The following is a 1114179-nucleotide window of genomic DNA, read 5'->3' as shown; positions in this document are numbered from 1 at the left end:
TCTCCAGGCAAGAACACTGGAGTGGGTTGCCATTTCTTTCTCCAGTGCATGAAAGTGAAGTCACTCAGTTGTGTCCGACTCCTTGCAACCCCATGGACTGTAGCCCACCAGGCTCCTCCACCCATGGGATTTTCCAGGCAAGAGTATTGGAGTGGGTTGCCATTTCCTTCTCCAGGGACACGAGATTGAACCTCTATTATAATAGTTGGAGGTAGTTTTATTTTTTAATTTGTAAAGATATTATCTGGATCATAATAAAGTATTATGGATGAAGCCTTTAATGTGGTCCACCTCTGGGAACATTTGCACTTTCCATAGTAGGAGAAACCATTACCCAATACCTGATGACTGAACAGTGGAATTTCTGTAATAAGGTTGGTGAGGAAGTGTTACTGAAGAATGAGTGCGATTGCTGTTCCTCAAATAACAGTATATTGTTATCAATGGATGCATGAGTCTGGACCTTTATAAATAAGCAGTTGTGATTTTAGATATTTATTTTTGACAGATGCTATTCCCTAATGTCAGGGTGAGTGTGCCACTTAGCTCCAGAACAACAACCAAAAAGAAGAGAAACAAGGAAGGATTTAAGGGGATAGCAGGGTTGTAAATCTTCTTTGTTTTGCTGTCCTGTGGTTGTCTTTTAAAGCTGTGATTCATTTCCAGGGTTTTTCATCAAAGTGAATAAAAAGTACCACAAAGATTCACAGTATTTTCTTTTTATAGCCCTTTGGCCCATTATTACAATGCTAAACTCAGACATCTTTGGGAAATGAGCACACAGTGGGGTCCTCATACCACAAGATGCTAACTCTAGTCACCCCTTCTATTTAATAAAGACAAAGGAGATGTCTCTTTCTCTTAAGTGGCAGAGCTAACCTTATAATCTGTCATAGCTCTGCCAAAGCAAGAAAATTCTGAGAAAACTTCTGACACATTTTTCTAGACTCCTGGAAAAACAGTATATAAAGAACCAAGAGAGCCTGACATGAAATGAAGACAGCTTACTGTTCTGTCTTTTTCCTTAATTGGAAATGCTGTTTTATAAGAAGCTCTGTTTTATTTTCATGTACTTTAGAGAAGATCAGGAGAGTCTGATTAAACTGGAAAGATCTTCACTGGTTCTCTAACACTGCTGCTTTATTTTGGGGCTCATGGTGTGATTGAAAGAGAGACGGATGCAATTTATTAGTTTTTCATATCTAAGGGTCATTATCTAGCCTATTACTAATTCATCCATATACTCCATTAAACATTTATAAGTATATGATATACTTATACATGATACTTACAATACTTCATACTAGGTTCTGAGAATATTGAGATTAGTCGGTGATGGTCCTCGATCTCCTGTAGCACATAATCTAATCTTCCAACATAACCAACAGTGTTGGATTGAATTGTGTTCCACTAAAATTCATGTCCACCTCAGGATGTGGTTTGCCAAATCTCAGAGTGTGATTATATTTGGAAATATGGTGTTTGAAAATGTAGTTATGTTAAGATTAAGATCACACGTGGCATCCTTATAGGAGGAAGGTTATTTGAACACAGACACATATGGAGAAGTAAGCCATGTGAAGAAGAAGGCATAGGTTGGAGTTTTGGTTCCCCAAGGAAGGCCAAGAATGGCTGTCATCAGAAGCTAGAAGGAGGCAAGGAAGGACAATATTCTAGAGCCTTCAAAGAGAGGATGGCCCTGCCCACACCTTGATTTAAGAGTTCTAACCTCATGAACTCTGAGACAATGAATTTCTGATGTTTTAAACTGCATAGTTCGTAGTTTGTTAATGTCAGTCCTTGCAAACTGATACAGATACTCACCCATTTTTATGTATATTCACTGCCTTCAAAGAATTCTCTTCTCTCATTTTTTCTTTTGTAAAATCATTCTCTTTAAATGGAGAAAACTTTCAAACAAGTGGTCTAATACAGTTGATTTGTGATATCCTGTGTCAACCCATATTCTTTTTTTATACCCATCAAGTATTTTTGTCTTCATGTAGGGTAGATGTTTTCTTTTAAAAGTACATCTGTCAGAGGGTTTGCTTTCATAGTGCAAGTGTTTTGTGGTGTAAATAAAAGCTAGTCATTGATGACTTATTAGAAACTGAAGGCCTTTTTTTTTTTTTTAAACCAAACTGCAGGTGAATGGCTTATAATTCTTCCCTGAACTTCAAATGCTTTTTGTGAGAAGCAAATATGGAAGGAATATGATACCAGGGTTTCTTAAAGTTAAATGAAATTTCTACTTGGCCATGTCTTAATAAACAGAAACCAAATAAATGATATTTTTTTATCTGCACAAAATAAATGGCATTTCAACCAATAGATTCAACAGCAAAGAAAAAGCCATGATAGTACAGCTGCCAATGTCAAATATAGTAAGTTCTCAAGAAGGCATTGGCAGGGACAAGTTTTGTGCAAATGTTGTTTCATGAAAAGAAGATTCTCATGGTAATTGTTGGTGACTATGGAGATCATGTTCTAAATGAACATTGTACGATTATTGATTTGGAGATGGGAAATGCATTTATCCCAAAATCTCATTAGCTAGCTATCACTGAGGCAGAGTCACCCAATCAGAAATAGCCTCTCTCATAAAACTATGGAGGTCAAATTATGTGTATGGTTTGTGTGTGTGGTAGGGAGGGGATGTGTATTAAAAAATAGGTTTACATAGAACAGAATATTCATAGCCTTTACTTTTCAAACCTGCTAAAACTAGATTCTCTTATAAAGAATAGGAGAGAGCATAAAAAGATCTCTTAGGATGCTTGGGAAGTAGAAAAATGGTAAATTACTTGCATTGGTTAGATAACATTTATTTTTTTCTTCAGGGGAGAGCTTTCTTCCTCCTCATTCTCTCTCACTCTCTCTCTTTCCTCCCCTCCCCTCTTTCTCCTCTTAGACAACTAACCACATATGAAATCTTAGAATGTATATATCCAGAGCTATCTAACCAACACAACCTACTTCCATGTGGCATTTCTTTTAAAATATTTCTTTCTGAAATATTTTCCTAAGAAAATGATGCTCAAGATTAATCAGAAAATCCCAACTTGATATGAAATAAAATGTAACTGGAATCTTCTGGGGGCGATGATCCCATGAAAGACAGCTGTTGTGAGCAAGTTGACAGCAAGTTTACTCATTCAGTTTATGGGCTTAACTAGTAATTTACAGGGAAATAATGCTCCTTGATGACAATATATGTTTGTTTATCTATGTTAAGAGTCTACTAATTTCCTCTCATATTCAATATGTTGGGAGATAATTTCATGTTACTGTATAAAAGTGGAGGTGTTTTGGAAGTGATGGTAACACATACATTTCAGAATCGGTTATAATAGCCTATTACATACAAACCCTGCTTATTTTAAAAAACTTGTGCTTTTTTATTGGAGTATAATTTCTTTACAACATTTTGTTAGTTTCTGCTGCACAACCAAATGACAGCTACATGTGTGTATGTGTGTGTACACCCCTCATCCCCCATCCCCCTCCTCTAGGCCATCACAGAGCAGCCAGCTGAGCTCCCTGTGCTATACTCCAGGTTCCCTCTACTGTCTGCTTTACACATGGAAGTGTGTGTATCAGTGCTACTCTCCCAGTTTGTCCCATCCTCCCTTTATCCTCTGTGTGCACATGGCTGAACACTTGCTAAAACAAGAATAAATTAAACGTTCACATTAAAACTAGGAGGGTAAAATAGTCAAAGATCTTGATCTTCCTTACTTAGTATCCCTATGATTCTCAATGATTTTTGACTAGTTCTGATCACATTTCAAAGAAGAAATGTTTACCCAATGGAAAAATGGAATTCTACCCTAATTCTTTGCAGGGGGATAATTATGTGAACCATGTATGTGGCTATATCCTGAAGCCTTAAATTAGTCATAAATCTCCCCCCCGCCCCAAATTTAATTTTTTGATCTGTGTAGACTTCCTTTCATCATGCTAAATGTTAAAATCTAACATTGTAACTAATGTTAAACTAGTTATCTGTTGAGTGCTTGCATGAAAGATGAAATGCTTGGAGCATTTGGCATGAGAATTACAGGCATTAGTTATTAGACCAGTAAAGTTAAATTTATGACCAAGTGGCCAATGAATGAATGCTTTACTCACTAATTCCTATTTATCAGTGAGGTGTGATACTCTAAGAAGCTCTACAGAGTTGGATAATAAATAATGTATCTCTGTATATAAATAACTAGAAACACAATGACTTGTATAACTGAAGTTAAGATCCTTAGCTGGCATTAGTAATCTGTCCCATGACTCACTCCCTAAAAAATATTTATTGAATGCCTACTAAGGGCAGGGGATTGGGGATTTAGCAGTAAATAAACCACACAACTTCAGCTTCTTCAGCGTTACTGGTTGGGGCATAGACTTGGATTACTGTGATATTGAATGGTTTGCCTTGGAAACGAAGAGAGATCATTCTGTCGTTTTTGAGATTGCATCCAAGTACTGCATTTCAGACTCTTTTGTTGACCATGATGGCCACTCCATTTCTTCTGAGGGATTCCTGCCCATAGTAGTAATTACAATGGTCATCTGAGTTAAATTCACCCATTCCAGTCCATTTCAGTTCGCTGATTCCTAAAATGTCGACATTCACTCTTGCCATCTCTTGTTTGACCATTTCCAATTTGCCTTGATTCATGGACCTGACATTCCAGGTTCTTATACAATATGCTCTTTACAGCATCGGGCCTTGCTTCTATCACCAGTCACATCCACAGCTGGGTATTGTTTTTGCTTTGGCTCCATCCCTTCATTCTTTCTGGAGTTATTTCTCCACTGATCTTCAGTAGCATATTGGGCACCTACTTACCTGGGAAGTTTCTCTTTCAGTATCTTATCATTTTGCCTTTTCATACTCTTCTTGGGGTTCTCAAGGCAAGAATGCTGAAGTGGTTTGCCATTCCCTTCTCCAGTGGACTACATTCTGTCAGATCTCTCCACCATGACCCACCCATCTTGGGTTGCCCCATGGGTATGGCTTAGTTTCATTGAGTTAGACAAGGCTGTGGTCCTAGTGTGATTAGATTGACTAGTTTTCTGTGAGTATGGTTTCAGTGTGTTTGCCCTCTGATGCCCTCTTGCAACACCTACCATCTTACTTGGGTTTCTCTTACCTTGGACGTGGGGTATCTCTTCACGGCTGCTCCAGCAAAGCACAGCCATTGCTCCTTACCTTGGACGAGGGGTATCTCCTCACTGCCGCCCTTCCTGACCTTCAGCGATCAATGCAAAGAAATAGAGGAAAACAACAGAATGGGAAAGACTAGGGATCTCTTCAAGAAAATCAGAGATACCAAAGGAACATTTCATGCAAAGATTGGCTCAATAAAGGACAGAAATAGTATGGACCTAACAGAAGCAGAAGATATTAAGAAGAGATGGCAAGAATACACAGAAGAACTGTACAAAAAGATCTTCACAACTCAGATAATCACGATGGTGTGATCACTGACATAGAGCCAGACATCCTGGAATGTGAAGTCAAGTGGGCCTTAGGAAGCATCACTACGAACAAAGCTAGTTGGAGGTGATGGAATTCCAGTTGAGCTATCCCAAATCCTGAAAGATGACGCTGTGAAAGTGCTGCACTCAATATGCCAGCAAATTTGGAAAACTCAGCAGTGGCCACAGGACTGGAAAAGGTCAGTTTTCATTCCAATCCCAAAGAAAGGCAATGCCAAAGAATGCTCAAAATACTGCACAATTGCACTCATCTCACACGCTAGTGAAGTAATGCTCAAAATTCTCCAAGCCAGGCTTCAGCAGTATGTGAACTGTGAACTTTCTGATGTTCAAGCTGGTTTTAGAAAATACAGAGGAACCAGAGATCAAATTGCCAACATCCGCTGGATCATGGAAAAAGCAAGAGAGTTCCAGAAAAACATCTATTTCTGCTTTATTGACTATGCCAAAGCCTTTGACTGTGTGGATCACAATAAACTGTGGAAAATTCTGAAAGAGATGGGAATACCAGACCACCTGATCTGCCTCTTGAGAAATCTGTATGCAGGTCAGGAAGCAACAGTTAGAACTGGACATGGAACAACAGACTGGTTCCAAATAGGAAAAGAGGTTCGTCATGGCTGTATATTGTCACCCTGTTTATTTAACTTATATGCAGAGTACATCATGAGAAACGCTGGACTGGAAGAAACACAAGCTGGAATCAAGATTCCCGGGAGAAATATCAATCACCTCAGATATGCAGATGACACCACCTTTATGGCAGAAAGTGAAGAGGAACTAAAAAGCCTCTTGATGAAAGTGAAAGTGGAGAGTGAAAAAGTTGGCTTAAAACTCAACATTCTGAACACTAAGATCATGGCATCTGGTCCCATCACTTCATGGGAAATAGATGGGGAAACAGTGGAAACAGTGTCAGACTTTATTTTTCTGGGCTCCAAAATCACTGCAGACAGTGACTGCAGCCATGAAATTAAAAGACGCTTACTCCTTGGAAGGAAAGTTATGACCAACCTATATAGCATATTCAAAAGCAGAGACATTACTTTGCCAACAAAGGTCCATCTAGTCAAGGCTATGGTTTTTCCTGTGGTCACGTATGGATGTGAGAGTTGGACTGTGAAGAAGGCTGAGCACCGAAGAATTGATGCTTTTGAACTGTGGTGTTGGAGAAGACTCTTGAGAGTCCCTTGGACTGCAAGGAGATCCAACCAGTCCATTCTGAAGAAGATCAGCCCTGGGATTTCTTTGGAAGGAATGATGCTAAAGCTGAAACTCCAATACTTTGGCAACCTCATGCGAAGAGTTGACTCATTGGAAAAGACTCTGATGCTGGGAGGGACTGGGGGCAAGAGGAGAAGGGGACGACAGAGGATGAGATGGCTGGATGGCATCACTGACTCGATGGACGTGAGTCTCAGTGAACTCCGGGAGTTGGTGATGGACAGGGAGGCCTGGCGTGCTGCGATTCATGGGGTCGCAAAGAGTCGGACATGACTGAGTGACTGATATGATATGATATATGAAACCAAACAAAAGTCCCTGCCTTTGTGGAACACTAATTCCATGATGACTTTAATTACAACTTTAAAACTAAATATTTTTTTAATATAAATTTTTTAAAAACAGGAAAAAAACAAAAGCAATGAAGCAAAACAGAAAAAAAAATAAAATAAAACTAAATATTTAATGAGAGTTGTATATAAGTTTGAGCAATGTAACTGGCTTTTTTACAGAAGTAAAATTTATATAGAGTGTAATACTGTATAGGTAGGACAAATTCTTATAAACATATACACCTGGGCAATTATAACTACAAAGAATAGGACATTTCTATCTCTCCAGAAAGTTCCCTCATGCTCTTTCCCAAGGAACTCATATACCACATCAGGAATCACTGTTTTGATCTGGAAAACCCAAAATTACTTCTTCTTTTTCTTAGATTTTGTATAAATACAATTATAGCATATGCACTATTTTGTCTTAGTTTTTTCACTCTATGTAAGGTTTTTGGGATTCATTCATGCTGTTGTATTGGCATTACATTCCTTTTTATTGCTGAGTATGATTTCATTGTATGGATATACACAATTTGTATATTCATTCAAATGTTGATGGACGTTTGGGTGGTTTCTAATTTTAGATTCTTATGAATGGAGTCTGTAATAAACAGCTCGGGGATAACCCTTTTTCATATAAGTCTGTTGTCAGGTGTATATACTGCAAATATTTTCTTCCAATTTGTAGCTTGTATTTTCATTTTTAACCATGTCTTGTTGATAAACAATATTTTTAAAATTTAATAAAGTCAATTTGACACACTGTTTTCTTTTATGGTCAGTACTTTTTGCCTCATCTTTACAAAAACTTTTCCTCTTCAGGAATTGCAGATATTCTACTTTTTCCTTTAGAAGCTTTTACATTTTAGCTTTTGTGGTCAGGTTTATGACCTATTTCAAGTTAATTTCTCTGTGAGGTAGAAGTTGAAATTTATTTTTTATTTATGTATTTATCCTATAATTTTGCATCACTTTTTGAAAAGAGTTTTTTCCCTATTGAATTGCCTTGGGACATTTTCCAAAAATCAGTCAGTCATATGTTTCTGGACTATTATTGAACTCTGTTCTGTTTCATTGATCTATTTTCTAATCGTTACTTAATACAGTACTATTTATAACAAATTTTGAAATTAGCCATTGTGAGCCCCAATTTTTTCTTTCTTATTGTAGGCTCTTTCCACATAAGTGTAAGAATTAATTTTGTGATTTGTATTTAAAAAGCTTTGTTGGGAGTTCTTGAAATCATGCTGCATTAGTTTAACATAATTGAATTGTGTTGATCAGTGCATGAAGAATTGATATCTTAACAATATTTAGTCTTAGAATTCATAAACATGGTATATTTCTCCATTTGTTTGTCTTCTATTTCTTTCAGAAGTGGTATATAGTCTTATACAGCTTTTGTTAAATTTATTCCTAAGTATTTTATCTTTTCTGAAGCTATTTAAAATGGTATCACTTTAAATTTTATTTTCAAATTATTTGTTACTGATATATGACAATTTAATTGAATTTTATACATTGACTTTGTAACCTTAAAGTTTGCTAAATTTACTTGTTAACCTAATTATTAAATTATTAATTATTAAATTACTTATTAATTGTTTTATAAATTTCTTATGATGTTCTATATAAATAGGTATTATATTATCTGCAAATAAAAACAATTTGTAACCAGAGTTTTAAAGTCTTGTTAGAAAATAAAATATTACTGAGGTTCAAAATTACTAATAATGTCCGTATAAAAATAAGGGCAAGGCTTCACCATTTTAAAGTTATATGTTGAATCTGAGACAGTTTTTCTGTATCCTTATTAACATACACCAGTGCTGTCCATTAGAAATAAATCTGAAAACTTTTCTAGTAGCCACATTTTAAAAAATAAATAGAAATGGATATAATTAATTTAATACTATATTTCATTTTACTCAGTATGTCCAAAAGTATTATTTCAACATATAATCAATATAAAAATTATATGATATTTTATAGTCTTGTCTTTAGTTCTCATCCTTTGAAATCCAGTCTGTATTTTACACTTACAGCACATCTCAGTTTGGATTAGCCACATTTCAAGTGTCCCATGGCAACATGTATCTGATAGCTTTCATATTGAACAGTAGAGATCTAGAGGATAAAAGGCAAGCATATAAACAAATAACTTGTAATTTAACAACTGAATATTTTCTCCTTCTACAGATACATGGAAGCTAGTGAGATAACTTGAAAATTTACTTTCTCAAGGCACATATTGCATTATTTAACACACTTATCAGTCTAAGCACTGTTTGAGGAAGGCAATGGTTAAGAAGCCAAGCTCTGAGCTAGATAGGCTGTTTTCCTGTCTTGCCTCCATAATCTAATGTGTGACCTTGGACAAGGCTCTTTTTCTCTTATTCTCTTTGTCTTAGGTGAGTTAAATAAGATTAAACAGAGCAAGGTGCATAGCAAGCTTTTAAGAATGTTAGCTCTGAGTATTTCACTGTGTGTGTGTGTGTGTGTGTGTGTGTATTTGGAAGCACCATGTATACATGACCTGGAGGAAAAATGGATCCAGTGGCAAGTCATGTTCACTTATATCCCTTTTGGTTGGTACTGTGTTTAAACTGAGTCACATATATCAGATTTGATAAATTAAATTGGAATAATCAAAAGTATTACACTTAACGAAGAAAAATCATGAGGAAAATATCTGTGGAGTTCACTAAAGCCATATACCCTGGCCAGCCAAGAGAGGTTCTATCTAGGGATCTCAAAACTGCTCTGTATTTAGAGCTGAATGGACTTTTCAGACATTTTTTTATAGATATATTTGCTCTAATTTCTATTTCTGGTCCCAGGCTGCCAGTAACCTCTGCTGGCTCAGTTGACATCTGGCAGCTCTCTGGCTCAGTAACTTAAGTCAAATTACCTTCTCCTCTTTGTTTTAATAACTATCCTTTTCTATTCTCCATGGAAGCCAGAGAGAAAGGACAGGAGGAAAAAAAGAAGTCCCTCTGAGGCAAAGTCTTAGATTTTTGAAAGAATCTATTTTAGACTTGCTTTAAAATCCATTCATTTTGATGAATATAATCTAGTATGTGTCTGGAGCCAGCCCAGTAAATTTGTGAAGATTCTCGGCTTCATCTCAGTACTCTCAGAGAGACAATAAATTTGCACTTCTGCAGCATAATGAGATTTATTTGCACAACTTCCCTGAGTGTATCTATAGAATGTGCTTGTGGGGGAGAAGGGTTATTCAAGTGCTACCATCTGACTTTGTGCTTTCAGTAAATGTTTGCTATTTGAGATATTTTTCTATGTATGTGTCTCAGAGTTTCTTTGCTTTGTGATGTGTTCTTCTCATGGGAGGCTGGCAGTATAAGTGGTTGACAAAAAAAGCTAATAAATCCAGGGTTAATAGGGCTCTAGACAGCAAAGTACATAGTATAAGGAGTCTCACTAGCTGCAGAGTGTGGTTGAAGATGGAACTGTCAACAGAAGTCTGATTATTGCTGAGGCCAGGACAAAGCTCGAGAAAATTCCAGATGAGTTTTCAATTCACTGAAGTCATGTCTCACATCAACATATATCTCTGCCATGGGATTTGAAGTCATCAAGGAAAGATACAACTCTCTGTGGGTTTCAGCTTTGCATGGATTTGGAGTTGGTTCAGGTGAAAGACTTTGAGTGGCAAAGTACACAGGAATGGAGAGTGTCCATACTCAAGTACATCATGAACTTTAAATGTTTGTGTAAAGAGCTGCATGGTGGAATCAACATGCCTTTCACACTGCTTTTGAAGCTCCATGATACAGGCAATGGCAACCCACTTCAATACTCTTGCCTGGAAAATCCCATGGACGGAGGAGCCTGGTAGGCTGCAGTCCATGGGGTCGCTAAGAGTCGGGCACGACTGAGCGACTTCACTTTCACTTTTCACATTCATACATTGGAGAAGGAAATGGCAACCCACTCCAGTATTCTTGCCTGGAGAATCCCAGGGAGAGAGGAGCCAGTGGGCTGCTGTCCATGGGGTCTCACAGAGTCAGACACGACTGAAGCGACTTAGCAGCGGCAGCAGCAGCAGCAAGGGGAAATCAGGTACATTTAAATATTAGCTGCGGTGGTTACACAGTGGAGGTGAGGTGGGGTTGTGGGCAACGATTCAGTTCAGGCAGATGCTTAGGCAGGATCTTGGCTAAGTGTGGGTTCAGTGACCACGGACATCTGACTGTCATGGCAGCCACCACTCTATTTCCTCAGAGAATTCCTTAGATAGGCTGAGGAGGTGTCTCACTGAGGTTGTGAAGGGGACTGGTTGATGGGGCGGGGCTGATTTTCCGAGATTTGAGCACCGAAACTGTGAGAAAGGTGGATAAAGATGACTCATAACCTCTAACGTGTAAAAAGAGTAAGAGGCTGAAACATTGTACACTTGAGGCTTAGGAAAAGGAAAGGCAGCTTAAGTGTACCTCTGACATAGGGACACAATTATCAGAAAAACCCGGGCCGTCTCTGATCTTTAACACTAGCATTGGTTTCTCTCAAAGGCAAGTCAACCACCTCTTGAAACATGCACAGCTCTCACATTGAAGACAGGAAAAAAATCTCACTTAAAAATAATTGTGTCATTTATAGAGACATGGATGGACCTAGAGTCTGTCATACAAAGTGAAGTAAATCAGAAAGAGAGAAAAAAACTATCGTATATTAATGCATATATGTGGAATCTGAAAGATGGTACAAATGAAACTATTTGCAGGGCAGGAATAGAGACATAGAGAATGGACAGGTAGACCTGTAGAAGGGTAGGATGAATTGGGAGACTGGGATTGACATGGGTGTAATTGCCATGTGTAAAATAGATAGCTAATGGGAAGCTGTTATATAGCACAGGGAGCTCAGCTCAGTGCTCTGTGATGACCTGGAGGGATGGGATGGGGCTGTGAAGATCCAAGAGGGACAGGATATAGCCTGGCAGAATTTCTTGTCCTTGAATTCATTGGAATACAACTGTTTTATTACATAGATACATAGCTGATTCTTTTCAGTGTACAACAGAAACTAGCACAACATTGTAAAGCAACTATACCCCAATTAAAAAAAAATACATCAAGAATGAGGATAAACAAGCTCCCATATAAATTGTAAGTTTCTCAACATGTACAGAACAAGCAATTTGTGCCAAGTCTATTTCTAGGTCCAGCAAGGAGGTCTAAACAAGTAGGGATCTCATCCAGCAACAACTGTTTAACTCTTCCCAGAGGTTAAGCTTTGTGTGAGGCACTGCAGGTTGGAGAGAGCAGAGGGAAAAATGTTCTAGAGCCCTTGGGAGTCTGCCAAGTACATGTTCACCTCTTCTGAAGACTGCCATGAAGCCTTGGGAAAGAGAATGGGCAGGGGGTGAAGGAAATATCACTGAGAGCATAAACCCTCCAGCTCCTGATAGCTCTCATCTTCTCACATAGCCTAGCAGGACTTCTTGCCCTTGAATTCATTGAAATACAACTGTTTTCTCAGAATCAGTTCCATTTTCTGGCTTTTGCTAGTTTGAAGGGATATCTGTTATTTTTTGAGGGAGACCAGACGACTGAAGCGACTTAGCAGCAGCAGCAGCAGCAGACTGCTGCTGCTGCTGCTAAGTCGCTTCAGTCATGTTCTACCCTGTGTGACCCCAGAGACGGCAGCCCACCAGGCTCCGCAGTCCCTGGGATTCTCCAGGCAAGAACACTGGAGTGGGTTGCCATTTCCTTCTCCAATGCATGAAGTGAAAAGTGAAAGTGAAGTCGCTCAGTTGTTTCCGACTCTTAGCGACCCCATGGACTGCAGCCTACCAGGCTCCTCTGTCCATGGATTTTCCAGGCAAGAGTACTGGAGTAGGGTGCCATTGCCTTCTCTGCAGCAGACATACTTACAGTTAAACAAAGGAATATGAACATGTATTATTGAAGTAGAAATAATCCTTTCTATTCTAATTTCTATCTTCCTGCCTTGTATGTTTTTCTTGATTCTTATATTTTTGGAGCTGCTCAATGGACCCATATCTTTTCTCTACCCTCTTTCCATCTGTAATTTTATCTGATTTGCTGTAATAATGAGGTCAATGTGAATGAATCCCAATCTTGTCTCTCATTTCTGCCTTTTATAGACATTATGTTGTGATAAAATTGGACTATCCACAATATGACAGTAAACTATTCCCCAAATGGTTAGCATGTTAGTTACTACTGAACTAATACAGTGTTTTCCCATGTAAACCACAGACTTTTCTATTTTAATCTCTATATGTCCAAGGCTTACTAATTTGACTCGGTTTAAATGTTACATGCTTCTGATTGCTCTTGCTTATCTCATTCCTCTTATCCCCTTCCCTTTCAAACTTACCCACCATGGAAAATAATGCTCTCTTCTTGAACTTCCCACACTGTTCTATGTACTTTGCATGTGCTAACTCATTCAATACTAAGCATAACCCTATGATGTATAATATATAACCTTAAAATCACCACTATTTTGCAGATGAGGAAATTAAGGCATAGCAATCATGTTCTTGATTTCATGTTCTTGTCCTGTGCTCAGTTGCTCAATCATATCCAACTTTTTGTGATCCTGTGGACCATAGCCCACCCGATTCCTTTGTCCATGGAATTTTTCCAAGCAAGAATACTGGAGCAGGTTGCCATTTCCTACTCCAGGGGATTTTCTCAACCCAGGGACTGAACCCATGTCTTTTGCATCTCCTACATTGGCAGGCAGGTTCTCTACCATTAGCTCCTGCTCTTAGTAAATATCTGATCCAGGATACAAACCTAGACAGTCTGGTTCTAGGGTCCATGTTTTTAACCCTTATTCTATACTGTCTAAATATGGTCCGTGCTCTATATCTAGTGTTAAAGATGTTGATGGCAACTTCTTTTCCTACACTTATCTTCTTGAGCATACAGCTGCTGTTTGATTTTCTTTGGTTCTTCCACATTGCCTAGCGGGGTGCCTTACACATTTAGAAACTCAATACATATTGGGTGAAGGATTGATTCTCTTATTTTGTTACTGTGTCACTTTCTGTGGCTTGGTTGTCTCTAAATTTAACCAAACAACATATTAGTTGAAGGTCAATATGTTGATTTATCATAAACCTTATTAAGATCAGAGTAAGCCGTCTCCTTCACATCGTTCATGCCACCTCTCACCTCCTCCTGGCTGAAGAAGAAAGAGGAATTGGTTTGACATGACAAATTTTGTGGGCTGCTTTTAAACAACTTAAAAACCTCCAGGATTTTACAAATTGATCTTTTTCTTAATGAATTGCCCAAGAAACTTTCAGGTTTGAGAGTCAGACCAACTGCTCCATAATTCATGAGTTAGTCCTTGTGTTCTTCTTGTAATGCAGGATGAACTGATTAATTTTTTGGACATTTGGCAAATCTGATCTGGGTGACTAAGTCCCTGGCCTGTTTTAAATCCTATTTCTTAAGTCCTCTGATAGGAATTATATTATGTCTCTGACAACAGTGGCCTTTGTAATGAGAACTGAAACAAAACAGGCATTAAACATACTCATGTTAGCCAACCATTATTCAATTGTCTTCTTAGTGCAAAGACTATCTACCCTTTCTTTTTGACTATATTTGAAATCTATTTCGTGGTTGCTAAATGTTACATCTTTCCTGCTAAGCCGGTTTTATGTATTAGAAGCATATGCATAGTTAGAGGCATTGGATGATAGAATTTGGATTCATCTATTTTTGAAGGTTAAAGTTTGGGGATTATTTATTACAGCAACCCAAACCATACAGGCATGACCTTTACCTTGCTCATAAAGAAGGGCTTGTCACACAGACAATAATCTACTTCAGTTCAGTTCAGTTCAGTCACTCAGTCGTGTCTGACTCTTTGCAACCCCATGAATCGCAGCACGCCAGGCCTCCCTGTCCATCACCAACTCCCAGAGTTCACTCAGACTCACGTCCATTGAGTCAGTGATGCCATCCAGCCATCTCATCCTCTGTCATCCCCTTTTCCTCTTGCCCCCAATCCCTCCCAGCATCAGAGTCTTTTCCAATGAGTCAACTCTTCGCATGAGGTTGCCAAAGTATTGGAGTTTCAGCTTTAGCATCATTCCTTCCAAAAAAATCCCAGGGCTGATCTCCTTCACAATGGACTGGTTGGATCTCCTTGCAGTCCAAGGGACTCTCAAGAGTCTTCTCCAGCACCACAGTTCAAAAGCATCGAATCTTCGGTGCTCAGCCTTCTTCACAGTCCAACTCTCACATCCATACATGACCAGAGGAAAAACCATAGCCTTGACTAGATGGACCTTTGTTGGCAAAGTAATGTCTCTGCTTTTGAATATGTTATATAGGTTGATCATAACTTTCCTTTCAAGGAGTAAGAGTCTTTTAGTTTCCTGGCTGCAGTCACCATCTGCAGTGATTTTGGAGCCCCAAAAAATAAAGTTTAACACTGTTTCCACTGTTTCCCCATCTATTTCCCATGAAGTGATGGGACCAGATGCCATGATCTTCTTTTTCTGAATGTTGAGCTTTAAGCCAACTTTTTCACTCTCCACTTTCACTTTCAAGAGGCTTTTTAGTTCCTCTTCACTTTCTGCCATAAGGGTGGTGTCATCTGCATATTTGAGGTTATTGATATTTCTCCCAGCAATCTTGATTCCAGCTTGTGCTTCTTCCAGTGCAGCGTTTCTCATGATGTACTCTGCATATAAGTTAAATAAGCAGGGTGACAATATACAGCCTTGACGTACTCCTTTTCCTATTTGGAACCAGTCTGTTGTTCCATGTCCAGTTCTAACTGTTGCTTCCTGACCTGCATACAGATTTCTCTTAGCCTTACTTTATTATGTCATGCAAATGCCTGGGGAAAATTCGGAAGCTAATGATGTCATCAAAATAAACTAATCTGTGATAGTTGAAGACATTTCCTTCTTGCCTGAAGGCTGTAGCTCCAACAAATTTAAAGAGATGCATTTATTTCTTCATCCATCCATTTTTTTCAACAAATATTTATTGATGTTCTAGCATGTGCCTGCACAGGTGCTAACTCCGGAGGAGCATGTAAAGATAAATAAGAATTGACCCTTACAGGACTTCCCTGGTAGTCCAGTGGCTAAGACTCTGAGCTCCCAATGCAAGGGGCCCAGGATTGATCCCTGGTAAGATAACTAGATCCCACATGGTGCAACTAAGCAATCATATGCTGCAACTAAGATAGAAGATCCTGCATGTTACAACGAAGTCCCAGCACAGCCAAATAAATAAATATTTTAAAGGAGTAATTGACCCTTCCCCTTGAGGAGTTAGTGTAGTCTGGTGGGAAGACACTGCCAAGTTATGTATCAACAAAAATACTGAGTATTTACAAAAGGAAGAATGATTCACTTACAAGGGCACTGAGAGAAAGTGACTTTTAAGCCAGGTCTTCATGACTAGAAAGAAGTGTGCAAGATAGAGAAGAGGCAGATGAAAAAGAAACTGGAGATGATAGAGGACTAGAGGGATGGGGATGAAAAGGAGAGCTGGGCTCTCATGGGGAAGGGCTTACTGTCATTTTTTTCAAGGGGCCATATTATATTCTGAAGGTAATAGAGTCTGAAGGTTTTGAAAGATGAGAGTGACATGCTTGTATTTCTTTTTGGTAGGAAGATCATTTCGGTGTCGGGTGGGGTACAATTTAGAGAGAAGATAATTGGAAATTGCCTATAAAATACTGAGTGACATTTCTCGGAATTTGATTTTCTAAAGATGAGCATATAAAAACTCATCCCTAGTAGAGAGAAGGATTTTATTGATAACAATCATATATTGATAATCGTTAATGATTTATTTGCCCTATAGCAAAAGAATCAGCTCTGGGATGACTTTACTGTGCTCAGAGTACAAAATCACTGTTATTTTCCCAACCCAGTGTACATATCTGAAATTCAACCAAACCCTTGGCATTCAAGCAAGTTCGTGTTCATTTGTAAGCTGTGGCGCAGCAGGATTTGGACCAACCTCTTATGTACATTTGGTGGAAAATAACCTCAAAAGTAATTGTGGATCACAAACTTCCTCTCTTGATTAAAGCAGAATTAAATTTTAAGAGGTCATGATTATGGATACTGTAGAGCTGATGGCAATGGTATCTGCAGGTCTATTATAGAGCCCCATGCCTAGTCAATGGCCAAAATATTAATCAAGGGTGATGATGATAACTGTGATGCTGTTATTCAAGTCACTCTTAGGACAATTAATTGTTTTGTCCCTGTCCCCGGAAAGGAATGTTTTCTCTAATCATAGAGAACTATACTTTTTACATAAGAAGACTCAGATCCCATATTCATAACAGAAGAATCTTCCTGTTCAGGAGGTGTATTTGAATAGCCTGCTGGATTCATGAGAAAATTGGGGTGTATGTACGTATGTATATCACGGGGGGAGAAAAGTAATTAAGCACACACAATAGAGTCCATCTTTAAAGTCTTATACACTAGTAAGTCTTTTAAAATGTTAAAAATATATTCAACATATGCAGTAGGAACCCACATGTATCTACAATGAATTAACACTTGAGAAAAATATCATGATGTCATGATGTTTGGCTTAATCAGACTCAGCCCAAGAAGAAGTGGAAGGAATTTTGCAGGAAGAAACAATGATGATTTGATGTCTGAACTGGTGGTAAGTAGCAATGACAAGTCAAGGCCAGAATTACTACCCGTGTGATAGAGTAGAAGTCCATCTTCTGAGTCACGTCCAAAGATATACGTTCAAGACCAGACTCTGCCACATGTTGGCTCTGGAATGGTGGGAAAATCATTCAAGCAATGTATGCCTTAGTTTTCTTATCTGTAAGATGAGTAGATTCAGTTGCGTGCCCCCTGAGAAGCCTCCTAGCTCTAATGTTATATGAATTCATGTCATTGCCTGAAGGCCCATGATTTCAGGGGTTAGGTGAATCTGACAAAGTGGTTGGTTTACCAGACTCTGCTGATGGGCTGTCAGGGCCATGGTGCTAAGCAGCAATGTAGATGAGGCAGTGAGGGAATGACTTTCTCTATTTCCTTCAGGGTTGGAGCTGATCTCTCTTTACCTTAGTTTCCATAAACCAATTATAAATGTGAAGTCGCTACCTGAAGGTTATAACTCTTGAAGGATTGGATCCACCAAAAATACAGAAGTCTGCAAGGTTAGGATGCCCTGGTCCTCTCTATGGTGTCCATGCAGTCCTGTGTGTGTGTGTGCCCACCACACACAGCCCAGTTACTCAGTGGTGTTCAACTCTTTTCAGCCCCATGGACTGTAGCTCCCCAGGCTACTTTGTCTTTGGAATTTTCCAGGCAAGAATGCTGGCGTGGGTTGCCAATTTCTTCTCCAGGGGATCTTCCTGACTCAGGGATCACACCTACATCTCCTTCATTGGCAGGCAGATTCTTTACCACTGAGCCACCTGGGCAGCCGCCATGCAGTGCCATGGTTACAGCACTGACTGTCTTGGTGACTTCAGTAAGTGCTTAATCTCTCCAAGCCACATGTTCCTCACTAGAAAATTGGGCTAAAGATAGCATCTATCTCATTAAGTAGGCTGGAAGATTCAGATAAGTAATTTTAAAAATAGTATTTATTGAGTGGTATAAGTCCAGCGTTTTGTATGAGTTTTAAACTCTTAACGTCACTTATTTCTCAAAAGGATTAGAGGGAATGTTGAGTGGAAAGACTGAGATGGTAGAGGGAGGAAACAGGGGCACCAGAAACAACATTTTTAGAGCTTTGTAGCTTTGCCCACCATTTGCCTCAGTTTTCTTATAGTTCATAGGCTTACTGCTGTTGTAGGAGTGACCTTTGACTTTCCAGAGGAGAATAATGCAGCAAGAGAAACTTAGTGAAAGTGGATTCGTGGCAAAACATAAATGTGGCTTCTGTATTTTATGTTCACACCAGTGTCTTCTACTTTAAATTTCTCTATTTTGTCCCCACTTTTCCACTTGGTAAAAATCATTTACTGTTCTAATGTTCAGTTAGTGGATTTCTTTCGTAGGAAAAAAAGCTTTTTAAAAATCTACTGTAATGACCACAGTACAAGTGAATGCTTTCTATAAATTCACTTGGATTTTTACCTTGACAATTGTGAATGAAATGTATTTAACATACTTGAGAGAAGGAATGGTTTCCTTTTCTATTAATTTTAGATTCACACCTAATATTAATTTGTTTTTGGTTTCCATTGGGGGCTGACTAAGATAAATTGCATTCAAAGGGAAACAGGAATGATTTTGAAGACAGAGGGTAGAACTGGCTCAGATGAAAATTTCTAAAACACTGTGGTGTATTTTCTGGAATGACTGTGAAAATATCTTCCCTTGAGAAATTTTTTAACAGACTGGCTTCCTCTCTGTTTATATTATAGTCAGTGCAGTGGTAGCTGAAGTGTGGGGGTGGGGGAGGGGTGGGAGCAGTGTATCCAAAGCCCCTTCCAGTCCAATCCTTCAGAGTCTAATACCAAAGGGAAGGAAACTTCACAAACAGCCTTTATCATTAAAGCCAACTTAATGACAGAGAGCAATTAAGCATTTCTATGGCGGGTAGTATTCTGTGTCTGTTAGCTATTATTAAACTTATTGAGTTTTTGAGGGGATTTATCTCTTGTTGCCTCTCTTTGCCTTTGGCTCAATAGGGCAATGAAATCAGAATTGCATGCCTGTGACAACATGGGGGCGTTGCCACAGGATGAAAGATGTTACCAATTTAGCCTGCCGACCACTTCAAACTCGAGAGGAGGAGCAGATGGGCTGGTGCTGGAAAATTCTCTTACTTGCTAGATGAAAACAACTCATAAAATGCTAAAGATGGTAAAGTGATTTTAAAAATTAAACAAATACAAATCAATTTTTTGTGTCTCTTGGTATGTTTCCTAAACAATAAAGTCATGTTTGGCCTAGAATCAATCAAAGAGCATTTGCTGAGGGCCTGCTAAATATCTGTCATGAATTATGGAGTACAAAATTAGTGAGTTTTAAAGATATGGACTGCTTCTAAGGAGAGTACATATGATTATCAGGACAACCTGCACACACATTTGTGTATGTCTGTCTCTATCTGTTTGTCTATTTCTGTATGTATCCATTTATGCATCTATCATCTATATATCACCTATCTGTAGAATTCTATTAGCATCAGGTCTTGACAATATTATATATATATTACATATGGACAAGACTAAATGTTTAATTGCGAGGTACTGGCATATAAGACTGTCAGTTATGTAATATGCAATACAGATATTGTAAAGGAGAATATTTAAGAAAAAATGATATGAATAGAGATATCAAAGATAATTTGACCTGGACATTCAAGTACATAGATGGGAGGAGCAAAACAATTGAGTGCGACAAACAACTTGAGCCAAGATAGAGGCTAGGGTCAAGGTGACCGTGAAAAGACGTGCTTAATGGAACTAGGTTTTGGTTGATTTGAAATTACAGAAGATAAAGCAAAGTAGGCAAATAAGCCAGGAGAATTAGGCAGAGTTGGAATTAATATTGTACCCTTTATAGGGTTCTAAATTAGAGATGGCACACAGTTTAGTGGATGGATGAATTTAGATGTGGAAGTAAGCTCTATTTCTACCACTATCTTGTAAGGTTGGAGACTTGCTTAATGGAATTATTTGGGATAATGAGAACTGAACAGTTGTAAAAATACCATAGTAGAGGCAAACATTTTAAAGGTGGGGAGGAATATAATTTAGAAAATGAATTGCTGCAAACTTGGTGATATCATTCATTTAAAAAACATTTGTCAATACCAACACTGTGCTAGATACACCCAGTAGACAGGCTCCCTATTCTTCCAGGGTTTATAGCTGTGTTAAAAAGCAAAATTTAACTTAGTAAATTTTAAAGATCCTATTGGCTCTATCCCAGGTGTTACTATTGTTAAAGAACCTGCCTGCCAATGCAGGAGACATAAGAGACATGGGTTCAATCTCTGGGTTGGGAAGATCCCCTGGAGGAGGGTGTGGCAACCCACCCTAGTATTTTTGCCTGGAGAATCCCATGGACAGAGGAGCCTGATGGGCTACTATCCATGGGGTCGCAAAGAGTCAGACGTGACTGAAATGACTTAGCTCGCACACAAGGATTCAGGAGCAGAGCAGCATCTAGCAGATAGAAAGGAGCTGTACAAAATGGAAAGCTTTTATAAGCAGAAAGTAGAGAGGGACAAGGAGAGAGCAGCTTATTTAAGACAAGAGAAAAAGCATGCAACTGACTCTCCTCCCTTTCATGTGGCATCACTGGGCTTTCTCAGACTTACCTACATGTTTCTAAAACTCCCGACATCCTGAAGACTTTAACCCTGTTTCAGTCCAAATTATTGCCCTCACCCAAATTCATATGTTGAAGCCCCAACCCCCAGTTCCTCAGAATGTAAATATATTCAGAGATAAGGCTATTAGTTAGAGTTAAATGAAGTCATATAGGTGGCATGCGTGCTCAATCACTCAGTCGTATCAGACTCTTTGAGACCCCATGGACTATAGCCCACCAGGCTCCTCTATCCATGATTTCTCCAGACAAGGATACTGGAATGGGTTGCCATTTCTTCCTCCAGAGGATCTTCCCATCCCAGGGATCAAACCCGTGTATCCTGCACTGGCAGGCAGATTCTTTACCACTGAACATCTGGGAAGCCCCATATAGGTGGACCCTAACCCAAACTGATGGTGTCTTTATAAGACAAGGAAAGGTGGACACACACAGAGAGACACCAGGATTATGCACACAAAGGAAAGGCCATGTGAATACACAGCCAGAAGTTGGCAATCTGCGAGCCAGGGAGAGAGGCCTCAGAAGAAACTAAAGCTACCAACATTTGACCTTGGACTACTAGCCTCCAGAATGGTGAGAAGATAGATTTCTGTTTAAGGCACTCAGACTACATTATCTTGTTATGGCAGCCCAAGCCAGCTAACACAACTCCCAAAGCAGAAAGTTGAAGACTTTTCTGTATGATTTCTTAGCTCTTTCCTCTCTTTCCTTTCTATGATTTACTGGAGCAGGAAAGTTGGACTTCCTGTGCATAAACTTGCCTATCTAAGTCTATCTTGCCCCCAGTTATCAAAGCTCATAATATACCCATGATGAAAGAAGTGCTATATTTTCCTACACTAATAAAAATAAATAAACAAATCCACGATTTGAGTCTTTCAGGCATGACTGTTCTTATGGTAGCTATGGAATAATTTGTAACAATGAAACTAGCATGAAAATGCAGTAGTTTAATATCCTTTAAGTATTATTCCTGCTACATGGCCAAGTGGAGGAGACAAGGCTTTGACACACACTCACACAAGCAAATAAGTAATTATGAAGAGGAGTAAGTATGATGAAAACAAATATAGGATCTACTGAGATGGGGATGTGCAGAGGTAGGGAATTTCTCTCTAGGAAAGTATTGGGTTGGCATTTCAACTAGGACTTGAAGAAAGAGTAGTATTTAACTTGGGACAGGGGGAGGCTATATCAGGAGTGCAATAGCAAAAAGGAAGAAGAAAGCTCCTCTGAGGAACCAAATGGAAGCTGGTGGGGATAGGTGGGGCAGCCAAATAAGGATGAACACATAATGTGGCATGGGATAGAATAGTGCACCGCACTATTATAGAGACCTGGCTGTGGAAGGCTGGTGGCTGCGTTAGAGGTCTGAGATTTTAACCCCTGTACAAGGGCAGCCACCAAAGGATTTCAGCCTGTGATTGCCAATTTGTGATGATGCAAACGCCAGGGAGCAAAAATATGTAATGATAATAGCCACAGTAGCATTTATGAAATGCTTCCTTGATGTCAAGAGGTATCTGTGTTATTTAATCCTTATAACACCTAGAGAGGTAATAATTGCTACTCTTTATTGGATACTGACAGTATTCCAAGCACCATGTTAAATACTTTACAAATATATCTCTAGTCTCACAACAAACCTGTCAGGAGGTATTATTATCTCCTTATTTTAAGTAATATAATGCAGGCTCTGAGTGATTAAGTGATGATTAAGGTAAGTGGCAGAACTGATGTGAAAACCAGAGCTATATAATACTACCTTCCATAGTCCTAGGCATGTGGTATGTTTAAAAACAACTGAAAAGGGTGAACAGTAGACAAAGCAAGATAAACAAGAAAGATGTGATTTGAGAAAGGCCTTTCAATATCCCTGAATTGCGACCCCATGGACTGTAGCCTACCAGGCTTCTCTGTCCATGGGATTCTCCAGGCAAGAATACTGGAGTGGGTTACCATTTCCTTCTCCAGGGGATCTTCCTGACCCAGGGATCGAACCTGGGTGTCCTGCATTGCAGGCAGATACTTTTAACCTCTGAGCCACCAGGGAAGCCCAAATTAAGGGCAAATCCACAAAATTTATTTGCTATTGTGCCTGTATGCTTCACCAGCAACCCATTAAATCATCTTGTGTTTGTGTAATGGGTATTAGTTTCCTAGGGTTTTCTTTTTTTTTTATTTTATTTTTATTTTTATTATTTTTTTTTTTTAATGAATATTTTATTTTATTTTTTTTTTTTTTTTTTTTTTGTTGTTTTTTTTATTCTTCCAATTTTATTTTATTTTTAAACTTTACATAATTGTATTAGTTTTGCCAAATATCAAAATGAATCCGCCACAGGTATACATGTGTTCCCCATCCCGAACCCTCCTCCCTCCTCCCTCCCCATACCATCCCTCTGGGCCGTCCCAGTGCACCAGCCCCAGGCATCCAGCATCATGCATCGAACCTGGACTGGCAACTCGTTTCCTACATGATATTTTACATGTTTCATTGCCATTCTCCCACATCTTCCCACCCTCTCCCTCTCCCACAGAGTCCATAGGACTGTTCTATACATCAGTGTCTCTTTTGCTGTCTCGTACACCGGGTTATTGTTACCATCTTTCTAAATTCCATATATATGTGTTAGTATACTGTATTTATGTTTTTCCTTCTGGCTTACTTCACTCTGTATAATAGGCTCCAGTTTCATCCACCTCATTAGAACTGATTCAAATGTATTCTTTTTAATGGCTGAGTAATACTCCATTGTGTATATGTACCACAGCTTTCTTACCCATTCATCTGCTGATGGACATCTAGGTTGCTTCCACGTCTTGGCTATTATAAACAGTGCTGCGATGAACATTGGGGTACACGTGTCTCTTTCCCTTCTGGTTTCCTCAGTGTGTATGCCCAGCAGTGGGGTTGCTGGATCATAAGGCAGTTCTATTTCCAGTTTTTTAAGGAATCTCCACACTGTTCTCCATAGTGGCTGTACTAGTTTGCATTCCCACCAACAGTGTAAGAGGGTTCCCTTTTCTCCACACCCTCTCCAGCATTTATTATTTGTAGACTTTTGGATCGCAGCCATTCTGACTGGTGTGAAATGGTACCTCATAGTGGTTTTGATTTGCATTTCTCTGATAATGAGTGATGTTGAGCATCTTTTCATGTGTTTGTTAGCCATCTGTATGTCTTTTTTGGAGAAATGTCTATTTAGTTCTTTGGCCCATTTTTTGATTGGGTCGTTTATTTTTCTGGAGTTGAGCTGTAGGAGTTGCTTGTATATTTTTGAGATTAGTTGTTTGTCGGTTGCTTCATTTGCTATTATTTTCTCCCATTCTGAAGGCTGTCTTTTCACCTTGCTAATAGTTTCCTTTGATGTGCAGAAGCTTTTAAGGTTAATTAGGTCCCATTTGTTTATTTTTGCTTTTATTTCCAATATTCTGGGAGGTGGGTCATAGAGGATCCTGCTGTGATGTATGTCGGAGAGTGTTTTGCCTATGTTCTCCTCTAGGAGTTTTATAGTTTCTGGTCTTACGTTTAGATCTTTAATCCATTTTGAGTTTATTTTTGTGTATGGTGTTAGAAAGTGGTCCAGTTTCATTCTTTTACAAGTGGTTGACCAGATTTCCCAGCACCACTTGTTAAAGAGATTGTCTTTAATCCATTGTATATTCTTGCCTCCTTTGTCGAAGATAAGGTGTCCATATGTGCGTGGATTTATCTCTGGGCTTTCTATTTTATTCCATTGATCAATATTTCTGTCTTTGTGCCAGTACCATACTGTCTTGATAACTGTGGCTTTGTAGTAGAGCCTGAAGTCAGGTAAGTTGATTCCTCCAGTTCCATTCTTCTTTCTCAAGATCGCTTTGCCTATTCGAGGTTTTTTGTATTTCCATACAAATTGTGAAATTATTTGTTCTAGCTCTGTGAAGAATACTGTTGGTAGCTTGATAGGGATTGCGTTGAATCTATAAATTGCTTTGGGTAGTATACTCATTTTCACTATATTGATTCTTCCAATCCATGAACATGGTATATTTCTCCATCTATTAGTGTCCTCTTTGATTTCTTTCACCAGTGTTTTATAGTTTTCTATATATAGGTCTTTAGTTTCTTTAGGTAGATATATTCCTAAGTATTTTATTCTTTCCGTTGCAATGGTGAATGGAATTGTTTCCTTAATTTCTCTTTCTGTTTTCTCATTATTAGTGTATAGGAATGCAAGGGATTTCTGTGTGTTGATTTTATATCCTGCAACTTTACTGTAGTCATTGATTATTTCTAGTAATTTTCTGGTGGACTCTTTAGGGTTTTCTATGTAGAGGATCATGTCATCTGCAAATAGTGAGAGTTTTACTTCTTCTTTTCCAATTTGGATTCCTTTTATTTCTTTTTCTGCTCTGATTGCTGTGGCCAAAACTTCCAAAACTATGTTGAATAGTAATGGTGAAAGTGGGCACCCTTGTCTTGTTCCTGACTTTAGAGGAAATGCTTTCAATTTTTCACCATTGAGGATAATGTTTGCAGTGGGTTTGTCATATATAGCTTTTATTATGTTGAGGTATGTTCCTTCTATTCCTGCTTTCTGGAGAGTTTTTATCATAAATGGATGTTGAATTTTGTCAAAGGCTTTCTCTGCATCTATTGAGATAATCATATGGTTTTTATTTTTCAATTTGTTAATGTGGTGTATTACATTGATTGATTTGCGGATATTGAAGAATCCTTGCATCCCTGGGATAAAGCCCACTTGATCACGGTGTATGATCTTTTTAATGTGTTGTTGGATTCTGATTGCTAGAATTTTGTTAAGGATTTTTGCATCTATGTTCATCAGTGATATTGGCCTGTAGTTTTCTTTTTTTGTGGGATCTTTGTCAGGTTTTGGTATTAGGGTGATGGTGGCCTCATAGAATGAGTTTGGAAGTTTACCTTCCTCTGCAATTTTCTGGAAGAGTTTGAGCAGGATAGGTGTTAGCTCTTCTCTAAATTTTTGGTAGAATTCAGCTGTGAAGCCGTCTGGACCGGGGCTTTTGTTTGCTGGAAGATTTTTGATTACAGTTTCAATTTCCATGCTTGTGATGGGTCTGTTAAGATTTTCTATTTCTTCCTGGTCCAGTTTTGGAAAGTTGTACTTTTCTAAGAATTTGTCCATTTCTTCCACGTTGTCCATTTTATTGGCATATAATTGTTGATAGTAGTCTCTTATGATCCTTTGTATTTCTGTGTTGTCTGTTGTGATCTCTCCATTTTTGTTTCTAATTTTGTTGATTTGATTTTTCTCCCTTTGTTTCTTGATGAGTCTGGCTAATGGTTTGTCAATTTTATTTATCCTTTCAAAGAACCAGCTTTTGGTTTTGTTGATTTTTGCTATGGTCTCTTTTGTTTCTTTTGCATTTATTTCTGCTCTAATTTTTAAGATTTCTTTCCTTCTACTAACCCTGGGGTTCTTCATTTCTTCCTTTTCTAGTTGCTTTAGGTGTAGAGTTAGGTTATTTATTTGACTTTTTTCTTGTTTCTTGAGGTGTGCCTGTATTGCTATGAACTTTCCCCTTAGGACTGCTTTTACCGTGTCCCACAGGTTTTGGGTTGTTGTGTTTTCATTTTCATTCGTTTCTATGCAAATTTTGATTTCTTTTTTGATTTCTTCTGTGATTTGTTGGTTATTCAGCAGCGTGTTGTTCAGCCTCCATATGTTGGAATTTTTAATAGTTTTTCTCCTGTAATTGAGATCTAATCTTACTGCATTGTGGTCAGAAAAAATGCTTGGAATGATTTCTATTTTTTTGAATTTACCAAGGCTAGCTTTATGGCCCAGGATGTGATCTATCCTGGAGAAGGTTCCATGTGCGCTTGAGAAAAAGGTGAAATTCATTGTTTTGGGATGAAATGACCTATAGATATCAATTAGGTCTAACTGGTCTATTGTATCGTTTAAAGTTTGTGTTTCCTTGTTAATTTTCTGTTTAGTTGATCTATCCATAGGTGTAAGTGGGGTATTAAAGTCTCCCACTATTATTGTGTTATTGTTAATTTCTCCTTTCATACTTGTTAGTATTTGTCTTACGTACTGTGGTGCTCCCGTGTTGGGTGCATATATGTTTATAATTGTTATATCTTCTTCTTGGATTGATCCTTTGATCATTATGTAGTGACCTTCTTTGTCTCTTTTCACCGCCTTTGTTTTAAAGTCTATTTTATCTGATATGAGTATTGCTACTCCTGCTTTCTTTTGGTCCCTATTTGCATGGAAAATCTTTTTCCAGCCCTTCACTTTCAGTCTGTATGTGTCCCCTGTTTTGAGGTGGGTCTCTTGTAGACAACATATGTAGGGGTCTTGTTTTTGTATCCATTCAGCCAGTCTTTGTCTTTTGGTTGGGGCATTCAACCCATTTACATTTAAGGTAATTACTGATAAGTATGTTCCCGTTGCCATTTACTTTATTGTTTTGGGTTCGAGTTTATACACCATTTTTGTGTTTCCTGTCTAGAGAATATCCTTTAGTATTTGTTGGAGAGCTGGTTTGGTGGTGCAGAATTCTCTCAGCTTTTGCTTGTCTGAAAAGCTTTTGATTTCTCCTTCATACTTGAATGAGATCCTTGCTGGGTACAATAATCTGGGCTGTAGGTTATTTTCTTTCATCATTTTAAGTATGTCTTGCCATTCCCTCCTGGCTTGAAGAGTTTCTATTGAAAGATCAGCTGTTATCCTTATGGGAATTCCCTTGTGTGTTATTTGTTGTTTTTCCCTTGCTGCTTTTAATATTTGTTCTTTGTGTTTGATCTTTGTTAATTTGATTAATATGTGTCTTGGGGTGTTTCTCCTTGGGTTTATCCTGTTTGGTACTCTCTGGGTTTCTTGGACTTGGGTGATTATTTCCTTCCCCATTTTAGGGAAGTTTTCCACTATTATCTCCTCAAGTATTTTCTCATGGTCTTTCTTTTTGTCTTCTTCTTCCGGAACCCCTATGATTCGAATGTTGTAGCGTTTAATATTGTCCTGGAGGTCTCTGAGATTGTCCTCATTTCTTTTAATTCGTTTTTCTTTTATCCTCTCTGATTCATTTATTTCTACCATTCTATCTTCTAATTCACTAATCCTGTCTTCTGCCTCTGTTATTCTACTATTTGTTGCCTCCAGAGTGTTTTTAATTTCACTTATTGCATTATTCATTATATATTGACTCTTTTTTATTTCTTCTAGGTCCTTGTTAAACCTTTCTTGCATCTTCTCAATCCTTGTCTCCAGGCTATTTATCTGTGATTCCATTTTAGTTTCAAGATTTTGGATCAATTTCACTATCATTATTCGGAATTCTTTATCAGGTAGATTCCCTATCTCTTCCTCTTTTGTTTGGTTTGGTGGGCATTTATCCTGTTCCTTTATCTGCTGAGTATTCCTCTGTCTCTTCATCTTGTTTAAATTGCTGAGTTTGGGGTGTCCTTTCTGTATTCTGGCAGTTTGTGGAGTTCTCTTTATTATGGCGTTTCCTCACTGTGTGTGGGTTTGTACAGGTGGCTTGTCAAGGTTTCCTGGTTAGGGAAGCTTGTGTCGGTGTTCTGGTGGGTGGAGCTGTATTTCTTCTCTCTGGAGTGCAATGAAATGTCCAGTAATGAGTTATGAGATGTCTATAGTTTTGGGGTGACTTTGGGCAGCCTGTATCTTGAAGCTCAGGACTGTGTTCCTTTGTTGCTGGAGAATTTGCTTGGTATGTCTTGCCCTGGAACTTATTGGCCCTTGTGTGGTGCTTGGTTTCAGTGTTGGTATGGAGGCATTTGATGAGCTCCTGTCAATGAATGTTCCTTGGAGTCAGGAGTTCCCTGGAGTCAGGGTTTGGACTTAAGTCTCCTGCTTCCGATTATCGGTCTTATTTTTACAGTAGTTTCAAAACTTCTCCTTCTATACAGCACCATTGATAAAACATCTACATTAAAGATGATAAGTTTCTCTACAGTGAGGGTCACTCAGAGAGGTTCACAGGGTTACATGGAGAAGAGAAGAGGGAGGAGGGAGTTAGAGGTGACCCAAATGAGATGAGGTGAATCAATTGTGGAGAGAGTGGGCTAGCCAGTAGTCACTTCCTTATGTGCACTCCACAACTGGACCACTCAGAGATGTTCACGGGGTTATACAGAGAAGAGAAGAAGGAGGAAGGTAACAGAGGTGGCCAGAAGGATAAAAGGGGGAGTGAAAAGGAGGGAGACAGATCCAGCCAGTAATCAGTTCCCTAAGTGTTCTCCACCGTCTGGAACACACAGAAATTCACAGAGTTGGGTAGAGTAGAGAGGGGTTAGGGAGGAGACACAGGCGACCTGGTGGAGAAAAAGGAGGGTCCAAAGGGAGAGAGAGCAGTCAAGCCAGTAATCTCACTCCCTAGTGAAAAATGGGTCCTGAAGATTGGGTCCTTAAAGGTACAAAATTGGTAACAAATACACAAAAGCAAAAATTAAAAATCTAGAGTAGAGTTTGGAATTTCAAAAATACGATGTTAAAGAAAAGAAGAAGGAAAAGAAAGAGAGAAAGAACGAACAAACAAAAACAAACAAGGTCGCGAAAATTATAAAGAAAGTACAGGTACAAAATTGATAACTAATACCAGAAAGCGAAAATTAAAAATCTAGAGTATAGTTTGGAATTTCAAAAATACGATGTTAAAGAAAAGAAGAAGGAAAAGAAAGAGAGAAAGAACGAACAAACAAAAACAAATAAGGTCGCGAAAATTATAAAGAAAGTACAGGTACAAAATTGATAACTAATACCAGAGAGCGAAAATTAAAAATCTAGAGTATAGTTTGGAATTTCAAAAATACGATGTTAAAGAAAAGAAGAAGGAAAAGAAAGAGAGAAAAAATGCACAAACAAAAACAAACAAGGTCGCGAAAATTATAAAGAAAGTACAGGTACAAAATTGATAACTAATACCAGAAAGCAAAAATTAAAAATCTAGAGTAGAGTTTGGAATTTCAAAAACACAATGTTAAAAAAAAAAAAAAAAAGAAGAAGAAAAATAAAGAGAGAAAACAAACAAATACGAACAATGTCACAAAAATTATAAAGAAAATACAGGTACAAAATTGATATCAAATACCAAAAAGCATAAATTGAAAATCTAGAGTAAAGTTTGGAATTTCAGATATACAATGTTATATAAAAGAAGAAGAGAAAGAAACAGAGAAGAAGAAGAAAAAAAAAATCACAGAAATTATATAAAAAAAAACTATAGGTACAAAATTGATAACATATACCAAAAAGCGAAAATTAAAAATCTAGAGTAGAGTTTGGAATTTCAAAAATACAATGTTAAAGAAAAGAAGGAAAAAACAAAAACCAACAACAACAAAAAAAAACCAACAAGGTCAAAAAATTATAAAATATATATATATGAAGTTTGCTGAAGAAGAAAAAAATAGGGTCTTTTTTTTTTTTTTTTGCAAAGTAATAGGTTATAAAAGTGAAAATTAAAGGAACAATAGAGGACTTAAATTTTTTTTTTTAATTAAAAAAAAAAAAAAAAGAAAGAATGATCGTAAAAATAATAAAAATATATCTAGGACTTTTTTGTTTCTTTTTTTGTGGGTGTTGTGGGTTCAGTTCATTTTTGGCTAGTTCCTTGGTCAGATTTATATTTCTCAAGATCTATAGGCCCCTTCCTATGTAGTCCGTAGTAACCACAGGGTTTTGATCTATTGCCTGTAGCTTCCAAGGCGTTTCCCTCTGTTATATCTTCTTCTGTTTGCTAGTCTCTTCAGTATCTGGTTTCCGCCCTGACTCAAAGGGCACGGTGGAGGACACTTTTTTTTTTTTTTTTTTTATTAGGCTTACTTGTTCAGTCGCGCTGTGGGGAGGGAGGGAGGGAGGGTGCAAACAAATAACACTGGCGTGGGCTCGCAGTGCCTCAGCCACCCTGGGTCTGCCCCCGCTCACGGCGCGTGTAGCCTCCCTGTCCACACTGCTCGGACTCTAGGTTGTTCCGCCGGGAACAATCCGAGGCTGGCCCTGGGCTGCATGCACCTCCCAGGTCCAAGCCGCTCAGGTTCAGGCACTCGGGTAGTCCTCAGAGGCGCAGACTCAGTTGGGCCTGCGTTTTGTGCTCTTCCCAGGTCCGAGCGCCAATTTGCTCTTCCCAGACGAGCGCCAATGCTGCGACTTATCGCCTCCCCGCCACTCGGTTATCTGGATGTAAAACCGGCGCACCTTCTCAGGCAGATGTTGACCGTCCAGACCCCCAAGAAGTTTTAGTTAGCAAAGAAGCCTGCTTACAATTTTATAGATAATGTCTCTCTGGGGCTGCGATTGCCCCCTTCCGGCTCTGGCTGCCTGTCACCGGAGGGGGAAGATCTGCAGCCGGCTATCTCTGTTCAGTCCTTTGTTCCGTGCGCGGGCCTGGCGGTCTTAGGTTAGGGCTGGCTTTTCGCGTGGTAGGTATCCCACAGTCTGGTTTGCTAGCCCAAATTATTTCGCTCAGATAGCGCTCAGGGTATTCAGGCCAGATTCTTACTCTCAGCGATGCAGCCCACGCCGCGCCTCCCTGCCCAGCCCCGATTCGCTAATGGCGGATGCAGGCGTCTGCGCTGCTTCTCTGCTGGGGGAGTTACCGTAGGGCTCGCAATCTGCGAGTTTTAAATTGTTTATTTATTTTTTCTCCCTGTTATGTTGCCCTCTGTGCTTCCAAAGCTCGGCACAGATTTGGCAGTGAGAAGGTTTCCTGATGTTTGGAAACTTCTCTCTTTTTAAGATTCCCTTCCCGGGACGGAACTCCGTCCCTCCCTCTTTTGTCTCTTTTTTTTTTTTTTTTTTTTTTTAATATTTTTTCCTACCTCCTTTCGAAGAGTTGGGTTGCTTTTCTGGGTGCCTGATGTCCTCTGCCGGCATTCAGAAGTTGTTTTGTGGAATTTACTCGACGTTTAAATGCTCTTTTGATGAATTTGTGGGGGAGAAAGTGTTCTCCCCGTCCTACTCCTCCGCCATCTTGGCTCCTCCTCCTTATTTTATTTTTAAACTTTACATAATTGTATTAGTTTTGCCAAATATCAAAATGAATCCGCCACAGGTATACATGTGTTCCCCATCCTGAACCCTCCTCCCTCCTCCCTCCCCATACCATCCCTCTGGTCGTCCCAGTGCACTAGCCCCATCCTAGGGTTTTCATAACAAATAATCACAAACTCAGAACTCCCCTGGTTGTCCAGTGCTTACGATTTAGCCCTCCAATTCAGGGGGTGGGAGTTTGATCCCTGGTTGGGGAGCTAAGGTCCCACATGTGTCAGGCCCAAAAAACACAATACATAGAAGCAATATTGTAACAAATTCAATAAAAATTTAAAAAATGTTCCACATCAAAAAATCTTTTAAAAAAAGAATCACAAACTCCACAATAGAAGTTTATTCTAAATTCTGGAGGTCACAAGAAATCAGGATGTCGGCAGGTGCATGTTCCCTCTGAAGGCCCTCGAGGAGAATCCTTTGCTTCTTCCACCGGTGGCTCCAAGTATTCCTTGGCTCGTGGCTGCATAACTCCATTCTCTGCCTCCATCTTCACATGGACTTCTTCTTTTTTCTCAGTGTGTCTTTTCTCAGTGTTTCTTTTCTAGGACACTTGTCCAAAATGGCACCCCACTCCAGTACTCTTGCCTGGAAAATCCAATGGGCGGAGGAGCCTGGTGGGCTGCAGTCCGTGGGGTCGCGAAGAGTGGGACACGACCGAGCAACTTGATTTTCACTTTTCACTTTCACACATTGGAGGAGGAAATGGCAACCCACTCCAGCGTTCTTGCCTGGAGAATCCCAGGGACGGGGGAGCCTGGTGGGCTGCCGTCTATGGGGTCGCACAGAGTCGGACACGACTGAAGTGACTTAGCAGCTTAGCAGATGATCCAGGATGATCTGTTTCACATATAGAACCTCAATTTAACAGCAAAGATCATTTTTTCAGTAAGGTCAGATTCACAGGTTCAAGAGCATGGACACATCTTTTCCCCACTTTCCCGCATGTTTCATTTTAGGAAGCTCCTGCTGTATTCTGGATGAACATACAGAGAAAACCCAGGGTGTTACCAATCTCTGATCTCTTTGTTCCCCAAGGCAGAAGATCTCCTTGCTTAGGGATTACCTTTCGCTGTGGGTTCAATCTTCTGAGCAAATATAGACAAGTTAAAAATCTACAGAAGTTTGCGATTTTTTTTTCATTTTATAATTGGGAGTTTTGTGATATTTCACAACTGACCAGAATCAGAATTTTCTCTTCCTTCCTTGATACACAACTCTCTTTTCTATGTGTCAGTTTGTACACAGGGCATTAGGATGTGTGTTGTTATTGTATCAAAGAATAAAAAAGTCTGTCTGGAGTATAAATAATAGTTATGACTTGATCATTGCTTTTTTTCATTATGAAGTCATCAGTGTTAGTCTGACAAACAAAAGTGAAAAGATCTTCACACAGCCCCAAGTTAACAAATTCTTTTCTACTCACTCATACATCCAGGCATAAATGATAAGGCGTCATCGTATGTGTTTGGAATGGAGCCCTGCAATCTGACCTGCAGATCAAAAAAGTGCTAATAAGTGGCAATCAATCCATCAGCCAACAAATGGTTTTATTTTCACTCAGTAAGGGTTTCACGCTTAAAGGGGAGATGGATAATTAAGACTTCATGTTTCAAAATATTAAATATTGATTTGTAGACATTTAGCAGCAGGCATAAAGCTCTCCTGAGGGATGACAACAACTGTCTCAAAGATTATAAAAGATTTTATTTCTCTGGGTAGAATTTAGCATTTATTTCTTATTTAAAAGATGTGAAATGAGAGTTAGTAAAATATTATATCAAGGAGATAGCTCAGAGCTCCTCAAATTGCTGTCATGTCTGTGGTGTGTGGCTGGCCAGAGTTAAAATAAAACCGTTTTGCTAGTTGCGTATCGGCTTTTGGTTTATTGAAGTGTCAGAAGGTTTATAAGCTCTTCAACTCAAGTTTTGATTGTTTTATCCAACTACTGTCACTTCTTATCAGCATTAAAGGCAGAAATCAAAGCAAAGGCCCAGGGGAGGAGGACTTCCAAACGTTGCTTTTTGCTGTTGCTGTTGTAATGCTGACACTTTCCTGACAGGCCCTTTTTCTTGACACCATGGAGTAATTAGGGGCATTTTTATAATAAGCTTTACCAATTAGTTAATACATTTTCTGATTAAACACTCCTTTGTCTCAGCTGTACAGAAACTGCCTAAATGAGTAGGAGCTGGAGATGGGACCTACAGCTGGGGCTACATGGAAACACCATGGTGGGTCCAAATGTCACCTGAGCTTTGACTTTCTTAAGACCTTGAATCAGGAATCCTTGTCAGTGCAGGCAATTGGGACAATATTAGGGCCAGACATAATATTCAGACCTCACAAAGTAATTTTCCAATCAATAGACTCCATGTAATGTGTGGATTTTTAGCACCTTGATGAAATTCAGTGTCTTTTCAAAGGTTTGCCCCATAATAATCTCTTTTGTTGAGGGACTGTGCAAGACAAGTGGAACATTGACTGGACATGGTGTGTGTGTGTTAATCGCTCAGTCATATGCAAATTTTTGTGACCCTGTGGACTGTGGCCCACCAGGCTCCTCTGTCCACGGAATTCTCCAGGCAAGAATACTGGAGTGGGTTTCCATTTCCTTCTCCAGGGGATCCTCTTGATTCAGGGATCGAACCTGTGTCTCCTGCATTGACAGGTGTATTCTTTACCATCTGAGCTGAATGGATGTGAGGGGACCTACAAAACAGTCTAAAGGTTCTGCAAATATCTTATAGAAGATGAATAAAAACTAAATTCCCCAGCGTTGCCACAGCATTCTCACAGATACAATGCAAGTTTCATCTTTATTTACACTACTTGATATGCTTCAATACAAACAAGCATACTATCAAAAATTATGCCATTTGGTTTGTTGCATCAAGCTCTTAGCTGTTAAAAGTAAAAACTGCGATTTCAAGGCAGAATTATTTTGGCTACAGAGGGCTTGGTATTGTTGGGTGAAGTAAAAGTGCAGTGCTCTTGGGTCTGCTCTTCCGAGCCCTAGCGTTCCCCACGTGGAGGACACTTGGGCAGTCTCTGCTGCCTTTCTCCCATCTTGTTCTGAGTCTCTTCCTATCTCTCAGCAGCTTCTCAAAATTTCTTCTACTATAGTATTCACTCAGGGATATTTTATTTCTCATTTTAATATGATGGAAAAGTGACAGCAGTTGGATTTTAAAAATTGGAATTTGGATTGAAGTTCTTATAAATCTTCTTTCCAGTGGAGATCATATAATATTTGTTCATGTAGCTATTGGTAGCTCAGGCTCCTTTCTAAGACCTCAGTCTTAGAGGTACCTAACAGAAGCAGAAGATATTAAGAGGAGGTGGCAAGAATACACAGAAGAACTGTACAAAAAAGAGCTTCATGACCCAGATAATCATGATGGTGTGATCACTCACCTAGAGCCAGACATCCTGGAATGTGAAGTCAAATGGACCTTAGAAAGCTTCATTATGAACAAAGACAGAGGAGGTGATGGAATTCCAGTTGAGCTATTCCAAATCCTGAAAGATGATGCTGTGAAAGTGCTGCACTCAATATGCCAGCAAATTTGGAAAACTCAGCAGTGGCCACAGGACTGGAAAAGGTCAGTTTTCATTCCAATCCCAAAGAAAGGCAATGCCAAAGAATGCTCAAACTACCGCCCAATTGCACTCATCTCACATGCTAGTAAGGTAATGCTCAAAATCTCCAAGCCAGGCTTCAGCAATATGTGAACCGTGAACTTCCTGATGTTCAAGCTGGTTTTAGAAAAGGCAGAGGAACCAGAGATCAAATTGCCAACATCTTCTGGATCATGGAAAAAGCAAGAGAGTTCCAGAAAAACATCTATTTCTGCTTTATTGACTATGCCAAAGCCTTTGACTGTGTGGATCACAATAAACTGTGGAAAATTCTGAAAGAGATGGGAATACCAGACCACCTGACCTGCCTCTTGAGAAATCTGTATGCAGGTCAGGAAGCAACAGTTAGAAATGGATATGGAACAACAGACTGGTTCCAAATAGGAAAAGGAGTACGTCAAGGCTGTATATTGTTACCCTGTTTATTTAACTTCTATGCAGAGTACATCATTAGAAATGCTGGGCTGGAAGAAGCACAAGCTGGAATCAAGATTGCCGGGAGAAATATCAATAACCTCAGATATGCAGATGGCACCACCCTTTATGGCAGTAAGTGAAGAGGAACTAAAAAGCCTCTTGATGAAAGTGAAAGAGGAGAGTGAAAAAGTTGGCTTAAAGCTCAACATTCAGAAAACGAAGATCATGGCATCTGGTCCCATCACTTCATGGGAAATAGATGGGGAAACAGTGGAAACACTGTCAGACTTTATTTTTTGGGCTCCAAAATCACTGCAGATGGTGATTGCAGCCATGATATTAAAAGATGCTTGCTTCTTGGAAGGAAAGTTATGACTAACATATATAGCATATTGAAAAGCAGAGACATTACTTTGCCAACAAAGGTCCGTCTAGTCAAGGCTATGGTTTTTCCTGTGGTCATGTATGGATGTGAGAGTTGGACTGTGAAGAAAGCTGAGCGCTGAAGAATTGATGCTTTTGAACTGTGGGGTTGGAGAAGACTCTTGAGAGTCCCTTGGACTGCAAGGAGATCCAACCATTCCATCTTAAAGGAGATCAGTCCTGGGTGTTCATTGGAAGGACTGATGCTGAAGCTGAAACTCCAGTACTTTGGCCACCTCATGTGAAGAGTTGACTTATTGGAAAAGACCCTGATGCTGGGAGGGATTGGGGGCACGAGGAGAAGGGGACGACAGAGGATGAGTTGGCTGGATGGCATCACCGACTCAATAGACATGAGTTTGAGTGAACTCCGGGAGTTGGTGATGGACAGGGAGGCCTGGTGTGCTGTGATTCATGGGGTTGCAAAGAGTCAGACACGACTGAGAAACTGAACTGAACTGAACTGAACATCATATAGGCATAAATTGTGAAGAGAAATAAGCCAGAGCCTCAAGTTCCCAAACTTCAGCCATGATTCTCCCCTCGATGAACCTTGAATCTCCATGCCCTGTGGTCGGCTTTCTACTGATTTTTGTTTTCTAGATCAATTGCACCATGGGGCTTTAGAATTGCTTGTTAAGGAGTTTGAAAAAGCAGCAAATTTGGTTCAATTTTTGTGTGGAAAATTTGCATTCTCTAACTCTGAAAGTCCCAGCACTAGAGCTCTGCAGCCCTTACCTCATGCTTTGAAGGTTCCATTGAGTATACCCCATGGCAAAGTGGAAAAGATTTAATGAATAGCCTTGTGGTATATGAAATTGATTTCTTTAGTAAATATTAGTTTGGGAGCTTCATGTGTGAAACTGGCATGCAGTGTCACAGTTCATTTTATTTTCTTTTTTGCACTGATATATTCAATCCTAGAATAAAAGATTTTTGTATTTCCCATTGTAGTTTATGTGATGCTGTTTAAAGCTATCTTTTGCTTATAATGAAACACTTAGAATTAAAAATGCATTCTTTTAAAGGCACATCGTTTTTTATTAGACATTTGAATGCATCACACTGTTTTATCAGCAGTAGTAAGTAGAGGATAGAATAGGGAAGTGACAGAAAATCTATTTGGCAGAGAAAATAGGCTCTCTTCATATGTGTATGTGATTGCATGTGTGAGTAACATTACAGTAATTGTAATACGAGGATAGACATCTTTTGGCATCATAATGGCAAATCAGAAGATAAAATACAATTTTTAAAATGTGGTCTGTTTTGGTCACTTGATTATTTCACACCAGCAGCAAACAGAAAATAGACTAAGACAAGAGAATCTATTACATTAGATTCTAGATTAAGTCCTACATTATATCTCTTTTATAAGTGAAAAGGAATTTAAAAGGTAAGTCATCTATTTGGAAAAGAGAAGGAGATAGTATAGTTGGAAATAAACAGTCATATTTGTTTTAAACATATATTTTGTAAAACAAAGAAGCAGCTGTGGTTTCCATAAGAGAACCTTTGAGAATGCATTAAATGGAATATTTAAAGCTGTAAAGTTGAAGTGGGAATTCATACCAATTATCATTGCCTCTAATAATTTAGATAGTATTTCCTAGTATGCAAGAAAATCTCTAAAGTACATGATCATGTTCAGATTTATACATAGGTTTCAAAGAAAAAAAATCTCTCTCTTTCTGAGAGCTTCCAGGAAATTCTTACTCAACATACAAATCCCTTCTGATTATCAGGTGATCAAGGAAGTATTTGTCATTTCTAAAACACTAAACATTAGATTCTAAAGATAATTCACCCCAAAGAGGGGAAAACCTGGCTCGTTTAATAATGTATACTTCATTTACAGTTCCGAGGAACTTCGTTCTTCTGGCTATGACATTTCCCCCAGTCATGGTTCTGATGTATGCAGATCTCTAAGTACATTTTAAATAGAACAACAACTGAACGATACACTCAACAGGATTCATGAAGAGGAAATAGACATATTTCGGCGTGGGAGAATATTTATGCATTATTTAACAGCAATAATGTTTGAATTCATACATTATGCAAATGCAGTTATAATCAGGAAAATGAAAGAACTTGGACTGCTGCAACGTCCTTAAACCAACCATTAGGTACCTATTTGTGCATAACATTTAATACTGCACAATGCCTTGCGATACTACAGTGTATCACTCAAAGAGAAAAGTTATCAGAGATTAACTGGGTATAAAATGAAAAGTTGATGAACCCCTGATTGCTACCTTGATACTGACTTCTATAAATTTATCTTTAAACAAGTGCAAGGATGTTAATGATAATTAACATGATATTGGAATAAAATGCACTTGACTCAAAGGCTGCCCCCAATTAAACCTTTCTGCTATTTAGTTGGATATGAACAACTTCTTTATCCAGAGAGCCACTGCACTTAAATGCAGGCACTATTCTAAGAATTTTACATGACTTATCTCATTTAATCTCATAACAATTAGCTCATAACAATGTTATGAGGTAGATGCTATTATTATTCCTATCTTATAGATGAGAAAACTGAAACACAGAGAGGATGGGTATCCTGCCTGAAGCCACTGAAGTATTAAGTGGTAGATCCTTGACTTTGAATGCAGGAAATCTGAATCCAGAGTCTACACTCTTAGTCTCAATGCCATGTTGTTTATATTACTATGATAGTTATTTATGTTCTACTTCTTTCTTTTAAACTGTAAGTTCTCTGCATTAGAAATGATAATAGTTGAGTATTTATTATATCCCAGGCAGCGTGCCAGGCCAGGTGAATGTAAGATGAGCACACATGGCCCCTGCTCTCCAGGGGCTCACAGTCCAGCAGGTAGATAAACATGAAACTAGACTGCATCGTGGGAAGCAAGAGACAGGCATGTAGAGAGAGAATTAGGGAAGTGATTGGAAGGGCATCTAACCCATCTGGAACTTTAGGAGTAGGAACTATTCAGGAATAGGAATCTAAGAAAAGCTAAAGGAAGAGATACCCCTAATTGGGACTGCATCCTAGTTACTGAGGCCTTTCCTTATCCTCTAGTTCCTGGCAGGGAATTCTTCACAGAGAAATTGATTACGTAGATCAGACTAATGTTTAATTGGTTGAATTAAGCCATTGTTTCCCAACACCAGGGACTTCCATGTTGGCAGTCTTGGGTCCAACAGGGTCTAGGGAGAGTTTGGAGACTACATGTGCCCTGATTTTAACTGAAGAAACATGTGCCCTGGTTTCTGTTGATATGTAGAGAATTTTATAATATCCATGACCTCGCCCCATGGGGAAAAAATGTACATCTCTGTGGAATTCTGTGAAATTTCAAGGTGTTTGTGAACTCTCTAAAATCCACTCGGGACCCAGTTAGGGACCCCTGGTCTAATGGAGTGCAACTTGGATGAATAGTAAGCCTACCAATATACAACGGCTGTAAGTGAGTGCAGATCAGTGGTTCTTAAACTTTCTAGTCCTGAGGGACTTCTTTACACCTGTAAAAACTAAGGACCACCCCCACCCAAAATTTTTTGTTTATCTGGGTTATATTAATCTACACCTATGTTAGAAATGAGAACTGAGAAATTTAAACATTTATCTATTAATTCAAAAATTACAATAACAACTTCCATTATGTGCTTGCATAAATGTTGTTATGCATGCATATGTGCTCAATCGCTTCAGTCGTGTCCAGCTCTTTGCGACCCCATGGACTGTAGCCCACCAGGCTCCTCTGTCCATGAGATTTCCCTGGCAAGAATACAGGAATAAGTTGCCATTTCCTTCTCCAGGGTGTCTTCCCGACCCACGGATCGAACCCACATCTCCTGCATTGCAAGCGGATTCTTTACCTGCTGAGTCACCTGGAAAGCCCTAATGTTGAGTCACCTGGAAAGCCCTAATGTTGTTATAGGATATAACTATGTTTTCCAAATAAAAAAATTAGCAACATGAGTGGTATTAGTTTACATTTTTATAAATCCCTTTAATGTCTGGCTCAGTAAAAGATAGTGGGATTCTCAAGTCTACTTCTGCTTTTAATCTGTTGGGATATGTTATTTTGGTTGAGCTTACAAAGGAAAATTATTCTCACATAGATATGTAGTAGGAAAGGAAGGTATACTTTAATAGTCTCATAAGGTCATTGTGGACATCCTTCTTTGATAGTACACCAAAACTTGGTAAATAGTTGTTTCTTAAAAGTTATTTGAAATGTCAAACCTGAAACAATATTAATGAACTTTTTTTCTGCTCTGCTACTTGAACATCCACTAGTTTTCTTTGCATTTTGAGTGGATCTTTCACTCTTGTATGATGCTTATAAAATTTTGTAATGTTTATTTGGAAATGCATGTTCACTGAGATATGCAGACCTTCCAAATGTTGATGCATTCCATCACACAGCATTTAAAAATTGCATTCAGTAATATCACCACCAATCTCACCCCAAAATCTTTAAGTATTGGGAAGTTGTGAAACTAATCAATATGGATACAAGATTTCCAAAATTTCAATTGAGTGAAATTTAATTTTATCAAAGCAAAGATTGTCAGTTGCTTTTCTTGAAGTGATAGGTTCATTTGTTTTTGAGAAAATGTCTTCCAAATACACATTGAAAAAATCATGATTTGTCAATTGTTCTTTCAAGTAAAAATGCTTTCCACAAAGTGGCTTGTTCAGCTTACAACACAAATGAGCCCACAAATACTTCTCCCTAAGACAAAGCTTGTACGTCTATATATAACCAAAGTGCTTCATATCTACTTCCCATTTCATCTTCTTAAATACTGTATTCAAGAGTAGCTTTAATAAAATTAATTTTTACTGTTTCATAAAAGACATTCTTAAATGAAAGTAGCATTTGTTTAAAGTGTAATTGCATAGCAGTTGAAAAACACAACTACATTGCACAGTTGGATGTTGCTTCCTTGATTTCACAAAGGCACCAGAAGCCCTACCCACCATTACTTTAGCACCATTAATACAAACCATCAAGACAATGAAAAAGGCAAATCACGTGTTAGTAACATTATGAGAATAATTTTGACCCTGCAGATGCCCTGAAAGATCTCAGGAATCCCTGAAATTCTGCATTCTACACTTTGAGAACTGTCTGTGCAGAAGGTACAAAGAGAAATTAGCTTCCTCTATGGAGGAAGTTTGAAATAAATACGGAGGCAAGTTTACAGGTTTGGAAAAAATAACTTTTCATGGAAAGGAGCTAACTCATAAAAGTATTTGTGTGTACCTAAGTATGTTTCAAGTGCAAGGAAATACTGTTTTATACTGTAAACTTCCTGGATGCCCAAAACACCAATTTTAACATTGGATTGTTCAGGATAAGAATGTGAGACTACTGAGGTAGTCATTTCCTGGCTGCAATTTTTGACCTTAGTGTTTCAAGCACACCAATATCCATTTCTCTGGGTAGAATTTACAGGAGTCAATGGGAAACGGTAGGAGGGAATTACACTCACCCAAGTGGAAATAGAGATTTTTAAAAACCTTACAAAACGAAGACTTTCAGGAGTGAACTTATACTGCAAACACATTAGCTTCGGCGAGTCCAGGTTTAGTGTGTAGTGTTGACAGACACAAGACTGGAAAAGCAGGAGGAGGCTGTTCTGCGGTAATTAAAACTAAACTGGAGAAGTCGAAGGATGCTTGTTATTCTGTGTTTTCATAGCAGTGTGTTCAGCTGCCATGGAGGAGACTCTATTAGCATTTACTTTACAAATCTCATTTCTTCAGAGGTCAGAGCTCAAGCTGAAAATTCACTTCTGGTGGAAATTCCTTAACTTTCTGTTGGCCCATGTCACAAATGGAATGCTTCTTAGGTTTATTTTAGTTGTCTAAATATTGTAGGGTTGCTTGGTAATAAATCAACTTTATGCAATATTTTTCTTCTCTTTATCTCTGGTCATCTTGAAACACTAAGGGTTTCTTGCATTAAAGTAGAATCCTGTATAATACATAGATCACTGATAAAAAGATAATTTGGTGTTGTGAAACAGGTTAATAAGAAAGAATATTACTAGCCATTCATCTTTCTGCCTCCAAGGCAAAGAATATCTTCCAGAAAGATAGCAGTTGAATGTCTTTTTAAATACGAAGTGGTAATTTTCCCACCAAGATTACTGGCATGTGGATGGAAATTTGCAGTAGAAAGTTATCCTAAGCTTCAGATTTCATTATACTTTGTGATTTCCTTGGTATCACCATTTCTTCAAGCACAGTTAAGGTATATTGTGTGGGATCTTTCATGTATACAGATCCTGGGATCCTGGGACAAATTCATATATGTCCGATATGCAGTTATTTCTGGGACTAGGTTAGCATTTGGTGGTATTTCCTGCCAAAGAATTTTGCAAAGGAAATTGCTATGCTTGGGTAATGCATGAAGAATATTTTCTGCTGAGACTCTGAGTACCTACCACATGAATAAAAATATGTGCTCTCAGCAGAAAAAAAAAAAGCTTAGACTAGAAAAACTTACCCTGGTCTTCTGACCTCTGTGGGTCATTGTCACAACAAAGAGAGGACAAGTAAGTCCACAGCTTTGGAGATAAGGATAAAGGAGATTAGGTAGTCGTCTCTTGTTTCTATCCATTTGGAAGCAACTATTTCTGTGATATGGAATGCTTTAGACATTCACACTTGACTTTGTAACTAATATAGTAATTAAGCATATTTATGTAATTCTGGACTGGGTATCAGTGTTAGATTAATGGAAGACCTTTCTGGTAGTACAATTTGCTGAGCTACTCAGAAGGCTTTCTCAGAGGACTCTTTGGAGATGTCTTTTGGGGAAGTTTACATAAAAATACTCAGAGAATTAAAAATCATTGCAATAAAGGAAGACTTGGAGATAGTTTATTACAAACCATTCATTTCTTAAGTGAAATATTTTCAGCTTTTCAGGATCATATCAGATGAGAGCAAACCTCTAGATGGGTGACAGGACAGAACTCCTTGAATTCCTTTCAAGGCCTAAGTTTTCATGATTTAATAAGAACAAATGTAAAAATACTTGCATTGAAATAAAAGCCCTCCATACATCCTAGCTACCATTTTTATTATTAACTGTTGGTTAGATGCTAAAGAGTGAAGAAATAATAATAAAAAACCGGTCTGGGAAAAAGGCTGAGAAAAAGACTCTCTATAGAGATTTTCAAGGCAAGTAAAACAGCATTAGCCTGCTGACAGGTTGTGATGGGGAACAGTTGAAAAGAGCTTAGAATTTCTGAATCGACACAAAAGCAGTACAGATGTCACTTCAATCTCATATAATCTTAAACGAAACCCCAAATCCTTGTTCCTTTGTGAGTCAGAATCAATATAGGCAAGAACGAGGCCACAGGAAGGAAGCATGGTATTTGCTTATTCACAATGAATACTTTTCCTGCAATATGTTTATAATACTGGTGCTTTTGTTTTAGAGGTATAATACACCCTCCCACCACCACATACACACATTCCAAGCTGAAACATGGTACCAAGAGCATAGCATCATCCCACACAGTTTCATTATTAATAGTGTTATCATGAATGCAAATGTTGACACATTATCTGCACAACTATTTTCTAGTAAGGAAGTCCACAAATAACACTTGACATCTTGTTTGCATAGCAGCTACCATGTATATTTTTCACCGTTCTTTGTATCTTCACTGCATATTGGAGCTCCGCATCATTTTGGCCTAGTTCAACATCTTTAAATATGCAAACCTGATTCAACATCAAAGGACAAATCAGCTTCAAACTGATTTTCCACACTAACAGTCTTGTGCATCACCACCAAATATTATCACATTGATTACCACACAGTTTTAAGATTCAATGGTTTTGTGTTGATTTTTTTCTCCATTAATTTATGTGGCCTTTCATAATATGCTTTTGAGGGCATAATTTTTTAGTTCTCATTTTCTTAAATCTATTCTTCATTAACTGTGTAATTTTCAGTACAACTCAGGGTTTTCTAGCATCATGCCGTTAATGATACTTCAATTCTTTTACTCTATTGTTTGCAATGCAATTAAGCAAGACACTGAATCTTTAACATTAACAATTCTTCCGTATGACTACAACCATTAAATAACTACTGCAAACTTGCTATCAATTCTGTAGGGTTTACATCAGAAACAATCTTAGAAGAGCTATGTTTCACCATAAGATGCAAACATCTTGGTTCCTAAGAAAGGCATTGTGGAGAGGGTTTGCTAATTGATTTTTCTTTAAGAACAATCTGTTTCTCTTCCAGTTTATTATAGGAAACACTGGTATTTGTCATTTTTCCAATATTTGGAGGCTGCTGCCTTAATAAATGCACATATCAGATGATGCTCACTCCCTGTCTGATGGGCGAATGGTGTTGGGCAGAAGAAGGTCACACTGATGTTAAATTTGCTGCTGAGCAAAGGATCAAAGTGTAAATGGAATTCTGAAAGCTGGGAAATGTGAGTGTGCCAGTGTAAATAATCTATTAATTATTGACAGCTAAGAGGCTAAAAATTCCTATTTGGTCATGACATCTTAATTTTTACACTGAGCCATTTCTGGCAATTTTTAAATTAAACTTTTCTTTTACTATAGATATGAAATATTTCCATTATACTAAATCTCTGCTGGTGCTTCTTCTTTTGACATTTTGTCTGATTTCTGCATATTAAAGCAATATCAGATATGACAAAAGACAAGGACTGATTTGAGCACAAGAAAGAGAACAATGATATTAGAAGTGCTTACACACTACACATTTAAAAATTTTTGTTCCTATGTAGAGGGGAAATAAATCCCCGGGAATAATGTGAGTGATGTCTGAGAAGCTTCAGGTGTGTTCACTATTTATAGAAGGCAAACAAGACTGAAGGTGATGACAATTATGAGGCCATTTAGCAGATATCACAGAACTGTAGGTCATTTTTCAAACATTTTAAAGTGTATCCAGGAAAAGGACAAGGCGAAAGTAAAATATTTTAGTGTCCTTGCTGTAAATTTTCAAAGTTATTATTATAAATCATTTAATAACACGATACTTTTCATATATTCAGTTTCTTCATCTCTACTACACATCACCAGGCTTTCTTTATTTCTGGCACGAGCTATTTGTTTAACTGAAGTAACTGGCACTCTGCTTATCAGAGTTTAACTGGAGAGAGTATAAATGGAGCCTGACGAATAGGTTGGGCCGTACAAGAACATTCGGGAACTTCTGAGGCACAGTGGGTTGGTACCCCTGACATCTAGGGGAATGGCTTTTATTAACAGCGCACTTCCATTGGCGAGGTAATGTTCAGGACTTTGATCACTATAAAGACCCTCTCTTCTGGGTTTCTTAACAAACTAAAAGGTTGAATCAGGTTCCCTGAAGTTTGCGAACCCCTTTTTGTCCATTTGGGTCAAGTTTGAAGCCCAAATGGGCCAATTTATGTTTGCAGGTTAGTGTTGCTTTGAGTTGAGGAAATATGTTTGAACTTTCTATTCAGCAGTCCAACTCAGGGGGTGTGAATACGGTGAACTGTTCACACGAGCCCCAGCACACCTCCATGCTGGGTTTCCTACTGCTGGACTGCTGGTCCAAACTGGCCTTAAAGGATTGGACACCAGAGGAGGTCTTTCATGTTTCTCTGACTTTGATTTTCCCACTCTCTGCTACTGATCATTTATGATAAACTGGAGCCTTTTGAGGTGAGCAATGTCATGGCTACTGTCTACTTTTGAAATGACACTATATTAATGCATTTTACAACTAAAACGAATATGAAATACTTGATTTTTAAAAGAAATATTTTAGGTAATAAGTCTAAGATAGAAAGGGGGAAAATGAGAGGGAGGGGTCACCATGGAATAAATGTGTGAAGAATTTAATTACATCGTTTATTTAAGAGCAGAAAGAAAGCAGGAAAGATCAGTAAAGAAGGAATTCATCAGAGACTAAGCTAATAGCAAACCATTATCCCTAACAGAATCACATAGTAAGGATGAGTCTTTGTATTTTCAGTTTGGAAAGATATTTTCTTTTTGGGGTGATGCTGTGCATTGTGTGTTCTACAACAGCAGTATCTGAAATGGAGCATCTTTAACTAGCTCAGCCATATTCCCTCGTGGTGCTTGAAATGCTCATTCAGTCCAGCAGAGGGCACTAGTAACTAGTGCACACCAGTACACATTGTGGTGTTTCCCATGATGAATAACCATATTTTCAATACATCGCAAGCCGCAGTAATGAGAAGAACTAGTTATTATTTTTGTTCTTGTTATCATGACATATCTTTTATTTATCCCATTAGACATTTCCAGCTTCTATAGCTTCAATTAAAATATCAATACCTGGTTCAGAATACTCTCTGTGTCAAGAACTGGGCTATTAAAAGAAATACACACAGATGTTTTCACGCTTCTAAATAAAAGGGACTTTCTTGACTTTTTCTCAAACTAACAATTCTATTCATTTAAGCAGGATTCCAAAGAAAAAGGGCAACAATTCTAAACACTGCAAATCTTTGAGTGGAGAGCAATGGTACTTTTAGAACTTTTAAGAATCATGGCTCTGCTTTCCCAGTAGGAACTTTTCAGTGAGGGAACACAGTCAAGGTTCGACAAATCTTGATTTCACAGAAAGACTCTAGAAATTTTAATTAGTCCTCTCCTTACATGTTTAGACATTAATGTTGTTTATGTAACTACCGTATTATATATTTAAACATTGCATTAATTTGGCAGCCTGCTGAGTGTTACTGAAGAATTCCCTGAAGAGTGACAGATATTTCCAACATTTTACCAAAACATAATTTGCGAAGTTTAACTAAAGCAATTTGGCCCTTTTCATCATCCTGGACCAGATGTGTAAAAGGAAGAAGCAATAGAGCTTTATTTACCTATTTAAAAAAAAAAAACAAACAAATATCTTCAAACACCTGGCAAGAAAGAGTTCCTTACACTGTTTCTGTGCTTTAGCAACCTAAACACATTATTACTGAATGATAGTTATCTAAAGTCTATGTATTGTGGTCGTTTAGTCCCTAAATAGTGTCTGACTCTTTTGCAACCCCACGGACTGTAGCCTGTCAGAATTCTCCAGGCAAGAACACTGGAGTGGGTTGCCATTTCCTTCTCCAATGCATGAAAGTGAAAAGTGAAAGTGAAGTTGCTCAGTCGTGTCTGACTCTTAGCGACCCCATGGACTGCAGCCTACCAGGCTCCTCCGTCCATGGGATTTTCCAGGCAAGAGTACTGGAGTGGGGTGCCATTGCCTTCTCCAGGGGATCTTGCTGACCCAGGGATTGAACCCATGTCTCCTGCATTGGCAGGTGGTTTCTTTACGACTGAGCCAAAGTCTATGTTGCTCAGTCATGTCCAACTCTTTGCTACCCCATGACTCTAGCCCGCCAGGCTTCTCTGTCCATGGGGATTCTCCAGGCAAGAATACTGGAGTGGGCTACCATTACCTTCTCCAGAGGATATTCCCAACCCAGGGTTTGAACTCAGGTATCCCTCATTGCAGATAGGTTCTGTACCATATGAGCCACCAGGGAAGCCCAAGTCTATGTGTATTCTTCTTGAAAAGAAATTTTATAAGACATTTTAAGTGAAATCAATGTATTTTTATATCCCCGTATATACCTATATGTTTAACTTTGGATCATTGTGATTCTCTCTCTCTCTCTTTTTTTTTTTTTTTGGTGGGAAGACCTTATGAATATGTGCAATAATTTTAAAAAATGTGATATACACTGCACATAATTGAAATGACACATTTTGCTATAAAATTATACCTTTTATGGCCTTCACTTAAAACACAGAATGTACAACTAACTAGTTGATCAATTAGAGTTTTGAATTTTGATATTCATATTTTCTTATCATCAGTTTATAGGTAGTGTCCATTTTGTTTTCCATCACTGTTGTGCCTGGTTGAGTGTCTAAAAAGTTCCATTCTACAGGACTTCCTTGGCAGTCTAGTGGTTAAGCCTTTGCATTCCAATGCAGGGATGTGGTTTTTATCCCTGGTCAAGGAACTAAGATCCCACATGCCTTGTAGACAAAAAAAAGAAAATATAAAACAATGCTGTAACAAACTCAATAAAGACTTTTAAAATGATCCGCATCAACAAAACACAAGTTACATTCTAGAATATGGTAAAACTTTAGAGGGAGATTTATGCCATTTTGAATGAATTGTTTCAGGTTGCCTGCATTTTTAATACCTCTTTCTTTTCACAGAGAAGAGAAGTTTGTTATTTTTGGCTTTCATTAGCGTTCTCACTTCAGAGTTTGTATAGGATTCTACTTTCAAAGCCAGCATCTCTCTTCTTTTTAGCATCTGTTACATAAACAGGGTGAACAGCTACAGGATTCCAAATTGGTGAAGGAAGCAGCTAACCCGCTTATTCCTCACTAGCCAGTGTAACTGACAGCACTTAGCTCTCTCCACCCCTGCCGCCTCAGTTTTGAAGGGAAGCACTGTTTTGCTCCTTTCCCAACACTGAGGTTCTGACAACAGGCAGATCTGAGGCAACGAGTGTTCCTGGGAAAAGAGCAGAGGAGGGAAGCCTGGTAGTAGGAGAATGAAGGTAATAAGGGAAATGATTAATACTTCTATAGTATTTTTTTGCATATTTCTTTCACTGATTCTTATACCATCCCTTTGAGAATATATAATTGTGTGTGTGTATGTGCTCAGTCATGTCTGACTCTTTGCAACCCCATGGACTATAGCTTGCCTGGATCCTCTGTCTATGGAATTCTCCAGGCAAGAATGCTGGAGTGGGTTGCCATTTCTTTCTCCAGGGTATCTTCCTAACCCAGCAATTGAACCCTCATCTCCTGTGTTGGCAGGCAAATTCTTTACCACTGCACCACCTGGGAAGCCCTCCCACTAAAAATTCTATATATATATTTGTATATATGTATATTTTAGGTAAAGAAGAGGGGAAATTCTCTAGACAGGAGAATTTTTTCCCCTCTGTTTTCTGAGCTAACATTCAGGCAGGAATTGGTCAAATCAAAATATCTTAAACACAAAGGAAAATACTGGGTTGGCCAAAAAGTTCATTTGTGTTTTTCCATAACATCTTACAGAAGAACCAGAATGAACTTTTTGGCCAACCCAGTATTATCTTCCATAACAAAAGCTTCAGTGTAGAGTGACTCCAGGGCAGAATGATGTCCTCAAGGATTGAATGTTTGCCTTGGTCTTTCTGCTCTGCTGTTCTCAGAGCACACTGGACTTGTGCTTAGCTTGTATCTTCATAGTCATAAAGTGGCTGCCACAGCTCCAGCAGTCACAGTTCATGTTGTCAAACAACACATAGTCCAAACACAGTTTCTTAAAGATAGCCAAGTCTGCTGCATTGAATTGTACTGTTTTACCTCTGAGCTCAGTGGTAGCTTAATTCCCAAGTTCCATAGGGAAGTAGAATGGCTGCATTTGCTCCTGCCTCTCAGGTTCAAAGACATCATAAAACAAAAACAGAAATAAAAACCTTGCACTCAGAGAGTTAAATAATTTATTCCAGGATCTAGGAGCCTACGTGGAACATAGTGCCTGTTGTTCTAAGTCTGCCCTGGAAGGGCTTTGGTTTAAGAGAAGACAGCCCTCTCAGATTTCTGTTTATTTGTGTAACTTCTTTGTACACAGTAGGCACTCAGCATCAGTTGATTTGATTTTAGGTTTAAAAATGAAATTAAAACCAAGTTCCCTTGGGCTATTTGGCTTTGCTCTCACTCTCTGGCATTTCTCTGTGATAAGTTTAATTGAATTTGAACCAGACTCAACTGTGAGAAATGTCCAGGACCCAGATATCTTTTCTCATGTGTTTAATTTGTGCTAATATTAACATAGATGGAGATAATCAGACTCAGTGAACTCATTCTGCAGCTCTAGGATGGTAGGCCCAATCTCTGTAATTAATCAGCCAATCAATCTACAATACCTTTTGAGTACCCCCACTAGGACTCCATCCTACCTGCTCTAAAATTTGTAAAAGGTGCTTTTTGTCAAGGAGCTTACAGTATATTTGCAGAAATGTGAAGTACATGTAAAGTGTTGGCTAATGGTTTTAAGGTGTTATATATGAATCAAATAATTAAGCTCCTTGGGAGGCTCGGTACATAAACAGACATAAGATGTGAGCTGGCCTGTGACAGGTGAACCGGCCACAGGGGAGTAAGAGTAATATCTCTGATGGAGAAGCTCTACTCAAATTTTATGAACATGAGTTTTCTCAGATATCTGTAGTTGCACCACCTGGAGGGATTGGAACTGAATAGACCTTAGAGGCAAACCTCAGGGCTAGAAAACTGGGCCAATTGCTTAGGGCTGTGAACTCTGTGCAGTGGGACAAGGATTCAGAGAATCAGCCTGAGGCCCAAAGGAGGATGCTTTTATTTAGGAAGATTTAACTAAGAGGCAAAGGTTGCAGGTCCATTGAGTTGGTGATGCTATCTCACTACGTCATCCTCTGTCACCCACTACTCCCCTTGACCTCTATCTTTCCCAGCATCAGTGTCTTTTTCCTCTCTGTTGACTTTCTACAACCAAAACTTTATAGCTCCATATTATGTGATCCAGCAATTCCACTCTTGGGTGTATATCTGAGAAAAATGAAAGTACTAAATCGAAAAGATACATGCACTCCAGTGTACATAAAACACTATTTACAATAGCCAAGGCGTGGAAGTGACCCAAGTGCCTATAAACAGACAATTGAATTAAGAAGATGTGGTATTGATATACAATGGAATATTACTCAATGAAATGAAATACTGCCACTGCAGCAATGTGGATGGACCTAGAGAATACTATGCTAAGTGCAATAAGCCAGAGAAAGACAGATATTTCATCACTTATATGTGGAATCTAAAAAATTACACAAAACAGAGACAGACTTAGAGATGTAGGAAGCGAACTAGTTACCATGAGCCAAGGGAGGTGGGGAGGGACAAATTAGGGGTATGGGATTAACAGGTACAAGCTACTATACGTAAGATAAACACCAGGAATATACTGTGTAGCACAGGGAATTATAGCCATCACCTTATAACAACCTACAATGGAGTTTAATCAGCAAAAGTATTGAAGATCATGGCATCCGGTCCCATCACTTCATGGGAAATAGATGGGGAAACAGTGGAAACAGTGGCAGACTTCTATTTTTCTGGGCTCCAAAATCACTGCAGATGGTGACTGTAGCCATGAAATTAAAAGACACTTACTCCTTGGAAGGAAAGTTATGACCAACCTAGACAGCATATTCAAAAGCAGAGACATTACTTTGCCAACAAAGGTTCGTCTAGTCAAGGCTATGGTTTTTCCTGTGGTCATGTATGGATGTGAGAGTTGGACTGTGAAGAAGGCTGAGCGCTGAAGAATTGATGCTTTTGAACTGTGGTGCTGGAGAAGACTCTTGAGAGTCCCTTGGACTACAAGGAGATCCAACCAGTCCATTGTGAAGGAGATCAGCCCTGGGATTTCTTTGGAAGGAATGGTGCTGAAGCCGAAACTCCAGTATGTTGGCCACCTCATGCGAAGAGTTGACTCATTGGAAAAGACTGATGCTGGGAGGGATTGGGGGCAGGAGGAGAAGGGGACGACAGAGGATGAGATGGCTGGATGGCATCACTGACTCGATGGATGTGAGTTTGGGTGAACTCCGGGAGTTGGTGATGGACAGGGAGGCCTGGCGTGCTGAGATTCATGAGGTCACAAAGAGTCGGCCACGACTGAGTGACTGTTCTGATCTGATTGAATCACTATGCTGTACACCTGGAACTGACACAATATTGCAGGTTAACCACACTTGAATTGAAAGAAACTAAACAGTTCTGTTTTAAATCCCACTAATTCTGACATGGGTGTTTGTATTATTAACAGGCAATGTCTTAATGTCTAAAGAATGTCTCTATTGCTTAGTTAAGAGACATCAACAGTGGTTTCTTGATTCAGGGTTCTCTTGGGTATCCTCCTCAAAATATACTTATAAGCAGTCACCTACTCATGTGATACCTTGAAAGCAAGAGAGGAGAAAACGAAATAAATGGTGAAGAAGTAGGCATGGAGAAATGAGCACTAACATGATGCTATCAGACTATTTTCACAGAAACCAAAAACTGATTAAAAGAAGCAAACAAATTTGTGGTCATTTAAAACCTAAAGACACATTTAATAACATTTCTTAATTTCTTTAAATTTCTATCTCTTCCCTCCTATGGAGGAAATCTACCCAGTATAACATTAAACTGCTAATACTGTGGTCTAGGCAGAACATGGTTCTCTGAGCCAATGCAGGCGAGTTTCAGGGAACCTAACAACATTATTGATTTTAGGCAAGCTTATTAGAATCAGTGTTACATGCCGTCTTCCTCTACCAGATTGTATTTGGACTTCATTATGAAATCTCATTACATTAAAAGGAGGCTGCAATGAGTTCAGTAAATAAAAAATTGTCAAAGATGGATTTGTTAAAGTTAGTACATCTATGAAACCTGCTTTGGGTATCAATCTGTCAAGAAACGGGATCATGTGCTTCATTCTTTCGTGCATCCCCCTTGCCCTTTTCTTTTCTGGATTGAGAATATTCACCAAATCTAGTAGCATACAGAAAATCTTTGCCTGTTTTCCCGTGGGCAACTTTGTACAACATACAACTGGGTGAGACACCACTTCACATAATGGCTACAGGCAGCTTGAGGGGTGAATACTGGTTTGTTCCTCTTTCCATACAGCTTAGTAACACAATAAACTCGTGAATCCCAAGCAAGAGCTATGACAATGGAGTTAAGTCCACAGCCCTCAGGCCCCACCTATTAGTGCAGGAATATGAAGGACTAGTAGAGATTTGAAGTCACTCCCATTTCTGCTTCAGTAGTACATGGGAAATCATCTGGATGAGGTGGCTTAAATGAATGAATGAAATTGATGGAAATGAACTGATAGTGGAAATTATTTTTCCAAAACAAAGAGTTATAATACATGCTTTTCTCTTAGACTCAGTCCAGTGGCTATTTAATCAGTACCAACACACACAGTCTTGTAAATACTGGAAAGAATGATGAAAACTGTCTAGCCAGAAATCTGAGTACCCTCTCCTTCAAAATTGCAGGCACAAACTTAACACCAAACTATGAGTGTGGCTTCACGCTCATAGTGTAGCACTAAGAAGCATTTCTGAAAGCCACATTTGAGGATCAGGTAAGGGTGGAGAAGTGCCAAGCGTTACTGGAGGCACACAGCCGCAAAGCCCCGCTGGCTTCACAGAAGGCTCCCCAGCGTCAGTTTCTACTGCCCTGTCCCAGAATGCTTCTTCCTCACCCGTCCAGTTGACATTTGGGATCTCGGCAGATCTGGGCATTGATCTGACCTGTTGGATTAATACTGTCACAGGGACAAAGACCTCAGCACCAAGATGCCGAGTAGCACACTACAGTTTAGGGAGAACTCCCAGGACTCTAGTCTCCAAGTAAAACGTGACAGTTGAAGTGACTGGCTGATTTCTCCCTCCTCTGACACGATTTTCCCATCCACCATACCTTACATAGATTAATAGTGGGGTCACACATTTACTCAAGCCATACACAACCGCGCTGGGAAAATGTAGTGTCTTTATACTCTGTGATTGATCTGAGTCTTCTTTATGAGTCCCCTCTCTCTTGGATGCTTTGAGTTGCCAATTAACAAGATATCAGTCTCCTCTGCTTTAAACAGTCTCATTTCAGCCTCTAGTTCATCTGTCTGGCCTCCTCCCAGGACTGTTGCTCCTGCACTATGGGGACTTGGCTTGGTCCCAAAGTCTAGTAATGTCCTAGAGATCTGGAGCCTGTCAAAATGGGCAAGCACTAGTAGCAGGGTTTCTAAGTTCCCCTGTAACTAAGTTTTTAATTATCATCCCCTCTAGGGCTGTGGCCCCAGGATGGGTGGGACAGGGGAGGAGGATTATATGGATGTGGAAGTACACACGTCTCTTCTTGTGTTTTGCTTCTTCCTACCAGTTTTCAGAGTTGGCAAGATTGGGCTTTTATTTTACTTTCTTTTTCTCTGATCTGAACTTCTTATTAATACATCCCACATTTCTCTTGCAGAGCTCATTCCCACTAGTCCTTGAAGTTTAAAGAGAGAATTCAACTCACCAATAAAGGATTACAACTCAGAAGGCATTTTGAAAGCTTTGTACTCATTGCCTACTGCTATATTTATAGAGGTAAAACTTGAGTGGAATTATAAAATATTGTCACTTTCTCCTTCCCATATAAGCTTTCCTCACAATGTCCATTTCCGAGACTGACTTGAGATGTCAATTGCCTTAGCTCCCATGTTGTTTAGTAGCCAGATATCTGGACATTAGAATCTCCTAAAATTCTCTAAACCAAAGGGCTGTTTATTTTTAGTAACCACAGTATACTTGGAAAAGTTTGCATGATACTTGTAACACAAATGATGAAGGGTTTCATATCAGTCTGGTTGTTATCAGTCTGTATGCTTATATACAAAACTCTCTTGCTACGATTTTCTTAGAGCACTTCAGAGCAAAGAAGTCTCTCACTTCTAGTTTGTAGAGTTGTATATACAGAGGCATTAGGTTATGAAATTAGTTTTTGAAGCTTCTGCAATCGGAGAAATGAGCTCATCGTACTCAACACCAGTCAACCTCCCCTGCGCTACATTATACAATTCTGGATACAAACAGTACATCTCTTGGAGAGCAACTGGGATTTAATTATTCAACGTATTTATTCAACAAATATTTATTGCACTCTTCAGGCCATCTTTTTTTTTTCTTAGTGCTGGGTACAAAATGGAGAATTGTTAAATAAGGTAGATAAAGTCTCTATCCTAAGGAAGCTTGTATTCTGGAAAGTAAAATAAGAAAAAGGAAACAGATGTGGATGAAAAATGTCACCTGCAATTTATCAGTCAAAGAAGATGGGGCCATCAAGTCATCAGCCACTGCAGCCACCCCCAGCTGTGCTCCCTGAAGGGATTCAGGATGGAGAAAAGCAGGATACTGGTCCTAGACAGCTAAGGTGAATATCAAAGGAGTGATTTTAATGACTGCAGACTCTTGCATCTTCCCATACATCAGATCAGATCAGATCAGATCAGTCACTCAGTCATGTCCGACTCTTTGCGACCCCATGAACTATAGCACGCCAGGCCTCCCTGTCCATCACCAACTCCCGGAGTTCACCCGAACTCACGTCCATCGAGTCAGTGATGCCATCCAGCCATCTCATCCTCTGTCGTCCCCTTCTCCTCTTGCCCCCAATCCCTCCCAGCATCAGAGTCTTTTCCAATGAGTCAACTCTTCGCATGAGGTGGCCAAAGTACTGGAGTTTCAGCTTTAGCATCATTCCTTCCAAAGAAATCCCAGGGCTCATCTCCTTCAGAATGGACTGGTTGGATCTCCTTGCAGTCCAAGGGACTCTCAAGAGTCTTCTCCAACACCACAGTTCAAAAGCATCAATTCTTCGGCGCTCAGCCTTCTTCACAGTCCAACTCTCACATCCATACATGACCAGAGGAAAAACCATAGCCTTGACTAGACAAACCTTTGTTGGCAAAGTAATGTCTCTGCTTTTGAATATGCTATCTAGGTTGGTCATAACTTTCCTTCCAAGGAGTAAGTGTCTTTTAATTTCATGGCTGCAGTCACCATCTGCAGTGATTTTGGAGCCCAGAAAAATAAAGTCTGACAGTGTTTCCACTGTTTCCCCATCTATTTCCCATGAAGTGATGGGACCGGATGCCATGATCTTCGTTTTCTGAATGTTGAGCTTTAAGCCAACTTTTTCACTCTCCTCTTTCACCTTCATCAAGAGGCTTTTTAGTTCCTCTTCACTTACTGCCATAAGGGTGGTGTCATCTGCATATCTGAGGTTATTGATATTTCTCCCGGCAATCTTGATTCCAGCTTGTGTTTCTTCCAGTCCAGCATTTCTCATGATGTACTTTGCATATAAGTTAAATAAACAGGGTGACAACATACAGCCTTGACGTACTCCTTTTCCTATCTGGAACCAGTCTGTTGTTCCATGTCCAGTTCTAACTGTTGCTTCTTGACCTGCATAAAAATTTCTCAAGAGGCAGATCAGGTGGTCTGGTATTCCCATCTCTTTCATAATTTTCCACAGTTTATTGTGATCCACACAGTCAAAGGCTTTGGCATGTCAATAAAGCAGAAATAGATGTTTTTCTGGAACTCTATTGCTTTTTTCATGATCCAGGGGATGTTGGCAATTTGATCTGGTTCCTCTGCCTTTTCTAAAACCAGCTTGAATTCAGGAAGTTCACGGTTCACATATTGCTGAAGCCTGGCTTGGAGAATTTTAAGCATTACTTTACTAACGTGTGAGATAGGAAGTGAGAAAAGCTCTAAATCCATTAACCTGCAATGTCTGGTTTTCTTTAATTAACAGTGCTATTTTAATGCTCCGACTACCTGATTTTTTGTTGTAAAAACTCCTTACACATCCTGGCCCCTCATTTACCTCTTCAGAGCTGTCCCTCAGAGCTGTCTGAGAGGCTGCCTTCTGGGCTTAAGCCCATTTCTCTGATTGCAGAAGCTTCAAAAGTTACTTTCATAACCTAATGCCTCTGTATATACAACTCTATACTTCCTCAGCTAAGTACCCTGAAAAAACAAAAATAATTCTCAACTTTTAGGTTGTGCTTTTTTTTTTAGTTGATATGGGTATATGAAGGGTATTTAGGGACCTTCAAGAATTTATCCATAAGAAGAAGAGAAACCTCCGGGAAAGGAAAGTGAGATTTGATAACTATGCATAGTAGAGGGACTGAGTTTTAGAAGAGAGAGGAGCTCATATTCCTACTTGGTGTTGCTGTGTAGAGCATGACTGGGACCAAAGGGGAGGATCAGAGAGGCAGATCTTACTCAATAGAAGGAAGAACTTTCTAGCAATTAGAGTTTTACTTCACCTGTCTTTGTAGAACCTTACTATACTACTGGAAAGAATATGAATGTTTAGTTGTTTTGGAAAACAGTTTGGCAGTTACTCAAATGACTAAACATACATTTATCATATGACCCAATGATTCCACTTAGGTATATACACCAGAGAAATGAAAATATATATGCATACAAGAAGTCGTATATGAATATTTACAGTAACATTATTCATAATAGAGAAAAGAGGGAAACAATCCAAATGTCCATCAGCTGATGATCAGATAGTCAATGGAATATTATTGGCCATAAAAAGGATGAAGTACAGATACATGTTACAACATGAACAAACCTTGAAAAGATTATGCTAAGTGAAATAAGCCAATCACAAAAAAACACATATTGTATGATTCTGTTCATATGAAAGTACAGGATAGGAAAATCTATAGAGGAAACAATACATTAGTGATGGTCTAGAGCTGGTGAAGAGGTTAGGGGTCTAGGGGAATGAAAGTTAAAGGGTATGCAGTTTCTTTCTAAGGTGATGAAAGGGCTCTAAAATTGATGGCAATGACATCTGCACATATCTGTGAATATGCTAAAATTGTATACTTTAAATGATTAAATTGTAATTGAACATGAATTATAGTTCAATAAAGTTGTTAAAAAAAGAAGTAATATTTGAATCTGTGCTTTCAACTTTTCCAACCAGATTATGGGACACACCAAATTATGGCTTTGGTTCAAGGGAAAAGAGAGGGTCCATTTCAAACTCCTTTTGAGCCTTTTAATTCCCTTTTAGCATGTATGGAAATCAGACATTCTTTGATGATTGGGGAAACTGGGTTTTCTGAAAGATAGCGCCTGTCTTTTTTTTTTTTTTTTCTTTAGTGTTTTCTGTGTCCTTTGTCCTAGGTTCTCACTCCTAAACATGCAGCAGTAAGATGCAGAAGAAGGAAAGATCTGAGAGAAATTCACCAATCAGTTGCTACTCTTCATCTCTCAATGAACTTTTTTCAAAAAGGACAAATTTTAAAAGAAACATACAATAAAAGAAGGGTATCACTCATCAATATATTCTTGAAATTTATAATAAGGAAAAATATTTAAAATTTCAAAAAAATTTTAGCATGTTTTTAAAATTTTTTAATCTGTTTTTTAATTGGAAGATAATTGCTTTACAATGTTGTGTTGGTTTCTGCGATACAATAATGCTAACCCTAAAAATTTTATTAAAATTTGTTATGAAAGAAAATGAAAATGTTAGCCACTCAGTCATGTCCAACTCTTTGCAACCCCATGGCCTGTAGTGCGCCAGCCTCCTCTGTCCATGGTATTCTCCAGGCAAGAATACTGGAGTGGGTTGCCATACCCTCCTCCAGGGGATCTTCCTGACCCAGGAACTGAACCCATGTCTCCTCCATTGCAGGTGAATTCTTTACCATCTGAGCCACCAGGTCATTTGTTATGTGACATAATAAAAATTTTACTTATTGGTACTTACTGAGTACCTGTTGTGCCCTAGTCCCATTTATATACCTTAATCATAATTCTCTTTTGAATTAAAGAAACAGTTTAGAGAGATTGTAATTTGCTTCAAATCACTATTTTTGGTTCAGTGGCAGAGCCAGGTTTAAATCTGTGTCTTTCACATACCAGTATGTTGTTACAAGTTGCCCCTGAAGAAAGTAGACCAAAGCTGCAGCTTGAACATCCTTACTGCTAAGATGTACAAAACAACCTAAGAGGTAAGAAAGAAGCCTGGTTACATAGAAGGTCCCTCCATAAAGTTATCAAAAGTGAAACCGCATCCTAAGTGAGTGCTGCCAATTATTTCTTAAAAGGTCAGTACCATTGCTTAGTCCTGAAAATTCAAAATTTCTTATTCCATGATTACTGGATTCAAATAGCAGCACTTTCTCTCTCTTGTCTTTTTCTCTTGCTTTCACCCTATACAAATTGCTAGTTGTTGAGCTGCCAACAAACCAGAGCTCCCCTGGTGCTTCTCACACATCTCCAGAAGCGATGTCAGACTCATGTTCATATTCTCCTTGGCTGATGAAATATTTAAACCGTGCTGATAGCCTCAGATGGCATTTTAGATGCTGAATACACCACCCTGTGGGTCTCTTTCCAGAGGAACAGTAGGCTGCAGTGTCCTGCCTCCATCTCTCTCCCATGTTTATGCTAAAAATGACACTTTCTCCTAATGCTTTTTAATCAAAAGCAGCTCATCACCAACACTAAAAAAAAAAAAAACAAAAAACAGTCATTGCTAGTAGGCTTGACTGGCCAAGTGCACACAATTAGTAAGACCTTTTGGAGGAAGAATGTACAGAAAATGCTCCATTCGTTGACTTTCAATTAAAATGATAACAGCAACAGATCAAGTGATAGGAAACCTGTTGCCTTTCTGTCAACCCTGAGGCTGCTGCCTGGTGGGAGAGCGAGGCTATCTTTGCAAGCACAGGTGAGCGGGTCATGCCAGGTGCAGTTCTGACACCCAAGCTAATTGAGGAAGATATTTTCATTTTGACCTGATCCCATAGAAAACAGACAAACAAATGCAAAACACTTGTCAAAGAGCTGTGCTGACACAGGTAAGGTTAATAGGTGTGAGGGACTAGACTTTCCTTAATATTAATCAAAAATAATTTGAGCCTTAACACAATGCCCTTGCTCCTTAATTTTGATGGTAAAAATCAGACCATTTCCCCTCAATGCCATTAATGGGGTCAGTCTCTGAGTTTGAGCCGGTTGCCATGCCGTCAGTCCTGCGGAATCCTAAAAACCATCATCATTTGTTTCTAAACAGATCAAGAGCTATTTACCATCTCAGTGTTTTGTGTACAGCTGGGTGTCTGGCAAATGTCCAATATCCATTAACATTTAAAAATTAGTCCCATAATGCATCTTTTCTAGGGCTTGAGAAGTATACACAGTGACACATGTTGAGAACCAATTACACTTGCACTACCATTAGTCTGGCTGCATTCAACTTCCCAGTAAATGCAGGCTAATTTAGTTTCCAGAATGGTGTGTCTAAATTCATACAATGACCTTAGAGAAGGCTGAGTATCTAAAGATTTAAAGTGGAACAAACTGCTTAGCAAGAATATTACTTTTCATAGTGAAACATGAGAACACATTATGTGATGATCCGCTGAATTTCTGCATGTTCCCTTTTAATCCCTTTTTTCTAAAACTTGCAGTTAGGATGAGTCAGGAGGGCATGGACAGATTTCAGCAACCATTTTTATTCCCTTGGTCTGTAAAGCTCCCATCACTTTGTATGTTAGCAAATAATTTGCAATGTGTCTATTTTTTTTCACGTTTGTGGTTATAACTGAGTTACCTGATTCCATTTGTTTAACAAATGAACAAATTCTGTCTTCGGAGTACAGCACTTCAAACTCTATTTGGGAATCACATTATCATGTTGCCCAAGATAAGCAAAGCAAACTATAATGGGTGGTTTGGTAAAATGCTGAAAATAGAGGTGTTCACAAAGAAATGGGCTTTCAGGGTGACACTAATGGTGAAGACTCTGCCTGCCAATGCAGGAGACGTGGGTTCCATCCCAGGGTGGGGACGATCCCCTGGAGAAGGAAATGGCAACCCACTGCAGTATTCGTGCCTGGAAATCCCATCGACAGAGGAGTCTGGCACGCTACAGTCTGTACAGTCTCAAAGAGTTGGGCAGAACTGAGCATCTGAGCACGCACACACATAGAAATACTTTCTGGAAAATGTTCTTCAAATTTGCACTGTCTAGAAAAATTCCTCTAATCATATCCAAGGTGAAAGAGGGATTGAGTCTTTCTGGGGAGCAGCCCCCCTTCTTCCCAGCTGTCCTTTCAGTTTTCAGTAATCAGGACGGAAACTGACGGGCTTTCCTGGCTGATGATTCTGGAGCACGTAGTGTACCAAGCTTATCTTAGCTCACTTAGTCTATGTCATGCTGTTTAATAAAGCTAAATTGCTCACATAAACAGAATACTGTGCCATGGGCTTTTAGGATTCAGAGGTAGTTTAAAAATATAATTTTTCACTAACATTCAACAGAACAATTTAGCAATAGCTTACAGAAAATTGCAGGAAAGCAGTAATTTTCCAAATGTGCACAAAACTGATTCAGTGATTTACCAATTAGAGACTTTGGGGGTGGTTGGGGATGTGCACTGAGCTAAAAAAGTTGTCCTCTCCTAAGGAAGATTTCCCATGACTCAGGCCACACTTGGGAACCTTACTGCATTTTTCTCAAGCATCCTGAAATATTTCATGATAAAGCTCCTTTTGGAGGTTATAATTGTTAGGTTAAAATTGCATTGATTTAAATCAGAGTTGACTCTAGGAGATGTTGGGCTTCCCTGGTGACTCAGATTGTGAAGAATCTGCACACCGTTCAGGAGAACCAGGTTCGATCCCTGGGTCAGGAAGATCCCCGGGAGAAAGGAATGGTAGCCCACTCCAGTATTCTTGCCTGGAAAATCCCACGGACAGAGGAGCCTGGCAGGCTATAGTCTATGGGTTCGCAAAGAGTTGGACGCAACTGAGCATAAAGCTAGGAAATGTCAGGGCTTCTGTAATTTAAGAGTAATTTTTAGTGCATTTAGAGACATTTATTAGCATCTCCTCTTATTTTGAGAAGACTATATATTTATAATATTTTGGGTTTAAATGCTTCTAAACATCACAGGAAACACAACTGCCTCACTAGGGCTGTTGATCTGTGTTCTTACTGAATTGGGAGTTTGGGGTTTACACTCTTTTTTATCATTTGGGGAGTACAAATCATAGTTACTGCTGAAAATTTGTAGGAGAGGAAGATAGACACAGTAGATTAAAATGATAAAGGAAAAATGTGCCAATGGGGGAAAACATCCAAACCTATGCTTTTTCAGAGCTATCTGTATTGTATATTTCCAGGTCATTTTGTGTGTGTGTGTGTAGGAATTAACCCAATTGGCATAGAAGAACTTGATTTATTGGGTGAGTGGAGGTTCAGTTAGGCTGAGAATATTTCATTTCAGTAACTTGAAAGGTAAAGATTTTTACCTATAGTAGTAAATGTGTGTCCCGCTTCAATAACTAGTTCAAAACAGGCTTGAGAAAAGGGTGTGTTAATCTTTGTGTAAAATGCATGCAGGGTTGTGATCTCATCACACATACAAAAATTCCTTTACAATTGCAAAAGTGAACAAGAAATGTATTTCCTCCAACTTATTTAGTTTCCTATGAAGAAGCTGATCTGCAGAGGTCAATTATCCTTCAGGGATATCCTGGAAGAAATGAACAATTAGCTTGATTTTCTGTTGAAGTTGGAGCTTGAGACTCAGTATGTGATCTATTAAAAAAAGGAGATAATTCCTCTTAAACCATGTCTTAATATACAATGGAGTCTTACACTGCAGGTAAGAAATTAGCAAAATAATCCAATCCACCACCATGCTGCCAAGACAGAGCATCTCGATATGCAACAATCATGGCTTCAAAACATTAAAAGAAAAGTCTCTCATGGGGAGCAGTGAAGGATAACAGAATTCACTCCTCTTATGAAGTGTAAAACCTTATGAAAGGGAAATGCCATTTGATTTTTTTTTTTAACGAAAGAGAATTGCTCAAATCTGATTAAAGGGAGTAGCAGCAAACATTGTAATTTGGGGTAATCAGGAGAGTGTACAGTTTTACGGAGAGATGAAAGCCTAGAGCAAGACTTTCATAAGCTTCAGACTATCTGGGAGGCTGACTATTACCTGTCTCTGCTCTAAAAAAAAGCTGTTTTTGCCCCAAGAAACAGAATTTAAAGTGGGGACTAAATTGAGCTAAAAGCATCCTACACAGAGCTTTTCAGAAAAGCACTGAATTTTCCTACATGATGAATCTAGAAAAAAATTATTTCCTCTCTGGAAACATCTTTCTCTTTTTTGAGTTAACATGGGAGTTGTAGATACAACATTCTCCCTCTGTCTCTCTCTTTCTCTTAATTTTAGGATCTTAGTTTCAGCTGGCTCTATTACCTTGGAAGCCAGGACTATGCTTTAAGCTAAATAATATTGGATGTCTCAGAAGACCAGAACCTTCATGTCACTGACAGCATTTCCCCTGAGGATGCATTCATTTGCTTTGTCTTGGTCCTAGGAGTCTGGCTTTTAAACACACACACACACACACACACACACACACACACACACACACACACACACACACATACTTGGGAGAGAGATGAGAATATCCAGAGTGTTTAAAGATGAAGAAGTCAGAAATATATTATGGATTGGGAACTTGCTGGAGTTGTGTCATTTCAAATGTAATCCCAAGAAAATAATTTTATAGACAGTTGCTGGTTTTCTTTACAAGAGGAAGAACAGTTTTATCAAAAACCACTGCGTGGGTGGTAAAAATAAGTTTCTGCATGGAGAGGGGGGAGAGCTCTCTTGAATGGCTGCTACTTATGATACCAAAGATAATTTGTAATAATACATAAAGAGAGCACCCTGAATCCATTTAACCGATTTCAATGAGATTTAAACCCTTTTCATGCATTTTCATTGACTTCTACAGCATTCTGGTGAGGCAGAGTGGGCAGATATTATTTCTGCCTCCGCAGTTGAGAGATGGCTGTGATGAAGACTAGAGCTGAGGGTGTGTGGAACAGTGTCTGCTGATACAAGATTAGGTGCTTCTTGTTGAATCTCTTTTCAAGTTATTTTTCTTTTCTGATAGATTTCCTTTTCAATATTTTTCTCTGCTCAGTTGCACACTGCTTCAAGTCTTGCCAGGAGGAAGTGGAGAGGAAAGGGTCCCAAGACTTTGAATTAATCTGAAGGACATATTCTTTAATCCTCCTTTTCCTTTCTCAACTTGTCTAAACTTCTGCTGACAGCCTCAGGGTGACCTAGTAAGCTTGAGCCTGGCATCAGATGTGGCCAGAAGATAGTTTATGAGGAAAGGTGTGGTCCTTTCACTCAGTCTGGACTTGCATCTCCAAAAGCAAAGCCCAGCCTACTGGCTGCTTAACAGGTCCTGAAGGATTGAATAGAAGTGGCAATTATAGCTTCTGGTGTTAAGACATAACTAGATTTAATCCCTGGCCTGACACTTATGGTCTGAGTCTTCCTCATCTGTAAAATGGCGATAATATTGATAACCACTTCATAGGATTATTTATCTAGTATTGGTAAGGATTAGTGAGACAATGTGAGAAACATGTCTATTATGCTGTCACTGCAGACCCATGCTGAACCAAACAACTCGTGTCTCTGTGATGCATAGTAGCTGTGGACTCAGACTTGAGCTTAGTCTTTTTTGTAGTATGCTTTCTTGGTCAAAGCAAGAAAGAAAACATCCTCTGTCGTCCCCTTCTCCTCTTGCCCCCAATCCCTCCCAGCATCAGAGTCTTTTCCAATAAGTCAACTCTTCGCATGAGGTGGCCAAAGTACTGGAGTTTCAGCTTTAGCATCATTCCCTCCAAAGAAATCCCAGGGCTGATCTCCTTCAGAATGGAATGGTTGGATCTCCTTGCAGTCCAAGGGACTCGCAAGAGTCTTCTCCAACACCACAGTTCAAAAGTGTCAATTCTTCGGCGCTCAGCCTTCTTCACAGTCCAACTCTCACATCCATACATGACCAGAGGAAAAACCATAGCCTTGACTAGACGAACCTTTGTTGGCAAAGTAATGTCTCTGCTTTTAAATGTTGTACATCTGAAACGTATAATACTATTTGTCAATTATCTCAATTTAAAAAGTAAATGGAAAATAAAGATGTCTGAGAATCCTTTAACTAATCTTTGTTCTATTGAATAGTAAATTTTCTCCTGAGAAGGCCTTACATCTCATAAAACTGTCTCTGAAGGTGCAAAATATATGTGGTGGCAGTTTTCAAAAGCATTTCTGTGCTTTGCAACCAGAATCAAACATCAGAGAACGTTAGGTCCAGCAGCACCTTGGAGAGCACCAAACTCGCTGCTCAGGCCATTTCAGATGAAGAAACCGAAACATGTAAAGGTCGCACTGCTCTTCAGTTGCTAAGTAGGTTAAGAGCCTTGGACTCCTAACTCTTAGTAACGTGCCTTTTCTTTCTCATAGGATAAAATATGATTTTACCAAATATTTCTGGATACAAGTCTAAAGGCAAAGACTATTTGTTCATGAAACAATTGATCCATGCAGGCAATCTACTTATTCAGTCAATTCATTCCTTGGCAGGGGAGGGAAGGGCATGTCACTGATGGAGAAGGGACTCGTAAAACGGCTGTTTGGCTAATTGTTTGGTGAAATAATTCTCACTTCGAGCCAGTGGTCATTTCAATATCTTTGAGCTCAGAAAAAAAGCGCTCCAGTGATGTCCCTTCCATGCTGTTCTGGATGAATAGAAGGCAGTGGATATGGCCACGGGGCAGTCAATGGGACAGGAAGAGATGTTTGTCATGCCTTGGGATTTACAAGATGCATAACTGTGGCTAGTGGTCAGCTCTTTCTTATTCCACAGGATGATCCAAGGTGAAACATCACAGTTTTTTTTTTTTTCTTTTCTTTCCACAATGATTTATTTCCTCTAATTTTTTTCCCTTCAGTGGTGCATTTATACAAGGCCTAACAAAATGTGGACACCAAACTCAAGTGCACAGTTCAATAGTTCAAAAGCATCTCTGGGAATTAAGGGAATGTTTGAGCAACCACCAGAATGACAGGTGAAGTCAATACAAGACAGCTTCAATGTTTTTCTTTTCAATTTGCTCTTAGAATGATGCAGTTTTGCCTAGTGAGGAATTGGTGAAGCTTCTTCTCTAATAGTAAGTTTTACAACACCCAAAAGCATTTACTACTCCATCTCTACATTCTTTTTCTCTGGTAGAAACATTTTGTTCTCATAGGTCTCTAAAAGTTAGAGAGTATTTCAACATCTGTTCCATACATATTAGTTGTTCCCAAAAGAGCTTTGTGGAATCACCTTCACTAATTCAGAGCCAGCACTGAGCTCTGTTACATCTCCTTCTGTACCCTATATCAGGATGCCTAACTACTTGTGTAATCTGATGACCGTGATCTTATAAATGATGGCTCATAAACATTACTACCTGAACTTTACCAGCTCAGAGCCCCTAGTTGCTCGTTTGAGAATCCCAGCCCATCTCCCACTTGATTCACTAATCATGTGTGTAAGCTCACCCTGGGATACATTCACTTAGGATTCAGTCTCTCAAGTTCTTTGCAAGGTGTTTCACCAGTGTTGCAGTGCTGTTAGACAGAAGACTTTTTGGCACAGTCTTGGAATGGCCCTAAGAGCCTTTTGGGAGACTGAGCTGTACCATCGTGGGGAGTATCGTGGGGCTGGAAGCCCGTGAGAGGGGCTAAGAAAAGCCTTCTCCCCCTCTCTGTGCTGTACTTTGTCATCTGGATTCCAGAGTAGAATCACTTGGGTCCAGAACCTTATAACATCTGTGACTTTAGCTCCATACATCCTAACTTCTTCCTTTTGGTCCAAGAACTGCTGCCTTTCAATCTGGTGGTGGGGAAGAAACACGTTGAGGGAACAGAAGAATACCATGCTACCCTCTCCATCTTTCCTTCCACCCATCTATACCCCCACAGCAACACTCCTAACCCACACAGTGCTTCCTTCAGCTGAGAGGCCAGCCTCTGAAAATTCACTCATGGAAATGGACATTCACATGTGTGGTGGGGTAGGATGGAGAGGAAGTTGAATAGGAATGTTCTCATCCTGAAATCCTTGACCAGTGTAGGAATTCAGGGAGGAAGTACTGGAGCCAGTCAGGTGGTGAGGCCCTTCCTCTCACACTGTGAGGGAGTCTGGCTCCTTCTGGCCAACCATTGTTTCCTCTGTTATGTGGCTGTCAGAAGTAGATCCTCTTCTCTGTGTAGCAGATGGAGTGTCTGCCTCAGAAGGTTTCCAGGAGAATAGAGTATGCTGGTGACTATTATCAGCAGTTCTTCACTGAAGAGCGCACATGCTTGCTCTGAAACCATACAGTAAAGGGATGAAGGTGGGGAGATTGCAGCTTCTCACCATGTGCAGGAGAAAGGCCTCTCAACCTTGGCCTTGAGTTCCAAGCAGATGCTTTCTTGCTCACTAATTCTCCCTGTTCTCTCCTCTCACCCCTTTAAAGCCTCTTCTCATGGTGGTGCTTTTAGTCACACCATTCCTGTTCCCTTCCTACTTCGACAAATACTCCCAGAAATTCTATAGCCTCACCAGAATGATGAAGCCATTGTATGCCTCCTTTCTCAGAAAATTCCACAGTGTGGACCTCGGGTCTCCATTAGGTACCATGGCTTTCTTCCTTTTTTTCTTCTTTCAGCTGGTCCTCCGGATGTGCTCTCACCTAGAGCCTGCTGGAGCTGTGGAAGTCCTGCTCCCCTTCTACCTCTTCCCAGGACACTGTCTCTGGAAGACTGTGTGTTTAACCTTTGGCACGGGTTTTCATTTCTCATTGTTAACAGACCATTGACTTTGCATCTTGAGAATGATCCTGGCCTTGTATGTTCCCCGTCATTACTTTCCTTACATTCATTGGCATTGTGTTGCATGCATGCTCATGCCTCTTCGAAAATTAAGTCATGGAAATGGGTGTACAAGTTGACCTTTGAACAATATGGCAGTCAGGGGCACTGACCCTCCTGCTCCATTAAAAATGCATGCATTACTTGTAGTCTGCCCTCCACAATTGTGGTTCCACATCTGGGGATTCAACCAACCTCAGATGATATACTATTATAGTATTTACTATTGGGGAAAAAAATGGCTAAGTGGAACTGTGCAGTTCAACCTGAGTTGTTAAGGATCAACTGGCCATGTGTGTATTGGGACAAGACAACTCCCCAGATAGCTCCTTGACCACAGAGTTGGGGTGTGGAGGTGGGAAGACTTGCAGGCAGTTTTCTACCTGCACTAGCACAGACTGTGTTGCTGGGGGTGGGGGCCATGCCCTGTACACACTCAGTATGTTTTCACACACAAGTCCTTTAGTCTTTGTCTTAGGTTGGGTCCCCAAGAAACAGACCCTGAGACCAAGATTTAAGTGTAGGAAGACTTCTACATGTGAACTTTCAACTTGCAAACTTTCAAAGATGCATATGTGGGTGCCAGCCCTCGTATGCAGCTGTTGTACTGTGTGACTGTACTTTTCAAGGTATTGTACTATGAGATTAAAAATGTTTTCTTTATTTTTTGTGCTAAACGCTGGGCTGGAAAAAGCACAAGCTGGAATCAAGATTGCTGGAAGAAAAATCAATAACCTCAGATATGCAGATGATACCACCCTATGGCAGAAAGTGAAGAGGAACTAAAAAGCTTCTTGATGAAAGTGAAAGAGGAGAGTAAAAAAGTTCGCTTAAAACTCAACATTCAGATCACTAAGATCATGGCATCTGGTCCCATAACTTCATGGGAAATAGATGGGGAAACAGTGGAAAAATTGTCAGACTTTATTTTTCTGGGCTCCAAAATCACTGCAGATGGTGGCTGCAGCCAAGAAATTAAAAGACACTTACTCCTTGGAAGGAAAGTTATGACCAACCTAGATAGCATATCAAAAAGCAGAGACATTACTTTGCAAACAAAGGTCCGTCTAGTCAAGGCTATGGTTTTTCCTGTGGTCATGTATGGATGTGAGAGTTGGACTGTGAAGAAAGCTGAGCACCGAAGAATTGATGCTTTTGAACTATGGTGTTGGAGAAGACTCTTGAGAGTCCCTTGGACTGCAAGGAGATCCAACCAGTCCATTCTGAAGGAGATGAGCCCTGGGATTTCTTTGGAAGGAATGATGCTAAAGCTGAAACTCCAGTACTTTGGCCACCTCATGCGAAGAGTTGACTCATTGGAAAAGACTCTGATGCTGGGAGGGATTGGAGGCAGGAGGAGAAGGGGATGACAGAGGATGAGATGGCTGGATGGCATCACTGACTCGATGGATGTGAGTCTGAGTGAACTCCAGGAGTTGGTGATGGACAGGGAGGCCTGGCGTGCTGCGATTCATGGGGTGGCAAAGAGTCAGACACGACTGAGTGACTGAACTGAACTAAACTGAATATGTATTATTTGTGTGAAAAACCTATTGTGGTATAGTACTATATAACCAATTGTGTTGGGTACCTAGGCTGACTGTGTTTGACTTAGGAACAAGTTGGACTTATGAACTTGCTCTTGTAACAGAACTCATTTGAATGTATGGGACTTAATGTATATCAGTTTGTAGGGGAGATGATCTCAGGAAATGCCAGTAGTGTAATGCAGATATGAGCCAGGAAAGAGAAGGGAGGGAGCTAGTGTGTGTGCAGTGGACTTCTGGGTTGCCAAGCACTGGGAGACTGTAAGGAACTTACCTCAGCAATGTCCCACCTAAGGGTGGGATTCCCCTCTATTACTAAAGAATGGGCCTTCCCAGGTGGCTCAGTGGGTAAAGAATTTGCCTGCGATGCAGGAGACGCAGGAGACACAGGTTTGATCCCTGGGTCAGGAAGATCTTTTAGAGTAGGAAATGGCAACCCACTCCAATATTCTTGCCTGGAGAATCCCATGACCAGAGAAGCCTGGCAGGCTACAGTTCATTGGGTCACAAAGAGTCAGACACGACTGAAGTAACTGAGCATACACACACGCCTTACTAAAGAATGCTACTCTGAAAGGGAGTAGCAGGCCCTGCCCTCTGTTAGAAACCAGAGAAAGCCCTCGTGCAGAGTCATAGGTGCTTGCAGTCAGCAGCCCATAATAGCTTGCACTGGGACAGTCAGAGCCAAAGGGAATGGGCAGGCCACTCACTGCCCCGTCCACTACTGCTCTATTCAAAGATATCAGGAGAAACATTTTTACACTTCACTGCTCTGTGACCCAGAAATGGAGACCCCTCCTTCCCTTTGGTCAGAACCTGCTCCATGCTGGTGTGTGTGTTTTTTTTTTTTAATGAAAGTCCTCCCTACCCCCACTCCACAGAGAAGGATTTAACAAAGGAGGGCTGGCTGGGATACTGGGCCATTTACAATCATCAGCCTTTGTTTTGTTAGCTCCTGAGAAAGTGGCTAGTACCTGTTTAATGAAAGTAAGTATTTGTTAAATGGAATAATAAATATAAAAATTGGAATTTGAATCAAGGACACCTGATCTCAAGAATTATGCTCTTTTCCTTTAATTCCATCAGTAAATAAACTGCCTGCAATGCAGGAGACCTGGGTTTGATCCCTGGGTTGGGAATATGCCCTGGAGAAGTAAGTGGCAACCCACTCCAGCATTCTTGCCTGGAGAATTCCATGGACAGAGGAGCCTGGTGGGCTACAGTCCATGGGGTTGCAAAGAGTTGGACATGACCGAGCAACTAATAGTTCCACTTTCTTTTCCTCATTAGGGAGACTGGAAACAGTAGTTGCCACCAGAATGGTTCTCCTCACTGGGAATTCTCCACCCTGACTGATAATGGCTTTTGAGTATCTAGAACTTGGATCTGTAAATTGGCCTGCCAACCTAGCCCGAATGCTAAACCTTACTTTGTTAAAGGCCATTCAAATCAACTGAAACGTCAACATTCTTAAAAACAGATCTATTAATAATTCAAAAGCTTTAGTAACAGTACAAGCATTTTCTTACACTATATTAGAAAATTTGACGATGTCTGCCATATTTATAATTGTACTGGCTTTATTTTTCAGAAATAGTATGATTGCTAAGTACTGACACGTCTGGTTTGATGACAGTTTTCCAAAGCCCAAAGCTCTTATTTCAGTAAAGGAAATTTGTCTAGGAAAAATGTGAATTCATCACAAGAAAAAAGAAGCTAATTTTAGTATGGGCTTAGTGGTGATTAGGTGTTTTTGTTTTTTCTATTTCTTTATAATTTGTTATGGGCAATAACTTTCTAATCAGGATTCATTCTATTCCACTGATACAAAACAAATACTAAAGTTTCAATAGCATGAATTTTCACACACATTATGTACACATGCATGTGAATTCACACACAATGTATTCATTCATTCATTCATCCATTGAACAAATACTTACTTGCTGATCCATAAATGAGTCACTAAATGTATAAACTCATTTGAAGGCCTACAATGAGGTAACTGGTTTGCTAAAAAGGAGAGCACAGACCTCTTGTTAGGAAAGACCTTAATTCAAATTCTATTAGCTGCCTAATACTGAATAAGTGAGTTCTACTCTCCAAGTTTCAGTTTCTGAATCTGTGAGATCATGATAAATAATACTTAATTCGTGATTGATGAGGGTTAAATTAGATAAGACATGTGAGTAAATTAATACTTAATTCTATGGATGACTCTATGAGTCATTGCCATTACTTTGCACATTTTTGAAGAGGAGGCAATCAAGCTGCTCCCAGATAGGATTCTCCCAAGTTGCGCAGAATGACATCTCGGTAGCTAACACAGTAGGCCACATTCTGATTTATATACCTGATGTCTTGCTCTAAAGTTTTCAGGCTTATATAGAAGTAATAGGAAGCTTCCCCTTATTTCAAGTGACACTACAATTGTTCTTATCAGGTAAGAGACATAGAATCTCTCTCTCTCTCTCTTTTTTTAAAATCAGTTAGATACTCATTAAGGTCAGCAAACTTCTATTGATTGGTAAAGAAGTATGTGGCTAGTTAAAGCGGCAGTAACAAGTTAACTGCCAAGCAGAGGACACCCAGCAACTCTCCAGAAAGTTATTTTCATATATTTCCATTGAGTGTTATTAAACTCCCAGCATCACAGCCTAGGAATGCTGTTTAAATATTTGAGTGGGAATTGATTATGTGTTTTGACTTAGTTGTGCTTTTGCAGGAGTATCAATGATCACATAGATTGTTTGTTCACTTGACGAACTTCTTGCATGAGTGGTGTTGACACTCAGACTATTCCTTCAAGAATGTGTTTGGTGTCACCAGCATCCTTCTGTAATATAGTAGGGTAAATATTTTCCTTTGTATGTGTGGGAACAACTTTCTAAAATCACAGAGGAAGGCAGTGGGAATGTATGATTTTCATATACAAATATTTATTTTATAGACAACTTTTCAGGAGCATTTAGTTCATAAAGCTAAGTAGATCTATATATTGATTAGACTGGCTGGTTCCCACGGCAGGAGAACTTAATTCATATCCTATAAATTCACTATTCTCCTTAGAGTTTCAGGTTCTTCACTGGCAGCATTTCTTCCAGGGTTATAAGGCCTCTGCCACCTATGTGGGTATGGGTTAAAAAAGAAAAGAAACAATAAAGGAAGAACTAAGAATGTACAAAGTGTTTTGAAGATGGAATTACAAAGCATAAATATGTTTACCTTTGATATATTTTATATAAGAAACCTAGGAAAAATAATCTTTGTATTTTTCTTCATATTTTTACCTACTTTTGACAAAGGGAGAAGGATAAGGCAATAATGAGATTGGGTTTGTAACCTGGCCCACCTGAACGCTCCTCTACCCCTCAGTTTGGCTAGAAGAATGTTCCCTACCCATCCTGAGTCTTAGGCTCAGCCCCTAAAGAATGAATACAATTATAAATGCCATGTAGAGTTGTGAAGATTAAAGAAAATGTATACAAGGTACTCAGAAGACAGTAAGTAATGAATAATTGTCAACTATTTTTATTTCTTGAAAATGTTATTATAGCTCCTGAGAAGACAAAACATCTAGTAGTTAGACTACAGTATTAGAAGTGGGCAAGGCACAAAATTCTGTTTGTAGCTCTACTATTGACTTGTTGCATGTTTGACATGAGTAATGTACTTTTTCATTTGTGCCATTTAATTTTAAGTTATCTGGAAAATACAATGCTGGCATTTGGTGATAATAACAGTGCCATGAAACTTTTTCAGGAAGGAATCTGGAAATAATGGGGGAGGGAACAGGTCACACAGAACCTTAGGGATCATTGTGAAGATGGTGGCTTTGACTTTGCCACATCAGGATTTTAAGTAGAGGAGTTACTTGAATTAGGTTTGGGAGTGTTCTGTTTTGTTGTGTTTTATTGGAGTATGCTGCTGCCACTGCTAAGTCGCTTCAGTCGTGTCCGACTCTGTGAGACCCCATAGACGGCAGCTCACCAGGCTCTCCTGTCCCTGGGATTCTCCAGGTAAGAATACTGGAGCGGGTTGTTATTTCCTTCTCCAATGCATGCATGCATGCTAAGTCACTTCAGTTGTGTCTGACTCTGTGAGACCCCATGGACAGCTGCCCACCAAGGCTCCTCTGTCCACAGGATTCTCCAGGCAAGAACACTGGAGTGGGTTGCCATTTCCCTCTCTGTATTGGAGAATAGTTGCTTTATAATGTTGTGTTAGTTTCTGCTGTACAGCAAAGTGAATCAGCTATATGTATACAAATATCCCCTCTTTGGATTTCCTTCCCATTTAGGTCACCACAGAGCACTGAGTGGAGTTCCCAGTGCTATACAGTCAGTTCTCATTAGTTATCTATTTTATACATAATGTGCTGTGTGCTCAGTTGTGCCCATCTCTTTGCAGTCCCATGGACTGTAGCCCACCAGGCCCTTCTGTCAATTCCAGGCAAGAATATTAGAGTGGGTTGCCATTTCCTTCTCCAGGGGATCATCCCAACCCAGGGATCGAATCTATGTCTCTTATGTTTCCTGTACTGGTAGGCGGATTCTTTACCACTAGCACCACCTGGGAACATAGGAGTGTATATATGTCAATCCCAGTCTCCCAATTGAATTAAGTTTTGAATTGACTCTTGGGATTGGTCTGTTGACAGAAGCCTGTGGGGATGGGATTTGGGGAGAAAGATAAGGCAGGAGGTAGAAATCTTCTTCAAGTGGACATTACAGTAATCCAGATGAGAGTCAATGGTGCTTAGATCAGGATGGTTGCAGAGGAACTCTTGAGAAGTAATTAAATTCTTTATGTATATTCAAAGTAGAGACAATATCATTATAGATGAGTTGGATGTAGGGTGCAAGAGAAAGAGTTAAGAATCACTTGAAAAGTTTGACCCGAGTAAGTGGAAGCATAAAGTGTTATCAACTGGGAGGGAGAGAACTGAAGTGGAACAACTTTCGGGTGGTAGATCAGGAGTCCAGCTTGTGACACACTGAATTTTAAAATGTGTATTGACTTCTAGATAGAGATACTGACTAGAGAGTCAGAGGTATGTATCTAGAGTCAGAGATATGAATCTAGAGGTCAGACTGGAGATATAAATTTGGAAATCATTTGCAAGGAGGTGGTATTTAAAGACATAGACTGGATAAAATCATAAAGCCAATTAATGTGATGGAGTAAAGGGGACCAGGTGTCAGGTCTTTGGACAGTTTACTTCATTAAAGGATGTCTTCCAAAAATTAAAGGCAGAGCAATCTTATTCAAAAGAGCTCAAATCTACATCTGATCACTTTTGTGCCTTCAAACTGTGAAAAGTGTAAGTCTTCTTGCACTTGCTGAGTTTCTGGTGAAAGAAAAGTTATAGTACACAGCAGGTGAAATTTGATCTTTTGGAATGTCTCTTAACTGCCATGGACTTGTATCTTGAGTGTATAAAGAATGGTCAAAATCCAATAATAAGAATATCAAGCTTTGATTAAAATATAGGCAAAATATTTGAACTAACACTTTACCAGAGAAGATATAAAAATGGTGAATAAGCACACGAAAAGATACAGAGTATAATTAGCCTTTATAAAAATGAAAATTAGAATCACAATATGAGATATCATAGCACACTAACTAAAATCACTAAAGAGCAAATACAAAAGAAGCAAATAAAAAACATGGTACCAAATGCTAAGGAGGATACAGAAAAACTAAGACTGATGGTTAGGAATATAAAATGATAAAAAGCCACTTTGGAAAACAAAGTTATATGCACTCAACATAGATTTAGCAAGCATATTTACCCCAGAGAAAAAAAACTTGTAAACAAAAACCTGTACACGAATGGCTTTACTCATAACTGTCCCAAACTGGAAACAATCCAAATGTCCTTTAACTGGTGAATGGATAAACTGTGGTATGTTCTTACTATGGAGTTAGTTCAGTTCAGTCGCTCAGTCATGTCCGACTCTTTGCAACCTTATGGACTATAGCACGCCAAGCCTTCCTGTCCATCACCAACTCCTGGACTCTACTCAAACTCATGTCCATTGAGTCAGTGATGCCATCCAACCATCTCATCCTCTGTCATCCTCTTTTCCTCCTGCCCTCAATCTTTGCCAGCATCAGGCTCATTTCCAATGAGTCAGCTCTTCGCACCAGGTGGCCAAAGTATTGGAGCTTCAGATTCAGCATCAGTCCTTCCAAAGAATATTGAGGGCTGATTTCCTTTAGGATTGACTGGTTTGATCACCTTGCAGTCCAAGAGACTCTCAAGAGTCTTCTCCAATACCACAGTTCAAAAGCATCAATTTTTCGGCACTCAGCTTTCTTTATAGTCCAACTCTCACATCCATACATGACCAATGGAAAAACCATAGCTTTCACTAGATGGACCTTTGTTGGTAAAGTAATGTCTTTGTTTTTCAATACGCTATCTAGGTTAGTCATAACTTTTCTTCCAGGGAGCAAGTGTCTTTTAATTTCATGGCTGCAGTCACCATCTGCAGTGATTTTGTACAATGGAGTACTACTTAGCAATAAAAAAGAACAAGCTATGGATATACAGAGCAACATGGATGAATTTCAAATGCATCATGGTAAGTTTAAAGAGCCAGATTCAAAGTCCAAATACGGACTGATTCTACAAAGACGGAACAGATCAGCTGTGTGACTAACTGGAGCTGTGGAAAGGAGTTGACCACAAAGGACACAAATGTGTATTTTGGAGCTCTTTTGTGTCTGGGTTTTGGTGGTGGTTACATGACTGTACACATTTGTCAAAACTCATAGAACTGCTCACCCAAAGAGGTGGATTTCACTGTATAAATGGTTATATCTCAATCATCCCTGATTAAAAATGTAGGATTTCTTTACACTAATGAGAAACAACTAGAAAAGAAATCAGAACAAACAAATAGCCATATGGCTTCACAGTGTTGAACTCCTGGGAAACCACCTCCGAAAGTCAAGGAAAAACCAAATCCCACGCTGGAGCCTCCCCACAGGGCTGGGCAGGGGGGAGTGAGTTGATGAGGCCCTCTTTCATTCGCTGCCTCCAGAGGACTTTGAACAAAGCCAGGGATGGCCTTGCTGTGGACTGTTGGACAGCACATCGTCTCAGTGATATATGATCCAGCCTCATGTACTACAAAGTACCAGCATACAACAAGCTTGTTGTATTTTTAGATCCCAAACTCAGAAACACCATGTATGGTATTTTCACCTGGGGTGAGGCTGACCTGAAACACCACAGGCAGACTCTGGAGTAAAAGATTTTTAACTGTGTGTCAGCAATGATTAGTTACAAAGGGAAAGAGAACTTGCCCCGTTTGACACTAAATGACAGAACAATGTGACAAAAGCTAAAAACAGCAAAAAACAGTCTTTAAGACAAGAGGCTGATCCCCAGTAGTGTTAAGAACAAGCCTTTTGATTACATCCTTTGTCCCAAGAATAATAAATCCCTACCCTCAAAAGGCTTTCTAGGCTAGTCTCCTAGATTTTGGCCTGGTGACCTCCAAAGTACAATATGCAGAGCTGAAAGAATCTGACCTGCATTTAATATTTCATTTCTATCTATCTCTGCAAAGTGTATTCTGGAGAGGAAGTCACAGAATCACTTCATATCCCTATAAATCAGGCATAACACAAACCACATGTTCTCTAGCTTTTTAGAGACCTGAGTAATGGGTTAAAAACCTGATTAGTAAAAATGCTCTTTTAAACCTCTTGACTTAGTCTTCTTGCCAGGCTGTTAATTGTAATATTGGCTTTCTGTGAAACCTCAGCCTCAGTAATAAAGTATCCTGTACGGCTTTGTGAGAACTAAGCATGCAGAGACACCAGACAGGGTCCCTGCCATAAGGGCTGGCATTAGGGGAGGAAGAAGCAAGAGTTAATAATATAATAATAGTGATGATGATGATGGCTATGGTAATTCAAAATAGCATATGCTAAATCCCAAATGTGTACACAAAATAGTAATCACAATAGAGAACTAGAACACTGTAAATAGAGGTTTGAGACCCAAATAGTTCTTCCCTTAAGTTCAAGTTCCATTCCTTTGTGACTATGAAACACTGAATGACTCATGGACCCTCTGTCTCAGTTTCTTTATCCAGAAAAAAAGATAACTGTAGATTCTACTGCTTAGACCTGTGAGAATTAAAGGAGATCATGGGCATACTTGTTTGAGGACAGGATGTGGCATAGACGTGCTCTATTGGTACCAGAAGTGAAGATAATAGAAGTCCTGGTAGGATTGAAAAGAGGTGGCTACCTCTGCAATGGTATGTCAAGTGTGCTCTCAGAGAGAGGTCCTGGATGGAAATATACATTTGGGAGTGGGAATAATTCTTAAAATGATCGGAGTGGAGTAAAATTAGGGAAAGAACATAGATTAAAAAGAAGATAAGGGGACTTCCCTGGCCATCCAACAGTTAAGACTCTGTGCTTCCAGTGCAGGGGGTGTGGGTTCAGTCCATGGTCAAGGAACCAAGGTCATGTCCCAGGGCCAAAAAAGAAAATTAATTAATTGAAAAATAAAAGAGGGTAAGGCCTAGCGTGGAGCCCTTTAGCATGCTGAAGTCTACAGATTGGGCTGAGAAGGGGCTACTAAAGTTAGTTTTTTGGGTTTTTTTTTCTTTCTATTTTTATGGGCTTCCCTGGTGGCTCAGTAGATAAAGAATCTGCTTGTCATGTGGGGGACCTGGGTTCAATCCCTGGGTCAGGAAGATCCCCTGGAGAAGGAAATGGCAACCCACTCCAGTATTCTTGCCTGGAGAATCCCATGGATCAAGGAGCCTGGTAAGTTATAGTCCATGGGGTCACAAAGAGACGGACACAACTAAGTGACTACAACTTTCACTGTACTTTCCTTCTATTTATTTCAGAATTTACCTCTATAAGACTTCACAAATTCCCCAAAAACAGCACAGTCATGGAATTCAGCTTCAACCTAAATCATGATGAGTAGCTCCACTCACTTGCTTTTCTCTCATTATTAAGGGAATGTGAAAAAATAAGTTAAATAAACCTTTGTTGGCCTGTGTAATTGTAGTCCAAGTCTCCATTGTCAATGTAAAGGGTTGAAGTAATTATCTAGATAATTCAGGCAGAACCTACCAGGCCCCTGGGACCCCTCTCTCCTTCTGCCGCTTTTGCCTGAGTAACCAGGGAATCACTTCAATCCTTTCCCTGCTCATGTACTTCTGGTCTTGCTACATCTTTGACCATTGGACCCTGTCACTTAAATAAATATATCATATTGGACACAAATACCAGGGAGGGAATACACTCTCATTTCACATGTGGATGTATTTTATTTCCATATGGACTATGCTAGAAACCAGTGAGGAAGGAAGATCTAAAGTGCAAAGGATAAATGAAGGCAGACTGTCAAAAACTGAGTCCTTGTCAGTTTGAAAGGAATTCAAACCCACTAAAGGTGCAGGAGTTGAATTTTCTCAACAAGATCCTGTATATAGCTCTTAGGGAGAACAGCAGGAATACGAGGAAAAAAAAAACGAGAACACGTTGACCCATGTCACAAAACACTGTATGAATTTATAACCTCTTCATTAGAGATATTTTTCTAATCAAGAAGTAGCTCTTTAGCCTCATGAAAAGAAATGTGAAGGGGATGAGATGTTGTTGATAAGAGACTAGAAAATTGTACTTGCTTACATGCCCAGGATGGGATAAATAACAGCAAGGTAAATGAAAATCTCCCCAGCAAAAGACACCCTCCCTTTTGTGTGACTGAATATAAGTTCATGGAACTTGCAGTTGTGGCCAAATAAAGAGAAGCCACCAGCTCTGACAGAGGCTGTCAGATCTTATCTTAATGAGGCACAGATCCTAGGACAGGAGAAGAACAAAACGAAGCTGTGTGATAAGGTACACAGCGCAGTAATTGGATCAAGCTGAGGCAGTGGTGGTCCTTAACAGCAGCTCTGGGTACAAATGAAAGGGCTGTCACTTGCAAATAATTTGCTGTGTTTCAGTGTTCACTTTTGTCCATAGAGTTGTGTGTCAGGAGAAGAGTCTTAGACTTGCCTTCTCCATTTGCCTTCCAGAATATTTGTTTCTCACTGCACTTCGGCCAATTTAACAAGGAAATCTTGAGATGTTAGAAATCCTTTATTCACATGAATATACTTTCTCAGTTCTTATTCTGCATCCAGTAAATTCCCCATGTTGCTAGCATAGTGTTTCAATTTGCATTGCATTGTCCATGACTTGCCAAGTGAAAGTGAAAGTTGCTCAGTAGTGTCTGACTCTTTGTGACCCCATGGACTGTACGGTCCATAGAATTCTCCAGACCAGAATACTGGAGTGGGTAGCCGTTCCCTTCTCCAGGGGATCTTCCCCAACCCAGGGGTCAAACCCAGGTCTCCCACACAGAAGGTAGATTCTTGACCAGCTGAGCCACCAGGGAAACCCAAGAATACTGGAGTGGGTAACTTATCCCTTCTTCAGTGGATCTTCCCATCCCAGGAATCAAACTGGGGTCTCCTGCATTACAGGTGGATTCTTTACCAGCTGAGCTACGAGGGAAGCCCTTATGACTTTCCAGGGTTCCCCTAAAATGCTAGGTAAATATTGACATCCTGTGCGGTGAAATGAACTCTCCAGAATAAACTGAGGTCTTATTACAATTAAAGAGGCATTTAGCCCCTGAGAATCACAGCACTCTTATAACAGTTCCACGGACATTGTTTCTGTAATATATTGCTTTGCAGCAGACTACTCTAAAACGTTTTGGTTTTAAACAATAGTTGACAATTTCTCATTATTCTCCAATGTGGATTGGGCTCACTGATGGGGTTCTTCTGTTTCATCTGGTGTCTGTTGTGGACTGAACATAAGAAGATGGTTCCTTTACTCACATGTCTGGGCCTCCCCTGGGTTTTCTTGAACAGCTGGGGGCTGGTTGGGGATCTCTGTCCATGTGGCCTCTTCATGTGGCGAGGCTGGGCCTCCTGGTGACACCATGGTCTCAGAGAACTCTCTCCACCTTTGTGGAGACCAGAATGGGAATGTAAACTAAACAAAATTAACAGCTCACATTAGATCACTGCTTGCTCTTCAGCTGTTACAGCGGTGAGTGAGTGATAGAGTTTTAGCTTCGGAATCAGGACACCTGCATTCGAGTTCTGCCTCTGCCCAGCAAGTCCTCCAGGCCCATCAGTCCTCAGCATCATCTGTAAAATGAGTAGATAGGATCAGACTGGTGTTTTTCAAATCACAAAGGTGCAAACGAGGGATTTTTTAAAGCATTTTCTCTCTCATTACTCTACAACTGAACCATGCTTAGTGTATTTATTCAAGCACAAGCGTTAACTCAAGCACTTTCAAGCAAGTACGGAAAGCACAACCTATTCTCTGCTTTCAGGACAGGTTTTAGGTAGTTTACCTTCTTCACAACTCTAGAGTATTTCAAAGAAATAAAGTCGTAACTGCTTACTAGTGCAAAGAGGGAGCATTTCTGACTTCAGTGATATGAAGAACCAGAGCAGTTTCCTGAGAGAGGTGGTGGAAATGTTCACAGGAGATTTTGAGGAATAGGGCTGTCTTCTGGGAAGAGTTTTAGTGTGTTTCTGCCTGGAATCATAGATTGACTCGAAGACCTCTGGATCCACTCACCTCAGTGTAGTGGTGTGACGGGGCTGCATTAACTGATGGCCCAATTAGATTTTCAACAGTAAAACCGCTTATTAAGAAAACCAAACTGTCTCTAAACACGGGCCTGCAGTTGACCGTGCAGAGCTGTGTAGATGTTACTCTCGTTCTTCCTGTAGCTTAATGTTCTACAGCTGTACCATTCAATAGAAATATGACGTGAGCAACATAGGCGGTGCTTGGAAATTTATTAGAAGCCATGTTGAAAGAAACAGAACTAATTTTAAAACTTTATATTTTGAAGTAAATTTAGACATAAAACCATTACAAAAATAGTGCAACTTTCCCAGACATCTTTCATGATCCCAAACTTTCTTAATGTTAGTATCCTGCATAACCATGGTAAGGTTATCAAAACTAAGAAATCAATATTGATGCAATATAATTAAGTACAGACCTTATTTGGATTGGTGAAATTAATTAACCCCATACATCCAAAATGAAATCAATAGAAAAATTATTGATATGATATTTTATGATATGATTTGTTTTGTAGTAAACCTTCAAAATCTGGTGTGTATGTCTCAGTTTGGACCAGCCATATTTCAAGCATGCAATTGCTCAGTGTGGCTGGGGCTCTTTCATGGAGCTGTGTGTGCTGTGCTCAGTCACTCAGCTATGTCTGACTCTTTGTAACTCCATGGATTGTAGCTAGCAAGGCTACTCTATCCATGGAATTTTCCAAGCAAAATTACTGGAGTGGGTTGTCATTTCCTACTCCAGGGTATCTTCTCGATCCAGGGATTGAACCCATGTCTCTTGAGTGTCTTACACTGGCGTGCAGATTGTTTACCACTGTACCACCTGGAAAGCCCCGAAGTCCTACTATAACAAATTAGAGAAGAGCTGCCATCAACAGTCGACTTATTCTTGTGTGAATCCTACTGGAGGCACTTGCATCCATGCAGCACTAATGGTAGAGACAAAACAGCCTCTTGTTGAGAGCTCTGACTTAGGGGACAAGCAGAGGGGAATTCCAACTTTGTAACTTAGTGTTATCTATATGACTTTGATATATAACTCAAATTTTCTGGGCCTCCTTTTCTTCATCTATTAAAAAATGAAGAAAATAGCAACAACTCATGGGGTTACCAGATTGATAAAATGAGATCATGCAGTTAAATGCTAGGACAGTGCCCTACCTGGAGTGGCTACATGGCAAATGTTAGCTTGAGTGGTCATCTATATCACAGCCAAAAGGCCAAATAAATGTCCATCTTCCTATGAGTGATTGGAAAAGTTGTTTAAGGTTCTGGTTAATATTTCAGAAAAGCTCAAGAAGTGGTTATTGAGTATCGACTATTTTCCATAAGCTTATGGAAGCTTCCATAAGCCTATTATCCTTATCCATCAGAGGGGCAAACAGAATGAAAACCACTATCTTGGAAAACTAACCAAACTGATCACATGGACCACAGCCTTGTCTAGTTCAGTGAAACTATGAGCCATGCCATGGAGGGTCACCCAAGACAGACAGGTCATAGTGGAGAGTTCTGGCAAGACGTGGTCCACTGGAGAAGGGAATGGAAAACCACTTCAGTAGTCTTGCCTTGAGAACCCCATGAACAGTATGAAAAGGCAAAAAGGTATGACACTGAAAGATGAATTCCCCAGATTGGTAGGTGTCCAATATGCTACTGGAGAAGAGTGGAGAAATAAATCCAGAAAGAATTAAGAGATGGAGCCAAAGAAAAAACAACACCCAATTGTGGATGTGACTGGTGACTAGAGTAAAGTCTGATTCTGTAAAGAACAGTATTGCATAGGAACCTGGAATAGTAGGTCCATGAATCAAGGCAAATTGGAAGTGGTCAAACGGGAGATGGCAAGAGTCAACATAGACATTTTAGGAATCAGTGAACTAAAATGGACTGGAATGGGTGAATTTAACTCAGATGACCATTATATCGACTACTGTGGGCAGGAATTCCTTAGAAGAAATGGAGTAGTCATCATGGTCAACAAAACGAATCCAAAATGCAGTACTTGGATACAATCTCAAAAATGACAGAATGATCTCTGTTCGTTTCCAAGGCAAACCATTCAATATCACAGTAATCCAAGTCTATGCCCCAACCAGTAATGCTGAAGAAACTGAAATTGAATGGTTCTATGAAGACCTTCTAGAACTAACACCCCCAAAAGTTGTCTTCTTCATTATAGGGGACTGGAATGCAAAAATAGGAAGTCAAGAGTTACCTGGAGTAACAGGTAAATTTGGCCTTGGAGTACAAAATGAAGCAGGGCAAAGGCTAATAGAGTTTTGCCAAGAGAACACACTGATTATAGCAAACACCCTCTTCCAACAACACAAGAGAAGACTCTATGCATGAACATTACCAGAAATATCAAAACCAGATTGATTATATTCTTTGCAGCCAAAGATGGAGAAGCTCTAAACAGTCATCAAAAACAAGACTGGGAGCTGACTGAGGCTCAGATCATGAACTCCTTATTGCCAAATTCAGACTTAAATCGAAGAAAGTCAGGAAAACCACTAGACCATTCAGGTATGACCTAAATTAAATCCCTTACAATTATACAGTGGACGTGACAAATAGATTCAAAGGATTAGTTCTGAGAGACAAGAGTTCCTGAAGAACTATGGATGGAGGTTCATGACATTGTACAGGAAGCAGGGATCAAGACCATTTCCAAGAAAAAGGAATGCAAAAGGCAAAATGTTTGCCTGAGGAGGACTTACAAATAGCTGAGAAAATAAGAGAAGCTAAAGGCAAAGGAGAAAAGGAAAGATATACCCATTTGCATCCAGAGTTCCAAAGAAAAGCAAGGAGAGATAAGAAAGTCTTCCTCAGTGATCAGTGCAAAGAAATAGAGGAAAACAACAGAATGGGAAAGACTAGAGATCTCTTCAAGAAAATCAGAGATATCAAGGGAACATTTCATGCAAAGATGAACACAATAAAGGAAAGAAATGGTATGAACCTAACAGAAGCAGAAGATCCTAAGAAGAGGTGGCAAGAATACACAGAAGAACTATACAAAAAGATCTTCATGACCCAGATAACCATGATGGTGTGACCACTCACCTAGAGCCAGACATTCTGGAATGTGAAGTCAAGTGGGCCTTAGAAAGCATCACTACAAGCTGGAATCAAGATTGCCAGGAGAAATATCAATAACCTCAGGTATTAAGATAACATCATTCTTATGGCAGAAAGAGAAGAACTAAAGAGCCTCTTGATGAAAGTGAAAGACGAGAGTTAAAATAGTTGGCTTAAGACTCAACATTCAGAAAACTAAGACCATGGCATTCAGTCCCATCACTTCATGGAAAATAGATGGGGAAACAGTGGAAACAGTGACAGACTTTATTTTTTGGGGCTCCAAAATCGCTGCAGATGGTGACTGCAGCCATGAAATTACGCATATATATGGAATTTAGAAAGATGGTAACGATAACCCTGTATACGAGACAGCAAAAGAGACACTGATGTATAGAACAGTCTTATGGACTCTGTGGGAGAGGGAGAGGGTGGGAAGATTTGGGAGAGTGGCATTGAAACATGTGAAATGTCATGTATGAAACGAGATGCCAGTCCAGGTTCAGTGCACGATGCTGGATGCTTGGGGCTGGTGCGCTGGGACGGCCCAGGGGGATGGTATGGGGAGGGGGAGGGAGGAGGGTTCAGGATGGGGAGCACGTGTATACCTGAAATTTTTTTAATTAAAAAAAAAAAAACTTGAAAAAAAAATAAATAAAACACCTTTGCTCCTTGAAAGAAAAGCTATGACCAACCTAGACAGCATGTTAAAAAGTAGAGACATTACTTTACCAAGGAAGGTCCATCTAGTCAAAGCTATGGTTTTTCCAGTAGTCATGTATGGACTATATACATGACTATGAGACTATATAGTCATGTATGGACTATATACATGAGTGAGAGTTGGACTATAAAGAAAGTTAAGTGCCGGAAAATTGATGTTTTTGAACTGTGGTGTTGGAGAAGACTCTTGAGAGTCCCTTGGACTGCAAGGAGATCAAACCAATCCATCCTAAAGGAAATCAGTCCTGAATATTCATTGGAAGGTCTGATGCTGAAGCTGAAACTCCAATTCTTTGTCTACCTGATGTGAAGAACCGACTCATTGGAAACGACCCTGATGCTGGGAAAGATTGAGGGCAGGAGGAGAAGGGGATGACAGAGGATGAGATTGTTGGATGGGATTACCAACGCAATGGACATGAATTTGAGTAGGCTGTGGGAGTTGGTGATGGACAGGAAGGCCTGGCGTGTTACAGTCCATGGGGTCACAAAGAGTTGGACACGACTGAATGACTAAACTGAACTGAACTGTTTTCCACAGTACACTGTGATGAGTACTAGAGGCAAAAGGTGAATAAAAGCCCTTACGAAGCTATTGCTACAGAGTTTGAAGGACTATTATATAAAAGCAATAGTTACCTAAGATATTTTTCAAATCAACTGGTCAGACTGCATTAATTAGTTGGATGAAAATTTACTCATTTCCTTGTTACAGAAAGAGGTGGCAAGCTCATGGAGATGGTTAGAAGTATCAAGAAAAATTATCGTTGGTAATAACAGTAACAAGAGCCAACATTTCTTCTGCACCAAATCACCCAGCAATGTGACTCTAGACTATGTCTTACCTTATACTTTCTTTATTAAAGTTTTTGTTATTTAAATCTCTGAGTGTAATGTATGTCAATTTTTACATTCCTGGCACATACAATCAGGAATCCACAGGAGTGAATCTTTCAAACTTGTAATTGTCTTTGGGAGGTTGTCCTATGCATTAACCATCCCTTCCTCCCTCCCTCCCTCTCTCCTTCCTTCCTTCTCCTCTCTTACTTTCCTATATTTCTTGCATTTACTTTATATCATTTGATCATTTGTTCAGACTTCCTAATTTTTTATGTTATAAATGCAATTTGAGGAATGAGCTAACTTGACCTTTAATAATAAAGACTAATAACTCACTATGCTATGCTAAGTCACTTCAGTCGTGTTCGACTCTGTGTGACCCCATAGATGGCAGCCACCAGGCTCCCCCGTCCCTGGGATTCTCCAGGCAAGAACACTGGAGTGGGTTGCCATTTCCTTCTCCAATGCCTGAAAGCGAAAAGTGAAAGGGAAGTCGCTCAGTTGTGTCCGATTCTTAGCGACCCCATGGACTGCAGCCTACCAGGCTCTTCCGTTCATGGGATTTTCCAGGCAAGAGTACTGGAGTGGGGTGCCATTGCCTTCTCCGAATAACTGGTACCTTTTAAAAGACTCTATGGTGCAGCGATCACAAGACAGACTGAATTCTGCCTCTTATACATAGATACATTCCTTTTCCACAACTGAAACAATTTGAGTCTCAGTTTCCTTATTTGTAAAATGAGAGTAAGAAAAATGCTTTTTGTTTAGAATTGTTTTGAGGATTTAAAAAGATGATGTATGCAAAACTTGTATTACAACATATGCTTTATACCCATCAACCACAAAAAGTGTGTTCAGTAATGGTTGTTTAACAGTCAGTCCAAGATGTCAACCTAATTGTAATTGGGAAGCACTGAGGAATAAACACTAGTGTAGCAGGAATGTGAAAAGAGTTCTTTAGCTTTTAATTAGCTAAATGACATTTTTGTGCTGTGATGATCATTTTGAAATCTAGATTTCTTAAATTAGAAAAAAAAAACTTATTGCCCCAATATATTACCTACAATTTAACTTTTAAAGAACCAAATATAGAGGATTTTAAGCACAACTTTTTTTTCTTTTGCAGAATGCCCTTCTACCTCTGGCAGCAAGGCAATGACACTCATTGCCCTGGCATGAAAGGAGGCTGGGGGAAAAGGAAATGGGAAGCCAGAAATTGATTTCCTGTGTTCCAGGAAGGGATGAATGAATAATTCTTCCAGCCCCCTGATTGGGTCCACTTCTCGTTGGCACAAGGAAATTTAAGAATAATCCAAATAACTTTATGATCCTGAGTCATGAGTGCTGATGGCATTGTGTGGGGAAAGGCAACAGACTCTCTTAACAATCCGAGCTGTACAACGGATCTCTGTCCTACTTGGTTTAGAAACGATGATTCCATCACTCTTAGGGATGAGCCTGAGGGAGCATCACTGGCTGCCCTTGGCCTTTGTAAGGCTTAGCAAAATTGGCCTGGGGTGGGGATGGAGAGGCCTCCAGTGGCCGGAGGACTGCTGGAAGTTGTGATGAGGAGGGCATGGAGCAGAAGATGCTGAGGCATGGAGCAGGAGATGCTGAGCTGGGAAGGAGGGGACTGGGTTTAAATGGTGGAGACTGTGGTCTCTAGCAAGCAACATAAGACTCTCACCCTCCAAAAAGATTTAAAAAAAGAAAAAAAGTGAGAGAAGCACTCTACCTCTGCAGCCCAAGTTTATGGATCAGAACAGACCATATCAGACCATTTTTAATGGAATACTCTAGATTATTTGTAGATTCTACCTTCCCAGCATGAACACTAGATCATATTAGCTGCATTCTTCTACAGACTCTGGCAACATTTTTACAAGGAGCAGGGGAAGGATAAGATAGTTTGAAATACTGAAGAGAGACTGTTATACCAGAAGAGACTGAACTATTTTAATGGAATAATTAAACTGTTGGATCTAAAAGTTTACCATATTAGATTAGCATTTATTTTTTCTTCTATTAACAGGTAGTACAGGTGTGTATGTTTGTATGTGTAGAAAAAAATCGAATGATGAGAACACAGGGAATATAGCCAATATTTTATAATAACTATTTATGGAGTGTAACTTTTATTTTTTAAAATATATTTTTTCATGTATTTATTTGATTGTGGCATGTGGGATCTTCCCTTGTGGCAGGCAGGTCAGTAGTTGTGACTCACGGGCTTAGTGGCTCTGCAGCATATGGGATCTTCCTGGGTCAGGGATCTAACCTGTGTCCCCTGCATTGGTAGGCAGATTCTTAACCACCGAACCACCAGGGAAGCCCTTGGAGTATAACTTTTAAAAGTTGTGAATCACTGTATTGTACATCTGTAGCTTATATAATATTGTACATCAACTATACTTCATATAATATTTTTAATTAAAAACTGGGAGTTTATTTTTGAGAAAATGGATATGATTGTGAGAAAAGCATATTTTTGGAAGGAGAAATCAAATTTCCATTTGTAAGTGTTAAATTTGAGATATCTATTAGATATCTAAATGGAAAGGATGGGTAGGCATTTAGGCATTCAGAAAAGAGGATTGTGCTAAAGATAAAATGTAGCCATTATCAGCAAATAGATGGTGTTTTTGTGCCAGGGCATGGCTTGTTGTTGTTGTTCAGTCACTAAGTCTTGTCGACTTTTTTTTTTTTTAATTAATTTATTTTAATTGGAGGTTAATTACTTTACAATATTGTGGTAGTTCTTACCATACATTGTCATGAATCAGCCACGGGTATACATGTGTTCTCCATCCTGAACCCCCCTCCTAACTCCGTCCCCATCCCATCCCTCTGGGTTGTCCCAGTGCACTGGCTTTGAGTGCCCTATTTCATGCATCAAATTTGGACTGGTCATCAACTTCATAGATGGTAATATACATGTTTCAATGCTATTATCTCAAATCATCCCACCCTTGCCTTCTCCCACAGAGTCCAAAAGTCTGTGTCTCTTCTGCAGTCTTGTGTATAAGGTCATCATTACCATCTTTTAAATTCCATATATACATGTTAATATACTGTGTTGGTGTTTTTCTTTCAGACTTATTTCACTCTGTATAATAGGCTCCAGTTTGATACACCTCATTAGAACCAACTCAAATGCATTCTTTTTAATAGCTGAGTAATATTCCCTTGTTTATATGTACAAAACTTTCTTATCCATTTGTCTGCTGATGGACATCTAGGTGGCTTTCATATCCTAGCTATAAACAGTGCTGCGATGAACATTGGGGTACACATGTCTCTTTCAACTCTAGTTTCCTCAGTGTGTATGCCAAGTAGTGGGATTGCTGGGCCGTATGGCAGTTCTATTTCCAGTTTTTTCAGGAATCTCCACACTGTTCTCCATAGTGACTGTACTAGTTTGCATTCCCACCAACAGTGTAAGAGGGTTCCCTTTTCTCCACACCCTCTTCAGCATTTATTGTTTGTAGACTTTTTGATAGCAGCCACTCTGACTGGCGTGAGATGGTACCTCATTGTGGTTTTGATTTGCATTTCTCTGATAATGAATGATGTTGAGCATCTTTTCATGTGTTAATTAGCCATCTGTATGTCTTTTCTGGAGAAATGTCTGTTTAGTTCTTTGGCCCATTTTTTCATTGGGTCGTTCATTTTTCTGGAATTTAGCTGAAGGAGCTGCTTGTATGTTTTTTATATGAATTCTTTGTCAGTTGCTTTGTATGCTATTATTTTCTCCCATTCTGAAGGCTGTCTTTTCACCTTGCTTATAATTTCCTTCGTTGTGCAAAAGCTTCTAAGTTTAATTAAGTCTCATTTGTTTATTTTTGCTTTTATTTCCATTACTCTGGGAGGTGGGTCATAGAGGATCTTGTTGTGATTTATGTCAGAGACTGTTTTGTCTATGTTTTCCTCTAGGAGTTTTATAGTTTCTGGTCTTACATTTAGATCTTTAATCCATTTTGAGTTTATTTTTGTGTATGGTGTTAGAAAGTGTTCTAGTTTCATTCTTTCACAGGTGGTTGACCAGTTTTCCCAGCACCACTTGTTAAAGAGATTGTCTTTTTTCCATTGCATATTTTTGCCTCCTTTGTCAAAGATAAGATGTCCATAGGTGTGTGGATTTATCTATGGGCTTTCTATTTTGCTCCATTGATATATATTTCTGTCTTTGTGCCAGTACCATATTGTCTTGATGACTGTAGCTTTATAGTATAGTCTAAAGTCAGGTAGGTTGATTCCTTCAGTTCTATTCTTCTTTCTCAAGATTGTTTTGGCTATTCAAGGTTTTTTTGTATTTTGTATTTCCATACAAATTGTGAAATTATTTGTTCTAGTTCTCTGAAAAACACCATTGGTAGCTTGATAGGGATTGCCAGCAATCTGTAGATTGCTATGGGTAGTATACTCATTTTCACTATATTGATTCTTCAAATCCATGAACATGGTATATTTCTCCATCTATTTGTGTCATATTTGATTTCTTTCATCAGTGCTTTACAGTTTTCTATATATAGGTCTTTCGTTTCTTTAGGTAGATTTATTCCTAAGTATTTTTTTCTTTTTGTCACAATGGTGAATGGGATTGTTTCCTTAATTTCTCCTTCTGTTTTCTCATTGTTAGTGTATAGGAATGCAAGGGATTTCTGTGTGTTAATTTTATATTCTGAAACTTTACTATATTCATTGATTAGCTCTAGAATTTTCTGGTGGTGTCTTTAGGGTTTCCTATGTAGAGGATCATGTCATCTGCAAACAGTGAGAGTTTTACTTCTTCTTTGCCAATCTGGATTCTTTCTATTTCTTTTTCTTTTCTGATTGCTGTGGCTAAAACTTCCAACTATGTTGAATAGTAGTGGTGATAGTGGGCACCCTTGTCTTGTTCCTGACTTTAGGGAAAATGCTTTCAATTTTTCTCCATTGAGGATAATGTTTCCTATGGGTTAATCATATATGGTTTTTATTATATTGAGGTATGTTCCTTGTATGCCTGCTTCTGGAGAGTTTTTATCATAAATGGGTATTGAATTTTGTCAAATGCTTTCTCTGCATCTATTGAGATAATTATATGGTTTTAATCTTTCAATTTGTTCATGTGGTTCATCACATTGATTGATTTGTGAATACTGAAGAATCCTTGCATCCCTGGGATAAAGCCTACTTGGTCATGATGTATGATCTTTTTAATATATTGATGGATTCGGTTTGCTAGAATTCTGTGGAGGATTTTTGCATCTATGTTCATTAGTGATATTGGTCTGTAGTTTTCTTTTTTGTGGCATCTTTGTCAGGTTTTGGTTTTAGGGTGATGGTGGCCTCATAGAATGAGCTTGGGAGTTTACTTTCCTCTACAATTTTCTGAAAGAGTTTGAGTAGGATAGGTGTTAGCTCATCTCTAAATTTTTGATAGAATTCACCTGTGAAGACATCTGGTCCTGGGATTTTGTTTGTTAGAAGATTTTTGATTACAGTTTCCATTTCTGTGCTTGTGATGGGTCTATTAAGATTTTCTATTTCTTCCTGGTTCAGTTTTGGAAGGTTATACTTTTCTAAGAATTCATCCATTTCTTCCAAGTTGTCCATTTTATTGGCATATAGTTGCTGATAGTAGTCTCATATGATCCTTTGTATTTCTGTGTTGTAATTTCTCTATTTTCACTTCTAATTTTGTTGATTTGATTCTTCTCACTTTTTCTTGATGAGTCTGGCTAAAAGTTTGTCTATTTTATTTATCTTCTCGAAGAACCAGCTTTTAGTTTTGTAGATTTTTTTCTAGAGTCCCCTTTTTTCTTTTTCATTTATCTCTGCTCTAATTTTTATGATTTCTTTCCTTCTAATCCTGCTGCTGCTGCTGCTAAGTCGCTTCAGTGGTGTCCGACTCTGTGCGACCCCATAGACGGCAGCCCACCAGTGTCCCCCATCCCTGGGATTCTCCAGGCAAGAACACTGGAGTGGGTTGCCATTTCCTTCTCCAATGCATGAAAGTGAAAAGTGAAAGTGAAGTCGCTCAGTTGTGTCCGACTCTTTGTGACCCCATGGACTGCAGCCTACCAGGCTCCTCCGTCCATGGGATTTTCCAGGCAAAAGTACTGGAGTGGGGTGTCATTGCCTTCTCTGCCTTCTAATCCTGGGGTTCTTCAATTCTTCTTTTTCTAGATGCTTCAGGTGGAAAGTCAAGTTATTTGATTTTTCTCTTGTTTCTTGAGGTAAGCTTGCACTGCTATGAATCTTCCCCTTAGCACTGCTTTTACTGAATCCCATAGGTTTGGGGTTTTTGTGTTTTCATTTTTCATTTGTTTCTATACATATTTTTATTTCCTTTTTGATTTCTTCTGTGATTTGTTGGTTATTCAGAAGCATGTTTTTTAGCCTCCATGTGTTGGGATTTTTAGTAGTTTTTTTCCTATAGTTGACATCTAATCTTATAGCATTGTGACCAGAAAAGAGGCCTGAAATGATTTCAATTTTTTAAAATTTACCAAGGCTAGATTTATGGCCCAGGATGTGATCTATCCTGGGGAATGTTCCATGTACACATGAGAAAAAGGTGAAATTCATTGTTTTGGGGTGAAATGTCCTATAGATATAAATTAGGTCTACCTGGTCTATTGGATCATTAAAGCTCATGTTTCCTTGCTCATTTTCTGTTTGGTTGATCTATCCATAGGTGTGAGTGGGGTATTAAAGTCTCCTACTATTATTGTGTTACTGTTAATTTCCCCTTTCATACTTGTTAGCATTTGCCTTACGTATTAAGGTGCTCCTATGTTGAGTGCTTATATATTTTTAATTGTTAGATCTTCTTCTTGGATTGATCCTTTGATCATTATGTAGTGTCCTTCTTTGTCTCTTTTCATGGTCTTTATTTCAAAGTCTATTTTATCTGATAAGAGTATTACTACTCCTGCTTTCTTTTGGTCTCTATTTGTATGAAATATCTTTTTCCAGCCCTTCACTTTGAATCTGTATGTGGCCCTTGGTTTGAGGTGGGTCTCTTGTGGACAGCATATATAGAGATCTTGTTTTTGTATTCATTCAGTGAGTCTTTGTTCTTTTGGTTGGGACATTCAACCCATTTACATTTAAGATAATTATCTCTAAGTATGATCCCATTGCCATTTACTTTGTTGTTTTGGGTTTGAGTTTATAAACCTTTTCTGTGTTTCCTGTCTAGAGAAGATCCTTTAGCATTTGTTGAAGAGCTGGTTTGGTGGTGCCGTATTCTCTCAGCTTTTGCTTGTCTGTAAAGCTATTGGTTTCTCCTTCATATTTGAATGAGATCCTTGCTGGGTAATCTGGGTTGTAGGTTTTTCTCTTTCATCACTTTATGTATGTTCTGCTATTTTGGCCTGAAGAGTTCCTATTGAAAGATCAGCTGTTATCCTTATGGGGATCCCCTTGTGTGTTATTTGTTGCTTTTCCCTTGCTGCTTTTAATATTTGTTCTTTGTGTTTGATCTTTGTTAGTTTTATTAATATTTGTCTTGAGTGTTTCATCTTGGGTTTATCCTGTTTGGGACTCTCTGGGTTACTCAGACTTGGGTGACTATTTCCTTCCCCATTTTAAGGAAGTTTAAAACTGTTATCTCCTCAAGTATTTTCTCATGCCCTTTCTTTTTGTCTTTTTGTCTCATGCCCTTGTCTTTTTGTCTTCTGGGACTCCTATGATTCGAATGTTGGGGCATTTAACATTGTCCCAGAGGTCTCTGAGGTTGTCCTCATTTCCTTTAATTCTTTTTTCTTTTATCCTCTCTGCTTCATTTATTTCCACCATTCTATCTTCCGCCTTACTTATCCTATCTTCTGCCTCAGTTATTCTACTGTTGGTTCTCTCCAGAATGCTTTTGATCTCATTTATTGCATTATTCATTACTGATTGACTCTTCTGTATTTCTTCTAGGTCCTTGTTAAACATTTCTTGCATCTTCTCAATCCTTGTCTCTAGTCTATTTATCTGTAACTCCATTTTGTTTTCAAGATTTTGGATCATCTGTACTATCATTCTGATTTCTTTTTCAGGTAAACTCCCTATCTCCTCCTCTTTTGTTTGGTTCAGGCAGCATTTATCATGTTCCTTTACCTGCTGAATATTTCTCTGCCTTTTCATTTTGTTTAGGTTGCTGTGTTTGGGGTACCCTTTCTGTAGGCTGGAATTTCATGGTTCCTCTTTATTGTGGAGCCTGCTCCCTGTGGGTGGGGTTGGATTATTGGCTTGACAAGGTTTCCTGTTTAGGGGAGCTGGCATCGGTGTTCTATGTGGATGGGGCTGGATCTCTTCTCTCTCAAGTGCAATGAAGTGTCCAGTAGTGAGTTTTGGGGTGTCTATGGGTTTGGCATGGCTTTGGGAAGCCTATCTTTTAATGCTCAGGGCTGTGTTCCAGCTTTGCTGGAGAATTAGCTTGGAAGTCTTGCTCTGGAACTTGTTGGCTCTGGGGTGGAACTTGGTTTCAGTGTAGGTATGGAGGCTTTTGGGTGAGCTCTTGTCTATTAATGTTCCCTGGAATCAGGAGTTCTCTGATGTTCTCAAGTTTTTGAGTTAAGTCTCCTGCCTCTGGCTTTCAGTCTTATTCTTACAGTAGCCTCAAGACTTCTCCATCCATACAGCACATTGATAAAACATTTAGGTTAATGGTGAAACAGTTCTCCACAGTGAGGGACACCCAGAGAGGTTCACAGAGTTACATGGAAAAGAGAACAGGGAGGAAAGAGATAGAGGTGACCAGGAGAAGAATAGGGGGAGTCAAAGGGGGAGAGACCAATCTAGCCTGTGATCAGTTCCCTAAGTGTTCTCCAGAGCCCGGAACACCCAGAGAGATTCACAGAGTTAAGTAGAGAAGCAAAGGGGGAAGAAGGAGATAGTGGTGACCTGGGGGAGAAAAGGGAGAGTCAAAAGGGGAGAGAGCAATCAAACCAGTAATCACATCCCTAAGTGAAAATGGATATTGAAGATTAGATTTCTAAAGGTACAAAATTGACAACAAATACCAAAAAGCAGAGATTAAAAATCTAGAGTTTAGACTGTCAAAAAACAATATTAAAAATACAAAACAAAATCAATCACAAAAATTATAAAAAATATGTATATGAAATTTGCTTTAAAAAATAGGGGCTTTTTTCTGGTGATAGAAGGTTATAAAAATGAAAATTAAAGGAGTAATAAAGAACTTAAATTTAAAAAAAAGTAAAAAGTGATAATAGTAAAAATATACCTAGAAATTTCTTTGGAGCTGTTGTGGGCAGTGTGGGGTCAGTTCAGTTTCCGATAGTTCCTTGTTCCAGCTTGTACTTGTTCTCAAGATCTATAGGCCCCCTCCAGTGCTTAGTCAATGTTAACTCCAGGGTTTTAATCTGTTGTACCTGTCACTTTCAGAGCGGTTCCCTCTTTGTTTATTTTGGCTTCCTCTGTTTCCAAGTCTCTTCAGTGTCTAATTTCCACTCTGACACAAGGGGGTGAAATTTAGGCTCACTTGTGTAGTTGTGTTGTGGGGATGGAGGGACACTGCAAACAAATATCGCTGGCGTGTGTGGGGAGTGCTTACAGAGTATGGACCACACTGGGTTTGCCCCAGCTCAAGGTGGTGTGTGCTTTCTGGGTCTACACTGCTCAGGCTGCAGGGTGCTCTGCAGGGGAACTGTCCAAAGCGGACCCTGCCTTTTGTGCACTTCTTAGGTCTAAGCTGCTCAAGTTCTTGGGTACTCTGCAAGGGCACAGATTCAGCTGGGCATGCATTTTGTGCCCTTCCCAGGTCCGAACAGCTCAGGCGACCGGGTGTTTGGCCAGCGCACTGTCCCAGGTGGACCGTGTGTCTTAATCATCGCCCCGGTCCCAGCTGCTCGGTTTCCCGGGTGTGCCCCGAGAGAACTGTCTCAGGTGTGCCGTGTGTCTCCTCTGGGGAGTTGATCTCAGGCTGCAACCCTCCTGGCAGATATCAACCATCCAGGATCCCAGGAAGACGTGGTTAATAACCAGGAGCATGCACACAGTTCGGTGGAGGATGCCGGTCTCTGGGGCCGAGATTGGAGCAGACCCTTGCCTTCTGACTCGCTGTCGCAGGGCTGCCGCTGTGCCTTCGGTGGTGGGGAGGGGCCTGCACACAGCCAGTTAGCTCTCCTTTGATATTCCCTCAACCCTTTGCTCTGTGAGCAGGCCAGGCTGCCAGTTAGAGCCTTTCATGGGAAAGTTCTCTCTCTTTTTTTCCTCTCTGGCCACCCCACAGTTTGGATTGCTATCTCACTTAGCTACCTCAAATTGTCCTCAGGGCATTCAGGCCTGGTCCTTCCCCTAAGCACCAATTATCCAGCCCCACCTCCCTGTCCAGCCCCTGCTCGCTGGTGGCGGACTCGAGCATCTGGGCTACTTCTCTGCTGGCAGTTGCGATTAGGTACGTATTCTGTGTGTTTTTTGTTTTTGTTTTTCTCCTGGTTATGTTGCCCTCTGAGGTTCTAAAACTCCCCACAGACCCTCCTGTGACAGGGTTTCCTACTGTTTGTAAACTTCTCCTCCTTCACAGCTTCCTTCCCAGGATGGAGCGTCTCTGTCCCTAACTCTTTGTCTCTCTTTTTGTCTTTTATATTTTGTCCTACCTCCTTTTGAAGAGAATGGGCTTCCTTTCTGGGTGCCTGGTGTCCTCCACCAGCGTTCAGAAGTTGTTTTGTGGAAGTTGCTCAGCATTCAAATTATCTTTTGTTGAATTTGTGGGGGAGTAAGTGGTCTCCCTGTCACATTCCTCCACCATCTTCCATGTTGACTCTTTGTGACCCCATGGACTGTAGCACAGCAGATTCCTCTGTCCTCCACTAACTCCTGGAGTTTGCTCAGATTCATGTCCATTAAGTCAGTGATGCTATTTAACCATCTTATCCTCTGCTGCCCCCTTCTCCTTTGCCTTCAATCTTTCTCAGCATCAGGATCTTTTCTAATGAGTTGGCTCTTCACATCAGGTGGCCAAAGTATTGAAATTTCTGCCTTAGCATCAGTCCTTCCAATGAATATTCAGAGTTGATTTCCTTTAAGATTGACTAGTTTGATCTTGCAGTCCAAGGGACTTTCAAGAATCTTCTCCAGCACCACAGTTCAAAAGCATCAATTCTTCAGTGCTCCAGCCTTCTTCATGGTCCAACTCTCACATCCGTACATGACTACTGGAAAAAACATAGCTTTGACTATACAAAAAAAAAAAAACAAAACAAAACATATATACTTTGTGGGAAGTGATGTCTGTTGTTTTAAATACACTGTCTAAGTTTGTCACAGCTTTTCTTCCAAGGAGTAAGCATCTTTTAATTTCAAGACTACAGTTGCCATTCACAGTGATTTTTGGTCCTTGGCAATTCAAGTGTTTGAAGAACGTTTGCCTTTCACTGATTATCTTTTGGCAGCACTGTATGCACACCTGGGATGGGGAGATGGAGGACTGACCTTTGCCCTTTCCTTTGCCCTTGACCATAAGCCTAAGAAAAAAGAAAAAGTAGGATTAGATCTGTATGACCTAGAGAGTATGTACTGATGCTGAGAACAAAATTCTTAGACATCTGCTTGGCTGTTGATGAGGAAGGAAGGTGAACCTGTCTACACTCCATTCAAGTCTCATGGGAGGAATAGTGGGGACACAATTTGCACGTCACCCAGGGCAGTATTTTGAGAAGGAAAGTCCTATCCTTTTGTAGCTTCCTGGTTTAACAAAGGCATGAGAAGAGAAGACATGAAAGAGACGTCTCCAATTGAATACTGACAAAAGCCACTTGCCTCCTGCTGTTTCCATTGCTTTACCTTCTAAAAATAACAGCTTTGAGAGCTGGGTCTGCATGTACATCTGTCTGTTGGGGTTTGTACTCTTCTTGTATCATATTCATGCCTCACAATGAGGAGATATTTAAGGCTTGTAGCTCTCACTCCCCTCCTTTCATTTATACTCTCCACGTTTACCTCTTCTTTCACACATCCATCTTCCCTAAGCGTGCTCAGACATGATGGTGGAAGCAAGTGCTCTATTTCATGTCACTGGGGATGGATGATATTGTTCCTGGTAGATGCACATAGACCGATCTCCTCTGCATCACGGACATAATATAAAATGCCCCCCTCAGTTGAGGTGTCCACAGGTCCAGTGTTATACCTGATGGGTTTTCAGTTGCTGATTCTTCAGAGTCTATCTTGTTCTTGAAATACACAGAGTCTCCTTTTCTGAGAGGCTTGAGCAAAGTATAGGAGAAAGGTTAATACTAATAATGGCAATGATGATATTAGGTTTGCTAATATTGACAGTTACCATTCATTAAATATCTTCTTATATTCAAGTTCACTATGTTCAGTTCTTTGCCTGTCTTACCTCAGATACATGTGAAATGGGGTTTGGGAGGCCACAACCTTGGTGGTTAGAGCCATATCTCTGGAGCGAAACAGTTGGGATTAGAATTTTGGTAGCATCACTCATTGCAGTGTGATCTGGGTCCCCTCTTGGCTTGGATTTCTTCCTCTGAGTAATATGGGCAGTAGTAGTGTGTATAATAAAAGTACCAACTGCAGAAATTGGCTTCCTGGACTAAATGTAATAATATACATAAACAATTTGACATATTAAGAAATTGGAAAAACACTAGGCCCGTAGTAAGTGATAAATATCAGCTTTATAAATATCAGTATTATATTTGTCCTCCTGTCAAAAAGGAGAAAAACAAATCAAACATAAGTGATCCCAAACTGCACCATGGTAGGTGGTATGTCTGGACTTATAGTCAGGTTTGTTTAAGGCTATGCATTTTCCAGTGATGCAGAGGCCAAAATGGCCCCATAACAGATTTCTGACATTTGTATAGAGCTAATGAATGTTTCATTCTAACATAAGAATTAGTGCTAAGCATATTGTGTGCTGTATCACATGGGTACGTGTTATACCACTGTTAAGAGAGGACCACAGTGTTCCCACTTCACTGGACTCTTGCATTGGTTCAGGTGGCCTTGATCTACATGCAAACTGAAACAACAACAATAATAACAAAACCCCTGCAGCTGTGTGAGAAGTTCAGTGCTCCTGACCGCTACCACCTCTGATCACAGGCTGCAGAGTCATGACTTTATAGTAGAGCCTATGCATGTACTGATACTTTGTAAACTTTAAAACTTTTACAATTATCATCCTTGAATGCCTATTGTGTGGGTACCAATACCTAGGAATGTTTGTGCCATCTGGGTAGAAATAAAAACCCCTGAAAGTTGATGTTATAACTCTTAATGCATTTTCCTCTCTATTTTTCTTGTTTCTAATGTTGACAACCGCCCACATGGTATTCACTGGTTCTCAGTATAGCCCACAGAAACGCCAGCTGGCTGCATGCCGGTGTCAAGAGGATGAGATTGTTGAGAGCTTCTTCATAGCAATACCTTGTCAACCACCAGCATTGTTTCTAAATCTGAAATATTTTTCTTCTTTTGTGCCTTTGGTTTCTCTTTCCACTTGGGAATGAGACCCAGGATAGGTTACTAATTATATTGTGGTAGCTGTGATTCCTAAGAACTCCAGCTCTCATCTTTATGCAGCATCACTCACTTAACTATTCCAGCTAATGTGTGGAGATCGGAGAGGGCTGTCAGCATGCACATGCAACATCACAGGAAGTCTGCTGTGCCTTCAAGTAGTTCCATGCTGGCTTTAAAAATATGATTTGTTGTCTCCAAACCTGCCCAGTGCACAACATCCAGAGAGAAACATGATAAAACCACAAAATCTGCCTCCTGCCTAGTTTTGACAATTAAAATCATCTTTGTCTTCAATTACTAGAAATGCTGAATCTATCTTTTTGAGAATCAATAACTACTGAAATTCAAACAGAAGCATTTCAAAAAGCATGATGTTTCTCCTACACTAATAACAATTCTTCAGGTAGCAGCACAGATTCTAAGGAATATTTCTGAGCTTAGAATCTGGCCTTGTGTACACTAGATTGTTGATTAGAACATTAATAAATGAAGAAATCTTGCAGAGTGCACAGCACTTCCCAGGCTGTACAAAAATATATTATCTTCTACTTGACAGATAAAATGCTTTAAAAATGGAACCTCACTGGCTCCAGGACCTATTTTGGCTTCCAAAATCTCCCAGCCAAAAAACCTAAGGGCTTCTGACTGTGTGCATTTTGCACATAATGAAAATACATGGTTTGCCTTCAACCTGTGTGTGATGTGTGTATATCAATATAGTAACTATATGTGTTATGGTGTTTGAATTTAATCTGCCAGGAATGAGATCAGTTTACTGACTTAAATGTCCTTAGAGAATGACAGAGTCAGGAATCATAGGCTTGTCATTAGAGGTATGTTTGCTTTATACTCAGTGCTGTGGTGGTTTAGGACTCTGTATTGCTGCGTGTGGAGTGGTGGTCACCATACTGAATTCCAAGTGGCTCTGGATTTGGGAGCAACAACAGAAGAGAGGGATTGATTGTTGCCCCTGTTCTACCACAGACTTGAGGTTTCTTTCTGCCTACCACAGACTTGAGATTTCTTTCTATGTGCAGCTCTTGACCCAGGGTAGTCCAGGAACTTATTTAAAATGCAGCTAAGGTTTGAAATATTCAAGTTGTTCTTATTCTGGGTATATTGTGCATTTCTTTGGTAGAACAACAGATGAGCTAGTATATACTGAGTAATGTAAGTACTATGTAAGCAGTTTCTAGGGGCTTTACATATGTTAGTCCACTTTAACCAGCATAGCAATCCCATCAAGTAGCATTATTATTTTCCCAATTTCTAGATGAGGCCACTAAAACATAGCAAGGTTAAGTGATTTTTTCCTAGAGCCACACAGTAAGTGGTGGAAGGGAAACCAGTCCAGTGTTTTTAACCACCATGGCTAAGACAGATTTTATGTAGAAGTGGTATGGTAGTAAGGAACTTTTCTAATGGCAGGTCAATCCAGAGGAGAAGCCAGAAATCTTTGATTTATGATACTGAAACTTCTTGGCTTTTCAGGTTATGTTAGCAACGGCATCTAAGATTCCTTAATTTGGGGGGAAATCCTAAGTCTATGATAGCTATACTTTTTCTTCTTTTGCAACAAAAATATTCTAAATATGTAAAATACATGAAAAACTGCAACTAGTAAGAGGTATGATGAAAAGATAGGACAAACTTAGTGTATTGAAAAGCAGAGAGATCACATGTTTTGAAAAACAGAGACATCACCTTGCTGACAAATGTCAAAGCTATGTTTTTTCCAGTAGTCCTGTATGGATGTGAAAGTTGGACCATAAAGAAGGCTGAGCTTGGAAGAACTGATGCTTTCAAACTGTGGTGTTGGAGAAGACTCTTGAAAGTCCTTGGACAGGAAGGAGATCAAACCAGTCAATCCTAAAGGAAGTCAACCCTGAATATTAATTGGAAGGACTGATGCTAAAGCTGAAGCTCCAATACTTTGGCCACCTGATGTGAAGAGTCAACTCACTGAAAAAGACCCTGATGTTGGAAAGATTGAAGGCAGGAGGAGAAGGGGGTAACAGAGGATGAGATGGTTAGATGGCATCATCAACTCAATGGACATGAGTCTAAGCAAACTCTAGGAGATAGTGAAGGACAGGGAAGCCTGGAGTGCTGCAGTCCATGGGGCTGCAAAGAGTTAGACATTACTGAGCAACTGAACACCAGCAAGAGGCATGAATATAAATATTCTCTTACCCCATGTGATGGTAATAGAGTAGCTGTTTCCAGAACTGGTGTCATCCATAGTTTTAAGTCTTACCTAAGAAGGAGGTAAGGTTCTACTTCAAAGGAATGCAGTGTTCACTATAGTTGAATCATTTGGTTGACAACGTACCTAGAGTAAGGAGCCCTCTGTACCCTCCAATCATTAGTTAGCTTCACACAAAGTTATAGGACATTTTCTGTAAGTGCATTTTCCATAGATGGTGCATGTTAGCAAGGACTAGACATTTCAAGGGATGTCCTTGAGTAGAATGTTTTGATTTGCTCCTATTAGTTCTGACCTTCCAATAAGTCTTGTGTTCCCCCGATTTCCAAAATATTGTAAGCATTTGAGGTAGTCTTGAGTAGAGATTCCCAAGGAACCTAATGAAATAAAGAAAACTTGAAACCCTACCCTTGAAGACGCACATGTAGACCTTACCTTGGTGTGTGGCCAAGGACACAGGAGAGGATGAGCCATTGGTTCATTTGTTTCAATTCATTCCATATCATTTCACACCACCAATCCATTTCATTCTGGAGTAGCACCAACAGTATCCTCTTTTTGGCCTTAACCAGTGAGTCATTTTTTAAATTTATTTACTTTGACTTCTCCACATGGCTTCTAAGATCTTGGTTTCCCAACCAGGGATTGAACCTGGATGCTTGGCAGTGAAAGCTTGGAGTCCTAACCACTGGACAGCCAGGAAATTGCCAGCCACTGAGTTCTTTACATGTCCTGTGCTATCTCATTATTTTCACTCTTGCTCCCTGCCCTCTTCCCACAAAAAATTCATTAGCAGCACTATGAATGATTTGGTTGATTCACCTGCCAATTTTGCTACACTTAGAATTCTAGAACAGTTTTACAAATGAAAGGGTGTCTAAGTAAAGACTCTACATGTTAGGATAATTCACTAACTAATGGTTATATTGCTAATTTGATTTTGCTGCTGATCAGAGATAGGAAGAGAATTGTAATTGAAATGCATTGCCACCAATTTGTAAATGTTGGTACACATTATCCATCATTGTTATGCTATTATGCTATTAACATAAATTATCACATAGAGGTAATTTAAAACTGTTAACTGACACAGGTATATCTTCTTCCTGGTGATAATTACACATAAAGGAAAGAGGTCAGGCTAAATGTTGCATGGTATTATTGCATGGACTATTGATGGACAGTAGTGATTAAGTGATGTTAGCATTGAAAAATTATTTTGTTCCTAGTATCTCTATGAATTTTCTGTTATACATGGATTTAAACTCTCATATTCAAATAAGCAATAGATTCTTCTTAAAGCACACAGTTTGGGGGCTAACTTTTCTAAAGTCACTATTCTGCTTCACACTAATATTGATTTTAATGAGTTTTTGTTTCATGTTCTTTTAGTTGCATACTTAGTTATAGGACTTTTTCTTTAAAAAATTAGAAGACATTAACTCACTACTAGTGAATTCTTGGTTGAGTACATAATTCCCAATTCGTTTGTATATCAATTTGTATATCAATGTATATTCTTAAGCAAATTAGAATTTGCCTCAGAAGGTGAGTATTCATGTTGAATGGGGATATGTGGGCATATTCTGTGTTGATGCTATGATTGTGTGAAGAGAGATTTTCTGTGGAGTCTATCCGATTATGTACCATATGTAGCTTCGGGGATATAACTAATGAAAGGGAAACTAAGATCGATTATAGGATGAGAGACAAAGCCAGACGATGAGCATTGGATTTTTCAGGCTTAAGCTTTGAAAATCTTAAGTACTTGAAGCTTCTCAGCCAGAGGATAGGTTGTCAATGAAATACTAGAAAAGTCATTCCTGGAAATGTTCAATGAGATCTTACTACACTTGGATTTCAAATGTTAAATAACCAACAGACCTCTAACAGAATAATATGCTATAATTTCATCTCATCCCAGAGGGTTTCATCAATTCTAGGACCGCAGAGTCTAGGAGAGGCATGTGTTGCAAGTATTTATGAGATGGAAATGAAACAATGTGGGTGATATTCTGAAGTTGTGAAATGGGGAAACTAGACTGATTTCTCAGTGCTCAGGTCAGAAAACAATCACATAAACTTACAGAGAACATGCTACAATAATTCTTTGTTGTTCTCAAATGTGGCATGCTAAATGCCAAGTCAGGACATAGTGGGATGTTTCTAAGTTCTAACATAATCATGAAGGATGAAAGACATATACCATCAGAATTACTCTTGAAAACCTTAGGAAGTTACCCTATCAAAGACCGAGACACTCTCTCAGTTAATCCAGAACCACCAGTTTTCTTCCAGGTTGGGTACATCAGTACTTCTGTGTACACCAGAGGCAGTAGGTGCCATTTATTTAGGGCCATAATACACAATGATATATATATATAAAACCAGAATCTGAGTTGACAAGAGTGGGGACAGTCACATGATGAGAGGCATGTAAGAACCAGGCAGGTTGAAGGAACAGATGTCTATCTTCTCACATGCCATCTACAACCTCTCTGGGATTTCCAGGCACTAAGTGAAATAGCTGGCCTAACTGCATTATAACAGTTATCTTTCCCTTCTTCTTCTCTTTGCTCCCTCTCTTTTCTCTTTCTCTTTTCTCCCCTCCTCCCCCTCCTCTCCACTACTCTCAACAGAGCATGATTTAGTATCACCATGATAGTCTCTTCAAGATAGAATAAAAACACTAAGACTTTTAAAAAACATGTGTAGTCTATTCTCAGCTCTAAGATCTCTAATTTTTCAAACCCCTATGACTTATTTTACATTGATAGAGATTCTTAATGTTTTTGTGGGTCAGACTTTTTGAGTAGGTTCTGAAAGCTAGGGACTCTTTCCCAGAAAAAAATGTACTATAGACATTCAATCTCAATATAAACAAAAATAAAGATCCATGCATGACCCTATAATTTTTAACTAAGATTCTCTAGACCACCACAGATTTCTCCTTCAACCAGCAGGTGATCCACATTTTGTAATCTAATATCCTCTCTATATCATCACTTTTGAGGGCATCTATAAGGATGATAAGGACAAGAACACTAAGATTGAATAGCTAACATTCAATAAGTTCTTAAACATGTACAGGCACTAGTCTAACTCATTTGCCATTTATCACAACCTGATGACAAATGGATTATCACAGTAATCCAAGTCTATGCTCCAATGAGTAATGCTGAAGTAGCTGAAGTTGAACAGTTCTATGAAGACCTACAAGACCTTTTAGAACTAAGACCCCAAAAAGATGTCCTTTTCATTACAGGGGATTGGAATGCAAAAGTAGGAAGTCAAGAAACACCTGGAGTAACAGGCAAATTTGGCCTTGGAACACGGAATGAATCAGGGCAAAGACTAATAGAGTTTTGCCAAGAAAATGCACTGGTCATAGCAAACACCCTCTTCCAACAACACAAGAGAAGACTCTATACATGGACATCACCAGATGGTCAACACTGAAATCAGAGAGATTATGTTCTTTGCAGCCAAAGATGGAGAAGCTCTATACAGTCAGCAAAAACAAGACCAGGAGCTGACTGTGGCTCAGACCATGAACTCCTTATTGCCAAATTCAGACTTATATTGAAGAAAGTAGGGAAAACCACTAGACCATTCAGGTATGACCTAAATCAAATCCCTTATGATTATACAGTGGAAGTGAGAAATAGATTTAAGGGCCTAGATCTGATAGATAGAGTGCCTGATGAACTATGAAATGAAGTTCGTGACATTGTACAGGAGACAGGGATCAAGACCATCCCCATGGAAAAGAAATGCAAAAAAGCAAAATGGCTGTCTGGGGAGGCTTTACAAATAGCTGTGAAAAGAAGAGAAGCGAAAAGCAAAGGAGAAAAGGAAAGATCTAAATATCTGAATGCAGAGTTCCAAAGAATAGCAAGAAGAGATAAGAAAGCCTTCTTCAGAGATCAATGCAAAGAAATAGAGGAAAACAACAGAATGGGAAAGACTAGAGATCTCTTCAAGAAAATCAGAGATACCAAAGGAACATTTCATGCAAAGATGGACTCGATAAAGGAGAGAAATGGGATGGACCTAACAGAAGCAGAGGATATTAAGAAGAGATGGCAAGAATACACAGAAGAACTGTACAAAAAGGATCTTCACGACCCGGATGGTCACGATGTGTGATCACTGACCTAGAGCCAGACATCCTGGAATGTGAAGTCAAGTGGGCCTTAGAAAGCATCACTACAAACAAAGCTAGTTTAGGTGATGGAATTCCAGTTGAGCTATTCCAAAATCCTGAAAGATGATGCTGTGAAAGTGCTGCACTCAATATCCCAGCAAATTTGGAAAACTCAGTAGTGGCCACAGGACTGGAAAAGGTCAGTTTTCATTCCAATCCCAAAGAAAGGCAATGCCAAAGAATGCTCAAACTATGGCACAATTGCACTCATCTCACACAGTAGTAAAGTAATGCTCAAAATTCTCCAAGCCAGGCTTCAGCAGTACGTGAACCGTGAACTTCCTGATGTTCAAGCTGGTTTTAGAAAAGGCAGAGGAACCAGAGATCAAATTGCCAACATCTGCTGGATCATGGAAAAGGCAAGAGAGTTCCAGAAAAACATCTATTTCTGCTTTATTGACTATGCCAAAGCCTTTGACTGTGTGGATCACAATCAACTGTGGAAAGTTCTGAAAGAGATGGGAATACCAGACCACCTGATCTGCCTCTTGAGGAGTTTGTATGCAGGTCAGGAAGCAACAGTTAGAACTGGACATGGAACAACCGACTAGTTCCAAATAGGAAAAGGAGTACGTCAAGGCTGTATATTGCCACTCTGCTTATTTAACATATATGCAGAGTACATCATGAGAAATGCTGGACTGGAAGAAGCACAAGCTGGAATCAAGATTGCCGGGAGAAATATCAATAACCTCAGATATGCAGATGACACTATCCTTATGGCAGAAAGTGAAGAGGAACTAAAAGCCTCTTGATGAAAGTGAAAGAGGAGAGTGAAAAAGTTGACTTAAAGCTCAACATTCAGAAAACTAAGATCATGGCATTTGGTCCCATCACTTCATGGGAAATAGACGGGGAAACAGTGGAAACAGTGTCAGACTTTATTTTTCTGGGCTCCAAAATCACTGCAGATGGTGACTGCAGCCATGAAATTAAAAGACGCTTACTCCTTGGAAGGAAAGTTATGACCAACCTAGATAGCATATTCAAAAGCAGAGACATGACTTTGCCAACAAAGGTTCGTCTAGTCAAGGCTATGGTTTTTCCTGTGTTCATGTGTGGATGTGAGAATTGGACTGTGAAGAAGGCTGAGCACTGAAGAATTGAGGCTTTTGAACTGTGGTGTTGGAGAAGACTCTTGAGAGTCCCTTGGACTGCAAGGAGATCTAACCAGTCCATTGTGAAGGAGATCAGCCCTGGGATTTCTTTGGAAGGATGATGCTAAAGCTGAAACTCCAATACTTTGGCCACCTCATGTGAAGAGTTGACTCATTGGAAAAGTCTCTGATGCTGGGAGGGATTGGGGGCAGGAGAAGAAGGGGACGACAGAGGACGAGATGGCTGGTTGGCATCACTGACTCGATGGAGGTGAGTCTGAGTGAACTCCGGGAGTTGGTGATGGACAGGGAGGCCTGGCATGCATTCATGCGATTCATGGGGTCGCAAAGAGTCGGACATGACTGAGCGACTGATCTGATCTGATCTGATCTGATGACAAATGTGCTTTTTATCCTCACTTTACTGTTACAGAAACTGAGATGTGGGGAAGTTAGGGAATTTGCCTAAGATCACACAACTATTAAGCAATTGAATCATGACTGGAAGCCAGAAAGTCTGGATTGAGAGTCCAGGCTCTTAACCACTATGCTGTACTATCTTGTGGTATAAAATTAACTGGGTGTCTTTTCTGCTCAGTTTGGTCAAAAGAGAATAGAAGATGATCATGGCTACACTCTCCCATTAAATTGTGACTCTGTGACAGTGGTGGTTTCTACTAGTGCTTCCCTTCTTAGAAGAGGATGCGCTTCCTCTTAGTATTTGAAGATGGCTGTTGACCTACAACTACATCCAGCTAGTCTTGCAATCAATCCTCTTGGAAGCAGTTGAATTGATTTCTAGCAGCCTTTAGTCTGATTCTGGATTCCTAAAAGGACTATACCTACTTTCCAGTTTAATTACACATCACTATTTGTTTTACAATCAGAATATAATTTCAAAGACTAAAAGATAAATGATATTATTTAGAACATATGGTTGCAAGAATCAGAAATTTAACTTGAAAAGAAAAACATATTGGATTGTCAAAGATCTACAGAACAGTGACATCATGGAAAAACACAGAGGAAACTAATAGTAATGGATAGGTTTGCTTCTCATCTGCTTTTCCTTTCATTTATTTCCCCTTATTGCTAACTGGCTTTTTCCAAGTGGCAGGAAACATGAGCCATCATAGATTACACATTTTATATTTTAGATCTTATAGAAACGGAGACAGTTTTATCATTTTCTTCATGCCCAGTTCAAGAATCTAAGACAATACATTTTATGGACACAACTTGGGTTAATTTCCCAAGGGTCTGTTCAGTGGAACAAATCCAATGGGACTTGAGATAGAAGGGTTGGAGCATTTGAAAACATATCAGTCCCACAGAAATATGTGGGTAGAATAGTAAAGGAAAGTTCCCAGGAAAAGTGACAGAGTGATATATAGACAGCACTTATTGGATGGCTCCAAAAGAAAACTCAGCTAAATTCATTTGTTTGCAGTTAGCAATAAATTATAGAGGACTATTAGAAGACTTGGAAATGTATTTCTTGCTTTGCACAGTCAGAGGAATACCTTGGGGAAAATGGTGTAGCCAATCTAATTTGTGTCAATTCAGCAAATAAGTGACTATTGGAAATTTTTTTATTATTTCATCCTTAATTTGGACTTTTATATCAGTTTAAGGTGAGATAAAATTGTAAGGAAAAGCTGGTGGGAATAAGAAACACCTTTTTTTAGAAGAATAGCTGTGACTGCCTGCTGAACGACTTCTGGAAGAGTCTGGGATTGTGACAAAGATAACTAAGCTGAGAAGGAAAGTGAACATGCAAAGCTTAGAACCTGACTTGTCAGAGGTTTTTTGATAGAGTAATTGCCATCTGGTGCTTTCTAATGAAATAAGCAAAATAGCGTTAATACACATAACACTTTAAGTAACATGATTCTGGGATATGGGATGGATCAACTCCTAGAGGAATCTGCAGTTTTTGAGAAGGGTCTGTCACTGGTCTGGCTACACCTGCCTTACATTGCTGTCATTCTGCTGAGTAAAAGATGGTTTTACACAAGAGTGTTCTTACAAATTATGTTAGTGATAAAGACTTGTACTTTATGGAGGTCACATTTTCAGCACTGAACAAGAATCAGGATGTGAAAGGACAAGTTTCTTTCTCATTCTTTCTCATTCCCACTACGTGAGAGAAAGAAATTTACAGATGGGACTTCATGTATTTAAAAACACCTGGGCATCAGATTGGCGCTTTTCTCCTTGACCAGCTTGAGTGAGTGTGAGAAATAGTGTGTGGTAGATGGGCACATGCAGCTCCAACTCCATCATTTAGGAAGATGAATAATAGAGTTTTAGATTGAATGCTTTTTTAAAAGGTGCTATATGTTTAGATCTATATTTAAAAATCTTTTTCATCTACCATTAACTCTTGGAACATGATGATGGAATACTAATATCAATTTACAGCAATATTTTTTGAGGAATGGAGGTGCATTTGCATAGGAAGTTCAAAGGACAATGTAAGATTAAACAAATGTAACCTCTAATTTCTGGTGATAGTAGGCTGTCTCCATAGCTTGAAAGGACAAGGTGGTATATATGGTGAGAGAAGGAACATAAGGATGAGATAGAGTGGGGAAAATGCAAGAAGAGTGCAAAATTGGTAAGAAACAAAGTGTACTTAAAGAGACTGTGGCTGTACCTAAATCACAGTCACTGATTCCATATAGAAAGAGAAAGAAAATAGGATGTTAGAATATAATTTGTGAGAAAGAAAATCCAACATGCTTCTTGGCTGTTTAATAGAATTATGACTCATTATCCATTATGTCATTGGAAAACATTAGTATATAGTTGGTCAAGAGTATGGGCTATAGAATCGAAGTTCAAAAAATCTTCCCTACTGGTTGTGTGAACTTGGACAAGTTAATCTTCTAAATCTCAGATCTACCATCTTCAGAATGTGGGCAATAATAAAACCTGCTTGAAAAGGTTATTCTGATTAAATGAGCAAATCCATGTAATGTTATTACCTCAGTGCCTGCTATACACTGAGTACAATTTCCTACTATTTATGACTCAATCATTAATTCCTCCTCCTCATTTATGGATAGAAAAATCTGTCCCATCATGTACACACCACATCCTGGTTGTATTCCTGGCTTCAGAACTCTCTAGAATGGCCTTAATGTTGTCTAATCATAGATAACTCTTGACTAGGGAATGGTAATAGACTGCTCAAGACAGAAAGTGGCAAAGTCTTAACTACCATTCCTACTGATGAATAAACTGAGTCCTAGAATGCCTACATATCTTTCATAAGGCTACCCAACTAATTGGTGTTAGACTAACAATTTTTCCATTACAACATTTCTTCTTAAGATTCTATGGGTGCCAGGAACATCTATGAGCATCTGACAGAAGCCATAGACTTTATCCTCAACCAATGTATGTCTGCACATATAAAACATTTTGCATACAATCTCAAGGATTCCCCCAACCACACACTTTCATAGGCACTTGCTTTAGCTGACCAACACCCTCCCAACTTTGCCACCTTGAAAATTAACTTTTGGTTAGATTTATCCTGTTTTTCTTTCCATCTATGTCCTTCATGTAAAGACTTTCAGTCTTTCTTCCCACTGTTCTCAAGACCATAGAGAACTCTCTAGAATGGCCTTAATGTTGTCTAAGGGCATATCTAAGGCCTGGAGCAGGAGATCTAGAAGCAATGACTTAATGTTATATTTTAAAGTTGATTAGAATCTGGAGGTCTTATTCCCTGCATCCTTTGGAAATGTTTCAAGAAAAACACATTTCTACCCAATATCTCAGGAACAGGGCAAAGAATGACTTAGGGAAAACATAAATGTCGGGTTATGTCCTTATATGTGGCTGTTCTAATTTTTATTATACCAAGAACATGTGAAATGGGATGGTGCCTCCAGATTTGCACTCATAATGGAGAGAAAAATTGCCCCAAATCATTGCTTTCTTTACCTGCTGCAAATGATGACTTGTGATTGTGCTGGTAACATATCCAAACTAAAGGTTTCTCATCAGTGGTGGAATGATTTATTTTTTCTTTTGGAAAAATTGCAAGCAATCTCTCTGTATGCAAAAGAGTGAATGGGTGGTAGATATAAAAGAATGGAAAGAGAAGAAGTGATTAGCTTTTAAAGCAACAAATGGTCATTAGAGTATTAGAGGGATAAGAGGGGGAGGTAAAGGGTCAGAGTAGAGGGAGGGGAGAGAGCAGAGGACAGAAAAGCATAGGGAGACCAGATTGCCAATTGTTCATCCACCCTCTACAATTCTGTTGGTAGCAGACAGAGGACCCCCACTGTCCCTTCCAACCCAGACTAAAGCCTCTAGATAAAACAGCATGTGTATTACTGTGTGAGGGCTATCACAACCAGACTCTACAGACTGGATGGCTTACACAACAGACATTTCTTTTCTCTCAGTTCTGGAGTCTGGAAGTCCAAGATCAGCCTGTCAATCAGGTTGGCTTCTATTGCGCCTTCTTTCCTTGGCTTACAGATGACCGCCTTCTCTCTGTGTCCTCACACGGCATTTCCTCTGCGTTTGCATTTCCCTGGTGTCTCTTTTCAAGTCCAAATTTCCTCTGACACCAGTCAGATTGAATTAGGGCCACCTTACTGGCCTTGTTTGAACTTGATCCCCTCCCTAAAAGACTTATCTCCAAATGTAGTCAAATTCTGGGGTGCTGGGGGTTAGAACTTCAACCTATGAACAGAAGGAGACTCAATTCAGTCCATAACAGCTGAGTAACGTGTTAGCCTGGCAGCCTCATAAGTTGGTCATCCAGGCAGAGGTGAGCAGACATTGCTATGTTTTTCACCGGAGTAATATTTCTGTAAGGTAGAGTGATGTAAGGTAGGCTCACAACTGACATTTTCAGCCAGCAGGATTTGGCAGGTATAAACCAGACAGTGATTATTTTGGCTCTTTGGCCAATGCAAGTCTTGACTCCTGCACCAGCTCTCTCTGCAAAAATATGAAGTGTTTGGGACAAAGGATTTTCTATAACCCTGAGAATGGATTTCCAAGAAGGCTGCCAATCCTGATACAAAGGCTTTGCTCCCGTCCAGCTCTCAATGCTGTGTATACTCACCATGGTGGAACATTTCCAATCCTGTCAGCTTGTCTTTGATTTCACATTTTTTATAGTAACTTTCTAGCCAAATATCAATGCTGCTCACTGTCTTTTAGATGTTCAACATCAAAAGTTTCACAGTGGCTATGTTTTTATTTTATTTAAGGATTATCTATATTTTTGGCAATCTTTGACAAGTCTTTTCAGCACCGATGCTGCTATAAACCCATTGAAACCCTGGCTTTTATGGAGAGCAAACAAGCCAGAGAATTATTTTACCCAACTAAGATGAGACATAGATTTTTGTTATCCTCCACCTACAAAAATCCTATATATCTCCATTACAGGTTTACCTTAAGAATGGAATTTTGTATCTTGCTTGCATTTTCTAAACTTTGTCTGGAGGATTTCACATAAAATTGAAAAGTACTTTTCATATCTTTTATTTAAAACCAGGACATCTTCTGGGCCAAAGAGGTGTCTTTTAGAAATGGAGCTAGGACATGATCATCTCCCCCAAATGGGAGACAAATCTAAAGTGTGCTGAGCTAAAAAGCCAGGCAGGTTTCAAAAACCTCTTACCATATTTATTTTTATCTGTATACTTCATCTTGTGTCCATTCCCATATGATCTGCCATCAATTACCCAATGTAATGGAAACCTCGAGTTTCTTACAAGGTGGAGATATGATAAAAGTAACTGGAGGCCAGTGAGGTTGCCACTTCAGCTTTTGTCTTGTTGCCTGCCCCTTGCACACCCCTGACTCCTTCCTCTAGCCTTGTTGTTAAGAGCTTCCATTTGTATATCTCTTCTTTTTCATTTTTTAAAGTTCATAGGAAAAATGATACTGTTGTGTTTGAAAGCACTTTGGAATCAGATAGATCAGGAATTGAAATCCTGGCCCGATGCTTGCTGTGCTGACTTGAACAAGTTTCTTTTTTTCTGGCTTTATTTCCTCATCTCTTAATTGGTGCTATGAAAAATAAATGGGATTATAATTATAAAGCACTTAGTCTAGTGTCTGACTATAGAGTGTCAGAGTCCACACAAAAGAAAGCTATTTCTATATTTTGTATTCTCTCTCTTTATTGGTCTTTTTTATCTTGGACCCCTCTCCTCCCTTATTCCTTCCTCTCCTTTACCGTCCAGTTTTCTCTCTCTCCTAACAATAACATTGGGTACACATGTCTTTGCTTGCCATCCAATCCAATGTGTCTCAAACAAGGCCTGTATTGGAAATGCTTAAGGGCTTCTAACTATTTCAAAAACCTGAGGGAAACCTTAAACTGATCAGTAATAGCACCTCATTGTTTCTTTTCCTTTGACTCCAATTAGGTCAACTCAGTACAGAGAGACAGTCTAGTTCATGTTTATCAGCAACTCTAATGAGATATAAATGTCTTACATTTGAAAAGAGAGAGAGTGAGAAAGAAAGAATGGGGGAAAAAAGAATCAGCTTGGAAATACTCTTTTTCTGGGAAATCCATCTTTCAACATATGGAGTCTATGAGGATTGGGAAAAAGAATAAACAAATCCTTTTCTTTTTCTCTTTTCTTATCTCTAAATTTAAAAGGGCATAGACTAGATGATTTTATCTGTCTTCAACACTCACGTTATAGAGTATGTCAACATGACTCTAACTGAAAGATATTTTGATATTTGAGACCTGTAGCCTTTTCCTTGAGGGATACTTTAAGAAACAGGTTTATGAGTCTCACCTTCGTATTAGCTGTTCAGGATTATTATTGAGGACATTGCCTACTACATTATTCAGTGCGGCTCCTATATGAAACCCGTCTCACTATTTCATGTTGACATCTAGGAAACTTACAAAAACTTCAAATCTCAATTCTAGTCACCGAAAGGGTCTTTACAGCTTACAATCTATATTCTATTTTCCCAGATCTCAGTAGTCAAAAAAACAATGTATTCAGATCTTTCTATTTTATAATATTTACCTTAAGCCTTTACAAAAATTCAGAGTATACATTAATCAATAATTCTGCTCCCTCCTCTGGCTTCTCTAACTTCTTAACCTTCATAGATGCCATTTCTTCCAGATGCCATTTTATTCATACACCTTCTTATGCTCTGTTCATCTCCAATGTAAAGTCAATGACTAATAGTTCATTCACACTCACAAAAGGAGGGGAGCCTGTTTTTCCTCCTTTCCTGACCTCTAATTTTTGCATGTGGATTTCTGTTTGGCTTGTAGATGTTACTCTATGCTATTTGGTAAGAAGAAATTTACAGCGATAACTGATACCCTATATCATACTCAACTTTCCCTTATGGTCTTAATTTTGCTAGTGAAGACTGTGGTATTTTTCTCTTTTCTATATTTCTCTTTTCTTTTGTTTGAGAATATGCCATATTTTGTTTTGGCATAGTCATATTATATCTTAAGCATATGGACTTGGGACAAAATTGTTCCTGAATTACTTAGTTTGTTCCCGACTTAAAACAGATTAATTATTGCAAGCCAAATTGCCCACAGAATGTAGCTGGCTCATGCAAATCCTCAATTTAATAATTTACTATAGGTTATTGAAGGGGTTTCACAGTTTAATTATGCAAATTGCTTCAAGAGCCTTTTGGTCATTTTCAACAAAAACTTTAGTGAGCAGAATACACAAATAACATTATTTTTTACAAAAGTAGAGCTAAGACACTGAAAACTAAGATGGCATGTGGGTTAGCACCTGGTGAAAGCCAGGAATCTGGAAAAGGACTTTTTGGGTTTGAACTCTAGTTTCTTCACTTATTTGCCATGTGGTTTTGAACAGGTAACTTAGTCTTTCTGTATTTCTTTTTGTTTTTTAATCTGTAAAATGGGCCCAAAATGATGCTTTTAGCTTAGCTCAGAGCCTGGTGCATGAGCAGTATTATTGTTTCAATGATTTTAAGTTTTCAGGATAAAATTGTCAAAACTGGCCTGCAATGAACGGGCACATAAATACACTTTATTGCCTTAACTCCACATCTCTTGGCTACTTGTCATCAGGTTTCTGTCATCCAGAGAAAGCTGTTCTATACTTCAGCATTAGACCTGGACACTGGGGAACAAAAAGGAGCTCATGTAAAATGAAGCTGAAAAAGAAGTTGATGATTTAAATAAATGAGAATTGTTTCTTATAAAACCCAGGAAGGATAAAGAGCCCCACTCAGTTCATTAACCAGTTACTAAATGGTGTTTGTGTTATCCCCATGAATACTAAATGAATTCATTATGATATGTGCTATTGCAGTGAATAGCAAATGAATTCATAACGATGGGCTTCATAAAAATATTCCTAATGGAGAAGTTATGCATTATCAAGCTGGTTTCTAGAGTAACTGGGGCTTACATTTAAATGGGGGAAATAAATAATACTAGGCACGACATGGGCTAGTTGGAGTTATTTGGATAGGTTCTACAGAACTGAGAACACAGTTCATGTCTTGGTTGTATGTCAGGAGCCTCCGATGACTCTCAGGTTTTGGTTTCTGTCCTTTATTACTGATGCTTGATATCCATTTTGTCTTTGGCTCAAAGAAAAGGATCCAATAATATGTAGCTGGTCAACAGTAAACCTTTGCTTTGTGATTAGAGAGATTAAGTGTGAAAGTCTTAAAATGTTTTCAACCTTTCTTGCCCAGAGGCCATCCGATGCCTATCACACCTGACCAATCTTCAGGTCAGTTGCTGTACGTAAAATGCAGTGAACCCCCTCATCTGTCCACTTCCACACAGCATAAGAATAAAATAAATTTTAGAATGAACGGCTTGAATGGCGTATCCTTGAAGTAATATTTGAATTTTATTGACCGTCATAAATAGATTATGAAATCATGGCAGCAACAAAAGCACAGATGGTATCTTATTATAAACCTGCAAACTACAAGCAGTGAGCCTGAAGACCACTCAGAGGGCACTTGTGGGCCATCAGTGGTCCAGAAACCACAGTATACTAACCTCTCATCTAAAGGTGGAAGGAATTCCTTAGAAAAAAATTGACACAGCTTCTCGGTTTCATAATAAACTTAAAATGCTTCCAAGGCTTAATTTTTAAGAACCAGCAGTTTTATGTGTCACCCTAATTTATGAATTACATTTGAGCCTCTGAGAGTAAAATTCAGCAAGTATAACAAGAAAAAGAAATAGAAAGGAAAACGGGACTAGTGCAAGCAGTTTAACAATTTAATTAAATAACGTTACTTGTAGCCTACCATGTGCAAGGCATTGAGGGAGATATATAAATAAGACACTGTGTTAGTCTTCAAGAAATTTTCAATAGAATTTGTCATGTACATATTTCACCATGATGTAAATTAGACTGGGATCAGATTTATAACCAATATGCATGTAGTGGAATTGAATAATTATAGCAAAATTATACTATTCAGTTACATAGGATCTTTTTGTGTGCCAGAATCTTTCCTAAGCACTTTACATCAGTTATTCATTTAGTCCTCTCAACAAGCCTGTGGTGTGGGTACTTTTGTTATTCCCAATTTCTGTGTGAAAAAGTGGAGCCACAGAGGGTAGAGTAACTCAGAAACTAACTCTAATCTTCTCTTGCTTTCCTTCTCTGATAGAGGGTTTTACTGAGAAGAATTTTGTAGTTGTAGAAGAGGGTAGAACCAGAAGATGGAATAAGTTTGGATTCCTAATATCATGAAAAAGATTGGATTTTTCAAAACAGAAGGTGGTATCAAAAGCAGCAAAGACATAAAATAGGATGACTGGTGAAAAAGACAAAACAAGAAAGATATTTGACAATTAGAACATTGATGGTATTTTTAAGTGAGTGGTTCATGGAAGTATCAGTGCATGGACATGATTTCCAGATTAAACTTAAAGAAAATATGGCATAAAAAAGTGAAGACCGTAGGTGAAGCCTACTCTTCTAAAACAATTTAATGTTGAGGGCCAGGAGAGTAAGGGTGAGATTAGTTATAGACATTTTTTAAAAAGGACAGCTTTTCAAAATTAGCGTGAAGTAGATTTAAGAATGATTGTCAGAGGAGAGGAGAGGAGTTGAAGAAGACAAAGTGATTAAAAATGTGATCATTTCACCCTTTCTTGGGAGAGATATACAGACTTCCCTGGTGGCCCAGACGAGACAGCGCCTGTCTACGATGCGGGAGATCCGGGTTCGATCCCTGGGTTGGGAAGATCCCTTGGAGAAGGAAATGGCAATCCACTCCAGTACTATTGCCTGGAAAATCCCATGGACAGAGGAGCCTGGTAGGCTACAGTCCATGTGGTCGCAAAGAGTCGGACACGACTGAGCGACTTCACGTTCACGTTCACAGTTGACGTATAATATTATGTTAGTTTCACGTGTACCACATAGTGATTTAATGTTTGCAAACACTATGAAAGGGTCGCCATGATAAATCTAGTAACCATCCGTCCCCATACAGAGTTATTACAATATTGTTGACCATAGTCTTTAAACTGTATACTACATCTCTGTGACTTATTTATTTTATACTGGAAGTTTATGTCTCTTAACCGCTTTCAGTTCTTTTGCATTGCCCCCACACCCCACCCTTTAGGCAAACACCTTTTTGTTCTCTGTATCTACGAGTCTGTTTTCACTTTGTTTTGTTTCTCTTGTTTTTAAAATTCTACATATGAGTAAGATCACATATTTTTATTTCTCTGACTTTCACTTAGCACAACACACTTAGCTCCATTCATGTTGCTGCAATAGTAAGATTCCCTTTTGTTATGGCTGAATAATGTTCTATCACATCTCTTTTATCTAATCATTTATCAATGGACACAGATTGTTTCTATATCTTGGCTGTTGTAAATAATGCTGCAATGAATGTTAGTGGTGTATATTTCTTTTTGAATTTGTGGTTTTGTTTTCTTCAGGAAAATACCCAGAATCACATGAAATTTCTATTTGCTTTAAATAATTGTATTTATTTATGTATTTTTGGCTGTTTCGGGTCATAGTTGCTGTGCAGATTTTCTTTCTCTAGTTGTGGTGAGCAGGGGTGGCTGTCTAGCTGTAGTGCATGGGCTTCTCTTTGCTGTGGCTTCTCTTGCTGCAGGGCATAGGCTCTAGAACACAGGCTTCAGTAGTTGTGGCTCTGTGGCATATGGGATCTTCCCAGGCCAGGGATCGAACTCATATCTTCTGCATTGGCAGGAGGATTCTTTATCACTGAGCTACCAGGGAAGCCCTGGAAGTTCTATTTTTATTATTTTGAAAAACCTCTATATTGTTTCCATAGTGCCTGTACCCAATTTACAATCCCACCAATACTGCAAAAGTGTTTTTATTACTCCACGTCCTCACCAACACTTGCTGTTTGTTGTCTTTTTGATGATAGTCATTCTGAGAAGTGTGAGGTGGCATCTCATTGTGATTTCAATTTGCATTTCCCTGATGATTGGTTATGTTAAGCATCTTTTCATGTGTTTGATGGTCATTTGTATGTTTGCTTTGGAAAAATGTTTAATCAGGGCCTTTGAGCATTTTTTAATCCTAATGTTTTTTTGATATTGAGTTGTATGAGTTGTTTGTGTATTTTGGATATTGACCACTTTTGTATATGTATATCATTTGCATACATCTTCTCCCATTTAATAGGCAGCCTATTTTAGCTTGTTCAATTTCTCTTTTGTTTTTAAAAAATTTTTAATTTTGTGTAGGGATATAGCTGATTAATAATGTTGTGATGGTTTCAGGTTAACAGAGAAGGGACTCAGCTACACATATACATGTATCCATTCTCCCCAAACTCCTCTCTCATCCAGGATGCTACATACCATTTAGCAGAGGCAGCTTTTTCATTTTTGTTAATAGTTTCCTTTGCTATGTTAAAATTTTTTAGTTTGATTTGTTTTGTGCTTTTGTTTACTTACCCAAGGAAGCATATCAAAAAAATATAGCTAAGATCAGTGTCAAAGAGCATACTGCCTATGTTTTCTTCAAGGAGTTTTATGGTTTCAGGTCTTACATTTAAGTCTTTAATCCATTTTGAGTTAATTTGTGTATATGATGTAAAAAAGTAGTCCAGTTTGAGTCTTTTGCTTGAAGCTGTCCAGTTTTTCCAGCATCTTTTATTAAAGAGACTGTCTTTTCCCCATTGTGCTGTTTTAGTCACTTTTGTCAATGCTGTATAGTTTTCTAAGTGTATATCTTTTGTTTTCTTAGTTATATTTATTCTTAAGTATTTAATTTTTTTTAATGCAACTGTAAATAGACTTGCTTTGTTAATTTTTTCATTGTTAGGGCACAGAAACACAACAGATTTCTGTATCTTAATTTTGCATCTCTCAACTTTACCAAATTATTTGATGAGCTCTTATAGTTTTTTGGTGGCATCTTTAGTATTTTCTATATAAAGTGTCACACACCACCTGGGAAACCCCATAGAGTATCACATAATCTGCAAAAAGTGATAATTTGCTTCTTTTACAACTAGGATTCCTTTTATTTCTCTTTCTTGTCTTATTTTCTGTCTTATTTCTGTGGCTAGGACTTCCAATACTATGTTGAATAAAAGTGGCAAGAGTGGTCATCCTTGTCTTGTTTATTATACTAAAGGAAATGATTTTAGCTTTTGCCTGTGAAGTATGATGTTGGCTGTAGGCTTGTAATATATGGCTTTCATTATGTTGACATATGTTTCCTTTACACCCACTTTGTTGAGAATTTTTACCATAAATGAATTAATTCTGCCCAAAGCTTTTTCTATATTTGTTGAGGTTATACAATTCTGCTTCTTCAATCAGTTAATGTGATGTATCACATTGATTAATGTGCAGATATTGTATCCCTGGGATAAATTCCACTTGATTATGGTGTCAAGGAAAAAAAAAAAAATTTAATAGATATAGAGACTGAACACCATTTTGTGAGGAAACATGGCTTGGTGGTGACTTTCCCAGTTCAAGCTCTTCATTAACCAATGTGCCTGTTTTTTGTGGTTGTAGTCCAAGGAGGGGAGGGAAGGAAAGGAGCCTGTGACCAAGATAGAGAAGAACAGTGAATCCAAGGAGTAATTTCAGGGAAGTCAGGGGAAAATTTTTCTGAGTTTTCAATGTTTGGCCCATTTCAATATCACTTTCATGTTTCTTGAAGAAATTTTTGTCAAATTTTCAGACTCTGGACCTTCATTAAAGCAAGTCATAACACACACAAACACACACACCATCTCCAGTTAATCTAACCACTATACACAAAAGCCTTAGTTTTGAACAATTTCCTATATTACTTAAACTTATATATGATGATTCAGGTAACTTCATCTTAACTTCATTAAGACAATGGCATTAGAGCCTGTCTTATTAATAGCATATTACACATTTCAGAAATAAGAGAACTTTTCTCATCATGTCAAGCAAAATGTCAAATGAATTAGATATGATTAAATATGAGCTTTAGTACATTACCTCATTTAATACTCACAAAAATCCTGTGAAGTAGGTATCATTATCATGTTTTACAGCTGAGGAAACATGTTAAGTGATTTGACTAAGGTTACAATGGGTGGAGAGGGAAAGTATATTCTTGAATGGGTTTCAAATAGCCCAGTAGTAATTTCACCTGTATTACATTTGTCTCATTTGTACTTAAAATTGAAAGTATAAACAAGTTTAAACTATAAACTTCACCATGCTATTAAAAATTATAACTTTTTAGTGTAATGACTTCTAAAAACTGTTCACAGTCTTGTACTGTGGTTTACACTTCAGCACAAAAAACTCTCAGCACTTAGAAAGTGTGAGCATTTTATGTAGCCTAAAAATGCTCTCAAGTAAGGCCATTTAGTAGCAACTCCATAGACAACCTCCTGAATATAAAGTACGAACAGAATCTAAATGATAAGATATGTTTAGTGGGGGAGGAACACTGTTATCAGTATCCTTAGAGTCACCCTGCTCTTAGTGTGGTACCTGAAGAAAAACAATGATGTAGATTTATTGATACTGCTCTCTACTACCCTCCTGGAGGTAATTGATAATCAATTACTTAACTGTCCTTAATATCCCTTCTATTTCTACCATAACAACCACAATAAAGCACAAATGGATTAATGTAATCATTTATTCTTTCCCAAACTCCTTCTAAGCAATTATTTGGTGCAAAGCAGTAGGATTAGCATTTTGGGTACAAATATGAACAGAGTTCCTAATCTATTCCCTTGAGGCTCTTGTTCTCTATTATGTGTGTTTTAGGTACTTACCTATATATGTACACATGTATGTCATATTACATGTAGGGACTTTAAAATGTGTTATAAAAGATATATTAATGATAATTTGGTATTACATGTCACGCTAACAGTTGTCCCAGATGACTCAAATTCTAAATTTTTCCAGGAGAGAAGCTGCCTTATATAGTACTTCTCTCCCTCATGTCTCCCTTCCTCACCAGCTGGTACAGTGGTTTAGACTTAGCGAGCAGCCAAAAATACTAATTAATTGATTTTTTAATTGACTTGTGATGATCTTTATTCTTTAAGATATATACTTAGCATTTTCTCCATGGCGATAATATTTTTTAATAATTGGTTAGATTTATTCTTTCATCAAACACTAACAAATGCCTTCCCAGGTGGCTCAGTCGATAAAGAATTTGCCTGCAATGCGGGAGACCTGGGTTCAATCCCTGTGTTGGGAAGTTCCCCTGGAGGAGGGCATGGCAATCCACTCCAGTATTCTTGCCTGGAGAATCCCCATGGACAGAAGAACCTGGTGGTCTACAGTCCATGGGGTTGCAAAGAGTCAGACACAACTGAACGACTAAGTGCAACAAATGCCTGCTAGAGGTCCTAGAGAATTTCTGGATAGTTGTCACTGAGTTCAATTCACATTTAAACAAAGTCTTGATGTTCCAGGATTACTAAGGATGATTTAGCATATGTCAGTTTATTTTCTAAGGTCAGTAAATCAGGCAGGGTTTCCAAAATACCACCACTATTAAGTAATCTAACTTTCACATTCACCTGGTGGGTGGCTTTATGTTTGCCCATCCAGGGGAGGATAAAAAATGAGAAAACCAAAATTTGCTTGGTCATAGAAGGCAAATCACTCAGTCAATTGTCTTGCCTCTCTAGGAAGCCATGGCTCATAAACAAACTGAGCATATCTAAAGCTGATAAAGTGGCTGAAGCTTCAAGAGCAAAACAAACCCAGAACCTGATAAATCCCTTTGCTTAAAAGCAAAACCAAAGAAAGTTAAGTGACGAAGAGAAAAGCTTTTGTTTAGCAGCCAGGGATATGACACATAGTCTTGTGGGAGATGGGATGAGAATTCAGCTCTCATAAATAATCCCATTGTTCTAATGGATGATTATGAAATGACCAGAAAACGCATATTGCTGTCTCATTTTGATCAGGATTTAAGATAATACAGTGGAACAAGTTTGATCATTAAAGAGCTCTGGGAAAGCTGGTGTTTACTTAAAAAAAATTAAAACTAAGCCATTCTTCTCACCGTGTAATTTAGGTGACAATATTTTTTTTTTTTCTTTCACAAAAACCACTTCAGTCTTTATCAGCTAGGTTCACTCATTTCTGAGAAGTTGAAATTATGTGCCCCCAAAGACAATGATGTACATTACTGCACAACCAAATTGACTTGAAGCATTTAAGGTCATTTCATGATTAGATTTGAACTAGCTCTTCTTTTGGAAGATCTGTTATTGCTTCTTAGTTGCTAAGTCATGTGCAACTCTTTGAGACCCCATAGGCTATATATAGCCAAACAGGCTCCTCTGTCCATGAAATTTCCCCAGCAAGAATACTGGAATTGGTAACCATTTCCTTCTCCAGGGGATCTTTCCCACTCAGAGATCAAGCCCATATCTCCTGTACTGGCAGGCAGATTCCTCACTGCTGAACAACCAGGGAAGCCCTTTTGGAGGATAGTTTGTGGTAAATCCCACAAAGGTATATGAGTGTGTGTGATTTGGGAACACACAGATGACCCTTCCTTACCTCTTGAAATGATCTCTACCTTTGGACTGCACGATAACTCTCTTGATTTTTTTCCCTAATCATTTTATTTGTTAGTCACCTTCACAAGGGTTTTCTTGTTCACCCCATCTCTTCAATATGACTTTTTAGTTTTCTACCCCAGTTGTAATATATAGCAAGGGTGTAAGCTTTGAATCAGACTGATTGTGGCTTCCGAGTAACTATGGGGTTTTGAAAAAATATCTTAGCTTTTTATGTCTCATTTTCCCTCAATAATTTGCCAAGATAATTATACTTGACTGCCTATTTCTTAGGGCTGCCACAACAAAGTACCAGAGGCTGGGTGGCTGTCTCACAGTTGTAGAAACTAGAAGTAAGAAACTTAGTTGTTAGCAGAACCATGCTCCTTCTGAGACCTGCAGTTTTGCCTCTTTCCAGATTCTGGTAGGTTTCTGGCAGTCTTTGGCATTCATTGACTTGCCGTTGGGTAACTTGGATCTCTGTCTTTGTAATCACACGTCTTCTCCCTGTTTCGATGTTTTCACCTGACTATCTTCTTATAAGGACCAGTTACATTTTATTAGAAGCACACCCTAACCAGTATGACCTCACTTTAACTTAACCTCAGCAGTGACATTTGCAATGACATTACTTCCGAATAAATTCATGTGCTGAGAAACTGGAGGTTAAGACTTTAACATAAGTCTCTTAGGAGGGACCATTTCAACCCATAACACTAACCTATGGCATTCTTGCTTGAACTAGAATGATGGATCAAATGCTTGGCATCTAATTATATAGATGCCACGCAATTGCAATTATATCCCCTTCCTTTCTCCTTCATGCTGGGTTTTAATTACAGTGTCTGTCCATGACTGACTTCAGTATGTCCCAATGTCCTTACATCTTGTCCAAAATGTGCATTGAAAGTGGTGAAAGTTGGGTCACCACGTTGACCTCTTTTGATTCTCATCCTCATGTTGGTTTCTGAAGACATGGCTAATAGATATTATTTGCTATTTTTGTTTAGAGAAGCATTCATTTGCGCTTCACTCAGTGTTTACCCATTTTTGGCTTCTTTCTTTGTCATTTTATTCAGTTTTATTGCAATCCCTTCTATACCACAATGTGCTTTGATGCAAGGGATCAGATGCTCCAGGAAGAGGGTTAACGTCCACAGGTAGTGGACCCCACGAGTACCAGCTCTGATTTAGGAGTCAAGGCGTCTCCGGAAGGCAACACTGTCCTAAGTTATAGATATTCAAAGAAGGGTAATTAGTTTTAATTGTAATGCTTTACTTTTGGCTATGCTTACCTCCTGCCAGATTTTTAATTCCCTTAACATTTAAGATTGCCAAATCAGGCCATCTGTAAACATGAAAAGTTGTAAAACTGGGGTCTTTCACCAAAACGATAGTTCTAATATTCTGAACAGAAGAAAGACTGATATTTCTAGTCCTGAAAGTCCCAAATAATTTAATTTGGAGTGGGTATATCTTGTTGCTTCTTCTCTCCCTGCACTTCCTAGGGCTTTCTGGATGTGGGTGGATTTTGGTTCAGTGACCATCTTTTAAAATTTTTCTCTTTTCTTTTCTTTCTGTCCAGAATGTGCCTTGGCAAGACTTGTGGAGAAGCCCAGCACAGCCTTTCATGAGCCAGAAAGGTTAAAACTGTGCTGAAAGGACAGCCCCAGCTCTCTGCTGTTGGTGAGTTATTCTGTTTATTCTACATATGTTTCCTTTTAATTAAAATGTCATTTTTAATTAAAAATGAAATGTCAAGAAGGAAAAAAATTGGCAAAGTCTGGACTATTGCAATGAATACAAGCAGAAAAAGTCAGTAGAGAGGAAAAAAACTTTGAAAGGATGAGAACAGTATCTCATTCACCATTTTGGTAGAAAGAAAAAAAAAATCGAGAGGCTTGGAGACGTTTGAATACTCTTTGTTGTTCACAACACACACACACACACACACACACACACATCTGCTTTATAACATGTTCCCATAATTAAAAAATATATATTTGATATGTGGGCACATGCTTTAAGTTAATGAGTGATGCTGATGGGTGCCACATTTTTCATGAGTGACAGAGCCACTAATGAGATGTAGCATTGGCTACAGAGGGCACCAATAAATTGTGTGAAACACCCCTGCTGGCCATTTATTTAATTTATTTTACAGAAGTGTAATGCCTTACAGTTTAATATGGAGGTTTTATTTTGTTATAAAGATCCAAGCCTACAATAGGCTTTTCAAGAATTATTCATCATTTATGCCTCCCATTTCAGTATTGCTCTGATACGGAATGTTACATGTTACGATTAAATCATTAAGGGGTGCTTCCATAGACAAATAAATTCCATAAAAACTGCACTACAGTATCCATCACCTTTCTTAGAGTGCAGGAGCTGACACATGGTTAGGTAGATAGTAAAGGAATAATGAAATGTTCAGTTCAGTTTAGTTACTCAGTTGTGTCCAACTTTGTGACACCATGGACTGCACCTTGCCAGGCCTCCCTGTCCATCACCAACTCCTGGAGCTTGCCCAAACTCATGTCCATAGAGTTGGTGATGCCATCCAGTTGGAATGCCATCTAATCATCTCATCCTCTGTCGTCCCCTTCTCCTCCTGCCTTCAATCTTTCCCAGCATCAGGATCTTTTCCAATGAGTCGATTCTTTGCATCAGGTAGACAAAGTATTGGAGTTTCACCTTCAGCATCAGTCCTTCCAATGAATATTCAGGACTGATTTCCTTTAGGATTGACTGGTTGGATCTTCTTGCAGTCCAAGGGACTCTCAAGAGTTTTCTCCAACACCACTGTTCAAAAGCATCATTCTTTGGCACTCAGCCTTCTTTGTGGTCCAACTCTTACATCGATATAGGGGAAAAACCATAGCTTTGACTATACAGATCTTTGTCTGCAGAGTAATGTCTCTGCTTTTTAATATGCTGTCTAGTTTGGTCATAGCTTTTCTTCCAAGGAGCAATTGTCTTTTAGTTTCATGGCTGCAGTCACCATCTGCAGTGATTTTGGAGCCCAAAAAAATAAAGTCTCTCACTGTTTGCACTGTTTCCTCATCTATTTGCCATGAAGTGATGGGACCGGATGCCATGATCTTCGTTTCTTGAATGTTGAGTCTTAAGCCAACTTTTTCACTCTCCTCTTTCACTTTCATCAAAAGGCTTTTTAGTTCCTCTTTACTTTCTGCCATAAGGGTGGTGTCATCTGTGAATCTGAGGTTCTTGATATTTCTCCTGGCAATCTTGATTCCAATTTATGCTTCATCCAGCCCGACATTTCACATGATGTACTCTGCATATAAGTTAAATAAGCAGGGTGACAATATATAGCCTTGATATACTCATTTCCCAATTTGAAATCAATCCATTGTTCCATGTCCAATTCTAACGGTTGCTTCTTGACCTGCATACAGATTTCTCAGGAGGCAGGTCAGGTGGTCTGGTATTCCCATCTCTTTCAGAATTTTCCACAGTTTGTTGTGATCCACACAGTCAAAAGCTTTAGCATAGTCAATAAAGCAGAAGTAGATGTTTTTCTGGAATTCTCTTGCTTTTCTCCTATGATCTAATGGATGTTAGCAATTTGATCTCTGACAAAATGTAGTTTTGATATTGAGTGTGGGAGAGACCAACGGGAAGTGAACCTCTCCCCAGCAGGTAATACCTTGATTTTGCCTTTCCTCTCTTTCATTTTTGTCTTGTTTGCTCTTTTTGATGAGAACTCCCCATCCCTCTCCATGTCTGTTCATGTTGGCTTTATTTTCCTCCCTCCGTGGTACTGTGCTTTTCCTTGACTTGGGTCTGTGCATATCCTCTTCCTTACCTTTGAAATATAATTTCATCCCCATACTCTTCCCTAATTCCTTAGCTAGTTACTCTTCTCATCTTTAGATCTCAGTGTATAAAATCAGTTCTCAATAGCAACCAAATCTACTGCTTTTTCTCTACCATCAATAGGTTCTGTGATTACCCGTCCACCACAATCTTCTTTCACAATACCCTGGAGGTCTCCCTTGTAGCACTTATTGCAATTGTTATTAAATTATTAAATGCTTAACTTCCAGCTTAATTTAGCTACCTTTTCTAGAGTGTAAACTTCAGGAGAGGAAATGGTGCTTACTTTGATGGCTATGTCTCTAGCACATGGCTCACTGTCTGCTGCTGCTGAGTCGCTTCAGTCGTGTCCGACTCTTAGCGACCCCATGGACTGCAGCCTTCCAGGCTCCTCCGTCCATGGGATTTTCCAGGCAAGAGTACTGGAGTGGGGTGCCATTGCCTTCACCGGCTCACTGTCTAGCACATGGATATGTATTTGTTGTTGAATGAAGTTTACTCTCAGGTGGATTCTTCAAGTGTGTAGTTAGTATGGTTTGTTACAAAGCAGGTTAAAAGTAGTGTAAATTCATACAGATTATGAAAGGGTTTACAAACAAGCCCTGTAGCTTTAGCTCTGTATTTAGTATGGCTGTGATCCATGAAAATGATAATAGTGCTTAGAGTTTTATCCTGGTGTGATCAGAAAAAATGCAATTTATGGAGACATAATTCAGTAAACTGGTGTTAAGATTCTATTGTGACAAGCAGTGTGCTTGGTACCTACTGTACAATTTAGGAACTCTCAATTTAGTAAAATTAGCAGAGCAAGTGAGACTGAAAGAACATTTTTATGTTGGTTATCTTTTTGTTCTCCACCAGTAAATGTTATCTAAAGGAAAATTAAAATTAGGTTTCTTCCCAGTTCTTCACTGGGTCTACAAGAAAACATACTGACATCTATTTACAAAGCTGAATCTGGAGGAGATTGAAATACTGTTCCTTGTTTACCTTAATAACTGATGAACTAATATAACATGACTACTTTTGTTGAAAAATAAAGCAAATGGTAGAAATTTTATTAGGTCTATATTAATTTCCTTGTCTAGTCCTGAGTGTTATAAATATAAGTAATAAAAGTAAAGACATCTCCTATCCATTTCACTGGATATTTTTTGACAGTTATCTTTGAAAAATTATTGAAAAGGTTCCCTATTCTTTTATCACCATGATAGTCCAGAAGTCCTGCCTGGTGTCCAATTGAAATCCCTCCTGCTTTATTAAACCGATTTCTGCTTGTTTGCTTCTCTGTGTCCATGGAGAACAACTGATCGACATCCTTCATATAAAACCCTTTATATTCTTGGAGGCAGTAATTTCCTGTGAGATATTTAGTTGAAAGTTTCATAAACTTTAAGAGAAAAAAAGGACTGTGGTTAGTTTTTACTTCATAAAAATATTATCCAAAGTTTTAGACATAAAGATAGTTACATTTACCTTCCTGTGTGACAAATTAACTTTAACCTCTTTTTAAGTAGCACTTTAAGTCCTATCATAACACATTTAAATCATGTATTTCCTGTCAAGCGTGGTTAATCATTTTGAAAGCGTGTGCATTGTTGCAACTCTTTTCGGCTTCTCTTAATTTCTTGGTAATTCTCTTCGACTGTGTTCTATCATTTAAATTTATAATTGTTTCAATATGAATTATCACTCATTTTGAATTGATTTTAGCAATTTGATTTTAAAACCTCGAAATCTGATTATGGGGAACCAATAAAAAAAATCATGTCAGAGACAGACACAAAATATTACCTTTTAAGGTTGAGTGATTCAATTTCAGGAGCAGTTTTTTAAAAATACCTCGTCTCTAGCATTCATTTCACATTAGTTGTCCACAGTAGTTTAAGAAATCCAAACATTTATATAGCAATAATGGCAAAATGTCACTGAAACTGCAAACATTTTTATGGTAATCTAGATGTGAAGGTACTTTCTGGGATTGACTACACATGATATTAACTGTCTCAAAGTTTCTTCATTCTTTATAGCAAGAGAGGTCTTCTCCTTGGAAGTTCTATGATTGGAGGGGTCTCTATACAAATTAACACAAAGTTCTGCCCAACTGTTTCCTTGGTTTTGGTGAAAGGCTGCCCTCTTGTGCGGAGATGAGAAGCAACTGTTTAAAAACCTCATTTGCCTTATTAGTGATGCAATTTCTGTTGGATTCTGAAATGGACATTAAAACTTTGCACAACACCCACAAATCATCTTTTAAAAATACCAAGAAGCTGCTCTTAACCTTACTTGGGACTCCTTGTATGTTAGAAATAAATTATGATTTTCATAATTCTTTAATACAACTCAGACCAAAGATAAACTTCACTTCCATATAAGAAAATAGCCCACTGATAGGAAGAATCTACATGGTTCCCCTCTTAAGAAATAAATGATGTGCTCATTTCTAATTACAAAATCTTCTGATCTGATAAGCATATAGCTAAATAAAAAGAAGTCAGAATTAACTCCTTTTAGTCTACTGAGGCTGAGTTTTGACTTTGTCACGAAAGGGAAAGAATAAACATGAAAACTCCTTCCAAAATTAGGACTTACAAGTGAAAAGCAGAGCACACACGCTCTCCCATCTTTTTTGTCTTATTTTTCCAAGTTTATAGTTTTATTGCAAAAGCAGTGATTCCAAAATGCATTTTTGATAAGTAGATCAAGTAAATGGATTATTTCTAACTGATAGTTTAATAGTGTTTTATTCTATGCAAATGCTTTCTTGTACTTTTTAAGTTAGGGTTTTAAACAACTTAACAAATAATTATTATTGTCACTTAGAAAAGAATTAGTTGACTATCTGTGAAGTTATGAGTGATGAAGAATTGTGAGCAATGCTATCTGAATTAATCACTCTGTCTCTAACACATAACTCACAGAATGGAGAAGTAAAGCTTTGACGTGGCTTACATGTTAGAATTCTACGAGGTCTTTAGTCATCGGATGATGTTTGAACTCCATCTTTTTAAAAGACAAAAATGACTGAAAGCAAACAGAGCCCCAAGAAATATAAAAACACATGTCCACACAAAAAGTTGCAAACAAATGTTCATAGCAGTATTATTCATAATTACCAGAATAGCCAAAAAATGGAAATAATCTTAATGTCCTTCAGTGGAAACCTGTGGTTTATCTATACAATGGAATATTATTCATCCATAAAAAGAAGTGAAGCACTTATATTTATTACAACATGGATGAATCTTGAAAACATTATGTGAAGTGAAATAATCCAGACACAGAAGGCTACATAATGTTTGATTCCATTTTTGTGAAATGTTGAGAATAGGCAGATCTATAAAGATATAGAGTAAACTAATGGTTTCCTAGGACTTGAGGTAACAGGGAAGTTTGGAGACAGTGAGAGGAAAAGGAAAGCTGCTGTTAACAAGTACAAGATTTTCTCAGGCAGTGATAAAATTCTTTTAAAATTGCTTGTGGTGACAGTTGCACAATTTTGGGGATATATTAAAAACCACTGAACTGTACACTTCAGATGAGTTGTACAGTATTGGAATTATATCTCAATAAAGCTGTTATTTAAAAAAACAAGGGTAAAAAAAACAAAAAACACCCACTCTGTTCTGAAAAAAGTCTTTTCCTTTATTGTCATTGTCTGATATTTGGCATTCAAAACTCCTCATATGTGTGCAGTTAGCCTCAGAACCTTCCTTGGTTTTTAAAGATTTTATGTCATTGGTTCAAATCTGCCTTCTTGTTTTATGAGTTTAATTATTATGAATAATATCCCTTCAGACTTTCCCCCCCCTTCCAGGACAAAATGCCTTGGAGGGAATGTAAATATTTTAAATGTTGTTACAATATTTATATGACTGCAAACAAAGAGCCAGGGGTGGCACTTTGCCCTAACAGAGCAGAGCACAGGCTTTGCGGTCTGACTAATGAAGATTCAACCCTGCTTATTAGTTGTGAAATCCTGCACAAGTTCTCTTTTTGAATCTCAGTTTCCTTAGCTGTAAAATGGGGACAGTTTCACACAGCTGTTCTCCTGGGTAATAGATGAAATCATGTATTTTAAGCTCTTTGCAAAGTTGCTTAGCACATGATAGACATTCAAATGAGAGATTAATAACAGTAATCTCTGAAGGAAACAGTTCTGTTTAACTAAAGTACATGATGAGAAAACAGAGTTAGCCTTCTCGAGCCATTTTCATGTTCAGGAGGGAGTTTTTGCCTTCGCCTTTAAAAATAGGAATATTTATAGAAAGTTCAATATGAAGAAGCATTTTTTCCCTCTTTAAAAGAAAAGCTAGAAGGAAACGTAAGGATTCATCCTTTGGAGAATGGTTAAAATTATTCTCTTCAGGTATTATTTTGAAAATAATAGATTTTACTTATCTTAGGAATTTTTTTTCCTGCCCTTTCATCACAATTGCAATCAGCACACTACCTTCACTCAGTAACAACAGAAACAGCTGGATCACCTATTTTGATGAGGGATTACTCTTCATTATTTATAGTAACACCCATTTCACCAAGTGGAGCCCAAAAGAAGCAAAAAACAAACAAGTGACTTTCCTTATAACAGGTAACTGTTTTCTTTTGTATTAAATTTCCTTCCCTATTGCTTTCCCCAGCTTCAGATTCTGAAGCCCGTTTTGCCACACAGGGGACACTTTGAAAGCAGCCAAACCAACATAACCAATAGAAATTTAATTCTCAAAATACAAAGGTTTGCCTTAAACATCCTGTAGAAGCATTAAGCAAAATATTAGGGGATAAAAACAAGCATATAACCATGCCAAAGACCTTGAAATCTGAACAGAGACTATGTTCGAAGTCAGACATGCATAAATAAGTGTCTTTGCTCAGTGATATTAATGAAATAGTTAATTCTGTTGTCATGGCAACAAAGAACAGCTGTGATGAAAAAAAGCTAAAGGTCTATACATAATGCCCAATGCAAGGTCTCTCTAGTTCTAAAGCTGATTTTCTTAGCTACAATAGAAGTGATGTGTTTTCAATATCATCCTAAGCTTTCATGTCAAATCCTTCCAGTTAATCCAATAAATAGACCAGCAGCATAAAAAAGAATATATGTTTGTACATTATAAACCTTATAAAAGAAGTTTACCTATGCTCAATCTTAAGAGGTGATCTGGAAAGTAAACATATACTCCTGCAAAAATAAAAACCTTTACTGAGTGGAAATTGTAAGAAATAAAATATGTTCCAATGGGATATCAGAGTAATTATCAAACATATTATTATCTAACCAGTCAGAAGGAATGTACTATATTTGAGATAACAACATCACTGGCCACAACAACAGCAATGCAACAGCAAAAATAATTCAATTTTAAAACCCACCAGAATATAATACGTGAACAAGTTTGTTTTCCAGGCTCATCAATGCTTTTCTGTGAAAATGAGTTCATTTCAATTTGCTGAATAATCACACCAGTAAATCTACCTTAGATTTCAGATCAATTTTGGATTCTGACAAAGATCCATGTAATATTTCATCTTTCTTTATAAACTTCTTCTCTCTACCCTCTGGTTCCTGGACGATGTTCTGGCTTTCTTTGTCTTCCTCATCTCTGCTCGTCATGGATCTCTATCAGAACTGTTCTCTCCACTCTCGATCATGATCGTAGTTTGGGTGCTCAGAGTTTTTTTCCCTGCATTACTGTAATAATCAAATGCGCCCCAACTTAATTTCTTCCCAGATGTCAGAGTGATCTTTTTAAAACACAAATCAAATTATGTTACTTGTCTTAAAAATTTTCAGATAGTCTCCCTTTGGTGCATGCTCAGTTGTTTAGTCCTGTCTGACATTTTGTGGCCCCATGGACCGTAGCCAGCCAGGCTCCTCTGTTCATGGGATTTTCCAAGCAAAAATACTGGAGTGGGTTGCCATTTTCTCCTCCAGGGGATCTTCCCTGACCCAGGGATCCAACCTGCGTCTCCTGTTTCTCTTGCATTGGCAGGCGGATTCAGTGGTAACCCTGAGCCACATGGGAATCCCGGTTTCCCTTTATGTTCAGGAAAAAATCCAAACTTCTTTCTTTTTTTAATTCATCTGTGTTTCTTTTTAAAAATAAGAACCACGTATGTTTAAGGTGTTCATGATGATTTGATGTACCTGTACATAGTGAAATGATTACTACAGTCAAACTAATTAACATATCCATCTCCTCACATAGTTACTTTTTAATGAAAGTACCTGAAATCTATTCCCTTAGCAGATTTTGAGAGTATAATACAGTGTTATTCACTACAGTCAGGGTATTCACTAGTCCTCTAGACCTAACACCCTGCAGAACTGCAGTTTTGTGTCCTATGACCAACATTTCCTCGTTCCCCCATCTCCCTGCCCGTTGTAACCGCCATTCTGTTCTCTGCTTCTATATATGTTACTTTAAAAAATTACATGTGTACATAAGAGTCTGAAGTATTTTTCTTTCTGTGTTTGGTCTATTTCACTTAGTCTAATGCCCTCCAGTTTCATTCCTTTTGTTGCAAATGGCAGGGTCTCCTCAGAAGGTTCTTCATGATCTGAACCTTAGTGACTTCACTCTTATCTCCTGTGATGCCCACATCTTCCTTTCTGGCCAAAAATACCTTTCGAAGCTTTCCAAATGGACAGTATGTTCTCAATGTCTGGGTTATTTTACAACTCTTTCTTCCTTTAATTTGAAGGTCTGTCTTTTTGCTTCTCCATTTAATGCTCTCCAATTTGTAATTTTAGATCTAACTCGTATTTTCAAAAGTAAACAACATAGTATTATATGTAATGATAAAAAGTGGTCCAAATTCAAATATCTCATCATCAAATCATTTAGTTAAATTGGGATATAGACACGATATGGAATATTTTGAAGCCATTACAAACTATGCTAGAGATATACATGTACTGATACAGAAAATTTTTTTTTGCTAACTTTTTGGGTTACTAACAGGTGAAGAAAACAGTATGTTCAATGTAATTCAAGTTTTAAAATCAACTTTATCCATGCATAATTTACACACTATAAAAGGCAAAGATTTTAATTGTATAGTTTGATGGATTCTTTTAATACATGGAGAAGGAAATGGCAACCCACTCCAGTGTTCTTGCCTGGAGAATCCCAGCTTGGTGGGCTGCCGTCTATGGGGTCGCACAGGATTGGACACAACTGAAGCGAGTTAGCAGCAGCAGCCTGTAAACATCATCACAGTCAAGATAAAGAGTATCCCATCACCCAAAATTTTCCTGGCTCCCTTAACTAGTCAATCCCACTGCTACCCCTGGCCCCAAGCAACCACTGATTTGCCTTCTATTATTATAGATTAGGTTTTTTTCCCCCTAGAATTTCAATGAAAACATATAGTATGTGCTTTTTGTGTCTGTTTTTTTTTTTCTTCCAGCACAGTGATTTTGAGGTTTCCCCATGTTGTTTTATCGATAATCCTTTTATTTTATTGCTGTGTGGTACCCTCCTTCATTGTTCAATAATTTATCTGTTCACGCCTTCGTGGACACTTGAGTTTTTCCAGTTTTCACCTAAGGTGTAAATGATGTTGCTATGAACCATCAAGTACACTTCTTTGCATGGACATGTATTTTGTTTCTCTTGGGTAAATATCTAGAAATAGAATTGCTCAGTTGATTGGTAAGGATATGTTTAACTTTACAAGAAGCTGCCACATTATTTTCAAAAGTGGTTGAACAATTTTATTTTTCTTCAGTGAATGAGATTCCAGTTTCTCCACCATCTTAGAGTGTGATTCTTATCAATATTGGCCATTCTAGTTGGTGTGTAGCAATATCACTGTGGTTTTGATTTGTATTTACCTGGGCTCCAAAATCACTGTAGATGGTGACTGCAGCCATGAAATTAAAAGATGCTTACTCCTTGGAAGGAAAGTTATGACCAACCTATATAGCATATTCAAAAGCAGAGATATTACTTTGCCAACAAAGGTCTGTCTAGTCCAGGCTATGGTTTTTCCAGTGGTCATGTATGGATGTAAGATTTGGACTGTGAAGAAAGCTGAGCGCCAAAGAATTGATGCTGCGGTGTTGGAGAAGACTCTTGAGAGTCCCTTGGACTGCAAGGAGATCCAATCAGTCCATTCTAAAGGAGATCGGTCCTGATTGTTCTTTGGAAGGACTGATGCTAAAGCTGAAACTCCAATACTTTGGCCACCTCATACAAAGAGTTGCCTCATTGGAAAAGACTCTGATGCTGGGAGGGATTGGGGGCAGGAGGAGAAGGCGACGACAGAGGATGAGATGGCTGGATGATATCACCGACTCGATGGACGTGAGTTTGAGTGAACTCTGGGAGTTGGTGATGAACAGGGAGGCCTTGCACGCTGCGATTCATGGGGTCGCAAAGAGTCGGACACAACTGAGTGATTGAACTGAACTGATGATTAATGACATTGAGCATCTTTTCATGTGCTTGGTCATCTGTTTATCTTTTTGATGAGAATCTATTAAAATCTTTTGATCATTTTTAAATTTGTCCTTTTTTCTTGAGTAGTGAGAATTTAGAATATTTTTTTCTGGAAACAAGTTTTCTGTTTTATGTATATATTACTAATATTTTCTCCTTGTCTATGGCTTGAGTTTTCATTTTCTTAATGGCTTATTTTAAAGAGGAGAAGTTTTTATGTGATTATGTTCTGGTAAAAATAAAGTGTAAGCACATCTGTTAAACCTGGAAGACAACCTGATTGTGCCTTTGCATTCCTGGAACCTGGCTCAGTATCTGACATAATCAGTGCACAATAAAATTTCACTGAATTCATTCAGCAAATATTATTGAGGACCTGCAATGTACTAGGAACTGCGCCTGGAACTGGAACACAAGTTATTTATAAAATTCAGATCTTGCAAATAAGTAGATTATAGTTCAATAAATGAAAGGTAGAGTACTGTATATGGACAAATCTCTGGATTGTCTGTGCCTAGTACTCTTGCCTGGAAAAATCCCATGGACAGAGGGGCCTGGTGGGCTGCAGTCCACGGGGTTGCTAGGAGTCCAACAAGACTGAGTGACTTCACTTTCACCTTTCACTTTCATGCATTGGAGAAGGAAATGGCAACCCACTCCAGTGTTCTTGCCTGGAGAATCCCAGGGATGGGGAGCCTGGTGGGCTGCTGTCTATCGGGTCTCACAGAGTCGGATACGACTGAAGTGACTTAGCAGCGGCAGCAGAATTCCTAGCACTTACTAGGTACTTGAAAAAAATATGCCAATGCATGAAATGGAGTGATAATATTTTTAGTGCCATTTTGTGCATGCATGCTAAGTCACTTCAGTCATGTCTGCCTCCTTGTGACCCTATGGATTGTAACCTGTCAGGCTCCTCTGTACATGGGGATTCTCCAGGCAAGAATGGAGTAGGTTGCCATGCCCTTCTCCAGGGGATCTTCCTGATCCAGGGATAGAACCCATGTCTCTTGTGTCTCCTGCATTGTCAGGCAAGTTCTTTACCACTAGTGCCAGCTGGGAATCCCAGTGCCACTTTAGTTATAGTATTAATATTTTTAGTGGTTCAGATACACTATTTATTTAAGAGTTTTTTGTTTGTTTGTTTTTAATTTAATAGATATGAAGGCAGACAACCCAGATAAATGAGAAATTGATAGAAGACTGAGGAAAGTTTATAGGAGAGTGACTAAACCAAATGAGCTATTACTTTGGGACTTCTGCAAAGCTGATGACTCCTAAAAGGAGAGGGATCAGGCAAATAAATTTTTTTCATTATTTTTTTTCAGGAGAATCATCTTTAAATAAAAACGTAGCTCCAGAAGTCTGCATGGAACTGTCTCCTTTTCTTCTTTATTAGAAGTGGTTAGATCAGATCTCAAGTCAGTTTAAATGTCTTAATTATTAACAAGACTATGATCATTCTTTACATAGATGTTGTCTATGTATTCCTCAGTTGTTAGAATCAGGACAGCAATGTCATTATCTGTATAATCAAATTGGATGATTTCATCCTCAGGCTCTCTAATATGTGTGATACTGGTAACTCATTTCCTGAGAAACATTAACTCCTAGATATTAGATATGTTATTATTGGTTACTATATTTGAACCTTTTCCTAATAAGGGCAAATAGAAATGGTGATTGCAAGAAGTCTCAAAACATATGAATAAAGAAAATGTTCTTTCAGTAGACGATAAATCCTAGTTATGTAGTAATTCATGTGTAAATAGAAAAGGCCTTTGGGAGTGTGGGGAGGGATTTTTTTTTTCTGGAGAAATTGACCATTGACTATTGTTTTAGTTGTGGGATGTATATTTCTTTTATGATAATATTTAATGGGCAGGTTTTTAAGTTATCAAAGTGTATGATAGGAGATTAAGGCTTTTTTGTTTTAATTTTATGGTAGCATTCTACAGGGTAGGGTCTTTTACAAACACTACTTTCCTCTGAGCTTAGCTTTTGTGTTTATTTTGGTGATAAATCACTACCTGTGGGTGGAAATATGCACCTTGATACATTTGATAATAGCTTTGAAGACAGAAAAACACACATTTTTTGGAGTGCAAATAGAGAACATGCACTATTATAATCTTTATCTTTTTCAAACAGGAATGCAGTTCTGGGGAACATAAGGCTGTTGTCTAATTATTGGTGAATTCTGAACTGCTTGTTAACTTGTATTAAATTGAATTTGGATCATCCCTTAATCTGAACAAAGCATTTTGCTATTACATTTGCTAAAGTTTACCAGCTGGTCCATGATCATCTCTTCATCCTTCTACAGGACGACTGGTTATAGAGTTTCTTAAAAAGCAACAAGACTTATTTCAAGCTTTCTCATTTCTTCCAGAAGTTGATAGGCATTACTGTAGAAAGTCTTGGAGACAACAGAGAACTTTGTCTGGCTTATATTTTGTATGAGAAAACTCTGAAAGGGGCACTAATGTTTTTCACATCATCAGAAAATACTGGAAGAAATCAGTTACTTTCTTGAAGGACAAGGTGATTTCTATTGTTCTGTCATAGGAATTCCCAGGTAGCTCAGTGGTAAAGAATCCAACTGCCAAGCAGGAAATGTGGGTCCGGTCCCTGGGTTGGGAAGATCCCCTGGAGAAAGAAATGGCTACCCACTCCAGCATTCTTGCCTGGGAAATCCCATGGGCAGAGATGCCCAGTGGGCTACAGTCCTTGGGATCCCAAAAGAGTTGGACATGACTTATAGCAGCAGCAGCAGCACTCTGGCATAACTTAAAAATCTAATGATTGAAGAAGAGGGTTCTTAGAGAAAAGAAAGAACAATATATAATTTTACCCTCAAAAAACCAACAAACTGAGACCCAAAGTCTAACCCAGTCGTAATGTTTTATCTCATCAATCATGATAGGAATTTTAAAAGTTTGTAATTTTATCAATTAATCTATCATTGCCTTAATGTCTTTATCTCAAAAATGAAGATAATTGTACTGCCTTTCTCACTGACTTATTTTGAAGTTAAATCAGATCATATAAACAATCCACTAAGATAATAGATGTCACTTAGTAAGGGCTTAATAAATATTAACACTGCTATTAGATGACTGATGTTCATACTATTATTTCCCAGTTTTATTATTATTATGGATTACCCCTCTCTGGTTTCTGTAATGTTTAGAGTCAAGACTGTAAAATGAAAAGAGCTGAGCATTCATCTTTGGGGATGATCAGGAGCTGACATTACCCTTCTGGAAGAAACATCCTCAAACATTGAGATCACTGTGTCCTACTTAATGGATAGCGTAAGCCTTTCTGCTTGTGTCTTGGAGGGAAAGAATGTCATGGGAGACTGCCTGAGCCTGAACCAAGGTCCTGAGTTATGATAGCAATTCCCACTGTGCTGAGAGAGCACCAAAGATAAGTCAAGAGTGGGTGGTAATCAATTCACAGATTTATTTGGCAATACAGATCCACAATTCCAACATCTAAAAAAACTCCAAAATCCAAGAGTGTTTTGGGAGGAGGGTATTGTATGGTTGTTGTTTAGTCACTTGTCTTTTGTCACCAAAGTTAACCTGATCTGCACTCACGTGGCAATGAAATCTGAATGGATGTGATGTGAGTCTATTATAGCATCATCATCACCCTTAGAGTGAATACACACAACCAGAAATATTAATGACTTCATATATGAAGAGCTGCCCTGACCTTTCTGGGGATATGATATACAGGGTGGGTTTTTTTGGTGCTAAGTTGCTCAGTTGCTCAGTTGCTCATTCATGTCCGACTCTGTGACCCCATGGACTGTAGCCTGCCAAACTCCTCTGCCCATGGGGTTTTCAAAGCAAGAACACTGGAGTGGGTTACCATTTCCTTCTCCAGAGGATCTTCCCAATCCAGAGACTGAATCTGTGTCTCCTGAGTCTTCTGCATTGGCAGACATATTCTTTACCACTGAGCTACCTGGGAAGCCATGATATAAAGGATATGCATATTCATTTTTTTCCCTAAAATGTGAGAAATTCTGAAATAGAAAACATGTATGGACCATAGCTTTGTGGATAAGAGATTAAGAACTACACCTAGTAAGAGATACATTTTGATCTGGTAAAGCAAGCTGACCCAGTGTGATCTGTTTACTCCTCCGTGGGCGATCACCTCTGAGCGTCTGCTCCTGGAGAGACATCTTTCATCTTCAGGCGGTCCTGGTAGGCTCCCACAGAGAGTGGAGGCCATCAATATGAAGCCACAGCCTGACTGTGGTGATTTCTTACCTTAGAGAAAGCAACTCGTCCCTACTTTTTTGAAGCCAGGAGTCTAAATTTAAAGACTATTTGGGCAATCAGAATTCAATCTGAAGGGTGATCTCCTCAGTGAGGTTAGAATATGGCCTTGTGAGCCTAACATTTCTAGTTCCAATAAGGCCTTCCTTTGCATGTTGGAGACTTGGGGTCCTACTCATCTTTAGTTTTCAGTTTGGTGCTGAGAGCTCTTGCCCTATTGAGTGGTCCACACCTTTCCCCCCTTCAGTACTGCAGAGGACCTGTGGCCACTCTGGGCTGACACCTTCCCTTTTCTTTCCACTTGTCTTGAAAATAAGATGGTATCTCTGAAATTTACAAATATCTAACAGATTATAGCAGACAAAGAACATCATGTTAAAGAAAGACTAGACACGGATGTTAGTGCTGTGCTGTGCTGAGTTGCTTCAGTTGTGTCTGACTCTTTGAGACCCTATGGACCATAGCCCACCAGGCTCCTTGGTCCACAGGATTCACCAGACAAGAGTGGGCTGAGGTGGTTGCCATATCCTTCTTCAGGGATCTTTCTGACCCAGGGATTGAACGTGCATCTGTTACATCTCCTCCAGGTTCTCTACCTCTGGTGCCACCTAGGAAGCCCATGGATGCTAGTTCTGGTACTTAAATGTTCTAGACAAGGAACGTGAATTAGAAGGGTGTTTAGTAATGAAATCCTAGAAATGGTATCAGAGATGGAAATCATTAAAGCAGTGTGGAGGGAAAGGACTCTGGCTAGGGAGGTGCTTTACCAGCCCAGGTGCTCTGGACTACTAGAAACTGATGTCAGTGAACATTCCAACCTTCTACCAACTCCCTTTACTTTATTCCTGTTTTGCTTGCCTAGACGGAAAAAATATGTTGACATAAAGGCTTGCATTCCAGTCCCCTATTATGAAAAGGACATTTTTTTGGGTGTTAGTTCTAGAAGATCTTGTAGGTCTTCATAGAACCATTTAACTTCAGCTTTATCAGCATTACTGTTTAGGGCAAAGACTTGGATTACAGTGATATTGAATGGTTTGCCTTGGGAATGAATAGAGATCATTCTGTCATTTTTGAGACTGTATTCAAGTACAGCATTTTGGGCTCTTTTCTTGACAATGAGGGCTATTCCATTTCTTCTAAGGGACTCCTGCCCACTGTAGTACATATAATGGTCATCTGAGTTAAATTCACCCATTCCAGTCCATTGTAGTTTGCTGATTCCTAAAGTGTCTATGGTCACTCTTGCCATCTCCTGTTTGACCACTTCCAATTTGCCTTGATTCATGGACTTAACTTTCCAGGTTCCTATGCAATATTGCTCTTCACAGCATTGTACTTTACTTCCATCACCAGTCACATCCAAAAATGGGTGTTATTTTTTCTTTGGCTTCTTCTCTTCATACTTTCTGGAGTTATTTCTCTACTGTTCTCCAGTAGCATATTGGGCACCTACTGACCTGGGGAGTTCATCTTTTGGTGTCCTATCTTTTTGCCTTTTCATACTGTTCATGGGGTTCTCAAGGCAAGAATACTGAAGAATAAGAAGCCTTTCCCTTCTCTGGTGGACCATGTTTTGTCAGAACTCTCCACCATGACCCATCTGTCTTGGATGGCCCTATATGGCATGGCTCATAGTTTCATTGAGTTAAGACAACCCAGACATACTGGAATGCAAAATCAAATAGGCCTTGGGAAGCATCACTATGAGCAAAGCTAGTGGAGTGATGGAATTCCAGTTGAGCTATTTTAAATCCTAAAGGATGATGCTGTTAAAGTGCTGCACTCAATATACCAACAAATTTGGAAAACTCATCAGTGGCCACAGGACTGGAAAGGTCAGTTTTCATTCCAATCCCAAAGAAAGGCAATGCCAAAGAATGTTCAAACTACCACACAGTTGCACTCATCTCACATGCTAGCAAAGGAATGCTCAAAATTCTCCAAGCCAGGCTTCAGCAGTATGTGAACCGTGAACTTTCAGATGTTCAAGGTGGATTTAGAAAATGCAGAGGAACCAGAGATCAAATTGCCACCATCCGTTGGATCATAAAAAATCAAGAGAGTTCCAGAAAAACATCTACTCTTGATTTACTGACTACGCCAAAGCCTTTCACTATGTGGATCACAACAAACTGTGCAAAATTCTGAAAGAGATGGGAATACCAGGCCACCTGACTTGAATCTTGAGAAATCTGTATACAGGTCAAGAAGCAGCAGTTAGAACCAGACATGAAACAACAGACTGGTTCCAAATTGGAAAAGGAGTGTGTCAAGGATGTGTATTGTCACCCTGCTTATTTAACTTATATGCAGAGTACATTATGCAAAATGCCAGGCTGGATGAAGCACCAGCTGGAATCAAGTTTGCTGGGAGAAATATCTATAACATCAGATACGCAGATGACACCACGCTTATGGCAGAAAGCAAAGAAGAACTAAAGAGCCTCTTGATGATGGGGAAACAATGGAAACAGTGAGAGACTTTATTTTTGGGGGGCTCCAAAATCACTGCAGATGGTGCAGCAGCCATGAAATTAAAAGACGCTTGTTCTTTGGAAGAAAAGCTATGACCAACCTAGACAGCATAGTAAAAAGCAGAGACATTACTTTACCAACCGAGATCTGTCTAGTCAAAGCTATGGTTTTTCCCCTGTATGGATGTGAGAGTTGGACCACAAAGAAGGCTGAGTACCAATGAATTGATGCTTTCTAATTGTGGTGTTGGAGAAGACTCTTGGAAGTCCCTTGGAGATCAAACCAGTCAATCCTAAAGGAAATCAGTCCTGAATATTCATTGGAAGGACTGATACTGAAGCTAAAAGTCCAATACTTTGGCTACCTGATGTGAAGAACTGACTTATTGGAAAAGATCCTGTTGCTGGGAAAAATTGAACATGGGAGGAGAAGGGGGCGACAGAGGATGAGATGGTTGGATGGTACCACTGACTCGATGGACATGAGTTTGAGTAAGCTCCGGGAGTTGGTAATAGACAGGGAAGCCTTGCGTACTGCAGTCCACAGGGTCACAAAGAGTTGGACATGACTGAGCAACTGAACTGAACTAAACTGAAGGGGCTGAGAGTGCAGGCTCCTTGACTTTTCTGGTTCCTATTGTACAGTCTCTGTGAGTGGAGGTGGTAGGAGTTTGCCCCAAGATGTGGAGCTAGTCCGCTGTGTATGCTAATAAGCTCCCAGGACTGAGTTTCCAGCCTGTAGGGCTTCTAGCAGGTGGGCACAGGCTCTCCTGAGACTGCCTGCCTTTGCCTGCAGAGAGCAGATGGGTGATAAGGTTCAGCTGACACAGACAGATTCTTGAGTTGTCAAGTTGGAAATGTGCATCTTCCCCTCCAAGTTTTCTTCCTGAAGGAAAACAGCTATTTTTGGTATTCTTTATTCTTTTCTAAGGTTAAGGTACATCAGGTTGACAATAATTAGTCAAAAATATTTACTAAGTGTCTGTTTTCTCCTCACAGTGCCAGGCCTTAGGGGCATGCAAAAGGAGATATGTTTCTGCCCTGGGAGGATGAAACAAACAAACTTAAACAATAAACCATTTCTGCAGCTAAACCAGGGCAGGCAAGTGTGGCTGGTTTGATTGACAGTGGGAAGACTTGGGGACTGACTTAGTTAAAAGAGGAGGAGAGAGGCATGAACAGATTTGGTGAGAGGTTTTAGAAACCTATAAACAGGGAAGACACTTGTAGGTATGCAGGAGGCACGGAGGCGATGGAGGGGTGATGGGGCTGGTCTGTCCACATGGAGAGCTCTGCTGGAAGGGGCAGGTGTTTCTAGATTTCACTCAGGGGTCAGCAAATCTTTTCTGGAAAGTGCCAGATCATAAATATTTCAGCCATACTGTCTCTGTCACAACTAGTGACTATGAAACTCTGTTGCCACTCTGCTATGCAACTTGTTACCCATGAAAGCAACTATAGACTGTTCAGTTAGTGAATGAATGTGGCTTTGCTCCAATAAAACTTTATTTATAAACACAATCTGCCTTGGTGTGGCCGCTGAGGTATGGCAACCTCTGCTCTAGAATTGATAGTTGTTGGATCTGAGTTTTCAAAAAGATACAGAAATCAGGTTCATGATACGAAATATGTTGATTTCAAGAGGTTGACTCAGTAAAACTTTTAATGCCATCTGATATGAGCAAAATTGTTTCTATGGCTCCATTGTGGCCAATTTGCATGCTTGGTACGATTTGACATAGGCTTGGGGATAAACAGGTTTTGATAGCTGAACTGGAGAGAAGAAAAGCTTTCTAATAAAAAAGAATAGCATGAGAAGAATTATCCAAAAACTGAAGGTGCCCATGATGAGTGCCCATGATGAGTATTAGGAGTATAAATGCTAAAGGCATCTACTTGCCGTGAGACCTTGGATGAATGACTTCACCTCCCAGGCTTGGATTTCCAAACTCTGCATAATAAGAATTAAATTAGTTATTATTTGTAAAAGTGCTTTAGACAGTACCTGGCATAGAGGAATCACCAAACACCTATTGAGTTAATAATAATAAAAAGAGATGTTAAGAGAACTTAAAGATTACAAATTAGGTGTTTAGGCCAGCTAACTAGTATGAATAAGTACATAAATTTTCCCTCATTGCCCATTTCCCATTATATGTGTTTTATTATTTGTAGTGGTAGAGATTAGTGAATTCCACACAGGCAGATAACTTCCATTTGGTCAAAAGTCAAACTCCACTCCTGACTGGTCACTCAATCTGCAAACAAAAGGGACCAAGATAGACTATGTATACCAAATAGGAAGAAGAAGAGAGAAGGAACATTGAAGGAAATCTAGTATATGCTAATTGTTCCAACAGGTATCAGAGGTCATACCAAAATCCTATAAAGTATGACAGTCTTCTCATTCTCTGAGTCCAGTAGCCTGCTGCTGCTAAGTGGCAGTGGCATAAACCCAAATCCAATCTAATGTCGATGCCTGTGTCCTTCTTTTGTAGCTATGGTTTTCAAAAGGTACCTTGTGGAACTCTAGAGTTTAAGAGAGTGACCATAAGTCACTGTGAGCAGAGATTTTGTCTGTCTTTACGCTGAAACCACCAAGGCCTAGAACATGCAGTGTGTGTGTGTGTGTGTGTGTGTGTGTGTGTGCTCAATTGTGTCTCATTGCAACCCTGAGGACCATAGCCCTCAAGGTTCCTCTGTCCGTGGGATTTCCCAGGCAAGAATACTGGAGTGGGTTGCCAATTCCTACTTCAGGGAATCTTGATCTAGGAATCAAACTCGCATCTCTTGAGTCTCCTGCATCAGCAGATGAATTCTTTGCCACTAGTGCCACCTGGGAAGCATAGAACATACACTGTGTGTGTGTGTGTGTGTGCTAAATTGCTTCAGTCATGTCTGACTCTTTGCAACCCTATGGACTGTAGCCGACTAGGCTCCTCTGTCCATGGGATTCTCCAGGCAAGAATACTGGAGTGGGTTGCCATGCCTCTTACAGGAAATCTTCCTGACCCAGGGATCGAAACTGTGTCTCCTGCAGCTCCTGCATTGGCAGGCAGATTCTTTACCACTGAGCCACTGGGGAAGCCCCAGTACATGCACTAAGTATTTGTTTTAAAAAAATGAATAAATACATAAAGGAAGGGAGGAGGACATGAGCGCTTTTATTCTTGGCCTGTTTCAACCAGAGAAATTCAACTTGCATCTGTTTTATCCATTTGGAAGCCCCTGCAGTGCATGTCACTGCCTCCCCTCAAAAGCACATCATCTTGCCTGTAACACTGGCAACAAAACTCAGCGAATGTTTAAGCATCATTGCTACATTACTGGATAGCGTGTCTCTTCTAAGCCTGAGCTGAGATTAAAATCACCTGGCAAATAGAAGCCCTTGAGACTATGCTTCAGGAGCCCAAAATTACCAATCAGCATTTCTAGGACTGGCCCAGCCCGATTCCCTGGGCCCTCTTTCTAAAGGTGTATCCAATCATGCCATGTGTTCTGTGCAATGTGGGAATGGCTGTTGGGAGGAAGAGAAATTTTTTTCCAATGACCTGAACATTTGCACTAAAGGATTCGCAGGCATGTGTCTGAGGTCACTGACAGATACAAACAGGGAGAGAGAGAGAGTACAGAGAGAAAGACTTAGGCTGGGAAGACAGTTTCCATTTGAACTTTTGCCCCAGGCACCATAAATATCAGGGCAACTCACTGGACCCCTTTAACAGAAGGTAATATAAGGAGTGAGGGCAACTTTTATTCTTTTTACCTGAAAGTAGAGCTGATGTCCCCTGGAGAAGGGCATGGAAACCCACTCTAGTATTCTTTCCCGGAGAATTCCATGGGCAGCAGAGCCTGGCGGGCTAAGTCCATGGAGTCACAGAGTTGGACATGACTGAAGCGACTTAGCATGCACACACACAGAGTTGATACCATACTAAGAGGACTGAGAGCTTTGCTAACAAGAGGATGTTATGCAGTGGAAACTCAGATGAGCAGAATCCAGGTTCAGACTGAGGGGACCCTGGTGTCTCCAGGCACATGGCTGGAGTGCAGGAGCATGCAGGAGCACATGGCCCCATGGAGACAGATGCTAACCTTTTGCTATTGTAGGAAGTTGAGAATGGGGTGTACTCTTAGAAAAGGGCTGTCATAGGTAGGCTTGTGGGCTTCCCCAGTGTCTCAGCAGTAAAGAATCCCCCTGCAGTGCAGGAGACGCGGAGGTGCAGGTTCAACGCCTGAGTTGGGAAGATCTCCTGGAGAAGGAAATGGCAACCCACTCCAGTAATTTTACCTGGGGAATCCCATGGACAGGGGAGGCTGATGGGTTACAATCCATGGGGTCACGTAAGAGTCAGATATGACTGAGCGACTGAGCAACAATAATAATAGGTAGGTTTGCAAGTGAAGGCTGGCTGTTAACATTTATTTCATAAAGTTAATATGACCTATTGGTCCACACAGTGACCTAGTGAGGCCTGAAGACATTCAAATCAGGTGAACATTCACACAAGTGCTGTTTGATTAGCCCAGTGCTGACAGTCAGCGTGTGTCCCCATTGGAGACAGGCTCACTAAAATCCAGCCCTTCTTGCAATAGTTCTCTTTAAGTACCCTTTGTAATTCTTTGGTTGAGGGTTTTCTAAAAACCTATTCTATTAGGGAGCCCCAAATCTGTAATTTCCTTCTAATGAGTCCTGTTAATTTTGTGACAGCCTTCTCCAATATCAACACCACACTCCTTCAGTCTGTAGGGGGGCTTCATAATGAGATGGATCCAGGGGGACAGAGAGCTGCCAGATACATTAAAGAAGCCAGTGTCCCTGACGAAGGAAGGACTTATTAATGATTTTAGTCCCAAAGGGAGAAATACATAGAAATTCCTCAGAAAGAAAGAAATGGTGATGGTGAAATCAAAGCAACCCAGATGGCCTATAAACAGGCTAATTATGTGGAAGACCCAGAAGCAACTCTGAAGTTTCTTCCCCAGCTGCCTTTGGCGTCTGCCAGGTAGCCAGATGCTGGCAAGGCAAACACATCTTCCACAGGTCATCAGCAAAGTAGTGCCAAACATTAAAGCAAATGACAACCCCCTAGGATCATTCTTATGTAACAGGGAGTATTTTAGATCTTTATGGATAAAATTCTAGAGGGTTTAGAAACCTCCATATTATTCAATGAATAAAAATTATTATACAGATTGTTTTTGTTACTAGAAAAGCATAATTATGAAATGCTGCATATATGTATCTGTTCATACCCATGACCACAATGTCAGATTAAGGAAAAATGATACTAGCATATTGTCAGTTTATTATAACTGAGAGATAAATGGCAACATTTTGATAAATAATGTCATTTAAGGTCAGAGTTTTCTTTACCATCTTCAAAGTATAAAGTCCAAAGCTTGGGGCAGACTCTGAAATAAGACACTGGGACTGTAAAGCTCTGCTCAATCTCTTGGCCTTGACCAGACCAACACCCTGACAGATATCCAAAAGCAAGGAGTGCAGGCCTTTCTCCCTAATTGAGTTTGGTGATTTCAGCAATGTCTGCAGAGAAGCCAGGCGCCTGACTCAGGATGAAGAAGGAGACAGAGGGTGGGAAAAGGAAGTGTACGGGGTTCGTATTTTAAATGAATGGATCGATTTAACCATGGGCATAATGATGTCATTAAAGACATCTTGGTGATTACAAACTGATGTTCCCATGAGGTGGAAAGATTGGTGCCCCCCATCCCCAAATCCAGATATTATTCAGGTGTCATTTTAAATTATACCTCATAGGAAGAGAGAACCAGGGCTTAGTCTAGAAACTTAGAAGGGATTTCTAGCCGACCTTTACACTTTTCTGGGCTCACATATTGTTACGTAATTTTCTGATATACTTACCAGTTTCCATCATCATACTGTGAGTTCCCTGAAGGGAGGAACCATGTCATTTAATTCAAAATCTTATTCTTGGAGGCGAAAGAATGATATCATCAACATATAAAGCTGGGACAAATGAAGAGCCATGTGCAACAGAATGAAGCCGGACTCCTACTAGTTTCTTAGACATTATACCAGGAGCATAAACAGCAAAATAAAGTAGATAAATCAGATATTGTCAAAATTTTAAAAACTTTATGATTCAGAAAACACTATCAAGAAAGTGAAAAGACAACATATGGGATGAAAAGAATTTTTCCAAATTTTATATATGATCAGGGACTTGTATCTAGAATACACAAAAGGCAATCTAAGAGTCCCTTGGACAAAAAAGAGATCAAACCACTCAATCCTAAAGGAAATCAACCCTGAATATTCATTGGAAGGAATGATACTGAAGCTGAAGCTCCAATACTTTGGCCACCTGATGCGAAGAGCTGACTCATTAGAAAGACCCTGACTTTGGGAAAGATTGAAGACGTGAGGAGATGGGAGCAACAGAGGATAACATGGCTAGATGGCATCACAGACTCAATGGAGTTGGGTTTAAGCAAACTGGGAGATAGTGAAGGGCAGGGACGTGGGGTATCTCTTCACGGCTGCTCCAGCAAAGTGCAGCCGCTGCTCCTTACCTTTGACGAGGGATATCTCCTCACCTCCGCCCTTCCTGACCTTCAACGTGGAATAGCCCCTCTAGGCCCTCCTGTGCCCTCGCAGCCACTGCTCCTTGGATGTGGGGTTGGTCCTCCCGGCCGCCGCCCCTGACCTCGGATTTGGGTAGCTCTTCTCTGCTGTTCTTGCGCCGTTGCAGCCTGGCACTCTTGGCCACTGCCCCTGACTCGGACGTGGGGTAACTCCTCTTGGCTGCCGCCTTTCGGGCATGGGGTCCTCCCAGATTCTGCCCCTGACCTCGGACGTGGGGTAGCTCCTCTCGGCCATGCTTAGTGCGCCCGTCGTAGCTGAGATACCCCGCGTCCAAGGTAAGAGAAACCCAAGTAAGATGGTAGGTATTGCAAGAGGGCATCAGAGGGCAGACACACTGAAACCATAATCACAGAAAACTAGTCAATCTAATCACACTAGGACCACAGCCTTGTCTAACTCAATGAAACTAAGCCATGCCTGTGGGGCAACCCAAGATGGGCGGGTCATGGTGGAGAGATCTGACAGAATGTGGTCCACTGGAGAAGGGAATGGCAAACCACTTCAGTATTCTTGCCTTGAGAACCCCATGAACAGTATGAAAAGGCAAAATGATAGGATACTGAAAAAGGAACTCCCCAGGTCAGTAGGTGCCCAATATGCTACTGGAGATCAGTGGTGAAATAACTCCAGAAAGAATGAAGGGATGGAGCAAAAGCAAAAACAACACCCAGCTGTGGATGTGACTGGTGATAGAAGCAAGGTCTGATGCTTTAAAGAGCAATATTGCATAGGAACCTGGAATGTTAGGTCCATGCATCAAGGCAAATTGGAAGTGGTCAAACAAAAGATGGCAAGAGTGAATGTCAACATTCTAGGAATCAGCGAACTGAAATGGACTGGAATGGGTGAATTTAACTCAGATGACCATTATATCTACTACTGCAGCCAGGAATCCCTCAGAAGAAATGGAGTAGCCATCATGGTCAACCAAAGAGTCCGAAATGCAGTACTTGGATGTAATCTCAAAAACGACAGAATGATCTCTATTCATTTCCAAGGCAAACCATTCAATATCACGGTAATCCAAGTCTATGCTCCAACCAGTAACACTGACGAAGCTGAAGTTGAGCGGTTCTATGAAGACCTATAAGACCTTTTAGAACTAACACCCAAAAAAGATGTCCTTTTCATTACAGGGGACTGGAATGCAAAGTAGGAAGTCAAGAAACACCTGGAGTAACAGGCAAATTTGGCCTTGGAATACGGAATGAAGGAGGGCAAAGACTAATAGAGTTTTGCCAAGAAAATGCACTGGTTATAGCAAACACCCTCTTCCAACAACACAAGAGAAGACTCTATACATGGACATCACCAGATGGTCAACACCAAAGTCAGACTGATTATGTTCTTTGCAGCCAAAGATTGAGAAGCTCTATACAGTCAGCAAAAACAAGACCAGGAGCTGACTGTGGCTCAGACCATGAACTCTTTATTGCCAAATTCAGACTTAAATTGAAGAAAGTAGGGAAAACCACTAGACCATTCAGGTATGACCTAAATCAAATCCCTTATGATTATACAGTGGAAGTGAGAAATAGATTTGAGGGCCTAGATCTGATAGATAGAGTGCCTGATGAACTATGGAATGAGGTTCATGACATTGTACAGGAGATAGGGATCAAGACCATCCCCATGGAAAAGAAATTCAGAAAAGCAAAATGGCTGTCTGGGGAGGCCTTACAAATAGCTGTGAAAGGAAGAGAAGTGAAAGGCAAAGGAGAAAAGGAAAAATATAAGCATCTGAATGCAGAGTTCCAAAGAATAGCAAGAAGAGATAACAAAGCCTTCTTCAGCGATCAATGCAAAGAAATAGAGAAAAACAACAGAATGGTAAAGATTAGAGATCTCTTCAAGAAAATTAGAGATACCAAGGGAACATTTCATGCAAAGATGGACTCGATAAAGGACAGAAATGATACAGACAGAAGCAGAGATATTAAGAAGAGGTGGCAGAATACACACAAGAACTGTACAAAAAAGATCTTCACGACCCAGATAATTACGATGGTGTGATCACTGACCTAGAGCCAGACATCCTGGAATGTAAAGTCCAGTGGGCCTTAGAAAGCATCACTATGAACAAAGCTAGTGAAGGTGATGGAATTCCAGTTGAGCTATTTCAAATCCTGAAAGATGATGCTGTGAAAGTGCTGCACTCAATATGTCAGCAAATTTGGAAAACTCAGCAGTGGCCACAGGACTGGAAAAGCTCAGCTTTCATTCCAATCCCAAAGAAAGGCAATGCCAAAGAATGCTCAAACTATGGCACAATTGCACTCATCTCACATGCTAGTAATGTTCAAAATTCTCCAAGCCAGTTCACGTATCTTCAGCAATACGTGAACCATGAACTTCCTGATGTTCAAGCTGGTTTTAGAAAAGGCAGAGGAACCAGAGATCAAATTGCCAACATCCGCAGGATCATGGAAAAAGCAAGAGAGTTCCAGAAAAACATCTATTTCTGCTTTATTGACTATGCCAAAGCCTTTGACTGTGTGGATCACAATAAACTGTGGAAAATTCTGAAAGAGATGGGAATACCAGACCACCTGACCTGCCTCTTGAGAAATCTGTATGCAGGTCCGGAAGCAACAGTTAGAATTGGACATGGAACCACAGACTGGTTCCAAATAGGAAAAGGAGTACGTCAAGGCTGTATATTGTCACCCTGCTTATTTAACTTCTATGCAGAGTACATCATGAGAAACGCTGGGCTGGAAGAAACACAAGCTGGAATCAAGATTGCTGGGAGAAATATCAATCACCTCAGATATGCAAATGACACCACCCTTATGGCAGAGAATGAAGAGGAACTCAAAAGCCTCTTGATGAAAGTGAAAGTGGAGAGTGAAAAAGTTGGCTTAAAGCTCAACATTCAGAAAACGAAGATCATGGCATTTGGTCCCATCACTTCATGGGAAATAGACGGGGAAACAGTGGAAACAGTGTCAGACTTTATTTTTCTGGGCTCCAAAATCACTGCAAATGGTGACTGCAGCCATGAAATTAAAAGACGTTTACTCCTTGGAAGGAAAGTTATGACCAACCTAGATGGCATATTCAAAAGCAGAGACATTACTTTGCCAACAAAGGTCCGTCTAGTCAAGGCTATGGTTTTTCCAGTGGTCATGTATGGATGTGAGAGTTGGACTGTGAAGAAGGCTGAGCACCGAATAATTGATGCTTTTGAACTGTGGTGTTGGAGAAGACTCTTGAGAGTCCCTAGGACTGCAGGGAGATCCAACCAGTCCATTCTGAAGGAGATCAGCCCTGGGATTTCTTTGGAGGGAATGATGCTGAAGCTGAAACTCCAGTACTTTGACCACCTCATGCGAAGAGTTGACTCATTGGAAAAGACTCTGATGCTGGGAGGGATTGGGGGCAGGAGGAGAAGGGGACGACAGAGGATGAGATGGCTGGATGGCATCACTGACTCGATGGACATGAGTCTGAGTGAACTCTGGGAGTTTGTGATGGACAGGGAGGCCTGGCATGCTGTGATTCATGGGGTCACAAAGAGTCAGACATGACTGAGTGACTGAACTGAACTGACTGAAGGGCAGGGAAGCCTGGTGTGCTGCAGTCCATATCAAAAAGAGTCAGATATGACTTAACGACTAAACAACCAAAGCAGAGATAGTAATAAACACATGAAACGATATTTAACATCATCAGCTATCAGGAAAACAAATCAATACACAAGGAGATACTGTTTCACTTTTCTAGGTGACTATAATCAAAAGGACAGATAATAACAAGTGTTGGTGAGGATGTGGAAATATCGGACTTTCATGCATTCTTGGTGTGAATGTGAAATGGCACAGCCATTTTGGAAAGAAACCCAGTGGATTCCTGAAAGCTCAAACATAGTTACCACATGACTCACCAATTCCACTCCTAGGAATTGTTCCTACGCATGCACCCAAGATAAATGAAAACATATCTACACTAAAACTTGGACATGAATACTTATAGCAGCTTTATTAATAATAGCTCAAAATGAAAGCAAGGCAAATGTACATCAACTGATAATGGGTAAATAAAACATTGGTGTATCATGGAATATTACGCAGTCACAAAAAGAAATAAACTACATGCTACAAGATGGGTGGGATGAGAAGATTTTGCAAAGTGAAAGAAACCAGTCATAAAGAACCAAATATTATGTGATTACATTTATGAGATGTCTGGAATAGGGAAATCCAGAGACAGAAAGTAGATTGATGTTTGCTTGGGGTCAGGGCAGAGGGGAATTGGGAGTGATTGCTAGTGGGTATGGGATTTCTTTTGGGGGTGATAAAATTCGTAATGGTGATGGTTGCACCACTCTGTGAATATACTAAAAGCTAGTGAATTGTATACTTAAAATGGCTGAATTTTTGTGTTATGTGAATTACATCTCAGTAAAGCTGTTAAACAATCCATTCTGTCCCTGGCTTACAATATGCCAGACCCTCAACCTGGTCATGGGAATGCAGATACGCATATGGCAATTGCTAGCAACCTAATGCACTCATGTGTGCATGCATGCTAAGTCGCTTCAGTTGCATCCGACTCTGTGTGACTCTATGGACTAGGAGCCTAGCCCTCCAGGCTCCTCTGTTTATGGGATTCTCCAGGCAAGAATACGGAGTGGGTTGTCGTTTCCTTCTCCAGAGGACCTTCCAGACCAGGGATTGAACCTGTGTTTCTTAAGTCTCCTGCATTGGCAGGCAGTTCTTTACCCCAGAGCCATCTGGGAAGCCCAATGCACTCATGCTATGGTATGCTAAGTCACTTCAGTCGTGTCCAACTCTGTGCGACCCCATAGACGGCAGCCCACCAGGCTCCCCCGTCCCTGGGATTCTCCAGGCAAGAACACTGGAGTGGGTTGCCATTTTCTTCTCCAATGCATGAAAGTGAAAAGTGAAAGTGAAGTCGCTCAGTCATGTCCGACTCTTAGCGACCCCATGCACTGCAGCCTAACAGGCTCCTCCGTCCATGGGATTTTCCAAGCAAGAGTACTGGAGTGGGGTGCCATTGCCTTCTAGGCACATGCATAATGAGCAAAGATATTACCAGGAGGGAATAATTAACTCTCATCTCTGGGCATGCCCTTGGGAAGAGGGCTTAACTTCTTGAGTTAGTTTTTGAAAAAAAAAAAAAAATTTACTCTTAGTATGATCTGATGAAGAACAATATATAAAGAGGAAATAGCACTTGCTAAAGTATTGGGGTTTATATATATATATCCTGGTTATGTTCACTTTTAAAAATTCTATGCTAAAAAAGGAAAAGATAAATTTTTGAAAGCATTTTATTGGGCAATTGCTCTAGCATTGTTGAGAGGTAGGAGGATGTTGTGTGTCCATTCTCTGTCACATCTGACTCTTTGCAACCCCATGGACTGTCCACAGGATTCTCCAGGCAACAGTACTGGAGTGGGTTGCTATTTCCTCCTCCAGGGATCTTCTTGACCTATAGATTGAACCCAGGTCTCATTGCTATGCAGGCAGCTTCTTTACCATTTGAGCCACCAGGGTACTTAATGATCTCAGCCTGTTTTCCCTTCTGTTTACAACTAAGAAAACAGGCTAAGATCATTGAGTGCCATCCACAAGAAGGCACATCTAGGAGGCGGAGCCAGGATTCAAGCACAAGGAGTTTGATTCCAGAATCTGCATTCTAAATCAGTACACCACATCACCGGTCCACAAGATTCTGTTCACCTGGTATATATTTGCTGTGAAGAAATCTTAGTCTTCCCCAGATTGACTTAAATATGCCTTTATATTATTTCCACAGTAGCATGATCAACATTTTATTAGGAGAAAATTACTGTGTATTTCTAGTTTTTTCCCTTTACACAGTGGCTGATATCTACTGGTTATTAATAAATACATGTTGTTCCCAACTCTATTGCTAAATATATCTTCAATCCATCCCTTCCTCCCTAACCACACTATTGCTGCCTTATCAGTTCAAGGTCTCAAAATTTCTTGAGTGGCTGCAACAGTACTGTAATTAAACGGTGCTGCCATACCCATTATCATACCTCGTGGTTTGAAATACTCCTAGTCAGCCTTTGTCTGTGCAACCAAAAAATACTCCTAGAGTCTCCCTGTTGATAAAACTGATCTGAAAGTTAAACATATATACCTTTGGATCCAATTATTCCATAATTTGGGCAGCCCTGACACTTGAAATTCTTTAATAACAGTTATTTGATAAATGTGGAGGAGCTGTGTCTGCTATTTAATGCATGGTGATGAAGAGTGTTGATTTGTAAACACCTCTTGGCTGAGTGTTGGAGAAGGGCATGGCAAACAACTCCAGTATTCATGCCTGAAGAATCCCATGGACAGAGGAGCCTGGTGGGTTGCAGTCCATGGGATCACACAGAGTTGACATGACTGAAGCAACTCAGCATGCACACGTTTGGCTGAGTGTAAAAATGGTTGACACAATACTAATATGCAAAAGATGGTTTTCTTTACTGTTGTTGTATCAAACAAGCCATCTAAAATTTTCAACCGCCTGACAAATTCCATATGGATCTGTTTATAGTAATGAACATCTTCTCTAAGGAAGGTATTTTCTAAATTCTCTGAAACTGACAGTCATTCATTCATTAAAATGTCACTTAAGATGCAGAAAGTAATAAACTTCTTTTCCTAAATAAACAAATCCTTTACAATGCATAAAGATTAAGAAAACTTTGTTTCTCATTTTGCCTCAGCATGAAACTTGTGGGCTAGTTTTTATTAACTCCTCAATTACACAATCTGGTTAGGGGCCTGGCAGCTTCAGAATTTTCTATTTACTACAGTTGTTAGATAGCATCACTGACTCAGTGGTCATGGATCCGAGCAAACTCCGGGAGATAGTGATGTACAGGGAAGCCTAGTGGTCTGCAGTCCATAGTGTCACAGAGTCGGACATTACTTAGTAGCTGAACAACAATTCTTTCAGATTTTTCCTATCTAGTGGAGTTGTACCTTATACTTTAGCTTTCAATACCTTGATGACCAATGGAGTTGAACACATTTTCATACATTTTGTTAATTGATAAAATACTCTTTTTTTTGTGTGGCCTCTATCATGGCTTTTGCCCATTTTCTCTATTGGTAGTCTGTTTTCCTTAATGACTTGTAGGAGTTTTAAGTTTTGTACATGAGTCCTTTGTCAGCTATATGTATTGCAAATACATTTTCTCACTCTCTGACTTACCTGTTCGTTCTCTTAGTGGTCTTCTATTGAAAAGAAATTCCCAATTTTTTTTTTTTTTTTTAGTAAAAATGACATAGAGATTAGCTAGTTGACAATGAAGTTAGAATCCAAAGAATGTAGGAATCTCTGTACTGGAATCTAAAGTGCTCCTTGAGAATTCCAGACCCCTCTCCTTGGGGACCCCTAGATTTCCTATCAACCTGCCTAGGAAATGACTCTCATTCCCCCTTTTTTAGGAGAATTATGTTGCCTAGGGAAAAGGGCGTCGTTCTCGTTCCATAACTGCTTCCAAGCTGATAAGGGGCGCCCTAAATTGGTGAGGCAACATATTCTCCTAATCCTCATATTGAGGATATCTGATCCAGGGGCCCCTAGGAAGCTACAGCAGTAGCAGGAGTTTGAGCAACCATTTGTAACTTAAAAGCTTTCATGCGGCTAGAAACAAATCCAGTTATACAGTTACAGATGTAGGGAGCAAACAGTAAAAACAAAACATTTAGAATCAAAATTAAAAGTCACATTATGTCCATAGTTAGAGTACAAAGCGTTGCACCAGTCCATTTTAGGGTTGGTAGATGTCATCAGATGACGAAGAGGCATCGCATGTGATTGTTGTCGAAGGTATTCACAGACTTGGAGAAAGTCTTTTCCTTGAAGTGGGGATGTCCACCACGGGAAGCCTTCCACTGACGAAGAGGGGAGCGCTCCGCAGACCCAGCAGTTAGACCGATTGTGGAATGCAGCATAGGAGTGAGCCCAGGACAGGAGGACATTGTCTTGAGGATCCAATGGCAGACTCAGGATATTTGGAGTCAGCAGAAGTAGACTCACATAGATTATCAGGCCCATCTGCTGCCCTTTGCTTAATTCTAGAGCTCGGGTCAGGGCCACAAGCTCCGCTAACTGAGCACTGGCTCCCTGGGGGAGAGATTTTGCTTCCAAAACCTGTTCAGCAGTCACCACGGCGTAACCTGCTTTACGGTTTCCATCCTGAACAAAAGAACTGCCATCTGTAAATATTTCCATGTCAGGATTGTCTAATGGGGTATCCTTTAGATCCTCCCGAGCTGCATAGTTTAAAGTTAGGAATTGAGAACAATCGTGATCAGGTGTTTCAAAAAAAGACAAAGGAAAGGCGGAAGCCTTCGCCATGGCTATGAAAAACGTTCTTAAACAGCCTGAGAAAAATGCCCAGAGGGGCCCAGGTGAAAAGGGATGGGCTTGCTACTGCTGTAGAAAGGAGGGGCACCTCAAGCGGGATTGCCCTCAGGCATCTAAGCCGCCCCCGGCTCCATGTCCGGTCTGCAAAGGACCACACTGGAAGAGACACTGTCCCCAGAGGCGTAGGTCTCCGGGGTCAGACTCTCAAGACAATCAGGACTGAAGGTGCCCGGGGGTCCCCACACAAGCTCCCGTCCTAATTACACCTGAGGAACCCCGGGTATTAATAGTTGTGGGGGGCCAATCCGTCGATTTCCTTTTAGATACTGGGGCAACTTATTCTGTGCTTACTGAAGCCCCTGGCCCACTTTCTTCCCGATCCGCTTCCGTAATGGGACTGTCTGGACGAGCCAAAAGGTATTATTTCAGTTATTCTTTATCTTGCAACTGGGATTCTGTGCTGTTTTCACACGAGTGTCTGACCATGCCAGAATCTCCCTCACCCCTTTTGGGAAGGGATATACTGAGCAAGGTCCATGCCTCTGTTTTCATGAATATGGAGCCCTCCCTTTCTCTCCCTTTAGTTGAACAAAATGTAAATCCTAGAGTATGGGCTGATGGAAAATCTGTGGGTCGAGCACAAAATGCTATTCCTGTAGTTGTTAAGCTCAAAGACCCACACATATTTCCACATAAGAAGCAGTATCCACTGAAACCTGAAGTTAAAGAAGGGTTAAAACCCATCATCGAAAATTTAAAGGAACAGGGACTATTAATTCCCTGTAACAGTCCTTGCAACACTCCTATTTTGGGTATAAAGAAATCAAATGGTAAATGGAGACTAGTTCAAGATTTACGAATAATAAATGAGGCTGTAGTTCCTTTACACCCCGTGGTGCCTAATCCTTATACTCTATTGTCTGAAATTCCTGAACGGGCCAAATATTTCTCAGTAATTGATTTAAAGGATGCCTTCTATTCAGTGCCTTTGGCGGAAGAAAGTCAATTCCTATTTGCCTTTGAAGACCCTAGCAGCCAGCTTCTCAGTTAACCTGGACAGTTTTGCCCCAGGGATTTCGTGACAGTCCTCACTTATTCGGACAAAGTTTGTCACGGGATTTACAAAACTTTAACAGCTCTGAAGCAGTGGTGTTACAATATGTAGATGATATTTTGCTCTGTGCTGAGACAGAGGAAGCTTGTTCGCGAGCCTCAGAAGATGTCTTAAACTTTCTGGCAGGCTGTGGTTACAAGGCATCAAGAGAAAAGGCTCAGCTTTGTCAACAATCAGTTAGATATCTGGGCCTAATCATATCAGAAGGGACTAGGGCCATAGGCCCTGAGAGAATTAAACCTATACTAAATCATCCCCTACCTATGACTTTAAGACAATTGAGAGGATTTTTGGGAATCACAGGTTACTGTCGCATTTGGATTCCGGGTTATGGGGAACTTGCCCGGCCTTTATATAAACTTATAGCTGAAACTCAGCAGGCCCAAACCGACAAACTGGTTTGGTCTCCAGAAACTCAAAAGGCTTTTAAGGTTCTTCAGACTGCTCTCCTGCAAGCTGCAGCTCTGAGCTTGCCCACAGGGTCAGAATTTAATTTGTTTGTCACTGAAAGAAAAGGTGTGGCATTGGGAGTTTTGACACAACCCCGAGGGCCTCACCAACAACCTATTGCTTATCTAAGCAGAGAATTAGATGTAGTTGCATGTGGGTGGCCCCACTGCCTAAGAGTAATTGGGGCAACGGCTTTATTAGCACCTGAAGCTTTAAAAATAATTAATGGACGAAACCTTACTGTACTACTTCTCATGATGTGAGTGGAATCTTAAATTCTAAGGTTAATATTTGGATGACAGACAGTAGGCTTCTTAAGTATCAGTCATTGTTGTTAGAAGGACCAGTAACTACTAAGCTTAAAGTTTGTAGAAATTCCCAATTTTTAAGAATTAAAAGTAAATTTATTTTTGGCCATGCCTCATGGGTTGTGGGACCATGGTTACCCAACCAGGAACTGATCCTAGGCCCTCGGCAGTGAAAGCATGGAGTCCTAACCACTGAACCACTAGGGATTCCCAGAAACTCCTAATTTTAATGTTGTCATTATCAACTTTTTCTTTCATGATTAGCAATTTTGTTTCCTGCTTATTAAACATTTACCACCATATATCCATAAAATGACTAATACCCATGCCCCAATATAAAATGTTAACAAGGGTGAAGAGGAATCTGATTCCTGCTGGTGAAGTGTGAATGGCTATAATCATTTTGGAAACTATTTGAGAAAACAAATAATAGTAAACACACATAATTCCTATGATTAAGCAGTCCCATTCATGGTTATTTCTCAAATGAAATGCATACATATATGGACCAAGATGAATCTTCATGGAAACATTATTTGTAATAGTTAGAAAGACTACCAATGACATATACTTTCTTCAGTAACAATATAGATATGAAATTATGACTTATGCACTGGAATACTACACAGCAATAAAAATCATCAAATTACCATTACATCCAATAGCATATATGACTCTCCAAAGGCTAATATCATGTGAAAGACATCAGTCATTAAAATATATATTATATGTATATAATATATATACATGTATATATAGTGGCAGACTTCTGTGGTGGTCCAGTGGTTAAGGTTCCACTATGAGGGTACAGGTTTGATTCCTAGTTGGGGAACTAAGACCCTGCTTGTAGCGACATGTGGCAAAAAACAAAACAAATTGTATGGTTCCATTTATATAAAGTTCAAACAAAGGTAAACCAGCATGATGTTAGCGGTCATGGCAATGGTTACTTTGGTGGAAAATAAGAAGGCCCAAGGAGGATTTCAGAGATGTAGGGAGATTTTTGACTTGCATGGGGATTAAATGAATATGGTTCTCTTTGTGCAATAAGCTGAAACTTACAACTTGTGAAATTTTCTGCATGTGTTACATTTTAATAAAAGAAGTTTATAAAAAATAAAATTAGCACATAAGACAAAAATCATATTAAAATCCTTTTTGGAAATATTTGTCTCTACATTTTATTCTCTCATCTTCTACATACATCAGTGTAATTTGCTATTTCTTGGGCACAGATCAATGTTTAGTTTTTAATTCTAAGATCATGTGAGTTTCTACTTTAGATTTTTTTTTTTTTATCTTAGGTACTAGATTCTAGAAACACAGAAATAGTATGGACCTTAAAAATCACTTTTAAATCCCTTGATAAAGAGCTGAAGTAGAGCAATGAGAATAGAAGTAGATACAGAAACAATTCTTATTTCAGAAGCAGAATTGATAAAAATTGGCAAAGGATGGGAGGAATAAAGTGGAACAGATTGTAGTTGATTTTTATTTTTTGGTCCAGCCATTCAACCAAATTTGGTAACAGTAGAGGCATAGAAGACAGAGCCCACAGAAGGCTCCCGATCCTTGCAGAATATATGTCTCTTATTGCTCCTGTAACAAATGACCACAAATTAAGTTACTTAAAGCAACACGAATATTTATTATCTCACAGTTCTGGAGGTCAGAGTCCAAAAAGTATCTCCATAGGTTAAAAACTAGGGATGGGCTGAGCTTCCTGCCTTTCTAGATTCTCTAGAGGCAAGTCCATTTTATTGCTTTTTCCAGCCTCTAGAGGTGCTTTCTTTTCCTGCCTTGTGACCCTGCTTCCATCTTCAAAGCCTTAAGTGACCAGTTGAGTATTTCTCCATTGCATCACTCTGACATTCTTTCTCTTCTGCCTCCTTCTTCCACTTATTGAGGATTCTCGTGATTGCATTCAGCTCACCCAGATGGTCTAGGATAATCTTCCTATTTTAAGGTCAGTAGATTAGCAACATTAATTCTATCCAGAACTTATTTTCTCCCCTTGCTGTGTGTTAGTGTTAGTTGCTCAGTCATGTCATGTAGCATGATAGTCGCTCACTCACTTGTCATGTAGCATGATAACCTCATGGGATCCAGACATTAGGGCATAAGCTGTTTGGGCAAGGGACATTATTTTGCCTACCACACAACATGATATTATTTGTTGTGATACAACAAAGATGATGTGAACTTTGAGCTCCAAGAGTCATATGTGGAACCTGACAATAAAGCCACATAAGCAGAATGGAGAGATGAAGGGAATCTAAGTTCTGTCAATGCCATTATTTGAAACTCCGCATCCAACAAACACTACCTCTGTGTTTTTAGATGTGTAAGCCAATAACATTCTTTACCTAAAATAGTTTGAATTGGGTGTTCTGTCACTTGAAATTAAGCTTTCTGACTGATATGGGGCAGGAAGGAAAGAAAAAGTTTATTGTTATTTTAATGGGCAATCTTGAGTGACTAGAAGAGGAGAAAATCTTCAAAAACTGCCAGCTGTATATGAGTTTGAATTCATTAATGATAGTGGAATAGAGAAGGCAGGGACCTGGAAGCCTCTTGATGTTTACAGAACACAACATATGGAAAAGCACTACATAAATTCTGTAAATAAATAACTGTACAGATACATTAATTAAGATAACTCACTACTGTAGAATTTATCAGTGACAAAATGGCTTGGCTTCTTCAATGGCGTGGCAGTTTAAATATGTATTAGAAGAATAGTAAATATGAGGACAATAATAAACAATATCACAGTTAATAAATGCTGTAGATCAGTTAATGAAAGGCAAATATACTTAGAGGGACAACTAGCCGTGCAATTTTCCAAGCTAAATGGGACTACTCACTTTAAAAATGTCATTTGTAATTTAAAAAATTTAAGCAGAAAATTTGTATTAGTTAATAAAAGAGGGAAAGAGGTACCATATTAATTAATGTTATCATATTAATTAATAAAAGAGTTAGACTACATGAATCTCCCAGGATCAGTAAAGATCTCGTCCAAATTCTTACTCTGCATGCATTTTGCTGAATTCTGTGCATCTGTAGATAAAAGGGGAAGTTACAGCTCTGGGTGGATAATAGTGTGTCTAATGGCTTTCCTGTTAATGAATTAACTTCATAGGACAGAAGTAGACCAGATCCTGCCAGGTAATAAGCTCATTTCTAAGGACTGTATCTTAACCCTTTCAGACTATGGTTATTACACAATTTCTTCAAGTCATTAAAAGGCACCTTAAGACCACAAAAAGTGAATAAAACATCTGCAAATATTCATATTGTAAAAAAATAGATAGTATCCACTTAGCAAAATGATCTGGAAGAGAAAGCATCATCTGAAATTTAAGTCAGCTGAGCTTCATTTCTAAATATGATAATTGGATAATTATATATACATATATATGCCAAAGAATGTTCAACTACCACACAATTGCACTCATCTAACATACTAGTAAAGTAATGCTCAAAATTCTCCAAGCCAGGCTTCAAAAGTATGTGAACCATGAACTTCTAGATGTTCAAGCTGGATTTACAAAAGGCAGAGGAACCAGAGATCAAGTTGCCAACATCCGTTGGATCACAGAAAAAGCAATAGAGTTCCAGAAAAAATCTACTTTTGCTTTATTGACTATGCCAAAGCCTTTCACTGTGTGGATCACAACAAACTGTATAAAATTCTGAAAGAGATGGGAATAGCAAACCACCTGATTTGCCTCCTGAGAAATCTGTATGCAGGTCAAGAAGCAACAGTTAGAACTGGAAGTGGAAAAACAGACTGGTTCCAAATAGGGAAAGGAGTACGTCAAGGCTGTATATTGTCACCCTGCTTATTTAACTTCTATGCAGAGTACATCATGTGAAATGCTCGGCTGGATGAAGCACCAGGTGGAATCAAGATTGCCAGGAAAAATATCAATAACCTCAGATATGCAGATGACACCACCCTTATGGTAGAAATTGAAGAACTAAAGAGCCTCTTGATGAAAGTGAAAGAGGAGAGTGAAAAAGTTGGCTTAAACTTTTTTCAGAATACGAAGATCATGGCATCCGGTCCCATCACTTCATGGGAAATAGATGGGGAAACAATGGAAACAGTGAGACTTATTTACTTGAGCTCCAAAATCACTGCAGATGGTGACAGCAGCCATGAAATTAAAAGACACTTGCTCCTTGGAAGAAATGATCAACCTAGACAGCAGAGACATTACTTTACCAACCAAGGTCTGTCTAGTCAATGCTATAGTTTTCCCAGTAGTCATGTATGGATGTGAGAGTTGGACTATAAATAAAGCTGAGTGCTGAAGAATTGATGCTTTTAAACTGTGATGTTGAAGACTCTTGAGAGTCCCTTGGACTGCAAGGAGATCCAACCAGTCCATCCTAAAGGAAATCAGTCCTGACTATTCATTGGAAGTATTGATGCTGAAATTCCAATACTTTGGCCACCTGATGCAAAGAACTGATTCATTGGAAAGACCCTCATCCTGAGAAAGGTTGAAGGTGGGAGGAGAAGGGGACAACAGAGGACAAGATGGTTGGATGGCACCACTGACTCGATGGACATGAGTTTGAGTAGGCTCTGGAAGTTGGTGATGGACAGGGAAGACTGGCATGCTGCAGTCCATGGGGTCGCAGAGTCAGAAAATGACTGAGTGACTGAACCGACTGAACTGATATATGTTAAGTTTCATCACTGGGTTCTTTCATTTTTATAATTCATCTTACTGTCTTTTTAAGAGAATCTTGATTTTCCAACTGCTTGGAATGTCTTTTTCCTGATTGCTAAGATGATGAATGAATGCTTAGAAGGTCATTCCACCAGTTAATACTAAGACAGTCTGACTTTGAGTCTAACAAATGTAGACTTCTGCTAGTAGCCTTTTATCTCTTTAAAGTGTATTTGAAATTTCTATGTGCATAAACATAAATTTCTATGTTCAACACAAATGATATCTAATGTATTAAATGCAAAGCTATCATCTTCCTATTACAGATGAGGAAATTGAGGTTCAGTGGTATAGTTAAAGTATCCAAGTTCATGCATTTGGCATGCAGCAGATATAGGTTCTAATAACGTGTGTGATGGACATGAGTTTGAGTGAACTTCGGGAGTTAGACAAGGAGGCCTGGCGTGCTGTGATTCATGTGGTCACAAAGAGTCAGATATGACTGAGTGACTGAACTGAACTGAATGTGTGTGAGATGAAAAATGTTTTTCATATTCGTAGGAAGGTTTGAGAAGTGCGAATGAAGATGGGGAACAAGGACCATAGGCTGTGTAGTGAGGGAAGCTCAGTATTGGATTTAAATATGGACTTTGCCCTCTTCAGTGTATGGTCTTAGGTAAATTTCATTAACTCTTTGAGCCTTGGTTTTCCATCTATGAAATGGGGCTAATAACCTCTAGTCTGATTAGACTACTATATGCTTAAATGATACATTTTAGTTACATTTCAATTTTGGTTTGTTGCTGTTGTTTGGTTGATATGGTTTTGAAACAATGGTAAAAGAACTTCCTCTGCATTAAATGTGTGGCATATAAAAAATTGTTGTTTAGTCTACTTTCTACTTTTTCATTTCAATTTCCTATGATGAAAAGGACATCTTTTTTTGGTGTTAGTTCTAGCAGGTTTTGTAGGACTTCATAGAACTGATCAGCTTCTTTGGCATTAGTGTTTAGGGCATAGACTTGGATTCCTGTGATGTTGAATGTTTTACCTTGGAAACACATTTTGGATTCTTTTGTTGACTAGGAGGGCTACTCCATTTCTTCTAAGGGATTCTTGCCCACAGTAGTAAATATAATGATAATCTGTATTAAATTCACCCATTCTCGTCCATGTCCATTTTAGTTCACTGATTCCTACCATGTCAATGGTCAATCTTGCCATCTCCTGCTTGACTATGTCCAATTTACCTTGATTCATGGACCTAACATCACAGGTTCCTATGCAATACTTTTCTTTACAGCATTGGAATTTAATTTAACCACCAGATACATCCACAATTGAGCATTGCTTCCGATTAGGTCTAGCCACTTCATTCTTTCTGAAGCTATTCGTAATTGCTCTCTGCTCTTCCCTGTAGCATATTGGACACCTTCTGACCTAGGGGGCTCATCTTCCAGTGTCATATCTTTTTGCTTTTTCATACCGTTCTTTGGATTCTCTAGGCAAGAATATTAGCATGAGTTGCCATTTCCTTCTCCATTTCCTCCTCACATTTTGTCAGAATTCTTCACTATGACCCATCCGTTGGGGTGGCTCTACATGGCATGGCTCCCACTCCAGTACTCTTGCCTGGAAAATCCCATGGATGGAGGAGCCTGGTAGGCTGCAGTCCATGGGGTCGCTGAGAGTCGGACATGACTGAGCGACTTCACTTTCACTTTTCACTTTCATGCATTGGAGAAGGAAATGGCAACCCACTCCAGTGTTCTTGCCTGGAGAACCCCAGGGAGGAGGGAGCCTGGTGGGCTGCCGTCTATGGGGTCGCACAGAGTTGGACACGACTGAAGCGACTTAGCAGCATTACAATAAAATAACTTAAAAATTCTTGTTGACTTGTACATTAACAAAAAAGTCACCTGTAAATATTGTTTACATCCCCTTCATGGATCACAGCTTTATCATGGTGACTGCTACTGCTGCTGCTAAGTTGCTTCAGTCGTGTCCAACTCTGTGCGACCCCATAGATGGCAGCCCACCAGGCTCCTCCTCCCTGGGGTTCTCCAGGCAAGAACACTGGAGTGGGTTGCCATTTCCTTCTCCAATGCATGAAAGTGAAAAGTGAAAGTGAAGTCGCTCAGTCATGTCCGACTCTCAACGACCCCATGGACTGCAGCCTACCAGGCTCCTCTGTCCATGGGATTTTCCAGGCAAGAGTACTGGAGTGGGGTGCCATTGATGATAGGCTCTCAAATGAATAATATAAGACAGACCTCTGATGTATCCTCAGACAATATTAAGAAGATCTTAGCAACTGAGTGTTGTTTTATTATTGAAATTATGTATAGATTATAAAATATAACCTGATTATATGAGTTCTAGTATAAACATATTTTTAGGTGAACAGGTGTTAAAAATTTGATGAACTCATTATTGACAAGGGAACCAGTAAGATTTACAACTTGTTCTAGTATAAACATTTCAATTTCAAAATAACAACACATAAGAGAAGAGACAGAAGATGATTTGTATTCAAAACATATCTTTATTTTATAAATTGTTTCATTATAGGATGCTTTTAGGTAAGTAAAAATAATTGCTTATTCAGTGAGTTATTTAATTAACCTACCTGTATTATTATTATTTTTTTATCCTCACAATAACCTTGGGAATTAGAAACTGTTTTAATGCCAGTTTTAAAGATTAGACAGTTGAAGTTGCTTGTCTGAGGTAACAAGCAATTAAGTGACAGGCAGATATCAAACTCCAGAGACTGTAGTTATCTTCCAACTTTGGCTAAAGCTCAGTTATGTAAGGGACGTATGTTTGGAATAGTAGTGGAGGGGTCTTAGCAGGAGAGTATTGTATTCCATTTTAATGGTGGTGGTTTAGTCGCCAAGTCATGTCTGACTCTTGCGACCCCATGGACTGTGCCCTGCCAGGCTCCTCTGTCCATGCGGTTCTCGAGGCAAGAACACTGGAGTGGGTTGCCATTTCCTTCTCCAGGGGATCTTCCCAACCTAGGGATCAAACCCAGGTCTCCCGTGTTGCAGGCAGATTCTTTACCAGCTGAGCCACAAGGAAAGCCCACGAATACTGGAGTGGGTAGCTGACCCTTCTCCAGTGGATTTTCTTGACCCAGGAATCGAAACTGGATCTCCTGCATTGCAGACAGATTCTATACCAACTAAGCTACAATGAGACCGCATTTAATTTGTTAACACATGAAAGGATCTGGAGGTTTTTATGATGGTGGAGAAATATGATGGGACAATCATGTTGGCCAGTAATGTAGCATAACACCTGAAAAAGTGAGCAGGGATGTCAGCAGGGATGTCAGATGACCTGTTAGGAAGTTATTACAAGAGCTGGACAATACATGTTAGAGGAATGAACTATGGCAGTTTCTACAATTTAAAGCTGGGGAAAGCCTTGGGGAATGTTTTAGGAGTAAAATTGTTGGACACGGTAAAGGACTGGATGAAAACAGGGAAGACAAAAAGTGGAGAAGTAACTATTTTGACTTTTGAAATTGAGTTTGAAATGCTTAAATACAGCAAGTGGTCAGATACATGGATAGAAGTCCAACTTGGAGGTATAGACGTTAGCATCATCTGTACAGAAGGGGTGATCAATCAGCATGGAGGAGAGGGAAGAAGTCTCAAGGACATCTTCATTAGATCTGAACTAGTTGATGATGGACAGGGAGGCCTGGTGTGCTGCAATTCATGGGGTCACAAAGAGTCGGACATGACTGAGTGACTGAACTGAACTGAACTTTATTATATGTATTACTGAATGTCAATGGAATTTACAACAGAGTTAACCCCAAACTACTCTACCTCAGAATCTAAATGGTTGACATGCGATTGTATTTGCAGAAGAGATAGCAAATGACCATGTTGTTTAAAATGCTTTATAAAATTTTATTTAATATTATTTGATCATACAGATTTTGTGGTAAATGTGCATTTCTAAAAGTGCATAATCAAACATTTATTTTTCTCTTGATCTTGCATTTGTCATAGAAAGGTGCTATGGATGATTACATGAAGATTTACTACTTATGGATTCATATTAAAATATGCCACAAAGAAGAGATAAACAAGTTTATAAGATGCTATTTGCTGATTTAAAAAATCAAGGAATATAAAAATATTATTTGGCAGTAACAGAAAATACCATTTCTTTTTTAATTACTTTCGAAATTCAACATGGACACTAAAATAAAGAGTTGGTAAAGTGGTATCACCCATATAATATATATTACCCATACTGGATTTCTCATTCTTGAATAAAGAAGCACATGACCCCACTTCTGTATAATCTGTGCTGTGTTCAAACATTAATTGCTAGGATCACGAAGGTGACTATATTAGAAGCAGATAGAACAGATCTGTGCACAGCAAAAGAGTGGCTTTAACCAGAGTTCCATCCTAATGTCTTACTTTGTTAGGAACATAGTTTAAATATTTAAACAGGAATGTCATGTTGATTCATTGGTAGCATTTGGACAGGCATCTCAGGCCTGAGTGGTGAATAGCATAGCTTGATACAAATGGTTACTGAACACTCTGGCCTTCAGTATCCAGTTATTTCAGTGAAGAGACCTTAAGGAAAGTTTCCCAAACCCTCATTGGCTTTCTTTTGCTACCACAGTAAATAATTATTTGACTTCATCTGAGCTTTATGGAGCTAATTACTTTTGCTTAGAAACAGAGTTAAAATTAAATGTAATTTTTAATTATAAAATGTTTCCTTGGAAACATTTGTTGTAAGTTAAATTGTACTTTGTTCTAAAATACTTAATTTCCCTTACAATTAGAAATCAAAGACAGAACTCAGCATAGGGCAATTTGAAAAGTGTAGCATTAATTGCTACAAAAAAGTTAATTTTTTCATAATGGACAACTGATGGTGAACATCCAATTAACTGCTCCATAGTTATATTGAACAATTCTGCTCAGAAAAGAATTATTCTATTTTATGACCATTAATTGAATGATCACTGGAAGCAGACATTTTTAAAATTTAGAAATTTCTTTAGAAATAATCTTTTTTTAAATTTAGAAATTATATGTTTGAATTTAGAAAAAGCTGAGCATAATGATCACTATTGAAAAGATCAGCATAAGTAGGTGACCTCGAAGTTCACTGCAACTGTTTCACAAATCACCTTAAGACACAGGATTCACAGCCAAGGGCAAGCCTCTCTTTGGTTCATAAGGTGTTGTCCTGGAAACCATTTTGATGCAGTCGATTATAGGGCAGACGGAGAGACACAGGGTACAGCCTGTACAAGTGTCAGTAACGGTGGGCAGGTGGGTTTCAGGATCAAACTGGATAGCCTGCAAACAGAAATAAAGAGTCTTGCTGTCACTGCCCACAAAGGGCAAGAACGCCCCTATTTTAGCATCAACGTTTTTCTCCACTGCAGGAGAGCTGCACTTGGAGACAGCTACGCCCAGACTGTGGTGCAGCTATAGCAACAGTTGAGCTGCTAGAGAAGAGGGGGGGAAAAAAAGACAGGAAAAAAAAAATCCTTTTAAATTAGAAACACGATGTTTAAAATTCCTTAGAGGTATTTTTCTTTCTTTGTGTGAGGAAAATATTTCATAACATAGTAACTCTCTAGTTTCCTGCATTGTGAGCAGAGTGTGGGTCCTGCCGGTCTGACCGTGACCTGGTGGGTCGGCTGCCTGAGGCGGGCAGGGCGCTTCCACACCTTGTCCTTTTCACACTCCTGGTTCTCGACAGTGGAGAAGTGTCACTGTCAGATGAAGCAATGAATGCACTTGTTTGGGTTTCATATTATGGCTATAGTGCTTACAGAAAGGCAATAGAAAAAAAAAATTTGCTTAAGAGCCAGCTTTCAGGTTTGAGGGTTTCCAAGCTGATTCTAGGCACTGCTCCTCCACCAAGGGGAAAAACACTGAAAGACGGGAGCCTGGACACCTGGCTTCTGGTCCTGGCCCGGCACTCTTCTGCTTGGAGGACCAGGATAAAGCTTTCAGTTCTCAAACCGCTCAGGATTTTGAGAAACTCAATAATTTATTCCTTCCTCCCTCCTTCTCTCTCATCTTTCCTTCCTTTTAACATGATTTAATTTATAATATGGTGTAGCAATTGAACAACAACAATCTGTAACATGCAATGAAAATACCTGGTGTGAAATTTACAACTGAGATTTTCATTTAAAGTCATGATGACTACTTGCCTGTTAAAGAGATATTTCAACAATGGAAACAACAGACAGGAATTTCCATCTAGGAAAGACTTCAGGGCAGCTACATGGGGGCAGAGAGGGCTTGAGGACTCGTTGAGAAGTCTCTCTCGCAGAACAAGTCAATGTTTTTACTCAGACTGCGTGCTAATTTGGAGGGATGAGTGAGGGGGCTGAGAAAAATTACGAGGGTCAGTAAGCCCCCACCTTGCCCCAAATACTCCTGGAGGTCAGGTCTGCAAATCTTACATTTTCAAATAATTACTGAATTCTGATTTTTTTTTTCCTGTGTCATATACAACACGTTATAAAATCCAATTAAAGTATTTGTTATGTTTATGAATTTCCCTCCCTCAAATAAGGTTCCTTGCAACTTAATTTTTTTTCTCTTTTATGAACATAACAAATTAAAATGGTCTCATTAGAGTAAATTATGTCAGAGTGCTTAATATTTTTTAAAAATTCTGAGCTTTAAGGAAACAACCATATATCTGAACAAGTACTGTAGCTATGACAAACCATTAAGAAATTTGGTCTAACCAAATTGCTGCCATGTTTTGTAAAACAACATCTCAGATGACTGTTTAAATGAATAAAAGCTATTCTCTTCCTTATGTACTCTATTATAAACAGAAATACAAGAAACAACTGATGAAAATAAAATAATACTTACATCTTAGAAATCTTACACTTTGAAATTTTGAAAACATGTAAAACTTCACATTTATTTGAATATTTTGATTTTCTATTTTTTATCTTTGAGAGACAGAAGAGCCAAAGGAAGGCTTTTAAAAATCTTTTTGAATGCGTAACTGCAATCTCCCCCCTCACTAATAAGATTATTTTTGTTGAAGTTTTGCCAAGGCTACAGTTCCAAGGTGGGAGTCATAACCTCTAAGATTTAAGATGTTAGAACCCTAGTTCTGTGATTTTAGTGTTAGAACTTCCTGACTTATCTCTGTTTGGTTAATGAGAGGAAAGATGAAATGAAAATGAATATGATATGATTAGTATTTTCAAAATAACTGCTAGAGATGCTTTTCAGGTGTAGAAAAAGATGAGTAAATACAATGGGTAAAAATTGGGTATGGAACAGTGTTAAATTGAGGAGAAAGAGGTTTTTTAAAATTTAAACTTATGTCTGTCATACCTCCATTAGGTGGTCAGAAGAATACATAAAATCATATCACAAGCAAATAGCATCTTTGTCCAAGCTAAATAAGGTAAATGAAATATAGTTTTTTAAAAAATGGGTCATTTTATCTATCTTGAAAATTCATTAGTCATCTTAAAGGGATCTTATTTTTACTTTATTATACTTCTTTAAAGTGTGAAATATTTAATTAAAACAATATTATTTTGTAGTTCTTAACCTGAAGACAGCTGATACCCACTTTTTTCTTTATTGTTCCATGGAAGACTCTCAGCTGAGCACTCAGCGACTGGGAAGAAGCTCTGGCTCACTTTATGCGGTAGGAACACAAATTGCTCAGCTTTTCCAGCTACAGAAGGATAGGTCCCAACCAGCATAGCTATTTGGTGGCAAAATGCTTTTTCTTTCTAACTGTAGTAAAAGCCCAATCAGGACTGAATGGAAGAGCACAGAAGCCAGTTCTTCAAGATCATGGAAATAAGTGCTAGTTCTTTTCCCTTCTTTCTCCTTTAAGGTATGATGCTTCCTTATGGCCATAATTGTGTGAATTTTTGTTTGAATTTTTCCTTCCAATTTTATGAGTGATGAAATGACACTAAAACAATACTGTGCATTGAATGGTGGCATCGTTCATATGAATTATTAGCTTCCTTTAAAAAAAATCACTAGAAAAATGGTATGGATGAACCCGTTGGCATGGCATGAATAGAGATGCAGATGTAGAAAACAGAGGTGTGGACATGGGGTGAGGGGAAAGAGGAGGTGGGATGAATTGGGAGACTGGGATTGACATATCTATACTACCCTGTGTCAAACAGAGAGTTAGTGGGAGCCTACTCTATAGCTTAGGGAGTTCAGCTCAGTGTTCTCTCATGATCTAGATGGGTGAGATAGGGGAGGTGTGAGCAAGGTCCATGAGGGAGGGGATATATGTACAAATAAACTGATTCACTTTGTTGTAGAACAAAAATTAACCCGACATTGCAAAGCAACTGTTACTCCAATGATAAAGGAAAATCACCACTGTGCTATGAATGTGAGAGGATGGAATGCTATGTCACTGCTGAGAAGTGACATTTGGCATGTCTGGTCTGAATCCCATACTTCACAACAAAAGATGCTTTCTGCTACAAAAGCCAGAAGAAACATGCCTCACAGCACCCTAATTACAGCATGATTCTTACCTGGTAGCCAGAGTCATTACAGGTCATGTAGCATTTGCCACAGTTGATACACATCTCTTCATCGATCACAGCCACAACCTGCTCTGTGTTGTTCAGTTCACCATATGTTCCAAGGTACTGCAGAGCTTTTCCAATCACATCCTAAAAGATAGGCGCCGGATTACTTACGGGGCTCATTTTAAAACATTATCGTGTTATGACTAATATCGGTCCAAATCTCCCTGTTTTTATAGAATGTTGCATTATCTAACTTAGAAGATTTTAGATATTGTAGCTCTCATGGATATACTTTTTATAATTGTAGCTTACATATTTCTGTCTCCTGAAAGATGGACCCTCTCTCTATATCTAGCTTAGAAACACAAGACTTAACTCATTGCATTCAACAGGTTTTCCACAAATGATCTAAATCAATGTTTCTGTGGGCAGGAGAAATGACACATTTTCAATGGTTGTGGCTTTCTTTTCGTCTGTTTTGGACTTTGAATGATCCAAGTAATAAGGAGCAACAAAGGGAAATGCATTGATACTAGAAAACGTTAAGATTGCTAGGAATGAGAATAAAAATGTGAACACTATGCATTTATAGCACTGCATTTGAAGTCTAGATTTTCATTTAAAAAATGCTTTGATAGCATACCCACCTGTCATGTTTTGAAGAGTTATTTCATTATTTAAAAATTCTAATTTATGTTAATTAATTAGGTTAATCTAGTAGCTAAATAAGATGCTCTTTTACTATTAAAGAACTCGGATTTTCTTCATTCACCGTTGAAGATTCTTCATGCCGTTACACATCTTTGTTCTTCATATTAATTGGAAGTGTGCTTAATATGTGAAGCACAGAGGATGTTTCATCAACAATAAGAAACACTTTGTTTCATAAAACAAAACAAGAGAATGTAACAATGTTTGTCAAATTAGTATGCTGTCAAGATTTTCTGCTTCTGTTTTTAAATTTTAACAAGACAATCTTTTGTTTGAATTCAAGGTCCATGTTCAAGGAGGTTTCACTCTTATTAAAGCCATCTTCTGATATTCTCTTTGGTATTTTATTTCCTGCTCTTTTTTTTATGACCTTGGTTTACCCTTTTTAACTTTTATTTTTTTCCTGTTTCCACTCTAAATGACAATATGCTCATGACTTTGGGCTTTCAAACTGAAACAAAGTTTACATTATTATATACTGTTTATTGGTATAGCTCTCAAGGAATAAGATCAGAAACTTACTGTCTTTTACTATTTTCTTTTCAGGGTGTTGAAGATATAATTTCAACAATCTCACTGTCTGTTTGTAGGGGGCTGCCTGGGCTCCAAATCAATATCTCTATCCAGAGTTTCTCTCACAAACTTAAGATCTTCATCAGTGGCATGATGAGCACCATTCCTAGAATTTGGTACAACAAATTCACCACTCACTGAACTTTTCATCAACATCACAAAATTGGATCTTTCTTCTGATTTCTTTAGTCATAGAAATACTGTTAGGATTTCTTCAATCACTGAGGCTTGAAATTTCAGAGTTGTATTTTACTCCTACTTCTCCCTACTCCAATATCTCAATGGTTGCCAAGTCTTTTGAGTTCTGGATTTGCAAAATCTTTTGAATATTCTTTCCATGTCCACTATGGTCTTTCACTTCAGTTCAGTTCAGTTCAGTTGCTCAGTCATGTCCGACTCTTTGCGACTCCATGAATCGCATCACGCCAGGCCTCCCTGTCCAACACCAACTCCTGGAGTTCACTCAAACTCATGTCCATTGAGTCGGTGATGCCATCCAGCCATCTCATCCTCTGTTGTCCCTTTCTCCTCCTGCCCCCAATCCCTCCCAGCATCAGAGTCTTTTCCAATGAGTCAACTCTTCGCATGAGGTAGCCAAAGTACTGGAGTTTCAGCTTTAGCATCATTCCTTCCAAAGAAATCCCAGGGCTGATCTCCTTCAGAATGGACTGGTTGGATCTCCATGCAGTCCAAGGGACTCTCAAGAGTCTTCTCCAACACCACAGTTCAAAAGCATCAATTCTTCGTCTTTAACCACTATTAATTAATTTCCCATTACTTCTAAGGTAGTTATAAGAGCCTACACAGTAAGTCTCATTATTATATTCTTCCTTTCCCATCCTATCTTATGCAGTATTGTCATCTTAATCTGTGCTGTATAGCACAAACTGAATTTCCCACTACCTTACTAAAAAAAAAAAAAAAATCTACTGAATTAAATACAGTTTCACATTTAAGTCTAGCATTTAAGGCTTTCACTGGCATGCCTTTTTTTGGTCTGATGCTATACTAGACACATGCCTTGTACTGAACACACTTATCAATCAACTCTTCTGGTACCTAATTCTATCTTGGGTCTTCTGTCCAGAATACTCTTCCTTCCCATTTTGATTTTGAAAAATCTTGTCCATCCTTCAAAGACAGCTGACACACCACTACTCCAAGAAGATTTCCTGAATCTTTCCTTCTTTTCTAACCAAGAAAGGTGTGATCTCTCTTTTCTTCTTTCTCTTCTTTGTTTCCCACTTCTTTCTTTCCTACACACCCACAATGGCTCATAGTATTTTATCTATTATGTGGAACTAATGATTACAGATTACTTTGAGTTCTTACTATGTATTGGGCCAGCACCATAATTTTTAAGCATTTTCTCACTTAAATTTCACATATATTATAGAGGATGAAGTGCCTAATATCTAAGGTATAAGAGTAAGTAAATGAAAAAGCAAGCATTCAGACTAGGGCTGCCTAATTTCAAAATCTATGTCTGTAAGCACTCTGTTATGCTGACTCATCTGTTACTTCTCTGTTTAGCAAATTCTGCATCATCTTATACATATTTCTATATTTGCTTCCTATATGCAGTCTTTTACTAGGCTTTATTCATCTTTGTGTCATATGTGGTATATCTTGCTCCTGAGATCACTGAAATCTAATGGGTACTTGAATATTTGTTAAAATAAGTGCATCTTTCACTTCTTTATATATTAAATATATGGCAAAATATTAGGCTAAAATATTAGTTTTATTACAACTAAAATATTAGTTGTATGGGCCTAATAGCTATTTGTTAATTTACTAAATATTTTTTAAAAAAATATGAGATTCACAAAAAGATTTGAGTACTTTTTAAAAATCATTTTTTATTGGAGGATAATTGCTTCACAATATTGTGTTCAGTTCAGTCGCTCAATTGTGTCCAACTCTTTTTTACCCCATGGACTGCAGCAAGCCAGGCTTCCCTGTTCATCACCAACTCCCAGAGCTTACTCAAACTCATGTCCATTGTGTCAGTGATGCCATCCAACTATTTCATCCTCTGTTGTCCCCTTCTCCTCCTACCTTCAACCTTTCCCAGCATCAGGGTCTTTTCCAATGAGTTAGTTCTTCTCATCAGGTGGCCAAAGTATTGGAGTTTCAGCTTCAGCATCAGTCCTTCCAATGAATATTCAGGACTGATTTCCTTTAGGATGGACTGGTTTGATCTCCTTGCTGTCCAATGGACTCTCAAGAGTCTTCTCCAACACCACAGTTCAAAAGCATCAATTCTTTTGCACTCAGCTTTCTTTATAGTCCAACTCTCACATCCATATATGACTACTGGAAAAACCATAGCTTTGACTAGACAGACCTTTGCTTTTTAATATGCTGTCTAGGTTTGTCATAGCTTTTCTTCCAAGGAGCAAGCATTTTTAAAATTTCATGGCTGCTGTCACCATCTGCAGTGATTTTGGAGCTCCCCAAAATAAAGTCTCTCACTGTTTCCATTGTTTCCCTGTCTATTTGCCATGAAGTGATGGGACCAGATGCCATGATCTTAGTTTTCTGAATGTTGAGTTTTAAGCCAACTTTTTCACTCTCCTCTTTCACTTTCATCAAGAGGCACACAGATTTCTCAGGAGGCAGGTAAGGTGGTCTGGTATTCCCGTCTCTTGAAGAATTTTCCGCAGTTTGTTGCAATCCACACAGTCAAAGGCTTTGCCGTAGTCAATAATTTAGAAGTAGATGTTTTTCTGGAACTCTTGCTTTTTTGATGATCCAACGGATGTTGGCTTTTGATTGACAATATTATGTTGGTTTGTGCCAAACATCAACATGAATCAGCCACAGCTATACATATGTCCCCTCCCTCTTGAAGTCCCCCCCCCCCCATTTCCTACCCTATTCCACCCCTCTAGGTTGTCCCAGAACACTGGGCTGAGTTCACTGTGTCACACAGGAAATTCCCACTTGCTATCTATTTTCCATATGATAATGTATATGTTTCCATGCTATCCTTTCAATTTTCCCCACCATCTCCTTCCCCCACTGTGTCTACAAGTTTGTTCTCTGTTTCTGTGTTTCTACTGCTACCCTGAAAACAGGTTCATCAATATCATCTTGATTCTATACACATGCATTAATATACAACATTTGTATTTTGCTTTCTTACTTCTTCACTCTGTATAATGGGTCTATGTTCATTCACCTCATTAGAACTGACTCAAATGTGTTATTTTTTTTTATAGCTGAGTAATATTCTATTGTATTGATGTACCACAATTTCTGTAGCCATTCATCTGTCAATGGACATCTAGGTTGCTTCCAGATCCTAGCTATTGTAAAAAGTGCTGCAACAAACATTGGGGTACATATGTCTCTTTCAATTATGGTTTTCTCAGGGTAGTTGCCCAGTAGTGGGATTGTTGGGTCATATGGTAGTTTTATTCCTAGCTTCTTAAGGAATCTTGACTACTTCTTTAAATACAAAATAATCATAGTCAAAGAATCTGGATATGCTTAATATTTTCTGATACTATTTTAAGTCAGTAAATGGATGAAGTTCTTCTATGGCCGTAAAAGACAATATGTGATAGAAAATAAGTTTTTCAATCTAATAAACAACCCAGTCAAAATGGTTGTTTCATTGGATTAGAGCATGACTTGACTGAAATAATCAGTAAATATTCAAAACATGATTAAACAGGAAACTCCCTAGACAGGAATCCAGCTTATAAGGTTTATTCCAAAGAAACAATGCATATTTCTAAGAAATGTTATTGTAGGAAGCAAATTCACATTCTGCATATATCGAATACCCTTTTTGCACTTTATTGGAGAATTGTTCTCATCATTTATTAGAACACCATTTTTTTAATGTGAAACTAAATAAAACAAAGTCTTTGGAGCTCTAAAGTTTATTAACACATGGTGTTAAATTGAGTCATTTGCAGTGATGTGATGAACCTCGAGTATATCACAGAGTGAAGCAAGTCAGAAAGAGAAAGAAAAAGAACGTGTATTAATGCATACATATGGACCCTAGGAAAACAGTAACTGATGAAACTATTTGCAGGGCAGAAGCAGAGATGCAGACATTGAGAACGGACATGTGGGCACAGCGGGGGAAGAGAGGGTGGGATGAATTGAGAGGGCAGCTTTGGCATACATACATTTGTGCTCGTGCACATCCACTCAGTCATGTCCAACTCTTTGTGACCCCCTCAGCCATAGTCTGCCAAGATCTTTTGCCCATGGAGTTTTCCAGACATTAATACTGGAGCAGATCGCTATGTCTACTCCAGGGCATCTTGTCAAGCTAGGGACTGAACCCACATCTCCTGTGTCTCCTGCATTTGGCAAGTGGATTCTTTGCCACTGAACACCTGGGAAGCCTATATATACACTACCATGTATAAAATAGATAGCTAGTGGGAAGCTGCTATGTAGCAGAGTGAGCTAAGCTCAGTGCTCTGTGATGACCTAAGGGGTAGGATCAGGAGGTGGAGAGGAGGCTCAAGAGGGAGGGCATATATATATACTGATAGCTGAGTCACAGTGTTGTACAGCAGAAACCAATACAACATTGTAAAGCAATTATTCCCCAATTAAAAAGAAATCACCTCTCTTTCATCATAGTTCTTAAGAAAATTATATAAAAATGATACAAGAATGACAACTATTTTAAATTATTTTGGAAAGAGTATCAAAGAAAATGAATTATCATTCTATGCGGTGGAAAATGTGGACGTTTGTTTAAAATCAAAGCTTCCATGTAGTACTGTCAGCTTATGAAAACCCTTGAGTCTACGGCTGTACAAAGGTCACGTGATGTGCTATAGTCATCCCTGATTAGTGGAAAAGTTTATGTATGAATGTGTATGTGGGAAAAAGTGATGCTAAATTCTTTAAAGTATAGATGATACATTTGATTTAAATATCTGTTCCCAAAATTAATGTTGGAAAAGAGTACAGAATTCTAGAATCACATATTTGTCAATTAATTATTTGTTTGGGATAATCAAAAGAACTTTGTAAAAGAGATCAGTCAATATTTCTGTTTAATACAAACTTTAGGATCAAAGAATGAGGAACTAGAGGACCCCCATCTATCCGAAACAGCCAATATTTAAATTATTTGATGTAGGTGTTTAATAACTTTACCATTTCCTTTTCTGTACTGTTACCAATGTCACAGGTTCATATTTTTTATATCAGGTTCACTGCTTGCTTAATTATCCTATCAAAATAGGAAATGAGATAATTTGGTTTGTTTCTACTGAATTTATGCTGACACTTAATAATTTCTCTTTTAACTAATGTTCTCAAATCAAAAGTTCAATGATCCTTAATGAAGCTTTTCTACTTCTGTCTTTTCCTCACTCTCCTTGCCACATCCACTTTTTTCTTTTCTAAAAAACCTGGCGTGTTCATGCTCAGTCGCTCGTCATGTCCAACTCTTTGCTATCCAATGGACTGTAGGCCACCAGGCTCCTCTGTCCACAGGATTTTCCAGGCAAGAATACTGGAGTGGGTTGCTGTTTTCTTCTCCAGTGGATCTTCCCAACCCAGGGATGGAACCCACATCTTCTGCATTGGCAGGTGGATTCCTGACCACTGGGAAGAATGTGGGAAGCCCCAAAGAACCCAGAGCACCATTTATTTTTCAGCAGTGTGATAGAGCAATATCATACAAAAATACTCTCAAAAATATTGCATACAATTTATTTTTGATATCTTGTATAATGTCCTCTGAGGAAGGAGATATGGAGGGTAACTGTACAATTAGAAAAAGAAGTCTAAATTCTTTCAGTTTAGAATTTAAATTCAGTTGAACTCTGATAACAGGACTCAGGATGAATAAGGTGAACTGGGAGGGCAGAGACAAAGCTTGATTCAGGAAATAAAGAAGTAGGTTAGTGGAGAAGGTGAGAGAAGCAAGCAAACCAAGAGATGGGATAGAAGCTAATGGAGTGTTAGTCACTCAGTCGTATCCAACTCTTTGTGATCCCATGGACTGTAGCCTGCCAGGATCCTCTGTCCATGGGATTCTCCAGACAAGAAGACTGGAGTGGGTTGCCATTCGCTTCTCCAGGTAATCTTCCTGACCCAGGAATTGATCCCAGGTCTCCTGCATTGCAGGCACATTCATTACCATCTGAGCCACTAGGGAAGCCCAGAAGCTAATGAAGATCTGGGAAATGAAGTGGGTGAGGTGAGAGGGTGGAGTGGGAGATAGACAAATGGGTGTGATTTGGGTGTGGTGAAGGTTCGTTCAGTACAGATATGTGGCCCTGATCACTGTATTCTTTTTATGTGGGTTGATTCAGGCTTTAAAGTAGCAAGTTCTTGCCAGACACTTTATATTTAAATGCATTTAATGAGGCTAAACGGAGAAGGCAGTGGCACCCCACTCCAGTACTTTTGCCTGGAAAATCCCAAGGATGGAGGAGCCTGGTAGGCTGCAGTCCATGGGGTCGCTAAGAGTCAGACACGACTGAGCGACTTCACTTTCACTTTTCACTTTCATGCATTGGAGAAGGAAATGGCAACCCACTCCAGTGTTCTTGCCTGGAGAATCCCAGGGACCCTGGTGGGCTGCCGTCTATGGGGTTGCACAGAGTCAGACACGACTGAAGTGACTTAGCAGTAGCAGTAGCAATGAGGCTAAATGTGATGTGTTTTTACTGTATCCTTATGGCACCCCACTCCAGTACTCTTGCCTGGAAAATTCCATGGACTGAGGAGCCTGGTAGGCTGCAGTCCATGGGGTTGCTGACGGCTGGACACAACTGAGCGACTTCACTTTCGCTTTTCACTTTCATGCACTGGAGAAGGAAATGGCAACCCACTCCAGTGTTCTTGCCTGGAGAATCCCAGGGACGGGGGAGCCTGGTGGGCTACCGTCTATGGGGTCGCACAGAGTCGGACACGACTGAAGCGACGTAGTAGTAGTAGTACCTTATTCAACTCTTGAATATGTTTTCCCTGTTCTTTTCGGTTCTGAGAGCATTCTTTATGGGGATGCTAGACAGATAATAGGAATTGAACAATTCTAATTGTAAATTAATTATATATCATCTATTCAAAGTAATAGGTGTTTCCTCTTTCCCTTTTAAAAAAAAATTAACAAAGTACATTTCTACTTTTCCTAATATTTTCTCCAAATTCAGATAATTTGAGGTCTTGTTACTTCTGAAACATGTTAAAATCTTAAGGCCACTGTTTTCTGATCATCGTTGGTTATATGATCTCTATTTTCTCATATGACCATTGAAAACAGAATTATCTAAATGCTTAACTCTTTTCCTACTCCTTGTGAAACTCAGAGATTATGTCATCAAATTTCAATTTGGCAGCTTATCATTCTTCTTGATCAATGTTCGAGTTAGAGCTCTGACTACGGGATTGTTTTCTATTGTTGTTTCTGAATTCCCTGAAAGTAGATTCACTTAAGGTGGCATACTTGTACATTTTACCTCAGACTTCCTTTCTATGGCCTAATGAACTCTAAGATGATATAGAATGGTTACTTTCCTTCAAGATTCTTTTAGCTGCCATTTTCCACAAACAGATTTTTATAGGGAGCCAGAAATAAGCCAATGCAGTAAGTTCCTCATTGCTTCTTTCTCTTTTGTGAGATTAAATTTCCAACAAGGCAATTCAATAATTTTTCCGATGTTTTGCCTTTAGTGGAGTGGGATTTTCATCTGAAGTCTATAAAGGCTTACATTGCTGCTCTATCTTGCCCGTCCATATTAACCATCTGGTTACGAGGTCTCTGATGTAATCCCAGGATAACACTTCTGTTCTCCTTTCACACTCTCCTGCAGCTGCTTCCTGCATGCTTTACCTTCAGGTATGTGGATTTCCATGCATGTGCACATCTTTTTGACATATACTGCTTCTCCTCTAGCTGTTCGATTAGACCTATTTATTTCAAACAAGATACACCTTTCCATCATCATATTCCAGTCAGGAATCACATTTCAAAATATCCTCGCAAGACTTAAGAGATGATTTTTACCAAAAAATTATTTTCGTGTGTTTTAAAGTTCTGTTTGATGATTTTTCATCTCCTACTTGTCTGTATACAGACAACTGAGAATGTGAGTACCTCCTGCCCATTTCTCTGGTATCTTCTGAAAATTGCTGGGGAAGTCCTGCAGTATTTTTCTTTCTGCGCCATCCCTTTTATGCTTCATAGTATATAATATGGCCTTACAGTTTTCTCTGAGTACTTTTCTCCTTCCCCTCACAACTCAATTGAAATAATAAACCACTCGATCAGGCTGACTGGTCTCCTGCCAACACTGTCTTGCCAGTCTTATGAGATGCAGTCCATCTCCTACTAGAAGCAGCAGGAAGAAGAGATGAAAACATCACTTGTGCCCCTAAACCATTCATTTTCCTACCCAGAAATTCAAAGACGTTAGAGATACATTCCTGACTTCATAAAGAGAATGAGAATTCATTCTCATATATATCAACAGAAGTGGGAAGCATTCGGGGAACTTTATAAGTCCTGGCAGAATCTCAAATCTCTGTTATACGCTGCCTGGGAAGAAAGCACGTCTCTTATTTATCAGGGCCAAATATGCACACTGTCACTTCAGTTTTCTTCAGCCAGGAGACAAAAGTGCCTCCTATTTGGCTTCTTTTCTCTAGCACAGGTGAACCTGTGGAATGTCAGAAGCTTCTTCAGAAGGTCCTGGTTCATCTTTGAGAAGACTTATGTATTGCTGGAGGCCAGCTGTCTTTTGCTTACTTTATCTCATTCTTCCCCTTCAGTCTTCCAATACTGATTTGGATTACCCTCCTTTTCCTCAGAATCCTTTTCTTTCAATTTCTTTCACAAAAGTGAAAGCCCCACAGTATGGCAATATGTACAATAAAGGCTGTGTCACTATGAAGTGGAAGCCAAGATGTAGGGTTGATAAAGAGGAAACTGACTGGATGCCAGGCAGACTCTAGTGAAAGTGAAGTTTCTCAGTCATGTCTGACTCTTTGATAACCCATGGACTGTAGTCTACCAGGCTCCTCTGTCCATGGGATTATCCAGGTAAGAGTGCTGGAGTGGGCTGCTATTTCCTTCTCCAGGGGATCGTCCCAATCCAGGGATTGAACCTGGGTCTCCCACACTGCAGACAGGCACTTTACCATCTGAGCCACCAGGGAAGCCCAGCTGACTCTAGGGCCCTAGATTATTCCTTGCTGTAGGACTGACAGTCTCTGAGACCAGTTTTTAGCTTCCAAGGATGCAAAGAGAACCTGGATACCATGTTGGCTAGCAAAGACTTCTAGTTCTTAGGGACTCTTAGTCACTGTGTAACTCCTGGTACTCCAGCTGAAATTCTTAGATGTGTAATCAGTACATCTCCTTGCCTTTTCACATTATATTAAGACCAATGGAGAAAACTGGATTATTTTCCTCATTATTACCTCTAGTTTGGTCCTTTCTATAAGTTTTATTGAACAAAAGAATGAGTTGTATTGGATTTAAGATCCCATGGCTGCAAATTATTCTAATTATGTATTAATACTATGCTTTGCCAACATACTCATATGCTTAAAATGCCACTTTTCTTTTTTTTTTTTTCCTCCCTTTCATGAGAGACAGTAGAAGATAGTGATTAAGGGCTCAAGTTCTAGAGCCAGATTTTGGAATCAAATCTTGGTTTTGACATCTTTCTAGCTGTGTGACCTTAGATAAGTTATTTAACCTCTCTGTTTATTAATTACTTAATCAGTAAACTAGGGAAAACATGGGTACCTGATAGGGCTATGGTGAGGCTTAAATGAGTTAATTCACAGGCGTGCAGAACAGTGACTGAAACCTCATAAGTACTCAATAAATATTAGCTTTTATTATTAATTCTCTGCTTAATTAACACTAATTTATTAAACTCCATGTTAAATATCACCATCTCTGTGAAGCTTTCCACAATTACCCGAGGCAGAACTAATCCCTTTCACTCCTCTCTGTTCCCAGAGCATTTTGTACATATTTGAATGAACTGTAAATAATTTTTAACATGTGTCTTTCTCCCTTGTTAGACTATGAGCTCCATAAAGATAGATATCTTTCTTTTTAAAATTCATGTTGTATTCCCAGTTTCTAGCACAATTCCTGGATTGCAGCGACTGCATAATAAATATATGTTAGCACTACATGTCCTCCGAGATCAGGAAAATTGTGGTGCCTTGGACTGTGTACCTTGTATGTCTCTGGAAATAGACCCAGTCCTTAGCACACTGCCAGTCACATAGCAAATATTCAATAAATATTTACTGAGTGACTGATATTGAAACTGCCTACGTCTGTAGCAGCAGACCATTACTTCTTATCTGAGGTATTTGAAAGAAAAAGAAGAACAAAAGATGAGATCTATTGAGCATGGCTTGCTTAGAAATAATATTGTCACACTCATAACCAGGGAAGACGGGGGTAGATTAGAAACTTGAATGCATGGCTGAAAAACTTGTTCAGACAAGAGGGGCTTAGTTAACTTTGTGGGGCACTGGGGCCCTCTCTATAGCAGATGGGGAATAATATACTGTGCTAGCTGAGAGGATAAACAAAGCATTGTCATGGAGTTTAAACTATTGAACAGAGGAATCTATAAAGAGGCCAGCAGAGGAGAGAACAAACAAGCTAAAATAAACAGATGGGTGGACAGAAAAAAATATTAAGCATGAAAATAGATAACCCAGAGCCTCAGGAAAAAGGGAAGAAGGAAAAATGGTTATGTCAAGCATAGAAGAAACACTGTAGAGAAAATATGAAGGCAATGATGAAGCAGCAGAGGGAAGAACGTGGTGTGCCAGGGTAAGTGCGGTACAGTGAAACAACAAAAGCACGGGGAAGCAGTGTCTGACTCACAGGCAGAGATAAAATGACTCTTAAAGGGAATGTGACTATTCATTTCAATGTCATCCAGATGGAGTGGGAATTAATGGGGAAGGGGCGGGGGGCTTGCATGAAAGGGACAATAACTGTGTCCCCTTACATTTGAATAGAACTATTGGAGAAGGAAATGGCAACCCACTCCAGTGTTCTTGCCTGGAGAATCCCAGGGACGGGAGAGGCTGGTGGGCTGCTGTCTATGGGGTCGCACAGAGTCGGACACGACTGAAGCAACTTAGCAGTAGCAGCATGCTTTAGGTGAGGGGGCTTCCCAGGTGGCTCAGTGGTAAAGAATCCGCCTGCCAATACCGGAGACACAAGAGCTGCAGGTTTGATTCTTTGGTCGGGAAGATGCCCGGGAGAAGGAAATGGCAACCTGTTCCAATATTCTTGCCTGGAGAATCCAATGGACAGAGGACCCTCATGGACTACAGCTCATGGGGTCACAAACAGCTGGACACAACTGAGCCGCTGGGCAAACATGCTGAGTACGATACTTGCACACACATCACTTCATTTAGAACAATGGAGTTGCGGCCTTCTGACATCTAGTATTTATTCTCCTTGCTGCCAGTGTCTCCCCTATCTTGTTGCAATAGCCTTCTAACCAGTCTCCCTGCTTTTGTCCTTGACCATCTAGAATCTCGCTCAACCCTGCAGCCAGATGATCCTTGGAAAAACTGAGTCTGATTACATCATTCTGCCTTTTAAAAAAGCCTCCACAGTTTCCTGCCAAGGACTTTCCTACTTCGGAGTCTTTGCATTTTCTGTTCCTTCTGAATGGAATGTTGTAGCCTCGGGTGCTTATCTGCATTTATCACTCTCTCTCTGTGAAGTATCTACTCATGCCATTTAACCAGGCAGGCAACCCCTGAAAAACCTCTCCAGCGATTCCTTTCTCCAAACCCTGCTGCATCTTCTCCACAGCACTGTGACCATCTGATAACAGTATGTATCCATTCGCTCATTTGTTTATTGACTGTTCTCACTAAAATGCAGGCACCCTCAGAACTAGGCTTTTGTTTTGTTCACTACTGACTTGCTGGTGACTAGATCATTGCTGGAACATAGTGAGTGGATATTAATAGTCATTGGATGAATGACAAAATGGATGTATGGGTAAATAGGACAATTACTGCCAATTGGCAATTGAAATCTCAGTGGTTACATGTGAAAGAAACAATAACACAGTATTGAATGCCCTTGCTAAGATGAGTAGCACTTTCTGACCTGTGGTCCACATCCCCAGACTTCCTCTTCCCTCCCCTCCCCTCCTCCACATCACCATTTCCTTCTGGTTATTCTCTTATTTCTTTGATCACTTGATCCCATTTTCTTCCCCAGAATTTCTATTCCCTCATAGGGTATTAGGTTAAGCAAGAAATAAGAAAATATATGAGAAGCTGCTGTCCTGTGACTGGAAACTAGTAGGCGGTGAGTATGTTAGTTATTTTCTCTTTATATCCTCCAGCACAGGTCCATAATTAGCCTGAGTTCACTAACTTCAATATGTTCAAATCTATATTTTTCATCCACATCAAAAAAACTCATCAAACCTAAAAACACCAAGAAAAAAACCTTGATTCGTTATCTTTTATTTTTCTTTATTTTAGTTTGTGGCTCAAAGGTTAAAGCGTCTGCCTCCAATGTGGGAGAGCTGGGTTTGATCCCTGGGTTGGGAAGATCCCCTGGAGAAGGAAACGGTAACCCACTCCAGTATTCTTGCCTGGAGAACCCCATGGACAGAGATGCCTGGTAGGCTACGGTCTGTCAAAGAGTCGGACATGACAGAGTGACTTCACTCACTATCAATAATCTAAGCATCTTAATCTCCTTAAATGCAAAGCCTTACCATTCCTTATACCCCCAGTATATATAAGAATCACCAAGTTTTAGAAGAATTAACAGGACTTCTTCAATTTCACCTCTGTCTATGTTTCCATTACCCTATCACTGGGAATATCCCCTTTTCCTCTTAATCTTCTAGTAACTACTCAGTCTTGGTTTGGTTTCAAGTCTCTCAGTCGTGTCCGACTCTTTGAGACCCCATGAATCACAGCACGCCAGGCCTCCCTGTCCATCATCAACTCCCGGAGTTCACTCAGACTCATGTCCATCAAGTTGGTGATGCCATTCAGCCATCTCATCCTCTGTCGTCCTCTTCTCCTCCTGCCCCCAATTCCTCCCAGCATCAGAGTCTTTTCCAATGAGTCAACTCTTCGCATGAGGTGGTCAAAGTATTGGAGTTTCACCTTTAGCATCAGTCCTTCCAATGAACACCCAGGACTGATCTCCTTTAGAATGGACTGGTTGGATCTCCTTGCAGTCCTAGGGACTCTCAAGAGTCTTCTCCAACACCACAGTTCAAAAGCATCAATTTTTTGGCACTCAGCTTTCTTCATAGTCCAACTCTCACATCCATACATGACCACTGGAAAAACCATAGCCTTGACTAGATGGACCTTTGTTGGCAAATTAATGTCTCTGCTTTTCTATATGCTACCTAGGTTGGTCATAACTTTCCTTCCAAGGAGTAAGTGTCTTTTAATTTCATGGCTACAATCACCATCTGCAGTGATTTTGGAGCCCCAAAAATAAAGTCTGCCACTGTTTCCACAGTTTCCCCATCTATTTGCCATGAAGTGATGGGACCAGATGCCATGATCTTTGTTTTCTGAATGTTGAGCTTTAAGTCAACTTTTTCACTCTCCTCTTTCACTTTCATCAAGAGGCTTTTTAGTTCCTTTTCACTTTCTGCCATAACGGTGGTGTCATCTGCATATCTGAGGTTATTGATATTTCTCCTGGAAATCTTGATTCCAGCTTGTGCTTCTTCCAGCCCAGCGTTTCTCATGATGTACTCTGCATAGAAGTTAAATAAGCAGGGTGACAATATACAGCCTTGACGTACTCCTTTTCCTATTTGGAACCAGTCTGTTGTTCCATGTCCAGTTCTAACTGTTGCTTCCTGACCTGCATACTGGTTTCTCAAGAGGCAGGTCAGGTGCTCCAATATTCCCATCTCTTTCAGAATTTTCCACAATTTATTGTGATCCACACAGTCAAAGGCTTTGGCATAGTCAATAAAGCAGAAATAGATGTTTTTCTGGAACTCTCTTGCTTTTTCAATGATCCAGCGGATGCTGGCAATTTGATCTCTGGTTCCCCTGCCTTTTCTAAAACCAGCTTGAACATCTGGAAGTTCACGGTTCACACACTGCTGAAGCCTGGCTTGGAGAATTTTGAGCATTATTTTACTAGCATGTGAGATGAGTACAATTGTGTGGTAGTTTGAGCATTCTTTGGCCTTTCTTTGAGCATTCTTTGAGCCTTTCTTTGGGATTGGAATGAAAACTGATGCCACTTCCTCAAAGAGGCCTTCCTCATCCCGTTCAATCTAAACTAGGTCATGCTATGAAAAAGACTGCATACATCTTGTATTTTTTATTTACAGTTTGTACTATAAACATAATTTTATGTTTCTTTCTCTGTTCTATATGTTTCATGAGGATAGAGCCTGTGTCTGTTTTATTTTTTGTACTCAGTACAGTTCAGTAGCTCAGTCATGTCCGACTCTTTGCGACCCCATGAATTGCAGCACGCCAGACCTCCCTGTCCATCACCAACTCCCGGAGTTTGCTCAAACTCACGTCCATAGAGTAAGTGATGCCATTCAGCCATCTCATCCTCTGTCGTCCCCTTCTCCTCCTGCCCCCAATCCCTCCCAGCATCAGAGTCTTTTCCAATGAGTCAGCTCTTCGCATGAGGTGGCCAAAGTACTGGAGTTTCAGCTTCAGCATCATTCCTTCCTAAGAACACTCAGGACCAATCTCCTTTAGAATGGACTGGTTGGATCTCTTTCCAGTCCAAGGGACTCTCAAGAGTCTCCAATTCCTAGCACATTGCTTGTCTCATAGTAGCTATGCAATAAAGATTTCCTAAAAAATATATGAACTTCTTCAAAACTTCCAGCTTGGTAGACCTCCAGAGCTTTACACTCTTAAGTTTATTTTGTTGGCTATAAGGAAATGGAAAGTCACCCTAACTGGTTACCTCCTTCAAGTTGTCCATTCCTAACATCTTAACTAATAGCAGATAGCATTTATTTAGGATATATTTAGGTGTAGACTAAAAAGCTGGAAAAGGAAATGGCAACCCGCTCCAGTATTCTTGCCTGGAAAATTCCATGGACAGAGGAATCTGGCAGGCTACAGTTCATGGGGTCGCAAAGAGTCGGCCATGACTGAGCACATCAGCACAGACTAAAAAGCACTTTGCACACTACCTAATTTATAACTGCATGAGGCAGACACTTTTATTATGTCCATCTTACAGATTAGTTAGCTGAGGGAAGTTCATATAGCTGCTAAATGGCAGTGCCACGATTTGAACCCCAGCATTGTGACAGAGGGGTTTCCCAGGTGGTACACTGGTGAAAGAGCCCGCCTGCCAATGCAGGAGATGCAAGAGACACAGGTTCAATCCCTGAGTCGGGAAGATTCCCTGAAGGAGGAAATGGCAACCCACTCCAGTATTCTTGGCAAGTAAGGGAGGAATAGAATCCAGATAATACACGAAGTTATCTTGGATAAAACAGTGATGTATCTTAAGATTTTCTACTTACTGCAATGCCATAAACATTTAACAAAATTAAATTTGGGCTTACCAGTGTCATTTTAGGAAGTAGCCCATGTTTGAAGAAAGTCACTGCAAGGAATTTTTATGAAGCTGTTTCCTTCATTGAAATATATAGCAAAGTTTGTAAGATTTTAGCAAATTATATTAATGGGAAAATAGTTTTCTGAATTAAGCCTAGATAGAACTACTCTGTCACACAGAGTTGTTGTGTGGTCAATTGCTCAGTTGTGTCCAGTGCTTTGCGATCCCATGGACTGTAGCCCACAAGGCTTTTCTGTCCATGGGATTCTCCAGGCAAGAATACTGGAGTGGGTTGCCATTTCTTCCTCAAGGGGATCTCCCTGATTCAGGGGTTGAACCCACGTCTCCTGCATCTCCTGCACTGGCAGGTAGATTCTTTATCACTGACCCACCTGGAAAGCCCATATATATACCTTTATACATAATATATACCTATCCCAGGTATTGTGAAGATTTATTAAATTATTGTTCTCTTTCTGTTTTGCTTCTACATTTCCTGAAGGAATTTGTTGTTGTTTAGTTGCTAAGTTGTGATCCACTCTTTGCAACCCCATGAAGTGCAGCACACTAGGCTTCCCTGTTCTTCACTATCTACCGGAGTTTGCTCAAATTTATGCCCACTGAGTCAGTGATGCCATCCAACCATCTTATCCTCTGTCACCCCCTTCTCCTCCTGACCTCAATCTTTCCCAGCATTAGGGTCTTTCCCAATGAGTGGGCTCTTTGCATCAGGTGGCCAAAGTATCAGAGCTTCAGCTTCAGTCCTTCCAATGAATATTCAGGGTTGATTTCCTTCAGGATTGACTGGTTTCATCTCCTCACTGTCCAACAGACTCTCAAGAGTCTTCTCTAGCACCACAATTTGAAAGCATCAGCTCTTCAGTGCTCAGCCTTCTTTATGGTCCAACTCTCGCATCCGTACATAACTACTAGAAAAACCATAGCTTTGAGTATAAAGACCTTTGTCAGCAAAGTGATGTCTCTGCTTATACACTATCTAGGTTTGTCATAGCTTTTCTTCCAAGGAGCAGGTGTCTTTAATTTCATGGCTGTAGTCACCATCCACAGTGATTTTGGAGCCAAAGAAAAGAAAGTCTGTCATTGTTTCCACTTTTCCCCATTTATTTGCCATGAAGTGAGAGGACTGGATGCTATGAAGGAATGGAAGACTGGGAAAAGTTGCAATGCTTTTACATTGCATTTCTTTTATTTCAAATATAAATAATATTTTTCTTTTGATTCTTTTATACATACAGAAAAGATGGAGATCTTATGTTTACTTGAAACTAATTAACTAGAGAAATAGACCCACAATTCCCCCTTAACCCCAAATCATACAGTAGTTATAGTCAAACATGGGGGGGCAGTTGTGAAGAGCTGAAGGATCCAGCTTCTTCTTAACCATCTGTGTCCACATCATCCTTTTAGCAGCACACAAATAATTTAAAGGAAACAGCTCAAGAGACTCTTTGGGGCTATTTTATTGTTGAAAGTCCCAAGTGTTCACTTTATTTGGAATTATGGCATTGAAGTGCTGGTAGAATTTGTGTTCAGCCACTTCCATATTTCGTTTCAGGACTCTGAATCATTTAACCCTCCCAATATCAAGTCAAAATTCCACTCTTTTTTTATAGGGCACATTTTTTCTCTCTTATAGGTACAAGATATTTTTAAGGGTTCCAATTTGATTACAAAAGAGGGGTAACAGAGGAATTCCAGAAAACTCCTAAGACCAAGCTTTTCAACTGATGCTTCAACCAGAAAATGGGGATGTAGGAGTAGACAGTCACTGAACAGAGAAGAATTGGTTTCAGTGAATGCAAAGCACATTCAGTGATGGTGATTTCAGAGAGAATATGGGCCTGTAATACCACCCTGCCTCCTTTTTTTTTCATTATGATTGCTTTAAAATAATTCCATCTTGAGGGAGGTGGGCAGGAGTGAAGTAGATATGGCTATAAAGGGGCAAGCTGAGGGATCTTTATGCTGAGGGAAATCTTGTATCTGACTGTTGTGCACACAGGGCACAGGACCCTACACATGGGGTGAAACTGCATGAACTAAACACACATGTATGCACGCACATGCAAATGAGAAGTACAACTGAAGAAATGTGAATAAGATCAGTAGATTGTATCTCTGTCACTTTCCTGGTTGTGATACTGTACTACAGTTTTACAACATGCTACATTGCAGACACTATGTAAAGAGTACACGAGACCTCTCTGTATTATTTCTTACACCTGTATGTGAATCTACATCTCTTTCATATGAAAAAGTTGAAGGAAAACAAGAAATATAATGCACACATAATTCCATCTTAATAATAATTTTTGATATTATCCAGAAAATAATTCTAAAACCCAAATTTGAACAGACTTTTCCAGGCTGAACCAGAGAAAGTTTTTCTACAATGTAAGGTATCATATGGATATTGATGGTGCATATTGATCACGCGGGGCTTCCCCAGTGGCTCAACAGTAAAGAATCTGCTTGCAATGCAGAAGACACAGATTCCATCGCCAGGATGGGAAGATCCCCTGGAAGAGGAAATGGCAACCCACTACAGTATACTTGCCTGGGAAATTTCATGGACAGAGGAGCCTGGTGGGCTACAGTCCATGGAATGCAAAAGAGTCAAAAACAACTTAGCAACTGAGCATGCATGCATACAAAAGAGGCTATCCTATCATCACAGACAAAAATTTTTTTAAACTTTCAATATATTTTAAAAACAAAACCAGTGATGTATTTAAGCAGGAAATAAACACAAACTAAACAGTAAAATCGGAGAAGGCAATGGCACCCCACTCCAGTACTTTTGCCTGGAAAATTCCGTGGATGGAGGAGCCTGGTAGGCTGCAGTCCATGGGGTTGCTAGAGTCGGACACGACTGAGAGACTTCACTTTCACTTTTCACTTTCATGCATTGGAGAAGGAAATGGCAACCCACTCCAGTGTTCTTGCCTGGAGAATCCCAGGGACGGGGAAGCCTGGTGGGCTGCCGTCTATGGGGTCGCACGGAGTTGGACACGACTGAAGTGATTTAGCAAACAGTAAAACAGACATATATATATATATATACATATACATATACATATACATATATATATATATATACACATGGACAGCTTAATCTTTACCTTAACAGAAGGAATAGGTTTTTTTGGGATAAAATGGTTTCTTTCAAGTGGTAGAACGGTCACATTTTCTTTTTTCAGTCTCAACTTTTCCTCTGCTATGATTTTCTTGCGCTTCTCAAGATAAGGTCCAAAGCTTGGCAGTTTCTAATAGGAAAACACACAAATAAGAAAGCATTTTACTTCACAGAATAGAAAAATGTGAGAATATAAACACATAAATATTATGAACAAACAAAATGTGTGTTTGGAGATTGGTTCAGGTAAACTGCAACAAGGTCTTCATTCTTGGACCATTAGTCTTCTAGGTATTAGATTTCATTAATTATTAAAAAGAACACAATATCACAATACCTTTACCAAATATGTATGTGTTACAAATGTTAATTTAAAATACATCTCTAAAAACAGAATAAAATTCACAATGGTAAAATCAGACCACTCACTTAAAACAATAGCTATTAGTTAGACAATTTGTTTAGTTCGTATAGACAGAAGGTGAAACCTATTGATGGTTTTTTTCCTTTTCATCAGGTTTTTAGCACAGTATAGACACAGCCCAGTCTCTGACAAATGCTTTTGTCAATAGCAAAGATACTTTGCCAAAGTTCTAATCTGTATCTCTATTTTATTATGTTCAAATTCTTACTACATCTCTTTAAAGATTGTAACTAACGTTTATTGCAGTCTACTGGAATAGCTGAAAAACAGAATGGTAAAAATATTGATTTCTCTGTACAGAAAATAAACTTTATTTGCATGAAGGTGGCAAAAATAGAAACGAAAAGCAGGAGAAATATCACATTGCTTAAACAAACTCCATCAGTATTCAAAATCACATTATGTAGCTTTAAATCTCAAGGTTATTCAATTGTACTTTACAAAGTTCATTTAGAAAGATACCTGGGTGTCATGGAAAAATGCTAAGTGGTTTCAAGTTAACATGAATATGCCCTCCTATTATTCATTATCCTGTAATTATTTCCTCTTCACTTTGTCCTTCTCTTCTAGAACCTTTGATCTTCACTTTTACTGACATATACTGCTGATGATGGGCACCATTGAATTCCAAATGTTACGTGTTTGCTTGTAACCTGGAACTGCTAGGCCTCTTTTCTAAGACTGCAAAAATAACCCCCTCCCACCTCTCCTGCAGAATAAAGCACATTTATCTTGCCGATGAAGGCTTGGAAAACTACAGCACTCCAAGGTCATACTGATCTCTGACCTAGCAAGTACTTTGGTACAAAATCATAGTTGTTTCAAAACACTGGCCTCTACCTGCCAGGTTGCATAATGCCCTAGGAAAGTGAGTTCTCTGGTCCTTTAGAGATGTCAATTGGGTAGGTAAACCAAACTTAAACTATGTTACAATTCAGCCAAACTGCAACTGGAAATTTATATTGACAGAAAATACTTATGTGTAACTACCTATGATTGTTACTTCCATTGTCAATTTACTGTAATTATGTCAAGTCGAGCAAATAGAAACAATGTTATGAATGCCAATTTAATTTACATACAATTAAACCTGAACTATACACTTCATCTCTGCACCTTAATGCTTTCCTAAATTACTATATTTAATGATTACAGTAATATGTGAAATGATATGATGGAGGGAGAGAATATATGAATATATTGTATCTATTTAATCATAAAATAAGTGATGCTGTGCTATTAAAACACATACAGTATAAAACAAATCCTTAATATTATCACATATTTAGGGCCCTTTAATATAGAAAAGACAAGCTTGCTTAGAGTATCCTCTACCGAAATGACTCTTTCCCCTGGCACATGAGGCGTTAGGGATTACACTTGGTGCCAATACCCCTTAGGGTTCTGATAACACCTCAGAAGGCCGTGAATGCATGTCCACTTGATACAAATCTTGTCAGAATATCACTCTCACCACACTTCTACATCAAGGACACTCGCACACTAATCTTACATCCTTGAAGATTATCAAGATTTGTTAGTGTGAAACACATGACCTCTGAGGCTAGCAGATCCCTCATGAGGAAGGCGAGTTTTATGAAAATCTGAACCATTATCCTCTTCCTTGACAGGGTCTTATCTTATTCAACACTGTCTCATTCCACCTAAAAGTTCTATAAAGTTATTCAAAAGAAATCATTCTTGGAACTTGTTAATCTACTTTTAAACATAGACCAGAGGAGATATTTCTTTTCCATTTAAATTATTGTTTATCCAAAGAGAAATAAAGTAGTTACATTTAAACTGTGATGATTTAAATTGTTCCAATAATGGTAATAATAATAATAATAGAAAAATTGTTTGATACAGAGTAGAATACAGCTTGCACAGACACCAACCACTTGTTATTTGGTGCATTTTTTTTTTTTTTTTTGCAGTGGCTGACCATATTTGCCATATTTAACTAATGCAGCCTTTTCATGACTAGAAGTGCTATAATTATAATGTGTTAATCTTTTATAATTTATCCTAAGGAGAGGTTCTCAATTTAACATAAAGATTCTTACAGGATTTTCTCTGTGTGCTAGTTGAAGAAAACAGTGGAAAAGAAAGAAAACTCTTGTCAAAGTTTTCTTTAAATTGACAGCACACCCACACAGATCACTGACTGCACCTTCGATGTTCCGCCATTTATCTCCAAATCAATGAGGGTCTCTTTGCATGTGGTTTCTCACTGCCACATGGAGTCTGAAGTGTTGGAGGAGCAGTTTCCAAAACTTCAAGGTTGCTATATTCATTTTGCTTTCTGCATTAGTATAAGAAATTTCAGTGCTTTTAAAAAATTATTATTATGTTGCTCATACTTAAATGCCTCTAAGATAGCCGAGAACTGAACATTTGAAAAGTTAAGTTTTCTGAAAATAAAAAAGATCAATTGCCCCTTGCATCTGAGCACCATATATTACACTTAGGCATATGTCTGTGTTTAGATCTTGCCAAAGGGACAAACCAGAGCAAAATAAAAATAAGAAAGAGTGAAGGTGAAAGTATAGTGGGCCACTGTATATGTGTGCAATCAGTGATGATTAATAAAGCATTTAGCTCAAATCTCTGCCCGAACATACAGTTAATTGATTTCCTATTGCAGGAGGAGAAGCAGCAGGCCCTGACAGAGCCAGCAGCAGGAGCTTTTCCTCTTCATTCATTATTTTCTTGCAGAAAAAGTTGTAGCCTGCGGTAACTCCAAGTGAGAGGTTTGAGCGTCATGCTATATTTCTTAAACAAAAGAAAAAGTTCTTTAGGACTCTCAAAAGCTGCTTTGTAACTGATGAGCTGAACAAAGCTCAGAAATGGTGTGATTTTTGTTTCAATAGTTTCTCCAGGGATTCATCATTGATGAAATTGTCCTCACCAGAAAAGCTAAATCCTACTCATTTAAAGATAACAGTATCTCACACTAAAACTGTCTCTATCCAGATACTAAAAGCATTACATTGCCGATAGAAAAGTGACAACATAATGAATCAACAAGGATACCTTAAGCCAGCAAAGCTTTAAGGTAAAGAAGTCTATTTGGATTATAATTTATTCATGGATCAATCTAAAGGTAATTGAGCATATTATGAAGCAGAAGAGGGTTCTTGTTTCTAATAGAAGCAAGCACTAGTATCTCCCAGTTTAAATTGCATATTTTTTATGAGAATGGCAGCAAGTTGGCTAATAGCACAAGTCTACAGTGCTGTACGGAGAAGACGATGGCACCCTACTCCAGTGCTCTTGCCTGGAAAATCCCATGGAAGAAGGAGCCTGGTGGGCTGCAGTCTATGGGGTTTCGAAGAGTCGGACACGACTGAGCGACTTCACTTTCACTTTTCACTTTTCACTTTCATGTGTTGGAGAAGGAAATGGCAACCCACTCCAGTGTTCTTGCTTGGAGAATCCCAGGGATGGGGGAGCCTGGTGGGCTGCTGTCTATGGGGTCTCACAGAGTCGGACATGACTGAAGAGACTTAGCAGCAGCAGCAGCACGGTGCTGTAAGAGATCAACTCTATTTTTTAATCGTATCCTCTTACCTGATTTGAAACAATGAGGGCAAGAAAGGTAATTTATTTGATAACCAAAAGGTAATAAGTTAAAAGATAAAATGATTTCAAGTTATACTGAGTGTGATATAAATATATATATTTCATATACTGTTAAAACACACACACATATATATACACTGAGTGCAATATATATATATGTGTTACAAATTGCATATATATTTTGCACTCAGTAAAAACCTGAAATCCATGTGTGTGTGTGTGTGTGTGTGTGTGTGTATACTGTGTGTGTGTGTACACACTGACAGATTGAAGAATAAATTAAGTGTAAATGATATAGTATGCTTCACGACTAAGAATTAATTTTTTTACAAATTTTTTACAACTTTTTATAAAAAACATGTTTACATATGACTTAGTTACACTATCTTTTGTAATTTAGTCAACATCAGATCAGATCAGTCACTCAGTCGTGTCCGACTCTTTGCGACCCCATGAATCGCAACATGCCAGGCCTCCTTGTCCATCACCAAATCCCGGGGTTCACTGAGACTCACGTCCATTGAGTCGGTGATGCCATCCATCCATCTCATCTTCTGTCGTCCCCTTCTCCTCTTGCTCCCGTTCCCTCCCAGGATCAGAGTCTTTACCAATGAGTCAACTCTTCGCATGAGGTGGCCAAAGTACTGGAGTTTCAGCTTCAGCATCATTCTTTCCAAAGAAATCCCAGGGCTGATCTCCTTTAGAATGGACTGGCTGGATCTCCTTGCAGTCCAAGGGACTCTCAAGAGTCTTCTCCAACACAACACTTCAAAAGCATCAATTCTTCGGCGCTCAGCCTTCTTCACAGTCCAACTCTCACATCCATACATGACCACAGGAAAAACCATAGCCTTGACTAGACGAACCTTTGTTGGCAAAGTCATGTCTCTGCTTCTGAATATGCTATCTAGGTTGGTCATAACCTTCCTTCCAAGAAGTAAGCGTCTTTTAATTTCTTTTAATTTCATGGCTGCAGTCACCATCTGTAGTGATTTTGGAGCCCAGAAAAATAAAGTCTGACACTGTTTCCACTGTTTCCCCATCTATTTCCCATGAAGTGATGGGACTGGATGCCATGATCTTCGTTTTCTGAACGTTGAGCTTTAAGCCAACTTTTTCACTCTCCTCTTTCACTTTCATCAAGAGGCTTTTGAGTTCCTCTTCACTTTCTGCCATAAGGGTGTTGTTATCTGCGTATCTGAGGTTATTGATATTTCTCCTGGAAATCTTGATTCCAGCTTGTGTTTCTTCCAGTCCAGCGTTTCTCATGATGTACTCTGCATAGAAGTTAAATAAGCAGGGTGACAATATACAGCCTTGACGTACTCCTTTTCCTATTTGGAACCAGTCTGTTGTTCCATATCCAGTTCTAACTGTTGTTTCCTGACCTGCATACAGGTTTCTCAAGAGGCAGATAAGGTGGTCTGGTATTCCCATCTCTTTCAGAATTTTCCAGGGTTGATTGTGATCCACACAGTCAAAGGCTTTGGCATAGTCAATAAAGCAGAAATAGATGTTTTTCTGGAACTCTCTTGCTTTTTCCATGATCCAGTAGAAGTTGGCAATTTGATCTCTGGTTCCCCTGCCTTTTCTAAAACCAGCTTGCACATCAGGAAGTTCACGCTTCTCATATTGCTAAAGTCTGGCTTGGAGAATTTTGAGCATTACTTTACCTGCGTGTGAGATGAGTGCAATTGTGCGGTAGTTTGAGCATTCTTTGGCATTGCTTTTCTTTGGGATTGAATGAAAACTGACCTTTTCCAGTCCTGTGGCTACTGCTGAGTTTTCCAAATTTGCTGGCATATTGAATGCAGCACTTTCACAGCATCATTTTTCAGGATTTGGAATAGCTCAGCTGGAATTCTATCACCTCCACTAGCCTTGTTCGTAGTGATGCTTTCTAAGGCCCACTTGACTTCACATTCCAGAATGTCTGGCTCTAGATCAGTGATCACACCATCATGATTATCTAGGTCGTGAAGATCTTTTTTGTACAGTTCGTCTGTGTATTCTTGCCATCTCTTCTTAATATCTTCTGCTTCTTTAGGTCCATACCATTTCTGTCCTTTATCGAGTCCATCTTTGCATGAAATGTTCCTTTGGTATCTCTCATTTTCTTGAAGAGATCTCTAGTCTTTCCCATTCTGTTGTTTTCCTCTATTTCTTTGCATTGATCGCTGAAGAAGGCTTTGTTATCTCTTCTTGCTATTCTTTGGAATTCTGCATTCAGATGTTTATATCTTTCCTTTTCTCCTTTGCTTTTCACTTCTCTTCTTTTCACAGCTATTTGTAAGGCCTCCCCAGACAGCCATTTTGCTTTTTTGCATTTCTTTTCCATGGGGATGGTCTTGATCCCTGTCTCCTGTACAATGTCATGAACCTCATTCCATAGTTCATCAGGCACTCTATCTATCAGATCTAGGCCCTTAAATCTATTTCTCACTTCCACTGTATAATCATAAGGGATTTGATTTAGGTCATACCTGAATGGTCTAGTGGTTTTCCCTACTTTCTTCAATTTAATTCTGAATTTAGCAATAAGGAGTTCATGGTCTGAGCCACAGTCAGCTCCTGGTCTTGTTTTTGCTGACTGTATAGAGCTTCTCCATCTTTGGCCGCAAAGAACATAATCAATCTGATTTCGGTGTTGACCATCTGGTGATGTCCATGTATAGAGTCTTCTCCTGTGTTGTTGGAAGAGGGTGTTTGTGATGACCAGTGCATTTTCTTGGCAAAACTCTGTTAGTTAGTCTTTGCCCTGCTTCATTCCATATTCCAAGGCCAAATTTGCCTGTTACTCCAGGTGTTTCTTGACTTCCTACTTTTGCATTCCAATCCCGTATAATGAAAAGGACATCTTTTTTGGGCATGATACTGGATGCTTGGGGCTAGTGCACTGGGACGACCCAGAGGGATGGTATGGGGAGGGATGAGGGAGGAGGGTTCAGGATGGGGAACACATGTATACCTGTGGTGGATTCATTTTGTTATTTGGCAAAACTAATACAATTATGTAAAGTTTAAAAATAAAATAAATAAATAAATAAAAGGTCTTGTAGCCTTCATAGAACTGTTCAATTTCAGCTTCTTCAGCGTTACTGGTTGGGGCATAGATTTGGATTACTGTGGTATTGAATGGTTTGCCTTGGAAGTGAACAGAGATCATTCTGTCATTTTTGAGATTGCATTTCGGACTCTTTTGTTGACCATAATGGCTACTCCATTTCTTCTGAGGGATTCCTGCCCGCAGTAGTAGATATAATGGTCATCTGAGTTAAATTCAACCCCATGCCCGAGGCCAGGGGCGGTGGCCAGGAGGACCAACCCCACGTCCAAGGAGCCGTGGCTGCACGGGTGCAGGAGGGCCTAGAGGAGCTATCCCACGTTGAAGGTCAGGAAGGGTGGCAGTGAGGAGATACCCCTCATCCACGGTAAGGAGTAATGGCTGTGCTTTGCCAGAGCAGCCGTGAAGAGATAACCCACGTCCAAGGTAAGAGAAACCCAAGTAAGATGGTAGGTGTTGCAAGAGGGCATCAGAGGGCAAACACACTGAAACCATACTCACAGAAAACTAGTCAATCTCATTACACTAGGACCACAGCCTTGTCTAACTCAATGAAACTAAGCCATGCCCGTGGGGCAACTCAAGATGGGAGGGTCACGGTGGAGAGATCTGACAGAATGTGGTCCACTGGAGAAGGGAATGGCAAACCACTTCAGTATTCTTGACTTGAGAACCCCATGAACAGTATGAAAAGGCAAGATGATAAGGATACTGAAAGAGAAACTCCCCAGGTCAGTACGTTCCCAATATGCCACTGGAGATCAGTGGAGAAATAACTCCAGAAAGAATGAAGGGATGGAGCCAAAGCAAAAAGAATACCCAGCTGTGGATGTGACTGGTGATAAAAGCAAGGTCCGATGCTGTAAAGAGCAATATTGCATAGGAACCTGGAATGTCAGGTCCATGAATCAAGGCAAATTGGAAGTGGTCAAACAAGAGATGGCAAGAGTGAATGTCGACATTCTAGGAATCAGTGAACTGAAATGGACTGGAATGGGTGAATTTAACTCAGATGACCATTAGTCAACATACACAATATCAAATGCCTATTCTGCACAAGGAAGTGTCCCTTGCTACATTAAAGGTTGAGTAATTTTTATATGTAATGTGTATAATTATCATTGCTAGTAATTTTATAAGTATCTCTTGTCATTCATTAGGGCTAGTGTCATACTGAATAATATATCAAGCATATCTAGTTTTGTTGTTATCTAAAGGCATTGTGTACGAAGATCCTTGGAAAACTATTTAATCTCAATCAATGATCAACACAAAGTGAAGAGAATAAACTTTCCAAGATTTAATCTTTAACAAAATTCAGTAAGGCAACGAGTACTTTTGGATACCTAAAATAAAAATGTAGGAGCACAATGGTTGGGAGCCTGGGTTCTCTTAGTGTGTTCCTGCTGCTGCTGCTGAGTCACTTCAGTCGTGTCCGACTCTGTGCAACCCCATAGACGGCAGCCCACCAGGATGCCCCGTCCTTGGGATTCTCCAGGCAAGAACACTGGAGTGTGTTGCCATTTCCTTCTCCAACACATGAAAGTGAAAAGTGAAAGTGAAGTTGTTTAGTCGTGTCCGACCCTCAGCGACCCCATGGACTGCAGCCTTCCAGGCTCCTCCATCCATGGGATTTTCCAGGCAAGAGAACTGGAGTGGGATGCCATTGCCTAACACACCCTAATTAAATCACTACATGCTCAGTGTGATGTAAGAAAGTATGGGAAACAGAAATGAGAGGTCTGTTCTGTTCTGTCTGAATACACTAATTTTTCTTCTTCCCTTCCTTCAATTATGACAGCAATTAATTGCTTATGTTTGATTCTGAATTTTGTTCCATAATCTGCTTTAATGTGGCTTACATTTAGAAACTTGGATTTTCCCCATGAATAGCTTGTAATACTTAATCACTGATATAATACTAAGCAATATTTCATGGTATTATCAAATTTGGACAGTGGAAAACAAGAAGAAACAGAGAGGACCATCTGTACATTACATTAGCATAATACTATATGGTGCCCCGTGGTACAAATTGGGACACTGGGGCTGGACATTGCAAAATATATGATATCAATGAAATGTAACTCTTAGTTTAACCTGATAAATTTAAGTGGACAACTTATGATCAAAAATTTGACGTCTATGGCAGTCAAAAGCAATGATAACTCATGCTTCATAGTGAAAGCAGAAAGGCAACATTTGCATAGTGGTTAGGATACTGATTTACAAGTCAAATGTGCATTAAAATCACAGTTTTACACCCATTAGCTATGTGACTATGTGCCAATTACTTAACCATTCTGCTACTAATTTTCCTTATCAATGAAATGAGAATGATAATATCTAACTCACGATGTTGGTATAAGCATTAAATGGGATAACATTTGTAAAGTTCATCCCTGCCAATTTATTCCCACAAGCCTTAACTGCTTACATTGCACTGTGTACCATGCTCTGTATGACCATGTTTGCTCATGTTAGGAATGAGCCCACCCTGTGTTTTTAACCTGGGACATGTCCATTTGGTGTTTTGTCTCAGTTCAGTATTCACAGGATCTTAATAATGTCCTCTACTGACTCCCCACTCTCCCCAGTATTAAGAGCCCCTCGAAGTGTTGCAAAGCACTCTGGACACTTGTATCCTTGCATTTATGCCACTGTCGTATCATTACAGGCCTCTGACTTCATCTTCCCCACTTGAGGTCCTGGTTAGTTTTTGATGTAGCTACTCAATGTATTTTCTTCCCCCTTGTTTTTGGCTTGTTGCTTAGTTTTTTTTTTTTTCTCAATAAGTTTTTCAAAACTTGAAAAATTACTGAATGAATGCATGCATGAATATCTTGAATGTAAGTTAAAAATCCTGCTGGTTGTTGGAAATGTCAGACAATCCCAAACAATTACTTTCAGAAAGAAATTAACTTACAGAAATAGGTTCTTTTAAAATTAAATATTATATATTACACAACATCTGTGATTCATAAATTAAAAAAAAAACAGTGCAAGACACCTACTTTATATATAAAAAACCAATCTGTCATCTTAAAGAACCTATAGTTAATAACAACAGCAGTATGCCAAGACAAAGGCTGTGGCAGAGGTGACCTCAGATGTCAGATGAGCAATGACAACGTGGACCTAACCCAGGCTGAGAGGGTGAAACTTTTCTAGAGGAAATGACATTAGAGCTAAGTTCTGAAGGATAGCGTGAAAGTTGATTGGCGAGTAGTGAAGACAGAGATGTGAGGGTTAGGAAAGGGAAAGAAAATCTTCCAAGTAAACGAAATACCAGGGGGAAAAGAGTAACACTTTGGAAGCAGCGCTGGGGGGCCAGGAGGCTGCTGACCCTCTGCCCTGTGTTTAATAAGATATAAGAGAGTGTGGAGCTTCTTCAGTGAAGGGCAAGCAGAGCATGTTTTGTTGTGAAGTGATGACACTGGGATGTATGTTAAGAAGAATGTCAATCAAGAGAAGAAAATCTAACATGAATGGAATGCCAGAAAAGGGTGAAGGAGGAAAGACTTGCTTTTTGCCAAAGACTGTGCAGGTGCTGGAGCCACAAACACAACAAGGAGGTGGTTCTTTCCAAAAGCAGCTTATGGCCTGTGAGGAAGACTGACTCATATTCGACGGAACTCAGGTAAGATCATTACTGTTTTATATTGACATATTATTTAAGTGATGTATAGCAGATTCCTCTAAAGAAACAAACTTATTGCTTAAAGTGATAACTTTTAAAGCAATATCTTTAGCTTGGAGTTCAGGAGATTAAGTCCTGATGTAGTGATTGAAAAGAAATAAAACCAAAGAGATGTCCAAACCACTATGCATGAGAAATGCAGAAGAATCTGAAGCAGAGGGGGAAGAAAGGAGAGAAGAGGAAAGATCATTAAGAGAAGGAAAAGAGAGACAGAGAGAGAGGGAGCAGAACCTGATGGTGTGATGGCTGGAGGACTTTCATAACGAGGAAGAGCTAATATTCAACTTTAAGCTGTTTCTATTGCTGCAGCCCAAATCCTCCTCTATGACCCCTAAAACTTTAATAACATCTCCTACCCACTTACCTGCCCTGGAGAGAAATCTGGAAGAAAGTCAGGAAAACAGGATTGAGTTTCATGGTTGGATTAGAGAATTCTTGAGGTTGGCCTCAAGAATAGACTAATGAGAGGTGAGATGTGAGGGAGATTCAGAAATCAGTGGGAGTAAGAATTTATCGCCAAAAGTGATGTAGAGAGCATAACCTCTAGGAAGTTTGTAGCAATATCCAGAGGATGGGATTGGGTGATCTCAGCTGACATCTGGGTTGTGTACATAATTATAAGGAGGAGAGATATGCAGAGGAAGAGGTGCACAGTTTGACGTAATCCTGGTCTAATGAGCAATTTATTTCAACTAAGAGCTTCCCAGGCAGTGCAGTGGTAAAGAATCTGCCTGCTGATGCAGGAGACGCAGAAGACATGGGGTCGATCTGTGAGTTAGGAAGATCCCCTGGAGCTAGGAAATGGCAACCCACTCCAGCATTCTTGCCTGGAGAACCCCATGGACAGAAGAGGTCTAAGTCCATGGGGTCACAAAAGAGTCGGAAATAACTGAGAAACTGAGCATGCACGTAGTGGGCACGCAAGAGATTAAAGACTTCCTAGTAAAGGAGGAATTCAAACTGTGAAGAAAGATTATAAAAAGGAGAAATAGCATGTGGTGCTAGAAAAGGGGAAAAAAGAGAAAGGAATCGTTGAGTAAAGGGATGGAAAGTTAAGAAACTACAGGATGAACTCATTCTTAGACAACCTAAACATAGTAAATACCTGAAGAATAGTAGCAAGTGAAGCCAGGAAATCTGTGGAGGGCTCTGAATTTAGGGCAAAGTGGTTTGAATTTTTATTCTTCAGGGTGTAGGGAAACACGTACCCTGATATACTTTTATGTAATCAGGTCTCTGTGGTGGCAGACAGAAGGATGAATTGTTGGGAGAATGCTTGTGGTAGAAAGAGGAGAATGATCCAGAATGTTGGAGATACTGAGTTCAAGAAGTATATTGGATTTCAGAGCACTGTGAAAAAAATTTAAATAGAAAGAAAAAGAAAAAAAACATGAAAGAAAGAAGAGCGGAATGGAGTGAGGGAGTAAAGGAAAGAGGCAAGGACGAAAAAAGGAAATGAAGAGCAAAATCAATCCAAAAAATGAATTTTTATACACAGGAAAATATCTTTTAAATATTGTATACTCTGAAAAATAGAGGCCCAATAATGACTACACAAACCAACCCCAAGAATTCACATAAGTCTTCACTCCCTCACAACTCACCAACTGGTGCGCCCCTGCTCTGACAATGGCTGCTGCCTGAAACCACCTCGCTTTCATTCTTTCCGACACAGAACTTCTCTCTGACAAACTTCTGCTTTTACCTCTTTACTGCTCATCTCCCTGCAAATGACCTCTCCTCTCTCACCGTCCCCCGCACAATCAGAGTCTCAGGCGTTTTCAAAATCGTGTGGGAACTGTGTTAACGGGTGACTGCACAGGTTGTAAGCTACAGAAGAGTTACATCTTCAGGAAAATGAACATAAAACAATGTGGGTAGGGAATCTGGGAGGGACAAAATAGGATTCCGTTTTCTTTCCTTGCACACTGGAGAGCTCCTGCTTGTGCTTTGTACTGGTGATGAACTAGAGGGAGAAGACATGGGAAAATCAGCTTCCTCAACAATAGCTCTAGTGAGAGGTGACTGTAAGTTCTATCCAGGAAGCAACTGTACCATCATCGTTACCTTCCTCAAAATCAACATATGTATCCAGCATCCCTCACAACAAGCCCTTTGCAAAGTGCAGGAGTACATCAACTCTTCTTCACTGAAAACCCATAAGGTGGGTATTGTTCTTGTCCCCACTTACAGTTGAGAAAACTGAGGCTTGGAAAGGCTGAATAACTTGCTCCAGTTCTTACTTATTAATCAAAAACAGATCCAGGATTCACTTCCCAGTCTGCCAGATGCTAGACTCTGCACTGTGCTGTCACTCATACCTCTGTAGTCCTTACAAAGCTTATTAAATGACTATTTACTCCATTTTTGATTGATGTAAGGACAAATACCACACACATATTCCAATCCTTGAAATCTATGCTTCTTATTTTTCTCATTCCACAAACTGTGAAGAGAAAAATGCCTCAAAAGAATGCTGAACACATGCCATGCAAAATATCTGTATTAGTTTAGTCCTGTTTATTACTGGCCTCAAGTTTAATGAGCCCAAGTTAATACAGGTGAAAGGCCAGAGTGTTACATGCAGTAGTTAATGAAATACCATAGAACTGCTGAGAAAATGATTAGCCAAATATGAATTTAATATGCTTCATTCTCAAGATGCAGCACCCCATGGGAGGCATCTTTTGCGGGGAGACAATGTGATATATTGCAAACAGTACTTTCTTGAGAGTTAGGAGATGTGGCTCCAACAGTAACCTTGCTACCAGCTCTTTTTGTGACCTCTCACAGTGCTGTGACTTTCTCGGTTTTCTCATCTAAAAATGAGGAGGTTGGACCAGATGATATATAATATTCCTTACACTGTCACATTTTGCTTTGTTTTCAAATTCAGTTAGAAATCCTCAGGGTTTATGCCCAGGTAACAACACATAGTCTGTGGAGGAAATGCTGGATTGAGTCATAACTTACATAACTCTTTCCCTCTTACTTAATGATAGAACATTCTGAATCTATTTAAGTAGTAAAAATATGGATAGTGTAGCTAATATTTACCAAACTCCTGAGGCTGGATGAGTTCTTACACTGCTTTAGGCTTCATCGGTACAACCACATATAGCATTGTTATCTATCCATTAAGTAATAAAATCTGTATGGATAATTAGCAGAAATAAAACAGTTTTTACAAAGAAAGCTATAAATAATCTGTATAAATCGGGAAATTCCTACAGATCACAACAAACACTACACTGTAATTACCTTTACAAAGTTTGATGTTTACTTACAAAGTCACCTGAGACACACTGTCTACAAAATCAACCATGCACATTTAGAGGTAGATATAAGTGACTGGCATTATTACTGGGCATGAACCTGCCAAGTAAGTAAGAATAAAATGTAGATACACTTGTGATTGCATTTGTGTATATTGGAAGTTTTAGGCTGTTAAAAGAAAGTAATAGTGTGTGTGTATGTGTGCTCAGTTGTGTCTAACTCTTTGTAACCCCGTGGGCTGTAAGCCTGCCAGGCTTCTCTGCCCACGGAATTTTCCAGGCAAGAACACTGCAGTAGGTTGCCATTTCCTTCTCCAGGAGATCTTCCTGACCTAGGGATTGAACCTGTGTCTCTTGTTTCTCCTGCATTGGCAGGCGGATTCTTTACTGCTGCACCACTTGGGAAGCCCCCCCCCAAAATAGACCCTTCTATAACACTAAACAGTGCAATATACAGAATGGTCACTCATCTTGGATGCAGAGACTGAGACACTGAGTCTCTAAGACAAGTCACTTGCCCTCTGTGAGCCTCAGTTGTTATCTATGTAAAAAAAAAATAATAATGATCACTCTTGCCTCCTCACTCTTCACAATTGTTTGAAATAGGAAGGCACTAACAGATTATTAAAATAGAGCTTTTACTGTTTTATAAAGTATAAAGCAGCCTAGAACTCGTGTTATTTTAATATATTGAGTATAAATATGATTTACAGTCAATATAGCAAACAATATAAAGATGAAGTGAGTATGCTGCGTTTTAAAAATGTCACAAAAAACTACATATGAAGAAAGACTTCCTGAACGATAGTTCTTCCAGTGCTTTAGGAGGACTTGGATGCAATAATATGTTTTGAAATCCACCTTCAAAATGCCACTGCTTTCATGGCAAAATATTGCATAGAATGTCAAGGGCAAAAACCAATGAGGGAAAATGGAATAAAAATTATTTCATACAATGGGATAGAAGTAAAGGAAAACATAAAAGTGGAGTGATGAAGAAAATGGGACTGCTATAAACATGAAAAAAGGCACTCAGGTTTCAGGCTATATTTGGAGCCACATTAGAAGATTAATCAATCTTTTTCAGATTTATATACTACAATACCTAATATTTTCCTACATGGAAACACCTGGATGACGGCTTTAAAAACCTTCTTACCTCAAAGTGTGGCACAAGATATAAAGTATTACATGTTGATCCAATCAAAAATCCTATTTGTGGTTACATTTCAGGATATATTGAAAAAAATGATCATTTTGAAAGTCAATTTTTAGGGTTTCTATGCTAAGCAGGAAATTTATATTGGAGAGAAAATGAAAGTAAGTGCAAGTTTTTAGTTGAAAGGAAAAGAATTTTCTAACATAATTAATTACCATGCTGGTAGGAAGTATTTAACAGGGGGAAAGAATCTTTTACATGTGTGGCAAAGGGCTCTATAAACAACAGCTTTTCCATGCAGGTTCGAATACACTAGCTAACGTCCATCTGTAACATCAGACTTGCATCCAGACCTGGGTCACTGCTGAAGGCAGTCATTGTCCCACAGATTTGGATCTTCCCCTGTCTCTTCCACACACATCACCTTCTAAACTATAATACCATTATTTGTGCATTTTCTTTTTTTTCTGTATAGATCATAAACATTTTGAGAATCTGTTGATTCTTCATCATTCCTCTTAATTCTTTGCATCTAGTTGGCAATAATTAAGTATCTGATGAATGAATGAAGGGTTAAAATTGACAGAAAACTATACTGACAAGTAATTTCAGCTAACCTTAAGTGGTCACAGCTTAATGATGACAACACATGATCTAGCCTGAACACTTTTGCACAAAATATTCAAAAAGATTCCCTCTATGCATAATGTTTGGCAAGAGTGGGATTGATCTAACACTTAATGACCAGATGATATTTCCATAGTATTGCATAAACCAATCCCTGGTAATAACATTTACTTTGAATTGTGAAAACATCCTATAGCTGAATAAGTAATAAGGTATTGTATGCTTAGAGTTCAATACAAATAATTTCAGTGTATTTTACAGGTTCTCTGCTTTAAGTTTTTAATAAGAAAATAGTAATGACCCACTATTTCATTCTCTTTGTTAGGTAGTTAAAATAGGGAAAAGGAGTCCAAAATGGTGGTGGCGAATGGACAGGGAGGCCTGGCGTGCTGCGATTCATGGGGTCGCAAAGAGTCAGACACGACTGAGTGACTGAACTGAACTGAAAAGACAAGGAAGAGAAAAGCCCGCGAAAATAGAACAGAGCAAGGTCAGAGGAAGGTCCGAGGACCGAAGTGAGGACTTCAGGTAGAATAGCACTCCTGACTAAGCCCAATTTACATAGGGCAGGCCCCGGGGGAAGAAAAAAACATATAAAAAGAAGAGCCAAAGGGCTCTCTCTCTCTCTCTCTGTCTCCCGCATGCTGGGGCACTCTTCTCTCCACGTCTTTGGATCGACATGCTCTCACGCCTTGAAGACGGATTTTCCTGCTATCTTCTAAATAAAATAGAGCTGTAACACTGAGCTGTAACACTGATTTGTCTAAGAGCTATAACACAGTCCGTTTGAGACCTGAGAGCTATAACACGGTCCATCCAGGACCTGAGAGCTGTGACACGCCTAGGGGGCTTTAATGTCCGTCACTCCAAATCTTTGTTGTGATGAGACAAAAACCGAGGAGCATACACTCGCCTGACATATTCTTTATAAAAATATCAAACAACAAAATATTTTATAAATCATAGTTATAAAAAAAAATCATTATTTTATTGAAAATTTACTTAAAACAACTGTGAACCTAGGCAATTATCACATTAGGTCAAATATCCCTGAAGGTACAATCCAGTTGATTCTGTGGCCTTCACAAAAGCCAAATGGTTGTGTTGTCCATGCTGTGGTTCTTTTTATCCCCAACCCCAGCCCTTGGGCCTAAAGATGAGCCTAATACTTGGCATTGACTAATACCACAAAATGAAGACAGCAAAGAAATCAGCTATTAGTTACGTAATTATCTGAGCTTCACCAGACATCAACCAGTTGTTGAATATCACATGTCCCAAGAAGAATTAGTACCAAATAACATGGTTATAGATCTTAAAGTTTTAGAAATTGTTTTTGTGTATTATCTCAATTTCTATCATAACATAATTATTATAATACTGATGAAACTTGAAGCCCACTGATGTGGCAAACACTTAACGCCTAAGGCCACATAACAGTAGGCAGCAGAGCAAACTCAGACCTTGGTCTCCCAACACCAAGCTTAACCCCATTGCCTTCTACACTGACTGATCATGTTCTTCCCAAGCTTTTTGGCTGCCATTTCACCTAAAACTACTGCAAGGTTTTTGGCAGTTTTAGTAGTTTGTAGTAGTTTTTCATGTAATAGGATTAAACATAAATAAATAATACTATAAATACATACAACATTTATCACAATTTTATTGATATATATTTATGTAATCATTTGTTTAAGGTCTAATCCTATCAGACAACAACTTCTAACCCTTTGTTGCACTCACCAAGCAAAATCTTTGCCTGTATTTAACCCAAATACCCAGTTATTTTATGTTTACACTTGAAAACTATATATGGATAGAGAATATAACTGCTCCTTGTCCCCAGCTGGGCACTCAGTCCTGTCCAATAAGCCTTGGAATGTTACCACTGTCAACCTGGGGCTTTCTCATTACAAAAGAACATTTTTATACCTCCTTCTTTCTTCTCAAATCTAAATTGCCACTCCTAATTGTTAGTTGATAGTCTTAGTTAAAAATCATTATATTATTGGTTAAAATATTTGAAACAATTTTTCTATCTTGAATCTTATAAATCTACCTCATTTGTACTATCATCCTTCATCATTTCTTCTATTAAGATGGGAAGCACACTGGTTCTTTCCAACAATTCATCGAGGGCTCTATCTCTCATATACACCTGATGATCTGAAGGAATTTGCTTCTGTAATTTTCATCTATGCTCATCCGTGATTCAATCTCATTTTTAAAAATATTATTTCTATTAACACACAATATGCTTTATTGATTGCACCAAAGCCTTTGACTGTGTAGATTACACCAAAGTGTGGAAAATTCTTCAAGAGATGGGAATACCAGACCACTTTACCTGCCTCCTGAGAAACCTGTATACAGCTCAAGAAGCAACAATTAGAACCGGACATGGAACAACAGACTGGTTCCAAATACGGAAAGGAGTACATCAAGGCTGTATACTGTCACCCTGCTTATTTAACTTATATACAGAGTTCATCATGAGAATTGCCAGGCTGGATGAAGCCCCCAGCTAGAATCAAGATTGCTGGGAGAAATATCAATAACCTCAGATATGCAGACGACACCACCCTTATGGCAGAAAGCGAAGAGAACTGAAGAGCCTCTTGACGAAAGTGAAAAAGGAGAGTGAAAAAGTTGGCTTAAAGCTCAACACTCAAAACACTAAGATCATGGCATCTAGTCCCATAACTTCATGCAAATAGATGGGGAAACAATGGAAACAGTGAGAGACTTTCATTTTCTTGGGCTCCAAAACCACTGCAGATGGTGACTGCAGCCATGAAATTAAAAGACCCTTGCTCTTTGGAAGGAAATATACCATGTTCCTTGGAAGAATTGGAAGAATTGGATTGGAAGAATCAATATAGTGAAAATGAGTATACTACCCAAAGCAATTTATAGATTCAATACAATCCCTATCAAGCTACCAACGGTATTCTTCACAGAGCTAGAACAAATAATTTCATAATTTGTATGGAAATACATAAAACCTCGAATAGCCAAAGCAATCTTGAGAAAGAAGAATGGAACTGGAAGAATCAACCTGCCTGACTTCAGGCTCTACTACAAAGCCACAGTCATCAAGATAGTACAGTACTGGCACAAAGACAGAAATATAGATCAATGGAACAAAATAGAAAGCCCAGAGACAAATCCACGCATCTATGGACACATTATCTTTGACAAAGGTGGCAAGAATATACAATGGATTAAAGAGGTGCTGGGAAAACTGGTCAACCACTTGTCAAAGAATGAAACTAGAACACCTTCTAACACCATACACAAAAATAAACTCAAAATGGATTAAAGATCTAAACTTAAGACCAGAAACTATAAAACTCCTAGAGGAGAACATAGGCAAAACACTCTCCAACATACATCACAGCAGGATCCTCTATGACCCACCTCCCAGAATATTGGAAATAAAAGCAAAAATAAACAAATGGGACCTAATTAAACTTAAAAACTTCTGCACAACAAAGGAAACTATAAGCAAGGTGAAAAGACAGCCTTCAGAATGGGAAAAAATAATAGCAAATGAAGCAGCTGACAAAGAACTAATCTCAAAAATATACAAGCAACTCCTGCAGCTCAATTCCAGAAAAATAAATGACCCAATCAAAAAATGGGCCAAAGAACTAAATAGACATTTCTCCAAAGAAGACATACAGATGGCTAACAAACACATGAAAAGATGCTCAACATCACTCATTATCAGAGAAATGCAAATCAAAACCACTATGAGATACCATTTCATGCCAGTCAGAATGGCTGTGATCCGAAAGTCTACAGGCAATAAATGCTGGAGAGGGTGTGGAGAAAAGGGAACTCTCTTACACTGCTGGTGGGAATGCAAACTAGTACAGCCACTATGGAGAACAGTGTGGAGATTCCTTAAAAAACTGGAAATAGAACTGCCTTATGATCCAGCAATCCCACTGCTGGGCATACATACTGAGGAAACCAGAATTGAAAGAGACACGTGTACCCCAATGTTCATCGCAGCACTGTTTATAATAGCCAGGACATGGAAGCAACCTAGATGTCCATCAGCAGATGAATGGATAAGAAAGCAGTGGTACATATACACAATGGAGTATTACTCAGCCATTAAAAAGAATACATTTGAATCAGTTCTAATGAGGTGGATGAAACTGGAGCCTATTATACAGAGTGAAGTAAGCCAGAAAGAAAAACACCAGTACAGTATACTAATGCATATATATGGAATTTAGAAAGATGGTAACAATAACCCTGTATACAAGATAGCAAAAGAGACACTGATGTATAGAACAGTCTTTTGGACTCTGTGGGAGAGGGAGAGGGTGGGATGATTTGGGAGAATGGCATTGAAATGTGTATAATATCATCAATGAAACAAGTTGCCAGTCCAGGTTCAATACACGATACTGGATGCTTGGGGCTGGTGCACTGGAATGACCCAGAGGAATGGTATGGGGAGGGAGGAGGGAGGAGGGTTCAGGATGGGGAACACATATATACCTGTGGCGGATTCATTTTGATATATGGCAAAACCAATACAATATTGTAAAGTTAAAAAATAAAATAAAATTAAAATTAAAAAAAAAAAAAGCAGAAACATTATTTTACCAACCAAGGTCCAACTAGTCAAAGCTATGGTTTTACCAGTAGTCATGTATGGATGTGAGAGTCGGACTATAAAGAAAGCTGAGTGCTGAAGAATTGATGTTTTTGAACTGTGGTGTTGGATAAGACTCTTGAGAAAGTTCCTTGGACTGCAAGGAGATCCAACCATTCAATCCTAAAGGAGATCAGTCCTGGGTCTTCATTGGAAGGACTGATGTTGAAGCTGAAACTCCAATACTTCGGCCACATAATGCTGACTCATTTGAAAAAGACCCTGATGCCGGGAAAGATTGAAGGTGGGAGGAGAAGGGGACAGCAGAGGATGAGATGGTTGGATGGCATCACTGACACAATGGAGATGAGTCTGAGTAAACTCCGGAAGTTGGTGATGGACAGGGAGGCCTGACGTGCTGCAGTTCATGGGGTCGCAAAGAGTCGGACACGGACAGACAGGATTGAGCTACTGAACTGAACTGATAATCCTTTCAGGAATCTGTCCTCTTTTCCAAACTAAGGAAATGCTTTGGTAATGAGGTCATAAAGCACCTTTATATTGCAAATTACATGGCCATGCTTTTGTGCTCATTTTACTTTGTGTGCTTTGTCACTCAGTAATGTCTGACTCTTTGTGACTTAGAATACTGGAGTAGGTTGCCATTTCCTCCCTGGGGGATCTTCCCAACCCAGGGATTGAACCCATGTCTCCTTTGTCTACTGCACTGCAGGTGGGCAGATTCTTTACCTTCTGAGCCAATAGGGAAGCCCTTCATTTTACTTTATCTTTCAATAATATTCACCTAGGAAAAACCCCTCCTTCTTTCTTAAAATACTACCCTTCTTTTCCTCCCACATCACTTTTGTACCCCTTTTGCTGGTTAAACTTTTCTTTATGAAACCTGTAAGTTAGAATATCCAAGACTCAGTCCTAGACACTCTTTCCCCCCCTCTATCAACATACTCTTTCTAAGTGATTTAATCTTGTCTCATGGCCTTAAATATCATTTCAGCTGTGGCTTTCAAATTTATAGCTCCGATACTGTTCTTTATACTGGGCTTCAGACTTGTAAGTCCAGCACCTAAATTAACATACTTAATTAAATGTTGGGAAGCAATCTCAAAATTAACGTATCTTAAGTAGATTCCTTACTATTTCACTCCAAATAGATTTCTTTCTAATCTTCTCCATCTCAGATAATGGAGTGACTGCTCACTCATTTGCTCAAGTGGAAAACCTAGGGTTATTCTAGGTTCTTTCTTTCCCTTACCATCCTGCTTAGATTATTCCTTCAGCAAAATACCTAGGCTCCACCCTCAACAGACATCCCCAAATTCTCCGCTTCTCACTGTCTTCACTGATAAGGCACTAGTCTGGGTTTCACTGTCTCTCACAGGGAACAGAGCAGTAGCCTCCTAACTCATCTGCCTCCTTTCTTTTTTGACTTGCTATAATGTATTCTCCACATAGCAACCAGAGCAATTGTCTCCAACAGAAATGAGAACAGGTCACCCCTCTGCTTAAAATTCTCCAATGATTTCTCAGTGTCCTTAAAATAAAATATAGAAGCTTCACAATAACTGCAGATTTATCTGGTCCCTGACTACTTCTTCAGTTCTGTTTTGTTTTCTTAATTCGCTATATTGCTGCCATACTGGTCTTCTTGCTTTTCTCAAGTCTTATAAATTCCTATAGCCTTATACTTAAAGTAGACCCTCCAAATCACACTCTGCATATCTCACTTTTAATAATAATCCTATAATTAATAATTAATTAGTGTTTTTTCTCTATCTTCTCTAGAAGGTATAGACTACCAGGTTAAGCTGTTTATCAATTTTGTTCATTGATGTTTCCCAAGGACCTTGAACTCTGGCTGACTCATTGAATATTCTTAGTGAAAGAAGGTATTGGGTAGCAGTATATAGTATATTTAGGATAAACAGTGCAGTCCTTGACTTGAACTTGGCTTCCAACCCTGGTTCCATTATTTACTAGGTTTTTGACCTAGGCAAATTTTGTTTAACCTTCATGTCTCAGTTGCCTAATTCATAATATGGGAGTAATTTTTCATAGGGTGGTAGTAAGGATTATATAATTTATACTTGGTATATAAAACAAAGTCAGAGCTTTGTACATATTAGGCACTTAATAAATACTAGCTCTTCAACATAATTATTTTTATAGAAATCCCAGCAGGGTGTTACAGTTTTTACTATTACTATCTTACATGTGCTTTAGCATATTTTGCTATGTGCTTATATTACCCTAGAATTAACATTTCCCTCCTTCCAATAAACTTTTTTCCCCAGTGTTTACAAGGGAAGTCAATGGATTAAGCATGTTTTACATTATGGAAGATTATTTCACATTTAGACTGCATACATTCTATAGAGTAAGAATTGCTCATATAGTTATACAACTTTAAGCTCTGCATGTTTAAGTAAGTAAAATTAAGGAAATGAAGATTTGATGGTTGAGAAGTAAATATAAACACTAGTGCTTAAAGAATGAAGACAAGCCCATTCTGTAGCCTAAAGTAAATGCTGTCATCTGTGGGGGTAGGGAAGAGCCTCAGATCTGAGCCCATTACCATGCTACTCCATGAACATCTGGCAGTCTGTCACTTCACAGGCAACAACATCTTCTCCAAACAGAAGAGACTTGAATTCATCAGGGATTCTCATAGTACAGTATATGCTTAACTTAAGTACCTGCTTTCCGTGATTTCCATAGATTATCATATTCATGACACTGTGGAGTGAAGGCATTCTCCTCACTCTCTAACCAGAACATGAAAAAGAAATTAAAACACTGGCAGGCACTTTGTCTCCAGTTTGTTGGACAAGTAAGAAAAGGACTTTCTACCCATTTATGTAAATGAAATTCTGTCAACTCAGAGCATTTTAACAAAGATAACAGCCATCTGTCTATTAATAAATACCAGGCAAGATAACAGTTACATTTGGAGTTGACTGTTTTTTCTTTCCATAAATGTAGGTCATTGGATATTTTTAAAGACGATGTTATAAATAAATTTGCAAATGCCCAATAACTTTCCCCCTTATCTCATTAAGCCAGGAAGAAATTTCAGCATGTGCATTTTATGTTTGTTTTCTTAATAGTAGTTTTGGGACGTACCAGTCAAAGTCATTTTAGGAAATCAACCCTGAATATTCATTGGAAGGACTGATGCTGAAGCTGAAGCTCTAATACTTTGGCCATCTGATGTGAAGAGCCAACTCATTGGAAAAGACCCTGGTTCTGGGAAAGATTGAAGGCAAAAGGAGCAGGGGCAGCAGAGGATGAGATGGTTAGATAGCATCACCGACACAATGGACATGAATTTGAGCAAACTTCTGGAGATAGTGGAGGACAGGGGAGCCTGGTGTGCTACAACCCATAGGGTCACAAAGAGTCAGACATGACTTAGCGACTGAACAACAAGAACAAAATGTAATTAAATAGGTATGTGCTTACACACACACACACATACACACACACACACACATATATATACACACACATATTAGTAAGACATCCATACTCTAATCCAATATTTTGAATTCAACAGAAAGACATAAAGCATAGTAGGCTCCCTGTTGTCCAGGGGTGGTTATCCAGTTAGAAATTATCTGGGTCCTTGTATTTCATTGACTATCAGAAGAGAAGCATAAAGATACGTAACAGAATAATTAATCTGGTTACCCATCAAGCCTTAGGAATATACTTAGGAATAATATATTAATGAAAAAATTGAGTTTTGGGGGATTATCTATAGACTCAATTAATCCATCCTGGTCCAATGCTCTATTAGTTAGATTTCAGAAAGTGACTTTTTAAACAGGTGATGATGAGATTCTGAATTTCCTTTTGTGGAAGATCATTCCAAGAAAATGTGTTTTTCTCTGTCTAGTGAAGTTTGGGACAGAGACTATGTTGCTGTATTAGAATGCCAGTTAAAAGTACTGGATAATTTTGTTTTTATTTACGACCAATTAAAAGCACAGCATTATATTTAATCACATTTAAGATGTTATCATATTTTATGAGGAAAAATAAGCAGAATAAATTGTTTAAAATGTTAGTAAAACTTTTTTCCCTTCAGAGTCTGCTAATTTAAAGATGCCATCAATTAATTGCAAGGCATCCAGATTCAGAGGTATTAAAATGTGGGAAAAAAAAAAAAGCATGTCTTATAACTGATGGGATATACTATGTTCCCCAAATATTTACTGGCTCAAATATTTCTAAGTTTCTTTCTTATCACTGTTAGTAGCTATAACAATGGTATTTCATTATTCCTAGAGCAATGCTATGTGAAAATTACATCATTCCTAAAATTCCACTCATAAATAAGAGTGCAAATTTTAGAAGTATAAAACAACAACAAAAACCTTATCATCAGAAAAAGGCAGGGAATAAACACTGTTTTATTTCCAGCTTTATCCCCCAAACAATGTGAGTATCTAAAATAAAGAGAAGGCAGAGAGGAGAACTCACTGGATGCCTCTGATCTGGGTGGAGTCCAGGTCTGCCCACCTCTGAGACAGGTATCTTTGTTTCCTGAATTCTATATCCCCCCATATCTAATCTAGACATAGGTAATGCCATTTAACAAAAGATTATTGTGAGTTTAAGGAGAAATTGTCATAAGCAATAGTGCTCCTTCAAAGATAATCATATGTGATCATTTTTTTAAGAGCAAAATTCACCTCCTGTATTTCTTATGAATGTCTCTGCATGGGCTAAATACCAGAACAGTTGATGGACTTAGTTATTTCCAGAAGAAATGTCTGTTGATCAGAGTGCAGGGAAAAATTCTAGCACTGCCCCTCGGAGATACTTTTTCTAGGACAGAACGAGCCACAGGAGAAAGCTACACAAGACAGTGTCAAAAGATAGAGCATTGTTATGCCATTTATAATGGCTGGTGTGGGTTACATCAGCCAATAGTCCTGGGAAAGTAGGTTATCCCTGAGTAAGAATGAATCAAAACGATAATGTCCTAATTTATAAGAGTCAATAAAGTCATAAGCAAATACTATAGACTCCTGTTAGTCATCGCATGATGGAACTGTGTATGTGATGGCACTAATGGATTCCTTAAATGCAAATTACTGCTAAATTCCTAAGTAAACCATCCCTCACTTCAGAGCCATTGTAATCCATCTCTTATGTCAGATGAACTGTGAGACTTATCCCTCTGATCGCACAGGATTTACTGCTTTTCTTCATTCATCTCTCATACTCAGTAACCCTTTTACTTCTCCTTTCCAAGTTTATAATTTAAAAGCAATCTATTCACCATTGAAAAAAGGACCCTAGTGTAAATAGGATGTCTTCGACTTATGGCCAAAGAAGCCATTACTGGTTATACAATGGTCCAGGTTCTATTACACATATGACAATCTGGGGAGCTCCAAGGCTCGCTCGCACTCAGCAATGTTTCCTGTCACACAGAATCAAGGTTGGGTACTGACTTTGGGGGTCTCTTCCTGCTCCTATTTTTTCATATGATCTCACAATTCATGTTTGAGAGAAAATTCCCAGAGGGCCAGGACTGGCTTCAGTAAGTTCTGTGGTTGGTCATCAAAATGGATTTTGGCTTTTTAAAAGTTCCAGTACAGTAGGTTGGCTAAACTTGCATTCATTCCTCAAAATCCTTGATGGCCATTAAAAAAATCACATACAGGAGGATTATAAGAAGTATAAGGAATGCTTACACAATATATTTTTAAGAGAAATAAAAAGTAGAATTAGATCAGTATATGCAGTATGATACCAATTTAGTTTGAGAAATTATTGCCTATATGTGTATACACACACCTGCACACACAGTTAGGGTATTTGAGCAGTAAGATTAGCAATGATCTTTTTTATACTCAATGTATTTTGCTAATTTTCTGCAGTGAGCATGTATTACTTTCATAATAAGAAAAATGTTATTAAAACAAATACTGTCTTAAAAAATATACTAGTGGAAAATACTATAAAACCTTTGTGGGATTAAATGACAATTATCATTGTGGGAAAAACTGCTATTCTTTTTTAAAACTATAAGCTTCAAGTATAAATTTGGGATGGTAGCTACCAAGTAAATCTAAGTGGGAGAAACCATATGCAATCAGTTCACTTCAGTAACTCAGTCGTGTCCGACTCTTTGCAACCCCATGAACCACAGCATGCCAGACCTCGGTGTCCATCACCAATTGCTGGAGTCTACCCAAACTCATGTCCATTGAGTTGGTGATACCATCCAACCATCTCATCCTCTATCATTCCCTTCTCCTCCCGCCCTCAATCTTTCCCAGCATCAGGGTCTTTTCCAATGAGTCAGCTCTTTGCATCAGGTGGCCAAAGTATTGGAATTTCAGCTTCAACATCAGTCCTTCCAATGAACACTCAGGACTGATCTCCTTTAAGATGGACTGGTTGGATCTCCTTGTGGTCCAAGGGACTCTCAAGAGTCTTTTCCAACACCACAGTTCAAAGGCATAACTAGACATAAATATGATAAGCAGATCTCAGGCCAGGTTCTAAAAAAATGGTTAAATACACATTAAATCAGAAATGTTCATCCACTCTAACAAGGCACTGAATACAATTTGAGATTACATATGTTTATTTTATAGCTGTGAAAAGAAGAGAAGCGAAAAGCAAAGGAGAAAAAGAAAGATATACTCATTTGAATGCAGAGTTCCAAAGAATAGGAGGAGAGATAAGAAAGCCTTGCTCAGTGATCAGTGAAAAGAAATAGAGGAAAACAATAGAATGGGAAAGACTAGAGATATCTTCAAGAAAATTAGATATACCAAGGGAAAATCTCATGCAAAGATGGGCTCAATAAAGGACAGAAATGGTATGGATCTAACAGAAGCAGAAGCTATTAAGAAGAGGTGGCAAGAATACACAGAAAAACTGTACAAAAAAGATCTTCGCAACCTAGATAATCATGATGGTGTGATCACTCACCTAGAGCCAGACATCCTGGAATGCAAAGTCAAGTGGAAGCATCACTTTAGGAAGCATCACTACAAACAAAGCTAGTGGAGGTGATGGAATTCCAGTTGAGCTATTTCAAATCCTAAAAGATGATGCTATGAAAGTGCTGCACTCAATATGCCAGCAAATTTGGATAACTCAGCAGTGGCCACAGGACTAGAAAAGGTCAGTTTTCATTCCAATCCCAAAGAAAGGCAATGCCAAAGAATGCTCAAACTACCACACAATTGCACTCATCTCACAGGCTAGTAAAATAATGCTCACAATTCTTCAAGCCAGACTTCAACAGTACATGAACCATGAACTTCCAGGTGTTTAATCTGGTTTTAGAAAAGGCAGAGGAACCAGAGATCAAATTGCCAGGATCTGCTGGATCATTGAAAAAGCAAGAGAGTTCCAGAAAAACATCTATTTCTGTTTTATTGACTATGCCAAAGCCTTTGACTGTGTGGATCACAACAATCTGTGGAAAATTCAAGAGATGGGAATACCAGACCACTGGACCTGCCTCTTGAGAAACCTATATGCAGGTCAGGAAGCAACAGTTAGAACTGGACATGGAACAACAGACTGGTTCCAAATAGGGAAAGGAGTACGTCAAGGCTGTGTATTGTCACCCTGCTTATTTAACTTATATGCAGAGTATATCATGAAAAACCCTGGGTTGGATGAAGCACAAGCTGGAATGAAGATTGCCAGGAGAAATATCAATAACCTGAGATATGCAGATGACACTACCCTTATGGCAGAAAGTGATGAAGAACTAAAGAGCCTCTTGATGAAAATAAAGAAGAGTGAAAAAGTTGGCTTCAAGCTCAACATTCAGAAAACTAAGATCATGGCATCCCGTCCCATCACTTCATGGAAAACAATGGGGAAACAGTGGCTGACTGTGTCCAAAATCACTGCAGATGGTGACAGCAGCCATGAAATTAAAAGACACTTACTCCTTGGAAGGAAAGTTATGATCAGCCTAGACAGCATTTTAAAAAGCAGAGACATTACTTTACCAATAAAGGTCCGTCTAGTCAAAGCTATGGTTTTTCCAGTAGTCATGGAGGGATGTGACAGTTGGACTATAAAGAAAGCTGAGCACCGAAGAATTGTTGCTTTTGAACTGTGGTCTTGAAGAAGACTTTTGAGAGTCCCTTGGACTGCAAGGAGATCTAACCAGTCCATCCTAAAGGAGATCAGTCCTGAGTGTTCATTGGAAGGACTGATGTTGAAGCTGAAACTCCAATACTTTGGCCACCTGATGCAAAGAGCTGACCCATTTGAAAAGACCATGATTCTAGGAATGATTGAAGGCAGGAGGAGAAGGGGACGACAGAGGATGAGATGGTTGGATGGTATCACTGACTCAATGGACATGAGTTTGGGTAAACTCTGGGAGTTGGTGATGGACAGGGAAGCCTGGTGTACTGCGATCCATGGGGTGGCAAAGAGTCGGACATGACTGAGTGACTGAACTGAAACTGAATGTTTATTTCTGAATATATAACTAAATGTCCTATATAGTGTGGTGGAAAATTAATATGCTTCCAAGAATTAAACTTCAATGTAAACTTTAAGAATTAAAAATGTAACTAATACTAGCCTTTATTAGGGTGAGATATTTATTCATTTTATATTTCTGAAAGGAGACATATATTTAGAAAGATGCAATATAAAGCACTTATACTCATACTGGCCTCTCTGATAGCTCAGGTGGTAAAGAATCTGCCTGCAATACAGGAGTTCGATCCCTGGGTTGGGAAGATCCCCTGGAGAAGGGAAAGGCTACCCACTCCAGTATTCTGGCCTGGAGAATTCATGGACTGTATAGTCTATGGGGTCCCAAAGAGTTGGACAGGACTTAGCGATTTTCACTTTCACATTCATACATAATCATATTCAGAATAAAACTTTGTCCCTCCAAAGTTGAGTTTAACAGCTAAACAACTGTAGTTTACTGAATGTCCCCGAGCCTAAAAATACTGCATCTCCAGAAGGATCTTTGGTGGCAAGTATCATCTGCACTGAACAGAGTTGAGAAGAGCTATCAAGCTAAGTAATACCCTCACATTTAGTTTCAATAGGACTGTTTGTGGATGAAAAAGAACACTTTTTACTGGCTAGTGATGTCTTTTGTAGGAAATTCTTTTTATGTAGAAGTCAGTGAGTATGAGAGAAGTTTCACTAGCATAATGAAAAAGTGAAGTCGCTCAGTTGTGTCTGACTCTTTGTGACACTATGGACTTTAACCTGCCAGGCTCCTCCATCCATGGGATTTTTCAGGCAAGAATACTGGGGTGAGTTGCTGTTTCTTTCTCTAGGAGATCTTCCCGACCCAGGGATTGAACCCAGGTTTCCCTCACTGCAAGCAGACTCTTTACCATCTGAGCCACCAGGGAACCCCATGATTAATAAAATCAGTTTTTTAAAATATGAAACAAAGACTATATACATAAATTAGAGGCCATAGCAGCAAATACACTGATGCTGGAAAAATAAGGTATCAGTAGAGAGAGGATTATAAACAACAGTTGGTTAGACACAGTGAAGACTGGTACTTTACAAACATTGAAGACCCATTAAGATAATATCTACTTCACAAACATTTAAAAATTGGTATTTGTATTTCACTCAGGCCTGTGATACACACATATACAGCCTGTATAAACAAAATATATACTATACACACTATACACTATGTATACACACACACAGGTAAGTACACATGGAGAGAAGCCAACAGTAATTTAAACTCCACCTTCCTCTGGAAGCAAAGGACAGATGCATAAAGGGGAAATTGGGCATGTGAACATGATCTAAAAAAAGGTAAATGAAGGACATTATTGAATCAATAAAACATTAATTTTCCCATTGTATATGATATTGAAGTTCAGAAAAAGTAGCTGTTGAAACTCTGCAAATGCTGAGTCATCTGATGTGATTTGAAAGCTGGATAATCTTCTGTCTGAATAATTCAATTAAGTTACATAAATGTGTATGCAGAGTACATCATGGGAAATGCCAGGCTGGATGAAGCACAAGCTGGAATCAAGATTGTTGGGAGAAATATCAATCACCTGAGATATGCAGATGACACCACCCTTATGGCAGAAAGAGAAGGAGAACTAAAGAGCTTCTTGATGAAGGTGAAAGAGGAGATTGACAAAGTTCACTTAAAACTCAACATTCAAAAAGTAAGATCTTGGTGTATGGTCCCATCACTTCATGACAAATAGATGGGGGAACAGTGAGAGACTTTAATTTCTTGGGCTCCAAAAGCACTGTGGATGGTGACTTCAGCCTTGAAATTAAAAGACCCCATGCTCCATGGAAGAAAAACTGTGAGAAACCTAGACAGCGTATGGAAAAGCAGAGACATTGTTTTGCCTACAAAGGTCCATCTAGTCAAAGCTATGGTTTTGCCAGCAGTCATGTTTGAATGTGAGAGCTGGACCATAAAGAAGGCTGAACACCTAAGAATTGATGCTTTTGAACTGTGGTGTTGGAGAAGACTGTTGAGAATTCCTTGGACTGCAAGGAGATCAAACTAGTCAATCCTAAAGTAAATCAGTCCTGAATATTCATTGGAAGGACTGATGCTGAAGCTGAAACTCCAGTACTTCGGCCACCTGATACAAAGAGCTGACTCATTAGAAAAGACCACGATGCTGGGAAAGATTGAAGGCAGGAGGAAAAGGGGACATCAGAGGACAAGATGGTTGGATGGCATCACTGACTCAATGGACATGAGTTTGAGCAGGTTCTGGGAGTCGGTGATGGACAGGGAAGCCTGGAGTGCTGCAGTGCATGGAGTCACAAAGAGTTGGACATAACTGAGAGACTGAACAACAGCAACAAATCTTTGGGCTTCCCAGGTGGCACAGTGGTAAAGAATCTGCCTGCCAATGCAGGAGACACAAAAAATGTAGGTTCGATCCCTTGGTCGGGGAGATCCCCTGGAGTAGGAAATGGCAACCCACTTCAGTACTCTTGCCTGGAAAATTCCATGGACAGAAGAGCATGGCAGGCTATAGTCCATGGGGTCGCAAAAAATCAGACACCACTTCATAGGCACATGTGCACCCCAATGTTTCCTGAGAATCTACAATGTTTTAGGCATTGCCTTTTCTCACTGATTCACTGTCTGCAAGGAGACCCAGGCTAACTGCACCTCTGTGTGCATGTGCGTACCTTCTCAGCTGCATCCAACTCTTTGAGACCTCATGGATTGTAGCCCATCAGGCTCCTTTGTCCATGGGATTTTCCAGACATGAATACTGGAGTGGGTTGCCATTTCCTACTCCAGGGGATATTCCAAACCCAGGGATGCACCCTGAGTTTCTTGTATCTCCTTCACTGGCAGGTGGGTTCTTTACCATTGTGTCACCTGGGAAGCCATGGACACCTTCTAAAGGCGGCTAAGTTGTGTTGCACTGAGACACCAGCTTAGGAGGCCTAGAGACATACAACCGGTATGAAATGACAGTCCTGGATCTGCTATGGATCCAGGGGAGTTCTCACAGAATTCATTTCTGTACATAATCCCTTTCTTGCAACATTTTGTAGTGATGATGAATTTCCAATTTTGGTTATTGTCCTCTAAAATATATCCCAGCAGATGCTTGAAGAAAAAATTCACATCTCCATGGGACAAAAAGCATAATGACAGGTTGAATGTGCTAATACTACAGGTTTCCCAAATAAAACCTTTATTGATTGAATGCCTTATCATTATCAAGGGTCAATCATTTATCTGACCTTTCAAGTATATGTCAATGTATTGATGAACACAGATTTTTTTTCCTGAACAATCTTCACTAAAGATCACTTCAGAATTGTAGCCTGAAGCTTTATTATTACCGTATAATTGCAGAGGACACTTAGAGGCAGTTAGGTCAAGCACCGTTACCATCTTTCTCATATACTGATTCAACCTATATACTGGGGTTTATTCACAGTCTAGAAAGTCATACAAAGATTAGAAGAGAAAGTTAGTCCATTGGAGAGATATGCTGCATAAAATAGTCAGTATCATTAAAACATCAAAGATGAAGTTTTAAATATTATTTGATTTAGAATTTTGCATCATTCTTCATAAGTTAAAATTTGTCTGTTTTTTTTTTACTGTAGTACAATTAGGTCTTAGTAGTAAAGTTCATCAAGTTTCATAAGTTTTGGGGGGGCCTGTATCTTTTTATAAGCATTAATTGGTTAAATAACATAGAAACCCATAAAACTATCAGCTATTCAACTGCAAAACTACTCATGCCTGATATGCTTCTCATGGTAAAATCTAAAGTTTGCATGCCAGTTCTATCGATGATAACTTGTTACATGTTTTCAAAACTTTGGTCATTTATTTTTGATTAGAAATTGGTTATTCTCTCTAGATTTTATTGCCAACAAGTTATACATAACACATTATTATTCCTACTAGTTCTCTGATATCCGAAGTTACTTCTGTTTTCATTCTTACAGAATATATTTTGATTTCCTACTTTTAAATTTTTAATAATTTTTTGTATTTATTGGCTTTTCTTTTCAAATGACATTTTTTGTTTTATACTTTTTTCTTTTCTGTTATTGTTGTCATTTTCCAAACATATCTTGCTGATATCCAGGAGAAGTGGATATTCTTAGATCCAATGTATCTCCCTGGTAGAGGTTCACCTTCCCTTCTTTGAGCATTGTGAGCTCTCTTGATGATCTTCCATCTCTACTGTGAGTACATCTTCTTTCTTTTCCCTTCTACTTTATCCCTGTCCTTAACCTTCTGTGAAGATGCTCTTTCTTTTTAAGATTAGATTTCTCTTTCCCTCAACATTTCAAGCCAGAAACTTTGGCTTTCAAGGATACAGACCATGTGCATATACATGTGTAGAAAGCAATAGATGGTTGGAAAATAGATTCCATGTTCCTTGGCTTCTGCAAAGAAGTAGGGATGGGAAGAGAATAAAAAATTAGGTCCAGGAGTAATGAGTGACATTAGTGAGTTTTCTGTTTGTTTAAGTACCAATAAACAGCAGCATCTGAAACAGTTCTGAAAAGAGTTTTGAGTCTAGAATCAGTTGGGAAAATTAAGACTTTAGGTCTTTGCTTAAATTATTTTTTCTGCCAGATTCAAAAATTAAGGCTTCTCTAAGGGATCTTAGACTCTTTGCAACCCCATGGGCTATAGCCTGCCAGGCTCCTCTGTCCATGGAATTTTCCAGGTGAGAAAACTGGAGTGGGTTGTCATTTCCTCCTCCAGGGGATCTTCTCGACCCAGGGATCAAACTTCTATCTCCTGAGTTTCCTGCATTGCAGGCAGATTCTTTACCACTGAGCCACCAGGAAAGTCCAAGGGATCTTTTACAAAAATCATTTTATTTACTCAAAAGATTAGAGAAGGATATAAAGTCAAACTGAAAATAAAAACCAAAAAAAATTAATTATAAGTTTTACAGTCCCTTGAATCTGCTTCAAAACTTATAAAAGCTTATTTGCTTATTTTAAATGATTTATTTTACATTTCAGTGGTCTAGACCAGGTCATCTGAGGATTGAAGTTGAGTCAGAAAGTTCCTGTGCTAGTTGCAAATGGAAAAGAAATTTCTAAATTTAGGTGCATAGCTTTGGAGATCTCTGACTCTGGAATGAAGCTATTTGCACATTGTCCTGGGCAAGGAGCACAGCTCCCACAAGGATGACTCTTCTGTGTGTAAGACAAATTCTCTACATCATTAAAAAAAATGTAATGAGATGAAAAATAATATACTATCATTTAGTAATAAAGGAAAAAAAAAACCCTCATTGTTTTTCACAGGCTTTGTAGACAAAAGGTTCTTGCCTTCAGGTGCTGGCAATTTTGAACAAAAAGCCTTCAGTATAAAAGCACACTGGATGTGTTATTTATTGTGATTTCTAGTGATGCATTAGAGGCCAGAACAGTATTTGAAAAGAATGCCCAATACCATGCATTCTATAACTGGTTCACAAACATTAGGAAGTCAATTTTATGCCCATTGACAACACATCTCATCCCTTCAGCGTGTCCCCAGAAGTCAGGTAAGAGTCCCGTGTAACAGCTCTGCACGAGAAGACTGCTGAAAGGCAGTGACATGGAAATTAGCACACTGCGTGTCCCGCTTTGCAGCCCAGTCCCTTGATTTCCATGATTTGACAGGAAGATGGTATCAAAGGCTGCGGAAAGGTGTTAAGGATAGGTGAGCAGTTAGGATCGTGTGTCACAGGCTGACAGCAGAGGGAGTGTCAGACTACCTGGGGAGTGAAGCCGAGAACACGGGCCCTATCATAGAAAATATGCTTCTTGTTCAAATTCTTAGTATGGTGAGGGAGGGGCAACCTTTCTGGCATGAATGCTCTACTGCTGTGAGGATCCAGTGAAAGGTCTTCTCAGGGTTTGTTTAAAAAGGTCAGCTCAGGAACTACTGACCCCCATGACTTCATCCTGACAGTTGCAGCCCTCTCACAAAATCACTCTTGTCACTTCTAGCCTCCTGTGCTTTTCTGAAAACAAAACCCTCTACCACCTGCCGTCCATTATTCCGTCAGCGAGCAACACACGCTCTCTTCAGCTGATATTTCAATTTATTTGTGGTTAGATGTGCAATAATCCTCTGACCGAAGCGGAGGGAACAGTTTAAAGATTTAAAACAAAACAAAGCCAGTGCTTCAAACATTTCTTCATGCAAAGCTTACCAGACACAAAAATGTGGCTAATTCTCCTTCGCACAAAAGCAAAACTAAGACACGCAGATGGTCAGTGCCTGCCCTCTGCAGAGGGAGAAGCAGGGTTGGCTCCAAGTAACAAATAATTATCCAGGTCCTTTGTAACTCAAGTTGTACCACTTCTCCTGTGAGCATCCACAAAGACGGCTGCATATATTTGCTATTAGCTCCTCCTTTGTCTGGGGATTTGGTGAAAGCCCTTTCTTCATATAAGTTTGTGCGCCTTGTTCTCACATTTGACACCAACTGAAATAGCCTCGCAGAACCTTTGTTTCTATTTTCTTCAAAATGTGTATTCCTCAATGAGGAATTTCATCCTAATCTCTTCTTTTCAAAAGGATATGAATTGAACATGCAGAGAAGCAGCCTAACAGGGCCGATTATCAATTTCCATTTCCTTTCAGCATTTGTGCCACCCGTGGGTCCCTAGACAGCATTCCTTGAAGACAAAGGGCGTCTGAAATGGACAACTTTATTTTCTACACTGGTCTCTCTTAGTGGGCGACAGAGACTCATCGCCCATAATAAATCCTTCCTCTGACCCTTTTATATAATGCACAGCTGAGCTAAAAAGGAAATCAATGTGGCAATTTTAATTTAGCACTTTCATTCTGTTAATTTAGCTAAAAAATCCTATGCCATGACTTCCCCTTGTCAAAAGAGCCAATTTCCGTCAATGTAAAAATGTGAAAATGCTTTGAGCTTCTTCCCTTTTTAAAAATAGTATGGCTGTGTAAAACATGGGTCACATACTAAGTCCTCTGTGATTTTCTTGTGAATGCAAAGCTCCTATTGAAATCAATGTGAGCACAGCAAGTTGGAGAAATGAAGGGCTCTAGGGAGAAAAAAAATCTTGGCCTACACTTTGTTAACTTTGCTAAGGATGCTTGGAAAACGCTGTAAAAACGGGATGCCAAGTGTCTAAAATGTGCACGAGGTTGTGAAGCCCAGTCATTTTTAGTAAACTGGGGCTGTTTAATCATAATTAATCCTTGGGGAGAGTTCTAAGGGAACAACACTGTTTTCTGTCCACCATAAAATGACTCATCAGTTTCACTCCTTCTCTCTGTATTTCATAGCAGGAGAATGACTGGCAGACAGAGACTTACTCATCTCTGGACATGGCATTGTCATAAGGGAAGGATGCCACCTCAAAGCCACGTGGCAACCAGTGCCATGGTGGATGAGCAAATCCCATAAGGGAGGTGGTCAACGGGAAGTGAAAGTGAAAGTGTGAGTCACTCAGTCTCAGTGCTGTCTGACTCTGCAATCCCATGGACTGTAGGCTGCCAGGTTCCTCTGTCCATGGAATTCTCCAGGCGAGCACACTGAAACGGGTTGCCATTTCCTTCTCCAGGGGATCTTCCAGACCCAGGGACTGCACCCAGGTCTCCTACACTTCAGGCAGATTCGTTACCATCTGAGCCACTAGGGAAGCCCTTTCAACAGGAATCTCATGTCAAATGAATCGCTTCTTCAAGTCTTTGCTCAAACCTCACCTTCCCTAAGCATCCTTTTAAACTGAAATTTTCCTGCTTTGTGTCATTCCCCAGCTCCACCTATCTATACAACTTACATGGCTTCTTTTTCTCCTCAACACTTATGACTTTCAACCTCTTTTATAATTTATTTTTATTGTCTATCTCCATTTCAGGTAAAATGTTAAGTGCCTTGATTACTTGTTCACTAAATTATCCTCAGAGCATGGCATAGCATTTGGCACACTGTAGGTACCTCGTAGGAGAAGGCAATGGCAACCCACTCCAGTACTCTTGCCTAGAAAATCCCATGGACGGAGTAGCCTGGAAGGCTGCAGTCCATGGGGTCGCTAAGAGTCGGACACGACTGAGCGACTTCACTTTCACTTTTCACTTTCATGCATTGGAGAAGGAAATGGCAACCCACTCCAGTGTTCTTGCCTGGAGAGTCCCAGGGACGGGGGAGCCTAGTGGGCTGCCATCTATGGGGTTGCACAGAGCTGGACACGACTGAAGCGAGTTAGCAGCAGCAGCAGCAGCAGGTACCTGGTAATCATTTCCCAAAGACATTTTACAAGGCCATATCTGCAGATTTGTTCTCTGTAGGGAGGAATGGCAGCAATGCACCTCTACTGTCATCCTAGACCAAGGCCTGCTGTAGAGGGTTACTGGAGGCTGACACATTATGGCTGTGTCTGTGAAGAAAGTCACCTCTTACTCTGAGAATCCTTAGAACTTCCATAAGAACTGAGACTAGTAGAGGAGAGGAAGCCCAACTCCAAACCAGACCAGTGAACTAGTCTAAGTGTGGGCTTGTGAACAATCAGATCCTGGGACTTGGGAGTTGTACAGACAAAACTAGATGGTTTCAGTTTGACACAAGGCTTTTGCTATTGGGCCATTTAGTGAGGGTCATTATGGTGTAGGTATCATGGGTTGGGAGGATCACCCTGGAGAAGGAAATGGCACCCATGCCAGTATTCTTGCCTGGAGAATTCCAAGAGTGAAGGAGCCTAGTGGGCTGCAGTCTGCTACTACTGCTGCTAAGTCACTTCAGTCGTGTCTGACTCTGTGCGACCCCATAGACGGCAGCCACTAGGCTCCTCTGTCCGTGGGATTCTCCAGGCAAGAATATTGGAGTGGGTTGCCATTTCCTTCTCCAATGCATGAAAGTGAAAAGTGAAAATGAAGTTGCTCAGTCATCCCTGACTCTTAGCAACACCAAGGACTGCAGCCTACCAGGCTCCTCCGTCCACGGGATTTTCCAGGCAAGAGTACTGGAGTGGGGTGCCATTGCCTTCTCCGGGGCTGCAGTCTATGGGGCCACAAAAAGTCAGACATGACTGAGAGAATGAGCACATTACATTACATTACCATGTCTGGCACTGCTAAAGAGATGCATCTGGCCTGTGTCTACAAGTAGATTATGATCTACAGTAGTTAGCTTGTATATTTCAAGACTGGAGCAGGACATGGAGTTTTACTACCTTGAATCTTGAAGAATGGCAAAGCTCTCAGCAGCAGAGATGAGTTGAATGGCATTAAAAGCAATGGGAATGGTGTTCCAAAAAGCTGAATGCATTTGAGGAATAGCAATTAGCTTCATGTAGTCCACTTAACTTGCAGACATGTTTACTGGAGGGATGTTGAAAAGGGAGATAAATCTAGAAAGACAGGTGGCTAATTATATCGGAGATTTGGTTTTATATGTTGTATTATTTTACTGGGGAACCAGCAGTATCTTTTAAGGTGAGAACAGACTCCTTCAAAAGTCTGTGCTTTAGGTAGGATATTTTATTTTATTCTGGTTTTGTGGGGGTAATGGGGTGGTGGTAAACATAATTAGCTAAGCAAATAAATATTTATGAGTGTTGAATCATAACACTTAAAAACTATGAAATTCATCCAATATCTAATCTTTCATAAAAGAATATTCTAGAATAGAGTCACATTTGTTTTTCAGAGGCTTCCTAGATAGGGACTTTGCAACTTTTCTCACTCATCTTTCCAGTACTCTGAACTGTTAAGAAATTCTTTCTCATTTTCAAACCAAACCTTTTAACCTTCATTATAGCCAATTTTATCTGATTTCATCTTATATGTATACAGAGAATTACCATATGCCATATAAAAGTTAGCCTCCTAAATGCCTGAAGAGAGTAAGGAAGAATATTTTGCTGAAATAATCTACTGTTCTCTAAAACCTTGTTGCTAGAATTTTTCCTAATGTCACTCATTTTATCCCTTTAGCCAAAAAAAAAAGAAAAAAAAAAGACAAAAGTCTTAGGTCTCTTTGCTGTCTTTATATTTCCTTCTGAAGAGTAACAATAAAACTGTATCTTGAAGAGTATGCCTATTAAAGAGACTAGTAGATGATCATTTGGTGGCTGTTTCACGTCACTGATTGACTTTTTAGTCCTCAATTGCATTGCTCTGATTAGTCTAATTAAATATAAGATTGCCTATAACCTCAGATTTTCTTCTTTCTATACTTAGACCTAGTTAGGCCAGATCATCCTTCGTTACCTTCAGAGTAAAGGTTAACTATCACGTGACCAAGTAAGAGGGAAATGTAGTTTTGACATATTAATTTAAATTTGAAAGTAGAGCCCTCAGTTTTAAGGTGATTAAATGTAGACTGCAATTTTTAATGCCAACTATAACATTTTAGGTTCTCATTTGACTTCTGAAAACTGGGAATCAGAAACACATTTACCTCGCATACCAGCCAGGACAAAGATAGACACACCAAGAGTTTACCACAGTTCCTGTAGATAAAATTTATTTTTTTAATAAATTCTGCCTCTAATAATAAGGTTGGCGTTTGACCAGTTCATTGAGACTTGGTCCTTTATTACCCTCTGAAATTGGTACTATAAAATGAATTTAAGAAAACCTTGAAATATGGCACCTTCAATAGCCCAGAGGACTCTGCTACTTTCTAAATCTGATAAACAAAGTAAATATATGAAGAAAAATACATGTGCTCCTTGACATCACATTTATATACTAGCTTATTTATGAAATTTTTCTTTATTGGTCCTTTGAATGTAAGAAAATAAGAAACCTAAATGCTTTTAAAATGGATGAGAGCATTTATTCACCAAGAAAATATACATGAATGTATACCAATATTTACTTTTGGTTTTTATTCTTTCATTGTTCCTCAATTTTTCCTTTATTTCCTATCTAATCTTTAACAACTTAAAAAAAATGCTACATTACACCATCCTAAGCATCCTGTTTCCTATTTAGCCACTGCTGGGCTTGGGTGGATACCTTTATTGAGTTGTCAGGACGATGCAGGTTCTGAGCCCTCAGCACACAGAAGTCAATACGCAGTAATGAATCTGGGTCCCTGCCAAATATGGCCTGCCATGGCGAAGTTCCATCCCTGTATTTTAAATCATGCTGGAGTTTCTTGTGTTTCACTTTTCCTTGGATTTTGTTTCATTAAACAACTTTGAGAGAAGTAGTTTACACTTTAAACCTCTGCATGAAAGTCACTGATCAATCAGTGAGTTTACAGTTTAAAATGACACAATGACTAATGTGTAGGAACCAGAAAAAAATTTCAGAATGAACTCCTTTCTTATTTTACTGAAGCAAATGGCTCCCCCTGCCCTGCTCCAAACAGCACATATTTCTGGCATTTTAATATGCCATTAGTTGAAGCAGATAGATTTTAATCCCTAATAAAATAATTCTCCTAAACCTGAGTTTATTTATTTCTCTTAATGCTTTGCTATGAGAAAAGGCAAACAGTCATGCTAACTGGGTCACAATGCTTTAATATTATAACTTTTAGTAACTTTTCTCAGTAATTTTAAAATCACAGAGAGGCACAGTTTCCCAGCAGACAGCCAAGGGAAACCAAAGAACTAGATTTATTCCAAGCACAGATTCAATAGGTCAATGACCATATGCAAATTTGTCTTTTGCATTTTATATTATTTTCTTCAACTTGTTTCAGTGTCTCCTAAGAATGGAAAATATATTTTCCATGGTCCAGTTGGAATTTATTTCTCCATATTTGGACAGATACTAGAGGTAAAATATTTGGTTTCCAAGGATAGAGGCCCACTGAGAAAAATTAGATGTTACTAAAATTTGCCTGCATTTTTGGACATCCTGTAAGATCCATCTCTTACTTGCCTCCTGTTCCAAATGTCTGTGCATGCACACAGAAAATAGAGTGGTTTTCATGATCTTTTCTTAGTGAAATGCTGGGCAATCTTTGTCTTATGAATTTAGGAAAGGCATTCTCCTTCTGTCTGTGCACCCTGACTTTTTCTACTTGGTGTGAAAGAAAAACTCTAGTTTCATGGTAAATACCTACATACGCCTGAGATTTAAAAGCCTTGGACACCCCTGGTGGTCTAGTGGTTAAGACTCCATGCTTACAATATAGGGGCTATGGGTTTGATCCCTGTTTAGGGAAAATCTGCATGCCTTGTGGCATGGCCCAAAAGAGACATTAAAAAAAAAAAAAAAATACTTCCCTGGTGGTCCAGTGTGCAGTGGTTAAGAACCCACCTGTCAGTGCAGGGGGTACAGGTTCAGTCCCTGGTTTGGTAAGATCCCACATGCTTCAGGGGAACTGAGCCCATGCACCGCAACGACTTAAGCCTGCTCATGGCAATGAGTAGCCCATGCGCCGCAACTAGAGGGTAAACTCTAACCTGCTGTGACTAGAGGAAGCTCTACTCTAGCACCAAAGATCCAGTGTAGCCAAAAATAAATATATAACATTTAAAAGAAAATAAAAGCTTTAATTTACTGAATATGCCAGAACAAACCATGATAAGCAATAAACTATTTTTATATAAATGCTTGGGAACAGTTCATTCTGTTTGTTGTTGTTGGTTACTTGTTAAGTTGTGTTCGACTTTGTGACCCTATGGACTGTAGCCCGACAGGCTCCTCTGTCCATGGGATTCTCCAGGCAAAAATACTGGAGTGGGTTGCCATTTCCTCCTCCAGGGGATCTTCCCAACCCACAGATTGAGTCCATGTTTCCTGCATTGCAGGCAGATTCTTTACTGCTTAGTGGAGATGTAATTTATATCATTCCTTTCTCTTGATACTATTAATGGCTTATAAATCTATTTGAGATTAATAAAACAAGGATTAACTTTAGCCTTGCTCTTGCCTGATCTGTCATAGATTCTCAATTTGGGGGATAAAAATGAGTGAAATTTACTATATGTGTGAGACTTTTTCCAAAACTGTTCTTTGGCTCTCATTTTAACAGATGTGGTATTAAGTGATGAATAGCTGGAGAAATTGAAAGGCAGTAGCTACTATTTCTCCACTTTTAGTACAAAGTTCCCAAATGATTTAAGTTGGGATATCTTTTCTTTAGATTCTAATATCTAAACATAAATCTGATAAATTTGCTTGAGTAGAACTTCTAAATGTGAATATCTGACAAACTTGATTCTATCCTAGTAATTTTTATTATCTGTAGATTATGAAGCATTTGTATATAAATGCCCTGTCGAAAGCTCTGGATCTTAACAAAACAAGCACTTGCTTTGATGTGCCTGCCTGGGTCCTTCTTCCACTCCTCCACACTTAAACTGAAACCAAATTCAATTCCTTTCAATCCCCAAAGGCTCCATTATATCTCGTGCCTCTCCATGTACACATATGTTCTTCTCTGGGCCCTATACATCTTTCTTCTAGGCTTAATCTAGTGAATCCTAGGTCTTTCTTTCTAAGCTGCTTCAGTCATGTCTGACTCTTTGTGACCCCATGGATTGTACCCTGGTGGTGTTCTCTGTCCAAGGGATTCTCCAGGCAAGAACGCTGGAGTGGGTTACCATATCCTCAGGGATCGAACCTGCATCACCACTAGTACCACGAGCTGCTTCCTCTAGAAAGCACTCTGGTCAACACTCATTTATATAACACTTGAGGTTAACCCATTCATAACATTCACTCCACTCCCCTCCCCTGAGTACTTGACATTCTCCCTAGGCTAGTTTCTTGAAGAGCAAGGACTGACTGTAATAGTATTATTAAAAACCATGACTGTCACACAGCTGTGCTCAAATATGTGTGTGGAGTAAATATAGGGAGGACTAGATAGTAAAAGTATCATCTTTTCTTTAATGTGCTTTCTGCACATGACTTCCTCATTTCAGTTCTTTTTAATGCCCTGGAAATAGAAGCTTGAAATTTACTCAAATCCTTTTTATCTTTGGGACTTTTCTACCTACTCTGCCTGAACAGTTATTTATTTATTCAACAAATATTTTTGAGTTTTATTTGTGTACAAGTCATTTGTCAAGGTTGTGGGAAAAAAACACCAAGGGAAATCATAGTTGAGTGTTGCCCTTCAAAAGTTTACAGTCTAATAGAAAAGGAAAGACTGGCATAAAGCACATCATCATCGAAATAAGAGTGTCATGCAAGAGAAATGATGTGTTTAGTTGGAGAGATAAGGGAGGTCTTCCTAAACATGAACAAGGTCGTAAAGCACGTTCAGGGTCTGGACATTATGGCATACAGAGAAAAAACATTGCAAACTATGAGATAATGTGTGCAAAGAAGAAAGAGGAAAATAGACAGCACGTAAACACAGACAACACAGCTTCCCTGGTGGTTCAGATGGTAAAGAATCCACCTATAATGCAGGAGACCCAGGTTCAATCCCTGAGTCAGGAAGATCCTCTGGAGGAGGGCATAGCAATCCACTCCAGTATTCTTGCCTAGAGAACTCCATGGACAGAGGAGCCTGGCAGGCTACAGTACATGGGGTTGCAAAGAGTTGGACATGACTGAGTGACTAACACTTAAAACACAGACGAAAGCTTATTTGGGGCTCCAGGTTTATGAATGAGAACAATGCTGTAGTATGCTGAGAGGGAGCCTGGGTTTAGATAGTGGAGATCCTTTAATGCTAAGCTACAGAGTTAGATTTCTGGTTGACAAAGGGGACAACTGAAGCTTATGAGCAGAGCTATAAATCTCTCATTGTCTGGCTTCATCTTTCTATATAATATTTCTGTATCTTACTTTTTTCCTACAAAGCCACAGAAATACTTATCATTTTGATCCTTTCCTTATTATTTTATGACATAGTCATTGATTCCTCTAAAAGCCCCACTTGAAGTCTGCTGGAAAGGTCATTGTCAAACCATTTTCTCCCATCCCCATTAAGCTTTATTATTCATATCAGGTTAAAAAAATCTCAATAATTAGCATCTTTTGCAGTTTCTTACTGGTATCCATTCAATTCCAATTTACCTGCTACACATTTTCCTGGTCCTTATGAGAACTTTGACTCCAACTTTTCCATTTCTGGAGTCATTTCCTTGTCTTATATACTTCTGTGTTGTGTGTCTTTTGAAACACTAACTTGTGGCCAAGCTCCCTTGAACATCTTGGATTATGGAAAAAGCATATTAAATGAAAGTTGTTAATCTCACCCTCATGATGCTATATATTGTAATGATAAACCTTGTCTGTATAGCTGATTTTGGATGAACCAAGCACATAGTAGTAGGTATTTAATAAGTGCTTAGTGAATAAATGAATGGAATGACTGTTGATTCATGTTGGAAAACATGCTTCTTAGGAATAAGAATTAGTTTTTCTATTCTACACCCTCCTACACTCTCACTGGTACAGACAACTCAATAAAAGCTAATTAAATGAATGTAATTAATCCTTTCAGAAAAAGGAAAAATCCCAAGGAGGTGCAAAAGAGAATAAATTTTCTCACCTCCAAATACACAGAGCTTCATATATGGCATTTAAGATAATACAGAAACATACTCTTTAAAAAAATATAGCCATTACTGATTTTTTTTTTTAAAGCCCAACTCAAAGGCTTCATATCTTTGAACTAAACAAGAGTTCTGGGTTTTTATGGATTGCACAAACAGAAGCTGGATGTGGTTAGAGTTATCCGTGCCTAATATTTTAATTCCATTGTTCAATAATTCCCATTCCTTTGCATTACTTTTGCTTTATTATACTCTTATAATACTCTCAAATATATCTATAAAACTTTACAACCCTTTTCCAATGGCATATGGTGTGTGTTCTGAAGAGAAACATGTTTATGAGCTGAAAGATGGGAAGAAAATGTAAAGTGCTCTTACGGGACTTGGGGAGGGAATGCTGCCTGCTTGCGTGGCAGGAACATTGCAGTATATCAGACTCTCGCAACCTGAATCAGAGCTCGTCTGTTTCTGCAGTGAACAGAAGTCTGGGAATGTACTATGCTAACTTTAATGCAATTACAGTCTCCTTGTTTTGGTTTTATTGTTGTTGTTGTTTTTCCTGCTGGAGATAGAAGTCAATAGTTCCTGGACGATATTTTAATTTCATAAGCTACAAGAGGAGACATTTAGCATGTGGATAGAGGTGCGAAACCAAATACAATTTCACTGTCCTCTCCCACTGGAGCCCATCCAGATTTTGGCAGGCCACAGGTAGTTCCTTGGAGACCCTGTCGTTCTGTAATCATTCTTGTAAGCCTACAGAAGGTTCTGAAAGAGCCTCTGTGTTCTTAAAACGCTTCACTTGTTGAGCTCTAGATTCAAACTTTTAGCTTCTTCCTATATGATAAATCGCTTCAGTTGTGTCCGACCCTGTGCGACTCCATGGACAGGGGTCCTCTCTCCGTGGGATTCTCCAGGCAAGTATACTGGAGTGGGTTGCCACGCCCTTCTCTAGGGGATATTTGCCACCCAGGGATCTAACCCACCTCTCTTACGTCTCCCTCCTGCATTGGCAGGCGGGTTCTTTACCACTAGCGCCACCTGGGAAGCGTATACAGAGTTCTTGTCTTCCTCTTCACAATCATGGATCTAATCATGGAGACACAGAGCCTAGAAATCTTAGCACAGTCTCCAACTTCTCATTTTGGTTTCTAGTTGATCAACAAGTACAGCTCATTTATCCTCTCAATTCTCTCCTACCCACTTCTCCCTCTATCTTTGCACTTCCCTAGTTTCAGGCCTTGACCTTATCGTGTGTGTGTGTGTGTGTGTGTGTGTTTGTGTGCACGCGCGGGCGTGCACGCACACACGTGCACACTCAGTTGCTCAGTCGTGTCCAACTCTTTGCAGTCCCATGGACTGTAGCCTGCCTGGCTCCTCTGTCCATTGGAATTCTCCAGGCAGGAATACTGGAGCAGGTTGCCATTTCCAACTCCAGCAGATCTTCCCATCCCAGGGATCGAAACTGCATCTCTTGTGTCTCTTGCCTTGGCAGGCAGATTCTTTATCACTAACACCATCTGGGAAGCCTTATCTCCCATGGCCTAATTCAATCATATCTTAATCAATGTGACTCAAGGGTTACCCACTCAAATAACCCTTCAACATGCCACCCATAGGATGACTATTCCTTTAAGAAATCCTTATAACAGCAGCACCGGATGCACTCAGGTTCTTCTGCACATTCTGCTCAAACTTAAATCCCCTTGAACTTCTTCATCCTCTGAAATATGGCTCCTCTGTCAAACTGTGGTTTAAAAGATTCTTGTAATATTCCTGGATTTCTCCAATTAGAAATAGTCTCACAGTTAGTTGCTAGACAGTTTAGAGTCTTAGTCTCTATATTCTTTTATTAGCAAACATAAGGCCACTCATAGACCCTTGCCTAATAACTCCATTCTTTTTCCATTTTATTTTTCTCACTTTAATATCTATCTTCTGAGTTCTCCTTAACATCTGTCTATCTATCAATGTTTATCATCTACTTATCCAGTTATTACCTATTGAAATCACTGTAATAAGTTTTAAGATATAAATAGAGTTGAGGAAAATATGCTAGTGAGTTTAACTTCATACAAGGAACATAAGATGACACTTTATATACAGAAGGTACTCAAAGGTTTTGTGATTGAACCCAGAGAATTTTGAAGCATGAAAAAATTCCACAGAAAAAGATTACAAGTAAGATGTAATTGGGTCACTAGAAGGAAGCCAAACACAAGAATATGGTATTCATGCTTATTGGCTTTCATGTGTTTATAGTGAGTCATACTTCATAATTTTTACATAAAAGGGTGAGGCCACATATGCAGTATTTTCTCCCTACTATAATCCTCACAAAGAGGATCTGAAAGAGAATGTCACTCTTCACATATGTAATAATACTCAGGCACCACCATATTCACTAACTCTGTTAAACAGGAGTCATAAAAAACAGTCATCAATATCTCTCTTACCTCCACCTGAGAAAGGTTAGTGTTATGGGATGTGCACAAAAGAGGGGCAAGGAGCATAGATGGTTGGTCCCTGATCTATGTCAGAGCAAGATAACAGAAAGACACTGAGAAGGTCAGGAGCAGTGGAAGCTGAAGAGACAACTATTTGTGTTTGTGTTTGTGTGTGAATGTTCATAGGATCTGAAGAAACTTGAGTTCAAATGCCAGTCGTCATGGCATGACTGTGTATGACTCAATACAGAGGTGAAATCAAGATGTCCATATTGAGAAGTTCAAAGTATTGTCTCCTAAAGAATGAGGCTGCAACAAGTCAAGAGATCCAGTCATAACAGGAAGGAAATCCACCTTTCATATAATGCTCAGTTGGACTAGCAATGAAGAAAGGTCATTAAAAACTAAATTATTATAGTTTCTAGGGTTACCTTAATGTATTTTTTCTTATATTACAAAACTTTTAATTCATTTATTTACCTTGGCTTGGTTGCTAAGGTGTCTATAATTTAAAATACATTTGAAAAGATTTCTGTGACCTTACAATTACCACACTATGAAGAGTGAACACAACTAAAATTGGGAGGAGCATGGAGAAAGAAGCCCGGGCTGGGGAGGAGGGGAACAAAAAAACTGTTTTTAAAGATATTTTTAAAGATACACACAAATAATGTAATTCCTTCATTATGTTCATCAGACTTTCTTACATCTCAGCATTCTTTAGGTCAATCAGTTAAATCTCTGCTAATGCTTTCATCAAAAGGAACATCATGATTGAGGTTAACACTTCAGTGCAAGAGCTGTTACTAATAATAAAAAAATTACAATGCTAAGAACTTTTTCCCTTTAGTGATATAGAAAATGGCCCTACAGATAAACTACTATATCATTTCACTAATATATTAAACATCTATAAACTTGACTATAGAATAGTTTACTAGGATAGAAACTGAATAAGATGCAGGAAATCTTTACAGCATAAGAGATATGCATAAACATCCTGTTTCTATATTTTTTAATTATAAAGGTAAAATAATACTATAGAAAAAACCGACATGGAGAAAAGTAAAACACACACAATTAATGCTCTAAAAATTCTTATCATTTTCATGGGTCCTCCTTTCATCTTTTTCAAGTGCACGTCATCATGATGCAAAATGACTGAGAATATATTTACTCATTTTGCATTTTATCATGTGGAGTGTGCCAGAACACTGCCTAGAAACTGAAATATTTTATTCAATGATGCACCATGATTTAATCAATTTTCTGTATTGCTTCCAAGTTTTTATAGTTATATTTGATTATTAAATAATGGTGAAGTGAACTTGTGTGCACATTTAAAAAAATGTATTTGGGAATATTTCCTTAGAATTAATTAAAAGGGTTTCTCAGGTGGCGCAATAGTAAAGAATCTGCTTGCCAATGCAGGAGATGCAAGAGATGTGGGTTCAATCCCTGGGTTGGGAAGATCTCCCGAAGTAGGAAATGGCAACCCACTCCAGTGTTCTTGCTTGGAAAATTCCGTAGACAGAGGAGCCTGTCAGAGGCTACAGTTCATGGGGTTACAGAAAGTCACACACGACTGTGCATGCATACGCACACACAGATCATAGGATTTCTTTTCCAAAGAGTTAAAACAATGAATATTTCCAAAGTGATCAATATTTATGATATCACCAGTTACATACTGATATACTTGATATTGTCTTAATATACATAAATATAATTTTTATGCTGCCTATTTGTTATGTGATATAAAAATGATACTATTTTCCTTCAATTTTTTTCAAAAACTAGTGGGTTTAAAAATTTTTTATATGTTCTTTATTAGTTGTACTTTTATTCATGAATTTGATTATGGAGTTATCAAGGTATATTTCTTAAAATTTTAATTTAACCTTAAAAACCTTAAAAACATTAACTCTGCCATGCTTATTATACTCTCCCTAATTCTATTGCTGAAGTTTGATAAGTATTCAGTTTTAATTTCTACCTATTCATTGGTTTGTTTTTATATCTAATTATTAGTCCTTTTGGAATTTGCTTTGGTGTATGGCATAAGACATTTTAGATTTCTTTCTATGTAACTGCTATACATTACCATATAATATATTTTAATTAAAAATGCTTTGCAATTGTATGAAGCTCTCTGTGATACACAGAATTCACAGAACGTATTATACATTCTAGGTTCCATTTTTAATTTAAAATTATACTCTACATAGGTAGAGACTTGTTTTTAAGGGTTAACTACATCAACAATATAATTATGGGAAGCAATAATATACTGATAATAATTTACTTATCTTCTATTAATAGACAATGACTTTTGACCAAGCCAGAACTTTATAGAATTGGTGCTGGCCTGATCCTAAGTTTTCAAGAAATGAGAAGATTATTGCCTCCAATTTTTAAACTAAGTTATGATTCAATCTCCAAAATGAAAATAACCATTTTCATTAAATTTGAGTATAAATGTTTGTTTTCCTTTGGTAAATGATCTGTTTAAAATAAGACTGCATTTTGTATCACAACATAGTATTGTTAGCATGGATTCTGAAGCCAGACTGGCTGAGTACAGTTCTTTGTGTTGCTACTAACAGGCTGGATAGTTTAGGGCAAATTATTTAACCTCTTTGTGTACTACTTTTCTCATATATAAAATGACAACAGTAACAGTCATTATCTTCTGGGGTTGTTATAGAATTAATATGTATATATAAAAAACTATATATATATATATATAAAACTTTACATAGTTTTGGAGGAAAAGGGGGAATTATGTTAACAAAGCTTTCCTAGAAAAGGTTATCATTTGGCTAAATCTTAAAATATAAGTAGATGTTCACTACTTAAATTTTTCATTTTGACATTAAGTTTTAGAAGTTGGTGGTTGCTGATTTAGCAGTGAAGTTTTACTACATATTTTTAGAAAGTTTTGCCCAGTTCTGCTGGGACAAGCTGAATGTTTCTTTTTCTAAGAAGTCCTAGGCCTGATGATGAAGTATGTCAGTATTGCCTTTGACATGTATCTTCTCTTAGTAGAACTAGTATTGAAGAGTAACTCAATGTTGAGAGTATAAATGGTAAAAATCTAATAGAATAATTTACACAAAGGTGAATAGAAGCTAGTGGATTACTTCTTATAGGCAGGATCTCATGTACTTTTTTATTTAAAAAGTGTCTCAAAAATAATTGATATTAAAAAAAATCTTCCTAAAGGTCAGCTTAACCCACCATTTTTCTAGGTTTCTCTAAGCATTAAGTTTGGCCACCTTGAAGCAATAATCCTAGAGTTTATTAGCTCAGCTCTGCATATAGATAACTTTTACTGAGCTGACTTGGCTAGGCTCAGTGGTAAAGAATCTGCCTGCAATGCAGGAGATGCAGGAGATACAGGTTCAATCCCTGGGTCAGGAAGATCCCATAGAGAAAGGAATGGCAATCCATTTCAGTATTCTTGCCTGGAGAATCCCATGGACAGAGGAGCTTGGTGGATACATTCCATGGGGTCTCAAAGAGTTGGACATGACCGAGCAACTAATATTTTCACTTTAGCTTCTACTAAGAATTGAAGTGATATAGTTAATTGAAAGACATTTTTGTGTCTTTCACAAAATAGCAGCTGTAGGCATTGTACATTATACTAAAGAATGTTTCTTAAATATGGATCCATGTAACAAAATTTCCTAGTATTAAGTGCCTGCCAAGAACAAAATGTTGTCTCTTAAGACAAACCTAGTCATCCTCTTTTATTAGACAACAAGCACTGCAAAGCCAACTGCTACTATTTAGAGCTAAACTTGGTGTTCTATTTTAGTCATATAGCTTATCTTTGATTTCTGATACAAGTATTTTTTACTTCCTAAATGATTGCTGATCACTCTTGAATTTAAAAAAAATTGTATTGTCTCAAATAATTTAAACCTGTAAACTGCTTTAAAAACCATGTTGTTGCTGTTGTTGTTTAGTTGCTAAGTCGTGTCCGACTCTTTCGTGACCCTATGGACTACAGCCTGCCTGGCTCCTCTGTCCAAGGGATTTTCCAGGCAACAGTATTGTAGGGGGTTGCTATTTCCTTCTTCAGGGGATCTTTCTGACCCAGGGACCGAACCTGAGTCTCCTTCTTGGTAGGCAGATTCCTTACCACTGAGCCACCAGGTAAGCCCATTTGGGCTTTATTAAATGGAAAAAGAAATTTTTAAAAGACAGTGGTAATTTTTTTCTTTCCAAGTAAATTTCAGGGTCCTACAGCAGGATTTTTTTTTGTTTTATACCTTCTATACCATTCACTTTTAGGTAGTCAATAAATAACTTGATTGATTGACAGCTGTCTTTTAAAAGAGGATATCTAGAGAGGATTTTTACCAATGAATTTTCATTAAAAAATGACAGGTTAATAGGAGAAATATTAAACTGAGAGAGGCTTTCTGTTATTTTCAAATTCCTCCACAATGGACTATGGTTATTTTCTATATGTAAGAGAGAGTATATCCAGGATCACCATTCTTTAAGCTGGAAAGGATTTCGATAGAGTCCAGTTGCTTCATTTCAGAGATTAGGAAACCAAGGCCCAAAGAGCTTATATCATTTGCAAAGGTAGCATGCTAAGTCATTAGAAAGTCAAAACTGGAATTGAGGCGTCTCATTTTCCAATCGAGTCAGCTGAGGCCAATCCATTTATTTACTTTCTGTGTCTACACAGTAAAAATGAATTGCATTAAGGTTTGAAATCAAGCATGACCCTAATTAGAATCTCTATTCATAACCTCTAAGCTTTAAAAGTGCTAGGAATCATGACATAAATAACAGAGTGCCAGACCCTATGTTAAACACGTTTCATTATTTCCTATAATCTTCACAGTAACCTCCAATGTAAGCATTGCCATTATTCCCATTTTACGGATGAGAAAATGAGCAGCAGGCCCCATGCTTAGTACGAGATTTAGCTGAGCTCTCATTTACTCCAAGTACTGCCTCACAAATCCCTTACAGTAAATCCATCGCTTTCTTTTTTAGATACACAGAGATTTTATGTGGTCAGATTGAGCTACCTTAATATTCCTCTAATAGAATTCCTACTTCCTACCCACTTAGGCCTCTTCCCCGGAAACTTCCCGCCATCAAAACGGAAGTTTATACTCAGCACTTGATGACTGGAGTCACAAACCGTGCTGGAACCCAAGCAAACACCAAGAATTTGGACAAGTCAAGCAGGAATAGTCTGAATTCCACCCAAAAGATGTGAAAAGAACGTGCTGCAATTAAGGCGGACCTTGGAAGAATGTAGGAATCAAATTTGTAAAGAGAAGGAAGGAATCTAAGCTGAAAGCAACTGGCTCCTTTCTTTGTTTATGCCATCCTCAACACCAGAAAAGAGTAGTATGCTAGGTTGTCTCAGACTAGAAAGAATAAAATGGACAATAAACACCATAGTATTTAAAAGTGATGCAAATCAAAGAATGTCTCAGTTAACAAATCTCTCCATTCCATAATTATGATATTTGCCAAAGGTGATCTGCTTGTTAATTTTTCTTATGAAGCCTAAGGAATCATATGGCAAATGCCAATGAAACGGTTCACTTTGAAGCATGTTAATTGTTCAGCTGTTGGTATCCCAGTACTGTGTAGTGTTTGGAGGTCTTTTGTAGCTGTGGAATAGTGGGACATTTAAACATGCTAAGAGTATAGTGTCTTCCCAGAGCTGAGTATGCTGGATGCCAGCCTCAGTGACACATGTCCCACCTAAATACCATGCCACACAACCCCATAATGTTTGCAGCAGATTTAAACATCTGCCTTGGAGAGACAGAACATATTACTATTGATTTAGCTTGGTGTTTAATGTGGTTGTTAAATTTTAAATTGCTGTACAATGACCAATACTTTAGGTAGCAATGTAATTCTTCCAGGTTTATCATCTCTCTTGAAGCTTGACTATTCAGTACTTTGTGTAGCATTAAATTCCAGACAGAGGAAGAGTTTTTCTTTTTATGTACTTATTTTTAAATACACAAACACCTAATAGAACTTTTCAGTAAGCTTTCTCATAATGGTTTTAACAGGAAAAGACAATTGCCCTCATTGTGCGCCTCTGAGGACATTCTGCCAGCTCTGTATCTCTATCAGTTTTTCCATAATGTGCTCTTGGCACACTTACTTTGGTATGGCTGGTTTGAGAGCACTGCTTTTTTTTTTTTTTTAAATTATTCTTGTCACCAAATGTGGTGTTTTCAGCACTCAAGATACACTGCAAGTGGGGATAAATACTGAGACTGATTAATATCGAGACTACAACGGAGAACACGTAGGATCACCTGCCTCTTTATAGAATGAGCCTTTAGGAAATTACTTCATCTTGGGAATATGTCTGGCTATTCTACACAAGTTTTTAAAGGGTTAGTAGTTAATGTGCCGGGCAGCACTGCTTTCATTCCCACTACCTACGAGCAGAGCGGTCTCGGTGGGTATACACCCTAAAGGAACGTAACACCTACTTTTGCCTTTCCCACAGAGAGACTGATGGCTTCACTGACCACACATGCCTGATCCAAGATGTTAGTGAACACTCTCAGATAGGCGGTGGACTCTCAAAGGACTTTTTCAGTATCCACCACCTACGTTCCAGTCTGGAGGAAGTGATGTTAGCTAGGTATGGGGCTAAGCACAGATACAACCTGGGTATTCAAGCTGACCCTACCGGCGGATGTTGGCTGCACACTGAATGTGGCCTGGCTGAAACGTGTTCCTATGTGAAGTGTGGCATGTGGAAAGTGGGACAGATGGCAGGGGCAGTAATAAGGAACTTGTTTGTTGTTGCCGAGTGGAGGCCATTTCTTCTGCCAGCATGACTCCACAGATTTATCCTGGCATTGGTGACCAAGGGGAGACAAACAACATTGTTCAACAAGCATTCTGAAAGATAGCATATGGCCTGGAATAAATCTCTGGAGTATACCAGGATGTGTTGTGTTGTGTTACACTGTGGTAGTATTGCTCCTAAGCAGTAGGGGGCATGATGAGTTTATCCAGTTAGAAGCATAAATAGAAGTGACTGAAAACAGCAGCAAATATACTCTCATGTGCTTGTGAGCTATGGTGTGGTGTGTTGCTTCTAAGATTAATTGCTTAATAAACTGCATTACTTTCATTCTTTCTCATTTACTACCAGAAAATATACATATGGGTTGGGTTTTAGGGTGACAAAGTGTTGAGAATGTTTGTTTTATATATATATATATATATATATATATATATATGTAAGATATATATATATATATATAATATGTGTATATATGTGTGTATATATCTATCTATACATGAACTAATAAGAGGGAAGTACTAATGATGTTAGTCTAGAAGCTTAGTTAATTGGGAGTCTCTAGGGGAGTCACTCAAGTTGGTGTCTGCTAATTAAGGCGATGCATTTTCCAGGGATTTAGAAAACCGAGAGCCCGTCTGACTTTATGACCACTTGTGGGTTATTATGCAGAAGCAGTGACCAGCTTTCACTGATCCTACTCACATGGCTGACTTAGTTAGACACATTTTACTTTCACCAGAAAACTCATGGACAGTAATACAGTAACATTAGTCATAGAATAAAATACCAAGGTGATTCCACTTCAACTTTTTTTTAAGAAATCTGGAAATTCTGTCATTTAGTTTGATCTTTTGGAAAGAAAGAAAGAAATCTGCCACAACTGCATACTTCTTCTGAAGCTTTGTGGACTCATGAATCTTGTTTAGCCTGAGATAGTTCCTAATGAGGAATCCTGAAATTCCAATGGTCCTGTTCTGATCCATGCCAGCTTTGGTTCATTAGTGCTGCGCAAGTCCTGGTGCCTCAGATACTTCTTCCTCATTTCTGATGTTACAGCAATCAATTGATTAAGTAAATGGGATTTTTAGAAGGCTGCAAAGTACTTTTCATTCTACTGGGAACAAGTTATTAAAATAAAAATAATTATTAGTAAAGTGGTTTCATAAGGTGAATCAAAGAAAAGTCAAAACATTGTGAAAAACTCAATAATACAACTTCCATATATGTAATAGAACAATAAAATAGCACCAAATCCAAAGACTGAGTTTTATTTGTGGATTTGAAAACTCTTGGACTTCCAGTATTTAAAACTTATCTCCCTAGAATTCGGGTTTAACCTTAACATCTGAGAATGAGTGACCTGAAGAACTCTGGGATCTGCCCAGGGTTTTATCCAAAAGCAAAAAGAGAGACAGAATGGGTTCTCACTGGGTTTGAGCGAGAATAGAGTTGTTCCTGGCTTGTCATGAAAGTGCAGCTCATTCAGTTAACTGTAGTATCAGTTTTTCTAATACTCAAGTAATTTAGTTTTGTGTTATACTACAAATATGAACATGCGGCTTCCCAGGTGGCTAGGGACAAAGAATCTGCCTGCCAGTACAAGAGATGCAAGAGCCATGGATTCAATCTCTGGGTCGTGAAGATCCCTTAGAAGAAATGGCAGCCTGCTCCAGTTGCTGTTGCTGCTGCTAAGTCACTTCAGTAGTCTCTGATCCTGTGCAACCCCATAGACTGCAGCCCATTAGGGTCCTCTGTCCCTGGGATTCTCTAGGCATGAATACTGGAGTGCATTGCCATTTCCTTCTCCAATGCATGAGAGTGAAAAGTGAAAGTGAAGTCGCTCAGTCATGTCTGACTCTTCGCGACCCCATGGACTGTAGCACACCAGGCTCCTCTGTCTATGGGATTTTCCAGGCAAGAGTACTGGAGTAGGGTGCCATTTCCTTCTGCCCTGCTCCAGTATTGCCTGGGAAATCCCATGGACAGAGGAGCCTGGCGGGCTACAGTCCATAGTATCACAAAAGTCAGACGTGACTTAGCAACTACGCATGTGTCCACAAATCTAAACATCGGTGTGAGCCGAGAGTGGGCCTTAAGTCATGTAGGTTTGCAAACACGTGGAGGGTAAGGGAGGCTCTCTTCTGAGTACACATGACATATGCAAACCTTATCATTATAATCTCAAACAGGGAGGTGCTACTATGGTGACCTGGCTTCATGGAGGAGGTGCTTGCATTTTCTGGCACAGTTCCTGACAGATAATGGAAGCTGGATAAATGCATGTCAAACTGAACTTGGCAGCTTGAGAGACAACCGGGCAGATGGACACAGAAAGTGACCAATAGGTTCATGAGGGGAACTAAGTTAGGGCATAAAGATGGGCACCCTTGCTCTACCCTGCCTTACTTCCCTGACTTTATCTGTCACTTCTCCCAATCATTCTACTCCAGCACACTGCTCCTTGCTGTTTCTTCAGGCTTTTGCACTGCCTGCTCCTTTGGTTTGAAAATCTCTTCACAGGTGTCCACATGGCTTATTCTTCACATCCTTCACAACTGTGCTCAGATGTCACCTTCTCAATGAACTGCAACCACTCTGCTCACTCCCATACTTTTGACTACTTGTTCTACTCTATTCTGTTTACATAGCCCTGTCTTGTAACATACTTTCACTTGTTATCCCTAATGTTCATTTTTATGTCCCCTTTCTTGAATATAAGTTCTAAAAGGATAGGACTCATTTTTATTGATATGTCCTAATTGTCAAAGATGATGCTGTGAAAACGCTGCACTCAACATGCCAGCAAATTTGGAAAACTCAGCAGTGGCCACAGGACTGGAAAAGGTCAGTTTTCATTCCAATCCCAAAGAAAGGCAATGCCAAAGAATGTTCAAACCACCGAACAATTGCACTCATCTCACACGCTAGCAAAGTAATGCTCAAAATTCTTCAAGCCAGGTTTCAACAGTACGTGAACCGTGAACTTCCAGATGTTCAGGCTGGATTTAGAAAGGGCAGAGGAACCAGGGATCAAATTGCCAACATTCGCTGGATCATTGAAAAAGCAAGAGAGTTCCAGAAACACATCTGAAGTGAAGTGAAGTCACTCAGTCGTGTCCAACTCTTTGTGACCCCGTGGACTATAGCCTACCAGGCTTCTCCATTCATGGGATTCTCCAGGCAAGAATACTGGAGTGGGTTGCCATTTCCTTCACCAGGGGATCTTCCCCACCCAGGGATCGAACTCGGGTCTCCCACATTGTAGGCAGACGCTTTAACCTCTGAGCCACCAGGGAAGAAACTCATCTACTTCTACTTTATTGACTATGCCAAAGCCTTTGACTGTGTGGATCACAACAAACTGTGGAAAACTCTTCAAGAGATGGGAATACCAGACCACCTGACATGCCTCCTGAGAAACCTGCATGCAGGTCAAGAAGCAACAGCTAGAACTGGACATGGAACAACAGACTGGTTCCAAATTGGGAAAAGAGTACATCGAGGCTGTGTATTGTCACCCTGCTTATTTAACTTACATGCAGAGTACATCATGAGAAATGCTGGACTGGAAGAAGCACAAGCTGGACTCAAGATTGCCGGGAGAAATATCAGTAACCTCAGATATGCAGATGACACCACCCTTATGGCAGAAAGTGGAGAACTAAAGAGCTTCTTGATGAAAGTGAAAGAGGAGAGTGAAAAAGTTGGCTTAAAGCTCAACATTCAGAAAACTAAGATCATGGCATTTGGTCCCATCACTTCATGGCAAATAGACAGGGAAACAATAGAAACCGTGAGAGACTTTATTTTGGGGGCTCCAAAATCACTGCAGATGGTAATAGCAGCCATGAAATTAAAGGACGCTTGATCCTTGGAAGGAAAGCTATGACCAACCTAGACAGCTTATTAAAAAGCAGAGACATTACTTTACCAACAAAGGTCCATCTAGTCAAAGCTATGGTTTTTCCAGTAGTCATCTATGGATGTGAGAGTTGGACTATAAAGAAAGCTGAGCACCAAAGAATTGATGCTTTGAACTGTGGTGTTAAAGACTCTTGAGAGTCCCTTGGACTGCAAGGAGATCCAACCAGTCCATCCTAAAGGAAATCAGTCCTGAATATTCATTGGAAGGACTGATGCTGAAGCCGAAACTGCAATACTTTGGCCACCTGATGCGAAGAACTGACTCACTGGAAAAGATCCTGATGCTGGGAAAGACTGAAGGCAGGAGGAGAAGGGGACGACAGAGAATGAGATGGTTGGATGGCATCACCAACTCAATGGACATGAGTTGGAGTTGGACAGGGAGGCCTGGTGTGCTGTAGTCCAAGGGGTCGCAAAGAGTCGGACATGACCGAGTGACTGAACTGAACTGAACTGAATTGTCTAGGGCAATGTCTGGAAAATAATAGGGGTTCAATAGCTATCCTAAGCTGATGAAGAATGATTATAGGTGGCCTGAGGTTTCTGTGCCATGTTAACCGAATTCCCTTTGAAATACAACAGAATATAACCTGTGGGCGACTAAGCAATTACTGACCTCTAAGACAAGTAACTGCAATGTGTATCCATGACCTCCTGCCAAAAGCCAGTATCCTGGGTATTTGAAAATCACATTCAAATACTACTCAGGGGCTCTTGAAGAGATACCTGCATTCCTATGTTCCCCGCAGAAGTTTTCAAACACACACACACACACTAGAATATTATTCAGCCATGAGAAAGAAGGAAATTCTGATACTTGCAACAAAATGGATGAAACTTGAGGACATTTGACTAGGTAAAATAAGCAAGACAGACAAAGACAAATACTACACATATCAATTATATGTTAACTCTAGATAAAAAGGAAAAAGAAAAATCAAACTGAGAGAAACAGTAGAAAAGTGCTTGCCAGGGGCTAGGAGGAGGTTGGTGGAGGAAATTGAGGGAAGTTGGTGAAAGGTGCAAACCTAGTGATAAAATGAATAAAGTCTGAGGAACTAATGTATAAGTGATGACTACAGTTGATAGCACTGTATTATATTACTGAAATTTACTAAGAAAGTAAGACTTCAATATCATCACAAAAGTAAAAGAAAAGGTAAATCTGTGAGGTGATAAGTGTATTAATTAACTCTGCAGTGAGGGAGGGATCCTTTAACAATGTATACAAATATCAAATTATCACATTGTACATTTTAAATATCTTACAGTTTTATCTGTCAAATTACATTTAAATAAAACTGGGAAAAAAAAGAAGAATTACGCAGGGGCTCTCAAGTCAAATGGCAGGTGGAAGAACTGCTTTGGATGCCTCCTTGGTTGTTTGGAAGCGATTTGGAGGTACTCAAGATTTGAGATCTATCCCTATATCATGCGGAGAGAACAGGATTTAGACTACAAAGTTCTTCGAATCAACTTGCATTCAGAGAACACCAAGTGCACCAAAAATAATAACATGTTACATTAAGGAAAAATAAATCTATTTTCAGTAGGATTTCACCAAGTATTTCTGGTGTTACCTTGAACAGCTAATGAGAATTCTGGTGAATGCATTTTAAAGAAAACTTCATGTAACATTAGGGAAGGAAAAGAAACTAGCATCCATAACTATATATATATATATATTTCTACAAATTTAGAATTATAGATACGTGGGAATCTCTCTTTTTCTCAAAGACCAAAGAAAAAAATAAAGATAAAAGAAAAAAAATAAAAGAAGTTTCTAGGGATTGTTTTTTCAGATCTCTTCAAATAGTTTATTCACATAACTCCTATCAGATTTAGCTTCTTTGTATTGATTTAATTTCCCTTCTTCAGTGGTAGACTTAGAAAACTGAACTCTTAAAAAAAAAACTTTACATTTTTTTTTTAAAAAGTAGCAATTTTTCTTCAGCCTTTCTTTTGTGGCTAAACTAAGTTCAATTTATTCTACAAGCTAAATACTGCCAGTTCTTTACACCCTTTCTGATTGTGCTTTCTGCCACTTGAATAGTCTTGATTCTTTTAAATTTGGTTCTTCCAGGACTGTTTTGATGAAATATTTGATCAATATTCTTTAGAGACTCCTACAAAACATTCTAAAGCTACTGCTTTCATTTTTAGACTTTGTCACTATAAAATATATATGTTCACTATGGGAAATTGAGGAAATACAGAAAAGAAAAAGCAGGAAACCAAAATCTCCCAGAATGTCTGCTCTAAGAAATGCCAGTTAATATATGGGTATCATCATAGCTGTTTCTTTCTGTCCACACATACATGTTTTTGAACAAAACTGGAATTACATTTAGATATAATTTAGTTTCCTGGTTTTTAACCTAATATGAACATTTCCTAGGTACAGTAAACATTCTTTTTAAATATTGTATTTATTTTAAAAAGGAGTCACTTTCACTCGGCTAAAGTTGTTTATAACAAGATATATTTTTGAAATCCTGCTTGGTAGAACAGTTATATAAGGAGTATCTCAGCATTTGCTTTAAACACACTAAAATAACTAATGGCGAGTATTTGGAACTGAGAATACTTAACCAATTAGAGCAAACTGTTTGAACTGCAAAGGAAATAAACCCAGAAAAGTGACATGATGACCATCACTGATTGAGATATTTGAATTTTTTACCCAAAGAAACCTCAAGGACCTAGACTCTTGAGCAAGACGTTTTAGCATCATCCAGTGGCTGCAGCAATTAGGTAGACCCTTGAACGTAGTGACTCAGTGTCAACAACTAGAAAAGAGCAAATATATTTTCATCTACATTCTACAAGGATTTTCTTAGAATTTAAGTCTGTCAAGTATTCACAGATTAAAAATTAGTTCTTTTTAATCATAAGAACTTTTTTTTTAACCATAGCATATTACCAGGAAACAACTATTCATTACCTTATAGATTTATTTTCTGATATGAGCAAAATTATAAACCAAAAAGCATTCTGAAAATAAAATGTATAACCCAACTTTGTAGAGCCTTTTCTTATATGTTATCTTACAAATTTTTGTTCTACCAGAATCTGGGCAAAGAGACTGCTATTCTTTTTTCTTTTATTAAATTATTTATGTGCTGGGTTTTTGTTGCTACATGGGCTTTTCTCTAGTTCTAACAAGTAGGGGCTCCCCTCTAGTTGCCATGGGCGGGCTCCTCATTTCAGTGGCTTCTCTCATTGCGGAGCACAGGCTCTAGGCTCACGCACTTCAGTAGTTGTGGTCCATGAGCTCAGTAGCTGTAGCTCCCAGGCTCTAGAGCATAACCTCAATAGTTGTGTTACACAGGCTTAGGTGATCCACAACATGCAGGATTTCCTTACACAGGATCAAACCTGTGTCTTCTGCATTGGCAGGTGGATTCTTTACTACTGAGCCACCAGGGAAGCTCGAGTTATTCTTAGTAAGTATGTATTGGCTGCCTTTCTGCGTCATCAAGAAGAGGTATCCCCCAGCCAACAATGACTGACTGCTTTAGTGTATACGGTATTCCTAGTTGCAGACCTTTCCTACATGGTAATCTTTATTCCTGATTTGCTTTTCTGGTCATCAAACCCCAATATGTATAACCATGAATCAAATACCCAGTAAACGGTAAACATTAATAATTCAAGTAATTTTTTAAGGCAGAAGGACAAGAAATGCTTGTCATGCATGTTTCCTTCTGCCCGCCAATGCAGGAGACGCAAGAGACTCGGGTTTGATCCCTGGGTGGGGAAGATCCCTGGAGGAGGAAATGGCAACCCACTCCAGTATTCTTGCCTGGAAAATCCCAGGATGGAAGAGCCTGGAGGGCCAGAGTCCATGGGGTCACAGAGAGTTGAACACAACTGAGCGCACATGCTGTATCTGCATCCTTAAAGTAGATAGATACACAAGTGCTTGACTTTCTGCTTTACATAAATGTAGTAGAAGGATTTTTTGATTCTGGGCAACAAACCAGAACTTAATTAACTAGTAGATGAAGTAAACGATATGTTCCAGATGTAACAGGGAACAAGTGCACTCAATTAATAGAAGGTAAAGTCACAGCCCCCAAATGAAAAAGAACTAAGAGTCATCAGGTCATTCTACATGAAAAGTCCATTTTGACATTTCTGTTGTATTAACAATCTGTTCCTACTTTGGGGGCCTTGGAAGAATAACCAGCTATATTCATAATCTCTACTACCGGTTTTGTTAATTTTTTTGAAGACCACTGGATAGGTAGTAACCTAAAACTTCTCACTACTTAAAGTGTTCTCATTTCTGTAACAAATGGATTAAAATCAACAGAAAAAGTTCCAAAGAGTGACAAAATTATTGGGTTTTCTTGAGATTGTTACGCTTACTTCTTTACATGGAAATTTTCTGAGTCTTGATGAAATACCACCTATTTGGAGTCATGTGCTATGTTGCATGCCTTTGGTAGATCAGAAAGAGAGAGGACTCAGCTCCATCACTGCAATTTGATGCAGCAGAAAAGAGTGACAACTGAAGTAGCCTTAGACAAGTTATCACTTTTCTCTTACAAATTACATTCTTATTCATTTTATAGATATGCCAAAATAGCAGTTGTTCTCTCAGCAAATTTAACAAATAAAATAATATACCTTTCAATGCAGTGGCTAAGATTCAGTCATGTTGAGGGAAGGGTGATGTATAGAGAGATGTTAGCATGGTACAGGGTGCTGGGGTGGGGGCAAGTATGCACCGTTAATAGGAGAAGATGTCAAAAAAAAATGAAGCATAATAATAGTGCAATTTATCCTTGCTAAACGTACTGCAGTGTGCTATAATTAAATATGAAAACCTAAATTTATCTCTATGTTCGGTTGTCATTAATTTAACAGGGAGTGCACATGTTCTAATCTAATGGCTGATTTTTTTTTCTCCATGTGAAGCATATTAAAATGTATATTAGCCTCAAGGTGCATAAACACAAAATAATAGACCAAAGGTTTTGGCCTGTGGAGAAAAAAATCCATGCTCAAAGGCCGTCAAGTAGCTGTGATGCAGGGGAGACACTCACTTAGCCTCATTAAGCCAAAGCTCTCTTTTGCTTGTCTTTTGTTCTGCATGACAGCAGCCTCTTTGTTGTATAATAATTCATTCCAAGTTCGTTCCAAGCTACCGAAACTGGTGAACTGTGGCCATTTTAATGAGAAGTATTGGTGGTATGCATAATCTGGAAGCCACGTGGGCCAGACAATCACAGAGCACTGCAGCCAGCAAAATGAGATATTGTCGAAATCACAAATTTGTCAAGTTGTTTTTGGACAGGGTATTATAATAAGCACTAAAATATGCATCCTATTACTCTGCATCTGCCAGTCAAAGATCACAGTAATGAATGCGTGCTGCAGGGGAAACCAGGCCGCTTTCCTAAGTAAAACAAACCACAGAGTAGAGAAAAGAATTATGTGGTAGTAGTTTTTTTGTTGTTGTTGTTGTTTTTTCTTGGCATTGCTCAAATTTTTTTTTTTTTTAATCCTTTTCCACCCGGAGTCAGGTTCTCCTGGCATGGTGTCCACTGCTAGCGGTGAATACACAGAGCCTCCTGATGCCAGGGAGTATACGTGAATACATTGCTTTTTAATAGGTGTGCTTACCAATGGAGAATGCAAAACCTCAAATTCAAGGCTTAAATTGAGTCTAATGAAGAATTCCTTGGAGACAAAAGAAAAAAATGAAGGCTAAGAAAATCTCTCCTGATGATATGAAGCTTTATGTTTTATCCTTTCGTACTTCAAATGACTTAACCTTTGGGGCTTGTTTTTTGTTTGCTTGTTTTCCTAGCTTTTTTTTTTTTTTTTTTTTGTCTGTTGGTGTCTTCCTTTTTACAGGGCTTCCCTGGTAGTTCTTTTCCCTGTGTCTTGCTTTCTTGCTTTTTTGTCTGTCCGTTGGTTGGTTTGGTTTTTAGACTAACCTGAGGCTTCCATACTAGCCAGTTTAAGAAAACAAACACAAGGTATAAGGTAAATATTTTCACTTGTCAATAAAAATGGTCCTCAAGGAGAGTGACCGTATAATTTCTCATCTAAACCAGAACTCTTCTGAGAATGAAAGAGAAAGGGGTATCAACAATTGAAGACATAAAAGCCAGGTTTGTCACATGCAAACTGGCTTACATGACCATCCTAACCATAAGTTCTTAGATTGGTAAATGTGAAAGAAACTCAACCATGACCAAAGGCAGTACAATACATTCTCTTATTTTAGACAGTCTGTATTAAACATGTAGGGGTTTTGTTTGTGCCTTCAACCAATAGATACTCCATAAGTTCTGGCTAGAAGTACAAAGATTGGAAGACAGTGGTAGACTAGAACAAAAATCCATTGTTACACTACTTTCTAATCACTCATTGAAACAAATCTTTTTGAACCTTTGTTTAATGATCAGCAGGTACTATGAGAGACAACAATTTATAAAAAGTATGGTCCTTGTGATGTTTATAAACAGGCCTGAGGGTGGAAAGATGGTTAAAGACAGGTGGCACGATGACTCAAACAAATAGGTAGACACAGTAAATGTCAATGTAGGTATAAACCAGATAGTCCCCTAGTTCAGAGGAGAGAACTATCCTAGCTGGTGAGGAAAAATGATCAAAGCTTCCTAAAGTAGGTAATGAAATCAGGATGAGTAGAATTTCTTCTGACACAGACAATCGAGTCTGGGGAATTAATTGCACGTCAAAAGCCGAGATGTGGCGATTGTGATAAGAAGGGGCAGGGAATGTTTTGGGACCACTTGACTCAGAGGTGACGTGCAGATGAATAACTAAAGTAAGGCTGGTATAATAAGCTGCACCAAGATCACAAAGAGCCTTGAATGCCAAAGGAAAGAATCCTTTATGTCTACTGATCATGCAGTATTACTGAGGCTCTGAACAGGAAAATGAGTTTTGGAAAGAGTAAGTTGTCAGTGATATGCAAGAGGACTGGAATGGGAGAAGCTGAGACGAGAAAGCCTCTTAGTTGCAGAGCAGGAGAGTGGTCCTAAAAACCTACACTAGAATATTGATGTTTGAGTTGGATAAATGGGGCGGGCTGATTCAAGTACTTCTACTCTCTTTGAAATACCCCTACTGTGAGACTTATAACATTTCTCAAGTTGCATTGTAACTTCTCGGTGTCTTCTCTGTCCTCAGCCCACCAGCCTCTCTTGCTTCCATGTCCATCTCTTATTGGAGAGCAGGTCTTGAGCTCTACATTGAGAATGCTCAGGACCAAGAGGGCGAGTCTATTTACTCTTTTGCCTTAATATTTAAAAGTGTGAGCACTCTGGGGATATAACTACTTTAATTTATAGGTGCAGCTTCGAAAAAGAAGATAAATGCAAGGCAAACCAGAGCTCCGAGTTTGTTTTAGGTGGAAGAAGTCAGAAGTTCTGCCCACAGCTGAATCATGGAAGCCTGAAAGTGTAACAAATGTCTTGGGATGTAGTGTTTCGAGTCTTAAAGCTGTGATGCATGACAACTTAAGCTCTTCAGTGCCAGAGGTCTCTGTCTCTGGGGCACTAAAACATCCCTCCATTGCCCAAATGTCTTCTGTTTGGTGTGTATCTGTGTAGGGGTGCGTGTGTGTGTGCGTTTGTGTGTGTGTGTTTTCCTTTGGGACATTTGCTTTGAAGTCTGGTCATCAAACCGGCTGTTCCCTGGGGAGAGCACCATCCTATAGAAAAAACATCTACATCAGCCTGCAGTTTGTGTGACTTGCTAAACTGAAGACAGATAACACTGCATGGCAACTGGAATGCTTTCATTTATCTCTTAATTTCATTAGATTTTTCATCTAATGGTCAAATTTCCAGTTTTCTTTTTTCAACTCTGATGATGAATATTCAGAATTATTTTACTCACAGCTCTATTTCATTCTGTAGGGAATAAGAAGCATTCTGATTTTTTTTTCTTTAAAGACCTCAATAATATTTATCTCCTACATAGAATCTTCAAATACACCAGGGCTATCTTACGGCTTGCTACACGCTGGGACATGTCTACTATGAGATCCCTGGAAATAGCTGGTTTTAATTAAAATGAAATGTCACAATAATATCATTGCATATTCTGATGTCATAACAAAAATCATTTGATAAAACTTCTAAAGATTGTTCTACATAAATGGAATCCCCTACAGTGCATTGCTTGTATTTCCTTTATATGCTTCTGGTATATTCTTTCTTGCATTATAGCTATTTAAGTCTTACCTTTCAACTAAATTATAAGTTCTCAATAGATAACATCTGCTTCATTCTAAGTTCACAGCACAGAGCTATTCATGTGCGTTGGGCTCAATAGTTATTAGTGGAATAGAAAGGTAAATCTAAATGTTTCACCCTCCTCAGAGTTCATTTCTATTATAGAAACATAATGTGTTGATGTGCTAACATAGGATGACAATAAATAGCAGTCTTTTGGAAACTTTCCCTTCTCCAGGGTATCTTCCCAACTCAGGGATAGAACCCAGGTCTCTCTCATTGCAGGGTTGGGAAGATCCCCTGCAGAAGGGAAAGGCTACCCACTCCACTACTTTGGCCTGAAGAATTCCATGGACTGTATAATCCATGGGTCACAAAGAGGTGGACACGACTGAGTGACTTTCACTTTGAAAACTAGCATTTACTAAATGGATAGGGTATGTGTTATCTTAAGATAACATTGCACAAATAAAATGCTCCACGTGGACCAAACTGAAAGCTCATATTGGTGGCAATGATATTGGATTCTAACTGTATTTCACCTGCAAAAGACAGATTACCTTGCTCCATCCCCAGTGCCATCATCCTAGTCTATGGCAACAATTGTCTTGCAACTAAATTTCTGTAACAGCCAGTCCCATCTGCCTCGTGCAAAATAAAAATGCAAGCTCAGTTTAAAAAGTATTACAAACTTCAAGATGGAGTTAGTAGGGCAGTAAACGAAGAGCAGAACTCTTTTTTTGTTTGTTTGTTTTTTTTAATTTAATTTTATTTTTAAACTTTACATAATTGTATTAGTTTTGCCAAATATCAAAATGAATCTGCCACAGGTATACATGTGTTCCCCATCCTGAACCCTCCTCCCTCCTCCCTCCCCATACCATCCCTCTGGGTCGTCCCAGTGCACTAGCCCCAAGCATCCAGTATCGTGCATCGAACCTGGACTGGCAACTCATTTCATATATGATATTTTACATGTTTCAATGCCATTCTCCCAAATCTTCCCACCCTCTCCCTCTCCCACAGAGTCCATAAGACTGTTCTATACATCAGTGTCTCTTTTGCTGTCTCGTACACAGGGTTATTGTTACCATCTTTCTAAATTCCATATATATGCATTAGTATACTGTACTGGTGTTTTTCTTTCTGGCTTACTTCATTCTGTATAATAGGCTCCAGTTTCATACACCTCATTAGAACTGATTCAAATGTATTCTTTTTAATGGCTGAGTAATACTCCATTGTGTATATGTACCACTGCTTTCTTATCCATTCATCTGCTGATGGGCATCTAGGTTGCTTCCATGTCCTGGCTATTATAAACAGTGCTGCGATGAACATTGGGGTACACGTGTCTCTTTCCCTTCTGGTTTCCTCAGTGTGTATGCCCAGCAGTGGGATTGCTGGCTCATAAGGCAGTTCTATTTCCAGTTTTTTAAGGAATCTCCACACTGTTCTCCATAGTGGCTGTACTAGTTTGCATTCCCACCAGCAGTGTAAGAGGGTTCCCTTTTCTCCACACCCTCTCCAGCATTTATTGCTTGTAGACTTTTGGATCGCAGCCATTCTGACTGGCGTGAAATGGTACTTCATAGAGGTTTTGATTTGCATTTCTCTGATAATGAGTGATGTTGAGCATCTTTTCATGTGTTTGTTAGCCATCTGTATGTCTTCTTTGGAGAACTGTCTGTTGAGTTCTTTGGCCCATTTTTTGATTGGGTCATTTATTTTTCTGGAGTTGAGCTCTAGGAGTTGCTTGTATATTTTTGAGATTAGTTGTTTGTCTGTTGCTTCTTTTGCTATTATTTTCTCCCATTCTGAAGCCTGTCTTTTCAACTTGCTTATAGTTTCCATTGATGTGCAGAAGCTTTTAAGGTTAATTAGGTCCCATTTGTTTATTTTTGCTTTTATTTCCAGTATTCTGGGAGGTGGGTCATAGAGGATCCTGCTGTGATGTATGTCAGAGAGTGTTTTGCCTATCTTCTCCTCTAGGAGTTTTATAGTTTCTGGTCTTACGTTTAGATCTTTAATCCATTTTGAGTTTATTTTTGTGTATGGTGTTAGAAAGTGTTCTCGTTTCATTCTTTTACAAGTGGTTGACCAGATTTCCCAGCACCACTTGTTAAAGAGATTGTCCTTAATCCATTGTATATTCTTGCCTCCTTTGTCAAAGATAAGGTGTCCATATGTGCGTGGATTTATCTCTGGGCTTTCTATTTTGTTCCATTGATCTATATTTCTGTCTTTGTGCCAGTACCATACTGTCTTGATAACTGTGGCTTTGTAGTAGAGCCTGAAGTCAGGTAGGTTGATTCCTCCAGTTCCATTTTTCTTTCTCAAGATCGCTTTGGCTATTCGAGGTTTTTTGTATTTCCATACAAATTGTGAAATTATTTGTTCTAGCTCTGTGAAGAATACTGTTGGTAGCTTGATAGGGATTGCATTGAATCTATAAATTGCTTTGGGTAGTATACTCATTTTCATTATAGGGAGAGCTGTGAGACTGCACAGGTCACACACCCATGAAGCTGGGCCTGATAATAGTCTCCTAATGATTTCTCTGATTTGATTTTACATATTTTCTGTTTTCCCATAGCAGAACAATGATATATTTAAAATGAGATGTAGATAATATCATTGTTTCTGGGCTAAACCATTTGACAGTTTCCCTTGCACATTTAATATAATCCAAATTCTTTATCATCACCCATAAAGCTCTATACAATGTGGCCACTGCCAGCCTCTCTAATCCTATGCAGTGTGACTTTTACCCTTTTTCTCTAACTTTGGCCATACAAGTCTTCTTTCAGTCTATTAAACTAAATCACAAATGCTTTTCTCTCTCAGGGAATGCTGATCTCTGAGTCTTTCTCATCCTTCAGATCTCCTTTCAAATATCACTCTCTCAGAGAACCATTTCTGATCCCTAAACCAAAGTAGCTAGGCATTCCACACATTCTCCCAAACACGTCTTTCTCTCCTTCATTATAGTATCACAAACTTTAACTTTAAAAAAAATTAAAATTCTCTCCATTATCTGACTATAACCTCCAAGAACCCAGTTGATCTTATTCACTCCAGTATAACAACATTTGGCACAAAGCCTAGCTTACAGCAGGAGCTTAATAAGCATTTGCTGAATGAATGAATGAGTAAAAGAATGAATGCAAGGTTCATTCAAATGCTCAGTGACACTTTTCTCATTATTATCATTCTTTTCATGAAGTTAAGATGTAATTCGCTCGGGCACCCAGAAATATAACAAGTTCACTTTGGCATTTGGAGAGGGGCGGGTACTTAGTAGGCTCTTCTGTACTTAGGAAGAAGATATTTTCTCAGAACAATGAGCATTTATCAATATTTATTTCTGTTATACAAAATAAGACCCCAAACTAAGTATCTTCTCACGTCGTCTGCTTTCATGACTCCTGGATGGTCTGAGATATAATGTGTCTTTCTAGGGCTTTCTCTTTCTCACTTTCTATTCTATTTCAGAACAATGGGCTGTTATTTTTCATAAGCCATCTTGTTTTTCTTTGGCTTCAAATAGAATTAGGACCCTTTTTAAGAAACCACACGCAGATAGAGTATACTGCCTCTTCCTGGAACTCTAGTATACTACTATGACAAATGTTTTTTATAGCAATATTCACTGTATTAGGTTCAACTGTTTTTGTTGTTGGCCTGTAAATACTAGAAGTATAATTACTAGCTTTGACAAAGTAATAAAGTCAATAGAATAAAACTATGCTAGGATTATGGCATCTTGTTATAAGATAAGCAGCAAAATCAGTACACACATGGAAAATTAATATTGATATCAAATCCAGCTATCTTATGTTCAAAATAAAAAATCATTGCATTCTTAAAATATTCTTCTATGAAATTTATTCCATTTATAATGTGAAGGCTAAGAAAAAATTAAAATAGTTAACATATATATATATATGGCACCTATTAGGAACTTTTTATTATATATATTTATATATATTATGCTTATATAAAAATATACTAAATGTATAAACATATATATGTATGTGTGTAAAATTTATTTTGATTCTCTATCATACTTCTATGAAATCAGCAGGGGAAGATTTAACTATCTCCATTTTCTAGATGAAAAAACTGAGGCTCAGAAATACTATCTATGACCATGCAGTCAGCCAATAATAAAGTCAGAATTCAGATCTTCAGAGTCCTATTCTTTCTATTTTACCATTCTATGTTTAACAAACACAGTAGACATAAAATATATTTTAAATTTAAAGTGTTCTGATGAACATATTCTACTATTCCATGGAAGAACTTAATAGCAAAAAGTTAATTCATGAAGAAGTCTTACAATAATTCATGAAGATTTACAATAGTACATGATCTGAATTTGTCTAGTATTATTTACTAAGCCCTTATCAACCTTTCCCCATCAAAAAAGAAGTGTATTAAATTAACACTACAGTTATTTAAGAAGTAACTTTTTCTAGCCTGATTTCATATTATGAATAAAGTATTCATTATCTTGATGTCTTGGTTTCCCATCAAAATGCATTAGGTATTTCCAGGAAATCTCTTGTGGTAACTTTGTAAAGCACTTACTCCATAGGAAACATTTTCAATACTTTCAATAGGAAAATACACTATGCAATTTTGTCCAAAGTTTCCAGGGATATGAAGGATTTCTTTCTTGGACTAAACCATCTCTAAATGAGATTTAAGAGTTTAAAAACTGGGAGTGAGTATATGGCTGGATTACATTAAATTCAGATGAATGAGATTTGCAAGGTCATTGTCAGTATCAAATTTAGGTGTAAAATGCAAAGGTAGGAAGTTTGATATTTCCACTTTGTTATGTGATGTCTGTGCACACTAAGTCGCTTCAGTCGTGTCTGACTCTTTGCAACTGCCAGGCTTCTCTGTCCATGGGATTCTCCAGGCAAGAATACTGGAGTGGGTTGCCATTTCCTCCTCCAGGGGGATCTTGCTGACTCAGAGATTGAACCAGCGTCTCTCTAAGCCTTCTGCATTGGCTGGCCGGATTTTTACCACTAGTGCCACCTGGGAAGCCATTGTTAAGGTGACAGCTGACTCACAAATATGTATAAGTATATATGGACATACACATATGCAGATTCCCATATTTATATCTATTAAATGATAGTGGGATATCACACATACATATATATATGTATACTCATTTAATATTTATGTTATATATAATACATGCTACTATATATATGTAGATAGGCATACATATATTGACATATACAGTAGAAAATAGATATTAACATACAATATTTGTATATATTAATATATGTAATTATCTATCTGATGTTAACATTATCAAGTTTTTTTGTCAAGTTGTTCCTCTCTCAGGTATAGCATGACTAAGAAATGGATACTTTTTTAAGCTTATGTTTGATAATTTTTGTTGTATTTTTCCACTGATAAAGTAGAATTTTAAATATAACTTGTTTTATTTTTATCTGTCCTCAATTTGAGTGCTTCCTAGTTCATTAAATTTAGAAATCCCTTCTCATTGCCCCTCTGCCATGTACTTAATGATCTGTAAAACACTTAAAAACACACGAGGAGATCGATTTTTTTAAAAGAAACCCTACAGAGAAGCCTTCTGAAATGTGAGAAAAATCTTTTGTAATCAGCAATTTATTTATTTGTGTTTTAACTACTGACGTTCATATAACACAGGTACTATTTTGCAGGGCAAACCTAAATATGCTCTGCAGCTTAATCTGATGATAGCTGATAAGAGCCTGTTTTAAATTTTTTTTTTTTTTTTTTTGCATTACTATTGTAACATATTTAATTTAGAGCCTAATGAGCAGAATTACAATCCAGAGGAATAGGATTTAGGTTCAGCTGGGGGGAAACAGGACAACAGCTACCCTACTTCTACACTCCCTTTCCACCACTATTGTGTCTGTGGACTATTTGTTGACATGGTGTGATAGGTGAATTGAAGCCTGGCTGTAGGCTGTAGAACATAGTGAAGACAGAGTTAAGAGCATGTGTCTAGGCAACCTGCACAGTAGGTACCATTGTCCTAGGTAAATTAAGTGCGTTTTTACCTGTGTCATCATGAGAGTGGAACAGGCTAGAACTGTATTAGACTGAACTTTTCTCAAGTGGGGAGTTGGCCTCAACTAGTTATCTTCTGTTTGGGAGAATGCTTACCTGCCTGAATATCTGAGCACACAGACTCGGGCTGGATACTATTAAGTACGTGGGATGTAACATTTGGGACATAGTTTTCTGTTTGATTTCATTACTATACTTCAAATTTCATGCTTCCTAGAATCAAAGGCTTTTCACATTTCATATTTCCATATGCTGTCAGATGTCTGACCTTGGGATCATCATTTAAACTATTCGTAGTTCTTTTCATCTTTAAAACTTTATAACCTGTTGTTCTCTGGATCCTATATGAAGCATGAACCTTTCTGCTTTTGTGGCCAAATATTCTCTTTGAATTTTCACCAGAGTCATTAAAAAACAACCATTATCTGCCTCTTCCATAATTTGTCTCTGGGTAGGAGGCCCCAAATTGCATTAGTTGTTTTTATTATCCTAATACATTGAAAGCTGATTTTACTATAATTTGTTCTTCACTTTCATCCTGGCTCTAGGTCTCCTGATACTACTGTTTTCTAAATTGTGTCTATTAAATGTCTTACTGTGTCTATTAAATGTCTTATTTGGCATTATTATTTCACAGATTCATATCTTACATTTAACCAGGTTTCATTTCATTTCTTCTTCCTTATTTGTAATGTCTTCAGATTCTTTTGTGCAAGTTAGCTTTTTCTAAAAATTAAAAAGTTTTCAGAAAACTATAAGTTTTATAACCATCTACAAGTTTCCTTACTGTTTTTTGGCCTCATTTTCCAGTGAGATCTCTAAATAAGACCTAGAATGTGCTTCTTACTTTGAGATTTTACTTTATTGTATTATCTATACCAGCACTCCTTAAATTTTAATGTACATGTCAAATGCCTGGGATTCTTGTTAAACTACAGGTTGTGATTCAGTAGATCTGAGGTTGGACCTGAAATTCTGCATTTCAGACAAGCTGCAGGTGATGTGATGTTGCTGGTTCAGATACCAGGCTTTGAGTAGCATTCATCTAGATCATTTTAACTCATGCAAATTACATAAATAACCTAACTGATTTCAAATAAAAGTTTAATGAAAATGCTCATGCTTTTTACACTTGGATTTTAATTTGAAATGGTGGCTATTTGAGATGAATTTCTTTGATTTAGGATTAGAGAAAAGTTCTCACTTCAAAATGACCTTAAAAGGTGATGAGCGTTTGGTTTTCCCTTCTTCAGGATCTAGGGTTCTGCTTTGGGGTAAGAAAATGCCTACTTGGTTCTTTCAAGCTCTTCTTGATGGTAAGCTATATTACCTAATGTTTACTCATGTTCAAACACATGTCACCTTTCTGCCCTTTCATTCAATTTTAGAGATCTCTTTTCAATGTCTTACCACCCTCTTGTCTTCTGCTTATTGGGGAGAATTATCTACTTACGTGAGATTTTATTCCTCAAATAATATAGGTTTCGTTACTGACCCCTGAGGAACACAAATGCCTAGCTATTCCTATTATTAAGGCAGTCCTCTGTAGAGGACATCAAAGTTCCTCTCATTACCATGCTGACTGATTGAAAAAGCAATGATTACAAGGAGCAAGCCAAAGCATATGAGACAGAAAAAAAGGAGCCTTGAACTTTCTTAAGACTCAGGAAATGTGTATTCCATGGCACAGAATGGAGTATCACTTCTGAAATATTTTACTTTCTGTGAAAACTGCCCACACATCTTGATGGATATATTTTCAAGTTGTACAAGCATTCCCATACCTGTAATATGTGTATAAGCTCTCCTTTATTTTTGACATTTTTATTCACCCTTAATGGTACATGGAGCTAAAAGTGATATATTTTCTAGACATGGCTTGATTTCAGGTGATGTATATCTGCAGCCAGAGAATAAGATTCTTTACAATGAGCAGTGTTGAATAAGTGCTTCCATAATAATCAGGCATCATGTATTTGGACTTGACTGCTCAGGGTAACCATATATATTCTTATTGAAGTACTGGGTGCTTACAAATGTTTTACTTCATTCTGCAGTTAACAAAAATGACCCTGAAAAGTACACTGATAGCAAGCAGTATTGCACCAATTATACCCTTCACTGCATTTGATTGTAGGGTTTTCTCATTATTAGCTTAAAAGTGAGCAATACCAAGTCCAATTCCCCAGTGCCTTTTGTGCTTCTACAAATCATGTCAAGTTGCTCACAACCACTGAATTCATTGCTCTGATTTAGAGATAGCCATACATTGGATAAGAATTAAAAAATAACAATAGCAGGAAACATTTTCAAACTGTACAAATCCGCAAACTCAGGGAATTTTATATATAGGTAAATGTTCTTTTTATGAGGATTCTTCATGTTCCTCACTTACTAGGGATGATTTTTGGAGAGTCTACTTCTGCTAATGGCAAAGTACCTTGTGTTGGAGTTCTTCAGCAGGTAACTCACCACAAGCGCGCGCGCACATACACACACACACACACACACACACACACACACACACACACACACAATGTCATCCAAAGGCAGTGAATAATGATTAAAAGAAAATGGAAAATGAAGGGAAGTGGGCATTTGGAAGAAGGGGATGACATCATTCTTTCAGCTTGAGGATGGGTTCAGTGGTATTAATCAGAGAGGTTAAAATTCAGAGAGAAATCCACAGTCCAAACTGGGTGAGAAACCAGAATTTAGTGTCCTCAAGGCCCCGAGAAACTGGGTGAATTTCTAGGAAAGGGGAAAGTTACAGAGCAGAAGATTCTGCATACATATTGACCCAAATCTCTGACTGACTTCTGAGACATGCACACACTTCAAAGACTTCAAGCAGCCCAACTAAAGCTCAAATAACTGAGAAACATATTTTGATTTCCACTAAGTGGACAGAAGGACAGGGAAGCCTGGTGTGCTGCAGTCCATGGGGTTGCAAAGAGTTGGACATAGTGACCAAACAACAAAAAAGTGGAGATAAGACAGAGTTTCAGATTTGCATTTACATAAGTTAACGGTCTGCTAAAACAAATAAAAATCAGCACTCTTAGGTAGCAAATAATAGAGTCCAGAGTCTATACGACACATCATTCATACGATCCAGAAACAATAAAAAAAATTGCAGACAGATGATAAAGCATGAAACTGTGTCATTTCTCAATAGAAAGGGCAGTCAATATAGATCAATCTTGAGACAATCCAGATATTAGAATTAGAGGTCAAGGTTAAGGCAGCTATTATAACCATATATATATATATAGAAACTAACACAGAAAACGAACCAATCTTAAACACATGGACCACAGCCTTGTCTAACTCAATGAAACTAGAAGCCATGCCATGTAGGGCCACCCAAGACGGATGGGTCATGGTAGAGAGTTCTGATAAAACGTGGTCCACTGGAGAAGACAGTAGCAAACCACTTCAGAATTCCTGCCTTGAGAACCCCACGAATAGTATGAAAAGGCAAAAAGATAGGACACTGAAAGATGAACTCCCCAGGTCAGAAGGTGCCCAATACGCTACTGGAGATCAGTGGAGAAATAATTGCAGGAAGAATGAAGATACAGAGCCAAAGCAAAAACAACACCCAGTTGTGGATGTGATTGGTGATAAGTAAAGTCTGATGCTATAAAGAGCAGTATTGCATAGGAACTTGGAATATTAGGTCCATGAATCAAGGCAAATTGGAAGTCGTCAAACAGGATATGGCAAGAGTGAACATCGACATTCTAGGAATCAGCGAACTACAATGGACTGGAATGGGTGAATTTAACTAAGATGACCATTATATCTACTGTGGCCAAGAATCCCTTAGAAGAAATGGCGTAACCATCATAGTCTACAAAAGAGTCTGAAATGCAGTACCTGGATGCAATCTCAAAAAAGACAGAATGATCTCTGTTCAATCCCAAGGCAAATCATTCAGTATCACAGTAATCCAAGTCTATGTCCTGACCACTAATGTTGAAGAAGCTGAAGCTGAATGGTTCTATGAAGACCTACAAGACCTTCTAGAACTAACACTCAAAAAAGATGTCCTTTTCAGTATAGGGACTGGAATGCAAAAGTAGGAAGTCAAGAAATACCTGGAATAACAGGCAAATTTGGCCTTGGAGTACAGAATGAAGGGCAGAGGCTAACAGAGTTTTGCCAAGAGAGCACACTGGTCATAGCAAACACCCTCTCACAACAACACAAGAGAAGACTCTACATATGGACATAACTAGATGGTCAATACTGAAATCAGATTAATTATATTTGTTGCAGTCGAAGATGGAGAAGCTCTATACAGTCAGCAAAAACAAGACCAGGAGCTGACTGTGGCTCAGAAAATGAACTCCTTATCGCCAAGTTCAGACTTAAATTGAAGAAAGCAGGGAAAACCACTAGACCATTCAGGTATGACCTAAAGCAAATCCCTTACGATTAACAGTGAAAATGACAAATAGATTCAAGGGATTAGATCTGATAGAGTACCTGAATAACTATGGAAGGACGTTCGTGATATTGTACAAGAGGCAGTGATCAAGACAATCCCCAATAAAAAGAAATGCAAAAAGGCAAAATGGTTGTCTGAAGAGGTCTTACAAATAGCTGCTTTGCCAACAAAGGTACATCTAGTTAAGGCTATGGTTTTTCCAGTTGTCATATATGGATGTGAGAGTTGGACTGTGAAGAAGGCTGAGTGCCGAAGAATTGATGCGTTTGAACTGTTGTGTTGGAGAAGACTCTTGAGAGTCCCTTGGACTGCAAGGAGATCCAACCAGTCCATTCTGAAGGAGATGAGCCCTGGGATTTCTTTGGAAGGAATGATGCTAAAGCTGAAACTCCAGTACTTTGGCCACCTCATGCGAAGAGTTGACTCATTGGAAAAGACTCTGATGCTGGGAGGGATTGGGGGCATGAGGAGAAGGGGGCGACAGAGGATAAGATGGCTGGATGGCATCACTGACTCAATGGACGTGAGTCTCAGTGAACTCCAGGAGTTGGTGATGGACAGGGAGGCCTGGCGTGCTGCGGTTCATGGGGTCGCAAAGAGTCGGACATGACTGAGCGACTGATCTGATCTGATCTGATCTATATATAAGATGGACACAATAAAGGACAGAAGTTGTATGGACCTAACAGAAGGCAATGGCACCCCACTCCAGTACTCTTGCCTGGAAAATCCCATGGACAGAGGAGCCTGGTAGGCTGTGGTCCATGGGGTCACTAAGGGTCAGACATGACTGAGTGACTTCACTTTCACTTTTCACTTTCATGCATTGGAGAAGGAAATGGCAACCCACTCCAGTGTTCTTGCCTGGAGAATCCCAGGGACGGCAGAGCCTGGTGGGCTTCCATCTATGGGGTCGCACAGAGTCAGACATGACTGAAGCAACTTAACAGCAGTAGCAGTAACAGAAGCAGAAGATATTAAGAAGAGGTGGCAAGAATATACAGAACAACTGTACAGAAAAGATTTTCATGACCCAGATAATCACGATGGTGTGAACACTCACCCAGAGCCAGACATCCTGGAATGCGAAGTCAAGTGGGCCTTAGGAAGCATCACTACGAACAAAGCTAGTGGAGGGAGGTGATGGAATTCCAGTTGTGCTCTTTCAAATACTAAAAGATGATGCTGTGAAGGTACTCCACTCAATACACCAGAGCAAATTTGGAAAACTCAGCAGTAGCCACAGGACTGGAGAAGGTCAGTTTTCATTCCAATCCCAAAGAAAGGCAATGCCAAAGTATGCACAAACTACCACACAATTGCCCTCATCTCACACACTAGTAGGAGAAGGCAATGGCATCCCACTCCAGTACTTTTGCCTGGAAGATCCCATGGATGGAGAAGCCTGGTAGGCTGCAGTCCATGGGGTCGCTAGAGTCGGACACAACTGAGCGACTTCACTTTCACTTTTCACTTTCATGCATTGGAGAAGGAAATGGCAACCCATTCCAGTGTTCTTGCCTGGAGAATCCCAGGGATGGGGAAGCTTGGTGGGCTGCCATCTATGGGGCTGCACAGAGTCGGACACGACTGAAGCGACTTAGCAGCAGCAGCAGCAGCAGCAGCAGCACACGCTAGTAATGTTCAAAATTCTTCAAGCCACACTTCAACAGTGTGTGAAATGTGAACTTCCAGATGTTTAAGCTGGATTTAGAAAAGGCAGAGGAACCAGAGGTCAAATTGCCAACATTTGCTGGATCATTGAAAAAGCAAGAGAGTTCCAGAAACACATCTAGTTTTGCTTTGTTGACTATGCCAAAGCGTTTGACTCTGTGGATCACAACAAACTGTAGAAAATTCTTCAAGAGATGGGGATACCAGATCACCTGACATGCTTCCTGAGAAACCTGTATGCAGGTCAAGAAGCAATAGTTAGAACTGGACTTGGGACAACAGACTGGTTCCAGATTGGAAAGTAGTACGTAAAGGATGCATATTGTCACCCGGCTTATTTAACTTCTATGCAGAGTACATCATGAGAAAGGCTGGACTGGATGAAGCCCAAGCTGGAATCAAGATTGCCGGGAAAATAGCAATAACCTCAGATATGCAGATGACACCACCCCTTATGGCAGAAAGTGAAGCAGAACTAAAGAGCCTCTTGATGAAAGTGAAAGAGGAGAGTGAAAAAGCTGGCTTAAAGCTCAACATTCAGAGAACTGAATCATGGCATCTGGTCCCATCACTTCATGCAAATAGATGGGGAAACAATGGCAACAGTGAGAGATTTCATTTACTTGGGGTCCAGAATCACTATAGATGATGACTGCAGCCATGGCATTGAAAGATGATTGCTCCTTTGAAGAAACGTTATGACCAACCTAGACAGCATATTATAAATCAGAGACATTACTTTGCCAACAAAGGTCAGTCTAGTCAAAGCTATGGTTTTTCCAGTAGTCATATATGGTTGTGAGAGTCGGACTATAATGAAAGCTGAGGGCCAAAGAATTGATGCTTTTGAACTGTGGTGTTGTAGAAGACTCTTGAGGGTCCCTTGGACAGCAAGGAGATACAACCAGTCCATCCTAAAGGAAATCAGTCCTGAATATTCATTGGAAGGGCTGATGCTGAAGCTGAAACTCCAATACTTTGGCCACCTGATGTGAAGAACCAACTCATTGGAACAGATCCTGATGCTGGGAAAGATTGAAGGCGAGAGGAGAAGGGGATGACAGAGGATGAGATGGTTGGATGGCATCTTCAATTCAGTGGACATCAGCTTGAGTAAGCTCTGAGAGTTGGTGATGGAAAGGGAGGCCTGGCATGCTGTAGTCCATGGGGTCTCAAAGAGTCATACACGACTGAGCTGAGCTGACCGAACTGATCATAACAATGCTTGTGATATTAAAAAAAAATTAGTGATTAGAAACCTACAAGAAAGAAAAGCTATAAAAATGAAACAAGATCACAGTCTAAAATTGAAAAATACAGTATCAAAGATAAAATTTTCACTATGTTGGCTCAACAGCATAATGGATATGGTATAAGAAAAAATATTCAGTAAGCATGAAGGGAGATCAATAGAAATTATCCAATCTGAAAACGAGAGAAAATAAACAACTGAAAAAATAAGTAAAAGAACTTTAGGGATCCATGGAATAATATCAATGTCTAATAAACATTTAATTGGAGTCCTAGAAAAAAGGAAATACAAAATAGGACACAAAAACTACTTGAAGAAATAATAACTAATAGAACTCAAATTTAGTAAGATGCATACATTTACAGACTTCTCAGGTGGTACAGTGGTAAGGAATCAGCCTGCCAATGCAGGATATGCAAGATACTCAGGTTCGATCCCTGGGTCAAGAAGATTCCCTGGAGTAGGAAATAGCAACCCACTTTTGTATTCTTGTTTAGCGAATCTCATGGACAGAGGAGCCTGGCAGGCTACAGTCGATAGGGTCACAAATGACTCAGACACGACTGAGCACACATGCACAGGCCTATCAGTTCAGTTCAGTCACAGTCCTGTCCAATTCTTTGAGACTGCATGTACTGAAGCGCTCCAGGCTTCCCTGTCACAAACTCCCGGAGCTTGCTCAAACTCATGTCCATTGCATCAGTGATGCCATCCAACAGTCTCATCCTCCATCGTCCCCTTCTCTTCCTGCCTTCAATCTTTCCCAGCAATTGGGTCTTTTCATATGAGTCAGTTCTTTGTATCAGGTGGCCAAAATATTGGAGTTTCAGTTTTAGCATCAGTCTGTCCAATGAATGTTCAGGACTGATTTCCCTCAGGACAACTGGCTAGATCTCACAGTCCAAGGGACTCTCAAGTCTTCTCCAAAACACAGTTCAAAAGCATGAATTCTTCAGTGCTCAGTTTTCTTTATGTTCCAATTCTCACATCCATACAAGACTACTGGAAAACCATAGATTTGACTAAACAGACCTTTGTCAGCAAAGTAATGTCTCTGCTTTTCAATACACTGTCTAGGCTGGTCACAGCTTGTCTTCCAAGGAGCAAGCATGTTTTAATTTCATGACTACAGTCACCATCTGCAATGATTTTGGAGCCCAAGAAAATTAAGTCTCTCACTCTTTACATTGTTTCTCTATTTGCCATGGAATGATGGGAAAGGATGCCACAATATTAGTTTTTTCAATGTTGAGTTTTAAGCCAGCTTTTCACTCTCCTCGAAGAAGGCAATTGCACCCCACTCCAGTACTCCTGCCTGGAAAATCCCATGGATGGAGGAGCCTGGAAGGCTGCAGTCCATGGGGTCGCTGAGGGTCGGACACGACTGAGCGACTTCACTTTCACTCTCCTCTTTCACTTTCATCAAGAGGCTCGTTAGTTCTTCTTTGCTTTCTGCCATAAGGGTGGTGTCATCTGCATATCTGAGGTTATTGATATTTCTCCCAGCAATCTTGATTCTAGCTTGGGCTTCATCCAGTCCAGCATTTCTCACGATGTACTCTGCATATAAGTTAAATAAGGAGGGTGACAATACACCGCCTTGACACACTCCTTTCCCAATTTGAAACCAGTCTGTTGTTTCATGTCTGGTTCTAACTGTTGCTTCTTGACCTGTATACAGATTTCTCAGGAGGCAGGTCAGATGGTCTAGTATTCCCATCTCTTTCAGAATTTTCCACAGTTTGTTGTGACCCACACAGGCAAAGGCTTTGGCATAGTCAATAAAGCAAAAAGTAGATGTGTTTCTGGAACTCTCTTGCTTTTTCGATGATCCAGCGGATGTTGGCAAATTGATCTCTGCTTCCTCTGCCTTTTCTAAATCCAGCCTGAACATCTGGAAGTTCACAGTTTACATACTGTTAAAGTGTGGCTTGAAGAATTTTGAGCATTACTTTGGTAGCATGTGAGATGAATGCAATTGCATGGTAGTTTTAGCATTCTTTGGCATTGCCTTTCTTTGGAACTGGAATGAAAACTGACCTTTTCCAGTCCTGTGGCCACCACTGTGTTTTCTAAATTTGCTGGCATACTGAATGGAGCACTTTCACAGCATCATCTTTTAGGATTTGAAATGGCTCAACTGGAATTCCATTACTTCCAATAGGTTTGATCGTAGTGATGCTTCAAGGTCCACTTGACTTCGGACTCCAGGATGTCTGGCTCTAGGTGAGTGATCATACCATCGTGGTTATCTGGTACATGAAGATCTTCTTTTTATAGTTCTGTGTATTCTTGCCACCTCCTCTTGATATCTTCTGCTTCTTTTAGGTCCATACTGTTTCTATCCTTTATTGAGCCCATCTTTGCATGAAATGTTCCTTTGGTATCTCTAATTTTCTTGAAGAGATCTCTAGTCTTTCCCATTCTATTGTTTCCTCTATTTTTTTTTTTTTTTTTGCATTGTTCACTCAAAAATGCTTTCTTATCTCTCCTTGCTATTCTTTGGAACTCAGTTCTCTTCTTTTCATAACTATTTGTAAGGCCTCCTCTGACAACTATTTCTCCTTTTCACATTTCTTTTTCTTGGGGATGGTCTTGATCAGTGCCTCTTGTACAACGTCATGAACCTCTTTCCATAGTTCTTCAGGCACTCTGTCTACCAGATCTAATCACTTAAATCTATTCCTCACTTCTACTATATAATTGTAAGGAGTTTGATATAGGTCATACCTGAATGGTGTAGTAGTTTTCCCTACTTTCTTCAATTTAAGTCTGAACTTGGCAATAAGGAGTTCATGATCTGAGCCACAGTCAGCTCCTGGTCTTGTTTTTGCTGACTGTATAGAGCTTCTCCATCTTTGGCTGTAAAGAATATAATCAATCTGAGTTCAGTATTTCTGGTGATGTCCATGTGTAGAGTCTTCTCTTGTGTTGTTGGAAGAGGGTGTTTGCTATGACCAGTGTGTTCTCTTGGAAAAATTCTGTTAGGCTTTGCTCTGCTTCATTATGTACCTCAAGGCCAAACTTTCCTGTTACTCCAGATATCTCTTTTCCTTATTTCATAAAGTTTGAACATCAGAATTTCAGGGGGAACACAACAGCTTTACACACAGAATCAGTCAGAGTTTGACATGTACCATCCAAATTATTTACTTTGTCTATGATAGACACTACCATTACTGGAATTTAAGAATGTGGTATATGAATAAAAGCCTTACTTTAATTACTTCTTTTTTTTTTCAAGGCCCAGTTCCTAACAAATTCTGAAAACATAAATTTGGACTCGGTCATTGTTTGTTCTCCAGTTAATTCTTCAAATAGCTTCAGGATAGCTTTAGTTAACTTGGCAAAATGCCCTCAAAAGTGAATTAGCATGTTTAACAACCAGGCCAATCCCTCCCTCATCCCCACCCCAAGCAAAGTCTGTTTCATTTCAAGCAGGGAGTTTAGCATATAGTGGACTAAATTTCGTCCTGTGTTTCTATCTTGAATTGGCTGATTTGGAGGCAGGCAGACTTCCTGTATTTCATGCAATTTAGAAACAACAGCAGATTAGTGATTAAATTGGCTGAACAACTTCTGGCTTGTATCAATTAATTTCTCCAAGGATTTTCCTTAAATAAAGCATCTTTTCTACACAGCCACAGGGAGTGTCTCAAAGAGCCCAATATATAATACACCACTATCTTTGAATACTTTCATTTTTAATGTTACAAGCTCTATCACAGAAAACAGCCTGGAAACGCTATGGGGGCAATCCATCATTATTCAACATTAATATAAGTATAAGAAACAACAGTATCAATGTTCCAATAAATTGAGACTCTGTAAAGAACTCTTTTTCTGAAAGCATCTGCAATCATGAGGGATATGAGAGTATTTCCAAGCCAATCAAGAAAGAGTTATATATTTGGTATCTATAGAGATATCCTCCTTCTTAATTTCAAGTTCAACATGAAACCTAAACCATGCATTGCTGTTGTTGTTTAGACAATAAGTCTTGTTCTACTCTTTGCAACCCCATGGACTATAGCCCGTCAAGCTCCTCTGTCCATGCAACTTGCCTGGCAAGAATACTGGAGTGGGTTGCCATTTCCTTCTCAGGGGATCTTCCTGACCCAGGGATCAAACCTGCATCTCCTCCTTGGCAGGTGGATTCTTTACCACTGAGTCACCAGAGAAACCCTAACCATGTGTAGTTAGAGTGATTTTCCAGGAGGAAAGAAAACAACCAACCTCCCAAGACCACATACTGTGAACAGTAGTAGAAGAAGGGATGACCCTCTTTTGGAAACAGGGTTGAAAGGGTAAGGCTGTTCACTTGCTTCTGGTCCCTAGAGTTTGATTCTTGAAAAAAAAAAATGTAGAAGGTAAAAAAAAGCTGTATAGTAAAACAGTCTTTATTCAGATGGGGGAAAAAAAACCAAAACACTTTCCTCTTGGGGTTTTCTTCAAACGCTTGATGCTTTACCTGTACTGTTCCCTCAGCCTTTGGCAGCTGATCAACTCAGCTATCTACTCCTTCCAAACTTCTCTATTCTCCCAATTCCCAGATACTAGGAATTACCTGCCAGGAGTTATATTTTGTGTTGAGAGTTCTCCAAACATAATGAAGAGTGCAGAAATTTGCCAAATGGGTCAGATCTTGTGCTTTAAAGTTAAAAAACAAACAAACAGAATTTAATGCAGAAACAGGAAAATTACCTATGTACCCTACTATCTGAGCATTTTGGAAATTTTCCTTATATTTTATTTTCAGTACCTTTTATTACCACTAGTGTTTTCAACTTTAGAGAACATATTAATGGTAAATTAGAAAATAGGAGTGCTTCTGATAGCAAAAGTTTAGATTTATTAAAAAGTGGAAGAAGGGATTTATATATTAAATTCTTTTTTCTTTTCAGAGAATATTCATGAAAATTTTATATTTATCAAAAGTTTTAGTGTTGATCAAAAGTTAAAATTTTCTTGCCATAGGAAAAACATGGTAAATACTTCTGCGGAATATCTTCCTCATGTTCATACACTCCTTGGATTTATTTAGTATTAGACTTAAAAATTAAAACCCATATCACTCCATTTCCTGTAAGTTGCCACTTCTTGACACTGTACAATTCTTGGACATAATTACTCTGAGTCTCTAGAGTAAGATCAGTAAGCAACTAATGAAAGATTCCTGGCAGAAGGAGATAGAATGAGACAACGACTACATAACTGAGATCAAATGATATCCATGGGGAATATGGTGCTCTCTATATTCCATAAAAGTCTACAGTAAAAGCTCACTAATTTGGATGAATTGTGTGAAGAGTTCTTTTGAATTGGTGAAAAGTCTGAATTATAGATTATTGAGAAAGAAATACACATCCACTGGAAAAAATTGCTAACAAATGCTCATTTAAAACAGCACATTCATTGTTGGTTTTCCTAAGAATTTTGATAGCATACTTGAAAGCTGTTAATTATCTTAAGTAGGTTAAACAGTTTCTGGAAATGTGTTTATACTGATAATTTATTTAACAAGGCAGTATTTTTTATATCAAATAGCATAAAGGTATACTACAGCTACTAATGAATAAACGTCCTGCATTTTAGTTATATCTAAACTTTACAACTGTGGTGTTGGAGAAGACTCTTGAGAGTCCCTTGGACAGAAAGGAGATCCAACCAGTCCATCCTAAAGGAAATCATCCCTGAATATTCATTGGAAGGACTGATGCTAAAGCTGAAACTCCAATACTTTGGCCACCTGATGCGAAGAGCTGACTCATTTGAAAAGACCCTGATGCTGGGAAAGATTGAAGGTGGGAGGAGAAGGGGATGACAGGATGAGATGGTTGGATGGCATCACTGACTCAATGGACATGAGTCTGAGTAAGCTCCGGGAGTTGGTGATGGACAGGGAAGTCTGGCATGCTGCAGTCCATGGGGTCGCAAAGAGTTGGACACAATTAAGCAACTGAACTGAATTGAACTGAAAATTTACAAGTTTGTAGTTTTCCATTATTAGTTTCTGAAAAAATTTGAGGCCTTTCTTTCAGAAGTCCACTACTCTTATTTAATATTCATAAATACATAACTTTAATTAAATATGATCATATTCTGAGTTTGGTTTTCAAATTTGGATGACAGATTTCCATAATGCATGAGAAGCCTAAACTTTTTCTTTCAAAAGTTACAGATTCTAATTGTAAATCTGAAGAACTCTGAGAATATGAAAACATTGTATAAGTCTGGTATTCTCCAGACAGCAAGTTAAGCTTTTCATAGGGAAATAAGAATATTATGAGGCTTAACTAATATCTGTCTTGTTCTGTGATAGTCATCCCCTATAGGGTTCAACAGGCTATCATAGTCGAGCAGCAAATCCATTCTGGGAATCAAAGTACATTTTGCCAGCAGCCATTCTTTTTTGAGAGGGATGTGGAATGGTTTGGGATTTGTGTTCTGATTTCCTGTTAACTGGGTTCAAATCCCAGCTCAGCTATTTACTAGCCTTGAGTGTCTTCCCATCTGTGAGACAGGGATACCAGCAAGACCTATTTCATAGGCTGTTCTGAGGCTTAAATGAGGCACTCAGTCCAGCACATGGTACTTTGTAGGAGCCAGGAGAATGTTAACAATAGTTATGTTTGCTAGAGAAATATCAAAAAGAAGTTGGGTTCTTTTGGCATGAATTGTTCTTAATAAGTTTTCATTTCTCCCTACCTCTAGGGCCTCCCTAGTGGCTCAGACAGTAAAAATCCTGTCTGCAATGCCAGAGACCTGAGTTTGATGGCTGGGTTGGGAAGATCACCTAGAGAAGGAAATGGCAACCCACTCAGTAATTTTGCCTGGAGAAATCCATGGACAGAAGATCCTGGCAGGCTACAGTCCTTGGGGTCACAAAGATCCCAACACAACTGGGCAACTAATACAACAAAAACTACCTCTACCCATGAGCATTGTTTTAGACAAATTCTGCTTCCAAAAGAATAGTCTTTCTTTTCACAATTTATATATATATATATATATATATATATATATATATAAACCAATGAAAAAAAAAAATGAGTTCTAGTATTTTCCAGAAGACCAAAGTCAACTTTAATATTCAGAAATTTTCAAAATTCACATTTTTCCCCCTTCAGTAAAATGGATATATCTTCCAAGTTATTTGTGTGTGATTTCTTCCCCTGTGTGTGATAATTTCTCAGAGATGACCAGTACTGTGGTTGATCGGATTTTCAAGCTCACTCAGTTCCTTGGACGCAATTTGTCTGGGGCTGGAAACTTGCATTTAAAGTAGTTCAGTACTACCTGACTACACTTGTTCATATTGAAACAGGGCTTCAATTTGGATTTAGTGATTTTTGTTCTGCTCTTTCCAGACTGAGATGATCCTTCTTGGTGGAGAAGATAGAAACCAAATAGGAGCTGAGTAGTTCTGTCCATTTTGTATCACCAGTGAACACCTAATTTTATATTTACTTTCCTAAGAAATGATCTGATCACTAGCATTTTCACCCGGTAGCTCTTAAAAAAAAATATATATATATATATATATATTACTGATGAGATGGATACCTCCACATTATTCTTTTCTTTCCAAATCAAAATAGCTCCATATCATCATCCTTCTTACAATTTGTCTTAGATGAAGCATATATTTTTTTCTAAGGAAAAATATTTCGAGGAAATACTCTTAGTATGAATATGTGTTTACAAATACTTGTGGTAATGACCAGATTTTCTTCTTTTTTTTTTTGGATGAATTGGGTTAAGTTTTGAAACACTGTCATACTTTGCTTTTTAGATTAACATTCTCAGCTTGTAGCAGTTTATCACTACTGAGTCAAGTTACATTGTTCTAACCTGCATTCTGTACACATTTAGTGTAATAAATAAAAAAAATTAAAAAATACTCTTCAATGCTGACCAGCAGTATAACTCTTGTATGCACAGCTACACCCTGCTTGGGATTATTGCTTGACTTTATATACTCACTACACTGAAATCTTCTCAAATACACCTTTAGAGCTTGCCCCTCCACCCCCAAATCCTGCTGCTGCTTCATCTCACCCCACCCAGCTATGGCATGTTATACCTTGAAACACCAAATAAAAATAAAAAATGGATGCAAAACTTTAATTGTTTTCCTGGAATTTTTCTAGGGTTAAAGAGTATAAGGCCAGGTTTCTCTAGGACTTCCAGAAAGAACCTTACAGAAGTAAATACAGGAGGTATAAAGCATTGCAAGACTAGGGCATATCACCTACATACAGATCTAGGGGATTTTCAAGTACACTTGTAGGTTTAATGTTGCTTTCCTGCAGCCCACAATGCTTGAATAAGGACTACAGGAATGGAAGCTTCATCTGGAATATAATGAAAATGTTTCAAAATTCTTGCAAAGTGTATGGAGGGGTTTGCATACCAGTAATAAACCTGTATAAACCTGTCACTGCCTGGTACCCTGGACAGTGGCAGGCATTAGAAGCCCATAGGAGACTGTGTACCGTAGGAGAGTCTAAAGTTCATTCAAATATACAGCTACTGCCTAGATGGCTGATTTTATATGGAATTGAGATGACTTAAGAGAGAAAGACGGCAATGTTCACAGTTTGGCTGGGCATCCAGCCAGACATGCACACAAATCGAGACAGGCACAGCAGCTGCTGGAGAAGAGGCCTGATGCTGGGAGAACAAAGCAGTCCGCTGGAGCCTCAGCAGACTTCAGGGCCTGGCTCCTCCCCGTTGTCTGAAGGCTTTCTCTTCTCCATTACACTCTGGCTCCCTTTATCTTCAACATGATTGAAGACAAAAATGAGCAGACAAGGACTAGATTCATTAAGGCAGTTGGTGGAGAAAATATATGCTTATAAATACATAAATTCATAACCTAAACTGGATTTGTGGTAGAGGAGCTAAAAGTCAAGAAATCCAAAATAAAGAGACAGGACTGAAGGGAGAGAGGAGTTCACAACCTCTGCCAGTAAACAGAGTACACGGAGGATCGGCCCAGTAAGCAAGATGACAATGTGGCTAATAATCTTAGTGCTAGTGGTTAAGGGCCTAGGGAAGGATGTGATGTGCCTGCAAAAGTAAAGATTTATCCTGAGTCCACTGAATACAGGTGAGCAAGCAGGTGTCAAGTGATTCCCAGTACAATCCACTACCACAGGTCACTGGAAGGGAGGTGGAAAGTTCACCACTTTGCCCACAGATTAATAGAATCCTAGTCTGCTATCTGTCAAACCAGGATCAAATCTAAAGCATTCAAACCAAGGATTGCCTTAGCACAGGATGATAACTAGAGGCAGTGAAGCACAGAAGGCAAGTGTGCAGGTTTTGTGAGCAAATACACCCAGGCCTAAATGTTGTCTTTGTTTTTATACTAGCATGGGAACTTGTATGACTTTCTTCACCCTCCTGACTCTTACTTTTCTCAGTAGAAAGAGAATAATGGTTGAAACTTTACATGGATTATTACAAGGATTAAAGTAGCTAACATACAGACCCTCAAAACAACACTACATGACACCCAGTTGAAAGTGTTTTTATCATATCATCGTAACTACTGGGCAAACCACCAAGTGTGAAATCATGCACTGACTCTAACAGCTTAGTCTGTGTTATGAGATGAACACATAATCAATGAATGGCAGAAACAGGACTTCGCCAGCTATATATTCAGTGGGTGCGGCTGAGGGGTTTCACTGGACCCCAGGAATAACAAGACTGATCCCACTGACAAGACAGAGAATGGTGAGACCAGGGAAGAGGAAGTGCATTGGAACAAATGAACTCTTGGAATGTTAATATCTGGAGAAGATACAAGAAAATTTTCAAGCTAAGGAATCACTGGGTTTATGACCATGATACAGGAGTTAAAAAATCAGGTGAAAGTAGATTTTGTGTCCCATAGAATCCAAAGCACTCCATTGTCACAATCATAGGTGGATGACGCTATTATTATCTTTCTTCATAGGCTTTAGAGACTCTAGAAGTGGGTAGGAGAAGGGGATTCATATTTTATAAACTCCAGAGTTTGTATATTAGTGAGTAAAAACTGCCTTACTCTGGTTAACACTTTTTTGGACAATCTTCAAGTAGTAAATAAAGTACTTAAAACTTATTGGATTAAGCTCTGATGAGCCTAGAAATGCTAAGAAGGAGAAAGATAGGCATGATCTGATACAGAGTTATAGATCTGATTTCTGTGTGTGAAAATTCATATAAATTTGTTTTTGTCACACTGATTTTGATAACCTGCCATAAAACTTTTGTTAATGCTAAGAGGAAAGACACAGCTAACGCTATAAATTCATGTAGATATCTCTGCCTTACATATTTTGGTAGCAAATTAAATTTATCACTTCATTATCCCTTTCTGGCAGTTGGAAGTTGTAGACTTTAATGGAAGGTGCCAGGGTTGCTAATAGAATCTTCTCGTCACAGATGAAGGAAATGTAAAAGCAAAACTCACAAAGATTTGATGGGATTTATGCTAAAAGACAACGGCACCCAAAAGCACAAGCTAAGAATGAAGCCTGTACCCTATCAGGGGATGGAATTAATTATCTAACAGATCTGTAACTCTTTCTCTGCTATAAATAAAGACACAGAAATTTTCACGTGATCACTTGGCCACAGCCATTGCCTAGTATAGATTGGAATTAATGAGGACATTTACATAAAGCTTATACTACTGTTTTCATCCCTCAAGACAGTTCATCTATCCCTTCTCAATTGCTCCTTATTTCCCAGGTTGAGATGGACACATTACTTTCTGCTTCTATAACTCTGATATCATAAAAGCAGTTATGCTGAAAGAAGGTATAATTAAGTGGTTAAAGGCAGTTTTTGCAATAAACAAAACATGGGTTTATATCATGCTTCCACTAGTAACAACTAAACCTCTTTAAGCCTTCAATTCAGTGCAATTCTGTTGCTCAGCCACGTCCAACTCTCTGAGACTTTAAGCTTTAGCTTTCACCTTTATAAAATAAGGATATAAATATATGTGTGTGTGTATATAAGTAAATGCATATATATGCATATGTGTATATAGTTATGTAAAGCATTTAATGAGTTTATTATTATTGCCGTTTTTTTTTTTTTGCAATTGACCATCCCTTGATGATAAAGTGTTCGTGTTGTTCATCACTCAACCTCAATTATCTACCACAATGCCTGGTATGTAACAGATATTCAATATGTGTTGAATGAACAGATATATATTTAAGTGATTAAAAGTCAGACTCAAAGCTTCTGAGCTAGGCAGAGAGACATAAAATAAATTCTAGTTAATACTCAAAATGAAACCTGACAACAAAAGTTATGAGTTCAGAAAAGATATGTGATATTTGTTTCCAGGCATATGTTTTTAGGAGATGAGACTTAGATGACAAGAAGCACAAAAGCAGAACTTGAAAGAAAAAAAAAACTACCTGCATCAAAATATAGCTTTGAACCGTTTATACTTTGCCATAGTAACACCCCACAAAATGCAGAAAGTGTACCTGTATGAATGGAAATTCAAACTCAAGAGTTTTGTCTTTATTTTAGTAAATGTTATATATAATTTTATTGTCCATTATTAACAGTGCTATTACAAGACAAAATGTCAATGCATATATTAAAGCATTAGAAAGGCATTTGGCTTAAATTTCCAGACAGATGTCCCACTGGGTTTGTTTGTATAAAGGTGGGTAGGACATTAGGGCAAAAGAGCCCAGCCCTGCATGTAACAGTCTATCTACAATCGATTTAAGGTTCTGTTCTGGGAGCTGTGGCCTCAGGCAAGGCCAGCTTTTACTAACTGAGGCTACAGGCACTGGCTGATCCTACAAAGCAAAGCAAGTTGAAAGTCTACCAAAGGACCTAATCAAATTTTCCATCTTTACGAAACAGCTTCTCATTTGCATTGTGATGCCACATCCCTTACCTGTGTCACTCCTCAAGGAGCCAGATGTTCCCCTTCTTGATTTCTAAGACCTAGCCAGCCTCCCTGATATGCAAGGCCTGAAGTATTCCAATTCCACACCCAGCTGCTGCAGGGGAGTTGGCAGAGGGAAATACATTTGTTTATGCCCCCAGCCATCCATTTTCTTTAAGCTAGTTTCCAGCCAAGATTGTTATCTAGGTACCAGTTATTATTTTCCAATGGTTAAATTCACAAGGTTTTTAGTTCCCAAAGGCTATCTGATTAAAAGGAATTTGGACACAAAAAATGTCTTTAGTATTTCTTGTATGATAGATATATCTTGCTTTGTCCCTAGAAATATTACTGAATGTTTCTTCTCTAGTTTCTTTCCTGGCCAGTTGTTTACTTTTTTAAAAGTAATTTAATGTATTTATGTATATTAACACACAGAAAAATACATAGGAACAGTATACAGTTGGAGGAATTTGAATAAATAAATATATCCATGAAACTATAACCCTAATCAAGGTATAGGACCTTTTTTTTATTTTTAGTTTAATGTAATTTTCTAACTTTACAATATTGTATTGGTTTTGCCATATATCAAAATGAATCCGCCACAGGTATACATGTGTTCCCCATCCTGTCCTCCCACCTCCCTCCCCATGTCCTCCCACCTCCCTCCCCATACCATCCCTCTGGGTCATCCCAGTGCACCAGCCCCAAGCATCCAGTATCGTGCATCGAACCTGGACTGGCGACTTGTTTCATATATGATATTATACATGTTTCAATGCCATTCTCCCAAATCATCCCACCCTCTCCCTCTCCCACAGAGTCCAAAAGACTGTTCTATATATCAGTGTCTCTTATCACTCCAGAAAATTCCCTTATGCCTTACTCCAGTAAATTTCTACTTATCACTGTTGTGATTTTGAGACTGAGCAGGACCCTATGGGGTTCCTGGGAATGGAAGACTTTCTATGTCCCCATTTCTTGTTTGTAGGGAATGGGCTTAGCCTCCATGACCTTCTCTGAGTTCCAAACAGCAGGTTCAAACTGTTGCTAACCAGGGCAGGGAGGGGATACAGAGACAATGGAGGAGCAGTCAAGAAACAGCAGTGAAGCCTTGGGACAGGATCCTGGTTCTGCCTCAAGGGATATACCTAACAATATTTTTGAGCTCTTCTGCATAAATAAACCCCCCAACAAATTGAAGATGTTAACTACTTGGTGAAGCATTCTTCATTCTATAGAGAAGGTTGGTCACAGTTTGGTAACCTCAAGAACCACCGAAGTACATCAGGAGATTGCCTGAGGCCAGATTAAAGGAGTGTAGGCCCTGAACATCCCTGATCCTTATCAGCAGCCTCACTCTTGAACCACTGCTATCAAATTCCTCACCATATCCCCACCAGTTGGGACACAGTTTTGGAGCACCAGCCTGCTGTGCCCCAACTTTCCCTCACAAAGCAATAAAGCTATTCTTTGCTGCTTCACCCAAAACTCTGTCTCTGAGATTTGATTCAGCATTGGCGCACAGTGGCCGAGGTTTTGGTATCAATTTCTAATAACATAGACTTATTTTTCCCATACTTAAATTTCACATAAATGGAATTATTTTCTAAGTATGCTTTTGTGTCTGGCTTCTTTCTCTTAACATAATGTTTTTGAAATTTATCTACCTCAAACTTTAAGGATATATGCTTTTATTTCTCTTGGGTAAATACCCAGGAGAATAGTTTGGTCTTATAAGAAAGTGTTCATCCTTGCATGAAATGTTCCCTTGATATCTCTAATTTTCTGAAGAGATCTCTAGTCTTTCCCATCCTACCATTTCCCTCTATTTCTTTGCATTGTTCACTTAAGAAGACTTTCTTTTCTCTTCTTGCTATTCTCTGGAACTCTGCATTCAGTTGGGTGGTGTCTTTCCCTTTCTCCCTTGCCTTTTCTTCTCTTTCCAGATTTTTGTAAAGCCTGCTCAGACAACCACTTTTCCCCCTTGCATTCTTTTTTCTTTGGGATGGTTTTGGGCACTTCCTCCTGCAGTGTTACAAACCTCCATCTATATATAGTTCTTCAGGCAGTCTGCCGACCAGATCTACTCCCCCAAATCTATTTGTCACCTCCACTGTATATAGGTCGTACCTAAAAGGCCTAGTGTTTTTCTATATTCTTCAATTTAAGCCTGAATTTTGCAATAAGGAGCTCATGGTCTGAGCCACAGTCAGCTTCAGGTCCCGTTTTTGCTGACTGTATAGAGCTTCTCCATCTTCAGCTGCCAAGACTATAATCAATTTGATTTCAGTATTGACCATTTGGTGATGTCCACATATAGTGTTGTCTCTTGTGTTGCTGGAAGAATGTATTTGCTATGATTAGTGTGTTCTCTTGACAAAAACTCTGTTAGCCTTTGCCCTGCTTCATTTTGTACTCCAAGGCCAAACTTGCTATTACTCCTGGTATCTCTTGACATCCTACTTTTGTATTCCAATCTCCTATGATGAAAAAGACATCTTTTGTGGTGTTCTAGAAGGTCTTGTAAGTCTTCATAGAACCAGTAAACTTTAGCTTCTTCAGCATTAGTGGTTGGGGCGTAGACTTGGATTACTGTGATGCTCAATGATTTGCCTTGGAAACCACCTGATGCGAAGAGCCAACTCATTGGAAAAGGCCCTGATATTGGGAAAGAGTGAGGGCGGGAGGAGAAGGGTGTGGCAGAGGATGAGATAATTGGATAGCATCATGGACTTATTGGCTTCCTTGATAGCTCATTTGGTAAAGAATCTGTCTGCAGTACAGCAGACCCCAGTTCGACTCCTGGGTCAGGAAGATCCCCTGGAGAAGGGACAGGCTACCCACTCCAGTATTCTGGCCTAGAGAATTCCATGGACTATATTGTCCATGGGGTCACAAAGAGTTGGACACAACTGAGCGACTTTCATTTTCACTGACTCAATGCACATGAGTTTGAGCAAACTCCAGGAGATAGCAAAGGACAGGGAAGCCTGGCGTGCTGCAATCCATGAGGTCACAAAGAATTGGATATGGCTTAGTGACTAAACAACAACAATATAAGAAAATGCCAAAGAGTTTTACAAAGTGGTTATAGCATTTTATATATCCACTGGTCTAGTTGTTCCCTATTCTTGCCAACATTTGATGTTATCAGTCTTTTTAATTTTAGCCATTACAGTGGGTGTGAGGAGGGTGTGAAGTGGTATCTCATTATAGTATTTTGCTGCAATTTCCAAAGTCACCTAAACATTTTTCTCTTTTTTCTTACCCGGGTTTATTTGTTTTTACCTAGTGCTGTCCTTTACTTAGAAGAATATCATTCCTAATCACCAGTCTACCTAAACTATAGTGATGTGAAAGACCACCTGTGTGATGGAACAGAAGTTGGTGATAACAAAAGATACATCTACCAAAACATTTCCTTAACTCATTACTGCTAAGCTGCCTTTGAGTTCCCCAGGAGGGGCAGAATGAACCACCATCAACATAGCATCACAGATAGGCTTTTCAGAATTTTGGCGAACTAATTAAACAGGTGGTCTAGTCACTAAGTCATGCCCAACTCTTGCGACCCCGTGGACTGTAGCAGGCCAGGCTCCTCTGTCCAAGGGATTCTCCAGGCAAGAATATTGGTGTGCCATTCCCTTCTCCAGGGGATCTTCCCAACCCAGGAATCAAACCCAGGTCTCCTGCATTGCAGGCAGATTCTCTACCATCTGAGCTACAGTGGAAGCCCCTAATTAAATTGAGGTCTGCTCAATCTTGAGGTCAAAATACTAATGAAAAAATAAAGACAATGGTGTGGGGCTATAGAATATCTGTTATTGAGCTCTCTACCTTGTTTCTTTTATTCAATTGCTTCTTTCTTAGGCCTTGACTTCTACTTAACCAGCTAATGCATTCCTCTTTAGCCCAGGGAAATTATACTTGAAGCTCATTAGAATCAAGTGTATCTCTTATTAATTTATTCAAAGTAGAAAAAGAAAAAAAACTCACCACATTTCATACAATTTAGGCTAAATAAAATTTTTGAATACAGTGCAAATCAATTGAGCTGTCCTTTCATGTTGCATCCTTCAACTGCTGAATATTCTATATGGCATTTCACAGAAATATGATTTGATTTGAGAACATCTGCAGCAGTCTGGAACATATTTTCCCCTGTACTTGACTTTTAGCTCATTATAGCTCTCAGATGTTCTCTCAGCAATCCTGTGACATATTGGAGTGTTACTGAACAAACATCAGTGAAGCCTATGTCTTGAGTAGTGTCAATCTCAGTTGAAAATGTTTCAGCTTTCTTAGCATCAACACTGGAAGAATTTAATTAACCCACTGAAACTTTCAAAATGATAGTTAATGCATGTAAGAAATGAGAAATCTGAAACGGAGGAGGAGAGTGGATAAGTGCTTAACCTCCCACAAGCTGATGCCTGCCACCCTCAGTCTGCACTGAGCCAACCCATGAGAAGCCTTGCTCTCTGTGCAGCCTCCTAAATTTTGCTACGAAACCTCTGGCTTGCTCTGTAGCCCCTCCGGAGATGGAGAAGGTGGAGGTGGCAACTACTGCTGTCACACTCCCCTGGTCCCCAAACAAGGTCAGCTTCCAGCCTCTAATCAGCTCCCATCCAGCTGCTCTCATGTTTTCAGTAGGTGGGGTTGGGATACCAAGGTCAGAAAAGCACTGTTGGCAGTGACACGGTTTTTTGCCCACTGCTGCTATTACATTAAGGAAGCAGCTGGTGAGATAATGTATGCCAAAGTGCTTTGTAAATTATAAAGTGCTTATATAATTGTCAAAAATAATCACTTCTGTTATTTCATTCCTAGGTTGCAGGATGAGCACTGAACTGGACCATTGGGTGGCAAGGTCCACCACTAAGCTGGCTAGATGGGTGTGTGGGGTCCAGAGGGCGGGGTCTCTGGTGACAGTACAAATTTGGAAGATAACAGAGGAGGAGGCTCTCAAAGGAGAGCCATGGATAGGCAAATGTTCGTATTTAAGAGCCAGAAAAAGGAAAGGTGTCCTGAAAGATTAACTCCAGGAAGGTTCTCTTCACACATAGAAATGTTATTTGCCTCCAAGCCTCTGCAGACTTTCTGCCTTAGCCTAGGGTATTCTTCCGGTATTTACTAGACCTTCATTTCAGATTACTTTGGGAAACACCCTCAAACTCCTCGATACCTCTGCTATCCTGTGCATTTCTCTATATCACTGTCATCATCATATCATATTACATAAATAACTCTTTAATTGCCTGATTTCCATACTAGTCTGTGAACCTTTTAAGGAAGACAACATTATAATGCTTGGCACATACTAGGTGCTAACAATTGTTTGCTTGATAAAAGGGAAGGGAGAAACAAGTAGAAAAGTGTGTTCAAAAATCAAAGGAGACATTTCAAACAGGAAGAAGTGGTTGACTATGGAATGTGACAAGATGTGGTGAAGACAAGACTGGGAAATGACTGGATTTGGTGATCACTATATCATGCAACCCTCACAAGAGTAGTTTTAGTGATTTTTGGGGGTGGGGATAGACAGAAATATAATTTAAATGCATCAGAGACCGAAAAGCAAGTAAAGAATGAGACAGTGAGTAGAGGCAATGTTTTCTGGAATCTCAACTCTGAAAGGAAGAAAAAAATTCAGAAAATATTATTTATTTTTCTCAATAATCCTATGGAATGCCTACTGTTATCCCAAGTTTTTCGATGAGGAAATGGTGGCTAAGACCGAGTATGTAAGTTGCCCAAGGCCTTACTACTAACAAGAAAGAAGCTCTGTGAAAGGCACACATTCTGCTCAATTTCCTCAGCTGGATTAGGCCAATGGTTGGATCTCTTCATAGTAATTTATTTATAACCAGGTACAGGGCAGGAATAATTATCATTGCTGTGTGTTTGGGAATAAATGTCTATCTAGTATCTTCAGGCATTTTACTAAGAGGTCAGACCCAGGGTAGGGTGATGTAATGGGAAATTGCATTATGGTACCAGCTGCCAGCATGTGGAAAGAGGTGCAGAAAGAAAAGGGAAGGTCACTAAAGAAAAGCTCTTCCGTTTTATAATTTTTCAAAGGGCTACAGAGCTATCAATCCTCTGGCAACAGCTACAGGTTATTTGCAATTCTGTATTAATCCTCACTGGCTGGTAATAATAAACTCGAAATGTCAGTGACTTAATACAATAAAAGCTGATTTCTCACTCATTAAAAAAAAAGTCTGTTGTATCTCTGGATATCTTCAATGTAGCGACTCAGCAATCTAGGCCATCCATTTTATGCTGCACTTTCTCAACTTGAGTCTTCAGAGTTTGCTGTGGCAAAGGATAGGTAATTTAGAGACCTGAGCGCCCTCTGTGAAACGCTTCCCCTCCGAATCACACACCACATCTCACTCATGTGGCAGCGACGAAAGCATGTCACCTGGTCATACGGAACATTTAAGAGGCAAAGACGTTTACTTCTCCTACAGAACCCTGAAATGCTAGTGAGCACCACCAATGCTGACCACAAACTCTGTAGGCATGAACAGAGGAGAAATCAGCTTGCATGCTTCTTATATATCTCAGTGAAGACTGTATACAGTAGTCTTAGAATAATTCTTAGGAGGCCTGGATTACCCCAAGTGCCACATGTTTACTTTCATTACCTTCACTTAAGACCTACATTAAATATAAAGAGATACTTAGCAACACTGTGTAACATTTAGGCTCCAAAAGGTTACCACCTTGATAGCCCTGAGATGATGGGTACCATTTACAGCTCAGTTGGAATGGGCACATGCAGAGAATAACTGCCAGCAGAGGATCTAGAGACGCTTCTCCAGTTTGAGATGAAATAGGATAAAACTGATAATGCAGGAAAGGCCAGAAAAGTGATTTAAAGAGAAAAGGCAACAGAAGTTCAAGAAGCACAGTCTTGACATGATTATCCAGAAATAATCCACAGCAGATGGGCCAGCAAGGTGTGAGGAGCTGGGAGTGAGGCTTCAGGGTGCTTCCAGGTCTATGAGACTACTTCACAGAAAGAGCCTGAAGCTGTAAATCAAAGGCTCCAAGAATCAAAGGATTCTCTACGTAGCATGAGTCATGTTCTCTGAGCAGGTTGCAGTCACATCTTCTCAAACACATTTCTAGGGATCACTGGTGGCCATGAAGCACAGACTAGTACAGGGCATGGATTTTAGACACTAATAAGATTGCTTTCCAATGTCTATACAGCATGAAATGGACAGGAGATTTAGAAATGAAGTGGGTAATTAGATCAACATGGGCAACCAAACAAACTTGTCAGGTTTCTGAAGAGAAGAGGAAAAGAGATAGATACTTCATCTGGATATCTAAATGGATTTAGTTAATTGAGAGATTGAATGCCAGTTTTCAGTACAATTGAAGATATCTTTGCCTATCCTTCCTGAACTTCCAGGGTTTTAGTAACCCTATTCAATACAGTCACAATGCATAAAATTTCACAGGTAAAAAATACAAAACCAAAATGAAAAATAAAATACAAAAGCAAAGTACTATGGTGTGTCTTGTTTGATTTTTCTGGGGAGGAGGTAAATCAGATCCCTCTTTTGAATTTCAAAGAGCAGATATTTAATTCGTTTTCTCAAATCTTAGATTAAAACAACTTGGTATAAAGCTGAATATAACTAGAATTTCTGTTTGCTCTTTGCATTATCAAACTGACTCCTTTGACTCCCTTAATATCAGAAAAATATATCTTTTATCTAATATTCCCTTTATTCAAGTGGACAGAAGAGCTCAAACAGACATATAACAAATACCTGTTTTTTGTTTTTTGTTTTTTGTTTTTCCTCAGGGAGACTCTCAGGAGCACAGCTCAGAGTTACAGAGAGATATTTTGCTTTATTCCATAAAATCAGGATATTCCATAAAATTAGGAACAAAGCTAACTGGTTTGCAATAAATGTTCACTGATTCTGTAGAGTTCTTAGGAGTGGGTAGAGGGAATGAGTTCAAGGATAGTACTTGAATTCAAATTTTATCTTACATGCTTTTATAGTAACGGTTTCTTTACAAATCCTCAGTCCCCACCCAGAACAAGAGAAATCCTAATCTTTTTTCTTGGCTTAAAAGTACCATAAAAATGAATGTGGGTAACTTGTGTTGAAGATGAAAAGCACTTTTGCACAAGTTCTAAGTATATAATTAATATTAATGAGATGCATTCTGATTAAAGTAGTATATTTGATGAAGTATGAGGAATAACCACTTACTTTCATGAAAGTGACAAAGAGAATAATTTCATTTGTACTTGGCAATTAGATATCAATTTAATGAGTGAGAAAAAATAGGGAATTATACTTTTTAAAAGCATGATGGGGTTCTCGGAGCAGTAAAAATGTTATATGGTTTATATTTTATTTCAGGCCTACAATGGTGGACCACAACAAGGTGGGTGCAATGTTTACAAACACAAGAGCTCATGTTTGCCCAAATTCCTAAACCAAGCTCCACGTTCTGGGAAGTTAAAAGCCATGTCCTGAAACGTCTTGTTCTGTGTCAGTGCCCACGTAGGCATTTCCATTCAGTTACATACCTCTGCTGGGCTTAGCTTTGAGTTGGGCTTAGCACTCCTCTACAAAGTGCTCCCAGTAATTTCTACAAAGTGATCAGAGTTCCCTTGTGAAATGAACCCACCCACCCCAGAGATGGGAGAAAACACGGGGAGATTTATAGGGGAAGAGCTATTCTGGTCATAAGCATTGCAATACTATCTTTTCCCATAAAATGAGAAACTTCTACCAGCCCCTCTCCTAATGGTTCACTTCACATTCTGACAGTTACTCTGTCAAAATAGAGGGCAAAAGTGGGCCCCTCCTTTCTACCTATTTTAGGACCAGTGATGAACCATTCAAACCAATTTACTGCCCAAACCCCCAATTAACAAATTTATTGCCATTTTGGGCTTCCCTGGTAGCTTAGATGGTAAATAGTCTGCCTGCAAAGCGGGAGACCTGAGTTTAATTCCTGGGTCGGGAATATCCCCTGGAGAAGGAAATGGAAACCCACTCCAGTATTTATGCCTGGAGAATCCCGTGGACAGGGGAGCCTGGTGGGCTACAGTTCACGGGGTCTCAAAGAATCAGACATGACTGATCAACGAATACTTTCATTCACTTCATGTTCCTTTCCATTTTACCTGGAAAGCAAACACTGATTTGTTCAGGAACTTTTTTATATGGGTATGAAAGGGAGTGCTTCAAAGGACAAAGTTACCAGCTTTTAACCAGTTCAAATGAACCTAATAAGAGCATGTTATCAATAGACGGCCAAGAGAATGTATAAAAATAATCTATGAATACCAGCTGGAAAATCTATGCAACATCTAGGATAAATCAATTCATAAAGCATTGCTCAAATGTTCATATTTACCCTAAGATTATACATATATTTTGGATACAAATATATCATATATCCAAATTACCCCCTATGTAGCTAGCTAGCTATGTTAGAATTAACTATAAAAATAACTGCCATTGCTGCACATCAAATGTCTGCTATATGCTATACACATCACACATATGATTTCTAGTCCTCACAAAACACAAAGCACATACAAAATCACTATCATTGTCTAAATATGTCATTCCAGGAAAGGAGAACTGCAGCATTCATGTGGCTGGCATGTTCATCCAGCAGTAAGACACTGAACCAGGATTCAAATTCAGACCTGCCGGACTCCAAACACTGTGCTCCTTTTACTACAGTAGTGCACTGACTTCACTGTGGGATCCTTACACATTCATAAGCTGATGAGACACTCAGGACTACAAGACCATCAAGGACTATCAAAACTTACCCAACAGTTTTTGCTTCTAAGTAGGAATAATCACCATTTATAACAGGTGGTTGCCTATTCTTCAAGGGTACTTGGCAGTTCAGCATTCTACCTAAGATACTACTCAAACCATCTGATGATATTTAGAGATGTAAACAAGTTGCCACAATAACCATGAGGTAGACTGATTTACTAATTTCGGGAAGTCTGAATTTCTAGGAACCAATTTTTTTTTTTTTTTTTTTTGCCATGTCCTATGAAGTGAACTAAAACAATAAAAAATATTTAGCCTCATATAATCAGTCATAGAAAGTGACCTCAATAATACTGCTTTCTAATTCCATCATTACCCAAGTAACTGAAAGTAATGTAACATGCTATTTGGAACTTCTCTAACAATATAATATAACTCCCCCCTTCCCATACATGCACACAAATAACTGCAGGGACAAAGCTTAAATGAGAGAAGAAAGCATGGACAAGAAATACAAGGCCATAAGATGAACTTGAAAACAAATGACCTTTATCTTCTTTGTACTCTCTTTTCTTGGTTAGCTTTGCAAGTGATCATTCAAGAAACTAGCAAAAACATGTTATCATGGAGCGTGGCCCCACCCATCAGAACAAGACCCAGTTTCCCCCTCAGTCAGTCTCTCCCAACAGGAAGCTTCCATAAGGCTCTTATCCTTCTCCATCAGAAGGCAAACAGAAAACCACAATCACAGAAAAGTAACCCATCTTAAACACATGGACCACAGCCTTGTCTAACTCAATGAAACTATGAGCCATGCCGTGTAGGGCCATCAAAGACAGACAGGTCATGGTGGAGAGTTCTGACAAAACATGGTCCACTGGCGAGGGAATCGGAAACTCCTTCAGTATTCTTGCCTTGAGAACCCCACGAACAGTATGGAAAGGCAAAAAGATAGGACACTGAAAGATGAACTCCCCAGGTCAGAAGGTGCCCAATACGCTACTGGAGATCAGTGGAGAAATAACTCCAGAAAGAATGAAGAGATGGAGCCAAAGCAAAAACAACACCCAGTTGTGGATGGGACTGGTGATAGAAGCAAGGCTGAATGATGTAATGAGCAATATTGCATAGGAACTTGGAATGTTAGGTCCATGAATCAAGGCAAATTGGAAGTGGTCAAACAGGAGATGGCAAGAGTGAACGTTGACATTCTAGGAATCAGCGAACTAAAATGGACTGGAATGGGTGAATTTAACTCAGACGACCATTATATTTACTACTGTGGGCAAGAACCCCTTTGAAGAAATGGAGTAGCCATCATAGTCAACAAAAGAGTCTGAAGTGCAGTACCTGGAAGCAATCTCAAAAATGACAGAATGATCTCGGTTCATTTCCATGGCAAACCATGCAATATCACAGTAATCCAAGTCTATACCCCAACCAGTAATGCTGAAGAAGTTGAAGCTCAATGGTACTATGAAGACCTACAAGACCTTCTAGAACTAACCTTCAAAAAATATATCCTTTTCATTACAGGGGACTGGAATGCAAAAGTAGGAAGTCAAGAAATACCTGGAGTAATAGGCAAATTTGACCTTGGAGTACAGAATGAAGCAGGGCAAAGGCTAACAGTTTTGCCAAGAGAATGCACTGGAGAACGCAAACACCCTCTTCCAACAACACAAGAGAAGACTCTACACATGGACATCACCAGATGGTCAATACTGAAATCAGATAGATTATATTCTTTGCAGGCAAAGATGGAGAAGCTCTATACAGTCAGCAAAAACAAGAACATGATTTGACTGTGGCTCAGATCATGAACTCCCTGTGGCCAAATTCAGACTTAAATTGAAGAAAGTAGGGAAAACCACTAGACTAACAGGTATGACCTAAAGAAAATCCCTTACAATTATACAGAGGAAGTGATAAATAGATTTAAGGGACTAGATCTGATAGAGTGCCTGAAGAACTACGGACGGAGGTTCGTGATATTGTACAGGACAGAGGGATCAAGACCATTCCCAAGAAAAAGAAATGCAAAAAGGCAAAATGGCTGTCTGAGGAGGGCTTATAAATAGCTGTGAAAAGAAGAGAAGCAAAAAGCAAAAGAGAAAAGGAAAGATATACCCATGTGAATGCAAAGTTACAAAGAATATCAAAGAGAGATAAGAAAGCCTTCCTCAGTAATCAGTGCAAAGAAATAGAGGAAAACAATAGAATGGGAAAGACTAGAGATCTCTTTGAGAAGATTAGAGATACCAAGGGAACATTTCATGCAAAGATGGGCTCAGTAAAGGACAGAAATGGTATAGATCTAACAGAAGCATAAGATATTAAGAAGAGGTGGCAAGAATGCACAGAAGAACTGTATAAAAAAGATCTTCATGACCTAGATAATCATGATGGTGTGATCACTCACCTAGAGTCAGACATCCTGGAATGCGAAGTCAAGTGGGCCTTCAGTTCAGTTCAGTTTACGACCTTATGAATCATAGCACACCAGGCCTCCCTGTCCATCACCAACTCTCAGAGCTCACTCAAATTCATGTCCATAGAGTTGGTGATGCCACCCAGCCATCTCATCCTCTGTCGTCCCCTTCTCCTCCTGCTCCCAATCCCTCCCAGCATTAGGGTCTTTTCCAATGAGTCAACTCTTCACATGAGGTGACCAAAGTATTTAGGAAACATCATTACAAACAAAGCTAGTGGAGGTGATGGAATTCCCGTTGAGCTATTTAAATCCTAACAGTGATGCTGTGAAAGTGCTGTACTCAATATGCCAGCAAATTTGGAAAACTCAGCAGTGGCCACAGGACTGGAAAAGGTCAGTTTTCCTTCCAGTTCCAAAGAAAGGCAATGCCAAAGAATGCTCAAACTACCACACAATTGCGTTCATCCCATACGCTAGTAAAGTTATGCTCAAAATTCTCCAAGGCAGGCTCCAACAATACGTGAACCATGAAGTTCCAGATGTTCAAGCTGGTTTTAGAAAAGGCAGAGGAACCAGAGACCAAATTGCCAACATCCGCTGGATCATTGAAAAAGCAATAGAGTTCCAGAAAACATCTATTTTTTCTTTATTGACTATGCCAAAGCCTTTGACTGTGTGGATCACAATAAATTGCGGAAAATTCTTCAAGAGATGGGAATACCAGACCACCTGACCTGCCTCTTGAAAAATTTGAATGCAGGTCAGGAGCAATAGTTAGAACTGGACATGGAACAACAGACTGGTTCCACATAGGAAAATGAGTACGTCAAAAATATATTTTCACCCTGCCTATTTAACCTATATGCAGAGTACTTCATGAGAAATGCTGGACTGGATGAAGCCCAAGCTGGAATCAAGATTGCTGGGAGAAATAGCAATAACCTCAGATACGTAGATGACACCACCCTTATGGCAGAAAGTGAAAAGGAACTGAAGTGCCTCTTGATGAAAGTGAAAGTAGAGAGAGAAAAAGTTGACTTAAAGCTCAACATTCAGAAGACTGAGATCATGGCATCAGGTCCCATCACTTCATGGCAAATAGATGGGGAAACAGTGGCAGACTTTATTTTTTTGAACTCCAAAATCACTGCATATGGTAGCTGCAGCCATGAAATTAAAACACATTTATTCCTTGGAAGGAAAGTTATGACCAACCTAGTTAGAATATTAAAAAGCAGAGACATTACTCTGCCAAAAAAGGTCCGTCTAGTCAAGGCTATGGTTTTTCCCATAGTCATGTACGGATGTGAGAATTGGACTATAAAGAAAGTTGAGCAACAAAGAATTGATGCTTTTGAATTGTGGAGTTGGAGAAAACTCTTGAGAGTCCCTTGGACTGCAAGGAGATCCAACCAGTCCATCCTAAAGGAAATCAGTCCTGAATATTCATTGGAAGGACTGATGCTGAAGCTGAAACTGCCTGATACAAAGAGCTGACTCATTTGAAAAGACCCTGATGCTGGAAATAGTAAAGGCAGGAGGAGAAGGGGACTACAGAGGATGAGACTGTTGGATGGTAACACCGATTCAATGGATGTGAGTTTGAGTAAGCTCCAGGAGTTGGTGATGGACAAGGTGGCCTGGTGTGCTGCAGTCCATGGGATCGCAAAGAGTAGGACACTACTGAGCAACTGAAGTGAACTGACTGATGCAACAGCCCACAGGCAGGTCTCTCACCATGGATTTTTATTTTAAGTTTCCATATACTTGTTGATAAGATTAAATTGTTTTAAATAATTCCAGTTTACTTTAATAAAGTATTATATATATATTCTGGCCACAAGTTATTTGTGTGTTACAAGTATTATGGATAGTTTCTCCAATTCTCTAATTTAAATTTTCATTTCCTTAACTTGCCTTTTGATGAGCAGAAGTTAATTTTGATGAAGTGCAACTATTAATTTTTTTCGAGTATGTTTTTGTATCTTAAACAATTTTCTTATCCCAAAGGATATTTACTTACATTTTTTTAATTATATAATTTTTTTTATTTTTATATCTGTGATATATTTAAAGTTACTTTTGTGTCCTGTGTGAGGTTAATATGAAGGTTCATTAAATACCTATGTATCTATATCTATATATGGTTATCCATTAATTCCAGCTCATTTATCGAAAAGTCTTTCCTTTCTCCATTGTATTGCTTTGGTGTCTTTGTCAAAAATCAATTGAGGTTATATGTGTGGTTTACTTCTAGACTTTCTATCTGTTCCATTGCTCTATTTGTCTGTCCTGACACTAAAACAGACTTGCTTGACTATTCCAGATTTATAGAAAATCTTGAAGACAGATAGATCAAATCTTCTAAGTATGTTCTTTTTCAAGATTCTTTTGGCTACTGTTGGACCTTTGAAATCCAATGCAAATTTTAGAATCAGTTTGTCAACTTCTACAAATACATGTTCTAGGATTTTGATTGGGATTGTCGTATATCTACAGATCAATTTGAAGAAAATTGCATCTTGGCATATCTCTCTATTGATATTTCTTCATTAATTTTTCTCAGCAATTCTTTATAGTTTTGTAATTTGTAGTTTTCAGTGGGTGGTTACTGCACAAATTTTAATTTGTTCCTAAGTATTTTGGAGATTTTGAATGCTATTGTAAAGGGCATTTTAAAATTTAATTTTGGGGCTGTATATATAAAAATACAATTGACTTTTGTATATTGTCTTTATCTTGTGAAACTCTGCTAAGTTCATTTATTGATTTTTAGTTCCAGAGAATAGAAAGGAGAAATAAGAAGTCCTTCTTAAATGAACAATGCCAAGAAATAGAAGAAAACAATAGAATGGGAAAGACTAGAGATCTCTTCAAAAAAACAAGATACCAGGGTATACTTCATGCAAGGATGGGCATGATAAACAACAAAAAGAGTAAGGACTTTACAGAAACAGAAGGGATTAAGAGGTGGCAAGAACACACAGAAGAACTATACAAAAAATGTTCCAATGACACGGATAACAATGATGGTGTGATCACTTACCTAGATCCAGACATTCTGGAGTGTGAAGTCAAGTGGGTATTAGGAAGCATTACTATGAACAAAGCAAGTGGAGGTGATGGAATTCTAGCTGAAAGCTATTTAAAATCCTAAACGATGATGCTGTTAAAGTACCACATTCAATATGTCAGCAAATTTGGAAAACTCAGCAGTGGCCATGGGACTGGAAAAGGTTAATTTTTCATTCCAATCTCAAAGAAGGGCAGTGCCAAAAAATGCTCAAGTTACCGTACAGCTGTACATGTTTCACACGCTAGCAAGGTTATGCTCAAAATCCTTCAAGCTAGACTTCAGCAGTATGTGAATCGAAAATTCCAGATGTAGAGGCTGGGTTTGGAAAAGGCAGAGGAACCAGAGACCAAATTGCCAAGATTCCTTGGATCATAGAGAAAGCAAGAGAGTTCCAGAAAAACATCTACTTCTTCTTTATTGACTATGCTAAAGCCTTTGACTATGAGGATCAAAACAAAGTGGAAAATTCTTAAAGATATGGGAATACTACCTTACCTGCCTCCTGAGAAACCTGTGTATGTGGTTTCAAGAAGCAACAGTTGGAACTAGACATGGAACAAAGAACTGGTTCTAAATTGGGAAAGGAGTATGTCAAGGCTATTGACTGTCACCCTGCTTATTTAATTTCTATGCAGAGTACATCATGAGAAATGATAGCCTGGATGAATCACAAACTGAAATCAAGATTGCTGGGAGAAATATCAACAATCTCGGATATGCAGATGATATCATTCTAATGGCAGAAAGTGAAGAGGAACTAAAGAACCTTTTGATCAAGGTGAAAGAGGAAAGTGAAAAAGCTGGCTTAAAACTCAACATTCAAAAACTAAGATCTTGGCATCTGGTCTCATCATGGCAAACAGAAGGGGAAAAAGTGGAAGCAGTGATAGATCTTATTTTCTTGGGCTCCAAAATCATTGTGGACAGTGACTGCAGCCATGAAATTAAAAGACTCTTGCTCCTTGGAAAGAAAAGCAATGACAAACCTAGACAGCATACTAAACAGAAGAAACACCATTTTGCCAACAAAGGTCCATATAGTCAAAGATATATTTTTTCCAGTAATCCTGTATGGATGTGAGAGCTGAACCATAAAGAAGGCTACATCAGGAAGAATTCTTTTGAATTGTGCTGCAGGAGAAGACTCTTGAGAGAGTCTCTTAGATAGCGAGGAGTTCCAATAAGTCAATCTAAAGGGAATCTACCCTGAATATTCATTGAAAGGACTGATGCTAAAGTTCCAATACTTTCGCCACCTATTGCAAAGAGCTGACTCTTTGGAAAAGATTCTGATGCTGGGAAAAACTGATGTCAAAAGGAGAAGGGAGCAGTACAGGATAAGATGGTTAGATAGCATCACTGATTCAAGACATGAATTTGAGCAAACTTTGGGAGATAGTGCAGGATAGGAAAGCCTGGTGTGCTGCAGCCCATAGGATCTCAAAGAATTGGACACAACTTATTGATTGAACAAGAACAACAATAGTGTTTTTACAGGTGCTTTACAAGTTTTATGTACACAATATTACTACCTGCAAATTAAGACAGTCTTCATAGTCTTTGTTTCCAATTTAGATACCATTTATTTCTTTTTGTGTCCCTATTGCAGTAGTTAGGACCTCCAGTATAATGTTGGATATAAGTAGTGAGTGTAGACATTTATGCCTAGTTCTTGATCTTAGGGGAAGTTGATTTTTTTTCACCATTACATATAGTATGAACTATAGAATTTTTATAAATGCTTTATCAGGTTGAGGGTTTCCACTAGATTGCTTAGGTTTTTATGATGAGTAGTTGCTAGATTTTGTCAAATGCTTTTTCTGCCTCTAAGGACCTGTATCTAGAACATATATAGAATTTCTAAAATTTAATTAAAAAATCAACCCAATTATTAAGTAGGGGAAAGAACTGAATAGACTCTTCAGAGAAGAAGACATATGGATGTGTAAAAAGAACACAAAGAAGTGGTGAACATCATGAATTTCCAGGGCAATAAAAATTCATATTACAGTATGGTTGTCATGTACATACAATAAAATGTCTAAAATGAAAAGGAAAGAGAATACTAAATGTTGGCTGGAATGTGGAAAAACCAAAACACCCATCTGCAGTTGTAGGAGTGTAAAATGCTGCAATCACTTTGGAAATCTGTTTGTAGGTTTCTTATAAAGCATACACATTACCTTATGATGCAGATATTACACACCTGGATTTTACTCAAGAGAAGTAAAAATTTGTATTCACAAAACCATTTATGCATGAATGCCTATTTCAGATATATTTACAATATTGGGGAAGTGAACCTAGCCCAAATGTTGATTTGAATGAATACTCAAATTGTGGTATATTTATACAATAAAATATTATTTACCAATAAAAATGAATTGCTTTACAGCCCCCCAAACATGGATGAATCTCTGAAACACTGTATTGAGAATAACCACACAGAAAAAAGCATACATTATGGAATTCTAGTTGTATCATGCTAAAGCATATGAGCAAACTAACCTATGTTGATGGAAATTAGTGTTTGCTTCTGGTGGTAGGAAAGACAGAGAGATAATGACTGGGAAAATGTAGAAGGGAATCCAAGAGGTGTTGGCAATGTTGTGTATCTTGATAGATGCAAGGATTTTATTGGTTTATTGTTGGCCAAAACTCATCAAATGGTTTAAGATCTGTCCATTTTTATGTAAACTAAACTTCAATTTGGAAAAATGAAAAGCACAAAAAAATAAATAGCATGAAGACATAAGACTTTTAAAGTTTTTAGTAAACAGGAGATACCACTGTTATTATGAGGACTTTTGTGATAGTCATGCTTATGACATTATATATTCCTTGTGGATGCTTCGTTGTTCCCTGTATTGAAAAACATACCAGAGACAAGTAAATAGATAGAGATCTACATACAAAGCACCACCACTACATAGCAGTAGTTTTATAAATCATATTCCTTTTGATTTTAAAAACATGAGAAGGATGCATCTGGCCATATAGATGCACACATTTTGGTTTTTATCATCAAAATAAAACCTTGTATTATGAATCACTATACAAGCACCAGACAGTGTTTCTGATTTTATCCCAATGAAAGCTTTTTAATGAGTACACATTATGTTCACTTATTAATATCACTGATAGGTATTTCATCATATTTTAATACCTACTGAAAGTAATTTGGCACGTTTACTGTTTTCTTCTAAAATGCTTGCTATTCTTGAAAGGGCCTGGCTGGAATTTTAATTATAAACTGGCTTTCTTTTTTTCTTCTAAAGAAGGACACCACAGATAGTCTGTGCAACTTAATTCTATAAACATGGAGCATTGTGCGAGGTGCTTGAAAATTCAAATATAAATGAGACATGATCTCTGTTTTCCAGAAGCTCATAATGAGCTCAGTGATGGACAAGAAGTAATATAACTAGAAGATCATCTAATAACTGCAATACTGGTTATATGAACAAAGGGCTGTAGGAGAAAAGTGAAAGTGAAAGTCACTCAGTTGTGTCTCTTTGCAACCCCATGGACTATACAGTCCATGGAATTCTCCAGGCCAGAATACTGGAGTAGGTAGCCTTCCCCTTCTCCAACCCAGGGATCGAACCTAGGCATCCTGCATTGCAGGCAGATTCTTTACCAGCTGAGCCACAAGGGAAGCCCAAGAAAACTGGAGTGGGTACCCTATCCCTTCTCCAGGGAATCTTCCCAACCCAGGAATCGAACCGGGGTCTCTTCCATTGCAGGCAGATTCTTTACCAACTGAGCTATCAAAGAAGCAACTCAATTTTCCTAGAGGGAGAGGAAGACAGTCATAGATGACTTCACAAAGGAAGTGACATTTAAGATAGATAACACATTTAAGATTTAAAAAAATAAAAGAGTGATTAATATATCATTCAGTAATTCAGCTACCATGCTGTTGCTCCTACATGATGAACATTAGGTCAGGCACTGGCACATGGTGTGGTCTAGACCCTCAAGAAGCTTATACTCTAGGTACATTTTGCCAATTCTAGAAGGAATCAAGGTCGCTCAGTTGCATACCTCATTCTTTTCACTCTGGCTTCTTTCCATCTCATTTTACTAGACTCATACACCATAAAAGACTTTTAAGTTCAAAGTTACTATTTTTCTTTTTTCATTTTTGATGTAATGGGGGAAATGATGCATGGTAAATATTGACTGTTAGTTCTACCACTTAGCTGTTTTCTTACAGCATTTATTTATTCATTCATTTACTTATTCAAACATCATTTATTAAGCCCTTACTGAGTATCAGTGGGTACCCAGGAATTGGGATACAAAGGGGAAGACTGTCTGGCAGAAGAATCAGAGATGCAGAGATTCAAATGCTGTGTGATACTGGTTGCAACTCAGATGGAAGAAGAAAAGGAGAAATTAACCCTGGTCAGAGAGGTCAGAGAATAACTCAAAGAGAAGAGGATGCTTTAATTACTCTTTAGTGAACTGGAAAGACTCCAGATGTAAAGAAGAGCAGGTGAAAATGTGCACAGACCCCAAGCAATCAGCTGTGTTGTCCTGTGTTGTTTTCTCTCAAGGGCTCTTGCTTAGGAATTCTGCTTTTATCCTAAGCACAGAAAAGTACAGTCATTTCCTTCCATGCTTTCTGATTGTAAAATTTTGTTTTTTTCTTTTAGCATGCAATTTTTTCCATGTTTCTCAAGCAAATTATCTCAACATAATTCTTATTTTCACACCTTAAAATGCCAAATATTAGCATTTTATTTTCTAATGTCACTAAAATATATACTTTGCCTCCAACTCTAAAGAAGAATTTGTGGATAAAGATATAATCGCAGTTACATTTTCATTTAAGTATTCTTCACAACACTTTATCTAAACTACTTAAGGCGAATCGTATTTCAAAATTCAGAAACTTTTTTGGACTTTAAGAAAGAAAAATGGTACATTTACTACATTATACCTAATACCTCCAGCAAGATGTGGAGTGGCAACCTGGACTCAAACACATTAGTCTCTCTGCAGTAAACATGCAAATGTTCACTCTAAAAGGAATAAATAAAGATTATAAATAGCCTCATATCAGTTCAGGCCAGGTTTGCTGCCAAATGAGTTATGTGAAACATTTGGTTACAGAGTTTTTTGGTTTCAGAATTGTTAATGAGAGAATGCGGACTTGTGGTTATCCTCATTTTATAGTTTGAGACACAGATTTAGAGAGATTAATTAACTCACCGGAGTTGCTTAGTTAATAAGTGACGAAGCCTCATAGAAACCCCACAGGCTTGCTCTGAACTCTGCCAGTAACCACTGTCCCACATACAGCAAGCAAACATTTCACTTTTATTGAGCTGCCAGGTTTTTGCCAGGTAAAGAGGGAATTAAGGTAACTGAGTATAAAATAAAAGGGTTTGGCTACAGATGCCCCTCCATTTTTGATGATATTGTGAATAGTCTCAACTTCCTAATCCTCACAGACATCCTCATTGCTGACTGTGGAGGAAAATGAGACTTGAGCCATGGAAACAAGGATTTGGCCACATTAGTTATGTTAGCTTTCAAGTAATTAGTATATTTAATATATTCTCCCTAATGCATGCCTCATGTATTAATTGATTAAACTTCCCAAGCAATATTTCTTCATGTGACTTTGGAAGAGCAAGAAGTCAGGCATGGACTCTGGATGTCATGCCTTTGACAACTGTCTCTGCGTTACAATTCTTCTTGCTTACGTGTCTTTGATCCAACAGCTGAACTAACTCCCTGGTTCCTCAATGGGCATGTTCAACCACTGGTCATTCAGAACCCAGTGTGCTGCTTCTCTGGATTTCCTCTCCCTATTCTCTATGTCATTTCTCTTCCAGCTCAAAATCATTTCTTACCAGCTTTCTCCTACAAAAGAAGCTGTGTTATGTCCATCACTATCTTCTCAGTCTCTGACTGTACTCAGTTGCTATTCACTTCAGTCCTCTTGGCAACATGGATCTTTGTGTTCTTCCATCAGAATCAGGATGTTAAAATGCAGATTCCTGGACGCACCTTTGACCAGTTAAATCGGGATCTCTAGGAGTGGAGCCGGGGAATCTACACTGTCAGATGTATGCCACATGGTATTCAAGCACCATGAGTTTGAGATAACAGCTTTGTGGTGTAGAAGAGCTATGACTGCCCTTCCTATGGAATCTACTCTCATGCTTGCAGGCACAAATTTATACAACTTGCACCATAAGACCAGAGCAAACTATAAATGCCTGACTTCTTGCTCTTCCAAAGTCACATGAAGAAACATTGCTTGGGAAGTTTAATCAATTAATACGTGAGGCATGCATTAGGGAGAATATATTAAATATACTAATTACTTGAAAGATAACATGACTAATTTGGCCAAATCCTTGTTTCCATGGCTCAAGTCTCATTTTCCTCCATCTTCAAACACTGCACTGTAATTGGTTTCTTCTAAATTTCTACTCTAATTTATTCTAGCCTGACCTCTGAGTGAAAGATTAAGTAGAGTAACAATTATACTTTCCAAATAAATTTTTTTCCTGTCTAAAGAAGCCAGCTACTTCTAGCGGGGCTTTTTAAAAGCGTCTGCATCTTCTCTTGTTTCCCTATAGCATGAAAACATGGTAAGAAGCAGCATCCTACTCCTTAGCTAATGAGAATATAATATGAATTACTGTCAAAGATACACACACATACATACACCAGGAAAGAACAGCTAGGAAGCCACCTGTACTGTGGACCCGGAGTGCTTTGATTCACTATTAGGAATATTAACCTAAAGGAGATAGTCACCTATTGTTTGAGTCATGTCAGCCCTCACCGGAGACTCTGGGGCATAGATCTATTTACCAGACCATCTGCTTGTTCCTCAACTTAGTGCTGAGAAATGAATTAGTAATACAATCACATAGGCAAGATCTTCCTTTTTTTTTAACAAATGATAATACTGGAAATTACGCTTACAACTTTGATGAAGGCTGGGCTTACCAAAATGAAGTCTAAACCTAGATTCAAACTATCTGAAAATCAGTTTCCACTTATGTTATTGACACAAGTGTCTCCATCATTACCTATTTTTATTTGAATATGTAAGTTTTGAAATGAGTGTGGAAGTCCTTTAGAGACAAAATGACGCAGTGCAATGCAGCCTTTTCCATTTCAGCTCTCACGATGACTGCATATATTTGAGACAATGCTTTTATAGATGGTCATAAACTATCAAAACCATCACGTCAGAAACAATTAACTGGATATGTTTACATTGCATGAGCGTAAAGTTATTTGTAAATTTTTTTTAGTTATGAACAACCTTGGGATATTGATGGTCATTGATAAAGGCATGAGCACTCACTGTCTAAATACTTTCAGACTCAGTTTATAGTAATATGATTAGTTACACTAATAATACTGCTTGGGCACAGTCTTGCTAATTATAATATTATAAATATTAATGTCACCCAGCCTTTCTGTTTGATTGCCATTCATGGAGTCATTCATCACAATATTTTCCTGGAAACCAGCAAGATTTTATCCCCCCCCTCCCCTTTTATTTTTGATCACTGGACTTGCAGTCATTCATACACATTAATCTATAAGAAGCTCTTATTTTTGGCTATCTCAATGTAAATCATTATATGATGTTTCTCTTATTCTTTCTGAGTCCCTAACCATGCCATCGAAAGCACAGAACCCAGGGTTTTTGTTTTCCATTCTTTTTCACGTGACCTGTTTCAAGTTAAGATTCATTTGAATTATTAAATGCTTCCTTAAAGAATCTTTTTATACTTGCCTCTCTTTTTTTAAAGTTAATTATTGATGTAGCGACAAGCTGAAAAGACTAAGAATTATAATTTTTTCCTCCCCTCATTCAGGACTCAAGAAACGTCTTCTGACAATGGTTGTCTATTTAGAATAATACAAAGGAAATACAAAGGCAAAATACTGAATGTTGTTTCAGAAAAGATTTGCTAAAATCACTGTATTATACAAAATGTAAATGTAGTGTATATTTCTCTGAAAATAGCAGTTAGAGAGAAAGTTGGGACATAACCTTTTGAGCCCAGATTTAACCACACACATAGCAGAAGCAGTTACAAAAGATACTGATTAGATTTTAATTTTAAAAACTTCATCATATTATTCAGGGCTCCAGTGATTTGATTGTCTGAAAATAGAAAGGTAATGTTATAATTTCCAGAGCTGGTTAAAGAATAAAGAAATCTCCAGCCTCCCACTGGAAAGAATGCCAGTCATCACCACAGTAAGCAAGAATTTGGAGGCATTTTATACTATAAACTTCAATCTTTTTCCTTTATGTGATCTTGTGTTATACAGGTTTCATAAAAATGTAGCTCAGAGACCTGTCATACAGTTGTAATCAAGGCTCCTTCAGAACAATTCTACTATGCAGTCACATCCAATGGGGCATCTGTGTTTCCCCTGTTAGTAGTACAGTGGGAGGGCAAACAAGACCCGAAATGGAAAAAGAAAAAGCCAGAGTCCTCAAGGACAACCCAAGAGAGGTGACCACGTACCTTTCCCACAAGTTCAGCAATACAAGGGACTGGTTTCCCTTTCTGGTGACTCTTCGTGGCTGGACTCTGCCCATCCCAGTCCTGTAGTTCTTCAATGCTTTTCAGATAAAGCAAGGCTTTGAGGCCAGTGCAGTAGTCTTGGATGATAGTGAAATCCTGATTTTGAATAGCACTGCATACCTAGAAAAGGTAGAGCAACCAACAGAATGTCAGTTCAGTTGCTCAGTCCTATCAGACTCTTTGTGACCCCATGGACTGCAGCACACCAGGCCTCTCTGTCCATCACTAACTTCCAGAGTTTACTCAAACTCATGTCCGTTGAATTGATGATGCCATCCAACCATCTCATCCTTTGTTGTCCCTTTCTCCTCCCACCTTCAACCTTTCCCAGCATTAGGGTCTTTTCAAATGAGTCAGTTCTTCACATCAGGGGGCCAAAGTATTGGAGTACCAGCTTCAGTCAAACCAAGAGCTAATTCTCCAAACAGACTCACTTTTCAGACAGTCAACACAATTTATTTTACATGCCAGGCACTGGTCTAAGCCTGACATGTCAGTCATTGCCTGCCAGGGATGGGAGTGTTAGGGAAGGAAAAACTGCCAAGGGGCACAGGGAAACTTTCAGGGACTATGGATACTTTCATCAGCTTGATGTGGGGACAGTCTCACAGGTATATACATATTTCAAAACATCAGACTGTATACTTTAAATATGTGTAAAGTGTTAGTTTCTCAGTTGTGTCTGACTTTGCAACCCCATGGACTGTAGCCCTCCAGGCTCCCCTGTCCATGGAATTCTCCAGGCAAGAATACTGGATTGGTTTCCATTCCCTTATCCAGGAGATCTTTCCAATACAGAGATTGCACCCAGGTATCCTGCATTGCAGGCAGATTCTTTACCATCTAAGCCACCAGGGAAACCCTATGTCATGCATAGTCAGTATGGCTGTAAAAAATTAGGTCCAATAGGTAGAATTTCCAAGGAGTTAAATTCAGCACAACCTAAGAATGGACATTTTAATCTCTCATTTGCTTTCTGTTAAGATGTACTGCTTAGAGGTACATGTCCTGGCTGGTCATGTACCTTGTTTGAAGGTGGTCATGCTGGGCTGGAGTGCTCTCATCAGTTAACTCAGCCCGCAGGTACCAATGCTACCTCTTCAGCCTCATATATTGTTGTTCTTCTTTGTATTCACTATGCTCCAATCATCCAGGTCTTTCCTCTTTTCCTCAGATTTGCCACATTCTTTCTTTGCCTTGAGACCTCATAAGACCTTGCTGCCTGGAAGGCCTTTGCCTTTTACACATGGCTGACCAACCCCCCAGGCTTCAGTCTCATGGGAAATATTACTTCTTCAAGGAGGCCTCTAGGAGCTCCATAAGGAGGTTAAAGCCTCCTTAACTCATAGAGTTTTGACTTCGAACTTTTGCAAGATTATTTGATTGACAGCTCCCTTCCCCGATAGACTGAAGCTTTAGGAGGGAAGAACCTATATTTATTTTGGACAACATATTATCCCCAGGGACTAGCACAGAGTTTGTCACTTATTCTGCTCTTAATAGAGATATGTTTAATGACTGCATATGCAGGAGAGATTTTTTTTTTTGCATGACCATTTGTTAGAAAATAGAGATTTAATTCTAGAGTTAAGGAAGGCTGAATCTGAGAAATTAGGATCCTTCTAAAAACAACATATTTGAGAGTCTGTTAGGATTTGAGTTAGAGCTTGAATTCAGTGGATTTAGAGAAACACTTTCAGATTGATTACTTACAAAGATAATTCTCCAATTTTTATACTACACATAGACTCCAGAAACTCATTTACAACTGCTGGTAGGACCTCTTCATCCATATGGCCCACCATCACTTAAACAGAAAATTTATCACCTAGAATTCAGTGACTCTCCACATCCATATTTCAAATCAATCCAAAGAAACAACCATCCAAACAAAAGTAAGCAAAGCAAAACTCATTTCTAGCCTATCTTTCCAGATGTTAGATTCTTAGCATATATCATAGTGCCTGGGGATAGCAGCCAATAAAGAAGCTCCAATACTTCTGGCCACCTGATGCAAAGAGCTGACTCATTGGAAAAGACCCCAATGATGAGAAATTGAGGCCAAGAGAAGGGGGCGACGAGGATGAGATGGTTGGATGGTATCACAGACTCAATGGACATAAGTTTGAGCAAACTCAGGGAGATAGTGATGGACAGAGAAGGCTGGCATGCTGCAGTTCGTGGGGTTGCAAAGAATCGTATATTACTTAGCGACTGAATAACAACAACAATGAAAACTCATGTCATATGTGAATGTAGATGAGGAAATACCTGAAAATAGAAGGACAAACCATATTCTACTTCAAGGTCTCTTAAAGCCTTCTGGGTGTTTAATTAATATATTTCATTACAATCCTCATGCCTAGCACACCACCAAATACTTAGCTGTTGCTAGGCTGGTTGAGAAAATTTACTGAAAACATACTGAGAGGTTCTAGAATAGGGAATGGGAAATAGATAGAAACAGAGAAAGGGCAAGAAGAATGTATACCTAGCAGTTCTCAGCAAAGAGTGGTAGTCATTTCACTATGTACATATAAAAAGGCCAAATGTGGGATTCTGGGAATAGAAGCATTTAAAATGAAGGCTTAAGGAAGACAATGAAGGACACTCAGAAGAGACACAAGACAGATGTCAAATGCTGCACGAAGGGTCAATAATATCAGAGGTGAAGAGGTATCATTAAATTTGTCAATCAAAAGACATTAGCATTTATGGTGGATAATTTCTGCAATAGGGCAGAAGCGTGTTAGGATGAATTGAGGAGTCGATGAGGATTGAGGAACTGAAGATATGAAGATGGAATGATCTGATGAGAAGTTTGGCTCATGTAAGAAAAAGAGCAGAGCTAGTGGTATAAGTAGGAGAATTTTGTGTACTATTTTTATAAGGATGAAAATGGCTATGTTTTAAGGGAATGTGGCCATTTTATATTTCAGAATAAAACAGAATGGCTCCTGTATATTAAATTACTGTCAAACTTGGTTGAATGATGATGTGGTAAGAATAAAACAATGCAATATATAACATGAGGTAGGCTCTTATGATGGGCCACATACTCTGTTCAACACTTTTTAATGTATTATATCATGAAGTCCTCAAAATAACACTAAGAGGTAGGTTTAATTTTTAGCCCTAATTTACAGATGAGGCAAGTGAGATGCAGAGACATTAACTGACTTGTCCCAGGCAGGCCACATGGTTAGAAAGTGGATTATACTACATAATTCATGACCATGCAGGCTAAGGTGACTTAGGTGGAGACATTCACAGCAGAAAAACTCTTTTCATATAATGAAAATTATTTTTTCCATGAACCAAAACCATGCATATATATTTTAAATGGTCAATTATCTTCAACCCAAATATAACTATTGTTTTGAAAAACTGATCTAGTAGATAAAAATTGTCAATGTCTTCATGTTTTACTTCTTACTTGTATAGTATGAGTAAAAACAACAAGCCAAAACCAAAAACAGAAATAAAAACCTTTCATTTCCTATTGTGAAGGGCTGTATGTTACTACAACGTAGGAAAGAACATTGAATAACTAAATACAGACAAGAATATTTTCTAGGAAGTCCATTTATATCACATAAAAAACCTGTTTCTCAGGAAGAACAATTTAAGCATTAATTAGGCCGTTATAACTTTCTTAGAGTTGTTTTCTTTTCAGAACAATGATAAAGAACATCATTATAATCTCCTCCACAGGATTTTTTTTAAACTGTAAAAGTCAACTGACACTTTACTTAATCTTCTTTGTTCTGTGAGATTCTATTTTTTTTTTTGTAGTATATGCTAATGGCTACACTTTTACTATAGTCTTAAAACATTTACCCATATGAACATAAGAGATCAGATTTTGAAAATCACATCATGTCATGTAATTTATAGGATGTTCACGATTGCTGTGAAAACCTGCTGCTGAAAGGACTCTAAAAAGGACTCTAGCCACTTTGCAATGCATGAATAGTCAAGTTTAGTCTTAGTCCTCCCTGACTTTCCTGGTGAGAAGATACAGAAGCCACTACTTCCCTTAATCCACAATTTGTATAGAGTGGACTCAGTCAAGTGGTGCCAGAGTGATTGGAGTGACTTGTGTATTTTAACTATGGAAGATCATATGGTGCTAAAGACTAAAAAGACTTCCTCTTTTTCCCACCCTCTTGTATGCTCTTTATTCTACTGTCCTTACATAATTGGGAGCTGCACTGAGCAGGTGAGGAGGACATAGGACTTGAAGAGGGAGGAGAGACTACCAGCTGGTGACTGAACATGGCTGGGATGGGGTGCTATGCTGGAAGCCCTGGACCCCACCATCAGGGTCAGAGGGGACCACTTCAGACATGTTTCATCATAAAGAACTGTCACACTATAATATACTTTCCGAAAATAATTTAACTTTTTTCCCCATAAGATTAAACATTAATTTTCTGAAAGAATTTCTGATAATAGAAGCTTTTAGATTGCTATCTCTTTGAAAAATAATATACACACACACACACACACACACACACACACACATATTATCAGAGGGTCTTATTAAACTGTAAATTCTGTTTCTGTAGGTTTGGAGTGAGTTCCAAGTTCCAAGTTTCTGCCTTCGTGACAAGCTTCCAGGTGGTGCTAAGGTTGCCGACTACATTTAGAATAACAAAGATTTAAGCACTGGTGGGGATGAATCTCTTATCTTAGAAATGCCTTCTGCAAAGTAAATTTCTTCCAGACAAATAATTTCCTGCTTTTTATTATCAGACTGCAATATTTTGGCCCTTTAAAGCTCTACTTACAATAATGTTATATGTGAAAACACAAGAGCAGTTTTCTGATGAAGTAGTAAGTCCATGGGATTTGATGCTCAGAAAATGGATTTGCTCAGAAAGGTGCCTTGTTCTTCCCTAACCTGCACTGAGGGTTTTATCTCTATCTCAAAGGTAAATGGTTCCTTTTAAAACTCCAAACATGTAGCTGCTATTCCTAAATGGGTGTATTTTATATGACATCTCTTAATTGTTTGTTTAACAGCTCTGATTAGGACTCTTAATAGCTGTTAACATGTTTGCTCAGTATAATTTGTAAGTTCTTTATGGTGAAGGCTGGTTTATCTTTCTTCGCAGCAGGGCATCAGGTGCCATTATAAGGATCATTGCCACCATTAATTATTTCCATGAGCGTGAATCTCCCTACAGTGAGCTGTTCTAAATAGGGGCCCTTGATTCTCAGCAGGGCCAGCTGTATGCAGAGGCTGAGTTTGTGGTGACCCCCTGTGCAGCATGATTTGAGGTGTGCCATAAAGTTCCCATGGCCACCAAACGGTCCCCTCCAGAGGTCTGACACAGTGCCCTGAATTTTCACTTTAGGTGAAGACACATTTAACAGGAGCCTGTCTATGCAAAGCAACTGTAAAAATACCTGGGAGGTGACAGAGGGTTGCTGGGTGCTACTCCTTTCTCATTATTTTTCATTAAATGAGATTAACTATATTAGTAGTAAATTACCTATTTATGATGGTCTATATCAATAACCTCAGATATGCAGATGACACCACCCTTATGGCAGAAAGTGAAGAGGAACTAAAAAGCCTCTTGATGAAAGTGAAAGTGGAGAGTGAAAAAGTGGGCTTAAAGCTCAACATTCAGAAAACTAAGATCATGGCATCCGGTCCCATCACTTCATGGGAAATAGATGGGGACACAGTGGAAACAGTGTCAGATTTATTTTTCTGGGCTGCAAAATCACTGCAGATGGTGACTGCAGCCATGAAATTAAAAGACACTTACTCCTTGGAAGGAAAGTTATGATCAACCTAGATAGCATATTCAAAAACAGAGACATTACTTTGCCAACAAATGTTTGTTTAGTCAAGGCTATGGTTTTTCCTGTGGTCATGTATGGATGTGAGAGTTGGACTGTGAAGAAAGCTGAGCACTGAAGAACTGATGCTTTTGAACTGTGGTGTTGGAGAAGACTCTTGTGAGTCCCTTGGACTGCAAGGAGATCCAACCAGTCCATTCTGAAGGAGATGAGCCCTGGGATTTCTTTGGAAGGAATGATGCTAAAGCTGAAACTCCAGTACTTTGGCCACCTCATGCGAAGAGTTGACTCATTGGAAAAGACTCTGATGCTGGGAGGGATTGGGGGCAGGAGAAGGGGGCGACAGAGGATGAGATGGCTGGATGGCATCACTGACTCGATGGACATGAGTCTGAGTGAACTCCGGGAGTTGGTGATGGACAAGGAGGCCTGGCGTGCTGTGATTCATGGTGTCACAAAGAGTCGGACACAACTGAGTGACTGATCTGATATTTTTAAAATCTCCTTCACATACATTGAGAGAAATTCTCAATACTCAACGCAAAGCTACAAATTAGGCAGATGAGAGGATACTATCAATATTTGTGCTTTAACAATGGAAAGAGCTTGAACTTGAAAAACTATTTCTTAAAATCTAATCAAGTGGGTTTTATGCCACACCAAGTAGTATAGCCTAGGGGTTAAGCATATGCCTGTAGAAGTTTGGCAGAATTGGGTTTAAACTACATCTTAGCTGCCTAAGTATGTGCAACTTTCTTCACTTAAAAATGGAGATTAAATACTATGCACATAGGAGAGTAAAAGGTAACATATTTAAGTACATAAACTAGTGAAAGTGAAAGTGAAGTCGCTCAGTCGTGTCCAACTCTGCGACCCCATGGATGGTAGCCTACCAGGCTCCTCCCTCCATGGGATTCTCCAGGCAAGAGTACTGGAGTGGGTTGCCATTGCCTTCTCCAGGGGATCTTCCTGACCCAGGGATTGAACCTGGGTCTCCCATGTTGCAGGCAGACACTTTAATCTCTGAGCCAGTAGCCAGCAGTTTGTAAGCTAGATTGGCACCAAAAATAAATTTCATAACATGTATAAATCATCATAGCATGAATTAGGCAGAATATAATTTTTTAAATCTGTGTTTTTGTGGTCTAATGCAGTAAAAGGTCATGGATATTTTTTTTTTATTTGCATTAAGCAATAATTTCAGGAAAAGCTTAGGTCTTGTCAAAAGACATGTCTGAGACCCAGTTAAGTCCTTCAGTAGCTGTGTGACTGAAACTAGTCTTTGAGCTTTTTGAGTCCTCCTCTCCCATCTTCCAATTTGAAAACAGTAGATGATGGTATCTTATTCATCACTGTGAGGATGAAATTACCTCATGAAGGTGGAACTACTGTGGAAATTGTAGTATTATTTAGACAGACTGGTATTAAACTCCACAGTTTTCATCAAGTAATCTAGAAGTTAAAGGGCTTGGTGGAGGTCAAAATGGAAACTTTTGTCTGTAAAGAAAAAGCCAAAGTCCTTGAAATGTAAAAGACAACGTACTAGAAAACTAGCAAACAGAATTCAAACTGGATTAAAAATACTAATCTCAGGCAACTAATTTGGCAAAGAAGAGTTCTAGAGAAGTATGACATGTGAGGTTGGCATGGGTTTTAGTGTAGCTGAGTAGCACAACTTTCAAATGATATTTTGAAATGTGACAAGATTTTTAAAATAGGGATCTTAAAGTATTAGACATAATTCAGATAAACCCATAATCATAACGATTCCTTTTCATTATTACCACACAGATGGACAAACTACACTCCAGGTCTCAGAAATGTGTGCCACCACACTGCAAAATATACGATTACAATTTAAGTCCAAAGTAGTCTCAAAGTTTCTGTAAATTCATTAGTAAGAGGAGTACTGGGCAGTGATTACATTTAAGTAAAAATGGAATTATGCTGCAATGCTTAACACATACCAAAATATACTAATAACAGAGTCTTATGTGGTTGGAGGAAATTCAAGAATATTCCCATTAAACAAACCATCAGTGAAACAGTGAATGAGAAGGATTATCTACTGAATTCTTAAAAGATTTCCCAGAAAAAGAAGGAAAAAAGTGACCCTATGATCTTCCTTTACCAATCCATTTTGATAAAGGGTTAATCTGTTTAAGCAATGTAAAACACCTGCAGTATTTTCATAGTGCTTTATTGTTTTCAAAGACAAAAAGGAATTTAGATATTTCTTTGTGTCACAGGTTAGGAGTCCAGAAAGGTTAAACTGTCCATGGTAACACACAACTGGAGGCATTGTTGGTCTTCCCACCCAGTCTGAAGTTTTCCAGCTAAGGCACTGACTTTTAATATCAGCACTTAGTCCATGTACCAATTCTAAGAGCAAGACAGAGAAGCTGCTATTAAATCTTTAGTTGCGTGAAGAAATGGAAATTAAACACTGAATGCTATGTTCCAACTCAAAAGATTAGTAGGTGATAGAGTCAATGGTCAGATTCAGGTCTTCAGACCTCTGCTTTTATCTTATTCCTATAAATTCCAAAATCTTAATTGTAATGTCTTCCGTAGTTGAATATGCTCATATTTGTGATTTTCATAAGAAGCACATTATTGAAAAATAATTTCAAATTCATTATTTAATGAATAATGTCAGAAATCCACAGATCTGTATAAGGATTTTAATAATTAGATGACTACTGCAGTTTTACTATTGAAACTGGAAAACAGATCTCTATTGTTGTTGGCTGAAAATGCAGTTTCCAACTCCATCTGTCCACACCCACTGATTAAAAACACCAGATTTTCCAAAGGCATGGAATCAAGTCATTCCTCACTGAACTGGGTTCTGACCAGTACTGACAAACATGTATAAAATTACAGTGTACTTTTCAAACTGGTACACAATACATACTATTGAAGTAATAATTCACAATAACAATATCCCCCTATGAGGTTTTGGTACTACATAAACATGGCACTGCTTACTGGAATTCATGAATAAAACACCAAAAATTATAATTTTATAAAGCTATAGGTGAAAAGACAGCCCCTGGAGACACACAGTACATAGGGAGCTAGACAGGGATGTATTTGTATATCCACATAAAACCACAAATCTTAGTTGTTCTATCACATTAGTTTCCATTTGTTGGAGCTGTACGACATCAAAGTTGTGATGTCCCTATATATTGCATTTAGCAGTAATGTAACAGACTATGTGAAGAAATCAAAGTGAGAGTTTCTAAGTAGTTTCCTGGCAATTGAGACAGCAGGCTCTTTCATCTGCTCTGTAACTGTAGCAATGCATTGATTTAAACTCCTTCTGAGATTTCAAATGCTTTTATACTCTTAGGTCTCTCAAGCAGCTTTTTTTTTTTTTTTTCCAAAGTGATAAAATTCTAGCATTCAACAGAATACCATTTTGTTTCCCCCAAAAGGAGAGGGCTTATTTCAGCTTTGTTACGAACCTGCACAGGATCACTAAGTAAAATAGCTGTCCAAATGCCATCCTATTAAGAAATCTGGCTTTGAGTTCAGTTTTCTACTTTCTGACTGTAGCAAATTGGAGAGGGGGCAAAAAGGACAACAAACAAATAGCCCCACAGAAGTTGTTTTTTTCAAAGTTTCAACTCAGGAAAAGCCTAATGGATAAGAAGCTAAGCTTATTAATTTTTTCAATTAACTGCTACTCATTGATAAATCTTAAAGGTATAGGAGTCACTTTGTTTTGTATATTCATCTATTTCATTGTAGATTACATTATTTATCCTCTTATCTAATCCTTAAAATTATATATTTCCTGAAAAATTCTAAGTGTCTGAATGCCTCCTTTTTCCCAATCAAGAATGAATTTTATGGAGCTTGAAAGGTTATTTTTCAATGTCCATCTGTAGTCATTCTCTTTCTGATGAATTTTGTAACCCACAATTCAGCTGAATACAGACTAAGTGTATGAAGTGTTTCCAAGGTATTTTATTCTGGTATCCAGACCACCTTTGCCAACCAGAATATATTCATCTATTCTTGAAGTATTTTCTCAAAGGCAGCACAGGTGATGGGTCACCCACTTGACTGTTATTTAGAATAGCATGTGGAACTGATATTACTCATACTTTGTTGATGACACAACTTGACTGAAGATGGTCTGGGCTAATTAATTCCTCATGTGAGGCCACTTTTTTTTTTTTTTTAATGCCATGTCCTGTGGCATGTGGGATCTTAGTTCCTTGACCAGGGATCGAACCTGTGCCCTTTGCAGTGAAAGTGCGGAGTCTTTACTGGAGCGCCAGGGAAGTCACCAGCCTCAGCTGATTAGTCAAAGGGATATGCCCTGCAGGTGAGATTGCCTCTGTCCCCCTCCTTGTCTCGTCCATTACAAAGTCAGTTCCAGGTGAACTCAGATCTCAATTATGACCTGAACGAAGAAATAATAATAAAAAGAACCATACAGAGACACAGCACCTCTATTTGCCTTTTATGAGGGGCTAGAGAGAAAATGAGTGAACCGGGCACAACATGCAGGGCCAAAGAATGGTGACTTCTGTCCTGCCTCTTCAAAGACACTACTGTGGATGACCCAGCTTCCTTACAGACATAAATACAAGGCTAAAAAGACTGGGGTAAGACCTGGAGTCTTCTGTACATCAGGGTCTTATGCAGCCCATTCTTTGGTTAGGGACTACGGCTGCAGTTTGAGGAAGCTTGGTCACTTTTGCTTCAGAAGCACTAGATTTTTCTACTAAAAAAATTCTCACCATCCTGGGCTATTGCTTTCGTGCAGCATCAGTTACCACAGTAATTTTCAATTACTCCGCGGCAGCACAGGTGTTGGTGCAAGGGTTTCATGTAGCATTGTGCAAGCTCAGCACCTCCCATGATCAAAGTGGGGCAAGAAAAGCAAACTATATACCTAAACAATAGCTGTCAGATGACTAAAATCCTTAATTTCAGGCAATCTCTCTTTTTCAACAGAGTCAACACAGCTGTGAAAACTTGACTTACGATATCATTTACTAAAATACCACATGAGGTTTGGATGACAGAAAGAGAATAAGTCATAAAGCCAAGAAAGGAAACATCTATTGGGCAAATTATCCCATGGAAATTTTTTTCTGGACCTTGAAGATGAACAAAGGTATGTGGATACTAAACAACATAAGGAGACATTCATCATTCTAAGAAAAATGGACTATTTGCCTGCAACGAGAAAAATGTTAATGTGAAAATTAGCATATTAGATAATACTGTCCCCTTCTGAACTCAAAGCATTCATAATTCAGTAGTTGATTTTATGCTTAATCTATTATTGGTAAAAACACAAATTTGTGAGAGTGGTCTGTAACTGTTATCAGTGAGTCAAGAATCTTGACTGAGTTGCCAATGTAGTGTGGGACAGAAAGTTAGACAAAGTTCAGCTGATTAAGAGTAAGTACTTATGAAAGGGAAAGTTTCTCAGTCATGTCCGACTGTGACCCCATGGAATATAGTCCATGGAATTTTCCAGGCCAGAATACTGGAGTGGGTAGCCTTTCACTTTCCCAGGGCATCTTCCCAACCCAGGGATCAAAGCCAGGTCTCCTGCATTGCAGGTGGATTCTTTACCAGCTGAGCCACAAAGGAAGCCCAAGAATACTGAAGCCCATCCCTTCTCCAGTGGATCTTTCCGACCCAGGCAGATTCTTTACTAAGTGAGTTATCAGGGAAGACCTAAGTACTTACAAAGTGCTATAGAAAAAAATCCTGCCAATATCTAAGTTAATATAGTGAAAGCACTTGTATGTACTGATGGAAGGTTGGAAAAGCAAAGCAAAAAGGTTTATATTTTTTTAAATTGTGTTCTTTTTACACATTAAAGACCTAAAGACAAAGAGCATTAAAGACATTCTTCATTCCTTTACAATACAGCTGGAAAACACGAGGCACACAAAGTTTGTGACTTTGTGGAAAAATCAGGGAAATAAACTGTATGCTTGGTTTTTTTTAGTTATTATTAATTTAATGAAGACAAGAACCTAAAGACAAAATGCCTGGCTTTCAGGTTCCAAAAATGGATCATTGGAATATGGTTACAGATGAATAACTGAAATGATCAAACAAGCAGTTTTATTTCTGCATTTCTCACTAAAATGGCATATATCTTATGATGTGTGGAATATGAGAATTAACCTGAGGGAAAATTACCAACACCACAAAAAATTCTAGGCTGAGGGTTTTAGGATACTCCAAGGTGATCATATGATTTACCATCAAAATTGTGACACTTGAGGGGAAACGGGGAAATTGGTAATGAAAACTCCAGGACAATCAGCATAAATTAAAACTGTCCTGGAGAAATCTAGGTCTATGATTTTCTTACTTATTAGATGGCTTTCTTCCCTGTGTTTAGATTGGATGGAGATTTTCACTTATCCTCTTAAAACACATTCCAAAATGTTTTGTTACTTTTGGCTTGGTTAAACATTCTGGTCCTTCAGGTACTTATGCAGACCTCAGAACAGAACACTGGATTGAAGTCATAGGGCCTTTAATGCTTAGGTAGAATCTTGGATACCTGATCTGATCTAGAGAAGCCGAGGTATAAAGGGGCACTCTTGGCTGCCAAGGGTCTTTTGGCATAAAAAGAACTCAAGAAGTATAGAAACAGTAAGGACTGCCCTAAATCTGAATCTTGTAGGTCAAACAAAACCATCCTTAAGGATGGAAAAATCTGATGTACTTTACATATTTAATAGTCTGTTCTTTTTTACTATCATTTCCTTACACTTTACCCAAATTCTTTTAGGCTTACTGCACTTTGAAATTCACTTAATAGTTATTACATTTCAAGCACTGTGCTTTAAAAAAGTTCATTTAAATATCACAATAACACCATGAAATAATTTTATTGTCTTCTTCAATAGACAGATGGGAAACAGAGAGTCTGATTGGCTCAAAATTGGGAAAGGAGTATGACAAGGCTGTATGTTGTCATCCTGCTTATTTAACATATATGCAGAGTAAATCATGAGAAGTGCCTGACTGGATGGATCACAAACTGAAAGAGCTGACTCATTGAAAAAGACCCTGATGATGGATAAGATTGAGGGCAGGAGAGGAAGGGGATGGCAGAGAATGAGATGGTTGTATAGCATCACTGACTCAAAAGACATGAATTTGAGCAAGTTCCCAGAGACAGTGGAGCATGGAGGAGCCTGGGGTGCTGCAGTCCTTGGGGGCCACAAAGCACTGGACCACGACTTAGTGACTGAACAAAAGAGAGTCAGAGAACTAAGGACCTTGACTAAGATCATACAGCTAATAAATAGCAGAACAAAAGAAGTTCAAATCCTATCTCCTTCTAGACCCCTTTCTCAAAATTCCTGTGTACTCTTGCTTTTCTGTTGTAACCACTACAATAACGCATGAAGAAACAGGGATAAATAAATAACTGTGTGTGTGTGCTCAGACGGTAAGGAGTCTGCCTGCAGCGCAGGAGACCCGGGTTTGATCCCTGGGTCAGGAAGATCCCCTGGAGAAGGGAATGGCAATCTACTCCAGTATTCTTGCCTGGAGAATCCCATGGACAGAGGACCCTGGCGGGGCTACAGCCCATGGGATCTCAAAGAGTCAGACATGACTGAACAACTAACACACACATATACATATATTATGAATCTATTTATCTATCTGCCTATTTAAAATAGAACTCTTGTGAGGACTGTATTGAATAAAATGGCATGTATCTAGTTCATGTACCTAAAGTACATGTATAGCAGGTATCATTGCCTGGATCTCACTCTTCAGCTTCCAGAAACACAGTCAAAAGATAGGTGCTATAGCTGTTTTGTTCATCACTGCACATTCACATAGAGATTTGTGGTTGGCATGTGACTTGTTCATTGAATAAATGAATGAAATAAGATGAAGATATGAGAGTAATAGCAATCAATGATGAGCATAGTTCTCTTTCATTTTCTGTCAATAACATATTTTCTCTTCCTCTACTTACACAAATACATCATAATTCAGAATTCACACCAACCCACAGTAAGATATTATTTTAATTCCTACTATATTAGAGTCTGTACTATTCATGCCCCATTAAACATTAACTTCTTTGCATTATCACTTAACTCTTTTTGGGGATATCAATGCCTTTCTAGTATGCAAAGAAGCAGCTCTGCTTCTTTAACATTCTTCCTGATAATCAACATATTTTGTCACAGCCAAACTTGGCCTGTATATGGATTATTGCTTATCTGGGAGTCCCATTCTAGATACCTGAAACTTGACAGCAGTTGTCATTTGATTCTTCCCTTCTAGTAGTCTCTTACAATAACAACTGGATACATATGTAATTTATTTATCATGTCCAATTTATGTAATGTTCTAAAATACTAATTTTCACATGTATATGTATATATGTTGAAATATTCATATAGAGCAGTCTAGATTTTAGCCATTGGTGAAGAATAGATAAAATAGAGCCAAGAGAAGTTAAGGGAAAAGTTTCTGTGTTTTTCTGTGCCTGGGTTTTTTAATTTAATTTTTTCACTTTTGCAACACACACATCCAGGTCAGGCCAGTGTCTCTTTGGATGAGGACCAATATTTCCATTTTAAAGAATTCTTTCTCTTTGATTATTTCAAATTTATAATTTAAATGTAAAGTTAAGAACTTTATCAACTTCCTCTAAATAGCTCACGGTAAATAAATTTATTTACTATTGAACAGATTTGTGGAAATATTGGTATTTGATACATTTTGCCCTCCTTTAATATGTATCCTGCAAAATTGCTGCATCTTCCCAGTAAAGACCTTTTCTATTTGCTTGGGATGTAGCCAGGAGTGTTTTATAGATCATTCTGAATTTTGATCATAAGAGAGCAATTTTTTGACATCATTTCTTCAAAAAAAATTTTTCCCTATTACTCAAAAATTACCCACTCACTCATGCATTCTTTCATTCAATGATACTAATTTATGAACCAGTCATCTGGTTTCTTTTCAAATTCTATTATCAAACAAAACTTCTGACTGCAGTCTCCTGAGAGTATGCTGTTTGTTTTATATCTATCACAGTGAACCTTCCTCAAAAAGATGTTGTCAGGACAAATGAGATGAGAATTATGAAGTACTATTTACGAGAAGGCTTTTTTGCTGTATGTACGACACAGTGGGTCTCATTAGAGGTAAGAATAACGATTCAAGTTCTTAATTGTATATCTTGATGTGAAACTAGTGCCTTTTGAGTTTTGTTCCCATGATGATTAATTTCTAAGACAAGTTACTACATTGAGCCCCAGGACTAAAATGATCACTTCTATGTTGTAAGTGATTGACATATCACACACAGATGAATATATAAGATAAAATGTGAGGACCAAGAAACGAATGAATTTCCACTGTTATGCTTTGACAACATAAACTAAAATCTGATTGTTATCCCCTCTCCACATATCAGTACATTGTAAATTTTAAATCAATGATTGAATATGAACTAGACTATGTATATGAATTAAAGAAAAGATAAGTTAAATGCAGATCAGTGAATTTGATGTGTTTTACATTTCAGTCTTTCCTATGAAAGGTTACACTATAAGTTCACCTATTACTTACATCCTGAAGTTGTTATAAGGAATGTTCCCTAATTATGTAATGCTTTAAAATGCTATAGATCTGGCTTATTTTTTTTAACTCTCTTTAGATTATTCACATTTACTTTGTGTGTTTCAGAGACATCAGGCCCTATAAATATGCAACATTATTCTTTATTTAGTAAAACCAGGCATGTGCAATGTTGTTCATGCTGAATTTACCAGTGATTAAATTGGTCTTTAGCTTGCATCATTGTTTTCAGGCCCAATGATGAGTCATGGAACTTTTCTCTCACCTCATATATATTACTGCATCTGGTATCATTAGGATGGAGTTAACATCCAGGATGTAGTGACTGATTTAGGGAGATGATAATGAGATTATGGCTCATGCCCTTAAAGCATGACAACTGAAATCCTATCATTTTCCACATGAGGAAATATGCTAAATATTATAATATCTGACATGTCTATCACTGTGGGATTAAGCCAGCTATCTGAAACAGGTTTGATATTTTGATCCTTAGACATATTATTGTCTTTGTCTTACAAACAAAGCATAATTGATTCAGAGATAATGAGGGTTTACATTTGCAGACCCAAATTTCTAATTCCAAGAAGTTTTCAGGTACTCTTGGTTCAAGTCTATCAGCATAAACAAAAAAACAACATCACTATTTTTCTTTCCTCTGATTTCATGGGGTGGAATCAGGGTAAGAGAGGTGTTTAACTAGGAATGTGTATGTTTCAGACCAGGAGAATCTGGTCTGAAAGTTTTCAAAAGATCCATGAGTCATAAAAACATTAAATGTGTGGGAAATTTGACCCCTCAAACACAACAGAGAAGCAATATTTCTTGAATGTTTGAAGAAAATGAACTAAGAAAATGAATGAGAGTGTTTTTAAACACTGATAAATTTAGGCTTTTTTCCCCCTTTGGACATTTTCCCCTTTAGACATTTTATTTATTTTTAAAAAAATATACATTTGCATCAAATTTTATTCTTTAAATTGTTTCCACTAACAATCTTCTGGATCTCACCTTTGGGATATATGTATATATATATATATATATATATATATATATATATATATATATATATGGATAATAAGGAGTAACTGAAACTGCCCTCTGAACTATTCAACACTAGATGCTTATTGTATATTTCTAGACATATACTGATATAGACATCTATAGAATATCACTCAATTCTCAGCATCTATCCACAAGCACTTATCCGTGTATCTACTGTGTGCCTAATACTGCCAAGCATACATCCCAGTTGAGAGAGAAGACAAACATTTATGGGTTATACATGCGTTTGAAGGCTTGGTACATTTCTGGAAAGTAGGATAGAGAAAAGGAGACACACAACTCTCTGACATCTCCACTAAGGTGTCTAGGACATCTGAACTATGGCCAGAAAAGCATTCTTAGTTTTCCAGCTCGTCACAACTTAATTCTCCAATAGTCCAAACTGAGGAGTCATTCTCATTCCTTTTGATTCCTGCCCACAAAATTCTAATCTCTCAGAAAGTCTTATTGCACTCCTTTAAATATATACTGTGAATCACTTCATTTCTCTCCATATCTACTGATTTTTGTTATTAAATCCATCATAATCTCTCATCTGGACTATTAGAATATTCACTTTTCACTGTTGACCATTCTCCAGTTATCTACACAACAACTAGAATAATTATCTTATAATATAAATTAGATCATATTTCAACACTGATTAAAACCAGAAGTGTCTTATCTCACTTTGCAAATGGGAACATCTTATATAACACCTGACCAAGCTCTGTATGACTTGGTCCCTGCTTACCTCTTTCTCACGCCTGCTATAGATGCCTTTTATTTTGTCACTCATGCCTTTATTTTTGCCCTACCTGCCTATAATACTCTTCTCTGTATTTTCACATAGCTGGTGGTCTTCTCTTTCAATTCTCCTCTTAAATGTCACCTCTCCAGATCTCCAACCAGTCAAACCAGCCACCCAGTCACTATCACATTTTCTAGTTTAAGAGCACTGTGGAGCACCTATCACTATTTGTGGCATTTTTTTCTTATATGTTTGCTTCTTATTACTCTATTTGGTACTATCAGATACTAAATAACTATTCAGAGAATGAATGGGCATGATTTATAACCACTACCTAACACTGCTTGGTCACATGACTTTCATGACTAAAGTTCTCAACAGATGTTACTTATTGATACCATCAAAGTTAATCTCTCCCTATCTATTTAACTTTTCCTACATAACATATAGCCTTAAAAATTAAAATACTTGCATCAGACATAAGCATTTATATCAAGTGTGATCATGTTTATTGATAGTCTAATGTTAATACTTTAATGCATAGAATTATTTGTGAAATAATTCTTTTTGTGAATGTGCTTACTTTTAAATTAGGCAGGGTTCATAAACATTTATTTAATCTGATTACATTTGAGATAATAATAATAGTATAAATATTAATGGATTCCTTTAAAAGGTACCATGTCTTATTTACCAGTAAAATTAAAGAAACAGAACTCTGAAGTGTTCTCAATATTCCTCTTGCTTACCTTCCGGGTTTTTCACTGTGAATCACTATTAATCCAAATTTAAAACCTTTATATTTAATAACTCTGTTACATACAGTATTTAACAATGTTAATCTATCTCTTTGTTGCTGTGTTGTTGTTTAGTCCCTAAGTCATGTCCAATTCTTTGAGACCCCATAGACTGCTGCCCACTCAACTCCTCTCTCCATGGGATTTCCCAAGTAAGAATACTGGAATGGGTTGCCATTTCCTACTCCAGGGGATCTTCCCAACCCAGGGATTGAACCTGCCTCTCCTGCATCGGTGGATGGAATCTTTACCACTGAGCTACCTGAGAAGCCCAATAATACATCTCTAGATATGTGCATTAAAAAAATAGTATTATTTAGGTATGGATGTGAGAGTTGGACTATAAAGAAAGCTGAGCACCAAAGAATTAATGCTTTTGAACTGTGGTGTTGGAGAAGACTCTTGAGAGTTCCTTGGACTGCAAGGAGATCCAGCCAGTCCATCCTACAGGAGATCAGTCCTGGGTGTTCATTAGAATGATGTTGAAGCTGAAACTCCAATACTTTGGCCACATGATGCAAAGAGCTGACCCATTTGAAAAGACCCTGATGCTGGGAAAGATTGAGGGCAGGAGGAGAAGGGGACGACAGAGGATGAGATGGTTGGATAGCATCACCGACTCAATGGGTCTGGGTTTTGGTGGACTCCAGGAGTTGGTGATGAACAGGGAGGCCTGGCATGCTGCGGTTCACGGGGTCGCAAAGAGTCAGACACGACTAAGTGAATGAATTGAACTGAATACCATAAAAATTATCTATACAAGTGTGTAAGTCAATGAGTTCTAGTAAGTTTACAGAGTTGTAGAGCCACCAGCCAGCCCAAATTAAAGATATTTCTACCACCCAAATGTTCCCATGTACCCTTTTACAGTCTTTCTCCCACTTCCTCCCCAAGCTGCCAGCAGCTACTGATCAGTCTTCTATCTTTGTAGATTTACTCCTTTTGATCATTTTCATATAAATAGAATTATATAATACAAATAGAACTGTACTTTCTGTCTGCTGGTCTTCACTTAGTATAATGTTTTACACATGTTAAACAATCTATGTTATGATATCATTCTATTTTATTAGTGAATACTTTGCCATTGGACATACCACATTTTGTTTATCCATTCATCAGCTGATGGGAATTTGAACTTTATCCAATTTGAGGGTATAAGGAACAATGCTGCCATGACCATATATGTATAAGTCTTCTTGTGGATGTATGTTTTTATTTATTTTGGATAGATATGTAGAAGTGAAACTTCTGGATTGTGTGGTAAATTTATGTTTAACTTTCTAAGAGCTTCCAAAATGTTTCTGAAAGTAGTTGCACCATTTGACATTCCCACAAGCAATACACGAGGGCTCCAGTTTTCCCACATCCTCACTAGCACTTATTACTGTCTGCCTTTCGAAAATATAGTTATCCTAGTGGGCAAAATGTCAATAAAGTATAGTGGTTAAAATCAGATATGCTAAGTCAAATCATGTGAGTTTAGATTACAGTTTTGCTACTTATCATCTTATAATTTGATATTTCTGTTTATAGAATGGGAATGATACCAATAACTATCTCACAAGATTATTGGAGGAGTAGAAGAATTAGTATAACTATTAGCTTACAAAAGCATCTGACACTTAGTAAATTCAATGTAAGCACTAGCCATTATAATAGTTTTGTTATTAGATTTGCAGAGTTAAAATGTATATACATTCTTATTGTGGATTATAGTAAGGCTTTGGTAAACTACTTATGTTCTCTTCATTATCACTTCCTTACATGATGTTGGTTAAGATAGTTATCACAATATGCAGTCACTAGCATGTCAACTGTTACACAAATGGAACTAAATATCTTACATATAATTAGAACGGGTAAGACCCCAAATGGCCAGAATGACCTCCCAGACAACTCTGGTCAAAATTGGGACTTCAACTGATTTAAGCATTTATTCATTAACTCATCATTTATTCATAAAATGTATCTATCCATGAAAAAAATGGAAAGCTACTATAGACAAGTTGTTTTCCTATATAAAGTTGGATTCAGTTCCCAATCAATTGACCATAAAGACCTTATTCCTCCCTTTTCTTTATCTGCATATTTGTTTCTTTGTCCCCCTTTTCCTTTGACTGTTTGGATGATTAATGAATCATTGCTGCCTCACCCAAAAACTGAATGGAGAAAGAAGCAAGGATGAGAGTACCCCTTCTTGAATCACTACAATGCCTATTTTAGATACTGTTTTAGAAAGATACAAGTCTCATGTGCTCTTCAGATATATTTCATTTTTTCAAAAATTTTTTCCCCTTTGGCCGCACTGTGCGGCATGTGTGATCTTAGTCCTCTGACCAGGGATGGAACCTGCATTATTTGCATTGGAAGCAGAGTTTAACCACTGGATCAAGAGGGAAGTCCCTTTAGACTATGTTTTGAATGCAAGTTACTCAGTTTTAAAATATTATTGAGAGCATTTCAGAGCACTTCCCCTGGCATTCCAGCTATTAATAGAAGTGGGATCACTTCTGCATGCTTAGGTCACTGCTGTATTAATTTCCCCAAGTTACAGGGAGTCTTGGGGTACCCATTTAATTCTCTCACAGCAAGCCAGTTTTACTTGAGATCACACAATTTCTTAGCTTTCTGTGTCTCATTCTGGGAGTGAAGTCATCACTTATAATTGATCTTATGCTAAAAATTCACTTACTGACTGACAATACCACTTACATTTATAAATCAAAGATATGAACAGTATGAATATGATATTTCATTATTACTGTTCACAAGATTTTTCTTTTTTTCTGAAATCTTATGCTTCTTTTCTGTCTGAAAAGAAGTAAGGCCAGTGGATGAAAGATACATGGAAGCAGGTATAAGCCATGGAAATATGAGGCAGAACTTGCTTATAGTTTTAACTGGATAACTTGTAATGCAATAAATTATCTGTCACTGTGAATATAGAGGCTTGATAACCAGATGTGCAGAAGAGATTAGAATCCTGGATGAAGTGCCACCATGGGCCACACTACAGCTCATAGGAGTCTGCTTTTGCAGGGTGATAAAACCCAGAAGGATGGGAAAGTTAACTCTCTGGAAGGATGGACTTTAACCAAAGGGCAACAGAAGGCTGAAGGGAATGGTAGATAAATTTCTTCTTCATTTTCACTGAAATAGATTGTCCCAAGTCCCAGGACATGGATTTTTTAAATTTGTTTCTTTCATTCTTTTTTTTTTCTTTTCCTTCTTTGCCACCAGCTTTCAGGATCTCAGTTCTATGCTGAGAGACTGAATCCGGGCCACCTCAGTGAAACAGCTGAGTCCTAACCACTGGACAACCAGGGAATTCCTTCAAGGCAGTGGTTTTTATCTAGAGTGTCTGAAGGCAATCCACATTGCCAGCTGCTCTCTGCTTGTCTTTGCATCTTGTGAAGCAGTGGCCAACTCAGTAATGCATCACTTTGTATTCAAATGGCATCTTCTTTCTCACTTCTATTTTCTTTTACTCTCACTATCCTAGATTTTACCTTCCAACAAAACATCAGCACTTGATCTTTCCCTTAGACTCTGTTCCAATCAACCTGAACTAAGACTACCTACATGCTAGAATTGTTGTTGCTGTTGTTTAGTTGCTAAGTTGTGTCCAACTCTTTTGTGACCCCATGGACTGTAGCTCACCAGGCTCCTGTGTCCATGGAATTTCCCAGGCAAGAATACTGGAGTAGCTAGTGAACAGCAGAGCTAGGATTTCACTCTGCACAGTGTATGCATTTTCATTAGTGTTGAAACATTTATCAGTGAGGTGCAGTTTCTAAGGTCTCCCATGCCTGGCTGGCAAGTCTGAGGCCGATATCATTGCCTATGTAGCAGATTCTGGACAAGACCCTTGGGTCCCTGACACATGTTTATGGTTAGAATAAGGTTTCTAAACAGCTGAGATCCACTTCCTTTCAATGTGGTTTTTGGGGCATCAGACTCTACCTCCTGGGCTCTGTAGCTCACATTTTCAAAATGAAGCATCGCTAAACACATATTTAGTTGTACCAAAGTTTCTCATATCTTCCTGTGTAGAGGTTTACTACAGGTCTATTTTATTTTATGCTTACTTTGTAGATTCTCCTTGAATCATTTTTGCTCAGCACCATACAGTGCGTATTATATCCATTCTGCACACAGATGCGCCCAGGTGCATCCTTCTCCCTTATGTGACTACTGGGGCTGTACTACAAAGATTCCCACTTTGTGTTGTGTAAGATACGACTGAAAGTGACCTACTTTCACCTACAGAATACTTGCGTTTTGCTCTATTTAAAATAATGACCATAGAATCTCTTTCAACAAAAGGTCATCTGTGTCAATGGACAGAACACAGTGGATCAGATCACCTGCCGTAATTGCAAATTAATGCTCTCCTGGTAATGCATTAACTACACACTATTGATCTATAGTTGAATCATAGAAGAACTACTGAGAAGTGATTTTACTTTCCTATTTTTTGTGCCTTTATTGCTTTTTCCATAATGCATTCTTCTTTCAACTGGAATTTTCTCTAATTGTATCCATTTTTAATTTCCCACAGTGAGATGACTTCTAACTTGTAATTAGAATCTGTAAAAATTCATGTCTCTGTCTCAAAAGCTGTTTAGAAATCTATTGAACTGTAACTTTTATGCCATAAAACACATACATGATGCAAAGATACATATTTTTAGAGAGGCAAGCTTTTGAATGATTTTTTAAAAACTTAGATAAAACCAAAATCCATTTGGTCTTCTATCTGAAATTACAATTCGTTGAACAGTCTACAATAAAATATTCAAAAGTTTCCCCTAAAAGCATTTTACGTGGGAGTATTGATGATGTGATTTCCATTCCTTGAGCAAACTTTTAACATATAAGTAAACACTTTCTATCAGATACATTTTTTTAAGGAGTATAAGTGCAAGAGGAAGATGCCAAAATCCAGTAAATATTTATAGATATCTGCACAGAATACTTCTGACAAAATCCAGATTTTCTCATGTTGGTGTCAAATTCAATTGATAAAAATTCTTCTACTTAGTGGAACTGATCATAATCTTGTATCTCAATGCTGAATTTGATCATGCTCCTAGTTTAGACATAGGTCATCTGGCCTTAGCCTGGTTTCTGAATTGTGAATTAGGAGTTGCTTGGTCCGGAGAGAGAGTCTGAAGTTTGCTTTATAACTTCTCAAACACCTTAAACTTATCATTGATTTTTTAAATTTCTAAATGGGAGACATAGTTGTGATTACTAAGCAGCAGCAGCAATGCTTTCTAACTCTCTATTCAGTCTGAATTCTGAACCCTAACTTAGTACCAAAATGAGTTTCTAAAATATTAAGGTGGATTTTTTAAACAAATACACAATTATGCACGTCTAAATTAGGTTGGGTTCTTCAAAATAATCACTTTGGTGGATGTTGGCACTCCTCAGAATAATTTTGTTACACCTTTTTGGACTTGTTTATTAAAGTCAGTTTATGGACTGAAAGAAAAAGAGACTTGTGATTTTGCATATGTAACTCAGTTCAACAACCAACTTTGTTCACTCAACTTGGCTCTCCTTAGCTTTGTTATAGGAAATGAGATCCATTCTCAAAGTATGAAGAGTAGTTACTGATGGAATTGAAAATACCTTAGCTCCCAAGTAACTATTTTTAATAGTCATTTGAGTGGATAAGTTATGAAATGATTACTTAAAAATTAGTTACATTCAATCACAATTCATTTCAAATAATAAACTGATAAACTGGAAAGATTCAGAGAAAACCAACATAGAAAACACAATGTTTGAAAAATAGTATGTGAAAAAGAATATCTAAAATACTGGGATTTTTTTTTTTTAACTGAAGAATAAAAAGGTAAATAGTAGTTTAAAATTTTTTGTCAAACTTATGAAGATTCTTTCATGAAGAAGTGAAACTAGTAGTTAACCATAGCTCTGCATACAAAGCTAAAAGGAACAAACAATATAAAGGATCTGGCCAGAGTCAGGAAAAAATTTAGTCGAAGAATTTCACACAAGATCAGAAATTTCATATGGCTATATCTACAAACATCTTAGCTAATTCATGGTTATTTTCTCACATAAAAGTCATTGTGTGATATAGTTATTTTTTCTTATAGTAAAACTATCATTCAAAAAGATTAGATTTAATTTCAATTAATTTCTTTTGAATGTAGATATTAATCTATCAAGTGGTGAGTGTATAATAATTCAAAAGCCTAGCAGGCTTCCATTTAATTTCCTCTATTTGCTTATAAACAACATTGCTGCCCTGGAATCAAGATGCTTTTCAAAAACTAAAACCTCTTCCATTAAAGAAACCATCTATTAAAGTAATTTAAAAATAATGTAATAATTGACAATAATTTGAGTTTCATTGAATGGATACTAAGAGCATATTTTCCTTATATATTATCCTAAGAATACAGGGTTTCTTTTTAAATAACTACTTGCATATTGTTCTTAACATTGTAAATGAAACACTCATTAAAGCTAGGAAACAAGAAATTGCATAGTGGAAAGAAAACTATTAATATGTGTATTTTAACTAGCTATGTGAAATAGTTCTGATGCCATTTAAAATAACTTTGAATGGTATCAACTATTCTACCTTCAGGTATCATAGCCTGATTTCAAAGTGAACGATGATGAAATAAAAAATACAAAATAATTGAAAAAACATATTTTTCACTTACCCAACAAGAATTTAGAATACAGTAGGCAAAATTTTTACTATCCAAAAACCCCAACTTAAATAGTTGAAGCACTGAAGTCTTCCTGTGCATTATGACCAAGAGAGAATGTCAGCTACGCATCTGCATTCACGTGGAAATAGTGTCATCATGCTGCTTCAATTACTTCTTTTTCTCTAGTTTCAATAAAATAATATATCTCTTGATCACATTAAAAAATTCCATTTAGCTGGAACTAGCTCCATCAGAGTAGCTGATTATTGTTAAAAATTGATTTGGTTATATAACTCTAGTGAGTGTCTGTCATTTGACCATGACTCACAGCAAATGCCCACTACACTCCCTGTTTCTGTTGTATTTCAGGATTTCCTATTAATTTCAGTGACAAACTCACACAAAAGAAATGGATTAAAAAAAAATTCCCATACAATCTCAATGAAGGCACAGGTCATAATTGTACATGAATGAACTGATGGCTTCCTATAATTTCTGATGTCCTGAATAAAAGTCCTTAGAAGATTGAATTGTAATGGCAGTATCATTAAATTAAATTATAGAAAATCAAAGTAATTCAGTGGGACAAAAGGTAGTATAGTACTTATATTCTCTCTATATATACAATAGAGGAGAGTGAACATTTTGTGATGAAACTTATCACTAAAAACAACTGACTCAGTCTGGGTTTCGGTTGTAATAGAAATTCCTAAGTAGCTTTTTATTAATAGAAATTTTAGACTAACACTTAAGTCAGATGAAGGGGATATAGAATTCTGAAGGCTAAGTCTGGGACAAATGATTTAAACTAAAAGTAAAAAAAAAATAGCCAGGGTTAATTTATTAACATAGTCATTTCAAACTGGTTTAAAGGGAAATTATTCAAATTGTTTATTTACTATCCCTTTTCTAAATAACTCATGGACATGCAGAAGCAAACTTCTTTTTTTCAGAATAGCCCTTCAAAAGATTTAAGACTGCAAGAGTTTACGAAGAGTTTGAGAATGTAATTTAGCAAAGGGATATTTATAAATTTCAGCACTCAGTATCTGAAATTTACTAATAATATTCATTTAGAATTTTTATAGATCTAACTTGCGTATTAAAACTAATGATAGCCTATCAAAAAACATGAAAAATAAGATTTCAAGACACTGGGGTTCACAAATGAATTGTTAGTTGACTTGACTGACTAATAAGAGCAGTTACCCAAGAATACAGACCCATAATCAGTTTTGAACCTTATTTCTTGGCCAGTGTGTTACATCTTGTTCTGTTCTAATAGTCACTTTTACTCCGAAATTGTTTCAGGGAAATGCTCTGGAATATTGAAATTACTCTCTAGCTAACTGCTTAGTTTTTCTATTCAACATTAACTGAAGCATTTTAAAGTAGGGTTATCCATAGGGTCACAAACAGTCAGACATGACTTAGCAACTGAACAACAATAAACTGGATATTTTCCCACTAAAATGTTAAAATATTTGTCAAAGCAAGTAGCAAGATAACAGAAATAAACTGCCAATGAGAAATGGTGAAAGTGAAAGTCGCTCAGTCGTGTCCAACTTTTTGTGACCCCCATGGAGCCCGCAAGGCTCCTCTGTCCATGGAATTCTCCAGGCAAGAATACTGGAGTTGGTTGCCATTCCCTTCTCCAGGGCATCTTCCTGACCCAGGTCTTCTGCATTGCAGGAAGGCTTTTTACCAATGATACATTCCTAAAAATGTAAACAGACTTTGAAAAGCAAAAAATTGCCTATTAAAATGAATTCTGAAACCCTAAAAGAATTTCCATTTATAAACTGCAAGGTGGTCTAAAATATTTTGTGATTTTTTATATTTCAGTTAAACTCTCAATTAGCAAAAATTTAAGCAAGTGATGCTACAACCTAAATATTTTTATTCAATAAAAATTTCCCCTGATTCCCCACCTTCAGTTGTTTATATAAATGTTTCCTTTGCAGTGAAGCCTCTCTTTTTTCACATCAGGTATCATCTTACATACCAGATAATATACTTATGTTCCATATTTATCATATCTTTGTCCTCTCTAGAATGTAAGCCACATGAGGTAATGAACTTTTGCTTGTTCTACTCACAGAAGTATGTATTCCAAATTCCTAGAACAGGAATGTAGGCATGTAGATTCTCAATAAATATTTATTGAATGAATAAATGAATGATTCTCTGTGATGTGTACTGATTAACAAGAAATTCATGTTCTGTCACATTTATCAAACCAAGGAAATAAATTTTAACATTATATTTTTGAAATGTCAGTACTTGTTCTAAAGGCACATAGAAGGTCATGGTTATTGAATGCATTTAAAACTGAATTTGAAATTGCTACTTTGAGTATAATTTTTTATTCCAGCAGTGAATTCACCTATCTATGTAGTTTATATATGTGTATCAAGAATATTAGAATCAAATGTTTAGACATTAAATTTAATTTAATCACAATTCTGTACCTATTACTTCTCTTTCTATACTTGAGTGTATCAGCACCATCATGCTATTTAAATACATGACATTTGTATGACGGTGTCTTGTAAAAAATGTGTCTTGTCAGTACACACTTTACATTTGAGTAGAAATAGTTAGAAAAATAGATTTCATAGAAGTCCACCTTAAGATATATAAGTGGATGAGCTTTTCAAGGGAAATATTACAGAACCAGAGAAGAGGATGAAGTAGGCAGTAAGAGCCAGGGAAGAAATGGCAATAGAAAATGGGAGGGTGATGATGGAGGGATTTAGGGCCTTGAAGTGTACAAAACTTGCCGTAGGGAATTTAATGGGAATTTTTTTTAAGATGAATAAAAACTGATGCTTACAATCACCCAAGGCCCTGCTGACATTAAGCATTGTGAATTTGGAGAAAATTCAATTGGCAGAGTTACCTGAATTTCTCTAATAATATTCAGCAGCCCAGAACTATAGCAAATGAAAGGTTAGATTAACCCAGGTCTATAGAACAGGGTAAAATTTAGCTACAATGGAAGAGATATAGAAATATTATACCTTTTCCACCCCACTCAAATGCCAAGTCAAAATTGTAAATTCAAGGATTTTCCCACTCATAACTGTCCTAAATATATCTTAATACTGATTTTAGTTCTCACTTTAGGTAAAATTGGTTTAAAAATATTTTCTGGCTGAATAAAAATGTGACTTAAACTAATGACAGATCAGTTCAGTTCAGTCGCTCAGTCATGCCTGACTATTTGTGACCCATGGACTGTAGCACACCAGGCCTCCCTGTCCATCACCAACTCCTGGAGCTTACTCAAACTCGTGTCCATTGAGTCAGTGATGCCATCTAACTAGCTCATCCTCTGTTGTCCCCTTCGCCTCTCACCTTCAATCTTTCCCAATAACAGAGTCTTTTCAAATGAGTCAGGTCCTTTCATCAGGTGGCCAAAGTATTGGAGTTTCAGCTTCAACATCAGTCCTTCCAATGAATATTCAGGACTGATTTCCTTTAGGATGGACTGGTTGGATCTCCTTGCAGTCCAAGGGTCTCTCGAGAGTCTTCTCCAACACCACAGTTCAAAAGCATCAATTCTTCAGCGCTCAGCTTTCTTTATAGTCCAACTCTCACATCCATATATGACCACAGGAAACACCATAGCCTTGACTAGATGGACCTTATTGGCAAAGTAATGTCTCTGCTTTTTAATATGCTGTCTAGGTTGGTCATAACTTTTCTTCCAAGAAGTAAACATCTTTTAATTTCATGGCTGCAGACACCATCTGCAGTGATTTTGGAACCCTATAAAATAAAGTCTGACACTGTTTCCACTGTTTCCCCATCTATTTGCCATGAAGTGATGTGACAAGATGCCATGATCTTAGTTTTCTGAATGTTGAGCTTTAAGCCAACTTTTTTTGCTATCCTCTTTCACTTTCATCAAAAGGCTCTTTAGTTCTTCTTCACTTTCTGTAATAAGGGTGGTGTCATCTGCATATCTGAGGTTACTGATATTTCTCCCGGCAATTTGATTCCAGCTTGTGCTTCCTCAAGCCCAGCATTTCTCATGATGTACTCTGCATATAAGTTAAAAAAGCAGGGTGACAATATATAGCCTTGACGTACTCCTTTTCCTATTTGGAACCAGTCTGTTGTTCCATGTCCAGTTTTAACTGTTGCTTCCTGACCTGCATTCAAATTTTTCAAGAGGCAGGTCAGGTGGTCTGGTATTCCCATCTCTTTCAGAATTTTCCACAGTTTATTGTGATCCACACAGTCAAAGGCTTTGGCATGGTCAATAAAGCAGAAATAAATGTTTTTCTGGAACTCTCTTGCTTTTTCCATGATCCAGCGGATGTTGGCAATTTGATCTCTGTTTGCTTTGCTTTTTCTAAAACCAGCTTGAACATCTGGAAGTTCACGGTTCACATATTGCTGAAGACTGGCTTGGGGAATTTTAAGCATTACTTTACCTGCGTGTGAGTAGTGGGTTTTTATTACACATTACACTAGATAATTCAGATCAAAAGACAGCATTATATCTAGAAGGTATAGCAGCATGCTATATAAGTAATTTCGAGCATTACTTTGCTAGCATGTGAGATGAGTGCAATTGTGCAATAGTTTGAGCATTCTTTGGCATTGCCTTTCTTAGGGATTGGAATGAAAACGGACCTTTTCCAGTCCTGTGGCCACTGCTGAGTTTTCCAAATTTGCTGGCATATTGAGTACAGCACTTTCACAGCATCATCTTTTAGGATTTGAAATAGGTCAACGGGAATTCCATCACCTCCACTAGCTTTGTTCGTAGTGATGCTTTTTAAGGCCCACTTGACTTCACATTCCAGGATGTCTGGCTCTAGGTGAGTGATCACACCATCGTGATTATCCGGGTCGTGAAGATCTTTTTGTACAGTTCTTCTGTGTATTCTTGCCACCTCTAATATCTTCTGCTTCTGTTAGGTCCACACCATTTCTGTCCTTTATTGATCCCACATATGCATGAAATGTTCCTTTGGTATCTCTAATTTTCTTAAAGAGATCTCTAGTCTTTCTTATTCTATTGTTTTCCTCTATTTCTTTAAACTGATCACTGAGGAAGGCTTTCTTATCTCTCCTTGCTATTCTTTGGAACTCTGCATTCAAATGGGTATATCTTTTTTCCCTTGCTTTTTGCTTCTCTTTTCACAGCTATTTGTAAGGTCTTCTCAGACAGCCATTTTGCTTTCATGAATTTCTTTTTTGGGGGATGGTCTTGTTGCCTGTCTCCTGTGTAATGTCATGAACCTCCATCCATACTTCATCAGGCATTCTGCCTATGAGATCTAGTCCCTTAAATCTATTTCTCACTTCCACTGTATAGTCGTTAGGGATTTGACTTAGGTCATATCTGAATGGTCTAGTGGTTTTCCCTACTTTCCTTAATAATAAGTCTGAATTTGCCAATAAGGAGTTCATGATCTGAGCCACAGTCAGCTCCCAGTCTTGTTTTTGCTGCCTATATAGAGCTTCTCCATCTTTGGCTGCAAAGAATATAATCAATCTGATTTCAGTGCTGACCATCTGGTGATGTCCATAATGACACATAATTGATACATAACCTGCAATTTTACACCAGTGAAAGACTATGTGTGGAAATTTACATTTCTAACAACATCAACTTGGAGTCAATATTTTACATAGCTGGAAAGTCTCCGAGCCTAAGCTGAAGGAACACTTTGGCGGCCACCTTTTAATACCATGTTGACCCTCTCATCCCCTCTTTACAATCTGGTAAAAAAATTCACAACTCAAGCACACTCACTTAAAAAATTCATTCAACAAATGTTTAATGTGTTTCTGCTATACACCAGCCAATACATCAGGTGACTAGTGTTTTATGATGATGCTTGGCATGAAAAGATACATTAAGCCAAGCAGATTTCCTCTTGAAAATCTAAGCCAAGAGATAGATACTCAGCTGGTAAAGTATTTCATGTAAAAAGTGGAACTGAAAGACCACTATGTAAAATGGCCCATGATGAGCATGTGCTAGGCAGTTCAGAGGAGGCAGAAATGAGGAATAAGTCTTAAAGAGGAACAGACGGAACTATAGATTCCTTTTGGGAAAAATCACATGGCTCACAAAAGAGAGGTGGAAAAGGTCTCTGCCCTCTCTGGGTAGAGAACTGCCCCATTGGTTCTTGTAGTTCTTGTCTGCATTCATAAATACTATACAATAGGCTTCATTTTCTTCAGGAAGTTTGAATGATTCTTTGCTTTTCAGTCCCAGATGAGCCTAAGCAGAAACTGCAATTTGAGTGATTCTTTCATCACATGTTTTCATGAGGACACACAGCACTTTCTATATTCACGTATGTGCATTGTATTTACACATCTGTATATCTGCTCTGTATTCTTTCTTCCTTTCTGATGCCCCAAAGTACCTTCTTTCATAATTTTTCTTTTTCTTAAGGGACTTCTTCCGTCATTCTTTTAGTTATGCTTTCTGGAAATAAATTCTTGGTATTTCTTGAGTTAAGAATGTTTTATCTTTCTTTCTTGAAGGAAATAGGATTCTGGGTTGATCGTTTCTTTCAACAACTGAAAACTTTTGTCCCACTTTCTGAACTTCATGGTTTCTGATGAGAAATCTATTGCCATTAGAATTTTTTGTTCCTTATAAGTAAAATGTCATGGTTTTCTTGTTTTCAAGGGGTTGCTTGTCTTTAGTTTTCAGAAGTATGATGATGATATGTTTTGGTATAGATTTCTTTATGCCTCTCAAATTTGGGATTCATTCAACTTCTTGAATCTTGTAAGTTTATGTCTCTTGCAAAAATTGATAAGTTTTCAGATGTTATTTCCTTTTCATCCCCTCTTTCCTTGATCTCTCCTCTGGCATTCTGATAACATGAATATTAGATCTTTTGCTGTACTTCCGCAGTTCCTTGATACTCTGCCCATTTTTTCCCTTTCAGTCTTTTTTCTATTTTTCAGATTGGTTAATTTCTACTTCTCTATATTCCATTTCACTGATTATTTCTCTGTCCTCCCCACTCTTCTGTTGAGCCTGTCAACTGACTTTTGTATTTGCTATTGTATTTTTCAGTACTGAAGTTTTCATTTTTTCAGTACTGAAGTACTTTATATCATCTATTTTTTGAGACCTTCCATATTTTCCATTTGTTTCAGGCAAGTTTGTAATCACCATATTAGAGAAATTTTATGATGACTGATTTCAAAATCTTCATCAGATCACTCTAAATCTCTGTTAGCTTGGTATTGGCATCTATTAATTGTCTTTTACCATTCACCTTGAGATCTTCCTGGGTCTTGGTATGGTGAGTGATTTTCAATCAAAACACTGACATTTTGAGTACTATGTTTAGAGATTCTTCATCTTATTGAAACCAGTTTTAGCTGGCTTTTCTGGATACCATTCTGGCAGGGGAGGGGGAGGTTGCTGCCTCCTTACTGCCCAGGTACCCTACTTGACCTCCATTGACTCTGAAGGACATTCTCCATGTTACTGCCAGGATAGGATAGGAGATCTGGCTCCCCACTGCGGTGGGAGGGACAGAGTGGCCTTGTTACCACTGGGTGGTGATAAGAGTCCTGATTCCTCATTAGACTTCCTCTGACAAAGGGGAGGAGAAGGGATACCTCATCACTGTCAGTGGGATGGAAGACCATGCCTCCAACATGTGGGGGATCACTACTGCCCACGGGCAATGCTAGGTGCCTTGCTACAGCCTCCTGAGACTAAGTCTAAGACTCATGCTTGTACTTTGTTTGTGTGGACAGGTTTGGCACTGCAGGTTTTAGCGCTAGTATTTGGCTGGAGTAGAGCAGTCATGGTCTAAAAGTTTTCTGTCTGCTAGGTTGCCCTTTCTTGGTTCTCTAGCTACAAAGGGTGTGTGTGTGTGTGTATATATATATATATTTTTTTTTTTTTTTGGTCTACCTCTGTTGTTTTTCTGTTGCTGGCTTCTTTGGATCCAAGTCTGGATATATGAGGCAAAAAGAAAACCCAGGAAACTGTCCACTCTGTTGTGCCTTGGGTCCTGAGATTCCTAGCCAGACTGCCTTCTCCTCACATTTCAGAGTCTCTTTATGTTAATTTTATATATAAAATTCAGAAGCATAGGAAAAATTACATCTACTCCATCTTCTTAGAAGCAGAAGTCTGCCTCCATTAACATTTTGATATACATTGTTTTCACTTTATATTTCATAATGGGATGTTAATTCCAAGTGTCAAATTGGCAGCACATTATTTTACACTTCACATTTTTGCCAGAGAATATAAGTGATGCCAAACACTCTGCTCCCCAATTACCATCGATGCTAGGTAGTAAGAAGCCATATTAAAGGAATATTACCTCAGAAGTCACAGCCTACTTGCCATGTGAAAAATTTTACCTCTGGTTCACATCACATCACTGAAACCTGCATATCTGGCCCCTGAGAGTAATGCTTATACTATAAAATGTGAAGGCACTGTACTGCATCTACACTGAACAGGACTATAATGTAAAAAGCAAGTATATAATTAATAAAAAATAAAATGATTTCTAAGTTATTTGTAGAGGATTAATAAGAGTATGGAGAAGGCAATGGCAACCCACTCCAGTACTCTTGCCTGGAAAATCCCATGGACGGAGGAGCGTTGTGGGCTGTAGTCCATGGAATCCCTAAGAGTCGGACACGACTGAGCAACTTCACTTTCACTTTTCACTTCATGCATTGGAGAAGGAAATGGCAACCCACTCCAGTGTTTTTGCCTGGAGAATCCCAGGGACGGGGGAGCCTGGTGGGCTGCCGTCTATGGGGTCGCACAGAGTCGGACACGACTGAAGTGACTTAGCAGCAGCAGCAATAAGAGTATGATCACTACATCTCAGAGTATCCTTTTATGAAAACAATGAAAAAATCTCCTTCAGCTTTATATCACAAGAAGGTACACAACTAATTTATTTGTATATTTTGAAAAACTGTGATTTCCTTGCTTTGGCTACCAGGAAGTTCAGAGTCACTTTTGTTAATCCTTACAGTACCATACAGCAGAGATTTTGTATTGGCCTTACCTTCAGCTTCTTTTATTTTCCAGTCAAGATTTTGCTTTCACCCAGGTTTCCTCATGTATTTGGTTTTTATCCAGTAGCACAGTATGCATTTTGGTACCTGATCCCATTTATTTTAGAAACATACAGGTGCACAAATATGTTTAAAAAATAGAGGGTTTATAAGTTCTTAAAAGGACAGGAAATGAACCTCAGGGTTGTTCTCAACTCATAATAGAAACTTAATAAGTGCCACCCAGTTTGATTCCACAAGGATTCTTTCTTACAAGACCCTACAAGAACATATTTGTTGTCACATAATTTACCCTTTATTTGTTAGATGGAGCTTTATGAAGGGACAGACAAACACAAGTACTACCTGGAGCACCGAAGCACCACCGTGGAGAAACTGAAGACCACTTTCAGCTGAGTCAATTCCACCAGTGGCCAAAATGGGAAATTCAGGCAAAGCACGAGCAATGGTGGTCACAGCTCTCAAAGCAATAGGTCTGATGGCTGTGCCTATGGAAAATAAGGGTGATCAGTGGTTAGAGTATTGACCACTTGAGCATACCGCCTTATAACACTACTGTGTGATGGCAGTGTTGTACTAGACAAAATTCAATTTCATCTCTACTTAAGATATATGAGTATGCAAAATAGAAACATTGCTATGTTTCAAAGTATGTTAATTTATAAATGGATATATTCTTATTTTAAGGACTTTGATGCTATTATTGCATGCAGGAATGTTATGCAAGTGGGTAGAGCAATGCAAACTCCTGCATAAAATACATACATACTACAGTTTGATATATAGTACTGTGTAAAAGATTGTATGGAACACTCAAGCATCTGTTTGAGAAAGAACAAGGAATGGCAGATTTTGTAAAAGAAAAACAACCACATACAGTGCATAAATAGACATACAGCTCTGTTATGTTTCCACGAAGTATAAAGCAGCTGGTGTGAATCGAGATACTGCAAAACAAGTAAGGTGCTGATGAACTTACAGATTCCATATTGCACTTTACATGTATTTTCCCAAATCTGACGAAACACAGTGAGCCTAATCTAATTTTTCATATGTTAGAAATTTTTAACCAAGTTAAAGAGAATTGACTAGAATTCAGTAATTAGAGATTGTATACTTGATTTTTTATACATTATTTAACCAAACATCACCAATACATTATTTGCTAAGTGTAATAAAAGCTGCAGGGATGGACAGAAGACATCATTTTTTAGGTCATATTTCACATGATTACACTTTATAAGGCTGCTTAGACTCTCAAGGGTTAACACAATCTGGAGTAAATTAATGTTCTCACAATATAGCTATGTAGTTTAATATTTCTGATGTACACTCATAAGTCAATGGTCCCTTAAAGGCATTCTCTGAAGTAAAAGTAGTTTCTTTTGTGCAAGAATGTGGCATTGCCTCAACCAGACCTCCACAAACAACTAAAGTGAAAGGTAAAAACAAGTCTTTGGTGGTGAGTCCTTTGGCATCCTGTCCACCTTCACCAGCATCTTTACCAGTATTCTCAGTATGTATTTATTGGTGTTCCCATTAAGGAAGCACAAAGAGCTTTCATTAAAATCAGTGGTTGGGCTTCCTTGGTCGCTCAGTGGTAAAGAATCTACCAGCCAATGCAGGAGACATGAGTTCTATCCTCGATCCAGGAAGATCCACATGCCGAGGAGCAACTAAGCTCGTGTGCCATAACTACTGAGCCTGTGCACTAGAGCCTAGGAGCCGCAACTACTGAGCCTGTGTGCTGCAATAAGTCTGCACACAACTACAGGGCAGCCCTTAGTCACTGCAACTAGAGACAAGCCCTCACATCAATGAAGACCCAGCATAGCCAAGAGTTAGTAAGTAAACAGAAATAAATTAAAAAAAATAACAATTAAAAAAATAAAATCGGTGGTTTTCTTTTCATCTTCTTCATTTCAGATGAAACTGGATTTATGTGTAACTAATGCTTTTGCATTCAACACCAAAATGTTTGTGGAAATGACTACTTGGTGCTCCCAAACCTAAAAATATCTTCCTCTGGATATTAGTATTCTTAGGCAAGAACATTCAATGCTGAAACTTCGGAATTCCATAACTGACATTTAAATACAAGGCAGAAAGTTAGGGCCATTTAGAAACTGAACATCAGAACCCTATTTCTATTTTAAAATATTTAGCAGTGACTTCTTCTTAGTCTGAATGTTTTAATCATTGAAAAAGGTGAACACAGTGGACAGGAGGATGCATGGAAAGAATACACACACACATACTTGTAAAAACATATCTTCAGCTATACTAAAAAGAAATTTCGAGAGTAAAGGTTAGAGGAAAGCATTTTTAGGGAATTTGTAACTTGAATCTTTTAGACAGACATATAGCTATCCTGGCATAATATAAATGACATGTTCAATATATATGAAGTTGATGGCTCCTTTACACACATGTTACTTTGAAGCAATAAAGAAATATTGGGATTTTTTTTTTCTTATTCAGTTGACCCTAGAGAGTAAAGGAAATTTGTGCTAAGCAGATAAATAATTTATTTCTAACTGCACTGTTAGAAGACTATCATTAACACTAAGGGGTAAAGTTTCAAAGTGGTACACAGGGATTTGGCCACATATTTGAATTGATATTAATGGACATCAAATGGCAAAATCCCAGAACACAGCTTTGAAAATTTAACCAGTTCCATTTAAAGGGCAACATTATTACACAGGTGTTAAAGAACATCAGCAAACCCTCAGTGGCATTTTAAAATGTTCTGTTAGGTCAATAAGATGTTTTCTACTTGATGTTTCCCTTCTTTTTCTAAAGCTTTTCTAATTTACCTAATGAACATGAAAACCTTTCAAACTAATAAAGGTATCTTTTTAAAAATTAAGAGTAATTATGTTCTCTAAGGAAATGTGATCCAAAAATGAAGAAATGGATCCTTCTGTTGCTGGGTAATAGTAAATTCAGTTTTAATTTCCATTATAAATTCTATTTGATTGGTTTTCTTAATAACTTGATTTAAATGAAATATAATCTACCTGTTCTCAGCATTTTTTATGGGGAGTAGGTTTTAAAAATGACTTTTATCTGCCATGAAAGGTTTTTGGAAGGAAACTGAAGGTACATAAAAAGATCTTTCAAATTGTCATGCAGAAATTTTTTTTAGTTTTAAAATGACAGAAATGAGGAAATAATAGATTCAATATAAAAATAAAACATCTGGTCATATATATCAATACCACACAAGATTATACATATGTTAATCAAAATGCATAAAGATTTTCAGAATCATGACTATTGAGATAATTTTTTTTTTAATTTTGGCACTGCTATGGTAATTAATGATTTTAGATCAAAAACCAGGGAGGAAGAGGCCAGTTCAAGAAGCTCAAGGAATTAAAAGTAGACTCCATCCTAAAGGAAACAACAAGGTTTAAACTTAAAAAATTGAAATCCTATTAGCTTAAATTAACTAATAGGAAACATGCAATTTAAATTAAGTCTTCATCTACATGGGATAACCAGATGGGCCTGATGGGGAATTCAGTTACATCAAGCGTTTCCATTTCAAATGTGTAGGATATGCCAAGGAAAGTTAGCCACCCTGAATCCCCACATTTTGAAAAAAGCTGCAGGTTCAAACAAAGAAACAAACAAATGTGAACCAGACCTGTGAGTTCCAACACTGATGCCAAGACATGTACCATTAAGAAAACTTTGCATTCATTTAAACATCATATATTTTATAATTACTCCTAGAAAGAAGGGAATTTGAAGATGAACTAGTTACAGTATCAAAGAAACAACAGGCTCAACTGCTTAGGTTAAAATTCTAGCTCCACTATTTACAAGCTGTGTAATCTTATGAAAATTTCTTAATCTTTTAATCTATAAAATAATAAAATTTTAATAACTTCACAGAGCTGTTCTGAGGATTATATATATATATATATAAAGGGCTAGCTCATGATAAAGATTATATGTGTGTGCTAAGTCACTTCAGGTGTGTCTGACTCTTTGCCACCTCATAGACTGTAGCCTGCCAGGCTCCTCTGTCCACAGGATTCTCCAGGCTAGAATACGAAAGTGGGTTGCCATTTCCTCCTCCAGGGGATCTTCCTGACCCAGGTGTTGAACCTGGGTCTCTGGTATTGCAAACTGATTGAGTCACCAGGGAGGTGCCAAATATTATACAAATGTTTGCTATTATAAGCTGTACTACCCTAAAAGGACAACTGATTTCAGAGGGAGCATTTCTTTAGCTTACTTTGTGCCTTCTAGGTTGTTGCTGTGTGCTTAGTAATACAATTTTTTTTTATTGTAGACAAAAGCATGATGCCTAGGATGATGAAACTTTATAACCTCTGCTCCCTTAGAAGAACCATCTTCTGCTTCTTCTCCCCGTCTCTATTGAGTGATGTCATGATGCTGGTAGGATTAACTGACTCCAAAGCTAAAAATCTCAAACACAGACATCCATATATTACATTTTTTTTTTTTTTGAGAATCAGAAGGTCCATGCCCTAAATCAATATGCAAAACTTTTAACGACATCAGAACTTGAGCTTATTTGTGAGAAGTAAGCAGAACTTTACTTAGAATGACTAAATCCTTGAAGAGAAAAGACTTTTTTAATGGGCAAGATAGTGTAGAACATATGCTAATTTTGGATAACTGAAATTTTGAATAATTGAGTTTAATTCTGTTTGTTTTTGCCTTAATCATTTGACTTCTAGGACAGCTACTGTTACAGAATTAATTGTTAGAGCTAAGTCCACAATAAACTCCCTGATAATAGCTCTAGCTGGCAATAAAACAGAAATTGGGTTATAATACTCACTCATGCTCACTGTGTATACAAAAAGAAAATGTAGTTTTAATTTGCTTACATTAATTAAAATATAATGAATTAAGTGGATAACAAATTCATTAGAAATTGAACTTTGACTGCCTAATTGTTAACAGTTTTAACATCACACAGAAGAAAGAAAATAGTAGCAAATCTAAACTTTCAAGGATTTAGGAGTTGAGAGATTGATTTTTATAAAACACATAAATCAAGCACCAAAAATGTATATTTTAAAACAACTTTAAAATGTTAATGAACCTAATATACTGATAAATATGTAAAGCACAACTAATTAAAAATACATCTCTACACACGGATTAAAGTCCCCTGAGAAAATTAGCATAATTCAACCAGAAACTGAAGTACTAGAAGGATCAGGGTTATATCAAGAGATGTGAAATCTAAACAGGAGAAATGGGAGAGAGAAAACCAGTTGTTTTATATTGTTATTTCAGGCTTATTGTAAAACTAAAATTTTTCTTATGAGATGTTTTAATTTTGTTAAGTATTTCAAGAAAATTTCCCCCAGTCTTTATATCTTTATAACTTTATCTGCTTTATAACATATTCAATATGTTCATAGTCAATTCATATTCAATAATTTGGTACCTAGAATGTGCTAGACATTTTATTTTAAAGCAATAGAATTAATACTATTTACCAAAGAAGGGGACATTTACCTCTCTGGGTGCTTGCTCATGAAGTGATTTCCAAATTCCCTGATACTAGACAGGGAGACCGGGGCTTCATATACAGCGTGAGTTTTAACCCTTGCAGTGCTGGGCAGGTAGATGCTATCATGTATGTGAAGAAAGGGTAGTTCAACCTGAATAAAACTTGTTTGATGTCGCAGTTTAAAAGTTTAAAGATCAAATCTCTGTGTGGAGCCCGTACTTTTGAACTGAGAGCTGACAGTGCAGCTTATGATGAGCATCACCTTCAGAAAGCCAGTATCAGTTCTGCCTGGGGTCCAATGCTCAGTTTCGAAAGTCCACCCAAGTAGGTGTAAGTCTTGACTCTATTACTTTACACAATTGTGACTTTGAGCAAGCTCCTCAGCTTCCTAGAACATCAGTTTTTGGTATCGGTGAAACAGGAACATCAACAACAACAATATCATAGCAACTTGGGGACTATTACATGATACAGTTTGTGGAAAGCATTCAGTCCAGTGCCTGGTTTGTAGTGTATAAAGGTTGATATTACTACTGAAGTCACAGAAAATTGACCAGAGAAATAAGCATTCACTAGAAACATGTGTGGTTAAACACTTAATACTTAAGGGGTGTTAGTTAATATTCTAGACAGTAAATTTGGAGATCCTAAGTCATTTCATTTCCAAAAAATATAGTTTAAGTCTATGATTGCAAATGCATTTATTTGTGTGATGAACTTTTATTAGATTTATAATGCAATTGCAATATCTAAAGGTATATGTCTTATCCTGAAACCCCATTTTGAGAAATATAATCCATTAGTGCATAGATAAAAAGTTACATGCACAAAAATGTTCCTTGAAATACTGTTTTATATAACAAAACAGTGAAAAACAACCTAAATAATCACTAGTAGTTATGCTAGAAAATAAATTATAGTTCATTCATGTGATGCTGCAGGAAACCTTTAAAATTGACATGGAAATATGTCTAGGATACATAGTTATGTGTTAAATCACAAGTAACAGAACAATATATAGGGTGTGGTCCCATTTTAGGTAAAGAAAAAATATGATTACACTTAGTATGTGGACATGTAAATGCACAGAATACTGTGTTTTAAACTGCTACATTATCTCTGGGGAAACAGGCTGAAGAACTTTCAAGTTTGATATCTGTACTTCCATATTATTTGATTCTTTTAGGTAAGAAAGTGTCATTCACTTCTGCAATGAAAAATGACCTTTTTTTATAATGCGTCTAAAACAATACAGGAATAGGCATTTTCAGATTCTGTGCTATGAAACTTTTATGTACAAGATGTGCAGTGCTTCTACTCTCTGTACCTTCAGAAGAGCACTTTTGGTTCTATATCTAATATTTTAAGTAAAATATTAACAGAATATATCCAAAATAGGGTGAACAGGATGACTGTGATCTCTGTCCCTGTCTTTCTTTCACAGACACACACACATAATGAGATGGAACCAGAGCTAGAAAAAGCATATAAATAGTTTTGTTTGGAATCAAAGGGTAAGCAAAATCAGTAAAGTTAAATTTCAATAAAGCTAATTGTCAGTTTTATGAAGTAGTTTAGGCTACAGTGATTTAGCAGAATACAAGAAAGCAAGAAAATGTATCACACATATCAATTAAGGATACTGAGTTCTATTACTAAAGTATGCAATTTTAATTTTAACAATATCTGTCAAAATAAATTCTATCCCCATAATTTAAGACGTATATATGTATATATATATATACACACACATACATACATATATTATATGCAAATAGTTTATTATGTAAAGTTAATTCCACTGTTTTGGCTACAATAAAATTAATTTTTAAATAAAAATTTTAAACAATAATATGCATATGTGTGGTGTATAAAATGGCTGAAAGAATTAATAATCTAATGGTTGTCTTCAAGTATTTAAGAGGTAATCATGAAGAAAGATTCCATCTATGTTTTTTCTCAAAAGATAACTAGAACCAATGGTTAAGCACACACTTTTGGTTTTATTATTATTTTTTATCATTAATATCATTAAAATTTGCCAATTGCAAATTCAGCAACAGAAGTAGCTACATTGCTATGCCCCTATCACTTGAAACTAAATGGGTATTTGGCAGGTAGTGGCCATTTGAAAAGACCTCTGTACCATAGAAAATATTGGATTATATGATCTCTTCCAATTAAAAATTCCAGGATACTATGAACTTTGTCATGGTATTTTAAGGAGTAATTTTATATGCTCTGTGGTTTCCCAATAGATACCAGTGATGAAGCTAACATATAAAAGGATTGATTATAAGTGAAAGTCAAATTTTAACATTCAATGATTCAATATGGGCTTCCCTGGTGGCTCAGATGGTAAAGCGTCCACCTACAAAGTGGGAGACCTGGGTTCGATCCCTGGATTGGGAAGATCCCCTGGAGAAGGATAAGTCAAATATACTTCAATAAATTTTTAAAAAAATAAGACTAAATTTTATAACTAATTTTGTAACTAATAAAGAATTGTTGTCCACATATGATAAAAGCAAGAATACAAGTATAATTGTCGGTTAGGAATTAGAAACAATAGTAATTTATGACCCAGCTTGCCTAGGAAGTCCCAGTTTGTCACACCTATATTTATTTGGAATTACATGATGCAATGATAAATACCATCCCCTTTCACTCAAAAAGCACCTAGTTTGGATTACAAATTATAATGAAATTGTATTTAGGGATTATAGCACAAAGATAATTATGAAAGCAAATGAAATTTGATTTAGAACAAAATCATAATCTATGAAAAATTAGGAACTGACTACACTGTCCAAGACTCAAAGGACGGCATGAAGAGACACATTTCCTTGAATTTATTACTAGAAGGAAAAATATAGGGTATTTATATGTGATATCTGGGCATAATTATTCTATATGTTCTTTCTATTTTCAACCTGTAGGTGGCCACCACAAGCTACACTTATTAAACAACTCATTAGTAGCATTTTCAATACTGTCCTCTTCAGATAATTAGCAATTTATTTAAATAACCAATTTCTGTAGAAATAATTGCCATGAAATGCCCTGAACCTACTTTTTTATAAACTATAATAAAAGTGTTAAGATAATCCCTGACATTTGCAAATGCCATTAGTTCACCTTTCCTTTTGATAGTGCTATGGCATTATGCTTAAACAATTACCCGATAACACAGCGGTTTAATGAAACAGTACAGTAAGCACATTCTTCAATATGGTCAGCAAGGACATTCAGATTTAGAAAGAAATTCAGCATGCAGACATGTTAACATTGAGTAAAGACACACAGACAAAAGAAAAAAGATTACTGAAATAAGTACATTGCTGCTATTTCCAACTTGGATAGTTTTCATAGTAGATGCTACAACATATGTATTCTCTTTGGAAACAAGAATGGAAAGTTTTGCAAATTGGTTCATGCAATTGGCTGGTGTTAATTAAAATCATGTGAATCTATGAATATGCAAAATATACTCACCATATTATTTGTTCAGTAACCTCTACACAAGAGAAATAAGTAGAGAATTTTTCTTACTCTCATTTTTAAAATATTTAAGTATGTTTTTACTTACAAAATGATGCAAATTTTCAAAGCAGAGTTATCAAGAAAAACTATGAACTGCTTTTACATCTCAGCTGGTATTTAGCATTTAAAATGGACCAGGGTTTGGATCTCAGCTTCTTCCTTGTTATTCAGCTCCCTATTCTAAGACCTACTGATAAGGGCTCATGGTGTGTTTCTGAGTCACCAGAGATAAAACTCTCTGAGACTGTCACAATTTTTAAGCTGTAGGCCTTCAATATGATAAAACCGGACTAGAATTCAAAACCAATGGCTGTATCATTTTATAGCAAAAAGAAAATACTCCTAAGGGTCTACTGAATACCAGGTGCTCTACTAAGACTAGAGATTTCTTCAAGAAAATCAGAGATACCAAGCGAACATTTCATGCAAAGATGGGCTCAATAAAGGACAGAAATGGTATGGACCTAACAGAAGCAGAAAAGATTAAGAAGAGGTGACAAGAATGCACAGAAGAACTATACAAAATAGATCTTCATGACCCAGATAACCACAATGGTGTGATCACTCACCTAGACCAGGTGTCTTGGAGTCCAAAGTCAAATGGGCTTTAGGAAACCACTACGAACAAAGCTAGTAGAGGTGATGGAATTCCAGCTGAGCTATTTCAGATCCTAAAAGATGATGCTGTTAAAGTGCTGCACTCAATATGCCAGCAAATTTGGAAAACTCAGCAGTGGCCACAGGACTCGAAAAGGCCAGTTTTCATTCCAATCCCAAAGAAAGGCAATGCCAAAGAAGGCTCAAACTACCACACAATTGCACTCATCCCACACTCTAGCAAAGTAATGCTCAAAATTCTCTTTTGTTGAAGTGAGGCTTCAATAGAATGTGAACTGAGAACTTCCAGATGTTCAAGCTGGATTTAGAAAAGCCAGAGGAACTAGAGATCAAATTGCCAACATCCATTGAATCATAGAAAAAGCAAAAGAATTCCAGAAAAAACATCTACTTTTGCTTTATTGACTATGCCAAAGCCTTTGACTGTGTGGATCACAATAAACTGTGGAAAATTCTGAAAGAGATGGGAATACCAGACCACCTGACCTTCCTCTTGAGAAGTCTGTGTGCAGGTCAGGAAGCAACAGTTAGAACTGGACATGGAACAATAGACTGGTTCCAAATCGGGAAAGGAGTATGTCAAGGCTATATATTGTCACCCTGCTTATTTAACTTATATACAGAGTACATCATGTGAAATGCTGGGCTGGATGAAGCACAAGCTGGAATCAAGACTGCTAGGAGAAATATCAATAACCTCAGATATGTAGATGACACCACCCTTATTACAGAAAGTGAAGAAGAACTAAAGAGCCTCTTAATGACAGTGAAAGAGGAGAGTGAAAAAGTTGGCTTAAAACTCAACATTCAAAAAACTAAGACCATGGCATCTGGTCCCACCACTTCATGGCAAATAGGGAAACAATGGAAACAGTGACACTTTATTTTCTTGGGCTCCAAAATCACTGCAGATGGTGACTACAACCATGAAATTAGATGATGCTTGCTCCTTGGAAGAAAAGCTATGACCAACCTAGACAGCATATTAGAAAGCAAACATTACTTCGCCATGAAAGGTCTGTCTAGTCAAAGCTATGGTTTTTCCAGTGGTCATGTATGGATATGAGAGTTGGACCATAAAGAAGGCTGAGCGATGAAGAATTGATGCTTTTGAACTGTGGTGTTGGAGAAGACTCTTGAGAGTCCCCTGGACTGCAAGGAGATCCAACCAGTCCATCCTAAAGGAAATAAGTCCTGAATATTCACTGGAAAGACTGATGCTGAAACTGAAGGTCCAATACGTTGGCCACCTAATGCAAAGAACTGAATCACTGAAAAAGACCCTGATGCTGGGAAAGACTGAAGGTAGGAGGAGAAGGGGACAACAGAGGATGAGATGGTTGGATGGCATCACAGACTCGATGGACATGAGTTTGAGCAAGCTCTAGGAGTTGGTGATGGACAGGGAGGCCTGGTGTTGTATAGTCCCTGGTGTCGCAGAGAGTTGGACATGACTGAGCGACTGAACTAAACTGAACTACTAAGTTGGCTCAGATCGTAAAGAATCTGCCTGCAAATCAGGAGACCTGGGATTGGGAAGATTCCAGGTCTTCCCAACTGGGATTGGGATTTGATCCCTGAATTGGAAAGATCCACTCTAGAAGGGAATGGCAACTCACTCCAGTATTCTTGACTGGAGAATTCCATGGACAGAAGAGCCTGGCTACGGTCCATGGGTTCGCAAAGAGTTGTACCTAACTGAGTGACTAACATTTTCACTTTCACTACTAAGTTACTTACACATTATTTCTATCTTCACAACAAGTTGTATATGCATTATTCCCCCTGTACAGATGAAGAAATTCAGAAAAGTTAAATACCAAATGTACATAAGAAAGACAGGGTCATGTAGTGAAGTAACACATTATAGCAATAAAATAATTAGTTCACAATGTGACCATAAAATACATTGATAGGTTTGAATTTGAGGGTTTTTCTTTATTTCCAGATTACCATATCCTTCTGTCTCTTTTGTTTAAGTACTTCTGGCAGTGCTATAAACCTGTAAATACAACAAATTTACCTATATATATAAATATATGACTATTTAAAAATACACATATTTCCTTGGTGAAGAGATTCAGAACCATGAGTTAGCAAATTTGGTGTATAAATATTTCTCATTTGATTTGCTTAAGAATGTTCAGGACAAATGTTATGAAACCACATAAAAATCTCACAGTCTATGTGTGTTCAAAAATGGTTATTTGAAGAAGAGAAAGAGGAAGTTTAAAATGATGGTAATGCTGATAATTAGAAGTAGGCTTTGCTCTTGGAGACCCAGGACATTTAAAAATGAGCCTTTTTCTTGAAGACATAAAAAATAACAAAAAGAGTTCTCACATTCGTTAGGATCATATTATCTCTTTCTTTGGAATGTCATATATTTCTTTCCTCTCTGAAATTCTGTACTCAGTTTACACTGTGGGTGTTTCCATGGTCAGGGTGTCCATGGTCGCACCTGCTCTACCGTCAAAATTTTCCTTTTATTCTCGTTCTTTTTATTTGACAATGAATTACCAGTGTAAATTTCTGTGCCCTATGATACGGCTGTATTTCTCACAGCCTGATGAAACCAAGGTTGTACAGCAAGCACTGAGGTTTTTGTTCTCTTCTCTGGGGTGGACACCTCTCAAAGATAATAATGGACTTAAATTTTTTTTCTTATTGAAGTATAGTTAATTTATAATAATATATTAATTTCAGGTGTACAGCACAATGATTCAGTATTTTCACAGACTATACTCCATTGAATGTTATCACGAGAGCATAGCTTAGTTTCCTGTGCTATACAATACATCCTTGTTGCTTAGCTATTTTATACACAGTAGTTTGTATCTCTTAATCTCATTCTCCTATTTCGTCCCACCGTTCCCTCTCTTCATCAGAAACCACTAGCTTGTTTTTATATTGTGAGTCTGTTTCTGTTTTGCATATATTCATTTGTAATATATTTTAGATTCCACATAAAAGTGATATACAATATTTGTTTTTCTCTGACTTATTTCAATAAATAAAATGTTCTCTATCTCTATCTACATTGCTGCAAATGGCAGGATTTCATTTTTTATGGCTCAGTAGTAATCCACTGTGTATATACCACCTTTTTATCCATTATTCTACTGATGGGCATTTGGGCTGCTTCCATATCTTGGCTATTATAAATAGTGCTGCTATAAACACTGGATGCATGTATATTTTTGAATTAGTGTTTTCATTTGCTTCAGATGTGTACCCAGGAGTGGAATTGCTGGATCAATTCCATGGGGTTGCAAAGAGTCGGACACGACTGAGCTGACTTCACTTTCACTTTTCACTTTCATGCACTGGAGAAGGAAATGGCAATCCACTCCAGTGTTCTTGCCTGGAGAATCCCAGGGATGGGGGAACCTGGTGGGCTACAGTCTCTGGGGTCGCACAGAGTCGGCCACAACTGAAGTGACTTAGCATAGCATGGTAGTCTTGTTTTTAGCTTTTTGGAGAAACTCCATAATAGCTGTAGCAATTTACTACTCCATAGTAGCTTTACCAATTTACATTCCCACCAACAGGTACAAGGGTTCCCTTTTCCCCACATTCTCTCCAACATTTGTTATCCATAGACTTTTTGATGATAGGTGTTCTGACATATGTTTAAAAATAATAATGTGGACAAGGTCATCTCCAGCTGGACTCTATCAGAACCCTTTGAGGACCAATGCTCCTGTAAACTGACTAGGCACTTTGGAAAGTAGGAGCTCTACTCACCAATATTTGCTCTACTGATCAGTAATTGCCCTCTCAACTAACTGACAGTAAAATTTCTTCCTACATTTCAATAGGGTAAAAAATGAGAAATCATTGTTAGTCAAAATTATTTCTTGTACCTAGTATGATGTCAGTTGCTAAAAGGCAGCAATAAAAGTATTTCCTCTCATTGAGCTTATGAGACTAAGTTGCTATAATGAAGACATGGGCAACACATGTTCACATCCTGATTATCTGAACCAGACTGAAGAACTGCTGAAACTCAGAATAGGATGATCCAGGAAGACTGAAGTGGTTCAGAAAGGCTTTATGAGAGATGCAGGATACCAGCTAGGCTCTTGAGAGACGAGTAGGTAGGTTTGGGGTTCAGAACTAGGATATTTCAAATTCTGGCAAGGGTTGGGGACAAGGTGGGCAAAACTGCTGTTACAGTAATGAATAATTCATGTTTCTGAGACTGTTACATTAATAACAAAACTAAAGTAGCCTCTCAGGTTGGGGAACCATATACAATGAGTTTGGGTTGCATGGGGGTGTTGCCTGGTGAGCAGAGGGCAACACCCCCACTCCCCAGATATTGCTATGAATTTCTATACAATACTTTATTTTAAAACCTGATTTTTAAACTACTGACTTGGCATGAGAATTTTTGAATTCTTATGAATTTATGAATTCTTATGAATTTTTGAATTCTTATGAATGTCTGAAAAAAAGATATAATAAAATGAAAGAAGCCCAGATTTATCTCATTGCTAATGAAAAATATTTCTCCAAGGAAACTAAACAGTATATATAGTCTATGTAGTAGCTCAGATGGTAAAAGGACCTGCCTGCAATGCAGGAGATCCGGGTTTGATCCCTGGTTTGGGAAGACCCCTGGAAAAGGAAATGGCAACCCACTGCAGTATTCTTGCCTGGAGAATTTCATGGACAGAGGAGCTTGTGGGCTACAATCCATGGGGTCACAAAGAGTCAGACAGGACTGAGTGACAAACACACACACATGTCCCTGGTTGTAGCCTTTATATAGATCATAAGGATCTTTGTAGTCTGATTTTAAAAGTATGTATACCTGTGATGTATTCATTTTGATATTTGGCAAAACTAATACAATTATGTAAAGTTTAAAAATAAAATAAAATTTAAAAAAATAAAAAAATAAAAGTAATAGGATTTTTATCCATCAGAAGTTGGAATTAAAATTAAAATAATGTTTCTTCTTTTTACAACTTAGGAAGCTTGTGTAATGGAAGAGTGTACAAGTTCCACTCCATTCAACAACTGTTACTAGTATCATACATTTTCATTTTCATAAATGCATTTATGGTCTTAAAAAACATCATAAATATTGCAGGAATCTGCAGCAAGCATTAAAACAGAGCACACGGTCAAGCAATTAGGAAAGGGAAAATAATTTAACATTACATTTCTTTACAAGATCTTCCAAACTATTACCTAGAGGCACTCTTACACTATGTTAGATCATGGGTGTATTCTGGAAACTTCTTTTATACCAGAGGGCAACTGGGGGCTTAAACTGGTCATCTAGCCTCAATATGTGCTTATCCATGTGTCCCCTGATATTTTAGTGCTTTGAACTATAAGCAAGGATGCTTCTCAGGCAAGTGAGTAGTTAGAAACCGGCAGCTATTTGGACAAACCATATACTGGGAAGGAACATCTAATGGACATAAACAGAACCATGTAAAAATCAAATAAGATAACCTATGTAAAGCAGGTACCTCTGTGACAAGCACATATGCTTAGTAAGTGCTTAGTAAGCAGTACCATCACAACAGATTTTTAAAACAATATAAATAAAGGACACTGTGAACAACTTTAGGTAAAAAATTAAACAACTACAATGAAATGGACAAATTCCAAGCAAACCATATCTAACCAAAAATAACAACAAAAAACAAAAAATAAAAACAAAAAACCTCATAACTATCACAGAAATTGAACTGGTAATAATAATAGTAATTATTATTATAATAATAAAACAATTGTAACAAGCAAACTGCAAGCCCAAATGGCTTCACTGGTAAATTCTATCAAACTTAAGGGCTTCCCTGGTGGCTTAGAGGTTAAAGCGTATGCCTGCAATGCAGGAGACCTGGGTTTAATCCCTGGATTGGGAAGATCCCCTGGAGAAGGAAATGGCAACCCACTCCAGGATTCTTGCCTGGATAATCCCATGGAAGGAGGAGGCTGGTGGGTCCACGGGGTCCCAAAGAGTTGGACATGACTGAAAAGAATATCAACCTTATGGAAATAATTGCAGAAGACAGAACAAGAAGGAACAGTTCCCAACTCATTTTATGAGACCAGCATAATTCTGATACCAAAATCCAACAAATATACTAAAAGAAAATAAAATTGTAGGCCAATATTCTTCATTAATATAGACTCAAATGTCTTTAATAAAATTCTAGCAAACTGTCTTTGAAGAAGCTGATAAGTTAATTCTAAAATTTATATAAAAATACAAACTAGAATAACCAAAACAATTATGAAAAATAAAACACAATTCAAGGATGCTATTTCACTTCAGGACTTGCATAAATATCCAGTATCATGATAACAGTATAAAAATATAGACCAGGATGGAATCCAAAAATAGTCACCACTATAAAGTCAATTGATTTTTGACCAAGTCACTAAGTTAGTTCAGTAGGGGAAAGAAAAATCATTCTAACAAACAGTGCAGAACAACTGGATATTTGTAAGAAAAGGTGATTAAAAAAAACCTTAGTTGCTCTCTTACTGTATACAAAATTTTTTTAAAGATTCAGAATGAATTAGGAAAACAAACAAACAAAACGTAGGAAAGTATCTCTATAGCCTAGAGTTAAGCAAGATATTTTTGGAAAGATATTAAAACAAGTTACTAAATAATAAAAAATATTGATATATTAGATTTTATAAAAAACAGTAAAGAAGCCAAAATCTACAAAAATTATTATATTCACATACATAAATTTAAAAAAGACCTTATATCTAAAGTGTATAAAGAGTTCCTAAAAAACGATAATTACAAGATGAGTAATAACTAAAATGAGCAAAACTTGATCAGACTTTTCTTTTTAAGACATATAAATGGACAATGAGTACAGGAAAGTTACCCCATGTTAGAGAAATACAAATCAAAACCCACATGAGCCTCCACTTCACACTTATTAGAAAATAGGGAGAAAGAAGACTGATAACACCAAACATTGACACAAATGTGGAACAAGTTGAACTCTCATATATAGCTAACTGGAGTACAAAATGGGAAAATCACTTTGGATAATTGTTTGAAATCTGTTTAAAAATTAAACATATATCTATCCTATGACTCAGCAATTTCACTCCTAAACGTTTGCCCAGGAGAAATGAAAATAAGACTACAAAAGTGTACGTACAAGAATGTTTATAATAGCCCCAAACTGGAAACCACCCAAATGTCCATTAACAAGAGAATGGATAAACAAATTGTGGTCAATTAATTTAGTGAAAATTATCAGCAATAAAAAGGACTTGCCTACTAGTACCTACAACAATATAGATGGATATGAAAAATATAGCTGAGGAAATGAACCCAAAAAATACACACACACACACACACACACACAAACACAGAGTAGTAGGGGTGTAAAGAAGAGGGAGACAGAGAGAATGAATAAATTATTCATTTATATGAAATTTAAGAATAGTTAAATATATATATATATATAAAACTGATTGTCAAGCAGTACCAAGAGAATTTTCAGGTATGAAAGAAATATACTCTATTCTATTTCAAACTGTAGTTACTCCATGCATGCTCGGTCGCTCAGCAGTGTCTGATGCTTTGTAACCCCATGGACTGTATCCAGCCAAACTTCTCTATCCATGGGATTTTCTAAGGAGGAATACTGAAGTGGGTTGCAATTTCCTCCTCCAGGGGATCTTCCTGACCCAGGGACTGAATATGTGTCTCCTGCACTGGCACATGGATTCTTTATCACTGAACCACCTGAGCCCCTGTAGTTACTAAAAATGTAGACAGTAGTCAGTGGTAATTTAGCTGAACACTTAATATTTGTGCCCTGTATCCTATATAAAATACACTTCATACAAAAAATAAAAAATATGTAAATATATATAAGAGGTAGCAAAAAGTGTCCATCTTAAAAGTAAACATCTCCCAGCTGGATCCACGTCTAAGAAGTTTTAGATGGTTAGATCACTCAAAGACTTCATTTTACAAAATATGAGAGCATCCTTCCCATTAGTGGGCAGAAGCTACATCTGAGAGAAAATGAATCTTACATTTTAAAAGTAAACAGGACTAAAGATCATATCTGCAGTACATCACGGAAGAGAAATATGGAGAACAAGACGACCCATCAGAAGTACTTTTTAAGATGTTCTTGGCCTCTTCAATGTTTGTAATCTTCATAAAATATTCTTGAAAGCAATGCTTTTAAAGATGCCATATACATCCTATGTAAGCATGTACACGAACAAATACACACCATCAGTGATGTTACTGATTGTTAAGAATAAAAATGAATGGAGTACCAAAGTGATGTAAATATAAAGACAGGTTTTATGGCCAGGCTATAGATCTAAAGCACAGCCCCTGAATTTGCCAGGCATGCTAAGCACTGCTTCATGTACAAAGACACAACTCCAGTAAGCTGCAAAGGCTGTTTGGCTTTTTGCTGACTGTTGTACTGAGTAAGACTCCAGAGCCAAATTTCAAAAATGTCATCAACTGATCATAAATATTGTTAACATATAATGAGAGTTTCTGTTTCTGCACTTTATGTCCAAATTGCTATTTAAGTATATCTTTACCTCTCCAAAACAAGACAGCGAGTGGTCGAGGGTGTTATTCCTATTAAAACCTTGTAATCATAAACTATCTTCCCAGCTGAATCTTTAAAGAATATTTGGCTTAGAGCTTATGTCAAGTCTATGATGGGTTTGAAACAAAAAACCCTCTCCCTGTTTGCTGCTTTCCCAATCTTTTATGTTTTCTGATGAAATTTCAGGCTCTTGTCAAATTGAGGTCATTACTTTGTCGATTGGCATGGCTATTTAGGCTGAATTGGCAAGTGTGCAACCCCGAATGATTCAACTCATTGCCAAATGGCATTTAGCTAACTTCTGCATGCATGAAAAGGAGACAGCCTATTATCAGGACCAACATGGTGGAAAAAGGATATATAGTCAGTATCTAATACACATATCTAAGCAGAAATGTGATGCATATGTTTTTCCTCATTCATAGATGCTCATTCAGTTTATATTGTTGCTGTAAGTGTTTCATCGTCCAAATGCTTAAATTGTGCATAATGATTTCAAATAGCATTGGACCACTCAGAATCGGGCATGGGCATCACAGATGTGCTAAATCCAGTTCCAGAGGCATGGCTAGAACACAGTTTCTATGCCTCAAGGGGAGAGACTTTTCTAAAGAGACTTTGCCAAAAGTGCTATATATTGTTTTTCTCAACAGAGCTCAAAGACTCTTTGTAATTGTGTAGTAGCTGACAGAAGTCATTGAGGACTATATCAATCTTTCTAATATTTTCAAGGATACCTGCAATGGGTATAACTAAGGCCAGCAGTCACAATATATTTCTCTTTTCTAACACTAATATTTGTTTTACTCTAGGCAATAAAAATTGTAATTGTCATTGCTGTTTAGTTGCTAAATTATGTGTGACTCTTTTGTGACCCTATGGACTGTAGCCAACCAGGCTCCTCTGTCCATGGGATTTCCTAGGCAAGGACACTGGAGTGGGTTGCTATTTCCTTCTCTAGGGTATATTCCTGACCCAGGGATTGAACCTGCATCTCCTGCATTGCAGGAAGATTCTTGACCACCAGCAAGCCACCAGGGAAGCCCAAAGGCAATAAGAATAAAGTGTGAGAAATAGAATGCTCACAGGCAGTAAGTGGCTTGAAAAAGGTCTCCTGTTTACATTCTAGAAGATCATTTATTTATAAACTCCAAAATACAAATCATAAGATTCCCAGAGTTATTATTTACTAAAAGCTAAATTGTTACAGAACAGCTCTTAAGATTTGAAATTTTAAAATGGCAAACTATTAAAAAGTTTCAAGAAAAAATGATATGTGTCCCATATCTAGCACACACTGAACTAGAGAAACATATTTGAGATTGCCAAAAAAAGGGCTAGCACTCTAAAGACTGTAGGCAAACAAAATGCTAACAAGTTTAATTATTCACAATGGCACATTTATGGAGAGTATAATGCTGCAATCAATAATTACAAGCCCACACAAACAGCATTGTAATAATTCTACAAGGCATGTTCAGAAGTGAAATAATTTAGAATTTGAAATCAATAGCATTCATAGACATTGGAAAATGTCAAATGGAAAATGAATGTCAGTGTTTGTATTCTTTCTGGAACATTCTCACTACTTAGATTTTAGTCATTTCTTAAAAGATTTCCTAGTATCTAAAAGCAAAAGCAAACATTTGCCTAGTCATGTCTCAGTTAACTCTTCCAACAGATTCAGATTTGTCAGGGAGCTGTTTTATACACAGCAAAGTGTCACGTCTTCATGAGAATGCAAGTTAACCCCAATTTTCCTCCTTTAGTCTTTGTTCCTTTTGGCTTCTTTCCCTTATGACCTTCTCAGCCTCCAGTTTCACTTTGTTAGCTTGTCAGAATAAAGGCTTTGGCATAAATACTTTCTACCATAAGATATTACTTTGGTAAATTTGTAAATTAAAATACTTCTTATAATTAAAAATAAAAGAAATTGTGTGATGGGCATATGGAAACTATGTACTATAATGTCAACTTTTCTGTTAATCCAAAATCATTTCAGAAAAAAAAAATGAGTTTAAAAGAAATCCCTTATACAGCACTTGGATTCTTCCTGCTCATACAAAAAATATCAGTTTGTCTATACTGTTTGGCAGAAATGAAGACACAAATTTGTGAATACTGGAAACAGTTTTTTTTAAAAACATAACATTTATAACACAAGGAACTCTGCTCAATGTCATGTGGCGATCTGGAAAGGAGGGGAGTTTGGGGGAGAATGGCAACATGTTTATGCATGGTTGAGTCCCTTTGCTGTCCATCTGAAACTATCATATGTTGATGGCTATACTCCAATACAAAATAAAAAGTTTTTAAAAATTAAAAAAATAGCATTTATAGTTGTTTTTATTAATTGCCATTTCCTATTAAGAGATAATAGTAATAATAATAACTGTCTTTTATTAAGCTGTCTAGGCAATGGCACCCCACTCCAGTACTCTTGCCTGGAAAATCCCATGGACGGAGGAGCCTGGTAGGCTGCAGTCCATGGGGTTGCTAAGAATCGGACACGACTGAGCGACTTCACTTTCTCTTTTCACTTTCATGCATTGCAGAAGGAAATGGCAACCCACTCCAGTGTTCTTGCCTGGAGAATCCCAGGAACGGGGAAGCCTGATGGGCTGCCGTCTATGGGGTCACACAGAGTCGGACATGACTGAAGTGACTTAGCATAGCATAGCATAGTAGCAGCAGTATATATAAAGTTCCATCTAGTCAAGGCTATGGTTTTTCCAGTGGTCATGTATGGATATGAGAGTTGGACTGTGAAGAAAGCTGAGCACCAAAGAACTGATGCTTTTGAACTGTGGTGTTGGAGAAGACTCTTGAGAGTCCCTTGGACAGCAAGGAGATCCAACCAGTCCATCCTAAAGGAGATCAGTCCTGGGTGTTCATTGGAAGGACTGATGTTGAAGCTGAAACTCCAATACTTTGGTCACCTGATGCAAAGAGCTGACTCATTGGAAAAGACCCTGATGCCGGGAAAGATTGAGGGCAGAAGGAGAAGGGGACGACAGAGGATGAGATGGTTGGATGGCATCGCTGACTCAATGGACATGGGTTTGAGTGGACTCTGGGAGTTGGTGATGGACAGGGAGGCCTGGCGTGCTGCTGTTCATGGGGTCACAAAGAGTCAGACATGACTGAGCGACTGAACTAAACTGAGTATATATAAAGCACTCTATTAAGGTTTTTACTTAAACAGTTTCATTTAATTTTCAGCAAACCCTTAGGAGTTTTTACTTTAGATGCTCAAAGAGGTTAAATATCCCTCCCTTGTAATAAGAGAAAGATCTTAGATTCCAATCAAATCTGTTGACTCCTAAATTAGTGCCACTTTCCACATTGCCTCACTTCAAAAAGTTAGCATTCTTGTACTTATGCTCATACTAGTATGATTCCAGGCACCATTCTAGGTTGCACATTTGAAAGAGTGCTCAAAAATAACCCTGAAAACAAGCTGCTATTTGTCCTAAAAACAAAAGGAAACACCTGACATTTTCTAGTAAAAGCTGTTCTAGTTATGAAAACATTTCACTATCTATTCTTTGCTGACACTTCTTCAGGTTACTTTAAAAAAGGATGTATTTAGCCTTTGTTCATTAATAGACTGATGTCCAATCACCTTGAGATTCACCAAATTACCTATCAAATGAAAAAGAAAAAGCAGAAAATTTAATTTCAGATTACTCCAGAAACTATGGTAACCAGACTGTTTGGCAGTCAAAGGGTGGAAAAACCAGATTAGATAGATGGATATATTTACATATTCACTTTTACATTAAACAGAGTGGATGACACATCCCTGTATAAAACCTATTATTTAAGCACTTCAAGTGAAAAGTGTTAAAATAAATGGCTCATGACTTATGAAGTGTTAAAATAAACGTTTATTTCAACACTATACATGTCATAAGCCATTTATTTCAACACTTTCTACTTCAGAAGATTCACTCAGACAAAAAGGAAAGATTTCCTTTGCTAAGATATGTCAAGAGGCCAAAACACAGAGGCTAAAATCGGAGTTTCAGTGCTAGAGTCCTTGGTTTGGAAAGGCTAGATCAGAAGATGTGATGGGAGTTTTGATGCTTCATATCTGGGAAAAGCTTTCAGAATGTGGTACACAGCATCACCTACAGTGGCTTCATTTAGACATCACATTTATTTAAACCAATTTTGAGACTTCAAGGCCTGCCTGAGCATCAAATTACAAATGAAACATACTGTTTGGTGGTATTTCTACAAAGAAAACATACGTTCTACTTCATGAATCCACTAATGAGAAGAGTCTGATGTATCCCAAACTCTCCAGGAAATGGAGCTTCCATGAATAAAGGTAGAGTTTCATAATAAAGCTTATATGGCACTTCTTATCTGCTAATCTCCATTCTAAGTGCTGTACAGATATCAAGCAATGTAATCCTCCCAACAGTTAGACAAAATGGGTTCTCTTATTTTAGCCAATTTTTTCCCCACCTGGGAAAATTCTAAGTGGTTGAGTAACCTATCCAAGAGAAACTAAGAAGTGGTGGCACCAGAATTTTACCCGAAGCAGTGAGCACCAGAGTCCTTGCACTTCATCCCTGGTCTAGGCTTCTGCCTTTCGGAAATAGGATAACATTATTTTGTGTCATGGTCTAGAAGTTATGTAAGTTTAAGAAGTTGTCAAGTTCATGACTTCCTCTTTAGGCAGGGCCAGCCTAAATCTGTGAAAATTATCACCTCTGTAAATAAGCTAACAACAGTAAAATCATTAATGATATTTCTATTAATATAAGATACTAATATTGACTTATGACTGATTACAGTTATGTATTCTTTCTGTTTTGCCTATATTAAAATTTCATTTTCCTACATAAGGTTGAACATCTATGGATAAAATGAGAATGTCTGGTAGTGACTGAATTATTTCCCGCTACAATGTTTCTATGGCTTCTAGACAAAAACGCTCGCAATTCCATTTTTAAGCAAAGCCAACAGTAGTAGATTTCATATTCTGAAGCTCTCTCTGGGGGTCTCTTTTATAATGTGACTAATCCCATTCACCAGGGTGCCACCCTCATGATTTAATCAGCTCCCAAAGGCCCTACCTCTTAAACACATTGGGGGTTGGGATTTTAGCATATGGATTTGGGGAAGACACAAACATTCTGTCCATGACACCAATCAATCCCTTTGACAATCTCAAGGCCAAAAATTGGTAAAAAGAAGTCAGGAGACAGAAGGCATTGTTACATATGAAGAAAAACTTTTAACATATCCACAATGAGGGGAAAATTTCTCAAATCATGATAAGGGTCATTTCAAAAGAGAAAACTAAAGTATAGCAAAATTACAAAATGCATTTCTCAAAAAAGATACAGAATTTTTTCCCCAATAATAAGTTGGATAATATTGAAATATATACTAATATGTATATGATCTCTACATTTGACATGCTTTATTAGAATATAAGCTATTTCAATAGTATAATTTTGGTAACAATTTATCATATAGTACATACACTAGATGAATGAGATCCATCTTCTCATAAATGAAAACCTGATATTTAAGCATTATTATTGAGAACAGATTTTTGTTTTTTACTACTGAGACTAAAATAAAGATTATATATACATATATGCAGGGCTTCCCTGATGGCCCAGCTGGTAAAGAATACACCTGTAATGCGGGAGACCTGGGTTCAATACCTGGATTGGAAAGATCCCCTGGAGGACAGCATGGCAACCCACTCCAGTATTCTTGCCTGGAGAATCCCCATGGACAGAGGAGCCTGGCGGGCTACAGTCCATGAGGTCACAAAGAATTAGACATGTTTGGGTGGCTAAGCACACATACATAGATACATATATATGGTACCTGAGTGTGAATATCTTAACAACTTTTCCTCAATTTAAGTGACATTTCAGACCTTCAACTGGAAAACAGTTTGAATTGAAAAAGAACTTTTACACAAGTTTAAACTATATATAAGACTTCCCTGGTGGCTCAGTGGTAAAGAAAATGCCTGTCAATGCAGGAGACATGGGTTTGATCCCTGGGTGGGGAAGATCCTCTGGAGAAGGAAACAGCAACTCACTCCTCTGTTCTCACCTGGGAAATCCCATGGACACAGGAGCCTGCCGGGCTACAGTCCATGGGTTGCAAAGAGTTGGACATGACTTTAAATAACAAAAAAGTATACATAAAGAACTCAAGTGTTTTCAGCTACTAAATCACTAGACATTTCTTAAATGCTAACTATAAAGTAGCTGTTGTGTTTGGAGGTGGTGAAATAACTTATTGTAATACATGCTACTGGCTCCAGAAACACCTGAGCAAATGGCCATGGCAGCTCAGAGGAAGGTACCATGTACTCTGTCTAGTTGGGTCATCTTTAAGATAATATGAGCTAAGTCTTAAAGGATAAGTGTTGTTTTAAAATGCAGAGAAGGCAGGTAAAGAAATTACAGATAGAACTGCATGAGCAAAAGATCAAAGATTTGGATGTAATTGAAACATGAGGTGTGTCACAGGCCTAGAGTAAGGCTGAATTAGGCGAATTAGAAGGGACAGGAAGGGGAAAAGTCTGGAAGGAGAGTGTGGCAGGTGTCTCTGGGACCCACATCTCATCTTCTCAACCACCTCTGATTTCTACTATAGCTGAAGAGTTCCAGGCCAGCTATTACTAACCCAAGAATGCAAAGGCACACTTCACATTCTGCTAAGGCTTCTTTCAACTTTGCGCACCAGGGTTGAGGCTGGCACAGTAAAAGCCTATTACATCTGCACAACTGCACCCACAGAAGTTCCAAGCAGTTAAAATTCCCTGGACAACTTTCAAGTAGGGGTGATGGGTGCCACTGGATAAATGCTTCAGCTTTTGTCCTTCAGGTGGAAAATTCAGTAAGAACCTTTGCCGTCTCTATATTTCTTGGGTGTTTACAGTTATGGTCTCAGAATAATGCTCTTCATTGGCTTTTGCTTATTCTTTGCCTCATGTTCCCTCTTCCCAAATAAACTACCTGCATCCGAGTTTTTGTCACAGGTTTGGCATTCAGGAGAACTCAAGCTAAGGCACCGAGAGTTACAATGGGGCCTGTCTCTGAAGGGTCCTATACTCCACTCAGCATTTTGGATTTTTTTCTCACAGGAGCAGGGAAAACCTCTGAGAATTTTGAGCAGAGTGGTCACCAGATCCAATGGTATTGCAGACTTTGTAAATGGTAGTGGTGTTAAGGATTAGAAGGAGATGAAAGTGAAAGTGAAGAGATTATCAAAAGGTCATTAGATGACCTTTTAATAATAATCTGTTGGAGTAAAAGATGTAAGTCCCCAAGGATATACTATACAGTATCATGCCCTTTGTATAAACTGCAAATCCAAGCAAAATCAGATATCATATTGCTTAGGTGTATTACACACACACACACAAATACATACACAAAATAAAATTAAAGAAAAAACAAGATCTTGGTAAACATAATGATAAAGTTTAGAATGGTGGTTATCTCTGGGTGTGAGACAGGAGGAAAAGAGAGGGAGGAACAGATAGGCTTGGTTGTGGGCAACTTTTAGTTCTTAAATTGGGTTAGTGGGATTATGTGCTTATATTAATGAAATAATGAATTAATAAGTCAATAAAAGAGTAGCATGCATGGACCGATCATGATAGTAGTGTCTTGTGACTGAAGACCCATCTTTGTGAATCTGAGATAATCCAAACAAATGAACCCCAAACTAGTGAGATTAAGAAATAAGTATATTTTTGTAGATTTCTACTTGGCTGTTTGCTGGTGAAAAAAAAAGAATATAGAATTGATTATTCTCCACCTATTTCACTTAAGCTCTGAAAAACTACACAGGAAGCTCCTAAAAAACCAGTAACAACTGAAATAGTAACTAGAGTGGAATTAAGTGACTTATGTACACTGATACCTGACTGGATAGTATCTAAAACAGACAAGATTAAAGAAAAGAAGTTCATCATGTGTAAGTTTATGGGCTTGGACTAAATCAAGGTTATAAAGACAGAAAATGAGGTAAATGAAATTCTGTCACATTCAGAGATGGATCACATGGGAACCTGTCATTCTTGAGATGCACAGAGTTAAGAGGCTGAGAGGCATTCAGAAGACTCAAGAGATTACCTCTACTAACTGGGATAATTTTTGGTTTGTAGAAGATAATTTGAATTTGCGTGAGTACCTGAGGTTATCTAGTTGGAAAACACCTGAGCTACTTAGGAACATGGAATATAGTCCATTATTTATATTTTGGTTTGTCATGCATAGTGTGCACCGCATAAAATTAGGATTCTGTAAGTGTCTTCTATATATACAGTAGCCTAAGAAGGTGTGACAGTGTTGACTATTGGAAAGCATTTCCCAAAATGTTGTCCAATTGAAAACTCATCTTTGGATTTTAGGGTCATAAACTCAGTATAAATTTTGCTTTCCTCTCTTGATAGCAACCGTGAACTGGATTTTAATCACTCTAAATATAAAGCTAACATCACCTACCTCATAAGGTTGTTGTGAGAATCAAATGAAATTCTGAAAATGCTTTGAAACAGTAAAAGTGTTACACAAATATCAGTTACCATATCATTTAGAGAGTAGCTTTGAAAATTGATGGATACTTGGCAACATGAAGTCTGTTTCTGGTGAGGATGATAAAAGCTAAAATTTATTACCTTTACTGTATGCTAGCTAGATCTTCAAGTAGTTCATGATTATCCCTTAATGATGATGGCAGATGTTAGAGTGATAAAAACGCCAGTCAATCAAGGACCAAAGTGTTCAATCAAGGTGGGACAGTGACTTAAGGACAGTAGGTGAGATCAAGTGACATAACTGAGGCATGGCCAGTGCAAAAATTCAAGTGGTATAAAAAAGGCAAGAACTTCAAAGGATGGCAATTGAAGGCAATTACAGCAGTAATTTGGAAGTAGTAAAATAATAAAATAATTATATGAACATCATTAATTTTTGTTCACATTAAAACTCAACAAGCTTTAATTCTTGCTTTCTATTCTCATCCCTCCCCCATATCTGTTCAAGGCAGTCTAGCCAGACTAAAATAAGGAAAAGATACGGACAGTGCATGTATGGATAGATAGGAATGTACACACACCTCTACATATATATAAAGTCGCCTTTCACCACTGTCATTCTTGGCAGATAAAACACTATAATCATTTTATAGTTGAATGGCATATAATGCAATGAAAGGTCTTCACAGGAAAAAAAATATTGTGTTTTCACCCTTTACTTTCTTTAGCAGTGATTAGTTCCAGAAATATAAGGTATCATCACTTCTCAAAAAGCGCTGTAGGTTATAAGACTGCTCCTCTGAAGTTGGCAACATGTAATAAATGTGCTTTATTTCTGAACATCAATCAGTTTCAAGAATGGCAGTTGCTTGTAGAATGGTAATAATAGAAATAGTCAGCTAATAAGTACTCTAGGCTTTAAAACACTGGATGACAGATGTGAAGCCTTCTTGTTATAAAAGAACACTCTCTTATATAATTATGGTTTTATAACTAGTTACATCAGTTTCTAAATATTTAGTTTTTAAGATTTCTGTATCTTTTTTGTAACGAAATTTATACGGCACTGTTCCATACTGACATAAGAAATAAGATATAGAAATATATTCTAGAACTACTTGAAAGTATGCTGGAAAGATGCAATGGCATTACATCATTTAATCTGAAGAGTTTTCCATTTTAATAATTACTAAAACATGATTTGAGGGTATTTTAATTTACTGCAAAAGTATGGACTTGAGGTAAGAATGTTTATGATATATCTTGCAATTATCTGAAGTTAAAATGTTTAAATAATTTATGAAATAGATACATATACTTTATTGAATGTGCTCTTTGATTAAAAAAATGATGATTTTTTTTTTTTCAAAAGCAAAATTACTTTTTGTGTCAAATACAGAGAAAAAGGTCCCTAACCTAATGTGAGTTATAATTTGCCGGAGAGAGGGTTTGCAAAGTGAACATAATTATATAATGTATCATCTCTGAATGCCAAAGAGATACTGTGGACAGTTCCAAAGGTGATCAGAGAGCAGGTGAATTCCAAGATGTGCTGGGGAAAAGTGATCAGCGAAGTACAAAATGAGATAAATAGACCTTAGGCATTACAAACTTTAGAAACTGTTTTGAAAGAAGGCATGGAAGTGAGAATGTATACAATGATTTCATAGAACAAGATAAGTGTTCAACTTGCGTAGACATTCTGTACAATGTTCACTGAGATGCAAATTGGGGAGCAGATGCTTGCTAGATTGCAGAGGTTTAGTCTAGGATGGCTAAGAAGTTTGACAAGTGAGACACTGGCATAATACACAGAGTTACTTCTGAGCAGCATTGGTCAGATTTTGAAGGAGATTTTAATTAAAGGTGAAGGCAGAGAAAGGAAAGATGAACTAATTGGGTGCCTCTATGTGCTGGGCACTGTGACAGACAACTTTGACTTTAAGTATGACATCTTTATAATTTACTTTATCACAAATATAGGTATGTGAAATCATATGAATTCAAAATTATTTTAGAAAACCAATCATACAAATATGGGAAAGTTTAGTACTAAATGACACTTGCTTGTAGGGATTAAATTATGACAACCGTCTTTGAGAAAGAGATAAAAGAACCTATATTTCAAGAAATATCAATAGCCTCAGATATGTAGATGACACCACCCTTATGGCAGAAAGTGAAGAGGAACTAAAAAGCCTTTTGAAGAAGGTGACAGAGGAGAATGAAAAAGTTGGCTTAAAACTCAACATTCAAAAAACAAAGATCATGGCGTCTGGTCCTGTTACTTCATCGCAAATAGATGGGGAGAAATTGGAAACAGTGAGACTGTCTTTTCTTGGGCTACAAAAGCACTGCAGATGGTGACTGCAGCCACAAAATTAAAAGACGCTTGCTCTTTGGAAGAAAGGCTATGACAAACCTAGACAGCATATTAAAAATCAGAGACATTACTTTGTCAACAAAGGTCTGTCTAGTCAAAACTGTAGTTTTTCCAATAGTAATGTATGTATGTGAGAGTTGGAACATAAAGAAGGCTGAACACCGAACAATTGATGCTTTTGAACTGTGATGTTAGAGAAGACTCTTGAGAGTTCCTATGAATGCAAGGAGATCAAACAAGTCAATCCTAAAGGAAATCAATCCTGAATACTCACTGGACAGACTGATGCTGAAGCCGAAGGTCCAATACTTTGGCCACCTGATGCAAAGAGCTGACTCATTAGAAAAGACCTTGATGCTGGGAAAGACTGAAGGCAGGAGGAGAAGGGGGTGACAGAGGATGAGATGGTTGGATGGCATCACCAATTCGATGGACATGAGTTTGAGAAAGATCCAGGAGTTGGTGAAGGACAGGGAAGCCTGGCATGCTGCAATCCATGGGGTCTCAAAAGTTGGACACAACTGAGTGACTGAACAACAACAACAATATATCAAAAAAGACCCAATTCACATCTCTTTCCTATAGAGGTGGCTTCCCTGGTAGCTCAGAATCTGCCTGCAGTGTAGGAGACCCCAGTTCAATTCCAGGATCGGGAAGATCCTCTGGATAAGGGACAGGCTACCCACTCCAGTATTCTTGGGCTTCCCTGGTGGCTTAGCTGGTAAAGAATCTGCCTGTAATGCAAAGAGACCTGGGTTCAATCCCTGGGTTGGGAAAATCCCCTGGAGAAGGGAATAGCCACTCACTCCAATATTCTGGCCCAGAGAATTCCATGGACTGTATAGTACATGGGGTAGCAAAGAGTCAGACATGGCTGAGCAACTTTTACTTTCTTATAGGAGGTAGGAATATTGTGCCAAATAGCTATTTTATTTTAAAAAATTAATTTCAGAAGTTAGTTCAAAAATTATTTCTGAAGGTTGAGACGAGTGTGATTTTAACTTGAGAAAATGAAACCGTAATCTTAGAATTGAGAAGTAAGACTAAGCCAGGCATTCAGCATGCATTATCTCATTCATCTCTCATAACAGCGCTGGGAGGTCTGATTTGGGTTATTATCTTCAATTCACAGTGACGATACAGAGGTCATCAGCTGGTAAGTACACCTTTGATGTTTAAACTCATTCAGTTCTTTGCATCATTTATGTGGCCTCCACCCAGTAACTCCTGAAACACTGAACTATCAGCAATTTCTTGAAGCGGTTGTGTTTATTCCCACCTCTGTGTCAATTCTCTTGTTATTTCCACTGTCTGAAATGTTCTTCATCTTCTTTGCTTATTCTTCCCTTACAGTCCCTACAGAATGTGATGTCCTTTTGGGGGCCCTCTTGGGTCATCCCCAGTCACCATGTTCCTTCCCTTTGTTTCCTCTAGCACTAGCGGTCATCACCTTGAATGACAGCAGAACAGGCACGCATGCCTCTTCCTTTGTGGTATGCATTCTGTAAGGGCAGGAGAAAAGTCTAGTTACTACCTTGACTGTGAGCATGTTCATGGAATAGAAAATAAGAGTGCCAGAATATTGTAAAGTAATTAGCCTCCAGTTAACATAAATTAATTAATTAAGAAAAAAAAGAGTAGGCTTTAGGAAACACTGAGCATGACCAGATAAGTTTCTGAAGCTCTTTTCAGTCTGTTTCTTCAAGGGTTAAACAGGGCCAATGAAAATAACCACCCTATAGAGTTAAATGGGAAAATGCATGTAAAGTGCTCCATACTGAATCTGTCACATGGTAAGCTGTTAATGAGTGTTAGTTCTTCCCACCACTACCACTACATCCTTATTCCTAGCTATTAATAAAATTCAATACTTAACTCCTGAAAGATTGTAAAGGGTTACGTTTTCCTCTAAAACTTGAAGACAGTTTTAAGTTTTACAAAAATAATCATCATTGGGATATTGCCATTTGAGTTTGAAGAGTCATGATGAAAAATAAATTAACTTTTATTTCTTTTATAATTTATATTTTAATTTTTGATCAAAGCCTTGAAAGAATTAGCAATTTGGGATAGATTAACTTTTACCTGGAAGATACATAAAGGACAATATTATCCTTCTTTTTTCTCTTTCTCTTTTTTAAGAGGTGGAAATTATAAGACATTTTCTAATAGAAAAGATATCAGACTTAGGCATATAGTTAGTTTTATTCTGGATCCATGCTGGGAGAGAAAACAATGAATGTTCCATTTCATTTATAATTTCCACTGTGAACATGATAAGGACTAGTATATTCTCAAATCAAATTAATCCACATTGTAGCGTTTAAGATACAGTGAAAATCCCTAATTCAAGTGTACAGTATCACCTATAAAGCCAAAATAAATGGGGTGAGATAAGAGTTCTCAGTCTTGGGTTATAGTGTCAATGCAAGACTTGAGCTGTGTTAATTCAACAAGCTTGATCTTGATTGCCAAAGCATGCTTGTCAATATTTAGCTCCCAGGGGGCATGTCAGGGGCCTTTACAGAAACTAGCTTAAATACAAAATACTATACCAGGATTTGTGATCCTTTTCCTAAGACTCAGATTAAACTGCTGATTTTTTTTCTTTTAGCTTTTTAAACCAGGAACGTGTTTTCCATATTTCTATAGTAACAAGAAGAGGAAAAATTGCAAAGAAGAATTGTAAATGCTATTATTAGGATTTCTTGAAACCCAGATAAAATTCTGTCACATAGAATCACTATAAGGCTTTTATCTGAGGTTTGAAATAGCATTTCCCCACCATGATTATAATACAGAAAAAAGTTTGGAAAAAATGTTAATCCATACTGAGAAATAAGTGTAAAACAGATGAGATTATGGGTAGTGATTCCTACAAACTTAAAAACAAATAGTTTGCAATTTTAATAACTCTATACTTAGAACCTTCTTCAATGATACTATGAAATTTCTAAGCCTCTGTAGCCATTATCCTTTACATTTAAGAAAATATAGTGAGGATCAGTCTTATAATGAAGAAAACCTATACTCACTCTGGTGATTAAGAATAAATCATGATAAGAAAATTAGTATTTTGTGATAGACTAATACATTTCTATTTCCCATCTGACTTTTCTGGTTTAATAGATATAGGTTAGCAATCTACATATCCCTTTTATTGAGCCTGACAAAGCATTTATGAAATTCAGTATGATGAAGATTATAGCAAAAATAATAACAAAATGATAAACGTATTTCACATAATTGAAAAATTACTCCTTTCATTTTGTGAAAAAAATTTCATGTATGTCAAGTTCCTTACATAATAGAACTGAAAATGGCCCTGATATCACTTATCTTAGTGTTTTATCCAAAATAATGACTAAAGATGAAATCAGATCAATGCTGCACTAGTAAGAATCAAGCTGAAACCACCAGAGGAACCAGACCATGATCCAGCTATTTTTGGTTAGCTACAGACAGCTATGATGCACAGTTATTTCATTTAATACATAAATGGCAAATTTTTCTTCTCAGTCTACAAATTTCTGAATTGAAAACTCTTAATGATTTACTGAAATAATACAGTTTTGATTTATCATATTTGTTTTCCTAAGGGAAGACAAATACCTGAGATACATTCTTAAATTCTACTTGAACTTTTATGAAATGATATACCCTCCCACCATTGTCCCTAACTAGCTTCCCCAATGTCAGTTGACCCTCATAATTATTCTCATATTTTATAGATGAGAAACTAGGCTCGGATGGCTCAAGTGAGCATAAGATAGCACCAAGTACTTAAAGCATGACTTGAACCTAGGTCTGTTGATTACAACCCTGGGGCTCTGTCTTTAGCAACGTATCAGAGATTTCTCTATCAAAGGAAAGCTTGGATACAAACAATGATGAGCTTCTGGATCTCTCTCTATATATACATGTGTGTATTTTAAGAGAGACATGACTCTCCAGCATGTGTTGAAGATTTAGTTAGGGAAACATAAAGCCTAACCATTTCAGTTATACTGTGTGCAGTCTTAGAAAACCACTTCAATTTCCCCCTGATGGATAACAGCAGCAAATCAGTTTTTCTTCACTATCCCTTTTAACCTTGGACACTGCCTTATTAGATGCTGGGAATCCTAGATACAAATTACACCACATTACTTTGCTCTGGCTCACCACATTTCTGCCTCACTAGTATTTACTTTTTCTTAAATTCCTAAACTCATGTAGTATGTCCTTTGCATGTCCTCTTCCCTCTGCTCTAAGTATCCATATGATTGCATGATTGGCACCTTTTACTCACACAAGTCTCAGCTCAAATCTATTTCTCAAAGATACCTACTCCGAACCCCAATCTAAAGCCGCTCTCCTTTCTTTCTTTAACAAAATCTTACTACCTAGTGTTTCTATATTCATAACAGTTAGAAGTAACTCAGATTATCCTCCTGTGTGTACCTGGTTGCTGAGTTGTCTCCAACTCTCTGCAATCCCATGGAGTGTTGCTCACCAGGCTCCTCTGTCCATGGGATTTTCAAGGCAAGAATTCTGGAGTCGGTTGCCATTCCTTACTCCAGGGGATCTTCCCAACCCAGGGACAGAATCTGCACTCCTGCTTCTCCTGCATCCACAGGCGGATTCTCTACCACTGAGCCACCCTGAGATTATCCTTCCTAATTGTTTATTTCTCTTCTCCCTACCCTCTCCTCCTGGAGAGGAGTGCTCACCATTGTTTGCTCAGAGTCTAGAACAGTACCTAGCATATGGTAAGCTCTCTTACAAATATGTTGAAGGATAAAGAATTGAATCAGTCTCTTTAATATCCAGATACAATATATCCCACGAAAATATTTTTAAGAAATAACATTTGTCATTATCGGCCCCATCTCTGGGAAGCTGTGTCACTATGATGTATAAACAACCTCATTGCCTATTTTCTATTATGTAATTTATTTTTTAATATAAATACTGACTATACGATGAATCTGGTATTTTAATCTTTCCATTACGCTTTTAAACACAGTATTTCTTTAATAATTTCAGGTCTCCTATTAACTAGCTCAATTTCAAACATGTCACCTATCTATTCATAAATCAGAATATTTTAGTATTCTCCACTTAGATGACCAATTTCTAAGAAAATCCAATTCCTTTATTGTAGTATAAGTTTGATTCTTTCACTCAGAATTTTATAAATTATACGTTCTTCATCAGATATATTCTACAACATTTTTATGGAGAAAAGTAACATTTTGTGCTTTGAGTAAAAGTGAAAATTACTTTTAAGTCATATGAATTTAGACAAATAGTAGTATTGAATAAAGTTATTACCAATTACCAGATTTTTTTAGATAAAAAGATGGAGCTATCTGAAATAAAGAACTGTAAGTTTCCCCAAAATTAACTCATAACAATTTTAATGGAATATGCATTTCAGAGAAATACTGTGCTATAAAATCTGTATGATTCGTCCCTCTGAGTTTGGAAGGTATTCATAAATGTCCCTAGACAGCTTAGTATGTCAAGGGAGAATACCAGCCAGGGAATAAAAAATAGTGCAGTTGAGCCCAGAATACTCAATTGTCAGGAGAAGAAAGCTCTGCACCATGGACAGAGAGTGTGCAGGAAGCATCAAGACAGACTCTAGGAAGGCAAATCAATACCTGATTAAATAACATTGCTGTGGCCTACCATTCAGGGTCCTGGAGCTTTGGCCTTCCCATGCAATTCAGTTAAATTAATGAAGGTATACTTCATTATACCTTGTCAAGTGACCTCTGCTGGATTTGCAATTTTCTTCATCTTTTATGTGAATATTTCAAATGAAACCTGTATCATCATGCTCTGCCCTTCCCTTTAGAAGACTAGTTAGAAAGAAAACTTTTATTTAGGTCAGAGTAACTTATCTGACCCTCAGAAGAAAGTTCCTGAAGAGTTCAGCATCTTAACTCAAATGGTGATTTAAAAAGAGAGATGGAGCTGGGAACCTATCTTTTTTTCCCTCTCTTAGCTGGGATAAGCCTTCAAGGCAGCCTGAAGTTGTAGGTTGCATAAGATTATATTCCAGATCATTCTTCAGCTTTGGTGAGGATAAGAAGGATTAAGACCTGATTTCATGACTGTTGGTTTTGAAGAAGTGTGGAGTTAGAACACAACTTCACAAACTCCAGAATCAGGTGTTTGGTTCATTTTTTTCAGCAGTGTGCTCTCTGCTAAGCCACTGAGAAGTTTTATTGTCAATGCAAGAACACAGTAAGTAATAACAAAGTCCTTTAATTCTGATCTCATCATTTAGCATACATGGACAGCCAAATTCCCCTTTCAAAATTTTGGTACTCTTGAAGTGTTCGCTAAGATTCTTCAGAGGCTTAAGTGAGGAAAAGCATGGGATCTCTGAGTGTCACACAGAGGCACGTTATTTGGCTCTTCTGTCAACTTTGTTAGCTCAGCAAGGTTCCCCACTAGCTGTTGGGGGAGCTCAAAGTTTGTACTCTGCACAAGAATCACACCAAGCAGAACCCTGACTGAGCACCCAGCTTTACTTTGGGAATTGTCACCATTAATCCCTCATGAAGAATACACTTGTCAACAGCTTTGGCTGGAACACCACTTGCTCCAAAGACTAGATCTTTGAACTAATAATCACTTTTCAATGTGCTTGTTATTTTTTCTTATATCCTAGACAAGCTAAGAATATTATGCAACTATTTTTTAAAATTTTATTTTATTTTTAAACTTTACAAATTGTATTAGTTTTGCCAAATATCAAAATGAATCCGCCACAGGTATACATGAGTTCCCCATCCTGAACCCTCCTCCCTCTAAGATCAAGTGTAGTATCTGTTCTTATCAGATTATGCAACTATTAAAAATGATAATCATGATAATTTCTAATTACATGACAAAACATGATGATATAATTTTAAGTGGAAAAGAATGAAAATAAAATTGAATATACAGTAGTTTTCAGTGATGATAAAATATAAATTTCTTGTGTGTATAGACATACATGTGTACAAAACAATGTGTTCATGCACACACATGCATTAGTAGTGAAGACAGCATAGAATTACTGAATTTTATATTTTTAATATATATTTTTCTTTTATCCAGATAAAATTTTTTAACAATAATGTCTTTGTTTTGATAATCATTTGAAGGTGTCAAATTTATTGGATTTAAGATTGCTATAATTTGAAATCATTTGGTATAAGAGTATTTGTTATATTACTGGTAGCCTTGTCACTCACTGTTCAAGTCTCTTCCCTTTCCAAGTGTCAACTGGGACCAATGCAGGGATGCAATTTTGGCCATCCAAGAATACTATACTTAGGCATAAAGAGGAGGAATGTTTTATATCTTTTATCCCAGAGCTGTTCCATGACAGCTTGCCTTTTACTATTAATACTTGCCTGCTGTAACTGTACTTAACCAGCTTGATTTGGCTGCCATACCAAAATACCATGGACTTAGTAGCTTAAACAGTAGAAATTTATGTCTCTCAGTTCTGGAGTCTGGGAAGTTCAAGATCAAGGTGCCAACTCACTGAGTTCCTTAGGAGGGGAGGGCTCTCTTCTTGGCTTTCAGTCAGGAGTCTTCTAGCTATGTCCTCATTCAGAAGAAAGAGAGCTCTGGGGTCTTTCCCTCTTCTTATAAGGGCACCACCACCCTTGTGACTTTATTTAGCTTTATTACCTTTTCACATGTCCTATCTTCAAATCCATCAGGAACTAGGGCTTCCTAATGAATATGAATTTTGAGGGGACATAATTCAGTCCATTGCTAAATAATTCACTTAAACTGAGCAAAAGTACTCATATTTTCATAAATATTCAAATGGAGGATAAACTGTAATGCCTCAAATTAATCCCACTGAAAATAAAGTCATCTATATTCAAGCCCTTAAAGTCTTTCAATCATGTTGTACTTTCCCAACAAACTCATTCTGTGAAAGAAACAATATGATATTTTGGAGATTTCAGTATTTATCTGCTAGGGTTATTTTAAATAGTGAAAGTCATTCAGTCCTGTCCAACTCTTTGAGGCCCCATTGACTGTCCAGTCAATGGAATTCTCCAGGCCAGAATACTGGAGTGGGTAGCCTTTCCCTTCTCCAGAGGATCTTCCCAGCCCAGGGATCAAACCCAGGTCTCCTGCATTGCAGGTGGATTCTTTACCAGCTGAGCCACAAGGAAAGCCCTATTTTAAATAAGCAGGCAAATATTTTTATCATTAATTGTTATTCTCATAACTGAAAAGGCTGGATATTATAGTAAAATTCAATATAAAATTAAAAGTTGTCAAGATCATGAATGCATCCATATAGGATAAAGGAGGAAAAAGACCAAAATTTAGGTGAACTGGCATTTGTAGTCTGACATAAAATTTTCACTGATAAAATATATATGATTTCAAAAATATTTTATTGGAAATTTATTAGATATAAGTAAAAATGTCTTTGGGAAAACTGAACTGGTAACTAAAATGTAGCTTCTTGATGATACATCACTATTATTGATGATGTGCTTAAGTCTGAATAAGATTGTTTATGAAATGAACATGAGAAAGAGTACTTCCAAATTAACATTATTTACATACAATGTACTTTTATGTACATATGAGTAATGAAAGTAAAATATTAAATAATATCATTAAGCATTTAAAAATTTTATTCACATTCATACAATTTATTTATACAAATTAGCTGAAAACTTTTTTCTCAATCATCTCATTGGAAAAATGGAGGATTGCATTATAATCCTAGGCACCGTGTATTTGGACAAAAACTGCCTTTATCCAACACTTAATCTGCAAAACTTATAGTGTGTTAACTATATACAAAATAGTTTTTAACACTAACTCTGTGGATACTGGGTGGCTCAAATAGTAAGGAATTTGCCTTCAATGGAGGAGACCTGGGTTCAATCCCTGGGTTGGTAAGACCCACTGGAGGAGGAAATGTCAACCCACTCCAGCATTCTTGCTGGGAGAATTCCATGGACAGAGGAGCCTGGCAGGTTGTTACAGTCCAAATGAGTCAGCCACAACTCAGTGACTGAGCACACGCACACACTGTGGATATTACTTTGAAACCCTGAAGATAGATGCTCGTCTAGTTGGTAGTTTTCTTCACACCACTTAGCACAATGGCAATTATCTTCTAAATGTTCAAGAGTTATTCCCTTACTAGAGTGATTACAAACACCTTGAAGGCCTGAGGCCATACATGTTTCCCTCACTTCATTCCAGCAGACTGCCTGGAATATATATTTATTAAAGGAAGGAAAGAGGGTAGAGAAGAAGGCAAGAAGGCAATGGGATCACTAAACACCTAATAATATCCCATTAGGAGCCTGAATTATTAAACAGTGGGAAAATGAGTTTTGCTTTTCCAAGGATCTATGCTATTGTGACGCTGAAAGGTAGTTTGGTACTGCAGAAGGATGTCTACAGACGCTAAATCTCCATCCTTCTCCTTCCCCAACTGCCTCCTTGCCCTTCTGAACCAAGTGCTATCACTCCCCATATATGAGCTACTCCTTTGGATTACATCACAGATATCCAGAAGAATCTAATTAAAACAGACATACATTATGTGTGGAAGTTAATTAGCTAAGGCACTTATGCCATTTCTCATTCACATGGACAGCTATGACGTCTGAGTGGGACAACACACAGAAGAGGTAAAGTCTGCTGTGAGTGTGTAGGGGGCCAGAAAATATTTGGAATATAAACAATCACTATCCCAAGGTGGGGCTTGGGAGGCAAAAAACTGGGCTCAAACAAGGAAGGGTAATATGGGCACTGGGAAGTTGTCTGCTAAAAGGGGAAGTAAAAGTAAGAGAGGCAAAAACTTTGTTTAGTTAGATTCTCCAAGAGCCAGCCCTGGAACTAGCTCTATACTTTCTATCACAAACGCTTTTATGTATTTTGAGTAATTTTAGTAAGGATGACTTCTGTTACTAATATCCATCTCTTGTATTGATTCCCCAAGCAGTTATTGAAGATCCACTACTACTACCACACACCAGCAACTTTACTAACAGAAGAGTTTCCTTTAAATGACCAATATAGCATTTCTGTGCTAAAAGATCCTTCAGACTACTGAGAGAGAGATAGAAACAAATAATAACCACACAGAATGATTGATTTCTTTGATAGAAGCACATCAAGAGTACATGGAAGTCACTGAAGGGAGCATTTAATTTAGCAAGAGAGTTTGCCGGAAAGATTTGTTTGCACAGTGAAGAAAAACTGGGATTTCCCCAGATAGGGGATAAACAAGAGAAAAGCAAGAAGCATGGGAACCAGGGAACATTATAAGACCAGAGGTTGACAGCTGAGTCTAGGGAGGTAGACAGGTAGGAAAACAACAACAACAACAGAAGAAACTACGGCTAGAATGATGGCTAAGGATAAGTCTGTGCACGTTAATAAAGTAGGGTATGGTGTAAAAGAATAGACAGAAGATGGGAGAGAAATCATGGTAGTAAAATGAGTTAGGAGTTTAATATTCCCAATCAGAGATAATCTTGGAGGTTAGAAGAAAAAGACAAACTCAGAAAATCAATGAAGTAGACTTTTTAGGCTTTGGAGACCAATCAGATATGGTAATACTTATCATAGGCTCTTATTTTAGGAGGGGTAATGTGCATTGAGTGAGCTTCCCAGGTTGCACTAGTGGTAGATTTCGCCTGCTGGAATTCCTCAAGCTGGAATCAAGATTGCAGGGAGAAATATCAATAACCTCAGATATTCACTTCATATTTCACCACCCTGATGGCAGAAAGTAAAGAGGAAGTAAAGAGCCTCTTGATGAAGGTGAAAGAGGAGAGTGAAAAAGTTGGCTTAAAACTCAACATTCAAAACAGTAAAAATATGGCATCCTGACCCATTCAGATCAGATCAGATCAGTCGCTCAGTCGTGTCCGACTCTTTGCGACCCCATGAATCGCAGCACGCCAGGCCTCCCTGTCCATCACAAACTCCCGGTTACTTCATGGCAAGTAGATGGGGAAACAATGGAAACAGCGATAGACTTCATTTTCTTGGGCTCCAAAATCACTGCGGATGCCTAAAGCCATGAAATCAAAAGATGCTTGCTCCTTTGAAGAAAAACAATGACAAACCTAGACAGTGTATTAAAAACCAGATACATCAATGTTGAGAAAAGTCTATATGTAGTCAAAGCTATGGTTTTTCCAATAGTTATGTACAGATGTGAGAGTTGGACCATAAAGAAGGCTGAACACTGTAGAACTGATGCTTTTGAACTGTGGTGTTGGAGAAGCTCTTGAGAGTCCCTTGATGGCAAGGAGATCAAATCAGTCAATCCTAAAGGAAATCAACCCTGAAGATTCATTGGAAAGACTGATACTGAAACAGAAGCTCCAATAGTTTAGCCACCTGATGTGAAGAGCCAACTCATTGGAAAAGACCCTGATGCTGGGAAAGACTGAGGGCAGGAGGAGAAGGGGGCAACAGAGGATGAAATGGTTGTATGGCATCATAGATTCAATAGGCATGAGTTTGAGCAATCCCCAGGAGACAGAGAAGGACAGGGAAGCCTGGTGTGCTACAGTCCATGGGGTCACAAGAGTCAGACACGACTGAGTGACTGAACAACAATAACACAGATTGGGCTTCCCTGTTAGCTCAGTTGGTAAAGAATCTGCCTGCAATGCAAGAAACCTGGGTTCAATCCCTGTGTCAGAAAGATCCCCTGGAGAAGGGAATGGCTACCCACTCTAGTATTCTTGCCTTGGAAATCCCATGGACAGAGGAGCCTGGTGGGCTACAGTTCATGGGGTCACAGAGAGTCAGACATGACTTAGTGAATAATACACACACACAAATATACAGTTCATTTGTTCAATTTATTGCCCACTCACCACTGTTTTCTACTTTAATTGTCTGGATTCCTGTTTCCCACTTGGTGAACCATTGAATCACAGTGTTCAAATGGAATCACTTGCACACTTGGAATAATAATAACTGATCTCAAGCATGCTCCCTTGAAAGTGAAAGTGTTAGCTGCTCAGTCATGTCCCACTCTTTGAAACCCCATGGACTGCCAGGGGCTTCTGTCCATGGGATTTTCCAGGCAAGACTACTGCAGTGGGTTGTCATTTCCTTCTCCAGGGGATCTTCCAGACCCAGGGATTGAACCAGTATCTCCTGTGTCTCCTGCATTGCAGGCAAATTCTTTACCTGTACCATTAATTATATTCTTCTTTCTTATCAGTAATTGCAGTTTCCTTTGGCTTTATATCACAGTATTCCATTTTAAGAGCAAGAGATAATTGTGAGCTTTTTGAAAGATGTCTTGTTTTCTGCAGTTTGAACTTGGGACAACAGATTTTGTCAAAGGCAAACAAGCACGTTTTCACCTTTTAAAAACTCAAGTTTTGAACACATCTGTGAAAGGTCTTGATTCCATTTGGTACTCCGTGAAGTCCTAGGAAAACCCAACTCACATTCATATTTATTTCATCTCTACTTTTTCTCCAACTTCCACTACATTTTAAAATTACTTCCTAAATTAGTAAAAGCAAATAAAAAGACAGACGGCAGAGAGCACTGGCATATAAGCTTATTTTATTTGAGCATGCTACATTTAGCTAGAAGCACATTCTGATGCTTCTATTGGAACCTTTATTTACACAATAATTAATCACCTATATATGTCTTTTATCTGAGTAAATGATCAACAACCCTTTCTAAATATGTTAAGGAGTTCATTTCCATCTGAATTCTCCTGACAAATACTAAAATAGATAACCTTAATAAGGCATTAATGAGATCATTATAACTAGTTTTGTCTGTATTTAAAGCACAGATTTAAGATCTTCATTAATGATTAACTACTGGAAAACTTTGTCCAATCCCTTGAGTTATTTTTAAATCTTCATATACTATAATTACATATACTCAATCATAAAACTTTCCATGGTGCTGAGCACAATTGAACTTTGAATAAGAACAAGTATGTTACAAATCTTGGCTGTTTAAAAGGTTAATCTTTAAATAGATTAATGACGTAGTGATCTTTGCTTATTTCAAGCCAATTTTTTTTTTTTGACTGAGGAAAAGATACTTTATTACAAGCTATCTCTCTGACCAGACTTATGGGAATAATTTCTTTAGACTATTTACCAACAAATATCTTGAACTTTTTGATTATAAGGATTCTCTGCTGCTGCTGCTGCTAAGTCGCTTCAGTCGTGTCCAACTCTGTGACCCCATAGACGGCAGCCCACCATGTTCCTCCGTCCCTGGGATTCTCCAGGCAAGAATACTGGAGTGGGTTGCCATTTCCTTGAGATCAGATAAATCGTATGTAGTTGATCTTAGATCTTTATTTTCAGTTGTATTAAATTTTTACAAAAGTGCACATTTTCTCATTGGTTTTTAAAGGAGTGACAATTAGTTTTAAAATTATATTTGAGCCAAAATCAAACTGCAAAATTTTAACACTAAAGTTACCTGGCAGAAATGAAAACAAGGGTGTTTAACATATGATACCACAAAATTAAAAACATAAGAATATTTGAGATTTCCTTTCATTAAATACAAAATAGTTATTTCAAAAATAACTCATAGGTGACTATATTTTAAATTCATAATGTACAATTTCAGACTTACATTCAGTTTCAAGGCAAATTAACGTGTGTGTGTGTGTGTGTGTGTGTTTGATCTCTGATTCATATCTGATTCTTTCAACCCCACGGGCTGTAGCTCACCAGGCTCCTATGTCCATAGGATTTCCCAGGCAGGAATACCTGAGTGGGTTGCCATTTCCTTCTCCAGGGAATCTTCCTGGATCAGGGATCAAACCTGTGTCTCCTGCATTGACAGGTGGATTCTTTATCATTGGGCCATGAGGGAAGCCCCAAATTAGCTAACAGTCTCCAGCAAAGAGGTAAACTTAAGAAATGTAATTTTCTAACATAATCAAGCCTTCCAAAAGATGGTTCGCCATGAGCACAATAGGGTTAAGGGTAAAACTCAGTATTTTATGACCCCTGAAATCTTTACAAAAAAATGAATGCAGAAAATCAACACAGAAATTTATAAACTATGCTAATATGCTAATAGGATGACATAGATATTCATCTATACTCTAAACTATTTGGTCTTACAAGATACCATTTTTTAATATAGTCTAATTACCTCCACAGAAACTGCAAAATGGAAGTTAAGGCTTAAAAGTGTAAATCTGTGCTTCTGTGTGCTTACTAGCCAGAGTTTTAAAGTGTTGGAGAGGACTAAGGAAGGTGATAAGCTATTTATAAATTGGAAGGCGTTTTGTATTTGCCTAGAAATATATATTGTCAATATGTGATTAAATTATTGCACCACTTTTCCTGGAGGATTTCTGTACTTATTGTTTTTTTTTGGCAAAACATTTATCCCACTCCTTAATCTTGTCTTCTTTCTTGCATGAATTCACACGTATTAAAATGCAGGTGTCTTGCTTGTCTGATATATGTCATTTGCATTATTTGAAATCCTGAAGCCCCCAAATTTCTTGCAGTCTGTACAATTCAGGAACAAAATTATTTAGTAATATGATTCAAAGGATAAGATAATGTCTAATGAAACATACATACACAAATAAGCCATTTTTTTAACTTTCCCATTGAACTTAGGGGTAAAGTTGGAGAAAATATCTCTTTTGAAGGAAGCACAGACTCTAAATTATCATCATAGTCTGTGAATTATTATTTGATGCCTATTTTGCTCAGAGGAGACTTGATACACCATAAAGTTGTGGCAATCTTTACTTCAGAAGGATATACTTCAAAGAATAAAGTGAAATAAAATAAACTTTACTTTAAAGGAGGTAAAATAAACCTTAGTTCAGATAATACGTCGAAGCACAAGATGTACTTATACAATATGGATCTGGAACACTATGAACAAAGTACATATACTCATTAACAATGATCATCATAATAATAAAATGTCCAGTGAGTATTTACTAAGTATTGCTATACTTGAAGCTCCATGGGGATAAGATGTGATCAGTGTGAGTGACCACTATACCTTGGTACGTGGGACTAGCATCAGTTACATGCTTGACAAGTCCTTCTCTCCTGAAGTTCACAGTTTAAGGAAGACAGATAAGAATTTGGAAGTAGAATACCATGGAACCTTGACTGAGAGATGCACAGTATGCATGGACTTAGGAGGAGGGGCTTCTAAATTGTTCGGGGGAAGTGTAAGGAAAACACTGGACTTTGTCTGGAAGAATACATGGAAGAGTGGCTCTTATAGTAGGAATGCCTCTACATATAAGGGAGCAGTGTGACTGTAGGTACATCAGCAAGAGAGAGGTTGACATGATGTACACGTGTGGGTGTGTGGGTGGCTCAGCATGGTCAGTTGTGGCCTCCCGCAGCTGTAAGTAATGAAAACAGATGAAGATGGCTGGGCTGGACGGAATCATGCATGAACTTGGAATACCAAGGTAAGGCAACTTTTATCCTGGAATTCTGTCCATTTTATAAATTCTAGTCAAAAATGGTACCTCTCCCACAAATCTCTGATCTTTCCAGAAAGAAGTAGGTTTTCCATGGAGCTCCTCCAGAACGCTTTTTGAGTTGATCTTCTGGCATTCCCTTCATTTTATGTTGCAATAGGTGGTGGAGTAAAAAGAAGAGGGATGTAGGATTCAGAAGGGAAGGGATCTACCCTCAATTGTGTCACAAAGCTGTAGTCTATCTGCCTTTGGACAAGTCTGTTAACCTTATTACTTCTGGGTAACAATACATACATTTACCACACAGGATCATTGTGAGTACATGAAAGTACTCTAGAAATGTTACTTGAGTTATTTGAGTATATATCATGTTATTTCCTATAAGAATGCACACTCCTTTAAAGGGGACTAGATTTAGACTCTAGGATGGATGGACAGTAGCTTGCCAATTATTTATAAGCCTAAAACCTTGAAGAACTATCTCAATCATTACTTCTTCCAGGAAACTTTTGCTTTGTCCCTCTCCCTGAATGGTTTTAAAAGACGCTTACTCCTTGGAAGAAAAGTTATGACCAACCTAGATAGCATATTGAAAAGCCAGACATTACTTTGCCAACAAAGGTCCATCCAGTCAAGGCTATGGTTTTTCCAGTGGTCATGTATCGATGTGAGAGTTGGACTGTAAAGAAAGCTGAGCGCCGAAGAATTGATGCTTTTGAACTGTGGTGTTGGAGAAGACTCTTGAGAGTCCCTTGGACTGTAAGGAGATCCCACCAGTCCATTCTGAAGGAGATCAGCCCTGGGATTTCTTTGGAAGGAATGATGCTAAAGCTGAAACTCCAGTACTTTGGCCACCTCATGCAAAGAGTTGACTTATTGGAAAAGACTCTGATGCTGGGAGGGATTGGGGGCAGGAGGAGAAGGGGACAACAAAGGATGAGATGGCTGGATGGCATCACTGACTCAATGGATGTGAGTCTGAGTGAACTCTGGGAGTTGGTGATGGACAGGGAGGCCTGGCGTGCTGCGATTCATGGGGTCGCAAAGAGTCGGACACGACTGAGCGACTGATCTGATCTGATCTGAATGGGTCAGGAGGTTACTTCCCCTCTCCTCGATTTATAGATATGTGCACAGTTATTACATGGTGCTTGCTGTATTTTGCCTTCTAATCTTTCTTCTCTCATGTTCCTTTGCTAGATCCTCCTACTCTTTTTGAACACAGAAGTTGAGACAGTCTTTGGATCTCTTCTCTTTATTAGTATGCATATCTAGTCTAACTCATCAGGTCCCATGATTTTTAAATACTGCACATCCTTCATAGTTGGAATGCTGTATGTACGTCTCAAGTTCTTCCTTTCCCCTGAGCTTCATAATCAAATATCCAATCAGTGACTAATCATCACTCGCATTTCTAATAGACATTGTAAATCCAACACATCTGAAATAAACTACTGATCTTCCTCCCCACTCCCATACCATAAAATTGGTCTTCTCCAGGGTCCTCCATCACTTTAAGTGGTGCCATTGTTCATTTAGATCCTTGATCCAAACTACTTAGAGTCATCTGTAACGTCCCATCTTCTCACTTCCAAAACCCAATCCATCGCCTTGATTTACTTATAAAGCCTACCCTGAATGCAATATTCCCACTCTCCATTGTTACCTCACTAGTCTAAATGACCATCATCTTTTGCCTGGATTCCTGCATTAGCCATCAAAATGATCTCCCCATCTCCATTCTCTCTACCACAGAATAGCTATTGTGACACTGGACTTAAAAATGGAAATCAGGTCATACACCCATCCTGAAAATTAGGATAAAATCCAAAATGCACAGAAGGCCTCCCTGACCTCTGTTTATAGCTCTAATTGCATCCTCAACCACTTTCCTCCTCATTCACTTGACTTCACACCACACATCCTCCCTGATGCTCCTGAGCATTCCACCATTTCAGGGCCTGTGTGCTGTACTTCCCTCTGCAGATGGAAATACGGCTTGTCCCCACATTTACTTCAAGTCTTTTTTTTTTACCATTATCCTTTATAAAATTGTGATCACATATTTCCTTTGCCCCTTCTCCTGTCTTTTCTTTACAGAACTTGTAACCACATTGCATTGGGAATCTATTTACCTATTTATTTATTCCATGTCTCCCCTATTAGGATGTTAACCTTTGTGATAGCAACAGAGCTCATCTATCTTAATCAGTCTTATATTCTTGAGCAATTGAAAATAGCAAGATGATATGTATTGAATAAATATTCAATTAATAAATGTTTAATAAAACATATCATAAATAGGTTTGAATAACTGATTTCAAGTAATGGACCAGTTTAGCATTTGGATGCATTCTGATCAAGATCATGCTCAGTTGTCTCCTGACACACCAATCTCTTCTTCATAGCTTAACTGAACATTCATGAGTGATAGCTTACCTTTTCTGTTTCCCCTATAAGGCACTTTCTTCAAAATGTTTTCTTCGGTGGTACTGATCCATGTATTTAGTTTGCAATTTTGCAGTTCACTTTATGTAACTAACTCTGATTAATATGCCATATAACTATTTACTGTCATTCATCTCATGATGCAGCCTGTTCCAGGAAATGCAAAGATCAAAAAATATTAATTTCTCTTTGATTGTGGCTTACTATTTTTTCATCTTCAGAGATGTATTCCCTTCTAACTTGAACAATTTCTAATATCAATGAAAGTCTGCCTACTCAGGGACTTGAAAGCCAAAAGTTAGTGTAATAGTCTATAACAGAGCAATGTGCTTTGAGGTTCCAATTTTCAAAAGTTGCATTTACTACTTGACTGCCTCTTTACCACATTATAATTCAGGGAAGGACAACCAAAACCTCCAGAAAGTGAGTGGATAGGGAAAAAGATATACAGTTGTTGTTGATAATATAAGAGCACATGACTAAGCTGAGTTAGTTCAATGTTCCTCAATTTTCTTAACTCAATGCCTGAATATAGAAAGTGACAGACCAGTGCTCCACTTATGCTGAATTACCGGATGATATTACCAACCCCCAAGCAGACTTCCTACCATTGCTCTCCTCTAAAAGTTTGAAAACTGTGTAGACGAAAATAGGACAACCAAATCAGGCTAATTTGATGTACATAATTGGAAAGAAGACATCATTTAAGAAAAAAAATAATTTCCTGTCATTTGGTTACGCTACAAAAAGCTAGAGAAATCTAAAATCCTGATCCTTCAGAATGGGAGAAAATAATAGCAAAAGAAACAACTGACAAACAACTAATCTCAAAAATATACAAGCAACTCCTACAGCTCAACTCCAGAAAAATAAATGACCCAATCAAAAAATGGGCCAAAGAACTAAATAGACATTTCTCCAAAGAAGACATACAGATGGCTAACAAACACATGAAAAGATGCTCAACATCACTCATTATCAGAGAAATGCAAAGCAAAACCACTATGAGGTACCATTTCACACCAGTCAGAATGGCTGCGATCCAAAAGTCTACATGCAATAAATGCTGGAGAGGGTGTGGAGAAAAGGGAACCCTCTTACACTGTTGGTGGGAATGCAAACTAGTACAGCCACTATGGAGAACAGTGTGGAGATTCCTTAAAAAACTGGAAATAGAACTGCCTTATGATCCAGCAATCCCACTGCTGGGCATACACACTGAGGAAACCAGAAGGGAAAGAGACACGTGTACCCCAATGTTCATCGCAGCACTGTTTATAATAGCCAGGATATGGAAGCAACCTAGATGCCCATCAGCAGATGAATGGATAAGAAAGCTTGGTACATATACACAATGCAGTATTACTCAGCCATTAAAAAGAATACATTTGAATCAGTTCTAATGAGATGGATGAAACTAGAACCTATTATACAGAGTGAAGTAAGCCAGAAAGAAAAACACCAATACAGTATACTAATGCATATATATGGAATTTAGAAAGATGGTAACAATAACCCTGTGTATGAGACAGCAAAAGAGACACTGATGTATAGATCAGTCTTATAGTATAGATCAGGACTCTGTGGGAGAGGGAGGGATGGGGAGATTTGGGAGAATGGCATTGAAACATGTATAATATCATGTATGAAATGAGTTGCCAGTCCAGGTTCGATGCACGATACTGGATGCTTGGGGCTGGTGCTCTGGGACGACCCAGAGGGAGGGTATGGGGAGAGAGGAGGGAGGAGGGTTCAGGATGGGGAACACAGATATACCTGTGGTGGATTCATTTCGATATTTGGCAAAACTAATACAATATTGTAAAGTTTAAAAATAAAATAAAATTAAAAAATAAAATAAAATCCTGAGTTCTGTGCTGAGAATATTTTCCTTGCACACGGAAATTTACTAGTTCCCACATCAACTTTAATTATGTGTGCATGTGTATACACAAAATACAATGCAACCACACACATACATATAGATTACACTGAATAAGACAAGGGTATTTCACATAAAATTTTTCCATAGCTCTTGTTAGACACTGAACTTGAGCTTAGGAATGGCAAGAATTTACTTTTAATATAATGTGATGTGTTAGATTTCTAAGTATCAAGGTTCTTACTCTGAGATTTTTCAAATAATTTTTTCTTTATTATTCTGAAATGTAACACACATTTGAATGAATTGCAGATTCACCACATCTACTCAGTCCTTCCTGAAAACACCACCTGGGTGACAGAAAGTAAGTATTAAAAGAAAATAAGCACAGATGTATGAAGACAGGGAGAGTAAGGAAGGTGCTTCTGCAGATGAAAAATTCTGGAACTTGGAAAGTGAACTGAAAAGTAGTAACTGACTTAGCAGAAACCTATGAACATTCATAGTGTGGAAATCCCAGGAAGGCTCAGAAAAGTGGGATATAGGGCTCACAGGGGATTGAAAATGGGACTATTGTTTGAAGATTGATACGTAAAATCAATCCCTAGGACCCTAGGTCCCCTCTCCCACTCTTTGCAGTCAGGCTGGTCCCTAGAGACCAGAGATGTATTTTTATGGAGAAAGTGTACTAGAGATACATCAGATATCAAACTAGTAGAAGGCTGTGATTGAGATGATTATGAAAAGTAGGGATATGAAATGAAAGTCTGTGTATTGAACACTGAAACTATTGTTTACCCTTCTTTCTATTTATATTAGGAAGACACGTGCTTTCGCCGTAGGACACTTGAGGATTCTTCTCCTAAGAAACTACTTATTTATAGAGAAAAGACCTCAAGATACTCACAAGTGTGAGCCCCAATAAAAAGGAGAGCTTATTTTCCCATCATTTAACATTTAAATTCTATAACTGATCAAGTTCATACACAAACTCAGAGCTTCCAATCAGCTTTTAATGTCTCATGCTCAAAACTGAATCAAGAAAAAGAGCCCTGGATCCTCACACACTTCAGAAAGTCTCCTACATGAACTAGAAAAATAAAAAAACAAACCATCAAAATAATAAATACATGAATAATGAGGAGGAAATAGTAAGTATATAAGAACTGAAGGAAAAAAAATGGAAAGAAAAAAACAGAAACCATTAATATCCTTAGAAAGAGCAAGATAAAACATTGCATTCAAAAGATAAGGATGCAATAAAAAAAACTACCAGAAAACAAAGAATTTTAAGAAAATTAAGCTATAACTACCAATAAAATAATGTTAGGAAATTAGAAATTATATAAAAATATTTCCCAAAATACAGAATAATTAATCTCCCAAAAGAGAGAACAGTAAGATTCAAATGGAAGAAAAATATATTTTTTTAATTAGACAGGAGAATTACTAAAAGAAATACAGGAAAAAATGAAAACAAATTATAACAAAATAATACCAGAAAAATTTTTAGATCAAAAAGGTATAAATTTTCAGATACCAAAGCCCTGAAAGTTCAACAGAAAATTTAAAGGAAAATCTTCACTGAGAAAATCAGATCACAAAGGGTAAAGAGATCTGAAAGGAGGAATATATGTATCTTAAAAGGGGACTTCCCAGGTGGCAGATTTGTCAAAAATCCGCCTGCCAATGCAGGAAATACTAGATGCCAATGCAGGGATGGATTTGATCCCTGGGTTGGTAAGATCCTCTGGAGAAGGAAATGGCAACCCACTTCAGTATCTTGCCTGGAAAATTCCATGGACAGAGGAGCCTGGTGGGCTACAGTCCATGGGGTCTCAAAAGATCAGACTGCATGTGCATGCATGCACAGTTTTGAAAGAGCAGGCATTAACTTCAATCAGATTCCTCAATAACTGGCAGAATAAATTGGAATAATGTCTTAAATGTTAAGTTAAAAATTACTTTAATGAAGGAATTTATGCTCAAATAATTAAATATGAAGATAGAATAAACATTTTCAAATATGCATGAACTTAAAATTTATGAGAATGCTTAGACTATCTCAGAAAGTTCTCAAGCTAAGTTTCAGAAAAAATAAATAAATAAATACACTAAGCATGAGGAACAGGAGGACACAGAAATAGAGAATCTAACACAAGTACTAAGTTAAGGGACATTCCTAAATGATACCAGATGGACACATAGAGCATAGTTTTCTTTCTTTTTTTTTTAATATACATCAAATTCTCTTTAATTCTTCCAATAGGGTGTCAAATTCTCTACTTCACTACCATCTTTTGAATTAAATATTCTCTTTAAAATATTTTAGCAATTTGATTCTTATAAATAGCTCACTGCTGCTTTACTTTGCATGTTTCTGTAAACTGAGTCAAAAGAGCTTTTTTTATTATTTATTTTACACTTTTGCTCAAACAACTTTAAAACTGTACCTCTAGTTTAAGCCAGACCAGCAAAGAACTGCTTCTATTGAATTAGACCTGGATATCATGCTAAAAACCAACTGATGTTATTAGAAAGACAACTCATTGGTGATAGCATGTTGGCTCTTAAGCCTTTTGTTGACGATAGAATTACTATATCCCACAGTATTCACTCAGTGAGAAGGCATGCACCTTAGTTCTGAAACAACTGCAGTATCATCTTACAAACACTTTTTACATCCACATTTTAATTTTGTTCATTTATTTTAAAAAATAAATATAAAATTCCATGCAAATACATTCAGTGTCTTCACTGTGATAATTTTTCATTTCTTTCATCTTTAGAAAGCTATTCTTTCCCATTTTCCAATACAGTAAATATCCATCTTTTTTTTCTTTTTTTCAGTAATTTAATCTAGTACAGGACTTCTTTAAGTATTTAATATAAAACTTATTTTGATATATAGTATAAAGAAAGAATATACTTAGATTTTTTCCCAAAGGGCCAATTTATCCATTCATTATATGTTTAATAAAATATCTTTTTCCAATTGACTTGAGAGTCTTCTTTTATAATATGTTATGTTGTTTGGAATACAGAGTTTCAGAATTTTCTGTTATGTTCCTTGGTTTGTCACTGATTGTTATGGTAGCAAACATTTAAAAATCATCATAATTTTGCAATTGGCTTATATAATCAATTGCATATGTCCTTTTTCACCTTTCTTTCTGGTTAAAAATACTACTCAGTAACTTCTTTTTTCCTATTTGGTCTTGGTTCTGAACTTTAAAATAATGCATATTTTAGTAAAAAACTTATTGTAATTCTATAATTGCATTAAACATAAAACATTATTTGAAATATCATATTTATAATAATGAGTTTTTTACTACAAGAATATACTATATTTTGTTGTTGTTTAAGTTGTTAAGTCATAACTGCCTCTTTTGCAACCCTATGGACTGCAACCCACTAGACTCCTCTGGCCATGGCATTTCCCAGGCAAGAATGCTGAGTGGATTGTCATTTCCTTCTCCAAGGGGATCGTCCCAACCCGGGGATTGAATCCATGTCTCCTGAATTGGCAGCTGGGTTCTCTACCACTGGCCTGCTTTTCCATGCTCTGCAGTTATATTGTTTCTTCCTTTCAATTCCATACGTTATCTGCTAAGGTTGAAAATTTTATGCTTTCGTCCCCTTACTAGTGTGAATGCTAGTGTATAGGAAAGCAATTCATGCTTGTATACCTGCTGTATGGTGTAGGCACTGCTACCCTAAAAGCATAGGCTTGTGAATCAGTCAGACTTGGCTTCAAATAACAATGACCTGAGTCTATGACACAATTCTCCTCATTTATTAAATGATTCTTTGCAAAAGCTGCTAAGCTCACTTCCTGGTACTCACTCAGGGGCCCTTTAATAAGAGGTAGCTGCTATAATATCTTGGTGCCACCATTGTCATTACAATGTCCTAAACTAAGATTTAATATTTCATTTTGCATTTCCTAGGTATAGAAGCAAAGCACCTACAGATAAGTAACAATATTTTCTAAAAATTTATATCCCTTTTTTCATGTTATGCATAATTTCCAGCAAAATATTAGGTAACCATCTGATGATAATACATAGTTAATATTCATGAAATCAAGCCACCCTTGCATTCCTGGAACATCATTCTTTGGTTAAGATGGATAATTTTAATATAGTATTGAAATTCAACTTCTTAGTAATTAATGTACATTTAGATTCATAACTGAAGCTGATCAAAAATCTTTATTTGGTGCTTTTAAAAAAATCAACTTTTTAGTATGCTGAGTTTCATAATGACTTTTCCATTACAGAAATATTCTGGTACTATTTCTGTAGTATTAGCAAAGAGGAAGCACCTTATAAATGCAACCATTAATTTTATACATATAATTTTGCTTAACCATCACAAAACTGCTTCTGAAATAAGCATTATTCTTATTCCTACTATGCAGACGAGAATATTCAGGAGATAAATATTTCCCAAGGTCTCAAAATGTATTAATTCAAAAATCTGTGCTTTTGAGCACTACACTGTTTAACATGACTTTCAAAAATATTATTTTCTAATTATATTACCACACCACCATTCTTTATATCAGATCGTTATTTTGAAGATACACTCCTTCAGCAGTGTTTATTGAGCACCTCCTATGTGCCAGCCACCACTGTAGCAACAGAAGATATATCATTAAGTAACACAGTAAAATATCTCTGCTCTTGGGAAGTTAACATTTTACTGAGTAGTGTGTGCATGCATGCTCAGTCACGTCTGACTCTGTGACCCAATGGACTGCTAGGCACCTTCATCCATGGAATTTTCCAGACAGGAATACAAGGGTGGGTTCAGTTCAATTCAGTCGCTCAGTCGTGTCCGACTCTTTGCGACCCCATGAACTGCAGCACACCAGGCCTCCCTGTGCATCACCAACTCCCAGAGTCCACCTAAACCCATGTCCATTGAGTCGGTGACGTCATCCAACCATCTCATCCCCTGTCGTCCCCTTCTCCTCCTGCCCTCACTCTTTCCCAGCATCAGGGTCTTTTCAAATGAGTCAGCTCTTCATATCAGGTGGTCAAAGTATTGGAGTTTCAGGTTCAGCATCAGTACTTCCAATGAATATTCAGGACTGATCTCCTTTAGAATGGACTGGTTGGACCTCCTTGCAGTTCAAAGGATTCTCAAGAGTCTTCTCCAACACCACAGTCAAAAGTATCAATTCTGCGCTCAGCTTTCTATATAGTCCAACTCTCACATCCATATATGACCACTGGAAAAACCATAGTCTTGACTAGATGGACCTTTGTTGACAAAGTAATGTCTCTGCTTTTCAATATGCTGTCTAGTTTGGTCATAACTTTCCTTCCAAGGAATAAGCATCTTTTAATTTCATGGCTGCAATCACAATCTGCAGTGATTTTGGAGCCCAGAAAAATAAAGTCAGTCACTGTTTCCCCTGTTTCCCCATCTATTTGCAATGAAGTGATGGAACTGGATGCCATGATCTTAGTTTTCTGAATGTTGAGCTTTAAGCCAACTTTTTCATTCTCCTCTTTCACTTTCATCAAGAGGCTCTTTAGTTCTTCACTTCTGCCATAAGGGTGGTGTCATCTGCATATCTGAGGTTATTGATATTTCTCCCAGCAATCTTGATTCCAGCTTGTGCTTCTTCCAGCCCAGCGTTTCTCATGATGTACTCTGAATATAAGTTAAATAAGCAAGGTGACATTATACAGCCTGGCATACTCCTTTTCCTATTTGGAACCAGTCTGCTCCATATCCAGTTCTAACTGTTGCTTCCTGACCTGCATACAGGTTTCTCAAGAGGCAGGTCAGGTGGTCTGGTATGCCCATCTCTTTCAGAATTTTCCACAGTTTATTGTGATCCACACAGTCAAAAGCTTTGGCATAGTCAATAAAGCAGAAATAGATGTTTTCCTGGAACTCTCTTGCTTTTTCCATGATCCAGCAGATGTTGGCAATTTGATCTCTGGTTCCTCTGCCTTTTCTAAAACCAGCTTGAACATTTGGAAGTTCACAGTTCACATATTGCTGAAGCCTGCCTTTGAGAATTTTGAGCATTTCTTTGTTAGTGTGTGAGATGAGTGCAATTGTGTGGTAGTTTGAGCATTCTTTGGCATTGCCTATCTTTGGGATTGGAATGAAAACTGCCTTTTCCAGTCCTATGGCCACTGCTGAGTTTTCCAAATTTGCTGGCATATTGAGTGCAGCACTTTCACAGCATCATCTTTCAGGATTTGAAATAGTTCAACTGGAATTCCATCACCTCCACTAGCTTTGTTCATAGTGATGTGCCCTAAGGCCCATTTGACTTCACATTCCAGGATGTCTGGCTCTAGGGTGGGTTGCCATTTCCTAATTCAGGTGATCTTCCCAATACAGGGATCAAAACTGTGTCTCTTGCATCTCTTTCACTGGTAGTTGTATTCTTTAATATTGGGCCACCTGAAAAGCACTCATTGAGTAGTAGCAGATCATAAACATAATATGCCAGTAAAACTTTTGTGGAATGTGTCTAAATGCCCTTGGTATTTTGATAGTGGCTACACTGAATCTGAAGATTACTGTGGGTAGTATGGCCATCTTAACAGTATTAATTCTTCTAATCCATGAGCATGGTATATCCTTCCATTTTTGTGTTGTCTTCAGTTTCATTTGTGTCTTATAGTTTTCTGAGTACAGATCTTTTACCTACTTAGATTTATTCCTAGGCATTTTATAGTATATGTCCTTTTTAAATTTCACTATTTCATAATAATTACCCTTAAGTTTTTCAAAGACTTGTTTAACCTTTATAAAATTATCAAAATGAAGCAAAAAAAAAAAAAACACCCCAAATCTCCAATTTAGGATAAGAAGTTTGAATACTGGAATTTTCACCAACAGCTTTATTTATCATAAATTATTCTTTGTTAAAATAATCTGGAATTTAGATCTAATTTATTTCCTTTTAAAATTTTGCTGATATTTGTGGCTTAATTTTCAGGATTAAGTTTTGACATAGGTATTTAATTTTAAAACTCAATTTACAATAGCTATTTAGGCCTACATATTTGGTTAATATTTTAAGAGCTTAACATTTATACAACACCCTTCTAATTCTTAGATTCATAATTTAATTTAATGGTTCTCATACTTTAGTGTGCATCAGAATCACCTGGAGGGCTTGTTAAAACAGACTGCTGGGTGCTACACTTCAGAATTTCTGATTTAGTAAGTCTTGGGGTTTACCCTGAAAAGTCTGTGCTTCTAATAAGTTCCCAGGTGATGCTTGCTGCTAGTCCAGAAACCATAATTTGAAAGCCACTTTTGTAATTGATCACTCAGTTATTTAGTACATATGTCTTCAATAATATTTTTAAAGAATGATATATTTTCTGAGCCCTTGAATATATGAGAATCTTTGCATATTAATATCAACTTGGATATTTGATTACCCTTTCTTCTAATATGTGCCACTCCATTTTCTTCTGCTATTTCGCGTTGCTGAGACCATATCCAGCGTTAGCCTAATTCTATCCATCTACTCTTATAATTCAAAATATTTTGTAGAATGTGCTAGGTAAGTCCCTTTACAGATTTTTCTGGTAATCAGTGAATTCTTTTATAGTTAAATTATTTTTCAATTTAGGAAAGGCTATTAACAGTTTAAATATATATGCCTTTCATTATGAAATAACAAATGGAAAGTGCCTATTAAAGAAACTAAAATATAGAAAGTAAGCTTATAATAGTGATTGGTGTCTTTTCTCTAATTTCCTACTGCCCCACACCCATCTTGCTACCTCAGCAAGAATTCTGTTTTCAGTTGTCTGTATGTCCATCACCTTCTCTTTCATGATTTTGACTTCTTTTTCTAGTCTGTCTACATGTGGGAGAGATTCCTAAGGTTACCCTTCACAACATTGATTTGAATTTCCATGGTATCTATTTTTCTCTGTCATAAAAGCAGTGTGTATTTTGTTTGTGCTATTATTTTTTTTAATTTTATTTTTAAACTTTACAATATTGTATTAGTTTTGCCAAATATCAAAATGAATCCGCCACAGGTATACCTGTGTTCCCCATCCTGAACCCTCCTCCCTCCCCATACCCTCCCTCTGGGTCGTCCCAGTGCACCAGCCCCAAGCATCCAGTATCCTGCATCGAACCTGGACTGGCGACTCGTTTCATACATGATATTATACATGTTTCAATGCCATTCTCCCAAATCTCCCCACCCTCTCCCTCTCCCACAGAGTCCATAATACTGATCTATACATCAGTGTCTCTTTTGCTATTATATTTTCGCTTTTTTACTATTTTTCCATTTCTTAATTATTTTCCTATCCATTCTGCATCTTCTCATCTCAATCCAACATGAATAAATTGCCCCTGTTTTTTCTGTCTGCTTGTTTGGGCAAATCCCCTCTTCAGGACTACAGGTACATGCATCACTGATGTTCATATTTCAAAGGTAAATTGGTAGGCTCTAGCAGACCATGGGAGTCTGTGAGACTAAAGTAGGAAAGTTTTATCTTTTCTTCCTTGCCTTGATCTCTGACACTCTTTACAGATGGAATATATGTAAAACTACATAATTCCCAGTGAACAGATACTAGGAGTCTTGGAGTTTCTAATTCTACTTGAAGATCTTAGCTTATGAGGATTAGAGCTCTTAAGCATTAGGCATTGCCTCCAGCTACTCCTTGCCACCCCTCACAGAGAGAGAGAGAGATGAAGTTTTCATTCATTCTAGAATTCATCTTATGGCACTGACACAACAGCAATTCTGCTTGCCTTAAAGTAGGTATAAAAGTTCTAAGTACTTCTTGGCTCTGTTTTTATCTATTCCTGGTTTAGAAAAATCTAAGAAAAATTATCAAAAATATTCTCATAAAAACAGCTCTTTTGATACATTCAATCATATGCATATCCTCAGAAATACCTGGTCAGGAGTCCTATAGGAGTGACAAAGAAGAGCCACTAAAGATGTATCCCATCCCCCAGATTTAATACTTTTATGTAAAGTTCAACAAACAGAAAATTAGCAAAAATTGTTTGACATGTGTGACATCTGGCTAAGTTAACTCAATGTTATGTTGCTCCTTTGAATTTTTGTCAGTCTTTATTTTTTCATTCCTGTTTCAGTGAGAATTTTGGAGAATCTATCTGTAGGTCTACTCATTTAAAATATAAATTATTATTAGAAATATCAATGACTAAACTGAACCATCAAAGATATATTGGTTCACTTCATTTTCCTTAAAACAAATATCTCAAATTTTTATATGAATTATGATAACTTGTGATGGTGACAGTTCCCACATTAAAATCCCCTCCCAACCCTGCCAAATGAGGGCTGAAGATCACAGGTGCTGAATCTTCCAAGATTCTTGTTGAGAAAAGTAAGTATTCCTGACCTTACCTCAGATCTACTGAATGAGATGGAAATGACAGTTAACAAAGCCCTTAGGTGACAGCATCACATAAAACCTGTTGGTGATCCCTGTTATAAACCTATATAAAAATGGTAAAACTAAACAAAATTCTTTTGGAAATGATTTAGAATAATGGACAAGGAATACACACGCAAGTACACACACAAACACACACACTATTTCTACAAAAAAGTTATCATACCCCCATCAAGTATAAACTTGCTGTTAAAACGAAGATTTAGGAAGCTAGAAAAGCTAAGGCAAAAAGACAGTTCAACTACACAAACTACTATTGTTAGCCCAATTCATTTCTACTATGTTTTATTTTACACTATTTAAGACAGAAATTTATAATTCCATTTTGACATTGGACTAAACACTAAAGTAAGAGAAAAAATGTTTGGAACTAGTGAATAAAAACCCAGCACAGAAATAATTTGATCCATTAAACCTTTGGCATCTGCCTTGAAAAGTACATATGTTTCTTTGTGTTATTTCTCAGTATATTAATATGAGAAATGCATGAAGCACAGAGGTTAATAGGAATACTGAGAGGTTTACTAGACCACTTACAGTATAATTGTGACCTGTCATTACTGTGGATTTTTTTTAAAACAGTGATTAATCTTAGTGGTATATTTATAGGTTAGTTTCAGCCTAATTTTTTTTTTATTATTAAAGAAATACAAAAGTGGTCCTCTGTGTATTTTCGGCCTACAATATGTTAAGAACATTACAAAAGCATAATAATGTAAATTAATACAGGATGAACTGGAATAGGAAATCCGCTATAACACAGAACAATTTATGGTTAAATTCATAATATCAAGTGTAGGACAACATAAATCCCAGTATACCTAGGTATCAGCTGTGTGACATTACAGAATTTACTTGGCCTTTCTGTGCCTCAGTTTCCTTTTCAGTAAAACAGGTCACTACCTGTGACCACTTGAGCAGGCTGTAGTGATTAAATGGTATCACATATGAAAAGCTTTTAGTATCTGGTGCATAGTAAAATGGCCTATTGTCTATTAGAATTTCTTAGGTACCAAAAGCTCACCAGCAAGTCAAGATGGATGGCAGAGATTAAGAGGCAGTCTAATTCCAAAACTTTCTGCATTAAACACAGCTGAAAACTAGGACTCAAAAGGCGTTTCTTAAAAAAAAAAAAAAGTGTTTCTTGCAGGTCAAAAGCGAAATGTGTTAGTCACTCAGTTGTGTCCTACTCTTTGTGACCCTGTGGACTGTAGACTGCCAGGCTCCTCTGTTCACGGAATTTCCCAGGCAAGAATATTGGAGTGGATTGCCATTTCTTTCTCCAGGGGATCTTCCTGACCCAGGGATCAAACTCGCATCTCCTACATTGCAGGCAGATTCTTTTGCAGGTCTAAAAGCTGCCTCTAACTTTCCTATGTTTGGGTGGAGATGACAAAGAAACAGCAAATGCCCCTGCTTTTACGAAGTTTATAATCCAATTAGGTCAATCATTAAAGAGCTTTGCTAAATGAACAAAATGTTCAAGACACATTCCTTGGGACTCTTGATTTATGTCTATATACTTCTTTAAAATTAATGAACAGGGATTAAAATTTCTTACATCATATCATGCCCAATGTATACTAAGAATGTCTCACCTTATTATTTTATGTTTATCTTCTTTTGTTTTAAACCAGGGAAAGTGAGAAATTATGTAGCTTACTTTTTCCCTTTCAGAAAGGGCTTAGCATTGATTTTTTGGCCCAATTTCTTCCCCACCTCATAATTTTCAAAATGTCCTTTTCTCTCTCTCCATTTAATGAAAAACAAACATCTCTGAATTACTTAATAGTGCTTTTTGCAAGCTCAGTTGAAATTATGGAGGAGATGGTACTGCTCCTGTAGAAAAAGATGGATCTGTCCAAAATGAAGGTGAGACAGTTGTAGGAATACATGGTCATTTGTAACTGACTGAAGATTACAAAGAAGGAATTAGGAAGGACACCCAAAGTTTGTTCTTAGCATCATAGCTGAATGAAGCCCTCATACAGTTTATCTAAGTCAGTAACAAATAAGGTTATTTGTAGCTATATTGATGACAGTTTCATTTCAAGCAAATGCTGCGTGATTATACTTTAAGAAAATGCCTGAATGCTTCCTGTCTTTTTTGGTGTTGTCTGTTCAATTCAAGATTTTTTCCTAATTCACCTATTAGACTCAATTTTCCAATATGGAGATGAAGTGATACAGATAATAAGGGACACGGGTTTCACAAAGTTCACAGGCTTTCAAATCCAGACAGAATAAATTTTAGATTACTAAGTGACATTTGTACCTTATTAGAATTTAATAAGTATACCATATTTATACCATTCAGATGTATTGTGGCAGATTTTGGATGAAAACATTGATAAAAATGCCTAGTAGTTCATCTTTGGAGACAGATCTTACTTTGAATCTGACATGTCCTGGCTAAGTAAACTTTGGCAAGTCACTTAACTATCTGAAGTTTGAGCTTCTAAGACTGTAAAATGGCCTAGTAACAGCCACCTCATAGGGTTATTTAAATAAGAATGCACTTAGAAGTGTTTAATACAGTGTTGGGCACATAAAGATCATATTATTAAAAAGCCTTTATATTCCACACAGCTGTTACTAATTTTTTGAATAGCCAGGGCTGAGGAGCGGAGAAGGCGATGGCACCCCACTCCAGTACTCTTGCCTGGAAAATCCCATGGATGGAAGAGCCTGGTAGGCTGAAGTCCATCGGGTCACGAAGAGTCAGACACAACTGAGCAACTTCACTTTCACTTTTCACTTTCATGCATTGGAGAAGTAAATGGCAACCCACTCCAGTGTTCTTGCCTGGAGAATCCCAGGGACGGGGGAGCCTGGTGGGCTGCCGTCTATGGGGTCACACAGAGTCGGACACGACTGACGCGACTTAGCAGCAGCAGCAGCAGCAGGGCTGAGGAATGCAGAAATACTGATCAAAATGCTAGTTCAAACTGCTGGACTTTTGGTAAAAGCACAGCAAAGGAAATTAAGCCACCAGACCAGATTCCTTTGCCTCCTCCATTTCAGCCTTAACTGTTCCCATACCATCACTCCTGTGTCATCCTGGCAGTCTGCACCTTTAATGCATCAGATACTGCCTAGGCCTCATCAAGGAGTTCACCATGCCCTATACTTAAGGACCTCTGGGAACTTATCAGGTATTCACATGATACACAATTGTCTAGGTTGCACACCAGGACACTCCTTCACCCAAGAAGATTGCAGGTAGCTTCCAAGGTTGATAAGCATTATGGCAAACAGGCTATAAACATGACTGGGAGACTCAGCGCACAGTGTAATCCTGAGAACAGCAGAGATACTGTGCACTGGAACAGACTATCTCCACAGCATTGGTGCCCCCTCCCTTTCACTGATACGAGGATACCATTGTATGGGGACGGCAGGAAAGAACTAAGTGAAGAGAGAACAGGAGGCTACCAATACTGTTGTCTTCTATATTTTAAGAGTCTGAGAAAATAACTAGGTTCATTGATATTTAAGAGCCTGTCCTGGGAGAAAACTGTTATTATTCAGTATGTTAGTATCTATACAAAGTCTAAAAGGAAAACATAGTATTTCACAGTCGTGAGCTTAATTTTACCCTTGTCTGCCTCTGACACCTGTTTCCTCTTGAAAGGATTACTAATATCCATAAATGGTCTTTAGTGGCACTCAGAATGGATTCTCTTTGCATAAACAGTGGTTTGCATTCAACATTTAATCTGGAATGGGGTGATATTTTTCCTATAGTGAAACCTCAAATACTGTGTTCTACAAGTTTTCTAGGAATTATTTCTGACCCTATTAACTACAATTTGTTTCAGATACTTAACTGTGGGTAGAGATTCTGCATTTATTTATAGGATACCATGAGTCTCTAATTTTATCATGGATTAAAGACTTTTAGGTTATTTTAGAAATAAGTTATTCAAACCAAATGCTCAGTGACACTAACTGTATGTCATCTACTGTTCAATGCATATTCTCTAGCTCAGGATTCATGTATCAGAAATTCAAGAGGAAGCCTCCAGTAATCTGTACTCTAATATGTCCTCCAGGTGCTGGCACACATTGAAGTTTGAGAAGCACTGATCTCCTGGAGTCTTACCTCACCAACATGACTCCATAAGTAAAAATTAGCTACAGTTTAGAAGCTAAATAGAAATATTTCCTTTATCGCCATACATGAGTGCTGGTACGTAAAAGAATCACACATACAAATCTTAAGTCCAACAATTAAGAGTTAATCTATATATTTTCTACTATGTGATCAGGTATTTGCTTCTAGAGGCTTTCAAGATCTTTTACTGAGAACCATTTTGATAGGTCTCTAGATGAAAGGAATAAATGCATTAGCTGTATAGTCAGAGTTTACTGGAGAGTTCAGACCAATGCTTATGGATTTCAGCCAACGCGTGTATAAAGATGGCGAAGAATCTCATTCTAGTCATGCCCTCCTTTCCTAATTTCCCTTTTCACTGTTTGGTCTTCCACTTTTCCTTAGGGAGCCGGGTGATTGATAGCCTAATCCAATGACTGTATTACAGCTGCCTCAACTAGGACTCTTTTCCTTATCATTAGCAGTTAGCCTATGGTTAAATTCACAGCTCACTGCTTGGTACAGCCCCTGAGATTTAAGGGTCTGGCCTTTAGAAAATATTTAACATAAAACTGAAATCTTGACATACTGAGAACTCAGTTCTCTGCAAGGCTTCTTTAATTAATCCAATGTACTGTTCCATTGTTCTGTATGAGACTGTGACATGGTGAACTGTTTCTGAAGCTTACAGAGATGTGTAGCTCTAAATTAAATAGTCGCTGACGTGTACCTACACCGATTTTTTAGTACAGTAGATATGCATGAATCTGTGAATATTTAAATTCAAGCTCAAACAGTGACACAATACTCTCTAGTTTTACTTTCATAATAGAACATTTTTATTAATTTCAAGCTTGAAATCATTATGAAAACACACACAGAGGAAAGAAATTTAATAATTCATTACCACCACTGCAAAGGTAAGTTTTCTTAATATGCTTGTCAGGGTCCTTTAGTTTACAAAGTCTATCAAATATTTTCTTAGGATCTGGTAACAGATATTATTTTCCTAATTTTGAACAAAGAAAACAAATACAATATCCAGATACCCAAGAATTTGTTGGCTCTTAAACAGTATTCATTTTTATCATTTCTCTGCAGTTATTTTAAAATACCTAAGGAAATAACGTAGACCTTGATCTATGCTTTAAACCTCTGCCCTAGCTCCAGTCCGTCCATGAGCTGTAAGCATCTATGAATATGGCAGCTGAGTCCCAGATGAAAAATTATGCATCTCATAAACTGCTATTCTGCTGAAATGTCAAGCCAAGCCAAGGCTGTACCTCAAACTCAGCACTTGGCATTTTCCTTCTGTCTGCTTTGTTGCCATGAAGCAAACATGAGCAGTGCGGATTTGTGTAGGGCAGGTAGCAGGCGAGCTCACTGTCAAAAATCTATTATTAGGGCTCTGATCTCCTGCATAGACCAACGACGGCCAAACAGTGAGAAACTCTGGCTTCAGAAAAAGCAATATAATGCAAAAGGAGATTCTTTGTCAACCTGTACATGAATATATTCAAATAAGCATGATTTAAATGAGAAGAGTTCTAATGGTGAGCTTCTCTCGACTAAGCTGATAATTTATAAAGAAAATTATAATTCAGCATCTTTATTTGATATGCCTACTTTTGACTATCCTGTAAATATACTACATATATTTTTATAACAAATGCTTTAAGAATTTGATCAAACGTGATAGTCTAAGAATGTTTTTAAATATGTGAATAACAGACTAGACTATTTTGCATTATGTTGGTACATACTAAAAAAAGAAAAGAAATAAATGAGTATAAAGTGACAGGTTCTTTTAATTATTCTTTTTGGTATGATTTATCACTACGTTTTTATTCATTTAAATATTATTTTTATCAGGCTATTTTAGACATTTCAGTATTAACAGCTAAGTTCTTATTGATAAAGATGGTTACAATAGACAGCTGAGATTTTATGACATAGTAGGCGTGTTTTTCTGAAAGGATTTTATGCATCAGTAATCATGTGATTGACACAAAATAATCCAGCCCATTAAAAACTACTTCTTATAAAAAAATACCAGTACTGTATTTTAAGATATAATCCTAACGTATAGTGTAAGAACGTCAAGAAATCTTACCAAAATTTTCAGTTGCTTGCACGTATAAAAATAGTTATTCAAAAGAAAATGAAACTGAAACTTTGGAGTTTCCAATCTAGTGTAAGTTTTGTTGTCTTCCCCATTTTACACATAAATTAGTGTAATTTAGTTACTAATAAATACAAGAAAATAAGTTTACGTTTATGACTGGAGCAGGTTACACTGGACTGTATTTATGTAGTGCCTGGTAGTAGTACATACTGCTAGGCTATTGCACAGTCCCAACAACCTTTCAGTAACTATTCTAAAGACAAACATAAAATATGCAGTGTGGAGCCAATGCTTAAGATTCTTTTTTAAGCTACTACATCGATCCCAGCAAGTTTGCTGAACTATACACTTTGTACTCGTTTCTAGCACTACATTGGCACAGAGTTATAAGTTGATGGCACATTTCTAACCTGCACCTTCTTTTATTGGTAATTCCTATGCCATGTTGGTTTTACAACACACACACACACGTTTAGGCTTGTAAATATAAGCCTTCAATGTCCAATAGCCCACACTGCAAGATTTCAAATCACACATCATTTATTTGTAGAATGTGAGAGTATTTATGGAGTACACCATTATCATTTGCTAAGAAATACAAAATTATTTAACCTCTGTAGTAATCCTTCATGTGACTAGAAAAATCTAGGTTCCTAGAAAGAAATCAAATCTTGAAAGCCATCTTTGATGAATTATTCAGAAATCAGTATAAAGATTGAAAGTATTAGTAGTGAATAATAATAGTGTTCTATTGTTTTAACTGAGTAACTTGATACAGATTCAATAATTTCAAACATCTAAAATTTGAAATTAAGAACAAGAATTTCCCTTTTTTGACAAATAAAGTTAGCAAGCAAATAAAAGTACAGGTTTATTTTTCAGCCTGTAGAAAGTAAATTTTATCGAGCCTTCTGCAGATAACTTTCAGAACTTTTCCCTATATGTGGGTATGTATGTGCATGTGATTACATGTGAAAGAAAGGAAACATGTACTGGGCAACAGAATAACAATAAACCTAAGGAGTATGCCCATTCTCCACTGATAAAAAGAACCTTTTAAAACACAGTAAGGATCAATAACAAGACTCCTTTAAATGAGTTTACCCCATTCCTTGATTACTGTTTCTCCTGATGCAGTTATAAATGAATAAAGGTTATCCTCCTGAAGTCAGTTGCAAGAAAGACATAACTTTAGTTATGCCATATAGGACTCATTTTTAACCATCTCTAAAAGTGTGGTCTTATCCACAGAGATGATTTCATGTGAAAACATCATACCACAGACGTGTAATACCATTTATATAGGTGATAGTAATCACTGAGTTAGGAGTGGGCTTAAGTATCTTTATTATTTGGGGATAAGATCAAGAAAAAGGTCAAAGTTTGAAACTAAATAAAAAAAAAAAACAAACTAAAAGTAAGAAAAATAATGAATAATTAACTTGAGGACAGAGCTAATAAATAATAATCCTGAAGAGATTAGTGTTTCTTCTGACCAAATAGGAGCAAAGATTTTTCTCCCCTCCCTTCGAAAAAAGGAAAATCCAGTAATTTACTCAACTCTGTAGTGATACAAGTGTTTCACACGGATTCTAGAATGAAGAAAATTGGGTGGTAACAACAGGGTATGAGGTCTCTACTGTTCAAAGAAAGGTAGAGAATATTGATCCTTTAGAGTCAGTGATTTGGACAGAAGTACTTGTATGGTGGAAAACTTAATTAGTCATCCTAGTTTCATGAAAATATTCCTTATGAATACTGAACAAGATTTCTTTTGATACTATTCTCATTATGAAATCACCATTAATAGACTCATACTGTTATCATGAATCTTACCAGGTATTTTTCCTACAAGTAAAATATAGGTTTATACATCATTCTTACTATGAATTGGTTCATATGTCTGACCATCCTCCCTACTCCAATTACCTACAGATGACTTGGCAAATGCATTTTCTAAAATAACAAAGCTGAGGACGACACCTTGGGATGAAGTCCTTACTCTCCCTCTTGATATAAATTTTAAACTTCAACAGGTAGAAGTTACCTGACTTAATGACTTCTATAGGCAAAATGACATTTCTATTTAACAAAAAAACCTCCCTCTAAAACAGCAGCTTTCCAAAATTTTTGAATTAACCACAGTAAAAAAATTCATTTTATATCATGACCTGGTACTGAAATATACCTATGTATGCATTACATGGATAACTAAAAAAGATGTTTAACCACTGCTTATCCCACCCATGAGCAAAGCATTTGGACATTTTTCCTATCCAATTTCATTAAAAAACAAATGATTACAGTTCATTAAGCTTGATTCCATAATACACTCATAAGCTGGGAACCAAAGTTTGAGAAACATTGCTTTAGAATACTCTAGAATCCAGACTAATCATATTTAAAACAATGAAACTGACATTCCTTAGCTGAGGTTCTGTTTCTGAAGCTAGCCCCCTATCAGCTAACGTGTCTTAAAGGAAGGACATTACTGAAATGTGAATATTGTGCTATAGCATGTACATTACTCCAAGCTCCTCAGCATTTCCCTGCTGAAACAAAACCAAAACCCCCATTTCAAATAACAGGAATCTTATTCTGAGGAAAAACAAAAACACAAAACAAAAACTGATCAAGAGCTAGAAGGTATAGAAAGAGAAAAATATCCTTTCCCGGCAATAAAAAGTATGTTTTGTATTTCAGGTGGCTATCCAAAACTGAACTCTTTTCAGCTTTCCCTTAAAAAAAAAAAACCAACAACAACGACCAAAAAACCCCTATGATTCCAGCAATTTTTCTAAAAGTAGATATTCCAGTGTTCTGAGACAAGACTTGAGTAAGTATTAGCACTGGAAATGAGCTGTGGGAATTTTTTTTTTAATTTTGTAAAAATACCTGGCATATTTTGTGTGGTTTTCTATACCGAAACAGAGTAATTGATAAAACTAGGAATGGTATTTAGCCATTTTGATATTTTCATCATTCCTAAACTTTGAAGCCATTATTATTCAACACATTTTGCTAGGCTAGGTTTCACTACAACTCATTCTGAAGGTACTTTGTTATAGAACTGACTTCTATCCTAAAATATATTATCATTGCCAGTTTAAACTGTTTTTCAGATTATATTACCTTTGAATTAAAGCAAACATTGCCTTAAAGGAGAAAAAACTATTAATTCCGTCAATATGGAGAGAGTCTATTTTCAAAACAAATTGTTTAATGTTAAAGGACTGAATATAGACCCTATTAGAAATGAGGTACAAAACCTTAAAAATATTAGGGACACTTTGTTATTTAAAATTGAAGTTCCACACAGGCTTGGCTGAGTTTATAGCTGAAGTGAATATTTATACATGAGTTTATAAATCTTAGAAAGAGAGTTTTATGGAAATGTTAACAGGCTGTGAGGTATAGCTGAACTTGTTTGCAGGTACCACTATAATTCCTAGTGTATGTATGCTTAAAAGACTGCAACACAAAAGACTTTTTCTAATGCTGTAATTCCATCATTTTGTTAGACTGAGTTATACTATGGGAGAATATTCAGAAACTGCAGCTCAAATGAGAAAACGTGAATGGTGTTACTTATATAAAATACTACCGCAATAGTTCTTTTATTAATTTTTAATGTTCAGTACCCTCTGTGACCTCCTTTATTCTCTTGCTGTCAACATGGCAGGCTGGAAAAATTGAAACGGGCTGACAGAAAACACAGGGCACGTTACAGCCCAACTCTGGAATCTCACAACTCTCTGAGACACAAGCTAACTCGATCCACCTTACTCTGCATTACAATAATATTTAAGGCCCTGTTTGATAGCTCCTGATAAAAGGGAGTTCTGTCTGGACCCTGAACAGGTGCTCCTCGTCAGCCTTCCTCTTTCTGACATTGTGGGAATGGCATTCAATTAAAAGCAGAATATACTCTTAAAAAAAAAAAAAAAAAAAAGCATGGCTTATAGCCACACTTCACGCTCTCAAAACATAATACCTCAGCATGGAGAGAGCTTTATTTGTGTCTATGCAGCCTCTTCCAAAAGCACATTTTGGTCTGATTCAGCAAAGCTTTTCTTGAACAGTGGGACACTGCTATGTTATGTATATTTACCACTGTCTCTATCACCAAGGAGACTAATCCCCATACCAGTACAGTCAAGAACCTCACAGCACCGTCTTTGCATGACCAAGTTCATGTTGTCACAGCAACAGACTGCACAGAGCAAAGACACTGAACGGGACTTTGGGATTAAAACTTCTCTTTCTGTTTCAAATGCAAGTGTTTTATGATGAGAAAATGTGCGCGAAGGTATGAGGTCTGCAATATCTTGAAATGGAATGTTTTAATGGTTTATTTCACAGTTGTGAAAGTAAGATTTTTGAAGAATGAAGATTTCAAACTTCTAGGAAGAGTGGAAACTAACCCAGACTATGGAAAAGGTATTAAAATCACTGTGTTTATATTCTTCTTATAAGGCCTTTGTATTAGTTTTTACTAATTAGTAATGAGATAACTGTGACAATGAGAAATCCTGAGTAATGCACAGACCACAAGAGAATAGAATTTGTGTGAAGCCCTATCTTGGTATTCTCTCTTCTTGTGCCATCACTCACTTGATGGATCTGTTCCATTTGTCATAACTATTAGGAATTTTGACAAGCAGTGAGTTATAAAAATTTGGAATCAAAAAAGACACAGCATTCTTGCTGGTAACATGGTCTCTTGAGTTTTCACCAGTCCTCAAGGAAGCAGAAATGCAAGAAGAGGGTAACACCTACCGGACACTCCGCCGTATGTAGTCCGCTTCTCACGGCCCACTGCTGGCCAGGGTGTGCCATCAGCTTTTAATCCCATGAGACCTGAGACAGTGTTGGTAGCTGTAACACCATCTGCCCCACCTATGAAAAAACACAGCATTCATCTGCAGCTCTTAAAGGAACAATTGTTAAAACCCATTCAAACCCACACAATCCAGGAAAATGCACACACTACTTTCTCTTGACAGCTTTTCCTCTCCTCAAATGTATCCACTAATTTCATTCCCATAATTATGCTTAAAATGCTAGACATAAGAATTTTTAATTATCACCACTTTATTTTTCCAATTATTATACAGAGTTGTGTTTTGTACTCAGTGTTATTTTCCAGGTAATTTACAATATCTTTACAAATCAGGATGCAAATTCCATTGGATAGCATGCAAGCATATATGATTTGTAAAACCATGCACTGATTGTACAATTGATGTATTCAAGATATTTATTGAGCATATGTTTAAGGCAGTGTACTAGCGTCCATCAAATACAAAGGGAGATCATAAGAAATTTCACCTGTGGAAGCAGCTATCTTATAAAAAAATTTCATTAAAAGTTCAAATGCTGTTGCTGGACTGTTACATTATGAGGTCATTTATTTTGCAGTGGTCTGCTGTGACTGTGGCTTTGTTTTCTAATTCTTTGTGTGTAAAGCAGGTACTTATTAGGAAAAATGATAGATATACTTGTATTCCTGGGCCAAAGTTGGAAGTCCACCCACTAGGTTGAGTATAGGTATGGATCTATTACATTTGTGAGATCAAGTGCTCAATTTAATAACTTTCTTAAAGTTTAAACAGAGATGTACACATAAAGTGATAGATGAGATACATTTTATTATGCCTACGAAATTTAGGCCCAGAATACCTAAGGAGGCAAACTGATGTGAGTTGGGTTCTTACCTTCCTTTGCAGCTCTGGCTATGCTTACAATATCAGTGACATTTGGGGTCAACTTGGCAAAAAAAGGAATCCGAACAGCTTGCCTAACCCAGCGACAGATGTTCCGCACCAGCTCTGGATCCTGTTCAAATAGGTCAGTTAAATATAGAAAATAATTAAAGAATTGTGATCAAAATGTGTACTGGAACAACAGCAAAGCTGGAGATGTGCAAGACAAATCCAACCTGACAATGAGCTACATGATAAATTTCTCAAATTCTTCCTCAGTATTACACCTAGGCTCATTAGGGAACGAAGGTTAACACACTTCAAGTGAACTGCAAATTCATCACATAAAGGTTAAATTCCTCAAGGGAGCCTTTGGAAAATAAAATTACAAAGAACCAAATGGAAAGTGTTTCCCACTCACAGTTAAATAATATTAGAAATAAAGCATAGACTTCTGGGGAGGTAAGTTTGAGAAACATCACAGAATTTCTAACGACCTCATTGGTTTAAGCCTATAAAAATATTTGAAGAGCTGACTCCCAGGTGAATGATATGAAATCTGAAGCTTATTGTTTTCATTATTAAAACACTTAGTTTTGTTGAAGTATATTCAAAAGAAAATATGTGACTTCCTAGTCGATCTAATTATGATATATAGTATATGCTAATATGGGATAATTCAGCCTTAGGTTATACACGAGCTGATCAGTAACTTTAGCTTACTTCTGTAAATGTTACTAAGATCTTTGCAGTACTTTTCAACATTCATCTACTTGAAAGAATTGATCAAAATGACAAAAATGAAACAAAATATCAAACGCTCATTTTTAAAAGCAAGGCATAGACATTTTCCTGAGCCTGTTTCTTGTGATTTTTCAGGCTTCTTGTTTCTCATGGGACAAGTATCATTTAGAGGGCAATCACCTTCCTTTCCATTGAAAATAACTTAGCAGTAGTAATATTCTTTGATTTCAACACATACAATAGTCCTTTTTTTCATTACTTTTAGTGCAAAATTTATTCTGACAGGTAATGATAATGTGCTTTGATAAATTACATTAAAATATGCAATAGCAATTCATTATTGAACTTGGTAATATTTTCCTAGGAAGTTAAAATGCTTTATTTTTTTTTTAATTAAAGATCCACCCAGAAAAATACAGACATATATTTACTCCATGGAACATGAGGCAAGTATTTCATTTGTAATTAATATTTTTATATGTAAGAAAGTTGCTCTTTGCATTTTAACCTTTCAAATTCTTTTAAGACTAGATTTCTAATGTTTTAACCTTTAGAAAAGAACCTTTTCACTTAGGTTTAATGTATCTTGATCAGTCATCTTGTATTACTTTAAAAGTTACGTATGTGCTAAGACATTGCAATGAGGTAATTTCTGTAGATTGTTATTGTCTCTATTCAACAAACTAATAATTTTAACAAGAAATCTTTGACTTGGCTTGTTCTCTTTTCAGAACAGTAATTTCTTCATTAAACATAAATATTAAAAAAGCACTATATAGAATGCTCTACAGGGCATACTGTGCATTATGAATAGTAAAATCTAGAGACTTAACCATACAAATTCTAACTCATGAAAATGGAGATCTGCCCCTGCCCATGCAATGTTCATGAAATATTTATAACCACTGCATTGGCATTATGAAGGCAGTTGCATCTTTGTGACTTTCATTTTTAAGTTATGAATTTCCATGGGACTTAGCCTAGAAATGACAGTAACTCTAGATGATACAAATTGCATGTTCTTTGTGAAAGCTCTCTTTAAGGCAGAATTTACCAATAATTTAAAGATCATCGAATCTTTAAATTGCATAATACATGGCAGGTAGCCTGATAAGAATTAGTGAAACAAATTTAAAATATTGTCTGGTTCAGATACAGTAGACACTAATAATCTGATATATGTTTCTAAGTAGCTTTCAATACTATTGACCACCATGCCCGTATAGTTTACTTTGAACATTTGTTACACTTTCTTCTTTGTTGATTCTCACTAGTTGAATACTTTGGATGAATGCCTTTTATTAATTTCAATTTGAAATTTGTTCAAAATTTTTCAGTTTTTTTTTTTTTAAACTATGGTCCATTGGCTACCTTTATTTACTTGAATTATCTGCCACTATACTTCTAATACAGAGAAGGCAATGGCACCCAACTCCAGTACTCTTGCCTGGAAAATCTCATGGATGGAGGAGCCTGGTAGGCTGCAGTCCATGGGGTCGCTGGGAGTCGGACACGACTGAGTGACTTCACTTTCACTTTTCACTTTCATGCATTGGAGAAGGAAATGGCAACCCACTCCAGTGTTCTTGCCTGGAGAATCCCAGGGACAGCGGAGCCTGGTGGGCTGCCGTCCATGGGGTCACACAGAGTCAGACACGACTGAAGCGACTTAGCAGCAGCAGCAGCAGCATACTTCTAATAGGGCTTCCCTCATAGCTCAGTCGGTAAAGAATTTGCCTTCAGTGAAGGAGACCCAGGTTCAACTCTTGGATCGGGAAGACTCCTGAATCCTGGGTCTGGAAGAATCCTGGAAAGAATTCCTGGGTCGGAAAGATCCCCTGGAGAAGGAAATGGCAACCCATTCCAGTACTCTTGCCTGGAGAACTCCATGGACAGAGGAGCCTGGCAGGCTACAGTTCATGGGGTAGCAAGGGTTGGACATGACTTAGCAACTAAACCACCATATTTCTATTGGTAAGGTTTATGCTGTTAACCTTAAGTTTATAGTGAGTAAGACATATGTTACCTGTTTCTATACACAGTTGAGCTAGCTGTGTACTAATCCTCATACAAAGCTGAAACATAATTTGATTATCAGAATTTTAAAAACAACTTCTAGCCAACATTATTATAAAACTTAATGACTGTTCTGTAAATTGCAAAGTTTTGTTTGACAGGCATAATGGGAAATATTCTAATACTACTAAAAATGTGGTGAGGCTAATAAATACAAACAATGAATCTGTATACTTTGGGGAAACTATTCACATACTTCTAAAATCCTCACACTTTTGCTATGAAAATATTTAAGATTTAAAAGCAATGAATAGTGCTCTGCGTCTTCTCATTTGCTACAGATAGCATCAGGTGGTGATGCCCTTCCTCACAGGCCAATATTCTTTTTTTTATTTTTATTATTATTATTTTTTTTACTTTGCAATATTGTATTGGTTTTGCCATACATCAACATGCATCTGCCATGGGTGCACACGTGTTCCCAATATTCTGAATCTTATTGAGATGAATAAACTTTAGACAATTTCTAATTCTCCCCTCTGAAAATTCTTTAGGATAAGAAATATACAAAGGTACTACAGTCTCTCAGACAAATCGAGACTTTAACATTATCCACACCAACAAAAAGTCAATAAAAGAAGACAGTTTTGGACTTCTTTTCCAATTCTAAGCATATAACACTGTAGGCACTCAAAAAATTCTGTTGTGTCAATGGAAGAAGAATAAATGATAATTTCATAGATTTTCAATTGATTTCTTTATATATACATAAATTTATAGATTATGTCTGGGTTTAAGAAAAACAAATACATTTTATGACAGAGACTGTCTAAAAGGATGAAATTCATGAAGGCCTTTTTACAAATCAAGAAAGATTCTGAAGAAAAATGGTTGATAATCATGGAAAAAGAACAGCCTAACAAGTGAAAAAGCTGGCTTAAATCTCAGCATTCAATAAATGAAGATTATGGCTTTCAGTCCCATCACTTCATGGCAAATAGATGGGCAAGCAATGGAAACAGTAGCAAACTTTATTTTCTTGGGCTCTGAAATCACTGCAAATGGGGACTGCAGCTGTGAAATTAAAAGACCCTTGCTCCTTGGAAGAAAAGCTATGACCAACCTAGACAGCATATGAAAAAGCAGAGACATTACTTTGCCAACAAAGGTCCATCTAGTCAAAGCTATGGTTTTTCCAGTAGTCATGTAAGGATGGATGTGAGAGCTGGACTATAAAGAAAGCTGAGTGCTGAAGAATTGATGCTTTTGAACTGTGGTGTTGGAGAAGACTCTTGAGTCCCTTGGACTGCAAGGAGATCCAACCTGTCAGTCCTAAAGGAAATCAGTCCTGAATATTCATTGGAAGGACTGATGCTGAAGCTGAAACTCCAATACTTTGGCCACCTGATGTGAAGAACTGACTCATTGGGAAAGACCCTGATGTTGGGCAAGATTGAAGGCAGGAGGAGAAGGGGACAACAGAGGATGAGATGGTTGGATGGCATCACCAACTCAATGGACATGAGTTTGAGCAAGCTCTGGAAGTTAGAGATGGACAGGGAAGCCTGGCATGCTGCAGTCCATGGGGTCACAAAGAGTTGGACACAACTGAGCAACTAAACTGAACAAATCTTTTAAAGTGTCTAGTCCACACAAAGTTCACCTGTATCACCAAGTTTTTATTGGCTTTTCCTACAGATATGCACAATGCCCATCCCTGATTGTGATTTGTAATCTCTCCCCCAGCAACTGCTTGTATGTGTGTGTGCTACTTTAATATCTATTAACCCCTTTGTCATTTATGTGATCACCAAAGAAAATTGTGAGGCAGCAGAATGGGTTGTCCTGTGATGGAGGTGTGTCTTATCACAAGCAGGAAAGCAATGAAACCCTTAAGGATTGAATGACAGACCAGGAAAGCACCTGGTGGTCTTGAGGGTACTATGTGACATAAAAGCACCAGATTAAGCTTGTGATATGCTAAGAAGAGGATAAAAGCAAACTAGAGCTAAATGTGACCTCTGTGACAATTTTAATGAGGAGCAGATCTATGTCTGTCTGTAATTAATACACTCTGGAATAGCTTCCTATGAAATAAGAAACAACAACGATAGTAACAAAAAGCAAAAAATGTAGTTCTGAGAAGACTGTTGCAGAAATCTCCACTGTCCCAAACTGGCTGTTTTTAAAAGCTTAATTTTCTATCTGGGCCACAAGATAATAATTTTTAATTCCAGTAACTAGTATGTCTCTAGTTACACATGAAGGAGGCTCTACAAATGATGCACCCTGTTGCTTTTGAGGACCCTTAGATGACCTCTCCATTGTAGGACAGGTATTTCCACCAATTACCTAGGACATCAAATCTCATTGATTTCGTGCCCTGGTACAAAGGAATAAGCACCAGAGAATGAGACTGTGAGAATTTCTTGATAAGCTAAATTACAAGTGAAATTTTTGACTTTAAGAAACATTTTTCTCCAATTTCCCTGGTAATTTTCACTCTGTACAATTCTTTTCAAAATGGCTTTCTTAGAAGGTGGCATTTCAATGAATCCACTGAAAAATTTTACCAGTTATGAAATGTTTTCCACTAAGGAACTCCTAAGTCTTAATTCACATGACATGCTAGCATTTTCATTACGTCCACTTTTCTGACAGAGAGAACTGGGGCCCAGAAGATCAATCTCAGTACCTATTTCACCTTTTTAATTTTCTTTCCCATTATCATGTCCTAAACCATCATCTTCTTTAGCAAAATTGCCCCCTAAAGTAAAATGCAGCCATCAATTGTAAACGAGAACTATAAAAGGCTTCTACTTCATTTATACCTGTCAGACTAGATGCAGGTTCAGAATAACAGGCAGAAGTGATGTATTTATCCTTCTATGTTAATAAAGCAAGACAGGTAGAGTTAATTACTCCAGCTAAGCATAGGAATGTAGATGTTTTAAGTTAACTTGTATTTTAGCATATGTCCTTCTTATACCAGTTTTCCTGACATAAGAGTTCCAATGATGGTACAGTCACTTTGGAAAATCACTTGGTACTTTCCTATAAAGGTAAATATACACTTACCAATCTAAAAAGCAATTCCATTCTAAGATATATTCAAGAGACATGAAAACATATATGTACACAAAGTCTTGCACACAAAAGTTCATAGCAACTTTTTCAACATAGCTCCAAATTGAAAACAACTCAAATATCCATTAGTAGAATGAACTGGCATGTCTACACAATGGAATACTAGTCAGAAATTAAAAAAAAAAAAAAAAAAAAACAACTAAGAAATCATGCAACAGCTTGGACAGAATTAAGAAAACATTATTCTCAGTAAAAAGTGAAAGTGATAGTCGCTCAGTTGTGTTCAATTCTTTGCAACCCCATGGAGCCTGCCAGGCTCCTCTGTCCAAGGAATTCTCTAGGCCAGAATCCTGGAGTGGGTTGTCATTCCTTTCTCCAGGGGGTCTTCCTGAGCCAGGGATCAAACCTCATCTCCTGCATTGCAGGATCAAACCCCATCTCCTGCATTGCAGATTCTTTACTGTCTGAGCCACCAGGAGTATTTGCTATATGATTACATTTGTATGAAATTCCACAAAGGAAAACTATGCTGATAGAAAGCACAGAATTGGTTGCTGTGACTGAGGTTTGGGGATGGGAGACAGATTAAATGGGAAAAGGTGTAAGGAAATTTTGTAACTTTTGTAAATTAAAAAATGCTCTGTATCTTGATTGTGATGGTACTTACATGAGTATAGACATTTGTCAACATGTATCAATGTTTTGATTTGAATGTGTTTTTTCTGTTTTAAGTAAATTATACCACTACAAATTTCATTTAAAATATTAATGGACTGTACAATCCACGGAATTCTCCAGGCCAGAATATTGGAATGGGTAGCCATTTTCTTCTTCAGGGGATCTTCCCAACCCAGGGATTGAACTCAGGTCTCCCACATTGCAAGCAGATTCTTTACCAACTGAGCCACCAGGGAAGCCCAAGATAATTTCGAGGGTATTTAAACATAAATAGGGTTTCCCTGGTGGCTCAGATGGTAAAGCATCCATCTGCAGTGCAAAAGACCCAGGTTTGATCCCTGGGTTGGACAATCCCCTGGAAAAGAAAACGACAAGCCACTCCAGTACTCTTGCCTGGAAAATCCCATGGATGGAGGAGCTTAGTACACTACAGCCCATGGGGTCGCAAAGAGTCGGACACGACTTCACAATTTCACTTTCGCTTTCTAAACATAAATAGAAAATTAAAGCCAGGGTCATTCTAGGCAATATGGGTTCTATCATTTTAACAAATATTTACTGACCACAAGGCACTCCAACTGGCCTCTGCTGGAGACAAAGATGAGTCAGATGAGGAAGGCAGAGTCTCCTAGGAATTACAGTCCACACACACACACAAAAATGTATGGCTAAAGTGGTAAAGAATCCACCTGCAGTGCAGGAGACACAGGAGACAGGAGTTCAATCTTTGGGTCGAGAAGAACCCCTGGAGGAGGAAATAGCAACCCACTCCAGTATTCATTCTTGCCTGGAAAATTCCATGGACAGAGAAGTCTGGCAGGCTACAGTCCATGGAGTTCCAAACAGTCAGACATGACTGAGCATACATGCAATGGATGTTAAGTATGAAAAAGGAGATCCTGATATGCTCTCATTTCAGAACACTTCAGAGCATGTAGCACAGCGTTTGGCACAGAGTAGGCACTTAAATACTGTTGAATTGATAGAGCTCACATTGCATAAATTAACATTGACTTTCTCATTTGTACTTACTTAGAAGAAAATTGGGAGTATAAAATTATTGGTCCAAGGTAACCTAATAACCATATCAGGCACTATGAATTATGTTAGACAATGGTGTTAAAAATGTATATACACTATCTCCATTCTTGAAAACAAAACAAAATAAAACACTTCATAATTGATGGGAGGATATAACAAACATGTAATATGAACATACAATAAGTGTATATACATGTCATGTATATACGTATAAAATATTTTATAGGTATACTTTTCTTCCTTCATGTCCCCTGTGCCTTAAGTTGAAGACAGCACAGAACTAACTGCTTGTGTGTTCTCTCCTCCCCAGGCACACACAGCCTTCTCCATTCTGAGTCTAGCTTTGGGCCTTTCTCTCCTGCCTGGAATGTCCTTTATCTCTTGTCCCTTGGATAATAACCCTTTCCCTCCTACCTCAACACAGGATGGATTACTAAATAATGACTCCTTTCTAAATACTCCCAAAATATGTCTTTATTACTTCATTTATTACGGTGTTTTATAATCTTTTTTTTTTTCATCTCTACTAGACTATCAGTCTGTTACGGGATATATCGTACTCCTTTATCCTGATCACTTTCTATAAAGTCTGAGATACTAAAGATAATAAATACTGTGTTGAACAAAAGAATGAAGAATTCCTAAATGTGGACCAGTTTTCCACAGTGAGAAAGGAAACAATTGCCCCTTCCCTTCAAAGGAGCCAAAATAAGCTGGAGATATCCGTAGCTCTTGCTCCACAAGCCAGTGGAATTTGGAAGCAGTCTTTTGTTGTCCTCTACCAGGTAGTGAACTGCTTTCAAGACAGCAGTGCCCTCCTGGGCCCCGCAATACATTAAAATCTCCCTGAGGTCCCAGGCTGCCCATGGCCCTTTCTGTCTGAATCTTTAGGATATTGAAGGTTTTCCAGAGTGTGTACCCCTAACCTTGCCTCAAGACCCAGTTAGTGGTCTCTGGGGTTTGCTGGGGAAGTCTACACACAGTTTTGTCAGTTAAAGGGAACTTGTATTACTTTAAATACCATTCCCTGTGACTAGGACTTAATGCTATTTTTTCTTCCATTCATACAGCATTTCTCTAGCATATGATTCCTCTGATATCTCTAGTGTCATTTTTCCCCATTCCCACACACAGTTTCAGAACCTTAAACTTTTAACAGATGGATGAAAATTGCCATGGACTATTTATATGTAATTCTTAAGAAATAAGTGTTCTTTGAGTCATTATTTTTATCTCATCTGAGGACCCTCTGGTCTACCAGCTCACTTCATTGTTCCAAATGGCAATTGTTCATGTGGAGGTCAGCTCTGAAAACTGTTCAAATTTTCTCCTCCATAATTTGCTCCTATGGAAGCAGATTCAGACTTCTTTGATTTATCTTGATCCTATCTTAATCCAACTATAAATCCATTGCTTCTACTGACTAAGGCAATAAAGCTGGAGAAGACATATCTGATCACTAATCAGGCCAATGGACATCTCCTGCTCACAGTGCTATGCTAGCCAATGAATGTCTTGTGGAAACTCTTCCTTATAGCACTATTGCTGTCTTATTATACAAATACCTTGAGCCTCTATTCTAGGAACCCCAAATTATACCAAAACAAACAAGCTGAACTCAGATTCTGTAAGTGGATCAACTTTTTGAACTGTTGGAAAATTGTCTAATCTTTCGCAAGAACAGATGAATACATACACAAGGTGACTTAACTGGGTTCTGAAATGTTCTTGTGAAGACATGCAGAAGCTGGCAACTCTGATAGACTGAGTCAGGCACCACCCAGACCTTCCTTCAGGAAAAGACTTATGTTCAGTTGCAGCAGTGTGGTGAGCCAACTGCTCACCTTTCCAAGTTACCTTCAGCTTATAAACTGGGGTCAGGGTCCTCTTGGGGAGGCCTCAGGCAATGGACAGCAAAATCTTGGTATAAGGACCCAGCCATTCCATCCAATGCAGGATTCCTCTAGTCGGCCATCTCTGCCCTACAGTTCTCTGTTGGGCTGGTGAAGACTCTTCTCATATCTGTTTCCGGGTCTGACTGCTCCCCTTCTTCAATCCTGAGTCCTGCCTATTTTTTCCACAGGTGTTACTCCTCCAGAACTCTTTTGCACTTTTAATTCCATCTATCTGCCTGATTCCCAGAGGCTTCAATTCCTTACTTGGATTTAAATTCTCTCTGTGATAGGATTAGGGTAAATTCTAAGAAAGTTAAAGAAGGAAAAGAAACTCACCCAAATGACCCCAGAGTGTCTAACTGAGAGAAACTCAGGCAAACTAAATGGAATCCCAACAAATCTCAACCTCAGCTTTCCTGGAAGCTCCTGGAAAAAAATCAAGTCACTTTACTCAACAATGGACAATATATATACTCCTGAGTAAGAAAAGGCCCAATACCAAGAACCAGGACTAATTTTCTCCTGAAAAAGACTGTTTTAAGGGAATAGTAGCAGACAATGGTTGGGTGTCCTCCATTCAGACAGTTCAGAGTCATCATTGGAGAGTGTAGATAGCTACTTCATCTTTGATTCAGAATCTGCTGGAAGAGTCATTGCTGTGATGTGGGACACTGGAAATGACTGTGCAGAAATCTATGGATAAAGTAGACGGTACTTTTGTGTCTGAAAGGCCAAGTCTACCCATCAGGGGAGTGCAGCCAGGGGAATCGGAGTATATGCCAGTCCTTACCTCACTGCCATGTCTCTTGTTGATAAAAGAAAGTAATGGTAATTAATAATGTCATGAAGAGACCTTTGTAAACTTCCTACAGGTGCATTGGGTCTCTAATATTCTATCCTAAAGTCTGCTTTTGCTTTCATATCCATTCTGCTTGCCTGAACTCTTGCATTTCTGGACTTTATCCTTTGCCCACTTCTTTCTGGATAAGATCTCCTTGAGTCTTGCCTGAATTGACCTGCAGTTGCCCTGTTTGCACCCATACTTGATCCGTGACCTGTCGGTCAGTTACAGCCAGTCATTGCCTTCTGCTTCACAATGATTTTCCTTTGCCTATGCTGGGTATTTCCATCACTACTTCCTTTGTTTTAGTTTTTATCATCCCTCTCCCCACCCAAATCAAGAATGACACAGGCTCCATGTCTATCTTCATAGGCAAACAAATGCACGTTGAGAACCATATTCTGGCCATAGTTCATAGAAATAGAGATGCTTCAAAATCCTCTATATTAAAACATTTGTGAAAATGGCGTATTCTTTTCAGCATTATTTATGCTGAGGCCCTGCAAAGACCTTGATCTTTCCTTATATGTGGGGTGTCATTTATTTGTGAATTCAAAGGTTAGTATTGTCCATCATGCAAAAAGAGTGTTGTCCATAGTTTCTTAATGAGGTTACTCAGAGTAACTTGAAAAATCTTACTCTATGGAAAAATAGGCTATGCACATGTTTTGCTGATACCACCAGTAGGGGTTCAAAACTGTGGGCGAACTGAACCAAACTGAAACTCAGCAGGCTTCCCAATCACTGTTCAGAACACACTCAAAAGGCTTCAGTAGGTAATGAAATGCCAGCAGTCACTTGCACTACTGTGTGCGGATTCATTTTAGATAAGGGCAAGTGAGTATTTAAGTGTATAACAAGGAGTTTTTATTCTTTGCAGACTTCAGGCAGCTTGACATTTGTTTTCTTAATGCAAAACATTAGTGTAAACAGTGTAACAATTGATATTTTATACATCTGTTGGTCTATTCACTTAGTCCACATTTCTGAATGCTAGAGTTAAAAACAACCAGAAGCACAAAACCTCAGTATCTTTATAACCCCGTATTGGTGTGAATGATTAACCGACACAGGGAGGAGGCTAGTGTAAAACCGCCTTCTGCCCTGGAGCACCCATAATGCTGATACATTTAGGCTGAAGGGAGTCTAGGGAAGTCATGCTTCTGTTCTGGGAACTTTATGAAATCCAAGCAAGAAGGAATTATTGCCGAGGGAATTTTAAATAACATAGCAGAGAAAACTGCAATCCCTTGGCAATGAATGGTTTCAGCTAAGGAATGCATCCATAACAAGTTGGTACAGTTCCTTAAGGGATTTCTTCCTACTGCTGCTATGAGAGCTAGGAAGAGGTACCTAGCTAGGTCTTTGTCTTGCCAGTACAGTAGACTGATTTCACTCTACGAGCTGAAAAAGATTTTGAGATAACTAAAAGAAGGGTGACTTTATTCAAAAGTTTTTGTGTAAAAATATGGGATGGGGAAGATTTAGAACGTGACCTGTAGGAAGTGTGGTTTTTCACAAACTCTTGAAAGGAAATTCATGGATTTTATATTTTCTCCCAAATTTTGAGCAATCTGAATGCAATTTAATTTTTATATACTTATCTATTCATACTCATGGTTTATAAGAGTATGCATTACACGGGCTGTGTGTGTGTGTATGTATGAACTTACGTGTGTAAAAAGAAGATTCTCTATTTTAAAGTCTTTCAAGTGTAAAGGAAAGGAACCATGGTGAGCCTACCCCCTCCCACCCCATTATGGAGGCTTCTTACAAGTATATATGGGGAAGTAAGAAGGTAAGGGAAATATTTTTGACAAAGGAAGAGCCAGGCCTCTGGGATCTGGGATGTCTTTCATATCTGTAGGACACACAGCAGCTCTGGTGACACTTTGGTGAAATCAGTGACAAAAAGCAGCTCTTACTCTCTTGTTTTCCTTTAAGAGTTGGTGTCTACGGTTTTTAGGATTAGAAATTCTGTGATATTAATGAATTTGCTCTTACTTTTCAGTATCTATTTTTTCATTTCTACTTCTACTCCCTTTCTATTTTTTCCTATATTGCCTTTTTGGTTCTCCAATTCAATTTTGCTATGATCTGCCGCAGAATCTATATATTTCAAAACCAAACCCACACAGAAGATTCTCAGATACAAGCAGAATAATTCTTTTTTTTGGCCATTCCTCCTACTTCGCACCCTTCCCATTTATTTTGTTAAATCCTCATTGCATGAAGTTTTGGTGGGACACAGAAAGTATCACCAATATGGAACCCACTGAAGAGAGAATTTTTCTGTCCCTGTTCTCTGTCAACTAATAAACAATAATATGGTTTTACGCATGGCCAACTGCTGTTCTGTTCCAGCCCAAATTTCCAATCTCATAATCAGAAAACTGGCTGATGTTTCTTTGTGTAGTGTGTGGTGCAGCATCTCCTGACAGTGCCCAACAAAGGCACCGGTGGCTGATATCAGCCCTGGTAGAGGCTGCATTATGGGGAAAATCCTTGCTGCCCATTTTCTGGATCCGTTGGTTTCTGTCCCTCTTCTAAGCCTGGCGTTCCTGGCTTCTCTGGTTCTCTTAGACATCTTGTATACTTCCAATAAATTTCCTTTTCACTTCTGAGACCAGAATCGGTTTCTGTTTCTTACAATTAAGAGTTCTAAATGATAGTCAGCCAGCACCAAATATAGAGTGCCTTATTGCCTTTGACACCAGACTCCCTGATAGCCTGCTATTCTCTTTCTTTAGTCTGTAGGTGGTCACTTTTTTGCTCAGGATACAAAATCTATTCCAATGAATCATGGTCAAGATATCTAGCACACATACTTTTCTGACAGCAAGATATTGTCTTTGATAATTTTCCTTTAGAAAGGAGCTTTGGGTGGGGCAGGTCCTTAGCTTCATGGATTATATAGTATAAATAAATAATATTTTTATTTAATCCCCAATAATTAACCTAAAACTTTCCATGAATTGTGAAATTATTTAAAAAAATAAGGTATTAATTTGTCCTCAAGTACAATCAGAATCACTTAGGGCACTAAAAATTGGTCAAAGACAAGAGAATATATAAATGCCCTTAGGGATTATTATATGTCATTATGTGTCTATAAATGATTTAGCATTTGAATATGTCATAATAAGCAAGATATCATATTATTAAAGAGGCCCTTGCAGAAAGAAGTAATACATATCACCTAGGTATAGGGAAGCTTGATTTGAAATGTATTAAGAGTAGCTATGATTTCTTAAAAGATAGATATGTAAACAGAGACTGGTAATACAGCCCATAAGAAAAAATATCTTGAAGTACTGAAATTAAATTAAAATAGGATCTCCCTTTCACTCTGAATACCTGCATGATTACCAATTCGACAAGGATCTTTCATTTATCCCAACTCAACTTTACTAAGGTGCCTGCAGCCTACACAGTTGATAAAACAGCTGATGAACCTTGCATGAGGAAAAAATCTTCAAGTTGCTTGATGCACAAAATCATATTAGTATTAAAAAGAGATAAGTATTTACTTTTGTAATATTCAACAAATGTAAAGTACCCAAAGGACTGCTAAATTTAGATAGTTTCTACTTTGCATTTTTTCACTTAAAAATAAGTATGGTAAACCTTACTGGATCATACAATTAACATTCACATGCTGCAGCAAATAATTAGCTTTCTAGAATATTGGGCAAGGACAGAATTCAGCATTACAAAAAGACTTTACTTATGCATTTCCAGTTGCTAATATTCCTAGATTTTAACATGGGGCAGTTGGAATCACAAATGCAATAGTCTTATTCTTACGTTTTCCTTTCCCTGCTCAATACAGTGTTTGTGGGAATTAAAAAACTATAGAATATAAACCTTTCTGAACATTTGCAATCACCCTGCAGCTAACCATGAAGACTTTATGAATGGTCTTATTTTGGAATAAGAAACAGACATAAAAAGAACTCCAAACAATTTTCTTTCCTTTTGAAGTGTGTACAAAAAGGTGGGACATTAGTGGCAGAGTGATTACTTTTATTTACTTCTAAAGTGTATGCCTTTGGGGTTGAGGGGAAAGACTGGAGTCTTGAAGGATTCACAATGTGGCAACAACTAGAGTAGGGCCTCTGGAGAAACACATGGATAACGAATACCTAGGAAGCCTCTAAAGCATAGGAATGCATGGTGTGATGGGAAATAGAAAAAAATTCATCTAAATTATTGCTTTTGAAGGGAACAGAGAGGAGATATGACTAAACTGTTCAATGAGAGTTTAGAGTCAGCTTCCTAAAGTGTCTGTGCCTTATCCTTTAAGCAATCAGAAAATATGAAAAGCCATACGGTTAAATCCATGTTTTTGAAATATAATTCCATATATGTCTATGGGTTGGGTAGGATAAGACACAGTGCAAGCAGGGAGATCAATCTGAAAGAGAAGAGACACCTATGGTATAGAAGTGCTAGTGAAAATCAAGAACATCAAAGTGGGCGGTAATATCATATTAAGGATGAATATTAAAAACTTGCAAGGTGAGAACAAACTGTTGAATGAAAATCAACAACAATTCTGTGGTTTGTCATTGTAGGGGGATAGCAATTTCATCAACCAATCTTTTCCAATGAGTCAACTCTTCACATGAAGTGGACAAAGTATTGGAGTTTCAGCTTTAGCATCATTCTTTCCAAAGAACACCCAGGGCTGATCTCCTTCAGAATGGACTGGGTGGATCTCCTTGCAGTCCAAGGGACTCTCAAGAGTCTTCTCCAACACCACAGTTCAAAGCATGAATTCTTCGGCACTCAGCCTTCTTCACAGTCCAACTCTCACATCCATACGTGACTACCGGAAAAACCATAGCCTTGACTAGATGGACCTTTGTTGGCAAAGGACTGTCTCTGCTTTTCAATATGCTGTCTAGGTTGGTCATAACTTTCCTTCCAAGGAGTAAGCATCTTTTAATTTCATGGCTGCAGTCACCATCTGCAGTGATTTGGGGTTGTACATTTCCAAAGAGGTATTAGTTAGAAAAGAGAAAAACTACATACTACTAAGTTAAAAAAAGGTCAGTTCTCTATGTCTAAGGGGAGAAAGGAGAGGGTTTGAAGTATGGAGAGAGTAACATGGAAATTAACAATACCATATGTAAAATGGGAATTTGCTGTATGACCCAGGGAACTCAAACAGGGGCTCTGTGACAATCTACAAGGGTGGGATAGGGAGAGAGACGGGAACGAGGCTTGGAAGGGTGGGGATATGGGTGTACCTATGGCTGATTCTTGGTGATGTGTGATAGAAAACCACAAAATTCTGTAAAGCAATTAACTTTCAATTAAAAAAATAGTCACAAAAAAGTCAAATTACATTAAATATAGCATGCTTTCATAAAGCATCTTTATATAATCTTTTGCTAATTATCTGAGAGTCATATATTTACTCTCCATCAATTAAATTTCTTTAAACTTTGCCAAAATTTTCTTCTGATTATGTTCGAATCAATCTTTATAGAAAAGAGGTATAATTTATAAATGCTTAGGTTAATTTTATTATATCAGTTCTTCATACCCAAGATGCTTTTTAATTTATGCCTTTGTTTTATTTAACATTTAATTAAAGCTAACAATTTGTTTAAGTGTGATAAATTAAAGAAAATGTTTCCCAAGTTGAGTAACAGACAACTTTTAAATGTTACTTCTGAGACTTCAGAGCACTATGGCAGGATGAAATTAATAGCCTAAAACAGCTATTAGAGAATAAGGGAAAAGAAGAAAAGTAGTTATATATCTGAATTTTGCTAAAATTGCATAAATAGGAATGAGCATTAACAAAAATATGTTTTAGGATATGGAATTGCTACCAAATTGGATACTACATACATTCAGTTTTATGGTTAAGACATTAACTCTAATTACCCATATTGGACTTATAAGAGCTATTTATATTATAAGCAAATTTAAAATCCAGTAAATTTCCCTTTGCCTTGTAATCAGGGAAAATGCACATTTTAAACTATATTTCCAGTTCAGTTCAGTCACTCAAGTTATGTCCAACTGTTTGCAACCCCATGAACCGCAGCATGCCAGGCCTCCTTGTCCATCGCCAACTGCCGGAGTCCACCCAATCTTGTGTCCATTGAGTCGGTGATGCCATCCAACCATCTCTTCCTCTGTCGTCCCCTTCTCCTCCTGCCCTCAATCGTTCCCAGCATCAGGGTCTTCTCAAATGAGTCAGCTCTTCGCATCAGGTGGCCAAAGTTTTGGAGTTTCAGCTTCAACATCAGTCATTCTAATGAACACCCAGGACAGATCTCCTTTAGGATGGACTGGCTGGATCTCCTTGCAGTCCAAGGGACTCTCAAGAGTCTTCTCCAACACCACAGTTCAAAAGCATCAATTCTTCGGCGTTCAGCTTTCTTTACAGTCCAACTCTCACATCCATACAAGACCACTGGAAAAACTATAGCCTTGACTAGACAGACCTTTGTTAACAAAGTGATGTCTCTGCTTTTTAATATGCTGTCTAGGTTGATCACAACTTTCCTTCCAAGGAGTAAGCATCTTTTGATTTCATGGCTGAAATCACCATCTGCAGTGACTTTGGAGCCCAGAAAAATGAAGTCTGACACTGTTTCCCTATCTATTTCCCATGAAGTGATGGGACCGGATGTCATGATCTTAGTTTTCTGAATGTTGATCTTTAAGCCAACTTTTTCACTCTCCTCTTTCACTTTCATCAACAGGCTCTTTAGTTCCTCTTCACTTTCTGCCGTAAGGGTGGTGTCATCTGCATATCTGAGGTTATTGATATTTCTCCCAGCAATCTTGATTCCAGCTTGTGCTTCCTCCAGCCCAGCGTTTCTCATGATGTATTCTGCATATAAGTTAAATAAGCAGGGTGACAATATATAGCCTTAACGTACTCCTTTTCCTATTTGGAAACAGTCTGTTGTTACATGTCCAGTATTTATTATTTCCAGTATTTAATTGTGAATTAAAGTGACACTTGAGAAGTGTTCTTCTGGTTACTAACAGGTAAGGGTAAGAGATACCTTTGAGTCAGTATACATGAATAGACACTAAATAAATATTTTACTCTATTTTTGAAACATAAATACACTTTCAAATTATCTTATATCATAGTTGTGAGTTTGATAACTACAAGCTTCTATTACGTAGTATTATGTATACCTAGTATTATGTATGACAAATAGATTCAAGGGAGTAGATCTGATAGACAGAGTGCCTGAAAAACTATGGACAGAGGTTCTCGATATTGCACAAGGCAGTGATCAAACCATGCCCAAGAAAAGGAAATGCAAAAAGGCAAATTGGTTGTCTGAGGAGGCCTTACAAATAGCTGAGAAAACAAGAGAAGTGAAAGTCAAAGGAGAAAAGGAAAGATATACCCATTTGAATGCAGAGTTCCACAGAATAGCAAGGAGAGATAAGAAAGTCTTCCTCAGTGATCAATGCAAAGAAGTAGGGGGAAAAAATAGACTGGGAAAGACTAGAGATGTCTTCAAGAAAATTAGAGATATGAAGGGAACATTTCATGCAAAGATGGACTCAGTAAAGGACAGAAATTGAATGGACCTAATAGAAGCAGAAGGTATTAAGAAGAGGTAGCAAGAATATACAGAAGAACTACACAAAAAAATCTTCATGACCCAGATAACCATAATGGTGTAATCACTCACCTAGAGCCAGACATCCTGGGGTCTGAAGTGAAATGGGCCTTAGGCAGTATCACTACAAACAAAGCTAGTAGAGGTGATGGAATTCCAGTTGAGCTATTTGAAATTCTAAAGTATGATGCTATGAAAATTCTGCACTCTATATGCCAGCAAATCTGAAAACCTTAGCAGTGGCCATGAGACTGGAAAGGGTCAGTTTTCATTCAAATCCCAAAGAAAGGCAATGCCAAACAATGTTCAAACTACCACACAATCGCACTCATCTCACATGCTAGCAAAGTAATGCTCAAAATTCTCCAAGCCAGGCTTCAATAGTATGTAAACCAAGAAGTTCCAGATGTTTAAGCCAGATTTAGAAAAGACAGAGGAACTAGAGATCAAATTGCCAACATCCACTGGATCATCAAAAAAGCAAGAGAGTTTCAGAAAAACATCTACTTTTGCTTTATTGACTATGCCAAAGTCTTTGACTGTGTGGATCACAACAAACTGTGGAAAATTCTGAAACAGATGGGAATACCAGACCACCTGACATGCCTCCTGAGAAATCTGTATGCAGGTCAAGAAGCAACAGTTAGAACTGCACATGGAACAATGGACTGGTTTCAAATTGGGAAAGGAGTACATCAAGGCTGTATATTGTCACCTGCTTATTTAACTTATATGCAGAGTACATAAGTACTATGATTTGCTATATTGATTGGCTGGATCTCCTTGTAGTCCAAGGGACTCTCAAGAGTCTTCTCCAACACCACAGTTCAAAAGCATCAATTCTTTTTCACTCAGCTTTCTTTATAGTTCAAGTCTCAAATCTGTACATGACTTCTGGAAAACCCATATCTTTGACTAGACATACCTTAGTCAGCAAAGTAATGTATCTGCTTTGAAATGCTGGGCTGGATAAAGCAGAAGCTGGAATCAATATTGCCAGAAGAAATATCAGTAACCTCAGACATGCAGATAACACCACCCTTATGGCAGAAAGCAGAGAGGAACTAAAGAGCCTCTTGATGAAAGTGAAAGAGGAGAGTGAGTGAAAAAGCTGGCTTAAAACTCAACATTCAAAAAACAAAGATGGCATCCAGTCTCATCACTTCGTGGCAATTAGATGGGAAAACAAAGGAAACAGTGAGAGATTTGTTTTCTTGGGCTCTAACATCACTGCAGATAGTGACTGAAGCCATGAAATTAAAAGACAGTTGCTCCTCGGAAGAAAAGCTATGACCAACCTAGACAGCATATTAAAAAGCAGAGACATTACTTTGCTGACTAAGGTATGTCTAGTCAAAGATATGGGTTTTCCAGTAGCCATGTACAGATATGAGAGTTGGACTATAAAGAAAGCTGAGTGCCAAAGAACTGATGCTTTTGAACTGTGGTGTTGGAGAAGACTCTTGAGAGTCCCTTGGACTGCAAGGAGATTCAGCCAATCAATCCTAAAGAAAATCAGTCCTGAATATTCTTTGGAAGAACTGATGCTGAAACTGAACATCCAATCCTTTGACCACCTGATGCAAAGAACTGACTCACTGTAAAAGTGCCTGATGCTGAGAAAGACTAAAGGCAGGAGGAAAAGGGGAGGACAACGGATGAGATTGTTGGATGGCACCAACTTGATGGACAGGAGTTTGAGAAAGCTCCAGGAGTTGGGGATGGACAGGGAAGCCTGGCATGCTGCAGTCCATGGGGTCGCAAAGAGTTGGACACAACTGAGCAACTGAACTGATGTATAAAGGATAACAGGAAACTGAGATGCAGATGTTAGCTAGTAAAAAGCTTCTAAAAGTTAGACTAATTCTTAGCCAAGTGATTCACTTACACTAACCTTATTGTATGGCTCAATTTTCTTAGAAAACTATATACTGCTGTATTTTATATGAGATCAGTCATCAGTAGCTAAAACTGCAAATGTTCACACTCATGTTCAAATGGATTATGTTTAGGTATTCTTGCCTGGAGAATCCCCTTGGACATAGGAGCCTGGTGGGCTATAGTCTATGGGGTAGCAAAGAGTTGGACATGACTGAGTGAGTAAGCACACACATTGAGATTTAAGGAGAGAAGGAATAAAGGAAGCAATAGGAAGGTAGGTAGGCAGGTAGGATAATGAAGACGAGACCCAAAAACTGAATTAACTCTCCCAAAGCATCATGACATTTTATTTTTGTTACAAATTAAGTGATAGTGCCATCTGTGTTTTCAGACATAGATACAGAATGGTATAGCATTAGCTGAATATCTACCTTTATTAAGAAAATAACTTTGGGGAGGAGAACAAGATGGGGGAGGAGTAGGTGGATGTGGAGTACATCTCTCCCCACGGATACATCAGATATACACCTTCAGACACAGAAGTGCATGCTGAACACCAGCTGAGAGCAGACAGGAGGACCTGATCAGTGGAAAAGAATATATAGAACCACGCAAAACTTGGTATGCCGAAGGAACTAGGGGGAAAAACACGAGTAGTGGTAGGACTGGACCTACCCTCGGCAGGTGGGGGAAATGAAGCAGGAGTCAGATCCTCACAGCCGGGCGATTGTCTGAGTCAGAGTAGAAACATTTAAGGCTGCGAGTGAAACAGCTGATATGTAGCAGCCTAAATGGAATAAGAATCAGACAGTCCTTGATGCAGCCATACATATACTGGGCAGGAACACAGGTCTCCTGGAAGCGCCAGCGGCTGGGAGCGGTGTTTAGGGATCGTGGAGCAAACACAGGGCAAGAGCTGCAATTGACTGCAGAGTGACAGATTGAGAGGATGTGAGAGAGGAGATCGTGGTGAGAAATGCCTTTTGGGGAAAGCCAGGCAGCCATGGAAGTAAGGCAATACTGTAGAGTCACGGGGTGTAGAGGGTGGAGCCATCACCTCTCTCTCTTGCCACAAGCTAGCATCGCAGCTGAACAATAGAGAGGCTGGCCCATCAAATGCCTGACGCACTGAACTACAGAGTAGGACCCCACCCAGAGTGCCCCTTTAAGTGCCTGATGCTCTGATCTACAGAGAAGGACCCCAGGCAAGGGATCCCTCTAAGTCCCTGAACGGGCAGAACTACTGAGAAAGACTGGCCAAAGAGGCCTTCTGATTGCCAGCTACAAGAGGCTCTAAAAAGACTCTGATAGGGCCGTAACTCCTGCCGCAGAGGCAGTTTGTGTCCCTGAACACTTGGCACCGCCAGGGTCCCTGCAATCCAAGCAATTGCACTACCTTCATGTTCAACTGTCACCTGGGCAGAGCTGCCACAGGCAAAAAAAAACAAAACAAAAACTGTTATGTTTATGGGCACAGGGTCACTTCAGTCCTGACAGACTCTTTGTGACCCTGTAGACTGTGGCCTGCCAGGCTTCTCTGTCAGAGAGGGGTTCTCCAGGCAAGAATACTGGATGAAGCGTATTGGCCAATACTGGTTGCCATCCCCTTCTAGAGCACTATATTTCCTGCTGCCCTAGCCGCCAACCCCCCTTGAGTACCTGGTCCTGCCAGAAGCCCTGAGACCCAAGCAGCTGCACCACCTCCATACCTGGAACTCAAGCCCTTCAGGGCAGCCTCAGGAGCTAAACCCCAGTGGATGACCCACATGTAGAGGTGGATATAAAATCACAATTGAAACCCAGTGGCAGTGTAGCTAAGGAAGAAGACCCAAAACCTTCCCACCAGCTGTACACGCTGCAGATTAAATTCACACGATCAACTAAACAGACTCTGTATCTATGGAACATATAAAAGGCCACTGAGAGCTCCCATAAAAGAAAGCACACTAGCTGTGATAGCTGTGGACGTTGGAGGCAAGAAAACACAGGACTAGGACCAGATTAGAATCTGAGTAGCCCCCACAGCTGGAGAAGGCAATGGTAACCCATTCCAGTACTCTTGCCTGGAATATCCCCATGGATGGAGGAGCCTGGTAGGCTGCAGTCCCTGGGGTCGCTGTGAGTCGGACATGACTGAGCGGCTTTGCTTTCGCTTTTCACTTTCATGCATTGGAGAAGGAAATGGCAACCCACTCCAGTGTTCTTGCCTGGAGAATCCCAGGGATTGGGGAGCCTGGTGGGCTGCCGTCTATGGGTCGCACAGAGTTGGACACGACTAAAGTGACTTAGCAGCAGTAGCCCCCACAGCAGGTCCAGAGGTCAGTACAGTGTTCGAGGGCATCCTAGGTGGACTGTGATTCCCAGCGTGGCAAAGGACTCTGACAGCAGCGACTCAAGAATAACACTTATTACTCTTATTTTTTGACTTGTTCTGTAGATTCTTTTGGATTTTTTTTTCTTTTCCCCCCTTTTTCCCTCCTCTGTTGTAGATGTCAATTTTATTGGCACTAAGAAATCCAATTAACCTTTTGAACTTTTTTTTTTTTTTTTTTTTTATTCCTCAGTCATATTTTTTACTGTTGTCAGAAACCTCTGCCTCTATGTTGGACTTTTGCAGTTCTGTGGAGTTTTCCTCTTTTTCCAGTTTCAATTTTTTAAACCTATTATTTTTTTTCTACATTTATTCCCTTGTTTGCTTTTCCTACTATTCTTTTCCCCTTGCAGTTAATCTTTAACATATATAAATCTTCTTTATCTACCGCTATTTAACTCTGAATATCTATTCTATCTTTCTTTCCTTTCTCTCCTTTCCTCTCAACATATGTGTTAGTTTTGTTTTCATTGATTTATTCCCCACTTTGCACCTTGCTTTAGTTTTGTTTTCCAGTTTATGTTTTATTATTTTTGTTCTGGTAGATACCATTTTTGGTTTCCTTTGTTCACTGGGTCAATCTATTGTATTTATTTTGTTGGACTATTTTGTTTTTGCTTATGGGTATATATGTATATTCAGTTACACTTTCTATTGTTGTTATAAACCTCTGCCTTTTTTTCCCCTTTTTTCTTTCTTCTTCTGTTTTTTTTCTCTTTTCTCTTTTTTATAATTTTAATTTTTTAACCTATTTTATTTTTTCTACATTTATTCCTTCGTTTGCCTTTCCTACTGTTCTTTTTGCCTTGCAATTAATCTTTAACGTATATAAATCTTCTTCATCTAGCTCTATTTGCATATCTATTCTTTCTTTCTTTTCTTTCTTTCCTTTCCTCTCAACACATTTGTTTGTTTTGTTTTCACTGCTTTATTCCACTTTTGACACCTTGCTTTAGTTTTGTTTTCCAGTTTGTGCTTAAGTTAGTTTTGTTCTTAATTTGTAAATATAATTTTTGATTTCCTTTGTTTGCCAGATCAATCTACTGTACTTTATTTTTGTTGGACTGTTTTCATTTTGCTCATGGGTATATATGTATATTCCATTATTTTAATTATTATTTGCCTGATTTTGTAACTGCCATTTGTCTGGGGTTCATCTTTGGTTTCTTAATTTTGGATATTTGTTTTATTCTCCCTTAATGCCATAACAAAACACTTGTGAATCTTCGTTCCTAACCAGAGATCAAACCCTGAGCCTTTGGAGTGGGAGCACTGACTCTAAGACCCTAAACTAGGAGAGAACTAACCCTAGGGAGTATCAAATGGTGAGCACTCACAAAAAGGAAACCACCTGAATATCAGACCGGGCATCACTTCACCCCCGGTCGCACCCAGTGCAGGATGCCTCACCTAAATAACAAACAAAACAAAAATACAAACCCAATCATCAGCAGACAGGAGTGCCACCTCACTCACCCTTGCCCATCAGAGGAAAAACAAACTAACAAACAAAGAACAACGCAGCACAAATCTCACCTATGAGAAGCTCACACAGACCAAGAACCAACCTTAGGAGGCCAGAAACCGAAAGGAAGAAAGAATTCAACCTTCTTCGAGGAAAGAATTCAACTTTCTTTGAAGCCTGGGAAAAAGAGACCTCAAACACAATAACTTAAAATAAAAAATGAAAAGGCAAAGAAATACTGCACAAATGAAGGAACAAACTAGAAACACAGAAGTCCAAACAACACACAAAAAGAAAACTACAGGCCAATAACACTGATGAACATAGATGCAAAAATCCTCAACAGAATTTTAGCAAACAGAATTTAGCAACAAATCAAAAAGCTCATACACCATAATCAAGTTGGGTTTATTCCAGGGATGTAAGGATTCTTCAATATATGGAAATCAATCAATGTGATACACCATATTAACAAACTGAAAGATAAAAACCATATGATCATCTCAATAGATGCAGAAAAAGCCTTTGACAAAATTCAGTAATATTTATGATTAAAACTCTTCAAAAAATTGGCATAAAAGGAACCTGCCTCAACAATGTAAAGGCCATATATGAAAGGCCTACAGCAAACATTATTCTCAATGGTGAAAAACTGAAAGCATTCCCCCTAAGATCAGGAACAAGACAAAAGGCGTCCACTTTCACCACAATTATTTAACATAGTTCTGGAAGTCCTAGCTACAGCGATCAGAGAAGAAAAAGAAATAAAAGGAATCTAGATCAGAAAAGAAGAAGTAAAGCTCTCACTGTTTACAGATGACATGATACTGTACATAGAAAACCCTAAAGATAGTATCAAAAAATTACTAGAGCTAGTCAGTGAATTTAGCAAAGTTGCAGGATACAAAATCAATACACAGAAATCACTTGCATTTCTGTTAACAATGAAAAATCAGAAGGAGAAATTAAGGAATCAATCCCATTCACCATTGCAACAAAAAGAATTAAATATCTAGGAATAAATTTACCTAAGGAGACAAAAGAACTGTACACAGGAAATTATAAGACACTAATGAAAGAAATCAAAGATGACATAAACAGATGGAGAGATATTCCATGTTCCTGGGTAGGAAGAATCAAAATTGTGAAAATGATTATACTACCAAATGTAATTTACAGATTCATTGTAATCCCTATCAAATTACCAATGGCATTTTTCACAGAACTGGAACAAAAAATTTCACAATTCATATGGAAACATAAAAGACCCCGAATAGGCAAAATAGAATTGAGAAAGAAGAATGGAGCTGGAGGAATCAAGCTTCCTGACTTCAGGCTATATTATAAATACAGTCATCAAGACAGTATGGTACTGGCACAAAAACAGAAATATAGACCAATGGAACAAGATAGAAAGCCCAGAAATAAACCCATTCACCTATGGGTACTTTGTTTTTGACAAAGTATGTAAGAATATACAATGGGGCAAAGACAGCCTCTTCAATAAATGGTGCTGGGAAAACTGGACAGCTAAATGTAAAAGAATGAAATTAGAACACTTCCTAACACCATACACAAAGATAAACTCAAAATAGATTAAAGACCTAAATGTAAGACCAGAAACTATAAAACTCTTAGAGGAAAACACAGGCAGAAAACTCGATGATATAAATCAAAGCAAGATCCTCTATGACCCACCTCTTAGAGTAATGGAAATAAAAACAAAAGTAAACAAGTGGGACCTGATTAAACGTAAAAGCTTTTGCACAGCAAAGGAAACTATAAGCAAAGTGAAAAGACAATCCTCAGAATGGGAGAATATAATAGCAAATGAAACAACTGACAAAGGATTAATTTCCAAAATATATAAGCAGCTCATACAACTCAACACCAGAAAAACAAACAACCTAATCAAAAAGTGGGAAAAAGACCTAAACAGACATTTCTCCAAAGAAGACATAGAAATGGCTAACAAACACATGAAAAGATGCTCAACATCGCTCATTATTAGAGAAATGCAAATCAAAACCACAAAGATATACCACCTCAAACTGGTCAGAATGGCCCTCATCAAAAAGTCTACAAACAACAAACGCTGGAAAGGGTATGGAGAAAAGGGAACACTCTTGCACTGTTGGTGGGAATGTAAATTGATACAGCCACTATGGAATACGGTATGAAGATTCCTTAAAACACTAGGAATAAAACCACCATATGACCCAGCAATCCCACTCCTAGGCATATACCATGAGGAAACCAAAACTGAAAGACACATGTGTCCCATTGTTCACTGCAGCACTATTTACAATAGCTAGAACATGGAAGCAACCTAGATGTCCATCAACAGATGAATGGATAAAGAAGTTGTGGTACATATACACAATGGAATATTACTCAGCTATAAAAAGGAACACATTTTAGTCAGTTCTAATGAAGTGGATGAACCTAGAACCTATTATACAGAGTGTAGTGAGTCAGAAAGAGAAAGATAAATACTGTATTCTAACACATATATATGGAATCTAGAGAAATGGTACTGAAGAATTTATTTACAGGGCAACAATAGAGAAACATACATAGAGACTTATGGGCATGTGGAGAGGGGAGGGGAGGGTGAGATATATGGAGAGAGTAACATGGAAACTCACACTACCATAGGTAAAATAGATAGCCAATGGGAATTTGCTGTATGGCTCAGGAAACTCAAACAGGGTCTCTGTATCAACCTAGAGGGGTAGGAAGGGGAGGGAGATGGAAGGGAGATTCAAAAGGGAGGGGATATATGTATACCTATGGCTGATTCATGTTGAGGTTTGACAGAAAACAGCAAAATTGTGTAAAGCAATTATCCATCAATAAAAAATAAATTAATTTTAAAAAAGAAAATAACTGATTAAATTATACTTAAAGCTATATAACTTATGCTGGAGCAGGCGTTCAGAGAAATAGAACTTCACAATACTAAGGGAATTTTCTTCATACCATTTATTTATTACCTAGGAATCTTTACATTAGAAGGAAGAATGCCTTATTTCTCTCAACTTCAGGTTTTATATTTCGAGGTCCTTTTTATTCCATCTGAAATGTTACTGAGATAATCACTGTTAATTATTTCTGATTGTGAACACTGAGAACAGTCTTGGTGTTTCCAGGCCTTGATACACCCCTCTTACCTTGCTGTGCTATCTTTCTCTCTGTGCTGTTCTGTGCTTAGTTGCTGACTCTTTGCGACCCCACAGACTGTAGTCCACCAGGCTCCTCTGCCCATGGAGATTCTCCAGGCAAGAATACTGGAGTGGACTGCCAGGCTCTCCTTTGGGTATCTTCCCAACCCAGGGATCAAATCTAGGTCTCCTGCATTGCAGGCAAATTCTTTACCATATGAGTCACCAGGGAAGCCCATTTGGCACTCTGAGGTCTGAGTTGTTTGCTTAAAATGATGACATATCCTATCTGCATATGGGGTCTTTGAGCCAGTTTTCATGTTTCTGTTTTATAACACACACACACACACACACACACACACACACACACGGCTTCCCAGGGGGTGCTAGTGGTAAAGAATCCACCTGTTAATGCAGGGGATGCAGGTTTGATCCCTGGGTTGGGAAGATCTCCTGGAGGAGGACACAGTAACCCACTCCAGTAGTATTTCCTGGAGAATCCCATCAACAGAAGAGCCTGGTGGGCTATAGTTCACAGCATCACAGTTGATCAGGACTGAAGAGACTTAGCACACATGCATATTATATATTTAGTAAATATATTAACGGTGGCAGTAATATGAACGTAGGACTAGGACTAGCTCTACCATAGGCAAATTGTTGGCAGTTTGTTTGCAGTAAGAAATCTCTGTCTGAAGACCTGATCATTTTGTTTGGTTCTCTGTCTTAAAGGCATCTTCATCTGCTCCAAGCTGAGTACCCCGTCTTCAGGCTTTAGCGTGACTACAAATAACAGTGCTGCTGCATCATGTGACGGAGACTAAATATTTACCACTTATTGGATCCTGGCATACCATAAGCAAACACATAAATCACAAACTCTGGGGAAATAAATTATAAGTGAAGAGTCAATAAATGAATAAATTCCATATTATTACTGGTAGACAGTGAGAAACACAAAAGAGGCAAGAATTAAAACTACTCCTTCATACAGTAAGTCTCTGATATTCATAGACTAAATATTTGAAATCTCAAGTGTTTGTGAATGATCCCATAGAACATATATTCATTTATAGTTTTTAAAGAAACTTGGATCATGTCATGAGGTTGGTGTGAATGAGGCACTTGGCTAGGAATAAGCCTAATTTTTAAGAGCTTTTATAGTTAGCACCTACATTGCAGTGCAGCTTAACTGTTTTTTTACTTAGAAGTACAAAATAATTTTTGAATATATTAAAAAACTCTTGTGTAGAGTGACCCCAAAAGAAGCCCACTAGCTAATTATTATGATGGAAATGAGAAAAAAAAGTGCAACAGTTTTATAAAGCTGATGCATCTCAGGAAATAGAAATTCTGGGTAAATTTGATGATGACTCAGGCAAAAATGAGTACACCATACGCTCTATATGGGAAACAAGAAAAAGTGATGCTTGAAAATGTTTCAGCTGGTGCTCAATTCAGAATTGATGTTAATAGCATTATAAGTGAATTTAGTTCTGTTTCTATAGAATCATTAGGGTCTACAGGGATCAATGAAATATTTCAGTTACACTTAACTGCTTACTGCTTTTTATGAGGAAAATTATATATCACAGTGATATTAGGGATTTGAGACCATCTTGGGACCTGTCCCTCATTAATACTGAAGTCTCAGCACTTGTAGATTTACTTTTCTTCTATAATTTCTTCTTAATTCCTCAGTAATTGCTAAAATATGGCTTATTCAGCTTACGATGAAACTCTTTTTGAAGGTGCAGAGTTTTCTTGAAAGTTATTTTTAAACTTGACACTACAATGGATAGACACTGAGGACTTAAGATATCTTAAGAACTTCAATTTCTCCAAATGCCCAGGTGCTAGCATAAGCCATGGTTAAAGTTATATGCCCAACTGCTGTTGACTGCTCCTGCTTGGTCATTTTTTGACTCATTTTTGAAAACTATGGCAGGCTTTATGTATAACAAGTATATACATGGTCTGTGGCCACAAATAGTTTATATTCTAAGAGGGAAGCAAAGCTAGGCTGCTTTGGGGTGCTGGAAGCAGCATGATGACAGAATGAAAAAAAAAATGTGGGATTGGAATGAATTAAGCCTTTGTTTCCCTGGCTCTGTCACTTAGCAGCTACGTGACATGTTCCAAGCACACACTAGAAGCTCAACAGACAAGATAACCAACAGAAATTCTGTTGAGTTTAGAGAAGGAAAAAGTCATTTTGGGACAGTGATTGGTAGATATTTTGACTCTATCCTTGCAGAACAAACAAGCTTGACTGGGCAGACGTTGGAAGGAAATCTGTGCTGTGACCTAAACACAAACGAAGGTGTTGTAGGGAACAGGAAAGCCAGGTTCATAGTGGGAAAAGCAGAGTAAACGCTGTACCATGGAGATTCTGCGGATGGGTGAGGGTAAATCAGCTCAAAACTGAAGATTTCAAAAGAAAGACAGGTTGCTTGTCTCTCTGATAAGCTTCCAGAGAGGGAACTTCCTTTGTTTTTCATCATGCTTTCCTTTGCAACATGCACAGGAAGCTCTGCTGTCAGCTTTTTGTAGAGGCTGCTTCCTAAATTTAATTAGAAGATGCTTCCTAATGCGGAAGCAGAGCCTCCCCTCTTCTTTCCTTTATTGCAGTTTATCTAATCAAACTCAGCTCATCAAATTTCCAGCTTAGTTGTTTTCAACACTGTGCATCAGAATCACTTGCGCATTTAAACACAGACACACACAGACACAGACACACACACACACACACACACACACACAGGCCTTTGACTCAGCCTTTTGGGAGAATCTAGGGAAGAAAGGCCCATGCATCTTTTGGAAAGAGTTTCACCAGTGATTCTAATCTTCAGAAATGATTGGGAAGGAACTTTTAGGTCATATCTTTTTTTCTTAGCAATTCTTTAAAATGCAGGTCAAAGATAGTTACCTGTTCAGATATAATAGCATCCTTGTTTCTCCTTGGGATAACTGTGTATTTTCTCCTTAAAATAATGGAATATGTCACCTTGTGAAATTAACTGCAGAGATATCAATACCTGAAAGCTAACTTCATTTACCAGAGCTCTCTCTCTGACCCACTGGGTACCCCCAGTCTTCTGCATTACCTCCCATTTGGCCAATTCAACAGATAGAAACAAAGTTAACTCTAAATTTCTTACATTTTAAAACAGCATGTTGGAAAGTACAACAGTGAAGTTGCTTCTCTCCTAAAAACAATCCACATACTTTTTTGAGGCAAAGACACAATGGAGTGCACTCTTTCTAATTTCCTTTAGTCTTCTACTCCTCTACCTTCTTCCTAGTGACATGAAGCCATTCAGACCTCCTTCTCACTTTACTCCCAAGGGCTGTTTTCTTGATCCATTTCCTTATGTTCTAACATCTCATTCTCTTTCTTCAGGGTAACTGGTTCCATACATTTAAGTCATGAAGTTACCACTAGCTTAATGATTTTACCTTATAAAGGAGAGTCACATTTTAAAAGGTAACTCCAGAAAACAACAATAAAATAATGTCCCCACCTCACAGAATGACTTAGTAATAGTGGATAGTTTAGACACCATGGCACAAGAGTAGAAAAGATTCATTTGACCAAGAAGACTTTACAAAGAGCCTCCTCAATTACACCTTGTAGACTACTCAATGCCTGACTAGTAGGTGCTCAATAACTGTTTAGAATGAAGGACTGTGCCAATATATTTAAATGCCAAGGAAAGAGAACTGAACCAGAAGCCAGGAAACCTGAGTTCTAGCTTAGGAACAAGATGAAAATGGACGTGAAAAGGAGGAAAACATGTGCTTAAAGGCATGGAAATGAGCCATAAAAATACAATTTTTAAAAGAAAGGAAATCTCAAGAAGGAATTCTAAATCAGGTCAAATTCTGTGCAGGAGATAAGGAAATAGATGATTGTGAAAATGCCATTGGCGTTATTTCTAATAGTATTTTGGCTAGAGTGAGAGGAAAGTCAGGCAAAAGAAGTTTGGGGGGAGTGTAAGCTGTGAAGAAGTGAAGGCAGTTTTCCAGATGACTGGAAATGAAGAGATGAAAATACAAGGACAGATATATTGAGATGGTGGTGGGATTGGAACAGGTTTATCTCAGGAGTTTGATCACACATGTTGGAGATGGGGAAGGGCCAGGGCAAGGGAGAAATTGAAAATATAAGTATAAGGAAGAAAGTGAGACATTAAAGAAGTAGACAAGGTTAGGATTAAGCACTTGAGAAGAAGGGTTTGTCTTGTAAAGGAGGAGGGACTCATCTGATATTCAGCCTACAGGGGAATGCCAACTAGAAAGAAATATTCCCAGGAGAGTCAGAGCAATGAGGGGGCAGAATTCCTCAGGACTCTACAAAATACTTCCCACTATAGTCTCTGTCTCAGGAAAAGTATTGTACCTTGTTCAGACCACCACACATGGGCTCAACTCTCCAGTATAATGTACTTAGTAAGGTCTCCCAGGACACATACCTACCATCTCCCACTGCTTTAAGGCAAAAGACCTTCAAAAGGCATATTAGCAGATGGGTTCAACTTTTTGGTTTTTGCTCAGAAACTACTAAGGGAGGTCTAAATTGCAGAATTTTGACTCAATACATTTTTTGGAAATTGGAGTCCAGCTAAGAAAGTGCCTCAAATGAAATCAGTATGGGGCTGAGTAGGATTTTGAAGGACTATGTCATCAGGAATCTCTAAGTCTGGCAGAATGGCAAGAGACAGCTTAATGGCTGAACACCACTTAACTATATTAACAGGCGTGGCTGAGTTAATACTGGGCAAGAGCTATCTCCCAGCAACAGAACCTGAATCCATGGCAGCCCGACTGGCTAAGTGAAGAACTTGGTTTACTTCATAGGAAGGGAGTTACCACTAAACCAGCAAGCAGAAGGTGATCCCTGCTTAGCTCCATTGACAACTATATCTTGACTCCCTTCTTTTTCTTTTCTAGATGAGTGGCTCCTCCATGTCAATTTATTAAATGTGGCAATTACTCTGTTACAGAATTTTGTAGATGAAGTAGCAAGATATCATGATCCTGTTATTTTGCCCTGCCATTTTAATCTCAAAACTATTTTGACTGAAATTAGGCTTAGTAGGAAAAAAAAACCAAAAACAAAATAAAGGTGAAAGTGAAAAATCGTATACATTAAGCCTTCACACTTGATGCCAATATTTAAAACTGTGGAAACAGATTCTGGGAATATAGAAAGTTGCCAGAATAACTCAACACCTAAAGAAGCTCTGAGTTCCCCAAAGACAGCAAGTGTGAGGCTTCATTAACCTTGGGAAGGGGAAAGAAGCAGAAGTCCCAGTAGATCTGAAATTAATACAGCAGATTTTTGTTGCCACTAGAGAGGGCTCAGCCAACATATGCCAGTGATGCTCCTATCTTGCACATCTGTCCTCCGGAAGGTACCTGATCTGCTAGGGCAGACAGACCTGGAAGGGCTGCAGGCTGGGGAGCAGAAGGAATAAATTTCTCCAAGCATTCACCTTTTAGGAAGAACTGACTTTCTTCCACTTGCACCTGTAAAGTTTTAGGACCTGATCCTATACCCTTCTCAGAGAAGGGGTTCAGGGGTCTGTGTGACTACTAGCTCCTGAAACAAAACCTGTGCATCAGCCACAACCTTCCACTTGCTCCAGAGAACCTCAAGTCCTGGCCTGTTCTTGAGTGACAAAACCTATGACATGGGGAAGTCAAAGAAGAATTAATATCTATTCCATAGACTCTGTAAGTTGTGGGAAGGAGGTCAAGCTGAACAGGTAGCTATTATTAAGGAAGAGCTAATGAATTAGAGAAGAATGTTAATTTACATGTAATGAGTGCTCTCAAGGAGATGCAATTAGAAAATAAAAATCACTTGAACTGACAATAATGATTTTCAGAATTCTAAAAACTAACAGAGAAAATGAAAGAGACAGTAGCCACTGCTGAGAACTGAATTAGTTGCCTGGATGATCAAATGAAAGGGAGGGGGAGAAGAAAATTAGCAATAAAATAAGAGACTTAGAGGAAGATCTAGGTGATAGAATATGCAAAGAAGTAGAGTTCCAGATGGGGAAAAATTGAGCATAGAATAGAAGTGATAATCAAAGAAATAATAGAATAAAAATTCCTTGGGTTGAAGAAAGACTTGTGCCTTTTGAATGAATGGGCTCACTAAGACTCAGACAGGATTAATTTTACAAAAAGCCACACACCTAGATATAATCAGGGGAAATGTCTGACCTCTGATGCTAATGAAAAAAAAAATTCTTTCTTCTACCCAGAACAAAAAATAGTTATTTTACAAAGGAAAGATTATCTGACTATGCTATTAAAAGAAAAGGACTGTGATCCAAGAATCTTTCAACCAGCCAATATAATACTCAAATGTTAAGGAAAAAGCACAATGGTTTTCAACATTCGAGGATTCAGAAAATATGCCACCCATGTACTGATATCTTATCTGTAGAAAATACTTGAGGAAGTACTCCCAACCTCATAAAAAATTCAACCAGAAGCAAATCGTTTCATTCTGAGGAAAGAAGAATACAACAATGAAAAATGTTAAGCAATTTGTTTTAATTATATGATGATAACTCCATAACTAAGATTTAGAATAGAAGTTATAATACAGGATTCTTTATATATATATATATATATATATATATATATATAAAATTTCCCCCAGCTATTTAGGAAACCCAGGAATTGTGGAGGGAAGAAAGTGGAGGAAGGCAGGCAGAAGTCTGAAAGTCTCTAAAAAACACAGGATAAGAGCTTCAGGGGTAAAATAAGCAAGTAGGTTGTTCTAGTAGAGTCATCATAATTATTGAAGTTGATACACTAATTGAGAAATAGTGCTTTACATATCATTATGAACAGAAGTTCATATTGGAGTAAAAAATAAAAAGGAAAACAAGGGGGGTGAAATTCAACAAAGGAAGTAAATAGTAAACACTAAATAATGTGAAATATTATATCAATTAGATCAGTTACCACTATATATGTGAGTAGGTTGAATTCATTATCAAAATTTTAAAAAGATCCAGATTGGGCTTAAAAAAATCAAATCAAATAGCTAAAATAGAAAAAAAAAAAAAAGAGAGAGAGAGAGAGAAAGTAGAAATAGTAATTTAATTTTAAGAGTTAAAAAAAAAAAAGAGTTAAAATCTAGATCAAAAACTTTAGTGAGGATAAGGAGTGATATTATAGAGGGATAACTAACATATTTCCAAAACTATATTCATAAACTATACACCAAGCAAGATAATACATTTAATATAACTTTAAGGCATAAGGTTTATTTAGCATAAGGCTCAGTTGGTAAAGAACCTGCCTGCAATGCAAGAGACCCAGGTTCAATCCCTGGGTCTGGGTCAGAAAGATTCCCTAGAGAAGGAAATGCAACCCATTTTCAATACTCTTGCCTGGAGAATTCCATGGACAGAAGAGTGGGGCAGGCTACAGTCCATCGGATCCCAAAGAGTTGGACACGACTGTGTGACTAACTTTCACTTAGATGCTCCCTAGTGGTCTAGAGGTTATGATTCTGCACTTTCACCACTACAGCCTGGGTTTGATTCCCAGTCAGGTCAGGGGAGCTTTTTTTCTCGGGCATCCTTGGTGGCTCAGATGGTAAAGAATCTGCCTGCAATGCAGGAGACCTGGGTTTGATCCCTGGGTTGGGAAGATACACTGGAGAAGGGAATGGCTACCCATTCAAGTATTCTGGCCTGGAGAATTCATGGACAGAGGAGCCTGGCAGATTACAGTCCATGGGGTTGCAAAAAGTCGGACACAACTGGGTAACTTTTACTACAATTCTAGGAAGCAAATAGGAAAATACTTAAAAAACGATGATTGGAGATTTGAATAAATCTTTTAGATGTTGACTGAAAACTAAGTAAGGATATAGATCATTTGAATGATACAATTAACAAGCTTGATATAATTATTGTGGAATTATTTAACATATGAAGCACATGTATTTTTCTCAGTTAGCAATGTGAATACCCTGGACATACAATCAGCCACAAGAGAAATATCTCAGCAGTTTCCCCTGCAATAGTGATCTTATTTACTGAGTTCTTTGACTAGAAACCACAGAATTTTAGGCATTAATCACCAGTTGATGACCTACCATAGTCCTTAATCCACTGATGTTATTGTAGGAGAGTGACAACAGAGCTGAGTTAGAGAGAGAAACTGATTCAATAGATAGAGAAGGTACTGAGGCATCAAATTCTTGTCTCCACTTTTCCCAAGTCAGCTGTATTGTCATTCCTGTGGTTTGGCTCTAGCCAACGTTTCCCTCATTTGGCTTAAGCTTTTATATTTTCATCCAAAAAAGGGCCAACTAACTTAAGGTTCTCTTTCTCTTTTTTCTCTCCACATATAAAATGCAAACATGTATACTAAATTTATATAAACACTTTCATTCACGTCAGTAGAATTGCAAAAACCCCAAATTAATGCAGAGAGCCTCAGATTTAGGGGCTTCCCTTGTAACTCAGTTGGTAAAGAATCTGCCTGCAATGCTGGAGACCCAGGTTCGATTTCTGGTTTGGGAAGACCCCCTGGAGAAGGAATTGGCAACCCACTCCAGTATTCTTGCCTGGAGAATCCCATGGACAGAGGATACTGGCAGACTACAGTCCATGGGGTCACAAAAGTCAGACATGACTTTGCGACTAAACCACCATGATCCTCAGATTTATATCCCTATGCATAAGGCTTGACAACTTAGATTTCTCTTATGAATCTTTCTTTTCTTCCCCAGAATAGCATAATTTAAGAAAAAAAATTTTTTTGTTGAGTATAGAATATATTTGGGAACCCATGGAATTTTCAAATTTCTAAATTCTCTCACTGAACAAAGACTACATCACTAAAAATGAACATTTTGAGTTATCTGGCTTAGCATTTTAAAAGGTGAAATTTACCTTAAAGACTTTTTCATTTTACCTACAAAGTTAAGGGTTCTCATTTTCTTTACCTCAAAGCAGCTAAGCATGATGATCTGATAAGGACAGTTGGTTTCTTGGTCAGCCGTTTTATCACTCCATGTTTCTCACCTTGATAACAATTGGCATATCTTTTCCTGTTGTCAGTGCTAATAGCAGCTGCAGAACTAAGTCTTTCATAGATGAAGCCTAACTACTCCATGGGCTGGAGCCAACTCTATATTCAGTGACATCAGCTGTTGCTTGAAATTGGCCATAGTGGAAGCATTTATATGACAGAAAGCACAAATATTACAGATCAGGGGTTTATTTTCCATAGAGCTAGTCAACAGCAACTACTGATTTTGTTCCAGGTAGTTGATTAGACAAAGTTTGGAATCTCATGCTCTAGTAGGAAAAAATAAAAAGTGGAAAAGGCCTATATAAAGACTGATTATGTTCCACTTGAGTAAATGAATTTATTTCTGAGAAGTATAACTTTTTTAAAAAGTCATGGACTCCTTAAACTAATAATTTTAGGAAATGTTAAGTCTGAAAAATCATCATAAAATTACAAGCTAGAAAAGAATTGTACTTTTGCTTAAGGCAAGTTAAAAACATGATCTTTTCTACTTCCCTTTTTAATCTCTTATATTCTTGTAGTAGTGAATCTTTTTAGTTTCTACTTCCAAGAACAACTAATTTAATTTTTCAAAGGACAGTTAGAAAGGCATTTCAGCGAGTAAGAATTTTTCATATTATGCCTTAATAAAACTTGGAGACCTGTTATTACTCTATGGAGAGAAAAAATTACCAAAGCTTTTTCTTTCTGATAAAGCACTGAAACATTCTTATTACTTCATACAAGTTAACAATGCTAAGCAGAAGTGGACTTATGTTCTTAATAGAATTAATCAACGTCCAGCCGATTATAACCAGTATTAGGTTCAGACTTGGCAAAAATGCAAATCACAGTCATGTATGGGAACATGAACTGAAATCCCTTAATTTTCATCCACAAAATGTCCAGAAAAGTAAGAAAGGTAAATACAAGGTCAAAATCGAGCACTGAAAGTTTAACACTGATGAATGTGCAGAAGTCTAAAAGATGGATTTGTGTTGGGAGTTGAAGTCATGATAAGGGGGTTGTCAGGAGGAGGCAGAGTCCTGGCTCTAAGGGGTTTGAGTTGTTTTTATTTAGCAGCCTTTGCAATTTCTGTCCTTGCCAGCACATGAAGGGGCTTATCATCAGCACCCCCACGACTCACCATCATCACCACTTGAAGAAGGACAATTCAATTTATTTTTATGACAGAGACAAGTTTGAGGTCTGGATTAAGTCAGCTACTTCCTGTATCTGACTTACAGTTTCAGGTATTTTTAAAACACTGTTAAAACAAAGAAGTGGAACTCTCCCCCGCCCCACCAACACACACATTAAAAAAAACACAGATAACACCAAACAACATTAAAAATAAAAAAAACACTTATAAAAATACTGAAAATCAGTGCAGTTCTTTAACGTTATAAAGGTCTTCTGAGATGTGTGTGTATGTGTGTGTGTGTGTGTTTAATTGTCTCAGCTATCTTCTATGAACCGAGAAAGACCTTCTTTTGTTTGAACGTGACAGATCAGTTAGAACTGTGGCAACTACCATTTACAGCTATTGATTTCAATGTGACATTAAAGGCCCCAAATTCAACCATTATTCTCTTCAATTGTCACAAACAAAGGTTAATAATAGTTGAGTTTGGACTGAAGGAATCAAGTAAAGATTGCCAACTGAAATTAGCACGTTGTTCCTCTCCGAGTCACAAGTCAGTATTAGGGTCTGCGTTCCACAGATTACATATATATTAACACGATTTTAAAATGTGTCTTTCTCCCCAAAGTAATATTTGAAATCCAGAGAAAGAAAATGTAGTTTCATAAGAAATCAAGCCATTTAAAATAATAAATAATTTACAAATACATTTCTCTTCGCACAGAGTAAAAACATTTTGTTTTGCTGCTTCTATTGCAGCAAAATAATGTTTCTCATAACTGTAAAAAGTGGTATGTAGCATGATTAAACAATATTTCAACCCTTTAGTTCATGCAGAGGTTACCAGCTAGAGGGGAGAAAGGTTTGATTAGGTTTATTTCTTCCATGAGAAATTTTAAAGGAAAGCATACAACTTCTTTAATATATGAGTGCTGAAGCTACAAATGGCTTTCTCTTATGGGCAGGTATGAAAGAATAAGTCCCTTTTCTATAATAAATAGGCGAAAAATAGCTGGTAAGATATTATAAATCTTCACAAAAGCAATGGCAAATTTAAAATGTCGATAAGTCTTTACAATTTCAACTTGTTTATATTTGTATCATAACTTACTACCTGTTTTGCCTATTTGTAAATGGTAAATAAAGCTTTATGTGCTGTTTCCACTGTGAATTTTTCTTTAAACGGTATCTTGGTTTTTAAAATTACTCCAATAATTTTAATTATTTTTGACTGATACATTATCATTAAATAGTTATAGAGCACTATCAAATTACAATTCTCATTAGATGGAAACTAGTCATTTTTGGACTATTTCATAGGCAAGAATTCTAGATCAAGTAATGAGTTTAGCATAATTTATTGTAGATCGTTATTTCCAATAAGAAAATAATGAAACTCTTCCCAAAAGTTAACCTGCAATTATCAGTCCCAAAGTCTAAGGAATTTTGAAAGTGAAGCAATATATTTCCAAATAAACCTGGTGTGTTCTTTGAACAGGCAGACCAAAACTGGGCTTGATTTAATGCCATGCAAAATATTTCATAGCTTAATAACAATAGTGGTAGTGGAATTATTTTAACTACAGGGTCACATCTTGTGCACTCAAACATAATAATATCCTTTTAAAATCTGACATATTTTGAAACACACAAGAATGAACAATTGTTCCTATATAATTGTATAAAAAATGTTTCTTCCTTCCTAATCCCACAGTTTCTAACCACTATGAGCATTAGTGTGTATTTTTTTCACTTTTTATCCTATATTTATATAGGCTGATATGGGCTTCCCGGTGGCTCAGAATGTAAGAATCTGCTTGCAATGAAGGAGATCCAGGTTCGATCCCTGGGTCAGGAAGATGCCCTGGAGAAGGGAATGGCTACCCACTCCAGTATTCTTGCCTAGAAAACCGCCACGGACAGAGGAGCCTGGAGACTATAGTCCACAGGGTCGCAAAGGGTCCGACATGACTGAAGCGATTTAGCATGCATATCCTATACTAAGTCACTTCAGTCATGTCCGACTCTGTGCAACCCCATAGACGGCAGCTCACTAGGCTCCCCATCCCTGGGATTCTCCAGGCAAGAACGCTGGAGTGGGTTGCCATTTCCTTCTCCAATGCATGAAAGTGAAAAGGGAAAGTGAAGTCACTCAGTCGTGTTCAACTCTTAGCAACCTCAGGGACTGCAGCCCACCAGGCTCCTCCATCTCTGGGATTTTCCAAGCAAGAATACTGGAGTGGGGTGCCATCACCTTCTCCATTTAGCATGCATGCATCTATGTATATACTGTGTAGTATGTGTGTGCTCCTAACAGAAGCAGAAGATATTAAGAAGAGATGGCAAGAATACACAGAAGAACTGTACAAAAAAGATCTTCATGACCCAGATAATCACGATGGTGTGATCACTGACCTAGAGCCAGACATCCTGGAATGTGAAGTCAAGTGGGCCTTAGAAAGCATCACTACAAACAAAGCTGGTGGAGGTGATGGAATTCCAGTTGAGCTATTCCAAATCCTGAAAGATGATGCTGTGAAAGTGCTGTACTCAATATGCCAGCAAATTTGGAAAACTCAGCAGTGGCCACAGGACTGGAAAAGGTCAGTTTTCATTCCAATCCCAAAGAAAGGCAACGCCAAAGAATGCTCAAACTACTGCACAATTGCACTCATCTCACACGCTAGTAAAGTAATGCTCAAAATTCTCCAAGCCAGGCTTCAGCAATATGTGAACCGTGAACTTCCTGATGTTCAAGCTGGTTTTAGAAAAGGCAGAGGAACCAGAGATCAAATTGCCAACATCCGCTGGATCGTGGAAAAAGCACGAGAGTTCCAGAAAAACATCTATTTCTGCTTTATTGACTATGCCAAAGCCTTTGACTGTGTGGATCACAATAAACTGTGGAAAAGTCTGAGAGAGATGGGAATACAAGACCACCTGATCTGCCTCTTGAGAAACCTGTATGCAGGTCAGGAAGCAACAGTTAGAACTGGACATGGAACAACAGACTGGTTCCAAATAGGAAAAGGAGTTCGTCAAGGCTGTATATTGTCACCCTGTTTATTTAACTTATATGCAGAGTACATCATGAGAAACGCTGGACTGGAAGAAGCACAAGCTGGAATCAAGATTGCCGGGAGAGATATCAATAACCTCAGATATGCAGATGACACCACCCTTATGGCAGAAAGTGAAGAAGAACTAAAGAGCCTCTTGATGAAAGTGAAAGAGGAGAGTGAAAAAGTTGGCTTAAAGCTCAACATTCAGAAAACGAAGATCATGGCATCTGGTCCCATCACTTCATGGGAAATAGATAGGGAAACAGTGGAAACAGTGTCAGACTTTCTTTTTCTTTTTCTTTTTTTTTTTTTCAGACTTTATTTTTCTGGGCTCCAAAATCACTGCAGATGGTGACTGCAGCCATGAAATTAAAAGACGCTTACTCCTTGGAAGGAAAGTTATGACCAACCTAGATAGCATATTCCAAAGCAGAGACATTACTTTGCCAACAAATATTCGTCTAGTCAAGGCTATGGTTTTTCCTGTGATCATGTATGGATGTGAGAGTTGGACTGTGAAAAAGGTTGAGTGCTGAAGAATTGATGCTTTTGAACTGTGGTGTTGGAGAAGACTCTTGAGAGTCCCTTGGACTGCAAGGAGATCCAACCAGTCCATTCTGAAGGAGATCAGCCCTGGGATTTCTTTGGAAGGAATGATGCTAAAGCTGAAAATTCCAGTACTTTGGCCACCTCATGTGAAGAGTTGACTCATTGGAAAATACTCTGATGCTGAGAGGGATTAGGGGCAGGAGGAGAAGGGGATGACAGAGGATGAGATGGCTGGATGGCATCACCGACTCGATGGACGTGAGTCTGAATGAACTCCGGGAGTTGGTGATGGACAGGGAGGCCTTGCCGGGGTCCAGCCCCGGCTGATCCAGGGTATTCGAAGGAGAGACGGCATCGGCGAGGATCAGGAAACAACTGCTTAATTAAACGTTAATTAAGGATATAAAGAGTAATAGAATGAGGATAGCTCAGTGAGGAAATTCAGTGGAGAAAAGAGGCTGAATAATTCAGCCAGAAGGTGACAGAAAGAACGACATGGGGAGACCAAGTTTCGGTGAACAAGGCCCGCACTTCATTTTCCAAAGCAGTCTTCATACCTTAAGTTATACATAGAGGACAATGGGGGGAGGGGTAGAGTCATGCAGCAAGCCAGGCTTTCTTCCTGCAAACTTATCATATGCAAAAGCCCAGGTGATTCGCATCATCCTCTGGCCGGGAGGCCTGCCAACATTCCAAGACCCTTTCTTCAGAAAACTTATTTTTCTGTAAAGGTGATTGGTCAGGAGCCACCCTCCAAAAGCATTAGATAAAGCTGCATTCCTACAGAGCAAAGGTGTGGCGGGCTATAACAAGAAAAAGAATTAACTCAAGGGTCCCAGGCCACAAACATTAAAGCTACTACTCACACCAATTATATTAATCAATACACTGCCAGGGACACAGCAGGCAAGGGACATGGAAACCTAGCAGCAAACATTGGCCCAACAAGTGAAAATCCCCTCACCAATATAATTTCCAGTCAATCCTTCAACCACTCAAAAGAATCTGTGCTTAGATAGTCCAGAACATCTCCTGCCTCACAGTTGGGAGGCTCTGAACAATCACATGTGGCCAGAAAAACCCATTCAGGCAGGCCAGAGGACCTCCAAAGGAGTTTGGAGGTAGAAACACTGTCACACCCAGGAATTATCAACTGGAGCTGTAAGCCAACTCCCCTTCCAGAGAGGTAGTGGGGGACAGCCCCCCGCAAAGTCAGAGGTGTAGGTGAAAGCACAAAGCAGAAAGTAGGCAGACCCCGGCCCTGGGGGTAAATGCTCGAGAATCTCCAGGGGGACTCCCGAGGCTCGATCCCGCCTCTGCGCACGCCGAGCCTCTTTCCCCATGACCCCCGTCACGGGCGGAGCTCCCCACGCTGGCTCCCGGCAGCAACAGAATTCCAGTTGAGCCACTCCAGATCCCGAAAGACAATGCCACGGAAAGCGCTGCACTCAACATGCAATACGCAACATGCACTCAACATGCAACATGCCGGCTCCCGGCAAGGCCTGGCATGCTGCGATTCATGGGGTCACAAAGAGTCAAACACAACTGAGTGACTGATCTGATCTGATGTGTGTCCTCGGACTTCCCTGGTGGCTCAGACTGTAAAGCGTCTGTCTACAATGTGGGAGACCTGGGTTTGATCCCTAGGTCAGGAAGATTCCCTGGAGAAGGCAATGGCACCCCACTCTAGTACTCTTGCCTAGAAAGTCCCATGGATGGAGGAGCTTGGTGCAGGCTACTGTCCATGGGGTCGCAGAGTCGGCACGACTGAGCAACTTCACTTTCTTCTTTCTTTCATTTGTGTGCTCAGTTGTGTCCAACTCTTTGTGATCTTATGGATTGCAGCCCACCAGGCTCCTCTGTCCATGCAATTTTCCAGACAAGAATATTGGAGTGGGTTGCTATGCCCTCCTCCAGGGCATCTTCCCAACCCAGGGATAGAAGAACCTGTATCTCTTATGTCTCCTGCATTGGCAGACAGGTTCTTTACCACTAGCACCACCAGGGAAACCATATAAATACATATACATATGTTTACATATATGGAAATATATATATACACACATACCACATACATACATATATATACACACACACCACATACATTGATATACATGAAATATTCACTTCTTCCCTCTGATTAAGACATACAGACCTACCTCATTGTTTTTGATAATGGCAGAGTATCCTGTTGTATGGATCTGCCATTCCCTTAAAGATGAATTTTTAAATTGCTTCTAGTTTTTGTCTTTTTACAAATAGTGCTGCACTGAATATATTAAACATGTTTATGTATGTTCTAAAATTTTTATAGGATAGCTTCCTAGAATTGGATTACTGGGCCTAAAAGTTCATGCCCTGAAATTTAGTTAGATTCAGCAAAGTACTTTCTCCAAGAGTGGTACGATTTACTTCCTCACTAACAAAATAGGAACATGCCTGCTTCCCCCACACTCTCAATAGCACAGAAGGCTAGGCTCGTTGCCAATTTAACTGATGAAAAATTTGATATCTGTGTTGGCTTAATTTGCATTTCCATGCTGACCAATGAGTTGAATATCTTTTCATGTTTACTGGCCATTTGCAATTCTGCTTCTTTGAATTCACTACCCATTCTTTATAGGGTCGTTTGTCTTTTTCTTATTAATTGGCTAGAAATCTTTTCTTCTATGTCTTTTTTTCCTCCGACTTATATGGATAATGCATGTTCACTTTAGAAAATTCATATAAGCAAAACAAGATTAAAACTGTCCATATTTCTACCCACACAAAGATAAAAATTTTTTTTTGGCTTACGTCTTGTTAGTAGCATCAATGATGAGATAAAATAATTGTATTTGTTCTGTTTTATCACCTCTCCAATTCACTCAGCAACATAGTCTTGGCATTTTTCTATACTTTTACTATTCATCCACAACTCAAAATATATGTTGAATCAAAGCAGAGCTGCTCAATCAGCTTCCTCTCATAGATTTCATATCTTATACTGGATCATGATGACTGTGGAGATACAAGAACATGCCTTTTTGTTGATAAGTGGAAAACTGCAGGAAGAACATTGACAGGAACCTCAACTGCAATTACATATGCAAACAGGCTCTGTTCTTCTAAATATTTACATGTATTATAATCTTCACCGAAATTCCATAGAATGAGTACTATTATTAATCCATTTAATAGAAGAGGAAATGAATGCAGCAATCTAGTCCTAGGATCTTAGTATCTGTTCAGTCTGCCTAATGGAAGTACAAAAGCACCAATGAAATTATTTGCACTTGGTTTGGTGTTTTTGAATTATTTTTCTCAAGACAATTTCCACCCAACACATTGCAGGGATTTTAAATAGAGACTTTCTTCATTATTTAAATAGAATAAATACAAAAGAATATTTTTGATGAGATGGTTGATTGGCATCACTGACTCAATGGACATGAGTTTAAGCAAGCTCCAAGAGATGGTGAGGAACAGGGAAGCCTGGCCTGCTGCAGTCGATTGGGGTGAAAAGAGTTGGACACGACTGAGCAACTGGATAACAACAGCAACAACTAACAATTGTCTCAGTACCATTTAGTTATTCATTCGATATTTTCACATTGCTTTGTAATTATAGCACACTTAAATCAAGTTTCCACATGATTTGGGTTTTTTTTTTTTTTACATGAATTTTCTATTCTGTAACTTTTTTCACCTATCTAAGCCAGTACCAAAGTCACTATCTTAAGAGCTATCGCTTTATAACAATTGTTGATAGTGGTTAAGGCCCACTCAATATATATTAAGTTCTTAGAACAATGTTTAAAAGTGAATAAATGTTATATGAATCTTTACAGTTATTACTGAAAGTCTTGGCTATTTTTGTGGGTTTATTTATTTTTTGTCATCCAAATAAACTTTAGATTCAGTTGGTCAATATCAATAAAATAATTTTGCTGGGATTTTGACTGGATGTTCAATAAACATTGAAACCAATCTGGAAAAAAAGTGAAAATATTTATGTGAAAGTCAAAGTGTTAGTTGCTCAGTCATGTCCAACTCTTTGCAACCCCATGGACCGGAGCCACCTGGCTGCTTTGTCCATGGAATTCTCCAGGTGAGAATAGTGGAGTGGGTAGCCATTTCCTTCTCTAGGGGAACTTCCTCACTCAAGGATCAAACTCGGGTTTGCAGGGAAGCCACAGGGAAGAAGATGATAATTTTCTTTTTTTTACATCTTTTTAAAATGTTTTCAATCAAAAGTTTTAAATTTTCTACAAAATGATTGTATACATCTTTTGTTAGATTAAATCTATTTATTTATAATTTTAAAACTATAATACTGTATAGTTTAAAAAAATACATTCCTAACATTGTGTAGCTAGTATATAAAGACAAATTGATATTTGTATATAGAATTTTTTCCCTAGAAACTTTCTAAAATCCTTTTATTTCTAATAATTTGCAGTGGATTAATATAGAGTTTCATTGATCAGAGTATATATATTAATAAGTTTTTAAATTCTTTTCATGTAGATGCTCAACATCACTCATTATCAGAGAAATGCAAAGCAAAACCACCATGAGGTACCATTTCACACCAGTCAGAATGGCTGCGATCCAAAAGTCTACAAATAATAAATGCTGGAGAGGGTGTGGAGAAAAGGGAACCCTCTTACACTGTTGGTGGGAATGCAAACTAGTACAGCCACTATGGAGAACAGTGTGGAGATTCCTTAAAAAACTGGAAATAGAACTGCCTTATGATCCAGCAATCCCACTGCTGGGCATACACACTGAGGAAACCAGAAGGGAAAGAGACACGTGTACCCCAATGTTCATCGCAGCACTGTTTATAATAGCCAGGACATGGAAGCAGCCTAGATGTCCATCAGCAGATGAATGGATAAGAAAGCAGTGGTACATATACACAATGGAGTATTACTCAGCCATTAAAAAGAAAACATTTGAATCAGTTCTAATGAGGTGGATGAAACTGGAGCCTATGATACAGAGTGAAGTAAGCCAGAAGGAAAAACACCAATACAGTATACTAACGCATATATATGGAATTTAGAAAGATGGTAACAATAACCCGGTGTACGAGACAGCAAAAGAGACACTGATGTATAGATCAGTCTTATGGACTCTGTGGGAGAGGGAGAGGGTGGGAAGATTTGGGAGAATGACATTGAAACATGTAAAATATCATGTAAGAAACGAGTTGCCAGTCCAGGTTCGATGCACGATACTGGATGCTTGGGGCTAGTGCACTGGGACGACCCAGAGGGATGGTATGGGGAGGGAGGAGGGAGGAGGGTTCAGGATGGGGAGCACATGTATACCTGTGGCGGATTCATTTTGATATTTGGCAAAACTAATACAATTATGTAAAGTTTAAAAATAAAATAAAATTAAAAATAAATAAATAAATAAAATTGACAACTAAGCTTTGTCAATGAGATTAAATGGCAAAAAAAAAATAAGTTTTTAAATTCTTATATTTAAACATTTTTACATTTTAGTTTCTTAAAATTCTTAAAAATTCCTAAAGAGATGGGAATACCAGACTACCTTACCTGCCTCCTAAGAAATCTCATGTGAATACCAGACTAGCTGACCTGCCTCCTGAGAAATCTAACAGTTGGAACCAGACATGGAACAACAGACTGGTTCCAACTTGGGAAAGGAGTACATCAAGGCTGTATATTGTCACCCTGCTTATTTAACTTATATGCAGAGTACATCATGCCAAATTCCAGGCTGGAATCAACATTGTCAGCAAAATATCAATAACCTCAGATATGCAGATGACACCACCCTTATGGGAGAAAATGAAGAGGAGCTAAACAGCCTCTTGATGAAAGTGAAAGAGGAAAGTGAAATGGTTGGCTTAAAATTCAACATTCAAAAACCGAAGATAATGGTATCTGGTCCCATCACTTCATGGCAAATAGATGGGGAGAAAATGGAAACAGTGAGAGACTTTATTTTCTTGGGCTCCAAAATCACTGCAGATGGTGATAGCAGCCATAAAATAAAAGATGCTTGCTCCTTGAAAGAAAAGCTATAACAAACTTAGACAGCATACTAAAAAGCAGAGACATTACTTTGCCAACAAAGGTTCATCTAGTCAAAAAGCTTTTTTTTTTTTTTTTTTCCAGTAGTCATGTATGGGTGTAAGAGTTGGACTATAAAGAAAGATGATGGCTGAACAAGAATTGATGCTTTTTAACTGCAGTGTTGGAGAAGACTCTTGAGACTCCCTTGGATTGCAAGGAGATCCAACCAGTCCATCCTAAAGGAAATCAGTCCTGAATATTTATTGAACAGACTGATGCTGAAGCTAAAGCTAAAAAACTTTGGCTACCTGACGCAATGAGTGACTCACTGGAAAAGACCCTGATGCTGGGAAAGACTGAAGGCAGGAGGAGAAGGGGACAACAGAGGATGAGATGGTTTGATGGCATCACTGACTCAATGGACCTGAGTTTGAGCAAGCTCTGGGATTTGGTGATGGACAGGGAAGCTTGGCATGCTGCAGTCCATGGGTCACAAAGCTTCAGTGGGTCAGGGAGCTTCCATAAGACTTCTATCCTTCACCATCAGAGGGCAGACAAACTGAAAACCACAATCACAGAAAACTAACCAATCCAGCTGCATGGCACTGGAGTGGTCAGTGGCGGCTGCGCAGTTCTGGTAGGCCGAGAAGAGATACCCCACTTCGAAGGTCAGGAGCAGTGGCCTAGAGGAGATACCCTATGTCCAAGGTCAGGAGCAGCAGCTGTGGTTTGCTGGAGCAGCCGTGAAGAGATATCCCACATCCAAGGTAAGAGAAACCCCACTAAGAGAGTAGGTACTGATAAAGGGCATCAGAGGCCAGACAGACTGAAACCACAATCACAGAAAACTAGCTAATCTGATCACATGGACCATGGCCTTGTCTAACTCAATGAAACTAAGCCATGCCCTGTAGGGCCACCCAATACAGACGGGTCATGGTGGAGAGTTCTGACAAAATGTGGTCCACTGGAGAAGGGAATGGCAAACCACTTCAGTATTCTTGCCTTGAGAACCCCAAGAACAGTATGAAAAGGCAAAAAGATAGGACACTGAAAGATGAACTCCCTAGGTGGTTAGGTGCCCAACATGCTACTGGAGATCTGTGGAAAAATAACTCCAGAAAGAATGAAGGGATGGAGCCAAGCAAAAACAACACCCAGATGTGGATGTAACTGATGACAGAAGCAAGGTCTGATGCTGTAAAGAGCAATACTGCATAGAAACTGGAATGTTAGGTCCATGAATCAAGGCAAATTGGAAGTGGTCAAACAGGATATGGCAAGAGTGAACACAGACAGTCTAGGAATCAGCAAACTAAAATGGACTGGAATGGGTGAATTTAATTCAGATGACCATTATATCTACTACTGTGGGCAAAAATCCCTTAGAAGAAATGGAATAGCCATCATAGTCAACAAAAGAGTCCGAAATGCAGTACTTGGATGCAATCTCAAAAACGACAGAATGATCTCTGTTCATTTCCAAGGCAAACCATTCAGTATCATGGTAGTCCAAGTCTATGCCCCGACCAGTAACACCGAAGAAGCTTAAGTTGAAGGTTCTATGAAGACCTACAAGACCTTCTAGAACTAACACCCAAAAAAGATGTTCTTTGCTTTATATGGAACTGGAATACAAACAGGCAAATTCAGAATACAGAATGGAATACAGAATGAAGCAGGGCAAAGGCTAATAGAGTTTTGCCAAGGAACACACTGGTCATAGCAAACGCCGTCTTCCAACAACACAAGAGAAGACTCTACACATGGACATCACCGGATGGTCAACACCAAAGTCAGATTGATTATGTTCTTTGCAGTCAAAGATGGAGAAGCTCTATACAGTCAGCAAAAATAAGACCAGGAGCTGACTGTGGCTCAGATCATGAACTCCTCATTGCCAAATTCAAGCTTTGAATTGAAGAAAGTTGGGAAAAGCACTAGCCCATTCAGGTATGACCTAAATCAAATCCCTTATGATTATACAGTGGAAGTGACGATTTAAGGGACTAGATCTGATAGACAGAGTGCCTGATGAACTGTGGACAGAGGTTCATGACATTGTACAGGAGACAGGGAGCAAGATCATCCCCAAGAAAAAGAAATGCAGAAAAGCAAAATGGCTTTAAGAGGAGGCCTTACAAATAGCTATGAAAAGAAGAGAAGCGAAAAGTAAAGGGGAAAATGAAAGATATACCTATTTGAATGCAGAGTTCCTAAGAATAGTAAGGAGATAAGAAAGTCTTCCTCAGTGATCTGTCCAAAGAAATATAGGAAAATAATAGAATGGGAAAGACCAGATATATCTTCAAGAAAATTAGAAATACCAAGGGAACATTTCATGCAAAGATGGGCTCAGTAAAGGACAGAAATGGTATGGACCTGACAGAAGCAGAAGATATTAAGAGGTGGCAAGAATACACAGAACTGTACAAAAAAGATCTTCACAACCCAGATAATCATGATGGTGTGTTAACTCACCTAGAGCCAGACATCCTGGGGTCCCAAGTCAAGTGGGCCTTAGGCAGTTTCACTACAAATAAAGCTAGAGGAGGTGATGGAATTCCAGTTGGGCTATTTCAAATCCTAAAAGATAATGCTGTGAAAGTGCTGCACTCAATATGCCAGCAAATTTGGGAAACTCAGCTGTGGCCACAGAACTGGAAAAGGTCAGTTTTCATTCCAATCCCAAAGAAAGGCAATGCCAAAAAATGCTCAAACTACTGCACAATTGCACTCATCTCACATGCTAGTAAAGTAATGCTCATACGTGAACTGTGAACTTCCAGATGTTCAAGCTTGTTTTAGAAAAGGCAGAGGAACCAGAGATCAAATTGTCAACATCCGCTGGATCATGGAAAAAGCAAGAGAGTTCCAGAAAAACATCTATTTTTGCTTTATTGACCATGCCAAAGCCTTTGACTTGGATCACAATAAACTGTGAAAAATTCTGAAAGAGATGGGAATACCAGACCACCTGACTTGCCTCTTGAGAAATCTGTATGCAGGTCAGGAAACAACAGTTAGAACTGGACATGGAACAACAGACTGGTTCCAAATCGGGAAAGGAGTATGTCAAGGCTGTATAATGTCACCCTGCTTATTTAACTTATATGCAGAGTACATCATGACAAATGCTGCGCTGGATGAAGAACAAGCTGGAATCAAGATTCCTTGGAGAAATATCAATAACCTCAGATATGCAGATGACACCACCTTTATGGCAGAAAGTGAAGAAGAACTAAAGAGTCTCTTGATGAAAGTGAAAGAGGAGAGTCAAAAAGCTGGCTTAAAGCTCAACATTCAGAAAATGAAGATCATGGCATCTGGCCCCATCACTTCATGGCATATAGATGGGGAAACAGTGGAAATAGTGGCAGACTTTATTTTTGGGGGGCTCCAAAATTACTGCAGTTGTTGACTGTAGCCATGAAATTAAAAGACGCTTACTCCTTGGAAGGAAAGTTATGACCAATCTAGATAGCATATTAAAAAGCAGAGACATTACTTTGCCAACAAAGTCCATCTGGTCAAGGCTATGGTTTTCCCAGTGGTCATGTATGGATGTGAGAGTTGGACTATAAAGAAAACTGAGCACCGAAGAATTGATGCTTTTGAGCTGTTGTGTTGGAGAAGACTCTTGAGAGTCCCTTGGACTGCAAGGAGATCCAACCAGTCCATCCTAAAGGAGATCAGTCCTGGGTGTTCATTGGAAGGACTGATGCTGAAGCTGAAACTCCAATTGGCCACCTCATGTGAAGAGCTGACTCATTTGAAAAGACTGTGATGCTGGGAACGATGGAGGGCAGGAGGAGAAGGGGACGACAGAGGATGAGATGGTTGGATGGCATCACTGACTCAGTGGCCATGAGTTTGGGTGGACTCCGGGAGTTGGTGATGGACAGGGAGTTCTTGGGTGCTGTTGTCCATGGGGTCCTAAGGAGTCGGCCACAACTGACCGACTGAACTGAACTGATATTTTAGTTTACTTAAAATTATTTTTCTCACTGAATTGACATTTTATATCTAGTACAATGTAGAACAGGTATTTTAACCAGCAGCCATCTTTGTTTCACAATGACCTGAAAGAAATGCTTACCATTAAGTTTGATATATATTGCAATTATTCTGCAAACATGTTTGATTACTTTTAAGGAAATTCATTCCTGTTCATAGTTGTCTAGGATGGTTTTAAAATTATAAGTAGATTTGAGTTTTATCACATATTTTTTCTGTAGCTATTGAGATGATCATGTGAATTCCTTCCCTTTTAACTGTTTATATGATAATTTATATTAATTTATATACTTCTGGTTATAAACTTGCTTCATTGAGATAAGCCCCAAGTGTCATTCCATGTTCACCTTTCTTAGGCCTAGTGGGATTCAACACGTTAATATTTTGTTTGGTGCTTTGTATCAGTGCTCATGAATAAGATTAGCCTGTAATTCCTCACACTGGCCTTTTAATATCGAGGTTATGCCTGTCTCATAAAATGAGTTGAGAGGGTGTTCCTTTTTTTGCTATGATCTATTATATTTTAAAATCTTTCCTCCAAACACTTCCCATTTTTTAAAAGCCACTTTTGGAAGGTCTGCTTTTTTCCTATGCGCTGAAGACCAATCTGAATGTAATGTTGGTTAGCAATTCTATAGTTAAAATGGAAATTAGGAGTCTTTTTGACTAATTAGGTTTCAAACAGCTTTGGTTGCACAGTATATTCATGGATGTTAGGATGGCATTGTCACAATTAAGGTTTTTGAAAAAATCCTTTCCAAGAGGTTGTTTCCCATCAACAAACAGAAGTAAAATTAAATGCCCGATTAACAAACATAATGTCCTCTTTAATAATTCTCAGCACTCTGGTAATTCTGCTAATATTACTGTGCTATCTGCAATTCTTTCCTTTTGTTTCATGTTTTGAATAATTCAATTAAAAGTCTGACAAAGCAAGAACAAGGGATTAAATGTTGTCAAATTGTAACTCGAAATAAAAACATAAGCTCTTTGGGACTATTTATTAAAAATCTACAATGCCTTTTCAAGTGTACGAGGTTCTTGGATTCTATAAAGTTAACTGCTTAGCCGAGTTATCCCGTTTCCTCTTTTGTGCCCAATTCCAATAAATGAAGAAAATAAAAATGTGTAAAACTGAATTACTTTCTAGCAAATAGACCACTTGGGAAAGACTCTGAAATGTCTCTATCTGGCCTATACTGAATGAAGGATGATGCCTTGCCTCCTTTTCCCCTGTATGTGAAAAGATGGATCAGTTATATGATGAGTACTGGACAGTAGGTTCTATAATTTTGACCCTTTATCTGGAAACTATTAAGGTACAAGACAAGGTAGAGGATATAAAAAGGAATGTGATATAGATCTACTCTTTACTAAAGTAAAGTAATATTTCCTTTAGTAATGGAGGTAGGATAAGAGTCATTTTCATGCATAAACTAATCTCATCTGGCTGATGGGCAGAAGGCAGCCAGGAGAATACGCCAAGGAGCGTATGGATCAAGATGTCAGCACCACAGGATTCATACCTCCCATACAGATACAATTCTGCTCTCATCAGGGTCTTCTCCTGTGGCTAAGCAGTAAAGATCCACCTTCAATGCAGGAGCTGCAGGAGATGTAGGTTTGATCCCTGGGTTGGGAAGATCCCCTGGAGAGGGCATGGCAACCCACCCCAGTATTCTTTTCTGGAGAATCCCATGGACAAAGGAGCCTGGCAGGCAACAGTCCATAGAGTCACAAAGAGTCAGACACTACTGAAGCGACTTAGCACACACACATGCTGCTCTCATCAGATTTAATGATGAAGAAGGATACAGTGAGGAAATCACTTATTTTTACATCAGGATTAAAAATAAATGAATACAACGGGCATCATTTAAAAACAGGAGCTATGGAGTAGTGGTAAAACGGGCAGGCCTGCAGACAGACACTATGACTCTGAGGCCTAGCTTGGCTAGTTCTTAGCTACTGGATTTTGCACATTTTGTTTAACCTTTCTATGCTTCTGTTTCTTTATCTGCAAAAATCAGGAACATGGTAATGATAGCTCAGAGGGCTGTTTGAAAATTAAATAACATAATCTATGTAAAATGTTAATACATGTCTTGGTACATAACGAAATCTCATTAAAAAACAAGATCTATTTGTTACTGCCAATGTATAGCAAACTATAAATTCTTATAAAAAAATGGTGATGATTTGGATTTCCCTGAGAGTGCAGTGGCTCAGACTGTACTTCCAATACAGGGGGTATAGGTTCAGTCCTGGTCAGGGAACTAAGATTTTATATGCTACGTGGTGCAGCCAAAAAAAAAAAGTGATGATTCTATGAAAATAAGAAACCATGAGACACATTCAAACAAGAAAAATGCTAAGTAATCAAAAAAAAGAAGCAAAATGTAATTAAAGAAATAGAAAGTAAATGAACTTGGGCAAACTCTGGGAGATAGTGAGGAACAAGGAGGCCTGGCATCCTGCAGTCTACAGGGTCAGGAAGAATCAGACGCAATTTAGCAACTCAGCCACAACAACAAATCATGAGACCTTTTTTTTTTTAATTCTTGTGACATAAAAGTAATCTCAGACCTGGGACTGCCCCTCTTGAGAGCTGGAGAGGGAGGTAAGAATGACAGGAAAAGGTGACTGAAAAAGAAAGGAAGTCCTAAGGAAATTGAAACTTCCTTTTTAACTAAGGAAATTAAACTTTGTTATAATACTGACTGGGGCATTGGTGGTGAGAAGGAAGAAATTAAATATTCAAATATAAGATTTAGCCCAAAATATGTTACTTAAACAGCTTGCTAATATGAAACGTACCACTGTATAATATTTATAAAATTATTTAAAAAATAATACTATAGCCCTCTATATTTACCAACTTTCTCTATTTTTATGTTCACAACTTATACCAGAATGTGGGTTGCCCATGCCAATTTTATATTTACTCATCTACATATAAGTAGATAATTTTTGTAGGCAACTATTCCACCTGACAAATTCAAAGGTGATCTGAAAGTTTGGGTTCAGGAGTCAGCAAAATAAACTAACTGATAAAATAATAGCTTATTTTTGATGTTTTTTTTTTAAGACTACAAGCTTTGTAGTAAGACTGGCACCAGTCAATAAAGGCACAGGAAGAACTAAGCTTCAATTATTAGTGATGTTATAAGTCACAAAATAAGGAGAAAATATGACAATTTTTTTTGTTTGTTTTATATACTGATTTTAAAAATGTTAGCATTTAGTCAACTGTTTATATCATGAGTGGAATCTGGTTGGTATAAATGTAATAGGAGATTCAAAACAGATTGATACTGTCAATTTTTAAAAACTGGGGAATCACGCTACAGGCACAGAAAACAGAAGCAATGCCCAGCCAAGGCAGAACCATTTAGCAATGAGATCACTAAAACTCTAGAGGGTGAAATGGGTTCACCTAATAAAAAAGTCAGTTTTGTTTGATGAATCAGTTATAAAAGCCCCGCTTTTTAGGAACAAATCTGTGGGAGGTTTCCTGAAGTTCTCTTCTATTTTGTCACCAAAAATATTTTCCCGTGGCATCTGTTAAGGATGCAAGTGTCCTAGTTACTATATTTCCTTATTTACTTTCGGTCTATTATCTCATTTTCACTTTCACAACATCTTCATAGCTCTTTATATATGTTCCTCCCTCCTCTTCTCCCAACTTAGAAGGACAATATTAAAAATGTAAGGGTGAAATACGTGAGAAAATAACATGAGCATTTTAATGCATCTGGAAGCTGACAGGACAACTGACTTGTTTTTGTGGGTACATTGTTGTTCAGTCCCTAAGTTGTGTCCTACTTTTTCAGACCCCGTGGACTATGTGCTACACTATATTACAAGTTTGAGAGTTTACACTGAAAACCCAATTAGTAAAAATAAGATAAGTTGTTCCAATGGAATTTGTAAAATGATATTAATAGGACCAGTGTTTCTTGAAACGAATTATACAGAAAAGTTAAGGGACAGAATTCTGAGTAGCACAAAAAGAAAAAGAAAATAGAATAAAGGAAATATAAATTTGGAGACATGAGGAAGAGTAGGGAGATTAAAAATATAAGGGAAATGAATATAGAGATAGAAAAAAATAATTTAAGTGGCAAAAAGCAATATACTTATTTTTGAGCTACTTTTACAATTCTTATTTTAAATAAGAAGTACAATTCAAAAATAGCAATGACCCTGGAATACAATGAAATAAATAGATAATGGAAATATAAAAACATAATAGGGATAGAAACATAAAATCAAAGGTGATTTAGGAGAAACCAAATTTAGAAGATCGTTTACAAAAAAATAAGTAAGTGAAAACAGAGGGAAAACTTTTAAAAGAAACCAGGAAAAGTTTAATTGTAGATTTTGATTTAATTCATTACTATTTAATAAATATACATATTAATACATTAAATTCAGCTATAGCAAATATTAAGAAAATCATGATCACAGCAGAGGTGAGGGTATTGTTTATATTTGTCTTTAAATGCAACTCAAAACTGAGATTGGAGAATCTGGTATATTCCTGAGTGCTCACTGCCAAGGAAATTTGAGCCTCCTAATCCAATTTAGGAAGAAAATCAGAAGTTCTTTGTAAATAAGTCTAAATAAAAACAGGAGTGCTAGATCCAAAATGATCAAGGAACAGAAAATGGAGAAGGTAGAATGACAAATAGCAATATGTGACCACAGAAAGAGGAAAGAAATTGGGAATACGGGACATAACTAAATTAAAGAATGTAAAAATGCAGAACAAAGCTGGTAGCGTCCAGTATCTTCAACACCATCCTCACTCCTGCCATGTAATAGTTGCTCAGTTAATAACTAACGAATTCATTAAACCAATGGGTGTTTCAACTACCAAACAATCATTTCAGGCTGTGTTCATCAGTGGAAAAAGGATGAAGGAAAAGCAAATCAGTAGATTTGCCAGGAATAGTGTCAAAATGACTGCCACTTTGGAATAATAGACCTATTCTTGGAGAAAGATGAAAACACTGAATAATCTGAAATTAGGAACAAAAACATAGAGATTCTTTGTGAATTGATCTACAGGGAAGAAATAGGTCTTCACTGTTCTCAGAGAACTATTCTACTGATTGCTTCGATTGCTTTTTTACTGTCACCAACCTTGGCACTCCTCTGGCCATATGTGTGGGATTCTTGGAACCAAAATGAATATTACATACAGTAAAGTACACCTATCCTGAAGGGAAAATGACAACCACATAACATCACGCAAAAGAATGCCAACAAAAAAGAGAATTTGTTTTTGCATTTTATGAGACAATAAGGCAGAAAGAAAAAGAAAAGTAAGGAGAACGACTGCGTGACAGAAAAGAGCGGGGCTCACAACACACAAGACCAAGAAAAGGGGGTGGGGGAGCCCGCTAAGGCAGAAACAAGGTAACAAAAAGGACAAAACCAGCAGTAGAAAAGAACTGTCAGACACAAAACCCTCAAAACAATAGATACGAAAGAAAGGAACAAGATGACAGGAATAGAGCAGCATGGAATCTAGTAAGAAAAAGAAACAAAAATTTCAAATAATGGATTTTCTAACACCCCCGCTGTTCTGCCAGTGCATTGTGTCACAGCCTCACAGAACAGTGCATAATTTATTATGGTCACTCGCTGCCAGGCTGCTATAAAGGGCAACAGCTATATGAAAATACTCCCCACCGTTGGATGGCTTAATGATCTACCCTTTGTAGAGGGTAGGGCTGCGGAATGGCAGGCGAGGACAGAACCACATACAGGCAGGATGGTGTTATGCATATTTACTGCTCTCCACCATGTGAAAGAAGGGTGAATTAACTCTGGGGGCACCTCTGTGGTGGGGAGTGTTTCACCCCTCTCCAGCGTCTCCTGGATAATCGCCATCTATCAGGGACAGTTTCTGAATGCCTGGTACCACACACTGCTTCCTATAGGGGAGGGATGATGTAAAAATTGGAACGATGAAAAAATAGATTTTTAGAAGAAAAACAGTCCTTGAAAATTAGCATTCATGACTGTAATACTGCATTATCTTTTAATCACATCTGGAGATTTAACAAAGAACCTAACCCTGTTAGGGTTCCTCTTTATAATGAATTTGGATACAGGAAAAATAAATAGGACATAAAAATAAACATCATTAAAATCATTTTTACCATTCATTTTCAGGAACACGGCCTTTTCAGTAGTATTTATATAGAAGAGCTTTCATTATTTTCACAAATAGCACTGTCTTCAAAGACAGAAACATCAGTAAGATAGGTATTCATTTCTATGGTCAGTAAAGCCAGGGATTACTTCTTTCAAATTCTTTTTTGAAAGGCATTCGTGCCCGAAGTTGGGAGCAGAGGTTCATGAATTAGATGCCCAGGATTTCAATCCTGACGCTACCCTTTATGTGCTGTGTGGCCCTGCCACATTACTTACACTGGGTTCTCCCCTTTGTAAAACAGGAATTAATAACAGTCCATACACCATAGATTTGTAGTGTGGATTGCATGAGTTAGACCTTGAATCAGAACCTGGCAAACAGCAAGGCAGGTTTCATTGATTGTGTGAAAGTGAAAGTGCAGTTGCTCAGTTGTCTGACTCTTTTTTATCCCACAGACTATAGCCCACTAGGCTGCTCGGTCCATGGGATTCTCCAGGCAAGAATACTGAAGTGGGTTGCCATTCCCTTCTCCATGGGATCTTCCTGACCCAGGGATGAAACCCAGGTCCTCTGCATTGCAGGCAGATTCTTTACGGTCTGAGCCACCAGGGAAGCCCAATCAGTGATTTTTACCTATTCTCAAATAACGTGGGAGACATTCAGAAGCATATGTAATCCAGAACTTTCTGTCATTAGGTGATGGGCATGGAGACAGGAGATAATAATCTTCTTAATTCCACTGGAGGCCAAGCTGATGTGGTATACTTTTTTTCCCTTCCCTCATTCCTGGGTACATACCTTGTTTATACAGGGTAGCAAACGTGCAAAAGGAAGTCATAGTCAGACATTTTGACATTTTTTATCTTCCAAACACCTACAGTAATATGTGGAAAGGCTTATTCTTACAAAATGATTAGTGGGCTCCAAAAATGCAATATTTTAAAAGGAGGTAGATTCCTGCCCAGGGCACAGGGAATTAGGAATAATATGTATATGTGTGTAGTATGTACTTCTAGACAAACATGTTTAGAATGGATTTGAGACATATTGAAGAAATCATGGCATCTGGTCCCATCACTTTATGGCAAATAGATGGAGAAACAGTGGAAACAGTGGCTGACTATTTTGGGGGCTCCAAAATCACTGCAGATGGTAACTGCAGCCATGAAATTAAAAGACACTTACTCCTTGGAAAGAAAGTTATGACCAACCTAGACAGCATATTAAAAAGCAGAGACATTACTTTATCAATAGAGGTCCATCTAGTCAAGGCTATGGTTTTTCCAGTGGTCATGTATGGATGTGAAAGTTGGACTATAAAGAAAGCTGAGCACAGAAGAATTGATGCTTTTGAGCTGTTGTGTTGGAGAAGACTCCTGAGAGTCCCTTGGACTGCAAGGAGATTCAACCAATCCATCCTAAAGGAGATCAGTCCTGGGTGTTCATTGGAAGGACTGACGCTGAACCTGAAACTCCAATAGTTTGGCCACCTGATGCGAAGAGCTGACTCATTTGAAAAGACCCTGATGCTGGGAAAGATGGAGGGCAGGAGGAGAAGGGGACGATAGAGAATGAGATGGTTGGATGGCATCACTGACTCAATGGACATGGGTTTGGGTAAAGTCCGGCAGTTAGTGATGGACAAGGAGGCCTGCGGTGCTGCGGTTCATGGGGTTGCAAAGAGTCGGACACAACTGAGTGAGTGAACTGTACTGAACTGAACTGAAGAAATCAGGCACATGAAACCTAAAACATCTGTGGTGCAAAGACAACAAAAAATCAGAATAAGGAACTGTGATTGGTTTCACAGGCAAGTAAAATGACCTAAAATGTAAGTTCCTAAGTTACAAAAAATCAAGAACTGCTTTACTGAGTCATATTCATAAATCACTCTGCTCCAGACCTTCTTAATCTGAATAGCACAAGAATCCATTTTGCATGAAGGCTTAATTCATCAAATTACTCATTCATTCACTCATTCATTCATATCTTTATTAACCTGTCCAAAATATTTACTGAACCTATAATGTGTCAGAATGACATTAAACCTGGGTGTTCAATGTAGAGTAAGTCACTCTAGCCATAGTTCCTTTGTCTGTAATGTAGATGTTTATCTTCCCCCTCAAAGCTGATTGAAGAGTGGATGCAATTCCATGCATAGAAAGACCTAGCACATTGCCTAGAATAATATTGGCACTAAGTAAAATAAACTCAATTTCTAATGTTCATTAAAAAAACTCTTTATGAATTGATTATCTTGTTATACATACACACACACACATACACACATACATAATACATACATACATACATATTAGTGGTAAAGAATTTGCCTACCAATGCAGGATAGGTGGGCTTGAACCCTGGGTCAGGAGGATCCCCTGGAATATGAAATAGTAATCTACTCCAGTATTCTTTCCTGGAAAATTCTATGGACAGAGTAACCTGGCAGGCTACAATCCATAGTGTTGCAAAAAGTCAGACATGACTGAGCATGCACACACACACACATATATCTATATATCTATATATATCATGGTAACTTTATAGCCACCTCAAAAATATAATTCCTTATTTACCATTAGGAAAAGTGTACACTTCACTTTACCATGTCTATCATTTCTATTGAGAGAATAAATATCTAATACATTTTATACATGTTTAAGTTTTTAATTGTTTAAAATAAGCATGGCTCCCTTTGGAGGAAAACTTTTAATAAGAGTTTAATAATAAGAAATGGAGAAAATATCAGAATCACAGATATGAGTGGATGGACCAGGACTGGAAAGGTAAAGATCTCCTGAGAGCTAGAATTGTGTGTGCTTGCGTGCAGTGTTAAGTTGCTTCAGTCATGTCAGACTCTTTGTGACCCCATGGATTGTAGCCCACCAGGCTCCTCTGTCCATGGGATTCTCCAGGCAAGAATACAGGGGTGGGATTATAAACCATTTATTTGTCTGAGGCGAGGTCATCAGATGAATAAAGAATGTTTATCTGTTCTGTATAAGAATGCATCATTCACTACATCATGGAGCAAAGGAGAGAGAGGCATAAAGAGTGAGAATGCTGAAAATATCTGTTTTCCTGGATCCAATCATGAAGTCAACTTTAACCTTGTATCATCAATTACATAGGGAATATACCTGTCTTAGTTTACAACACCAGAATTTTGGCAAAAGCTAGAAAGCTAAGAACTATCTTTACACTTGTTTCTTCCTTAGAACCTCCATACAACTTATCTTCAGATGCTACTCAGTGTGATCCTTATCTTTGGCATATGCATTTCTCTATCTCTACCATCATTTTCCTAATCTAAGATACAAAGCACTGATATTTCTTACTTGAACTATTTATTGTAGGAGATTTTAGCCTGTCTTCTCAAGTCTATTCTCATGCTCCTCTATTCTGTTCTCTCAAAATGAAAATATAGTCTTATCATATCCACCACTATCACCATTCAACTCACCACTTATTATTTGTGAGGTTATTTATCCAATATATCTCTACTTTACTAAATGGAAAGCTACTTGAGGACAGATAACATGTCTATTTTTATCACTGTATTCTCAGCATTTCACACAATTCTTGGTACATTGTGCTATGCTCAGTCATGTCTGACTTTCCCCAACCCCATGGACTGTAACCTGCCAGGACCCTCTGTCCATGGAATTTTCTGGCAAGAATACTGGAGCAGGTGGCCATTCCCTACTTCAGGAGATATTCCCAACCCAGGGATGGAACCCACGTCTTTTGTGCCTCCTGCATTGGCAGACAAATTCTTTACCACTGCACCACCTAGGAAGCCCTTGGACATGGTAGATACTCTAAAAATTTATTGAATGAATGAAAGTAGAGAACTATTTGGTGATTCAGGGAGTGCCAAATAGGCTGTCTAAAATCTATTTCTCCTAAATAAAAAGGCTATTCTCTAAAAGTTTGAGACAGGTGTAGGATATAGAAGAATCAACAGTGAACAAGGAAAGAGGAATAGAGAACAGACACTAGAACTGAAGAGAACTCACTGCTCCTGCATACACTGAAGCATAACTATAGGAAAGACAGGAATCGAATGCATACTATGGTGTTGTCATATAATTTCTGGTATATTCAAGAAGAGAAAAATCTTGGCAATTGAAAACTGGTAACAGAAATTACAGCTGATAGAGGACTAGAAATTTTACAAAAAAGACAAAAACATCTGCATGTTCTTTTTTGATGAGTGGTTAACATCCAGGAAATGTAACCAGATTTGCAACTTGATCTATCAAGACTTTTAAAGCTGTATACACCCAGGAACAACAGATAGAGAAGAATAAACACTCAAACCATTAACTCTAGAAAAAGTAAAATAGCAAATATTTTAAGAAAAGAACTAAAGATATTCAAGGCATCTAAAAGTGGTTAAAATTGACAGTCATCTTAAAGTTGATATCCCTTTAAACAAAACTTTTTTTTCAGAGTATATATTAATTAATCACATTGTTACTTGATAAATTGATTTTTTTGATGAAAGAACAAAACCATCATTAGCTCCAAACATGAGTGTCATTAAGATTTCTGCAACGTAATTGACAACAAAACAGACTTCATGTTTGTATAACATCCGTGATTCCCAACAAGAACCACCTCATGTGTTTGAGGGTGGGGGAGCCTAACAGTTCTCTGGGAACGTAGCTGCCAAATGATGGTAACAAAAGCCATAAAAGTTTCAATTTTGAATCAGTACTCCTAGGCTGTAAATGCTATGAGTTTGTTAAATCTATTTTCTTTGACTTACTTTTGTGGGGAGAGGGCAATATTTCCACCTCTAGTCAGACAAACCGATATACCACCTTCCTAATGTTGCTCCTCTATTCCCAGCTGGAAGACTTAAACTGATTGTACTTTAAAGATTACTTCTACCCCAGTGATAAATGTGTAAAAACTGTCTCTGAAGTAGAAGTTGCCTTAATTTTACAGTCTTCTTAGAAGTGGTGCCTCTTATACCTTCCCTTGATTCCCCTTATTTATTATTCTCTCTCTTACCTTATCTTGAACTCTGCTGCCTCTGAGTCTCTTAGTTCCTGAGTTCTTATTAGATTTCTGTCCAATCTTGCTTTTTAACCCCAAATTCAGCATCCTTTATTCTTGGGTCTTTCGTCCATTTTAACATCAAATTCAAGCCCTGTTTGCTAGTTCTTCCAAATGGAGGAGCCTGGTAGGCTGAAGTCCATGGGGTCGCTAAGAGTCGGACATGACTGAGCGACCTCACTTTCACTTCTCACTTTCATGCGTTGGAGAAGGAAATGGCAACCCACTCCAGTATTCTTGCCTGGAGAATCCCAGGGACAGCGGAGCCTGGTGGGCTGCCATCTATGGGGTTTCACAGAGTCGGACACGACTGAAGCGACTTAGGAGCAGCAGTTGGATCCTATGACTAGACTCTCCATTTCTTTGCCAATATTTCTATTTTAATAATTACGGTTCCCAACTTTGTTTCCATTTCACACTGCTGATACCTATTTACTCTTCAACAACATATGCTTTACAAATTGTATGACATCACAGACTAAATTCACAGTCTCTCCCTCACCTTACTCTCACATCCCTCTCTATAGGTCAAAGATATTTTTAGTTCATCTTTGTGCCCAAGTCAACAGACATATAGAAAACTCTCAAATTTACTGTGATGTGACCATCTGAAAGTGATTCATAAAAAAACTTAGAAATGTTATTGCTGCTTTATTTCAGCATGATAAGTATAATAAAAACCATGTTAAGTTTAAAACCACATATTTCAATGTTCTTCCTGCAACTATTCACCAAGTGGTCCACCTATTTGTACAACATAATTATTTTATAAATGACATATACATGATTGTTATTATAGATAGCAACAATGATATTTCCTGATCTAGAACTAACATCTCAGTTAGTTAGATTAGATTTAAGGATGTTGCTTTCTCCTAAACATTTATAATTTTTAATAGAAAGCAATCATTTTTATATCATTAGCCAGCATTAATAACTAAAATTGAAAAACTCATAGAGAACCAGCTTAAGGCAAAATATTGGCAGTTGTAGAAATGCCTCTTACAGATCTCCTATAGTTATCTACTTATCCAAGCACCCATGTCTATGCAAATGGCTGAGAATTAAAATCAAATAAAAAGTTAGGCAACATAATATGGTGTAAAGCAAATATTTCTTTTTAATCAGAGATACTTTTTCTCATAAACAAGTTGATAATCTATTTTAAAGCACTTCCAAAATTGTATCACCAAAAGGAAAATAAAAGAAGGCAGGCTAAGTAAAATGTGTTTGGGTAATATTGGATTTTAGTCGCTTTTGGCAGGAACTTATATCATGCAGCCATTTCTTGTCTTTCTTCCAGGAATGAGGTTATTTTATAGTGCAGTGATTTCCAAACCTATGATGTCTCAGGGATCAATCCACAGAGGCAAACCTAGTTGGGCCCATATTTAACCAATCAGCTCACAGACCTCAGGTACAATTTCCAGCCTAAACTTACATTCATCCATGCTGATTAAAGCAAAATTACACATCATGTTCAGGAACAAAGCAGCACTTTGCCACCCATGTTTCTTAGAGGAGGCTAGAGTCAGAAAGGGTGAGAGGAATCAAGAACCTGAAATACTGGAGGCCTCATGTGCACACATCTAACAAGTATCAAAAAGGAAATTTAACTCAGCAGTGATCCTCACCTTAGATCCCCCAAGACATACCAGAGACAGCACTGTGGCTTCAGTTTGCTGTATTTTTACCATTGCTGGAGCTTCTATGTCTGTTTCTCCGTTAAGATTTCTCATATTCCCAAGTGCCTTCATTTCACTCTCTGGGGTATATAGGAAGTGCCATGACTAGTCAGCTGTTTTGGCTTTAAAAGTAGTATCTTTATACTGTCCTCTCCACAGACATGCCGTGGGAACCAGATGGGAGGCAGAGCTTTGGTCATTGTTCCCTAGACCTTGTACGGCAAATGAGATAGAAGGTCTGTTAGCCCAGCTGCTGGAAAAGGTTTTATTTCCCAAGGGAAAGGATAGCACATCTGGGGCAATGCGGTCCTCATACTCAGTTTTGGATTCTCTTCCTGGTGACAGACATCTGCTCTCTGGCATGGGAAAGAGCAATAATCTGTGTTTTATGAAAAATGTTGGCATGTTGTAACAGAAACAAATCTTTTTTTTTTCTTTTTTAAAAAGAAAAATACAGAGTTTATGCAAATTAAATTTGGACACAGAACAGATCATGAGGGAAATATCAAAATCTTGCTCTAGATGATATTAATATAAATCAGTACATTTAAGATCACTGAACATATAAGATTTAGCAATTTTAAATCTGTTTGTTTTGCCTAGATAAATCATCATAAAAGCAAGACTGTATATGTATTTCCTGATGGTAACTGTTAAGATTGAGTTGAATATTCCAGTGTTTACAAATTCTATGTAGAGAATATATGTAAACAAATGGATGGGGTTGTGAGAAAGCAAGACATAGCAAGTGATGAGACGGTGCACCATCTTTATTCAGGATTCTGCTCTGTCTGTAAAGTTAGAGCAGTTTTCCCTCCAGTTATATACTATCATGGAATTTTCCATTCAAAGGAATTGTTATTGAACTAGTTGTGCACTATTTAGCAATCACACCTATGATGAAGGCCAAATCATGGCTTGCAAACATTCAACAATGAGAATCCTCCAAGGGCCAGATAAACAACATCTTCGTAACTTCTTAGAATTTTCAGGTAAAGAAATCCAAACTCATTGACAGTGAGATTGAAATGAGAGTATGTATCTAGTTTCTATCTTTAACCTGTTCATTTATAACATATTATTTTTTCTTTATCATGGACAATTTAATTGATAATATATACCCAATTAATGAATTAGAGGTCATCCACCATAGAATTAGACAGGTGAATTTTATTTGAATAATTTCAGTTGAAAAGATATGAATTCCAGGTGGAGAGAATAATAGTATTTAAAAAGGTACAGAGTAGGAAGTTTCCAGGGCAACTGACTGACTCATTCAGTTGACTGGAGATCTGAGTACACCCAGATGACATAGTAGAAAATACTGGTCAGAACACTAGACGGGGGTCAATGACAAGGGCATTACAGGCGCTGGGCTCTGCTAGTTGGTTAGCTCAGACTAAGGCTATTTAGATCACTTCCCAGTCCCAAATTCCTGTCCTCTAAATAAGGAGGTTGAACTGGGAAATCTTCAAGGTTCCTTTCAATTCTGAGAGTCTGTGCCACATCATTGACTCAAGGCAAAGAAGAAAACAGCTGGTATGAAAAATAAGAAAAAGCTTTAAAAATACATGCTTTCTGATGGCAAGCACAAAAAATCATCTTAAGGAGTTATGTAACTAGTATTACAAAGTCCTGTGGAACATGTTGCCTCCTGCTCTTCTTTTTTGCTATGTGGAAGATAAAATAGGAAGGTAGGAAGACAAGGCAACTTATCCCATACGCCACACTCTATTCCCTACTATTTTTCTTTTGGTAGCTGATGGAGGGTCTAAGAATTAAAAGTACTGCTGGCTGAAGAAGGCAATCTAGAGAATCTTCAATGTCAAGAACCCAGAAAATTAGCAAAATCCTGGGAAGGCTTGGTTTCAATATTTTAAGGTTGAATCAGAGAGGTACATACTGATAAAATCCATATTGAGTGAGCACTTATCCTTGGTCAAATGTCTGATGCTGTTTATGTGTACCTCATAGAGGGTTAAAGGAGCCTAATGAAGCTCTAGTTATAGGTCAAGTGTGGCCATATCTTCTTTATTTCAAGAGATGAAAGAAGTAGATTTTTTTTTTGTCAGCCACCTGTTTTTAAAATGTTGGTAATAATTTAAAAAACAAAACAAACACAATAACAATAGAAAGCTATTTAAGGCCTTTTCAGCTCCTGTGTGAATCTAGGTTAGGAGGTTCTATGAAGTTGAAGTAAAAATATTCAGCATAATTCTGAAAGGACGGAAGAAGAATATTTACTTAATGTCCTATGGACACTTAGCATTTTACAAAAGAAGACTTCAAAGAGGTGCCATTTCATCTTCACTTTATAGAATTTATTATAGTTCAAGTACCTTTATAAAGTAATATGTTGTCACAGAAAGTTTGCATAGATTGCATGTAGACAACTTTAAATTTTATTGTCAAGACATCACAGCTCCCTCATTCCTGAGAGACAGAACACTTACATAGAATGTTCAGGTTTGTTTGGGATTTTAGAGCTTAATCCTGCTCTTAATTTTAAGTTAATAATGATAATATTTATACTAACATTAGAATACTGATTTCTTGGGAACTGTTCTCTGCGCCTTCCCTATATTCAAGCTTGCATGCTAACTAAAGCTCAGGCCTGGTAGCCACTGACAGATTCGTGACCTGGGAAACATGGAAGGTCAGGTTTTTTTGTTTCTTCTTTTTTTAATTTGTTAAATGGAATGGAAACTCATCCTACTTCAGAGGATTGCTATGAACTGAAGAAAAGATGGGAAAAAAAATTCATGTTGTAATATAACTCTGACTCTTTGGACTATATGCCACCCAAACTAGAAGGTCTTTTTACCTTTGCTTGAGCATCAAGTTTATTGGGTGAAACCACTAACTAAAATGGAAAAAATGTGATAGAAGAGCAGGCTGACATACTAAAAGCACAAGGGTTCTATTTTAACTATGTAAAGTACAAAATGTCTATTAAACCAAGGTTTTTTAAACAACTGCTAGTTAGATATTCATCAAATAAATAAAATATACCAGAAAGTGAGCAGAATTGATTTGTGTAAAAAAGAAAAAAGAAATTAAATAAATAAAACATTGACTTTCATGCAAGCCAGGTAAATGTTAATGCTTTTAAAAAGAATAACATAATATGCAATTTTTATTTCTTTAGTTGTTCTTATTTTACCAATGGTCTTTATGAATAGTTTAAAAATGACATATTAGCTTGCTGCCTATAATGTTAGCATTTAAAGAATATTACAGCTGGAAGGGGATTTAGAGACCATCTAATTCAAATGCCATATTATAGAGATGGAAACTGATGCTTCAGGAGAGTAAGTGGCTTGATCAAGGTGACAAAGACGGTTGATGGAAAGAATAAAGAATGAGATTGCCTTTAAACACTTAGCAAGTGTCCTGCTAAGTGTTTAAGATTTTATATGAAGTTTCACCATGCAGGGGATACACAATTCAAATTCCCAGGTCAGCTTGAGATTTTATTTATTTCTATAAATTCCATAAATATATATGATGTCTCTATGTCATAAAGGTTATAGCCTTTTCTATTCCTATATTTCACAACTTTTAGTCACTATGGAAACATATATAAAGAGTTTAAATTTACATGTATATGTTTAAATATATACAGCTAATTAAACTCAGGTATAAAAGCAGTGTATTTCACTTAGTTGATTTGCAAGAAAATATTTGAGATAAAGAAGAAAAAAAAATGTTTAGAGAGGAAAATGTACTGTATTACTATACTCTGCTTATACTCATCTTATGGAGCTAAAATCATTATGATTTCTAGAAACACCAGAAACGGTGACAGTACAAGAGAATGTTTCTAATGGAAAAATATTCTAGCCATGGGACTAATGTCAGTTTGAGTCACTGATGAAGCAAATGTTTCTCAGGCTCTGGCGATACACATAGCTCTTTACTTGGCACAAAGGGAGCTTTTAGCAAACAGGATGCAGATCATACTATGATGAGGAAGACAAATTGGAATGGCTCCTCAGTCTCCCAACACTGGGTACAAATTCCCCATCCCACCAACTTGTGAGTGTTTAAGACTATAAACCTTAGGGAGGGAGGAAGAAGCAATGGGAACAGGAGGCAGAGAAAAGGAAATAGGAAGTAAAGGAGAAAATGAATAAGCCCCAGATGTCTTCGTGCCCACTCTAAAAATTCAGAGGTATAGTCAGGTTTTTTTTCCAGTGTGCTAATATTCTTCCTTCCCGATATCTAAAATATTGAACATGCATGTGTCCCAAGGCACAGAAATCATTTAAATTATGTTGGAGCAAACTAATTAAATTAGCTTTATTTTTCAATTAGACAATGTACAAGAGAATATAATTCAAAAGAAAAATTCCAAAGCTGGCTAGTAGAATTGGTTATAGTTTTAGAGATTTTAACTAATAAAAGAAATGGAAATGCTTCTAAGTTTCCTTCAGTCTAAGACATGATAGTTTTTGGAACATACGTTTTCCATGAGTTTTAGAAATCTTAATGATAACTGACTGAAAAATGTTAGCACTTGCATCCTCATTCAGCCAAAGGCTGTTTTATCCAGCTAAATAACTCTGGGGAGGATCCACCTAAGACATTTAACAGCTGGGTAAGTTTTGAGGTGTTCACAGAGCAAAAGTCCACTGTAAAAAATAAAGCTGGGTGACATTTTCAAAATAATTGTCATATTTGTGGGAAGAAATACATATGAAAATACATCTTTCTTTTAAAACTTAGTCAATAGATTCAAATTTTCCATAGCTGTTTTAATCCATGTAACTAAAAGATATTTGGGAAAGGTGTAAAGAGAGAAACTCAACTCCCTTGGACTTTGCTCCAGATATCCTTTTAAGAATGTTCCTTGTTTTAACCAAGTTACCTATCATGACACACAGACTGCTGCCTAATCACATGACTTATAAAAATTATGATGTAACATAATGATGTTTTCCCTCTACCGGTGATTCTGAGGCTTGTTCTGTTACCACACTGAATGATCTTCTGGATAATCTGCTGTGAGTGGAGTAGAGAGTATACTTGAACAACATTTGACTAGGCCACCTTCTCCTGCTGCTACAAAAGAATGGTTTCTTCCCAGTCACAAATCCATCCTGAATGTTAATTAAATATTTACAAGGTACTTTAAAATTCTCCCTGAATGCTAATCTGAAAATAGCAAACTACGTTCATTTGAATAAGCAGAAATTTCTGCCTGTCCAAATTAAGCATCTCTGGCCTCAGAGTTTAATTCAGATAATTCTATGACTTGGGGGAGAAAAAAAAAAAAGAACTGACTACCTACTATGTATAAGGCTCCATGTCAAATGTGGAAATTAAACTTTCTAGGACTAGGAAATTTGTCATAAATTACAACAATTTGTATTATTTAACTCACATCATTTCCCTCTGGGCTGAAAAGCTAAATTAGTTGCAAAATCCTCACCTTTTTAGCATTAAGCTTTTACATTGTTTCTTAACATATAACACTGTATCTAGTTACATAAAGATGCAGTATTTTCTACATATTAACACAGATTTCCACATTTTATTCATTAAGTTTCTGAAAGAGTTTTAGCATGAAGGTTCCATTTATTGTATCAAAAAATAAAAATATCATCAAAGTCTTTTTGCAACTCCCAAAACACAGTTAGAGAATAATGATCATATGCTAAAAAATGTAAAATGCAATTTGTGCTGTGCCCCATTTACTACAAAATCACTACGAACAATGCATTTTGTACAATATATTGCTCCAGGGAAAGTGGATCAGCATCAGGAATGAATAAAGAACATTGCATTTGAAATCAGCTAATTCTGCCTCAGCGCTTTTAAAAACTATTTGTTATGATATTACCTCCTGTCAAGCACATAATGTGATATTTTCCTCAATAAAAACTAAACAGTTGCTGTAATTTCAGCTTCTCTAATTTTCTACTTTTTAAGCACTAAATATTTAAACAATACAGACCTGGAAGTCTCAAGCCAGTCATCTGATCTTCGCATCTTCCTGCCTAAAGTAGAGTAACTATCTGTACAGGGGCCTGCTCTGTCACAGACATACATAACGGCAGCTGTTGAGGTCCTTACCTGCCCACAAGCCAGGCCCATTCCTCTTTCTCCCATGCCATGCGGACACGATAAATTTAACTCCAGGGCGTCTGCTCCAGAAGCCTTTAAGATGAGGAAGGAAAATGAAAAAAAACACAAAGCTTTAATTGTGTACTAATAGGCTTTCACCACTGATAATACAACATAGGTCACATTTGACAAATTTTAACTACTCTGTTTTCTGAACCACGGCTATTGTATGAGGTGTATTCTGACTCTCTCAAATGAGGGTATCTATACAAGGATTATTCAGTTCAGTCGCTCAGTTGTGTCCGACGCTTTGCAACCCGATAGACTGAAGCTCGCCAGGCTTCGCTGTCCATCACCAACTCCCAGAGCCTACTCAAACTCATGTCCATCGCATCAGCGATGCCATCCAACCATCTCATCCTCTGTTGCCCCCTTCTCCTCTCGCCTTCCAAGCATCAGGTTCTTTTCCAGTGAGTTGGTTCTTCGCATCAAGTGGCCAAAGTATTGGAGCTTCAGCTTTAGCATCAGGCCTTCCAGTGAATATTCAGGACTGATTTTCTTTAGGATTTACAGGTTGGATCTCCCTGCAGTCCAAGCAACTCTCAGCAGTCTTCTCCAACACCACAGTTCAAAAGCATCAATTTTGGGAACTCAGCTTTCTTTATAGTCCAACTCTCACATTCATACATGACTACTGGAAAAACCATAGCTTTGACTAGACAGACCTTTGTTGGCAAAGTAATGTCTCTGCTTTTTAATATGCTATCTAGGTTGGTCATAGCTTTTCTTCCAAGGAACAAGCATCTTTTAATTTCATGGCTGGAATCACCATCTTCAGTGATTTTGGAGCCACGCAAAATAAAGACTGCCACTGTTTCCATTGTTTCCCCATCTCTTTGCCATGAACTGATGGGACCGGATGCCATGATCTTAGTTTTCTGAATGTTGAGCTTTAAGTCAACTTTTTTACTCTCCTCTTTTACTTTCATCAAGAGGCTCTAGTTCTTTGCTTTCTGCCATAACAGTGGTGTCATCTGCGTATCTGAGTTTATTGATATTTCTCCTGGCAATCTTGATTGCAGCTTTGTGCTTCATCCAGCCCAGCATTTCTCATGATGTACTCTTCATATAAGTTAAATAAGCAAGGTGATAATATACAGCCTTGATATACTCCTTTCCCGATTTGGAACCAGTCTGTTGTCCCATGTCCAGTTCTAACTGTTGCTTCTTGACCTGCATAGAGGTTTCTCAAGAGGTAGGTCAGGTGGTCTGGTATTCCCATCTCTTTCAGAATTTTCCAGTTTATTATGATCCACACAAAGGCTTTGGCATAGCCAATAAAGCAAAAGTAGATGTTTTTCTGAAACTCTCTTGCTTTTTCCATGATCCAGCAGATGTTGGCAATTTGATCTCTGATTCCTCTGCCTTTTCTAAAACCAGCTTGAACATCTGGCAGTTCACGGTTCACATACTGTTGAAGCCTGGCTTGGAGAATTTTGAGCATTACTTTGCTAGCGTGTGAGATGAGTGCAATTGTGTTGTAGTTTGAGCATTCTTTGGCATTCCCTTTCTTTGGAACTGGAAGGAAAACTGACCTTTTCTAGTCCTGTAGCCACAGCTGAGTTTTCCAAATTTGCTGGCATATTGAGTGCAGCACTTTCACAGCATCATCTTTCAGGATTTGAAATAGCTCAACTGGAATTCCATCACCTCCACCAGCTTTGTTCGTAGTGATGTTTCCTAAGGCCCATTTGACTTAGCATTCCAGGATGTCTGGCTCTAGGTGAGTGACCAGACCATAGTGGTTATCTGGGTCATAAAGATCTTTTTTGTAAGCTCGTCTGTGTACTCTTGCCACCTCTTCTTAATATTTTCTGCTTCTATTAGGTCCATACCATTTCTGTCCTTTATTGAGCCTGTCTTTGAAATGTTCCCTTGGTATCTCTAATTTTCTTGAAGACATCATTAGTCTTTCCCATTCTATTGTTTTCCTCAATTTCTTTGCACTGATCACTGAGGAAGGCTTTTTTATCTCTCCTTGCTATTCTTTGGAACTCTGCATTCAAATGGGTATATCTTTTTTCTCCTTTGCCTTTAGCTTCTCTTCTTTTCTCAGCTATTTGTAAGGCCTCCTCAGACAGCCATTTTGCTTTTTTGCATTTCTTTTTTTGGGGGATGGTCTCGAGCACCACCTACTGTACAATGTCACAAACCTCCGTCCATAGTTCTTCATGCACTCTGTCTATCAAATATAATCCCTTGAATCTATTTGTCACTTCCACTGTAATATCATAAGGGATTTCATTTAGGTCATACCTGAATGGTCTAGTGCTTTTCCCAACTTTCTTCAATTTAAGCCTGAATTTGGGAATAAGGAGTTCATGATCTGAGCCACAATCAGCTCCCGGTCTTATTTTTGCTGACAGTATAGAGCTTCTCCACCTTTGACTGCAAAGACTATAATCAATCTGATTACAGTATTGACCATCTCAGTGATGTCCACATGTAGAGTCTTCTCTTGTGTTGTTGGAAGAGGGTGTTTGCTATGACCAGTGCATTCTCTTGGCAAAACTCTATTAGCCTTTGCCCTGCTTCATTTTGTACTTCAAGGCCAAATTTGCCTGTTACTCCAGGTAGCTCTTGACTTCCTACTTTTGCATTCCAGTCCCCTATAATGAAGACGACATCTTTTTGGGGTCTTAGTTCTAGAAGGTCTTGTAGGTCTTCATAGAACCATTCAATTTCAGCTTCTTCAGCATTACTGGTCAGGGCATGAAAGTAAAGTCGCTCAGTCATGTCAGACTCTTTGGGACCTCATGGACTGTAGCCCCTAGGCTCCTTCCATCCATGAAATTTTTTAGGCAAGAGTACTGGAGTGGGTTGCCATTTTCTTCTCCAGGGGAATCTTCCCGACCCAGGGATCAAACACGGGTCTCCCGCATTGCAGGCAGATGCTTTACTGTCCGAGCCACCAGGGGCATAGAACTCGATTACTGTGATATTGAATGGTTTGCCTTAACAAACAGAGATCTTTCTGTCGTTTTGAGATTGCATCCAAGTGCTGCATTTCAGACTCTTTTGTTGACTATGATGGCTACTCCGTTTCTTCTAAGGGATTCTTGCCCACAGCCATAGATATAACAGTCATCTGAGTTAAATTCAGCTATTCCAGTCCATTTTAGTTCACTGATTCCTGAAACGCTGATGTTCACTCTTGCCATCTCCTGTTTGACCACTTCTGATTTGCCTTGATTCATGGACCTAACATTCCAGATTCCTATACGTATTGCTCTTTACAGTATCAGACTTTACTTTCATCACCTGTCACATCCACAACTGGGTGTTGTTTTTGCTTTGGCTTCATCTCTTCATTCTTTCTGGAGTTGTTTCATCATTCTTTTCCAGTAGCATATTGGGCACCTACTGCCCTGGGGAGTTCATCTCTCATTGTCATACCTTTTTGCCTTTTCACAGTGTTCACAGGGTTCTCAAGGCAAGAATCCTGAAGTAGTTTGCCATGCCATTCTCCAGTGGGTCACGTTTTGTCCGAACTCTCCACAATTACCCGTCCATCTTGGGAGGCCCTACATGGCATGCCTCATAGTGTCATTGAGCTAGACAGGGCTGTGCCCCATGTGATCAGTTTGGTTAGTTTTCTGTGATTGTGGTTTTCATTCTCTCTGCCTTCTGATGGATAGGGAAAAGGTCCTTATGGAAGTTTACTGATGGAAGAGACTGAGGGCAAAACTGGGTCCCATGGGCTGGGCCACGTTCAGTTCAGTTCAGTCAGTTCAGTCACTCAGTTGTGTCCGACTCTGTGACCCCATGAATCGCATCACGCCAGGCCTCCCTGTCCATCATCATCTCCTGGAGTTCACTCAAACTCACATCCATCGAGTTGGTGATGCCATCCAGCCATCTCATCTTCTGTCGTCCCCTTCTTCTCCTGCCCCCAATCCCTCCCAGCATCAGAGTCTTTTCCAATGAGTCAACTCTTCGCATGAGGTGGCCAAAGTACTGGAGTTTCAGCTTTAGCATCATTCTTTCCAAAGAACACCCAGGGCTGATCTCCTTTAGAATGGACTGGGTGGATCTCCTTGCAGTCCAAGGGACTCTCAAGAGTCTTCTCCAACACCACAGTTCAAAAGCATCAATTCTTCAGCCCTCAGCCTTCTTCACAGTCCAACTCTCACATCCATACATGACCACTGGAAAAACCATAGCCTTGACTTGACAGACCTTTGTTGGCAAAGTAATGTCTCTGCTTTTGAATATGCTATCTAGGTTGGTCATAACTTTTCTTCCAAGGAGTAAGCGTCCTTTAATTTCATGGCTGCAGTCACCATCTGCAGTGATTTTGGAGCCCCCAAAAATAAAGTCTGACACTGTTTCCACCGTTTCTCCATCTATTTCCCATGAAGTGATGGGACCAGATGCCATGATCTTCGTTTTCTGAATGTTGAGCTTTAAGCCAACTTTTTCACTCTCCTCTTTCACTTATATTTTTCTATAAGTTTGTTTATTTTTGAAGTATAATTGACATCTAATACTATGTTAATTCCTGGTGCACAACACAGTGATTCAATACTTTTATACATTTCTATACATTACAAATAATCATCATTATAAGCCTAGTCACCATCTGTTATCATACAAAGATATTACACTACTATTGACTATATCATGCATTTCATACCCATGGCTCATTTTTTTTTTGTAATTGAAAGTTTGTACCTCTTAATTTTCTTCACCTATTTCTCTCATCTTTTTAAACTGAATCAATTTTATTGTATTTTTTAAAAATCCATCCTAAGAAACATGAAGCACAGATAATTTTGTTTTAATTTAATAATTAAGTAGGAATCTTTCTTATTTAACTCATTAATTTATACAAATGGATCCTATAGAAATGAACAAAATATTTCACACTAAGCATTTTTAAAATAACTGGAGAACCATAGAATTCTTTAGAAGTCTTCTGTAAAAACTCTAAGAACAATTAAAACACTTTTTTTTTTTTAAATTTGAGAAATGGAAGATAAACTCAATGATTCTTTTACCTAACTTCTAGAATTCCTTCAATGCCACCATTTCTTTTTGAGTAAGGTAAGCATGGCTCAGTTTCCATAATATTATAACATGTCTATCACATCATGGAAAGACTTTTTTAAAAGTTCATTATTTTCTAAGCATATCAGACCTTTCTTTAGTCCAACAGTTTTTCTTTAAATCTTTCTTTTCTTCCTAATCGTTCAAGATTTTTTCCTATTTTATTAATTTTAAATAATACCTCAACAAACAAGTATTCTATCGATAGTTATATCTTTCTTGGTTGACTTTCTTACTCACTTTTACTCATTAGTGAGTCTGCTTTTCCTTCTGCACATTTGTGAAAGTTCATTGAATCATTCAGCCTATTTTCTAACATGGTTTTATTATGGTTTTTGTACATGCTTCATGTTATTTGAAAATTATTTGAATCACAGTTTGGTGGTAACCTTAGACAAAACACAACTCTGAGTTCTAATTCTAGATCTGCTAAGGAACTTGGGCAAGTAAGTTAACCTTCTTTGTTCCCATCTGTTCAAGTGTAAGAGCTTCCCAGATGGCTCAGCACTAAAGAATGCATCTGCCTGAAATGCAGGAGACTCAGGAGACATGGATTCCATTCCTGGATCAGGAAGAGCCTCTGGAGGAAGAAATGGCAATCCACTCCAGTATTCTTGCCTGGAAAATCCCATGGACAGAGGAGCCTGGTGGGCTACAGTCCATGGGGCCTCAAAGAGTTGGGCACAATTAAGCACTAAGCACACATACATTCAAGTGTAAACTGGAGACAATAGGACCTATCTCAAAACCGTGTCATGTGAGAATCTGCAGCTTAATTAAAAGATTGTACACTGCAAGTATATATTTTTTCTTATTATGTCTTAGTTATTTCAAATATTTCTTTTAGACTTATTTGCTTTAGACTGCTAGTTGAAATGCAGCAATTAATAGCAAATCAATTCAACAACATTTTGGAATAAGCTTTAGGTGTCATTTGTATAGATATTTATACATATTTTCTAAAATGTAAGTGCAAGCTTACAATTAGATTCATAGTAGACAATAATAACTAACATTTATTGAACACTTACAATATGTCAGATACTTTACTAGGAGTCTTATAATGGATCTATCATTATTCCCATTTTGTAACTGATAAAATCAAGCTACAAAGAGTTCAAGTGACTAATTTATTATTCTAAAGCTTGTAAATGAGAATAGGATCTTTAAATCAAGCATTTTAAGTATAGAACCTGTATTCTTGGTCACTATCATAACTTATTAGAAATCAGGTAATCCATGGCTAGAATTGTTTTAACGTGATAACAAAACATTACAACTTGACATCTTTCAAGTTTCTAAATATTAAATAGATATTAAAATCTTGTAAGACCACTTATTAAATTTAGTCTTTTCAGTGACTGTCAAAAATTTTCCCACCACTATACCCATATACAAATGCTAACCCACTAAACATACCCATAAAGATCTTTGAAATGAGGATCTAGGCCTCAAAAACAGATAATCCTGCTCAAAATAACACCAAGAGCTGGGGAATACTCATTTGGCCTCTGCTTCAATACTCTTGTCATACGATGTACACCACCTTAAAAGGCAGTTAATGCTATTTCTAAGCAACCACATGCATTCAAAAAGGCTTAATTGCTGAATTACCATGAAATGTTAAATTAACTGAAACTGGGCATGCATTCTGACTCCTGTTAGTCACAAGCTTTTTAGTTTAGTCACTTAGCCCAGAGTTTATTCTGCCTCACCTAAATGATTATACAATAAAATAATCTAGTGAAGGCAGTGACATAGAAAATTTGCTGCTCCTAATTTCATACATTATCTATTTATCATCTGTTTATTGGCATGAAGTAGAATGATGTGTTAATAGTATGGACTATAGAGCCAGATTTCATGGGTTTGAATCCCACTTTTACCACATACTAGCTGTGTGAACTTGGGCATATTATTTAACAACTTTTGACCTCAGTCTCCTCATTTCCAAAACATGGAAAACAGAAAAGTACCTCACAAGATTGCTTTTCTAAGGTACAAATAAATTTAATAAAAGTGAATGACTTAGAACAGTGCCTGGACTGCAGTAAATATTATGTAGTATAAGCAGTTAATCTAGTCTAACTACCTGTCTCACTGTCTATCCATCTATCTATCCATCCATCTATCCATTCAGTTACAATCTCCAACTTGCTGTTCCTCAGCTTTGATCTGAAAAAGAATATAAAGTAGCTATACACACTTCGGGGGCTTTACAGGTGGCTCAGTGGTAAAGAATCTGCCTGCCAATGCAGGAGATGCAGGAGACGAGGGTTCAATCACTGGGTTGAGAAGATCCCCTTGAGTAGAAAATGACAAACCACTCTGGTATTCTTGCTAGTATCCTCTGTCCATGGAGAATTCCATGACTGAGTGACTGAACAACAAAACAACAAAAATCCATACTTGGGACTGGGGGAAGGGGTAGCAGAAAACTATTCTAAGAAATTCTCAGAGTAGTGGTAGTAATGTGATTTCTAAAATTCTCTGATTCATTTTGTAAAACCTCTCAGAGAAATTAGGGAAGCAAAACCACAAACCCTTGTACAATATATCCAACAAAATGGGGTACACGGTTCTTTTCCTTCTCCTTTCCTTACCTCTCTCTTCCTTATCGATCTGGATAGTTCTAAAGTCACTGGCTGGGGACGAGCAAGGTAGGTGACTAGGAAGTTCTGAGGAAGAGCCATGAGGGCCCAGTGAGGGTATCAGAGCCTGAGCACAGTGAGAATGACAGACGTGTGGAGGGTGGCTTGGGGTAGTAAATCAGAGCCCTAGTGGGAAGAGAAGTCTTCCATGGGTCAAGGGGAACAAGTAAAAGATATAAGAGACCAAGCAGGGTAGAAAGACATGAAGCTACATTTTTTGGTGCCTGCTCAGTCAGTCACTCAATCATGTTCAACTCTTTGTGACCCCATGGGCCGTAGCCTGCCAGGCTCCTCTGTCCATGGAATTTTTCAGGCAAGAATACTGGAGTGGGCTGCCATTGCTTACTCCAAGGACACTTCTTGGATTCTCCCTAATTTTCTTCTGTTAGAAGAATACATGAGGCCCACTGCCAACTTTCTACATAGCAACACTGTCAATTAGTCTCAACTATCCAAAACCGGGGACTCAAGTTCTCTGGGATCTTAGACCACTTCGAGGTGGACCTGGGACAGGTCAACACTGGATTGGCTTGGGCCCCACTGGGTACTAAGTCTGTGACTATCTCCTATCTCCAACTAGGCATCTATCTTTCCTGATTCTATTCTGTCCTGCTGACTGTTAGTATTCAGGAATTTATATCCAACTGGTCCTACGTATTCCTATCATGTACCTCTGTCTGCTTTGTATCTCAGCCTATTTGAGATTTCCTAACTTCAACATCTATTTAATTTTATGAAATACCACTAGTCCAGATCCTAGTTTATAAAAAAGCAAAAACAAAAACCGAAAACATGAAAAGAACCTGGCTTCAAAGTGGTTTATTTGGACTCTCTACTAGGAATAGTATGGTCACCTGGTTTTGACACCTATGCCTCTCAGCTGGACCTTCCTTGTCTTGGCCTACCAGTTACAGTCAGACCCTTGGCAATCGCCCATCAAATCCCTGACCTGAAACCTTCAGCTTTGGATTTTAATCACCTCAAGTTCATTGTGCCAAATCAAATTCATTCTTCCCATTTACTCTGTAATTGCTTCCTTTTGTTTATCACATGCCTGTATATCAGCTCTGTGCCTTTATTTTGCTTCATTCAACAAATATCTGAGGACTATCCACTGACCAGCAAAGCCCTGTGTTTGGAATTGGAGGTTAAATAGTGAACCAGGTGAAGTCTCCACCCAGACAGGTTGCTTTGTCATAAGGAAGACAGGTGAAAGAGCTGATGACATCACTGTTAATCACCAGTTTTATTAAATTCTGTGGAGAAAAGGCACAAGCAGAGGTAGACCCAGATTTGGGGGAGGAGCCTGAAGTTCATACAATTTGCAGATACTTCTTTAAAAATAAAAATGATTTAAAAATTAAAAAGAGAAAATCAGGTATGGGCCTTGGAAGTAGCTTGTACAAGTAAGGGCTCTGAAACTTAAGCTTCATCAACTTTATGATAAACTAGCTTCTGAGCATAGGATTTCAGAAGGAGTAGGACAGGGGGTTAACCTACTAGTCAGGGAGCTCCAAGAGGAGGAAGAGAGAACATTTCAGCCCAGGATAATGGCAAAGGCTCTGAGGTGCACGTGTGTTGGAGGAGTAAAAGAAGGCCATTGGGGTCTGGAATGTAAAGAACAAACCCAAGGGGACACCAGAGAATGGCCAGGTACCAGACCATACAGGTCAAGTTAAGAGTTTTACACGGTCAGAAAGCTAGCGGGAAGACTGTGGTTGATTGGAAGCAAAGAGATTAATGGGGCTTTCAGATTAGGATGGTAGCAACTCATATTGAGGGCTTCCCAGGTGGCACGAGTGGTAAAGAACCTGCCTGCCCATGCAGGTTAGATAGAAGAGCAGGTTTGATCCTTGGGTTGGGAAGATCCCCTGGAGGAGGACAAGGCCCCCCACTCCACTATTCTTGTGTGGAAAATCCCATGGACAGAGGAGCCTGGCAGCCTGCAGTTCATAGGGTCACACAGAGTCGGACATCACTGAAATGACTTAGCATACACAAACGCAATGCATATTGAGCCACACCTAATTTATATGTCTCCTCAAATTTGGTGGCCTTACTTGCCACCCAAGCTTTTGCCACTAGCTTAAAAAAGAACCTTGGTCCCTGTTGCTGTCCTCAGCTTTCCTGTCATTGCCAGCTCTCATAGCTCCCTCAGGATGAGAGCAGGACTCGCCACTGAATGTGTCAGAGTGGGAGCTCCAGGAGGGCCAGTGCTCTCAACATGCTGTGGGATTTGGCTTCTGAAGCAGTTGCTTAAGGAGGGAGGGACATGCAGCCCAAATGTGCAGAGAAAGTAAACCTTTGGGGTATAAAGTGTGACGAGTGAGAGAGAAGAAACAGAAGGAACCAGTAGATGTGTCCTTCACTCGTCTTCTTCTCTAAACTGTTGTGAGGCAGGATGATCCCACACAGCCCTCCCATCCCACATGGCTGAGCAATTGGCTCCATCTCCTTGTGAAGTGGCAGCTAGCTCTGGAACACACCACGCTCCATCTGCTTTCCCTTCTTCCCATTGCCTTCACTCCCCTCACACCCCCCTTAATCTTATTGCTTTGGAATTGAATCCTTCAGTGAAGCATCTTCACATTAATTTTGACTCAGGCTCTGTTTTCTAAGCTAACACACATTAAGAAAGAAATGGATTCCAAATCTATTCAAATGAGTTCAAGATCTATTTAAGATCTACTATGGGGTATGGTTCAATTTGGTATACACATTTAAAGTGTGAACATGTCTACCTAGCTGAGGCTATACCTTATTCACCTTTGTTTTGGATGGCCAGGGACTCTGCAAATAGTAAGTGCTTCAGAGATCTTCCCTCCATGGAATTGGAATAGTTTATCAATGTCCCAGAAAATTAGGATAGCATGTGATCAGATACCTGAACCAAAGAAATTGAGCAGAGCCTAACAATGCTACTAATTTGACACCAAGCTATAAAAACTTTTCTGGAGGCTGCTTCTGTTTTATGGTGCTCAAAAAACAAGACAAATTAAAACCAGGTTGAGGAATAAGACATTAAAAGTATGTGTATTCTAGAGAGTTAGAGTGAAAAAGAAAGTTTGGTTCAACATGGTTCTATTTCCAAGAATATGCATGTGAAAAAAATGATATATTGCATGCACACTGACTTTTAAAAACAGCATCTGGTAGATTTTACCATAGTTTAAGAATGTACTAGGTTCCTGGTTTTTTAACCACCCCCCAACATGGCCTTAAATGTTTATTCAAAATAATACAATAAAATGTTAGTCTCCAATGAAGTAAATAATAATGGTCCCTTCTTGTCCAAATTTTAATTCTGATATAGAGTTTCTCTCTCAATCTCTATTTTTTCATATTTTTGTACAAATGGATCTACTCTGCTATTACACACATTCATTTCTGTTTTCAGATATAACAGTAAAGAGCTGATAGCAAGATTTTCTGAATTCCCTGTTGTGCAATTCAAGAATTAATCTACTCTGTGGAGAGGAACTTCATGAATTTAAAGTATATCCATCATCATATTAAGTGATTTGCTGAACTTAAAAGCAATGGCTTGTAGAACAGCTGGTATGTTCTCTCAGATTCCTACCCTTCATTATCACCACCCCCAAACAAATGTACATTGTAAGTAGTATAGTAACTTTGGCTTGAACACTTTTGTTTTTGTTGATTTGTTTTAATGTGGGCTCTTCCATTGTAAGAAAATCTGTTTTAATCTGTTGTGAAGCATGTGTTCACAGAAACAAAACCAAATACTGACTCTACAAAGCTTTATTGGGTGCCTACCATATGAGCTATGGTGGAACCATCCTGCCTATTGCTTCCCTCCAGGGAAATATGAAGACCTGGGGATAGTTCCTTCCTGTGTTATGCCCTGAGCTGGTCCATATTTCAAAGATTAGAGGGAACTTTTTTTAATTGACACACTTCAAGATTGAACTCCTTGATATACAAATTGCTCTTCTGTTGAGAGATCTAACAGACTATTTTGACTGAATGGAAGGCATATCTTTTTCCTTTTCTTTCTTTCAAACATATTTTCCTTTTTTTCTTCCTTCCCCTTTTACTTTGATTGATTGCTAATGAGAAGCTACAAAATAATATTGAATAAAACCTCAGTTAAAGAATTAGATATAGAGTGTGAGAAATATGGAATGTATCTTTAAGCTGTATCTTTATACATATATAAAAGCTTTTGACTTTTTAAAAGTAAAATTGGCTTATTTAAAAATTAAGGCTTATTATTGACAAAAATACTTTCAGTATTTTATTCTACAGAAGGCAGAAGAGCAAGTAGTGTGATAAAGCCATTCATCATAGTCAGCTTTAAATTGGCAAAACTCATGCCAAACCTGGGCTCTGTGGAAAATTTCACGGTCAATTAGGTAAATACATGTGTAAAATGGACCCAGCAACAAAGATCACGAAGCCAATTACTGATCATATTTAATTTCATCTAAGTCCCAGAAACAATTTTTGCCCTCACAGATCTAAGATATCCAAATAAACTGTACAATCACAATTTTTAAATGCTATAGAAAGCTTTATAACATTTCATAAGGCAGAGCTGTTAGTTCATAATTATTATTAGGTTTAGTCTTCACTTCTTAGAGGTTTTCAAGAAACCCCAGCTACAGTGTTTTTCGTGATAGAACAATGGACATAAGTACACAATTTTAAGTATGTATTTTTCTATTTGAAATAGAAATTTGAGGCACATGGTTAGTTGTTTGCATTTGTGCAAGATTCAATTTATATTATAGAAAACTCGCTGACTAGTGTTCCATTCAGGAGCATTCTGTCCTACCATTTTATGCATGTCTGTATTCAAACTAGTATAGTATTAAATGAACCTTTTATATTTTAAATATTCAAGAGCTTTATATTCAAAATTTCTTTTCTTGCTGTCAAACTAGCTTGCCTAAAGGCAAGGTAAGATCAAGTTAGACTCTCAAAGGTAGAATTAAATTTTATCATGGCATCCATCATAATATACAGTTTGCTTAATATGCAAATAAAGAGTATATGGAGTCAAAGAATAAAGGATTTTTAGGCAGTGTGTGAAATCCAAGGGACTACTTTTATAGAATAGATTCCTTTTAAATTTACATTTCCATCATTTTAATGAAAACACAGGGTAAACAAATTGTAATAGAAATGTTTTAAGTTACCATTTTTCACTCAATTTTTCTTCTACAGGGTTATTTTTCATGACAGCTCTTTATTTAAAACTAATAAAAATAGAAGAGAAGAAATAAAATAAATATAAAGAAATCATTACCTCAGCCTTTCTGGAGAGTTCCATCCAGTCATTTCTGTTGTAACTGCACATGATGCTAGCAATCACAATCTTTAAAAAGAGAAAGGAAAGAAAATTAGTTCAAATAGTTATGTCTTTATACACAGGGGTCTATGATATTTACATATATATGTTTATAATGGTAAATTATATCATAAAAATTAGTTTTCCATCTGCTGAAAGAAATCAGTAAAGTACAGCATGGAATTATAGTGAAGCAAAGGATAAGATCTGGGGCTTCAGACTTAGGTTAGAGACTTTCTCATTTACTATCTTTGAATGCTTGAGCAAGTTACTTAACTTCCCAATCCTCAGCATTCTCATTTTTCAAATGGAGATAATAATACTGACTTAGCCAACATCAAAAAGTGATAGTGATTACATGAATTTGCGTATGCAAAAAGAGTTGTTTAAGTTATCCAATGATGTAGTGCATGTGTACTCAGTCATGTCCAACTCTTTGTGACCCCATGGACTGCAGCCCAGCAGGCTCCTTTGTCCATGGGATTTTTCAGGCAGGAATACTGGAGCAGGTTGCCATTTCCCACTCCAGGAGATCTTCCTGACCCAGGGAATGAACCCTGGTCTTCTGCATCTCCTGAAATGGTAGGCAGATTCTTTATCACTGAGCCACCTGGGAAGCCCATAATGACGTAGAAATATTTATTAACGTAATTACTGGTATAGCTAAAAGGTTTCAAGATATGGAAAGGAAATAAATTAGTGTCTTCTTCAATCACATCTTATTATAGTATGGATAATTACACCTTACATATTCAGAGTGAATTACAGTTTTAAAGTTTGCTAAATGTTGATTATTTAACTACAGTATTACAATATAATGGAGGCTTCATAGAGTAGTAGTTACTAGTATCTGCTCTGAAGCCAGAATGTCTAGATTAGAGTTCAGACTCTATCACTAACTGTGTGGTGCTGGACAAGACATTTAATTTCCTCATTGGTTAAACATGGATAACACTACAATCTACTTGCTGCTGTTGTGTCTGACTCTTTTGCAACCCCATGAACTATAGCCCACCAGGCTCCTCTGTTTGTGGAATTTCCTGGACCAGAATACTCGAGTGGTTGTCATTTCTTTCTCCAGAGGATTTTCCTGACCTAAGGATAGAACCCATGTCTCCTGCATTGGCAGGTCCTTTACCACTGAGTCACCAGGGAAACCCACTATCTACTTAGAAAAGTAACAATCAAATTGCTAAGAGTTTATGACTCTAATAATGTACTAGGTAATGCTTTAATGGATTTTATCCTATTAACTTACTTAATTGTTCTCAAATGATTCTCCCCATTTTACAGATGAAGAAGCTGAGGTACTGAGACATAAAGGTTACAGAGCTAATGAAAAGCAGAGCCAGGACTCAGACCCAAAAATTTAACTAAGAATCTGTGCTTTTAACCATTATTTTTTGCAGGCCTAATGTAAATATTCAGTATATGTCAGTAATTACTTTCTATTATTACCATTTAAAGACTATGAGATCAGGACATAAAGTCTGTGCCAAATCTGAAGCCACAGAGTCTAGTAGAAGAGTCCGCTAAAAGCCACTGGGCTCTCACCACATACAGCTTTTTTTTTTTTTTTTAATATGTCAAAAAAAACAAAACAAAGATGTGACAAACAAGTCAGATGAATGCTTTTATCAAGAAAAGAAAGAAAATAAGCTATAATCATACGGGAGAGAGTTCTGAATACCAGAGCTCTAAATACTGAATAAGCCTGTCCTTAACGTTGGGTCAATTTTTTCCTGATAGACTATAATCCTCCATGGGTACCTGGACTGCTCTGCACCATTCATCATTTTATCTACAATAACCAGCATGATGTTTGGCACATAGTAGAATTGATTGAATAAATGTACGAGGTCACTAAAGGTTTAAGAACAGAGAGTTGCATTTTCAGTTTATCCTTTTAAGATTAAGCAGAAATGAACACCATGAGTTAGAGAAGGGAAAAAATAAACAATTGGTGAAAACTTTTGGCAAATTATTATTGTATGATTCAGAGAGAAGAGTGAGCAGAACAGTTGTGAATGCTGGTCTTGGTGACAGAGAAAGGGTCAGATGTCAAAATACACAGAAACTGTGTGTATTAAGATTGAAAAAGAAGAATCAGGAGATCTGAGAAGCTGACTGTGAGTGACTGAGAAAATCTTACAACTTTAGTCAGACAAAAGTAAGATGATGCTGAGAAAAAAGGAAGCCAGGAGAAACAGTGTATTCAAACAGATTCCTATTAGAGAGAGGAACAAACAGAGAAAAGTAAAAGTAGATGATGACTAGAGGAGGAAAAGTAAGAATGCATGATTGTTTTTTACTGAGTTTAGGATTCAACTTTTGTGTAGCTTTTAAGAACTGGGGAGGAAAAAAAAAATGTAAGAATGACCCTTGGCCTTTTCTATACGGGCTGAAAAAAAGTGAAAGGTCAACTTCTAAACTTGCCCATCTACAAGCAAGAAAGGGTCACCAGAGTAATTATGCCTCTTCAATACACTCTGCCATTTTCACATGCTATAAAATCTTGATGTTATTCTGCCCCACCCTCCAGTTAGAAAACAGAGCAGGGAGGAATTCCCCAGAGAGGCAACCAGACCTTCAAGGACTACACTATTACCTCCTCTTGAGTATTCCTTGCACGGGGGACTTCATTTGAAATGAAAACCAATTGGGATGAAGGCTGGGGGCAAGTGGACAGATTCTACTGTCCTCAGTGGCCTCGAGTTCAAGTCAACAAATACACCTTTCTTTTATTTTTTAAAATTTATTTTAATGGGAGGCTAATTACTTTACAATATTGTAGTGGTTTTTGCCATACATTGACAGGAATCAGCCATGGGTGTACATGTATATCCTGAACCCCACTCCCACCTCCCTCCCCATCCCATCCCTCTGGGTCATCCCAGTGCACCAGCCTGAGCGCCCTGTCTCATGCATCGAACCTGGACTGGTGATCTGTTTCACATATGATAATATATATGTTTCAAGGCTATTCTCTCAGATCATCCCACCCTCACCTTCTCCCACAGAGTCCAAAAGACCGTTCTATAAAGAAAGGTTAATCTAAGGATTTAGGGAAGGAGCAGACTCCCCAAGCTTGCTGGTAAAATGTCAAGAGCAAGGTTAGATCCAAAGATTCAGACTGAAAAAATGACTTTCTTATTAGATACTGATTCTGTGGTGAAAGAGACAAACAGTAGACCTAGGTTTTTAGGGAGTTCTGTTAGCCAAAACCAAGAAAAGACAGGCAAACACAAAAACCAAACTTGCTTCCAGTTATGGCAAAGTAACCCTCAAGTTTATACTCCCATATAAATATGAAGTGACTGCTATATCAGGATGGCATCCTCCTCCCGTGTCCCTTTCAGGTGCCACAGAGGACAAGAGGGAAGATCCTTCTAGTGGGGAGGATCCAGGTAGGCAGAGGGGCTGACCAAGAAAGCCACTTCCAAGAAATCAAGGTTTACTGGCCCTGACAACTGGATATGATAGATGTTCTCAAGTAGGGACTAACATAGTTCCTCTTTACTAAATGGTGATTTTGACAAAGCTGTTTTTTCTTCAAATATATATTGATTGTGCCTGGATTCGTTAGAATCATCATTCACCTTTTAAGTCCCCAGGATTATGAGGAGCTACATTTGAGCTTGATGGAGAGAAGTAAATAACACCCAGAGAACTGTCCTGAACATTGAGAACACTGGTGCCATCAAATGCCTAGGAACGCAGTGACTGGGTATGATTTGGGGCACACTGTCATTGGGGAGGGGTGGCCACAGGTGGGAGAGATAGATAATGCTGAGCAGACAGAAGTTTTGTGTGCTCTGAACAGCTAAGCACTACCCGGTTCTTCATTCCTCATCTTCAAAAAACAGGCTCTACCTTCTTACCCAAAAAGCTGGGAAAATATCTCCAACAGGGTTAATCATAGTAATCAGCTACTCTACTCTCATTAAAGTCCTTCAGCTGAACTGAGGAGATAAAAGACTTCTTTCCTCTTTGGTCCCTAAACTGGAATGGAGTGTGTTCATAGCAGCTAGTAATCACTGACTGATTCCTTACTTACCCAAGCCAACCCTCCCACTCCCACTCAAAGCTAGCTGCACTAGGATGAAAAAAGCAGAGACAGAGGAAAGTAGAGACGCAAGATGGAGACACGGTTCTGTCACTTTTAAGTCTGGTGTACCACTAGCATGCCTGTCCAAGTGAACCAGTAAACAGCACTTTTGACTTAAGGAAACTCAAGTTATATTCTGGTTTCTATCACTGACAGTCTTGACAATTACTACATGCAAAACTAAAATTGTCACTTTTAAAATAACTTCCTAAGCATTTTTTTCTGTCAAGTAAATTTAAGGGGAAAATAACTTTATACCTTATTTTTAAATGCTAAATTATCTAAGAAATCTAAATATCTTTATCTAAAATCAAGGGATGGTTCATGAAAATATATATTGACATTCTATTTCAGAGGAATAAAGATGACCCAAAATCATTTTATTCTTGATTAAAAGATATAAGCATTTTTCAAAAGGCCAGGCTAAAACACATCAACAGTAAAAGAACACTGAATAGAATTTAATCTTTCCTCGAGGATTGGAAAGCCCTTCCGTGATTTGCAGTGCCTGGTTTTTAATCAAACAAAGGAAGACAGGTTACTTTTTTCCTATGGAAAAAAAGAGTTAATGTATATTTCATATTGTGAAACATCATGAAAAGTTACTAGAAATGAATATCCAATGAAACATTTTTTTAAAAGAACAACATTTCCCTATATTTCATTTAATTTATGCCATTTCTAATGCTCCATTTTTATGGCTCATATTTTAAAACATTATTGGATGAGTTTATACATAAAAGCCAAATGCTATATAATGTTTTAACTAATCTTACATTTTATGAACATTTTAAGAGTCAAGTGAGAGATTCAAACCATATTAGTTAATCACTTAATATGGAAACTGAGTATCTACTGTAGTAGGCACTAAATGACATATAGAGGAGTTGAAGACACTGATTCAGAGTCTTTGATTATTCAACAATCAGTATTTCTTTGAGACCTATGTGCCAGTAACTCTGAAGTGATGAAGGAAATATAGGGAAAGTCCCTATATTTTTAAGAGGGGGAAAAAAGGCATTAAAGAATACATTATTTGAACTATTTTTGGGTCAAGATTTAAAAACAATACAGGCGAGCAAGATGGAGAATCACAGGGATGCATAAAGCCACATCAGATGATTTGGGTAAAAGCTGGCATTCCAGGTAGAGGAAACTGTAAGCAGGAACTCCGGAGGAGGAGTGATCATGATACACTTAAAAAATAGAAGGCCTTTGTCATTGGTGCTTCATGACAGGGCAAGAAGAGTGCAAAAGGAAATGAGAGGAGAAGGAAGCAATCATTTCTCTGGGAGCTGAAACCTGTGGGAGTTTTTTTTTTTTATAGGGGTAATGGGGCTTCCCTGGCAGCTCAGCGGTAAAGAATTCACCTGCCATGCAGGAGACACAGGAGATGCCAGTTCCATCCCTGGGTGGGGAAGATCCCTTGGAAAAGGGCATGGCTACCCACTCCAGTATTCTTGCCCAGAGAATCCCGTGTAGCCTGGTGGGCTACAGTCCATGGGGTCGCAGAGTAGACACAACTGAAATGACTGAGCACACAGGTATGCATGCATATGGGAGGTACCAGGAGACCACTGAAAGGTTTAAAAGAGGGTAATAAAATGATCTGATTTACGTTTTTAAAAGATGCTGGCTACTTTATAGGGAACAGAATGAGGGGGCTGTAGGGTAAAAGTGAAGAGTTCAGTTTAGTTGAAATAAGGTGACTTGTGTAATATTCATGGAAATGGCCAGACGTGGAAATCTGAGCCAGATAAGTCAATGGTTATTCTCAGGAGGTGAGAAAAAATAAGAAATTAAGGATGATCCCTAGATTATTGGCTTGAGCCACTGAATGGAACATAGATGCTTCACTGAGATGGGACAAAGCCTAGTCCAATTATAAGTCAGGAACTGTTAAGATGTTCAACTTTAATATATTACATATAAAGTATTTAGCAAACTATTGGGGCTTCCCTAGTGGCTCAGAGGATAAAGCATCTGCCTGCAATGCAGGAGACCGGGGTTCAATCCCTGGGTTGGGAAGATCCCCTGGAGAAGGAAATGGCAACCCATTCCAGTATTCTCGCCTAGAGAATTCCATGATGACATTAATTGTGACACTGGATACATGAGTATAGAAGTCACTAAAGAAGTTAGTCAAGGCTATGGTTTTTCCAATGGTCATGTATGGATGTAAGAGTTGGACTACAAAGAAAGCTGAGTGCCTAAGAATTTATGCTTTTGAACTGTGGTGTTGGAGAAAACTCTTGAGAGTCCCTTGGACTGCAAGGAGATCCAACCAGTCCATCCTAAAGGAGATCAGTCCTGGGTGTTCATTGGTAGGACTGATTTTGAAGCTGAGATTCCAATACTTTGGCCACGTGATGCAAACAGCTGACTCATTTGAAAAGACCCTGATGCTGGGAAAGATTGAGAGCAGGAGGAGAAGGGGACGACAGAGGATGAAATGGTTGGATGGCATCACCGACTCAATGGACATGGGTTTGGGTGAACTCCAGCAGTTGGTGATGGACAGGGAGGCCTGGTGTGCTGTGGTTCATGGGGTCTCAAAGAGTCGGACACAACTGAGTGACTGAACTGAACTGAACTGAAAGAAGTTAGGGTTGAAAGTGAATATTACAGAGACTCCAACATTAATGGTATTTAAAAGCCACCTGGCTTAGTGACTTTACAAACAGAATACAATAAAACAAGACAAAATGAAAGAGATGAGGATTGACCTAGAGTCACATTAAAATGTGGTGTCACAAATGCCAAGAGAGGGAAATGTCCCATAAAGAAAGGAGAAATTTATGAGGATGGATGCTTCTGAGAGCTGATGTAAGAAAACAGAGACCTGTCCACAGGATTTGGCAATACAGATGCCACTGGTAACCTTTACAAGAGAAATGTCAGGGAAGCAGGGAGGGCAGATAGTCAGACTAGACTGAATAAAGAGAACATGAAGGAGTTAGGGAAGTGATACACAAAGCGTTCTAATAGTTTTGGTGGGCTTGCTGAAAGAGAAATGAGGCAGTAAATGAAGGGCTATGGGAGGGCAAGTGAGAGTTTGTTCGTTTTTTTAATGGGCTATATATTACATATGTTTTTATACTGGTGGAAGTGACATGGAAAAGAGGAGGAAACTATTGAAAAGCCAAGAGGTGATGATGAATCTATCACATAAGTAGAGAATGTAAACTGTGCAAGGAGCACAGGCATTGTTTCCAGTCTAACAATATGGAAAGGTAGAGTAGACAGAAAACAGGAATGCATATAGTTCAGTTTACAGATTTGGTGTGGAAAAAGTGAAATTATCTTCCATGGTGTTTAGATTTTCTTTATCATATAACAGATGAGGTCTCCTACTGACAGTTAAGAGAAGTAGAGACAGGTTTAGAAGGATGAGAGGGAGATGAAAGTATTGACCTAGACATCTAAGAAAATGGGAACAAAAATTTACCAAGGGGTTATGGTAAGAACACTAGGCTGGAAAGGCAAAAATATTTAATCAGGACGTGTTTTTATAAAATGAAATTAGTAAAAGGACAGTATAATTTAGAAAATTAGTACAAAGAAAGCTCCCTTTACACAGCTGACCATAAAACAGGTTTTATAGATTACTTCAAAGTTGAAACTCATATTATCAAGATGTTTTTTGTTGCTTTGGTCACAAAAATTTGGTGCATTCCATAAAAGGGCATTCTTATATCTAATTCTGTTGTTGAGAGAATACTTTTAAATTGCAGTTTTACATAGTTTTGACATTCATTTTGACTAATGCATGTAGCTTAAAATTACAATGTGTAAACATTCAATTTCTATTAAACATTAATGTTCTAAAGCATATAAAATGCCAACTATAATAATTTATGAATCAGATTTTGTGTTGTTTCTGCCTGAAAAATACTTCATAGGTTAAAAAAAAAACAGGGCACTTACTCCACAGAAAGAAAAAATAGTGCTAAATGGCTTCAACTGTCATCCTTCAAAGCTTTTAAATTAAAGAATCACAATTTCTGGTCAAATTATTTTTATATAATTCATTTCTTTATGGAATAAAGAAAATGATTTTATTAAGCATTTTTTTTTTCAAGCTGAATGACAATGAAGTCTGCATGTCAGAAATTATGGTGAAGAACAATATAAAACTTCCAAGTTTTATCTTTGGCTGTCTTGTCAAATTTCCAAACATTTGCAGTCTATGCTTACAACACAGGTTGGAAATACTGTTTTGGTATCCTGTAATCATACTGTGAACTACAATGGAAATTTAGTCAATAGTTCAGCTGCAAGACAACCTAAAATTTTTAGTAGGGAAAAATAGGCAAAGTGCAAAGTGACAAAGGGGAACAGTGTAAATTACAAGTAGTCAACTTAGGTTTTCTCAAACAATTTAACAAAATCTTTCCTAACACTACGGGGATTATACTACATTGAAGAGGAAAAAATAACATGGGACATGTGATTTTCAGGCATTTAAACTAAAAAAAAAAAGTTCATTAAATATTAAATAATTGTACAACATTCAAATTGTAAATGTTCTTTATGCCATTATATGAATATAGTGAAAATGAGATAGGTACAATTTTCCTGGAATGTACACATTGAGAGAAGAACATTAAAAGTAAAACTCACAAGCTCTTCAAATTTTATATGGTTATTGTTAACTTAATGGTTGCAAATGAGAATAGTACTCTTAAAGTTCTCCTTTATATTATTTTAATATTTAGTGTTTTCTTTCTTTGCTTATTTTGGGACATACATATATCTCGCTTATACAACTATTTCTAATACGAAAAAGCCATGTTCAAAGTTACAAAATGTGCACATAGTTTTCATAGAGACATGTGTACCCCAATGTTCATCGCAGCACTGTTTATAATAGCCAGGACATGAAAGCAACCTAATGTCCATCAGCAGATGAATGGATAAGAAAGCTGGGGTACATATACACAATGGAGTATTACTCAGCCATTAAAAAGAATACATTTGAATCAGTGCTAATGAGGTGGATAAAACTGGAGCCTATTATACAGAGTGAAGTAAGCCAGAAAGAAAAACACCAATACAGTGCTTATGGATATATATGGAATGCATATATATGGAATTTAGAAAGATGGTAACGATAACCCTAGCAAGACAGCAAAAGAGACACAGATGTATAGAACAGTCTTTTGGACTCTGTGGGATAAGGTGAGGGTGGGATGATCTGAGAGAATAGCACTGAAATATGTATATTATCATATGTGAAACAGATAGCCAGTCCAGGTTCGATGCATGAGACAAGGTGCTCAGCGCTGGTGCACTGGGATGACCCAGAGGGATGGGATGGGGAGGGAAGATGGAGGGGTGTTCAGGATGGGGAACACATGTAAACCCATGGCTGATTCATGTCAATGTATGGCAAAAACCACTACATATTATAATTAGCCTCCAATTAAAATAAATTTAAAATAAAGCAATATGAGCCAAAAAAAGATAGGGGAAAAAAAAAGAAAATCAGAGACGTTTTCCACTAGTACAAGAAATAAACAACCACTGTAGACTACTCAGGAACTACAGTAACTGCTATTTTTTCTTCTTCTTTTGATCACTTATTACTGGTTTTTGGGCTTCCCTTGTGGCTCAGCTGGTAAAGAATCCACCTGCAATGTGGGAGACCTGGGTTCGATCCCTGGGTTGGGAAGATCCCCTGGAGAAGGGAAAGGCTACCCACTCCAGTATTCTGGCCTGGAGAATTGCATGGACTGTACAATACAAGGGGTCGCAAAGAGTCGGACACGTCTGACTGACTTTCACTTTCACTTTATTAGTTTTTTATCTAATTTCCATCCCCTTTGTATCTAGAAACTGATCTACCATTGGTCACCAGTTACAAAAATATCAGATACTTTTCAGCCCAAACCTTTACCAGAACTCTTTCCAGCACTGAGATGGTTAACCACCTCCAGCTTCCTGACTGAAACCCTCCTCATGTGGGCTCTTGAGATACATCCTTTTATCCTTCTTGTTCCTATTTTTGCTATTCCTTCTCAGGCTCTTCTGCCCTGAGCGTCTTTTACATGTTAACGTCCCCAGGTTGTACTCATGGTCCTCTTTTAGCATTGTTTCATGCACATCCCTTAGACATCATATTCACAATGATTTCAGATAATACCTATACGTAGAAACTTCAGAAATGCCTCCAATCTGTGTCTTTCTCCTGGGTATAAGAACAGCATATCCAACTGCCTTAAAGAACCTACATTCAACTTGCCCAAAATCAAACTTAAACTTCTCTACCTGGAATTTGCCTTCTCTCTCCATTAAATATGCTTATACTCTATGCTTTTGTTCCAAGTTAGAAAACTAGATTTTCTTTCTACATGTCTCTCACTGCCTACATCCAACTATTTCCAAATACTCTCTAGTACACAGGTTTTGAAATTTGCCTGAGCACTGAAATCATCTGGAGAGTTAAAAACATAACTCTTACATTTGTATGTAATTAGGCCCAGACATCAGTGTTCTCTCAAGGACCTCCAGGTAATTCTAACCTGCAGGAAAGTTTGAGAAGTATTGCTCTAATTTACTCCTCAAATATCTCTTCTAGGTGTCTCTGACTCTTTCATCATATCTGTTTTAGTTAAGATGTTCATGCTTGCTCCCCTGGATTACTGAAATATATTCCTATTAGTCTTCCCATCTCTGATACCAGGCTAAGCCATCTGCCAGATCTATCTAAAGAGACAAACCTGATCATATCACACTTCTGCTTCAAATCTGACTTCAAGATAAAAATCCAACTCTTTAATATGCTATACAAGACCATAATGCAACATTTTCTCTAACCACAAAGAATTAAATACTTTGTTTCCTGAATATAACATGTATTCTGCATTCTCTTGACCATATGTCTATTCTTTTTGTCTGAATGAATAAGGAATGGTCCCTGTGCTCTAGGAGCATATGGTATAATAAAGCAGACATATGTAAATTGATACAAAAATAATTATAGTGTATGAAACAGCATACAGTGAGAGCAGAAAGGAAAGAGTGATTATTTGTACCTGTGTGAATCAGGGAAGGTCTCATAGAACAGTAACTCTTAATTGATTCTGAAATCATACATGAGTATTTATTGGAAACCGATTAGAATAAAACAGCCAAGAGTACTCCAGTTGTACTAAGCAGCAGAAACAAAGGCAAAGGGTGTTGCCTTTAAGGAATATGCTCTGTTTAAGGAATCTCAAGGAGTTCAGTTAGCTTTGGGGGAAATGAATGGCTTCACTTCATGGGCAATGGAGCTGTTTTCATAGGTAGAAACCAGGTTTATTCAAGCAAGGGGCTAAAACAATGGTTTCTAACCAGGTGATTATTTGGCTTTGAATTTTAGATTATTCAGCCTAGCAAATCCCTGCTCTTCTTTTGGACATTACCTCTCCTAGGAAGGCTTACTTGTTCACCCTTCCATCTCTTTGTCAGGCACCCCTCTTCTGACATCCCACAGCATCCTTTGCATTTCTTTATCATAACATTTGTTATATTGTATTAAATTGGTGTTTCTATGTTTTTAAAAGATGACCAAAGTTTAGTGGATTAGAGCCCATATTTTTTATCACTGTATTGCTAGCATCTCGTTGTTGTTTTTCAGTCACTAAGCCATGTCCAACTCTTTGCGAACCCATGGACTGCAGTACACTGGATTCCTCTGTCCTTCACTATCTCCTGGAGCTTGCTCAAATTTATCTCCATCGAGTTGGTGATGCTGTCTAATAATCTCATCCTCTGCCACCCCCATCTCCTTTGGCCTTCAACCTTTCCCAGCATCAGGGTCTTTTCCAATGAAAATACTAGCATCTAGTATTGTACCTTATATTTAATTGGGATTCAAAAAATATTTGCCTCAAAGGAATACTGAAATAGGTAACTGAGAAAAGAGATTGAAAGGAACACACTTTGCAAGTAATCCAAGTAGTTAAATAATGCATTGCATTACATTTACAATATCTAAATGTAAGTAAATTTTTATAGTCTACAGAGACAATAAGAACAGATAGATGGTTCAAGGTAAGAGTATTCAAGAACCTCTCATATTTAATAAAATATACTTTATATCAAAGAATAAAAATCATTTATTTATATTTTACACTTAACACACATTTTCACATCTATTATCTAATTTATTTAACATAATAATTTTGAATGTAGAAAACCTAATATTGAGAATAATGAGCACAGATAATTTATTTTACCAGGGTCAAATAAATCAATAGGAGAGGCAGGGATTAAGCTCTGGTCTTTTGACTCGAAGTTCCTCTTGACTACATCAAGACAATACCATATTGATTTCCCATCCTTTCAATTTACATTAGAGATTCTAGTTGATTTTGTGTTCTCAGTCCTTTTGTGGTAAATCATTTGAACAAAGGTGTCCCTTCTTTGCATTCATACCTCTCTGCAACGTAGTCTGTTAGTTGCTCAGTCATGTCTGACTCTTTGGGACCCCATGGACTGTAGCCAGCCAGGCTCCTCTGTCCATGGAATTCCCCAGGCAAGCATACTAGCGTGGGTTGCCGTTCCCTTCTCCACGGGATCTTCCCAACCCAGGGATGGAGCCCAGTTCTCCCACATTGCAGGCAGATTCTTTACCAGCTGAGCCACCAGGGAAGCCACTGCAATGCAGATGTGCAGCTACTCTTTAAGTGGGGGATTTATTTACCTGCCTTTTGAAACTTGGCTTTGTAACTTGTTTCAATCAACAGAATGTGACAGAAGTGATGTTGTGCCAGTATCAAGCCACAACTTTAAAGAGGCCTGTCCTTTTCTGTTTACTCTCTTGAAATCTTGAAGTCATGTGATCAAGTTAGCATGGCCTGCTGAAGGATCAGACATCACATGGAACAGGGATGAGCCGTACAGCTGAGGCTACTTGGGACCAGTCAGCCCACAGCCCACCTGGAAGTTGACTATAGATGGAGTAAGACAAGCTGGGACCAGAAGAACCACAGTTTAGCTCAACCTAAATCACTCACATGCATGCAGAATTGTGAATTAAAGTAACAGTTGTTTCAAGCAACTAAGTCTGGGGTGTTTTGTTATGTAGCCAAACTTAACTGATACCACTTTTATTAAGTGTAACAATAACAACAATAAGAAATAGCACTTGCTGTGTACTTGCATGTGCCAAGCACATGCATTACCTCTAATCATGATAAGGTGAAACTTATCAGTCCTGATTGGCATATAGGAAAGAAAAAATGTATTTAAAGAAGTTAAGTAATGCTCATGATTGTATAGCTAACAAGAGTAACTATAAATCTTGAACTCTCTACCTACAATATTTTTTTCTCTGAATCATTTTTTGCATTCCTTAAATACACATTTATAGAAAACCTTGTGGGTTTATTTTTATACCCAGTAGATTTTATTCAATGTGTGTCAATTTTTATTACTTTCATTCTCAGAGACTAACATTATTACTGTGTTCTTGCTGTATGTATTATTTCACTGTGACTCTATAAATACCATCTAAGCTAGGATAGGCAGGTAGAACTCCCTAGGAAATCATGAAGTCAAAGGAAGATCAAGTGAGAAAGGCCCAATGAGATGATTCGCTGTTTCCTAACCACCTAAAAACATTAAAGAATGAAAATAGGGTAGTACTGGCCCCTTATAATCTGTCTCCAAATCATCTTACTGTCCCTTATCTTGACCGACCAAACTGAATTCACTATATATATTGGCCACCAGATTGTTTTTAGGCTTCCATTCTCTTCTGTGTGCAGATTCTTCTTTTTATAGTCTTCTCCATTCCTCTGACCATATATCTTCTATCCACTCTTCAAGTTTCTAACACAGAGCACTTCTATTCTATTGCACTCAATGAGCTCAGAGACAGAACTACTGTCTTTACTGATATCTGAGTGATGAATTTACTTCTCTACTCCAGTTCCTGTCACACTATATCACAAATGTGTGCTTATTTATATCACTGTCTTCCCTTACTCCACTCAATGGAAAAACATGTTACTTTTTATTCACCTTTATTTTCTTATCTTTTGGTTCGCATTGCATAGCATCTAATGAATTTAACAAATATCTATGGAAGGAAGGATGTCCTTTTGTTACTTATTATTAATTAAAAAATCTAGTTTATCCCTATAAAGATTATAGTACTTGCTGCAATAATGGAGAAAAAGTACATATATAAAACTACCAAGACTACTATATATTTTTATACCTATAAGCCATTTACTGCCTTCATAGCATGATTTTGACACTGGCTTTAATCTACGATGTCCAACTGGATTTAGGTTATTTTATCACTGTTGACCCTTTACTGAAGTTGCAGTGAGTCAATTGAAGGCATAAAATTTGAATTCCATGTACACAAAAATGTTACCTACAGAAAACCTGTGTATGAGATTTTATTTTTCTTCTATTTAAAAGGTCATGATATGTTGCTGTATTGATGTAGTTCACTCAAGGACTAGCCTTTCAAAGGCACATAAAAGAGTTGATTTGAAATATAAAGTTTCTATATTTCAGTTTAAAACTCTTTCTATTTAGAGGAAATAAATATTCACTTAATTAAATACCTTCATAAATTAATAAGGTTAATTAATACAGTGTTAAAATGTGACACAGGAATTTGAAGGTAAAAAGAAATTAAAAATAAAATAGTAATAAAGAAACTCTCAAGAAAATTACATGGAATGATGCACTACATGAGAGTTTGGGCACTTCTTCCAATACTAAACATGTAGCACTTGCGTGTTACAAAGATTATTTTGTGTTAAAGACTTTAAATCCCAAATGAAAATTTTATGTAAATACTAAACATTATTGTAATTATTTTATGAGATGTAGCTCTTTTGCTCTCATTAACTATGATTGCATGTTTAATGCAAGTTCAATTAGATAATCCTGTTGTGTAAGATAGTGGTATTGTGTCTTAAGCATGGGATGGTAAGCTTCTGGAGGATGTAGGTTGTGTCTTCCATCTCAGCATATGTGCCTTGTGGGCTGGGACTGCTTGTTCTGTTTACTAATGTACCTGACACATATTAGGAACTTAAAAGTATTTGTTGAATACAGAGATAAATAGAATAGTTGAAATGTAGTAAGTGAATACTTTTAGGAAGTCAGGGACTTCTAAAAACACACAAGTTACTCTTTCCCAACTATGTGCTATTACCTCAGAGAAATGTTGTCACTTCAGTTCAGTTCAGTCGCTCAGTCGTGTCCGACTCTTTGCAACCCCATGGACTGTAGGACGCCAGGCTTTCCTGTCCATCTCCCAGAGCTTACTCAAACTCACGTCCATCAAGTTGATGATGCCATCCAACTGTCTCATCCTCTGTCCCTTCTCTTCCTGCCTTCAATCTTTCCCAACATCAGGGTCTTTTCAAATTAGTCACTTCTTCACATCAGGTAGCCAAAGTATTGGAGTTTCAGCTTTAGCATCAGGCCTTGCAAAGAATATTCAGGATTGATTTCCTTTAGAATGGACTGGTTGGATCTCCTTGCAGTCCAAGGAACTCTCAAGAATCTTCTTCAACACCACAGTTCAAAATCATCAATTCTTTGGCGCTCAGCTATAGGAATGCTTAAATCCCACTTATTATGGGATAAGCTGCCCACCCTTGGGGGACTCTGACTCTGCCTCAACCTTTCATATTCTTCTCCAGACACCCACAGGCACTCTCCCATACTTCCTTCCTGTCTTTATTCAAATGTCATTGCCTCAGTGACACTTTAAGAATGCAAACCATCCCCTCCCAGCTCTATTTTCTTTCCCATGGCACTATTATATCATTTTATTTAAAATAGTTAATGTCTTTCTCACCTCAGTGGGAATGCACGCTCCACTGGAGGAAGAGTTTGGATACAGAACAGTAAGGGCATAGAGTGAGTCTATTTACTTGTTAAATGAATAATCAAATACTAATATATCATTTAAATATCTTTTTGCATCTGCTAACTGATCTATAAAATGGGAATAACTTGATTTACCATATTTATTTCATAGGGATTATTCCAAGAATAACATAGTATTATATATTTGACATTAAATACTTTTCAATGAAATTCAATTATTTTTTATGACTAAGAGAATAATGTCATATTCAGATTTGCCATTTTCTAAAATTTAGTTAGAGTGCAAACAATGACATTTTGAAATAGCACACCACTTTGATTTTAAAGATCCACAGATAAGACTTAAAAACATGCCATTGGAAAGGGTAGAAAGCATCATCTTATGCACTCCTTGGATCTTTCGGTAGTATCATATTGTGGGCATATTGGTAAATTAATGTAGTTTAAAAAAAGGGTGGGGCAGATCCACAGAATCAAATTGTATAGATCAAGTCACATTTTGTAGATACTTAAATATTATTTAGATTTCACTAAAATACTAGGAAATCGACTAATAGCTAGGATACCATTTATTAAATTTTATATTTTTTGGCTTAAATTGCTTTATCAGAATTGAGATTACAATCTTTTTCCTATTCACTCAGAAACAATTCTAAGGACTTTGAGCCTCAGACATGTATGTTTTCTTATTTGGAATACCCAAAGAGGATCAATACTGTAAACAAATTCCATGTTAAAGATAGAGTAGCACGCTGCAATCAGTTGTGATGTTGGATGAAGAAAGTCTGAAGAGTGGGAGAGGACTTCGGAACCATGCCCTTTCCCTGAGAGGTCTAAGGAACATGCACTCTAGACCACAATGCTGGAAGCATTTCTTCTGACCCATGCTCTGCAGAAGAAACATGCATCTCCATTGCTCCGGTCTTTCCCCTATGCACTTCTGTAAGTACTCATTCATTCCCTTTCTCCCCATGAGACCACCTGCTTCAGCGCCTGCTTTGAAACAGGCACAGAAAAGGAGCTGAGTGAAAACCAGATGACTAAATAAATGAAGGATCCCATGCACCCTCCTTTCATACAAATGATTCCATCTTTGCTTTTGTTCTGCTTTCCTTCCTCCTCTTCATCAGACCCCAACCCCACCAGTTTCCCTCACCTTCTCTGACCTTTCTTTACAAGAAGCTTTTCCCATGTTTGGACCCATATGCTTCCTCCTCCTCCACTTGGATCTGCCACATCTGCCAACAGTGGGCACCTTGGTTAACAGCAGTAGAACAAAACCCTCTAACGCACTTCACTTTTCAGGATAATGATGAATAACTAAGAAACATCCATTGTATCACTGAATAAATGATTCCCTTGCCTTCATATGCTGTTGATACTTGGGAATCAAATCAAAGATATTTCCACATTTTGTAAACATCTTAAGATTTCATCTACATTCCAAATTTCAGTTTGAAATGTTCCTTCTCAGAAGCTTGGCATAGGGATTTACAACAGAAATAATGACAGGATCTTTTACAAAGTGATTGGAACCTTTACGGTATAAACTTTATACAGCATAATGAATGTGTTGGCATTTTGAACTTATTTGCATACTATAAAAATACAACAGAGAGCACAGCAAAGTCCCTGTTAAATTCACATTACCTGTGAAATGAAGATACCAAAAGGCAGTGTAGCCTAATTAGAATCATGAAATGATATTCAAGCCATACTTCTAAGAAAACACATATGCAGTAATAGTTACAATGAATGAATGGGTTTACCTCTCATTAAGCAAATGAGAAAATCCTCAAATTTCTTTGCTTCAGTCATTTCATAAGATATTTCTAATAGCAGTAGTATCTATTTCAACTGCTGAGCTAAAGTCACATTTGTCAATAATTAGTGTACTAGGACTTCCAATGCAAAGCAAACTCTGAAGGGCCTTTTCATAGTTTAAAATTTGATGTTTTTAACAATAAAGTTTAAAAATTAGACATTTTCTTTCAAATATTATTTTTCCTGATTGTTCACACTTTCCAGCTTCCTCATGATTGCACAGATGTGATAACAATGCTATTTTTAAGTAACAACAAGGTTTTCGTTTTATAATCTTTACTCTCCTCTATTCCACATATAATTATGTGATCTCTGAAACTTTCCAAACAAATAAGAGAACAGTAGCCTTTCAAAATAAACTGATTGTAAGGCTGGAGTTTGCAGTCCTCTAAATTAAGGGCAGATTATACATCTTCCCTACTATGTAAGATTTGCCAACTTGAAAGTTTGTTTAAAAAGTGAATTTATAAGCATAACATGTCATGGGAATTATTGTATAAAAGCATACACGATTAAGAGTTGGGAAAAGGCATAAGATTAAAATTTGGTCATTGAGCATTTTCTGTTTTGATAATTACCACTGTATTTCAAAAACATTATAAAACTATAGCACTGATTATTTTAATTACTTGAATATTGCAAAGAACAGAATGATTTGATTTAAAAAACAAATTCCTGTTAAGATTTTTTAAATTATTTACAACAACTCCAGTTTTTCTATCATTTGAGGAAGGAATGGATAGTTGTCCTTACCTCCCCCATCAAACAAGTTATCATAGTACATAACATAAAAGCGTGTGATCAGGATTTTAGTCTCGGATGCAGCCCATGTCCCCATATGTCTCATAAATTCTTCTAATGCATTTTCACATGCATGATCGTGAATACCTATTAAGTGAAAAGGTTTACCATATGCTACATTTTTCAACTACCAAGAACAAAGGGTGAATGGTTCCTGGACTCGTATATGGAACAAAAAAGCATAAAAGCAAAACAAAAACCTCTTACATTTTTACTAAATAAAGGAAGGAATGAAGAATTGTAAAGACTGAGTGGAATCCTCCTTGGGCACCATGCTGTTCTTTTCTTGAGACAAAAGTGTTCAATGAGGGACAGATAGGGAGGAAAGGAGAAACAAATGTAGACCTCTTGTGTGTATCAGCCAATCCATCTTCTCCTTAGTAAGGAACTGTTTGCTACAGTATAGTATTAAATGCTTCCTTCAGCATACTTTCAGTAACATGAATTTTTATTATTTCTTTAGGAACAATTCACAATAGGAAGTTACTGTCAAGAGTTTGTGTGTGTGTGTGTGTGTGTGTGTGTTTTTCTTTCCCTTTTCAAGATAGACTTGGGTACACCACCTCTTGAATCGGGTTAAGCAATCCCTTTCCTCTTTTAATATATTTTAATGACTTGGAGTATTATTTCTCAGTAGATATTATTCAGTCAAGCTAGAGATATTTACTGCATTGGTTAAAAGTATAATATATTCCCCTGAATTATTTATGTAAGTAATACATATTATGATGCATAGAGGGTTTCCCAGGTGGCGTTAGAGGCAAAGAACCCCCCCGCCAATGCAGGAGACATAAGAGACTGGGGTTCAATCCCTAGGTTGGGAAGATCCCCTGGAGGAGGGCATGGCAACTCACTCCAGTATTTATGCCTGGAGAATCCCATGGACAGAGGAGCCTGGCGGGCTATGATCCACAGGGTTGTGTAGAGTTGGACACAAAAGTTAATGCACACACATGATGCACAGAAATCATATAGAGATTATATGCATACATATAGACATATACTACCCCAATTACACTACAGTGAATCAGCCACTTATGAGACTTTATTACCCAAACACAGACACACACACCATTTTCAGAACTGAAAGGAAAAAATCCTTGTATACAAATTTAACCTTAAGTTTTTGTCCTATCTAGGCAAAGTCCTTCTTTTTGAATTGTAATTTATTACAATAAGTCTTTTTATCAATTTAAGGTTACCATTCTTGATTGAATGCACAAGCAATTTCTGGTAAAGTACTCATTGTATCAAAATACCATAACCAATAAGCTAGGTGCTGTGAAGCTCATTATATGGGGTATCATCTCTGTCTTAAACACATGGTCTTAGAACTGCCAGAATAAATTCACTCAAAGCAAATTAGTGGCTACATTTCATGTATTAAAGGACATGTGTAGTTTTGCTCTGGTGTCAGTTTCATGGTGTCATTTTGCAATGTGCATCAGAAGGGACTCATAGTGGAAAATTAACTTGGGCTTTTTAACTGTCAGAGCAAGACGCTCATCTTCTCAAAATACTTATGCCTTAATGGTGGTTTTTTTCTCATGTAGAATTACTCTGCCCCACTCCTTTTCTTACTGCCTTCTTATTTATTTGCAGTAGAGCTATCACTCTCCACTGAATATGCTGTAGCTATAAAATTGCAGAGAGTCAAGTCTCTGTAGGTGCAAAGTATTTTAGTTCACAACCTGTATCTCTGCGCATGCTAACAGCAAGCTATATTGAAGCATTTCTCTTGCCTGACTTGGCCTCTGGTCTGGTTTAAAGTGTCAGCTTCTTCCTCTGTTCATTTTATCTTAAATAACTTTGTTGATGAAAATTTTTTAGGCCACTCTAAAAAATCTTTATTAACTTAGGTATGTCATTCTTGTTAAATAAACTCATCAACATTCCTTACTTTTCATTCAATTTTCCTTTATCAGATTAAAATTTCTTTGCCAGTAGCATGGCTGTTTTTACTTCATATGAAGCCACCCTCTCTAAATCTATAAAGAAGAAAAAAAAACATTTAAGGAAAAGAAAATAAAAAACTCTAGGAGACCTTTAGAATGAAAATATGGGGAAATAACTATCAATCTATGTATTTTTAAAGGACTTCCTTTTTAAGCTAGTGTTGTAGCAGTCATCAATTCTAATAAACTAACCAAATAATCTTTTCCATAGTCTTCATCTTTGATGAAACAAAACTTCATTTACAATAATAGAAACCACTATGCTTCCTGAGTTGTCCATATTTCAATGAGATACTAATCAGCAATATGGCATCTTCATGACTTATTACTGATAAAGTTTTTCCTGACACCTCTATGGCATCAGCCCTTTTCTGTGATAGAGCTACCCTAGTAGGGTGTTTGTGTATGTGTGTGCATGTTTGTGTGTGTGCATGTGTGTGTGTGTGTGTTTACTCTTGTAGCATTTATAGCTTGTAAAGATATGAATTTTATAAAATAGTATCTTTAAAATAAATTATTTTGAATGCGTTTGACCTGTCTTCCCAAGTGTATACTCTTTGGAGGCAGGGATTCTTACATATGTATTTTCCCACGTATAGTGTCTTACATACATTAACTATTCCCCTGATTAGTAGATATAAAAACTATTCAATGTCATCTAGCTTACTATAACAGAGAAGGCAATGGTACCCAATTCCAGTACTATTGCCTGGAAAATCCCATGGACGGAGGAGCCTGGTAGGCTGCAGTCCATGGGGTCGCTAAGAGTCGGACACGACTGAGCGACTTCACTTTCACTTTCCACTTTCATGCATTGGAGAAGGAAATGGCAACCCACTCCAGTGTTCTTTCCTGGAGAATCCCAGGGACGGGGAGCCTGGTGGGCTGCCATCTCTGGGGTCGCACAGAGTGGGACACAACTGAAGCGATTTAGCAGCAGCAGCTTACTATAAAAACATGAAGGAAATGATTAGTATAGCGAGAGAATTTCAGTTAAGGACTGTTAATGTTTTCAGTTCTCATTTTGTCAGAATTGGCTATTAAATTACTTTTTGTTGAGAACTTGAAAAACATGGCAGGATATAGGCTTCTTTATTGCTACTCTCCAGGTTTGGATATATATACTGTAATTAGAACCATTGGCAGGATGAAATTTAATTTGTGTCAAAATATTAAAAATGCCCTTTTTGGAAGGACTAAAGAAAGCACCTTATTTGCACTTAAACCACATTATAGATGTAAAAGTATATGACACGTATTTTGTATTTAAAACTAGAAGAAGGCAATCAAATTTCTTATGGTTTTGAAAAGATTTCAAAGTGTGTCATCCCATCCACCTGCAAGGACTAAATTCACATGAATCAGCCTCTCATGCAATGTGGTGCAGAAACTGATTGTCTTGTCAGTGGCTCATGTAGAGCTGTAATTTGGAATAGGCGAAGGAAATGCATCCAGTCTCTGTGCACGGTGCTAGATTTTTCCAGAATCATTGAGCTAAAGCTTTACTCTCTGATTTGCCTTATCCATAAGCATCCAAATTTGGACCTACTTCATTTTTAACTTTGAAGATGCTATTTTATTTTAGCTTCTAGGTATATAGCCACATTTTTTTCCATCAGAAATGGATTCTAGAATAACTGGCATAACACTTCTCTCACAGTACTTTTTGTGGTAATTAGCAGTTGCCAAAATGTCACATTATTCTTGGCGAAATTGAAAAACACTCTATCTGGAAATCATTAGAGGTCCGTGCCCTATAAAACTTTGCAAACTCAACACAGTTTTAAACAAATGTGGACAAATGCGAAAGTGCTGCTCCATTTGTCACTGGGATGACAGAAGTAATCCAAACGCTCTGGGATATCTTTAACTGAGAGGTGCTCCCTGAATTCCCTTTTAATTAGGTCCTGGTTTCGTCTCCAACCCAAAGGATTTCTTACTGACTCAGATCTTCCTACCATTCGTTCTCAACATTTACCCTCTACTGTTGTCACAAAAGGTTAATTAATTTAATATTTTCTAGATGAGATGGCTGGATGGCATCACTGACTTGATGGACATGAGTCTGAGTAAACTCCGGGAGTTGGTGATGCATAGGGAGGCCTGGCGTGCTGCGATTCATGGGGTCGCAAAGAGTCAGTCACGACTAAGCGACTGAATTGAACTGAACTGAAGATGTGAGAGATCTTGGACTACAGGCTCCATTGCTTGCTGTTTGAACACTGACAGGAAACATACTTCCCTAAAGTCTACAAAGGAGGTCACATGACATAGTGAAAAGAGCTTGGGTTTCCACTTTTATTAGCTGTGGAGTTTAGAGAAATTTCACAGTTCCTTGGTTACTAATCTCTGTGAGCCTCAGTTTCCTTATCTGTTACATGGGATTAATAATAACTGCCTTGGTGAATTCTTGAGCTGTTTTTTACAAAGCATTTATATTTATTTGTCTATTTCTATATCTATTTGCTATCTCTAATCCTATCTCCATCTCTGGTTTCTATACATGTATTGCTAAATGATAAACATAAAACACCCCAAAATTATTAGCTAGCTCCTTTGCCTCTGTAATTAGGTAAAATTAGCATATATTTCTTATATATAAATATTAAATCAAATACGTAAATTTCAGTGTCAACAAATATCCCATTATAACACATGCCTTTAAGCAGGAGAATGGCATTAGCAGAATGATTGAAGGCGATATTAAAAATGCATTTCTTTTAAACAAAGCTACATATAGTACGAAGAATATTCTTTAAATATACATTCTATTACCTGATATATCTGATTTTTATTTTATTTTACTGTATTGTTTTGACTTCAATTTTTTCAATATTGAAATACAAATATGCTTCTTATTAAAAACTACCTAGAATATCAAATCCCATGCAATAAGAGTGTTAACCATTGTAAACCCTCTCATGTCTCTGAGAAGCAAAGGAATTATCTTGTTATCAATTTAATAATAGAACATTGAAGTAAATGACGCCATCCACTGACACCAGTAACACTGCCTCTCTGGGGAAATTCATGTCTGTGAGAACTGTCAATCTAGATGGATACGGACATATTAAACATACTCCCTTCAATCCATAATTCTACTCTTTCTGGGATGCCTTAATAAAAAGATTCCTTATTTTGATAAAGACAAGCTATGCTGAATATCTTGACATTACTGATCTATAATCCTTTTATTTGAAAAAAATATTTTGTGGAAGGGTTAGTAAATAATTTACCAAATTATCTCCTCTTTCCTTTGTTTCCTTTAGCATCATCTGCATGTAAAATATGTTTCTGAGGTTTTAGATGGCTGAAGTACTATAATTACATAAGAGATGTAAAAAGCAGATGTAGGGTTATTGATTCAGTTATTTGCTTTAGCAAGCTTTCTGCAAAACACAGTTTACCTTTGTTGTTTTGCATTAACATTGCCTCTAGTTCTAATTCAGAGGGATATAAGATGAAATAACATGTCATACATTTTTCTATGAGAATATATGACAAGAAAAGTAAAAATCATAAGTATAAATATATCAATCAAATACACAGTCCTAGAAAAGACTGAAAATCTTCTTGGTGTAAAAATACATTGCAAGAAGACATAGAAAGCAAGAAATCAGTTCAGTTGTACTGTAAATTTACCAAGATGTTTTGGTATCTTAGATTGCTGATGCAGGTTAAATTGCATTAATGGACACAGACAGGTTTTGGCTGAAACCTAGAAGTAATGATATTATCAATGCCTAAGGACTGCAAAAGGAAGATCACACACTATAAGGGGTAAAAAAGTTCAAGGTGGAAGTAGGGATTCTGGAAAAGTTTCTTGAGATTTCCAATTGGTTTTGAACTCTTACTCCCACTGTCCCGACCCCAGATGATGATACACCAGGATGAAGAGAGGGTCAACTTGCCATGATATCATTCTACATGCTCTTGTTCAAATGCCTTTGTAGGTAACCCAACTACATATCCTACAGGCACCGGAAACACTCTGTACCCAAAGCCAAACTTACCATCTCTCTCCTCAAGTCTGTATCTCTTACTATATTCTATCTTCAGTGAATAGAGCCATCAAATATAGTTAAGAAAACTCAGAATCATTCTATTATACTTTATTTCCTTTATGCAATAAACTCTACACCAGTTGAGTAGTACTTGAATAGTCACTATCTCTGGCAATTCTAATTCTTACACTTTCTAAAATTTATCACCTCTTCCATGTCCACTACTGTTGTCCAGTATTCCCATTTATTACATACGTGAGGTCCTTCTATAGATCTGGTACCTAATAGCTACTTAAGATATATTATGGTGTTAATCTCACAACAATGTTATGACATAGGTAAAAATATTCCCATTTTATTTTTTTTTTTCTTCTTGTTCAGCCTTTATCTTTTTTTTTTTTATTATTATTTATTATAATAAAAAAATAATAAAAAAAAATATTCCCATTTTAAAGGTTTTTTTGTTAAATTAAAATTCATGTGTATTAAGGTTTGGATAATGAAAAGTTTAGAAAAATGCAATATGAAGAATAAAAACTTACCTCTAACTCTATTCTCTGCCTCTAGAACCTTTTCCCACAAATATGAATATTATTATTATTAAAAACATGTATTTTTATACCAAAGAGATCATATCATGAAGATGGTTCTGCAACTTGAACGTCAATCCCCAAATTTATCTTTGATATTTATTAAGTCAGTCTCTGTCTATATCTTTTTTCTTAGTTTTTAAAAAAATCATTAAATAATACCAAAAAATATTTTTGTACACATATGTTGGAGATTATATCCATTGAGTAAAACCTTAATGAAGAGATTTCTGGGTCAAAGGGCCCATGCATTCAAAATTTATTGCTATGGTCAAACTGCTCTGTAGAAATAGTGTATAAAAAATACATACACTGTTCATACACTATCAGTGTATGAAAATATCCACTTTCTTATAATCTATTTTATTAATCATAATCCTGGAAGAAACAGATGGTATACTCAATTTGGGTAATTTGGGTAATTTGAGTAAAGATTCATAAAAGGGCCGTTTACAAAGGTATAGACTTGTGTAGAAAAACCACAAGGGACCATGGAGCATACTACAGAAGCCAGTAGGGAGCTATTGGCATCCCAAGACCTGAAAGCTGGTTAAGAGGGCCAGCAGAGGAGCTGAGATTTTGTGGCATTCACAGTGAGCCTTTAGGGAAGGATCTTCCCAACCTTTCCACAATCTCTCTGGTCCCACTGACTGAGCCCAATTGGAGGCCAAGGGGCAAGGGGACCCACTGACACGGGTCAACCTTCCAAATACAGATACTATGTGAGAGGGGAGAGCAGATCTGAGCAGCACACTGAAGATGTCGACCATATCTTGTCATTTCCCAGAGCTGAAGATTAAAAAGAGTTTGTGCATAATGCCGAGGCATGAGAGTATTTCTGTTCTGCCATGTTGCATTCTGAACCACTAAATACTCCTTTGCTAACTGGTTTTGGTGTCTCTGCTCTTGCTCTTTTTCCATTAAGTTTCTGCAGAGCTACTTAGGGATTGTTCCAAAATGCAAGTGGGGTTGTGCAATTTCTCTGCATAAAATCTCTCAGTAGTTCTCATTTTCCTGCATAAAGTTGAAATTCCTAGGCAAGAATAAATGGCTTTCATAATTGGGCCCCTGTGGTCTGGAGCCACCTCTCTAGCCATCATGCCTGCTGCCAAAAAACGCCCATTTGTACTCAGCTCTCATGCAGTAAATGGGCTTGCCAGGTAAAGTGGTAAAGAATCTGCCTGCCAATGCAGTATTTGCAAGAGACGTGGGTTTGATCCCTGGGTCAGGATAATCACTTGGAGAAGGAAATGGCAACCCACTCCATTATTCTTGCCTGAGAAATCCCATGGACAGAGGAAACTGGCAGGCTACAGTCCATGGGGTTGCAAAACATTGAACACAACTGAGCGACTGAGCATATACACACTCAAGCAGGATTGAGCCATTTGCAGTTCTCAGTTGTGAACCATTTTCTCACACTTGTATGTGACTGCATTATTTGGTCAGCAAAACCAGTTTCTCCTTTGCACACATGGCCAACTCCTATTCATTTTTCAAGATGCCACTCCAGAGGCTGTGCCTCTGGAAGGGTCATCCCAACCAACTCTCTTTTGGCAAAGATAGACACTCAGTACTCTCAACCTCTATGTGACACTGTAGATTTCTGCTCATAGCTTTCTGAACCTGTCTATTTGTTTATCTTCCCCTATACGCTGTGAACAACTTGAGAGAAGGGCTTCTTGCTTGCTCACTTTATTCATCTCCCTGTTTGGTATGCAGCAGAGATTCTGATGTCTGATGAGCTTGAATCCTGAAGCCTTCGCTAATTTGCTGTGTGTACATGGTAAAGTTCCTTCTTTTCTCCAAGTTCCTTAGCTGCAAAATGGGTGTAATATAGTGCTTTGCTCTTACCATTGTTGTGAGAGTTAAGAGTTTTAACTGTGCCAAACCTTTACCACTATATCTGGTATAGAAGCACTCAGTAAATTGTTAGTCATTAATCTTGTCTATGGACTTACCAGGTGGCACTAGGGGTAAAGAACCTGCTAATGCAGGAGACATAAGAGATAATAAGACAAGATACATAAGACATAAGATTCAATCCCCAGGGACTGAATCCCTCCTCCCTCCCTGAAGGAGGAAATGGCAACCCCTCCAATATTTTTGGCTGGAAAAACCCATGGACAGAGGAGTCTGGTGGGCTACAGTCCATAGAGTTGGACACGACTGAAGTGACTTAGCACACACACAATCTTGCTTGCTCCAAATGTTTATGTATCATATCAAATGACCAAGGATTCCATTTCCAAGAGTTTTGGAGTGACTATTTGCATGAAAAACCATTAGATTTCCCTGGAGTAATGTGAAAAGGTTTGGGGCCTGACATTAAAACTCCTGAAGGCATCAAGTCGGGAACAGACAAAATAAACAGGTGGCTGCCTAAATCTCTGGGTTCCTGGAGAACTATTAGGGTAGACTTTTTTTTGGTCAGTTACTGTTCATTGTGTAATCCATAGCATACAAGTGTGTCTAGCATATAACAGGGGATAATAATATTTGGTGGAAGAATGTATATGCCTTAATTGGGACACAAATTGCATATCACATAAAGTGACACTCATGCCCTTTGTCTGAGTGACTGGGAAATTACTGCAACTCCTCAGGAGGGTGGACACACTATTCAAAAAGCATGGCAACAATGTAGGGTCTTAAAAACTTATCTCTGATGGGAAGTCCTCCTTAGCTTTGAAGACCTGAAGGCAGAATCAATAGGAGGAGTGCTTCCAGGAGCAGAAGCAGGAACAAGTTCTGTAAGAGATGAGGATCTGAAAGGTAATGTACTTGCCTCTGAGGACAGAGGCAAGGAGATACATAACACAGGAACAACAGCGATTGAAGTTCTCTGTTCACACTGAGTGCTGCTACTGAGTTAAATGTTCCTGAATTCTGATTCATTCCTACTCCTTGTTTTATCTTTGTGAAAAGGCAGCGATATAGAAGAATTATCTTCACCATTAAGTCTAAGTGGTATTCTGAAAAAAATGGAATTTAGAAAGATGGTAACAATAACCCTGTATATAAGACAGCAAAAGAGACACTGATGTACAGAACAGTCTTTTGGACTCTGTGGGAGAGGGAGAGGGTGGGATGATTTGGGAGAATGGCATTGAAATATATATAATATCATATATGAAACGAGTCGCCAGGGCCAGGTTCGATGCACGACACTGGATGCTTGGAGCTGGTGCACTGGGATGACCCAAGGGATGGTATGGGGAGGGAGGAGGGAGGAGGGTTCAGGATGGGGAACACATGTATACCTGTGGCAGATTCATTTTGATATATGGCAAAACCAATACAATATTGTAAAGTTAAATAAAATTTAAAAAAAATCCAAGTTTCAAATTATAATATTACAATATTGAAGAAAAGTACCACTGTTTGGATAAAGAACTGTTTGCAGTTTAGAAAATGCACATCTTTTTAAAAAATAATATATTCATTAGGGAGGGTTTTACAATTAAAGAAGACTATCACAAGTTGTTTAGTCCTTATCAATGTACCATGAAAACGAGTAGATAGAGCTTCAAAGGGCAAATGACAGTAAATGAATAGACTGAGGTCACATTTGCAGACGTCCTCTGATAACATGTCCACTGCTGAGCAGGGACTGTGGTACGCAGGCTGACCTGGGAGAAGACCATGAAGTCAGCAAACCAAGGAGGAATAAAACACAATAAACTTTACTTTTCTCATTAGGGTCTACAACATCTCACTTCCTACTTCCTTGGTGTTGTTAGGTCAGTGGCATTGTCTCAAATCTTACAGGTCAGACTAGACTCTGAGCACAAGACAGGGTGGTGGGCTCTGGTGCTTCATTCACTGAGTACCTACTATCTGCCAGGATTTGTGCTAGGTTCTAGGTATAGAGTAGTCATGAAAATATGTGATACCAGCATACACAGTCAAGATTACAGTCCAGTAAGGAAAAGAAACACTCACATTCCTACAAACGGTGATGAATACAAGTAGGTTGTTACGGTATCCAAACAAACATATACAACAAAGAATAATGGGAACTTAATATGGTCTAACCAGTCTATCCTAAAGGAGATCAGTCCTGGGTGTTCTTTGGAAGGATTGATGCTAAAGCTGAAACTCCAGTACTTTGGCCACCTCATGCGAAGAGTTGACTCATTGGAAAAGACCCTGATGCTGAGAGGGATTGGGGGCAGGAGGAGAAGGGGGCAACAGAGGATGAGATGGCTGTATGGCATCACTGATTCGATGGACATGAGTTTGAGTGAATTCTGGGAGTTGGTGATGGACAGGGAGGCCTGGCGTGCTGTGATTCATGGGATCGCAAAGAGTCGGACGCGACTGAGAGACTGAACTGAACTGAATATAGATAATCCTTTCAGGTAATGTCTACCCATAGAAGTGACTTGCAAGTGAAAGATCTGTCAGATAAGTCAAATTTGGGGGGGTGAAAAATGGCCGAATTCAACTAAACGGACTATCATATATCAAGACCCAGATGCAGTGAGAAGACTAGTGTTATTGGATGGTACTCACAGGAGGAAATGGTATTAGATGCTGTCATGCAAGCAAATAGGAACCATAGTAAAATGTTGGTTTCAGCAAATGAAACCACATCATGATGATTTTACTAGGAATGAGCTAGAAAACTATCGTGCTCTCCCATGCTGCCCATATGCCTATTTTTTTCAACTCGAGGGTGGAGTTGAACATCACTGAATTCTTGATTTCATTCAACTCTGTAGGTAACCACACATTCACACTGTAAGCTCTTTTTCTTGTCTAGTTCATCATCTGGCCTAGTGGGAGGAGGGGTATGATTATGGCTAAGTGGGGTGGGTGAAAAGAAAGAAGCAACTTCTTTTGTTCCTTTCCTTTCAGACCTGATATTATCCTGAAGAAGAGAGTACAAAATGACATTGCAGCCCTCCTGCTGGGGAGAGTGCAGAATTGGTCATGGGCAATTGTGAGCCCTGAGCTGACATAGTACCCTGGTGACCCGAGTGAGTTAATGTATTGTCCAGAAGCTCTAATTTACAACCAGGAAGAATTTGGGGTATTGAGAGGCAGATTGAATAGGTCCATTTTGGCCCATTGTGATTTCAGTGACAGGTCCAGTTTGCTCTAGTCTAAACCGACTCACCAAATCATGCATTCAGACAATTAAATCACCAGCCCTTTGACATACTGTAGGATTTCTGCAATGTGACACAGCCCTGTCACTTTGGGTTCCAGCTTAATGTACCCTTTACTTTCCAGTCCTTTTCTCTTTCCAGGCATTTTGCACTGAAAATCTTCTTTGACACTGATTTTAAAACAAGATATACATAGTGTTGCTTATCATTCTATTAGCCTATGAATACAAAATCTTGTCTATAAGTCTGTAATAAAACCAGATACACAACCAGAAATACAGCTGGTCATCTTGATTCTAAGATTTGTGCCTTTTTAATTAATGAACACTATATCATATCTGTTTGGTCTTTTCCTGTGAAATTTTCTTAGTACATAATAAATATCACATTTAATTTTATCTACTGATGATAAGAGATAATTCCAAAAAAATATATAGTCAAAAAGAATTAAAAATATACTTCCAAAGTGGTTCATAAAACTAATAAGAATCACATCTGGGAAACATTTAATATTTTTTTTAATCAAAATACCTATGGAAAAGTAGTCCCTATAATAAAGGGTATTCCATGGTTACATGGGAACACTTCAGAACTTTTGCTAGGGTGGTTTATTCAGAAGCAGCCATCACATTGCTGGAAGGAGGCAGGATGGAAATATGTCTTTCATCACATGGGTAGAAAAAACAACTGAGAGTGTTAGAATACTATTGGCAAAGAAAACACAGACATGTGGCTCAGAGAAGAAAGAAAACTGTCATGTGGAAATAAGACTGGCTAGATTTGTGAAAGCAAGATCCTTTGGCCCTACTGGTTAAACTGTATCACCAGAACTACAGTAAGGGGGAAATGAACATTGATTATGAAACTATTTATCAATTATTATTTGTTATGCAAATACTTATAGTGAAGTTCTTCACAACAAGCATTACCGAATTTAGGCTCAGTAATGCTTCCAAGATCCTTCTGTCACTTTCGTAAGATCAATTTGAAAAGAGTCTTCCTCTTCTCCAGACACTGATATTAGTATATGATCTAGTGTGCCCTTGAGTATTATATATCTCATGCCACAGTGAATAAAACACTTTTCCACATGCTGTTTTAATTAAGGTTAAACTTTTCTTAGAGTTTTCTAAAATATACAAACCAAGCAAGTAAGAGTTCTTAGTTGGCCAGTCCCAGTTTCCCAATTCTTTATTCTAATATGTTCCAAAGGCATTGACTAACTGATTCAGTTTTTCAGATTTAAAATTTTTCTTGTATTAAAAATGTATAAAGTTATAAAAATAGAATCACATTTATTGAATATAGATTCAGATTTAAGGCAGATGAGTCTGCCTTAAAAATTTTAGGGCATATCATGACCATGCTTAGAGTAGTGCATTATAAAAAAAAATGGTAAAATTAATTTGAAATCCCTAGATGATAAATACATGTACATTTGGCATACATAATTAATTCTTTTATTAAGTGTCTATTAAAAGCAGCAGGATAACTAGATGTTACCAAAATATTTCAGTTCAAGAAAAACAAACTGTCTCCTTCCTCTTTATAACAATACAATAGATCATTAAGCTGATATTTTAATAAACTGATGATCTGCCTGTTTAGTACATTTTGGTAGAACACAATTAGGCAAATCAAGACACTCCAGTATGGCAACAAGTTATCAAAGTAAATAGTGTAATTATCATATTGTCTTATTAGTTAAATATTAGTTGGGAATATCCTGTTACTAAAAACAGAACTCTAAAGATATTAGAAGAAAACAAAAAATCAGAAAACTCTATTCTTTTATGACTACAACTTTTTGAAAACCCTAATCTCCTATACTGATTCAGTTCTTCATTACTCCAGAGGAAAGTTTAGAAGGGACATTTTATAGAAACATATGTCCATGATTAGTAAGGTTTCATACATGATTATGCTCCTAGATTACAGACAAACTTCAAATATACAAAAGTATATTTGACATTTTATAAAAGCAGCCTTCATCCAGACATGCTATGGCTTCACCCTTATCCCCCAACTCTGATCAAATCCTCCTACATTTGATTCTAAAAACATTCTTACTTGAATTTTTGACAGTATTCTTTTAATGATTCCCATTTTCACAACTTCCATTCCGTGCATGCATTTTAACTGTATACTTTCATACATATTATATCTATTGGCTTCAGCTTACTGAAAAACAAACCTGTCTTCTTTACAGCTTTAATAAAAAACTCTAGTAAAACAAGTATGAAAAAATCTTAGCATTGTTAGTCATGAGTAGTGCATACAAAGATGTTTGTTACATTATTTTATATAATTTTCATTATTTTTCATTTTTAAAAAATACTAAGATAAAAGCATGAATTGAAATGTGCTTATTGAATACACTATAGAAAAGGAGAGCTATAGAACCAAGAGTGGGATGACAGTTGAAGAGAATAGAATGGAATTAAGAGGCAAGAAGTCATGGAGATATCCTTTCACACATGGAGGGGGTTATAGAAGGAAAGGGCTTTTGTTCAGAAACAGGATCTAAGCCTTCAAGATGGTAGAGGCCTCATAGTTCTTTGGGAAACAAAATCAGGTGCCCTCCATGGAAAAAAGCTAGTGAAACATGATGGCAAAATTATCCAGAGGATAAAAAGTGAAGACAAAGTAACAATGCTGATAAAGTTGCCTAGGATGATAGCAGATGAAAGTTAAAAGCCATACACTAAAGGTCTCATGAATATTTGAAGATGAGGGAGAAGAAAAGGGAATACAGAGCAAGGGTCCACAAGGCTATAGGATAGGAAGAGTGTGGCTTAATTTCATGGAATATGGTTCATTGATAAGGTACAGTTGACTAGAAAACTAGAAAGGGCAGTGGGAAGCTAGAAGAATGCTAATGCAACTACCGGCCTGAGTAGAGATGTGAATGTGTAGTGGGTAGGGCAAAGAGTAGGCAGGAAGAATGGGGAAAGGTGACCTTTATTTGAGAGAGACTTAAAGAATGCTCCACTTTCTGAGGGGACAGAGATATTTTTGTTAAGGCAAAGTGGTAGATATAAGACTCTAGGAAAATATTAATGTTATCAGAAGATAATAGAACATGGGTTCTCAGGGCAGAGTAAATTAGAAGGAAGGTACTCTAAGAAAGAATAAAGTTAAGTCTTACAGAGTAATAACTAATCGGAGAGATTTCACCTTCAGCAATAATGCAGAACTCAGGATAAAATAAGAGGAGGAGTTCAATCACTATTAGTGACACTAATAGATGTCACTATTCAGGCCATTTTGACTACTTAGGATTTTGTTTAATATGATGTTCATGTTCCTGCAATTCCTATGGCACGAGAGAGTTCAGATTCAGAGTTGGCAGTAGAACTTCATCATTTATGCAGCATTTAATATATGAATTAAGTTGTTTTAATTCTGCACTATTTCATATTTAATCCTCAAATACATTCTTTGAGAAAATTTCTATCAATACCCACTGACTTGGAATACTCTGAGGCAAAAGGAAAGGCATATAGCCAAGGCATTGTCCTTTGTTTTTTGAAGTAATTATCTATTTGTTCATAAGTCCATTCAAAATATAAGCTTTCTGATATGGGAAATCTTGAGAATTAGACAAAAATGACCTCCTTTATTTTTATTTTTTCTTTTACTGGCTATTATCTCAAGAGCCAATATAAACCTATTTCTATTGGGGCTTGGTCAAATGATTGACATTTTTGAGTTCCCAAAGACCTGTACCTTCATCACATACAAGCTGTAATACAAAACTCCTGTTTGTCTATTCTAGGAAATTACTAAGAAAACATAACCCCAATCCTTCACTCTACACTAGGTACCAAAATAATTTCACAGCTGATTTAAAACTCTTACCCTCATCTTCATGCCCCAAGTGCAATGTGACCTGTCTAGCCAGGAAACTAACAGAGCATTTTCTCCTTTCCTCTTTCTGCAATGTGTTCCCCAGCTCCCAGCAGTGGTCTGTTCCCATAGTTAACCTCACAGACAAGATAAAGCTTTCTTGCCCAATGAAGCAAGAAGAAAAAAAAAATCTCTCTCTGAAAATGTACCTCCATATCAAATTTTTTCCAGAAATAGATGTTAATCCTGCCCCTTTGCCCACTCAGCCAATAGTCAAAAAACCTCTGAATATAAAAATTCTCAGTAATTTTCTATGTTGCTCCCATCAAACTATTTCATTACACATGGCTAAAATGGAGTAGGAAATAGAAAAGAGCATGTATTCACCTCTGGAATGATCTCATATATTTTCTGAGCATGAGATCCCATTGGCTTCTCTTATGTGCAACTCAAAGATGCCTAAAAAATGACTAAGTGTTTATGGTTCAGTTAAAATTTAGAGTGCTTTATTCCACTATTCAATACCCACTGCAACAAATACTACTGCAATCTATGCTACATGATACAATAAGACTTCTCAGCCTCAGTGAGAGATCTTTTTAATCAAATCAAAGTCAGAAGTGCAGTATTATTAGGGTGGTGATAACATCGCTCAAGCTCTTTGTTTATGGATGAGACTGTGACTTGCCCAAGTTCATATGGTTGCCAACAGAGCTGCAAAAGACTGTAGTTCCCAGCTCATTTATTTCCTAAACTCCATACTGTCCCCCAAACTCATCCTCCTCCCCTCCCCATCCCCCTCACAAAGCTGCAGACTCCCTAATCTCAGTTTAAATCAGTTGCTTGAAATTATTTTAGAAAGACAAGTACTTCTTCAAATGTGAAACCTGAAAAGAACACAAATTCAAAAAGTTAACAGCCAATAAATATTTGAGTGTTACCATATGCCAGATACTGTCGAACAAAATTAATGAGGTGGAATCTTAGAGGTAGAAAGGGAGTCGGCTTTGTTCGCAGAGGAAGTTTTACAGTTTGAGCTCATTACTTAAAATAAGTGGATCATGTGCCAGGAGGCAGCTAAGACAGACATCCTATCAACCAACCAAGGAATTAGAACTAAAAGCAAATCAACACACAGTCCTGAAAAAAATACTTGACATCACTTACACTAATAAGTGATTCATATAATTTGAAATTTAACATGTTCAAAATCCATCAAGCCCTTAAGTATTTTTGAGTGTTTGGATGTTTTTAAGTTTGTTCACATGAGTACCAGTAAGAAAAGTTTCTTTTTAAAGTGTGCACATGGTTATGTGCAGTAACCATGCAGTATTAGTTTGCAGTACAAACTGCAGTATTAATTTCAATTGAGAAAATGGCTTATTTTGTTAAACAGAATATTGGGTAACTAGAGTATCAACATTGTAAAGCATTTAGAAAATTTTACAAGGATGCAAATGACATCACAATATCAGTTCAGGAAAATTTAGGAGCTTAAGTACTAAAACAGCATGGGTCTTTAAAAGTGGACATTAGACATAACTTGGATTTTGGTAGAATTAATACAAACCATTATGCATCCTTTGTAACTATATAGAGAAATCAGTTAAATATTTAGCTCAAACTGTTAATAGTATAAAATGATATACATCTTTGTAAATTTGAGTTAATGAGGACTGTAATTTTGTACTATGTGTATGATATTAAGGGCTTCCCTGGTGGCTCATAGGTTAAAGCATCTGCCTGCAATGCAGGAGACCTGGGTTCAATCCCTGGGTTGGGAAGATCCCCTTGAGAGGAAAATGGAAACCCACTCCAGTATTCTTTCCTGGAAAATCCCATGGATAGAGGAGCCTTGTGGGCTATAGTCCACAGGGTAGCAAAGAGTCGGACACGACTGAGCGACTTCACTTTCTTATGATTGTAAAGATTGGTATGTTTTATAGCTTACTTTATTTCACATAATTTGATTTTACATGCTGCTTAATTAACTTGTAGGCTTTTTATATTTCAGTAAATCAATAATAACATTGGTGAAAATATTTTATATAAGAAATAAATTCAGCATATTTTGTTTAAGTGTGAAAGTGTTAGTCACTCATTTGTGTCCAACTCTTTGTGACCCCATATTTTGTTTGCCTTAAACCTAAATATGCAAAAATATCTATCATTGTGGTCTTCAATTTCTTCCTTTATATTTTCTTTCCTTTCCTTTTTCTTCTTTTAGTATTGTTTTGCCTTGTTTTTGGATGAAGAATGACTAGGTAGATATTGTTACAGGTAACTGCTGTATATTGGAGAGACTGAAAACTTTGAAGTTGAATTCCTGGCTTTGCTATGTTCTATCACTTTTTTCTTAGGTATTAATAATTTACTTCTCATTTTTAGGATTAGTTTCCACATTTGCAAAGTGAGGAAAATAATACTTTCTCATTAAAACTATGATGGGCACTAGTGATCAAGTAGGTCTACTACTCAGCATAGCAACTGGCACAAAAATAGGTAGTTATTATTAATACTAATAAATGTACTTATCATTAATTATGCTACTCTTACTAATAGATACTGGCAAAAAGTAAATCTAAAGGACATGCACCTGAGCTTTAATACTATTCTCTTCAGTGTAGTTCAGTTCAGTCGCTCACTCATGTCTGACTCTTTGTGACCCCATGAACCCCAGCACCCCAGGTATCCCTGTCCATCACCAACTGCCGGAGTCCACGCAAATCCATGTCCATTGAGTCGTTGATGCCATCCAACCATCTCATCCACTGTCATCCCCTTCTCCTCCTCCCCTCAATCTTTCCCAGCATCAATTCAGTTTAGTCACTCAGTCGACTCATTGCAACCCCATGAACCGCAGCACAGCAGGCCTCCCTGTTCATCACCAACTCCCGGAGTCCACACAGAACCACATCCATTGAGTTGGTGATGCCATCCAACCATCTCATCCTCTGTCGTCCCCTTCTCCTGCTGCCCTCAATCTTTCCCAACATCAGGGTCTTTTCAAATGAGTCAGCTCTTCACATCAGGTGGCCAAAGTACTGGAGTTTCAGCCTCAACATCAGTCCTTCCAATGAACACCTAGGACTGATCTCCTTTAAGATGGACTGGTTGGATCTCCTTGCAGTCCAAGGGACTCTCAAGAGTCTTCTCCAACACCATAGTTCAAAAGCATCAATTCTTCAGCGCTCAGCTTTCTTTATAGTCCAACTCTCACTTCCATATATGACCACTGGAAAACCATTGGCTTGACTAGATGGACCTTTGTTGACAAAGTAATGTCTCTGCTTTTTAATAAGCTGTATAGGTTGGTCATAATTTTCCTTCCAAGGAGTAAGTGCCTTTTAATTTCATGGCTGCAATCACCATCTGCAGTGATTTTGAAAGTGAAATTGCTCAGTCGTGTCTGACTCTTTGTGACTGTACCCAACCAGGCTCCTCCATCCATGGGATTCTCCAGGCAAGAATACTGGAGTGGGTTGCCATTTCCTTCTCCAGGGGATCTTCCCGACCCAGGGATCGAACCCAGGTATCCTGCATTGCAGGCAGACGCTTTAACCTCTGAGCCACGAGGGAAGCCCAGAAATGATTTTGGAGCCCAGAAATATAGTCAGCCACTGTTTCCCCATTTATTTGCCATGAAGTGATGGGACTGGATGCCATGATCTTAGTTTTCTGAATGTTGAGCTTTAAGCCAACTTTTTCACTCTCCTCTTTTACTTTCATCAAGAAGCTCTTCAGTTCCTCTTCACTTTCTGCCATAAAGGTGGTGTCATCTGCATATCTGAGGTTATTGATATTTCTCCCGGCAATCTTGATTCCAGCTTGTGCTTCCTCCAGCCCAGCGTTTCTCATGATGTACTCTGCATACAAGTTAAATAAGCAGGTGACAATACAGAGCCTTGACATAGCCCTCTTTCTATTTGGAACTAGTCTGTTGTTCCATGTCCAGTTCTAACTGTTGCTTCCTGACATGCATATAGGTTTCTCAAGAGGCAGGTCAGGTGGTCTGTTATTCCCATCTCTTTCAGAATTTTCCACAGTTTATTGTGATCCACACAATCAAAGGCTTTGGCATAGTCAATAAAGCAGAAATAGATGTTTTTCTGGAACTCTCTTCCTTTTTCCATGATCCAGCAGATGCTGGCAATTTGATCTCTGGTTCCTGTGCCTTTTCTAAAACCAGCTTGAACATCTGGAAATTCATGGTTCATGTATTGCTGAAGCCTGGCTTGGAGAATTTAAAGCATCACTTTACTGGCATGTGAGATGAGTGCAAATGTGCAGTAGTTTGAGCTTTCTTTGGCATTGCCTTTCTTTGGGATTGGAATGAAAACTGACCTTTTCCAGTCTTTTTGGCCACTGCTGAGTTTTCCAAATTTGCTGGGATATTGAGTGCAGCACTTTCACAGCATCTTTCAGGATTTGAAAGAGCTCCACTGGAATTCCATCACCTCCACTAGCTTTGTTCGTAGTGATGCTTCCTATGGCCCACTTGACTTCACATTCCAGGATGTCTGGCCCTAGGTGAGTGATCACACCATCATGATTATCTGGGTTGTGAAGATCTTTTTTGCACAGTTCTTCTTGGGCATGTCTTATTTTTGCCAGGGAAATGAGGGGTGGGAAGGGAACGTTAGTAATAACCAAAAACATGTATTTAGGAAAAGAGGCATGAGGTACTTAATAAAGGTGGACAAACTGAACACTAGTTTATATGACATTGGGATCGGTCTCCAACTTGCATTTTTCTCCTTAGTGAACAGACTGAGCCAGATGATGCTTGGAAATTAAGGATACAAAGATTATATGGCATTCAATGACTCTATGGCTAACAATTCAATTACATTCATTCAGAATGCTAAAGAATGGCAACTCCAATTTTTTCTACCATCATCAGCTTTCCCTCTAAGATCAGAAGGCCACTTCAGTTTTAATTGGAAGCAAATGTTAACAGAAATCAGAAAGTCACAGGAGATGGACAGAAGTTCCTGGAAAAGTCAAATATATGATTTGATATATACTATATATCCATCGGGCTTCCCAGGTGATAGTAGTGGTAAAGAACCCACCTGTCAATGCAGGAGATGTAAGAGCTGCTGGTTCAATCCCTGGGTCAGGAAGACCCCCTGGGGGAGGGCATGGCAACCCACTCTAGTATTCTTGCCTGGATACTTGCCATGGATAGAGGATCGTGGTGAGCTACAGACCATGGGGATTCAAAGACTCAGACACGACTGAAGCAACTTGGTGCACACTCATGTAATCAATTACTAATAGATTTTGACAGATTTAATCATCTGTTTTGTTAGACTCAGTCAACATGGCTTGGGGACATAGATTCTTAAATAAATAAAAATTTAAACTAAGTATTTGACAGTTGTTTTTTCTTTAAAACAACACAAACAAAACAAACCCCCAAAAAAAGCTTTCATGGCATGTGTCACTTAATTATGTGGTTGATTTTTACAAATTATTGAAAATATTAAAAAATATTCACTTTTACATGAAAATAACATAGTATGATGTATATGACAGGAAAATAATTAAACTGGGCTGGGCATGTGGTGTGGCCCTAGAAATATTGAGGGAGCATTATCTAGAGGGAACAGAGACATATATGCAAATAATTACAAGGAAGAGTGATATATGCACAGACAGAAGTATGATTATCCTTCTCCCATAACTAGTTCCTCTTGTAAAAATTCTAGTTTACATTGATCTACTTTTTATATCTAAAAAGTGGCTATGTGTGAATCAATCCTTTTGAGAATGTAAAAGTAGAGCCTGGAGGTTAGAAAGAACAAAGAAAGAGAAATGAAACATAGCAGAACAAGCTGAAGCATTTTTGTCAGTCTCTGGCCAGACAGTATAAAACAGGGCCTTAGAAATGACCCTTAGAAAAATTCATTTATTCATTTTTCTTGAGACATGTTAAATGAGCTCCTCCTGTACACAAGCTACTGTTCTAGAAGACTGAGATTCAAGAGTAAATGAGAAAAAATAAAAAAGGTCCTTAACCTTATGAAATTTACACTCTAGAGAAGAAATAAGTTTTATGAGAAAAGGGACTAGTTGAATACCATGTTCTAAAACAGTTTCTGGCACGCAGTATCTATTCAATAGCACTGGTAAGATTTTGTTTCTGTGGGTCTTTTTCTTCTCTTGTGTTTCTCATCTAGAGAAGTTCCTTTAGCTGGTTTGGTGGTGCTGAATTCTCTTAGCTTTTACTTTTCTGTAAAGATTTTGTGTGGTGTAGTACAGGGAGCTCAGTTTAGTGTTCTGTGATAACTTAGAGAGGTGGGATAGGGTTAGGGGTAGAAGGGAGGCTCAAGAAGAAGGGGACATATGTATACATATGTCGACTTACTTCACTGTACAGCAGAAACTAACACAACATTGTAAAGTAATTATACTCCAGTTAAAAAAAATACCGGTAGAATAAAAAAAAGAAAGACTGTCTTTTCACCTGGCTTATATTTTCCTTTGTTGTGCAGAAGCTTTTAAGTTTAATTAGGTCCCATTTGTTTATTCTGTGGGAGAGGGAGAGGGTGAGATGATTTGGGAGAATGGCATTGAAATATGTATAATATCATGTATGAAATGAGTCGCCAGTCCAGGTTCGATGCACGATACTGGATGCTTGGGGCTGGTGCACTGGGACGACCCAGAGGGATGGTATGGGGAGGGAGGAGGGAGGAGGGTTTGGGATGGGGAACACGTGTATGCCTGTGGTGGATTCATTTCAATATATGGCAGAACCAATACAATATTGTAAAGTTAAAAATAAAATAAAAGTAATTAAAAAATAAAAACAAACAAACAAAAAGAAACAATTTTGACAGTAATGAGTGCTGCTGGAGTTTGCGATGGGGAATGCTCTCTACAGGATGGTCAAGGAAAACTATTATAAAATGGTATGATTCAAATTAATAACTTGTGCTTGAATCTCTCATTTCTTGATAAGATGCAATTACATGAATGTTAAGAGATGTGATATTGTCCTACAGATCTCAAACCCTGTGACATATTTTTGTTTTTTAGTTTGAGTAATTTCTACTACCCTGTCTTCAACATCACTGATTCTTTTCTCTGCTATATCCAGTCTCCCTCAAGTCTATATCATGAATTATTGATTTCTGAAATAGTATTCTTCATATATTTCCATTTGGATCTTTTTAATATTTTATAACCATCTGATAAAATTCTAGTTATCTTTCCATGACTATATTTCCCCTACCGCCCCCCTCCCCTACTGCCTTTCACACTTATTATGGTAATTCTAGAGTCTCTGGGAGAAGGCAATGGCAACCCACTACAGTACTCTTGCCTGGAAAATCCCATGGACGGAAGAGCCTGGTAGGCTGCAGTCCATGGGGTCACTAAGAGTCAGAACGACTGAGTGACTTCACTTTCACTTTCCACTTTCATGCATTGGAGAAGGAAATGGCAACCCACTCCAGTGTTCTTGCCTGGAGAATCCCATGGAGGGAGAAGCCTGGTAGGCTGCAGTCCATGGGGTCGCACAGAGTCGGACATGACTGAAGTGACACAGCAACAGCAAGAGTCTCTACTGGAGAAGGCAATGGCAACCCATTCCAGTACTCTTGCCTGGAAAATCTCATGGGCAGAGGAGCCTGGTGGGCTGCAGTCCATGGGGTCGTGAAGAGTCGGACACGACTGAGTGACTTCACTTTCACTTTTCACTTTCATGCATTGGAGAAGGAAATGGCAACCCACTCCAGTGTTCTTGCCTGGAGAATCCCAGGGACGGCGAAGCCTGGTGGGCTGCCGTCTATGGGGTTGCATAGAGTTGGACATGACTGAAGCGACTGAGCAGCAGAGTCTCTATGTGATCATTACAATTCTATTTCCTGATTTGCTTCTACAGACAACTCACAAGAAAACTCTCTTGACCTGGGTCACATTTTTTAACCTTATACTTTTAAATTTTATGCCAGATAGTTTATATAAAAGAACATTAGAGACAAATAAAAATGATCTCAGAAAAGGGTGCATCCCCTTCTATTACCAGACTGCTAATGTAGGAGCATGAGTCTGTGCAAACTCCAGGAGATGGTGAAGGACAGGGAAGTCTGGCATGCTGAAGTCCATGGGTTCTCAAAGAGTCAAACACGACTGAGTAACTGAACAATGACAACATAGGAGACTGAATTGATCAAATCTGTAGTTGAGCTATGCACTCCAATATATTTGCCCAGAGAATTCAATGGACAGAGGAAGTGGTGGGCTAGAGTCCACGGGGTTACAAAGAGTTGGACATGACAGTGACTAACACTTTCACTTTCACTTTTTGTGTTGGTTTTACCAGATTTAGTTCACTAGCTTCAAATGTTGTGAGGGTTGGATCAAAGCTTTCTGTTCAGTACAACCTGGGAACTGGGCCACAGAAAGACTCTGGTGTCTCTTTATTATGATTAGTCTAGCCTCCAACATTGCAAACCATGGGATAGCTCTTGCTGCTTGTAGGCCAGCTGGGGAGCCTTTTGTGTTGCTGGGGAGCTCTCTTTGCTCTCTAGTTCTACAATGGCTTCCTGTGCTTCAGAGTATCTTTCTGCTAAGCCTGCCTTCCTCAAACCTTCAAAGAGCTACTGCAGTATAATCAGTGAAGGCCTAGAAAGCCTTGGGGAATTCCTCACAGGACTTCCCTACCCTAGAATTCAGCAGGCCTCCGCTTTGTAACTGGAAAAGGTCCTGCTTCCCTTTGGGATGATGTCTCTGGGATCTCCTACCTTGGCTCTACATCTGGTAAGCAGCTCAGTGAAGCTGATAGAGATAGAATCAGATCGCTATACAAGTAGAAATCCCAGTAGAGGACTATAAATAGAGAAAGAAACCTAGGAAATTCTGGGAGACAACTTTAAGTTAATGATCATTCAAGAAAGTTATTGGAATGTTGTGGAATGAAGCAGCCTTGCTTCATTCTATAAAACCATAAATAAAAGCACAAGATATGCCCCAGGCCATCAGGTGAAAGAAAAATGTCACCACCCTTCTACGGTTTTTAATAAGTGCTATGATAATCCTGGGCTTCCCTGGTGGCTCAGAGGTTAAAGCAGCTGCCTGCCTTTGCCTGCAATGAAAGAGAGCTGGGTTCAATCCCTGGGTCGGGAAGATCCCCTGGAGAAGGAAATGGCAACCCACTCCAGTACTCTTGCCTGGAAAATCCCATTGACGGAGGAGCCTGGTGGGCTACAGTCCACGGGGTCGCAATGAGTCGGATACAACTGAGTGACTTCACTTTCACTTCACTTATGATAATCCTAGTTCTGCATCACAGGGTCAGACACCCTCCTGCCCAATAAGAAGGGAAGAGCTAATGATGTAAGCCTGTTGTTCAGTCACTAAGTCATGTCCAACTCTTTGTGACCCTATGTACTGAAGAAAGCTAGGCTCCCCTGTTCTCTGTCTCCTAGAGTTTGCTCAGATTCATATTCATTGAGTTGGTGATGCTATCTAACCATCTCATCCTCTGCCACCCCCTTCTCCTTTTGCCTTCAGTCCTTCCCAGCATCAGGATCTTTTCCAAAGAGTTGGCTCTTCCCATCAAGTGGCCAAAGTACTGGAGCTTCAGCTTCAGCATCAGTCCTTCCAGTTCAGGGTTGATTTCCTTTAGGATTGACTGGTTTGAAATCCTTGCAGTCCAAAGGACTCTCAAGAGTCTTCTCCAGCACCACAATTTGAAAGCATCAATTCTTCAGTACTCAGCCTTCTTTATAGTCCTATTCTCACATCAGTACATGACTACGAGGAAAACCATAGCTTTGACAATATGGACCTTTGTCAGCAAAGTGATGTCTCTGCTTTTTAATACGCTGTCTAGGTTTGTCATAGCTTACCTTCCAAGCCACAGGATCTTTTAATTTCAGGTTGCAGTCACCATCCCCGGTTATTTTGGAACCCAAGAATATCAAGTAGGTCATTGCTTCCACTTTTCTCCCTTCAATTTGCCATGAAGTGATGGGACCAGATGCCATGATCTTAGTTTTTGAATGTTGAGTTTTAAGCCAGCTTTTTTACTCTCCTCTTTCACTTTCATCAAGAGACTCTTTAGTTCCTTTTCACTTTCTGCCATTAGAGTGGTATCACCTGCATATGTGAGGTTATTGATATTTCTCTTAACAGTCTTGATTCCAGCTTGTGATTCATCTAGCCCAGCATTTTGCATGATGTACTCTTCATACATGTTAAATAATCAAGGTGACAATATACAGCCTTGTCACTTTGCCTGTCACTGAATTCCTTCTGCATTGAGACACAAAGAACCTGAGCTTCATTAAGTCCTAAAACCAGGTGTGTTATCTTAGACCATGAGTTTGGAGCAGGTTTGAGTTTGGTGCTGCTGCTGCTGCTAAGTCGCTTCAGTCGTATCTGACTCTGTGCGACCCCATAGACGGTAGCCCACCAGGCTCCCGCGTCCCTGGGATTCTCCAGGCAAGAACACTGGAGTGGGTTGCCATTTCCTTCTCCAATGCAGCAAAGTGAAAAGTGAAAGTGAAAGTGAAGTCGCTCAGTCGTGTCTGACTCTTCGAAACCCCATGGACTGCAGCCCACCAGGCTCCTCCATCCATGGGATTTTCCAGGCGAGAGTACTGGAGTGGGATCTGAGGTGAATGGTATCAAAATGACATGGCAAAGATTTGGTTGCTAATAGCTGACAAGTTCTCTGCCTGGGCTCTTTGAGGTTCTCAAACATCATACCACTCCAGACACATCCACTAAATATTCTTTAAATCTTTATTGGTTTCTCTATTGTGATTTCCTCCCCCTCCCACCATTCCTCTAAGAAGAAAAGCAGTCAAGAGTCTCTTCTCTCCCCAAAAGAGCTTATTGCTTTCTGGAATTTAGTTCATTGGGGTTAATCTGGATGGGTTTTAAACAAATCCAATATTGCTGATTATCTGATTTGTTCTGGTTTTGGGGTGGGAGTATAATCTCTCCTGGCTTTCTGTCTCCTAACTAGAAGCAGAAGCCCTGCCTGAAATTCAAAGTCACAATCTAACCATATTGTATTTATCCTGGCTGAGTTTGAATTGGGAAGGTCTTGGAAGGTGTTAAGCAGAGATAAGGCAACAATTTTGAGTCATAAAACATGATACAAAACCCTGCAGTTGAACAGTACAAAAGTATATTAAAGTATTTGAGGTATGATTATAGTAACAGTGACAATTATTAAATTAATATACCATTTTATGTTGATTTCTAAGCTGTTTAATAATTCATCTAAACACTTATTGCACACATAGTTTTTCCAATATATAAATGTGTTCATTTCTTATATTAAGACACTTTCCCCCAATCTTAGAATCCAAGAGCCATAACTAAATATACAATTTTAACTAAATCAACCACAAAACAGTTACTGATCATTTTAATGTAGGAGATTTTAAAGGACATATTATGAAAAAATTAAAATGCAAAAAGCAGCACAAAGTTAAATTAAATTATTTATTTTGGAAAGATTAGTCAATCTAGTTACTTCTTTAAATTTTTCATGAATAAAATATTATACAAAATTTCCTTTTGAGTGATCAGTACATAGATCAGAAACTCCCCAAAGAAGCTGTATTAATAGTTAACTCATTCCTTATTAATATTCTAGGCATTATAACAACATGTGAAGTGAAGTATCTATCTTAAAAATGACTTTAATGATAAGTTATTTCTTTACTTCAAGTATATAATGGATAATTAGTTTAGGAAAAATCTCAAAGGGAGAAAAATACCCAACTGTGAAATCTGCAAATACTTTCCTTGGATTGGGTGAAAATGCTATTCAGGCCAATACCAGGGATGCATAAATTCTTTCTATCCTATTTACAATCCCATCTTGATTAGTTAGGAGCTCATTTTCCAGTTTGCAAATTATCTAGGTCTTTGATTCTTCTCTTCCCTCTGGCTGATTACCTTTCCCATTTCTCTGCTCATTAGCACCTCCACAAGAAGGGGAAGAAAATCCAGGTGAAAAGAAAAAAAAGTAACTCAGACACAGGACAATTTTAGGTTGTCTTGACAATTAAAGCTTGACTTTAAAAAATATATGCAGATATATTTTTTCTATTGTGAGTGTATGTATATCAGACTTCTGTTATCAATTTGAAATTATACCTCTCACAGTCTGAGAAGTATCCTTGGGAAATTATCTTCATCTGGGTATCAGACTCTAACATGGATTGGGGATGATATTTTCATGCATTCCCTACAAGGTTATTGTGATATCAACTCAGAGAAACAGAAATTTGTTTATTGTAAATGGCTATACAAAATTAATAAGTTGTTAGGTTTTGAATTCATAAAACCTCTTTGTCAATTCTTGCTTCCTTTTCTTCTATTAAGATTCAAGGCTTGCCTTGGGAAAAGGTTCCTTGACAAAAAATGTGTTTTTGTTTTCTTCCTGCTTTGTTTTTTTGAGAGCTTTTTTCTCTTAACATGGTTATGAATTGTACTCTTGGTAGAAAAGCAGAAGTGATTGGTAAAAATACCATATCTTTATTAATGTATTTCATTCACCAATTCTTCTCTATCTTCTATTAAAATGGAAAGTCTCAAGTTGCCTGTATTAATATAGTCTTACCAAAACAGACCTCATTTTAAAGTATATTTTCATGACTTTGATTGTTAAAATGAAGACACAAATTTTATGTAAATTAGAGGGTTCAATATCTGTATGTTTATTCTATTCAGTTTGCTTCATTTGTGATAAAGAATTCCCCTGCCAATGAAGGAGACAAAAGGTGCAAGAGATACGGGTTCGATCCCTGGGTTAGGAAGATCCCCTGGAGAAGGAAATGGAAACCCACTCCAGTATTCTTGCCTGGAAAATTCCATGGACAGAGGAGCCTGGTGGGCTACAGTCCATGGGATAACAAAGAGTCAGACAAGACTGATTACGCACACACACAAGGATGAAGTATCAAATTTTACTGGTGATTAAATTAGTCCAGTACCTCTGTGACCATTTCCCTTTAGATTATTTATGATTAATTAGATCATATTTGCTCATCACAGATATAGTTTCAAATTCTAATCAAATTGAATCAATTATTCAACCATAAATAATGGTTGAAATAAAAGACAGTTATTAAAGTACAGTATATTAATCTTTAAAATAGTACTAAGCATTTAGTTTTTAGAAAACTGTCTTAAAGAATAAAGAGAATACTTTTAAGTAAATACCTCAGAAGACCTAAGGGGAAAAATATGAAATTTGTTCCTTGTGAAAAATAAATCTCTGGAATATTCCCTCTAGGAATGTTCTCTGTAAGGTACAGTATAAAAGAATAAAATAACTAGTGGCAAAAAAAAAAAAAAAGGAAAGTAAAATAGAAAAAGTAGTTTGTAACAAAGTTAATGCAACACATATAACTGTAGTGTAAGCGTCTGAGTCACTTCAGTCGTGTCCAACTCTTCAGGAGCCCATGGACTGTAGCCCACCAGGCTCCTCTGTCCATGGAATTCTCCAGGCAAGAATACTGCAGTGGGTTGCCATTTCCTTCTCCAGGGGATATTCCCAACCCAGGGATCGAACCTGGTCTCTTGCATTGCAGATGAATTCTTTACCATCTGAATTACCAGGGAAGCCTCTGTCCATACCTTATGTTAAATAACAACCTTTATTTGACAACTTCTTACTTCTAGCCTCTCATAAAATCTTGGTTCTTTTTAAAGAATTAATAGATTAAATGCGCCATTTGAGGTTGAAAAAAAAAAAGGAAAGAAAATGCATTTGGGGGACTTATAGGTTCAGGGACAGTAAGAGGTTTTATTTTATTCTTTCTCCTAGTTTCCCTAATATTTTTAAGAGAAGAATGCATTAGAGTTGACTTCTCCACAAAAAGAGGACACTAACTGATGTGAAATATTACCAAAATGATATTAATTAAATTGAGTCCACTGAACAAACCTCTGCAGTTATTTGAGTATGGACTTTGTATTTTATGACATGGCCTCATTAGTAGTAAACATATAGAATTTACAGTCTCCACTACCCCTCTCATGAGCTAAAGCTTATACCAACAGAATCTAAACTCAATGGAACATCGCCATCCCCAGGGTCTCTTTCCACAGAGCTAACTGTGTTGGACGCTGTACTTCCAAACCGAGGAGGCAATGTGCGTGTGGGTGCCTGCTCAGTAGTGTCCAACTCTCTGCCACCCCATGGGCAGATATTGTTACCCAAAAGGCAGCCTGACAAATTACAAAGTAGCGGAGAATTTGAGAAAAAGTATGTTGTAGGCAGTTAATGCTTGTATACACAAAGTGATCGAAAAGCTTTGATGGATTTTCTTAAGATTTTTCCTTTACTGAATGAGACAAAGCACTAGCATTTTAATCTCCTACAAAGCAGAAACTTAAAAATCCACACATTTCTTTTCTTTCTTAACACCGCATAAGGTCATCTTTAACCTTATGTTAATTCCAGTATCCCCATATCAAAGTGAATACGATCAAAACACTAGAAAATTTCATGAAAGTAATAATTGACTGGTGGCTTGGGCTGTGGGTAGGTATTGAACAGTTGGGTGATAAAGGTTTGGCCATTTAATCCAACATGGGATTAACTGCCAGTACACATCCCATGAAAAGCACTTTTGAAATTTTAAATTTAACCTACTGAGTCTGTTAAAATAGATTTACTGAAATACAATTGTATATGTTACATGAAGTATAACATACAATATTATGCACATATTTAGAACTTATACTTTTATGAGTTTTGACATGTGTATATACTTTGAAACGATTATCAGAATCAAGATAATGGATGTGTCTATCATGCCCCTGAATTTCCTTCTGACTCTTTATAATTCCTCCCTCCAACTCCTCGCCTGTCTTTCAGGTAACCTTTAACTTATTTTGTGTCCTTATAGATTAGTTAACTGTTCCTACAATTTTATTATAAAATGTATACTTTTTTGAAGGGAGGGAGGCTGGCTTTTTTCCCTCAGCATAATTTTTGAGATTAATTCAAGTGGTATGTATTAAGAGCTCATTCTTCTTACTGCTGAGTAGTATTTTATTGTATACATACCTACCCAGCTGGACATTTGAATCATTCAGAGTATTATGCTATTACATTTACAGTAGCTGTGAACAGTCCTGTACAAGTCTTTGTATAGACACATGTTTTGGTACAATAATTTGTAGGACGTATACAGAATGGAATATTATTTAGCCATAAAAAAGAACAAATTTGAGTCAGCTGACTTGAGATGGATGAATCTAGAGCCTGTTACATGGAGTGAAGTAAACCAGAAAGAGAGAAACAAAAATTGTATATTAATGCATATATATGGAATCTAGAAAAATGGTACTGATGAACCTATTTGCAGGGCAAGAATAGAGACATTGGAGAAGGAAATGGCAACCCACTCCAGTATTCTTGCCTGGAGAATTCCATGGACAGAGGAGCCTGGTGGGCTATAGTCCATGGGATCACAAAGAGTCGAACACAACTTTGTAACTGAGAGAATAGAGACACAGATGTAAAGAATGGACTTGTGGACACAGTGGGGGGAAGTATAAGGTAGGATGAATTGAGAGAGTAACACTGAATTATATACTCTACCATATGTAAAATACCTACCTGGGGGTAGTAAAAATTTTGAGGTAATTTTTATGTATTGTGTAGGATATGAGTCATTTATTTTTTTTGCATGCGTGCATGCTCAGTCCCTTCAGTCTTGTCTGACTCTTTGTGACCCCATGGACTATAGCCAACCACGTTCCTCTGTCCCCAGGATTCTCCAGGCAAGAATTTTACCAGCATTTTATGTTGAAAAGACTATATGTTGTCCACTGGATTTCCTTCAAGTATCTCTGTCAAAAATTCTTTGTTCATAAAACTAATTTGTATGTTGCTTTCTAGACTTGTTATTTTGCTCCAATAATCTAACTTTACACCAATACAATACTATTCTAATTACTGTAAGTCCTGAAGTCAGAAAGTTTTAAATTTCCAACTTGGTTCTTTTCGAATTATTCTGGTTATGGTAAGCCCTTATGAATTTCAGAATCAATTTGTCAAATAATGCAAACAATCATGCTAATATTTTCACTGTAATTTCATTTTACCTTTAAATCAATATGAAGTTGCTTGACACCTTAACAGTAGTGACTCTTCTGATCAGTGAACACGATATGTGCTCAGTTTCTAAGTTATGTCTGACTCTTTTGCGAACCCATGCACCCCAGGATCCTCTGTCCATGGGATTTGCCAAGCACGAATACTGGAGTGGGTTGCTATTTCCTTCTCCAGGAGATCTTCCCAACCTAGACATCAAACCTGCATCTCCTGCAATGCAGGAAGATTTTTTACCACTGAGCCAAGAGGGAAGTCCCCCCATGTATTTAGTTCTTCTTTAATTTCTACCAGTAACATATGGTAGTTTTCAGTGTTCATATATTTCATATTTTATGTCAAATTTATCCCTGTTTCATTTTTTTGCTATATAGATGTGATATACTTATTTCAGTTTCTAATTGTTAATTACTAGTATATAAAAAGTAAGAATGATGTTTAAAAGTTGATCTTGTATCTTGCAGTCTTGATAAACTCATTTATTATTTAAAGTTGCATTTTGGAGAAGGCAATGGCACCCCACTCCAGTACTATTGCCTGGAGAATCCCAGGGACAGGGTAGCCTGGTGGGCTACCGTCTATGGGGTCGCACAGAGTCGGACACGACTGAAGTGACTTAGCAGTTTGGCAGGGTAAGGCCAGATTGAGGCAAGGTAGGCATTTGCCTGGAGTGCAGAATTTAACAGAGTACAAGAAAAGTCAGTAATGAAAATAAACAGTATTTCAATGTCATTTTTTAAAAAGGCAAATGTGAAAACAGGAGCTTGTAAGCTAGCTACCTACTTTTGTAAATAAAATGGTTTTTATTGGTATATTTAGTCAGATTTTCTATATAAGCAATTATGTCATCTGTGAATAAAGGCAGTTTTACTTTTTCGTTTGCAATCTGGATATCTTATTTCTTTATCTTCCCTTATTAAACAGTGTAGGAGCTCTAGTACAGTGTGTCCTAGAAATGGCAAAAGCAAATATTGTTTCATTTTTTTAGGAAGAAAATATTCAGTTTTCTACCATTAACTTAGATGTTAGGTGTAGCGATTTTTTAAAATATAATTTATAATTTTATAATGCATTAATTAATGTATTTAAGAAATTATTTTTCTATTCTTTATTTGCTGAAATTTCTTAAAACATTAGGAATACATTTTTGGATTTCTTGAAATGTTTTTGTTCTATTTGTGTTTTTGGTGTTATTAGTTTGTAATTTTTGTGAACAGCATTATTTTCAAATGTTAAACTTACTAGAATTCCTGGAATAAACCTCATTTGCTCACAATCTATTATATTCCTTCTATATTATTGGTTAATACTTGTAAATTTGTTTAGAATTTTTGCATCTGTGCTGATGAGCGACATCGGTCTATAGTATTCTTGTTCTGCCTTTGTCTAGTTATGATATCAAAGTGTTGGTGTTATAAGTTTAGTTAGGAAGTACTTCCTCTGCTTTTCTGAAAAAGTATGTGTAGAATTAGCATTATTCTTTCTTAAATGGTTGGTGGAATTAAATCATGAAGCCATCTGGGTCAGTAGTTTTGATCATGCAAGTATTCTGACAGAAATTCAACTTCCCTAATGTTATCCACTGCTTCCTGACTTCATTTTGAAAGCCTGCATCTTTAAAGGAATTTGTGCATTTCACCTATGTGGACAGGTTTATTTCTATAAAATTGTTCATAGTGTCCTGTCATTTTCCTTTTAATATCTGTAAAGTCTGCAGCAGTGGCCCCTCTCTAATTCCTTATATTGTTTTGTGTTTCTTCTCTCTTTTTTCCTCAGTCTGGTTAAAGTTTATCAATTTTATGTTTCTTAACAAATCAGCTCTATCTTCCTTGATATATTCTATTATATTTCTGTTCTTTATTTCATCAGTTTCTTTCTCTGATCTTGATCGTGTCCATTATGGTATTTATTTTGGGCTTAATGTTCTCTTGCCATAGTTTTTGAAGGTGGAAGTTATGGTCATTTATTTGAGGCCTTTCTTAATTTCTGATACATGAATTTGATGCTATAGACTTTCCCTCAAGTAATGTTTTTATGATATACCATGAATTTTGATATTTCATGTTTTAAATTTCATTCAGTTGAAAATACTTTTAAATTTTCCTTATGATTTCCTGTTTCATCCAAGTGTTTTTGAGGTATATTATTTACTTTTTAAATATTTGAGGATTTTCCAAATACTTTCCTATTTTTGGATATAAATTTAATTCTACTTTGAGCAGAGTATATATCTTGCTTGACTTAAGTTTTTTAAAATTACTGAGACATCTTTTATGACCCAGAATATGGCCTATCTTAGTAAATGTTATGCATGTATTTGAAATGACTGTGTATTCTGCCTCCTTTGGATGGCTAGTCCTACAAATGTCAACTAAATAAGGCAATTGCATTGTTCAAATCCTCAATGGCCTTATTCTATTGTTTAATTAATTACTGACAAGCAGGTATGAAAATCTCCATTTATAATTTCTTTCCACTGCTCTTTACAGTTGTCTCTTTTTTGTATTCAGGTATCCTGAAGTTCTGCTATTAAGTGAATGAAACAATTAGGACTGCTATCAACTCTACATGAATTGATTTTTTAATCATTATAAAATGATCATTTTTACCCCTGATAATATTCTTTGCTGTTGTAACTACTTTATCTGCTATAAATATTACAAGATTTTATTTGAATAGAATTAGCATGACATATCTCCTTCCATTGCTTCAGTATTCTCTTGTGTACTCATATTTAAAATCTTTTTTTTTTCCTTGTTGGCAGCATACAGTTGAATCCCACTTTTTATCAAATATGGACATCTCTCCCTTTTAATTCAGTTGTTTAGACCATTTACATTTAATGCAATTATTGATATCAGTTCAATTCAGTTCAGTTCAGTCACTCAGTCGTGTCTGACTCGTGGTGACCTGATGGACTGCAGCACTCCAGGCTTCTCTCTCCATCACCAACTCCTGGAGGGTGCTCAAACTCATGTCCATTGAGTCAGTGATGCCATCCAACCATCTCATTTTCTGTCGTCCCCTTCTCCTCCTGCCTTCAATGTTTCCCAGCATCAGGGTCTTTTCTAATGAGTCAGCTCTTTGCATCAGGTGGCCAAAGTACTAGAGCTTCAGCTTCAGCATCAGTCATACCAATGAATATTAAGGACTGATTTCTTTTAGGATGGACCGGATTGATCTCCCTGCAGTCCAAGGGAATCTCAAGAGTTTTCTCCAGTACCAGGGTTCAAAAGTATCAGTTCTTTGGCTCAGCTTTCTTTATGGTCCAACTCTCACTTCCATACATGACCAATGGAAAAACAATAGTTTGGACTAGATTGATATGGTTAGGTTTAACTTTACTTTCTTTTGGTTTGAGTGATTTGACTCTATTTCATACTTTATTATTTATGATTTATCTGTAACTCAGTCACATAATTTCAATTATTTTTAGAGCTTAGTGTATATATCTTTAAGTTATCATAGTCTGTCTTCAAAGGATATAAAACTTTATATATGGTTTTAGACACTTATAGTAGTATACTTCCATTTCTTCCTCACAACTTCTGCATTATTGTTGTCATGCATTTTACTTCCAGGTATGTTATGTACCCCCATGCTATCTTATGTTTTTGTTTAAACAACAAATTCTTTTCTAAAGTAAGTTAAATGATTTAAAAAAACACCTATATTATCCATGTAGTTACAAATCCTAGTGCTCTTTACTCCTTTGTATAGATCAATATTTCAACCTGGCATCCTTTTCCTTAACAAAAAATATTTTTAACATTTCCTGTAGTGCAGATTTTCTGGTGATGAATTCTTTCACTCTTTTTATGTTTGAAAAGTACTTACTTCACCTGCACTTTGAGAGGCATGTTACTGAATTTTGAAATCTGTTAACAGCTTTTGTTTGCTTGTTTTTTAAACTTTCAGCACTTTAAAGATGACATTAGTTTGCATTGCTTCTGGTGATAAATTACAGCAGAATATTATGTTTTTCTTATGTTATGTTTCTCTGTATGGAACATGCTTTCTGTCCCTAGCTGCTGTGAAGGATTTTTTTCCCTTTATCACTGGTTTAATTAATCTGATTATGATGCACTACCTTGTTGTAATTTTCTTCATGTTTCTTATACTTGGAGTTCATCAAGCTTCTTGTTTATTATTTTTGTTTGTTTTAGCATTGTTTGTGGAGTGGGGAAGGCTTGTTGTTTTAAGAAAAATTAAGAAAGTTTGGTCCATTATTTCTTCAGATTTCAGGAATTCCAGTATATATAAATTGTCCCCAGCTGACAAGGTATATGTTTAATTTCTTCTCTGTGTGTGTGTATGTGCTTCATTTAGGGTAGTTTTCATTGCTCCATCTTCAAGTTATTAACTGTTTCTTCTGCAGTGCCTAACATGCTCCTAACAAATTTTATTGTGTTCTTTACCCTTTGAAATATAGTTTTCAAGCCTGTAATTTTGATATAGGTCTTTTATCTATCTTCCATAGTTTAACTTGGATTTTTGAAAGTATGGAATATAGTTGTAAAAACAGCTTTCATGTATTTGTCTGCTAATTTTAACATAACACAGTTTAAACTGATTCTTTTTTCTTATTTTGGGTTTACGTTCTGATTTCTTTACAGGGTAGGTAATTTTTTAATTAGATGTCAAAAATTGAATTTTACAGTGTTTGGTAATAGTTTGTATTCCTATAAATATTCTCGAGAATTCTTTCTCAGTTGCAGTTATACTGAGTTCAGTTCAGTTTCTCATTCACATCCAACTCTTTGCAACCAACCACTGGACTGTAGCACCCCAGGCTTCCCTATCCATCGCCATCTCCCAGAGCTTGATCAAACTCACGTCCATCAAGTCGATGATGCCATCCAACCATATCATATGCTGCTGTCCCCTTTTCCTCCTACCTTCAATCTTTCCCTGCATCAGGGTCTTTTCTAATGAGTTAGCTCTTTGCATCAGGTGGCCAAAGTATTGGAGCTTCAGCATCAGTCCTACCAAGGTATATTGAGGACTGATTTCCTTTAGGATAGACTGGTTGGATCTCCTTGCAGTATAAGAGTCTTCTCCAACACCACAATTCAAAAGCACCAGTTCTTCAGTGTTCACCTTTCTTTATGGTCTGACTCTCACATCCATTCATGACTGCTGGAAAAACCATAGCATTGACTAGATGGATTTTTGTTAGCAAAAAAATGTCTCTGATGTTTAATATGCTGTCTGCTGCTAAGTCACTTCAGTCGGGTCCAACTCTGTGCGACCCCATAGATGGCAGCCCACCAGGCTCCCCTGTCCCTGGGATTCTCCAGTCAAGAACACTGGAGTGGGTTGCCATTTCCTTCTCCAATGCATGAAAGTGAAAAGTGAAAGTGAAGTCGCTCAGTCGTGTCTGACTCTTAGCAACCCCATGGACTGCAGCCTACCAGGCTCCTCCGTCCATGGGATTTTCCAGGCAAGAGTACTGGAGTGGGGTGCCATTGCCTTCTCTGGGTTTGTCATAACCTTTCTTCCAAGGAGCAAGAATCTTTTAATTCTATGGCTGTAGTCACCATCTGCAGTGATTTTGGAGCCCAAGATAATAAAGTCTGCCACTGTTTCCATTGCTTCCCCACCTATTTGCCATGAAGCAATGGGACTGGATGTCATGATCTTTAGTTTTTGAATGTTGAGTTTTAAGCCAGCTTTTTCACTCTCCTCTTTTTCTTTTACCAAGATCCTCTTCAGTTCCTCTTTGCTTTCTGCTGTAAGTGTGGCATCATCTGCATATCTGAGGTTATTGATATTTCTCCCAGGGATTTTGATTCCAGCTTGTGCTTCATTTAGCCAGGTATTTCGCATGATGTACTCTGCATATAAATTGAATAAGCAGGGTGACAATATAAAGCATTGAGCCACTCCTTTCCCAATTTTGAACCAGTCTGTTGCTCCATGTCTGGTTCTAACTGTTGTTTCTTGATCTGCACACAGATTTCTCAGGAGGCAGGTAAGGTGGTCTGGTATTCCCATCTCTTTCAGAATTTCCCACAGTTTGTTGTGATCTACACAGTCAAAGGCAATAGTCAAAAGGCACAGTCAAAAGGTCAATAAAGTGGAAGTAGACATTTTTCTGGAATTCTCTTGTTTTTTCTATGATTCAGTGGATGTTGGCAATTTGATCTCTGGTTCCTCTGCCTTTTCTAAATCCAGCTTGTACATCTGGAAGTTCCCAGTTCATGTACTATTGAAGCCTAGCTTGATGAATTTTGAGCATTACTTTGCTAGCGTTTGAGATGAGTGCAATTGTGCCATAGTTTGAACATTCTTTGACATTGCCTTTCTTTGGGATTGGAATGAAAACTGACCTTTTTCAGTCCTATGGCCACTACTGAGTTTTCCAAATTTGCTGGCATATTGAGTGCAGCACTTCCACTGCATCATCTTTTAGGACTTGAAATAACTCAGCTGGAATACCATCACCTCCACTAGCTTTGTTCGTAGTAATGCTTTTAAAGCCCACTTGACTTTGCTTTCCAGGATGTCTGGCTCTAGGTGAGTGATCACAACATTGTGGATATCTGGGTAATTAAATCTTTTTTTGTATAGTTCTTCCGTGCATTCTTGTCACCTCTTCTTAATATCTTCTGCTTCTGTTAGGTCCATACCATTTCTGTCCTTTATTATACCCATCCTTGCATGAAATATTCCCTTGGGATCTCTCATTTTGTTGAAGAGATCTCTAGTCATTTTCATTCTATTGTTTTCCTCTATTTCTTTGCACTGATCACTTTGGGAGGCTTTCTTATCTCTCCTTGCTATTCTTTGGAACTCTGTATTCAGATGGGTATATCTTTCCTTTTTGTTTCACTTCTCTTCTTTTCTCAGCTATTTGTAAGGCCTCCTCAGACAACCATTTTGCCTTTTTTCATTTCTTTTTCTTGGGGATTGTTTTGATCACCACCTCCTGTACAATGCCATGAACCTCTCTCCATAGTTCTTTAGGCACTCTGTCTATCAGACCTAATCCCTTGAATCTATTTGTCACTCCCACTGTATAATCGTAAGGTAATACCTGAGGGTCTAGTGGTTTCCCTACTTTCTTCAATTTAATCTTATTTTGCAATAAGGAGTTCATGATCTGAGCCACAGTCAGCTCCTGGTCTTGTTTTTGCCTGCTGTATAGAGCTTTTCCATCTTTGGCTGCAAAGAATATGATCAATCTGATTGTGGTATTGACCATCTGGTAATGTCCATGTGTAGAGTCCTCTCTTGTGTTTCTTGAACAGGGTATTTGCTATGACCAGTGCGTTCTGTTGGCAAAACTCTGTTAGTCTTTGCCCTGCATCATTTTGTACTCCAAGGCTAAACTTGCCTGTTACTCCAGGTATCTCTTGACTTTCTACTTTTGCATTCCAGTACCCTATGATGAAAATGATATCTTTTTTTGTGTTGGTTCCTGAAGGTCTTGTAGGGCTTCATAGAACCACTCAACTTCAGCTTCTTCAGCATTGGTGTTTGGGGCATAGACTTGGATCACTGTGATATTGAATGGTTTGCCTTGGAAACGAACTGAGTTCATTCTGTCATTTTTGAGACTGTACCCAAGAACTGCATTTAGGACTCTTTTGTTGACTATGAGAGCTACTCCATTTCTTCTAAGGGATTCTTAGAAGTAGTAGTAGTAGATATAATAGTCATCTGAATTAAATTCTCCCATTCTGGTCCATTTTGGTTCACAGATTCCTAAAATGTTGATGTTCACTCTTTCCATCTCCTGTTTGACCACTTCAAAATCAGTTTGATTCATGGACCTAACATTCCAGGTTCCTATGCAATATTGTTCTTACAGCATTGGACTTTATTTCCATCACCTGGGCACATCCACAACTGGGTGTTGTTTTTGCTTCAGCACCATCTCTTCATTCTTTGTGGAGTTATTTCTCCACTGTTCTCCAGTAGCATATTGGGCACCTATTGACCTGGGGAGTTCATCTTTAGTGTCATATCTTTTCGCCTTTTCATACTGTTCATGGGGATCTCAAGGCAAGAATACTGAAGTGGTCTGCCATTCCCTTCTCCAGCAGACCACGTTTTGTCAGAACTCTCCACCATGACCCATCTGTCCTGGGTAGCCCTACATGGCATCGCTCATAGTTTCATTGAGTTAGACAAGGCTGTGATCCATGTAATCAGTTTGGCTGGTTTTATGTGACTATGGTTTTCAAATTGTCTGCCCTCTGATGGATAAGGATAAGAGGCTTGTGGAAACTTCCTGATGGGAGGGACTGGCTGTGGAGGAATCTGGGTCTTGTTTTGATGGGTGGCTCTATGTTCAGTAAATATTTAATCCAATTTCTTTGATGGGCTGTGTTCCCTTCCTTTGTTCTCTCTCTTCAAAAGGACTTATGCCAGCACTACTGTAGTCAGTGCCGCTGACCCCCTGGCAGGCCACTGTTGACTCACGCTTCTGCCAGAGACTCCTGGACACTCAAAGGCAAGTCTGGCTCAGTCTGTGGGGTCACTGCTCCTTTCTTCTGGGTCTTGGTGTGTACAAGGTTTTGTTTGTGCTCTCCAGGAGTCTGTTTTCCAGTCCTGTGGAAGTTCTGTAATCAAATCCCACTGGCCTTCAAATCAAACTCCCTGGGGGTTCTCAGTCTCTTTGTCAGATCCCCAGGTTTGGGAAATTTGTTGTGGGTCCTAGAACTTGCATAACAGTGTGAGAACTTCTTTGGTATAACTGGTCTCCAGTTTGTGGGTTATCTGCTTGGTGTGTCCATGTAGGTCTTATGGCGACCTCCTCTAAGAGGACTTAAGCCACACACCTTGCCTCCCAGATCTGCTGCAGCCAGAGCCCCTGGCCCCATGGCTGGCCACTGCTGACCTGTGCATCTGCAGGAGATGCTCAAACACAAGGCAGGTCTGGCTCAGTCTCTGCGGGGTCTCTGGGTCCTGGTACACACCAGGTATTTGAGCCCTCGAGTGTACCTGGCGGGCACAGAGTTTGATTCTAAATGAGATTTAGCTCCTCCTACTGTCATGTTGGGGCTTTTCCTTCACCCTTGGATGTGGGGTATCTTTTTTTGGTAGGATCCAACATTCTCCTGTCGATGGTTGTTCAGCAGCGAATCGCAATTTTGGAATTCTCACAGGAGAAAATGAACACATGTCCTTCTACTTCACATTCTTAGCAGTTACATTACTTAGACATATTTTTAGCCTTTCAGGTCTGGCTTTTAAGGTTTGTTGGGCATACCCAAACAACTGCTTGGCCTATGACTAATTGTGATTCATAAGGTTTTTCACTCTGGCTGTCAAGAAGAGTCATAATTTCCAGATATATGTGAAAATTGAATAATAGCCCCTCAAATCCATTCTGAAAGTTCTTTCTGTAGTCTAATTTACTAACAGGCATGAGCTGATCTGTACTCTGTTAAGTACTCAAGGGATCTTTTGCAAATCTCCAAAGGTGTTTCTGTATGCAGCTCTCTACTTTCTGATGCTTTATCTTATGAATGCTAGTCACCCTTGTTCTCTCTGGACTCTCAGTTCTACTTTTCTGATTTCTGACTGGTTTTTGCTGCCTGCCCTATAGCCTGGAAATTTTCTTGGGCAATGGCAGAGTTCATTTCCTTTGCTTTCCATCTCTCAGTGACCACTGTCCTTACTGACTGATGTTCTACCTCTTAAAAATTGTTGTTTCATATATAAGTTTTTGGATGCTACTATTTCAATTGAGAGAGTAAATTCAGTCCCATTACTCCATCTAGGATGCTACTAATTTTTTTTTTTTTTAAGGAACTAGAAATGCCTTATCTTAAGAAACTGCTTGGCTACATGGAGCCAGAAATAAATCATGTAACTACGAGCTATATTATGTTTTCTTATTAATTTTGGCTACTCTTGTTTTGTGGAATTAAATATAGTTTAATTTTTCTTTGCTTCTATGCTGAAACCAAGAAAATAACTGTCATTATTCTAGCTTTATTTTAATCAGAAGCTAAGTCAAATGAATGAATGATATTAAGGCAAAGAAGTACAATGAATGAAACACTGAGGAAAGAATCAGAAGACCTTACATTCTACATAACATATAATTAACTCAAATTCAGAATAATCACTAAAAATATATTTATTAACTTAGTATTTAATTTTTAATTGGTAATTATTTCTGAAATAGTGTCTTTTATATGAACTGTTTAAAATGTTTTGAAAATCAATTGGGCAACATGATTCAAGAGCTATAAAAACGATGTTTCCTTCTATTTGCTAAATCAACCCCTCAGAATATTTCATGAAAAAAAATTATTATTTTTAGTAGAAATAAAATCTAAATGCATAAAGTTATTCTATGAAGTGTTTTCCAGGTGGCTCAGTGGTAAAGAATCTGTCTGCCAATGCAGGAGATGTGAGAGATATGGGTTTGATCCCTGGGTTGGGAAGATCCCTTGGAGAAGGAAATGGCAACCCACTCCAATATACTTGCTAGGAGAATCCCAGGGACAAAGGAGCCTGGCCAGCTATAGTCCATGAGCTCTCAGAGAGACACAACTGAGTGACTAAGGACACATTCTCTGCAGTATAATTTAAAGTCACAAATACTTGCAATATGTCAAGCCCATTACCTATAATATCTCATTTAATTTTTACAACAAACTCTGAGAGATGGTATTATCATCATACTGATGAGAATGAGGCTAAGTATCAATAAAGCAACAAGTCAGAGGAGCTGCTGAGATTTAAATCCATTCTGATTCTAAACCCTATGCCTGTCATCCCTGGACTCCATATACTCTAGAAAAGTGAAAATAGATACTTATTAAGATAACTGGACATGGACTGCTTTGCCCCATCCACTTTAATATTTTAAATTTCCATTTTATGATTTATTTTTTAGACTATGATATATTTAAATATGATTTATTTTTATTTACATACACTAAATAGATCTTTTTAAAAAAAATAATGTCACTGGATAATTGAGATTTTAGCAAAAAAAGGAAGTTGGGAAATATCTGTCTTCTGGAATTCACAGTATTACAAAATCACTACTTAAGCGATGGTGTGAAAAAGGGAAGGGCTTCCTAGAGGATTCACTAGACTTCCCTTCAATGCCTGATCCAGTACTTTTCTAAAAAAAAAAAAAAAACACAAACCAGTTGAGAACATGTAGAAATTTACAGAAACATGAACTTAATAAGCTCAAATAATTCTGGATAGAGCAAATGAATGAATGATATTAAGGAAAAGAACTACAATGAATAAAACATTGAAGAAGAAGTCAGAAGACCTTATAGTCTACATAAAGTATGAGTAACTCAAATTCAGAAGAATCACTAAAAATATGACATTCTTACATCTCTGTTGGTGAAACCCTTTTCTTGGGATATGAGAAGAGAAGAGCTAGGGTGCTATTTATACTTTATAAGTTCTGTGATAGGAAAGCAAAAGTAATGAACGTGTACTGATCACTGCTGGCTGATAATACATTTACTGTAGTTTTATTTGTTACTAAATTTTATTTCTCTGACCGGATTGCATGAGTAACAGCACCCGCCCCCCTTTTCTAATTAGTTAGACTTAGTTACACATATCCCAAAGAAAAGAAAGCCTATTTCTGCTGAGTCAGCCTCCAGGACACCTGTAAGAAGACTGTACAGGAATGATGGGGTGATGAATGTCTGCTGAATAAACAGAGAGCATCCTCCTGTTTGGAAGATATCTAGATCTGACTCTCAACTTCCTATTTTCAAATATAGAACTTAAAAGGAGGCTGGGTAACAGTTCAAATCAGTCCACACCAAGTTGCTGGTATTGTTTTCTATAGATACACCTCCATCTCTGCAAAGCCAAAAGAGCTGAGCCATAAAATATTCTTCACTGGAACTAATGACAGAACTTTCTCTGTCAAGTGAAAAGATTTTTAATGGTTTTTGAGAGTCTGCAGTTGAGAAAGCTCAATCTATTTGCCCCATATCAGCAAGGGAGGATTGTAATACATATGTTCTTAATTCCTCAGGTTCTTTATAGTCAAATGGAACCTGCTTCATGGTATAATGGGATGATTTCCAGTTCCAATGCATTAACTTACTAACTCTGTGATCTGGACAGTTAAAGCAATATCTCTAATGTCAGTTCCCTCATCTGTAAAATGGGGAAAATCTTTGTTTCACAGATACATAAAGCCCTTAGTACAGTTCCTAGCAAAAATAAACAGCTCCCAGTAAATAGTTCTGGTTTAGGAGTTTTATAAATATTTAATGATGTATGCAAAGTTCATGAGTGATATTGATTATATATGTAGTACAATCAATTGATGAACTTTACACACACACAAATATGTATCTATACACATACTTACATATACATACACATAGATATATATTCACTTTATCCATGCCAGAATTACTGAAATGATTGAACTAGTATAGGGCCTAACTCTCCCAGAGATTCTTTAAAAAAAAAAAACAAAACACACTGAATCATTTTTATTTCATCTCCTTCATACAGACTTAGTTACTTTTCAACATGGATCATCTGCAAAGCACATAAATATTTTCAAAATTAACAAGTTAATGTTTTATACATTAACAGATGTATTAAAATACATCTGAAAAAGATACAAACTTTGACATGGTGTTGAAACCTTGTCTTTGGTCCTAGAGCAGGTCATAAAGAGTAAAGTAAGTCTGAGAGAGAGAAACAATGTCATATATTAATGCTGAGGCTAGTCTTAAGGACTGAACTCATGACTTAAGATGATAAAACGATGTGACCATTTTATTAATATATAGATATAATTTCCTAGAAGTCCAACACATCAGGTGTGTGCTAAGAGCCAGAATAACACCTGACTTAGTAGTCCTCCTTTGATGGGAGGCAGACATTGATAAACAGCACAAATGGCAACGGACCACCGTGATCAGTGTCATGAGGACTCAAGAACTTCTGACCACAGCAGGGGACCTGGCCAAACCCCAGAGGAAACAGGGAGGGTTCTCTTGACCTGGGATCTGAGAAGGGGAGGCAGAGAGCATGCAAGTGAGGGAGGCATGGGGAACTGCATACCCAATGAACACCTGACACGATCTATCAACAGAAAGGGTACAGCTCAAACCCTTCATTCTTCCCAGACACGTGGAAGGGGCTCTGGAGGTAGGGACAGGCGCATTTCCATGGCTCAGTGGTGGGAGGCTCTCCAAAACTCTCTCTGCAAACACCAGGCCAGAGCGTCTTCTGTTTGAAACCTATAGCATCTTTCTGAGTTGAGGCTGAACACTGTCTAGGCAGGCAGCAAGCATCTCTTCTAACAACTTGCTAAAGTGGTCTAAAACAAGGCAGTGTGGTGGGGCTTTACTTTTAAGTCTGTAATGCTAATATTTATTCAGTGACTTTCTTTTTGCTATGAGGCTGGACTTAATTTCTTGGTGAAGTTAAGTTCACCCACAATGAAAGTGGTAACTGAGTCATCATTTGGTCACATCATCTCAGTCAAGCTAAGATTTGGTGCTGAACTTTTCTTTCTTTTTTTTATTTAATATATGGAGTATTTTTAATATTAAGAATTTTTATCACTGTCTTTCCCCTTTGATAGTATCTTGTTGCCTGGATGCCTAAAGAATTCTTTAATTTTTCCTTACAAGTGTATCAGCTTAACTAGGACACATTTCAGATTCATATTCCAGTTATAAATTTCCTAGAACATACTGTGCTTTTTAACTTTTTTTTTTTTTTTTTATTTTTTTTTTTTTATTCTTCCAATTTTATTTTATTTTTAAACTTTACATAATTGTATTAGTTTTGCCAAATATCAAAATGAATCCGCCACAGGTATACATGTGTTCCCCATCCCGAACCCTTACCAAGTACCAGCCCCAAGCATCCAGCATCATGCATCGAACCTGGAACTGCTTTACAATATTGTGTTGATTTCCTGTACAAAACCACAAATCAGCCATAATTATGTATTTATACACACACACACACACACACACACTCTCCTACTCCCACCCATGTTCCCAACCCAACTCACTCCAATATTCTTGCCTGGAGAATTCCTGTGGACAGATGAGCCTAGCTGGCTAGAGTCCAAAGGGTTGCAAAGAGTTGAGCATGACTGAGTGACTAAGCACAGCACAACACAGTGTATATATGTGAATGTTACTTTCTAAGTTCATCCTTCCCTCTCCTTTCCCCACTGTGTCCTCAAGTCCATTCTCTGTGTCTACATTTCCATTTCTTTCCTGCAAATAGGTTCATCACTGCTAATTTTCTAGTTTCCATAAATATGCATTAATATATAATAATAATGCATATTGATTTATGCATTAATCATAATGCATAATCTGACTGACTTCACTCTGCATAACAAGCTCTAGATTCATCCACCTCACTACAACTGACTCAAACTAACTCTTTTTTTAGGGCTGAGTAATATTCCATTGTATATATGTACTATATTGTCTTTATCCATTCATCTGTAGATGGACACTTAGGTTGCTTCCATGGTCTGGTTGTTGTAAACAGTGCTGCAATGAACACAGTCTCCTGGAGATCCTAATAGGCAACTAGAATTAGGAAATGCAAGAGATACATTCTTAATCTGAAGTCCTTAGAACTCTTGAGAGAAAAATAGTAAATTCATGAACTTGGACGGAAAAAAATTTAGATCTTTATTTTCCCTAGACTCTCATTCAAATGTATCATTTCCTGTATTATGAAGCAACAAACCAGTGTAACACTATCAATACCTGTGACTTTGCACCAAAGGAAACCACACAGAATCATGTTGAGTTGTAGAGTTGCTGCAGATAGCTCAAGGTGGCATTTGAAGTCACCATTACATCGAGACTGCAGTAAGTATTAATCTGCCATTAGACTGTATTTTTAGTCTCTTACTAGAGTAATATATATTACTAATATTTTTTAAAATAATTCAAGAATTTCATTTTAATATAATGGGAATATTTTATTACCTTGCAAATTTCGTTTTATGCATTCAAAATTGTATTCTGAAACGGGCTTTTAGGTTTCACCAGGGTGCCTACAGAGGTCATGGCACTCACACAAAGTTAAGAACTCTGTATTTAGAGGCTAGTAATCAGGAATGCATCTTCAGAATGCTGATGAAGGGCAACTTGAGTAATTTTGAACATAATGTGTGCAGTGCTGCTTTTTCAGTAATAAACTGAGAAAGGGCTTCAGTAGAAATTACATATCTTATAATAGAAGTATTACATACCATTGTTCTTCCTTCATTAATTTCTCTAACAAAGCCATCATTCCCTTTTCTACCTTCACCAGCCGAGTCACTGATAAATCCTTACCTTTTGCCTAACTCTCACTCTAACTGCCACAAACGATAGAAAATGTCAGTCTTTGCTTCCTAATTCAGTGCCTTCAGACAAAATGCAGCAGGAATTTGTTGGTAAAATTTTTTGTAAGCCTAAAATATATGATTTCTAAGGTTTTTGTAGTGAGAATGAAAGGATTCACTTAAAATTGATTTCTGTAAGCCTTAATTATACATTTCATAATAAGCATTGCAAAAATCTCAGCTTAGGGGGGAAAAAAAACCCTTAGCAATAGATTGATTGATACAATTATCAGTGTGCCAAATTTAACTCACAGATAAATAAAAGGAAACCTTGAAAGCCAAGAAGAAATCTAGTATGTGTGTGTGTATGTGTATGTGTGGGTGTGTGGGTGCTCATTCACTCAGTCATGTCTAATTCTTTGTGACCTCATGGACTATAGCCCGCCAGGCTCCCCTGTCCATGGAATCTTCCAGGAAAGAATACTGGAGTGGGTTGCCATTTCCTACTACAGGGGATCTTTCTGACCCAGGGATCAAACCCATGTCTCTTGTGTCTCCTGCATTGGCAGGTGGGTTCTTTACCACCGTGCCACCAGGGAAGCCATATGAGTGTAGGCTTTGGTATAATTCTGTGACAGTCAAGAAACAAGCCCCTTACAAGACATTTCATCTTTATATTCAAGACGTTCTTCCTGCTGTCTCCTCTACTCCATGGTCAACTGGTGCCTACTGTCTTCGGGAAATAGAGATACTGGTTATGGGTGTTAGCTGACCTATAAGCCCCCCAACACAATTTCTTTTTCAAAAAAGTTAACCCTTGGTTAGAAGCTGCCACAATGGGTTGAATTATCCAATCCCTGTCATTAAAGGTGGCAGCCAGGCACTTGAGAATGATGTGGGAAAACTCCAGTGAGAGTGATAATTAAACTTGGAAAATGAAGGGTCACCTTCTTTCATTCAGCTCATTGGGTTTGGCATCAGAGTAATTCTAAAACAGTGGGGGATATTCTACTCTCAGCATAGCAATATCTAGGTGCACACACATTATTTCTATGGGTTCAAATGGGAATGCCATTTTAATTGTATTTAAAATGTTAACTTTAATATGGGGAGTAAAAATGTTAGAAATTAGTTCTAAGAATACAGAAAAAGAATACTGAGTGAAATCTAAATGGTGAAAGAATTAGAAACAAGAAAAGCATGTATTGTTTTCTCAGAAGAACAAGCATTATAAGAGAAGAAAATTGTTTCCAGGGAAATTGAAAAGAACATTTAAATGCGTTCAAGTCTTTCTACTTGACTGTAGAATCACAAAGCAAGGGTTTTGTCTTAACTTTCTTATCTACTTACTGTCATTTCTTAGAGGCCATTATTATAATATCTTATTCCTGCTCAAAAGAGGGTAGAAAGTATCAGGTGAGCTTTAAGACAAGTTATTAATAAGAGTTATTGTCCGGAAAAAGGGTTTTTTATTACATTGGTTCATCTAAATACTATTGAAGGAATATTTCATAATATTCTTATTTTGCATTAAATAAGTAATACTGAGCTTTTAAGAGGACCTGAAATGATATTGCAATATAAGCAAGTATACTGTTGAACACTATTACTACAAAGGGCATAGATGCTAAAATCAAATTTCAAGTTCAAATTTTGGCATCACCATATAACAGGTGCGAGCCTTAGGCATGCTACCTAATGCCACATGCCTCAGTTTCCTCATCTGTGAAATGGGGGAAATAGTACTACCTATCTTATAAAGCTATTAGAAAATTAAATGAGTATTAAAATATATAAAGCATTTATAACCATATCTAGTACAGAGTGATTATTATATAAGTGCTTATTCTTACATAGGGTCATAGTGTCACAAAGAGTCAAACATGACTGAACCAACTAAGCATGCACTGCTGCTAAGTCGCTTCAGTCGTGTCCGACTCTGTGCGATCCCATAGGCGGCAGCCCATCAGGCTCCACTGTCCCTGGGATTCTCCAGGCAAGAACACTGGAGCGGGCTGCCATTTCCTTCTCCAATGCATGAAAGTGAAAAGTCGAAGTGAAGTCGCTTAATCATGTCTGACTCTTAGCGACCCCATGGACTGTAGCCCACCAGGCTCCTCCATCCATGGGATTTTCCAGGCAAGAGCGCTGGAGTGGGGTGCCATTGCACACACACTTATTACCATTATTATTTTATTTCATAAAACTGTAGATTATGTTTTAAAATATATTATTAATTATTTTTATGGTTGAACACTTTTGTCCTTGGCATTATGAGAAGAGATTTCCAAAAGATGTGGATTCTTTAAAATGCAAATAGTCCAACAAAATTGTTACTAGAGTTGATTGTATAATGCTCATACTGATAATTGCAACATCAAGCTCCAAAATTAAAAAATTCCTAATAAGCAGAAGCTATTGATTTCAGATGGCCTTTATATAGTTTCTTTCACATCTGAAGGGTTGAACTGAGGAAGATAAATGGTATCTTATGTGATTATATTTTGTTTTAAGATAAGAGAGATTTTGGAAACAATTAGAGCTTTCTAAAACAGAAAAATAAACCTGATGAGCTAGGCCAATATGTGATAGCTTAAGTCCCTTTGTAAAATTTTCTGATTTATCAGTTTGTGGGCAAATATCCACAGATTTCAATTAAATTATTTATTATTATTATTAGAATATTTGAAGTGTTCTCAAGGCAGTGGCACCCCACTCCAGTACTCTTGCCTGGAAAATCCCATGGACGAAGGAGCCTGGTAGGCTGCAGTCCATGGGGTCGCTAAGAGTCAGACACGACTGAGCAACTTCACTTTCACTTTTCACTTTCATACATTGGAGAAGGAAATGGCAACCCACTCCAGTATTCTTGCCTGGAGAATCCCAGGGACAGAGGAACCTGGTGGGCTGCCGTCCATGGGGATGCACAGAGTCGGACACGACTGAAGCGACTTAGCAGCAGCATTTATCTTTAAAAGATCATCACAGAAAAATCTTTTTACAATGCAAACATTGCCCCAGACCTCAACATCAATTCACCACCGGCTCATTGAGAGAAAGAGAAAGAGAGAGAAATGTGTGTGTGGGTGCATGTGTGTGCACAGTGTAAGGGGCTAGGGGACAAGGAGGAGAATGAATGAATGACATTAAGGACAATCCTAACCAATATTGAAGAGAAAAATACTGTGGACTAAAAAATACCACAGGCAATATATAAAAATCCACCAAGAAACGAAATACTGTCTGTAAGCCTGATTTTACTATAATTTTTGTATATAGTACTTTAGAAAGAAAAAAAGGTTTTATAAAAACTAGTTTGCTCATTCAGAATAAAGGTGTTAAAATATTTGGTAAGTTATTTCCCACTGAAAAATATAAACTACATAAGAAATTCTGCATCTGCTTCAGCTTTATATTTAAAATGATTTACAGTCTGCAATTTCTTCCTAAGGTCATCACCTTCATAAATACTAGCCACATACAGTGAAAACCAACTCAATAAAATGAGTATTTCATTTCTCTTCCTCCTGCTTATATAGATACTTCTTCCATCTACATGGCACCCATTTATAACAAAGCCTTACATTGTGTGGATTTTTATGAGTTCTTTAGCATTTCTTTCTTTTTTATCTTTCTATGCATCAGCAAAGCAACTGGCAGATTCTTTAATAAAATATATTATACACATTAATATTTATAAGCCTACGAATTGGATGTTTAAATAAACATTCACCAACTTATGCCAATTCTTTTGTTTTAGGCGTTAAATCACACTTACATTGTCTGGAAAGTCGGCTTTTAGTTCAGTGACACTTTGACACCAATATGCAGCCGTTTTTTCACTGATGAGCTCAATATTCAGGAAAGAGCTTTGTCCAGGGCCATACATGGGGCCAGAGGTGGTCCCCCGGATGATTCTGGGTGAAACATTTGTCACTATATCCTGTTGAAAGAGTAAAGATATTAGGTCTCCTTTCTACAAAGAAAAACTGTTATCTTCATTCTATGCTCATTTCCATATGACAGCATTCTACCAAGTCCTGTCTCACATTTTTAATATATTTTAAATTACAGCTGAACATAAACTACTTAATGAAAAAGTAAAATATAATATTTGTTAGCTTTATTTAAATTACTTCCTATAATTGAAAGGTTAGGATGGTGGAAAAAATATATAAATTCATTTATATTGGTTTGTGGCATATACATTTTAATTTGTTTGCAATTAAATAATAAATAAAAACACATCAAGTAAAATGTCAAAATATTATTTCAGTCTATTTAATCTAAGTATCATTAGTGAGATTTTAACTCAAATAAGAGTTAATGTTTGCAAAGAAAATTTTTTTTTCCAGAAAGTAATTTCAATATAAATCAGCTAGAGTATATATTAGCACCACTGACTCACCAAACTTGAAAACACATTCTAACAAACTAGGTTGACTTACCTATATGATTCTAACTATAAATTTACATTCAGTAAGAACCAGTTTTTCCCAAAACTGAAATGAGGATATCAATAACTTCCTGATAACTATAAACAGTAAACAGTCAAATTAACTTGCTTGTTAAGTGTAATTAACAATCCATAACTGCTTCTAAAGCTGTATTAACAAAGAAGAGGAACATTCTTACATTACAAAAAACTAAAATGAAACAAAGAAGAAAAATGTTTCTTTAGCCAACTTCCAATTAAAATTAATTTTGAGTAAAGGTCATTTAGTTAAGGATTTATCAGAATTAGTCATTTAAGTACCCCTCCTCACCATCTTGTCACTTTTAGTGAGATAACATGAACCCCCATTAGTATATAGCAATTAAGGTCAATTTACATATTTTAATTAAGAACCACCCCATATAAAACAATTAGCGTAATAGGCATACTAACTGGATTTCATAACATTTGGACGTTTTTCCAACTAGATAGACAGGAAACCTTAATTAGCATTAATTAGTGCTGATCTGCATATGTTTGATAAGGCATACCCTTGCCACAAAAGATTATTTATTCCTGAATCTGCCAAATGCTACAGTTGCAGAGGATAAAAGGACTTTTCTACACATTGCATGTTAATTTCTGGCAATTTACATTCACTTTTACATTTGAATTAGTATATTATAAAATAAATGGTATAAATGTTACAATAAGCTGCCTTAAATATGTACGTTTTTACTTATAGGAATCCTGCCAGTTAATGTTTTACTAATTAAGCTATTTCACTTCTATTGTAACTGTAGGAACGTCAGCAGCCTTACTTTGATTTGCTGTTGTGAAACCATGTTACACAATCTTAACGGGTAAAATGACATGTAGAGTCACTCCAGGAAGCTCATGCCTAGTGAGTCCAATTTCTTTCTTGGCAAATGCTTAAATGTGTGGAGTGTATCTCTGCAGGTACCTTCTGTGCAGCTCATCCAGGTAGGGACTCTCAGGCTGTCGTGGTCTGAGAGGACAATTCTAGAAATGTTTCATTCAAATCAGGCTGATTTTCTCTCATATTTCAATTTTCAAGAGCCATCATTTTAAGCTTTGAGCTCCTCCTTTCCTCTGCTGTCTCCTCTACTCTAATTTTTCGTAACCTTGATAAGGCCAATCTAGGTCACAGGTTGTGCTCAGCACAGGAGAATTCGACCAAGGAGGCAAATATATTCAGGACAAGAGTTCATATTCAGTTTATCAAGTCATGTTCCCTAGCCCTGGGTAGTTCCACAAATGAAAGACCACATGTTTTAAATGACTGTTATAATTTATTGGTTTGCGTTAAGGAGGAAAAATCTTTCCTCTATGCTTCTAGATTTTTCAGACTAGTCTAAGAATTAAACTGACATGAGATAGACTAACAGGAGAAAATGAAATTCACTTCATATATGCAGGAATTCCACATACGTGAGAGTGTCAGAGTCGCCACATACATGAGAGGTTCAGAGACAGAAAAGTTAAATGAAATATACATGCCATTCAGAGTTAAGGAAAGGAATGGGGGTACAGGGCTTCCAAGAACAGAAGGGTCATTATAGGTCAATAAGAAGAGTAAATATTTGGTAAGCAGATGCTTGCTTTGTTGTATAGACAGGGTCACTTTAGGTAAGTAACTCCTTTCTGGGAAAAATTCCCAATTTAAATTATTCTATGTAGTTAAGGGAGGGCAATGATTTCTCTTGAAGCTGAAGCATCTTGACTTCTTTTAGCTCAAAATAACGTTCATGTAAAAGTGACACATTTTGGGGAGGTTAATTCTGAACCCCTGCATCTGGAAGTGGCACTTTCTGCTTATTCAACAAAACTGACTCATGCTTTAGACTTGCTGCCCCTGCCCATTCTTTAGGACTTAGCTTAGACTTCAGTCTATTTAGGAATCCTTTCTGATCTCTCCAACACCATCACTTAATCTAATCTTATTCACACCATCGTCACAGTACATAACTTTCCCAATTGGTACTCTTAATACTCTATATTTGTATTGTCTATATTTTTGTCAGTACATTCCAGTAGAGTGTAAACTTGAAAGGAAGGAACTTTATCCTGTTTACTATTACATAACCAGCTTCTAGCCTAGCTTTTAATGTGTTCAAATAATTTTTTCCATTGAAGTACAGCTGATTTATAATGCTGGGTTAGCTCTAAGTGTAGGGCAAAATGATTCTTTCGTGTGTGTGAGACCTTCCCAGGTGGTGCAATGGTAAAGAATCCTCCTGCCAATGCAGAAGTCACAGGAAACATGGGTTTTATCCCTGGGTCATGAAGAGTCCCCTCAAGTAGGAAAAGGCAACCTACTCCAGTATTATTGTTTGGAAAATTCTGTGGACAACATAGCCTGGGATGGTCCATGGGGTTGTAAAGAGTTGGACACAACCGAGTATGCATGCACAGTGTGTGTATTTTTTTCAGATTTTTTTACATTATAGATTATTACAAAATGGTTTCTATGCAGTAGATTCTTGTTGTTTCAAATAATGTTTTAAGAAGGAACCCAGACTAAAACCCTAGGCCCTAGAATAGGGCTTGTCCTGAGGCATGGGAACTATAAGGTATTCATTGTTGGCCTTATTCTGTTGGTGAACAAATGGGCTTGGACTTACATTCAGGAACTCATTCATTTGTGGCTTAAATAGGAAGATTCCCTGGAGGAGGGAATGGTAATCCACTCTAATATTCTTGCTTGGAGAATCCCATAGACAGAAGAGCCTGGGGGGCTACAGTCCACAATATGGCAGTCAGATACTACTGAAGCGACTTAGCCTGCACACACACACTCTAGTCCATTTACTTGCTTACCCTGATCCCTCAGAGACACTTTCTCTGAAAAGAGTCCCCTACCCGACACTATGGCTACATCTTCATACCTGCAGGCAGTGATGTAGTTTGCTTAATACTCCACTTCTCCCCATCCTAGCCTACCGCAGAGCTTCAATGACACAAAGCATAATTGAACTTGACCACCCTGTAACTTCTAAGACCTTCTTGACCATTGAGCTTAAATTGCTGGATTTATCAGATCTCTAAGATCCAAATAGAATAAGCTCATTCATATATAAACTAACTCTTATGCTTTTCCAGTTCAAGTGGATAAGAATTCCTAAGAGATTTCTTCGGGTAAGGTCCTGATAAGAAGATGATTTCTTCCTATCAAGACCTAAACCAACTATAGTTGCCTCTTGTATTTATTTGTGCCTAGGCTGTGCTCACATCTTCACAGACTGTGCAGAGATTTTTTTATATAATAAAATAAAAAGACATGAATAGAAGAATAACAGCTGTACTGAGAACAGAAAAACTCAATAGCCCAGAAATTTTAAGCCATATGCTATTTTACAGGATTCTTCCTAATGACAATTTTGCCAGAAACTCAAAACAGCCAAAAGGATCAATAAACTGTGACATTTAATGACAGTTAAGCAAATGCTTTTTTCTTCAAATATCCTGCCTCAGTGATACCTTAAAACCTCAAATTCTTCATTAGAGAATTTGTGTACTATGGGTTGAATTCATTGTTAATGTTGGAGTCGTTTCATTTTCCTCTTCTATAAACCAATGTTAAACTGTAATATACCATTTGAGGATTATCAATGATTTCCTTAACCAAGAATCAACAGGAAGTACAAGGCAAATCAAAGGGAAATTTTCTCTACTTCATGACACGTATTGTTTATTCCTTTATGTTGATTTATGACTTAGCAGCTTGCCTAGGTGGCGCTAGAAGTAAAGAACTTGCCTGCCAATGCAGGAGATATAACAGACATGGGTTCAATACCCGGGTTGGGAAAATTTCCCTGGAGAATGGAATGGCAACCCACTCCAATATTCTTGCCTGGAGAATGCTATGGACAGAGGAGCCCAGATGGCTACAGTCCATAGGGTTGCAAAGAGTCAGACATGACTGAAGCAAGTTAGCACACACATAAGAATGACTTATGACTGAACAACAATAGTGCTCCTCTAAATCGATCAGTTTTCTCTTTCCTTAACTCAAGCACAGAAGATCCTTAATAACTGCCCCAATTACAGCCATCTATTGTGTAGAACTCAACTATCCATGAATCAATTGTTACCATCACAGCAATTTAAAAATTCAGCATATGAATATTTCAAATTCATCTAAAGTGCCAAAATTCCAATATGGACACCCAATGATAAATCAGTAACATAAACTTTATTTTAGATTTTGTTTTGCAAATGCAGTCATATATGCCATTGCTTTGTCGAAAACCTTCTCCACTGACTGGAGATTCAGACTTTTTGAATTAAATGAAAGATGAATGAAAACTTGGATACAATCAATAATCTGTAGTTATCTGATTAGAGTTAGAGCTTCAACAATTGGGCAATAACTAACTAAAGCATTTGACCTGGGAATACTAGAATGTATTATTTAATAAGATAATATTTTGCTTTAATATTTAATAGATAAATCATATTAGCATTGCAATGGAGTTAACAAAACAAAATAAACATATTAAAAAATCAGTTCAGTTCAGTTCAGTTGCTCAGTTGTGTCTGACTCTTTGCAATCCCATGGACTGCAGCACTCCAGACCTCTCTGTCCATCACCAACACCCACAGATTACTCAAACTCATGTCCATTGAGTCGGTGATGCCATCCAACCATCTCATCCTCTGTTGTCCCCTTCTCCTCTCATCTTCAATCTTTCCTGACATCAGGGTCTTTTCAAATGAGTCAGCTCTTCACATCAGGTGGCCAAAGTATTGGAGTTTTAGCTTCAACATCAGTCCTTCCAATGAAGATTCAGGACTGATTTCTTTTAGGATGGACTGGTTGGATCTCCTTGCAGTCCAAGGGACTCTCACTCTTCTTCAACATCACAGTTCAAAAGCATCAATTCCTCGGCACTCAGCTTTCTTTACAGTCCAACTCTTACATCCGTACATGACTATTGGAAAAACCATAGCCTTGACGAGACACACCTTTGTTGGCAAATTAATGTCTCTGCTTTTGAATATGCTATCTAGGTTGGTCATAACTTTCCTTTCAAGGAGTAAGCGTCTTTTAATTTCATGGCTCCAGTCACCATCTGCAGTGATTTTGGAGCCCCCCAAAATAAAGTCTGACACTGTTTCCACTGTTTCCCCATCTATTTGCCATGAAGTGATGGGTCCGGATGCCATGATCTTTGTTTTTAGGATGTTGAGCTTTAAGCCAACTTTTTCACTCTCCTCTTTCACTTTCATCAAGAGCCTCTTTAGTTCTTCTTCAATTTCTGCCATAAGGGTGGAGTCATCTGCATATCTGAGGTTACTGATATTTCTCCCGGAAATCTTGATTCCAGCTTCTGCTTCATCCAGCCCAGCGTTTCTCATGATGAACTCTGCATATAAATTAAATAAGCAGGGGGACAATACACAGCCTTGACATACTCCTTTTCCTATTTGGAACCAGTCTGTTGTTCCATGTCCAGTTCTAACTGTTGCTTCCTGATCTGCATACAGATTTCTCAAGAGGCAGGTCAGGTGGTTTGGTATTCCCATCTCTTTCAGAATTTTCCACAATTTATTGTGATCCACACAATCAAAGGTTTTGGTATAGTCAATAAAGCAGAAATAGATATTTTTCTGGAACTCCCTTGCTTTTTTGATGATCCAATGGATGTTGGAAATTTGATTTCTGGTTCCTCTCCCTTTTCGAAATCCAGCTTGACCGTCTGGAATTTCACAGTTCCCGTACTGTTGAAGCCTGGCTTGGAGAATTTTGAGCATTACTTTGCTAGTGTGTGAGATGAGTGCAATTGTGCAGTAGTTTGAGCCTTCTTTGGCATTGCCTTTCTTTGGGATTGGAATGAAAACTGACCTTTTCCAGATCTGTGACCACTGCTGAGTTTTCCAAATTTGCTGGCATATTGACAGCACTTTCACAGCATCATCTTTTAGAATCTGAAATAGCTCAACTGGAATTCCATCACCTCCACTAGCTTTGTTGGTAGTGATGCTTCCTAAGGCCCACTTGACTTCACATTCCAGGATGTGTGGCTCTAGGTCAGTGAGCACACCATCGTGATTATCTGGGTCATGAAGATCTTTTTTGTACAGTTCTGTGTATTCTTTTTTTTTTTTAATTTTTCTTTATTTTTTAACTTCACAATATTGTATTGGTTTTGTGTATTTTTAACACCTCTTTTTAAATATCTTCTGCTTCTCTTAGGTCCATACCATTTCTGTCCTTTATTGAGCCTGTCTTTGCATGAAATGTTCCCTTGGTATCTCTAATTTTGTTGAAGAGATCATTAGTCTTTCCCGTTCTATTGTTTTCCTCTATTTCTTTGCACTGATCATTGAGGAAGGCTTTCTTATCTCTCCTTGCTATTCTTTGGAACTCTGCATTCAAATGGGTATATCTTTCCTTTTCTCCTTTATTTCTGGCTTCTCTCCTTTTCATAGTTATATGTAAGGCCTCCTCAGACAGCCATTTTGCTTTTTTGCATTTATTTTTCTTGTGGATGGTGTTGCTCCCTGTCTCCTGTACAATGTCACGAACCTCCGTCCATACTTCATCAGGCACTCTGTCTATCAGATCTAGTCCCTTAAATCTATTTCTCATTTCCACTGTATAATCATTAGGGATTTGATTTAGGTCATACCTGAATGGTCTAGTGGTTTTGCCTACTTTCTTCAACTTAAGTTTGAATTTGGCAATAAGGAGTTCATGATCTGAGCCACAGTCAGCTCCCGGTCTTGTTTTTGCTGACTGTATAGAGCTTCTCCATCTTTGTCTGCAAAGAATATCATCAATCTGATTTCAGTGTTGGCCATCTGGTGATGTCCATGTGTAGAGTCTTCTCTTGTGTTGTTGGAAGAGGGTGTTTGCTATGACCAGTGCATTTTCTTGGCAGAACTCTATTGGCTTTTCCCCTGCTTCATTCTGTACTCCAAGGTCAAATTTGCCTGTTACTCTAGGTAGCTCTTGACTTCTTACCTTTGCATTCCTGACCCCTATAATGAAGAGAACATCTTTTTTGGGTGTTAGTTCTAGAAGGTCTTGTAGGTCTTCATAGAACCGTTCAACCTCAGCTTCTTCAGCATTACTGGTCAGGGCATAGGCTTGGATTACTGTGATATTGAATGGTTTGCTTTGGAAACAAACAGAGATCATTCTGTTGTTTTTGAGACTGCACCCAAGTACTGCATTTTGGACTCTTTTGTTGACTATGATGGCTATTCCATTTCTTCTAAGGGATTCTTGCCCACAATAGTAGATATAATGGTCATCTGAGTTAAATTCACCCATTCCAGTCCATTTTAGTTTGCTGATTCCTAAAATGTCTATGTTCACTCTTGCCATCTCCTTTTGACCACCTCCAATTTGCCTTGATTCATGGACCTAACATTCCAGTTCCCTTGCAATATTGCTCTTTACAGCATCAGACCTTATTTCTATTACCAGGCACACGCACAACTGGATGATGTTTTTGCTTTGGCTCCGTCTCTTCATTCTTTCTGGAGTTGTTCCTCCACTGATCTCCAGTAGCATATTGGGCACCTAACAACCTGGGGAGTTCATCTTTCAGTGCCCTATCTTTTTGCCTTTTCATACTGTTCATGGGGTTCTCAAGGCAGGAATACTGAAGTGGTTTGCCATTCCCTTCTCCAGTGGACCACATTTTGTCAGAACTCTCCACCATGAACCATCTGCCTTGGGTGGCCCTACATGGCATGGGTCATAGTTTCAGTGAGTTAGACAAGGTGGTGGTCCATGTGATTATATTGGTTGGTTTTCTGTGATTGTGGCTTTCAGTCTGTCTGCCCCCTGATGGAGAAGGATAAGAGGCTTATGAAAGCTTCCTGATGGGATAGACTGACTGAGGGGCATCCTGGTTCTTGTTTTGATGAGCAGGGCCATTGATGGGTGGAGCTGTGTTCCCTCTGTGCTATTGACCTGGGGCCAAACTATGGTGGAGGTACTGAAGATAATGGTGACCTTCCTCAAAGGATCCCATGCATGTACTGCTACAGTCCTTGCCCCCAACCCTGCAGCAGGCCACCACTGACCCACGCCTTCCCCAGAGACTCCTGAACACCCACAGGCAAGTCTCCTGTGGGGTCACTGTCCCTTTCTCCTGGGTCCTGGTACACAAGGTTCTGTTGTGCCCTCCAAGAATCCTTTCCCCAGTCCTATGTAAGTTCTGGTACCTATATGATGGGGTTAATGGCGACCTCCTCCAAGAGGACTTATGCCATACCCACAGTCTGAGCCCCTATCCCTGTGGCAGACCACTGCTGATCTGTACCTCCACAGGAGATGCTCAAACACAGTTCTGTCTCGGTCTCTGTGGGGTCCCTGGGTCCTGGTGTGCACAAGGTTTGTTTGAGCCCTCTGAGCATCTCTGGTGGGAATGGGGTTTGATTTAAATGTGAATTCGCCCCTCCTGTCATCCTGTTGGGGCTTCTCCTTTGCCCTTGGACATGAGGTATCTCCTCACAGCTGCTCCAGTGCCTACCATCTTACTGGGGTTTCTCTGACCTTGGACATGGGGTATCTCCATATGACCAGCGAAGCACTTATGATTTCCCTGGTGGCTCAGTCAGTTAAACGTCTGCTTACAACATGGGAGACCCAGGTTCAATCCCTGGGTTGGGAAGATCCCCTGGAGAAGGAAATGGCAACCCTCTCCAGTACTCTTGCCTGGAGAATCTCATGGATGGAGGAGCCTGGTGGGCTGTAGTCCATGGGGTTGCAAAGAGTCAGACACGACTGAGCAACTTCACTTTCTTTTCACTTTATTCAAAAATAGAACAGATAAAAGTTTATTTTCTATAAAAAAGAAAAAAAAAAAGATGAATTACCATAGTTCTTGTGTTTGGCCCATTAGAAATATTCAATTTTTTTAAAAAATTGATATTTATTGATAAGATAGCATTAGGTGATATCTCTGCTTCATGTGATACTATAATTACCATTATAAAATGGAGTGCTAGTGACCTCTTAATATTCAGAGTGATGATAGTGATTTTTCAGTACTAGTAAGGAGATTTAAATGGTAAACAGGCTGATTATATTTGTTTGCTTAAGATCATTTACTTGACCTTTCTTATGCTTAAAAAAAAAAAAAACTATGCTGTTTCCATGGTTACTGCTGGAGTAAGATAATCACAATGGACTCACTGAAATTGAAAAGGAAACTTTTCAGAGATGATTTGGTAAAAACTAAAAGAATTGGCATCCAAAAATGGTAGATTAAAATGAAAAACAAAATTTGCAGAGTGAACTGCAGCTATCATACTACAACAAATGAATTTTTAAAAATATGTTAAGTGAAAAAAGCAAGATATAAAATATATATATATACTATGATACCTAAAACATGCTTCTGTGATGAAATATAAAAAGTAACTCAGAGAATAACTTAAAACAATTACCACTATTACTTTTTGGAGTAAGTTGGGGGGGAAATTAGGGGGTGGAGGAGCAACAGAGGCTTTCTACAAACATTCATAATATGTAATTTTAAAGAAGATTTATTCCTGAACTGCAGAAACACATGGTAGAATAAGAAGTTTGCTTAATGAATTTTTTGATAGCATAGTGAATATTGTTATAAGCTATTGATAAAACTTTATTGGTTTACCTAGAAACCTGTAACATAAATCTTAGGTATATTTATTCTTTTTTAATTTCCAAGAGTCTGCTGTGAATTGGTTGTTTTTTAATCCAAAAAGTTTTATTTGGTTGTAATAGTTAGAATTTCAAAAATGTCATGCACTACAGGAAAAAAATGTCCTTTAAAGTATATCTATCACTTTCTATACAAGTGGGATTTAACTATACATTATTCCATAAAGCATAGACTCACTTTATAGATAAATCTAATGACAAACATCCTGTTACATAATATGATTCCATCATTATAAATCTGGCATACTGCTACCCTGGGAATAGCAAAACATAAAATAAAATTCAACAGTGGCCCAGTTTCCAGTGCAACTCCACTATTATGAAAGAATTCTCTAACATTTTATTTTCTTCATGAACTTAGTTTATTAATATTTGATTAGTCCCTGAAATAAACTTTATAATGGTCAGAATAATTTCCATTTTGTTGTTTTGGATGAGTGACATGAATAGGATGAGAATTTGTTTTTAATACGTCAATTTTCCATCCTAGTATCTTGTACAAAGCACTCAAAACCTGAATTAGTGACATATACCCATTTGTCATCAGGAACTTTGAATCTGTCTATCCACATGGTTAAACACAGTAAACAAGATCAACAATGTTTTCCTAAAAACACAAAACAATTTATCAGAGAAATAGTGGTGTTGAAAATGCAGAAACAATAATAGTTTAGACTTTTATAGCACAGATATTTCACATAGATCATTTATTTGATCTTTGCAACTCTATCACCATGCAGTTAATGCTACAGTCAGGGCTTAGAGAAATTAAAGTGACTTGCCCACTGTTACACAGTTCTAGTGAGCATTAGAAATGAGACTAGAATCTAGCTGTATTTATGTTATATGAGTAATAAAATTATTAGTGATTTAATGTTTATGTATATGATAATAATTAGGACTGACTTTGCTGCTGCTAAGTCGCTTCAGTCGTGTCTGACTCTGTGTGACCCCATAGATGGCAGCCCACAAGGCTCCCCCATCCCTGGGATTCTCCAGTCAAGAACACTGGAGTGGGTTGCCATTTCCTTCTCCAATGCATGAAAGTGAAAAGTGAAAGTGAAGTCGCTCAGTCATGTCCGACTCCCAGCGACCCCATGGACTGCAGCCCAAAAGGCTCCTCCATCCATGGGATTTTCCAGGCAAGAGTACTGGAGTGGGGTGCCATTGCCTTCTCCGAAGTACTGACTTTAGTTGCAAGAAATATAAATTGACTTAACTTATATTTTAAAAGTGGGATGTGGCATGTGTGCTTTAAAGAAAAGGAATATATCACATAATGCCAGAAAGGATATTCAGTTAGGAATTGACTCTCTGTCTCTTCTCTGCTTCAATTTGTATATCTGTTCATTCTTTTTCTTTCCTACAGATGGCTTCTTCTATCTCAGTTCTAATGACAGAACACAAGTCTGTGACAGGACTTAGGTTGTAAGTTGTATGTATAGTCTCTCCCCCAAACTGGTAAACTCTCAGGTCGACCAACCATGGTGGCAGAGACTCTGATGTGTTTCACTTGGGTCTGAGAGTCCCTGTTTGTATAGTTAACTTTATCCAGTAAGAAGGAGGGCTCCTCAGGTGGCGTTAGTGGTAAAGAAACCACCTACCAATGCAGGAGACATAAGAGACCCAGGTTTGATCCCTGGGTCAGGAAGATTTCCTGGATGAGGGCATGGCAACCCACTTCAGTATTCTTGCCTGGAGGATCCCACAGACAGAGGAGCCTGGCGGGCTACAGTAAACACAGTCACGAAGAGTTGGACGCAACTGAAGTGACTTACACACATGGCACAGTAGAACTGACTAAGATTCACATACATGCTCAGGGCTTCTCTTGTAGCTCAGTCAGTAAAGAATCTGCCCACAGTGCGGGACACCGAGGTTCAATCCCTGGGTTGGGAGGATCCCCTGGAGAAGGAAATGGTGACCCACTCCAGTATCCTTGCCTGGAAAATCTTATGGACAGAGGAGCCTACTGGGCTAGAATCCATGGAGTCGCAAAAAGTCGGGCATGACTAAGTGACTAACACTTACTTCAGTTCAGTTCAGTTCACTGGCTCAGTCGTGTCCGACTCTTTGCGAACCCATGGACTGCAGCATGCCAGGCCTCCCTGTCTATCAACAACTCCCAGAGTTTACTCAAACTCACGGTCATTGAGCTAGTGATGCCATCCAGCCACTTCATCCTTTGTCATCCCCTTCTCCTCCTGCCTTCAATCTTTCCCAGCATCAGCGTCCTTTCAAATGAGTCAGCGCTTTGCATCAGGTGGCCAAAGTATTTGAGTTTAAGCTTCAACATCACTCTTTCCAATGAACATTCAGGACTGATTTCCTTTAGGATGGACTGGTTGGATCTCCTTGCAGTTTAAGGGACTCTCAAAAGTCTTCTCATTCATACATGACTACTGGAAAAATTATAGCCTTGACTAAATGGAACTTTGTTGGCAAAGTAATGTCTCTGCTTTTGAATATGCTATCTAGGTTGGTCATAACTTTCCTTCCAAGGAGTAAGCGTCTTTTAATTTCATGGCTGCAATCACCATCTGCAGTGATTTTGGAGCCCCCAAAAATAAAGTCTGCCACTGTTTCCAATGTTTCTCCATCTATCTGCCATGAAGTGATGGATCCGGATGCCATTATCTTTGTTTTCTGAATGTTGAGCTTTAAGCCAGCTTTTTCACTCTCCTCTTTCACTTTCATCAAGAGGCTCTTTAGTTCCTCTTCAATTTCTGCCATAAGGGAGGAGTCATCTGCGTTATCTGAGGTTATTGATATTTCTCCCAGAAATCTTGATTCCAGCTTATGCTTCATGCAGCCCAGTGTTTCTCATGATGTACTCTGCATAGAAGTTAAATAAGCAGGGTTTCAATACACAGCCTTGACATACTCCTTTTCGTATTTGGAACCAGCCTGTTGTTCCATGTTCAGTTCTAACTGTTGCTTCTTGACCTGCATACAGATTTCTCAGGAGGCAGGTCAGGTGGTCTGGTACTCCCATCTCTTTCAGACTTTTCCACAGTTTATTGTGATCCACACAGTGAAAGGCTTTGACACAGTCAATAAAGGAGAAATAGATGTTTTTCTGGAACTCTCTTGCTTTTGTGATGATCCAGCAGATGTTGGCAATTTGATCTCTGGTTCCTCTGCCTTTTCTAAAATCAGCTTGAATATCTGGAAGTTCATGGTTCCCGTACTGTTGAAGCCTGGCTTGGAGAATTTTAAGCATCACTTTACTAGCGTGTGAGATGAGTGCAATTGTGTGGTAGTCTGATCACAGTCCATGGGGTTGCTAAGAGTCGGACATGACTGAGCGACTTCACTTTCACTTTTCACTTTCATGCACTGGAGAAGGAAATGGCAACCCACTTCAGTATTCTTGCCTGGAGAATCCCAGGGACGCCGGAGCCTGGTGGGCTGCCCGGTCACACAGAGTCAGGCACGACTGAAGTGACTTAGCAGCAGCAGCAACCGCAGTGCACAAGCTGAAGCTGGGTACGAAACAGGAAATGAGGATATAGGAAGACTGCATAGAGTTGGGTCAGCTTAAAGAGTCGTGAATGACTGTTTTAAAGAGTCTAAAATTCTTCATGCAGGCTTTGAGAATCTTTTGTGTTTTGTCTCCTATTCAAGTTAGTAATACCAATAGCTCACAGCAGCTGTGCATTCACAGAGGTAAGTTTTACAAAAAACAGATGAAGAGCTTTTTCAGTGCTGATATCAGATGGATTAGAACGTGATTAATCAACACACAGACTGATTAAATTATTGGGTTCACTGTTCAGATAAGAGGTTTTGGATACACTCTGCCAAACTGTAATTAACTTAGAAATTTCTGCTGGCCTGCTCATAAGATGATCATGTGATATGCTTTGAAGAAATCTTTTAGAGCCCAAAACAGCAGCTGTGAAGGTGTAAGCATGAGTCAGTTCTAATAATTGTTAAACACCTTCAAGTATTAGAGCAGAATTTTCACTAAAACTGATAAACATTAAAAAGGCTTTACTTTGTACAAAACTTGTATAAATAATGTGGTCTTACTCTAGAAGCCACTGTAAATGAAATGACTATTACTTAAAGAAGGGGGCATCCAAAAGAATCAGACAGGAGTTCTCCATTTTTGCATTATAATTAACAAGATATTGAGAGAAAACCCTCACAACACAGGACACTTAAAAAGACTGGACATGGTACCAAAAAAACAAAACCAAGAGATGCACAACCATCCCTGTGTCAAAACAAGGAGGTTTCTCAAAGATCAGAAATGACAACCCAGCAGAGATCCACCAGGCAAACCAGTTGTAGGGTGATATTTGCCCCCAAGGTGTCTGCCAGTCTCAAGTGGCCTAGAGTAAGACTTCTAATGGCTTAGAAACGCCTGAGAGAGCTGGCAAAGTCAGGGCCCAAGTGCGCTAGTTGGGTGATAAGAAACCTCCACATACAGGTAGGACCAACAAAAAGTGATGCTCTCATCTCATTTTGTGAGCTAAAGAATTACTGTAGGGCAATGATGGGATGTGTCCGTTTGAGTCCTGGTTTTGTGTGAGAAAGAAAATATCTCTCCTACGAATACAAATTTGGCTGGGCCCCAAAGCACAGGTGGAAAATTTGGTTTAAAAGTAGTTCTTGCTCATAGTGTCTTCAGGTAACTAGTGTCCACATCACTCTGGAGAAATTTTTACCTCAGGGATGTGAGTTCACAATAGAATTCTACTAACCAAATGAGCGCAAAAAGCCTCATAAGTGAAAGTCAGTAGGAAGAAAATGCTAAAATGTCAGATCTATCAAAAAAAAAAAAAAGAACAAATACACAGATATTGAGATTTTCACATATGGAATCTAAAATTTAACATGTTTGAAAAATAAAAGAGAGGCTTAAATGTATAAATCAAAGAATAAGAAATTCAAAGCTTACCATAAAATTTTACGTATCAGAAAAATAATTTTTAGAAATAAAAAGCAGTAATTGGGAAAAAAAGAATCTGAATAGTTTAGGGTAATTAAGAGACTAGACATGGTTGAAGAAAAGTAGTCAGCTTGATGATATATCTGGGAAAATTACCTGAAAGGCATCACAGACATAGGGGATGAAAGTAAAGAGAAATGAAACATGGGGAATTAAATGAGAAATCTGACTGAAGTTCACAAGAAGATAATTGGAAGAATCAGGAAATGAAATATTTCAATATTTATTGTCATAGACTTAATACAATTAAAGAAAGATGTCAATCTTCAGATCTAGGGACCTCAACAAACTCAAGGAAAGTCCATGGGATCAATGGAAAAGAATAGAGAGCCCAGAAATAAACCTATACTTATCTGGTCAATTAATCTATAACAAAGAAGGCAAGAATATACAATGGGGAAAAGGTAGTCCCTTCAATAAAGTTGCGAAAATTCGACAACTACATGCAAAAGACTGAAACTAGACTTACTATATTACACCATATACAAAAATAAACTCAAATTGGATTAAAGACTTAAATATAAGACCTGAGACCATTAAACTTCTAGAAGAAAATATAGGCAGTAAGCTCTTTTACACTGGTATTAGCAATATTTTTGTGACTGTGTCTCCTCAGGGAAGGGCAACTAAAGCAAAACATAAATAGGACTACAGAAAAGTAAAAACCTTTTGCATAGTGAAAGAAACCATCAACAAAATGAAAAGGCAGCCTATTGATTGGGAGAAGATATTTGCAAAAATATGTCCAATAAAGGATTAATATCCAAAATGTGTAAAGAACTCATACAACAGTAACAGAAAACAATTTGAGGGGCTACGCTGGTGGCTCAGTCATAAAGAACTGGCCTGCAAATTCAGGAGACACTGGTTCAACCTCTGGCCTGGGAAGATCCTGCATGCTGCAGAGCAAATTAAGTCCATACAGCACAACTATTGCCCGTGCTCGAGAGCCTGGGAGCCACAACCACTAAGCACAGGTGTTGTAACCTCTGAAGCCCATGTGCCCTAGAGCCCATGCTCTGCAACAGGAGAAGTCACCACAGTAAGTAGTCTGGGCACCGCAACTAGAGAGTAGCTCCCAATTGCCACAACTAGGGAAAAGCCACCACAGCAACTAAGACTCAGCACAGCCAAATATAAATAAAATTCTATTTTAAAAAACTTTATTAAGAAATTGGCTGAGGACATAAATAGACATGTTTCCACATAAGATGTATGGATGGCCAATAGACACACATGTAAAGATGCTCAAGATCACTAAACATCAGGGAAATGAAAATCAAAATCACTATGAGATATCATCCCATGCCTGTCAGAATGGCTGTTATTAAAAAGACAATAATGACAAGTGTTAGTGAAGACGTGGAGAAAAAGCAACTTTCGTGCAATGTTTGTGGGAATGTAGAATGGCACAACCAAAATGGGAAAAAAATATGTAAGTTTCTCATCAAATTAAAAACAGAAGTATCATATGACCCAGAAATTTCACTTTTAGGTATTAACTAAATAAAAATAAAACATCAATTCAGAAAGCTATATGCACCCACCCAATGTTCACTGCAGCTTTATTTACATTAGCAAAGATATGGAAGCAGCCTATGTAGTCACTGATGAAGGAATGGATAAATAAGATATGGCATGTATATACAGTGGAATATGTTGTTGTTCAGTAAAGTCGTGTCTGACTCTTTGCAACCCCATGAACTGTAGCATGCCAGGCTCCTCTCTTCTTCACTATCTCCCAGAATTTGCTCAAATTCATGTCCATCAAGTCGGTGATGCTATCTAACCATCTTATCCTCTCACATCCCCTTCTCCTGTTGCCTTCAGTCTTTCCCAAATCAGTATCTTTTCCAGTGAGTTGGCTCTTCACATCAGGTGGCTAAAGGATTGGCGCTTCAGATTCAGCATCAGTCCTTCCAATGAATATTCAGGGTTGCTTTCCTTTAGGATTGACTGGTTTGATCTCCTTGCTGTCCAAGGACTCTCAAGAGTCTTCTCCAGGACCACAATTCGAAAGCATCAATTCTTTGGCACTCAGCCATGTTTATGGTCCAACTCTCACGTCCATACATGACTAATGGAAAAAATATACCTTTGACTATATGGACCTTTGTTGGCAAAGTGATGTCTCTGCTTTTTAATACACTGTAAAGGCTTGTCATAGCTTTCATTTCAAAGAGCAACTGTCTGTTAATTTTGTGGCTGCAGTCACTTCTGCAGTGATTTTGAAACTCAATATAATAAAATCTGTCACTGTTTCCGATTTTTCCCCATCTATTTGTGATGCAATGATAGGATTGGATGCCATATCTTAGTGTGTTGAATGCTGAATTTCAAGCCAGCTTTTTCACTCTCTTCTTTCACCCTCATTAAAAGGCTTACTGTGATGCTGAACAGTTTGGCTTGGAAACAAACCAAGATCATTCTATTATTTTTGAGATTGCACCCAAGTACTGCATTTTAGACTCTTTTGTTGACTATGAGGGCAACTCAATTTCTTCTAAGGAATTCTTGCCCACAGTAGTAGATATAATGGTCATCTGAATTAAATTCCTCCATCCAGTCCATTTTAATTCACTGATTCCTAAGATGTTGATGTTCAATCTTGCCATCTCCTGCTTGACTATGTCCAATTTATCTTGATTCGTGGACCTAACATTCCAGGTTCCTATGTAATATTATTATTTATAGTGTTGGACTTTATTTCCACCAAGAAACACATCCACAACTGACTGTAATTTCTGCTTTGGCCCAGTCACTTCATTCTTTCTGGAGCTATTAGTAATTGCCCTGGCTATTTCCCAGAAGCATACTGGATACCTTCTGACCTAGGGGCTCATCTTCTCGTCTCATCTTTCTGCCTTTTCACACTATCCATTGGGTTTTTGCAGCAGGAATACTGAGGTGGTTTGCCATTCCCTCCTCCAGTTGACCACTATTGGTCAGAACTCTCCACTATGACCCATCTGTCTTGGGTGGCATTGCACGGCATTGCTCATAACTTCATTGAATTATACAAGCCCCTTTGCCACGGCAGGGCTGTGATCCATGAAGGGGAATGGAATACTACCCAGACATAAAAAAGAATGAATTCTGCTGTTTGTGTCAAGATGGTTGCACCTAGAAGGTACTATGCTAAATGAAATAAATCACACAAAGAAAGAGAAGCACCATACAGTTTTATTTATTCATTAAATATAAAAAGCAATAAACCTAACAAAAAAGAAATAGCCTCATAGATACAGAGAATAAACTGGTGGTTGCCAGAAGTGTGGGGTATGGGGAGATGGGCAAAATAGTGGAGGGGGATTAGGTGGTAAAAAATTTAGTTATAATATAAATAAGACACAGATATGTAACATACAGCATAAGGGATATAGTCAAAAATACTATAGCATCTCTATATGGTGACAGATGGTAACAAGATTTATCAAGATGAACATTCCATAATGTATAAAACTATTGAATCACTATGTGGTACACCTGAAACTAATATAATACTGTACATCAATTTTACTCAAAAATAAATAAGTAAATGTAGTTCCTTGTAGCAAAAATAAAGAGATTTAAAAAGAAACCAAAGATTAAAATGACTACCAACAAGAAAAAGCAGGTTGATAGTGAAACTTCTTAGCAGTGCCAGTGGAAGTCAGAAGAGAGTAAACTATTTTCTTTAAAGAAGAAATATTGACTGAGAACAATTGCATACCTTCAAAATTATAACTCAAGAATAAGAGTAAAATAAAGATGTTTTCAAATAAAAAAATGATGAGCAAATGAATGAACAGGGAAAATGAATGAACTAATGTGACTTCAACTGCAATAAATGTGAAAAACTAAAGATTGAACACTAAGAATTGAAAAGCAAGTTGCATAAAATATAAACTGTCTGATTATGTTTACATAAAATATTAATACAGGCAAAACTAAACAACACACTATTTAGGGAGGCATATGTGGCAAAACATAAACAAAAGCAAGAAAATGATTATCACGGAATTCAATTCAGTTGCACTCAATATGCCAGCAAATTTGGAAAACTCAGCAGTGGCCACAGGACTGGAAAAGGTCAGTTTTCATTCCAATACCAAAGAAAGGCAATGCCAAAGAATGCTCAAACTACTGCACAATTGCACTCATCTCACATGCTAGTAAAGTAATGCTCAAAATTCTCCAAGCCAGGCTTCAGCAATATGTGAACCGTGAACTTCCTGATGTTCAAGCTGGTTTTAGAAAAGGCAGAGGAACCAGAGATAAATTGCTAACATCCGCTGGATCATGGAAAAAGCAAGAGAGTTCCAGAAAAACATCTATTTCTGCTTTATTGACTATGCCAAAGCCCTTGACTGTGTGGATCACAACAAACTGTGGGAAATTCTTAAAGAGATGGGAATACCAGACCACCTGACCTGCCTCTTGAGAAATCTGTATGCCCGTCAGGAAGCAACAGTTAGAACTGGACATGGAACAACAGACTGGTTCCAAATAGGAAAAGGAGTACGTCAAGGCTGTATATTGTAACCCTGCTTATGTAACTTATATGCAGAGTACATCATGAGAAATGCTGGACTGGAAGAAGCACAAGCTGAAATCAAGATTGCCGGGAGAAATATCAATCACCTCAGATATGCAGATGACATCACCCTTATGGCAGAAAGTGAAGAGGAACTCAAAAGCCTCTTGATGAAAGTGAAAGTGGAGAGTGAAAAAGTTGGCTTAAAGCTCAACATTCAGAAAATGAAGATCATGGCATCTGGTCCCATCACTTCATGGGAAATGGATGGGGAAACAGTGGAAACAGTGTCAGACTTTATCTTTTTGGGCTTCAAAATCACTGCAGATGGTGACTGCAGCCATGAAATTAAAAGACACTTACTCCTTGGAAGGAAAGTTATGACCAACCTAGATACCATATTCAAAAGCAGAGACATTACTTTGCCAACAAAGGTCCAACTTGTCAAGGCTATGGTTTTTCCAGTGGTCATGTATGGATGTGAGAGTTGGACTGTGAAGAAGGCTGAGCACTGAAGAATTGATGCTTTTGAACTGTGGTGTTGGAGAAGACTCTTGAGAGTCCCTTGGACTGCAAGGAGATCCAATCAGTCCATTCTGAAGGAGATCAGCCCTTGGATTTCTTTGGAAGGAATGATGCTAAAGCTGAAACTCCAGTACTTTGGCCACCTCATGTGAAGAGTTGACTCATTGGAAAAGACTCTGATGCTGGGAGGGATTGGGGGCAGAAGGAGAAGGGGACAACAGAGGATGAGATGGCTGGATGGCATCACTGACTTGATGGTCATGAGTCTGGGTGAACTCTGGGAGTTGGTGACGGATAGGGAAGCCTGGCGTGCTGCGATTCATGGGGTCGCAAAGAGTTGGACATGACTGAGCAACTGAACTGAACTGAACCGAACTGAGAGGGAAGGATGGGACTTCCCTGGTGGCTTAGATGGTAAAGAATCTGCCTGCAGTGCAGAAGACCCAGTTCCAAAGTTGGGAAGATCCTCTGGAGAAGGGAACAGTAAGCCACTCCAGTATTCTTGTCTGTAGAACTCCATGGACTGAGGAGCTACAGTCTGCAGGGTCACAGAGACTGGACACAACTGAGTGACTAATAATTTCACTTTCACTTTTCAGAGGGAAGGACACAACTGAGGAGGGTTACATAGACCCAAAGGTACAGAAATGCCCTGCTCTGCATCTTAATTTGTGAAATGAAAGATATTCATTTATTATTTCTTAAACTATATATCTAAATTAGACATACCTTTTGGTGTATTTTATGGTTTTAAATGCAACCCACTCCAGTACTCTTGCCTGGAAAATCCCATGGACAGAGGAGCCTGGTAGGCTACAATCCATGAGGTCGCTAAGAGTCGGACACGACTGAGCGACTTCACTTTCACTTTTCACTTTCCTGCATTGGAGAAGGAAATGGCAACCCACTCCATTGCTCTTGCCTGGAGAATCCCAGGGAAGGGGAGCCTGGTGGGCTGCCGTCTATGGGGTCGCACAGAGTTGGACACGACTGAAGAGACTTAGCAGCAGCAGAAGCAGTAAGCCATCTAAGACTCTGAGATTAGCGTGTTGTCCCTCAACCTTAACCACCTCTGTTGATATGGCCCTGAATGATATTTTAGAGAACACTGATTCTACTGTTCCTCTAACAAAATAGTGACATTGTGTGACATGATTCTTCCCATCATTTTCAGTCATCACTGATTAGGATAACAAAAAGCCATTTATCTATAAAACTAAAACATTCAACATGCAAATATTTCTATCTGCACACTTTCAATTCATGATGCAAATTCATGATTTGGGGGTAATGTCAAACTCATATTAAAATCACTTTAGGACTTCCCTGGTAGCTCAGCGGTAAAGAATCCACCTGCCAATGTAGGAGACACTGCTTCAATACCTGGTCTAAGAAGACCCAGCACACTGGGGAGCAAGTAAGCCCGCGTGTCACAACTGTTAAGCCTGTGCTCCAGAGCCCAGGAATCGCAATGACTGAGGCCAACTGCTGCAGCTACTGAAACCTGCACACCCTAGAGTCCGTGAAAGAAGCCACCACAATGAGAAGTCTGCGCACCGAAGCTAGAAAGTAGACTCTGCTCTCTGCAACTAGAGAAAAGCCTGCACAGCAATGAAGCCCCAGTAAAGTGAAGTGGTTTGGTCGTGTCTGACTCTTTTCGACCCCGTGGACTGTAGCCTACCAGCCTCCTCTGTCCATGGGATTCTCCAGGCAAGAATACTGGAGCAGGTTGCCATTTCCTTCTCCAGGGGATCTTTCTGATCCAGGGATCGAACCCAGGTCTCCTGCATTGCAGGCAGATGCTTTAACCTCTGAGCCACCAGGGAAGCCCAATGAAGACCCAGCACAGCCATAAATAAATAAATCGAATTATTACAAAAAAACACTTTAGGTTACATTCACACATGCTTTGGCTATTTTAGGGAATCCTCCCCACCAATATTCTACTGACTAAAATAAGAAGACAGAGTATGAGAGAGAAAAAAGAAGTTTATTACTGCCAAGAATCTGTGAAACGGTCAGCTAACCAAAAATCATTCATCTGAGCAAATATACAAAATCAGACTTCCCTAAATGTAAGTTAAGCAGCCATAAGATTTAATAATTGAAATAATAAAGTTTAAAGTCTATTTTCTCATAATTGTAACACCCCTCCTCAATAACATTCCTTCATATATTAGGCCATAAAGATGCTTGTATTATAATTACAAAATGCCATTTAAAAAATGTATTATGTCCTACAGCACTTAGCCTTGACAAACAATTACTGGATATCACATTCAACTGAATACAAAAAGCAATCTTTATCACAGGTTAAAATTAGCCATGGAACAATAAAAGCTTTCAAAGCTATTCTAAACTCTGAACTGCTTTGCAGCAGTCTCATTTGAGGAAATGCAAACAAGAAAACTGAAGGACATTTGAAAAACTTCCTGTCTGTGTCTTCTAGTTTTTCAAGGTTTTTTTTTCAGTTTCATAAGAGATAATCTTGCACTTATACTCTTAGAAGATGATCAATACAGCTTTATAGGGGAAGAAATCAGAATCAAAATAAAAGAAGAAAAACCTAGCAAAGAAACTGAGAATTTTGAACTTCAGAATGTGTTCACTTTTTAGGCATTATTGTAAAAAGGAAAACTGAATGGCAAAATCTTTGCTTTTATCGGGTTCAGGACATGCTAACCCAAAATATGGCGCCTTGGCATATTAAATAACTTAAGCTGAAGAATCTTTTAAAATGGAAGCAGAAAGGTCATATGGACCTCTTTCCCCCTTACTCTCTTCCCCTGAAACATTTTATATAACTCTGGTGTAAAAAGTACCCTTCCTGTACTTGGAGTACACTCTTATCACCAGAGATGGGGAATGGGAGGGCCAAGAAAGCTGTACAAACAGAACTTGTTCAACTTATCCTTATCTTCCTAGATATTCCTTCACCACTTACTACCCCTAGCCCAAACCACTTTGTCTTGCCCATTCTTCAAAAATACAGTGTTTCTTTGTCTGAAAGGTAGTAATGCTTCCTGCTCTGGTCACTTCTTTGAGTCTTTATTCTCTTTTGAAGAATTCCATGTATACGTAAAAACTCAACAAAAGGTGGATACTTTTCTCCTCTTAATCTGTCTTGTCAGTTTAATTTTCAGAACCCAGCCTGGAACCCTATGAGGTTCCAGGAAAACTTTTTCTTCCCCTACAAATGGATTTGTCAGTTAGTTCAATCACAGTATTCTGAGATAATATACTTTCTTGTTTACTTATCTTTCAGAAGACAGCATGAAATGGAGAATTTCACCACTTAAATTGTTTAATGAATTACTTTAGCTATAATAGTTACTAATTCTGAAATGGTATAATCAAAATCATAATAAAACAGTGATGGGCAGATGAGAATGCTAGAGGTAACCATAAAATAAACATTCTTATATACCGACCTAAAAATCAATTAATTTCTGGTAGAGATGTTATAATCAAAATCTTCTATCACTTTGATTAAAATACTAATTTGAGACTCTACCACTAGCTTAGAGATCATTGGATGGTTAGAAGGAACAATCCAGTGATCAGTTTTTCTTTGGATAGTAATCACAATCTGACTTTAAGTATATTCAAAATTAATTAAATGACAATAATAATGATAATGAATATATTTTAGGTAGCAATGAATTCAGTCACTTAAATGCTTGTCCAGATACCAAGATTGGTAAAAGCCCATTAAAATGATAGCTCATATTTGAATGGTGGTCTACAATATCATCTGTACTTTCACATATACAATAAAATTTAATGTACTTAAACATCCTCTGAAACAGTTTTCCAAAGCTGCTTGCTAGAATATTTGGGTATGATGGAAAGTTCTGTGGCTAGACTGTCTTGGGATAACATCAAGTGATATCTCTTCTTGGTGATTCACAATACACTCTAACCATATAAAAAGTCTTAAGATATCCAGTACTAAACTTATCTGTCAACCTTTCTATAATTCATTATCTCACAAACCCATCAGACTCTGAAACTTTTTCTCCTATATTGCCAAATAATATCCTGTATGCCTTTAATATTTTATAGAAAATAGATTATGGCATACAAATAGGGCAGTGGTCTTTAAAATTTTTTATCTCATACCCATCATTATGAGCAATCATTTGACCACCCATCTCCAAATAAATCATTTACAAAAATAAAATATTCTCATGTTTTCTTACTATATCTCAATGCTCTAGAGACCTTTGAACTCACAATGGACAGGAGGGCACTGAAAAAGATCTCTCTGGAGTACAAAAAGAAGAGAAATCTGTCCAGAGAGAAAGCTTAAAATCTTCCAAAGGACAGGAAGATTGTCTAGAGCAGAGGTCAATAAACTTCTATTGTAAAGAGTCAGGTAACACATAGTTTGGGCTTTGCAGGCAATACTATCTGTCACAACTGCTCAATTCTGCCATTGTCACATGAAAGCAGTCATAGACAAAATATAATGACAGAGCAATCTGTGTTCCAATGAAAATATATTTGTGGACACTAAAATTTGAAGTTCATGCTAAGTACTGGCCAACTATTTATTTCTTACTGCTCCTTACATAAATTTCATGTAATTTTCACAAATTATACATGTTATTTTTCCTTTGTTTTCCCCCCAAACATTTAAAAATCATTCTCAGTTTACAGGCTGTATAAAAACAGACTGATCAGATTTAGTCAGTCAGCCACTGTACCCAGACCCCTTGTTCAAAGTGTAAAGGGGCAGATTAAAGAACAAACAAAGGATGACTACAGAGAATGAGGGAAAGCACCATTCTGATTTTCCTGCAAAGCTTTAAAAGGCGAAATGCAAATAATCAGTTAAAGATGATCCTGTTTCTTAAGGTTCAGGAAGGCTTAAGACATATAAGCTGTTTGACAGTAAGGAACAATACAAAGTACAGCTGGTCAGTATAAAACAATCGATTCCAAAACATAAATGTATAGAGAAATGCTGTCCACAATATTTTTTTAAATGATGACAGTTTTGACAAGTTTTCAGGAAAGTCCAAGATCAGTCAGAGCTGGATCCATGGTCCTTATGGCTCTCTGTGGACAGTCAGCACTGATGTTTATTAGCTGGAATTGTCCTTGCAAAAATGATGTAAAGGAATTGCCTTTTAATATATCAACCTCATTAGGAACAAAATGCTGTGCTAACATCTGTAATGTTTCATAGCACTACATATAATTATTTTCACGTTTAGGTGAGGGTTATATAAACATCATAGATCTCCAGAAGCCTTTTATCTGATAAATGTAAATGTGATAAAAACCCATGGTTCTGATTACCAAAGGCTAAAGAATGAGTAATTTATACACTGCAGGCCTACAGATGTACAATTTGTGTGATAAAATAGCCCAAAGGGGAAGCTCTGATTGCAAAGACAAAGGACACAAATAAAATGCCATTATTTCCTCACAAACTTTTTTAGTTGTGGTTGATTTTTTAAAAAATAGTATTTTTATTGCTGATTTTCTGGTAGCAAAAATAAAACAGTACTTACAGGCAGTACTGCTTAATACTTTACAAAGTAGAGCATGTTGAAATTCATTCATCAGCATATTGATAAGTTTCTGTTTCTATAACAAAATTAAGCTATACACGGTTCACAACTCAGATTGTAGATACTAACCATAGCACCATAGAATGATCCTATAATTGGATTGCAATGTCTTGGATCAATTTTGTAATAGGCTAATTTCAAAATAATCTTATTTCTTTTTGAAATGGTTACAAATCTAATATATAGAGAAATATGGAAGATCCCAAGTACCTAAATCACAGCAAGTAAGGTATCTGATTGTTCCCTTAGATAAAATGGAGGAAATGAACTAGGAAAAAAAAAAAACCTTAAATTATTGCTATTCACATGAAAAAAGGATTTCTAATATTAAACAAAAGGGCTCCAAGTCATGTTTGTAATTTTTATAAATAAGTGATGGATATATAAAGACCTGATAGAGATAGAGATCATATTTATTAAATGTATTGACTTGATTGAGGGGGACTAGAAGAAAATGCTTCAATAGTGTAAGAGATCAGATTAAGAGACACAGGTCTATACTGATTACATTAATCCTATTGTACCCATTTGTCCTGCATTTTCCAAAACTTTTTTTTTTTTAATACCAAGAAACAGTATGGTGTATTGGTTAAGAAAATAAAGTCAAATTACCTGAGTTCACACCCTGATTCTCTCATGATACTAGCTGTGGCACCTAGACAAGTTACAACCTCCTTCCACTTCACTTTCTTCACTGGTAACATGAAGACAGAAATAAAAATTTAAAAAGCTATCTTGGGAAAAAAAAAACAAACCTTACCTTGGATAAGGTAAAACAATGTACATGTAGAGCTTAGAATGTGATATATTATAAATATTTATTATAGTTCAATGGTCTTTTGTGCATTAACATGCTTTACCCTTTCTATAGTTTCAATATATCTGATTTAAAATTGATGTCTATCTTATTTTGATGAATTGATACTGTGTTTTAGGGATGTTGTGCATGGTTCTAAGTAGTACAATTGCAGAAAGATACTGGAGAACTCTGGTCTTTAGGAAGGCTTCTGCTAATTTACTGAAGCTGCACGTGTTAGTTGACACAACTGGACCCACAAAAGGATTTTAAGATTTCTGAAGGAGTTTCCTGATAACACGCACACTGCTTGTTCTGGTAAAGGGAAAGAATTTGAGCTAGAGACTGTGAGTGCTACAATGCAGAAAAGATCTAGACCATACATATCCTTTTAGGGAAACTTTGTACAAAGCTTGAGGTGCCCTCTTCATCTGTATAGTGAGATCAATAAAGTTTCCTCAAGAGTTACAAATTATACTCTCTCTACTTTCAATATGTTTTAACGGAGATCACAAAGACTAACATGGATTGTCCCATGACAGGACAAAAAGAAAAGAAAAAAACACTAGAGGCGGAAAGGGAGACCAGTATGTTGGTCTCCAGCAGCAGCAGCAGCAGTATGTTGGACACAGAATCAAATCCCAAAGAGAAGCTGATGGGCCAGAATGATAGATTTGATTTATTAAAATAGCATGTGATGAGTAATTGTATTTTGGATCTAACACTCCAAATACACAAGTGCAAGATAGAATGGTAACAGGTCATCAACTGAAAATAATAAAATATCATGGTGCTTTTATTTCAGTATGGCTATAAAAAAGGAGGGTACACACAGAAAACAGTGAATATATTCACAGTAAATTTGTATTACAAAAGGGATGTGATTGTCCCCCTCTTGTTATAGCTGTTAGGAGCACTGTTACCAATTTGGGGCAACAGAACACTTTCTTTAAAAAACAATAAAAATGGTTAAGAGACTTAAAATGATATCATATGAGGAATAGTTAAAAGAAGTATTTTACAGAAGGTAAAACAAATGATATATAAAAGCGTTAATCATTTATATGAAGGGCATTCATACATAGAAAGTTTTGACTATTTTTCAAATCATCATAAGAAGGAATAACTTGTACAATAACTAGGAACTATTCAAATGATTTCAATCATACTTTTAATATCCAAAGCTATTTAAAGAGGCAATACTTTCTCTGTAGAGAGTTCCTTTTAGAAGAGTTCCAATTTTTCCACATTTTCACCAACAGTTGTTTCATGGGTTTTTTTTTTTTTTTTAAGGCAACCTAACAAGTGCAGCCATAAAATTAAAAGACGCTTACTCCTTGGAAGGAAAGTTATGACCAACCTAGATAGCATATTCAAAAGCAGAGACATTACTTTGCAACAAAGGTCCGTCTAGTCAAGGCTATGGTTTTTCCTGTGGTCATGTATGGATGTGAGAGTTGGACTGTGAAGAAAGCTCAGCGATGAAAAATTGATGCTTTTGAACTGTGGTGTTGGGGAAGACTCTTGAGAGTCCCTTGGACTGCAAGGAGATCCAACCAGTCCATCCAAAAGGAGATCGGTCCTGGGATTTCTTTGGAGGGAATGATGCTAAAGCTGAAAGTCCAGTACTTTGGCCACCTCATGTGAAGAGTTGACTCATTGGAAAAGACTCTGATGCTGGGAGGGATTCAGGGCAAGAGGAGAAGGGGACTGCAGAGGATGAGATGGCTGGATGGACTCGATGGACGTGAGTCTGAGTGAACTCCGGGAGTTGGTGATGGACAGGGAGGCCTGGCGTGCTGTGAGTCATGGGGTCGCAAAGAGTCGGACACGACTGAGTGACTTCACTTTCTCTTTTCACTTTCATGCACTGGAGAAGGAAATGGCAACCCACTCCAGTGTTCTTGCCTGGAGAATCCCAGGGACGGCGGAGCCTGGCAGGCTGCCGTCATGGGGTCGCACAGAGTTGGACACAACTGAAGCGACTTAGCAGCAGCAACAGAAGCAGAAGAGATTAAGAAGAGGTGACAAGAATACACAGAAGAGCTGTATAGAAAAGATCTTCATGACCAAGATAATAACGATTGTGTGATCACTCACCTACAGCCAGACACCCTGGAATGTGAAGTCAAGTGGGCCTTAGAAAGCATCACTACGAACAAAGCTAGTGGAGGTGATGGAATTCCAGTGGAGCTATTTCAGTCCTAAAAGATGATGCTGTGAAAGTGCTGCACTCAATATGCCAGCAAATTTGGAAAACTCAGCAGTGGCCACAGGACTGGAAAAGGTCAATTTTCATTCCAATCCCAAAGAAAGGCAATGCCAAAGAATGCTCAAACTACCACACAATTGCACTCATCTCACATGCTAGTAAAGTAATGCTCAAAATTCTCCAAGCCAGGCTTCAGCAATACATGATCCGTGAACTTCCAGATGTTCAAGCTGGTTTTAGAAAAGGCAGAGGAACCAGAGATCAAATTGCCAACATCAGCTGGATCATGGAAAAAGCAAGAGAGTTCCAGAAAAACATCTATTTCTGCTTTATTGACTATGTCAAAGCCTTTGACTGTGTGGATCACAATAAACTGTGGAAAAGTCTGAAAGAGATGGGAATACCAGGCCACCTGACCTGCCTCTTGAGAAATTTGTATGCAGGTCAGGAAGCAACAGTTAGAACTGAACATGGAACAACAGACTGGTTCCAAATACGAAAAGGAATTTGTCAAGGCTGTATATTGTCACCCTGTTTATTTAACTTATATGCAGAGTACATCATGAGAAACACTGGACTAGAAGAAGCACAAGCTGGAATCATGATTGCTAGGAGAAATATCAGTAACCTCAGATATGCAGATGACATCACCCTTACGGCAGAAAGTGAAGAGGAACTAAAGAGGCTCTTGATGAAAGTGAAAGTGGAGAGTGGAAAAGTTGGCTTAAAGCTCAACATTCAGAAAATGAAGATCATTGCATCCGGTCCCATCACTTCATGGGAAATGGATGGGGAAACAGTGGAAACAGTGTCAGACTTTATTTTTTGGGGCTCCAAATCACTGCAGATGGTGACTGCAGCCATGAAATTAAAAGACACTTACTCCTTGGAAGGAAAGTTATGACCAACCTAGATACCATATTCAAAAGCAGAGACATTACTTTGCCAACAAAGGTCCGTCTAGTCAAGGCTATGGTTTTTCCTGTGGTCATGTATGGATGTGAGAGTTGGACTGTGAAGAAAGCTGAGTGCTGAAGAATTGATGCTTTTGAACTGTGGTGTTGGAGAAGACTCTTGAGAGTCCCTTGGACTGCACGGAGATCCAACCAGTCCATTCTAAAGGAGATCAGCCCTGGGATTTCTTTGGAAGGAATGATGCTAAAGCTGAAACTCCAGTACTTTGGCCACCTCATGTGAAGAGTTGACTCAGGAAAAGACTCTGATGCTGGGAGGGATTGGGGGCAGGAGGAGAAGGGGATGACAGAGGATGAGATGGCTGGATGGCATCACTGACTCGATGGATGTGAATCTGAGTGAACTCTGGGAGTTGGTGATGGACAGGGAGGCCTGGCGTGCTGTGATTCATGGGGTCGCAAAGAGTCGGACACGACTGAGTGACTGAACTGAACTGAACTGTTTCTGTGTATTCTAATCACCTTTTCAGGAATACAGAATATAATATTTCATGGCGGTATATAATATAGAAAATACATACCGATATGTAATTTTGTCATTTTGAACATCTTTCTTAAACTTTTATTTATCCTGAATGAAACATATAACAAAAACTGGACATCACTTTTTTTTCTACAGAAATCAATAAATTTTGAATAAAATGCAATTTGATTATAAATTCCTTTGACTTTTGAAATTATACAAAAAAATGATTCCAAATTTTACCTATCAACAATAAAGCAGTGATAATAGCTAAAGAAGTGTAAAAAATAAGAAAAGTACAATAATGTATATTAGTAAAATTAACAGAGGAATAAAAATCAGTAATTTTATCAGCATGGTTTTATCACAATAGGAAATTGAACAATGGAGCAAAATAGAAAGCCAGTGTATGTGGGCATGTTTGTGAATATGGTGGATAGTTAGACTGTAATGTTCAATTTAAGGGAAATATTTATGAAATAGTCATCAACTGTACTAGGACAATTGATACATCATTTAGAGAAAAAAAAATTAAAAATGGGCTTGCTTTGTGACTCAGTGGTAAAGAATTCACCTGTCAATACAGGAGATGCAGGTTCGATCCCTGGGTTGGGAAGATCCCATAGAGGAGGATATGGGAACCCACGCTAGTATTCTTGCCAGGAAAATCCCCTGGACAGAGGTCCTGGTGGGCTACAGTCCATAGGGTCACAAAGAGTCAGACACAACTGATCGTGCATGTAGCTATGCATAAGCTAGACATAATGATGATTGTCTATACACTAGCAAAGATATTACATTTTATAAAGTAAAATAAGTAAACAAATAAGAGGAAATAGAAGAAATATATGTTAACATGAGTCTCAGTTTTACACGTTGGTAAATTTTCTAAGTATAACAACAATGAAAGCAAACAAATAGGACAATCTAGACAATAAAAATTTTAAATATACTTCCATACCATATAATTATAAAAATATAAATGGAAACCTGGGATAATATTTGCAGCATAGCTAACTTGGATTAATACTCTTGCTCAGTTGGAAGGGAAGGATTAACAGCTGAGTTGTGGCCTCTCTTCTAGCTCCAGTATCAGCAAAATTTTTCTGTAAAGAGCTATTTAGTTAGTATTTCAGTCTTTGTGATTCAATCAGTCTCTGCCACAACTATTCTGCAATTGTACCATGAAAGCTACCACAGACAAAATGAACTAATGGGTGTGGCTGTGTTCCGATAAGACTTTATTTACAAAACTAAGCAAGGGGCCGGATTTGGCCCTTGGGCCTGACTTTGCTGACCTTTGTTCTAGCTTCAGAGATGCTCAAAAACTTGATCTCTGACCAAATTCTCCTTACAACAATAATTCAAAGAATGTATATCCCATCTACTTTAAACAAGAGTCCTGCTGAGATTATGCTCTACTCATTAGACAGTTGCACCTTGTTATTGAGTTTGGTCATTAATTAATTAATTGATGAGATACAGCTACATCAAAGAATGGGAGCCACATACCTACCACTGGAATAACCATAAACTAGCAAGGTTAAGACTAAATGGATCCCAAAGAGGTGATGGTTGCTCTGAACTGGGAGTCTTTACCCAGGTAGCCTCTTTTCTAGTAACCATGTGAATCCATAGTACAGAATGATTTGTGGATGTTGGAAACAGTGCTGGAGATTCGTGTCACTTCCACTCTGCTGTCACTTTGGATGCTGAACAGACCTGTCCCAGGTCTTCTTCAAAGCTAAGTAAACCTGATACTGAGCTTCTGAGCTAGACTACTAATCCAAATCCAAAGACAACTGCTGCCGACAAGAATAAATATAAGTGCAATTATAAAAGGTTTTAAATCAGTAAGAAAAAGATGAAACTTCTAAGAGAAAAATGGCAGTAAATATGAATAAGTAGCTGGTAAAATAAAAATTCGTATGAAAAATGAAAAGAGCAACAATAAAAAAGTTTTACCTCATTAGTAATCAAAGAAGTTTAAAAGATACCCCATTATTCATTATGTGCCCATCAATACAGAATTTATTTTAATGATAAAACTTGGTGAATACTGGTGAAACGTGAGGGAATGGGAAACTTCACGGGCTATTATTAGAGTTTACACTGGAAAACGAAGGAATTTAGCAACAGAGGTGCAATAAAATATACTTTTTGAACAATAGTCTCACTTCTGGGATTTTATTTCAAATGTAAATCATACAAAATATAAATTTATATGCACATATATATAATGCATATATATATTATTTGTAACAGCAAACAAACTAACACAGCTTTAAATGTCAAATAGTAAATTATTAACCCTAAAATTATAGTGAAACCAAATTCATCAGACATTGTTCACTGCCTATCTAGTGTTCACTTCTACTTTTGTTCTTACTCACGGATTCCAGATATCATTTAGGGATCAATGTGCCCAATTTAAGACTTGCCTCCCGATATTCCCTTGCACCTAGGGGAAGCCATTTGATATAGATCTGGCCAGTGAAAAGTAATCTGAGAATTTCTGGAAAAGCTTTGCTTCCTGATATAGACATTGCACGTCCCTGCTTTTCCTTTATTTCTGCCTAAAAAACTTATTTCTCAAGAGCATCATTTAAATTCTAGAAAGCAAGAAGAAAGGCCTCAAATTTTTGAAGAGGCGTAACTTTTAAGCCAGAAATCTTAAATCAGGGAGACTTCTAAAAATGTTCCTGCTATACATCCTTTCTGAGGAGCTTTCTGGAGGACTGGTTTTAGGAAAATAAGAGATCTAACCAAGAAAGGAAGAAATGGGATTCAGGAAACATGCACAGTAGCATAAAGTAATTTGAAGATTCAGAAATAAGAGTCTAGATTAGAACAGAAGTGGGTGGTCTCCATAAGTCAGAACAAGCTGACTGAATCGTTGGAACTTTTTGTGGAAAAATGGCTTATGCATATCTAAGAAATCAGGTAAAATATACAGGAAAAAGAATGAGAGTTATATAAAAAATAAAACATTTTTTAAAGGTGCAATTATTAAATCTATGTTAAACAAATATTTGTAAGTCAAAGGAAACAACCATTGCACACAACTTTAGTCAACAATGAACAATATTTACACAGACAAAGTAAGGTAAACACTAATAATTGAGAATAAAATTCTTAGAAACTGTAATAGGAAGCCAGTAGGAAATGTCTAACTAAAAAATGCAACGTAAGTATATTATTTAGAATCACAGTGTTTTAAAAAGCTCAAAAAAAAAAAAAAGTAAGAATTGAAAGAATTGCTTTGCAATAGCAAGAAAAGAAAGTGCTAAAATGTGGGGCAGGGTACAGTTGATTTTCATAGAAATATTTTTAGTATTATTTGAGGTTTAACTCTGGGTACATACTTTGCTAACAAACTTTTATTTTAAAATAGTTATAGAAAGTAGGCTTAAACAATCTACTATGTTAAAGATTACTATTCTCTATGTATAAAAATACCCCTCGATTGTTAGAGACAAATGACTCAATAGAAAAGAAGTCAATATTTTTCCTTATTCTTTATTAAAGTTTAGCAGGAGAAAGGAAAAAACAAAAAAGCATAGTTAAAGGATGTGCACAGTCATTTCACAGAGGAAGGAGAGCAAATAAAGATAACAGTATAAAAAGATGCTCAACTTTTCCAGTCCTCAGGAAAATGCACGTGAACCAGGAGACATCATTTTTCAATCATAATATTTTTGCAATACAGTGTGTGAAAACAAATAAAGAAAACCTCTTTTTAAATGAAGTGGACAAGCCCTGAAGTGGGATCTCTCTTGTACCGGCACTCTCAAGATTGTCTCTTTGCCCAGCAATAGCCCAACCAATGAAAAACAGTGATGCTCAGTCAATAAGAAGCTGCCACTCTGCTGAACTCTTGCTTTCCTCCAATGAATTCTCAAACAGGCCCTCCCAACCCCATACTTTTCAAAAGAATGTTCCTCTGCTTTGTTCTTCAGATATACCTGTGGTTCAGTCATAGTTGGCATGTCCTAAATTGCAATTCCTCTGCTATTCTCAAATAAACATGCCTTTTGGGCTAAACTGCTTTCCTTTATGTTTTAAAGATTGAAAGTAAAAAAAAAAATGGAAAGATTGATATAACATTCAGTGGTAGAATTCATGGTGAATATGGGTACTCTGGCTGCGTGAACGGCTAGGACATTTTTGAAAATTTAATCTTCAGTGTTTCTCAAAATTAAATAATACAGATGTTTTTGACATTCCCCTTTAGGAATCTAGTTTAGAGAAATAATATTCCAGGACATGAAATGTGAACATTACTAATGACAAAAATTTATAAAATCCAAATGTCCACCAAGAAAAATATAGTTGAATAAATCATGCTACATCCAATCCATACAATGAGAATTGGGATGCCATTTTTTAAAAATGAGTGAATAATACCAATGAGGTACTTGCTTAGTACCTCACTGTACTAGGGCAGACTGCAAAAAGATAAATAAAACCACAGTCATTCATATAACTATCTTGTTAAAACCTTAAAATCTTGATAAAGTTAGTTATTTTTTAAGTAAAAAAGCCATGGTTCCTTTGGCTGTTTCATTTAACTAATTGATACCTGCATTGGCACATATTTTTATCCAACAAATATTTTACATTACTAGTTCCTCTTAGAAAACTTTGTGAGCTCCACTTTCTCCCTCTCTGTTTGTATATGTATGATCATTTACACACATAGATTCATCTAAAAACACACACACATACACATTCCTAGAGAAAGAGAGTACTAATAGTGGATTATAAATCATTACTGCACTGAAAGTATTTTTTTCCATATTGCTTCTATTAAAGCCAATGCATTACCTTTTCCTATTGGGGGGTGACAGGGGTGAGGGAAGAAGGAAAGGTGTATCACATTGAAAGTTATGAAAGTGATACTAGATGTCAACTTGACAACAATTGAAGAAGATAGCACTGTTGTTGAGATAATGGTCTAGGGATACATATATATATAATCTAAATATAAAGATTTACTGTCATTCAGTGAACTATACAGTTATTTAATATGTGGATGTATCCAGTTCTTCCCATTGCATTAACCTGTCTTATTCCTCCTTTAAAGTGGTATTATCCACCTGGAAACATACTCAATTACATTTTCCACTAAGGATGAACTGTTAAAAATCAATGCATACATCACAGACACCTATATTTTTCCTTCCCCATTAGAGTTTAAGATTGCTACAATTCTATAAGTATTGACTGACATCATTAGGTTATTTATGGTGAAGAACTTGAGGCAAAGATAGTTTCCACATGAGTTCTCTAATAGAAAATATATACTTAAATTCCACTATTTTCCCGCCCCACCCCCCCACCCCCCCGCCTCAGGTGAAGGCTGAACCAGATTCAGGTAAAACTACTGAACCAGATTCAGGTAAATGAAGGATATGTGCAGGCCAGTTTCATTAGTGATAATAAGAAAGAATTTTAAATATTTTATAGGGAATCAAAGGTAGCAAATTTAGTTCTCCTACTAGGAGTAGTTACTAAAAGTCTGTATTTATAGGTACTGAGAATAGGCCAGTCATCTTTGCACAAAAAAAGTCCTCCACCTGCCTCTGCTTTCACCTGTAATTTCCCATTATGGAAGCTAAGATTTTAGTTCTTTTTATATTACCTCTCCGGAGAAGGCAATGGCACCCCACTCCAGTACTCTTGCCTGGAAAATCCCATGGACGAAGGAGTCTGGTAGGCTGCAGTCCATGGGGTTGCTAAGAGTCGGACATGACTGAGCGACTTCACTTTCACTTTTCACTTTCCTGCATTGGAGAAGGAAATGGCAACCCACTCCAGTGTTCTTGCCTGGAGAATCCCAGGGACGGGGAGCCTGGTGGGCTGCCGTCTATGGGGTCGCACAGGGTCAGACACGACTGAAGCGACTTAGTAGCATATTACCTCTCATGTAAATCCATCCTCCTCCAATCTCCCAACATAACACATTTTCAGTTAAATCTCCAATCCGTATTTTTATGTTTGGAATCAGGTAAAGATTGGGAAAGAGAGGGGGAGGAGCCAAGATGGCGGAGGAGTAGGACGGGGAGAACACTTTCTCCCCCACAAATTCATCAAAAGAGCATTTAAACGTCGAGTAAATTCCACAAAACAACTTCTGAATGCCGGCAGAGGACATCAGGCACCCAGAAAAGCAACCCAACTCTTCGAAAGGAGGTAGGAAAAAATATTAAAAACAAAAAAAAGAGACAAAAGAGGGAGGGACGGAGTTCCGTCCCGGGAAGGGAATCTTAAACAGAGAGAAGTTTCCAAACATCAGGAAACCTTCTCACTGCCGAATCTGTGCCGAGCTTTGGAAGCACAGAGGGCAACATAACAGGGAGAAAAAATAGATAAACAATTTAAAACTCGCAGATTGCGAGCCCTACGGTAACTCCCCCAGCAGAGAAGCAGCGCAGACGCCTGCATCCGCCATTAGCGAATCGGGGCTGGGCAGGGAGGCGCGGCGTGGGCTGCATCGCTGAGAGTAAGAATCTGGCCTGAATACCCTGAGCGCTATCTGAGCGAAATAATTTGGGCTAGCAAACCAGACTGTGGGATACCTACCACGTGAAAAGCCAGCCCTAACCTAAGACCGCCAGGCCCGCGCACGGAACAAAGGACTGAACAGAGATAGCCGGCTGCAGATCTTCCCCCTCCGGTGACAGGCAGCCAGAGCCGGAAGGGGGCAATCGCAGCCCCAGAGAGACATTATCTATAAAATTGTAAGCAGGCTTCTTTGCTAACTAAAACTTCTTGGGGGTCTGGACGGTCAACATCTGCCTGAGAAGGTGCGCCGGTTTTACATCCAGATAACCGAGTGGCGGGGAGGCGATAAGTCGCAGCATTGGCGCTCGCCTGGGAAGAGCAAATTGGCGCTCGGACCTGGGAAGAGTACAAAACGCAGGCCCAACTGAGTCTGCGCCTCTGAGGACTACCCGAGTGCCTGAACCTGAGCGGCTTGGACCTGGGAGGTGCATGCAGCCCAGGGCCAGCCTCGGATTGTTCCCGGCGGAACAACCTAGAGTCCGAGCAGTGTGGACAGGGAGGCTACACGCGCCATGAGCGGGGGCAGACCCAGGGTGGCTGAGGCACTGCGAGCCCACGCCAGTGTTATTTGTTTGCACCCTCCCTCCCTCCCTCCCCACAGCGCGACTGAACAAGTAAGCCTAAAAAAAAAAAAAAAAAAGTGTCCTCCACCGTGCCCTTTGAGTCAGGGCGGAAACCAGATACTGAAGAGACTAGCAAACAGAAGAAGATATAACAGAGGGAAACGCCTTGGAAGCTACAGGCAATAGATCAAAACCCTGTGGTTACTACGGACTACATAGGAAGGGGCCTATAGATCTTGAGAAATATAAATCTGACCAAGGAACTAGCCAAAAATGAACTGAACCCACAACACCCACAAAAAAAGAAACAAAAAAGTCCTAGATATATTTTTATTATTTTTACGATCATTCTTTCTTTTTTTTTTTTTAATTAAAAAAAAAAAATTTTAAGTCCCCTATTGTTCCTTTAATTTTCACTTTTATAACCTATTACTCTGCAAAAAAAAAAAAAAGACCCTATTTTTTTCTTCTTCAGCAAACTTCATATATATATATTCTATAATTTTTTGACCTTGTTGTTTTTTTTTGTTGTTGTTGGTTTTTGTTTTTTTCTTCTTTTCTTTAACATTGTATTTTTGAAATTCCAAACTCTACTCTAGATTTTTAATTTTCGCTTTTTGGTATATGTTATCAATTTTGTACCTATAGTTTTTTTTTATATAATTTCTGTGATTTTTTTTTTCTTCTTCTTCTCTGTTTCTTTCTCTTCTTCTTTTATATAACATTGTATATCTGAAATTCCAAACTTTACTCTAGATTTTCAATTTATGCTTTTTGGTATTTGATATCAATTTTGTACCTGTATTTTCTTTATAATTTTTGTGACATTGTTCGTATTTGTTTGTTTGTTTTCTCTCTTTATTTTTCTTCTTCTTCTTCTTTTTTTTTTTTTAACATTGTATTTTTGAAATTCCAAACTCTACTCTAGATTTTTAATTTTTGCTTTCTGGTATTAGTTATCAATTTTGTACCTGTACTTTCTTTATAATTTTCGCGACCTTGTTTGTTTTTGTTTGTTCATTTTTTCTCTCTTTCTTTTCCTTCTTCTTTTCTTTAATATCGTATTTTTGAAATTCCAAACTCTACTCTAGATTTTTAATTTTCGCTCTCTGGTATTAGTTATCAATTTTGTACCTGTACTTTCTTTATAATTTTCGCGACCTTGTTTGTTTTTGTTTGTTCGTTCTTTCTCTCTTTCTTTTCCTTCTTCTTTTCTTTAACATCGTATTTTTGAAATTCCAAACTCTACTCTAGATTTTTAATTTTCGCTTTCTGGTATTAGTTATCAATTTTGTACCTGTACTTTCTTTATAATTTTCGCGACCTTGTTTGTTTTTGTTTGTTCGTTCTTTCTCTCTTTCTTTTCCTTCTTCTTTTCTTTAACATCGTATTTTTGAAATTCCAAACTCTACTCTAGATTTTTAATTTTTGCTTTTATGTATTTGTTACCAATTTTGTACCTTTAAGGACCCAATCTTCAGGACCCATTTTTCACTAGGGAGTGAGATTACTGGCTTGACTGCTCTCTCTCCCTTTGGACCCTCCTTTTTCTCCACCAGGTCGCCTGTGTCTCCTCCCTAACCCCTCTCTACTCTACCCAACTCTGTGAATTTCTGTGTGTTCCAGACGGTGGAGAACACTTAGGGAACTGATTACTGGCTGGATCTGTCTCCCTCCTTTTCATTCCCCCCTTTTATCCTTCTGGCCACCTCTGTTACCTTCCTCCTTCTTCTCTTCTCTGTATAACCCCGTGAACATCTCTGAGTGGTCCAGTTGTGGAGTGCACATAAGGAAGTGACTACTGGCTAGCCCACTCTCTCCACTATTGATTCACCTCATCTCATTTGGGTCACCTCTAACTCCCTCCTCCCTCTTCTCTTCTCCATGTAACCCTGTGAACCTCTCTGAGTGACCCTCACTGTAGAGAAACTTATCATTTTTAATGTAGATGTTTTATCAATGGTGCTGTATAGAAGGAGAAGTTTTGAAACTACTGTAAAAATAAGACCGATAATCGGAAGCAGGAGACTTAAGTCCAAACCCTGACTCCAGGGAACTCCTGACTCCAAGGAACATTCATTGACAGGAGCTCATCAAATGCCTCCATACCGACACTGAAACCAAGCACCACACAAGGGCCAATAAGTTCCAGGGCAAGACATACCAAGCAAATTCTCCAGCAATAAAGGAACACAGTCCTGAGCTTCAAGATACAGGCTGCCCAAAGTCACCCCAAAACTATAGACATCTCATAACTCATTACTGGACATTTCATTGCACTCCAGAGAGAAGAAATACAGCTCCACCCACCAGAACACCGACACAAGCTTCCCTAACGAGGAAACCTTGACAAGCCACCTGTACAAACCCACACACAGTGAGGAAACGCCATAATAAAGAGAACTCCACAAACTGCCAGAATATAGAAAGGACACCCCAAACTCAGCAATTTAAACAAGATGAAGAGACAGAGGAATACTCAGCAGATAAAGGAACAGGATAAATGCCCACCAAACCAAACAAAAGAGGAAGAGATAGGGAATCTACCTGATAAAGAATTCCGAATAATGATAGTGAAATTGATCCAAAATCTTGAAACTAAAATGGAATCACAGATAAATAGCCTGGAGACAAGGATTGAGAAGATGCAAGAAAGGTTTAACAAGGACCTAGAAGAAATAAAAAAGAGTCAATATATAATGAATAATGCAATAAGTGAAATTAAAAACACTCTAGAGGCAACAAATAGTAGAATAACAGAGGCAGAAGACAGGATTAGTGAATTAGAAGATAGAATGGTAGAAATAAATGAATCAGAGAGGATAAAAGAAAAACGAATTAAAAGAAATGAGGACAATCTCAGAGACCTCCAGGACAATATTAAACGCTACAACATTCGAATCATAGGGGTTCCAGAAGAAGAAGACAAAAAGAAAGACCATGAGAAAATACTTGAGGAGATAATAGTGGAAAACTTCCCTAAAATGGGGAAGGAAATAATCACCCAAGTCCAAGAAACCCAGAGAGTCCCAAACAGGATAAACCCAAGGAGAAACACCCCAAGACACATATTAATCAAATTAACAAAGATCAAACACAAAGAACAAATATTAAAAGCAGCAAGGGAAAAACAACAAATAACACACAAGGGAATCCCCATAAGGATAACAGCTGATCTTTCAATAGAAACTCTTCAAGCCAGGAGGGAATGGCAAGACATACTTAAAATGATGAAAGAAAATAACCTACAGCCCAGATTATTGTACCCAGCAAGGATCTCATTCAAGTATGAAGGAGAAATCAAAAGCTTTTCAGACAAGCAAAAGCTGAGAGAATTCTGCACCACCAAACCAGCTCTCCAACAAATACTAAAGGATATTCTCTAGACAGGAAACACAAAAACGGTGTATAAACTCGAACCCAAAACAATAAAGTAAATGGCAACGGGAACATACTTATCAGTAATTACCTTAAATGTGAATGGGTTGAATGCCCCAACCAAAAGACAAAGACTGGCTGAATGGATACAAAAACAAGACCCCTACATATGTTGTCTACAAGAGACCCACCTCAAAACAGGGGACACATACAGACTGAAAGTGAAGGGCTGGAAAAAGATTTTCCATGCAAATAGGGACCAAAAGAAAGCAGGAGTAGCAATACTCATATCAGATAAAATAGACTTTAAAACAAAGGCGGTGAAAAGAGACAAAGAAGGTCACTACATAATGATCAAAGGATCAATCCAAGAAGAAGATATAACAATTATAAACATATATGCACCCAACACGGGAGCACCACAGTACGTAAGACAAATGCTAACAAGTATGAAAGGAGAAATTAACAATAACACAATAATAGTGGGAGACTTTAATACCCCACTTACACCTATGGATAGATCAACTAAACAGAAAATTAACAAGGAAACACAAACTTTAAACGATACAATAGACCAGTTAGACCTAATTGATATCTATAGGTCATTTCATCCCAAAACAATGAATTTCACCTTTTTCTCAAGCGCACATGGAACCTTCTCCAGGATAGATCACATCCTGGGCCATAAAGCTAGCCTTGGTAAATTCAAAAAAATAGAAATCATTCCAAGCATTTTTTCTGACCACAATGCAGTAAGATTAGATCTCAATTACAGGAGAAAAACTATTAAAAATTCCAACATATGGAGGCTGAACAACACGCTGCTGAATAACCAACAAATCACAGAAGAAATCAAAAAAGAAATCAAAATTTGCATAGAAACGAATGAAAATGAAAACACAACAGCCCAAAACCTGTGGGACACGGTAAAAGCAGTCCTAAGGGGAAAGTTCATAGCAATACAGGCACACCTCAAGAAACAAGAAAAAAGTCAAATAAATAACCTAACTCTACACCTAAAGCAACTAGAAAAGGAAGAAATGAAGAACCCCAGGGTTAGTAGAAGGAAAGAAATCTTAAAAATTAGAGCAGAAATAAATGCAAAAGAAACAAAAGAGACCATAGCAAAAATCAACAAAACCAAAAGCTGGTTCTTTGAAAGGATAAATAAAATTGACAAACCATTAGCCAGACTCATCAAGAAACAAAGGGAGAAAAATCAAATCAACAAAATTAGAAACGAAAATGGAGAGATCACAACAGACAACATAGAAATACAAAGGATCATAAGAGACTACTATCAACAATTATATGCCAATAAAATGGACAACGTGGAAGAAATGGACAAATTCTTAGAAAAGTACAACTTTCCAAAACTGGATCAGGAAGAAATAGAAAATCTTAACAGACCCATCACAAGCATGGAAATTGAAACTGTAATCAAAAATCTTCCAGCAAACAAAAGCCCAGGTCCAGACGGCTTCACAGCTGAATTCTACCAAAAATTTAGAGAAGAGCTAACACCTATCCTGCTCAAACTCTTCCAGAAAATTGCAGAGGAAGGTAAACTTCCAAACTCATTCTATGAGGCCACCATCACCCTAATACCAAAACCTGACAAAGATCCCACAAAAAAAGAAAACTACAGGCCAATATCACTGATGAACATAGATGCAAAAATCCTTAACAAAATTCTAGCAATCAGAATCCAACAACACATTAAAAAGATCATACACCATGATCAAGTGGGCTTTATCCCAGGGATGCAAGGATTCTTCAATATCCGCAAATCAATCAATGTAATACACCACATTAACAAATTGAAAAATAAAAACCATATGATTATCTCAATAGATGCAGAGAAAGCCTTTGACAAAATTCAACATCCATTTATGATAAAAACTCTCCAGAAAGCAGGAATAGAAGGAACATACCTCAACATAATAAAAGCTATATATGACAAACCCACTGCAAACATTATCCTCAATGGTGAAAAATTGAAAGCATTTCCTCTAAAGTCAGGAACAAGACAAGGGTGCCCACTTTCACCATTACTATTCAACATAGTTTTGGAAGTTTTGGCCACAGCAATCAGAGCAGAAAAAGAAATAAAAGGAATCCAAATTGGAAAAGAAGAAGTAAAACTCTCACTATTTGCAGATGACATGATCCTCTACATAGAAAACCCTAAAGAGTCCACCAGAAAATTACTAGAAATAATCAATGACTACAGTAAAGTTGCAGGATATAAAATCAACACACAGAAATCCCTTGCATTCCTATACACTAATAATGAGAAAACAGAAAGAGAAATTAAGGAAACAATTCCATTCACCATTGCAACGGAAAGAATAAAATACTTAGGAATATATCTACCTAAAGAAACTAAAGACCTATATATAGAAAACTATAAAACACTGGTGAAAGAAATCAAAGAGGACACTAATAGATGGAGAAATATACCATGTTCATGGATTGGAAGAATCAATATAGTGAAAATGAGTATACTACCCAAAGCAATTTATAGATTCAACGCAATCCCTATCAAGCTACCAACAGTATTCTTCACAGAGCTAGAACAAATAATTTCACAATTTGTATGGAAATACAAAAAACCTCGAATAGCCAAAGCGATCTTGAGAAAGAAGAATGGAACTGGAGGAATCAACTTACCTGACTTCAGGCTCTACTACAAAGCCACAGTTATCAAGACAGTATGGTACTGGCACAAAGACAGAAATATTGATCAATGGAATAAAATAGAAAGCCCAGAGATAAATCCACGCACATATGGACACCTTATCTTTGACAAAGGAGGCAAGAATATACAATGGATTAAAGACAATCTCTTTAACAAGTGGTGCTGGGAAATCTGGTCAACCACTTGTAAAAGAATGAAACTGGACCACTTTCTAACACCATACACAAAAATAAACTCAAAATGGATTAAAGATCTAAACGTAAGACCAGAAACTATAAAACTCCTAGAGGAGAACATAGGCAAAACACTCTCTGACATACATCACAGCAGGATCCTCTATGACCCACCTCCCAGAATATTAGAAATAAAAGCAAAAATAAACAAATGGGACCTAATTAACCTTAAAAGCTTCTGCACATCAAAGGAAACTATTAGCAAGGTGAAAAGACAGCCTTCAGAATGGGAGAAAATAATAGCAAATGAAGCAACCGACAAACAACTAATCTCAAAAATATACAAGCAACTCCTACAGCTCAACTCCAGAAAAATAAACGACCCAATCAAAAAATGGGCCAAAGAACTAAATAGACATTTCTCCAAAAAAGACATACAGATGGCTAACAAACACATGAAAAGATGCTCAACATCACTCATTATCAGAGAAATGCAAATCAAAACCACTATGAGGTACCATTTCACACCAGTCAGAATGGCTGCGATCCAAAAGTCTACAAATAATAAATGCTGGAGAGGGTGTGGAGAAAAGGGAACCCTCTTACACTGTTGGTGGGAATGCAAACTAGTACAGCCACTATGGAGAACAGTGTGGAGATTCCTTAAAAAACTGGAAATAGAACTGCCTTATGATCCAGCAACCCCACTGCTGGGCATACACACTGAGGAAACCAGAAGGGAAAGAGACACGTGTACCCCAATGTTCATCGCAGCACTGTTTATAATAGCCAAGACGTGGAAGCAACCTAGATGTCCATCAGCAGATGAATGGATAAGAAAGCTGTGGTACATATACACAATGGAGTATTACTCAGCCATTAAAAAGAATACATTTGAATCAGTTCTAATGAGGTGGATGAAACTGGAGCCTATTATACAGAGTGAAGTAAGCCAGAAGGAAAAACATAAATACAGTATACTAATGCATATATATGGAATTTAGAAAGATGGTAACAATAACCCGGTGTACGAGACAGCAAAAGAGACACTGATGTATAGAACAGTCTTATGGACTCTGTGGGAGAGGGAGAGGGTGGGAAGATGTGGGAGAATGGCAATGAAACATGTAAAATATCATGTAGGAAACGAGTTGCCAGTCCAGTTTCGATGCATGATGCTGGATGCTTGGGGCTGGTGCACTGGGACGACCCAGAGGGATGGTATGGGGAGGGAGGAGGGAGGAGGGTTCGGGATGCGGAACACATGTATACCTGTGGCGGATTCATTTTGATATTTGGCAAAACTAATACAATTATGTAAAGTTTAAAAATAAAATAAAATTGGAAGAATAAAAAAAAAATAAAAACATAAAAAAAAAAAAAGAATACGCTAAAAAAAAAAAAAAAAGATTGGGAAAGAGAGAGAATGGGGGAAAGAACACAAATACAACCTTGACTTCCTTGACTATATCTTGCATACATTTATCTCTGGACCATATTTTGTATAATTGAATACCAGCTAGTAGAATAACCACACAGAGAGGTGCCATACAATACAGCTACTTTAAAACACTGTGATTTGTGTATCTCCAGTGGGATAAACATAATGTAAAGCAAAACAAAATAAAATATGTCAACATTTTTTCAGTATTAAATTTGTTGGGATAATGGTATTGCTGTGTATAGTACAGAAGAAAAAAGTATAAATGTAACATCGACAATGTTAACTAAAATTCATGCAGTTTTGAATTTGCATTGGAAATAATTTGTATTATTATTTATTTTATTCTAAAACAGTTAATATTCAGATGGCTGCCTTTTTAAAGCCTAGAAGCAATGACCAACCTAGCATCAGTGGGTGGCCCTAAGATCCAGATTATGGTCTCTAAATACTACTTTTTTAGTTAAAATTGCTTAGAGAAATGACTAATTCTATTTCAAGGCAGAAAGAAAGCAAAGTGAGCCTAAAACATTTTATCCTATCAAAAAGCAAGGAAGCTGTCAAAAAATACAAGAGCATTACCAGAGTCATGTGAAAACTTATAAATAAGTGGAAAAACTAAAGCATTTATCTTGCTTTTCCTATATGAACTCTAGCTCCAGGTCATCAAATAATTCATGGTAGGAAATTACTCTTTACAGAATTCTAGTTAACATCTGAAGAAGGTAAGATAGAAATAAATTATCATGTTTATGCAATGCCAAATAAATTAATAGACCCACAACCAACAGAGTAATATGAATAACAAAATTTGTTTTCTAAGTCAGGGTACTACTGAGACACTAGAAAAAAACATGTAACCTGTGGCTTTTTCGGGTTTATAACCTCTTGAGATGACCAATAGCTACTTACAAGCATCATCAATACAGAAAAGTGGCTATTTTGTATACCCTGAGAGATGAGTATAGATAACTATTAGATATTCTTGACAAAACAACAACACAAATACTATCAATTCTCTAGATCTAACCATATATTACATATATTACAATATATCTAAGAATCTAGAGATAATTTAAAAGAAAGATCAAAGAGACAATAAACAAAATTTTTAAAAAAACTCTAAAGAACAGATTAGTTGGCTTCTCTAACAAAAATTTCAATTAAAAATTTTAAAGAGATGGAAAATTTTAAAGAGATGGAAAATTTAAGAGATACATCAAACAACTGCTATTTAGGGGTCTTATTTGGATATACTAATTCAAATAAACAAAATTAAAAACAAACAAAAAACTAGTTATTTTATAATACTAAGGAATTTTTAAATTATTTTTAGTTGTTATTCTAGTATCATTTTCATTTTAAAAGTGTTTTTGGACATATACTGAAATATTTACCAATTAAATCATAAAACAACTGATATTTACTTCAACCCAAAATAGAAAAAGTGGTGAGGTAAAAATGGATAAAAGTTGGCTATAATTATTGCAGCTTGGGGGTGGGCATGTTTTCTACATTTTGAAATTTTCTGTAAGTAGAAGTTTTTAATATGACATGAATACTAAGTTCCATTATCCCTTTTCAGACTTTCAAAACAGGTTCTATAAAAATCTGTAACTAATATTTCAATTTATGTCCCATCTTTTATAATTTATATATATATATATATATTTATATCAAAAGAATGTTTGTGTCTATTGTAAATTTAATCTCTAAATCATAAGCTAACCACAAACTAACATGACTTACAGGTGTAATGTCCGAAAAATGGTGACGATGACAGGATAATACCACTATGTGAGCACATAAAACTTGGTTGAAAAGACAAACCATAGCTTCATGAAACTATTTATACTTGCTGATATCAGGAACCTTATTTTTAGGAGAATTTATTATGATGAAAAATGTATTTTTAAGGAACTAATGAGTTTGGGGCATGTGTCACCCTAAAGGGTTAATATCAAAAATATATAAACAGCTCATACAATTCAGTATCAAAACCCAAACAACCCAATGAAAAAATTCAGGAGAATACCTGAATAGACATTTTTCAAAAAAAAGATAGTCAATAGATATAGGAAAAAGTGCTGAATATTGATAATTATTAGACAAAAGCAAGTCAAAACCAGATGAGATAGTGTCTCATTCTTATCAGAATGGCTATCATCCAAAAATACCACAAATGACAAATGTTTATAAGGATATGGGGTAAAGGGAACCCTTTTACACTGTTGGTGGTAATTCAGTGTAGCCACTGTGGAAAATAGTATGGAGGTCCCTATAAAATTAAATATACAACTATGATATGATTCAGCAATTCCACTTCTGGTTTTATCTGAAGTAAAAGAAAGCACTAATTTGAAAAGATACATGCACCCCAATGTTCAAAGCAGCATTATTTACAGTAGCCAAGATATGTAAGCAACTTAAGTGTCCATCAAGAGATAAAGGGATAAAGAAGATGTGATATATGTATGTATGTACGTGTGTGTGTGAGTGTATACTAGCAGCGAAATACTATCCATCTATGAATAAATAATGAAATTTTGCCACTAGCAACAACATGAATGGACCTGGAAGGTACTATGCTTAGTGAACTAAATCAGACAGAGCAAGACAATATCATAATGTCTGATATCACTAATAAGTAGAATCCAAAATTCAACAAATGAATATAATTAAACAGGAAAAAAAAAAAAAAAGGTTTGGACCCATGCTCTTACCTTGTCATCAAGGCAAAAGCCTCTAAAAACTGGGTGAATTTAGTACAGTAAAAGGCAAAGAATCCAGACTCAGAAATTTTCAGATTGTCCCTGATGAGTCTTTTCCCACCACAACCACATGTGCTAGAACTACTCGATGATATTATCTCAGACTTGGCCCGAGGTTTCTATCCTGGTTAATCCTTTCCTACTATCACAAAGATGACAAAATGTATCAATAATGATAGCTACCATTTTGAGCACTTGCTATGTCATAAACACTTTATAAGGTTTTGCTTCTATTATTTGCTAGTAGTGTACTTGACACATGGGTGAACTCAGTAACTTGTAGTTGTTATTACTACTTCATTACAACAGGTTTAGAAATAGGAAACTGAAACTTAGAGCTGAAATAACTTGGACAAAGTCCCCTAGCAAATTGGGACATGAAAGGGAAACTTGCTACTGAATACCTGAGATATAACTGTAATAAATCCTGTTGATGTTTAAATCAGCTTAAAAATTCATTCCCAGTGGCAGTGCTAGATGAAAAGTTGCTTGGTGAATCAGAAAAAAAGAAGAACAGTACTTTATTCATTAATTCAAAATGCAACAAAATTTTTATTCATGCTCTAAATATGTACCTAGTAATGTTACCCTTAATATTTTGGGGGCAATTACTAGATGTCAAGAAATGTATCCAGTACTTTCATCACTATGCCAAATCAACCACTGCATGATACTGGTTGGGCAGGTCACTAACCTTTCTATGAGTCCTTTCTATAAAGTATTGATTCCCTTTCTATAAAGTATTCACAATTACAGTATCTTTACTAGTACATTATCATCATCATCACTATCATTAACTCAGTGCCTATTCACAACAATTCTTTATGGTGTATACTCTCATCTGGTCTACCACTTACTAATAGCTTCTCTGAAAGCAAGCATTCTGTCTCATCCTCGTCTGCTGTACAGGACTAATGTTAACACATACTTCATAGGCTTGCTGTGGAGACTTAGTGAGGCAGTTAACCTACAGTTTCTGGAATATAAACAAATAAGAATTGCTTTCAGTTGGGTAAACATTTAATGAATTGGAGAATGGAGCAGATATGCATAACCTTACCCCTGAAACCAAAAAGAATTAAACATTATACATACTGCACAATTGTGAGGGCTCACTGCTCTTTTGGGTCATTGTTGTTTTGTTTTTTTTTAAGTTTCTTTTGATGCCATTTTTAGAGTAACATGATTAAAGAATAGGGGAAGATATTTTATAGTAGAAAAACAATTGATTTTGGAGTTAAATAAACCTGAGTAAGAATTCTGGTTTCATCATTTAATAGCTATGTGACCCTGAATAGTTTACTTACTTCTCTGGGATTCTGATTCCTTCATTATAGGATTATAAAATAATGTGAGAAGATATTACATTCTCATTTCTAAGATCTATCATGATGATTAAATCAGATGGTCAATGTCATAAATTATTTCAGTCATATTTTCCTCTGTATAAAGTTTTTAGAGGAAGGTAGGAGATTTGATCCTAGAATTTTGCACCCTCAGATTAAATATTTTTCTTTCAAAACTGCAACATCAGCAGATTATCCACCCAACTATCATAGTAGCACTGCTATTGAGAATGTATTTTCAAACTGGTTGAAACAACAGGACTTATTATGGATACATGATTATGGATACAGCTCCTGCATTCAGTATTCAGTAGCGGCTTTCCCTTTTATGTCCCAATGCCTCAAAAGGAGCTCTTCTGATGTGGTGTTTTTAATTCATTTCCACTTATCAAGGAGGGAATATCAGGTTTTATTTCAAATTTGTGTCATCCCATTGCTGTGTGATACTTGACATCACAAAATATGATGCAACTCTTCACATATTAAGCTCAATACAGTCATAAATTTGCACTCCAAGCCCTCATTGACTTCAATAGAGCTTCGACTTGTAGAATGATTGCAGATCAAGGCATTTTGATATAATGTAATTTTTAAGTAGCTTTTTTCCATAAGTAGAAGCATGCTGAGAATAGCAAACTACCTGCATAGCATACACACAGCAGTCAGTAATCTCACTCCTTGTCAAAACATTTTCTGTTCATATGGGAGTGTTGACTGTGGTGAGAGACTTAAAAAGATTTTAAGGAGAATCTCTGTAGCCACACTCTACTCCCTATGAGCATAACACAAATTTGAGGAGCTTCAGTAAAATCCATCCTTACAGAACCATACCTTGGATGCTTTATTACAATAAGCTAGCTATCATTCAACTGTTGACCTTCTATGCATGCCAATCACAATATGTTTTCCTTCATTTTAAATCAGGTTTTGTTTCCAAATGAAGATTTATTTTTCCAGTTGATCATAGTATGAACATACAGCATAAATCACAAAGAACACAGTCTGCAAAGATATGTTTCAAGTTCAAGCAGCAATGATCTGCTACTTATAATCCTGAAGACAATAAACAGTTTTATCCAATCAACCAGAGTCTAAAGAAATTCAAAGAATGAAGTCTTTGAAATACACAGGCTTTTGGATATCAAATTACCTTTGAAAGCCCCCACCCAGAAGTATCTCTAACAAAATCCATTTGAAATACTGCTTCAATATTCTAAAAAATCAATAATTTAAACCACAGGTTGAACATTTTTACTGCTTCTACTGCAGACTGTCATTTTTTGAAATGAAAATGCTAATGATACCGAAGGGGAAAGCACTAAGCAGAAGAGATGCATGAATGAAACCTTGGATTGGCTAGACTTGCTCGTTTGATCTCTTTCTCTCTCACTCATCTGTGACAAAATGTCTTTTAAAATCAACAACTTTCATTTTGCTGTTTCTAAAAAAAATGTACTTTTCTGTTGTACATTATATTCTTCTCTATAGGAAGTTAAGGAATGTGCTATAGCAATACATTTTATAGTAAATATGAATACAGAATGTAATACCGAGTAAGCTCTATTATTTCAGCATAATCTATAATGTCAGGACACCTTTAAAATATTGCATAGAGCACCAGGGAGAAGATAATCCCCTAGTACTAACGGTTTTCATATTCATACCACTGTACTAAAACATCAGCAGTGAAGAAAGCCATGGAAATCCACAGCTCAGGGGAGTTCAATTCGAAAGAAACTTTTTCATTGCCTCTGAAATTATTTGCAGTACTTAAAAACGTTAAGAAATAAAGGCGTGATTCCAGGGTCATCGCCTTCCCTGTGGGGGCACTGGATTTAAATGAGCTCCACTTAACACAAAACCTCACTGGTAATATGGGTGAATGTTGGAGTTGAGTCATTTTTGTCCAAGAACTGGGAATTCATAGCATATAAAACAACTTACTGGAACAAGGGCCAGAGAGATAAAACCAACAAAACAAGGATGACCCATGAATAGTCAAAGGTGATCCCAAGAACAATAGAATTTAAGAGGGAGTAATCTTGTCCCATAAAATAAGATAGCTTAAAAGAAGCCAATAGTAAATCTTTTAATAAATTTCTCACTTCTTTTCTAAAAACTTATAGCAACTTAAATTCAACCTATAGCTAAATCAGGACAAATGTATTATTGACCAGTTTGTATCAAATGATAAATTACATCATGCTGCCACCTGAAAAAATAAAAAAAGTCCTAACTTGAAATAGAAGAGAACAGAGGAGAGGACTCTGGTCTTTGCTGAGTGGTGACTATGTCCGTGGCACTGAAATACGACTGTAGAAGACACAACAAGGGAACTCGGAAACTGGTAAGCTAACATATACACACTGCTATATATAAATGATGGAGAAGGAAATAGCAACCCACTCCAGTACTCTTGCCTGGAGAATCCCATGGAGGGAGGTCCCTGGTAGGCTACAGTCCATGGGGTCGCAAAGAGTCGGACACGACTGAGCAACTTCACTTCACTTCATATACAAATGAGATAAAAAACAAGAACCTACTGAATAGCACAGGGATCTATATTCAGTATCTTGTAATAACATATAATGGAAAATAATCTGAAAGAGAATATATATATATACATATATAACTGAATCACTTTGCTATATACTTGAAACTAATAATATACAATATTAGTTTCTCAGAGAGACATAAATCTGGTAATCAGGTAACTCTAAAAAGATTTTAAATGTTCTAATTAAACATTCAGCATGGTAGAGGAGAAAAGAGCTGGAGTTCACTCACTTCATTTTACAAGGCTACACAGTGTGTTGAAATATCATTGCAATTTTTGTCTTTTTTTCCTATTAAAACAGGTCATTCTAGAGCTCCAGTGGTTTATGGGAACACAATATTAAGGGAGTTAAGTTTTAAGGGAATTTTAAGGCTAAATTAAGTTTCTAGTAGGGGATAAAATGGGGAGGGCTCTTCAGACGGGACCTGGCTGCATGAACAAGTGCTGGGGGAACATGAGGGTGCCCTTAGGCAGGTGCGGCTATAGCAGTGAGCAGTCTATAAATCTTGTGCACAAGCACAGTCTGGAGACTGGATAATAAAAAGGACACACGGGGTTTCAGAAATTGTATAATGCTACAAAGGGAACACTACTATTTTAAAAAATCTTAGGCTTTCTGTTACTAAACTTCCTTTTGTGAAACGGTGGAGTGGACATCTTAAGGCAAAGAAAAAGCTGGTTGAGATGACAGAGGACTTTGCACAATATGCTAAGGAGTATGAACTTTCGTCTACAGGTAGACAGAGTAGTGACATGCCAAAATCTACTTTAGGTGGGTAAATTTGGTTGAAAATAAGTATATTAATTTCTGTTTGAAAACACCATTGAAATTAGACCTTTGAAGGGGTTCATGAAATGATCAAAGTGAAGACAAATGAGCCTTGAACAAGGAAAGCTAGTGCACAGATGTAAGAAACATGTGTATGGAGTATTCTGGATTTGGAAAAGGATTCTATGGGAATAGTCAATACTCCATTTGAGAAAGAAGGAGAGAAGGAAGGAAAGAGAGGGAGAGGAACAGGGACAGAGAGAGAGAGATTGATCAGTTCCCCCATCTCAATAAACTGTGAAAATGTTTTTCTTGCCTTTCTCTGTGTTCTCTCTCCCTCATAGAAACTTAAGAGTCGAAATATAAATATGGACTTAAATGGATGAAGAGTTCTGTTGGTGGTACTTTATTCACTTGTGAACCCAAAGTTTTAACAAATTTCCCTTCCTAAGCTGCATCCAAGTTATTTGTTCCATTGTTGATTTTATTGACTATACTATTATTACCTTAGTATTTGAATCTGTGAAGTGCTGTAAGACAGTTTGTTAACAATTTGTCATGACACCTCTGCTGGGTAGGAGGATGACACACATCATTATCATTATTATTAAGATTTACTTTTACAGCTGGTACCATGATAAATGATTTACAGATAAACATAGCAATACTCAAGTTATTTATATCAAGTTAATTAATCATATCGATTTAAAATCCTGTTCTGTTATTTAACTTTTCCCTGTACATGTTAGTTTTAGATCTAATTTTGGAATAATTATATTGAGTTCAAACTTTCAAACTCTACATTAATACCTATATTTCATCTGAAAAATTATTAACATTTTCAGTTCAATTTTAATAACTGCAGTTCTTCCAGTAGGGTGACCTTTTCTTTCCAAATATTTGAAGTAATTAAGTTGGAGAATGAAAGTACCCATTGACAATTTTCTTTTGCTACTGAAAAATCCTACTTCAGTGACTGGCACAGAACAGAGAAACCAGGTTTTTCTCTTCACTTCCTTTGTTAATGGCACAAACATAAACAGCTGCAAAGTCAGAGATCCAGGAGTTGTTCTTACCTTGTCCCTCCCCATCGCTGGCTTCATGCGATCAGTCACCAAGGCTGCTACTGTAGTTTCCTTTATATACACTAAATAAGTTGATATTACTCAGTCTACAGCCATGGGCTAATACCATTTCTTCCCTAATGGAAAGTTCCTATACATTACATGAAATCTGGAAGCTCCTTGTCATGTTCCTCCCTATTCTAGCTTCAGTGCTCAAGCACAGTGCTTGCAAATAGAGTATTTGTTATAAGTATTTGTGGAGTGAATATATTGACCCTCCCACTCTTGCATGGCTATTTTCTAAAAACTGTCTGCCTGGTACTAGAGAAATCTTTCCCAGAAAAACACATCTGATCTTGTCATTTTCACATGAAGTCCATCCGTTACCCTTTAAGAAAAAAAAAAATTATAAGCTCTTCCCCAATGAACAAATAAGGCCCTTTGTTACCTGATTCTAATTTAACTCTGCCTATTCTCACTATCGGAGAAGGCAATGGCATCCCACTCCAGTACTCTTGCCTGGAAAATCCCATGGATGGAGGAGCCTGGTAGGCTGCAGTCCATGGGGTCGCTAAGAGTCAGACATGACTGAGCGACTTCACTTTCACTTTTCACTTTCATGCATTGGAGAAGGAAATGGCAACCCACTCCAGTGTTCTTGCCTGGAGAATCCCAGGGACAGGGGAGCCTGATGGGCTGCCGTCTATGGGGTCGCACAGAGTCAGACACTACTGAAGCGACTTAGCAGCAGCAGCAGCATTCTCAATGTATCATCCCTGTGAGGAAGCTCAACCCTTACGTCTGCTTCTACTGGGCTTTCTCTCTCTACTTGACTTTGTACATGCTACTTATGCACTGCCTGTTCCCTCTTCTTCTGACAGTTACTATTCAGAACCCCTCTTAAATATCTTTTTCTAATGACATCCCTTTCTCCCAATCTTGGTCTAGTATTTTTCTGGTTCCCTTTTTCTACCTCTCTAAACATGCTTTACAAAGTGTGTGCATTGGATACCAGTGTATCTCACCAGCAGATGTTAAATTCTCTAAGAGCAAGGGTAGTGTCATAGTTCAACAATTTGTAATCCTTAAAAAATGAACAAAGAACTACAGAGATAATATAGTTCTAATAAAAATACAATGCTAAACGGGGAAATCTACTCAATGCTCTGTCGTGACCTAACTGGGAAGGAAATATAAAAAAGAGGGGGTACATGTATACATATAACTAACTCACTTTGCTGTACAGCAGAAATGAATACAACATTGTAAAGCAACTAATGCCAATTAAAAATTTTAAAAATACAGTGTTGAGTACCAAATACATGGTTTGAGATTGCCCTATACCATCTACATGAACTTGAACAAAGCTGATAACTAATTAATTTGTGACTAATTCTCCTCATCTGTAAATGGGAGCTCTTAGACTGGAGTTATAGCTAAGGTAATTTTTTTTTAAACTCTCATGATCTGTGCTATTGTAACTAGACTGAGAAAATTACCAAATAGGGCAGCAAAAGCAGGGGAAAACATTTGATCCAGACTCCTAGAGTAATATTCTTTAATCTTGCTATCAAGAGTGTATTAAATGTTTCTCCTTAGGTGTCTAATTTTAAGTTGGGCTCATAATTTAGCTTGGAATATTTATTCATTCCCTTGAACTATATAAATGACCAAATAATAAGAGACTACTCTTTGAGTATATGACTTCCTGTAACAATATCTCCCACAGGCCAGAGGTCCATATGAACTGGCTATTTTTTACAGGGTGCCTTCCACCTTCCACCCTAAACTCTTATTTTCAGACCTGCTATCACTCTATGCCTCCAATGGAAGTGCATCAACCTTTCCTAATGACCATACTTTGAAGATCAAGAGAGAAGAATGAAAAATGGCAGCTATGTTAACAGCTAGTTATAATAATTAGCTGTCATGACGACATGTTATTAAGAATATTAATGCAATTATAAGGCCTTCATACTTTTACTATTTTAGTTACCAATTATATTGGGAGTCAATATCACAATAGAAAAAACTTCAAATTCATTCTGACAGCTGTAATAAAAAAAGACAATCAACAATGTTGATTAGTGTTGAAGATATTAGAGCCTTCACACACTGCTGGTGGGACTGCAAATTGGTAAAGCTATTTTGGAGAAAAGTTTGGTGATTCAATGAAACTTAAACATAGAGTCACCATATTACTCAGCAATTCTACTCCTAGGTATAGTCACAAGAAAATTGAATACATACATCCACTTAAAAACTTATACATAAGTGTTCAAGAAAACAGTACTTGTAATAGGCAAAAATAGTAGAAAAGATATTCTAAATATTCATGAACCAATGAATGGATAAACAAGATATTAATATATCCACAGAAAAGAACGTAGTTTGGATACATGCTACAACATGAACGATATATTGAAAATATTGTGCTAGATAAAAGCAACTGGACACAAAAGGTAACATATGTTTGATTTCATTTGTATAAAATGTTCAAAATAGGCAAATCCATGGAGAAAGAATGCATATTACTGGTCTCCAGGGACTGAGGGGTAGGAGGGGATAGGGAGCAATTGTTAACAGGTATAAAGGTTCTTTTCTGGAGTGATGGAAATGCTCTGAAATTAATTAGACAGTGGTGATAGTTATGCAATTCTGTGAGTACATTAAAAATAATAAAATCCATATTTTTAGAGTAAACTTTATGATGTATAAATTGTAAAAGAAAAATCTATAATGAAGTTGATAGCTAAGATTGCTAAATACTATATTTTTTACACTGATACTTTAATTTCAGAGATAAAACTTTCCAAATAATTAAAAAAGAAACTGTGATTACATAACACACACAAATATCTAGGCATATAAAATATACACAAATATTTTATATACTATATATATCTGTCAAAGTAAATATTATAAGTTCTCAGCAGATAATTACATGATATCAGGATATGTATAATTTATTCCTGTGTTAGCTATATATAAATGGAAACTATCTAGCTTTTGAAATAATAGAAAAAAATTGAAATTTATATATAAACATAAACGAGGAACTTATTTTGAAGCTTGTGCTTTGTAAAAAGCGTTTTGTAAAACTTTACCTAGAATGATAGACAGATATACTTGATTTCTTTTTATGCAAACTTATCTCACTAACAATAAATAAATTTTTCATATTACTCTCTAAGGAATAAAATGAAAAACTGAGTAAATCAAAAAATAGAATGGTTGGCATTTGAAACACTGACCTCTATATGATTTTTCTCCCTAAAGATATCTAGTTTTAAATAAGCAATTTCAATGTTTAGCCTTGTATTCCTTTGGTAAATTCACTTTTCTTCTATCATGCATAATTTCTTTAAAAAGACTTCATAACCTAAGGTTCCATATGGAATGAATATGATTTTTCTTTATCCTTGAAATAAAGAATATTTTTATATCTTTTTTATATCTGTGACTTAATATTTTAAGGTATCAGTTTAAAACAGCTTGAAAAACATCTTTTTTGTTAAAGGAGTAAAATTATCATTTGTCATGCACTTCAGTTCAATCGTCAGTCGTGTCCGACTCTCTGCAAACCCATGGACTGCAGCATCTCAGGCTTCCCTGTCCATCACCAACACCCGGAGCTTACTCAAACTCATATCCATCAAGTCCGTGATGGTATCCAACCACTTCATCCTCTGTTGTTCCCTTCTCCTCGTACTTTCAGTATTTCCCCAGCATCAGGGTCTTTTCCAATGAGTCTGTTCTTTGCATCAGGTGGCCAAAGTATTGGAGTTTCAGCTGCAGCATCAGACCTTCCAGTGAATACTCAGGACTGATTTCCTTTAGGATGGACTGGTTGTATCTCCTTGCAGTCCAAGGGACTCTTAAGAGTCCTCTCCAACACCACAGTCTAAAAGCATCAGTTCTTCGGCTCTCAGCTTTCTTCACAGTCCAACTCTCACATCCATACATGACTAATGGAAAACCCATAGCTTTGACTAGACTGACCTTTGTTGGTACAGTAATGTCTCTGGTTTTTAATATGCTGTCTAGGTTGGTCATAGCTTTTCTTCCAAAGAGCAAGGGTCTTTTAATTTCATGGCTGCAGTCACCATCTGCAGTGATTTTGGAGCCCCCCAAAATAAATAAAGTCTCTCACTGTTTCCATTGTTTCCCCATCTATCTGACCAGATGCCATGATCTTAATTTTCTGAATGTTGGGTTTTAAGCCAACTTTTAAACTCTCTTTTTTCACTTTCATCAAGAGACTCTTTAGTTCTTCTTCACTTTCTACCATAACGGGGTGTCATCTGCATATTTGAGGTTATTGATATTTCTCCTGGCAATCTTGATTCCAGCTTCTGCTTCATCCAGCCTGGCATTTCGTATGACATACTCTGCATATAAGTTAAATAAGCAGGGTGACAATATACGTACGTACTCCTTTCCTGATTTGGAACAAGTCTGTTGTTCCATGTCCAATTCTAACTTGCTTCTTGACCTGCATACAGCTTTCTCAGGAGGCAGGTAAGGTGGTCTGGTATGCCCATCTGTTTCCGAATTTTCCACAGTTTGTTGTGATCCACACAGTCAAAGGCTTTGGCATAGACAATAACGTAGAAATAGATGTTTTTCTGGAACTCTCTTACTTTTTTGATGATCCAGCAGATGTTGGCAATTTGACCTCTGGTTCCTCTGCCTTTTCTAAATCCAGCTTGAACATCTGAAAGTTCACGGTTCATGTAATGTTGAAGCCTGGCTTGGAGAATTTTGAGCATTACTTTGCTAGCATGTGAGATGAATATAATTGTGTGGTAGTCTGATCATTCTTTGGCATTGCTTTTGAGATTGGAATAAAAACTGACCTTTTCCAGTCATGTGGCCACTGCCGAGTTCTCCAAATTTGTTGGCATATTGAGTGCAGCACTTTCACAGCATCATGTTTTAGGATTTGAAATAGGTCAAATGGAATTACATCACCTCCACTAGCTTTGTTTATAGTGATACTTCCTAATGCATTTGTGATTGCATGTAACTTCAAAGTTAATTTTAATTCAAAGATTTTTTCAGAGTATATAAGGTATATTTCTTTCTATTTAAACATATAGCATAAACACAACTTCAAATCCTCCATGGAAAACAGCGAGAATAAAAACATACACATTCATTTAATCAGATGCATGAAAGTGAAAGTGAAGTCACTCAGTCGTGTCTGACTCTTTGCGACCCCATGGACTGTAGGCTACCATGCTCCTCCGTCCATTGGATTTTCCAGTCAAGGGTACTGGAGTGGGTTGCCATTTCCTTCTCCAGAGGATTAGGCAGATGCTTTACCATCTGAGCCATCAGAATCAGATGCATACATGTGGTTTGTTTGCTAATAAATCAGGAAAAGAAATGTTGACACTATAATTTAGTCAAGGGCTTCTTATCTTTCAAAAATCTAGTTTTGAAACACTTAAATTTTATCTTTCTTTATTAACATAAAAGTATAAATACAAGATTTATTGTGCATCTGTGGTCTTTTGCTTCAAATGCAACCTAATGTTCTATTCAAAAATCTTATTTCAAAATCCTCAAAGATGTTGGAATCTAGAAGCAAATGGCAGAAGCAATCATTTGCTTCAGGTCTCCTTTAAAGGCGAGATATATATATACCTCACTTCATTTATAAAGGGCCTATATTTTTCAAAGCATTAGTTTACTTACAAGGAGAATTTTCATGTTTATATTTAAACCATAGATAACTTTCTGAAATGAAGTTATATTTCCTCAGCTATAAAGAACAATAGCAACAAAATCCATTTTTAGATCTTTTATTTTTAAAGTACTAAAATTTTTTGTAACTCCTCCAGCACTACTCACATGCATTTAGAAATGAAATACATATAATTTAATATTAGACTATTCTGTTCTTACATTTTACTAAATTTAAGCAAAATTCATTTGAATGGTAAAATTGCATAAATAATAAAACTGAAATTCTCCCATTACAAATAATATTTTTCATTTCTTTAAAGCATTATTCAAACTTGTATCTGTAGCATGTCTACTATTTTATGGTTCTTGGTGATGCATAAATGAAATATTAAATAATTCACCCAAGATTCAATTCCAAATCTTCCATCAGTCATATTTGCTACTTTTTATGTTATCATAAAGAGGCAGTTTTTTCCTTAGATACGTGGGATTTTTTTTTTGGCACATGATACCAAATAACATATGTTAAAAGGAGGAACTGTAAAAACACAATGTGTACATTAATATAATGTGATAGAGTGTATCAGAGCTGATAACTTCCAGGCAAGCAGCATATTTACATGTTGAAGCACATTTTAAGCCTTCCTTTACTCACATAATTTAGGTTTCAAATATATTTCTCAATTGCTCACTGTAGAATAGCTGCAGAACTGAAACAAAACTTTCATTTAAAAATGAAAGCCCTTTTGTTTCCACAAAATCCTTATTCTGTCATCCACTGGCAGTGAGTTTTCCAGTCGTGTTCTCTGCCAGTCCTTACCAGTTTGCCAATTACACAAGCTGCTTCCCAGACATCAGACACAAATTCCACAAGACTGCTGTGCAAGCGTACCCTAATTAACCATCAGCTTAATTAGACAATTTACTGTGTAATTAGCAGGCAATTAGTCAACACCTCTCAGATCTTATTGACTGCTGTGACAGCCTTTCCGTCTCTCCACATTCCAATACACAACAGCAACCATGTTTCTAGCACTCCTCAACCTACTACGACAGGGTTCTGGATGGAGAAGTGGGTCATATTATGTAACAAAGGAAAAAATCAATACGTAGTCTGTCCAATTATTGAATTGTTTATAAACTTGTCTTTTATTTAATACTGGAAGTTCAATATTAAAGATATTTAAGTACCCACTCCAAAAATGGTTTTAGAGCCAACTTCTTACATCTTATTTCATGTTTTAATGTAAAACTGTAAATCACATGTACTGTGAATTATGCTCCATGATTGACTATGCCTGTAATAATTTGAGTGAATTTTCTGCTCTGTGTGTAAGAGAACTACTCGATTAAATCCCATTAATGTTAATAACAGTCACAGACACAAACCCCACACATATTAACAGAATGTATTCTAGAGTTGGGAAGCATTTCCTAGTTCTCAGTTAATTATGAACGGGTTCAGAAATCAGGAAGTAATCATATCTTGGTGTTTTAACATTTACATTAACACTTACTAAGTTTTACATGAAAAAGCATTTTTAAAAATGTTTTTCTCTGAGCCCATGTGTATGTCACATAACATCCACTGCTCTTTGCAGGGCAATTTCTGACCCTTCTAAAAGACTTTCCCATTTCTGGGGATTTTATGATTAGAAACTAGTGGGATTCCAACAGCCATAAGAAACAACAATTCTTTACCTTTTTTCTTTTCAGAAACATTAAAGATGAAGTTTTGGGGATGATTTAAAAGTCACAAAATCCAGTGAGCCAACTTCATTCTCACCTATGGCTTTTCACTAATTGTTCTTCTTGCCTAGAACTTTTGGGCCCTTACATTCAAAAAAAAAAAAAAAAGAAAGAAAGAAAGAGAAAACCATTGCTAATGGGAAAATGTAAATAATATAGAAAAAAATTTGACATAGTAAGTACATTAGCTTAATTGGTAAAAGTAGAATGAGATGAGGTCTGAGAGACAGGCAGAACCTATATGATAAAAGTGATCTGTACAAGAATTTTGGATCTTAGTTAAGAGCTATGAAAGCCATTAGACTGTTTTAAGCAAAAGAGTGGCGTGGTGTGACTTAGGTTGTAAGAAACCAGTTAGACTACAGTACGGAGGAGACCATTTAGCCTATGGTAGGCAGGCTGGCATGCAGGAAAGGCAGGAGCAGAAGCAGACAGGCTCTTGTAGGAAACTGGAATAGTATTTCTGTGAGAACTCATGGTGGCTCAGATGTGGGTAATACTACTGGAGATAACTCCTTCAAGGAGATGGGCAAAATTACAGTGATTTTCTATGCTTTAATAAATGGTTACATAACTATTATAATGTTTTAGTTTGGCTTGCAGATGGTAATAATATTTGCAACTCTTACTGACATGGTGTTTCACAAGTTACAAATCATTTTTTATGTCTACTTTTTTTTTTAATTCAAACTGAGCTTCATTAGAAAACCATAAAAAAGGGAAAACAAAGGCTTTGCTGAAAACTGACTAACTGCAAGGTACTCTAGAATGCTCCCACTGACTCTTCCTTCCTCTCCTTCACTTGGGCCCAGACTTACACTGCTGTCTTACAGCTCTCCCAGTCTTCTCTGCCTTCATTCATATTTTCTCTCACAGGTATTTCACCTAATAACTTTCTAACACATTTAATCCCATCTCAGCAACTCTTTTGTGGAAGATCTGGACTAAAACAATTCTGATGGCATGTTAAACAGAAATAATCAATTAAGTGACAACCTCAGCATCTAGAAAAATTTCTGAATATGAAAGAAATTTTGTAAAATTTAAGAAATTTTTGTAATTTATTTTCACATAATTAATATAAAATGTCACACATTTTTCACATAATTTAAATTTGGCATAGACTTTAGTAATGCAACTGTGTTGAAATACAAATTTTGCTTGAGATCTTAAGGGGAATTGAAATAAATTACAAAACTAAATTCCCGTTGAGTAAATTTCCAAATAGGTGACAAAACTCTGCTTAAGGAATCCTTATGCCCTTCACCTTCAACAGAATACAAAAGCATTCTGGAAATTATAAAATTATTTCTTTGGAGGACATTAATGGTGTGTTTTGAGTCTCATTGCCATACCAAACTCCAAGAGAGTAGTTAAAAAGAGACCCTCATAACACTTGATATGTGTTCCCTGCAATTTTATTTCCCTTTTGAAGGGTGAAAGCACAATGCATGGTGCCCGACTCTGATATGTCTGAAGGGTAAAGCCTGAGTTGCCTGTTACAGAAAGAGGAGCTAGAGGAGATGCAACTGTACCTTGACCAGTCTGTACTCCTAGAATTTGTCAGGGCAAAGGCAATATGGACCAGTTTAGGAACCCTATAAAATAAGGCTTAAGCTCTATTCAATAGGGACACCTAGAGAGGCAAAGAGGTCTCAGCAAAGAAAAGTTAATGAACCCAATGGGCTCCCAGGAGTTGTGCAGGGAGTAAGCAATAACCAAAGACTCAAAGAACCATTGCTGTGCTGTGCTTAGTCACTCAGTCATGTCTGATTCTCTGTGATCCCATGGACTGGGACCTGCCAAGCTCCTCTGTCCATGGGGATTCTCCAGGCAAGAATACTGGAATGGGTTGCCGTGCCCTCCTCCAGGGGATCTTCCTAACCCAGGGATCGAACCCAGGTCTCCCACACTGCAGCAAATTCTTTACCGTCTGAGCCACCCGGGAAGCCCCAAAAGAACCATGGGGGAGAGTATTATTCCCTAATGACTGGAGGAATTTTTGTTGAACCCATGTGAGCCTAAAAAAGTATGAGTCCTAAAGAAGAATAATATAGATGTAAAAATTCTATTTATCCAAGAAAATAAAATTATTCATCATGAAGTGAAAGTGAAAAGTGAAAGTCAAAATCACTCAGCCGTGTCCAACTCTTTGTGACTCCATGGACTGTATAGTCCAGGCCAGAACACTGGAGTGGGCAGCCTTTCCCTTCTCCAGGGGACCTTTCCAACCCTGGGATCAAACCCACGTCTCCCACATTGCAGGTGGATTCTTTACCAGCTGAGCTACAAGAGAAGCCCATCGTGAAGTAGTGACATTTAAAAATTTATTCTTCACAATAATGCTTAATACTATGTTAAATTCTAAAACATATTAGACTAGGGAAATAGTCAATAAGTAGGTACTTTCCAACCCCTTCAATTGGAGCTGCCTTCCAGAGGCTTACGTTTAAGAAAGGAAAAAAGGAACAAAAAAGAATCCATTCTATCTTATTTAATAAATCAATTTTATCAATTAAGTAAAATTTTATAAATGTTTAAAGAATGTAGAGAAGATAATTGGTCAACACAGTGACAGAGGACTTGCATCATCACTGGCCTTTAAATATTAGAATAGGAGAAGAAGTCTTTGTAAGGAGAAATGGTAAAATTAAAGTGTAGATAATGGAAACATAAATCCCTTGACTAGAATGGATTACTCAGAAAAGAGAGACTTTGTCTGTTTGGGAGGGGAAATGGAAGTGATCACTGAAATGGTGAATGGAAGTTACATCATGATTAATAGAGACTTCCAAACTGAATTACACAATTCCTCTGCTTTAAAACCCCTTCAGGTCCCTGTTGTCTATACAATCACATTTAAATTCACAGCACAACTGGCCTTTCCCATAGTCACCACAGCTACTTATACCACCTTGCAAAACATGCTGAATCTCACTTAAGATTCAGCTGCTGAAACTTAAATATGCTTGGCACACTCAAGACCATGGATGTCCATGTGCTATTCCTTCTGCCTAAAATAAAGATACAGCTCAAATGTGAAGTCAGTTTTCTTTTTAAAAAAGTAAAATCCTTAGTTTGAAGTCACATTTTTAGTCTAATAATCTCTGCTGTCTGGTGTCAACATTTAGTCCTGCATCTTTGGTGCATATTCTGAACAAGTTTAAATTTTTTAGAGCAAAACTATTTACACACACATATACTCAGAGAGGCATACTATATGAATGGCCAGTGCCTAACAAATGTATGCTGAGTGAGTAAGATAAAAAAAAAAAAGTGTATATAAAGACAATTAACAGCAGCTCTCAGAATACATCTAGTCTAGTCCATATACCTAAAAGTGACACTCATGACACTTTTAGATAAATTTTAACTTTAATAGAGGGTGAATTTGGCAGAAACTAATGATAAATTGTTCCAAACATATGGGATATTGTGCGAAAACGTGCAAATGAATAAGCAGAGCAGGATAAAAAGGCCACTGGACTTAGCTGAAATGAAAGAAGCAGATGGGGAAGTTGGGTAAGTAAAGGTAAGTGATATATAAAGAGAAAGTGTTGCTGAATGTTTCTCTAAAAAAGCAGCTACTTCCTTAAGCATGTAGTGACACCTTATTTCAGAAATAGTGGTGACTATGAAGCAGTGAATACTGAATATAAAGCCCATTACAAGTCATCTAAGAAAAAGAAGCATAAATACAACTACAATTTAAAACTGAACAAATTCTTATAAAATAACAAAATAGCCAATGCAGGCATGTTTTTTTAAAAAAATTTGAAAGTGAGGTAACCACTGGGCTTTTATATTTAAAGTTTTGTTTTAAATGAATGATTCTTTACTGGAAAATTACATGGATGGAGGAGCCTGGCTGGCTACAGTCCATGGGTTTGCAAAGAGCTGGACATGACTGAACAACTAACATACTTAAATGAAGGATAAAGAGTATCCATATGTAGTGTGACTAGCCTCTTGTTAAAAATCAAGAAAGAAAATACAAATCCAAGGACGGTATTATGGAATTCAAGTTATCTTAACTTTAACCAAGACTGTATCATTCAAATATATCTAGAATATGGATATTTTTCAGCTAGTTAAATTTAAAATCTGCAATTGAGATTGAGACAGGAGGAACATGAAATCAGTTTCCCAACAGCAGGATTATACTTTGAGACAATTTCCATTAGCCATAATTATGAGAATTTTCCATTAACCTTGATGCCATTTGCTTAAAAAAAAAAGGAACTGAATAAGAGGTATTTTTCCACTACGTTAGGTTCTGCTACTAGCTAACTCAGATCAAAATTGTACACGTCAATTTATATTATTAAAAAACTTATTTGAGTCTCACTTTAACCATTCTACCAAAATGATTAACTAATTAACAAGTGTAAAATCACAGTCTGAAATGGAAAAAAGATGGAAAAAAGACATAATTATATTGGAAAATTGATTGGTCTCCATAGTCAGATGGCGCAAATGGTGATATAGAAAGTAAAAACAAAAAATTGAGAACACCTTAAATAACTTTAATAATGCACCAGGCTAAAAATACTACTTAGGTTACAATTGAAAGATTTATGCTTAAAATTAGAAGTATGTGTTTAATCTGTTTAGAAACATCACAATCTATATATTCTCTTGAATAAACTAAGCCTGGCATACATGACATGCTTGAAAATTATTCATTTAGAACTTTGGTCTAACTTGCAAGATTTAGCTTCATCACTGCAAGTGTAAACAATAATGGGCATGCAATATTCTTTTGTTGTTAGAGAAATCAAGGTTATATCAGAGGAGAGCTTGCTAAATTGTCTTGAAGTGAACACTTGGATGAAAATCTCTCATCGGACTACTACATGTGGACTGCAGCCTTTAAGAAAACGTATTCTTTATAATCCGAGGATGCATAAATTTTACAAATTGTAAATTCAGTCAAATTTATGAATATAATTCATCTAAATAACGAAGGGCTTCCCTCATAGCTCCATCCATCGGATTTTCCAGGCAAGGGTACTGGAGTGGGTGGCCATTTCCTTCTTCAATGGAGTCGCAAAGAGTCAGACAAGACTGAGTGACTTCACTTCAATTCCCTCATACCTCAGTTGGTAAAGAAACTGCCTGCAATGCAGGAGACCCTGGTTCGATTCCTAGGTCAGGAAGATCTGCTGGAGAAGGAATAAGCTACCCACTCCAGTGTTTTTGGGCTTCACTTGTGGCTCAGCTGGTAAAGAATCCGCCTGCAATGAGGGAGACCTGGGTTCGATCCCTGGGTTGACTAACCATGTGAAAATCAAACTGTTACTACACAGAAATCATTGATGGTTTTAGCATGCTAAAAGTTTCCCAGATGAAAAGTTTATATTGAATGTGCTTAAATAATTTTAAGTCCTTATTTAATGTATAGATATATATTAGGAAAGCAATACCATACAGTAAAAACAAATTACTTATGTACTAAATTTAAAGCCAGAACTACAGCAGTGAAAATAATGCAGTGAACTGTTGTTCATTTATTGTTTCACAGATTTTCATGATAAGGAAATTTAGAAATGCAATAATAAAAAAATATTGGTTTTGATATAATCTTTTACAAACACACATCTTCATTGCTCATAAGACTTTCCAAAAGGAGTTATAAGAGTAAATTGTGATTTTCTGTATTGTAATCCAAAGAGAATTAGCTAGGCACTAAAATATTATTGTGAAACTTATTTGTGAAATTCCCCTTAACAATGTTAAAGATTATTTTCAGTATTTATAGTCCTGACAGTGTTAGTCCTAATTTTTGTCTGGTTGATAGGTGCTAGCAATTTGTGCAAATGCCAGCAACTTCCTCTCAATTAAGATAATGTGGATTGAAACAAGATTCTGGAAATCCACATGGGAGAACAGACAACCGACATGGTAAAAAGTGTGCAAACCTTATTATGGGAAGGAAAACAGGACTATTTAGAAAGAGAAAAGAAAAGACTTGTGGATAGGACATGAGAGCTGTCTCCAAGTAACTGAAGAGCTGTCATGTGGAATTGTGGTTTAAATTAGAAGCCTATAATTATTCATTCATCTAACAAGTATGCATTGCGTCCTTCTTATCTGCCAGACATGGTTCTTGGCACTGGGCATACAGTAGCGAGCAAGAAAGATAACATCTCTCTTCTTATGAAGCTTACTTCAAATGGCTAAAACAGAAAGTAGACACATAAATAAATGATTAAGAACATGGTAATTTCATATGGTGACAAGCACAGTGAAGAAAGAACAACCAAGGAAATGTGGGACAGACAGAATGAGATTTGAGTGGTCAGCAAAGAATTTCCTGAGGAAATTTTTCATGTGAAAACGGAAAGAGAAGCAAGAGTAGTTGTATAAAGACGTGAAGGCAGAGCAAACACAAGGAAAACAGCCCTCAGAAATGGAGGAGCTGACCATGTTAGAGGGCAGGAAGGAAGGACAGTATGGTTGGAGAACGATGGTGCAGGAAGACTGGCTTTTCATGAAAATGGATTCCCAGAGGTTTTTAATCAATCTGTCTCTCCCCCACCAGGCCCACTTCTCAAGAACCAAAGTAGACATAAACTCCTCAGTGCCACTTTGCTTGAAGCAAGGGGTGGGAGACGCTCAGTGCACCTGTTCAAATGAACTCCAAATGCTGGTGGAGACAAACTGCCTTCATTTTTAGACATGAATTTATCCAGAGAGGATATATAGAGAAAAGAGTCTGGATTTGTATCAAATAGATGGGGGTTCAAAACAAGGCATGGCAGATCTAAACCGCTGAGTGAGAGAAGCCACACCTATGCTCCTGGGTCCTGTTTGAGGACCCAAGAACATGAATGAAGCCGTCAGGGACCAGTCAGCCACCAAGAAGGGTGTCAGACAGAACAAGTAACGTATCACATGGGGCAAAAAGAAGCTTACCCAACTGAGCCTTGACCAGATTACCAAACTATAGGATCAAGAGCAGATTATTTGTTGTTTTAAGCCACTAAATTATGGGGCAGTTTGATATATAGCAATAAATAAGTGAGACAGAAATGCTTGCTAGTCTAAAACATGTGGCAATGGATTTCAGATTGAAGGCAGGCAGAAGCCTCTCTTGAAAACTCAAGAATAGTCTGCTAGTAAAGTCTGGAAGAATGCTAGTGGAAGCTGGGAATGCAGTGTGAAAACTGTTATTGGCGACTGGGAGAAGAGTGGACTGTATTATGTAGTGACAGAACAATTGGCAAGAATGTCACTGGTGATAATTCAAAAGACAGAAAACGTACATAATGCATTTGTGGATCTGACTAAAGATATCTCTAGACAGAATGCTTTAAGTGTTTGTTGAGTGTTTCTTCCCAAGTATAATAAGGTACAGTAATAGAGAAAAAGAGCCAAAAAGGATATATTTGATTGCTAGAGTAAAGCAGATGAGCAAATGAGACTAGCACTTGCTGGGTTGGAAAATAAAGCTATTATTTATACTTTATCTCTCCTGGAAGAAGATTTTCAAACTAAGAAATGACTGCAGGGTAAAGACTGCATCAAGAGCTTTTCTATATGATACTTTGTTAGAACCTTACAAAGATTTTGCAGGAGTCCTAGTGGATTCTTCCAAGTAGACAATATAGATTCTAAGCATCTCTAGGACGCTGTCATAGCAGCAACACATATTCAAAATGGAGAGAAGTCTGTCTCAAATAATTATGGATGTGGCTCTGGGGCATGATTTGAAAGGTTTTTAAGAGAGTTTTTGGTGACATCACTATGATCTAGGATTAAAATGGATAATTCAAAATAAAGGAAAGAATAAGAATTCCTAACTTTCTATGGGCAGAAATATTCTGAAAAGGCTACTCAACTGCCAACATGGGCCATGATTGGTCCTTTCTAAACAAAAGAAAACAAAACAAAACTCAGAAGACAGAATCAACAGTCCAGAAGGTAGGGCCAATAATGGACAGGACAATGGATTAGGGAACCACTACTTGGGAGTAGAATGGGCTTCACCGGTGGTGCTAGTGGTAAAGAATCTGCCTGCAATGCAGGAGACCTGGATTCGATCCCTGGGTCAGGAAGATCCCCTGGAGAAGGGAATGGCAACCCATTCCAGTATTCTTACCTGGAGAATCCCATGGACATAGGATCCTGGCAGGCTACAGTCCATAGTGTTGCAAAGAGTTGGACACAACTGAAGCGACTTAGCATGCATGCATTCAAGAAATAGGTAAATACCATCTGCTCAATGGTGGGAAAAACAGCAAAATCAAATCACAAAGCTGCATATATGCAGCATGGAAGGATTATTGCAACTGTCTTTATAAACACACTACCTACAGCATGTGTATTGCATCTTGTAACTTGTTTTGTCCCAGAGTGTACAGTGGAAGTGACAGTGTGTGACTGGGGTCTCGGTCTCAATGGACCTTGAAGCTTCCACTCTTGCCTTCTTAGAACACCAAGAGGAAAGAGACATTATGAAGAGATGGATGGGGGCCAGCCATCTCAGCAATTACAGCAACTTCAACTAGACACATGAGTGGAGGCATCATGCCAGTCCCCAGGCATCCCTCCAATTGACTGCAAAGGCATGAATGAGCCCAGCAGACACCATGTGATGCAGAAGAACTTCCCATATGAGCTCAGCCAAACTGTGTGTGTATGTGTGTGTGCTCAGTCATGTCTGACCCTTTGCAACTCCATGGACTGTGGCTCACCAGGCTCCTCTGTCCATCAAATTTCCCAGGCAAGAATACGGGTATGGGTTGCCATTTCCTACTCCAGGGAATATTCTCAATCCAGGGATCAAATCTGTGTCTCCTGCATCCCTTGCACTGGCAGGCAGATTCTTTACCACTGGGCCACCTGGGAAGCTCCTTCAACCAAACTACCAGTGTAGTAGTTTAACTGAGTGAAAAAGCAATTGTTCCAAGGCCTTGGCACGTTATTTAACTTTCTCAGACTATTATAGTTGATCCTTGAACAGTGCAAATTTGAACTACACAGTCCACTTCTTTGCAGATTTTTTTTTTCAGTAATTAAGTACTATATGGGCCCATGGTTGGTCCAATCTGCAGATGTGGAATCACAAATACAGAGAGTTGAACTATAAAGTTATAAGCATATTTTCAACTTTGTAGGGGGTCAGTGCTCCTATTACCCATGGCGTTCAAATTTACTATCTTATAGAGATATTATGAAGATTCAATGAATAACTTATGAACAATATTTGGCAATGTCCATGTCCATACATTCTAAGTACTCAATAAATGGTAGTTAGTAATATGTATAAAAATAATAATCATAACAATGACCTCCAATTTCAAACAATAAGTTCAAGACAGTGATACAGAAGCAACCTTGAACAGAGACTAGAATTGCCCAGGTCAAATTTCTTTTCCCTAGATGGCACTACATTTCCATACTTATTAGCCTTTCTCTAGGGTATTTATTTACTTGGAAGAAGAAAAAAAAACCACCATATTTTAAAATCAACAATTCATTTATGTTAATAAGTTAGATTAATTTATGTCATGATGTCTCCGAGGGCAGAACTATAAAACATGGATGCAACTTGTGAGAAGGCTGATTTGGGGACAATGAATGAAATATATTTCTAAACTAGATCTTTCTATGCCTATAGCTGGCTGCATTGCCTTAAAGATCTAGCATGTTCTATCACTAAAAGTATTCAAGAACAGGCTACATTTTTTTTTCATCAGGGCTCTTCACACATGAACTTAGATAATTCAGCCAGGTAATTTTTATTCCCCTTGCTGATACTGTGTGATACTTACACTGTTTTCTAAAAAATTCTCTGTATTTTTAAAGGCTTAGTCAACAACCTAAAACTTAATATGCAGTCTATGCACTTAGAAATTCCACTGACATTTTCATTTTTAGACATATAAACATAAACTATAAAAGCAACCTAGGATATGAAAATTTTAAATTGGCCTTTTCTCCCTTGATTGAGATCAATACTCAGAACAATCAATTTTTTTGTGTTAACTATCTGTTTATGTGGCTAGAAAAAAAATAAGCTCAATATGCTCTTGCCAAGAAATCTATGTATTCATTTACTAATTCATTTATCCAAAGAATATTTATGAAACATTTATCAAACTCTTCTTATACACTCAGCATTGTGCTGTGTGGTATAAGACTATTTTATGGCAACAGTTACAATCAATACTTTGATGCCAAAGAAATAATGAAGAACCTTAAATATTTCTCAGATTTTAGTTTTCAGTATTTTATGTTGAGAGAAACTCATTATTTGTATATCTATTTACCTAATTATTTTATACTTAAAAAATAAAATATATGCATTCGAGATATTAAAAAATCAATCACAAGTATACTGTAATATATATATATATAGGTATGTGTGTGTGTGTATATGTGTGTGTGTGTATGTGTATATATATATATAGCATATATATAGCTTATAAATGAACAGAACTTCTGCTTAGGTTTGAATTTGATTTATTATAGTGGTAAACCCTTCTGAGTTTATCTGTGTAGTAAAGATATATACACCCTGCAGTTAGATATTATATATTTGAAGTATATAATATATTGCTACCTAAGAGAAATAAATAAAATAAAATTAACAAAACCAAAACACGTTTTCTATTTTCTATCAGTATAATGCAAACACAGGTAAGGAGGTTATTTTATATGAAATATTAACAACATCTAATATTGCCAGTTAAAGCATTACATCAGTTTGTCGTGAGAGTTTGGCTTTAATTAAACTTGACCAATTGATTTCTTTCCTACCTTTTTAAACTTGAACTCAGTATATATTTATATTAAAATTTTATAATTATATTTTAAATATCATTTTATAGTGATATTTCCAATATTGTCTTTATAAACAGGACTTCAAGAAAAGCAATCTAGGTATTTTAAGAAACTCTAAGCAACTCTGATTTGGGAAGGAAGAATATAGTTAATAAAAGCCAACTTTTATGCTATTTAACACAAAAGCAAACACAGGTCTTTGTTATATTTAACATTAAAAGACTGATCATTTGCCTCTCTAAAGAAAGCACATACAGCCTCTATACAGACTGCACAGTAAAGAATAATAATATTTCTGTTTACTGAGATATCAATTGGCATTTCACTGTAAGTCAATGGTCTATCATTGCTATAGCATATTAGACCTCAATCTGGTATCTACAAATGTCAAGAGTATATATATAAATATATAGGATGAAAGTCAAAGCATGTTCCAAATGCTCCAAAAATTAAAAAAAAAAGGGAAACAAAGTTCACCTAAACACGCTTGCTATAGAAATCAGTGTAATATTCAGCTGTCAATCTAGAAAAACAAAGAGGGACCCACACTGTCAGTAGGACAGGATAATAAAATTTCCAGCAGATGTTCAGACAGGGCTCTAATTTTTACTGAACTCCCTTGGTAAGCATTTAATTTCTTTATCATATGCAAGCTTGGCAAATTGTACTTCATCAAAACTGCATTGTGAAATATTAATATTTCATATGATAACAAAACTCCATAGAATAACCTTTGTCATATTAAAAGCATCCAAATTTCAAATGTCAGGACTCTGAATTTTAATACATTTTAAGTAGATTCTTGAAATTGCATACTAATTATAACAAGGATAATCTAAATTGGTATGCTATAATGTCACACAAATGTGTAGTACATATAATACTTGAATAGATGTCTTTAGTAAGAGGCTGTGAAAAACATGAGTTGTATACTACAACATTTCACCAATAAGAAAGCACAAAAATCATAGGACAATAATATATTTGAAACATATTTAATCATTAAATAGAGACAATATGAGAAAACAAAACAAAAAGTAGATCTTCATGATACAAACTGACTATGTTGCAAAATCATGTATGGGAAGTAATCATTTTTAAAATAGACTTACAGAAGCCCAAGAAGGCATCCTTATTTATGTCACTACAATCTGCATGAGTGCATTTAACATAGTTTTTGCACAAATATTTTGTTGTAGCCATCATCAAAGTAAGTAAAACAAAGCTTCCTAAAACCCCATTATGTTTTATGTGCCAAATTTAATTTGCATCTGTCCCTAACTCTCCTTTTGAAACATCATCACAGACTTCTGAATTGATAGATTAAATTCAAATTGGAGGTCTAGAAGGAAGTTAGCTCCCACATTCATTTCTGCTGGTGATCTTAATGAAGGTAACTGCTTTTAGGTTACTGAAAGAGACAGCTTCACAAATCAAATGCATGTCACCAACAGAGTAAAGACAAATGTCTCTGATTAATCAGAATTCAATTTTTGTAAGCAAAGAAACCAGCAAATTCGAAGCAAACATCCTTTTTCCTACCATTCTTCACTTATTCCTGATTAGCTACCCATTTTTGTTTACATACAAAATTTTTTCAATAGCATAACTAGTCATTAAATGGTATCAGAGATTCAGTTTTTCTCAATGGATTAAACATCGGATTAGAGCTTCTGAGTAATTCTTAAAGGAAGAATTGAAATACAAACAAATATAATGTCAATATTCTATAAAGATGTAAACAACTGATTAAGGATATTCTGAAGCTAAATTCAGTATGTTGTTTATTTTTACACTTTATTTAACCAAAGAATTTCTGAGAATTCAGCCAATTTATTTTAAAAAATTCCTTTAGCTATTTAATATAAAAATATTTAGGTAATTTTTTTTCATGCAGTAGGTTTCTAACTTTTGAGGATTTCTAGATAATCATGATCACATTTATACGTAGCATCTTGTGAAGCTGTCAGAATGAGACAGCCAAGATGTTTTAGCCATAATAATGCCAGCTATTGATCCTAGTAAGAGGAGAAAGAAGAGAATGTGCTTAATGGGGCATTTTTGTTCTCTATTATTTTCTTTGCCTAAGGATAAGGCTGATTTAAATAATAATAGTCTTTTCTCAGTCACTAGATTCACACATTCTTATACATTAATTATTACTAACTACCAGTAAGTATTAAATATACCAATAGGTGTATCATCTAAAATTTTATCAATAAAAGGTCAAAAAATGCTAAATTTTGCTGATCTTTTCTAATTGAAAGTCATATGAGGATGCAACCCTCTATTGCATAAATTATCCTACTTTTAAAATGTTCACTTATATACTTTCTGTATTTTAAAGACTCAATCTTAACTTTAATATGTAGTTAATTTTCTACTAAGTATGTCCACTTGTAATGTGAGAACACAGTCATAATGTCAAATTAAACTCAGGTCAATGCATTTGGGGAAACATTTCTGTATTTAAAAATTCAAGAAAACTCTTATTCCAGGCACCAATTAAGTTATACTGAGTGATTCATTTTTACATGAATTGGTTTCCAGAATTATGTGCAAGTCAAATTCATTGTCTAACTTTGAGTTGAGGCACATGTTCTCATTCACACACATTCAGAAATCACAAAACAAGTAATAATGCCAAAATAAGAGTTAGTCTGTGATTATTAAATGAAATAGACATTCTGTAGTATTTAAAATTTTGTTACTTCCTAGACAAAACACAGTGATTCCCTGGTGGTTCAGGATAAAGAGTCTGCCTGCAATGCAGGAGACTGGGGTTTGATCCCTGGGTCGGGAAGATCCCTTAGAGAAAGGAATGGCTACCTACTCCAGCATCTTGCCTGGAGAATTCCATGGGACAGAGGAGCCTTGCGGGCTACAGTCCATGCATCCTAAAGAGTCAGACATGACTGAGTGACTAACACACATACAGACAAATGAGAAATAGAAATCTATCCCATTCCCCATCCTGAGACAGAAGAAATGTAATGAAATTAGCTCATTTGTAATAATCGGTCTTACCCAATAGTTTAATAACTGTTATATCTTGGTGAACCTTTGCATTATAATATTTATGCCCTAATTAAAATAAGTGATAGATATTTAAACACAACTTCAAAAATAATTTCTTACCTTATCAAGAGAGAAAGTTTTGGTCAGAGCAAAGGCCCATCCAGCTTCAAAAGCTCTTCGAATCATTGACGAACTGGTAGTTGGAGTTGCACTGGCAAGACCAAAAGGATTTGTAAACTTCAATCCAGCCATTTCCACACTAATGTCCACCAGATCAATGGGAGTATAAAACAGGGGGAGTTCGGGCTTAGCAGAAACTGAAGCTCCATATTGTGACTGCAAAAAAAGACAAATAGCCAATAATTATTCTTGAATCACATCTGATTTCTCCATATAATCTTTTACAAAAATCACTTCAGCACAGCATTAATATTAATATAGATCACACTGGTCTGTTTGGAATGATTAAGACTGGCCAATAAAGTCAGTTAGCAGAGAATAAAATTCATATATCATCTTTTTCTTATTTCAAAAGCAGTACAGAGAATATTAACAGAAATAATATCAATTAAATAAACAAAAAACTATACTTAAAACATACTGAGATTCAAACACAAAAAACCCTGAACCCATTAACCTAGCCTTTTTGTACTTAATTTGTAGAAGTATCTTTAGTGCTCAGAAATATGTTAAAAAAAAAAAAAAAACAGCAAGTCAGGAGACCTAAATTCAATTTCCAGTAAATTCATTCTATTTATGAGAATTTAGGAAAGCCACCTAACACATCCTTGTTTTTTCTCCTTTACCGTTTTCAGTACAGCAGCATAAATTCTGGCTGCCTAATTTCCCACCTCCTAGAGATACTGGAAAATGCAGGAAATCATAAGCCATAGGGAGACATCTAATTTGGAAAGTGGATAATGTACTCATGTGTACGGGGAGACTTTCTTCAGCAAAAACAGGTACCAAACAGTTAATGTTGAAATCATCCATTGGCTCTCAAACTGTAAAATTATATTTGTTAAATGGGTACAGTATAAAGCTACCTTGAATTATTGGAAAAAATCAATCAAAAAATCCTTTACAAAGTGCATGGCCCACTGCAACATAGTAGGTGCTTGCCAAATGCTGTCTCTCTGATTGCAGAGATTATTAAAGCTTTCATCGGGTTCTTTATAAAATGTCTCTGTTTCTCTCCTTCTCTCCCTCCCTTCCTCTCTTTCTCTCTGTTTATCTTTGAAAGACAAATAATACTGGCAAATATAAAGAAGATGAATTTTCTTAGCCAAAGCAGTTACTGAATGGACCAGTCTAGTTAATTCTAAAGTAAGAACTCTTTTCTCTTGTGAATAATCACTCAAAAGTTGTTTGAGCAGAACTTTAATTTTATAGGAGTGTGTCTTATGTAGATAAAGATTGCCATGACTTGCATAAAAATTATTTCTGGACCTCCACCATTTATAATGCAAAGTAAAGTTCACTTAATATGTAAAAAGGCATCAAACTTGTCAACTGAAAGACTAATGTGTCTCTGGTGCCTGCAAAGTGGTGCCTGATGGCATCTACGCTTTGGCTGTGGCACGCATCTTCTGCCAAGAATGTTCTGGGTTTCAAGGCACATTTCTGAATATTGTGCAGTTCTATATTGTGTGGATAATTCTTCTAGTTCTCACATGGATTGCAATATTATTAAAAGGATTATTAACAAAAACAAAAGTTATAATATATAATATAACAAAATGCGGGATAATCTGAGATGTGTTAATTTGAGGCACATGTGTCTGTGTGAGTGTGTGCAGGAATAGGTGAGGAAATAAACAGCTTCCATGAGATTTTCTCAGCTCTGTGCCTGCGTGCTTAGTCGCTTCAGTTGTATCCAACTCTTTGCAACTCTATGGACTGTAGCCCACCAGGCTCCTCTGTCCATGGGATTCTCCAGGCAAGAACACTGGAGTGCTTTGCCATTTCCTCCTCCAAGGACTCTTTCCAACCCAGGAATTGAACCCGCATCTCCTGCATTGCAGGCAGATTCTTTACCCACTGAGCCACCTGAGAAGCCCTTCCTTAGCTCTAAATAATAATTCAAACTGAATCAAGGAAGTTTGGATCAGATGAAGGAAGAATTTCCTGACACCACAGTTTGGTTAACACCAGAGAAATTTTACAAAAAAATTTCCTTCCAAGTCTGAGGAACCTAGAAACTTTGGGAAACCTTTCATCTGATGATAATGATAGAAATGCTTATAGTTCCATGTTCACTGAAGTGATACAGTCTCTCATCTTTTTGTGGCTTTATACTGAAGTAACTAACCTCTTGAATCTCACAGGTGAATTTTAGTTTTTCAAAAATTATAGTTATACGGCTTTGGACAATAGACCAAGGAAGTAGACATATATGTGTAATTCAACTTGCATTTCTTAATTTATGTAGTTTTAAATACACAAAGCATTGCTTTGAAACTCTTACAAATGTTGCTACCTCAATATTTAGAAAGGAAATAATGTGGGCAAACTTTGCAAGATTTTTCTTGTTTCAAAACAAAAATGAAAAGCAAACAGCAAAACACATAACAAAAAAAGCAATACACACAAAACTTTTCCAAATGAGAGGTATAACTTTTCATAAAATGTATATTTTATTTTATCAACAAAAATACTACTAATGTATAGGCAGATAAGATACAACCTTTAGTTGTAATTTGTTATGGTTAGTTTGGTCACTAAGTTGTGTCCAACTCTTTGCAACCCCATGAACTACAGCACACCAGCCTTCTCTGTCCATCATAATCTCCCTGAGTTAGCTCAAACTCATGTCCATTGAGTCAGTGATGCCATCCAACCATCTCATCCTCTGTCATCCCCTTCTCTTCCCGCCTTCAATTTTTTGCAACATCAGGGTCTTTTCCAAGTGTCAGCTCTTCACATCAGGTGGCCAATGTATTGGAGCTTCAGCTTCAGTATCAGTCTATTCAATGAATATTCACATTTGATTTCTTTAGGATTGACTGATTTGATCTCCTTACTGTCCAAGGGACTCTCAGGACTCTTCTCCAATATCACAGTTTGAAAGCATCAATTCTTCAATTCTCAGCCTTCTCTATGATCCAACTCTCACATACATATATGACTACTGGAAAAACCAGAGCTTTGACCACACAGACCTTTGCTGGCAAAGTGATATCTCTGCTTTTTAATACACTTTCCAGGTTTGTCATAGCTATTCTTCCAAGGAGCAAGCATCTTTTCATTTTGTGGCTGCAGTCACTATCCACATTGATTTAGGATGCCAGAAAAATGAAATCTGACACTGTTTCCTCATTATCCTCATCTATTTGCCATGAAGTGATAGAACTGGATGCCACATAATAGGCAGTCCTTTTTCATGTTGTACATACAGGGCAATATTTTTGTTTTGTTTTTGTGACTTTTTACCATAGTGTGGTGTTATAGCAACCCAGTCTGTTTGACCTCATAATATACTCAAGCCTTCATTTTCTGAAATTTGATAGCTTCTTCCCCTCTGCACTATTGCTCAAGGAACTTAAGCATCTTAAATTTCAGCCCTCATCACAAGGTTAATTCCTCCCAAATCCAAATTGCAACCTCCAGATTCAGATTTCCAAGAGACTTCAAGACATTTGGAAGTGGATACTTTGTTGTTAATTCAAACTCAACTCCTTCAAAATGTACCTCATCATATTCCCTTCTAAAGAATATTATTCCAATATTCAATATAATATAATTTCATATAATACTATTTTTCTAGTCATCCAGTGAAGTGAAGTGAAGTCACTTAGTTGTGTCCGGCTCTTTGTGACCCCATGGACTGTAGCCTACCAGATTCCTGAGTCCATGGAATTTTCGAAGCAAGAGTACTGGAGTGGGTTGCCATTTCCTTCTCCAGGGGATCTTCCCAACCCAGGGATCAAACCCAGGTATCCTTCACTACAAGCAGATGCTTTACTGTCTGAGCCACCTAACAAATATAAGAAAAAACCTAGATGTTGAATGACGAGAATTAGTTCCCCAGTCACACTACTGTACAAAGGATGTTATACTGGCATCAGGCACAACAAAAAGAAAAAGAAAATATTGACATAGAAGAGAGTCTATCCTGTAATAAGTAAAAAATAGTGGTGAATAAAACAGATAAAGTCTCTTAAGATTACATATAGAAAAACATAAAGAAACCTACCAACCAATCAAGTGAACACAAAATTAAAATCACAGATCATTAACCACACTATCCTTTGCCTCATGCATTATCTGATGTATTCCCATTAGCCTGAAATATAATCTAACACATTCTTCACCCATCAAGCTCTTAGTGATTCTTTGAAACTCAACTTATGTGAGCATATGCTTCCTGGGGCATTTCCTTAATAGATTCCATACACTTGTCTAATGTAGCTGATTCTTTTCTTAGATATTTTATCATTTAAAATATGGCTCCACCTCAGTAGTCATCATACTGGGCTGTGCAGGTTGATTTTTCTCTGCAAACAGAATATATGCTCCTTGAAGGCAGTGACTGTAGCATATTCAAATTAATATCTTCATTAGAATCAAAAATATTTGCAAAATATACATTTATATTACATCATATTTTATATAAAATACTTATTCCTAAAGGCAACTCTGCCCTTTGTAGAGAAAAAGATAAATAAAATCACTTTTCCTCAAGGTAATCCTCATTATTTATTTGCTCATTATTATTTTTAACATATGTTTTTCAACATTCTCACTGTCCTTTGTTAGATAGCTCATTTACCTTTTGTGCTCTGAAATGGAGGAACCAGCTAACGTACTTAAAAGGGTTAAATACAGAAACCTGAATTTTAAATTTCCCTCCTCCTTTCCCTTCTCTAATGAAGGAATCATCTTATAATCTGGACATCACCACAATCTCTCTAGCTGTTCAAAATGCACTTTAAACAGATTAAGGACCACGGTCATAATGGATGAATTCATTCATTCATGAGTTCAGTTAAGCATTTGTGCAATGTTTATTATATGCCAGGTACTAGTATAGTCACTGGGGATTTAGCACAGAGTAAGTCCAATGAGGTGCCCACTATCATAGAGTCTGTTTTCTATAGAGAAGCTTAGAGGGTTGATGGGAGTCAGACACCTAGAAACTAAAGGAAAACTACAGAATCAAAGAAAGGTGAAGTAATAAAGAACTGAGATCAGGATGGAGGGCAAGAGTAAACCCAGAGACAAAGGAGAGACTAAATGTTCAGCAGATTTTTTGACAGTAAAGATAAAAGTAACACTTCTTTTATAAAACCATTGTCAGACATGAGACACTGAGAATGAGAGATGTCTAAAGATGACTTTTTTCAGTTTGCTTTTTCTACTTCAGAGTTTTTTAGAGGAGACTGAGAAAAGATTTCAGTTACTTACAATTCAATCTAAATAATAATAATAATAATAACTCTCCAGAAAGCAGGAATAGAAGGAACATACCTCAACATAATAAAGCCATCTACAATAAACCCACAGCAAACATTATCCTCAGTGGTGAAAAATTGAAAGCATTTCCTCCAAAGTCAGGAACAAGACAAGCATGCCCAGTCTCACCACTACTATTCAACATAGTTTTGGAAGTTTTAGCCACAGCAATCAGAGAAGAAAAAGAAATAAAAGGAATCCAGATAGTAAAAGAAGTAAAACTTTCAGTGTTTCCAGATGACAGATCCTCTATATAGAAAACCCTAAAGACACCACCAGAAAATTACTAGTTGATGAATATAGTAAAGTTGTAGGATATAAAATTAATACACAGAAATCCCTCACATTCCTATACAGTAACAATGAGAAAACAGAAAGAGAAATTAATGAAACAATCCCATTCACCATTGTGACAAACAGAATAAAATACTTAGGAATAAATTTACCTAAAGAAACAAACGACCTATATATAGAAAACTATAAAACACTGATGAAACAAATCAAAGATGACACAAATAGATGAAGAAATATGCCATGTTCATGGATCAGAAGAATCAATATAGTAAAAACGAGTATACTACCCAAAGCAATCTATAGATTCAATGCAATCCCTATCAAGCTACCAACAGTATTTTTCACAGAACTAGAACAAATAATTTCACAATTTGTATGGAAATATAAAAAGCCTTGAATAGCCAATACAATCTTGAGAAAGAAGAATGGAACTGGAGGAATCAACCTGCCCAATTTCAGGCTATACTAGAAAGCTACAGTTATCAAGACAGTATGGCACTGGCACAAAGACAGAAATATAGATCAATGGAATAAAATAGAAAGCCCAGAGATGAATCCACACACCTAGGGACACCTTATCTTTGACAAAGGAGGGAAAAATATACAATGGAAGAAAGACAATCTCTTTAACAAGTGGTCCTGGGAAAACTGGTCAATCACCTGTAAAAGAATGAAACTAGAACACTTGCTAACACCATAGACAAAAATAGCCTCAAAATGGATTAAAGATCTAAATATAAGACCAGAAACTATAAAACTCCTAAATAGGAAGAACACTCACTTACATAAATCATAGCAAGATCCTCTATAACCCACTTCCCAGAGTAATAGAAATAAAAGCAAAAATAAACAAATGGGACCTAATTAAACTTAAAAGCTTCTGCACAACAAAGGAAATTATAAGCAAGTTGAAAAGACAGCCTTCAGAATGGGAGAAAATAATAGCAAATGAAACAACTGACAAAGAATTAAATCTCCAAAACATACAGGCAGTTCATGCAGCTCAATACCAGAAAAATAAACGATCCAATTAAAAAATGGGCCAAAGAACCAAACAGACATTTCTCCAAAGAAGACATACAGATGGCTAACAAACACATGAAAAAATGTTCAATATCACTTATTATCAGAGAAATGCAAATCAAAACCACAATGAGGTACCATCTCACGCTGGTCAGAATGGCTGCCATCAAAAAGTCTACAAACAATAAATGCTGGAGAGGGTGTGGAGAAAAGGGAACCCTCTTACACTGTTGGTGAGAATGCAAACTAGTACAGTCACTAGGGAGAACAGTGTGGAGATTCCTTAAAAAACTGGAAATAGAACTGCCATACAAACCAGCAATCCCACTGCTGGGCATATACACCAAGGAAACCAGAATTGAAAGAGACACATGTACTCCAATGTTCACTGCAGCACTGTTTACAATAGCTAGGACATGGAAGCAACCGAGATGTCCATCGACAGACAAATGGATAAGAAAGCTGTGGTACATATACACAATGGAATATTACTCAGCTATTAAAAAGAACACATTTGAATAAGTTCTAATGAGGTGGATAAAAGTGAAGCCTATTACACAGAGTGAAGCAAATCAGAAAGGAAAACACCAATACAGTATATTAACACATATATATGGAATTTAGAAAAATGGTAACGACAACCCTATGTTCATGACAGCAAAAGAGACACCGATATAAAGAACAGACTTTTGGACTCTGTGGGAGAAGGTGAGGGTGGGATGATTTGATAGAATAGCATTGAAACATGCATATTACCATATGTGAAATAGATGGCCAGTCCAAATTCAATCCATGAAACAGGGCACTCAAAGCCGGGGCACTGGGATGATCCAGATGGATGGGATGGGGAGGAAGGTGGGAGGGGGGTTTGGAATGGAGGGACAAATGTACACCCATGGCTGATTCATGTCAATGTATGGCAAAAACCACCACAATATTGTAATGTAATTAGCCTCCAATTAAAATAAATTAATAAAGAAAAAAATAACTCCATGACAATCATAGACCATGAGAGGTCCCAAATTTATATACTTAAAGGTTGTACTTAAATTTCATTTCATTTCATTTCCATCTACAAAATCCTCCAAGGAGCTTCAATGCTTGTAGAATACAGAATACAGCATAATCTCTTTATTATTAGATAATCTCAGTTGTGATCTGGGTTTTTCCCTTTGCTTACTTGTTCTAATCACGTTTCAGCCTTTCTAATCTCATCTACTACCATTCCCTCACATCTGATACTTCAGTTTATTGAACCACTTATAATTTCTCATAAAAACCAATATCATTAATGCATCTATGCATTATGATTTTTTATTTTTCCTACAATGTTTTTTCCTGCCTGGTTTTCCTGCTCTGAAAATTCCAACTAGTTTTCTAAGAGTCAGTCTTATCTCCACCAGGACATTTCCGCAGCTATCCACAAGCACAGTTGTTACCAAATCATACTTTGTTTCTTGGTTGCTTACATGTATTGTGTCCCATCTAATTTACGTTCAGCACCTAGCATAAGACTTAGCAGAAAAATGCTTACAATATTTGTTGAATGCATCATACTAGTGACCTTCATACTAGTACTTACCTTCTTTTTTACATCAGTTTCCATAAGATGATAATGATCAGTTTACATGAAATAATCATTAGCTATATTTCAGATATTTTTTAAATGTCCAATATTCTATTATTCTAATGTAGAGTATATGTATCGATGTGAGAGTTGGATCATAGAATTGATGCACTCAAGAACTGATGCTTTCAAATTGTGATGATGGAGAAGACTCTTGACAGTCCCTTGGACTGCAAGGAGATTAAGTAAGTCAATACCAAAGGAAATCAACCCTGAATATTCACCAGAAGGACTGATGCTGAAGCTGAAGCCTCAATACTTTGGCCACCTCATGCAAAGAACTGACTCATTAGAAAAGACCCTGATGCTGGGGAAGATTGAAGGCAGGAGGAGAGGAGATGACAGAAGACAAGATGGTTGGATGCATTACTGACTCAAACTCATGAGTTTGTTCAAACTCATGTTCATCACTTGGTGATGCCATCCATCGGTTGAAGGGGGCGGCAGATGGATGGCATCACCAAGAGTGATGGACATGAGTTTGAGCAAACTCCAGCAGACACTGAAACTCAGCGAAGCCTGGTATGCTGCAGTCTATGAGGTCACAAAGAGTTGGATATAGCTTAGCAACTGAACAATAAGAGCAACATTCAACTCTTACCTCTGGAAGACTATAGAATTTAGCAAAGGCTCTCAAAAGAGCTACCTAGTAGAAACGAAAAATAACTTTCTGGGCAATGTAAATACAGGTATTCTTTAATTCAATCACAATAACTGACATAAAATTGACCTCACAATTTTGCTAGGATCCAGTTTAAAATAAGGCTTCACTGGTAGCTCAGCTGGTTAAGAATCGAACTTTATGGAGGAGACCCTGGTTTGATTCTTGGGTTGGGAAATTCCCCTGGAGAAGGGATAGGCCACTGACTCCAGTATCCTTGGGATTCCCTGGTGGCTCAAACAGTAAAGAATCTACGTGCAGTGCAGGAGAACTGGGTTTGATCCCTGGGTTGGGAAGATCCCCTAGAGAAGGGAACAGCTACCCACCCCAGGATTTTGGCCTGGAGAATTCCATGGACAGAGGAGCCTGGCAGGCTACAGTCCATAGGGGTCACATTTCTGCCCACCATGATTTTGAACTTTCAGATTCAAATGGACTCCTTTGGTTCCAAGTAACAACTAGGTTCAGAAGGTTATTGGGATGGAATAGAAGTATCTCACGTAACTCAGAGGGAATGCATCATGGTGTCCAGGAAAGGCTGGGACTCCACTCGGAAAGCCATATGATTTATCTCTTCCTTTCTCCTCCTCTCTGTTTATCTAGGATTTTTATGTCTCTGCAAATTGACTTCCTTTGCTTCCTTATCCAGAATTGTTGATATTTTATAGGTCTAGCCCAGACATTTTTAAATCTACATGTTAAAATTTTGGAGAGGTTTTTGCTTTTTTTTTTTTTAAATTCCAATGTCTTGGCAAGAGAGACTCCATACCAGTTACATCAGAATCACTCTGAGTAGGACTCAAACACTCTAATTTTAAAAAATCTCTATAAGAGATTGCACTGTGAACCCAAGCCTGAAAATCATTTCTTTAGCCATTTTAAAGCTTCTCCTAATTCTTATTCTCAAGTGAGACATTCAAGTTTAGCCACCATCATCTAAAATGCCTACCTTATTTAAATAAGCTGGGCACATACTCTTAAAAAGTGTTCATATGGGGACATTTATCTGCTTAAAAGGCATCAGTTCTGACCACCAACAATACATTTTCAAAATGTGAAAGCCCACTGTAAAAATAGGTCACTTACTTTATAATCAAAATGAATAAGATACTTGAATGAATAAGCAAATAATACTTATTAGGAAACTGACCTAAAAATTATTCATGATGGTTTTATTAAACACACACACATAGCATATGTGCACATGCATGGAAAACGATCATCAAATGTGAGAAGTACATACCATTCAGATATTAATGAGATACTCAATCATAATGTTTTTCATTTGAGAATAGAAATAAAAATAAGTACAATCCTATAACACAATGACCAATTATTTTATTATTATATTATTACTCTTTATCACTAGTGTTCTATTAACCTGGCTGGGTCATGAATTCATAGACAGAAAAATATGCATACATAACAGTTATATCTTTGGGAGGAAAGCAAATTACATAATAATTATGTACCCCAATTGCATTTTCCCCTAATTTGCCTTAATAGAATGATTAAAAAAAAAAAAAAACACTGTTAAAAGCAAGACTATTGCCTGTGTTATGTTGGACTAAAGAAGAGATAATAACTATTACTATGTTTCTTGCAATTTAAAATCATCAAACAGCTTTCACTCACTCATTTCACTTATATTTCATTATGACATATCTACATTGTTCCCTATCTTGGGGTACAACAGCTCTTGAAGCATCCATTCTGAGATTATTTTAAGGCAAAAAAAAATTACATTGTGTAGCTACTTATAGCTAGATTAATTCATAGGTTGGATTAATGCATTAATTGACTCTAGCTCACTTACTTTGCTCTTTGAAGAAATATCTGAGGGGGGAAAAAACTTGTAAAGCAGAAATTATTTGGATTAGCTGCTTCCATGATGGAAAAACCTAGGTACAGGATTATAATTATAACATAAAATCAGATTTCATTTCTCCATTTTGAGAAATTTTTATTTCTAATGAAAGTTTTAGACAGATATGAGACTATGAAAAAGTTTTGAGGGGAGAACAAGATGGCGGAGGAATAGATGGACGTGGAGTACATCTCTCTTCATGGATACATCAGGAATACACCTTCAGACACAGAAGTGCATACAAGAACACCAACACCAAGAGTGGACAGGAGTACCTGACCAGAGGAAAAGAATATATAGAATCACGCTAAACTCGGTAGGATAAAGGAACTAGGGAGAAAAACAGGAGTGTTAGTAGGACTGGACATGGCCTCAGCAGGTGGGGGAACTGAAGCATGGGTCTGACAACCACATCAGGGCAATTGTCTGAGTCAGAGGAGAAACACTTAAGGCTGAGAGTGAAACAGCTGATCTGTGGCAGCCTAAATGGAATGAGAATAAGACAGTCCTTGCTGCAGCCATACATACCCTGGACAGGGAAGCAGGTCCCCTGGAAGATGCAGTGGCTGAGACCTGGAGTTTAGGGACTGTGGAGCAATCCCATGGTGAAGGCTGATGTTAACTGAGGGACAGATCAAGGGGATGTGAGGGAGAAGATTGTGGTGGGAAATGCCTGTGGAGGAAAGCCGGGCAGCCATGGAAGCAAGGAGATACTGCTGAGACATGTGTAGAGAGTGGAGCCATCAGGATAGCCTCTCTCTTCCCACACACCAGCATTGGCAGCTGAACAATAAACAGGCTGGCCCATCAGACTCCTGATGCACTGAACTACAGAGTAGGACCCCACCCATGGTGCCGCTTTAAGTGCCCTGCACACGGATCTACAGAGTAGGACCCCAGCCAGAGGGCCCCTTTATGTGCTGGATGCACTGAACAACAGAGAAGGACACCAGGCAAGGGAGCCCTGTAAGTGCCTGAACAGGAGGAGCTACGCAGAAAGGCTGGCCAAAGAGGCCCTCTGATCGCCAGCTACAAGAAGCTCAAGAAAAGACTCTGATAGGGCCCTAACTCCTGCAACGGAGGCAGTTTGTGTCCCAAACACTTGGCATCGCCAGGGTCCCTGCAAGCCAAGCAACTGCACCAACTTTATGCTCAACTAAGGTAGAGCTGCCACAGGCAAAAAAAACAGTGTTGTGTCTATGGGCACAGGATCACTTCGGTCCTGACAGACTCTTTGTGACCCTGTAGACTGGCCTGCCAGGCTTCTCTGTCAGGGAGGGGGTCCTCCAGGCAAGAATACTGGAATGTATTGGCCAATACTGGTTGCCATACCCTTCTAGAGCACTATATTTCCTGCTGCCCTAGCCTCCAACCCCTGCTGAGTACCTATTTCTGCCAGAACCCCTGCAACACAAGCAGCTGCATCACAAGCAGCTGCATCACTTCCACACCTAGTCCTCTTAGGGGCAGACCCAAGCCCTCCAGGGCAGCCCCAGGAGCAAACCCCAGTGGACAACCCACACGCAGAGGTGGAAATAAAACCACAATTGAAACCCAGGGGCAGTGTGGCTAAGGAAGAAGACCCAAAACCTTCCCACCAGCTATATAAGCTGCAGATTACATCCACATGATCAACTAGCCAGACTCTGTGTCTATGGAATATATAAAAGGTCATAGAGAGCTCCTACAAAAGAAAACACACTAGCTCTGATAGCTGTGGACATTGGAGGCAAGAACACACAGGAGTAGGACCAGATTAGAATCTAAGCAGCCCTCACAGCAGGTCCAGAGATCAGCACAGTGTTGGAGGGCATCCTAGGGAGGTGAGGTGGACTGTGACTCCCAGGGAGGGAAAGGACACTGACAGCAGTGACTAAAGAAAAACATTTATTATTCCTATGTTGACTTGCTCTGTAGATTCTCTTGGATTTTTTCTTTTCTTATTTTTTTCTCATGCTGCTTTAGTTGTCGATTTTATTGGCACTATGAAATCTAATTAAGCTTGTGAACTTTTTTCTTTTGCTCAGTCACATTTTTTTATTGTCATTATAAACCTCTGCCTCTACATTGGGCTTTTGCAGTTTTGTGAAGTTTCCCTGTTTTTTTTTTTTTTTTTCTCTTTTTTTCTCTTAATTTTTAATTTTTTAAACTTATTTTTCCTACATTTATTCCTTTGTTTGCTTTTCCTACTGTTCTTTACCCCTTGCAGATAATCTTTATGCATATAAATCTTCTTAATCTACCTTTATCTACCTCTATTTAACTTTGCATATCAACAAACAGTAAAGCTCTAACTGTTTGCAGATGAGAGATACTGTACATAGAAAACCCTAAAGATAGTATCAAAAAATCACTAGAATTAATCAGTGAATTTAGCAAAGTTGAAGGATACAAAGTTAATACACAGAAATCACTTGCATTTATATATACTAACAATCAAAAATCAGAAAAGAAATTAAGGAGTCAATCCTATTCACCATTGCAACAAAAAGAATTAAATATCTAGGAATAAACTTACCTAAGGAGATTAAAGAACTGTACACAGAAAATTATAAGACACTTATGAAAGAAATCAAAGACAACAAAAACAGATGGAGAGATATTCCATGTTCTTAGGTAGGAAGAATCAATATTGTGAAAATGACTATACTACCATACACAATCTACAGATTCAATGCGATCCCTATCCAATTACCAATGGTATTTTTCATAGAACTAGCACAAAAAATTTCACAATTCATATGGACACAAAAGACCCTGAAGAGCCAAAGCAGTCTTGAGAAAGAAGAATGAAGCCAGAGGAATCAACCTTCCTAACTTCAGATTATACTACAAAGCTACAGTCATCAAGACAGTATGGTACTGGCACAAAACAGAAATGTATACCAATGGAACAAGATGGAAAGCCCAGAAATAAACACAAAGGAGGCAAGAATATACAATGGGGCAAAGACAGCCTCTGCAATAAATGGTGCTTGGAAAATTAGACAGCTACTTGTAAAAGAATGAAATTAGAACACTTCCTAACACCATACATAAAGAGAAAATCAAAATGGATTAAAGACTTAAATGTAAGACAAGAAACTATAAAACTCTTATAGGAAAACATAGGCAGACTACTAGATAACATAAAGCAAGATCATCTATGACCTACCTCCTAGAGTAAAGGAAATAAAAACAGAAGCAAACAAGTCGGACCTGATTAAACTTAAAAGCTTTTGCACAGCAAAGGAAACTATAAGCAAGGTGAAAAGACAACTCTCAGAATGGGAGAAAATAGTAGCAAATGAAACAACTGAAAAATGATTAATTTCCAAAATATACAAACAGCTCATACAACTCAATGCCAGAAAAAGAAACAATTCAATCAAAAAGTGGGAAAAAGATCAAAAGATCTAAACAGACATTTCTCCAAACAAGACATACAGATAGCTAACAAATACATGAAAAGATGCCCCAAATCACTCATCATTCAGTTCAGTTCAATTCAATTCAGTCATGTCCGACTCTTTGCGACCCCATGAATCGCAGCATGCCAGGTCTCCCTGTCCATCACCTACTCCCACAGATTACTCAAACTCATGTCCATCGAGTCAGTGATGCCATCCAACCATCTCATCCTCTGTCATCCCCTTTTCATCCTGCCCCCAATCCCTCCCAGCATCAGATTCTTTTCCAATGAGTCAACTCTTTGCATGAGGTGGCCAAAGTATTGGAGTTTCAGCTTTAGCATCAGTCCTTCCAAAGAGCACCCGGGACTGATCTCCTTCAGAATGGACTGGTTGGATCTCCTTGAAGTCCAAGGGACTCTCAAGAGTTTTCTCCAACATCACAATTCAAAAGCATCAATTCTTCGGCGCTCAGCTTTCTTCACAGTCCAACTCTCACATCCATACATGACCACAGGAAAAACCATAGCCTTGACTAGACAGACCTTTGTTGGCAAAGTAATGTCTCTGCTTTTGAATATGCTATCTAGGTTGGTCATAACTTTCCTTCCAAGGAGTAAGCATCTTTTAATTTCATGGCTGCAGTCGCCATCTGCAGTGATTTTGGAGCCCCCAAAAATAAAGTCTGCCACTGTTTCCACTCTTTCCCCATCTATTTGCCGTGAAGTGATGGGACCAGATGCCATGATCTTAGTTTTCTGAATGTTGAGCTTTAAGCCAACTGTTTCACTCTCCTCTTTCAGTTTCATCAAGAAGCTTTTGAGTTCCTCTTCACTTTCTGCCATAAGGGTGGTGTCATCTGCATATCTGTGGTTACTGATATTTCTCTTGGCAGCCTTGATTCCAGCTTGTGCTTCTTCCAGCCCAGCGTTTCTCATGATGTACTCTGCATAGAAGTTAAATAAGCAGGGTGACAATATACAGCCTTGACATACTCCTTTTCCTATTTGGAACCAGTCTGTTGTTCCATGTCCAGTTCTAACTGTTGCTTCCTGACCTGCATATAGGTTTCTCAAGAGGCAGGTCAGGTGGTCTGATATTCCCATCTCTTTCAGAATTTTCCACAGTTTATTGTGATCCACACAGTCAAAGGCTTTGGCATAGTAAATAAAGTAGAAATAGATGTTTTTCTGGAACTTTCTTGCTTTTTTGAACTTATTTACAATACAGAAAGAGACTCACAGATATAGAAACCAAACTTATGGTTTCCAAAGAGGAAGTGGGAGTGACAGTGATAAATCAGGAGTTTCAGATTAGCAGATACAAATTAATATAAAATTGATAAACAACAATGCCATATTGTATACCACAGGGATCTATATTCAGTATCTTGTAAAAAATTACCATGGAAAAGAATTTTAAAAAAGAATATATGTATATCTCTATCTATCTATATCTATATATATATATAAACTAAATCACTTTGCTATACAACAGAAACTAAATTATACTATAAATCAACTATACCTCAAAAAAGTTAATTAATTTTAAAATTAATCAATTAGTTTTTAGAAAAGAAAACAGTATGTGGTATGTAGAACCTGTACTTCATACAACCATAGGGTTGGTTAAAAGAATAAAACAGTACTTTAAGAAAGGGCTTCTAAAGTAGTGAAGGATCCCCTGCCCCCCGCCCTCTGCAAATAATAACTAACATGTTGACAAATTTTCAAAAATGTCAGTCAAGAAGGTAACAATCGCCATATTCACAGGCCTGGGGCAAAGGTGTCAACACTGCTGACAAGATGTCAATGACTAGTAGAAGAAAAGCCTGGCGACCAGCACAGGGTGGTGCCTGACAGCAAATCCATGTAGCACAAAGGAGTCAGTATGATCAAGGCGAGAGGGATGAAGGCAAATAAAAGAAGCTGACATTTAAGAAAGGTGGCAGCAGCAATGTTAAATATTAAGACTTGGAATAAAAAGCTCAATATTGTAAGTCAACAACCTACCAGGCTTTTGTGTTAACCTATTAACTCTTGTACTTCTGAGAGGAGAAGACTCTGATATAAGTTAAGGTGGGGGTAGGATGCAGGGAGAAAACTAGTATGGTTTCTCAGAGGTCACTTTGCCAGTTCAACAGGTCAGTTAGGCGGCTTTGAAACTCATCTGTCTCATCTTTAAACCAATAGTTGTGAAGCATGGTTGTGGGAATCAAAAGAGAAAAATTATAGCACCCTTCGGTTTCCACATTAACTGTACCCCACCCCCTGTTTTAGCAGCTGAAAGTAGTATTTATCACCAATGATCTGAGTGAATTTGTAAAAATCTATTTCTTAAACCTTACGTGCCCTGTAATCCTCAGCATATTCAATTTTTCAACCACAATTATCAAGTTCCTACCACATGGTCGGCATTTGTTTGCCAACCACCTACTATGAGATAAGAGCTTTTCTAGGCATTAAGGAATCATAGAGAAGAAACTGACAAAAACATATTGAAGGCTACATTCCCATGGGCTATTTTTTTTTTTTTTTGGCAGATCTTATTGCTATTTTTGTCTCTGATTTTTAAAGTATTTATTGTAAAACCCTTTCAGAAGATAGTTCTAAGATTCAATTGTCCTATTACTTGAATTTACTCTTTCAAAGTCTGTTCCTCACTTCCTGCCCTGCGTGTTAAGGGGTTGAATCAAATGACACCTATATCCCTCTCAACCAACTTCAGCATTCAGTTTAATTCATTCGCTCAGTCATGTCCGACTCCTAGTAACCCGATGGACTGCAGCACGCCAGGCCTCCCTGTCCATCATCAACTCCCAGAGTCCACTCAAACTCATGTCCATTGAGTCGGTGATGCCATCCAACCATCTCATCTTCTGTCATCCCCTTCTCCTCCCGCCTTCAATCTTTCCCAGCATCAGGGTAATTTTAAATGAGTCAGTTCTTCACATTAGGTAGCCAAAGTATTAGAGTTTCAGCTTCACCACCAGTCTTTTCAGTGAATATTCAGGACTGATCTTTAGGAATGATTGTTTAGATCTCCTTGAAGTCCAGAGGACTCTCAAGAGTCTTCTCCAATACCATAGTTCAAAAGCATCAGTTCTTCAGCACTCAGCTTTCTTTATAGTCCAACTCTCACATCCATACATGACTACTGGAAAAACCATTGCTTTGATTAGACGGACCTTTGTTGGTAAAGTAATGTCTCTGCTTTTTAATATGCTGTCTAGGTTGGTCATAACTTTCTTCCAAGGACCACATGTCTTTTAATTTCATGGCTGCAGTCACCATCTGTAGCGATTTTAGAACCCCCAAATAAAGTCTCTCACTGTTTCCACTGTTTTCCCATCTATTTGTCATGAAGTGATGGGACCATATGCCATGATCTTAGTATTCTGAATGTTGAGCTTTAAGCCAACTTTTTCACTCTCTTTCACTTTCATCAAGAGGTTCTTTAGTTCTTCTTTGCTTTCTGCCATAAGGATAGTGTCATCTGCATATTTGTGGTTATTTATATTTCTCCCGGCAATTTTGATTCCAGCTTGTGCTTCCTCCAGCCCAGCGTTTCTCATGATGTACTCTGCATTTAAGTTAAATAAGCAGGGTGACAATATACAGCCTTGAAGTACTCCTTTTCCTATTTGGAACCAGTCTGTTGTTCCACATCCAGTTCTAACTGTTGCTTCCTGACCTGCATACAGCTTTCTCAAGAGGCAGATCAGGTGGTCTGGTATTCCATCTCTTGAAAAATTTTCCAGTTTGTTGTGATCCACACAGTCAAAGGCTTTGGCATAGTCAATAAAGCAGAAGTAGATGTTTTTCTGGAACTCTCTTGCTTTTTTTAATGATCCAACGAATGTTGGCAATTTGATCTCTTGTTCCTCTGCCTTTTCTAAATCCAGCTTGAACATCTGGAATTTCACAGTTCATGTACTGTTGAAGCCTGGCTTGGAGAATTTTGAGCATTACTTTACTAGCATGTGACATGAGAGCATAGGTTTTCCAATTTGTAAAATGGGGGAAACTGTTTATTCCAGAGGTAATTTTTGAGTATAACATTAATGCTAAGCTTTTATAAAGGTATTCAATAAATTAGATTATTTGAAACATGTATTATTTGGGTTTCCAAACCATAAAGAATTTAATTTTGTCCTTTTTATGGATGAAAATAGTAAGGCCAAGATAACACATTGGTGACTTTATTAAATCAGGAGTTTCACATCTATAAATATTAACATACTGTGCTGCCTCAAAGCCATTAATGAGATGATCAAAAGGCAACATGACACTCCCAAAGGTCTGAAGGCAGAATTCACGAGTAATTAAGTCAGAGCTTGAACCCAGGTATCCTGACTTTTAGCCTTCCATTACATCACTTTATCCAGATTTTTTTCTTAATTTTTATTTTATATAGGAGTACATATGATTAACAATATTGTGTTAGTTTCAGGTGTGCAGCAAACTGATTCAGTTTTATATATGCATGTATCTATTCTTTTTCAAATTCTTTTCCCCTTAGGTTGTTACAGAATATTGAAAAGAGTTCCCTGTGCTATACAGGAGGCCTCTGTTGGTTTTCTATTTTAAATATAGTAGTGTGCACATGTCAATCCCAAACTCTAATTCTTTACAACTTGTGTAAGATTCAACTTTAATAAATCATTGAATGCAGAGAACAAAATTCTAGGTAAAAATGTCAATTGAGTTTTTTGCAGGTGAATTTTTCCCAGGAAGCTAAAGATTTTTTAGAGCTCTGTTCTACTGTGATACTGTCCTTAGCACCATACAGCACCAGGCATCAAGGTGTTAGAGATTTGGTCCGGAATTCTTAACACCTATATAGTGCATTTGAACCAAGTGACACGGAAGGGGCTGAGTTCTTTTATACAACAGAAGCATACACTGAGATCAGGTTCTATATGGCATGGATCAGATTTTTCAGAGTTATTTTTCTAACTCTTCTAGAGTTAGCTGCCTGAAGTAGCAATCTACTGCTAGATTGGTAAGGAAATATTCTGCCTTTATGGAGACAGTTTCATTTTAAATTACTTTTCAGGTCAAGTGCTGCCATTTAATAAGGCTTGGAACCTTATACAAAGTCAATAAAAGGCATTAAAATTACTTATTAGTCATGGCATTTTCTTCTATCACCAACTGCATAGTTTTGTTTTGATAGCTCCATTAGATATAGATTCATTCCTCATTTTTTTCTTTGATATATTTTTATGACACACAGATGATTTAAAAAATAAATCCCTCTTCATACACAAAAACTATACATTATTAAAATTGAATTTTTAATAAAAAAGTGTCATCTCTGATAATTAATAATTACTTTAAATATTAGCTAGGGTATACACCAAAACTTAACATGACTATACCACCAAAAGGTGTCATTTTTCAATGACAGTAAGCCAATTTAACATTTCTACTTCCCACTGAAAGGGATAAAAATGAGATCACAAAGCACTTCTGATTCTTGTTCAGGCTAAAGGTCCAGTCTCCCAATGAAAACCTGAGCTGAAGTCATCACAATACTGTGATTTTGACCAAGTGGAAAAACTTAGCATGGAAACAGCATTTAGCCATGACATACTTCAATATTATTTTTTGGAGGCTATCACTATCTCAAACTAAATCCATTATGATTTAAAACTGTCTTTTTATTGATATTCATTGTTTTCAAACCTGACAGTGGCCAATGATTTATATCAATTTTCTCTTAACACAGAAATTAAAGAGTCTGAAATATATCTTAAACTAAAAAATGCTTTTTCAATAGGTCTCAAGATTTTAATACAGCTGTCATTTGTAAAGCCTTACCTCCTCTCAATTGGAGAGGGTTTAGAGAAGAAGCCAGCTCCCTTGATAAGATAGTTTTTATCTGAAGCAGTGGAGGATTAAAAAAATTAGTATGACAAATTGATGATGCTTTTTTATAAGGCATTTTTATTCTCTAAGTAGAAAGAACATTGCAGTTGGCTGTCAATCATTTAACCACAAATGAAGTCCTTTGCCTGGCTAGGAGATTTGCAACTATACCAATGCTGGTAAACTAACCACCAAATTATAGCCCTTTTTCCTGCCTCACCCAGATTTCACAGGGGCTGCACACCCAAATAAATGCCTCTTGGCTACCCATTCATCTAACAGCTGGAAAGATGACACTTGACATTTGGAAACTTTCCTGTGAAGATTGCTGCAAGGCTTTCCCATTAGCTTCCTGGTGAGACTGTAAGGTCGAATAAGCTGCCTCAAAACCTGCAAAGGGTAACGGAAATACTCTAATATTAAGCCTGTGCAATTTAAATTTCTAATTCTCAAATCATAGTTCTCAGATATTGTAGAAACCACTGGTATATTTCAGGGCAAAATAATTTCTTTGAAGATGTGGAATTAAAGTGATATTTTAAGGAATGATGATGGTAAGTCCCTTTTATTTAAAGTTGGCACTGAAGGTCTTCTCAGAAACAGAGACTTGGACATAGATAAGTTCTTCCAAGTTTGTTTGCTAAAATCCCAGACTGTCATATTTTTGTTTCACATTTCTGTTCAGAGTAGAAATCTTAAACATAAGGCCCCTGTTGTTACCATTCTTTAGGTTTTATTTTCACATCATAGAATAGCTATTAGCAATAGCTTTAAAATTCTAACAGTCTAACAATACAGGTTTGTTTCCAAAACCATTGACCTAAATATAAAATGAAACTGTAAATACCACAGTATTAAGAAAATGCTGTGATCTTATAAATCTTTCAAGTGTAAAGACAGGACTTTTTTTTCTCTTTAGAAAGGGAACATTTAAAGAGATCCCCAAATCAAAAGTTTTAATAACCTGACTGTTCACTAAAGATATTAGACAGACAAAATCCCTCACATAATCTCAAATCCTAAAAATGGCAGAAGGTGAAAGATTTCATTTATTGATATGAATGTACATAATGCAATTAGCTTTATGACAATGATCCTTCCACGGTGTGCTCAATTTTGAATTCCCCGTCTACAAAATGCCCTTACAATTTTCTACTCTTGCTTGTTAACTCAGTATTTCCCATGTGAAAGACTGACAAGACTGAATAGGCCCCTCTAAATGTTCAGTCATATGTTCAAATGCAGATAAAATTAATAATATGATGAAAGAGGAAGATGAAACATTTAAAAATATATGCAGAAAGACACGGAAGAAACAGGAGACATGAAAGATATTTGAATCTTGAACTAATCACCATCTGAGGCTGAAATCACTTTTTAAAAGTTAATTTAGTGATGCTGAATTTTACCCAATTAGCAACAATCCCCATTGACAGATGGGGATTCCTCAGGATGGACATCTCATGGCCCCAAATCACAAACCAACACAAAGACAAACCTAGTTTTCTCAAAACATTCCATCAACAAATCCACCAAGAAGGGTCTCAGCTCACAGAGAAAATTAAATACTTAGCAATGACTGGGAAGACATCTTTCTCTTCAAGCTAAAATCACAACTAGCATGTTGTACTCACTCACTCTACGGTGGGACTACGACGTGACTCTCTCTTCACTAGGTACTGAAATCACAAATTGGCTTCACATAGAGTACTGAACTGCCAAGAGATGGCAATGACTTTCTGTCACCCTTGACCTGAGGCAGATCTAACTAGTGACCAAGAGGTTAAAGGCTCTGTATGTCATTACCAAGCCCATGAGATATCTAGTTCCTTCAAAAACTAGTGATTCCTTTGTGCCTCAATCAAACCAAAACAAAATACACAAAAACCTCAAGTAATAGAGAATCAGGTCATCAGTGAAAGGGATTTACGATAGTTTTGAAGGATGTTATCGATGCATATACTATATACAACTGAGTAAAATCACATTAACTGTGGGAGAACTTCATCAAACCTCCATTAAAATATCATATAAGTGTCACTGAAGGTGCACAACACTGTAGAAAGTTGAGCTGAAAAACACTGTGGAAAGCTAAAACTTAAAAGATACCTGTGTTCTGTGATCTTACAGGATTAGGAAAGGCATTTTAGATATAATATGATGCCAGAATATTCATGTGTGTATTTTGTACATATGTTCTAAGAAAATTTTGCCAAAAGAATTAGTTTCAGAAGAGATTGACAAATTAGAAAGAATGACATAAGAAATAATCATAAATAAAATAACATAATGGAATTAGGCACCAGGCTCCTCTGTCCACGGGATTCTCCAGGCAAGAATACTGGAGTGGGTTGCCATTTCCTTCTCCAGGGGATCTTCCCAACCCAGGGATTGAACCCAGGTCTCCTGCATTGCAAGCAGACACTTTAACCTCTGGGCCACCAGGGAAGCCATTATAGGAATACAGTATACCTAATTAAGGGTAAAATTTGAGAAAGAGAAAGAATAAAACATATTATTTGCAAACATGTATGTAGACAAACTCATGTATATAGAAGGAACATCAAAACCAAACTAATAATAACATTAACTTTTTGTTGTTGAGAATTGACCTCAAATGCTTATTGCCAATAAACAATATTCTGTAACTATTCAACTTCAACTATTCTGTAACTTAGTATTTACTGACCCCTAAATCACATTTGGCAATAGATGGGGAAACAGTGGAAACAGTGGCAGACTTTATTTTTTTGGGCTCCAAAATCACTGCAGATGGTAACTGCAGCTATGAAATTAAAAGACACTTACTCCTTGGAAGGAAAGTTATGACCAACCTAGATAGCATATTCAAAAGCAGAGACATTACTTTGCCAACAAAGGTCCATCTAGTCAAGGCTATGGTTTTTCCTGTGGTCAGGTATGGATGTGAGAGTTGGACTGTGAAGAAGGCTGAGTGCTGAAAAATTGATGCTTTTGAACTGTGGTGTTGGAGAAGACTCTTGAGAGTCCCTTGGACTGCAAGGAGATCCAACCAGTCTATTCTGAAGGAGATCAGCCCTGGGATTTCTTTGGAAGGAATGATGCTAAAGCTGAAACTCCAGTACTTCAGCCACCTCATGTGAAGAGTTGACTCATTGGAAAAGACTCTGATGCTGGGAGGGATTGGGGGCAGGAGGAGAAGGGGACGACAGAGGATGAGATGGCTGGATGGCATCACCGACTCAATGGACATGAGTCTGAGTGAACTCTGGGAGTTGGTGATGGACAGGAAGGCCTGGCGTGCTGCGATTCATGGGGTCGCAAAGAGTTGGACATGACTGAGCGACTGAACTGAACTGAAATCACTTGTAAACTCAGTAACCAAAACTTTTTTTTTAATAATCTGTAATGACCCATTGCCTCCTTCCTTATCCTTTGTAGTTTCTCAGGAATTCTACCTGGAAGAAACCAGGCATTATCTTTTCCATACCTTGCCTATAGTTGAAGAAGCTCTACACAAATGCTCTTCCTTATTTGAATATCTATACATTCCATATTTATCTTTCTACTAAGAACTCTTGTCTTCTGTTGTTTGATATTTATCTTTGTACCACTACAACTCCTTTCATAGCAGCAACATATAAATTTAGTGAAACCCTTCCAGTCCAAGTAATAAATATTGTGGTTTTTTAAAATATACATATGAGAGAGTAAGGAGAAGGAAATGGCAACCCACTCCAGTATTCTTGCATGGGAAATCCAATGAACAGGGGAGCCTGGAGGGCTGTAGTGCATGGGGTCGCAAAAAGTCGGACACGACTAAGCAGCTAAGCACACACAGACACACATAAGAGACAGTGAATTTAAAATAGAATTCTGAGTCATAGAATGACATGACGAGGGGATGTCATCATTACTCTAATGATGTAATAAAACTGTGAGTTTTGAGATTATAGCTTCCATATGTTTAGATTGCTTTATTTAATGTAATGTCTCATGTCTATAGGGCTTCTCTTATGGTTCAGAGGTAAAGAATCCACCTGCAGACCAGGAGACATGGCTTCAGTCCCTGTGACTGGAAGATCAACTGGAGGAGGAAATGGCTACCAACTCCAATATTCTTGCTGAAAAGTCTCACAGACAGAGGAGTCTGGCGGGCTACAGACCAAGGGGTCACAGAGTCAGACAAGACTAAGCATGCACGCACACAGCTCATGTTTACAAGATCGTTTTCTGAGAACTCCCATGAATACTTTAGGGAAAATGATCTTCTGATCTAGGATTAGATTTAGAAGAATTTAGCTTGTATTCTATGTCCAATTTCTCAGAGAACATCTATCATGATGAGATATCATATAGCCCTTTCCCTCCTCTACTTTTTGTGACTACATTTTTGTTTGTACGTTAATAGTAGAAGAAAGCAAGTGCTGAATCTTCTGAATGACTGCTTTTTTGTAAATAACGTTTGGTATTAACTCTTCTCTTTGGTAAAGCAGAATCTTAAGCACCTTTTACACTCTCTTTATGAAGTTGGTTTTGCCAGATTCATTGAACTAGTTTCTTCTCTCCTTTTCCTCTCTGAGATATACAAAGGAAGGCCAAGGAGTCCTACATTTTTGTAATGGGAGGGGTACCCCTATGTGCCTATGAACCTTCTACTCTATCCATTGAGTTGTGTGCTTATTAACAGTGAGTTGTATGTTTCTTATCCCATTTGTGTTGGCTCTAAATATAACTAAAAATTACATAAATTGATGAGCTGTATGAATGTGAAAAGAAAGCGGGTTTATTCTGTAAAAACTAAGTTGAATATTTTCAAAGGTATGATAAAAAGGTGAGATACGAAAAAACAGTAGCTGTCAAATTAGGTGTGAGAGAAAGAACTGAAATGACTTCAAGGCAATTACAGAGATTCAGAAAATTGCTCTGTATGTTCCTTGAAAATGTTGCTCCTTTAAAAAAAAAAAAAAAAGGAAGTGGTAGACAATGTATTATAGATAGACTTAGAGAAGAAATATGTTAGAACTCCAGAGACTAAATTGAAAAGATCCTGGCCCTGTTTATTTTTTTTTAACAGAAATGAAAATGAGACAATATCTAAATGCTTTAAAATAAAATGATATGCTTAAAGTATGTGTATATTTTTCTTATATATTCCCATTTTAACTTTTTTGGATTAACCAACAAATTGGTGATTATTGTTCCATAGGACAAGACAATATTTTTGTACTCTTCTGTTTTTAAATAAATGTTCTGGATTTAACCAGTTTACCATTAATAAATTTTCTAAATTTACCTATATAATTGTCTAATTTTTATCCCAATTAATAATTAAATGGTCTTTAATCATACTAATTAATTGTCCCCTTATTTTCTTTCTCTGGAAAGTTCAAATTCATAGAATTTTCCATCGACTTAATCATTCCAGTTAAGGTATATTTTTAATAAGAATTAAGTTATACAAAGACTATAGCCTCCAATCACAATCTTCTAATTTCAAACTACTGAGGAACTCTCAGGATAAATTCTATTGCATTATTTTATTTTTAAATTTTAAGACATACAGTTGGGGAAGATGTTAATATCAAGGACTGCTGCTAATTGGCAAGAAAACTAACATTTCAGCGTTGAAAAGTACCAGGGAAGTAGTTTGGTATAAGGAAACAGGCACTTGTGTGTTCAAATTCTGGCTTCATTTCTAACAGGATACTGACCTTGAAGATTTATCATTTAAGACTTTATTTTTACCAACTATGAAACACAGATAATGATGCCTGTTTAACAGAGTCATTTAACCCAAAAATGCACAATTTATGATAGATGCTAAACAGCTGTGTGCTAGGTTGCTCCAATCGTGTCCAACTCTTTGCAACCCTATGGACTGTACAGCCTGCCAGACTCCTCTGTCCATAAGATTTTCCAGGCAATAATTCTGGAATGGGTTGCCATGCCCTCCTATAGGGGATCTTTCTGGCCCGGGGATCAGATCCCCATATCTTATGTCTCCTGCATTAACAGTCAGGTTCTTTACCACTAGCACCACCTGGGAAGCCCAGATACTAAAGAATTAGCTGTCGTTACTTCAACATTTGACAAGTGAATAAAAAAGGTATGTTTCAAAGAGGATAAAAATCAGGGACTACTGCTTTGGGGAGTCTTCTCGCCAAAGTCTAGCCAACATTGATTTGACTACATTAGCATTTACTAGTTGTAGTAAATTTAGCTTTCTATTACATCATACATACTTTTCTCTGATTATTTAGCATGGATAAAATAACTAAATTCAAACAACATCATAAGCTCCTTGAGAGAAGAAAGGCTGATGGGTTAATGTGATCAATTTTCTTTTTCCCTAGTATAGAACTTTTATCTATCCATCTGTTAACATACATGCACACATGCATAAAGACACAAACATACACATATACATATTAGTTGAATAAATAAATCCATTAGAAAGATATACGTAGAAATACAAATTTTTAATTTCATAGATTTTATTTACCTGCAGTTATTCTTTCAGTTACATACTCTTTCTTTTGGTACATTGTCCAAATTATCTTAGTATTCTTACTTAAGTGTAAGAAGAAAACTTAAATATGCCTGGACTCCACTAACACAGTATTTCAAACAAGTAAGGTGAAGTCATATTGGATCACATTAGTATACAACCAAAAAAGAGTACGTTTAATATTTTAAAATAATGACTTACAAGGGGAGGGGAAATGTTGACAAAATGAAAAATATTCCTCTCCTTGTTAATTCTAGATCTGACACGAGCACTTTTTTATTCAAACAATTCTTACCACATTTCTGCCCCACTGCATACATCAAATTAAATTCCCAAGCTGGGTATTCTCATCAATTTTTAACCCCAGTATTACAACAGATCCTTTCTCCTATTTTTTCTATATATTCTCCATGTTCAGGGTCTCCACTAGCCCAGAAAGCCTTTTGGTGAAATAAAACAAAGCTGTTGCACAGGTGCAAGGTTTATGGAGCAGGCAGAAAACACCTTTATGACAATTCAAGGAAGACACTTGCTCTGAATAGAAGCAGCACAACAACATTGTTCAGTGAGTGCAGCTCGGTCTGGATTTCAGCCAACTGGTACCCTTGTTTGGGCACCCCTTGCACAGTGAGCATGCTATGCAATCTTATCTAGCAGTGTTCTTTAAGCTCCAACAATTCAAATCACTCAATATTCTTCCAGTTTTTCTTACCTTCCCGCTTTACTCATATCCTGATTTTTATGAAGTCTGCTGACTCCACATCCTGATACCTACAGCCAGACAGAATCAATCATCATCTCTTCTATACTTTCTTGTGCCTTTACACTTAATATTATTGCATTTGCTAATTTGTATTATATGTATGTTTACATAACTATTCTTAAAGCACCATTTAAAAAAATATTGTTTATTGGATGAATGAATGAATCCATGCAAGAATGACTACATGGAGAGACAGATTGATAAATGGATAAATTGCAAATGGATAAATAAGTGAATCACTAGGTAAAATGTTCTTATCATTATCTGAAATAGTCTCTTTCACTCTTCATCTATTAAAATACTATACTTACCTTCACATTCTATTCAAATCTCCAATTTTATAACTTTTCTTGATTTTTTTAATTGTTCTCAGGGAACAATCTCTAATAATTTACAAATAAATATTTATTATTTTACTAAGAGCTTTCCATAAATTCTCTTCTGTATTTTTCCCTGAAATCCAATAGAGTAGCAACTTTATCATTTCTCCTTTATTAATGACCATTAATAACTTATTGATATTAATAATTATCAATATTAATTTATTAATAATTCATTTATTTTCTCCTAAAAACTCCACGTCTTGGAACAATTATGTGATTTTACCAAAGTCATACAGTTTGAAACTGCTAGAATGGGATTTGAAATCTGGTCTGTTCAATCCACAACCCAAAAATGTAATGACTCTTTATACTTCCCCTCATTTATTCACTTTGGTACCCTCCCAAAGTGAAGTGTTAGACCAAGAGCTGGTACTCAATAAGTGGTAATTGACTAAATTAACTAATAAAATATAAGTAAAGATCACTTCAGATAACTATGAGAATACTGAAATCTCAACATAGGTGTCTTTAATAATCACTTTGTATATGACTTTTAAAACAAGAGGACAACACAGTTTTTCAAAATTGTATATAGTGCATATGCATGGACAAAGCAAGCGTGGCACGTGTTTGCATAACGTTTAATTACAAAAAATACTTATTCTTTAAAAATCTTCAAGATTATGTCTAAAAAAAAGTATATCTTTATTTAAAAAAGTATATTACAAAGAAAGTCTATCCAATTGCAATGACTGCATGCATGAAATAAGACTATAATATACACACACAATGTTTTTTTAAAAATCCATTATCCACTGTTACATTTTTCCCTAAAAAGCATAATATAAGACAAGGTGTTATAAGCTTTCATTCATAAATATATTTCAGGCATTATAGAAAGTTTTCTAAATGAATACTACAGTTCTTACATTCATAAGAAAACACTATTTACAGTGCTAATTATATAACAAGTTTTTAGTTCTAATTCTTCTTTAAATTCCTTTAAAATCAATTATCACTATATATTTTTTCTATTTAATAAATGAATACATTTTTTATTGTGAGGATATATTAGTAAATAGCACACCGCTGGCTAGTGCAGTATCAGACCAGTAAGCAGACTCTAATCAGGGAAACACAAAACACAGGATGTTAAAGAACACACCAGGAAGAATGTGTTCCTGGAAGAGGAGGAGAAGGCAAAACCTGAAGGGCAAGAGAGATGCAGACTTGTGAAATGACTGGAGTTGGGAAAGGACCAGATGTAGGAGAAATCTTGATGTGTTAGGGGAAATTCAAATTGGTTTCACGAGCGAAGGAGTACAAAGGGCAGTATGGGTTTCCCAGGTGGCTTAGTGGTAAAGAACCCACTGGCTAATTCAAGAGACACAGAAGACATGAGTTTGATCCCTGGATTGGGAAGATCCCCTGGAGGAGGGGATGGCAACCCACTCCAGTATTCTTCCCTGGGAAATCCCATGGACAAAGGAACCTGGCAGGCTACAGTCCATGGGGTCCACAAAGAATCTGACATTACCGAGTGATTGAACACACAAAGAGGAGTATACTCCACTTGAATATAAAGAGGAGCCTCTGAAGAGTTTTAAATGAAGAGCTTGTATGCTAGAAAGAAAACTCTGGCTTCAGTACAGGGGCCTTGAATTTGACAGAAGGAAACTGGAGACAATTTTAAGAGGTGACAGAGGCGAGAACTAAGATACTGACTGTATAGAAAGAAAAATCCTACTTCATCTGTATATTCCTTTTTATTCTCATAATTGCCTAGCACTTTGTATCCAGCACCCTCACAGAAAGGTGGAAGTGTTAACTTTACCTGACAGAGATTTTACCTACCTTCCATTTTAACTCTGTTTTAAAGTGCCATTCAATACTTTGTTTGACTGATCTGAATCCTGCAGCCAAATCCAAAATGCTTACTGGTCACTAATTTTTAATTTTTATATATTAAAAACTATCATTGCTAGAAATTATATATATATATATATATATATATAAATCATATGCACTTTTTTTCATCATACTTAAGAGTCTATATCTTTTATGAATAAGTGGAAACTAAGTAAAATGACTGTTCATTTCTATCAGTTCACATTTATCAGATTTAGGAAAGTAGAAAGATAATAATGAATTAAAAAACACTCTTAAGAATCCCTTTGAATGATAATTGTGAAGCACCATAAAACTACCACCTCCAAAAGTATAGTAAATATTTTCTATGTCATCTTAAAAGCTATAAATGGATTTAAATATATAGAAAACAATAACACTAACCATTCTCCACTTGCCTGTGTTCAATTTTACCTTTTCAAATCTCTTTAGCATTGCTTCCTTCCTATCATTTTCACTTCTGCAAACTGAATTCACATCTTCAATAGGTTTTTTGCTGGCCTAGCACAGAAGCCTTTTCTCCTGAGTCCACTCTCATTTCTTCAAGGAGCTAACAGACTGGTCAGTGACGTGTCTGGTCAACTAAAAATTGTATTTCACACAAAAAATAATGAAATTAAAATAAGTTTATGAAAGTCTTTATAGGGATCAAGTTGACCAGGTATATATGAGAGAGGGAAGAAAAGAAATTTAAATAAGTAGCTCATAAAGAAGAGTGTACACAATTGTACTGTTTTATGAGAAAAAATATATGTATCAGCACACTAGTGTAACTCTTTCAACTGTGTTTTCTTAAGAAATAACTCTATTCTGAGACTATGCTGTTACCTACTTTTCTCATGAAGTAGACTGTTAATAAATGAAAGTAAATATAATTTCATGTGTTTGAATCTCTATTTTAATGCTATTACTCAGCAAAATAAGAAGCCATCGACAGTATATTGGTTTCCAAATTGACTTTGAAAGTTTTATTAGCCTGAAGAATCCAGAGTCTCTTTGCTTTCTGCCAAAAAGTGAAAGAAAATGGCAGAAAGCACAGAAGAACTATATAGCCTCTAGATGAAAGTGAAACAGGAGAGTGAAAAATCTGGTTTAAAACTCAACATTCAAAAAACTAAGATCAAGGCATCCGGTCCCATCACTTCATCTGCCAATTCATGGCAAATGTTTTCCCCATGTTTCAATGGAAACAGACTTTATTTTCTTGGGCTCCAAAATCACTATAGATGGTGACTGCAACCATGAAATTTAAAGATGCCTGCTCCTTGGAAGAAAAGCTATGACAAACCTAGATAGCATATTAAAAAGCAGAGACACTACTTTACTGACAAAGGTCTGTATAGTCAAACATAGTCAAAGCTATGTTTTTTCCAGTAATCATATATTGATATGAGAGTTGAACCATTAAGAAAGCTGAGCATCTAAGAATTGATGCTTTTGAACTGTGGTGTTGGAGAAGACTCTTGAGAGTCCCATGGGCAGCAAGAAAATCCAACCAGTCAAGCCTAAGGGAAATCAGTCCTGAATATGGACTGACGCTGAAGCTGGAACGCCAATATTTTCACCTCCTGATGAGAAGAACTGACTCACTGGGAAAGACCCTGATGCTGGGAAAGATTGAAGGCAGGAGGAAAAGGGGACAACAGAGGATAAGATGGTTGGAGAGCATCACTGACTCAATGGATGTGAGTTTGAGCATGCTCTGGGAGTTGGTGATGGACAGGGAAAGCAGGCATGCTGTAGTCTATTGGGTCGCAAAGACATGACTGAGTGACTGGACTGAACTGAATCCAGAGTCTGAGGACCACTGATGTAGAGGATTTGACTCTAGGAATCAGAAATTTTAAACACAGGAAGTAAAACAAGTTTAGGAGGTTGTGTTTGGTTTAAAAGCGGTGAGTTTGAAGTGTAGGTAAAATATATATACAAGTCGAGTACTGAATTTGAAATGTTGTTTAGACAAGTGAAGATGTTTAGCAGCCAGTGAGACCATGGACAGAATTTCCTACTGGAGATACACAGTAGGAAGTTAAGCACATGGGTGCCCTGGGAGAATACTAGGAATATAAGAAGAGAAGAATGAGGAAACACAAAAAAGGGTGATAGGTTTGAGGACAGAAAAAGCAAAAAGAGCCAAAGCAGGAGTCCATCCTCAGTGCTTGTCATGAACTGTTCCTGCTATGTGTTTCTGAGGTCATGGGGACACTCCAAAATACAGATGCTGCTGAGCCTGCAGTGGAAACCACCACCGATGCATCTCCCCAAAACACTGAACAGCTTCCCCAGTGGCTCAGTGGTAAAGAATCTGCCAGCCATGCAGGAGACATAAGAAACGCAGGTTCTATCCTTGGGTTGAGAAGATTGCCTGGAGGAGGGCATGGCAATTCACTCCAGTATTCTTGCCTATAGAATCACATAGACAGATGAGCTTGGCAGGTTACAGTCCATAAGATCTCAAAGAGTCAGACACGACTGAAGTGACTTAGCATGCATGCATGCAAAAACACTGCTTCCTAAATCACACTTTTGTCTCAGTGCACAGCCAATAGGGTTTACAACTATACTGCTGCTGCTGCTGCTAAGTCACTTCAGTCGTGTCCAACTCTGTGCGACCCCAGAGATGGCAGCCCACCAGGCTTCCCCGTCCCTCGGATTCTCTAGGCAAGAACATTGGAGTGGGTTGCCATTTCCTTCTCCAATACATGAAAGTGGAAAGTGAAAGTGAAGTCGCTCAGTCGTGTCTGACTCTTAGCGACCCCATGGACTGCAGCCTACCAGGCTCCTTCGTCCATGGGATTTTCCAGGCAAGAGTACTGGAGTGGGGTGCCATTGCCTTCTCTGCACAACCATAACTAGACCTTTATATTTCTGGGACACCACACTCTAGTCCACATTCTGGTATCTCAAGCTCCATTACTCAGAGATGCCAAAGTGAGGTTAGTGTGAAAGTGAAAGTTGCTCAGTCGTGTCCAACTCTTTGCGATCCCATGGACTGTACAGTTCATAGAGTTCTCCAGGCCAGAATACTGGAGTAGGTAGCTGCTCCCTTCTCCAGGAGATCTTCCCAACCCAAGAATCGAACCCAGGTCTCCCACTTTGCAGGTGGATTCTTTTACCAGCTGAGCCACAAGGGAGGTGCAAGTAAGTATGTTAACTGAACATAAAAATATGATGTAATCAGTACCAAGTCTAAGCCCTACCTAGGAAGTAAGTAGTCATGGATGAATTACAGAAAGAGTAGAACAATCAGAACAGACTAAATAGTCAGGACAAAGAGGAAGAAAAATAGTCAAGGAAACATTAAAGACAAAGTAAATCCTGTTAGTATGTAAGAAACCAAAGATACCAAAAGGAAGCAGGCAGGAATTATATTTTGAATTTAGAGTCATTCCTGAATAAGAAAGAAAAATAAGAATTTTACTTACAAAAACAAACTTTTCCAGAAACATTTTATGTAAATTAGGTCACTGTGTCTACGTTTAGTTAAAACATAGAGTAAGAGAAGAGAGCATTTCATCAAAAAGTAAGACAACTGAAACCTAATAGCTACGGCTTTTTATCCCCTAGACCACAAAGTTACGGTAGCAGAGTAGTTTATTTTACATTTTATCATTTTTACGTTCTGCTTGTGTATCACAAAACTCAATAGTGAAAAACATTAGAATGTATATTGATAAAATACTTGTTTTCTTTTCAATTAGGTGCATATAATTTAGGAAGCAAATAGGAGCTCACCTGTTCAAATGGACAGACAACATAATTTTCTGGATTGATAAATCTTCAGGAATATAGATTTTATATAATACTGTATATTAGCCAGATTTGATAAGTATATTGTCTATGTCTTAATACATTGATGAATCTTTTAAACACAGAGGATAAATAACTTCATAGCATTACACTGGTAGAAATGTACAATGAATTTTCAATCACCTAACAGGTCTGCTATCCAGTCCACATTTAAAAACTTTTATCCAATAAAATATATATGTGACATATTTCACATATATAGTAACTATACACCTTATGCTGCTGCTGCTAAATCGCTTCAGTCGTGTCTGACTCTGTGCGACCCCAGAGACGGCAGCCCACCAGGTTCTCCCATCCCTGGGTTTCTCCAGGCAAGAACACTGGAGTGGGCTGCCATTTCCTTCTCCAATGCATGAAAGTGAAAAGTGAAAGTGAAGTCACTCAGTCGTGTCCAACCCTCAGCGACCCCATGGACTGCAGCCCTCCAGGCTCTTCCATTCATGGGATTTTCCAGGCAAGAGTACTGGAGTGGGGTGCCATTGCCTTCTCCATACACCTTATAGAAATGCTCATATGAATAAGTAACAAAGATAAATGAAGTACTAATCCACTGGGAAAAAATTAACTGAATTTGATGGTAAATGCCTACCTGTATATATCTGTGAATGTACCAAGAGGCTTGCTTTCCATCATTCACGGCTTCCACTGTAGTGTTGGCTATACCAACCACATCACCACCTGCAAACACCCATGGCTCACTGGTTTGCATAGTTTCTGGATCTACTTCTGGGAGATCCCATCTGTTAAATTTTATAGGGCTCAAGGCTTCTTTTACTGCAAAAAGTGAAAGAAAGCAAGCAATGACTAATTTGTGCAACACATAACAATAATTTGAAAATTAAGAAAAATTATGGTTTAATTATTATTCAAGGGATTCAAAAAACTGTTTTTAATGAACCATAAAAATGGAAAGTTAATGAAATATCTGAGTTAACAATACATTCAAAGTGTACCAACTTAATCAACTCAAAATAAAACTCACATGTATAGATACAGGCAATATTTCAGATCTGGTATTTTTGTCTAAGAATCTTAGACAAAATGGGAGACTACAGTCCTTTAAATATTATAAATGTTATAAAAAGCATTTCTAAAACTTTGTCCATAAGCATTATTTTCACAAATTTATTACTTATATGACCCCAAATTTATTTCTGTGTAACACCGGTGTAAGTTATATTATGAATTTGAGTCAATTGCCAATATCTTCCTTTCACAGAAAGTTTTATAAACAAGAAAAAATCTTATACATTTTCATCAAGTTTTTTACATTTAATGTTAGGTGATTTAATGAATCAAGAATACAGTTAAAATTAGCCAGCAAAAATCAACAAATGCAAACATTAACATTAGTTCTTTGGGGAAATTTCTCTGTAAAAGAGATTTAAATTTCCTGCTAAATATGCTGTGTCCCAATGAATTTAAACATGTCAGAAAAAGGGAGAAATTGAATCCCATTAAGAAAAAATTTCTAAAGAAGTTGACTAGACACATGATCTGGATATTTGGAAGAGATGATAAGTTAGATAAGAAGTTAGATAAGAAGTTGATCTAGAGAAGAAATGAAGAAAGATAGATCGTACCATATATGATGGAGCAAACTGAGCCAATGTTTAAGATAAAATGTTCTTTTCAGATATTCATGTGATAAATTTTAAGCAGAGCTTCTCGTGTGTCTGTGTATGTACTAAGTCACCTTAGTCATGTCCAACTCTTTGCCAACCTATGGAGTGTAGCCCACCAGGCTTCTCTGTCCATGGGATTCTTCAGGCAAGAAATTTGGAGTGGGTTGCCATGCCCTTCTCTAGGTGATCTTCCTGACCCAAGGATTGAACTCACATCTCTTATGTCTTCTGCATTGATAGGTGGGTTCTTTACCACTAGTGCCACCTGGAAAGCCCTACAAGTTCTCATGATATACTAAAGGGAGCTATTCTTTACTGTAATTGAAAAGAAAATATAACTATGTAAACTAAGGGCTTCCCTTGTGGCTCAGACGGTAAGTATCTGCCTACAATGCAGGAGACCCGGGTTCGATCCCTGGGTCGGGAAGTTCCCCTGGAGAAGGAAATGGCAACCCATTCCAGTATTCTTGCCTGGAAAATTCCATGGACGGAGGAGCCCGGTAGGCTACAGTCCATGGGGTCACAAAGAGTCGGACACGACTGAGCAACTTCACTTCACTTCACTTCACTTCAAACTAAGGGAGAAGATAATAGAAGTTCTTGGAGCACAAAAGTTAGTTGTTGAATAGACTGACAATTTAAGTTCAAAATTAAATAGCCAAGTGTAAAAACAAAATAAGTTATTCTAATTTTTTTTTCCTGAACAATAAAGAAAAAATATAAAAATAAACTCTGGTACATGTTTGTAGCTTTCTGCTTGAAACAGATTAGAATTCTAGAAAACCATTAAGGGACTATTGTTTTTTTTGTTGTTGTTGTTGATTGTGCTTTCTCCACAAGACTGTAGGTTCCATGAGAACAAGAATATATCCATGCTGTGGTGCTTACCACTGTGTCACCAAGCCTAGTATATCACTTAAAACACGGAAGACACTCAATTCAATGGATAGATGAATGGATTGATGGATGGATGGGTGAATAAATTAGTAGATGGGTCAATGCCATCATGCTCAGGTTTTTATTTAAAAATCTACTGTTTGTATCTCTGATGCAAATTCACCTTTCATTGAGAGCAAAATTTAATATACATATAATTATTTTCAATGCAGGATGGCATTATGAGAAGATTTTTCTAATGTTTTTAAAGGTCGCATGGAAAGAAACCTTAACATTTGTTCCCTATTGCATAAAAGATCATCACTACCATCTGTTGACAGTTACCTGAGTTTCAAAACTTTGATAGTGAGCATGACTCATCTGTTCAACTTATTATAATAAAGGTAACTGTTAACACACCATCATTGAATGGTATAGCCGCAAGGGAAGCCCAAGAATACTGGAGCAGGTAGCTGATCTTTTCTCCAGGGGATCTTCCTGACCCAGGAATCGAACCAGGGTCTCCTGCATTGCAGGCAGATTCTCTACCAACGGAGCTATCAGGGAAGTCCCATAGATAAGCATAAACATATGCAAGAGATAAAAAATAATTCTCCTGTATAAGAAATGACCTTATTTGTCCAAGACTTTGATACAACCTTGTCCTGTATAGAATATGAAATAAAGATGATTTTTAAATGAGAAGGAATTCGAAACTATTTCACTAGGAGATCAAAGCCTTTTTATACATTTTTCTCATTTTTTATAGGAATACTCTTGAAGGTTAGCACAGATTTCACTTTAAGCTTGAGCAAGGCAGGGATTATGCCTTAGTTATCTTTGATTTCCCACAGCAGCTATTAGTCAAAGCCATATATACTGTGAAGTTATTGAAGATTAAGCTCCAGGGTCCCTCACTTGCATGGGCCTCTTTCAAGACCTAAATTTGAATTTGCAATTTTTTTCTTTTTTTATAGAAAAGCCCTCAAATTATATAGGCTTCAGGTCTCACAAAATTTGAATCTATTCAAGCTCAGTGAATTGTAAATAGTAGGTGCTGAATAAATGCTTGAATTAAAGTGAAATTCATGAGTAATGTGTTTTATACTTTTTTATGATTTAATGCACATGGTATGATTCACTTTAATATTAGAGTGCCATTACTAATTCAGTCAATAAATAGTCAGGAGATGTTACTAGAAGTTTAATAAGTAATTATTGCATTTCTTAAAATATTTAGCACCAACACTATAAATCAACCTAGGAATATGTATTTGTGAATTCAAAAGCACTAATTCTATTCACAGGTCTTTCCATTAGATACACATTGTATTATTTTATGTCTCTAGACATTCATATATACTCATGTTTACTTTTTAAATTATACTCTCTTTCCTCAATATTTGATTCAATTATAACTTAAAGACTTAGATCTGACTACAAACTGTTTTAATTATATTCTATCATTTGTAACATCCAACTAACCTCATAAATAATCAAATAATTTCCTGATACTCTATTCCAAAAGAGAATTTATGTCTCATATTAAAATTATCTCAGCTCTCTTTTAAAAATCATCTATTTAATTCCCCCCTACTCTTTTTTAGAGGCCTTCAAGTTTAAAATGTCCATAGGTTCATTTAATAAATAAATAGAACGCAATGAGAGACCAAGCATTTGGTTATGCTGTTATGAAATAGTATAGCAAAACTTACATCAATCAAAATAAAAATCGTTTCTTTGCATTTTAATATCTAATAGTTCAACTTGTCCTTTATCATTTGGACAAACTTTATCATTGAAAAAGTAGAACATGGACAGCTTATAAGAATATAAGTGACCCTTAAGTGAGTCAGAAATGTTTTCTATCAGTGGCACTAAGCAGCTAACACAAGAATGACTGTTCATTACAACTAGAGCAGCAGATAATTAGGATCATTTCCCTATAAGCACAATAGACTCAATATTTAAGCATGAGAGGTAGAGAGAGAGAAAGAAAGAGACAGAGAGAAAGAGGGGGGATCATTAATTTTCTGAAATTTTGTTGATTCTGACTGGATCCAAGTAACACTTGGATACTGCGGATCCAAGTAACACTTTTTCACAATTTCAATGACTCCTTTGAAAGACAGCAGTTATTTCCATCATTTAATCATACTTTTAAAGCTCCAAAGTATTTAAGTTAGAATGCAAATTAAAGATTCAGTGAAAAAAACTACATGTGCTTTTATTCATAATTTGTCAGAAAGGAGTTCATTTATTTAGCTGCTTCTTACGAGGGAGACTTTCATCGTCATTGTAACCATCCTTCTATGAACTCCTCACAGCTGATACGCCTTACATCTCTGCTGATACGTCTAACTTGGGATACAATAAAAATAAGTCTCAGAAGGATATCTTCTGTTCTGCCTTTATCTGGCTTGGAAAGAGTGAAAGCATAAGTGGATGAAAAATGTATATTTACATTTGCAAACCAAATAACTGCTTGTCATTTCCTGTGAAGTGTTAAATGAATATTAATAGAAGGATTGTATTATTTTCTTTCTTGTTTATAAAATAATGGGGGTGGGTAGAGTGGGATTTTCTGTTACAATCATACACAGTTTCCCCACAGATTTTCGTGAGATTGCATCTTGCTGGAGACTGCAGCATATGCCCTGGTAGCTCCGTAGATGAACAGAAAAAGAACTTGAAAAAGAATCCTAAAATGTGCTTATTCACAGCCTATATTATTCTGCAAATGGGAGAGAAATGTGTTAAATGATATGGTGCCTGGAATTTTATGCAGTCTTTAAAAGGAACAAAAACATCCTTTATTCATACCAAACATTCAAGATTTATGTTAATTTTCGGCTTTAATTACTACTATGTTCCAATGAGCTGATTTAAAAAACAAAGACACTCTGAGGTAGCTTTAAAACAAGAAACGGTTTTGAAATAGGAACTTTTAGTCAACTTAATGTTATGCATGAAATGATTTTTTTATATAGACTTAATTGTATTGTGACACACAAGTTCTTCAATAAGCCACAGCTTAAAATTGCAGAAACCCTCCCTGAGGGACACATCACTAGCAGATGCAGATTGCCAAGGTCAATTAAACTGATGTAGCTGTGCTGTCATATATGTAGAAGAGAAACCCGTGAGCATATGACAAGTATATTTCTCAGTGTTTATAAAAAGATGTCAAAGATGTTATATTTTAGTACATAAATATAAATTAATTCTCCATAAACAATAAAACAATACAACAGAAATTATAATGAAGAAGGATTATTAGTATTTTTCAGTGAATTTGAGATGCTATAAAACAATGGGGGGAATAAAAAAATTCCAACATTTATAAGAAAATGATATCTTGAAAACAGATGAATTCATCTATGTGCTTGTTGTTTAATTTTACATAACCTCTTAGCCAATAGGACCAAAGCACAATGAAACAAAAAGACAAGCTGAGGCAATAACCTCAGTAAATCAGAGCTGAAAACAAAATATCAGCAAGAGCAAATAAATTCTAATTACAGGGCCAGGATATCAGAACTGTTTAAATAGAATAAGCTGGGGTGAGGAGGGGACAGAACCACAGAATGCCTAAGAATATCAAGTCCCGAAGGCATGAGCTCTGTCCTCACATCTCCCTCTTCCTCTAAGTATTCGAATCAATATGCAGTCCATTCCCAAACACGAGGGAGAGAACAATGAAGGTTCATCAACTTCTTTCTGTAAACCCCTTAAGAGTCAACCTTGATACTTTACCTTCCTCCCCTTCTTGGACTTCAAGTAACTCTGGTTCTTTTTAGAATATCATCTTTCTCTTATTCTCCTCTGTCACCTCCTACGTTGAATGAAAGTGAAAGCTGCTCAGTAGTGTCCAACTCTTTGCGACCCCATGAACCATTACAATCCATGAAATTCTCCAGGCCAGGGTACTGGCATGGGTAGCTTTTCCCTTCTCCAGGAGCTCTTCCCAACCCAGGGATTGAACCCAGGTCTCCGGCATTGCAAGCGGACTCTTACCAGCTGAGCCACAAGGGAAGCCCAAGAATACTGGAGAGGGTAGCCTATCCCTTCTCCAGTGGATCTTTCCAACCTAGGAATCGAACTGGGGTCTCCTGCATTGCAGGTGGATTCTTTACCAACTGAGCTATCAGGGAAGCCCTAGGTTGAATAACCTGGATCTCTCTTCTCACTGCAATTCTCACATCTTCTTCTATCTAATTTCTTAATTTACACTGACTTCCTACCTTTTTCACCACCCAATTATTCCTTTCAGTTTATCCCTCTTATGAAAATATGGTGTTTATTGTCACCAAATTCCATGACCTCAGTCCTCCTCGCTTTTCCCTTTCTATAGCCCATTAGCTGAATCATGTTAATTTTGATCTCTTTCTCTGATTTGCAGAATGCTACTCTATCTGGGCTCTCATTCTTTTTAAACTGTCCATGGGCTCCATCTGGCTACGCCTCATCTCATCCTCCTCCTCTTTGTAGCTCTCAAACATCATCTGCTACACTTCACTGCATCAGAAATTATAGTCATGCAGTCCATGGGGTAGCAAAAAGTTGGACACGACTGAGCGACTTCAGTTCACTTCACTTCACTTCTGTCTTTAAACTTCATCTCTCTGGAAGTGACTTCAAATGCTACCTTCCACTTTTTTATTCTGACACTCCCATCTGCCTGGTTAGAGATTCCAACGTGGATGTTCTACTGTCCCTCCTAAATCATCACATCTAAAACCCAGTTCAACAGCTTCCTCTGGGCCTTTCACATTTTACAAGTGATTATCAGTAAGCTTGGTTTTTCATGTCTCCTTCTCATTGTGACCACCAAAGCTTCACTGAAACTCTCTTCACTATGATGATCCAGAGGGCCATATCCAGCGACTCTTCCAGTGATCGGCCCAGTTCAGGACCAGGACTAGGGTGAGGTGGGGTGAGGCATCCAAATAGTAAGATTTAAGAAGGTCTTTAGGCACAAGATCATGCAAAGGCAGTTCAGTGCCTCAACTGTCTCAACCTAAGCATGAGACTGCCTTCCTTGACTTCTCAGGAGCTCTCAACAGATAACCACTTCCTCCTCATAAAAGTCCCTTATCTAGGCTTCAATGACACCACACTTCCTGCTTTTCCATGTGCCTCCATGATCACACTTTAACCTTTACTGCTGTTTTTTTCTATTCTCCTTTACCAAAAAACAAAAACCTGGAAATAGGCCTTAATTTTGGTATAATTTTTCAATCTTTTCTCTCCAATCATCTTATTATGTGGCCAATTACCATATACTAACAACTGAACAGAAAGAAACTCTCTCCTAGTTACTTCCTACATCTCATTCACATCATCCTCACCTAATGAAGAACAAGAAAAGCAATTAGCATTTATTGATCCCTTGTGTATGGCAGACATATCCGATTCTGGATGTTTCCATACAGTAATCTCATTTAGATCACAACACAATTCTTTAAGTTAGGTATTATTAGTAGCATCCTAAATACAGCTAAGAGATGGCAAAGTCAGTATATCAGTTTAGCCACACAGTCGTGTCCAACTCTTTGTGACCCCATGGACTGCAGCATGCCAGGCTTCTCTGTCCAAGACCAGCTCCTATGAAACCAGTTATTTCTCACTTCCAAGCTCTTCTTGCCACTGACCCTTGGTGTGAGGGCAAGAAAAAGCCAGGGATAGACCAAAAACCATCTCTCTACTGGGAACAATGCTGCTAAGTCGCTTCAGTCGTATCTGACTCTGTGCGACCCCATAGACGGCAGCCCACCAGGCTACTCCGTCCCTGGGATTCTCCAGGCAAGAACACTGGAGTGGGTTGCCATTTCCTTCTCCAATGCATGAAAGTGAAAAGTGAAAGTGAAGTCGCTTAGTTTTGTCCGACTCTTCACGACCCCATGGACTGCAGCCTACCAGGCTCCTCCACCCATAGGATTTTCCAGGCAAGAGTACTGGAGTGGGGTGCCATTGCCTTCTCCAAACAATGGGAGAAGGCAATGGCACCTTCTTCTTCTTCTTCTTCTGGGAACAATGGGAATAACTAAAATGAAGCAGATTGGAGTTGAAGAGACAGTGATTATTTTTCTTGTAGGTCTTATTTCCACAATTTGAGAGTCAGTTCATTATAGAGAAGAAGCCCAAATATTTCCCTTGAAAAATAAAGCTTCTAAAGAAGGTCTCTGGGCTTCTCAAGTGGCTCAGTGGTAAAGAATCTGCCTGCTAAGCAGGAGATACATGTTCGATCTCTGGGTTGCGAAGATCCTCTGCACAAGGAAATGGCAACCCACTACAGTATTCTTGCCTGGAAAATCCCATATCCAGAGGAGCCTGGCAGGTTACAGTTCATGGGGGTTTCAAAGAGTTGGACAGGACTTAGCAATTAAACAGCAACAAAGAAAGACTCTATATGACAATTACGCTGACAAGTAGAATAGGCACTTGGCTAATACCTTTTGATTGATTTAACTATTTGAATGATCCACTGCTATATTTAAAAAAAAAAATGTTCATTTGGATATGCTTGTAGAACTCAGACAATGTAAAAGTACAGATTTAATTTTCTTTCCTTCCTTGCCCAGGATAAGCTTAGGCTCCCCAAATTAAATACAAAAGATAGATGTCAATAATAGCCTGTAGCAACTCCTTTTGTTTTAGTTGTATTCTACAGGGAGTCTCCTTCTCATTTCCTAAACTGACCAACTAATCAATTCAGAATTAAAATTGCCTAAGCACTTCACCTTGATTTGCTTATTCCTCTGCAATAATTCCATCTATTTAAAACACTAAACTCCTTGAAGATTTGATTTCATTTTCTCTGGAAGAGATCTCTCAAGGAGGTCAGTGTCCTTGAAGAAAATATATGGGGATTGTTTTCAAATTCTCTGTTGGATTCCCAAATGCTGCACTTTGATTTGCTTATTTATATTCAATGATACCATCTACTTAAGACTACAAACTCCTTGAAGGAATAGACCATCCTTTAATCTGATTTGGACTATAATCATCATAATTCTATGCACATTTGGGTGCTTAATACCTCTTGATAATTAGGAGACAGTGAAAAAAAGTGGAAAGGCTACTGAAATATTTTATATAACTTCTCAGTGAAAGAACTTTTTAAAATGTTGAATGATATCATCAAGTGTTAGAAATAATTACAGAAAGGGGTTAAAAAATGTTTAATATAAAATCCTCATTTGCTGCATTTAAAGCATAAATAAAAACAAATAGAAAGCCAGAAGTAAATTACACTACTTGTGAAAACAATATTATTAAAATATAAGTGAATACTGAAAAATATTTTAATTAACAAAATAAATCAAATGGAAAAGATTCCCTAAATAGAGCTTTAAAAGTAAGTCTATGTGTGTTTGACTGCCATGACTAATTATGTATCCATGTAATGTGTGTTCAATTTGGGCTTATTTAAATAGCAGAAATGCTCATTAGCTGCAGTATATCTGTGAAGCTTCAGTAAACAGTTTAATGGTTTTTATGTTTAACCAATTTCATAAGTTCCTGTAATTTTAGCTTTAGCAGCTCATTAATGTTATTTTTTGATATCCATCTTATGACTTTTTTTCCTTGTCAATCGGCTGCAGGCAGATTTCAGTGCAAATTTAAAACATACAATAGAATTTATTTTAAACAATTTTAGCACGTAAGTAAATGCAAAAGTCAAATATATAGGTTCTCTATAGAGTATTGATTGTATTACTATGTAGTCAATAAATACCTTTGGTACTGACAAAGGCTATATATTAAATAGAATTTGTGATGATAATAATGACAAACAATTATTGAGTGCCCCCAGGAACATGTAGCTGGTTCTGGACGCGTCAACTCATGTTATCTCTTTGTATTTTCACAGAAGAGGTATTATTTTAATTTTATAGTTAGGAAACTGAGACTGAGCTAAGTTACACAGATTACTATCTCATAATTTGAACCTAACTACAAGCCACTGTCGCTGTTCTAAGTGGGAATACATGGAGTTCTTTATGGGCATTTGGAGATAAATACCTAAACCTTAGGAGAGGGCCCTACAACTTAAGATTAGATATAGTCATAGGATGGAAGAAGTTCTTAGAGAAAGAGCACAAGTCTGGGTAAAAATAGAATGAACCATTTATTTTTAAAGTGGTAGCAATCACTACCTGAGCTAAAGCCAGAAGAGGAATCATCAGACTTTCATGAAGATCAAGGTATTTCTTTGTCACATGAGCCAAGAAGTGGTAATTTTAAGAAATGCCAAATACAAGAGAAATGTAAGGTAGATAACTAGATTTGAGGATCTGGAGGTCAATGAGCAGTAAAAAGAGGACTTTCGTAGATAAATGATGAAGGCAAAAATCAGAATAAAAGGGGTTAAGGAGAAAAGATCTGGCAAAGACAGCAAGGCAGTGCATACAGGATAGTCTTCTGGGAGTTTAATAACGATTGCATAGGGAAAAAAATTAAGGCAGTAGCTTGCATTCATTCATTCTATTAGCAAATATTCATTTATTATCTACTGTGTAGTAAATCCAGCTGTAGGCACTGTAGTAAAGCACAGATAAGGGACCTGTCCTTGTATGATGTACATTTCAGTTGGCAGAAGATAAAATAAATAAAAGTAAATGAGTGAACCAAATGATGGTGAAAATGGCTATGAAGAGAATGACATGAATGAGAGTGTTATGTGGGGAGGGGACTAAGAAGTAGAAGAGGTACTGTAGATCATGGTGGGGATGCAGGGGCACAGACGATTCTTGATGAGATGACATCTGAGCTAATACATAAAGGATAAGACAGGAATTGCAGGTGAGGACCTTGAGGCAGATCACTCCAGGCAGAGGGAACCATTACAGAGGAGTTAGAATGAGCGGAAGTTGATGCATTTGGAGAGCTGAAGGGAGACTTTATGTGGGTAGAAGGAAGCAAGCGAGAAGAGAGGAGGCCAAGAGACAGGCAGAGGCTGATCAAGGAGGGCTTCAGAAGCTGGGAAGGATTTTATTCTAAATAAAGTAGGACAAAGTAGAATTGATTTGTTTTATGTATTTCATTCTAAATAAAGTAGGAAACCACTGGAGGGTTTGGAACAGGGGGATGAAATGATGTAATTTCTGTTTATAAAGCTGATTCTGATAGGATTACAAGGAAGAAAGAGTAAATGCAGGGTGACCAGTGAGAAGGTTACTAGTTTCTATGCAAGTGACAGTGGCCAGCATCTAACCATTGCCTCAACAGAAGGAGGACTGCCGGTCTTCATGTGACACTTAACATAAACATCACTTTCAAATGTTCTTGTCTTTACCTTGAATTTTCTGTAGGGGCATTTAGAATAAAGCAATCATTTCATTCTGTTCATCCCAACATTTATCCATCTCTTCATTCATCCATTTATCCATTCATTCAGTGACCCCTTGAGACTGCTGGGTACTTTGGATTAAAATATGAATAAATTATCCTGCAGTCCTATTGTCAACATAATTAGAATACATAAAGTGTATGGATTGAAACAGGAGAAGACCAGGAGCCGATTAACTATATGTTTTACTCTGTGGTGAGGGGAACGTATTTCATCGACATGGCCCTTTAGATTTCAGGTACCCACCAACTTTAGAATAAAATTCAAATACTTTAGTCTTACACTAAAATATTTTGTGAATTAGCAATGGTATATTTCAATGATATATATTATATGACTTTTTCTTGTTGGATGCTTTATGGAATTAGCCGAAGGAATTACCCCTTGTATTATCCATCCTGTTCACTCTGACAAAATGTGCTTTTCCCTTGTCTCTAGTCTCTTAATTCCAACCCACTTCCCATCTCTATTACAAATACCCCTGCCTCCGTAAAACCTTCTTTGATGATTACAGCTGCAAGTCATCTCTCCATCCTGTGTGTTATGCTAACAGTGTATCTATTTCTCCTTGAGTCTACCTAATGGCATTTTTATGTGCATTTTCCCTCTCCTTTAGACGGCAAGCTCCTGTAGACAGAGTCAATGCATTCATTTTCTGTGAACTCAGGAGAACTTAACACAGAATCTAATAAACCAAGAATGAAAGCATAGGAAGTAAAGTCCCACAAGTATGTAGGAGGGCAGATTAGAAGGGTGTCAGAATTAAATAGAAGCATTTGGTTTCAATCCCACCATCAGGGGAGAATAACTTTAGATTCTAAAGCATGAGAGTAATGCAATGATACTGATGATCTAGTAGCTCATTTGGCATCAGTGTTCAAATACAGGGAAAACACTGGGCCGTATTAAACCAAGTGAATCATCACTATACTTTTCAGAGGACTTGGAAAATCACTGGATGTTCGCTGAATACAATATGCTTGGTACTCTTTCATGCACTTGTATGGAAAAAGTGGTTGTGTAATTGAAAGTCCCTTGAAAACATTTTAAAGAGCTTCATAATCACAAAATACTATAAGAATGGTTAGAATGGAAACAAGGTGGGCATGAGATAGCATTGGAACATACAAAGCTTGAGTGAGACCTCTGAATACATGTTCAAATAAGAGCTGGCTTTCTCCTCCAGCAATGCCAGCATGTTGGGGAAATCTAATAAATTATATGAACATATTATATTTACATTAGGTAGCTTCCATATTTGGGGGCTATATATTAAATATGCTTCCCAGCAGCTATTTGGTAAAGAATCCACCTGCATTTCATGAGACACAGGAGACACGGGTTCAATCCCTGGGTCAGGAAGATCGTCTGGAACCCACTCCAGTATTCCTGCCCACTCCCACTCCAGTATTCTTGCCTGGAGAAACCCATGGAGAGAGGAGCCTGGCTGGCTACAGTCCACTGGGCTGCAAAGAGTTGGACACAATTGAAGTGACTTAGCACATATTAAATATGATTCAATGTAATTTCCTAATTCATAAAATTACAACTTATATGCATGTAGGTCAATATCTAATTTATCTGTCTGCTGCTGCTGCTGCTAAGTTGCTTCGCTTAGGTCTGACTCTGTGCTACCCCATAGATGGCAGCCCACCAGGCTCCCCCGTCCCTGGGATTCTCCAGGCAAGAACACTGGAGTGGGTTGCCATTTCCTTCTCCAATGCGTGAAAGTGAAAAGTGAAAGTGAAGTTGCTCAGTCGTGTCCAACTCTTAGCGATCCCTTGGAGTGCAGCCCACCAGGCTCCTCCGTCCGTGGGACTCTCCAGGCAAGAGTACTGGAATGGGGTGCCATTGCCTTCTCCGAATTTATCTGTCTAAAATAGGTATATTGTTATTTTTATTTTGTGCTTTCAGCCAAGAACACAAATGCAAAGTAATTAACAATAATCTGTAATATGAAATATATATTACTAAGATAATTAGCGTAAAATCTACATCATTCCTCAATTTTTAATTTGACTAAATTTTGTATCTTGATTTTACATCATAGCAGCTTACTATATTTTAACACTTAACAAGAATATCAGGTTTAAGAATAAACTTTTAGTGTACCATGAACTAACTAGTATTTAAAAGGCAAATATAATAGGCTATATCAATAAAGCTCTTGACATGTGTTACAGTCACTATATGCTGAATACCATTTTCCTACATTTGAAGATTTCTGTTCTCTGAAACAATTTTGTTATTTTTCCATTTTCTCCCTTCTTTTCCCAGCAAAACTTGTTACATGCCGCTGCTCTACTTCTTGTGTGTAATCTTTGATTTGATGGAAAAGTACTGATTTATCCACTGTCTCCCTGTAAGAATGCATATGATATCAACCACTAGTGAAACCTGGAAAATAAAGATAAGGGAAGGCTCTGAACAGAGCTGTTCACTGGGGAAACAAACCTATTCCTATGCAGTTATTAGAGGGAAGTAAAATAATTGCAGAAATATCATGTTATGCTTCCAATGGATGTCCAAGGCAGTTGTAAGTGATGTGATGTTGATTCCAAATCACTTTCAACACTGTTATCAGTTTGACCTCCTTCCTCATCACCTCCACCCCTTTACAGTAATTCCAAAGAAAAACTATGCAAAGACTCCATTATTTTGGATAGTTATTATGCAGAAATGCCAGTACGTGCTTTAAATTCTACCACTTTATCCTCACTCTTCACAGTATATTCTATCATAAAAAGATAATAAATTTTTCAGTGAGAAAAAAAAATCTGATAATTAGGGCAATCTTTAAGAAAGTATGTACAGTTTTACTATTGGTTTTCTGAGAATGCTACTTTTCTAAAACAGGGTTAAAAGCAAGACAATGTACAGGGACTGAAAAGGGATTTATTCTCATCACTGGGCCAACAATACAAAGGATATATCAATGTTTTATTTCTCAGGATAATGGAAAGGTAGTATCAGGAACTACATGCATTAGTAAAACTGGGGGAGGTGCAGAATCACAGACTAAAACTGTCTTGATGCCCATGTCCTCCTAAAATATTTACCATCTAAAGATAAGCATAAGAAAGGCTGACTTTTTTTCCTGTTCATAATATGACAGATTCTTCTTGATTTCCAGAAGAAATGCCACATGTCCTCTTTATTCATACTTTTAAGAAACTGTCATCTAAGCTATAAGTTATGATAGTCTTTATTCATTAATCCAACCAATGAATAACCACTATTCTAGACACTAGGTTATGAAAGTGAAAAGACAAATGATATATAATGATACCTACTGTCTCTTTTCAATCAGAAACGTCTTAGTTCTAGTCCTATTTCCAGCTGTTGAGTGGATTAGCAAATCCAAATGAAACACATCACCATTTCCCTCGGATCTATTTGTTCTACCTGCTGCATTCATGAGTTCTTCAGGCATTATATGGACATATCTGATTATATCCAGTTAGATCCCATGCTAGATTCTCCATATTCCACCTCTTTATCAAACAGATGACCAAATCATTAATGTCTGTGTAAAAAATACGTCTGGATTCTGGATGTTCTTCAGTAGTGCTATGTCCTTTAACTTAACTTAAGCCTTAAGCAGTAACCATGCAAATTGACAGTCTTTTAACTGGTTTCATCAATACTATTCTGTCTTAATCCAAAGCCATCTTTATCACTATCACTGCCACCTTGGAGAAGCATGTTTATTTCACACTCCTGATGCTTCTTTTCATGTGGGGAAACAAATATTGGTATAATACTTGTGGTGTCACTCTGTATCTCACCTATCTTTAAAAAGCTGCAATCGGTAATTATAATTAGCAGATATGAAAGAAGAAATTAGGCTTGTGTGGCATCACCAATGCAACGAACCTGAACTTGGGCAAACTCCAGGAGATGGTGAGGAACAGGGAGGCGTGGCACACTCCAATCCATGGGGCTGCAAAGAGCGACTGGGCGACTGAACAACAACAGCACACCCTTGCCAAGAGTATAGCTTGACAGCTAGCTGCCCAGTTGAGGGTGCCTCCCTTCCTTTAAACTAAAAATCTTCCTGCTTCAGCTTCCCAACAGGGAACCTGCATTGTTGGATCACACCTGTGACTGGTGAGTAACTTACCTACTTCAGGCATCTAATAGCAGGAAACACATTTGTCTTCTGATATGAAGCACCTCAAGGGTGACTTCATGGTTTCCCAACTATTTGAAGAATATTATAAATGGTTCAAACCCAAGTAGAGAGAAGGAAGATCCAGCACCTACCAGAACTGCTACATTAACATAAAGATCTCTCCAATATTTAAGCCTCCTCATTTATCAGTTGGGTGTGTATAGGACAAAATTCACAACCCCTGGGTTAGCATGTAAGTCTCCTAATTTCACCTAAATTTGTAGACAAATTTCCTCCAATCTTACCGCTATCCACTTCCCACCTTATCTTAACATGCAGCATGTGCTCCAGCTAAACAGAATCTCACTGCTGTCTGGTCACCTGAGGCCGTTTATCAGCTTGCACCTTGTGTATGATATTCCCTCTAACAGAGAAAATCCTTGTTGTTGTTCAGTCACTAAGTCGTGTCCAACTCTTTGCAACCCCATGGACTGAAGCACACCAGGCTATCCTGTCCTTCACCATCTCCTGGAGCTTGCTCAAACTCATGTCCATTGAGTTGGTGATGCTATCTAACCACCTCGTCCTCTGTTGTCCCCTTCTCCTCCTGCGTTCAATCTTTCCCAGCATCAGGGTCTTTTCTAATGAGTCAGCTCTTTGCATCAGGTGGCCAAAGTATTAGAACTCCAGCTTCACCATCAGTCCTTCCAATGAATATTCAGGGTTTATTTCCTTTAAGATTGACTAGTTTGATATCCTTGCTGTCTAAGGAACTCTCAAGAGTCTCCTCCAACACCACAGTTCAAAAAGCATCAATTTTTCGACGATCAACCTTCTTTATGGTCCAAAGCTCACATTCATACATGACTACTGGAAAAAACATAGCTTTGACTAAAAGGACCTTTGTTGGTAAAGTAATCTCTCTACTTTCTAATACACTGTCTAGGTTTGTCATGGCTTTTCTTCCAAGGAGCAAGCATCTTTTAATTTCATGGCTGCAGTTATCATGTGCAGTGATTTTGGAGCCCAAGAAAATAAAGTCTGTCACTCTTTCCATTGTCTGCCCATCTATTTGCCATGAAGTGATGGGACCAGGTGCCATGATCTTTGTTTTTTGAATGCTGAGTTTTAAGGCAGCTTTTTCACTCTCCTCTTTCACTTTCATCAAGAGGCTCTTTAGTTCCTCTTCGCTTTCTGCCATAAGGATGGTGTCATCTGCATATCTGAGGTTATTGATATTTCTCCCAGCAATCTTGATTCCAGTTTGTGCTTCATCCAGCCTGGCATTTCACATGATGTACTCTGAATATAAGTTAAATAAGCAGGGTGACAATATACAGCCTTGACATACTCCTTTCCCAATTTGGAACCAGTCTGTTGTTCCATGTCTGATTCTAACCTGTGCTTCTTGACCTGCATACAGGTTTCTCAGGAGGCAGATAAGGTAGTCTTGTATTCCATCTCTTGAAGAATTTTCCACCATTTGTTTTGATTCACAGAGTCAAAGGCTTTAGTATACTCAATGAAGCACACAATGAAGTAGAAGTCAATAGTCAATGAAGCAGAAGTAGAAATTTTTCTGGAATTCTCTTGCTTTTTCTATAATCTAACAGATGTTGGCAATTTGATTTGGTTCCTCTGCCTTTTCTAAATCCAGCTTGAACATCTGCAAGTTCTTGGTTACATGTTGAAGCCTATCTTGGAGAATTTTGAGCACTGCTTTGCTAGCATATGAGATGAGTGGAATTGTGCGGTAGTTTGAACATTCTTTGGTGTTGTCTTTCTTTGGGATTGAAATGAAAGCTGACCTTTTCCAGTCCTGAGGCCATTGCTGAGTTTTCCAAATTTGCTGACATATTGAGTGCAGAGCTTTCATAGCATCATCTTTTCAGGCTTGAGCAGGAGAAACTCCTACTCAAGCCCTACAATCCAAACCAAATATCACTTCAGATTAGCACATTATGCTACAGTGCATGTATTATTTACATGCCTGTTTCTCTCATTAGCCTATGTGAATCCCTGAAAGGCCAAGACTCCCTTTTACTCATATTTGTATTCTTAGTGCCTGGACAGTCCCTATAACATATTTGGGTATTAAAAAGTTATTCATTGAATGAAAAATAATGAGAGAAAAAATAATAGAAATCATAAAATAAAAAGTTAAATTTTGGACATAAAAGTGAAATATTCAGACTTTCATGTATAATGATGAGAAAGAACACGCATGAAATAAGTAGGATGACAACTTTCTAAAGACATGGTATTTTTTTAATATAGCTTTTAAAAATGACTGTAAAATGACGACTTAATCTAACAATGTGGTGTTGAGCAAGTTGCATAATCTCCCCCTGGCTCTCTCCCTTCCACCCCCATTCCACCTGGAAACTCCTACACATCACTCAGCCTTCAATTTACAACCCACTTCCTCCAGGAGGCTTCTCTGAACCTTCAGATTGTTCTCTCTCTGCTTCCTGAGGACTCTAAACTTCTCCCAGCACAATTTATTATGAATGTGAGTCTTGCCTGGTTAAACTGCATTCCTGGATGCCAAGTTTGCATGTGCCTGTTCTCCACTTTATCCTGAGAACACACTCAGTGTCTGGAACAGCAGGCCATCAGAAACTATTAGCTAAACAAATAAACTTGTGAAATTAGGAGTCTAGAGTATGTTATCTCTTAAGTCCCTTCTAGCAGTCTTCCTGGTGGCTCAGTGGAAAAGAATCTGCCTGCAATGCAGATATGGGTTCCATCTCTGGGTTGAGAAGACCCACTAGAAAAGGAAAGGGCAACTCACTCCAGCATTCTTGCCTGGAAAATCCCATGGACAGAGGAGCTCCGTGGGGTTGCAAAAGAGTCAGACAAGACTTAGACACTAAACAAAAACAGTAAGTCCCTTCCACAACATTTGCAAATATAAGTAAGGAAAACATCAGTGCTAGTAGCTATATTGTGATGTATGCCTGCTACTTTATTTTTCAATTCTATCTATCCATCCCTAGTCATATTAATCATCAGTGAGGCCCTTCCTCTAACATTTCTGCCATCAGTCAAAAAGTTCTCCTAGCTGGCATTAAAGTACAATATTCCTTAATCTGTAATTTGAAACTATATTGTAAACATTTCTGTTTATAAAAACGTATACAATAGGGAAAATCTGATCAATTATGACATATTCTCAACTTGGTATTCCATTCCATCCCTCTCCTGTTTATTTTTGGTAAGGCAGAAAAGGAATTCTGAAAGTTAAAAGCCACAAAAAGTAGACAATTATTCAAAGCAAAGTTTGCTGAATTTCTAAGTGCCATCAGTGGCTTCTGAAGGAGCTGTTTTATTGTTTGAAAGATGAAACATGCTTGTTAAAAAGGGCGGGTTATTAAAATGCCCTAGTGTTCCACTTCCATTAGCAAAGTAGCATATAAATAACATTTTAATAAGAAAAAAAGCAAATTAAACATACTGATGCCATTTCTTTTCAAGCACAGATAAGTATGACTATTGGGCACTTGACTCATGTACTGCTCAATTTAAAATATTTTTCTAGGTTTTTCTTAACACCTAAAATAATGGAGGAAAAATGGGCCCTTTTGAAAAATTCCTGAATATCTGCATTGTCATGGATTCATGCACACTATTTCTTACATACCTAGCCTTTTCAAGCTCTGGCTTAGGCCAGAATAAGGCAAATTAACCTATGGACTGCTCCTTTTTTCAGGATGACAGCAAGTGAATCAAACTATACTTGAAGCTAGTATTGGCAGAATCTTTTATTTACTTTTCATGAGGTTTTGAAAACACTTTCTGAGGGCCTTCTAATAAGAGGAGCTGGTAAGTCACTTTATAGCCTCCCCACCATCCTGCCAGTCCCTCCCCGCACCCTACCCACCCCCCCCACAAAAAAATAAATAACACTTCCTTATGGAACTAATTGCTATTAATGCTATGAAGGCAGCTGTTTTCTGAGGGGTCCATTAAAGGTTCAGAAAGCGCTGGGCTTTGTATTTCCTTGTTGTCTCTAGTGAAATGAGCAGGAAGAAAACGTAGCCTCTGGGTGAAGTACACAAACTCCTTTCCTAGAAGCACCACACTCATGCTATGCCCGGAGAGCTCAGTCACCTCGTCACTTGCTAGCCTGAGCAGGCTGTGCAGCGTTCTCCTGAATGGGTATTACTGCCGCCATTCCTCCTATCTTCTTCCGAAAACAAAGGTTTTTAATCTTAGTTATCTAATCCCATAATTTTCAAGTGCTTAAAGGCTCCAATTTAGCAACATCAACAGTGCTTCTCTCTTTCCTTTTTCACATAAACATGAGCAATCATACAAAACAAAAATTTGGCCCAGATTTTACCTCGGATGTTCAAGAGGAGAAAACAAAGATATTAAACATATCCTCTGTTCTTTAAATATCTGATTTATGGAAAACCCAAAATGCAGATTTCTACCTACTAAAATTAGTTGAAAGAAAATCCCTCTCAATGGTATAAAAATCATCAGAATTGATAATAAAACATTTTGAAAACATATGATACAGTTACAAACTGTGTACTTTTTTCTGCAAAGTAAAAATAATGAAATAAAACATTTTCTCCTTTAAAAATTCATAATTTGTAAGGGCATCTGTTTTACTCATTTACAAAAGACATGTGGACAGAGCCTGAAAGGCCCCAGATGAACTCCTAATTCTCAATGCTTTTATTCCTAGATAAGATTCATACCATCATAAGGGTGTACTATAACTCAACTGTAACTCAATTTAATTATCAAAGTGTGATTTTGTTACACAAGGATGGTAACATCTGCAATGTAAGAGATGCTCACTATTGAACTGAACTGAACTGAACTATGTGCTAGACATATATCTAAGTGCCTTACATATATTATTAATTTATTTATTCTTAAAATAACACTAGAAGGTAGATACTGTAATTTTCCTTCTTAAAAGATCAAGACCATGAAGTACAAAGAGACTAAGGGAGCCAGATTTCCAGCTGGGCAGCCTGGCTCTCAAGCCCCCGCTCTAAGCTGCTACACCAGACGGACTCTAATTAGTGTCATATTTATTGGATTATAAAGAATTCAACAATTTATGCCAAAACAAGGGAAAAATCAATAGCAAAGAAAAAACAGAATAACTTTTCTAACATTTATGTTTTCTAAGAAAAATAAATCAAATAAACCCCACAGCAGGAAAAATATAACAACTAGGTATAATAAAACTGGAAAAGACTCTGAGGCTGGGAAAGATTGAAGGCAAAAGGAGAAAAGCGTGGCAGCGAATGAAGTGGTTAGATAGCATCACCAACTCAATGGACATGAAATTGAGCAAACTCTAGGAGACAGTGAAGGACAGAGGAGCTTGGCACGCGGCAGCCCGTGAGATCGCAAAGAGTTGGACTCAACAAAGTGTCACAAGAGACTGAGAGACAACAACAAATAAAGAAATTAAAATTTTAACAAGAATCAAGTCAAATCAAATGCACAAATATAAACGAAGCATCTACCATGGCTATTATTGGGACTACAATGTACTGTAAAGATACATTCTCTGTCCTTTGGGGGTTTACAATCTAACTAGAAGATACATTATAACAGGTTCGGAAACATCAAAGCATATGGGTCTTTTCAAAGTAGACATTTCAAAGGAATGAGAGGATGACTTGGTGCAGTGTGTGAGAGAGGCACCGAGGTCATGGCATAGTTGAAAGTGCCTTCCTTCAGTTGTCAAAAAGCAGACAAAACTGTATCATCTACACCTCCTAGGAAAGTGCAAACAAGGACATATGTTATCACCTCCCCTGAAAAAATGAAGCTGTGAGGTCAGTAAAAATGGTAACAGATTCTCCTTATCAATTCCAAACTAACAGTAGAGATATGCACATTCTTTTCATAACTGGTAGTTTGGTTCCAAGCAGAAAGAAAAGGGAATAAAATAAGGAAAAAAGTCTCTTAAACTTGACACTGCTCTAACAAAAAGAGGGAAAATTCAACTCCAAACACTGATGTTGGTGTTTACCAGAAGAAAAGACTTCTTATATTTTGAAACATATGCTTTTACAATAAATAAATACATGTTTTAAAATTTCCAGTGAAGGGCAATATTTGTGGAGTAGAAATGCTAGTTAGAGGTGAAAGTGAAGTCGCTCAGTCGTGTCTGACTCTTTGGGATCCCATGGACTGTAGGCTACCCGGCTTCTCTGTCCATGGTATTTTCCAGGCAAGAGTACTGGAGTGGGTTGCCAGTTAGAGGTAGCCTGTGCTTAATTTACCGAGAGCCTTTAAAATCAGACTTGAATACTAAAATCCAAATTAAATATGATTTGGGATCTTACATTCTTAGAGGAAATGGATGAGAATTTTGAAAAGGTGGAACCACCTTGAGTTTTTCATAGGAAAGATATTAAATAAGGCTAAGAATTTATCATCCCTATCAAATTAGAAATTGGACACCATACTACCTTTAGAATTTGTAACAGTAGTTAATGAAGGATTCAATTAAATTGTGCTTATAATAAGCACACATAAATTTCATGCACAGGGATGTGGAATATGTAGTCTTTTGTTCTTATTTTCTACTCACTGCTATAATCCAAAAAAAAAAAAGAGAGAGAAATAAAACAGAATTAAGTAAAATAATGATGATTACTTATAATTGTGATAAGCCTTGGAAAGAATGAAATAATTAGCAACTGTAATCTAAGGATATTACACAAATTTGTTTTATAAATTTGACACATTTTTCTTTTCTATAAGCTATTGAGGCAGTTACTATTTTTATGACATGAAATAAGTATTAGAGATACATTGGGTGCTTAATACTAAAGCTATTTTATATTCTCCATTGTGAAATGCATAAATTAAGGGACTTACAAAACAATGTAGTATATACGAAAAAATTAGACAAATAATTTCCTTCAAATTTCCCAATTTAGTTTACCTTTACCAACACCTATTATTGATATAATTGAGACACTACAATTTCATTTCACTATTTTCACTTAAAATATCATTGTAATCAGATAATGTGGAGAGAATAAATTATGACTGTACTGTCAAGTTTATTTCATTCCTTTAATTCTTCAGCATATATTTACATAATATATTCACCAAGGACTTTCCAAATTAACCACTACGTAATCCACCCTGTACTAGATACTAGGAGAAACAGTTCAATAGGGAACACTGGAAAGTAAAGCTAGGCACATAGCACATAAAATCATTTGTTGAAGTTCTCAGCCAGTCAGGAGGAGTTTCATCCTCTTGTATAGGGCAACACTGGTGACTTTAATGAAAAGCAAAATTGGAATTAGATATCTGAATCTGGGATATCATTTTTGAACTTTAGTGAGAAGAGAACTATTGTACCATTTCCAATAACAGCAAACTTGAGAGGCAATCAGTCTTAGGGCAACCTGATGAGGTGCTCCTTATTTTGTGCATATCTCTCTAAATGTATTCTAAACTTGATAAAACAAACTTTTTTGTTTGAAGGTCTGCCTCCGGCTCCAGTCTGTGAAGTTTTTAAGTTCAAGAAATGCCTCATTCATCTTTGTACCCTGCAGAATACATTTTGGTACCTGGCATTCACTAGAAACTCACTAAATGCTTGTTACATGCATGAGCATAAACAGAGGATGAAATACCTTCTGAGAAATGAAAAGTAGAGAAAGAGATTTTAGAGCCATTTTATACACAAGTGCAATAGTGCTTATTGTAAGCCTGGCTACCCCTTGCCACATAAAAGTTGTCCGTTAAATATTCTTAAAAGGAATTAATGTATGTATGGATAAATGAATGAATGAGTTCAGTAAAGAAATAAATATATTAAGAAAAGAGAAAATGGGCAAAGTCTGAACTTTTTAGAGGAAGAAAACAGTCAGTGACAGTGGAAAAGGAACAGTTAAAAGAAAAAGAAAAAAAATGGAGTGTCATAAACAATAATAATGTGTTACAGTTTCAATTCCAAAGCACTTTCACATTATTTTATTTTAATTCTGATAACCATCCTGAGAGGTAGAAAGAGTATGTATTATTATCCATGTTTTGTTACAGAGGAAGAAGCTGAGGCTCAGAAAGGTTAAGTGATGCGGAAGAGTTTTTCAAACACAACTGTCAGATGCAGAAAACAGAATAAGGAGTGAAAAGATTACCCCGAGTTTTGTGTGCAGTTCGCTGGAGTCTGTACAAAGAGAGCTTGGGAAGGAGCGAAGAAGAAGGGTAGAAAAGCAGATTGATGATTTAAGAAAGAGGTTATAAGTAAATATACTGAAGTATATCATACCACATATGCAATAATCACAAAAATATCACACATAAATCACATCACAGGAGTATTGAGCTAGTATTCAGGGCAGAAGAGACACAAACAGCTTCTCTTCTTACCCAAACTGACAACTTGCTTTCTACAATCTGATTTTCACTCTATCTGGTAACATGAGCAAGTGAAAGTTTTCTTTGAAAGTATTGTTTCAAGATTTTAAATACTGCTTGGGTAAGATCTTCCTGATCAACTTTTCACAAATGATGTTTCTCTCTACCATTTTTAAATGTTTTCCATTCAAAAAACAGTATTGAATATATTTAGAAAGCAGCAGAGATGTGAATGCTATTTAACATTGCAGCTCTTCCAGCTCCCCTCTAACTGGAAAGTAGCTCTCATTAATGTCAACGTTGAAGGTCCACGTAAAGCAATTAGTTCTATTTGAGGAAAATTTTCTCAAGCAGTTTGTTTTTCAAGTCAGGAGGAGGGGGAAAAAAAAGGGAAAGGGAAGGTCTGATCATTTTCCCTTGATTTCTCTAATGTATACAGGGTGAAACATATAGAGCCCTGGAAGAAACATACACAAGTAAATTTTGGAACAAAATTCACAAATAAATTTTATAATGATTTAGTCAAATAAACACGAGTAAATCAGGTTTTCTTTTCTTCTACTCAATATTTTAAATATTAAGATAAATCTTTCACTCTTTACACACATACCAACATAAGCTTTGGAAAGCTGTATTCTATGATTTTCTGAGTCACATCTACTTAAGTTTGCTAGGGAAAAGATATATTTTCCTTGATATTAGAGTTGTCAGTTGTGGAACATAAATTTAAATGGTAAGATAAATTGTTTTTTGATAGACAAAAAATCAACAAAATTGCAAGTTAAGTGATTCACATTTTTACTCAGTTTTCAGTCATATACAGAGCGGTAAGAACATTATGATCTTTTTGTAGATAACAGAATACAGTTTATATGTTGCTCTCTTTTTCCTTCCTGAACTCATCAATGAATAACAAAGCACACTGTGACTATGTCTGCATATCACATAAATGTCTAGATGAAAAGTGACAAATTCAGGCCATCATCCAACTATTTGAAAACATTTATCTTGATGACATTAAACATCTGGATGTTTCCAAATACCAAGATGTTTGATGTCCTGCAGATAAAATATCCTGATGAGTGCTTAAACGTTTTACTTATCTATTGGATAAAAATGCACATTTGCAAGCATTATCTTTTTCTGTTTCAGACACAAAATGTAATTTTAGCATGCATATAGTAGGAAGCTCTAGGAATCATCAGGTTTAGAAATTTTACTTACTCTTTTTCCTAATGAATCTTGAAATTAGAGAAACATCTTTATTTTCTTTTTAGTTAATAAAATAGATGTCATTTTGACAGTGTGCAGTAAAAAGTAAAAGATTTGCAAAATGAAGGGTACGGAGGAACCTAAGCCTTTATGTAAAGTGGCCCACAAAAACACTGTGCGTGAGGAAAACAACACAAACTGGTCTTAGTTGATTGGCTTATTATTCAGTTGGGATGTTATCTATTTCTTCTTCTCACATCTTGTTCAAAGCATTTTGTTCTTAGCATGTCCATTTATGCCAGTTAGATGAAATGACAGAAGTTCAGACTTCCTAATTTGACAATTTTGATGTTTCTAGTGATAATTTGGTATGCGAATAATAGTAAACATGAATTCTATTTTTGACTATTCATTAGATCTTAACTTGCTTGAATCACTGAAGATTGGCTATTACAAGTTCTCTGCCACATTTTCTAACTCTAGGTCTAATTGAACAAAAAGCTGATTTTTATAGAGGAAACAAGACAAACATTGTTACAAAGCAGGATATGTATTTTGACTATAAGCTTAAAAGAAAGATTAATGTTGTTTTCAATTCCCAGTACTTTAAATATAATTCTGTATAAGTATTAAATACCATTTCTAAGTCTTACAAATCAAGATTTCTTGCATTCCATACTAGAAGAAGGAAATGAATGTTCAAGTGAAAAACGATTCCCTGAAAGCTGGAAACCATTACGGCAGTAAAATAACAGACAATTGCATAACACATTTCAGCTCCCAAGCACTCTACCTTTAGGATCACTCAGAACTGAGCCAAAGGCACTGATGACCACATCGGCTTTCAGAGAGACTATCTGATCTTCATCTTCATTCCATTTTCCAGTTTCATCTTGCTCTGTCCGAACAAATTGCATGGCGACAATTCTCCCACCTTTTACTATAACCTTCCGTGGAGACAAGAAAGGCAAAAATTCACATTTTTCTTCTCTAGCAAGCTCCATCTAAAATGAAACAGAACACAGAAAAACTTGAAAATGTTTCTTCTTGATTTAATATTGATTTTTAATTCAATTATTCATACTAAAGCTTATAATGTTTAAATCAACATGAAGATTTTTCTTTCACCAAAGCTGAGATTCAGTTATCAGCTGTTCACATTTTGTAAATCACTGACACAGGAAGTCTTGCATTGAAGCTGTCATGTGGAATTTTATAGATCATGGCGAGCGTGCGTGCATGCTAAGTCGCTTCAGTCATGTCTGACTCTGTGCTACCCTATGGACTTTTGCTCTCCAGGTTCCTCTGTCCATGAGGTTCTCTAGGCAAGAATACTGGAGTGGGTTGCCATGCCCTCCTCCAGGAGATCTTCCAGATCCAGAGACTAAACCTGTGTCTCTTGTCTCCTGAACTGGCAGGTGAGTTCTTTACCACTAGTGCCATCTGGTAAGTCCAGATCATGACATCACAAGCTATTTCTGAAGTTTTAGGTAGTGCCTGCCCTATGGCTGGCAGTGTGTGAGGTTTCTCACTACAATAGCGTGGTCTCCTTATGCTTTTATTTCTGTAGGTTAAATTCTCTTTTTAATCATCCCTTTTATGAAAATAAATTCTGATTATTACCAAGCTGCATATATCTAAACTAGAAAAAAGTCCATAAAGTGGGTGAGCAAGTCTGTGGAAGTAACTGATTAGAATGGTAGGAAAGAGAAAAGATTAGAGAAATTCTGTAGAACCAAGAAACAAGTAACATTTATTTTTACTTTCGGAAAAAAAAAATGAAAATTTCAAGAAAGAGAAACAAACATGTTCCTCTTGACAAATTCCCAGTTATTCCACTTATCTGACATAATTTTTTCTGCCATAAAATTGGACACTCTAGTTTTTGCTTTCGTGCCCATAATGGGATGTCTATTAAAATAGAATGTTAAGATTTATTTATTCACTTCTTTTTCCACCTACTGTTTTGGGTGCCAGGCCTTTGTTAATGTGATCCTAACCTGTATGTTGACTAGTCTTTTGCAGGAAATGTAAAAACACCCCACAGAAGAGGTTGTGAGTGTGTCTAGTCTCATTCTTTCCCTACCCGATGGAAGAAAGGTAGATTCTCAGTTGACGAGTGAGGTTGAGAAAATTGAATGTGTAAGGCTTCTAACCAGGAATTATCTGGGCTACAACAAAATGAAAAAACTGAGACAAAAAGTAGCTTGCTCAATGTTTCGATGAAGCCATGGACCCATGTCTCAGCACTCCATCCACGAGTGGTGGTTCCATCTTTGCAGTACATCAGAATCACCTTAGAGGACCTGATAAAACCCTGCACAGGCTTACCCCCAGTTCTGTAGCACTGAATGAGGCCTGAGATTTGCATTTCTAACAAACTGCTAGGTGATGCTTTGCTGCTGTTCCAGAAGTGACACTTTGTGAACCACGTCAGTTTAGACTATAGCTGCCTATCTCTGAACGTCGATTGATCTATACCATGAATTGTCAGTGAGATTAGTATCACCCACAAGGGAGTGAAATTTATTTTCCTCAGAGAAGAAAATTTCTTACATAACATAATAGCATAGAGTCACAGCATATAAACAGATACACAGAATATTTATGGTATGAACATTACAATGTCATAAAAATCTAAAAATATCTAAACTCCTTCAAGGGATGATGATTTTTTTTTAATTTGAAAAACACATTATTACATATTGGAATGAAGCTATTTCAGTCTACGTCTTAATTAAGATGTTTTTTGAAAACTGGTTTTGAAGGCTTGAAAACAGCTCCATAAACTACTGTCACATAACTTTTTCCTTTTCATTATAAAATTAAGAGATTAGCAATAGCAAAAACAATAAATAAGTGGGTATTGTGGGTGGTAAATATACAAGCCAGTGGCTCTCAAACTGCTCGTGGTTTATAAGGGAGAGAGAAGTAAGTGGGATTGAATCAGTTTGAAACCTACTTCCACTGCTTATTTGGGATAGTTGCTAAATCGCTTTGACCTTACATTTAAAAACGGGATAACAATACCTAGCTACATTAATTGGTATGTGGTGTTGCTTAAGGCAATTCAGAAATGTAAAACACCTGAAGCAAGCTTAGCTTGTACAGGTGAAATAAATGCAATTTATTTGAAGTTGTCTTTTTCTGAATTCACTATTCCTCCAAATCATTCTTCAACCTACTCAGTAACACTTAGCATTAAGATTATGACTCCAACATCAAGGTAACTCAGCAGCAAAGGTAAGGAATAAAAAAAAAAAGGAAAAGCCAAGAAAACTTATACTCCTCTTTAACATTCTACAAAACAAAAATGTGTGATGTCTGGAAAGCAAAATATTCCGTAAATACTTCAAATTAAAAGATAAATATAGTTGCATATAATGCTACGCTTTCTGTATCACTTTACTCACCTTTGCATAAGGGAGTGTCTTATAGCTCACCAACATAAACCAGTTTAGTGTGTTTCCAAAATGTCAAGTGATGCTAATTTTAATGATAATGGCAAACCTGACTGGAGAGCAGTGCCAAATCATTATGGTTTGAGTAAATCAATACATGGTGTGTATTTATAATAGTACTCTTTTCTGTGGAGGGCAGAAACAAATTCCTGAACCAAGGATGCACGTACTGGGAGCACGTCTCAGACTCTAGGGTGTGTTTCACGCCTTTCTACTCTTCTCTATGAATACTTAAATAGTATATGTTATTATATGTAGATAACCTTATATACTTTTTACCAAATTTGGCCTTTAACTTAGAATGAGTTATTGAACACTGCAAACAAATCAAAACTTTTAAGAATTTACAATAAGATTAAGGTTGAATAAGATTTAGTGGTACTCTTGCATGGCTTTTGAGTAAAACTTTTAGCCTAAAAACTATGTACTATTATGAACAGGAAGAAACTTCATTTTAATATGTCCTCAACTCACATAATAACTTTTCATATGCACCAGGGTTCATAACTTGTATTCAAATATTCAGTATTTGTGCCAGCTATCTGACTGTGCACAGAAGTCAGAAGGTATACACACTGGCCCACAAGCAGACTATTCCAAAATTCTGCTTTTGAAACTTACAATGTTATTTAGTCTCTCAAACATTTAAGATTTGAGCAGCAGACATAAATCACACTCTGTCCTGCTATCTTGCTATTCAGTTCAGTTGCTCAGTCGTGTCTGTCTTTGCGACCCCATAAACCACAGCACGCCAGGCCTGCCTATGCATCACCAACTCCCGGAGTCCACCCAAACCCACGTCCATTGATTCGGCTATGCCATCCAACCATCTCATCCTCTGTAGTCCCCTTTTCCTCCTGTCCTCAATCTTTCCCAGCATCAGGGTCTTTTCCAATGAGTCCGCTCTTCACATCAGGTGGCCAAAGTACTGGAGTTTCAGCTTCAACATCGGTCCTTCCAATGAACACCCAGGACTGATCTCCTTTAGGATGGACTGGTTGTATATCCTTACAGTCCAAGGGACTCTCAAGAGTCTTCTCCAACACCACAGTTCAAAAGCATCATTTCGTCTGTGCTCAGCTTTCTTTATAGTCCAACTCTCACATCCATACATGACCAGTGGAAAAACCATAGCCTTGACTAAACGGACCTATTAGATACCTAGATTTTCCATTTTACATAAAAGAGAATAACTTTTAAAGAAAAGATAGAAAGACATGACTTGAATATATATAATTATTTGGAAAGTATTGATATTATATTGAAAAAAGAACTGAGATAATAAGATTTACTGTAGTCAATAGGGAAATATTAGGAAAATGAGAAATTCAAAGTAAGCAAAGCCATACGTTAAGTGAAATACCCTATGACTTATTTGTGGAAAACAAAGGAATTTATTTCCATTACTATGAAATCTATCTGAAAATACAAAAGTAATAATAATAAATACTCATATATTTATTTTTAAGTTCTTAAGACATAATTCATTTTAATTTTCACAAAGGAGATATAACATTTGTATATTAGTTGCTTATTTTAAGTATTTAGTTTCAAAATTTTCTCTCTGTTGCAGCTCTAAAAGCCAAAAACACAGTGGATACCATCATGATTTACAGACTAATCACACAGCCTCCTGCTTGCTGTCCCCATAAACAAACAATTGTGGGAATAAGTATTATTTCCTTCCTACAGAAGAGAAACTGATGCTCAGAGAAACCAAAGGAATATTAAGAAATGACAAAGTTTAGCTAAAATTATGCTATGGCTAAATCAAAGCCCTGTGGTATTCAATTTTATTCAAAGACAGAAATTCTAGTATATTTGAAAGAATGAGACTTTGTATAGCTACATTTGTTGAATTTCAAAACAAGGCTAATTGGAACAGGAAAGAAAGGATCTGCTGCTGCTGCTGCTGCTAAGTCACTTCAGTCATGTCCGACTCTGCGACCCCATAGACGGCAGCCCACCAGGCTCCCCCGTCCCTGGGATTCTCCAGGCAAGAACACTAGAGTGGGCTGCCATTTCCTTCTCCAATGCATGAAAGTGAAAAGTGAAAGTGAAGTCGCTCAGTCGTGTCCGACTCAGCGACTCCACGGATTGCAGCCCACCAGGCTCCTCTGCCCATGGGATTTTCCAGGCAAGAGTACTGGAGTGGGTTGCCATTGCCTTCTCCAGAAAGGATCTAGCCAAAGGCAAATTAAAGGTAAGGGTTTGGCTGGATAAAGGCTGTCCTCAGTGGAAAGAGGAAATCCAAGCTTCCTGGTCTCAGTAAGTTTAGAGGTATAATCACAAAATACAGGAACCAGGTGATGGACTTAGGAACTCAATATTGTAGATTAGTTAATGGAGACTCCTTGAATACAAAGGAAGGGTAAGTTTAGAACAAAGAAGTACTACTTCATAAAGCAAACAGTAGAGACATAGAATACATTATCTAAAGATATAAAGATAGAAAATTAAAATAGAATTCAAATTTATTTATTTGTTAGACAATAAACTGGTACAAAGACAATATCTTACTTAACTTTCTATCCTCAATATCCAGCTGTGACATTCGAATATTTAAGAAATGATGAGCATAAGAAAATGAACATTTGGACAGATGCCTGGCAAATCAGGATATATTCTAGCCAATATGCCACATGAAAGGTTATCCGGTGGATTTCAGCCATATAAGTATCTAATAAAATGACTGGCACACAGTTGACACCGAATAACATTTTGTTTACCACAATGAATGATTAATATGAAAACCCCGAAGATATTCAAGCTAACAAAATGACAACTGACTCGTAGTAAATGGAGTCGACAATACTAAATATTCATCTTATAGCAAGGAACACTTAACATTTAGAAGACATGCTACCTGACCAGAGCATCCTATACTGTGAGTTTGAAATGAAAAAGCAAATGGTACTCCTTCTCAGTTGTCAGTTTCAGTGCCATATGTTTATGATGGACCAGAGTGACCAATGATCTAACTTTATGAAGTAGGTCTTAACATTTTGTTGTTCAAATGAATCAGGCTCCTGTGCTAATAACTGGTTCACAGATGTCAGTGTTAGTGCCTTTTAATACCTAATGTTTGCTTATGATCATTGTGTGTGTGCTCCATCACTCAGTCATGTCCGACTCTTCACAACCCCATGGACTGTAGCCCACCAGGCTCCTCATCCATGGAATTTTTCAGACAAGCATACTGGAGTGGGTTGCCATTTCCTTCTCTAGGGGATCTTCCTGACCCAGGGATTGAAACTGTATCTCTTTCATCTCTTGCATTGCAGGTGGATTCTTGATCACTGAGCCATCAGGGAAACCCCAATGATCATTAATAATCAACAATTCAGTGAATTGAGTATATGGACATTTCTGTTCGTGACACATATATTTATTTATTTACTTGTTTGATAAGCCTATTCTCATGAGGAACAACTGGTACACCAAGCAAATATACATGTCTCCTGTCTTTTTCCCCACCAATAAATATTCAAGGAAATTAGATACAAAAGCATCCATAAGTTTCCATTTTTGAAGTTCAATAAATCGCTACTTTATTTTCATACTGTCTGAGGGGAAAAAAAAAAACGCTTCTTAGCTTTGATTTTTACCTCCATATTCGGGGAAAATATGTGGTTGATGCAGAGTGAAATAAAAATAGAGTGCTATAGCATGCAATAAAGATCATCATTTTAATGATTAACTTTATGTAATGTGATGATTTGGTCTGATTAATATTACAGGCATCGTACTGTGGAAATTATGAAACAACATAATTTACTATAATTAAAAGCATGATGTCAACTCATTTTTAGATTGCATATAGACAAAGTAAGCATAGGTTATAAGCCATAATGAGCAGAACTCAAAACCAGCATACATTAAATTCTAATTGCCAAAGTTGGAGAAATGATGTGAAGAAACAATATTCTTTGTACAGATTATCGTCTAACAGCCAGACATTCAACAAGTGATCAGTTCTATCAATATATGAACATGAGGACCTCAGAGATGTTATTTCAAATCAAAATTGTTTGATAGTCTGTATTGGCCAGTGATAATCTTGGAAAATATTATCTTTTACTTCATCACTATTAAATTATTCATACTACATAATAAGAACACTATTGATGTATTAACTTGCCAACATTTATTAAGTCCTTATTATATACAAAAATGGTGCTACATGCTGTAGTTAATAAAATAATTCCTACTTTCAAAAATCTCAGAAAAAGAAACAAATATGCAATTATATTTTGTGATAACATATAAACACATTCTGTTTTAATGGCACATAAAAGGGTTATTTTAAACAGCAGTTGTGCAGGTCACAAAAGGGCTGCCTGAAAAATGTAAAATATAAACTAATCTTGAAAGATGAGTAGGAATTAGTTAGAAATTCTGGTATGAAACAGATTATCTTCCTTCGGTGAGAGAAGATGTAGGATGGCAAAAGAGTTTATCTCAAGAAAGAAAGCGACCTGGTCAAATCCCCTTGTAAACATGCTAATGGAAACAAGCTATCAATCAGCATTTGCAACTGGGAGAGCAGTTATCCTTGTAATGCTTTTGCCAAGGTATACCTGCTAGTCTAGGACTGCTAAGGTAAACAAAACCTGGGATTTATGCAGCATAGCTCTCTCTAAACAGTCATGTTAACTATGTGACTATCTGCGTATAAACTGGAGATATTTTATAGTTAAAACAACTTCGTTTTGTGTAAGTGATAGAGCTACTAATGTTACTTAGAGACTACGTTATTCTGGATCAAAGCATACCCTGATGCAACAAGATGGCAGTCTTGTACCTTTTCTTGTTTACCGCACACTTCATGTTTACTTGTATCCTTGAAATTATTAATAAAGCTGGATACAAGTTATAACTCTAATTCATGTGAGTTTGACTTCACAATCCAATCTTCTGGTTGTTTTGGTTACCAGGGAGACAAAGGAAGATAAAAGAGACAGTAAACTCTGAAAATCTACTCCTGATCACATCTCCTTTAATTTATTAAAAACAGCTTAATATATTTTGTACTTTTTGACTTATACAGACTCACAGTCTGTGGTGGAATGCAGAGCAATTGATGTGCTTACCAGTCTCTGGAATATACAAGCTAACTCTGCAATTATTCTTTTCTAGGCAAAAGTTTGCTGAAACCACAAGTTGAGGTTACTTTTTTTACTACTTCCTATGGTGTTACAAGTATTTGGCATCTTTTAACTGTAAGGTTTTAAAATGGAAGAATCTTGAACAGAAAGAAACATTTCTCCAATGAGAGTTCTACTACACACTGGATATAGTTGCCCCTTAACTATGCTGTGTCATGATGAAGCTACAAAAACCAGAGATGCAATGTGTGGCATAATTTAGAGGCTTAAAATGCCTTTGCACGGGTATTATGAAATACATAATTTTTAAAAGAAGAGAGTATTTTTGAACATTACTCATTTATGACTGACAAAATGTTCTTAAATCTGATGAGCTTTTATTAATCCTCATCTTAGATTTTGCTACAATCAAGCTGTTAGTGGGATATCTCACAAGATATTTGTTAGAATATTTGTTGGAATACAGTTAAGCTATTGTTGGAATGTCTCACTAGATTATCTTCTGTATTAGGTTGGTGCCTTTGTAATACCTTCTTCAATCTTGAAATGCCTCTTCGTACAAATTCTGTACAAATTAGGATCTTATGTCTTGTGCAACTTGCTAATCCTCTCTGATTCTATATTTTTTACTGATTTTTAATTTTGATTTCATATATTGCTTGGTTGAATTTCTTTTTTTTTCTTTCTTTTTTTCTAAATTCATAGCTATCTTTTCAGAGTTTGAAGGCCAAGGAAAATTGACATTTTCAATCTACTTGCAATGCTAGGTTGATATTGTAATAAAATAAACTTTAAAAATTTAGATTAATATATATTGATAAATAATTGAATGAACTATTTATTCAAAAGCTATCAGAAGTAATTTTGAAGTATATATATATGCATAAAATATAAATTACATATTTTAATAACTTTATATTCATTTAAAGTCTTCCTATAAGGTTTTCAATGCCCCTAAAGTACTTTATGGAGAAGGAAATGGCAACCCACTCCAGTGTTCTTGCCTGGAGAATCCCAGGGATGGGAGCCTGGCGAGCCGCCGTCTATGGGGTCGCACAGAGTTGGACACGACTGACGTGACTTAGCAGCAGCAGCAAAGTACTTTATTCAACATGCTTCACTGATCTGTTGACTTGGATCAAGCACTACTCTACATTTTCATTCAAACTCAAGTTGAATGAGCCAAACCATTTGAAGGAGATTGCACTTTGTGTGATGAGTATAAAGTAATAACTACTCTATAAGTGTCATAATATAGGAAGCATAAAGAACTGTAAGATCTCACAGGAGGGAGAGGCTAATTAGGATGGAGCTAAGGAAGCCTTCAAAGAGAAAATGACATTTAGAACAGACCTTGAAGGATGAGTTGATCTTTTTTAAGAGAAAAAAAAAATCACTTTTAAAAAGAATGACAATGTTTCTTTTTGGTTTTGTATTAACTCATATGTGCTTTTCATTTATATCTTTTAAACTGCATGCATGACAAATATGTTTTTTAAAATTACATAAATTAGTTTTTAATATTTTCAACTTGTAAAAAAGGAAAGAAGATATTGGGAAGCTGAGATGAATATTATTAATGGAAGAGCATCTTCTAAATTTCACATAAAAGTTAATAGAGTAATGACAACATAAAGTTTAATAGAGTAATAACAAAATGCCATTGTTTAATATAGTTTGATAATGAATTGACACCAGTTTAAAATGTGCACTATTAATGAATCTGTGTGTATGTATGTGTATATAATATATATTATATTTAAAACTCCAGGAGATAGTGATGGACAGGGAAGCCTGGCATGCTTTAGTCCATGGGATCACAAACAGTTGGACATGACTTACTAACTGAACAACCATGGCATCAATACATACATGGGAAAGCTGGTAAACTTTTTTAAAAGGTACATTGTTTTTAGCTCTACAGATATTCCTAAATAAACATGATGTAGCCATCCCTTGGGATTTTTGAAAATAAGTAAGCATTTAGAATATATATAATCTTGAATGGGCACAAGCATTTTTTGGCTTCTGGCCTGTTTACAGTCCTTGTTTTTCACTTACTATCTAAATTATCACATGTAGTGTAGAATTCTGACAGTCTCACCTGTCAGCTTCTTCAATATCCATGTCTTGATTGCAGCAGATTTTACCTCACCAACTGACTGGGGACACATTAATTGCAACTTGTTTCAAGTGTAGTATTTATAGATATTGCCAAAATTTTCAATACAGACTTCCTGTCATTTCATGAAGAGATAAAGCCTTCCTGTCCACATTCTGTATCATTCGCATATTTTTCCTAAATGTTCAAAATACACAACTTGGGGAATAGAAGAAATTTTAGAAGCATATAGTTATAACACTGATTTTATAGATGGGCATATCAGACTAAAATACATAACCTAGACCCAAGTACTTCAACTTTGGGTTAATTCCTTTTGTGACTATTCCATTCTCTGAAATTTCAGTCTTTTCAAAAAGGTAAACACATACAGATCCTTGGAATGTCATTCCAACGTCATCATAAATTATTAAAGATGTATTTAATATCTTAGTACCAGGAAAGCCCCTAACTACCATTAATAACTTTGTGTGCCTGGGGACAACTGTGCATTTGTTTGTTTGCAGGTATCTTCATATCACTAACCTAGCTAATGGGTCTCTGATTACTTTCCATGGAGACCACCAGCTCAAATGATGTGCAGGTGGTAACTACTGAAGAGCTGCTATAAGCATCACCCTTAACTAAGCAAAATTAATTTTGCCAGCTTATAAAGGTTATTTTCTAAAAACAGTCCCAGAGTCATATTTCTTAAAACTAAATAAAAACTAGAAACCATTAGCTACTGGTAAGAAAAGGCATATTTAGCTAGTAATATTTAGATGATGAAAGAAAATACAGATGTAGCTTCAACATGATCATTTGACCTTAAAAATACTTCAGAGGAGACCTGCAGATCATACCACATTAATGATCTAAAATGGGGAATGCTCTGTGGTACCAGAAGGATTCAATTAAAAGATACATATTTTTCACATAAAATGCATTTTTTTTCAGAGTCATGGTAACAGATGAAGACGTTTTTGACTAGCAGACCAGTCAATCTGCTTCTGTTATTTTATTATTAAAAATAATAAAGCAGTATTATCAAAATAGCTGACCTTCTGTACAGCTAAAATACATGAAAACAGGCACTGTCAAAGTTAAATCAGTTATTATTCTGGCAAATGAACAGGTAGAATAAAATAGTGAGCCCAAATAAAACAACAGAGGTAATGCATATTGGGAATCTGCTGCATGACGCAGGGAACCCAAAGCTGGTGCTCTGTGACAACCTAAAGGGGTGGGAGGTGGATGTAGGTGGGAGGGAGGTTTAAGAGCAAGTGGGCATGGGTATGCCTATGGATGATTCATATTGATATTGGCAGAAACCATCACAATACTGCAAAATTATACTCCAATTAAAAATAATATAAAAAAAAATCACAGAGGACTTCACTGGGGGACCACTCGTAAAGAATCCGCCTGCCAAAAAAAAAAAAAAAAGAATCTGCCTGCCAATGCATGGGACACAAGTTCAATTCCTGGTCCAGAAAGACCCCACATGCGCAGGATACTGAACCCACACTCCCTAGAGTCCATGCTTCACAACAAGAGAAGCCATCACAATGGAAGCTCACGCACCGCAGCAAGAGAGTTGGCCCAGCTTGCCAGGGCTAGAGAAAGCCCACATACAGCATCAAAAACTCAGTGCAGCCAAAAATTAAAACAACAGAATTAAAGATCTATCGTGTTTTGCTGCTATTGGGAAACCGAATATGTTTCTTGGTATGTTCTCTGTGTGTGGGACTGTGCTATTAAAATAATTTTGTATTGCATTCTTCTCAGTAATAATTAATAAGAACTACAAAGTCCTTCCCCAACCTTATCCATTAAATTTATCAACTCAAGTGGGTCTGTTGAGTCCTGACCTTCATGCCTCCTTTTAGGGATTCCCAACAGCCTAAAGCATTTCTGCAGTCTATCTGATCTGTCAACAGCTTTTAATACCAGCATTTTGGGGGATTCTGTTATCCTCTGAAATTTAATCTCACCTATTTAAGCTTGCAGAAAGTTCTGGAGGGAATTATTAACAGATTTTCCCTCATCTTCTTAGAGGATAGTGCTGAATGATTGGCTGGTTTCCCTAAGGACCCTTGGCTGCGAAGTGCTAGTTTTTCAGTAGCATCCTATTTAGCATGTGTGTGAGGCCACAGGGGAGACTGAAAGACATTTGGAATCAGAATTACATCAATATGCTGATGATGCCTCCACATCTTCGTTTCATCAAACCTTATATTCTGTAGCATTAATGCTTCCTTAACTAAGATGGAAAATGCCCCAAAACAGCACACTGCTTATAGCTCTAATTAGACAGTGGGAAACTAGATCGATGATACATGAGAGCAGTGGATCAGCAGCTTCAGCATCACCAGGGAACTTGTTAAAAATGCAAATTCTCAGGCCCACCCCACACCTACCAAATCAGAAACTGGGATGGGGCCCCAGTAAGCTGTGTTGAATAAGCCCCTCCAGGTTATTTTGATGCACACTAAAGTATGAAAACCTCTGATTAGTTAAGTGGGATGTGCTTGTCACTGCAGCATCTATTGGGTAGTGATTCTTCACTTAGTAGATTAAAACATTTATGGATCGAATTATATGGTTCTTTGTTATTAACCATGTAAAAATTCTTGTTAAATCTAACTGGCCTAGGTAGTAATTTATATTTGCCATTAAATGGTGAGAAAACTTTATATTGTTCTCTAGTTCCCTCCTCTTTCAAAAATTACTTGAGGATTAGACCACAGCTTTGGATATATACATGCTGACATGCCTGACAGTGAGGCCTTTTACCAATAGACAAATTATGTTATTTTCAAATTCCACCCAAGAGTCAAAGCCCAATAAACAATATACATATTTGAGAAAAGCTCTAAATGTCAATCTTCATTGACTTCATAGAAACCAAGTGTGATTGCAGTTTGTGTATATTTGGGGTAGAAAGCATATGAGAAATAGAAAAAATACAAAGAAATTAAATTTGGTATTAAATTCTTCATATACATTAAAAATTTGTCTCAGGATATTCTCAAAATCTGTTATCTTAAAGTAGATACATGATATTGACTTAGCAGTTTCATAAGCATTAGCACTACCATGTCCTAGGCCTCTTTGATGTATGCAAAATTAAATAATGGTCAAGAGGTATTAACTTGCCATCTTTACAAATACTGGAAGTCCTCAGTCTGAAAAATGCATATTCACAGGCCAGTGATCCAACCCTAAAATCCATGCACCTTCTGTTGCTGTATTATTCCTTCTTTAACACTGAAAACTTTTGCCTAGAATTCGCAAAAGAAACTTCAAATGACTTCTGCTGTTAACAACTAAGCTAATTTGGTAAGTGTTAGCCTTTTCAATGCTAGAAGCCCTGGATGCTTATTTTCTCCAGAAAACATTCATTCCACAATTATTTATTAAACATTTTTCATGTGACATTCATTGGGCTAGGCAGGGGAAGAAAAAAAAGGATGACATAGCATCATTCTCATAGAGCTCACAGCCCAGGGATTTTAAGACAATGTAAATGTTTTCATTTCTTGTAAACTAATAATAAACATCCAAACATTTGTTCTTCTAGTTTTAATTAAGCCCCAGTTCTGGTTGAGTCTACTAAGTTCTACTGCAGGCAATAAAAGAAGTTATCCCACCAACCCATTGCTTCCTCCCAATACTTTGATGACCATAGTTCATCCCACCAAGGCTTGACCTTCTGACTGAGCAATGCCTGGAGTTTGATCCTTTCCTTCCTATAAACCAGTCACATCAATAGCCTTGTTGTTGTTTAGTTACTAAATTGTGCCTGACTCTTTTGTGACTTCATGGACTGTTCCCACCAGGCTCCTCTGTCCATGGCATTTCCGAGGCAAGAATATGGAGTGGGTTGCCATTCCCTTCTTCAGGGAATCTTCCTGACCCTGGAATCATACTTGCATATCCTGCATTGCAGGCAGATTCTTTGCCACGGAGCCACCTGGGAAGCATCTAACAGCCTACTCTCACAATTAGCCCCTGAATAGCTTCCCTGCGTCTAACCCAATACCCCCTTAGTCAATTATCAACAGAGCCATCCTTTTAAAATTTAACTCAGATCCTGGTGTTTGTCTGCTCAAACCAGTTCAAGGATTTCCTCTTTCCTCAGTAAATACTGGCCTTTGGAACACTTACAAGACCTCATCACATATAGGCACATATTATCCTCTCATACTCGGTTCCAGTCATACTGACTTTTTTTTTCTATTTCTAAAAGTCCAAGAAACTTCCTCAATCAAGGGTGAATGCATTTGCCTTGATCTGTAACATTTTTCTCCCAGATGTCTACATTTCCTCAATGTCTTCATTTTTATGCCCAAAAGAAAGAAAGTGAAGTCACTCAGTCATGTCCGACTCTTTGCAACCCCATGGACTGTAGCCTACCAGGCTCCTCTGTCCATGGGATTCTCCAGGAAAGAATACTGGAGTGGGTTGCCATTTCCTTCTCCAGGGGGTCTTCCCGACCCAGGGATTGAACCCAGGTCTCCTGAATTGGAGGCAGACACTTTAACCTCTGAGCCACCAGGGAAGCCTATGCCCCAAAGTCATAGTAATAGAAAGGCTTTCCGGGGTCACCCTGTTTAAAATGGAAATCTCACCTTCTCTTTCACCATGCTGCTAAGTCGCTTCAGTCATGTCCGACTCTGTGTGACCCCAGAGATGACAGCCCACCAGGCTCCCCCGTCCCTGGGATTCTCCAGGCAAGAACACTGGAGTGGGTTGCCATTTCCTTCTCCAATGCATGAAAGTGAAAAGTGAAAGTGAAGTTGTTCAGTTGTGTCCGACTCTTAGCGACCCCATGGACTACAGCCTACCAGGCTCCTCCGTCCATGGGATTTTCTAGGCAAGAGTACTGGAGTGGGGTGCCATTGCCTTCTCCCTCTTTCACCATAACCTCTCCCCAAATTCACACTTCTTATAGTCCTATTTAAATTTTTGTTCTGCATTGCATTAACCACTGTTCAACATACACTTATGTGACAATCTACTTGCTTGATCGAGTATCTTTCCTTACCAGGTATGAGCTCCATGAGCACAAGATTTTCTATCCGATATGTTCACTGCTGTATTCCAATTGCCTAAAACAGGCTTGATACACAAAGGATGCTCAATAAACTTTAAGCTGATTAAACAAACAAGCAAACAAAACTTCTACCCTCTCAAGTAATTAATTATCTGGTCTCATTGTGTTTGTGTGTGTGAGTGTTTTCTACTTATGCAGAAATAGCCACCACTCATTTCTAGTGACCCTTGCCAATGGAAGATGACTATAATATAAAGTATGAAGTAAACTGACATTGCCATTCCTGTGTGTCTTCCCTTCCAAATTTCAAGGTGCTTTAGATTTAGAAAAATAAGATGTAAAGTACTTAGTTCAAAATTGTTCAAGTACTTATTATTTGCTGAGGTCCTATGCTATACATGAGGATATAAAGATGAATAACATTAGCTCCTGTCTTCTCTCATCTTAAGCAAGTCACTTTACTCCAGGATGACTATTTTCCCTGTATTTGTATCAATGTAAGATTGCACTTTTTTTTTTTTCTTTTTTGCTCAGTCGTGTCCGACTCTCTGCGACCCCATGGACTATACAGTCCATGGAATTCTCCAGGCCAGAATACTAGAGTGGGTAGCCTTTCCCTTCATCAGGGGATCTTCCCAACACAGGGATCGAACCCAGGTCTCCCTCATTGCACTAATTCATGCCTAAAATAGTGCTCCAGAAAAAACTCCTAGGATTATAAGACTATCTCCACCTTAGATTTGAAAGTCTGAAAAAGAGTGGATGGAGAAAAGCCCTGGAGAATAAAATTGACATTTTAAACTCAGTCATGAACCAATGGTGACTCTGATATTTCAGTGAGATTAATCTGCAATGTAGTTAGCCTACATGTGACAAATTACCTATTGACTACAGTTATAATTCTTGCCCAGTATAAAGACTCCAAATATGTTCAGGAATTCTAAAGCAAATCAAATTCATAATACTGATTTGTATAAAATAAGTAATTTATCTCTCTATAAATACATTTGGTTCCTGTTCTCAGAATTAATATCCTTTATAAGGTATTATCTTTCTTAACATTAAAATTTGAGAACTCTATGGTACATGTACCCAGCTGATGTCTCAATCAAGATTGGTCACCAGTCTCCTGTAAGAATGATATGATTTAAAATCTGTCATTTTTAGTAGTTAACTAATTAATTCTAAATAATGCTTACATTAGAGCTCAAAAAATAAACGATAATCCCCTTGTTCTATTGGCTTCATAGAATAATGAATTGACTATGACATATATATGTGTGTATATATATATATTTAAATGTAGCTTGTAAATTTGGTTTACAGAAAATTTTGAATGTCTCTAATTACCACATTCTCCTAATATCCATGCATCATTTTGGGAAGAGTATCTATCGTTAGGATATGGAAGACTTAGCACATTCCACTGTTACTAGTTAAATACAACATCTTTCAATGATATTAACACAGAGTAAGAAGCACTTGTGAAATGACAAAGATAAATTCATTTTATCCAAATCAGTGTTATAAAATAATTTTCTTTTCCTTTGAATGTCTGTACTAAAAAATAGCAACTATGGGTAACCCAGAAATTTTAAAATTTGCACTTCACAATCTGAAGAACATTCTAGTGATTTAAACTAAGAGCCTGCACATTAACAGTTGTATCTTCTAAAATCTGTTGCATTACAACTCCATATTTTCTGACGGTTTTTTTTTTTTTTTTTACCTCCTCAGGGACAGCTCTTATATTAACAAAGCCTTTTCTGAAGACGATGAACACTCGGCGGGCTCCACAACGTAAAGCGGATGTTGCACAGTCGAAAGCTGTGTCTCCAGCTCCGAGTACAATCACGGTTCCCCGTATCGACAGCAATGGAGAGTGACAGGCGCACATTCCTGAATGATGAAAGGAAAACCCCATTTTCAAGTAGAGAAACCATTTCTGCATGACAGCTCAAAAGATACTTGTACTCAAAGCAGTGTAAAATTGCATCTTGCAGTTTTCCAGGATGGAGTGTCACTATCAAATTATTCTGCTTCATTGAAAGACAGTTTTATTCCCACTTTAAAAATATGCTCATATATGTAATTTCATAGTCAATACCTTTAACTTCTTTTTTTTTTCTTTCTAGAAGGATATCTATAACATATTTTGAAGAGTTTGAGTCTTAAGAAGCTGGAATTAACCAATTAAAACTCTCTTTGTCAAAGTTGTGATGTGTATTTTTAACTTACTGTCATTAAGTTTTTTTTTAGAAGGAAAAGAGTGATCCTTGTGATCTGGGTTAATAATCTGCAGTATTTCATTACAACATTTTATTTAGATATCATAAGAAATCTAATGTGTAGATTTCTAATGTGTAGCCCTGCTGTATATTATATTTGGTAAATTTTGAAAATTAACATGCTGAGTCTGTTCCCTTTATATAACTGAAGAATTTCTAAGAATTATTTTCTTCAAATAGTTAAAACTTTTCCCCCCTTTTTTTTTTGCTTTTTCCTGTAAAATTGAACAATAAAAAATATTAATCTCCAAGTGAGCATTTTTCAACAGCATTTATATAAAGATTTAATGTCCACATGAAGATTCTTTTAAAAAGTGAAAGGCAGGTGTTTGCTATATATTAGGTAGCATTGTATTATTGGATTAAATAAAATTGGTGACAAGATAAATTACTATAATTTTTGAAATGGTACAAAGATAACTTAGTGTTATCATTTTGCTTGAAAGTTTCTGTTTGGGGTTACATAATTAGCCTCTGTAACTCTCAAATACATACTATGTGTACTAAGATATTCTTGCTTTCCTAGCAAGCATCATGTTCTCTTGGAAGAAAAAGATAAAGATAGTACACAACTTTAGCTGTAAAATTCTGCAGATTGATCTAAGAGAGGCAGTTTCTTGTATTTTTCAATTTAGGAGAATAAATGTAAGTTCTTATGTTTTCAGTAGGTAATTATATGTTAGAACAGCTTAAGTTCAGAATTCTTTAAAAGTATGTATTTAAGGAGTTTGGCTATTGGTTTTTAGGGAATACCCTGTAGTTTCCTTCTCACTAAGATGATGACCCTAGCCTAGTCACAGCAGAAGACAAGCATAGCTTCCGGTTCATCTTCCTGTTATGTGAAGTGATAGCACACAGAGACTAGGTATTAGGGTAGTCATCAAAATGTTTTACTTTAATTTCATAAAACTGTGGTTCAAGAAGGGACTGAATCTTTCTGCTTGTGTGGATAGAAATAAAGAAGACACGATCACTTGCCCCATTTTAAAACAAACAAACAAAAATAGTTCCCAAAGTGAAATTGCTGCAGTTTCTTATAAGAACACCTTCTGATGTTTGTTAAGGCACTCTTATTTTGAAGCAACTTTTCATAATGCAATTTAGACCTGTATATAATACAGTGAAAAGTCCTTATGATGATGTTCTATTAGGAGGATGGACAGTTATGTGATTCTGGCTAACAATCATATCAGATTTTTTTTTTTTTTACCTTGCTATTATGAAGGATGAACAGGAGATCTGGAAATTTTCCTACTGATCCTGGATTTAACATAATTGTATAATACATATAACAACATAGGCAGTATTAGGAACAGAAGACAATTGGTGATACCTGCTTTACTGCTTTTGGCTACAAGAGGCAGAAAGTCTTTGGAAGTGTAAAACCCCTGGTCCTGTGTCAGGCCTTGGAAGATGTGATCCTTCTTGGGTTCTGGCAAACCTAAGTAATACAAATTTATAAAATATTATTAGCAAGAAGAGTGACTTTTCTTACCGACCATTAGAAAGAAAGTAGAAAGCTACACTCATTAAAATGATGTGGTTCTAAAAGAAAAAAAAATATAACCAAATTAATATAAAAGTGTACAGAAAACAATGTAACAGACATCAGAGTGTACTTTTGATATAAAATTTTTGTACTTGATAAATTGTACTTTTGATGTATATGTAAAGCATACATCATAAATCACACATTTATGTACACATAATTAAAAACATGAATACACACATATAGTGTTAAGAGGGAAATCCGCTTATACTCTTTCCTCATAACAAAAATAATATTTCTGAGTACTAAAGTGCTAAGTATAAAAAATTATCAAGAAAACTAAATGAAAATGTGAATTTGTATTTATCTAGTTCCTAAATATGGAAGCTAATTATAAGGGGGAAAAAAGACTAAAAGACTTCAAAGGAAAAGAGTTTTACCACAAAAATTCAACTACTTCTACATTTCAAAATATACACAAATTAAATAGTAAATGATTAGCTAGAAGACTATTTTGACAAATAAAATGTCTTTTCTATATAAAGACATTTCTCAATTTTAATAAGAAACATTAATTCTCAATAGAAGAATAAACAAAGATAATAAAAACGGGATAAAAAAAATACAGCTTATAAGCACCAGAAAACTTAAACCCTTTAGTAATATAAGAACTGCCAGTTAAAACAATGAGATATGATTTTTCTTCTATTAAAAAGTAAAGGATTTAAGAAAACTACACCATATGGCAAGGTTAAAAATGGGATTTGTTATGCTCCTTTGGTAGAAATTTAGTAGAAACTGGTGCTCAACTTCTAAAAAAAGTTTTGAATCTATCATAAGAAAACACTAAGACATGCAAATAAAGGTTTAATGTACAAAAATGGTAATTGAAAAAAAAAATGAAAGAGAGAGACAAAGAAAGGATAGTGGAATACAAAAATGCCAACAGAATGAATAATACAATTTTATTTTAAGAAAAGAAAAAGATAATAGAATAAAATGCAGTTATTAAAACAAACATTTAAAAATGTGGTAACAGATTGCAATAAAAAAACAATTTTAAATAAACCAGCAGGACACAAAGCATTGTATATTCAAGTTTTGTAAAAAATAATATATATACATATATATATATATAAGCAATATAATCTGAATAGTGATCATTTCTGGGAGTGGGATTAAGGATATTCCATTGTGTTTGTTTTTTTTTTTTTCCTTATTTGCCAAATGGTCTGTAATATTCATGTATCAACTAATTAGGAAATAATTGCCAACAGTTTGAAAAGAATATGAATAGGCAACTAAAATGTTTTCAAACTACAATTGAAACAAATCTGATAGCTTTCACTTCACTACAGGAAAACTTTTCATCTCAATTCCATAAGGAGGAAATTTAAATTTAATGTTATTTACTATCTAAAATTCAGTCGACCAATAGGCCATTCCAGAGAAGTAGGAGTTTATTTCAGAGTTAAATGAAGGGCAATGGTAGTTGGTGGATACAAAGAGCAAAAAGCATGGTGCAAGGGATGAGTTTTGTTGTGTGAGATAAGGTAGATACGATATTTGACCTGAAAACTGAATGGGGCTTGTGGATTGAGTTTGTAGCCAGCAATAAACCACTCCTGTCCCTTCAAATTAAATCAAACGTTTTTCTTCCTTGTCCATCACCTCCTCCATTTACTCCCTGAAAACATTTGCCTTTTGTATTTAGATTATTCTAAAAGCATTATTTTAAGTTATTTTAATTATTTAAGAAAGTTAAACAAATCATTTGACTTGCCTTTGTCTTACTTCTCTATAACTGAAAGGAGGATAAGTTTATTTCTTCATTTGCTGACATTGATGAATATACTTTAGTCTATTTGTAACATGGCAACATATTATATTACATTACACTACACTTATTCCTATAATTACATTTATTACATAAATGTGTGGTTATTAATGTAATTATTTTAGAAAGACTGAGATGGGGGTGGATACACTTACATAAATAAGAGGTGACTAAGTACTTGAATATCCTAATGACAAAATAATTTTTCTCAAAAGTTATTAAGATGATTGTAGTTTAAGCTACATTTGATTAGTCAAAGGAATATAAATCATTTTATATCCATATATATAAATAGACATATATTTAAATAATGACGTGTCACCCCTCTTATATTACTATACCACAGAGATTGTGTATGTTCTATGATACTCATTTTCTCATTTTCCTGTTAAAAAACAATAAACAACAAGGAAAATAATGTGAAGTGTTTTGCAATTTCAAGGTGATATGATAAGGAAAAATGTTTAAGGCAGATCAAAAACAAAGCACAGAGAATGCAAGTGGTGGATAAGAATTTCAGTTCCTGGTAACAAAGTCTAAGATCATTCCTTTACTAATTCCTAATCTGATCTTTTTCACTATTTGCTAAGGACTAAGGCAAAATGGAGATTTACATCTGTGCTTAATTTCTAGACCCACTGCTAAAATAACTGTTATATAAAGAAATGCAGGGCATTCTTATTAAGTGCACTAGCTGACCCACAGAGATGATGACTTTTTTTCTCTCCACGAGAACTATTTCATGAGAAAAAAGCTTTGGTAAAATTTAAATTTCCCTTTTTCACTTGAATCAGACACTGACAAAGATGACTGTGTTTCCTGTTTTCACCCCACTCTGCATTTATCACTGTAATGAATTTAACATTTACTAGCTCAGATTCTCCCTGTAAATGTTCCGGAGGGCACCAGTTACATATCCTGACCTATAGATATTGGCTTGAGGAGAGGAAAAATGAGCCAGTAACTAGACAGGGTCATTATGACTGGGTTATCTCTGCAGCCTATTTAGCCACATCCCAGTTCACGCACACTTTGAGATTCCCAAGGTCCATGGAACCCTTCTCTCCCACCTGGGTGGCCGGTCATCCAATAGGACCATGTATCTGAACCTCTTCTCACAGACTCTCATGTACTCCAGCCCAGCTGTCAGAAGTACCCTAATCCTCTGCTAACCATGACAGCTCTTGGGTGATTAGGAATAGGGTTTTGTCATCAGACTTTGACATGAGTTCGTCCTCTCTCATATTTCTGACTGTGGTTTTCTATAAGTTTCTATGCTAGTTTTATGTATACCTAGCTAAGTATGCCTGTCAAATTATCAACCAAACACTAATCTAGGTATAACTGTGAAGGCATTATATAGATGTAGTAATATCTATAATCACTTGATTTTAAGTAAAGGAAATTACTTCAATAACCTGGGTAGGCCTCATCCAATAAGTTCAAAGGTCTTAAGAAATAAAATGTTTCCTTAAGGAAGAAGAAGTTCTGTCTGTCTGCTGCCCTGACCTATACCTTTCAGATTCGTCAGCTTCCACAATTGCATAAGCCAAATTTTTCAAATATATTATACCACTCTTTCTATCTTATATTTCCTAAAGTTTTTATCATTTGAGAGAGCCCTGAAATAATTCATTACTCTCTCTGATCTTCTACCTCTGCATTTCTAAAACAGGAATAATAATTATATTCTTGCATAGATGTGAGATTTAAAGGAATACAAAGCATTGGGACCTAGTACATAGTAAATGCTCAATAAATATTAGCTATTAAGATAGGGTTAGCTGTGAAAATAGAGGAAGTGAAAAGCAAAGGAGAAAAGGAAAGATATACCCATTTGAATGCAGAGTTCCAAAGAATAGCAAGGAGAGATAAGAAAGCCTTCCTCAGTGATCAATGCAAAGAAATAGAGGAAAATAATAGAATTGGAAAGACTAGAGATCTCTTCAAGAAAAATTAGAGATATCAAGGGAACATTTCATGCAAAGACGGACTCAATAAAGGACAGAAATGGTATAGACCCAACAGAAGCAGAGTTGGACTATAAAGGAAGCTGAGCTCAGACGAATTGATGCTTTTGAACTGTGGTGTTGGAGAAGACTCTTGAGAGTCCCTTGGACTGCAAGGAGATCCAACCAGCCCATCGTAAAGGAGATCAGTCCTGGGTGTTGAGGCTGAAACTCCAGTACTTTGGCCACCTGATGTGAAGAGCTGATTCATTGGAAAAGACCCTGATGCTGGGAAAGATTGAGGGCAGGAGGAGAAGGGGATGACAGAGGATGAGATGGTTGGATGGCATCACCAACTCGATGGACATGGGTTTGGGTGAACTCCAGGAGTTGGTGATGGACAGGGAGGCCTGGCGTGCTGCGGTTCATGGGGTTGCAAGGAGTCAGGCACGACTGAGAGACTGAACTGATTATTTGGTACTTTCTATTTTTTTTTTTTTTTCAAATTCCACATCTTGTGGCAAGGAAAGAATAAAGCTTAAATAAAAGTAAAGTATTAAACTTTAGCAAATTTAAACAAAGTGCTACAAAAGAAGAAAAATGAAGCAACCTTAAGTGAAATATGAAAGATAATGAAACTTGCAAATACCCATCTATCAAAGGAAGGTTTCCCTGAGAGTAGGTGGCATATTAATAAATAAGGTACGTGTCTATACTAAGATGATTTCAAAATGGCACTGAAATGACTTTTTAATTCATCTTTCAGTGGGAAGAAGGAGGTTTATGAATAAAGAGAAATTGACAAAGATTTGACAAACAAAACAGCTCAGTATAATATATGTATAGTGTTCTTTGTCTTCAATAAGGCCAGATAGTTTCTTTGTTCCCCTAGAATAGTTACTGAAGTTTTTGGTTTTCCATCATGTATTTATACAAAGGAACACCTTCTTAAGAAGCACTGAAAGATTATTATTTTCAATTCTCCAAAAAAAAGAAAAGACAAAATTTTGCTTACATTACAGAAAATCTGACTTAACATGTATTGATTATTTACAGGCACTGTTTTAAGTGTCTGACTTATAGGCAGGTGATTTTTATATACCAACTCATTTAATTCTCCAAACAACTCTGTAAGACAACTCTTTATTATCTGCATTGCAGATAAGAGAATTCTGATGAACATAAAGATTAAGTAACTCTGTGGAAGGTCATAGAAGAAAGAAGTAGCAATGCCAGTTTCTAACCTGGACAATCTGACTATAGAGTGTGTATGCTTTAACTTGAAAATGCTGCCTTTGCCATATACAAGGTTTTAATTAGGCCATGTTATAATGTGTTGCTACATAACAAGTGATACCTAAATTAATCATTCAATCTTAAGCTGTGTTAAGATTCACTGTAAAGCTCTGGATACATATACAACACAGAATGTTCCTCTCTAGTGGGAGAGAAAAGACTGGCTGCTTCTCTAGACTGTGTCTTTGTTTTGTGATTACTTTCCCTAGCATAATTCCTTTCGAAAATGTTTTCTTCCTTTAGTGTATTCCTCTTGGCTGTCTACTGGTTATTTTTCAATGATTTGATATTCTTTGAAATCTGTATCTCTGCTTTGTTTCTGAAGCAGCTCCCTCTGGAGCAACTACAGGATAAACAACAGCAGGGTATACAGTAAATTATTTTTGCTCCATATTAAGTTCTACACAACTTCAATGAACATTAACATGATATTAAATATTCTGTTTCATGTTACCGTCTAGTAAGTAATAGAGGAGGAATAAGTTTCAAAGGATGAGTCTTCATAGCCATTATAGGATGGGCATGTTTGTGAATTTCTCAGATTTTATATGTAATACCTGCGGTTGTTACTTCACTGGGTCTCTTATTCCGTGTTAATTGATTTGAGCAAGCATTAGTGTGATGCCTCTCATCTGAATGACAGCTAAGCTATCACGGGAAAGATGGTGACCAGATAGACCTGTCACTGGAGACAGCCTCACACACCCCACAGAAGTGGAGAAGACAGCACACAACACTGTGAGACTGCCTCAGGGACCCGGCAAAAGAGTGGTTTATGAGAAAAGGCAGTACTCTAGGATGCTGAACTGTCTCGGCAGGTTCTTCAAGTCTTGTTATTTCACAGAAGTGCTTTTTTAATAAGATTTTAATAGACATAAAATCCCACTGACTATGTCCTACTCTCAAGTCTACTGGCTGCACACAGCAAAATGTAGCTGATGGTAAATGTCCTAAGTGTTTTACTTTACTCAGTACTTCTGTATCTGAGACCTTGTTTTCTTCTCAAAGAAGCAAGCATGTTGTGTGATCTCAGTCCTCACTGCTAAGCCTGGTTCGGGGAATGGTGCTACATTAGGAAGAACAATAACGTGACGATTAAACATGGATTCATTAAACAAACTCTAAGGGACACTAAGCTATCTACCACAGCTATGCACCTGTGCCTCTGTAAGAAATGTCCCTGTGTAACCATTGGTTTTATTTTTGTTTATTAAATCTTTTTAAGTATCTTAACATCAACTTACTTATTTCTAGCATTTGTAAACACAGCATACTGAATAAGAGTGAAACATCTAAGTCATTTCTGCATTAAAATTCTAGTTTTAGCACTTACTGGCAATTATGACCTTGGGCAAGCAAATTATTCTTTCTGGGCAGCTGCAGCCTTATCTTAGGTTTGTTAGGAGAATAAAATGAAAACAATACATGTAAAGCTCTTTGCATAGATGTGAAATTCATGTTTCCTTCTATTTATATTCTTTCCCTGAAAGCCTTTGTTTAATATAATCAAATGATACATTTGGCTAGATATAAATTAAATGCTCATCTCATCCATGATATACACAATTAACACTCCTGAGCATTTAAACTGTCAGTACTGGACAGACTGGTTAGAATTTTTAGGTAAGAAAATAGGCATGAGCAATGAGGGGTGGCCTAGCCCAAAAAGGTGGAAATTGATCTCTTAATCCCAACCCAGACAGGCCTAGGAGAGCTCAGAGATATGCTACAAAATAACCACAGAGACTTTTCTCATTCCTGAACATGCTCTAGGCACACAATGGATACAAACTAACACAGGGGCTTCCTTAAGTAACCTTCAGTTCAGTTCAGTTCAGTTCATTGGCTCAGTCCTGTCCAACTCTTTGTGACCCCATGAATCACAGCACGCCAGGCCTCCCCGTCCATCACCAACTCCCGGAGTTTACCCAAACTCATGTCCATCGAGTTGGTGATGCCATCCAGCCATCTCATCCTCTGTTGTCCCCTTCTCTTCCCGCCTCCAATCCCTCCCAGAACCTTAGGCAGCTAGAAGATCATTCAGTTCAGTTTTCAGTTTAGTCATTCAGTCCTGTCTAACTCTTTGAGACCCCATAGACTGCAACATGCCAAGCTTCCCTGTCCATCACCAACTCCTGGAGCTTACTCAAACTCACGTCAATTGAGTGGGTGATGCCATTTAACCATCTCATCCTCTGTCATCCCCTTCTACTGCCTTCAATCCTTCCAAACATCAGGTCTTTTCCAATGAGTCAGTTTTTCGCATCAGGTGACCAAAGCATTGGAGCTTCAACTTCAGCATCAGTCCTTCCAATGAATATTCAGGACTGATTTCCTTTAGGATTAACTGATTTGACCTCCTTGCAGTCCAAGGGACTCTCAAGACTCTTCTCCAACACCAGAGTTAAAAAGCATCAATACTGTGGCACTCAGCTTTCTTTATGGTCCAACAATCTTACATACATGACTACTGGAAAAACCATAGCTTTGGCTATATAGACCTTTGTTGGCAAAGTAATGTCTCATCTTTAATATACTGTCTAGGTTGGTCATAGCTTTTCTTCCAAGGAGCAAGCATCTTTTAATTTCATGGCTGAAGTCACCATCTGAAGTGATTTTGGAGCCCAAGAAAATAAAGTCTGTCACTGTTTCCATTGTTTTCCCATCTATTTGACGTGAAGTAATGGGACCAGATGCTATGATCTTAAGTTTTTTGAATGTTGAGTTTTAAGCCAGGTTTTCACTCTCCTCTTTCACTTTTATCAAGAGGCTCTTTAGTTCTCTTTGCTTCCTGCCATTAGGGTAGTGTCATCTGCATATCTGAGGTTATTGATATTTCTCCTGCAATCTTGATTCCATCTTGTGTTTCATCCAGCCTGGCATTTCACATAATATAGTCTCCATATAAGTTAAATGAGCAGAGTGACAATATACAGCCTATATGGCTCTCAAATTAATTTCTTTAATGTATATATGTTTTATTAAGCCATAATTGAAATATATTAGTTTTAGGTGTACAACATGATTCAATATTTGTATATATTGCAAAATGATTACCACAGTAAGTCAAGTTAACTGCCTTGCTTTTAGAATGAAGATATTCCTGACTTACGTATGAGATTGTTCTGAAAATGAGGTAGAAAATTATGCATAAAAGCACTTTGGAAGGTTTTTTAAAAAGCACTCTGACTAAATCTAAAATAACATTCAAATGTAAGTTATTATTACTGTCTGGTAAAATTCAAAAGGACTTCCCTGACAGCTCAGCTGGTAAACATCTGCCTACAATGCGTGAGATCTGGGTCCGATCCCTGGGTTGGGCAGATCCCCTGGAGATGGGTAAGGCTACCCACTCCAGTATTCTGGCCTGGAGAATTTCATGGACTGTATAGTCCATAGGTCACAAAGAGTCAGACATGACTGACTTTCACTTCAAAATACAAAAACTGTGGATAATAAAGACTCGTTTATAAAAGATTCATAGTACACACTTTCACAAACAGAAAATATTGTAGTTAATTATAAGAAGATACTTAAATGGCTGTATATAGATATGTAAATGTAGGAATGAGTCATAAATTTGCATATTTGTGGATACACATGTTTATATACTTAGAAAAAGTAAACTATTTCCATATCAAGCTTGAACAGTTGAGATTACAATATGGAAGTAAAGTATTCTTTTCAAGGGCCTAAGCATTTTACAATTCCACAATGGATTATAAAGTTCTTCATCTCACTTAAAAATCATTTATATGGCTCAAAGGATTTATATCTTATTTCCAAGGGAAAACAGTGCCATAAGGGTTATCATTCTAGGATCTATATATTGACTGGAAAGAGAACAGATCAATGATGCCCTATTGTGATTATTTTCTCAATAAAACTCCCCTCCTTTTTTCTGATACCCCACTGTAAATATGTTTAGCTCTGAGTGTTCAGACTGAATTCAGAAAGAATAGAGTGATTCTATATAATACATATGAAATCAGATCACCATGCATCACAATAGTATTCATTTCACTGATTTTTAAATCCCCATTAAACATCTGTTGTGTATAACCACAGTCTAGTCCTTCTCTATGTGACTGACCACAAGCATTAATTGTATGGATCACATAATTCATTAGAGCATAGCAAGATGAAGACTTTCAAAAAATGTTATGAATGAAATCATCTCATATTTTTTCCCATTTCATAAGGTCTTCTTCTATACAAAGACATATAACAATAATGACATCCAGAACTAAGAGAAGTAATGAACGTTCATATAATTTTGGATAGAGGCTGAACAAAGATCTTTTTACTTTTTTTGTATTTCATTATAAAAATAAGAAAATTTTAAAAGTACTGGGGGAAAAAAGCATTGGAGAAGAGAATAAAGTAAACAAACATAATAATTCCTACAACATAACAAATGCATTTCACTTTGGTTTTATGATTTCATGTAGAAAATATCTACAAGTTCTATTATACCAATGCTGCTGCTGCTGCTAAGTCACTTCAGTCGTGTCCGACTCTGTGTGACCCCATAGACAGCAGCCCACCAGGACAGGCTCCCCTGTCCCTGGGATTCTCCAGGCAAGAACACTGGAGTGGGTTGCCATTTCCTTCCCCAATGCATGAAAGTGAAAAGTGAAAGTGAAGTCGCTCAGTCGTGTCCGACTCTTCGTGACCCCATGGACTGCAGCCCACCAGGCCCCTCCATCCATGGGATTTTCCAGGCAAGAGTACTGGAGTGGGGTGCCATTGCCTTCTCCAATAGCAGTACATAAAACTTCATATTAAAACTTAGTGTCAGGCTCCAATGTAGAGTTTGTATGGGTGACAAACAATACATGAAATAAAGCATTGTATTCACAAGATCAACGCATATGAAGTAAACTACTTGAATCCAAGGAGTTAAAATTCTTCTAGAAGATTTTTTTACCTGTTATAAAATATCTAGCAATTTCATACAACACAATGAGAATACTGCTCACTATGCATTTCATTTGTACTCTCATAATTTTTACTTCTTTTATACACCTGGATAAAATGGAGAGAGAGAGGAAGACTTTATTTTCATTAAGACAATAATGTCCAAGAATTCAAAGATGGATAAAATATCCTTGAGTGTATTTTACTTTCCTGATAAATAATGCTTATACTTAGGATTGTTAGGTAGTTAGAATAGGAAAAAAGACCCAGAATGGCAGTGGCTAAAAGACAAAGAAGGGGAAAGCCCACAAAAATAGAACAAAGGAAGGTCCGAGGACCAGAGTGAGGACCTCAGGTGAAGCAAACAGCCTCCTTGTTAGCCCAGTTTACATACTGCAGGCTCAAGGGGAGGGGACAGAACCATAAAAAGAGGAGCCAAAATTGAGCCTCTGGCTCTCTTCTCTTCTCATCTTTTGGGTCAGCCCGCCCTCACGCCTCAAGGATTTTCCTTTGCTTTCCAAATAAAACCAAGCTGTAACACTGGGTCTGTCTATCGCTTCAAATTTTTGATGTGGTGAGACAGAACCAAGGAAGTTACACACTCCCCAGACATCTGTGGTGCCGTTTCTCATATTTAACCTCGCTGAAACAACCTTGGCTTGACCCCCGCGAGGCAGAGGCCAAGCACAGCAGAAGTCCAACTCAGCAAAAACTCCCGCAGTGGAAGCTGAGCATGAAGAAAACCCAGCACAGGGGAAGTGACAAGAAGCCCAGCATGCTGGAAACTGGGGTATCGAAAACCAATTCGGCAGAAAGCTCATGCAGCTCAGTCTCAGATGCCAGAAGACCTCCGGTTGGGGTAGGAAGTCCTCGCCCCTGTGTCTGGAAGGACATATGGCTAACAAAATCTTAATTCCTTTACAATCTCGCATTTCTTGTTTCCTTGAACCACCCTCACATGGGCAAGCAGCAGTGGGTTCAATTGAGGGACTCTGGAGAGGCTACTCCCCAGTGTGTCCTAAAGGCTCCACTATCCTCTGCACTCCAGTAGTCTTACCCAAGGGGGTGGGGATTCTTCTGTCTTTAATCTTCTTTGTGCCAAGAATCGGGCCAATGAAAACTGTGAGTACAGTTCAGGTATTTAGCAGATTTTCCAGCAAGTTATGAAGAAGATTCCTCGGCACGTTTTCCCCCCTGCTTTTTCCTCCCATCCTTCAGTTCTTCTTTCCCAGGACTTGAGCCCAGCCAAAACCCAAGGTGCCTGGTTTTAGAACCTAATGAGGCTCCAGCTCTTGATGTCTCGTTGCAAAAAAAATTCAGTGAGAGACACAGTGATAGGTGAGAGGTGGATTTGTCCAGATTTAGAGAGAAGCACACTCCACAGGTTGTGGGCCACTGCAGAGAGCCAGTGTGGCAGCCATGGAATGTGGTGCAGAGTCCAGAATGTCAGTGGCTAAAAGACAAAGAAGGGAAAAGCCCACAAAAATAAAAGGAAGGAAGGTCTGAGGACCAGAGTGAAGACCTCAGGTGAAGCAAACAGCCTCCTGGTTAGCCTAATTTACATAGGGTAGGCTGGGGGGAGGAGGAAAAAAACATAAAAAGAGGAGCCAAAATTGAGCCTCTGGCTCTCTTTGCATCTTTTGGGACAGCCCGCCCTCAAGCCTTGAGGATGTGTTTTCCTTTGCTTCCCAAATAAAACTGAACTGTAACACTAGGTCCATCCATCACTTCAAATTTTTGCTGCGGCGAGACAGAACCAAGGAAATCACACACTCTCCTGACAGGATCTACCTTATCTACTGTTCTCTATATAAAAGGACACATGAAGGAACCAAAAAAAAAAAAAACCAAAATCTTGGACCAAAAAAAAAAGATGAAATATTTTTCTTTATATTTTTGTAATCTTTCTTATAATTAGAAAAAATTATTTAACTAATTAAAATTTAATTTTAATATGAACATAAGATCTCATTAAAAGCTCTCTTCCAGAAAAGATATATTAATGTAATTTTCTATTTCTGTCACAAAATTATACCTAGCCCTTTGATTCTTGGTATTATTTATTAAAGTGTGCTTTATCTCTTGGGCCTTTTCTATTTATTTTCCTCTCTTCTCTCTTCTCTGTTTCTCATTTTCATTTGGCTTTTGCTCTAAAACAATTTCCTTAAATTTTAATCCTCACATCATGAAGTAAGGGTAAGCAAAAAAATTCAAAGAACATGCCTCAGGCAAAGGTTTTTTCCTTAATGACTGGAATTCTTAGATGGTGTTAGAAAATTACTATTTAGGACTATGTAGTATACTATATTCCAAAGTAAAGAAATCATTAATAATAAAATACTAAAAGGAACAGTTATATTACAAAATAAATCTACCAGGCTTACAAAGAAAACAAATTTGCAACAGCCACCTGCTGTGGAGATGAGGCAGTAATCTCAACAGCAGGAAATAAAAGAGAAGAGAGGAGAAAAATACAAAAGCACAGACATTAAAAAAGTAATTAAAACACTTATCTCCATCGACATACATAACGAAAAAAACCCTCAACCAGCCACCTAAAAACATACTCTATTGAACTGCACAGCAGGAAATAGCATTAAAGCTGCCACCATAAACACACATTCTGTAGAAGGGAGAAGACCCCTTTAAAAACGTAATCTCAAAAGTATTACTAATGTGTTAATCACCAGTAAATGTACCTCACATTCATTGTATCGTATTAGTTACCTTCTCAAAGGTATTTTTAATTTCATTTCTACGCTTTTTATTCAAATAAATTCTTAAGTATAGGTACTGGTAACCTTTTTATTTGTCATCTTTCTAATGAATTTTACAACTATATTGTGAGGCTAAAGTATTCTGTACTATCAAAAACTTTATGCAAAACATTTTAATATAACATGCATTTAGATAATGCAGTAAAACTGTGTCCTTTAAAGCCAAAATCATCTTTGCTATAGTACTGAAATAAAGAGTGAAACACAATGCAAGAGTTGAGGTCATGGATTATGGATTAAAACTGAAATGAAAGCCAAAAATCATTCTGAATTACTCACGTATGCCCTGGCCTTCAAAGCTCTGCAAAGTGAAACAACACAAGTTTAAGCAAGCAAGTGGCAGACTTTACAATAAAGACCATGCACCCAATGTGCTTGGTGACTCTCTCAGCTGCTGAAAGTTGATTCTTCATCTATATAATTCTCCACAGGCATGTCTGTGAAACAATAGAGAGCTGCCTGATTCAGACTCAAAAGACTTCTAATGGACTTCCGACCTTTACTTTTAAGCTATTAGCTATAGGCTTGTGCCCAAGTCATTAAATTTTAAACCTCGGTTTTCTCATCTTTGAAATTAGAAGAATCACAAAAGTGCATTTCGTTACAGAAATTTCCTGTTACATGGACAAGTAAGCATAATGCAGCTCTATACTGATGAAACAACTGAATTTTACACGCAGAAAAGCAATTCATAATTATAAATATTGGTTTTGCTATCATATAATTAATCTTTTAATTATGCATTTTGTTCTTTACTCAAATGATATATTTCTGAGGAAATTTATTTATCTTCCTCTAAATCACTACTGTGGTTTTATAAATCTTACAAAAAACACTTACCTCAGATTTTTTTTTTCTAGAAATGTGTATGATATAAGAAAAACATTAAATTATTTCCAAGATTAAATACACTTGGAATGTGTTTAGTACTACTGGTATATTGCTAAGCTAAGAGTCTTGAAATTAGAATACCTTTCTAGGAATTCAGAAAATTCCACAAAGTAATAATTTTCCAAGGACATTCTTTATGGATAGACATGGTCAACCATTTCAGAAACACATGGTTGACTTTGAACCTCAATTTGTTCATCTACAAAATAGGCAGATTATCTAGAAACCAAGTTTTGAAACTTCCTTGTGTTTCTCAAAGAATCCAAGACTATGAAAAGTATCTTTGTACATATGTGTATTTTATCATATATGTGTGCAGAGGCTTCATACCTTTCATTACATACCCAAAGGAGCCTGCAACTCAAAAATGCTTAAAGAATAATATTCACCAAGATTAATTCAACTATGTCATATCATTTGGGACTGTGTGGATCACAAAAACTGTGGAAAATTCTTTAAGAGATGGAATACCTGATCACCTGATCTGCCTCTTGAGAAATTTGTATGCAGGTCAGGAAGCAACAGTTAGAACTGGACATGGAACAACAGACTGGTTCCAAATAGGAAAAGGAGTTTGTCAAGGCTGTATATTGTCACCCTGTTTATTTAACTTCTATGCAGAGTACATCATGAGAAACGCTGGACTGAAAAAAACACAAGTTGGAATCAAGATTGCTGGGAGAAATAGCAATAACCTCAGATATGCAGATGACACCACCCTTATGGCAGAAAGTGAAGAGGAACTCAAAAGCCTCTTGATGAAAGTGAAAGTGGAGAGTGAAAAAGTTGGCTTAAAGCTCAACGTTCAGAAAACGAAGATCATGGCATCTGGTCCCATCACTTCATGGGAAATAGATGGGGAAACAGTGGAAACAGTGTCAGACTTTATTTTTCTGGGCTCCAAAATCACTGTAGATGGCGACTGCGGCCATGAAATTAAAAGATGCTTACTCCTTGGAAGGAAAGTTATGACCAACCTAGACAGCATATTCAAAAGCAGAGACATTACTTTGCCAACAACGTTTCGTCTAGTCAAGGCTATGGTTTTTCCTGTGGTCATGTATGGATGTAAAAGTTGGACTGTGAAGAAGGCTGAGCACCAAAGAATTGATGCTTTTGAACTGTGGTGTTGGAGAAGACTCTTGAGAGTCCCTTGGACTGCAAGGAGATCCAACCAGTCCATTCTGAAGGAGATCAGCCCTGGGATTTCTTTGGAAGGAATGATGCTGAGGCTGAAACTCCAGTACTTTGGCCACCTCATGCAAAGATTGACTCATTGGAAAAGCTTCTGATGCCGGGAGGGATTGGGGGCAGAAGGAGAAGGGGACGACAGATGATGAGATGGCTGGATGGCATCACTGACTTGATGGGCGTGAGTCTGAGTGAACTCCGGGAGTTGGTGATGGACAGGGAGGCCTGGCGTGTGCGATTCATGGGGTTGCAAAGAGTCGGACACGACTGAGCGACTGATCTGATCTGATCTGGTGGTTCAGATGGTAAAGAATCTATCTGCAATGCAGAAGACCTGGGTTTGACTCCTGGGTTGGGAAGATCCCCTGGAGAAGGGAATGGCAACCCGTTCAGTATTTTGGCCTGGAAAATCCCATGGATAGAGGAGCCTGGTGGGCTACCTGGTGGGATCACAAAGAGTCAGACACAACTGATAGACTAAACACACATACAGTATCATTTATCCAACTGCCATTCCAAGTGCATGGAGTGTGGTCTCAAATGCCAAAATGTAATGTAATTATCCACACCTAACAACTGCTACACACCATGAATGAATACCAATTCCTCTAAGAATTTGTAAATATACTAAGGCCTGATAGAATTAAGTAACAGTTTTGACATCAGACATAACTTTGTTCATATTACTACTCCACTATATATCGACTATATCTTATATATTAACGGCAACTTAAATTTCAATTCTCAGTTTCCTTATCTATGAAATCAGGTAGATTAACTGAGATAATATATCTTGATAATATGATAAATGCTTACAATAGTGACTGGCATGTGATAATGCTAATCAAAGAATTGGCTTTTATATATTTTACCTTTCAAAATCCTATTACTTGCAATAGCTGAATAATATTCCATTGTATCATATAAATCAGCCACTAAAAGGAACAAAATAGGGTCATTTGTAGAGACATGGATGGACCTAGAGACTGTCACATAGAGTGAAGTAAGTCAGAAAAACAAATATAATATATCAATGCATATACATGGAATCTAGAACATGGCACAGGTGAACCTATTTCTCAGGCAGGAAGAGAGGCATAGGCATAAGAAACAGACACGTGGACATGGGGGGAAGGGGAGGGAGGGGCAAGCTGGGAGATTAAGATTGACACATATATACTACCATGTGTAAAAGAGAGAGCTAATGGGAACCTGTTATAAAACACAGGAACCTTAGTTAGCTTAGTGCTCTGTGATGACCTAGACAGGTAGGATGGAGTAGGATGGTGGGAGGGAGATCCAAGAGGAAGGGGATATATATATATACATACAGCTCACTCAGTTAACTGTACGGCAGAAACTAACACAACATTATAAAGCAATTATATTCCAAATTTAAAAAACCTATTACTTTCAACTTGCACCTTCCTTGATATTTTTCTTTAATATTTAATATAATTTTAATATAAAATACCACAACTACCAAAACTACAGATAATTTTTAACTTAAGTGTCAATCAACATTTCCTTAGGTGTGGTAATTAACCATATAAAACTCAGCACATTAAATGTATATTCACTGTATGCTGCTGCTGCTGCTAAGTTGCTTCAGTCGTGTCCGACTCTGTACGACCTCACAGACGGCAGCCCTCCAGGCTCCCCTGTCCCTGGGATTCTCCGGGCAAGAATACTAGAGTGGGTTGCCATTTCCTTCTCCAATGCATGAAAGCGAAAAGTCAAAGTGAAGTCGCTGAGTTGTGTCCGACTCTTAGCGACCTCATGGACTGCAGCCTACCAGGCTCTGAATAGCTAGTTCTAAAATATTTCATACATAAAAAAGTCAAGCAAAACTACAGTCTATCACGATCAACATTCAAATTTGGATACTAGTTGTGATTTTCAATTGTATTTAAGATCAGATGGAAATAGAAATCTTAAATGTTTCATTTATCTAAACACTTATTCATTAATATATATTGAGTGCCTACCATGTGCCAGCTGACACATAAGGTACTAGAGATACAAAGATAAATAGCTTCCAATCTAGTGGGAAAAGGACATATAATCAAAAACGTCATAAAGCAAGGTAAGTGCTATGACAAAGAGATGCATAGATAAGTGCACAGAAGCCCTTACAAAACACACTTCACCTGACCTGGTGACACTGGTAATTATGTTAAGTATTCAAAGTATTCTGGTAGTCACATATGGATGTGAGAGTTGGATCATAAAGAAGTCTGAGTGCCAAATAATTAATGCTTTCAAACTGTGGTTTTGAAGAAGACTCTTGAAGGTCCCCTGGAATGCAAGGAGATCAAACCAGTCAATCCTAAAGGAAATAAACTCTGACTATTCATTGCAAGGACTGATGCTGAAGCTGACGCTCCAATACTTTGGCCACCAGATGCAACGAGTCAAATCATTAGAAAACCGACCCTGATGCTGGGAAAGATTAAAGGCAAGAGGAAAAGGGGACGACAGAGGATGAGATGTTTGGATGGATCACTGACTCAATGGACATGAGTTTGAGCAAGTTCTGGGAGATGGGGAAAGATAGGGAAGCCTGGTGTGCTGCAGTCCATGGAGTTGACAAGAGTTGGACATGACTGATCAACCGAAAAATTCAAAGATGAATGTTTCCCATGGTAGAAAAAGAAAGAAGAAGAACAAGCAGCATATACAAAGATGTGAGTGGGGCAAGCATTAAATCTGACTGAAATTAGGGTGTGGTAGGGGACCAGATAAGAGGGGAGCTGCTGATGTTGTTCAGTCCCTGGCTTGTCCAACACTTTGCAACCCCATGGACTGCAGCACTCCAGGCTCCTCTGTCCTTCACTATCCCTAGGAGTTTGCTCAGATTCATTTCTACTGAGTCAGTAATGTTATCTAATCATCTCTAATCCTCTGCATCCACTTCTGCTTTTGCTTTCAATCTTTCCAGCATAAGTCTTTTCCAGTGAGTCGGCTCTTTGTATCAGGTGGTCAAAGTATTGAAGCCTCAGCTTTAGCAACAGGGGAGAGGTCAGAGCAAAATTTGAAATTTGACAGATAGGGTCCAAACTATAAAAGGCTATGCAAACCACACTAAGGAGTTTGTATTTCACCCGGAGGAAACACTGCAGGGAAATAATATAGTCAGCTTTGTATATTAACAAGGACAAATTGGTAGCAGTGTGTAGAACTGATTTGCAGGTGGTGAGAATGAAAGATCTAGATAATGTAAGGGGATGCTGCATAAATCCAGATAAGAAAGGAACACTAACCTTGTACTTCTTAACCTGGATTATTAGTCATCTCTACTAACAAGGCATGGCAGGGAGTGTCCACAGCCTCAGTACAAACACAGTCTACCTTCCTGGGGGCAACAATTTCAATCAAAGATAGGTAATGTAAATTATGGTGTTTATATTAAGACAAAAATGGAGATGCTGATGAATGAAATGCAAATTATGAAGAAAAATTTAATACTTCAAAGAAATTCTGTATGTGGAATTTGAAACTGTGCCTCAGGATTCCCTAGAGGTATGTTTTCTCTCTCTTCTCTATTACAGTAACTTTAATGGAAGAAAAAAAGGGGGGGGGTGTGGATTCACATTAAGACACTGACAGTGGGGATACAGGAGAATAAAAACATATCCTAAAAGTCTTTGGGGGTTAATTTCAATGGATTTGGCACCTAGTGGATGAGAGGCGTAGAAGGAATAGTGGGGCCAAAGCTGAGCCTCAGCTTCCTGTTCTGGTGGCTTTCTCAACAGTAGAGTGCCTGACTATAGGCCAGGACAGCAAAGGAGGGGCAGATCCTAGGCAACAATATTATCCCATTTGGAACATATTGAATGGAGTATGGGCAACCAGTAAAGTTATCCTACAGATAACAGACAAGTAAAAATTCAAGTCTGAATGAAGTCTCATGAAAGAAATCTGGTCTGGACCAAGAGATCTGAAAAGTATCAGCCAACAGACTGTACTGGAAGCCATGAATGCTAATGAGCTAATCCTGAGCTAAAGAAATCCCAGGGTGGAGCCCTACATAATGCATCAATAGGACATTTAAAGGAAGAAAGAGGAAGAGGAGCCCAAATGGAAATTGAAGAGGACTCAGGGAGGGGCAAGAGAAAGCAGTATGCTGAAAGCCAAGAGAAGAGAGGTGTGAGTCCATACTTTCTTGTCTGCAGAAGAAAATATACAACAATAACAAAAATACATATATGTATGTGTGTGTGTGTGTGTGTATGTGTGTGTGTGTATCCAGTGTATAAAAATGTACCAAGAGACAGATATTTAAAGAGTACTTTTGATTTTAGAACTCATCCCACTTGAATTTTAAGTATAGTATAAGGTCATTATACTATAAAATGGAACAAATAGTATTATTATTTTGAGAAATAATATAATGAAAGTATATTTTCAAAAAAGAGTTAAAACAGGACAGAAACAACAAAATTGAAACAGATTTACTGTAACTATAAAAATAAATAAAAATGAGGCACATCAGAAGAGGAAGAAGAAACAGGACAAACCTTACACTGACACCCACACTACAAGGTATTCTAGTGGTAATGCCCACCAAAGTATGAAAATATTTTGCTAGAAGAGGAATATATCATATGCCTTCCTAGGAATCAGTATCAATTGAGAATATATTATTCTCACTAAAGTGCTTTCTTAAGAAGAAAGAATTACTTAACAATGGCAACTCTACATTAATGAAATTCTGAACCAATTTCTCAGGTAATGGATATCACAGCTTGTAAAATATTTGCTGATTTAGGATGGTTCATAAAGAATTTCTCTTAAATACTTTTGCCAAAACTGAAGCTTTGAATTAGGGAGCTGTGTTCCACCTCCAGTAGGTTTGGAAATCCAACAAAAGTGGCTATTGATGTGTGGTTTACCCTGCAACAGAGTTTCTGACCTCTGAAAGCAAAAACAAATAACGCTCCCAGACAGGTGAAATACATGGCCAGCCAAGGCAGTGACGGTTTGCTCTCAGCATCTCCACCCACTTGCGTGTGATATGCAGCATTCTAGCCGATTTCTCTGTACCATGGCCTTTTCTTCTATAAACTGAAGCTTTTAAGCACCCACTTCCCTGAGACTTTCCAAGACCTTGAATCATGAAGCATTATACAAATAAAAGAAATGTAATTAATAATCACTGAAAATACTTTCATTATAATGGACTCTATTACACAGACAGACAAAGAGTCTCATCTTCTTTTACTACTGTGAGATGAACAAACTACAGTAACTGGATGCTGGATTAATCGGGGAGATCAAGTTGAAATTCTGGGTTGCTCTTTAGAAATTATTTAAATTACCTATGAACTATTAACACACATACAATAAAAAATTAAATTATATGCAAAAGCACCTGAACCACTCTAATCATAGTATATAGAGCATATATCTTGACATTGTCAATAAAAAATTACACTTTTTAAAAGTTATATAAAATAATAAATTCTATCCAAATGCCTTTGGTTTAATGAATTGAGCAATCAATGTTTTGATCTTTTCTTTTTTCATCCAGTTTCTGAACAGGTCATTTCTACTCTGAAATATAATTTTAGGGCCATTTCTTATCATGGTAAATATTTTCAGATATTTTTAAAAAGGAGAGGGAAAGGGTGGGGAGATTTGGGAGAATGGCATTGAAACATGTATAATATCATGTATGAAACGAGTCGCCAGTCCAGGTTCGATGCACGATACTGGATGCTTGGGGCTGGTGCACTGGGAGGACCCAGAGGGAGGGTATGGGGAGGGAGGAGGGAGGAGGGTTCAGGATGGGGAACACAGGTATACCTGTGGCGGATTCATTTCGATATTTGGTAAAACTAATACAATATTGTAAAGTTTAAAAATAAAATAAAATTTAAAAAAAATATTAAAAAAATAAATAAATAAAAAGTCATATTCTAATGCTAAGCTGTTTGAGTTGTGCTGCTTAGACCACGGTTCATGTGAAACCAATATTAGCGATTTAATCTAATTCAATAGTTTTACATTCTAGCCACAATTAACTCTAACTTGCTGCCTGTATTCTGTAGATTACAAAAAAGAGCAGATAGGATGTAGTTCAGAAGCTCTCTTCCCCACAACTGTCTTAAATACAGATTCAACTTCATATAAGCTCAGTAGTAATAAATATTTTAAAAGTTTACATTTGTAGCATGTTTTACTACCTAAAAAATATTTCTTGTATATTTGAGCTCCACAACAACTTTATCAGCTAGACATCTTTATGACTATTTAAAAAATGAGCAAACTGAGGTTCAAGGCAGTGAAATAAGCTTTCTAAAATCTCATAGCTAATAAGTGCCAAAGCCAGATTTAATCCAGCAAAAGCTCTTAAATACAGTGTTTCTTCCACCATTACATAAAATATATATTTAGGCTAGTATATAGACTTTATTATTAGGGGAAAAAAGGAACCATAAGTTAGTCTTTAAAAATTTAGCATTCAGTGATCTGTGGCACCTTTATATTTCCTGAATGCTAATACAGTAGTTTTATTCATAAGAAAGATAAAAACAGGCTTTAAAGATTAGTAGGTGATTATTCATGTATCATCCCACCTACACTACAGTTTTAAAGATTTTAGTAAAACTATGCCTACTTAATTTTAAATGATCTCTTGTAAAAGGATTTTCTAAGCATTATTCATTTGTTTAAAGCTCAGATCTACAATGACAAACCCATCATCAATTCATTTTGATGAAAGAGTAATAATGAAAGCATTATTTTCCTTTTCTCACTGCAAGTCATTTGACCTATGTTAAGTCAACTCTCAAATTTCCATTCATTATTTCTACATGAAGGATTTTGCCAGCTCAAAAAAGTATAAATCTTCATTTGTCAAATTTAAACTCTCCCTGTCCCAGTTGCTATCAGGGCCAATAGCTCTTATCCTTTAAAAACAGCAAAATATTGTCAAGTCATACAACCTCCCAACAGCCTCAGATGACCCCTGGAATCAATAATATTTGTAACTTGTAAGTGCACGGTTAAGGAGAACAGAAGGCAAGCGCTGTCCTCGTTAACCACATTGAGCTGTGATACTACAGCCAACTCCCTTGTGTGGTCTGTGATCAATTTTAATCTCCGGACCAAGAATAAAAGAACGCAGACTCCTGATTCTGGATTCATCTTGAAAGGAGGTTATAGATTTGTACTTGTGCAGTGGGAATGAAAGATTTAATTCAACTGGCATTCCAGGAAAAAATACATCTAAACTATCATTCCTCCTCATTACCCTCACTGCTTCCCAGGGTTCTCTAACGACAGAGCTAAATACTGAAAAATGTATACACAACGGGTTATAAAAGCAAAGCTGTCTTTGTGGACATGTGACCAACTGACTACAGAAACAAACTTTATAGTGATTTGTTCCACTACTACACCATTTAAAGTGGAATCACTTTTTATATCTCAAATTTCATCATAATTTTGCACCATACTTCTTTGAATGAAAATCTTTATTTATAAGCAATGAAGACTGCATCATTTACTAAAATCAGCATTTGAAAAAATGATTGTTTCTAAACGCATACATTCAGGTACACTGTTACATTTTTGGGAACTTTAAATTTCAAACTGATATGAATAAGAAAGGTATCACCAGTTTATTAGTTTTATATCTTTATATTCATTTCTCTCTATATATATATTAACATAAATATATATGATAATGCATTTACATACAAATGCAGAAACATTCTTATTTCTCTATAAAGATAATAAATAACGTATTTTATTGTTAAACATAGAGCAAATATAAAGTGTTCTAGAAGTTTTGGGGAACAGTCAAGGTAACGATATTTGAAAATTCCCTAGTTAATACAGAATAGAATTTTCTCTACATCATATAAAAATTCCTGTTCCACGTCATCACCACCATCATTGCAGCAGTTTGTGAGCATTAACAATGCATCCTATATTGTGCTAGACAAAAAAAACAAAAACAAAAAAAAAAAACAGAAAGGTGTTAGAGGCAGAGCCTAAGTTGTAATTTCCAACTGTGCTACCTTCCAGTTGTCTGATATTGAGCATATCAATTTACCATCTTTGCCACAGATCCCTCATCTGTAAAACAAGTATGTGGTCATTAATAGCAATGAATTTAGTAAGGCTTTTATAATGAGAAAATGAGAGAATGTAGGAAAATATGGAAGTATATGTGGTATTTTATGGGCATAAAATAGTTGCTAGATATAATAAAATACATTCTAGTTCACTCATTCTTTCATTAATAAACATCCAGTAAGAGCTCGTTATGTAACAAGGACTGTGTTAGGAAACAAGATGAGCAGAAGACTCAACAATTTGATGTTTGCAAGTTGCTTAACTTTTGGACATCAGCCTACTTATTTACAAAATTAAGATATTAATATTTTTCTTGAAAGACTGATATAGGGATCAAATGAAATTAATTATGCAAAGTGTCAATCCTAACACCAGCTACATAGAGGGGATAGTCAATAAATACTTATTGAATGAAGGAATAAAGAACTGGACAAATGGATGGATGGATAGACATATGTTATGCTTTAGGCAGAGAAGAAATAAGAGTGAATCAGTCAGGCATCAGCTCAGAGCACACATTTATAAGTGAATTTAAAATATTTCTAACAAGGTTTTTACATGAAGTCCTGGCAAAAAGCACATTTGTTCTGTTTCCTCCCATAGACAAATCAGCATTCAGTAAAAATCTAAGGATAGATACAGATTACTTTCACAGGAGCTGCCTTTTCTCTATTTATTGTGTTTGGGTTCACAGTTTAAAAGCCCCAAATTGGCAGCGGTAGGTGGTGCTACTGGTAAAGGACACACCTGCCAACCCAGGAGACTAAAAGATGTGTGTTTGGAAGATCTTCTGGAGGAGGGCATGGCAACTGCCTCCACTATTCCTGCCTGGAGAATCCCACGGACAGAGGAGCATGGCGGGCTACAGTCCACAGTGTCACAAAGAGTCGAACACAACTAAGCAACTTAGCACACACACACACAGTCAACTGATACTCTAAAACCAATAAAGCAGGGTGTGGTGGTGAACAGGGAGGAGCGATTTATTTTATCATTTGATTTTAAAATATTTAATGAAATCCATGACATTTTGAACAGCCAGAAACCTCTGAAAAGAAAACAGATATAGGAATGACTTTGACATTTTTATTTTAAGAAAAATGACTCCACCCCGGCCAACAGAAATGAATTTTCTATGTGAAATTTTGTAACAGAAAGTTATATTTATTCTTCTATTTAAAATAAATATTAATCTTAGTTAAAACATATGTTGATCTGAAAAGTATAGTAACATTTTAACCCATCCAGTGAGGTTATTACTATCAGTCCAGTTCTGTTCCATGTATGCTCAAATCTGTTCAGTTTCAATGAGCTGTTCTCTGAAAGTAATATTCTCCCTAGGTAAAGCCATGCTATATTAAAGGTATAAAGAGAAAGAATCCAGGTGTGGACCAGCACCTTATATGGTAATGAAGTTGGTGGATAACACACCCAGTCAAGTGGTAAATAGAATGATAAACGTAACTGCAGTTTGTTCAAATAAAAGACACCCAAATTCGGGTGGAAGGGCATGAGACTCAGAGTCTAGATCTGGGAATAATCGGCTAAGGGCAGAAAAGAGGGTGAGACACTGATATTCAGTGGAAAATAAAGTACCACTTCTTAAACACTGGTTCAGGAAAGCTTTGTGGAACTAAAAACATTCATTTTAGATATCTTAAGAGTAATGGAATGGATAAATTTAACTCAGGTGACCATTATATCTACTAATGTGGACAGGAATTCCTTAGAAGAAATGGAGTAGCCATCACAGTCAGCAAAAGAGTCCGAAATGCAGCACTTGAATGCAGTCTCAAAAACGACAGAATGATCTCTGTTCGTTTCCAAGGCAAACCATTCTATATCATGGTAATCCAAGTCTACGCCCCGGACAGTAATGCTAAAGAAGCTGAAGTTGAATGGTTCTATGAAGACTTACAAGACCTTTTAGAACTAACACCCAAAAAAGATGTCCTTTTCATTATAGGGGACTGGAATGCAAAAGTAGGAAGTCAAGAAACACCTGGAATAACAGGCAAATTTGGCCTTGGAGTATAGAATGAAGCAGGGCAATGGCTAATAGAGCTTTGGTAAGAGAATGCACTGGTCATAGCAAAAACCCTCTTCCAACAACACAAGAGAAGACTCTACACATGGACATCACCAGATGGTCAATACCGAAATCAGACTGATTATATCCTTTGCAGCCAAAGATGGAGAAGCTCAATACAGTCAGCAAAAACAAGACCGGGAGCTGACTGTGGCTCGGATCATGAACTCTTTATTGATAAATTCAGACTTAAATTGAAGAAAGTATGGAAAACCACTAGACCATTCAGGTATGACCTAAATCAAATCAAATACAGTGGAAGTGAGAAATAGATTTAAGGGACTAGATCTGATAGACAGAGTACCTGATGAACTATGGACGGAGGTTCCTGACATTGTACAGGAGACAGGGAGCAACACCATCCACAAGAAAAATAAATGCAAAAAACCAAAATGGCTGTTTGAGGAGGCCTTGCAAACAGCTGTGAAAAGAAGAGAAGCAAAAAGCAAAGGAGAAAAGGAAAGATATACCCATTTAAATACAGAGTTCCAAAGAATAGCAAGTAGAGATAAGAAAGCCTTCCTCAGCAATCAATGCAAAGAAACAGAGGAAAACAATGGCATACAAAAGACTAGAGATCTCTTCAAGAAAAATTAGAGATAACACGGGAACATTTCATGCAAAGATGGGCTCGATAAAGGACAGAAATGGTATGGACCTAACAGAAGCAGAAGATATTAAGAAGAGTTGGCAAGAATACACAGAAGAACTGTACAAAAAAAGATCTTCATGACCCAGATAACCACGATGGTGTGATCACTCACCTAGAGCCAGTCATCCTGGATTGAGAAGTTAGGTGGGCCTTAGGAAGCATCACTACAAACAACGCTAGTGGAGGTGATGGAATTCCAGTTGAACTATTTCAAATTCTCAAAGATGATGCTGTGAAATTGCTGCATATGACAACAAATTTGGAAAATTCAGCAGGGCCACAGGACTAGAAAGGTCAGTTTTCATTCCAATCCCAAAGAAAGGCAATGCCAAAGAATGCTCAAACTACTGCACCGTTGCACTCATCTCACACGCTAGTAAAGTAATCATCAAAATTCTCCTAGCCAGGCTTCAGCAATACAGGAATTATGAACTTCAGGCTGGTTTTAGAAAAGGCAGAGGAACCAGAGATTAAATTGTCAACATTCGCTGGATCATTGAAAAAGCAAGAGAGTTCCAGAAAAACATCTATTTCTGCTTTATTGACTATGCCAAAGCCTTTGACTGTGTGCATCACAATAAACTGTGGAAAATTCTTCAAGAGATGGGAATACCAGACCACCTGATCTTCCTCTTGAGAAACCTGTATGCAGGTCAGGAACTGGACATGGAAGAACAGACTGGTTCCAAATAGGAAAAGGAGTATGGAAAGGCTGTATATCGTCACCCTGTTTATTTAACTTATATGCAGAGTACATCATGAGAAACGCTGGGCTGGAGGAAGCACAAGCTGGAATCAACATTGTCAGCAAAATATCAATAACCTCAGATATGCAGATGACACCACCCTTATAGCAGAAAGTGAAGAGGAACTCAAAAGCCTCTTGATAAAAGTGAAAGAGGAGCATGAAAAAGTTGGCTTAAAGCTCAACATTCAGAAAACTAAGATCATGGAATCCTGTCCCATAACTTCATGGCAAATAACGGGGAAACAGTGGAAAAAGTGGCTGACTTTATTTTTTTTAGCTCCAAAATCACTGCAGATGGTGATTGCAGCCTTGAAATTAAAAGACGCTTACTCCTTGGAAGGAAAGTAATGACCAACCTAGATAGCATATTAAAAAACAGAGATATTACTTTGTCAACAAAGGTTTGTCTAGTCAAGGCTATGGTTTTTCCAGTAGTCATGAATGGATGTGAGAGTCGGAGTATAAAGAAATCTGAGCACAGAAGAATTAATGCTTTTAAACTGTGGTGCTGGAGAAGACTCTTGAGAGTCTCTTGGACTACAAGGAGATCCAACCAGCCCATCCTAAAGGAAATCAGTCCTGGATGTTCATTGGAAGGACTGATGTTGAAGCTGAAACTCCAATACTTCGGCCACCTGATGTGAAGAGCTGACTCATTTGAAAAGACCCTAATGTTGGGAAAGATTGAAGGCAGGAGGAGAAAGGGATGACAGAGGATGAGATGGTTGGATGGCATCACCGACTCGATGGACATGAGTTTGGGTGAACTCCAGGAGTTGGTGATGGACAGGGAGGCCTGGCTGCTGCAGTTCATGGGGTCACTAAGAGTCAGACATGACTGAGCAACTGAAATGAACTGAACTGAGCTAAGAGTAATATACCACCTGAAAAACACTGCTATAAATTGATTACTGTAAATGCCAACTTATGTACAGATTTTTGAGGCCAACTTGCATTAACTGAAGATAGACTTTGCATATGTGTCTAGGAAGTAAAGTGAAGTCACTCAGTCGTGTCCGACTCTTTTTGACCCCATGGACTATAGCCTATCAGGCTCCTCCGTCCATGGGATTTTCTAAGCAAGAGTACTGGAGTGGGTTGCCATTTCCTTCTTCAGGGGATCTTCCCTACCCAGGGATCTAATCCGGGTCTCCTGCATTGTGGGCAGACGCTTTATCCTCTAAGCCACCAGGGAATGTATATAAAACATATTAGTATCATATATGTATGCAAACATTCACAACTACAAATACACAGGTAATTCCATATCTACTTATCTAGCTGTATATGTATGTTTTACATGTATTAGTTAATAACAAATATAGTATAGCTCTATCAAAAAGTAACACAATTAATTAGCTTACCTGGTCCCCTCTAATGGTTTTGAAAATCATTCACAAGATTAAGCAGGTTTATATGCTTTGGGGAGAATAGCCTCTCTTCTTCCCTACTTTTATCTCTTAACATTTTTATAGGATGGACATTACCAAGAATCCATTGACTCACACTATCCAAGGTGTTTTAAGACACTCAGACCAATCAGGGATAAGATGTCCACCAGACCAGGTTAATTTTTAGCCAAACAACCAAGCCATCCATCACAAAGTCCTTCATAGACTATGCACCTCCTGATTGGTCGTGCCATGCTCTGCTGGTTAATTAATATAAATAAATGTCACTCCTGGAATCTAGCCAAATTAAAGTAAGCATGAGGATGAGAGGCCAGGAAATATTTTCTATGCTAACACAGCAACAGAGTAGAATGAGATGGGGTAGGGATTGAACAACAAAGAAATAAAGAGACACAGAAATATTGTCCTTTTCCTCTTTTCAAAATCTTCGAGTACATCTATTTTTCACTGACTTCTTAATCCCTCCTTCTATCAAACAAAAGTAAATATTCCCAGAGATGTATTGTTAACATGACTTTCAAGCATTAATTTACAACTAGAAAAAGCATAATGCCAAATATTTAGAGTATATCCTGTTTCCACAGATCTCTCCTTAAAACCTGCAATAATAATATAGTAAATGACATTAAAAGTAGAAAGTGTTAAGAGACTAACTTAATCCTGTGTTGCATTTTTTAAATTCAGCATATTAATGCAATATGATATTGTCTCTGTGGAGTTCCATTTCACATGATAAAAGAAACAAGAAGCATCTGATCAATAAACAGAAAATCAAGTTACATATTCCCGCTAGGTTGCTCTAACAAGGATTAATCTCAGAAATGTTGGTGCATGCCTAATGTTGTGGCTTTTAATCCTCTCACACCAGTGGGTCTAAAATACTTGCTATTAGCACTAATGTAAAAAGAATTAATACTTTACATATGGCTATCCACTCCACTCAAATGAAGGGGTTAATGGTAAAAAATAAGCCTTTAAAGATGTAAATGATTCCTCCCATGTGGCTGGAAAATAGCTCAAGTGTTTTTCATTTAAAATTATTAACATATAGAAACATTATTATCTCTGCAGTTAATATGCACCTCACTTAAAATCTCATGGTCTGCAAAAATTAAGGAAGGTAGCATCCTTAATGATGTTATAAAACATATATCATTTATTAAGCAACAAATTATATCTTTAATTTTCACTTTAATATATCTTTAATTTAAGTTTTAATGATTATATGTAAAATGCCTTCCACAGCCCCAGGACAAATTATGTCCTGGCAACAGGGTTTGTTTCTTCTACCCCCCACCTTCTGCCCACCCCCAGGGCTAAACAAGGTTGTAATTTACGTCAAGCTTCCTTTTTATGAGCAGGCACTTCTCTGAAATACTAAGAAAACCAAGGTCAAGACAACAATATATGAATGTTTTTCCATTAAGAGTCTAATTGTATCTAATTTTGACATTTCCTTACTGATTAACATAGACTATTAAATAACCCAGTGAATGTTATGAATCAAATTATCATTGCTGCCTTAAAATGTGATAAAGGTTAAAGTTGAATTAGGCAGATATTTTTCTTCCCTCTCTCCTTCTCCCCCTACTTTCTTCCTCCCCTTCCCTATATTCCATCGTTCTTCAGTAAATATTTATTAAGTGGCCTTGATATGAAAGGCAATGTTCTCTTCTGAGAAGTTATATAAATTTGCTTTAAATTTAGTGTAAAGTCTACTTGCACAATCAAAGCATAATTGCAGCTGTCAATAGTTGATAAAGTTTAAGTTTGCAAACTCTCTTTCAAAGGAAACTATTTTATGTCTTGATAATCCAAGGGGACAAACTCACTGTTCATTGTGCTCACAGAAATCAATCATACTTCTCTGAAAAAAACTACGAAAGAATAAGCATGTCATTAAAATCTTTAATAAATTCTTTATTATCGTTCATCCTCTAACACAATGCTCATCACCCGTTTCACATAAATGGTGAGGTAGTATCAATCACAAAATGTTAGCATTTTGATACTATATCTAGGAGTTTTGATTTCTCATTGAATAACCTAAAGCAAGTATGTTTTTCACTGTGAAGCACGTCAAGGTGAAGGATGAGTCAACTCAAGGAGGAGAGATGATGTGATCCTGAAGGGAGCAGGGCAAAAGGAGAGGGCAGAGGAAAGAGCACACTGATAGGTATTGGTGAAACTTCCAAAACTCCTGCTACCAACACTGACTTGCCAATATGTATCAAAATCTGTTCATTTATTAAATATGCATTCACAAATTAAAATTACAATTTAAAGACGTAGGCTATGAATATAAACATATGCAACAAATAAACTCTAATTTATAAATGTTTAGGCCAAACGACAAAACCTGTGTGTGTGTGTGTGTGTGTGTGTGTGTGTGCTCAGTCCTGTCCAACTCTTTGCAGCCCAATACACCATAGCACATAAGGTTCCTCTGTGCATGGGATTCTCCAGTCAAGAATACTGGAGTGGGTAGCCATTTCCTACAACAGGGAATCTTCCTGACTCAGGGATCAACCTGTATCTTATGTGTCTCCTACACTGGAAGGCAGGTTCTTTATCACTAGCGCCACCAGATACAGCATATGTTATTTACAACACAGCGAGGTGATTTCCTTCATAAGACTGACAGAGTAAAATCAAACATAAAAACTTTTTATAGACCAGATAATATTGAGATAAGGGTACTTCAAGGATGATTTTCTCTCAGAAGGGGCTTGATGTGCTCAAAAATGCACAGTCAAATAAGTAACCAAGCTGGGGCCTGAAACCAATGACTTAATTCTCAAGTTCATTAACAATCAAAGCATCATGGTTATGCACCAAAATAAATCACACGTACATCTTTCCCACTCATCAAAACACACACTTTTCAATGAAGTTTCTAAATCATGCTGAAGTGTGAAAATACATGATTACTTAATGTAACAGGTTGCAGACACCCCAGATATCATCAGGTCTCACTGTATCATTTTATAAATCAGTTCAGTTCAGTTCAGTCACTCAGTCGGTCTGACTCTGACCGACCCATGAACCGCAGAAGCTAAAGTTGAATGGCTCTATGAGACCTACAAGACCTTCTAGAACAAACACCCAAAAAAGATGTCCTTTTCATTACAGGGGACTAGAATGCAAAAGTAAGAAGTCAAGAAACACCTAGAGTAACAGGCAAATTTGGCCTTTGAGTATAGAATGAAGCAGGGCAAATGTTAACAGAGTTCTGCCAGGAATACACTGGTCATAGCAAACACCCTCTTCCAACCACACAAGAGAAGACTCTACACATGGACATCACCAAATGGTCAACACCGAAATCAGACTGATTATATCATTTGCAGCCAAAGATGGAGAAACTCGATACAGTGAGCAAAACAAGACCAGGAGCGGACTGTGGCTCAGATCATGAACTCCTTATTGACAAATTCAGACTTAAATTGAAGAAAGTGGGGAAAACCACTCAACCACTCAAGTATGACCTAAATCAAATCCCTTATGACTATACAGTGGAATTGAGAAATACAGTTAAGGGACTAGATCTGATAGACAGAGTGCCTGATGAACTATGGAAGAAGGATCGTGACATTGTACAGGAGACAGAGAGCAAGACCATCCCCAAGAAAAAGAAATGCAAAGAAGCAAAATGGCTGTCTAAGGAGGCCTTGCAAATAACTGTGAAAAGAAAAAAGCTAAAGACAAAAGGAGAAAAGGAAAGATATACCCATTTGAATGCAGAGTTCCAAAGAATAGCAAACAGAGATAAGAAAGCCTTCCTCAGTGATCAATGCAAAGAAATAGAGGAAAACAACAGAATGGGAAAGACTAGAGACCTCTTCAAGAAAATTAGAGATACCAAGGGAACATTTCATGCAAAGATGGGCTCGATAAAGGACAGAAATGGTATGGACCTAACAGAAGCAGAAGATATTAAGAAGAGGTGGCAAGAATACACAGAAGAACTATACAAAAAAGATCTTCAAGACCCAGATCATCACGAAGGTGTGATCACTTACCCTTACCTAGAGCCAGACATCCTGGAATGTGAAGTCAGGTGGGTCTTAGCAAGCATCACTAAGAACAAAGCTAATGGAGGTGATGGAATTCCAGTTGAGCTATTTCAAATCCTGGAAGATGACACTGTGAAAGTGCTGCACTCACTATGTCAACAAATTTGTAAACTCAGCAGTGGTCACAGGACTGGAAAAGGTCAGTTTTCATTCCAATCCCAAAGAAAGGTAATGCCAAAGAATGCTCAAACTACCGCACAGTTGCACTCATCTCACAAGATAGTAAAGAAATGCTTAAAATTCTACAAGCCAGGCTTCAGCAATATGTGAACCGTGAACTTCCAAATGTTCAAGCTGGTTTTAGAAAAGGTCGAGGAACCATAGATCAAATTGCCAACATCTGCTTGATCATCAAAAAATCAAGAGAGTTCTAGAAAAACATCTATTTCTGCTTTTTGACTATGCCAAAGCCTTTGACTGTGTAGATCACAATAAACTGTGGAAGGTTTTGAAAGAGATGGGAATACCAGACCACCTGACCTGCCTCTTGAGAAACCTATATGCATGTCAGGAAGCAACAGTTAGAACTGGACATGGAACTGTTAACACACTGGTTCCATATAGGAAAAGGAGTACGTCAAGGCTGTATATCGTCACCCTGCTTATTTAACTTAGATGCAGAGTACATTATGAGAAACACTGGGCTGGAGGAAGAACAAGCTGGAATCAGATTGCTGGGAGAAACATCAATCACCTCAGATATGCAGATGACACCACCCTTATAGCAGAAAGTGAAGAGGAACTAAAAGCCTCTTGATGAAAGTGAAAGAGAAGAGTGAAAAAGTTGGCTTAAAGCTCAACATTCAGAAGACGAAGATCATGGCATCTGGTCCCATCACTTCATGGGAAATAGATGGGGAAACAGTGGAAACAGTGTCAGACTTTATTTTTGGGGGCTCCAAAATCACTGCAGATGGTGATTGCAGCCATGAAATTAAGAGATGCTTGCTCCTTGGAAGGAAAGTTATGACCAAGCTTGATAGTATATTCAAAAACAGAGACATTACTTTGCCAACAAAGGTCCATCTAGTCAAGGCTATGGTTTTTCCAGTAGTCATGTATGGATGTGAGAGTTGGACTGTGAAGAAAGCTGAGCATAGAAGTATTGATCATTTTGAACTGTGGTATTGGAGAAGACTCTTGAGAGTCCCTTGGACTGCGAGGAGATCCAACTAGTCCATCCTAAAGGAGATCAGTCCTGAATGTTCATTGGAAGGACTGATGCTGAAGCTGAGACTCCAATACCCTGACCACCTGATGCCAAGAACTGACTCATTGGAAAAGACCCTGATGCTGGGAAAGATTGAAGGCAAGAGGAGAAGGGGATGACGGAGGATGAGATGGATGGATGGCATCACCAACTCAATGGACATGAGTTTGTGTAAGCCCAGGGAGTCCACCCAAACCCATGTCCATTGAGTCAATGAGGCCATCCAACCATCTTATCCTCTGTCATCCCTTTCTCTTCCTGCCCTCAATCTTTCCCAGCATCAGGGACCTTTCCAATGAGTCAGCTCTTCACATCAGGAGGCCAAAGTATTGTAGTCTCAGCTTCAACATCAGTCCTTCCAATGAACACCCAGGACTGATCTCCTTTAGGATGGACTGGTGGGATCTCCTTGTAGTCCAAGGGACTCTCAAGAGTCTTCTCCAACACCACAGTTCAAAAGCATCAATTCTTCGGTGCTCAGCTTTCTTTATAGTCCAACTCTCAGATCCATACATGACCACTGGAAAAACCATAGCCTTGACTAGACAGTTCTTTGTTGGCAAAGTAATGTCTCTGCTTTTTAATATGCTGTCTAGGTTGGTCATTACTTTCCTTCCAAGGAGTAAGCGTTTTTCAATTCCATGGCTGCAATCACCATCTGCAGTGATTTTGGAATTCCCAAAAATAAACTCAGCCACTGTTTCCACTGTTTCCCCTTCTATTTGCCATGAAGTGATGGGACCAGATGCCATGATCTTAGTTTTCTGAATATTGAGCTTTAAGGCAACTTTTTCACTCTCCTCTTTCACTTTCATCAAGAGGCTCTTTAGTTCTTCTTCACTTTCTGCCATAACGGCAGTGTCATCTGCATATCTGAGGTTATTGATATTTCTCCTGGCAATCTTGATTCCATCATGTGCTTCCTCCAGCCCAGCATTTCTCATGATATACTCTGCATATAAGTTAAATAAGCAGGGTGACAATATACAGCCTTGACGTACTCCTTTTCCTATTTGGAACCAGTCTGTTGTTCCATGTCCAGTTCTAACTGTTGCTTCCTGAACTGCATACAGATTTCAGGCTTCTACAAATCTAAAACCATTTCAGATATTTCATACATACTTAAAAGAACCATTTGGAGGAGGAAATGGCAACCCATTCCAGTATTCTTGCTGGGAAAATCCCATGGACAGACGAGACTGGCAGGCTGCAGCCCATGTGGTCACAAATGGTTGGACATGACTGAGCAACTGAGTTCAAAAAGAACGATTAATAGCTTAGGCTGCTAAACTCTGAAATATTCCTTGAATATTGTTGGCAGTATGATTCAAGTTAACACACATTTAAAGAGCTATATAAACAGTGTTCCGGTGAATGAAAAAACATGATTAAGACATGATTCTTGTTTAAAAAAATCATATATCCATATACCCAACTACTTACTGAACATTTTCCACTGCTTGGCCTAATATCACATCAAATTCATCATGTGTACAATTTGACTCATCATTTTCCTCCTCAAATATAATGTTGGTCCTACCTTTCCTTTTATAAACAATAAGGTTAGCATTCACTCAAAATATATTTATAAGCACCTACTATGAGACAGTGTGCTGAGAAATCACGCTGACCAATATTGATTTGATGCATGCCTTCATGTAAAAAAAAAAAAAAATACTGCAAGGTACACACCAACTACCCAGCTCATCAGCTGTGCAAAGAAGTAGGAATCATTCACCTCAACATCTCCTTCTTCATCAAACCTCATTTTACATATTAAATCACAAAATCCTACTTGTTTTGACTTAATTTCTCAAGTTAACCTTCTCAATCTCACTACCATAGTACAGGCCCTGTTTCCTGGCTGACAAAAATAATCTCCCAAACTGATCTTCCTGCTTGTAGCTCATCTTAGTAGAATCATTCCTTACCATACTGGCAGAGAGAAATGGAAAGTTTGTCACTGATCAGGGACTCTCCGCATTTAAGTCCTTAGCATGGAATAGAAAACCCTTATTCAAGTTGTTTGAATTTTAGTCTCACATCTCCCAATCTTTTAATGACTACACTTCACTTCCTATAGACCAATCTAACTTTCATTGTGTAGTATCCTGAACACAATATCCCTTCTCGTTTCTCCACATATTATTTTGATTCTCTCTGATTGAATGTCCTGCCCTCCCTTTTTGTCTAGTTATTTCTTATCTTTTCTTTAAGAAGCAAATGATAAACCAATATCTTTGAGAAGATTTATAGATCAGTGTCACCACCTACCTCAAAGTGAGATATGAAATTCCCCCTCCTTATCCCCCCTCTTCATTATTATTATATAACCAGTGTTTCAGTCTATTCTACCAATTTTTACACTCTAATTATTTCTTTATTTTTGTCTTTGAATTCCTTAAGGAGAAGTCCCTGCTTTGTTATTCTCTGTATACTTTCTGCTTAGTACACAGTAGATACTCAATAAATTTTAGTCTAATGAAGGAATGGTAAATTCAGTTATTTCTTAATTTTTCATTTACTTTCACACTTTTTCTCAGCATCATAAAATAAAAGCTCCCTACATATGTGAATGATTCATCCTTTTTTATTTTAATATTCAAGTATCCAAATGTAATTTTAGGATAATGAGATTCAAAATTATTCTAAGAAAAGAATACTTCTTCAAAATATTATCTTTCTGAAACAAAATGGGATTTCTATTCAGAGACCAGAGGGACAATAAAGAGATTCCGGATAGTTACCTATTGTTCACTTAATTATTTATAAAAATAATTTGGATGTTGTGCTACAACCAAAATTTCCAAACATGGCAATATTATAAAGCTAAGAATAAGAAATATTAATAAATGTCACTACTCACATATCAGCTCAAATTACTTTGTGATGACACAATAAGCAGAAAACTGATTCATACAAACTATATATTTGTATTATATATATACATATATATGTATGTGTATGTGTGTGTGTGTGTGTGTGCGTGTATATATATATATATATATATATATATATATATATATCTCCCAGGGGAATGATTAGCACAATTTTCAACATTTAAATTTTTCATTTCAATTTTAATGCTATTGACAAAAGGAAAGCTCAAAGAATGAATATCCTGCTGTTGTATTAAAATTCCTAAGTTAATGAGACCAGAGATTTGTTCTAAAATAAAGTTATGACTTTTTTTTTCTTTTTTCCTCTTTCTCTCTCTCCCATCCTCCTTCCATCTTTTCTCCTTTCCTTCCTCCCTCCCACCACTCCTTCCTGCCTTTCATAATTCATAAATGATCTAAAGACCCAATTCCTACATACTAAGATGAGGCTAAGCTATGAAGAAACACACACATACACAACGTGCATGTTTACAGCTCCCACACTTTTCTTCACGAAAACCTCAAGCCCACGACTCCACAGAAGTCAGTTTTGAAAAGTGAAAGTGAAGTCTCGCAGTCGTGTCTGACTCTTTGCGACCTCATGGACCGTAGCCTACCAGGCTCCTCCGTCCGTGGGATTCTCCAGGCAAGAATACTGGAGTGGGTCACTATTTCCTTCTCCAGGAGATCTTCCCAACCCAGGGATCGAACCTGGGTCTCCCTCATTGCAGGCAGACGCTTTACTCTCTGGTGAGCCACCAGGAAAGCTCACCCTGAGATTAAGAGTCTCATGCTCTACCGACTGAGCTAGCCGGGTTGCTTCAGTTTTGAAAACACCTATAAAGGAACACTAAACCAGTCCACAGTAAAATGAAGTTCATTGACAACGGGCTATTGATTTCAGGCACAATTATAAGCCTTTTACCAGGCTTCTAGATCCGTAAGATATGGTGACTAAAACAGACCTATCCTATCCATATCTGCAAGTTGGCATTAAAAAAAAAAATTAAGCTTTAATAAAGTCACGTTTACACTAGAATTTCTAGACTCTTAGCTTTGTTGGATCTTTGACTTTTGGTAGTGTACATGTCCAGTGAAAAACACCATTACTGTGGACGACCAGGCTGACTGAGGATGAAACTTGTTTTATGACCTAGGGATGGTTACAGAAAATTTGTAGGAGGTTCTTTCTCTGAGTAGGGTGTCTTCTGACAAACACTTAGGAGGAAAGGTACACCAGAGAAACAACCCTTGCTAAACCCTTGCTTCTCTAAGCAAGGTCTGCAAATCTGAAGTATCTGCATCACATAAGAGCTTGAGAGAAATTCCAACCTCCACCCTAGACCCACAGCTGGAAGCAGATAAGAGGTAACTCATATTTACATTAAGCTTCCCTGGTGGCTCAGTTGGTAAAGAATCTGCCTGCAATGTGGGAGACCTGGGTGCGATCCCTGAGTTGGGAAGATCTCCTGGAGGAGGGCATGGCAACCCACTCCAGTATTCTTGCCTGGAGAATCCCGAATGGGGTCGCAAAGACTTGGACACAACTGAGAGACTAAGCACAGCATTAAAGCATTAGTTCTCACCCTGAAGTAAGAATAAAGTTTTATGAAAAAAAGAAGTCTCAACCTACCTTCTCTTGAAAGACTCTTGGTTTGCCCCTTGTTCCCACCAAAACATAGGTCATACCATGGCCAAATCTGTTGTAGTTCTAATAACTGCATAAGAAACCAAATAGAGAAGTATACAGAGAAAAAATTTTGGGGTGCTACACTGGACCCTTTTGAATGTGGTCACGTAAATTGTATGCAAGTCATTCCCCTGATTTGCTTTTGTCCCATTTCACTGATGAGAAAATTAAAGCATCATTAGTGCCATTAGATCAGCGTTTCTCCAACTCTCTGTAGTGAGGGGGCAGTCTTTAATTCAAATCCACTTCAAAAAATCACTTTGGTAAAATAACATAAAAATAAATTACTAGAAATATGAATTGAAAAAACAGCAAGCATACAAATATATGCCCTGATATTTTATTATTTGATTCATCAGACATGAACATAAACACCAGTTTATTATTGGTTAGTATTCAAACTACTGCACAATTGCACTCATCTCACACACTACTAAAGTAATGCTCAAAATTCTCCAAGCCAGGCTTCAGCAATATGTGAACCATGAACTTCCTGATGTTCAAGCTGGTTTTAGAAAAGGCAGAGGAACTGGAGATCAAATTGCCAACATCTGCTGGATCATGGAAAAAGCAAGAGAGTTCCAGAAAAACATCTATTTCTGCTTTATGGACTATGCCAAAGCCTTTGACTGTGTGGATCATAATAAATTGTGGAAAATTCTGAAAGAGATGGGAATACCAGACCACCTGATCTGCCTCTTGAGAAATTTGTATGCAGGTCAGGAAGCAACAGTTAGAACTGGACATGGAACAACAGACTGGTTCCAAATAGAAAAGGAGTTCGTCAAGGCTGTATATTGTCACTCTGTTTATTTAACTTATATGCAGAGTACATCATGAGAAACGCTGGACTGGAAGAAACACAAGCTGGAATCAAGATTGCCGGGAGAAATATCAATAACCTCAGATATGCAGATGACACCACCCTTATGGCAGAAAGTGAAGAGGAACTCAAAAGCCTCTTGATGAAAGTGAAAGAGGAGAGTGAAAAAGTTGGTTTAAAGCTCAACATTCAGAAAACGAAGATCATGGCATCCGGTCTCACCACTTCATGGGAAATAGATGGGGAAACAGTGGAAACAGTGTCAGACTTTATTTTTCTGGGCTCCAAAATCACTACAGATGGTGACTGCAGCCATGAAATTAAAAGACGCTTACTCCTTGGAAGGAAAGTTATGACCAACCTAGATAGCGTATTCAAAAGCAGAGACATTACTTTGCCAACAAAAGTTCGTCTAGTCAAGGCTATGGTTTTTCCAGTGGTCATGTATGGATGTGAGAGGTGGACTGTGAAGAAGGCTGAGCACCGAAGAATTGATGCTTTTGAACTGTGGTGTTGGAGAAGACTCTTGAGAGTCCCTTGGACTGCAAGGAGATCCAACCAGTCCATTCTGAAGGAGATCAGCCCTGGGAATTCTTTGGAAGGAATGATGCTAAAGCTGAAACTCCAGTACTTTGGCCACCTCATGCAAAGAGTTGACTCATTGGAAAAGACTCTGATGCTGGGAGGGATTGGGGGCAGGAGGAGAAGGGGAAAACAGAAGATGAGATGGCTGGATGGCATCACCAACTCGATGGACATGAGTCTGAGTGAACTCCGGGAGTTGGTGATGGACAGGGAGGCCTGGCGTTCTGCGATTCATGGAGTCACAAAGAGTCGGACACGACTGAGCAACTGATCTGATCTGATCTCTGACCAACTACTTCAGAGTCTGGCACCAGTCAATGGTTACACTGTCAGTGGCACTACTACAGACCACAGAGAACTTGAACCCAGGTGGTCATACACTTCAGAAATAAATAGATTTCAATTCAGATCAGCAGGCTTCAGAAGCACCATTTCAATCTTGGTACTATAATCACTGACTCCCGAAAGGCACAGCTCAGCCTGGAGCACAGGGTTCCTTGCTTATAGTCCAGTACTTAGCTTTTGTCAGTGAACCAAATCAAGTCATAGGCTGTGCAACACGGAAGAAATCATAATGGACCAGAAACATCAGGTGGATTTAGCTGCTAAGTCATGTCCGACTCTTGTGACCCCATGGACTGCAGCCTGCCAGGCTCCTATGTCCATGGGATTCTCCAGGCAAGAATACTGGAGTGGGTTGCCATTTCCTTCTCCAGGGGACCTTCCCAACCCAGGAATTGAACGTGGGTCTCCTGCAGTACTCTTGCCTGGAAAATCCCATGGACGGAGGAGCTTAGTGGGCTGCAGTCCATGGGGTCGCTAAGAGTCGAACTCGACTGAGTGACTTCACTTTCACTTTTCACTTTCATGTATTGGAGAAGGAAATGGCAACCCACTCCAGTGTTCTTGCCTGGAGAATCCCAGGGACGGGGAGCCTCGTGGGCTGCCGTCTATGGGGTTGCACAGAGTTGGACATTACTGAAGCGACTTAGCTTAGCTTAGCTTAGCTCCTGCATTGCAGGCAGATGATTTACTGACTGAGCTATGAGGGAAGCCCAGAAACATCAGAGGCTGTAATTTTATGTCTCAGCTTTACAACTAGTATGTAGTTCAATGAAGATGTTTTTATTCATCTTCATATATACTCCAGTCTATAACAGACTAATATATCACATCACTGGGTTGTTATATGGATTCTTTGACAAAGTGTTAGTACTTTGTTTTATACATATTGTTAATTTACAAAATCTAATCTTATATAGAAACGTAACCAATTAATTGTTTGGTTCCCAATCAAAATTAGGTAGTCAAAACATATTTTCATTTCTCTTAGAATTGCTAGAGATGATTAATAAAATTATTCCTAGACAATTTATAACAAATTATATTCAAGAATCTTATTTATATCAAGCTGACAACTATCAGTTTATAATCAAAATGGATATGCTGGCTGTCATGATAAAATACAGTGTTCTGTATTGATTCACTTGCCTATACATTTAGAAATATGTAAAGATAACAAATTAACTACTTTCCATTATATTGGAATTAAGTCTACTTTTGTATTTAATTGTTCAGAATGTCACATGAGAACTCTGAAAAAACAATTTACTTCTCTTTTGAATATATTACATATATTCAATCTATATCCATGTTTTAATCAATGCAAGAGAAACTAATGATAGAGTTAGAGCCCTTGGTTCTACTTTTGCAATACTGATCAGCATTAACAACTCAGCAGCTGTGTTTCTTGTTCCTTTAAAAAGTTTTTGTTTCCCTCCTTAATGTTGGTATTTTATTCAATTTTTAAAACATATTTGTGTGTGTGTGTACACATGTGTGCTCAGTTGTGTCTGACTCTTGTGACTCCATAGCTCCTGGTGTGTCCACTAGGATCCTCTGCCCATGGGATTTTTCAGACTAGAATAACCAGAGTGGGTTCCCATTTCCTTCTCCAGGGGATCTTCCAGACTGAGGGATTGAATCTGAGTCTCTTGTGTCTCCTATACTGGTAGGCAGATTCTTTACCACTAGCACCACCTAAGAAGCACTTACACATATACAAAGTCTAATTTCACTTAGTTTCCAGGAAATTTGGAAGCAATTTTTATCCATTAAAAATGGATATTTTAAATATGTCAACATTAATTTCTAGACTTAAAGCATTTTTAAGTTTATACTGTTTGACAGCTTTTTCTCATGTTGAAAAATAGATCTGGGTAAGTTAAATCAAAATCAAACATCTGTGATTGCCACGATTGATTCTAAACACCACATAGCTGAACACTATGAGAACTGATTTAGTCATTGTTTTTTATTGAATTTTATAGTTAGGCAAAATTCCCCAGCATAAGTTAAAAAAATATACAGGAACTCTGGAATTATTACTATGAATCAAACTAAGGTTCTAGGGCTATTTGACAACATCACTATTTCAGGGTATCTATAGGACATTAATCTTAAAGTTGTTATGTACTGGTGTTCTCAGATCCGTTTGAATATATTTCAATTTCTCACTAGTAACATCTCATGGTTTACAAGAACATTTCCATATCATCTTCTTAAAAACAGGTAAATAAAATTGGCCAAAACATTTCACTTAAACTTCAAATAGCTTACACTATCACACATCAGACCAGAAATCCATATTTATTTTTTATATGATTCACTATTGTATGACTTTTATTAGCACACACTTTCATTCTTTAGTCTCCAAACACATGGAGATTTAAGCTGTAGGCTTCCTGCATACTTCTGCCTTTGTCTAATCATTTAAATTACACTTTTATGGTTCAATTTTTACTGTAATATTTTAATAAAAAAATCAGCCTCCCACTTGCAAAAGTATTATAGTTTTATATGAATCTGGATAATTAAAAGTTTTCATCCCATTAAGAGACATACCATATTTACTTCAAACTCCATTATCTAATAATTGGCAAATTTGTACATCTACAGTATAAGAGTACCTAAATTCATAATGATGGTCATGCCAGCATTGCAAGAAGCTGAATGTCTTTGGATATCAAAGAATTTTGAGTATTAAAAATATTAACTATTTTCAGCATAAGCATTGAGAACTTACTATACATTTATCACTCTTCTAGGTACTTTGAGTCGGAGAAGGCAATGGCACCCCACTCCAGTACTCTTGCCTGGTAAATCCCATGGACGGAGGAGCCTGGTGGGCTGCTGTCTATGGGGTCACACAGATTCGGACACGACTGAGCAACTTCACTTTCACTTTTCACTTTCATTCATTGGAGAAGGAAATGGCAACCCACTCCAGTGTTCTTGCCTGGAGAATCCCAGGGACGGGGGAGCCTCATGGGCTGCTGTCTATGGGGTCGCACAGAGTCGGACACGACTGAAACGACTTAGCAGCAGCAGCAGCAGGTACTTTGAGTAAGACAGAAATACGATAGGTACCTGGTGCATGCATGTGCATGTGTGTGCTCAGCATGTCTGATTCTTTGCAACCCTACAGACTGTAACCCTCCAGATTCCTCTGTCCACGGGATTTGCCAGCTAAGAATACTGGAGTGGGCCATTTCTTACTCCAGGCAATTTTCACAACTCAGGGATATAACCCGTGTCTTCTGTGGCTCCTACATTAGCAGGTAGGTTCTTTACCACTGAGCCACCTGGGAAATCACATGTACATGGTACCCACATATTATTTTATAGTTAATGAGTTACGATAGGGATATAGTTAATTTGGATACTACTATACTGCATTGGAGAAGGAAATGGCAACCCACTCCAGTGTTCTTGCCTGGAGAATCCCAGGGACGGGGAAGCCTGGTGGGCTGCCGTCTATGGGGTCGCACAGAGTCGGACACGACTGAAGCGACTTAGCAATACTTGATGCTTTTGAACTGTGGTGTTGGAGAAGACTCTTGAGAGTCCCTTGGACTGCAAGGAGATCCAACCAGTCCATTCTGAAAGAGATCAGCCCTGGGATTTCTTTGGAAGGAATGATGCTAAAGCTGAAACTCCAGTACTTTGGCCACCTCATGCGAAGAGTGACTTATTGGAAAAGACTCTGATGCTGGGAGGGATTGGGGGCAGGTGGAGAAGGGGACGACAGAGGATGAGATGGCTGGATGGCATCACTGACTCAATGGACGTGAGTCTGAGTGAACTCCGGGAGTTGGTGATGGACAGGGAGGCCTGGCGTGCTGCGATTCATGGGGTTGCAAAGAGTCGGACACAACTGAGTGACTGAACTGAACTGAACTGATACATGTACACTGGGGTTTGCCAGGTGGTACTAGTGGTAAAGAACCCACCTGCCAGTGAAGGAGATGTAAGAAATAGGGGTTTGATCCTTGGGTCTGGAATGATCCCCTGGAGGATGGCATGTCAATCCGCTCCAGCATTCTTGCCTGGAGAATCCCATGGAGAGAGGAGCCTGGTGAGCTACTGTCCATAGAGTTGCAAAGAGTAGGACATGACTGAAGTGACTTAGCATACATACACATACACTGGAACTGAACAATTAGGTAAATCAATGACAGATGATGGGAGTCAGCTTTCTCACATAGGAGGTGTAGGAAGACACGGGCAAATAAAGGGAAGATGCTAAAATGACTGTGTGGCACTGAATTAGAGAGGGAGACAGTAAAAGCGTTAGTCACTCAGTCATGTTCGACTCTTTGTGACTCCACAGTGGGTAGCCAACCAGGCTCCTCTGTCCATGGAATTCTCCAGGCAAGAATACTGGAGTGGGTAGCCGTTTCCTTCTCCAGGGGATCTTCCCAACTCGGGGATCGAACCCAGGTCTCCCGCGTTGCAGGCAGATTCTTTACCATCTGAGCCACCAGGGAAGTGCTTACAGATACAGATGATTATATATTTATAGGTATATGTATGTACACAGGTAAGAATACACATGTATCTTATTTTGTTCTGTCAGTTAAGAGGTCCTAGAAGCAACAGTACTGCAATACCAATTTGCATGCTTAGCTCTGAGATCTTGGTTTTAGTAAAAAGGACCTTGGCAAAATGGCTGATTCCAGGACTAGGGTAAGAATCATGCAAGAAATAAATGCCTATAGTCTCTTGCAGTGCTAGAAGTTAAATGATAAAAACACAAATACACACACTCATAACACACTCCCCAGATAATGGGGATATATCAAAGAAACACTGGAACCAACTTAAAGAACTTCTAATGGCCACAGATAGAAAAATTACAAAATAAATGTATTCTATATAATATACTTAATATTAGATTATATCCCAGAGCACAAAATAAGTATCCATGAGTCCACCCTTATATAAATAAATGATTATGTAAATAAATAAAACAGGCAGAATAGATAAATCTTCACACACAATAATTCTAAATAATTTATGCAGATATTCTATTATCAAAAAGGGAAGGGTACCTCAGCTTTTAAGTATGGCCTGCTTACACTGACTTCCTTCCAAAGAGTATGAAAAGAGAGAAAAAGAGTAACTTAATAGTGAGGAAACCTATCATACATTACTTTAGCCAAACAGACCAGAACAAGTTCGAAGGTCGAATATCAGAAAGTGAAAAGAATGACCAATCTAGAGTAGAGACAATGCAGTACAGAATAATCAGAAATAAAATTGTTACCATAGAGTGTTCAGTTGTTACCAAGACCCCAGAAAGTCAGCCCTGGGCAACAGAAGCATTTTAATGAGGGGGTTTTTGATAGGGACACAATATAATTAAAAGAACTATTAAGGAAGATAATTTTAGTTGAACGGACAAAATAAAAGAAGAAATTATGATATAGAGAGGCTGTCATTAAGACAAAATATTAACATGTATAAACATCTGGATTAGAGTAATAGCAGATAAACAGAAGGAAAAAAAGATATAGAATTATGATAGTTTAGTTGTAAATGATATCCAGGATAGTAATGATAATGATCTGAATTTTGTGCTGCAAAAGTCATGTGTTGAAGTCCCAAACTTCAATAGCCAAAATGCCACTGGATTTGGAGATAGGGTTTTCAAAGAGGTAGCTAAGCTAAAATGAAGTTAAGGTCATGAGATAGGTCTTAATCCATTATGCCTGGTATCCTTATTAGAAAAGGAAATTAAGACAATAAAAATACACAGAGAAAAGAGCATGGGAAGACTGACACAGGGGGAGGATAGCCATCCACAAGCTATGGAGCTAGGTCTCAGAGGAAGCCAACCATACTGACATAGATCTCAGACTTCTAGCTCCCAAAATTGTGGGAAAACACACGGTGCTGTTTAGGCCACCCAGTTAGTGGTACTCTGTTATGCTAACCTTGGAAAGTTAATGTAATGATAAAACAATAATTTACACAATAATTTTCAATTCTGAGGTTTTGCAAACTTGTTCAATAACCCTGACATCTCAAAAGTTACTGGGAAAATGGAGGAGGGACCTCATGCAGGCTGTGGCAGATGATAAATCCCTCAACAGATAAATCATTGCCCTCTTGAGGTCATTTAAGAAATCAATGATAAAAAAAAAAAAAAACCTATCCTCTTGACTGTGCACCTACTAGCCTGTGGGCAAAGTGAAATCTGAGACCACTTCCTTCTTTTTTTCACTCTCTGTGATCCTGAAATATAGCAAGAAATATATTAATATTGCTGAGTGAGTAAGTTTATATTTCCCACAGTGCCAAGCCCAGAGTCTCCTGCATTTGTCAGTGCTTCATTAATGTTTGTTGAAACAAATCAATAGGAAAAAATGTTTTAACCTCTAGCCAAAGTTGTAATTATTTTTAAATGTCAATGACACCAACATATCTTAAATGAGAAAACAATTATTAAAGTAATGGGAAAAATATCATGCAAATATCCAGCTACTTCAGGCACTTTAGTTTAAGATGATTTTAATCTCGATTTAATTTGGGAGTGAATACTTTCAATGCCTACCACTGGTTACTACTGGACAGAAAAAAAAAAAAAAAAAGAATGGCTTCTAAGCCCCTCCAAAAACCCCTAACAGAAAATAGGTTTGTGTTCTCTCTCACATTTCCATTTCAGTCTATAGTTTCTAAATATGATGTCTATATTTCCAACATAAACAAGAGTCTTCTAAAACAATGTTCAATTGGTTATCAGTTGTTAATGTTTGCCTGGTTTGCAGAGGTGAGAGGGATCAAGTCTTATCATGCTTCCTTTCTGTATTAGCTTGACAATTGTCAAAATGAAAAGAGACAGGGGAGAGATTGGAGGAGAACTAAATATAGTTCTTGAGATACTTATTATGTGCCACGTATTTTCTGTGTGCTCAGTTGCTCAGCTGTGTCCAACTCTGCAACCTCATAGTCTGAAGCCTGCAAGGCTCTTCTGTCCATGGGATTTCCCAGGCAAGAATACAGGAGCAGGTGGCCATTTCCTACACCAAGGGATATTCCCAACCCAGGGATCAAATCTGCATCCGTTACACTGGTAGGTGGATTCTTTATGACTGTACCACCTGGGAACCTAGGTATTTTCGAGATGACATATATTCAGTTTCCACAGAATCTGTGCTATGTTTAGTCGCTTAGTCATGTCCAACTCTTTGTGACCCCATGAACTTCAGTCCGCCAGGCTGAATCCATAGGGATTCTCCAAGCAGGAATACTGGTGTGGGTTGCCATGCCCTCCTCCAGGGGATCTTCCCAACCCAGGGATCGAACCCAAGTCCCCTGCATTGCAGGCTGATTCTTTACTGTATGAACCACCAGGGAAGCCCATGAATACTGGAGTGGATAGCCTATCCCTTCTCCAGGAGATTTCCTGACCTAGAAATTGAACCAGGATCTCCTGCATTGCAGGCAGATTCTCTTCCAGCTGAGCTACCAGGGAAGCCACATTAGAAGCCATAGCATCTAATGAAATATTAATGTATTATTGTTTCTAGTTTATTTAAGGAAAAATTGGAGCTTAAATTGGCTGAAGTAACTTCCCAAGTTAAAACATTCACTAAGCGGCAGATCCAACCTAGATAGCATATTGAAAAGCAGAGACATTACTTTGCCAACAAAGGTCCGTCTAGTCAAGGCTATGGTTTTTCCAGTGGTCATGTATGGATGTGAGAGTTGGACGGTGAAGAAAGCTGAGCACAGAAGTATTGATGCTCTTGAACTGTGGTGTTGGAGAAGACTCTTGAGAGTCCCTTGGACTGCAAGGAGATCCAACCAGTCCATTCTGAAGGAGATTAGCCCTGGGATTTCTTTGGAAGGAATGATGCTAAAGCTGAAAGTCCAGTACTTCGGCCACCTCATGCGAAGAGTTGACTTATTGGAAAAGACTCTGATGCTGGGAGGGATTGGGGGCAGGAGGAGAAGGGGATGACAGAGGATGAGATGGCTGGATGGCATCACTGACTCGATGGACGTGAGTCTGAGTGAACTCCGGGAGTTGGTGATGGACAGGGAGGCCTGGCGTGCTGCAATTCATGGGGTCACAGAGTCGGACACGACTGAGTGACTGAACTGAACTGAACTGAATTGAAGCGGCAGATTCAGGATTTGGATCCAAAGCCTACATCCTTTAATTTACAACACACTGCCTTTCAGGATTAATGAAACTCTATATCTAAATATTAACAACAATAATTTATTAACTATAATCATTTCAATTGTCTCTTCCAGGTTAGTAAGCTGCTGTTACCCACCTAATCACTCCTTGTTGTATTATAAACTGACAGCATGAGAAGCCAGCTGGTAGCAACTCACATTGTTTCAGATATCCTTCCAGATCACCCTCCTGCTTTTCGATTTCTCAGGTTTCCTGGTAGCAATGTTGTTCAGGTGCTCAGACATATCCGACTCCTTGTGACCGCATGGACTGCAGCACCCTGATGTCCCTGTCCTTCACCATCTCCCAGAGCTTGCTCAAACTCACGACCTTTTTCTGGCCTGTGGTCACTGATGAGTTCAAACTACCGCACAATTGCAGTCATTTCACATGCTAGCAAAGTAATGCTCAAAATCCTCCAAGCTAAGCTTCACCAGTACATGAACTAAGGACTTCCCGATGTATAAGCTGGATTTAGAAAAGGCAGAGGAACTAGAGATCAAATTGTCAACATCTGATGGACCACAGAAAAAGCAAGAGAATTCCAGAAAAGCATCTACTTCTGATTCATTGACTACGCTAAAGCCTTTGACTATGTGGATCTCAACAAACTGTGGAAAATTCTTAGAGATGGGAATACCAGACCACCTTACCTGCCTCCTGAGAAACCTGTATGCAGGTCAAGAAGCAACAGTTAGAACTGGACATGGAACAATGGACTGGTTCCAAATGGGGAAAGCTGGAATCAAGTTTGCTGGGAGAAATGTCAATAACCTCAGTAGGCAGGTGACACCACCGTTATGGCAGAAAGCAAAGAGGAACTACGGTGTGTGTTAGTCACTAAGTCGTGTCCAACTCTTTTGTGACCCCATGGACTGTAGCTGTCCAGGCCCCTCTGTCCATGGGATTTCCCAGACAAGAATACTGGAATGGGTTGTCATTTCCTTCTCCAGGGGAGTCTTCCCAACCCAATGATCGAACTCGGGACTCCTGCATTAAAGGCGGATTCTTTATCATCTGAGTTCAGGAATCTACTTCCATAGCCTGCTAAAGGTCACTGCCAATGTATACTCATTACTCTTCTATGAATCTTGATGCATATTCCATCCCTAGCTATCACCCAGTATGCACAGTGATTCTTCTATTGTGTAAGCCAAAGAGTAAAAAAACAAAACAAAACCAAAACTCAGACATTAATGGTTAAATTGTCATTTGAAAATCAGCTAGTAATAAGAAAAAATGCATTTGGCATCCTATGTTTTGCCTGCTGCTCTAGGTCCTGTAATCAAGCACATAGCAATATTCTCAAACAATTGTATCAAATAACAGTTAATTATAGGAAATCTAGTACCACTTAGGAAGCTTGCCAATAATAACAATAATGATAATAAATAATATCTCTTTACAATTTTTAGGAGATGAGAACAGCGATGATTTGGGAGGTGGTAGCCAAACACTACTTAGACTTTTAAAATGACTTATATATGCAAAAATATGGTTAGAAGAAGAAAAATTCTGACTCTCATTTCATTGTATGCAAAGAGAACTAGTAAATACGAATGTGCGACTGTGCTATTTTATGGCCCATATATTACATGCAAAAGAGCATAGTGGTTATGTAGTTAGGCTTTAAAACTAGACACCTGTGTTCAAATCCTAGTCTCTACATACTAAGGAAATAACCTGGGATGGATTTTCAACTAGAAATTGCAATCATGAGGAGATAAGCATAATTCATTTGAATTAACACATATAACAGAAGTAGAAGAGTGCCTAGCAATTAGTAAACTCTCATATATACTAGATATTATTACTGCTTTTTTTAAGTTAATAGCTATCTTTTTTTGTAAAAAAAAATTGCAAATCACTGACTTATTTGTTTTTCCATTTTCCTACCACTCCATAACTTTTCTAGTAGTAAAAGCTATCAGTCCATCTCTAAGTCACATGCTAGATCTAACATCTTTTTACCACTTAGGTTGCTACCAGTTGGTTCAGGTTTTCCCAGAAACAAAGCCTGAGACAAGAAATCAATTGCAAGTACTTTACTTGGGAGATGATTATATCCTTGGGGGTTGAGGGCAGGAGTTGGGAAAGGGAAGAACAAAAACAAGAGGTGTTTTCCAAAAAGTTAACCCGTGAGTAATGAGCTCAGACCTGCTAGCGATTCTGAGAGCCAATGTTGGATACTTGCCTCAGAGCTATGCTATCCCAGGGGTCTGGTACCTGGAGCATTCAGGGAGCATCCGTCACAGTTTGAAGGCTGCTTGTAGAGGCATTATTTCTTTCAGTGCATCCTGCGCCTCTCCACTGTCGTCTCATCCTAGCTCTTTATTTTAGATTGATACAGCTATATTTTATCAAATGCAATAAGATCAGCATGACTGACATCCTCACATAATTCAATTACACAACAAATGACTCTCCTCAGAGATGCCATTTCTGATAATTCTATTTTAAAATAGCACCCCACTCCCCTTAAAAGTCAAAAATTTATTTCAAACATTAGCAATCTTTTGTCCAAGATCAATATATACAGCAGATTCTATGAATGGATTTTAAAAACTAGGATCTAGATGACATTATGATTTATATAAATCTTAAATCTTATTATAAGTTTTAAATCTTAATATGTCACCAAAAAAATGGGGATAATGAAATCTATTCCTAGGGTGTGAGAATTGAATGAAATAATATATATATGCTTTAAAGCACTATATAAATGTACTACAAAACATTATTCTTATAATTAACATTTCTTAATGCTTTATACTAAATTTTGTGTACAGTTCATTTTATTTCATTTCCATTTGCCTTCCTTAACCACTTACTTCTGTCTATTTTGTTTTCTTTGTTTCTTAAATCCCTTAGAATACTCTGTATGCCCCAACATCTCTTCCTGTGTCTAATCTGACGCTGCTCTATTTCTCCATGACTTCTCAGTCACTCTATTTCTAGCTCCCTTCACATCCTTCTCCTGGGGGGCTTGTTCCTTCCTCTGAGCATTCTGCCAGTATTGTCTCTCCTGCCGCTTGAAGCTAACAAGACCCTGAACTGCTGCTTCTCTAGGACCTTAGAGCTTAGTGTTTTGTCAGCTTCAAGCTGTTTTGGAGAAAGTGTTGGCTTATTTCTCAGCTGTAGCATTGACTTAGCAAGTCTTTCTTCTAAACCTGTAAATAATTCATTTCAGGTCAAGTTTTTGCTACTAGAAACTTTTCCCAGTAAATAACAAGTTTCTTTATCTCTAGTAAGACAGTATGGTTTGGTGGTAAAAGTAGTAGGCAACTTATTAATGAAAGATAAGTTCTGTAATAGGAAGGGATAAGCCTTCCACTTTGGTACAGCACTACTTGCTACGATTTTTTTTGATGGGGAGCAAAGCAAAGAATCACAGTGGTAACACAGCTTCCTGCTCCTTAGAAAGCCTGTTCAATAGGCAGTATCATCAAAAGCTTCAAGAGTTAAGCCAAACCTCTATGGGACTATAATACTCCTGTTGTCTCAATATGTTTCATTCTAGGTTCCATAATAAATAATGCAAAAATGAAAGTGGTCGAAACAACAACAAAAAGGTAAGTACATAACAGGCTTCTGAGAGCAGCTCACCAATTCTCATTTTGCTGATATCACACCTAGTGTGGCTTACAGGTATCCCAGGGATTGGCTTAGAGGGATCCCAGAAAGACTTCCCATTCCTTCAAACTGTCATTGTCTCAGCTACCCCAATGATGGGACTGGGGTCAAGAGTACTGGGCATTCAGCTAGTCACTCCATACTCAAAGGACCACAAGTCAAAAAAAGGCACAAGCTTCTTCTGATCAGCAAAACCGAAAGCCCAGCCAGCCACTCTCAAGCCAGCTGAGAGCACAGTTATTTTCTCTTGTCAATCTAACAAACCCTGTTTGTTGCCGGCATTTCAACAAGCAAGATTTATTAAGGGTGAAATGTCAATCTTGGGCCTTGCTCCACCTTGTCCCAGGTCAGTAGGCAATGAAAGTGGTCACTCTACCAAGTGGCATTTTGCAATCATAAGCACTTATGTGAAACCAATCTGAGAAATGATTTATGTTGACAAAGAGTAAGAGATCAAATGCATAACACAATAAAGAGATGGACAAAAAAATGGGCTTCTAAGAAATGCATTATTCAGAACTAAGTTGAAGGAATTTCATTTATAAAAGTAGATATGAATTAATAACTTTTCTATGTTTTATTCAGAAAAAGGACACATATGCAAACTACTAAAGCATAAAAATAAATGAAAGTGGAATATTACTGAACATAATTTACAATTTTGGATAAATGTTTGTTCTTTAAAGTTAAGGGAGTAGGAAAAAAATTGTGGAGATCTTTATAATACAGTACAGGAATAAAAGAGTCAGAGAAACCATAACCATTAAAAGATACAAAATAAGAATATTAGATAATTTTATGGATAATACAGCCATAGTTTTTAAAAATGACTTTCAAAGACCCCTTTGAAATTGAGATTTGAATTATACATAAATACAGCCATGGGATTGGACGTCTAAAATTCCATATCACCACTCAATTGTAACCTACAACTAATGCCAAGGGTACACAAGCACAAGACCATGTAACTTCCTCCACAGTAAAAATAAATAATATAACAGGGAGTGAAGTGAAAAGAGCTGGCAATGCATTTCCCCCCCAGCATATCAAGCAGGTTTTCATAAGGAAGCTGTGGTCATCAATCACTACCTCATTACCAGCCCGTCATCTGGGCTTAGGCTAAATGTATTCTGGCTGGCTGCCATACTAAATGTTCAATGAAACATCCTTAAGGCTCTCTACAAGTTCAGCTGAAGTCGCACATGCTATACATCAAAGAGGAACATTAGCGTTATCATAGCTTAATAAATAGTGCCATCCTGGCAATGTAATCTTGTGTTCTAGAGCTATCTACCATCTCCAGTATTATACTGCTTAAGTAAACAATCTTGCTATCTCCTGTGAGGTTTATTTAATAATGAATGCATATAGAGATAATGAGTCAAATGACTACAGATACATAGATATATTGCCAAACTCACTCAAAAGCTGGACATAAATAAGATTAACAAAATATTTTAATACACATATATGTAAAAAAAAAAACTCTCTTGGAATATAAGTCATATGTGCCCATTGCTTTTCATCATGTTTGACTCTCACCAGAAAAATTTTAAGCCAAATAATGGCCCCAGTCTTGCTGGTGACTTCCACAATTTCAACTCATGCAGATTGGGTGGTATGTGCTTTATTGAAATGGTTGCTCGTTATCATTAGTCTTATAATGATACTCCCAGAATTTTTAATATAAATACAGCTATCATTACTTTCACTTGTGTAAACTATATTACTAGGTTTGAGGATGCGTTATTTTCTTTGGGGGGGGGTGAAATGTTCAAAATGGTTTCACAGAAGTCAATATTTTTGCAGTTTCTGGTTATTCTTAGTTTGGTCTTTAAAGCCTAAGGATATAGGCAACATGCACATTACTAAGAAAAAATGCTCCTGGCTTCTTTCCAAGGTTCAAAATGTAAGTAATTCTAACACAAAACTGTAAGGCATGCTTTTTAACACTAACAAATATGTTGAAGCCACACTAAATTCTTTGGTTCTATTGCTAATTATATGCTTTTGATTAAGAGTTTCAAAAAAAAAAATGATTAAGAGGTCTGAAAGCTACATCTAAAAGGTGAGGTCAAACATATTAATGAGAATTTTGAATCAGGATGCCAACAAGTAAATTTTCAAAAAGAAAACAGTGTCAAATATAAGATGAAAATCATCTTAGACCAGAAAATGAATAGAAATATAAAACAGCAAGAAAAATTAAGGCCCTAGTAAAGGGTACTGAAAATGAGATGAAGATCTGGATCCAGCTTTCTCCCGAAAGTCTAGGCCTTAGGTTGGGCTAACCTGCCAGGAAAAAGTGGCCAAAACCATTGCCAACCTGCTGACCAGAAGTATGCCATTTTAAAATGTGGACCTAGAGGGGATAGTTGGGCATAGATACAGCCTCTTCACATTGATCAAACCAAGATGCCAACCACTTCAGACATTAGATCACTGGGCAAGAAGTCCCCAAACACCTTACTAAGATGTTAAGAAGGAAAATATTTTGTTTTATCCTCTTAGATTCAGCATCTGGATCTTATGAATTCAGTCAATAAAAGATTAACAGAGAAAGGTGTATGATTTTTTACTAATATTTACATGCATTAATAGTTACATTAATATTAACATTCACAGAAAAGAAACAAGACTCAAAGAGGCAATTAGACTTGGAGGCTTATATACTCTTTTAACAATGGAAAAGAGGTTTGAACTACAAAGGAAGATAAATTATGGGGAAACAATTGAGAAATATATGGGGGAAATAAAGCTAAGGGTTATTTTAGTAAAGTCTGTTTATGCAAACTCATGGTAAGTGTTGCATCCAATCTTTGGTTTGGAGTTCCTCTTCTCTCCTTTCCTGGTGGGCGTGGTGGGGTGGGGTATGACTAGAGCGCACTTCATGAAGAGAAATTTATGTCCTGCCTTTAGGGAGATAAGGGAAGAGGAGAGTACTCTTCCTGTATCTGTGATTCTTAATTGCTTTCAACTGAAAATAATCCTTATGTTTAAGTGGCATATTTGGCGGTGGCATATTCTGATTCTCTTAAAAGATCTGATTCAAGACTAACATTCTAGAGGAACAGGTAAGGAAGCTGCAAAACCACTGGATAGGGAAGAGAGGGTACAGATGAAGAGAAAGAGAAAAGTAAACCAACACAAAAACTTTCAATTCTATTAAAAATAAATCTGCAATAACAACCTTAAATGTTATGAAGAATTCTAATGCTAAAACAGAAAATGATCTAAGTCAATATGCAAAACAGGAATTACAAAAAATAAACTAATTTTATGGAACAATCTGACAAAAACATTACAATATGTATGTTTAGGATGCTCAGAATAGAATATTACATATTGGTTTTCCTTAAAAAAGTATTAACTTCCCAATACAAAAAGAGGAATATTCAATATGAAACAATGGATTTGAAAAAAAAATTCATATGAAATACTGGAAATAAAACACAATTAATAATATAACAATAAATGAAAAAGAAAAAACTCTTGCTCTGAAGATGACAAAATAATAATTAGCAGTGATTTTGAAAAATTCATCCACAAAGCAGAAGAGAAAATAATGAATAAGCAGGTAGAAGATATGAAAGATACCAACAGATATCTTTGAAGTTCCAAGAATAAAACAGAAAAACAGAGAAGTGTGATTCAAAAAAATAGTAGGTGAGTATTTCATAGTATTTAACACTGGTGGGCAAAGCAGGCACATGTGTTTCCAAAGGGCTTATAGAACAGTGTCAGAACAAAACCTATTCATGTCTAGTGTAGTGCAACTGACAAGAGTAGGATTTTTAGGGACAAAGAAAAGCCCCTCAGGACCAAATCTAATCTCCTCCATCTAGTTGCAATTGCCTGAAATTCCTTTAACTGGAGACAAAGCCTTTCAATCTATAGCTAGAGATAAAAGGCTTAAAATGCAAATAACCAGAAAGAACGAATGTGTTCAGTCTATGCTCTGTTTACTTAGATGGAGTGTTAAAGTGAAGAGGCACAAAGCACCATGAGAGATCTGTTGAGAGTGATATGTTTCTGAAGAGAGAGTCTGGAACAGAACTGCCTTCAGGCCTAGGCTATCTGGGCCCCTGACTCTGGATTTCGGAAGGCACTGCTCTAGTCATTTTTGGCTGTATTCCAAGAGATGAGGTGCTCTGTGGAGCTTAAGCTAAGCGCCCACCCATCAGGCTGGAATTTCATTCACCAAAAACCTGGGATTGCTTCCTGGGTCTGCAGGTCTTTTCCGGTTATTGTACCACCCTTAGTCTGCAACCAAGGGCTGCAGGAGCCAGGCAGCTATTGCTCTCCCCATTTATAAGATGAGAATGAGACTGTCTATTCTAGAATTGCCACAATGATTTAAGTCATTATATATGATTGATACATGTAAACATTCAATCAATGTTCATTCCTTACCCTTTATTGATAACACTATTATCATAATATAAATGTATGTGTACTGAATTTAAGAATAATGTTCTATTATCTTCTGTTATCTGCTGTCCCATGACTCAGACACCAAATAAAACTGCTGTAGTTAACATTAGCTGTTATTTTGTGTGTATATATTTGGCTGTTTCTTCACATCCTATCTTTTCTTTTCCTGTTACATACATTTTGGAAATAAGAAACTGCAAGCGCCATGCATTTTAAAAAGTGTAACTAAGAAACAGCTGACTTTTCTGAAGGTTTAAAAAATTTCCTTTCCTGATGATCATTAAAGTGATATGCAATATCAAATAATCAATCGTCTCATTAAAAACAAGACAGCGGTCTTACAAATAGTCTATGAAGCTGAGTCCTTGAGTTTCAGTGGTGTGTGTCTGTGTATTTAATTTCATATAATTGGTAGGTAAACAAAGAAATAAGATTTTCAGCTATGACATTGATTCCAATTATCTCATTGTTAATTTAAGGAGCCCCCTGGAGGCTTAAGTTCCATTAACAAAATATAACCAAATTAGATCCTCAAACACATGTACGCATCACAAGATGATGCTTCACATTCCTATGCGAGTTGCTGTGATTTCTGAGTGACACTGATAAGGTCAAGAGTCATGTGAAAGCTGGTTCTTATTCTACTCAACTTAATTGAACTATGGGGACAGAACTGTATTTTTATAGTATCATAAATAAGGAGTTACCTATCAAAACAGAAGAATCCAAGGGCAATCAGTCATCAGAGAATCTTTTTATCTAGACTGCATGTATAACTGACAACTCATCAAAATATTTAAATATATATGAATGAAGTCAGGTTACACAGTGACTTGCAGAATTTCAAGAGTACAAATTCACTGATTTGTTTTTAAAAAGAAATTCCTAAGGAGGAAAAAAAGGCATTTTTCAAGTCCATTGGCACATTTAAGGTTGTTTTTAGTATTGTGTTCGACCTCTGGCAGAGATATGTTTATTTACATGTTTATTTTGTTAAAAGATTCTGTGTGTCTGTAATGGTACTGGCTGCATAACAACATCAAGGCCTAACCAGTGCAAGTGGTTCCCTGGTATTTGTAGAGAAGTTAGGACAGACTCTCCATCTGCAACAATGGTCACTGCCTTGAGGCTCCTGACCTTTCACGGCAGCCATGTATTGTGGAAATTTTCCCTTGGTGAATAAAATGGTCATTTTTATAGAAAAGACACAGAGGCCAATAGAGTAATAGCTGAAAAGGGTGACTCATACTTTACTCCGGTGCTCTAGCTCTGAGGTCTGAAAGTGAGTTTAAATATCTTGTTTATTCTTGCCTGCTATGACTTTGAGAGGTCAAACCCCTTAAAGAGATCGATCCCAGCAGCTGGTCTTCTGGCATAAAATGCTTATTTATGAAGTCAATGCTTCACTTTTCCTCTTCAGTCTGAAAAGTGAGTCTTAGCCTCCCTGTCTTTCTTAGATGAAGATTAAGACTGTCTAGCTGACACATGCATGAAATATAAAAGACCTATGTCACTGCTTAGGGGCTTCCCTGGTGGCTCTGAGGTTAAAGCGTCTGCCTACAATGAGGGAGACCTGGGTTCGATCCCCGGGTAGGGAAGATCCCCTGGAGAAGGAAATGGCAACCCACTCCAGTATTCTTGCCTGGAGAATCTCATGGACGGAGGAGCCTAGTGGGCTACAGTCCACGGGGTCACAAAGAGTTGGACACGACTAAGCGACTTCACTTTCACTTTCACTTTCATGGCACTACTTAGCCTGTCCCAAGTCTTTCACCTGGAATAAACCAAATGATCCTCCTTTGTTCACAACTGGTTAGATGGGGGATGAATGCTTAATCCAGGTCCTAACCTCTGACCAGTCCATCCAAATACTGTATGCAGTCTGTAGTGGGGAATTTGATTGGTATTTATAATGTACTAATAGAAGGTTAAGGACTTCTTTTGGAGACAAGTACAATAAGCACAGGTAAGAGTTGTATAGAAAAGTAAAAGATGAAGATATCAGAAACAAAAAGAGAGATCAGACACAAGAGTATTTGGCCACCAAGAAATGAAGAGCTTTATTTCTATCCCTGATTCTTTCCATTTCCCATAAAGCCTGGCAATATTTCACATCCTATATTTACTATGAATCACTCTTTACTTGAGCTAGCTGCAGCAGCTTTCTGCAAAGAAGACTACCAGTGAGAATAACAAAAACAAACACACAAACATTTGTTATTATTGATTGCAATGTCTATAAAACTTGAACTACAACTTTCAAGCTCCTCCATCTCTCAGATACAAGAAACAAAACTGTAACTTTGTATAACTACCAAAGAGTAATGTTAAAATATCATCCCACTGCTTTCTATCCCAGTTATCAGGGCTATGCCCATGCCTGTTTAGTTGCTCAGTCATGTTTGACTCTGCTACCCCATGGACTGTAGTCCGCCTTGCTCCTCTATCCATGGGATTCCCCAAGCAAGAATACTAGAGGGATAGCTATTCCCCTCTCTAGGGGATCTTCCCGACCCAGGGATTGAATTCGGGTCTCCTGCATTGCAGGCAGATTCTTTATTGTCTGAGCCACCAGGGAAGTTCTATCAGGGCTCTACATGTTGCAAATATCTATGTATATATATCAGATGATAATGCACTACAGAGTGAAACTTATCACATGTTTTTAAAAGAAAATATTTTAAAGTTACATTTTGATATATGTAAGACATTCACTTAGTTCAAAGATAAGATACAAAATGGTACATTGTGAAAAGTTACCTTTCCATGTTGTCTTTTTAAAGTTTACTTTTGGATAGCATTTAATATATGGAATTTTAATCAATACACAAGTAAATATTCTTATTGCTCTATTCTTTTTTTGCACAAATGACAGCATATGTTGTTTACATCAACTTTTCTTCACACTACGGATCCATCTCAGAGATATTTCCCAACTGATATATAAAGCTTTTCTTCATATTTTTAATGCTTCCTAATATTGTATAAATACACCATAATTTTTTTGTAGATTATTAGCTAGCTTCTCCCAATGGACACTTAGGTTGATTCCATTTCTTCACTACTCTAAAAAATACTGCAGTTAATAAACTAGTAGACACTACATTTCTTATGCATAAAGTAATTTCTCAGAAGTGGAATTGATGGCTTTACATAAGCATTGTATAAGAGTGTCTATTTTCCCACAGCCTCATCAAAAATCTGCCACTCTAAGAGATAAAATAGTAAGTCAGTGGAGTGTTAATTTGCATTTCTTTCATTATGAGTGATGTTCAGTATTTTTTCAAACTGTGTAAGGGTCATTTTTTATTTCTTTTTCTGTGAAATATGCTATTCTTAGTGTAGGATGTGAAACACATATCCAACTTTATTGTAGAAGATACCCCACTTATACCAAAACCATATAATGAATAATTTGTTTTTCCACACTAATTTGAAATACTACCTTCTACATATACTAAATTCCTGTGTGCATCTGTGTCTGTCTCTGGATTTTCCTAATCTATTCTATTGATCTATCTTTTCATGCACTAATACCATATTATTTTAATTGACGCAACAGTGATGTTTTAGGTTTATCACAATATACTTTAACTTCTCTTATAATAACATTCTTTCTAGTATATTAATTTTGAACTCCAATTTTATTGAAATTTGTTTGTAGTTTATCCGTTGATTTTTCATTGATACTCATCTAGAATTAAAGTTTTTCTCAACCAATACAATTCTTGTATCTCTATCTCCTTTCTTTACCCTCAGTGTTCTGACAGTTATTCCAATATATGTGAAATAATAATGATAATGGACACCATCACCTTGGTCCTGACTTTACTGAGAATGAGGATACTCTTTAGGCATCAGAGAAATGCTCTGTTAGATTTGCATTAGGATAGATATGTTTGTATTAAGAATATATCCATATCATCCTACTTACAGTGCTTTTCTTTGAAAGTCAATAATGACTGTTGAACTCTGTTAAATGACCTCCTGATTTTGATAGAAATTATCATATTTTCCTTAGACATGTTAACATGTTATATCACTACTTTTCCTAATGTCAAACAAACTCATTCTCTAATACACTTCCCTTTTTTCTAGTGCGTTATTCTTTAAATTTGTTGGTGGAGTCTGCTTGCAAAATTTTATTTAGTATTTTACAATAAAATTTATAAGTGAGACTGGTAAGACTGGTACATAGCTTTTTTGGTTTTTCATTTTTTCTTTTTGGGAGAATTGGAAAATTTGTCAGGTTTGTTACTGCTTTATTTCATTAAATGTTTTGTTTTCATTTTTGGTGTGTTTTTTTGGGGGTCATCTTTCTTATATGCTGTCAATTCATCTTCTAGCTCCTCCTATTTTTCTGTGTTGGTTCTGGCACTTAGGTTTTATAGCTTTTACTTGTAGAACTAATGCTACAATAAGTTTTCTTCTCTTAAATAAACAGCAAAATATTAGTCATTATTTGGGCAGCTTCCCAGATGGTGCAGTGGTTAAGAAAGACCCAGCAATCCCACTGCTGGGCATACACACCGAGGAAACCAGAACTGAAAGAGACACGTGTACCCCAATGTTCATCGCAGCACTGGATATGATAGCCAGGACATGGAAGCAACCTAGATGTCCATCAGCAGATGAATGGATAAGAAAGCTGTGGTACACATATACACAATGGAGCCATTAAAAAGAATACATTTGAATCAGTTCTAATGAGGTGGATGAAACTGGAGCCTACTATACAGAGTGAAGTGAGCCAGAAAGAAAAACACCAATACAGTATACTAACACATATATATGGAATTTAGAAAGATGGTAACAATAACCCTGTATGGGAGACAGCAAAAGAGACACAGATGTATAGAACAGTCTTTTGGACTCTGTGGGAGAGGAAGAGGGTGGGATGATATGGGAGAATGGCATTAAAACATGTATAATATCATATATGAAATGAATTGCCAGTCCAAGTTCGATGCATGATACTGGATGCTTGGGGCTGGTGCACTGGGACAAGCCAGAGGGATGGTACGGGGAGGGAGAAGGGAGCGGGGTTCGGGATGGGGAACACGTGTATACCTGTGGCAGATTCATGTTGATGTATGGCAAAACAAATACAATACTGTAAAGTAATTAACCTGCAATTAAAATAAATAAATTTATATTAAAAAAAAAAAAAAGAATCCACCTGCCAATGCAGGAGACACAAGTTCAATCTCTAGGTCAGGAAGATCTCCTAGAGAAGGAAATGGCAACTCACTCCAGTATTCTTGTGTAGGAAATCCCATGGACAGAGGAGTCTGGCAGGCTATAGTCCATGGGATCACAAAAAGTCAGAAACGATTTACCAGTTAAAGAACAAAAACAAAGTTATTATTTTTATTATAGGGCTTCCCCAGTGGCTCAGCGGTAAAGAATCTGTGGCAATGCAGGAGCTACAGGAGATGCGGGTTCAATCCCTGAGTTGGGAAGATCCCCTGGAGAAGGAAATGGCAACCCACTACAGTATTCTTACCTGGAGAATTCCCATGGACAGAGGCGCCTGGCAGGCTACTGTCCATAGGGTCTCAAAGACTTGGACAGGACTGAAGCAACTTAGTATGCTCATTTTTCTTATATGTTTCTGCAGAGTGTGATTCATATATTGGTAAATACATTTGCTTTTTTCCACAATTTCTTATAGTATTTTTGTTTTAATGCCACAATAATCTTACTAATTACCTAACAATTTATATTCATTTAGACCAATTATTTAGAGGATGATCCTGCAGAGGTTGGAGAAGGCATTGGCAACCCACTGCAGTACTCTTGCCTGGATAATCCATGTATGGAGGAGCCTGGTAGGCTTCAGTCCATTGGGTTGCTGAGAGTTGAACGCGACAGTGACTTCACTTTCACTTTTCACTTTCCTGCATTGGAGAAGGAAATGGCAACCCACTCCAGTGTTCTTGCCTGGAGAATCCCAGGGACGGGGGAGCCTGGTGGACTGCCGTCTCTGGGTTTGCACAGAGTCGGACACGACTGAAGCGACCTAGCAGCAGCAGTCTGCAGAGGTGGTTAGGCAGCGAAAGAAAGGAACCTTCCAAGATTATTAACCGTAAAATACTTTGGAGTATACATCATATTTACATTTTGATTTTACTGAAAAAAAAGTGTTTGGATGTTTTTGATATTATTGATGTTGATTTTCAGAAGAAATGTGAATTTACTGGAAAATATAAGTTTAAATATTTTAGTCTCCTTTTCACAAATAAAGAAAAATTAAAGTAATATATATTATTCTTCACTTTTAACATGTTTATATATTTTATTCTAAGGAAATCTTATATTGATAGCCCATGCAATGAGAAGTCCAGAGCCCAATTATTTACCTGATTAGAAATGTTAGAGAAATCCCTAGAGGTGAGATATACTATGTAAAGAACTATGATAACAAAAGAGTATAATATACAGGTTTTCTGCTAATATATACTTATATAGTATGTGTTTCTTACTAAAAGCAGAAAAATTAAATCCAAGATCAGACATGTTAAAAAGGGAGAAGTTTTCTCATTATAATGTGTAATAAACCATTGAGCATAACTTTATTCAACAGTGCTACATCTTTATACTTTCTCTGAATAAGCCAAAGAAACTTATCTCTGAATAAGCCAAAGATACTTATCTTAAAGTACCTTTGTATAATTATATAACTTCTGAAAATAAAGATATGTAAATTTACTATATATTTGTTTTCCTAATAAAATATTAAAATTATTACTAATAATTAGTAACAATTACTAATAATTATTACTAAAATTACTACTAATTATTACTAATTTTAATACTGCTAAGTACTATATCATAACCAAAACCATGTCCAATAGGCTTACTGAAACAAAAGTCTCCTCAGAATCTCCTCTAATTGTTTCCCAATTCATATATTTGATATTTTGCCAATTATTGATGAGTCAACTGTGCCCTTTTTGTTTCATTCTTCTTCTTATTTTCATTTCTGCTGCTACTACCAAATCAAATTATCATTATCTTTCACTTTGATGATAGCCTCACAGAAACATGAAAAATTATTGTTAAAAGGAACTTTTCAATCATAACTAAGCTACCAGTTGTCAGGTCTGGATTTAATTACGGGTGTTACTAGGTGATGGCTTGAGAATATTAATAAAGTTTTCGTCTAACAGAAATAGTTGTAAGGAATCATCTAGGTGATGAGATGCATCCTGGATTCAGTCAAGTAGCAGCTGTTATCCAGAAAGCCCAACCTTTCATAGAACTGTGGAGATCAATCTGGTGTTTAAGAGAGAATGTCTAAGGCATTATAGGCAAACTAATCTAAAACCAAGGTAAAAGTGCATCAGGTGCTGTGGACTGTATGTATTAACATAATAGGAAATGGAATTAGGGAGCTGAGCTTTAAAAGCAGTTTAATGTCTGTGGATCATCTCACTAGGTATTATGTCTTATGCTTGTTAGGAAAGCAGACACTTAGGGAATAAACTTTATTTCTGTTATATGATTATGGTTAAAATTAGTATTTTGAGAATAAAGTTTAGAACATAATTACTGAAAGTAGCTATACAAATAAAAAGTAAGAGAAAACAGGTAGAAACATAATTAAAACTAGAGATTCCATTTGTTTATATCATAAGCACATATTTTTATTCACTGTAGAGAACTGACAAGCATTTATTTTATTTCAGATACTATTCTAAACATTTTATCTTTACCAAATAGTTTAATCCTATTATCCTATGTGTCAATTATATTATTTTTCAGATTTAAAAAGACTGAAACAAGGAGACATTGAGTAACTTGTTCAAAAAAAAAAAAAAAAAAAAAACCAAATTTTAGATCCAAGCACTACAGTTTTGAAACCTTCTATAATAATCATTTAGAATACATGATTCTTTGAAGCTACACATGTGCATATGACTCCTACTATCTTATTTCAGTCACCCGAGATCCTCCATAGAACATTTTAATGTAGGAAGACTATGCTAAAAGAGAAACCACCTGGAAAAATTTCTACTATTTTTCTTCATTTAACATGCTATCTGGATGGTAGACTGTTTGCACTGAAGGCCATAATAACTTCTCCCACCCTGGCATGCATGCCCTATTGCAGATTACTTTGCCATTACTCCCCTTAAAATCTTAGGGGAGTCTATGACCCTGCTCTTACATTTGGATTATACTGTGACAAAGATAGTCTCTGGTCTGCTTTGACTGAAATAATAGAGTAAGAGCAACACTGTGTGTTACTTCAGCTTAATCTTCTCTCTTCAAACCTCAAAATCATTTAGTCCAAATTACTGTGATATGATAACTTTATATGTGTGTATATGTAGGAAGGAATGGAGAGAGACTATTTAAATAGCTATTTAATACAGTTACTTAATATCCACTGCCACAATCACTTTCTGAACTATTGCCCCAAAGCACGTAGGTATCCTTTTGAATATATACATTTCTTTCATACTTTTATTACAAAATAACATAAACTACGCTATTACCTTGAATTCTTTCCTAGAACAAAAACCCTACTGAAAGTGTAAACTCTCAAATTTTTATCCATCATGAAAAATCTCTCAAAATGGACAATTAGCTTTTAGTTGTTTAAATCACCAAGTGCTACCTTCTCCCGTCAAAGTCAGCCTAAAAAAATGTCCCACAGTGTTAAGTTGAAGGTACTGCTGCTGCTGCTAAGTCGCTTCAGTCGTGTCCGACTCTGTGCGACCCCATAGACGGCAGCCCACCAGGCTCCCCCATCCATGGGATTCTCCAGGCAAGAACACTGGAGTGGGTTGCCATTTCCTTCTCCAATGCAGAAAAGTGAAAAGTGAAAGGGAAGTCACTCAGTCGTGTCTGACTCTTAGCAACCCCATGGACTACAGCCTACCAGGCTCCTCCATCCATGGGATTTTCCAGGCAAGAGTACTGGAGTGGGGTGCCATTGCCTTCTCCGAGTTGAAGGTACAAAACTTTGCAAAAAATAATCTTAATGTAGGATTGGTTGGTGTTCAAATTTTCTTATGAAAGACCCATGTAAGGACATAGAGTTTGCTTATGCTATTCATATGAGCCTGAACCTGCGCTAGTTTTATAGGAGATGAAAAGTGGGAATCAGTGTCAGCACCAACACTTAAAATTTATAAGGATTATAGACTGATGCATAATTATCAAGTTTTCACATGTGTCATTTCGTTTCATCATCATATCAACCCTGCATTTGGGACTGGGGAAGGGTGTGACTTGTCCAAGGTTGCAGTTTAAAGAATACAAAGAACCAGAAACCTGTATTTATTCTGAATCCTTATTAGATTCATACTAAGTATGCCCTGGATCTTAATTTTGTTTTACATATGTTATATCTACATAATTAGGAAGAAGAACATATCTCTATATGTTCTTTGATGTTAAGGATGTTAGGCAATATTAATATTTGACATCTTAGCAAGGAGTTCTAAGAAAACCCTTAAATCTAGAAGGTTTATATTTTCACATGTTTGCCTACATATTTCAGTTTAATTGAGGAAGCAATTTTTAGTCTTTAATTAATTGGAACTATAATTATTCAGCCTGGAGAAGTCAATTTAATGAAGATTTTCAGCTACATAAGGAGTTCTCAAGATGATCGTGCCTATTTTCACTTAAAAACTGATTCATAAGAAAAAAAGATGAAAATATTCCTGACAGTGAAGGTTAGCAAATTTTAGAAAACATAAAAGTTACAGAAATTCTTTCTATGAATGTTATTAAATCTTCATATTTCTTATTCTAGTTATAATTGTGTCTGCACATGAATAAGTTACTTAAAATGTTTCTTTTGCAGTTTTGAATGATTTTGTAGTTGTGTATAGCAATGTATTTAAATATGATCACAATGCACTTAATCATGTATTATTACTTTGTAATTAAAAGATGGTATTAAATTTTTTTGACATTTCAGTGGAGTCGATATTTTGAAAATTAGCAAAAAATACAAGAAAATTCTTCTGGGACTGTCTTATTGCCAGACAAGTACCCCTGTGTTTAATTTAAATAGTAATTAAGATTTCATTAATAATTCTAAGCTAAATATAAGAAGTGGGAGTTCAGTTCAATTAGTTCAGTCGTTCAGTCGTGTCCAACTCTTCACGACCCCATGAATTGCAGCACGCCAGGCCTCCCTGTCCATCACCAATTCCCGGAGTTCACTCAGACTCACATCCATCGAGTCAGTGATGCCATCCAGCTATCTCATCCTCTGTCGTCCCCTTCTCCTCATGCCCCCAATCCCTCCCAGCATCAGAGTCTTTTCCAATGAGTCAACACTTTGCATGAGGTGGCCAAAGTACTGGAGTTTCAGCCTCAGCGTCATTCCTTCCAAAGAAATCCCAGGGTTGATCTCCTTCCGAATGGACTGGTTGGATCTCCTTGCAGTCCAAGGGACTCTCAAGAGTCTTCTCCAACACCACAGTTCAAAAGCATCAATTCTTTGGTGCTCAGCCTTCTTCACAGTCCAACTCTCACATCCATATATGACCACAGGAAAAACCATAGCCTTGACTAGACGAACCTTTGTTGGCAAAGTAATGTCTCTGCTTTTGAATATGCTATCTAGGTTGGTCATAACATTCCTTCCAAGGAGTAAGCGTCTTTTAATTTCATGGCTTCAATCACCATCTGCAGTGATTTTGGGGCCCCAAAAAATAAAGTCTGACACTGTTTCCCCATCTGTTTCCCATGAAGTGATGAGACCAGATGCCATGATCTTCGTTTTCTGAATGTTGAGCTTTAAGGCAACTTTTTCACTCTCCTCTTTCACTTTCATCAAGAGGCTTTTGAATTCCTCTTCACTTTCTGCCATAAGGGTGGTGTCATCTGAGGTTATTGCTATTTCTCCCAGCAATCTTGATTCCAGCTTGTATTTCTTCCAGTCCAGCGTTTCTCGTGATGTACTCTGCATATAACTTAAATAAGCAGGGTGATAATATACAGCCTTGACGTACTTGTTTTCCAGTTCTAACTGTTGCTTCCTGACCTGCATATAGGTTTCTGTTGGGAGGTACCAAAAAGTAGTGGTGAAAAACCCCTTATTTTCAGGCCATGAGCACTCCCAGAGAACAGAAAATGAGAGAAGAGAGAGGTTGAGAGACATTAATAGGTAAACATCTCTATTCCTGAAAAGAGTAGAATCAGTGTCGTCATCTTGTGTTCCTATTACTAAAGCCTCTTACATGATTTTCCCACTTCCACTCCTCCCACTCCATAGCTGCCAAAGTAATTCCTTTAAAATGGAAATCGAATCCTTTCACTTGCCAACTCAGCTACCTCACCTCTTAGGCCACTAGTCTCCTTTCTTTCCTCCCTCCACACTCAGCTAGCATGATCTTATCTCCCACTCAGTATAGGTGTCCTTGGAATGCAGTCACACAGTCTTGTGTGTGTGTATGTGTGTTCAGTTGTGTCCAATTCTTTGAGACCCTATGGACTGTAGCCCACCAGGTTCCGCTGTCCATGGAATTTCCCTGGTAAGAATACTGGAGTGGGTTGCCATTTTCTACTCTAGAGGATCTTCCTGACTCAGGGATCAAACCCATGTCTCTTGTGTCTCCTGCACTGGCAGGTGGATTCTTTACCACTTGAGCCACCTGGGAAGCCCATAGAGTTCTTTATGCTTCATTATATCACCTTTCAACTTATTTCACAGTGTGATATGTATTGTATAATATCTGTTTCCCACCAGTCTAAGAGCTCCTTAAGAGCAGGGATTATGTGTGTTCTCTTTATCTTGATGTTTCCAGAACCAGCTCAATGCTTGGCATGAAGCAGTTTCTCCAGTACACTACTAAATGAATACATAAATTTGCAATGAATAATATTTTCTTCACTAAAGACCCTGATGCTGGGAAAGATTGAGGGCAGGAGGAGAAGGGGATGACAGAGGATGAGATGGTTGGATGGCATCACTGACTCAATGGACATGAATTTGGGTAAACTCCAGGAGTTGGTGATGGACAGGGAGGCATGGCATACTGGGGTCCATGGGGTCACAAAGAGTCAGACACGACTAAGTGACTGAACTGAACTGAATCCCTTCATATATTCAATCATTCAATAAAATATTTAATAAGGATTTAGTTTATGCTCAGTCCAAAAGCTACCATGGGCAAAACAGATGCATAAACCTTGCCCCATTTCAGTTTCTAATTCATTAAGAATAATGCATGTAGTAAGTTCTATAATTCTAAACATTTTTATTTCCTAGATTTTAGTTTGCTTATAATGGTGATTACATGTTTTAAAATCCTGTTGATCTGAAAAATATGTTCCTTATAATGACAACACCCAACTTTGCAAAGGTATCTTTTAGTGGTGAGTTAAACAAGCAGACACATTTCACATATTACACAATAAAAAGGATTAATAGTCCTGAAGGTGCAATTCTCACATTGTTCCAAGTTTATGAAAATAAACTTTATATATAAACTATATAAACATTATTTCTCAGTGGATTTAACCCACTATTACTATTATCAGGTTACTAGTAACTGGGAAGAATTTTAAATTTTATTTTCTGAAATAACGATCTAGTATGAAATATAGGTAATGACATTTATAGAAAAGGCATAATTTTTACCTAAGTAACAGGGAGTAATTCAAGGTGTGTACACAAAAACACACACACACTCACATACACAATACACACACATACACACACATTAGAGCTTCAACAACAGTGCTTAAAATAGTACCATTCCATTCATTGCACTCTATTATTTATCATAAAACATGTCACCTAACTAAAAACTGTTCAATCATAAAATGATAGATTATTCGAATGTCTAGCTATAATAGTTGCAGTGAAATCCTTAACTCTGAGTATCTGATGAGTGTTCAATTAAGACCTCAAGACTTCACATCTTGTTTCTGTTTGGGGACTGTTGTTTTAAGTATCTACAATTTATTCATCTTTATACATAAAACATATGTGCAATTTTAACAGTGGTATATGATGCAAAATTTGAACATTTAAGGGATGTTACACCACATTAAGTTTAACCCTCATTTATGTCTTGGATGATAGATGCAAGAATTCCAACTGAGGCGATTTTATGAACCAGTTAAATGATTTGTATTCAGAACAGCATTAAAAGTCCCCATGACAAAGTGTACTTGAACAAAAATACCCTGCTTGTGACACATCCTTTACAAGTAATGTGTTTTCATTTTTCACATGTTGCATCTCATTTATTTTACTCAGGCACACATACTTAAATCTGCAAGATACTGCAAGCTTCCAATACCTTTGAAATAATAAATCACTTCTCACAGATGTTTTCACCCGCTGTAAGGCTGCCGTTCATTAATCAAACATTATCAGTTTCTATCACTGCCCAGTGTTAAACAGAAAAGGCACTTCATTTTGAGTTCTGACTTTCATTCACTGGTTAGTCCCTGACCCCACAGTACTCACTGCTTGCATTTTAGAAATGTGAAACCTCCTACGGTGTAATAGATTTTCCAGCTAAAATCCTATGTGGTATTATATATTTGGATTCTATATTGCTTTATCCTGAATGAAATCACACTACATACTTAAAATGGCAAATAAATGCAGTCATAATGTCCATTCAGAATTAGGTACACAAAAATAATAAATTTATAATATAAGCTCTGGTTCTATGAATATATCTAACACATCACATTTCTAGAACACAGATGTAGGGATGTACTTTCTTAAAAATTTTTGCTTAAGCTATTTAAATCATTTCAAAAAACAATGAAAGGCAATTTGTCTACCCACAGTAATTTTTAAGCCTACAAAAGAAACTGGAGCAAAGTTAGAGACAACTGTAAAATTTTTCTCAATTTTTTCCTAAGGAAACACATTATGGAAAATGGATCGACTTGTAATACAAGATATTACAGATGATCTTATGGATCATGAGTCACTAGAGACACGCCATAACATCCTTATGACCTAAAGAACAGATAACTGATGCAAACAGCATTTCTTTACTGCCTTAAAAATAGCTCAGCAATACAGATAGTGCAAGGAAAAATTTCAGCAATCACTTTCATTTTATTTTCAAAAACATGGTCTCAAGTTATTTATTCTCTTTGATTAGTAAGTCTTGAACAATAAGAATTCAAAACGAATTCAAAGATCAAAATTGACTTACAATGAATTAATGAACTGGAGACTGCCATGCAATTAAACATAAAGGAAATGTTTTATAAATATTTCATCATTATGAATCGATATCATTACTAAATATTCATAAACTCTCTCTCATTAAGGTATGGTGCAAAAAGTCATACATTCTTATATGGTCCCTTTTCCAGTAAATTTATAATTAAAATTATGTGAAATTTTGCAAGATCCTTTTTCAGATCAGATCTGAGGGATTCAAAATTAGTAAGAAAAGTGACATGAAAAGCATGTTACCATGATTTCAGTCAAGTCTCAGCTGACCTTATAGAATATTAACTTGAGGGAAGAGCAGAGAGTAACACTACTATGGCATTTGTGCATCTGTGTGTGTGCATGGTGATGCTCCTAAGCATCAGTCAGTTCAGCCCAGTCGCTCAGTCTTGCCCAGCTCTTTGTGACCCCATGGACTGCTGCACTCCAGGCTTTCCTGTCCATCACCAACTCCCAGAGCTTGCTCAAACTCATGTCCATCGAGTCGGTGATGCCATCCAACCATCTCATCCTCTGTCATCCCCTTCTAATCCCCCCTTCAATCTTTGCCAGCATCAGGGTCTTTTCAAATGAGTCAGTTCTTCACATCAGGTGGGCAAAGTATTGGAGTTTCATTTTAGCTTCAGCATCAGTCCTTTCAATGAATATTCAGGACTGATTTCCTTTAGGATGGACTGGTTGGATCTCCTGGTAGGGACTCTCAAGAGTCTTCTCCAATACCACAGTTCAAAAGCATCAATTCTTCAGCATTCAGCTTTCTTTATAGTCCAACTCTCAAATCCATACATGACTACTGGAAAAACCACAGCTTTGACTAGATGGACCTTTGTCGGCAAAGTAATGTCTCTGCTTTTTAATATGCTATCTAGGTTGGTGATAACTTTTCTTCCAACGAGCAAGTGTCTTTTAATTTCATGGCTGCAATCACCATCTGCAGTGATTTTGGAGCCCTAAAATATAAAGTCTCTGTTTCCATTGTTTCCCCATGGAGGCTCCAATAATATCAATCCAGAAATCCAGATGCTTCCCACTGTCCCAGGGATAAATCCAAACTCCACAGACTTCTTAACTTCATATATGACCCATGACAATTTATTCATGCCCTACCCTCATGCCCTATCCACTCTACACTTCAGCATGAATCCTGGAATACATCACCTAATACATGTCACGATTTTCACTCAACTCCTTCAAGTCTTGTCTTGTGGGGGACACTATCTTCTCTGCCAATAGTGGAGTTACCTCACCTTCTCTGTCTAAAAAACTCCCACCCTACCAAGTTAAAGTCTCATCCTAGATAGTCATTAAATATCTTGTCTGTTCTCCCTTGTATGGATACTTTAGTACAGTATTTTTTACCCCTTAAAGATTTATGAGTTTAGCTATGAAGAGAGCATGTCTAAATAATCATGAAATTGCTAATGGCTAGTAGAGTACCTGGAACAAAAACACTTGTTAAAAATGACAAATAATTGAATAAAATAATGAGTAAAAGTAGTCTTTAGCAGTAAGAATTTGAATTTCTTATTTATGCCTTGATAATTTTTTTGTCTTTACATTTTTATAAGACCAATCTCCCCCCTCCTTTTCTTTCTTTATCCATTCTATATTCTTTTTTTAATTTCCTACAAGAAAAGCATCTGAAATATTTTAAGTTTAAAATAAGTTATAATGCTAAAATTTTATTCTTCCAAGACATATGTTTAACAAGGATAGCCTACAATGTTGTCCTTATGCTAAATAATAAGCCTTTAGTTGTGAAATTGTACATTTTGGTTTAGAAGGGTTTGAGGAAAGAAATCAGAATCAGATCTCTTTTAAAGCTGAACTTAATGTCTAGCAGTGATCATTATTGTGCATGTGCTCTCCATATGTATGTGCAATAACTTATCAAGGAGTCATCTATAGTTTATAACACCTATCTTATCTCAACTAACCCAATAATATCAAAAATTAATGGTGATAAATAGAGATGTCATTCACAAATTTGCATATGGCCAAATAGGTTACAAACATGGTTTCTCCTGGTTTCATAATGTATTTAACATAATATAATATTTGAGATAATTACACTGATTGAAGACTCCATTAACTCTGAGCTTCCTGGCAATGGAGTAAAAATGAAATGATTATAAACTACATAGATATCAATATCTAATGCAAGAAAATTTACCAGTGCATCAGGAGAGACTATTTTTATCAAGAAATTTTGTTATACCAGTCAATAGATAAAATTTACTGACCAATATAACAGTATTCAATAGTAACTTTACAAAAGGAATAGAAGATATTTGGCTTTTTCATATTCAGAGAAGTGTAGGGAATTGTATAATAAAATGCCTATATACACAGTTCCATATAATTTTCTAAATTTGTGAGATATCTTATTGTAACCTTCATAAGAATATAATATCATATCCTTGTAACATTTCTATATAGAATCACTAATATATATTATCTGATTAGAGCAGCAAATACGTATCCTAAAAAAAAGGAATTTATTGACTATATTATCCTACTTATCAGAAACATCTTTTATAAAAATTAGCAAAATATTAAATAGCAAACAATAATATACAACTTGAAAACTAATGAATCAAAAAATGGACTACCATAAAAGGGATATATTTCTATCTGTTGTGTCCTACTTGAATGTATACAAAATGATTAAACACTTGCATTTCCTAAGAAAAATATCTTTACAACTAATTTTGCAATGAGGCATCTTGAAAATAAAATCCTACATGATCCCATAATGAAGTGTCATGGATTTGATTTTTCAAATTACTACATTACTTTCCTACAAATGAGAATGTATCTATTTTTCCTTAGAGGCTAAAACATGGTCAGAGTGAGACACATTTGTAACCGCTGTTTCAGCTCTCAGATGTTTTTTATGAGTTTCTTCCCATGTTGCCTGCTGCAACACATCTAGCCATCCCAGCTCCAAAGTGAAAGCGGTCATCTCTATGGAGTGTCATTTTTATTTTCATTTAAACAAACTGATTCTTAAAACTCAGCCAGAGTAAGGGAAATAAAACCTTCAGAACTCAATAAGGAAAGTTAAAATATTTTAAAATAGTCTTTTTATAGAAGAAACAATCAAATGACTATAACACACACAAGTACACAAAGCACAGGCATCTTCTGCCACTTAAGGAAACAAAAACTTAAAAACTGTACATATCTGGGATAAATACAAAAGGATTTGTGTTGTAAAACAATTAATAAAAATATTGAGTTTTAAGTGTTTTTTTGAGTCATCTAGCTTTCACTGTTTTAGACGAAATAAGGCTGAAAGTGGGATTACACGCCTAGGAAACTCAAAATAAAGACATTTTCCTCTTTAACTTAATGAAAAATAATTGATTAAGAATATCATTATCTTTTTACAAGAATGGGAGCTTAGAAGATTGAAAGGACTTTTCAAAATAGCAACATCCCCTGAAGCTCTGACTTTATTGTATTCCATTTCTCTTATAACTTTAATGTACCATTTCCATTAGTTATCAATCTCTTTACAAGTCATAACAACACAACTTGCATGACAAACAACCATGCTGGACTGTCCTATTCTACCGACACAGTGGTAGCTCTGAAAGCCCAGTGAGAGAAGTGATAATAAGAATCATAACTTATAGAAAAATTAACTCACTCAAAATGTAGAAATTCGCTTAATCCTTCTTTTTTCTCACTAGAGTATACTTCTTAATTTTTCTTGCAGTATAGTTACTTTACACTGTTGTATTAGTTTCTGCTGTACAACAAAGTGAGTCAGTTACAGGTATATATATATATTCCTTCATTTTTGGATTTCCTTTCCATTTAGGTCACCACAGAGCACTGAGTAGAGTTCCCTGTGCTATACAGTATGTCCTCGTTAGTTATCTACTTTATACATAATATCAGTGGTGTACATATGCTTTTCTTCACTAGACTACATTTGTGTCTTGTGTCCTCCAGTCTAGGCACGGAGTTTACAGAACTAAACAGACGGAGTTCTTGAGCTATTCAAGGTGGATGAGGGAATCAAGAGATTTAGCTACTTTTTAACAGACTTTTGGCAAAGTTCCTTCATTCCTACACCTACAGCTACATGGTATTATTAATATTGAAACATTAAGTGGATTCAGTGCTGCACATCATGATACTCCTTGTCTGTCCAGTTCAGGACTCAGTTTCCTAGGGCCTGCTGATTCTGATCTCATATAGCCATCTGATTTTCAGCTTCTAAAATTTTATCATTGCTTCCTCTCCACCTCTTTTTTGGTGGGGTGGGCAGAGCTTATGGCATTTGAAAAATTCTGTAGCTTTTATTTTAGCAGCAATTCAGTGTAGGATAGAAGGATATGCTTGTATTCAGCCTGACATTTTCAAATGCAAGTCTCACTGAACTAATTATAAAAATAAGAACTTATGTACCATATCTTACTTTGTGTTAATACTTGAAAACTTTTCTATTTTCTTTTAAATAATTTGAATAGAACTAGAAAATTTATTTGTAGGTGTGGCTTTTCTCTTTTTGGTCTATATTCCCAGACTTAACTTGAACTTTCAAGTTCAAATGTAATTTCTAAAATCATTGCATTAACTGTATTCTTTAGCACCTTCACTGTACAATTATCACATAAGTATGAAAGACATAAGGCAAAAAAAATCAGCTATGGCTTTTTATAGATATTTGTTTACTAAAAATTTCAGAAAGTATTAATATTTGTATATTTACATTTCTAAATTCAAAATACAATCTTTCCATACAAATTGTGAAATTATTTGTTCTAGCTCTGTGAAGAATACTGTTGGTAGCTTGATAGGGATTGCATTGAATCTATAAATTGTTTTGGGTAGTATACTCATTTTCACTATATTGATTCTTCCAATCCATGAACATGGTATATTTCTCCATCTATTAGTGTCCTCTTTGATTTCTTTCACCAGTGTTTTATAGTTTTCTATACCATATCTGTGTGTTGATTTTATATCCTGCAACTTTACTATAATCATTGATTAGTGCTAGTAATTTTCTGGTGGAGTCTTTAGGGTTTTCTATGTAGAGGATCATGTCATCTGCAAATAGTGAGAGTTTTACTTCTTCTTTTCCAATTTGGATTCCTTTTATTTCTTTTTCTGCTCTGATTGCTGTGGCCAAAACTTCCAAAACTATGTTGAATAGTAATGGTGAAAGTGGGCACCCTTGTCTTGTTCCTGACTTTAGAGGAAATGCTTTCAATTTTTCACCATTGAGGATAATGTTTGCTGTGGGTTTGTCATATATAGCTTTTATTATGTTGAGGTATGTTCCTTCTATTCCTGCTTTCTGGAGAGTTTTTATCATAAATGGGTGTTGAATTTTGTCAAAGGCTTTCTCTGCATCTACTGAGATAATCATATGGTTTTTGTTTTTCAATTTGTTAATGTGGTGTATTACATTGATTGATTTGCAGATATTGAAGAATCCTTGTATGGAAATACAAAAACCTCGAATAGCCAAAGCGATCTTGAGAAAGAAAAATGGAACTGGAGGAATCAACCTACCTGACTTCAGGCTCTACTACAAAGCCACAGTTATCAAGACAGTATGGTACTGGCACAAAGACAGAAATATAGATCAATGGAACAAAATAGAAAGCCCAGAGATAAATCCACGCACATATGGACACCTTATCTTTGACAAAGGAGGCAAGAATATACAATGGATTAAAGACAATCTCTTTAACAAGTGGTGCTGGGAAATCTGGTCAATCACTTGTAAAAGAATGAAACTAGAACACTTTCTAACACCATATACAAAAATAAACTCAAAATGGATTAAAGATCTCAACGTAAGACCAGAAACTATAAAACTCCTAGAGGAGAACATAGGCAAAACACTCTCTGACATACATCACAGCAGGATCCTCTATGACCCACCTCCCAGAATATTGGAAATAAAAGCAAAAATAAACAAATGGGACCTAATTAAACTTAAAAGCTTCTGCACATCAAAGGAAACTATTAGCAAGGTGAAAAGACAGCCTTCAGAATAAAATAATAGCAAATGAAGCAACTGACAAACAACTAATCTCAAAAATATACAAGCAACTCCTACAGCTCAACTCCAGAAAAATAAATGACCCAATCAAAAAATGGGCCAAAGATCTAAATAGACATTTCTCCAAAGAAGACATACAGATGGCTAACAAAGACATGAAAAGATGCTCAACATCACTCATTATCAGAGAAATGCAAATCAAAACCACTATGAGATACCATTTCACACCAGTCAGAATGGCTGCGATCCAAAAGTCTACAAATAATAAATGCTGGAGAGGGTGTGGAGAAAAGGGAACCCTCTTACACTGTTGGTGGGAATGCAAACTAGTACAGCCACTATGGAGAACAGTGTGGAGATTCCTTAAAAAACTGGAAATAGAACTGCCTTATGATCCAGCAATCCCACTGCTGGGCATACACACTGACGAAACCAGAAGGGAAAGAGACACGTGTACCCCAATGTTCATCGCAGCACTGTTTATAATAGCCAGGACATGGAAGCAACCTAGATGTCCATCAGCAGATGAATGGATAAGATGGTACATATACACAATGGAGTATTACTCAGCCATTAAAAAGAATACATTTGAATCAGTTCTAATGAGGTGGATGAAACTGGAACCTATTATACAGAGTGAAGTAAGCCAGAAGGAAAACACCAATACAGTATACTAACGCATATATATGGAATTTAGAAAGATGGTAACATAACCCTGTATATGAGACAGCAAAAGAGACACTGATGTATAGAACAGGCTTATGGACTCTGTGGGAGAGGGAGAGGGTGGGAAGATTTGGGAGAATGGCATTGAAACATGTGAAATGTCATGTATGAAACGAGATGCCAGTCCAGGTTCAATGCACGATGCTGGATGCTTGGGGCTAGTGCACTGGGACGACCCAGAGGGATGGTATTATGGGGAACACATGAGAAATAAAGGAATAAATTAAAAAAAAAAAATACAATCTTGCCCATGAGTTGCCATGCTTCTGACTTTTAAAGAAAGCTGTCAATATTTTATATGAGTTAATAAAATATAAAATCAAATTTTTTTTGACAGTTCTGGGGCTTTTGTCAATCAACGATATTACATCCTATTGCCATTACAGATTAAGCAGCAGGTTTTATTTTTAATACATTGAATATAAATGAAAAACTATCCATTTTCTTATAGTTACAGGTACATCTGATAAAAGATCATTCCCTAACAAAGGAATATGAGTTGTCCAGAAAATTAAGTTTATACTGCATTTTTCTTCTAACAACAGTATCAGAAAACTAATAAACATTGATAATATATTCCAAATAGAAATATATTTATTATATAACTAATGAGGGATATTGAAGATGATTGTGTACTCAGTTCTTCTCAGAGACCATTCTCTAGATGATATAACTATAAAAATTTCTAATTAGAATTATTCCTGAAGAATTTTAAAACCTGATCTCTTCAAATGATCTTGAATTTCATATGAGAATTTAAAATTTTTAAGGTTAATTAATGGTTCAAATATACCTACAGGACTACACTTAGAGAAATCAACAGTTATTCAGTTGCTTATTTCCATTCAAAATTTCTATTAGCTCTTATTCTACAGATAGCACCTGCAGTTTTCATCAAATAAACCATAAGAACATCAAGAAAATACTTTGTTCAGTTGTACTAGAATTTAGTTTTTGTTGATGCTCTATTAAGCATTTCAATTAGTTGCTATGTTTACATTTAGCTTTATAAATTAATTTTCTTGAATATCTAAATATATATTTCCTAATGAGCTTTAATATTCTGAGAGATAAATATGAAAAAGTGTTTTGAAACCAATTATAAGAATAATTTTACATAATCTGAAAATGCTGATCAAAGTATATCATTTCAATAATGTTAATGCCAGGGTAATATAGCTTCATTTGGTGAAAATAATGATTTTTACTTTTATGATAATGTTAGATTTTATGCTATGTACATAGAGATTAATACAACATTGAAAAGCCAAAGCTACAGGAACTTAAGAGCAAGACTGCAGATATAAGTCTAAATAGCTGCTAAGTGGTCATTTATTTTCCAGACTTCTCGTTAAGATTTCTAATTTTAAGTTAAAAAAGATCTAAACCTTTAGACCTAAATATTAATTACTTAACTCATCTTTGGCCCAAGTTCGATTTCTTATCTACATTGTATAACAACTGACCACTTGTCTCCATATGCCCTGTCTTGTTACTCTCAAATGCATATCCTATTTGTATAGACTATGATGCTTAAAACCGTTCAATCATCTTTTGTATTCAACAGAATAACAGTGCAACTTCCTCAGCTTCCTAAGCAGTCTTTCAATATCTGCTTCTTGCCTAACTCTTCAAGCCAAACATTCAACAATGAGAGATTCACACACTTCAACAACACTAAAAGTACTCAGGATTCTCTATGCTAGTTCACTGAAAACTTGCTCTCTTGAGCCTTCTGGCAGAAATAACTTCTCCCTCCATCTTCTCTTTTCCTGCTACCTCTTAATCATTCTTTCAACTCAGTAAAGCTGCCATTCTCTCTAGGAAGTATCCATGACTCCCTTCCCCTACCCTAAAAAAAACGCTCTTACACTTATATTCATCAGGGTCATGGATAACGTCAGGCATCCCCATTGTGCCCCCACAAAACTGGGCACCTTTCAGTCACTACATACAATATCAAGATGTTTTGAAACTGTTACTTTACACACAATGAGTCTTTAGTCTTCCTGAAGTCAAGTACAATGTTTTTTCTGTTACTGAATGCTTAACAAGCAGTACCTACAATTTCTTTTGTTCAATACAACATCAAGATGCAGCCATGTTGTTTCACGTATCACTAATTCATTCTTTGTTCTTGTTGAGGATTATTTCATTCTGGTGAATATGCCAGAATTTGTTTAATCCATTTATTTACTAATAGATATTTGTGAAGAATTTATCCCCATTTTTGGCTAATATAAGTATTCATTTAGCAGTCTTTGTTGTGTTCATATTCTTATTTCTCCTGGTGAAATATCTGGCACTGGCATCACTGGGTAGGTATAAGTTTAACCATATCAAAACTTACTAAACTGCTTTCCAAAGTACATTTTACACTCTAACCAGTAATGTATGAAAGTTCCAGTTGCGTTATACTCTTGGCAATCTTTGGTATTATTAGTCTTTTTACCTTAGTCATGCCAGTGAGTGTGAAGTGGTTTCCCTGTGTAGTTTTCATTTCCGTTTATCTAACGACTAACGATGTTTAGCATCTTTTTCATATACATATTGGCTGCTGCTGCTGCTGCTGCTAAGTCACTTCAGTCATGTCCGACTCTGTGCGACCCCATAGACGGCAGCCAACCAGGCTCCCCCGTCCCCGGGATTCTGCATGCAAGAACACTGGAGTGGGTTGCCATCTCCTTCTCCAATGCATCAAAGTGAAAAGTGAAAGTGAAGTCACTCAGTCGTGTCTGACTCTGTGCAACCCCATGGACTGCAGCCCATCAGGCTCCTCCGCCCATGGGATTTTCCAGGCAAGAGTACTGGAGTGGGGTACTTCTCCAACATATATTGGCTAAGCCCTATGTATTTATTTGTCTGTTCAAAGCTTTTGCTTCGTTTTAAACTGGATTGTTTTTCTTATATATCATAAAGAATTCTTAGCATATTCTGGAAATATACAAACACTATGTTGCTGTTCAATCACTAAGTCATGTCCAACTCTTTGTGACCCCATGAACTGCAGCACACCAAGCTTCCCTGTCCTTCACTATCTCCTGGAGTTTGTTCAAACTCATGTCAATTATGTTGCTGATGTCATCCAACCATCTCATACTCTGTCTCCCCCTTCTCCTCCTGCCCTCAATCTTTCCCAGCATCAGGGTCTTCTCCAGGGAGTTGGGTTTTCATATCAGGTGGCCAAAATTTTGGAGCTTCAGCTTCAGCATGAGTCATTCCAATGAATATTCAGGATTGATTTCCTTTAGGATTGACTGTTTTGATCTCCTTGCTCTCCAAGGGTCTTCTCCAGGACCCACAATATGAATGCATCAATTCTTCAGCACTCAGCTTTCTTTATGGTCCAACTCTCATATACATACATGCCTACTGTATAAACCATAGCTTTGACTATACGGACCTTTGTCAGCAAAGTCATGTCTTTGCTTTTTAATACACTAGCTAGGTAATATATACATATGCTTAAGTCACTTTTTCATGTCTGACTCTTTGCAACGCTGTAGCCTGCTATGTTCTCTGTCCATGAGATTCTCCCAGGCAAGAATACTGGAGCAGGTTGCATGCTCTCCTCCAGGCGAATCTTCCTAACCCAGGGATCAAATCCACACCTCTTGTATCTCCTGCATTGGCAGGTGGGTTATTTACCACTAGCAGGAGATGCAAGAGACACGGGTTTAATCCCTGGGTCAGTAAGCTCCGCAGGAGGGGAAAATGGCAACCTGCTCCAGTATTCTGCCTGGAAAACCCCATGGACAGAGAAGACTGACAGGCTACATTCCATGGGGTTGCAAAGAGTTGGACGCAACTGAGTACACACACATATATATTTCATGAAATATATACACATGTATGTATGAAATATTTTCTCTCAATCTGTGATTTGCTATTTCATTTAAAAGGCAGCTTTTAATTCTGATGAAGTACAATTTATTTGTCAAATTTTAATGTTTCATTTTTTTCATTTCTTACTCACAAGTGTTTTTTTACCTATCTTATGATCACAAAGATTTTAAGGGAAATCCATAACTTCAATGAAAATTATACTAACAACCATTGAGCCCTTGGTACTAAGAACTGTGTTAAATTAACATAATCATCAGAGTAACACACATGAGGCAAATTACTATCTCCACTTAAAAGATGAGGAAACCTAAACAGTGAGAAGTTAAAGAATTTACTCAAGGTGGGGGCTTCTCTGGTAGACCAATGGTTAAGACTCCAAGGTTCTCAATGCAGGGGGCCCAGGTTCGATCCCTGGTCAGGGAACTAGATCCCATGTGTGGCAACTAAGACTCAGCAAAGCCAAATAAATTTTGGGCTTCCTTGGTGGCTCAAGTGGTAAAGAATCTGCCTGCAATGTGAGAGATCTGGGTTCGATCCCTGGGTTGGGAATATCCCCTGGAGAATTCCATGCAAAGAGTTTGACATGGTTGAGCAACTTTCACTTCACACAGCTAATATTTAACAGTGAAGTGAAAGTCGCTCAGTCATGTATGACTGTGACCCCATGGACTCTATAGTCCATGGAATTCTCCAGGCCAGAATATTGGAGTGGGTAGCCTTTCCCTTCTCCAGGGGATCTTCCCAACCCAGGGATCGAACCCAGGTCTTCTGCATTGCAGGAGGATTCTTTACCAGTTGAGCCACAAGGGAAGCCCAAGAATACTGGAATGGGTAGCCTATGCCTTCTCCAGCAGATCTTCCTGACCCAGGAATCGAACCAGGAATATTTAACACAATTGGGATTATATTCATGTCTGTTTAACCTTGAATTCCCTGCTCCTATCCTTTACTGCTTTACTGCCTCTATAATTTTAAGCCCAGGTGATAATTTGATTATGCGTTTTAAAAATCTGGAAGGTTTTTATAGCTATAGGAATCATGGGAAATATCTGTAGGATGAATATATAATTTTGATATAATTAGATAAGTCCAAATAGGCCACTTGTAAATTGGCACTGTGGAGATTTGGGAGAAATATTCCAATGATCACTTTTTTATCACAGAATACAGCTTGTGCACCAGTACATGGGTAGTATCTGATCCACATATTCAATAATGGAATTTTTTTGGTTATCTGTAGTGTTCCAAATAGGTATAATTTAAAAAGATCAATCCATAATGAGACATATTTTCCATACTACATATGTTGAACTATTGTCCTTTAACATATGGCTAATTAAGCCTTTGGCATAACCCACTCTTTTCTTTTGACTAAAGATTTGGCCTAAAGGCTTAGCTCAAAATGAATTACCTCATTTTTCAAGTCAGCAAATAAGGCTTTTTTAACTTGTTATTTTTTTCACTCACGCTCTATAGTTGACCTAGATTATTTAAAAGTAAAATACATACACAGAGTGTAAGAACTCAAGTTTTTACATTAATCCTCAATCAGATCATTCTTCATTGAATTTCACATGTTTATTTTGCTCTCTCATCTCTCCTCATAGTTTAATTTCTTCCTTTTCCACCTCATACATGAATATTGTACATTCATAGTCATCTGATTTTCACATAAGCCCAGCCTACAAAGCTCCAGTAACACAGCATGATATGCCTAAGGATGAATTTATCTTTAATTTTTAACTTACAAAATGTCCTACATTTTCCTAATAGAAATATTCTCTAATGGCATGGTATATTTCATCACTGTACCCAAGCAAAACACAAATTGTTGCTAAAGGCTAATAATACTGTATTTTTGAGGGCAATATATTTGTCATTATAATTTACTGTTGGGGTTATTCAGTGACCTGATAGAATTAACTCCTTTTCAAAGCAATAAATTACTTATAGCTGAGTATAACTTCTAGACAGACAAACGGGCTCAAATCAACTTTTTGTGCCTTTGGTTCTATATCTGCTTGAAGGGATAATAATTTTGTAGGTCTCTTACAACCCCACTGAAAAAATAATACCTTATTTCACTGTAATAAATTCGAGATATTACTTTTGTTCTAAATACAAATAAAAATGAAACTAATATTCAATAAAGTATCAACACAACATGTTTCCTCTTTTACAATAAATGGCTTTATTTTCTTTTCTTCCTTTCATCCCATAAAAATAAACTGGTTAAGACTCCCATGAATGTAAAAGTACTTAAGTAACACTTTAATGTTCTATGTCTATGTATCTCTATTTTGCTGTGCAGTTTCTTTTACCTTCTTCAAATTTTCTGTTTTGTTTGTCTGGAGATAAGGTTCTGTCTCTCCTTTCCCCACTACCCCACCCCCTCACTTGGCTATTATGTTCTACTGTAGAATTTTTCCCATCTTCACCAAACTGTCAGTGAGGAAAAACATCCTTATGACTTTCAAAAACTAACACATCTGCCTATGCTGTTCTTTCCTAGTCTCTTCTTACTCTTACCCACCTTCTCCTCCTTAAACATCATCATTTCAAACTTTTGTTTTCCATTTTCTTCTTTGCCTTGCCATAAAATGTATTCAGATTTATCTATTAAAACAGTAACTATAACTTTTTCACCTCTCCTCTTCCCTTAAGCCATTATACACCACTTTTAACTTACTTCCCCATGATTACTCTATGGAATATAGTGGAATGGTAAGAAAACCACAAAGCTTGGATATATGTTTCAGTTCTTGAGAATCTTGGTGATCTTAGGCAAGTAACTTTTCTACCCTAGACATGTTTTTTCAGCATTAAAACTGATGTAACAAACACCTACTCTGTGGAATTATAGTGCAATTTACACGAGATCCAATGAGATCATGTGTACAAAGACTCTAACACATAGTAAGCATTCAAGAAGATGTTAGCAAAGCTCTTAGGCATTGATGATTCATGCCAAATTTGACATTTATGATTTGACAGATGAGATTTATTTGCAATAGATAAGAAAAACTCTCAAAAACACCAGATGAACCTTCTAGAATGGTTTTTCTCAAGTTTATCAAGTTACTGATAGAACTTTTAAAAGTTTTTTTTCAAAATACTCAACAAAGACAATTCCCACAACTCAGATTTAGGACCCACCAGAGAAAGCTGCATTTCAAAACAGTCCTCACAAAGTGATCATGAAACATTCTCTAGACTGATTAATAGACATTTAAAACCTTCTAAATGACTTGGCTGAGGATTTTGTTCATTTTCATTATAACTATTTGAGGAGAGCTGACATCTGTGATCAACAAGCTTGTGTTTAACTGTTCGGTATCCTGTCACTCATCTACACTGGTTGGGATGATCAGAAACACGTTAAGAATTTCCATAGGATCCCAGAATCCTTTCAGCATCCTATTATAAATAAAAGGGAACTGTCCATTGCAAGCAATTTGAGAAGAAAAATATACAACACTTTTCAACTGAATGGTAGGTGATTTTAATAGCATATTTAAGCATTTTTGGAAAATTAGTTCTTTTTGAATAGAAATAAAACCAGTATAATTTTTAAAAATTGAATAAAAATAATGAATGAATAATTTTATATATTGTTATCAGTATTCTAAAAAGTTATAATGTTGAGGAGAAAAGAATTTAACACAACAACAATTACCAATGTTTAAAAGATCTGTTTAGTAAATTTAACAAAAATTATCTGTAGTAATAAGTACTGGGTAGAGTTTAGGGCAACTCATTACTACAAATTCATTTTGTTAAGAAGGTAAACATAAGCTCTGAGATAAAAGACTTGCCTAAGATATTCCTCCTTCCCTCTATTTTCTATACTAATCAACCTGCAGTGGTTTGTGAAGAGCATATGTTCAGTTATTCTGCATTGTGAAAACATATAGAATCTGTGAAGACTGATTTTACATTTCCATAATACATAATGCATATTTTCCAGACATTAGGAGAATACAATACTGAACCCTAATGATGGCAAAAGGTAATTTTAGAGATGTATCTATTTAATAGTTGCGTAATTAAAAGAGAATTTCTAAATGTATTAAGCACATAGTAGTACTGCTGCTGCTGCTGCTGCTGCTGCTGCTAAGTCACTTCAGTCGTGTGCGACCCCATAGACGGTAGCCTACCAGGCTCCCCCGTCCCTGGGATTCTCCAGGCAAGAACACTGGAGTGGGTTACCATCTTCTCCAATGCATGAAAGTGAAAAGTGAAAAGGAAGTCGCTCAGTCGTGTCTGACTCTTAGCGACCCCATGGACTGTAGCCTACCAGGCTCCTCCATCCATGGGATTTTCCAGGCAAGAGTACTGGAGTGGGGTGCCATTGCCTTCTCCGATAGTAGTACTATATTTAGGTAAACTACAAAATACAGAAAGCCAGTAACAACGCTCTAGGGAAGAAGCAAAGTTAAAAATAAATTATGGAAAACTGGATATTTTTTTGCAAGATAATTTTATTGGTTATTGAAAATGTGTTGAAAACACACATCTTAATTTATGTGGTAAACATGTCTTTATAGAAAAAATCAATAATTTTTGTAACTATATCTCATGTTAACCCTTGTTAGCCATTTCCTTTGTAAGGACTCCATGATTATTTTTTAAGTAAAAAATTGCTTTTCCAATTTCTTCTCTAAATACATATGTATTATACAAAATTTTGTTTTAAAAGGTATATTTTCAATATTATTTAGTATCCCAAGCTTACTTTTGACAAATATCTAACATTTCTAACTCCTTAGCAAATAATATCCAGGTTTGGGGATATTGGTTCTGTACATCAACAGCTAATACCAACATCCCACTAAAGAAATTCAGCTTCTTTATGTGAGCTAACATTACTTTTTCTTAAAAACCACAAAACTTTCATCTAAGCAAAGATTTACCTAATCTATGCTAAGGACAAAATAATGGGACAGCAACAAAAGTAAAAATAACTATGAGTAAGTCATGTTGAAATAATATTCATAGATAGAGAATTAGAATAAAGTAATTGCAGTGTGTCTGAATATCACACTCTTAAGTGTGGGCAGTTATACAGTTTCACTGGGCCTTAGTTTCTCAGCCATATAGGGCAGCTATAAAAAACAAATACGTAATCCCACTGATGCCAAGGCTTCATATGATACATATAAGCTGATAAGAGTAATGACTGCCATTTTTTAATTCCTTACCATATGCCAGTTTCACTGAAAAGACAACTTGCATTAGTTCTATTACTCCCAATAATTATGAATCGTGGGATACTGACTGAATATAACCAGCTTTAAGGCGTATCTATTTATTCATTTATTTTTGCTAAGGCACGCAGCTAGTAATACCAAATTCACCTTTCCTGCCCACACTTCACATTTGATTTACAGACATAATCAGCTACAGATGAGGGTTTATTGCATCTTTCCACTGGGATATCACAAGGAATCCCAAATGGAAGAGGTCAGATCAGAACTCATAATCTTCTCCTTTCTTATTCCATTGGTAAACTGATACCACCATCCAACTGGTCAAAAGAATTGTTGAAACCATCCTTGACTTATAGCTGTTCCTTCAATTCTGCATCTGCCTTGCTGATCCTTGCTCCTTTTCTTCATTGATCATATCTAATCAGGTGTTAAGACCTACTCATTGCACTTCTTCATGCTTGTTCCCTGCTTTCAGCTCTCACAGCCGTACTTCAGACCTTCAATTTTATTTTACCTGAATTATTTAATAGGCGCAATGTAAAAATCTCCCAGTGTCCAATCTTGACCTTCCCCAATCCATTTCCACAGTGCCACCAAATTATCTTTCATATCTCTTACCTCTCACATTACATTCTTTCATCTTCCACAGTACAAAAGAAATACACTAACCAACTAAACTAAACTCATGTGCAAACCATGTAACATCTGCAGATCTGACTCTATCTGTTTGAATCTGTCTTCCAGAACATACTCCTAGCAGTAAAAGCTACAGCAACAATAAGGAGCTGTTACATGTGATATTCCCTATATCTGGGTGTCCTTCTCATCTTGTGCCCCTTACATAATCTCCGATTTGTCTTTTTCCTATAGAGGTTAATAGCCTAGGAGGAATTAAATAGAAGCACATAAAAGTAAGAAAATACCATTTTTAGATGTTGTGCCACCATCTTACATATAATAGGAAAGAAAGAAACAGATACCTGGGGAATAATCAGGAAATATTTGTATGTCTGTATTCCCTCAAAACTGCAAGCTTCTTGATAGCAAGGCCATATTAATCACCTATTAAGAACTCAATATTTACTGGATGAAACAACTAAATGAGGTGATATAAGCAATAATGGGAGTTAAAGATTTAGCATTATAAAAATTACAGAATGATTGTTGTTTAGTTGCTAAGTCATGTCCTGCTCTTCGCAATTGCATGTACTATAGCATACCAGGCTTCCCTGTGCTTTGCTGTCACCCTGAGTTTGCTCAAACTCTCATCCATTGAGTTGGCTATCCATTCATCTCATCCTCCGTTGCCCCCTTCTCCTTCTGCCCTCATTCTTTCCCAACATCAGGGTCTTTTCCAGTGAATCAGCTCTTCCCATCAGAGCTGACCAAAGTACTGGAGCTTCAGCTTCAGCATCAGTCCTTCCAATGAATATTCAGGGTTCATTTCCTTTAGGATTGACTGGTTTGATCTCCTTGCTGTCCAAGGGACTCTCAAGAGTCTTCTCCAGAACCACTATTCAAAAGCATCAATTCTTCAGCGCTCAGCCTTCTTTTTGGTCCAACTCTCACATCCATACATGACTACTGGAAAAACCACAGCTCTGATTATGCGAACCTTTTTCAGCAAAGGCATGTCTCTGCTTTTTATTATGATGTCTAGATTTGAGAATGAAAGTCATTTATTATTGATAATACTTTAAGTATGTCTGTTGATATTTTTCAGTGATGCCAGAGTTGGACTCGAAGAATAACACAGAAATACTAGATTTTTCAAATAACATTTTCAGACTATATGGACATAGTTAGGTAAAAAATATAGCTACATATATTAAACTATTCAAAACTAATTTTTAATATGATACTGTGTCAAAGCACTTTTAAACTGTACCTTATTTTGTTCTTAGAGGTCCTGATACATAGAAAACTTCTAAACTCTACAAGTGAGGTTTGCTTCTCCTCATTTCCCTAGGCTGCTTTCTGAATCTCATTCAACAGAAAAAAGGTGGTGATAGAATAGAAATAACTTTAAGATTATGTTGCCTTTACAAAATTACTCTTTCTTCACTTTATCCTCCTCAAGCTTCTATTTTTCAGAAAGTTGACTATAAATTGCAAAAATATGATATTTGAGAATTAAAATGAAACAAACAACTCCACTCCAAAACACATGCCCAGAACTGAGGTGTTTTCATAACGAGTGTGTGTGTGTCTATAACATGTGTATACCTGTACACACAAACACATATATGTAGAAGGAAAAAGAACGTATTTAAATATAATGAAAAATAGTCACAAGGAAATCTGAGAGCTTTAGGGTCAAATCTTTACCTTTCTAATAGGAAACTTCACTGTTGAACCAATCATTACAGACTTAGTCTTTTTTATTCCTCATATGATCCATGCTATAATAGCCCAGAATTTTCCCACTAGAAATTTTAGTAAATCACTACCGAAAATTTATTATAAGGGTGAACATAAGATATACATAACAATGATTCAACTGTGTCTAGAGTCCCCCATTAATAAAGCATTTCTACAGTCAATAGCAGAGGAAAACATAGATATGGTCACACAACTTTAATAATTCATTTATTGACTGTGTCAGAGTACTCCTCTTTAGAAAGTAAATTTATATACAAAAAAATTTTAATTTTATAACAACTGATTACACCTTTCAAAAATGACAATAGGATTTTTTCATTATTAATTATAATCAACATTTGGGTTTTAGTTTTTACTTTTCTTAGGGGAGGGTATTTTTCTAAGTACCATAAAGGCAAACCTAAATCCAATTTAAGTCAAGTTTAAGAAAAAAACAAAAATTGAATAAATTAGTCTTGAATTCAATATATTTTTACAGTTGGTCAAACAGATACTGAACTAAAATAAAATGTGTTGTATTCCACTGAGTAGCACAGGAGAATGCATTTCTATTTGATTATTACCTTTAAAGCTAAGAAAAATTACAAATTCAATAGCCACATTTTTCATATTAGTATTTAGTTTAATTTTATCCTTTTCATTTACCAGTTATACTTTTCCTACAATCTTTAATAGACTTTGCTATATAACAAACACCTTATGTGTCTTTTGTAATAAGATGATGGATGCAGTTGCATAAAAATGTGAGGATATGTTCCAAATAATGACCAACTTACTTCCCTGAGTACCAAAAATAAAAGGAATTATGGTCTGAACGCCTCTTTGCTACTTCCAGGTTGAATCAGTAGGGGCTAACTGTTAGAAATTATAACGGAGAGTTGAGAGAGAAAACAAAATAAAATAGAAAGAAGTTTGAGCCACCAGGGAAGCAAGAAGTTACATAGATTTTATAAATCATGTCCTAACCTAAAGCAAAGAAGATTTTTATTTCATATGCTCTTTTTTACCTATCAAAAATCAATGAGAAAAAAACTAACCATGAATCACAATTTATAAGATTACACCTTTATAACCATCAGTCACTTCAAAAAAAATTTTTTTGAGTGATTTCAATCTCAATCCTGCTGTGATTTTAAATCTTGGCTATGATTTTATTTTTTTCTTTGATTTGAAACCAAGCATATATTTATTTACCAAAGATTACTTTTAAAGGATGAAAATATAAACCTGAGAAAAACAGCAAGTTTACCTATGTTAATAATGCTTTTAAAAAACTAATACAGTCATGGCATCAGGAAGAAAATTATTTCTGGATACACTTTTCAGATAATCTATTTGCTAAACTAGTAACTAAGAAGTGAGGAAGTCAGGTGCATTAATGAACATGAAAATGTGGGGACCCACTTACAGTAGCCTATTTCAAAGAACATTCAAAAAATAAACAGGCTTCCCTGGTGGCTCAGTGGTAAAGAACCCACCTGCCAATGCAGGAGATGGAGGTTCAGTCCCTGATCCTGATCCAGGAAGATCCTCTGGAGAAGGAAATGGCAGCCCATTCCAGTATTCTTGCCTAAAGAACCCCATGAAAGAGGAGTCTGGCAGGGTACAGGCTATGGGGTTGCAAAGAGTCAGACACAACTGAGCGACTGACCAACAACAACAGCAAACAAAATATACAGTGACAGATACATCTTCTGCTTCAAAGACAGGTTTTATATTGCTGTTCTTAGAAGTATTCTACAAACAGGTACACATTCTCAAAACAGGTGGTATTACACTAAAAAGTTAACTTGATTTTCATTATATGTAGACTTTTATGTAAAAGTTTCTCTTGTCTCAAAACTATGAGAAAATATAAGCAATTAATATTCTTAAGTAATCCCTTATTCTACAGTCTGCTGGCCAAATCTGGTCTTCTATCTACAATACAGTTTTACTGACACACAGCCATCTGTGTTCATGCATTTACATATATTCTATTCTACGCCTGCTTTTTCACTATAAAGGCAGAGAGTTTGGTAGTTGGGACAGACACAATATGGCCTACAAAACCTAAAAGTAAATACTGATTTCTGTTTTTTAGAGAAAAATTTCACTGACTTCTCATTTGACTTTTTTTTTTTTTTTACCAGTTAGAATCTCAAATAGACATTAATATTTAAGTTCGGTCTTTTAATATTCCCTGACCCTTTTAAACTGAACTCCTTGCTGAATTTTGCACTCTCTTCCCATCCTGTCAGCTTATAATCCAACTGAGGTCCTCATGAATTCAAAAAAATAATTTTATTTTACTCAGAGAGATTCTTCTAATTCATTCTCTTGATTAATTCTGCATTAACCTATATATCTTTAACATTTATTACATCTAATATTATCACTGCAAGTTTCTGTTGGTGATAATTAGGATGCAAATAAAAGTATTAAAAGTCCTTATATACCACCTCACACCCATTACTTTGGCTGCTAACAAAAAATCAGAAAATAGTAAGTGTTGGCAAGAATGTGGAGAAATTGTAATCTTTGTGCATTGCTGGTGGAAATATAAAATGATGCAGTCATTATAGAAAACATTATGGAATTTCCTTGAAAAATTAAACATAGGATCACTGCATGATCTAGCAATTCCACTTCTGGGTATACACAAAAAACAGGTGAAGGCAGAGACTTGAAGAGATTATTTGTATACTCATGTTCATAGCAGTATTATTCACAACAGCCAAGAGATGGAAATAACCCAAGGGTCCACTGACAGATGACAAGATAAACAAATGTGGTAATACATAAAACAGAAAGTTATTTAGCCTTAAAAATAAAAGGAATTTCTGACACATGCTCAAGCACAGATGAACCTTAAAGTGTCTGTATGTGTGTGTGGCCCGTCACTTGGTTGTGCCTGACTGTTTATGACTCCATGGACTACAGCCAGGTTCCTCTGTCCATGGGATTTTCCAGGCAAGAATACTGGAGTTGGTTGAGATTTCCTCCTCCAGAGGATCTTCCCCAACCAGGAATCAAACTTGTGTCTCTTGTGTCTCCTACATTGGCAGGCAGTTTCTTTACTACTGTGACACCTGGGGAGCTCAAACCTTGAAGACATTATACTAAGTGAAATAAGTCAGCACAAAAGAACAAATACTGTATGATGCCACCTATATGAAGTATCTAGTATAGTAGAATTTATAAATATGGAAAGTAGAAGAGTAGTTACCAGAGAACAGGGGGAAGGGAGAATAAGGCGTTGTTAAATGGGTATACAGCCTCAATTGCATGTTGAAAAGAGTTCTGTAGAGGAATGGTAGTGAGTGATCATAGTGCAACAAGGTGAATGCACATAATGCCACTGAACAGTACACGTAAAAAATAGTTAAAATAATAAATTTCATGTTATGAGTACTTCACCACAATCTGTAAATGAATTTAAAAATTTAAATCATTATATATAACCAATACCATCTCACTGTATTGGTTAACGGTAAAACTTTGGTTTCAGATGGACCTGAATTCAAATCTTCTAGTAAAGACAAATTACTTAATTTCTTTCAGACACAATTTATGTATGCATGAAATGAAAGAATCAGAAATATCTAAAATTACTTCAAGATAATTAAAACAATTTATATTTTATTATTATTAATTTCAATTAATTTATTTTAATTGGAGGCTAATTACTTTACAATATTAAAAACAAGTCAGTACTTCAAGAAATTTAGCTGCTATATGTGTTATATTTATATGTGTTGCTCAGTCACCCAGTCATATCCAACTCTTTGTGACCCCATGGACTGCAGCACGCCAGGCCTCCCTGTCCCTCACCAACACCCAAAGTTTGCCCAAGTTCATGTCCATTGCATTAGTAGTGCCATCCAGCCATCTCATCCTCTGACACCCTCTTCTCCTTATGCCCTTAATCTTTCCCAGCATCAGGGACTTTTCCAAGGAGTTGGCTGCTTGCATCAAGTGACCAAAATATTGGAGCTTCAGCTTCGGCATTCCAATGATATTGGAAGTCCTTCAATATATTCACATGTACACAATTCTTATTTACGAATATCATTAAAGTAAACATTATTTCGGAGAAGGCAATGGCACCCCACTCCAGTACTCTTGCCTGGAAAATCCCATGGACGGAGGAGCCTGGTAGGCTGCAGTCCATGGGGTTGCTAAGAGTCAGGCACGACTGAGCGACTTCACTTTCACTTTTCACTTTCATGCATTGGAGAAGGAAATGGCAACCCACTCCAGTGTTCTTGCCTGGAGAATCCCAGGGACAGGGAAGCCTGGTGGGCTGCCGTCTATGGAGTCGCACAGAGTCGGACACGACTGAAGCAACTTAGCAGCAGCAGCAGCAGGCATTATTTTCTAAATCAATCAAAACCCTTAAATTTATTTTGCAATCTATAACCCTTAGCAGCTATGGTAGAAGTTTAATAACATACTTTGAAATATGATTAGCTGATGATAAGATTAAAAGAATAAGAACAGTGGCAATGTACCTGAATATGATATAGTCTTTATAAAATAAAAAAAAAACTTGTTTTCTTTCAGTAAAAGGAAAACAGTCATAGAAATATCAATTGCAGTAAATTTTAAAATAAATTATTCCAGCACTGACAAATTTATCAATAAAATATAAATATTAAGGTTTAAAAAACAAAACCGTCAGGTACATAAGAATGAAGTACAAAATAGGAATTTAAACAGCCAAGGTAGCAATTTTCCATTTAACATTACTTGTTTCCACTAAGCTGGATGTACTGACATAATCTTTGACTAATTAACTCAATATCAACATCTTCTCCAAATTTAACTTACGAATTAAGAGTTGGATGCACAATTTATCTCCATAACACAAGCAAAGTGAACATCTGTTAATTTCCTGTCATGGAAGTTTGTGTTTGGGGAGGGGGGGTGTGAACAGAGCCTCTGATGTGTAATGTACTTCCCATCTGCACACCAGGTGGCACTGCATGGCTAATCAGAAGATAACACACATCAAGTTTCTCGCAAATTTTGAGATAAAAAAAGTAAATAAATCAAAATTTTGTTTTAAAACTTGTTTCTTCAATGTCTATGGCAAATATGCTTTTAAGTGTACTCTGAAGATTTATGTTGTTTTAATAAAATAAATTAATCATGATCGTAGTACTGTTTTCTTCATAATTAACTCCTTATATAACTTAAATAATATTATGAATATGAGTTTAAAAAATTAAGAAAGAGTAATCCAAGGAGATCCAACCAGTCCATTCTAAAGGAGATCAGTCCTGGGTGTTCTTTGGAAGGAATGATGCTAAAGCTGAAACTCCAGTACTTTGGCCACCTCATGCGAAGAGTTGACTCATTGGAAAAGACTCTGATGCTGGGAGGGATTGGGGGCAGGAGGAGAAGGGGACGACAGAGGATGAGATGGCTGGTTGGCATCACCAACTCCATGGACATGAGTCTGAGTGAACTCTGAGAGTTGGTGATGGACAGGGAGGCCTGGCATGCTGTAACTCATGGGGTTGCAAAGAGTCGGACATGACTGAGCAACTGAAGTGAACTGAACTGAACTGAATGTAACCAATCTAAGTTCTCCCCCACTGACTTCCATTTATTCATTTAAATAAATTTATGTCATACAAAAGAGCCTTGAGGAATTCAGAGAATGATTTTGCTTGAGGCCCCCTAAACCATTCAAAGATAGGATCTGGAGAAAAAACAATTTGATACCAATTTCAATTGAATTGTTTCTAAAATAGATGCATTACTTAAAATACTATGTCAATGAAGTCTCTTCAAAGCATGCCTCCTTCTTTAGAACACATTGCTTTTAAGCATTTATGTCAAAGAAGGTGTTCAAAAGCCCATGGAAAAGCGTATTTGTTCATCTGATCTAGTGCTCCTAGCCAAAGACTGTATAATCTAACCTGTATAAATAGTAAATAAGTGATAAATAAGACACAGATTAGCTTGCAAATTTTCTTATTTCTATTCCTTGGGAAAATTTACTTCTACTGATAGAACGCTAAAGCATATGTAGAAATATATCTAGTTTCCTCTAATTTACATCAAGTCTGCCATTTCCATATCATTTCTCTGCCTCTCTTAAATCTTTCATTGTGTTTAATGGGTTCCTTTATCAAATTTTAAATACAGTGATTTACAAAAAGGTAAGATATACAGAGTTGTGTAATTTGTAATGTGAATAAAACTATCTTTACCCCAATAGTATGCCTCAACTCTAAATGGAAATCACTGATGTTTTATACATGTGTGTTTGATACAGTCATGAATTTTAGATACAAATTCATTGAACAGGGGGTTTGGAGATGGAGGTTGTGTACTGTGGCATTTCTTAATACTTCTATGATAATATACACTAAGTGATTTCTAATTTTGTTAATTATTTCAAAGTTTATCCTTCAACATCAAAATCCTAGCTGTAGAGGATAATCCATGCCTAAACGATGATTACTATACTTAAGAAAATCCATCCTAACTTCCATAGTGAAAGTTCAATAATATCCCATTCCAAGTTCAGACGATGATTTTCACTCACCAAAAAAATGTAACCATCAGTCATAAGCCATTGTGTGCATGCGTGCTCAGTGGCTTTGTCATGTCTGACTTTTTGTGACCCTTTGAACTGTATCCCATCATGCTGCCCTGTCCTTGGGGTTTTCCCAGCCAGAATACTGGAGTGGATTTCCATGCCCTTCTCCAGGGCATCTTCCCGAGCCAGGGATGGAACCCATGACTCCTGCACTGCAGTTGTATTCTTTACCACTGAGCCATCAGGGAAGCCCATAACTCATTGAGAACTGCTAAAAGAAAAAATAAAATAAAATACAGTGCTTTAAAAATGGGCTCCTGTTACTTCAGCAACTACTGTAAGTGAAATATATTTTCATTCTATAAAAAACATATAGAGAAATATAATAGAAATGCCTCCATGTCTTTATCCAAAGAAATCCAAAGATGCATTCAATATTTTAAAATATAATTATATTCCTTTATAAAATTTTAAATAAAAAGAACATGAACTACAGAATATTTTATAATAATCATCTTGCTAAATAAATTACTTCCTTTTTGACTACTATATGGAAGTAGTAAATATGCTTAAAATCAATGGCTAGTTCAATAGATATTTATTGAGCACCTATAATATTCCAGGAATTCTACCAGCAGAAAAATCTATTTTTTAGAAAAGATTTTCTTGTATCATCATCTTTACCATAAAATACTTACTAAACACCCTCAAGCAAATAGCTTTGCCATTACTAAAAATGCTCAAAAATACCTAATATTCAACATTATAATATTTGGTGTAATGATTTGGCATAAATGTAAAAATGTTATTAACTAAACCATTTAGAATTAGAAACTTGTTGCCCTGAATAGGTCTTCACAGGTGGCACTAGTGGTAAAGAATCTATCTGCCAATGCAAGACATAAGAATTGGGGTTCAATCCCTGGGTTGGGAAGACACCCTAGAGGAGGGCATAGGAGCCCACTCCAGTGTTCTGGCCTGGAGAATCCCATAGACAGAGGAGCCTGAAGGGCTACAGTTCACAAGGTCACAAAGAGTCAGACACAACTGAAGCAACTTAGCATGCATGCATGCCTCTGAGCAGGTAATGAAAATCACGAACATATCTTTGTATTTTGTCAAAAATAAGGCACCTGAAAACTACATGAATTTTAAAAAGGTTAATTGATCAAGTATAGTTTCAAACTTCTTAAGAAATCATTATGCCATTCTTTCAACTTTTTCCTTTGTTTCTCTTTTCACTTTTTCAATTTATTGCTGTTCAGTCATTCAGTCATGTCTGAATTCTTTGTGACCACATATACTGCAGCACACCAGGCTTCCCTGTCCTTCACTATTTCCCAGAGTTTGGTCATACTCAAGTCCACTGAGTCAATGATGCCATCCCACCATCTCATCCTCTGTCGCCTGCTTCTCTTGCCCTCAATTTTTTCCAGCATCAGAGTCTTTTCCAATGAGTTGGCTCTTAGCATCAGGTGGTCAAAGTATTGGAGCTTTAACTTCAGCATCAGTCCTTCCACAAAACATTTAGGGTTCATTTCCTTTAGGATTGACGATTGATCTCCTTGCTGTCCAAGGGACTCTCAAGAGTCTTCTCCAGCACCACAGTTCTAAAGCATCAATTCTTTGGCACTCAGCCTTCTTTATCGTCCAACTCTCACATCCATACATGATTACTGGAAAAACCATAGCTTTGACAATATGGACCTTTGTTGGTAAAGTGATGTCTCTGGTTTTTAATACACTGCCTATGTTTGTCATAGCTTTTCTTTCAAGGAGTAAGCATTTTTAGTTTCATGGTTACAGTCACCGTCCACAGTGATTTTGATCATTAAATTTCAAAAAGTCATATTGACATACTAAATGTCTCAAGAAACATGCTAAAACTGTAGAATACATTTAAAAAACTAATCTCAGCTCTCACAGGTTTTTAATATTGTGTATTTGTGCATGGGGTGTAGGAGTGAATATATGCACATAACCAAAAATAAGATGAAAAATAAATTCAGCCCTATAAATAACAAATAAAACATTTTGCTATGTGTGAACATAGAGCAAACGTTTATATCAGCAGGATGAGTATAAGAGTCTCATGCAGGAAATATCATTTGAAATTAATAAGTATTCATTTTACCATATGGAGACAGACAAAGTTTTTCTCAGAGTATAAGCCAAGGTATAATGGTGGGAGACTATAGGTTACCTGTAAGGAATGGCTAGAAATGTGATCGTGGGAAGGTTAAAAAGGGGTATATTTTGGACCGCTCTGATAGTCAGTTGAAAGTCATACTAAGAAAATATGACTTATTCTGAATGTACTGACAGTCAAAAAAAAGTATCGAGACATATATAACTTATCTTTATGTAGTGTTACTGTAGGTGGAAAGTTCTTCATATCAGAGTATCATATAACAGCAAAGGATGAGATGGTTAGATAGCATCACCAACTCAATGGACATGAATCTGACTGAGCAAACTCTGGAGGGGAGAGAAGGACAAGGGAAGCCTGACATGCTGCAGTCCATAGGGTTGCAAAGAGTCAGATACGACTTAGTGACTGAACAACAAAAAAGATTACTCAGAGAAGCAGTGATATGTATCCTAGGGACCAGATTTACTCTTCCTGACATGATTAGAATAGTCTCCTAATGTAACTGAACTGTTTAGGAATCAGTATCAGCTTGGTAAACTTAGAACAAGGAAATTTAGAGGAGAATGGACTTAATATATATCTTCATGATAGGGGATCAAATAACTCCAGGTTCTTTGACTTAGATGCCTTTAAAAAGACACCGCCAATTTCCTCAGATTCTTCCCCCCAACCCCTGCTGCCTTTTCTATGATTGGAAAGTTGACCAGCCCCTATTAACTGCTTCTGCAGATTAAGATGCACTTTCTATAGATATGTTAATATGATCAAAGACTAATTGCCCTACATCTATTTTATCTCCTTCTGGGGGCTTTGCTTGAACCCATTAAGTGATGATTTAATGAACTCTCAGCTGGAATTCTATTTCCCTCATTTCTGAATTCTTGGGAACCATCTCACAATTATACCAGAGTACTTACAAATGACACTAGAGTAGACATTACTGCAAATTAAAAAATGTGGATTGGCAAAATATCCATGATCTTTCTTTCACTTACAATTAAGTCAGGTTTATTATTTTAAAATAATCTATTCAGAATTTTGCATAATTCTTAAACAACTTCAGGTTTTCAGAAATGGGTGGTCTAAAAACCCCATTTAATTTTCTTCTAAATAAATGGAAGTATATGTGATTGTGTACAATTTAGAAACTCCTGATTAAAAAGCTAATTAAGAATAACTTTTACAGAGAAGAATTCTGGCTCTAAGAAGGCACGAGAGATTTAACTAAAGGCCACACTAGCAAATTTAATACCGAGGTCTCTCAATGGATTTCCTTAATTGTAATTATCTCTTCTTCAGCTGTTACAATATTTGGGCATCATCACATTTAAAAAATATTCTTTTCTGATAGCAATGGAAGAAACTCAATGGTGGTAACAATAAGAAAAGTAAGGCTAAGAATAAAGCCTAATTCTTTCAGATTATGAAGTTCCATGTTCAAGATCATTAAGTAGAACTCCCCAATATAAACAGCTGTCATCAACTAACATGTTGATTTTCAGTCATTGTGTCTGCAATAATTTTTTTTCTTTTTTTCTTTTTTTAAATTTATTTATTTTAATTAGAGGCTAATTACTTTACAATATTGTATTGGTTTTGCCATACATCAACATGAATCTGCCACGGGTGTACATGTGTTCCCAATCCTGAACTCCCCCTCCTATCTCCCTCCCCATACCATCCCTCTGGGTCATCCCAGTGCACCAGCCCCAAGCATCCTGTATCCTGCATCAAACCTGGACTGGTGATTCATTTCATATATGATATTATACATGTTTCAATGCCATTCTCCCAAATCATCCCACCCTCACCCTCTCCCTCTCCCACAGAGTCCAAAAGACTGTTTTATACATCAGTGTCTCTTTTGCTGTCTCACATACGTGGTTATTGTTACCAGCTTTCTAAATTCCATATATATGCGTTAGTATACTGTATTGGTGTTTTTCTTTCTGGCTTACTTCACTCTGTATAATCAGCTCCAGTTTCATCTACCTCATTAGAACTGATTCAAATCTTTTTTAAATTTTTCTTCCTTTTTTTTTTTTGTTTTTGTTTTTGTTTTTTGGCTATGTTGGGTTTTTGTTGCTGTGAAGGCTTTTCTCTAGTCGCAGCAAGCGGGGGGTACGCTCAAGTTGTGGTGCAAGGGCTTCTCATTGTGATGGCTTCTGTTGTTGCAAAGTATGGGATCTAGGGAGCCCAGGCTTCAGTAGTAGCAGTTCTCAGACTCTAGAGGCTCAACAGCTGTGGTGCTTGGGCTAGTTTTTCAGTGGCACGTGGGATCTCCTGGACCAGGTATCAAACTGGCATCTCCTGCATTAGCATACCACTGAGCCACTAGGGAAGCCCTGCAACAGCTTTTTATGCCAAAGTATAGGCGTTTTCCAGCTTCCCAGGTGGCGTTAGTGGCAAATAACCTGCCTGCCAATAGAGGAGATGTAAGACACTTGGGTTTGATTCCAGGGTTGGGAAATAAATGCAAACATCTATGCTAAGTCGCCAAAGGGGTCTCGAAGAGTTGAACATGACTGAAGCAACTTCCCACACATAGACGTTTGCATTTATTACATTTTTCCCACATTCTGTATAAAATTATCTTTCCATGTTTTGATTGCCATTTACTAGTTTTCTTTAACATTGCTTAACCTTAATTTTTATCCTTAAAATAGAGTTTATAATATCTACTTCAAAGGTCATAATAAAATTGAATGGCATAAATTATATTAAAGACTGAGAATAGAATATTTTAGCTAATACTGCTACTACTATCATTATCACTACCACTAATATCACTGTCCCTACTCTTCATTTCATTTATATTGTAACACTACCTTAAAAATAATGTAGTAGCTATTTCCCCTTGTGTTTGATTAATATTGTAATACCCTAAAACTCCAACATATTTTAACATCCTACCAACTTATTTTGGCAAATAGTCAAAACAGCTGCATTAATATCAATAATTTTAAAATACTTATAGAGTTCTTACTACGTGCCAGGAACTATGCTAGACATTGAAGATTTATCAATGTGTAAAGACGCTTACTCCTTCGAAGGAAAGTTATGACCAACCTAGATAGCATATTCAAAAGCAGAGACATTACTTTGCCAACAAAGGTCCATCTAGTCAAGGCTATGGTTTTTCCTGTGGTCATGTATGGATGTGAGAGTTGGACTGTGAAGAAAGCTGAGTGATGAAGAATTGATGCTTTTGAACTATGGTGTTGGAGAAGACTCTTGAGAGTTCCTTGGACTGCAAGGAGATCCAACCAGTCCATTCTAAAGGAGATCAGTCCTGGGTGTTCTTTGGAAGGAATGATGCTAAAGCTGAAACTCCAGTACTTTGGCCACCTCATGCAAAGAGTTGACTCATTGGAAAAGACTCTGATGCTGGGAGGGATTGGGGGCAGGAGGAGAAGGGGATGACAGAGGATGAGATGGCTGGATGGCATCACCGACTCAATGGATATGAGTCTGAGTGAACTCCAGGAGTTGGTGATGGACAGGGAGGCCTGGCGGGCTGTGATTCATGGGGTCGCGAAGAGTCAGACATGACTGAGTGACTGAACTGAACTGAACTGAAGGCACACAGACTCTTCAAACTACAAGGGTTTTAACAACTGGTGGTGGAAACAAATACATAACCAGTCTACTATGATACATGGAAATAAATGCTAAAATCTGATCTAGACATCCAGAGAGGGAACAGAAACATGATGGTGTGATGACTGGTGATGGTGAAGTGGCTTTATTTGTCCACGGTAAAGAGTGAAGGTAGGGGATGGATCATTATAAGCAAAGAGAATTACATGAAGTAGAAAAAAGTACATGTAAAAACACAAATATGAAAATAGTGACAGTTCTGGGTTCAGGCAACACCAGGTCCAAAAATTGATTTTAAAAGATTGAGATGAGGTAAAACTGAAAATATTTCAAATGTCTGCAACACCTAATGTAATAAGTCACTAAAGACATAAGTTGTTAATAAATTATGAAAAGCCTTGGCAGTCTATTTTAAGGAATTTTTCCTGTATTTTGAAGAAAATAAGGAGCTATTGAATGGGGAATGGGGGAATCTAAATGAGAGAATGATGTGATGAGATCTAATTTTAAAAAGATCACTATTTCTGTTGTTTGGCTAATAGTGGCCAAGAAAACTGGTTAGGAGGCTAAGGAGTAGCCTAGTAACATGAAAGGAGGAGAATAGTGACAGTCACAAGTAAACTCAAGAGAAATCTTTGGAGTTGACACAAGTAAAGCATAGGGTGGTGATATTCAGCTTTTTAATATCCTCCTGCAGTCTCTGCTCCCTTTGTATCTATTGTGACTATAATTATGCATTTTACTCCTATTTACCCCATAATTCTTTCTCTCCCCCAAGTATTAAAAACAAAAATTCAGAAAAAAACTACTTTGTCAAAAGAATATATAAAGCATTACACCTTTTCTGAGAGTGCCTTCATGGATGTTCCTTCCCTTACACGTTTGTTTAGTTTTTTCATCACTGTCATGCTTTATGAGAATATAAGAAGTAAATTACCATAAAACAGACGATCAGAAATGGGAAGAGAGGGACTTCCCTGGCAGTCCAGTGGTTAAGAATCCACCTTCCAAAGCAGAGGATGCAAGTGCGACCCCTGGTCAGGGAACAAAGATTCTACATGCCTCGGGGCAAGTAAGCCTGTGCAACACAACTAGAGAGTGTCCATACTCCAAAAGACCTACTGAAGCCAAAAAAAAATGGGGTGGGGGAGGGAAATAGGCTACTTTGAATTAAACGTTAAGGGTTTGATTCTTCAGTCACCTAGAACAGTGATACTCAGATTGGCTCTAGAATATAATCACCCAAAGAACTAAAACAAAAAGAAACAAATATTTAGAATACTGTAATCATGCAAAACCTATTTAATTCACTCAGCAGCTGCTTATTGAGAGGGTTGTCGTGCTATGGGGAAAAGGCAATTAGTGCTTTAGGGCCTTTACAATGTACAACAGTGGATTTTGAGCATTGACTACCAAACCACATTTTAAAAACACATTTCCCATATAATGCAATATGCATGTGCAAGCACATACACCAACCAAATATACATATGATGGAAAAACATTTTTCTCAAAATAATACTCACCCGAACAATGTGCAACACACTGATATTTTCTATTATTTTGTGGTCACTTTTAATAACAAAAAATGATGATTGTCATCCATTATATTGATTTTTTTAAATTTTATTTTATTTTTAAACTTTATATAATTGTACCAAAGAAAGCCATCCAATACTTTGAAAAAACCTTGTACAGAAGATGTTCTAACTTTATTTCTAAACACTGACAGTAACATACTGTGCCAGTGCTTTTATTTCAATAAAAATATCAAAAATTTAAAGTCTTTGAAAAAAATACTAATTATCTCAAAGATAACTCAATCCAGTTTGAATAAGGCACAGAGCTTTATCTCACTTATTTTTATTTCACTTAGAAAAAACTAAACCTCTCATGGGTAAAGAGACATACTTTTTCAGTCTCACAATGATGTATGTACAATGAGATAGTTTCCTTAATGGATTCTGTTAGAATTTGGAAAAAAACTAAAAGTGAGCAACTTTTCACCAGCAATAGCGCAAACAATATTAAAAATCAGTAATCTTCAGAATCTGAGATGGACTTACATGCTATGGACTTAGGCACAGACTTACAAAGCTATCCTTCATAAGTCATATTTAATTAAAACGTAAGTTTTTATTTTTCCTTTAGACTAACACAGAATGAGACATAGTTACAAACATAGGTCTAAAATATGATATTCCCAATGACAGAAAGAGAAAATACTCCATTATCATTATAACCAACAGGTTGAGTGCTAAGTTTTGAGTTTCTTTCTTGGCTATTAACTGCTTACCGATTTCTCTCAATAAGGATTCTATGTGTCAAATACAAATAATGATGCACATCAAAGGCGAGACTCCTATTTTTTCCCTCTCTATATATCTATCATCCTCCTTCTCTATAGGAATAGAAGTTTAATGGAGCACTATGTCCACTCAGCTAGAGGCTATATTTCCCTGCAACCTGTGCTGCCAGGTATGTTTATATTACTAGGGTGTAGACAATAAGATAAAAACAGAAGTAACATGTGCAGTGTCTGGGTCATAAATTTAAGAGGAAAGGAACTCCCTTTCTTATTTCCAATTTTTGTTAGCAGGAATGTGGAAAGACTGGCCACCTAAGAACCAAAGATGGAAGACACGTGTTGAGGATGGTTCACACTGTTAAACTGAGAGAGGACTAAACATATATCTTGTTTAAGTCTTTATTATTTTCCTTTCTTAAAGTGGCCAAACCTATATCCTAAGTGATATAGAATTCCTATTCCAAAATTTACTTCTCTATCCTAAGTAGGAAAAGGTAGGTAAACAAAGTGAGTGAAGTCGAATTACAATATAGAAGCATGGTGAATGAACAAAAGCATGTAAAGATGTGAGGCTGTCTAAGTAATAGGCTGTCAGATGGTAATAGAAAGGTCATAAATTCCCAACTTGGCAATCAAGAGTGTCAAGTAAGTACTTCCTGGAGAGCAAGGCTACTTGTCTCCTATACACAGAACACCACTCTCTCTTTTTTTTTTTTTGACAAGATGAAACTTTCTTGTACATATTTCATACAGAATACTCAAAGAGAACATAACTGCATTCTACACATCACTACACTAAAATGTCAAAAGATTCACTTCTCAGCATGAAAATGCACAGGAACATAAATATGAAAGGACTTCACATTTTAAGTGCTTTATTCACACCTCAATGCAGAGTCAAATGGAGTTTTGTGAATGGGATGTAGCACTATCAAATAACATATGTAAGGGGACTTAATGGAATAAAAGAAAACTCTGAAACATTCCTGATTCTTGCAGATGGAAGATAGCACTTTATAACTGAAACCACTCAGACTTATAAAACTTTCAATTCTTCCCAATTTTGTTATAATTTGCTTCTTGAGCAGTTAATTTGGATATGTTTCAGCGTATCGGCTGTTTATTTGGCCCCTATCTCTTCAGTACAGAGCTTCTTTGTGGACAAAGTTCATAGAGATACATGAAACTGCATTAGCATATACAATTCCCTATCTTTTACATACAACTGCTATAGGAAACTACAACGGCGAATTTCAAATAGCTATTTGAAAACATTGCCAATGTTTCAGACCTATTGCCTGACTAAATTTTTCATTTATTATTAACTAAACACATTTTCCCTGGAAAAGGAAATGCCAACCCACTTCAGTACTCTTGCCTGGGAAATCCCACGGAGAGAGGAGCCCTAGTGGGGCTACAGTCCACCATGTCACAAAGAGTTGCACACGACTTAACAACTAAAGAACAACAGAACATATTTTAATATGCATTTGATGAGAGAAAAAGCAACTTAATGATTCAATTTTGCTGGTATTGGTAGAATATATGTGAAAAAAATACTTTCCCTATTTCTTTATGTAAAATTCTCAGTACAAATGTAATATTGAAAAATAAAGCCAAAGTCAAGGGTAATTTTCTCTTTCCTGTTTTTATCTCACATAATTATTATACTTAAATAACCTAGAGAAATATTGATGACAATGGCAATCAAGTTTATGAAAGAAAGGAGGTTGAATAAAGACATTTAGGAGCTAGAAGGCAGTGAAAATTTGTTTGCCTCTTCCTAATTTTTCACCTAAGTAAAGGGAGTGACAAGATGGTTTTAAGACTTGCTATCAACTAACCAGTAAGAGAAGATATACCATCTTGATAAAAATTTAGTAGGCAAAAAAGCATTCCTGATGATTTTATTCTAGAAACATATGAAAAATGACAGCCCCAAAATAAATGTTACCTAGCATGTGATTATTTAAAGAGATGGAACAGTTGTTACTCCTGTGTAGGTTTACTAGACATTTATATTCAAAGAAAGTGAACTAGAGAGGAGATGACAAACTAAAAGACCTGAGATGCACTTACTCAGTTTATATGCCAATCACTGTTCATAATATGATCATATAAGAGAATAAATACAAAGTTCACAAGACAAAGAATAAATTATATCAACAGTGTGTTCTCTTTGGTCTCAGTACAGAGTAAGGGAAAGGGGAACATGTTAGAAAACTCAATCTCCCTGGGATAGTTAGGCAAAATATGGAACCATAGGGCACATTGATTGACTTAGCAGTTGTACACTATGTGATATTCAGAACTGTGATCAAACATCTTTATAATTCAGCCAAATATGAAAAGTCTTTAGAAAATATCAAAAAAAGTAGAAAAAGAAAATGAGCCAATTCTACCTCTTAATATCAATTTAACTAATTTGTTTTATCATAAAGAGAAAGCTACAGCATCTAGATATTTCTAAGCCTGAATTCTGAGCTTCTGTGGCATGACCTGAAAACACTTTGCATGTTAGATTTTACTGGTGACGAGGATATGGTGAGAGAATGGGAAGATAAAGACTGTCTTGTCCAAGTCAATCTATAATGAGGTGAGAAAGTGTAACTCATTATAAAACAGAAAATTTTCTTTGGCCATTCATTTCTATCTGCTTTTTTCTGAACAGACACAACTTCTACCAAAAAATGTCTGAAGGTAGTTATTCTTCTGAATACTGTCAGGAAGTAAAAAAAAAAAATATATATATATATATAAAGAAAAATATTTGAAAATAAGCTACTTACCTATCCCAATGAAAGCAGCTTTGTACCCTTCTTCTTTCAAAGTACTAAGAGTAATGTCATTCACTGAAAGGCTTTTACCACAAATTATCTGTAAAGAAGGATTTTGGTAATTAGATTTTGGCATTTGAATAATTAAAATCTTAATCTTTAACATCAAAAATAATCTAGCTTAATACACACATATATAATTCCATATATATATATATATATGAAAATATTTTGTCTTTTAGTATATAGGCTTACATATATAAAATAGTATACAAATAGAACACTAACATATTCTACTTAATGGCTAAATGCATTTTTGCCTTTTAATTAAGTGGCAGAAGAAAAGTTAGCAATTTAAAATCAAGTCAGTAAATTTTCACAGGTTTCTCAGTATGTTCAAGGCACTATGTGTGGTATTTTAAAGAATAAAATGATAAATGAGAGTTTCAGCCTAATGTACAGTCAAGATCTGTGCAGGAGATATACAGAAATAAGTATAACAAACAACAGAGTGTGATCAGCATTATGTCTACAAGAATTCTGGGGACAGAGAGATTCGTTTTGGCTGGGGTCATACATACAAGAAAAAAGAGAGGTAGTGGGATTTCAATAAAGCCTTTTTTTTTTTTAATGAAGTATAGTTGATTTAAAATATTTTGTTTGTTTCAGGTGTACAGCAAAGTGATTTGTTTAAACATATATGTGTGTATATCTATATTCTTTTAAAAATTATTTTCCATTATATTTTAAGATACTGAATATAGTTCCCAGGCAATAAATCCCTTTTAAAAATCAATAGGATTTTGATAGTGGGCACTGTCCAGGGAAGATGAATAAAGTCAGGAGTCAGAGGTGGACACTCCTATTAAAAGTCACAATCCATTGCTCAGTTCCCAGACATGAGCCAATTTTCAGATCTTGAACTTGCTGACTGAAGAGGTGGGCAGGTCGTGTAGAAAGAAACACCCTGCAACATCCTAGCAAGTAAATACTATAAAGATTCCTCTACTTCTTCAAAAGGAATTACGGCCATTTACCCATGTAACTGTATGCACACTGGGGAAGGGGAATAATCACACATTTTCAAGGACACTGGAAAAGGCTCTTCATTGACTTGATATCTGAGGAGCGGGGCCTACAGAGACAGGGTGAAAAATAGGCCTAGATAAAGTTCACAGTTGGCCTAAGTGGAGCACAGCTCCAGGTGTTACAGCAGGTAAATAACCAGGTATAAGCAGAGAAATGGGGGCAAGGGCCTAAACCACCCAACGTATAAGCAGCAGGAGTCCATAGACAGACAAAGTAAAGTAGGAGCCTTCAGACTTATAGGAAACAATATATTTAGGGTGATAAGAGTCCAAGTAGCAGGCAAAGAAAGGTAGGGAAAAGGGTGAATCTCCTGAATCCAAATGCAACCTTTTCTCCTTGGGCCCTCATTACCATAAGATTAGTCTAACAGATAAGAAGTAATCATTGTATAAGGACACCATGAGGCCATGACACTTTTAACTCAAGCTATATGGTGACAAAAATCCCTCCTTCCCCAGTGAATAGTCCACCCTTTCATTTGTAGGCCCCTCATAAGTGGCTTGCCAAAGAAACCCGGTGGCAGCTCCTGAAGTGCCTGCTCACTCTCCCTCTGAGAGCGTATCCTTGCTTAAATAAACTTTCACTTCACTTTCTTAACCTCTCTGCTTCATCTCTGAATTCTTTCGTGATGAAGAAAGAACCTCAAATTCACTGGCAACCCAGGTAGTGGTCATCCCCAAGTCTCTAGGTGCATAACCAAAATGTTAAATGTGTCAGTAGAAGTAACCCCCACAATGGGTCTCTGGTCTGCAAAGTAAGAGCTATTACAGCTACAATAGTTGGGAAGGCCAGAAAACTTCTGAAACCCTGGTCAAGAGACTAAATCAAACACAATATCGTAGTCTGGAGTGGGTGGAATAGTGAGAGATGGTGGTGGTCTATGTTCTACTTCTGTTTCATTCCCCAGTCTGGCCCTGCTGAGACGAGATGATTCCTGGAGAATGTAAACTACTGCAGATTTGACCAAAGTGTAGTCCTGACTGCAGTGTCTATGGCAAATGTGGTATTACTGCAGATTAGGTAAGCCTACAGGTACACTGCACATGGCCATTGATTTGGTGAATGCGTACTTTTCATCCTGTTGCTGTGGAAAAGGGATCGGAAACAGTTCACATTCATGGGAGAAACAAGAATATTCATTTACTGGTTTGCCTCAAGAATATGTCAATTATCTTCTACAATAATATACATAATCTGAAACAACCTGGCCATAGCATAGCATATCATTATGATCCCTTGCGTTGAAAATATCATGCAGACTGGACAACATAAGCAAGGAGTAGCTGGTATGCTGGAGACTTTAAGAAGCATAGACTCCAGAGGGCAGAAGATCAACCTCATGAAGATCAGGGATTAGTCACTTCAATGAGGTCTACTTGTCAGGTATCTGTCAGTATATACTTCAAAAATAAAAGAATTTACTGCAATTTTGCACTCATTTACCAATATTAAATAAGGAAGCAAAATGTCTGGTAGGCTGCTTTGAGTTTTGAAGGCAATATGTTTCAAAAAACAAAGTCTCTAAACTGATTCATAGTGGAAGAACAAAGTTTATCCATTAAAAAATAATTGCAGCTAACCTGCATAGAGTACTTAACTAAGTGCAAAACTCTCTTTTAAGTACTGTAAAGAGGACTTTTTTCATCCTCACAATAGTGTTATGAAGTGGGATCATCAGGGAAAATGGATGGGAATGGGTGGATTTAAGATGATCACTGTATCTACTACTGTGGGCAAGAATCCCTTAGAAAAAATGGAGTGGCCCTCATAGTCAACAAAAGAGTGTAAAATGCAGTATTTGGGTGCAATCTCAAAAATGACAGAATGATCTTCATTTTACAAATGATGATACTAAGGGACAAAAAAGCTTTGACAACCTTTACCAAAGTCAAATATGTACTTTAATGGCAGAAGCAGCACATATAACAGCTACGCACTTACGTCTGTTGAGGTTAAAAGGAGAATGAAGCGCAGAGCAAGAACTATCCTCAGAAACACAGAACAACATATTGCACGTGGAGAACTACTGAAAATGTAGTGTTTCTGGAGTGTAAAGCACAAAGCAAAGAATAGAAAGAGAAAGTAAGGGGACTTGGAATATAACATAGAGGGCACTTTTTTTTTTTTTTTTTACTAAAATACTAGTTCTAATTTTAATTTGAAAGTTTGTAAGCAGGGAACAACCAAGGTGAGATTAGTAACTGATAATTCAGAACTCTGGAATACATCAAATACCATGAAATAAACTGGATAATTAAACACATATATTAAAAGTATTTAATACTAAGTATCTAATAGTGGGTATTACTATTACAGTTAGTGGAATGAGATGCTATTGAAAGTATTGAATAATGAATCTTTAGAATTGCAATTTACTTTGCAAAGAGTAGACTTTGTATTAAACTATTTCTGATAAGAAAGAATGATAAAAGTTCTAGTGCTTATTTTTTTAATGATCTCAATCCCAATATATAATGAAGGTTAGACATAAAAGAAAACTACAGGTCCAAATATTTTAAATAAAATTTTATTCATCTGAGTAAGTATACAGTTTCTAAAGCTGAGCAGTGTATTGCCCTGTCAATGGGCTTATCAACAGAATTGATGCTCATAATACTTGACGTTAGGTTTGGTTTATTAATTGGTCTCAGCAAAAAAAATTCAAGAAAGACCCCCTCTCTGAGGTGGTATTTGTGTGCCTGTGTGTGTGTTTGTGTATATGGGTATGTGTAGTTTCGTAGGGGTGTTATGTGATTTATCAAAGGGGAATGAAAATATCCCAAATTTTCCACCCTGATAGAGTGAACATGCCCCTGAATATGTAACATACAAGAAGGATGCACAAACATTTTGCATTTCTCAGTCTGTTTCCACCCTAGAGGAAGCAAACAAGTTGAACTATACTTTTGTGTATAGAAAACTACAAAGATAAATAGTTTAATTCCCAGTGTTAATTTACTGGGACTAGGACCATCCGAGGTCAGGGGCAGCAGCTGAGAGGAGTTACCCCACATCCAACGTCACGGGCAGCGGCCCAGGGGAGCTACCCCACGTCCAAGGTCAGAGGCGGCAGCCGAGAGGAGCTACCCCACCTTTGAGGTCAGGGGCGGCGGCCAAGAAGAGCTACCCTATGTCCAAGGAGAAGTGGCTATGCAGGCACAGGAGGGCCGAGAGGGAGCAACTCCACGTTCAAGGTCAGGAGGGGCGACCTCCTCCAAGGTAAGGAGCAGCAGCTGCACTTTCCTGAACCAGCCGTGAAGAGATACCCCACGTCCAAGGTAAGAGAAACCCAAGTAAGACGGTAGATGTCGCAAGAGAGCATCAGAGGGCAGACACACGGAAACCATAACCACAGAAAACTAGCCAATCTGATCATACGGACCACAGCCTCATCTAACTCAATGAAATTAAGCCATGCCATGTGGGGCCACCCAAGATGGACAGGTCATGGTGGAGAGGTTGACAGAATGTGGTCCACTGGAGAAGGGAATGGCAAACCACTTCAGTATTCTTGGTTGAGAACCCCATGAACAGTATGAAAAGGCAAAATGATAGGATACTGAAAAAGGAACTCCCCAGGTTGGTAAGGGCCCAATATGCTACTGTAGATTAGTGGAGAAATAACTCCAGAAAGAATGAAGGGATGGAGCCAAAGCAAAAACAACACCAAGTTGTAGATGTGACTGGTGATAGAAGCAAGGTCCAGTGCTGTAAAGAGCACTATTGCATAGAAACCTGAAATGTTAGGTCCATGAATCAAGGCAAATTGGAAGTGGTCAAACAGGAGATGGCAAGAGTAAACATCGACATTGTAGGAATCAGCAAACTAAAATGGACTGGAATGGGTGAATTTAACTCAGATGACCATTATATCTACTACTGTGGGCAGGAATCCATTAGAAGAAATAGAGGACAATCATGGTCAACAAGAGTCTGAAATGCAGTACTTTGATGCAATCTTAAAAACGATAGAATGATGTCTGTTCATTTCCAAGGCAAACCATTCAATATCACGGTAATCCAAGCCTGTGCCCCAATCAGTAATGCTGAAGAAGCTGAAGCTGAATGGTTCTATGAAGACCTACAAGACATTTTAGAACTAACATCCAAAAAAGATGTCCTTTTCACTGTAGAGGACTGGAATGCAAAAGTAGGAAGTCAAGAAATACCTGGAGTAAAAGGCAAATTTGGCCTTGAAGTACAGAATGAAGCAGGGCAAACTATTCATGATTCTTGCATTTAGAAATACAAATTAAAATAACCAATAAAAAGAAAAGCACTCATAACAGAATTTTGTGTTTTTATACTTATAATTAATTTTATTTGGCAGTGGTTAGGTGATGAAATGTGTATACAATCACCAAAGAAAAACTCTTCTAGCAAATATGAAATACAAATGTGCACACCTTTATGAAAACTGTTCAAAATAATGTTTGACTGTGGCTCAGATCATGAACTCCTTATTGCCAAATTCAGACTTAAATTGAAGAAAGTAGGGAAAACCACTAGGCCATTCAGGTATGACCTAAATCAAATCCCTTATGATTATGAAGTGAGAAATAGATTTAAGGGACCAGATCTGATAGACAGAGTGCCTGATGAACTATGGACAGAGTTTCGTGACATTGTACAGGAGACAGGGATCAAGACCATCCCTGCCGGAGTCCAGCTCCAGGAAATCAGCCTGAAGGGGTGAATGGTGTCGGCGGACAATGATGTAGCCTCTGACTCGAGGTTTGGGACTACATGTTTATTTCAAGCTTCAGGTTTTCTTTATATGTTGACAAAAGCATTAGGTCAGAGGTTTGACATTTTTAGTTCCCCCACCCAGATTTATTATCTCCAGAAATCATTGTTGCCCTACAAGCAGAGTTCCTGCTTCAGGGATTCTCTCAGAATTGGCTTGACTATCTATTATCTACTTCCTCTTATGTGTCCTATACTTGTGATTACATTGTAACTCATGCTACATTCCTCAGTTTATTTCTTATCTTTCTGAATCCTGTTTGCCCCTAGCATCTTAAGATCACTATCTCCTAAAAAGGCTTCTAAGCTATTCTTAATTATTCCTAAACCCTAAGTTCAGCAAACTTCTTTTGCCATAAATATTCCCCTCACAAACAGGTCTCAGATAACAATCCTTCCCATGGCCTCAAGCTGCGGCCTACATGCTCATCCTGGAATATTCTTTGTAAAGATCCTTGAACCAATGTCAATGGTCACTTTACAGAATATTTTCTGGGCACAACTGCAGAAGACTTTGTGCTTTCTCATGCTTCTCTTAAGAACAATAAGCACCTTAACATTCTTTCCAGCCAACTCAACTGAAGAAAGGAAAGAACAAGTCAGAATCACAAGACCTAACTCCCTCATCCCAGGACCATGGGGTTACAGAGTTGGACACAACTTTACAACTGAACAACAACTTACACTAAGCTTGATGTGAAGTGAATTTTATCTGAATTTAGCTGGGATGTTTTAGAGTAGTCAGGCATATATTGCTAAAGCCATTAGATGAAGGTATGCTGCTGCTAAGTCACTTCAGTTGTGTCCAACCCTGTGCGACCCCATAAATGGCAGCCCACCAGGCTACCCCATCCCTGGGATTCTCCAGGCAAGAACACTGGAGTGGGTTGCCATTTCCTTCTCCAATGCATGAAAGTGAAAGTGAAAGTGAAGTCGCTCAGTTGTGCCCAACTTTCTTCATTAAAATAAAAAAAAAATAACTACAGAAATGTTACTATTATATTAATAAATCTAGAAAAAGAAAATATTTATTCAGTATGATAAAAATGTTATTTCATAGATCTGAAAAGATGCCATGTATTATCACATTTACAACATACTAGAGATTCCAGACAATGAAACAGTGGAAGAAAAAAGTATATATATATATATGTGTGTGTGTGTGTGTGTGTATAATATACATACATACATACATACAACGTACAAATAGAGTTTTACTGTGACACAATCTTTGATTGGAAAAATTCAGTTTAAAATAAATAAGAACTAATCTATCAGCTATAGATATGAAATAAGTTGAAATTACTCAAGAAATTTAGAAGAACATAGTTGGGAGGGAAGATAATTAATTATGCTAAGCTTAGATATGATGAATGTATGTTATTTGGATGATAAATATGCTCATTAAACTACTAAGAATACAGAACTGGAGCTCAAAAGAAAGATGGTACTAGAAGAATCCTTAGTAATTAACTTGGCCAAAGTAAATTCTTAATAATTTTATCTATTGTCTTGAGAGAGGTAATTCCAAGATAATGCTAGATCATGGGTATACCCTATACATAGATACATGCACACACATGCACAGTTACATACATACATATAAGAATATATCACATGCTGCCCAGAAGCCAAAGAGAATAAATCCAGAGAAAAATCCACTTCATTGCCAGTAAATTATTGTTGACTTTAAAATTACAGTTTCAGAGTAAAAACATGAAGGTTATATTGCTGATGAGGTGGTAACAAAGACCATTTCCTATATCCTTTCATGGGTAAGTTTGATAAGTCATAAAAGATGAAAGTACTTCATCAATGGATGCCAGTCCTCAAAGCTGAAAACAAATTCTGTTACTGTCTCTCTTCAGAATTGTACATAGAATTTTTTGTTTACAAAGCAAGTTTGAATACTTTATTTCCTTCAAATTTTAAAACAACCTGAGTGATGGACAAGATAGCATTAACCTCCTCAATTCAGGTTCTAATAATTTCTCAATAATATAATAAATTCATAGGGTTTAAAATTCAAATGTACAAAATGATGATAAATGACTTCCTGCTGCTGCTGCTGCTGCTGCTAAGTCACTTCAGTCGTGTCTGACTCTGTGCGACCCCAGAGACGGCAGCCCACCAGGCTGTCCCTGGGATTCTCCAGGCAAGAACACTGGAGTTTGCCATTATAATGCATGAAAGTGAAAAGTGAAAGTGGAGTCGCTCAGTCGTGCCGACTCCCAGCGACCCCATGGACTGCAGCCCACCAGGCTCCTCCGTCCATGGGATTTTCCAGGCAAGAGTACTGGAATGGGGTGCCATTGCCTTCTCCAATGACTTCCTACACCTTCCCAAAGGCAATCTACGCTACTGGATTATTACACATGTCCAGAGCACATATATTTTCAGGCATATATAAGCAGATCTGTTTATAAAAGTGGTAATAGCATACTTTTCCCTTTGAACAAATACTGACCAAGGTGAAGGACATTAATTGACTTCATCAAGGTTATCTGACTATAAAATTAGGAAGAGACAAAACTGTAGCTGAAATGTACATTTTCTGGCACTCAGTGCACTGACTACTACTATGTCACTATGTCTTGATGAGTTTCCTAGTAAGAGTAATGGGTATGCCCTACTTTATGCAACATATCCAGTAAGGTAGAAATTGAATGCAATTTTATAATTATTTATAAGATGAATTTAGATGTGTCTTAAATTAATTTTTGATTTATCTTCAATTTCAAGTAACACCTAATATATTACTTTGAGGTCTCAAAATCATTTCCTTACTTAATGAGATTTAGGTAAGAACTTGCATTCAAAATGAAAGACATTTAAAGAACTTTTCAGGATATATTTATTTGAAGCAAGTAATCACCCTTAAATCTATTTTGAACATTATTTTGAACAGTTTTCATAAATGTGTGCACATTTGTATTTCATATTTGCTAGAAGAGTTTTTCTTTGGTGATTGTATACACATTTCATCACCTAACCACTGCCAAATAAAATTAATTATAAGTATAAAAACACAAAATATTGTTATGAGTGTTTTTCTTTTTACTGGTTATTTCATTTTGTATTTCTAAATGCAAGAATCATGAATAGTTTGCTAACCACTTTTCAAAACAGTTTTTATATGTACTTACAACAATGTATTGTGTAATTTATAATATTCCATTAATCTATTATTTTGTATCTGTCATGGAAAGGTAATAAAAGTTTTGAAAAAAAATAGCAATAAATTTAGTGATTAAAGAAACCAAATCCTTCTATTAGCTGCACTGAACCCCTAAAGCAATTTAGGAATTTGTTTCTCACAGACAATTAATCACATGCAGGCGTGCCAGATGAGAACTATTGATTGCCCTTTTCCAGGCTAGTGGCATTCAGACAGTAGACAGACAAATGCCCTAAGCAAGGAGAAGCATCTTTCTGCTTCTGCCTGGTGTAGCTTTTAATTGTTCTTTCCTAAAGTGTGTGACATTTTGCTGTTAATCTTCAATACAGAGCTTACTCCTTTCTTTTAAAGCAATACATAAATGTTATGTTTTTCACTTACCTTTACACCAAGATCCTTCATAAGCTCAATCTCAAAATTTACTACATCATATGGCAGCCGGAACTGAGGGATTTCAGAAGTACTAAAAAAAAGAGAGAGAAACATTTGTGGAAAAGTCAGCAGTTTAAAAAATGCAACACGTGTTTCTGATCAGTATTAAAGGAATAAGTATTTCTTCTATGGGTATTTTCACAATGTATAAGACGCATGTGAGGAAATACACATTTTTATATGCATGACAAAATATGAATGTGTTATTACAGAAACAGTAGAAATTTATGAAAAAATAAAAACAATGAAAAACAAATACTAGAGAATTCATCAAAAGCAATTCCTATACATTTAAGTATATCACAATATTTAGTTGATCTATTTACTAGCAATTCCATAAATGTCTTAAGAGAAGAATATCTTAAAAAATAAAAAATTATTTGAAAGACAGTTTTTGATACGTACATCATACATACATATGTATTCAATAACTATATAGAAAAGTATATATATTTTCTATATAATTACAGAACATGTATGTATGAGTGTGTGATATGTTCACTAAAAACTGTACTTTTATATAGGAAAAAATATATTGCAAAGCAAAAGAGTTGCAGAAAAACATATACTTTTGCTTTACCGATTAAGCTAAAGTCTTTGACTGTGTTGGTCTCATAACAAACTGTGGAAAATTCTTAAAGAGATGGAAATACCAGACCACCTGACGTGCCTCCTGAGAAACCTGCATGCAGGTCAAGAAGTAACAGTTAGAAACAGATATGGAACAATGAACTGGTTCAAAATTGAGAAAGGGGTATGTCAAGGCTATATATTGCCACCCTGCTTATTTAACATATATACAGAGTACATCATGTGAAATGCTGGGCTGGATGAAGCTCAAGCTGGGATCAAGATTGCCAGGAGAAATATCAATAACCTCAGATATGCAGATGACACCACCCTTATGGCAGAAAGCAAAAAAGAACCTGACAAAGAGTTCTTTTCATCAAAGAGCCTCTTGATGAAGATGAACGAAGAGAGTGAAAAAGCTGGCTTAAAAACAACTTTCAAAAAACTAAGATCATAGCATCTGGTCCTATCATTCATGGCAAATACATGGGAAACAATGGAAACAGTGACAGACTTTATTTTCTTGGGCTCCAAAATCATTGCAGACAGTGACTACATCCATGAAATTAAAAGACACTTGCTCCTTGGAAGATAAGCTATGACAAACCTAATTCAGTTCAGTTCAGTCGCTCAGTCGTGTCTGACTCTTTGCGACCCCATGAATCGCAGCACACCAGGCCTCCCTGTCCATTACCAACTCTCAGAGCTCACTCAAACTCATGTCCATTGAGTTGGTGATGCCATCCAGCCATCTCATCCTCTGTCATCTCCTTCTCCTCCTGTCCCCAATCCCTTGTAGCATCAGGATATTTTACAATGAGTCAACTCTTCGCATCAGGTGGCCAAAGTATTGGAGTTTCAGCTTCAGCATCAGTCCTTCCAATGAACACCTAGGACTGATCTCCTTTAGGATGGACTGGTTGGATCTCCTTGCAGTCCAAGGGACTCTCAAGAGTCTTCTCCAACACCACAGTTCAAAAGCATCAATTCTTCGGCACTCAGCTTTCTTCACAGTCCAACTCTCACATCCATACATGACCACTGGAAAAACCATAGCCTTGACTAGATGGATCTTTGTTGCAGAGTAATATCTCTGCTTTTTAATATGCTATCTAGGTTGGTCATAACTTTCCTTCGAAGGAGTAAGCGTCTTTTAATTTCATGGCTGCAGTCACCATCTGCAGCGACTTTGGAGCCCAGAAAAATAAAGTCAGTTTCCACTGTTTCCCCATCTATTTGCCATGAAGTGATGGGACCAGATGCCATGATCTTCGTTTTCTGAACGTTGAGCTTTAAGCCAACTTTTTCACTCTCCTCTTTCACCTTCGTCAAGAGGCTTTTTAGTTCCTCTTCACTTTCTGCCATAAGGGTGGTATCATCTGCATATCTGAAGTTATTGATATTTCTCCTGGCAATCTTGATTCCAGCTTGTTCTTTTCCAGCCCAATGTTTCTCATGATGTACTCTGTGTATAAGTTAAATAAGCAGGGTGATAATATACAGCCTTGACATACTCCTTTTCCTATTTGGAACCAGTCTGTTGTTCCATGTCCAGTTCTAACTGTTGCTTCCTGACCTGAATACAGGTTTCTCAAGAGGCAGGTCAGGTGGTCTGATATTCCCATCTCTTTCAGACTTCTCCACAGTTTATTGTGATCCACACAGTCAAAGGCTTTGGCATAGTCAATACAGCAGAAATAGATGCTTTTCTGGAACTCTCTTGCTTTTTCCATGATCCAGCGGATGTTGGCAATTTGATCTCTGGTTCCTCTGCCTTTTCTAAAACAGCTTGAACATCTGGAAGTTCACAGTTCACATATTGCTGAAGCCTGGCTTGGAGAATTTTGAGCATTACTTTACTAGCATGTGAGATGAGTACAACTGTGTGGTAGTTTGAGCATTCTTTGGCATTGCCTTTCTTTGGGATTGAAATGAAAACTGGCCTTTTCCAGTCCTGTGGCCACTGCTGAGTTTTCCAAATTTGCTGGCATATTGAGTGTAGCACTTTCACGGCATTATCTTTCAGCATTTGAAATAGCTCAACTGGAATTCCATCACCTCCACTAGCTTTGTTCATAGTGATGCTTTCTAAGGCCCACTTGACTTCACATTCCAGGATGTCTGGCTCTAGGTGAGTGATCACACCATCATGATTATCTGGGTTGTGAAATTGTTTTTTGTATGGTTCTCCTGTGTATTCTTGCCACGTCTTCTTAATATCTTCTGCTTCTTTTAGGTCCATATCATTTCTGTCCTTTATCGAGCCCAGCTTTGCATGAAATGTTCCCTTGGTATCTCTAATTTTCTTGAAGAGATCTCTAGTCTTTCCCATTCTATTGTTTTCCTCTATTTCTTTGCATTGATTGCTGAGGAAAGCTTTCTTATCTGCATTCAGATACTTATATCTTTCCTTTTCTCCTTTGCTTTTCGCTTCTCTTTGTTTCACAGCTATTTTTAAGGCCTCCTTAGACAGCCATTTTCCTTTTTTGAATTTCTTTTCCATGGGGATGATCTTGATCCATGTCTCCTGTACAATGTCACGAACCTCCATCCATAGTTCATCAGACACTCTGTCTATCAGATCTTGTCCCTTAAATCTATTTCTCACTCCCACACTATAATCATAAGGGATTTGATTTAGGTCATACCTGAATGGTCTAGTGGTTTTACCTACTTTCTTCAATTTAAGTCTGAATTGGCAATAAGGAGTTCATGATCTGAGCCACAGTCATCTCCTGGTCTCCTTTTTGCTGACTGTATAGAGCTTCTCCATTTTGGCTGCAAAAAATATAATCAATCTGATTTTGGTGTTGACCATCTGGTGATGTCCATGTGTAGAATCTTCTCTTGTGTTGTTGGAAGAGACAGCATATTAAAAAGCAGAGCCATCACTTTAATGGCAAAGGTCTGTATAGTCAATGCTGGCTTTTCCAGTAATCATGTACGGATCTGAGAATTGGACTGTAAAGAAGGCTGAGCACCAAAGAGTTGATGCTTTTGAACTGTGGTGTTAGAGAAGACTCTTAAGAGTCCCTTGGACAGTAAGGAGATCCAGCCAGTCGATCCTAAAGGAAATCAACCCTAAATATTCATTGAAAGGACTGATGCTGAAGCTGAAGCACCACTTTAGCTGCCTGATAAGAAGATTATACTCACTGGAAAAGACCTTGATTCTGGGAAAGACAGAGAACAGGAGGAGAAGGAGTGACAGAGGATGAGATGGTTGGATGGAATTATTGACTCAATAGACATGAGTTTGAGCAATCTCCAGGAGATAGTGAAGGACAAGGAAGCCTAGCATGCTGAAGTCCATGGGGTTGCAAAGAGCCGGACATGGCTGAGTGACTTAAACAACTCACTACCAGAACATATGCTCCCATGAGAACAGGCACTTTGCTTTATTTACCGTTGTAACTCGATGGGCTAAGGTAATGACCAGCACATAGTAGGAGATAAATAAATAAAAAATGAAGGAAGGAATGAAAGAAAGAAGGAAGGAAAATCGGGAGAGAGGGAGCTTACCCTCAAGACTGCACACTGAGAAAGGTGATATGAGGACAGAAGATGGAATTTAATTAGAATAGTTACATCTCAAGTTTGTTGTATTTATAAAGACAACCTTTTATTCTATATGTTCTCTTTTAACAAGAAAGTTTCAAAAGAAACTTTCCTTGTGGCCACAAATCTTTTAGTACAGTCAGTCAGTGGAGTGCTCAGATATCCTGAAAAAAAAAATTATTCTTGTATGTTCATGTTTCTTTCATCTAAATGGAATTAATTAAAAACAACCTCCTTCCCTTCTTTTTAAAGCACAATTCTCATACTTTGAAAAAACTTTGCTTTAGTTTATTATGATACAGGTACCACATTTTAAATTTGTGTTACATCACACATGTTCTCAAAATACTTTCTGCGAATAAAACTATTTCACCTAAACCCTATTTCTTTATTGTTAGTCAACATGAAATGCAATAGACATAGTGAAAACATAACATCTAAATTAGCTAAGGCAAAGGACGTTATTATTCTAATTACACTATTTAACAAAAAGTCATAATTCATATATATTAATTTTATAATAGAAAACAATCAGAAAGTATACATATATATATACATATACATGTATACATTTGTATGTAATACCACATTCATATAACTTTGTTATCATAATATCAAGTCCTTTAAACTTTTAAAACTCACATACTGGTGGGGGAGAAGCCACAATTCAAGGAAAGCAAAACTGATTATTTTACAAATTTGTTGACACTATCGTGACACCATACAATAGGGATTAAGTCCTGGATAATTTTTACCCAACTTAGTGATGTTTTACAAACTGGTTGTGATACTTGTGTACCAGGTTTAGAAGATTCTGTTTGCGTGCAAAGGAAAAGGAAAGATAAAACTTGACATCACCTCTTTAAGCAATTGATTTCAAATACAAAGCTAATTTAATCTTTTTTAGCCACTTTGAAGATACAAGAGAATGAGAGGTATCTTTAAGTGAGAAAATAAATTAATAGAAAAGTATTGCAGTGTGATTCTGGCTAAATTCCAGTGTCAGTTTTTATAATCTTGCAGCAGTGACACATGCTGCTACCATGGCACGATCCAAAGGAGACTGATTAAACACTTCATATTGTCCCTGGACTGCAAGGAGATCAAACCCATCAACCCTAAAGAAAATCAGTTCTGAATATTCATTGGAAGGACTGATGCTGAAGCTGAAGCTCCAATATTTTGGCCACCTGATATGCAGAACTGATTACTGGAAAAGACCTTAACACTCAGAAAGATGGAAGAAAGGAGGAGAAGGGGACAGTAGAGGATGAGATGGTTGGATGGCATCCCTGACTTGATGGACATGAGTTTGAGCAAGCTCCAGGAGATGGTGATGGACAGGGAAGACTGGTGTGATGCAGTCCATGGGGTTGCAAAGAGTCGGATACAGTCCATACAACAGTCCAGTTGCAAACAGTGGGACATGACTGAACTGAACTGACCTGATTGTCCCTGGAGACTGGGAAGATTCAAAGGCAAAGGAAACAAAGTAAATCATAAAAGATTTTTCTTTTTAAACATGCTTGGTCATTACCCAGGGGAATCTGTCCCACTGAATATGTTTAGGAAATACATAGAAACACAAGTTTCATGTCAATTTATATGATTTAGAAGTGCATATCCTGCATAAAAAATAGAGATGCTTACTTCACTCTGTATAATAGGCTCCAGTTTCATCCATCTCATTAGAACTGATTCCAATGAATTCTTTTTAATGGCTGAATAATACTCCATTGTGTATATGTACCACAGCTTTCTTGTCCATTCATCTGCTGATGGACATCTAGGTTGCTTCCATGTCCTGGCTATTATAAACAGTGCTGCGATGAACACTGGGGTACACGTGTCTCTTTCCCTTCTGGTTTCGTCAGTGTGTATGCCCAGCAGTGGGATTTCTGGATCATAAGGCAGTTCTACTTCCAGTTTTTTAAGGAATCTCCACACTGTTCTCCATAGTGGCTGTACTAGTTTGCATTCCCACCAACAGTGTAAGAGGGTTCCCTTTTCTCCATACCCTCTCCAGCATTAATTGCTTGTGGACTTTTGGATCGCAGAGTGAAGTAAGCCAGAAAGAAAAACACCAATACAGTATACTAACACATATATATGGAATTTAGAAAGGTGGTAACAATAACCCTGTATACGAGACAGCAAAAGAGACACTGATGTATAGAACAGTCTTATGGACTCTGTGGGAGAAGGAGAGGGTGGGAAGATTTGGGAGAATGGCATTGAAACATGTATACTATCATGTATGAAACGAGTTGCCAGTCCAGGTTCGATGCACTATACTGGATGCTTGGAGCTGGTGCACTGGGACGACCCAGAGGGATGGTATGGGGAGGGAGAAGGGAGGAGGGTTCAGGATGGGGAACACATGTATACCTGTGGCGGATTCATTTCGATATTTGGTAAAACCAATACAATACTGTAAAGTTTAAAAATAAATTAAAATTTAAAAAAAATAGAGATGCTAACTACCACAAAAACCTTCTACCAAAATTGTCAACACAATAATTCACAAACAGGGATTGTTCCTTTTAAAGCTTCTCGTGCAAATGCAATTAAAGTGTAGAAAGATTATTTCTAGTCTATACAGCTACCCAATAATTAAGTCCATATTTTTTAAACTAGCTCACATATTCATTGACGTGTATATTTGAAAAAAAAGTACAGTGTGTATATATGTATATATATATATATGTTGCTAATAGATTATGTTTTTCCTAATTAATGAAGCTGTGGTAAAATGCCATTGAAAATAAAAGCCTAAATAATTCCAGCAAAAAAATATGTTAGGTATTTTACTCTCCAGGAGAAAAATTTACAAAGTATGTGTGATACCTTAAAACTCAACGTAGTGAAACATCAATACAGAAAAATAATTGCTTCTGGGCTATCAGGATATTTATTCTTCAGTTTAAGCTTCATATCCTCTCTAAAGCATCTTCATACTATGTGATATTTTTGCTTGATGATTTAGTCTAATAGTTTTATATTAATAATAGCTTACTTGTAGTTTAGCATATTGTCATTATACCAATGTTGATATTTATATATCTATTAATACATATTTAAAGGTGCCATAAAATGTAAAAACAACATAAATTTTAGTCACAACTTGATTTAATTTTTTCTCTGATTATTAAATATGACAAATCTGTTGCTTAAAAAATAGTTCAGTAGCCATCAAAATTTAAATGCTAAGTAAAGCAACAGATATGCCAACTGGATATATTTTTATAATCAATGAGTTTCTTTTGCAAAAACACACTTAGGGAAAAAGAAAAATAAACAATAATACTATCAAATTATCATGCAAATTCTTGCTCATTTTTACATCAAATGTTTTAAAGAATATCCAGTCCCTGCTTAAAATAAATTTAATTTTTTATGATCCTAAATAAAATACATGTTACTATAAAGTTCTATTTATTTTATAATGTTTAGGATTATTTTCCATTATAGGACATTACACAATATTGAAATAAGTTCCCCACGGTACACAGTAAATCATTGTTGCTTATCTATTTTAGGTAGAGTAGTTTGTATCTACTAACCCCAAGCTCCTAATTCATTTCTCTCACCCTCCTTTTCCCCTCTGGTAATCATAAGTTTGTTTTCTATGTGAGTCTTGGTTTGTAAATAAGTTTATTTGAATTATTTTTAGGTTTCCATATAAGTGATATCATGTAATATTTGTCTCTTTCCGTCTGACTTACTTCACTTAGTGCGATAACCTTGAGGTCCAACCAAGTTACTGTGAATGCCAATATTTCATTCTTTTTATGGCTGAGTAATATTACATTATATGTATATTTACTGCACCTCCTTTATCCATTCATCTGTCAATGAACACTTAGGTTGCTTCCATATCTTGGCTACTGTAAAGAGTGCTGCTAGGAACACTAAGATGCATACATTTTTGTCCTATTAGAGTTTTCATATTTTGTGGATATCTGTCCAGGGATGGAACTGAAGGATCATATGGTAGCTCTATTTTTAGTTTTCTAAGAAACCTCTATACTATTTTCCATAGTGGCGCCACCAAATTACATTCCAAACAAGAGTGCAGACCAGTTCTCTTTTCTTTACTACTTCTCCAGCATTTGTTATTTGTAAACTTTTGAAGGATGACCATTCTGACCAGAGTGAGGTTTGTCATTGTCGTTGTCATTGTCGTTTTGATTTGCATTTCTCTAGTGATTACGTGAGGAACCAGAGATCAAATTGCCAACATCTCCTGGATCATCAAAAAAGCAAGAGATTTCCAGAAAAACATCTATTTCTGCTTTATTGACTATGCCGAAGCCTTTGACTGTGTGGATCACAATAAATTATGGAAACGTCTGAAAGAGATGGGAGAACCAGACCACCTGATCTGCCTCTTGAGAAACCTATACGCAGGTCAGGAAGCAACAGTTAGAACTGGACATGGAACAATAGACTGGTTCCAAATAGGAAAAGGAGTACATCAAGGCTGTATATTGTCACCCTGGTTATTTAATTTATATGCAGAGTACATCATGAGAAAGGATGGGCTGGAAGAAGCACAAGCTGGAATCAAGATTGCCGGGAGAAATATCAATAACCTCAGATATGCAGATGATACCACCCTTATGGCAGAAAGTGAAGAGGAACTAAAAAGCCTCTTGATGAAGGCAAAAGAGGAGAGTGAAAAAGTTGCCTTAAAGCTCAACATTCAAAACGAAGATCATGGCATCCAGTCCCATCACTTCATGGCAAATAGATGGGGAAACAGTGGAAACAGTGTCAGACTTCATTTTTTTGGGCTCCAAAATCACTGCAGATGGTGACTGCAGCCATGAAATTAAAAGAGGCTTACTCCTTGGAAGAAAAGTTGTGACCAATCTATATAGCATATTGAAAAGTAGAGACATTACTTTGCCAACAAAGGTCCATCTAGTCAAGGCTATGGTTTTCCAGTGGTCATGTATGGATGTGAGAGTTGGACTGTGAAGAAAGCTGAGCGCCAAAAAATTGATGCTTTTGAACTGTGGTGTTGGAGAAGACTCCTGAGAGTCCTTTGGAATGCAAGGAGATCCAACCAGTCCATTCTAAAGGAGGTCAGTCCTGGGTGTTCTTTGGAAGGAATGATGCTGAAGCTCAAACTCCAATACTTTGGCCACCTCATGAGAAGAGATGACTCACTGGAAAAGATTCTGATGCTGGGAGGGATTAGGGGCAGGAGGAGAAGGGGACGACAGAGGATGAGATGGCTGGATGGCATCACCGACTCAATGGACATGAGTTTGAGTGAACTCCGGGAGTTGGTGATGGACAGGGAGGCCTGGTGTGCTGCCATTCATGGGGTCGCAAAGAGTGGGACATGACTGAGCAACTGAACTGAACTGAACTGAATGATTATTAATGTTGATCATCTTTACATGTGCCTGTTGGCTTTCTGTATGTCTTTCTTAGAGGAATGTTTACTTAGTTCTTCTGCCCATTTTTTGATTGGGTTTATTTTATTTTAATTTGACACTGAGTTGTACGAGCTGTTTTGGAAATTAAATTTTGTTGGTCATATTGTTTGCAAATAGTTTCTCCCATTCCACAGATTGTATTTTTGTTTTGTGGAATATTTCCTTTGCTATGCAAATGCTTTCAAGCTTGATTAGGTTATATTTACTGATTTTTGTTGTTATTGTTGTTATTTATTTTACCTTGGGAGATTGATCTAAGAAAATATTTGTAAGATTTATACCAGATAGAGAATGCTTTGCTTATGTTTTCTTGTAGGAGTTTCATGGTGTCATATCTTTTATTTATGTCTTTAAGCACTTTTGAGTTTACTTTTATATATATGGCTTGAGGAAGTGTTCTAAGTTTAATGACTTACATAGAGTTGTCCAACTTGCCCAACATCACTCATTGAAAAGACTGCCTTTTTTCCACTATTTATTCTACAGAATCCATTTATCTTAAATAAAGTAAACTCCATCCATTGTCCAAGCCTGATATGAATATCTGAAAATCACTTATACACAGTGAATATTTTCCATACTTGTGTGTGGAACTTCAAGGGAATAAATGTTTATGTGATGAATCCTGGTTTACAACAATGATGTTGTTTAATAGCAAATCATAATATGGTACTTATGAGATAAAACACTGCATAAATGTACATTAAAATGGAACATTCTTAGTAGTCTCTAACTTAATTGTAATCAAATGCAAGACTTAAGAGATTGGAGAATGAAAATACATGACCAAGACAACACATCTACATACACACTGAAATGAATCATCCAATATTCTGTGGAGGTAGGTTTCCCCATCTCTAATTTGCAAAACTCACATACATCTCCATTAAAGGAAAGATTGACAGGGATGAAATAAGCTTTCATATGATTGTTTCCTCTATTCATAAAATATTTTGCTGTGATTTTTCTTAAATTCACAGAACTAGACAGAGAAATTTTAAAATAAATATTACTTAAAGCCAACTGCAAATTTAAAGTGAATAATGAAATCAAAATTTGAGCATTTGGAAAAAGAACAGTTAAAATACCATCTGTGAACCTGAAGTTCCTATTTGATTACAAACCAACAATATTCATAATTGTTTTACCCCATTATTTTTAACACTATGAACATGAAATAAATGTAGGAATTACCTTAAACCACCAACGTATTCTTGTTTTTCAAATATAGTGATGTCATTGTAGCCTAATCGAGCCAAGAACGAAGCACAACTTATACTTGCAGGCCCAGCACCCAAAAGAGCAATCTTTGCAGAATAGGCTTCAGGCATTTTTTCTGGGGGAGGCAGAGAAGGATTCCTGATTTGTGGGATATTCATTGCTTTGAATACCTATGGAGAAATCAATTGGCGTGGTTAAAATTTTTAAGATAGCTTTTACATCCTCAAATGTATTTTTAATTTTTAAAATTCACTTATGCTTTTAATAGAAATAAACATATTTTAAGTACTAACATAGGATATTTAGAAGTCATATTGGGTCCAGTCGATGACAATTTATGCTTGACTAACTCTTTCTAAATCTTTGAAATTTCTGCCTAAGGTCACACTTCTTCTAGGAAGCATTCCTGACTCACTTTTCCTACTCCACTCTCTGGGCCAACTTAAGCATTCCTCCTCTGAGCTCCTGAATCACATTTTGCTTGCTACTAAGAAAATCATTTACCATGTGTGTCATGTTTCCATATTAGTCAGCAGAACATTAGTTCTTGAGTCAGAGAATAGGTCAGATATAAAAATATATAACTTAATATATATATATATATTATATATAATATATATATATAAAAATATATAACTTAACTGTTTTAAATATTTTAGACACATGTTACCATGTATAACCAGCAGTGAGCACTATCCTGGCACGTAGACATTCAGTAAATAATTTATGGCATCTGTTTCTGATTGTGACAGACTAGTTTTTGAAGGATAACTTTTCAAAAATATGTTGGAAGCACTGGATAGCCTCTGAAGTAACTCTGACTACAGGAGCCATGATCGCAAGTAAAAAGAGAACATCAGAGAAGTGAGATGATAGAATAGGAGTTACTTTTATCCTGAGGGAATCGGTGACTTCTTAGCAAAATGAGGAATCTTGTAGATAGAAGACCAAGGCTCAGAAGAAAGAGCAAGAGAGATCTTAGGTAATCTTCTAGGACTAGAGCAACACAGGGTTTGGGGAATGTAAGAGGCTAGAAACCTGAAGCAGAAGAAAGTATGCTGCTGCTACTGCTGCTAAGTCGCTTCAGTCATGTCTGACTCTGTGCGACCCCATAGACGGCAGCCCACAGGCTCCGCCGTCCTTGAGATTCTCCAGGCAAGAACACTGGAGTGGGTTGCCATTTCCTTCTCCAATGCATGAAAGTGAAAAGTGAAAGTGAAGTCGCTTAGTCGTGTCCGACCCTCAGCAACCCCATGGACTGCAGCGTACCAGGCTCCTCTGTCCATGAGATTCTCCAGGCAAGAGTACTGGAGTGGGGTGCCATTGCCTTCTCCGAGAAGAAAGTATAGAAAAGCTTAATTCTTATACTTCATAAGAAAAAGACTAAGAAAATAAACAACAATTAAAAAGAAAAGTCTCTATAAAGCAGAAGGGGGACTTCCCAGGTGGCTCAGTGGTAAAGAATCCGCCTGCCAGTGCAGAATGCCCTGGAGACATAGGTTCGATCCCTGGGTCGGGAAGATCCCAAGGAGGGCAAGGCAATCCACCCCAGTATCTTTGCCTGGAGAATCCAATGGACAGAGGAACCTGCAGGGCTACAGTCCACAGGGTCACAAAGAGTCAGACACGACTAAAGCAACTTGGCATGCATGCAAAGCAGAAGGGAGCCTTCTGCACTCTGATGGACCAAATGAAACAACTAGAGTACAGGAGTAGCTAAAGAAGAGAAAGTCCTAGACAACATCTTAGCAGACAGCTGAAACTTATGGAGGGTTATACTCTGCAAGTGGAGCAGACCAGAGGTAGACATGCAACCCAGCCTGAGTCAGCTCAGCTCCTGATTTAGATAAGGGTGATATGGTCTCACTCCTGTCTACCTACCAAATGAAATGGTGAACCTTCTGTGGTAAATAAGTCAACCACAGTGTCTACAAATTTTCATATACAAGGCCTGGCTTCTGATCAAAAATCCCAGGTCTGTCATTAACTAAGAACTGCCAATAACTCAGAAAATATAGATATGAATACATAATTCAGTACATGTTGTTATCACAAATGGACTTTATACAGAAAAACTACAATGAACATGTTCAAAAAATTTATAAGAATGTGACTTCACCAGGAAACTTAAATTTGGTTAAAAAAGAGAAATTTTTAAAAAGAAGAAATTCAAAATTAAAATCAAAACCAAAATAAATGTCCTTAACAGTAATTTGACAGGTGAGCAAAAATGGACTCATAAACGGAAGATGGGTCAGTATTTTTTTCTTTTTCCACTTATTATTGCACCTGATTGCTCCCCTTCCCTTAGTTTGATAGCAGTAGTTTTTACCGATGAAGTGAGTATCTAAATAAAACTTTGTAAACTTCCTCTCAGACGGCAATATATTTAGAGGTCTGGCTTTAAAAGTACACTCTTGAGGCTGACTCTTGACCTCTATCATTCTCATGGTAAAGTACTTGAATAAAGACTTTAATATCTCCATGCATGAGTCTCCTCAAACTGTAAACTGGGATCAGTAATAGCCATCTCTTAAGGCTGCTATACCATTTCTGTCCTTTATCAAGCCCATCTTTGCATGAAATGTTCCCTTGGTATCTCTAATTTTCTTGAAGACATGTCTAGTCTTTCCCATTCTGTTGTTTTCCTCTATTTCTTTGCATTGGTCACTGAGGAAGGCTTTCTTATCTCTTCTTGCTATTCTCTGGAACTCTGCATTCAGATGCTTATATCTTTCCTTTTCTCCTTTACTATTCTCTTCTCTTCTTTTCACAACTATTTCTAAGGCCTCCCTAGACAGCCATTTTGCTTTTTTGCATTTCTTTTCCATAGGGATGGTCTTGATCCCTGTCTCCTGTACAATGTAACGAACCTCTGTCCTTAGTTCATCAGGCACTCTATCAGATTTAGTCCCTTAAATCTAATTCTCACTTCCACTATATAATCATAAGGGATTTGATTTAAGTCATACCTGAATGATCTAGTTGTTTTCCCTACTTTCTTCAATTTCAGTCTGAATTTGTCAATAAGGAGCTCATGATCTGAGCCACAGTCAGCTCCTGATCTTGTTTTTGTTGATTGTATAGAGCTTCTCCCTCTTTGGCTGCAAAGAATATAATCAATCTGATTTTGGTGTTGACCATCTGGTGATGTCCATGTGTAGAGTCTTCTCTTGTGTTGTTGGAAGAGGGTGTTTGTTATGACCACTGCATTTTCTTGGCAAAACTCTAATAGCCTTTGCCTGCTTCATTCTGTATTCCAAGGCCAAATTTGCCTGTTACTCCAGGTGTTTCTTGACTTCCTACTTTTGCATTTTGGTCCCCTATAATGAAAAGGACATCTTTTTTGGGTGCTAGTTCTAAAAGGTCTTGTAGGTCTTCATAGAACCATTCAACTTCAGCTTCTTCAGCGTTGCTGGTTGGGGCACAGACTTGGATTACTGTGATATTGAATGGTTTGCCTTGAAAACGAACAGAGATCATTCTGTCGTTTTTGAGATTGCATCCAAGTACTGCATTTCGGACTCTGTTATTGACCATGATGGCTACTCCATTTCTTCTAAGGGATTCCTGCCCACAGTAGTAGATATAATGGTCATCTAAGTTAAATTAACCCATTCCAGTCCATTTTAGTTCGCTGATTCCTAGAATATCGACATTCACTCTTGCCATCTCCTGTTTGACCACTTCCAATTTGCTTTGATTCATGGACCTGACATTCTAGGTTCCTAGGCAATATTGCTCTTTATAGCATCGGACCTTGGTTCTATTACCAGTCACATCCACAGCTGGGTATTGTTTTTGCTTTGGCTCCATCCCTTCATTTTTTCTGGAGTTATTTCTTCACTGATCTCCAGTAGCATATTGGGCCCCTACTGACCTGGGGAGTTCCTCTTTCACTATCCTATTATTTTGACTGTAGCCATGAAATTAAAAGACACTTACTCCTTGGAAGAAAAGTTATGACCAATCTAGATAGCATATTGAAAACAGAGACATTACTTTGCCAACAATGGTCCGTCTAGTCAAGGCTATGGTTTTTCCTGTGGTCATGTATGGATGTGAGAGTTGGACTGTGAAGAAGGCTGAGTGCCGAAGAATTGATGCTTTTGAACTGTGGTGTTGGAGAAGACTCCTGAGAGTCCTTTGGACTGCAAGGAGATTCAACCAGTCCATTCTGAAGGAGATCAGCCCTGGGATTTCTTTGGAAGGAATGATGCTAAAGCTGAAACTCCACTACTTTGGCCACCTCATGCGAAGAGTTGACTCATTGGAAAAGACTCTGATGCTGGGAGGGATTGGGGGCAGGAGGAGAAGGGGAAAACAGAGGATGAGATAGCTAGATGGCATCACTGACTCGATGGACGTGAGTCTGAGTGAACTCCAGGAGTTGGTGATGGACAGGGAGGCCTGGCATGCTGTGATTCATGGGGTCACAAAGAGTTGGACACAACTGAGAGACTGAACTGAACTGAACTGAAGGCTGCTATAACATATTAAAAAGTAGAGACATTACTTTGCCAACAGAGGTCTATCTAGTCAAGGCTATGGTTTTCCAGTAGTCATGTATGGATTTGAGAGTTGGACTGTGAATCAAGCTAAGCACCAAAGAATTGACGCTTTTGAACTGTGGTGTTGGAGAAGACTCTTGAGAGTCCCATAGACTGCCAGGAGATCCAAACAGTCCATTCTAAAGGAGATCAGTCCTGGGTATGCTTTGGAAGGAATGATGCTAAAGCTGAAACTCCAGTACTTTGGCCACCTCATGCAAAGAGTTGACTCATTGGAAAATGCCAGGGTCCAGTCCCGGTGGATCCAGTGAAATTCAAAGGAGAGACGTCGTCGGTGAATACAATGGCTTTAACTAGATATTAATTAGAGATATAAAGAGTAATAGAATGAGGATAGCTCAGCAGGAAAATTTAGTGCAGAAAAGAGGCTGAGTAGCTTGGTTTACGCGGGAAACCAATAAAACTTCAAGACAAGAAGTTTGTACCACTTACGTAGGCCGCAGGCATCCTTCCATTCTCCCGAAGGAGAGGAGACACTGAGGCCTCCCTGGTCAGATCTTAGAGCCCAAGCATAATTAGTAAGCATGGCAGGCTCCGCGCTCCAGATGGAAACTCAGCCAGAGTTTGAGAGAGAGAACGATATGGGGAGACCAATATTTTGAGGAACTGATCCCAATTCTTTATTTTCCAGGGTCTGTTTTTATACACTGAGGTGTTATACAAAAGTCACGCAGGGACAGCAGTCCTGACTTTTATTAAAGTCAGGTGCTTCATACAAATGTATACAGAGGTCTTAGGGGTGTTACATCATCTTCTGGCCAGGGGGCCTGCTGACAATTTATGACCCTCTCCTTGTTAACAGTGGTCAGTGAACCAGAACACTTACTTCTCCCGGGGTGATTATTTTTGAAACAGACACCACCTTCCAAAGGTACCAGATAAAGTTACATTCCTATAGGGTGAGGGTATAATGGGTTTTAATTAAGGAAAGAATTTACTTAGCCTAAGGTCCAACATGATTAATATCAAAGGTTAATACTTATTTCTTCTATATATTCATTAATGTGTATAAGGGCAGAGGATGTGGAGACTTAGCAGTAAACATTGGCTCAACAAATGAAAAACCCTTCACCAATACAATTTCTAATCAGCCCATTATACTTATAGCTTTCTAACTTCTCTAAAGAACCTGTTTTTAGAAGGTTTAAAGCATCTCGTGCCTCTCATGGTTGGGAGGCTATGAGCAATCACATGTGGCTGGACAAGCCTGTCAGGCAGGCTAGAGAACCTTCAGAGGAGTTTGTAGGTTGAAACACTCCTATCACGCCCAGGAATTATTATTAACTGGAGCTCTAAGTTGACTCCTTCTCAGAAAGAGGTGGTGGGGGACAGTCCCCCATAAAGTCAGAGGTGTAGGTGAGAGCACAAAGTAGTAAAGTAGGCAGGCTCTGGTTATGGGGGTAGATGCTCAAGAATTTTCCAAGGGGACTCCTGAGGCTCAATCCCGCCTTTTCGTATGTCGAGCCTCCTTCCTCATGACCTTTGCCATGGGTGGAGGTCCTCATGCCGGCCCCCGGCAGGAAAAGACTCTGATGCTGGGAGGGACTGGGGGCAGGAGGAAAAGGGGACGACAGAGGATGAGATGGCTGGATGGCATCACCGACTCAATGGACGTGAGTCTGAGTGAACTCTGGGAGTTGGTGATGGACAGGGAGGCCTGGCATGCTGCGATTCATGGGGTTGCAAAGAGTTGAACACGACTGACTGACTGAACTGAACTGAAGGCTGCTATGAGGACTGAATGAGTTAATAAGTGCAAAGCTAATCTGAGTGTTTTTCCTCCCATCTGTAGTGAATGTCAGGGCACAGTGGAGTTATAACACATAGTAGGCACCCAACAAGATTCTGATTAATTTCAAAATTCCTGTGCTCTGAACTCCAGTGATAGGCTTCAATAAATGAGTACCATACATAGTTCTTTCTCACTGATACATAAGGACAGTTACCTATCTGTTATTTCTAAGTGAATAATCTTCTTGAGGGGTATTTAAAATAGATCTCCTTGCATAATTGTCCTGTGATTTCTAAATTTTCACCCATCTGGAAAGGGCATTTCTTTCATCACTCCATATTGACTCTATTATTGTTTCCCCTATAATTTTCACATTTTGAGGCAAGGGAGAAATTATCCTGATTTTAAAGACTGAGACAGAGAGATGCCAGTATTTCACTTGGGGGTGATTTTTTCCCCAAGCCTCCTCACATTAAGGAGACAGAAAGAGTATAAATTTCTAATAATTATATAGTCCTCTCTAAATGGAAAAGAACATAAGACAGTAAATGCAAAGATATTTACCAACTCTAATTTGAGGGTAAGTTTTTCTCATTTTAATCTTTCTTACTTTATGAAATGATACACAATGAAAACAAACGGAAATATTTGGTAGCTATAATTCTTCCCCAATTGCTCTACTTGTTATTACTAACCAAGAAATAGCAAATGTAAACCATAGGGAAATCATGACAAACAAAATATTTTTGGAAATTTCAGAATATCTCCACCAGTTGAAGGATATATGTTAAAAGATTAGCTGTATCCTACACATCCCATAAGAGTGCAAGTATTTTTGCAAGTATTTTAACTTGATTTTATTATAGAGTAAAACATAATTTCTGGTCATTTCAAAAGGGATATTATTTCATCAGTGTAGGTCTAAGAGAAATCTTAACACAAATAAAACACTGGTTTTTCACTTCACTGGTTTCAATTTCTTTGAGTTATTTAATTAGCAATATACCAGTCTGGTTACCTTTTGAATGCCTGAATGGAGAGAGATTGTTATTTGTGCATCCAAAATTACGTTACCTCAAATTACATGGCTTCCAGGAGACGCTTCTATGTAATTTTCCTGATAACGTGCTTCCTTTTGTGAAGGAAGTCAAAAGAAACATTGAGTACATACTATCCCCTGCCCTCATCCCTTGAAAAGAAATATTCTCGGGCTACCTGACAGTTTCTCCACAACAATTAAACAAGGGACACTAAAAGTGGGAAGTCTATTTCAAACATATCAGAAATAAAGGAAAACTTCATTCAATGGCACATTTTTAGTTAATTATTAATGCACTTAGTGATTTTTTAAAAATGTTGCTGCATTATTTTTCTTATTATTAAAAGAGTCATTGTTGTAATATATAACTGGCATGGTAAAAATATTATATGATGCGAAATCAGAATGTTCTGTTCTATTCAATTTTCACCTTAATTTAGTAAATATCTTCATGTGCCCCCTATGCACTAGACACAAGTATGAGTAAGACAAACATAGACCTTCCAGTAAGTAGTTCCCTGGGTAACAGAACAATCATACATCTTAAACACAGAAAAATTATTACAATGCAATCTGCCAATGTGTAGGATTCATTTTTATATACGGTGCTCTTGGAACCAGTGAGAAAGAAAACTTATCCCAGAAGGGAGGAAAAATAACACCTTAACTAAATCTTAAAAAAAAAAAATGACATATGTTATTGTGGAGAAGACTTTACCTCTCTAAATGTCAGCTCTAAAATTCAGAGAGTAATAATTATTTCAACAATTTATTGTGAAGATTGAGTAAATCAATGATGATAACCTCCAGGGGTTAACACTTTCTCTTTATAAGGCACTCTCTTGAGTGCTTAACCCTTTATATCTTCAGCTTCCCAAACTCTTCGAAGTTAGCTACAATTGTTCATTTTATACACAGCAGAACTGACTCCTAAATTATTGTTATTACATTATGGTTCATATTTTTATTATGATTAGGCTATGTGTTCTACTCATGCTTTAAGGCTACAATTGAAATAAATGGTTGACAAAACAATTTGAAAGCATAGGTGTGTATACTTTGGTCGTGAGCAACTTTACTGATCCAAAATCATATGCAGGTTCAAACTAATCAATAAAAACACTTATGTGCCTTCAGGGATTTGCTCATGCTGTTCTCTGTGCCTTGAATTCTCACCTATTCCTCACTCTACTGGACATGATGTATACCTTTCAGGACTCAGTTTAAATTTCACTTTCTCAATTCAGCTTACCCTCCCTGATAGGTTAGGAAATCTGTTAGGTTTCCTAGCTACTGGCTCCCACAGTACTGTCTGACTGCTCCCCTCAGCACTTCATTATAATTTGCTTAATAGTCTGTTTTTCTCAGTAAGCAATAAGCTACCTGAGGGTTAGTATCATTCCTATCTTGTTCATCACTGTGTCCTTAGCACCCAGACACTGCAAGCATCTAGTCAGTCACTCAAATATATTTTCATTGCTGGGGTTGGAAAATAACGCTGTCAGGGGCCAGGCAATCCATCTTACAGCTTGCTGGGGATGAAAGGAGAGCAGGCAGGCAACAGAGAGTGACAGAGATATGGTAGACTAGAGAGATCTTCCCCTATTCTATCAGCTCCAATCGCTTGCTACCATGATTTTTCTAGAAAATGATTAACTACTTAAGTATGATTAACTACTCATAAGCAATTCAATAAAATAATAAAAGAACAGTAATTAGAAGGCAGCTGTAACTGAAATATACAGGTTACTATATGATATGGCCAGATAATCATTTACTAATCTATTTTCAAAGAGTCAGGTTTTCTTTGTAGGCCATCATCATTTTTGTTTTCATTTGTATTATTTGCATTATCTGTCTTCCATTTTTTTCATAATTTACCACCCCACCACCACTAAAACATCCCTCCCCAACCTGTTTCCTCTCTCTGTAGCATCTTGAAATGAAACCTGCTTATCTTTATCTTTTTTGTTATAAACATGTAAAATCACAAATTTTCAGTGGCTCAGAGGGTAAAAAGCATCTGCCTGCAATGCGGGAGACCCTTGTTTGATCCCTGGATGGAGAAGATCCCCTTGGAGAAGGAAATGACAACCCACTTCAGTATTCTTGCCTGGAAAATCCCATGGACGGATCAGCCTGGTAGGCCACAGTCCATAGGGTCACAAAGAGTCAGACACGACTGAATGACTTAACTCACTTGGCTACATTTTACAGGTTGTCAATGGAAATTGTGTTATTCAGTCTAAGTATTTTATAATTTCTATTGTGACAACCTCTTCAACCCATGCATTATTTATAAATGTGGTTTAAATCTGTTGTTATTGCCTTCATTTTGATAATATTTTGGTATTTTCAGTTCAGTTCATGAAAATATCAGTTCAGTCATGTCCGACTCTTTGTGACCTATGGACTGCAGCATGCCAGGCTCCCCTGTTCATCACCAATTCCCGGAGCTTGTTCAAATTCATGTCCATAGAGTTGGTGATGCCATCCAACCATCTCATCCTCTGTCGTCCCCTTCTCCTCCTGTCTTTGATATTTTATATCTAATTTAGTTGTGTTGTAGAAAAAAAATGTAGTCTGTGTGATTTAACTGAAAACTATATACACACATACACACATATATATATATTTCTGAAAGTACATGGTCAATTTGGATAAATCTTCTTTCCACAGGTGCCTGAAAAGGTCACACTCACTCTACTAGTTGGATACAGAAACTTTTATACATTCATTAAATCATTCTAATAAATTTAATTCAAATAATTCTTAAAAATTTTAAGTCAGGCCATGTTGTAATGTATATGTAATTTTAAGAATGTTTATTCTTCTTTTCATTACTTATTTTTCTCTTTATTTTTATTAATATATTTTCTTTTTATTTTTTTAAATTTTATTTTATTTTTTAACTTTACAATATTGTATTGGTTTTGCCATATATCGAAATGAATCTGCCACAGGTATACATGTGTTCCCCATCCTGAACCCTCCTCCCTCCTCCCTCCCCATACCATAACATATTTTCTCTGAAAGTCCACTTTTGTTACATATAAATACCACTACATTAACTTATTATGGTTAGTATTTACATAGTATTTCTTGCTTCAACCAGATTATTTTCAAGTTTGCTAAAATAATGTATTTCTCTTCTAAACATCTTATAGTTGTTTGAAGTGTTTATTTTTAATCCATAATAGAGCCTCTTATGTTTTAATAGGTAAACTTGATAAAAGTTAGTTTTGTGGTTAATAATGTATTTGCATTTATTTCTTCTATCTGCCTTGTTTTTCCTGTTTCCTATGCTTTGTATTTGCTCCTCATGCTCTTGATTTTTATTTTCCCTTTTCTGTCTCTCACTGGATTAAGTTTTCTACCATCTCAGCCATCTTCGTTTCTATGACTGCTTACAAATTACATTTCTAGATTTTATGTGATTACCTTTTAATTTTTAACACAGATATTTCAATGTTTTAAAAAATATATTCCCAAGTTATCAAGTATTTCTCTTCTCTCAATACAAAAAGCCCTTAGCACCCCTGACTACCTGACCCCTGACTCCCACCTCAACCACCTTCCTTGTCAATTTTATGTAACATTTTTATCTCTATCTTTATTTTTCACACCCCAAAATGAGCTGTCATTCTTATCTATGGTCAATAGTTAATTTTATTTATGACTATATTTTTCTGGTTTCCTTGCATCATCATTTCTTACATCCCTCTTTCATTCCAAGTTTGTATCAATCATGCTGAAGAATAACTTTTTTAAGTATTCTTATAACAAGGTGAATGACAAACCACTTTAGATTTTAAATGCTTACAATATCTTTATTCATGTTTGTATTGTTAAGGGAGAAATACAGTTCTTTATCCTACTCCTTTAAAACACTGTGTTCTTGGCTTCTAACATCTATGGATACTAATGAGATTGTTGATTTTAGAATAATCTTTTTTTTTCCCCTAGAAGCTGATTCTTTCAAGAACCTTGGCATTTCAGAATATTACAATCGTGTTCTAAATGAGGAACTTATATCTTTCCTTTCTTTTGGAAAACCCTCTACTACAACTGCCTTAAGACTGCTTTAAGACTGCTCTACACCAATTTCTAATCCAGTTCTAAATTTAAAGTTTTACTAGTATTTCTATTTCAGTCAATATTTCTAATCAAGTATTTCATATCAAATTCAGTTTTATTAATAATTTTACCTTATTTATGTGGATATTATTTTCTATTTATTTTAAAAGGCCTGAATATGATATTATTTGGTTTAATTAGTATAAAATCATCTGTAGTTTGAGTCTTTTGATTATCACTGGTTAACTAGTTTTTTAAACTGGTTGAACTAGTTTTTCTAATGTTGTTTTGAACTTTAGGTTTTAGACTTACAGTGAGAAAAAACTTTCTGTTTTTGCACTTACCCTCCTGCTTCTTACATGAAGTACACAATACTTTCCACCCCGTATCACTCCTCTCCCTCTCCACCACTGCAGAACCAAGTCTCTAAATGGAGGCCCATAGCTCCAGTCTCCAGGTAATACTTACAGACAATACAGAAGCAAGTTACTGGGCCACTAGGCACATGCCTAAAACACTGAGACATAGCTCTCTGCAGCTTCATACCAGCCCAAGCCCTGTTCTTTTTTTTTTTTTTTTCAAACTTTCTACCAGGGGTAGTTGAATCCACTTCTCTACCATGCATAAAGCTTTTGGTACCTACTACCCCACAGCAGTCAAACTCCCCAGCAGCCCCTGATGGTTTGCTTATGTAGAGACTAGCAGACAGTGGTCCAAGTCCCCTGTCTACTATTGAATGTTTCTATGCCGGGGCTTTCCTAGTGGCTAAGTGGTAAGAATGGATGCTTTTGAACTGTGGTGTTGAAGACTCTTGAAAGTCCCTTGGACTGCTTCCCTGGTGGCTCAGCAGTAAAGAATCCTCTGCAACATAGAAGAGCCTGGGTTCAACTGGGTGGGTTGGGAAGATCCCTTGGAGAAGAAATGTCAAGCCACTCTAGTATTCTTGCCTGGGAAATCCCATGGGCCGAGGAGCCTGGAGGGCTACAGTCAGTGGTGTCACAAAAGAGGCAGACATGACTACACGACTAACAACAGCAACAAGGTACAGTAATTGAGGTATCTGTGGTTCAGACACCAAGGTGTAACACTGGGAGGTTGCAGCCAGAAAATTCAAGTTTACTTTGACTTTGTAATAATGACCTAATATTAGGTTGGGCAAGTGAGGGTTTGTGAAATAAAGGAATCTGAGGCTTTTTACTCTATATCTGCCCTTTATTATATATGAACTTGTACGAGCCTCTTGTTACTCATACATACAATGAAGATGATAACATTTATCTAGAGGGTTATTTTGAGTATGATCAATTTCTAAGTACAGTACCTAACATTGTCCAAGGCTAAAGGAGTTTGTCTAATTAACCATCAGTTTAGAAGCATTTTGATCCTTCATTTCCTTAAGCCCAAAATGGGGAAAATATTAGAACTTTACACGTCTTAATGGTTATCAATATTTTTAAATGAGATATTACAAAAAAGGATTGAGGTGCTATGCAAGTATAGGTATTATGACTCTACATTGCCCCCCCATCTGATCCTGTTTTTCGTACTAAGGTCTACTCATCTCCGGAACCAAACAAGGAATATTAATGGAGATGGATTATTAGTCTAAAGATGCTAATGTAAATACATACGCCTTATCAAGTCACTAAGGAATTTCAGGACATGTAGTATGTGTAAGCAGCCTACAACAATGCTTAATTCTAATCAATGCTCAATCAGTGTTTGTTTGATTAATTAAATCCTTACCTACTGGGAGTGTAATAATACATTTGGTGTTCATATAAGCCACTTTTCTTGGGATAGTGCAGGTTTGCTCTGCTGAACTGCACTAACTGTTAACAGTATTCTCATTCATTCTTCCAGTCTTTTGCATGATTAACTAATAAAGCAACTGACATAAGACATCAGTTCAGTTCAGTTCAGTCACTCAGTCATGTCCGACTCTTTGCGACACCATGAATTGCAGCACTCCAGGCCTCCCTGTCCATCACCAACTCCCGGAATTCACTCAAACTCACGTCCATTGAGTCGGTGATGCCATCCAGCCATCTCATCCTCTGCCGTCCCCTTCTCCTCCTGCCCACAATCCCTCACAGCATCAGAAGTCTTTTCCGATGAGTCAACTCTTTGCATGAGGTGGCCAAAGTACTAGAGTTTCAGCTTTAGCATCATTCCCTCCAAAGAACACCCAGGGCTGATCTCCTTCAGAATGGACTGGTCGGATCTCCTTGCAGTCCAAGGGACTCTCAGGAGTCTTCTCCAACACCACAGTTCAAAGGCATCAATTCTTTGTCACTCAGCTTTCTTCACAGTCCAACTCTCACATCCATACATGACCACTGGAAAAACCATAGCCTTGACTAGACGGACCTTTGTTGGCAAAGTAATGTCTCTGCTTTTCAATATGCTATCTAGGTTGGTCATAACTTTCCTTCCAAGGAGTAAGTGTCTTTTAATTTCATGGCTGCAATCACCATGTGCAGTGATTTTGGAGCCAAAAAAAATAAAGTCTGACACTGTTTCCACTGTTTCCCCATCTATTTGCCATGAAGTGATGGGACCAGATGCCATGATCTTCGTTTTCTGAATGTTGAGCTTTAAGGCAACTTTTCACTCTCCACTTTCACTTTCATCAAGAGGCTCTTTAGTTCTTCTTCACTTTCTGTCAAAAGGGTGGTGTCATTTGCATATCTGAGGTTACTGATATTTCTCCAGGCAATCTTGATTCCAGCTTGTGCTTCTTCCAGCCCAGCGTTTCTCATGATGTACTCTGCATAGAAGTTAAATAAGCAGGGTGATAAAATACAGCCTTGACATACTCCTTTTCCTATTTGGAACCAGTCTGTTGTTCCATGTCCAGTTCTAACTGTTGCTTCCTGACCTGCATACAGGTTTCTCAAGAGGCAGATCAGGTGGTCTGATATTCCCATCTCTTTCAGACTTTTCCACAGTCTATTGTGATCCACAGAGTCAAAGGCTTTGGCACAGTCAATAAAGCAGAAATAGATGCTTTTCTGGAACTCTCTTGCTTTTTCCATGATCCAGCGGATGTTGGCAATTTGATCTCTGGTTCCTCTGCCTTTTCGAAAACCAGCTTGAACATGTGGAAGTTCACAGTTCATGTATTGCTGAAGCCTGGCTTGGAGAATTTTGAGCATTCCTTTACTAGCGTGTGAGATGAGTGCAATTATGTGGTAGTTTGAGCATTCTTTGGCATTGCCTTTCTTTGGGATTGGAATGAAAACTGACCTTTTCCAGTCCTGTGGCCACTGCTGAGTTTTCCAAATTTGCTGGCATATTGAGTGCAGCACTTTCACAGCATCATCTTTCAGGATTTGAAATAGCTCAACTGGAATTCCATCACCTCCACTAGCTTTGTTAGTAGTGATGCTTTCCAAGGCCCACTTGACTTCACATTCCAGGATATCTGGCCCTTTGGTTTAGTGATTATACCATCGTGATTATCTTGGTCATGAAGATCTTTTTTGTACAGTTTTTCTGTGTATTCTTACCACCTCTTCTTAATATCTTCTGCTTCTGTTGGGTCCATACCATTTCTGTCCTTTATTGAGCCCATCTTTGCATGAAATGTTCCCTTGGTATCTCTAATTCTTGAAGAGATCTCTAGTCTTTCCCATTCTGTGGTATTCCTCTATTTCTTTGCATTGATCACTAAGGAAGGCTTTCTTATCTCTTCTTGCTATTCTTTGGAACTCTGCATTCAGATGCTTATATCTTTCCTTTTCTACTTTGCTTTTTGCTTCTCTTCTTTTCAAAGCTATTGTAAGGCCTACTCAGACAGCCATTTTTCTTTTTTGCATTTCTTTTCCATGGGGATGGTCTTGATCCCTGTCTCCTGTATAATGTCATGAACCTCCATCCATAATTCATCAGGCACTCTATCTATAAGAACTAGTCCCTTAAATCTATTTCTCACTTCCAGTGTATAATCATAAGGGGTTTGATTTAGGTCATACCTGAATGGTCTAGTAGTTTTCCTTACTTTTTTCAATTTAAATCTGAATTTGGCAATAAGGAACTCATGATCTGAGCCACAGTCAGCTACCGGTCTTGTTTTTGCTGACTGCATAGAGCTTCTCCATCTTTGGCTGCAAAGAATATAATCAATCTGATTTCGGTGTTGACCATCTGGTGATGTCCATGTGGAGAGTCTTCTCTTGTGTTGTTGGAAGAGGGTTTTTGCTATGACCAGTGCGTTCTCTTGGCAAAACTCTATTAGTCTTTGCCCTGCTTCAGTCGGTATTCCAAGGCCAAATTTGCCTTTTACTCCAGGTGTTTCTTGACTTCCTACTTTTGCATTCCAGTCCCCTATAATGAAAAGGACATCTTTTTTGGGTGTTAATTCTAAAAGGTCTTGTAGGTCTTCATAGAACCATTCAGCTTCCGCTTCTTCAGTGTTACTGGTTGGGGCACAGACTTGGATTACTGTGATAGTGAATGGTTTGCCTTGGAAACGAACAGAGATCATTCTGTCATTTTTTGAGACTGCATCCAAGTACTGCATTTCAGACTCTTTTGTTGACCATGATGGCTACTCCATTTCTTCTAAGGGATTCCTGCCCACAGTAGTAGATATAATGGTTATCTGAGTTAAATTTACCCATTCCAGTCCATTTTAGTTCACTGATTCCTAGAATATCAATGTTCACTCTTGCCTCCTGTTTGACCACTTCCAATTTGCCTTGACTCATGGACCTGACATTCCAGGTTCCTATGCAATATTGCTCTTTGCAGCATAGAGTATACCTAATCTCACATTTCAGTTTATGCACTTTTTTGCAGTAATTGATTTTAATATGAGGACTACACCTAATTTTTTCTTCTTCTATACTTATCTATTTGATAGATGGGAAGATGCATCACAAAAATATATTATTTGAAAAAAGACATAACATTCTATTATTTTTTAGTGTACATGTGTCTCTATATCCTCCGCCAATATAACTGTGGACATCAAAAGTTTAAAGCTTCTAGCAGCTCCATGTTCAAGTTGAAGATACCGTAGGATTATTTGTCTTATTAAAATAATCACTAACTCAAGTAATCATGTTCCTTCTTCACTCACAATTCTTTAAATTATTGACTGCAGCATTTAACAAAACATGTTGATCATTCAAATAATTTTACTAGTTTACTTAATGCAGCCTCATAATACCTGATTGTTTGAACTATATCAGTGTATTTTTATTATGTTATAAGCACTGGTCAATTTGATTTGAAGTATGTCTATTCAATAAATTATGGAAATAAGTAAAAATAGCAAATGATAGTATATAAATAGCATATGATGATGGGACAAAAATAGGCTATTTCAAATGAGAGCTGATATAAAAGACCTGAAAAATACAGTTAAAGAAAAATCTAAAGAATAATTCAGTTCTGTTCTTAACTAAAAGTATAAAAAGGAAATTCAAAGTACAGTGCAAGGAGTATATGCCATGCAAAACAGTATGTTTAATGGGTATTAATATAATCCCATAGAACATTTACTGTGAAAAACAAGTACTGTTTTCTGATACCAGTTTCATAATCTAATGTATTTCTAAAAATTCATAATTGAGGCAGCAACCTTAAGTACTAATCCTCTGAGCCTCATTCATTTTAAGATTTAGAGTCAAACTTTCAGTTCAGTTCAGTTCAGTCACTCAGTCGTGTCCGTCTCTTTTCGACCCCATGAATCGCAGCGTGCCAGGCCTCCCTGTCCATCACCAACTCCCGGAGTTCACTCAGACTCACGTCCATCGAGTCGGTGATGCCATCCAGCCTTTAGAACCTAGGAATTTTAATTTTTCTAAATTGTTCCTAAAACTCTTTAATATCAGTGGAAAGGAAGTGATTTGACATGCAGTTAATTCTCTATTTATAGTTATTTTTCAAACTTTGGGAAATTAGTAGAAAGATGCATTCTTCATTATCCTTTTGCAGCAATTCATTAGTTAAATTTGAGAGGCAATGAGAGTGTAGTTGGTTATTTAAATGTGATAAATATATGATTTCTTAATAAGTCAACTAAATGATCAAAGACATGTCAACATAAAAATTTCAAGTATTAAATCTATATAGAGAAATTTTAAGACACTGATGAAATTGATAAGAAAATCCACAGCAAGCTATTATTTCCAAATTATTTATTTGAAGCACTATTGTTATACTTAACTGAACTAAGAAAAAACTGCCCCCTAGAGAGATCTAGAATCATTCTGTAGTCTGTCTGTCTCACATGTGCAAAAGTGTATGAAGCAAAGTCACTGCAGATGTGGGGACAGCACAGGATTGACAATACAGGACAAAACAAAAGTAGTTAAAGTAGCTGGTCTCCTGATCCTCCTCATGCTATCCTCTATGTGATTTATTCCTTTTCTACTACATACTACATACATTTCTATTACATGTTCTAAATCATATGCCCATGTTTAAATGGAAAGGTATAATCTAAGTATGGATTTAAATAATAAAGGTAGACTATGGAGTTGATATATCAAAAATCACATATATATTACAGAAATATATACACATAAATTATAGGAAAAACATTTTTGAAAAATACCATACTATTTTATTCTGCTCTCCTAACCTTTGCTTAATTTGGTTGAAAAATAGATTTATAATTCTTTAAAAGTCAAAAATCAATCATTATTTTATCAAACAAACATCAAATTATTTATATATCATGTTCAGCTTTTACTTAAGTACTCCTATCAATAGTTTAGTAGTTTGGAAGAGTAATGGTATTTGCATATATTATTTATAACATTATTTAATATTTTTATTTTAGAATTATTTTAAAAGTTGTACTCTTTCTTTACAGCAGCAGTCAATTAATTCATTGCATTATGCTTATTATTTTCATTGAGTTGATTTAGTGCTAGTTTCAGGTTATGTGTGTGTGTACCCGCTCAGTCATGTCCAGCTCTTTTGGAACCCACTGACTGTAGCCCTCCAGGCTCCTCTGTCCATGGGATTTCCCAGACAAGAATTCTGTACGGGGTTGCCATTTCCTACTCCAGGGGATCTTCCTGACCCAGGGATCAAACGAGCATCTCTTCCGTCTCCTGCACTGGCAGGCAGATTCTTTACCACTGCGTCATCTAGGAAGCCCTAGTTTCAGGATACACCATAGTGATTCAGTATTTTTGCAGATTATACTCCCTTTAGGTTATTATAAGATAATAATTCCCTGTGCTATCTAATATATCCTGGTTGCTTCTCTATTTTATACATAGCAGTTTGTATCTGCTAATCCCATATCCCCAGTGTGTTACTCCCATTCCCTCTCCCTTTTGGTAAGCACAAGTCTGTTTCCTATATCTGTGAATCCAGTACTGCTTACCTTCACAACAACTTTGACTGTTGGGTAAATTTAAGTAAACAACCCTTTGACAGAACTCTCTAAAATAAATTGCCTTAAGTAGTCAACTTAAAAAAAAATGAAAGCCTTTCTATGTAGTTCCACTGGGATATTTTTATTTATAATTTGATAGATATATTTGAAGCCACAGTAATAAGAAGCATAAATGGAATGTAATAAGGAGATACATTGCTATCTAAATTCCATGAGTCTCTTAAAATGCATCTAATGCCATCCTAATCTATGCTATGTCTGAAATAAATAGACGTTGCTTTGGAAAGCAGTGGTACAACCTCATTAAAACAGAGTTCTCAGAGGAATGATGTTTCCCTTTCTCCCCACTCTCCCCACCCCCCTTCACTGTTTCCTTTCTCTCTTTTCCCCTTCTCCCCTCTCCTTCCTCCCTCCCTCCCTCTCTAGTCCAAACCACAGACAAATAACATTATTTTAACTGATTTTGCTTTGAAATGCAGTGTTAGTTTATATAGATACTGTGTGAACTTTTACCTACTACATCCTTGCAAGCCTGCCCCGTTTTAATGAAGAGACAATGAGTCCCCAAAGAAAAATGTGGAAGAATTCAAGTGAATCTTCTCCATCAACTAGGGATTGTCTCAGGTTGTAAAGATCATACCTTGCACTGGTCAGGTAAACCAATGCAATTTTGAATTTGGTAGGAGAAGAAATTAAATACAAGAATTTATTGCAACAACTCACAACCTCAAATTGTTTCTATTTTCTCACTCCCAGGAGCCCTTCCTTAGAATTAACCTGTCAGAAAGCAGGAAGGGAATAAAAACCTGATTTATTACTAAAAGCAAAGTAAGATTTAAGCTTGAGGGATATTATGAGAAGGGTCCTAAAAAGAAAGAATACGTTGTGTTTGAGTTGACAACATCAGACAGAGAAGTCATTAATTAAAAATCTAGTGCTGACAGGTTATTTAATTTGGTCTTCTAGCCAAACAGACCCCAAGGATTACAAAATTCTACTGTAACCTCCATATAAGCTGATCATTTAAATGATACACAGGAATGGATCTGGTAGTTGACTCCAAAATGGAGGCCCCAGAGAGAATAAGATGTCCCAGAGCTTCAAAGTCATTAAAAAAGAAAGACATGGCCCAAACTTATAAGAAAATAGGGACAAAATGTTTTCATATTATTTCATTATAAATTTGCATCCAAAAAACACATCTGCTTTCAATCCACAGGTTCACAAAATCTAATGTTAAAAAATATTATTCAGTTTGAGGGTTTTTGATAATTCTATAACCTCTATTACTCAAAAAATATTATAGAAGAATGCTGATGTATTCTTTCAAGCTGTGAAGATTAAAGATGTTTTCAGGAAAAAGAACTAGTTAAGATAGTTTGTTTTTTATTTTCCCATAATGGGACCCCCTAGCCACACTCCAACGTAAAGTTAATGAATAAATTCTATTTTCAGATACTCCAATTTATATAACTTTCAGTGAAAGTATTTTAATAACCTTCTGGGATTACAATTAATTTGACATATGGTTTTAGAAATTTCATTTTTGAAGCCAAGTCGTTGAATAAAAACATCGTTTATGACACAAAATACTTAAACTGTAGCTGTATATCACACTAAAAATGTTGGATATCAACAAAGCTTCAGGATTAAAGTTATTTTAAGATTTTCGTGCTTCAGGGATAGAAAAAACAATTGTACATCTTACATACCTCAGTAGCATATTGCTGCAATCCACCAATATTAATTGGTCCCTCTTCAGTGGCATACAAATTACATCCACCTACACAAAGATCAGAGGTGGGGCATACCATTCCACAGGTCAGACCAAGTGGGTTGTCAGAAAATATCATCTTAGCAGCTCCATAATAGTTCTGCAAAATAAAATGTTCTTATGTAACAATGTACCTTTTAACATTCAAATTATGATGGCTTTTTCTATTAGATCAGTGTATAAGATGCAGAGGTTATAAGAGTCTTTAGCATCAGAATCCATCAAGTTAGCATAGTAAAATATACACGTCCAATACATATATATTAATAATGAATAATGAGATTTGGTAAATTGAAATTTAAAATAAACCATCTAATTCTATCCTGCTACAAATATTTCTTTTCAGTTTTAACAAAAGTTAGTTAAGTAGATTGCTTGAACAGGCTTAAAACCTAAACCTTAAAACTAAAGAAAAAAAAATTATGCTCAGGTAATTCAGGATATACTCCATGATGTAACAATATTAAGGGTGGCCAGGGCTCTCTTCCCATTCAATTCATCTGGTTTGTCCATGGATACTATGTATTTTAACACTCTTGTGTTGAGTATCATCCTTCAGTAACAACCTATTAACCAAATATGCAGATGAAACTCATTATACAAGACTAGACTGTTAAGTTCATTCCTCATCACTCCCTTCCACACATTTGACTATTATAGACTAGTTTAGAATCTTTTGCGTTTCATTAAGAATTTTTGGAATCCTACTTGTTCATAAATTATACAAATACATCATTTTTTACTGAATAATGAAAATACGTTGAACATTTCAGAAATATGTTTTCCTTTCATGAAAATTTAAAATTGAATCTGACTAGTATTCTTCAAAGCTGTTAAGTATTTTGTCAAAAATAAGGATTATTTTGAGAAACTGTAACAGTCAAAAGATCCCCAAGGAGATGTGACATCTAAATGCAATCTGTTATTTTAGAGAGGATCCTGGATCAGAAAAAGGACATGAAGTAAAAACGAAGGAAATCTGAAGAAAATATAAACTTTAGTTAATAATAATAACATATTGGGCTTCCCTCATAGCTCAGTCGGTCAAGAATCTGCCTGCAATGCAGGAGACCTGGGTTCGACTCCTGGGTTGGGAAGATCCCCTAGAGAAGGAAATGTCAACCCACTCCAATATTCTTGCTTGAAAAATGCTATGGACAGCGGAGCTTGGCAGGCTACAGACCATGGGATCACAAGAGTAGGACACGACTTAGCGACTAAACCACCACCAACAACACATTAATAAAGTTTCATTAGTTGTAACAAATATGCTATACAATGTTATATGTTAATAGGTGAAACTGGAATAAAATTCTTTGTCCATTTTCCCATATAAAAATACTCTAAAATACATTTTAAAAGAAGATAAGGAAGAATGTACTTAACAATATGAAACAGATGCATTTATTTTTTTCAGCTTTTACTTAAAGTACATTTGAAAGTCTTTGAAAACATACATTATTTCCACGACTAATTTCAATCATAAATACAAATTCCTAGATAAAATATTGAGGATAATAAAGAACAGCATTAATCTTTACTATTTATTGACTCTGTACTATATTTCTGACACTTTACCAGGTCTTTATCTAAGTTTTTAACATCAATCATCTTATTTAATATATCTAGCACTCAAGAAAAAATTTCTAGGCATGAGAAAAAAATAGAATTAAATCTTTGATAACTAGATAAAAAGTAAATTAATGAAGCAGACCCACAGGTGATACAGAAAATAATGCTAGCAGATAAAACCTTTAATTTAATTTTAATAAAAATTCAGGCAAAAAGATACACAAAATACATGAAACAATAAAAATACAATCATAATATTATAATTATTTAAAAAATAATCAAACTTATATTGAATAACTGAATGAAACATTTAAAAATAGATCTAAACGCATGGTTTTAACAGCATCCATGGTGGATTAACAATATTTCTCTTATTCAGTGTCTACTTAGCAACCAACAGTCACATCTAACATATGTAAATGACTCTTCAATACACATTTTCTGAATAGCTAGTAGAAATGTGTTATGAGATTCAAGTTATAAATAAGGAAAGTGAAATATAAAGGGTAAATAATTTGCCAAGGGATCATATAGTATATACGTGGCAGAGTCAGAATCCAAAGCCATATTGTGGCTGTATACTCTTAAGTACTAAAGTATAATTTCATATGAAAGTCTACTGTTCATTACTCAATAGATTATAAAATTTAGTTATGATATTATTATTCAGTTATAGCACATACCACACTGTAAAAGAAACACAAAGCTCTTTTCATTATAATTAGGAAGGTAGACAGAAAGCCCATTAGATTATTCTTTATACTTCATCAGATGATTTTTGTTTATATAGTTTCTTTAGTTTTGATCTTTCATCAGTCCATTTTAAAACTATGAGGCATGTCTTTTACTCTTAGTTCAAAAGATTAAGATCGGCTTCTTTCTCTAAATTTGGTCACATTTACCAATATCTTTGTGATGGTATGTTAGTATCACTAATAAGGACCAATAATAAAGCACTTAACTGACAAAGTCTAATTTTCAAAAATTAACATTGGACTCTCTTAAACTTATAGAAAGAGCATATACAAAAAATAAGCCAAAGATATTATATCATATATTAATAAATAAAAATTCATTAAATAGCAAAGTTGATTAAAAAAGCATTTGAAGATGATTTGGTTTAAATGATGAATTCTATAAAATATTCAAATATGTACATCAATTCTTAATAAATACCTCCAAAGTACACATATCTAATTTAACCCAGAAATGCAAGATTGGTTTATTATGCCAAATACACTGTATCAATAGAATAAAGAATAGAAATCACACAATCATCTCAAAAGATGCAGCAAAGCATTTGACAAACTCCAACAAAACTTATGGTAAAAACTTACAACAAACCACAAACACAAATCAACTTATTCTCTGATAAAGGACCTCTATGTAAATCCAACAGCTAACATCTTATTTTATGCTGAAAACTGAATGCTTCCTCCCAAAGATCACGAACAAAGGATGTGTTTCTAATTAGCACAGTACAGAAAATCTACCAGATAATTTGACAAGGAAGAGAAGTAAGTGCTATTCAGATTGCAAAGGAAGAAGTAAAATTATTTCCAATTATGATGAATGCAAAATGCAAAATGCCAGGCTGGATGAAGCATAAGTTGGGATCAAGATTGCTGGAAGAAATATCAATAACCTCAGATATACAGATGACATCACCCTTATGGCAAAAAGTGAAGAGGAACTAAAGAGCCTCTTGATGAAAGTGAAAGAGGAGAGTGAAAAAGCTGCCTTAAAACTCAACGTTCAAAAAACAAAGATTATGGCACCTAGTCCCATCACTTCATGGCAATTAGATGGGGAAACAATGGAAACAATGACAGACTTTATTTTCTTGGGATCTAAAATCACTGCAGATGGTGACTACAGCCATGAAATTAAAACACACTTGCTCCTTGGAAGAAAAGCTATGACTGACCTAGACAATGTATTAAGAAGCAGAGACATTACTTTGCCAACAAAGGTCTGTCTAGCCAAAGCTATGGTTTTCCCAGTAGCCATATATGGATGTGAGGTTGGACCATAAAGAAGGTTGAACACTGAAGAATTGATGATTTTGAACTGTGATGTTGGAGAAGACTCCTGAGAGTCCCTTGGACTGCAAGGAGATCAAACCAGTCAATCCTAACAGAAATCAATCCTAAATATTCATTAGAAGGATTGATGCTGAAGCTGAAGCTTCAATATTTTCACCACCTAATGCAATGCAAAGAACCGACTCATTGGAAAAGACCCTGATGCTGGGAAAGATTGAAGGCAGGAGGACAAGAGGACGACAGAGGATGAGATGGTTGGGTGGCGTCACTGACTCAATGGACACGAGTTTGAGCAGGCTCTGGGAGATGGTGAAGGACAGCAAAGCCTGGCATGCCGTAGTCCATACAGTCACAAAGAGTCAGACATGACTGAGCGAATCAACAACAACAAATGATAAAATAATCTTTCACATAGAAAATCATAATAAATTTAATTTAAAATTATTAGCACTGTTATCTTTAATTTTATGAATCAATTGGTGCCTTGGGATGCTTAGATTGAGCATTACTTTGAGGTGTGGATATGAAGGTGTTTCTATATGAAATTAGTTTGAATTGGTGGATTCAGATAAGTAGATTGCTCTCCCCAATGTGGGTAGGTAACATACAATCCATTGAGGACCTAAATAGCATAAAAATGGTGCAGAAAGGATAAACTTGTCTCTTGTGGTTGAGCTGGGACATTAATGATATATACACTGATTTTATATGTATATCTATTTATCTATATGTGATATATTCTGCTTGTCTGGAGAATACTAACAAGCTTCCTTGGTGCCCCAGATGGTAAAAGGCTGCCTAGAGTAGGGAGACCTGGGTTTGATCCCTGGGTCAGGAAGATCCCCTGGAGAAAGGAACGGCAACCCACTCCAGTATTCTTGGCTGGAGAATTCCATGAACAGAGGAGTTCGGCGGGCTACAGTCCATGGGGTTGCAAAGAGTTGGACACAACTCAGCAACTAACACTTTCAACACACACACAAGAAACACAGCAACCATAAATATATAACATAAATACATAAAAAATAATTGGTATTTATATATATTAGCAATGAACAAACCAAAAATAAAATCAAGAAAATATTTATATTTAGAAGAGCATCAAAAATACTTAGAATTATATTAACTAAAAAAGTGTAAAACATATATTCTGTAGACAACAAAACACTGATGGAAAAAAATAAGACTTAAAAATGGAAAATAGATCCATGATAATAATTGGAAAGTTTCTTGTCAGGATAGTAATACACTCAAAGCAATCCCTCTAAACACCCTAGCTGACTTGTACTTTGCTAAAATGGTCATGCTGACCCTAAAATTCATATGAATATCCAAGGGAATCAGAATAGCCAAAAGAACCTTGAAAAATAAGAACAGATTTGGAAGAATCACATTTTTCTGATTTCATAACTTACCACACAGCTATGGTAATCAAGATAAAGTGGTAATGGAAAAATGATAAAAATATACCTCAATGGAATGAATTGAGAATCCAGTAAGACCTTTGTATTTATGTTCAATTGATTTTTAAAAGGATTCCAAGAATTCCAGAGGTAAAGAACATTCTCTTCAACAAGTGATGCAGTAATAGCCAAATTTCACATACAAAGGAATGAAGCTGAATCTCCACCTCATACCATACATAAAAGTTAATTAAAAATAGATCAAACCAGTCAATCCTAAAGGAAATCAGTCCTGAATTCATTGGAAGGACTGATTGTGAAACTAAAACACCAATACTTTGGCCACCTGATGGGAACTGACTCATTGGAAAAGACCCTGATGCTGGGAAAGATTGAGGCAAGAGGAGAAGGGGATGACAGAAGATGAGATGGTTGGATGGCATCACTGACTCAATGGACATGAGTTTGAGCAGGCTCCAGGAATTGGTGATGGATAGAGAAGCCTGGTGTGCTGCAGTCAATAGGGTCACAAAGAGTCAGACACAACTGAACTGAACTGAAAAATAGATAATAGATCTAAATTTTAGAGCTAAACCTATAAAACTCTTAGAAGACAACATAGGAGTAAATCTTCATGACTAGGTTATGCAATGGTTTCTATATAAGACAACAAAACACAAGCAACAGCAAAAAAGATAAACTGGATTTCATCAAAATTAAAAGAATACCATCAGAAAAGTTAAAAGACAACCCAGGAGGAAACCGGTTAAGAAATCTCCAACTTGAATATATAAAGAATATCTACAACTCACTAATAAAAACAAATTTAAAAACTAATAAAAAATAAATACCCAATTAAAGTGAGCAAAATATTAGTATAAATAGTCTTTCAAAAATATACAAATGATCAACAAACATAAGAAATGATGCTCAATATTATCAGAGAAATGCAAGTCAAAATGACAAAGACATATTTCTCACATACTTGGATGGCTATAATCAAGAAGACATACAGTAAAAGCTGTTGGCAAGGATGTGAAGAAATTGGAACCCTCATCTACTACTGATGGGACTGGAAAATGATATAGCTGCTTTGAAAATTAGTTTGGCAGCTCTTCAGTTTTAAGAGTGAAGTTACCATGAGATTCAGGAATTTCCCTCTTTGGTGTGCACTCAAGAACATTTACAAAATTTATCTATGCAAAACTTTGTACACTAATGCTCATAGCAGTGTTATTTCTAAGGCTAAAACAAACAAACAAAAAAAACAACTCCATTATCCATCAACTGATGTAAGGCTAAAAAACATATATCCATATAATCTATGTTACTATGTTATTTGGCAATAAAAAGTACTGAAGTAATGATAAACCCTACAACATGGCTGAACCTTAAAAATACTATGCTAAGTGAAAGAAGTTACTCACAAAAGGCTACATATTCTGTGTTTTTGTTTATAGAAAATATCTAGGATAGGCAAAAATAAAGAGACAGAAGACAGATTGATAATGGTCTATGACTGGGGCTCGGAGAAGAAATGGAAAACAGCTGCTAATAGGTATATGATTTGATTTTGGGATGATAAAAATATGCTCAATTTGATTGCGGTAATAAGTGTAACTGCAAATATATTTGCCACCACTGAACTATGCCCTGTATATTGGCAAATTGTATGGAAAATGAGTTATATCTCAAAAAAGCTGTTATATTTTTAAAAAGTATACATATAGGACTGGAAATTATATAGGCACTGTGGAAGGCAATAAAAATAATTCTTGTAAAAATTAAAAACTTTTAGCAAAGGGTATTTGAATAAGATTGCTAAATTAGATGCAAAACTGGACAATATCCTGTGGTTTAGTCTCTAAGTCATTTCCTACTCTTGCAACTCCATGGACTATAGCCTGCCAGGCTCCTCTGTCCAAGGAATTTCCAATGCAAGAATACTGGAGGGGGTTGCCTTTTCCTTCTCCAGGGGATTTCCCTGACCCAGGGATCGAACCTAGGTCTCCTATATTGCAGGATGTCTCCTGCATTGCAGGCAGATTCTTTATCAATTGAGCCATCAGTATCCTGGAAGGGAATAAAATAAAATTTTTGGAATTTTTTTTCTACTAAAAAAGGATAAATTGCATCTCTACTGTACACAAATCTAAAAGAAAAGATGTAAATTTACAGTTTAATATTTTAATTAATATGTTCATATTTATTTTCCTAAAAATTAAATAATACCTAGAGATCACCTTGTATTTACTTACAAAATGCTTTACTATAGCAGCAAACAGATACAGACTTATTTCATTGTCTTAGTTATGGTTTTGGATAATTTTACCTAATAATGGCAAACATAAAACTGTTCATACCAAACAGTTAGTAACTTAAAATTAATCTTCTATTCCTAAGCAAACTTCCTTAGTTCCTACTTAAACCCACTGATCCTCTAACTCAGCACCTACAATTAAACTAGCAGTTAAATCACTGCTAGAGAAAAATCTCAAAGTCATTTTAAGCATTCTTTCCTCATCTTACTTGTCACCTCAGGAACACGTGACATGATTGATTAACAAATATGTATTGACTGACTCAATGAGTAAAATATCCTATTGCATAATTAGAAGTTTTTATAATATAAAAATAGTGTCATGGCAAAAAATGTCAATTGCAGATAACGTGTCAGGATATTTGATGGAAAAAATGGAGAAAGAACACAATCTAATTAAACAATGAAGGATTTTTCCACAAGGATGCTGATTGTTTTAAGAGTCCCAAATTCATTTTAAACACAAAAATAATGACAGAAGGAAAGAAAAATATATATATATGTCATAACAAATAAAATATAATGAAACAAAACATTTTAAATTACACTTATGGCTCACCATTTGCCACAGCTGTCAAACTAGGACCTGATCTATCACAGCCTATCATTGACAATAAAACTGTCCAGTAACTCATCAACAATCTCACAGCTTCAAGTATAACTCTTATACCAAAATAAAATTATAGGATGCTATAATTAATTTTTATTGGAATATAGTTGCCTTACAATATTGTGTTAGTTTCTGCTGTATAGCAAAGTAAATCGGTTATACATATACACATATCCTCTCTTTTTGGGATTTCCTTCCCATTTAGGTCACCATAGAGTACTGAGTAGGGTTTTTTGTGTTATATAGTATGTTCTCATTAGTTATCTATTTTAAACATTATATATATATATATATATATATATATATATATATATATATAGATCAACTCAATCTTCCAATCCCACCCCTCTTTCCTTCCGTGGTATCCATATGTCAGTTCTCTATTTCTATGTTTCTATGTCTGCTTTGCTAATAAGTTAATCTGTATCATTTTTCTAGATTCCATACATGTGATATTATGTGATCTTTGTTTTTTCATTCTGATTTATTTCAATCTGTACCAGTCTCTATGTCCATCCACACCTCTGCAAATTGCACAATTGTGTTCCTCTTTATGGCTCAGTAATATTCCAGTGTATATAGGTACCACATCTTCTTAATCTGTTCATCTATCAATGGACATCTAGGTTGCTTCCATGTCCTGGCTATTGCAAATGGTGCTGTAATGAACATTGGGGTACATGTATCTTTTGTAATTATGGTTTTATCTAGGAGTTAGCCAGGAGGGGGACTGCTGGGGCATATGGTAATTGTATTTTTAGTTTTTTTAAGAAACCTCCATACTGTTCTCCATAGTGGCTGTACCAATTTACATTCCCACCAAAAGTGCAAGACAGTTCCCTTTTATCCACATGCTCTCCAGCATTTGTTATTGGTATATTTTTTGATGATGGTCATTCTGACCTGTGTTAGGTGATACATCATTGTAGTTCTGCTTTGCATTTCTCTAATAATTAGCAATGTTGAAGACTTTGTCGTCTGTTGCCCATCTGTCTGTCTTTTTGGAGAATGTCTATTTAGGTATTCCATCCATTTTTTGATTGGGTTATTTGTTTTTGTTTTTTATATTGAGCTGCATAAGCTGTTTGTATATTTGGGGGATTAATCCCTTGTCAGTTGCTTCATTTGCAAATATATGCTCCCATTCTGAGGGCTGTATTTTCATTTAATTTATGGTTTCCTTTGCTGTGCAAAAGCTTTTAAGTTATATTAGGTCTCATTTGTTTATTTTTGTTTTTATTTTCATTATTCTAGCAGGTAGGTTACAAAAGATCTTGCCTTGATTCATGTCAAAGAGCATTCTGCCTATGGTTTCCTCTAAGAGTTTTATAGTGCCCAGCCTTACATTTAAGTTTTTAGTCAATTTTGAGTTTATTTTTGTGTATGGTATTATAGAGGGTTTTAGTTTCATTCTTTCACATGCAGCTATTCAGTTTTCCCAGCACCACTTATTAAAAAAAAATTCTTTTCTCCATTATATATTCTTGTCTCCTCCTAGGTGACCATAGGCACATGGATTTCTCTTTGGGCTTTCTGTCCTGACCCATCGATCTATATTTCTATTTTTGTGCCAGTACCATACTGTCTTGATTACTGTAGTTTTGTAGTTCAGTCTATGGACTTCCCAGGTGGTGCAGCAGTAAAGAATCTGACTGACAATGCAAGAAACACAGAGGCATAGGTTCGATCCCTGGCTAGACAAGATCCTCTGAGGAAATGGCAACCCATTCCAGTATTCTCGCCTGGAAATCCCAAGCACGGAGGAGCCTGGCAGGCTACAGTCCATGGAGTGCAGAGAGTCAGACACAACTGAGCAACTGACACAGTACTTTATACTCTGAAGTCAGGGAGCTTGATTCTTCCAGCTTTGTTTTTCTTTCTTAAGACTGTTTTGGCTACCTGAGGTCTTTTGTATTTCCACACAAATTGTAATTTTTTTTTTTTTTTTGCTCTAATTCTGTGAGAAATACCCTTTGTAATTTGATAGGGACTGCACTGAATCTATAGATTACTTTGGGTAGTAGAGTCATTTTCACAATATTGATTCTTCCAATCCAAGAACATGGTATATCTCTCCACCTGTTTGTGCAGTCCTTGATTTTTTTGTCAATATCTTACAGTTTCTGAGTTAATGTCTTTTGACTCTTTAGGTAGGCTTATTACTAGATATTCGTTTTGTTGCAGTGGCAAATTGTATTATTTCCTTAATTTCTTTCTGATCTTTTGTGGTTAGTGTATAGAAAATCAAGAGATTTCTGTATATTAATTTTGCGTATGGCAACATTACTAAATTCATTGATGAGCTTTAGTAGTTTTCTGGTAGCATCTTTAGGATTTAGAGTTTTCTACATATAGTATCATTCTATTATTTACAAACAGTGACAGTTTTACCTATTTTTTACTTTGCATTCTTTTAATTCTTTTTCTTCTATGACTGTCATGGCTAGGACTTCCAAAACTATGTTGAATAAAAGAGGTGAGAGTGGAAATCCTTCCCTTGTTCCTGATCTTACAGGAAATGCTTTCAGTTTTTCACCATTGAGAATGCTGTTTGCTATGGTGTTATCATAGATGGCTTTTATTTTGTTGAGGTAAGTTCCCTCTATGTGCAATTTCTGGAGAGTTTAAGTTATAATTGGATGTTGACTTTTGTCAAAAGCTTTTTCTGCATTGATTTAGGCAATCATGGTTTTTATTCTTCAGTTTGTTAATACAATGTATCACATTGATTTGTGTAGAATGAAAATTTCTTGCACTTCTGGGATAAATCCTACTTGATTATGGTGTATGATCCTTTAAACATGTTGCTGAATTCTTTTTGTTAGCATTCTGTTGAGGATATTTTGTGTCTATGTTCATCAGTGATATTGGTCTATCTTTTTTTGTGTAATATCTTTGGTTTTGGTATCAGAGTGATAGTAGCCTCACAGAATGAGCTTGGGAGTATTCCTGTAGGAGGCTATAAAATTCTTAAAAAGTAATAAGTATTATTGAACATTTCTTAAATAAAAAATCACCAAGGCAATTTTTTTAAGGCAAATATTCACTCTCTGAAATCAAACTGCTTTGCTATCAGTATAAGAGGTCATTTCAGGCTAAGGTTTAGACTTAGTTTTAAAACTGGTGGCATTCAAATGACTCGAGTTGACAGAACTAAGAGATGAGAGGGAAGGACATACAAGTTGTTGTGGACTGAAATGAGTAAATAATCAAAATTTGGTGTGATGACTTGGCAGTTTGGCTAAGAGCTTATTCACTCAGGAAATGATGATTAGGAGATATATTTGGAAAATATGCTTGAACTATATTATGGAGAACCTTCACTGCCAGCGTAAGAATTTGGTATTTAATTGAAGTTTTTTAATATTCATAGAAGGGTGCAAGTACTAAGGGACTAGCTGGGAAGACTTATGTATAGATTATGTGGAAATTCTCAAAAAGGGAGCAGAAATACTGGGAATGTGAAGAAGACACAGTTAAACCTAAAAAAAGAAAGTATTGGCATATATCACAGAACATAGAAACATGGTTTTGAAAATGGGCTGAAACAACATTAAGCAATAATTGAGAAGTCATCTTTGCAATTCACCTCTTACAAATAACTTCGAAAAAATGGCAGATAACTCTGTGTATAGAGATCTGCTATTTAGAGTCAAAGACATTCAGGAACGTATTAGAAAGAGAACACTTCCTCAACTCTTCCCATCAAGAACTTCACGATCAATATCAATTATTTCTCTCATAGTAAGTGGGTTTCTTGAGCCCTCCTTCTAAATAAGAGATCTGACTCCTAGTCTGTGAGCTCTTAAACCTTTCTAATAGCAAAGGCTATAAAATTTAAATTTATAAGGGTACTTTAAAGATACCCCAGCAGTCTCCTTGAAAATACACAACCACTTCACTAGTTTCTTCATGTTATTCATTCAGTCACACATATATTAGTCTTCTATTGTGTGAAAGAAAAAAAAAACGTACAAGGAAGGCTATATTAGCAGGGATAAAAAATAAATATCTGATCTTTTGTGCACAGATTTATTTTATACATACTGGATGACAGTTTTTACCCTTCTGTAACAAAAATCTAGAGACAAAATGATGCTTGATATATTTGCTGCTTTTATAGCAACACAAAAGAATAGGCCTTGAATGCTGTCCAGTCCATTAGCTTACCCAGGATCTTGCTGGTGCTGAATTTTCTATTACTCATTGAGATTTTTAAAGCAGAATTTAAGGTACCCCATGTGCCATTTATGTGAGTTAATTTTAAGAAAACTTTAAGTTTTATTCTTTTTTATTTTAAAAGTATAGCTTGAAACCTCATTAGTGTCATCCCTCTACAATTTAATGATTTTTAAAGTCAGTATCAAGAAACACAAGAAACCCACAAGCTAGCTATTCTCTCATATGGTATAACTATTTTAACAAATAGTTCTATCATATTCAGGCCTTCATGTCACTACACCATTATCAATACAGCTGGTGGATTTATTTTAAAGTGTTCTTCCTTCTTCCAATGAGTGTTTTCACAGATGGAAGCACCCTTCCAAGATAAACTCCAATCTGTTGCATTTAAAAAATACTTGGGCTAAACTTCAGTAAGTTTGCATGTGTGAGAAGGGTGAATTAACATTGCTTGTATTTCTGGATGGAGCTATATAATGGTGAATGTAATGATGTACATTAGTTGAATAGAAAAATATCTAGTAGTACATACAAAAAGAATAGGGAAAAGGACATCTCTGCCAATCATCCCTCAATAAACAATCGATGGATCTTCAAGTATTTGGTAAAGTAGAGGTGGGAATAACTTATGAACAGAATACACGAAACCTCCTGCCCTCATATTACTCACATTCTTGTGAAGACAAATGAGGATGGAAGAATTGATTTGGCTGCTTTTTTTCTGAAAATCCTTCATTGTAACACATACACTAAATTTTATAAGATTTTTACAAGAGTAGACCAGAACTATGAATTTATTTTGGTCTCACTTAAGGAAAAAATTTTTTTTAATTCTTGTAGAAAATAAAGTTTTTATCTGACCTTAAGATGGTAAACTAGAAAACACATACTCAAGTACACACACACACACACACACACACACACACACACAGGCTTCAGAGCCATACGCTCCTGAATTTGAATCATATTTAAACCATATGACTGGAGGAAAATGTATTACCTCTTAGCACAGGTTTTATCACTTAAAAAATACAGATCAAAATTCCTTATTAATTAGTCATATTTATGTTAAATATTTTTAAAATGCTTGATACAGATAAGATGCCTAGTACATTATGAAGCACAGGATAGATTTAATAAATTTAAGTCCCCACCCCATCCCCTAGGCTTTTTCTCCTAAGAAGTTTCTTAAAATGTTAATTCTAACAGTTAAAGATTTTAACATTTATTAAAGAAAACTCATGTTAGGAAGTAAATTAAGAAAGACAGCAAATAAGAGTAAAAAGTACAGAAAGAAAAACTACCACAATCTACTAAGTTATGAAGAAGAAATGGCAGAGAAACATGCAAGTAAAGGCATAATAATTTATGTACATTGTAGAAATGCAAAAATCTCATTTCTAGTTCTCCAATTTTCTGCACCATACCCACCTATCTCTGTTTAATTGACTTGAGAATGTATAATTTTCCCTGAGTTAATTAATATAACTTAGTGTGCATGTGTGCATGTACTCAATTCACCAATCATCAAGTATTTATGAGCAGCTACTCTGTGAGAGGCCCTTTGGTAAGCACTAGATATGCATGAAGAAGCAGTGCTTTTGCCTGTACATTGTTCTGGTTAAATGGAATACAATTTTCATCCATACCAATATCCATCCTGTTCATACCATATACCATTGCTCAAATAACATTTCCTTTAAAAAACTCCATTGTTCACCATTTTCCAACTAGAAACATAATGCCACAATATCATCTCTTTGTACTACACTTTTTTGGTCATTGTATTTGTTAATATAAATTTATGATAACTCTATATTTTTCTGATGAGTCTTCTGCTGCTGCTGCTGCTGAGTCGCTTCAGTCGTGTCCGACTCTGTGCGACCCCATAGACTGCAGCCCACCAGGCTGCCCCGTCCCTGGGATTCTCCAGGCAAGAACACTGGAGTGGGTTGCCATTTCCTTCTCCAATTAATGCAAGTGAAAAGTGAAAGTGAAGTCTCTCGGTCGTGTCTGATTCTTAGGGACCCCACAGACTGCAGCCTACCAGGCTCCTCCACGCATGGGATTTCCCAGGCAAGAGTCCTGGAGTGGGGTGCCATTGCCTTCTCCAGTGTCTTCTATTAGCTTTTAATAATTTCTGAAGTTCAGAGACCATATCTAATCTCCAGTAGAATTACTACTAGAAACTTAATTGATCAGCATTTATCTTTTAATATCAAAAATAAAAATTTATATAAAATTCAAATCATTAGCATCACCAACTCAAAGGGCATGAATTTGAGTGAACTTCAGGAGACAGTGGAAGGCAGAGGAGCCTGGAGTGCTACAGTCCATGGGCTTGCAAAGAGTCCAACACAACTTAGTGAATGAACAATAACAACAACTTCATAATTTTGTATTGCCAATTTAAAGTAAGTAATGTGAATATCTATTGTGAATAATAAAATGCCCATTTTATCCACAGAAAATAATGAAATTTGCAATAGATTTTCTAAGAAATTTACAGAAGTATAATTTTTTATTCTTAGATATGACGAAACACAGAAATAAACAACCGAATACAAGGTTATTTCATTTAGAGTGCTAGAGTTCACATATACCAAAAATGAAATGAAAAGTGATGCTCAGAGAAGATAGGTGATTTTCCTAAGATCACACAGCCGACAGGTGAATTGAAAGTCGTTCAGTCGTGTCCAACTCTTTGCAATCCCATGGACTGTAACCCACCAGGCTCCACAGTCCATGAAATTTTCCAGGCCAGAATATTGGAGTGGTTGCCACTTCCTACTCTAGGGGATCCTCCCAACCCAGAGGTCGAATCCACTTCTCTTGCATCTCCTACACTGGTAGACACATTCTTTACCAGTAGCGCCACCTGGGAAGCCCCCTCTTATAAGTTACCATAATTCATGGTATAATGTCTTCAAGGAGATAGAATGCCTTTCTACATAGAAACTTCTATGCCAATATAGAAACATATATGGTAGAGTCAAGATCATAATGTTAGAGTGATCATTAAAGCTAAGAAAAATACGCAAAAGTAGAAGTCTAGAAGTTATCATTTATAAATACTGCATAACTTGCAAGCAAAAAAAAGTTAATTTGAGAAATTATTGAAGGAGAAGTAAAATTAATATTGATAGAATCACCTATTCATATACTATATAAAATGTTAAAAGATTTTTCTCTAATCTGATATTACAAATTTCATCTTTCACTGAGATTGTTTTTCTTTACAACCCAACTAAACTGTAAATCCTTTTAAAGGTAACCAGAAATATAGATTAAATCTGATTATTCTTACTGGAACAAAAATATAACACAAATTCTATACTTAAAGGGCATTTGTTGCCCAACATCAGAAATAGAAAATTAGTATCTGGATATATTAATGCACTTCATATATCTCCCTCTTCTGAAAGATGTTATACTAAAAACAAAGCTATATCACATGTGCTACTGCCTACTCAGTAAACTATTGAGAATTATTTCATCTTTGATATAACTTAAATATACTGGTAATTAATATTTGGCTACAAGGAGAAAACTGGAAATTCTGTTGTTTCTTTGTTCTTTAAAAATCATTTGTTATTAAGAAGGGCAAAAAAACACAAGTCAATCAAATGATTGGCCAAGTTTTAAAAATAAGTTTATATTTTCAGTAACAAGTATAAGTAATGGCAAAATTAAGAAAAAAATCAAAAGGTAAGAAAGAGATCAAACTACCTCACTCCAAATAATCTTACCTTAAACAATATTTAAAAAAACAAACTCAGAAATTATTGCTGGACATCATTATATATATATATATATATATGAAAGTTATATATATATATATAATAACTTAAGACAGAATTATTACTTATGATAGTAGAGCTAGACTACAATTTAGCACTCCTATTTTCTTTTATCCAAACAAAATAAAGTAAGACTATTTATGAAGGTTTGCTCTTCACAGACAGAAATGAGATTTCTTAATCAACTGGGTGTTTTGCTGTCTAATATAGTGTGTTATTATATATTGCTCATAAAACCACCAGTCAGCTATAATCTGCACAGAGGATACAAACACAGTTTTCAGAAAGTCTCCATTCAAAGTGCATTAACTTAAGCCCATATGAATTTCAAAATTATAATTAGTTTTGTTTACTATTAGGGCTTCCCTGATAGTTCAGTTGGTAAAGAATCCAGATGCAAAGCAGAAAACACTGGTTCAATTCCCAGGTCAGGAAGATTCGCTAAAGAAGAGATAGCCTACCCACTTCAGTATTCCTGGGCTTCCCTTGTGACTCACTGGTAAAGAATCCGCCTGCAATATGGGTTTGATTTCTGGGTTGGGAAGATCCCCTGGTGAAGGGGAAGATGACCCACTCCAGTATTCTGGCCTGAAGAATTCCATGGGCTGTATAGACCATAGGGTGGCAAAGAGTTGGACATGACTGAGCAACTTTCACTTCTTTACAATTATTTACTTAAAATTCTTCAATTTATCAAATAGTTGTCTAAAGATGAAACTCAAAATTCCTTAAGATAAAGTTTATTGTATTATATACTCTGCAATTATTTAAGATTTAATAGTACTTAGAATGGGAAACAATAGAATAGGAAACAATAGAATGGGAAAGACTAGAGATCTCCTCAAGAAAATTAGAGATACCAAGGGAATATTTCATGCAAAGATGGATTCAGTAAAGGACAGAAATGATATGGACCTAACAGAAACACAAGATATTAAGAAGAGCTGGCAAGAATGCACAGAAGAGCTGTACAAAAAAGATCTTCACGACCCAGATAATCATGATGGTGTGATCACTCACCTAGAGCCAGATGTCCTGGAATGTGAAGTCAAGTGGGCCTTAGGAAGCATCACTACGAACAAAGCTAGTAGAAGTGATGGAATTCCAGTGGAGCTATTTCAAATCCTGAAAGATGATGCTGTGAAAGTGCTGCACTCAATATGCCAGCAAATTTGGAAAACTCAGCAGTGGCCACAGGACTGGAAAAGGTCAGTTTTCACTCCAATCCCAAAGAAAGGCAATGCCAAAGAATGCTCAAACTACGGCACAATTGCACTCATCTCACACGCTAGTAAAGGAATGCTCAAAACTTTCCAAGCCAGCTTCAGCAATACATGAACCGTGAACTTCCAGATGTTCAAGCTGGTTTTAGAAAAGGCAGAGGAACCAGAGATCAAATTGCCAATATCCGCTGGATCATGGAAAAAGCAAGAGACTTCCAGAAAAACATTTATCTGCTTTATTGACTATGCCAAAGCCTTTGATTGTGTGGATCACAATAAACTGTGGAAAATTCTGAAAGAGATGGGAACACCAGACCACCTGACCTGCCTCTTGAGAAACCTGTATTCAGGTCAGGAAGCAACAGTTAGAATTCGACATGGAACAACAAACTGGTTCCAAATAGGAAAAGGACTTCGTCAAGGCTGTATATTGTCATCCTGCTTATTTAACTTATATGCAGAGTACATCATGAGAAACGCTGGGCTATAAGAAGCACAAGCTAGAATCAAAACTGCTGGGAGAAATATCAATAACCTCAGATATGTAGATGACACCACCCTTATGGCAGAAAGTGAAGAAGAACTAAAGAGCCTGTTGATGAAAGTGAAAGAGGAGAGTGAAAAAGTTGGCTTAAAGCTCAACATTCAGAAAACGAAGATCATGGCATCCAGTCCCATCACTTCATGGCAAATAGATGGGGAAACAGTGGAAACAGTGGAAACAGTGGCTGACTTTATTTTCCTGGGCTCCAAAATCACTGCAAGTGGTAACTGCAGCCAAGAAATTAAAAGAGGCTTACTCCTTGGAAGGAAAGTTATGACCTACCTAGATAGCATATTAAAAAGCAGAGACATTACTTTGTCAACAAAGGTCCGTCTAGTCAAGGCTATGGTTTTCCCAGTAGTCATGTATGGATGTGAGATTTGGACTGTGAAGAAAGCTGAATGCAGAAGAATTGATGCTTTTGAACTGTGGTGTTGGAGAAGACTCTTGAGAGTCCCTTGGACTGCAAGGAGATCCGACCAGTCCACCCTAAAGGAGATCAGTCCTGGGTATTCATTGGAAGGACTGATGTTGAAGCTGAAACTCTACTACCTTGGCCACCTGATGTGAAGAGCTGACTCATTTGAAAAAACCCTGATGCTGGAAAAGATGAAAGCAGGAGGAGAAGGGTACTACAGAGGATGAGATGGTTGAATGGCATCACTGACTCAATGGACATGAGTTTGGGTGAACTCCGGGAGTTGGTGATGGACATGGAGGCCTGGTGTGCTGCAGTTCACGGGGTCGCAAAAGTCAGACACAACTGAGCGACTGAACTGAAAGAACTGGGTACTTAGAAAAGTGTCATGATAGAAAATATGTTACTTATTTAGCACTTCATATTTTAATAGTGAGTTTTACATACTTTTTTCATATAATTAGTGCAGTGTGATGAAAAGGAAAGTACACTGGAGAAGATTTCAGGAAAATACTGTTACACTATCAAGTGGTTATGTGATTTGGGATAAACCATTTAACCTTTTTGGATTTCATATTTATTTTCCACATAATAGATGGTTAGTCAGATTTAAATTCCATTTGGATAGGTCAAGAATGTACCTCCAATGTTGGAGACCTTGGTTCAATCCCTGGGTGGGGAAGATCCCCTGGAGAAGGGAATGGGCAACCCATTCCAGTATTCTTGCCTGGAGAATCCCCATGGACAGAGAAACCTGGCGGGCTACAGTCCATGGGGTCGCAAAGAGTTGGACACAACTGAGCGACTAAGCACAGCATAAACAATGTAATATGCATCTCTCTTTTCCACCAGCACATTAGAAAAGAGGGTACATTTTGAAAATATTACAGCTATTGGTAATTTAGCACTTAGTAAATTTACCGTTTGCTAGTCTCAAAACTGAGAAGTTACATATTAAAATTCAAGGCTGAATTCTAGAAAATTGAGTTAATGTTACCAGCTGATAAGTGTATGAGGTAAGATAAGCATAAATTTGCATTACTAAATTTAAATTAATACATTACCACTGTCTAGACACAGGGTTTCCTAGGTGGAGCTAGTCGTAAAGAACCTGCCTGTTGATGCAGGAAATCACCTGTGGATGCAAGAAACATGGATTCGACCCTTGTGTGGGGAAGATCCCCTGGAGGAGGGAATAGCAACCCACTCCAGTATTCCTACCTGGAGAATTCCATGGACAGAGGAGGCTAGTAGGCTATAGTCCATGGGGTCACAAAGAGCTGGACATAACAGAAGCGACTTAACATGCATGCATAGTCCAGACACAGCATTCAATAATTACTCTGTAGAACTTCTTTTCATTTCATGAAGCTAGCTTTACATGTTGAGAAAAGTTAGGATATTCTGAAAATAAATATACTATCACGGGAATAGCCTTTATCAATGGTAAGATATATTACACAGCATAGTATAAAATATCTTGGTTCTGTCAAAGATATATAGATTGACAGGACAAATAAAGGGTTTGAAATAGACCTAAATAAATGTAGAATTAAGTATATGATAGATGTGGCACTTTAGAATGAGGGAAAATATATTTTTCAATAAACAGATTTGGAACTATTAGTCATTTAGGGAAAAAAAAAAGCTGAATATTTTTCTCATTTTTTGTACCAAAATAAAAACTAAGAGTAAGATCTGTACATGTTACTCTGTAAACCATTAGCTTTACTTTATTTTACTACAGAATTTTAATCTATTATTTTTATTAAAAATATACATGCTTACTGAGGAAGTAAAATAATACGGCCATTTTTAGCAAAAATGTTAATAACCTCTTTACCCCTCCTCAACCTCAATCAACTGAGGAATCTAAAGTTCAAGTCCTTCTATGCCATGTTTAGCTTATGCATAAATCAGAATTTTTTAAAGATAGTGTTATGCTATTCATACTAGTATGCAACTCACTTTCTTAATTTAATAGGAATATCCTTTTAGCTCAACAAATATAATAATAATGCAGAGCCACATAACATTCCATAATATAAAAATAGGTTAATAAACACTTTTCTTAATGTTGGGCACTATTGTTGTCTCAAGATTTTGCTACTTCAAACAATGCTGTGATTGCTGTAATAAATACTACTGTACATATACCATTATATGGTCATACTTTTGTTTCTCTAGGAAGAACAGATAGCAAAGCATTGCTAGCACAACTGTATAAATATTTGAAATTTTCAAATATATTACTACTGTATGAGATTTCTTGCTTCCCTTCTGCTAAATAGCAAAGGAGGCTACTTAACTTTTTAACTTTAAAAATATGATGAGAGAAAACTGGTATCGCCCTTTTATTTACACATTTCTGGCTAATATGAAAGTAGGACATCTCTAGTATGACCATTAATCATTTGCGTGACCTCTTTTTAATGCTTATGAGAACACTGCCTATGCAAGGTTGGGTTCTTTTTCTTATTTAAATTTTTAGGAACTCGGATTTAATAGAAGTTAACACTTAGCCTAAACATGCAGAACAAAAAAAAAAGTGTTCACTTGGTTTCAAGTTCAGTTTGATTTTATTCTAAAATACATTTTAAAATGTGTGTAGTAAAATTTTTTCTCACATAGCTCACAGATTGAGAATTATCCTTAAACCTTTTCCTTTTTATATTTAAAAATTTAGTACACCTAAAATTTATCTTAGATGGCCTGATGAAGTGTTCTAAAGGTAAAGGCAAAATTATGCCAGGACCACTTTTCAAAGAAGTCATCATTTACCACTGAATTAAAATATCCTTTTCATTATATATTGTGTTCTCTTATTTACTTGGTTTCATTTACAGACCTTCATCTGTTTCAGAGATGTGTATCCCTGTACCAATTCTATACTGACTACAGTAGCTGTACAGTGAGTTTCAATATCTGATATGGCAAATCTTTTTGTCTTATTTTTCAACAGTCTATTTCTTCAATATGCCTTTTTGATTACCATTCCAGAATTTACCAATAAAAATGTAGGTTTCAATCATTCTAGATTACCCATTGCTAAGTTGCTTCAGTCGTGTCGGACTCTGTGTGACCCCATAGATGGCAGCCCACAGGCTCCTTGTCCCTCAGATTCTTCAGGCAAGAACACTGGAGTGGGTTGCCATTTCCTTCTCCAATGCATGAAAGTGAAAAGTGAAAGTGAAGTTGCTCAGTCATTTCCGACTCTTAGCGACCCCATGGACTGCAGCCTACCAGGCTCCTCCCTCCATGGGATTTACCAGGCAAGAGTACTGGAGTGGGGTGCCATTGCCTTCTCCAGATTACCCATTAGATCTTAAATATTTATAGGCATTTTTCACATGTATTGAGAAGTAGTTACCTACTGTGGCTCTTCTAATTTTTAAAGTTTAAATTATAGGTAAGATATATTTTTTAGTTATTGTGAATGTATCCATGAACTTTCATGTTCAGGGACAGAAAATGACAAGATTTAAGCAAAGAAATAAGTGGAACAACCTTAAAGCCATTTGCTAAACCAGGTTAAAAAAAGCCTTTAATTTTCAGGGCCTTTGAGAACACAGCAAATATAGATTCCTTTTCTAAATAAACATCTTTATTATAGCATTTATTTTTCGAATTATGGTTGCTCATTTTCTTTGAGGCTTTATCTGTGAAAATTTTATAAGGACTGCAATAAAGACAAGCAATGAAATATGTACATTACCATATGTAAAATAGATGACCAGTGTAAGTTCCATGCATGAAGCAGGGCACTCAAAGCTGATGCTCTGGGACAAGCCAGACAGATGGGGTGGGGAGGGAGGTGGGCGGGGGATTCAGAATGGGGGGACACATGTACACCCATGGCTGATTCATGTCAACGTATGCCAAAAACCATCACAATATTATAAAGTAATTAGCCTCCAAAAGGAAAAAAAAATAATAATAATTTTAAAAATTAAACATAAAAGTAAACAAAACACTATGTCTGGACCCACTAGACATCATAAGCAATATAATCATGCTCACAAATATTTTGGATAGTGGGATTCTCAAGAATATAAAAATAAGTAATTTCATCTGCTTTAAGAAATTATAGGTAGACTTGAAAAATAAATAAAAAGCTAACAGGGTTTTTAAATGTAAAAAAGAACTCCTAGAAATGAAAGATAAAATTGTAACTCAAAACTCAGCAGACAATTTTAAGAACATATTTGAAACTGGTGAAGAAGGTTTTAGAAAACTTGAAAGTAGAATTTAAGGAAATGATTTAAAATGTAACCTCCAAAAAACAAAGAAATGAAAGTTCAAAAAATAAGTTGAGTCATAGACAATAAAATAAGAATATTTAACATATACTTAATGAGAACTCCATAAAATGAAGTAAAGACAATGAAATAGTCCCCAAAATGATGAAAGATATCAATCCACAGATTTAAGAGTCATAATGAAAACAAAGCAAAATAAATAAAAGAAATCCATATTGATATAAATAACTGTAACACTGTTGAACACTGAAGGTTAAAAGGTCTTTAAATCAGCCACTCTCCAAAGACATTATTCTCAAGTGAGCAATAACTAGAATGCTGGTGACATTCAAATAGCATGCATGACATAAAACACTAAAATAATACTCTCTGAGAGGTGTAAAAAATAACTGCAAATCCTTTACTCTATGCACAAAGTATTTTATGAGAGTTAAGAAATGTATGAACAGTTTCAGAAACAAAAAGAGTTGGTTAACAGCATATCCTTACCAAAAAAGATTTAAAGAACTGACATTTATTCTAAGCACAAATAAACTGCTTTCTCATGGAAATCTCAACAAGGGGGAAAAAAACTGAAGAAAACTGCCAACAATTTGAATAAAACTAATCCAAAACTGGATTAATAAGTATACAGTAATTAGCATACAATAATAAAGCATACCATTTTATTCATCAAGTTTTAAAAAGAAAGCATTATTGTTAATTAGATAAGGAAGAGCTAATTAGAATTGCAGTACCTTAGTCTATGCCACAAGACCCACTCAGATTGGGCTCTGGAATGACACAGACCCATAATATTTAGCTGTTGTAAAATACAGAAAAAATTACATATTTTACATTATTTAAAAATTGGCATCATGACTGTAAGGGGAACTGACACACAAGTTCAGAACTATTTATGTAAACCAAATGGCAGACTGAACTCTGAAGGATAATGACTTGTTAGTTCTAGAGCATCACATAAAGTTTTTATAAGCTGTGTTCCCTTGAACACCATCTTATGGCAGGTAGGTAAGTTTCTGTCAGTCTTCTTAGGATGCACAGAGGTGCTCCAAGTACCATCTGACAATAAAAGTGTGAGAACTAGCCTTGTGATTCAAAGGAAATCTGAAATCTCAATTATCACATTTTATTTTATATATCTAAAATATTCACTTTTTAAATTACTGATTAGTAAATTATGGACTTCCTAATACCTTTTTCATTTACTTACTTCTCTGTCATAAAAATGGGGGGTACCTAATTGGCTTTACTTTATAGGCAATGGCGAGCCACTGAAGTTTTTTGAACAAGAGTACAATATAATTAAAGCTATGATTTTAGAAAATTATTCTGAAAATGATCAATATTTTATTTGATAATGGTATAAACCTCGTGGCCATTGAAACTGAAAAGCAAACCCTAAAGCAGAATGGACTAAATCTATTGATTGCACTTCTGCTTTATAATATTTGTGCATGCATGTGCATATATACATACACACATATATCAAGAAAACATTTTTAAATAAAACTACTGTCGTCAATAATATTTATCAATAAATAATGCTGGTTAAATTGTGCTGCTCCTCTGATTTTAGTTACTTTCAATAGGAATCTATGATAAGAGCCTTTTATGTGACACTGTTTTTTTCTAATGTATATTATTAAATGTATTTATCTAGCTATAAAAGCCACTAAATCTACATAGATTCTGTAAAATCTATACAGATTGTATACAAAACGTATACAGATTCTGTAAAATATACAAGTCTGTGGAGAAGCCATTGCTTTACAAATTAATACAAAATTTTGAAAAAGAAAATAAATACTTTTTATTAGAAAATAAAGGATTGTGTAACTAAGGAAAATTTTTTTAAAGTCAGTTTTTCACTACATTTATAGACTGACCTTATGAATTCTTACATAATGTAGTGTTGTTGTTTTTTTTTTTCCCAAAAGAAAACTATCCAAAAATATAACCCTTATTTACAGTTTGATGAATCTGAAACATGTACTTTCCATTGAGAGATAAAATTGCGAAGAATAACCTTCATGAAACAGAGAAAAACTGACCAAGGAGGTACAATAGAATTGAGTGTACCTTTAGAAACTAGAGCTGTAATCCAGTTTGTAAAAAAATAAAGAATGAAAGTATTGGTCTAAAGTCCACTGAATCACAGAAACCTAACACAATACAATCCAAGTGACATGCTTTTCTCAAAAAGGCTCAAGGCTCATTGAGTCTGGTGATTCAATTACCCTCTCAACCTGGAAAGAACCCCCCTCCTGAGTTGAGGTCCACTGGTAGAGCAATGTGGGACAGCCTACATCCTACACAGCTGGTGAATATCTTAAAAGCTGCAGGCTTTAAAGTACAAGAATCTCACCTTTTATGATTGCTACAATGATTCTTCAACAAAATACTGCTTACAATAGAGTTCCTTAAATGTCTGAAAAGATTACATTTTCAATTAAATATCCTCAAATATCTTCTCTTCATATGGAAATTTATTTAAATAAATACCAAGGTGCAATGCTTCATCAGGTAGTAAGAAATATGAACAAACTAATGAAACAACATTATCCTAAAATAGAGATGATTCTGATCTTACTTAGACATTTTATAAGTTTTTCAAAGAATATCATTATTCCCATTTTGTCTTTTTTTCATATATAAAATTTTTGTATAGCTTGAATGATTGTGCTATACACTTATTAGAATCACAAAATCACTACTAAATTATAGATTCTCTAGGGAAAATTTCGGAGAAGGCGATGGCACCCCAATCCAGTACTCTTGCCTGGAAAATCCCATGGATGAAGGAGCCTGGTAGGCTGCAGCCCATGGGATCGCAGAGTTAGACACGACTGAGCAACTTCACTTTCACTTTTCACTTTCATGCGTTGGAGAAGGAAATGGCAACCCACTCCCGTGTTCTTGCCTGGAGAATCTCAGGTACAGGGAAGCCTAGTGGGCTGCCGTCTATGGGGTCGCACAGAGTCGGACACGACTGAAGAGACTTAGCAGCGGCAGCAGGGAAAATTTAGCTAGCATGGATCACAATTCCATTGCCTCATGCTTAAAGCCAGGAGTGCAACCTTATATAATTTTAGCCAAAACTCTTTCTACTTCAAAATTTTGGACATTTTATTTTATTCTTTTTCTCATGAGATTTCATGTACATGCTTCACATAAATTATTTATTTTCATATATGTCAGAGATTCTGTGATGATAAATGTTTACGATATTTCAGTTAATAAATGAGATCTCTTTTCAGATTTTATCTTCTTAATTACAAAACAAATACAGAGCATTAGTGATTTCCTACTATCTATAGAATTGTCTCAAATATTGAGCATAGAATTCAAATATTTTCACAACTTAATATCAGTCTAACTGCTTTGTCTCTTTCCCATCACTCTTCTTTATGTAATCAAGGCTCCATTCTAGCCACACTGAATTTATTATATTTCCCTACACATACCATGTATAGCCCACATTCTTGCTTTTTCATATGCTGAATAATCTTCTTAAACTGAATGGTTTCAGCACTAATCACATTGAATTATCGGTAGGTTTTTGTGTTGTTTTATTTTTTTAATGTATCTGGTTTTGCTTAGAGTCATAATTTCCAGAAGGCAAGGTCATAGCAGGGATCCTTTTTCAGCTAGTATATGTCACTGAGTTTGATAGATAGTAGATGCTCAATAAGTAATACCAGAAACAAAAATAGTAATCACTTGTATAGTATTTACCATATTGAATGAATAGAAAAAATAATAATAATTCCACATCAACAAAATATTTGTTGAGTAATTGCCATATCAGAGATTTTCACATGAAAATATTATTCAGTTCACACCACCATCCTGTAAGACAGATGCTATTCTTCTTTCATAAATCAAAGTGTAGAAATAAGTCATTTTCCTTGGGTTCACAGGGGTTCAATGCAAAAATTCAACCTGGACTTCAGATCTGGCCATGTAGATTAATACCATGTCCTATATCTAAGTAATAACCTCTAATTCTTTTGAAATCGTAAAGCTATATAAATTTATAATTTTTCTCCTACAACATTTTTAAATCACTGACATACTGAGAAATAATCTTTCTATGTAAAAAGGTACCAGTTAGTTGAAGGAGTACTTACTGGATTTTAGCAGCATTTTAGCATATAAGTACTAAATCCTGTGAAAGGAAGCAATCTCTACATCCTTACAGGAAGATGCCTTCAGTTTTTGCTCAGTAGTTAAAGGATAGGATCCTTGGCTAAGAGTTCATAATGCTTCTTTCACAAACAAAAGATACTATTCATCATTTAATCAATCAACCATTCTCTTGTTTACTAAAAACTGGGCTTTGCCTTACATTGATTTATTTTTTTTTTTATTTTACTTTATTTTTAAACTTTACATAATTGTATTAGTTTTGCCAAATATCAAAATGAATATATATTTACATGTTTCAATGTCATTCTCCCAAATCTTCCCACCCTCTCCCTCTCCCACAGAGTCCATAAGACTGTTCTATACATCAGTGTCTTACATTGATTTAAAAAACAACATGGAGCCTATTATACAGAGTGAAGTAAGCCAGAAGGAAAAACACCAATACAGTATACTAACGCATATATATGGAATTTGGAAAGATGGTAACAATAACTCTGTGTACGAGACAGCAAAAAAGACACTGATGTATAGAACAGTCTTATGGACTCTGTGGGAGAGGGAGAGGGTGGGAAGATTTGGGAGAATGGCATTGAAACATGTAAAATATCATGTATGAAACGAGATGCCAGTCCAGGTTCAATGCATGATACTGGATGCTTGGGGCTAGTGCACTGGGACGACCCAGAGGGATGGTATGGGGAGGGAGGAGGGAGGAGGATTCAGGATGGGGAACACATGTATACCTGTGGCGGATTCATTTTGATATTTGGCAAAACTAATACAAAATGTAAAGTTTAAAAATAAAATAAAATTAAAAATTAAAAAAATAAAAAAATAAAAAACAACATAAAGATCAAAATTCCTTTTTTTCTACTAATGTCCGTTTTCTATTTTTTAGTTGTTGTGGGGGTTTTGGTTAAAACGCTATCAGTCTCTATGAATTATTCCAAGTCTTAGACAACTTCCTTTGATTTGTTCCAGTGCCCTAGAGTTAATATTAAAGTACATTTTAAAACAAAGATATCAAACTTGAAATGTGTTTTGATAATCAAAGACAGTTCCTATCTGTAAGCATTTAGCCTGCTTAAGCTAGAATCAATCTATTCAGTGAATGGTTTGTATTAAAAAATGATTCAATTCACCACAAACTAATTTTTAAGATAATAAAAAATGAATATGGATTTCACAATAATCATTATCACAACTAGGAAGAGACTAATTAACAAAATGTGCCACATTCTCACATGCCTACAGAAATCATAACTTTAATACTTTAACCTAATTTACTAAGACAAGCTTTACGCTTTAATCATGGTAATAATAGAGAACAAGATCAAAGGCTGTTATTAATTTTCATTTGCAGAGCTAAATCCAAATTTACCTTGTTTGAGATACTTGTGATGAACGATTTGATATCTAGATTTGTTGGACAGCTCTTCTGACAGGGGGCATCTGCACATTTCAGGCATCTAGGGAATAAAATAACTGAATTAAAGAAACTGTCAAGTAACATTCTATATATTCTCTACCCTAAACACATTCAGAGTTAGTGTCCAGTAAGAACAAATAAAACTATATTATTTTTAGGAACAAAAATTGTTTAAGCAATAAACAAAGAGTACTTGTGTTTCACTTTTTGCACACTTCCTAAGGTGTATGATATAGCACCATTCAGGTAAACAGCTATCCTTTCTCTTGGTGTTCCTCCTAGAGTTTAAGAAGACCATATTTACTTAAGGTACATGATTCATCCATTTACTAAATCAGTGTTTTTTGGATCTCTCATTGCACTGATAATGCTTAGAGAATAGAGCCTTTTTATTGTTGCTGTTTGTTTGTTTAATTTATTTACGTACTGCAGGATCTGGCACCCCACTCCAGTACTCTTGCCTGGAAAATCCCATGGATGGAGGAGCCTGGTGGGCTGCAGTCCATGGGGTCACTGGGAGTCGGACACGACTGAGCGACTTCACTTTCTCTTTTCACTTTCATGAATTGGAGAAGGAAATGGCAACCCACTCCAGTGTTCTTGCCTGGAGAATCCCAGGGACGGGGGAGCCTGGTGTGCTGCCATCTCTGGGGTCACACAGAGTCGGACATGACTGAAGTGGCTTAGCATAGAAGGATCTTAGTTCCCTGATCTGGGGTCTAACCTGTGTCCCCTACTGTGGGAGTGCATTGTCTTGACTGCTGGACCACCAGGGAAGTCCTGAGAATAGAACCTTTTATGATAACAGTTTGTATGTCTTTTAGACAGTAGTTATTACACAAATGCAAAGAAAAAGATTTCCTTTTACCACTTGTAAATCCCTTTCTTCCTCTCTTTATCCCTTCCACTTATCCTCCCACCTCTCTTCCCTGACTCCTTCTTCCTCTCTGATCATCCCTCCTTTCTCCATTTTTTTTTCTTTAACATACACACTATATACACAGTAATTGGGCTTTGTAGTAGATACTGCAATGCATAGACCAGATCCCCTGCCTTCCAGACTGAAACATTTATTCTCCCAGCTGCTGTGCCCTCGGGTAAAGAAAACAGGCTGAACCAAGGTCATGCCGCCTTCCCAGGGGCAGCGAGTTTCCAATAACAGGTCACTGGTAGGAAGTAAAGACCCATTCTCCTTGCCCCTACTTGGGTAACAAGTCTTCAGGGATGCACTGCAGCCTTTACTGTTGCTATGTCTGTCCAATCTTGATTCCATCACTCTAATATAGATGTATATCTTCTAATAAACTTTCCACATACTAATTTCATATCAGAATTTGTTTCCTGGAGAAACAACCAGAGACACGTTCAGACTTTAATGTGACTAAGAACCACTTGGGAAGCCTGATAAATGTCATAATTTGCACAGAGAAGCTCCTCTTGATTTTGAGTTATTGGCTCTTGTTTAGTCGCTCAGTTTTTTCTGACTCTTTGCAACCCCATAGATTGTAGCCTGCCAGGCTCCTATGTCCACAGGGTTCTCTAAACAAGAATACTGGAGTGGGTTGCCATTTCCTTCTCCAGAGGATCTTCCTAGTTCAGAGACTGAACCCATGTCTCCTACACTGGTGGGCAGATTCTAGTTAATGTCCTGGGAATCTGCATTTTGCTGCCACTCCCCCACTCCCAATGACTGTCCTTCATGGTGATTCTGAGAAACATGATTGGAGCCACACAGTGAGTATCACAATTCTATAATTACTACTTTAGGACTGAAACCACTGGCTAGAATAGTCTTTAATTTCTACATTCTTATACTTTTGTGAATTTATTTGATAAATATTTAATGAACCCTTGTTACATGTTAGAACCTGGGATATGAGGTTATAAAAATGATGAAAAGGACAACCATGGCCCTGCTGTCGTGGACCGTGCAGTCTGGAGCAAGTTCAAACATATAAAAGGCACTTGCAGTGTCAATGTGGTCAGTGTGAATTTGGGTAGAAACAGCAAGCTAATAGAGCATATAAGAGGAACAGCAGACCAGGAGGGAGAGGTCAGGCAAAGCTTATTGGGAGAAATAATACATAAAGGGATGCTTGAAGAATGACAGGGCATTAGGCAAGTGAAGGAGGGTGGGACTTAGAGCAGAAGATCACTCGAGAAAATGACCAAAACATAAAAACAGTATGTGCCAAGGACTAGAGAGAAAAGAACATGACAGGGTAGGTAGACTAATGGAATCTGGTCTGGCATAAAGTGAGAGTGAGAATAGAGAGGAATTAGGCTGGTGACCTAAAATTTAAGATATATCATTGTCACATTTGGCAGAAGACGAGAATTCTCTGAGATTTGCCTCAGAATGAGTCCCACGTTGCTCAGTGACAAAGGTGACGAGCAAGCTCATTTTCTATCCACTTCCATGTGTAAAGACGTTGGTTCATTTCCTTTGAGAAAACAATACCAGTCTCCTTGTCATTCTTTTGTCAATCAGAGAGTCCTCTTCATTGTCTGGACCAATTTCTCAGTACCTAATTAATATCTTGTTTTAAAATCTGATCTCTTTTCTCTGGTTTGTGCCCTTAGCCTTCTCTCTAAATTAAATTTTACACAATGAGGACCAAAGGCTTTTCATAATCAATTGTCCTCTCTGAAATGCAGTCATTAAACCTCTCCCCTATCATTTCTCTAAATGCCATTGTTAGATTCACAGCTATCATTTAGTTGAATTCCTATCTTCTAATACTTAAGATTTTTTTTCCCCTAAAACATAGTCACTGAGTTTAAAAAGAATTTCTTGGAATTCTTGATCAGTAGCACAACAATCCAAAAAGAAAAAAAAAAAAAAAAAAAGGTCTATTTGGTCCTCGATTCTGAAATATAACATATAGGTGATACCTATATGTGTTAACTTCACGTGGATAAACATGTTGTAGATTAATAGTGTTTGAAAGGATATCCTGTTATGAGGTAAAATAAAGTAGCTAAGCTAAAATAAAAAGCTATAAAATAATATGCAATAATAAATATCTTCTGACTTGTAAAAGTCATTTTGACAGTTTTTTAAACATCTGCAATTCCACAAGACTAAAACAACAAAAATATTTATGATAGATAAAGATATAGACAGACAGACAGATAGATAGAGGATTCTGGCTATCCCTAATAAGGCACAAGTTTTTGGCTTTTCTTTTTTCTAACACCCAACTTAAATATAAGGCAATTAAAAAATAAAGTTATAATGTCAGCAGGTATAAATGAGTCAAATTAATGCAAAGTGTATTTTTCTGTTCTTCCAGAGAAATCTTAAATTCAACATAAACAGATTCACTTAATAGCACTGACAACGTAAGGATTTTTAGTTGTGGTTATTAAGCCTCTTTACCAAATAACTCTCCTTTTATTATTGAGCTAGTTCACAAATAACAGCTGTTGGAAATGTCAGATGTTAATGAGGCAGGGCAACGCAAACCTGAATTGTAGCATTCTTTTTTTCTTTGGTGCCATGAATATGCCAGAATGGGCAGACTCTGATAATAATACCATCTTGCAATTCTCTAAGCGCTCTGCAGACTAAAGTGCATCAGGCTGCCATTAATCCCACTTATCACTCTGACAGCTCAGTAATTACACTACTGCTATAGCCAGGTAGTCCTAATAAAATATCAACCACTGCAGTGGAATGCATACTGGTGAGATGTTTTATTAAACTTGGGGGGGTTGATCATCAAGTGACATTAGTGTTGACCTATTTTTCTATTTGACAATAAATTATCCTTTGACCAAGCCATAATAGATATTACAGAGTGCATTTACTGTACCAAATCAGAAAGGTACTGCATTGCACTGATGTAGGCAAATGGTGTAAATAAAATAGCAGAAATGCATGTCAGAATGGTATTACCTAAACTGCTTTAAATGATTGATACCATGAAAAACCACAGACATAGTACTTAGGGGAATATGTCAACAATTATTGTAAACCACAGTTCTACATAAATTTTTCGTTAGAAGTTAACATTTAAATTACACTTGTTTTTATCTTCAGTCATTTAATTCCCCTTTTATGTTTCAAAGTTATCCTTTTATAGTGCAGTTTATTTTGAAATGCATTGTAAGCGGCAAAAGTTAATTCAGATAAACATTCATGTAATATTTTTAATCCCCAAATAATTACATTTATAAGGAGTATATTAAGTTATTTTAAAGCAATAAAACATCTTAGATTTTTTCCTAGTGATGAACTTCTTTCATTTTCATATTTAATAGAGAACATGACAATAGATTTCATTAAAAAACAAAATATAGAATCTTTAATAATGTTAATCCTTCATGATTCAACATCACCATAAAAAATGTATGAAAAATTTAGTACCACTATTTAAGGGACAAAAACTATTAAAGATATATTTATCCAGTATCTTTCTCTAGGGAAAGAGAGCTATGATTCCTCTCCCCAAATATCAGTGAGGCTGGAGAGTTTTATTCTATATTATGATACCAAAAACATTATAGTGAGTAACAGAAGCAGCAGCATTTCATCCTTCACACATTTAAGAACAGACACCTGCTTCTTTTATTGTTAAGCATCCATAACAGTTGGAATAGTAACCTAGCCTTGTTAAAGAATTTTCTAATCTCTGAGTCTAAATAATTCCTTTGCCAGTAAAAAAAAAATCTCACAAATATATTTGAAAGACTTTAAACCTCACATTGTACAGTGTTTGGGTTTTATTTGCTATACTTTGGTTCAATCAAGCCAGCATTGTTTCATCAGATTATGTATAATCTATATTAATTGATATATAATCTAACAAGGAAGTTAGCATTTACATTAAAAATTATTTTGATATTGATGTTGATTTTCCTCAGATCTTTGATGTTCAGCAGCTTTATCTGAAAGGTCTAATTCAAATGCAGCAATGGGTATACGAGGTAACTTCTCTACCCTGTAATACCAGTGTAGGCAAATCTATAGTCTAATATCCGTCCCCAGCTTCACAATAATTTCTACTGAAACCAGGCAGAATGGAGTATCAGACTGAATGGAAGGAGTGTGAATCAAGAAATGAAGGTTAAAACTGTCATACCTATGTCTGAGTTTCACAGCTTATATCACTGGTACCCAGTGACATATCTGGAACCCAGATATGGTCACAATAAAAGGACCCCAAAAAGGATGGTTGGCATCTTTAAAACATGACATCAATCCAATGTTCTGATACATCAAACACTCAAGGGCCATTCTCAGCTCAAAATAATTTTTTCTGCTGTCTCAATATTCCATTAACAACCATTCTTATACTTCTTTGTTTCTCTGATTACACCACAAGTTCTTATTAACTCATGCATACTTGAAACTGACTTTTAATACCCCTAATATGCTTCCCAGGTGGCACTAGTGGTAAAGAAGCCACCTGCCAATACAGGAGATGTAAGAGACTCAGGTTCAATTCCTGGGTCAGGAAGATTCCCTGGAGGAGGATATGGCAACCCACTCCAGGATTCTTGCCTGGGAAATCCCATGGACAGAGGAGGCTGGTGGGTTACAGTCCACAGGGTCTCAAAGAGTTAGACAAAAGTGAAGCAACTTAGCAATTAGCAATAGTAATATGCATCTTGGCCAGTTTCTACACTCCACTGGGTGGAAAGCTATGGCAAAATTACTTACAGTAACTGAAATTTTTATCCTGTGCACCATTCTGCATTTTTAACCACATCAATGATATTCATGATTTAAGGCTTTTAATACATATTTGATTGTGTAGGTTAACAACAAAAATATTTTTAAGTAAAGATATTTATCCACTAGAAATTTCCATTCACACGTTGGTGTTTCAAGACAGTTCAAAAGAAACAAAATTTAAATAGTACACAATTCAAACAATTGATGCTCAAAACATTTTGTTGGATGATCATGAATATAGAAATATAATATAGATATAAACTTTTCTATAAACTTTCTATAGTCTGACACAGAAAATTATTGGTTTTCTAATAGCAATGGCTAAAAACAGTATATTTTACATTTTATGCATAATTTGAATTACATGAAGGAACTTAAAGTACAAAAAAAATAATATTAATTTTTACTCTTCATATGTAACTGATTCTTAAATATTAATAAGACTATTTTTATTTCTGCTTCATTGATGAAAAAACTGAGGTTCCAGAAATCTCCCAGAGGCATAATGATACAGGTGGCTAAGGCATTTGAAGGAAATACTAGAACATATTTACCATCTTATACTCAGGATTAGTCCATTCATATATGAAGGCGGGTTAAAATTTTAAAAGGTGATGTTTTACTGACCTTATACTTTGGCATCATCAGTGCCTCTTTGCCACAGTAATTTGAAGACTGAGAAAAAAGGCAGTTAAGAAGTCTCAGCTAGAGAAAGCTATAGTATCCTCTCTCCTGGAGTCCAATTTTAGTTTAAGGAAAAAAAAAAGAAAAAAGCAGAAGGTAGTCTTAACCTCAAGAGACTTCTCAAGTCAAGATGAAAACATTAGAGTTTTATGATATTACACAATTTTGAAGGCTAATTCTATTACAACTTTAAACAGCTTTGATACAGACATATCTACTGGAAAGATAGTTTTCTAAAAATCTTTGTATGCTACAAAAACCTCAACAGCTAAGAAGCCATTAATTTGCACACATCTTATCCTGCAAGCAAATCAGACACTTCTGTAAGAACTTAGTACACAGTACCACCTTGAAAACTTTAAATATATTGTTGTATTTTCCTACACAAAGAGATCATAATCAGGAGTATCTTAGAATATTGTTCTTAAACTTAGATTTTTCTCTTTCTTACAAGAGCAAATCAGACTTTAAGTTTCTGTTTTTGCTGTACAGAAGTGGAATAAGAAGAATGTGGTGGAATCAATGTACGTTATAAGCTGCAGGAAAAGTCACTGTAAGAAAATAAACACACATCATGCATACATACATAAGACAACACTAATTAGGTATGAAAAGAGAACTAAGCATGATTAAAGGAAGTGAAGTCAGTCCTTAAAGTTTTCAGAATCTACTGGGGCTTAAAGATACTAGAGATTGAAGTATTAAATAACAAGTCAAGATTTAAATACCAATACCAAAATCTAAGGGTGTGGCAGGAATGGTAAAGAACCTGCCTGCCAATGCAGGAGGCAAAAGAGATGCAGGTTTGCTCCCTGGATTGGGAAGATCCCCTGGAGGAGGGCATGGCAACCCACTCCAATACTCTCACCTGGAGAATCACATGGACAGAGGAGCCTGGAAGGCCACAGTCCCTAGGCTCACAAAGAGTCAAACACAACTGAACTGACTTAGCACACACACCCGAAAATCTAAAGAAAATATGTATATTTGCCAAATGCAGGTTATAGAAGTGAAGGGACAATGACCCCCTTTCTAATTTCCCTCTGCTACAAAGTTATTCAAAGAATACAAGGTCATAACTTACAAACTGAATTGTTGAAATGGAATAATGAATGCTATTATATGACAACTATTAGAAGTAATATTACTCATTTACAAGTTTTTAAAAATATGTCAGTAACACAAAAGCACTTAAGTCAATGAATACAGAACAAATCAGAGTATTTATTAAATGTTTCTCTGCCCAGTAGATATCTAGGCCCTAAAATCTACAATATAATTTGATCCTTGTCACTTGCAGCTATAATAGAGTTATACTTTGATCAAAAAACCAGAGAATACTATAGATAAAAGTCCTTCTTTATGTCCTGGAGGGATGGTGTCCTTGCCAAAACCCTCTTGGAAACCATTCTTTATTCAACTTAAGGACAGTAGGGATTGAGAGTATTCAAAGTGATTGAAGAAGATGGCCAGATTCAAGAAGATAGAGAGTTCCTCCACCTTGCAGTAATGAGATAATGGCAAGTCATGTACCTGAATAGGGTTCAGTTCAGTTCAGTCACTCAGCCGTGTCCGACTCTTTGTGACCCCATGGACTGCAGCACACCAGGCCTGCCTGTCCATCACCAACACCCAGAGTTTACCCAGACTCATGTCCATTGAGTCAGTGATGCCATCCAACCATCTCATCCTCTGTCATCCCCTCCTCCTCCTGTCCTCAATCTTTCCCAGCATCAGGGTATTTTCAAATGAGTCAGCTCCTCACATCAGGTGGCCAAAGTACTGGAGTTTCAGCTTCAATATCAGTCCTTCCAATGAACACCCAGGAGTGATCTCCTTTAGGATGGACTGATTGGATCTCCTTGCAGTCCAAGGGACTCTCAAGAGTCTTCTCCAACACCACAGTTCAAAAGCATCAATTCTTCAGTACTCAGCTTTCTTCACAGTCCAACTCTCACATCCATTCATGACTACTGGAAAAACTATAGACTTGACTAGACAGACCTTCGTTGACAAAATAACGTCTCTGTTTTTCAATATGCTGTCTACGTTGGTCATAACTTTCCTTCCAAGGAGTAAGCGTCTTTTAATTTCATGGCTGCAATCACCATATGCAGTGATTTTGGAGCCCCCCAAAATAAAGTCAGCCACCGTTTCCACTGTTTCCCCATTTATTTGCCATGAAGTGACGGGACTGGATGCCATGCTCTTGGTTTTCTGAATGTTGAGCTTTAAGCCAACTTTTTCGCTCTCCTCTTTCACTTTCATCAAGAGGCTCTTTAGTTCTTCTTCACTTTCTGCCATAAGGGTGGTATCATATGCGTATCCGAGGTTATTGATATTTTGCCCAGCAATCTTGATTCCAGTTTGTGCTTCATCCAGCCCAGCATTTCTCATGATGTACTCTGCATAGAAGTTAAATAAGCAGGGTGACAATATACAGCCTTGACGTACTCCTTTTCCTATTTGGAACCAGTCTGTTGGTCCATGTTCAGTTCTAACTGTTGCTTCCTGACCTGCATATAGGTTTCTCGAGGCAGGTCAGATGGTCTGGGTTACTTTATTTATAGGAAATAGCCAGCACGAACAAGTCAGATAAATACAAAGCATATATGTGTGATACATAGTGTGTGTGCACACACCTAGACTTACATGTACCCAAATATTAATTACTAAGTGATTAAATGTGCTTGTTTGTACAAAGCCTTTAAATATATTAACCCAGAAAGCACAGCATAAAGATTAAGAGAACAAGTTCTGGGATTTGATATCCACATTTAATTCTTGACTTAGCTTTACTGGTGTTAAGATGTTAGGCAAATGACTTAACCTCTCTGAGGATCCGTTTTCTCATATGCAAATGGAGATAATAATTTGTACTTCAGAGGTTTGTTGTGAGAATGTTAAAATATTACACACTTACACCAAATAGTATGTACTCCTTTAGTTATTTAACAGTCATTCTCTATAATTCTCAAAATGCTCTGAAAAGTTATGTATTGCTTTCTCTCCTTTAATGTGAAAGGGGTCAGTGAAGAATCACACTATAGTGTTTTATAGTTATCTAAATATATTAAACATAGTGGATTTCTGACCAACATAAACATATGCTTTAAATCTTCATTTTCTCTTTATGAGATTTCAGAAGAAACAAAGAGTATTTACATTTCAGGAAAATCAGAGAGCCTTCTCAACAGATACTTATACTGGAGACTGCAGAATAAGTAGGATTTTACCATGGACCAAGGAGTCTACCAGAGCCTAATACTGAGACCAAGTTTCAGATGCATATGTCATTCTCCATATTTCATATCAGTTCAGTAGCAGCTACTATACAATGTGCATTTTACCTGCCCGGTAATATGGCAGGAATAAACGAGAGGAATGAGGGGATGGAATGAGGGGAAAAGAACATCTACTGCCTAATATCATTCTTTAAAAAAAACAGACTATGGGTTCAACCAGGGCAGAGAGAATGACCCAACACTGGTTCTCCATATCTATGCTTGTAGCTGGCACATGCACAGTTGCTCACAGATGCTTATGGAAAATTCCTGTTATTGCATTTCTTCAGGGATCAAACTGCTAAAATGCATGTCAATCTCATCAGTGATCCAGTGTTATTTATACAGAATCCTTTCCTCTTAAGGCTTCTTGTTGTTTCTTTATGCTAATAATATGAGGCAAACATATTCTCCTCCCCAAAATAAGTTAAATTAAAGATGATAGGTTGGGCAATTCAATATACTGTGAGGTTTGAGCTTTTGAAAAATGGATATATCCTAACTAAAGGTGTAACTGATCTTGTTATGAATGTATACTTGAGAAAGTAATGAAAGAAATGAGTAAATATGAGAATCCTTGTGAAAGAGGCTTTCCTTTCTTGCTGAACCACATATTACCTATATTTTCAATGCCTGTGTAAGGCATATTTCTCCCTTTCGCTTTTCCATTGCTACCACCTGAAGAGATGGTGACAGAGTATTTCTTACCCTCCAGGGTAGAGTAGCACTTTGCCTTAACAAAATATGCTATCTATGAACAAATAAAATATTTCCTTAGATAACTGTTTACAATTAAGAAAATATCCATGATTTATATACCATTTAAATTTGAATAAGGTGATTGACAGGGAAGCCTGGTGTGCTGCAGTCCATGGGGTCACTAAGAGTCAGACACAACTGAGCGACTGAAACTGAACTGAACTGATTGAATATACATGCGATCACATACACTCGTAATAAAGATCAATCACATGCTTAGTCTGGAGAAGGAAAGGCAACCCACTCCAGTATTCTTGCCTGGAAAATTCCATGGATGGAGGAGTCTGACAGGTCCATAGGTCGCAAAGAGTCGAACATGACTGAGCAACTAACAACAACAACATGTTCAGTTAAGCATGCAGTCATTTTGAAAAATCCAAGATTTGCAATACATCTACAGTCTAACCTGCTATTTTTAATTTAACTACAACAAGCCATATGTAATTATTTTTCAAACCAGCATATTGTTGCTGAGCACAATTGTGTTCCCCTCACATTCTAGACAGCTGTTACATGATGCTCAATACACTTTTGATCCTTTACAGACCTTAGAGAGAACTGGGTGACAGTACTGACAGTTTTTATTACAGCTTTCCTACTACTCAATAATCTTATTTCACCTGGACTATTTCCCCAGTAGTGTCATAAACTCTTTGATTTATATTGAGAATCCTTCCAGGCTTCTTAGAAAGAAGACATTCTTCCTCATAACATATCCATATGATGTGCAAATTATATTTTCAAACTTTGAAACACCTGTTATATGTTTACCTTAATGTCAATGATGCTCCCTTAGGAAGGCCAACCAAAAAAAGTAATTTATATTAGTCATAGATGTTTTTAAAGCAAAATTTTCAGCAAATTTCAAAACTGAAAAAGCTTTATAATTTATGAATTTGCAGGTAATTTCAGAAAAAATATAAGAATAATAGTAATGTTGGCAGATTTTTATCTGATTTCTAATAAACATGTAAAAGAGAAACAAAGTCAAACAGTATAATCTACAAATAAAATACAATTCCTAGATATGTGGGATATATTGATCATGAAAAAAGAACATTTGTGTAAAAATGTATGGAAGATATTGATTTAAAAATATACCAGACTTACTTCATGTAAAAGAGAATTCTGTCCAGTATTTTTGTCTTTGTAAGTGCAACAGTTATTGCAATACTTGAGGTGATAAAAGAACAAATATGGAGAGCAATGACCATCCTTGAATTTTCCAACTATTGGTACTAGTGTTCAGTTTCATGTGTGGAGCCCATAAAAATTTGTCTAAAAGCTTCACTTTATAAAAATAATGTCACTCCTCCTTATTTAAAAGTAAAAGCCTTAAAGCATACTTTAAATATTCATTCCTTTTACATAGTTAAATCTATGTTGATTACCCTAAGTAAAAGAAAACTGCATTCAGCATAAAAAAAAATTTAAGTAAAAGAAAACTGCATTCAGCACAAAAAAATTTTAAGTATTATACACAATCCAGCTGATCTTTTTAAAACCCATAACTGATTATGACATTCTCTTGCTTAAAAGGAGAACTGGCATACAGTACAATGGCCTTTGAACTTGGCCCCTGCCTACTGCATTCCTCCAGCTCCAGCTGCAACAACTGACCGACTCTGGAACTCTGTAGTTTTGTGACCAGGTCATCATTTTTCAACCTCTGTGTATTCCAACATGATCTTCCCTTGCCTGAAGAGCTACAGAATTCATCTCCAATGTCTCTCATGGAGCCCCCTGGTTCTTACCATTTTCATCTTCCAGAGCACCCTGTGGATTCTTTTATGAAAGTAATGATCACACTGGACACTAACAGTTGATTTTCTGTTCTCTGAATCCTTCTCCACTGAGAAAATGTTTGGGTTCCTTGTCTTTGTGGTAGGTCTGCTTGGAAATAAATTAATTTTAAATTGGCTGAAAAAGCCAACCAGAATTTTGGAAATGTACCAGTCACTTCTTTTAATGTTTCGGAAAACAATTTTAATAACTTCCTTTCGAACTTATGTAAATAATATATGCTTACAGTAAAAGATATTTATATTTGTTTTAATTTATTTAGTATATGAGTTGCTATATGCCAGTTGTGTTCTATGTGTTTTATAAATACTAACCCACTTAATTTTCATAACCACTCAGTGAGGAAGACATAAATATTAATTCACTATGGCTTTATGATAATCTGATGTGGTAGAAACTTTTTATTCTCATTTTAAGATAATAAGGCACAAAATTTTCTTCTCTGATTTAAGTGTAAAATATTTTATTGTCCATTTCTGTGATCCTGGTGATCATTAAGCTAACAGACATAAAAGGAATGAAACTGGGTCATTTGTAGAGATGTGGATGGACCAAGAGTCTCTATACAGAGTGAAGTAAATCATACAGAAAAACAAATATCATATATTCATGCATACATATGGAATCTAGAAAAATGGTACAGAGGAACCTATTTGCAGGGCAGGAATAGACACACAGACTTAGAGAATGGACATATGGACACGGGGTGGGGAAGGGGAACTGTGATGAACTGGGAGACTGGGATTGACATATATACCCTCCCAATGTGTAAGACAGACAGCTAGTGGGAACCTGCTATACAGCACAGGGAGCTCAGCTCTGTGCTTTGGGGTGATCTAAAAGGGTGAGATGGGGGAAAGGGAGGTCTGAGAGAGAGGATATATGTATACATATAGCTGATTCACTTCATTGTACAACAGAAACTGTACAATATTGTAAGGAAACTATACCCCAATTTTAAACAAAGTTAACCGACATTTCTCAAAGGCCTGTGATTCCCAGTTTTCTCTTCTAAAATCATAATAGTGTCTGGTGAAGTCAGGGCTTGCCTCCAGGTTGTGGAATGGAAAGCCAGATTGAGGACTCTTATCCATCCAGGTCTGATGTTCTCCAAAGTCCAGACTGTGGGTATCATAATTTCATTTCTGCAGTAGTTTCCATAGTGATAGTCACAGTGAGAATTTGAGAAAGTTTCTGATATAATATAAAGAATAATATATGTTGTAGACCTTCTGATACAATATATGCCACACATGGCTGGTTTCAAATGCAATCTAACAAAACTCCTTATCTGCTTCACAGCATACCCAGCAATAATACTTACAGATCATGTAATCCTTTACAAAGCATTTTTTATACTAAATTACCTACAGAGATCACTAAGATTAATCTTCTCAATAAAAATACCAGATAAACAAAGGAAAACAATTAGAAACAACCTAAAGATATCACAAACATGAGTCAAAAATAGATAAAATGTATTCAGCATCTATAGTCATTACCAGTCTAAAATAATTCTGTCACTATATAGCATTTGCAACATTATATATTAGACAAAGAGACTCCAGGTAAGACCAAAATTGCTCCATTAAAGATGTTGTCCAGTCTACTATTACTTCCCACGAGGTTTAGAATGGAGTGACTTATACACCATTTCAGTTCTTGGGAGTTTAATGTCTAAGAGTCAATGATGACATCTCACATGAAGAATATGGAGATTTTCAGGAAATTAATGAATATGAGAGAAAAACAGATAAGAATATAAATGTTTAATCTTCTTAATTTAATTCATATCTTAAGGTAGACCAGGGTTTCAGACAATAGCACTGCCTGGAAATGAACTAATGTGATGATAGTCTGATCATTATTAGAATATTTTGAAAAAAACTGGCTTAGAAGCCAAAGGATACAATGTTCAGATATAATACCTTGAACACAGTCATGAAAATTAGCTGCCTACAGCATATTATTTAAACTCTAAAAGCAGGAAAATAAAAAACTAAAGATAAATCATATATAATTTTGTAAACACAGAAAATTCCATTGACTACACTTCTAATCAAATTCCTTATGATTATATAGTGAAGGTGACAAATAGATTCAAGGGATTAGCTCTGATAGACTGCGTGAAAAACTATGGACAGAGATTTGTGACATTGTACAGGAGGCAGTGATCAAGACCATCCCCAAGAAAAAGAAATGCAAAAAGTCAAAATGGTTGTCTGAGGAGGACAAATAGATGAGAAAAGAAGAGACATTAAAGGCAAAGGAGAAAAGGAAAGATATACCCATCTGAATTCAGAGTCCAAATACTAGCAAAGAGAGATAAGGAAGCCTTCCTAAGTGATCAGTGCAAAGAAATAGCGGAAAACAATAGAATGGGAAAGACTAGAGATCTCCTCAAGAAAATCAGAGATACCAAGGGAACATTTCATGCAAACATGGGCACAATAAAGGACAGAAATGGTATGGACCTAACAGAAGCAGAAGATATTATGAAGAGGTGGCAAAATTACACAGAAGAACTACACACACACACACACACACACACACATAATCTTCATGACCCAGATAACCATGGTGGTGTGAGCACTCACCTAGAACCAGACATCCTGGAGTCTAAAGTCAAGTGGGTCTTAGGAAGCATCCCTATGAACAAAGCTAGTGGAGGTGATGGAATTCCAGTGGAGCTATTTCAAATCCTAAAACATGATACTGTTAAGGTGCTACACCCAATATGCCAGAAAATTTGGAAAACTCAGCAATGGCCACAAGACCGGAAAAGGTCAGTTTTCATTCCAATCCCAAAGAAAGGCAATGCCAAATAATGTTCAAACTACCACACAATTGCAGTCATCTCACACGCTAGCAAAGTAATGCTCAAAATTCTCCAAGCCAGGCTTCAGCAATGCGTGAACCAAGAACTTCCAGATGCTCAAGCTAGATTTAGAAAATGCAGAGGAACCAGAGATCAAATCGCCAACATCCGCTGGATCATCAAAAAAGGAAGACAGTTCCAGAAAAACATCAATTTCTGCTTTATTGACTATTCCAAACCCTTTGACTGTGTAGATCACAATAAACTGTGGAAAATTCTGAACGAGATGGGAATACCAGACCACTTGAACTGCCTCCTGAGAAATCTGCATGCAGGTCAAGAAGCAACAGTTAGAACCAGACATGGAACAACAGACTGGTTCCAAATCAGGAAAGGAGTACATCAAGGCTGTATATTGTCACCCTGCTTATTTAACTTCCATGCAGAGTACATCATGAGAAATGCCAGGATGGATGAAGCACAAGCTGGAATCAAGTTTACCAGGAGAAATATCAATAACCTCAGATATGCAGATGACACCACCATATGGAAGAAAGCAAAAAGGAATTGAAGAGTCCCTTGATGAAACTGAAAGAGGACAGTCAAAAAGCTGGCTTAAAACTCAGCATTCAGTGCTCACTTTGGCAGCACATACACTAAAATTGGAACAATACAGAGAAGATTAGCATGGCCCCCGAACAAGGATGACATGCAAATTCATGAAGCGTTCCATACTTTTTGGACATCTTATCTTTGACAAAGGAGGCAAGAATATACAATGGAGAAAAGGCAATCTCTTTAACAAGTGGTGCTGGGAAAACTGGTCAACCACTTGTAAAAGAATGAAACTAGAACACTTTCTAACACAATACACAAAATTAAACTTAAAATAGAATAAAAATCTAAATGTAAGACCAGAAACTATAAAACTCCTAGAGGAAAACATAGGCAAAACACTCTCTGACATAAATCACAGCAGGATCCTCTATCACCTCCCACAGTAATGGAAAAAAAGCAGAAATAAACAAATGAGACCTAATTAAACTTAAAAGCTTTTGCATAATGAAGGAAACTATAAGCAAGGAGAAAAGACAGCCTTCAGAATGGGAGAAAATAATAGCAAACAAAGCAACTGACAAAGAATTAATCTCAAAAATATACAAGCAGCACATGCAGTTCAATTCCAGAAAAATAAATGACCCAATCAAAAAACGGACCAAAGAACTAAACAGACAGTTCTCCAAAGAAGACATACAGATGGCTAACAAACACATGAAAAGATGCTCAATATCACTCATTATCAGAGAAATGGAAATCAAAACCACAATGAGGTACCATCTCATGCTGGTCAGAATGGCTGCTATCCAAAAATCTACAAGCAATAAATGCTGGACAGGGTGTGGAGAAAAGGGAACTCTTACCCTGGGAGAGTGGGAATGCAAACTAGTACAGCCATTATGGAGAATAGTGTGGCGATTCCTTTAAAATCTGGAAATAGAACTGCCATATGACCCACCAATCCCACTGCTGGGAATACACACCAAGGAAACCAGAATTGAAAGAGACATGCATACCCCAATATTCATCGCAGCACTGTTTACAATAGCTAGGACATGGAAGCAACCTAGATATCCATCGGCAGATGAATGGATAAGAAAGCTGTTGTACATATACACAATGGAATATTACTCAGCTATTAAAAAGAATGCCCTTGAATCAGTTCTAATGAGGTGGACAGAACTGGAGCCTATTATACAGAATGAAGTAAGTCAGAAAGAAAAACACCAATACAGTATATTAACACATATATATGGAATTTAGAAAGATGGTAACAATGAACAGCAAAAGAGACACAGATATAAAGAACAGACTTTTGGACTCTGTGGGAGAAGGCAAGGTGGGATGATTTGAGAGAATAGCATTGACACATGTATATTAACATATGTGAAATAGATCTCCAGTCAGGTTTGATGCATGAGACAGGGTGCTCAGGGCTGGTGCACTGGGATGATGCTGAGGGATGAGAAGGGGAGGGAGGAGAGAGGGGGCTTAGGGATGGGGGACACATGTACACCTATGGCTGATTCATATCAATGTATAGCACAAACCACTACAATATTGTTAAGTAATTAGCCTCCAATTAAAATAAATAAATTAATTTAAAAAAAACACCTCAGCATTCAAAAACTAAACCATGGCAATACTGCCATCACTTCATGGCAAATAGAAGGGGAAAAAATGGAAACAGGGAGAGACTTTATTTTCTTCGGCTCCAAAATCACTGAAGATGGTGACTGCAGCCATGAAATTAAAAGACGCTTGTTTCTTGGAAGAAAAGCTGTGACAAATCTAGACAGCATATTAAAAAGCAGAGACATTACTTTGCCAACAAAGTCCGGCTAGTCATGTATGGATGTGAGAGTTGGACCATAAAGAAAGCTGAGCACCAAAGAATTGATGTTTTTGAAGTATGGTTTTGGAGAAGACTCTTGAGAGTCATTTGGACTGCAAGGAGATCCAACCAGTCCATCCTAAAAGAAATCAGTCCTGAATATTCATTGAAGGACTGATGCTGAAGCTGAAACTCCAATACTTTGGCCATCTGATGCGAAGAACCGACTCACTGGAAAAGACCCTGATTCTGGGAAAGACTGAAGGCAGGAGGAGAAGGGGAGGACAGAGGATGAGATGGTTGGATGGCATCACCCACTCGATGGACATGAGTTTGAGCAAGTTTTGTGAGTTGGTGATGGACAGGGAGACCTAGTTTGCTGCAGTCCGTGGGGTTACAAACAGTCAGAAATGACTGAGTGACTGAGCTAACAATTCTAATGAAGACTGTTATAACACTGCCAATGCTGTCATACTTTGTCACAAGCACCATTAAATTTAAGAAATTTAAATAAAGAATTTGAATGAAATTAATAGAACTTAATGTTTGTGGTCTATGGAATTGTAACACATTATTTTCCTTGTTTTTTCATTCATTTCCTTCCTTCCCTTTTTTTTTCAGTCAATAAATATCTATAGAGCACTTGTTATTTGTTGAGGATTTGCAATTTGCTGTTCGGGAGTAAGCATAATGAGTAAAACTTGGGTTCTGCCCTCAAAAAGGTCACAGTGGAGATTTCAGGCAAATGAGCAGACATTCTCAGATGAGGAGAAGGTGTGATAATGGAGAGGTGAGGGATGTATATAGTTGCCTCACGGTTCACTCCTCTAGCTTCAGTTCCCAGTAGACTGCTAAGGACACAATGAACAGATTTGTTTCTCTACAATATGTGTGTGTGTGTGTGTGTGTGTGTGTGTCTGTATGTCTGTGGGTGTGTGTGTGTCTGTGTGCGTGTGTGTGTACTGAATAGTCAAAGCTATGATTTTTCCAGTAGTCATGTATGGATGGGCAAGTTGAACCATAGAGAAGGCTGAGTGCAGAAGAATTGATGCTGTCAAACTGTGGTGCTGGAGAAGACTCTTGAGAGTCCCTTGGACAGCAAGGAAAACAAATCAGTCAATCCTAAAGGAAATCAACCATGAATATTCATTTGAAGGACTAATGCTGAAGCTGAAACTCCTATACGTTGGCCACCTAATGAGAAGAGCATTGGAAAAGACCCTGGTGCTTGGAAATATTGATGGCAGGAGGAGAAGGGGGTGACAGGCAATGAGATGGTTGGATGGCATTGTCAACTCAATGGACATGAGTTTGAGCAAACCCCAGGAGAAAGTGAAGGACAGGAAATCCTGGTGTGCTGTGGTCCATGGCGTCACAAATAGTTGGACACAACTTAGCAACTAAATAACAAATATGCCAAGTAATATAGGGCTTACATAAAATAAAGGAATGGAAAGTATTTGCTACTTAGTATCTGGGCTTCCCCAGGAAGATGACAAGAGTGAGCATCAACATTCTAGGAATCAGTGAACTAAGATGGACTGGAATGGGTGAACTTAACTCAGATGACCATTATATCTAATACTGTGGGCAGGAATCCCTTAGAATAAATGGAGTAGCCATCATAGTCAACAAGAGTCTGAAATGTAGTACTTGGATGCAATATTAAAAACAACAGAATGATCTCTGTTCGTTTCCAAGGCAAACCATTCAATATCACAGTAATTCAAGTCTATGCCTCGACCAGTAACACCGAAGAAACTGAAGTTGAAGGGTTCTATGAAGACCTACAAGACCTTCTAGAACTAACACCCAAGAAAGATGTCCTTTTTATTAGAGGGGACTGGAATGCAAAAGTAGGAAGTCAAGAAACAACTGGAATAACAGGCAAATATGGACTTGGAGTAGAGAATGAAGCAGGCAAAGGCTAATAGGGTTATGCCAAGAGAATGCACTGGTCATAGCAAACACCCTCTTCCAACAACACAAGAAAAGACACATGGACATCACCAGATGGTCAACATCGAAATCAGATTTATTATATTTTTTGCAGCCAAAGATGGAGAAGCTCTACACAGCAAAAACAAGACCAGGAGTTGTCTGCAGCTTGGATCATGAAATCCTTATTGCCAAATTCAGATTTAAATTGAAAAAAGTAAGGAAAACTACTAGACCATTCAGGTGTGACCTAAATCAAATCCCTTATGACTATACAGTGGAAGTAGAAATAGATTTAAGGGAATAGATCTGATAGACAGAGTGCCTGATGAACCATGGATGGAGGTTCGTGACATTGTACAGGAGACAGAAATCAAGACCACCCCCAAGAAAAAGAAATGCAAAAAAGCAAAATGGCTGTCTGAGGAGGCCTGGCAAAGTGCTGTGAAAAGAAAAGAAGTGAAAAGCAAACGAGAAAAGGAAAGATATAAGCATCTGAATGCAGAGTTCCAAAGAATAGCAAGGAGAGTTAAGAAAGCCTTCCTCAGCGATCAGTGCAAAGACATAGAGGAAAACAACAGAATGGGAAAGACCAGAGATCTCTTCAAGAAATTACATATACCAAGGGAATATTTCATGCAAAGATGGGCTCAATAAAGGACAGAAATTGTAGGGACCTACAAGAAGCAGAAGATATTAAGAAGAGGTGGCAAGAATACACAGAAGAACTGTACAAAAAGATCTTCATGACCCAGATAATCACGATGGTATGATCGCTCACCTAGAGCCAGACATCCTGGAATGTGAAGTCAAGTGAGCTTTAGGAAGCATCACTACGAACAAAGCTAGTGGAGGTGATGGAATTCCAGTTGAGCTATTTCAAATCCTGAAAGATGATGCTGTGAAAGTGCTGAACTCAAGATGCCAGCAAATATGGAAAACTCAGCAGTGGCCACAGGACTGGAAAAGGTCAGTTTTCATTCCAATCCCCAAAAAAGGCAATGACAAAGAATGCTCAAACTACCGCACAATTGTACTCATCTCACATGCTAGTAAAGTAATGCTCAAAGTTCTCCAAGCCAGGCTTCAGCAATACATGAACCTTGAAATTCCAGATGTTCAAGTTGGTTTTAGAAAACACAGAGGAACCAGAGATCAAATTGCCAACATCTGCTGGATCACAGAAAAAGCAAGAGAGTTCCAGAAAAACATCTATTTCTGCTTTATTGACCATACCAAAGCCTTTGACTGTGTTGATCACAATAAACTGTGGAAAAGTCTGAAAGAGATGGAAATACCAGAGCATCTGACCTGCCTCTTGAGAAACCTATATGCAGGTCAGGAAGCAACAGTTAGAACTGGACATGGAACAACAGACTGGTTCCAAATAGCAAAAGAGTACATCAAGGCTGTATATTGTCACCCTGCTTATTTAACTTATATGCAACATACATCAAAAGAAACGCTGGGCTGGAGGAAGCATAAGCTGGAATCAAGATTGCCAGGAGAAATATCAGTAACCTCAGATATGCAGATAACATCGCCTTTATGGCAGAAAATGAAGAAGAACTAAAGAACCTCTTGATGAAAGTGAAAGAGGGGAGTGAAAATGTTGGCTTAAAGCTCAATACTCAGAAAACTGAAATCATGGCATCCGGTCCCATAACTTCATGGCAAATACATGGGGAAACAGTGGAAACAGTGGCTGACTTCATTTTTCTGGGCCCCAAAATCACTGCAGATGGCCACTGCAGCAATGAAATTAAAAGACACTTACTCCTTGGAAGGAAAGTTATGACCAACCTAGACAGTATATTTTAAAAAGCAGAGACATTATCTTGCCAACAAAGGTCCGTCTAGTCAAGGCTATGGTTTTTCCTGTGGTCATGTATGGATGCGAGAGTTGGACTATAAAGAAAGCTGAGGAATCGCTTTCTTCACACCATCACCAAAGAATTGATGCTTTTGAACTGTTGGAGAAGATTCTTGATAGTCCCTTGGACTGCAAGGAAATCCAACCAGTCCATCCTAAAGGAGATCAGTCCTGGGTGTTCATTGGAAGGACTGATGTTGAAGCTGAAACTCCAATATTTGGCCACCTGATGCAAAGAGCTCACTCATTGGAAAAGACCCTGAGGCTGGGAAATATTGAGGGCAGGAGGAGAAGGGGGTGACAGAGGATGAGATGGTTGGATGGCATCATTGACTCAGTGGACATGGGTTGGGTAAACTCCAGCACTTGGCAATGGACAGGGAGGCCTGGCGGGCTGCGGTTCATGGGGTTGCAAAGAGTTGGACACTACTGAGCAACTGAACTGAACTGATATGGGCTTCCCCAGTGCTCACCGGTAAAGAACCTGTCTGCAGTGCAGGAGATGGGGGCAGGTGATGGCAAAGAGATCCAACCAGTCCATTCTAAAGGAGATCAGCCCCGGGCGTTCTTTGGAAGGAAGGATGCTAAAGCTGAAACTCCAATACTTTGGCCACCTCATGCAAAGAGTTAACTCATTGGAAAAGACTCTGATGCTGGGAGGGATTGGGGACAGGAGCAGAAGGGGATGACAGAGGATGAGATGGTTGGATGGCATCACTGACTCGATGGATGTGAGGTGAGTGAACTCCAGGAGTTGGTGATGGACAGGGAGGCCTGGCGTGCTGTGATTCATGGGGTTGCAAAGAGTCAGACACGACTGAGAGACTGAACTGAACTGAACTGAATGAGTATTTGATCCCTGTGTCAGGAAGATCCCCTGGAGAAACGAAATGGCAACCCACTCCAGTATTCTTGCCTGGAAGATCTCAAATCCCTGTGGTGACAAGAGTCAGACACAACTGGGCAACTAAATAGAAACAACAAATGAAAGTAGCATTGAGCCCTCTGCCCAATTACTTTTAGGTTCATCTCAATCACAAACAGATCATCTCTTTCATCTGATATGTCTTCCTTTAACTACACACCAGCCAGTAGGTAGTCATCACAAGACAATACAATACCATAAAAGACAATATACTTTGATGGATTCTAGACTTAAATCTGGACTCTATCACTCACTAGCTTTGTGATCTTAGAATAATTATTTAAATAGTCTGTGCCCTCAGCTTCCTCATCTAACTTGCTAATTATAGGCTAGACACTATACCATTATAGGGAGGATTGCTTAAATTAATATATGTAAAACATTTAGGGCCTGCCACATAATAAAGGCTCAATGATACAAATCACTGTTGTAAATCATTATTGTCTAGGAACAATAGAGAATGCAATGGAATAAATGAGTACTTCTTTTCCACAGCTACTGAAAAGCACAATGTTATGATGTAACTGTAAGATATAACTGTAAAATAATATCTACTACACAGGTTACTGCAAAAACAAAATAAGACAATTAAGAAGAGACCAGCAACAATGTCATGTTCATAAAAGTTGCCTGATAAATGATAATTTGAGAACATTTTTAAAAGTATGAATATCTTCCAAACCAATTCAAGAAGAGTCTGTGGAATACAGAAGTGAACTGATATCACTCTGAATAGAAACAGAATGTGTAACCATAAGATTATATGAAGTCAAATATGTAAGATGTAATTATTATGTGTATCCACAAGTTTGGTCATGAAAACAGCAGTCACATAATAAAGCCAAACATAAACTGATCTCTACAGATATGCTATTAGCATGATGGGACAAACTCAGCCATGATTTGGCGTCCGTACCTCATTTGTCCAAATGATCTCTTCTTTAGTTCATTATAAATAGCTTAAGTGAGACAGTTAGTAACCAGTTCTCTATTTGTGTAGTTAGTGTAGACAAATTTATACGTCTACAAAGAAAAAAAGGCTTTGGAACCTAGGGTGGTAAGAGTGGGAAGGAAGGCAAATGAATCTTGCTTTGTCAAAGGAAGCACCTCTGATAGAGGTATAACTTTTTGCTTCTATTATTTCCTACATCTAAAATGGATACTTTTTCAACACATGAATGTATTTCATATGATGGGATATCTAAATTTTCTACTTTAAGTAAACAGAAAAACTCATTTTTAAATATTTTTAGAGAATAATTTTTCTTATGTACTACCTTTTTACTCAAGCTGTGAAATGTCCCAACTGCTCCTTTCTTCATATTTTTTAAGGTGAATTTTTCAGAACAATTTCATGAAGAGGAAATTGCTTCACAAGCTAGGAAGATATGAATCTGTTCTTTCAGAATAGTGAGTGTATAAATCCTTTTTATTGAAGAAGTGTTGTTAAAGTTCTATATGTAAGACGACAGTACAGTATTGATTTTGGTAACACTGATACAAAAGCAGTATCTTTAGGTAAACATGTCATATTCTTCCTAATTTTCTGCCTTTGCTGTTATGTTTCCTTCAATATAAAATGCAGGACTCCTCACTCATGTTCCTCTTCTGGCAAATTCTGGGGCATTCTTCAGAATGGAGCTTAGGTATCTCTCCTCTTGAGAAGCCTCCCTCAACTACCTCATTTTCTCCTCTTAAAGGTAATTCATTTACTTCATATACCCACATTTTCATCTTTTACCAGATTTTTTAAACTGTATCCCCAAATAGCTGATATGTCTCAGAAGATAAATTTTATTCATTCAAAAAACACTGAGCATCTGTAAGTCATGAGGAACTGATGGCTAGAAAAACAGACATAGATACTTCCTTAGGGTTAAACATAGATACCTGCATATTAGGGTTAAGCAAACATTTCACTCTAAAGATGAAGATGAATTATAATAGCATAGAGCAATGGGATCGGGAGATCAGGGAATTCTTCCTGCCATCACAGGGATGAATAGGAGTTACCCCCAAGCAAGGAGACGAAGGGAGGAGGCAAAGGAAACAGATGTACAGATGCTAGGAGATGGCAGGAGGCTCAGAGGTTGAAGGCTTTGAAGGGCGCTGGTGCCTGGAGCAGGAACTGATGGGGAGGGTGGCTGACAAGGGCTGAGAGACTACAGATTTAGCCTGGGACTTCCAGCAGCTAGCCATACCAGGTGATCAAAAATGTTTGCTGAATAAATAAATGAATAATAATAATAAAGACTATGCACTTGCTTGGTTTTTGAGGGTTTATGTTATTTGTATCTTGGGAAAATTAAACATTTTACAGGGTAATTTACTTCACATTACTATAAACAGGAATATTTTTGCCTTGTTAAGACCTTCCCCTTTTCATATATTTAAAAGTAATTTAGAGAATTATAATTCAGATTTAAATACAGTATATAAAGTATTTATGATGCAGCTAACTTGAAAAACACACATCTTAATGTACATCTGCTTCCAGAGGAAATATTTATAATATTTACCAAGTTTCTCTGTGGATTCCAAGAAGATGTAAATTGTACAGTCTCTTTAGGAGAAAAATGATCCTCATTTTCCACATAGCCTTACCAAATGAATGCCCCAAAAGACAGCTTGGCACTAACCATTTCTTTTGTCGGCACTACTGGATTCCCATAATATATACTGCCCAAGAAAAAGGAACACTTCCCCCTGGTTGATGAAATCATTATAGACATTTCCCATCACAAAATGATTCAGTCATGAGGCAAAGACACCTAAAAATAAACTCTCAGGGAAGACAAATTCAAGAATCAAGAGGAATTTCAATGTTCCTTTGCACTGCAAGAGCACTGGACAAAGAGGCCTTTCCAGTTCCTATCATGTTAGGAACAAATTACATAATCCTGATCCCATCATTTAACTGGATTAGGTCTCTGTTTTCTTATGTTAAAGGCAAGGTTATATGATCAAGTGGTCTCTAAAGTGCTTTCTACCATAAAAGGGCCATGGTCCAGTGTCCTCCTCACATGTTTCTTAAATATTATGAGATTATCAAAGGAAAATTATTAAGAAAAATTATAAATACCACATTCAGTTTAAGGAGTTGATAAAGAATCACCAAAATTTTAAACTATAAAGATTTTTTTTTAATGAGAAAAGTGCATCTTTCAATAAATTAAACAGAGTCTGAACCCAATAGTGAGACCTCTCCTACAATTTCATTAGTAACATGGAAACCCTTATTTTAATGTGAAGAACTTGAAAGAAATCCAACTCACAGTCATAAAAATGGTAAAATATTTGACAACCTTCATCTGGTCCAGGATGTCCAGCTACATTAAGTGATGAGGATATAGAATGTTTCCAATTCCTTCACGCTGTATTTCTTGGCAATCTGACTTAATTTTGAACTAAAAAGTCATTAAGAAAGTTATTTAACTCCAATTTTAAATGTTACAAACTGACCTCCTCTACCTACACCTCAGCCAGAAATTCCCATTTAGTTCTATCTTTATCATGTCATTTTAGCCTCCTGCACAGAAAACAGCAAACTCGTTTTTGAAAGTGTACTGGAATAAAACAGGGGCCAGAAAATATGGCCTATATCCTGTCACTGTTATTTGAAGGCTGTGGGTTTGGGTAATCCACCTAATCCGTCTATGTCTACCTTCTTCATCCAGAAAATGAGGTAATATTTACCTTAGAATCATGAGAATTGAATAATGTCTATGAAGAGCTGAAGCCCAAATATATATTCAAAACAAACTTATGCATTCACTTACACATTCTGCTTGTTGGTGTTCCTACTCACCCCAACACCTCCGTACCTGGTATGTGTCTCTTGGGAATTAAGTCTTTTGGCTTGTATTTTGTTTGTTGCTACCCAAGCTATAAGCCAGAATTACCGAATCGTACAGATATTCACATTTTGCTAAGTTAGCATTCAGAAATATTTCACTAACTTTCCTAAGGCCCTAGAACTCCAAAGATCTACTGACTACTCTTTAGGTCAGATTTTTTATTTCTGTCATCCTGTATCTCTCTGCCTCTAGAGTCTAGATCCCTTCTCTACCAGTATCCTTATCTTCATTCTTTCCTTCGAACACCCAGCATAGAACCTTACTATTACTTACTATCCAGAGTATAATTTTATTTTCAATATGACTGGATATCTCAAATCATACTATTATATTTCAGCCATACTATTTTCCAACAAGAGTCAAATGAAGTGCAGACTCTTGAAAACAATAACAGAAATAATATTATCTTAAAAGTCAAAAAGATCTGGGTTCAAATCCTGCCTCCTCATTTACTAATGTGACAAGTCAGAACTGTTGTGAACCTCACCTCCTGAATCTATACAAGTGGATTTATAACGTTATTAGGAGGACCAGAAGAGATTAAATATCTAGAGTCTGCCTAAGTATTTGTAAAGTAGTAACTGCTTAATAAATGTTACTTCCCCATCTCCTTTAATACTTAACAACAACAGCATTCTCTAACATTCTTTATTAACCAATAAAGAAAAGATCAGTGCCGTTATGGTGACTATCTTTCTCTGTTTTTTTTATTTGGTTAAACTTATTTACACAGCTGTCTACCCCTGTGAGTCTGTAAAACTTTCAGATTAGTGCACACCTTTATTCCTCTCTCAGTTCAGTTCAGTCGCTCAGTCGTATCCGACTCTTTGCAACCCCAAGAATCGCAGCACGCCAGGCCTTTCTGTCCATCACCAACTCCCAGAGTTCACTCAGACTCACATCTATCGAGTTGGTGATGCCATCCAGCCATCTCATCCTGTGTCGTCCCCTTCTCCTCCTGCCCCCAATCCCTCCCAGCATCAGAGTCTTTTCCAAGGAGTCAACTCTTCGCATCAGGTGGCCAAAGTACTGGAGTTTCAGCTTTAGAATCATTCCTTCAAAAGAACACCCAAGGCTGATCTCCTTTAGAATGGACTGGTTGGATCTCCTTGCAGTCTTTCTGCATCCCTATAATACCTAGCACAGTGTCCAGCAAGTAGCAGAGAGTTAATATTAAATGTTAGATAAATAAATTACTGTAGTTACCATCTCATTTATCTCCCACTCATGCCCCAATGTGCACTCACATGCAACCAATGCTTTTTAAAACTTCACAGTATGAACTTCTTAAAGACAATATCCAATAACATATTCTGTTCCCTAGACTATTTCTCACACATGGTAGGAGCTCAAACTTGTTAATCTGACTTAAGTAATCTTGACAATGAATTAAGAGTATTTTTCACAGCAGTGACCTGCCATGCTAAGTTGCTTCAATCATGTCCAACTCTTTGCAACCCGATGGACTGCAGACCACCAGGCTCCTCTCTCCATGGAATTCTCCAGGCAAGAATACTGGAGTGGGTTGCCATGCCCTCCTCCAGGGGATCTTTCCAACCAAGGAATCGAACCTGCATCTCTTATGTTTCCTGCATTGGCGGGCATGTTCTTTACCACAAGCACTACCTAGGAAGCCATTTCCCAGCAGTAGAATGCATCATAAAAATATAATGAATTTTTTAAATTATTATGATTTATTAACTTGATTATTTTGATTTATGCCCGAGAACTTGAAATGAGGATTTTAAAAATCATATAGGATATTAAGATTCTCAATATTCATTATTTATTATGAATCTTCTCTCTGAAAGTCAAGCTTCATACAACCTAATTATCATGCACTTATTGTGTGTGAAAACATCCTCAAGTATTTTTTTTCCAATCAGTTCATAATTGCTTGTACTAATAGCTACTACATATTTTATTAATTTAGAATTGACATAATCTATCATTATATTTAAAAACTAAGAAAACATTGCTGACAATCTGTTGAGGTAAGAAGGAAAGCATGAGAAAGAAGGGAGAAAAGGAGAATAGGAAACTGAAAGAAAGAGGTGAAAGTATTGAGAAAAAAGGGGAAAAAGGACAGAATAAAAAGGGGAAAATTGATGAGGGTGAAAAAGGTAACAATGAAATGAGGAGGAGGAGTACAGAAATGAAAACGTGAAAAACAAGAAAACAGAACAAAGAGCATAGAAAGGGAAAAATTCTTAGATGCATATGATATTTATTCTATCCATATGTATAAAATTCTAGCATTATGAAATTAGACTATAGTATAAGATAAAATGACTCAGCTGTCTCAAAATGTCTTTTAACCATTTAGCACATTTCAAGCCCAGAAACTGTTGTGCAATTCCAAAACACTTAAATATGAGATCTGGATTTAGATCACAGTCATCTGTTTTGATTTAGCATAAAGGTGACATTACATATACATTACATATTCACATTAATAACAGTGCATACTTTCCACCACTTGTCATGTAGCTTCAAGCCAAATAATAAGCTTAGTTTTATGTCTTTACACAAAATTATTTATCAGTTTGTATTTTCACATATTAGGCTAAAAGAAATAAACCAGTTTCTATTCATAATTAACCTACACTTTATAATAATTATAAAACTCTAGGAATAAGACTGGTTTCCCTAAGAATAAATATTTATAGTACTTTATTGTCACCTACAATGCTGCCTTCTGAATAGCTTCCCATATTTTGTGTATAAGATTTATTTTATAATTCTCTCCTTCTTGAAAATGATATTAATTCTAATTCATGTTGCAGCTCTCATGCTTTGCACAATGCCCAACAATTTATATACATTCAACAAGTTTTTGTTGACTTAATTAATTAATTAATATACCAATGAAATGTTATGGCTTAGGTATACTTTAATTCCTGTGTGAACTAATCTTTTCATGTTTGACACAATATATCTATCCGCTTCCTTCATTCTCAGTACTCAGTTCAGTCTCTCAGTCATGTCCGACTCTTTGCAACCCCATAAATCGCAGCACGCCAGGCCTCCCTGTCCATCACCAACTCCCGGAGTTCACTCAAACTCACATCCATTGAGTCGGTAATGCCATCCAGCCATCTCATCCTCTTTCATCCCCTCTTCCTCCTGCCCCCAATCCCTCCCAGCATCAGAGTCTTTTCCAATGAGTCAACTCTTCACATGAGGTGGCCAAAGTACTGGAGTTTCAGCTTTAGTATCATTCCTTCCAAAGAAATCCCAGGGCTGATCTCCTTCAGAATGGACTGGTTGCATCTCCTTGCAGTCCAAGGGACTCTCAAGAGTCTTCTCCAACACCACAGTTCAAAAGCATCAATTCTTTGGCACTCAGCTTTCTTCACAGTTCAACTCTCACATCCATACATGACCACAGGAAAAACCATATCCTTGACTAGACAGACCTTTGTTGGCAAAGTAATGTCTCTGCTTTTCAATATGCTATCTAAACTGCCTATTATACCAAGCTAACCTTTTTTTATTTTTTAATATTATTGATTTTTTTTATGCCATGTAGCATGCAGGATATTATTTCCCTGACCAGCAATCAAACCTGTGGCCCCTGCAATGGAAGCATGGAGTCCTAACCACTGGACCATCAGGGAATTCCTTAATCTTCTTTAAATATTTATTTCATGATGATATTCTCCTGCCTGAAAACATTAAAAAATCGCATCCTTTCTGAGGCTTAAAAGTTTAAATGCCTTGAGCTTTCTGTCATTCAATGATAGATTTAAATGTTAACTTTCACTCTCATGAGATTCTTAGCTTTTTGTTTCAAGTATGTGACACTATCATAAACTTTATGAGGGAGATCTTTATAGACTTTGAGGGAAGGAAATGTTTTGCAGTTTATGTTTCAAATTGAATATTTAACATGTGTCAGCAAAATGTCTGCAGAATTTTTTGTTTAATGCATTTTATGGGCTATGGATACAGATAGGCTATTAGACCATCTCAAGATCACTATACTCACAGTCATTACATGATTAGGAAGGACATCTGAGAAATTCAGGTGCAAGCTCAGAGGACACAGAATCAGCTGTGGAAGACAAGCACCTGTGGCAGGTAATACCACACATCCACTCAAGAATTTCCAAGTTCCATCTCCAGTCAACAGCTCACACATCTCAGACAGGATTAGAACACAAACAGGGGAGTAGCTGGTAGCCTTACTCTTAAGGAGATAGTAACAACTGGTGAAAAAGATGGCAAATCAATCAAACCTACTACAAATCTACAGGACCCTCCACCCAACCCATAGTCTAGTAAGCGATAACATATGCACATTATTCTAAACCAATGAGCTGGGGGTGGCTTTTTATGTGACAATAGCTAATTGATAGGAAAACTGTACCTAGAAGTTCAGTACTAATCATTATAACAGAAACCTAAAATATATGGTACTCAATCTACAATGAGGCGGTAGTCAGAGGCTGTAAGTTCTCACAAACGATAGAAAAACGCAAGAGAATTATTACTAAAAATTGAAAAAGTGCTGAAATTATCATGGATGCTTAGGAAAAAAAATGGTGATGTGTTTTGTAGCAATAAATGTAATACTTTGGCCTATGGTAAATTTAAAGTGAGATAATAAATACCTAATGAATTTATGGACCTTGGCAAGATGACTTTTCAGGTGATATATTCACAATGTCCATTGGTCTTACTACATATGATAAGGCACTTTAATAAAGAGAGAATCAAGAAAGTACTTGTCTATTTGCAAGCCATATTAGAGCGAATATTGAGAAGCCTAGGGTAACTACATTGCAAAATAAATTGTTTCTCATCTCTAGTCTTTCCAGCTGGCAAAACATTTTCAAAGTGAAATGATGCCCAAGGACTACAATCAAGTCAAGGCTATGATTTCAAGGTCCTTTGTTAAGAACTCTAAAAGAATTATGTGGAGTCTAGTGGGGAGAGAAGCAATGAGGACAGGGGCTTCTAGAAATCTTTAAGTTGTGGTCTCACAGATGCCAAATCAGAAAAAAAAAAAAAAAAACGGGAAAATAAAGTGTATAAAGAAAACCATTTCTGGAAAACAACTGTGGTTTGGGTTTTGCAGTGGACAGTAAACTATACCAGACCCAGAGAAAGCTCACAAAAGTTTATAGTAAGTTTCATAGGTAAAAGAGCCACCAGCCAGTAATAAAAGAGATTTAAATTGTTCAAACTGCAAAACATCTCTGGGGCTCCAACTTTCTATGAGCAGGAATAAGTCTCAGGAAACTTCTCTGGTGCCAAAATGAACATGAAAAGTGTTGCTCCAAAAGTAGCCAAGAAAAGCAACAGATTAGGAAGGATATTACCACCAGGCAGAGCAAAAACCCCAGAGCAGGCCATGGGGAGCAATGACCTGGAAAGTTACTGTCAGAGGAAAAGTCAGGACCTAATCAAGGAATATTTCCTCTTGTTTTAGAGTTGAGGGACAGGATAATATTTTTCCAGCATGGTTTCAGAATTACTCTGGACCAGTGACTGTTTGGTTCCTCTCATTTTCCCCCCTTTTGGAGCTACATTTGAGGAAACACTTCAGAAATTTATGCAGTTTACAAGACTCTGGAATTAACATGATGCTAAAACTGGATGAGATTTCTGAAGGTGCTGAGTTGGAATGAAGAAATTTTGCTTTGGGGAGAGACATGTGTAACTGAAGCCAGGAACAAGACCAGTGAAAAATTTCTACACCCCTTCCCACATCTATACACTCTGCAACGTGACTTTGTAGCTCCTCTCACCAGAAAGTAGTCTATTTCCATACTCCTTGATTTTAAGCTGATACTGATACCTGATACCTTGGCCAAAAGAATGTGGCAAACAGTGTACCCGTTCTGAACCTAGGCCTCAAGAGACCCTCTTATGTTTAAAAGTTCTAGATTCTGTAATGTCATGAGACTTATGATATAGTTTTTTTTTTTTAAGTGCTTTATGTCTATCTGTGTGTCAAACATCATTAATTTAAAATTTCACTATAATGTAGCTATAGGATTGGGAAGCATAAAACATACTTTTACCCTGAGTGTACTCTTCTAAGCATTTATTTAAATGTTAGCTGATTCTAAATGCTTTTCCTATGTACTTTGGTGGTTCAATCGGGAAAGAATCTGCCGGCAAGGCAGGAGTCCCAGTTCAGTCCCTAGGTAGGAAAGATCCCCTAGAGAAGGGAATGGCAAAACCTTGCCCGGAGAACTCCATGGACAGAGGAGCTTGGTGGGCTACAGTCCATGTGGTTGCAAAGAGTCGGATACGACTGAGCAACTAACACTTCATGCAAGCATTGCCAAACGTAATTCTATAGGCAAGAACTTCTCCACAAATCATAGATTAAAAGTAAAAGGAACTCACTCATCCTTTTTATTGTCATTTTAGAAGACACATTAAGATCTGTGATGATAACATAAAAATTTCAACTATCTTTTCACGTTCTAAATTTAGTCATTTCTTTGTAGTTTAGTTGACCAGTTATTTCATAGTCATGTAAAAATGAGAATATTTCAATTACAGAAACTAAATTCCTACTACAAGATGGATAAATGTTCAACATTTTTGGCTGTAAGTAAAACTAACTTTTATGCCTGTAGGATTCCCTAAATCACAAATATTTGTTTTAAAATTCATCTTTTTCTAAAAAGAAGAAGTACATATTAGTTTACTATTTATCAAAGACTAAATAAGGGTTCTTTCCAAATTTCTTCAAAGAAATTTCACAAAATTGCTAAAATCTATTTTAGCAAGATATATTTATCAAGATAGGATAAATATTAATATTTATCATACTAGAGTAATTAAAAGATAAGAAATAAAATACTTATATTAACTATGATATATCACATAATTTTGCTAAATAAAAAATAAAAGCATTAGATCTGAAACAGGAAAACTCTATTCAGTTTTTCATATAAAATTACAAAAAAATAGCATTTACTAGATTGTAACTAACAAGAATTTCTGTAGCCATTCATCTTTCTATAGACAGAATGTCCCAGATTCTTACAAATTAAGTAGAAATTACTGGTCTTGCCTTGATTTCCCTTTATTAGCACTATTCTGCAGGAAGGAAAAGGATTTTTAGGAAAAATGAAGCAGTCTCCATATAATTTTCAAGCTCAAAGAATACAAGAGCTGGATACAATTATACAAATTTTTCTAAAGAAATAGAACATCAAGTTTCAAACAAGTAATCACAGTTTTTTTCAACCTTAAAAAAAAAAAAAAACTCAACTTTCACCAACATTGTACTAAGGATAATCTCTAAAAGGAGTACGTCAAGGCTGTATATTGTCACCCTGCTTATTTAACTTATGTGCAGAGTATATCATGATAAATGTTGGGCTGGAGAAAGCACAAGCTGGAATCAAGACTGTCAGGAGAAATATCAATAACCTCAGCTATGCAAAGACACTGCCCTTATGGCAGAAAGTGAAGAAGAACTAAAGAGCCTCTTGATGAAATTTGAAAGAGGAGAGTGAAAAAGTTGGCTTAAAGCTCAACATTCAGAAAACTAAGATCATGGCATCTGGTCCCATCACTTCATGGCAAACACATGGGGAAACAGTGGCTGACTTTATTTTTCTGGGCTCCAAAATCACTGCAGGTGGTAACTGCAGCCAAGAAATTAAAAGACACTTACTCCTTGGAAGAAAAGTTATGACCAACGTAGACAGCATATTAAAAAGCAGAGACATTACTTTGCCAACAAAGGTCCATCTAGTCAAGGCTATGGTTTTTCCAGTGGTCATGCATGGATGTGAGAGTTGGACTATAAAGAAATCTGAGTGCCAAAGAATTGATGCTTTTGAACTGTGGTGTTGGCGAAGACTCTTGAGAGTCCCTTGGACTACAGGGAGATCCAATCAGTCCATCCTAAAGGAGATCAGTCCTGGGTGTTTATTGGAAGGACTGATGTTGAAGCTGAAACAACACTTTGGCCACCTGATGCAAAGAACTGACTCATTTGATAAGACCCTGATGCTGGGAAAGATTGAGAGCAGGAGGAAAAGGGGACAACAGAGGATGAGATGGTTGGATGGCATCACCAACTCAATGGACATAGGTTTGGGTGGACTCTTGGAGTTGGTGATGGACAAGGAGGCCTGGTGTGCTGCAGTTCATGGGATCGCAAAGAGTCGGACATGACTGAGTGACTGCTCTGAACTGAACTGAACTGAAAGGAGACTCACTTGGACAATGAAAGTTCTCCTGAGAAAACAGAAACTCAATCATCTAATTAACTAGCTAAGAATTTAAAACTGGTTTAAATTAACTCTTTAAATTCCAGAAGAAGATACTAAAAGGTTCTTTTCTATCTCTAACAGTAGCTCTAGAAAATGCAGAGTTTTTATCATGTGCCATATACCCTGCTATGCTCTTTACTATAGCATCTTTTGTGTCTTAAACCAATCCTGGAAGGCTAACACCATTATTAACTCAGGTAACATATAGGGCAACAAGCCAGCAAGTGATGGAACTTGAATCCAGAATTTATGACCTTAATCATTAATAGGTATTTCCTCTGAGCTTATTTTTATAAGGCACATTAGGAAATAAACAATATGCACATAGTACAAAAAGAGTTAGGTCAACAAAATAGTAAAAATAGAGTATAGATTAACAAAAATGATGCCATAATTTTTAATCATATGTTATTACATTGTATGGCTTTACTAAAATTTATTTAAACAATTCCCTATTGTTGGACAAATGAAATATTTATCTTTTTTATTTCATTATTAGGAACAAATAGCTAAGAAATCACTTCATATGTATAACTGCTTATGTTCATGTTATGCCATTCCAAGTTTCTTATGAGTTTATAATACATAAAATGGTTTCCCTGGTGGCTCAGCAGTAAAGAATCCTCTTGCCAATACAGGAGACACAGGTTTGATTCTTGCATCAGGAAGATCCCCTGGAGAAGGAAATTGCAGCCCACTCCAATACTCTTGCCTGGGAAATCCCATGGACAGTAAAGCCTGGCAGGCTACAGTCCATGGGGATGCAAAAGAAACCAAACAGGACTTAGCAACTAAAACAAATATTTAATAAACCCCATATCTTTGAGTCTGTTTCACTGAGCTCTCCTTTTAGAGCTCTACTCCTTTCTTTTTAATTTCTAAAACATTTTACTATTTTTAAGGCTAATCTAACTCACAGTTGGTAGCTTTATTTTCCAAATATTTGACTAAAATTAAATTGTATAATTGAGAATTTCTACAAGTTGTTTAACTTCTATGCATCTGATTTATGGACTACCAAAATGGGAGATAATAATGGTATCTACCTCATAGGATTGTTGAGAATATTAAATGAGTTAATATATGTTGAAGACTTACAATAGGATCTGGCAAATAGTGAGGAATGAATTATATATATATTTGTATAGTATATATAGTTACCTGTGTATTTTTATGTATATAGCCTACATTTACCTAGATATATGTTTATAACTATATAACTAGTTATCTATATATGTATATAATAATTTTTATTATTTAGGATTGTTAAAGCTCACCTGTATTTGTGTAGCAACTCTGCTTGCTTTTAGATCTTTTTCCTTTCTGTAAATTTCTCTTTTTCCCCTCTTCATTACTCTTCCATTGTTACATGTCTAGTAACACTTTCTAACTTACTAACATCATGTAATCCATGTACATTTTCTAATTCATTAATACTTTCCTGAAACCCTGTTTAAGTGAGGTTTCAAATTTTGAGTAGTCTAGAGCTTATAAAGCAATAACTAGTAATTTTTCTGCATTTATTTATTCTAAATTTATGTTTCATATTACTGATTTTTATCCATTTGGTTTGTTTTATCTAAATAACTGATTTGTATTTTTTAAAACCAGCTCAGATTGCATTATAAGTTTTTTCATTTTTTATTTGATACCTTCATTAATTTTTACTGACTTCCCAACTGCTATCGTGTACCTCCACTACTACTGGGCTTCTATAGAGCACCCTAATTCTAATAGTTTTCTCATTATAAATAGTGCAATATTTTTCTTATCTTTTTTTTTGTCTCCCCAGTGTTTTACAAGGCACATAATGTGCTTTGATTTTCTTTAGTTTTTGTGTTTCATTTAACAGCATAAATGAACCTATTTCTCTCCTGGTCAGTTAAAAGTAAACTGCATATTTTAATTTCTTTCATTTCCCTACTCCATAATTACACAGTCTTCATTATTACTACCTGGGATTTTACATGCAGATTATCATAATTATATTGACATATTTACATTATAATCTATTCTTTCAAGAATATGTGTCTTTTACATTCACTTGTACATAAGATATTTTAAATTCTATTCTTGATTTCTCAGCTTTTTTATTCAGTTGGATAAGTTTTCCAGCAGTTTTTCCTAATAGGTTGTGCTGTGCTTAGTCGCTTAGTTGTGTCCCAGCCTTTGTGACCTCACGGACTATAGCCTGCCAGGTTCCTCTGTCCATGGGGACTCTCTAGGCAAGAATACTGGAGTGGGTTGCCATGCCCTCCTCAAGGGTATCTTCCCAACCCAAGGATTGCACCCAGGTCTCCCCCATTGCAGGCAGTTTCTTTACCATCTGAACCACCAGGGAAGCCTAAGTATACTGAATTGGGTATCCTATCTCTTCTCCCAGGGAACTTCCCAACCCAGGAATCAAACCAGGGTCTCCTGTATTGCAGGCAGATTCTTTATAGCTGAGCTATCCGGGAAGCCCCTAATAGATTAAATAATGCATATTCTGAATATTTCTATAATACTACCATAGATGAATGTCCTGTTTATAAAACTATCACACCACCAATCTATTTTTTCCTTAAAATTCTGTAGATAGAATTTCTCCATTGTCTCTGACATGTGGAATCGAAAATAAGATGGGTGAAGCCAACTGACATTTACCCTTCTATGTAATCTATTTGTTTCTTTGGCCTAGATATTGATAGAACTTTTCTTAATTACTGTAGTATAATAATTTGACAATAACAGAAAGAAATTACTGAAAGCTACATATTTAGGTAAATAAAATTCTTCTATTGTGCCTACGATTATTGTCTCATTTCCACATTTTGTACTTTCTCTTTGGAACACATTTATTTATGCCCCCCTACTCTTTATTCCATCTCTACTCTGCTCTTTTTCATCAAAGTGTTTATCATTCCTAATGTATTATATATTTCCTTATTCCCATGTCTATAATCTGTCATCCCTCCGTAGGATGTCAGCTCTGTGAGAGCAGGTACAGTATTTACTTTGTTCATTGCTTCATCCCTAGAGAATTGAATGAGATCTAGAATAGCTAGATAATAAAATATGTTTTGAGTGAATCACTGAAATCACATATATTAGGTCATCATTTTAGCTTAAATATAATTGATTTTGTCTCACATTATTTTAAACATTATCATTTTCATCTGCATTATTAAAAGCTGCTCAAATGTCTTCTTTTAATCACAGATTTTATTTTATTTTTATTTCATCCCTAGTTCTACTCATTACAGTCTCCAGAGTGGAATTTATTTGATTTAGATTCTTAGCAGTTCTGTCTTACCTCTTTCCCTTGTCTTATCTCTTCCCTTTTCTACTCTTTTTTTCACAGAAGTCATGCCTTCTTGACTGTGTTGAGGTCCTACAATTCTGCCAAGATATGTGCATTTCAATGTACTTATCTTTAGAAAAAAGGTAATGGGTAACAGTTACAGACATTGTGACTGGGTTCATTGGCTTCATTCGATGAAGTCCTGTGACTATCTTGGGCCTACCTTTCATGGAAGACCCTATGACTTGATTAGATTTTACAGACTTCCTATCCAGTTTCTCTAGTCCTTTCATTATCTTCCTATGTGTAGAAAGAGGAAGGAGGCATGTATGGGACAGGAGCGAGAGTTTCTTTTGTTCCATAGAAGTTCCAGAAGGATACAAAGGAACAGACACCTGTCTTTCTCATTATCACATGTGTAAACTCCCCAGGTCAGAAGTTAGAGCAATGATGCCTCCCTCAGTCTCAGGCATCTTTATGATACACATTTTAAGCACAATAAAAATATAAAAGCTGGCCAAGTTCTCTTAGGGGAATTCCTTTTGATGTATATGTAATATGTAATTCTTTAAGATTATTAGATTGTCCATAAGAGTTAGTTGTCAGTGTTTTGTAAAATTTTAGTATATCTCTTTAAGAGTTCATAAAATCTGGAAAAGGCTACATTATGTATATGTTAATTAAAGCAGCACTCCAGTTTGTTGACAGACAGTATATCCTTCTACCAAAATTATCTAAAATACCACATGAAGTGTGGATACTATTTGCCATGATTAAACTACTAACTACAATTAATACTTATTTATTTATATGTCTTTCTTCCCTGGGTACTCATTATTTGCCACCTAAAAGCTGATAGTGAAAATCCATAATGATTAATTTTTAAATCAAATTATTTAAAATATTAACATCTTAAAATTTATATATGCCAGGCTTTCTCATATTATGTATCTCTGATTCTTCACTTGCAATATAGAAAATGATTTAGTAATGAAAATGACTTTCCCTTTGCTTATGAGTAACTATAAATCTGTTCCTTGGAAATAGTGTCAGAGATACTCCAAACACCCAAGCTCACATTAATTTCTCCTCACTTTGAATATCTATTGCACATTCACTCACTAACATGCAATTTAGTGCTTAATTATTTGCAGATTCATAGTATGAAATGTTCTTGAGAAAGAAGTGCCAGAAGGGACCTTACAGATTATCAAGTTCAATTTACAAATGAGAGAACAGAACCACAGAGACATATTCAAGATTGCAAAGCAAGCTAATGGCAGAACTGAGGCTAGAACACAGGTCTTACAATTTCTTTTCCAGTTTTAATTTTCTAGCCAGATGGGAAGGTATTTAAGGACAGAGATCATGTCCTCTGTGTCCCGGTAACCTCTTTCATACTCACACAATGAGTGAGTATGGGTATGAGTGAAAAATGCTGAAGTGCTCATAAATGATGGATGATAAGCAAGACATGCTTTTGTTCTGTCGTTGTTTCGGCTGGACCGCATGGTTAAGTAGCAATTATGTACCATATCATAAAATGACAACTGAATAGTGACAAACCTCGAACTTTTTCTCAAAGTAAGGTCACATCAGAAAGTACTTAGAAATAAAAAATATTTTCTTTGACTATAATAATTAAAAAAATATCTCAACGTCTAGTAAGCATATCAATAATATCATCTCATTTACTCTTTCGATGGCTTTATTTAGTAAGCATTACTATTATCTCCAAACTACTAATAAGAAGAAAAATCTCAGAGGCAAAGTAACTGGCTCAGTGTCTCAAAGCTAAGGAGTGGAAAGGCAGGAAATTAAACTTAGTCCATTTCATTAAAAAGCTTAAATTCATTCTATCACTTCTCCACAGACAAATGCTGTTTATTAAACCATGTCCAAAAACTCCTATATTCAATACCACCAAAATGAAAATTATAATTACTACACTCAATATTCAAAATTACTAAAATGTATTTCTTAAAACATGTAAACTTAGTTACCACTTCTAACTAAAATGTAACAATGATATAACAGAATACATTTCTTTTCACTGCTACATCATTGTCTATAGGCAAAGACAGGGTGAAGAGAATACTTAACTAACAATCTTTGGAATTAGCAACAGTAAAACTCAAAAGAGTAGCTATCTTTGATAATCTCCTACATATTCCCTAAGAAATAGCTGCTCAATTTTCCTCAAAGGGAAAAAAAAAGTTACAGTGAATTTTAATGTACAGCACAACAGTGGCTAAGGAACCACTTGGTGGAACAAGCTCTCTTTCTATACTGATGGTTATCATTGAAACATACTGCCACCTTATGACAACTCTTTTTATATCTTAATTTTCAGAACACTGTTTTAAAAATAAATTTTTGCCAGGAGTATGACCATGAAGTACAGAAATTATCTAAAATGTAAAATTAATAAATAAAATAAAATCCCTAGCTCAACTGAAAATAGACCAAGAGAAAAAAGCTATACGTAAGAGACTATTTTTAGATTTTTGAATAACAGTGATTTTGATGACATGATGTAAACATTTTTAAATTCAAGAGACCAAGATATAACTGACTGCATGTTAGCAATGGACTTAAATTTTGAGTCTACTTTCCAATTATAGCTTCAGAAGTTATATACAAAGCATTATTCCCTTACTGTATCTATCATACTGCAAACACACACTCAAAAGTTATAAAAATTGCAATGGTTCTGATTGGAAAATAGGGGAAAGAAACACTAAAATTAGGAAAGATAGTAAAGCTGAATAAAGTCCTTCTTGTGTGAAATTGACAATAAGGCAAAATAAGTATTATTACTACTACAAATTAAAGACCTATTTACATAGAATCCTGTTTCCATTGTGAAATTCCTATCATACTGGAAAATGTGGAGCTTTTTCCCAGCATCTGGCTTATTTTTCTCTATGGATCCATGGCTCATGTTTGTATCGGGTTTTGTTTCCTTTTTTCCATTAGCTCTTAAGGTACTTATAGACAAATATATGATTCATAGTTATCAAGTATATAAGAAGCCATTGTATGCATTTGGTACTCTACTATTACTCCTGGTTACACCTCATTTTTATGCCTTATTTTTACTTTTGCCTGATGGTGTCATTTACTTTCATTTTTATGTATATACTTGGTACTGTGAAAGGAATATGGATTTTGGAAGCTGAAAACCTAGAACCAGTTCTAACCTTTACTAGCTCTAGGATCCTGATTAATTACTCCATCTCTAGGACAAACTATAGATTTGTCATTTGTAACTTAAGGTTAAAATACCTTCTTTGCACAATTATCATAATCATTAGAGACGACGATAAGAGATACCTAATATTTGTTGGGTGCTTAAAATGGAATGGTTACTCATATAACAATGTCTACATTTTTATTTCAATAAAACTTCTGAAACTGTTATATTTTATAATTGCAATTAATACAGTAGTGTTCTGTAAAAAAAGATATTTTTAAACCAGCAATGTCCTAGAATTTAGGAAAAGCAGTTATTGCTCTTTATTTTTATAATCACCCTCATACTCTTTTTGAACTAAGCAGAATTATTAACAAGAATATTTCAATCAACTGCTCAGCTGAATTTAAATCATAAATGAAGAATAAATAAATGGATGTACTAAAGACTCTGGCATTATAGTTTTAAGGGAAAAAAGCTGACAATTCACTCAACTTTTACATTTCTGCTTAAAATTTTAAGCAAAGGATCAAAACTTTAAAAAAGAAATTGTGCACAGTAACACATTGCTTAGGTTAATTACTGATTTGCTGTTTGCCCCAAAGTTTTAATCAAGAGAGTTCTTACATGTGGATAACAGTGGAGACATCTGTAAAAGTTAGTGCCACGTTTAACTCCTCTAGGCACGGCAGCACCTGGTGACGCCACAGGGAAGAAATCATGGATACTTCTTAAACATACTGCAACAGCTGTCAACTCAGAAGGAGGTATATTCTAAGTTCTACCAAGCAAGTAGTATTCCATGAAACCTCATTCTGTCCCTTCTTTTAACTGAAAAGAAGCCAGATGGAAATATGCAACTTGTCAAATTGCAAATAAAGAATTTGTATAAATCGTACTGTGCGTCACTCTTTATGTTCAGCTTTAAATACTTTGTCACTCAATTTCAGAATAATTTCACTGATATTTTAAAATAAAAACAAAGATGTTGGATGCTTTTCCAGATAAAGACCATACCACATCTCTAAGCGAATATGATAAAGGTAAAGACAATGGAAATATGATTGTATCTTTAATATAATAACAGAATGAAGAAATAAAAGACATCATTCTAGATGCTTAATAATGTCCAGAATGACTATGACTGTGAGCCATCTCTCACAACAGTTAATGGTGCAATCTGCTTGGAGCACACAGCCACAGAAAACGAGAAAACAAGCTATATTATTTATAATATAGGCATCCTAGTTGTGTTAGAATGGCTAAACCCCCACTTGCATCTCCAGTACAGTCCATTATACAAAATTATCATGATAATTATAAATATAATGTGGCCAGATTTAATTGTTAATGTATGCAAAGATCAGAAACTAATAATTTTGTGATATATTATTGCCACCAAAAATTACTTATAATTTTAAGATCATGAGATGCTTTTCATAAAACTGGACAATATTTAAAGTTAAAGCTTCACTATTTCTGAAGTGCCACTGGGAATGAGTTAATCTGTCCATCATTCTCATATGCCTGCATAAAAACATTAGTTGAGTACTTACTATAGAACATATACCATGCACTTTTATTTTATTTATATACCATTCCTTCTATATCACTAAACATTTCTTTCATAGCTGGAATCTAGTTTAGGGTGGGAAAAATATTCTACAAAATCTGAAAGAGAATGTATCAAGAATATGAATCACATCATAGTCTCCATTGGGTATGATGTCTTAATGATGGTATGATAGCAATCACTGAATCCCTATAAACACTCATAACATTTCTCACTAAACTCTATAGTATAAGGAATTTGCTAACAGCCTCCTAATGAAACTAATTACTTGCTTCTTTTCCACATAAAGCCTAAGAATTACATAAATGATTTTAGCATGTCAACTCTCATTTTTTATACCAGTAATAACACACCTTTTGTGGGTAATCAACACTAAATTATATTTTATTAACAATATTATCCACTTTTCAAATGCTTATAATTTTACATTATTTGCATACAACCACCACATCATCCATGAGAACAAGGCATCTTTACACCCAACACTACAGATGAGAAAGCTGAGATGTGCAAAGGTTCAGAGAGCTGCCTAAGATCACGCAGACAGAGAGAGTACTGGGGTTCTGAGTAATTGATTCGTGTTTGTGTCCAGCCCGTGTTTGTGACACAGCCCATGTGTCCTTCCAGTCCCTTACTCCCTGACAAAGTTTTCAGGTACAAATACTAGACTGTGTTTTTTAATATATGTTGTAAAGTAACTTTAAAGGACAGAAAGATGGCACTCAAATTGTTGAGGCAGGAAACCCAGTCACTATTTTCTGCTTCCTCTCTTCTTCATCCTCTTCCACTAATAGATGCAAAATTAAACCACTGCAAACAAAGAATCTCTACGTAGGAGGTGTAGTTTATAATTCCTGGTTTCTGTGAGTTACATAACTCACTGGACAAGATATACTCATAACCCTACTACTTCTGGAGTCCTCACTTCTTTACAAGTCATTTTACTTCAAGTTTCCTTTCAGTTAACAACACAATGGATGGCAGTCACTGAAGCCTAGCTTGGCACATGTTCTATGGAAGATCCTCTCCTGGCAGCTACCTGTTCTCTGAAGAGGGGAAGCCTACCACAGAGACGTCTTGGTTATCTTCAGGTAAAACATCTGCACTGCTCCCGACACTGCCATGCACACTCGCTCTTTTTTCCCACCCTGTGATGGTTTAGTCTCTAAGTCCTGTCCAACTCTTTTGTGACCCCAGGGACTGTAGCCTGCCAGTCTCCTCTATAGTTGGGATTTCCCAGGCAAGAATACTGGAGTAGGTTACTATTTCTTTCTCCTGGAACAGGGATCAAACCCGCATCTCCTGTACTGCAGGCAGATTCTTTACGGCTGAGCCACCAGGGTGGCCCACTTCCCACCCTACTAAGCTGCAGTCTGATTTCATTCAGTTGCCTATTTACATTTAAAACTACCAACAAAAACATGGAACATCAAAGTGTTACAAAGGCAAAGGGCAGGTAGGGAAGGCCCTCTCAGAAAAGGATCACAAAAATCATACTACTGTTGTATATACCCACTCTAGCACCCCCTTCCCTTTCAAGCTTCCCTTGTGGCTCAGCTGGTAAAAAATCCGCCTGTAATGTGGGAGACCTGGCTTGGGAAGATCTCCTGGAGAAGGAAAAGGCTACCAACTCCAGTATTCTGGCTTGGAGAATTCCATGGACTGTAATAGTCCATGAGGTTGCAAAGAGCTGGACATGACTAACTGACTTTCACTTCACTCTAGCATTAACAGGTTTCATCAATTGCCTTAAGTCGTTCATAAAAAGTAAACTATTTTCCTTGACTACATTTGGAAAATAGAAAGTGAAAGTGAAGTAGCTCAGTCGTGTCCGACCCCATGGACTGTAGCCTACCAGGCTTCTCTGTCCATGGAATTCTCCAGGCAAGAATACTGGAGAGTGTTACCATTTCCTTCTCCAGGGGACCTTCCCAACTCAGGGATCGAACCTGGGTCTCCCGCATTGGAGGCAGACGCTTTAACCTCTTAGCCACCAGGGACAACTAAATTCCTTTTCTGCGTTTGTCCATATGAATCAAGCCTTAGAATATATTCTCTGAATGTCAGCTGGTAGTATCATAAGGGTGTTGCTATGGTTCTTTGTGACTAAAAAATACAAAATGTGAATCAACATGATGAAGGCACAATCCTAGAGAAATGTGCAATGATGTGACAGGCACTCAAGAATTCTTGAAGAGTAGAAGAGGGCTGGGTTGGAGAGAAGCATATAATGTTACCATTTATAGTTCCTGTGTTACCCACCTCTCAAACATTCCATTCCTAGTTCTTACAGAATCAAGACAATTGAACAACAACAAAAAAAAGAACAAAAAATTTCCATCTTGAGAAAATAATTTTTGAATAATTATGACTAGAAAAGGTTTGCCTCTTCTACAATACAAAGAACTTCATGGCCCAATTTTACAGAGACATATATTGATCATCCTGTTAAAAAATGCAAAAAAAAAAAAATGTTTTTATATAAGTGGATGCAGACCATAGGAAATGAGATGTGCTTTCATACTTGGGTTTAGATCGAAGGGTTGTTACCCCAGGCATGATGTTGATGAACCAGGGAAGAATATACACTATTTTACTTCCAGGCAAGAATAAGAAGGCATCGTTTCTTGGAAATCATAAAGCTAGCGAAAGAGAGAACCAGATGATAACTCCTTCAATGAAAGGCCATACTTCTCTTAAGATCAGTGCTTTGTCCTAAATCCCAAACTTGTCCTCATGTCAGTAATAGAAAGCATCAGCTCTCCTACACAATCCCTCATACTTCTAATAAAATCATGCTACTCATAGCAGCAGATGGTATCTTAGGAGACGCAAGGGTAGAGTAAAAATAAGAAAAATAATGGTGGTTTAAGAAATAGGACTGATACTATACTGACATTATCTTCTTATGTTTTGTTAGTAATATTAGAAATCATTTACACAAATGTGAGTCACATTATAATATGTCCAATCTGATGTGCAATATTTGATCTCATTTGAATTTCTATTCCAAAGATATTAAAAATGTTCAAAATAAAAGGAATCATAAATAAAAACAAAATGAAGGACATCTCAATTCCCAGTGATCATTATCTCTCCAAGCAATAATGGTTCCCTAAGTATGAACTATGCTTTTCCTTTAAAAAAAAAAAATTACTCTTACGGTGAAAATAAAAACATTTTTTCAGCTATTCATATCAACATTTGAAAGTACAGATATCTATTTAGTAAGCAAGTCTCCCTGGTAAAAAGCTCCTGGGAATACATGAAAGAGCTCATTAGAGGAAAAGGACATACAGAACAAGAGAATACACTTTAGTCTCTAAGTGTGTTACAGAAAATGTGAAAGTGTTAGTGGCTCAGTCATGTCTGACTGTGCAACGCCATGGACTGTAGCCTGCCAGGCTCCTCTATCCAATGGAAATATACACAATCTTACAAGACTAAACCACTGTCCTCAAGAAATGGAGCACCAGTTTTCTGCGAGGGGGGATGGGGGGGTGGTAGCGGTTCTCATTTACTGCAATAGGCTATGAATCAACCAGATTAAATTACTCATAAGAGCACTGGGGAAGCACTGCCTCTCGCAGATGACCTATGTTCAAATATATGGTCCCTCTCCAGTCCCAGATCAGAATGTCCTTTCTAACTACTTCTATGAAAAACATGAGTGATTTCATATTACCTGAGTAACTAGGCTAACACATGTTATCCAAAGCGCCAATGTTAAGAGACTGTGATTTTGATGGTTATATATATCAACTTCTTAATGTCTCCATCTTTTACAGTGCTAAGTACATGAGGACAAAGTTATCCAATGCATAAAAATGTATGTCCAGAGGAATTTTAACATCAATAGAAGATGGAAAAGTAGTTCCTGGGTTTGTAACTTTGGCGTTAGGAAATAATATATGACTATCATTTACATGGTTGTCTGACTTTAGTAAACACAACATTTTTGTTGTGTATTGGGAATTAGATTTACATTTTGCTATTTACTAAAACCATTAAATGAGAATATAGCTAACTCAGACTTTGTAGAAGGGAAAAAGCAAAGCAGCATATAAACATATACTGGCCTTTCCAACAAGCTTCAAACACCATGAAGTCAACTAAACATTCAATTTCATTAACATGCCTATATGTAATTGTGAGAAAATTTACCACATTTTAATATGCTTTGGGGGATTCCCAGGTGGTTCAGTGGTAAAGAATCCTCCTACCAATGCAGGAGATGCATGTATGATCCCTGAGTGGGTAAGATCCCCTGGAGAAGAAATGGCAACCCACTCCAGTATCCTTGCCTGGAAAATCCCATGGGCAGAGGAGTCTGGCGGGCTACAGTCGATTGGATGGCAAAGAGTTGCATAAGATTTAACAACTAAACAGCAGTGGCAGAAATATGCTTTTACTGAATATAAGACACATCAAAAATGTATCTTTTGGAGTATATACCAGAAATAGGACCCCCCCCACCATTTCCTCTGCTAGTATCACATAAATCAGTTTGGGCCATCATTTTACACTATGCATATTATTCAATTTGAATATACATTTAGAGTAGCATTTTACAAATAGAAGAAGATAACTACATACACACACACACACACACACACACATCTGTGATTCAAAACTTTCATTTACACAATGACACCCACCCAATGACACGCACCCATTAATAGTCTTTCATGCCATGTTTTTATAGCAGTTCTCTAAACACAAAGGGAACCTAAATATTCAGTAGATATCAAACACACCAGACACCTCCTTGTTTATTAACAGATCTTTATATGAGTTGAAAGAGAAAGATGACCTTTCCTTATAGATCACTACCTCCTGACTGAAATAACGTGTGACCAATTTGGCCTTTAAATCTTAGGTCAATGATATGCCTCATCCGAATTAAAAAACAAACAAAATAAAGGCTCAGCATTTCTCCAAAAATTCTCAAGACAATCTTATAGATGAATGACATTTAAATCTTATTACTTTGAAAAGAACAAAGACAATTTTTCTAAAATGCATTCCCTTCTGTCTTCATAACATGTTTATTAGTAACCATTACTTTACCAAGCCTATCAAATACGATGGTTGCTGCCTCAAAAACTTTGATCTTATTTCTAGGAAATCCATGCCCTCTCTTAACATAAAAATGAAAAAAATAGGGTGATACTTAAAAATATTTACATGTGTGACTTGTAATTAGCCTCCATTTCTACACAAAAGACATTGACATTGCAAATATTTTTTTTATAAAGCAGAAAGATGAAATGTGCCCAATCCACTCTGGATTATTATAATGTTCTCATTTAAAACCACCATCTGTCAGAGATTATCTTATTTTATACCAAGGGAATATCCGTTAAATATTCCTCCTCCTCATTGTGGAAAAATGCTCATACAAGATTAGGGCCCCACCTGAGGAGGTGTGAGTATTGGTCATTTTAATCTCTCGTCTCTGAATGAAACTTAGAATAGACAACTGAGAAGTTTACACCTAAAGAATAGCATTCTTTTTAGGCTAAAGAGTGTGATTCCTGAGGGCTGCTATTAATTTACACATTCTGAGGCCAATGAGTTAATTTACACTATCTTGGCAACAAGCAGTTATCACTTATTTTGTTTGGTTTAAAAATAGCAAAAATTTACAAAGGTAAAGTTTGTTAAAATACAGCTTTTACCTGCAAGAATCTGGGTGGAAATGAAAAGCTAATGTTGGCATAACTGCTGAGGGGGAAAATTGGCTAAATCATTCTCTTTGTGCATGGAACTCCCTAACTTCTAGACTACTTAATCACAGCTTCATATTTTATGCTTTATTTCCCTGGCTTTGGGGAAAAAATACACAGGTCACTGTGAACTAAGAGCAGTTCTTAAAATATTCATGCCACCTTCTATTCTTCGTACAATAGTAATGAGAAAATTGAACTTTTTGTTCAATTACAGAAAAGACTACTAAAAATTTCAAGTTATATATGCATACAGGTAATATGTAAATTCATGAAAATAAAGCTCCTTTTCTCATTTCACAGATTTCTCAGTAGGATACTTCATATAGGCAGTAAAAATATTTGAAAGCAAAACTTAATAAGCCATAATTGCATCTATATCTAAAGTAAAATAGAAAAAAGTGAGACTTTCATTCCAAACAGTGAAATAGATCATAATGACACTTTGGAAAGAAAGAAGTTTCTAGATGCTATATCATAAGTGCTGGCTTAAATTGTCAACCTGCATTTCTAGTATCCATTTAGAACAGTGGCAGTCTTCCATGGCAAGGTTCTCCTGGTACTTTGCAATACATGAAGAAGAAGAAAGAAGTCTATTTACATGATTCAACTTACCCTTAGGCAGAGAAGCAGCAAACACTTTAAAGAATGGTTCTTGGCAAAGGTAGAAGTCTGATACAAAATTTATGATGTCCTTTACTTTAAAAATTAAAAAAAAAAAAAAGCTAAAGTCTTTTGGGAAATTCCGAACAAACAGCAGTTCAACTGAGTAAAATTATAGTAATAAAAGCACTTTTTAAATTAGAGCTAATGACTCTCAGAATGTTCTTTTCTGAAAAGAGAAGATATTTATATGTTAAGTGCTAAGATGTAAGTGTGCATTAACATTGATATTATCATTATCAATCCATCTGCACAGAGTTCACTTTGCCATTGACTGTTACTGCTCACCTAGTGTACACATTTGAGAGATAAAGTTTAATAATACATCTTCCCCTAAAAAATTATACCAGGGTAGGGAAATAGGTATGAAATAATCAATGTGATACAATGTAACAACTACTTCATTGGTAATATGTGATAGCTTTTCTTGAGAGGGTACCAACAATCCCTTCCACCTAGGTATGTGCATGCCCCTTCTCCCTTTAAGAGATGGAAACCATTCCTCCTTAAAACTAGACCACATTCTATTAGGACTTCCAGGGATCAATAAAATTGCGCCAGAAGTGCCGTTGAACCAGTTCTGAACCAAGGTTTTAAGAGGCCTAGAAGCTTTCACTTTTGCTCTCTTAGAATGCAACTTTAATGCTATATGACGCTTATTTAGCCCACTTGAAGATGAGTACCATGTGGTTCCTCCTGCAAGTGAAAGCATCCTGGCATTCCAGCACGTGCTGAGCGCCTACAGGACTGCAACTACACAAGTGAGTCCAGTCAAGACCAGTACAACTACCCAGCTGAGTCCAGCAAAAGGAACTGTAAGAAACAGTAAACTGCTGTTTTAGACCACTAAGTTTTGGGATGGTGCTTCCCTGGTGGCTCAGAGGTTAAAGCATCTGCTCGCGATGTGGGAGACTCAGGTTCAATCCCTGGGTTGGGAAGATCCCCTGGAGAAGGAAATGGCAACCCACTCCAGTATCCTTGCCTGGAGAATCCATGGACGGAGGAGCCTGGTAGGCTACAGTCCACGGGGTCGCAAAAGTCAAACACGACTGAGCGACTTCACTTTCACTTGCACTTATGCAACAATAGATAAATGTCGTTAAATAAGGAATTTTCCTTATAATCTATTAAATCTAATCTAATTTTCCCTAAGAATAATCAGCTAGTAAAGAGAAAAAAGCCAATTCCCCTGAATTCCCACCCAGAATGAAAATATAGTGCAAAGGCAAAAATACAAGCTGTAGGCTCAAGTGGAACACAAAATCTTGTGATCGAATGTGAATCGCAATAACAAGGCCAAGAGATGACCCACATCAGTGAGACACATTAATACCCTCATTCAATGATAAACTCATAGTGATTCAGAATCTGATAACAGTCCATGCACCAGCCCCAATTAAAAATATTACTATTAATTTGCTATTCAGTATTAAAATTTTGAAAGTGATAAAGCCACATTTCAGAAACCAATATAACAGGACCATATAAGCTGAACCTCCCTCAAACATTCTTTATCTGAGGTATGATTTAATGATGGTTTCTGACTGTACTGGGAGCATCAGTCATTGAACAGCAGCATCATTTCGTTTGTAAAACTGAATAACCTATTACTCATATACTTACTGTTGATCACCAGGATACAAAAATCTGTGTGGTAAATTCAAGTAGCTTAATTTCTGGGAAAATAGTTTGTGGAATGAATTTTAGGCTTTTCTTCCCAGAACATAAATCACATTTTTTATTATAGATATTAAGCAAAAACTTAAATAGCCCCATTTCTTTTTCTTTTTTTTTTTTCTGCTTTTCTCTCACCTCCCACACTTTTTTCTCAGCCCGTGGGATCTCATGCTGGCCTGAGTTCCTTTTGCTATTCCACCATTTTCTCAAGTGCTCAAAAAAGCAATATTTAAACAATAAAATTAAGTATAACATAAATATGTCTTTTTAGATACATTTCCCAAAGGACTCCACGTCCTCAAATCACTCAACTCTTTTCCCCAAGTCAACACATTCAGCCTCTGAGTACAGCTGGTATCTGCTAGTTATTAGCAAAAAGCTTTAACACATTAGTAACAAAAATACCACTTTAACTTTCTGACAGACTTAGAGATGGATGCTTTTGAAAAATCAAGGAGGGAGGTCTTCTATAGGACAAGGGAGCAAATCAAGTCACAGCGTAGAGAAGCACACCGGCAGCACCTGAGGATGCCCGAGAGAGGGAAGGTGCACCTCTGGGGAAGCCACAGGCCACTGAGGAGCCACAGTAACAGGAATTTGGGACAGATGTGTGCTTTAAATCACCCCCTTCAGAAAATCTGCAGTAATTTCTCCACTGCTTACTATAACAATTTCTAAGAACTCTTTCTGATGATGGAAAAAAGTGATCAATTCTGTCTCAAAGTTAGTCTGGGCTCAAAAGAGACACTACTCATAGACCCAACTGACTTCAAGACTATGCTCTTTTTAAGCAGAGAAGGTGATTCTGGAAGAGGCCACTTTTCTTGCATAAGAGGGGAGCAACGATATTAGCATTTTAGTCGCTAAAAGTTCTTTCTTACACATATTAAAAAGGATAGTACAACGCCTGGAGGGATTCCGCATCAGGTCCCAGAAGAGAAAAGAATTTCTACAGCATCTATGCATTTCAAACAAAAGTACCATGTTTCCACAGAGGGCACAGAATATTCTGCAACAATGGAATTTATATGATTATCTTACTTTTTTGACATTTGTTTCAGAGAAGTTGTCTGAATATATTTTTTTTTTGGCAAAATGTGGATAATAACACATGTTGGAAAAGTAAAAAGTAATTTTCTCTGTTATCCTATTATTTGAATACTATTTCTTGTTACTCTCTTTTTATCTCTTTTTTACGCTCCTTTAGAATTTTTGAAAATTTAGGTTTATATATAATCATTTATATTGGGAAAAGTACAGTTACTACAGAGGACAATCTGCTGAATTCAAACTATTTAATTAGAAAAAAAGTTGATATGTCATTTAATTATATTTATAGGCATGAGTAAAGATTATCTACAATTATCACATGGTAAATAGCCTACTTTGCTTTAGTATAAACTACAGTCAGAAGGTTTCCAATTATCTAGTATCATAAAATAGTTTATAAATAGATAAGTTACTCTACTGAGCTTGAAACTTCTTTATTAATATACATTCAGTCAGGAAATAGGTAGTTGGTTCATCCAAAGTGTCTAACTAAGAATTAGACATATATTATAAATCAATTCCCAATATGACAGATCAGTTATACCCACAGTCTCTCAAGAGGCATCATTCACATTTTGTAAGGAACAAGTCTTTATTTTTTTTATACAGGGGATGTCTGAGATCTGTGATGTCCTCCTATTACATGCCAAAGCATCCACTCATCATTGTGACAACAACCAAAAATGCCTCCCCACATTTTCAAATGCCTCCTGAGGGGTACCCACTCTTCCAGTTAAGAATAATTAATAGATTCACTTTAGAATTCAGGAGGGAATAGAAGTTTTTTACAAAATTGAAACCAATGAAACATCTACTTAACTTGGAAACCATAATAATCTGTTTTTGCAACTGTAGCATTAGCAGTACTATAACAAGTTTTATGGTCTAGTGTATATTTATAGTACAGCTGTGCTAAACATTTTTGAAAGAGTGAGAAATTTGCACTTGCAATAATGCAGAAAGCTCACAGGGAAACCATGTTTAGGCCTAGTAACTATATCATGGTCTGATCACGCATCAGTTGGCCCCAGGTACAGTCTTTTTACTTCTTTAAAATTCCCTTTCTTTGAGAAAAGGAACACTTACACAATAAACTAAACTAATCCATTCCAAAAAGTTCGCACATTTGTGGACAAGAGGAAAACAAATGTTTTATTGACTTATCTAAAACTCGGAGAAGGCAATGGCACCCCACTCCAGTACTCTTGCTTGGAAAGTCCCATGGACAGAGGAGCCTGGTAGGCTGCAGTCCATGGGGTAGCGAAGAGTCGGAAACGACTGAGCGACTTCACTTTCACTTTTCACTTTCATGCATTGGAGAAGAAATGGCAACCCACTCCAGTGTTCTTGCCTGGAGAATCCCAGGGACAGGGGAGCCTGGTGGGCTGCTGTCTATGGGGTCACACAGAGTCGGACACGACTGAAGCGACTTAGCAAAGCATAGCATCTAAAACTACTGTGATCACTGAAATTTGTTCAGTTAAATACTGAACATCAATGTTTTATTAGATGCTTAAATTAAACATGTATTAATGTTTTGTTAAATTGTGAATAAATATAATAGGAATATAGAGAAGGAGTTTGTAATGAGAAAGAAAAAAATCTTTTCGATTCTTAATTGCTCTAGGAAGCCCAGTGTTTATGATATTTTGAATTAAGAAAGTGATTTCAAAAATTTATAAGTATTTTTAAAATGAGGAAATATATTGAAGTTTCTTAATAGCATTTGAAGAGAAGCTTCCTCTGTTAACCCTTTTATGCAGTCATAATGCAATACAGGGTAATGATACTTCAATTAATAATTGTTCATATAATATGATATAAAGGCCCATTAGATACAAAAAAGGATATATTATCAGAAGACCTTAATCAGGAACACTTCCCTGATACCAATTTAGTTATAGGACTTTGCCCATCTCCCAGAGGAAAAAAGGGAAAGATACTGCTACTGACTCTTTAGTCTACAACAGACCTTCCTTGTGCTAAATACTATACATATTTTTAACTAAGTCCCACACCATTTTAGCAGTATTTCCATTTAATCAGTGATGAAACTAAGCCTAAATTATGTCATACCACCCTTAAGTGTCATTGAAATAATATAGGGAAGGGAAGGAAGGGAAAGTCTCTCAGTCATGTCTGACTCTTTGCGACCCCATGGACTACAGGCTTCTCAGTCCATGGGATTTTCCAGGCAAGAGTACTGGAGTGGGTTGCCATTTCCTTCTCCAGGGGATCTTCCCGACCCAGGGATCGAACCCGGGTCTCCCACATTGTAGGCAGACGCTTTACCCACTGAGCCACCTCTAATAATATAACCAGAAACTTCAGTTAAAGTCATGCTCCTTTATGTAAGTTAGTCAGTCTTGGACAACTTCAAAAGGGCTAGCAGAAGAATACAGGAGAGAAAAAAGTTTCTATTTGTAATTTTTTACCCTATCTTAAAAAAGATTTAGCAAGTGGAGGCCACTTACCATATACTCACCACCATTCATTCATTCATTCATTCAATAAACATATCTACCTATAACAAATATTATCAAATTATTTTTCCATCATTTATCGATTTTCTAAATGCTAGGGATATGCAAATTTAAATTTTGGAATAATAAATATGCAATCAACTATTGAATATTTAGTTAAAAATATTACTTATAAGTCATGCTGGCTCTACTAATAGAATGTATAAAATATATTTAAAAAGTAAACTAAAGTAGAATGAAGAATAGTGTACATTATAACAAATAATAAGAACAAGGTTTTCTACATAAATTTGACTATGATTTACATACTTTTAACAATTTCACATTTTGATATATTTATTTGATATAATAAAATTTCACATTCATCATTGTAGTTTTTTAACAATAAACATAGCATACACACTCCTTATGCATAGACATATTTAACTTTAATATATGTACATGTTCAATATAGTATAAAATACAAATTTCATTCTCTGAGGAAGTTACAGTGATGATTACATGTCTCATTTTGCTATTTCCAGACATACTTAAATACTATTTCTTTTTCTTATAAAATGTAATAAAAATTATCTTTCCCTGTGTTACTATTATTATTTTAAAGTCACCCTATAAATCTTCTTCTACCAACAAAAACAGTACTTCATCAAGAGACACCCTCATTAACAACATAGTAATGAAGGTGATATCTTAAAACTTTCAGTGTACTGTATAGTTTAAAATTCATTTTCTCTTTTAATCTACATATCAATTCTGTTAGGGAGATATTATTGTTAATCCCTCATTTTATAGACATAAATATTGAGGCTTAAGGAAGTTATTTTCTTGTGTCAAATTACACACCTAATTAAGGAAGTTAGGTAACATTCATGTTTCTTCAGTGATTTTAATCACATTAAATGGATTCCTCTATTCCACATATGGATTTAATTTTTTTATGAAAAGAAGATTGCACTTTCTCATTCCATACAAACACAAGTTTAAAATATCCTTTCAATGTAACAGAGCACAGTGAGTACATCATTACTCCACACCCTGTTTACCAGACAGCAGGTCCTGCTCAGACACTGGGCAGTGCCTCAGTGGGCCCCACCCAAAAGCAACCAACTGTCACTGAGCTACCATTAGTGGTCCTGCTCAGCCATTGGGTGGTGCCTCAGTTAGCCCTGCCCACAAGCAACCAATGGTCAAGAAAGGACTGTTAGTGAAGGGATTCTGGACAGCAGTGGAGTGGTGGCTGTGAGGTGGAGAGTGAGGTAAGAGGTGGATCCCAGCCCAGCCTTCTCCCTGAGGCCCTCCAGCTCACCTAGCTTGGGCTAGCAGGTGGGTGGGGCCCCAGAGAACAGGCTTGGGGCTGTGTCCTGCAGAGCTCTGAGCCCTCATCAAGGTCACCCACTAGCCTTGGCCCAGGCCTTGAGGCAACAGTGAACCTCTTCCCCCATCCTTGCGTCTGTGACCTAACAGCAGTGGCAGTGTGCCTGGGTTACATTCTGTGCGACCTGGTCTCCCCTCTGAGTGGCCTGAGGAGCCTGAGGGCCAGCTGGGTTGGGCACCTGGCTCCTTCAGTGATGACAGCTGGGCACGGTGTGGGGACCTAGCGCTGAGGGAGCTGCCAACTGAAACCTGCCTCCTCTTAGCTAGGATGAGGACCTTGGAGGGTGAAAGCTGTGCCTTAGGACCTTGCTTTTCTTGTCAGGACAGAGAATAAACATTCATTTGGTAGGGATTTACAGTAACATTGTTACCTGACCATGACCATGACCTGACTTCAAGAACAAAGGATTTGACACCAAGAAGTTTGCAACAACTAGCCACCTCCCTCCTCATCTCTTTTCTTTAAAAGGGCTTTGCTGAAAGCTTTCAGTAACTTTGGGGTTCTTAAGGCATGAGCCATCCATCTCCTTGTATGGCCCTGTAATATACCTTTCTCTGTTTCAAGCTCCAATGTTTTAATATTGTTTAGCCTCACTGCATCAGACACTCAAACATGCATTTTTAGTAACATTAATATACCAGTAAAATCTGTGTTTTAGTCCTTATATATTTTTGATGTAAGTAAACATTATAATTATGCACATGACATACATAAATAAGCTTTCACTCCAATTTACTTTAACTCTTTCTTAATGCCGGTATAAAAATTACTCTATATTGTTATTTGTGCAAAAGGTGTCAGGGAAATTCTGAATCAACACCAAGGAGGAAAGTATAGGAAGAGAAGAGGAAAGAGAGATAAGGCAGGAGAGACAGAGAAACAGAAGAGAGAACAAATATCCAGCAGTAGCGATATGAATTATTTGCTTAGTTACCACAAAAGTAATAATTACCCTGTAACTCCATGGGAACAATGGTAATTTCACAGTAGCTCATGTTACTGTTATCATCCTACATCCTGATAACTGTGAAATTAATTTGTGGCACTACTGTAAAGGTTGTCTATAAGCTGTTCCCTTGGTAACAGTATTATGCTATGACAGAGAAGGAATGGGCAGGAGTAAAATGGGCAGCAGCAAGCTGATTATACAGGGGAATGTGTCTAGCTAAATACACATGGCATAGCAATCACCCTTGGAAAATCTACCTGGCTTTCCAAAAGTGTTCCCTCCCATTCACTGTTCAGTATTTGTTGACTGTAGTTAGTTCAAATGAATAGCAGGTAATAATCAAATTACCAGTTTACAATAAGTAACAGAGTCTTATCTTTACAAAACTGGAAGAAAGTAAAAGATGTAACACATTTATCTTGCTCTATTTTTCTCTTTCCACCCCTGAAATTATTACATGTTATTAGAAGCTATACCAAACTGATACACACACACACATATACACACTTAAGAAAAGCATGCATACTGCAGATAGCTAGGCAACCCTTAGCTACAAACAGAATACCAAGTATTTTTTTAAAAACAGTTTTGCTTAAAGATATTCATTAAAAAAGGAAGATCCATTACATCTGCCATCTACTATCTTCAAAGTCAAAGAAGGAAAATTTGAACATTGGCCAAAAGAATAGCAGCTTACATTTCTCTTTTTTATTTTTCTGCATGAAATATTGAAGAGAGTATACACTCAAGTGGAAAAGCATAACTGTATGATACCAAAGAAATTCTGAATTAGAGCCGTGTATTTTAAAATCTATACATCCCAAGCTTTGGATGGCTTAGCAGCCCAGAGGTACAGGCCAGATTCTCCAGCTCACCCTTCTTTCATAACACTAAACAGGCTGAATACCATTCTGGGATGGTAACAAATTGGCTGAGTGCACAGCTGAGATTAGCTAACATCTATGTGCCTGTGCTAAACTAAGTATCATGAGATTGGCACTATTTTGTCATTTTTCAGATAGAAAATTCAGATACGAATTCTTCAGAGTTCAGTAAGTATTTTAAAATCTATTTTTGCTTTTAAAATGATCAACCTGTACCTAGAGATATAATTGCATCTTAAGATTTATGATAAGCTTTTGCTGAGTAATATTTTCCCTGTATATGCAATGCAAGGTCAATAGTTACTAGAAAGTCTTTCATTTGGCATATCATAGATTCCTGTCAGCCTAACTTCAGAGACTACTACATTCTGACAATGTAGAATGTAGTTCTGAAGAAAAGCTAAATCACAGACATAAATGTTCTAATCTTAGTTGGCTCCTACCCACCAAACTTCTTTTTCCCAAAGTACTTGGCACATAATAGGTTTACAATTTTTGCTGAATAATTGAACAAATATTCTCAAAATCCTTATTTGGCCATATTCCCAATAATGACCTTGTCCTAACCAACATTTAGAGTCATCTCCTCTGACACATACTTCTCTAGAGTTAGTCTCCTAATTTTTAGGTCTCTGAATATTTTCTCAACAATATCTTAGAAAAGATCAGTGAGAGTGGGAATTATGGTATATTATTTTACTTTATTTTAATACGAACTCACCACAAAGGCTGGCTACAAACTAAAGTAATAAACCACCCCCAATAAATAGAGCAATGGTTTTTACTATTATAAATTTACCACTATTCTGTGTATGACCATAGGAAAGTTTCTTGATCTACTTGAATCTCAGTATCTTCATACTTAAAATGGGCATAATAATAGTACCTACCTCATGGAATTATTATTAGAAAGAAACAAGATAATCCACGTAAAGTGTTTAGCATAGCATTGAAAATTAGAAAGATTATAATAAGCATCTATGTTATAGCTGTAATGTATTAAACATATCTAAAATACTTAAGATATATTCACTTCAGTGATTAAATTTTTACCATGTCACATAGCTGAAACATGTTCCAAAAACTTTGCTGAGTAATCTTCTGTGTACCAGGAATGAAAGGTGGCACTGAAAACAAACTTTGGTATCAAGCAGACAAGACTATATAGGTTGTAGTTGTGTCACCTAAGAGAGTTCCCATCTGCAAACTACTGAAGCTTTTTGAATCTGAATTATCTATTAAAAAGGGTAGAGATTGTAAGTGTCCACTTGCTTTTTTTTTTTTTTTTTGCTTATTAAAATAAAACTCATACTCCTTCCCACAGCTAATGGGTCATATACTGCCCTAGAACTCATCTTTCTCTTCCAAATTCCAAGCACACTTTTTATCTTCAGAGTCCTCAAGGATGCCAAGCTTGACATCAAAGTGGGCTGGAACCCCGTGTACCACACCTGCACTCATAGAAAGCAACATGGAAGCATGGAGGATTTATACCATGATTAGTCAGGCACATTATGTCAACTGAAATAAAGTTTCTATGACGTCTCTACATTTGAGTAACTTCAGTATTTCTTAGGAATCACCAAAGATTATCCTAGCTTTACAAGAAAATGTGACCCTGACTTGTGTGATTAATAAGTAGATTTTCATGGAAATCACTGACTATATGACAGTGCCTTCTAGAGGCAAATTTATACCTGCGTTAATATGCTCGCATCCTGGAAAAAGAAAAAATACCTTCTGAAAGTCCATACTAGATATCTGAAATAACAAAGGTGAAGTACAAACTATGTGATTCATCATAACGTGAAATAAACATATATTGCTACTCTGTGATTTTAGTCTTTATCTCTGTCTGACCCATTTCTTGAGATTATTACCTCAAGATGCTCTCCCATGGAGTTTTCACTGAGAATACTTTAATCCAGTTTCTTAAAAATCCATAAAAATTACTAGGGTCTCAATGACTTGCCAACAATCCCATGTTTCAAAAACGATACATAAAAAACATAATCTTCACCAAGTGTGACTAAAGTATTTTACACCTGCAGTGTTGAATAGTTCCATTGGAGGAAAGCAGGAAAAAATATAAGTATGCACACCAAAACTAGAACCTTGTTGTCACAGTGTATTCCTGCTGAACCGACTAATTCAAACATCCCACAATTCCAACATTGATCTCTTAGCCTCCCATTTTTACTTAATTTCTCAATTAGTACAGGTCTTTATGTTCTTCAAGGTTTCTGCTATACTCTATGTTGCAAAATGGTTAAAATGAAGACACCCAGAACTTGATTATCAAATGGTTCAAGTCCCTGATTTCCTCTTTATTATCTGTGCAGCCTTAGGCAGGGTTTTCTTAACTGTAAAATTAATGTAAGAATACCTTGAATTTACGTAATAATAGTATTCACCTCATAGGATTGTCACAAGAATTAAGTGAGTAATCACATATAAATCTTGGCATATATGTAAGCAAAAAATTACACCTTTTATCATTGAGTCCTTCAACTTTATATCTATTTTGGTTCATCCCCTTTTTAAATTTGAACTCAATTTTAATGATTTTTAAAACCCTTCTATAAAGATTGCTATCCCCTTGTTATTCAGTTCTTCCCTTATGCCATTCTTAAAAAATTCATATTCTGAATGAAAACTTTCATGTCCACAGAGAAAATCATACATACATGCAGAAAATCAGCATCATAATACAGCCAATGTCACCAATAAACTGAGCTCTGAAGACTCCACAGAAAGGGCACCTATTTCTTCGGTCAACTTATTGTTCTTCCATTCTCCAACTACTGAAAACTTTCATCTTTTCTCCTGACTTCCAAGCCGTTTTTGTTCGATTCCTTTATCTTCATCATGATAATCTCCCTTTGTATTTTTGTGACAAAAGTCTTAATTTGGTGCTCTGAAACAGAGATGCCAACAATTCTCTAAACCTGCTTTATTTTTTTTTTTCTGCCCCTTATCACAAGGTTGTTTCTGGCCCTCTTTTTATCAAACATGAATTCTTACAAATGTAATTGGATTTCATCTCCTTCTACTGTCTCTAAAGTCACATGCCTTCAAGTTTCATCTCTTCTTCTTTCATCTCCTGGAACCTCCATGTTCACATCTAATTATTTTTAGTTACTCCAATGTGATAACATTCTAGCCGAATTCTACATCTCACTCCTCCCTATTTGTAGCCAAAAAGTCAAAGAAATTTGTTGTCTATATTGACCATCTCCACTTTCTTCCTGCCCACTTATTAATGTTTATTCATTCATTCCATAGTCTATTCCAGTCTAGCTTCTGCTCTTACTTCTCCATGGATGATATTCATGTTACTCAGTATGTCTACGCCACTCATTCCACAGAATACTTTTTCAGATCTCCTTTTATTTGAACTTTTGGAAGGATTCAATAAAGTTGGCTGCTCTTTCCATCTTAAAGCATTATCTTTCTTTCAATTTTAAAAACTCTATGCTTTCCCCCTTTTTTATGATCATTCTCCAGTCTCCTTAGTTTTCATTTGTGTTTTTCCATCTTTTCCTAAATAATTGTTAATATTGGAGTTCTTCAAGATTCTACTGTGCTCTTTTGTCTCATTACACATTCATTTCCATGGCTTCAGTTATATCTCCACACTTATCATATATATGTCCTTCATTCTCAGATCGCCACCTTACAGCCCATCTCTGTCCTTACCTTTGGGCATGTATGTCAAATATAATTATTGAATCTAGTCATGCACTGAAATTCAACAAATATGTGCTAAGCATTTGATATGCCCCAGGAACAGTTCTAAGTAGTAGGGATATATAGTGAACAAACACAGAAAACTTCTTGCCTTCACAGAACTTCATTCTACTAAGGGAGATACATTAAACATAAACAAGTAATATAGACAGTAAGTTAGACAGCTGTGAGTTCTCAGGAGAAAAATAAATTAGGAAAGATTGATAAGAACTGTTGATACAACTTGGGTAACGTTTATATAGCAGCCAAGGAAGATGTCTCTAAGAAGGTAACATTTCACACTGCAGTAAGATTAGATGTCAATTACAGGAGAAAATCTATTAAAAATTCCAACATCAGGAGGCTGAACAACACGCTGCTGAATAACCAACAAATTACAGAAGAAATCAAAATATACATATAAGTGAATGAAAATGAAAACATAACAACCCAAAATCTATAGGACACTGTAAAAGTAGTGCTAAGGGGAAGGTTCACAGCAATACAGGTTCACCTCAAGAAACAAGCAAAAAGTCAAATAAATAACCTAACTCTACATCTAAAGCAACTAGAAAAGGAAGAAATTAAGAACCCCAGGGTTAGTAGAAGGAAAGAAATCACAAAAATTAGGGCAGAAATAAATGCAAAAGAAACAAAAGAGACCATAGCAAAAATCAACAAAGCCAAAAGCTAGATAAATAAAATTGACAAACCATTATCCAGAATCATCAAGAAACAAAGGGAGAAGAATCAAATCAACAAAATTAGAAATGAAAATGGAGAGATCACAACAGACAACTCAGTTCTTCAGAGAAGAGAACTAAAGACTGAGAAGAAGCAAAGGCAGAGAGAATGGAATATGCAAAGGATGATTCTTCTCTCATATCTTCCTTTTTCCCTGTGTTCTGTGAAACTTTTTATGGTTTGCCTCATCTCTTTCTAATAGAATTTTCAGCCATGTATAATAACTATCCAGGGATTTTTTTTAAATTTCTTATGCCTTTCCTGTTTCCTTTTCTTTCCAGTAAGTGATAAATAGTATTATTTTTTGACTAGTTGTGTCTTATCTTCATGCAAAGAGATTCTCTTCTAATTTATTTTATAAGTAAGCAGGATATAAATATTAAATAAAATAAATCAAATTAAAGTAATCAGTACGTCAACTGAGCTTTTACTTTGTAAAGAAACAGCATTATGCCTAATAGAAAAGGGATGCAAAGAAGCCAGATTGTCGTGGATAGAGGTATGACTGAGAGGTGAAGACATGGAGTCACACTGTTCAGATTACATATTCCAAAAGGTTGGCAGTGAAACGCCTTCAGAGAAATTTGTCGTTGGATACAGCACAGTTCTGACAGGTGGTACTTAGTGAATTCTTTCAGGTTTTTAAAAATATTTAATTATGAACATATGAACATAAGCCTTAATTAAGATAACTCTTTCTTCTGCCTTAATAAGAAACTGCTAAAATGTCAGAGGGCAAGACTAAAAGTTTCTGTCTAAACTTATTGTATAGTCTCCACATTTAAACGCATGCCATGCTAGCAGGAACCACTAAGCACATTCTCACACAGGTTCAAGGCTATCCAGGTTCCAATAAGAATTTTGGACTTGAGGAAATATAGAAGAAACCACTGAGTCATAAGCAATTTCCCCTATCAGAGGATCATTTGTTTTTCTTTAGGTGACCCAGATATATTCCTCAGATATATCTGTTACAAAGACTCCCACCCAGCTTTATCTTTGAAAGACTCGCTCGCTATCTGAGATCCTGTCTTTGGGGATATTATTCGCTTTAGTGCAGGATGTCAGAGCTTGCTTACTTATCCTCTATGCTTTGGCTGATTGTTCTGAAATCTAGAACTTTTACCATTTAAAAGTTGTTTTAAATGTCTACAGTTCTTCAAAATGCACATATTTTCCCCTCTCGGGCTATAGTATAAAGTCTGGCCCTGAAATGGTTTCAGGCTTTGTCTTCGTAAGTTCTACTGGATCCTATATCAGTTTGTTTGTTTGTTTTTTCTTTCATATGGTTGTTTAATTTACACCACCAGTAACATTTTTTTCCTCAGACTAAACTGAACTGGCTCATCAAGATATAGTCAGGTAGAAAGACACCCGCAAAAAACCTGATACAGGCAAAAGCAACATTTAAATGATTCAAAGTTTTGTTCTTACATGTCTTAAACATACTAGTTTATTATTCTTCTCAAATAAACACATTATTTTCTCAAACTGAAGGTATGAAATTATTACAATAAAGCAAATTAAATATACTAAATGCTGTGTAATTATCTCATTTATATGACTCAGGTTATTAGCTTATATATGTCTTTCAAATAATTCCCATTTGCAGTTACATTTCAAACTGCAGATTTGACGCACCAGCCAGGAGGAATGCCACAATACCTGCTGTGCTAAACTTACTGAAACAAATAGAAGAAAAACACTTTATTGTGTTTTGTTCCTGTTTTACTATTTTGTAATTGGACTACCCTACAGGAAATACTCTTCTTTATAATATATCACTGAGTTAGTATAATAATCTTGTTTCATGCTCTTCCTGTATATACAATATAAGGATTTCTGAATTTTAGGGATAAGAATAATATGACACAAAAATTTAAAGATATTAATCAAAAGTTGTGTTAAGACTATTTGTAATGGCAAATGCTCCTAATAATATGACTGAATGTATTTTTTGACAGTGAAAACACAGGCACACATATGTTTGTATCCAAACAGCTCTAAAATGAGATGACACAGATTGAGAGAGAAGCATTCTGGAAAAAAAAATATATGTCTTCTTCAAATGTTTTAAATTATTAACAGCATATATTTTATTATTTAAAGATTACAAAGTTGTTTTTTCCTTTTAATTTTCAAATAAAATATGGCTAAAAAGCAAAGTCTCCTTGTATACAAAGTAGTCTTAAAATTTACATCTGGAGATTATGGTTTAGGGTTATATTTAATGAATCTTATTACATATTATACAGTTTTTTCATGGCTAATTTTCTCAAACTAAATAACTTTTATGGAAGTGTTAATATCTTTATAGAAAAATTATAAACAATGCTTAGAAAATGCTTGATAACTCCACTTTATCTCTCCCTGGATTCCTCATATTAAGAACACCTTTAAGGTGAATTTTGTCACTGAAATAAAAAATTCACTGGAAAGATGTTTAAGCTGGAGTAGCTTTGTGAATTGTGCTAATAGATGTAAAATGTTATTTCTAGTGAATAATAAAAAGTCTTATCACATTCCATTTAGAAAAAAAAAAACTTGGTAGTATATTAAATGTCTTTTTAACCCTAATTCTCATTTAATGCAGAAATCATTGAGAAGAAATAAAGGAGTTCGTATAACAGGATATAACATCTAATTTGGAGCTTTATATAAATACCACCTGTTCCTTAAGTACTGTCAGCATTTACTGAGGATCAGAATAAAAGGATACCAAAAAACTTTGTTTTACATAAAAGCACACATAGAATTTCTTCAGGTGCAGATACTTGTGAATATAATTTAAATAAAAAATAAAAAAGGAACTAAACATAATTTTGAAAATGACATCGTATGGTATGATGTTCTAAAATTCTGTCCTAAAACTATTTCTGAGGATTTTAACATATTACACAAATTCATTAAGAAAAATAAGTAAATGCATTTATTTCATAAAACTTTAGACACATCCTCCTACAATGTGTCTTTGACATCTATCCCTACAGAATCTCACTGATATTTATCTTCCTATACCAAAGACTAAAACATTTGATTGTGTTCACCCACGTGCAGCATACCAATGATACAGAACTCCCTCCTGAGTAAAGAGAGAATTAAAGAAATTAGACGATAACAGGTTGCATATTATAATTGTAAAAACAGTCACTTTAGGAAAAGTAAGTGCTTAAGTGGTCATATAAAGAGCCCAATTAAAACTAATTAACCTTTGTCTCTTAGGATTTGTAAATGTACACTATTTAGCACTAAACTCATGACAGGACCAGTTAATAACTTATTCTTATCAAAGCAGTGAGTTACTTCATTTACATGTGGGGTAACCCGAACATATATTACTTTGTTTTTTAAAAAAACAAACACTAACTTGACACTTACTAAAATATTTTGTTAAAGAAGCAATGATCTAGCTCTATTCTGATTCATGTAAATGAAATATAAACGAAAATGTTTTGAAAAATATGGCTCATAGAGGTTAAAGAGCTTACTAAAAATTACAATCATTCCTAGGGACAGAGTCAAAACTAGAACTCTGGAAAGGTAGGAGATCTTGACAGGTAAAGCAAATTAAATTTGGTTTTAAGCAGTTGAGTTTGCATGACAAAAACGCAAATGTCAAATAAATATTTTGAGCTTTGGGTCTGGGGTTCAAGAGGGTGATGCACCAGATAATACACATTTTGTTGTTGTTCAGTTTGTGGCACACCAGGCCTCTCTGTCCCTCACCATCTCCTGAAGTTTGCCCAAGTTCACATCCATTGCATTGGTGATGCCATCCAGCCATTTCATCCTCTGATGCCCTTTTCTCCTTCTGACCTCAATCTTTCCTAGCATCAGAGACTTCCAATGAGTCAGCTGTTCGCACCAGATGACCAAAATACTGGAGTTTCAACTTCAGCATGAGTCCTTCCAGTCAGTATTCAGGGTTGATTTCCCTTAAGATTGACTGGTTTGATGTCCTTGCTGTCCAAGAGATTCTCATGAGTCTTCTCCAGCACCATAGTTCAAGGGCATCAATTTTTCGATGCTCTGTCTTCTTTACAGTTGAGCTCTCAAAGCCATATGTGACCACTGGGAAGGCCTTAGGCTTGACTATACAGACTTTGCCAGCACAGTAATGTCTCTGCTTTTCAGCACACTGTCTAGGTTTGTCATCCCCTTCATGGATCATGGCCGTGTGGTGGCAAAGGAGCTTACACAACTCAATGAAGCTATGAGCCACACTGTGTAAGGACACCCAAGACAGATGGGACAAAGTGGAGAGTTCTGACAAAACGTGATCCACTGGAGGAGGGAATGGCAAACCACCCCAGCATACTTGCCATGAGAATCTCATAAACTGCATAAAAAGACAAAAGGATATGATGCCAAAAGATGATTCCCCCAGGTTATTCAGGGAGAGTGGAGGAGAACTACTAATAGCCCCAAAGAGAATAAAATGGCTGGGCTAAAGTGGAAACAATGCTCAGCTGTGGATGTGTCTGGTGATGAAAGTAAAATCTGGTGCTGCAAAGAACAGTATTGTACAGGAACCTGGAATGTTAGGTCCATGAATCAAGGTAAATTGGGCATGGTCAAGCAGGAGATGGTAAGAATAAACATTGACATCATAAGAATCAGTGAACTAAAATGTATGGGAATGGGCAAATTTAATTCAGATGACCCTTATATATACTACTGTGGGCAAGAAACCTATAGAAGAAATGGCGTAGCCCTCATAATCAACAACAAAGTCTGAAATAAAGTACTTGAGTGCAACCTCAAAAATTACAAAATGATCTTTGTTTGTTTCCAAGTCAAGTCATTCAACATCACAGTAACCCAAGTCTATGCCCCTACTAACAAGGCCGAAGAAGCTAAAGTTGATCAGTTCTATGAAGACCTAAAAGACCTCCTAGAAGTAACACCAAAAAAAAAAAAAAAAAGATGTTCTATTCATCACTGAGGACTGGAAGTCAAAAGATACCTGGAGTAATAGGCAAGTTTGTCCTTAGAGAACAAAATGAAGCAGGACAAAGGCTAACTGAATTCTGCCAAGAGAATGCATTGGTCATAGCAAATACCTTTTTTCAACAACACAAGAGATGACTTTACACATGGACATCATCAAATGGCAATATTGAAATCAAATTGATTATTTTTTGTAGCCAAAGATAGAAAAGCTGTATACAGTCAGCAAAAACAATACCTGGAGTTGACTGTGGCTCAGATCATTAGCTTCTCATAGCAAAATTCAGGTTTAAACTAAAGAAAGTGGGGAAAACCACTAGGCCAGTCAGGTACAACTTAAATCAGATCCCCTATGAATATACAGTGGAGGTAATGAAAAGATTCAAGGGATTAGAACTTGTAAGCAGTGTGCCTGAAGAACTATGGACAAAGGTCTGTAATACTGCAGAGGAAACAATGAACAAAACCATCCCAAAGAAAAAGAAAAGCAAGAAGGCAAAGTGGTTACCTAAGGAAGCCTTACAAATAGATAAAGAAGTGAAAAACAAGGGAGAAAGATAAAGGTCAGTTCAGTTCAGTTCAGTCTCTCAGTTGCGTCCAACTCTTTGCAACCCCATGAATCGCAGCACACCAGGCCTCCCTGTCCATCACCAACTCCAAGAGTTTACCCAAACTCATGTCCATCGAGTCGGTGATGCCATCCAGCCATCTCACTCTCTGTCGTCCCATTATCCTCCTGCCCCCAATCCCTCCCAGCATCAGGGTCTTTTCCAATGAGTCAACTCTTCGCATGAGGTAGCCAAAGTATTGGAGTTTCAGCTTCAGCATCAGTCCTTCCAAAGAACACCCCAGACTGGTCTCCTTTAGAATGGACTGGTTGGATCTCCTTGCAGTCCAAGGGACTCTCAAGAGTCTTCTCCAACACCACAATTCAAAGCATCAAAGGGAAAGGTATATCCAACTAAATGCATATTTTCTAAAAACAGCATGGAGAGACAAAAAAGCTTTCTTCAATGAACAGTGTATAAAACTAGAAGAAAAAAATAGAAGGGGAAAGACAAGAGATCTTTTCAGGAAAACTGGAGATATCAAGGGAACATTTTGCCCCAACATGGACACGATAAAGAACAAACGACAGAGACCTGATAGACAGTGAAGAGATCCAGAAAAGATAGAAATATACACAAAAGAACTGAATAAAAAAAGATCCAGATGAACTGGATGACTATGATTGTGTGGTCAGCCACCCAGAGCCAGACATTTTGGAGAGTGAGGTCAAGCGGGCCCTAGGAAACGCTGCTGTTAATAAAGCTAGTGGATGCAACAGAATTCCAGTAGAATTATTCAAAACCCTAAAGGATGATGCCATCAAGGTGTTGCATTCAATATGCCAGCAAATCTGAAAGACCCAGCAGTGGCCAGAGGACCACAAAAAGTCAATCCTCATCCCAGTTTCCAAGAAGGGTAAAGAATGTGCTAATCATTGGACAACCACATTCATCTCCCACGCTAGTAAGGTCATGCTTAAAATCTTGCATGCTAGGCTTCAGCATTATGTTAACCAAGAACTTTCAAATGTCCAAGTTGAGTTTAGAAAAGGAAGAGGAACCAGAGATCAAATTGTCAACATTCGCTGGGTCATAGAGAAAGCTTAGAAATTGTAAAAATAAAACATCTACCCTCAGTTTCATTGACTGCACTAAAGCCTTTGACTGTGTAGATCATAATAAACTGTGGAAAGGTTTTAAAGAGATGGGAATACCAGACCACCTTACCTGTCTCCTGAGAAATTTGCATGTGGGTCAAGAAGCAACAGTTAGAACCCTGTATGGAACAACTGTTAGTTTAAGATCAAGAAAGGAGTACAACAGGTCTGTCTGCTGTCACCATGTTTGTTTAATCTATATGCTGAGCACATCACAGGAAATACTGGGCTGGATGAGTGACAAGCTGGAATCAAGATAGGTGGGAGAAACATCAACAACCTCACATATGCAGATGGTACTACTCTAATGGCAGAAAGCGAAGAGGAACCAAACAGCCTCTTGATGAGGGTGAAGGAGGAGTGTGAAAGAGCCAGCTTAAAAATAAATATTAAAAAAGAAAAACTAAAATCATGGCATCCAGTCACATCACTTCATGGCAAATAGATGAGGAAACAAAAGAAACAGTGACAGACTTTATTTACTTGAGCTCCAAAATCACTGCAGGTGTTGACTGCAGCCATAAAATTAAAGATGCTTGTTCCTTGGAAGAAAAGCTATGACCAACGTAGACAGCATATTAAAAAGCAGAGACATTACGTTGCCAACAAAGGTCCAGCTAGTCAAAGCTATGGTTTTTCCAGAAGTCATGTATGGATGTGAGAGTTGGACCATAAAGAAAGCTGAGTGCCAAAGAATTGATGCTTTTGAACTGTGGTGCTGGAGAAGACTTTTGACAGTCCCTTGACAGCAAGGAGATCCAAGCAGTCCATCCTAAAGGAGATCAGTCCTGAACATTCATTGGAAGGACTGATGCTGAAACTGAAGCTCCAATACTTCAGCCACTTCATGTGAAGAACTGACTCATCTGAAAAGACCCTGATGCTGGGAAAGATTGAATGCAGGAGGAGAAGGGGGCGACAGAGGATGAGATGGTTGGATGGCATCACTGATTTGATGGACATGAATTCAAGCAAGCTCCAGGAGCTGGCGATAGACAGGGAATCCTGGCATGCTGCAGTCCACTCTCTGGCATGCAAAGAGTCAGACAGGACTGAGCAACTGAACTGAACTGAAGATCATGGTATGTGGCCCCATTACTTCTTGGCAAAAAGAGAAACAGGTGGAAGCACTGACAGATTTCCTCTTCTTGGGCTCTAAAATCACTGAGAATGGTGACTGCAGCCATGAAATCACACGTTTGCTTCTGGGCAAGAAAGCTATGAAAAACTAGACAATACAGATTTAGGAAACAGTAACTAATATACACATTATGAATACAGGCAAAATAAGTAGGTGAGATCACTAAAGGTCTGAATGTATAGTAAGAAGATGACCCAAGATGAAAGCTTCTTATATCCCTATTTTTAGAATGGGTGGGGGAGTGGATTAAATATTCTGCTTGAAATGAATAAAACAAGAAAAAGATTTGCTTTCCTCTAAAGTTATAATTACATGTAATTGCTTATATTCCACCAGTACATAAACTTAATAACCAATACAGTGCACTAAGGTAGGCGGAGCAGGACTTCATCTTCTAGACAGAATGTAGTAGGTCACAGTTGGTGCCTATTTAATGCCTGAATTGTTGAAAACTATTAAAAGCTGAATAAACCACAAGTATATTTTCAGAAAGATAAATTAAGGAAACAGTCTCATTTACCATCATATCAAAAAATAAAATACCTAGAAATAAACCTCCCTAAGGAGGCAAAATACTTGCACTTCTAAAACTATTAGACACTGATGAAAGAAATCAAAGAAGACAAAAATAGAAAGATATACAATGGAAGAACCATTGTCAAAATGGTAATACTATCCAAGGCAATCTACAAATTCAGTGCAATCCCTGTTAAATTACGAGTGGCATTTTTCACAGAACTAGAACAATTTTTTTTGTTTTTGCATTTGTATGGAAACACAAAAGAAGCTCAAATAGGCAAAGCAATCTTGAGAAGGAAAAACAACGGAGCTAAAGGAATAAGGCTCCCAAACTTCAGACTATACTACAAAGCTACAGTCATCGAAACAGCATGATAGTGGCACAAAACTATATCAATATGATCAATGAAACAGGATAGAAAGCCCAGAAATAAACCACTAATCTATGGTCAATCAATCTTTTTTTTCAAACAAAGCAAAAATGATAAGGGTAGTTTATTTTCAAAATAAACTGTGAAGCTTTCTTTCAGAGTGGCTGTAAGCTTTCCTCTAAATTATTTAATTGCATCTGACATATTTTGATGTTTTATTTCCATTATTATTCAGTTCATTTTTTTAAATTTCACCTGTGATTACTCCTCTGAAACATGGTTGTTTTTAAATTTGCTGTTTAATTTCTAAATAGTTAGTCCACCCTGGCTGGAAATAAGTAAGAGGGAAACTGAGTCACAAAATATCAGGATAGTCAAGAAGGTAGTCCGTCTTATGGGAAAAACCCAAACAACCTTTTTGGAGGACCCAATATAAGGTCAGAGAGGCAATTAAGAGAATGTTAAATATAAGGGTTATTGTAGGAATTTTCCCTTTTAATTTAGGTGAGGTAAGAATCCAAAGGGGTTTTGAGCAGAGGAGAAATATGATCTGACAAATTAATAAGGTCATTCTAACTGCTGCATAGAAAACATACTTTATGGAGACCAAATGGAAGTATAGTCCTCAACCTTGGCTGCATTCAGGAATAAACTGAGATGCCTTACAAATACTGAAGCTTACTAAAAGCTCCCCCCACCTCCCTACACACACACACTTTTCTCATTTAATTGGCCTGGAGTTTGGCTTAAGAACTGGAAAATGTTAAACTTTCCATGTCCCCATGGTGATTCCAATCTGCATCCAAGGTTCAGAACTACTGTGTTTGAATACTCTGGATAAATTTTTAAAGTCAATATTTTCTGATGGATTCTAATAGAATGTAGATTTTGAGGAAAAAAAAGAATAAAAAGAGTTCAAGAATGACTCAATTGTTGGACTAGGTTGTTTTCTGTTAAACTACAAAGTGAATTAGTGGTAATGGAGAGTTATAGGTTGGCTGCAGTTCATTCATGCACCATATTCCCAAAGAACTATGTCTCACAAAGATCTTCCGTTTATGTCTTCACCTCTTCTCGTAGCTCAGATGGTAAAGTCTGCCTGCAATGCAGGAGACATGGGTTCAAGCCCTGGATTGGGAAGATTACCCTGGAGAAAGGAATGGCTATCCACTCTAGCATTCTTGCCTGGAGAACTCCATGGATAGAGGATCCTGGTGAGCTACAGACTGTGGTATCACAAAGAGTTGGACACTACTGAGTAACTAATACACACTTTTCTTAGCCTATAGCCTCCCAGCCCTCCTTCAGATCTCAAGTCAATTAACTCCCTTGGGGAAATCTTCCCTGTCAAAAGATCCTATAATTTGTACTCTTACCAATAAAACTCTCCTTTGCAGAATTATCTTAGTTATAATTTAATATATGTTTATGCGGTTATTTGATAAATGCCTACCTCCTTTCTCACTAAATTATAGCTGTAAAGCTCATGAAAATTTGCTTAAGACTGTAACTCTTGTTCCTACTTGCCCTTTGCATGTGTAATAATTTAATAAATATTTAAATCATAACTAAGAGAAGCTATCTCCACAAACTTTCATTGTGTTTTCAGTGGCCTCTATTACACTTAGAGACACCCTTTTAAATAAGTGCTATTAGAGTCCACAAATACAGACATTGATCAAAAGAATAAAAAAAATTAGTGTAATAATAAAGCCCTCTTCGTTATTCAAATCTTCTAAAACATCATAGATGAGATTTGAGAATTTTGTATGTAAAATATAACTTCATATTTTTAAAAAGTTTTGAATTATGATTTTAAAAATGCCAAATCTATTGAGTGAAGTATATAAAAAATACCCTTTATTTAAAATTAACTTTTTCTGGACTATAGCTGTTTTACAATGTTCTGTTACTTTCTACTGTACAGCAAAGTGAATCAGTTATATATATGTGTGTGTGTGTGTGTGTGTGTGCACATATATCTACCCTTCTTTAGATTCTGTTTCCATATAGGTTATTAAAGAGAATTAAATACAGTACCATGTTGTTTATAGTAGGTGGAGGACAGAGGATCCTGGCATACTGCAGTCCATGAGGTCACAAAGTGTCACACATGACTTAGTAACTGAATGACAACAACAAGTGTATGTATGTCATTCTCAATCTCCAAAGGTATCCCTCTCCACTTGCCGTCTTGGTAATCATAATTTTGTTTTTGACAACTGTGACTCTATTTCTTTTTTGTAAACAGGTTCATTTGTATCATTTTTAAGATTCCACATATAAACCATAGCATAATATCTTCCTCTGTCTGAATTTCTTCACTCACTATGACAATAACAAGGTCAATCTAAGTCACTGCAAATGGCATTGTTGTGTTGTTGTTTATGGCTGAGCAATATTCCATTACGTATATATGCCACATCGTTTTTATCCTAAAGTCATCCTTAAAATTCAACAAATTATACTATCAATCATTATATTTAATTACACCCCAATATACACAGAGGGGCTTCCCAGATGGTGTTAGTGGTAAAGAACCTGTCTGCCAATGCAGGAGATATGTGAGATGCAAACTAAATCCCTGGATCCAGGAGATCCCTTGGATGATGGCATGGCAATTCAGTATTCTACTAAGGAGAATCCCATGGACATAAACATATCCTAAGTTATAATCTCATATTATAAATAGAAATTCAAAGTTTTAGTTCAGTTTAGTTCAATTGCTCAGAAGTATCTGACTCTTTGTGAACCCATGGACTCCACATGACAAGCTTCCCTGTCCATCACCAACTCTCAGAGTCTACTCAAACTCATGTCCATTGAATACGTGATGCCATCCAACCATCTCATCCTCTGTCATCCTCTTCTCCCCCTGACTTCAATCTTTCCCAGCATCAAGGTCTTTTCAAATGACTCAGTTCTCCACATCAGGTGGCCAAAGTACTGGAGTGGCAGCTTCAGCTTCAGTCCTTCCAATGAACATCCAGGACTGATCTCCTTTAGGATGGACTGGTTGGATCTCCTTGCATTCAGGGAACTCTGAGGAATCTTCTCCAACACCACATTTCAAAAGCATCAGTTCTTCGGCACTCAGCTTTCTTCACAGTCCAACTCTCACATCCATACAGGACTACTGGAACACCCATAGCTTTGACTAGACAGACCTTTGTTGGCAAAGTAATGTCTCCGCTTTTTAGTATGCAGTCTAGGTTGGTCATGACTTTCTTTCCAAGGAGCAAGTGTCTTTTAATTTCATGGCTGCAGTCACTATGTGCAGTGATTTTGGAGCCCAAAAATATAAAGTCTCTCACTGTTTCCACTGTTTCCCCATCTATTAGCCATGAAGTAATGGGAGAAAAAATGGCTGCCAGAGGAGGCCTTACAAAGAGCTGTGAAAAGAAGAGAAGTGAAAAGCAAAGGAGAAAAAGAAAGATATAAGCATCTGAATGCAGAGTTCCAAAGAATAGCAAGGAGAGATAAGAAAGCCTTCCTCAGTGATCAATGCAAAAAAATAGAGGAAAACAGAATGGGAAAGACTAGAGATCTCTTCAAGAAAATTAGAGATACCAAGGGAATATTTCATGAAAATATGGGCTTGATAAAGGACAGAAATGGTATCGACCTAACAGAACCAGAAGATATTAAGAACAGGTGGCAAGAATACACAGGAGAACTGTACAAAAAAGATCATCATGACCCAGATAATCACGATGGTGTGATCACTGACCTAGAGCCAGACATCCTGGAATGTGAAGTCAAGTGGGCCTTAGAAAGCATCACTATAAACAAAGATAGTAGAGCTGATGGAATTCCAGTTGAGCTATTTCAAATCCTGAACGATGATGCTGTGAAAGTCCTGCACTCAATATGCTAGTAAATTTGGAAAACTCAGCAGTGGCCACAGGACTGCAAAAGGTCAGTTTTCATTCAGATCCCAAAGAAAGACAATGCCAAAGAATGCTCAGACTACCTCACAATTGCACTCATCTCACAAGCTAGTAAAGTAATGCTCAAAATTCTCCAAGCCAGGATTCAGCAATATGTGCACCGTGAACTTCCAGATGTTTAAGCTGGTTTTAGAAAAGGCAGAGGAACCAGAGATCAAATTGCCAACATCTCCTAGGTCATCAAAAAGGCAAGAGAGTTCCAGAAAAAACATCTATTTCTGCTTTATTGACTATGCCAAAGCCTTTGACTGTGTGGATCACAACAACTGTGGAAAATTCTGAAAGAGATGGAAATACCAGACCATCTGACCGGCCTCTTGAGAAACCTGTATGCAGGTCAGGAAGCAACAGTTAGAACTGGACATGGAACAACAGACTGGTTCCAAACAGGAAAAGAAGTAGGTCAAGGTGGTATATTGTCACCCTGCTTATTTAACTGATATGCGGAGTACATCATGAGAAACGCTGAACTGGAAGAAGCACAAGCTGGAATCAAGACTGCCGGGAGAAATATCAATCACCTCAGAGATGTAGATGACACCACCCTTATGGCAGAAAGTGAAGAGGAACTAAAAAGCCTCTTGATAAAAGTGAAAGAGGAGAGTGAAGAAGTTGGTTTAAAGCTCAACATTCAGAAAACTAAGATCATGGCATCTGGTCCCATCAGTTCATAGGAAATAGATGGGGAAACAGTGGCTCACTTTATTTTTTGGAGTTCCAAAATTACTGCAGATGGTGACTGCAGCCATGAAATTAAAAGACGCTTACTCCTTGCAAGGAAAGTTATGACCAACCTAGACAGCATATTAAAAAGCAGAGATATTACTTTGCCAACAAAGGTCCGTCTAGTCAAGGCTATGGTTTTTCCTGTGGTCATGTATGGATGTGAGAGTTGGACTGTGAAGAAAGCTGAGCGACGAAAAATTGATGCTTTTGAACTGTGGTGTTGGAGAAGACTCTTGAGAGTCCCCTGGACTGCAAGGAGATCCATCCAGTCCATTCTAAAGGAGATCAGTCCTGGGTGTTCATTGGAAGGACTGATGCTGAAGCTGAAACTCCAATACTTGGCCACCTCATGTGAAGAGTTGACTCAATGGAAAAGACCCTGATGCTGGGAGGGATTGAAGGCAGGAGGAGAAGGGGACGACAGAGAGTGAGATAGCTGGATGGCATCACCGACTCGATGGACATGAGTTTGAGTGAACTCAGGAAGTTGGTGATGGTAGGGAGGCCTGCATGCTGTGATTCATGGGGTCGCAAACAGTCGGACACGACTGAGTGACTGAACCAAACTGAACTGAATAGGCCTGGATGCCATGATCTCAGTATTCTGAATGTTGAGTTTTAAGCCAACTTTTTCACTCTCCTTTTTCACTTTTACCAAGAGACTCTGCAGTTCTTCTTCGTTTTCTGCCATAAGGGTTGTGTCATCTGCATATCTGAGGTTATTGATATTTCTCCCAGAAATCTTGATTCCAGCTTGTGCTTTATCCAGTCCAGCATTTCTCATGATGTACTCTGCATATAAGTTAAATAGACACTGTGACAAAATACAGCCTTGACATACTCCTTCCTGATTTGAAATCAGTCTGTTTTTCCATGTCCAGTTCTAACTGTTGTTTCCTGACCTGCATACAGGTTTCTCAAGAGGCCAGTCAGGTGGTCTGGTATTCCTATGTCTTTAAGAATTTTCCACAGTTTGTTGTGATTCACACAGTCAAAGGCTTTGGCATACTCAAAAAAGCAGAAATATGTATTTCTGGAACTCTCTTGCTTTTTCAATGATCCAAGGGATGTTGGCAATTTGATCTCTGGTTCCTCTGCCTTTCCTAAAACCAGCTTGAATATCTGGAAGTTCAAGGTTCATGAACTGTTGAAGCCTGGCTTGGAGAATTTTGACCATTACTTTGCTAGCGTGTGAGATGAGTTCAATTTTGAGGTAGTTTGAACATTCTTTGGCATTGCCTTTCTTTGGGACTGGAATGAAAACTGATGTTTTCTAGTCCTGTGGCCACTGCCGATGTTTCCAAATTTTCTGGCACAATGAGTGCAGGACTTCCACAGCATCATCTTTTAGGATTTGAAATACCTCAACTGGATATCCATCACCTCCACAACTTTGTTCACAGTGATGCTCCTTAAGGCCCATGTGACTTGATATTACATAGTTCTTCAGGCACTCCGTCTATTAGATCTAATCCCTTGAATCTATTTCTCACTTCCACTGTATAACTGTAAGGGATTTGATTTAGGTCATACCTGAATAGTCTAGTGGTGTTCCCTGCTTTCTTCAATTTAAGTTTGAATTTAGCAATAAGGAGTTCATGATCTGAGCCACAGTCAACTCCTGGTCTTATTTTTGCTGACTGTATAGAGCTTCTCCATCTTTGGTTGCAAAGAATATAATCAATCCGATTTCAATATTGATCATCCGGTGATGTCCATGTGTAGAGTTTTCTCTTGTGTTGTTGTAAGAGGGTGTTTGCTATGACCAGTGTGTTCTCTTGGCAAAACTCTATTAGCCTTTGCCCTGCTTCATACTGCACTCCAAGGCCAAATTTGCCTGTTACTCCAGGTGTTTCTTGACTTCCTCCTTTTGCATTCCAATCCCCTATAATGAAGAGGACATCTATTTTGGGTGTTTGTTCTAGAAGGTCTTTTAGGTCTTCACAGAACCATTCAACTTCAGCTTCTTCAGCAATCACTGGTCAGCACATAGACTCGGATTACTGTGATATGGAATGGTTTGCCTTGGAAACAAACAGAGATCATTCTGTCATTTTTGAGACTGCATCCAAGTACTACATTTCAGACTCTTTTGTTGACCATGATGGCTACTCCATTTCTTCTAAGGGATTCTTGCCCACAGTAGATATAATGGTCATCTGAGTTAAATTCACCCATTCCAGTCCATTTTACTTTGCTGATTCCTAAACTGTTGATGTTCACTCTTGCCATCTCCTGTTTGACCACTTCCAATTGCCTCATTGGACTTCACTTCCATCACCGGTCACATCCAAAACTGGGTGTTGCTTTTGCTTTGGCTCCATCTCTTCATTCTTTCTGTAGTTATTTCTCAACTGATCTCCAGTAGCATATTGGGCACCTACTGACCTGGAAAGTTTATCTTTCAGTCCTATCTTTTTGCCTTTTCACACTGTTCATGGGGTTCTCAAGGTAAGAATACTGAAGTGGTTTTCCCTTCCCTTCTCCAGTGGACCACATTTTGTTAAGTTTATGTTAAGGCTCACTATAATTCTAAGTATAGATAGTCCTCATAAATCCTAATACCATTTAATTTCTAATCAAATATAAAGAGCTTGTAGTTACTAACTTAAATATGTTAATTTAAATAACAAATTCAAGAATAGTAGTCAAAATCAGAAAATCATTGAGTATATAAACTGAAAGTTCATAAACCAAGGAAATCATCCCTTGCTGATGGTAGCTTGTTTTCTTATCAACAACCTTGTACTGTGACTATTTCTAGGTTTTTAGCTGCATCTCTTGCTCCTCATCTGGAGAAGAAAATGGCAACCCACTCCAGTATTCTTGCCTAGAGAATACTGTGTGGACAGAGAAGCCTGGTGGGCTGCCGTCTATGGGGTCACACAGAGATGGACACGACTGAAGCAACTTAGCATGCATGCATGTATTGGACATGACACTGAGCTATTTCACTTTCACTTTTCACTTTCATGCATTGGAGAAGGAAATGGCAACCCACTCCAGTGTTTCTTGCCTGGAGAATCCCAGGGACCGGGGAGCCTGGTGGGCTGCCATCTCTGGGGTCGCACAGAGTCAGACACAACTGAAGTGGCTTAGCAGCAGCAGTAGCAGCAGCATGCATTGGAGGAGGAAATGGCAACCCACTCCAGTATTCTTGCCTGGAGAATCCCAGGGACAGAGGAGCCTGGTGGGCTGCCATCTATGCGGTCGCACAGTCAGACACAACTGAAGCGACTTAGCAGCAGCAGCATCTTGCTCCTCATCACTTAATCTTCCCTTATGATTTTAAAATTAATAAATACATGCTAATAATTTACCAAATTTTTATGTATATTACTGGATTCTATGTAAGCATTTTATAAAAGCCACCTCTTTTACTAGGAGACCTACCCCCAGGCACTGTTCTCTAAAAGCAGAGATTGAGTGTTCTCCCCTCAACTCTGGCACCCAGCCCACACTGGTTATTTGGCAGGCCCCATAATTAAAGTAATTTGAATAGCAAAGAACAGAAAAAGGTTGTCTACTTTTGTTTTTAAACATACATGATAACTACTAGCACTTCTGAGCACAACATAAACCTATAATGTGATAAGACTTTCAAAGATATTCAATTTGAATTATGCTACAAGGAGCAGGTGAGTGTGGCTCTGTGTGTGTGTGTGTGATGTGTATATATACATATATTGTGTGTGTGTTTAACATTTATATGTTTTCAAAATTTGAGGGTTTCTTTGCAAAGTCCATTTTAAAACATGAGTACTTTAACATTAACAGATCATCCTGGATTGAGTAAAATCCAAATAATCTACCATGTTATATACTTATGAAAATATAAAATATAAAACTTAGCTTAAGGAATTTATTCATAGCCTAAATAGACTGTTTAGAAATGTGTGTAAATATATATTTCTATGCATCATAATTAAAATGTATTTGTTGTTATATATAAGCAGACAAAAAAATAATAAGGCATTTAATAATTTAGCATGTATATATAATCTTAGTTTGCTCATTTAGCTATAAATTAGAAATAGTATGCTTTAGTATTTATATAGTTAAAATATCTTTTGGGATAACTATATGATCTATAGAAATACATTTGATAAAAATACCTATCATAATCCTTAAAAGCAAACAAATATTTTGGTGGAGTACTGAAAGAACAATCAATACTCTAAAATTTTAAATAAGCAGAATAACTCTAAAGAAATATAAATTGCAGAACAAGTTTTGAATTACTACCAAATAAAAATAGACTTTAATTTTAGTAGAATGACCCACTCTAAGGAATGATTCTCAGGTTTCAATTAATGGTTCTAACTGGTTCAAACTTGTTAACCAATCCTTTTTAAATTATTTAATATACTCTGTTCATATGAAATCATTTCATTATAATCATATGTCAAAACTAGTAATTTATTTCTTTACAATTAAAATTTTTCTTATCCTTGTTTCAATCTCAAAAAGAAGAAATCCAATTCCTCAAAAAGCTTTTTCATCCAAACTGTTTAAATTTCCACACAATTCTTAGCCCTGGGTGAGAAATGTCTGAAGCAATATTTCCTCACAGAATATGAAATTATAAACAACATCTAAGGGAATGAAGGAAGAAATGAAATATAGAGGAAAAATGTGACAATGACAAATATAATACCAGTAAGTAATTTAACCTTATTGTAAATCATTTTTCTTACCCATCTAAAAAAAAAAAAAAGATTATTCTAAACTCTCCTCAAAGATAGAGGGAGATACTGGCAAGATAATTGGTTTGTAAACACAGCACTGATACCGACTTTTATCACCTCTGTGGTCCAGTGATGACACCCATTTCCACTAAAACTTGATGGAAGTTGATAGAGAAGACTTCTAAATAAAATGATTACTAGTATTTTTTCTATTTGCTAGTCAAAGTAATGGCCCTTAAAATGGGAGAGAACTATAGGGCTAAAAGTTAGGACATATACTAAATTAACTAAATTTCCTAGGAGGTTTCTTGAAACATATTAGAAAGATTGAACCTTAAATATCAGGAGCATTTTTTTAAAAAACTGTTCAGAAATCCCATGTAGCATCTCACTGAATCTTTGTGCATGAGAAGAAAAATATTCATTCATTATTTATTCATTATTTACTGATTTATTAAATAAATATTGATATTAAATTTTCAAATAAAGGCAGTTCGTCAGAGACTCCCATGGGTAGAAAACTTTATAAAGGAGTTAAATAGACCAAAAACACATCAAAATGAATATTTTCCAATAAATATCAAATATCATGTATGTACTTTAGTAGATGCCACGATTTATAAGAACTTATAAATTCTTAAATCACCCATTTATAAGAATAACTGATAACTAAACTATCACAATGTTGTATTTTCATTGGTACCACGCTGTGGTTAACTAGTATCAAACTGGAGAGTAACATTATACTGTTTTATCATGTACATGGTTCTTCAACCACAAACATAACAAACGATGCTAATTGATTCAGTGGCATTGATACCAACGCCTCCTGTTGACTGTGTATTGGTGATTTTATAATTGCGATTGGCAATTTAATTCTTAATCATGCTTGTTTACTTGCAAGAGTAATCAGGAAATGTAATTTATTCAATTTCAAGGAACAGTTCAGAAATTGGGAAATGTGACACCTCAGTAAATGTTCTAAGTAGTGCTTATTAATAAAACTGGAAGACTTTCATAGTGTTTTTAGTAACAGTCTACCAGAGAAAGTCACAGATTCATCACATATATACCAAACAATTCTTTGATATTAATTTAATTGATCTATGTCAAGTTTGCTCTTAAACATAGTTTGGTAAACTATGAATCATGGGACAGATGCAGCTGGCTGCCAATTTCTGTAAATAAAATTTCATTAGACCACAGCCACAACAATGTAGCCACACCCGTCAGCTGACATATTGTCTATGTGGCTGCAAATGCAGTATAGCAGCATAACTGAGTGGTTCTGACAGAGACCATTTGACCTAGAAATGCTGAAGGTATTTACTATCTGGACTTCTACATAAACTGTTTGCTTACTTCTGCTTTAGGCTATCAAATATCATGTTAACTGTTAACTGAAGCAACAAATTCAGAAAAGTAAATCTAACTTACTAGCTATCTTCACTAACTGTCAAATGGGATACTTCCTCGCTCCCTGAAAAAATAAAATCAACATAAACACTCCTAATGGATGGAATTTAGTATATATCACAGTAATCTAGGGCTTCCCTAGTGGCTCAGATGGTACAAGAATATGCCTGCAATGCAGGAGATCCAGGTTCAATCCCTGGGTTTGGAAGTTTCCCTGGAGAAGGGAATGGCAAACCACTCCAGTATTCTTGCCTGGAGAATTCGGACATAGGATCCTGGCGGGCTACAGTCCATGGGATCACAGAGTCAGACACAATAGCGACTAACGCACACACATAATAATCTGGAGAAATAATAGATAAGAAAGGCAGAAATTTTCTTTTAAATGTAACGTGCTGATAAATGAGAAATAAGCAGAAAAACTAAATGCAATGTATGTCTTCTAGAAGAGAAGACTGATACAGAAAAAATATAGAATCAGCTACTGTGTTATAAACCCAAATTAATTAGAAATAGCAATAACAAAATAAACCAATGTACTTATAAACAATAATGAATTATCTATAAACCCATTCTATTACTCTTCTTAAGTTGTAGAAAATGCCAACTATAATTACAAAATATGTATTCAAAACATGTAAACCACTAATTTTCCCCTTGTAAAAGCCTGATTCAAAAAGCAATTTACTTTATGGTTTACTTAAGCTTTGCAACTACATTAAAATATGATAGTATATACACAACAGCTTGTTAACAAGATTATCATAACATTAAAATCATAATGTGGCACTTCAATTATGGATACTTAAAATTAAAGCTAATCCTCACAGTACCAATTTTTATCTCCTAAATAATTTTAGCTATTAACTGCTAATTCAAAGTCTGGATCTAAAACGGTTACACATTCTAGAGTAAGACTTGGCTCTGTACTTTTCTTTGGCAGCAAAACAAAAGCTATATCCTTTCTTTCCAATTTTTAACACACAATCTTCTACTACTAAGGGAAAAATGCAATTTTTTTTACCTTAGTTACGTACTATTTATTTATATTGTTGCTAAAGTTGTTATAAATAGTAACACTGAATATACTAATAATATATATTTTGTTTGGGTCTTATTCTAAATGTATCAAGTTGTCATAAAATAACAGTCAAAATACTAGTTTGATTTTTTTCTATAAATATTCCTTTTAACTAACTATTGTCTAGTACATCATAGGCACTAGGTTGAAAGAACCAGTGCTCAGACTAACATTATAATGCATTTTATAAATATATAATTGTATTAATCCATGTTTGATTTATTTGTGCTGCTGTTTCACAAAATTCATAATTGATTAGTACATAATCAGTATTTCTCACATTCAAGTTCTAAGTTCAAAGTAGAGAAAAATATTGTAAATCAACATAGTTCCTAATTCATATATCCCAATTGCTACCAAATCCATAAATAATCCACAGTATTAATATTAAGCATATATTTGATTTATTAAACATTAGTGAAAATTAATATAGAACATTCCTTCTATTCCCCATGAATGGTGAAAAAATTAAATTATCTAGCTCATCTAAAAGTGAACGACAAATCTTGCTTTTACTCATCCCTGGAGAGAATGAAAGTAACATTCTTAGGTTATACAGTTAACAGATAATATCCAATGTATGTGTGAGTGTGCATGCACATGTGCACATTTGCACACATATGTGTAAAGTGTGTGTATACATTTATATTCATATCACACAAATTAACTTAATTACATTGAATATATAATAAAATTCAATTAATTACATATTTTTATGCAATTCATCATTTTTCTAATGCCTAACATATTTATTAAGTTGCATTTCAATAATGCTTATCAAAGTAGTTGCATCACCAGTATCTAGAAAAAGTGATGGTGTGCTTTTTGTCTTTATATTTTATAAAATCTACTATGTGCATATTAGAGTGTGTGCCTCTCTCTAACAGAAATGATAATTAGACAAGATATTCTCCTCTGCATGGAAGAAAAGAAGATACTCTTGTAACCTGATCATTGAGGGTGGGTGGGAGAGCTTTCCAAATATTACTGCTGATCCATTTAGTGGAAAAACACTTAGACAACTATAATTACCATAGGATCAAGAAATAGGATTAAAATAGAAAGTTTACACACTGCCTCTGCATCCAGTTTCACAGGTCAAACTTTGCATATAGTTAAAACACACATACATACAAGGGCTTTTATAATTATGTTTAGTTTTGAAAACTTTGAAAACAAAAATACGTTACTGATACTAAATCATATGTAGCCACTGATATCATGATATAATGTACTCAGTATTTTAACCAATTTGTGTTTACTTTTCATGCCATTAAACAATCTGCTGATTGCATGAGAAGTATTTTAATAATTATTTCTCATTTTATTTTATATTTTTCTTCAATGCCACTTCAAATTTTCTCATGCCTTATTTTTGTTTTCCAAACTGCTCATTCAATTCACTCTTCATAAGTGTTTAGGCTGCCTGCTTTTCCCCTGCTCCTCTTTTCTTTTTACCATCATAGAAGAATTTCATTGAAACTTGCTATGCATACAACTGTAACTCTAACAGATATATCTGAAAAGAAAAGGGATCTCCAAATTTCAAATGCAATCACACCACAAGGTTTTCTTGACTGAGACAGGAAGATTTGGAAAGAGAACAACTGAAATTAATGGAAATAAGAGTACATATACATGAACATATATATATACAAACAAACACACATTTACACATATACAATATATGTACACATACACCCATGCCAACTTATCTGCAAGTGTAAGGTTAAGTTATTGCTGTTATTCAGTCACTAAATCGTGTCCAACTTTTTGTGATCCCATGGACTGCAGCACTCCAGCCTTCCCTGTCCACTATCTCCCAGCGCAGCTTACTCATTCAGTCCTGTCTGACTCTTTGTGACCCTATGGACTGTAACCCACCAGACTCCTCTTGTCCATGGCAATTTTCCAGGCAAAAATACTGGAGGGGGTTGCCATGCCCTCCTCCAGAGGATCTTCTCAACACAGGGATTGAACCCAGGTCTTCCACACTGCAGGCAGTCCTCACTGTAGTATCTCCCAGAGTTTGCTCAAAATAATGTCCTTAGTCTGTGGTGCCATTCAATCATCTCATCCTCCACCGCTCCCCTTCTCCTCTTTCCCTCAATCTTCCCCAGCATCAGGGGCTTTTCCAATGAGTCAGCTCTTTGCATCAGGTAGCCAAAATATTTCAGCTTCAACTTCAACATCAGTCCTTCCAATGAATATTCACAGTTGATTTCCTCTAGGATTGACTGGCTTGGTCTCCTTTTAATATTATCTTCAAATCTTATTCAGATGGACAAAATTACTCTAGTAACCAGATGGTCTTTTACTCCAATTCATTTAGAAATACCAGTTAAAGAAACAGTGTAGCTTGACCATTATGCTTAGCAAGGAGTGTAAAATTAATGTAAATAAAACAATAAGAAACTAAAACAATATCGAAGTACTAGGAGTAACACAACCCTTAGACCAGATGGCAAACAGCCTCAGTACCACTAAATATTAACCAGGAAATTAAATTAAAGTTGTTCTTTTAAACTAATACATCTAGAAGGGAAAAAGTGAAAAATACCTCTTTTTAATGTCTTTGAATCTCTCTTCAGACCTCACTCTTCAATGAAAAGTTTAGATTGCTATCTATATTCCTTCTACCTCTCAAAGTCTATGAGTCTAAAGTAAAGCAATAGCTTTAGAGGATTTTTACCTTTTGACTTAAATGATGTTTAGAATGTATCTCTTAAAATTATTCTCCTAATTTATACAGCTATACTTTCAGTTTTAACTCTGGATACATAAGTATACCTACAATTACTATTACAGACACCAGAAAAAAAGGCAAGAACATAAACTGTGCAACTCAACATCACCATCTAGTGACAGAATTCCTAACACGTGACAAAGCTAAGCAAAAAGGAATAGATTTCAGAGATATAATGCCCTGGTAGTTCATCTCTATAATAATGATCCAAACGTAATAGCTCTCACTGAATATGTTTGTCCAGCAAATAAAATACTAACCCCTAATTGGCAATGTCTGTACTCTAAAATGTAATGTATATTCTCACCATAGAGGTATAGCCATAGATCTCACCAATCTATATTTTTGTGCATTAAGTCATTGTCAGAAAGCTTCATACACTTTTTAACATTTTTTCTTAATGAGCTATATTCTATTTGTACCTTTTCTTTAAGATTTTGACACTCCATTTTCTCAAGTTATTCAACTTCAAATGCTTTCCAATTTCTTATTTCTACTATGCATGCCCACTACTGCCTCAGGAAGTAAAAAGAGGACAAAGAGATATTGTCTTTAAAAAATTCCCACTTTTCCCCTTCATATTTAGAATTTTTTAAAAGGAGCTAAGACAGGTGTAAAATATTATAGAAACCAAATCATTTTGGATGATAAGAGAGTTGATTGACCAAGATAAGGGAAAAAATGATGAAAAAATTGAGAATTTCACCTCTAAATCAACTATTATCATACTATAGAGATTTCACTTAGAGATGATACATTTTTTCTATCTTTAAAAAATTTTTATGTCATCATTTTTAAAAATCGTGTACAATATTTCCACACAGCCATGAAACTACAATGGACTCACTAAGTTAGGCAAAAAACATCCCTTCTGTTAGTGTTCTACACTCTATGGGCTTCCCAGGTGGACTGTCTCCTGCACTAACTCTCCCGTCAATGCAGGAGACAGAAGATATGAGGGTTCCATCCCTGGGTTGGGAAGATCCCCTGCAGGAGAGCATGGCAACTCGTCCAGTATTCTTTCTTGGAGAATCCCATGGACAGACGAGCCTGGCAGGCTATGGTTCATAGGGTCACAAAGAGTCGGACACAACTGAAGCAACTTACTTAGCACAGTATTCTACATTATAAAACCACACTGAAGTTTTCCAGTCAATTCCATTATGTACAACATGTACTTTCTTTGAAATAAGCACTATCCACCATTAAATGGAAATGATATATACAAACATTATAGTACTTTGTATCTTCATTTTCTAAATGTTTCATAAATTACAAAGCATTCTCTTCTACATTATTATTTTCTTCATATCACTTCTATTTTAATCCAACCTTACAAAAAAGTAAGATTTAATATATGCCTTTATCTAAAATCAAGTTTTGGAGTCTAAAATCTGATTTTGCCACTTATTGTAGCATTTTCATCTTACTTTATTCTTTTAATTTTTCATCTCTTAATTATTTTTCTAAATCATTCATAATCATAATATGCTCTTATAGAAAACTCAGAACAGAAAGCTACACACCTGAGAAAAATGTAAGTCCACCACCCAGACACAGTAGCCATTTTACTACGTTTACTCCTATTTTTTCTCTTCATTTTTTTAATATTCAATAAAGATCATGTGCTACATCCAGTTTTGTTTCCTGGCATTTTTCACAAAACATTATAACATGAAGATTCTTGGGTCACTAAAAATCACTCTCCTAAAGATCATTTTAATATCCAGATATAACTAAATATGCCACAATTTACCACTATGTATATAATTTATGATATATCATATATATGAATATATTCTAGAAACTTCATTTTCTGCATTTTCTTATTTATTTCCTTAATAGTAGACAATTAGGTTTAGCTAATTGTTTAAATTTGTTAGTTATAGTTTGAGGAATAGTTTCAGATTGCCCATAATTCCTTTTTTTTTAATTTTATTTTATTTTTTAACTTTACAATATTGTATTGGTTTTGCCATATATCAACATGAATCCGCCACAGGTATACACAATTTCTATGTCTTGTGCATAGCATATTTCACAAAGTTAAATTTATGTGAAAGGGGGGATGCTTGTTTCAAGGTTCTTACTGCTTATTGGTATACTCCTTTCCTTCAGTGCACAAGTACTTTCAACTCTTTCTGAGCTCTGCGAATGGGACAATGACTCTTATCACTCCATCTCCAGCACTCAAAATCTCATCTGCACTGAACTGCAGTAATGTCAGTAACCAAGAAATTAGTACTTTTAAATGTAATTTATATTTTGCTTGCCATTACAGTTGATTATTTTAAGGGTTTCTTAATCATACTCTGCCATTTAAGCACTGATCTCCTAAATCTTTTTGAATCTCTTACACACTTGGCAATACAGAACACTGATGTCTTTAAATTTTTGTATTTTTCCATCTACAGAAGCTCTTTCAATGTAATCAAAGCTTGGTTATTTCCCAACTTTTTAGATTATTATTTCTTTTCCCATCCAAACCTCTGAGATAGTCTCTCACATAGTTCATTGGACTTTAGCTATCTCATTTATTTCCTTTAGCTCTTTAATATACATGAAACTTCCTTTAACAGCTAGCTGTGAGGTGAAAATATAAGGTGATTTGTTTTTCTAAACAGCCAAATAACTGCCTTTTAGACCATCTGCTGAGTGATTCCTCATGTCCTGGATGATTGGGGTGGTCTAATATAACTACCTCATACGTTCTTCATAGAATAGGTAATACACAAAAAAACGTCACAAATGTCCATCTTTATCTTAAAACTGACCACCTTACTAAATTCTTTTATGAATTTCTAGAGTGTTTTTGTTGTTAATTCTATAGAGATGTCTACATAACATATAAATCATGCCTTCAGAGAGTAATAGTCACCTTGTCTTCTCCTTATCTTATTTGTTAATTTGGGTTTTATATCCATTATTATGTTCTGGATCTACTTTTACTCTTCATTTTTTGAGAGAGAGTGTGTGTGATGTGTAGGTGTGATATGTGTGAACATGGTTTAGCCTTTCCCTAGACTTTCCTTTGTTGATAATTCCGTCAGTGAGAGGAAGATGAATGTCATGTTAGCAACACAAAAACATTCTTCCAGGACAATGCTGTCCAAACCAGAGCCGCTAACCACATGCAACAATTTGCATTTAAAATAATAAAAATTAAATTAAATTGAATTTTCAGTTACACTAGCCACAGTTCAAATGCTCAGTAACCACACAGGGCCAGTGGTGGTCATAATGAACAGTTGAGGGTATTTTTTAACTGAGGCAGTCTTTTACTCCAGTTAGCAGAAAGTTCTACTGAGTGGCACTGCTCTAGATGTATCCATGAGCCACAGAACATGGGGCAACAATGCCACCATCCTTTGTGTCTCAGGCACATCACACTATAGGAGAAGGTTATTTAAAATTTTTTAATCTGAAAATACATTTCTCTCTGAAACATTTTCCTAAACCTATTTCATTAGGCATCTGGTTAGACTTGCCTCCTTTCTGATTCAGTGCACTATTGTTGGAAATCAGATGCTTTCCTATGGCTACAAATATCAAAATATTTAACAAATCCCAGTCCTCAATCTCTAGTCTTTTTCCTGAGTGGCAGAGTTGTCCATTCTCTTGCCTACTGCACATGTGCACATGGGTTTGCCACAGCTATCTCAAATTCATCTGAAAAACAAAATCATCTTACTTTATCCTTCTTTTCTCTCTCCCTATCTCAATTAATGTATATCCAAATACTCAAACACATTTGAGTTTAAACATATACAGTTCTACATGTAAAGTATAACTCAATAAAACTGGAAGGGAAAAGAAAACAGGTGAATACAAAATCAAAAAACTTTTTTCGACTTGCCCTTGATAAATGTCCTTATTCTTACTTTTAATCTTTATAAAAAATTCAACAAACAATTTTTAAGTACCTACTATATGCTAATACTATGGTAAGGCTAAGAATAAAAAGGAGGGCAAAATAGCAATTCTCCTACCCTCATGGGCTCTACTATCTAGTAGGATACTCAAGTAAATTAGACTTTATTCTGCAAGCATAGGAAAACTTTAAAAGGCTGTAAACAGAGCAACACTGATTAAACCAAGTTTATGGTTTTTGTGGCTATTAAATCACAAAGTTTCATCAGATCTACCTTCTAAATATTTCTAATTTTCTCAAAGACACTCCCCCTCTGTGAACTGCTGCCCCCTTCTAACCTTTATATTAGTGGTGTCACTGATTGCTCTCTCTCCCCCTCTTCACTGTACCCTCTATTTTGCTGCCAAAACAAGCTTTTAAATTATTTTTTTCCATTCTGAGTACGAGTTAAAACCTAATCTAAAACCTAGACTGTAGCCTCTTATGCTTTTTAAACAGTCGGTGATAGGTCCTTGCGCCCAGGATTCGATCCTCACATCTGGAACCAGGAAGTAGTCTAGGAGAGGTCCTCAAAAATTGCTCAGCTGTGACACTGATGAAAGAACAGGTCCAAGACCGCATGGCAAAGACTGGCCACAGAGAGAATTGGATGAGGTGACAGAGTATTGACTGAGGGCAGAGACCTCACTTGTTTGTTCTGAGCTTATAAGCAGCAGAACCTTAAACAAGGGGCTATTCGATAATACCCGAACACAGCATCTACAAGATGTCAAATGTCACATACAGTCCAGTTTTGCTCCAACATCTCCAGGCTAGACACACTCAGAAGGAGGGTACCATTGTAGGTGCTCAAAGACCACCAAGGGCTGCTGCAGAGGTAAAGTTAGTGAGAAAAAAAGAATGCTCCACAGCCAAGCTATGCCATACCAATGGGCCACGAGGGAAACTGCCATGGAATTTTGGCTACAGGAAAACAACTCAAGTACTGGGGCTCTGAGTCTTCACATCATTTGATTTTTGTATCTGTCTCCCCGACTAGGCCATTAGTTGCTTGGGGCAGAGACTCTCTAATTTATATCTGTAACCCCATTATCTGGTATATTACTAAAACCCAATAAATGTTAATTAAATAATGAATGATTGACTCTATCCCCACATTGTATTTTCTCATCCTATTCAAATTCTGAAAAGCTGTAAAATGATCTTCATACTTTTTAATCTTGTCACCACCTTTGTTAAAAACCCCAATCTGCTGCTGCTGTGTCTGTGCTGTCGTATCTGACTCTTTGCGACCACATGAACTGTAGTGCACCAGGCTCCTCTGTCCATATGATTTCCCAGGCAAGAACACTGGAGTGGGTTACCATTTCCTCCTCTAAGGGATATTCCCAACCCAGGGATCAGACCCATGTCTCCTGAGTCTCCTGCACTGGCAGGCAGATACTTTACCACTGAGCTACCTGCTGCTGCTGCTGCTGCTGCTGCTAAGCTGCTTCAGTCGTGTCCGACTCTATGGGACCCCATAGACGGCAGCCCACCAGGCTCCCCCGTCCCTGGGATTCTCCAGGCAAGAACACTGGAGTGGGTTGCCATTTCCTTCTCCAATGCATGAAAGTGAAAAGTGAAAGGGAAGTCGCTCAGTCGTGTCCGACTCTTCATGACCCTATGGACTGCAGCCTACCAGGCTCCTTCATCCATGGGATTTTCCAGGCAAGAGTACAGGAGTGGGTTGCCATTGCCTTCTCCTCAGTTCAGTTCAGTTCAGTCACTCAGTTGTGTCCAACTCTTTGCAAACCCATGAATCTCAGCACACCAGGCCTCCCTGTCCCTCACCAACTCCCAGAGTTTACCCAAACTCATGTCCATAGAGTCGGTGATACCATCCAGCCATCTCATCTTCTGTCATCCCCTTGTCCTCCTGCCCCCTATCCCTCCCAACATCAGGGTCTTTTCCAATGAGTCAACTCTTCACATCAGGTGGCCAAAGTACTGGAGTTTCAGCTTCAGCATCAGTCCTTCCAATGAACACCCAGGACTGATCTCTTTTAGGATGGACTGGTTGGATCTAGGAAGCCCCCAAACCACAATTTCGCCCTTAAGTAATTTAAACCATCTATCCTGGCAAGCTGCGGTCTTGGAGAAGACTCTTGACAGTCCCTTGGACTGCAAAGAGATCCAACCAGTCCATTCTAAAGGATATCAGTCCTGAGTGTTCTTTGGAAGGAATGATGCTAAAGCTGAAGCTCTAGTACTTTGGCCACCTCATGCAAAGAGTTGACTCATTGGAAAGGACTCTGATGCTGGGAGGGATTGTGGGCAGAAGGGGACAACAGAGGATGGCATCACCGACTCGATGGACATGAGTTTGAGTAAACTCTGGGAGTTGGTGATGGACAGGGAGGCCTGGTGTGCTGCTATTCATGGGGTCTCGGAGAGTCAGACACGCCTGAACGACTGAACTGAACTGAACTGAACTGATCCTGGAAAGCTAGACTCTATGTTACTGACCGCTAAAGTGAAAGTGAAGTCACTCAGCCCTGTCTGACTCTTTGGGGCCCCATGGACTGTAGCCTACCAGGCTCTTCTGTCTATGGGATTTTCCAGCCAAGAGTACTGGAGTGGGCTGCCATTTCCTTCTCCAGGGGATCTTCCCAACCCAGGTATAGAACCCTGGTCTCCTGCATTGCAGACAGATGCTTTACCGTCTGAGCCACCAGGGAAGCCTGACTTCCAGGATATGGTAACAAACACATTTTCAACCAGAGTCCTGAGGCCAACCCCTGAGGTAACTGAAATTTTTGCCAAATTATTCATACTTGTTTCCCAGAGCCCCCTGCCCCCGACTCATACTCTGAGATTCTAAATCGTTCCCATCAATCCTGCCAAACTTGTAAATGCTTTATTTATATCCAAGGATTCTTGGCATATAAGGAGAGACATTACAGACCAAATAGTGCTGCCTATATGAGTTTTGCAGGAAAACATATTCAAAAAAGCTCAAAAAAAATTTGCTTTACATCAGACCACTTTACCGTTCTTGAAATACACCTTGCACCTGCAGCTCAGTGCCTCTGCTCAATACTTTTCCCTCTAGCTACAAACTTGGCCATCTTCAAGGCCTAGATCAAGTTTCTTACATTTTCCATGGTTTCGTTTGATTTGACACCCTTCATGTAAGACAAAAAGTGATCACAGATGAGAGAACAATTAATTTTTTGCCCCTGGATGCATTCTCCTCATATTCGATTTGTCATATAACATTATAACTTTTTGTTTAGAGGCTTCCAGAATCTTCCCATATAAAGAATGAGCTCCTGCTGGATTTTCTAAAGGCAAAACCCAAAAATTTTTTGAAAAGTGCTAGCTCCACAGTATGCTATATTATTGAATGTTTTTGGTAACTAGATTATTTAATTTTGCTTAGCAAATCTAAACATTATGAGTGTGAGTGTATGTGTGTGTAAAATATGCTGCCTATGTAAATAAAGTACATTACACAGCCATATGTTAAATACTGATTCACCCAGACTACTGCTTTATCTCATAGCATGGGTGGTTGAGAGGTTACTCCAATCAGGTAATACTTGTTTTTCTCATTAGTTCATCTCTACTTTTTAAAAAGCAGAATATCCTGGTATTTCCTAAAATGACAAGTATTACAAAATTTGGCAGAATTTAATCATCTCTTCAAATGCAGTTCTCCCATACTTCATTCTGTTTTTTTTTTCCTTGATGACAAATTTTCTGTACTAATTACATGTCCTTTCCTTGTTCATCGTATTTCCCTCACTCACATCCATTTTTCATTCACAATGCCCCTTTGCAATTTTTTCTATGTTTTTGGCCTTTTATTCAAAGCTTCAGAATTGGCATTCTCTTTGTCTTCCAGTGGGTCTGTGTGCTTACTTCAAACCGAACAGAAATAAAAACACATAGAGTAACTGTAATGTTCTAAATAAATACTGATGTTATGCTTATTATATTCAAAGTTATTATAATAAATATTTATAAAAATGATGCTTTCAATGTATACCTGAGGTAGTTTTATATAGAGGATAAAGAATATATTGAAAAACAGCAGTTCAGTCACAACTCCTGCCTTGGCCTTTTCCACATGTATTTTACTCTTTATTTTTAAATTACTATTTTCAATAACTTTAACTTTCTTAGAATGTCCAACTACATTCTATATACATACAAATTCTCTATTGTGAACTCAGTTTTATTTTTCCCCCTTTTTTATTAGTAAAGACATTAACAATAAAATAGGCTCACTTGCTCCAGCTGGTAATTTCTCAGTACTAGTAATATATTATTCCTCTTTTTGTGACATCATAATCATCTATATAGAAGTACCATGTATCTTTGTGTAGAAGCTACTGTTTCCATTAAATTTAATTACCTCCCCCTGTGGTTTTAAATAGAAGTGGCTTCAAAATGAGGGCAGCTTCTATTAAATTTAATTACTTTCCCCTGCTGCTTGCGTGGTAAAAGGGAGGTCACTAAATGAGAGCAGCTTCTAGACTAAAGTATATGGTAACTGTGTGCCAGCAATAACAAAATTGTACCCAAACTACCATTCTAGGGAGTTTCATAGGTTTTATCCTTTCTGCTATTTAAAATACTTTCTTTTGCCTTGAGTTAAGCCCCTAATATAATGAGCAATGATAGGAGGAGATATATTTTAAAAACCAATTTTAGTTTCACAGGCTAATTCAAGGTAAATATACTATTTCTATACAAATATATAGAAATCTTTCAGTGGAAATTATTCCACTCCAAGATTCAAGCTCAGAACTTTTAAGATTAACATCATTTGCTGTCGTTTCTCCAGCTGTAAGGATGCTAAGTTTTATTCTTCACACATTTTCAATGTCTAGTAAAAGCCTTCATTGATTCTGATCAGATGGATTTGAAGACTGCTTCCTAAAAGTTATTAAAAAGGTATTAAGTTTGGGGAGATTTCAGAAAAACATTCAGAAATAGGAATGTTAAAAAGAAAAAAAAATCAGGTTCATTACAGACTGTTGTATTTGAAAAAAGTTAATCTGTATGCTTTATAACAGTATAAAATTGTACATTGGTTTAAAAATACTATGGTATAATCCTATAAAATCTAATAGAATATGAAATTTTAAATATCTCTTTTTTAATTAAATATTAATTAGGAGAAAATTCTACTCAGTTAAAACACCATTGTACTATTTATTTTTTATACAAGCAGAATGCAGATGAACAATATTTCAATTCAATCACACAGTTTAGTATAAATATAAAACAAGACACCCCTTAAGCATTTTAAGTAACAAATTAAACATTTACATTTTTTACTGTGCACTGAGGCTTAACATTTATGCTGCTTCAAAACCAAAGTAGAGCCTCAAGGGAAGTCTCTCCACTGACAAATTAATACCTTAGAGAACAGAGCTGAATGGTGGCAATGAACTCATTTGTTCCCCCAATAATGAAGAATGACTTTTTCTTTACCACATCTGTGACTGTTGCTATGGTGACTCAGACTTACCTCATTGCTTCTCGGAGAGCTCCTCGCTCACCAAGAGTCGTGTGCTTGATGTCATCAAAATTATTCTCCAGCTTCTCGCAATTCTGTAACATATTAGAAAAATGCATTAGTCCTCTAACATCCAGAGATAAAATTATATCTATGCAATTATGTAAACATATAATTGATTATATTGATTATGGACTCAAAAAATATGTACACCACTTTAATTGGGTAGGATTCATTAAAATTGACAGTGTGAATTCAACAGCAACAAAATAAAAACGTCTTATGATACAGCTGTCACAGAATTCGTCTTATCAGTTTTTGAAAACTGGCTAAATAGGAGAAATGAATATTACATAAAAGTAGTACAACTTCTAGAGTTTTGAAGTTAAAAAATTAGTTCTCTAAAATAATCTAAGTATATCAAAACCAACTGTAATTTAAAAGAAAGCCAATAAAGTTTGAAATCATATTAAACTGGATATGATAAATACTCAGTTCTAAAAATATTAGTATTTACTGAAAACAGAAAGATAAAGCCCAAGCATAATATAATAATAAAGTTCAAACATTTTGAAATCAAAAAATTTTAAACTGATCTTTAAATAACAAAAATACAAACTGTTCACAATATACATATGTACATATATTTGAAAATAAGTCCAATCATTAAAATCAAGTGACACAGTATCAAGCTCTTAGCAATACTGACTGAATTTTTTAACAGATTTTTAAAAATTTTAATAATATTTTTATATGTAAAAGTAACTTAATCTCATATGATCCTAATAAGCTATGAGAACATAACGTACAAGATTAAATTTTAGCCTAAAAAGTGCATCCATATGAATCTTTGGCACATTATATTTCATATATAATTTAGTAGTACTTAGGTAATAAAATAATTGGACTTAATTAACATTTTAGTTAATTTAAGAAAGAAAAACTAATATAGTTTTAAACATTAGTGTGTTCTATTTAAATTGTAAATAAATATGCTGGATTTTACAAGAACACAGAATTTAGATTAACAATATTCAGTGTGTAAGTATTCATTGATTTAAAACCCATTTATATATATATATATATATATATATATATATATATATATATCAATATGATCGTGCTTTGATTTTTTTAGATTGGCCAAATTAAGGAAAACATTCATTTTAACACAGAGGCATGTTTTATAATGAAAATCTTGAAAAATCACAAAATTGTACCTAAAATAACTTAAACTGTGAATAAAAGTCCTTTTATGGATATGTAAGTTGCAAATATCTCCTGCTCTGTGCCTTCTCTTTTCACTTTTTAATAGTATCTTTTCCTAAAGAGAATTTCTTATTTTTAAAGAGGCCCAATTTCTTCTTAGATACATATGCCATTTTAAAGTAGACATTTAATTTTCAAATACATGGGTTTTTAAAATATCTTTGATATTAATTTCTCATTTAAATGCTTTCTTTTCTGCAATCATGCTCTGTGTTTTTTCAGTCTTCACACTTTATTGAGGCTTTCAATGGCTAAGCCAAAGATCTCTCTTGGTAAATGTCACACTGTACTTGAAAGTATGTGGGTTATTTCCAAATATCTTTTGTATTGATTTCTAACATAATTCCCTGGTGATAAGGGAACAGACTATGTGTGATTTCAATACCTTCATACTATGAAATTTTTGCACCTTGTCCTTCTTTTATGTCCCTGAATATGTTCCAGCATCTATATTTAATCTATGGGAACTTTAATAGAATTTGTATCCTACTGTTGTGTTAAAATTATATAAATCTTAATGATCTCGAATTGGTTCATGGTGCTTTTTAAGTCTACTATATCCTTTGATGGAGAAGGAAATGGCAACCCACTCCAGTATTCTTGCCTGGAAAATCCCATGGACAGAGAAGCCTGGCAGGCTATAGGCCATGGGGTCGCAAGAGTCGGACACGACTGAGCAACTAAACCACCACATATCCTTTTACTTTTCTGTATATTGATTCTATTAATTTTTGAGAGTTTTATATTGAAACTCCAATTAAAAATCTTAATTTATCTACTTTAAAAATTAGTTGTCATATATAGTGGAACTATATGTAATTTTGTTCTGTATTTTCCAAGCCTCCTGTAAATGTGTTATCATACATTCATAATTTTAAAAAGGCCCAATTTATTATTGCTTAGGTTTATGATTAGTGCTATTTTTGTCCTATTTAATAAATCTTTGATTTTCCTCAAGGTTATAAATATATTTTCTTATATTTTTTCCACAGAGCTCTATTATTTTCATTTTACATTTAGATGAATAGTTCATCTGGAATTGATACTTATATACAGTACATAACAAAATCACACCATATAGGTCAGTGATTAGATCACTGCTATTGATTGAAAAGACCATCATTTCCCCCACTTTAATTCATCTTTCCCATGAAGTAAGATACAGTATACATGGGATCTGTTTCTGGAGTCCATAATGGTCAACTGTTTAATTTGCTATTCTTGTGCCAGTATCACACTGCTTTAATTACTTATATCTATAATAAATAAAGAATGCCTTCATGTACGTATGAAAAAAACAGATAATTCAATGTAAAATGGGCAAAAGATTTGCATAGACTCTATATACCAGAGACCCTATATATATAGACACTATATCACAAATAACTAATCTTTTTTAAAAATCCTCAACAGTATTAGTTATGAGAAAGATGAAATTTTAAAAATGAGATATCACACACATTTTGGAAGTGTCAAGATAGATGATACAAAAGTGCTTTTGTAGTTTAAAAACTAAACTGCAAATTGTTACAACCACTTTATAAAGCTTTTTGGTTGCATTTTCAAAAGCTGAACATTCATGTCTGGGAATACACCCAGAACAAATATATATTATAATATGTTCACCTAAAGTCATGTATGAGAATGTTAATTGTAGCACTACCAAATTTCCCAAAACTGTAAAAAAAAAAAAAGTCAAACGTACATAAATATGGGACATACAAATCAAATGTGCTATATTAACACAATGGAAAATACACAGCAATGAGAATGAACAAGCTATGACTATGTGGAGTAACATGGATGTATTTCACAAGCATTAAATTAAATGATATACAAAAGAGCATACAGGAAAATTATTCCACTTACATGAAGTTCAAAAATAAACAAAGCTATAGTGAATATTCCAAAAATAAGAAAATAATTCCATTTATAAGAACATAAAAAGAATAAAATATTTCTGAATGTTTAACAACAACAACAAAAAAGCCTAAGACTTGGGTACTGAGTACAAACATCATGAAAAAATTAAAGGCCAAAATCAATGGAAAGACATCCTATGTTCATGGAGTAGAAGACTTACTATTGTTAAGGTGTACTACCCCCTAAATCACTCTAAAGATTTAACACAATTCCTATCAAAATCCCTGCTGACTTTTTTTTTGCAGACTTTAATAAGCTGATCCTAAAATTCCTATCAGAATATTAAGAACATAGAATAGATAAAATCTTCCTAAAAACAGAAGAGCAAAGTTGAAGGACTAATACTTTCTAATTTCAAAAATCACTATAAATCTACAATAATCAAGACATATATCCATACACACACACACACACACACACACACATACACACAAATGTTCATGCCAGCATTACTCACAACAGAAGACAAAAAGTAAAAAACTGCAAGTCAATAGAATGATAAATGGATAAAAAATATGGTATGCCAATATAATGATATTTCTATTCAGATGTAAAGTTCTGGTACATGATGACCTTTAATAACATTATGCTAAGTGAAAAGGCCAGACATAAAAGGCCACATTGCATCAATTCATTTATATAAAATGTCAGTACAGGAATATCCATAGAGACAGAAAGGAGATTAGTGGTTGCCAGTGGCTGCTGAGAGGGAAGGAATTTCTGCTAATGGTAACGAGGTTTCTTTTTGGCGACGTGAAAGTTCTGATATCAGTGACAATCAGTGAGCAACACTTTGAATATACTAAAAACCACCCATTTATATACACTTTAAGAGTGAACCTTATGGTATGTGCATACATCAGTAAAGCTGTTATTTTAAAAATAGGCAAGACTAATCAGTTGGAAAGCAGTGTATAGTGACTACAAGAGGCAGAAGAGTCTTCTAGGGCACTTCATTTTGTGAAAATTCATGGACCTGAATACCTAGGATCTGTTTACTTTTCCAAATGTGATACTGCAATAAGACACTTTTAAAAGATAGTTTGAATTCTGGTGAAGGAATCACAATGCAACAGTATTATCACTACTGTTTAAAAAAAAAGGCAGATAAGAAGTTCAAAGTATCTGACATAGTAAATGTTAGCTATCAGCTAATAATAGTGAAATAACATTTTATTATTTACTAAAATTCTGTAATAAAGATCAAATTTCTGTAACTTACCCTGATAAACTTTTGATACCTCCCTAACTAAATTACAGACTTTTTCTCTATACAGTGATAGTCTTAAAGAATGACACTTATTTGACTATAATTGCAAAGATAAATAACATAATTATTGAATTAGCTTGGCTTTGAAGAACACTCCCAGTACTCCTGAGATAAAATGTATAGTCTAGGCCTCTAAATTAGAAACCAGACTTTTCCAGTCTTTTGCCTAATACTGGATATCAGGGCAGAAAAGCAAGAGGGCGTGTAGAGTTCAAACTGTACAGATTATAGTGCCATTTCAAATATTCTATGGGAACAATAATATTTTTAAGGAGTTTTACATTTATAGGTGTGGTCAATGCAGGATTTTTATGACAGTGAAATATTGGGGAGGATTCTAAATTTTCAATAATGAAAAAATGGTTAAATAGAGCACTTTAAATTTAAAGGATATTATGCATTAATTATAAATGCTGTTTAGGTGGACATAGTCAATGTGTGATATTGAGTACCTTTTTTAAAAAGACACTATTGAATTGAACATGTTGTATGATACAATCACAATTATGGCCAACAAACAAGCAAAGCCAAAAAAGACTAGCAACGCAAGAATAACTCAGATTATCTCAAAATGTTAAATAAAAAAGGACATCTTTTTTACTTATAGTTTTCAATATTTCCCAAGGTTTTTGTTATATGTTTACATTTTTTTTTACTTCAAGATAAAAAAAATCAAGAGATTTTTTTAAAGTTTTTGAAGTATTTGTATATTCTATATTGAATGTGCTTTGTAAAATAGAATGCAACAAAATAATAGATAGCAACAAAAGAAATTTAAGACAGAAATATACTTTTCCAACATTTGTTTTTTATATTAAATATGACCTTGACAAAATAAGATTTCTGCCTCCTCTATTTGCCAATGAGTTCACGAAAGTTCTACTATTTCAAATTGTCCAAAAAAAAGCTTCCAATAAGTTTTATTTTTTAAATCTTGCACTCACAAAAGAGGTATAAGGATGTACACAAAGCAGTAAAAGAAAATAAAGTCATGTAATAAAATCAGTTACATATATTTTCTATATTTAACCTACTGTGTACAACTGCTACTCAAATAATACCACTTGAATGCTACTTAAGTGAATGCATAAAAAGACCCAAACATAATTACTAGTGATATAATATTTGCAGTGTACTTTTTGAAGTTTCATATATTCAGACTTAATAACAGATAACTAGTATCTATTCACAGAGAAGGCAATGGCACCCCACTCTAGTACTCTTGCCTGGGAAATCCCATGGACGGACGAGCCTGGTAGGCTGCAGTCCATGGGGTTGCTAAGAGCTGGACATGACTGAGCGACTTCACTTTCACTTTTTACTTTCCTGCATTGGAGAAGGAAATGGCAACCCACTCCAGTGTTCTTGCCTGGAGAATCCCAGGGACGGGGAGCCTGGTGGGCTGCCGTCTCTGGGGCCGCACAGAGTTGGACACAACTGAAGCGACTTAGCAGTAGCAGTATCTATTCATGATTCTAAACAGACTTCATGATACAACTTTTAGAGTTGCATAATATTCCACTGCATCCATGTGCTATTACTTATTTAGCTAATTCCTTTTTGGTTTGATTTGTTTCTTTCTAATGCTATTACAAACATAAAACAGGAATAGATGGATGAAAATGAAATACAAGCTTAAAAGTATTAAGAAAAACATAAATATTCATTAACTTGGATTATTCATTCCAAATAATTTCCCATCCAACTCAAACTGTTTTCATGTTAAATATATTCAAAATGTATGACTATGGTAAAGTTAATACTCAAACTCAGGATGACTGATTCTAAATCTCATTCTTGTTGTTTCCCAGTTCAACCACTGATGGAAAGCAATGTATGTTTTCTTGGTGGTCATATGATTATACTTATTTTTTGCTAGGTTTTCCATAATCCCAACACCATCAATTTAAATGAATCACTGCTAAGAGTCTCACATTTAAATCTTAAATTGAAAAAGGTTTCATAATCTCTTTCAATCAAACTTTACCAATTCAATATGGAAAACTGCATCCGTTGCTTCCTCACAGGTGGCTTATAAATCAGATGTGGAAATAGACACTTCTATTTAATTGTTATGGGCATATTTTTAATAAACCACCTACTTTGGATATATATATACATAAACACACACACATACATACAAATATGTTTGCTAAATGGAGTCATTTAACAGAAATAAATCTGTACTTTGACAAGGTATTTTTGTTTTGCATGGTTGGTTTTCAAGACTATCTTAGAAACTTTGATTTCACCAACAGGGATTAATGAAATCAAATAAAATTATATCTGAATCCTTTTATTTAAAAATAATTGTCTTCAGTTAGGTTACCGTCTTTAAGACATGCTATTTATAGGACATCTGAGATTTACTCATTAAATCTAATGGAAAAGCTAGAAAGTCTCACTACTGTAATTAAGAGAGAATTTTAAGATTTCAATATAGCCGTTTAAAGTAACTCCCTAGACCAGAGCAATAACGTCCAGGGCAAAACAAGTCATAGATAACAAATATTTTAAGGCAGCCTGCTACAACCATGTGACACAGCAGCTTAGAATCAAAAGCAAACACAGACATAGTTCACAAAAATCTCTTGCCACCTCGATATCCATTTCTCAGTCCCTTGGGAAAAACTGTACAATAAAATGTCAAAGATAAAAATAAAAAATAAAGCTCTTATCATTTCTCATAATTTATAAATCATTCCCAAACAGTAAATGTTAATCTGATCAATTTTTGGAAAAGGTCAATTCACAGTAAGATCTATGTATAGACAACTATTCAAAAACAGAATTCTTGCGGAAATTTTACTTTTTCAGATTTATATTTTTAAAAATTATATAGATGGCTTCAGAATCTCCAATGAGTCTAGATGTTAGTACAAAAAAAAGTCTTTGCCCCCTTTCTATGTGGTAAGTTGAGAGCATGAAGAAAAAATACTGTTTTGTCTGTTTTTCTTTTGCACCTGACATCCCTCATCACCTTCCTCCTCTTTGCAACCTTCACTGTAATTTTAAACTTTATTTTGGCCACCACTGCTGCAGAGAAACAAGTTTATGAAGGACATTTAAAAAGAAATTAATAAAATCACTAGATTTTGAGATCTTAAAGGCCTATTCCTAGCATAAACAATACAGTGGAAAAAGTACTTGACTGTTTAGTTTTTCCAGCCACAGAGATAGGAGATAACACTCTGCTGAAGACAGAGAGAGAAAATTGGACACAAAAGCCTAAAGTAGCACCACTGAGCTCACTGTGGCTCCAGGAATTGAGGACAGCCAAAGAACTCAGAGTTGACTGAGAGAGAAAGTGTTCCACAGCATCTGAAGGTATTTCTTCACTTTAATGATGAGAAGCCTCAAATTTAATGATTTTATCTGGAAGTGGCTAAAATGACAAATTTTGCCATGAAGTGCAATGAGAACCCAAAGTGAGTGACAAATACCAGAAATGCACTGTTTCAGAGTCCCTGAGTCTGTACAAAGCTTATTGTGCCCAATAGAAAAAAAAAAAAAAAGAGGAAACAAATGAATGCTGTAAACATTTAAACAGTCTAGTTGTTTCTTTCACCAAAAGTACCTCTAAGTCCTGAGGAAATCAAATCCAAGGTTTGTTTTTTGTTTTTGTTTTTTTTCAAGAACAACATATGAAAGTACAAAAGAAGAGATACAAGGGTTAAATCTAATTTAAACAAATGTCAGTCTTTTTCCAGAATCAAGTTAATATCTCAAGAAACTAACATCTTTATATATTCATCCTCTCCATAAGTAAATTAAGTATCAGAGCCATTAGATGAGGGGTAAAAACATTCACTATCATGTCCACTATCACTAACATTTTCATAAAATTAGGGATAACTGTAAGTAAAATGGAGCCAACATCCTCCTATCAAAATCTAGTCTCAGCCCAGTGAACACAAGTATGTACCTGAGAAAAATCACAAACTTATTTTTAAGTAACAAATAATATGTTGTTTACTCCAGGATAAAATCCTGTAACTCAGATCAGGACTTAAACCCCATAGTCTTTTAAATGAGATCACACACTTGGTCTCAAGATTTAATAAAACTCAGGTTCTTAATATCTCATTGCTGAAAGAATTCAGTGAAAGACAATGTGATACGTAAGAAGCAGATTTATTTAGAGAAAAATACACTCCACAGACAGTGTGGGCAATCTCAGAAGGCGAGAGGCCCCCCAAATATAGCATGGTTAGTTCTTATAGGCTTAATAATTTCATTAGCTAATGAGTGGGAGGATTATTCCAACCACTTTGAAGAAAGGGCAGGGATTTGCCAGAACTGAGCCTCTGCCCACTTTCTGACCTTTTTTGGCTGGTCTCAGAACAGTCATGGCATTGACAGATGTGTCATTTAGCATGGTAATGTATTACAATGAGCATATAATGAGGCTCAAGCTACACTGGAAGCCAAATCTCCACCATCTCGAACCTAGTTGGCTTTAACCAGTTTTTGTCATGTCCTATGGCTATGTCCGGAGAAGGCAATGGCACCCCACTCCAGTACTCTTGCCTGGAAAATCCCATGGACTGAGGAGCCTGCTGGGCTGCAGTCCATGGGGTCGCTAAGAGTCGGACACAACTGAGTGACTTCACTTTCACTCTTCACTTTCATGCATTGGAGAAGGAAATGGCAACCCACTCCAGTGTTCTTGCCTTGAGAATCCCAGGGACGGGGGAGCCTGATGGGCTGCCGTCTATGTGGTCGCGCAGAGTCAGACACAACTGAAGCGACTTAGCAGCATGGCTATGTCATTCTTTTAAATGTTGTACCCTGCCTGCTTCCGTCCTGTTTCAAGGGAATTTTATATATAAGTGTAGACTCAGACAGTAAAGCATCTGTCTACAATATGGGAGACCCGGGTTCAAGCCCTGGGTTGGGAAGATCCCCTGGAAAAGGAAATGGTAATCCACTCCAGTATTATTGCCTGGAAAATCCCATGGACAGAGGAGCCTGGTAGGCTACAGTCTATGGGGTCACAAAGAGTCAGACACGACTGAGCGACTTCACTTACCCCAGAACACAATTTCAGGCATAAGTAAGGCATAAGGGACTTCCCAGGATGTAAAAACTTTGAAACAGTACCTTTCCCATGGTTGATGACTGATATTTCCTATTTTTCAAGGGCCTCATAATTTCTTTTGACCAAGACAATTGCATAAGAAAGCTGCAACCATCACAGCAGAGGCAGGATGGACCATCAATTTTGTAGGAAATAAGGAAGGGAAAGGCAAAAGTATACTAAAAGGAAAAGAGGACACACAGAGAAAATGAACAAACTATTCTTCAGATTAGAAAGTACAAGAACAAGAAAAACCAGTGATTAGTAATAAAACATTGGGACAAAAAAACAGGCCTATTAGCCTAAACACCATTGGGCAAGTAAGTGGGAACACACAGGAAAAATGGAAGGACATGAAAGTATTGAATTTAGTGCTGACCAGACATCCCATTTGCTACAGTAGGCAAAGGTTATCTCTACTTAATTAGTAGGAAACTGGAAATCCATACCATCAACCAGGGTAAATGTTACAGTTTTTTGGCATATAAAGATATATTATAGTAAAGTAGCTAACATGAAGGGCTTGCTCTGTGTTATACACTTTTCTAGGAACTTTACCCTTTTAATCTGCACAAAAATCATTGAGCTGTATACTTTACAAATGAGGGAAAAGGTATAGGGAAATTAAGATAACTTGCCTAAGGTCATATAGCTAGTAAGTGATAAAACAGGGATTTGAACCCAGGGAGTCTATCCTCAAAGCTAGACTCAAATCCCTCAGACTGCTTCAAAAGAGTAAACTGAATAAAGTGAATATAATAAAGTTCTGAATAGGTCCTCCTCTAGTTTTCCATTGTTAAATTTAGATGCTGCACAGGATAGATAAGAGTTTACTAGTTAAGTGGGGCATAAGTCCATACACAATACTGACTGACTTCTTTCTAGATGTGCTATACTTTATAATGTAGGAAAAAAAGAGGAATCCAATATACACGTTTAGACCAAATTAATATCCATAAATATTGTGCATGCAACAGTCTGTATTTGGGTCTGTGACACCACTGTGACAAATATAATGAGCAATTAAATTCCCAAGTGCTCAGATTTTGGCAGCAATTAAAGTGGAAACTAGAAACTAAGCATCAAAAAGAACTGGTTCTGGTGGCCTCCTGCCAAATGAATCCCCACGGGTTGAGAGAAGGTCTAAAGTTTCAATTGTGATAAATTTTACAGTGTTTTATATCTCATCTGTTTTAAGGATTGTATAAAATATAACAAAACAAATGAGCAGAATATCAACAGCAACCTTGGGGCAAAGTAATACACAAGAATACCTCTCAATGCTGACAAATTTAAACAAGATCATTGAATTATCTTTACTTAAACTAAACCAAGCAATAATAAATTCAACCAAATATCTACTAAATCACATGCTGGATAGGACAGAAAAGAAGCAAAAAAGTTAGCAAATTACATTATTAAATAAAATAATTGATGGTATTACCATATAATTTAGTTTTTATAAGGACTACATTTCCTTTATGAAATAATCACAATAACCAGAACTAAATAAATTGGATCTAAAATGTATATATTAACCTAAATTTTTTAATTAGTTAATTAATTTTAATAAATGAGGAAACAGTTGTATATTGTTAAGGTCACAGAGAGTTAATGGCACAGCTACTAGAACTTTAGTGTCATACTTACTAAATAACAAAAGCTGAAATTAATCAATTAAATTTCAATTTAAAAAAAAGAAATTTGAAAATCTACTATTTTTTTAGGCATCATACTAAGCATCAGGGATATAAAGTTGAATAAGAAAAGACCCTCATATTGATCACAATCCAATGATAATGTACCGAAGGGAGAGGAATTAATTCTCCTAGAGTAGAGATGTCTAGGTTCATGACTTCTAAACATATCTCTGATTCAAACTTTTCCGGATTAAGAGGGCTAAGGAGGGGCAAGAGGAAAAGGTAGTAGACTTGGCCCTAGCCGCAGACCTTGGCATCACTGTCTACTGGTTATATGTCCTTAGGCAGGGCACTTAGTTTATCCTGAGCAAAATATACTTGAACCTTCTAGAGCTGTCAGCCTAATTAGATGAGGTAATGTATGTAAATCACTTAGTACACTGAACAAATAGAAGGTTTTCAAAAAACAGAGGAAGCGAAGGAAAAAAATAAAGAGGAGGAAGAGGAAGAGTATCTCTGAACCCCACCATAATACTAACGGATCAGATGCTATGGAGTGAGGTAGAAAAGGGTGTACTTCTCATGTTGTCCAAGTGATACTAATAAGTAATAAAGCAAAATAAATACAGTCTTTATGGGAAAACAAGACTTTTAACTTTTTGATCATAAGATCCTTATGAGAATATAATGAAAAATCAAGATCCTTTTCTCCTAAAAAAATGGTTGCTGTTTAGTCACTAAGTCATGTCTGACTCTTTTGCAACCCCATGAGACTGTAGCCTGCCAAGCTCCTCTATCCATGTGATTTCCCAGGCAAGAATACTGGAGCGGGTTGCCATTTCCTTTTCCAGGGGCTCTTTCCTGACCCAGGGATTGAAGCCAAGTCTCCTGCATTGGCAGGCGGACTCTTTACCACTGAGCCACCAGGGAAGTCCCTTAAAAACTTAAATATTCACAAAGCAGTCAATGCAGAAGATGTAAGAGAAATGGGTTCAATCCCTGGGTCAGGAAGTTCCCCTGTAGGGAGATATGGCAACTCACTCCAGTATTCTTGCCTGGAGAACATGGACAGAGGAGCCTGGCAGGCTACTGTTCATAGGGTTGCAAAGAGTCCAACACGACTGAAGCAACTTATAACTTATAGCAACCAGCACAATATGCTATATATACAATTTCAATAACCAATGGATCTCCTGAAGCCCATCTTTGGTCCTAAGTCTATGTGCACCAAATTTTAACATCAGGAAGAATGATTTTGCAAAGGACTTCAGTTCAGTTCAGTCGCTCAGTCGTGTCCGACTCTTTGCGACCCCATGAACTGCAGCACACCATGCCTCCCTGTCCATCACCAACTCCGGAGTCCACCCAAACCCATGTCCATTAAGTCGGTGATGCCATCCAACCATCTCATTCTCTGTCATCCCCTTCTCCTGCCCTCAATCTTTCCCAGCATCAGATCTTTTCAAATGAGTCAGCTCTTTGCTTCAGGTGGCCAAAGTATTGAAGTTTCAGCTTCAACATCAGTCTTTCCAGTGAACACCCAGGACTGATCTCCTTTAGGATGGACTGGTTGGATCTCCTTGCAGTCCAATCTAAGCAATGGACTTAGATGACTTAAAAATGAAAGCTACTATGTTGTCCAAGTAAACTGAGAAGCAAGAGGTCCAATAGCTGGCAAGTTTCTATTGTTTGATAATAATGCTCAGTTCAAGCATTCAAATTATTAATAAAAAATATGATGCAAAAGTCAATCTTGTTCCCAAGCTAATAATAAAAGCAAGTTATTCACTCATTCAAAGTTATTTATATTCTAATACATGCCAGATGTGTAATAGTCACTGGTCACTGAGGATACAAAGGCTTTTTAAAAAACAAAAACAAAAACCTCTTCATTTAAAAAAACACAGTATCAATCCAATAAGGAAACTGTTACCAGGCAAGTATGTCCCACATCCAGTGGAAGAATCCTTGCCATACATTAATCACATATTACTACAATCATTACAAATCTCAGATGACTGGAAGCCAGCAGGACACCATATTTTGAAGGACTCACAGGGGATTATTATCAATAAGGCCACAAGTTTTATGCAGGCAATTATAAATTTATATTTCAAAATCTGAACAAGTAAAACAGCATGCTCTAAGTTATACCACTACAACTCTAAGGCAATTTAACATTGATTAATTTAATTATTTTCTTTAGGCAGTAAGGTAAATAGGGAAAAGGTAATACCAATGCCTATGTTTTTCATGTAGTTAGAAATTCCTATGGTCTAAGTTTCTACAAAAAAATGAGTCAATTAGATGAGCTTACTCTTCCAGTAAAATGTTGCTTTAAATCTTGGCACTCATCAAAAAACCTCAAAACTAACCTCACTGAAGTTCTTTACAGGAGAAGTAAAAAAGTAATAACTATATTCAGATTTTTAAAATTCCAGATGAATATTCTAAAACCAATATATGATTTCCAGTTCTAATCAAGAGATTCATATTTCAATAGATAATTGCTTTTCCCTTTGGTACATCTTAACTAGTCTAATCCTTTCAGTGAACATTAAGACATAATCATATTTAGCTAATGTCATTTCACTAACGGTGGCCAGCTTACAATTGGGGCCTGTCGAGGAGAATTTCGTATGAGTAACAGTGAAGTGGAATATAATATAGTATGAGATGGAGGAGCTGTGGAAACAGGAAATCTGTTTTTAAGTTTCAGCTTTGCAAATACACTGTTTATATGTTCTTAGGAAAATGTTTAACATCTCAATCTGCAAATATTCCCTCATGAAACAAAGATATTAATGAAAGTGATAAAAGTAATGATAAATAATTTAAAGTGTTGTGAGGATAAATTAAATGAGATTATGTATGTGAAAAGATAAACAAGAAAGTACTGTTCAAATAGTGCTATACATTTTTAAATGGACAAACTAAATCTCATTTCCAGGCTCATACACTTAATCACAATGTGTTTTCGCCACATTTAAGATTTTAACTTTTATCCATGGTAAGAATTAAGTAATATTTTAGTACTTTCCCAAAGAAAGCAAAAGTTAAAAGAAAAACAGTTCTGCAAATCCTACATGCTAAGCATCAATTTCTGTATCTAAAGGAAGTCAACAAAATTCAAGATTGAGTCTTTACTTTTTAATCTTAATTTCTTATTCAAATTACCACACAGTTCTTTACATAACGTATGGTTACATTTTGAATGAATCTCACATGGTTTACAGGATAACCAAATAACAAAGAGCATCATTATTTCAACAAATATTGTGGAGTACCATGTGCCAGGCATTGCCAATCTCAAATTGCTGCTGCTAAGTTGCTAAGTCACTTCAGTCATGTCCAACTCTGTGCAACCCCATAGACAGCAGCCCACCAGGCTCCGCCGTCCCTGGGATTCTCCAGGCAAGAACACTGGAGTGGGTTGCCATTTCCTTCTCCAATGCATGAAAGTGAAAATTGAAAGTGAAGTTGCTCAGTCTCAAATTGCTATACAGACCTTAATATTTGCTTCTGGAAGCCACTGTTATTTACTTATTCACTTAATTGTGATCAGAGGAAGGCTTTCAAACAGCAGTTGAAATTCTGCAATCTGTCATTTCAACCAAGGATGTTTGCTCACCTTCAAGTTCTGTATGATAGGACCCATCTCATTTGCTACCAGGCTATATCATTTGCCAGTCAGTTTGCTCCAGTCACAGTGCCACCCTGCTGTTCCTTCTAGACAAAAGCACACTGTCTCCTCAGGTCCTTTGCACATGCTGTTCCCTCTGTCTGATATGTCCTGCCAAATATTCACAGAGTTTACACTTTCATCTCATTCAGGTCTCTATTTAAATGGCACTTCTTTAGAAACATCTTTCCTAACCATTGTCCCTAAAACTGAATCTCTCTCCACTTTCTCTGCCCCTTTCCCTACCTTCTATTCTTCTTCATGGCATTTATTATACCTAATATTATATTACATGTTACAGTATTTTTAAAAGACTGTATTCATAAAGGCAAGTGATTATTTTTTATTTATAAATATTTACTGTAGTTATGAAGGCAAGAGGCATGTTTTATTAATTTATTTACTACTGTATTTCCACATAGTAGTTAACCATTAAAGGCTTGTTGAGTGGATGGTCTAGGAACTTTCACATACATGAATCAGACACTGCTGCTGCTAAGTCGCTTCAGTCGTGTCCGACTCTGTGCAACCCCATAGACAGCAGCCCATCAGGCTCCCCCGTCCCTGGGATTCTCCAGGAAAGAACACTGGAGTGGGTTGCCATTTTCTTCTCCAATGCATGAAAGTGAAAAGTGAAAGTGAAGTCGCTGAGTCATGTCCGACTCTTAGCGACCCCATGGACTGCAGCCTACCAGGCTCCTCCGTCCATGGGATTTTCCAGGCAAGAGTACTGGAGTGGGGTGCCATTTCCTTCTCTGGAATCAGACACTAGTATAGTGAAAATGAGTATACTACCCAAAGCAATTTATAGATTCAACGCAATGCCTATCAAGCTACCAACGGTATTCTTCACAGAGCTAGAACAAATAATTTCACAATTTGTATGGAAATACAAAAAACCTCGAATAGCCAAAGCTATCTTGAGAAAGAAGAATGGAACTGGAGGAATCAACCTACCTGACTTCAGACTCTATTACAAAGCCACAGTTATCAAGACAGTATGGTACTGGCACAAAGACAGAAATATTGATCAATGAAACAAAATAGAAAGCCCAGAGATAAATCCACACACATATGGACACCTTATCTTTGACAAAGGAGGCAAGAATATACAATGGAGAAAAGACAATCTCTTTAACAAGTGGTGCTGGGAAAACTGGTCAACCACTAGTAAAAGAATGAAACTAGAACATTTTCTAACATCATACACAAAAATAAACTCAAAACGGATTAAAGATCTCAACGTAAGACCAGAAACTATAAAACTCCTAGAGGAGAACATAGGCAAAACACTCTCCGACATACATCACAGCAGGATCCTCTATGACCCACCTCCCAGAATATTGGAAATAAAAGCAAAAATAAACAAATGGGACCTAATTAACCTTAAAAGCTTCTGCACAACAAAGGAAACTATTAGCAAGGTGAAAAGACAGCCTTCAGAATGGGAGAAAATAATAGTAAATGAAGCAACTGACAAACAACTAATCTCAAAAATATACAAACAACTCCTACAGCTCAACTCCAGAAAAATAAATGACCCAATCAAAAAATGGGCCAAAGAACTAATAGACATTTCTCCAAAGAAGACATACAGATGGCTAACAAACACATGAAAAGATGCTCAACATCACTCATTATCAGAGAAATGCAAATCAAAACCACTATGAGGTACCATTTCACGCCAGCCAGAATGGCTGCGATCCATAAGTCTACAAGCAATAAATGCTGGAGAGGGTGTGGAAAAAGGGAACTCTCTTACTGTTGGTGGGAATGCAAACTAGTACAGCCACTATGGAGAACAGTGTGGAGATTCCTTAAAAAACTGGAAATAGAACTGCCTTATGATCCAGCAATCCCACTGCTGGGCATACACACTGAGGAAACCAGAAGGGAAAGAGACACGTGTACCCCAATGTTCATCGCAGCACTGTTTATAATAGCCAGGACATGGAAGCGACCTAGATGCCCATCAGCAGATGAATGGATAAGAAAGCAGTGGTACATATACACAATGGAGTATTACTCAGCCATTAAAAAGAATACATTTGAATCAGTTCTAATGAGATAGATGAAACTGGAACCTATTATACAGAGTGAAGTAAGCCAGAAAGAAAAACACAAATACAGTATACTAATGCATATATATGGAATTTAGAAAGATGGTAACAATAACCCTGTGTACGAGACAGCAAAAGAGACACCGATGTATAGATCAGTCTTATGGACTCTGTGGGAGAGGGAGAGGGTGGGGAGATTTGGGAGAATGGCATTGAAACATGTATAATATCATGTATGAAACGAGTCACCATTCCAGGTTTGATGCACGATACTGGATGCTTGGGGCTGGTGCACTGGGACGACCCAGAGGGAGGGTATGGGGAGGGAGGAGGGAGGAGGGTTCAGGATGGGGAACACAGGTATACCTGTGGCGGATTCATTTCTATATTTGGCAAAACTAGTACAATATTGTAAAGTTTAAAAATAAAATAAAATTTTAAAAAAGTGCTAAATGATGTCAGTGAAGGCAGGTAGCTATCTTTCTTCCAAGAGACTTTCCACTGTAGCCTTATCTTGACAAATACATCATGGTCCAAATTTGGTTATTCAGTCTTGGCAAACTAACTGTTAATTTTTTGTCAGTCCTGACAATGAGTTTGCCTTTCTTATTCTATCTCACATTAGCCAAGTTAATAGAAACAGAGATACAAAATTAGAGTGCAAATGCACTCATTTATTACATGAAACTGTTACATGAATGAGACTATTATGATAACATGAGGAGTGAAATTTAACTCTCAGGAAATTCAATATGGAACGGCATATAAAAATCAATGTTCGTTAGTGAGCACAGATTCTAATGAAAAGAAAGCAGACTTTAAAAAGTATTATTTATTTCAAAACAGATGGCACAGAGCATTCTTGCAGTCCACAAAGAGATCATACCAGTGATGTTATTTGACTTGAATAGACACTGCCATTGTTGAGCTTTGCAACGTATCTTATCCTATGATTGTACTATTGGACATTGAATTAGAGTTAACCCAAACAAGTCTGCATCTGCCAGATGAATCTTGGAATTCTGTAAGATAACTTTTTAATATACATGCTCCTAAGTCACAACAAAATGCTCTGTGTGGTACCAAAACATAAATCAAAAAGAAAACTTTTTGCAAGTCACTATAGTAAGAAAACAAGGACTTCTAATTAGGTGCATAATAACTTGCTATAGTATTGCGGTGGGGTGGTGGATGAGAAAGCAAAAAAAAAAAAGATGAGGAAAAAAACTGAAAGTACCAGAAACTGATGGTGTTTATAGAATCTGTCTGCTAAGAATAAGATAAATGGGGGAAAAGTTGAATTATAAATTATAATCTACATTTGTATCATTTTCTCAAAACACTACTTCAATCCTAGTTCATTTCCAGCACTCTCAGCCAGTTCAGACTTATGATACTTACTAAATAGCATGGCTATATAATTTTTTTTTTTTTTTTTTGATGAATAGCAAAAACTCCTTGGCCAAACTGACCTTCCTGTCTTCAGTGATACAGTGGAAGACAGAATGGTACAGAGGAGTAGAAGCTATGATTACCATATTTGTCTCCTAAACCTGAGTGTGTGCACTCATATTAAAAAACGTCTTTAGTACTGGAGTGCATGCAGACCACGGCTCACCATGAATTAGCTCCTTTTTGGCAGTTTCTTGCTGTGATCTTCAAATGAATGACAGAACTTTGTATACCTTCAAATACGCTTCTGGAGGATATTTTGAACCCTGATATGCTACATGAAGCCAACAGGAAAAACCTAATTCCAAGAAGATCAGAAATGTCCCAAAGTTCTGTAAGTGTTACATATTTATGAGTTAATTTTAATAAAAAGTATTTCTACCAAATGACAAAAATAAATTCATTTTCTTAATACTAATAAATTCATAGTACCCAGCATTTCATATACTAGTAAGTTCAGAGTGCCAAGCACTTCATATACTGACTGATTTGTTATCGAAGAGAAGGATAGCCTAAGGTCTCTGCATTAAAACAACCATCAACCACATGATCGAACAGCTATTTAACCTTTGTCATGTTGAAGCTTGAAAATACACTAACAGTTTTACTAACATTGGTATGCCTCCACTACAGTAAGTACCACCATTAGAAAGGCACGGACACACAGTTGTTCTATGCAGGATACTGTGTGTGCAAGCATGCTCAGTAGTGTCTAACTCTTCTTGATCCCATGGACTGTAGCCTACCAGGCTCCTCTGTCCATGGAATTTTCAAAGCAAAAATTCTAGAGTAGGTTGCCATTTCCTACTCCAGGGAATCTTCCCAACACAGGAATCAAACTCTCATCTCTTGTGTCTCCTGCATTGGCAGGCGGATTCTTTACCACTGAGCCAAAGGGAAGCCCATATACAATAATGGTTTATGGTTTAGTCACTAAGCTGTGTCCGACTGCCGCAACACCGTGGACTGGAGCCTGCCAGGTTCCTCTGTCCATGGGATTCTCCAGGCAAGAATACTGGAGTGGGTTGTCATTTCCTTTAGGGGTATACAGTAATAATCGGATTCAAAATTAAACATTTGATGTAATCTGGAGGCTTTAAAATTAAATAATCCCTTCTCCTTGTGAAGTTTATCTCTGAAGCAGTGAGTGATCTGTCTATGAACACAATAAAATAGGTGTATCTGGGTAGATGAGGAAAACTCTGAGGTCAGGGTTGATAGCACTGGGGGAGTGGATTAATTCCATTGTTACTACTCTGGCATCAGTGGTGATTTTCTACATCTCAAAGACAATTTTAGATAGTTAAGCTTTTCACATGGAGGATTATTTTTAGAAATAACATCTACTTTAAAGAATTGTAAATAATGTTCTCATTTACTGAAGCTAATATGCTTATTCATGCACTAATTAATTACATAGAAAACACATGATTCTCAGTATTTAGCATTTAGTCTTTAATATGTTTAATTTGGTCAAAATCTATAGACATCTATAAAAATCTACAGACCATATGGTTGTGTAAGGCAATGCATGATGTATTATAACAGTACCATATGGAGAATTCAAAATGTAAAGTTAGACATCAGGTAAACTCAAGAGATGTAAACATACTCTTTTCTCCAGTGCTGACAAGGACCAGTTACTTTAAAATTCTATTAACAAATAATTAAAATCTGCCTATGTATCATTTTAAACTATCTCAATTCTCTTGTTTGGAATAAAACCCCTGAGGTCAGAGCAAAATAAGTCAATTTAAACAGGAAGGAGAAATTTCAGTAGATGGAAGTGCTAGAACTGAACAATCTTCAGTGCATCAAAAATTTTAAATGAACATTACAAAAAAATATTCAATACAATTCTACATAAGTCTCCATAAACAGTACCTAAATTGATAAACTGAGTTTTGCTTATAAAAATATATAGCTAAGATTTCTCTATGAACACAAAATGCTGGTGCTAGATAGATATCAAACAAACAAAAGACCCTAAGACAGTATTTCTAATCATGTATCCTTAAAAGCACATGTGCATCTTAAATATGTAAGAAAGATTAATAGAATCATTTAAGTTCTTGCGTTAAGTTAAAATTCAGAAAAGCAATCATTTTTAAGTCACAAAGATAAAACGTTCTAACATCCTTTTGGTTTTGAAGAAATAAAGGCTTTTACTTGACAGTTACTTACATAAATTTGTATCAAAAAGAGAAGTTGGCAGAGACTTTTAAATTCAGAACAATTGTCTATTAGTCTGTTTTTAATAATTTTTCGTTGGCATGTAATCCTCTTTAATTAGATTCCACTCTCTGTTGTTTCAAGACTCCATAAACTGGTGTCTTATATACCAGCTGCTAAAGCAGGAGTTACTGTCTAAATGATATTCACAATGAGTATTTAGAAGGTTTACAATTATACCCTTGCTAATAAATTGTGCTATTTTCCCCAACAATTTTAAGTGCTAATCTTCAGAAGGCATTTTAAAATTAGCTAAAATTCTGTCAAGAGATTTACAAAAATTGTTAGCATGAAGATAATTATGTCACAGTCCTTGGACTCCATCTCTGATTGTGTGCATAAATCAGAAAATGTCAGCTGTGTTTTCCCTTAATAATTATCCTTGCAGCAATATATTATAGTCTAAATTCCTATTATAATCTTTGTTTCTGGTTTCTAAAACATCAGACAATTATTTCAAAAGTTTGGAACTGATTAAATAATTTATATTCCCCAGAAAATAAGTGATTACCGGTCCTAAAATTTTAAGTATCAGTAATAAGTAGATCAATATGGAAAGCATAAATTCAGTGCTCATGAACATTCCATCCTCAGGAACTAAGCACTTGAATTTGATAACAGTTTTTTTTTTTAAATACCGATTAGTTAAAATTCTAACACAGCAGGTAACAGGCACATAGAGGTATAGAGTGGAATTGAAATTCTAAGACATATATCCTTTTTTATTTCAACACCAGAGACATATGAAAGACAGTAATTGTGTATCTCAAATATGTATCAAGTTTCTATCATCTGTTAATAAATGATTTTTCTATTTTTTTGTAAAAAATATAACCTTCATTTCAGAAGGTATAAAATGAAAAATAAATTCTCTCCTTTTCTTCCAGTAATTATAAATTACATGTGTTTTAATTTTTTTATAAAACAAATGGGACTAAAAGATGAAGTTTTGATATAAGCCTAGCTAGTAACCATAATAGAAACCAAAGTCTTAGATAGTTATCATTACACTTAATTAATAGCTAATACCAGAGAGTAGTTTTAGTGCATTTCTCACCATATCAAGCATTTCAGAATTAGAAACATAAAAATTAAAATTCTCTGAATACGTCAATGCTATAACTTACCAAAATGACTGGATGTAATAGTAGTTAAAGGCATGCGGCTGAAAGTTGTGAGTATTCAAAGACCACTGAAAAAGGGATATCTTTTCCTGGAACATAAATTATATGAATGATATCTTGGGAAAATGTTTGGAAATTCTGCCAGTCACTAGAACCAATAGTGTCACATTTTCCATTTTATTCAATACTATGTCCTTTCCCTGAAATCTCAGAATGCAAAAAAAATGTTAAGTAATTGGTAAATAATGGGGGTTGAGTATTATTACTGAATTTAAATTTATAAACCCTGCAGCCACATCAGATTAACAGGACCACTGCTAGCCCAAAGAATGTAGGAGCTTGAACCAGTGATTTCAGCAGATTCGCATGATGCAATTTCCTAAAAAGTAAATTTATAACTTTAGATACCAGGCTTTTTTCTTCATCAATAAAACCAACCAACAGACAAAATTATTTCTCACAAAATACATCAACATATTCCTTAAAAATATTTAGTAATACACATTATTGAGATAGAGAAAAGGAGGAGGGCAGGAAGAGAAGGGGGCGACAGAAGATGGTTGGGTGTCATCATCAACTCAATGGACATGAGTTTGAGCAAACTCCTGGGAATAATGAGGGACAGGGAAGCCTGATGTAGGGTAGTCCATGGACTCGGAAAGAGTTCAACACGACTGAGTTAATGAACAACAACAAATATCATGCCTCAGTCCTTTCTCAATATGCTGCTAAGTCCCTTCAGTCGTGTCCGACTCTGTGCGACCCCATAGACGGCAGCATCTATTGTAATTCTCTGTACTAGCCATTTAAGCACAATTACTATCTTTCTATAGAGTTTTTCATACTCACAGAAACATATACTTGATGCTGTAGTTTGTGTGTGTGTGTGTGTGTGTGGAGAGTATTTCTCAACGGAGGCCACTTTTTTAAAAAGTCAGCAATTTTTTTTTTCACATAACATGAATATGTAGATCTCCTACCAGATCAATAAACATGTTTCTAAAATTCCAAAAACTACATCAAATTTTCATAATTTTAATAATTTTATTAATGAGAGAAATGCAGTTTTATCCTAGCATCTTATTGCTACAAATGTATACCACTGTAAAAGAGTGATGATGATAATTATTCTTGTTGTGGGATAAATGTCTTCATAATGGAAATGTTAGGACTTATTTGCATTTTAATATACATAACTAGATTTTTCACCAAAAGTTTGTACCAATTCACAACTCACTGGCAGTATATAAAAGTGTTTAGTTACCTAAAACTTTGTTAATGCTGGATACTATTAATCTCATATATGTTTGCCAACTAAGACTGGAAATCATTTCACATTTACTTGACACTTAATGAGTTTAAGCATCTTTTTATGTGTCTACTTGTTGTTTATATTTTCTTTTGTAGATATTACCTATTCACATCCTTTGATGTTTTTCTTAATTGCTTATGTTATAAACATATACCCAGATAATTGCTTATCTTTGGCTTGTTTAGGATACATTTTTCCACACAATCATTCTCTGTTATTTGTTGCTTGTTTTTAAAGTATATTAAAAATAATGACAAAAAATGACAAAATCTATAAGATTTTAAGCTAAAATGGATTTTTAGGGAAAATTTTATAGCATTAAAGAAATAACATAGGAAACAATCATAAACATTGATAATTGTAAAGTTTTTAGAAAAATTCATAACAGAGAAAAAGAAAAGAGAATCCCTCCCCACTTGTCTGATGAAATGGGTACATTTTTGAAGCCCAACACTGCAATAGGCTTGTTATTTATGTTTAAACCATAACATTTATATATTCAAATAACATCTGAATAACTAGTTGAGAACAGAGATTAACCAAATACTGTATTTTTCTTGAATGAAAGCATGAACATCACTAATTTCCTTATTTTTCCATGTTTACCACTTCACCCTTTTATTTATGATGATGTGTTCATTTTCCAAACATTAAAGATAAAATAATCAGTTAAGAAAATTTCAGTTGACTATTTGAATTTTCTCCTTTTATTTTTTTATTATTTTAAAATATTGTATTAATTAGAAAAAATAAATGGAGTTGTGTGTACAATGTTGCCAAATCCATGAAAGGTAAAAAGATTCATATGCATCTGGGCTATGCCACTTTGAATGTTCCAGGAGTTATAGCCTCATTCTCAATTTTTACTTCATCTCCAAAAATTTGCTTTTTTTTCTTAACTGGCTTAAGCATAAAACAGTTATTAATAGCTTTAGTTATTTAAAAGTTTGAAGGAGTAATAGCATATTTTTTGATAAATTTTAATGAAATAGATAAGAATGTGTATAGCTGGCTTTCTCTGGTGAGACAAGTGTTGGTTCAAAAATTTTTCTTCATGAAGAAAAAATGCTACCCTATCAGAGGTTAAAAACTGAAATAAAGTAAATCCACTTGAAGTCACTGCTCACTCTAACATGGAGATTTGCAAATTTGGCTTATTTAAACATTTTTACAAGTTTGGGCATGATTCATTTAAAAAATTATAAGGAAAACAATATATATTTATGGTACATAACCAAAGTACTGCAATGAAAATGAAATTTGAAAACTGAATGAAGAGTGTTGATTATGTAGATTGCAAGGCTCAGATAATTTACATGTGATGAAAATTACAGTATCAGTTTTCAAATTAATGGCATTATCAATCATCACATTTCCCTGAATCAGTCCTTTTATGAGATTATCACAGAGACAAGAGAAGATGGACCAAAAGATTAGTGACCCTTTTATCCCTTTCATCTCATCACAAGCCACAAGTGGCTTAACTTGTCATCAGAAAATACACTTATCAAAATTTCCATCAGCACAGTCTGAAAATATTGCACTGCAAGGCTCTTTGACTTGATTCTGGATCTCTCTTATTAGTGATTATCTGGATGTACCTAGCAAGAAATGAAGAAAAGAAAGTGATGGCATCTCTCCCCTACATAACTGTGTGAAATTGCCAATGCTGAGAAGGCTAAAAAAGAATAATAACCACACTGCTGAAATTAATGTGTGATATAAGTACTTCTTAATTACACTAACTTCCCAACACTGATAGGATCACTGAAACAGCATTCTACTGGTTACCCAAAAGGAATAGCTGGGAAAAATACATATATATATTGTTCCTTGGAACGAGCAATTCAAATATTTTAATGTCAAAATGAACAAATCTTAGAGCAACCTGACATACTATATATTTTACTTTTTATTTCTTTGCTGTTACTTTTATTAAAACTAGAATGTAATTTCCACAAGAGAAAGAATTTTCCTATATTTTGTTCTCTGCTATGTTCACAGGGCATTAAACAGTACCTCACCATAACAGGCACTCAATGAATGAATAAAAATCACATTATATGTAGAATTTTAGATTTGCATAATATTAAAATTAAACAAAAGAAAGACTTCATAGATATTTTTCCTGGGCTAAAGGGCCAGACCTTCTCTACTATGCAGTAGCTCCTTTGATAAGCACTACATTATTGATACAGTTCTTAAAAACTGGGAAAGATGATAAGCATATCTTAATTTCATTTTTAATGACTATTAGTAATACACAATATAATGTATTATTTAAATTATTATAAAGTAATATTTCTCTTATTGCAGGCTTCCCTGGTGGCTCAGATAGTAAAGAATCTGCCTGCAATGAGGGAGACCTGGGTTTGATCCCTGGGTTGGGAAGATCCCCTGGAGAAGGGCATGGCAATCCACTCCAGTATTCTTGCCTGGGGAATCTCCAGGGACAGAGGAGCCTGGTGGGCTACAGTCCGTGGGGTTACAAAGAGTCAGAAATAACTGAGTAACTAACTATTAGTCTGAGGGACTAATATTTCTATTAAGCATATTTAATATTTAAACTTGATAAACTGAGTAGCTTGCCAGTAGCTCATGTCATCCTTGTTAGAATAATTAAGTACTGGCTGCTATTAGGCAGCTGCATGGCACAGGAACAACAGAGAGGAGAGAGGAGATACCCCACTTCCAAGGTCAGGAGCAGCAGCCTAGAGGAAATACCCCATGTCCACGGTCAGGAGCAGCAGCTGCACTGTGCTGGAGCAGCCATGAAGAGATACCCAACGTCCAAGGTAAGAGAAACTCTAGTAAGACAGTAGGCGCAGAAAAAGGGCATAAGAGGGCAGCTCAATGGACATGAGTTTGGGTGAACTCTGGGAGTTGGTGATGGACAGGGAGACCTGGCATGCTGCAGTTCATGTGGTCGCAGAGTCGGACACAACTGAGCTGAACTGAACTAAAATAATAGAATAACAAGTATAATAAAATTGTCAGTGATGATGTTAAAATTGCAAAAAATGAAAAAATTACTTAGAGCTTAATTCTCAAATGGACATTTATTATACTGCAACTCAAATGATTTCCTCTCTCACTATTATTTATTTCTATTAGAAGACATCTATATATTTAAATTGTCAAATTATCTTAATTCTTCACTTAAGCATTATACACATATTACATACATACACTTATACATATCCTACAATTCATATAGGAAAATACTTGGTGTAATTCTCCACTAAATGATACCATTAACACCCTTTACTGATTTTACGGAATTATTATTATCATAATTATCATGATGGTGGTTAGTACTGTCTTAAGTAGTTTATATGTTACTAGTTCTACAAAGATCTGCCCAATATTCTGTTAATATTCATTGACAGACTGGTGCTGAAACCACTGAAATGGAGAGGTCTTTGAAAATGCAATGTTTGATGAATTGAAACTACTATTGGTAGTTATAAAGAAAAAATCTATATTGTTTAAAAGATTTCCCAAAAAAAAACAAAACTCACAACCTCTCAAGGAATTAAAATCTTCACTCTTAGGATATTCTTTAGTTCTAATCTGAAGCCCTTATAGTTCCCATCCTCTTGTTCTGTCCTCAATGGAAATGTTCAATAAATATTTGTTAAACTCTATCCTCTTGTTCTGCACTCACTAAGATGGAAAACAGTTAGTCATCTTTCTTTTGTAAGAACCCTTCATGCTCAAAGACTGTTATTAACTCCCTACTCTTACAGTCTCAAGTTTGAACAATCCAATTCCTTAGCCTTGCTTCATCATTCTGATTTGTTTTCAACTCTCAATTTATACACGTGCTTATCTCAGGAATCCACTTCAGTTCTCAACTTTCCTTCTTAGCAGTGGGGCTCAAAACTGGACAACCTGTTCTATGCATTTAACCAATTTTGAACATAATCAACAAAATATTGCTTTAGAGCTTCTTACTATAGCAATAACTCCCTCTCAAACAGGCTGCTCTAGATGCTCTTAGGAACTAAAATGATACTTTGACCCACTAGAACTTACAGACTTAGTGGCAGAAGCTGTTTTCCCTCATAGTAAGTAATATGTTTTCCTTCAGTATATTCAGTATATACAATTCTGTAGAGTTGTATCATAATTTTCCTCAGCACAAGCTGATTACATGTAAACTAAATACAATTTTAAGACAACAAAACAAAGTAAAAAGTGACACTCATGTGCCATTACACAGTAGATTTGAATAATTCCATCCTCTTCCCCAAATTCATTACTCATGGAAATTTCTGACAATCCCCAGTGAACAATACATCTGCTGCATGAGAACTTTTATTTCCTCAGCTAAGTGGGAACTGGAAACTTGATTTTTTAAACACTTACAATAGCATATAATCAGGCTTACCTTGCTTAGTTTATTAATTAGATTAAATTATATCCACATTTCTCTCCTTCAAAAGTCAAATGTCCACTACTGAGTGAGCAATACTCTGAAACAGACACTTCATAGCATTTGCATACATACATCATTTATATGTATTTTATTGGGATAGATTTATTAGAAATAAATTGATAATATTTTTAGAGTTTATCCTATATGTTCTAGCTCTCTGGCTTTGTAAAAATTACATTTTAATACAGAGCAAAATTAAATAAATATATACTCAAAATATCTATTTAAAATATGGTAAATTACATACTTCAAATGTCAACACTTAATACTGTTAGCCTTATATACTGTTAAACGCTTTAGGGAAAGACACAATGGTAATGTGATAGCGAGGGAAATGTGGACCTAGAAAAAACAGAATAGCCAGGGATAGCCTAATTTCTAAGGTCATGATACAGGAAAAAGGAATTGCAAAAATTCTGAGATGGCTATGAACTTGACTGCTGCTGCTAAGTCACTTCAGTCGTGTCCGACTCTGTGCGACCCCACAGACAGCAGCCCACCAGGCTCCCCCGTCCCTGGGATTCTCCAGGCAAGAACACTGGAGTGGGTTGCCATTTCCTTCTCCAATGCATGAAAGTGAAAAGGGAAAGGGAAGTCGCTCAGTCGTGTCCGACTCTTCGAGACCCCATGGATTGCAGCCTACCAGGCTCCTCCATCCATGGAATTTTTCCAGGCAAGAGTACTGGAGTGGGTTGCCATTGCCTTCTCCTATGAACTTGACTAACTCCAAGTAAAAGAAAGTGTTCTTTTAAGTTTGATATTGTGCTTAACGGTAGAGGTTACAACAGGGGAGGTGGACAGGGCTCAGATCATAAAGAATCTTGCTAAACTATGGTAAGGAGTTTGTAATTTACTGGAATTACAACATGAACACGGGGAAACACTTAATCCAGCATCACTGTTTCAAAAGCATAAGAAAATCATCATATAATACTTTGTCATCCTTAATTATTTTTGTTTACTAATTTTTTTAACTTCTTAAAATATCAGTTCATCTTGTGCTTCTAGAATATACATATTCATCAGGAAATACAGATTTCTAAAATACTGCACAAGAGATAAATGACCTTTTAGCTTGTAAAATTAAATAAGATGAATAAATAGGGAGGAATCAATGAATATCCTAGTCACTTTTAGTTAGTCACTCTCAGATCTAACTTGCACCACTCATATATCACTAAGAGATATCACTAATAAGAATCTTATTAATAGAAATTCAGAACTGGGCTAATTCATACAACCAAAATGGTGGAGTACAAGGTAGTGCACTCATATTCTCCTGTGAGAACACCAAAATCACAACTAGTTGCTGAAGAAACACCTACAGGAGGACCTTGGAACCTATCAACAAAAGATACTCCACATACAAAAACAAAGAAGAAGCCCCAATGAAATGATACAAGGAGCACAATCAAGTTAAAATAAAATCCCATACCCACCAGGGGGACAACCTACAAACTGGAGAACAATAATACCAAAGAATTTCTCTCACTATTGTAAGGTTCTAGGCCCCAAAACAATAGAATGGGAAATACTAGAGATCTCTTCAGGAAAACTAGAGATACCAAGGGAACATTTCATGCAAAGATGGGCACAATAAAGGACAGAAATGGTATGCACCTAACAGAAGCAGAAGATAATAAGAAGAAGTCACAAGGATACACAGAAGAACTATACAAAAAGACCTTAATGATGCAGGTAACTATGATGCTGTGATCACTCAACTAGAGCCAGATGTCCTGGAGTCTGAAGTCAAATGGGCCTTAGGAGGCATCATTATGAGCAAAGCTAGAGGAGGTGATGGAATTCCAGTTGAGCTATTTCAAATCCAAAAAGATGAGGCTGTGAAAGTGCTGCACTCAATATACCTAATTACATATACTCAATAGATTGCTATGAGTGTAATTATATATATCTAATTACATATACTTTAGAATTTTTAAGACAGTCCTTCAGATCCTGTAAATGTGAATTTTGATGTAATAACTGCTAATAAAAGTATATTGAAACAGTAAAAAAAAAAAATTGCTCTTGGAGGAGGACGTTGTTGCCGCTGCTCCAAGTTCCCTGAGGCCCACTCCTGCTCCTGATTCACTGCTGTTCGCTCTCGTGGAGGAACAAGCCAGTCAGGAAGCTGCACTGCAGCCACTGCCTTTAAAGACACTGGCAAGATTCCCATGGAGCCAGCGTGGCCATTCACCAGATTAGGATCACCCTCACCGGCCGCAACGTGAAGTCTCTGGAGAAGGTGTGTGCTGACCTGATCAGAGGCGCAAAGGAAATGAATCTCATAGTGAAAGGACAAGTTTGGATGCCTACCAAGACTTTGAGAATAACTACAAGGAAAACTCCTGTGGTGAAGGTTCTAAGACTTGGGCTCCATTCCAAATGAAGATCCACAAGTGATTCATTGACCTGCACAGCCCTTCTGAAACTGTCAAGAAGATCACTTCCTTCAGTATTGACCAGGAGTCAAGGTGGAAGTCACCATTGCCGATGTCTAAATCAAACTTTTTAATAAATTGATAATCAGTTGTTAAAAAAAATTACGTAAAAGCACACTGAATAGGAAATCTGGAAAACTCAGCAGTGGCCATAGGACTGAAAACGGTCAGTTTTCATTCCAATCCCAAAGAAAGGCAATGACAAAGAATGCTCAAACTACCGCTAAATTGCACTCATCTCACACGCTAGTAAAGTGATGCTCAAAATTCTCAAAGCCAGGCTTCAACAGTACGTGAACCAAGAACTTCCAGATGTTCAAGCTGGATTTCGAAAAGGCAGAGGAACAAGAGATCAAATTGCTAACATCCATTGGGTCACTGAAAAGGCAAGAGAATTCCAGAAAAAACATGTACTTCTGCTTTATTAACTACACCAAATCCTTTAACTGTGTGGATCACAACAAACTGTGGAAAATTCTTCAAGACACGGGAATACCAGACCACCTGATCTGCCTCCTGAGAAATCTGTATGCAGGTCAAGAAGCAACAGTTAGAACTGGACCTGGAACAACAGACTGGTTCCAAATCAGGAAAGGAGTACATCAAAGTTGTACACTGTCACCCTGCTTATTTAACTTATATGCAGAGTACATCATGTGAAATGCCAGGCTGGATGAAGCACAAGCTGAAATCAAGATTGCTGGGAGAAATATCAATAACTTCAGATATGAATATAATACCACGCTTATGGCTAATAGTGAAGAGGAACTAAAGAGCCTATTGATGAAAGTGAAAGAGAAGAATGCAAAAGTTGGCTTCAAATTCACCATTCAAAAAATGAAAATCATGGCATCCAGTCCCATCATTTCATGGCAAATAGATGCAGAGACAATGGAAACAGTGAGAGACTTTATTTTCCTGGGTTCCAAAATCACTGCAGACGGTGACTGCAGCCATGAAGTTAAAAGACACTCGCTCCTTGAAAGAAAAGCTATGACCAACCTAGACAGTATATTAAAAAGCAGAGAAATTGCCTTGATGACAAAGGTCCGCCTCGTCAAAGCTATAGTTTTTCCAGTAGTCATGTATAGATGTGACAGTTGGACTATAAAGAAGGCCGAGCACCTAAGAATTGATGCTTTTGAGCTGCGATGTTAGAGAAAACTCTTAAGAGTCCCTTGGACTACAAGGAGATCAAACCAGTCAGTCCTAAAGTAAATAAGTCCTGAGTATTCATTTGAATGACTGATGCTGAAGCTGAAACTCTAATACTTTGGCCACTTGATGCAAAGAGCCAACCCATTAGAGAAGATCCTGATGCTGCAAAAGATTGAAGGCAGGAGAAGGGGATGACAGAAAACGAGATGGTTGCATGGCATCACTGACTAAATATACATGATTTTGAGCAAGCTCCAGGGGATGGTAAAGGAAGTAAAGTCTGGTGCAGTGTAGTTCATGAGGTCCATGAGGTCACAAAGAGTTGGACATGACTGAGCGACCGAACAACAAATAATCCCATATTTTGTAAAAATCTAGAAGTATACGACTTCACAATAACTAAGACTGAAATAACACACCAAAATATTTGTGAGCTTATTTCTGAGGGGTAGGATTTCAAGTGATCCCATTTTTCTGTGTTCTGTGTATTTCCTAAAATTCTCTACATTATCAAAAATTCTTTAATAGCTAACTCTGAGGTTTTTTTCAGTGCCAGATATTGTTCTAAGTTCTTTTATGTCTTAATTTTTTAAAACCCTATCATCTCCCTTTAAAAGAGCCATTATTAAATTTATTTTTTTTCAGATTGGTGAAGTGTTGTAAAGGAGTTAAATAACTTGCCTAAAGTTTCCTAGGTAGAAACTGACAGCACTCAGATCTGAACCTTACAAGTATGGTATCAGGACCTGAGCTATACACTAAGCATTCCACAAATAAGAACAGAACTATCTTCTATAATTCTCAAAGCATTATAATAGCTATATTAAAAATTAAAAGGAACAAACTTGATGAATATAAAGACTGTCATGCTTGCATTTATCACCAAGCTCAGTTCTATGTCCATGCATATTTACAGGGAAAAAAATAGACAAATATTCAGTAGAAATGTTTGAATAAAGCTTTTCTTAAAGAGAGGAGTCTCCTCCAAACTTTTAATTTTGTGACTTTCCTTTAACAACAACAAAAAATCACTTGTTCTCGTTGTCCTCAGGAGCACTAAGAAATTTCCTGCCTGAGAAGTAAATGACTGAGGGGAAAAATTACAGACCATTATGGCATGCTAATAATCCAAATTAGATAAACAAACACAAGCAATGGAAAGGAAGAAAGAGCAAATGCATTCAGCAGAGAATGGTGATAAAGCGTAATGGACAGCTCATTCTCCACAGTTAAAATTGCACAAGCTGAGCTGTCTAAGGGAAATGAGTCATCTGATTTTCAAGTTATAAGGGAATCTTACACAATATTTTGAGTTTGAAAAGCTAACACTGCAGGCAATTGAAGTAGACCTCCAAATATCTGATTAAAGTCATACGCGATTACAACTGATACAGAACATTTTCCTCTCTTACAAATGGTAAAATGCATGGTAAATTTCCAGTTTTCTCTGTTACTTAAATTCCAAAGTAGGTATTAATTAATGAAGTAAGTTAAGGTTAATTAAAATTTTAGTTATGAAAATGAAGTTTAAAACTCTCTATTAGGACATTATTCACTTCTACAGTGCTTCTTCTCCATGCCAGGCTTCAGTAGTACCTGAACCATGAACTTCCAGATGCTCAAGCTGATTTTAAAAAAGGCAGAGGAACCAGAGATCAAATTGCCAACATCCGCTGGATCATCGAAAAGGCAAGAGAGTTCCAGAAAAACATCTATTTCTGCTTTATTGACTATGCCAAACCCTTTGACTGTGTGGGTCACAATAAACTGTGGAAAGTTCTGAAAGAGATGGGAATCCCAGACCACCTGAACTGCCTCTTGAGAAACCTGTATGCAGGTCGGGAAGCAACAGTTAGAACTGGACATATATATATACATATATTTACACTATTTTACAGAAAGTTTCTGACCCTAAATCAAAATTAGATATTTAACCCTAGTCCACAAAACTCTGCAAATATCAAACCAGACCATACCTACTTTTATAAATTTCACAGTGATTAATGGTGTCAGCAGCAAGGAAAAAAAATAATAATTAGGGGACAAACACATGAATATGAAAGCTTTCTATAATTTTACCTGTCTGTAGCTAAAAATTGTATGTCTATATGTGTGTGTGTTTGTACTTAATTCAGGTACACTAGAACTGCATACTGGAAAGAAACTGAGTTGTTAAAGTTTGCATATCTGAATCAGTCAGGAAGTATGGTTATAGGACTACTGAAGGAAAATGGATAAATGAAGAGGAAATTGGGCCAGTTTTAACAAACATTCAAGGATCAAAATTAGGAACTAAACTATCTGCTAGCTTCTTAAAATTAGTAATTCTCGTATTAAAAACTAATGCTCTATTTTCATTTTCTTTCTGTTTTCTCTTACTTATAATAATACTCACTAAGTATTATTATGACTTACATGGTGCTTTCTATGTGCAATAGGGTGTCACATTCGCTAACAATATTATTTTTATATGCTATTAGTATTATCAATATTAGTATAAATTAACATCATCTTCATTTTATAGATGAAGAAACTGAGCACCAGACAGTGGAAATAACCTTCCTAATATCAGGGAGCTAGCAATTTTCTTTCTTTTTTTTTTACAGAGCTAGTAATTTTCTAAACTCAGTTTTCCCATCTTTAAAATAGAACACAATATACTAAATGCAAAGAATTATAATAATTCTTATTCTTTATTCATGAATATGTTATCCAAATTGTAAAAGTAGAGTTATAGCCAATGAGCACTGAGCATCTGCATTTTCTAAAAGGTAATCTTCATTGAGAAACTGCTACACAGAACGGCAACTTTTTATTCATCTTACTGAAATTCAATGGATCTGATGCTCACACAGCAACCCTCTGATTATTATTTGACTTTCAGCAGAGTTCCTTTCTCAGTGGTGATGACATCTCAAATTAAATCAAGAACATAATTCTGATGATGACTTAATGCCCCATGTAGCTCAAACACAGGCAGAAAATAACATAGGCAGTTACTTTCCTCATTATAAATTAACAAACTGGTACACAGAAAGTTAGCAAGAACCAGTCCCATATATTCCCCTCAGAAATAACTTACCAGCTTATTAGTAAGAACCAAGTGTTCATCAATACCCACATCCCACAGTGCATTCTTTGTATCTTGACATCACCTACAGGCATATGTCTCCCTAAAACCCATTAATCCCATTCTGGATTAATGATTCCATAGAAGCACCTTCTAGCATTTGAGCATCTGTCTATCATGTTATTTCTCTTATATTACAGTTCTTTATTAATGGGTTTCTCTCTCTAACTTGACTAAGCATTCCTCTGTGTTTAAAAGTTCATGTATAACCCAGTGTTTGGTCAATAGTAGGTGCTCAATATCCACTTACTGGATTAATTAATGATTGATTTATATTTAATTCAACTCTTCAGGAACTTCTATGCTATTAGTTCAGTCCTGTGAAGTCTTCACAACTTTAGACTCAATAAAATTCTTGGGTATTGTCATACTTAAGTTTCTGAACTAGGTGAATCACTCTGAAAAGAATAATTAAGATTCTCCTGCCAAATGGGGTACATATGATGAGCAGTAACCTTTATAAAATTTCTGAGTACAATTTCAAGGCTCATTTTTTTCCTATCCAAGTATAAGACATACTATACCACACCCAGCCTAGAATCTAACCTAGAATACTATCTGAGTAAAAATGCTTAATAAATGTACTAAACTGTATAAATAAGTTAACAACCATCATTTATTTAACATTTAATTTTTTTTCAAAATATATTATACACAGTCTTCAGTTATCTTCAGAATACACTTTTATTATAAGGTGGACATAAAGGATGTCATCAGATACTAAGAAAGCATCAGAAAACACGTGAGTCACATGCCTCATCTAAAATTGAGTAATTGGCATGAATAGTCTATTTCCATCTTCCAGCAATGATTTGCTTTATGAAACTGTTTTCAAAATCCAAGTTATAAGAACAAACCAGGCCACATGGAAGCAAACATCTTATCCTCACACACACACACAAAATGTAAGCATAAAAGAATAACCGGAAATAATAAAGTTGGAAAAACATTCTTAATCACAATGTTTGGTTCTGGGAAAATATTCTAGAGGAAAGAACAAATTTATGATAAAATTAATCTGATTCAAGAAATTTGGAGGACTAGAATCAACTTTAAGAGAAATCAGATATAAGAACAAATCATTAAAAATATGTACACTTAAAAATCTTTAATAAACAGCTGGAAAGTTCCTTTTAGAAAAGACAGAAAAAAAATCTAAATGTAAAATATGTTAAGCTGGGAGCTGAAGTTCCAAGATAGTTTCAGTCTTTAGAAGACACATCAAAACATAGCCAATTTCATGTAGCTGCAATCAAACAGCCTTCAAAATACACCAGAAGAATTAAAACTTCAGATAACAGTAAACAGTGCATTAGATAAAAATTTCAATCTTCAGGGAAGGACAAAACTGCTTTCACAAGAAGCCAGAGAATGGAAAGGGAAAGGGAACAAACTTAGTAAACAAACTAAAACATTAGAAAACTCTAAAATGTGTATGAAACAATTTTTAAAATATAAAGAAAGATCAAGTTTTGGGTTGATCTACCTAAAAGTAAGGGTTTGGGTTTCTGCTCTTGGAGAAGGTAACATAGATAGGAACTGAATATAAAAAATGCATTAGATCCTAAGTGTCCATGAACAGATGAATGGATAAATAAGATGTGATACACACACACATACAAACACACACACACAGAGGACTAATACTCAACAATAAAAAGGAAATTTTGCCAATTTTGACAACACGGATGGCCCTGAAGGATATTATGCTTAGTGAAGTAAGTCAGACAGCAGAGGACAAATTATGTATGTTTTCATTTATATGTGGAGTCTAAAAAATAAAATAAATGAACAAATAAAACCGAAACAAATTCATGGACACAGAGAAAAAACTAGTGGTTTCTGAGCGGATAGGGATTAAGGTATACAGCATAGGAGATATAGTCAATATTTTCAGTAACTTTCTATAGAGTATAACCTATAAAAATATCAAATTACTATGTTGTACATTTGAAAATAACATAAAAATTTCACTCATCTATACTTCAATTAAAATGAATGCATTAGAAAACTGAGCCCTCTTAGAAGACGAATTAAAAGTCATTTTGAAGAAATTAATTGATGCAGCTATGTTACTTCTCTAACAATTCAATAAAAATAAATAAATGCTAACTAAGCTAACCGATGGAGAAGGAAAATGGCATCCTACTCCAGTACTCCTGCTGGAGAATCCCAGGGACAGAGGAGCCTGGTGGGCTGCTGTCTATTGGGTCGCACGGAGTCGGACACGATCGAAGCGACTTAGCAGCAGCAGCAGCAAGTTAACTGAAGGAGATAAGAAAATGTATGTACTTAAATGTTATATCAAAACTTTCCAAATCGGCAGTTTCATTTCAGTGAGAAACACACACATACACTCACTGAAAAGGAGATGGAAGCTTCAAGTTTTTCCTGAACTGAATTTTTAAAATGCATTTTCACAAAGTATCCAGTTTAGAGTGAATTTATTCCTTAAAGATAGAAGACAATCTTCCCAACAGAAATGGAAAGATCAGCCACACATTTAAAGAGACAGACATCTAAAAAATTATTGCCAAAGACTTTTAGAAAAAATATCAAAAAAATCATTGGCTACTATATAAGGCAACTTATTCTCCATCACAATAACTCAGATAAAAGATCTACTAGCCAAGGAAAAACCCTGATAACATAAGAAAACAAAATCCCTACACATTGGACAAATTATTAAGAAATCAAATATTCTGAAAAGTATACTGTTGTTCAGTTGCTCAGTCATGTCCAGCTCTTTGCAACCACAAGGACTGTACCACACCAGGCTTTTCAGTCTTTCACTATCTCCCAGAGTTTGCACAAACTCATGTCCATTGAGTCGGTTACGCCATCCAACCATCGCATCCTCTGCCACTCCATTCTCCTGCTGTCCTCAATCTTTCCCAGCATCAGGGTCTCTTCCAACAAATAAACTCTTCGTGTGAGATGGCCAAAGTAATGGAGCTTCGGCTTCGGCATCAGTCCTTCCAATGAATATGCAGAGTTGATTTCCTTTAGGATTGCCTGGTTGGATCTCCTTATAGACCAAGGGATACTCAAGAATCTTCTCCAGAACCATAATTTCAAAGCACCAATTCTTTGGCACTCAGCCTTCTTTATGGTCCAATTCTCACATCCATACACGCTTACTGGAAAAACCATAGCTTTGACTATACTAACATCCTCAATACTCCAAGTGGGGCACTTAACAGAGACCAAACAGGACTACCCGGAAATGCTCTAGATAAACAGATCTCTGAGGAAGGAGATCAAGTTATGATGTTGTCCAGATGCAGTTTCAACTCCAGAACAGACCAGATACCACCACCCCAGCCCAGGATTAAAGCCACATGAGCAGTCCTTCCATCAAGCCAACTCCCTTCTGACAAAGCAGGTCCTGCACAAGTTAAACTGACTTTTCACTGGTAGATGTTTTGGACCCTCTTTAGGCTCAAATCTCCCATTTGACTTGGAGTTGCTAGTCTAGACTCCAGTGGTCTATTTGCCAAAGGTCAGGTGTTACAGAGGGGTGCTCAGGGACAGGATTAAGAAGAGGAACTCTTGATCTTCCTCCAGTTCTGTAAAGTGCAAATGAACTTCCTGGAGCATCCAATCCCCTGAAGAAATTCCCTCACTCAGTACATCCTCCCCTGACAACAAAAGCGGTCTCTATGCCAAGCACTGAATTTTGTCTACTAATTACATAGCTTGAAAAATAGATGTGAATTTCCTAGTTCATCTGACGTTCCCACGAGCTCTTTCTGAAGATCCAGAAGATAGCAAGATGGTTTTCTTCTCCCTTTACTAAAGGAATTTTGATTTTTTTTCAAATTTTTACAATTAAAAGATATGACTCAAATGAAAGTTTCATAGGATTATGCTGCTGCTGCTGCTGCTAAGTCACTTCAGTCGTGTCTGACTCTGTGCGACCCCATAGACGGCAGCCCACCAGGCTCCCCCGTCCCTGGGATTCTCTAGGCAAGAACACTGGAGTGGGTTGCCATTTCCTTCTCCAATGCATGAAAGTGAAAAGTGAAAATGAAGTCGCTCAGTCGTGTCTGACTCTTAGCAATGCCATGGACTGCAGCCTACCAGGCTCCTTCGTCCATGGAATTTTCCAGGCAAGAGTACTAGGGTGGGGTGCCATTGCCTTCTCCCTCATAGGACTATAATCCATAGGAAAATGTTCTATAACTGTGCATAATTTAAATGTGAATAAGTAAATTGACTTCCTTTTATTCAACTTGTAGGTACTGTAATTTCAGTATTTTTGTTTTTAAATCTACTGAAATAATCCAGAAACACAGCAAGTATTTTTGTCTTTGTTCAATAATAAATGTGATTTGTCCCTTTTTTGTGGCTATTACTTCAGCGATTATGGAAACCTTATAGAATTACAATTCTTAGGATAAGGTTTTATATACAAAGTTTATTGAAAAGTGAACGTCATGGATACATTGCTTGTTTTCTTCTGTTTCTAGATGGTATAAAGGCAGTATTTCTGTTTTGCTGTTTTACAAGTCTTCCCTAACTTAACTGTAGTAAGAGTTTTACCAGGAATCTCCTGTGATAGAAACATTTGAAACTCAAACTTAAATCTATAACCAGCTATTAAATTCAATGTGTTGGTGAAAGTAGCAAGTTTATTAAAATAAACCTGGTTTAAAAAAATCTAAACTACCTAAAAATCTAGGCTTTGGGAAAGAAAAATAGACATTACTATCTAGTACTTCAAATAAGAATTATCAAATCTACACTACTGTCAAAACAATTTTAATACTAGTCATAATATATGCTTAATGAATATATACATGAAATCTTTAATGCCAAATGCAGAATGTATGTGACAAATATTATGTGACAGTAGTTCTTAATCTTGAATCAAAATACATGCTGTATGTTCTACAAATGTATAATGATCTATAGTTAGCTTGAAATTATTTCTGTTTTTTAATTTTTACTGGACTTTTTTCGCTTATTTTATATTACCACAGTGTAATTTTTAATCACTGTCCCCCTTTTGGATGATTTACTTCTTTGATTTTGAAAATATCAAACAATTTATTTTTTGTTATCTGTATTTTATTCTTCACCTTGAAATCTGCTTGCTTATTACCCAGATGATCCTAAGCATTACTCTTTCTAAATGAAAAAATTAAAGGTTAAAAGAAAATGCTCTCTGTTGGAATTCTGTATGGTCTAGCAACATTATCCACAGCCCTTTTAAACACAGAGCAGTAACAAGGATTCCTTCTCTTTCTATCTCCTTACTAATCTATGGAAAACCTTTCACTATATATTGACTCACTGGTAAACAGAAAGATAGAAATGACAAAGATTTCTTCCACTATTAATATAAATATTCATAACAATCTTATTTTTTTCAATCTTTCTCTGGTAGATTAAATAAGATATCTTAGATTCTCATAGTTATGAAAGACAATAGAAATACTAAATATTTTTATGAGATCACATTTTAAAATATCTATAGCTAGAAAACAATTACAGGTTCTAGCATACTTGTATGCTAAGTCACTTCAGTCATGTCTGACTCTTGGCAACCCAGTAGACTGTAGCATGCCAGGTTCCTCTGTCCATGGGCTTTTCCAGGTAAGAATACAAGAGTGGGCTGCCATGCCCTCCTCTGGGAAATTTTCCCCACCCAGGGACTGAACCCGCATCTCCTGCACTGCAGGCAGATTCTTTACCACTGAGCCACTGGGGAAGCCCTCTAGCATTCTTACTACTAGTCAATTATTGACTTTTAAAATTAGAACAGTGTCAGTATAGATATAGTTATAAAAGTACCCTTTTTTTCCAATAAATGTTTTTTTTCTACAAAATTATTACAGAAGACAGAGGTAAATATATCTTAGCATATGAACTAAAAGGCAGAAAACAGTTAAAAGATTCTCAAACCACATCAAGAAGGCATTTAACAAATTTATAATCTATAATCATTTGTATTCACCAATAATAGACCAAGTTTTTTGACCTTCAATTATAATTAAATCCAAACATACTATTTAGGAGAAACCAAAACCAAACAAGCCAGAAAAAAAAAAAAAAGAAAGAAAACTTTTTAAAGATAAAATCATGGACATAAATATCTCAAGTAAGCAAACAAAAATAAAACAGCTACAATAATATACTAACAATTATACTAACAGAGTAAAATACAAAGCAAAACTTTTAAATTGAGTTTCAACACATGATAAAATATATGGCTGCCTAATTTAAATGCTACCCCTTCAGTAAAGTAGAGAGTGAAAAAGTTGCTTAAATCTCAACATTAAGAAAAAAAGATCATGGCATCTGGTCCCATCACTTCATGGGAAATAGATGGGGAAACAGTGGAAACAGTGTCAGAGTTTATTTTGGGGGGCTACATAATCACTGCAGATGGTGATTTGCAGCCATGAAATCAAAAGACGCTTACTCCTTGGAAGGAAAGTTATGACCAACCTAGATAGCATATTCAAAAGCCGAGACATTATTTTGCCAACAAAGGTCCATCTACTCAAGGCTATGGTTTTTCCAGTGGCCACGTATGGATGTGAGAGTTGGACTGTGAAGAAAGCTGAGTGCCGAAAAATTGATGCTTTTGAACTGTGGTGTTGGAGAAGACTCTTGAGAGTCCCTTGGACTGCAAGGAGATCCAACCAGTCCATTCCAAAGGAGATCAGTCCTGGGATTTCTTTGGAAGGAATGATGCTAAAGCTGAAACTCCAGTACTTTGGCCACCTCATGCGAAGAGTTGACTCATTGGAAAAGGCTCTGATGCTGGGAGGGATTGGGGGCAGGAGGAGAAGGGGACGACAGAGGATGAGATGGCCGGATGGCATCACTGACTCGATGGACGTGAGTCTGAGTGAACTCCGGGAGTTGGTGATGGACAGGGAGGCCTGGCGTGCTGCGATTCATGGGGTCGTGAAGAGTCGGACACGACTGAGCAACTGAACTGACTGAACTGCTTCAGAGGTCATCCAACCTAAATTCCCTGTCATTTTAGTCATTTCCTCTCATTTCCAATGTAATTTTGATAGTTTACAGTGAACAGTGTCGGATTCTTGATCTCTGAAGATGATTCAGCTTCAGGACCAGGGACCAGGCTTGATCACTTAAGAGCTTTTGTGTAGCAGACTTTTATTAAAGTATGAAAAGGGACAGAGAAAGCCTCTGACACAGACAACAGATGGGGGACAGAGAGTGACCCCTCACTAGTCTAACCAAAGGAGTTACATACCTTTTAAGTTATTTATTGCAATCAATCAAAAGAATGTCTCAAAGTTGTAAACATTTTACCAGACCCACACTCACAATTTACATTTGAAGGTAACAGGATTAGAATTTAATGATAGAAAGATCTTACTAGACCCATTCCCATAATATACATTCTAAAATATCAGGATTAGTCAGAAGGTTTTCAGGAAAGAGGAACAGTCCTCAAGGGGGATACATTGTTGTTATATAATCCCTAGTACAGAGTTTAAACTGAGTTGTCTGTTGTGTAATCATCAGTTTCAGGCTGAAGGTAAAAAACATTTTATGTAACTAAGACTAAGGAACAGGAACTTAGAGGAAAAAGAGATGTTGTACTTTCCTCCACCTTGAGAATTTCAGATCCCTATCTCCTCCTTGGAAAAGGTCAGTTTTCATCCCAGTCCCAAAGAAAGGCAATGACAAAGAATGCTCAAACTACCCCACAACTGCACTCATATCACACACTAGTAAAGTAATGCTCAAAATTCTCAAAGCCAGGCTTCAATAATACATGAACCGTGAACCTTCAGGTGTTCAAGCTGGTTTTAGAAAAGGCAGAGGAGCCAGAGATCAAATTGCCAACATATGCTAGATCATTGAAAAAGCAAGAGAGTTCCAGAAAAACATATATTTCTGCTTTACTGACTATGCCAGAGCCTTTGACTATGTGGAGCACAATAAACTGTGGAAAAGTCTGAAAGAGATGGGAATACCAGACCACCTGACCTGCCTCCTGAGAAATCAGTATGCAGGTCAGGAAGCAATAGTTAGAACTGGACATGGAACAACAGACTGGTTCCAAATAGGAAAAGGAGTACATCAAGACTGTATATTGTCACTGTGGTTATTTAACTTATATGCAGAGCACATCATGAGAAACACTAGGCTGAAGGAAGCACAGCTGTAATCAAAACATCAATAACCTCAGATATGCAGATGCTGCTGCTGCTAAGTCCCATCAGTCGTGTCGGATTCTGTGTGACCCCATTGAGGGCAGCCACTAGGCTCCCCTGTCCCTGGGATTCCCCAGGCAAGAACACTGGAGTGGGTTGCCATTTCCTTCTCCAATGCATGAAAGTGAAAAGTGAAAGTGAAGTTCACTCAGTCATGTCCAACTCTTAGTGACCCCATGGACTGCAGCCTACCAGACTCTTCCGTCCATGGGATTTTCCAGGCAACAGTACTGGAGTGGGTCGCCAGTGTCTTCTCCTGATATGCAGATGACACTACCCTTATGGCAGAAAGTGAAGAAGAACTAAAGAGCCTCTTGATGAAAGTGAAAGAGGAGAGTGAAAAAGTTGTCTTAAAGCTCAACATTCAGAAAACTAAGATCATGGCATCCGGTCCCATCACTTCATGGCAAATAGATGGAGAAACAGTGGAAATAGTGGCTGACTTTATTTGGGGGGGCTCCAAAATCACTGCAGATGGTGACTGTAGCCATGAAATTAAAAGACGCTTACTCGTTGGAAGGAAAGTTATGACCAACCTAGATAGCATATTGAAAAGCAGAGACATTACTTTGCTAACAAAGGTCCGTCTAGTCAAAGCTATGTTTTTTTCAGTAGTCACATGTGGATGTGAGAGTTGGACTATAAAGAAAGCTGAGTGCCGAAGAACTGATGCTTTTGAATTGTGCTGTTGGAGAAGACACTTGAGAGTTCCTTGGACTGCAAGGAGTTCCAACCAGTCAATCCTAAAGGACATCACTCCTGAGTGTTCATTGGAAGGACTGATGTTGAAGCTGAAACTCCAATACTTTGGCCACCTAATGTGAAGAAGTGACTCATTTGAAAAGACCCTGATGCTGGAAAAGATTGAAGGCAGGAGGAAAAGGGGATGACAGAGGATGAGATGGTTGGATAGCATCACCGACTCAATGGGGATAAATTTGAGTAAACAGGAGTTGGTGATGGACGGGGAGGCCTGGCATGCTGCAGTCCATGGGTTCACAAAGAATCGGACACAACTGAGTCACTGAACTGAACTGACCTCCTTGAGAGCCCCAGATCCCTTTCTCCTCCTCTGGGACCCCAAACTTTTTATCAACCTGCCTAGGAATTGACTCTCTCCATTTCCTCTCATTTTTCTATTTATATTCACCACAGTATATCTATAATAGACAAAATTTTAATCTGTTTAATTACTGTTGATCTTTCCTAACTAGATTGTACATGCCATATGATCAGTCCCATTTAAACAGAAACTGATAGTGTTGTTTAAACAACATAACCAACAAGTTTAAATTAATAAACATGTATCAAATTTCACATGATAGCCCATAATAAGGGGACATAATTTACTTTCAATTATTCTCAGGACATTAAAAGTAACCTGCTGCTGCTGCTGCTGCTGCTGTCACTTCAGTCGTGTCCGACTCTGTGTGACCCCACAGACGGCCACCCACCAGGCTCCCCCATCCCTGGGATTCTCCAGGAAAGAACACTGGAGTGGGTTGCCATTTCCTTCTCCAATGCATGAAAGTGAAAAGTGAGAGGGAAGTCGCTCAGTCGTGTCTGACTCTTCGAGATCCCGTGGACTGAAGCCTACCAGGCTCCTCCGTCCATGGGATTTTCCAGGCAAGAGTACTGGAGTGGGTTGCCATTGCCTTCTCCTAAAAGTAACCTAATATTATACAAGTTTAAAAATATATTTTACAGTCAATTCTAAAAACAAATTTTTATATAGGCTTTTTCACTACCATGAAGCATAAAGAGAAAATGATAACATAACAAGAAAACTATGATAATTTGGAAAATGCGGGGCCAGGGAATTAACAAATTCTCAACAGATTAGTTAACTGAATAAAGAAAGGGAGAGAAAGTAAGGCAAAATACAAAGGACAGAGGTTGGGCTACACTGGAGCTAGATTCAGGATACTGGGTAGGATGTAATCAGATAAAGTTTCTGAGAAGATACAAAACCTCAGAGAGACCTAAAAACAAGATTGAATTTAATGAATATATCTGAATTGTGTGATATATAATTGACCAAAGAAATAGAAGACTTCTTAGAAATAAGTGGAACTGATTTCTGTGAAAATATTGTTTTATTTTGTAACTAATGTTCCTGTGGGGTATCCTAGGTTAAGATGTCAAATAGATAGATAGATAGAATTTGATACATATACCAAATTATACAGAGAGCTCTAGTAAGAAAAAAATTATCGGACATATGTTCACTGGACTTAGCCACACACAGGCCACTTGTGACCATGATGAGAGCGATTTCATTATGGGGAGGAAGTGGAAACTCGATTGTGGTGGGTTTAGGAGTAAAAGAGAAATGAGTGTTTAGCTTTTCCAGAGAATGGGTAGTGATTTTGAGGTCTGGATGAGAAAACGAACTTTATCTGATTACATCTGTGAATACCTCTAGTTATAATATATACTTCAACAAATTTTTTTTAAAGTGACAAGCTTAGGCTTTGTGTTTGTATGTGGAAAAGGAAATATTGCTGCAGAGGTAGAGGAAGAAAAACGTGCACTGTACTCAAAAAATTAGCTTCTTCCATAGGCTTTTGGACATTCTGACCAGGAACTTTGAGAATTCAACAGTGTAAGATTATTTATTGACATTGGTTGGTTGGGAGAAAGATTTGCCTATTATTTGAATGTGAAAAGAAAAATAAGCAATCTTAATGGGTAGAGTAAGCGTGTTGACTGAACTACATGAAATGCATTTAGTTTTTCTCCCCAGGACTGTATTCAAGCTTATATATCTCTGTGCTTTTGGTGTTCTAGGATAGTATTTGTGAAAATATCAAAATACTTCTGCAGATATCTAAAAATGATTTATTGCAAATAATATAAAATAATTGAGACCTAAAATTCATTACTTATTGATTACTGGAAAGTCATTCATTTATATTATGAAAAATTACCATAGAATTTTCATCATCACCATTCTCTCATTCTATTTTTTTCTGTTTCTTTCTTGCCATCCTTGCTCACTCTTTGATTATTTACATTGTTCCATTCTCTCCACAGTTAATTGTCAGGAAATATTTGCTGAAAGTTAATAAGAAATTTTTTGTAGCATATTATAGCATTATGAGGTAGACTTCAAAAGAGCATGAGTCAATAACATTGCATTTACTTTGTTTTACTTAAATTTATGGCAAAAGTAACCCAGAAATTCACCAATATGACACCAATATAAGTACATTGCTTTCACTTTTAAAATCAGTTACAAAATTATAAAATACTTGACCATATTATAATGTAACAATTGGCAATTGGCTTTTTTTTTTATATAAGTGACAATATTTGGGAATGTGATTACTGCATTTTAAAATTCTTCATTATTGTGCTATAAGCGGTTACACACAGATAGAAGAACCAAAGACAACTAAGACACAAGACCTGTCACCGAGAGGCTCTAGTCATCTCCAGTGTTATAACAGAAGTCATGGGAATACACACAGTTACATGGCCACAGATAAAACTTCCTTCCTTAAAACTAGGATGAAACTTCAAGAAGTATTTCCAAAAGGATATATAAAATAACCTTATTTTCCACTTACTTTCCAAATCACATTGCCAACTTTGATTGATTCAATCAAAAGATGCCACAGGAGGGCAAATGTAGAGTAATCACATAGGCTACAGGCACTCAGTATGTCTTCCATAGGGAGATTCTTAACCGGCCTCTGAGAGTGGCTTAGAGGTGTGGCAAGACATTTATGGATGTAAAGTGATAGCATTTTTATATGATAAAAACTGAGTCATCTGTACGCATTCAGAATTTACCACATCTGAAAACATATTTGAACACTATATAGGTCCATCTGTTACCTTTCTGATCCAAATAATTTCAAAAATACCCTATTTGAAAGGTTTTTAATAAATTATAAACATTTAATATCTTCTTTCTGTACTTGATTTTTCTACATTCTATTGTTTACATACATATTTTTTATAGATAATGACATACTTATGCTTTATGTTGTATTTACCTATATGTAAAACTTTTATTTACATAAATTAACATATATCCAGAAATGCAATTAACTCCTTTAGCAAGCCCCATTTACACATCTCCAAATACTCTCTGATACTTCAGTGTGGCATGTATATATTTCTGTATGTGCCACGGTGTTCTAAAACAGAATAAAATAAAGAAAAAGGTTGGAAAGTGCTGTACTAAATGATTACTCAATTTGTGATGATAGAAAAAATGGCCTATCTTTATAGTAGTGGTGCTCTCTTCAGCTAGATTATTCTGTTTGTGAAATTTTAACCTACAAACAATATTACAAAGTATGCCTCAAAGGATCTCACAATTTCGTAAGATGTCCAGGTCTTAAGTGCATCAGAGTGAGAAACATTATTACTGATTTCATTTGGGCACCACAAAAAAAGCATAAAATGCTCCTCCTCAAGTGTTTTATAGAGAATAATTCCAGACAAAAATAAAAACTTCTCATCAAAACAATCCAAAGATATAAGTTATCTGATATTTCTCTTCTTATGACCTAGTTTTTTCAATTAAAAGCCAGGATGATAGCAGTATTATAATAACTTATACAACTTCAGAATCATTTTGCTCACTAAAAATATTGTTAGAGATGGTTAGAAATAATTGGGCATTCTACTACGGACCTTTTTATTGAGTACACTTGGGGCTAAATATTTCTAATTCCGATCCAACAAAACGTATACAAGATGAAAATATTGGTGTCCAAAGGCAAATGAATTTGGGAAACCAAATTTTAAATTTGAACTTCAATTTTGATACATGTGAGACTATTGTTTTAAGTTTTGTTAATTAGATCTGATATAGTAACATGGTCTAGTTTCTAGAATTTTTGCTTCATTAATTTGTGCATGTACTCTTGCCAAGTATTTGTCTCAGCCCTGAGGATATAGTTGTGAACAAAACCGACTAAGCCGCTGCCTTCAAGAAACTTGTATTCTAGAGAAGGAGAAAGTCAACAAACAAATATCAGCAAATATGTAGGTGATAACAAATGCTAGAGAAAAATTAGGTGTATATAGGGATAATAAGAAATAGAAAGATATATAGAACAGAGGAAAAAGAAATGCTGGAATGGGAGACATTGCTATTATGACTTTCAGTCTCAAGAAAGATCTTGCCAGTTAGATAACATCTGAGCAGATATATGAAGGAAGTTAGAGAGTATACTATGCAGATATATGGGAAGGAGTACCTCAGATTAAAAACAAAAAAAGATAGTATAAATGCCACGAAGCAGGAAGCTATATGATGTTTCACAAAAAATTAAGGAGACAGACTTCCAGTTTCTGGTTCTGCAAGTAAAGAGATTGGAAGTCACCACTGCAACTTAACAAAAAGTAAAAAGCTGAACAAGCTGAAAAATCAACAGCTTTTCTTGGACTTGGAAGAGAGGAAAAGAGGGGAGGACCCAGAGCAATGCATTTTCCCAAGATGGGAGAGGCAGGTGTACACAAATTGCCACGGGAAGCAGTACCAGAGTAGGAAAAGATAAATTGTAATTGATAAATTGTTGGGGACTCAATGTGAACAAGTCCGACAGTGAAAAACTCCAGGCAACCCAATAATAGGGAAGCCTCCAAAATACTGTCAGATTCACCACCCAGAGTAAATATATTAACTTGAGAGAGAGCAGACTTCAAAGCAACAAAAATTATCACAGGAAAACAAGCCACATGCAAAGGAATGAAACTTGACCCCTATCTTACACCATACATAAAAATCAACTTCAAATTGATTAAAAACTTAAACAAAAGGCCTTAAAATACAAAACTCCTAGAAGAAAACAAAGGAGAAAAGCTCTTCGACATTGGTCTTAGAAAAAATTTTTGGACTTGACACCAAAAGCAAAAGCAAAAATAAATAAGCGGGACGACATCAAACTGAAAAGCTTCTGCAAAGCAAACCATCAACAAAATAAAAAGGCAGTCTATGAAATAGGAGAAAAGATTCACAAACCACATATCTGATAAGGGGTTAATATCTGAAATATGCAAAGGACACATACAACTCAATAGCAAAAATAACCCAATTGAAAAATAGGCAAAGGACTTACACATTTTTCCAAAGGCATACAAATGGCCAACATGTACACGAAAAGGTGAACATCACTAATTATCAGGGAAATGCAAATCAAAACCATGATGAAATATCACCTCACACATTAGGACATCGATTATCAAAAAGAAAATATGATAAATGCTGGAGAAGACATGAGAGAAGGGGACTCTTCGCATACTGTTGGTGGAAATGTAAACTGATCGTGCCATATTGAGAACACATGGAGGCTCCTCAAGATGTTAAAACTAGAACAATCAGGTTGTTGTTGTTTAGTCGCTAAGTTGTGTCCAACTCTTTTGCAATCTCATGGACTGTAGTCTGCCAGGCTCCTCTGTCGATGGGATTTCGCAGCTAAAAATACTGGGGTGGGTAGCCATTTCCTTCTCCAGAGGATCTTCCTAACCCAGGGATTGAACACACATCTCCTGGACTGGCAGGCAGATTCTTCGCCACTAAGCCACCAGGTAAGCCCCAGAACTACCATATGACCCAGCAATCCCACAGAGTTAAGTCATGGGCAGAACAACAAAAGTTGGAATAAGAAGGACAGTGTTGCAAGTTTTACAATACTGTATTTTATCTTGAGTGTGATGGGAAGACAGTGAGAAGACATGCTGCATTTTATGTTTCAAGATAAAAATAATATGGGGTTTGGATTTTTTTTTAATGGCTGAGGACAAGGGGAAAACAAGAAGATCATTGAGGAGAATACATTAAGTTCAATGTTGCTTTAGATCAGGGCAAGAGATGGTCACTTTGGTGAACCTCTATATTTCAAACATAAACACCCATAATAAATTTACTAAAGAACAGATGGCTGCTTCTGTCATTCTGAAACTGATATTAGGAGCAGAAACAGGTCTAAACTCTCTCATAATTCTACACATCCATTATCATAATCAACCATTCAGACTCCAGAGAACGTTTTTCTACATCTTCCATCCTATCTCCTTCAAAAAGAGAGGACAATATGAACAAGTTTGAGTTATTCCATTACTGACATATGAGACAAAAGTGCTTTGGAATGAAAGGAGGAAGTGAGTCACAGAAGCCTTTAATTAATAAACAACATAAAATTAATGTCCTTCCCTATAGATAGCATAAATGCAATACTTCATGTATCATTTGCTAGCAGTACCAAGGAGTGCTGTGTGGTAGAGGGAACTCAGCAGGGCCTGGAGAGGAATGTGTTTCTCCTCCCCACCCCCACCCCTCCCACCCCCGACTACATAATCCTTGCGAAAATCTGCTTGTGGCAGCTAGAGAATAACTTGCAATATTAAACAATCCATATTACTCTTAAATTTGTATGCCTATATAGATCTAGATAGAATATGTGAAACATAATTCTTTATAGTACCATATACATGAAAACTAAGGTTTATATTCAAATTAATTTATTTTTATCAAAATACTAATATTTGATAATATTTACAAAAAAGTTAAATATAAATTCCAACTTCATTTAAATATCTGCATTTTAAATTTGAGACATTAAAAATTATAAAGTATATTACTTCATTGCACAATTTTTTTATTTTATTATGTCATTCTCATAATTTGAATATTTTAGAAAAACAAATTTTAAATATATCCAAATAGTCTGTAAATGTTTAAATAGTTTAAAAACTTTCATTTACATTTTAATGAATTATATTTAAATTTGTACATTTTGACTAAATTCCATTTATAGTTTAATTCTTTAAAACATTATTGTCACTAGAATACAAATTATATGACATCCTCAATTATCACAACAGTTTGTAGAATTCTGCTGAAACAAAGGCAAGAAAAAATAAATTTCATAATATAAATACAATAATTTTTAAATGATACATATGTTTATTACTCATCTAAGCCTCACCGGCCCACCAACAGAACAGACATGTATAAAAGACATATTTTTCAACATTGTCACTATGAATATGTATTTGTTAAAGTTGGATGCTAGAACATAATTTTTTAACACTTTTTGGTCTTGCATTATAGCCTATAAATATTCAGACAGAAGGGATGTGGGCTTCTATTTGTATTCTTGCCTGAGCCAAACAAATGTCCAAGCAAGTGTAACAACTAGAGATCAGATATGATTGTGCAGCTGTACACAAAATTCTAGGAGAAACCGTTCACACGGATCACAATAGAAATGAAGCTCTCGTGAGGTAGAGAAGGTAAGAAGTTGCCTTTTCTGTATGTATTTTGAAGGTAGAGCTAATTTCTTAACAGACTAGAAACCATGTGTAGAGAAAATGAGAAATAAAGAATTCAATATTTTTGGCCAGAGGAATTAAGAGGATAAAGTTATCATTCACCGAGACTTAGTTGGCTTTTAAACAGAAAAAAGTTTAGGTAACTGTTAAAAAAAACTCCTACACTTTCTATGTATTTTCTCTTGAGAGGAATGACAGAACAATAATGCCTACCACAGAAATACTTCACCATGGTAATAAGATAAATGTCAAGTGTTTTGACTTCCTTGGAGGAAAACATTCTAAAAATGCAATCTAGAATTGCTATCTTGATATTACATTCATGATAGATTTTAAATGATTTCTTAAAAGTATATGTTCTGTCTAGATTCTTTCCTGATGCCAACATTGTATTAACAATGCCAAGGTAAGACTCTAATACAATGCAAACCTCAAAACACTTTTTTCTTTCAACAACATCACTATTTTCAGCACTTAAGCACTGTTTTCAACATTACTGAATTTTACTGATCTTTCACATGTAGCTTTCTAGATGTTTATTCCCATTACTAAAATATCTGTTTCTATTTTCTAATTCATAATAAAGTATTTTTATTTCTCTTTCCGTTACTGCCTTTATGACAGTACAATAACATTATTGCTTGGAGACAATTTTCTGTCAGGTATATCAAGCTACTGAGTAGACTTGGATCACTCTTTTGAAATGAGATTTTTAGTTAAATTTGATTTGAATTTTGGGCAATCCCAGTAAAACTTGCATAATGAAAAACTGGTAACAAAAACAACTTTAAAAGGTGGATAAATGTAACAGCTATTCCTGTGTTTTTTCAGTTTAGTACAAAAATATTCCAGACATTTAATTTTTCCTATAAAAATATATATTTTTATATATTCTGAAGTGTGCTAGGATTTAAAGGTGTCAACTTCATACCTAGATGCTAAATATTTTACTTACTAGCTACATGACTTGGACAAGGAACTTAACATCTCTAATTCTCTGTTCCTTGTCTTTAAATAGGGATAACTCTAGTATTTAACATCACTGAATTATTGTGAAAATTAAGTGAGTGCTATTTAATTTCTTCTTCTAAAATGGTGGACAGTAACACACAATTAAAGCCCTTCAAAAGCTGGTCCTTATTATCCTGTCTATTCTGGTAATACTATAGTTATCTGTAGTTCATTGAAAATATGCCACTGTTCCATAAATCTGTGAGGCTACACATGACATTTATTTGCTTGTGTTGTTTCCTTTCCCCCTTCTCTTTCCTGCTTGCTTAAAGGCCTGCTACATCTTCAAGATTCAAATGATCCATCATGTTCTCCAACTATTCACTGCACTCCCTCCTGACAAAGGTAAATGTTCTGTAATTATCCAGTTATTTATTTCACAAATATTTATAGAATGCCCAACATTATCCAATGTTCTAGAATCTTTCTATGTTTTAGAATTTATCTATTCAAGATTTATCTTAAAAATATAATTGTTTCTATTTTGACCTTCTCTGTTCATTTCTTTTTTACCATCAGTCCAAACCCAGTTTGTTTAATGAATGAAAAGAAGACTGAAATGCCACCATTTCCATTTATTTCTGTCTTTGAGGGATTAGGGGCTTCCCTGATGGCTCAGAGGGTAAAGCGTCTGCCCGCAATGTGGGAGACCTGGGTTCGAGCCCTGGGTCGGGAAGATCCCCTGGAGAAGGGCATGGCAACCCACTCTGGTACTCTTGCCTGGAAAAATCCCATGGATGGAGAAGCCTGGTAGGCTACAGTACATAGGGTCGCAAAGAGTCAGACACAACTGAGCAACTTCACTTTCACTTTTACTTTGAGGGATTAAATATTTATTCAATTGAGATACTACCTGCAATGCAGAGGATGTAGATTCAATCCCTGGGTCAGGAAGATCCCCTGGAGAAGGAAATGGCAACCCACTCCAGTATTCCTCCCTGGGAAATCCCTTGGACAGAGGAGCCTGGCAGGCTACAGAGTAAGGGGTTGCAAAGAGTTGGACACAACTCAGTGACTAAATCATATTTATCTTTTTACCATCAGTCCAAACTCAGTTTGTTGAATGAATGAAAAGATTGAAATGCCACCATTTCCATTTATTTCTGTCTTTGAGGGATTAAACATTTATTCAATTGATTCATAATATTTCCCACTCAAAAGATTAAAACCAGATTACTATGATGACATTCATCACAAAGAAAATAATGTTTCAATGCTAGACAAAATGTACTATGAACATTTCCAAGAAGGTATAAGATGAAGTAAAAAGGAATAATGCTTTTTATAGGGAAGATAAGTAAGACTCTTCAAAAGAACACTTTCAGTGAAAAAATTACAAGTATATGATATTCAATGTAATAAAGCTTAGAACATCTGATAAAGCCTAAACTTTGCCTTGCAGATAACCTGTCCAATATATACCCAAAAGTTTGAGGCTTGATAAGTTCTATCAGCCTTTGTCTGGATTGGAGGGAAGTTATCTTCTCTTCCACTTGTGTTTTTTTTTTTTCATCTCTGCCTAGAGGCAATTGTGGTACAGCCAGAACCACAGAAGGTATAATACCACCAGTAATTAGAAAGAAGTGATTTTACCACTGAATGTCTGTAATAACAATAAGAAGAAAAAATCAGCAGCAATGATATCAAAATCTATCAAGAACAAAGATAACAGCTAGCAGTCATTGAGTTTGCTCACTATATGCCAGGCACTATGCCAGTCAATGGGCCAAGGCAGCTGGTAGTTCTCACCATACATCAGTACTACATTCCACTCCTGTCTGTTTCTCCCTAATAAAAATATGGGCACCTTCTTATACCCCTACTATGAAGAATCTGCCTGAAATGCAGGAGACTCAGGTTCAACTCCTGGGTGGGGAAGATCCCCTGGAAAAGGAAACCGCAACACATTCCAATATTCTAGCCTGGAGAATCCCATGAACAGAGGAGCCTGGCGGGGTACAGTCTATGGGGTTGCACAAGTCGGACATGACTTAGCAACTAAACCACCACCATGGTACTCAGTATATATTTATTGAATGATAAACGACATCTTATTTAACTTTTTCATCTTTTTCCAATGTAGAGAGCTGCTCATTCTTTCTAAATTATCTTCACAATATCTGAAGAATCTTTAATCTCATTCTCTCTATTCCCATAACTCCCAGCTTTATTGATGCTCTTAACTAAAAAGTTGCAAATTAATATTCTAAAGATTACTCATTAATTTTAAAACATTACTTTTATGATGGTCATATTGTAGTCAAAATCATGAGCTTATTACCCTAAGGGAAACATCCAAATCCCTAAAGTATACTTAATTGTTTTCACAAGCTCAATACAGTTTCCCTTTCTAGACATCTCCATCTTTACCCTTCCTTCTTCTATTGCTCTCAGACATGAATCCTTTCTCAAGTTTGAACTATCTATTGGATTTTTGTCTCCCAAATATACTATGCATATTCCACATTCAAACCTCTATTCTCCTTGCTGGACCTCCTGGCTCTCTTCCTTTTATGCACTCTTTTAAATCTTGTCCTACTAAACCAAAAGACGGCAAGAGCCCAGGGATAATAGAAAAGCTATTCCAAATATGTGCAAGAAAAACAACCACACTGTCAAACTACTTTAGGCAGTGCTGTGGGGAAATGATTTGGGTAGATTATTGTTGATTTGTAGTTTACAAAGCTACTAGCTTTAAAGCCAGAAAGTATAACTTTAAAAAAAAGGCATATAGATAGAGATAAAAAGAGATACATTAAAATAGAGGTATAGATACAGATTCCAATTCTCAAAACACATGAGTGGCAATTTAAAAGCATATGGATAGGATGAACCAATAGATAATAAGAGCAAAGTCATACCATAAATACTACCTGTATTCTTATTGGAAGGAAAAAATGCAAGTAATCCAAAATAACCAACTACAATTACTTCATGTAATATGGAAACAAACTAAAAATACTACATCTGGGTATGTTTTGTCTTTTACAGAATAAAGAACACTGAGTTTGTGATAAAAGGTCTATTTAGTCATAAAAATCTGGTTATATTAACCTGGATTTGTTAACCAAATATCCAAATGGATGAAGGCGGTCAATTGTATAGTGATGAACGGTAACTAGATCTTTGGTGGTAATCACATTGTGTACAGATGTCGAATTATAATGTTTTATACCTGAAACTTATTTAATGTTACATACCAATTTTACCTCATTTTTTTAAAAAAAGCATGTGACATTTGAAAAAAATGTACTATCACTTTTCTCAATATTTAATATCTATAAATTATGACTGAAGAACTGATGCTTTTGAACTGTGGTGTTGGAGAAGACTCTTCAGAGTCCCTTGGATTGTAAGGAGATCAATCCTGAAGGAAACGAACTCTGAAAATTCATTGGAAGGACTGAAGCTGAAGCTCCAATACTTCAGCCACCTGATTCAAAGTGCCGACTCACTGGAAAAGCCCCCAGTGCTGAGAAAGATTGAGAGCACGAGCAGAAGGTAACAATGCAGGATAAGATGGTTGGATGGCATCATTGACTCAAGGGACATGAGTCTGAGCAAAGCCCAGGAGATAGTGAAGGGCAGAGAAGACTGGCATGCTGTAGTAGATGGGGTCACAAAGAGTCAGACACAACTTAGGGACTGAACAACAACCAAGACTGAAGACAGAAAATTCTTCAGAGAAATCCTAGATAAGTGTCTTATCATCTGAGCCCGAGATACTCCCCATATGTACATAAAAATAAAATAATAAAATAACATTGGTTAGTGAGCATTTACCGTGTGCAGCTTTATATTTGGAGAAGGCAATGGCATCCCACTCCAGTACTCTTGCCTGGAAAATCCCATGGATGGAGGAGCCTGGTAGGCTGTAGTCCCTGGGGTCGCTAAGAGTCGGACACGACTGAAGTGACTTAGCAGTAGTAGCAGCAGCAAACTTTATATTGGGCTTCCACAGTGGCTCAGTGGTAAAGAATCTGACTGAAATGCAGGAGACACAAAAGACGTGGTTTCGATCCCTGGATCAGGAAGATCCACCTGAGGAAGGACATGGCAACCCACTCTAGTATTCTTGCCTAGAGAATCCCATGGACAGAAGAGCCTGGAGGGCTATAGTCCTTGGGGTCACAAAGAGTCAGACATGACCGAAGAGACTTGGTGTGCATGCACGCAAGTTTTTATTATACCATTTTAAATTTATTAGTTCATTTAATTCTCAAAATAATTTAATTAGATTGCTCTAATTATTAGTATTTTCCTTCTTTATTGAAGGAAATTGGAGTTAGCTAATAGAAGTAAAGAATTGTATCCAAGATCAAGTCAGTAAACGCAGAGAAACGATTTTCACCTAAGCAACCTACTCCAATATTCTTGTCTGGAGAATTCCATGCACAGAGGAGCCTGATGGGCTATGGTCCATAGCATTTCAAAGAGTCAGACATGACTGAAGCAACTTAGCACACACGCAGTCTAGTCTGTCTCTAAGCAGGAGTTGATTACATTACACTCTACTGTTTCACTCAATATGTAAAATTTTACTACTACTTACTCTGTTTTTCTTTTCCTACTTTAATTATGTTTAATATATTCCCTAAAAATTAAACATATTTTTCAAAGTCATTAGAATTTGACATGTGAGAAATTGTCATATTGTGCACCTTAGGATTTTTTGGTTGTCTATACCTAAACCTACTTTAGCTTAAGCCAAAATAAGATGACTATATTTGGGTACAAGAATATATCACAAAACACAAAACTGCAAAACTCTCCTGATGAAAAGCCATAAGTAACCCAGGCAGCTTTTTATCTACATCTGCCTCAATCTTCTCTCTCTTCCAGACTGGATTTTTCTTCTTTTAATATAATTGTCAGGTGGAAAATGGCCACCCCACAACACCCAGGTTTCATATTTTTTCTGCCCAAACAGCCTAGAATGAAATACCATCTCTTATCCCAGATTTCTAAGAGAGATTCTGCTTTTCCTGGGTTGGATCAGTTTTCTCAATCAGATTCAGAATTTGACCCTAGAATGAGCTCAGAGTCAGATGGTGCATGAATAAATTCAAGGGCCCACACTATGTGTCTGTAAACTGCGGGGCAGATATCCTCAAAAGTATACACCACAATTGTATTTATTCCAGGACTTATGATACATATTTGTCTCTTGTAGAAAAAGAATCCTATAACTAAGGAACATAAAAAAATACAGCAAGTTCAATCCTAAGAGGCTGCACATGAAGGCAATCAGAGTATGCCACCCCAAAATATGCTACTTCAGCATAAAGATTATTTTGAGCTGAAGGCAATTAAGACAAAGCAAATTCACAAAGAGCTCTCTGCCCTCTGCTATCTGTCTAAAAGCAGGACATAAATTTCCTTTTGTGAAAGTGTTTCTCCCCTGTTCTCCTGTACCAGGAGAACAATCCTTATCACTGAAGCCAGAAAGTTGACACCAAGATGAACAAACAAACCTTACTAAAATAAATCTTCCCATCCATTAGTTTCCCCCATATACTTACCTTCCCACAATTAACCACACCTAGAAGTCAAACCCCTTTTCTTTTGTCTGGTCACTTTTCCACAATACTCCACCCTTTGTTAAAATGCTATATAAGCCCATGAGTCTACCTGTGTCTTTGAGTCTTCACTTCTTTTCTATGAAGGCTTCATGGACATAAAAATAAAGTAGTAACATCAAATAAAATGTTCATGCTTTTTATTCTATTAATGTGTTTTGTTAGTTTAATTCATAGACCTCAAACACTGAACATAAAATGATAGAAAAGTTTTTTCAACATAAATTATAAATATGGATAGATATAGAAATATATAGATATTTAAAGCTACATCTTCAAATATTGGTGTTGAAACGTTAACCACTGATCCAATCTGCAAATTTTGAATAGATATTAATGTTTTCAGGATCAATAATATGTAATGTTCTAGAGAATCAGTTAGTAAAATCTAAATAGATATTAGAAATTCTGAGAGAGTAAAAATAGAAACATTCCATTCTGTCTTATTAAAGACATAACCCTGCATAGAATATAACACAATACTTGTTTTTGTTGTTATTAAAGAAACTCAAGAGAGGTAACAATACAATACCCTGGTCTACAGAAAAAAAAAAAAATGCAATGCAGTTAGGATGTTCTGATCTTGACTGAGTTACATAAAAAATCAAAGAAACTTCCATAATGGAGAACTATGATAGCAGAATTCCACATTCAGATTCAATTTTAAGTGTGTGACTAGAGGACGACCTTTTTCAAGCTATGTCTCTATGGTCCTTGACACCCAGAGTACATGCAATATTAATGTTCTAGTTTTGTGAGTATACAGCACACAGCAAATCCTCACTGAAAGAAAAGCTCCTCAATTCCTAATCATTTCAATAGGCTCTAATGTAATATTTCCTACACTGGAAATCATTGCACTTTATTTAAGGAAATCAGTCTGGCCAAGTGAGCTCTGTGGAGTGCAGCCTGCACAGACGCCAGTTCAAAGGATCAGATGTCAAAGTGCTCCCTCTAATGTCCCTTAATCATCACTCCGATTAGTGCTTGAATAGGACTGTGATTAAAAACGCTGCTGCCATTGTCTACCTATTCAGGCGGCTAGCATTCTACGTGGGTTCCACCGATTAGTGTTTGAATAGGGGAGCGATTAGAAAGACAGCTGCCTTTGTATGTCCATTCGGGAAAACAGCAAAACTCGCATATTTATTTGTTATGAGCACCAAATAAATGTTTTGCAAAGGTAAAATATACCATTAAGCTCTAAAGACAATTCAGCTGATTTCTTTTGTTGAGAGCATTCTATTTTCCCATATGCAAAGATATTTCTTATTTGCAAATACAGTAATATGCTTCATTAATATCTTTTAAAATATACATATTCTGTTTTTATAGACATAGTCTTAACACATCTGCTTTATTATATAGTACTTATTGACCTACAATGCATCGTATAATTCCAGTTTAGTATTTATTGACTATGCAAAGAATTTCTGTATAAACAAATCAAATCAGTTTGGTTTCAGATTTTTAGGATTCCCTTTTCAATATTTTTGGATTAATATGTAATCTATATGAACAAATTCTCCAAAGAGAACCTTCCTTGTCAAATGTTTAGAGGAAATGTTTCACTCTCTCGGCCCTCTTAAGGGAGGGAAACATTTCAGGTTAACAGTTAGTACCCTGCAGGGGCTTGCACAACAGAGTGTCCACCAGGGTGAAGTCCCCATGACAACGAAGAGCTATAGACTAATGAAACTGGGCAGGACCAAGATGTCATACTGAAGCTTTTTGGAGAGGCCAAAGCATGGCAAAAAAAAATTATCAGGAAGATAATTCATTTCAACTCCATGCATACATTAGGCAGAGCTCAAAAATTTGGTATCTCAGTTTCCCTGTTTGTCTCTCTCTCTCTCTCTCTTTCACATACATACACACACAGAGACCACACACATAAAATTTTCTGCTAAGAAATTTCTGAGCAATGCAGGAAATGTCTGTTCTGTTTTCCATTACCATCCTTAATATCTTCCTGTCTCTTTCCACATTCTTTCCATATTTAGTTACTCTGTTCTGTACCCACTGTCATTATGGACCTACATATGTAGTAACAGAAACAGACCTGTGAGCATCAATCCATCAATGCAAAACGATGACAGTTACAGAGGATTATATACATTTGCGCCAGGAACTGTTTTAAGAATAGTATGCAAATTGATTCATTTAATCCTAACAACAACTATATCAAGTAGATGCTATTATTATCCTTAATTTACAAAAGAGGAAATGGAGGTAGAAAGAGATAAAGGAATTTACTCAAGGTCACACAGTTAGTAAATTATAGTACCAATAACTGAACCCAATTAGTTTATCTCTGTAACTCATTCTTATACCAGCCTTTCTGCTGATATGTCATCCCTTCAGGTTTCAGTCTTCTTTCATAAAAACCCAACCTCAAAGAAAAGAAAGCTAGCTTTAAACAGAAAGATTTCTTTCTTTTGCTCATAAAGCTAGCTGAAACCCACCTGACTTAGAGGAAAGTTTTTTGCAGTTCAATTTAAACCCTGACTAGACAAGTACACTGCATTCTAATCAACAGTAAAGTCAGTTTAAAAAAAAAAAAAAAAAAGCAGAACCACCACTTAACCATTATAAAATTTCAGACTAAAGAAGAATAAAATAAAAGCAACAGGGCTGATGGCTGACAATTACAAATGAGTTTAATTTGTATGGTACATGGATGTGGAGAAAGTTGTGATCAGTCTGAAATAAATAATTAAAGCAAAGCTTTCTTGTAACAGCCTCAGGAAATCAAGAGTTAACACTTTTCTTCTTTTTAGTCAATTAACATTTTATTACATATTTTGCCTGGAGAATAAATTTCTGATAATACTATTCTATGAGTGGAATAAAGCACCGAGAAAATACATACTTTCAAAGACAGAACTTAATATATTGCAAAATTCTAAATTATAGCAGGTAGCTCAGTGTGCTTTCTTAATGAGATGGCATGCATGTCTCTTAATGAAAGCATCAAAAAATAGAACTTTTCAATAAATGTAATTATTACTATTGTCACTGTTATTGTTACTTGTACTACTCCTCTCTGACCTCTTCTATTTCATCACTGGGTACTTCCACACATATTCTACACTTCAGGCATGCAGCACTAAAGTTGCTAAAATACCTTTAGTTCAATATCCTTCCCCATCTTAAGTGTTTGCAATATATAGTCTGTACTCTGGTGGGATCCTTCTTCATCTTCTTTCCTTCCTTCACCTATATTTTCAACTTAAATTCTGTTTCCTCAGGGAAGTTCAACCTTAAATCCTAAAACTAGGTTACCTACTTCAGCTATAATGCCCCTGCTTGGCTATATGCATAACACTTGGTCGTGAATGAGTTTAATGCTTGTTCCAATGACTGTAAGCTGTCAGGGCAAGAAAAGCACCTGTCCCTTTCCCAACTTTTCATATTGGTGGACACATATTAGGCCTTCCATTAATATATGGTAATTAATTAAACTGTACAACTCAGATTTCAAGCACATATACTATAAATATTTAGTAAAATAATTTATCTGTAACAGTGTTTTATAAATATGGGAAAGCATGATGCAATATATTATCTAAGAGAGTTCACTGCCATAGAAATATTTCCAGTCATCGGATTAATGCCCAAAAATGTTCAGGGGATGTTCTTTGGAAATCATATTTCATATGTAGACAACAGAAACCAACCAATGCTTTCCTATTTTAATTACAAATTCAGGGTATATTTTGTATTCTTAAAGAAATTGAGATTTCCCAAAATTTTCCTTTTGAAATTCTTAACTAGACTTCTACCAAAATGCCTTTCCCATAAGCAGTATGCTTCTATAATAAATATTGGTTATGGGTCAGAATTCATATAGCAGAAGACTTCATCCCAATTTCAAAATAACAAGGTCTAAATATGTCCAAATGACCATGCAGCAAGAGTTTGGGCCCAGAATCCCCGTTGTTCTTAAAGTTGTACATCCTGACAATTTTCATATCCTGTATATACGTGTATCCTGACAGAATTTTTAGGTAGTCACATTTCACCATATATTTTAACTGCAAATTTTTGCCTCTGCTGAACTTTTAAACTTGTATTTTCTTTAAATGATCACATAGTTTTTTCTAGTTAATAACTATCCTAACACAAACATAAAATCAAGTACTAAACTTATACAGTAATAATTTCTAATCTTTGTTAGACGTATGCAAGACACTGTCCAATAAAGATCAGTTAAAATACATCATTTAAAAACAAATCTATTTTTTTAATTCATTACAATGTTCTCAACACAGTAATTCATCAGGAGAAAAGTTCTTAAAATATATTTATATTATTAATCTGGTATGGTAAAACCATACCAGATTAATAATTTCAAAAAAAAAAAACCACCAAAATGCATACTATATACAGTAGCATTACTGGGAAATGAATGTAATGACCAGGGAAGCCCCTCAGTGAGCCAGCCAGGAGTTCTGGGTCTACTTGTGCCATTAAATCCATCTGAGTCCCTGCTGCAGGTTGGCAGTTGCTACCCAAGTTTAAACACTCATGAGGACATTCCTGTGTCCCAGGCTGGCTGGTACCTCTAGGACTGTGGAAGCCCTTTGGTTGGCAGCTCCTTTCAGGGCCAGTACTATGGTGATGTAAGTGAGGTGTCTATGTCACAAAATTTAAGGAGACACTCACTCTCACAGTCCTGCAAGTACCGTCTCAGCTTCCCAACACAGGGTTCTGAAAGGCTTTCCCTGGCCTCTTTCTTAGTCACTTAGTCTTAGTTAGACTGACCCACAGTAAGGATCAGGCTAAGAACCCTTATTTCATAGTCTTTCTGACCCAGAGTAGGAACTTAACCTACCTTATCTTCCCATACCAAGAGATCTCATTTGAGACTCTGCTGGATGAAGGATGGGAGATAATCATCAATTCTGTTAAATCTAAATTCAAAATCAGACTCTGTGGGATAAGGGATGTTTTAATGTAACTTTGTTTCCTTCCTTCTAAAGTTGATACATGTTAGGCAACTAGGCCACTGATTTTCATTTCTTAAAGGGAAGAAGGCAAGTGCAGAAAGCACTGGCACAAAGAGATTTACTATGAGACTTCAAATTTCAGAAGTCAAGTTTTCAAGGAAACTGGAAGAACTTGGGTGATTCACAGTGTGGGTTTAGGAGGATATGTGTGATTAGTTAAAAGCAAACTTTATCCTCCACGCCTACCTTTGCATCTAAGCTATGTAAGTATTTTAAGAATGGAGAAACAAAATGAGGATCAAAAGGAAAGAGATGAGTCCAGAAATATTGTCAGATCCAGAGAAAGAAGATCAGTTCCTCAGGCTGCACAGGGGGAATGACAAACTCTAGCAAGGTACATATAAATCACGAGCTTGAGAACCTGTTACTCACTAGATGAAGCCCTGGGAAGAGGCAACTGAACCGTGAAGGTCTCCAAGCCCCAATGTTGAGAAGAACTTAAGAATGACTGTCATGTGTTCAAGAGTGACTTCAAAGTAGAAGAGAGGTAAGGGACAGGAAGGGACTTGATAAATGGGAGAAAGGATGGTTCCACATTCCCCATGATCGTTATTAGCAGAAAGATATTATGAAGCATCAGCTGGCCCCAGATCACCTACCACACTTGGCACCAAATACTCAGAAACTCAGGTATTAGCTCAGAGAAATGGGGGAAGGGAAAGGGCTACGCAGACAGAAAAGAGAATTCTAAGAGTGACAGTGACTGAACTTCCACTCTGAGAGAAGCTCAAAACAAAAATGAAAAAAAAACAAAAATGAAGTTTAGTTACAGAAAAATAAAGGTTTTATTTCTTGCACACCTGCGTTTCTAGTCTGATATTTCTACTCTCCACATAAACAATGTATTTTTCACCTACTGAAGAAGGCATTAAGTCGCAAAGAATCTTGGTTTCAGTTACTTCTTTATTCCAGAAACTCCTTCAGGCACTGAGTCTATTTGGGGAAGAAAGCTATTGTCAGCAATCAGAAAAGCAAGCTCAAGCTTGAGAAGTTGTTTCAAACTATGGTTTAAGAAGAGGCCAGGACAGAATCAGATTGCTTTCTCACTATGAATCATGAGCTCATTAAATTTTGGAGATTAAAAATAAAAAGTCGTATTGTGAATTTGATATGTACCAATATAGGGACCTAGGGCTTCTCAAGTGACTCAGTGGTAAAGAATCCACCTGCCAGTGCAGGAGACGCAAATTCAATCCCTGGGTCAGGAAGATCCCCTGCAGGAGGAAATGGCAACCCGTTCCAGTATTCTTGCCTGGAGAATCCAATGGAGAGAGGAACCTGGCAGGCAATACAGTCCATGGGGTCACAAAAGAGGAGGGCACGACTCAGTGAGTAAATAAAAACAATTATAACAATATTGGGACCTGCACCCCCTGTCGTTTAACAGAGCTGGGGATTCAAGCTTCCACCTTCACTTTCTGAAAGAGATTAGCTAACAAATAACTTTATTAACTACTTGGATTTCATCTCTTAATACTCACATAAAATTGAGATGGAAAAATGGACTCAGCAGATAAGATAGAAGGCTAATTTCCAAAGTACAAAAAAATAACCACATTGACTAATCAGGGATTACAGGAAAAGCACATTGACCCCTGCTTCCTGTAAGAACTCTCTCACCATGCTCGGTGTTCCTCACCTCACCCATTACAGTGCTTCTTGGCTAAATTCTCATCTGCCTGCCCTTGTCTGGTTATCAGTGCCAAGCTGAGCCACTCTGGAGACTGAGGCAAAAGGAAAGAAATGTGCTCCCATATGGCTTCTCAGGTGGCACTAGCAGTAAAGAAGCTGCCTGCCAACGCAGGAGATGTAAGAAACGTGGGTTTGATCCCTGGGTCTGGAAGATCCTCTGGAGGAGGGCATGGCAAACCACTCCAGTATTCTTACCTGGAGAGGCCCATGGAGAGAGAAGACTGGCAGGCTATAATCCATAGGGTCGCAAAGAGTTGCACATGACTGAAGCAACTTAGCATGCACGCATGTGCTTCCATATATGTGTTTTATATATCCTTGCATCATTTATATATTTTGTATGATTTATATGTTTGTATTATTTACCTTGATTACTGAGTCTTTCGGTGCCTCTTTTACATTTTTCACCTGAAGCCAATGCCTAACTCGCCTCTCCCTAATTCCTGGGAGAAGCCCCCAAAGTCTAACCTCCACACTCTTCCCATTCTACATACTCTTCGTGGGTAACTCTACCCACAGGCTTTTAATTACCCACTTGTATTCTGATTATTGAAAACTCTTCATCTGCATTCCTGACCCCTTTACTTAGCTACAAGCTTTAGACTAAACAGGATGTCCCACAGGTACAAGAAACTCAAAAGATCTCAAAGTGAATTCAAGATTTCTCTCAATTTATCCTATACACAACAAAATACACACATAAAGTCAACTCCCAAATCATACTTATGTCCTGTTATGGACCAAATATTGGTGTCCCCTCAAAATTTGCATACTGAAAACCTAAACCTCAGTGTGATGGTGTTAGAAGGTGCAGCCTTTGGGAGGTGTTTAGCTCATGAGGGTGGAACCCTCATAGAGGGGATTAGTGCCTTTACAAAAGAGGCTTCAGAGAGCTCTCTCATCCCTTCTGCCATGAGAATACACAGCAAAAATCCATCTATGAATGAGGAAGCAGGCCCTCAGCAGATATTAAATCTTCTAGTGTCTTGACCTTAAACTTCCCAGAATCCAGAAATATGAGAAATAAATGTTTATTGTTTAAGCCACCTAGTCTGTGATATTTCTGTTATAGTAGCCCAAACAGACTAGGACACCTCCTAACTATATTCAAGCTAGTCCTCTCTCCTACATACCCACTGTCCCTGGTCCTCATGATTTTGTCTTCCAGGCTTCCACATTAGTCTCAGAGACCCTGCTTCACCCCTTCCACATTGAACCCAACTTCCACACTGAAAGTTATAGACTGATACATCTCAAGGCAAATCTGACCAACTCACACTGGTAATTAAAGTTCCTTCATGGTTCATCCTTTGAAAGAGTACTACATATTAATATTTCTATTTTCTTCCAAAAAAACATGAAACCTTCCTGGAAGGGCCTGTATCACGTTCATCTTCATTCCAGAGTTCTAAGTGATACCATGCCTGGCCCACTGTAAACAAGCAATAAATGAAGAAACAAAGCAGTAACTAAGACGGTGAAGGGGAAAAAAAAAAGTGGTTATCAAAACTTATATGTTACTTAAGTTACTTCCTAGAAGAAAAAAGGGCAATGATTTATTTTTATCTAGTTATTTTTAAAAGTCTGCTTACAGAGCTCTGGTACCATACTGCATAAGTTCAGCCTCTTAGCTGTGGACTCTTAGACAGGTTTCTTAAGCTTCCTTCATCTATGAATGAAGATAAAATATAGTATGGGTGGTTCTGAGGCTTAAATGGGTTACTTCACAAAAAGCACTTTGAACTACAACTACTCAGTAAATTCTTAATATATATTACAGTTTATTCTTATTTTTATTATTTCAATTTGAGCACCTACTACATGCCATGAATTTAAAATAAATTAGCTAAAATTTCCAAAATCATGTCAAATAATTGATTGTCTTTAATTGCCTTTCCATTTTATTTTCATCCAGGATAAATTTTCTGGTTTGTAACACTTTCTGGTCTTTAAAAATTGCTAATGGAAAAGGAGTACAAAATATTTATGTAATTAGGACAGTTCAACACTTTAAAAAAAAGGCAAAAATAAACAGCAGTTATGGAACACCTGCTTAACAGATACTGGAAATAACTGCTTTGTGCTTCATTAACCAGTAAAAACACATTTGCCAGTTTAAATCCCCTACTGAATTCAGAATTTCTAATTATCACTAGAATCGTATTAACTTGGCAAGGAAAGAAATTCCTGGGTAAAAAATTTCAGAATTTCTATAAAGCCTGCAAACAAATATTTGTTTATTAAAACTAAATGTGATTTAATTTAATAAACAATTTTAGACTAATTGTTTTGCATATTTTATTTACCTTTGAGTGGCATTACTACAGTGCCTCACATATGGTTGTTTCAAGGGCCAAAGTGGAAAGAAAGAAAGAGAAAGAGAGAGAACTCTACTCAAATAAACCCAAACCATGACCCCGATGCAGATTTGCTAACAATGATAAGGCAGTGATTATCTGAGTCAAATCAAAATAGAAAATTGTAAAGTTAATGCAAAATTATTAGAAAATAAAACAAAATAAACACAAACATGTCAAGCTTTTACATTCGATAGTCAGGGAGTTGGCTCAAAATGACCTCTTTAGCTGCCTTCATAAATGCTATAAGACTCCTTCAATGCGATGGCGACAACCATTACAATTTGCATTTTCCTTAACTTTGAAGTATCTATTTTCTAATAATCTTATTCGTGTTTTCTAAGGAGGTAATGCACTGGAAAAGGCACACAAGATTCAGATGACCAGAATTCCAAATATGGTTACAAAACTAAGTAATTTTAATGAGTTTAAGTAAATAATTTAATATTTTCAGCATAGTCAGTAAAATGAAGAAACAAATCTGGGTTCTTCATTTAGATCATGATTAAAATCAAACACAATATGCAGCAGTAGTCTGGAAACCATATACCAAAAAAATATGTGATCCTTACATCCAGCATGTGAAGACTATGTAACATCTTTAGTGAGCACCAAGGGTTCATGATGCTGGGGACACAGCTTATGAAACAAAATATATAATGAACAAAACATAGCAATCCATGCCCACCTGGATTTCATATGCTAGTGGGAAAAAACTGAAAATAAACAAATCAGTGAATAATAAAACAGTATATCAGTGATGGGTACCATGAAAAAAAATTAAGCAAAGTCTAAGGAGAGCTTAGTATGGTGGCAGGCTAGAGTTTTAAACAGAGTGGCCGGAGAAAGCCTTGCTGAGGTGTACAAAGGAAACTCTGCGAACTCCCAAGTAAGCTGGAAAAATCACTGAAAGTTTCTGAGTACAGGAATATTAAAAGGATTTCTCAGGTGTATTATTATAAAGATACTCTACCAGGAAAGGGCATAAGCATGGCAACCATTACAAACCAATTAAAATAATCCAGATGAAAAATAATGATGATGGTTTAGAAAGGCAGGAAGTAGTGGAAGTGATGAGAAATAATCAGATTCTAGCTATTAATATAACTGAAGGTATATCCAGACGGATCTTCTAATTAAGTATGGGAGGTGAGACAAATAAAATTTAGGACTCAATATTTTGCTCTCAGAAAGTGGTGGATAGAGATGACTCCGGGAACAATAGATCTTGAATGTAAGATCGTAATTTGGATTTTCAACATGTGAACACTGAAATGCCTGTTAGGGATTTAAGTGAAGGTTTTCACTAGACCCAGGGGCTGGTAAGATCCCCTGGAGAAGGAAATGACAACCCATTCCAGTATTCTTGCCTGGGAAATCCCATGGACAGAGGAGTCTATAGGCTACAGTCCATGGGGTTGCAGCAAAGAGTCAGACATGACTGAGCAGCTAAGTGCACACACACATTCATTAGGCACTTGGTTACAGAAGTCTAGAATTAAAGAAAGTAGTCCAGGCAAGAGATATAAATGCAGGAACCATCAGTCTATAAATGGTATTTAAAATGAGGAGAGAGAATGTGATCAACAACTTACTGAGTCTTTTTTTTTTTTTTAAACTTTACATAATTGTATTAGTTTTGCCAAATATCAAAATGAATCCGCCACAGGTATACACGTGTTCCCCATCCTGAACCCTCCTCCCTCCTCCCTCCCCATACCATCCCTCTGGGTCATCCCAGTGCACTAGCCCCAAGCATCCAGTATCGTGCATCGAACCTGGATTGGCAACTCGTTTCTTACATGATATTTTACATGTTTCAATGTCATTCTCCCAAATCTTCCCACCCTCTCCCTCTCCCACAGAGTCCATAAGACTGTTCTATATATCAGTGTCTCTTTTGCTGTCTCGTACACCGGGTTAGAGACAGAATGATCTGAACCCTGGGTGCTCTAATATTTAGGGGTGAGAAGATGAGGAAGAGCCAACAAAGAAGCTGAGAAGAAGACACCAATGAGGAAAGAAGAAAAAAGGAGTTTGAGGTCCTGGAAGGGAAGTAAAAAAAAAAAATTCAGGAAGGAGAAAGTGACTGCCTATGTTAAGTGCTGCTGCTACTTAACAGCAAGGTTTGGTTCTTCAGTTAGCAAAGGCTTCCCTTGTAGCTCAGTAGGTAAAGAATCTGCCTGCGATGCAGGAGACCCCAGTTTGATTCCTGGGTGGGGAAGATCCCTTGGAGAAGGGATAGGCTACCTACTCCAGTATTCTTGGGCTTCCCTGGTGGCTCAGCTGGTAGAGTCCACCTGCAATGTGGGAGACCTGGGTTTGGACCGTGGGTTGGGAAGATCCCCTGGAGAAGGGAAAGGTACCCACTCCAGTATTCTGGCCTGGAGAATTCCATGGACTGTATAGTCCATGGGGTCTCAAAGAGTCTGACACGACTGAGCAACTTTCACTTTTCACTTTTCCCTAAAAGCAGAATTTGAAACATGTGATTTATGGAGTGAGTGCTCTTCAGGAAACAACAATACAGGAGGGATGAAGCAGGGTAGAAAAGGAAACACTGATCAAGGACGGGCCAGTGATAGTGTCTAGTCTTAGAGCCACAGGGCAAGGATCTGGAGCACGACTGCCCATAGGAGCTGCCCTCGCCTTAAGGGAAACAGGCTGGCTTCTTTCAAGATACAGTTTTTGTATTTAGTTCTCAGAAATTTAATTATGATATGTCTTAATATGGATTCCCTCGTGTTTCACAGAGGTTTTTGAATCTGTAGGTTTGTGTCTCTTGCTAAATTTAGGGAGTTTTCACCTGTTATATCCCTTTGGGGTATTTTTCAGCCTCATCCTGTTTCTTCTCTTCTTGATAAGGGTAGAAATTCAGTGGTCTGGGATGCGGGCTGCCTTGGTTACCAGGTGGCTAGTGAGCATGAAAGTCCTGACTCCCTTCTCTTTCACCAAGCAGAGGGCTTGAAGCATCTCATTATCTCATCACAGGACTGAAGTCCAGGCTCCCAGCTCAGCATTTATGAATACATTGGGATGAGGTCACATTTTTTTTGTTGTTGCTATATTCAGCTAGAGTATAGCAGTTACTATCTAAAAATCTTTCGTCTATTTATGAACAGAAAAGAAACTGTTCATTTCTTCGTATTTTGGCTAGAAAGAGCAAACTTTTGTTGAAGTGTGTATGTGTGTGTGTCTGTATCAGCTAACATTTCTGGTTTTCTAACTTCTTTGGCTCCGAGGCTCCAAGATATATGCAGAAAAAAAGAAAACCCAGGGAATTCATCACTCTTTCTTGTTTCAGGTTCCATATTCCTAATTAGCCTTCTCTACACCTTAGAGAATCTTCTCATATTTGTTTTATGCATATTTTTTAATTTAGATGTGTAATTATAAAACTCAAGTATGAAAATTTATAAATTAAAAAATAAATCATATCGTGTGGTAATACTTTTATTCAATTCTTCATGGAAAACAAAGAGAATAGTAATGAAAAGGAAAAGAACAACAGTCTTTAACAACACTGAGGGTAACTTTCAACTCTAGTTCCATATTCCCTCTTTGGAAACATATTTTACTGTTCTTTGTTAATACAGTATATACAGTTAATACATAGGGTTTTCAAGTATATATCCACAGCAATAAATCTGATCTTATAATTGAGATAATACTAACATATCTTTAAAACTTTCATTTTTCCTCTAACACTTGCTATTATAGCAAATCTAAAATATACAAAAGTGCTAAGAAAACAAATACAATTAATATTTACATTTCATTTTTTTGTATGAATATGTGTATAGGTGTGGTTCTGTAAAACTATAACAACCATTCTGAAATATCGTGTTGTTCTGTACCTTGTCCATAAATTAATAATATAAATTATGTCTTTTTCAGATTATTAATTACTTCAAAAGTAATTTTATTTAAAAATAGTAATTTAATGGCTGCATAATTTACTACGGAATAGATCTGCCCTAAGTACTTAGCTATAACCCACATTTTCCCACCCATATTTTTCTCTACAAATAAACAGTATTAGGATAATCTTCTTTCTATTTAATTATTTACCTACATTCCTTACTTGCTCCTTATGATAGTTTACTAAAAGATGAATTACTAGGTTTAAGTGTTTGATAATTTAAAGGTATTCTTATGGACTGAATCCCCTCAGATTCATTTATCGAAGGCTTAAACCCTAGTATCTCAGAATGTAACTGTATTTGGAGTCAGTCTTAAAAGAGGTAAATAAATTAAAATGAGGTCATCAGAATGGCTCTTATCTGATATATTGGTGTCATTATAAGAGGGTATCTGGACACGTACAGGGGGAAGACCATGAGAAGAGAGTGAAAAGGCAGCCACCTATCATCAAGAGAGATGCCTCAGAAGAAATCAACCATACTGACACCTTGATCTCAGATTCCTAGCACCCAGAACATGGAGAAAATAAACTTCATCAAGCCACCCAGTCTGAGGTACTTTTTTATAACAGCACGTATTAACAAATATAGTCAAAGATACTGACAAAGACACTGTTAAACTGCTTTCCTAGAAATCTGTGCCAATATGTATTTAATGCGGAAGACCTATTTTATTGTATTCTTGTCAATTACCAAAAAAATATGAAAATATGAGACAATTTATAAGCTAACATTATGGAATGAAAATACTAATTTTTCATAAAATAAGAATAATAAAAACAACAACAATAATAATGGTGAATGTCTCCCCTTCTAAATAAACAGTTTCAGTTCAGTTCAGTCGCTGTTATGTCCTACTCTTTGTATTTGCAACCCTATGAACCGCAGTATGGAAGGCCTCCCTGTCCATCACAAACTCCCAGAGTCCACCCAAACTTATGTCCACTGAGGCGATGATGCCATCTAACCATCTCACCCTCTATCGTCCCCTTATCCTCCTGCCCTCAATCTTTCCCAGAAACAGGGTCTTTTCAAATGAGTAAGATCTTCGCATGAGGTGGCCAAAGTATTGGAGTTTCAGCTTCAACATCAGTCCTTCCAATGAACACTCAGGACTGATCTCCTTTAGGATGGACTGGTTGTATCCCCTTGCAGGCCAAGGGACTCTCAAGACTCTTCTCCAATATCACAGTTCAAAAGCATCAATTTTTTGGTGCTCAGCTTTCTTTATAGTTCAACTCTCACATTCATACATGACCACAGGAAAAACCATAGCCTTGACAACTTTGTTGGCAAAGTAGAGTCTCTGCTTTTTAATATGCTATCTAGGTTGGTTGGTCATAACTTTCCTTCCAAGGAGTAAGCGTCTTTTAATTTCATGGCTGCAGTCACCATCTGCAGTGATTTTGGAACCCAGAAAAATAAAGTCAGCCAGTTTCCAATGTTTCCCCATCTATTTCCCATGAAGTGATGGGACCAGATGCCATGATCTTCGTTTTCTGAATGTTGAGCTTTAAGCCAACTTTTTGACTTTCTTCTTTCATCAAGAGGCTCTTCTGTTCTTCTTCACTTTCTGCCATAGGGTTGGTATCATCTGCAGTTCTGAGGTTATTGATACTTCCTCCAGCAATCTTGATTCCAGCTTGTGCTTCCTCCAGCCCAGCGTTTCTCATGATGTACTCTGCATATAAGTTAAATAAGCAGGGTGACAATATACAGCCTTGATGTACTCCTTTTCCTATTTGGAACCAGTCTGTTGTTCCATATCCAATTCTAACTGTTGCTTCCTGACCTGCATACAGATTTTTCAGGAGGCAGGTCAGGTGGTCTGGTATTCCCATCTCTTTCAGAATTTTCCACAGTTTATTGTGATCCACACAGTCAAAGACTTTGGCATAGTCAATAAAGCAGAAATAGATGCTTTTCTGGAACTCTCTTGCTTTTTCGATGATCCAGCAGATGTTGGCAATTTGATCTCTGGTTCCTCTGCCTTTTCTAAAACTAGCTTGAACATCTAGAAGTTCACGATTCATATATTGCTGAAGCCTGGCTTGGAGAATTTTGAGCATCACTTTACTAGCGTGTGAGATGAGTGCAATTGTGTGGTAGTTTGAGCATTCTTTGACATTGCCTTTCTTTGGGATTGGAATGAAAACTGACCTTTTCCGGTCCTGTGGCCACTGCTGAGTTTTCCAAATTTGCTGGCATATTGAGTGTAGCACTTTCACAGCATCATCTTTCAGAATTTGAAATAGCTCAACTGGAATTCCATCACCTCCACTAGCTTTGTTTGTAGTGATGCTTACTAAGGCCCACTTGACTTCACATTCCAGGATGTCTGGCTCCAGGTGAGTGATCACACCATCGTGATTATCTGGGTCATGAAGATCCTTTTTGTTCTTCTGTGTATTCTTGCCACCTCTTCTTAATATCTTCTGCTTCCATTAGGTCCCTACCATGCCTGTCCTTTATTGAGCCCATCTTTGCATAAAATGTTCCCTTGGTATCTCTATAATAATCTATTAAGGGGAAACCCTAGAGAGTTTAATTTATCTGGATCATAGTTCTCACACATTTAAAATGAGAGTGACTTGATAATCATTAAAGGATTTCTAAGTTTGAAAATTACATGATTCTTTTTTCAGTGTCCTTCAATTGTTTATATCATTATACAGGATCACAACTGATAGTTGATTCATTCCTTGATCTAATTTGGAGCACACTAGTGTCCTTCCAGAGACCTCTACGAGAAATGTCATGGTAGAACGCAAAGCTCACAGAAGTGGAGCAAGGAAAACTGAATTAGAAATCCAAATCTTCTAGTTAAGTGGCTGTGTTATCATCGCAAATCATGTTGTTTCCCTGTATTTCTCTCTTTTTTAATTCAAAAAACTTTGCTAGTTGGCCATTGACAGAAGAATTAAAAATCAGATAAATACAAATGTACATATACAAATACCCTCAATTCCTATCCTAAAAGAGTTTATATGTAGTTAAGAAGTACATAAAAATAAACTAAAATCATTGTATTAAAAAGAACATATACACAAAGTATCAAAAGAGCTAATCTTAAATAAGTTTATACTTATTAATTGGTTCACTAATCACTTGGAGAAAATTAATGTTGGAGAAATTAATTTTTCTCCAACTCTTTGCAACCCCATGGACTGTAGCACACCAGGCTCATTTGTCCATGGAATTCTGCAGGCAAGAATACTGGAGTGGGTTGCCATTTCTTTCTCCAGAGGATCTTCTCAACCCAGGGATTGAACCCAGGTCTCCTGCATTGCAGGTGAACTCTTTTACCATCTGAGCCACCAAAGAAGCCCTTAGAGAAATTAATTTGGGAAATCAGGTGAAAAGGAAGTTGTTTTCCTAACAAATATTTATACCTCATAAAATGGCATATTAAATATTGCCTTCAAAGTTGTACTTACTTAATCCTCATTTATAGCCTAATAATCCCAACCCTATAATGATTTCATGGACCCAATTATATAATATTCTAGCAGTTAGTAATCACAGATTTTTCCACCTGCACCTCATCTGGAAATACAAGATGTTCATATTGAACACTTAATGTTTATATGTTCTCCAAAAGAATATTTAACAACAGTTTGTGTATACTAGTATACCCTTCTTCAGTTGAATTATATCTGAAATTTGGAAACTCGTCCATATCATTGTGTTATTATAAAAATATTTTAAGAGGTTTTTATTCATTTTCAAAAAATAAAATTTGGCACAAACTAAATTTATATGATTTTAAACTATTTCAAAATATTTTTTAAGAAGCAAAATTAATCACATTTTTTAGAAGATTCAAATATAAAATATTTAAATATGAAAAAACTACTGCTGTATTTTACACATATTTAATTATATTTCTATATATAAAATCATGTCTTACAGTATAGAATGAGATAATTTTCAGCATGAAACCATGCATCAGTCGTACTTACAAAGCAGTTCTTATCAGGATTTCTTTTCCAATGTTTCTTGTCTAATTTCTTGGCCAAAGTGGAACGCAGAGTTGCACGAGACTGTGTTCGAGGATTTAAAGCCAGGATACTCTGAAGATAGCATAGACAAAATATAAGCATAAGTATCCTGGGATTATAAAAAATCAAATTTTAAGATTCCACACACATACTCCAAAGATGTATATTAAAAATGTTGTTTTCCCCTTATACTATTGTAATTCCACAACAAACTTATCTAAAGAAATCACTTACTAGGTGATATCCCAGTTCACTTTATACAAATATTTATTTATGATAACATGAAGGAGTTCAAAAACATGTAAAATATAACAGTTGACTTTAAGATAAATTTTATAAATAGTATTCTTAAATAAGAATGAAAAGAGGCAGGCACTTCATTACAGATTCGATTTAAACTAGAAATAACAATCTCCACTAAGTTTTCAGAATTTTACCAACTGCTTTCACATGTATTATTTAATGTACAAATAGCTACTGTTATCTCAAAATTTTGGATGTGGAAATAAATTCAGGGTGATTAAGTAACCTGCTCAAGATCTCACAATTAATATGTGGAAGGGATTGAATCAGAATTCAGTTCTTCTGAGTGTTGGGCTTACATGTGAATTTAACCAAAGATGGAGTCTACATTTTATTGTGACTTTTTGAGGTATAAAATAGAATAGAAAACATTTTAAACACATGTGTAAAGCAGCACCTGAATAACTGAAGAAATAATTAATTTAAAAGGCCTGTCTGCTTTGAAACATGACCACTGGGACTCTTCCAGAATGAATGAATGAGGACCTCTGCAGATCAACTACCTAATAGAACAATATAACTGATAAAAATTAATAAAAATAAGAATCCTTTGAAGTCTCCAGAAATTATTATAGTCAAAGAGCAAATGAAAAAATTGTTATTGAAAAAAACCTACTAAAACTTGGTAAGAATGGCAAAGGTCTGTGGCATTTGAAGTGCAGTCTTGTCTCCCTCCTCCAGGCTCCCAGTTCAGCACACAGAAATTCTACCTCGGTGAATACAGCCAAGAACAGAGGGCTGACCCTCCGCCTACCCTCTAGGTGACACTGAGGTATCTCCCAAAGAAAGGCAGGATATTAGCATACCTACTCCCCTCTCCCCAGTCTACCAGCTATGCAGCAACTAAAGACCAGAAAGTGCAGCTGAGAAGTCAGGAGCTCCTTGCTTCTCCCATACCCACTCACAGAAGAAAGGCTCTATCTCAGGAGCAACAGGCCCATAACAGGATCCTGATCACCATTATCTCAGCTCGCCCATGGCTTAGAGTTAGCAAACCAGGAGAAGCAACTGAAATCAGAGGTTACTGCCTATACCAGGGCCCTGCTCATAAAGCAGGAGTGTGGCTCCCAGAAATGCAGGCCACTGTAACTACCCCTAGATCTGGAGCTGTGGCAGAGGTTTTTTCCCAGAGAAAGAGGTCACACAAACAGAAGAAATGACTTCATTTAAATTAATACATGGGAAGTTCAAGCCTAAGGGTACTCTCAAAAACAATAAAGAGTTCAATGCCAGACAATTAAGAGGAAGGAGGTAGCTTCAGGAGAGCGATAAACTAAATCACAAGACAGTTTACCAGAAAGAATACCTAATGGCTCCTGTATGGCCACAAGAAATCTCAAAGACTCACCTAAAAACTACTCTTGCAAAAGAGCCCAAATTTAACTGAATGACACTGTCAAGTAATTTATTAATATGTCCCAAGGCATTGCCAAAAACAACAGAGCAATCAACTAGTAATCAAAGAGACTAAGAACTGGGTGTGATACCAACAGAGGTGGACCATTTAACAAAGAAATCCAAAGAGAAGGCACAGAGAGTTCCACTAAAAGCACTGTCATACCACAGTTACTGAAGCCCATGGCCTCACCCTATGTGAGTGCTATCAAAGATCAGGGAAACAGACATATCTAAAGCAGTCCACCAAATCACTAAACAAAAGGCTAACAACAACCAGCCCCCCACTCTGGGATGGGGTAGAGGGAAATTAGTATCCAGAATCGCTATATCATCTGAAATGTTCCATTTTCCATTAAAACAAAATAACAAGACATTCAAAGAAACAGGATTATATGGTCCATGAAAGAACAAAAGCAGGTCACAGACATTGCCTTTCAGAGGTTTCAGGTGTAACATTTAATAAAAACTTCAAAGCAGCCACTATAAGAAAGGTATGGTAACAATATCTCACCAGCGAATACTCATAAAGACATAAAAGTTATTCTTTAAATTCTGGAGATAATAAACTATAATAACTGAAATAAAAAATTTACTAGAAGGGCTCAATAGTATATCTTAATTTGCAGAAGAAAGAATCAGCAAACTTTAAGAGAACTCAAGAGATATTATACAGTCCCAAAAGACAAAGACAAAAAATATTTTTCAAAAAATTAACACAGCCTTAAAGATATATGGTACACAATTTGTTGTTGTTGAGTCGCTCAGTCACGTCTGACTCTTTACGACTCTAGACTGCAGCACCCCAGGCTTCCCTGTCCTCCTTTACCATCTCCCGGAGTTTGTTCAAACTCATGTCCATAGAGTCAGTGATGCCATGCACCCATCTCATCCTCTGTCGTCTCCTTTTTCTCCTGCCTTCAATCTTTCCCAGCATCAGAGTCTTTTGTAATAAGTTGGCTCTTTGCATCAGGTGGCCAAAGTATTGGAGCTTCAGCTTCAGCATCAGTCCTTCCAATGAATAGTCAGGACTGATTTCCTTTAGGATTGACTGCTTTGATGTCCTTGCAGTACAAGGGACTCTCAAAAGTCTTCTCCGACAGCACAGCATCAATTCTTCAGCACTCAGCTTTCTTTATAGTCCAACTCCCACATCCATACATGACTACTGGAAAAACCATAGCTTTGACTAGACGGACCTTTGTTGGCAAAGTAATGTCTCTGCTTTTTAATATGCTGTCTAGGTTGGTTATAGCTTTTTTTGCAAGGAGCAAGCATCTTTTAATTTCATGCCTCAAGTGTCCACAAAAAATTCTCTGTGACAAATCAGATGCTAGGCCATAAAACAAACCTTAATAAATTTAAAAAGGTTAAAATCATACAAAGCAGCTATCCAACCATAATGGAATGAATACAGATATCAGTAACAGGAAACTTGGGAAATTTATGAGCAAGACACATGCACATAGTAAACACTGTGCTGAGAGGAGTCAGTTACAAAATACCACATCCTGTATTATTCCACTTACATAAAATGTTCAAAATAGAGAAGTCTATAGAGACAGAAAGTAGATGTGGTTGCCAGGGGCTGGAGGATTAGGGGCAAATGCAGCATGAATGCTGAAGGGTATATGATTTCTTTGGGTAGATGAAAATTGATTGCGGTCTTAGTAGCAAACTATGAATACAATAAAAGTCTTTGAATTCTACACTCTATATTTGTGAACTGTACAGTATGTGAATTATATCTCAATAAAGCTGTTACTAAATAATAGTATTAATAATACACAGTAAATTCTACATTCAGTGAATTTCACTGAACACTGCATTCATTCTAATAAACATTATTGGGGCCTATTTTATTAGCCTAACATAAATGAAGATTACTTTTAGTAATTGCTATATATGTTAGACATGATATTTCTTCAGTCAATCAATTTAGATATCTGTGTTCTGGACAACAAATGTACAATAAATCTATGAGGTTTAAACAATATATTCCTCACGATTAAATAATTCCAAAGCAACCTAGTAATATGAGCCAACAATAGAAAACATAAGTAATCCTATTTATATACAAAAAAAAGAAAACATTTTTTTATCATGAAACAGAAGCAATTTTGTTTGTTTAGTTATCCTATTTGAACCATTAGTCATTTCACACATTAATTCAAGCTGATAAATAAGATGACGTTTTTTAAAGTAGTTATTGTGGCCAACATTTAAAGGGGAAAAAAAAGAACTAGATAATATGCAAGAAAGATGGCTGTATTTCATTTAGTTTTTACTTCCACAATTCATATTGTGATAAATGATTATGTTTATCTATGTTGGCACAGTAATGTAACTTTTAAGAATAAACATTCTGAATGCAATTTATTGGCTGCTTATCACAGTAACTTTTCTTTTGCACAGCATAAGTAGAAAGTATAACACAACATGAAATATTGGGTTAACCTTTTGCAAAAAGGCAGTGAGTTGAATTCAATGGATCTTGGGTAAAAATAAATTGGATTGTGGAGAATGGTTACCAAGGATTTGACTTAATAATATCCCAAATGAAAAGTGATATAAAATAAAAATACAAGACATGAGTGGTTGAGAGCTGTTAAAAACAATTTTCCAAAGCAAGACTTTTTGAAACTAAAAGTCAATATCATCAATAACTAAGCAGCTGGCAGAATAATACAGGAGAGTTCTAAATTGCATTCTTCCTAAGAAATGACCAAAGCCAAGTCCTAACAGGGTCACAGGGTCCCCTCTCTGGATAAATTGAGCAGTTTAAGAGACCCATTAACCCTTTCAGAAATAAGGCATATTACTTATAAAGGAAGATTTTCTCCCATGCAAAGAATTTGGCTTTTGGCTTCCCCAATCATTTTCAGTAACCCAATAAAAATGTACTGGTGATTCTAGAGGGAAAAAAAAAAACAAACAGAATTTGAGAGAATTTCACTGCACTAATTTTATTTAGGTTAAGAAATGATAGAATATGATCAGGAGACAGATTCGCACACGACATCAAATCAGAGGCATGTGTTTTCCCTGTGCTGTCTGTCAATTCTTCTCTGGGAAGCAGATAGAAGGCCACAACACACAAACTAGAATCCTGCATCTGAGAAGTGGCCTTCTGTACTACTACCATAGAGAACACAAAAAGGAGCTCTTATTGACTACAATCACAGGCCCTCAGTTCACAAATAAAAGCACTAAGTCTTGGCCCCCAAATACTGGAACTGAGTGCTGAGAGCTTGAATTCCAACTGCAGAAAGTCATTTGGCCAATATATTCTCTTTCTAAAAGCATATGTACGAGACAGCAAAAGAGACACGGATGTATAGAACAGTCTTATGGACTCTGTGGGAGAGGGAGAGGGTGGGGAGATTTGGGAGAATGGCATTGAAACATGTAAAATATCATGTAGGAAACGAGTTGCCAGTCCAGGTTCGATGCACGATACTGGATGCTTGGGGCTAGTGCACTGGGACGACCCAGAGGGATGGTATGGGGAGGGAGGAGGGAGGAGGGTTCAGGATGGGGAACACATGTATACCTGTGGCGGATTCATTTTGATATTTGGCAAAACTAATACAATTATGTAAAGTTTGAAAATAAAATAAAATTAAAAAAAATAAAAAATAAAAGCATAGCTTTGCTTTACATCTCAGTATCAATTATTCAAACCTAATGCACCATTAAGCTCTCTCCAGGCTTCCCTGGTAGCTCAGCTGGTAAAGAATCCACCTGCAATGAAGGACATCTTGGTTCGATTCCTGGATCAGGAAGATCTGCTAGAGAAGAGATAGATTATCCACTCCAGTATTCTTAGGCTTCCATGGTGGCTCAGATGGTCAAGAATAGGCCTGCAATGCGGGAGACCTGGGTTTGAGCCCTGGGTTGGGAATATTCCCTGAAGGAGGGCTAGTAACTCACTTCAGTATTCTTGCCTGGAGATTCTCCATGGACAGAGGAGCCTGGTGGGCTACAGTCCATGGGGTCACAAAGAGTCAGACGCGGCTGAGAGACTAAACACAGCACAGCACAGCACAGCAAGCTCCCTCTATCCTTTGCATTTTAAATTATAAGCAAATATTTCCTCTTCAGTACTGGTCATTATTTACTTTAATTGAGCCATTATACATATATACAACATAATACACATATACCAACATTTTCAATTTACAGGCTGAACTTATTAATTCATTAAATTTTGTCTTATTTAAATTATGCTTAAATTTTGTCTCTGATGATGTATCCTAAGTTCTTTATAAATGTCTCCTACTTTTCCAGGTTAAAAATAAATAATAAGTAAATAAAATTTAAAACTTGTTTCTTTCATTTTTTCATAATTTGCTATAACTATGTTAATTTAAATAAAATGTATTGTGGCAGCATTTTTTTCTTCAATAAATACTCCTGGTTAACAGAAAAATAAATAACTGTTGCTTAATCCTTTTGTTAAGTATCTCTTGCTTCATCCAGGTAACAATCTAACAAATGTTCAGCAGTTGAGAACTGAACTTTTCATTTGCTTAACAGTCTCTTGCTTATAAACCCCAATCTCAGCCAATTACCCCACCCTCTTCCAAGTCTATCACTAATCATAGTGTAAGGAGAGTTTAAGTAAGTAACTTAAGAATTTACAAAGGTGCCTTTGGTTCTTGGATAAGCTCAGAACTCCAGCTGGTTTGGGAGTACAAGAAAGAACACAGCCTCAATTTTGCATCTTATACCCACATTTAAGAGATCAACATAAATAACCTTGAAGTCTGAAAACCTTGAAAAGTCATGGTAATCAGTCCTAATCAAGAACTCTTAGATTTTCCTATATTTAATGCACTTTCATTCTTTGTACGGGCTCAGATTTCTTTTCCTTTAGATTGTACTACCTTTCCAAATAACTTATCTTCCACATTTTTCATTTGATTAACTCTATTCAAAGAATATTTTCTCCTTTATGCACAATGACTAACTCATTATGATTAATACATAATTGATGAAGGATGGAGTCTCTAACAGTCTTGAGTTTTACAACTTTAATTGTGCTAAGTATTTACTAAACAATATGCACAGTGTTAGAGGTTAAATGGGCTTAGATTTTAGCTCTATTGCTTTTCACTGGTTATTTAAACTCTCTATCTCTCTACTTCTTCAACTATAAAGTGTTGATTAGTCATAGTACCTACCCCATAAGATCATTTTGAGGATGACATAAAATTACATATAAAACTTAGAACTGTGCATCCAGAAATTGCTTAACACATGATATCAATTAGTATGTGATGGATCTAGATTTTAGACTCCACTGAACCAATCTGTATTCATATTCTTGTATTGTTCATTTTGAATATATATATAGGAATCATTTTTTAAAGGATAAATATAGAAAAAGATGAAGAAAACAAGCAAAAGTGAAAGTCGCTCAGTCCTCTGACTCTTTGCAAACCCATGGGCCTGCCAGACTCCTCTGTCCATGGAATTCTCCAGGAAAGAATATGGAGTGGGTAGCCTTTCCCTTCTCCAGGAGATCTTCCCAACCCAGGAATCAAACTCAGGTCTCCCACACTGCAGGCAGATTCTTTACCATCTGAGCCACCAGGGAAGCCCAAATTCCAGGAATATAGAATAAAGTCCCAAAGTATAGGAATATAGAAAAAGATGAAGAAAACAGGTGAAAAGGTAACTGTAAAGAGATGGTAAGTAGAGATGTTTCCCAGATGAAACCAAGTCATTGGTTCCTGAAGTTATTCTTGCCCTAAGCCTGAAATTTCAAAGGCACTTTGTCTGAAAATGCAATATGCTCTACACAAATTAAAATGGCAGTGTGGGAGGGTCATGAAATTCAAACATAGATTTTTAAAATCCAGTACATGTATATAGCAATGTACATATCATTTTATAACACATATAACTATATATAACTTACGGACCTTTGGTCCCAACATGTTTAGGTTAACTCACATTACAATTCCTTCCTAAGAAAGACAAGTAAAAAGTTACAAAATTATAAAAAATGAAAAAAAAAATCATCAACAAGAAATAAATGAACCCCTTCACACGCTAGTTACATTGCATGGGAAACTTGATTTATTTCTACTGAACCCATAGGTAACACAAATAAAAGTTTATGTACCTTAAAAAAACTTCATCATGGCACTCTCCTACTCAGCAAGCGAAGATCTTCTACATGAAGCTGCTCTCTGTATTTGCAAGGCCCAGTGTGTACTCTCCTTCACTTACAGAACACACATCACATACTAGGTACTTAAGTGCTCCCTAATTGAAAAATGACTTTTAATGTTTTTCAGAAAAGATTAAGAATTCAAACACAGGAACCCTAATTTATACATCTGATATTACTCTCGTAATTCTTAACACTGAACAGACTCTGACTTAAGACTCTGTATTAGTCAACTTGGGCTGCTATTAAGGAATGTCAGAGACATTTCTTTCTCACAGTTCTGAGAAGGCCTCATCTCCAATTACAATCACATTGAGAGTCAGCCCTTCACCACACAAAATTTAAGAGGGACAAACATTCAGTCCATAACCGCCATGGAAAGGATTCTATTGTCTGTGGAACTATGCAAATGCTGTAAATCCAGGGCATTAATTTAAAAGATATTTTTCTCTTTAGATTGCAAATGGTACTATAGTGAGTCTATATTTCTATTTTATCAAGACAAGAAGAAACTTTAAAATAAATAAAAGGGATATTACATGGTACACTTAAATTTTAAAAAATAAAAATATTAACAAAGAAATTAACCATTAATTATGTATCTTTATTACTTAAACCATTTGTATAGCATATGTACCAACTTACATACTGATATATTTTTATAAGAATTGAAAAAAAAAGTGTCACATGCAAACCCTTATTGAGAGGTATCAAAAATATTAAAAAAGATGAGAACCTGTACTATAGTCATTTTATTAAACAATTTCATTACCTTATAAACTATTTTTCCATTTAATATATTATTGCAAAGCATCTGTGCTTTATATATTCAAATAACCCATATTTATTTGGAAAAGGAATAATTATGAAAACTCAGGTTAAAATACATCTGATGCTTGCAAGAGCTGAAAAATATATATATGAACATACACAGAAACTGAAGATAAAATTATGGATTAAAAGAATTAAAGAGAATTATTAAATTACCAAAAATATATTCATCAGTTCACTGATAATTAAGAAAATTCATACTCTAGAATTTATACTTTTTTTAGAGTCAAGTAAAATTAGTAACTTTATCTCAAAACTTGCTTTACAGTAATTTTTTGGCCTCAAAGTAAAATCAGCTTTTCAGACTCTTTTGAAGAAATACGAAAACTATTACAATTTACCTTTAATCTATTAACTATTGAGTAAAAGACACATTGTCCCCTAAAAGATCCGTGTTTACAAGACCAAGAGTCATTTTAGCTCGAGAGGTTAAGTATCCATCAACGTGCTAAAAATAAAGCCATACTGATGAGCAAATGAAAAAGCTCAAAAACAAGATTTAAAGGGAAAGAAAGGAGGAGAACTTTAGTTAATTGAGCTTAGATTTTTTTTTTTAATTAACTAAATTGAGCAAGCAGCATGATTTTCAGGTTCACAATAGCATAATAAATCAAGGATTGACTAGCTGCCCTTCATTTACATGGTTAACAGCTAAAAGAAAACATATGTGGGATAGCAAGTGATTTATATCAGAAATGACCTATTAATTTCCTGATTTTATTAATACCTGTGCAGAGACTAACCTTTTTTCCCAACCACCACAGCTGTAGTTGTTAAATATAAATTAAGGTTAAACCGAAGAACCAGCCTGAACCAGAAAGGGCTAAAATGGCAACACACCGCCCTGAACTGGCTCCAGCCAGACCACGACAGCAGCACCTCTGTAGATGAGACCCAAAGTGTGAGAACGTTGCCTTTGCCTCATGATTACACTAATATCTCCACCCAAAGAGGGGACCCACACTTGGCAAGACACAGTGTGCGCAAAAGGGCCCAAGGGACTACTCATGCTCTGGTTATTTCTGGAAATTTCCACCCCTTTCTCAAATTGATGACATACTCAACCGTAACCCCTTGACATTTTCTCGCCTGCCTCCCCCAGGAAGAAGGGATGGTTAGAGCATGGAGCTTTCCCTTCCTCTTTCTTTAATCAATAAATAAAATTTCCTGCTTTGCTTGGCAAGAACTTGCTTTTCTTCAACTGGCGGAAGCAACAGCAGGCATGGAAAGGACTCAACTGGAGTCCAACCAACTGGATCTAAACCAGGTCTGGTAACAACTGAGAAGGATAGTAATGGAGCAAGAATATGGTCAAGTGGGAAGTTGAACTATTTAAAATCAAGAATATGAAACTTTTGAAAACATTTTTTATTATTATGCTATGTTTTAGTTTGCTTCTCAACTCTCTATGGGTTTTCTGCCGTGTTCAGTACTGTTGATTGGCTCGTCTATCCAGAAACACATCCTCTTTGATTTCCCTGACATCAGAGCTTTGAGACCTCCCTTTGTATTGACTACTTTTACTTCTGTGACTTCCATTTCCCTCTTGATCACAAATAAGGGTCCTTGGACCCTTCCTGCATGCCCCTCTACTAATGATTACTTTTCTGCAGCTGAGTCTTACCTACATTCTAAACACTCAGTTCTGTCTTGATTTACAGTCATCTACTTCAGTGGATGCCAAATAACCCACTTGCATGTTCCATCATTATCTCAGTTTCTTCACATCAAAAAACCATGCATTCTCTTCGGCCCCGCCCCCCAGCAATTTTTAACTCCATTTGACTTCTGTCAAGAATACCATCACTTTTCTAGTAAATTGAACTTCACATGTGGTCAATTTACAACTACTATTTTTTGTTCCTTAAAGTCACACAATGCCAGTCAATGTTACTCACATCTGGCCTGTCCTTTTGTATTTCTTGCATCTATAAACTATTGCAGATCCTATTACAGTTCACTTGGATCATGATATCATAGTGTGTGCATTCAGGCTTAGTCGCTTCAGTCATGTCCGACTCTTTGCTACCCCATGGACCACATCCCACCAGGCTCCTCTTTCCATGAAATTTTCCTGGCAAGAATACTGGAGTAGGTAGCCATGCCCGCTTCCAGGGGAATCTTATCCACCCCAGGTTCCAACCTGTGTCTCCTGCATTGCAGGATTCTTTACTGCTGAGCCACCAGGGAAGCCCGATATAATGGTACTCTCCTAATTAAACTATTCACCTCAATTCTGTTCTTTCTTTCCTATGTAAGAAACATCTTCCATACACACATATAAATGCATGTGCACACACACATATACAGACCACAAAGCTTACATGTCACCTTATTTGTTGTTTATAGAGTCCATGTACAATCCTACATCTACACCTCTGCTCACATAAATTTTCTAAGATGGAACCATTTTATGTTAGTGTAAATGCTAGTTTTCGTTTACAATCTAAGATCCATTTCTTCAAAAATTAAGAAAAATTGTCCCTGCCTCTATTTAGCTCATACCCATGAACTTCGAGATATCCTATTGACACTATCATTGGACATATCAGATAAGAAATCAAGTAATTATTAATATCGATGTATTCTATTATCCAATTGCTCTGTAAAACCCTCAAAAGTAATGATATCATTTATATATTTTCCTATCCTCAAAATCAAGCATAATTTTTCATTAGTAAAATTATGCAAAACAAAAAATTGCTAATAAGAAAAGTTCTTTTTATGGCTGAGTAATATTCCATTGTATATATGTAGCAAATTGGTTTTATCCATTCATCTGTCAGTGGACACTTAGGTTATTACCATGTCCTGGCTATTGTAAATAGTGCTACAATGAACTCTGGGGTACATGAGTATTTTGAATTACGGTTTTATCAGGGTATAAGCCCAGTAGTAGGATTGCTGGGTCATATGGTAGTTTTACTTTCAGATTTTTAAGGAACCTTAATGAAAGTGAAAGAGGAGAGTGAAAAAGTTGGCTTAAAGCTCAACATTCAGAAAACGAAGATCATGGCATCTGGTCCCATCACTTGTTGGGAAATAGATGGGGAAACAGTGTCAGACTTTCTTTTGGGGGGCTCCAAAATCACTGCAGATGGTGATTGCAGCCATGAAATTAAAAGACACTTACTCTTTGGAAGGAAAGTTATGACCAACCTAGATAACATATTCGGAGAAGGCAATGGCACCCCACTCCAGTACTCTTGCCTGGAGAATCCCATGGACAGAGGAGCCTGGTAGGCTGTAGTCCATAGGGTCGCTAAGAGTTGGACACAACTGAGCGACTTCACTTTCACTTTTCACTTTCATGCATTGGAGAAGGAAATGGCAACCCACTCCAGTGTTCTTGCTTGGAGAATCCCAGGGACCGGGGAGCCTCATGGGCTGCCGTCTACAGGGTTGCACAGAGTCGGACATGACTGAAGCAACTTAGCAGCAGCAGCAGCAGATAGCATATTAAAAAGCAGAGATATTACTTTGCCAACAAAGGTCCGTCTAGTCAAGGCTATGGTTTTTCCAGTGGTCATGTATGGATGTGAGAGTTGGACTGTGAAGAAAGCTGAGCACCAAAGAATTGATGCTTGAGAACTGTGGTGCTGGAGAAGACCCTTGCGAGTCCCTTGGACTGCAAGGAGATCCAGCCAGTCCATCTTAAAGATGTTCTGGGTGTTCACTGGAACCATAAAGTCCTGGATGTTCATTGGAAGGACTAATGCTGAAGCTGAAACTCCAATACTATGGCCACCTCATGCAAAGAGTTGACTCATTGGAAAAGACTCTGATGCTGGGAGGGATTGGGGGCAAGAGGAGAAGGGGACAACAGAGGATGAGATGGCTGGATGGCATCACCGACTCGATGCACATGAGTTTAGGTCACTCCAGGAGTTGAGATGGACAGGGAGGCCTGGCATGCTGTGATTCATGGGGTCACAAAGAGTCGGACACAACTGAGTGACTGAACTGAACTGATCTTTTTCTCCACAGTGGCTGTATCAATTTGCATTTCCATCAACAGTGCAAGAGGGTTCCTTTTTTTCCACACCTCTCCAGCATTTACTTTTTGTAGATTTTTTTGATGATGACCATTCTGACTGTTAGAGGTGATACCTCATCGTAGCTTTGATTTGCATTTCTCTAATAATTAGTGATGTTGAGCCATAAAAAAAGATGAAATTAGGTCATTTATAGAAATGTGGATGGACCTAGAGTCTGTCACACAGAGTGAAGTAACTCAGAAAGAGAAAAGCAAGTATTGTATATTAATGCATGTATGTGTATTAGCAGAGATAAACCTAGTTTCAGGGTAAGAACAGAGACTGAGACACAGACATCAGATATGTGGACACGGAGGAAGGGTGGGCGGGAGAAGGAAAGGGTGGGATAAATTGGGAAGTTAGGTTTGACATAAATACACTACCATGTATAAAACTGCAGCCATGAAATTAAAAGATGCTTACTCCTTGGAAGGAAAGTTATGACCAAGCTAGATAGCATATTCAAAAGCAGAGATATTACTTTGCCTACAAAGGTACATCTAGTCAAGGCTATGGTTTTTCCAGTGGTCATGTATGGATGTGAGAATTGGACTGTGAAGAAAGCTGAGCACCGAAGAATTGATGCTTTTGAACTGTGGTGTTGGAGAAGACTCTTGCGAGTCCCTTGGACTGCAAGGAGATCCAACCAGTCCATCCTAAAGGAGATCAGTCCTGGGTGTTCATTGGAAGAACTGATGCTGAGGCTGAAACTCCAATACTTTGGCCATCTCATGGGAAGAATTGACTCATTGGAAAAGACTCTGATGCTGGGAGGGATTGGGGGCAGGAGAAGAAGGGGACGACAGAGGATGAGATGGCTGCATGGCATCACCGACTCGATGCACATGAGTTTGGGTGAACTCCGGGAGTTGGTGAGGGACAGGGAGGCCTGGCGTGCTGTGATTCATGGGGTCGCAAAGAGTCGGACATGACTGACCAACTGAACTGAACTGATGTGTAAAACATTGGAACCTGCTATAAAGTACAGGAAGCTGAGCTCAGTGTTTTGTGATGATCTGGGATGAAGAGATCCAAGAGGGAGGGGATACGTATAGCTGAGTTACGTTGTTGTACAGCAAAATCTAACACTACACTGTAAAGCATTTATCCTCCAATTAGAAAAAAAAATATATATATATATATATATAGTTCTTTAGCAGAAGAGTCAGAAAAAGCAGCAAGAAATGTCCACTGGAGAATGGACTTTAATACTGGCAAAACAAACAGAATTTTGTTTTCTTCTTAGTGTTCACTCTATTGCAGAAGACAAAGAACGTCATTCAGTACTTGTCAGCACTCAGAAAGATTTTTAAGCCATATAATCATTAACTACTCAGAAATGGGAGGTCAGTGTTTTCAGACTTTCATTGGAAGGATTAATCATGCAACTCACTAGCTGAAGCAGCAGCGAAACACTTTGAACTGAACCTTGCAATCTGTGGTAATATAACACCAGCAACAATTTCTGACAAGAAAACAAATGAATTACTTGTTATCCACTCAAAATGTTCTAGGGTCAAAACTTCAGATTTTATTACACAATACAGACATCTCAAACATACGAAAAACGAAAAACATGGTATCTACTTGACCTAAACTGGTTTTCTTTCAGGAATAAATAAAATGAACTCCCTGCATCTTCTCAAGGTCTCTAGAATTTAGTACATTAGAGTTGGAATGGACTTTAGATATTAATATTTCCCATCCTAATTCAGAAATCCTATTCCAAAAACTTATTGAACTATATCAAATTTATCAAAGAAATATGACAAAGGGTTACTCTGTAACATATATAAAGCTCACACAAATTTAAAATAAAAGAAAATGCCAAAAGATAAAATACAAAATGGGCATTCACAGAGGAATGCATATATATTTTCAGTTTAACAGATATATTCAGCCACCCCCTGGGTTTTCATTGCAAATAAGTTTCTGTTCCTATCACTATTAGAAACACTCTTTCAAGTCTCTGATAATGAAGAATTTGCCCATTACTTCTCTTTGTGCTGTTGTCACATATTTTCTTTTTTTCATATTTTGTCCCTTTTTAAAATTTTTCAAGTAATCTTTATAATAGTTTTATTGAGATATAATTCACTTACCACACAATTTACCCATTTAAAGTATACAATTTGATGCCTTTTAGTATATCACAGAGTTGTACAATCATCATCATAATCAATTTTAGAACATTGCATCAATTTCCTCCCCCCAAAAAATCCATACCCATTAGCAGTCACTTCACATTTCCCCTAAATTCCCAGCGTCAAGCAATGATTAATCTACTTTCTGACTACAGATTTGTCTGTTCTTTTTTTCCAGTTTCATTGCAGCATAACTGACAAATATTATATATATAATATATATATATAGGACTTTATTTAAGGTATACAATGTGATTCTGATATACATACACATCATGAAATGTTACCACAATTAAAATATCTATCACCGTATAGCAACCTTTTATTTGTGTGTGGGGGGGGGCAGATATTTTCAGTCTACTCTCAGAAAATGTCAAGAAATACAAAATTATATTAACTATGGTCCCCATGCTGTACATATCAGATCTCCAGAACAGGTCCATTCTGCGTAACAGCTACTTTGTACCCTTTGACTATCATCTCTCCATTTCCCCCACCTTCCAGCCTCTAGCTTGTCTTTTTATGCCCAGCTTATTTCACTTTTAGCATAATGTCCTCTAAGTTCATCCATGACATTGAAAATGAGACAATTTCCTTCTTTTTTATGGCTGAATATTCCGTTGTGTGTGTGTGTGTGTGTGTGTGTGTGTGTGTGTGTGTGTACCACATTTTTGGTATTCATTCTTCTATTGATGGACGTTTGGGCTGTTTCTGTATCTTGCCCATTGTGCATAGCACTGCAATGAACATGGAGGTGCAGATGGCTTCTCTTCAGATACTTATCTCAGTCTTTTTCACCTTAGCTTTTGAATGCTGATTTCACTGGGTATAGAATTCTAGCTTGAAAGTTGTGTGCTTTTTCCCCAGTGCTTTAAATTTGTTGTTCTGTCTTTTCATCTGCATTGTTTCCAAGAAGAAATCTGTTTACCTTATCTTTATTCTTCTGTACATAATTTGCTTGTTCGGTTTTTTTTTTTCCTAGCTGCTTTGAAGATTTTCTCCTTATAATTGGTTTTGATCAGTTTGATTATGTGTCTTATTGTGGTTTTCTTTGTATTTTTTCTGCTTGGCTTCATTGGGCTTTTTGGACCTATGAATTTATTTTCACAATTTTTTTTTTTTCCTGATTTCTCATCCCACCTCCACTCCTCTCTTTAGGGGATTCCATGTACACACATATTAGGTCACTTGAAGCTGTCCCACAACTTGTAACTCATCATTTTTTTTCTCTCTGTGCTTCATTTTCGATATTTATCATTACTACATCCTCAATTACACTATCTTTTCTTCTGCATTATCTAATCAGTGTTTCATCCTATTCAGTGTATTTTTCATCTTAGATATAGTAGGCACAATTTCTATAGTTCAATTTACATTTCTGTCTTCTGTGCTTCTACTTAACTTGTTGAACACCTAGAATATGTTATCACTATTTTAGTGTCCTCTGCTAACTCTAACATATGTGTCAGTTCTGAGTTTGTTTCAATTCATTCATTTTACCTTCATGATGAGTTGTATTTTCATACTTCTTTTAAGAATGCCTGGTAATGTTTAATTGGATGCCAAGCATTGTGGACACACTTTGTTGGGATATTCCTGTATTCCTATATATATTCTTGCTGCTGCTGCTACTGCTAAGTCACGTCAGTCGTGTCCGACTCTGTGCGACCCCATAGAGGGCAGCCCAACAGGCTCCCCAGTCTCTGGGATCCTCCAGACAAGAACACTGGAGTGAATTGCTATTTCCTTCTCCAATGCATGAAAGTGAAAAGTGAAAGTGAAGTCGCTCAATCATGTCCGACTCTTCACGACCCCATGGACTGCAGCCTACCAGGCTCCTCCGTCCATGGGATTTTCCAGGCAAGAGTACTGGAGTGGGTCACCAGTGCCTTCTCCGATATATATTCTTGAGTTTTGTTCTAAGACACAGTTGAGTTATGTGGAAACAGTTTGATCCTCTTGAGTCTTGCTTCTAAGATTTGTGAGGTGGTATCAGAGCAGTATTTAGTCCAGGGTTATTTCTCACTATTGAGGCAAGTACCTAATGCTCTATGACAAAGTGTTCCAGTCCTGCCGGTTGGGAGCAGGCACTCTTTCCAGACCAGAGTAAATGTCAGATACTGCTCCTTCTAGTTCTCTCAGATTGTTCTTTACCCAGCTTTGGGTAATTTTTCTCACATTCATGTGCCGATCATTCCTCTGTGAAAGATTCAGGGGGAGGCCCCTGCAGGGCTCTGGTTTTCCTTCTGAGAAGCTCTCTCCTGTTACTCTGTTCTACAAAGCCCAGTGCCTTGGGATCCCCAGAGTCCACTAAGCTCTGGGTGGGTTCCAATTTCCTAAGCTAAAGCTTACAAACTCTTTCAAGAGAGTAAGCAGGGGAAATTTGGAGGGCTCTCCTCCTTTGTTTTCTGTCTCTCAGAGATCGCATCTTTTGTTGCCTGATAGCTAGTTTCTTTAAAAACATTGTTTCATATGCTTCATTTATTTTTACTGTCAGGTGGGAATATGTGCAGGAATGGGTTCATTCAGTAGGCCTAAATTGCTCAAATCCAGCACAGTCCCAGAAAAGGACTATTTTCAGAAGTGGCCCTTGACCCACTCCTGGGAACCAAGCTGAGAATGCTCTGACCAGAGCATTTCTGTATGCCTAAGGCCTTGGGCCATGCTACACTAAACTGACTAGATAATTTAAGCTCACCATGTGATTAATAATGAACATCTGCTTTTTCTCTGGTGGTCTGGAGCTTGAATAAGTGAAGTCAGCCATGCAGCACCACATGCCCCCATGACTAATGCCCAATAAAAACTCTGGACACTAAGGCTTGGGTCAGCCTCCCTGGCGAGCAACACTACACACGTGTTGCTACACATTGTGATGGGGGGGAATTAAGCACGTCTCACAGAGCTCCAGTGAGACAGGACACCTAAAAGCTTCTGCCTGGTTTCCTCTGAATTTGACTTATGTTCCTTTTCTCTTTGTTGATCTTAAGATATCTTTCAAATAATAAACTGTAATCATGAATATAATAACTTCAGAGTTCTGTGAATACTTCTAGTGAATTAATGAGCCAGAGAGTGGTCGTGGGGACCCCTGACACAAAAGGTAAACTCACACCTTTTATTAATACTCCACCTTGAGGAAAAGTGGAAATATAGACAAGACACCATATTTTAATGACCACTCTCTCCCTGATAGCTGAGTTGGTAAAGAATCTGCCTGCAATGCAGGAGACCCTGGTTTGATTCCTGGGTCAGGAAGATCTGCTGGAAAACGGATAGGCTACCCACTCCAGTATTCTTGGGCTTCCCCTGTGGCTCAGCTGGTAAAGAGGAGACCTGGGTTGGATACCTGAGTTCGATCCCTGGGTTGGGAAGATTCCCTGGAGAAGGGAAAGTCTACCCACTCCAGAATTCAGTCCATGGGGTCACAAAGTGTCGGACACAACTGAGCGACTTTCACTTTCACTTCACCCTGTCTCCCATGCAACTTCCTAAATCATCTTGACCAAAAAAAAGAAAGAAAGAAAAGAAATAAACAAAGAAAAATTCTCAAAATGGCAATAACGTGATTTCTCCACTTACATATTCAACTAATTGTCAGCCAGTAAGATGTATTTAGAAATGTGACTCTTTTCAGAAGTCTCAATAAAAGGACGGGTGCACCTTTATTTTTCCCTTTCTCCCTCCTTTTGAAACTTGAACTTCCGATCTGAACAATGCGGTGGACTTGAGGATATCAGAGCATAAAGACAGAAACCTGTTGACAAGAAAAAGGCAGTGCGTGCTCTGTACAATGTATCTCTGGGCTTCTTCACACAAGGAAGAAATAAAACACTGTCTTGTTTAAGCCACTTTTATTCATTTTTTTCTATAATATGCCTCATAAATTGGTTCTTACAGTGCCCACAGTGATTCTGTTGGCCAACCAGGTATGGGAAGCACTGATAGTCCCATCAACAAGCAAAATATCCAGAGTCAGAATATTTATAAACATGGAAATTAAAGCATTTGGCTTATGTACTTAAAAGAAAAATGGGAAATCACATCAGCATAAGTTATTATTTTTCTTGACATCCATCACAGTGCCAAAAATCCTAAACCAAAAATTACTCACTTCAAGAAGTGATCAATGGAAATTTTGTTGCACCAGCACAGAAAAAAAGAAAAAAAAAAAGGTTCATTTTAATCTCCATTGACTGACTGTTAATAGGTTTCTCCATTTTAACTGACATAAATTTTTTACAGCATGGCACGATGTTGTGAATAAAAATCTACCCCATGTTCCTTTAGAAACTGTTTTCTGGAAACCTTCCATGATCATCATTTGTACACTCTCTGCCTTCAATATACACTCCCAACCAAGATGTGTTAAACCCATCTTACCAGACTCTAGTAGATTACACACTTCAGTGCTCCAAGATACACTATCTCTATCAATACTTTCTGATTTAATTTCAAGATTTATTATCAGCCTAATATATATTTCAAACAACAAGACAGTTTAACTCATTTTTTTTCAAAATTTAATAATGTTTCTTACTTGAAGAAATACTTCATTTTCCCAGTGTTCTTGCACTGGATGACTGTTTGTAATAGCTAATTCTAAATGAGAGTTTCCAGTTTGTGAGGCACTTTTCTAAGTGTTTTTAAGGTTGATCATCAAAACAATCCTACATGCCCTTACTAATATTATTGTCAGTTCAAAGGTGAGGAAACAAAGCTGTGAATGGTTGAATAACTCACCCAGAAAGTGACAGATTCTACATGTGTTTTGTCTTTAGACTCTATACTGTTAATCACTAATCTGTACTTCCTCCATGGGCACCAATAATATTAGTTTCATATTTCTTTCATATTTCACAACTCAAAGATTGCTGCATATTCATCATAAATAATAAAATGAATTTTGCCTTAGGACATATAACAATGTAAACAAGACATGAAATAAGTCAGACTTATAGAAAAACCTATCATCTATCTGTTAGCCACAGCATCTACCAAACTAGCTGGTTACCTGTTTGGGGGTTAAATGATGACAAAGAGGCAAGTCTCAGAAATATTGTTAAGGAAGCTCTGGAAGGAGCTGATGACAATGAATGAACACTGTGAAGAGAATGGAAAAATACGTCTATCTCCCTTGTCAACAATTTGTGATTATAAGGGCAAGGATAACCACAGAAAATAAAAGTTAGGATACAGAACTGGCTTAGGAAAAAGTGTTCAATTCATTTTGGCACATCACTTGAGTTTTGGTGTCATCTTACAAATGACATATAAGCTAAAAAAAAAAAAAATTGACAGTGAAATACAGCATGTTACCAGTGCCTTTCAATTGTTAAATTTGAATTAAGTCCAGACATCTTATCTGAAAAGCTGCTTCCTTAATTGTGAAGAAATCACAGATGCTCTGGTACCAAAAATATAGTTTACAACTTAGAAATGCCAAATAACACTACTCCCATTATAATAGAAATTATATGCTTAACACTTTCAGTTTATAAAAAAAATTTTACATGTATTATTAGATCATGTGTTCCAATGATCCACACTATAAAATCCACACTGTGAAATCCACACTGTAAAAAATGGTCTACTTATGTGCCTGTCTGCCCATAACGAATATAATGACTGGCTGTGAGTCATCTCAGTGTCTTCAAGACCTTGTGTAGATATAATATAAAGGAGGTTTACGATGAATTGAATTGCACCTCCTTAGAATGTTAGAGCTGTAAGGCTCCTCCATTTACAGATGCACCTAGGAAGGTGAAAGGACACCCCAAGTTAAAGTTGATCAAGATTAGGACCACGTCTCCTGATTCCATTACATTACCATATTCATATAGGAATATTATTACAAAGAAGCTACCAAATATTTTGAGTTATGCACTATTTTATGTTGCCTCTGACCCAGTCACTTCTGTCTGACTAGAAGCCATATAAAAAGGTAGAAATGGAGCAAGAATCAACCGTGTATAAATAATAAGACCAGACAGAGGCATACTAGGTCAGCAGTTCAGTGTTTCATAATTTTTGGATAAAACTAGATTCCTTTTGTTTCCACAGGAAAGATTACACGATCCCTATATTTAAATAATTCTTTAAGCATTAAAAGTTTTCCATTGCCACTGAAATAATAACTCATCTCAGGATGAGTAAATTATCACCATCACTTTCAATACAAAGCTTCTTACACTTCAGCTGTCATATTACAGATTCATACTGAAAATAAATTTTAAGCAGAGTTAGATTGCTGTGTAATGAGTAATAATTTTATCAAATTAGTAGCATTCAGCTTCTAGTGAGATTTATTATTTTATTCATAGAATATTTTGTAAAAAGAGCATACTAAACAGAACCATTTAACTTTTAAGACTTTTCTAAAATGGGGCATACCACTAGGAAACAATCAGCTATTGTTCTCTATTTCAATCTAAATACCTGTAATAACTTCCAGGTATTTGATAAAAGGCACTTCCCGTCACTGTATAGGTCCACATACATTCTACAAGCCTTCTTGGCATTTAAATTCATTCAAAGGTATAAACATTTTCCTCAAAAATGATGGATATTAACTTGTAATTAAGGTTATTATTTTGGCATAGAGAAGAATTTGACTTAATGGAAGACTGTGATAGAAATCAACAAGGTTGTTACATAATTAAATGACAGAATTGATTGTGAGCAACAGTCAAGCTATTTACACACTTGTTAAGATTTAAGGAACCAAGGTTAGATGATTAATACATCTCTTGTAGTATTTACTATGAAGTGAAATAAAAACTTAAAAGACTAGGAACAAGTTATTTACCACAGATAATGAGATCTCAGATTCCTTTGCCTTTTTTTTTTTTTATACTGAACATAACAATTTTTATCAGGAAAGTAAAAATTTTCATTAAAATGAAATTGAACCCTCCTAGTAAATTATTCAGAGAAGGAAATGGCAGCCCACTCCAGTATTGTTGCCTGGAGAATCCTGTGGACAGAGGAGCCTAGTGGGCTGCCATCTATGGGGTTGCACAGAGTCGGACACGACAGAAGCGACTTAGCAGCAGCAGCAGCAGTAAATTATTTGATAACTTTTAAATATATATATATATATATATATATATATATATATATATATGGTGTTTCTCACAATTCATGAATCAGTTCTAAAGTAAAGCTTCTGCCATAACCAGAATCTTGAAACAGACAAAACATTCTAGTCTAGCAAATCAATACTTTACATGAACAAGGCTGTAGAAATTTCCTGTGGTTATTACATTAATTCTATTATTAACCTAGTAATATGTTTAGGACCAATAATAGCTTTTAAAAATTATTCCTTAGAAAACTTTCCTTGAAACTATCTTACAATTCATTGTTTTCTACCATCTAGCCCATTATTTGGTAGTTTCAACTCTATTAGAGGAACCCAGAGACTCAAATATTTAATGTTTTAAAATCTTAATTTAACCGTTAGGTGGCCTTTTAAAATATTGTACTTTTCTGAAACTGCTAGGCAAATAACCAAAGAAAAAGTGAAAAGTGTCCCAAAATGTGACAGATGAATAGAAACTGGACTCATATTAGTGGGTGAATTAAAAACAGAAACAGCTCAAAGTGCTGCCTCTAGAAAAGGAATGGAGAGAAGATGAGAGGACAGCTGAGAAGTCAGTGCTATGCTGGACTGCGCGCTCCAGTGGGTACTGGAGAGCCTACAGTTAACATTTCTTTTTTCCCAACTTCATGTTTTTAGGGTTTAAAGTCTGCCACAGAGAATGTGCCTATGACCTAGTAATCAGCAAATGCTGCAAATCATGGCTTCCTTGCTCCCATCCCCCTCTCCTCACTCCCAGTCAGTTGTTTGCCAATCCATCACTGGGAGGAACAGTAAAGAGAACCACTGACTTCATTAAAAGCTTTTCTTTATTTTTTATCTTTATATTGTGCATTTGTTACACTAATAAAAAAATTAAATTTAAAGATGCCTTTATTAAAACAATGGGATAATTCAGAGCTTATTCCATAGGATTCACTGGGCAGCAAGGTAATCATAACATTTCAGCAACAATACCTTAATAATAATGGAAAGAACTCAAAGGTCCATTCTAATCCAAAGTAGTTCCCATGGGTATTAAAAGGCACTGGCGAGCTTGAGTAATAGCATGAGAATTTGCATAACTAGTCAATGTAATTTAATATCCCCAGAAAAGTTGACTCAAAGAATAAAGGTTATCAAACCCAAAGGTTATATTTTTAAACCAAAGGTTCTTATGGAGGCATATTATTTTAAAATTGAGAAATGAAATAATTACATAGATTCCTGATTTATTTCATTTTCAGATTAACTGAGAACTAGACAAATTGCCTTGTTTTGAACATTGTAGAGCAAATTATAATTACACAATATGGACCTCTAAGCATTTGCCATTATAGCATAATTAAATCAAAATTGTATTAGTACTAAAGACACAAAAGAGGCAATGGTTAGGCTAATACAAATTAATCACAGCTCGCACCCTTGTAATGCATTTTTTTTCTAATTCTCAAATATGAAGTGAACGTCTTCACAGTGGCATCATTACTGTTATAAAGTAGAACTGCAAAAGAATAATGTCCTTCAGTCAAGGGGTCTGGTGAATCAGTTTTATAACATATGTCTAAATATATAGAAACTAAAGAAAGAAAAAACATATATATCATATATATTTAGAATCCCAAAACCAATTCCAGTTTTCTTGTCCATTTTGCCGATTTTTCTTAATTTCTCCAACAAATAAGGACTGTGTCCTGTCAGAGGTCAAAGAAGCCTGGCAAAGGGCAAAACTGGTCAGTTGACACCATGTTGAGAAGTGATTGATGAAGCCTCATCAGCTCCCTCCACTGCAACCATCTGGTCTGTGGATTAGAAGCCATTCATACTTTGCTTCATTTACACATGTGAAGGACTCCTTGAAGAAATGAATATAAAACATCTTATTGAGAAATTTTGTGAATGCATACAGTGAGAAAAAATGAGGTAACATCTGAAGGACTTCTCACTCCTATACTACTTTGATTCCTCATTTTCATGTCATGTTTTTTAATGTCTAAATACAGAGCAATGTAAAACTGGCTCATCTTCATAGATTTTAGTTTCCAGTTCACCACTGCCTATAGTCACACCATTTAACCTTTCTATGCCTTTGGCCTCATCACTTCTGAAACTAATATATCTTTGAAAGGTTGGAAACATGTTTTTAAGTAAGGTGGGGGGAAAAAAGTGCTCTGAGTACACAGACCCACATTTAACCCTCTTACCACTAACTCTACCAGCTCCTGCAGTAACACCTGTCTTACACTTGACCTGGTTCAGCCAGGACAGTCCTCCTCTATCTATCCCTAGAAACAGACACCTAACTCATTTTTTGGCCCTTGAATTATAAGAGATTGTAGCGAATGTGGGAAAAGATTATATCAGAGCTTACATGAATCTATTATCATTTATTCAATAAAATGAAAATAGCAGTGTGAAACTAAATCAAGATGCATGAAAGTAGATTTATAATATGCATACTTTAATTCTAACACCATAATTCTGAACCATCATACCCAAGCACTTTTCACCTTCTATCTTGATTTATACTTATTTGTGAATTTGCTTCAAATTACATTCTGATGTCATAAGCTCATTTAGGAAAGACACATTAATCTTTTTAGCCAGCCCCCACATCTTATTAATACTTAATGCAGTGCTTAGGATATAGCAGATACTTAACAATTACTTATAAAACTGAATGAAGATACATACTTTGTTCATAACTTTAGCTTCAAAAAAATATATTTAATTTTCTGTGTAGATTTTAGAATTTATCTATTTGGTTCTTTGTCATATTTAATTATAACATACTTTTCCCTCATACAAGTACTGTACATGTCTGTAAGTCAAATGACTTCATGATAATCCAGCTTACAAATGCATTTGTTCTTAATTCATTTGTTCCAATCAATTATAGTGTGATGTAGACAGGAAAAGGATCATGATCTCCATTTTATGAACAGAAATTAGCTTAATTTGACAAAGCCATACAGTGGCAGAACCAGGACTTTAATAGCATGTTTAGGGCTCTTTAAAATATATTATGATATTTGACCTTAATTACTTCCTTAAGCTATGAATGTGAATTTATAAAGCTCTCCCCTGTTACATACTTTAGCTTATCCCTAGCCTTACTATCTCTATTTCCAAACTTTCACCCCTCCTTCTCTTCCTTCCTTCCACAAATATCCCTGCTTTTCTGCAATTCATATTAAAATCTGTATTCATTTGCTAGGGTTGTCATTAAAAAAATATGCCACAAACTGAATGGCGTAAAACAACAGGCTCACAGTTCTGAGGCCTGTAAGTCTGACATTAAAGTGTCAACTGCCCTATTTCCTCTGAAACCTGTGTCTTGTGGAGGCTCTGGTGTTTGCAGGCAATCCTCTGCATTACTTGGCATGTAGATGATTCACTCCATCTCAGCCTCCGTACTCATAAGGCAATCTTTTCTCATGTATCTTCACATCATCTTTCCTCTGTATTCTACTCCTTATAACTCTATGTTCCTGTCAGCGTACCAACCCCTTGATTACCACACTGCCCTCTGCCCAAACTCAGTGAAAATCAAACTCAGTGAAAGAAAACATTGAGTTTTCTTTCCCTCCCCTCCATTCCATATTTTCAAAGGGATAAAAAACCCCTTAGAATAAAAACAATCATTGGTAGCCATTGATATTTTGATAGCTGATAATTGCACAGCTACTATGTGTTCAAAACTATTAAATATGTAGTGTCTCCCTCAACCATACAACAATCTTATGGTATGTTACTATTACTGCCCCCATTCTTCAGTTAGGTGTGCTCAGTCACTTCAGTCATGTCCAACTCTTTGAAACCCCATCGACTGTAGCCCACCAGGCTCCTCTGTCCATGGGATTCTCCAGGCAAGAATACTGGAGTGGGTTGCCACACCCTCCTCCAGGGAATCTTCCCGACCCAGGAATCGAACCATTTGATGTTTTCATCATTTTTTTTATTTAAAAATTTAATAAAAATTAAAAAACATTATTAACCTTAAAAGGGTATCATTTTATACACATTCAAACACTGGTAAAAGCCATATAAAACTGTACTAGTTTTCAAGTATTTCGAATCCTTACAATAGTTTACCTGCAGTTAGCATCCTTTCATGATAATGTGATCTTAAACTCGTATAAAAATATTTTAAAGTTTTGCTTACTACTATCTAGCTTGGGGATGAAGGGGTGATGGGCAGTAATTTTCATGAACCATCTAAGAATTTTCTATGAATGCTTTATCTCTTTCAAAAAACATAGAGGCTTAAGAATACCAATCTTCAGAGTTCGGGTTGCAAGTAAATTTTAGCTTTAAAAGGAAGCATGAATCAAAAGTTATTTTGGAACTTCCCTGGTGGTACAGTGGTTAAGACTCCATGCTTCCAATGCAGGGGGTGTGGGTTTGATTTCTGGTTGGGAAAATAAGATTCCACATGCTGGGATGCATAGCCCAAAGATTAAAAAATTAAAAAAAGAAAAGAAATGTTCTTTAAAAAGTTATTTTGGTTAACACACCTAGGACAAAAGAAAAATGTTTTGCTTTATTAAATTTGTCATTGTGACACAACTGTGTTGAGGCAAAAGTAGTTACACTAATTGCCCCTTTCATCTTCTTAAGTACTATGAGAAAAAGGGAAAAAGTGCAAACATGCATGTGCTTGTGTATACACACACACACACACATTATTCATTCTTTTGATGTAAAGACTTAAGGCGAAAGAATCCTTTGAGAATCTGGACTGCTAGAGTGATTTTGGTAGTTGGACTTCAATATAAGAGTTTCTATCCTTAGTCACAAACTGGGACATCTGCAGTTGGTATTATATTTATTCATTTGAGATGACAATCTGAGATTTATCCATTCAAAATAACAATTTGAGACTCCCCACCCCCTTATCTTGTTATCTCAGGGCAGCAAAAACAAGGAACCATGATTGGGCAATAAAGCCACAAACTAAAAATAAGCATCAGTCAGGACCGAGTCCAAATCAAACCATATTCACATCAAATGAAATGACCTCCAAATGCCTAATGTCATTTCATAGCCTTGTATTGGTGGTATGAGGATGAGGCAAATGAATAATTGGTTCCAATTCCATTTTGTCCTTTCTGTCTTTGCACTCAATAATGAGCCCCTTTTCCATTTTAAATATACCTTTTAAAGTTGCTTAATTCAGTTGAATCATTGTAAGTTAGAAAGGTGTAACTGAAATGCACTATAAACCATTAAAGCCTCCCTCTCAAGAATATTTACAGTATTTTAAGAAAAAAAATTTGTTGAAGCATTATTTTTAATAACTATGCTAAAAACAAAATAAATGTCTGATAATAAAGTTTCAGCTCACTCAGTCCTGTCTGACTCTTTGCAACCCCATGCACTGCAGCACGCCAGGCTTCCCTGTTATCACCAACTCCCTAAGCTAACTCAAACTCATGTCCATTGAGTCGGTGATGCCATCCAAGCATCCCATTCTCTGTCGTTCCCTTCTCCTCCTGCCTTCAATCTTTCCCAGCATCAGAGTCTTTTCAAACGAGTCAGTTCTTCACATCAGGTGACCAAATATTGGAGCTTCAGCTTCAGCATCAGTCCTTTCAATGAATATTCAGGACTGATTTCCTTTAGGATTGACTGGTTGGATCTCCTTGAACCCCAAGGGACTCTCAAGAATCTTCTCCAACACCACAATTCAAAAGCATGAATGAAAAGATAATGAAGTTTATCTTCAATAAATTTTGTTATCTCCACTCCCAGAGAATCATGCTGCTATTTAAAAATATTTAAAAAGTTAGTAAGAATGTAGGGAAATGCTTCTGACAGAATAAAAAGGCCAATATAAGACTGCATTCCTTCTCTTTTTTGTGTGGTATATATTACAGATTTTGGGTCTGAGGTTAATATTGAGTATGAGGTCTATACATAACTATATATGTATGTATACATACATGTATGTGATTCTTAAGTTGCTTATTTAGTTTCAAACGCATTTTAGCAATCCTGCAGTTTTATTCCCCATTCCCTCACTACTATTGTTTTTGACATATTTTACATCTTTTTGTGTAGCCCTTAACTTCCTCTTGCAGATATAGATGATTTTACTACTTCCATCTCTTAACCTTCTTACTAGCTTTGTATGAGGTGGATTTACTACCTTTAGTGTGTATCTGCTTTTACCAATGAGCTTTTCCTTTTGTAATTTATATATGTTTCTAGTTCTGGCCTTTTCTTACTTGCTTAGAAAAGCCTCTTTAATATTTCTTGTAAAGCTAGTTTGGTGGTGCTGAACTCTTTTTCTTTTTGCTTGTCTATAAAAGCTTTTTATCTCTCCATCAAATCTGAATGAAAGCCTTGCAGGGTTGAGTATTCTTGGCTGTAGGTTTTCCCTTTCATCACTTTAAGTACACCATGTCTATAGAGTTTCTGCAGAAAAGTTAGTTGACAGCCTTATTGAAGCTCCATTCTATATAACTCATCACTCTTCCCTTGCTGCTTTTAATATTCTTGCTCTCTCTCTAATTTTTCCCATTTCAGTTACAATACATCTTGGTATTATCTTTTTTGTGTTGATCCCGTTTGGGCCTCTCTATGACTCCTGGACCTGGATGTCTGTGTACTTTCTCAGACTAGGAAAGTTTTCACCTATGATACCCTCAACCTTGTTCTCTTACTTTTCTCTCTTCTTCTGTGGCAACTATAATGCAAATGTTACTATGTTTTTATGAGATAGTTTTTACTATGTTTTCCTAGAGATCTCTTAAGTTGTCCTCATTTTTTTCATTCTTTTTTTCTGTTCAGTGTCCATAATTTCCACTACTCTGTCTTCTAGCTCACTGATCCATTCCTCTGTATCATTTCATTTACTGTTGATTCCTTCTAGTGTGTTTTTCCTTTCAACTACTGTATTCTGCATCTCTAGTTGGTTTCTCTTTATATTTTCTGTTTGTTATAAACCTCTAACTTCTCACTTTGTTCATCCATTCTTCTCCCACGTTCTTTGATCATCTTCACAATCATTACTTTAAACACTTTATCTGGTAGATTGCCTATCTCTTCTTTACTTAGTTTTCCATCTGGGGGTTTACCTTAACCTGTTGGAACATGTTTCTTTGTCGCCTCATTGTGTCTGAATTGCTGTTTTTATTTCTCTTTATCTGGTAGGTTGGTTGCATTTCCTGACCTGAGAAATGCAGCCTTCTGTGGGAGATGCCCTATGCATCCCAGCAGTATAGTCCCCTCTGATCACTAGAGCTATATGCTTCAGTGGTGCACCTATGAAGGCTGCATGGGTACGTCTGTTGCAGCAGGCTGAGTACAGTGGGTAGTTTGGTAGATGTAGCTGCTCCTTCATCCAGTTGGTTTCCAAGTCTTGCCTTGTACAGAAGCTGCAAGCTACTGGTTAGCAGCACCAGGTCACAAGGCAGCTGGATGGAGAACCCCAGGAGGTCCCAGGACTTGTACTGGTTAACTCTTAGGCAAAGCTGGTTCTGGAGTGGGTTGGCATAGGGTTAAGATTCCTGGATCTAGAGTCTGTCTGCTGGTAGATAATGCCTGTTCCTGCCCTGGCAGGCTGTGAGTTTCTGGGTGTCCCAAACTTGGTGCTGATGAGTGAAGCTGGAAGTCAGGGCAACTGGCTGAGGAGTCCATGATATCTCAGAACTGATACTGGCCTGCTGGTGGGTCGGGCCAGGGTTGGTGGAGTCTGAGGCTGGTGCTGGACACTGGTAGGTTCCACGGGACACTGGGGCCAGGGTCCATGGGATCCCAGGGTTAGTGCCAGCTCACTGTTGGGCAGAGCCAGTTCCCAGGGTCTCTGGCTGCATGGCCCCAGGCTTGTGTTAACTCACTGCTGAGTCAGAACCTGTGGCGGCTGGCCAAGGTTTCTCAGAGTGGTGTCAGCCTGCTGATAGGTAAGGTGGACCCTGTCATGGCAGGCCACCAAGCTGTAACTGAACTGGAACTGGTGTCCACTCACTAGCAGATGGGGCTGAAACTCACTGGGTTCTGGGATTACTGCCTGCCCACTTGAGGGAAGACCTGGGTTCTGGAGTCTCTGGTTGAAGGGCCCTAGGGATACGAGTTCTAATGCCTGCTCCCTGGTGTGTGGGATCAAGTCCCAGGCCCACTGGTAGACAGGGCCATATGTAGCAGAGGCTGTGTGTTCAAGGGATCTTAAGGCAGCCTGCTCGCTGGTGGATGGGGCCGTGTGTGTGTGTGTGTGTGTGTGTGTGTGTGTGTGTGTACACACTGGAATACTACTCAGTCAAAACAGAGAATGAAATTTTGTCATTTGCAACAAAATGGATGGACCTGGAGGGTATTATGCTTAGTGAAATAAGTCAGATGGAGAAAGACAAACACTACATGTTAACACTTATATGTGGAATCAAAAAATAAATTAAACAAATGAATGAAAATAACTAAAAGAAACATAATCACAGATACAGAGAACAAACTGGTGGTTACCAGCGGGGAGAAAAAAGGAAAAAAGGGCAAGATATGGGTAGTGGATTAAGATATACAAAGTACTATGTATAAATGAATAAGCTACAAGGTTATATTGTACAGCACAGGGAATATAGTTAATATTTTATAACTTGAAATGGAGTATAATATATAAAAATTTTGAATCATAATATTGTACACCTGAAACTAATACTGTAAATTAACTACACCTCAATAAATATATAAATATTGTATATGATTGAACTATTTAGGGGAAAAAAACCTCATGATAGAATAATACTAAATTACTATTAGCATGACTGTTTTATGTGGTGTGACTGTATGTTTGGGATCTTCTTTTCACCCTTTTTTGTATCTTTTAAATCTTCTATAATGATCACTAAAAATAATTTTAAAATTAAGTTAGAGAAATGAAAAAATGTTTTAATGAAAATTAACCTCTCAAAAAGAGTATTTTTCTGTGAAAGTTGTCATGATTTATTCCCAGGGATCTGTGAAGGGGAACTGAATAACTTTCTCTTTGAATTACTGAGGACATCAAACTTTTACACCAGCATTCCCCAAAATCTGTCATGGAAAAATATATAGCAGAGAATCCCCAGAATTTTGAGGACACTGTGGTGCAGAGTCAGAGAAAAGTAACTTGTATTTCTGTGGGCCTGGGGACCCAACTATTTGTAATCTAGTTTCCACTGACAGTTATCGATCAAAAAGCACACTGGAGAAACTGATTCCTTTTTGGAATCTCTGTTCCTAATTTCTAGTTAAAGATAGCATCATCCTACAGATATACAAAAATATGAATTTATGAATTCCAGATCACCTTCACAGAACTCCAGCCATATATAGAAAAATCAGACTTCTTCTGCATGCTCAGGGGAGATTTAGACTTATTTATTTGATTAAAAAAGAAAAGGAAGCAGGCAAGCATGAAAAAAGTAAAAATCAGATGTATATCAAATCCACACAGCTGGTATAAATGGTGCACTTAATCCTACATAGCGTGTAAAATACACTGGCTCTGACACCACCACCTTGCATTTCCTTAATATGATCACCCAGCAGGTCATGTTTCCAAACAATTTCACCAATCCCATATTTTATTACAAACCATCACTGAAAGACTGATCAATAACAAACTTGTTGAGGAAATCAGCAGACTCTTCCCAGAGGTTGAGTGACTTCCACAAGGTCAGACGCAAAGGATCTGACTTGTGGAGCAAAAATATGCCCAAACTTGGCCCCTATCCCAGGATGCTTATTTTCACTAACATATAGTAAATACACATTATCTTCTATTGTTTTGCTGAAGATCTTCACCTGGCCTTTAGTTAAATATACTAAGATTTTTAAAGCTTTAACATGCTACTATGGTCAATTTTTAATATCATTCAAAGGATTTCACAAGGACTAAAGAAGTGGATCTACTTACAGGAGTCAATCTTGAGTAGGAAAAAACAAGGTGAAAACTGGAGGCTGAGGCTTGGGGGGAGAAGTGAAAGTGGGAAGGGGCATGGGGTGGATCAGCAGAGAGTGGGAGGTAATAAAATATTGGGGGAGTGAGAAGTGCAGTCAGGCTCCATCCTTGAGCACCATCTGTATAAATCAGGCCTGGAGTTGACATGTAATTTTGTGTTGGTCCCCTGAGAAGTGGCCCTCAGGGCTTCATTATTGATGAAGAGATTTTTCTTCAAAGTGGCCTAGTCAGGATTGCCTCAAGGGGACATTCATAAGCACTCATAATATCAATTTCCAAGCACCTGGGAGGTAGGAACACAGATTGTCTCTTTAATTATTATGATAGAGGTAGAGGATAGTGAGAATGCTATTACACAACCAAGCTGAAATCCTCAAAGAAATGAAATTATTATAATGTAATGCAAAAAGTTTATGATCTGAGTCATCCTTTAGAAAGGACACACTTTACCTTTTCCTGATGCAAAATAGGTTGATCTCCAATTCCCTCCTCCCTCAGACTTAAAACAGTTACAGAATGTATAATATTATATGTATATATAATATATATTATATATATATAGCATAGTATATAATACTGTAATATACAGTATATAATATATATTAAATATATAATGTAAATATATATTATAAAATACTATACAAATATAGTGTGTGGAAGGAAGCTTAGAAGCCCAGAAAAAACTTTCTTTGAAGCTAATATGATGGCTTAAAGAAACTGTAAGTTTAGTCCAGTTAAACACAAGAGATATGGAGCTGGACACTTTTTCTTAAAATAATGATACATAAGGATTTCTTTTCACAGAAGAATAACAATAATCCTGTCTGAAAATCATTGAGAATGCCAAGAAGTAAATTTCCCAATGGTTTGACCTGATCTAGTCATAAAAACATGCAGAAAAACACCAACAATTCAATCCACATGTACAAATGCAGTGAAACAGCAAGGGTTAGGAGTAGGAGGACTCCTGCATTTGACTCTCTGCCCCAGTGTATTAGATGTGGACAATCCTATATAGAAAAGGCCTTCACCACATGCTTCCTCTAAATCTTTTACAGCTTACACTATAGGGCTTGCTATTCAGTGGGTGCTAAAATGATTTTTAAACAGAAATCAAAAGCAAAATGAAGACAGTCCTTTTAATTTGACCTGAATTTCAAAAACTCCCCCATCTCACTGTTAATACTGACAAAAATAATTCAGGAATTTACTCATAAGTCATGTCTGCAACTTTTTTTAATCTGTAATAAGCCCCTCTCATAATTCTTCTAACTTCATGAACTCTCTCTTTCCTCACATATTTTAACAGCTTTTGATACCACTAGTTAATTCTTGGAGTTGGGCAATATTCTAACCAAATGACATTTATATAACATATATGTATAACATACATTCAATCATAATATTTAAAATAACTACTACCATTCAAGAGGTATATATTTCAAGTGACAGATGCTGAGTTATTATATGTACATGACTCCAATTAATCCTTATATCTAGTACATGAAATAAGATTAAATCCAACTGACAAAGAAAGAAATGACAGTTTAGGAAACAACTTGACCACAATCATACAAACAAAAATATATATAATATTGGTGGCAGGATGTGAACACAGGCCTATTTTAACACAGTGTGTTTATTTTGTTTTTTAAACTAACCATGAAATGAAGCTTAATTTTTTGAAGTACAAATCAAAAATTTTATATAAATATAATGAGTTCCTAACATCAATATATAGATAACTATGGTGAAGAGTCTGAAAGAAAAGTTATATGCTGAATTAAATACAGATGTTTCATATCTACTAGTATAACATTTTAATTAAAAGCAATGGAAGCAGTAATAATTATAAACCACAGGAAAGACATAATCCTATTAAGAGTTATCAGTAGTATAACTGGCTCCAGGATATCTGTGAACACCCACATTATTGATGTTTGAGGCCAAAAAACACCTTCTGTCTTAATATGGAGGATTAAGAGGAAATGAAGTTCAGAAGGCAAACATGTCACATTTGAAAATCAAAATCCTGATCATAGATAAATTCACAATCTTAGAATGCCTTATTAAGTATTTTTTAATTAAGGCAGGATATAAATGACACAGAATTTTCTTTATAGTTTTAAGGACTATTTATCACTGTGTCCATTTAGCTAAGAAGCAGAAAGGCAAATTGGCCAGTTCTCATTTTCAATCTCTTCAGCACACGGAGGCCTAGACTATATCAAATATCTTATGGCTTCTTTGTCACATTATTTCATGACAAGAAATATTTTTCAGTCTCATTGTCTTTAATTTTAGTATTTCTAATATTGTAACTTAACATTATGCTAATTTTTTGAATTCTCCCCACAAGTGACCACACCTGTTTATCCTACAGGAAGGTCTATTTTTCAGCTGTTGTGTTGCCAGTTCATATACAACGTATGGTAAAATACTGTATTCAAATAGTTAAGGAAAGATATGATTGCTTAATGATCATCCAATTATCTCAGCATTTTGATTAAAGGTCTTCATAGTATTCTTATTAATTCCTCACTGCAAAGGTGGAGCTTTCCAAAACTGGATATTCCTTCTACAATGTAAGAAAGGAGGCTATTGAATTTTAGCACACTTTTACAATTAAGCCATCAGTCAACACTATCTGCTATGATTAAGATTAAGCAGATCCAATCTAAAAATCTCCCTAGTGATGGATTCATCATTAGTCATTAATCTGTTTTTAATTAAATCACTGAAAGCAAGTCATCTGAATTCATGTGTAGGAGGCAGAATTTAGAAGAAAAACTATAATGAAATGTATATATATATATATATATATATGACCATTCTTAACTATAGAAATGTGTATAGTACCTTAAAGCTACAAGAGGCTTCCACTGAAATAACTCCAAATTTGGAGTAACTTTCCAAATACTGTAATCAGGCACGTTTCTACTGCCCTGCTAAATTCCTTAGAAAGGAGAAATACTTTAAAATTAAGTATTGTCCACAGGACAGCTTAAAGTAGGGAGAACAAGTATATTTTTAAAAATGCAAACTCACAAAACAAATTGAAAATGAAATTTTAGTTTTAATGCTTTAAAAGCCTTAGCAAGTCAAGATAGCATTCCCAGAGATTTGTGGCACCCAATCAATAAAAGCAAGGAAACAAAACTGGACTTAAAAAAAGTGTAGGTTTATATAAATAAATAATGCATACCTTCTGCAAAGCTGTGTCTGTATTTTCTTCTTGGGATCTACCTCCTCCCTCCCCAGGGGCAAAAGCAGTTATAATAAAGGGTATTCTTGCAATATCTTTTCTCACCTCTACCAACGAATTAGCCTTTTTGCGAAATTCTCCTAAAAATTTAATTTCTCCAAGTTGTTACCCTTATACTCCCGCTTCCCAAAGCCATCACTTTATTATCTTATTTTCTTAATTAATAAACACAAAATTCTCGACTGTCTTCTCAAATGAATAGAAGTTATAGGATCAGTTATTCAAAAACCATTTCTATTTAACTCTAAAAGTATTATGATTTTGTGGATATTGGACTGAAACCTTTTTTTTATTATTCACAGTAAATTTTAAATGAGTTTATAAACTACCAAAGAGTCATTAACTGATAATTCTAAGAAAAAATCTTGACTTGGGGTTGTGGAAACAGTAGAGTGGTATATAGCAATTCAGTTCAGTTATAAATACTTACCAGAATTATTAATATCCAAAGAGTTAATTAAAAGTTCACTGTACCTGCAAACATTTTTCTTCAGCTATACTTCTATAGTAAATTCTCAATTATCCATGTCAGTGGAGAGGAACAAAACACTGAACAAAAGTGAACTCTTCCAAAATCCTTCTTACTTGCTTTTAAAAGTACAGATAATGACATTAGACCAGTTGTCGATTCAAACTAAGTGAATTATTGTGAAGGTATTGCTGAGGTGAGGGAAAGTGATCAATGTCTGATAGTCACCTTTTTTGAAAGCTTCCCCAAAGAATTTGTATTCAAAAGTCATTCTTGATAAAATTCAGTTGTATCCTAAAAGTAAGCCCACAAAGCAAAATACCTTTTAAGTCTATAGCTACATTAATGAACTTTAAAATAACAATTATTTCATAGGCAGTGATTTTCCTTAGTGTTCAAAATTTTTAATTTTATCATATTTTGTTCTTTTCTGGAGAAGATGTGCTATGACATGTTTTCTTGTCTGATTATTCTCCTTACTTAGCAAATCATGCAAATGTGACACAGAGAAGTTAGGTATTTAAACAGTCACCTGTCTGAAAAGGCGTAGAAATAGACCTCAACCACAGGCAATTTGCACCAGATTCCAAAACAATGTGGTCCTGAACCACATTAACATATCTGGAAAAAAGTCTGATTTCTCATACATCTTCTATAACGACAATAATTTTTGAGCATGTGAGCTAGGTTCTATTGCCAAGTACCTGTTATCTACTACTGCATCCTTGCTATGCCTATCTTCCTACCCAGGGATATTTTAGTTTTGGAGTCTGGTGACCTTCTGACTGTTTTTTATGCTCTCAGCCCTTCAAACCCAGATGTGATATTGGATTGAGGTTAGAAATATGGAGTGAGCACACAAAATAATTCTGTAAACCTCAATAACTTTTTGCCCCAGAAATAAAATATTTCTTGGCTGCTTCACTGCAACTTGAGGTTCTATAGGTAGCTGAAGGGGGAAATTAAATCACTGTTATAGAGGGTTGTTACTATCACCTTCTGTTCTTTTCTCATTTATCAATTGAACATGTACTCTGTTTTACACTGATAATTTTTTTTAAAGATGGTGTGCTTCATATATTTGAGACTAAGGCAATGGTCACAAGCAGATAAATTTCTAGACAATGGTTTTAATGAATTCATTCAAAAAAACCAAATCCAATGTATGCATTCAAATTTGATAGAAAACTAAAAATTATGAGCTTTCATAATTCATTCAAAAAAATGAACTTTGGTGAGTCAATAGGATCACTTGAGACATCTACGCTTGAATGTATTCCTCTAGACTTAATGTATTTTTTCACACTGCATTATATTTTAATGATGAATTTCATGCTCTTTCATGGTACTCTAGCTCAGGAATCGTGGATATTACTTTGAGGGAAAAGAAAATAACTATGTGTGATGAAAGATGTTACTGATTAAAGTGTGTTGCATGTGTGAACTACACAAAAGCTGAAAAAGCTTAAATACCACTATTTTATATTACAAGTAATATCAGGCTGACTAAGGTTAGACTGAGGTGAGTAAATGTAAGGGTCTGACCTTCTTAAATAGTCTTAGTTGAAACAATTTGGGAAATTAAACTGGTCATTAATGTTTCAGTGGCATCTTTTCCTTAGTGTAATGTGGTTAAGAACTGATTTCATGGACAAATGCAAAACAGCTACTGATAAAGAAATTCAAACTCCAAAAGCTGCCAGCCCTCTGACATTCTTAATTCTGAAGTCAGTACATCAGTACTACATGAAGGTTGTCAGAAGGTTACTATTTGAGTTAGCTTAAAAAGGGGTGGGGGGACGGGGGTTGGTTAAGTCAAAGTAACAAGGACCAAAAAGGCCAACATAAATCAATCATCCTTTACCTTGTGCATGAATGAATATTGGGTTAAATATATCACACTGATCAATATGAAAAAGTAAACTATCCACAAGAGAAATCACAAGTAAAATTAAGTAGACATGTACACACAGCATGTGCGTGTGTGCTCAGTCATACTTTGGCTCTAATTACCACGATGGATTTTTCAAACGAAGTATGGAGTCTGGAGAAAACACTACTACCATCCCCCAAACAGAACACAAAGTTACTACAATCAATGTTAGAGGCAACGCGGTGGCAAAAGCAGCTCTTTTGCAAACAGGTGGTTTTAAAGTTTTACTTAAGCCACTGACTGAAAGGACGGAGGAAAGAAAAATGTCATTTGTTAAGAAAACACAGGCATGAACAAAAAAGCCCCAAGCAAAACACAACAAAAAACTAAAAAGCAGTTTATTTTAGCTCAGAACTGTGAACACTGGATTAGTATGTCTAAAATCACTGCTTGTAATTATATTTCTCTCGTCGCATGCATAAAGGTCCTAGGGAGAAATCGAAGGAAATGGTCATGTTACTTCAGGTTACTACATGTTACTTTCTGTTTATTCACAGGAAAAAAGATGACATTTTTACAGGAACAGGGTGCAAGAGAAAATAAAAAAAACTGTTGAGAAGAGGAATATACAGTTTATTTTGTATTTCTGAAGGCACTGTATTTTTCATGTTCTCAATATCCTATCTCGTTCTTCCCTATGTTACTTTCATAAGCAATACTAAGGCTAGCAGTGGCTGCTGTAGCTTACACATACATCTCCATTATTTCTATCCTCCACCTCTGCAAATATGCAGAATTCAGCGACTGGAGGTGGGGGTAACAGACAGGTATCCCGAAATGCTTACAGGGCAAAAGAGGAAGTGCGGGATAGGCTGCGAAATGAACGCCCTTATGAGAAAGTCCATCTCCCTCGAACTCTTCTAGTGCTTCAGTCACGGCCACCCAGAAACTTCGGACCCCGACTCCGAAGTAAACAGCCAGGTCCCAACGCGAAGGACACCCCTGCAGCCGCGGACTCCCACTCTTCTCCCCGCCAGCGCACACGGGGCGCCGGCTCCTCTGCTGCTCCTGCTCCTCCTCCTCCTCCGCAGAACTCGAGCGGAGGCAAAGTTTCCCGAGTCTCCCACTCTTTTCCCGGCCCGGCGGTGGCCACAGCGCCCTTTCGGGCACCCACCAGCTGCGCTCCCCGCCCTCCCCTCGCCAGCCCGCGCGCAGTCGGTACCTCGATATCCGCCACGTCCTTGCTTAGCACAGGGGCCATGGCGATGCCCAGAGCCTGGGGTTTCCTTGCCACGAACCCTTCCGCGTCCTCAGGCTTCAGCCAGAGACGAAAGTGACAGCTTGCCCGAGCGCCCCTAGAAATAGGAAACGGAGGGCCAGAGGCGCGGAGGCGGGGCGGGCGCCAGGCGGTGACGCCCCCGGGGCGGGGCTGCGCGCGGGGCCCTGAGGCTCCTCTAGCCCCGCACAGCGGGCAGAGCGGCGGACTGGAGTCCTGCCCCGGCTCCCGCCTCCGCCCCTCCTCCTAGCTGCTTGTTTTCCTGCTACTCTTGGCAGGAAGGGAGGGAGAGAGCGCACTGGCCTCTCGTCTATAAACTGTTCGAGGCAGAGCTAGGTAGGTGGGGGCTAGATGTGACAGAGCCGCAAGATTAAAGGTAAAAACAATCGACGCCCTAAGTAACAAATTATTCATTTTCTTTCCTTCCACAGGAGCCCTGCGAGGTGCAGAAACACTGTCTTTTGGCAACTGCATCTTCAGAATTCCTCAGGGATAAGGTAGTAAATGTTCCTCCGTACATTCAACAAATAGGCGGAAACAGGAAAGGGCAAGAATTTTCTGAAAATGGACGGTCCCTGGGGGCGGGGGCAAGAGGGAGGCGAGGAGAAGAGGGGCCAGGAATAGAGGTGAGAAAAAATTTCTACAGTCAGAAGCAGGAAGCAGTTAAGTCCTGTAGGTGGTACAGAATCAAGGTTGTATATTTGCAGGACAATCCATTCTAATGGCCTTTAAAAAAATAATTCTAAAACGTGAAGCTCTTGTCAGGAGTTGTTCTTTATGTTTTGTTTTAGAGCTTGCTGGGGAGGGAGCTATTTCGTTTGGAGATGGTCTCAATCCAGAAAATATTCTCCTCACCTCTGAGTATATCTATCTGTACTCCACATGTCTCTCTCCATTTTCCCTCCATCGTCCTCTCTTCTCCTGAAACTCATCTTGCTTACTTCTGTTAAGGATTTTGTCACACTTCTTAGTTCTCTTGGCTAGACAGTGAGCATCTGGGTTCTAGTATTTCCTCTTCATCATTATTCTTTCGTTAGTTCATCATTTCATTCAATAAATATTTATTGAACATTTTCATTACCAAACACTGTGTTAGGTTATCTGGCTATAGTCTTCAAGAAGAAACATCACTCTCATGGAAAGTTACTCAGAGTAAGGAAATGAGCAAACTAATAGGAGACAGAGATGCCTGCCTGAAAGGTAAAAGAAGGATTAGGGCAGAATTAATGGGGTGTCGGAGAAGACAATGGCACCCCACTCCAGTACTCTTGCCTGGAAAATCCTATGGACGGAGGAGCCTGGTAGGCTGCAGTCCATGGGGTCGCGAAGAGTCAGACACGACTGAGCAACTTCACTTTCACACATTGGAGAAGGAGATGGCAACCCACTCCAGTGTTCTTGCCTGGAGAATCCCAGGGACAGGGGAGCCTGGTGGGCTGCCATCTGTGGGGTCACAGAGTCGGACACGACTGAAGTGACCTAGCAGCAGCAATGGGGTGTGAGTGCTCACTATCATGGGTGGGTGGGAAGACTTCTTTAAACAAACCATCAGATTACCTTCCAGAACCTGGAATTTACTAGGAGATGGATACATTTTTCTTAAATAGTGTATTAAGAGAAGGTAGAAAGTTACACAGAAACCTTGAAATCTTTCTTGACTCCCTTTTTCTCCCATATTTAATGAGCATCCCCAAGCTCTCAGAATTCAACCTCTTAAATACATCTTGGAACATTTCTTCATTTCTCCATCTTCACTGAACCCACCAAGAGCCAAGCTGATTGTATTGCAACTTCTATTCTTACTCCTTTTCACTGCAGATTAAACTTTAAAACAGAGAAGGCAATGGCACCCCACTCCAGTACTCTTGCTTGGGGAATCCCATGGATGGAGGAGTCTGGTAGGCTGCGGTCCATGGGGTCGCTAAGAGTCGGACACGACTGAGCGACTTCACTTTCACTTTTCACTTTCATGCACTGGAGAAGGAAATGGCAACCCACTCCAGTGTTCTTGCCTGGAGAATCCCAGGGACGGGGGAGCCTGGTGGGCTGACGTCTATGGGGTCACACAGAGTCGGATACAACTGAAGTGACTTAGCAGTAGCAGTAAGCTTTAAAAAGTATTAATTGGCTCATAAAACACACACACAGAATAAATCTTTCAGTGATTCCCACTGCATTCAGAAGAAAATACAAACTTCATTGTGACCTCTGAATAACCAGCACTTCCTCTCTTCTGCAGCTTCACCCTAGGGCTTCTCTTGCCAAGAGTCACTGTGTTCCAGTTACAAGGTAATATTACGTCTTGTCTTCTACCACTTTTCTCCCTTTGTACATATCCTCCATTCCACTGGCACTTTAGATCTCAAAGAAACTTTCCCTGACCCATGCCCACCACCAACAAAATTAGACCTACCCTGTCTCTGTTATCCTTTCACAGCACCCTATTTTTTTCTCCATAAGTAAGTAGGTATTAGTTGCCCAGTCGTGCCTGACTCTTTATGACCCCATAAAGTCCTGGTGGACTGCAGCCCACCAGGCTCTTCTGTCCATGAGATTTTCCAGGCAAGGATACTGGAGTGGGTTGCCATTTCCTTCTCCAGGGCATCTTCCCGACCCAGGGATCGAACCCAGGTCTCCTGCACTGCAGCAGATTCTTTACTGACTGAGCTACAAAGGAAGCCCCATAGCCCTGTCAGATTTTATTTGCCAATTTATTTGAGTGTTCAGTTCAGTTCAGTTGCTCAGTCGTGTCCGACTCTTTGCGACCACATGAATCGCAGCATGCCAGGCCTCCCTGTCCATCACCAACTCCCAGAGTTCACTCAGACTCACGGCCATCGAGTCAGTGATGCCATCCGGCCATCTCATCCTCTGTCGACCCCTTCTCCTCCTGCCCCCAATCCCTCCCAGCATCAGAGTCTTTTCCAATGAGTCAGCTCTTCACATGAGGGGGCCAAAGTACTGGAGTTTAAGCTTTAGCATTATTCTTTCCAAAGAAATCCCAGGGCTGATCTCCTTCAGAACGGACTGGTTGGATCTCCTTGCAGTCCAAGGGACTCTCAAGAGTCTTCTCCAACACTACAGTTCAAAAGCATCAGTTCTTCAGCGCTCAGCCTTCTTCACAGTCCAACTCTCACATCCATACATGACTACTGGAAAAACCATAGCCTTGACTAGATGGACGTTAGTTGGCAAAGTAATGTCTCTGCTTTTGAATATGCTATCTAGGTTGGTCATAACTTTTCTTCCAAGGAGTAAGTGTCATTTAATTTCATGGCAGCAATAACCATCTGCAGTGATTTTGGAGCCCAAAACGTAAAGTCTGACACTGTTTCAGCTGTTTCCCCATCTATTTCCCATGAAATGATGGGACCAGATGCCATGATCTTCGTTTTCTGAATGTTGAGCTTTAAGCCAACTTTTTCACTCTCCACTTTCACTTTCATCAAAAGACTTTTTAGTTCCTCTTCACTTTCTGCCATAAGGGTGGTGTGATTTGTGTAATATATGTCACATCTATTTATGAATGTAAGCACCAGGAAGCGAGGGTCCATATTTGGCTTGGTCGCTTACTGAATATTCAGTTTCTAGGCAAGGACTGAAACATATGAGAAAAATACTGAGTGACTGAATGAACTCAGTAGATCCTGAAGGAGATTTACACACTAAGCAGTTTGTTTTAGAAACTGTAGTTTCACTTTACCATGTATTCTTCTCAATGTTCTACTTATTCCTGGGAAGTAAAATCATAGTATTTATCAATGACTTTCTAGTTAAAATGTGTCAAACTACTTTCTTTTTCCTGGAGTAATTTTCCAAAGTCAGATTTCTTTCATCTTCCTACAATCATACTTTACTTACCACCAGATCATCTATATCCTCTTTTTTGGAGATTTTTTTAAATGTATACATGCATATGGATAGTAGTGGTGCGTGTTCAGTCATGTCCAACTCTTTGCAACCCTCCAGACTGTAGCCCACCAGGCTCCTCTGTCCACAGGATTCTCCAGGCAAGAATACTGGAGTGGGTTGCCATTTACTTCCCCAGGGGATCTTCCCAACACAGGGATCGAACCTGCATCACCAGCATCTTCTGCATTGGTGGCAGATTCTTTACCACTGAGCCACCTGAGAAGCCCATACATACATATATTGTACATATATTTAGAAAGAGAGAAAGAGGATTTACACACATGTGCATATATACACATATGACATATATATAATTGTAATACATATGATTCCTTTTCCAGGTTAACCAGAAAGTTTCAATAGTTGATTTCCTGACCACAGAGATATAGATTTAAGTGTTCTATTAGGTTGCACACTAATATAGATCTTATCAATTAGCAATCCATACTTCTTTTTTGGTTGTTTTACAGGTATAAGTGTGCAAGTTATCCTTAAGAGTTAGAAATGTATTTCCATTTTTATTTTATGTGACTATTATTCTCCTAAACCACTATATAGGATAAGCCCCAAATATGCTATCTTTCCAAAGATGAGAGATTCTTCAGTGATACTCAATAATCAAATATAAAATTTAAATGTTATTTTACCATTCCCTCAACCTTACCAAACAGATGTATTCTATTCTGAGAAATTTAATTAAGGCATATAATCACATTGCTCATATGCCACACCTATACTCCACGATCAGTAATTGAATCTAATAATATTTTAAATCCATTGAAATTCCACATTAAACACAGTTGTACCTGTAAATAATCCAAGCTGTTTGAAGCTTACTGAAAATGCATTCACAGTACACTTTTTTAAAGTTGTAAATTATGATGGCATTTGTCAAGCTGTCCCTCCATCTGGAAGCACAGTCAAATATCAGGTGTTCCACATTAATTTTTTTGTAGGCTTTGGTGAGACAGCTCATCTAAAATGGTGCAAACTTACCAAAATGCATCTCAGCCTAATAATTTACATTACATAATTGAATATTATTATTATTACTATAGTCAGAAGGAAGGCTTATGAGTCATCTTTCATTTCTGGAAAGTTATTCAGTACCACAAACTTAGAAACACAATAAACATGTAGGTTTCCACGTGCTTTTATGTCCCTGCTTTACTCAAAAATTAAGCAATTTTTAAAACATTCTTTGGGGGGGTGGTCCTAAGATGGCAGAGGAATAGGACAGGGAGATCACTTTCTGCCCCACAAATTCATCAAAAGATCATTTGAACACTGAGCAAATACCACAAAACAACTGAACACTGGTGGAGGACACCAGGCACCCAGAAAGGCAGCCCATTGTCTTCAAAAGGAGGTAGGACAAAATATAGAAGATAAAAAGAGAGACAAGAGAGTTAGGGATGGAGACATGTCCCAGGGAGAGAGTCTTAAAAGTTTCCAAACATCAGGAAACCCTCTCACCAGCGGGTCTGTGGGGAGTTTTGGAATCTGAGAGGGCAACATAACCAAGAGGAAAAAATAAATAGATAAAACCCACAGATTATGCACCTAACTGCAACTCCCAGTGGAGAAGTAGCCCAGAAGCTTGTGTCTGCCACCAGCAAGCGGGGGCTGAACAGGGAGGCGCGGGCTTCATTGCTTAGGGTAAGGACCGGGCCTGAATGCCCTGAGGGCAATCTGAGGGAGCTAACATGAGATAGTAACCCAAACTGTGGGATAGCCAGAGAGAAAAAAAAAAATTAAAAAAGGAGAGAGAGAGAACTTTCCCATGAAAAGCTCTAACCTAAGGTAAGGCACTGCTGGGCCCACTCACAGAACAAAGGACTGAGCCAATACCAGAGGAGAGTCAGCTGGCTGCAGACCAGCCCATCCCCCGCCAGAGGCAGGGAGGCAGGTGGGCGACAGCCAGAGCTGGAAGGAAAGGGCTAACTTGGCCCCAGAGACGGCATCCCCTACCAAACTGTGAGGCTCCCAGTTGCTAACCAAGTCTTCCTGAGATCCTGAATGGTTGACATCCATCAGGAGGGTCGCAGCCAGAGATCAGTGCCCCAGAAGAGACACACAGCACACCTGAGACAGCGCTCCCACTGCACACCCAGGAAACCAAGCGGCTGGGACCAGGGAGGTGATGAGACACACCGCCAAGCTGGGAAGAGTGTACTTGACCAGCACCTAGTCGCCTGAGCTGCTCGGACCTGGGAAGGGCACAAAACTCAGGCCCAACTGAGTCTGTGCCTTTGTGGAGTACCCAAGAACCTGAAAATGAGTGGTGTAGATCTAGGAAGTGCACGCAACACAGGGCCCACCTTAGACAGTTCCCCTGCAGAGCAACCTGGAGCCTGAGCAGTATAGACTGGGAAAGCACACACACCATGAGCAGGGGCAAACCCAGTGTGGCCCACACACTGTGAGCACTCCCCACACACACCAGTGATATTTGTTTGCAGTGTTCCTCCCTCCCCGCAGCACAATTGAACAAGTGAGCCTAAATAAATGATCACCTTCACCCCCTTGTGTCAGGGCAGAAGTTAGATACTAAAGTGACTTGCAAACAGAGGAAGCCAAAATAAACAAAGAAGAGGGAGAGGCTTTGGAAGTGACAGGTGCAACAGATTAAAACCCTGTAGTTAGCACTGGCTACATTGAAAGGGACCTATAGACCTTGAGAAGAAGTATAAGGTGGAACAATGAACAATCTGAAACTGAACTGACCACACACTGCCCTCAACAGCGCCAGAGAAATTCCTAGATATATTTGACTACTAGCATTTTTAAATTTTTTAAATTTCTTTTTATTTTTAAGTTCTTTATTACTCCTTTAATTTTCATTTTTAAAACCTACTATTACCTTGAAAAAAAAAGATCCTATTTTTAAAGCAAATTTCATTTTTTTATATAACTTTTGCAATTTTGTTTTGTTTTTTTTTAATATTGTATTTTTGAGAGTCTAACCTCTACTTTAGATTTTTAATCTCTGCTTTTTGGTATTTGTTATCAATTCTGTACCTTTAACAATCCAATATTCAATACCCATTTTTACTTAGGAGTGTGATTACTGGCTTGATTGCTCTCTCACTTTGTGACTCTCCTTTTTCTCCCCCAGGTCACCTCTGTCTCTTCCCTCCCCCTTCTCTTCTCTTCTTAACTCTGTGAATTTCTTTGGAAGTTCTGGACTGTGGAGAAAACTTAGGGAACTGATCACAGGCTAGATTTGTCTCTCTCCTTTTGACTCCTCCTCCTCTCCTCCTGGTCACCTCTATTTCCTTCCTCCCTCTTCTCTTCTCTATGGAACTCCATGGACCTCTCTGAGTGTTCCAGACTGTGGAGAGCAAATAGGGAATTGATTACTGGCTAGACTTCTCTCTCCCCTTTTAATTCCCCCTCTGCTCCTCCTGGTCACCTCTATCTCCTTCCTCCCTCTTCTCTTCTCCATGTAACTCTGTGAACCTCTCTGGGTGTCCCTCACTGTGGAACACCATTAAGCTAGATGTTTTATCTAGGTTATCTTCTCACCATTAACCTAGATGTTTTATCATCGGAGCTGTATGGATGGAGAAGTCTTGAGGCTACTATAACAATAAGACTGAAAGTCAGAGGCAGAAGGCCTAAATCCAAAACTTGAGAACACCAGAAAACTCCTGACTCCAGGGACCATTAATCAACAAAAGCTCATCCAAAAGCCTCCATACCTACACTGAAACCAAGCTCCACCCAAGAGCCAACAAGTTTCAGAGCAAGATGTACCAAGCTAATTCTCCAACAACACAGGAACATAACCCTGAACACAAAAATACAGGTGGCCTAAAGTCACACCAAACCCATAGACACCTTAAAACTCGCTACTGGACACTTCATTGCACTCCAGAGAGAAGAGATCCAGCTCCACCTGCCAGAAACTGATGCAAGCTTTCCTAACCAGGAATCCTTGACAAGCTGCTAATCCAACCCCACCCACAGCGAGGAAACTCCACAATAAGAGGAACCACAAACTTCCAGCATACAGAAAGGCCACCCCAAACACAGCAACCTAAACAAGATGAAAAGGCAGAGAAATATTCAGCAGGTAAAGGAACATGATAAAAGCCCACAAAACCAAACAAAAAAGGAAGAGATAGGGAGTCTAAATGAAAAAGAATTCAGAATAATGATAGTAAAAATGATCCAAAATTTTGAAAGCAAAATGGAGTTACAGATAAATATTCTGGAGACAAGGATTGAGAAGACTCAAGAAAAGTTTAATAAGGACCTAGAAGAAATAAAAAAGAGTCAGTCAATAATGAATAATGCACAACATGAGATCAAAGGCTCTCTGGAGGGAACCAACAGTAGAATAAATGAGGCAGAAGATAGGATAAATGAGGTGGAAGATAGAATGGTGGAAATGAAGCAGAGAGGAAAAAAGAAAAAAGAATTTAAAGAAATGAGGACAACCTCAGAGACCTCTGGGACAATGTTAAACACCCCAACATTTGAATCATCAGAGTTCCAGAAGAAGAAGACAAAAAAAAAAAAAAGCCATGAGAAAATACTTGACCAGATAATAGTTGAAAACTTCCCTAAAATGGGGAAGGAAATAGCCAGCCAAGTCCAAGAAACCCAGAGAGTCCCAAACAGGATAAACCCAAGGTGAAACACCCCAAGACACATATTAATAAAATTAATGAAGAGCAAACACAAAGAGCAAATATTAAAAGAAGTAAGGGAAAAGCAACAAATAAAACATAAGGGGATCCCCATAAGGATAACAGCTGACCTTTCAATAGGAACTCTTCAGGCCAAAAGGGAATAGCAGAACACTAAGAGAAAAACCTACAACCCAAATTACTATAGCCAGCAAGGATCTCATTCAAACATGAAAGAGAAATCAAAAGCTTTACAGACAAGCAAAAGCTGAGAGAATTCAGCACCACCAAACCAGCTCTTCAACAAATGCTAAAGGATCTTCTCTAGACAGGAAACACAAAAAGGTTTATAAACTCAAACCCAAAACAACAAAGTACATGGCAATGGGATCATACTTATCAATAATTACCTTAAATGTAAATGGGTTGAATGCCCCAACCAAAAGACAAAGACTAGCTGAATGGATACAAAAACAAGACACCTATATAGTCTGTCTACAAGAGACCCACCTCAAACTTAGGGACACATACAGACTGAAAGTGGAGGACTGGAAAAAGATATTTCATGCAAATGAGACCAAAAGAAAGCAGGGGTGGCAATGCTCCTATCAGATAAAATAGACTTTGAAATAAAGGCCATGAAAAGAGACAAAGAAGGACACTACATAATCATCAAAGGATCAATCCAAGAAGAAGATATAACAATTATAAATATGTATGCACCCAACATAGGAGAAACGCAATATGTAAGGCAAATGCTAACAAGTATGAAAGGGAAAATTAACAGTAACACAATAATAGTGGGAGACTTTAATACCCCACTCACACCTATGGATAGATCAACTAAACTGAAAATTAGCAAGAAAACACAAATTTAAATGATACAATGGGCCAGTTAGACCTAATTCATCTCTATAGGACATTTCACCCCAAAACAATGAATTTCACCTTGTTCTCAAGTGCACATGGAACCTTCTCCAGGATAGATCACATCCTGGGCCAAAAATCTAGCCTTGCTAAGTTCAAAAAAATTGAAATCATCTCAAGCATCTTTTCTGATCACAATGCGGTAAGGTTAGGTGTTAACTACTTTGGCCACCTCATGCGAAGAGTTGACTCATTGGAAAAGACCCTGATGCTGGGAGGGTTTGGGGGCAGGAGGAGAAGGGGACGACAGAGGATGAGATGGCTGGATGGCATCACCGACTCGATGGACATGAGTTTGAGTGAAATCTGGGAGTTGGTGATGGACAGGGAGGCCTGGCGTGTGGCTATTCATGGGGTCGCAAAGATTCGGACATGACTTAGCAACTGAACTGCTGAATTGAACAGGAAAAAAAACTATAAAAATACAAACATATGGAGGTTAAACAACACACTTCTGAATAACCAACAAATCACAGAAGAAACCAAAATATGCATAGAAATGAATGAAAATGAAAATACAACAACGCAAAACCTATTCAGTAAAAGCAGTACTAAGGGGAAGGTTCATAGCAATACAAGCCTACCTCGAGAAACAGGAGAGAAATCAAATAAATAACCTAACTCTACACCTAAAGCAACTAGAAATGAAGAACTCCGGGTTAGTAGAAGGAAAGAAATCATAAAAGTTGGGGCAGAAATAAATGCAAAAGAAACAAAAGAGACCATAGCAAAAATCAACAAAACTAAAAGCTGGTTCTTCGAGAAGATAAATAAAATAGACAAACCATTAGCCAGACTCATCAAGAAACAAAGGAAGAAGAATCAAATCAAAAAAATTAGAAATGAAAATGGAAAAATCACAACAGACAACACAGAAATACAAAGGACCATAAGAGACTACTATCAGCAACTATATGCCAATAAAATGGACAACTTGGAAGAAATGGACAAATTCTTAGAAAAGTATAACTTTCCAAAACTGGACCAGGAAGAAATAGAATATATTAACAGACCCATCACAAGCACAGAAATTGAAACCGTAATCAGAAATCTTCCAACAAGCAAAAGCCCAGGACCTTCATAGCTGAATTCTACCAAAAATTTAGAGAAGAGCTAACACCTATCCTACTCAAACTCTTGCAGAAAATTGCAGAAGAAGGTAAATTTCCAAACTCATTCTATGAGGCCACCATCACCCTAATACCAAAACCAACAAAGATGCCACAAAAAAAAGAAAACTACAGGCAAATATCACTGATGAACATAGATGCAAAAATCCTTAACAAAATTCTAGCAAACAGACTCCAACAGCATATTAAAAAGATCATACATCATGACCAAGTGGGCTTTATCCCAGGGATGCAAGGATTCTTTAATCTGCAAATCAATCAATGTAATACACCACATTAACAAATTGAAAGATAAGAACTAGATGATTGTCTCAGTAGATACAGAGAAAGCTGTTGACAAAATTCAACATCCATTTATGATAAAAACTCTCCAGAAAGAAGGCATAGAAGGAACATACCTCAACATAATAAAAGTCATATGTGATAAACCCATAGCAAACATTATCCTCAATGGTGAAAAATTGAAACCATTTCCCCTAAAGTCAGGAACAAGACAAGGATGCCCACTCTCACCACTACTATTCAACATAATTTTGGAAGTTTTGGCCACAGCAATCAGAGCAGAAAAAGAAATAAATCCAAACTGGAAAAGAAGAAGTAAAACTCACTGTTTGCTGATGACATGATCCTCTACATAGAAAACCCTAAAGACTCCACCAGAAAATTACTAGAGCTAATCAGTGAATACAGTAAAGTTGCAGGATATAAAGTTAACACACAGAAATCCCTTGCATTCCTATACACTAACAATGAAAAAACAGAAAGAGAAATTAAGGAAACAATTCCATTCACCATTGCAACAAAAAGAATAAAATACTTAGGAATAAATCTACCTAAGAAACAAAAGACCTATATATAGAAAACTATAAAACACTGATGAAAGAAATCAAAGATGACATAAATAGGTGGAGAAATATACCATGTTCATGGATCGGAAAAATCAATATAGTGAAAATGAGTGTACTACCCAAAGCAATCTATAGATTGAATGCAATCCCTATAAAGCTACCAACGGTATTTTTCAGAGATTTAGAACAAATAATTTCACAATTTGTATGGAATTACAAAAAACCTCGAATAGCCAAAACAATCTTGAGAAAGAAAAAGGGAACTGGAGGAATCAAACTGCCTGACTTTAGGTTATACTACAAAGCAACAGTCACCAAGACAGTATGGTACTGGCACAAAGACAGAAACTTAGATCAGTGGAACAAAATAGAAAGCCCAGAGATAAATTTACGCACCTATGAACACCTTGGAGAAGGCAATGGCACCCCACTCCAGTACTCTTGCCTGGAAATCCCATGGATGAAGGAGCCTGGTAGGCTGCAGTCCATGGAGTCTCAAAGAGTCGGACATGACTGAGCGACTTCAGTTTCACTTTTCACTTTCATGCATTGGAGAAGGAAATGGCAACCCACTCCAGTGTTCTTGCCTGGAGAATCCCAGGGATGGGGGAGCCTGGTGGGCTTCCATCTATGGGGTCGAACAGAGTCAGACATGACTGAAGTGACTTAGCAGCAGCAGCAGCAGCATGGACACCTTATCTTTGACAAAGGAGACAAGAATATACAATGGAGAAAAGACAGTCTCTTTAAAAAGTGGTGCTGGGAAAACTGGTCAACCACTTGTTAAAGAATGAAACTAGAACACTTTCTATCACCATACACAAAAATAAACTCAAAATGGATTAAAGATTGAAATGTAAGATCAGAAACTATAAAACTCCTGGAGGAAAACATAGGCAAAACACTTTCTGACATGAATCATAGCAGGATTCTCTATGACCCACCTCCCAGAGTAATGGAAATAAAAGCAAAAATAAGCAAATGGGACCTAATTAAACTTAAAAGCTTTTGCACAACAAAGAAAACTATAAGCAAGATGAAAAGACAGTCTTCAGAATGGGAGAAAATAATAGCAAATGAAACAACTGACAAAGAATTAATCTCAAAAATATACAAGCAACTCCTAAAGCTCAATTCCAGAAAAATAAATGACCCAATCAAAAAATGGGCCAAAGAGCTAAACAGACATTTCTCCAAAGAAAACATACAAATGGCTAACAAACACTTGAAAAGATGCTCAACATCATTCATTATCACAGAAATGCAAATCAAAACCACAATGAGGTACCATCTCACGCCAGTCAGAATGATTGCTATCAAAAAGTCTACAAACAATAAATGCTGGAAAGGTTATGGAAAAAAGGGAACCCTCTTACACTGTTGGTGGGAATGCAAACTAGTACAGTCACTATGGAGACAGTGTGGAGATTCCTTAAAAAACTGGAAATAGAGCTGCCATATGACCCAGCAATCCCACTTCTGGGCATACACACAGAGGAAACCAGAATTGAAAGAGACATGTGTACCCCAATGTTCATTGCAGCACGGTGTACAATAGCCAGGACATGGAAGCAACCTAGATGTCCATCAGCAGACAAATGGATAAGAAAGCTGTGGTACATATACACAATGGAATATCACTCAGCTATTTAAAAAAAATGCATTTGAATCAGTTCTAATGAGGTGGATGAAACTGGAGGCTTTTATACAGAGTGAAGTAAGTCAGAAAGAAAAGCATCAATACAGTATATTAATGCATATATATGGAATTTAGAAAGATGGTAACAATGACCCTATATGCGAGACAGCAAAAGAGACCCAGATGTAAAGAACAGACTTTTGGACTCTGTGGGAGAAGGCAAGGATGGGATGATTTGAGAGAATAGCATTGAAACATGTATATTATCATATGTCATCATATCATATGAAATAGATTGCCAGTGCAGGTTCAATGCATGAGGAAGGGTGCTCAGGGCTGGTGCACTGGGATGACCCTGAGGGATGGGACGGGGAGGGAAGTGGGAAGAAGGGTCAGGATGGGGAACACATGTACACCCATGGCTGATTCATATGAATGTATCACAAAAAAAAACCCTCAATATTATAAAGTAATTAGCCTCCAATTAAAAAAAAATTCTTTGGAGGGTGATTTTCTCCCAAACATTAGAGACTTTGATTTATCATAAAACTTTTCTTCCCTTTCTGATTTTCTAAGGCCAGATTAACTCTTATACAAATTTACCAAGAGAATCATGACTGAAAATCAAGTGGATTCAAATATTTCTAATATACCTGCTCAGAAAATGTAATTATATATATAAATACATATGTGTGTGTGCTTATTAGTTGCTCAGTCGTGTTTGACTCTTGTGACCCCATAGACTGTAGCCTGCCAGCTTCTGTCCATGGGATTCTCCAGGCAAGGATACTGGAGTGAATATCAGTCCTATTTTATGGAATAAACACAGTATAATTTATTCAACAACGTGTATCATGTATTCTATACAAACCTGCTTGTGCATACACATATACACACGCAGGTGCTACATATATACATATGTATCATGTATTGGCATAAAAATCACAGATAACAGAGAAAACATAAATCCCTGTCAGAAATTTATTCAGTGATTACTTATCGAATGCTACTGTTTCAGACACTGAGGTCGGCATTAGTGACACCTCAGTGTATAATAAAGACAATTTTCTTGTCATCACAAAAATTAAGCCACTGGTTCAGAAACTCATACTGTCACATAATGATTTTGAGTAAGTGTTTTAAATGAATGGGGTTATTATGAGAGTTAAATGACAATGTATATGATAGTATTTTGTAAATTGCAAAATGCCATGCAATGTTACACATTAAGTATTTAAAGATATGTTCTCCAATGCTCATGTTCTGGAAATACACCATTGGAGTATGATTGACTATGAATGATTTAGGGTAAAATGCAGTGTGAGTAGGAGGTTTATAGACTTAGCTGACTTAAAGTAGGGAAAAAATATCCTCTAGAATGAATAGTCCCTGAATTTCTCTCATTACTGCAAATCCTTTTCTTCTTGCTTGTTGCTTCTCTCTCACAATCAAAATTTACCATAATTCCAGCAGCTGGCAGTTAAAAAGCTGTCTCTTGGTTTTCTTGCTGAGAGCTTACTCTTTTGTAGTTTTAAGTATGTTTATATTTGGGATTGAGACAGAACCTTGTTGAAATTATTCACTGTTTATTTTGGTTGTCTGCAATGGACATCTCATGTACCTCATAGGTTCCCACCCTTCCCTGCAAGTTAAGACTAAGGTATTCATTCTGGGCTTACTGGTGGTTGACAGCTCTATGCTGAGTCACTCTTTGGAAATTGCCCCTGGCTAAAGAGATTAATTCACCTGAGAATCCTGCCTCTTTCTCTGGTTCAGTTCAGTTCAGTTGCTTAGTCATGTCTGACTCTTTGTGACCCCATGGACTGCAGCACGCCAGGCCTCCCTGACCATCACCAACTCCCGGAGTTTACCCAAACTCATCTCCATTGAGTCGGTGATGCCATCCAACAACCTCATCCTCTGTCGTCTGCTTCTCCTCCTGCCTTCAATCTTTCCCAGCACCAGGGTCTTTTCCAATGGTAATGCACATCCAATAACTGATGTAGGGCCATAAAGGTTTGGCACTTGCCTCAGTTCAAAATATCTTTGGCCATCCCAACTTCAGAGGTCCCTGATGGGATAATCTGAGACGTGTGTTGGAATTGCCAAGAATTCAGCTTCCTCTGTCCATCCTGCTTCATTCTCCACTCCAACAGGTCCTTATCCAAATAACACTTCCCAACAAGTAAACTTCCTGTGTATACATTTCTTTGTTAGGTTCACTTCCAGAGGACCTAAGCAGAATTAACACTGCAGAACATTATTTCACTGATAAAATAAATTGTATTTAAATGTACTTAGTTATCCACACATCTGGACATAAAAAACTGACTCACATAATAAAGTCTCATAATTTTTCCATATACTGAGATATTCCTATATTTGTTCATATATTTATTCATATCAAAAATAACTATATGCCTAATATATACTAGGTATA

At 37.3% G+C, this 1114179-nt stretch overlaps 1 protein-coding gene, 1 non-coding gene and 1 pseudogene across 4 annotated transcripts; 2 read left to right on the top strand and 1 right to left on the bottom strand.

The window, feature by feature from the left end:
- Nucleotides 1-167729: 167729 nt before the first annotated feature.
- Nucleotides 167730-1098677, bottom strand: DPYD (dihydropyrimidine dehydrogenase). 3 transcript variants are annotated; one of them, XM_061411115.1, is made up of 23 exons: nt 1098593-1098677; nt 1059813-1059923; nt 985570-985652; nt 891231-891318; nt 863260-863421; nt 842739-842935; nt 831916-831997; nt 822534-822621; nt 716904-717011; nt 715012-715181; nt 698347-698557; nt 672597-672781; nt 638646-638861; nt 563571-563735; nt 494268-494336; nt 481245-481328; nt 411592-411712; nt 410654-410773; nt 341580-341722; nt 307402-307581; nt 192356-192499; nt 172388-172528; nt 167730-169175 (listed from the first exon to the last, which is right to left on the bottom strand). In XM_061411115.1, exons 1-23 carry the CDS (start codon nt 1098629-1098631, stop codon nt 169005-169007), a joined length of 3078 nt encoding a protein of 1025 aa, XP_061267099.1. In that variant the 5' UTR covers nt 1098632-1098677; the 3' UTR covers nt 167730-169004. The 3 variants fall into 3 exon arrangements, with proteins under 3 accessions (XP_061267099.1, XP_061267100.1, XP_061267101.1); XM_061411116.1 differs by lacking the exons at nt 167730-169175; nt 172388-172528; nt 192356-192499; ... (5 more) ...; nt 494268-494336; nt 563571-563735 and adding an exon at nt 623291-624799; XM_061411117.1 differs by lacking the exons at nt 167730-169175; nt 172388-172528; nt 192356-192499; ... (6 more) ...; nt 563571-563735; nt 638646-638861 and adding an exon at nt 668677-668779.
- On the top strand, nt 906942-907048 carry LOC133245399 (U6 spliceosomal RNA). Its single transcript, XR_009735664.1, has one exon. It is a non-coding gene; the product is annotated as a U6 spliceosomal RNA (small nuclear RNA).
- LOC133245039 (small ribosomal subunit protein uS10-like) lies at nt 989476-1015546 on the top strand (annotated as a pseudogene).
- Nucleotides 1098678-1114179: the final 15502 nt, after the last annotated feature.

This window comes from Bos javanicus, chromosome 3, assembly GCF_032452875.1.
Source record: "Bos javanicus breed banteng chromosome 3, ARS-OSU_banteng_1.0, whole genome shotgun sequence".
Lineage (NCBI taxonomy): Eukaryota > Metazoa > Chordata > Mammalia > Artiodactyla > Bovidae > Bos > Bos javanicus.
This window is presented reverse-complemented; position numbering and strand designations above follow the sequence as displayed.

Bases quoted from the DNA above. Each gene is read 5' to 3' on its own strand.
- DPYD (XM_061411115.1), bottom strand. From the start codon at position 1,098,631: ATGGCCCCTGTGCTAAGCAAGGACGTGGCGGATATCGAG. The intron at 891,319-985,569 runs GTAAGTCTGAGT...TTTATTCCCTAG, and splicing joins GCTCTCCGAGAAGCAATGAG to ATGCCTGAAATGTGCAGATG. The intron at 494,337-563,570 runs GTAAGTGTGATT...CTCTTTTTAAAG, and splicing joins AAGCCGACTTTCCAGACAAT to ATTGTGATTGCTAGCATCAT.